General features: G+C 27.6%; 1 protein-coding gene and 1 long non-coding RNA gene across 3 annotated transcripts; one reads left to right on the top strand and one right to left on the bottom strand.

Annotated features, from left to right (window-relative positions):
* The first annotated feature begins 410718 nt into the window (after positions 1-410718).
* On the top strand, positions 410719-468511 carry LOC129980982 (uncharacterized). The gene is made up of 5 exons (XR_008785281.1): positions 410719-410808; positions 457314-457403; positions 465443-465520; positions 466430-466565; positions 468435-468511. It is a non-coding gene; the product is annotated as an uncharacterized LOC129980982 (long non-coding RNA).
* Positions 459771-1139564, bottom strand: LOC129980966 (B-cell receptor CD22-like). 2 transcript variants are annotated; one of them, XM_056091523.1, is made up of 15 exons: positions 1139125-1139564; positions 801083-801415; positions 701638-701783; positions 695067-695247; positions 691064-691381; positions 640860-641156; positions 617679-617945; positions 608781-608895; positions 606805-606956; positions 593163-593513; positions 591587-591850; positions 545998-546267; positions 526701-526835; positions 475311-475468; positions 459771-463338 (listed from the first exon to the last, which is right to left on the bottom strand). In XM_056091523.1, exons 1-15 carry the CDS (start codon positions 1139240-1139242, stop codon positions 463150-463152), a joined length of 3294 nt encoding a protein of 1097 aa, XP_055947498.1. In that variant the 5' UTR covers positions 1139243-1139564; the 3' UTR covers positions 459771-463149. The 2 variants fall into 2 exon arrangements, with proteins under 2 accessions (XP_055947498.1, XP_055947488.1); XM_056091513.1 differs by lacking the exon at positions 459771-463338 and adding an exon at positions 472170-472469.
* Between the last annotated feature and the right edge of the window lie 13869 nt (positions 1139565-1153433).

Below are 1153433 nucleotides of genomic sequence, written 5' to 3'. Positions count from 1 at the left end.
TATTTTGAATACGTATTTGGCAGTACAATGTAACTCGAATGCATCTCATTTAATAGTATACAAGCTATTTTATGAAACCGAGATGATCCCTGAAATGAAATCCTGCTATTCTGAATTAGAATCGAAGATCCATCGCAATTCAATATATATATTTAACACCACTAACTCTACACACACTTTCAAATAGCTGGAAAAAGTAATAAAACTTTGAAAAACTTTAAAAATATTACATAATAAGCTTTAATTTATATAGCTTTCGTTTATCTACAGCTAGAACTTCGATATTTCATATATTTTAATTCCCTCGATTCCTCAAAAAAAAAAAAAAAAAAAAGACTCCAAATACTCATAATATTGCGAAGTTTCCTTTCCCATCTGTTAAACTTTACTGATTGAATTCCCGAGGCATGTACTTTGCACATTACACTCGCTATCTTATATGAATTTATCCCACAAGGAGAGCATTTGAGAAATCTCAAAAAATGCCCGAGCTTGCATTGTTTCATAGCCATTGGCTAAGCTAGTTCCCTTTCATATATATATATATATATATATATATATATATATATATATATAAGCGAATTTTTCTTATTTTTTGACAGAGGAATTCGAACATTCCAATATTCTGAGATACCTGAACTCCAATGATATTTAGGAATGAGATAGTTCAGGAAAATTTTAGTTCATCTCATTATGCTTTAAAAGAAATCACTAAAAATTTACAATAAAGTTTTTTTTATACAGCGGAAAGTGATAGTTTTGATATTTAATAAATTTAATTTATATATTTTCCTTTGAATAATTCTTCCAAAAATTTATGTTTTGATTAATAATTTTAAATTATGATTTTGACTTCTTTAAGAAACTCTTATATCGTAATATTTAATAATTTACCTTAAGCATACATACATTATTCTAAAATATTTGACTCAAATTTAAAGATAAGTGAAGCCCATCAAATTAAATAGATTTTAACTTGAAATGTCTGATTGCAGATTACCGTTAAGATAGAGATCATTAATAATGAGTTTTATCTTGTAATAATAAAATAAAACGATACACAAAATTATCACCATGAAGTAATTCAACAAGAAGCACAAAATATTATATTTCATATTCAACTATATAAAGTTAAATAAAATTGTTCTTTTTGAAAATCTGAAATTTGAAAATCATTCGATTTAATGTTAGTTAAACGAGTAATCAAACTATTTCACTCTAATTAAGAACCATACAATAAGTTATAGTTATTATTATAACTTTCTTAACTTATACAATTTGATTCCGAACACAAGTAAAAATTAATACAACCCCACGAAAACCTTTTATAGAATTTTATTATATTAACTGTTTAAATATTCAATTTAATGAAAAAAAAATTGCGGATTAAATTTTTCTCTAAGATAATCTCTTCAAAGTGATTGCAACAAAATTTATTTTAATACTAAACTTTAAATCTATTATTTCTTCAGTTGATTTTCATAACAGCTCTGATGAAAAGGAGTGCTATCGCTTATTCTGAAATATTAGACCTCTTTGGAAGATATGAAATTCGAGAACGGAGGTTTTAGCATAATCGCGAGCAATTCTTTGTACCATCATTTCATGCAAAGACACAGCATAGACCTTATCTGCTTATGAGGTCGAAACAAGAGCTTGTCGTCTGTTTTTTCTTACCTTGAAACAGAGGATAACATAAAGGGAGAACTGCATACGACTTCGTCTTTTATCTGTAGGTAGATGCGATTTATACGGAGATTACTGATGTAAATCAAGTCCATTAATGTCACCAAAGGACATAGAGGTATTAGGAATATTACTTCTAGATTCCCAATAATCAGTAAGTTTTCGAAGTTTCAGTAGAATCGGCCTTTGATAATCCATTTTAACATTGTTCATTGGAATTTACAGATTTTGGCATTGCATTTCTGAAGCACAATGAATTAACTAATTACTTGCTTCTTACTTATTAACTAATAACTACTTATTAACTTGTTACAATAAATATTGACAATCTATGATGATTTCTCTCATTCTAAGTTCAATGTTTGTTAGGGTTTCCATTCTTTTAAAATATGTTTAATTGAAATAATATATTAGTAAGTCATATCACTAACTCTCCGACCCGCTCGAAGGCACACGGATAAACAATACTGAATGAACGAAATGCCGCAACAGCAACACTGGCGGGAACTATGTTTGAGTCTTAAGGGCCATCACCGGCGACGGTACAACCCTTCCCTAAGGAAGTACGTTCCGTCATCTATGGGAGGAGCCAGACCCCACCTTTTCGTGTACCCTCCAGGGTGTCGAGAACCAAGCACCATGCCGGGAGCTTCTCATCTTCATTTCGAGGTACCCCCCCCCCCCGGATGGACAATATATTATTAAAATTAAATTCTAGTTTAGTTATGTTTATTGAGTCAAAATAAAATTGGAATTCCCATTTACTGAAAAAAAACAATAACAAACGAAAAGCTAGAAACGCGCTAAAACTTAAAATTAAACGAGTTTTATGTTTTGAATTACTATCTTTAGACTTACTGGAAATATTCTAATAAAATTATGAACTGATAATAAAAAATAATGATACAACAGCTATGGTATATACTGATCTATTATCCAACAGTTTGGTTTATCTTGATCGTTCATGTGGCTTGTCAGAGCAATTTTCATAGTTCATGCTGCATAATTCATATCGATAGTGATGCTCCTTTTAGAGACTTGAAAAGTACATCCTGTTCTACCAGCAAACGGTCTTTTCATGTCTGGAGAGGGAGGAAAACAAGTTGTAATTTTTAATCTAGAATGCACTAAAATTGCTTCATAGGATAGGGTTGGCTAATTCATCCATTCAGTACCTTCTCCTTTCAAATATTCATTGACTAGAAGAGTTCTGCAGAGACCAGAATTACCAGAGTTCTTCCAGACCTCTTGGAAACATTTATGGCTCAACTTACCTACAGTAAGGCAGGGAATCTCTCTAAAAGACAAAGATGTTTGCGTGGCTGTACAGTACAGTACATATTGCTTCAGTAAAATATCCACTGAATTAATTTACTTTTTCTTAGATATTATATGAAAGTTATTTTATTTATTTTTTATTTTTAAGTTATCAATCTTTTATTGACACGGTATTTTGTCAATTGAGGAGTTGTCATTATTCTTTTTTTTTTAATTCTAATTCAAAAGAAATAAACTGAAGAAATATGTTTAAAAAATAGTTGTTCCTCTAATATTGTTTTTGAATGCTGTTATGCGTATTTAATCTTATAAAGCACTATTAATTTTTCAAGCATCCTATTTCGGACAGTGGATCTATTTTTTTTACAAACAAGAAAAGAAATGATTTTTTAATGAAATTTGTTAATCTTTTTCTTCAATTTAGTGTAGTTAATATGCGAAAAACGGTTTTATTCATTGGTACTAATAAGCACTTAACTTGCATTATGGGACTCTAAAAGAAAAATCTGAGCACTCATGATATTCATGGCTTTGCTTAATGCTCACATTTTTAAATTGATGCAAGGAGTGTTCTCTTTTATTAAAGATTATTAAGATAATTTTTATTAAAGAAAAAAAGTTTTGGGAAAGATAACTTCCGAATGTTATTTTTTTATTTACTACTTTTTTTTTTGCTTCTAAACTAGATGAACTTTTGTTTCTAAATTGCAGTTTGATTCTTCAATTACACTTCTGATTTTGTTTTGAATGGAGTTCTTTTTTTAAGTGAGAACTTACATACCAAGGAACGAAAGGCAAGGCAAATGTCTAAGATTGCTAAATACTTAACTTAGTTTTTTTCCCTACTTAGATTCAATCACACACACACACACACAAACACACACACACACACACACATATATATATATATATATATATATATATATATATATACATGTATATATAAAGATAAGTTGAAGGAAATACCAAGGATATATTTAAATGAAAAACTTTTTAACTATTTTGTACCACAGAAGAAAGAGTCGTTAACTTGAAAACATATTCAAGCAAAATAGTTTTCTTTCTTGTACGCTCGTTAGGGTTTTTTTTGTAATGTTTATTTGTATTTTTTTACAAATAAAAAAAAAGTTGCATCAACTTGGTAAATACTAGATAGAAGAATAATAACAGAGCTTTTGTAAAAATATTAATTTCCACTTATTTAAATACATAATGAAATAAGAAAGTGAAATGTTATCAGCAATTTTACATGGAAAATTTCAAAATGTGACAGGCATAAGATTTCTTACTATTGTATTGAAATTTTAGCAGTTGAAAGTTATTTTACTGATGTCGAAATGTTTAGAAAATTAAAAACGAAAAAATTTAACTTTTTAATGTAAATTTATAAAAAAATATAAATTTACGAAATATTGCTTATTTTTTTTACATTTAAAAAATATTTCCTTTTATATAGAAGGAATAATGGTTTAGTGATTTCTTTTCCTCTTAAAACTTCATTGGTTGCCAAGAAGTTATAAGAGGAACGAATTATAGTTTTCGCAATAATTTGCAATTTAACAATGAATTGTCATCAAGTGCCAGAAAATCCTTTACTCGATATCATCAATTTAAGCAATAATATTTATTATTAAAGACTGTGCAATACGGTGGTAGAAAAAAATAATGCCAACGAAAAACATTTGTAAATTTTAACCTATTTGTTGTCGTACATTATAATTTTTAAGGCAATAAGAAGATAGATAAATATAATGTTTGGAGTTATTTGAATAGTATTTAATTGTTATTTATTACAGTTTTAACTATTTTTAGCTTTTACCCAGATAGAAAATCGGAAAATAAAATAGATCCAGTTACAAATTTAGCTCACAAAGCTGGAAAATGTGTCTTTTTTTGTATAATATCTACAAACAGAGATATTATAGAGACAACAAACATTTCTAAAAATTGTTTCTATATTTTTTTTCATGGATCTTCAAATGCATACTGTACTTTATATTTATTGTAGTAACAATGTCTGCCTGCATAATAAATATCATGAATCATTACACTACAAATTTTTTTCGTAGGTTCAAATCGTGGCTTTTAGATGATCAGTCTAATAATTATACTTCATTTGCCTTTGAAATCACGACTTTTCAGATGATAACACATGGATAGAGGCATTATTTCATTGTAAAATATAATGCCCATTTGTAATGAGAGAAGCTTCTGCAATAATTTCTCTGCAAACATATCTTAATATTCTTCAGACTTACTTTTTTGGTTTCGAAAAGACTATCGGAGTTGTTCCTTTACCCAGGATCCACCCAGGATCGTAACACTACCACCGCCGAATTGACAATTAGAAAACACTTTTTGTTAACTACGGAAACCATGACAATAATATCGAAAGCTGTCAGGCCCATCCAATTTAAATTTCTTTTCATTTGAGAAAATCTCGTCATTCCATTTATTTCTAAGGTCAATATGTTGTTTTGCCAATTCTGCACGATTAATCATTTGTAGTTTTGTTAGTGGAGGCTGTTTACTCAGTTTGATATCATTACGCACAGTTCTACTCTAACAAGACTATTGCAATTCCGTTTTAATTTCAGTAGAATATTAGTGTCGAGAAAAAGCTCAATTAATTGTGGCTATTTTTTATCGATTAGAAAGAGACGGTTTTCTACCTGACAGTTTATATATGATAGAGTAATCAGAATATTTCGAGAAATTATTCACAGCACTTTTTGAGCGTCTTAATTGTATTGCAGTTTCTCTGGAAGACAAACCACATTCTTTTAAACTAAGAATCTTATTTTGTTCTTCTTCACGAAACATTTTTCTTCTTCCCACAACTGAGAAAATAATACCATTTCATCAAAGATGCTTTTATCCGAAAACAGAAATAACGTTAATAAATAAGTGTTTATCGTAAAAATAAATGAAATGAAATATTCCAATATAACAATGAAGAACAGAGAATATTTTTATCAAAATAATAATACAAATTTTACTGTCAAAACATATGATGAAAACAAACATCATTTGTGTTTATAAAATTTATATGCGCAGTTTAAGCTTTTTTTTAATAAAACTGAATAAATTTTTAGAATAAATTTTTTAAAAAATATATAAATAATTATATATTATATATTATTATTTTATATTATATATAATTATATTATATATTACTATTTTATAATTATATTTTTATTCTAATAAACTAAAATTGTTTGGAAAAGCTATTTGTGCCATTTAATAGTTGATTCAGAGTAAAAATAAATTTTGAATAATTGAAAAAAAAAAAAACCGAGTGGCCTTATTTTTGTTTCCAACTTTCAGCTTGCACAAATATTTAAAATATAAATAAATAAAATATTAAATATTAAAAATAACTTCTTTCTGCTAGATATTCAATATATAAAAATTAATAAATAATATTCTAAAATTAAATAAATATCGGAAAATTATAGCTGGTTCTATCTTTATTCCACCACATTAAGAATATTGAATTATTTATACTTACTGGTATTTCATTTCATTTACTGTATTAAAATTTATAAAAAAATATTTTATTATATTTGTATTATAACATGTTTAGATATGTGTTAATGTCATTGTTATTGGTATAATTTGGTAAGTTTCAAAATTGAGTTCATATGAAATTTAATTCGGCTTCCATTGCAGAAGGAATTTGTTGCTTGAAGAGTTAGGAAGTAATTTTTTCATGTTTTCAGACATCATTTATTTATATAAAAATCAAAGATAAACTACGTATACATTGTGATTGGTTTATTCAATAACGATTTATCATCATTTCGTAAAATTCATAAATCTTTATTCAGTGGAAAACCTGCTTTTGTTGATGAAAAATTGAGCAAGAGACTGAATTGTGGGATACTTTAAATTGCACTTTGTAATCTGCAAGTAGTAGCGAAGAAAATAAAGCCAGTGGAAATTTGTAGGTATATGTGCAGATATATGATGGATTTGATGAATAGGTCTATGAAATTTTAAGTAATGTGTGAAATGCGCGTACACATGCAAGTATTTTTCGTTCACTTCATAGTTATGTAGGTAAATGTTTTTTTTTTTATTTTTTTTTGTTTCGATCTCGTAATATGTAATTTTTTGTCAAATGCCACTTTTTATATTGGTATTCTTTTTCTGTTTCATACTGGGATTTTATTTATTAAAAACTAATTCAGTTTTTGTGTCTTTAAACTTTTATATTAATTTGGATAACTTCCTTCAGTTATTGTAACAATTTACATCTTGAAGATAGTAGTTTATAGCAGTCTCACGTTTCAGAAAAATTCTTTATTTTATAATGCTATAGAAAACCAAATGTCCATATTATATATAACATTGCTAAGCGATATTATTTGTATATTGTTACGTAACGTTTCTAAAACTTCGCAGAAATTTTTAAAAACATTCATGAAAATAATATTTCTTAGCAATAAAAAGCTTATATAAAGAAAAATATTAGTAGTATAGATTGCAGTAGTTTAATGTAAAGACTTGGCTTGTAAAGATCATATAAAAATAAGATAATTAAAAATAAAGGATGTGTACATTTTCAATCCCTTATTTATTCTAAAAGGGCATTATTGCATAAAAAATCAATTCTTCTTTCATTTTTGTTAATAACCTATCTTATATTTGCAAAGGTCTATTATTTGTTGTCTATACCTATGTGAGAAGCAAGCATTAACGATACTTTTTTTAGCTATTTCTGCCTTCACAGAAATGTGCTCTAGCTCAATTAGATAATCTTCTTTTTTATGTGATTTTTAAAAAAATCTAAAATGGACAATTTTTGATTCAATGAATAAAATGCATTATTTTGTTTTAGATTATATTCTTAATGTTTTATATTGTTTAAGATTATATACTTAATTTAAATCTCTTGACTGCTCTCATAGTGTTCATTTAAAATAGCTCTTCTGAAAATTCTCGGCAAAAATAATATTAGCAAGAGAAAAACGTTATTTTTTATTACGAGAATTAAAATCACGAATCTGGTATGCTCGAGGGATAAACTTCTTTTCTGGTTTCAATTAAAAAAAGACAATGGAATTCCTCTGCAGATTTTGAGTCCTTGAGAAAGCTGTTGGAAATGATATGATTCCAAGTTCTATAATATTTTATGATTTTCTATCATTTAAAATTATTGTTTGTTTACAGTGCACTATCTTTTATAGGTTATAAAATCGTTGTAATTGTCTATCTAAAAGTATTTTCATAAATGCTTAATATATTTCTCGATATATCATGTATTCTCCCATTTCTATAATAAACGCTAGTAAATGCCATTATAAGGCTAAGAACAATTTCAATCGCAAAATTGATGTCGTCAATTTCAGTAGTCCAATGACAGTATTTTATTAATCATCAAGACATTAAAGGCTTCTCACTGGAGTTCGATTAAATATGTACATTAGGAGCGTAATGAACGTTGAAGATTGTTTGTGTATTTTTCTTATAAGATTCTTTATTTAATATTGTACAAAGAAATTTGTCAATCCCATAAATGCTCATTATCTTTCACCAAAAGATACTAATGCTATATCTAGATTATAGTTAGTATATAACATATGATTAGTATATAATTACAATTTGAACAATTCTTTTTAAAAAAATATTTTCATTTATCAAAAAACATTAAAAGTAATTCTTTACTTCATATAAAATACTTTTTAAAAATTATGTTTAATGTCTAAAAACATAAAAATTAATTCTTTACTTCATATAAAATATTTTTTTCAGTTCTAAATATAAGCCTTTCGGTAACGGTTCAAATGTTTGTTATTTATCTAAGATAAAAATAAATATTCTGTTGTTATTTCACACATTTAAATGTATATATACAATAAATTCATTAATCGATCCTCAGATTGAGAAAAAATACAAAGGAGTCTTCATGGTTTTATCAATTTTTATTTTATTATACATAGACACAGACAACCCACTTGGGCAAAACTCACAGACAAACAAATTAAGAAGACTAAAATAAGAATTGAAAAATAAATCTGAACGAAATTTGCTTTGGAAAAACATTATAGTGAAAATTATTCATTACATTCACATTCGCTATATATTTACAGTCTCATTTCTTTGACTCGAAAAGTTATTCAATCATTACAATCTCGTCTTTGTTCAATATATGCACACACACACACACACGAACGCGAGCGAGCATGCGCATATATACAAATATGTGTGTGAAGTAGAACAAATGTTTATTTCCTAAACTCGTAAATTATTGCAAATAAACATGTTTTCGTTTGAAAAGTTTCATCTATTAAGATAAACAAATATAAGAAGAAAAAAATTCGGTTTCGGCAAATGTTGACAGAAAAAATTTACAAAAATGACATTCACATGACGAACGAATGCCGATGAATAAAATGATTTTCTTGCGTTGATCTGCACGAAAAAAATGTTTTTTTTTTTCCTATCTGTAAAATTTACTGAGATAATAAAAGGCAAATTTATTGAATAAAGCCATTTTTACATGCCTCAGATTGGTATTTGAGTGAGACTTTTATTGTCTTTCTAATGTATGTTTTTCATTTGTAGAAAGATTATTAAAAGGATTGGCATCAGGCATTTGAATAATGATGAATTTATTAACTTTCTCTAAATATTGAAAAATGGTTATATAATATATTAATTGATGCATAAAAAAACTTGTTCAAAATGAACACCTTCGAATTTTAAACAAAAAAATCATTCTTTTCTGTAGGATTTTCATTCATGGGATCAAATTCAACAATTGTAACATCATGAGAGGCTTTTTGAATTCGTCAGAACAAACCTGCTGCATCTGCTAGGATTAGACGCAGAAGAATGTAACCAATTCTGTATGTAAAAGTCAACAGATGGCAAGTCAAGTCATATTGAAAAAATTTAGTTGGCTCCTGTAAATCAATCCACTTATCAGGGTATTCAGTTTCCAATTATCATCTTACAACTAGCATAAGGTGTGTAAGAGCTCTATCTAGTTGCGACTACATTTGCAGAAATACTGTCAAAAGTTTGTGTCCAGACTTAATGATATTCAAAATTAACAATACACATCATTTCTTGATGTTTAATACCATAGCTCATTCCATAATACGAAAAAATGTTTTTAATTAGTTTTAAAGGATAATCAAATATCAGCATGATTTTTAGATGAAGTAATGCTAATAGTTATGAACTAATAAAAATGTTAGAATGAATTTCAAAAATAACAATATGACAGAATTATAAATTGTAATAAGCAAAATTTTATATTATTTTGATACCTAGTAACAAATTTAAGTTTTTCAACTTTAACAAATAATTAAAAAAAATAGAATCATAAGTTTAAATTCCTACTTAATATACTATTAAAATCATTGTGAAAAAATTTAACATTTCTGCCAAATAATCTCAAGAATTCATTATTCATAATTAAGAATACTTAATAATAACTAAGAATATTTGAAAGCAAATGTATCTGTTACATTTCATAAAATTTCTTTCCAATTTAATGCAAAAACTACAATTTCTTTTGCAGTTATAAATGCATTAATTTAATTAACTTATAAGAATATCTTAATGAATAATATATATTTTTTTATTCAATAAAATCTAGATAAGAGTTATATTTTCATCTTCTTTATTTAAAATTTAATTTATAATAAGCAATTTGGGAGCTATTGACTTTTACGAAGCTGCTTTAATTTAATTGAGTATTTGGACAATATACGGCTGTAGTAAAGTTTTCTTGTCAATAAAGTTATTTCCAAATAATTTTATATTAAAAATTATTTTGGATTGCATTGGATTAATGTAGAATTTTTTTGGAAAACTATAAAAGGTGCGGATGATTAAGATGGATGTGTCATAATGACATTGTATAAGATGAATGATACAAAGAGATTTCGCAACATTTCTATGGTCAGCGAAGGAGTAGCCATTATAAATCTCTTATTTCTGGATGGATTACTTTTGAAAGGTTGAGAACTACAATATTTTATTATCTCACTTTGAAAACTCTGATAATTTCAAATAAAATTGAAAAAAAAAATAATTTCATTAAAATGTAAACATTATTGCTAGAATTCTCCTCATTTGTCTATCAAATTAATGTTGCTTGGTTAAAACATTTTTCTTTTATTTTTGAATGCTAAGATTAAAAAAATACTTTATTCCATAGGTGCACTTTATTTTCAGCTGTAATAACATTTGGTATGTTAATGCAAAATGTTTAACTTCAACGTTTTTGAATGTATAGTCTTTGCTGACATATTCGTTTTTCAATATCCTTTACCCATTTATAAGCGAAGGCGAACAGAATTATTTCGTCAAGATGAATAGGGTGATATCTGCAATGATAATATCCATATAGGATTTTCCTTTTAACCTGATCAACAACTAGGAGGTTTAACCTTTCAGCGCACTCATTCATTTTTTGAACATTAGCACACGTGCTGGATCATTTTGACCCTAAATTGTCAGGCTTTTTCTCATTATCTTATTGGCCATTTGTATAAAAATAAAATATGCTCAGAATATATAAATGTTTTTCCACGGAAACATTTTTATATTCCAAATGGTTTATATGGAATTTTAAAGATACAAAGGCGATTTTTAATAAGAAAAATCAAAATTGGTATTAGCCCTTTTTTCCAATTCCTTTTCCATATTCATTTCCATTTTCCACCTTCCATTCATATAAAACTTATTATTTCAATATAAGTAATATTTCCTGTATAAAAAATATTAGAAAAATAAGAAAAACTACATTTTACATATAGTTTACATTTAAATTTTCTAAAGAAAAAGTAGATTAAACCCTTTGAAAATTTATATCTTTTGTCTTTCATTTTTATATACATACTCAAAAAATAATTTTATTATTTCTGATTCAGAATAAAATGAATTGTTAATATAAATTTGAAGATAATTTATTCATATTATAAAAAAATTCCCTTTTTATAACGATTTTTTTAACCTTTTCTCCGAGCTGGAAAGAATTCGATCCGATATTCTGGAGTATTCAGAAAATCGTTTTGTTTCCCTTTTATATCATGGTCACTGCCTAAAATTTCATGAATACATGACGAATCTGAGCTATCATAATTCTGTCTATAATTAGAGAATCTCTGAATCTTTGTTGCTAGCTGACATACTCATAACCTTATAAGAATATAGAACGCTAGCGCAAGCAAGGTTCAATTTGACATCAACCCTCATGTAAGAAATGAGACACTTTGCTTCATTGATTTCTTCAGTTCTAATCTTCTGCTTCTAGTTCTCCCATAAAGGTATAGAAAGTCAGAAATATAAAATTTAATAAATTTCTAGAATTTCTAAACAAAAAAGTAAAGATGGTGTCAAAAAGAATTATGCGTGTGCTGACAGTTTGAGAAACTGCATATTGGATATTTTTCGAGAAAATACAGAAAAATCTTTAAAGTTTCTAATATCTATCAAAACTCTTTCTATTCGATGCAAAGTCATATGGTATCTCTTAAATATACATATTGATATTCTTATTAACAAGAAAACTGAATGAAAGCCGATTATTTTAAAATTTGTTGGCAAAAGTATCAATATTCATACTGTTTCATATGAAGAACATTAAATTCTGAATATTGCATTATGCATCCCCATCTTGGAGTATTTTTAGATTTATAAGGAGAATATAATATTTTTGAATAACATATCATCTTATTTCAATTATGCATTTACAAAATGGATACCTCACAACAATGCTGAATCTTATTAACAACCAAGATAAAGAATCCAATTGGGATCCACCACCAGAATCAAATAAATCAATATGGCCATGCATTATTGATGTAACGGATCGTAAGATCTTCAAATAAAGTTAAGTTGCATTCGTCTTTCCAAACAAACAAACAAAAAAATGTCAACAAATAGTTTTTGGTCTAATGCGAGTCAGAATGAAGAAGCAGGAAAGAAAGATATACCCCCGTGGAGACGGTTTAAGATTGTACTTAATTTTTAAGAGATTTGAAGTGCTACGAATACAAGATTTTATGTAATCTGGTTATAAATAATCAAGAAAATAAAATGCAATAGACATAGAGTGCAAAATAAGTACATTTATTAATAAAGAAATAGGGAAGTACAAGCAAAAACACAGTAAATGAAATAAATTTTTTTAAGGCTTGTTTGAAATACGTACTTTGTTCAGTGAAACCAATATTTAAGAAAATGAATAAATAAATAAATGAATATCGTATTTGTTCACGCAAGTAACACAGTTTTATATTTACAAAATAATTATTTCCTGTTTATGAGAGCATAACTGGGTACTTATTCAAACAGAGATTAAAAGCTTATTTTGCCTGTATTTATTGAACAATATAGACAATTAAATTCATCTTCAGTAAACTAGAAAACTATTATATCTAATAAAGAAAATATTTTGAATTTGGAATATCTAGATTCATCTACAGAACAAAGGCAAAAATAAAGCCCTTTTAGAGTTTATAAAAAATAGCATATTACAGCGTTTCTCAACCTTTCAGTATTCGTGGCTCAGTTTTCAATCATAATTTTCATCTCCCCCCCCCCCCGCGCTGACAATAAAAAGTATACAACAATAATGTATATTGAGTATTCAGTTTTTAAATTATTTTTAACTAACTGCCAAATAAAGAGTAAAAGTGAGCCAACATTGGCGAAAATCCACACCTGGCATTTTGCAAAGCGGGCAGTGAACAGATGAAGCGAATGAAAGGGGGAAATTTTAATTATTATATTTGAAATGAAAACCAAACAGGGAGATAACGTTAAAAGAATATGAAAGTAGAAAATTCGTCAATGAATGTTAACCTAGACGGGGTGAGCTAAATTTAGAAACTGGGAATACATTTTTTCGAATAATAAAAGAAATAAAACAGAAGCATGACTAAACAAAAGAGGAAAAAAAATAAGTAATGTTTGTGGAAGAGAATTCACACGACCGATGCCGTCTCGAGCATGCGCAGATATTTTCTCATAGGAAGAAGGGAGATGTTTGATAACTCAAGTTTCAATTTCAGCCTGTCTCATTCGAGTCGATCCTTCTATCGCTATCGAATATATCGTGAATGTGTATTTTATATATGTTTTCGTGTTAATTGCAATTCATCATATATTAAATATTTACGGCAGCAGATTTATGCAAACTCATGGATGGATTTTTAAGCGGAAGTATTAGATGACAGTCAAGCATGAACAAGTGCATGGCGTATTTAGAGAGTGCAAATGTAGCTGTTACTTAAACACAGACGAATCAAGACAGTAGTAATAAAAACCAAGCTAATAAGAAAGAAAAATGGAAGCAAATAAAATAAGAATCCGGCCTGAAGACTTTCTCAAGGATCACCCTCAGGCAGGGATTCTAAAAAAAAGGATTTTTTTCTGTGAAGGAATACAGACTAAAAAGTTCAATATCGATTCCTCGTGACCCGAAAATCCCCTGAAATTAGGCATATATATATATATATATATATATATATATATATATATATATATTAGGCATATATATATATATATATATATATATAAGATATATATATATATATATATATATATATATATATATATATATATATATATAAGATATATATATATATATATTTAGTTGATTATTTTTAATTAAATATAATCATTAGTTAAACCAAATCATAGGTTATTAAAATAATCTGTTCAAATTTGCCCGAAAAGATAAATTCAAAAAGGCAATGAATGAAATTCTATTTCAGAAAGAAAAATTCCATTAGAAAATTGTAAAGAATTTAAAAATAATTATACTGACTTAAATTAGTTATAAAATATTTTCTATTACAAAATTTTCGAATATATTAAAATTAATAACATGTAAAGGACTTCGGGAGGATAAATTATAGGTGTAAGTTATGTATTTATTGTTTTGGTTCCTTGAAATTAACTCTTAAGGAAGGTATGTATTTTTCGAGAACAAAAATTTTCTATTGTTCATTGGTCCAGTTGTTCTAATTATGAATTAAATGCTTCTAGGAATTTGGCATGGGGATTGAATTAAATCGAAATTAATTTGTGTATTCGTTGCAGTATTAAATATACAGTTTCTTCTGGTTTGAAAAATGACATTAACGCTGTAACTTTAACTCCCTCCTTTCTACCATTTGTTTAAGAATTTATGGAAAGCCAATATATCTGCAAAAAGAGAAGAGCAAGAAAAGATCACACTAAAATGTCCTGTTTTTTCTCGGACTTTTATAAGGCTATAAAGTAATATACGTAGAGCAAGTTTATTTAAGTGTTTGAAATATTATTACTTCTTTCTTAAACGAAATATCTAAAAAAAATCCTGCTCATTATTTTCAAAGTTTTAGAATTCTTTGAAAAAAAAAGCATTTGAAAAAACATTTTGCAATCACATTTGATTGATGTTTCTATTATTTTTATTATTTTTCTCCCTAACAACTTTTTGCCAAATATTTCGGAACATCCAGCATACAAGATAAATAATATGATGTTTTATTAAAAAAATCACATACTAATTAAAACATCAGGTAAGAGCATTACTTTTACCAATTATTCCTAAAAAAGCAATTATTACTGTAGTATAAATGATTTATACCACAGTAATAAATGATTAAATAAATTATTCTTTCATAATAAAAATTTTTTATCAGAATATAATTTTGCATAAAATTGAATGGAGAAACCACAATAAAAAATAAGTATTTCTGCATCAATTTGTAAATTCATTTTAAAAATTAATATTAATTAAATATTGGCCGGATCCAAATCTTTTTTGTTGAAAAAATGTGTTCATTCTGAAGGAACTCTAAGACTTGTTAACTGGACTTCAGAAAGATTTTATGCCAAAGAGTCCTAATGCAAGGTTGTCACATTAAACGTTGTGGAATGTTTCAGATAAAATTGATTCGTTTTTTTTATTTTTGATAAACATTGCAATAATTCTGACATTTACAAACAATTGTTAACAGAATAATAACATATGCTAAATATCTCACTCTATAAATTTGGTTACAGATTTTCATCATTCATAATTATACAGAATGTACCAAAAAAGTAGAAAAGCTTTTATTTTTCTGAATATTTTTGTAAATTTTGAGGATAAAACTACTGGTTCTCGAAAATATAGGAATTATGGTGATAATCCTGCATCCTGTCATAGAGACTGTAAAAACACTTACGAGCTGAAGCGAATCAGAAGAGTAGGTTTTCTTTTTGATTTGAGAGCGTGGATCGAGCGGTCTCTTTGCTATATGAGCGCATTGTATTCTACTATAGTTTATTTTGCGATTTTGCTGCTTGAGTGTTTATTGTAGTGTTGCAAGTGTTCTGTACGTTTCTGCTGTGTTTCGCAACCCATGCATCTTATTTTCTTGTGAAATAAAATATCGTTATCCGCTATAGAGCATTTTGAAATTATCACCGTACAAACACCATACAAAAATTTTGTAACGAAGATTTCTCCAACTGAAAATATAAGAGTTTAATACTCCTATATTACTTCAACTTTTATGATGAAACAATCATTGAAGTGCAATATGGTTTCTATAAAGCGAAAGAAATATCTAAAGAGAATAATATCTTACAGTTGCCATAAAGTATCTATTAAAATGATATATTTAAAAAACCTTCAAAAATAAAAGCTAGAGTTTTTCATATGGATAAAATAAATGTTAACAGACTAATTTGTTTTCTACAAAATCTTTACAATATTTCATATTATGTCAGCGCCAGCAGCTAAATGTATAAATTATTTCTTTATAGTAGAAAGAAATGTGAAAAGATTAAATACCAAGCTAACTTTTGAGACACATAGAGCTTGCTTTTGATAGTTATAATGATGCTTCTTTTATTTCTTAATTGTAACTTTCCATGCAAAGCATCCAAATGCTGCGTTTTATATGCCAATTTTACGCATATAAAATTCTTTAAGTACTTGAAACTCTTATTAGTTTTAAAGTCAAACTATACGATAGTGAAAAATTCATTCGAATATATTTCTTAACTTCAAGCCTTTTCAGTCTTGATTTTTGTTATTGCATTTAATGTTTATCATATGTTAGGAATTTTAAGATACTTCTATCAAATTTTATGTTTCGATTCATGTAGTCTTTATATAAATATCTTTAGTAAAATCTTTTTGTGCTAAGAAATTAAACTGAAATGTGGTGAAATATTGACATGGAAAATATATTTCTTTATACTTTGTGATGCATATTTTGAATCATGTTTGTAGTCAATTTACATAATTTTTAGGTACATTTTATCTACATCAGTTTGGAAATTTAAAGGCAAGTAACAAAATTTCTCAGGTATTCAAGAGTTTATAAAGTATATTATGGAACATTTATGGGAAAGATTCAACTTTATACTTGGTTTTTATAACAAGCAATAAATGTGGTAAACAGGGGGCGCCATACAGTTTTTAAAAGCATAATATGCTTTTAATACTGCTTTCGAAGTATTTTCTAGGAAATATAAGTGAATAAGTTTTTTTTTCAGAATTTTTCTCGAGAAAAGATTCTATATGGTAAAAATAATAAAACAACGCTTTCAAAATTATGCTGAGAAATCTGTGAAAGATACACTATTTAAATAATAATGTAAGGACGACAAATAACATTTACAAGGGAAGAAAACGTGAAAAAAATATAAACAAATTAAACTAGTGTAAAATTGTTATTAAAAACGATCAAAAGAAGATTAACAATAATATAAAGATCCAGAAAAACATTTATAAATGCGAAGCAAAAAAATATATAATTAATGATCTAACTAATTTGGAAAAATAATTTTAATGATGTTTTAAAAAATACCATAATATTTCATTTGCTTTAGTGATTGACCTGATTTCATAATATTTTTCTCGAAGTCATTTATGTATACATGCCTCTTATCGCATTTAGTGGATGATTATTACGAATGCGAAATAGTGATAGAAGTTTCAAACAAGTCATTTAGGTGGTGTGGAGAACAGCATATACTAATTTCAGGACACAGTCTTGTCCTTTCATACTTTCTGCCTTTAAATATTCGTGGGATTAGTAACTGCTCCAATTCGACACTAATATCCACTGACAATTTCTTGAAATTTCCAAATTCCTGCCAAACTAATAAAAAAAATAAACTACGTTTGCAAAAACTTATGTCCAGAAATAATTTAAATAAACTACGATTGCAAAAACTTATGTCCAGAAATAATTTAAATAAACTACGATTGCAAAAACTTATGTCCAGAAATAATTTAAATAAACTACGATTGCAAAGAAAATAGCATCAGATATAATTTTTCCAAGAATCAATCTTCCAGTTTTAATGCCTTTCATGTACATATAATGTGCCCTTTTGAATTGAGAAGGAAACCCAACAACCAAATCCCATATAATGAATCTTTATATTAAGTTTACATCATTGCGTTGCTTTTTTACTGATTTTTTTTCTTGTAAATTTGATATATATATCTTTCATTTTTTGTCAAAGATATTGTCTTTTATTTTAGACAAATAATCTAAAATTCATTCAATTTAAATTCATTTAAATTATTTCAAATCATGAGAGAGCCGTTTCTAATACGTGAATGTAAATGATGTAATCCGATGTAAATATGATGGTGTAAAGCAATATAAAGATGAAGATGTAAGAGAATGTAAAGATGATGGTGTAGGACGATGTAAATATATTAATTATGAATGTCTATGATTTTGTATCTGGCTTTGAGTCATATCAATTCGCAGGATGAAATGCATCATTATTACGAAATTATGATGCGTTTTCGATAAGTATTAAAGCTTATACTCCAAGTGATAAATTGAATTAGTTAAAAATAAAGAACAAAATGGTCGAATTTCAAACATTCAAAAAAAAAAAATGAACTAACAATTTTCTGTATAGGATTTGAAATATTTGATGAAAAGTATCAAAAGTAAAATATTAATTAAAAGTATTTTCTTGGAAATCATAAATACAGACAGTAATCATATCTATTAATTCCATTGTTTCTCCTTATAAAAATTCAATAATTGTTATATAAACTGGACTAGAACTAAGAATTAATAAAGCAATTGAATATTTTAACGATAGATGTTTTAAAATAAAATTAGTTATATAACTTTATTTTTAAAAATCATTTAAATATTTCAAATAAAATATCAACATGTTGAAAAATTATCTAATTTAAAATTATTTCATGATTTTATTGATTTTAACTTTTTTATATAATATGTTTCATTACATTTCACATAGAATCAGATGCCATTTAATATAATAATTCTTTTTTATTTATGTTTAATTTTCAAATTATTTAGACGAATTATTTTTAAAAGGAATTTTTCCAATAATTTTGAAAAGGTTTATTTACATATTGATCATTAGCAGCCTCAAACTGAAAAAATAGAATAATTATCTACTTAAAAAAGAGAAAAAATATATAATGCGGTAGAAAGGGGACATAACATACATATCAAGCAGACATTAATGCCTCGCTTCAAAATGCGCCTAAGAAAACTAAATTACGAATGCATGCATCGTAGAAATTGATGCAGGAAACGAAAGTGATTTATTGATTGGGCGATTACAAAACAAATAATAATTTGTTTTATGAAAAATAAATCTCACTTCACATTAAAATCATCTAATTCACAGGAGCAATAATTGCTAATTTTATTACACATTTGTTGTGATTTTATTTGCATAGAAAATATCAGCGATTTTAATAAGATTAAATCAAAATTCTTTTAATATTTTTCGAAAGATTAGTTTTTTAAATCAATATTATTCTATTTAGGATTTTCAAATAATCACATGTTAAAATTACCTTAAAATAATATTCCGAAATTAAAAAAAAATATTTATAAGGCATAAAACATCATAATATATTCTATACCATAAATGTAAAATTAATATTAATGTGGACATTTTGTAAAAGAATATTGCCCTAATATTTATACAGAATTTTTTTTAAAACATAGAACATTTTTAATTCTTTTTTATTCAAAAATGAACAATTATATCATAATAAAGCTCAATGTGTGTGTGTGTGTTGGCGCTCTACAGGCCAGGTCATTTGACATACAGCTATCAAATTTGGTACATTTATACCTTAGAGGTCGGGAATGTGCACCTGGGGTCCCTTTTTTTGAAATTTTAATTAGAATTTTAATTGTTAGTTAAAAACTAACTTTCCCGCCAAAAAAATCTCCCATTTTCCCCACCGCCAACTTTTCCGCCAAAAAAATCTTCCATTTTCCCCACCGCCAACTTTTCCGCCAAAAAAATCTTCCATTTTCCCCACCGCCGACTTTCAGTTATTTTTTTCTCCCAACAGAATTGAGTCTAGGGTTAACATTTTTCGGCGGATTATTTCAAACTATTCTGTTTATTTTCTTAATGTTTGATGCATTTAAAATTAAACATTGTTAATTAATCTATGTTTCACATTCATTCTGAAGTACTTTTGAATTAAAATAACACAGAATAAAGGAAATTAAAAATGTATAATCTGCATAGCGTTACCCCAACTGGCGTAGAAAAATTCACGCACTTGCGTTAACGTAACTGGCGAAGAAAATTCACGCATGCGCATTGTTTTCTGACTGTTGACATGGCAACCAACGGATGATTTAAATTATTTTTAGGTTAGTTGCATGCTTTTTTAAGTAAATTGTATTTATGTTAGTCATATATATTTTGTATATGCTTATAGTTTTAAGTACATCGTTTTTTAAGTAGTTTTTTTTAACCCTATTTTCAATGATTTAAATTATTTTTAGGTTAATTGGATGCTTTTGTAATTAAATTGTATTTATGTTAGTTATATACTTTTTTGTATATGCTTATAGTTTTAAGTACATCGTTTTTTAAGTATTTTTTTAAACCTGTTTTCGACCGAGTATTTTAAACGATTCATTTTATTTTTTTAGTGTTTGATGCATTTAAAATTAAACATTGTTAATGAATCGATCTGTTCATGATGAATCTGAGAAATTTTTGTTGACATTCTTGAGATATTACATAAATTAAGAAAGATATTCTTTAGTGCCCATAAAGTGTAAACGCTCAGTGACTCTATTATCAGTAATCATAGTATTAAAAAAATGCTTTGTTTCAGTAAAAAATATTATTATATTAATTGCAGATTAATCATTTACACTTTAATTTTAAGCATAATTTCTACGAGGGGTAACAGAAAATTAGAGAGATACATATCAGGCTATGACTGAAGGCCCTTATAATATTATGAGTGAATTATATGACTATCAAAATTTGAAGCTTTAAAATATTTTGCCGAAGAATCTATTAAAGTTGGAATTGCGTAAAATATTTAATGGTACGACCGGAGTTTAACCTCCTGCTTGGAGCAATTTTTAAAAATCGCCAATAACGACCTTGCGAAATGTTCAAAAGCAAAGGAGCAGATGTTCAATTATAGTACATAATAAAGATTGCCAGCTTTGGAGCGTTATCGCAACTTGGCGAAGAAGGGGGTGAAACTCCGGTTCAACCTATTTAATTATTAAAATTTAAACGAACATTAAGATTGGCGAACCGGCTGGTCGCCAAAGGCGGCTAGTATAAAATAAGTATATCTGTACATCATTTTCTAAATTTGAAGCATCTAAACAAAATAAAAAAGAAAGAATTAGAAAGAAAGAAAAGAGCAATAAATTCATAATGATGTCTATTTCGGCTATAAAAAATGAGTGCTTAAAAAATTTAAATCACGTATAAAATGTAAACAAAATGAAGATATAAAACCAAGTTGCTGAGTTATATGTGCCAGATGCTCTATATTTTAATTTTTTCAAAATGACTTTTTGATGTAAAATAAGTTTATTTCCTCTAAAAAAATGTATTTTTAATGTTGTGAATTTCAAATAATATTTCGAATAAAAAAATTTTAGAAACAAAAGCTATGCATAAGTAATTATGCTTATTTAAAAAAAAATATACAAGTTATTTAAGATTTTAAAAAAGGCCGACATTTTTTGTTGCAAAATCATAATAAATTCTTTTTATATTTTAAAAAATAATGTAAATTTAACTCTAGAGAAGACTTATTATACATTAAAAAAGTATCGTAATGGTTGCTATATCATATTGAAAAAATTATTTTTTAAATGCATTCTAATATAAAAAATTCGATGGAAATGATGTGTGATATAAGATTACATTGAAAGTGCATCACTTTTATAAATTTTTATTGAAGTTAATACACATTTAATACACATTTATTGACGTTAATACACATTTACAGAAGTTTATCTGATTATATTCTGATATTCCTACAAATAAGCATTTCATTTTTTGAGAAATCCGCATTACAAATTCATTGGAAAAAATATATCGATGAAAAATAATATTTACTATGTAGATAGATATCGATATTCCTATTGTGGATAGTATGATTTCCATTTTTATCATTTCTATAGAAGAATCCTTTTCAAGATAACGTTTCAGTTTCATTTTTTATGTGTTCTGATATATAAAGACAAATGCAATACAATAATAGGTTTCTGGTATTTGATGGATATGCTACAAGATATGATAAAAGAAAAAAAACTGATACAGCAATAGAAATAAAGGCCGTACGCGATAGTATGATATTTATTGCAATTATTATTTGTCTCGCTTTTTTATTTGAAACACATAGATAGCTAGCAAAGCTAACTATAAAATGCTGTGATTCGATTGCTAGATAATTATCAATATAAAATATAAACGTAAAGATAAGAATAAAATATCTGAAAACTGGTTAAAAGTTTTGAAGTTTCAAATTAAAAAAAAAATTAAAACTTTGAAATATTTTTTTATTAAATCTCAAAATATGATGGTTCATTTTTTTTTATCCAAACGGAAAAAAATGTCTTTCTAAAATTAAAAGACTAAAAAAAAATGAACAGTTACCAATTAAAGCTTGAAAAAATAATAATTAAAAGATAATAAATAATAGATAAAAAGATGTAATAGAAATTAAATTTGATCAAAATTCGCTGCAAATCAGTTGTTACCAGACGATTAGAATGTAATATTCTTTATTTAATTGGGAATTATTTTACAGATCCTATTTAAGCAGTTGCAATAATCTTCATGCAAACGCTAATTCCAAGAGAAATGAAAACAAATATAATATAACAAATAAATATAATGCAAGGTTTGAAATCTAGGCAATGAAGCAATATTGAAGCATTAAATTTACTTGAATTAGAAATCAATTTTATATTGCTGTAATATTTGAAAATTAAAAGGAAGAATCATTACATTTTCTCAATCAAACAATGATTCCATTTATATAAATATAAGAAAAAATAAATTAAGAAGTGTCACCCAATTATATCCTGTTGTTATTTCTGTTAAAACAATGTTTTTTCTGTCAAATCGGAAAGAGCAATAAGAAAAGCGGAAAAACTTTCTACTAAATATTTAACTGACTTCTTATTTTATTCATTCATAATTTTATTAAAAAAATCAGAAAAAATTAAATCTGTTGGAAGAAAATTTCGTATGACATTAAAATCTATTTGATTTTATTTCATTATTTCATATCAAACAGAAAACCTGAATTAATTGAAACCATATTCTAATTAATATTTTTTTAGTTCATGTGAACCCATGGTATGTTTTTATAGCTATTTTCATTAAAATATTTATAAGAATCCGACAAATATCTACATAAAATACTGATTAGAAAAGTATTTATATTTCTTTTAAACTTTTATTCATATAGAATAAAATTTTTAATTTATCTAAAATTATTTTTCTAAAAGATAAGGTACTTTATGTAAAAAGAATTAAATCACGATGAGCGTGTTTGGTTAATATTGGATCAAAATTTTGTCTGTGAAAATATTTTATTAATTTCGAAACACTCGTAGGAAACAATTAATACTTTAACAATCTTATTTACTATATAAATAAAGACTTTTGCTTCTAAGTAGTAGACTTGGTCCTTACTTTGATATGCAGTTGTTCAAATTTAAAACCATTTTGAATTTCCAAAAATACTCTCCTTTTATATATTATGAAAATGTAAATATATTTATAACTTTTCTTTTTTTTATAAAATCTTTACCTGCGTTTAGTGAATTAGTTATTTATTTTCAGAAACAAATTTAAATCTTAAACAAATTTTATTCAGTATAAAATTTGTTTACATCAGCCAGCCATTAAATACTTCAGCTTTGTCATTAAAATTTATTTTTTAAATTCTAATAAAAGAACTGTAATACATTTCTTATAATTTAATTAAGATGATTTTTATTTATTTTTTATATAATTAAAAATAGTTTATCATTAAGAATTAATTTAGCATTTTATATTAATTAGATAGCATTAATTCAATTAATGCCTGAAAAAATAATTTCCGATAAAATACCATGAATTATTTTATCTGATTTGCGAAAATCGTCTTTTTATATAAAGAACAAAATTGATTCACATTTTGCATAATATTTTTTTAATCAATTGCTGTTTTTCAAATAGCTTTACAAATTCTAGTTAATTGAAAAATTTGCCCTTGCCTGAGAAGAAATAACAAGAGGCCGATCGATAAATTTATCTGAATATCACATATGGAGTTTGGAAGGAAGAAAAATTCTAATGATGTTAAGTCAAAGAAGTATGGTAAATGAGACTAGCAATCCAGGGAACCTTTATATGAAAGAAATCAAGATCATGTATGAAAATTTTATGTTCACAGTATTTTAAATTACGAATACTTATAATTGCAACTTTTCATATTTTGATATATAATATAATTATGTTTGAATACAAAATATAATATTTCTTCATTAATTATTAGTTTTATAAGATCAAGTCAACCGGAACTTATTAAATTTGTATATTATTTTTACACTAATGTTTATATGCATGAAATACTATAATAGTTTATTGACTATTATTAATTATTGTTTCAGTTACCAATAAAAATACATCAACCTAAATTTTGCAAAATTATATAAATTATGTTACTTTGAGGATGATGCTTTGTGAAATGATGCCCTTTTAATGATAATTGCATCACACTGTTCTATAACAAGAGGATATAAATTACTTTTTTATCAACAACATTAGTTGTCCAATTTAAATTTATAGTTTCACATCTACAAAACAAAAAGTTTAATTTCTTTAAAAATTGGTGTTGTACAAATAGACATCAAACATACTCTGACAAATATTAATCTTATTTTATTTAGATAGTGAGAATCTCATAAAACTAATCTCATTTTCTTAATTCGTAATTGGTTGGGACATTTTATATATTATAAGTAAGAATAATATATATAATGATTTCTAAATTTCAATTTTTTATGTGTTGCTTTATATACACTCATGTCCAAAATTAAGGTCATAAACATAAAATCTGCGAAAAATGAAAAACTATTCACTGTGTTGCCACGAAATTTGGCACAGAGGTACATTACAATTAGGGATTACAATACCGGTATACCGCGATACCGAATACCGGTATTTTGAGCCATTTGTACAATTTTACAATACCGGTATTCACAAGTTTAAATACCGGTTTTTCGGTATTTACTAGAAATTTTTAAAATTGTCTCCACTATATGTTCAGGTATTGCGAACATAGCAATATAGTATACTTTTTTGTTTTTATGTCTCCCTAACGGGCGAAATTAATTAGCTAATTAATGGCTTAATTAATTGCTTAAATCTAAATTAGCGAAACATGGATTATTCCTGAAAGAAAATATTGTATCCATAACGACTGATGGAGCAACAATTATGAAAAAAGTTGGAAAGTTGATTGGTGCAAATCAGCATTTGTGCTATGCACATGGAATTCAATTAGGAGTAATAGATGTATTATACCAAAAATATAAAGAACAGAAGAATCCAAATACTGTGGATATAGAAACTTCGGATTCCAACTATATTACATTGAAAAATCGCACAGAAGAAAGGCATACCGAAATAGAAAATATCTTATGGTATTTACATAATTCTAATGATTTTAAAAATGAAAATGAAAAGAAGAAAAGAAAATAACCAATTCAAATCTGATTAAGTTAGAGAAAAGTTTCTAAAATTTTTTTCCCACAAACCTATCCACATTCAGAATTCGGTTCAATTATCGAAGATTATGATGTCCCTACTGTCGATAGTGAAAAGGAATTGTCTCTTGAAAAAAAAATTAGAATTAGCAATAAATAAAAAAAATTTCAACGAACCAAAATACAATACAGAAACAGCTATATCCAAAACCATCGGACGAGAAATCGATTTATTAGAAGGTGAGGGATTTAGAGGTAAATACTTGGAAAAAGTATATCGCGCATTGCTAACAGAACCACCAACTAGCGTAGATGCCGAAAGAGCGTTTTCGACAGCTGGTCATTTTTACTCAAAATTACTTTTCAGGCTTAATGACAGTACAATTGATGCATTACGTTTTTTTAGATCACATTTTAACATTTTGTAATAGTACCACAAACTGAATAGTGATATTTACACTTTTTTTGTGATTTAAATAAATAAGATGTTTCTTTACTTTTTTGTGATTATAAACTGTTATAATTTATAAGTTACAAATTATTTTTTGTGATATTTACACTCTCTAACAAAACTGGCAAATAAAAACGGTATTAAAACCGGTATCACGGTATTAAGATTTAAAAAATACCGAATACCGGTATTGAAATTTTGGTCCGGTATTGCAATCCGTAATTACAATGGAAGAAAGAACATAGACACATAACAACAGGGAACAGATTTTAATTGGGAATTAAGAAACAGGATATATCAAAAAGTGTTACATTATGAATCAGAGAAAAAGCATTTATCTCGGGAAAAGCCTGTCTAATATGGAATGTGACCACCGTGCATTACTATAACAAATTCACAACGAACTTTCATATTGTTTATGAGGGTGTCAATAAATGCTTGGAGCAACAAAGCCCATTCTTCCAAAAACGTGGCTTTTAACACTTGGAGGGTATTAGGAAAGGGGTTACGCTGTGCAATGGCTCTTCCGAGACCATCCCAAACATATTCAATAGGATTGTGATCCGGAGTCCTCGAGGGCCAGCATATACGTTAAATATCCTCTTCCTCAAGAAAATTCTCAACGATCTGGGCTCTCTGTGGAAGCGCGTTTTCATCCATAAACATGAAGTCTGGGCCTAAAGCACCCCGGAAGAACCTCACATAGGTTTCAAGGATCTCATCCCTATAGTGATGTACATCGACAGTACCCGCATCGAAGACGTGTAGTGGTGTACGACTGCCCAACATTATGCCACCCGAGATAAGGATTCCTCTGCTATCAAATCTGTCGATTTCTTTTACGTAGGAGGGATGATAGAGAGCTCCTCGCTCTCTCCAGATGAAGATTCAACGAGTGTCACTTTGTGTGGTAAATCTCGATTCAGCACTGAAAAGAACACGCCCCCATTCTTGCTGTGCCCAAGACTGATATGTTAGGCACCACAACAGCCGGGCTTTTCTGTTGATGCAGTCAAAGCGACGCACTCAACTGGTCGCCGGGCATAAAGAGCTCTCTCTGCTAGACGTCTGTATACTTTTTGTCTGGAAATTCTTATTCCAGACCCAGCAGCAAAGTCAAGAGCAAGTTATGGTGCCGTTGTCAGCCTATACCGTCGTGCGCTTAATGCCAAATAGCGATCCTGTGCAGGCGTCTTTGCTCTGTGACGGCCTTGGCCGGCCTTCCTGGTTACAGTACCACTTGTTTGGAATTGATTCCACAACCTGGATACCACTTTCGGTGCCACTTGTAACCATCGAGCCATCTTCGCTTGAGACTGCCCAGCCTCAAGCCTGCCAACGGCTCTCCATCTCAAGGAATCGTCTAAACGATTATGAGAACTCATTCCTACTTGAAACAGGTTAAATGTTTTGTTTTAATGCAATATTCACAAAATTGCAGGCAAAAATCTCAGATGCCTATACGGTCTAATTTCAGTAGTTCCCCAAAAACTAATGCTAAACAACATTCTTTCTCACCAAAAAAGGTTAATATCGTGTTAGCGGTCCTTCACAATATATTAAATATAATTTGTTTAAATTTTATTGGTAGCCATTTAGAATTTCTTTGAAAAACATGTTTGTGACCTTAATTTTGGACATACATACATATATATATATATATATATATATATATATATATATATATATATATATATATATATATATATATATATATATATATATATATATATATATATATATATATATATATATATATATATATATATATATATATATATATAATGTATATTGTTGTTTAGTCAACTTATTCGAAACACTAAAAAAAAATATGACGTTGCAAATAACTAAATTAAAAATTTCATTGAAAGTAAAGTGAATGGTATATGTTGCAATTTAAAAGTATATCATTACCATATACGGCATGCCGATTATTTTATAAGAAATTTCTGTCTAAATCACATTCAAAATCTAATTTTTGAGGCTTTTTCCTTTTAACATAATTATATTATTATTACTGAAACTTTAAAAAAGTTTACAATTAATCACGGCATGTTATTAAAAAATTAATATAAAACGAACAAATAGTTATTTTAAGTTTATAAATATTATCAAACATTAAACATAATTTTTTGTTGCTATTCTCTTAAAAAATACCTGGGATATTCAATGTAATTAATCTTAGATTTTTGTAAGATGTTCGCAGCTTTCTAAACATTTTATGATATAGATTGTTTTACAGTTTTAATCCTTTAATTAATTGAATACTTTTCTTGTTTCAGTGAAAGAAGAAAATGTTTAGCATGTTTTCTTGTTCTGAGAAAATATGCCTAAGAGTGAAAAGATGATAAACACTTTTTCTGCGGAATTCATATGTAAAAAATTAAGCAAATAAAGCCTTTGCAATCCAGATAAGATCTTGCATCACCTGTTTATTGCAAGAAATACATTTTTACACTGTCATTACATTTTGTGTTTTTTTATTGAAAACATGCAGTAAACATTTTCAATTCATAACAAAATATTTCCACTTTTTGAAAAAAAAAGCAAACAATTACATATGTTTCCTTTTTTGCAAGTAGTTAAAGAAATATTCTTCAGTTCATCCAAGTAATTACGTATTTTTGTTATTGCTTCGGCTTGAAAAGTACAATTCCTGACAATTTTCATTTTCGCAACGTGACTAAAGTTTTATTCTTGACTATATCGAAAAGAGGAAATCTCTTGGTGCCAATCGAAAAGAATACCCTAGAAAAGAATATTCTGCACAAATGCAATTTGAACTGCTCACCAAAGTTAATTCTGCCACTGCCAAGTATTTTTCATTTTTTTTTCAAAGATTGAATTTCCACATATTCTTGTGTGTCTTCAGCTCATTTATTTCTTTCATTTTTGTATTCAAAAACATGCTGGATTTCTTCAGAGGATTCAGAAGACTTGCACTCCCCTAGAAGGTGGTCGTAATCACAACAGTCCGAGAATCGTATTTCGAGAATTGGTTTTATGACAAATTTTCAAATTGTCAAGAATTTCAAGAAATGTATACAACAATTTAAGATTGTAAGAACGCTATTGTTTAATGTATATTATTTGTTTAGCAGAATATTGAGAAATACTTAATATGATATAGAATTCTGATGCTTATCCTTTTCATATCTTCAATACTTAAGGTTTTACTTTTCAAAATTCTAAAATTATATTTAATGTAAAATAATACATTTTTTCCATTAATTTAAATAACTAGTATTTTCACTTATTCGTAAAGCTGAAATTAATTTTCATTTGCATAAAGTGATGCTCAAGATGTTTCTGTCAATTTAAATAAAGGAAAGGTTTCTCTTCTGCAATATCTTAGAATTTTTTTCTAACGTGAAGTAAATTGACTAATATAAATATCTGTTTCAATATTTTAATTTTTTTGTGCTACAATTTAAATGTAAATTCCTAAAATGCGATTCTTATTTGAGATTTTTATGTATCCATATTTGAAAATAACCCTTTATCAAAAAGCTTTTCGGTTATATTTAGAAATTAAACAAGTATTTAACTTTAATATTAAAAGAAAAAAGTATTAGTCCTAAATGTTTAATCAAGTTTAAATTACATATTAGGCGAAAATAGTGTAATGAAAAAAAAATATTATTTCTAAATAATTTGCTTTGTGAACGAAGCAAGACTAAGGAATTATTTTTAGTAATACAAGTGGTTAATAAATAAATGATGAAAATATTTAATTCTAATATTGATATTCATAAATGCCAAATATTAACCTATATAGATAAAGAACTCCTTTAAAGTAAATAATAACAGTATGAAGAATTTTAAGCATTTGATTTAATTATCTATTAATATACTATTATAGATATTTATTGCTTAGACTGACATATTATATTATTTTGCATATGCTTTTTTATATTGTTTACATATATTATTTTTTTACATGTTGCTTTAAATTAGTTGGATACATTTTCAATTTTCTGCTGGTGTTGAAAATAAATTGGATAATCTTTCTAAAAATTAAATAATCTGTTATCATTTAAAAACAATAAACTAACAGAATAGAATCCTTCATTAAAATATTTGAAAGGAAAAACTGACATGTGTCCATTTATTTAACTGAAATATATGAGAAAAAAGTAAAAAGATTAAAAATTGGAAGATTTATCTCTATATGCAATAATGCATTTAGAGAAGAGCACAAGTGATGAAAATACTTAACATTAAATATTTTGATGTCTTATAATGGAATTAAATTTTCCACCATTCTATTAAAAAACTAAATCAAGATTAATTCATGCATATAATAATTTTATTAAAATTAAAATTAGAAAAAAATGTTTAATATTCTATAATTAATTTAAGAATATTTAATATTCTATAAATAATACTAAATGAAATATTCAAAAATAATCTCAATAATGCAGTCTTTAACTAAATCAATTATTTAAAAACGAATTTTAGAGATTCCAATAAATAAATAAATAAGAGTGCATTTCCAAATGTTGACGAAAAGTTAAGAATACTTTGCTTGAGCTGTGTTATAATATCAATCACTAATTCAATAAGTAAAGCTTTTAAGAACAATGCATTGATGACAGATTTATCCAAAAATTTTAAAATGCATTTTAAAAATAGTTATTATTACTTACTTATTGCAAGGTATGTAAAAGAATTTTTAAGTTGCAAATTTTTTTCTTATTATTTTGTTTTTTGGGTGGGTAAATGTTAGGGGAATTAGAACAATAATGCATCTCCTGCCCTGGAGACTTTAAGCTTAATTTATTTTCTCTTACTAAGCTTGAAGTAATGTTGAGCTATTAAGCTTGGAATAACCTTATAGAGATGAAAGGAGAAATAAATTACCTCAATTAAGAATAAGATTCATATGTAGGTTCTTAATAATATGTGAATAGTAAATAAACAAAAATTCAAAATTGGTTTCAGAAAACTAAGCTGAATTTTAAAGGGTAATTTAAATTATTCTTTGAAATGCTTTCCATGTTAGTTTATAAATTTAACGAAATGAAAGAAAGCCATAAACGCTACATGTTTTTCATTCAAGAATTAAGTAAGGAAACAAATCAGTCAAAGTATGAGAATTTCTTTTATTTTTAATATGAGTTTCCTTCTAAACACATTAATGTAATACTCATGCCCCTTTTAGTTTTACCCCAATCTTAATTCATACATAGCTTTGAGGCAAATATACACTTTTAATAAAAATGCAGATTAGATATGTAAACTTTATTTATACGAGCATGAGCATAAAATGTGATTTCATCACATGACATATGCTCATAACCAGGTTGTATCCGCTTGGGGAAGCTATAAAAAGGTAAAGTAAATTAAATGTAATTGGAGTTGAAACCAACCATAATACCTGAAATATTGTTATATGCACTTTCTTACTTATATGTTGTAATGAACATTGTAACATTGTATGAACATTAATCTTTAATATATAATTTTTTTAAAGAAGAATGTGCCGTATTATTAGATGGTGGCATCATTTTTAATAGGTTTTATTATAACTTATTAAATATTATATATTAATGTTTGGTTTCACTGAATAAAAGAAAAAGGTAGTTATCTATGATATTCATAATATTTGATTCATGTGTGCTTTCAGTCGGAAGAAAGAAGAAATTAATTTCTGCATAGAGTTAATTAGAGAACAAATAGTATTAATCATGCCGAAACATATTTCAATCAAATATAAACTTCTTCAATTAATCTGTTAATTGTGTATGACGAAATATTTCAATACTAAACGAATTGAATATCAGTTAATTACCCGGTTATCAGATTAATATTTTGAAATTAATAGAGGGAATTAAAAAATTGTTTGAAATCAATAATAATAAGTAACATCATCAAATCGATGAATTCAAGATTTACATCGGGATTTGTTTCCTATCCTTCACATGGTTTCAATTTGTTGCTTCCAAAATACATTTTTTTTATTTGCTGCAGAAGAATATATTAGAATATTGTAATTGAAAACAAATCTTTATCTGCACTCAGCATTACATCTCAAATTGATTTGCATAGGAATGAAGCATAGAAATATATCTATTCAGAGCATAAAAAGTTTAAATATTTTGACATGAATTAAATGTTTTACTCTCAAAAAATTTAAACATTGACCCAGCAGTAATATTATGACTCTTTATTAAAGAGAATTTCTATCTTTTCTCTTTTAATCGCAATGTCATAAGCATTCTGCAGACTTCTTACTGCAGATGTTAGTGTCTAAACTTGTATTTCCTTTCCCCAATTCGTCTCATTTTTAGTCAATCAATTTATATTGATTATTTTCATATATTATTTTATAACTGATTGCCAACTATTCAATTTAGAATTGATTTGTTGTTCATTTTTTAGTAATTCTGAGTGAAAAAATTCTCTTATTTTGATAGTCTCTTTGTCTATGAAATTATAGTATTATCTCTTCAATAATATCCTCACTAGCTTCGACATTCAAGAAATCATAATCCCTTATCCATTAACATATAGATTTAAAATGAATTTTTAGAACTTGCAATGCGAATATAAAGTTTCATATTTAGAAATTTATATGTTATGTAGTAATTTCAGCTTTCTATTTCGGCAATTCATGGAATAATATTTTATATTTGAACATTAAGTATTATCTAATCACGCATCTGTCCTTACATTTTACTTTTATGTTATCTTTTCTTATCTATTATCATTTTAATCAACTTTTGCAAAATAATGTTGCAAAAAAATCCAAATTATAAAATCGCAAGGAAAAGTCTAAAATTCTAAAAATCTAAAGTTGTAAAGAAATGAAGCACTCTTCGCATTTACATTTACTTAACTTCAGATATTTTCTATCTTAAAGTTTTGAAATCTAAATTTATTTGAAGTGTTTTTAAATGCGTTAGAAACATTTATGTAGAAATATATTTTATTTTAGGAGAAAAGAAAAAAAGAAATAAAATATGATTTTTTTCATTATTTATTATTTTATTTTCCCTTAAATATCAATGTTTTATGTCTATTTTTTGTAGTTCATTTTTCTAATTGCTATTATATAAAAAAATCCCAGAATTGAAAATACTCTTCAGCTTTTCATGCACAGCACAGCAGATTAAAATTCATTGTATAAGATTGATATATAATAATGGCATTATATAACGATATATAATAATGGTATTATATAACGATATATAATAATGGCATTATATAACGATATATAATAATGGCATTATATAATGATATATAATAATGGCATATATTATTTTTTTAGAATGGATAAAAAAATGTGCAAAACGAGTTCTCATTTCTGTATGCATTTATTGAGGGGAGTAATTAAGATTAAAACTATACTGTTTTAATACTTTCAACCCGGCTTTTGCATGATTAAAATTTTTAATTCTATTTAAAGGCGTCTTTTGCAATAACTCATGTTAAAGTTGGATTCATTTATTAAATAGGGAATGAAGTGTAATCTCCGGGTGGCATTTGCTTATTATAACAGAAATAAATAAATAAGTCCTGCAAAAATTTCATATATATAAAAATAAAGAAACTATTATTATTTTCGCAAACTAATTTATTTGCAGTTTTTTATTTCATGACCTTGCTGCTTTATATTTACTATGCTTATTATTTTTTACAAGTATGCGAATTGATTCCTAAAGACTGCTTGAGATTAAGATGAAAAAAAAAAAAATTGCGCAGTATACAGAAAATGCTCTAAAAATCAATGTTATCAAACAACTTGATATTTTCTATTGATTATGGTGAATCTTTGTATATCCAAACTGGATACAGGGTAACCTTAGAATCTGGAAGAGAAACGAAAATTAGAAGTTTTATTTGATTTTATCACTAGAATCCAATGAATTAACATACTCATTATTGTTTCAAATCATGATCAGATTAAAAATAACTACATATCTATTAATCCAAAGACATAAAACTAAGTGAGCAAATAAATAGAGTAAATTCAATAAACAGTTATTTGGTCTACTATGAGCTAGGAAGGAAATACAAAAATGTGACCCTGGAATAAAACACACAATGTGAGCTGCAAACTAAATATTTCAGCAGGCAGAAAAGAACATGGTATCTTATATAATAATATATTATTTTATATAAAGATACGTAAAATGGTAGCGATCTGGAGAAATATAAGAGATGCTGGATGCAGAGCAAAAATAACTAAATTAAACAAAAATAAAGAATTGGTGGAAAAAAATAAGAAAAACCCTGCATTTTTTTAAAAAAAAAACACAAAGAAATATATGAATGTTATAAGGAGTAATTTGTATAAAATTTGGTTATATTAATGAAGAATCTCTCATCTATAACCTTTATAAAACACAGCATGTGTTTTTTATATGGGAGACTAAATTTTATGAATAATATTTAAATTTTCTGATATCTGGAATTCTTGTATCTTGTATCTGGATTATATCTGGAATATATATATATATATATATATATATATATATATATATATATATATATATATATATATATATATATATATATATATATATATATATATATTGGATACAGTTTGTGCTGCTAATATGGCCATTTGGTGGTTTGAGCGTTAATTTCAACTGAACAGTACTTTACGTTATTACAGCTTTATATTAGAATATTTTCCCAGAGTGATCGTTCTTATTTTAATCATGCAATTAAAACAAATGTCCCATCGAGCATAATAAGGTTTTATTATGCTCTTTAATAATATGAAATGAATTTCTGGATAAAAGTTTGGCTAGGCTATTCCATGAATTATTATTGCAGGCTGTTGCAGAGATTTCATAAATGGAATTGTAAAATAATTCATCTACTAATCACTGCAGTAATTGCATGAGGTTATTGTATCAAAATTCCAGAACTTTTTTGTTTAAATTCTTTATTTGCTTTAATTTTGTATTTTATAGTTCCAAAATTTTGACTGTTTTAATTCTTTGATAGAATAAGAACAGTTTTTTCTACCTTCGAACTTTTTAAAACGAATTCTCATCTTTAATAACAAAATCGCGCATTTGCATAATAAACATTTTCTTTCTTAATATAAATAGATTTTATTATAACATGTAATTTTTAAGCATATATTTACTAGACTACTAAAAGGAATTTTTTTAATCATTACCTAATTCTTTGTCTTGAATCGTCAGCTGATTATTCTAAATTAAATGGAATTCAAAATCAAGTTTTCATAAACTTCTCGGTAGGCTCTCTGTCTGGAAAAAAAATTAATTAAAAATCTATTAGATAGTGATTAAATAACGGAAATAATAATTCATCGTATTGCAATTTAGAAAAATAAGCTTGAACATTTTCAAAATTTTAAACACAAAAATTAAGTAAAAAGTCGAATATTAAATTACATCCTCATTTAGACAAGACATGTTTGAATAAAAATGCTTAATAACTAAATTTCTATACTATTTGAGTATAATACTTGAAATTAACAATGAAATGAAATCTTCCTTCTAAATATAATAATAATTAATAAAGCATAAATTCTTAAATTAAAAACATTAAAAATAATTATTATGCTTGACCTATCGTATAATGATTTTTCGAATTAAGTCGTATGTATAAATTTTTAATCAAATATCATTTAAAACTACGAATTTTCTTGCATATATTTGATTTTCATTATACATTTTTTTTTCTTAAATTTTGTTCCTTGTACATCGTACTTGATGTATGTTATTTATAATAATATTAATATCTTCAACTTTATTTTAATAATTTTAAACAAATTTTTATTATTAAAACCAAATATTTATTTTCTTCAAAAAACGTCCCGTCTGAATAAAAAGAATTACAAATCACTTGATCTTCTTGAAATAATATCATACAGTTAAATATAAAGCTATAAAACTAAATATACTTATATTTTATTTTCCCCTTCTGAATTATAAGATTAAATAAATCAGCTTAACTAAATTTCTATTTTAAGCACATTTAATACAATCTTATTTAACCAAAACGTATATTTCAATGGACAATAGATTTTCGAATTTTATACTTGTATTGAAAGGAAACTTGATGACAAATTCCTTTTAAAAATGAAATAAAACTAAACTGTTTTAGCAATACAAACATATTTAAGATAAAAAAAGGTAAACAGTATAATTTATGTTACTAAATAACACATTTATACATATATTTGTAATCAATATTAAAATCTGAGTTCCTTACTGATATAGTTTCTATCTAATCAAATATTAAAATACAAATTTCAAAGGCTCTGTAAACAGTATCATTTATGTTACTAAATAATACATTTATATATGTATGTACAATCAAAATTAAAATCTGAGCTCCTTACTGATGCAAAGTAAAGTCTAAATCAAATATTAAAATACAAATTCAAAAGATTCTGAAGCGAAAATTGCATCCATTCTTAAGTGCCGTGTCGAAGAGAATTTAAAAGTCCAGAGTGCTTCGCTTGAGATCTTTCCTTATATCACACACTAATTCAATAAGTAAAGCTTTTAAGAACGATACTTTGGTGACAGATACGTTAAAAAAATTTAGTCTGCATTTAACGAATGGAGATTATTATGCAAGACAAGGCAAAACGAAGCACTTTAAAATGTGAATTTTCTTGTTGAATTGTATATTTATTTGAAGAAGTTTTAGGAAAGTCAATCTTGCATTTTTCCCTTAAAGAATAAAGCATTTAAGTTATTTACACTTACGAATACAATTAAATTTGAGGTAATATTTAAGAGATACTTTTAAAGAATATATATATATATATATATATATATATATATGTGACATTTTATATATATATATATATATATATATATATATATATATATATATATATGTGACATTTTGATTTTCATATCTATTTTTGTTTATCTCCAAGTATATTTTTGAAACTATGTAAACTTGAGTAAATGAGATAAATATGAGTTGCATTAAGTTATTAAACAACAATGAATTTTTTTTTGAAATCTACAATTTTAAATTGATATTTCTTGAAAATCATAAGTCGCTATATCATAAATTTGATATAATAAATATATTTTAAAAAGTTTTTTCAGACTCCAAATGACCTTGGTTTTAATACATACAAAAATAAATGTGTTTTTTTGCATTTTTTGAAAAAAAATAATGTTATATATAATTCTGTTATCATTTCACATGATCCTAAAGAGTTGCCTGATGAATTCCTATTTTACTTTTTTTTAAATTTAAACTTCGGACGTATAATATTATTTCCAAATTCTCTTTCCTAAGTGTTTTTCCTTTTTATCAACAAAAAATTCGTTTATGAAATTTAGATGTTTTGACTATGGAGGCTTTATGGTATTGTATTTCATTCAAGCCTTTTACTTGATTTTATATGAGAGAATATGCAATAGTTTTATATCTTGACATCTGCAATGAGATCCTACTCTTCAAACTATCATTCTGAATCAACAACGAATAGCAAAAAGAATCAATCAAATTTTGAAATTCCATGAGGCACAATCAATATGAAAATATAAAATTTATGATATTACATTGCATTAAAATCTTTTGTTTGATCTTCTATAAAGGAATATACAACGTTCATATAGTTCAAAAGGATTTGACGAATATATAGTTCAAAAAAAGAAGGATGATGTCTGCTGTATTTTACCATTCTAAATCAACGACGAAAAGTAAAAGAACTAATCAGAGTGTGAAATTCCATGAAGAAACATGACAGAAACCTAAGAAGCGTAACACTTTAGTTATATCCGTAGCTTTAGTTTACCTATAGCTTGAATCCCTCCCTCCCCCAAATTCATAATTTTAAGGAAATTTAACTTTTGTCATCATTTTTCAAAGTGAATAAAACAATATTTTGTAATAGAATGTTCTTAAACCATTGGTTGGATTTGAGATGTTTCAATATGAAATGAGTTGAATGTAAATAATTGATAAATAGGTTAAAATATAAAATACTGAGACATCATAGTATTGATATTAAAAAATAATTTATAGATTTTGTTTTTGAATCATTTTGTTAAAAATTATAAGATTTGCTGACTAATTTCAAAAAACGATTCGGAATTCTGAAATTTTTTTATCCTTATATCCAATGTTGTTATATAAAACTTATAAATAATAATTTTAAAATCACTTGCTCACGTTTAAAGTTAGAAAAAGAAAGATAGATATTGCTATGATATGTTTGCCTGTATTTAATCATCAAGATGGCAGTGCTGAATAATTTTTTTTTTGTAACAAAAAAGATAATTTTACGTTTAGAAAGACAATAATTACCCCAAAGTAATTCAGTAAAGAAATATTATATGTTCTTATATTAAATAAAAGAGTTTTTTTTAGAAAACACTACTTATTTATTCGCCCTGGAAAGCACAAATTTTCAAACCAATATTAGTTAATGTTAAGAATTAAATATTTTTTTCATTTTTAATTAAGAATATTCTTTTATGTTTTGTTCGTCAGGATTAAGATTGTGTTGAAAGCAGTCATTCTTTCTGATGAGTAATGATAAATTAAGACATAGGCGGCGTAAGGTGATAAGTAAACACAATAAAATCTGTTAAAGACATATCCCAAATGCTGATGATATATCATATTTCTGTCGAAATATTCTCTTCGATGAAAAATATATTTGAATAGAAATATTTCTCCAAGATAATTTTCTAAAAGATATTTCAATGGAAAATTTTTAAATTATTTCTTACGCTGGCTTTTATAATAGCTCCAAAAATGAAAATGAGTGTTTCTCTCAACGTCAGTTATTTCAAAAGATGAACTCCAGGAATGCAGAGTATAATATATCGGGGCAAGTTTCTCGGTGCTTGCATTTCATGGAAAGACAGATCATAGACCTCATCTGCTAGTGACGTAGATACATGAGGTTGCCTTTTGTTTTTATCCTACTTAGAAACTGTGAACAACATGAACGAAGAAATACATACGACTTCCTATTTCATCTGTATGTAGATGAAATTTATCCGGGGAATACTACTATCCATTAAGGCCATGTAAGGATATACAGATATTAAAAATATTACTTCACGATTTCGAAAAAGCAGTGAGTTATTGGTTTCATTAAAATAAACCTGTTTAATGGCTCATTTTAAGATTGTGCATTGAAGATTGTAAGAATTTGTACATTATTTCTAATACATTGATCACTTACTATAATGAATAAATGTCCCATTCCACTTTTTCTATTTAATTAATTCAACACAAGCTTTTGTAAATATGAGAGGACGGCGGTTCACACGCTACGAGTGAAAGGATAAAAAATTGCTGACCTAAATAAATTCTTCTAAAAGATCCCTATGATTCCCTTTTTTTGGGCCGACACGTGAAGATAAATCAATATCAAAATTTCACAGTATATAATCACGGGAATAAAATTTTAATTAGATTTTCCTCACTTCTCTTGTGTCGTTTTTTGTGATGTGTTTCGTAGCGTATGCTTGTACATATATCATCCCCTCCCGGGATGGAATAAAATAAAGTTCAAAATTCAAAGTATCTTCTCTGTCTTCCGCCACGTAACTGTTTCAAAAATGTTATGCTTATATATATATATATATATATATATATATATATATATATATATATATATATATATATATATATATATATATATATATATATATATATATATATATATATATATATATATATATATATATATATAATATATATATATATATATATATATATATATATATATATATATATATATATATATATATATATATATATATATATATATATATATATATATATCATTCATTCATTCAGCTTCATTTTTTGTCTTAGAATTTAAAAAAATAATGAAAAAAAATGATTTTTACAATGAAAAATGCTTCCTAATTGATTTATTAATTATAAAGTTTGTTCTTATATATGCTCCGCTATACCCAAGTTTGTGAATGAGTATTCGAAATCTTTGCGTCTTTGTTTGGAAGGTTTAATTTCACATTTCATTAGGTATTTATTCTGAAAAATTCGCCAATATGAGAGTGACTTTACTTAGGGTAATTGGGAGCAGTAACTACTCATCGGTGAAGCTTTAGTGAACTGCTAGAAGATGACCATCACTTTCTCGCTTTTTCAGTGCTTTTTTTTTAAAGTTCAACTAACTTCTTTTCCACATTGGTATTTTCAGCATAACTGCGAAGTTATATATTTCCTAGATTTGCAGGATATAATGGAAGGAATGAGTAAGATCCAATTTTTATTTTAAACATTTCCTGAGAAACTGTATGAAGTTTTTAATAACCCCTGACAGTATTTAGCCGTAGGAACGAAGAAAACATTTTAATGTAATAAAAAACATTATTTTTTATGAATTTTAAAAATGCATAATACAATAAGAAATGATACTGATTATGAGCATAGTAGTGCATTGATCCATCAATATTTAATTATTATTTTATGTATAATTACATAGCTGCTATTTTTAAATAATCTACCATGATCTATGTACATAATAAGTACGACGTGCAAAACTTGTATATTAATACTTATTCTAGACAGCATGACTTCGAGTTTAGGAGAAAATAAGAAAACGGATTTAAGGAAGAAAAAAGATCATTATTCTGACAAAGAATTATGAAGATGATAATTTCAACACTTTTCAATCAGAACGGAGCTTGTGGAGACACATAAAGTAACATCTCCAATCATTTATGGTTGATTTTACAACAAATATGTGTAGCTACATTGATTTTGTTGAATACGCCAGAATGAATAACTATTATTCATCAATCTGAGGGATTGATAGAGCTCAGGGTGCTCAATTGAATGTGCCAGAGTTGGAGATCGCTAATTTGGCTAAGTTAAAATTTGCTTTAGCGGTTCATGACAGTTTATAATTGCTGAAATTTAGATAAAATGTTTCTAATAGATCCTATGGCTAAATAGAATTTTTCTGTCAGAGTAAAAATCAAGGAAAAATGAGATTAATTAGAGACTGAACTACTTGAAACTGGAACTATATTTTGTTAGAGTAAATTGAATTACTTTTCTTATCATTTTAAGCTAACTTTCTAAATCTTGCATGCATCCTTTTTCTTATCAAATAATATTCAGTAAATTCTGTTTTCTTAAGGGCTCATTTCCAAAGTTTTCTCAACAAGATTGAGAATCGAATAATTATAAATTACTCCATACTGAAGGCATTGAATAGTTATGACAGTTTGCATTCTACATTTCTTGAAATAGAATTTATTTTTATTGAAAAATACTATAAATGGACTAATTTGGAATAATTGAAAACGCTCAGTAAAATAAATGTGTAAGCTCGAAATTGTTGTTTCTTTTCATTTGAAATATATTCTTTTCAAATCGCTTCAATACTATGATTAGAATTCAATTAGTGTTCCAAATTACCCCAAGTCTTTGAGATAATTTGAAACAAATCTTGTAATTATAAACTATGCTGTAATTGAGAGTTGTTAATTAACAATTTAATTGAGAAAATGTACATTGTTTAATGAGCCCTCTAGAACATTTTCCTAAACTATAGATTTATTTTACTTTTCATGAGAATGCTTTGAATCGCGGAAAATAATAAAGTCTGCAAAATTCGATCCCAATAATTTTCATTCGTGTTATCTATGTTGTTGTTGTTTCTTATGGCACTTGCCACGGACAAGCCCACTGTTACGAAGACAGCGATTTAAGCCGGAGGGGGAGCGTCTCTTATTTTTATAGCAGCGCCAACTAGGGCCAAGAGCACGACTTTGCTACTCGTGCATCATTCATTCGCTTGCACAACCCCCTTTTACAGGAGGGCACATTCACACATCTCACAGATAGAACAACGGAAGAACAATCCTGCCGAAAACGGGACTCGAATCCGGGACGCCCATATCAGGGGGAAGACGCGCTACCTCCATGCCAGGACGCCGGCGTGTTACCGGCGTTATATATATAAGGATATTATTTATATATCAATATTAAATTAATGATTTAATACCTTTTTCCATTTACATGTTCAGTAATAATCGTTATTATATTGAAATATTTCTGTCGTGATCAGGAAATAAGAATTAGGGCGTTGCAGTTTTTAATTGATTCATAATTTAAGTAAAATTTAAAAAAATATATATATTGAATTGTCCATCTACAGAATAATTAAATCTAAAGAATTTTTCTGTATAGAATAGAATAACAAAATATTAATAAATAATCATATTCTATATTCTTTTCACCATAATTAGTGCTATAATTTGAAATGCAGCATCGAAGTTTGAAGGATACATTTAATGAATGCTCACATTACCCTTAATTGTTGATAAAAATAATTATGATCTTATCAAATCTTTTCAAAATCTTATCAAATAATGTTTAATAGTTATCAAATGTTTTAATATTTGATAGCTATTAAACATTATGTTTGGGAAATTTTCTGATTAAAAAGAAATTATGCAATTTTTTTCTCTTGCTTACACAATAAAAATATGAATTGAATAAAAAATGAAATTCAAAAACACAGTTCCTTCAAATTATACAAAATGTAAAACAAAGTAATCAAGTTTAGTTAAATAACAAAATCATGGAAAATATTTTGAATTTATTTAAAATAAAATTATTAAAATAATTTTGTTTTGCCTAGTTAAATAATAGAATATAGTAATTGTATTTAGAATGCTTTTTTTTTATTATTTTACCTAATTCATGGAAAATCTGAGTTCTGAATCATAATTCATCTTTCTTATTTTTCTTTTAATGTCATTCTTATTTACTTATTAAGCATATATCATTTAAACTGTATTTCGTTGAAATCAAATATTAAGTAAAATAAACCGAGAAACGAATTATTATCATCTAAAGCAGCCAGTACCTTTCAATTAACCTACTTTATAAAAATAAAAAGATAACGCAGTTCCCATTTACATTCCTGGTTCTGTTTTTAATTGAGGTACTTTTTTAAGTAGAAACTTAAGAACAGAGAAAGAAAAGAAAGACCAATTTATGTGATTGCCAAATAGTTCGCATAGTTTTTTTCCTACATAGATTTGACGATATAAAATAAAGAAATCCATTGGAAAGAAATCTCGAGAATATCTTTAATTGAAAAACTTTAAACTATTTTGTACCAAGAAAGAAATTATCATTAACTCAAAAACTTCTTGTCAGAATGTTTTTTTCCCTGTATGCGCATGTACAAATCATTAGCATTTTTAAAACAAAATACACCAAAAAAAAAGATTGTATTGACTTGATAAATATGTGCATAAAATGATAATTATAAAAAAACTTTTTGAATTTAATTTTTTAGTTATTTTGATTTAAATACGAACATGAATTAAAAAATACTAATAAAATCAGCAATTCAGTATTACTCATTTTAAAATTATATTGATATATGAAATTTAACAAAATTTCAGAGATTTAAAGATTTTTATTGGTATCGGAAAATGCTCATTGTTATGTTTTATTGCAAAATTTGGTTTTATAAATTTTAGAGTTAATGTTAATTAGCTCTTAATTGATGTAATTTCTTTTTCACAAAATCATAGTTATATGACGAAAATTAATAATTTTATTTTGCTATTCAACAATGGCGCGTTTTAATATGATACAAACCGTTTTACTTTAGGCAATTATTTTTAACGCTAATTTCTATCATTAAAGATATAGTTACTTGTAAATAAAAGCCGAGAAGGAAATGTTGGTTACTAAAATTAAACTGCTGTTTACTTTGCATTTATTTATATTGTTAAAGTAAGAATATATAATTATTTTTATTTATATTCTTTAAATAAAATTTTAATTCAATTATTCTGTAAAATTTATGTATATATTCAATTTTAAATATATTTTTATATTTTTAAGAAATATATTAATATGGTCAGCTTAGTTACATAATGTTGAAAAATAGTATTTCTATAAAATTCAATTCGCATAGCCAATAGAAAAAAAATTTATTGCTAGAAAATTTCTGAAATATTTTTTCTTTTTTTTTAATTATACAGTGTGTTTTTTAGGTAGATACTTATTATCCTTTCGTGAGCTGCATAAATCTTCATTCACAGAAATATTTGCCCTTATTGATAAAAATAGTGGACAAAGGATTAATTTACAGCGAAGTTTACACTGAATTGTGTACTACGCAAAGAGTTCCGAAGTGACTAAAATCAATCAAATATTGACAATTCAGACAGACAAAGTGCTTTTGGAAAGTGGTCATGTCCATAGTCAATAACATGTGTATGAGAACTTACATTCACGTAATGGCTATGCAGACTATTTTTTTTTTTTGTCCCGACCTTGTATTTTTAAACATTTGTCAAATCGCATATTTGATGTTGTTATTTTTTGTCTTTTAGAGGAATTTTGCTTTATTAAAATCTTATTCAAGATTTGTATCTGAAATTTTAATATTTCTTGCTTCTATTTCTGCCTCAGTTTGGAAATGAATGAGGCAGCGAAAAGTATCCAAGATTTTTCTCAAAACGTTTCACTTTACAGTGGTTAAAATATTTATCCAATGCTCACAGAATATTTAGAGTGTTTAAAATATTCATTGAATGTTTATAGAATATTCACAGTGTTTAGAATTTTTATCAAACATTTATACAAAATTTATAGTGTTTAGAATGTTAATCGGATGTTTCATAATAATATTTTCAATGTTTGGATTGTTATTCGCTGTTTTACGCAGTTATGCAAGCATTTAAAACCAAAGAAAATGTTTTAGCTGATTCATATAGATAACATATTTTGATACTGTATTTAGGATATAAAGACTTATAATTGCTTTGTTTTTATAAATATTAGCAGAGAGTGAATAAATAAGTTACAAGTTCTCCTTCTGCCAGAAACTAAGTTTCTAGAGAATACATACTCTGATTTTATTAAGATATTTTACGATCTCCCACATTTTTTGAATCTGGAAATTGAGAAGGAAATTTCTTCATAATTCATAAAATATACAATTTTCGTACTTTATTAAATTTTGAGAAAATAAAAAATCATTAGATTGTGAAGGTTTATTATTATGTTTTGGCTGTCTAATAGGTCATTTCACAGAGAAATAAAAAACTGAATGTTGTGCATTTTTTATTCGTTGTTTTTAATTGCATTCAAGGTATTAATAAAATAAAGAATACAAGGAAAAAAATACTTGCCATACTGTTTCCAATATAAGATTTCAATAAATACCTCATTCTTTAAATTTCTTGTTTTATTCTCATTAGATAATAAATCACTTGCTCCATATCCAATATGCATAATGGGAGTTTACATAATTTTCTAATTCTAAATTTGATTTATTTAATAACTGTATATATATTTTCTCCAAATTTTTAATTTTAAAATTCGTTGAAATTGATTACTTATTCGACAGAAATGCAATGTCAGAATGTGTCGGAAATTGATTTCAGAGCAAAATTTAAACTGTCTGTTATCCCGCTAATAGCTTTTATTCCTACAGGTTAAACATTTTTCGGCGATTCGAGTGTTAATTATTAATTAAGTAGACAACTATGAAATACATAGTTGTCTACTTCTATCAAATAGTAGTATTTAATCACCAGTCATTCTGTTTCAGAGTAACAAAGCTAATAATTTTAAGCTGACAAAATTTTCGAAGCGTCGAATTTTCAGAATTAACAATGACAAAATTATAAATTGTAATGTACAGAAATTTACATCATTATTATAAATTAGAATTGGAAATTTAAGTTTTCTATTTTAACAATTAATTAAATAAATTATCATAATCATAAGTTTAAATTTATCATTAATTAAATAACTATTTCATCATTACCATCATTTACCGTCATATTCCTCATAATTTATTTAAGTTCTTCTGAGCAATCATCTCATTGATTTATGCATTTTTTTATCAAATACCACTATTAAAATATTTAATAGTTAATTTAACCTCTTCGTTTTTATATTTATTCTTAATTATTTTCTATTAATTTTAAAATTATAACTTTATTCGCAATCTATAAATGCATCAATTTGATTGATTTAAAAAAATATCAATAAATAATGAAACACATGAATATTGCTACTTTCACATTTGCTCAAATTTCTTTCACGTTTAATACAAAAAAAATCTTGCTTCTTATAGAATTTATAAATGCGTTAATTTAATTCACTTAAAATGTTTTATGTATCATGAAATATATTCTAGAAAAAGAATACCAATATTATTTTATTATAATTTTCATTCCAAATGCAACATACATTTAACTATTCGCGATGGATTCCCTTTTTTGGAAGCTGCTTTAATTTAATTCGCTTAATAGCGCAGATTCATTGCTACATGGCTATTGTAAAATTCTTTCCGTTAAACCTATTTTTTAAAGCTTTTTGTTTTAAAAACTGCCTTTTATTGCGTCGTATTACAGCAGAAAATTTTATATTTTTGGAAGACTTTATAAGATCGAAGATTAAGATAGATGTGTCATAATGACATTGTATAAGATCGATGATACAAAAATATTTCACAACATTTTTATGGTCAGCGAAGGAATAGCCATCATAAATCTTCTATTTCTGGATGGATTACTTTTTAAAGGTGGAGAACTAGAATTTTTTCATATAAGAGATTGAAAATTTTATAAAACTGTAAATAAAATAGTTATCATTTCATTCAAAATAAAACGTTGTTGCAATAATTCCCTTTCTTTCATTTCTCCAATTTATATACTTTAAACTCTTTGCGAAATACTTTTATTTTATTTCTGACTGCTACATTTACAAAAATTTTTTTTGAGCTTCAATCATATTTTATATTTTATGCTGTAATAATAACAGGTAAAATATAAAATTACAATGATTTGAATTATAGCCTTTGTTGAGCATTTACTGCTTCAATATCCTTCGTCTGATGATATGAAAGGAGTGATATATGAATTGAAGATTTTTAGGATGTATCTATATCAAACTTTGTCTGAAACATGCAATAACAACAGTTTGATCTCACATCCAATATTTATTGAGAAAATACATAGGAATCCATAATCTTTCTAATATGAAACCAAGATCCACAATTCAACAGTGGTCTATTCGATGAGAAGTCAGATGTTTCTTCTTAAGACCAATATTCTTTTTAGAGAAGAAATGGGATTTAAACTGATGTTTTAAAAATCAGAATCAGAAGTGTTGATGTTCATTTTTAAATCAATTATTTTCAGCATGTTAATAGAAAAAATATAGCATCTCATTTTATTTCTTTCCTAGCAAGAATCATATTAAAAGAATGTATTGTAAAACTGTAATATTGTCAAATAACAGATATTTTATAACAGTTATATGGTCTATTCCTGATTCCTTTCAAAATAATTAGACATAGTCTTCTGAATATTCTTAAGAAATAGGAGTAGAAATCTGGATTCATCACCAGAATCCAATGCATCACTATGGGCATGTATTGTTGATTTATCGCATTGTTAGATCTAAAAAACTGTCCGAAGATTTAACTCCGAAGATTAAAATAAATTAATAAACAAAGATGAAAACCCAAAAATATCATTGATATTAGTCAAAAAGAGGAACAGGAGAAAAAATCCTATTATATCGTAGAATATTGCGCTTTATTTTTCGAGAAATTCAATATGATGGAAATACAGTGTCTTGATGCGAATGTAATATAAGACTAAACGACATTTTTTTTCTTAGATTTTTCTAATAAACAATAATTTACATTTCTACATTCAGAACGCCATACTGCATACACTACATACATAGTTATGATTATATCCACGGCCAACGATTCTTCCAAGTCCAAAGCTCACTGTGATGTAACAGTTCTCATATGCATTCATCTTTGCTCTCCTATCAAATGGTTACCTGGAGTGGTACTGAGGTTTGGCTGTGTTGAGTTTATATACATCCACATAAATATAAAAAAGTCAAATCCTTAGGAGAAATAGAAAATAAATTGATCGATTCATTAAACAAAAGATAATAAGTGAGAATGTACGTGAATTTAATTTAAAAATATGCTCTTTCAAAACCGTAATTTGTTCAGTTATAAATACGAAGTACGTATATTAGAGAATAAAAAGAATCCCATAAGTATCAGAAAAAAAATCACGATTGAAATTTTTTGCACTTAAGAAACAACCATCTACTATTTTGAAAAAATAAATAAATAAAGATATTGAAAAAATGTAAATAATATTTGGAAAAAAATAAATAAAAGCAGAATGTCTATAATTAAAAAAAAATGAATGATATATTTTTAAAACTATTTCCTGAACTGCACAAATATTTAAATGCATATTTTCAAACCGATCCTAAAAAATTTCTAGAAGAGTTGATTCTACCTACACAAATATTTCAAAAACGAAATGTTTAGATGAATCTACAGGAAAAAATGAAATATAAAGACATAAAATCATCATTTGATACTAGAAAGTAGGAAGTTGGACTACGATAATAATATAATAGCATTTCAATTTATTTTTGTTACTTTATTATACATTGTATCAAATTATACGAGAACCATGCAAAAGGTTTTCGACATATGTATTGAAAACGCTTTTGATGTGTTAATTAAACTTTGCAAAATATTCACTATTCATTGTATAATATAAAAGAAAACACATACTAGATAATATCTATTTAAAATATTACAGTTATTACTTTTGATACCAATAGAATAAATGATTTTGATTCAAAAGAAGAGGAAGAAATAATTATATTCATCTCTCATTGTCAAATAGAAATTAAAATAATACCATATTAACTACTAAATAATTATATATGATTCAGAAGAGGAAGAGAAAATAACTATTAACTTCCCCATTATTAGATGCAGGCCTCTTCTTAACTAACGATTATTGGTGATAACAGAATCTATTCATCTATGCTTTTTGTACATAACAGAAGGATACATATCGATAATTAAAACTCCCGTCTGTGAGAGTTTCTTGTTTCTTTCCGGAACCCCTATATTTGTTTAGACCGTGCAGAATATATCTTTGTCTAGGAACTTAAATTAAGTAAAATTTTCTATTTTAAATTATGAATTTTGTAGGATTTCTTTTTGAAATATAAAATAGGGCTTCACTCTAAATTTTTTTGATATTATTAAAATGTAACAAACAATTTACTGAGATTAGTTGAATACTTGCTTTTAAAGAATCCCGCCATTTTGAAGGGTAAAATAAATTGAGGCTTTGGTACATAATCTTACTTTTTTTTTAACAAAATTTATTCATTAGAATTACATGTTATACAACTATTACAACAGTAATACAAATTATACGTAAATTATTAAACTTTATTGAAATTCCAATATCTATAGTATTTAAGTTTTACTATTTTACAGTGAAAGAAATTTAATTTATTTGCATAAATGCTTACTAATATATCTTTATATATGGTGCTAGAATACTAATTTATGAAGTATTGTAAAATATGACAATTAATGAAGTGCTGTAAAATATAACAATGAAGTGTTGCGAATTAATTAATAATTCTTATTAATAACTAATAATTCACAATAATTAATATTTTAAAAATTGATATACTCATGTAAAATAACTTTCGAAAAACAATTAATAAAATGTTATTCTTGTATATAATCACTTGGCGGTTTTTTTTTTGTTGAAAATTTAGTCACTCCGAATTTGTAAACATTCCTAATTACATCGTAGAAAAGTCATAGTGTAATTATGCAGTTGTAAAATGTTACTAATAAAAAAAATCTACACTTGATTTTTTTAAATTGCTACAATAGTTATGCTCAAACAATTATTAAAAAGATTATAAATAATAGTACGGACAATAGGCATCATAAAAAATGAAATAAATTTACATCCAAATCTGGAACCACGTTTTATATAATTGATTTCTTGCTTAGATTTGAATTCGACATATAAAATAGCATTCCTTATTTTGATTTACAAAAAAAAAAAAAAAGTTTTTCCTTTTTATTTATATTGCATATTACCATGGTCATTACATTATTCATTTTTGTTTTTATCATTGTTGTCAAATTTATATGTAATATATCTTAATTTTTTGCATGTCCTTCTGCAATAGTTTGGAGTATATATATATATATATATATATATATATATATATATATATATATATATATATATAGAGAGAGAGAGAGAGAGAGAGAGAGAGAGAGAGAGACTACTTACATCTATACTAAACTGGATAAGGATCATGTGAGCTCTAGAAACGGAAATGTGATGTGGTTTTAAGATGTTAAAACTATATGTTTGCACATGAGGAATTATATAAACAGTGATATGATGTGGTATTAAGATGTTAAAAATATATGCTTGCACATGATGAATTATATAAACAGAGGATGGATGATTTTCATTTTCCCTAATTATAATTCATTAATTCAAATCAGTTAGCAAGGAAATATACACATATTTTTTTTTTCATTCTTGACATGTATCAGAGGGTGAAAGCGTGATATATTAGTTTCCTACGGTCACTATCATTGAAGTAGAATATTATTTCCGTTGATTTATTTCGTTTATTTATGTTGCAATTATTTTTACCTAATAAAATACGAAATTCTTTTTGAGTTTCAAACAAACTTCATTAAAAACTTGAAAGATTATAGATTTCAGTTGCGCTTTCTTTTTTTCTTTTTTTACTTTTTTTTTTATAAGAAGCATTACGCCGTTACAAGATGCTTATAAAATCGAGTAAAGGCTCAAAAACAAGATCCGCTCTCGCCCACAGAAAGCAAATTTTTAGGAAGAAAAATATTCTACAAATGCATATTTAAAAAAAGATTTATTATTGAAGTAATATGAATAAAATAAACTGAATAAAGGAGGAAAAAAGATAGTCGATGATTTTAAAAAAAGTTGCCCCTTTATAAAAAAGAAAGCGCAACTTAAAACGAGCTCTTTAATTTAATTTTTAACATGCCTTTGTGTCAGATTTTTTCCAAACCTTAATGGTTGAATTTAAAACTAATATTTTATTTCTTTAGAAAATCTTTAAACTAAGAAACGGAAATTTAAAAAAAAAAAAAAAACAGAAGTGTGTATTGGCTCAGTTAAAAGGATAAACAATTTTTTTTGCTTCTGTTCTGAGATATTGATTTAAATAATTCAAAATTAAAGAATCGTGTTGACACTAATTCATTAAAATTGAGTATCAAATATAATTTCACTCCAAGACGTATTTTTTAAAAATCAAGGAAAACGAAAATGTCTCTAACTGTTTTTATTTTCCTGACTGTTCAAAAATTATTTTAATGAAGCAAGAATTAAATAATAATAATAATAGGAAGCACATGTTCCTAGTATTAAATGTATGAGTAAGGCCTGAAAAGTGCATGTATATAAAAAAAAAACTATAAAAACATTGCTGTATTTTATTTCTGTAGTTGGAAGAACCAGTAATTATTTTAATATTTTGGATGAAAATGATTTTTTGTAGTATAATAATATTTTTTAGAACAAAAAGTATTCTAAATGGAATATATTTTATATATTTTAAATCCTAACTATTAAATACATCTATTTAAAAAGCATATAATTTTTAAATTTTTTTCATGTGGAAAAAAAATTCAATCAATACGTTTTACTTTAAATATTATATCATTATTAATTGCTGCTCTTGCTAAGGTTTTATTATAACATAAATTAATTTTAAAAAATGAAACAGACCATTAATTTTTTTTATAAAATAATTTACTTGCAAGATTTTAAATGATGTTTCTTTTAAATGAAAATTTCGAATGTATCTTTTCATACTTAACACCAATAAATATCATATTTTAATATCCTAAATATCTGGATAGAATTCGTTACACATTTGAAACTCTTGATACTTTAAACATTGCAACGATTTCGGAAATTCATTAAACTCAACTTCGCATATTTTAAGCCTGATTTTTTGTTACTTCATATTAGAATCTATATTTTATATATATTAGGTATTCAGGGATGCTTCGAACGAATTTTATGTTTTTATCCATATGGTTTTTTTATAAAAATGTACCAAATACAATATTTATACTTTGAAATTAAACTGAATTATCAATAAGAAAAATACGATCCTCGAATCTTCCAGTAACGTGCTTTCAATAATTTTTGTAGTTCATTTGCTTAACATTTTAATTATACGTTGTTTAAGCATTTTAAATTATGACACATTCTATCTTTCAAGGCCTCATAAAATGCGTTACAAAGTTGTTTTTTTTACATCTTCTCGAGTTTATACATTATATTACGCAACCTTTATGTTAAAGATTTAACTTTATGCTAGGTTTAGTTCCATGGTAAGCATTAAATATAGAAATTGCAAGGCCATGTAGTTATGAAAGGCATATTTTCCTCCTAATATTCTGCTTCGGTGTAATTTTATACCATTTTTAAATCCTTTTTAGTATTTTACCTGAGGAAAGTTTTCTCATGGTCAATAAAAATAAAGCAAGACCTTTCAGGTCCATTTAAATAACGGAGTGAAAACAAGAGAAAGTTTAGTAATTTAAGGAAATATCATTTAAGTATGCGAGAAAAATGCAGTAATAATATCATATATATAAAAAGAAAGAGCCATGTAAGGTACACGATTGAAACGTAAAGTTGATAATTCTGAAAGAAAAGTAATTTTTTTACAGAAATAACCGCATAAAATCAACCAGAATTATATACATGAAACAAAGCTGGTCCAGAACAAAATATAAACATATTAAATAAATAAAAAATTATGAAGACAGATAAAAGGATGATTTAAAACATATGAAATTGGAAAGCATCCATAATTTGAAGCATAAATATATTAATTTATTGATATAACTAATCTGGAAAAATGGTTCTAATGAATTTTAAAAGAATAATATTTCATCCGCCTTTGTCACAGGCAAGAAATAATGGAAATCAATTTATAATACTTTTCTGTAAATTATTAATGAATATCCATTCATCAAAGAAATAAATAATAGAGGATGTTATATTCGTTTCAGGACACATTCACTTTTCTTCATATGTTACTCCCTGTAGTTTTGGAACAAATGATAACTGGTCCTAAGGTAAATGACTGCATTACGTCGAAAGACATCCCCTAACACTAACGTTTTCAAACTTCTGCAATCAAAATTAAACTACAATGGTTAAAAACAACTTCAGAAATAATTTATCAAACTTTGATTTCTGATGTACTTTATGCAAGATGAATTATCCTCTTGTAGAAAAATATCATTGAAAATAAATCCTTCTAAATGGTCATTAAAATCCTGCAATTCAAAAGGCTCCTGTTTTATTTATTACTAGCCGCCTTTGGTGACGAGCCGGATCGTTTTTCTTAATGCTCGTTAAAATTTTCAGTTAAATATTTTAAATAACTTGGCCTTACTAGCTTCTTCATCAAAATAATTTTAACCCTTAACTGAGGACGTGCGGTCTGTGATACCGTTAGTGATGCACTTCCAGTCACCCCTTTTCTATTTTTAGCTCAATTGAGTGGATTGAATATGTAGCTTCCTGTTTTGTGACCTTCAATACACGTGCACTTTTTCAACTGATTTCAGCAGATGCTTTTTAAAATAATTCAGTTACTTCTTTGAGCGCGGTCTCTAAGACCGTCCCTCCCTGTTAGTGTCCCAGTGATAAAATAGGCTTAGTAGATGGCGCTAAAACTTGGGCCCCGAAATATAGTCCAATTTACTAATCCTATTACGAAGCAGTGCATCAGACACTTTTAAACGAAGCAGAAAGGGATTTTAGTGATAAGGATAATTGTACAGAAGAGTTTTTCGATGAAAGTTCACATTCAACTCATTCTGATACGTATGTTCAAATATAACTAATTTTTCTAGTGATAATGTTTATTCAAAAATTTATAAAATAATATACCAAGAGACATATATAAATAATTTATAGGTTGACTTTTGTACTAGTTCTTAAACTGTATGTTTAAAATGCCCTAGAAAACCGAGCAAAGAAAGTCACACAAGCCGATAAAAAAGGGCCAATTTTATCCATTGTCAATTTTTTTATTTTTCATATAATTTTTGAATTTTACCTTATATTGTCTTCAGCGGATGCTTTTTAAAATGATTCAGTTATTTCTTTTCCGCAGGACCGCACTTCCCTGTTAGTGTCCCAATGATGAACAAGGGTTAACAGATGGTGCTAAAACTTGGGTCCTGAAATAGCATCCACTTTACTGATCCTATTATGAAGTAGTGCCTCAGACAATTTTAAATGAGGCAGAAGGGGATTTTAGTGATAAGGATAATTGTAGAGAAGAGTTTTTCGATGAAAGTTCGCATTCAACTGATTCCGATAAGCATGTTCAAACATAATTCATTTTTCTAGGGAAAATGTATTTTGAAAAATTTATAAAATATACTAATATACCATGATATATATATATATGCAGAATTCATAGGTTGATTTTTATACTAGTTCTTAACCTGTACGTTTAAAATGCCCTAGAAAACCGTGTTATGAAAGTCACACAAGCCGATAAAAAAGGGTCAATTTTACCCATTGTCATTTTTTTATTTTTCATATAATTGTTGAATTGTTCATTATATTGTCTTCTGTATACCTTCTTATACAGTAAAAATAAATATGATTTAAAAAGTAAAAAGTAATATGTTTTTACGAGAATATTATTTATTGTAACATGTAATTTGAGAAGAAAAATGTATGTTCCAACACATTTACTTTTTTCAATGATAACATATTTTGAAAAATTTCTGAAACATATCTATATATCAAGAAAAATGTCTGCAAAATATATTGGCAGTTTTTCATACTAATACATTCATTAGAAAATTTAATTTGACTGTAAATGAAATGCGCTTTCGTAAACCGCACCTCCCCAGTTAAGTCCTAAAATTTCACGTAAAATTTAAGTCCTAAAAAATTTATTCATTTTTATTCGAAATATGTTTTATGCCAGGCAGGAAAAAAAATTAAAAGAGCATAAAATATCGTCAATACATGTTTATCTAAATTTTCTTTATTCGGGTTTAATTTTATAAAACAAAATTTTTTTCTAGAACTTATTTACTTAAAAAACGTCGCTTGGAATTCAATTTTATTTGAATTTTTTCACCATAATATACAAAAAAAATAAATAAATAAAAGACAATAATTAAAAAAATATTTTAATTAAATAGTTTTTCTTTTCTGTGAGCACCTGAATTTTTTTAGGTTTTTTTTTTACCGGAATATTTAAATTAGTTCTATAAGCATTTAATATTATGCAGATTAGAACATATTTTTTATTTGCTTTTAACTTTCACTCATATAGGAATGAAAGATAATTTTTTACATTATATAGGAAGATTTACATCGAAAAGATATTTTTTGCTATGTACTTGAAGAATAACTAACAAATTTAGTATAATTATTCCTAAACTTTTTAAAAGTATTCGTGGTCAGTATGCGAATATAATCACCCTTGTTCACAAAATTATAAACCTTGTTTTTCAGGATGTATCTGAAGTATGGGATTTGTCGGAAAAATGTATACTTTTCTTACAAATAGGATGTGTGTTAATTAAAAGAATATTTTTTTTTCGCAAAAGGAATTAAAACCTGTTCAGAAATAAATAAATAATTATAAGACTTTCGACTATGAAATTTATATTCAGAATGTCATTATATATAAAAAAATATTGTTGGCCAGGAAATATTATTTTATTAACAATTTGCTGCAAAAAATAAATTTTCACATCATTCACCCATTTTTATTTCAATAATTTTCAAGGAAAATATGTATTATTTCAAGGAAAATATGTATTATGTAATTAATTATAAAAATAAATAATAATTAATTATGTAAGAAATATTACGCAAAAAGAATTGATAGCAAGGTAATATTTTTCTTAAACAATTTGTTGTAAAAATAATTTCTCATATTTTCATGCCCATTTATGTTTTAACTTTTTGTGGGCAACTTATAGTTCAGTTCTTCAGTTCTTAGCAAAACCTATATTCACGAAAAGAAAACAACACATATGTTTATACTTTTTTATTTGTGTACCCAGAAATACAATTTAGCTGCACCATATAATTATATTTTACTACTTTATCTGGACTACTTCAAATGTACAATTCCTGTCTATTCTCTTTGAATGAAACGTGAATTTCATTTTATTTTTGACTATATCTAAAAGTGGAAATATCTTGGTGCCAAACGTATTCTTCTTTAAAAAGAAATTTCTGCACAAATACAGTTTGAATCTGCTCAGAAAAGTTAATATTGACTAGAGCAAAGCATTTTACAATTTATTATTTTTTTTTCCAAAATTGAATTTCTACGATTCTTGTGTGCTCAACCAATCATTTCATATTCCATTTCCATTCAAAAATGCGCAGGGTTTTATCAGTAGATTCAAGGAATTTCTGGTCGAATAGGAAGCTGACTGTAATCATGGCAATCCTAGAATCGTTTTTCGTGAATTGCTATTATGCCCAATATTTAGAATTAGATCAAATTCATGCAGCAATTCAAAATGATAAAATATGCTACTGTTTAATATGTTATTAATTTATCAAGTAGATGAGAAATATTTTACATGATTTGAAATATGGATGTTTAAGCAAAAAATATTTTTATGAATGTTTATTACTTCGTTTTTTTTAACTTCAACGTTAAGTTTTATATAAAATTAATACATTTATTTTCCCCATTTACAAGAATAAATACATTTTTTTTCCTTCTGAATATAAAATTGTTGTGTTTATTTGCATAAGTAGAAAAATATAAGTACGCATAAATAATGCATGGAATAATTATGTCAATTAAAATAAATAATGAAATGTGACAGTTTTGATTTTTAGTAATTTCTCCCCCTACTTAACTGCAAATTCGGAAAATTTTATTTTTATAAGATAATTTTCTACTATGTCATATTTAGAAATATGTTTCTTTCAATTCTGAAATTTTTGGATTCTTTTTAGAGATAAGACAAAGCAAATTCTAAACTGTAATACTAAAAAAAAATTACTCCTAAAATTTCAATCAACTTTTGAATTATACACCAAGTAAAATATATATATACATAAATGAACATAGTAAAATTTCAAAATAAATACCTTTGTGTATAAGAAACAAATCGTTTAATCATTTCTTTTAACAAAAAAGTTATTAAACAATTATTATTAAAATTTTTTTCGTGATTTTTAATTATAAGTTTTTTATAATGATTATTATTTAATTTTCTGATCAGAGTTTAGCTTAGTTATATTAACGTCCCGTTTAAAAGCAACACTAGGGATATTTTGGGACGGACCTTGGAAATTTGAAGCGCGGGCAGATGACGAGGACGATACCCTCCCCTCCCCAAATTTAGACATCACACCAACGGGAAGACGTTTGGTCTCGGTCGATTTAACGTGCACCAGACCCGCTTACATGATGGTTCCTCGGTGGAATCGGGTCTCGAACCTGAAACCTTCTGTTCCGCCACCGAGACCTTACAACCAGGCCACCGCGGCCTTCGTTATCTGCGCAGAGAGAATGTTTATTGATTAAAAATTAAGCCAAATTTCGCCGATAACAACCGAAAATGTTATTGAACAAAGACGAATTCTGCGTCGTTTAAAAATTTAAAAATTATTTAATGATGCAAATTTATTGCCGTGTAAGTTTTTGTTGAATTTTGATATATTTTGAAAATATATTTTTGCCTTGTTTCGTGCAATATAGAGCATAATTGACCTGACTTTCAAATCGATCTTCATTGCTTCATCAAATATTTATTCGTGCGATTTTCTTTCATTGTTGAAAGGTAAAAAAAGAGAATTCTGTTTAGTATCTGTGTAATTTACAAGACGATTTAATAAAGTTATATTACTGTGAAATTCTGACGATATATGTAACATATAATTAGGTGTTTAATTGCACTATAATATCATGTGATTGTGCGCATTAAAAGGTTTCATGTACAGAATGGACAAAGCTTAAGTAAGACAATTAAAATAACACGGCTTTAATGTCAGACAATTTAGCGAAATTATATTTGAAATTATATTCTGAAATCAAACATAACCATCGATCCCATCAAACCAGCTGATCACTTGAGGGGACAATAATTTTGTTTTATCAATTAAACTTTTAAATTTATTTTAAAACTTAATTTCGATTAAATAATTTGACGAAATTTGCTTTTTTTCCATCAAAAACGTTGAGTGAAAAATTTTATTTTTGTAGATATTGTTTTCCAAGATTATCACTCAATTTTTAATTTTCTACCTAAGTTAAAAAAAAAACAACTGTATTATCTTCCTAAAAATTATTATCATTACGGACAACAATAAACTTACTGAAAGGAGTATTTCTTTAGACAGAAAAGATCTAGAAACTTCAATTTAGTTAAAACAAATATATAAAAACCTGGCAAAGAAACTAAAAAAACTGAAGTTCAACAATAAATATGCATATGCTGTAACGCACATATAATTTCGAGAAGAGCACAGGTAAAAATAAATAAAAGTTATAGGAAGAATTCTTGCATATGCTTTACTCTAAATATTGCATTTTTTTATCAGTTTTAATTACATTTAACTTTATTTACATATTTTTTAATTTTAATTAAATTATTTTTAACCGCAATGAACAAAATTTTTGATAAAGGTTTCTTCTTTCTTAAAAAATAACATGTAGCGTTTTATGGAAAAAATAACATCTAGTACACTGTTCTCAAAATATTATATTTGGTATTTTGTATACAGATATATTATTTAGAAAATTTAATTTTTACATTTTTCTGCTTTTAAATTAATTGGATTTGTTTCATTTTTTTATTTGTAAAGCAAGATTTATAAAAAATCATGCTGTTTTAATTATTTCTTTAAATATATTTATATGCTTTTTATTGAAAAGAATCTGGAAAACATTCTTAATAAAAAAGTGAAGTTAAATTTTTATTATTATTACGGAAAAAAATAAATTACCTGAATGGAATTTCATAAAAACATTTAACGGAAATAATTGAATATATATATATATATATATATATATATATTTAGAGTAAAGCATATGCAAGAATTCTATATATATATATTCTAAATAAATCAGAAACAAAAAAAAAAACATCTTAAAAATTGTGTTAATTCAACAATATATCTAGATATTCGATAATATAAATATATTGCCCAATATCTATATCTATATCGTTGTGTCTATCTCTCTCTCTCTCTCTCTCTCTCTCTCTCTCTCTCTATATATATATATATATATATATATATATATATATATATATATATATTGTGAAAGAGAAATTATTTTTCAATATGGTATGTTTTTTATCTTTTAATAATATTGAAAATTTGTTTGTAAGTTTTGTTTCAATGGATTAAAGTATATGAAAGAAAATTTTACGATATTCTATGATTCATTTAAGATCAAAACGATTGGTGAGTTATATGACTTTAGATATTAAATGATACAAATAAAAATAATCCATATACGTATGTCTATTCAAAGTAAAAACATTATTCTTAAATAATCTAGTTTCTTTGTAAATAAAATGTTCAAAAGCTAATTCTACAGATTCCGAAGAGAAAACTGTGGGCTTTCGAAAGTTCTCAAATCAAAATAAATTGCGTAAGAGCGCATTCTTAAGTGCCCTCCTAAAAGCCAAAAGTACTTCATTTGAGCTCTGTCGTAATATCATCCCTTAATTCAATAAGTAAAACTTTTAAGAACGATACTTTGGTGACAGATTTGTAAGAAAAAAATTATAAAATGCATTTTAAGCGTGGGTGTTATTATGCATGACAAGGCAAATAGGAGCATTTTTAACCAGCAGAAATTTTCTTATTCTCTTGCTTATCCGGAGAGAAAATTTTTAAGAGAATTAATGCAGCATTTTGCCATCGAACAATAATGCATCTTCAGTCTTGGAAACTTTAAGCTTAATTCATTTACTTTTACTAAGCTATGAAGTAATGTTGAGCCATTAAGCTTAAAATAACGTCATAGAGGTGAAAAAAGAAATTGTTTTCCTCAGTTAAGGATGAAATTCCCATGAATGTTTGAATTCGTAAACAGGCAAATGTGAAATTGTTTTCGGAGGAGTAAGCAAAAATTTAAGTTCTAATACAAATAATTCTTTCTTTACAATAATTCTTTAAAATAACTTTCAAACTTGTTTCTAAATTTAATTAAATAAAATTTAACCATAAACACTGCATATTTTTCGTTCAAAACATCTAAGTATTCAATTTTTGAAAGTAAGATTTTTCTGAAGTTAATGATTTTTGATGAAGTGAAAGTATGATTTTTCATGCAGTTAAAGTATGAATTTTTAGATTACTTAATGTCAGTTTCATTTCCATATTTCCCTTCTCATATATCCCCATATATTCTGTTGATATTCACATTCATTTAATTTAGACTCATTTTAAATTATACATGTTTTGAGACAAAAAAATGGATGACAATAAAAATGCGAATTAAATATGCAAAGTTAAAGTTGTTTTCGAAGTAAATATGCAAAGATTATAAATACGAATGTAATATAGAGTTTCGAAAAGATGATCCTTTGATATTTTGAACAAAATATTAAATAGCAAATATTAATGAATCATTGATTTTATTACAAAACTTTTGATTTTCTTCTAACCTTGACTTTGCCTTGTTGTCAGAAAAGTTACAAAGAATTAGCTTAATTTATATATTTACCACCTTTATTATATTGAACTTAGTTGATTTGGCGAGAATTCACGCTTTATTTTTTCTCGTGAATTCATGCTAATTATTTATATATGATTCGAAAATACTGAGTTTAATAAAAAATATTACTTTCAGCTGCAACTCTATTTTTCATCATTCAACGTATAAATTGTGTCTAAATCGCTTTTATACCTTTATATTATAACAATATATTTTCTAACTCTTGATTTTAATGTCATTTCAGACACAAAAAAATTCAAATCCACATTCTATATTTCATGGAATTATAAATAACATGGCATTTGAATGCAAGATATGAAACGTATTACTATAACTTCTAAATACAAAAGAATACTTTTTTAGTTTCTCTTTTCTTAAAGAAAATAAAAAATACATTATAAAAACAATTTAATGTCGCATATTTTGTTTCACAATAGAATATAAACATGAACATATTTCTGACACAAACACGTCTTAAATATTGAAGCAATTAAACAACATTTTGGTGTTAACAGATAATTAAAAATACATACGGGACATTTTATAAAATCGAATTATTTAAAATAATATGAAAGTTATTTCTTTAAAATTATTTATCTCATTTTTACATAAATATTAATGGAAAGCAACTGAATTATATAAAAAGTAGATTAATTCTGTTTCAGTAGGCAGTTACTTCAAAAGTATTCCTTAATTTGCTTGGAACTTTTAATATTTAATAAATGTCAGACATATTTTACTTTGGAGAAATATTAAATTAAATGTATGAATACAATTTTAACATTAAAACTTGTATAGCAAGAATTGCTCTTTTCTATTTAAATACTTGAGCTTGATAAATCGGCTTATGCAAGAATTTTGTGTGAAACATTTTTGAGAAGAATGTTATGAAAACGGTAAATTTAAGTAATGAAATTTAAATTTTATGCGTTTATCTCTATCTGAGTCCAGATTTCTTAATATTTAAAGTAAAATTCTTAATTCTAATACCCCTTTAAGTAATTTGCATGCAGTAATAATTTAGTTCCTTTTTCAAATGAATTTTATAAATTAAGATTAAAGTGAAAAAAAAATTCAACTCATTGATTTAAAATTATTCAATCTAAAACCAAAGAACAGAAATCCTAACTCTATTCGATGTTATATATTTTTGAATGTTATGATGCATTTCAAAGCTTTAATTACATTATTTTCTTTGTTTCTATTCGAATTATATGAGGCGTGATTAAATCAATCAGTTTTTTTTTCTCAAGTTCAAAAGTGTGGTTTTCTTTAACAACTTAAAATATTAAAGTAAATAATTTATTAATTCAGAAAGATTTATTTTGCAGATTTTAATAATGAATTATCTTAATTAGAATTATCTTAATTAAGTCATATTATTAGACATTTGAAATTGTTGTTTAAGTTTTGGTATGTTATCAAAATGCACAATTTCAAGATTTAGATGAAAGAAATAGAAAAAAAAATCTATTACATTTGAAACAGAAATAATTCTTAGAAAAAACACGGAAATATTAAGGACTTTTATGATCTCTTTCTATAATTTTTTTATTTTTCTGATTTATTGAAAAATTTTAATGAAATTATTTCTATGGAATTCAGAGAATTTAACTTCAAATGTGAGTGCATCTTTCTGGAAGAGATTTGTAAAGGAAAGTATTTTGCCTTGCTTAAATAAAAATAAAGACAATTTATTGCTGTTATTAGCATTTTATACTGTACATTTTATGTAATAAAAAGTGATTTGGAGTTAATAAATATTCTAAGTGACGCATTGTGAGGTAAGTGTTTCTTTGCGCTACGTCATCTTGAATGAAATTTATTCAAAAAGTTGCTGAATAAATTAATCAAGCTGAAAGAATTCTTGAATGAATGAATAATTTTTTAATATTTTTCTTTTAACTATTTGATAATAGCATTTTTGAAGGAAAAGTTTGCATATTTTTTCTCTAGTGACATTACATGAGCATTCCAATCACAGCTGGTCTCAAATATCACAACTTATAAATTCAGTATATCGTTCGAAATTATTTATTCAGAATTTTACACGTGTTTTTTGCATTTTTAGTTAGATAATAAAATAATTTTCATGCTTCTTTATTAGTGTATTTTTTCTGTATTATTAGATTTTTGTATAAATATTTTACAACTGCTTACAACATTTTAAAGAAATTTATTATATAACCCGCATTAAAAAATCGATCCTTACAAACAAAAACATAGCATCAATTAAAAAATTCAAGGAAAATGCATATGCATTAATATAAATATACACATTTCTTACATGTTTTACATTAATTAAATATATCCTTTAGTTAACAAAGTCAGTTTAGTTGCAGAAGTCATATGAATAAAAGTTTGTAAATACAAAAGTCTTTATGCGATATAAAAAAATTTATATTTATTTGTTTCAAGAAATACATTTTCATACCAAGTACTGTTCTGTATTTTCTTTTATTGTTGGTAACAAAAAAATCACTCTATGTATGCTACCTTCGAACTCTTATCTGTTTATTTTTTTACTTATGTTCACAGAATTTATTTCAGTCCCTCCATGTAATCCTTCCATGCAGTCCTTCGCTTCTACTTCAAATGCCAATGGCTGACAAATCTCGTTGAATGAAATACAAGTTTAACTTTATTCTTAACTACATACAGAAGTGGAAATGCCTTGATATCGATCATATTCTTCTATGAAAATGAGACTCCGCACAAAGCAAATTTGAAACTGATCACTAAAGTTACTATAAATTCGATCTAAGCAGCGATTTTTTTTTAGCCAAAATGTAATTTCTACGGTTTTTATGTGCTCTGCTGATTTATTTCTTCTTCCATTTCCATTCAAAAATGTATTGGATCTGATCAGCAGATTCAGATGACTTCCACCCGCATAGAAAGCTGTTTTCTATCATAACAGTTAGAAAAACGCAAATTTCTTTTATGTCAAATGGTTCTAGTTAGATTTCAATTAAATGTATATAACAGTTCAATATTTTACTGATTAATATATATTATATTTTGGAAGGGTAATAAGAAATACTTTTTTATGATAATGGTAGCTAATGTTTAATTAATAAGTATTTTCATCAATATCATGTTTTTCTTATGACATTAACGTCATGTTTGATGTAAAGTTGATATATTCCATCAATGTGAATGTGCAGAATTTTTTCTCATTTGTAAATGTATAATTTATTTCCTTATTTGCATAAGGCAAAAGAAAAATAAACGAAAGATCTTAAAATTCGAAAATATTAGTGATTTTTAAAGAAAAATAGCTTACTTTTTTTAATCAATATTTCAGTCAGTTTTAAAAAAGAAATGAAGAAACAAGCAAATATATATATATATATATATATATATATATATATATATATATATATATATATATATATATATATATATATATATATATATATATATATATATATATATATATATATATATATATATATATATATATATATAATTCTTCATTTGAAAGATTTTTGTTGTTCTATATCAAAAAGAAGGTATTGAAAACATTTTTACTTTTTCCTTTACAAAGTACAGAAAGCGTATAGTAATCGTCAGATATTTGTATTCGGGATTTTAATGAATTTCCTTGTTTTAGACTTTCATGAGATCAAAAAGCACATTTTTGGAAAATGTCTGTCAACTACAATAAAAAAAAATTTAAGGACGGGTGAAATTCAATACACAGGCTTTAAATCAAATGTGTAGATTTCAATCTGAGCAAAATCCTTTTAGAGGAAGTCTGTCTATTTGGATTCAGGCCAGACAGACAGATTTCATATAAATTAGAACGATGATGAACGAAATAATATAAATTAGAACGACGATTAGAGAATGAAGAATGCCAGATATATAAAATTCAGTACACAGATTTAACATTTGTAATGTAGACACCTATTTTAAGCCAAATCCAACAAGAAGTTGACCTTCTGTCGGTCTGTACCATCAGAAACATGTAAACGCGATAACTAAGATATGCAATGACTTAAATCTATCGAATTTAGTATAAGAAACTATCAATCCACAAATAAACAATGTGCAAAAACACCTATATAATTTTTCTGAATCTATATAATAAAATATAAAATATACATTGTATTTAGAGAGCGCTAATGCTGCTACAACTAAAACACAAATGAACTTAACCAAAATTAGAAATAAATATTAAGTTAACAGCCAAAGAATCAAAAAGAAAGATTAAATGAATCCGGCCCGAAGACTTTCTCAAGGGTCGCCCTCAGGCAAGTATTCAAACCAGGGATTTTTTCTGTGAGGGGTCTGACTTTCGTCCAACAAACTGACCCCTCGTGACCCAAAAATCCCAGAAAATTGAGGTTTTTGGAGATAAATTAGTATCACAAGATTAAAACAAGTAAAAACACTAGCAAAAAACAAACAAACAATCCAAATAAGACCACATCAAATCAAACCACAAAATACATGAAAATAGAACCAAAAAGTAATATAAACACAAGGCAAAATACTTACAAATTGAAAGTACAATTCTGAAGAAAAACTACTTGAGGTTAAAAACGTACTATTGTAGATGCATTTCGTTAAACTAAACTAAAATTTAATTTTTCCACGTTTAAAGCTATATCCGCCTACTAGGTTTCGTCCTAATGCATCGTCATCAAACTTGAAGCGCCATCTATTGAATTAAAACTCAAAGCTAACAAACCGGAGGAAGTCAGAAATCAAACAGACCCTCTCTTATCAAAACTTCTATATTGCAAAAGTTTTTGGGAAATTCGTTAATAGTTAAATTTTTAATGAGATTGTTTGTTGCTAAAATATAAGAGCTTTTATTATTGCAATTTATTTTAATCCTGTTAAATTGTGAAAATATCAAATTTTTGAAAATTTTAGAGTTTAAATTAGAATGGTAGTTACTAAGTTTAATTATTTTAAAGTTAAATTCATCCCTTTTATCATAAATACCTATCAAAGTTTTTCCATTATTAATTTCTATATTTAAATCTAAATAATTAGCTTTAAGTTGATTTTCGTTTGTTTGAGTTAAAACTAATTCTTTTGGGTAACAATTAATAATATCATTAGGATTATCCACATTTAACAAAATTAAGTCATCAATATATCTCCAGCCTATTATTAAGTTAAGTTTAATTATTTCTTTTTCATAATAATGTAGGAAAATATTGGCTAACGCACTTGAAAAAGCTGTTCCCATTGGAATTCCTTTTTCTTGTTTATAAAAATTTATTCCGTTAAAAACATAGTTTTCTTTAATATTAAATTTACATAACTCTAACCAATTAGTTTTTGTAATAATATCTCTATTTAAATATTCCTCATATATATCAGTACAGACATCTATTAACTTTTCATGAGGTAGATTAGTGTATAAATTTTCAAAATCATAAGTATTAAGCTTATTAATATTGTTATCTTTTAGAAAGTCCAAAATATCTTTGTTACTATTGATAATAAAATTATATTCCTCTTTAATTTTATTTAGGACAATTTTTAAGTATTTAAAGAAATGTTTTCCCGTATAGTAATTGTAACTGCCGGTGCTACAAGTTACGGTAAACTAAAGAAAGGCCCAGAATCTGCTGGAACATAAAATAAAGGAAGACATAAAATCAAAGAATTAAATATTTACACAAATTGTGAATCTCATTGTCTCTCGTAGGATTCAAATTTACGATCTCTTGATTATGAGACCGGAGCTATGACCATTCGGCCATGGAAAATCGGCAGTCTCTTTTTAATGCTGTAATATTTGCCTTTTAAGATTATTGCTATCTTGCTCTAAATCGACACATCAGATAAATATATGGAAAATGATTATTATTTTAATCATTAAACAGTCCTATTTTATGAACTCGTGACAATATATTTATGAAGCTTAATGCTTTTTTTTTTGCTTAATATTCTGTACAGATATATACAATTTTGCTTCTGAACTATTTTCTCGTTTTGAGATGAAGATGAGAAAAATTTAGTGTCTCTGGAATGCATTCTGAAAATCCAATGTTTCCAACTGTTCTCTATCAGTTACAATGATTTTTGTATTTCTTATTGAATACAAACAATCTGTAGAATCACCTAGAAAAGCAAAATTTATAGTCTTTACTCTGTTAACATAATTCAATATACCAGAGTGATCGCACATTATTGACTCAGTGGATCCTCAAAATTCAAGGAAAAAAAATGAAAAAAAAAGTATCCGTTTCTACAAACATGGAAAACTAAATAAATAAATCGAGTAAGTTCCACAAACAGTCGCTCAATCTACTACAAGCTAAGAAGAAGCAGCAAGAGTGTGACTAAGAGAAAAAAAATCGTGACTCAAAAATTATACCTTTTCCAGGCAGAAAGTTCGACGTGCTGAGAATGTTACATCTTATATACCGTGATGTGAATATTAAAAGAATTGGCAGGAGGAATGGTATAGGTGGAGAGTACACAATAAAAAAATAACTAAATTAAACAAAAAATAAAACGTGAAGTGCTAGAAAAACCCGACAAAGTTCAGTTTTAAAAGTAGAAAGAAATCGATTTATTTTAATCACATGTATGAAGGAAGAAATATAATTCTAAAAGAAACTAAATGTGATGCAATTTCAAAAAATTAAAATGCAATGAATAGCTGTAAAATCTGAATATTTTTTATTTATTTTATTTTATATTATTTTTAGTTAGTTGCATTTTAAAGGGAACGAGTCTTTAAATTTTTCATTTTACCAGAAATAAATTAGTTTAGTTAAAAAACACTTTCTTGTAGTTTTATGCAATAAAACGTTAATTTTTTTTCTTTATAGTTTCCTTATATAATAATTAAAAATGTTAAAATTAAATATTTTTAACTTATAAATTATATATATAAATCTAAATATCTATAAATCTACATATATAAATCAAAAATTAAGCAAAATTAAAGTAAGCATTCATAACAAAATTGTGAACTTACAAATGAAATGAATAAAAATTAATACCGAAAATCGATCGAATCTACAATATTCCCTCTGTAAGAATTTTTCCAGGAAAATAAGTTTACATCGAGATATGCTAACATGTCAAACAGTTTTCTTTTTTCTGACGAAGAAATTTGTTTGTGTTTGCTATTTTATCGTTTTTATCATCTCATATAATATACATAACATTACAAGTCTGAATTTTTGATTGCTCATCTACAGAAAATTCAAGACAACATCTATATATTTTTTTGTATTTTTATACAACATGGCTCATGCATGGCGAAATATAAGACACTGATTAAATAAACTTAATAATTAATATGGAATTATAATATATATATTTTTTTCTTTTTGAGACTTTAACGTAATAAAAATTAAATGAATGTTACATATACTGTATCCAATTAAAATATAAATATGGGAATATATATCGCAGAAATATTGAATATACGTATTAAAATTAACCAAAATATTATATTTATATGTATTCTTACGATTATTTAAGCAAATTAATGAATCAGTCATAGAGTCTAATTAGGCTTAGATTGATGAAAATTGGATATTATATTCTTTGAAGATTATTAATCTTCTTTTAACATTCATTAACTGGAAATAAAATGGTAGTAAAACTAAACTATTATTTCAATTCAGAACATCGCAAATTTAAGAAATAATTCTTAATTGCTCAGAAAAAATCAAAGAAATATTGCGGAAAACAAAATATAATCTTAATATTCAAACATTTGAAATAAGAATTAATTTTCCTTTTTTAAATAAATGGTTTCAAAACTGAACAAATCAAATTATGCAACATTATATAAAAGTTTTTATTAAGTAAGAAAAATGTTTAAATTTAACTAATAAATTTGAAATTCATTATATATTATATAACTCGGATTATATTAATATTTTAAAAAATAGTCTCAATTCCAGCATATTTGTAACAGACATGCTTTCAATTTACTTTGCACAAGACCTTTTTTACTTCAAGATTACAGTGCAAAATTCTTGCAAATCATAATGCTTAAATTATGTAATTTAAAATCTATAATTAGAAAAGAAATTGCAGATCCATTTAAAAAGTGCGTTTTAATTTAACTAAATTTAATTTACTATTATAAATGTTTAATTGCATTTTTCTTACTTTAAATGCTAATTATATAAGGCATGATTAAGTCGAACAATTTTTTTATTGCTATTGAGGATATTTTTTAAGTCTACATACTTTCTTTTGAATTTTGTGAAAGCAATATATTGAAAAATTTAAGCAGGGAAATATATTTATTTTTAAAGCTTTCGTAAATATTTTAGTCAGAATATCTTTAATTAACAGAAAGCTATAGTTAGAATTGTGGATCTGTTGAAATTTTTTATTCAGGTTTCGAGTCTGAATATATGGATAAATGAAATGTGAATGCAATCTTATATTTCATTCTGAAAAATAAAATGTTTTTCCAAAACAGTGAACAAATTAGGAAGTAAAACTATTCCCATTTTTTAAAGATTGTTTGGCAATTTTACTTTCTATAATTAAGTTCTAATTCTGGAAACTAAACAAAATTTAAAGGATTTGATTTCCGACTTGAATTATCTTTCCAAAACTGGGTCTTGAAAATCGTAAAAGAAATGCATTTGCTTTTCTTGAGTAAAAAACAAATGCATTTTGCTATTGTGGATAGCGTTTGGCATTACATCATTATCATTTCTTTCTCCCCTCATAGCATCGGTGGAATCATATGGCGGCGTAAACGATGTTTTTCCTTCTCCTTATGCTCATGATGTATAATTCGCCATTGCCATCCAGCCCGCTTTTCAACACCAGCTTTAGAACGCAGTGAAAGTCTGCGTTATGGCCTCGCCGAAAGCAATTTGATCCCGACTAAAGTAATCTAAAATACAAATCTTATCTATCTATATAATTTTGATTAAATATTTACCCTTCTTATTGACAGACCGGTAGCCGAAGGTCTGTCAGAAACAGAATCCAGAGAATTTGGAGAAAATTTAATAATTTTGTCCCCAGTCTCCACCAATTTGCTGAGACTTTCTGAGCTAGCAGCCAAAACAATATTTGCAAATGGTAATCGCTTTATCCGCATATTCTTTAAAAGAATTCGTATGCGTGGTTTAAAAATTCACACATTTTCCTAAGCAATATGGTTGGAGATATATCGCCTAATTCTAAATCTTCAATCAAAGTCTTAATATTTTTATTTTGAGACAGTTCAATCTGGATTAGTGGCGATTGTAGAAACGTATGCAGATGCGAGGGCGATTTACGCGTTATATCAGAGGCTTGCCAAAGAGTTTCATGATCCTAAGTTAAAGCCAATGCCCGACTGAAATGCCAACTAAATATATTTAGCTTTAAACTGCATTAAAAAAGAGCTTATCATTATTAATACTAAAAATTAGAACACCTGAAATTCCTGTTTGCTTTTTATGCCAGACACTCAACTGCTCAATATCGTCATCATAAAAAGTAGCCACAATCATATCAAAATGTCACCTGATTACTTTATTGAAGGCGGCGGTAGCTTCTATAATATAAAGCAATTATCTCTGTTTCTCACCTTTACACAACACAGTTTTTGTTGTTGTTTGGGGATCGAGAAATGAGATTTCTTTAGAAAAGTATTTTACAAATATATACTCTGAAAATAAAAGATTTGTTGAATTGAAGAAGTGGAAATATAGAAAAAATGAATTGTTGAAATAATAATTGACTTAAAAAAATGGTTATTGTCGTGTAAGATGATAGTACAGCTAAAAGCTGAGTTTGTTTTTGCTACATTTCTTAAAATCTGCTATTTCTTATTTTTAAGAGGCTACATTTTTAAATATATATATATATATATATATATTTTATTTTTTATAAAGAGTTTCTCGTTACAGAAAAATAATCTCTGATCTCTTCATAGAATCCATTTTAAAAAGTAAAGAGTATTGACATTTTTTCAATAAAATATTTAATTTGAGTCTCCAAATATACTTTATATAAAAAATATTTTAAAGGAACTGGTACTATTAATCTTTTAATAAAACATGTTTTTTTATTTTAATCTCATAAAAAAGTTGACTGCTACTATAGTGATTAGTGAGTATACAGATAAAAGGGTGAAATATTATAAGTTAACTTTTTTAAAATATAAGTAATAGGAGCCACCTTTTATTTAAGATACATTTTTTTACTTCACTTTTTTTTTTCTATAATCAACACACATTTATCAAATTCTTTATATTCCAGTTTCATAAAATTTTATTTAACAATATTAATAAACATATGTATTTAAAAATATTTATTTCTGCTCGGTAAGCTGTATGTAGATTCGCCCATAACTTGACAGAAATCTACCATGCATTTTAAAGTTCATATACCAAGTTTCATCTTACCAGTTCAAAGCATTTTTGAATTATTGTGTACACAGGCATTTTTGAATTATTGTGTACACAGGCATTTTTGAATTATTGTGTACGAAAGAAGATAGACAATCATATTGCTAAAAAAATGTGTTCTTATAACTAAAAGAGGTCTAAAACTTGGATATTCGTCGAAATTTCAAGTTCAAATATTTTGACAATTAGAACTATTTCTCTATGCTTCGTATTCGAGAGTGTAAAACTAAAATGAAATTAAAATGGAAAAATAAAAAAAACACTTTAAGAATACCAAATGTAAGTAATAATATATAAAAATTAGTGATATGCATACATATTCTAAATAAATAAATAAGAAAATTAAAATTGAAAAATAGCTCAAGTTTTCTCAAAATTTCTAAAAGGTCTTTCAGATTACAGTTGAAAGACGCCAATATTTAAACTTCTAAATAACATTAAATAAACATTGTGTATTTATATTCATGAATTTATACTCTTCTCTAATTAAAATATAAAAATAGGGAAATATTTATGTTTTAAACTATGTCTCAGCAGAATAAAATCTGAGAGATTTGCATATGGTAAAACTCAACGAAAGCAATTTATGATCTCTTGCTTGGATTTTTATGAGTGTGTCTTAAATTTGAAGAAAAAGTTATAATTCCGTCTACCATAACATAATAAAGAAGCTATTTCTTGAATATAAGATATTCCAATATATAGGCGAGAGCAAAACAAGAAGACGAAGCTAATAAGTGATCATTTATAATTCATTCAGTTTTTGAGGTAAATTATTATACTTTGCGTATATTACAAGAATGACTGTTTCTTACATTGTATCGATTAAGATTAAATAAATATTGATTGTAAAACCTGTTTAAGATAGTCATGCATAACAGAGAATAACCAAATATAATCTCGGCCACTCAGAGAGATCTGACGTCTCTAACCTTGAAAATTACAACAGGTCGGTCAAAAAGCAAGAGCATCATCTAACAAACAAGAAAATGGTAGCAACAGCTTCATTATGCGAATGTTTGGTATCTAGCAGTGTGGATCTCCAGAATTATCTTTAAGTCAGTGAAATTTGAATAATAGGAATTTAAACCAAATTATTCTACCTTGATCTCCTCTATTACGAAAAAAAATCACTGGGCTTTATTTATTATGAACAAAATGCAAGTCTACAAATAAAAGACATTTTTATTTCATAAATATGTGCAACTTATCAATAAATAGATTATTTGATTAATAAAGTTTTTATCTTTTGCTATGTCTGTAATACAAGTATATAGATAGAAAAAAAATAATAAAAACGAGGAGATAAATCGTGATTGTGAATACGGAAAATTGCAATGCTTAATTTTTTCCTTTCCCAAATTTATAATCACAATTGACATTAATATTTCCGAAATAATATCTTGATTTCTTTTCATCGTATATTCCTTGAGATATAAACTCAGATACTAAGTAATGACCATCTTATTATCTTTAATAACATCATTATGGCATAAGAAAGAAAGAAAGTAACCAGAAATCGTATCAGTAATTGGAAAAGATATTTCTTACGATGGTTGTTATTTTTATCTCAATTTCTATTATTTGAGTTCAACTTATGTAATAAAAAAAAGGTGGAACTAAATGCACTAAACGGTAATTACGTGCACACATTTCTAACTTTTATTACCTTCCGGATCACGAAGCTATGCTGTCTCAATAAACAGATGATTTAAAATCTTTGGAGCGTGATCAAAAAGCTTCTGATTTTAAAATTGAGATTGGAATAAAATTATTTTTCTTTTTTTTAGAAATAAATTTTTAATGACTGATTAAAAACTTAATTCTAAGATTTTAAACTATAATTAAAATTATATGTTTCTTTTATGTTTGAATAATTTTAATTGTAAAATGAGTTGTTTAAATTATTTCAGATATAAACTTCTTAAATTTTGATATTCATTTAAATTAAACTCTTTGATTGTTAAATTGCGAATTAACATAAAATAATAAATGTGGTCCCTAAATTGAAGATTCCTGTATAGACAAATACATTTTATTTATAAACTATTTCGAATATGGGATTTCAGTTTTAGAGGAAAGAACGAATAATAATAATTATTATAATAACTGATTTCTCTCCAATTGCAACAATAAAAATGCAAAAAATTTAGTAACAGTAATAATATAAAATAAAATATTTAGAAGAGTACATAGCATCAACGCACAGTACCTTTATGATAGAGGACAGTGAATAATTAGAGATAAAATTATATAAAATGCATGAAAACTATGAAATTGTTGTGATATGATGCAATTTAGAAATTAGAATTTTGGTAAAGAACAGCCTGATAATTATAAAAATTATTTCCTTTCATGAAGCATTAAAAATTTCACTGCAGAAACTGTAATATTAAGCAAAAATATCCAAAATGTTAAAAAAATTAATAAAATTTAAATTCAATTGGGATACCTGATGTTTTACTAACATGATAATAATGAATTGTTATTTTGCATCTATAAGTATTTCAAAAATGGATATGAGTTATTTATAACCATAGCAGCGCAAAACTGACAATACAATATTATTTTGATCCGGATTTAATTTTGTTAAGATATTATTAGATGTCTTCATATTCCATATTGATGCTTTTACAAAAACAGCTTTACATCCGTACCCAGATGTATTTTTTGAGTCATTTAATTTTCAGAAAAGAAAATGATTTTATCGAGATAATTGGCAGAAATATTAAAAAAATACATTGGTCTGTACATTTTATTTGAGTAAAAATAATTTTTACAAATAAAAGCACTTATTATAATTACTTACTCAGTACGTTTTCTCTTCAACATAATTTTGTATTTCATGTTTCCTTTTTTATTTCCTTCTCTGAATTGGTAAAACTTAGCAAATTAATATCAATCATTCAAATGATTTTTCATTGGAAAGAAACACCAGTTCTACTTTATTCCTCTATTGCTTTTACAGAAATATGTTTTATGATATAGATATCATCTTTTTTGTATTTCTCCCTATATCTCCTGCTCAGTTCTTGACGATATTTGAAGAATAAAACGCGAGCTTGATATTCTTCTTGAATATACGAAAATAGGAACTTTTTGGTGTCGATGGTATTTTTATTTGAAAAAAAAAATTCTTTTCAAATATAGTTTGAAAAATATAGTTTCCGAACTTAATACTAACGTAAAAGATATATATATAGATTTTTTTTTTGTTACAAAACTAAATTTCTTCGCTACTGGTGAGCTCATTCCCTTCATTTTTTTTCTTTCACTTCCATTAAAATGATACTGGTCCTCATCACAAAATTTTGAGACCTTCTGATAGAATTGAACAAACTGTTGAAAAACATTATTATTTGAATTTCCATTGAAATAAAAGATTTAAAAATGAAGTCTGTAAATGCTTATTACAATTCAATAATGCAATTAATGTTTCGTTTTACTGCTCTGGAACGCACTTCATTTAATTATTCGAGTTTTAATAAATATTTCCTAAAATATAAAATCTAAAATACATTTAGATGTATTTAAATATATTAGATACATTAAAATATATTTTAGATACATTTAAAATACATTAAAAACTTAGTTTATTGGTGCAATATTTGAAAACGGAAAGTTGGTGTAATTGAGTTGTAAAGTATTTAGTTTTGTCTGTCTTAAATCAAAACTCTTTTTTTAAGCAGAATCTCAGATAATTTTACAATAACTCTTTTATTGGACAAATATATTTGGTTCGATATATTTCTACATATGGGTATCTGCTGCGATCATCAACAATTTAATTACTGAAAATTTCCAGATAAAATAAAAAATCAGTTTGAAACTTTAAATGAGATATTTTAAATACTGGAAAATAAATTGAATAATTTCTTTAAGAAGTAAGAAACATTTTTCACCCACTGTAATAGATATCCTTGTTTATGTGAAAATGCTAAAAAGCTTTTGAAAATTACTTGCCTATTTCAAAAAGCGTTTAAAGAATCGAAGATTTCCAAAGAGTCATTGAATAACTTAAATAAGCAAATGTGGATAAATCATAGCTAAAATATAAATAAAAGGCAGTTTTGGTTTCTTTTGATGATGAAAAGAAATCGAATGTTTACTTTTATGACTAAAATTTTTAAAATTAAAATGCGGGCTTATATAAAAATAGAAAACCAAAAATTCTGAAATATTACAACTGATTTCTTACAGACAAAGAATTTTAATCACCTGTTTTATTTAATTGCAGAGAGAAATTGAGAAATAATATTTTTCATTGGATAAATAATTTTAAATATGCCGACATATGGTCATTTAGAATATGTATGTATAAATATTTTTAGTAAAAAATATTTTAAATGTTTTACTATTTCTATAGATATAAAGATATATATAATAAATTAAATAATATTTAAGAGTTTTTAGAATGGCATGTTCTTGGCACACATGATTCCATGTTCATGATGAAATGAAATCTGATGAGTACCATGTTTCATAAAAAATTAAAAGTTGCAATCGATTTAAGAATTTTGCATAATCTTTAATACTGCATTTTTATACTTATATGTTGTTGAATTCTCTCTTTTTCAAGCACAGAAATTTACAAAATTCTTAATTTAAAATATTAAATATTTATTTTTCGGAATTATAAATATATTTAAGAAGAATAAAAATTAAAATTTCTAGGTATAAGCATCTCATATAAAACACCTGAAGCTTTATTTTCCTTAACATAATTCTAACATCCATATAGTTATTGCTATATGTTTTATTATAAGTACTGAAGTTGAATTCATACTTTCAAGTGTTTTTCAAAAATTTTGAAATCTTATCTTTCTAATCTATCTAAATTATTTCAGTAACTTTAAATAGTATTTCAATTTAGATGAAAGTATGTTTTCTTCTTATTTAATTTAAAGATTCTTCAACCGATGAATAAAAATATAATAGCTTAAAACTCAAACCGATTGTTTTTTTAAACCGTTTTATAATAAATTAGCATTTAAATTTTATTTGCTTCCCTTTTCCTCTTTAAATTAATACTGCTAACAAAATACACTCCTCTGATGAAAATTTAATAATTAGAAGTTTTCTTTAATGATTGTGATAAGGTAACATATTTTTCGCAAATAATTTCTAAATATACATATTTTTGCATTTTAAAATTATATGCAATATTTATCATTTCAAAATTGAGGAAATAGATGTTTGATATAAGGAATTTAATTGGATAGCATTTCTTTTACAAAAAATGTTTGAAATTGTTATTCCAAAAAGAGTATGATGCTTCAACAACAATTATTTTTAAGATTATTTTTCTAAATGTAAATATTTATAAAATAAGCGAAGAAATGAATCATGTAAAAGTAATGAAGGTGTTTTTCCTTCTCTAAAAATCATCACTATTCATTTCTGAATTTTTATGATATTGAGCAAAATTCGAACCATAATTATTTTTTCAGATTCTTCTGAAGTATTAAATACTTAATTTATAAACTAAATGAAACTTAAAGAAAGATGTTTGCATTGTTTGTACCCCTAATCACTAAGTTCTACTTATTAGAAGAAAAACAGCGAAAACATTTCTAGACTGTCAATGAAAAAAAAAATCCTTCTGTAATCACAGAGATGCCAACAACTTTTATTTATAATTCCTTTCCTTCAAAAACCGCATAACGTGAACCTACTACAACAATAAAACAAAGAGAAAAACAACATACTAGAACCTAAACACTAAGGTTAACAAAGCCAGATATAAAAGAATTCTAAAAAGGATTTGACTAAGGGACGCTTTTTCAACTGTGCATTCTTTTTACGCGAAAACAAGCTATTTTGCCAATAGTCATTTTTTTTTCTTTTTATTTCCTCTCTATTTTTTAAGATCAACAAATCTTTTATTCTTTCAAGTCTTTTTTTTTTTTTTTTTTTTTTACGAAAGCTTTATTTTCAAGCAACTTTTTTATGTATTTTTTTCTGTACTTCCTTTGGACATAGTGGGTGAAAATAAAATAAAAGATTTAAGTATGTGACGACAGTAGCTACATTTGATCTGGTTTTCAAGTAAAATATCTTTGAAATTTTAAAAATATTTCAGTATTTTATTTTCAGAAACTTTTGTGTTTACTAAAAGCAGCACAAATCATTCTGAGGAAAAGGTCAAATCTCTCAAACACATTGTCGAAGTGAGATTTGATTGCAAAAAAACAGGATGCAAAGAAAAATAAATATTCACATTTTTTGAAATAAAGAAATAGATTGCTCGAAAATATTTTTCATCATAAAAATAAAATAATGAGTTGATGTTTATGAAAATTAATGTTTCAAGCTTATATATTATTAATTGTATTAATTAAAAATTAATATGCTGATTCGCAATATTTAAAGATGAAACAAACTTTAACTATGGTATTTCACAATAACACTCTGGAATATTAGATATCACAACATAATATTTCAGATTGAACCACATGAGCAAAGTGAATAATATTAAGACGAACAATTTTAAAATAAATAGGCATTTTAAATCAGAATTTAGAAATTCAAATTATATCGTCTCAACACTCCAAATGTGACCATGCATGATAAAATGCAGGAACAACTGATCCGATGGTCACCTTTGATAAAAACTTGTTTTAACGTCCTTTACATTCTATTATCGATATCAGACTAAGAGTTTTTATCTAATGAAGGAATTCTCCAATTTGCATGAAAGTAGCAATGGAATACAAGAAAAAAATAATGTCAAAGTTTAGTTGCGAAATTTATATTTTACAAAACTAAATATAACTTTCTTATGTCCTCTAATTTAATAAATTAGATGAATTATAGCCTTCCAAATATTTTTTTCAAATAAATAATAGTTTTTGTTCATTAATTGTATATTCTAAAATATATTCTAAAAATTTCTGATGTAATGATATTTAAAGTTTCAGTGCAATAGCTGATGAAGGAAATATAGTTGTATCAAGCTGCTATTTATAATTGAGTATAACCACACTTAGTTTCAAATCAACAAAAATATAAATAAAATATTGCATTTTATTAATCATAATGGAGAAACAAAATTAAAAACCTAAACTGTATTAAAATTATTAATTTATTGAAAAAAATATTTATTGAATTAAAAATATTTTTATGATTTTTAAATTAAATATTTTAATGTGTTATAAAAATCGATAATATTTTTGATTAAACGTCAAATTGCCTCTTTATTGATGTTTCATTTTGATTTAATCGAAGGCGATTTAAAAACATATAATTCCTTATGTAATAGATGATACAAACTAATCATTGCCCGAGTTTATTACTCTTTATTTTTACTTGTTATATCAAATTAAAGACAAATGGCTTATGGCCTGAAAAATATGCTCATAGATTTGAAAAGAACGATGAAAAGTAATTATCCCTAAAATCTTTTTCTATTTTAAATGCTTTTTGATATATTACACCAGAAAATAATGATTGAGAATGAATATTTTTTCATAGAATTGCAAAGAATTGATTATAATTGTTGCCTTTCAGATAATCAGTGAATAAATTATTTGCAACAATACATTGGATTTACTGCAAAAATTATTAAAAAATAAATTAAATGTAAATGTTGAAGTAATAGTCAACAATATCGAACTCTTAATGTTCTTTCTAATTTTATTTGAAATATGAGAAAATGATATAATAAATTTTAATATGATGATTGGGCATTTTTAAGGTTACCGGTATTCAATAAAAATTCTTATTCGAGAATCTGACAACATATAGTAGAGTGTAAGAAAAATATTTTATTTATTGGCACTTTTCCACTAAAGACACAAAATAAAAATTTATTTTTAAAAATATGTTTTCCCTTTTGCAAAAATTAAAGTAATTTCATACATTTGGGTACCTTATTTGATAAAACTTTGCGATTTAGAAATATATTCCTAATTACAATATTGAAGGAAATAAATGTTTGTTTCATATTTTGGGACATTATGCATGTATATTAAATATTTGTATGAGGTATATGCACTTATTTATATTTATCTAATTAACTAATAAGACATTAGTTTTAGCATTTTTCTTCAAATAATTACTATATATTGCTGTGCAAGGACATTCTACCGTTGTCAGGCAAATTAATAAAACAAACTCTTACTTCGAAATTCTATTATCTCCCCATGCATCATGCACCTTAAATGCACCTGGATAAAATATCAAAAATTCTCTTGAATTATTTGAAATTTTAAATCTAAACAATAATACTGAACATTTTGAAGATAGTAGGGCAAAGAATAATAAGTTGATAAAAACCTAAGTAATGGAAATATCATCAAACTAAAACATATAGGAGGAGAATAGATTTTGGTCTTAAACACATATAAATGCATTTTATGCAACCCTTAAAGATATTTAGTGTCATTATTTTCGTCTAAGAAACGTTGCATATATAAACCGCATCTAGAGACGCATCATTATAAAATAATGTGAAAAATATAAAGCACATCTTTGAAGATAGATATACACTAAATGGAAACCCGTATTATATTAAAGTACATTTTAGGGATTATTATACATTAGATTTCAAAAGTAAAAAAAGTGAAAAACATTTCAAATCGTTTTTTCAAAGGATTTGAAAAAAAAGAAAAACACTGGGATTCGTCAGGTAAATTTATCTCTAACTTTTGAAAATAATTTTTTAAAATTTCTAAAAATACTTTGCTGTTTCTCAAGAATACATAATAAAGAAAAAATCTGTATGGGACGCGAAAATTCAATGCGATATGAAAATATTACAGATAATATATATTTAAAGAAAATAAAAATTAAACTGCAGATTTAGATTTTTTAATATATAATTAAACTCCTCTGATAACGTTTGAATCAATAGGAAAGGAACTTGTAATGTAGAAAATTAAATCAAGACATATCAATTGAACTTATAAATAAGACTAATAATAATTTTCGATCAATTTTCATTCTTTTAAGTGAATCAAAGTAAAAGATTATAATAAATAGCGAATATTTATTGATTTTTGAAAATTTGTATTAAATTTTAGCTCTACAAGTTTTATTGACAATTAAATATTTTAATTTCTAGTAAATCAGTACGAGATTAATGTATGTTTAGAAAGGAAACAAATAAATGAATAAATTTAACAATTGTCTTGTCTTGAACTTTATCTGATTGCATCTAAAGACTTTAAAATGCATAAAATCTGTTATAACCACATGATTAAAAAATAAAATAATTAAAAAATACATATATTGAGGATTTAAAACTAAACTTTTCTTCATTTGTTTCTTAGTTTAAACAATAATATTCATTCTATAAGAGAAGTTTCCAAGAATTTTAAAATATTCTGCAATTGTAATATTAAAATTCAAATATAATTAAGTGAAATAAAAATTGAGGTTTTATCAAAGCATTCAGAAAGAATCAGAGCTCCAAATAATCAGTAATTTTACAAGAGAGAATTTATTACATTAACTATAACGCTAACATAGTCTATTATAGTAGATTGAAGCAATTTTTACATTTTTTTAAAACGATCAAATTAATGGTGATATATTTCTCTTCCAAAATAAAAATATATACAATTTTTAAAAATATTCATACTCTCTCCATACTATTTCTAAAATTTCAGAAATGCGAACAAGATGATAATTTAAAATAAAATACAATCTCTGACACTTTAGGAGACAAAACACTTTATTTAATTAAAATTAATAGGAAAAATGCATTCGGAGCAGAGTTTAAAATGAAACGCTTGTGGTTTACTGAAAAATGAAAAACTCAATCTTGATGATTTTTGGGGTCAAAAGATTTATATCAGTCTGCCACTTGAAGAGATGTAATTCAGTAAATTTAGAATTCACGAAACATTTTGATTATGTAAGGTGTCTATTTCAAGAAGAGGTTGATGGTTATGATAATTTTTTCTGTTGAATATTGGGAATCATTTTATTTTAGTTTGAAAAGAATTATTTTATTAAGTGTTATGCATCATATGTTTTATTACAAATAATTCATGGTATCACATTTTTTTAATAAATTTTTATTTTTACGTTTAAAATATATTTAATTATATGCGTCCAGCGATGAGATTAGAAATATTTTTTTTTCTTTTCATGAAAACTTATTCATAACTGTTCAGGTTCAAAGAATTTTGTGAAAAAATATTTTTTTATAATACTAAAGGAAAAGAAAAATAATTATATTCCATATATCATTCAGCTAATTTAATTTTTGCATCCAAAAAAAATTGAGATCACAATATGAATATTTTGTAATAGTTAAACTTTTAGAAAATTTCTATTTTATGGATGTTACGAAATTCCGCTTTATTTATCTGAAATATCATATATTTTTGGTTAGGCGTCAAGTTATTTGTGTGATCAAATATCATACTCAGAACTCAGTTTCATTGTCCTAGCAACTCAGACACTTATGAGCTAAATGAAATACGATTTGCTGCTTTGAAATGCAGAATTGTATACATTTTCACCTCCTCTATTCTTCATTCTACCTCGACTCCATTTCTTTCACAGTATTCCACTTATATCAGTCTCCTTGCTGTCTTTCTCAATATTCACATCACGACTGTTTCAGATATCGCATTCGTAGCATGCCGAACTTTCTGTCAAGGAAAAAAGCATAATTTTGGGCCATTGGCGACTGAATATTTTTTGCTCTCTTTCTGTAGTTGCTTATGCTCTTTCATCTAGAAGACAAAACCACGATTATTGAACTTTCCTCTCTATTTTTTTATTTAAAAGAAATAAAATACAAATATTTTAACTGGCTTTTCTGGTGGAGAAGGATTAAGTTCTTATTTGTTTTTTTCTTTAGATTGAAAAGTACAGCAGCCAAAATCTTTAAAAGCTGTTATTTGGCAAAGTTTGATATTCAGCGGTAAATGATATGGCACATTTTCACCCATTTCTCATATATGGGAGTAATGCTGTGCAAAACGATTTACATGTAGTTGGAAATATAAGCAAAATAATTATCTTTGTTTTGCATTTTAAAAAGGCCAGATATTAAAAAAGTGAAGTATTTTGCTTATAATATTTCGCTAGAATTATGTATGACGTATTACAAATTATATATTTTGATGACCATCGATTCTGAGGAATCTTAAGGTAAAAGCAATGTATTGTTTTCCGATTCCTCAAATTATTTTCATACTAGCCGCCTTTGGTAACCATCTGGTTATCCAGAAATAGTGCTTTTACTTAATTTTCATTTATTGATACACAAATTGGATATTTATGATTTCCCCGGAAAAGTAATTGTAAACAAAAAAATAACACATATATTGGATACTATATTAATTTACTTGTTAAACAAAAATCAATTTAGTTTAAGTTTAATTTACAGAAATTTAATTTACCCAATAATAGAATGCACTGTTCCATTAATGAGTCAATTAAACTTACTGATAGGATCAAGTTCTTAATGGAACTGAGTCTCATGGTTACTGTTACTAAAAACATAAATATTCCAGTAATCTAAATTTGAAATACAGTGCTCTGTCATTCGCGGTACAGTATTTTAATTCCCATATACCTCGTAGATACCGCTGAAATATTAAATTTATTCTTTACTCCTTTTGACTTTAGAAGCAAACCAGGTAATTAAGTATTTAGAGTTTGAAATTTATTACAACAATGAAATATATGGTTAAAAATATAAACTTTTAGTCATAAATGAAAGATTTAAAAATATGATTTTTAAAAACTATTTTTTCAAAATTTAGAAACAAATTACCCAGCAATTAGATAGATACCATTTAAAAGAATTTTTAATTTTTTTTAAATGATGCAAAAATTGCTTTTAGGAATATAATAAATCGTAAAATTTCTTTGACCCTTATTTGGTGAGAAGTATGCTTCTCACCAAATTTATCAATCTTTGTATGAAATTATGTAGGTTGGCATAAGTTCTGACAAATTTTTTTTGTAAGTCAGAAACTTAGAGGCTTCAGTTCTTTATCTCAGACAAAATGATGAGTCTTGATTTGTTACTTAATTATTAATTAACCAAATTAATTAATTAATCGAATTAAATTTATTTAATAAGCTAAATGAATCCCTTTTCTTATTCTATTTTCTAGCCTAAAAGTATTTAAACATAATATGACTAGAAAAATATTGTCCTTTAAAGGGTTAATTTAAAACATTCTAAATAAATCTTACCAAAGTATTCCGAGGAGCACATTTGCACCTTCCAAAGTATATTTTAACCAAATTTATTAATCTAGGTCACTCTATCCCCCTTTATTATTAATGGAATCGGAAATATCGGTGATTTTGCGCCAATAAATGTTAAAAGTTTTTAATCATGATGTAATCTTTTATTGGTATTGAATTTTTTTTATTGGTATTGAAAGTTTTTTATGAAGTTTATGAATTTATTCTAATTATTTAAACTGAAATAATTTGTAACCTGTTTTACTGGAATATGAAATTAGACTTATGAAATAGAGCAGTCAAGATTAAATTTATACGAGAACTGATTTTATTGATTCGATATTTAAAAGATGGAAATGAAGTAAAAGTATTGTAATTAATAGCTGCCTATCCATGAATAATTTTAATTATTCGTTCATAAAAATTATTCTTTGTAAATAAAAAAGGGTTTTACGTTGAGTAATAATTATATGACTTCATTTATGCTAGATAGAATTTGATATTAAGGTATTTTCATTAATTTGATTTCAAAGTTTCAATGTGCAGCATTAAAACTTGGTCTAAATAAGGGCGATAAAATTATGTATTTCAATATATTATAACTTGACAGCATTATAATTGAAATTTAAGTAGATTTACTTTAAATAATCAAGGATCAGTATTTATATTTAATTTTTATATTAGGAGTGGCTTTTATTTATGTTAGTATTTCATAAATATAGAAAGAGAATAATAAATAATGACAGGTAATAAAGTATTGAATAATTACAGGTGAATGTTTATTGTACATTAAAATTAATTTATTTTCATGAAGAAATTGATCATTTCTCGTTTATTTGAAAGTCATAAAATTCTTTATTTATGAAAGAAAGAAATTTAATTATTCATCACTTAAATTTTGAATTAAATATATAGCTTTATTTCATGCTGCAAATAATTTGAATCAATGTTCAACTTATTGATTTTCTAGCTTTTAATTAGCTAATATATGTTAAGAAATATAAAAATAAAATCTTTTTTTAAGTGTTCATTTTTATACGAACAACACAAATTTGGTACAGATTATTTTTAAATTTTCTTTTTTATTATTACTATTTTTATTATTTTTAAAAACATACCATAAATTCTCGCTATATGAATATTTTTCAGGTGATTAACTCTTTTGCAATAAGAATTTTAAATAAATGAATAAAATTCAGTCAGATACGCGCATTAAAAAAATAATATTCTTCCAACTAGAATTTCTATAAAGAAACATACAAAAAAATTCTATTTTATACACATTTAATGACAATTTTATTTTTGATCATAATTTTAATAAGAAAATTTAAATAACGGAAATAAGGGAAAGCTTCATCGCCTCCTTTACAAATAAAATTGCATTATCGAGAACTGTTAGGTACTCCTTCATTTCACGAAAAATCATTATCATATAATGAAGTCGAAACAGGAACTCATATTCTTTTTATCCCTGCCACAGCTAAACAATTGCCAGATATACATACAAATTTTTCATTTTTATTTATAGGTATACGGGATTTATCAGGGGAATACTAGTATCCATTAAGTCGATTAATGTCACATATATACGAATCTGTCAAATATAGAACTTATGCTTTCAATTACCAATGAATCGGTAGAACTTTCAGAAGAGTTAGTATTTTATTCTTGCTCTTGAATTGAGTTATCAGATGTGTGTGTGTGTGCTATTTGTAGATATATTTCCAGTTATTTCTAGTTCATAACTTAGCGATATTTTTTAAAATGTCAAACATTTAACATGAAAGCTTATTGAGTCATTTTTATTAATGATAACTGTATAAATAGTTTTTAATTACGTCTAAAAATAATTTAATTATTATTTCAAATCCTATATTATGTAGAAAAGCATAATTTTGGAAATGCTTAAAATTTTATTTTTCTAAGAAGACACGATTTTGGTGTTGAAATAATTACTGCTGAACATTTTCAACCATAAAAAAAGCATTTCTAACTATAAATAACTATTTTGCAAAAATATGAAATATAAATTACTAAATAATTTTAAATTTCTAGATACTATATGATATTTATCTGCTGATCTGCGTATATAAATGTCCATTATAGAGAGAAAAATGAGGAAATTCAGATTTCTTATTTGTTTCATTTTAACTTAAGAATTATTTCTATAAATTTGCAAAATAATTCGTACTTTTAGAACATTTTTACATTTTAGGAAATGTCGAAAATCTTTATCAACTATCAGCAGACAAAAAGTCTGGAAACTTTTTATGATATTCGTTGAAAAATGTGTTTTCTTCAATAATTTCAGCTATGACCAACATTTTTTTAAAATTCTGTTTTATCAAAGATATCTGTCAGTGAACTTAACTGAATGAGAATGAAAAACCGAAATATCATTTTAAAATCTAACCATTTATTTTGACATTACCCATAGCATAAAAACTAAAAATAGTTTCTTCAAAATTAGCTTTTCATCTGTTCAGTCTTTTTAAACAGACACAAGAAATTTTGTCAATGATTATTTTCTCTTTTATTCTATTTGTTTTCTTTCTTTTCTTTGTTTAAGTAAATGCTTATTCTAATTAGAAGCTTCTTGTGGAAACTTTGACTGCTGGGCCAATTTCTTCTTCATCTTCTTGTTTTTCACTGTTTTAAAAATAGCATTTGATGACAATGGCTCCTAAGATTACATATTTTTCAAGTGCTGACAATAATAACGATTTTTTTTAAGTGATATTCCTGGAAATTTCAAAACAATCAAGGTTTCTCTTTCACCGACTTTTTTTCTTCTGAAAAAAGTCTTATGAAATAACATTTATATATTATATATATATATATATATTCAGTGAAAATATAAATTCATTTTTTTTTTGTCTCAAAACTAAGTGAAAGAAAAATAATTGTTCAATGCTGATTTAATGCTTTAAAAGGTCATTTTTTTCTAGTCATGATATATTAAAATATTTTTACGATTAAGATTGGCTTAAGAAAGATTATTCATTTAGTTTATTAGATAAATTTAATTTGATTAATCAATTAATTAAATTAATTAATAATTAAGTAACGAATAAATATGCACAATTTTATGTGAGATAAGGAAAGAGTTGAAACATAAGTTTATGTCTAATTGAAAAATCAACTATATCAACCAACATAATTTCATGCAACTATTGAATAATTAGGTGGGAAACATGCTTCCATGGCCCTGAAAAGAGTTACGATATTTCCGAAATGTGAGTTTTGAAATTAATCAGAATATAAATATTTGTTTTTAAAACATATATTTGAAGATTTTTAATATGAAATTAATTAGTTTTTTATTATTATATTGATTATTACTAATTAACATCTTAAGTGGTTTTATTTCGTGAAAGTAAGGTGATCCAAAATATTTTTATTTCAAACTAGCAGGAGAATAAAATTGTTAATCTTGAATAAGGCCTAAAATATCTTGCATGGCAATGGAAAAAAAGAGTTTTGAAATATGCATCTTCTTCGTGAATCCAGCGTACGATGTTTGGTGAAATATTTTGGCAATCCATCCTCGAAATCCAATTATTAAATAGGTACCAGTAAATAGAATATGTATTTTGCACGTCATTTTCCACCAATTAATACCAAAATTTAACATACATCTGCAATTTTAGTTATAAAGCACACACCAAATTTCATTTATTTAAATCATTGCAATTTCAATAAATCCATGCGGTTAATACATATGTATCTGAAAATCGAATGTGTACTTAGAACATCATTTTCCACCGATCAATACCAAAATCTGTCATGCATCTGCAATTGTAACTGCAAAAATCATGTACCAAATTTCATTTATTTAAATCATTGTGATTTTGAGTTATTTGTGTTTGCATGCATGTGAAAGTATTGACTGCCAAACATTTTTACATATTTGATTCAGAATTTGAAAATAATTTGAATTTGGAATGCTTTATATGTCTATCTAATTTATTATTCTAGTTCTTTACATTTCGCAGTAATAGTGTTTCATTGTTCTCCGATATTAATACCGGACAGACTGACTTCTTCTAAATGAATTTCATTCATAATTTAATTGAAACTACAATTTTGATGTGAAGACCACATACGAAATGTCATCTTTAGTTCAAAATGTTTTTGAACTATTTTGTTCAAAGACTGATTGAGATAATTCCAAAAATGTGAATTCTGAATCTTGTAGATTGGTCAAAGTTTCGAATCACCTCGAATTTTTTGATGATTACAACAGTTTTTTTTTGTACTTTTTATACGAGCAAATAAAAAGAATTCAAACATATGAATATGTTGATCAAACACAATAATGAAAGTTAAAGAAGAACTTATTGAAAAGTATCAGGTTGATACTTTATGAGAGAAACAAAATGCGATAGAAACATGATAAAAACTATTAATATGTGATCAGTATGGCAAGTGATCAATTCCAACAGTTACGGCTAATAGTAATTTTTATACGATATTCTTTTTAAGCTGTGGAAAGGACTATCCATTTGTTTTTATTAAATTTTTGGATCTTCAATGCTTTTTTGAGTTTATGAAAACTTGCTAGTCATTGTATAATATTTACTATAGAAAATGCTGCAAAAATGGAATCTAATTACTTTTCGAAAACCATAATCTTGCTAGAAGAATGTATGCATCACCTAGCCTCTATAAATGAATGTACTGCACATCAGTACATTAAATAAATTATATCATACGTCGAATGTCGCATGCATTCTGAAAACCTTTTGTGCCTAAGGCGGCAAACTATACTTCCAACATTTTACAGCTGTTACTTAATGATGGTTGAATTCAGCGACTCGTCTAAATTATCTTAACGTCATAAAATTATATTATAAATAGAATGAATCCATAAAATTTAAAATTGTCGAACAATTATCTATAATTATAGATTGACCAAGAACAAATTATGAATCAAAAAGATAAAAATACGAATTCTTTTTTTTGTAGTTCGAAAATTTTGTTTCATAACTTTAAAATTAAAACTTTCATAACCTTCACAACATTTTGAAATTCCAAAGCTGTACATTCACATAGTTAAATTTTAAAAATGAAACCCTATATGTGCGCTTTTTAATAAACGTCTTATAAAAAATTTCATAAAATGTAACCGATATATTAAATGTTTAAATAATTCAGTTTATAAATATTTCTTAAAAGTTTCAGTTCAATATTTTATACATATATAGTAAATAGCTGCTATCATAAATTAAAACAGCATGAATTTTTTCCTTGCACTGAAGAAGAATTTCTTGAAAATTAAAAAGGAAATTGAATCCATTTTAAGATAAAGAACACAATCCATAATATGAATATTTACAAATTCAATAATATATTTGCCACATTTGCAAATTTTTCTTTTTATTTTGCTTTAAATGTTGACATTAAAAATTAATTACTCATTTGTTACGTCAATTTAAATAATAATAAATTGACCTCATTGTATATTCGTAAGTTAAAATATATTATTGTAATAAATAAAAGGAACGTTCCAAAATGAGTACTGTTTTGAAGATTAGGTACTGATGGTGTTTAGAAGGTCATTTCAAAAGTATAAAAAGTATTAGAATTCTTAGAAAGTTTCAAATATTTAAAAAGAAACATTTGGATGGACCAAAAATGTTTTACAAATAATGCATTTTTATTTATAATTTAATGCAGTTATCCGTTTGTTCATAAACATCTATATGCGAAATGAAGTTGTAGCAAGGCGGAAAGTTTGAAAAAGTCTATTATTAAAGAAATTTCCTTTTTCATTTACTAATTTAAATGAAGCCTTTAATTCAATCATTGTATAATGTTTACTATAGAATCATTGTAAAATATTTATATCTCTTCATAAAGGAAACGAAGCGATAAACATAAGATGACCTATTTTCCTTTTTTTTTATGCAAAAATTCACTTTTCTTGTAATAAATCCTACTTAATACAGCTGTCTTTATGTAATTATATTTATTTCTATTCGGGCAAATTTCAAGCACTCTCAGACGAATGACAAATTACAATTTACCATCAGATAAGCTCAAGAAACGTGTTTATAATTCTGCTGCTTTAATCATGCAACAGAAAACTGAGCTTTATGCTTGAGTCGCGTCTTCAGGTAGAATTTTGCTTTCTTTTCTAAAGAGAAATATTTCATCCAGAGAAAATTTATTAATTCTGGTTTAAAAAGATATACACCATAAACTTGAGAATTAACATTAATATAGTTCATTGGAATAAGGAATTAAAATGTAACTTTCAATAAAAGAAATCTTAGTTTTGCAATTAATTTTTAAAATAAATCATTGAATTCTTCCCTTTATGAAGTTTGATATTGATGTTATTCATTTTTCTATTGTAAATGAAATGAATGAAATAAAGCATATTTATGATTCACCATGTATCTACTTAAAGAAAGAATATTATGATGAAAATTAATTATCAAAGCTAATATTTTAAAAGACCATTTAACTAGAAGACGCACAAGTTCCATTTTATTTCTGTTATTTTGCACATAAGTGAAAACAAACATTAAATGACTGATTTGTACAAATATTAAATGACTGATGTGAATAAACTTTATTTCTTCATTGTTGATCAAAGAAGGAAATTTTAATTAATGTACCAAAGAAAATCGTACGAAAATTCGTTTGCTCCCATCTTGCTTGAGGGTAGAAATACATTTTATATAACATGTATTTTTAGTAAAAATAAAAATAATTTCCTTTTTATACTTATTAATCTTTAATTTTCAAAATTTATATATTAACTTATGTTATGTTTTGACTTTTATTTTCAGGCATTATAGTTACTCCATACTTAAATAATCCAAATATCAAATTACTGGCATATATGTCTAATTTATAGTAAGGAGTACTTTCTAATAATAAATTCTTTTAACAATACTAAGTTTTATCATTGCAAATATTTATAAACAAAAATAAACAAGAGTATTCTTTTGAGAAGTTAAAAAAACGATGCACGCTCTTATTACTATGCTTTGAACATTTGATATTCTTTATTTTTGATGAAACTCCGATTTCAAAATAACGTTTTTTTTGAAGACTTTGCTTGCCTTAACTATGCTTTTTGAATAATCATTTATAAGAAATGTGCTTGCAAATATTTCAGAATTATTTAAATAAACGAGTTGAAATGCTAATGCCAAGCAGTAAATAATAAAATTTTTAATTATGTGAATAATGTTGTCTGAGCTCTAATGGAATTAAAGTTTCAATTATAACTATATTATTTACACAGGATACCTTCAAAATACGTTTCAAAATTTTAGGAAGAATAAGATATAGATAATAGGAGAGAATAAAAATAATAAAATAGAATAATAATAGAATAAGAAATACATAAACGAGACGGAATCACAAAGCAATTTTGAGATGGGAAATGCTTACTAGAAAAATATTATAGTTTCCATTATAAAGATAAATATCCTTTTGCATTGAGAAAATATCTGATAAAGTACAGTATTAAAGCTCTTTTGGGGAAAATTTGTTACAATTTTGAAAATATCATTACCTTGGTTATGAAACTCTGGCTTATTTACTTCGTGTGAGCAAGCCTGATATTCGAAATTTAAATTCTGAACATTTCTTAAGTTTTTCTAAGTGCTTTAATTTAAGGAATATATTGTTTAATATAAGGAAATTTAATATAAAAGATATATCTAAGGAATATATGAATAATAAAGAATATAAGAAAATCATATTTAATATGGTTTGCTGCAATAATTGTGTAATTTTGCATTTTTTCCATACCCTTGTTTTGTTATTTTCCATGCCTCTTATTTTACTGCAGTATTTGTGTTCTTTAAAATTCGCGTCACAATTATTTAAGACAACGCATTCATGTCACATCGAACTTTCTGTCCGAGAAAAAAAAGCATGTCTCTATGAACTTTTTCTTTGCATATCATATAGCGAACAGCATTTTATAGTCTTTTCACCAAAAAAAATATATAGCAAGATGTGAACATCATCTGCATGCCTCACGTCTATACATTTTCATTTATTGAAGTATGTGAATGGATACGCACTAGATATTATACTTCAAAAAAATCAGAATATTCATTCATATGCAGTTTGAAGCTGAAAGAATTTAACGTAATTGATACCCAATGATCTGTTATTTGGTAACATTGAAATTTTCCCTAGTCTACTTCTATAATGTGCAGAAAAATCCAGAAGTATCTTGTTTTCGTATGGGTAGAATATCATTGAATAGTAGAGACCCTCTTGTACGTGAAAATTTTAACTAAACGAGTATTTTCGTTTCTTGCAACAAAGTGATATTGATTGAAGAGCATCATGGAAATATTAACACTTCTCACAGGTCATGATTTTAAATTGAGAAAAATTTGACGTCATGATAAGTGTTACTTTTTAGAAAAATGATATTTCATATATTTTGAATTTGAAAGGATATTTAACTTATTTTTAATTTGAGCTTTTGCCAATGTGATGGCAACTCTTTGATAAAAGCTAATTTTTTCCCCATGCACGTGTAACGTTCTCGTGCAATTTAAATTTTATTTTTATTTCGTGCGAGCTAAATTGCTGATAAATATGGTTAAATTATTTAAAAAATAAATTAAAATAGAAATTTAATTTGTTGGCTAAAACATTAGTATCATTAAAAGGATAATTTTTTGATCTTCAATATTGTTTATTTACGTTTGTAATTGAAAATTTTAAGTAAATGGCAACTTCATTATTTTTTTTTTTTTAATTTAGCGCAAGTGGCAAAACTGTTGTAATAATCCATAAATAAAAAAAAATGTCATTTAAAAAAGGATAATATTTTTTTTGTTAAAAATATCTACTTTATTGCGTAGAATCTGGGATTGAAATAAAGTGAGTGACACTAGCAATCACATAATACAAAACATAAATTTTATTTTGAGATAGATAGCGTACGAGTTTTTTGTGACTGTTTAGTAAACGACGTTTTCGATTGTACGTTAAATAATAATAGATAAATAGTTTACCACTAGCTTCTGATGAAGTTAAAAGTGTATTCAAGTCACGTGTCTATAAGTGGAAAAACTGTATTTGTTCATTAAGACTGGACATTTTTTTTTTTTTTTGTAACAGGTATTCCAAATCGTGCCATTAGCTTCTCGTGTAGACATAAAATTCTACCTTACGTGCTTTTTTCTTCTTGTATATATCATGTAAGAAGAAAGGTTAATAGAAAAATATTTTATGATCATATTGAATAAAGATAAAAAATGCATATTATGAATTATATGAATTTAACATGTATTCACTTTTTATCATATTGTTATTCAAATTTTTAAAAAATTAAGTAAACTTTGAAAAAAATCTCTAGAATCAAAACTTTAAAATTGATTGACGGTTAAAACTTTAAATCTGGAGTTGGTTTCAATCTACCTAAATAATAGTCCTACTTGTATTATAATTTTAAATTTTACTCTTATACAGAAGAATTAGTAAATTAAATAGGAAAAGTAGTCTATCTTGTCAACAGAAATTCACAGAGATGCATTTCCGACAGTATGAAATTCTCCTGTCATTTGAATAATATTTGAAAGTAATATGTAAGATTTTTTTTTAATTATGCGATATACTTCAATTAAATATTTTTAAAAAAATCTATTTTACAATGTTTTATTTTCCGAGTGAATGATTTTAAAAATCATCATAAGCTTGTAGTGTTGGTGTTAAAATGAAAAAAAAAAAAAAAATAATTAGACTGATTTTTTTTAAAGTTAGAAATTTTATTATAATTTCGAAAACTGGAAACACTCATAAATAAATAGCTTAAGGTTAAGTTTGGATTATAGATAATAAAATAAATGTCTTCTCTTATATTAGTACATATCCTACGTTTTAAACATACATTAAAGCACTTTAAAGCAAGCGTGTGCAATAGATTAATAAATATAAAAGTAGAATAACATTTGACAAAATTTAATATAAATTTAAATTTGACAGGGTATCAGAATCATTTTAGATGACCATGTGCATTTCTACATGTTGTTACAGTGTAATATGCCATTTCATTAATGACTAAAATAATATGCTGTATTCTAGGTTCATTAATGAGCTTCATTAAATGTATACTTGCAGCTCCGCTTCTGTGAATTTGGGAATAGAAATTGTGGATTACTTCGTAACTACTTACTCTATGTTAAATTGTGATGCTAAAGGGCAAGTAGAAATCACCTGAGCCCACAAATTCACTATTACGACGTGAACTCGCAACTAAACGAAGAGCGGGGGAGTAGCAGCATTTAAGATTGTTTACGTGAGGATGGACAATTTAGATTTGGCTCTGAGGTCAATTACGGAACCATTACCATATTTTTAATTGGAATAAACTTCGATGGACTTTAAAATTAAACAAGTAATCTTGTAAAAGCGTAAATTTTGTTTCTGGTTGATTCATTTTTATGAGTGAATATTCAATATTAATTCTAGTGGATTGTTCTAATGAGATACTAATAGATTGAATTAGAGAACCTGGTGATATATTCTCAGTTGGAAACAATTAGAAATTTCTTGTAAATCTAATTTATAAGGCAGTATTTTGGTTACTTATAAGAACTCTTCAGTATTTATTTATTTGATATTCTGATAATGATATTGAAATACAATTATGCAACATTTCATTAAAATTTTATAATTAAAAAAATTAAAAATAAATGTTGCATTTAAAAAAATATATAAATATTTTTACTTTGATTGGATTTTCCAAAGTTCCGAGGGCGTTTATTTAATTATTTTAAATTTTCATTTCTCGGCTAAATTTGACAACAGAATGAATTGTCGTTTGATAAAATTTAGTTGAATATGTGTGTAAATAATAACAGTTGTAAAAAAACATTTATCATTTCCAATATATTAATCAAGTAATATATTAATGTATAAACCCCAAACAGGAAGATTATCAAAAGAAAAATATATTAATAAACAAATTAAAAAACATAAATTCAGAAAAAATCAAGAAACATATATATATATATATATATATATATATATATAGTTCTCAACACCTTCCTCTAGATGGCACTTTGAGACGGAGTATTTATATAGTTCCCATGATTATTTTATTCTTGCATGTTAAGTATGTGTGTGTAATTTGATGTTTTGTGTGTCTTCTGATGTGGAATCTAGAAAAAAATCTCAATAAAATATGATTCCCAAAAGCCAATGTTTTTATCACAACATCATGAGTCTCGCTTTACTACAATATATATTTTTATAATAAAGAGAAGATTTATATAAAATTTTAAAGATTTGAAAGATATTTTTTAATTATCAGTAATTAAATGTAGGAAGTCTGCATGTAATTACTGACACTACGTTTTTCTACATGTTTAATAGCTTAAGAAATAAAACATATTGAAACAAATAAAGTAAAAATTACATTCAGGAAAAGAAATTTGGAGAATTTTTTTGATTCGTTTAGTTTCCTGGCGTTGCAAACTGGTGAAAACGTTTATCAACAGAAAGTTCACAAATGCGTGATTTTCCAGTAAAGTTTTTAGGAGGAATCTGGGAATGTTAAGCCGAATATAATAGAAAATGATTGAGTTATTCTTTATCTTCTCCACCCAACTCTAACTTTATCACTCTACGGATACTGCTAGCGCTCCACAGTACTAGGTACTAAAATTTCTTAAAAAGAATACCACTACTATCATTTCGTTGTTAGATAGGTGATTTTCATATATTTTGTCTGACTTTTATTAATACTTATGATCTTTATCTTAAGAATAGTTGATTAACATAAAATATCTATCTTTGGCTTTTATAACAATAAATTTTATCTTTGACTTCGTTAAACAATAAACTTTTTACAATCACTATTTATTGATATTTTATTCGTTTTAATTATTAGAAAGCAATTAACTTTTCTAGTCCGAATAAGATGACCTCATTGTGTTGTCTGAAACAATGTGTAATCTTTTCTATTTTAATGATAAGTTTTTAATTTATGCTGTGTGTTTGTCTTAATTAACATGATCCTCAAACTTCTCAAATCATAATGGCAGAATAATCTAACTTTTAAAAGTTATTTCAGTTTAAAGGGAAACACATAAGACGCAAAATATCTCTTAAGGCAACGAAGGAAGATGTACGGAATGCAAAAAAAGGTGTTGCTATTAAGAAATAGGGGAAAAAACTAGAAATCATTTGCATCAAATGAAACTTGAAGAAAATACAGTGTAATTTTGACTTGTTCAAATCGACCTTATAACAATGTCGATTTAAAAAATCCTACAGCAAATAAGGATAGAATATTCGAAATGCTACACATTGTGACCAAAGTATTCTCAAAAATAAAAGAACTGGAATTTCCTTTCAATTTTTGTTAATAAAAAACATTCAATTGGAGTGATATTATTTTATTGTAGAGTTTTACACATAATAACCATTTCATTTCATACCATTCAGTATAAAGCAAAATCCACGGTTTAGTTAATTCGTGTACTCTCTAATATGTAATAAAAATTTAAATGCTTCTAAGTTTATCTGGATTATAATCTTGTTCTAATACCGAAAAGGACAGTTTTGCATTATCTTTTTATGTAACAAAATACTATAGATTAAATTAAAATGAAAATTTATGAAACTTGGTACAATACGAGGAAAGGATATTCTAGTAATATATGCAAAATAAAACTATTTATTTCATAAAATGAATTTATTTAAAATATTGTCAACCGTTAACATCGTCACCTTACTCTGATCTCTAGTACTTCCTATCCATTTGGATTAATCCATGGATTGAAACTCATATGCATAAAATGAGTTTTTTAAATAGAAACTGACTTCCTTTACTAACTCATATGTTATGTTAATGAAATTTGAAGATTTTTCCATACATAAATATCACATAAATTTGTTTGCTTTACCATTAAGTTATTTTGAATAAAATATTATTCTATCTAGAACAAGTTATAAAACATGTTTGAAAATTTATTTCTCGAAAAAAATTATTAAAACATTAGTTTTAATTGAAAAGAAAAAATCAAGGATACAAGAATAAAATAAAATAAAGCACATAAATTCATTGTTAATAATTGATAGATAAAAAAAACTTCAAAATAACTTATTAGTTTTTAATGAAATGTTTTAATGAGACGGAGTTTCTTTGATATTTTCATAACAAATAATGTAGAATAAGAAGAAAGAATGAATGTTTTTAAACACCTTAAGATAACAATACCCGTAAACAATTTCTCAATCTTATATATTTTATATAAATTAATATTAATAAGTTGTGCAGAAAAAATTAAGAAAATCATTAAATACTCTAGTTTTCTTAACATTCAAATTTTTCATTATGTGAATTTTCCCATTCAGGTGCAAAATTTTTTAGGAAATATTATAGTATATTCTTAAAAGATTGTTCATAATTTAAATTTATGAGTTTGATACTTTTTGATAGAAAAACTTAATAGGGAGCAATTTCAAGAAGGCTGGCTTAAATTCAGGATCTGAAAATTTATCAAACAGATATAAATACCCAATTTTTAATGTTTTTGGCTTTCTAAAAAAATGATATATTTAAAAAAAAACTAACATTTGCGTACAACATGCCAAATATTATAGAAATTAATGTGAGATAGTATTTATGTGAAAAGTTTTTCTTATTCGAATCTATATTCTTAGTTATTTTATTTCTGACAGAGTTCTGACAATAAAATTTAATGGCTATTCTCTCTAAAAAGTATCGATTAAAATAAAATTAAATCTTTATTTATAAATATCTATGTTTATTTATTTCTGGTATTTAATTTCCTATTTAAAAATTAATTTAATTTAAAAATACTTCCCGAAACCGATAAATTAACATGCCAGTGTCTCATAAGATAGCTGAATTCATGCTTCAAATCTATAGCAATAATGAAAATATGTAGAATATTATTTAAAGGAATCAAACAACTAAAGTTACATTTTACTTATCTCCCAAATTAGTTTTCGAAATAGATATAGAGATTTTAAAATGGTCATTGAAGCAATTTATTATATCTTAGAAAGTTGAATTTCAAATGATTTCAAATGCTTTTAATAGTTCAGTATTTAATTAAGAAATGCAAATATTAAAAAAAAAATCTGTATTAGTGCCAGTTTTATTTAAAAATGCATGCTTACAAAATTTTAACGAAAATTTCCAATCTTAAAAATATGTTTAACAAGATTTTTCTTAAATATCGCTTAAAAATTTCTTTACATTTTTTTTCTGATTTTTTTCTAAGTCTTTTGAATGTAAGTTCCTTTAATTGAAATTTTAAGGTGGATGGTAAATTAATGTTTTCTTAAAACCCCTTTCTAACAGAAAGTCCTGAACAAACTTCAACATCTCAAACGATACATCTTGATTGCGTTTTCCATTATCCAATTAAATAATTCCATGTTTGCGAAAATCAGTTAAATAGATTAAAACTCGACATTTTACGCTGCAACGGTCAAATGTCTTAGAAAATCCTGTCTTCTGATTGAGAACTCAACTTTAATTTTTTGGTTCAATTGGCCAAACGTATTAGTGTTATTGCAACATTTACACTCGAACAGATCGTTTCTTGACTACTCATGAATAGATGAACGATTTATTAGGTTCAGATTTCATGCTCGAATGGAGATTCTAGCTTCTACTCACCGAAATATTTGGTAAAATTGAATTTGAAATCTATTAAAGGAGTGGTATTTGTCGAATCTCAGGTGGAGAAAATTAAAAGGGATATCTACTGATTTCCGCCATTTAAAAGGAAAATACAGGAAGATTCGTTTCATCTTCATGTTTTATGATGATGGAACAAATAATGCCCCCTGTTTTTATATCTCAATTTTGTTTGTAACTGATGTTATTATTTCTTATAAAATGTCTTATTTTAATCACATCTTTATTTATTAGTAATATTAAACAGAACGTTATACATCTATAATCTTCTAATTATTTAAGATCTTGTTTTAACTTCAAAACAAATCTCATTTAGTAGAGTTTTTGATTTCAGTCTTTTTATGATATCAATATTATATTTCTAAATAAAGAAGCCAAATACCTGCTAAAACTCATTTTATTAAAAAATCTATATGGTGAAAGAGTGTGTCAATAGAATCTATATAATATTTATAAATATATGTAAATGTGCATTTATGTCATAATATTATTATTTGTAGAATTCCTTTCTTACATTTTTTATCCTTTACAAGAAATTCCGAAATTAATGTAATAGATTAAAGACTGTTATATCACGCCTGGAAAAGAGCCTTGCATGAGAAAATGTCTAGATTTGCAATACGCCCATTTTAACCCAGTTAAGGGAAAACAGAAGATTTTAATAGTTAAAAGAGTGGCTTTTTTAAAAAAATATTTTGTTAGAATCCAAATTTTTTAGTTATTTTGGTAGCATCTTTAACAGAGAAAAAAAAATTAGAAATACAATTGCATCAGCATTATATAGATGCTTAAAGAACATTGACAATTTTAATATTTGTAAGAGTTTTCGCCTAATTTACACCTTCAATAAAGGTCATTGTAATATTTGGAATTCCTACGGCGTATTGATGAATTCACCTGAAGAATCGGCCATCAGCACAGGGAAGTTCACAAAGGAGACAACAAATGTTTTTCTCAAAATTCTCCATTCGTTATATAAAGATGATAACAACAGATTCATGTAGTTTGAAATTCTAAGCAATCTTTAAATACATTGTTGAAGAAACTTACTTTTCAAACGTTTCTGGCAGAGAGAACAGTCTGTTTCACCTTCATCCATATAACACATGACAGATTGTGAAGTTAGAAAAGGTTTACTTTAAACCAAATGACAGATAAGACTTTACTCATACAGAAGTAAATATTGCATCGATATTTTTTTAAAGAAGAGAAAGTCACTGATTATAATCCATGTTGTTTTTTTTAAAAAAGATAAGATTAACATTGACTGATTATTTATCTCTATGGTTGTATTATACATTCAGAACTTAGAGCATACATTGTTTATATCCCCTTTTTTATTCCAAGAATATATATATAGCAAACTATTTGAACTTTTTTATTTTAATGACGTTTATTCATTGTACCTGAGTAAATGAATAAATTTTAATATGGTAAGTGTGTTTCATGGAAAAGTAAATGTTTTTTTTATTTATAGATTACACAATTCTATTATCTTCAATAAATAACTTACATTTTGATTATCGCCGAAAATCGTAAAAAAATATTTTCCGTTCTTATTAGTTTGTTGTTATATTTGTTAAGGTATTTTGTGCGAGTCTTAAATTTTAGGATAGTTTTAATTTTTATCACAATTTGAAGTGGATTTAAAGAATAATTTTGTGTAAATGACATATATGACATTCCTAAAATTTAATTGATATTGGCATATTTTATTCTTTCTGAAATATTATAATTAAATGATTTTCAATAGGTGATTTTATATCTTCAACCGAGAAAATATTGCTTACCGTTTTGTTAAAATGAGCGCATGAGGATATCCATAGATTTTTTTACGAGGTTCCAATCATTTTTTGGATTGATAAGTTACAAACCGAACAACTTTTCAGTTTTAAGCTGACATTGATTTGGAGGAAAGAGTGAAGTATTTTCATATGGAAAACTTCAATCTATTCGAAAGAAAACTTCACCAAAAAATAAACAAAAAACCAGCAAGGGTGCCTTGACACTTTGAGATAGATTAATGCTGAATTATTCTTGAGATCGGATAAGAATGTTTGGTCATTATATCAGGCATTCTCAGCCATCCGAAGTCTTCAGATGTAGATTTAGCCGTTTAGATAGGACAACCCTTGTTATATCTGAAACAAATCACTAGTATCAATCTACTATTTATCATCTGCTATAACATGCTAAACTCACAAGGCTATCTAAAATATTCCATTATTGAATATGATAATCGGTGAGTTATCCCAAATAGTAAATACTGTTTAAGTCGTTGCAGTTTGACATCATTTTGTTGAGATTTTAAATATGGAGTTGAGCCATCGTATGTTTCATACACTTCTAGTCTTAAATTCTTCTTGACTTATTTTATTTAATGTTTGATCTTCAGAATTATCTATAAAAAATGAAAGAAAATCCTTTAATAATAATAACTTTAAAAACGGCTACTGTTTTAATGTCGTATACCAGATTTGTTTTATAACATATGGAAATATTCTTTAGACCTAACCAATTTGATTAGGTATAAAGAATCTGATTAGATCAACAACCAGATTCTTTATATATATTTAGAATTGTTTGCCTGATTAAATTAATTCACATGAAATCAATTTTGTTCCTCAATCATTGACACGATACTTTTCTGCTCTATTCTCAAAATCGAATTGTCAATAAAATGTTAGTAACATTAATGCATAATATTATTTTTAAATTAGAATTTTCTATGAATATATGCTTTTAGTAAATTATTTGTAATAAAATGGATATATAAGGTGATGTTTGAAAATTATTGTTATGCGCAATGTTTTGACAGAATCATATTTGAATCTAATGAGATATGAATCTTAGAGAGCTATCGCAATTCTTGAAACTTTTTATGAAGCTATGAAACTCTTTTACAATGTTCCTTGTATGCACGATTAATTGTTAAATATTCTCATTAATAAAATATCTATTTGAAATTTATAATCTTCCAATTAAAAATAAATGTAATTTAAAAAATCTTTCACGTATTATTTACTACTTTAGTTTTTATAAAAAAATATTTAATGACGTTGATAAGCTTTATATCCTATACAAAGACGTTAAGACAACCTAATTCCAGAAGAGGGTGAGAATACCCCAATTGGAATCAATTAAGTGTTCCTTCATTCTAAGCAAGTAGAGGCCGAAGCTCTTGTCTGCTAATGATATAGAAATTGGATGCTTGTATTCTTTTTTCCTTCTTTCAGATCAAATCACAATTCTAAGGGCGGATTGGATTTAGAAGTGCACGCAGCTGGTTTTTCTTTCATCTATAGAAAAGGAGATGTAATTGTGGAATTAAGACATGCGTTATGTCTTTTATTAATGTCACTTAGAGCAAGAATATATAAAAATATTTATTTTCAAGAAGAAATTAATTGATGGTAGTTTTAGTAGTATTAGTTTGTTATTTGTCAGATTCTTGGATTGATTACCAAAAATTAGTCAATTTTTGGTAATCAATCGTAATTCACCGATTTTGGTTAGACATTTGTTATGCGACTAATTAAATTTAATGTTCCCACGTGATAATTCTTATATATATATATATATATATATATATATATATATATATATATATATATATATATTATGACTTGGAATCAATCGTAATCGGTAGAACGAATAATGCCAGGTAAGTGTCTTTAAAACTACATTTTATAAATTTCTCTGATTCTGAATCATATATTTATTTTCATTCATTTAATGTCATAATCTGAAGGTGCTAAACAGGTCACATAATTTTAATCGGATGTAAAGTAAGTCTACAGTATAGAGGTAATCAAATGTGCATTAGAAGGCGTTGTTACGTAAATATGTTGTTATTTATGTCACGTTACAAGCCCACTGACAGATCTGTCAGCAATTTGAGCCGAATGAGAGTCTCTCGCTTTTTCAGTTGCGCTAGCTAGGCGAAGAGTACGACTTAGCTACGTCATGCGTCACATTCGCTTGCTCATCCCCTTTTTACAGGGGGCACATTTATACACCTCACAGATAGAACAGAGAAGAAGAAGAACCAAGCCCGAACCGGGACGCCCAGATTACCGGGAAGACGCGCTACCACTATACCAAGACGCCGGCATACATAAGTTTTATTCGAAGAAGTAAAAATAATAGAAATTAATGAAATTTTCTTTAATTTACTACAAATAAAATAACTTATTATATTTACTTATTCAAAAAGCACTTCATATGATTCGTAATTCCAGAACAAGATTTTACAAATGACTTATTTCGGCATTCTATAGTTAGTTAACATTATTCTAATAAATGATTCTTCATATCATGCAAAGATCAGCTCTGTTTATTCTTGTATTTGTGTTTGCAGAGAGACGTTTACCACGTCGAGCTTTATTGTGATCATCCTTACATCATATGCGCAATTCTCAACAAGTTTTGGTGAATGAAGCGAGAGCTTGATTTTTTGCTTGACTATATCCAAAAGTGGAAACCTCTTGGTGTCGATCTTTTTCCTCTTTGAAAAGAAGATTCTGAGCAAATATAGTTTGAAATCGTCCTCCAAAGTTAATATTGACGCAGCTGAAGCATTTTTTGGTACGAATTGAATTTCTTCGATTTTTGTCTGCACAGCACATTTATCTTTCATTCAACAGATGTTGAACTTCATCAGTAGCTTTTAAGGAATTCTGTTCGTATAGGAAACGCAATTGAAGAATCAAATTAAATGAATTGCGATTGAAACAAATGATTCACAAATGATAACTACTAAATGTTGTCTGGGATAAAAATACATTAAATATTAGTTAATGATTGAGTATATTTCATTTTGTTGATACAATGTTGCAAAATACTTAATAAGTAAAAAGAACTTCTTACATATCAAATAGATATTTGCTTAAAATTTATCAAAATATTTCAGATTTTTTATACAATATTTCAGAAATAGAATCATCATTTTTTTCCTGAGGCACTAATATAGTGGGTATATTTCAATCTGCATAACCTGCATTCGTTCTTTTTTTGGGTGGATGATTATTGAATTTATTCATTTATTCAAATGTTATTCATTTATATACATATATTTAGAAAATCTGCTGTGCCATTCCTAAGTTATGGTCACTAAATATACACAACTAAAAGATTTTAAAAAAAAGCAATGAAATTGAAGTTTTCAGAATTATTTTAATCTCTAGAAAGCCAAAGATTCATTTACTTTTTTTATAAATAAGAATTTTTTTTTTAAAAAATTTAATTCATATTTTCAGTTACAAGAGAGATAATATAGAAGAATTTTTCGAAACTATCTGCTAACTAGCAAAGAGTTTTTCTAATGAATTACTCATTCAAAAGCAATAAAGTCGCAAAGCAGATGTTGAATGACACGATTATAAGATAAAGCTTGATTTAAAATGCAAATGATTATAAATATAACGAAAAAAAAGGTTTAATCCTTCTATTGGAGGTAGAAAGAAGTTAATTTTTATGATTACATTTTCCATAATTAAAATAATTTATGAAAATCAGAAATGAGGAATGCCCGAACAATGAACGTAATTGGTTATTTATATACATAGTATTTTAATCTATTTAATGAATTTTGTATTGATAGTATTAACTGTTATGTAGAGATTAAAATAAATATATTATAACTTGCGGAAAAATAATACTTTTCTACAGACTCAAGAATTCCAAGCAATCTTTTGTATTGAATTTTTGCATTTATAAAGCTGTAAATTCTTATTGTTGCAAGTGCATAAAGAACAAAATCTGTTATTCAATAATTATTTATTTATAATTGAACATTACTTTTTCCTCGCGCCCCACAAATATACTGCATGATTACTGCAAGCTTATTTCCTGAATTATGTAGGCATTTAAGGAGAAAAAGTTTTAAAATTTCTGTATGAGTAACATATAAGACTTAACTAGATCAATTTTCTTCTTTAAAGTAATTCCAGTCTATATGTAATCAATGTTATTTAAATTATTAGAAGTAATTGAATATATAATTACGATTTCAGAGATTCTAAATGAAAGATATTTAATATATCTCTAAAAAGTTTTTAATGTTTTTAATATTTCAATTTAGATTTTTTAAAAGTAATATTTTGTCTTTAAAGTTAATTTTGGAACATGTTAAAATTAATTGAAGAGTTTTTATCTCATATATTGCTAAAACTTAATTAATAGCTTTTTAAATGCTTAAAGGAAGTTTTCCATGTAAAATGCTAATTCTCAGATTTCAGTATCAATTAATATTATTAAAGAAGTTAAATTTTGTATGTTGAAAATTTCATAACAAACTGTTTTTTCTGTTGATTTTGATATAATAGAATACAGGAAATAAGTCATATATTCAAAAAATTTTAACTTTGGAATCATATGTATTATTTACCCTTTCAAATCTATTAAGAGAATATTTTGACGAGAGAAATTTTGTTGAACAATATTTCAATTACATAAAATGGTTTGTCTTTAAAAGGAGAATTTGATATTATGCAACAGCGTTTTCTTTTTGAGGTACGTGATTCTTATTTTACCTTCAGAAATAAACACATTTTTCATTCTGAATTTTTTTATCTTTGAGGAATAGCAAGTTCTTATTTGTTATTTATTTTGCAGTTATATCTCAAATATTAAATTTATAAACCAAATATAACAAAAATTAAAATGTGTCCTCTGTTTCTATATCAATCCACTAAATTCCCCTTAAATGATGAACTATTACTAATATATTTCTTGACTGACAAAGAAAAAAATATGTTTTTTCTACAACCTAACTGATGTCAAAAACTACCATTAAAAATTTTTTCTGTAAAAAAACAAAGTGAAATTTGCTTACTAAACAATAAAATAAATTAGTAAAGAAAATACTATCTCGAAATCGAACCGTTCAGATTAGGAAAATCAAATGCAAAAGAATTCTAAAAAGATTTTTCTAAAGAGCGTTTTTTCAGTTGTGCATTCTTTTAAGGGAAAACAAGCTATTTTGCCATTGGCCATTTTTTCTCTTTTTATTTCCTCTGCCTTTTTAGAAATAATATATATATATATATATATATATATATATATATATATATATATATATATATATATATATATATATATATATATATATATATATATATATATATATATATATATATATATATATTTGAAAACGCTTCTGCAAAATACTCTTTTTTTTCCTAGGGACATTTTCTAGACATTTCTTTTAGACATTATAGATAAAAAAGAAAATAAAGTACATAAATATATAATGGCAATAGCCACAGAAAATTCTACATTGTAGTAAAATATCTTTGAAATTTTGGAAATATTTAAGTATTTTATTTCTGAAAACAAAACATATGTAGCGTTCACTGAAAGTTACATAAATCAATTCCTGAGATGAAAATTTTAATTACAACTTTGATTGTTATCAAACGTGGCACAAAATAATATAAATATTCATAATGTTTGTATTGTAAGAGAAAATGATTTTAAAATTTAAAATCGTACATTTGTTTATTCTTTGTTATGTGCATAAAATATTTAATATATATTTTTTCAATTTATTGATTCAGAATTATATGTTAACGATAATTATAATTGGAATTAGTACAATGGAACATAACAGATAAGGATTAGATACAAATGATTAGATTTCCTGACTTACCATGTGATTGTATTTAAAGCTAAAAAATTTATTATAAAATCAAGAATTAGCTTTCCAGAAGAATTGAAAATTAAAGATGGGCACTATTTAATATATAAGTGATTTACTCTATAATCAAAAAAATGAAACTATAATATCGTTCATTTTAGAAGAGCGATGAACTGGACATAATAGCATTAGAGTATCATGGAATGGCCGAAAAGTTCATGTACACAATAACACGAATGAGTTTTAAAATAACATGACTTTATTTTAATAGTCTTACATACGTTATTCGAATTTGACGTAATCATGGACATGAAGTTATATTTAGACGATTTAAGTAAAATTATATACTAAAATATTTGAAGTAAATCAGCTGTTGTTCGAAGGTGATAAGTAAAAGTAAAATCAATTTCAAATCTTTAAAGAAAAAATAGCAATAAAGCAAAGTTATTTGCATTAATAGAAATTTTCTATTTATTTATATTTTAAAGGTAATTTTATTTATATAGGAATATATGTTATAATAGAATTTAAAAATGTGACCCTAGAGCAATTTCAAGTTATAACCATTTTAATAAAATATTTCGTTTTCGTTAATTAATTGAAATTCTTTCTAGAGTTTTAAAATTTTTTACCTAAAATACTTTTTTGATACTCAACAAAAAATATTTATTTTTGATAAAAAATAACAAGAATAATAGCTTTTAATTTAGGCGAAGAGTGAAAATGAATATTCCCATCACAACACTTCCTTTTTAAGTTTCTATTTTAATTTGAAAAATATATATTTTTTATTTCTATATCTATCACAAAAAATGTTCCACTTAAAATAGCAATAACTGTAATGAATTGTTTCCCTTCTTTCTAACGCGAGATTTCCATGTTTCCTTTAATAAAATTTGGTCTTTTGTATAAAAAGTTCTTTTTTATGGTGAGATTTCGTGCACTGTGACATTAAGGTTTAACTCAGTTAGTGTATTGCTCAAGCATTCATTAAAAAAAATATAAAAAAATAAAAAATAAAAAATTATTTATTTATTAGTATGCCGGAACGAAGATCTGATAATTTTCCGTCCTTGATGGAAATTGAAAGGAATAAATTTTGAAGGAAATATAATAATTAAATCAATGAATATTCAGTAACATTTATGTGTTTTTTTGTTTAAATGATTTTTTTGCGATTAAAGGATTCTGTACTAGTAAAAAATAAATAAACAATAATGCATTTTCTCTCTTTCTTTTTATGATTTTATCAAAATCTTTGGTGATATTGGGGAAGTATATCATTTTATTTTCGTGGCTGTGAAACAAAATATATGTTATGAAAAACAAAATTAATTTTTACACATAATTGATACATAATAATTGCACATATTAAATACAAGAATATAATAGAAATACAAATATGTGACATATGCCCATACTTGTGTTTCTTTAAACAATTTACAGCATAACAATTTTAATAATTATCATAAAATGAACACGATAAAAGAATGCACAAGGACATCTTGAAATTTAACTATCTTTCTCTTAATTATGTACCTCATTATTTCGTCAAGCATTAGGCACGCTATCTGAATAAAATACCTGAAACTCTCATTAATTATTTTAAATTTGAATACTACACAATACTACCGTCTTTCTAAAGATAGTATAGCGAAAAAAATTATTAAAATGCATAAATTATGAAAATACTAGAGTCTAAAATAATATATAAACTGACGAAGGATTCTTACTTAAACCATATCTATCTGTATCTGTTACAACCCTCTATGATAGTCAGAGTCACAATTTTCATTTAAGAAATTCAACATATAAGAACTACTTTTAAAAGTGCAACAGTATAAAATAATGTGAAAGTAAAAACCACTTTCCTGAAGATGGTTCTCACAAAGTTCTTTGCTAGATAAAACCATGTAATATATAAAACCATTTTTGAGACTATATACATTTTTATGCTATCAGAATTAAAAAAAATTGAAATTTATGTTCTTGAAGTATAAGCATAGTATTTAAGCATTAATTCTTGAAGATTGGTTGATAATTAGAATTTAGTGAAATAAGAGTCATATTAGAGCAAACTGCTCCACTAACTCTTGAAAAGAATGCTTAACAAAAGTAGATTAAAATTAATCTAAATGCATTGCGAATACTCATAAAACGGTAATCTTAACTTTATCGTTAACTTTATATTTTCTTATACTTAATAAAGATGAATACGTATGTAAGAAAGAAACAGAAAGAATGTGTTGGCTCTCTACAAGATAGACCGTTTCACCTATAGATACCAAACTTCTGACATATGTACTTTCGAGGATGGAAAACTGCATCTCGAACTGCTTTGTAAAATTTTAATTAAAATTTCAATTAATTAAAAATTCCACTAGATTTTGAATTTTTTACGCGATAATATCAAAATATTTTGTAGCACCAAAATGATTTGATATTATCATAAAATTCAAGGAATTGTTTTTTTAATAATACTAATTTTTCAACATATAAATTAAGTTTCTATTTTTAAACAATTTAAAAAAATATTTAAACATATTTTCCAAAAATTTAATTCACACAAAATAAAATTAAAATTTAACGTACTAAAATTAAAAAGGTTTTTTTATATTATTAAGAGAAAAGAAAATATAACCGTTGAAAAATCTCTGCATATTAATGTCCAGATTATTTTTGATTCTAATATTAACTTAAGTATCTTAATAATTATATAATATATATTAAATAATAAATAATTTTATATTATGTAATAGAATTTTAATATATTGAGATTGTTTTTCTGATTCTATGTACCATCCGAAACATATGTTTAATTAAAAAAAAAATAGACGTTAATATCTCAAATACGTTAATATTTGAAAAAAATATTTTTAAAAATTCTTATTTTTACTTGTGGTAAGAGCATTCCATTTCTAGGAAAAATGTTAATATAATAAAAAGGTATACACTTGAATTCTCTGTTGACTCCATTTGTTTGAAAAGTTACATAAGCTCAGTTATTTGTGAGATCAAACCTGATATTCAGCACTCAGCTTTATTTTCCACGCAATTCGGACTCTTGTGACCAAACAAAATATCATTTGGCGTTTTGAAATACAGACTTTTATGTTTTTTCTCCTCGATTCCTCCTGCCCTCTCTCTTTTATTTGCTTTTTCACAACCTGTCTTTTATTTTATTCCTGTTGCTGCTTCTCATAATTTTCGCATCTCGGTTATTTAAGTTAGTTCTTCGTGACACTACACACCTCTCGTCAAGAAAAAAACCGTAATTTTGAGCCGGTTTTGCCTGAATATTTTTTCCCTCTCTTCACTATTTGTTTTCTTTAGTTGTACTTGGTGAACACCGAAATGCGATTCCTCAGTTTTTCCTCTTTATATATTCTATTTAAAAACATAGGTTTAAGTTCTTAAGATCCATTACATCTTAAATGAGAGGACATGTTTTTATTTTTTGGGTGAATCAGATCTAGATTCTTGTTTGCTTTTTCTTTGGTTGAAAAACTGAAGCGTTTTCAAAGGCATTAGATTGATTTCCATAAAACGATATAATTTTAAATTGATATTTTCAGAAAACATTATTTTGAACTGGCAAATGACACGACAGCATTTCATACTATGAAAACAGGGAAGAAAGCAGTCATGTAATAGAAATTCACTTATGAATTGATGTATAAACAAATTAAATATGTTTGATTCTAGAAGTTTTTGAAAATTCCTTGATGATTATTTTACTAATAATATAAAGCTAAAAGCACGTATCGAATATTGCCATTTACATAATTTGAATAACTTATGAGGCTATTATTTACATAATTTGTCTTGTAACTTGACATCATTTTTCTTCATAATGGCGTCAAGTCACAATATAGTATGAAGTCACTAAAAGTGCAAATTTCCTGCTAATCCATACTGAAATTTCGTGATGGTATAATTTCAGTATCATATTCCTCATATGAAATGAGTAGATAGCAAACAGAATAATTTTTGTTTTCAACATTAGAAGAAAATCAGGAGATGAAATATTTGATAAAGTAATGAAAACGATTTGAAATTTATTTTAACAATGAAAATTAGTCTGAAAATTATTCTAAAATAATTATTTTGCTTACTATTTATAAGCAAAAGTTTAGAAAATTATTACATTAATTTTATTGCTATTATTTGAAAGATACTTTTTGAATTTTAAAAAGGGTAAAAACAATTTTTCTTCTATAATATTTTTGTATGCTTTTATGAATAAATCCTTAAATCTCGTTTATACATTGGTACTTGACTCACAAAGGATGATAATGGGATGCAAGCATTCTTTAAGCTTAAAACTCATATAGTACTATTGTTCTTTAATGATCCTCGATGTAATTACTTTGATTATCAACAAAAAGTTAATAACTTACATCTCAGTAAATGTTTCTCAATAATATTTAAATAAAAAATTATGTATTTCAAGCTAAAACAGTGTGTGTAAACCTATTGTCAATGTAGTAGTGTCCCTTGGCTGTAAAAGATTAATTTTTAATTAATTAAAATTCATGTCAAAATTTCAAACAAATAACTGCTTCGAAATGTATATTTTCATTTTTCAAAGATTAGCTGTACCAAATTTGGTAATATTTGGTCGAATTGTCTTCTCAGCACAGTGTCAACATATGTACAAGCACATTCTCCTTCATCATTAGCAATGATAAAAATGCATGTTTGAGTAGGTTTATGAATGCTGTGGTGCCACAAATGTACAATCAAAATGGAGATATAGTGATGCATCTTATGGAAGAATTCCAATATGTTTGATTAAAAAATGATAATATTTTTTTTTTGGATTTTGAAATTAAATTGTTAAAATGAGGCAATCATGGCATAATTAATGCAGATAAGATTATATTATTAGGAGATTAAAACATGAAAATAGTCATAAATATTGTAGTCATCAACTAACAGAAGTCAAGGAACATGGAATCTATTAACGAGAATAGTGCTTTGAAAATCAGAAGAGATTTTCCCCTACAATAATTATTTCTTAATTGAAGCTGAAAAAACTTGATATTAGATATTTTATTTTCTTTGGTTTCACTTTAACAGTATTAAAACATTGCCTAAACAACAGTGATAAACTATTCTTTTTTTCATTATAAAGTTACATCTTTATAATTAAAGATAGCATTGTATTACCATACGCAAGAAACAAAGAACCGCTACTTGTGTTAAAATTGATTTTTGTATTCAAATTTAGACAGAAACCACTTTGGTGTATATTAACATTTTATAAAATGTACAAATGTAAAAATTATAGAATGCATGCAATTTAGTATGAATAGTATGCCATCTTTTCAATAATTGGAGAAGAAATATTTATTGTACAGAGAAATTAATTTATTGCCATGATGAAATGATCAATCATTTCATATGCATCATATAATATGAAATGATTGAATCATTTCGTATTATAATTACATTTAACTGAATTTTCGAGGTGTCAGTGGAAAATTCTACAATTTTATCAGGCGGTGTTTCAATTAAATAAATAAAGTCATTATGTATACTAAAATAAGATAATATTAATTTTTCTCTTATTAGTCAGTTGACTTCTGATAACTTATTATTGATATTCTTAATGCCATATGGCCCTTCCATGCTTCTCTAAGGAACATAGCCAGCATGTCTGACATACAAATAAAAACAAAAATCTTAGTCAGGTATTTACCGATTTGAATTTATTATTGAATAATTAAAATTTGTTACGTATTACTATCCTTGGGAAATAAAAAGAACAATAACAAATAATTCAAAATTAAAACACAATATATTTATATTTTTCAGATGATTGATTACTTTTGCATTAAAAATTTTAAATGAAACCATTTTGCGGGTGCAGACAAGCGTTCATGTAAAGTGTTCTGAAATTGATCAAACATATTAATAATGAAATCCAATCAGGCATGCATATTTCAAACAAAATTATTCTTCCAAATAAATTTTTATTAAAATACCACAAATAATTAAATTACAACTGCATTTTACAATTACTTTTCATTGACTTTAATTTCATAAGAGAATTTTAATAACGAAATTGAATTTCATCGCTTAAACAAAGATATTCAATTAGCTGAAACTAGAAGATGAATTCCAATATATAAAGTAACGTTATCAAATAGAGTTAGGTGTTCCTTCATATCACGGAAAATCCTTATTTACGAATGATGTAAAAAACGGAGCTCATATTTTTTTTTTATCCCTGCCTACAGGCCACATCTCCAAACAGTGGACAACATGTGCCCAGAAATACATACAACTTCTTCCATTTTATTTATTGATGGACCGGATTTACCCGGGGAATTCCAGTTTCCATTAAGTCGATTAATGTCACATAAATACGGAGAGGTATCTGGAATTTAACCTGTATTTTCAATTAGCAATGAATGGGTAACTCTTTCAGCAGAGTAAGTCTCTTAATCTTGATCTCGAATTATGTTCTCAGATGTGTGCATTTAGTAGCATTTTTTTTTTCGTATTTTCAGTTAATGTACTTAGATAAATAAGATTTCTTCATTTTTCTAACTATATAGTTTGAGTTAGAATATCTAAAGAAAATAAATTACTCTTAGCAAAAATGTTAAGATGTGAATTTTCAAAATGCAGCAAAATTAAGTTTAGAAAATTGCGGAGAGGAGGAGGTTGTGGGAGATTGAGGTTGAAGTTCATTGTTTATAAGTAGTTAAGCAGAGAGAATTCAAGGCCTCTAATTCTCAAATTTTTGAGCAAAATTAACCGAATTCGAAATTTTTCTAAAGATTGAAATGAAAAGGTAATCTCGAGAGATGTGTTAAAAAAGAAAATAATAAAGTAACTCTTCTTCCTAATCTATGTTTTTAAAACTTCAAATTTTCTGTACGAAATTTTAATAAAGCATTTTTACTTACGACTGATTAAACATTGCCAAAATTACGTCTGGGTGTAATTCAAAGGAAATGGATGTTATGGAAAATATTACGTTTTTTCCAATTCCATATTATGTACGGCTTTTAGCACTATTGAATTTTCTTATAATCGCAGATAGCATGTTGAACGACTTATATATATATATATATAATATAATATAATATAATATAATATAATATATATATATATATATATATATATATATATATATATATATATATATATATATATATATATATATATATATATATATATAATATAATATAATATAATATAATATAATATATATATATATATATATATATATCTTAACTTCATTCTAAAACATTCAAAAATATTCTCTAATTTCCTCATCCCATTCCACTTTTTCTATTTAATTAATTCATCAGAAGCTTTGTAAAATTGCTGAATCGGTTAAAAGCCGACAAGTTCCCACACTCCGAGTGAAGGGATAAAATATTGCTGACTTACAAAAATTCTGCTGAAGATCCCTATGATTCCCTTGCCTTTGATTTACACGTGATGGAAATTCCTATTGAATTCTCACAGTATATATTCACAGAGATAACATTTTCATCATATTTTCCTCATTTCGTGGTGTGTCGTTTTGTGTTGTGCTCGTAGCTTCTGCTTGTGCTAAAAATCATAGATCCCGGGATGGAAATAAAACAAAGTTAAAAAATCGAAAGTCTCTTCATTGTCTTCGAAACTACCTTGACATATTCGAAACTGTATTTTTAATTGTTTTATCTAAACTTTATTGTGTGAACCTACTCAACTGCAGTAAAAAAAGAAAAAAAAATCACAGTCTAACATTTATTCTGAGAATTTTCTTTGAATAAAAGAACTAAAGATAGTTACCTTAGAGATACTATTTCATGTGTTTATTCTTTTTTCATAGACACAAGAAACCTTGTCAGTGGCTATTTTTTTCTTTCCTTCTTTTTGTTTTCTGTCTCTTCTCCGTTTCGTTAAATACTTATTCATATTACAAGTGTTTTGAGAAAACTTTGTTTATGGGGCACTTCCTTTCCTTTTCTTTTCTGTTATTTTAAAAATATTATGTGATGGTGGTAGTTGTGCTGGGTCCGAATTACATTTCGGTTTTATTCTTGGACATTTCTTAGCAATTACTGTAAGTTTTTCAGTAATAAAATTCTTTTCGAAGAAAGTTGCATAGAGTTGCAGGTGTTCTTATCTTAGACTTCCTGGAAAGGAAAATACTTGTTCAATATTAACCTCAGCTTTTTACGGAATATAATTTTTTTTTAAATTAGTTTTAATTTATGTATTTCTTTTTGAATTTATAGTTTCCCATTTTTATGCTGAACAGTACAGATATTATATCGCCTATTAAGAAATAAGGTGGATAATTGATGTTGGGACATTAAGATGATCAGAAGATGATTTTAAGAATGATCAGAAGGGACTTTAAGATGACTTTGTAAAGACTGCCAAACCTATGGACATGATGATGAACAAAATTAATGAAATTAAAGTATAGAATTATTAAAAGGAATTATTAGAATATTTTATAAAAGAAATCAAAACGACTTAGGAACGTTATGAAAAGCATGAATATTGCTGCTTTGTACTGCATATCAACAATCATAACAATCACGGATGATGCAATTTTTTATATAATTCTCCTCCTACGTAGTGCAAAAGACCATCCAGTTATTTTTGTTGTATTCTTGGATAGCCAATATCATTTTAAAGCATTTTTAAAGCAGGAAATTTTCTTTTTATTGTACATAATAAATAATAAAATTCCAATTCAATAATACATACAAAAAATAATTTTGGAGGAAAGAAAAGCATCCGATTTGCAAAAACCTATATCGAGTTAATTGCAAAGTTATAATTTAAATATATTTATTCAAATAATACTATATTAATACATGGAAAATTAAAGTTATCATTGAATTTGTAAACACAATTAAAAATTTCTTCAGATATTTTTTTCAGGAAATGTATTTAAAAAAATAATCATTTATACTTAAAGCAATTAAGTCAATAACAGTAAAAGTGACGGAGAAGCGTTTATCAGAATGAAATGCATTGAAATCAGAAAGATCGCGCACAAAATTTCCTTAACAATGGATTACAGGAAAGATTCTGTTCTGGTTTTTTCCCAGAGGAAAATGCTGAACAAAAAATGTAGTAATTGCTTTTCCAACACACCAGCCTTGCAGGAATACGTGTGCAACATGCAACCTTTATCAATAAAATATTTTCAACCCAAATCAATTCTACATCTGTTGCTTCCCGGCAACTGGATTCGATCGCGCCAAAATCTTACCTAAACAGCACCTTTAAATTATAAAATAAATGATGAAATTAAAAATTATATTTTTAATAATATAGTAATTATCGGACAATCAGCTATTATGCAGATTTAACAGGAACGATCTTTTAATCAGAAATATAGTTGCTTTATAAATTTCGAAAGTGTCTGATTTAGATTGTTAAATTTTAAAATGGAACCATCTAAGTGCCTTTTTCAATATATCTGGCATGAAACCTTTAAAAATTTGTAGCAGATTTATGCTTAACTTTTTATATCTCCGTTAATCGTTATCGTACAAATAGCAATTAAATAGCAATATTGCCGCATTGAAGAGAATCAGCCGACTCTTCATGGCCGAATGGTCATAAAACTGATCTCATTATCAAGGGATTGTGAGTTCGTATCCCGCGATTCACAGTTTGTTTAAATATTTAATTAATTAATTTTATGTTTCTCTTTATTTCATGTTCCAGAAGATTCTGGACATTTCTTTAGTTTACCAGACAAGTGTTCTGGACTTTTCTTACTGTCTCCAGAAAAGTATTCTGGAACTTTCCCTGCTAGTATAAAAGCAGAAGATTTGTCAGTCACTGTATTCTCAGTTCTGAGTTGAGTTAATAAATTGGTTTAGCTCTACTTTGTGCTTGGAATATAATTGAGAAGATTTTAGACTTTATTTGAGGAAATGCAGTTATTTATCTCATTTAAATGATAGTTGTATCAAAATTTAGCGAATAATAATCATAAAAATTGAAGTGAAAAGATTATCAGATATTTTAAAATTTTTAAATATAAAAAGGCAAGGAGAGATTTTTCTCTCCTTTTGGGCTCTTTTTATTTGTTCTTTTTATTTTCTGCGGAATTTGATAGCCAACATTTGTTTTTCTCAAGCTTATTTCTTTAAACTTCATTTTTCTGGCAAAATAACATGTGCAATTAAAAAGAAATATGTTTTAAAATAATCTTAAATTTTTCGGCGAGATGTTTGTGCCCATAATTAAGTAGAACAGCTCTTTTCATATCTTTTTCACCTAAGAGTTTAAATTTCCAAATGAGTATATTTAAAACTTTGAGTGACCAATCATATTCAAGAATGACTTTTCAAAATTAAGATTCAAAAGATAATAAGGAGATAAAAGTGATTTTAAAACTGATAAGATAAACTTGTCAAGTGATTTCTGGAGGCAATGATATAGAGTAATATTTCAGTTGTTCGAATTCATTTATAACGATTTTTGGAGGTTAAAATTTCTAGATGTTTTCTACATTAAAAAAAACAAGAACTTTGCTAATGTATTTATCAATTTTATATGTTCTATTATTATAGAAAAACTTTTGATATTGGTATTCGTACAGAAAATCATTTGTACAAAATTTTATCATGCGACCTGACGAATGGCAAATTAAAAAAAAATTAAATAATTTCATTTCAATTGTATTGAGCATAAATTTTGTTCTAAGATAAATATACTTAAAAAAATATTGAATTTATTAAAAAAATATTTTGAAGTATACTAACCATTTAGAATATTGCAAATAAATACAGTGGAAACATATAATGATGGTATTAACTTTATAATACCATCATAATATTCGTTCGGCTTTGAGCTACCAACTGTAAAACTGTTAAACAAGTTATGCATTTTGGGACAATTTTATGCAAATTGAAACATATGTATTAATTATAACTGCGCATATTAATAGTGAGGTGCTACTTTATTTTTAAAAAATTATATACATTTTTAAAAATATTTAACATACAGTCAAAAGTATAAATTTGTTTTTCTGAGCAAACAAACCATAAACAGTCAGAAATTTAATTTACCTTACTTGGAATATGGCCTGTTTTATGATGCTTATACGAATATATTTATATATTTTGCCACGTTAAATGAATTTATCTTATACTGGAGAGCAGTATAGGAGAGTTCATTGCATTAATAATTCTCTCTCCTTTAAATTTATCGAAAAAAGCATTATTATTGCCGCTATACAAACGCGTATCTTTTTGCATCAATATAACATCTGATAAAGTACAATATTTAAGCTCTCTTGGGCAAAACGTGTTATACTTTCAAAAATATCATCGAGTTGGTTTTGAAACGCAGACTTCTTTTATTCATGTGATCAAACATGATACTCAACACTTGAATTTTGATGCTTTCTTTTTACTGCAAGTTAAGAAAATATGGTTTTCCGCTTTGAACATGCAAATTTTCGTTTTTTAAGAATTCGTTTTTTTCTCCGTTCTGTTTTTTGTTTCATTTTCTATGTATCTTGCAGTTTCATCACTGCATTTTGTTTCCTTTCTATATTCATATCACAATTACTTAAGATATCGCATTCGCATCACGTTAAACTTTCTTTTTATCGAAAATAAGCCTCTCTGCATGTTTAAATTCTTTATAAAAAGTTACGGACTTTTCACTCCATTTTTTTTTCTTCTGTAGTATAACAAATGCAGTTTGTAAAATATGAAGATCTGCTGCTTCGATAATGTATGCACATTTTGATTTATTGAACTGTGTGAGTGTATCCATATTATTTTTGTAGTTGCTATATAGAAGTCTCAGGAGGCTCATTTGTATACATTTATACGATGCAAGAGTTTAATGTAATTGATTTTAAAAGAACTATTTTACAATAATGTCAGATTTCCCGAGTGTGTTACTTTTATTTGGTGAATGATGCGGAAGTTTCTTTTTTGCGTGGAAAGAATATTATAGAACGACAAAGTTTGCTCCTTTAAGCAAAATGCTCGTTTCTTGCGTGAAACTAATGAATATTGATGAGCATTTTATAAATATTGACACTTTTTATTTGTCATGATACCATATAAGGAGGCTCTTAACTTTATAATAAAAACATAAACAGTTCATTCCTAAGGTACATGGGTACATGGTATATTACATGGCTACATGGATACATTACTATTAAGGTAAATCACTATAAAGTATTTTTTTTTTTGAAAAACGTCCGAAAATAGCTATATTTTTGAATATTTGAATAAAACAGATTGACAAAACATCTATAAAACCAACATATATCGGTTGAGGGGTAAAAGCTCTTTAAAAATTAAAGTTCAAAAAAGGTATAAAAATCTCCTAGTTTCGAGATTTATCAAATGGTTTACTTAAAATTTCGTAGATAGCTTAAGAAATATATCATTTAGCACTTATTAAGCCAGAAATAAGCTGTACTTTTATCCATTCTTTAAATATTGGGGTTATACTGATAAATAGTTTTTTAAATTTTTTTTCCACTTTTGAAGTAATAAAACAATTATAAAATATTTCTAATGAATATATTATTTATTATCTAGTTATGGAACTGCAGAACATATTGAGAAATATTGATTTTGGTTTATGGAATTATTCGTAAAAATATTCTATCAGAGATTAGAATTTGGTAATAATAGTACTACAGATATAACATCACTAAAATGTATGTAACAAATATAAAAAGTAGTGTAATTTGTCAAAAACTGTACTTATAATCAAAATTCTAACGGATTATAAAGATTCCTATTCAAATATTAAGAATATTCAATAAAAAATGTCATCATATTCATCTACCTTAAGTGCTTCATATGTTTACGAATAAAAATTAATGTGTTTCTATTTATTAAGACTTCATCAAACTGAAATATAATTTAACTTTTATTAGAGACAAATTCAAGTTCATGTAAAGGCTTTCTCCTTTGGAAGAGGTTATAACTTACCAAGTGTTTTCTCATGATTTTTCAGTACCATTTATGGATAAGTCAGACAATAAATATAGGAAATATATAATTATAATTTAAATATATTATTTATAATATATAATTTATTATAATATATATATATATATATATATAGTTTATTTGAGTTTAATATGCTGATATTTTTCATTTGTTATTCATATCAAGAAGAGTGAATGATTTTGTAAAACATTTCAAACATCGAAATGCTAAATTTGTTAATAAAAAAAAAACCAGAATTTTTCAGTTAAAAAACATTACCTAAGTAAATTTCCAAGATTCTGGAAATTAACTTAACTTAAATGATAGTAGTGTTCATAATGTAAACTGAATTTTTACGCTTAGACAGAAAAATGCCGAAAGAGTCTATTTGGAAAAGCAATCTGGAAATTCTAAAGGAAATCTAGAGAGAATGCTTTTTACATGTACACAAACTTCCTCCCGCAGTTTCAACATTATTTGAGGATAACGTATAAGATTTCTTTATCATGTGATATGCTTCAATTAAATATTTGAAAGAAACAATTCTACAAAGACAGGGTTAAATTTTTTCCTAACATCCATAAGTTTAAAAGTATTAAATATTTGTGGATTCAGCATAAAACAAAAGTTAAACACAAACATTTGTATGAAAAATAGAATCTTGATAGTAACTTTAAAAATTTGTAATCTTTCCTAAATAATAATTAAAATTTGATCACGGATTACAAACAATATATAGAATATTTTCAATTTACTTTTAAATTCACCTTGTCCTAAAAACACTCATTCATTTTCATTATTTACTGCAATAGTATTTTTAATGAATAAATATTTATCAAAGAAAATAACTAACTATCTGTAATCAATGTAGCAAAATTAGTTCCTTGCTTTTCATATGGTGTAATTATATTTAGTGAAATGCTATTTCACAAATGACTAACTTAATATGCATATATTGTATACTCACTTCGATAGACTACATTTTACGAATAGAGTACAGACACTGTGTATTATTTGATAAATATTTACTCTATGTTAAATAGGAAGGCTACAGAACAAGTAGAATTTACTAGAGGAATTTCGCACCATGGCACGAATTCTAATTCGTCGACGAACAATTGCACTGCAGAATTTAAGGTTGTTTTGATGCGAGAGTACAATTTAGATTCTCAGGGCAATTACGGAGCCATTATCATATTTTTAATTAGAATTAGATTCTGTGGGATTTAAAATTAAACAAATAATCTTTTAAAAACCTTATTTGGGTTATAGTTGCTTTGATTTAAGGAATGAATAATCAATACTAAATTTTAAGAACTGAACTCATAAGTTATTAATAGATTTAAATGGAGAACCTGATGATATAATAAGCTAGAATCATTAAAAAATTATTTGAAAACCTATCTTTTATATATTTATCATATTAAGAACTTTAAGCACTTTCAGAATTTATTATTAGTTTTTGTATTGAGTATTATAAAGAAGATAGTTATAATCATTAGTATTAAAATATTAAATAAACAATTTTAAAAAACTGCACATTTCAATTCATTTTAAATTTGCAGGATCATAGGAAAATATTTAAAAAAATTTTCTGACTTTTGTCCCAAAATACACCTTTTCGTTTATTACTCTTTTCTACATTTTGATGATTTTATTGTAATCGAATTAACTAAGGTTTCGGTTTATACTTCTTGCCAGATGTTGTATATGAAAAATAAATAATGTCTTAAAATTGACTTTTCCAATTGAAATTTTGCATCAAAATGAACTTTTCTTCGTAGAAAGCTACTGGCTCATAAATACAAATATTAAATAGACATTTTTTGATCATATTATAAGTAATTTAAATTTTAAAAAAAATTTAAAGAAGAGAAAACAGTAGTTTGATCTGAAAGTGAAAAGTAAACAAAAATTTAAAAATAAAACAACTCCGAATCTGATTGATAATTTTTTTAATCTTCTTAAGCTAAAGCTAATATATGTAATGTATATAAAGCTATACGGAATAATTAAAAATTAATTACTTCCAGCAATTATCTTTTTTTCAATAACAAAGTAAAAATTTATTTAAATTTTTAAATATTTGAATGGGTTTTTTTTCAAAATTTTCTGTAGCAGCACAAAGGGAAACTTGGATTAAATGAAGAAGACTTTTAATTAAAAAAAAAAAAAGAAAACTTTTGGAATTTCCATTATATTTTTTCCTGGTGAAGTCAGAAAACCTTTCAAGGTATCTGAATCTCAGATACTAAAAAAGAACTAATTTCAATTGAAATTAATTTCACTTATTATTTCTCATACTCACATTTATTTCATCTTACAAACCCACATGGAATTTGAAGCGTTCCCCATTTTCAACTATCACTTAAAAATGCTTGCTTTACTTACAAACTATTTTACTAAGCATATTATTCTATCTAAAGCAAACTATTAAACTGGTTTGAGTGTTCCTATTCCATAAAAATTATTATCTCCTTTCTTTGAATTGAAAAAAAATCGCTTTCAAAGAAACTTGAATGAAATAAAATATAAAAAGTCTAATGCATCATTAATAACTGATAGATGTATTGATCTTAATGCAGTTTTTTAACTTTTAGTAAAACGTCTTAATGAAGCGCCTCTTCTTTGTTATTTTCATACTTTGTTATGCAGAATTCCGAAAAGAAGATATATTACGATACAGAAACAACAGAATTCTTGAACTCATGCAACCTTTCATATGAACCATGCAGCAAAATTTAAGAAAACAGAAAATCTAGTACATTTTATTCAAACTGAAATTCTACATCAGATGAAATTTTCATGAATCCACAAAATTATTTTGGAAATATAATCATATATTCTTCAAACATTATGCTTCATTTGAAATTTAAGAATTTTAAATTATATTTTTAATAATTGAAAATAAATCTCCAGTAAAATTTTTTTGAAAATTCAATAGAAAGTAAAATCAGTAATATTGGCTAAAATCCGTTTCAAGAAAATTTGACAAAATCAGAAAATTTTGCAAAGTGAAGTACTCAATTTTGGCTCGCTACAAAAAAGTTTTCCTTACAATATGCTAAATATAATGTAAACTAATGTGAAATACTCTCAGTGTTCGAGTACTTTGAATTTCATATCAAAATTTATTTTGTCACTTCTTTTATTTTTGTTCTAACAGTGAAGATTAAATGGCTTTTCTTAAAAGAAAACTTCAACCAGAATTGAACTTAGATTTATGTTTACCAAAATCTATGCTTATTTTGAATCTTAATATTTTGATTCTTATTTATCAGAAGATTGTTTATCGTAAATAGCTAAGTAGTATTTCATTTGCACATAACAAAGTTAAATGTTTGCTTCAAGTTTATGTAAATAATTAAAATTCGGAGAAGATTAAACCTATTTAAAGGAATCAAATAAATGAAATCAAATTTTACTACTGAGGGGACAATTTACTTTCGAGCTGATTTAAAGGTATTTGCATAAGCATGAAAGCAACTTAATTATTTTTAGAAAGGTGTATTTCAAAATATTTCGAATGCATTTAGCAATCCAATATTTAATCAAGCTAATAAAAATTAATCAAATTAATTATTTACATAGGCATTAAAAGGCTATGTTTAAGATGTGTATATATACACAATTTAAATGAAACGTTGGTATGTTTTAATATATCTTTAAGAAAAAGAAAAGCGAAATATCGTTTGAATCTGAATTAGCTATATTGAAATTCTCTTGAAGACGGAAAGCTAATAAGTTCTTAAAATCAGACTTTATCTAAGAAGTCCCATACAATCCTTCGACATTTGACATTATTCTTCTTGCTTTTATTCACTTAAATACCTCCAAAATGTGTTTACACAAATCAGTTAAACCAATTAAAGTTCAGCGCTTTATGAAACCTCCTGATGTAGAATTCCATATAAAATTTTTGGATCTGTTGACAGAAATATTCCAGTTACTGCAATATTTAAACTCAATCAGCTGAGCATAAATAAATGGAATGTTTGAATGTGTGAATTGGATTCAAATTTCCAGCTCGCTTTGTGAATCTCGATCTTTTCAGTGAAATATTGGGAAAAACAGGATCGGAATTTATTAAAAGGCATTTATTTTGCATCTTAATTTTCTCGGGTAAAGAAAATTGAAAAGGATCTCTGATAACTTTTGTCATTTAGAAGTTATTTCTTTTGAAAAAGTATTTTGATATTTATTTAAAGAGGAAAATAACGTATTAGATATCAATATACATCTGAATGATTATATTCAGAAATGTTATCATTTTAAAATACAAGGAACTTTGTAGTCTTTTCAAAGAAAATCAGATTTTTTCATATTCAATTAAAGAAAATGAATGACAGAATTATTTTAATAAAAAAATCATATCGTAGCAAATTATTTCATAGGATTCTATAAATTATTTATGCTTGAATAAAGATATATATTTGGTTGATACGAATATATCTGGATTTCGTGTAATTTTCGTATGGTCATAGCAAGAAATCCGGAAATTCTTGCAACAAATTAACGATTTTTTATTGCACGTAAAACTGAACTTTATTTCGTACACAGCAAAAGATTCCAAATTTATAAAAATTAGCAGAAACAGAAGAAACTGTCATTGCGAACTGTGGCAACGGGTAGAATGTGATCTCAGGGATCCATTCTCTTTAATAATTCAAGTTGCAGTTTATCAGAAAAAAAAAATCTTTAGAAGCACAACACCATAAAAAAGTTTCCGTAAAATAGTAGTTTCAGTAAAGAATCAGTAAGTTCATGTAAAGACCGAAACATTCTTTAAAGTTATTGCTGACGATATCTGTCTTTTCAGAAGATTCTGATAAAGGGAGATATATTGTTGGACCTCAATCATGCCTTGGTGTGTCGTGCGAGGTGACTTGTATTCCTGAAATTCATGGAATACAAACATGATGAATTTCACTGCTATGACTACTAATGCAGAAATAAATAATACCATAAATTTGTTCAAGAAAAGAAACTCATCAATTTTGATGGATATTTTTAAAGAAAATAGGATCAATATTGATAAGTCAATTATCTATTTCATTCAATCGTAAATTGTAAATTCAGAAAATAGGGCATACATTTGTGGTACATGTTCTTTTAGATTGCAAAATAAATAATAATTTTCCAGAGTTGCTTGATTCTGTGTAAACTTAATTTTAAGTTAAGAAATTAAATTTCATTAAAAACATACTGAAATCTACTCAAATTGAAAAATAAGTTGAAACTCTATATCTTGATCATCAATGACGAAAAAAATCCAGGAAGAAATATTAATAGCAATTATGAAAACGATTTGAAATTCTCTTAAATAATGATATATTTTGTTATAAAATACGCTTAAAAAATGTTTTAAAATTTATTGAAATTTTAAACAACGAGTGTTTAATTCATATATTCCTCAGTCATTGGTATTTTTATACTTCAATTGGCAAGTTGTGTCATTTTTCTACAATAAGAATGCCTTGAATGTTACTGTCTTCCGTAACCTGTGTGTGCTTACCCGTGATTTTCTATTGAAATGAAATTATGAATCTCTGTATGTTTCAATTACACATTGGATCCTTTGACAAAATAAGTATAATTATATTTCAATATTCGTGTATGTTTTAGTTTTCCAATTTATGCTCACAAACTGAGGTAATATCATATCCTCTGGTTACCTTAAGCAAGCTTACGTCCTCCTGTTTCTTTGAGTATGCAAGATTCAATTTCCGAAAATAGTGCTTATGCTATGCGTTTTTCTGTGGTTACAGAAATATACTTCAATGCATAAAAGTAATCTTTTTTCTCCTGTTACATTACCTTACCCAATTGTAAAAGGCTTAAGTTGGCATTAGCTTTTTTTTTCGTGTTTGTGTGTATGACTGACGACACTCTTATAGGAATAATGCCTTGGCTTGATTTGATTCTTCAGAATATCTGAAAGCGGAAATCTTCTGATGCTGATACTCCTTCTCGAAAAGCAGATTTTGCTAAAAATACAGATCGAAACTGCTCGCAAATATTTATAATAACGCGTATGAAGCATTCTTCTTTTTTTTTCTATTCGGAAATTGAATATCCTCGATTTTGAAAGTTCTACCCATTCATTTCATACCCGGCTGCTATTGTGTTCAAAAAGCGCTGGATATCTTCATCCGGGGTCGTCGAATCAAACAGAAAGATTTTGCCAGTCGTGATATTTTAGGAACCTTATCTCTGAATTGTCATAGCCTCAACTGCTACCTTCTAAATCTTGCATTCCACTTGTGAAATATTTAAGTGATAATTGAGTTTGAAATTAAACTGATTTATATCGCTACTGAATTGTCTCATTTTCTATGAAGTGTTTCATCCAAAATTTTTATCAGTGCATTGGGAAATGCATGTTTTTAACTATAATCAGCAATACTTTATTTGAATCTTGGCATATTTTCGAAGAATATGTATTCTTAAACGGTAAGAGGCTTAAGTGTTGACAGAACTGTTTGAAATATAAATAAAATGCACCGATGCGTATTTTTATTTTATCTAATTTCCTTAATTTTAATTTTCAGGATAAAGGAGAGAAAATTCAATTTTTAGCAATTTTTCTCTGCATTACTTTTGGAATTACAAGAACATAGACGCTTAAAATTTAAATTACCGAATATGTATATCTGCAAAATATAAAACGAATATTTGATCATACAATCGAAACTGGATTAAATGCTGAATATTTATTAATGCTAAGTTGTCCCCGCTTATTTTAAAATTTAAAAAAATTATCCCTTTATTTAAAAAAAGCTCTTTTTATCCAATAACGTATAATCACAATCGATTACTCCAGCAAGCTCTAAGGCGCACTCAAAAATTTTAAAAACCGGAACACTATGACAATGACGGGAACTATGACTGAATCTTAAAATTCATCACCGCTTAAGGTACAACCATTCCCATAAGAGGCACATTCCGTCATCGGCAGAGGATAGGTAATAACACACTATTTCTATATCCACTACGGAAGCGAGAGCCAACCATCACAGAAGTAGCTTCCCATCCCCCTTTTTGAAGTGTAATCGGGAGTATAAAGTAAAGCTTGAAGATAATGTTTAAATGTATACAGCAAAAAGTTGAAAATATAAATGTGAAATTTGAGTAAATAATTTTCTCTTGTGACATATTCTTTAAATTATTTCCTGTTATTTGTTTTATTCAAAGTTTGCAGGAAATACAGGATTATTCAAAAAGAAGGAGATGATATAAAATATTTATTAATAATGAAGGGCTATACATAAGCACAGATGATACATTTCACAACAGACGAAAACTCAAATTTTTGTTTTATGCCTTCTAAAAATCTCAGAAAAAGCGGCGTTTACGAAACGGCGGAGTCTTGGGAATTGTTTTGTGTTTTACGGTATGTAGCGATTGAATACATTGTTGCAGCACTGTGCGTTTCATTGCAAGTTCAGCAAAGAGCTACCTCGTCATAAACCGGTTTACAACTGGTTTGAAGCAACTCATGGAAAATAGATGCATATGCAAAGGAGAAAACATTGGTCATCCTTAAACAATAGTCAAAATATTTTGTTTAATTGAACTTTTGCCACGTGTAGCCCTTTATTTGTGAAAATAACCTAAAATAGAGTATGTGTATAACACTTATGCTTGTTGTTCTTTAAGATCTTTGAAATGGAATCGTTACAATGAATTCAACAACCAGAAACCATTTGCTTCACAGGTGGCAAAAAATAATTCGATGTTTTTTATGTAACAATGCTGTATGCATTAAAAAAAAAAAACAGCATTTATCGTTCGTTTCAGCAATTCCATCAACGTTGGTGGAGATTGGCCAGTATACTGGCGCTTGTGCCAGAAAAGGACACTCAATTCAATCAATTAATGAATCAATTGAAATACTTTTCACTATTGTTATTCATTTAAAATAAATATTTTAAATATATATTATTATTTTTAAATATATACTTTTTATTTTTAAGAATAAATGATCATTTGAAATTATATTTCTACTTCATATCGTGGTCATAGATGTTTTATTAAAAGAAGAATTCGCTTCAATATTGAGAATGATAAAATAAGTATTGAGAAAGGTAACAATTCTCATCATCATATATTAGATAAAAAAAGAACAAGATGTGTCACTTTTTAATGAATGTTACAACAAAGAAAATAGTATTTTTTATATATTAAAAATTATTTTTTAGATCTGATACATTTCTGAGTAATGATATTTTTTAATTAAAAATCATTTTGCTATTCATTATTTTTTCAAGTAAAAGTATTTATTGCTATCAGCATAAAACAGAAATTTATTATTGATAAATTAAATTAAAACAGAAATTATAATTAATTGCTTACAGCTATTGTGTTGCACTTTCCAAAAAATATTCATTCGAATTTCCAGATTAGATTAAGGATTTTTCCAGATGTAACATCTCTGAAATGGTAAGCAAAAATATTTTTTTAAAATTTATTTTACTGAGCAACTATTGCAGTCTATAATTTTACTATAATTTTTTATCTCAAATATTTCAACTTTTAATTTAAAAAAATGAATATAAGAAAGAAATATATTTCCTTAAATTTATTATTATAAATAATTTATTTCATTGATGCAAAAAAAAGAAAGAAAAAAATATTTTTTCAAGAGCTACTGAAAAAAAAAAATCCTGCTGTCAACTGGAAATGCCCCAGAATTTTATTTCTAAGTTCATTTCATCAAATGAATCATACGCTTGCATTGTTTATAGTATGCGTCTGATAAATATGAAAAAAAAGTGGGGAAATTATTTTAAATTCCGAATTTTCTTGTTGAAAATTCTGAAATAAAATAAAATGAATAAAAAGATTGAGATCGGAGACGCTATTTCAAATGTTCATCTCTTTTTTTTGTGGGAAGAAACAACTTTGTCAGTGGTCATTTCTTTCTTTTTTTACCTTTTGTTTCCCCTCTACTTTTTCAAATCTTTTATTCTTGTAAGAAGCTTTAGCAAATTCCTTCTTTCTAAGCAAAACTACTGTTTCTTTTTTACGTTGTACGTAAAAAGAAAATAGATTTTACTTAAGCATATAAATACGGAAGTTCTTTGAATTCGATTTTCTTTTCTATTTATTTAAGTAAAATGTCCTTCAAATTTTGGAAGCATGTTTTATAAAAGTGCATTTTCTTTTTTTTTAACAGAATAAACTTTTTCTCTCAGTGAAATAAAGTATTTCTTCACTAAAATTCTCACACACTTTTCCGCCTAAAATTATAACATTTTATAGTTAATATTTTCCACAGGAGAATAATTTATACTTTATTTGAGGCAAAATGAAAGAAGCGTTTTACATCGTTTCTTGTCTGCTTCCGAATGCAAATATATTATAATGCAATCAGTAATTAATTTTAATTAATATAAAATATTAATAAAGAATCCAGCTAATTTTTATTACATTTAAAAATGTGCAATTATTCTGTTCTTTCAACTTTATCCGGGCAACGGTCATAAAATTTACTTAACATTCATAATTATGTTATACAAATTGCTTCTTTTTTTATGATCTTCACCAAGTTTTATCATCAACAAAACTGCCATTTCTTATCATATTTATCATATATAATATAATATTTATCATACGTATTACCATATTTATCATCTAAATATGACCATGAACAATATTGCTACTGCTTTCCGAGAAAATTTAAAGCACAATTCTCGTAGAAAAATATTTAAACTGGAAACATATGTAAAGATAAAAACTTCACGTAATTATTTTGAAATGATTAATATAGTGTTATGCATCATATATGTATGTATAAATAATATAAAAACATTTTAATGTTTTATATAATCTTATTTAATTTTCAAATATTAAAATATAAGTGAATAGCAGGTTCAAATCTCATATGTTAAGATCACATGTTCGTAAATTCTAACTGCGATATGTGCATTCTGCATCATTATATTTTATCTTCACATAGATTCGTTGAAGAATATAGAATAAGAAAGTTGTGCTTACTTAAAATGTAGTTTATTCCTAGAAATGGTGTAAAATTTCTTCAGAAATGAAGAATTTAATAATTATGAACATTTAAGAAATCGTGAAATACAGTTCACAGATTAGTTATTTCCTTTTAATCTTTCGTTTAAATACTGAAATAAGAGTAGGCACTTAAAATATAAATAATAATCACCTTTCGTGCCTCTAAAAATTATTGAAGAAATCATAAATTTGATTAAATTATCGACATATAATCAAGTTAAATATATTTTAGGAAATCTCAAAATGACCTCACCTAACTATCGAAAGGAAATTAATATATTTATTACTTGTCTTATTTTAGTGTTCAGATAAGGTTATTCAAGTCTCTGAATTTAAATTATTTTATTTTAAATCAATGGCGAAGCCATTTTTCATTTCAAAAATTTTTCATATTAAAAAAACAATTATAAATTTTCCAAGCATGAATTCATTTAATATTAAATGGCAAAAATTGTTTCCAATGGATTTAATTTCTTGAAACAACAAAATTTTGATTTATTTATATTAAATGCATTTCATAATTTCAATTAGAAAAGAAATATTAAATGTAATAAATCCTCAGAGCGCAGAAAAAACTTCATTATTGTATCATATTCATTTCGTTTTATTATTATACACACATATCGAATTAAAACATTTTTATTTCAAATTAAGTATAACATTTATAAAATACACATATTAAGCTTAATCCCTTTGTTTATTCTTCAAATTTTTCCTCTTTGTTTATTTATAAAATTAAAAATTTGCCCTTTATAAAACATCAATAACATAATTCTTTAAAAATTATTTTAGCTAATTCCGTCCATAATCCAATATAAAAATCCTACATTTTACAAATTTTTAAAGCTGTGGTAATAAACTTTTGGGGCTGACTGATAGAGCTGACTTTAATCATTTCAGAACTCATCATTTTAACTCAGAAACTTATTTATAAACTGTTAGAGATTCGTGTATGTTTCCAGTTTCGGAGATACTTGAAATAATATGAAAAATCATGCTTTTACGTTTTTTTGATAAATTTTGATATGAAAAATTACGAAGCATAAATATTTATATAATATCTCAGTCTTCAAGTAAATATAATTCTTACTCAATATGAGAACAAGTATTAAAATTCAATCTAATAAAATATCCAGGGAGTTTTCTAATGTATTATATTCTCACTGTTTTCAACATTTAAAAAAATAACTGCTTGGTTTATAACGCTCATTACTATTACATAATCAGTTTAAAAAATTATAATATTTGTTTTTCATTTTGATTATGAAATTTTGGAAAAAGTCCTTTTTTGAAGCTAAAAAAATAAAATTTTACAAAAAAAGTCATTGAAAAATATATTTTCTTTTAATTAAAATATGCTTTTTCACCAGATCGATTGCTTGAGCTATGGTGATCATTATTATTATTTAATTAACTTAAAAATACTTTTATTTTTGCTTTGCATTTTGATTTTGAAATCTAAAAAAAAACTTTTCATTGGAGCTAAAATTAAATTTTTACAAACTAATCATTGAAGAATATAGTTTTCTTAAAAGAAAACATAAAGAAAGCAAACACAAATGTAAGATCAACTAATTTTTTTCAAATGTAAAATCAAGTATTTTTTTTTTCAAATGTAAAATCAAGTATTTTTTTCAAATGTAAAATCAAGTAATTTTCTTTAGAAATTGTCATCATCCGAATATTTTTAAAACTTTAGAATCTACAATTAATTTCTGTTTGTATTCAATAAAAATCCCTATGCATTGCTTTCACCCCCCCCCGTATGCCCAAACTGTAATTTACCTATGAATAAAAATCCTTTAGTAAAATAAAATATATAAATGGTATCTAAATATGTATAGCAACTTCTTTTCAAAATGGTGTTCTATTTTGGCATGAAACGTTGGCTCAATTTAGTGATGTGATCGATTATAATATTTGTTATTTCATTTTGTTTCCTGATTTTTCTTAACTGCTTTTTTAACTCTTGTGACTTAAATACTTATATATATATATATATATATATATATATATATATATATATATATATATATATATGTATGTATGTATTATCTGATGATGATATGTGTATATGATGATTGACAAATCTAAAGAGAAAATGTACCTCAGAATGTGTTATATATATATATTCTGTTTTGAATTTGGAGCTTTATTTATTTTTCAACTCCCCTCTCAATTTTATTTTTCTCCCTCACTTTATTTATTTTTCGCTTCACACTTCTTTATTATTGACACCGCAATTATTTAAGATATCGCATTCGTGGCACGTAGAAATTCCTCCAAAGAAAAAGTAAAATCTTGACGTCTTCTTCGAATCTTTACACCCTCCAATTCTTTTTTTTCTTTTGCTTGTAATACTCCAAACGACTGTGTTTATGGATTCTCTTCTCTTAACTTTTTGTAGAGGAATGAATACAAATATTTTAAGATCTAGAGATACACTTTATCAATTACTTATGGATATGTTGATCTGTTGGACCTTATCTGTCGATACCAAACAGATACTTTGATGTTGCCCTTTTAGATTTTTTAATCCGTGCAGACTGAAAAGTTAAAGATTATAGCGTAATTTGTATTGAATTAACTATTATCATATAGTATTGGGCTTTTGAATTGCATTTTTTTTATGTTAAGAATGATCCTAACAGTTTTCGCCCCAACATGATGTAAAAATGACATTATAACATCAGGAATTAAAAAAAAATTAGGAAATATATGGGGAAAAGGAAATATTTTCAAATTTTGGAAAAATTTAGGAAAGCTTATTTTATTTCGGAATGATAAAACAGATATTACGTAAATAAATTTATTTAAAAATTTTCCAAAACTTTTGAAATTCTCAAAATTTAAAAACAGTGAAAAATGTCATGGTTTTTTAGAAAAACTATGTTTCTTTGTAAGAGATAGACAGAAGAGTTAATTTTTTTTGGAAAATATCTAAGATACTACGTTTGCAGAATCATGCATGTTGTATGTTGCTGAAATATAAAGCTGTTTATCTGACATTAATTTCTAATTTTGAATATTGTAAATTAGTGAGTTAGTAAAATAAAAAGGCAAAAACTATCATTTATATTAAAATATCAATTAATGCATTTTAAAAGTTTAGGTTTGTTTTATAAATTCTTTATTTAACTAATGTTTTTTTTAATATTTTTTATTTATTTTTTTCTAACATACTTCAGTCGCATAAGAGATTTCCTATTTCCAACTTTATAATACATCATAAACTCAAGCAATTAAAAAAAAACATTTTTTTTGAAAATGAAGCAAAGTAATAGTAAGTATTTGTACCGAAATATTCATTACGACCAGAATATCTCAAAATAATTTCATCCTTTTCTTAGCAGTGGATAAAAGGAATTCAACAGCACGAAAATTTACATTTTAAAATGTATGAACAAATTTTAATTCAAAACAATTCTATCTTATTAATATGTAAAAAATTCCTTGCAAATTTTGAGCTGAACAAATATTTTCGTGTAAATATACGAAAAGAATGTGAAGAGCAGTAAATTTGAATCATAAGAATAAATTTCAGGTTAGAAAATTATTTTTCTCTTCATAAATTTCCACATTCTAAAGGTGTTATTTAAATTTGACCTTAAGGAACAAACATTATTAATAAAAAGAACAATTTAAAATTACCACATCAATTTCCGTCTCGATGAAGCATGTTTGTTTTGTAGCAATTAAAATTTATTATGTGTAATAAAACAATTCTAATTCGGTTTTCATATCAGTTAAGAAAACATATTGGCACTTCAAATTGAAGATGCAAATAATGAACATAGTGGAATTTTAAAATTAAATATAGTATAATTTGATAAAATTGTGAGAATGTTGTAAAAAAATTTTAAAAAAAAAGTAGTCGAAGGTAAATTAAAGGAATCGTGTTATTTTACTACTCACAATAATAATAATAATAATAACTTCTCAAGAATTTATACATTGATAAAAAAGAAAATGATTTAGAACATGAAAACTTTAAACTATATAATAAATGCATTAAAACTAAAGTGTATTTTCTGAACATATGTTTTAGTTTGATAAATAGTACCTGAAAATGACTTATTGTGCATTCCCATAGATAATATACAATATATACTTAAATAATGTGCTCATTTATTAGTCTAGCCACCAGAGTCTACGATGAACAATGTAATGTGTCTTATAGGATTCCAAGCTGTTCTAAAAACATAAATTTCATATAAATGTCAGAAATGTAGGAGATAAAAAAATCAATCCATATCATTTGTTCTGTATATTTAAGAAACATATGACGTTTCATGATTTTTATTTAATTTCTTAAGGCATCCATCTAATGAATATTATTTCCAAAAATTCTTTTCGGATATTCTTTAACTCAAAACTTTGTAATTTAAATTCCTATTAATAAAAATTTTATTCATTATTAATATAATAAGAATGTCAATTTGAATCATGAATATTTATTATTTGCATTTTTCGGTAATCTAATAACACATATTACAATAGTTAGGAATAAATATATTAAATTAAAATGTCCATCTAATGAATAACTATTTAAGAAAATTCTTTTCAGATTTGCTTTAAGCTAATACTTGGTAATTTTAATTTCTACTAATAAACGTTTTATTTGTTATTAATAAAAATAAATAAGAATTTCAGTCTGAATCATAAGAATTTATAATTTGTTATATTTGGTAATCTATTAACACATATTAGAATAGTTAGGAATAAAAGCATTAAATTACAAATCACCAGAACAGGAAATGTACATTTATTGATCGCCAAAATGGGACAATGATTCTTTCAAATATATCCTTTCTAAATTTAAAAAAGCAATATGAAGTTTCTTCGTTATCCATTTTATAAGAATTAATATCTGTCCTTAAAACGTGATCGAAATTTTTATATAAAAACTAGAGCCAAAGATTCTAGTTTAAAAGTTTTAGTTCATATGTCTTCAGAACAAAAAAAGCATTAATATTGGATAGAAAAATACTGCAATAATAATTCCTCTAAATATACCCCTGCTAAATAAAGAAAATTAATATAAAGTTCTTCCATTTATCTTGTCATACGTAATAATCTTCATTCTTAAAATGTGGTTGAAAATTTTAAGCAAAAACTGTCTTTAAAGTATTGTGCTTAAAAGCTTCAGTTATTGAATTAGTGGATGATATAATGGTAGAGCTATCGAAATCCACTTTGGTTTAAATTTTCTTTAGCGCTCATACTTAAGGAGTGCAGAATGTTCTTTTCCGTATTTCCATCATCTATTTTTTTTTAATATTTGATCTTGAGAGAAACTCCCTCAGTAAGATATATACAATTTAAACTTTAGGCATAAGTAAATACAGAGATCAGTTTCTATTTCCAAAGCTGAAATAATTATTTGTATTAGTAAATGCAGAGATTAGTTTCTATTGCCATAATTGCAATAATTAATTTTTTTTTGTCTTAGACTATTTTGGAGAAGTAATGTTTTAAAAGCAAGATAATTTTTATGATTTTATTCTTTTTATAAAAACTAATACCTTATAAAAAAATCTTACTAATAAAAATGTCATCATTCTGCAAAATCCATCGAATAAAAAGATTTGACCAACACAACAACAACAAAAAAATAATCTATTTAGAATCTATCGGAGAGCTAGGTATTACTTGCAACGTTTCGAAAAAAATATTTGCATATTTAAACATATTTCCAAAATCTTATTTTATATTTTTCCATTCATCACACTCACCATAAATTAACTGTTTCACTTATTTTAGAACCAGAAATAGTTTTTTTAATTAATACACTATTACGATTCACTGCGGCAACTAGACCGAATAGTGGCAATTTAATCTGCAAAATTTAAAAATAAACGTTTGATAGAATTCTTTTATCAATTAAAATGCTGAAAGTATTTAATAATTATAACTAAATGCTGCAATGATAGGAACGATATCTAGTAACTTATAGTAATATAAAGACAATATTATTTAACTAATTAATAAAAAAAGCTAGCCATTATCAGAATGGCAGTAAAATAAATGATAGATTGTTTCCTCTAACGTATTTTATATGTGTTTACATTTAACAAACTAATTCTTTGAATCGGAGCTGATGTATACATTTCTACAAGTCACTCTTGTATTTCCGAATCTACAAAGTATGGTATTTTTTTCCTTCGCTCTTATTACCTTCGCTTTCTTTCTTGAATTTTCTCCTTTAACAATTACTCTATTTTCTCCTTTTCTCTTCTTCTTTTTATTCATTTCTTAATAGGCATGAGACTTAGTCTCTTTCCATTGCTTCTTTTTCAAATGTATCAGTTAGAATGACCGATTATCTTTTGTACTGATATTATGGCTGGAAAAACTATATAATAAATGGAACGATTTTATAATGATAGAGATTAAGTGATGAAACGCTGTTAAGTGAAACTATATAATAGGACGATACTATGATGGGTAAGACTATATGACAGGGCAAAATGTGAATTACTCAATCATTTAACTTCAGATATTTTTATGACTTAAGGAAAAAAAAATATCATGATTAGAAAAAAAAATTAAGCAGTATTTTACAATCTTACACAAAATAAAAATAAATTGTCAAAACCATGCTTTAAAAAAATACACAGCTTATAACAAAATTTATGAAATACAACACACTACAACCACCATTAACTAGTTAAAAAGGAGTATCTACTAACAACTTTCCCTTACACATCTCGACAAAGCATTATGTTAATGTAGTAGAGCCCAGTGTAACAACACTTTTCTGCAAAATTCTGATACAAAAATATAAAACTCACTATATAATGTGCTTGTTACTACCTATTCCAAGCAGCTCCTGATTTCTTTATTAAAGGTAAAGCTAAGAAATATAGAAGTGCAATTATACAATGCTTCGAATGAATTAGATGATTTCTGAATATTTTTTAATTATTAATATTCGTTCCATGAGAGATGAATAGATCACTTGCTATAATGTTTCCTTATTTAAAATTAATGATAAATAATTTATAAAAGTAGATAGGAGATGAATTACAAATTAACTTTATAAATATATTTTTAAATAATATTTAAAAGATAAAAAACCAAGACAACATTTTGAAAACCAAGAACAAGGTATATTTTATCTATGCTGTTCCTTGAAGCAGTTTGGGGTTTCGATCTTTTTATGAAACTCAATTCCGTAAGAATACCAAAGCATCAAATGGGTTTTATGATTGTCGTGGGTTAAATGTTCTGCTACTGATGTATTTAGGTTACTTGGAGATGGAAAAGGTGGGATAAGACATGGTCCTTGCTGTCTGAGTATGGATAAAAATTTAAAATCGGCGTAAACATTCTCAGAAGTACTATAGAAATGCAATGATCTGAAATCCAGTTGCCCTTATTACCCAAATATTCAAATCTCTCTAAAGGGAATAAAGTAAAATCCAGAAAGAAAATCATTCTCGTTGAAAAACAATAACATAACAAAACTAATGTCTAATGAAATATGTCTAAGCAATAATATTGAAATGGAGTATGCAAGTATATAAAAGACAAACAATTTTGTTGTTATTAAATTGCTATTTTTTGGGAAGATTTTGTTTCGTTTTGTGAGCAATAATCCTTTTTAGTCCATTATCCGTATTTAGGATCCCGATTCATGAGGATAAATGGATCTCATTTTGTAATTTTGAAATGGAGCCTCGATCGAAATCTTATCAATCTTATTTTTGTTTTTAAAAATATTAAAATCATCAATAATGTAGTTCCAAAGAAAGTTAAATAAAGATTAAACATTTTATTCGATTAAAGATTAAACTTATATTTACATTTCAAAATAAATAAATAAATAACTATATTCGAAACCACAAAATACCTCCCTCCCCCCAAATTTACGGCTATTTAAAAATGGCCTATCAATTTATTTTTTTAAATAAATAGTTATTATTCAAAAAACGTTTCTATTCTTGTGTTTGAAAGAACATTCAAGAATAATTGAACTTTATGGATACTCACAAAAATCGAAGACCTAAATCGGGTTGAAGGTTCAGGTTAATTATTATGTGTTAATATTTTTCTTTTATAAAAACTTTAAACTCATGATACAGTTTTAATTATTTTAAACAATATTCAGACAATATAAGTGTTCAAAAATTTGTTTTCGTACGTATTTCCTGGTTTTTCTGTCCATTTTTGTTTACTCTATCCAAACAATTTTGTGAACAAATTCTTTGCCATGAAAGAAATTTAATAGAAAAAGTCATTATTCTTAAAAAAAGTCATTATTTTTAAAGTCATTATTTTTAAAAAAAATGTTAAATAATTAATTATTATTTATTCATTCTAATCGAACATTATTTCTACAAAAAGAATTGTCATATTCAATAAATATAGATTTAAAAACTGCCTCTCGCAAAATTTTACTATACAATTTCGATTATACATTTGTAAAATGTCACATGGGCTTTCAAATAACATTTCCGCTAGATTAACATATTTTATTCAGATATAATTGCGAAATTTATTCATAGTTTCTTTTAGCACCTGCATTATATTTGATTTTTTCGTTAATGTAAATTCTGTTGCAACGTATGATTGCAAAATTTTCTGAGCATCACTTCTATCTCATTTTTTTTGTTCATTGCCCTTCTTCTAAATAAACGCAAATTTCGATTTCCTATTTTCAGTAAGAAACAGCAAGAAAAACAATAGTTTTAATTTCCAATCCAGTTTTAAGAAGAAACAATCTAAAAGCGTTTTGAAATCAAAATTTCTCTCAGTCTTTTCCATTTTTCAATCAACTATCACCTTCAGAGAATGTTTGCAAGAATCAGTGAAACCAGAAAATTTGAACCTTTCACGTTGCGGTGATCAAACACAAATGTTTTACAAAGCTCCCTTTTGATGTAAGTCCTCCCCACTTTAATTTCTTGGATGAGTTGACTAGAATACTCCAGCTATTGCAATATTTACACTTGAAGAGAGCGTTTCTGATATGATCTTAAATAGATGCGACGCCTCAACGATTATTTGATTTATATTTCAGGTATATATTATTTGAAGAAATATTTGGAAAGATTGAATTCCGATTTCAGAAAAAGAGAAGTATTTGTTCAAGCAGGCATCAATGAAAAAAAATGTCTGATAATTATCAAAATAAACAGTTATTAGAGGCATTTTTATAATTCAGTTTTGAAATATTTGTTTACAATAAGAACATTCCATTTGTTAACTATATGATGAATTTCTTTCTTTTTAATTTCTTGCTTTAAACTGCATTATTTAAAGAAGTGTCCGAATATCCAAACTAACAAATTTTTCCATTAAAATTTAAGCTTAACTAATGCTTTTCTGTGAAATGTATAAATTGTTTATTTTGAACAGAAATATGATATACAGCACCCTCTCGAATATCCGGTTCGCCATTGGGCCGCGGTGGCCTGGTGGTAAGGTCTCGGCTTCGGAGCCGGAGGGCTTCAGGTTCGTGACCCGATTCCACCGAAGAACCGTCGTGTAAGGTTGTCTGTTACACGTTAAATCCGTCATGCCAAACGTCCTCCCGCTGTTGTGGTGTGGAGAGGGGGGTGCCAGCTCAGGTGTTGTCCTCGTCATCTGACCGCGGTTCAAAATTACGAGGTCCGTCCCAAAATAGCCCTAGTGTTGCTTCAAACGGGACGTTAATATAACCAAGCCAAACCGGTTCGCGATTATCTGGCGTCCGCACTATCTGGCCAATTTTTCTTTTGCCGTTATTAAATGGCGAAGGCAGGCTTGCATTGGCAACATTGTCAAGGCATTGGAAGCGGGTGTCTGCTACGATCCTCCTATGTGTCGTGTGCAAAATACAAGCTGTGACAGGAAAAGAGCAGTGTTCTGCTCGTTGTTCTTTGTTTCCTCAATGTATAACGGACCTATTGTCGAGGCTGTTCCTACTGCGCAGTACGTACATTATTCTTAAATTGTTCTTGGGATATGCTTAATCTTTTTAAACTGGAGCACAGTGAAGATTTCAAAATGGGTGATAACCGAAAAAACGTTGTAGTGACTATGGAGAAGAAATTACGCGCTATACAATGACTAGACATATTATAACAGTGAGTTTTGGTATAAAAATTTTTCCTTATGGTATTGGTGGCAAATAAATGAGCTCATGAAACTCCGGTTTATTTGTTATCTGGCCTACCCTTTCTCCACATTAGACCGGATACTCGGAAGTGTACTGTGTTTCTGTAAGTATCATCTTTTTTTTTTAGGTCAAGTAAATGATTCTTTGAGCCCTATCAACAGAGAACAGTGATAGAATAATGTATGCTGATTCTCTCCTTAAAAGAATAAAATTGCGTAACTGTAAACATAATTTTGCATGAACTCAGAGTTACTATTCAGTAGTACTCGAATTTGCGAGTAATGTTAGTTTTCATATTGAATCATCAATAAAAACAATAAAAGATAATTGAAACACCCTTGCATTGAACAATAATTATTCCTAGAATAAATTTTACAGGACTTATTGAAAGTTGCTATCTCAACTTCTATTGGAAAGCTTAGACATTAAATGCATAAAAACACATTTTTGTGTGTAGAACATGTGAGGCATTTATAGTCTAGGATGGCAAGTCTTTTAAGGAAATTATTTTTAACTTGTTTTTACAAATACGTTTGTTCAAAATCTCGAAAAAAGTTTCCCACATTAAGATTTTTTTAAAACAAATTTCAAAATGTATGGATATTTCAAATAATATATTAAATTCTTTTTTAAAATCTAAATTAAAAAAACTATTTATTTAAATCTATTTATCATTTATTTAAACAGTTCGATTAACTTTTTGGAAAGTCATTCAATAAATGAATTTTTTTATATATATAGAAAGAGAATTTGTTCGTCTTATAGATTATGAGTCAAAGAATATTTTTATGATTTATAACTTATTTTATAAAATCTATTCTGCGGAATGAATTTAAAACGCGATACAAAATAAACCTCAGCAGTAATGCATTTCTTAATATTAAACTTAATAAATATAAATATATTGAAATTGTATTAAAAACATCATTCTGATTTAATGATGATAACATTACAATTATAGCAAATATTTCCAGAAATTTTATAAGCGAGAACAATTTTGCTTCAGTATTGTTAAATGCTGAAATTTTCATATATGCTTATTTATTGTTAATTAGCATATTTTTTTATTTAATTTCTTGATATTTTAGTTAAATTTGCTTTAACCCATGCGTTTGGAGATAGTATTTTTTAACTTTAAATTATTTTGCAATTTACAAAATATCAACAAAAGAAAAAAAAAAGAAAAGAAAAGGAAAAAGGAAAGAACAGTTTTAATAAATTTTATATATTATGTAAACAATAAAGTAAGAATCCGCGTGTATTAATAGAGATTTCCATAAGTATTCTCTCAATACTTTTATCTGGGTTCCAATAAAGTATAATCCAAATGCAAGAGACATTGAAGCCAAAAGAATAGCAATGCACTTGTAAAAATATACATATATTTTTGCATAAAAACTGTGCATAGTAAATGCACAAAGTAAAGTGCTCTAGATTATATATAACTTGAACTTTTGAAATAAACGTATAAGAGTGCTCTCGATCCTTATTTTTACTTTCTTATACATGAAGTATTCAAAATAAAAATATTGCAATCGTCAAAAATTTGAATTAAAATTTTGGCGAATTTCTGTTCTTTGGAACTTTTTGCATCCTAAAACGAAAGTTTTAAAATTATGGTGTATGTAAACAAAATAGCTGAACACATTTTTAATCACACAGATGTATTTGGGTTTCACACTAAAGTTGTAGATTTCTGTCAAACTTTGAACGAAATATATTCTGAAGAAGTCTATCTATCCAGCTATCCAAATATAAATGAGCACAATAATTGAAAAACGTAAAGTTATAGATAGGTAAAATTTTGTTCTATAATAATTGAAAAACGTAAAAAGTTGGTAAAATTTTGTTCTATAATAATTGAAAAACGTAAAAAATTGGTAAAATTTTGTTCTATAATAATTGAAAAACGTAAAAAATTGGTAAAATTTTGTTCTATAACAATTGAAAAACGTAAAGAAATAGGAAAAATTTTGTTCTATAATAGTTGAATAGACAGATATGTAAAATTTTGTTTTGTTTGCTTAACCTTTTATAATGTAAGATAAAAATTGGCTTGCAGATTTAGCGTCTATAAATATAACCGAAAAAAATTTGGAAGTATATCCATCAAGGGCCTGACCGTCTGTTGGTCTGTCCTTTTGCCTGCATATAAACGTGACATTAAAACGCAGTTACATTAATACTTGACATTTGATATGTGATCTTGTGACTAAAATTGTTATTCTAATGTAGATTTTCGATTTCAATCGATAGACGGAAAGGCAATCAAAATACAAATGCGTTTCTTTAATACTTGTGATTTAACCACATGCTAAATTTTAGTCACCAAAAATCGCCAAAGATTGTAGGATTAGTAAAAATGTTAAATGCATGCAAATATCAACCTTTTGTTCGCCTATGGCATATAATGAATTCAGATTTATCGATTTTCTTTATATATTACAAAGAGCACAACTCTCCAGTAAAAATAAAAATCGTGATTTTGATACAAAATCCTGTTTATATTATTTAGCAGAAATTGTGTCCACATTTTACAGAAATCAATAAAAAGCGTAACTTTTTGTAAATATCCATGCAAATATATTCTCAATCTTGCATCAGTTCATTTATTCTTGTTACCAGATACCCCATTCATTGCACAATTTCACATTTTGATCTTCAGTAGTTTTCATAAACAGTTTTTTTGAACGTATAAATTTCTATATGACTTTTTTGATCTCCCCTTTGTTTTCTTTGCTTACTTAAGTTGTATCCATTTATTTTTTAATTTTTTTAACATCATATCTTACTTCTACTGAACCTTTTTTAATATTCTTATCACGGCCAATGAAGATACTGTATTCTTAGCACGTCTAACATTCTGTCAAGAGAACAGCATAATTTAAACCCTCTCTACCAAAATATTTTCTTTTACATCATTCTTGTAACTCTTTCTTCTGCTCATTCTAAATCAACAACTATTTGTAGAATTTTATTTTGCTGTTTGAAGGAATGGATTCAATATTTTGAAGATCTAAAGAGCCGCTGGATTTTTATAAAAAAATGTCGAATTTTACTTCAATGGATTTGAATTATTAGTATATTAAGACGTGTATTTTGCATATTAATAATTTAATTTTGCATGAAAAATAAAATCATGGAATTTTAATTTTCGCACAATTTAGCCATTTTAAAAAATAAAATTATGAGGCTACAAGAATGAAAGTTAATAAAGTTTCAGAAAGAAGGCCTGCATTTAAATTTCATTAAAAGATTATTTTTTATTTATAGCATTTTATACAAATGTTTAAATTATGAAGAGAAAATTGAGATTTTTTTTAGATATATTATTTCCCAAATGGACGACAATTCAAATTTAGACATGAAATTTTGGAACCCTGTCAATTTCTCGCACTTCAGCCTATGTTCACACAAAATTAAATTATTCGCTTGTAAGATAGACGTTTTATCTGCCATTTCATAATTAGGATAATTATAAACAGGAAGGCTAAATCATTCTTCGCCAAGTCCCCAACATTGGCGAAGAATGATCGCGCTCTAGCAATTAAGGCTGTTTACGTGCGAAAAGACAATTTAACTTTGGCTCTGAACTCAATTACGAAGACATTCCGGTATTTTTAACTTAAATGACCAGCAATCAACATCGGCTGAGTTTAAAATTAAACTTAGAGTAATCTTGTAAAAGCGTGATTTTGGAACAGTGGAAAATTCTGGAATGATTAAATAATTAATTCTAAGCCCTTTAAAGTGTGCTAATCAGAGATAGAAAGACTTATGTGTCACGAAAGTGATATTTTGTCCAATGTAAATTCTGAGAGAAATTACTTATTAAAACAACTCATTAGACTAACATATTATTCCATTTCGTGTATTAATTGTTTGATTTTAATAGAATTTATAGCATAAAATTTGAATATTTACCTATCAAAAGGAATTACTTTTTCAATTCATTGTAAAGGATTATTATAGAAAAATAAATGACGATTTCTTGGTAACAGTTCTTCATGATTACATTTCTTTCACTGGAATTATCAAGCTTATGTAAGATTTCCAGTTTAGATGTTTGAATGCTGCTAAGTTAAGTACACATAAATAATGTATGTTAGAACTATCGTCTAAACATTTTGTAAAAGCAAGAAGTTTTCCTTTACAATAATAATTCACCACAGACAAATGTTTTTTAATAAATGTAAATGTAGTAATGTAAAATGCGAAATATATTCAGTTTGATTTGGTAATATACGTGATATTTGAGAAATTATGCCATAATAGACAATTTTTGTTTGTTTTATGTATTTTTACTACCTTTCATAAACTTTGCATATTTAGATGAAACATAAAATGAATAGCCCAACAGAAGTATTTTCTGCTCCATATATTGTCACGAAGAAAATGAAATTTTAGAAAATAATTTTTTTTTATTTTAAAAGGAGAAATAGCCATACGAGAGACTCGGATACATGGCGCTTATAGTGTCAAAATGTAATTTTAATAAATGTTGAGTCACCAACAATAATAATTCTTTTAAAATATTATATTTAGTTTGATGTTTTTTTTATAGATTTTGCAAAAAATTCTTATTTGAGATTAGTGAATTTCACTTTTATAAATATTGTCACGAAGAAAATGAAATTTAAAAAAATGATTTCTTTAATTTAAAATCAGAAATGACCATGCAGGAAAGTCGCATATAAGGAATGGATATATATTGATGTATGGAAGCTATATTTTTAAAATGATAACTCAACAAATGTGTTAGTCTTATTTTTAATTTCTTATTATATTAATGAATTTGGCGAATTTTGATAGGTTTGGTTAGAATATTCCCCTTCTTTTGGCTAGAAAGCTGATACTGGTTTAACAGAAGTCTCCTCTTTTTCCTCATTTAGTTGAGAAATAAAGCAATCATATTCACACTTTCGTTTCCAGGGTAAAAGTTATAATAAAATATATACAAAAGAGCTAAAATATTCAAAGTTTCGAGGATTTTTGTAGCTAATCATTTTTACATAACATTGCAAATAAATCCCTCTTTACCTTTATTTTTATTTAATTAGTTTAAATTTTATTGTAGCTTTTAATTTTTAGCTGACATGTATTTGCACAATTTCAAAGTATAGAAAGAAAATAAAGCCAAAAGTGCTTTTGTATTTTTTTTTCTCAAAAATTTTAACGTAGATTATTGATGATAAAAACAGTAAACTTTGGAACCTAAAATCACTTTTTTAGCCCTTAATTTCCAAAAATTTGCAATTAAAAATGTTATATAAGAAATTGTTCATCTTAATGAAATGCTAATTCGACTAATTTTTATGGATTAAATAATTTTGAACAAAGGGTATGCTATACAGAAATTTTCACCACGCCTTGTCATGAGAATCATTGCAATAGGATTCGGGAGCCTTAGCATAAGAATTCTTCTGATTAGAATTTGAAAATCTGATTCAATGAAAAGACTTCTTAAATTATTGGCTCATATATTTAAAAGAAATTGCTCAATGCATATATTTTATGATATCTTTTATTTTCAATGTAACGAAGCAAAATTTTAATCCTTCTTACCTTTGATTTCATATCAAATATTACATTTGTAATCTACAAAGAGGATGCGCATTTAACATATTTTTTGAGGGAATGAATTTTGGCCATTCATCTTTGAGATATTGGGAACTTATAATTTTAATCTTATTTCATAAAAAACGCCGTAACATAAGTCTACAAAAAAATCAAAGAAATTGAAAATAAAAGGAACCATTATTTCAAGTATCTAGTCATTTAGGTTGAAAAAAATTGAAATAAAAAAAATAAAAAGATTTAACTAAAAAAAAGATTTTTTAATTACGCATTCGTTTTACATGGTAGCAAGTAAATTTGTCGGTGGCCGATTTATTTTCCTTTTTCATTTCTTGCATCTTTTTTTTTCTCTCTCAATTGACTAAATCCTTTATGTAAAAAATCTTTTAGTCGAAATCTTGCTTCGTACAAGTTCCAATTTTCTCCCTACTTTTTTTACGCATTGCATGCAAAAAAGCAAATAATTTGCTCTAAATTATGTGACAATGATATTTAAAAGAAAATACATTCTTTGTCTTTATATAAAAATTCGAATATACATAAAAATTGGCGTATTCAAATATTTATCTAGCAATAAATTATGCAATCATATTGATTTGCATCTTCAAAGAAATAAATAAAAAAAAAAGAAAAAAAAAAAAGGAAAATTTAACTGTTCTCAAAGAAGAAGTTCAGTTTATAAGGAAATAAAAATTTGCTAGCAAATGAGCATAAGACAAAATGCATTTCTGAAAAATAATGTGTGTTAGTAAACGAAATGTTGAAATGCTACATATAATCTAAGACAAAATGTTGTATATAGTCTAAATTAATAATTTTGATTGTAATGTATTTGTGATTCTTGTACAGGGAAGAGAGATACGTTGTATATATAGCTGTACTAAAAGAAACATATTACTTCTTGACTATTTTCTTTACATAAAAAAATTACTTTTCATTTAGTTCATAATTATGAACATTCATAAACCACAAAACGTATTCTTTAAATTACCCACTTTATTTAGTAAAACTTTGTAAGTATACATCTACGAGTCGAGGAAATAAAAGCTTATTCCACTTTTTAAATTGTTCCATAATATATATTAAAGAAAAGAAAACTACGTATTTATTCAATAAAACATTGATTCAAATTTTGGTACAGATTCTCATAATAATCATGAAACCATACAAATTAAGTAGGGTGAAATCTTAAAGAACATATAAATACCAAAACTTTTAATAAAAAGTACTTAACCCAGAAAATAGAATTAGTAAATAAATATCTATACTTGAAACATTATTTGAAACAAATATCACTTACTTATAAATTTATTTTATTATATTAAATATATTCTCCAATATACAAGAATAAGAAATTTATAAATTTACTTTAAAAGAAATATTGCTTTTTTTATTTATTTAAAGCTTTGAAATTAATGCGTTAGCGTATTCTATTGAAAAATGACAAATAATTGGTCTGCATGTAAATTCTGTAGAATGCATGTAAATTCATCAGTTGAATGAATTATATTTTTATCTTTTGTGCGTCTGTGTAAACCATTAACTAAGGCTTAATATGAATATAAAAAGTCTCTAAGGATGGAAATACATTATTCTACGAATAACAAAATGGTGTATTGATTAAACTGGATGAAGTTCTCTGTCGCCCAATAAACTAGACAATGAGAATATTTCCAGTTTTAATGCATTTCCGACTTACTTTACCATATAAATTATCCCAACATTGGAAACAAACCTAATTTTTTGACAACGCTGTTGCCAAAAGTTTTAGATATTGAATTAATGGATAATGCAAGGATAGCTGAAGCAAGGTACTTATAGCTTTTAACTTGCATTTGACCGAGCACTTAGAAATGGATGTAATTTTTCCTCTCGTATTTCTAGAAATTCTTTGTAAATAATTCCATTAGATAAAAACTGCACCATAAAATAATACACAACATGAATTTTAATAAACATGTATGTTAAAATTTGATTCCTTTGCAGTAAATATTATAGTTTGGTGATTATTTTGTATTTTAAATAGAAAAAAATATATAAAATTTTTGTTTTAATTTTGTAACTATCGAATTCATTTGTACTCAAACATCCAGGCAGACAGACTTCCTATAAATGGATTTTGCTCAACATTTGATAGAAATCTACAAATTTGGTCGTAATTCTATAAACCAAATATAAGTCGTCTAGATCAAAGCATTTTTGAATTTCCTTGATAGACTGACAGACAGACATAATGCCAAAAACTGTTTTTCGGATTCAGGATAGACCTGAAACGAGGAGAATCGTCAAAATATCGAGTATGAATTTTTAACGATTACAATACTTCCTCTAAACTTCATGCAAGAAAAGGTAACAATGAAATATTTCATATTGTAGCTGCAATAGACAATCTTGATATTACTATCTCAGAATACAGTATTGACCATAAAATAAACAATATCAAAGTAAAAAAAATAGAAATAATATACAAATATAAGTTTTCTACAATATTTGCATTATTGAAAAATTTTAGTATAATATTTTTTTTTAAAACATAGTAGCGTATTGCAATAATTTGTAGATATTTTAAAACGATAAATTGCCGAATACATTAATCTGTTTTTATTATAAAATTTTTTATAACAAAAAAAGAATTATGTAAGATAATTGGCAAGAATTATTTTGGTCTTAGCGAGAAAGTTGGTACAAGATTATGCTGTATAACTTGAAGAATAAAACAAAAGTCTCACACTATCACTTCCAAGATAAATACTATAATAAAATATATTCCGAAGTACTATGATATGCAAAACTTCTGGAAATTTTTGATCTAATTGCTTTATATATATATATATATATATATATATATTTCAATAATATATTTTAATATCTTCCTTGTGATTTTTTTTCCATATGTTTCTACCTACTTCTTTCCCATGATAAAAACCTAATCATTAATAATAATGCAATGAATAATATTTACGTCAATTTTGCATTACGCAACATATCGGAAGTCTATGTTGTCAACATATATTGAATATCAGTCATCATATTAAACGACGGTCAGCAGCTGAGATAAGTGAGAGTGCGTAATCCAAAATATCGTTCAAATTTATCCCATAACAAATCGCGCATAAAATGCTTTTAATAAGCGCTTTAATGTAGCCGATGATAATTCATAAACTTTATAAAAATTTGTATTGTGTCTAGCATCTAAGCGAGGCTGTGATAAATCGTGCACCTTCCATAAATTTTCTCTCCTTCCAAAAGAAAATATACTGATTATTACTGTCTTTTTTTCTTTTAAAACTGAACGTTTTTAAAGTAAATTGCATTAGATCTGCATTAGATTTTATTATTATATGTAAAATATAATGTATTTAATTAATATTTTATTATTGTGTTTAAATTTATATGCAAAAATGGAGGTTGTATTTTCAAACTCCCTATATGTGAGACTTTCCTGCTAAGTCATATCGCTAGTGTGAAATTCAATCAATTAGGAATTGGAGATGCAGCAATATTTGTGGATGCATATTGCTAAAGTCACATACCCCATCCATTTAGACATTGTTATGTTTCACACAATATTTGACTTTTCATACTTAGAGAACTGAAATAGTTGTTTCATGAACACTTTTTTGAAGAAAATGGTCCGAAAACACTGTTTGTCTAAATTGTAATGGTTGTAAAACACATGTACTTTATAACTGTGTTGTAATCAATGTCTGTAGAAAACCATTTGGAAATGGCGTTACAGAGGGAGTCGTTTAGTGTGGAAATGCCATTGATGAAAAGCTATCTTATGATCATAAAAGCATTGTTTTTCAACTAAAGGATAAAATGGATAGTAAACAATATAAGGAGTCGGTACACAATTAACTTTAATCTACTCTTTTTCTTGTTGAAGAATGCAAAAATTTCAAAAAATGTCCCAATGGCTTGGACTGGTTCACTCTATATTCCTTTTTTTTTCATTATGGCTCCTCCTTTTGTCGGGACTTAATTATGGTCGTCCACATTGTTTTCTTCACTAACATTCTGCTCAAATCCTTAATCTAAGAAAATGTTGGCTTAATGCCTTTTAAAATTATTACAACATGGATAAATAAGTTTAATGAATGAATAATTCCTTTTCTACACCTTATATTTACTTATTTTTACCAGAATATCGGGAAATTTTGTGTAGATAGCTCTTTGCTGTATTTTTCGAACTAAATTACTTCTTGCAATGCAGTTACAAAAAGGAATTTAATAGATATGTTTTCGCATATCACAATATAATTAGAGGTAGCTTGAAAGTGAGTTTGAAATTTCAATATAAAAAAGGAAATTTAATGTAATGTATGGTTTTATTAATGAATTAATAAATCGTGGACTCATATTTTAAGATTTTTATTTATGAAAGCAACTTTTAAGAAATTATACTAGAGTTAGATACCCACATCTATATGTATCTGCGATTTTTCTTAAAATTTTTGAAGATTCAAAACTACATTTATCTCAAATAAGTTACGAGAAATGTTTAAAATTCTAAAATCTATGATTGTAAACTCTCTTTCTGTAACTCAAAAACAAACAAACAAGCCTCACATTTTTATCAATAGATCACAAATTTTTTGTAACCCCGAGAAAATGTTATTTTCCCTTTTAAGAAAACATATTTTAAATATGATGTAATCTTCATTTGCAAGATTCATCTATGTAGAAGCCGTCCTCATTTAATTATAATTTAAGCAGTCCCATTGTTTAATTAATTAACAGTAAAAAATGATAATTTTCATATAAATGTATTTTGACCACCCTGTTCAAAAATTTGACAAGTCCATTATGAACATTAAAATTTTTTTCTTCGATAATAAAATAATAATTATCATACAGTAAAACTCCTAGCAACTTCCATCATATTTTAAATTCACATGATATTTATTATTGTAATTCATCTTATAAGATTTCATTAGCGAAGACGAGTTTCCTCTCTTAATCAGAGGCGAGCCTAGTACCAGAAGATGAACTGAGCTGACATAACTGGGAACAGTTACATGCTCCTTCATTCCAAGCAGAGGACAGGCCAGAATCCTTATCTGCAAATGGTGTCGAACGAGCAGCCTGTCTTTAGTATTATTCTCGGCCTCCAGGCCACAGCTCTAAACATTTGAATAACATGTGCGAAAAAATACATACGACTGCTTCTTGCTTTATCTGAGGTGGACAATAATCCAGGAAATACTGATATATGTTAATGTCACATAAAACAAAAAGGTGCTAAGAATATTACTCCGTTATTTCGAATTGTCTGTAATTCAGTTTTTTGATCATACTGGTTTGAGCGGTACTAAATGGTTTCACATTAAGAATGGTTTTGTCCTTTGTGTGTGTTTGAAACAATTATCAAGATTTATGGTAAATAAGTTTAGGCAATATATATATTTTTTTTTTCAATTCAGTGCAGTATTTTCAACTGCTTATTTTCGTTTAGTACACACAAACTCATTATTATTCTTGTTAACATGTGTTTACTATTTAATAGCTTTACTTTACTCACTGAATTGTTATTTATTATTTAATTACTTTAAGATAGTAACGTTATTGTTGTTATTACTTATGGCATTTTTCAAGCCCTCTGATAGATCTGTCAATGATTTAAGCCGAGTGAGCCTCTCTTGTTTTTTCAGTAGAGCCAACTAGGTCTAAGAGTACGACTTAGCTATTTCATGCGCCATATTCGTTTGCACAACTCCTTTCTACAGGGGGGGGGACACATTCACACACCTCACAGATAGAACACAGAAGAAGAACAACCATGCTCGAGCCGGGAATCGAACCCGCGACTCCCAGATCACGAGGAAGACACGCTACCCTAATGTCAAGACAACGGCATAAAGCTTATTGTAATAATTTTTACAATTTCATAACTTTAAAATTTTACTTCTTTGCATTTCACATTTATTGACATATTAGCAGCCTTTGGCGACCAGTATGGCCAAAGATTGCTAAAGTTCGCCAGTATTTTCAATTAAAAATTTTATGTCATTTGGTCTTTTAACAGCTTTTTCTGCAAAATATTTTTAAGCTTCAGATTTTGATGGTTATATAATTCAATCCTTTTATTATGTAGGCTTAAACAGTTCTGTTCATTGTACTGCTGATCTCTCTTTTTAATTTTCAGATAGCGCCCATAAAATTTCATCTTTAAATTAAAGTGGAAATGTCAAACTTCAATTAATAAAAGACATTTTTTTTACTGAAAACACCCATGTCTTTTTTATATATGTGAAAATTAAAAGCAAAGTCTTTCGGTATTGAAGTTGTATGGGCAGTACAGAATAATTTTCGTAATTTATATAATATCTTAAAGAATAATTAAACAAAAAAATTTCTGATTCATCGTAAAATTCAACTTTTAATTTTATTTTCAAAGTATTTAAATGATAAAATATAAAAATATTTTATTTTATTTCAGTCAATAAATGTATTTCTGAAAAATTTATGAAGTTTAAATTTTAAACAGTCCTTTGGTCTTAAAAAAAATTATTCATCGAAATACTCTAGACACTTCAACTTTTAAATAAATAAATGAACGTTACTATCTTCTACAATCAAATCTGCCAGATTTATGAAGTTTTTTTATATATATATATCGATTTTAGAACAATCAACATTTTCATAATCATATGCCAGTTTCTATAGAAGAGTGCTATTCAAATTTCATAAAATAGACAGTTTTAGTGATTGATTTAATAGATTGAAGTTCAACAATTTTTATTTAAAATTTTGGTACCACAAGAATATTTTATTAAATATGAATCAAAGGGCAGAGGACCTATGTGAAAATTTAAAATTCATAATTCATCGGAGCATTTATCGACTCAGGTTACATAAAATATAATAATTTAGTTCATTTAGACCATTTTGTTAGTAGATGTATGCCCCAAATTAGCTAATGGGCGCTTATTAGATGATTATCCTATATATATTGCACCATTTTTTCCTTATATTAAACTGTATCATTAAAATAATAATATAGATATTGTAAAAGATCAGATAAAACTTTTTTTGCCGTTTACTTTTTAGAAGATATCACATTTCAAATTTTTTTCACTTCATTTAGACAGGTGCTGAAAATAACACTTTTATATATTTAATTTGCAATAATAATTGATTTATGTTTTAATTTGAACTTCTGTTAATATGATGGCAACACATTGAAAAAAGCTTATTATTTTCCATTGACATACTAGTGGAGATAAAATTTTATTTTTGTTTTCCGAGAAATATATTGTTTAAAAATACAGTTAAAATATTTCTTTTAAAAATTCGTTCAAAGATAATTTTTGAGCTTTACGTTGATTGAAAAATCAATTTTGTGCTGTAGTATTTTTGGAAGTTATAGCGGAAAAACACCGAAATTTCACTCAATTTTTAATTAATTAAAATTTAATTAAAAATAAAAAAATCGCTCATTTTTTGGCCTCCAAGGTATACACATACCAAATTTGGTAGCTGTAAGTCGAAAGGTCTGGTACATAGAGAACCAACACACACACACGCACACACACATGAGACAATAATATAACTAAATGAAAATGGGGCATTAATATAACTAAACTAAGCTAAATTATTCTTTTTATTTAGACTTTTGTATTTTCTAGTAACAAATTTGCTTATTTTTTTAAAAAATATATATGAATAACAATCTAATTCTTACAATTTTTTATATTTGTATTAAGCTCCAACCATTGCAAATTGCAACAAACTTAATTGTATTTTCAGGAATAAATACATAAATATTTAAATCCCCAGGCCCAATAATTGAAAAGCAAAATACTGCAGACATTCCATTTAAAATATTCTCTCTAAATAAAAAGGCGATATAAAACTCTTCCATTTGCCATGTCATGTGTAATAATCTTTATTCTTAAAATGTACTAGAAATTTTTGAGCAAAAACTGTCACCGAAGTATCGTGCTTAAAAGCTTCAGTTATTGAATTAGTGGAGGATATAATAATAAAACTCGCGAAATTCTCTTGGTATTAAATTTCCTTTGACACTAGCACTTAAGAAAGTGCACAATTTTCTGTTCAGTATCTTTCTGATCTATTTTTTAATATTTGATTTATATAAAAATTGCATTTGTAAGAAATTCACACAAAAACTTGCACGCATTTTGGGTTTAGACATACGAAAGGATTTGTTCTAATGCCATAAATGCAATATTTAGGCCTATTTTCTTTCAGACTAAATGAATTCCATTAAATTTCGTTTAAACTGTAAGACGTTCATTAGGATTTCATTTGAAAGAAAATTTGATATGTCTCTAACCCATAAAAATTGCCTACTGCTAAAAGTATTGTATCTTTATAAATACTTTCAGAAATAATACTCTTATCCCCCTAATCCAAATAAATCTATGGATTAGAAAGGAAATACTGACAACTATACATGCAAAGTAAGTAACACAATACTTAGAGCAAATTTAATGATTTCGAATTTAAAAAATATGTTTATTGGTTTCATTAGAAGTAAAGGTAATTCAACATGTGGTTTTACATCTTTTGCTTAAAAGAAATAATAAATAATCATAAAACAGAAATTTCGCGAATTAACGATTAATTTTCAAAATATAATAAGATTTGTAAAGATAAGAAAACTTGGAAAAGGGACTTTTAAGATGAGAACAATCAATATCTTGCGAAATCAGGTATATTCGTGTGTTGTTTCTTTATGTATTTTCAGTATCTGGGTCTGTTTGCTGATGTTCTGATACACGAAAATGACCAAACATGTACATTTCCAGTGAACGTTAAACTTGTCATGGGTTCTCCCTCTGCTGGGATTTATAATGCTTAAATTATCTCATAGTCATTTTTTCCGATTATAAGTATCTTAATTGATTATAATAGTTATATAGGTATTACAAATTGCTATAGTTTTTGATGTTCATAGTCTATGCGTTAAAGTTTTTCCTGTCCAAATATGATTAATTTTTCTCAGCAATTGCTTGATATCTTAGAAAAACCTCTGTAGCTTCACATTGAAAAAAATAATTGAAAATTAATTTCTTTGATATAATACATAGAATTTTATTTTGATTTAACATAATAAAAATAAAGGTAAATTTAAAATAAATTTTATCCTATAATATTTTGAAAAATGTATGTTATTATTGAATTTTGAAAAATGTTATATTATTATTGAATACTTTTAATAATTCAAATTAAGCATGGTTTCTTTGAAAAGATTACAAAATATTTGCCGTTTTATGCTCTTGCTAAGTTAAAATTTAGTATTACGTTCCAACAAAATGCAAAATTCAACATAGCCAATTATTTTATATTATAGACTAGCCTTCTTTGGCGACCTGCCAGTTCGCTAATATTAATGATCGGTAAAATTTTCAATTAAATATTTTATGTAATTTAGTTTCTTACTAGCTTTTTTTGCAAAATATTTTTAAGCTACTGATTTTGATATTTATATAATTTAGTCATACTATTATGTAGGCCTTAAACCGTTCTGTCTATTGTACTACTTATCCCCCTCTTTAATTTTGTCCCCATAAAATTTCGACTTTAGATTAAAGTGGAACGTCAATAGCTGTCGAGAAGCCATGGCAAAAGATTGACGTATCTTCTTTCAGATGGTTGATGAAATTGTCTAAAATCGCCAGTTTTTTATAGAAGAATGACATTCAAATTTAATAAATTAGTCAATATTAGTGATTGATTTAGGTGAATGTTCACCAATTTTTATTTAAAATATTGGTGTCTCATGAATATTTTGTTAAATATGATTCAAAGGGTAGAGGACCTATGTATAAATTTAAAATTCGTGACTGATCGGAGTATTTATTGAACCAAATTACATAAAATATAATCACTTAGTTAACTTAGACCATTTTCTTAGCAGATATATGCCCACAATTAGTTGATGGACGCAGATTAGAGTGATTATGTTAATGTTATGGAAAAATGTTGATAAAAGCTGATATTTTTCCATTTACGCGCTCTTACAGATTAATTTTAATTTTATTTTTTCGGAATAAATTGTTGAAAAATATGGTTAAAATATTTCTTTTAAAAATTCGTTAAAAATGGAAACTTAATTTACAGGTTAAAGCATTGTATATCATTAAAAAGTTAATTTTGGAAGCTTTAATTTGATGCAAAAATGAATTTTGTGCCGTAAGATTTTCAGAAGTTATAGTGGAAAAACGCTGAAATTTCTCTTAATTTTTAATTAATCAAAAATTCAAAAAAAAAAAATATCTCCGAGGTGCACATTCCTGGCCTCCAAGGTATATACATGCCAAATTTGATAGCTGTAGGTCGAACTGTCTGACCTGTAGAGCGCCAACACACACTGAGCTTTATTATTAGTACTAGCCGCCTTTGGCGACGGGCCGGTTGGCCAGTATTAATGCTCGCTAAAATGTTCTATTAATATTTTATGTAACTTGTTCTCATTATAGGTTTTTCAGCAAAATATGTGTAAGCTTCAAATTTTGATAGTCATATTAATCACTTATGCTATTATGTGGGCCTTAAGTCATTCTGTTCATTGTACTACGTGTCTCTCTAAATTTCTATAATGACCGTAAAATTGAATTTTAAATTAAAGGGGAAATAATGAAGCTAAAATTAATATAAAGACGTATTTTAGTGAATCTCAACATGTCTTTAAAAAAATACGAGAAATAAGAGCAAAGTCGTTCGGCATTGAAGTCTTATGTGCCCTACAGAATAACTTTCATAATTTATAATATCTCAAAAAATTATTCAACAAAATTTCCACGGATTCAAGGAAAAATTCAGTTTTTATTTTTATTTTTAAAAGAATATAAACGATGTCAATAATAATATTTTATTTTTTCGGTTTATAAATATATTTCAACAAACTATGAAGTTTAAATTTTAAACAGTCCTTTGGTCCTAAGAAAACGTATTCTGCAAAATATTCTTGACACTCCAACTTTTAAATAAGTAAATAAACGTTTATTTTTTCTGCTTTCATATCTGACCGATTTATTAAGTTTTGTGTATTATAATATTAGAACAATTAACACTTTCACAATCTAGGCCAATTACTCTTGAGAAATTCTGGGCGATGATTAGCTTCGTTGAGACGGTCGATGACATGATCTATAATCACCCGTTTTTAAAGAATAGTGATTTTAAAATTTTCATAAATCGGTCAGCTTTTGCGATTGATTTAGATGATTGGAGTGAAAGTCTTATTTAAAATACCAGCGTCTTAAGAATATTTTGTTAAATATGATTCACAGGGCACAGGATGTATGTAAAACTTTTAAATTTGTAATTCATCAACATTTATTGACAATTGATTCATTTAGACAATTTTTTAACAGATGTACGTATATTATTAAAGATTTACAAATGAGCTGTTAGGTTCCAATTAGAGTAGATATCCTGTATATATTAAACAATTTTTGCCTTAAATTAAACTGCTTAGTTGAATTTGTTAAAGGCATTGTGAAAGATCATAGAAAATGTTTCCGCGCATTTACTAAAAAAATATAATGTTTCATATTTATTTCATTTTATACAGTCACGTGCTGAACATTACAATTTTGTATGCTTAATTTGGAACGACATTTAACTTATTCTTTTTAATTTGAGCTTTTGTCAATAAGATAGCAAAACGTTGATAAAAATTAATTTTTTCTCCATTAACGTGCAACGTGCTCGTTGAGCTTAAATTTTATTTTTATTTTGCGCGAAATAAATTGTTGAAAAATATGATTAAATTATTTTTTTAAAAATTCAATGAAAATAGAAATTTAATTTGTTGGAAATATGATTTGAAATATTATTTTTGAACTTCAATATGATATAAAATTCAATTTTGTGCTGTAATATTTTTTGGAAGTTATAGTGGGAAAATGTCGAAATCTCGCTGAGTTTTTAATTAATTAAATTCTAATTAAAACTTCAAAAAAAAATCGTTCAGAGGTGCACATTTCTTGCCTCCAAGGTATTCATGTGCCAAATTTGGTAACTGTTGGTAGAACGGTCTGGCCTGTATAGACGTTACACACATAAACATACGCCAACACACATAAACATACACATTTAGCATTATTATAAGTATAGATATATGTATGAAAACTTGCATGTAAATGCATTTTAAGAAATTGGTATATTAACGTATTTTAAGTAGACATTCCTGCTCTTATTTAACGAAAATATCATTTTAGATTTTTCTATCTTGTTAGACTGTTACAAATTACATGGTTAAAGATTATTTCTAAGTCTAAGTCTTTTTTAAGTCTAACGAGACTCGTTAGACTTAAAATTTTTGGTTCTTTCTAAGTTAACTTCCAGTTTCACTTTCCAACACAATGCAAAATTAAAAACAGCAATTTATTTTTTATTACAGATATATGAAAAATTACATGCGCATGCATACTAAGACGTTGCTGTACTAACATCTTTTAATTAGATACCCCTGCTCCATTTTATTCTTAGATTTTACCCCACCTGTAAAGACTGTTACAAAGTCCATGATTAAACATAATTTCAATGAAAAAATTAAGAGATTCTCTGGACGAAATTTTTAGTTCTTACTATGTTAATTTTTTGTTTTGTATTCCTTATAAAATTGTTCTTGTCCTAAAATGCTATTAAGTATTTTGAATTCCATTTTGTAATCAAGATGTAACATCAAATAATTTTTTTTTACTCTTTTTCTAAGCAAGAAATTTTAAGAAATTAACTAGGGACATTTTAAAGCTCCGATTCTTTCCTATTTTTCAAATAAATAGAATAGAATATCAATTCAATAGTCGAAATGCTCTTGCAAGAATCAAATAAATCTAATAAATTTCTGCTTTTCAGACTTTAGTGGTCAAACACACATCTTTTGCACATCCTTCCTTTTGATGTGAAGTTCTATATTAATTTCTTGGCTGAGTTGACTAGAATACTCCGGCTTCTGTAATATTTACACTTGAAGAGATCGCTTCTAGAATGAGCATGAATAGATGCGACATCTGAATGAATTGATTTGATTCATATTTTACGGCAATCCTGATGTACGTATATCATATTCCGAGCGATATTCAAGGAGTCTAAAGCCCAAGTTCTACACAAATTAAATATTTATCCAAGCTGATATTGAAAAACAGAATATTTGGCTGGAAAAAAGATATTATTTCATAACTTTCAAAATAAATAATTATTAAAAGCACTTCCTATAAATCTGTGTTTGAATATTTGTCAATAATAAAAGAATTTCCATTTCCTTGCTATGCTTTTGATTCTCTATTTGCTTTGGTTTTTAAGTTAACTGTTTTAATTTCTTGCTTCAAATAATTTTTTTTTTTCAATTTTTCCAGAAAAATCTTTACTACTTATAAAATTGAATGGGCGTTTGCTTGTGTGTACAGGTGTATGGAGCTCTGCAGTCCAACCCGCTTAACCAATGCCAAATTTGACACAGATATACTTCGAAAAGCAGGCCACATTTCTGAAATTTTTGTTAGGAATTTAATTAAAAATTAAAAATTTAGAAATATTAAAAAAATTTATTTAATTAAAGCTTAATCAAAATTTTATTAAACTATTAATGTGGCTAGTGTTCAAGTATCAAAGTTTGTAATTTCTTTTAACCAAATTTGCAATACAATTAAATTATCACTGTAAAAACAATAAATCAATTATATTGAATAGAAATTTGATATATTTCACTGAAAATAAACTAATTATATATTTTCATGAAAGTGCTTATTCTTGTTATAACTTTTAATAATTTCAAAGAGAGTCATTCATTCTTGGGTCAAAAGTAAAAATGTGCCTGATAATGAATAGTAGTTTAGCCACTAGACTCTTATTATTGCCCCTACACTTATTATTGCCCCCATTTATTATTGCCACTTATTATTGCCCCCATTTATTATTGCCACTTATTATTGCCCCCATTTATTATTGCCACTTATTATTGCTCCCATTTATTATTGCCGCTTATTATTGCCCCCATTTTTAAAGACAGCTGTTTCGCCAGAAATATTGATTATATTTAAGATGAATAATTTAGAAAAAAAAAATCATGTTCATGACTCTGTCCTCTTGTCAGCCCGCCATTGTGTTATTTTGATAGTTTTGGATATGTCATGCGCATTGCGTATATGAACGTTTCTAATGGAAGATAGTTTTAAGATATCACAGCAGTATTAAAAGCATTAACATCCGACATATTTATCTTCTAAATTTAGTGTTATTGCAAGATAATTACTTTATTTATCTTCTAATATACCTAGATATTAAATAGAATTATTCTTTAGCTTTCAACGATGCAAGAAAATCATGCTGCAAAATATTTGACGAAATAATATAATAAAAACATACACACGAAATAATATAATAAAATAATATAATACAGAATAATATAATAAAAACAAACGAATAATAAAAACATACACACACAAACACAAATATTCTTCAAAATTTTACAATTTTCTGAAAAGTTGCTGCCCTATGAATTATAGCAGGTGCTATTTGTGTGATTTCGGATTATTAAAAAAAAAAAAAAAATAGGTGTTCCTTCAAAATTTCTTTTTATGACTTCGCAAGTGAATTTAGAAAGAAATCAAAATATTCTCTTATTTAGTGATCCAATTCCACTTTCTGTTTCATTTATTCCTCTGTAAAACATAATGCGCCATCAGTACTACGTATCAAATGAAAGTGATACTTCCGCTACTTTTCTCAAGGTCAACATATGCATTTATTCCCTTGGCGCGTGGCCAGAAATCCAATGTTATATAAGACAAGTGATCATTTGTTCGTCCCTTTTTGCCTTCTTGTGAATAATCATGTTTTTCTCCCTGAAGAGAAGAGATTGAATAAAACGAAATTAAAAATACAACGTCTCGTCTATGTCTTCAATCTGCACTTTGCTTCAACCAAGAATAATATTACATATATGTATATATTATCTTTCATTTCATCTACTATAAAGATTGTTATTTTCCTCTAGTACAAATTATTTTTAAAAATCCATATAGTTCTAATTCATTTCTAAACATTAATCTAATTCAAAACCTGTTCGTAATGAAAAAAATATTTTCCAAAGACAAATTCTGTCGTCATAAAGAGTAGATTGGCTTCAAATATTTCAACATTTTAGTTGTTGCTGTACATAATAATCCTTTCCTTTAGATTTTGAAAAACGAATTTGATATTTCCAAAGCAAAAGTTTCTAAGAAAAATATTCTCCATTTTTAATAAAAAAAAACATTTTTGTTTACTTTTTTTATTCTGTTTTTAAATGCCATGTTTGATTTTTGCTATAATTTTATTTCAGATCCTTTTTTTATTTCAAAAAAGAATGTAACATTTAAAATCTTTTTGCACGCTTTACAAACTTAAACTCGTAGTCTTATCAAAGTAACGAAAAATAACGGATGCATTCCTTGTGTGACGTTGAAAAAAATGTTACTTAATCTCTGCGATATCGAAAGTTTTTATTTTTAATACCATTTCACTAGAATCGTCGTCGAATGCAATGAAGGAGATAAAAAGAAAATAGCATTTCTAAATCTAACCATTTATGTTAACAAAATTCAAAAGTAAAAACTAAGTAAGTAATTTTTTTACGTGTGTTCTTTTCTTACAAGGAATCAAACAACTTTTACAGTAATCAATTTTTTATCATTTGATTTTTTCCTGCTTTTTAATTCTGTAAAAGTTTTATAAGAATTTTTTTTCGTATTTCAAAGGGAGGGATAATTTTTCTCCTCTCATGCGAACCTTGCATACGGAAAGAAAATAGCATGTGATGATGATGAGTAAATTAAGTTTGATACATTTATTTGATTTTTGATTCAAATATTTTTCAAATTTTAAAATATAATATTTAATTTTTTCCAATAATTGAATGAAACCCGCTCTATAAATAACAACATTTAGTCCAAAATATATGCATTTTTACATTTATTAATGTATTAAAATATACTACATACATTTTTTTATTGCAACTGAGGAAAGTTTTTCAAGATCGTTCATTGACTTATGGTGACCAGCTGATTTATTGCAAATATAGGTTTCCTTTCATTTCAGTAAACCTCTTAGGTAGAACTTAATGCTAATAATTCCGTTACTAATGTGAAATTCATAGATATAAAAGACGTTTTATTTTTATTGTCTTATACCTGTTTTGTTCAATGCTTACATAAACCATTCTAATGACGTCAAGTCCTATGCTTCCTAATACTAAAATATGCCGTTGACTCTTCTTTACTATAAATACTATAAATTCAGTTTCTTATCACTAAATAAGGTAGATATTTCATTTTCAGTTTTCAAAAAATTATTAGAAAATAATTTCTCTTTACATGATTTTAAGTAAATGATAATAAATTCTTCTACCTTTGACGGAGCTGCACATTTTATTTCATGAGTTTTTCTTGACTATAATAAATATATAAAGTATAAAACTGCCTTTCAATTTCATTAACTTATAAAATATTATTACCAAAATAACAAAAAAAGATTTTTATTTAAGAAAAAAATTGTACCTATTTTCAGCTTTAAATTATTTTTCACTTAACCTTTTTATTATTGAAAACTTATAATTTGTTGGAGGTAGAAACATAAACAGCTAAACTAAAATAGCTGCATTTGCCTTATTTTTAAAAAATTAGAAATTCATTATTTTCTGACAAAGCAACGAGGATAACAAAATATTAGAATAATTATTATTTGATTATTCGAAAAGAGGCACTCAGTGCAACCCCATTTTTATTTTTAGTTTTAAAATGCTCACATTTTTAATCCTTCATTTTTATTCATCAAAAAATGACAAAAAACAGGCGACAAACTGAATTCAAAAACAGGAATTTCTTCCCTCATTATTTAAATAAAATAAACACGATTACATAATGTTTCTATTCACAGAATTTTGAAAGCATGATTGAGAAATTCAGTAAAAGAAATATCATTAAAAATATATTTTTATGTTTTATAAAATTATTATTATTTATTGTAATTTCATTATTAATAATTAAAAAGTTTTTAAAATATTTGAAACATGCATGATATTTGACAGTAGAAAAAATAATAAATAATAAACCAGAGTTTTAAACTAAACTTTCACTTATTTATCATTTGTTTTCTTTATTTTAACTGTCATTCATGTGAAATTGAGAGTAAATAATAGAATTACAATGGAATGTATACAATATGTAAGCATATTTTAAGGCCAAAAATACATTTTAAATTTCAAAAGTTTATTTCATCATTCTAGTAAATGATTTACCCCTCCAATAGCTTTAATTTGATTCGGATTTTTAAATATTGCTGACCCTTGTTATAAACAATGTAAACATAATTTCTTCAAATAAAGAAATAGCATATGCATTTTTTTACATTTGCCAAATTTTCAAAGAAATTATAGATTTTTTTCTATTATTAAATGGAACCACTTTAATGATTCTTCTTAATTCTTGTTTCAAATTAAAACATAGATAGTGTATTACTTTTTAAATCTCCAGATTCCTTAAATGAGAAATTTGATGGGTGTCAAATAGTGATAATTTATTTAGTATCATGGAATATAGCAGGTTGAAGCAATCTAATGAGTAAAAATGAGATCTAAATGAGTAAATAGCAATTTTCTTTCACGTTTATTATAGTTTCATCATTTGAAGGATAATACATGAATTGATTTAAAAAAATTGAATTCTATTTTTTTAAAGTACTTTTCTTTAATAAAAATGGAATTTTATTACAATATGTGTTGTTATATATTCGCCAAGTTGATTGTAATTCTGTTAAAAAACATTATGAAAACTTCGCTGTAGAAGAAAGAGGGAATATTAAAATGTCGTCTTAAAGAGATGCAAGAAAATGTTTGTTAAAAAGTATAGAGGTTGATTTTAAAATAATAGAACAATCTTTAATTATTTAGACCCCACGAATGGTTGTTTAAGTCAAGTATATACAATTTAGTACATACAATTCTTATGCAATTTAGATTCTTAAACATTAATTTAAGTGCAGTAGACATTTTTAATTGTTATTGGTTCTCTAGCTAAATCTTGTTATTCCATATTTGAGTGATGGATTTCTTAATTATTTTCTTAAAGATGCTTAAAAATAAATTCGGTATAAGCGTCTTCAAAAAATCTAATTCCACAAGTGCAGAAAAGTATATATAAGTGTTTTCTTAAAACATTTTATATGATGCTCATAAAAAAACGAACGAATTTTATACAGCCACAATCCACAAAATGGAATTTTAACACCATTAGCCATAAATTCAAATTTAACATTAATGTAAATGTAAGATAAATTAGAAAGAAGTAATTACTGAAATTTGACTTATCTAAAATTCTATAAGTCACTATCTACAAAAAAGCAGCCACAATAACAATTAACAATTTCCCCAACAAATTACGAATTTACATCGAAATTAATTAGTGAACGACATATTTATAAGTTGCCTTCATCTTCATTTTGTTGAAATTACATCATTCTTGCACTTTCATGGAGAAATTATGGGAAAATATTATATGAAATTCCTAATTGTGAAAAGCATAATTTTAGCTATACCTTGAGAAATAGCTTGAGACTTGGGAATGTATTTTTTTAGTAATTTAAAAAGAATTAGGAATAATCAATTTTATGTATACTTTACCAAGATGTAATTTGTCTTATGGTACCATTTGTCCAAACTCATATATAGATTACTTAAACCATAAATTATATAATTTGTATCACAAATCAATGTAATTTTATAATGATACATTAGGTTTCATTTTTTGATTTTTTCAGAAGAATTTTATGCTTACTGAAAATTTTGTTTTAAATTTGCAGCTTTGTTATGTGTGTGTTTTTTTTTTACTTTCACGGGTTTTTTTTCTCTTTTTTTCTTTTATTATTTATTTTTAGTTTTCTTTAGGCCTTATCTTACTCCTACCGATATCTCTATCAATATTCCTATCACAGTTATCGCAGATACTGAATTCGCAGCACGTTGGACATTCTGTCAAGAAAACAGCATAATTTTAAACCATCTCCTCCAGAATTTCTTCTTCTCTCTCTCTTGTTATTTATTCCTTTCCTTTATCGTTCTAAACCAAACAACTATTTGATGATTTTTTCTTTTTCCTGTTTGGAGAAATGAATACAAGTGTTTTTAAGATCTGAAGATCTGATGCATCAATAACTGATGGACATGTTAATTTTTTGAACATCATGGTCTTATCTTTAACAGATTACCAGCAGTATTTTCCAAAAGATCCAGAAGAGCGTTATTAATTTTTGAAATGCAAGAGCTAACAGTAGTTAATATCAATGATCTGTTATAAGGTAGCGTTAGATTTTCCGAATGTATGCCTTTAATGTGCAAGACGACTTGAAAGTTTCTCGTCTTCGTTAGACGTGGCAAAAATACGATCGAGCAGCAAGGCAATAGCAGAATATTAAACAAAAACGATATATTCCTGACTTTCACGAAATTTTAAGAAAACATCGAATTCTACTTGGAAAACATTTGATCTCTACACACTCTATTGCTTGTTTATTTTGTTAAGGGAATCGTTAAATATATATATAAAGAAAGGGAGAGTTATTTTCAAAGTTTAGAAATTAAATTTAAATGGTTAGAAATACATACTCGATACAAAATGTTAGAAAATATGTTTTTACTTCAATTTCCTTCTTTTTTATGTTGGCTGTTATTTAATATGCGATTGTTGAAACATGTGATTTGTAAGGTTTTGTGGAGTGGAGTTAGTTGAAATCTAAAAGATGTAAATTTTAGAACTATCTAGAAACAAAATTTTAGGAAATAACATTAAAAAAAAAATGCTTTATCATACATAGTTCTTAAAATTTCTATTACTTTAAATCTCTTACAATGTGGCATTTATTTTGGTATTTAATCAATTATTTGGTATTCAATCAAAGACAACGGCGTTAGAAATAACTACTTCGTTGCACATTTTTTTGAATTATTTTGAGCAATATCAGACATTTTTTTATTTTTACCACATTATACAATAAAGTTCAATTCATGACACAAACATGAAAGATGACATTTAAATTTATTTTTTGATGTTTATATCATAGCCTTCATCTCAATGATGTGGTAATTTCTTCGCTCAATTGATCATTAATGAGAATTGCCAAGTTTTTAAGTGTTTTTTTTTATTTCATATTTCGTATTTTTTTATCAAACAAACAATACAGAAGCAATATTTCTTATCATAACAAATTATTTACTGTATAAAATTGTAATGAAATTAACAATTTAATTCATCTATCAAACACAAATTAATTATGAATAACAAAATCAAGTTGCACCTAAATATCTTAAACAGTAAAACTAGACTTTTCCCAAGACTGCTTTCCTTGTATGAATTCTGACTATTTTCTTTTTTCGTGACGCATAGATAATTTACGGTCATCTAAAATGTTTCAAAAAGTCACTTTTTGATAGACAGGCGATGATGAAGTCAAAGACAAAAATAGATATTTATTTTCAGTTTTTTGTTTACTAGTCATTAAGTTGAATCGAGTCAACATCATTTATATATTTTATTTCAAATATAATTTATTTTTAAATCTAATTTAAACTTTTTTTTCCTTTTTTTACTACAAAACAGATACATTTTAAAGCTGCATTAAAACTCTATGTAGTCATTTTACATTTCAAAAATTATTCGTTGCTTATAATTTCTTATCTTAGAAAACGAATTCATGTTTACAATATTTTAACTTAATTCACTGCATTTATGTAAGATTCTTTCTGATTAGACTTTGAAAATCCGATTCAATATTTCCAAAGAAAAATCCTCTGAATTATTTGCTTATACATACATAAGTGATCTTTGTAAGCATATGTTTTATTGTGTTTTGTCCCCAACTAAAATAGAAGAAAAGTTTTATCTTTTTTTCTTTATAATATTATATCATATATTCCACTTGCAATGTAAAAATCGTGCAACTTTAAATGTCTTATATGTTTGTAAAATATTGCACTTTGTTTTATGAAGCCGAAAACGTTCGAAACTACTGTTGTTTAAAACTAGTTTGTGTGTCAATCTCATAGATATCATAAATTTAAATTTTTAATTTTCGTTTTATCATAAATGTAAAACCGAACTTAATGGAAAGAAGAAAAAAATTAAATTAAAAAAAGGAATTATCATTTCAAAACCTAACCATTTAAACTGGGACATTCTAAAATAGAAGAAGTTTAAAAAGATTTAACTAAGGAAAGATTTTTCACTGGTGCATTCTTTTTAAACGGAAGCAAGCAACTTTGTCGGTGGTCGGTTTTTTTGTCTTTCTTCCTTTTTCTCCCTTTTATTTCCCTGAAGTCACTAAATCCTTTATTCTCAAAAAAGTCTGAAGAAGCCTTGTTTCGTTGAACAAATTCCGGTTTTATTTTCTTATCTTTCAAACGTTGTACGCAAAAAAGAAAATAATTTGCTTTAAAGTATGTGTTGATGGTACTGCATGATGATATGTTATGTTTTCAGTAAATATGTGATGCATAATATTTTATGAATTGAAGTAAAACATCCTGGAAATTTACAAAAAAAAAAAAAGATATAATCTTTTCAGTAACAGCATTCATATTGTGTGCAATGAAATATAATACTTTTTTATCATAAAAAAAATGTGTAATTTTCAAGTAAGGATTAGTTCCGTTAGTTAAATTTGTGTATTAAAATAGGGAAAAACTGTATCAGTCATTGGACTTTGGAAGTAATAAAGTAAAGTTAAATAGTCAATTTTTAGATTTGCTCAATACGGCATTTGACAACAAGATGGCTCGTCAAGATTAATGCTTGCTAAAATTTTCAATTAAATATTTTATGTAATGGCTTCTTAAATATTTTTAAGTTTCAAATTTTGATATTATCTTTTATAGAAGCTTTAAGCCGTTTATTCATTAAACTATGTATTTCTCCAATTTTCTGTCAGTTCTTATTAACTTTGAACTTTAAATTGAAATGGGTATAATTAAGTTTAAATTAATACAAAATACTTTCGCGTGATCGAAAATCTCGCTTTACCTTAAGATAGTAATACCGAGTTTACACTCGGCCAGTCATAAGACGGCCAGGAGGCGGTTGATGGCAAGTAATGGTCTCAACGGGACAACAACATACCGCAGTATTATATTATTTTTCTTTCTGCGTATGCGTTTGTAGAATTTGGCATGAAAAAAATTGATCATTTATCATAGATTAATTCCGACATTTTTTGTTCTTTGTTCTTTCTGATGTAAGAGTTTTTTTTTTTCATTTTATTTACCATTTATTTTTTATAGTTTTCCAAATTTAGGTATGCTGATTTCTTATTTTTTATTTTACCATGTTTCTTTGTATAAATATGAATTATTTTGATACGATAAGGAATGAAAAAGAAAAGTTCAGGGACGCCAAAACGGCCAAACATAGAATGCCTGAATCTATCTTATGAAACTGTGACAAACATAAATCAGTCCCTTTCTGCACATGCGCTGCTTACTGGTCGTCTTATAAATGGCCAAGTGTAAATCCGGTATAATATTCAAATTTTCATAACCCATTCAGTTTCAGTAACAATAGAGTGTACCTTCTTTATTATTTAAGATATAAGTTTCTGAATTCTATTTCATTAAATATGATTAATAAGACTGACATTTTGTAGAAAAATATAAAATTTGTTATTCATCACATTATTTACCGATTCAGTTTGTATAAAAATAATTTTCTTCCCTCCATTTTTGCCATTTTTTTCTCTGTTAGGAGTATATATGACTATGGCTGAAGGTTTAGACCCGAATAGAGTTGACATTTTTTATGCATATAAACTATGTTTGCTCTAAATACTACTAATGAATTATGGAATTAGTTATAGAGATATTTTAGAAGATCATAGAAGCAGTTATCTTGTACTTATTTTTCTAGAAAATATCATGTTTCAGGGTTTTTTTTTATTTCTTACATGCATCTGCTAAAAATTATCTTTTTCAAGATTTAGTTAGAAGTAAGAGTTAAGATAATCTTATAACTTGAACTTTTATCAATGTGATGGCAACACATTGATAAGAACTCATTTTTTTCCATGCTCGCGTAACGCGAACGTGCAGGGTTTACTTTATTTTGTGTGAAATAAATTGTTAGAAAATCTGAATGAATATATCAAAATGATTGATAAAAAATAGAAACTTAATATAGTTTATATGTTACAAAATTAGCATTAATGGAAATATAAGTTTTTGAGTTTTTAGATGATGTAATAATCCTTTTTGTATGGTAATATTTTCGGATGATATCAGAAAAATACTTCTGAATTACAGAATTTTTAAGTAGTTAAAATTTCAAAAAAAAAAAAAAAATGCTTCAAGATGCATATTCTCATTTTCCAAGGAAAATATGCACCAAGTGGGGTATTTTTTAATCAAACGGTCTGACCTGTGAAGCGCCAACAAATACATAAACACATTTTCAATTATGTTGCTGCCTAAATTATATAGTCAATTATTCAAAGTTAAGCGAACGTCTTAATACTTTCCATTTTACAATGTTTTATCATTTATTTACAGTAAAAAAATAAATAAAATAAGTAATGTACTAAAGTCTAAGATATTATTATATATTTGAATTTGGTGAAGAGTTAAACTTTTACGTCAAGTTTAAATTTATCCTTTTAATATTCCATCTTCAATGGAGTTTGGATTCCGGTCAAAATAAAATTTATTAAAAAAAAACTCCTAAATTATTATGAGAATAGAAGTATACTAAAATAAAGATTATTTGTATATCCTAAAAATTATCAGTTTATCAATTTATCATTTTTTGGAGAATAGAAGTATACTAAATTATCATGAGAATAGAAGTATACTAAAATAAAGATTATCAGTTTATCAATTTTTCATTTTTTGGAATTGAAATAAAGATGGTTCATAGGAAATTGCCGGCGTCTTGGCCTAGGGCAGCGCATCTTTCCCATGATCTGGGCGTCACGGATTCGAATCCTGGTTCGAGCATGGCTGTTCTTTCCCCTGTGTTCTATCTGTGAGGTGTATGAAAGTGCCCCTCTGTAAAAAGGGGTTGCGCAAGCGAGTGTGTGAGTGGCATCTTCATATGATCTAGAAATCAGGTTTCTGCCCTGGGGTGCTCGGGAGTTTTTATCCTCAGAAGCTACTGCATCCCTCTTTCCGTTGTAACTCAGACACGACATCATCATAGGAAATTAAATGAGTCAAATAAATTTTTAATGCTTTTCCTGAATGCAAATAACATATTACTTGTTATTTTTTGTTACGAATAATAATATCAGATTAAAAATATCTCTTTAAATTATGTAGTTAAAAAAAATGCTTATCTATTCCTCAACTTTCACTAAGAGGTCTTATAATATCCAATAGTACATAAATATTATGATTGGGTAGATTCTAAAGATAATATTAATACCATAACTTCTTGTAGAAAGAATTTTTTTCGAAAATGACATTACTATCGCCTAAATCTATAAGACATATAAGATGAAATCTATATCTCATAATATTATGTTAAATTCTTTATTATCCAATCCAATATGGCGCTTTCATAAATAAGTTTTTTTATACATATATTCGTGCATGTTAAAGACTAAAAATGTTCGAAAGCTTCCTTAACAGAATTATTATAATTAGTATCACTTTTTTTTTTAACTTGAAGCTTCATAGTTTAAAAGTTGGACTGCTCGACTGAAAAAAATAAAACGATTTGTCTGTAGTGTAGAAGAATAAGAAGCATGTGAGTGTCCGCCTCAATCGAATGAATTATATTTTGTATGTCTTTGTAAAGTATTACCTCAGACTTAATGCCATTAACAGGAATAGTTCCTTTTCTCTATAAATCAAAAAAAAAAGAAAAAAAAAGAGAGAATATTCTAAGTTTAAATGATTTTCAGTTTACATTAGCATGCAAATTATTCCAATTCTAGGAATAATCCAGTAAGATTTTTAATAAATTTGTTTCTGAAGTATCGATCTTAAAAGCTTTACTTATTGAGTTAATGGATAATATAAAGATAGATCAAGCAAAGTAATTTTCGTTTTTAAATTTACTTTTAAACTAAAACTTAGAAATGTGAGAAATTTTTTCATTTATGTCTTCAGAATGTATTGGCAAATATTTGAGTTAGAAAAAAAACTGCTTTGGGAGTGGACACAGAATTTACATTTTAGCCTGCAAATGTGTTAAGATTTTATTTTAGTATTTTAAAAGTTTGTTCAGTATATTTTTATGTTAAAGGAAACTTTTATTCCATTATCTCATTTAAAAATCTTTCAAATGGACATTTTAATTTTTTCGTAGGAATTTCGTATACCAGAAAAAAAGGAATAATTTGAAAGAGATTAATTAAATAGGATAATCAATTTTTGAATTAAATATTGTGCTAGAAATATCTGTTTCAAACATGAACTTTTTTTGTCATTTCGTCTAATAAATATTTTAATTTAAACTGCTCAGTATTAAGAAAAATATTTAGAGGAAAATGTCAAAAACAAACCATTTTTAAGAAGTCTTCAGCAGTTATTTTAATTTTATAATAGAAATTCAACAATTTTCTTACAATAGAATGCACCAAAAACAATCTCCATTATGATTTATTGGGATATATCCCTGATCATTGAACACTTATTTATTAAAATATTTTCAAAAAGTTGTTCTAGTATTCAAATATAATAATCAGGGATTGTATTTTGGGGTAATAATGTTAATTTGATTTAAAATTTAAAAGAAATTATATACATAATTGGGAGAATGTATTCGGATATTAAATAGATTGAAAATTTCAATACCAATTATAAAATCTACATTGTCTTTGATAATTTCAAGTGATTTCTTTTGCCATGTCTGAAATTTAAAAAAATAATTGAAATGTGCATTGAATAATAACTATGACGAATTTTAGATAATATCAAAATTAATATTTCCATATCACTTAATCATTTTCTATTTTGCATCGGAATTTTTTGTTCTGTCAAAAAAAATTTCTCTTGATTTACTTTTATTAATAAAATTTGAAAGGTTGAGTTTTATTAAATAATGTGTAAAAAACTCATCAAATTTCTTTTTGACAGTATAGAAAAGAATTTTTAAGTATTTCATGTCAGAGGAATTTAGTGCCTTTAATTTCAAGGAAATATAAAATTTTTAAGAATACAATGAATTCAAAATTACAATTACAAGAATTATAGAAATATAAGAATTCTGAATTACTTGTAATTCAGAATACAATTTAAAAAAGCAATGGAATTTGTTATGAAAATGTATTCACATGATCAAACAATTGCAAACAAAATACCACATTATGTTTCCTGATTTACTGTAAAAATTTAGCTTTTATTTTGCATATATTTTAGTAAACAAATTGAAATCAATTCCATTCAGTCGCGTAAAAAATAATTTCAATATCAATGATGAATTTTAGGAATATTTTGTATCCTAATATTTTTACAGCTTCATGAAAGTACAATTATCACAAACTACTGTTTGAAAATCAACTTGTATAACAGAACTATGTTCTTAAATTAAAAACTGAATAGTTTTTAAAACGTAAGATCGCAATAAAATATAAAATGCATCCGGAATCAATTTTAAAGAAGACTTAAGAGTTCTTTAATGTGCATCTTAAGTGTTCTTTAATGTGATCTGTAATCTTTCATATGTACAATATATATGAAAATATTATTTTATTGAAAAGTGAAATAAATAAAGAGAAAATATTCATTGAAACAACGTTTTTACCAAAATATATACATAGAAGTATAATTTCCGGTGATAAAATGATTTTATATATGTATTAAATAGTTTTTAATAAATCATATCCAAAGCAAAAAAAAAAAAAAAAAAAAAAAAATGTGGAAATTTGAAATACGATTCATCAGATTGTAATTTTATCAGTAATTAAAATATTACTTCTGGCAATATTTGAATGATTGCTGCTCGTGCTGTTTCTGTGATTTAAAGAAATTAACGGATTTTAAATCCGAAATTCCATATTAATTTCCAAGATGATTTAAGTAAAATATTCCAAATAATATGTTTCCAAATGAAAACACTTACGAAATTCTAATAAGTAGTCATATTATTTAGTTGACTGATCAAATTTAGATTTAATAATCTGTGCTAATGCTTAAATCTCACTTCTCTAATCCATTTTGAAGAATGAATCTCAAATAAATTTAAAGTTTGTCTTAGCTCATAAAACAGAAACTCTTACGATTTCCTTTTTCGACTATTATCAGTTCCCCAGCCATTTATCATCTTATCGTGTATTAGCAGAAAGATAGTGTAAATTTGCTCGAATTTTAAGAATTCGATTGTTGAATCAATGCTATTCTCAAACATCAAGGAACTTTTAATTGTGCCTTCATTCTGGACATGAGAAACATAGGGAAAAGGGAACAAACAGAAATATATCCTTAATAAATTCTTTCTACTTCTGTAAAAGAAACGTTTATGGTTTAACTTTGCATTTTCCCTGAAGTACGAAAACTTTAACAGGGAAATTGAATTAGATCAGTAATGGTTTTAAATTTTACATGTGAAATTAAGTTAGTGATTAAATTTATATTCGGAAACGTTTCGTGCTACAGATCCATATTGACTGTTTGTCAAATGATATTACTAGTGTATATACTTATCAAATTAGGGAATGTAAGTTGATTTCTAACGGGAAGATAATTGATCCTATCGATCTGAAACAATACATTCTACTTATTAAGATCTAACTGCAAAAATTATAGTTCAAAATTATTCCCATGCATGTAAAACTCAATTCACAGTTCATGAGAGGCTTTTTTAAAGAAACTGGTCAGAAAATGCCATTAAATGAATGCCCAAAACACCGTATTTTTTTTAATTGGATTATGACCCATAATCACTGGAAACCATTTAATGTTGAAATGACCGCCGAAAGAAATGTTTATAATAGCAAATAAATGAGTTTCGATTATTCTATTAAGAATCAGTACATGATATTTTCATGTGTTCATACGGGTATGGAGGATACTAGATGGAATTAGATGTCCGCATGACAACTGCTCCTAATCCCTTTCATCTAGATGATGGCAAACCATTCAAAAAATGTTTGTTTCTCTTAAATCCCCATATTCACTATTTTCTATTATGGCTCCCATGTGACTGATTGATAAACATACATGTTTTAACAAATATAATACGATTTTGCTCTCATTTTTAATTCAGGAATATAATGCAAAATGCATTTTTAAATTAAAACGAGATGTTAAACAAAATAATAGTTAATTTATATTGGCCCAAAATTCTTTTTTTTATAAATTTCAAAGTTTTTTTTTATTATATCCTATTGAAAAATTTTGTATGAATAGAATAAACTACAATTCGTTTTCAAAATGAATTCCACCTTGCAATACAACTATATTAAAGCATCAACTTTAGGGAAATATATTTCTTGTTGCAGAGTATTTCTATCTTAAGTTTCAAATTAAACTGAATGTGAATTCAAAAGCGTTTAAAAGTTTTTGTAATCAATAATTATAAATTCTAAGTTTTTCATTTACAATTCTTAAAACTCTGCAAAACCTAAAAGTTCAATTTTTTTTTCTCTCAAAATCTCGAATTTTGCAAATGATGTTTTCAAATGCATAACTTTCTTTAGAAATTATTTTGCTATGAATTGAAAAATTTATAACTTTAAACTATTTAACGGTAAAAAATAGGTTTTTCACCTGAAAAAAAAATCCACTCTGGTACAAAATTATTCAAATTCTTTATATTAATCATCATTAAATGTTTGGGATTCTTTTGATTGAGATACAATAATATTGATAATCTCAGATTTATTTTAGATGCACTTTTTCCTAATATTTTTATTGCAAAGCTTCTAGTAAGAGTCTAATGACGAAGACGAACTTTATCTCCTAATCAGGGATGTTAGGCGAGCATAATACCAGAAGATGAACTGAACGGACATTATCGGGAACAGTTAGGTGCTCCTTCATTCCCCGCAAAGGACAAGCCAGAATCCTTATCTGTTAATGATGTCGGAAGAGGAGTTTGTTTTTCTTTTTTTTCTCCCTACCTCCGGGCCACCGTTCCAAACAATTGGACAGCATGTGCGAAGAAATACCTACAACTTTTTTTTTTTTTTGCTTTATCTGTAGGTGAACAATATTTATCCAGGCTATACTGATATCCATTAAGTCGATTAATGTCACATAAAACAAGGTGATATTAAGAATATTATTTCTCTATTTCGAATTCTAGGCGGTGCCTTTGGGTTTCAGTAGACTCAGGTTTTTGATCATCAGTGTTTATGAATAAGGAAATTTTGATATTTTATTTTGGTCAAAAATTGTCTTGGTTTAATCTTAAATATTTTTGACAATGTTATAGATCTCCATTGTTTAGTAGTCTTGTGACTATAATTGTGATTCTGAGTTAAATACTGGAATACATGCTTCTAAAACCCAAATTTGTATTTTCGGATACTATTATTTTCATCACAGAAAATAATCGCCAAGAACTCACAAGAGATCACACGAAAAATTCAGTAAAAATGTCAAGTTCGCAATAAAAATCAATATTTCTTAACTATTGTTCGCTAATGCGATATTATCCAAGGTCCAAAATTTTATGCGAGGGTGAATGCTGGAAAACACTTTTGGAAAGAGTATCCCAAATTATTAATATAAAACTCTGTTCCATTCAAAATTTCAATTATTACTTTTCTGAAATAATTTATAATTCAATAACTAAAGAGAATGCGTTTTAAAATTAAATCATAACATTCATTATTCTGTAATGCTAAATAATTCAAAATGAATAATAATTTGCAATAATGCCTATACTTTGGAACAGAATTAAGTACTTAGTACCCTAATCTATGCTAGTTATTAAAAGAAAGTATAAGGCTATAAAGAGCTAGAAATTTTTATTATTAAATCTGACATAATTGAAAATCGCAAGGAGATTATGTAATAAACATTTTGATAACTGTGTTGCTATTAGCGATAGGCGAGGATCGAACTCGCAACCTTTGGGTTCGTAGCCGAGTAACAAGACCACTAGACAAAAGAAATTTCTCATGTCTTGTAGCTGTTATCTGGCTTATAAAGCGTCACCACAACTGCTTGATTCTCTTCAGTTTTCAAATAATGTATATTTGCTTCTTCCCGTTAACAACAAATGGTTTCATTTTTTCAGAAAGTTTTGAAAAAAGTTGTATAAAATATTTGACAAAATGCTGTCGGAAAGAGTTAAAATAATCTATTTCATTTCAAAACACCAATAAAAGAGTTTAAAAATTTTATTGAATTTAATACGTCTAACGATATTACTTTAAATGTTTAAATTAAAAGATTGGTGATTTTATCGTAGGTAAATTTTAAAATTTTACCTACGATGAATAAAATGCTCATAGTAATACTTCAATTTTAGTTAAATGTTCTAATATTGGTCGTGATAAAAATGTTAAACATCTTTCTAATATATATTTTTAACACTTTAAAATTTCTTTAACAATCATTTTGATTTTTTCATTTTAAAATCAACTAAAGAGAATGTTGATTGGTATGCATAAAAGTGGTAGCACGACTACATGAAATATAATCTTATATTTAATCGTATATTCCTTATATTTTTTTCTTTTATAATGAAATGCTTAAACTCTCTTAAATGGACAAAAAGACGATTCATGCAAAACTTGACACGTGCTAATATCAATATTGACAATTAAAATTTAAAGTGAAATACATTATCAATTTATATCAGGATTATGCTATTTTAATAAATTTAATAATGATAATTTCGATTTTTAAATTAAATAATCAAATTCATTAATTTATCAATTTTTCTAATTAATCTTTTCAAATGATTAATTTTTGAAATTAATAAAATAATGAGTTTGATACTTTATTATATTATTAATACTTTCTATAATCAGCATATGGTTCGGTGTTTATTCATTGCTCAGTATGAATTAGACATATTTTCGAAGGTACTATTTTATATTGTTTAAACAATAAGGAATGAATTATTTTTAACCTCAAATATAAAGCGAAAAAAGTGAAAATAAATTAAAATTATTATAATTTTTTGAATTAAAAATATGTAATGAATTTTCTCTAATGGAAAACATGTTTGTAATGCATTAAAAAAAATAGAATCTTTTTACTGACTTTATTGCGTAAATTCCTTAAAATAATTACAAAAATATATGAATAATACTAAATACTTGATCACATATAAAGTTTTGTTTTAATTATAAATTATTCTATTATTTTAAGCTTCTAAGACGGTGCAAAAAATTACTTTTTTCATAAATAATTCATTTCAATCTTCAACTGAAAATTATTTTAGAACGAACTGAAATTTCTTGAAGAATCATTTCTACAAATTTAAAAAAAAATCTAAATGTCAGATCATTATGAATTAACCTTGTTATAAATTTAAAAGAATGATGAAAAAACTTTTAATCAAAAAGTTTTTATTCAATGTTTTATTTTCTGTGAATTCTATTCATCAGATTTAATTGAACTATTCTTCAGCTATGCAGTTATTTACATAGTTTGAACATTATAATGTCTTTTTGTATGGATAATCTTTCTTTTAATTGCTACGGAAGCAATTATTTAATTACTAGCATAAAAGTAGAAACTCTTTTTAGTAGTCTTTTCTCAATTTGCAGAATTTGTTGAAATACCAAGTCAAAAGTTTCGTATTATTTGATTGTTTCAAGTAAGATTCAATCAGTCACTGCATTGATTTAAAGGAAAATTTATTCCTTTTTATAATTACTGGATTCAGCGTATTTACAAGTAGACATAAAAGAAATGCAACTGGATAAAATATTCGAAACAGTTTACCAGTGAATAGATAAACGATTTTTTATTTTATTTTCGTCAAATGAGTCTTCACAAATCCTGGCAACTTCACAAATCCCACCTTTACTCCCTCAAAAGTATAAATTTTGCTAATGACAATAACAAAGAGTTTAAACTCACAATTTTCTTCCTCAAACTAATCGAGAACCATCTGTCAACTAGTAACATAATTGACGCAGAAGAAGAAAAGTTTTATAATTAAAATATCTGATAATATACATGGTTTTTCTGGAAAATTTTAAATTAAATTTAATATTAATTATTAAATGATGAGATGGATATATGATTAGAGATGAGATGGATATGAAATAAAAATTGAAATTTTATTTACAAAATAATGATTTACCTTATTATATATTTTAATGAAGTAAATTATTTTAAAATAATGAAGAATTATTTTTTCTACATAATTTTTTTCACTTAAAAATATAAATTTAAAAAAATATATCGACTGTAATCAGATTTCTTGAACAATCATCTCGGATCTTTTAGAGTGTTTACCGAATTCACTATTATTTTCTGACATAATATTGCGTTTTAAAAGTGATGAAAATATTACATTAAAGATCATACGCATATATTTGACCATTCATTTTTTAAGAAAAAAGCATAAGCATAGAAACAAGATAATTGATTAGATTAGTAAATACATGTACAAAAATTTGAAATAAAAAAAATTAAAACAAATTTGCCTGCGTTATGTTACAGTCCAAATGATAATTTTTTTACATTTTTATGATTTCTTTTTAACTTTCTTGCTTAAAAAGTAAACATGAAAGGTGCTGATGATATCTTTTTTTATTTGTGTTCGCAGAAGGATGCCTCAGCGCTTCTAGGTAATCATATTTCTTGTGAGATGCTCCCTTTTTTCAAATGTACAATTATTGTGATAGCAGACTTCCGGTTGACCGATGGCTATATTTGAGAAATAAAACGCGAGTTTTATTTTATTCTCGACTATATTCAAAAGTGGAAATCTTCAGTTTACGGTCGTATTCTTATTTCAAAATAAGATTCTGAAGCAAATATAGATCGGAACTATCAAAGCTAATATTGACGCAGACTAACATTTTTTTTATTTTTTAAAAAATTGAATTTTTGAGAAACTGAATTCAAAAATATAGCTGTGAAAAAACGATTGGTTGGGATCTTGAGATTCTGGATTGTACAATCGTTTCACATCATTTCTTTGCTAAATATTATAAAGAGAAATCAATGTCTTAATGTCGCACATAAATATTTGAAATTTTGCATATTTGCAAGTATAATAATTGAACAAATTTGGAATTTATGAAAAAATAACAAATGTTTGTGTTTCTCATCTTTAAAGTTTAATAAAATCTGTGTCAAATCTATATATAGCTTAAATCGTGTTAGCTTCAGTTGAATTATTGTTTTAATTTGCAAATGCGTTCTAAAATATTTCGAACTTTCAACTTAAAAGTTTTTTTAAATAAATATTAAGGATAAGCATTAATTTTAAATAAAATTATAATCTTGCAAAATTATAATAATTAACTTTATTTTTTCTGTGTATTTTTTATTTTTATTTTCCCTATATTTTAGGAAATAACGAGGAAACTGATTTTCATCTTTTCCAAACAATTAATTACCCGCAGTCCTTGGGGCACTATTATAAAGCAGAATTCCCTTATCGTGCACGAATGTAAATACATATTTATTACTGTTTTGATATTAAACGATAGTTTCTTTGAATGCAAATACTTATACACACATCAAAATTCTTCATATTTCAGTTAAGACATCTGCACATTTCGAAATATTCTTGTACATATTAGAAAGAAAAAGGAGCATCCTAGTGATCTGAAATGTTTTCGAAAATCTATTCTTCAACTTTTATTTTAATTTTATTCTTAATCTTCGTTTTAAAGATGAAATTTTCTTGTTCTAAATTATAATTTTATGCTTTGAAAATGAAGATTGGTTCAGAAATTTACAAATTTCTCGATAAATATACTTTGTTTCAAATACAAGAAAAAAAATGGTTGTTGAAATTCATAATAATGATTGTAACAAATCTTTCCTGATGAAATATTTTCTAAAACTCTAAATGAGATATAATGTCAATTTAAATGTGATTAATAAACAAAAATCAATTTTTAAATTATATTTGCTTTCTAAATCAAGCGCAGAATCTTTCGTCGATAATACTTTTTATGTCTTGATATCATTCGTATTTACAATGAAGATAGCTTTCTCTTTAAGTTAGAAGTTGCTTGTAAATGTTTATAAATGTCATTTTTTAATATATAGCAGCAATGTTCTTATAAATTGCGAAATCTATCTGAATCATTTTTGCTTGAAAAATCTTACACATGTTTCCAGATAATAGAAAGAAACACTGTGATTGAAATAGATTAATTAAAAACGTTTATTTTTTTCATAAAAATTCTTCTGATTAAATTTCAAAATCGAATCCTATGTTTCCAAATACACATCTGTTTCTATTTGTAAGGATAAGATTTCGGTAAACAAATGCATTAAAGGTTTTCTGTTTTTTAAGCTAATAAATAAAATATAATTTCATCTGAAATATTTATTTATTTTTAATTTCGAAATTCATATAATTTTAGAAACTTTTTAGCATACTTTATAAAAGAAAACATTTGTTTTTGATACACAAAAAAGTGCGCAATATATTTTGTTGTAAAGTCTAAGTAATTTTAAAAACTTTAATTTTTAATGATTTCTATCAGAAATACTGTGGCTTGAGATTGTTGAATAATGAAAAGAAGGAAATTTGTGGAGAAAAATTTCACTTTATTATTGTTAAAAATTTAGAAATAAAAAAGGAAACGTTAAATGTTTCATATAACTAATGCCTTTTAAATTGTGCATACTTTTTACATGGAAATAACTAATTTATTAGAGGCAATTTTTTAATTCTTTTTCTGTAACTCAGTAAATCTTTTACTCTTAAAGAGAACTATAGTGAAATCCTTGTTTCCAGGAGCAACTCTTTTTTTCTTTTTCTGTCTTGAATATGACATACAAAAAACGTAGTTCGTACTAAAGTATGATATAGTAGATTAAGATGAATTTCTATTTCATATCGATTTTTTGAATTGTTTTACTATAGATTATTGTATTATTTTCAGTAATATAATTCATAATACTATCTGAAATGTAAAACATTTATCATATTTAAAGAGTTTATTATTCATGTTAGTGTTTTGATGTTTTAAAAAAAAGTGAGTGACAATTACCAATAACAGTTTGAACAATATTATGCTATTGTAATCGGTTTTATATGTATCAGAATAAGGAATATTTAAGAAGATTAATGAGTTCATTTTAAATTAAGCTATATAGCGAATAATTATTACGTAAAACAAACTAGTTTTTTATAAATAGTATCCACAGTTTTCAGATTTAACAGGAAATACATTCGCTTTTGTAGCTTTTTATGTAGATTGAAATTTGAAAGGGGAATTTTCAGACATGCTACTATGAAACCACCATGGCCATATTTTTTATTATTTTTTTATTTTTATTGGAGAACTCAGAATACTCTTTAGTTTCTAGTCTTAAAGATATTATCTAATAGATGTTATTGTGTAAAATACATTAAATATCTTAGGTCTATTATACTATTTATTATATATTGCTTTTAAAAATATATACTGTCATAAACTTTACATAATAAAATATTTGAAAAGTCGTAAAAGATTTTGCAAATAATATAGCCTTTTTTATGTATACTTTTTATTTTTTAAGATATACTTTTTATTTATACTTTTACAGTCTCAAATTTTTTAATTTCAGTACTAGTTTGTTATTTTTTGTGAAAATTCAATCAGGCAATTTCATAATAACTTAAAATTTTGTGATGGAAAAAAATCAAAAATTAATATTTCTATTTTTTTAAAGATGATTGTTAACTTTTTGCGAAAATTGTTACTCTTATTTATAGCAAGTATTTACTAATAAAGATTAAATAACATTTGTATTTACAATGTCTACCCATCATACCCTAATATATGATTGTGTAAATATCCATTAAAAATACATTTAGAATAACATTAAGCCACTAAACTATAGTTTTCTTTTAATAATTGAATGACTTATAAATAAAGAACAGTATTATTTGCAGAGCTCAACAAAATATTCATCCGGTAGCTTTGAATTCTAATTTTCAGAGAAGTTTCCTTCACTGTCCTGAGTAAATAAAATAAAATTTGCAGTTTATTTTTCGTTTCATTTTTCTTTCTCACATTTTTATTCTTCCCCTTTGTTTATTTTCCCTAGCTTTCCACCTCCAATTTTACTCTTGTCTTTGCCCTCTTTAAAATTCACATCACGAATATTTAAAGCTGTGCATTTGTAGCACGCTAAACCTCCTGCCAAGGAAATAAAACCCTCCAAAAATAAACATGATTTTGAACCGTCATCGTTGAAATTTTTTCTGCCTGTCTGCTAGTCTTATTTTGTTTGTGGTACAGGCAATTGCTTGTGAACATGTTAACTCTTTTTTTGTTCTTTATGCTGAAACAAATACCTTTCTTCCTTTTTATGTGAAATTTTGAGGTCCTCTGCATCGATAACAAATGAAATTTGTTGATTTATTGGATTCTGTGAAGAAATCCATATCAGGTTTCTATATGTATTGCAATTTTAGAAGAGTTTGGAAATTATTTGTATCCAGTTCGGAATTGTGAAAATTCTACGTAAATGACAATTGGAGCAATTACTATTTCTTAATATTTGACAGTTTGGTCTTTTTTTTGTTGTTACGGATGGCTGGTCTATGTTTGAAAGGCTCAGTAAGAATGCAATATAACAGCTTAATGCTTTGTACTGGATTGCAAAGAAAATACCATTATTCCCTATTTTTGAAACTCCTCTAATTTTAATACTTCGAAATTTTTTTTTGGAATTTTAAGACTTCCCTATTCTAAAGACAACGGTTACTTATAAAAGAAAATGTCATTTAATGAGAGAATATGAAAGGTTCTTGGTTAAATTTTGGTTTAGGGTAATTCTTCACTTCTATAAAAATGACAACAATGCTACATCGCAACTCAAGATGGCTGATTAGATAAGCGATACTTTAAAGCAGGTATTTGACTTTTTTTCATCAATCCAGCACACACATCCATCACACATTTTCACAGCCATCTTGACTTCTGACTTAAGCGATTTGGTATTGCTGGCATCTTCGGTACGGCGAAGGGGAACACTCAACTAGATTTCAATCAAGATTTCTAAAGTTTAAGCAAACAGTCACGTCTACTGATGACATTTAAGATATTTTTTGCTTATGAAGCAACTTAATACCACCCAGATATAGGAATAATAAGCTTCTAGTACAATGTCTGATTCTCACTTGCCTGATGAATTCTATTAAGAATGTGGAGTCGAATTCCCTCAGTTTTCATGAAAGTGCATGTCTCTTATACAAGGGTCTATACCGTGGCTTATGATGGCTATGGGAATTCAATCTTACTTCCTATCTACATATCATTAGTCATTTTAACACTCATAGTTCAAACCGGTTTTCTATGCACGGCGGGTAAATTTCAATATCTAATGCGCTAGTTAACAGTTGGAAAAAAATTAAATATGTGAAGGAGTCAAATTTACATCATTTTTTAAACATACTCAAGTAAAGAAGATTGGAGAATTAGATACCTAGTAATGCTTTTTTATATGTTTTTATTTATTAATGGTTCCTTATATTAATGCTCCTATTTTAGAAATGTTTTCCATCTATTCATAGTATATTAAGACACCTTTGATGAAGAGCTTTCATTTAACAGGAAAATTGGACTATCACTTAAAATTCCATATAGTGCGGTTGTGGAGATTATGTAGTTACTTTTTGGTGACAAAACAATAAATTATTTTGAAATTATATTACATTTTTATAAATTATCCATACAATTGTCTAAGAAAATCCAGATTTAAAAAGTCTTCCAAAGATAATCTTAAATTTTAGATCTTTTTACATTAAACAAGGAAACAAAGATAAATTTTAGAGAAAAAAAAACATTCTACTTTTTGTCGAATTAATGTACGTTTTTGAGAAACAATTAAAGGAAATTATTTTATAAAAATGTATTAGTTTGTTTTATAAAATGTAAACAATTTATTGATGTAATAAATTTTTACAACAAACATACAATATATTTGCATTTATCTGTCGTATATCACATATTATGCTATTTTTTTAACATGATTATATGTAAAAATTACAGAAATTTCATGTAATAATTGAAAATTTTGGTTAATCTCGGAAATCAATAGCAAAAATTAATTGATTTTTCTTAAGAGAGCTTGATTCAAATTAAATCTGTTTAAAAATATAAAAATATTTCTCAGTTTCACAGTTTTATAAAAATGACCGAATAATGACAAAAATGTTAAGCCAATTTAGAAATGAAATAGCTTCCAAACAAAATCTTAAACAACAATTTTGTATTCGAAATGAATCTCACAACGGCACAAATGTCTCACCTCTTCACGATATACTTTAATCAATGTGTTAAATTCTTGAGAGCAGGGAAATATGCATTACTTCATAACTATACTCTAATCAAAATAAGATAGCTAGGAGGCATGTATGGTTCAATAGAGAAAGTGATTTCATACAGCGTTACATATTCTAGTTATGTAAAGAGAGACTGCGCTGCAGCAATTATGACTGTTTACGTCCGAAAAGGCAATATAGATTTACCTCTTATGTTAATTACAGTAACATTACTGTATTTATAATGGAAATAGCTAGCAATCAATTTCATTTAAATTAAACTTCGAGTAATCTTGGGAAGCGTGCATTTGGAAAGGATGAAATTCTGAAATGATTAAACAATTAATTCCAGGCCCTAAAGGTTCTAATAATAGATTCGAAGGGAAAATAAATCATATCTAATGCGAATAAGCAGAAATTATTTAGAGGACCTTGTTACTAAAAAAGTACTTCATGAAAATACGTTAACCTAAATCTGCATTTATTATTAGATAGAAAGTGTTAATGTTAGTCAAAAGGCAACAACAATGAAATGCTACATATCTAAACGGAAACTTATAAATCAATAAATAATTATAATTTCTGTAAAATATAAGGAGGATACATATTTTAATTCATAATACACTGGTAATTAGAAGAACTATTATAAACTTTTGCAATTATATAAATAAATTTTTAAAACTTATTAATGACTGCGGTTTACAAATTATTTTTAAATTTAAGTCAGGCATTATTTCTATGAAATAACTTCGCTTGACAATAAATTATTAAAATTGAATGCATAATAATTAGTTTCGCACCCAATCAAGAGTAAATTTCTTAGTGAGTAATTCGTAAGGTTTAAATTATATTAATTAAAAACGTTTCTAATTTACAGGTGTAAATACTGATATGCAGGTAGAAGTTAGTTCTCTGATATCTAGCAGTTCTAATTTATTTAAATGTTCACACTCAACTTTATAGTGTAGAAGCGTATTTTTTTTTCGCCTCTATTTTTATATTTATAAATGCATTTTAATGAACGATCAAACATAATTTTATTTTAAATATTGACAACACTTAAATTTATTTGAATTATGTTTTCGGGCTAATGAAATGCAAATAAGAGATTCTTGGGAATAATGCAAACTCCTATTTGCATTCTTCCCAAGAAAGCTCTACCAACCATACCATATATATTTTAAGCTACAATTCATATTAACCTTTTACTTTATTCAGTCAAACATTACCTTTAAAACGCCTGTCAGAAAAGAAAAAAAGTTAAATTTTACGAATGTCATTCTTTTATCAGTTTCGCAGTCAAATACAAATATTTTACATCTTAAGGTATGGATTTCCACTTTAATTTCTCGAATGAGTAGACTAGAATACTCCAATTATTGAAATATTTACTCTAGAAGAAATGGCTTCCAATCCAAACACATCGCCAATATACGCACCGTCTGAGCTATTAATTGGATTCAAATTTTTCTCTTGATTGTGGCTTGTTTCTACTTCGAGAAGTATTTCAGAAGATTGAATTCCAAATCCATTTAAAGATAAATATGTGTCAAAACTTAGGTTAACGAATAAAAAAAATATCTGATGATCCTTACAGGTTACATTTACGATGTACTTAAATTTTTGGTGCACTTTTTGATGCTAGTGCAGCGACATATATTAATTGTATTATTTTTATATGAAGTCAGTGCAATAGTTATATTCGCTTAGTGCGCTAATATATGCATACAATTGAATGAATAAGTAACATATATTTACATAAAATTTCAAATCGCTTCTGTAGTTTGTACCGTGAAACGTTCAACAGGTTTATAAATGATTGCGACACTTTATTCTATGAAATCACATCTATACAGTAGTAAAACATATAAAACACATTTAAAATTCTATGTTGCTTCTTTTTGGCAAATCTTTATAATAAGCATTGATAAGATTTAAAAAAAAATTACAAGAGTATTTCAAAATATAATCTGATATAGATTAAATAAATTAAATGAAAAAACTAATATTCAATAAATCAATAATATAGAATGGGAACAGAATGATTTCAGATTTCATGAGAATGAAATTTTGATATTTCATACAGTGTAGCAACTTTATTTGCAAACTTGACATTTATACGATTACAATTTATTTCGATTTATGAAGGTTTCACCATACAAAAAAACAAAAAAAAAACTTATATTGTTTGCACTAATATTTACTTCTAATAATAGCTTTGCTTTGCAACATTCAAATTCAAAAGGAAAGAAATTATCCCGTAACATGAAATTAAACGTTTTTGAGAAAACGCTTACACTCGAAATCTAATGAAGTTATCTCCAAGAGTTCCCAATATTCCGGGTCCTCACCAAATGTATCGCCAAATAATAGCCAAGTTCGCGCCAAGGGCAAAAGTCATTGACCTAGCATCCATTCAAGATCTTTTAGAGCTCTTTGTAAAATTATCTTCCTTGTCAGAAAACTCAATGCCGAGATAAATAATATTACAAATACGCAACAATATAGAATAATAACGATAGGAAATGTACGATTGTTAAGCGAGAATCGATATGACTGCAAAGGAAAGGATATAGTGCAGTTTAGATTTTTTTACAGATGAAACTAAAGTTCCAATGCACGGTGTGGTTATTTTTCATTACTGGTATCGAGAACGTTTAAAAAAACCTTAACAGCAATAAGGTTAACAACATATCAATTTCAGCATTTGAATTGGCAATTAAACAATATGTATTGTAGAAGACTATATATTCAATCCCTATCTATTATCAATACTATTGGTCAAGAAAATTTAACGGAAATTCTTGGAGGGTGCATATTTAAATATAACCTGACGTTCTACCAATGCATTACTACGCTGTGACAGAGCCACATTTGAGCGCGTTTGTGACTGTAAACTCTCGAATAAATATAAATTATATATATTAACATTTCTTTGCATATCATGTCAGAGTTGCAAAGTTGATTTATTTCAATTCAAATTTTAGGTTTGAAAAAAGTTAGTTAAAGTTAGTTTCAGTTAAAAAAACGCATTTTTATCGTTTTAAATCTAGAATACTAGATAAAATAAATAAAGGGATTAAAATACAAATGCTACGAAATCAGCATACAGGAATAATTATATATGAAGGATATACTGTTCCTTATAATAATTATATATAAGTATATTAGTTCTTACAACTCATACCATCCAAGAAATGGAGGAACGACTGTTTAAAAATTTTCAGATATCATTACATTGTACTAATATTGCCTGACACGACGGAAATTCATATATTATTGTCTTCTACTCAATCTATAAATATTTCACCAACATTTTCTTCATATACCCACATATATCATTCACTCCAGAATGAAATAGATTTGTTACAAAAAAAGTGAAAACCCAAAGATTATTGGAAATACGTCATTCTTGCCATTGAAACACATTCAAATTATTCGATCACGCAAGCATAATCTGTCATGCTCGGAGGCTAAGAAGGATTAAATAGTACTGTGCTCCAGACAAAAACAATAAGCATTACACTTTTGACATTCACGCAATGGGGATATGTCTAATTTTTATTTCTCAGGGAAATATAGTAACATCATTACTTCAGTCTGCCTCTTTTTCATGTAATGATAAATCAAAGCGAAAGTATTCCTTGCCATTGTCCGAACATTAATATGAAATACATGACTTTAGTCAAATAGTAAAGAATGTTTTTTATTAAGTTTTGTATTAGTTGAATTTATGGAGTCAATTTATATTTACAATATAAAGTGATTCACAGTTTTATTTCAAAGATAATTTTTATATTTTGAAATATAAAAACAAAATCCCTCTTGAACAAATCACAGTTCAAAGAATTATTGTATTTATAATGCTTTATTAATGTTTGATTTTAATTGAAAAACCAGGAAATTTTATTGATTTTTATCGTAATTCAACAAATTTTGTGACAAATAATCATTTAAATTTTCATATTTTACTCAGTTTAATAATTCATTCATTCTATTTTTCTTCTCTTATATTTATTCATTGGTTTTTGTTACTTAATTTATAGTTATAATTTCATATATATTGAGCTAATAAATTTCTTTCCTTTTGATTTGAGCTCTTTAACGAAAAAAATATTAGTCCATTGAATATAAGTTTTTCTTTTGTAAGTTGAAATCTCCATAAAACAAAATAAATTGTAAACTTTCTCTCTTATGATTGTTAAATTTACAAATAAAGTTGCTATATTGTATGTAACATCAAAGTTTCGTCCTCTTCAAATCTGAATCCATACTGCTTTATTTTTTATTCTTTGAATGATAATTTTATCGTTCCCTTTATTTAATTTATATCAGTCTATATCGTGAAACAGTCTTGTAAAATTCTCCGATCGCATCAATGATTATTATAAATATTTGCCAAAAAGATACAATATAGAATTCCAAATGAGCTTTATCTCTAATATAAACTCCGATTTCAAGAATCATCGAACAAAAATCTAATTTAAAGAAACATTTCATTGAACATTCATTGTAGAGGCTTCCAAAAGTGAATTCTAATGTTCAATTTAATTTCCATCTCTTTATCTCAAATATTTAGTCATCATAAAGTAGAGATTATCGGGAAGAACTAAATCTGTAATTCAATGCAAAGGGCAAGATACAATTCCATATCTGTTAATGATGTCGGCACAGGAATTTGTATTTTTATCCTGGTTTCCTAGTTAATGGTTATAAGCATTGAACAAAATGCGGGGACAAACATATACTACTTTATTTTTATCTCTGTGGGGAGGGGATTTAGCCTGGGAATACCGATATCCATTAGGTCGATTAATGTTACCGGAGAGGTATTAGGTATATTATTTCTCCTTTTCCAATTAACAATAAGATGCTCGTGGCATTAGTAAAAATAATCACTATATATCCAATTTCTGTGTTTTGAACAAAGTTAACAGACGTTTGAGTTTTATGAGAAAAAATGTGTTGTGATTTGCAGATGGTAAATTTAATCATTATAATCTCGTTTTATAATTGAATGTCTTTTTATTAAGTTTAAAATGCTGAGATTCTGTTTAATTCTGTCTCTCAGCAATCAATAATAATGTGTTGGCAATTACACACACACACACACTCAAAGAAAAAGGATTTCCATTTATCAACTGTTTATACGCAAATTTAATTTAAATAAAGATTTTTTTTTGTTTGAAACTTTTCCTAGAAGTTGCAAAAAATACATTTTGATGATATAATATGTATATTTTTGTATTTTTTGTCTTCTTTTTTCAGTAAAAATACTTCTGGTTTTGAAAAGATTTATCAAGCTTTTATTTAATTCTTTGAATATGAAGGATGCTTGTATTTTGTGTCTAGATTTACCAAATTTAGAATTCATGTTTACTTACAATAATCTAGGAAATAAAATAAAATGCTAAAATTTCATTTCAACATACTTAATAAACATTTTTTATTATTCTTAGAAATTTTTATTAACTATGAAATAAAATTTAATTAAGTTTGCATATAAAATAGATCAATACATTTCCATAAATTGAGTAAAGAACATTTAATATCTAAATCATGCGAAAAGGATAAATTTCATTGCAAAATTTATTTCATTTTTTTCAATTTTTGCATAATAATTAGTAAACGATTTTTTACAATTAGTAAATAACTAATTTTCTATTTACAAAATATATTTTTTAGAGATTGTATGTCGAATCTAACATAATTTTCCTATTTGTAGCTTGTGTAGAAATCTTATTTCTGTCAGAAACATTAAAAATTGCTATGAATATCAACTAAAGAATCATTGTTTTTATCCGCGAATATAACAAAAAACCCCTCTGAAATGAATTAAATATCGAATTAAAGAATTAATTATGAAAAAATTAAATTTAATATTTGCTTTTCGAATGCAATTCATTGTAAAATAATTCCGATTTTATTAATAAATCAAATAATAAAAAACGATATAGGTATTTTCTTTAAGCATATGCATTTAAGATATGTCATCAAAATAAAAATAAAAAATATTTTAGTAGATTCTTCAATCCACTGAAGTTTTTTTTTATTTATTTATATAATAAAGATACTAAAATAAATTTCATTTCTACTTATATTCAGTATAATTATTTTAAAGCTCTATTTTTAATTAATTGTATTCTCCATTGTATCTTAGCACTTTCTCTGACTTTGTAATCATATGTACAAGATTTCCATTTTTTAAAAAATGATATATCTATTCATTTTGAAATTTTAAGGATATCTATACTTCCTAATAAGCACATGTATATTTTTATAAGTTTATTTTACTTTGCATAAAGAAAAAATTATCTTTGACATATAAATATATTGATTGGAATAGATAATAAACATTTATAAAAAAAATCTTTATTTTAATAACATAATTTTATACTTACATTTCCATGATATTTTAACCATAACTGAGGAGAGGCAGTATCTCAGACAGCTAAGGATGGACTTCGAGTCACCCCTATTCTATTTTTAACTGAGTCGAGTGCGTTGACCCTGTACCTTCTTCACACTACTCGTGCACTTTTTCAATCGGTTTCAGCTGATACTTTTTGAAATATTTCAGCTATATCTTTGCTACACATCTGTGAGACCGTATCGCCCTTTTAGTGTTCCAGTATTATACAAGGCTTATCAGATGGCTCTAAAAACTTGATCCTTGTTGTGAAGCAGAGGAAAAGAAACTTTTAAATGAAGCAGAAAGTGATTTTAGTGATGAGAATAATTGTACAGAAAATTTTTTCGATGAAAGTTCGCATTCAACTCATTTTGATACGTGCCTTCAAATATAATTTATCTTTCTAGTTGTTGCTGTTGCCGTGTGACTATTTTAAGCAAAGTTTTTGCGCATTAGCTGATGAGGGTAAAGAACCTTGAGCACCCTACGGCAGAAGTTTGACTTTTAGCTCATATGAAGATGGCACACGCACACACACTCGCTTGCATAACCCCTTTCTCCAAGGGGGCTCATTCACGCACCTCACAGATAAAACACAGGGAAGAGAACAATTATGACCGAACCAGGATTCGAACCCAGGACGCCTAGATAATGGGGAAGAAATTTTTCTAGTGATAACGTATTTTGAAAAATTTCTAAAATATATTAATATACCAAGAGAAATATCTACAGAATTTATAGGCTTATTTTTATTCTAATACTTAACCTGTATGTTAAAAATGCCTTCGAAAACAGTGCCACGAAATTTTCTGCTTAGAAATGATGCCGATAAAAAAAGGGCCAAATTAAGGTGTTTTTTTTTTTCATTTTTCATATAATTGTTGAATTTTTCATTATATTTTTTCTATATACTTTTATATACTGGAAAAATAAATATGAGTTTTCAAAAATAATATTTGTTGTAGCATGCAATTTGAGAAGAAAATGTATGTTCAAATGCAATTATTTTTTTGATGATAATATATTTTTGAGAAATTTTTAAAACATATTTATATATCAAGAAAAATATCTGCAAAATATATTGACTGAATTTCATACTAATACTTCCATTAGAAAATTTAATTTGAGTGTAAAGAAAATGCGATCTCGTAGACCGCACCTCCCCAGATAAGGGTTAATTGTTACCTAAATTTATATCATTCTGTATTATGCTTCTTATATGGAAAATAACATGAGTGATTCTCACGAGAATTTTTATTTTTTTTATTTTTCTTCATAAGAAATTGTCTTAGCAATAAGATAATTTTATTTCTTCTGTGATGTCCCCTCTTCACAAAATACACCTCTTCAGCTCACAGGTTTCCAATTGACTGATGACTATTCTAGAGGAAAAAATAAGCATTTGATTTATTTCTAAACTATATTCAAAACTGGAAATTTTTCTGTTTCTAGTCTTAGATTTACTTGAAAGGAATCATTTTTCTTTTACAAAAATATATCAAAGCTATTCAGCAAAGTTAATATTGACGGTGACAGAAAAGCTACTTATCAAAAAAAGTAATGCCGTCTGCTAGTGATTAAATCTACTATAATCACGATATTCAAAAATTATATTGACTGCTTCCCATAAAAATTTGAATATTTGAAAATGCCTTTTTGCCGTATTCTAATTCCGTAAGGACTATGGCTCGACTAATGAAAATAATATTGTACATTGTGGATTAAATTGCACATTAAAAACTATTGTATAATATATTGTTTTTGATCTTTAAAGAAAAAGGAATACTTCTTTGTTAGAATATTCTAGCGTAATCGTCGGAGAACTGATATTCGTAAAGTGCTAAAAAGTTTTATCTTGAAACACTAGCTTATTACTTAAATAAAAACAATAACAATTTCGATTATTCGATGCTAGAAATAAAAATGTATTCTTAACTCAAGTAAAAAATTGTTTACTAAAAGTGCATAGTTACAAAAAACAGGTATAATAGATGTTTATAAATATTAACTATCTTTAATTTCAAAATATTTTATTTTAGACTCATGGCCTCTAAAATGAATGACGGATTAATAAATATTAGTGAGTTGCAACGAAACTTTCAGCATATTAGAAATTTTAGTTCTTTCTACATCTAATTAACCCTTAACTGGGGACGTGCGGTCTGTGAGACCACTAGCGATGGATTTTCTGTCACCCCTATTCTATTTTTAGCTGAATTCAATGGGTTGATCCTGTAGCTTCCTGTTTTGTGACCTTCAATACACGTGCACTTTTTCAACCGATTTCAGCAGCTGCTTTTTTTAAAAAATAATTCAGCTGTTTCTTCGAGCGCGGTCTCTAAGACCGCATCTCCCTGTTAGTGTCCCAGTGATAAACAAGGCTTAGCAGATGGCGCTAAAATTTGGACCTTGAAATATCATCCAGTTTACCGATCCTATTATGAAGCAGTACTCCAGACACTTTTAAATGAAGCAGAAAGTGATTTTAGTGATGAAAATAATTGTACAGAAGAGTTTTTCGATTAAAGTTCGCATTCAACTGATTTCGATATGTATGTTCAAATATAATTAATATTTCTAATGATAACGTATTTTGAAAAAATTATAAAATATATAAATATACCATGATATATATATACAGAATCTATAGGTTGATTTTTATACTAGTTCTTAACCTGTATATTTAAAATGCCCTAGAAAACCGTGCCATGAAAGTCACACAAGCCGATAAAAAAAGGGCCAATTTTACCCATAGTCATTTTTTTATTTTTCATATAATTGTTGAATTTTAAATTATATTGTCTTCTATATACCTTCATATATTGTAAAAATAAATATGATTTAAAAAGTAAAAAGTAATATTTTTTTAGAAAAGAATATTATTTATTGCAACATGTAATTTCAGAAGAAAATGTATGTTCCAACGCATTTACTTTTTTCAATGATAATATATTTTCAAAAATTTCTAAAAGATATCTATATATCAAGAAAAATATCTGCAAAATATATTGGCAGTTTTTCATACTAATGCATTCATTAGAAAATTTAATTTGAGTGCAAATGAAATGCGGTCTCGTAGACCGCACCTCCCCAGTTAAGTCCTAAAATTTCACCTCCCCAGTTAAGGGTTAACACGATCAGTAATATTCTGACAAAACTATGCAGGCGAAATGTCGGGAAGTGGCACTTTAGAAGAATACTTAAGATCCTGTGTGGTCAGAGAAGGAAAAAAAGAATCTTAATTCTATAGCATTTATTACTCTCTCGCATACGAAGTATATAATGGAAAAATAAATATATATAAATAATAAAAAATAGAAACTTTTAACAAATCTCTACATTTTAATTCTTCCTGAGTGTATATATTTTCGGAATAATATATGTTTGTTCGTAAACACGACAAACTCGGAAAAAAAAAAGTTACCGCTAGAAAATTGAAAATTCTTATATGGTCTTTACACCAAAGCTTACAGTTATGGTTATAAAAAAAAACTGCTACTGCTTGATAAGTCAAAATGACCGGCGTGGAATTTATTGTACTTTACAATACTTCGTGGAATTTTAACAAATGATAAAGAGATAAATCACATCAGAGACGACGAAAAGAATAAGTTAAAAACATTTTTAAAGATGAACATATTTACCACTGCAACATTTTCACTTTACAGAGTGGATGACCGGCCTTCTACCCCAACAATAAATGAAACGTCCTTAGGCACAACCTCATACAAAGCATAAAGATATATCGTAAAAGCTGCCATATATATATATATATATATATATATATATATATATATATATATATATATATAGAGAGAGAGAGAGAGAGAGAGAGAGAGAGAGAATGTTTTGAATCTTATAATAAACAAAGGAGAAAGAGTATGAATTTTGAAATTTATGCAAATTATTTCATGACTTAAATGCAGAAATTTAGTACAAATTATTTTGCAATTTATTCATTCAATTTCCACCCTTACTGTTTTCGGAATAAAAACCAAAATGCAATATCTGCGTTTATTAACCATGCATCACAATGCTCGCATAAGGAACTTTTATTTGGCATTTCTACTTTCTAGATATTAAAATATGAAAGTAAATTTATAGAGATGTCATTCTACAATATATAGATTAGTATAATAAATGGATCGTAAACATAATTCTACAGAAAAGAACACTGTCTCTTACCCCCCCCCCTTCCGTAAAACTTTACATATGATATTTCTATATATGGGAATATGAAATACATAGCAATTTTTATTCATCAAATATAAAACAATAGCACATTGTCCGAAGTTTTTTTTTTTTTTCTAAATTATTACTTCAAACAACTTTTCAAGAGCCAAAGATGCGATTTTTTTGGCTCTTGAAAAGAATGAATCTAAATAAATTGACGTAGTCCTGTTTAATATTTATGAGAGAGCATTTACTATGCATATATAATCTTTAAAGAAATTAGCAAAAGATACAACTTTAGAATTGTTGACAATTTTATCTAGCATTCCTGTTATTGGAAGAAAAGGTTAAAAATGTTAAACAATTTTCCATTTTTTTTGTTATTATTTAAGGAACTTAAGAGCATTTTATGTAGTCGATAGAAATATTTTGACAAAGTATTTTTTCATTCTTCTCAAATTTCACTTTTTATAGTATTCAAAAAATGGCATTTCGTAATTATAAAAATGCTCGCAAAATAAAACCGAGAAACAAAATAAACAATTTACATAAATTTTACATGTTTTTTAAAAAATTATTTTGGAAAAAAAATCTTTATATCTTTTTATGTTATAGAAGCCCCATTATAAATAAAATTCTCAATAACGAAATACTTTAATCATCACTTATTCAAGCATGAACTTCCTTTAAAAAGCCCAACTATGACAAATTTGTTTTTAAAAAGAGCACCTTTTTCTGGGATAAAAATTGCATGCTCCGTTTTTAAAATTAAATTAAAATTTTAGTCAGCAGATAAAATTTTATTTAAAAAAAATCGAAAATTAAGGTTTTATGTCTACAAAGTTGTTGCACTTCTGAATATAACGAGATATCTTAATTCTAATATAAAATATAATTCAGATTGTTTGAACTCAAAAATTTTAGAAATTGTATTAATTAAAAGTCAAGTAAATTAGTGAACGTTGGAATGTTCTTCAAAATGGTTCATATTCATGATCTTTCTAAAAAAGGCAGTTTCTATTTTAAACTTCAGATAAATTTTAAATTAAATATCATTTTAAAACTATCTGCCTGAAAACTATTCGATTATACTTTCAGAAACAAGTAACTTACAAACGGATATGCTTTAATCATTTGTATTTTCAAACTAAACATTCATCGTCCAATTTCATCTTTTGGATCTTCTCAAATGTTTTCTTCATTCTGTGACTAAACAAAATAAGGTTTACCGTTTATTTTTCTCTCTCTTCACTCACTTCTCTTTGTTTTCCTTACTATCTGATTATTTTTTTTCTCGTTTTGAAACTCCTATCTTACTCTTACCAGTGTCCCCATAAATATTCACATCACGATTATTTAAGATATCGCATTCGTAGCACGTCGAACTTTCTGCCAAGAAAAAAGCGTAATTTTGAACCGTCTTCGCCGATTTCTTTTTCTTACTCTCCTTTTGCTTTTCCGTGTTGTCGTTGTACACTGAACGACTGTTTGTACACTTTTTTTATTTGAAAAAAAAAACACAATTTTTTTTCTATGCCAAGATCCGTTGACTTGAGTACGTGTAGATATGGTGATTTATTGGACTTTTTGGGTGGGTTACGATTAGGCTCCTACATGATCTTTTTTAATTCTGGATCTCGACCGCATCCACTTTGGAAAGGTTCTTACAGTTACAATATTTTATAGCATTGGCTCATACTTTTGTGCTCTTTAAATATGGCGATGGCTCAAATGCTTTCTAGCTTCGTCTGAAAGTCAAATCGATCCATTAAGTAATTGAGTTTCCCTCATGTGAAAAAATATGCTTAATGAAAAAGTGTTTTCAATTTTGAGGCCCACAAATTATTTTAATTGAATCGTGTCTATTTGAGAATTTTGTGAATTAAAAACTATAAAAGAAATCACAACTGCTTAAGAAAGAATATTTATCCCATGATACAGAATTTAAGATACCATTTCCCAATTTTTCGCATTTTCTTCATTTGTAAGATATAGGACATGTTACACATTCCATAATTCAAATGATCTCCACTTAACTGAAATAAAAGGAAAAAAGGCAGATGAATTATTTACACATTCCATCTACTACTTAGGGATTGAAATACCCGTATTTTGAGCCATTTGTACAATATTGAAATACCGGCATTCACACGTTTAAATACCATTTTTTCGGTATTTACTAGAAATTTTTTAATTGCCTCCACTATATGTTCAGGGATCGGCAACATAGCAAAATAGTATAAGTTTTTATGTCTCCCTAACGGACGAAATTAATTAGACTGTGAATACAAAGTTGCATCGTACAATCAAGAGAAGTGATAAAATACTGTTTGACAACAGAAGAAAGGCATACCGAAATACTATAGTAGAAAATTTCTTATGGTATGTACATAATTATAGTGATTTTAAAAATGAAAATGAAAAAGAAGAAAAGAGACTATACAATTCAAATCTGATAAAGTTTAGAGTAAATTTTCTTAATTTTTTTTTACCCACAAACCTACCCACATTCAGAATAATTCAGTACAGTCATCGAAGATTATGATGACACTAATGTCGATAATGAAAAGCAATTGCCTCTTGAACAAAAATTAGATATAGCGATAAATAAAAAAAAAAAATGAACAAACCAAAATACAATACAGAAATCAGCTATATCCAAAACCATCCGACGAGAAATCGATTTATTTGAAGATGAAGGATTTAGAGTTAAATACTTGGAAAAAGTATATCGCGCATTGCTAACAGTACCAAATAGCGTAGATGCCGAAAGAGCGTTTTCGACAGCTGGTAATTGTTGCACAAAATTACGTTCCAGGCTTAATGACAGTACATTTGATGCATTATGTTTTTTAAGATCACGCTTCAAAAATTTGTAATAATACCACAGACTAAAAATTGATATTTACACTTTTTTGTGATTTAAATAAATAAGATGTTCCTGCACTTTTTTGTGATTCTTTATATATTGTTGTAATTTATAATTTACAAATTATTTTTTTATGATATTTACACTCTGTAACAAAACTGGCAAATAAAACGAAGAAACACCTGTATTTTCTTTATTTTTCTAAAATCTCTACTACCGGTATTAAAACCTACTTATTAAGATCTAAAAGATACCGAATACCGGTATTGAACTTTTAGTCCGATATTGCAATCCCTACTACTACTCAATAATGATGATGGGTTAATAATATTAACTGAAGATATATATTTTCCAAGTTCAGAATAACGATTAAAACCAGTGGGAGTGGTCTCTTAAAATCTTTCTCACTGGAATGTTCAGTATCTTTCATTCTGATCATTGAATCCCATGAGTATAATTGCTTTCACAATTTTTAAAATATTTAAAATAATTCATATAATTTTTGTAATTTATTTTAATTTTTCAATACAATTTTTTTAAATATTTAAAATGCATTCATATAATAATTTTAAACAATAATCAATAAACTTGTAAGCAGAATATTGAAATATATATCTTGAAATAAAAACCTAAAAATGGATTTTTCATATAATAAAAGATGATACTGTGACACGCTTCATTAAATTGAAAAATAACAAAGGACTTTATTTCAAATCTACCAGATTTTAGATTTTGCAAAAAATAAGAATTTTAATAGTGAAATCATTTTTAACTGATAGTATTCGACTTAGGTTTATTAAGAAATTAGATAAATAATTAGAAGATTAGAGAGTGGCAAACTGATTCCATTGTGAAAAATCAGTTCGCAGTTCATAAAAATGATATTTAAAACAACAGAAGTGATTTTACGGAAGTTTTCTCCCATATTATCCAGTAAAGATGTTATTTGTCCTCTCATCATGCTACTTAATGAACCTCTGGCCCGACTGTGAATATCATGAGTGCTCATAATTTTTCTTTTTAAAGACTCATGCATCAGAGTTGTGTGCTTCATATTATAATAAAGAAAAGCAGTATTTGATATTAATTTCAGGCACTGGTGACAATTCTTACGATATATTAATCTTTATTGTGAATATATCGTGCATGATTACCATCAATCTTTAGACGCTTAGTCATTGGGATGTGCTTAGTGAACAAATACCAGAAAATCGGATATGTATTTTGGACAATTTTTTTTAGACTGATTGAAACATAAATATGACATGTAATTAAGTCAAAAGATACCATGCCAAACATCATTTATTTAAGACTTTTGTTTTTGATCTTTAAAAGCGCATACCAGCAACCAATCGATAATTTGGCGGATTTGGATGTAAATTTATCACGAATTTTCATTTTGGATGCTAAACCTATATACCAAATTTCACCTGCCTGACTCTTTTGTAGTTATTATCACTTATTCTCGGAAAGCCAAACTTCTTCAAAATAGATTTCATCATAGGAATTTTTAAATTTTGTGTAAAATCCAAATTCCAAATTTTATCTGTTTAACTCAAAATTTTGTGTGCCTTGCTCATAAGAAGTCAGGCATAATCCCAAAAATTGTATTTTTAGACATTAAAAGTTTTGAAACTTACAGATGCATAAAAACCTCGAAATCGAATTTTTTGACGATTTCAATATTTGCCTTTCATATTCTTTCTCTATGAGAAAGTAAAAAGCAAGCAATAGTGGTAAGCATATCTATATTCCATAATTGTTTATGCCCTAATTATAAAATAAACTTAACACATAAGTAGGACCAAAACCATAGCTTTAAATAAATACGCATTTGAAGACCCTCATCTTGTAATGATTAAAATTATTGGAGGTTGAATTGCCAGAAAATATACCGTCTTTGTTTACGCCATTTAATTATGATAAGTAGAAAAATGAATTTCCTTAACACAGGAACTGTATTTTTGAATGCAATGCAATAAAAGAAATTATGATGGTTTTCTGTTAACTAAAATTTTGGAAATATCTTAACATTTTATTGGCGTTGTTATGCAATTTTCCAATACAAGCAATTTGTTCCAGTCATCGGACATTTATAGAATAGGAAAATTCATAGTACAACAATTCTTCCAGTATTTTTTTATGACTTTGCAAAAAGGTTTTGTAAGACTATTTCAGAAAACCTACTTAGAAATGCTTAATTAATTAATGTAATATTATATATTCTAATAACAAGAACATAATTAACTTTTATAAAATCATCTTGCATCGAGGTTAAATTTTTCATACATTAATAATGGGGAAAGAAGACATTTTTTCATTATGAAATCAAAATATCAAAATAATACTGATTATTTTAAAATAAAATTTTATCCAATTAAATACGACACAAGAAACGACCATCTTAATAATATATTCAAAGAAAGCATGGAATTTATCTTGTAAACTAAATTTATTAAAAGTTTTCAATTTTTAACATCGTCAGCGTGCCACAATTTATCTTACATAAATATATGTATTTAAATATATCCATTGAGCATAGATAGTACATACAGCTATATAATACAAACCGGAATTTAATTTACAAAATTAACCTCTAATTTTTTCACAAGTATACTAATTTTTTTAAATTAAACAAATATACAATAGTTTTTATGAAAGATCAAAACAATCTATTTATTTTATGTTAAAAAAATGTTTTTATTTATAAATATAAAATTGGAATTTTTGTTATCATGAGTTTTGCATGCCTTTTCATATTATTGTCAGATTTATTTTCGAATAGTATTCTCAAGTTCATTGATTACAAATTCGAGGAATTGTGTATTTTGTATAATTTTCGTAAAACTCAAGTTTTAAGAAATACTCACACACATGCAAATATATTGCAAATTTATTGAAAAGAAGATATCAATTTCAAACTCTGAAATCTGAAGACTGAAAACAATTGAAGATCGCATGTGCATAACGGTAGCCATTCTTGAGTCTTTTAATATTTTTTTTCTTTAAAATGCATAAATAAAAACAGCAAATTCATTAGTTCATATAGGCGGATATCGCTACTCATGAATATTATTTAGCTTATTATATTTTATTCGCAATTTTTCTATGGTGCCCTTTTGATAATGAAATCAATAAAATATTTCTAATATTATTCTGTTGATAAATTTCTTGAAATTGTTATAATTATATATGAAATTAAAGACTCAAAATAAATGCATGCTTGAAATGAATTTGTATTCAAAAACTTTAAATAAAATATTTCTTATTGAAATGAAATTTCGAAATTAACTTAGAACTTAGGTAAATAACATTCGTATGAAGACATTTGTGAGTTTCTACATTATTAAAACTGGCTACACAACTTTTGGTATTGCCTACAGATAAAATTTATGTTTAAAAATAAATAGAAGAGTAGGAGTTGGTTTCATTATGTGCTTTTATTTCAAATGAAATAACTTTCTTTATTCAAATGACAATGAAGTATTTATATTTGGTAAATAATAAATATAATTTTTTGATTGGCTTTTATTTTGAATATAGATACGTAAGTAGATGTTTTAAAAGTAATACCATGAGATACATAAACTATACTTATTACAAAAAAAGATATTTTATATCATCATAATGTCCAGTTCTCTGAATTCTAGTCAATATCCTGGATGTATTGTAATAAAACTGTTTATTTTATGCTAATAGTTTATACAGTTATGTATTCAATGTATCTAGAACAGTTTAATTATACAATTATACATCAATACGTCTAGAACAGTTTAATTTATACATTTATACATTCAATATGTTAAGAACAGTTTAGTTTATACAGTTATACAACAATACACCAAGAACATAAATATATTTAATAATGTTCTAAACGTATTGCTTTATTTCAAGAAAATGATGCAAGCAACTTAATTTCAAAATCAATATTTGAATTCTCCATTTCATTTCTTTTTTTAACTGGAAAGCAAGTTTCTTCAGAAGGATTCATGTAATAATCTATTGAGCATTTCTTCGCCTTTTTCCTTTTTCAGGGAGAACGAATCTTAGAGTCAAGTGAGTTTCATCCCTTCCTTGATTTGGAGAACTAGCTAAGAAATAAAGCTTCTGGACTAATGATGAGCTTCAAATGAGCGAATTTGTATGCTACTATCACATTATTTGCAGCAATGTTCGTCGAAAAGGAGGTCGAAAATCTTGTATATTACACGATCAATGCTTGAATTCTTCTCGACAACTATGGAAAAATAATCATGTTTGTAAATTTGTTGATATATTCATTTTATTCTATACTTTTTTTTCCATTTTCTATAGTCCATCGGGACTTGAAAAAAACCCTCTTATAAAAGTGTTTTGATGTGAAAATTAGAAAAAAAAAACTGCAACTTTTATTAATTCTTCTAGTAAATAATTTCTTTTTAATTGCGAATGATAACGTAAAATTTTTACATAAATTCAGTTCAGAAAGTCAGAATTGTACATGATGAATCATTTCCCATACTACATTTGTTCGATGCTAAAACTATATTTCAATGAATTTATTTTTGTTATTCTTAATTTTCATATCACGTTTAAGCTAAGATCTTTTAGCTCGATTGTTCAAAATCAATCTTTAATGAGTTTTACATTTCGATTACCCAAAGTTTAAAAAGGCATTATTAATAAATTATTTCAATATTTTTCTAGGATTCTGAAAAAATAAAATATTTAAGAAATGAAATTTTTTTTTTCTTTTCGCTTTATTGAAGAGAAAACTCCTAATGAATTATTAGAAAATACTATAATGAATTACTATAATGAAAATACTATAATCTCATTCTTTTCTTTATTTATTTATTGTTTTTTTTAATATTTTTTCTAACCTAAATTCTCAAATGATCGATAATATAAAAAAAAGCTAAAATCATTCAATCGTTCAAAACATGATTAAAATGAAATTTCTATAATTTAAATCTACCTATATATTTATGATATTTCCATTAAGAAATAACTTTTAATATTCAGGATGTAATTTGAATTCACAGTGATTTGTAACAATTAAAGCATATTTTTTATATAATAAAATTACATATTAGCAAATTACTTGCTAATATTCATTAAATATAGGTAAGAAATTTCATAAGACATTTTAATTTACAGCTGCAAAATTTAAAAAATAAAAATGGTATTTGAATATAATTTATTTTTAAAACAAATAAAACACTATACAAATTATTAGAGAATATTTCATCTAAAAAAATTCAAAAATCCCAAGTTAATGGGATATTTTCTCATTTAAAAACGGCAATTTCCTCAACTTATTTTCTTTTTGACAACAGTTTATCGTTTGAATGTTTAAGCTTATTTGAAACTCTTGAATAATTAATTGCTAAACTTCGAAACTCAAAAACATGTTATTTCAGAAAAGTAATGAAAATTAATCTTTTGCACATTTTCTATCATTTCTTTCAATGGATTCTTCGCTGCTTGTATAATTAATGATCTTCCTGAAAGTTACAAATATTATTTATTACGTATTAACATGTAAGCCTTTGTATATTTAATTTAATATTTATGTCTTAAGTATTATTTCAGTTGATTGTTAGAAAAAGTATTTACTGTTTACACATGAGAATTTTATGTTTCTGACACATGCAAATGATATGCAACCTAGTTTTGCTTTGAATAATCTTTTCAAAATAAATATTTATTTTTATTGCAAAACTTTAAATGAGTTGTTTACAATTTTTTTAAAAATAAATTATCATTCTTATTAAAGTAATATTAAGATTATTACTTTATTTTCCTAACAGAGAAAAAAGTTTTTCAAGTATCGAAAAATAATATTGGCGTTTAAAAATTCTGTCAGATTTTGAAGAAAACACGACCAAAAAAAAATGGAATCTGCAAATCGCTAAAAAAAGTGTTTTAGTTTATTTTTCTATCACAATCATAAGAAGTATTTTATTTTTAAAATGTTCAAATGTGTTCATTTATAAGATGCTGAAACCGATCTTATAAATGAGAGATTCAGCTCATTAGTCAACCAATTTCATTACAATGATATATGTTGCGTTTATATTGAGATTTTACATTTATTTTGTTTTATCGAGTGCTAAATCATTTTCCCTTTTGCATGAGTAATTAAGTTCTCCCTCATTTTGTCACTTATATGAATAATTAAGTTATAAATATTTCAAATGAAGCATGACATCATCCATGTTCACTTTGGAAACTGAAGGGTTTCCATGGAAATGGGATAACTGAATACGATAGAAATCATCATTTTGATTCAAAAATCATCTTTTAAATGTCCATATGAAAATAAGAATTGAATGAATAAGAATTTTTTAAAAAAAAAAACTCATTTGACACAGTTTTGTCAGATAAACTAAAGACATTTCATATTTCAATAAAAGATATACCGAGTATTTTGACTGATAAGCAAAACATGAAAAATGTCAATCGTATTCCTTTAGTTTGATGAAGCGAGATTTTTTTTTTTGTTCTCCTTAGATTTACAAATCCACTAGGAAAAAATTGAATTCATCCTGGATTTCCAGAAATCATTTCTGCCATGTCATATATTTTGATAGAAAAGTATTATAAAGGATTCGAGATTCAGTGAAAGATGCTCTTAACAGTTATTCATTTATTTTTAAAACTTGGCTACTTTTTTAAATATGTACTATATTTATTTCATATTGCAAAAGTATTCTCAAAATCATTATTTAATTTATACAATTAATTTATCCAAGTAAATTATTATATAATTCATATTGTCCCATAATTCCATACATCAATAAGAAATATTGCATGAAATATTTCTTTTTAAAAAATACTTTGCATTTTAAAAGAATAATTAATTTATTTATAGATGTAAAAAAGTAAATTATACATTGATAGATAGATAGAAATAGGTGCAGATATATCTCTTTATAAATTACTATGATTCGGCCAAATCAGCAATTTTATGCCAAAGTTGCAATTTCTAATATTTTATGGGGAAGAAATGGAGATAGTAAGAAATTGAAAAATATAAAGCTACTGAAAGCTCTTATAGCCAAATATTCCAATACATTTCTTATGCATACAAGTTATATTTTTACACAAAATAACATTACTTATATATTGGTACTATTTATGCACAAAAATTCACAAATTTGTAAATTATTAATTTTGAAAGCAAATGCTTTTTATCGAAAATTAGAAATTTTTCCAATTAAAAAAAGGAAAAGATTAAAATCTTTATTATTAATTCCCCTTTTGCTTTTTGTTTTAATTTGAAATAATCTGTTTAGTATAAAATGATAGAAATCTCATTTTTTTAAACATGTATTAATGGCGGCATATGAAAGTTAAATTTGGGTAGATATATCTTAATCAGATTTAATGGTAATATTTTAAGTAAAAATAAAATTGTAAACTCCATTACTCCATAAATATCTGGTATACTGATAAAATAGCTTATTTAATAGCAAATAGCTGATTTGAAATTAGAAGGTATGGATTTCTCCTAGTGGTGAGATTTTGAGTGCGGGACTTAAAAGTTCGATTTTTGAAACTCGATGCCATTAATGAACCATCGCACATAAATGTCGAGCACTCTTCAAATCAACTGGAAACAAATGCTCGCTAATAGATGGCAGTACTTCAGAGAGAGCAACTATCATTTAAGGCGCGGTTCTTGTTTTGCTACTCCACTTCAGAATTGCTGTTCATTTTAATACAGCCTTCATATGTTTGAAAATGTGACTCAAGTATAACTAATCCATGCTAAATTTAATTGAAAAGAAAAGGCATTAAAAACTTTTTCGAACTTTTCTTCAATCAATTCAATTTTATTATTGGCTAGTCGCCTTTGACGATCAGCTAGTTTACTGGAAATATTGGTTATATTTGTTGTCTTACTTAAATTCTGTGCTTATTGTGTACATGAACCTTTCTAATGAAGGCCAATCCCATGCCATTATGGCACTAATAAATGCATATGTGCTCTTTATATATCTTATAAATTTCGTAATATTGGAACTTCATTTATTTATCCTTTTCGTAAACTATAGAAATATTAAACAATCCTTTTGAGTTACCTGCCAGCGATGTATAAAATGATGTTCTTAATGTATGAAACAATGAAAATTATTTGAATAAGTTTAAATGAATGGAATGTATAAATACTTATAATTTTCACAAGATTATATAAAACAATGTAATAAAAGGTTGGAAATAAGTTAACAAAATAATTAAAAAAAATTAACAAAATTTTTAAATTGGCATAATTGAAAACCCATTTTCTAAAAAAATAATTGACCTGTTGTTAAATTATTCTTGGTAATATTTTATGAAATTTAAGTGGAAAAAGATCAAAATTCAGCATAATTTTAATTAATTAAAATTCTAATTAAATTTTTTTTTAAAAATCACGCCCAGATGTACAATTACACCTTCCAAGATATATATTTGCTGAATTTGGTAATTGTAGTTCAGACGATCTGACCTGTAGAACGCCAACAAAAAAACGCAGCTACAGTTATCTTTATTATTAATAGAAATATGTTTTCATTAATAAATTCTAAGCACAATACATATTTTACGAGTATGCAAGGAATATAATGTGTAAAAACCAAGTTCAATAATGAATTAAATATCCTTAAAAATTTACATTTACGCCTTGTTTCGTTTGGACAGAATGTAAATTTTTATAAAATCCTCTATAAATAGGATATTTTTTATTTTTATTAAAGTGGATTGTTACTCAGCACGAAGAAATGCTGTTGAAGAAAAGATTAATTCGATGTTTAATTTACGACACATGCGATGTGAAATGAAAGTTAGACGATCGTTCTGCTTGTGTCCCATTACAAATGCAGATTCACTCACTCTCTTTCCTGAAAGGACGTCTCTTAATTTAAATGCGATTACGATGATTCCTTGTGGTAAAGTAAAAGACATCGCGTCCCTTGAGATTTTTTCCTTTTATTTCAACAAAAGTCTTCTCTTACATTGAAAGACAAGAAAACTTTTTTCATACTAGGAGAATCGACTCTTTTTATTTCGAACTTCGTGAAACTTTAAGGATATGATAAATTTGTTTATTTTGTTTTGGAATTTTACATGTACTTTTTTTTCTATCTTCGTTTCATTGTATTTCGTTTCGTGAAATCTAGTTTCCTTTATTTATTTATTTATTCTCTCTTTTTTTTATTCTTTATTTAGACTTTACTCCAACGCTTTAGTCGGATTAGAAATTTTGCCTCTTCTTCCTCTATGTTTGGCTGGAAAATACCGATGCCAGCAAAAAAGAAGCAATGGCTTGGAAATGTTTTCCATAATTCAGAACTACTCGGAAAAGGAAAAAAATTACAAAGTAGCCTGTTTTTTAATTATTTTTCATTCAGGAATCTTTTATTTAATAGTTTATCATTAAATAGTTCATTATTATAAAATATTTGCATAATTTTTATTAAAGAATGTATATGATTATGATAGTATTCTGCATGTGAGGCAGAGCTCTGGAAACATGTATTTCAGGTTCTACTATTTTTGCTGTATGCATAGAATTGTGTTAAAGCAGTTATATGCAATATTTAATATTTGTAATTTAGTGTGCAAATTACCTTTTTACTATGTCACATCATAATTTATGAATATCGCATAGTTCAAAATGTGTTAAAAATTTAGTCCATAAATCCTTATCTAAATTTGGTTAAAATTATTGAATTATATATTTTTAAATATTTCTATATAAAACAATAAGTTTCTTCCTAAAACAAAATCTTGAAAATAAAATATTTTTTTTCTTCCAAATTCAGCTATAGAGGAGTTATACAAACCTTTCCTATTATAAAAATATACTTATTCACAGGAAAATAACATTATTTTATAATTTATTCCATCCATTTTGTTATTTCTGAGGCTGTATTTATTAAAAGACTCAATTTTATTCCTAAGTAAATACATTTTACCAAATGAATGAATAGACAATTTGTTAAATGTAACTGATTAAATGTGGATAAAGGATTTAACATAATAAATGCATTATGCGATTTTAGAGAGATGTAAATTCAACCAAAGCATTATTTGAAGATTTTTATAGTGCAGCGATTCTCGTTTTAATTCTCTCGGTGAGAGCGCGCCAAAGAGTGACGTGTGTTTCATCTCCGTTAATCATCCAATCGCATTAAGGCGCAGCATGACTCGGCATTCCTGCTTCACAGAGAGCGAGAATAATATATGCAGAGTAGGTCTCAGCGACGAGGCGCAATGTTGTTGGTTGTAAAATAAAGTTATATTTTTGATAATATATGCAGAGTTATTGCTTCCAAATCCTTACATAGAGTCAGATTATGATAAATAATATTTATGGATTAAACAGCCTCTTCAATAGAACAGGTTTTTGCCTAAGCATATTTATTTTTCTGTTAATATGCAACTATTTATTTTTTGATAACTTTCCATTAACCATAATTATAACCTTTTAATATTCTGTATTTCACATTCGATTTCGAAATAAAGTAACGAATAATAAATCCACATAAACATAAATTTATACTGCATTTGTATTCCACTTCATAGTTTCCAATTTAATTTTTTAAATAGATTTTTCTAATTCACTATTTTTTGTTGGTTTTTATTTAATTTCCTTATACTCGTGGAATAGATTAATTTAGTCTTAATTTTCACAACATTTGTTAGATGGAGCTTCTGATTCAGTCACTGCATCTTATTAATAATTACTTATAATATTAATAAATTACTTTTTTCATTGTGTATAAGAAAATGGAGATGACCTTTTTGACATTTTACATTTTCTGTTATAAAATTATAATTATTCACAGGAAAACAATATTATTTTATAATTTATTTCATTCATTTTGTTTTTTGTGTGACTATTCTAACTAAGAGACCCAATTTTAATCCTGAAATAAATATATTTCACAGATTGAATTAATAGTCAAATTGTTAAATGTAGATAAAGAATTTAATAGAATTAAGGCAATACGCGATTTTAGATAGTTGTAAATTCAACAGACACATTATTTAAAGAATTTTTTTCGCCAAATTTATTTATTTTTTTATTAACATGTAACTATTTATATTTTTCTAACTTTCCATTAACCATTATTATATCCTTTTAATATTATGCATTTCACATTAGACTTTAAAATAAAGTAACTAACAATAAATCCACAGAGACATAAATTTTTACTGCATTTGTATTCCACTTCAAAGTTTCCAATTGAATTTATAAAAAATTTCCAAATTCACTATTTTTGTTTTTATTGAATTTATTTTTGTTCTTGGTATCAAACAATTTTATCTTAATCTTAACAACACTTTTTAGATGGAGCTACTGACTCAGTCACTGCATCGGAATCAGGCAAATTTTATCGTCAGGCAAAATAAACAGTCCACGTCAGAATAAATTACTTTTCAGTGTGTAAGAAAATGGAGATGACGTTTTTGGCATTTTACAAGACACTCTTTCGATCCAACGGACTGCCTGCTGACGATTTCTGGTGAATCCGATTCCTGTCCCTTTTTTCATCATTCCTTCTAGCCCTGATATAATCTTCACGTCCATATGAGTTACTCCTGAATAAATTGGAAGTGGCGCTCTTATCCTTATCTTTATACTTATGGCAACTGAGTGCTTAAAGTTTTATTCATTAAAAATGCATCACCTGGTGTGGCTCGAAATATTTTGGTCTGATGTACCTTGAATTCACGTGCTGTTCTTGTAAATATTTATTTGTCAACTGCAGAAAATATTCTCTCCATATTTACTTTTTCATATATAAAGAAAAAGTGCTTTAATCTCCAAAAAAATTTGAACTCGAGATTTTTTTAAATCTTTACAACCAGTAGATTACACTGAATCATATATCTTGAATACGATATCTCAAAATTATTTTCAGCTGTTTTAAAGTTGAACATTTCTGTCGAATTCCGAACGATATCGAGTCAGAAAAAGTCTGTCGGCTTTCTTGTCAGAGTGCAACGGAAATTTATAACTACAAAACGTAAAATACTCGATAGATGAAATCTAGCTCACAAGTTAAGCATCTAAAATGTAGACCAGAATCAACTTTGGGAAAAGGGATGATTGCGTGTTGGACTGTAATTCTACATACATGTACTTTATCTTCAAGAGAAAAACTCTATTTCTTATATCAATTGAAACTGTATAGAATAAATATCATCTAGGAAAAATTCCATTTCTTGTATCAATTTAAAAAAAATTAGCATAAATATTTCATTCGATTTATTAAAATTTGTAACAATGTATAAATTTATAAAATTCTCACTTAAAGAATAAATTTCTAATTCCTGGAAATTAGAGATAAATTTTACACAGAATGAATATGCAAGTTATAGGAAGGTTTTTATTTTGACAAGATGATTAATTTTGTTTTGTAAAATTATAAAAAAAAAGAAAAAGACTGGTTAAATCGTATAATTATAAATATTTTTTCAATATACAAATATCATTAAAATGGATACATACGATAAGAGATATGAGATAAAATTCTCATAGAGGTAATGGCAATTTTGATCATAGCTCAATTTCTATAGTTCTACTGTAATGTCACATTGAGTAGAACTATAATGTCACTGTAGTAGACTGTAATGTCACTTATACTGCTGTCATACCATTGTATATACACTGAATAATTTATTTATAAACAGCAGCTTGTATTGACCGAGAAATTTGTTCCTGAGATAAATATGCTCTGTTTATATAAATATTATTTTAAAATCAGGATTTTCTTGCCAGATTCACTCAAACTACATTAAGTTTAGGATAGATGATGGTTAAAGAGTCAGGGTTACTGTAATATCAATTATTTTCTGCATTTTAATGTCAATAACGTCTTTTATTATTGATAACGTAACAAAGCAAGTAGTCTAAAAATTTTAAATATGAAATTAATTAACAAAATCTCTGGAATTGCAAGCATAGATAAAATTTCAGAAAATTCTAGGATCTATAACTTTCTAATAAGATAATTAAATAATTTGATTTCTATAATGAAGTTTGAAAAAAAAATAGATGTGATTGAAAATTAGATGATGAATAACTAATTTTTTTTATTTATCTATACACATTTTTTAAATTTCTCTATGAAAAGTTTGATTTGCTAATTATATATTACATATTAGTGATTTGATTTGGAATCACAAGAGAAATGGGGTATGGTAAAAAGGGAGAAGAGTAATGGGTCAAAGTATTTTTCTTTTTTAAATTCCTATATCTCTAGATACAATTATTGAATTTTAAACATCTTAATTTTTAAATAAATATTTTTGACGAAAGAAGTAGTAAATGCATCTATTTCCTTAAAAGAATATTTCCAAGAATTTAAATAATAAAAGTGGAAAATAGGAATGTTTAATATTATTTAGGGATTATACGTTTGGCCTCTAAAATAATTTACTAAAACTACAGAGATTAAGATTTAAAAACATCAAAATTATAAATAATTTTTTTTTTAATTCGCTTTCCTGTATCAGTTCACTTACTTGTTTCCTGTATCCTATATACGCTCTGATATTTCTTAAATGTAACAGTGAATGTATAAATTAATTAATGATAAATTCTAAATATATTGTTAGGAATTTTAAATTTTAAACTCATGCTTTCATTATATGTTTCAAATTCAGTATCTCGCTAATTGCTTTCAGATATAACACACACATACCTAAGTAAAAGTTACTTTAAAATTTGCTCATAGAAGCACAGATTTCAAAACATATAAAATTATTCATGATTTTAAAAATATACTTTTTATTGCTTGACTTCGCAAACAGAATGATTATTAAAGAACATAAAAATAAAAGGGTTTTAGAACATACTTTATATTATTTATGGGTTGCCTTCTGTTCATAATAAATTAAAGTAAAATCATATGAATATATTAGTACAGTTTTAAAGCTGAAATATTTATATATGTAAAATTAAAGCGCATTTTTCGAATTTAAAAAGGAATGTCATGGGTTAATGCTTTTTTGACTTCTTCAGTCTCGTTACACAAATATATTTCTCACTGTAATTCTCTCTGAATTCATTTGTCTTACTCAATACAATTCATGGAAGTAATCAATTTTTTAAAAAGAATTTGTTTTGAATCTAATATTCTTAGAGATTTAATTGTCATCTGACCATGATTAAAAGTATCTAACCACCTACATTACCCACCTACTAGACGAATAATAAAACAACCTTTAAAATATAATTCACCTGAGGCATTAATTTTTCTAAATTTAACTAAACAGAGCAAGTAAATGTTTCCTAATGCTCGCAAATTTAGCTTGAAAACAGTAAAATGTACTGAGTAATGTTCGCAAATTTATTTTTAAAACAGTAAAATGTACTGAGTAATGTTCGCAAATTTATTTTTAAAACAGTAAAATGTACTGAGTAATGTTCGCATATTTATATTTAAAAGAGTAAAGTATACTAAATAAATTCTTTCCTAAAAAGAATACTGATAGATTCAAAGTTCCTATTTCAGATAATTATATCTCTAATAATTGTAAAGAGAAGCTTTCCATACCATATCTTGAAAGCAAATTAAGATTAACAAAAAGTTATAAATAATAATAATATTTACTAATATTTATAAATAATAATAATATTTACTAATATTTATAAATAATAATAATATTTACTAATATTTATAAATAATAATATTTACTTTGCAATGCAACATAAATACATTTTTATCCGTATAGCAGTTAATGAACGGATTAAGCATCAAAGACAATTCTTTTCAAAAGGATGAACAAAGCTTCAAAATCATCTTTAAATACCTCAGAATAAGCATTAAATTACTAAACATAGGATGGTGGTATTCAGTTTGATAGAATAAGCATTTTTATTCGCTATATAGATAATTCTTTAATGAAAGGAGGCCCGAATGCTTCATTTCAGAAAATACGTTAAAAAATCTCTGGTATGACAAAAGTTCTTACTTATTTTCAAGAGACGAGATTTAATTCTAAAAGGAAACTGCAAATTATACAAAAATTCTTTATTATTGTGATTCATTATAAAAAATTACTCAGATATGTATTTGCTTTCTTGGAAAAAATGAGTATTAGTTCCTTATAAGTCTTGATATTTTATAAAGATTAAAAATAAATTCAAAGGCGATTCAAACTTCTAGTTTGAAACGTCGTACCATGATGCTACCGTAGGCTTGATTTAGTATTTTGTTTTTATAATTTTTTTCTAATCATAATATCATGCAAATAAATAAAGCTCAACTTTTGAGTATACTCAAGATATATTCTAAATTTATACTTAATAATGCTTAAGTAAAAATAGTGAAAAGCGCAGTTGTAAATTGTATTTAAAAATATTTTTAGAAATTTTTAATTGAAAGAAAATGTTGAGCAGAAGTTAATTTATATTATTAAAAAATTTCTTTTTAATTTTTTAGTTGTGTAAAAATAATTTTTGTAAATAAAATATTCTATGTCTTTGTGAAAAAAATATCTATATGTTTAATGATATTTACTTAAAAACTAATTTAAATTTTGAAAAAAATCTTTTCTTTTGAATGCCTATTACCAAAAAGTAACAACTTGTCAAATTCGGTAATTGCAGATTTTTCACTCAGCATAAAAAAGCATTTTGAGCGATTTTATAGTAACATGCCTATTGCAAATTACAGATAAAAAATTATCATTTAAAAAACATGAAAAACTAAATTAATCTTTGAAAATTATCATTTAAAAATATTAAGACAAAATCAAAAATTGAAAAACATAAATTAGGAATTTTGACTAACCTACAAATAACTGATTTCATAAATCCGATGTTTCTGGAGTCAGTTTATTTGATAAATATGTCATGAAATCTCAAAACTGTGAAAAAAGCAAATTTACAGTCTTTAAATATTTGAATAGATGACAAGCAGACTAGTTCTACTCTCAAAATTTTATCTCCAGATAGTTAAATTTAAATTTCGACAGATATTTTTTTTCTACTTTCACTCTAAATTAAAATACTTTTTAATCATATAAAGAAACTTGGTACAGCACAATTTAGAGATGAGTTTTGTCTTGTCGATTCATAAAAATGAGAGTGGAACTTGTATTACTCTTTTATTCAATGAATAATTTGTAAACTTTTTGATATAAATGTTAATATCTTCTAAAGTCAAACAGGTAAAAAAGAAGACATAAAATAAACAATATATTATGACTAGTTTGCTATTTGCTCTCTGTGATAAATCCTATTTTTGGCATAGTTAATTTCTGAAATGTCCGATAAAACAATAAATGTCTGGAACAATTTTTGTAGCGTAGTCTAATGAACATATAAACTCAATATTTGCAGAAATGGATAGTTTTCTAAAGCAAGAAGAGAGTAAACATTCCTTTGAAAATTCTAAACTTTAACAAATAATGTTTTTGTTGCTTTATTACTTGCTCAAAGAAAATATTTGAGCACGCAATTGTCGTTTACAAATCGTGTGCTGAATCCCTTCGAGCAGTACTAAAGAACAAACAGACGATGCATGGATGTACAGATTTATATGTTTTGAGTCTTTTAAACAGAACACAGCTTTTGTTTGCAAAGTGTATTTAAGAATCAAGAAATATAATTTCATCATTATATATATATATATATATATATATATATATATATATATATATATATGTGTGTGTGTGTGTGTGTGTGTGTGTGTGTGTGTGTGTGTGTGTGTGTGTGTGCGTGTGTGCCAGCGCTATCGGTCTACAGTCCAGACCTTTTTTCCAACAGTAACCAAATTTGGCAAAGAAATAGTTTTGAAAGTAATAATGTACAACTTTGAGCTTGTACAACTTGTACAACTTGATAATTTTATTTTTAATGGTGTTAATTTCATACCCGTTCTAATTTTTTCTAATCTAAGCAATTTTATATGTTTCTTAATTTCGAACAGCATTATACATTGATGTTCTGAAATTCAAATCGCTTTCATTGTTTCATTAAGTATTTAGTCCCGTGATTTTCTATCATTGTTGAAAGCTAAAGATGAAAGATTCTGTTTAGTATCTGTGTAGTTTACAAAACAAATAAAACAGTAGTTACAATAGCACAGAGATCAAAAGAAAGATTAACCGGATATTTATGTTTTTCATAGTGATATGGTATTAAGGGACCATGATTTTAATGACAGACAATTTAACAGAATCAATAGTGTGAAGCTATATCTAGATATTTTTTTGAAATCATGTAATCAATATTCAGGTGTATTTAGAGAAATTATATAGACAGAGTTTTTGCCATAAAATTGGAATATCAGAAAATTTTATTATAACGCTAACAACTGGAAAACATCCGGTGTAAAAAATATAATTTTTTTTATATATTGACAATGTATGTTACTTAGAAGGTAGAGAAGGTAGAAGTTCTTCTATTTTAATAGTCTTCCAAAAGAGCCACATATTCATAAATGAAAATCTATCATTCTATAATACGGTCTACATATTTTTTTCATAAAAAATTTAATTCAATATTGATATTAAAAGCCTATTGTTTGAGTTCTGAAAACAACAGTAACAAACATTTCCACCCAGAGACTTTCATTTCAATTAATAAATAATTTTAATTTGAAATGCGAAATAATATTTTTCATTTTATTTTTTCATCCAATCTTATTTTTAAATAGTGATACTTATTTTATCTTCCTTTTTATATGTTTATTAACAATGATACTACATATAAATAACCCGTTTGATTTATAAAGAAAACTTATTTGATAAAATTCGTCAGCTTTTTAGATTGGTAGTTTACATATCAGATTATTGCAAAAGCATATTTGCATACATCTCATAACTCGGAAAAAATTTTTTGACTTATAAATATCAACGATTAAGTTATTGTGTCTAAAGTTAAATTAGGTTAAATAACACACATTCTGAGATACATTTTCTCTTTAGATTTGTCAATCATCATATATATATATATATATATATATATATATATATATATATATATATAACCTCTTTCTAGCATTATTCTGAAACATGTAATTCATAACTTTATTACTTTATTTAAACTGGTACCATTATTTACTACTGGTTACATTCCTTATTATTTTATTTAAAATTTATCAATATATATAACCTCAATATAAGATATGATTAGACTAGTTATTGCAAATGATATAAATATTCAAGCAATGAGCTTTTAAACTTATGAAAAAAAATTGAGTTGATATACTTATAAATGTATATTTTTTTCAATGAATATTATTTAGACATTTTAGTTTACTCACTAATAAAAAATAAAAAAAAATTGTTGAAAATTGTTTTGCAGATTTAATACAAACCAAACAAATAACCAAACATAACAAATGTCCGTGTGATTATTTTTTGTACGAAGGCTAATATTGAGAACTCAAGTGCATGTCTAACTTTATTATTAGGAATAATTCAATGCATAGCAGGATAAGAAATATTATAAAATTCACTAAAATTTCAAATAGATCTCGGAAAAATTCTGAATTTCAAAGTGAATATAAACAAGAAAATATTTACAGTGAAACACACTAATATCAACTATTAAAAATGCAAGTAAATACTTTATAAAAATGTCTATACAAATTTTGCAATTTTAATACAGCTTTAGCAATAATCTAAAACTTATATCACTTAAATTTTATAAATACCATTTTCAAGAAATACATAGTTGCTTAAAACGTTTATGATATTTAAAATAAAAATCATAAATTGGTTTTATATACCACAAATATTATTTAATATTTAAAATAAATAATGTGTATAGCAAATACCAAGCGGAACCAATCGCTATACAAACTGTTTATATCATCTCAAAATAAACTGAAAATTCTTTATTGCCAAGATAAAATACGTCATTTCCTTCTAATGGCTTCCGAAAACACAGAAAGAAGTGATATCACTGTTTAGTTTAATTGACACTAACCACCATTTTCATCGAAATATCTCAAACGATTCAGCAAGAAAGTAATAACATCTGTATTCTTATAACACTATCATGAAAAGTATCTTCTACATTATGATTTAATAATTCACTCTTCACTTTTATCATCATATAAATGTTACTGCTTTTCCCATCGCATAACGATCATTACATTTACAGGTATTCAAATGCCTTCAGCATCCATCAGGCTTTCTGTAATCGCATACCAAACCAATGGCATTAAGCTTCCTCGAATAACGACGCTATAACCATTGTCGAAGAATACGTAAAGAGTCATTTTCTCTTTTATTGCTTTAACAATTCTTCTGCGAAAGTCGAGGCAAGCTTTTGTCTTTACCTGCTGGAAAAAATACGTTTAGCTTTTAACCAAACAAATAGCTTCCACACAATGTGAAGGTAATAAAAATATTTATAGTTGTCTTTGTAAAGGAAGGAAGCTTTAAGAAACTAAAAATGCATTATATAGTTATTTATACTAGTAAGAGCATTTAGAATTGATTGCGATTTTATTTTGAATGCTTCTTTATTTTCTTTGTTATGTTCTTACGTTTGAAGTCTTTAAAAAGAGGTAATTTTTGATTTCGTTTGACCTTCATCGCAACAATTGCTTAGAAAGGAATGACTGCTTTGGGATGACTGTGCTTAGATAAATCTGTTTTTCCTTGTTACTTGTGGCATCACTTGCAGATGACGCCACGAGTAATGTTTTCAGGCCAGTAGTTTATGTACAGTTTTTATTTGCTACAATGTCAAATCCTTGAGAAGATGAAAAAGCAAGTGAGGATGTTAAAAATCAAGAAAAACAATCAAATGTAGGAATATGATAAAGATCTGATCGTGTCATGCAGCATCATTACGAATCTGTATTGTAACCTGCGTAGTTAGTTCTATGGTGAGGGAGAAAGGTTTACAGATAAATCTGATGCATGCTGAACGGATGCCAGATCAGTGCCTCCCAGCCTTGGCGATCCAATTTGGCGACAAAATTAAAGATTCCAGAATTCACAGAAATTGTGGCAATAGGTTTATTAAGACGCGAGTTATAATAAGCTTTCTAGAACCTGTTATGTCCTGTCAAGAAAATCATATTAAAAAAAAACCGGGAGATAAAGCTGTAATCAGTCAATCAGTATTGAGTTAGTCAGCAATTGAATACTGAGCAACCAATCAGTACTGAGTTTGCCTACAAGTAGAGTGCGGAATAGCCAATCAGTATTGAATGAGTCAACGAGTTGTGTTGCTGAACCGTCAGACCAGTGGGATGCGTGGTTTGGTGGATAGAGTTGTATGTTGATTTGCTCTTCTTTTTAGTCCGTGGCCATGGTGTAGTGGTTATGACATTTGCCTAACACGCGGAAGGTCCAAGGTTCGAGACCTGGTGGGCGCAGCTGTGTTCTCTTATCTCAAAATTATTACTGTTTAGGCCCTAGATAGCTACGATGTGCTACACGCGTGAAAATTTTCTGTAATTTTATTCAGCACAGTTAAAATCAGTCCCCATAGAAAAAGGCACGTGCAACGTAAATCCATTAAAATTAACTATCTACCCCATAAATAATCTTTTTATTATTTTAATTAAATAAATTAGATCAAATATTGTAAAAATATGTATAAATAAAATTAATCACCAAATTTCATGACGTTAGAGCTTTACTGCGCTCGTCTAAACTAGTTCAATTAAATTTAACTTTCCCTAAACTAACAAATTAAAGTATCTATTCCAAATTATGATGTGGAGGTGCTCGTGACCACTTTGTCACATCTCGGAACTCCGAAACATCACGACGTTGCCGTACGTTGCTGTCAGACCATATTGAATTAGTCGACAAATCAATGCTAAGTGTAAGCACGATACTCAGAACATGACGCGTTGACACTGTAGAGGTATAGAGTCAGTGTGGTTGTATAATACAGTCGATTGGGAGTCCAACTTGAGTCCGGAGGGAATCAGCAATTGGATTCAGCTCAAGGGAGAAAAAAAGTAGAGAATGGCAGGCATTGAAGAGGTGTGAATTGTAGCACAAAATCTCTCTTCTGTGGTTCTGTTATGGTTGTATGCAGTCGATTTGTTGTTTGATGCTGTTGTTTACTGTGAGTGCTCTTATTGTGTACGCTTCGGCGGAGTTTTGTTTTCTGTCTCTTTGCCCTTTCGAATGAACAAATGTCGTTATTTGTTATTGAGCTTATTAAAGTGTATCACTGTGCAGCCACTACACCGGACCCATTGATTGCCAGATTTTGGAAATGGAAAATTTTCTACAAAAGTTATAAAAAATAGCGTACAATCCGAAATTTCTTGTTCTAGTACCAATTCCTTATAGCATAGATTAAAATAATTAATTTTTCAGAAATTAAAATTTTTCCAACATTTTCCCTGCAGATATTCCAATATGCATCGTTTTGAATTTTAACTGTCTTTTAGAGACCAATACATCAATTAAACATTTCATTGAGTTTAAAATAATTCTTTGTTTACAACAAATAATGAAGTCTCTAAAACATACAATTTTATTATGTATTTTATGACCTTCATATGGTAGCCATTTAATATTTTAGGAAATTTCTTATACATATTATACATAGCTGTTTATTAATCCATGAATTTACTTTTATATACCAGAATGTATTGTCTTTTATTCAGGCAAGTGTGCAATTTTTTTCATATTAAATTATTATTTATATAGCAAAAGGTTTTTCATTGTCTTGATTAATTAAACGATGATTCAACTGTAGTGTCAATTATAGTCAAAAGCAATTTGAGACCGCTAAGCTTCAGTTAATAATGTGAAGATGAATCGAAATTACTTTTTAGAGTTTGTGGAAGCTTTATTCAGATTAAACATATTTAATTTTCCTTATACCTCTAATTTTATTCTATTTTGATCATAAATCTGTTAGATGTCATATCTTTAAAAATCTAATTTTTAAATGCGTAACACTTTAACAACAAAAAAAAAGAAATCGGGTTTTAATTTTTAAAAAAAATTAATTCAAAAAGCATAAATATACCTACTACTGATGTTTTTGACATGCTATTATAAAAGGAGATGAAAGAAGAAAAAAAGTTAAAAATGAAAAAGTTAAATATAAAGTTAAACTTTTTAACGGTGCTGCCCTTTAATTATATATTGAATTTAACAAGAATTATAAAAAATAACATAATAAAAACTTCTTTTCATTATATTAGCTTGTAAGACAGGGGAAAGGATGGAAACGCCCTTCACCCCTTTAGTTTCTTAAATTAATTTGATTGGCTTATTTTTATTAAATAATTTCCATTATTAGTAGGCTGGATTCTCATTTTCCATATTTGTATTTGTAGAGGTTATAAAAAGAGTATATATAATTGAAAGTAATCTAAATTAGAAATAAAGTCAGATAATTAAACTAATGGGATTTCTGTATTATGATACCATATTTTGTGAATACTTAATAATATTAACAAAAATACGGAAAGTTTAGTTTTAGACTTCTTTCAAAAATATATGTAAAAATACATAATTATGCATCCATCTCATAAGAAAAAGAAATGTTTGCGAAATAATTCATTATAATTAATATATCTGTATGAAATATTTTAAACTAGCCGCCTTTGGCGACCAGCCGGTTCGCCAATCTTAATGTTCATTTAAATTTTAATAATTAAATAGGTTGAACCGGAGTTTAATCCCCTTCTTCGCCCAGTTGCGATAACGTGCCAAACCTGGCAATCTTTATTATGCACTATAATTGAATATCTGCTCCTTTGCTTTTCAACATTTCGCAAGACCGTTGTTGGCGATTTTTAAAAATTTCGCCACGCAGGGGATTAAACTCAGGTCGTACCATTAAATATTTTATGCAATTCCAACTTTAATAGATTCTTCATCAAAATATTTTAAAACTTCAAATTTTGGTACTCATATAATTCACTCATAATATTATAAAGGCCTTCAGTCATAAAGTAATATGTATCTCTATAATTTTCTGTTACCTCTCGTAGAATTTATGTTTTAAATTAAAGTGTAAATGATTAATCTGCAATTAATATAATAATATTTTTTACTGAAACAAATTACTGATAACAGAGTTTACTGAGCGTTTAAACTTTATGGGCACTAAAGAATATCTTTTTTAATTTATGTAATATCTCAAGAGTTTGTCAACAAAATTTTCTTAGATTCATTATGAGTAGATCGATTCGTTAACATTGTTTAAATTTAAATGCATCAAACACTAAGAAAATAAAACGAATCTTTAAAATAAACGGTTGAAAACAGGTTTTAAAAAAACTAATTAAAAAACGATGTAATTAAACTATAAGTATATACAAAAAAATATATAACTAACATAAATACAATTTACTTACAAAAGCATGCAACTAACCCAAAAATAATTGAAATCATCCATTGATAACGGTTGTCATGGCAACAATCAGAACAGAATGCGCATGCGTGAATTTTATTCGCCAGTTACGTAACGCAAATACGTGATTTTTTTCTACGCCAGTTGGGGTAACGCTATGCGGATTAGAAATTTTTAATTTCCTTTATTCTGTTTTATTTTAATTCAAAAGTACTTCAGAATGAATCTGAAAGATCGATTAATTAACAATGTTTAATTTTAAATGCATCAAACATTAAGAAAATAAACAGAATCGATTGAAATAATCCGCCGAAAAATTTTAACCCTAGCCTCATTACTGTTGGGAGAAAAAAAAGCTAAAGCCTTTCTCATTTGGCGGTGGGGAAAATGGAAGATTTTTTTGGCGGAAAAGTTGGCGGTGTGGAAAATGGAACATTTTTTTGGCGGGAAAGTTAGTTTTTAATTAATAATTAAAATTCTAATTAAAAATTCGAAAAAAGGAACCCCAGGTGCACATTCTAAGGTATACATGTACCAAATTTGGTAGCTGTATGTCAAATGACCTGGCCTGTAGAGCGCCAACACAAACACACACACATACACACACACACACACACACACATTGAGCTTTATTATAAGTATAGATATACAGTGGTGGCCAAAAGTGTGGACATTTTTTGAATTTTTCATGTTTTTCAACTTTGCGTGCTTGTAGAATATATTAATTTTCACTTAAATACAAATGTTTATATATCAAATTGAAGGTAATTTAATGCAAAATTTAATAACAAAAACAGTTTTACAATATCTGTATTACAAAAAAAGTTACGCTCATTTTAGTAGAACAAACAAATACAAATCGTTTTGAATAATGACGTGTTTTGTAATAAACGCGTACTAGCCAATCACAAACACTGTTCTGAGGACCAATCAAATGTCTGTAACTATAGTTTAGGTTATTTGGATGGTAAAAGAGTTACTGTTGTGGAAATATTTTGCGGAATGATGCATACTAGTACAATTAAATAGAGTATTGCTGTTTTTGAATATTTTAAGTCCTTTTTTTTAATTAAACTAATTTTAAACAACGTCACCAACAAGAAGAACTGATTGGACATCTACAAAAACAAGCCGAATTATCATATTGAGAGAAAATGGCCTCTCTTATGTTGAAATTGCAAGACAATTTGGTGGTTCAGTAACTTGTTCTGGTGTACGAAAGTTCTGTTTACGTTATGAGAAAACGAAATCAGTGGAAAATAAGGCCAAATCAGGCCAAAAAAAATGCACAAGTGCTACTGCCGATAGAAAAATTAAACGGCTATGCCTCCAAGATAGAAAAATTTCATCAGATGCCATTAGATGCCATTAAATTTTGCATTAAATTACCTTCAATTTGATATATAAACATTTGTATTTAAGTAAAAATTAATATATTCTACAAGCACGCAAATTTGGAAAACATGAAACGTTCAAAAAATGTCAACATTTTTGGCCACCACTGTATATAGAGCCAATTTTTTATGCAAATTAATCTATTTTAAATCGTGTTCCTTATGCAGATTAATTAATAAATTCCTTACGCAAACATGAATGTATTGCTAATAATATAAATTTTAAAATAACCTATCAAATATGCAACGAAATTAAAAACATATTTATTAATAATGATTTTTGACTTCATTTCTTGCATTATCATTTACATTTTTATGTATTTATCGAAATACTTATTATAAAATAAAAATTCCTCTCGAATATAACAAAAAAATTAATGAAAGGTGACATTTCAATTTCCAGTCATCCTTTTTTCTTTTTAAAATTGTTGTTTTGGCTTGTAATTAAGTGCACACATATTGACTTGTAATTAAGTGCATACATATTGACCTGTAATTAAGTGCACACATATTGACTTAGGCACGGAAGGACAACTTTCAGTATACATAAACCTTTTGCTTTTTTTATATATTTGAACGTGAGTATTCTCTCCGAATACAATAATTGAGAGTAAAGTTTCCATGTCGATTATATATATATATATATATATATATATATATATATATATATATATATATATATATATATATATATATATATATATATATATATATATATATATATATATATATATACATTTCCCCCTTCGATATATCTGTAAGATATAAGATAGAAATTTGCAGAAAACGAGAAAGAGTATCAAATTTCAGAATATTTTGTAAAGATTTCTCCAAATTATTATACATTGTTATTATGTTCGCTTTGCAGCTCATTTAAACAACTCGAGAACACGACATGTGATTTAAATTGATTAATAAATATGACATCACTATTAATTTTCACTATTCATTCGTTATCACGCAGAAAAAAAAGATAATTTTTTTAGAAAAATATGAGGTAAACAGAATATTCTTCATTTATTAATCTATAATACATTTACTTCAAACTGAAAGCTACAAAATTATTTTTTTTTCAAACTCATGACAAATTTTCGTCCAATCTACAAATTTGATTACAGTGATGATTGGCGATGAAGTGAAGGACATTGGGTTACCTGAGACTCTTCCTTTTATTCCGATAAAAGCCCTCACGGGAATAAAAAGACAAAAGAGCATTTTTATACGCCAGGACAAGCATTTCCTTTTATATTGAACTTCATGAAACGTTTATGAATGTGATAGATTTGTTTGTCTTACTTTTATCTTCCTCATTTTTCCCGTCACACTTGCTGTTCAGTTCTTAAAAATCTTAGCCCCCTTTGCTTTTTCTGTCTTTATTACCTGCTTTGTTTTCTTTACTCAGAATTTACTCAATCGGTTTATTCAGATTGGAAATTTTGTTCAATTCTATTGGATTGTGCTTGAGTGACCAAAAATTGATAAAATGGTTTGGAAAAGACGGTCTAATTGAAAATCTATATAGAAGCTAGGAAAAAAGTGAACTAGATTCTACCATTTAAAAAAGTTTCTTCTTCTCAATGCTATAAGTTAAACGGTCCATTTAATATGAATCTTTCAAGAACATTTCGAAAAAAAATCCAGCGTGAAAGAATTTGAATTTCTGTGATTACTGTGTCTATTGTGAAAACAATTGTTCTTAAAATATAGGTAGATGCAATATAGCGTTTAATTGTTCTTAGAATCACCAACAGATCATCGTCTTGTTTAATAGTTAATTTTTCTTTGCAATGCATTTAATTTGGTTATTAAAAAGTAAATATTATCTTATTTTTTAATAATCGGAAGATGCATAGATTTATTCGTTAAATCAGAAAAGTCTTCAATCTCACATGATAAAAACTGTACCCCAAATTTCTCTGTCTTTTAAGCAGTTATTTGCTTATTGTTCTCTTGATAAAGATATTTAAAAGTTATTCGGAAGTTGGCCATTTTTTAAAACTAAAACTTCAACATTTTAACTAGTATAAACTTATTCAAAATTTTTCATGGTGAATAGTTGCATTAATTTGTTACATTGAAAGAATACAGAATTTTTGAAATTCATCCACGAATGTCATTTACAATCTTTTTATAATAATTCTCAATATAAAATTGGTTACTAATTCATTGGGAGGTAATATTACAGTTACGAGTCTGTAATATTGCTTCTACGCGCAGTTAATCTCATTGACAGGGATAAATATTTGCTTATATTTTTAATGGATGCCTTATAAATGTTTCCCAATCTTTGAAACAAATTTGGAGAGTCTCAAAAATTCAAGTTTTAAGACGATTACTTTTATATGAGACACGATAAGTAAACTCTCTCAAACGAAGACTATATAAAGACCAGGAAGTAAAGTGAATCAATCTAGTGAATTCTTTTCTTTGTAATGTTGATTATGAAGGAAACTCAGAAGCTACCCTTTTTCTGTTTTTTTTTTTTTGTTTTTTTTTTTTTTTTAATTTTTTGTATACGAAATATAGTAAAAGTATTGTAATTCTCAAAAAATTAGAACTCAAGATTTCGACAAATCTCCATGTTCTCCCGAAGTTCGAAAAACGCATTTTTGACACTATGTCTCTCTTCCTGTCTATCCATTTGTCTGCCTGTCTGTAACAAAGATACTCAAATAGACTTTGAGCTCAACAGATGAAATTTGGTATATGGCCTTTATGATTTTGTCTAATTTAAAATCTATTCAGTTATCCTGAACTTACGGCTGATCGGATAAAATTTAGCACAATTACTACAAAATGAAGAGAGCTAGAGTGATTAAATTCGGTTCACAGATTTTTACATCTATATTATAGATTTCCGTCACGTTTTGAGCCAAATCCAACTAGTCTTTGACCGTTTATCAACGTAAATTGACAGTTTGTTCACTCACAAACTCGTACTTTCACAAACATGTAAACACGATAATTTAAAAACGCAATGACTTAAACATATCGAATTTGTTATACGAGCGTATGATTTTGTGGCTTGAATTGTAGCTCTGCGTCAATATTTGTGTCAATCGGTTGAAAAAAAACACAGATTCGATTGTCGGAATCTCTTAGTGACCTGTCAGGGATTAATCATCCAAATACTCGCCAAAAATTGCACCCTAGATTCGGTAAAAAATATTAAATTCACCCCAAAGATTAATATTTCGTAACTATTGGACTCCAGAGCTTTGTGAGACATTCTTTTCTTTACTGGGAGTCCACAATTTTTTGCGGATTGGTTTTGGTTTGGTTTAGTTATATTAACGTATCGTTTAAAGCAACACTAGGGATACTAAACATTTTCGGACGGACCTCGTAATTTTGAACCACGGTCAGATGACGAGGACGACACCTGAGCTGGCATCCCCCTCTCCACACCACACCAGCGGGAGGATGTTTGGTCATGACGGTTTTAACATGCAACATACCCCCTTACACGAGCCTGAAACCCTCCGGTTCCGAAGCTGAGACCTTACCACCAGGCCACCGCGGCCCTTTTTGCGGAGATTTACGATAAAACTTTTAATTGAGATATAAGAGAAAATTTTAGGAAGACCAATCCTATGGTTTAATAACAATTTGTTGTATGTAGGTGTATGCTGTTGATTTTTGTAAGTACCCTCTTTGAATGCATTATTGCTGTGTTTTTTTTACTTGTGATTTTGTGTTTCCTTATAAATATCCGGATCATCCAATTTCAATCTTTTTGCACTCTCTATGCTCACTCAGAGATTTCAGTAATTTTACAATTTATAAACACAGTTCTTTTTTATGGGAATATTACTCCAAACATATTACTCATTCAGTTTAAAGAAAATAAAATTATCCTTATAAACGGATTACAATATGAATTATCAAAATTTGTTACAACGTGTTAAATGCCTCTCAAATTTTCCAAATTACAAATCTACATTTGAAAAATGTAACAAGAAATATTCATATTTCAGATCCGCATACAAAATAAGAGATTCAAATACAAAAAGTATTCTCTTTTTCTTTTTTACTTCATAACTTTTCGCGATAATTCCAGACAACATATTTCAGTCATTTTTTCTCATTTTATCATTCCAGTCGTTTAGTTTGTCAGAGCGAAACTTAATTCATTCGTGTACTCGGCACCAATTCATCCGTCTCATTTTTCACAACAACAGCGACACACAACATTTGACTCAGTCACTAGCTTCGAATCAGAAAAATTCGATCGCTTAGCAATACTGGATCAGTTTTTGCAACCAATTCCACGTCAGAATAAATTACTCTTCCGTGGATGAGAAAATCGGAATTACGTTTCTGGCATTTTACAAGAAACCAGTTAGACCACATGCCCAGCTATCTTCCGATTTTGAGAAAATGCAATGCCCTCCTATTCCTCCTTATTTATATCCTTCCATCTTCCTGTGTTATCATCTGCACGTCGAAATGTATTACTCTTGAACAAAATAGGAAGCGACGGGCTGTTCCGCAATCCCTAGAGTTATGGCGACTGAACGTCTTAAAATTTTATTCATTATATTGAACCGCCCTGCTTGGTTCACATTATTTTTATTCGATATTTGTCTATTTTGAATACATTCTTGTAAAAGGATTTCTTGACTTCTTATTGACAAAATAGAAAAGAAATTTCTCTGTTTTTTCAACAGAGTTTGCTTTGTAAATCTCTTGTACAAGATACGAAATAAAAATTTTGAGTTAATTTGAAGATAATTTCTTGGAAAATACATATCAAAGCAGTTTTGTAAAGATTATAAGCTAAATATATTTACAGAGAAATTGAAACAGTTTTTGACATTTCGATATGAATTGCGAATAATAAAACAAATTTAAGATTTACAAATTACAAATTAAGATTTTTACAAATTAAGATTTTTATCATAATATGTCCATAGCTGTTCTGCTTTACTCAGGAGTTTCGAATCAGTATTTTATTCAGAGCTTTAGAAGGGGGAAATATCAAATCTTACACGATTAAATATTAAAATATTCCTTAATACAGCAATTTACCACTTCTCATTCGATTGAATTTACTTACATTTAATTCATTATACGAAAACATTATTTTGCCTTTCTTTTTTCTTTACCAGCTAATTTTCTATATAAGTCTCAAAAATGATTTAATAATTTGTTTATATAGTTTATTAATTATTTAATTATTAAATTATTTGTTTATATTCTAAATGGATAGTAATTATACAAAAGTCATTTGCAATAAGTAAGGATTATTTAGCTAATATAATAATTTTAATACTTTGAGAAGAAAATATATGAGATACAATGTATTCAAATTCAGATAACAATGTATGCTTATAACATAATAGCCTTGTTATCGTTGATGATGAAAGTATCCAACTGTGAGAAATACGAGTACGTGGATATGTGCTCACGTTTCAATGCATAAAAAATTGTCTCTTCAATATGAGTTGCACTAACGCTGCATGGGTTAACACAAATGACGGAATGCACTTCCTGCTGGAAGCGTTGCAATGGCACGTTTTTGAGTGCGGTTATGGCAACTATTATTCACAAATTTATCTCAAGCCAAAGTAACTCTAGAGTAATCTCTAGTTTAAATTATTGCAGCTTATGAAAATGCTAACAAATGTATGAATAAACAAGGTGTGAACAACAAGTAAAGCTGAAGGGCAGTTGCATATTTTCAATTTTCTTTTTCTTTCTTTTTATATAATTTATTTCCAGATAAAACTATAAATCTCTGAAAAATAAAAATAATTGTATTATTAATTCCACAAAAATATACAATTTATTCATATTTTATATTTTATTGCTGCATAAAATGCATTTTTTTACTAACAGAAATAGTTTAGAATTTCTTTCTTTTTATAAATATATTTAAATATGTAAGATAGTTTGTTTTATGCTTCGTATTGATAAATTAATACTCATTATAAATAAATACTTTCTATTAATGCAAAAAATTTAAAAGGAATTTTTTAATGAACTATTTTTAGTAGAAGTTCAAAGGCTTGGGTTCCAAACATTTTGGAACTGCATTTTCTACATTTTAAGAAATGTGTTTAAACTATGCCACTTGAAATAGGGAAAAGAATAAAGTTCGATTTACGGAATTGCCTTTTTTGACTTTCGAGTATACGAGATATTAAGGAAATATTGTGACAGTTAATTAGAAAGGAAGTAAACAAAGTCTATCGTTAAGATTAAAGGAAGAATAAAATCCGAACTTAAGATTTTGAAGACTCTCCATGTTTCAAACTACTCTAAATACAAAAAATATATTTTTAGGGTCATGGCTATCTCTCTGTGTATACAATTACTCAAAAAACTCTTTCAGATAGAAATTTAGCACTTATGACTAAATTTTCAGATTTCTGTCAAATTTTAAACAATATCCTTCCAAAGAAAAGATTTTTGTTCTTTATCTGTTCTCAATTTGAATACAAGGGAACTCCGCAACTACAAAATTCAAAGGCATAAGTAGATAAAATTTAAGATATTAGATTAGATTACATATTCAGATTTTGAACAAAATCTCTCAAATGATCTGTTTGGCTGTACTTTCCCATGCATTTAAATGTAATAATTTAAATGAATAAATTTCGGTTTAAAACTGAAAATTTTGTGCGATTTCTGCAAGATAACGAAAATCTGATTTTCCCAGACCCAAGCTCGGAATAATTTTTCTTTCCTACCTTCAATCAGGCCCTTCTCCAAGTAATGTTAACTGCATCGAAATTCTTGAATTCAAAATCCCCACCAAACACTCCCTTTTTTTCATTATTGTATTGTTTATAGTTGATGTGTTGTTAGTTTGGGCACTATATATGAATATTTTCTTAGTAATAAATCTTTTCACATATATCCATTCAACTGACAGGGAATCTTAGAGATGCCAATCTAGAAGATATTCTATGGGGAAAAGAAAAGTATGTTTCTTTATAAATGCAATGGTAGTTTCTTGTTAAATGTTTTTGATAACTCAGTCCAAAAAAAGGTGTCCAAAATATATTGTAATGATTCAGCTTCTTCCCTGCTTGACTATGATGACGTTTCTTTTCCCACGCTCCATAATTAGCATCCAGACAGCAGTCTCAGCAATGGCGACGCCCTACCGCTGTGTAAGTGCTTCCAGAAGTGCCAGGTGGTCAACCCCTTTAAAGTAAGGGACCCCACCTGCATTGTATTTGAAACAGATGTAAACCTGCATTCTTTACATTGTGGAGGGTGGCTCCCCAACGGATTCCCACGGTCGACGGTAGGCCAGTGAAGTTGTTGCTGAATGATTATTGGATAACCGGGAAAATGGTCCGATGTGAATGAGGGTGGGAACAGGATAAAAGTGCTAGGAGATTGGAAGAGAGAAGAATCGTGCAGAAGGAGTCTGAGAGCGGTGTGTTCGACGAAAATTCCACCCGAGAAGGTTCGGTGGATCCCTGGAGCTACGGCCTGTTTGCGAGAACGCTAAAGAGTCGGCTAGCTGTTTCCTAAGGAGGTTTCTCCGAGAGTATTCGAGGAACTATCCTTGTTGTGTCGAATAAGAATCATTTAACCTAGATTATGAACTGTAATGTAAGTTAAGCTGTAAATAAAGAATTTGATCATAACGCTACCTTTTATTGGATCGAGACTTTACAATATATTCTCGCAGCAGATTAAATTAAAAAAAATAATTGAGTAACAATACTAGATTATTACCATTGATCTATATTTCGTGATTATTGTTTGCCAATGTCTTTTAGTGTATGATCCACAATTTTATGAAAGGAAAGGAGAATAAGAATTTTAATTCAAATCATGCGAGATAATTTCGGTGAAAAACACCAATTTTAAATCACCATTTTGATATCTATTTTTTGAAACATTGAGATGTTAAGAAGCTATATTGAAAGCTAAATTTCGCAAATCAAATAAATATTAAATATTAATGAGAAAGGGGGGTATAACAACAATAATATAAATGGAAAAAATATATAAATTCAATTTCCAAATATTAATTATTTATCCCTGTTCAAACCAATGATAGTGATTTTAAAACACATAAATATAACTAATATTAATAAAATGAAGTATATTATTATAAATAAATAGATGAAATAATTAATTGATTCTATGCATAATTCAACGAAAAGATTAATTGATTTCATGCATAACTCAATGAAATGATTAATTGATTCTATGCGTAACTCAATGAAATGATTAATTGATTCCATGCATGATAATCAGATAATAACTTCTGATTTTTCTAAACACTTAATTCCTGGAAATATTTTCTGAAAGGGCTGTAAACAATGTAATGTCCCCAACAATTACATTCCATTTTTTCTAACATCACAAGAAATATCAAATTTAAAAATATTTGATTTTCTTTATCAAGCTCATACTGATGCATAGTATGGCAGGAATAAATTTAGGGTTTATCAACTTTGAAACGAATGCTTAGAAGTAATTCTGAATACCAAGAATCAATGAATTCAAGCTATGTTAATAGTTATGTGCCTTATTAGATTAATTTATTGATGAAAATGCAATGAAATTAATATATATTTTCATCGAAATTTAAGAGGATACGATTTGAATGATTTGTCCTACAATATATCTGTACTTTCTTGCTTTCATGACATATTTTTCACTAAAATCATAAGTTTTATATTTGATGTTTCTCTACAAATTACTCGTTCCGTTTCACTAAATATACTAACTCGGGAAAAGATTTGTCAAAATTGTATTCTTTATTTAAAGATCTGCAAAGCTACTCAAAGCAAGGCGAAAAGAATTCTCACCCCGAGCGTCTTTCAAAATCAGGTTAAAACGGGAAGTTTAATCTTTTCTTGCGGAAATTAAATATGGCTTTTGTCTCTAAAGCGATGTCAAATAAAATGTGCCACCGCTTGCGGCAACGTGAATTAAAACTTATATGGCGACTAATACTAAGTGATTGTTTTATTGGACATCGAATAGAATAGTAATTGAATTTATACTCACAGATACCGAGACGTAGATGAGTAATCCAATAAAGTGATACGACGTCGATTGGAGAGGATGCTAAATGGTGCTATTAAAAGATACGTTTTGTTTGTTGTAGAGCTCATTTGCTCTCTATCGGTAATGATTTCAAGAAAAGTTGTAATTGTCTTTATGAATGACACAAAGTAGTGAAAAATTCAAACATAGACAATAAGATATGTTGATTGTATTTGAAATTCAAATAATATGTGATGCAGTAGGAATTGTGACTGAAGAATTCAGTTTCATTTGCAGAATTAAACAAATAGGTCTGATTAAAACTAAATAATGTAAATATTCTTTGGATAAAGCAGACGTAGTTGTCTTATTGTTAAATAAAGCATTTATTCTAATGAAGTGTTGTTTGATATCGATTTACTAAGTACACTAATATTTGTTTGCATGTTCAAAAATAAAGGGATCAGAATGTTCTGTTGATATTTGAACAGTAGACATAGTATTTCTAAAACTATGTCTCAATCTACGTATACAATAAATAATTAAAATGCATTAACTTGTAAAATTTATGTACGTTGTATAATCGATAGCAAGAAAGATAATTGTTACAACAAACTCAGCAAGATAATTCAAGACATTATATTATTGAAAGAAATCTAGAAATTTTGTTAGTGCTGAATCAAGGAAGCATAAGCATATAATGCAAACATCAATGTTGATTATCTTATAAAAAAAGAACTAATCAGTATGCAGATCCAAACAAATAACCTCAAACAATCCATACAAAATATGGTTCAGTATACAGATCCGTATAAATTTAATTTAATTTATTTATTAGAAATCAGCAGAAAAAATTTATTTAAAAGCTAAGAGCATAGTATTATTATTGTCATCGCAATATGTTTATTTCTAAATGTTTGCTTTTATTTCTAAGGAAAGAAAATTGTTTTCTGAAATTAAAAATATTACATAAATTTCAGTAATGTTTAGAATAAATTATCCATCTATGTCCTAAAATTAAAATGCTTATTAAAAAATCTAATTTCTTGATTTTTTAATATAAATCTACAAATATTCAAAAATAATAGAGTTTTATGCAATATATAGCCATATTAGTCTTGCATATATATTTTAACCTCATGTTAACCTCAAGTTTGTATGCATAATAAATAATTACATACTTTATAGAATTAATTGCATGTTTCATACAGTTTTGAGTTTTAATCAAGTTAAGTTAATTTATGTTTGGTATGTTTTTATTCATGTTTCAAGATATTTATCTTTGTTCTGAAAATTAATGATACGAAATGTTGGCATTTTATAGGTATCTTTTTGCGTTGATTGGTAGGTATCTTTTTGACGCAAGTAAATATCCCAGAATAAGCTATTATCATCATCAGGAATTAATTTAACTCATTCAAACAATTTTAGTATTATTATACACAATATCACACAATAAAATGATTTATTAATAAAAATTTTGATTTATTAATAAATCATTTTATTTAATCACTTTTTTCAATAAATATATATCAATATATCATATCAAATTTAGGTATTAATGGAAAATAATTAAAGCCTAATTAATTATTTTGTCTGAACAAGTCCTGACATATCAATTTGTTATTGATATATTACGAATTAAGGTAACCGAATACGTTCGAAGCAATATTTTTGAAAACTTGGATTTTTTAAAAACTATTTATGGTTTTTAGATGTATTGTCAATTATAAACACTATATATACAAAAAAATTATTTGGAAATATAATATATTTTGAGAAATAGGAAAAATTGTAGTAAATTTTAAGGAAATTTAATCTAAACGGTTAACACTCTACACAAAATTGTAATGCAGCAATCCTATTTTTCTTTGTACACAAGTTATAGGATATAATGATGAATGAAATGAGCCAAAATCAAAGAAACATTTTGAGATGCAAAGAAATTATGGGTAAAAATATACATTTATATACATTTTTTTCATAAATTTACAACTTCTAAAAACACCTATAAATGAAAAAAGTATTTCACCAACAATCAAACTTTTGGTTCATTTCATTGCCCACAGTATTTAAAACACACGCTGAAATTTTTATGTAAATACTTCTATTAGTTTTTGAGATATTATGTTAACGGTGAATATTTTTTATAAAAATTAAAGTTTGACAAAATTGAAGTTAAAGAAACATTTTAGCTAAAAAATTGTTTAAAATTATCCTGGATGATAGATCAGACCTTCCTATTCTTAGAAAATACTATTTTGGAAAGAGGAAAGCCTGAACTACAAGAAATAATAATAAAAGAAGAATTCGCCAATGTGGTCAAAAACCAGAGTTTTTAACGTAGTCGGATACCTTAATTGATATGTAATTTAAATTTTGTGTGATTTTATGGCATAAGTTATTGATTTAACATACGCTTTTGGTGATTTCATAAGACAAATATATTTCCTGGCCGTTATTAGGAATTAAATTACCATTCACACATTTTATTCCTCATAATAGAGTTACGGAACTCTCCTGGTCTTTTCAAACAGTGAATATCATTCTATTCTTATATCAAAAGCAACCTAAACAGCCTTAGTTGAACTCGACGAAAATAGGGACTTCAATTGAAAATTGAATTCTCAAGATTCCGGCTTTGCTAAATATCTGGTTTCGAAATTCAATTGTGTTGCGCATTTCGTTTCGCATGTTAAAATAACAAACATCATCGGGTCAATATACATGATAGTAGAACCTGCGAACTATTGCAAATCTGTATAATGGTCATTTCGGTCACAGATCATTCGCAGCACATGATAATGTAGCAATCGGAGCATTATCCTACTAACATCCCTTCACAGGTACCTTGGGTACCTAAATCATGAATAACGCGTTTATATTATGTTGGATATTTGTTGCCGGAAGGACTTTGCTCAGCTATTTAGTAATGTTATTGTAAAGTCGGTGCTTCTATCGGATGTTTTCGTTCAGTGAAATAGCATTGAGTTTCAAATAGACGCAGGTGAAACAGGCAGTATATCGTGATGTTAATTAGTTCCTGCATTGACATAAGCATGGTTAAGTTGATAAAATTAACAGTGCAATTGAATGAATTAAATTGGAAATATGCAGTTTATCAGCAAATTCTCTGAATTCAATAACACAACGTGATTTAGAGAAATTTATTTCTTGATTGTTAGATTGCGCATCAATTGATTGCTTTTAATTAATTATCTAAAGAATGAAAAAGAGTTTTATAAAATTTAAACAAGATTTCAAAACAAATTATAGTGAGTAAAATTACCATTAAATTTTTGATCTTTGAAAAACTAAAAGTATATTTCATATTTATAATAAGACTCCTTATCTAAATACGCTTCACATTTTTTTACAAAATTTTGATTTCAAAAACAAATATCCAAATTTCTTGTATAATTTCTTTAAAGTATGCTATATGTAGTAAAAACAACACTTTTGTCCATTTTCTTTATTCATTTTGTGCTATTTCTTTCCAAATAATTTTTCGTCATTCCTATTCCATTCTTTATAATGTTTCTTCATTTTCTGCATTCGAAATGTATTGCTCTCGTTTGAGCTAGAGGGATAACATTTGATATACGGTCTCATATCATATTTGTAGATTTCTGTCGAATGTTCAGCAAAATCCGTCTAGAAGAAGTCTGTGCCTGCGGACGTTGCTTTCTTGTTGGCGTAGAAGTATAGTGATATACTCTGTGAAGTGAAAATTTTATAACTGTAAGTATTTCATGAAAGTTTGTTCATCTTTATAAATGTTTTAAACGTATTATTTTCGTCATCTCTGATATAATTTATCTCTTTATCTTCGTTATAATTCCATGCAATAGACAGGTCATTTTGATTTATCATTCATTAGCAGTTTTTTACTCTTTTGTATACGTAATTTAGAGAAAATACACTAATCTTCAAAAAATTTGACCTTGAGATTTTGACGAATCATCACGTTTTAGAACCCTGCCTCCATCCGGAGTTCGAAAACCACATTTTAGGAAAATGTACGTTCATCTGTCTGCATGTGACAAAGATAATTCAAAAACGTTTTGAGGTAGACAGTATAAATATACCATATGTTAGTTTGGTGTAGGTCTTTATACCAAATATGCAGATTTCTATCAAATTTTGAATAAAACTTGTTGCGAGCAGTTTGTCTGTCCGGCTGTTCGTATACAAGTTAGTACAATTACTACAAAACGAAGAGAGTTGGAGGACAAAATTGGGTTATTTAACATTAATAATATAAGCAACTATCAAATTTTGAGCCAAATCAATAAGGGGCTGATCTTCTGTCAGTCTCCAATTTTAGAAATAAGTATATGCGGCACCTCAAAAATGTAACGACTTAAACATATCAAATTTGGTAGAGAATTTTGTGACTACAAGTGTAGTTTTGTATCAAGTTTTTGTTACAATCGATGGTACAAAACGGGTCTAAAACACAATTACAATTTTCGATCAACAACATTAACCGCATGCAAGGATGAATCGCTAAAAAATTGGCCATCATATGATAAATTCAATAGAATCACTAAATTCACGCCAAAGATTAATATTTTGCAACTTTTTTACGCCAATGCTATGCAATGCGTTTTCTAGGATGACAGTAAAGGATTTATTAGTGCATTCGAAAAGGTTTTAGAGGGATTACTACCGTTGGTTACATTAAAGTATTAAATATATATCATAATTATATTGGTGTTGGTATTTGATATTCACAGGAAAATATCTCGATCAAAAACTTTCATTGAAAAAAAATGATTCAAATAATCTATAAATTTAAAATTCCGACCTGTGATACAAATTTTTTGAAATGATATGAGATATCAAATAATTATTTCCATGATTCCATACAAAAAGTTGTACTTGAATTCCTTTTTTTATTTAAAGATATGAAATGAATTCTCGTTTATTTCTCAATATCTGTAAATCTTGATATTTCTTAAATCCACAAAAAGATCTGCAAGAGAAATAAAAATGTAGCATAAAGTAGAATTATGACTAGTCTACCTTTTGCTGACTGGCATAAATACGGTTTTATCTGGTGTAGTTTGTTGGTGAAATACGCAATAAAACCATAAAATCTCGAAAGAATTCCTGAACGGTAGACAAATGAACACAGTAACTCAGTGTTTATGGGAGAGTGAAAAACAGGAAAGTATTTGTCTGGAAATTCTCTACAGTTACAAAGAATATTTTTCGCAGTTTTATTGACTACTAGCCGCCTTTGGCGACCAGCCGGTTCGCCAATCTTAATGTTCGTTAAAATTTTAATAATTAAATATTTTATGCAATTTCTACTTTAATAGCTTCTTCATCAAAATATTTTAAAACTTCAAATTTTGATTATCATATAATTTATTCATAATATTATAAAGGCCTTCAGTCATAACGTAATATGTATCTCTCTCATTTTCTGTTAGCACCCGTAGAATTTATGCTTTAAATTAAAGTGGAAAGAATTTATCTTCAATTAATATAATAATATTTTTTACTGAAACAAAGCATTTTTTTATAATCTGATTACTGAAAATAGAGTCACTCAGCGTTTAAACTTTATGGGCACTAAAGAATATTTTTTTAAATTTATGTAATATCTCAAGAGTTGGTCAACAGAATTTTCTTAGATTTATTATGAGCAGATCGATTCATTAACAATGTTTAAATTTAAATGCATCAAACACTAAGAAAATAAAACGAATCGTTTAAAATAAACGGTTGAAAACAGGTTTTAAAAAAACTACTTAAAAAACGTTGTACTTAAAACTATAAGCATATACATGTTGTCATGGCAACAATCAGAACAGAATGCGCATGCGTGAATTTTCTTCGCCGGTTACGTAACGCAAATACGTGATTTTTTCTACGCCAGTTGGGGTAACGCTATGCGGATTAGAAATTTTTAATTTCCTTTATTCTGTTTTATTTTAATTCAAAAGTACTTCAGAATGAATCTGAAAGATTGATTCATTAACAATGTTTAATTTTAAATGCATCAAACATTAATAAAATAAGCAGAACCGATTGAAATAATCCGCCGAAAAATTTTAACCCTAGCCTCATTACTGTTGGGAGAAAAAAACAACGGAAGCCTTTCTCGTTTGGCGCTGGGGATAATGGAAGATTTTTTTGGCGGAAAAGTTGGCGGTGGGGAAAATGGAAGATTCTTTTGGCGGGAAAGTTAGTTTTTAATTAATAATTAAAATTCTAATTAAAATTTCAAAAAAAGGGACCCCAGGTGCACATTCCCGACCTCTAAGGTATACATGTACCAAATTTGATAGCTGTATGTCAAATGACCTGGCCTGTAGAGCGCCAACACACACACACACACACACACATTGAGCTTTATTATAAGTATATAGATTTAATGAAAATTCGTCTCATATAAGTATCGAAGTGTTTACAAACCGTCTATTAATCCTCTTCGAGCAATATTACGAAATAATGAATGAATTTAAAGCATCTAATATTAAGTCTCTAAGAAATAATAATAAAATAATACTTTTTTTGTAATTTAGCTTTATTATTTGCCATTGGAATCTGATTATTCACAGAGTATAATGTCTATGTTTAATTTTAATTATATTTACTGTGCATTATTTTTTCATTATCCCCCCCCCAAAAAAAAAAGATTCATGGAATTATGATAAAAATTAAAGGCATGTTTCTTTGCAGTTTTACATCTATTTGTTTCATTGTGTGTACAAACATTTCGAAAGATGTCAAATCTAGTTCTATTATAATGAACGTAACTGCCAATGCTATTTTTTTTTCTAACTCCATACTATATTTTACACTATAGGAACTTCACATTCATATTTCATATGTAAATAAGGAGTAAGAAGTATCTTTACTCCTTATATTTTTGTAATGGAAGAAAGGCAATCAATTTAAAAAACATAGTGAAAAAGGTCTTAATTTCTTTTCAGCAATGAAGAAGATTTCTTAAAATTATAAAAAGAGCTTCACAGATTCAGAAAAAAAATTTCATAACAATTAGTTGGACAATTAACATAAAAAACGTTTTCTTAAATAATGCGCCAAAATTATTTTCATTTAAGGAAATTATTGGAAAAACACATCAAAACTTGATTCATTTTAATTAATTGAAATAATTGCTCCGAAGAGCACATTCCTGTCCTTCATGATTTCTAATGTCTAGATCAAATTGTTTAATAAGACACTAAAGAAAAAAAAATATTTTTTTTATTATCAGTAGAGATGCGAGTTTTCTTTTCTTTTTAAGAAAGAAAGATTATGTTTTCTTTCAATTCTTTCTTTAATTATTCGTTATTATACTTTCTTTAATTATTTAAACGTTGATTTTGCATTAAAAAATATTATATAAAATATGTATTATATAAAATATTGTGTCTTATTGATTTACATAAGATTATTGCAACATAAATGCAAACAAAATACACATTTGCTAGGAAGTTTTTTAATTTATATTATCATTTTGTACCATTAAGTTGAATTATCTAAATATTGTCATAATGTCATTGTTTTTATATTAGTATCATATATCCACAATTTAAACGTTAAAATTGATAATGAGATTTTTTTATTTGATTGGAATAAAACTTTTGAAACTCATGCTATTTAATTCATACATATATAGATATGCATAGGATAAATATAGAAGGTTAGAAACATGGAAAAACATTTCATTACTTAACAAGGTTAGTTTCCCTTTATGTTAAGTATATGATTTAACTAATTTTATATGATTTAACTAATTATTAAGTAAACATTTAGGCTAATTAAAATATATGAACATGTAAATTAATCTCTAGAGAAGTTTGTTTGCAATTAATTATATTATCGAATAAAGAATAAATCTGAAGAATGATTCCATAACATATTAACAGAATAACACATCTTGGAAATCGAGTTTTACTCATATTATAAAACAAGAACTTAAACAACAAAATTTTCACAATTTATTACAGACAATGGGTGGAAAAACATAATACAAATGCTACCAAATCAATAGGAAAGAAAAAATGGAAATGACAAGAATTTTTTAATTTCAGAATAGGGTAAAATTAAATATTAAATTTTAAAATTCTTTTCCATATCTATTTATATTAAAAACAATATATCATCATAATAAAATTACCATTATCAAGCAAATATTCAATAAACAAAAAAATTAATAAAAATTATATTTGCATGCATTACAACAACTAGTCTCTTTTGTGATTAGACGTTTCATCAAGATTATTGGTAATATTTCTTTTCGTTTAAATAGGTAGTTTAACTATCATAGTTCCTATGATTCTTACAATTTGAGAGATATTAAAAATTGTTATTACATTTGCTTTACAAACGTTCTATTCATTGCATACATGAAAATTTATGTTGTTTATGATACTTATGGCACTTCAAGAGCCCGCTGACGAACTGTTAGCAATTCAAGCTGAGTGTGCAGTAGCTTCTGAGGGCAAAGGACCTGAGGACCCGAGGGCAGTAGTCTGACTTCTAGCTCATATGAAGATAACACACACATTCCCTTTGCATAACCCCTTTTTACAGGGGGCTCTTTCACACACCTCACAGATAAAATACGAGAGCGAGGGGGAACAACCATGCCCGAACCTGGACGCCCATATCACGGGAAAGACGCGCTACACCTAGGCCAAATCGCAGGCATGAAAATTCCTAATGGAGACCAGTCTCGTGACATCATAACGTTATTAAATTCGCAAAAGAGTGGTTGACGTATCTCCTAAATTTGGCGGTATAGTATAATCACTTTTTTTATTTATTTTATAAATTATATAAGTATTAAATAGAAACATTTTCTCTTCAAAATCAGTTTTCTTTTCAGAATCTTCAACAGAAAAAAAGATTATAGAATTTATATATAGAAATATTGGAATAATTTAAAAGATAAATTTTTAAATGGCATAAAATTCATTTTTGTGCAATGGTAAGTTTGGACAGTTATCGCGGAGAATTGGCATAATTCATGTTAATTTTTAATTAATGAAAATTTTAGGATAATTGTTCTAAGGTACATATTCCCATCTTCTATAATGTATATATATTACTGCTACTAGCGACTGGATACTACTTAATAATTTATTTTAAAAAAAAGAAATGTACTATTATGTATTGACTTATTGGTTTTTATACCTTAACGACTTAAAGATAATACATGTTAAATCACATATTCGGAAAAAGATGCAAAACTCTGGTGAACTAATGTTAAACATTGTCACGAAGTGAGAAAAGATTAAAATATTTTTATATATAACTTGCAACAATATTTTTAGTTGCAATTAAATTCAAACTTTTTTGAATTTTTCATCATATATTCCATCTAGTATTCACCCAATATTACAAGTACAGGAATGAAGAATATGCTATATTTTTCATACTCCTTATCAATGCCCGGATGGAACTTTATCATTCTTGTCTTACGCCTTCATTTTTTTCAGAATTGTTTAACAACCTCTCCAAGACTCGAAATAATGCATAATATATGTTAAAAGTTCCCATACGATGCCATACAACCGCCAATTAAAAAAAATAAACCAGGAGTCAATATTACAGTACAGATTAAGACATAAGCAATGTGTTGAATGTTGTAAGTATTTAAAATTCCCAAGCAAATTTTCAAGCAAATTCGCTAAGGGTTGGCCGTTTATCCATCTGTAATTTCGCAAGCATGTAAGAGCAATAAATCTTCGAAATGACTTAAATCAACGAAATTCGTTATGCGATCTTATGCCTGCAATTGCAGTTCTATGTTAAATTTTAGCATAGAACGATCAGTTCAGAAAAAGGGGTTCAAAATCCATATTACATACAGGATCAGTAAAAATATGGTAGTCGCGCCAAGGATCTATATTTCGTAACTATTGTTCGCCAAGATCTTTAATTTTTTTGTGAACTAAGAATTATCAGAACTTTTGTGGAGAGTATGAGAGAGAGTTTCGGAGAAAATGATCCCTCTGGTTCTTAATTTAAATTCAATTATAGTGAATGCTAGTGGTGAAGCAAGGGACATAGTATCTTTTGGGACTTTCCTTTTTATTTTGTCACAAGTATCTCCAAAACAGAAGGACAAAAACAGTTTTTTTTTTATGTTAGGACAAGTGCCTCTTTTTATTTTGAACCTTGTGCAACTTTTATGGATGTGATAGACTTGTTTTATTTGCTTTGAAAATCCGCATTTTTTTTGTTCGTTGTTTTCATTTCTTTAAGATCTAGTCATTTTTATCTTCATTTATTTATTTTGATCCCTTTTTCGCTTTCTTTACTCAGATTTTACTCCATTTGGTTGGATTAGAAATTTTATCCAATCCTACACTCTGATTGTTCAGTCAAAAGTGATGTTTACCGATAAAAAGGAAATGGGTTGGAAAAGATTTCTTGTTTAAGAACCTGTTTAGAAAACAACGAAATAATAGACCATTGACTTTTCTCTCTTACAATTTCTTTGACTTTTAAAGCTATGCTTTAAATAATGCTCTGTTGAAGATTATTTGTATAATATTTAGAAGGAAAATTCCCATGCTAAAACATATGTGGCGGCAAAATGATATCTGATATGTGAAATTATATTATTGTTTCACGTTCAGTAATATTTGGCTTTCGAGTGCACTATACTGTATTTAATGGCAGTAAATTGCATTAACTATTAAAAACATATCATATTTTTAATAATGTGAACCGCTCCTTATTCAGATTTATGTTATACAAAGAAGATTCAGTATTTATGTTAAAGATTACTTTGAAACTTTTCCGAATAAGAATTCAAGAATAAATTTATTAAATTATGAGATGATAATACTCATTTTTTGGGTATGATGTTATATTATTTACATTTAATTTCTTTTTTCAAATTGCGTTTTGATAATTTTTATTAAAATAAGTATTAATTCATGATAACAATATTTTAAATAAACCTTGAATAATATTGCAATTTGAGTCGGCCTAGTGAAGTTTAATAAATTTATCTTGCGTGTAATTTATTTTAAGTATTAAAAATATTTCTAGAATGATTAAAGTTTCATTGTGTTATTAAAAGGAATCAATTCCCCATCCATACTAATAATAAAGAATATTTGCCTATCTCTTGTCATTTTACAGGATATACTTATTGGCCTAGTAAAATATGAATATAGATTGCAATTTTTGATTTATCTTTATTTTTACCATTTGCTATGTAGGATAAATCAATGTCTAAGTTGCTTATAATGACATAAAATTGGCTGAAATTTAAAAATATGCTTTAAATTTTCATGAACACGATTGAAATAATTTCTTACTGCGTTAGAAAGAATCTCTAGTCAATTTTAGATTACAGTATCGTGCTTCATATGCTTGTGAATTTTTGTGATCACAATTATTTGAGGTCTGAATAGAGAAGATAGGAATGCAAAAGCTTTTATCATGCCTTCAGACATAAAGTGTACTAATTGTTTAATGATGCATAAACATCTAGCAGTATGCCAAACAGAGATTTAAAAACTGAATCATAAGTTTAAAATTCGAATCATTCCAAATAATAAATTGTATTCCTTTATGACAATTTCTTTTTAAAGTTTTCAACGCCTCTTTTTAAAAAAAGTTATCTAATCACCTCCAAGGCTCCAATTTTTTCAAATTCATGATTTTTATAAGCATTTGTTATGATATGACTTAAATAAACATTTATTAAATGACTTTTACAAGCATTTGTATATGACTTTTACAAGCATTTCTTATTATATGACTTAAATAATCATTTATTAAGTGGTTTCACAAGCATTTGTTATTATATGACTTAAATAAGCCTTTTTTTAAATGACTTTCACACGCATTTGTTATTATATCCCTATAATCTAAGATAATATTAATTTGTAATTTACTGAATGTATTTGTTTCATTTCTGTGTATATTTACATGCAAGAGCCTTTTTTATAACTCAGTTTTAAAAATGTTGTACTGGATAACTTCATAAATAAATTAAATAACACATATGAAAGTAGTTTAATATATTTTATATATGGTATTAGAGTTCTTTTATTTTTATCGATTCTGTGTTTAAGAAACAAAATGGAAATTCTTTTAGAAAAAATTACATTATTCCAATAGCCTTTAATATTTTATTTATTTTTGAAAATCGACATTAAAATATATTTTTGCTATTTCATATTCTGCATTTTATAAAAGCCACTATGAAAATGCCACGAGTATCCAATATGAACCACATACAGTTTTTTGTTCTGCTTTTATGTCATTTCCGTTCTCCTTCTTGTAACATAAATTATTCCAATCTAGATATCTTTTTCTCCATTTTGCCTCTCCGCTCGCTTTCTTTTGTCAGAATGAAACTTAATATCCTTTTCCTCACTCATACTCGGAATCGATTCATTCATCTAATTCCTCATAACACCTGCGAGTCACTTCTGACCGAATCACTGCTCGAGAATCAAGAAAATTCGATGGACAGGCAGCACAGGATCAATTTTTACATCCAATCCATGTCAGAATAAATTACTCTTCAAAGGGTGGGAAAATTGAGATGACGTTTTTGACATTTTACAAGACGTCGGGTCGACCACACGGACAACCTCCTGTCAATTTCTAAAAAAATCCAATTTCTTCTTCTCCTTTTTCTTTTTATCTCTGTGCCCATATTATAATAGAGGCGACCTAATAAATTATTACTGAATTGAAGTAAAAGCGATTATTTGTTTCTTAATATGTAAAGCTACGTTTATTAAATCTCTCAAAAGATTCAGTGCCAAAATTGTAGAAAAAATTAAAAATGCAGAATTCGGTGTTCTCAGAATATATTTGATTTCATGTGATATTATTCCGAATTCTTATTTGTAAACCGCAGAAAAGTGAAAAAGAATTTCTATCTTTAATGAAATATTTGAATAATTAGAAAATAACAGAATTTTATGATTTTTCTTAGATGATCTAAGCAACTATTTTACAAGAAATTGTTTAATATCATCTTAAAATTGGAAATTTTACCTTTTCAGCAATTCCTGATTCCTTCATGTGAAGTTTTTTTGCTTCTTTTCTGCAATTTCTTTCAATTTTATACCTTTAAACTAGCAATTCTTATATATATATATCTTCTCATCCTTGTATTATATAAGAATATATATATTTATTTCGTGCATCTTGGAAACGGTTCTAACGATTTGGATCAAATTTTATATTGAGATAATGTTTTGGTTTTTATCTATTTAGGTGTCTTTCCTGAAAAAACGTGATTTTACACATAGAGCTCTCATGCTATCACATAGCGTCTTCTCGTAAATTTTTGTGGTACTTGTATTGTTGCCATAGGTTGATACCTACTGGTACCTCAGAAATATGTAAAAGGCGCTGTATAATATTATCCGAATGTGAATACATAACAACACATCCAATAGCAACAATTTAGTTATTGTGTCAACTATTATGTTGGATAACAATTAATTCGGATAACAGGTTAAACTCCATTCATGATTTGTTTTATTTGAATAGCCGGTTCATATTAAGATAAGATTAAAAAACATACATATGCATATCAGTATGTGATTCGTATCTAATTATTTTCTCCAAAAAAACACGATTTTGCAGCAAAAAGAAAAGAAATTGAGCAACGCTTGGTTTTTCTGGTTATTGATATTATTTTTTTTTTCAAATTTTCCTTACACAATTTGAAATGCTGTAACAGTTAGGATCTGATCTACTTTACCTTTATTTTTTGAAATTTCTCTTTCATATTATTTGAAAAAAAAATTATTATTTAAAGTAGCTACTTGGTAAAGTCTAAAAAAAACTGAAATAAGGCTTTGATAATCCTTAACTTTGAAGTGATGGCAAGTGGCCACGTATTATCATTTAAATAAAATGATGTAATACAAAGATTCTTTAGTATAAAAATTTATACAAAATTAAATTGTTCGTAAAATACCTAGCATATAAAATATTATATTAAGGATGGTTATAACAGTATCGAATTCTAAATACTGCTTCGTTGATATCATTAAAGTAATTGAAACTAGGCTGAACAAAATGAAAAATAGTCTTAAATATCTATATATTTTATAACTTTTCTTATGTGCATTCATTCTTTTTTACAATATTAAGCTTTGAAAATTAAAGGAACTAACTCACTGAAAAACAAATATTGTAAGAATTTAATAAAACAATATTTTGTATTTTATTTTTTATTGTTTCTTTCAGTTTAAATTATATGATATTTTAATATCATATTTCGGTATTTTTTTTTAAATAATCATATTTTTTTCTTTTCATTGTCATTAGACACTGATTTTTTTTATATAGAACACAAAAATCGATACTTTTCGGTTCAATTTTACAGTTAATGGAGTTGAGCATTTATTGAATGTTAATATAATAATTACATCTGAAAAAAATTACGTATTGTATTTTAATTAACACAACAATTTTTAAAATATTTCTATTTAATACATAAATTAAATGATAATGCCAAAATGCATACACCAAAAAATTATACTAAAGTTGTTGTGCTTTGACGTGAAACAGAGTTTTGGAATTCTCTGCCTACCGAATTATAAAGTCTAGATAAATCTAGATAATGTCTAGATAAAACTTAAAACTTATTTCTTTTTAACGGAATACAACCCACTAAAGAAAAGAAATTCCAATGATCATTTGACGTTTGAAATTTCATGAAGATATTTCAATTAATAGGCATTGCATGCAAAATAATTAAATTATTTTGCAAGCTTCATTCATCTTACAGAACATTTTCTAATTTTTAAGAAACTAATAAAGTTTAGGAACTAAAATAACAGCAATACTAAAGACTGGCATGTATTTGCAATAACAATATTTCTGAAACATACGCACATACTCTCTAACAAAAATGTTAAAAATATTAATTTACATTTTTGCACAGCTTAAAACAGAGAATTTTCGGAAAAGCTGTGAGTACCACTAATACACAGGTTTTTACTTTCAATCATGAGGATTGTATACTTTGTAAACGAAAACTGTTGCGCATCAACTGATTACCGTTGGTGAAAAATAATGGCGAGATGACGAATTTTGGCATAACTTTTTATTAGATCTGCGTGTTATTTTGTAGAATTAACCTCTGATATAGTTACTAAAAAATGAAATATTTGTTTTCGACATCTTTCTTTTTCGATTGATAGAAACCAAATTTTGATAGAATTGCAATTATTGTCGTAAGATCACATTTCAAATTCAATTTATTTAAGGGAATTGCCTTTTTATTATTGCATTTATATGCATGAGAAAGTACGATCATTCCCTTGATGAATTTGGTTTGATATGGACTTTGATATGGATTCATTCTTTAAATGACAACTCGATGAATCAAATTTTATTCATTTAGCTTTCATTTACTCTTATATTTTCAGTTGTAAATGGACGTCGGACGAATAGACTTCCTCTGAATAGATTTCATTCAAATTTTGATAGATATCTAAGAAACTAGAGTAAATTTCAATAAATGGGCATTTTATTGGTTAAGTTTTAAGACATTTTCGAGTTATTATTATGAGTTGAGTTCAAGAATAAAGATTCATTAAAATCTCGGATTCGAGCTCTTTTGATAATTACTTTCTCTTTGTATAATAGTAAATACAAAGGGGAAAGAAAAACGACAACAAAATAAAAAAATAATTTTAAAAAAGAGAGTGTTAAGGTTTAAAGATAAATCTTAACTTTATTTTTATTAAAATTCATCTATTTATTTTTGCAAGTCTGTTGATTCTACGATATTTTATTTAGTTGTATAAAGAAGTTAAGAGAATCTGGTAGCAAGATTACAATTCACATTAATAAATTTATACTAAAATCGCATTATATTTGTTCATTATCTAATGTAATGTACTTCTAAAATTAATATATTATACGTAAAAAATTTCTATACAAGTTCGTAAATTCGATTAAATTATGGCATAACAAAAAAGAGCAAACGGTTTTTTTTTGGTTTTTTTTCCCCTTTTTTGTCATTGTTAATTAAATTTATGGACTTTTTCAGATTGATTGGCAACACAGATGGGAGATTGCTATTCTATTCTTCCCTCAATAATTCTTCTCATCACACATGTAGTAGCTGAATAGAACATGAGCGTAACATGTGGTCAGAGGTAAAGACGATTAAATCAACGAACAGAAACTAATATCTTAATCGCTTAGAGATATAATCTTTGGTAGAGATATAATTAATCTGTATGTAAAAGAAAAAAATGTTGGCAAAATGCGGATAGCAACCTTCTCATCAAAAATATTTATTCGTCAGTGTTTTAAGTAATATTGAAATGCTACAATTATTATACGCTTTTACCATTGACTTAATTCAGGTTCTAATATAATTTAGGTAATATAAGCATTTTATTTTTCAATGACGTATAAGTATTTCTAAGATTTTAATTAATTTTGCCTCATAATAACATTAAATCAATGCATATATTCAAATGCCGGCGTCCTGGCATAGGGGTAGTGCGTCTTCCCCGTCATCTGGGCGTTCTGGGTTCGAGTCCCGGTTTGGGCATGGTTGTTCTTCCGTTGTTCTATCTGTGAGATGTGTGAATGTGCCCTCCTGTAAAAAAGGGTTGTGCAAGTGAATGAATGATGCGTGAGTAGCAAAGTCGTACTCCTGGTCCTAGTTGGCACTACTGAAAAAAACAAGAAACGCTCCACCATCGCTTTAAAATCGCTGTCTTCGTAACAGCGGGCTAGTCCATGGCAAGTGCCACAAGAAACAACAACATCATATATTCAAATAAAATCATCAAGATTTAGTCTTGAAATAAATTGAGGGGAAATCTAGTTTGGAAAAATATAAGACAACATTTTTTTGCTCCAATTATAGGGGATCCAAAGTACTTCCTGGAAAAAAATAAAGAATTCCCACTTCGACCATCTTTCAAATTTTAGTAAAAACGGAAATTTTTCTTGCTTTCTTCAACTTTTTCTTATGATAACGGTTCTCTCTTTTGTTTCAAAATGTTATTTCTGTTTGGTACTTTCATCCCAAATTATTCTTTCCTTGTTACAATTTTCTAGCTCTGAAAAATTTCTTTTAAACCTCAATCTCACATTTAAGATTCCCAAAACTTCTTAAGGAGAAACTGAAAAAATACCCTTCAAAATCAAGAAGTTAAATTTTCTCCTCTGGGAAATTAAGGTATTTTATGCCTCGTAAAGGCGTCGTACAAATTGTATCACCGCTTGCAAAAAACCAAATCAAAACTCATATGTTCTCTGACGCTAAGTAATACCAGCACTGGAATAGTAATTGACTTATACACTTACAAATGCTGAAAGTAGATAACAATATAATGAAAATGATACACCGTCAATGTTAAAGGGAATTGTAAGTATATACAAATATTCTTCTTTTATAATTCAAAGTTTTAAGGGTATCAACTTCATACTTGTGCTAATTGTTTCTGATGTTGGTAACTTTTGAAAACTTTTTTACCCTAATTTTCAACAATAGACTGATATTACATTGCCGTTCTGAAATTCAAGTCGCATTTATTGTTTCATCAAGTATTTTATTCCGTGATTTTCTACCACTGTAGAAAGCCACAGAGGAATGATTATTTTCAGTATCGATGTAGTTTACAAGAAAAATAAAAAAGCAGTTACAATATCATAGAGCTTAGAAAATGAATGAACTGGATATTTACGTTTTTAACAGTATTGTGATGTTAAGGAACTATCTCCATTAAAAATTTTTATGTATACAATAAATAAAACTTTAACGATAAAAATTACATGGTTTTGATGGAATCATGGAAATGGAATTATATCTAAACGATTTGTCTGAAGTCAAATATGATCAATATTTTCGGTGAACCACCTGGCATCATAAAGCATCTAGTCTATCATTACAGCAATATGAAATTTTATAGATTGATATAAACAGCAAATAATAGTGTCTTTGTACATGGAAAACAACCCGCATCGCCTTCCAATAGCAATCCCGAATTTGAAAGGATACCAAATCTGTCAATGTCTCGACAACAATCTGGCTAAGAAATTCATTCCCTTTGCATATTTCATATTAAAACATTCTCTTAGCGAATATCATCAATTGGATGAGTGTAATAAGAGAGTCTGAGATCTATTACAATCCATGTAAAGATCATTTCAATAGTGGTTTGCCTTTATATGTAAACCCATGATAATATCACATTCAGATTATTATCCTATTTGCAAATTTTCGCATGCATACTGGTTTCTAAATTATGAATGGTAAGTTTGCAATATATTGTGTGCTCTTTGACAGAAGGATTTCACTATATTATCACCACATCAGAACTTCTATTGGAGATTTTCATCATTGAAACAGCTTTGTGATAGGAATAGGAGATCCCAAATATTCAGCACTGCTATAATGTTAACTCCTTCCTATTATAGAGTTTTTCTTAATAAAGAGATAAAATATTAATGCAATAATTAAATTTGGAATATCTTGCTTATTATGTAAGCACCTTTAATATATTGTGACACTTCGAGAAATTTATTTATTTTTAGCTTAATTTTGAACAAACTGAATATTTTGAGTTTTTTCGCAGCTTTTTTTTTTTTTCCGTAATGAAATATACCGATATAAAAAAACTGTAATTGATAAAATTGTTGAACTCGAGATTTCGATGAATTTCTACGTTTCAAAATTCTTTGAGTTCCGGAAACAAATTTTTGGAATTATATATGTTTGTCTGAACAAAGTAACTCAAACCCGCTTTGAATTAGATGGGTGAAATATGATACATGGGCTATCAACATTTTTAGATTTTTATCCACTTTTCAATAAAATTCCTTTACAGAAAGCCTGTTCGAATATAGGTAAACAAATATGCATATATATTTGTCTATGAATTTATACATAATCAATGTGACAACAGAGCAGACTTGAAGTTAATTATAAACTACAATACTATTCCGACCTGTCTTGGTGGCATGTTGAATAAAAGTAAATGAGAGGACCTTCGCAGCAGAATTGACAGTAACTAAGGTTAAGGGCCTAAAGAAGCGTTCACACGAGGCCAACTTGTGTCTGCAATGGAAAGTCACGCCCACCTCAATAACATCACGTGGCCCAACGGGACAGTGGCAAATGGTTGTCACATCTGGACAGCTATTTGGCATTGCCTCATTGCTATCACGTGTGTCATTTTCTGAAGTAGGCGTAAACTTCTATTGCGCGCAATAGCTGGCCTCGTGTGAACCCTGCTTTAGGATATTACTGGTCACGGTACATGGACCTTCTATTGAAGGCATGTTCCGTCATCGGTAGGGACTAACCAACATCCCACTGTTTATGTAACCACAAAAATGACGACAATCAACCACCATACTGAAACATTATCATGTCTGATGTGCCCGCTGGTGGTATGAACTATAACTATAATTATATAACTTATACATAAGAGATATTTATACATAAACATAAGGTAATACATAAATATGAACATATAAGCATATGTTCATATTTATGCATAAGAGTAAGATCAGCTAGTTGTTGAAGGCAGCTGTATAAATTGAAACTGCAATTCAGAAATGGCGATAGATGTGCATTTTTGTTTTGAAAAGTAACTCACAAATTGTTTTATATATTAATGAAAGTAAATATCAAACATTTTCTGAATTGGTGTAGAAATTACAAACTCTATTTCAAAATTTCCATTATATGAGAGACTTGTTGATCTAAGCATTATGTTGATTTACAAATTATGACGAAAAATTGTTGGTTATATAGGCTTTGTTTTATTGTAAGGCAGACAGAAATGTCTTTCTTCGATTGTTATGTTACAACAATTCTCTAATGCTCCCAGAAATCCAGCTTACTTTTACGAAATACTTTTGGAGTCTATCAGGTAAGTAAAGATTGTGCAACAAGACTCTATTGTTGCGAATTCCTCGAAAAAAGACCATACGAAATGGCATTTATCCTCTTAAGGAACAAGATGAATCCTCGTAGACTCCTCAAATATTTGTAAATCTTTATATTTTATGAAACTACAAAAACGTCTAAGGAAATAAAACATAAAGTATAGAGAAGAATTACGACTAGTCTATTTTTGCCTGTCTGGAATAAATCCTAAGGATTCTTTCTGGTTTCGTATATTGCTGAAATACACAATAAAGCTGCTAAATTCTCTAAGTAAATCCTTAATGGACGGTAAATGATCAAAAGAGGTAAAAGATAAAAAGAAATATTAAAGTGCGAAAGCAAGAAATAAGTAAATATTTAATCTCAAAATTCCGCTTAAAATGCACTTATAAATAAATTGTTGTTTAGTTGTCTTTTTAAGGAAAATATTTTAGGATATCCATGCCGAACTTATTTACAAAATCCTACTGAACTATTTCAAACACTATTGCAAATTAAATAGCTAAAATAAAGATATTTAGTCGTATACAAGGTAAATGAAAATAATAATAGTTGGAATTTATTGTTATTATGCATTATGTTTTTATGTTGATCTATATTTTCCATTTTCAAATCATGTAGCTATTGTTAAAATCAATTTAAATCATAAATGTGCTATTTTTCTTAAACTTATTGTAGAAATTTCTATTCATTCATTTTAATAACAAACGCAAAATTTAGTAGGCATTTTTCTCTTTTGTATAAGTTCGCAATGAGTATTCAAAATTTTGTTTGGGATGCTGTTATGATTATCATGATATTAATAAAAAATTTAAAGAATTAAAAAATGCTATACTAGTTCTCATTTTTTCTAATTAAAATGAAATGATAGAAAATCGCTTTAATTTATTACAATGAAATTAGTGATAACTGTATATATTATAAAAAATTATTAAAACTAATTTCAATTTTCTTTTATATTTATTGTAATATAAAATGTTTACACGGTTATCTCTGAGTGTTTACGAATTTTTCTGTTGCAGCTTACAATGTTTACGCTCAACCGTACCAAATTTAGACAAAGACATTCCTTTGAGGATTGTAATGAACGCTTTAAAGTGATATTTACGATTATGAAATTGTAATTTGAATAATCTATAAATTACTCAAAATTAAAGTGGTTTTGACATAACTATAGAATTTATTTTCGAATGGTTCTTAGCCATCTGAATATTGTTTACATATATATACAATTATTCAAATTTTTGATATACAGCTTTCCTTAATTTTGCTAATTTTTGTCAAATGATTTAAAATACCTTATAGCTGCATAATACGCAACAACAATTTTCATTGTTGTGAAGAAATTCAAACAGATTTCATTGTTTATACAATTATATAATCAAATGATTTTATTCGTTCCTAAAAATAAAAGAATCAGAATCTTGATAAATTTTTCATATTCTTTGGAAATGATAAAATAATATTTATTGCTATATTTCTGGAAGTTTTTTAAATAAAATTCTATAACAAATTAAGTATATTATGAAATATATCGATTTATTAAAAAGATATATTTGCAGTTAAGAATTTAAAAAATTATACGAAAAACTGACATGGTTGAAAAGATATATATATATTTAATTTTATGATCATGTTTGGATTGTATTTGTGTTGTAATATATTCGGAAGTTGTCTCAGAAATACTCCAAAAATTGGCTTACATTTTTTAATTAAAGTTTTTTTTTAAAAAAATTACTCTTAGTTATATATTTTGTCCCTCCAAACTATATATGTTCCAGTTTTTTACATCAAAGCCTTAGAGCGCTAACACACAAAATAGAGAAGAAACATAAATGTTTGACACGAAAATTGTTTACCTGTCGGAACGTTATATTATAGCTTTCACGTTCTTAAGTTTAAGTTAACTGATATCTTAAATTCCAAAAGCAATGAAAAAGATTAACAAACATAGTTTCTATAATGAAATCATAAATAATTTAAGTTGTTTTCTCCATATCATATAGCACAATTCGAGAATAGTAATTTTTTATTCCGTCAACTTCCATTTGAAAGCAATATTTTGATAAAATTTCTTAAATTTTCCATATCGAAAATATTCCGAAATTTCTCTTATTTTAATCTCATGAAATTATTTCTCTTATTCAATCTCATCAATTTTAATCTCTGTAGTAAATGATTTCCCTTTTTTAAATTCTGATTTCGGTATTAACAAATATTTCTCTAAATAATAACTTTATAATGCATATCAATCGGACGTAAAATTAGAATCAAATCTGTCTTTCAGATGTCGCTTAGATACATGATCCGTTTAGAAATGGCAATTCCATCTATAAATACGGCAATAATTGGTTTATTCTGATTAACCAAGAAATTAAAGTGGAACCATCCAAGAAATTAAAGTGGAATTCGAAATTAGAAAGCAGAACTTATGAAACGCGTGTGTTTAACTACCTTAATGTCAAAGACATACATTTGCTGGATTGGATTGATTTCTGCAAATACGTTTCAGAGATAATACAATATTTGATTAAATAAAGGAAGAGTAGTTTAAATTCGTCAGTTTATTTGCTTGTTGTTTTAACTTATCTCTTTGAAAGGGTATTTAAAGCACATGTTAGCTTTCAATTAGAAGAAGAGCATGTATCTAAATTGCTTTAAAGGTAAACAGAAAAAAAATTGTTTTAACCATTAAGTGCAGCGAAATAAAACAAAAAGAAGAGCAAATAAAAAATTTAATAAAAGATATATGTTTACGAATTTCGAATTTTCTGATACAGAGAATTTTATCTCTTTACAAAAGTAAACATTTACATATTTTTAGCAAACATATTTAAAGTAGTTTGAATATTCCATGATAAATTTTCATAGGAATAATATTAGATGGTAATGGTACACAAATAATTACTTTAAATCTTTGCTAATTAAAGCTTTAATTTTTAAATAATTAATGAATGGATAAAATGATATACTTCTCCTTTTTTTATTTCGATAACTGTTTGCCAGCCTTTTTGCAAATTCACTATTCCACATTCATAGGATTTTTAGTCTTAAGCAATGAACATTATCTAAATGATTTTTATCATCCAAAAGAGTACTGAGAAAGAAAAAATATCCTTTCATGTCTCAGATTTATTATTTAAGTATGAAAATAAAATTATTTCTCAATTTACTTTAATCTTTTTTAAGGACCTCTAATAATTTACATTATTTATTCGTAACCAAAGTTGAGCTTAAATTCCTAAAATCTTTTTGAATTTAATACATCATCTAGTGGTTACTTTAAAATTATGTTTACTGTTTATTTTACAGCATATATTTAAACTAATAGTTTAGAAGTTTTGAATCAATTGAAAATACTTGGCTTAATAATTCGTTAGAAAAACTCATATTCTGGTCTGATTTATACTGGTTTAAACCTTTTATTTCAAAATATTTTCAACTAATGATATGGCGATTTTTATTTTCATCTATAATTCGTTTCAAAAGTGGATCAGTTTGTAGATGTTTATAATGCTGAAGGAAATAAAAGCCAGTAAATAATATTTAGAAACTGCTCAATAATCTTCTAAACGTTATTACGTTGTTAAAAAGTATGACAAAATGAAAATAGGAAATAAATTTACATATTAAATGTCATGGATTTAAACAAAAATAACAAAAATATATTCTTTCTAGAAATGAGATGTCACATATGTAGGCTTCAGCACAACCATTAAAAGATAATAGCTAATATGCAAGCAATAAATCATTTAAAAGAAGAAAAGAATTACAAGAATACAGTATGGGAAATAATACGGTATGTTTTACGGTATGGAAAAAAAACCTGAGAAATAGTAAAAATGCTTTTAAAAACAATAGGAAGTTCAAATGCCAAATAATAATAACTATTTTTACTTTCCCTATTTATTTTGCTGTTATTTGTTTAGCAAAATACTTCAATTTTTACTCAGGTGAAAGAAATAAACGTTTCAATGATTGTTAAAATAGTTAAAACAATAAAAAAAGAAAATGACACTTACATGTTGCTAGTATTTACAATGCTTATAGGATCTTTATTTTCCTAGCTTTGTTATGGTTACAGTATAGGTTAATGTTATCTTTTTTGCTTATGATTATAGATAATCGCACGGACGCTAAAAGCCTTAGAATATGCTTAAATATAAAAGAGGGATAAATAAATTTATAAGTGAATGAAATTGAGAATGAATTATTAAATAATAATGAATAAAAATTTCATGGCATGATGATAGTATAATTAGAATATAAATGATGTTGCTGCCTTTTTTTTCATCATTTGATATGTTTCGTATATACATATTAATTGGATATTTTCACATTTCTAGGCGTACGGTGGATATAAAGGGATTACCCTTAGTTTAATTTAACATTGAGGTTATATATTTTTATGCGTTTGAGCGATCTTTGTTAAGAAGTTACGTATTTTTTATTTGCAAATCATGACAACAAATTGCTTTAATAATTTAATATTCTTTGTACTGTACATGAAGAAAAATAAAAGAATGCTTTATCCCTTTACATATTAAAACGTTGAATGATCATATATATATATATATATATATATATATATATATATATATAAAATTCTATGAATGAATATTAAATGTAAAATAAAATGCTGTTAAAATTTAAAATTTCATAAATTGCTTTGCTCTCCGCATTCTGAAATATTCTTTTCTAATAGAGGGAACAAACGACAATTGTGTATAATTTTTGAATAATAAGAATAGTAAATCGTGTATCGTTATTTTGAAACATAAAAAAATGATAATCATTAATCATTTAATTAATAAGAATAATTTATATGAAAGAAAACTCAGTCAATGAATCAAGATATGCAGGTATTGTTTTATATACATACGTAATTACAATGAAACAAAGAACCATAAATTCTAAAAAAAACATCAGCAATCATTTTTTTATTATTTAATTCGATTTATAGGAATTCTAAATTATAAATCTTCTATTCATTCCGATATATTAAATTAATAGCTGATAAAAAAGGTTTTATATGTTACTGAAAAATCGGAATTAAAGATTTACAAGCTATATTTATTCAAATTATACAAAAAATAAATTATGTTAAGATTCTCGCATAAATAAATATTTTTCATATGTAACAAAAAGAAACTCAAATATCTATTGAAGAAAATATTAATTAGTTATTTAATTTATGACATATGCTCTTTAATATAGAAATTAGCCGTCTATCTTTCATTAAAGACATTGCAATAAAATTTCCCTTTTAAGGAGTATTTCTTACTTTATATGCAATCAATGTGAGCAATTAAAGAAATAGACTCAAACTTTCCTGAGGCATTTCTTCCCATTTTGATAGTTCTTAGATGTGAGGCAATAAATATTTCTTATCATTTTTTTTTTGAAATTTGTAAAAAAATATTATGGATGTGAGAGATTTGTTTATCTTCCTTTGGAATTTCTAGAATTTTTAATTTTTCTTGCTTTCCAGTTGTCTAAGATGTCTGTCCCTTTAATTTTATTTCACTTATTTACTCTCTCCGTTTTCTTTACTCAAATTTTAATCCGTCGCTTTAGTTGGATTAGAAATTTTATCCAATCTTCCATTTTTTCCTGATTGGTCAAAACTGATGTCTCCAGTAAACAGAAAATGATTTGAAAAAATCTGTTTGACTAAGAATCTGTCTGAAATGTAAGGAATAAAGGATATTTTTTTCCTTCCTAAGAAATGCCTCATGTTAAAACTCATATTTTAAATAATTCACTATTAGAATTATTTTGAAGTATATTTTGGTAGGAAAATTTCATCCATTAAGAATGATCAAGCTGGTGATATAAAGATTAAAATGCACCCATGAGTCTCGTTCCACGTCATAATTTACTTATCCTGTTTTAAGAGATATGTATGTACAATTACATTGCCACCCTTGTACTTCGCGGGAATATTGACGTCCGGATGGAGTCAGTGCGACGGATTAAAATTCTATATACTATTATGTATAGATGGTAATGAAAGAATTCATTCTATAGATAAATTGGCAAATCTTAAACAAGAAATAGATTTTAATGTTTGGATACCAAGATCTTGAATTAGGCTTGCGTTTAATGAATATATTTTACAAATACGGCAGTACCGCTGGAAGATTTTAATGGAAACAAATCTTCTATTCATTCATACTTTCTGGCTTCTGTCAAGAATTGATTTAAATATATACTATAGATATTTTTTCTTAAATCATTTGTTTAGTAGCCATAGTCTTTTATATTTTCTACCTAAAAAAGATTGTTTGAAATTAAAAATGACTGACGTTGCTGACTCGATAAAAATAAAGTTATTCACAGCGTTTATGAATGTAGCAAAATTAAAGACATTAGAACTAAATGTATCAGCAAATTATGGTACCCGTAGGATTATGGATGAAATTAGACATATTGTTGCCAGTCAAGGCTAAATATTATGGTTAGAGAACTTTTGGAATTTCCATTGGAATGTCAATGTCTCTAGGAAGTTTGTTAGGAAGACTATCATGGGAACAAGATATACTTTCGTCGATTTAAAGAAAAGTTGAGTATATTTTTAAACCAATTGTTCACTATCATAGAAGCTTTTCTATCTATTTTCTGTCAAAAAGAAAAAAAAAAGTCTTTCAAATAGATATTGTTTGTCATTTCAGACTGGATAAGATTACAATTATTCACAAGATTTATGGATGTAGCAAGATCAAATATATAAAAACAAATATTTTCTTATGAATTATGGATCTAAATAGAAATATTGTTGCCAGTCAAGGAATAAATATTATGTTTAAGCTTAAGCAACTACTGGAATTTTCACTGGAATGATGATGTCTTTAGGAAGGATGTTATTCTAAGGCTATGCAAATAGCTTCTAAATTTTGCTTTATTATATATCTAAGTTGAATATGTAACTTAGATATACTTAGAGACTATGAAACTAATTATTCTCTAAATGATTTCTAAATTTTGTTTTATTGTATATCTAAATTGAATACATAATTTGTTGTTAGGATTGCTGTCTGAGTTTATTAGTAGAATTTCTCGCTGAGTTTTATAAGAATAAAAAGATGTGAAACAATGGATACATAATTTACGAGGATATATGTATTACATTATAGATTTCTATACATTTTTTGCATGCATTTAATTTATATTCACTATTTTATTGTGCTTTATATTGATTATTTTTTATATTTGTATTTAGATTTTTCTCTGTATACTTTGTGTATCAGAGTGATGCAAAACATTATATTAAATTCATTATTTATATAAAAAAAGGGATTTCGTTCAAAATGTGTTATTCTTTTGCAGTTTATGGTAGATAGTTTGGAGTTTCAATTTCAAATTCAAGTTAAACGATGGCTATAATATTTTTAAACTGTATGCTTATTGATAACTACTTATTGTTATATCTTCTTTAAATGAGAATAACATATTTCTTTTTCTGAAAATTATATTTTCTATATTTTTAATCAATGATTTTCATAGATACATAGAAGCTACTTATTTCGTATAAAAAGATGTATAAAGTAATTTAAATTAACGTATTTATTTAAAATTTATAAATCTAACTCATTGAAAATAGTGTGTATTTATATTTTTAAATGAACTTTTAGAGAAAAAAGACTGTCCAATTTTACACATAAGCATCCAGTAAATACAAATAAATAATATTATTCTAGAATAGAATATATTTCTAGAAGCACTTATTTTATGATAAAAAAAAACCCTTTTTGAAGATAGATTTAGTTATCTAACATATTTTATTCCGGATATTTTGAAAAAAATTGTCAATATATTGATATTCAAGAAGCATTAAAAGAGTCATCCCTGTCCCTTTTGGGGTGTCATGAATATAACAACTTCATAAAATAAATATTTGGAAAATGTGTTTATCAAAAATTCTATCATTCTTTAAGAGAAATTTGACATTGGAAGAAATTCGTCCCCACATTCATTAAGATTCTCTCTACACCTTCTGGAAAGAGACAATGGAATATACATGTGGCATTTTATAAAATTTTTGATAGAATTTATGATGCTTCTTTCTTATAGCACGAATATATATATAGAGACATATATAGAGGCATACAGACCTAAATTAAGACTTCCATTTAAACTTCCATGACTTACATCTAAAACTTTTATTTCCCATTTGAACATGAGACAAAATAACTGAAAATTATCGCATTTTAATGATTCTAGAAAGATCTTTTGGTTAAGTGCACTTATATTTGCAAGAATGACAAGTAATGACTTAAAAATAAAAATAATAATTTATTTTGAAAAGCTTAAAAATAAATATCCATTTGAATAACTTTGTTCCCTACTGATTTAAGAAGCAACGGAAAATGAGTTTTATTAATTTAAATATGCATTTAAACATTCTAGTAAATCAGTTATAAAAAGGAAGAAATTGCATTCGATCTTTTGTTTAAGGAAAGTATATTTTCGAATTAATAAGGTAGGACTTCTAAAATTTATAAAATCATAAATATATCGCTAAATGATTAAATGACACGCTAATTCCTTTTATATATGAAATTCGCTCAAAAATACAAACGTTTATATATCATTAAATAAAAATATATTTATTTTTAGATAAAACGGTTTTTCTAGTTAAATTAAACATTTTGATAAAATTTTTAATGCTGAATAAAAAATTGGCTTTTTTTTCATACAGAAAAATGCAACATTCTACTTTTACTTATGAATTCGGGGATGTTGTTACTGATATGTTACGTTGGAATGATCAATTAAATAGATGGCAAATTATTTGATCCTTAAATTAATTCAAAAATGTCTTAGAAATTAATTAAAAATAATCCATCATCTGAATTAAAAAATTTTGCATAAATGATTCGATCTAAATTATAATATTCTCAGACAATTTTCTCCCATATATAAGTGATCAAATCTGACTGGTCCATTACAAATATAAATACTTGCAGAATATGTCTTGCAATTTATTGAATACATATGTTTCATTTCAGAATTTATTTTATAATACACTGTTTTCTCTAATATTATTTTATTGGCATTTTGTGCTTAAAATTTATTAAAATTATGTAAATGGTGATGAAAATAAAGATAAAAGATTTCTAAATTCTTTAATTTCCATATTTTTTATCTTGAATAAATTATTCGAGATTGTTTTGAGAAAAATACCTTTTTACTTTTTATACAAAATGCCTTATTTATGAATTGAAATTAACCTTTAGTTTATTTATTGAATATTCATTATTTCATGTGAGTCATAAAAAAGCTCGCCGAGAAATAAGCACTTTTATTTTATACTTCATAGTATTTGGAAAGTGAAAATATTCCAATCCAAATTTCTTTTCTCTTAGTTTTTCGATTCATTCTCTTCTATTTGTTAGGACGAGACTTAATTTCATCTAGCAATCCAAATCGATTCGCACGTTCCATTTCTCGCAACACCTGTGAGACGCAGCTCCTGATACACTCACTGCTTTCATATCAGGAATATTCGATTGCATTGTAACACCAGATCAATTTAACATTCAATCCATGTCAGAATAAGTTATTCTTCCATGGGTAGGGAAATAAAAATGACATTTTTGACATTTTACAAGATATCTTTTCGCTCATCTGGATTGTCTCCTTCCGATTTTGGGAAAATCGGATTGTTTTCATCGATTTTTTTTTATTATAACTTTCTTCCTTTCTATGTTATCATCTGCACGTCCAGATGAATTACTGCTGTATTTTTTTTTCTCGGTCCTTAAGTTATGGTGACTGGATGTTTCAAAGTTCCTTTCAGTAAATGTTCAGAATCTAGATGAAAATAAATATATTCAAATTTCTGTGCCAAATTAATTTTGAATTCACAAGATGGCCTTCTTTCTTTCTTTCTTTTTGGTTATCATTGTTTATAAATTACAAAAATGTTCACTGTTAATCTATTAAGTAAAGTCTATGCGATAGTTCTTCTCTAATAAAATCCGAAGCTGGTTGCATTAAAAATTACTATTTGAATTTTGCTTACTGATTCATAGAAAATTCCAGAAGAAAAATGTAAATTGAATTTGAAATCAGTTTCAACCTATTGGTTATTCTTTTTTGAAAAACTCTAGTATGATACAATAATTTTTTGTCTTATAATCTCTTAATTTATAACTTTAGCTGTTGATTTTTAATCATAGGTTTTCGATCAATTGACATGAGTATAAAGACATCATAAAGTTTTAAAAAAATGATTAGTTTATAAAATGTGATATTGCAACTTTCATCTCATGATTGTTTTGGATAATTGAATTATTTAAATGTTTATCATATTTAACTGTTTACATTTTTTCTTTTCAAGTGATGTAATACTTTCAAATCCTTTTAATATTTCAATTCACATTAACCTTATTAAACAAATAACTTAAATAATCTTATGCATTAACCGAAAATTATATTTTGATAATTTGAAATGAGAATACCTTCTAAAACTCATAAAAGATTAAAAAAAAATAATAAAAACATATTGATAAATTAATTGGGCAATTTGCAATTACACTTTTCTTTATTTTAAGCATATTTCGGAAGTAATTGGTAGCTTAAAAATGATTACTTTAGATTTGCTTGCCAATTCATGGAGAATTTCAGAAAGAAAACAGAAAAAATGAATTTGAAATTCATTTCAAGACTTTTGATTTTTAATAAAATATTTTCAATCGGTTAACACGAATACAAAGACGTCATAAAGTTAAATATTTTTTAAAAAAAATCTAATAAATTAATAAAAGAGGTTATTGTGACATACATCTCATGGCTGTTTAGGGTAAATAAATTATTTAAACTTTTTCTCATATTAAAATTCTTATTTATTTTTCATAAATGTTCTAATGATTTCAAATCCATTTAAAATTTAAATTGCCATTAACATTTTTATAATTTACATTTATATGCATTAACCGAACATTCAGATGCATTGCATTTATATGCATTTACATTTATATGCATTAACATAACATTCAGATGCATTGCATTTATATGCATTTACATTTATATGTATTACATTTATATGCATTTACATTTATATGCATTTACATTTATATGCAAATTACATTTATAAGCATTAACAGAAAATTACCTGCTATCTATAAAAATATATTGATAGTAGTTAATTTTCTATGACTCTTTCTATTAATTTAAGTTTATTTATTTCTTCCCAGTATCCTATTTAAAAGTTACTGATATATCTTAGAACATTTATCTTTAGTTTGGAGAAACTTAAATTCAGTTCAATATACTATTTAAGATTTAAAAAAAAAAAAAATGCCAGCGTCATGCCCTAGGGTTAGCTTGTCTTCCCCGTGATCTGGGTGTCTCCTGGATTCGAGTCTGGTTATTCTTTACCCTGTGATCTATCTTTGAGGTGTGTGAAAGAGCCTCCCTCCCACCCTGTAAAAAGGGGTTGTGCAAGCGAGTGTGCGAGTGTCATCTTCAAATTAATTAGACAGACTTCTGCCCTAGGGTGCTCAGGGGCCTTTACCCTCAGAAGCTACTGCACCCCAACTCGGCTTAAATCGCTGACTGCGAAAGCGGGCTTGCCTATGACAAGTGTCATAAGAAACATCAACAACAAACAAAATAAAATCCACACATAAAAGCCTGATACTTAAATTATCACTTAAGAAAATGAAAAATATCATAAATCGAAATGCGTGTATCATTAAAAATACAGTGTCATGCCATTTGAATAAAATATTGACTTCGTCATATTTTTAACCAATCAATTTATTTGGTTATTTATTGTCATCAGCAGAATATATATAAATATTTATTTTTTTCAGTCTAGGAACTTGTCTATTCAATTCTAACGCTATATTCATTTTAATTCTGAAGCATTATTTGAAATAACGCTACATCTATTCAAGTCTGTTGTGAATAATTAAATACTAAACTTTTAAACGTTTTCAAATGGCACAAGCTCAAGGTTAAATCTCAGTAACCTGGAAACGCAGTAAGAAAAGACACTTTCTAATTATGATTGAAAGCTTAGGGAGCGCGATGGACAAAATTCTGTAAGATATAAAAAAATACGTTTTAAATATCTAACAATATTAGAAATTTAAAAATTGCTTCTGGAAACATCCACTAAGGTCATTTTGCATGAAAAGATTTAATTGAAAATTTTCACAATTACCATAATAATTCTGGGAAACCAAATATACATCAACGTCTGTTAATGATACCAAGAAAGAATTTTCATTTTATTTAAAACATGCCACCCACTATAGGACACCACCTCAGATATGAGATTGAGAAACTTCCAGTATGGTGTTTGATACTCGCTTTCAAGGTGCATGCAGAAAGGGTGTGGGGTCGAATATTCCTTACCAATGACGGGACGTACTTTCCGCATGAAGGTTATACCCTGACCGGTGATAACCCTTAGAATTCAACCTTAGTTCATCCAATACTATATCTGCTATTCTGTCATTCAAATGTATCCATGTGCCTAAGGGCAGTTGAGAAGGAGTCCCCATGTAATTATTTATTGCCTGTGAAATCATAAAATCTGTTGAAACTAACGACTTTTGAAGTATTCCAACTCAAAAATATTATCCGATTTCCAAAAATTCATTTAGATTTTACATTTCAAAAATCTTTCGTTGAAAACAATTTCTTATTTTTTCTTTTCCATTTTCTTACCTCATCCACATCTATACTTCTAACAAACACTCAAGATTTTATGTTTTATATCATATCATTCCTTTCGTTTTAGTTAATAGTCTTGCTTGCAGGAAGATACGTCAAAACTTTATTCTCAGATATAAGAATCCCTAATACTTTCTTAAAGAGAGAAGAAAAGAATACCCACTTCGGGCGTCTTTTGAAATCAGGTTAAAGAGAGAAGTTTAATCTTTTCTTGAGGAAATAAAAGATGGCTTTTGTCTTTAAAGTGATGTAAGGCGAATTCGTCTTCGCTTGCGGCAGACCGAATTAAAGTTCATACAATATGCGATGTTAAATGGTTGCCGTATTGGATGTTGAATTATATTGCGAATGCATTTGAAGATACGGAAACTTAAATGAGTGATTTAATAAACTGATACGACGTTGATTCCCAGTGATGTTAAATGGTGCTTTTAGAATGTACTTTTTATTTGTTTTTCACATTGCTTTCTGCATTTCGACGAAAATTTGAAGAAAAGTTGTTTATTTTTATTATAAAGAATATGCATTATATAAGAAGTAAAAATGATGATTAAAATTGAATTTAAGTAAAAAGACTTCGAAATTAATTTTCTCATTAAAATATATTATTATAACTGTCTTAATAACAGTTACTTATTAAATTTCTTTATTTTTGCATCAAACATTCTGTACGGGGAATAGGAACAAAAGTTTGATTTAAAGTTCTCGGTTAAACCAATTTTAGATTTCAAATGATGCTGAGCATTCTGAAAGATTAATGAAGTAATATTTCATCTATTAAATTAATTTGTCAATTTTCTTTTTTACTTATAAGTGAATGTTGAAATGGAAAAAAAAAAATAAATGACTGAAATTAAAAAAAACAGGATATGCAAGGAGAAACCAGGATATGAAAAGTTAAAATTGGTTAATTTAAGATAAACAATACAGTTAATCAACAATTTAATTGCATCTTAGTTATCTAAGGGAATTTTTCTTCCATTCGATGTGATAAATTTATTACAATATTATTCATATTTTTCAGTTCTTCTAAATATTTATTTGCATATATTATCCAATTCTTCTACAAAAATTTTAGGACACCAAGAACATATAACATGGTTTTTCATTTACTTTCAATTTAGTCACATCTAGCAATAAACAAAATATAGTTGATGGGAGACTAAAGATATAGAAATACTATGAAAGGAAACCAGAAGCATGTATTTTTATGCAGAATTTACACGAATATAGTGGCAACTTTATGCAAGACAGCAAGACTGGTCCCATTTATAAATAAATAGTTTTGTGCACTATTCTGCATTGTTATTCTGATAATTTTCGGATGTCTACAAATGCCTGTTATACCCAATGACTAAAACAATATTCTAGAAATGCAATTTTGATATTTAAAAATGATTAGTATGGAAATTAATTTGTATATTGTTCACAATGTCTCAGTTCATAATCTTGCATAGATTTTTTTTTCAAATACAAAATCATTTCACTTTTAAAATAATTTATATGTTTATTAAAGAACTTCTATTACAGAATGCTTACGATTTCTTTAACAAGCCCATATGTGTAATTTAAAATAAGCAAATCTTTTGAATTTCATAGTGAACAGTTTCCGTAACCAAAATAATGTTTATATTCATCATTTGAATGATATACTTCATTATACCCATTCAAAGTCAAACAGAAATTCATTTTGGCTAGTTGATACAGCAATTAGATTAAAATACTTATTGAGTATCAATGTATTGTTAAATAACATTTGTTCAGATTTTTAAATCAAGTGATATGGGGTAATCAGCTTCCTGTATCTCACAATGAAATCTATAGCGTAGCATGATGCATTAAGGAATCATTCTGGGACTTGGGTTTTATACATTATGAAATAGCCTACTATTACCTATGCATTATGAGGTAGCCTATAGATCTATGAAACAGCCTACTTCATTTCAAAAAATGTATACTATTATATTTTAACATAAAAAACAATTGGAATTTCAAAGGATACAACCAATATATTCATGTATTGTCTGGTTTTAAGCCCCATCTTGAAATTCAATTGTGCAGCGCGTTTACTACTCGCTCGTTCACATAATAAATATCTCCAAGGGGTTATGTATATGCAATCGATATCAAATCATGTAATGGTGATTTCGATCATGGTTCACCTACAGCCTGAAGCCGACGATAATGTCACAGTCTTACCATTATCCTACTTGCGTATCTTCGTACATGCATTGAGTAACTAATTTGCCAATTGTAAGCTTACTATCCTAGATATTCGATACCAGTGGAGTTCAGATCAGTTTATTCCAGATATTATTGCAAAATCGGCATTTCTTTCGATGAAACTGTACTGAATTTGGAATAGATACTGGCCAAAAGATCATCACTATCGTGATGTTAAATCTTTTCTGCTTGTGATGGAATTCCCTTCTTAATTTATTAACAAGGTTTCATTAACTCGCTTTCAGCTCTATCTATTTGTCTGTTTGGTGCATACTTTGCAATCGATTTTATACTAACTTTTCATTGAAACAGATATTTAAAACTTTAACATAACCAAGAACTAGATAACAATACGATACAAATTCGCTTTTTTATCTATCTGTTCGGTACAAATTTTGCAGTTGATTATAAACTTTAATTGCCGACAAATGGCACCATGCCATATCGTAAAATCCTTGGGAAGCAAGTTCAAAATTCAAAATAATTTCATATAAACAAGACTAAATAAACAAACAGAAAATCATAAAGAAGAAATATACATCGCTTTTAAAATAGACTAAAAAGTATCAAATATTTTCTCCTAGCCCTATAGAGATTTATAACCTCATATAAATTCCTAACCCCATTCAGGCAGTCCTGAAAATTTGTGAAAGTTTTTTCAAAATTTTGATTGTGAAGTCCCAATTACAGAAAATATTTAAGGAGTATTGAAAATATTAGCAGTGACAAGATTCTTTTTTTTGAAACTCGTTACTTATTCCATTTGATAGAATTTCCAAAGCCTTGGAACAATACCGTGGCTGATATCCAACTCCCTGGGTACATCTGTCATTTTTCGCCCTTCTTCAATTCTGCCACTAACATGTAAAACATACATGGAATACACACCAAAATTTGAAAATTCGTCAATTAATTCTTTCCTTTTAAACTTCGCGGTTGAACAACAATTCATTCGATAAGCGTCAATACCTTTAAATGTCTTATCAACGCTATTACTTGGCGAACAAGTTTGGCATTTTACAATTTACATAGGCACAACATGCTTTACTGTATCTCGCACTTATACTAATGTTCACATTCTTTCTATTTTGTGGTTGCTATCACTGCTGTTGCCATTCGTTTTTAGCAATTGTCCACCGGAATAAGTTGCGCTTCGTTAACCAAAAACCCGTTAGGATATTATGCTATGGGATTGATTTGTACAAATTTCAATACATCGATGCCTAGTTTTGAGCATTACTTTTGAACGCTGATTTTGGAATTTGATGAAATTTTCTTTTGAACACTGAGGAGTTTCTTATACTTCCTATCCATAGTACATCGAATTTTTATTTTAATTTTCATATTCAACGCATTAGTTAAGAGTTACTGTTTGACTATACAAGTTTTAGTTACATTAATGTCCCATTTTAAAGCAACACTAAGGCTATTTTGGGACGGACCTCGTAATTTTGAACCGTGATCAGATGACGAGGATGGCACTTAAGCTGGAGCACCATTTTTTAACTTCCGAACCACACCAGAGAGTTGACGTTTGATCCAGACGAATTTAATGTGCACCAGACCCGCTTGCACGACGGATTTTCCGTGGAATCGGGTCGCGAACTTGAATCTTTCCGGTTCCGAAGCCGAGACTTTACCAGCAGGCCACCTCAACCCATGTGACAATACAAGATTATGTCAAATGTACTAAAGCATTTATGATTTTATAATTTACACAGGAATATTATAAAGGTATCATTTTAATTTCATAATGTAAATAATATGAAAGAATATTTGATTTTATTCAATTTTTCTAATAAAAAGATCGACAAACACTGGCGCCAAAATTAATTCCTTGCAAAAATATTAAAATGAATCAAACTGAAAATTTGAATTTAATTCAAACAATTAATATTTAGAGAAATGAAAATAGTAAGATTTTAATAGCATCGTATTAATGCAAAAGATGTGATTATTTTCTTCGTAGGTATACAAAAAGAAATCCTTTGCATATCCCAAGATCTCTAATTTTTTTTCTCAATGATAAATGCATTTTTTAATCTAATTTTTAATGTCTTTTTTTCTATTCGTGGCTAGAATAAAGATATATTTTACCCGTAGTATTGTATTAAAATATTATATTTTAACCTCGACAGATTAACGTACACCAGAATAGTATTGGTGGCTAATCGACCACCAAACAAAGTCTCAACCTTCCCCTACCCCACCTCCTCCCTCCTATCTGGTTCAGAAACCGATACATTGATATATGCCTACTGTGATCTCTAACATGGTTTTGCATTCACTGCCAGTTATATGGTTTCAAAGACTTTTTTCTTGACTGACATAACAAGCACTAATTTCTGTTGAAAATAGATGTCTTTCCAAGATTAGATTTCTTGTTCTTGATATACGTGCGTTTTTGTAATTCACATACGATTTTAAACGAAACAGGCCTATCCACAATAATGTAGGAATCAATAATTTCTTTTGAATTAGCGTTGGTAAACTTCTTGAACCCCAGAAGAAAGAAGAAAAGAAAGACTGTTTAAACGACTTTGCTGGATTCCGTTGTTAATGAATACAAAAAATGAATTCCTTCGATATATTCTGTGCTCAATAAAAAGATAAACCTATTCATCTTAATCACATTTATTCGATAATTTATGATATGAATAGATAATTGTTTAGGTACAAAAAATGTTTGTCCCTATAAAAGTGGCTATTTCATAACATGAACACTTATAGCATCTCAAAATCGAGTTACTAAGAGGAAATTCATTGGAATATTAGAAACAGAAATATTTCAGAAAAAGTAACTAAATATTTCAGCAACTTTTCAGCCTTTTAAAGCTCATCCATGAAAATGCATCCTACCAACAAAAAACTTATTTCTGGATTACTGCCCCCCCCCCACTCACTACCAAAAACGATAATTGTATAACTTCAAAACAATACTTTAGCTAAGATTTCAAGTGTTATTTTACTTATAATAATATCCAAAATCCAATTGTCGTTCAAATTTGCCATTAATTTGAGCGTCAATTTTTAAAACTTCGATCAAAATAACGTTTTTATGACGATTTACTACTACACAGAATGAAGCTAGAAAATCTCTGAGACGACAATCTCTTATTTTGGCAGATTCTAAATACTTATATTTACGTAATCCTCTTATTATATAAAGGAAATAATTCAACCATGATGTAATCACTGTGGTTTCAATTTAAAGACGAGATTCGAAACAGAGTCTCTTGGGCTCGGGATTTAAAACCACTAAAGATTTCTAATTATAGAAATCGTAAATCTATTATTGTCAAACTATTTCTCATTTATGTAAATTAAAAGTTTTGAAATGGAATGCTAGGTAATATGCCATCCTCATGATCTTATAACAGCTATAAGACAATAGATATTTCTATTTGTAATACTTTTTTGTAAAGCGGTATAATTAATTATCAGTATCGAATTATGACAAAATAAAACTTACTTTCTTTTGAATTTTGGCATTGTTTTATGATGAGACAAGCAAAAATCCTTATTTCTAAAAATATATTAATCTCGAAAACTCTTAAACGACAATTTACCTTTTCGTGAAATAAATTTCAATTTTACAAGATTTAATAAGAATTTATTGTTGAGATATCTTACGAAAAAGATTTCTCAAGCTGGCACAAATCCCCTTAAAGTACAAGAAGAATTCTCATCTAGTCTGAAAAATATTTGTAAATCTAGGCATTTTATACAACTACAAAAATAATGAAATATAAAGTAAAATCATGAATAGTCTGCCTTTTGTTGACTGACATAAATCGAAAGAATTCTGGTACTGTCTGTCAGTTATATACATAATAAAATCGTAAAAATCTTGAACAGCATACAAATGATCATAGTAACTCCCTGTTTACAATAGTGGATAACTTAGATAGAAAGAAATGTACAAACATTTATCAGAAAATTCCACGTACTTAGAAAGATTTTTTTTCTTCTTCTAACTTGTTTATTTAAAGAAAACATAAGATCACGCATATGTCAAATTTGTTTACAAATCGTTCTTTATCTTTTCGAACTGTTGTAGAAGAAGAGGATTTAGAAACATATAAACTGACTCTCAAAGTAATACTAAACTAATCTTGTTGCTATGATTTTTCTCATATTTTATGATTAAATAACTGAATTTCAATAGTATCTTGTTTTCAAAACAAGTTAAATACAATATTCTTACAGAATTTTAAATTTAATCATTTTGACATTTACTTGTTGCAAAAATAAAATTTTGAGAATAATGTAATTATAAATAATAATTTTATAATTGATTTCTTAACCGATAACTAGAATTTTTACTAATAATTCTTAGTGATTAGTATTAAAATTGATAATTACGTTAATATTGTGTAAAGGAAAAAAAATAAATGTAAAGGATAAAAAGGAAATGTAATCTTTAAACGCATGTTTAATTTATTTGGTATGCTGTCTAAAATAATAACTAACAATTATTATGTGCCATGAACAATATCCATTTTATATTTTATTGATAATAAAATCTATATAAGTCTAATAATAATTTTCGTCAATTTCACTAAATACATGGTAGATATTATACTTGAAAGAATATAATTTATTGGGCTTTTACACCAGAAATATTATTGGAGAGTGTTACAAAGGATTCGCATATACGTAATCTAAAATATATCAACATATAATGCTGTCTACAATATTTTTCTGACTCATTCACAACAACGGGGAAAAATAATTGATTGCTGTTTGAAATGGAATGAGAATGGTATTTTTGGCAACAAAGGTCGTTATCCCCTAAGGCCAAAAGGGTTCATTCAATAGTATCTTAATATACGTTTAAAAAAATCTTCAGAGATTGGAAAAGGATCCGAAGGTACTATTTATTAGAAACAACTTTCTGAATAATTATTTTGAATGAAGAACAAGAACGAAGAACAATATTAAGTTTTGTAAAAAGATTTTATCTATGAGTTGCCTATTTGGAACAAAACAAGATGATATGTTCAATTTTGTTTTCATGATTAGAAACTTGGCAGTGAGGATAATCGATTTGACCAAATCTATTCCACAGAGCTGGAGTGTATGATCATTCGGTTTAAAAAGACTTGCAGTTATGATATCTTCTCTCCTATTTTTGAGCTATGGATTAAGGGAAAACATGGTGGGAACATCGCAAAAAGATTCTTGATATTTCCTATTTTTAAAAATGTGATTCGGTTTTTTTTTTGTAGTAAGGTTTCCTGATAATGAGAAATTAAATCCTCTGAAGCTATCCACTCCAGAAACGGGTGGCATTCCGTGACCATTTTTGAGAGTACGCCCGTCTTTTCATTCTAACGTATCTGTGAATGTCCTGGAGACCACACCAAGCATATTTTCCGATTTAATTTTCCCCTGGTTTGAATTTTGCCATCTAATCTATGAATTACTTTTGGAGACTTGATTGTAAATCATTTTAAAGCTTGAAGGGTCAAATAGATGTCTGTAAACAAAAGCAGATTTTTTTTCCTGTTACTGAAAGTTTATCCAAAACTTGACAAATTGCAAAGATTTCCACTGTAAATATTCAATTGATGGAGTAAATGAGGACTAAATAAGTTCATTTAGTACTACAGTAATGCGCAGGCAAAAATTAAAATTTAATTCCCATTTAGCAAAAATAATAGAGATATAAATTATAATTCACTTTGAAAAATATTGAAAATATTCCATTGTATTCTTTATTTATCACTACTGTTATATCGGAGTATTGTATTAAAAATTTGCTATAACATTTTATCGATGCAATAATATGAGTAAGTTGGTAACATCTATTCTCAAATTGCTGTACTTCATAATCTGTTAAGTGACTGTTTAACGTTGTCTCAAATTGCCTAGGTTGTAAGAGATATTAGTTGCTATATCGAGATTTTTTTTCTGTTTTCGTTTTTGGCATACAACATCTAATAAAATAATGATGCTGTTAAATAGAAACCTTTTTCTTAATAATTAAAAATAGTATTTTTCGCGAATATGATATTTAATATTCAAAATTTCTAATAGTTCTTCAATGAGTTTTAAGGACACACAAAGGAGCTCAAAATATGACAAAAACATCAGTCAAAATATATCTTATAACTTTAAGCAAGCAGTTCTTGTATATATATATATATATAAATTTATTTCGTGTATATTGGAAATAGCTCTAACGATTTTTATCAAATTTTATATTTAGATAAGACTTTGTTTTTTTACGTTTATCTATATAAGTATCTAATTTGAAAAAAAAATGATTTTAAGCAAACATTTTTTATAATTAACTATTAGAATAAGTATATTCAACTTCCACTTAGAAGTGCAGGCAGTGCAATATTGTGACCAGAAAGACATAAAGATATGTATGTTGCGGATTTGAGTCGAAAATTTATTTACTGTTTTTTTTTTTTTTTTTTTTTTACTTATGTAGTTGTATTTAATATTTATTTTTGCTTTTTAAATTTATCTACGTACGTGTATTTTCTGATAAAAAAGCCGCGATTTTACACGAAAAAAAGCATTTTTTTTTAATATTTAACTATTACAGCCTTCTTCTATCTGCAGGAGATGGCGCTATCTGGGAACAGATAGCGCCATCTCCGGCTAGATTTCACCATGGTAAAACTGAGTGTAAGTTCCAAAATATAAGTAATGATAGATAAACTGCAAAATAAATACTGTAATATAACAGATTGTTTCGAATAACATGTTAAACTAAGTTCATTCATGATTTTTTTTTATTTAAATTATCAGTGCATATGTAAGTACGTTTAAAAAATGTTCATATGTAATCAGTATAAGATTAGTATCTAAATATTTTCTCCAAACAACACGATTTCACAAAAAAAAAAAAAAAAACCCTCGGTGTTTTTTGAGATATTTAATTATTATGTTAAAAGATTAATCCCTTCTTCTTAGTAGAAAGGTAATCAGAAATTCATTGTTGTATCACCACGTAGGCGGATGGTTGCTTCAATATAAGGAAGAACTTTTGTGCGCTTAATGTTGCACAATATTTAATTAGTTTAGAGGTTAAGGGCTGAAAATAACTTTTACCTCTCTCAAACTTTATTTCTTTGTAACTTTAACATTTGACACCGTTGCTGAAATCTCTTGTGGGACGCATTCACTTCCATCCTCTTAAATCTCATATCACTACTTTTAGAGATAAGAAAAATTTAGGAGAGGAAGAAATTTCTTTAGATAAATAGAATCTATTTTCACTTTCCGGCTTGCAGACATAAAATTCTTCTTTCCAAAAAAGTTAAAATGTCTTGAATTACAGAATAATTTATGATGATACCTTAAAATATAGTATATTTTAAGTATCATAATTTTGAGTCTTATATTTAAGTAGAGGAGAAGAAAAGATTTTACTTGAATAATATATTCTCTTGTGGCTTGAATAAAATATCAAAAATTCTAATATTTAATACCCGATTGCTTTTACTCTTTTATAAATATAACGAAACCTCTTGTACTTCAGTTTATTAGCTGAAACTTAATAAATAAATTAATTTAATTAATAAATCAGATTTATTTTTGATTCCACCATTTGCTTTCTAACATTATGACAAATAATAAATATATTTATAAATGTGTAAAAATCTCCAAAATTTTCAAAATTTACATGAAAAACAAAAAAAATAATGAAATAAAAACGATATCAATTCTTAATTTTTATTCAAAGATTACAATATGTACTCGTTTAGATGACTAGCTAACAATATCTCAGATTTAATTAATTATCATTTGGGGCTTGTCGATTGTTAGACTTTAAAACAGAATTTGAGACGCCACATCCAATAATGATGTGGGCCAAATTGGCGTAGACTATTATCACCCACCGTCGGAAACGGTGGTAGACAATTATATATATTCATAAAATCTTTTAATAGGAAATAAGTGGAATCTTAATTCATAACGCAATTCTAATTTACTGTTAAAATTACATTAGCTTTTATTATCTGGTATTTAAACAATTTAATAAACAACTTACATCGTTATGACTTGTATTATATATACAAAGAAATAAAGTATTATATATTGTATCACAAATGTAGCCATTTGTGTGTTTGATTTCAGGAAGGAAAATATTTTATTTTCTTAAATATTTTAATCTCTTGATATTAAAAGACATGAGGTCTAACGTCATTTCCTTCTAATTGGTTTGCCACAAGATTAACATCTTATTAAAATAAACAAAAAGTCTTTTTTGTCATAAAATAAAGAATAAAATGTTTCATTTCGTTCTTGTAGCTTGAAAAAATTGAAGTGGAAGTATCAGTTTTTTGTTAAATTGACTGTAACCATCATTTTCAGTGAAATATCTCAAACGATTCTTCAACATCATTTTTATTCCAAAATATTACTCTAATTTTTAGAAAATTCACTCCACTGTGATTTAATAATTCACTTTTCACTCATATCTTCTTATAAATGTTGATAGTTTTCCCCTTTCCTAACGATCATTACATTTAAGTACATTCAAATGTTTCTAGAATCTATTTATCAAGTCTTCTGTAAACGTTTTCTAAAATAACGACGGTAAACTATCTCATAAACTGCTCTATAACCATTGTTGAGGGAATAAATAAATGACTTTTTTTTCTCTTTTATTATTGAATCAATTCAACAACCGAAAAATTTTTTGTCATTGTTCACTTAAAGAAAAATAACAACTTTTAGCCAAACAAATAAAAGAAACATTAATTATAAACTGGCATAAAAAGCAATTATAATTGTCTACGAGTAAAAATAGTTATAGTGCATTAACCCATTAATACTGTCACAATAGTTAAAACATACTAATTGCTTGTTTATTTTCATATTCCATTAATTTTTTTTTAGAGAAAACGTATTCTCAAAACAAAAAAAAGAAAAACTGACAATGAAATTTATATTTTTATTCATCTTTTTCATTACCAATGACAGTTCTATTTTTATTCATTTCATATACTATTTATTAACGAAAATTTGCATTGAAATTTTGTTCTAACTATATTTTTTATTGTTTGACAATGATGTTTGTAAATTTTTTATATCATTGATGTTTAAATTAACTTTTTTTTTGAATTTTAATAATTATATTTTTTATATAAACTAGGATACAATTTTCTATTTTGGAGTTATTTCTATGTTTAATTGGATGACGTTCAAAATAATGACGTTCAAAATTTAAGTTCAAAAATAAATATTTTAACTAAAATTTTTATTACAAAGATAATGTGTACAAAGACTATACAATTAATTGGGAGGAAGGAAGTTAAATTTCATTTCCTTAGGATTTATTTGTTTACTGATTAATTTAAATTATTTGATCAATTTCGATTTATGATTCTTTTTAAAGCTTACCTGTATAACATTCTTACCCCTGTAGAAATAAAAAAGGTAAATTTTCTTTAACTCAGTCAAGAAATTCTTTCAAGATTCAAGAAATAATAAAGATAGTATTGAATCAATGTTTCACTGAAAGTAATTTTTTTTCTTAAATTTTATAAAATTCTATTTTTTCATAAATTATAAAAAGATTTAAAAGTTTATTCAGGAATATCCACTAGAATCAACATTTAACATTTAAAGGTCTGAAACGTTGTTAATTTGCAAAGTCAATTTTTAGTAAGTCATATTTCTTTTAAAATTATTTTTAAAATCATTAATACGTAAAATCTGACAAAACAGCATTTATTTCGATTTATAGATAAAAATGAATTTCTGGAGTAGGACTACGTTAATTCCAAATTGATTTGTTAGACGAATTTCTAAAATAATTATGTATAATTACACAATATATGTACAGAAACATAGCTGTATCAATATCACAATAATTTGTTAAATTGTATTTAAGAAATATTCGTATGCAATTTGTTAACGAAACACAAAAATTGACATTTATTATGAATGAATTTTCTTCAAAATAAGGAAATGAACAGAATTTTTTCAATTCTTTAATAGACGAAATTCTAATATGAAATAAAACATATTTTTTAAGCGCGGAATTCCGAAAAAATAAAAGATTTAAATCCTGGCGATTTCTCCAGAAATTTCTAGTAACAAATTAAAATACATCCTTCTAAAATAAATCTGAAGTAATCAGTTATATTCCAGAATAAGAACACATGTAGGGTCTAGGCTTCGGAACCGGAGTGATATGGTTTCTAAATCTTATTTCATCTAAATACCATAGAATGTAATAGACTTATTGAAGCCATATTTTAGGAAGAGAATTAATCCTAGTCGTAGAGCAGAAATTTAGAAAGCTGAAGGCTAGGGTTTTTCGTCTTGTCTCGGTATTTTGAATTACATGCTTAACAGCAGAATAAATCTTCCGTTACCTGAAAACTCTAATCTACTTTTTTTTTGGTATTCAAATGCAAGCGAACAATTCTGATTTAGAGTTGAACTGTTATTTCTTAGATAAATTGACTGGTAGGCTTCAGTTATTGCAGCATTAACAGAAGAATTTTTTTTTTTTTAAGTTGAACTACTTATTTGATTGGATTTCACAATCAATTGATATGCATAAACCTTATTCCGGGAAATAAGAAGACTAAATTCCAAAATAAATAAAATGTGAACCATTTTTGAAATCTTACACTCAATTATTTATTACTCTGAAAAATATACAAAAATAATTTCAAATAAAAAAAATAATTATAAGTTTGCGATGGAAATCATTTCTGATCATTTTCGAGTGTACTAAATTTACAGCTGTTTTTCTGAATAAGTTCGAATATTTGTTGATAAATAAAGTAATACCCTTTTTAATGATAGCATTTACATTTAGTAATATATTTATTTTAAGGTAATTCATTTGAAAAGAAGAAGGTATTTTATAATTTGCTTTGAAAAGCGGTGCATAAATATATAAAATAAAAATATTTCGAATTTAGCATAAAACAAAGCAAAGAAACTTCTATATAATCACTGATAAAATCTCTGAAATTTCATAAGTATTTTACATTTGTATTTTTTATATGAAATTAAAATTACAATAAACATATTTTATCTCATAAAATTTCTTTTTTTTAAAAATAAGCTTTCAGCTTCCAAATGGAATGTGAGAATTGGAAAAAAAAGTCAATTACACCATATACAAGGTCGGATTTTATCTTATAAGTTACTAGCCGCCTTTGGCGACCAGCCGGTTCGCCAATCTTAATGTTCGTTAAAATTTTAATAATTAAATATTTTATGCAATTTCTACTTTAATAGCTTCTTCATCAAAATATTTTAAAACTTCAAATTTTGATTATCATATAATTCATTAATAATATTATAAAGGCCTTCAGTCATAATGTAATATGTATCTCTCTCATTTTCTGTTAGCACCCGTAGAATTTATGCTTTAAATTAAAGTGGAAAGAATTTATCTTCAATTAATATAATAATATTTTTTACTGAAACAAAGCATTTTTTTATAATCTGATTACTGAAAATAGAGTCACTCAGCGTTTAAACTTTATGGGCACTAAAGAATATCTTTTTAAATTTATGTAATATCTCAAGAGTTGGTCAACAAAATTTTCTAAGATTCATTATGAGCAGATCGATTAATTAACAATGTTTAAATTTAAATGCATCAAACACTAAGAAAATAAAACGAATCGTTTAAAATAAACGGTTGAAAACGGTAGAATTTATGCTTTAAATTAAAGTGGAAAGAATTTATCTTAAATTAATATAATAATATTTTTTACTGAAACAAAGCATTTTTTTATAATCTGATTACTGAAAATAGAGTCACTCAGCGTTTAAACTTTATGGGCACTAAAGAATATCTTTTTTTAATTTATGTAATATCTCAAGAGTTGGTCAACAAAATTTTCTTAGATTCATTATGAGCAGATCGATTAATTAACAATGTTTAAATTTAAATGCATCACACACTAAGAAAATAAAACGAATCGTTTAAAATAAACGGTTGAAAACAGGTTTTAAAAAAACTACTTAAAAAACGATGTACTTAAAACTATAAGCATATACAAAAAATATATAACTCACATAAATACAATTTACTTACAAAAGCATGCAACTAACCCAAAAATAATTGAAATCATCCATTGATAACGTTGTCATGGCAACAATCAGAACAGAATGCGCATGCGTGAATTTTCTTCACCGGTTACGTAACGCAAATACGTGATTTTTTCTACGCCAGTTGGGGTAACGCTATGCGGATTAGAAATTTTTAATTTCCTTTATTCTGTTTTATTTTAATTCAAAAGTACTTCAGAATGAATCTGAAAGATTGATTCATTAACAATGTTTAATTTTAAATGCATCAAACATTAAGAAAATAAACAGAACCGATTGAAATAATCCGCCGAAAAATTTTAACCCTAGCCTCATTACTGTTGGGAGAAAAAAAAACTGAAGCCTTTCTCGTTTGGCGCTGGGGATAATGGAAGATTTTTTTGGCGGAAAAGTTGGCGGTGGGGAAAATGAATTTTTTTGGCGGGAAAGTTACTTTTTAATTAATAATTAAAATTCTAATTAAAAATTCGAAAAAAGAAACCCCAGGTGCACATTCCCAACCTCCAAGGTATACATGTACCAAATTTGGTAGCTGTATGTCAAACGGTCTGGCCTGTAGAGTGCCAACACACACACACACACACACACATTGAGCTTTATTATAAGTTTAGATATAGATATAGATAGATTACACTGGTATCAAATATTATTCTAATTTCCCTGATTTCATTTCAAAAGTGAATTCGTATTTTTGTATTTGTCTGCATGTTCATGTCATTTATGTAATTTTCTGGGTTAATAAAATATTAAATTTTCATATTTTTTAAATAAACAATTCACCTTAAAAACTCATAAAAACTCATGCGAAAAAATACAAATGGAATAATTATCCATTCATAAAAATAAGAATGTAAATACCTTTCTTTTAGATTTAATTATTTCATGATTTAATGACTGCAAAAAATTCTTCATATATGTAGTTTAAATGAAAATTAAAATATACTTCTAAACATAAAGTTTATTTATTGAAGTTTATATTTTAATATGTTTTATAGAAATTTTTATATCATTAAGCAATTTTTATATAGCAACATGTGGTAGGAAAAGAAAAGTGCAGGTGAAAAAAATGCTAAGAAAATGAAAAAAAAGCTCTTTAATTACATAATACATAATTACAGAATTGTTAGAGCAGACGATAATAGCGTTTAGTGACGTAGCTTAAAAAAAAGATGAATTTTTGGGAAGAAAAATGTTGAATAATAGAAGTTTATTTACTTTACGCTATCATATCGTCTGCAAAACTATTTTATTGAGTTTGAATGGCTTTACACGAGCTGCAAACGATTCTTTACTGTTAGAGAATTAGATATGAGTTAGAGTCTTTGCCGTTAGAAACGATTCTTTGCTGTTATTTTAGAGTGATGGAACAATTTACCTTATCTTATCTTTATCATCTTATGTACATGGTTGCGAATTGTACACAGAATAAAGGCGTTAAAGTTGTACCATGAACGCTTTTCCAATAGAAAAATACCTGATCACAAAATTTTTCCGCGTTTACTCCGCCAGATTTGCGAGATCGGTTCATTTCATGTCAAGAGACCGGATACGGATTCGAATTTTTTTCTTCTGGACACACTTAAAGGCACTCGTCTACGAGACTCCGATTTATTCTGAGGAAGGCCTCACTGCAAAACTTTCAATCGCTACTGCAACAGTTCGTGAAATACTTAGAATCTGCGAAAAAGAACGCCAGTCACTTACAAATGGCTACCAGCCCTGTATCGATATTGATGGTCAAACATCTGAGCAATTACTGCAATATTATGTAAGTAAAGAGCTTTTTTCCATTTCTTTAGCATTTCTTGTCTCTCCACCTACATTTTTTTCATTTCCGATCTCACGCTGCTTTACAAAAAATGCTTTATTGTATGTATATATATTTCTTTGTATGTACTTACTCTTAAAGTTTGGACCATGAATTCAAGGACACCCTGTGTATATATATATATATATATATATATATATATATATATATATATATATATATATACTATTAGTATAATGGGCTCATTAAGTATCCGAAGTTTTCTACTTTAAAAAGGCTTTATATTTCTGTATATTTTTCTATTTCAAACAAAATTTTGACATTTGAGAAAAGCCTTTTTCTGTATGGGAGAAAAATGTTCCAATCTGTAATACAAAATGTACAGAAAAACAAAAACGAGATTCCTATATAACTATAGTGCAGAGGAAAATATGTATACAAAATTAAAAATGTTTACTGAATATTTTCTCGCAGACTTTACAACTATCTTTCTGAGAAAAATCTATGTATTAAAAAACAATTTTCAAGAATTTCTTTTTAAATTTTTAAAACTTTCTTCAGACAATTTTTCAATTGTTTCGTTCTATTTATAGTTTTCTTATCTTATAAATTCCAAATACACGAATAACAAAAGAGAGCAAAAGGAGCTTAACATTTTAATTTAATGCATTAGCTTTTAATTTCAAAGTAGTAATGATTTGAGCTTGTTAGAAAATTTATACAATTTAATTCTTTTCAACTGAAAAATTCAATTATATAAATACAATTTAATTCTTCAAAAATAGTCTTACTCGATAACAAAAAACAATTGCCAGTACCAAAGAAATGTTATTGAAGAAAAGGTTGAACTATTTTAATTTACGACAGATGTACTTTGAAATGAAAGCTTTAGAATTATTTTTCTTGTATCTGTTTGCAAATGCAGATTTAATCCCCATTTTCGCTTAATGGATGTCTCTTAATTTAAATGTGATTGCAATGATCGTTAGTGGCGAATTACAGATCATCGCGTCCTTTGAGACTTTCCCTTTTATTACAACACAAGTCATCCATAGATTGGTAAGACAAGAGAGTATTTTTAATTTCAGAACAAACATTACATTCTATTTTGAACTTCATAAAACTTTTAGAGATGGGATAGATTTGTTTACTTTGTCTTGAAAGTCCACTTTTTTCACCTTTCTCTTTTTATCTGTAAGATGTCAGTTTCTTTTTCTTCCATTTATTTCATTCTCTTTTTTGTTTTCTTTGCTCAGACTTTACTCCTTCGCTTTGGTCGGATTAAAAATTTCATCCAGTTCTTCGCTCTGGTTAGCTGGTGAAAAGCAATGTATCCGATAAAAATGAAACGGTTTGGAAAAGTTTGCTTGATCAAGAGTTTGTCTGTAAAATAAACAAATAAAAAACGTTGTTAAATCGTAGCCGTATTCTTGCTAAAAAAATTCTTTTTTTTTTAATATTATATATAAAAGGAGCGTTGTCAAAGTTTGTTTGAAAAACCTTTATTCTGAAGACTCTAATGTCTAGAGAAAGCAGATTAGTCACAGAAAGATTTCTCATATCGTTCCTTTTTTTTCATTTGGCCTTATTATTTATTTTTTTCATAAAATTGTGAAAATATAATGTAAATAGTATTTTCCATTTGCAAATAATAATAATAATAAATAAATAAATACTTTTTGGTTTTAAAGTTGTTCTTTTTAAATAATTTTTATTATTAAGCTTTCATTTAGTAAAAAAATATCGTCGTCTAACTCAATAAAAAAAATTCTATGGAATCAACATTCTTAGCATGATATGAGCCAAAAAATGTTTTCTTAAATATTTCAACAAATGTTTCAAAGCCCTTTCCCAATTACTTTGAATAATATTTAAAAAAAGTTTCCAATATTTATTTTTCTCGATTGGCAACCATGTTGAATTACAGAACGAGAAGCTAGCATAAAGCCAGAAGTTGTTCGGCTCCCTTGGTTGCATAAAATAATTATTGTAACTCAAGCATTTCACTACCGTTGACAGGATGTACTTCATTTGAGGAGGTTTGATACAACAGATATTTTCCGGTCAGTCAAATGATCATATTTATAGATCAGGATATAACGAAGTGGTTATTACAGTACTATCACGTCACACTATAGGTTATTATAGTAAAAATGCGAACAAAAATTTGTAATTTTTGATGAATATTTTATTACAAAAACTTTATTAAGAAAAAGAGATATATAAGAGGCTAATAGTTGTCAAATATTGATTGCAATACATGATGGAATATGTACAGTTAAATGAAAAATTATAAAGGAACCTATGCTATTCTCGAATCTTGTATTAAAACAAATTTAAATAAAAATAATTAAATCTAATAGGTTTATGAAAAATTGCAGATTATTTAAAACAATTACTTAAAAATTCTATAAATAATTACTTATAAGAATGAGTATTAATGTCACGTGTTTTAGAGAAAACGGTTATTTTTTATTTATAAAATAAAAGTAATTTAGTTTTTATAAAATTGACTGCACAGAAAACTAAATGCAATGTTGTCATTATGTTGACGAAAACCGTCTTTAAATTGGTCAAACTAATCTCCAAACATTCTTACACTTTTTAAAGAATGGTGATAGTTTTCATTGGTAACTACTAAAGGAGATTATTGTTCTTATCTGAATATATCTAAAAGTCGTCGGGGTTATACAGATATATATATATTATAGAGTATGAAAAATTTATGAAATCTGTGTCTTTATTTTCCCAAAAGCATAAAAAAAGTGATACCTGGAAATAGTTCTCCTTTATTTTAAAAATCATATTGTAGCGATACCAAATTCGTTTCAGCGCTATTTTTCCTTCAACTGTTTATAAATTCTTTTTAATTTAACATATACTACTTTGAAATAAAAATTTTAAAGAACTTCTTTGCCAAATAACGCTAAGACTAAAGTAACAAACACGATTTTTAAGTAACAAAAATTATAGATAGTCCTTTACTAGGCAACGTTAAGACCAACATAGCAATATTTTTTAAATTGCTTTTTTTATTTTAATAACACTTCTATTAATGTTTTTAAAGGTTTCAAAGTAGAGATTTAATGATTTCTAAAAACCAGTAAAATCTTTCGCTTAAACAAAAAGAATGGTAAGAAAATAAAACTTTTCAGAAGAAATGAAGTATTTTTGTTGTTATTGAAGAGCAAGCATACACATGACGAGCTGTTGTTGGAGCACACTAGCAGAGTTCTACAAGAAAAACTTTGAAAACAGCCTACTGAAATTTTCATCAGGGACAATTATTTATTTAGGATTTTAATGAGAAGATTTTTACTTTTGAAGTATTAGCAATTAAATAAATTATCTCAATGTTTTTAGAAACATTTCTTATATTTCAATGTTTAAGGAAATAATTGCAACAATAATGTAAAATTATTAAAAAATTATGGAGAAAATTAGTTATTGGAAGTTTTAAGAAATTGTGTATTTTATATATATATATATATATATATATATATATATATATATATATATATATATATATATATATATATATATATATATATATATATATATATTAATATTAATTAAAATCTTTCAGAACATAAAAGAGTTTTATATATTAAAAAAATTCCTATTGAAATAATTATTTTTTTAAAAATATTTTAAATGAATGGTTTTTAGTTCAGAGTAACGTTGAGCACATTAACTAGTTATTATATATTTCATAGTCGCATTTATGTTATCGTATGAATTCAACTTTCAATTAAATTTATCTTCAAACAGATTTTCAAGCCCTGGAAATAATTACATTTAGTAATATTATTGGGATTACCTCCTAAGATTTTCATACCTAATTAAAAAATTTTTAGCACAACAGGATTTAAGTGAAAATTCGATTATTAAATTCCATCTTTATAAACAAGAAATAATGTTAAATTAAATGAAATTATATTAAATAATTGCAATACAGTTGTTACAGAATGGCAAATGTTATTTATGTCCGTACATAAGGTTTATCTTAAGTTCGTTACCTTAATAAGGCTTCTAAAATCTTAAAAAAGATCATTGCTGTGTTATTAAATAAAGTAATGGCTTATGTTTTTTTTCTATCTAGAAAAAGTACAAAAAAGAAGGAAATGCATTTATTTTTATTGATTAATTTCTAAAAGTGACAAAAGAATTCCAAATGTAGACTTGAATACAGTAACTATTCACTTTCAGCTAAATGTTTATTCTGATGAGAGAAGATTTCTCAAAAATATAATAATAAATTTGAATTTTTTAGATAAAGTTTAATATTTTAATGTAATAACAAAATTGAAACTGAAGTTTATTTTGTCATTCTTTAAGCGAAATACAAATAAGATTCATCTCATATTTTAACACTAATTAGTACATAAAATTTTGAATTAATTCATCAGTTAATAAATTAAATTAGTTAAAATTAATTCATAGCGTTATTTTTCAATATTCAACTGAAGCATTTTTCATTAAATGTATAAAACCATAACTGTGTAGTTTTCCGTTGTCAAATAGAAGGAATGAGGATTCTATGGAATTTTTCACAATTCTTTAGCAATGTCAAAGTGTGTTTTTTTATTACTTTCTTAACCTATTTCATGTATTTTGTATAATATCTATAAATAAAATGTTTCAAGGCATTAAATGTGTTAAGAAATATATTATCCAAGTTAAGAAATAATTCTTTGAAGATATACAGAATTATTTTTCCAATTTTTTCAATTTTCTTCCTTAAAAAGTGTATTGAAACATTTTTACAGTATGTTTTAAAATTTAGTTAATATGTTCATGAAATATGATGTACAAGTTCAATACTGGGAAAAGTCCATTGGATTAACGACATTGGAAAAAATATGAAGCAAAGCTGGTGCTTAATACATATCTGACAATTGAATGTCAGGTGATTTGGGATATTCCCATTTATTATGCCAGAATGACGTTACGTCACATGTCTCTGTTAGAGGGATCGAGTCCAAATGCACATTTAATAATGTAAGGCTAAATTAAATTATATTTTAAATTTTTAAACACAATTATAAATTTCAAAATACTTTGTGCAGGGAATCATGTATGCCATGCTAATCATCTGAGAGTCAAAACACAACGAAAGTAGTTACACGTGATCAAACTTGTCACCAAAGACAGTAATTTATACTATCATAGTTTTAGAGGATATTATTGCCGATTATCACACTTCTTAACCCTTTGACTATCATTTTTTTAAGATCTTCTTCTCTACAATCACGTATAAAATGAAAATAATAGCTTCGGTCTTAGACAAATCTATTCGATTTTTTTCAAATGCTTTTAAATTTCCGTTGCTAGGACATGATGGTCAAATATTCTCCCCCAACCAAAAAAACCCTCACTTTTACATAGAACTATTTAAACTGATTTTTAGAGATTAGTGGGATGTATATGTACCGTTGGTAATCAACGGATAACATTACTTTGGTACCGTTACGTACCGTTGGTACTGAAAGAGTAACTTAACTTTGGTACATTTCGTACCGTTGGTAGTAAACGTAATCATAACTTACAATATAAATTCTTAAAATCTATAAATAATTTTTAACGGAAACCGCGAAGAATCTATTTACATTTTAATAACTGTGCACGTCCTCAATCAGGAATTTTTTAAGTAACTTCATTTTTCTGTTCAACTGTGTTTTAACTAAGTTTTGGCAATCTCTTGATTTAATGAGAATGCATTTATTTTTCTTACATCATTTTTAAGAAATGTATTTTTTCTATGCCTATGATTAAAAAAAAAAAAATAGTGTTTCTTTCTCAAATAAATTCCTTCTATTCTCATTTTATTTCGTAAAAGGTTTGTTAAAAACTGTCACATGTAGGAACACTTCAGTTTGATCAATTTGGTTTAATGCTTTCACGACTTTATATCTTGATTCTCATCAGCTGTGGAAATTTATATACTTATAATAAAGATCAATGTGTGTGTGTGTGTTGGCGCTCTACAGGCCAGGTCATTTGACATACAGCTACCAAATTTGGTACATGTATACCTTAGAGATCAGGAATGTGCACCTGGGGTCCCTTTTTTTTGAAATTTTAATTAGAATTTTAATTATTAATTAAAAACTAACTTTCCCGCCAAAAAAATCTTCCATTTTCCCCACCGCCAACTTTTCCGCCAAAATAATCATCCATTTTCCCCACCGCCAAATGAGTAAGGCTTCAGTTTTTTTTTCTCCCAACAGAAATGAGGCTAGGGTTAACATTTTTCGGCGGATTATTTCAAACGATTCTGTTTATTTTCTTAATGTTTTACGCATTTAAAATTAAACATTGTTAATTAATCCACGTTTCAGATTCATTCTGAAGTACTTTTGAATTAAAATAACACAGAATAAAGGAAATTAAAAATGTATAATCTGCATAGCGTTACACCAACTGGCGTAGAAAAATTCACGCATTTGCGTTAGCGTAACTGGCGAAGAAAATTCACGCATGCGCATTGTGTTCTGATTGTTGTCATGACAACCATTATCAACGGATGATTTCAATTATTTTTAGGTTAGTTGCATGCTTTTGTAAGTAAATTGTATTTATGTTAGTTATATATTTTTTGTATATGCTTATAGTTTTAAGTACATCGTTTAAGTTTTAAGTAGTTTTTTTAACCTGTTTTCAATGATTTAAATTATTTTTAGGTTAGTTGCATGCTTTTGTAATTAAATTGTATTTATGTTAGTTATATATGTTTTTTTTGTATATGCTTATAGTTTTAAGTACATCGTTTTTTAAGTAGTTTTTTTAAACCTGTTTTAGACCTATTATTTTAAGCGATTCATTTTATTTTCTTAGTGTTTGATGCATTTAAAATTAAACTTTGTTAATTATTCGATCTGTTCATGATGAATCTGAGAAAATTTTGTTGACAAAATTTGATATTACATAAATTAAGAAAGATATTCTTTAGTGCCCATAAAGTTAAAAGGCTCAGTGACTCTATTATCAGTAATCATATTATTAAAAAAAATGCTTTGTTTCAGTAAAAAATAGTATTATATTAATCGCAGATTAATCATTTACACTTTAATTTAAAGCATAAATTCTACGAGGGGTAACAGAAAATTAGAGAGATACATATCACGTTATGACTGAAGGCCTTTATAATATTATGAGTGAATTATATGACTATCAAAATTTGAAGTTTTAAAATATTTTGCTGAAGAATCTATTAAAGTTGGAATTGCATAAAATATTTAATTATTAAAATTTTAACGAACATTAAGATTGGCGAACCGGCTGGTCGCCAAAGGCGGCTAGTAAAGAATATTATTTCTCTGAGAATGGGTATTTGTTTCTCCAATCTCTTGAAAATTGCACTAAACATTTTATATATACTTGCTTCTAACTTATTAAAAAACAAAATACAAACAAACACAAATTCATTTTAAATGTATTTACTTGAATTATATAAATGTAGAAATCTCATTTATAGAAAGCATCACAACTGTTAATAATCGCCATTTCAACAAATATTCCAATGCATCTTAATGATACTTTTTTTTTTAGTTACTACAGAGAAATTATTTATCCACGAATATATTCCACGAAAATATTTATCATCAACTCAGTTTGAGAAAATAATTTCCATTTTTGAATACCTAAATTCAGTATTCCCAAATATTTCTCGAAATAAGGGCAATGTATATCATTCAGGCGTTAAATCTGTAACAAATCATTCCTGCAGATGTTGCACCTACACATGATGGACTTAGAAGTCGTATCTGCATCAATAAATATTGCAATAACTGGAGTATTTCTTGTCAACTCATCCAAGAAATTAAAGTGGAATTCCAAATTAGAAGGCAGAAGGTCTGAAACGTTTGTGTTTAACTACCGCGACATCAAAGACAGAAATTTGTTGGATTGAGCTGATTTCTACAAACACGTTTCGAAGATAATTTTTGATTCAATAAAGGAAAACGTTTGCAGGAATAATGGTTCAAATTACTCCAATTTGTTTGTTCAGTATTATTTCTTAAAAAGCTATTTAAAGTTCATATTAGTATTTTATTTGTATAAGAACATGGATCCAAATATTTAATATTTTGTTAGATTGAAAATGTATTTTCAATCTTTCATTAAGGCAAATTAAACAAAATGATAGAATATAAAGTTTATTTTAAAAACTATATGTATAGTACCTTTTAATGAGTTTTCCTTCAAATAATAGAATTAGAAGAGTTTTGTGAAAACAAATAAAAATGAGTATCTTATGTTTCAACTTTCTGGTTTAATTAGGAATGTAACATTATTTCTTAACTAATTCGAATAATTTTTAACTGGACACTAAATATTTCCATGATTATCTGCTGCCATGTTAAAGCATTAAACTCATTGGGAGTTCAGTGCAAATTCCTTTGATTATTTTATTGAATTACACCGTTTTGAGTGCACCTTGAACTAATCCGTTGATGGGTTTTGAAGCAACTTAAATACTCAAGTTTTGAAATTCCTCCCTATAGAGAAATAATAATAAAAAAGAAAATTTATGGAGAAATTTTCCTTTTAAAAAATGAAATTTTCACCTAATTTATGCTGATTTATTATGTTTGCTTCGGGGTCTTTTCAATTAATACTATTGCAAAATTATTTTTTTTATTTATCGATAATTTTAAAATGGATAATTTTCGATACGTTTAGAGACAGATAGATACGTTTAGATTAGATACGTTTTGCATGTTGGATAGCATATAATCGCCGAATTTCTTTCATTTAATTCTGAAATCTGAGATACATTTTTTTTTCAAAAGCAATCTTTTATAAAATTTTATCAGTGATTGAAAATCAAAACTTAAGGTTTTTCTGTAATTTTATAGAGTCTAATTTTATAACGCAAAAAGAATGATATATATTGGATTGCCAATGCTCTGAACATTATCAACGTAAGTTGGTCGCTTTTTTAGTTAATCAGTAGTACTGTTTAAATAAAAGTCGCATTCAGACCATGTTAATTAGCCAGATTTTCTAGAAAGATTCTCACGTACTGTCTAATAGATATTTGCATGTCATTAACTGCAATCAATTAGCAAACAATAGCTCTGAAGGAAAGAATTGCCTTACGATATTTGGCGATATTATTTGATTATTAATCCCTGGACTGCTGTTAATACGCAGGTATCAGAAAAACGAATGTGTACTTTCATCTGATCGAATGAAACTAAAATTTGATAGAGAAGTGCAATTATAGTTACAATATCATGTGCCGAATTTCAAATATTTAAATCATTGTGTTTTTGAATTACCCCGTTTGCGTGCTTGTGAAAGTGCAAATCAATAGATGATCAGCCGTTTAATAGATTTGATTCTAAATTTGATATATAAATATATTTTAGATGTTAAATGTCAGCACCGAATATTATATATATAGCTCTTTTCATTCTATAGGTATGTTGTTAAATTATATTTGAACAGCCAGATAGATAGACTTCCTTTAAATATATTTCGTTCAAATTTTGAAAGAAATCTATGCATTTAAAGATGTCTCCATACCAAATTTCATTTTTTTAGCTGAAAATATATTTGAGTTATCCTGCTCAAATGCAGAAAAATCAAAATTCTAAAAGCGTGTTTTTCGATTCCAGGATGTCTGAAATGCGGAGATTCGTCAAAATCGTGAGTTTGGATTTTTTAACCATTACAATATTTTCTTTGCATATTTCGCGCAATAGAAAGTAAATATAAATAGAAAGTTAATTAATAAAAAAAATTGACAATTATAATAATAACAAATACTATGAATTCCTTTTATTTGCTTACGATCAACACATTAATTTCCTTCATGAAAATAAAAAAAGCTTTATTTTCTTTTCATATTATAATCAAAACTATGAAAACAGTTTTAAATAAAGCAATGAGCAACAAGCGTCAAATGTACAATCCAAGTACTGGAAATGTACATTTTTAGATATGGTTTAGGATAAACTGACATAAATCAGAAATCAATAAAAACATTTAGTTAAATCTTCAGTTTGTGAAGCTAGAAATGAATTCTTACCAATTTGATACTGCTTGTAGTGCACTTTTCAATTTCACAGTTTTCTATTTATAAATTAAAATTTTATTCCTTAACATAATTTCAAATGCGTTCATGTACTTAAATCTTATTTATTAATATAAATTTAAACGTGTTCATATTCTTATTTTGTAGAACTGAATTATTTTTATATTAAATCTACGAACATATGGTTTATTTGCAAGAAAAAAAAATTATTATTTCAATACGAAACTTTAAAAATTCATTATTAGATCACAGAAGATGAAACCAGGATTGACTGAACATAAATGTATGCTCGTGAAACTTTTAATGTAATCATTGTATGGTATATATCTGAATTACGATTTCATTTACTGTAAACATTTCTAAATTATATACAAACTTGTACATTTTAGGAAATTTCTTGAATTAGATTCAAGAATTTTTTTCTTCCAAATCTTAACATCCTAAACATTAATTCAAGCGAAATACACATTTTTTAAATTGAAATATTTTATTAAATAGAAGAATATATGACTTACATGAATCGAAAAATATTTTTTTTTGTTGTTTTTCATTAATTTATAATAAAACCACATGAATTTCATATAAATATCATTATGGAAGACGCCATGATGTAATGAATATAAATGGATAGCGATGAAATTTGTAATTAATTTAGTGTCTGGCAATCATTTTGATTAAAATTTAATTTACAACAAAATGCTCTAAGAAGGGAATCTGATTTGTGGAAGAATTCATTTTATTTAAATTACGCATCTTATATAAATTTTTTCCAAGTTTTTTTTTTTTTTAATTTATCTTAATATTAGTTAAATTTGTTTCAAACATCCTTCAAATAATTTTTTATAAAAATTACTCTCATTAGAAACAATAGATAGAATAGATGCAAAAAATACAAAGCAAGTAATCATTCATGTAAATTGATTTTGTTTTGCTGTATTTCATCGACATTCTTAATTCGAAATTAATAAAGAATGATGTAAATTGCAAGAATAAATTCTAAGTATTAAAAATAAAATTCTAAGCTTTATATTTTTTTAAACAGTAAAAAGTAAATATTTTTTTTTATTAAATCTTAGACAGAAATTCTTGAAAAAAGAATAGCACCCAGTATAGCGAAATAGGGAAAATTATCAAACAAAAGATAACATATTCTTGGAAATAAAAGATATAAACAATAAAGATTAAAGAAAATTTTGTAAAATATTCTTAGAACTTAAATAATTGAATTTAATCTCTATGTATATTCAAAGAGATAGCATTATCATAAATATTTATTTTACAGATATTATTTTATTTGACGTATATTAAAAATTATAAAAAAGGATTTTTGAAAATTATAATCATTTTATACAAATGGAAAAAGAGTTTTTTTAGAAGAATAAATCTGAATTCGTATTGAAGTATTATAAACATTTTAAAATCTTGTAATCTTCTTTATGTATGCATTATAAATTAATATTAAAAAATAGTTCAGTCATCTTCAAAAAGTTTCCTTTATTAAAAAGCATGATAATATGTCAAGTAACAAGAAAATTAAATTATTTTTTATTATACGCATCATTGATCTTAACGCATTAATAAAAGGATGCAGTTTTCGAAAAAAAATATCAATAATGATACAACCTTTTTGTAAGAGTGCTCAAGTGTAATCGGACCAAGGCAGTCGTTAATATTCAAACAATAAATGGTCGAAAGAACAGAATAAATAGTAAGAATAATGATTTTCATTGTTGTATGCTATGAAAACGCAACTGAGGAAATAGGGGAAAAAAACATATGAAAAAATAAGCAATGCGGATGTTTTAACTATTACAGATAATAATGTGTTTTTATTTTCTTAACATTTCCTAAACAAAAACGACTAACTATTTTTCTTGTCAGGTTGAAGTTTGTTTAGCCGCAAGTTTAAATTTTTTTCACTCGTATAAACAAAACAAAAAAACTTTTCATGATTTTTTTGGATAAATAGTTTAAGCAATAAAAATGAAACTGATATTTTACGTACTCCTTCTACAATAGTTATAGAGCCGTTATTCGAAACAATTTAATGTTCTCATTTTTGGATATAATTACAAAAGGCCTCATGGAAGCTAGAGGAACTTTAATCATGGAGAAAATAACATACACAATATGACAAAAGTAAAGAATGAATTATAAAATAATAATGAGTAGAAATCTCATGATACCATAATAGTGTTATTTGAATAACAATGTTATGGATATTTTTCTAAATCGTTTGGGACATTTCGCTAACGATAATGATTACAGTTAATTCAATTTGAAATAATATCATATTTCTCTGTCTTCTCATAAAGAAAAGAAATCATCAGAAAAAAGCGAAACATCCTTTTTTATTTCGTGACAAGAGATTTGTATTTTTTTAAAGATATAATTGGTCTTCAGAGAAAAATGCTTCTTTATCTTACAGGTTAAAACATTTGGCATATTTGTTTGAATATGTAACATGATCTAATTGAGCTTAAATGAAAAATAAAAATAAATCTTGACGAAGCAAATCAGTGAAATCGAAACTGAAATTAGAACTGAGATAAGAATTTGAAGATAGAATTCTTATGATTTCGTTTAGAAAAAAAAATACAAGTTAGGATTTTCTAAATTGTTCTAAAATTTCTTGAATAGCTATATAATAATTTTAAAAACGAAACTTTTATTTTAATTTCGAATCTTAAAATTTACTTTTAATCATTAATTTATTTAATCATAACAAAATCTAAGACTGGAAAATTCAATAATTTAAACATCCTTTTACATTAAATAACAAAAATTCTGAAGCTTTATTTATAATAAAGATGAATGTGAGTGTGTATTTTCGGTTGCAAATTTGGTAACTGTAAGCCAGACTATTTGACCTACAGTTACCATATTTGGCTCATGGATTGCTTTGTGGACGAAAATGTGCACCTCTGAGAGATTTTCTTGGAATTTTAATTAATTAAAAATTAAGCTGTATGTTGGCATTTTCTAGCGATTATTTCTGCAAACATTGCTACAAAAAATTTAATTTCACATCATTTAAAAAATTAAAAAATATATATATCTTTTTCATGATATTAATTTACTATCCATTCGAATTTGTGTTGAATCTTAGTATTTTTTTTAAATGTTGATTTCCAATAATAGATTCATTGTTGCTCTGAAGTTCAAACCGTTTTCATTACTTTAGCAACTATCTAATCGCGTGATTTCTTTCCATTGTTGAAATATAAAGATTTTTGCTGAATAGCTGTGTAGTTTCACGACAAATAAAAAAAAAATTGCTAAAATATCGCGAAATTCAGAAGAAAGATTAACCGAATATTTACATCTTTTATAGCCTAATGATTCGATGAGACTTTAACCATAGAAACATTTGAACCATGTACACAATAAACAGAACTTTAGTATGTTCTGCTTATTATGTACATGAAATAAGGCAATTACGATAAAACGGTTTTAATGTCAGTCAATTTGGTGGAATCATGGATATGAAGTTATATTTAAGCGATTTATCTGAAATCGAATATAAATGATATTTCCTGCAGGCCAACTGGTTAGAAATGATAAAATGAAATCATTACTTTAGAAAAGTTAGATGATTCAGAAAGCTTTGTTTTTAATTGTACTATTATTTCATAAGATTTGATTCTATTAGGATACCCAATAGATACATAAAGAACGGATATTAGACTATTAAAATAATACAAAATTGAAGTCTGTCACAATTTGATTCTTAAAGCTATTTTCTTGGAGGAATCATGAACATTAATTTATGCATAAGAGATTTAAAGTAGAAGATATCCAAGCTGGTCGCCAAAAGTGGCTAGTGATTAAATAAATTTCCCATTTACGTTATAAATTAATTACGGGCATGTTTTAAATAAAGAGTGTAAAAGAATTTTAAATTAACATAATAATGAAATTTAAACAGCTTATAATTATTTCATGATTTTTTAACTTATTCTTATCAAGTACATTTTTTTTCTGAATTCAAAGAGCAATTGAAACAGCGAAAAAATGTCTGCCTTATCATCCTAAAGAGCGATATAAAATTGCAATAATATTTCTAATCTTTCTTCTAAGACATTGTGAAAAATGTGTTGGAAAAATGTATTTAATTAAAAAAATGAAAATGATAAAAACACGTCTTTATGATTTTTTTAAATATTTAAATTTTTTATTTGGAATTTTATTTCTGTATATTAATAAAATGATAATCTTATATGCATAGCAAAATTTTTAAACATTTATATTTCAAAAATTTATTATGTAGTCACTAAAATTAATAAGCATATCTAAGTTAGATTATATTTTTATATTAATTAAATATAAGCCAGATTTAGATTTTATCTGTTTCTTTGTAGTGGCAAATCACATAATTTTTATAATTTTTTACCTGAATATTATATACATAAAGACACGGGAATTTCAAAAATCATTTTGGCATTCATAATGTCAAATAAAATAGTGAATAGATAAATGAAAAAAAAAATAAAACAGGAAAATAAAATGAAAAAAATAATTAATGAAAATATAATAAACAAATAATAAATGAAAATAAAATGAAATACTATAAAGGTTATAAATTTAAAAAAAAAAATTAAAGATGATGTTGGTACTTAGATTTTCAATTCGTGAAACGATAAATATAACTAAAGAAATTGTTTTTAATCGATAAAAGATTTATTTTTACAAAAATGCCAAAAAGCACGATCCATAATTTTTTGCAATGTGACGATGTTTATGCTATAATTTTTCCCAAGTGTAAAAGCAAAATAAGGTGATAAAAAAAGACTAGATCACTAATTAAAAATAGCAATTAATAATTTAAGTTCTACAATTCTTTTCTTTTGGATAAAGAATGAAGAATCCCTCATAAATAAAATATTGTTCGTATATAGCAAAGAGCAGACTTCATTCTGATGAAATACAGTTGTTGGAGAAAACTGAATATGTTATTATTAAAGTAATATGCTATTAATAATGAAAATTAGATGACAATTTTGCGTGAAAATTATAATAAATTCAGATACTGTTTTAAATTTTTTTAAAAGAAGTGTCTTTTAATTTAAATGCGATTAAAGCGATTGCTAGTAGGACAGAGTACAACATCCTTTGAGATTGTTCCTTTTATTTCGATAGAAATCCTTTCTAAAAGTGAAAGACAATGAGCTTTTTTTTTGCGCAAGGACAAATGTCCCTTTTTATTTTGTACTTCCCCGAACTTTCATGGATGTCATAGATTTGTTTGCCTTCATTTACAATTCCTCCTTTTTTCTCCCCTTTTTTTTTTTTTTTTCTTGCTGTTCAGTTCTCTGAGATCTCAGGCTTTTTATTTTCTTATACTTATTTTTCTCTCTCTTTCGTTGTCTTTACTCAGATCTTACCCCATCTCCTAAGTTGGATTAAAAATTTTATTCACTTCCCAGTTGTCCTGAGTTGTTTAAAACTGATATCTCAGATAAAATGGAAATGGTTTGGAAAGATTTCCTTAGTTAAAAACTTAGTTTAAGGGATGCATTAGTAAGCTTTATTCGAAGAATATTCAGTAACAAACATTACTAAGGGAAATATGACGAAGCTGCTGATGTAAGGATTACAAAACCCAATGCATTCCTGAATTTCGTTTGACCTCCTAATGTGTTTATAGCATCGAAATTTCAATTCGGGATGCAATATTGTATTTATTTTTCTTGAGAATTTGTCTTTTGTAATTTTAAAGTTTATTTTTGTTTTGATTACTTACTTAGAATATTTAGTTTGCATACTTAAATTTAGAATTTAGATTTAAAATACTAAATAATGAATGGTTATAATTTTTTTAAAACTTATAAATTATTGAAATATATGCATTAGCTACATAAGAAAATTGATATTGAAAACTGGTATCGAAAATTGATATTAAAAAATTTATTACTAATTTAATTGTACTTTCTAATAAAAATCTTGGTTTTCAAATAAAAATTTCATTTTTTAAACTAAATAAATAACATATTACTCATGCTGATTCCACTCTAAGTCAGAGGGGAATTGGGTATAATAATTTTTTTTAAATTAAAATATTTGATCCTTGAATAAGTAAATATGAAAAATTTGTTTGGAATAATCTATATCGATAGCCTAAAATTCTTGCAATAAAGATTTGTTTAAAAGTGAAATATACACTGTCATTTTTAAAATATGATAATACCTTTCAGAATTTTTTTCCGCTGAGGTTTTAATTACTATTTTTACTGCAGATTTAAATAATGGAAATGTTTAATTTACTATTCTTTGAATTAAAAAGCTCCAATTCTTAGAGTTTGGCTGGTTTTTTTTATAAATGTTGTAGTATTTTTTATTGATATACTATGCTTAAAATCGATTAAAACTATGTAAATTAGTATTAGCCCTTTACACTTGGATGGTACCTCTCAGGCACCATTCAAGATTCGCATCATTTTGACATTTTTTTTTCAATTTTAATTGTTGAAAATATCTACAGAATGGTAAAAAAAAGTTGTAACTTCATTTTTCAGGGCAATTCAACCTAAAACAATTATATATATTTATTTTTCGGAATAATAAACAAGTCCTTGTATCAGGTGAATAAATTGGCAACGAATTTCTATTCTGAGTGTAAAGAGTTAAAAATTTGGCTTAGAGACTCATAAATTCTACCATTTCCATATTCTGTATTCCTTGAGTTTGTTTAAAAAATTATTATTTTCTAAAAAAAAAACTTATACTATATTTCTATAAGACGCATATCAATAATCAATATTTTATACATTTAATAGTCATTATTCTATACGAGTCGTCAAAATAGTGCAGATAATAAGTATGTGCCTCAAAATACATATATTTTTATTTCTTTCATAAATATTTACTCCAAAAATAGTCCTCGATTTACTCCTTAAATGCCTCAATTCAAGTTTTCTTTTGCTCCTTTTTTCCAGATCCGTTTTCTTTCCTTTGCCCGGACATTTTTCAACTACGAATCGATTCACTCATCTCCTTCCCCCAAAACACCTGTGAGATACAGCTTCTCAGACTCTATTACTCCTTTCGAATCAGGAATATTCGATGTTGTTGCAGCACAAGATAAATTTTAATATTCAATCCACATCAAAATAAATTACTCTTCTGTGGGAGAAAAATCAAAACTACGTTTTTGGCATTTTACAAGACACGCTCAGATGACACGCATTGCCTCTTTCCGATTTTCAAAATATCTGATACTTTTCTCTCTTATTTATATATTCCCTCTACTCGTCTTATCTTTTGTAAATCCAAATGAATTGCTTCTGAGTGGAATTGAAGAAACAGTTTGTTTTTCAATCCCTTGAGTTATGCCGAATGAATTCTTCAAACTTCCATTCATTAAGAATGCAGAGCTTGGTTGAAAATAAATTCATCTAATACCAACTTCATTTGAATTCACGCTATAGCCTCTTTACTCATTTTTCAAAATTCTTATTTATTTACAACAAAAAAGTCCGCTCGCCGCCTTTTTTTATTTAGTCTAAGCGAATAGTCTTTTCAAAAAAATTCTGAATTGATATTCAGCAGTAATTTAAATATTTTGAACAGATATTCAGGAGCAATTTAAAAATTCTGAATGGATATGCAGTAGTAATTGATAACAGTGTAGATGATTATTTGAGATTTTCATACCGAATAATGAAACAATTCCAGAGATAAAAATCAATCTACAAATAGTAGTCATGGATTTGATATCAGTATGCGCTTTCGTTAGTTCTTAGAATGCAACAAATATATTTCTAAGAATTCCCAATATCTCATGCCCTTAAACGTGTACTTTGAATCAGATGTTTTTAATGCATGATTACTACATATTTTTAATTAATTCATATGTATAGCTCACCTGAATGGATTCAAACTAAAGCGAAATAATTAAAAATTAAACTCATTAATAAAAAGCAAAATAATTTACAATTTTTGATATTTTTTTTAATTTATTGATAATACTGAATCTTTTCCAATTTTAATTTTCATTTACGATATAGAGTCATAAAAATCACCTTAAAATTTAAATAAATATGGGTGCTTTCATGTACTTTTGTTAAATTATAACTATATGCATGAAAAGAAATAAAAATTTAGTATAATATGATAATTCTTTTTCTTCAAAATATGCAGTTTGAAGTGAATTCTAAGATAAGTAAAAGAATGAAAATATACCAAGTTCATTTCTTTCAGTTTTTTTCTTTAGGTTATGTTCAATATCTTGTCCAAAATATCAATGAAAGTTAAGGATAAGACTTAACATATTTATGATTACTTTTTAACTTAACATATTTATGATTACTTTTTAACTTTTCTATAATAAACGTTAAATTAAATATTCTTTTTTTTACATTTTAGAAAAAAGCAATTTAAAATCAACAGGTAACTTTCTTGAATAAATAATTAAATTATCAAAAAAAACATTTTGACAATTTGAAAGATCAAAAGTCAGTATTTTTTTAAAAAAACTAATTTTTTTATCCATCATCTGGAAAAAAAACACCCTCATTTATCTTTACCTACATAATATATTTAATTTTTAGTAGCATCAGATTCATATACTTACATTTTTTTTAACACCTGTATTTGCTTACTCAATTCTTGTCATTTTTTAAACTTTTATCTATTTTTGAAGCGGCACCATGTCTCCTGTCAATTACAAGTATATTTAAATAAATTTAAAAAAAAAATAACAATCATTTTGTTGTTGTTCCTTATGGCACTTGCCATGGACAAGCCCGAGGTTGAAAGTCAGCCGATTTAAGCTTAAGGGGGAACGTCTCTTGTTTTTATCGTGGAGCCAACTTGGGCCAAGAGTGACTACTCACGCATCACTCATTCGCTCTCACAGCCCCTTTTTACAGGTGGGCACATTCACACAACTCACAGATAGAACAGAAAAAAACAACCATGTCCATACCGGGACTCGAACCCGAGACGCAAAGTTCACGGGGAAGATGCGCTTCCCCTATGCCAGGATGCATGTATTAACAATCATTAAAATGGCAAATGAAAACCTATATTCGTTGTAAATTTAAATTCAAATTTAGGTGTCATGAAAGAAAATAAGGAAAATATACAGCACACTGAATGGAAATTACTAATGTAATTAAGAATAAAATTACTAATGAAATATGATTTAAATGCTTGATAAAAATAAAATTAAAAAATATATCTGGCAGAGAGTACTTAAGCCCAAGTTACATGCAAATAAATTAATTGAAAATTTTCGAATTTTTTTTTTTTTTTTTAAACTCAGATTGTCAAAAGATGTTAATTAAATATGAATCAAAATAATTTTCATTTTATTTAATAAATACATATTTGGTGAATGTATTCAAATTTTACTATTCTATTTTTTCCAATATGTTTTATTTAAGACCTTTTAAAGAATCTCTACAGAAAAATTTTTGTGAAGTTTTTCTCAACTTTTTAATTAAAAAAACCTACTTATATTTTTTTGCTTTTACTTATATTAATAACAACAGTATTTTCGAAAGATAATCGAAGTGTTTCATGTTTATTTACATTAATTCTCTTTCATATAATAGTCTTCTTCCTAATAAATACGTCAAAACTTTATTCTCAGATATAAGCATTCCGAAAAGTTTCCAAAGACAGCAGAAGAGAATTCCCACTTTGGGCGCCTTTTGAAATCAAGTTAAAGTGAGTGGTTTAATCTTTTCGTTCTGGGAATTAAACACCGCTTTTCACTGTAAAGTGATGTGAGGCCAAATCAGTCACCGTTCGTGGCAGTTCGAATTAAAACTATGTTCTATAGTGCTAAGTGTATTCTGTATTGAATGTAGATTTGTATAGGAAATGCACTTGTAATTTATATTCCGGAATGTAAATGAATAATCTAATAAAATGATACAATATCACTTTGCAATTAAATTAATTAGAGGTGATTTCCAGATCATTTGTTGTCGTTAGTTAGAGTTTTAAAGCAATCTGTCCATTTTGAATAATATATAAGATAATAAGAAGTAAAATAGATTAATAAACATTCAAATTGAGTAGCAGATTTTTGAAATTAAATACCTGATTATTAGTTTTTTCTTTTCTATAAGCCCCTAATATTTTATATTTAGTTTAATAAAATTATTTTTAGTGTGTTGTAAGAATTCGTGTGCTTCATTTATTATTTGTGAACTCACAATAAATAACACAATATAATAACATAAAACAACCTACTAATAATGAACTCACAATATAATAACATAAAGGAATGAGATTGCTCTACACGTTATTATATTGTTCTTGAGTCTTCTGAAGTCCACTGTTGCCCATTATGTACAATCGCGAAAAAAAAAAGAAAAAAAGAAAAGGAAACACCCAACTTTATTTTGGAATCGTTCATCGTTATATCATAAAAAACTATTATTTTGAAGGAATTAACTCATTTTTAAACAGTTTTATATTGAAAATTTCCTAAGAGGCCACCTGCGTATTGAAAAATAACAAATTTCCAATACCAACACCCACTTTTCTAGTCAAACTTCAAAACTACACCAGAAGTTCTTCCCGGAAACGAGATTTCATTAGTCTAGATCTATTCGTTTCGAAATTGTGAGCTAAAAAGATTTTGGCCTTTTAATGATAAAATAAAATTTTAAACTTTTATTCATATATTAAAATTAATATAATTTTTGACCTCAACTCTTTTTGTCATAAAAACATAAAGTATTCTATGTATTTTGCACTCATATTTGTAATTAAAAAGTAATTTTTAATCTGCAAAAAATTGAAAAGTTAGAGTTTAAAACTCTTTAAATAGTAACACACATAAATCCAAGCATAAATCGAAGAACAGGGTCCTTTTATGAAGCATTCAAAATGTCAGCTCATTCTGATGAGTAGTACTTCTATTAATGTACGTTTACTGTTTTACCTCTAAAATTATATACTTAGGGGCGCATTTATAGCATTTATTTGGCATTCCTACCATTTAGGGGGAAAAACATTTCCACTACATTTAGGGGGAAAAAAGAAGAACTGTCTTCTGTATAGCTTATTTAATACCTTTCAAATTAGCCGTAATCTTAACCTTAAATCAGTAAGAGGTTTTGAATTTCTTCAAAAACAGCAATGGCCCAGTTTACATTAAAATGCAAATGCCATTGCTATATGAGGTACAAAAAATTTACTTATCATTCTTAAACAGCATATTTTATTATACCTTTTTCTTAAAAGATTGAATTTACTATTTATTTAGTTTAGTGACATATGATAATTAAACCAAATTATTTACTATATTCTAATTCTTTCCGAATTATAATAAATTTAAATTTTGCCCTTTTTAGAGAGAAATTAGTTTGGTAATGGTAATTCTTTTAAAGTACAATTCTGTTCAAATTTATTTATAGCAAATCAATCAATATATATATAATTTCTACATATGCCATTCATCTCGCAAAACAAATATATTTCATGCCAGCAACAATGCACGAAAATACCATCCGAGTATTTTGTTATTATATCTCTTAATAAAAATAAGAATTCTTAAAAGGTCATTTTAAATAGCAAGCAGCAGTGCATTCTTGCATGAAAGGCATCTGAAATCTTCAAAGGATTCCATTTCCATCAGCAAATATGATCTCGTCTTCTCACCCAGCTGGTAATGAAATTGAATTGTGTTGCGCATTTCCTTCTCGCACGTTCACACAATAAATATCTCCAAATAGATATGCATAATAAAGGGGCATGCGATCGATTACAAATCGCGTAATGGTCATTTCGATCATAGCACACCCGCAGGTTTAAGCCAGCGATAATGTCACATTCGGAGCATTATCCTGCTTGCAAATCCTCGAATATACACTGAGTAACTCATTTGCCAATGGCAAGTTTATATTATCTCGGACGCTTGTTCCTGGAAGGACTCAGTTCAGTTTATTCGTTATGCTATTGTAAAGCCCGCGCTTTTATCAAATGTTTTCATTCCTCGAAACTTCATTGCGTTTCGAATAGTTGCTGGTTGAAAGCTGAGTACTATTGTGATAGTAAATAATTCCTGCTTTATATAGAAGCTCTGTTTTTGTTGATTAAGTGATGGAATATATCTTTTCATTTGTTAAATGTGAATTTATTGGAAATATTATCTAACTTGCCCATGGTAATATCCGGAATATTGATATGTAATTCCCCATAAATATATTTAATTTTATATTGTGCAATCATGAAGTAATTATCTACGATTTAAATATTTAGCTTCGAATGGATTCAAAAAGGTTCCATAACTGCATAATTTTTTTTTTTTATTTTCTTGTATTATCAAACATAAAATTAAATTATCAGCAATTAATTTTATATTCAATGCATTAAGGCTATGATTATAACGAAATGAAATTATTTTTTTTTCTCAATAAAGACTGATATCAATAACCTCTAATAATTTAATCGATATAAATGATAAGTACATCCAAATCCATATTTTAAAGTTGTTAATTTTTTGTTAATACAGTTTATTAATAAAAACTTATATATATATATATATATATATATATATATATATATATATAAGGCACAATTCCACTAACTGTTTGATGATTGAAAACACTTAATCTGGTACTAAATATAATAAATAATTAATATGAAAGGAATAATCTTTGTATTAGAATAAATGTTTTAAATGTAATTTAATTAAAATAAGTAACTTTTAATCTTATCTGGTTTGAACTATGTATTAGAATAATAAAAAATAAAACTAAGAATAAAAAGAAATATATATTTGAATAGTACACTTCTTATTATTAATCAAAGTTCACGTATAAACCAAATTCTGTATTAACTAACTGAAACTAAGGTATTCAGGTTTAGGTAGGGGTTAGGTTCAGGGTTAGGTAAGGCAATTTTTAATCTTTATTATAGCACATTAAAGTATATTAATGTGCTAAAGTGATTATGCATTTCCCTCTACGACAAAATGTTTAATTTTTAAACCTTAATCACATTTTTGCTTTTGATTTTAGTCATAATTAGATTGTAAATAAGAATTTTTGTTTCGTAAAACATGTAGCAATTTTTTTTTTTTCCGTAGAAAGAACTGGGAGTGAAATTCAAAATCAATTGTCATTTGTTCTGATAAAAGCAATTAAATTCGTCAAATCATGCCTTGAGACATGAATCCACAGACCTAAATCTGAGGCACTGCCAATTAACAATCCTGATCTCTGTGGGCACAAACTATAATTTCTAATGAATGTAAAAGTCCATAATAAAAACATTGTAGATTGCCTCTACTGGATATATATGTAATTAGTACCTCACATATTTGCTAAAGTGGGTAAAGATTTATACCAGATTGGCAGAATTATTTTTTTCTACTCATTTCAAGTTTATACAATGGCTGGGATAAAGACAATAGCCCAACTATTTATAATGATTTCACACTTTCGAATAGTAAGCAAGCGAATGAAATTAAACTTCTTTGATGCATTTTGTGTTCTGTAAAATAATAAAATTGTTCAGATTATTCAATATACTTTACTGGGGATTGTAATATTTTGTTTGAAAATTTTGTCATTTTTATCTAGATCTTTTCATCGCAGTAGTATAGTGTATTTCGCAAATACTTTTTGGAGTGGAAGCAATTTGACTTGCTTGGCTAAAAGAATTTTAGTAGGTGTTCTTTAAGTATTTAAACATCTTTTCCTCAAAAATATTTTCGAAAGTATGCTCAATCATAATTATCCGTTTTGTCTGCGTAAAGCCCAATGCACTATTGCGTTTGATTTTATTTTCAAAGGTAACAGAAAAACCTTTACTGAAATTTCAAATAATATATTACTTGTAACGTCATAGAGAAATCAGTTATTGAAACCAACTTCAAATGAAAGTTTTTTTTTTTTAATTAACAACTCTAAACTTTTCGAACCAATGTAACTTTTCTATCATCATGCAATTCATAGAATTACATTAGTAAAATTGTGAAAGAATAGACTACCCTTTTGAGAAGATCTAAAATATGGTAATTTTCTAATAATGCATAAAATAGAACTTGAAATTACTGTAATGCGAGTGTGTCTTCACAGAAGGTTTTGGATTGGAATCAAACACTCAAGAGTACAAAATCCAACCACGAACCTTGTATAATAACTTGAAGTTTAAATTCGTCATGCTTAACGTGGTTTCGTCTTATGAAACGTAGAAGTCTCGTGAATAATACAGACCTTTTCAATCACACTACACAGATCAAAATTGCTACAAATCTTTATATTTGGAATATTTGTAATGTTTCAAAACCACTGCAAATATTTTCAATCACATACACACACAAGGGCCAAATTTGCTACAAATGTTGATGTTTCGAATGTTTGTAATGTTTCAAGACTAATGCAGACCTCTTCAACCACACTATACAGATGATGTCGTGTCCGCGTTACCACGGAAAGGGGGTGTAGTAGGTTCTGAGGGTAAAGACTCCTGAGCACCCGAGGGCAGAAGTCTTACTTCTAGCTCATATGAAGATGAAACTTACACATTCGCTTGCACAGTCCCTTTTTACGGGGGGGGGGCACATTCACACACCTGACAGATAGAACACAGATAAAGAACAACCATGCCCGAACCGGGACTCGGAACAGGACGCCCAGGTCAAGGGAAAGATGCACTACCCCTATGCCGGGACGCCGGCACATACACCATACAGATAAAAATTGCTACAGATGTTAATGTTTCAAATGTTTGTAACGTTACAAGACTAGTGCAGGCCTCTTCAACCACACCATACAGATAAAAATTGCTACAGATGTTGATGTTTCAAAAGGTGTTGTTAGTAGAACAAAGGGATTACAGAACTAAATAATAACAAAAGACGCAGATCTGCTATCGTATGATCGATTTATATATGCTGTAGAAATTCTACAGCATATATAAACGATATATAATACGATTAATCTTTCAAATCCGATTTAAATATGTGATCTACATATCAAGGTCATAAGACAAAACGACTATAATTTTCTATTTTTGTAATTTTTTTACAAAAAGGATAACTTGAGTCAGCATTAATCCTCTTATGGTATAAAAGGAGTTCTTGTCTAGTCTCCTGACGTTTTATACAGCTACAAAAAAGCGCAAATATAAAGAGAAAAGTAAAGTTATGACTTGGCTGATGTTCGCTGACTGACATAAATCCAATGATTGCTTGTGTAGAGTCCTTGTTAAATACGCAATAAAATAGTGGAGCTCCAAAAATACTTCTGAATAGTAGACAAATGAATACAGTAACTCAATGTTTATGGCAGTGAATGGCTTAGAAAAAAGTAAACATTTGTCTGAAAATTCTATACTCCAGCAAAGAAGATTTTCTTGACTTTCTTTTTCTTCTCTGTTTAGAGAAAATATTTGAGGACTCAAATATTGTCAAACTTGTTTACAAATCGTCGTAAATCCTTGCTAGCATTACTACAGAATCGAAAGATTTAGAAATATTCAAAATAAATCTCAAAGCAAAAAAATTGCTGTTGTAACTTTTCATATTATTTTTTAAATATTTTATTTAAAGGTATGATCAAGAAATGGAATTTAGATAATAGTGTATTTTCAAAGCAATTACGTTTGTTGAAATCTTATTATTCTAAAATTCTGTTCTTAAAAAATTCTATGGTCAGTTGCAGTGACAAGAGAATTTTTAAAATATTCGAATAATAAATTATAGTTCTGTTTAATTATAGTTTTACAATTCTCAGAATCAAAATTTTTAATTGTAAGTCTAAGTCTTATTTTCTATTTTAATACTTTAGAATCATCTTAATAAAGTATGTACCAAATAAAAATATATTTTTAAAATTCAGGTGTATAATTGATGCGCTACGAGGTAAATAATTAATATTATAATATCAATTTTGCCAGCAGATAAATCAATAAAGATCCATTATACAATATTTTCATTCAAGTTAACTAAATACAACGCATATACTATCCTTGAAAGAATGTAATTTTCGCTGAGTAAATAATTCATGTAACTTATATTGAACTTAAAACATAACGTAAAAATATATTAATATACCTGTTATTGAAAAGTTTAAGAAAATAATAGTCTATTTATTATTTTAAACATATGAACATATTAAAATATTTTTCAATATCAATTCAAAAATCGAACTAAATTTTTTTCGTAGTCATATTTATAATAAAATTGCAATTAGCTCTATTTTTGCAAAAACAGTTGATTAACAAATAATGATAGGCATTTATCGTTTACAAATATTACATAATTTTCGTCTTTTATATCAAAAGGTACAAACTGTTGGATGCCAATGTAGAAAATATTTATGTAAAATCTCATCGAGGGTTGCTACATTTGGTCACATTTTGATGTATGGGATGAGTTGATGTCTGTTGTTTGCTGTTCTGCATTTTTTATTCTATAATTCGCTTGATGAAATCAAACAAAATGACAACATATTTATGGATTTTATGAGTCGCATTCATAGAAATATAAAAATATTCACATTTCTGAAAAGCTAAATAGGTAAGCAATAAAAAGTGAAGCATAATTAAAGCGAAAAGAAATGTCATTTTTTAATAACTTAGACGAAAGATAGGAAATAAGTAAATTATCGTTTCGAGCGAGTTTATGAGGAATATTGAAACTTTATTTCATTTACTAATTAATGTTTAAATAATTTCAAAAATGGTTTTAAAATGTTTGCCTTATATTATCCATGGCAGTTATGCATGATGCAGTCTTTTTATTATATTATTCTATCGGGTTCATGAGATATTCAATATTGCTCATGAGATATTCAATACTTTAATCCCATAGGTATCAGGACATTTAATTTCATTATCACCCCATTTGTCTTCGGATTTGCTTTTTATTTCATATCAAAATAAAATAAAATATTTTAATTGTAAAATTAAAAACAAAATTTTTCATTTTTCTATTTCAGCTTAAAACCGCGCAGAAGGAAGTGAGGCCAATATTTAGTATAACTGACTATACTATATTGTCCAGAAATTACAAAAAAAAATTTGTAAAATGGTAGTAAAGCCCTTACTTTTTTTTATAAAAATAACATTATCATGATTTGTTGAAATATTCTTCTCCGTTATTATTTAGTAACTCGCTTTTGACTCTTTCATGATTTTTAAATGTTACTTTTTATTTTAAATACTGTTGATGAAATAACATTTAAATTTAAGAGAAATCAAATGTTTTAACTTCCATCAGGTTTTCTGTAATCGCATCTCAAAATGATTGTATCGTTATCGGGATAACAAATTATTTCGATAACGATACTATAACCATTGTCGATTACAATTTTCGCTTTTAGCCCTAAAACAATTCATCTACCTAATTGAGGCAAATTTTTCTCATTGGCCTACATTAAAAAAGAAGATTTTGCTTTTAGTCAAACAGTAAAAGCAACATAATTACTCAAATGGCTGGATAACTGCTTAAAAAATAGTTACGCTATTTTTTTGCATAAAGTCCAACACATACAATCAGTAAGCTATTAATATAATTTATAACAATTAAAGCATATACAATGATAATTCTTTTTTCCAATTGCTATTTTTATTTATTAGGTAAAATATGCATTTTCATAGCAAACAAAAAGAAAATTATTATCATGGGCATCGCTGTTATTATAATCTATAGTTTTTATTTTCATTCATTTCAAATGTTTTTAATAACAAAAAAAAAAAAAATCTAAAAAGTAATTTTGTCATACCTATGTTTTTCTTTGGTAATGGATTTTTCCACATATTTATTATTTCAATATTTAATTGAAATTTTCTATCATTTATTTAGATTTCTATTTGGAATTAAGATATATTTTTCCATTTTTAAACTCTTTTATATTTAGTTTCAAAAATTAAAATAATCTTTACTTAACCCATTAAACTCCAAAACTCAAAATCATTATTTGTTTTCGATGCAAACAATGCAAGTTATTATTTTGACCACTTATAATAGTAATTTAATGTAAAAATAAGGAAATTGCTCTTGCCTTTAAAAATATAGGGTGTTGCGTTTGCGCAACGTCAGCGGAAAAGAAGTACGAATACATTTTCTTCACGTTTTAAAAACTAGAAATTTTTGTGAGCTTATTAAAGGCTGTAAAATAGTCAAAACACTTCTTTGAAAATTTTAATTTATTAAAAACTAACAAATAAATGTAGTTGACAAGCTTATTATGTAAGTATAAGGTGATATAAATTTCAAGTATGATATGATTCACTACAATTGTGGTGTAAAGCAACTTCACAAACATTGCAGCGATAAATAGTTTAGCTGTGGCAACGTAGTCTTCTACTATCTGTAGACTTAACAATAAAATGTCCTTCTGATATTGGTTTTGTAAGACTGAATTTGTTCGGACGTCCTGTAACTGATCTTTTCTTATTTATCTCGCTATCCAAGGCGTCTGTAACAGATGAAGCACAACCTCTCGTCTAAAATCCAACAGTGACTTTTTACTTCCTTCTTCAGAAAATCTTGATATTCTCCAAACATTTGTTAGTGCAACATCGATGAAATTTGAAAATATCGGCCACCACCATCTTTTGCCACGGAGCCTAATTTTGTAATTGGAAACAAAATTGTCACACAAATCTACACCACCTATTTTCTGATTATATTGCTCAATGCAGTGAGGTTGGGGTACTAATATTTTCTTCTTCTGATTTTAAGAGTATCGAGAAACATTTTTTAGTGGTTCAATTTTTCCAAACGTTGATCCTATTGTCACAACAGAGTTGTCGTTCCACCGAACAACAAGTATATTTTTGTTTTCTTCATATTGAAAAAAGATTGAAAATACCTGCACTAGTTTTATCTTCTATGATTTGTTTCATACGATCAATTGAAGCTTTTTCTTCATTTTTTGGTTGAGGCCTATCAATTGGTTCCATCGCAATTCTTACTTTTTCCGGTTTTTTTTTTTTTTTTTTTTTTTTTTGTTTTTTAGCAGAACGTTTGGGAAGATCTAATTTCTTCTTTACATGAACTTCAACTTCCCCTGTAGTATCTCTAGGTAAAACTTCATTATCGTTATTTAAAATATTTTCCGTACCTTCTTCATCACTAGCATCTGCTGTTTCTGGAGGTAGGACAACAATATAGTTCTCATCTGCATCCTCGTCATCGGAATTTTGTTCGAAAATTTTTTCCAAAGCTTCGTCTAACGTAAGATATCTTGTTCTACGCATTTTAAACCACAGAAGATAAAAAAGTTGCTACCAATAAGACGCACAGTACTGAAATGAAATATTTCAAGAAGGATAACAGTCTACCTCCTTTCCGCTGACGTTGCGCGAACACAACACCTGTTTTTACTTTCCCCTCCTTCCCCCCAGAAACACCTGATTTGTGGAATGTACTGACAAAGAGTGACCTTGGCTAATGTATTTCACAGCCAAACCCCAATTTGTTTTTAATTTTAATTTTTTCTAAGAAAAACTGAGTTTGGAAGTTTGAACAAAAAAAAAAAAAAACGCTTAAAGTAAAACATCGATTATTAGGTGTAAAATAATTTATTTAAGTCACTTTTTTCAATTTGTTAGTAGTGCTATTCTTTAACATAAAACTGCGATTTATTCAAAAATTTGTTTAATCGTTATTTTTTTATATTTATTTATATTGACCGTTGCGTCAACGCAACACCAGCGGTTTATGGGTTAAGAAAACATGTATAATTTAAATTATTATAACATAGTTCATTCAATATATATAAGTATTAGATTTTTTAAAATATCGTTTAAATCAATTATTCCTTCCTGATTACAAAATAAACTTATTTGTAACAAAGACGTCTCTTGTTTTTTGAATAAAAGAATAATCTATTGTTTGAATTATGACAGATGTACTTTCGGAAGAAGGCTATACCTTTCTTGTCTTCCACTACAATTGCAGATTGAATAGCCCTCTTGAATTAAAGGATGTCTCTTAATTTAAATGCGATTAAGGCGATTGCTACTGATAAAGATGAAGAAACTCTTCCTTTTATTCCAACAAATTCCTCTACAGAACTTAAAAAGAAGATAGTATTTTTAATTCTAAGACAAATATTCCTTTATATTTTGAACTTCGTCATGCTTTTATGGATGTGATAGATCTGTTTGTCTTAGTTTGAAATTCGTCGTATTTTTTCATATGCCTTCCATTTTTCTTTCCGTAAGATCTCATCTTTTTACTTTTCTTTTACTTAATGTGAAATCCTTTTTATTTTCTTTACTCAGATTTACTCCATCGATTTAGTCGAATTAAAAATTTGTTCCACTTCTCTTTGCTTGACTGACCAAACGCGATGTCTCCGATAAAAAGGAAATGGTTTGTAAAAGTTAGTTTGGCTTAGAAACGCTAGAAAAGCAACAAATAAAAAAAGCGTTTCCAAATTTTAACCACATTTTTTGAAGAAAAATGAGTTTTCTAAAAAATCACACTTTAAATTGTGCATTATAAAAGTTTATTTAAAGCACAATTATTCTGAAAAATTCAGTCTCAAGAAAGATCGAATTGATCGCAAAAAGATTATTAGCAGTTCCTTCTTGTATTTCAATGAAAACATTTTTTTCTTTGAAAATTGTGCAGTACTAATTGTATTTACTGTCTGTAAAGCAGCGTCGAAGTTTTAATAATTTTTTAATTAGATTCTCAAATCAATCCAAAAATATCATGATAAGTTTCATTTTGTGCATTTAAAAGATATTCTCTCAATATTATATATTCACTGCATTACTAAATAGGGATCGATGATACACAGTGACATAATATTTGTGCTAACTTACCTTTCTTTATGCCTTTTGGTGAAATTTTTAAAAGCTCACGACAAATTACTTTCCATGATTGAAAGATTTATTGAAATAAAATATATCCTACATCCTCAGGGAGCCATTTGGTTGTCAAAGATTTTTAGTAAAATAATGAAAGACAAAATACAAAATTTTATACACACACGCACATAAGAATAAAAAATGAGTTCTGAGAAATAATACGACTAGTAACAATACTTAGATGCTTTCAAAACCGCAATATCCGAAAATGAGGTTTATACGGATTTATTAATAAAGATAAGAGATTGTCTGTACTTTCGATTATCACGATTATATGCCCAGAATTAAGTTTTCTTTGAGGAAAAAACTCAAAATTTTTCAAACAAAAGTTAAGTATACCTTTCAGAAGTTTATCAGGTTGATCCTCAAAGTAAAATTATTAATAATTAAGATTTTTTATTGATAAAAGTAGTTCCGTGGCGCATAATATTATTTTATTCACATAATTTTCTTTTAAATTTTCACTGATTATATAAATGGGTGAAAACCAGGTTTTAAAATTTATCGAATTCGTAAATTTTATTTTTTAAATTCTAATTTTTAGATATATTTTGAGATAATAATTTGTCTATTCATAGATAAATTAGAAGAAAAGTCTAAAAAGGATTGTCAAATATCAGGTTGTTAAATTTCTCTAATTTATATTTTTTAAAATAATGTATAATATTTCAACCGAATATATTTTGTTTTGGAAAAAAACCAAATAATTTTTCTTCAGGATCCTTTTATGTATTGTCAGTATTAGTATCAGCAACCAAAGCAGCATAGTGATTAATAAAACATCCACACACGTATACATTTATTCTCAATAGATTTCAACTTCGCAGATTTTTAAGGCAGTAACAATTCCGTTCCAGATTTATTTTCTATCATTTTTCCTATTCATCCTCTTTCTTTTGTCGGAGCGAAACTTAATTTCCTCTTATACTAAGAATCGATTCATCATCTCATTCTTCAGAACACCTGTGAGACGCAACTTCTGACCCAGTCACTGCTTCCGAATCAAGGAAATTCGATCGCTAAGCAGCACCCGATCAATTTTTACATCCAATCCAAGTCAGAGTAAATTAATCGTCAGCGGGTGGGAAAATCAAAATGACGTTTTGGCATTTTACACGGTCTCGGTTCTGCAATACGGATGCCTGCTTCCAGATTTTGAGAAAATCCATTTTCTTTCATTGCTTTTTATTTATACCTTTGCCTTCAGCCACTGTTATTATCTGCAAGTCCAAATGAATTACCTCTGCATTGAATTGGAACTGACGATTTGTTTCGTAGCTCCCGGAATTACAGTGGTTGAATGTCTAAAAGCCCCATTCGTTAAATATGTAATGGTAGTTTTTGGCTCAAGATATACATATTCGTGCCTCTATTCCAAAATTATTTTCTATTCACTGTATGCGTAGGAATATTGCTTTAATTATTAAGGCACTGCCGTTTTTCCTATAATAATTAGGCATTATAGTAGATTTCTTGTAAACAAGTAATATATATATAAAAAATTTAATCAATTCCTACTTAGGTCAATAAAGAAAATTTTTATTTTAGTTACCTTTTATGAAATAATTATCAAAAAATAAGTATCAAAAAATTATTGATTTTCTCAAGAATTGAACTTACATTCTTCACCTTCACATACAAAATACTGAAATCCTTGCATTTTACCGATTGAGCTACTGCCTGTTGATTTCAATTTTCATTACAAAATGCTAAAACTCTTTTTAAAGTATTAAAAATTAATTAAATTTAGTTAATGAATTAATATTTGAAAAAATGTGTTAACATCAAGTGTCATCCACTACAAAATTTAAAAAAATGTTTTTTTACTTGAGTGGATGAATAAAAAGTATTTTATTAACGATTGAAAATTTCAACAAGACATATAAATATATATAGGGAGAGTGTGAACTAATAGTAGGAATTGAAAAAAAAGATTAAATGGATCAAAGCGTCGACTGATCTTGAAAGATAAATATAGAAATATAAACAATAAATACAGTTTCAAAATCAATACATAATTTCTTGTCCAATTAGATAAAAAAAGCACTACATGTGAAAAAACTTTATAAAATATATGTATATATTATATCATTAGCTCGCCATTTAATTATGCGTAAGATGTTTCACAAGATCAGTTTCAAAATCCTTAAAAATATAAGCAAATATATTAAAATTTGAGCTAGTTGTTGTTTCGTATGGCACTTGCCATGGACAAGCCCGCTGTTACGTAGACAGCGATTTTTAGCCGGTGGGGGATCGTCTCTTGTTTTCACAGTAACGCCAACTAGGGCCAAGAGTACGACATTGCTACTCACGCATCACTCATTCGCTTGCAAAACCCCTTTTTACAGGAGGGCACATTCACATATCTCACAGATGGAACAATGGAAGAACAATCATGCCCAAACCGGAACTAGAACCCAGGACGCCCAGATCAAGTGGAAGACGCGATACCCCTATGCCAGGGGTATCGCGCCGGCATTTAAGCTAGTTAAACATATAAAATATTTCGTAAACTTCACAATTTTGTTGGTAGGGGCGGGAGGCAAATTTTTATATTAATATGTAAAAAGAGATGATTGAGAACTATTTCTACAGTATGCATCAGTGAGACTTCAGAAAACTTGGAAACAACTGCCTAACATACAAAAGAGAGAAGAAATCCATTATCACTCATTTCAATATTTTATGGTAACGTAATTTAGCTGCGATCTCGTTAAAACGAATGGAAATCTAAGCTTTTCTAAGTGTTCCTATTCGTTCCCTGCATCTACATCAAGATAAGTTAATAAATTGTATAAATTTTGGATCAATCGGATATGATGATTATGACTAAAATTCAGTTTGTGAAAATTTTCCTTAAAAAAATGTTATTAGCAACTGTGACAATTTCCATCTCAATGTAATAAAAAAATAGGTTTTAAATGTATTAAAAAATTTATAATTAGTATATTTTTCAAAAGTGATATGAAAATCTGAGAAGGTGTGTGTGTGTGTGTGTGTGTGTGTGTGTGTGTGTGTGTGTGTGTGTGTGTGTGTGTGTGTGTGTGTGTGTGTGTGTGTGTGTGTTATATAAGTGTGATTAATCCGGTGATTATGAATAATTAAATAACCCTTAGTAATTTTAGTACATAAATGTCAGTTTATTACATTTACCGCACATATGAATACACACACACACACATATATAAATGCATACATACATGTCTGTGTATGAGTGCAGCATAAAAGTTGAAAATTAATATGTATTTGAAAACTGATTGAAAATGAAGAATGTAATAACCAAAAGTACGAAAATTTTATCTTAAGGAGGAATCTGAGAATGCTAATACATTTCTCAAGAAAAGCATGGAGAGAATCATGCACGGTTCATTTCTTAACTAATATGAATGTGTAAATATATTGTGTTGAATATACCAGAATTGATTCGTAAATCCGCGTGATTGGTACTTTGGACAATAATAACTGAATGCAATAGGTTTCAAGTTCTCCAATTAGGCTAAATCAAATTTCCTTTTGAGATTAACAATAATCTTGAGAGCACAAAAAACTATTAAAAAAACAGATAAAAACTATTCTTACCATTGAAAAATATGATTGCTAAGAAAAGTTCATCAAATTGAATGGCTTCGGTTAGTCGACTGAACGTTCTAGCAGAACGTTATAAATGTACATGTGACTAAATTTTATAAAAATATACTTCGTATTCTTCTCTCTGATTCAATTATAACGGACAAAATCTCTTAACGCCTCCTATGCTGTCATACTGCATTTTGTAGTAGTATATATTACCTGATTACAATCTGCCTCATAAGTTGTCAATCATGTTATCTTTTGCGCCCGTTTTCAAAATAATAGGAAATAAATTTGCCAGTATAAAAAGTTATAATATTCTGCATTATAACCCGTCTCTGAACAAATTTGTATATGGATTTTTATAATGTAGCTCCGTTTTTATTGAGATTGCTAATATCATCTAGAGAATATGTATAATAAGATAGTCTCCTATCGATTGCAAACCTCCATCTCCTTCATAGCTTACCCCAGCCACGTAATAATATTGCATTTCTTTGCCTGCATATTCTCACATATACTATCATAAAACATCTATAAATAAAAAATATATATTAAAATAGAATATGTCCTCCCTGAAGCACTAAATTTACTTCCAGTAATATTATTGAGAAAACATTTCTATCAGATATTTTATGCCATAAAAGGATACTGATTTTGAAATAGATATTAGCAATTTTTTCAGCGCTGTAATATTAAATTCCTTCTGATGTTGTTTTTAATAAACTTTTTATTATTGGCTCCCCATCAATATTGATCAACTCATTTGCCATAAATGTTTGTCTTTAATTTCAATTAAAATGCCTTTTGGTATCATAATATGCATGTTTTGTTAATAAAATAATTTTATATATGAACTTCGGCAGATATTTAATCTACATTACTTTAGAAATTTAAACCTATTTTGTACATAAATCATCCGAAAGGGGACAAGTGACGTGAACTGAAAATGTTCGTAGTAATCGTTTGCTAACTGTCTTGCTTCATACTGTAACTTCACTTTCTCATTCCACTTGAAACGCTCTAATTTTTGAAAGTTGACTCTGTTATTAAAATGGAACAAGACAGTTTGTATAGTATAAAATATATATAATAACCTGTTAACTGAGATTCAAACATGCTGATAAAAATTTTAAAGATAAAAAAGCTTAAGACTTAAGCATATCTGACAGATTAATATTTTAGAAAGTTTTGCCAATCGATATCATAACAATACTTATGTAGTATAAAAAAGAAAGAAAAAATTCATAACGACTTGTTAAATAATAGGAAAGAAGTTGGAATTTTCATTCCTGAAATTAAAATAATAGAAGAGAAACAGACGATTGAATATATGTAGTAGAAATGAAAAATTATAAATTCCATTGCAACAATGAAAAGTATCATTACAAATTAAGCATGCAATTTATATTAAAAAAATCTATTTGATTTTCGGCTAATTCAGTTATCTAAACATCTAGTTATTCTTAACTGATCCTATTTAAATTGTTATTTTTTTATATAAAAATAAAACTAAAATTTAACAGAGGGTTGAAAACAAGGTAACAACTCTATTTATTAAAGCTATTACACTGAAAAACCAAACGATAAGTCAATAAACAATAATAAATAATTTTCAACTACACGAAATTGATTTCTAACTTATTTTATTAACTCTATTATGCAATATAAAAAAAATTTAAAAAAATAATACGGATTATCTGTTTTTCAATAAGTGGAAACTGTTAAGAGTCTTAATCCTAATATGTCTGCTGGCAATTTTATGTGAAACATAAATAAACTATTTATCACTTAAAAGCATATAAATTATTTTATTGTCAGATACAAAAGTTTTCAATGTGAAATAATCTGCTTTTTTCAAGGATAAACCATAAATTTTCAATTTTTAAAACGTTTCATATAAAATGTTTACCTCATATGCTTAACTTAAGATTTATATATTCCTTGCAATGCATTACATAAAAACGCTTCTCAAGATTATACAAATTTTTTTGATAGTTGAGAGTATTTAAAGTAAAATCTGTTATTAAATATTAATATTAATACTTTAATTTCAACAAATTATATTAATTCTTCTTTATATTAACTTTTGAGTTTGCTGAAAAACTGTACATATGATTGCTTTAAGAAAAATTACTGGTCGGTTTTTTAAAACAATTTCTGTTATATAAATTATTATAAAGCATTCGTAACCAAAAAGTAATTCTTGATGTTAAATAAAGTGAATGGATTAGAAGTTGTCTTTCATATGCTAAATATTAATTAATCTTAGATTCAACAATAAATGAATCCCTTATTTCTCATATACTAAAAATGCATGCAATATAATTTTTCGTCGGTTATAACTGAAATTACATAATGGACATCTTTTTCAGACAAACATCTAATATCAAATTTCCAGCTGTTCCAAAATACGGAAAGAGATTATTCTTCAAAGAACAGCCAGTAAATTATCGCATTCAATTCAAAAGCAAGTTTATTATGAACTTCCTTTTTAATATTAAATACAATGAAACACTAGAAAAATATATGAAAAATTGACAAGTGACATAGTGTCTCAATATTTCTGGTAGAGGACAACATTTGAAATGAGTAAACATTTTGCTGAATTCTATACACCTAGTAAATTTTTCACAACTTTGTTATCTTCAAAGAAAATATTTGAGCATGCATATATCAAACTAGCTTATAACTGTCTTCTAAATCTCTTCAAGAATTACTGTAGAATATACTATTTTAAAACAATCAGAATAACTTCCAAAGTAATATGAATCAAAATTTGTCGTTCTAAAATCTTTATTACTCTAGGTTACTTTAAAATTTGAACAAATGCGTCGCTTTAATCAAATTAATTCCAGAATTTTCTCTACTTTCCTTTTAATGTTACAGACGGAAAAAATATACACTTATAATGTAATTAAAATGACTAAATTTCATTTTTTTCTTTATTTTTCAACTGGAAATTAGAAAGATAATTCTTTGCCCATATTCTATTAAATAAAGTTTTAAGAATTTCGAAACTTATATAGAATTTTAACATTTAAAGGGAATATAATTTTAAAGAATGATATTTAATTAATTTCTGAAAAAGGCTTGGGAAGCTTTGAAAATTCAATTTAGAGCTAGATATATATTATAGAATAGGTTTTATTATATTATGAACAATCAGATGAATTGAGAAACAATAATTATTTTCTTCAGCGTAATTCAATAAGAAGTTTACATTTTTGCAAATGGGATAAAATTTACATTAATTCCTTTTAAGAAATTATTTGTCTTATTATTCTATACAATAGCAAAAATCAAATATTATAAAGTTAAAACAGATATAACTTATCCGCACTAAGCAAAACTTGACACAATTCTTTGTGTATACTGTTTCAAGCATTTTAAGCATTTATAATTGGAACTAAATTTATTTATAAAATATAAAAGTATAATTTGATTGTTTTAAATTTGTGCAAACCCGCTATTATAAAACTTATTCTTTATATCAATTACTCTTTCCTTAATATTTGCAAGAATATTATATCTTAACATAGATTAATTTTAATATCTTAACATAGAATCATTCGATTGCCAAAAGAAGATATCATGCATATATTTAAAATATAAAAAAAAATTCCAAGTATAGTATATTAATTATAATGACGGATATAAAATGCTTAAATAGAAAGAGTGTATTACAAAAATAAGGTATATTCTTTCATTTAAATTTCTGATTGTCATAGCTGTAGGTATATGTAGCATCTTTCTGCATCATGTTATATATTAGCAATGATTGGTTAAATTTACTAGTTTCGAAATTTATTGGTATTCTCCCTTAGATAGTACAGAGGCGATTAGACAGAAACAAGATACATTTTATTTTTTTCCCATCTATGTGATATATATATATATATATATATATATATATATATATATATATATATATATATTGAATATTCGGAAAAAAATATGCCATTACATTCAGGTATGCATTGTTTTATAAATTATATAAATTTGATAATTATATTTATTAGTGTACAAAATGAAAATATTTTTAAAAATTATCTTTGGTGCTTTGAATTGACTTTGTAAATAGTTTCACATTTTGTTTCCAAATGCAATGACGAAAAATGGCGCCTAGCTCCTTTTTTGATGACATGAAAATGTCAAGATTTCTTTTTACTTTTTGATGCGAAGTAATATGTGAGAGAAAAGTAATTATTTATTTAAGAAAAAAATGATAAATGAGATTATTAAATAATTAAATCATGATGAAGGAACTATTTAATATCAAAAGTTTACAGATAATTTTATATTTCTCAAGAGATTTATTCAATTCTGTAGTGATTTAAAAACAAAATAAAAAATCAAACAGGAAATGTTCCCATCATTTTTTAATCATTTGATCATTTGAATCTTGTTAATAAAAAACAATATTTCTTTTCAACCCTTTGCAGCAACTATAAGATTGTTAATAATTAATTAATCCAAATTCAATTTTTAATGTTATAATTTGTTATTAACAACCAAGACAAAACATATTATAGAGCAATTTCAACAATTTCTTAAAAATTCGTTTCTATATCATAGTATTTTGAAAAAAATTCAAAAAGGATTCCAGATTTTTTTCTATATAATTGTATATTTTTTTTCTAAAAAAAAGAAGATTCATATCTTTTTTATATAATAGCATTTTTTAAATAAAAATGGTGTTATATTTTTAGATTCAAATAATAATTGTTTTTCTAAAAATGATGTGTATATCCCCCAAATATTATTACGCTTCACTTTTATCATGCAGATTATTTCTGATATCACTTTAAAATAAATAGTAAATATTATTTAATTCAAAACAAGAGATAAAATGTATTTATTTATTTGAAATGGTTTCAGGAAATGATAAAGAATTTGATTTCAATGTTTAGTTAAATTAACTGTAACCGCCATTTTCTGTGAAATGTTTTAAAGAAGTCAATAAACTGGTAATGCAATATATACTCCGATAACCCTATCATGATTTCATGAGATTTTGATTCCTTTATGATTTAATAATTCTATCATCATTTTTATCATCTCATAAATTTTATTGTTTCCTCTTTCAAGTACGGTCGTTACATTTAAGGCATTCAAATGCCTTCAGCATCAATCATGCCTTCTCTAATGGCATCCCAAAACAATGACGTTAAGCTATCTCGAATAACGTTACTATAACCATTGTCGGAGTAATTCAAAGTCGTCATTTTCACTTTTATTCAATTAAAAATTATGATCTCTAAGTTGAAACAAGTTTTCTTGTTTAGTGAATAGTTTTAATATTTTCACAAGTTATTATTATAACATGATTGAATTGATTTTTATTACAACCGAAAATATTCTATAAAATTTTAGATAAAAATTTAATTTAAATAAAAATATACGTTTAAATAAAATCTTAATATCTAAAGGATTGGTAAGTAATAAATTGAGAATTAGAGGTTTTTGTTGAAATAAATTTTTTTACAATAAAAATTGCAACAAATTTTTAAAGCATAAAGAAATTTTTAAAGCATTCCAAAAGTAAGATTTCGTTAAAATAAAAATAATCTTTTTTTTTTTATTTCTCAGTTAAATATAAAATTTTCAATACTTAATTGCGCCTACCAATAAAATTTTCGCAAATTTCACAATAATCTATAGCAAGTATATAAAAACAATAAATGAAAATATTTTGTTAACAATTATTATTTTTGATATTTTTAACTATAAATAAGTTACTAAAATACTAAAGGGTGAGCTGGAATTTTTTTCAAATATTACTTATATTATGCATTTTTTAAATATCCGTTCCAGTGCTTATAAACTGTAACTTATTTAATTTAATATTTATGGTTTCAAAAGACTGTTCTATCTAATATCTGCCTCAATCCCGTCATATCTGATGAAAAACTATATTTTCTTTACCTTAATGTAGAATGAAATTACAGAGACAGAATGACACAGATATTAGCATCTTTATCCTATTCATACCGGAATTATTACGTTTGTGCAACAGTAATCTTCGCATTGATTAGGAAAGGGATTTTGTATAAAGTTGGTACACTGACATTTCTTGAGATTAAAATAACTCAATACATAATATTTACAACTATTTTTGTATAAAATACTGTAATATTTAAAACGTTTTTCAAGAACATATATTGAATAAAACTGAAGTTTTAAAAGTTAATAGAATAGTTCAAAGTCTTAACGTTTTCCAACAAAGATATGCTTATAAATGTCCTTATTTTAAATTCGTCTGAGCTACAATGAAATTTCAGGATTAATTCCGGATTAAGAAAGCAAACGAAATTTATGCCGATATAAATACTTATTTACAAATTTTCTATAAGACATTTTTAATATAGAAATTTTATTATTACAATTATTATCTCATATTTTTCATGAAATTGCATGATTTGATTTAGAAACATTAACTTTTGTGAAAATAAAATATTATGAAATAAAGTATTAAGTATTCATTTTTTTTAAAGTCATATTCGAATAAATACTTATTTTATGCACAATTTTTCATAGAAGATGACATTATATTGTGAAATAGCTTTTTAAGTATTTAAATAATTCTTTTGATATGAAATCAGGAATGAAACAATAATATTTGATATGATTATGGCAACTTTTCAGACAGAATTAAATTTTTAAATATTGAAATAGACATTTTCCGTGTTTCTAGTTGAACTCGAAAGCTAATAATTTCAGTTTTATATGGATATTTTATTGTAAAAACACCTATACAATGCAAGACTTAAAATCTATTTGAAAAATTAACTAGGGATTTAGCAAGTTAACACCAAAGTTAATCAAACCAAATTAAATCATACAATTGGGTAATTTCTGTAATAAAGATTAATATTAACAGAATGTAATAGTAAAAAAAAAATGCATAATTTCATTAATCAGTCTAGTGAACATAATTTTGTTTGATTAATTTTTGGTACTTTATCAATACTTTAACCTGTACATTTATTTATAAAGCGGAATATAAAAACCATTATCATTTCGAATAAACTTATTTAAGATAAAGTTAAACAGCAATGAAAAGTAAAAAAATCGATGCATAATTTTAAGATTGAACGCAATGAAAATCATTCACAATTAGATTTAAGAAAGATTATAATACAAAATATTTTAAATGTTCAAAGTTTAAAAAATAGTTTTCTTTTAATTAGTGTACATAGATTCCTATTTGAAAAATATTTTTTAAAGGAAAAATAAGGATTCTCCTCATTTATTCCCTGCTATGATACAAAATTTGTATTAAAGCGAAAGAGAATTAATTTCAGATAAAATTCTACATATTTGGTATTAAAAAACACTTGAACAAAAAACGAATTAAACATTTGAACAGAACATTTTAATAAAATCTTGTTCAAGGGAAATCACTGAACTTTGATGCAGATAATTAACCATTTTTCATTTTTAAAAATTCGCTGATTGAAAAAATATCAACTTTCAAATGATAACAGGAATTTTTCATAAAAAAATTTCGTTTCTGTATATAATTCATAGTTTTAATATCCTATAAATTATAGATGTATTAAAAAATATGTATTAATGTTAAAGGATATTTTATATTGTCCTAATAAGCTAAAGATTAAAAAAAATTAAAAATTAACTTATTTATTTTCAGATAAACATAGATTTATTTTCAAACTCCTATATAATTAATAAATTATTATTCTATAACGGAAAGAAACGTATTTGAAGTAAAAAATTCTGCAAAGGAATAAATTAATGTATTGTTTAATTTATGACAGCTGTGCTACAGGATGAAATCTACACAACTATTTTTCTTGCATCTCACTGCAAATGCAGATTTAGTCATTATCTATGTTTAATGGATGTTTCTGAATTTAAACGCAATTACAATATTGACTATTGGTGAAGCTCTGTGTACTCTAGTCATTGATCATTTTTTATTCCTACAAAACTCTTTCCTAGATTTGAAAGACATGAAAATGTTATTAATTCAAGTCCGAATACTCTTTCTTAATTTGGATTTTTTGAAATTTTTATGGATTTGAGAAGTTTGTTCATTTTTCTTTGAAATTATACTTTTTTTTTACGAATTCAATTCTTTTTTCTTTTCTTCTGTTTATTTCGATATCTTTATCATTTCTTTCACTCGAACATTACTTCAGCACTTTACTCCGATTACAAATTTTGTTCAGTCCACTGATCTTGTTGGATAGACTAAAGCGACATGTCCGATAAAAAGCAATTGATTTGTAAGAGTTTGCTTGGTAAAGAATATATCTGAAAAACCAAGTAATAAAATATCGCTGCCCAACGCGTAACAAAATTTCTACTAGATAAATTCTGTTTTTAAAACGTGTATGTACGTTTGTGCATTATCAAAGTTTTTCTTTCCAAGGACAGTGTTTTGAAAAATCTGCTGTCAAGAGAGTCTAAACTGTTCGCAAAAAGACTTATTATCAGCACTTCCCCGATTGCTATTTGATGTAATTATTTGATATATGATATATAATTGTAGTGTTAAACTGAAATAAAATCTATTCCATTTATTTCAAAAGTCAGTCTTCTTTAATATATCGTTATATTTGGCTTAGTTATCAAATAATATTAACAAGATCATCTTATAAAATCATATATTGAATATCCATGCATATCTATAATATGAAAAATAGACGTCTACAGTATAATTGATTATAATTTTTTTTTGTAAATCTTGTTATAATTTTTTTAGAATATTACGCAAAATATTTTGAAGTTTAAACAACGTTTCTTAAACGGGGGACCATCTCGAATTCGAATACGAGACTTTATGAATAAGAAACAAGTTTTCAAGCCCTTAATAGGTGCCAGTGCAGATGCTGATAACAGAATCCATTTCATATGAGGAAATTCGAAATATTAGATGTTTTCCTGCCAGATACAATGTTCACCCAGATGACAATAGGACGGGTGGTTTTTATTTTAGTGTGAGAAAATTTTTAAGAGATAATGTACTAAAAAAATTAAGGAATAATGATTCTCTAGTATTACCAATATGTATGAATACTGGAGGGTATTCTGTTTATAGACATACAAAACCATTGAATTACTGATTAATCAAAAGAACAACAGTTGCAGTAACGCATGGTGTTTTGCAACCACATTGAGATTGTGAAAATCACGATAAACATGCGCAAGTTCCTAACGTCATTGTGGAACGACATGGAGTACTATAATAACTACAAATAGATTCCTTTTATTAATAATTACGAAAAGTATTGGAAATGGCCATCGCTGACATCTACAATGTCAAAACATATTTGGATGCGCTAAAAGATATCAAGTATACTTTTTATGTCAGCCGCAACAAAGAGAATCGCTATCAGATCATTTGTTTTGTCCCTAGGCGTCTCAAAAACGAGTGATTTAAGATGATTTCATAGGTATAAATCTCACGGAGTGTTATCCAAAGATCTGGAAGGACATGCAATGGGTCCCTTGAGACCAATCTAACTCTGTGTATAAGTATTAGCAAGGTGATTATGCACTTCCGGGGTATAATATATTGGAGCGCCATCATGCATGAACCACATGCCTTGCTGCACTGCGGTTGTGGACTTTGCAACTTTTCCTGAAAAGAATTCAGAGAAAAGCAAGATACAATGCATCATTCTCCGATCCCCAAGTGATAATCACCGTGAAATCCTGCTCACACGTTGATTCCAAACCTCTGTTGAAATTTTCCACGTACACTGCCGTGGAGAATATTCAGCCAATTGTTAATAATGCTTTGAACTTTGAATGTTGATAATGTTTTCTGAACTTCGAGCTTGTATGTGTTTTTCGCAACTCCCCCCCCCCCTCTTAACATATATTCCGACACCATGTTCCACTGCAATACTTGTCCCACCTAATGCCTACTAACAACCCACTGAGTGTGTCAGTCAATAAACAGAATATATAACATAACACAACGAATATAGTTTTTATATGCATTTCCAATGCTTTCAATGTAGTTAAAATATAAAACGAAAGTGAAAATTTAACAGCATTTAAGTAACGAAATGCAAATTTGTTTCAACAGTTCATGTGAAAATGAAAGCATTTTTTTTTCAATTTCTTAAACAAATGCAAATAGTGAGGTTATGCTTGAAATTTAAAATAATATTCTGAAAGGCAATATGTTAAGCAATTCGCCTTTTCTCTCAAAACGCATCCACCCCCGCACTGATCAATTTAATATCTTGTGTTACAATGGCATATCATGTATGTCGCTATAGAAACTTCTGTTAATTATTTAATAACTCAAACGTTTAATTTCCAGGCAATGTTTTGGAGAAGGTATAAAGACTTCGTGAGTGCAGTTTGAAATGTGTTATGTGATGTGTGTTCTTTGGATTATTAATTTTTTTTTGTATTAAACATTCCTTTTTACAAACAATAATTTGGTTATGCTTTATCGATATTTCTAAAATCTTTCCTCAATCTTATTCAACCGTATGGATTTATATGCCAGTAAATGTTCTCTGTATTAGAGACGGAATTAAATAACTTCAGATTGAGTTAAAAAAAACTCAAATCAAATATGTGACTTTTTAAATATTTGATAGTTTTTATGAAATTATATTTATACACTTAATAAAATATTTTTGGAGTATTTCACTAATTCTAATGATAGTTTCTAATTTATTCTTTAACTTTTCATGATTTACAATTTTATAATACTTATAATGAAATATTGTAAATAAATTTTATTTCAAATTCCCTATCAGGTAGTACCTTTCGTATAGAATAAAATTTAATTTAATTATTCATTAACTCTAAAAAATTAAATTATTTATCTTTACTACCAAATATCTATACAAAATTTAGAAATCCAAATTAAAAATAGACTGAAAAATTTCCTTTTTACAAACACACAAAAAAGTTAAGATGTCTATAAGCCTATATAAATATTATGTATATCCATTGCATTAAAGTAAAACCTAAGAGAACGTTCCAATACATTCATGAACTCCATTAGCATGAAATGCTCAGCAATATTGTTGTGATATCTTAACGATATTGGCTAATATTCAGAATATCGAATAACATCGTGCATATGGCGTGCAGTACATTGATCTAATGGAGAAATTATACAAAATTACCCTTTTCATTTCAGTCAATGCTCTAAATTTGAAAAAAAAATCCTAAACAATTTATTCTAGTTTTTCAAGGTCCCAAACACTTTCTAAAGACAGACAAGAAATTATCCACTGCATCTGTCTTTCAAAATCAAATTTAAACGGGAAGTTAAATCTGTTCCTTGTGGGCAATATATTATTTGTCTTTTAAATGATATCAGACAGTATGCATCTTCGCATTCGGAAGTCTGAATTAAAAGTCCTGAGCTCTGTTATATTAAATAATTGATGCGTTGAACTTTGAATTTCAGATATATTAATTGAACTTGCGTTTACACATAATCTAATTAAAATGATAATGTAAATGTGATAAAGATAATGAATATGATTACTATCTTTGATGGGGATTTCAGGAAAACTCAATAAATACTTTCTGCTGAAGCCTTTATCTTATAATTTCTGCTTTTCTTCTTCTGAGCAACATAAAATTGTGAGAAAACGAAACAAGGGCCATAACACTGCAATATTTCATATGCAATATAAAAAAATGGAATGAGTGTATAGAAATTATAAAAAGAATTATATCGAAGATAATAATTTAATATAATATTAATATAAGAATATAATTTATATAAAGAAGTATATAAATTATATCCAAGTTTGCGATTGTATCACATTAATTGTAATTGTTGTATAATTAAAAGTAATAAATGCATCTTTTGTTTGCGATGTCTAGACTTAAAATAAGCACTAAATTCTGAGAAGTGTTCTCAAAATTTGATTTAATTAATTCTTTGAAAATAATCTCTCAAGTGTTTTAAATTAAAAGACCAAAGATGTACAAAAGCAATTAAGTGCTTTATTTCACTAATCAATTATGATTTTATGTTTAAAAATATAAATCTAAGTAAATAATCCATATTGAGAAATTATTGATTTTTTTTTTAGAATTAAATAAATCCTTATTGTAACGTTTCAGTTTCACTCTCTTTAACTATAAAAAATGATTGCAATTGAACCTGTGGTTTGTGTTTGTGAAAATGTGTTGACAACACAATATATTTATATAGATTATACAGACAAAAAAGAAGGAAACGATTGTTTATGCTTGTAAGATTAAATATTTATATTTATAATAAGTCAGATAATTTATTTCTTATTTCTAAATGGCAACATTTAGTAGAACTAAAAACCTTATGTTCTGAAACAAGATAAATTTATATAATAGAAAAAAGTATGCCAGAGGATTTATTTCCATTTGATATGATAAATATAAATTTATTGCACATCCAAAACTTGATAATCTCAAGAAAATAAATATATATATATAGAATAAATTTCCTGACATTTAAATTTGAATGAACTATTATGTAATTTATAGTATAAAAAATAATATGAATAATATGTATAAATCACTGACGGCTGAATATCAGGCTTTCGTTATTTTCTCATTCTTTAAAACTGAGAACAGCTTTTCTCAAAGACTAGAAGAAGTCTTAATAGCAAGTATTTTAATGCTATTTTATGTTTGTAAATAACATGTTTTTCATTTTTCAGAATGAGCTAGCTTTCTTAAATTTATAATTCATTCTTTATACGAAATCTAATATTAACTATATCATTCCTTTCAATCAAACTAAAATATACCACTTTTTATTTTTCTGTTTCTTGTTTCTCGATTTGTCCGTTTCCCATAAATTTAACTTTAAGATAAAGAATAAGCATTCTGATATGTAAATTTATTTTTAATTTTTTTAAATTTACAAGCGGATATGTTACTGTCAATGGGAGCAATCGATTATTATCAATAATTATTAGAAATAATTTATAATATCCAGTCATTGTAGCAATTTGACCAATTATATTTGTCTGCTATTATCAATTAAATGATTAATCACAATTGACATAAAATGCATATCACTATGTTTCATAAAATTTGCTTCGCACCTTGTTGATCTAAATCTAATCCAATCATCGCAAACATCATCTCGTGTCATCTATGTTGCTCTATTGCAACTTGATGAACTATTTAATAGCTGAAAATATCCAGTTTCATCAGTTGTCAAACACATTCATTGGGTGTAAATTTACGTTACGGAGTTCCTAGTGATTAGAAAATAGATTTACCAAAATATAGAAAAGCATATACAGTTATAGATTCCCAATATATCACTTGAGTATGCTTATAAAACTTTTCTTGGTTATTATTTAAGGTTAAGAAAACGTTGAAAATGATGACGATTACTGGCGCATTTTTTTTTATTATCTACCCAATGTGAGTAAAAAGTCTCTGACATACTTTAAAGGGAGATCATACATTGATAAACGATTCATTTTGTACACCCGAACGTAAAGTGGAGTTGAATGACAAAACAGCAAGTTTGATTGTTGTGATATCGTAATAAGTAAAAAAGCAAATTTGTGTCAGATGCTGCTTCCCAATATCCAATTAATAGAAGTTCTAATTTTGCACAATAATCACAATTTCTCTTCAAAGTATAATTTCATTTTTCCAAAAACGTTTGGTGGAAAATCAACCAAGTTTTTTTTCGTTCTTCTGTTTTTTCACCGTCATACATTGTGCTTGCTCACATACTTCTCCCCTCAACCTAGACTAGTCAGAATATATTTGACTTCCGCTTAAGTTGTTTAATGATATTTACTCCTGCCGTTTTTAAACAAGAAACTTGTTGGATTTCATCATAAAATTATGCATTACAATTTCTATTAGCACGGCAATAATAATGCAATGATACGCATTATAAACATATATATTATTTCTAAGATTTTTTAATCCATTGTTTCCTTCAAGCGTTTTTAGTCTAAATACAATTAATTATCTAGTTAATTACATTTTCGAAATATCCAATTATAAAATAAATCTACTTGTATAATCTTGCTAGATAATATAAACCCTTGTATTTAAATAATGCAATAAAAATAATTCTACTTCATGCATTTGCATTTGAATGATGCATCAAAATGTCCTATAACCGATTTTGTGTTTTAATTCCCTAAGGAAACATAACAGTTTTCTCGATATCTCATTTACTAAAGAACCTGAAAACGAACCAAAACTTCTTGCCTGTAGTTCCATATTGTTAGAAATTTTAAAGGATACCTTTTAGAACCGCTACAAAGTCCCGTCATTTGGTTATTCTGCCCATTATTTGCGCAATTCTTACTAGAATGCTCACACAACAAATATCATAAAGCAGATATAGACGATAAAAGAGTCTCCTACCGGTTGCAAATCTGTATGATGGTCATTTCTATCATAGATCATTAGCAGCTATAACCCCATGATAATATAACAACAGGACATACTCTACTCCTACATCCCCTTATGCATCATAGGTAACATATTTATGAATGGTAAGTTCATACTATCATAAATATTTGTTAACGAAAGGACTTAATTTATTTCCAATCTTATTATTACGACAACACTTTTATTATGTTCTCGTTTGTTGAAACTAAATTTGTAATAAATGAAAGTCAGATTTTCAAATCTGTTGTATTAACTTCATAATCTCGACTGTTGTTAACTTTAATCTCATTTTCTAACCTACTTTGGTAATTGTCTGTTTTGCTGATAAATCTCATAGCCTTCTATTTCATCAATTAAGCCCTACTTCTGTCAAAAAAAAGTGATTTTAGACATGCGTTAAAAAAATTATTTAAGACGCGTCATTTTAGTTACATTCCTGCTTTATTTTGTACATAAAAAGATGCTGTGTCATATGACATTGTATTAAATACATGATTGTGCATGTTATTAACATTTAATTGTACGTTATCTAAAAATTAGATGTTGATTAATTGTGAAACAACGTATATGTTACCGCTATTTCATTCTTATAGAATTTCATCATTAAAATGTTTCAAAATAAAAAAATGTAACCCACTTTGTATTTTATAAGGTTTAAACATACTGATGGAATAATAGAAATAGATGGAATAATGGGATTAAGGAATACGTTCTGCTTATTTAATATATTAATTTGTTAGAAAGCTGTTAATAAATTTTCTAAAAATGCTCATATCTTGCAAAATAAAAATAAATAACATGAAAAAATAAATAGAACAATCATTCCATACATTTCAATAATAAAAGAAATATTTTTTTAAATTTTTTTAGAGATAACGCAACTATATGAATTTTATTGTAATATTGAAAAATATTGCTGCAAATGATTTACAAAAATATGTTTTAAAAATTGTCAAAAGTATTTTATTTGATTATGAAATAAAATATTTATTTATTTTCGACAAAAAAAAATGTCGGGTTTTCAATTAAAGCTTGTTATTGGAAACAATTAATCTGTTTTTTACTTCCGCATCTTTGGATGACTAATTAGCATTTCAATAAACATTAAATAGGAAAAATTCTAGATTCTAGGTAGCTTGTATCTAATACTTTTTTTATAATAAATAAATGCAAAAGAGATATTAATTATTCTTTCATATTATTAACATGAATTAGTGGAGCAGGGGAGTAGTTCAAACAATATTTGGATTTTTTTTTACTTTTAAAAATAATAAAGATTTCTCCGTTGCAAATGCTTCTTCCTCCATAACAATTCATTTATCACACATAACAAAACATTCAGCAGTTACAAATATGATTTAATAATATTAAATTTTTGTTTAATTTCTCTTTCTAGTCAGCTTTCTGGATATTATAATACACGATGATAAAAAGTTTGCCCAATTAGTGAAAATCATTTTATTAAATAAATACTAAAAATAATCAAAACTATGCATATGAATTAAATTAAATGAGATGTTATTTCGATACGTAAAAAGAAGTAAAACTTGAAGCATCATAATAGCAAAATATACTCAAAATGTGGCGTTTCACCATGGACACACACATAACTACCTTTTCTAGAATTTCAAGCTTCTTTTCTCTAAGTTCAGAACTATTTTTAAATCTGCATCCATATTCTTGCTTTCAATTTATTAATGGATTATGGACATGCATGTTCTTTTAGTTGACGTTATAAGAAGAAATTGAAATCTGGTATCATGAAAGCCCTGGTTCTTTTAAGATGAGACGTAAAAGCCATGAAAAACTACATAGAATTATTTGACATATGAGATAATTCATGTCAAAATCAATAAATGAAATGGCCACCTTCAAGTAATGTAATAAATGGCTGGATTATATTGTACACAAATACAGCCAAATTCTGTGAAGGAAGAGTTTTCATAAATTTACAACGAAATACAGTACTTTGGTATTATTTTCTAAAAAAAAAATTATTTAAAATTTCGGATTTTTTTTTATCAGCGTTTCGATTATTAATTCATTTGTTCATTTGCAAAGTTGTTTCGTCTTTAAAATACATAGATTCTATCATATTTATTTTATTAAAAGTAATAAATTATCTGGGATATTGATAATAGTGTGAATTAAAAATGCATCAAAAGCTTATGTGTACTAAAGCCTTTCCCATATTACTTTACATTTTTAATTCGCTAAGAACATAAATATTATTAGGTTAAAGATTTAATTTCTTTAATTAGTTTTATGTGGTGTCGTATGATATAAATACTTGTTACTAAAATTTTCCGAAAATCTTTATTTTCAAGTGGAAATATCTTTCTTTGCCGTCGTCTTATAGATTCAGAAACAATAAACAAATGCATTTTTTAATGCTATAAATTCTTTGACAATTAAACTATTTTAATTTCACAATATCGTATTTATAGGCGAAAGAGTGTTAAATTTAATAATTATGTATACACCAGATATATCTGAATCACCTAAGAGAGAGACTTAAAGTTTAATCATTTTTATATAACTTAAGAATTTTAAATAAACTTTTGAAAATTATTAAAACTTTTAAGAGACATTTAAAAAGAAGTTTTCTTTACAATGCATTTTTGCTATCCTTCATCTTTTTGGTAAGCTGTGATCATTTTCATATGATTTTAGTTCAAATTATTCTCCGTTCCCAAAATCGCATCTTCTATCCTCTGCAACTGCTTTAAATTAAATTCTAATATTTAGGAAATGTTATATAAATGTATATGTTGGCTGTATATACTTTTTTTCTGTTATGACATAATAAAATGCCCGTTTCGAGAAGTCTGTCACAACAATTCTGCAATCTGTATCTATGAAATTCCTTATTTATCTTTATTAAATATATTTTAAAACTATTTTTTAAAGATTATAATAGATGGTGCAATAATTTTTATAGTTCTGTTTTTATGAAAGAAAAAGATTACAAGAATTGGCGTTTATCATCGTATAATTGACGTTTAAGTTCATATAATGGCGTTCAGAGATTTCAGGCAATCATGTGCTTAGTATCGAACTAAAATGAAAGTCTTTTCGTTGCGAAACAGTTAAAATATGAATTAAATTTACTTCTACTCTTCAAACTCTTTATAAATTTCGACATTAAAATAACTACTAAAGTAAAGGAAACAATAAAACTACAAATATATTTATAATTAGATTGCGTTTTGCTTAATAATATGAATAAACAAGTTTCTGCGTAATGCATTAAATGCACAATAAGCATAAAAAGAGTGCCTTACAAAATTATAAGTCAGTTCTTGTAATATAGGACATTTTGTAAATGTATAAAGAAGGCAAATCTCTTTTGAAATTTCTACATACTTAAACTGTTTTTCTCTGTTTTTTTGTCTGCTTTGAGAAAACATTTGAGCAGTAAAATGTCAAACTTGTTTACAGATTGTCTTCTAAATTCCTTAGTTCGTAGACATAGAATATAAGCATTTATAAGAATTCAGAATAACTCTCAAAGTAATATAAAATTGGGCTAGTCATTATGAAACAATTTTCGCATCACTTGGGGATTCTGTTTTAAAACGTATTATAAGAAAATCAAGATTCATCTTATAGTAATGTATTTTCAAAACAATTTTAATGTGTCTCTTTAATCAAATTAAACTCAGAATTTTAACTGCATTTCGTTTAAAGAAATTAGAATTGCAGATAAATGTGCAGTTCTAGCTAAAACTGAAATTATAAAATTGTATTTTTTTTTTTCGCTTGGGAATTAGAAATTATATTATTTGGACTTATGCTTTATAAAAATGTAAAGAATTTGAAATTTAAAAATTTTAAACATTATGTTTAGTATACGAAAATGGAATTTAATTCTAAAGAATAACGTTTAATTCCCTTTCGTAAAGAAGATTCGAGGAAATGTGAAAATGTAATTATAGCTAAGGGAGACAAGAGTAAATTAATAATGTTAACAGTATAATTTTTTAAAATAAATTGGGTCTTTAATATAATTTTTTTCTTTGTATGTCTTATTAAATGAGCTCTTCTCGTATTGTATCTATATGGATAAATTTTTGTTTTAATATGACCTATAGGAATTTGTTACTTTTGAAAGATAATTTATATTATATTCACTCTTATGGGACAAGAAAACAATCCAAATAAAAGTGGAATTCATTTTTAGAAGATATAAGACAGTACACTAATTAATTAAAAATTGCTTAGCATTTTTTTTATTAGTAGAACGGATTATTTTGCTTTAAGCAAATCCACATGTAAATTATTATAACTAAAAATCGGCGTTTTTTAAAAATCAAAAATGAAATACAAATTTATTTTCGCATAATTTCAGTATCGCTTTTATTATGTCGCGATGTATCATCTTTGCTTTTACCACCTTTTGTCACATTCTAACTTAGTTCCTAATGGATGATCAAAGTAGCATAAATGCATTGTTCTTTCTTAGAAATTCCACCTGATGCCATGAGATTTGCATTTTTTTTACAGGAAATAAATTTAAATTTTCTAACAATATCTTTTCTTTTTTCATCCCGAACATCCTGCATTTGCTGACTTGAATGTTCTTGTTGTGAATTATGTTTTTCCTTTTGAAATAACTTTTCCAATGGTGGTGCTATTATCTGTAGATTATAAAACAGCTCGTGGAGCATCTGGACTACAGCAATCACAAAAAATAAATAAAAATTGTGTATAAGTTCCAAACACAAAGCATTGAAAAATGGCCCTTTTGACAACATTAGGACATTGTGAATTTGCCCCAATCATATTCCATTTGAATATTAAAAATATTTTATTTCTTTGATAGTATTAATAAAAACAAAGTATTGGGTCAAATATATTTTTTAGGATAATCATGCATACAAAGAATAAACAAATATTTTTCTTCCTAGTCGACGAGATGTTGAATTGAAAATATTCAAAATTTCCTCAAACATGAAATGGTAGCGGCGGTTTCATTGTACGAATTTTCAGTATCTAGCAGTTTGAAGTGTCAGTAGTGTATATTTAGTAAAGTTTGAGTATGATGAAGTTAAAATTGAAATGGTAATATAAATTTAAAATAATAACTTATTAGTGTACTGATAATGATTAGATAACTGATTAATTATTAGTGTTTGTATTTTCAAGGAATTTAGCTTTGTGTGGAATTGTCTATAAAGTATAATCGAATTCATTTACCTATACTCTAAAATGAATTTATTATTAGTTATTGTTTATTTATGTGTAATTCAGTTTGCCTGAGTCGTGGGTTTAAGAAATGGCTAGACTTATTCGCTTTCACAAATATCGGGATCTTTGTTAAAATCATATTTTTATCAAAAATAAAATAGCCATTAATAACTAAAAAAACTAAGAACAAAAGAAATTGGTATCATTTGATAACTAAGCAAAATATTTTCATAAGGTTTAAACAAATATTTTTATACATAATTTCTTATAATGTTTTTCATTCATTACTGCAAATGGAATTTATACGTTTACCATGTATTTTATTTTTTTACAAGTATTTAATCATTTTTTATTTCTTTTATTATTGAAATCTAAGGAATGATAGTTCTATTTATTTATTTTTTACTCTTTTTGGAAGTCGCAAAGTAATTTTCTTTGTTATTTTGTTACATAAAGTTAAATTTATTACATAAATTAAGAAAATGTTCTAAGATATCAGCAAAATCGATATGTTGAAATTCTATGCTTTTTACTGCTTAATATTTTTATCAGTTTATTTCAACAAAGAAAACATACAGTGCTCATAAAATACAAAAAGCGCTGCAGCGTTTTAAAGTTGCATCCCACTTTATTTTTCACGTGCAGTGAGGCAGTCACAACGTGCAAAATAGAGACAAATATACGTTAATAACGCGGTCTTGTTTTTCTTGTGACAACTCCTTTCGAGAATATGTGCATAAAATAAAGTGCAAGCCTTAATATTTGTCAAAGTGGAAAGTGGAGCCTTAATATCTGTCACTAATTATATATAAAATCACTTTATTGTCAGAGTCACAATAGGCTTGAATCCTTGATTGGCATTTAATCATAAATCAGTGCTGTTTCAAAGAATGAAATTATCAGATTAAAATACTAATTCAACAATAATGTTGAAAACAAACTAACTCCTTCCGATACCAAATATTTATGATGATGTAAATTTGTCATTCATAAATCTGTTACCGATAGTATATGGGAGGATATATGCCAAGTAATGCCCTGTTGTTATATTAACGTGGGGTTACGGCTCCAGTGAGCTATGATCAAAATGGCCATTACAAAAGATTTACAATCGATAAGAGACTACGTTATTATATTTATTCGCTTTATAATATTTGCTATCTGAGCATTCTAATGATGATTGAACAATACAATGGAAATGCATAACTAAATGTATCTAATGGATTTGAAGACGGAATTTTCTATATGGACCGGAGTGGTACCAAGCAATGTGATGCAACAGGAAAGCAGTGTTAGTTCATTTCGAGGTGAAAATATAAAGGTGTTTACTGTTTAAAATGGCATCAGGATTTCAGGCTTCCCATACGAAGTGTGACATCAAAGAGAATTGAGGACATTTTAACGCATCCTAGCTGCTTGAAATAGATTTATTTAACGAGATGCATCAACAAATTATAATGAATATGCACTCTATCTATTATGTGACATTAGTTCTATTAGTAGTGTTTTACAACGCATCGGCACAAGGTAAACATTGATTTCTGATTGCAGTACGATCATAAATGGAAACATCTGCCTTTCTGACATATTTTATATATTTAACTTCCTTAATTGATAAACTTACATAAACCATTTTGAAAATGACATATGTGAATTGGACAAGGTAATAAATTGTATTTAGATAAATAAAATATAAAGTAACCAATAAACTGCATAAGTTTAGAACTAATATATGGTTTGAGTTTCATACTACAGCAGTACATTCGACATGATCATAGAAGTTATAAATATCTTATTTTCTGATGAAACTCAGAAATAGACTTGGAAATGGCAAATAGAGTCAAATTCTTAGCTAAATTATAAACGAAGATCAGTCACGGGATGAAAAAATGAAGTTAACAATTCATTTGAATCCAAGGGCATGTTTTCGCAAATAAAACGCTCATTTGTTGGAGATATCGCTTTGACATTGAAGTGACGCGTCTAAAATAGATTATTTTATGTCATGTTTCCCATAAATAATATAGCATGTAGATATTTGATTTAAACTTTGATTGAAACACTTTCTAAAGCAGCTGTTAATTACGAAAACGTGAGGCTTTACGAACATAACAGCACAATTCATACAAATTAATCTTTCTTTGTTTCTACACTACAACTAATCTTAAGATATTATCCTCCTTTGCCACCATGTGTTTTGGAGTGAAAAATTAATCCTCTGCCCATATCCATACTTTCGTTAAAATATCAATAAGAATTTTGGCATACCATTTATTTAGAAAAAAATTGCAAAGTATGTCCATAAACGTCAGCAATCTCAACATGTTTTTTTCTTTTTTTTTCAAATAATTATAATCAGTTTCTTCAGCGTGTTCAAAAAATATATTAGAAATCTGCAATTGAATTAGAGCTTCTATTTTCTGGTAAATTTATTTTCTATTCGTTAGGGAAGCGGAAAGACGGATTCATTCTCTGCAAGTGTGTTTAACAACCGATGAACATGGATATTTCCAATTAATAAATAGAAAAACAACATAGGAGAAGAATGAGATTATGCCCGTGATGATTAAATTGAGTTTGGATCCTTAAAATATGCAGTATATTTTATAAAACGTACTTAGGTATACATTTGTAAATAAAAAGTTGAAAATAGTTTTAAATAATAACTTGTTTATTCTGTATCTTAAAGTTAATTGTGACTATAAGCAAGAAATATGACAAATAGTAGATCAAGAAACAGTAATAAAAACTGAATAAAGTTGCTGTTTCTAATGGCACTTGTCATAGACAAGCCCACTGACTTCAGAAGTCAGTGATTTAAAGCCAAGAGTGCGCCTCTTGTTTTTCATTAGCGCCATCTAGGGCCAAGAGTACGACTTAGCTACACACACGTCACAATTCTTTTTACGGGGTGGACTTCATTCATACATTTCATTCACTCCACAAATTGTAATTTAGACCTGAATCACAGAACGATCACCTCTGATCCCTTACCCCAGTGGTATTACTCTCGACATGGAGGACTTTCTGACCACGACTGATTCATACGTGGGCCAGCCACCACAGACACACACGGTGAGTCTTCGGTTTTGGCCAATGGCCGTGAATCCAACGCTCTACCAACCAGGCTATCCCGGCCCTAATTAATTACTTTACTTTGCTTTAAAATAAATTTATATTTGATTTGAAGCTTCCTGAGAGAAAGAAATTTTTAATTTTAAAAAACTGAGTTTCTTGAAATAATTAGTATGTTGCTTACTAGAGTAGAATGGATGCATTAAAAATAGAACATAAAGATCGCTTGTATTCTAAGAAAATCGTTTCTTATCCTTCAAGAATGGGAAATCAGCGGAAATTGTCACACCGAAAATTTTCTTATATACTCTCCAATAAAAGTCTTGTCCCCCTCTCCTATTGTGGATCTTGGGTACGGCTACAATTTGATGTTATAAATCTAGATTTTTGTCGTGAATCCATAATTTTATTAAAATCTACCATACGAATATGTATTTTAGACGCCTTTCTCCAGACCAATCGAAACAAAAGTTTCAAAAGGAAATACATTTATAATCACAAGATCATATACCGAATTTCATTCATTTATATTTATAACTTATATGCGAAACTTGTGCAAAAAAAAATGTAACAAATTTTATTTATCTAGCACTGATATATGTCGTGTTTAGCAAATTCTCTTGAATTTGAACAGTCAGGCAGGCAGATTTCTACCGAATTGATTTCTTTCTGAATTTGATAGACAGACGCATTCAAATCTAGCTCAAAGCATTTTGAGTTATTGTGTTCACAGACATTCAGACATAATGCGGAAATGTATTGTTCGAAGGTCTGAAATGTTGAAATTCGTCGAAGTCTCAAGTTCATTTCTTTTATACACTTTCTGTATAATTCGTGCGCGCGGAAATTAAATGGATAAAAATGCTGTTATATATCGGCAGTGTTACGACACACATTTTTTATATATTTTTTTTTAATTTAAACATTAAGTGGCTTAAAATTAAAAAAAAATATTTAGATTCCAAAGAATTTTGTCTTTATTTAAGTACTCTTTTATAAAGAGATTATCGATTCTTATGTTTGCAACGAAATTTTTATCTATCACATCAAAAGAAAACAAATTTTCAGAAACTCTTTAAGGATATTTTTTTTCGGAGAAATAACTTGATAAATTTTTCAGCATCAGTTTTTAAAATTTATACTTATAGATTTAACAATAAATTAATGACAAATAATTGAAATATAACAATAAACAATTTTTAGAGTTCTTTCAATATTATTATAATTGCGAAAATAATTTCAAAGGTATATTCAAGCAATCAGAATATTTCTCTGATTCCAATAATTCTCTGTTTTCAAAGATTTTGCCTATTTTAAATGCTTAATTATCTTTGTAAATAAAAATACAGTTTGTTTCAGAAAAAGAATTTAATATTTTCTCAATGTAAATTATTTAATTATATATTTTTATCCAGGTATTAATTTATAAATTAAATTTGAACTTATTTTTTAATCTTGTGTTTCAAGACTATAATATTTACAATACTATATTTTTCTATATTCAATGTTTTTTCATTATACATTTAACTTTTAGTGCATAATAATATAAAATATGCTACTAATAATATAAATATATTTATTGCTTTTAATCAATTTATTGGTTGCATTATCCAGCTAATTTTATTTCGTTTACCCAGCTAATTTAGTGTTTGAATAGAATCATTTCACGTTCATTGACATTTCATGCGAAATAATACAATCTCATTGCCCTTATTTTCTTTCCTCACCATTTCAAATTATTCAAAAGAAGGTATTTATTGAGTTTTCCTGAATTCTGTATCAAAGGATTGACAATTATCTCTTAAACTAGGAATCATATATTTTAAAAACATCGCTTAAAATTGCAGTGAAACAGCGACGTATCATTTTCATTTGATTACTTATTTGCATTTCGACATCTTGAAGCGCGAATTCAATTATTATCCATAATATCCAATGTTTAATGCTGTAATCGTTTAGCAGCACACGACATATGAGCTTTAATTCGGACAGCCGAAAGCAAAGACAGATTCTGTTTGGCATCACTTAAGAGATAAATGTCATGCTTAATTTCTACAAGGAAAAGATTAAATTCTCCGTTTTAACCTCATTTCGAATGACGCCTGAAGTGGGTCTCCCTTTAGGAAGTTTAAAGAATTCCTATAAGGCGAGAATAAATTTTTCGCACAGCTTTCTCAAGGCAAAATCTTTTACTGTAAAGAGAAGAATAATTTTGTATGATTTCATTATAATCATGTGAAAGTATCATTCACCCTTTCGAAAATAAATAAAATGATTTAAATTTTCAATAAAGTAAAGTAAAGAATCTGGAATTGCTTGAAGTCAGTCTCAATAATTTTCGTTATCGTATAAGTTTTATTTTTATGAAATGGAAATACGATATTTTTATAGGCTTTAATACAGCAATGTATTTTTATCTATAAAGAAGGAATTTTGTTTCCAATGTTTCATTTAGATTTCTGAAATTTTGTGTTGTTATATATATATTCTTGTTATAAAAAATATATATTTTTAATTTTTAAATTAAATCATCAATTAAACTGACGGAATACCTTTGAACTGAATACCTTTATATATGAGAGATGCTAGTTGATAATGGGCTGAATGTTAATTGATTATAAAATTTTCTTATAATTAGATAAAAATTCTATATAAGAGAATTAAATATCACATATGAATACAATTTTCTGAATTCAATAGATAAATTAATATAGAAATTTGGAGCAAAAAAACAACTATCAATGTAACAACATGTTTTAATCCTTTCTAGGGCCGTGGGAAGTATGCTTCCCACCAAATTTTCAATCTTTGTATGAAATTATGTAGGTTGGCCTAAGTTCTGACAAATTTTTTTAGTAAGTCAGAAACTTAGATGCTTCAATTCTTTATCTGAGACAAAATGATGCGTCTTGATTTGTTACTTAATTATTAATTAACTAAATTAATTAATTAATCAAATTAAATTTATCTAATAAGCTAAATGAGTCCCTTTTCTTATTCTAATTTCAAGCCTAAAAATATTTTAACATAATATGACAAGAAAAAAAATGGCCCTTTAAAGGGTTAAACTAAGTTAACATTTAATAACCTATTTCAGTTTTTCAAGATTGTGCAGCAATTCTTGATTGGCTTTTAAAAATGAATGATAAAAAAAGACAACCATAAATATAAATATATTAAAAATTTTTAGAAAATATTTTAGTATACGCAGATTTATTCAGCTAAACAATCAGGAAAATATATACAAATTTCACTATTGTCATTCAGAATAGTGGATTACTGTTTATAGCTTAAAGTATATCTCCGAAACTGGGCAATGCTTTAATATGCAGATGGCATTTAATTATCTTTAAAGCTTGAAATTACTGCTGAACAACTCTTTTATACTTGCTGCGAGGGACTTATTATCAAGTCTAATTATTATAGGAAAAGCTGTGAAGATTTGATAAATAAGCAACATCCCGGAATCACACTTGAATTGAAAATAATGTGGATATAGAGAGTAAAGTAAATACATCTTATGCTAAACACCATCAGCTGCGCGTTAAATGAATGGAACTTTGGGACACTCTGTCGTTGTAATTGAGATACAAACCGCCGCTTCCAATTCAATTCGGAAGTAATTCATTGGACGTGCAGATGATAAAACAGGTTGAGAGAAGAATATAAATAAGGGAATGCAAGAATCCTGATTTTCTCAATATCGGAAAGAACCTAGCCAGTGTGGTCGAGCCAGTGTCGTATAAAATGCCAAAAACGTCATCTCGATTTTCAAACCCATTGTAGATTAATTTATTCTGGCATGAATTGGATGTAAAAATTGATCCCCTACTGACCAGCGATCGATTTTTTTCCGATTCCAAGGCAGTGACTAGCTCAGAAATTGCGCCTCACAGGTGCTATGTAGAATGAGGCGAATGAATCGATTCCAAGTACAATAGGAAATTAAGTTTGGTTCCGAAAAAAGAAAGAACGAATCGGAGATATAGATATAGAGAAAATTTATGTCTGTACCGAAAATTTATGAAGTTGAAAGCTATAAGCAGTAAATGTATGCCAGTGCTTTTTTTTTCTATCGATCGCTGCGTTGTTCTGATATATGAAACTAAATGTTGGCAATAAAATGTTGACTCCAAACTTATGAAGTTACTTCATAAAAAGAAGATTTATATCAATATTTCATAATACTTACCATAATTAATTATAAATTATAGACTAAAACATAGAAAGAAATAAGAATTAAAAAATTCAGAACATTGATAAAAGAGCGTCTCTAAAACCTCTGTTATGAAATTAATTTTAATAATTCAGTCGTTACTTCAAAAGTAAATAAAAGCATAATAAAGATTCAAATTTATTGCTTTTTGCTAAAGGTTCAATCATGTATATGGAAATAATGCGAGTACCGAGAAAATAATTATTTTTCACCTCATTGAAAAAATAATTTTTTTTTCACGTCTTGTTTTATTATATTTGCTGAGAATAGCCCTGAAAATTAAAATATGCAAATATATATCTAGAGTTCAATAAAAATAAATTTTAAAAAATTTAAAGTTGTATATTAAAATGCAATTTAAATATAAAATGCAATAATCAAGACATTTAATCGTATGCAGTAAATACTTATACCGTGAATAATTTAAAAAAATTTAAAGTTGTATATTAAAATGCAGTTTAAATATAAAATGCAATAATCAAGACATTTAATCGTATGCAGTAAATACTTATACCGTGAATAATTTTCAAAAATTAATAATAAACTATAAGTGTGATTTTAATGTGTATAATAAAATATGTCGTGCCTATGTTTATAGACTTCACATAAGATTTATCGCCATCTTTTGAGAAGGGGAGAGAATGAGAAGACGCGTGCTATTCGATCAAAGACGTAAAAGGTTAAATGCAACACTAAAATAACAATATTATATTAAAACATAATGCGTAGTCATTTTTTAAAAACATTTAAGCTGTTTTTGCTTAAGAAATCACAAAATAGCTATTTCCATTGAAAATTTTTAAATCAATGTTTATTCAAATATGTAAGAAATCCTTTATAAAATTTTATTCATTTGAACGTATTAAAAATTATTGTTTTTAAATAGTAGCCTTTGTTTGAACACAGAATAAATACTATTTGAAAAATACTCATTATTTTACGACTTTTTTTTTTCACAAAAATAGGGCAAATTATATATATATATGTTCGTTTTACTTGATAACCATAACGCTCTTATTTTTCTATATTATATTCCTTCATTCATGGGTTTTTTTTCGAAAAATTGTGTGCAAGTATAACAACAATTAAAAATTCATAGTCCTATCCAGATCTAAGGGTATGTAGGTACAAGATAGAGAAACCAAAGCGGATATACGAGTTTTCCAAGATTTAAAGAGTAATAAATGAAATTAATAATGGGAAATGTAAAATAATAAACCTAACTTAAGATATAAAATAGTAATAATAAAAGCATAAGATAAATAAGAAAGAAAAATAGAAGTAAACATAAAATGGGCCAGACAATAAAAGTAAAATATATGATAATGGTATAAATAAAAAAACAATTAAAAATATTATTAATTGTAGTAAGAAGAAATAACATATAAAAGATTAATATATAATAGATTTAATAATACATAATAAGGCTCAAATTCTAAGGAAGATGCTTATAATGATTGAAAAATACCTTATGGGTCGAACCACTAAGAGTAAAGAGAATTCGGTTTATGGTAATAAGCGATTGATGAACTTTAAATATACTATTATATTACAAAAGATACTAGAAAACGTTTTTTATTATTATTCGTCAAAAAGAAAAGTGAATTAACCTTCATTTAAAGTGATTTTTTGGCAGCTTTTGAAAAATAGATCACAAGATTTACACAAAGAAATTTTAGATTAATATTTGACTCTCGTATATCATCGCCAAGTACATTATGCAAAGAATAATGTATATTGAGTTCATAATGTAACACGCAAAAGATAAAGTTTAAACATTCTCTTATTTGTGCTAAATGAGTAAATATTACACTAAACAACACAATATATTACTCAAAATAATTTTCGAAATAAACGACAGTGTTTTTATAACGGTAAGAAAAATTTAGATTCAAATTTGTTCACTTTTATACTATAAACAAAACAAATTATAAATAGGACAGTTCTGATGATATGAGAAATCATTTTATGATCAGTTTCGACTCAGATCAGTTGACACCAGATTTTTCAGAATAGCTGTCCTTCAAATAAACATTCATAATGCACCATTTAACATATAGGGTTTAGAAATGGAATTTTTCTATCAAGAATGCGGTTACAGTTTGGGAAGGACTTTTTTTTATTTCTTTTTATTTCAGACAGATTCTGAACCAAGCAAACTTTTCCAAACAATTTCCGTCTTTATCGAAGTCATCGCTTTTGACCAGCCAAGCAAAGAGGAGGACTAGACAAAATTTTTAATCTGACAAAAGCTATGGAGTAAAATCTGAGTAAAGGAAACGAAAAGAAGAGCAGAATAAGTGAAAAGAAATAAAAAAAGTAGAAATCCTACAGAAACAAAAAGAAAAAAACTCTAAAAAAGAACTTTGAATTCAAGGCAAACAAATTCATCAGATCCATAAAAGTTTCACGAAGTTTAAAACGGGAAGAATTTTTAACAGAGAATTAAAAATACTTGCATGTCTTCTAACTCCAGAAAGGATTTTTGTTCAAATAAACGCGAAAGGATCAATGAATGTAGTGTAGAGTAATTCTCCACTAGACATCATTGTAATTGCATTTAAATTAAGAAACATCCATTAAGCAAAGATGGTGCTTAAATCTGCATCTGCAATGAGATACAAGAAAAGTAGTCGTGTGGCTTTCATCCTGTAGTACAACTGTCGTAAATTAAACAATAGATTAATGCCGTGTTTGGTAGAATTTCTTTTTCCCAAATAAATTTCTTTCCATTATCGAATATTTTGCATCATTTATGTATGTAGAATTTTCCAAAGAATCTACACTTTCCTCAACTGAAAGCATGTGAAATGGGTTAATTTTTACTGCTCTTTAATAATTTGTTCATTCAGATAATATATCTTAAATTCTATTTTAATCATTTAAAATATTAATGCATCAGTATTTTAAAGGAGAAAAAATATAAGATGAGTATATAAATGGGAATTACTCGAAAAAGTGTTTTTGAAATCTCTTGAGTATTTGTTTTGATTTGTTCATAGAATTTTTTAAATAAATAATATTTACATTGTCTTTGCCAAATTTCACAATTTCAGTAAAATTAGAATTTTTATTTTTAATGAAAAGTTTTTTTAACATCTAATATGTTGAATATTGTTTGAGAGCTTTTTTTTTTCTTTTGTATAGGCATTCTGAATTAGAGCAGGGAAAGGTACTGATGATTTCCTTTAGTTTTCAGATGAAAATTAATATAAATCATACTAATGTTCAGATGAAAATTAATTCAAAAATATTCAAAACGTCAAAACAATCTTGCCGAAAAAAAAAAGAAAAATGATGAAAAAAAAAGAGAATATTTTTATTTTTTGGAATAGTATATTAATTTGAAGAAAATTTCCATTAAAAATTGCTTTAATCATTTAGAATATTTTATATTATAATATTTATTTCGGTATATATATATATATATATATTCTGTTTTTGGATTACTTTAGAAAACTTCACATATAACACGAATACGGAGAAGAAGAATATTTAAATATGAACTTACTTATAAATTGAATTGGAGTAAAGCGACAATAGTAATGTGGTTATAAAAGTCTTAAATGTCCTGACAGAATTTCATCTTACAAATGCTATGATTGTCAGTTTCTGCTTTGTTTGTTCAATTTAAAAGCTAAGAATTTTATTTTTATATTTTTTGAAGGTACACAAAGTACATTTTTGATAATTCCGTAATTTATAAGTTGCAAAATAAGTATGAAATCTTAGATTTCATATTTATTAACCAAATAAATCGAGCATTAAATGAGTTAAGAGTCATATAAATGTGTAATTTCTCTAACAAAGATAGATATCAAATCAATAGCTAAGAAAGTAATACAAAAAAATGATTAATTCCAATAATGGCTCTATTGAATATCATTAGTTAATTAAAATATTCTATAAAGGCATTTTTCTGAACATTCTTTTATTTATTTTAAAGCAAGTGATAAAATTGTTGTCAAATAAATTTAGGAAAAATAGATCTGTTACTAAAAGAAAATGCTACCAATAGAGACGATAGGACTTTCATTGTTCAATAAATAATAAAACCAACCTACGTTGTAAAACAGCTATAAATATATCACTCTCGAAAATTACCAGATTTTCCTTTCGAAGTTACTTAAGTTTCGACAAACACTTCACATTTTCTACGATTTCAAATTTAGTCTTTTTAAGAAGCACTTTCCGAAATAAAAGCTATTTATATCATTTGATGGTGAAATCTGATATATCGTTAAATCGTTGAATCTATTTATGATAAAATCCAAATCGTTCATTCATTCGTTCGTTAACATCGCGATAATTGGAGAATGCTAATTCAATTTTTCTAAAGAAATAGTTAAACAAATCAAAATGGAAATTTATTGGCCACTCATATTTAAATATGAAACTTAATACATTTAAATTTCTTGAATTTATATATTAATTTCATATGAATTTATATTAACATTCAGTTTTCAGGCAACACCTGGGTTATTGTGAAACAGATCCCCATAAATCTGTAAACATTCAAACATAATTTGATGGTCCCTGGGCAGCACCTATTCTCCAGACTTTTATTCCACATTAGGGAAGGAATTCGATCATCTTTATCATATACGTTGCTTATCAAGACATGCTAATGTAGTTAAGGTCACTTGGTTGAGGAAGAGGCGCGAGCAGGTCAATTAGAAAAAACAATTTACTAAGTTACTAGATAAATAAATTTGAAAAAAAAAGAACGTGAAATCCATGAATTATTAAATATCACTGTATCTATGGTTACGTTGAACTACAAAATAAAATATAACCAGTTATTCATATATGATATATTTACTATAAATATTAATTTCATTATTAATGATAGTTTTCACAAACTAATTCCAGTATATTTAAAGTAATATTTGTTTGAGGTTTAATAATTTCTTCTAATCTATCAAAATAATTCCATAACTTTATTTGCAAAGAAATCATTAATTAATAACAAATAAATTATTTATATCCATAATAAGTTTAGTTAAATTTTAAAACTTCAATTAAATCACTAACTTTATGGATTGATGAGTTAAAGATGTAAAGATAGAATGTGTAGAAGATGTAAGAAGACTCTTGATACCAAAATACAAGCATTCTAAAATTTTTACAATCGATTTAAAACTATTTTATTGAAGACAAAAAGGAAATTAATCAATTATGTATGAGAATTAAAATGAAAGAGAAATTATTACGTGGTATAAAAATGAAAAAAAGTGAGGATAATAATCAAAACATGTGCTCAAACTCTGAATCTGCCATAAATACATATACAAATACGGTTTTTGAAAAAAGTTTCATCCTTTTCTGAATAGTCATACTTCTCAGTATACTTCTTGTACTCCGCTATTAGTTCACTGATAACATATAGAAGATATATAAGTACTTTTAGTTGACAGCGTAAGCTTTAAAATATTAGCTTTATTTTTTTTAAAAAAGGACTAGGAAACTTTACTAATCGTTCGTCATATAAACCAAAGATATCAAGTGTCATGTAAAAAATATCATATATTTACTGACTATTATTCTTTTCTTATGACTTCAGTTACCTTTAGGGACCTTGTTTCAAAATCCCAATTTTCATTTTTAAAAATTGTTATATCGATTTTCATCAAAATAGATATAATAAGATAACTATGATTGTTAATGTAGTTTAAATCAAACTAGACATGATTTGTTCTAAAATCATAATATTTAATGATTATAGAACAAATATTGTGTTTGCTAGACGGACATCATTTCGAAAAATATATAATAGCAAGTTTATAATCATTTGTTAAATGTATTTAAAGACTTTGAGATAAATAAAGATAAAACAACAAGTTTTTATACTTATTTTTTTCTTAAAAATTATAAGAATTCTCATTTATTCCCTGAAAATGCAAAATAAATTTACCACTTCCTTCCGAAAATTTGTAAATAGGAAAACATTTGTGTATTTTAAACGCAGACATTAAAAAAAACTGCATTAAATGCAACTATAAAAACATTGAATAAAATGTTGCACAAAAAACCAAACAAGAAAAAGATCTGAAAAAAGAAAGCATGAAATAAAAAGTAATTCAGTTCTCTAATTTTATTGATAGACAAAAGTCTGAAGATTTTTGAAGTTTATTAAATAAGCAATAAGTCAGTAAATCTTTGGAAGAATTTTCGAAAACATACCAATAAAATAGTAAATAAGTGTTTATAGCATATGAGAGTTCGCCAAAATACGAAACTGGTAAGCATTTTTTCAGAAAATTCCGTACACTTAATATGTTTTTAGTTATTTGTTGTTTTTTCAAAGCAAACATTTGAGCGCACAAATGTCAAACATATTTACAAGTTGTCTTCTAAATCCCTCAGAGTGCTGTAGAGTGTATGGATTTACAAAGAATCTGAAAAACTCTCAAAATAATATGAAGCAAAGTGTGTTTTTATAAATAAAATTTTATCATTCTTAAGTATTCTTTTTTCAACAATTTGCTAGAAAGAAATCGAAATCCTCGATATTGTGGCTTATTTTGAAAACAACTTAACTGTTTCGTTTAAATCAAATTTGTTCTACAGTTTTAGCTTCATTCCCTTTTTCTAATAAATGCAAACAGATGTAGACTTTATAGAATTGAATTTTTTTATTTATTTCTTTTGTTGAAAATTAGGAACTATAATTCTTTGGATTAATTCCAAACTTATATAATTATTTTAAGAATATATAGAAAGATAATATAGTTTAAAAATTTGTATTTCAATGATATGAAAAGCATGCATATATGAGTATAATTAGATGATATATTATATTGCATTATTTATTGAATGAGTTTAAAGAAGGAACAGTGATTATTTTCTTCAAGAAATTTAATACAATTCTTATGTTTTTATCTATTAGAAGTATTTTATATTAGTTTAAAAATAACAGATATTAGTAACTTTATTTTGTGGCATATAAAGAATAATACGTTTTTCATATATTCAAACCTACCAATCGATAATGAATAACATAATATTTTTTTTTCAAAATTTTGCCAAGCAATAAAATCAATAGCGTACTTTATTTTAGTATTTTGGAGATATATGATAGTTAGAATAGGTTAGGTTCTTTTACCGAAATATAATTCATAATTTGATTTGATAAAATTCAAACAATAGTTTCAATGTTAAAAAATCCTGTTCTTTATGAGTTAGTTTCTTAATTATTGTAAATGCAGTACAAGGTATTCTTAAATATCTGCTTAGCTTTAAAATACTAATATTTTGATGATGTTTAAAACATTATTTTACTTTTTCTAGAACGTGACCAACTTTTCAAACGGTCAATTTCATCAAATTCTTCTGCAAGAGCATAGACTCAAACTAAAGGTGTCACGATAAAATTTCCAAATATTCTGTCCCGAAAATAACAATGCAGAATAAAACACGGAATTGATATATTGCTTCACAATTTGAAATTGTTTTTTTTTTCTAAAAAATGCTACCACATAACACATTTGCTGTTTATATATATATATATATATATCAGCACATTATATTAAGTAGTCGAATTTATAATTATATTATTAAAATTTCTTTATTTCGAAATCATAGGCGTACTCTCTTTTTTATTAGAGATTGTAGAATATTTTTTAATAAGAAAACAAAGTACATAGAAGCTCTTTTACCAACTATTTATGTATTTTAAATGCATGGAAAATTTATGATTTTCTAATCAGCTAAATGATTTTATAATTTTTTTTTAAATTGTCAATTGTATTTTATCAATAGAGAAGATAAAACATATTTTCAAATATTGTCTATATCACCTTGAATAAATTTCAAAATTTTTAAACTTTATTTCCTTAATTCGTTCCGTTTGCAATAATAAAAAAATTAACATTACAAAAGGAGTTTAATTCCTTCTCTTAATTTAAATTAAGTTCATATTGTATTAAGAGAAAAAGTCAATTTTTCACTTAAAAGACCACTTCACATTAATTCATTTTAGAACACTTTTCACTTAATGGATTTAACTGTTATAAGAGGAAAAAGAAATCGCATATTTAAAGATTCCCAGAAACTTCCCTAAACTCCCTGAATTTCTCTGGAAATAAATACAAGTACGTTAGGAAGAAAACGATATTCTAGGAAAAGTTAAAGTATATGGAAAGTTATCATCAAGTCCATCAATCTTTATTTAATTTTGTCGATTTTTAATACGTGCCAAGATAAATTACATTATCGTACAATTAGGACTCATTTCCTGAAAAATCTTTTCTTCTATCTAAAAATATTTGTAAACAATGTACACTGTTTTCATTTGCTATAGTTCCTATTTTAGAATTAAAAAAATAGAAAATAAAATATTTATACTGCTCAGACACTGTGAAGTAAGAAAATAAGCAAAACCAACAATTTTTTAATGCAAACTACTTCTTACATTACTTTAAAATAAACTTCAAATTCTCTTCTTACAAAATGGGTGATAAAAATTCAAAAGAAAGGGATAATACTATTTAGTTAAATTGACTGTAACCGTCATTTTCAATGAAATATCACAAACAGTTCTGTAACATGGCAACACCATTTTTATTTTAATAACATTATCTTGGTTTCTCGAGAACTTTCCACCATTATGATTTAATAACTCACTCTTCATTTTTATTATCTTATAAATGTTATTGTTTTCCCTATCGTGTAAAGATCGTTGCATTTATGGTTTTGAAATGCCTTCAGTGCTTATCAGCGCATCCCAATCCAGAAACATTAAGCTACCTCGAGTAACGATGCCATAACCATTGCTTTTGTGGAAAGAATACGCAAATCGTCCTTTTCTATTTTATTACTTTAACAATTTTTTTCCCCGACTCGAACAAAAAGTTCTCTTATACCTGTGAGAAAAAAAAAGTTGAGCCTTTATCCAAACAAACTGTAGAATTTCAATTACAGAATGTTAAGAATAATAGTTATAATAGTCTTTGCACAGAACGTGTTAAGAAAGTAATAACCTATTATTGTTACTTGTAATAGTTAAAGTATCTAGGTCATTCATTGTTTAATTCTTGCATGATACTTTTTAATTCCCTTTTTCTTAGAATGTTTTTCTAATTTCTTTTTTTTTCCGCAGCAGTAGTTATTCGCAAATTAATGATAATTTTGCAATGATTATGCTTTGATGCAGCTGTAATTGTACTTCGTCAATGCACGTCATGTTTTTATGAGGAAAGGACCTCTTTTTGCAACTGCATTAAGGCTTTTAGCATTAAAATTGTAACTTATTATCAACATTTGTATTTATTTCTATTACACAACTTACTTTAGTCTAAAATTACGTTTCTGATTATTTTTTTTTGTTTTGTTATATATATATGTGTGTGTGTGTGTGTGTGTGTGTGTGTGTGTGTGTGTGTGTGTGTGTGTGTGTGTGTGTGTGTGTGTGTGTGTGTGTGTGTGTGTGTGTGTGTGTGTGTGTGTGTGTGTGATTCTTGTTTTTGTTATTTATTTTTGAGCTATCTGCAATCCTGCATCATTAATTCAAATTTATGTCTCTTCCTAAAACAAGGGTAGATTTTTTTTTTTTTTTTTTTTTGCTTTTGAAATTTTCTATTGCTTGATTGATTGTACGATATTTAGATAGTATGAGTGATAGAATTTCTATTTCTTTCATAAAACAAGTCTAATTAATATTATTATTTTGCCTTTGAAATTTCTATTTTGTTTTATTGATTATATCATATTTAGATAGTCTTGGTTGTAGAATACCCTTACTTTTTGAAAAAGTTGCTCATGTGTAAATGGAACTGAATATAAATGCCTCGCTATGTGGCATGTTGGTAGCAAATAAGCAATCTTAAGTCTATACTATAATTTTAGTACCTGTCTAACTCAAAAAGCAATTTAAAAAGAATTTATTTGAAATCGGTTATTAGCATTAAAATATAATGTTCTGAAAAGTTGTTGTAAAAGCATAATTTTAAATATATTAATTCCATATATAAACCTACATTTATATTCTATATTGATACAATTCTATACTGATTTATATAATTTTCAAACAAATACTTTATATCCTCAGAGATAAAAAAAAAAACGTGTTTTGGAAAATATCAAGTTTTAAAAATAATAAAAATCAATTTTTATTTGATCTCTTGAAGCTTCAAATGGAATTTTATGTTATATAATAAAGTTCTTTTATTAATGTGCTTTAAGTAGTACTTTAGTACTACTTAATTATTAATGGGCTTAAGTAGTACTTATAGTACTTTAAGATGGTATAATTTTAAAAAAGAATGTGAACAGGAAAATTATTAGGTTGCAGATATATATTTATTTCCTTTTGTGCGTATGAAAAATCACCGTTATAATAAACATCTATAAAAATATTGACGCAACAATGTGTTGTTTTGTATTCCAGTTGATGGAAGTTTTAAGAAAATTATAGCTATGTTTTTCCTTCATAATAGCACATCATTTAACAAAAATAATGAATATCACATAAAATCCCTATTTTTAGATCTTATCATTCAATTCAGTCCGAGTTTTCAGAATTAAAAGCTCTTGAAGAAAAGATAAAGTATTTAGATAAGCTATGTCTATGTATTATAATTCATTTAAACGTAGGTTGCAATATCAGCCTTCTTCAAAGAACGTGTGCATGAAAAGATTTCTTTGTCTTTCTCTCAGTCTTTGTGTTTCCTGATATGTTTGCTTTGCATATAATATAACACATCATGGAATGTAGGGAGGGGGGAAATTTTCTGAGCCTTGATTGAATGAATTGTAATCATGTAAGTATTTGTATTATGTATTGTTTATAAATTATATTTATTTAACTATATTATGCATTATTTAATGTATTATATATTATTTATGCAATTATTATTATGCCTTAAGTGTATAGTGAATCATATTTCAGGAAATTATAAATGTCAAATTTAATCCATTTAGTTTTATGAATTCTTGAATTCGTGCATATGTAATCTAACGCTACAGAATGAGTGCAAAGATGGATGAAAAGATTAGTATCTAATTCATTTCATAATCGAATTGAAATATAAAGAAAAACATTTTAAATATAGAACATCATACTGAAATTTTTTGATGATGCACATGCAATTAAAGACACTTATTCTAACGAAATATTCTACAGTAATTATTATTAAGTCTTCATTTCCTCCAGAAAGTATACAATATGCGTAGGCTTAATGTCAAACCTATTACCGTGAATCAACAGATGCGGTATTAAAAATTTGACTCTTCGAGTTTATTGGTTGATTCGTGAGGATTGATGATTCAGCATTAAAAAATATCATTATTTATTGTGTTAATCCAAAGTGGAATGTCCTTAATACAATTATGCGAGATGTATAAAGAAATCATGTTAATGAAGCATTATTCCCAACATATAATTAAACTCATTCAATGCAGAGAAGGAAGAAAGAGTACCCGTTAAAGCTTCAAGAACTTCCTCCTTTTTGTTAACTTCAGAACAGCTATAATTACAGTCATTAATATATAATGTATACGTGGTCTCAATGAGAGTGCCAAAGCCCCGTTCCGACGATTCCTGCGCGCCTTGAGTCGAGCCTTGAGAATTTTGACATCTTTCCCCTTACTTGCGGTTTTCCGGGGTTCTTTGATGTCTGTTCATTTTACCGAAGTTGCAGGAAGCTCCCGATCGACGTCCACAGGCGAAAGTAGTCCCACAATGAGTCAGATGGCAGATTTAAGACCATATGTGTAAAAGCATCGGAGTGGGACTTAACAGCGATACTTAACGACAAAATCTCTGTCTTTTGTGATGTCACAGATTTGAAAATTTAAGAAAAACAACTGTTCGGGCTTGTGCCCTATTTTGATTTTAATGCGCGGCATTTTTTTTTTTTTTCGTATTGTCAAAATTCTAAAATTTTTTAGCTACTTTTTCTTTTTTGTACCGTGTGCCGTTTTCTTGAGAAAGAAATAAAATGCATACCTAAATTTTAAAGCTAGTTAGTTCTGTTATAGATCTCATTGTGTAAATCTTACCAATTATCTATGAACATACTTCACTTTTACGAATCTTACTTATTTTTCTATTCTGAAGATAAAGGGGCAAAACGAGAATTTTTTAATGGACATTCAGTGCATATGCTTCCTATAAAAATCAGAAATAAATTGTCTCGAAAAGATATTGAATATTGAAAAACATAATGAATAAATGTAATTGTTGAAAATACAAAAGGTAAAAGTTAATTGAACTTAAAGTATTTTTCCCGACTATATTAATATAATAAAAAATCAATACGTACGAGTCCCATTGCATTAAATAATGCCCATGAAACCTATAAAGGATGATTAAATGAACTTGAAGAAGTACTTAAAGCATAATTTATTAAAGGTGATGATAGTACTTAAATAAATGATAATTTATTACTTTTTGTTCGATATCGTAGAAAGAATTTTATGAATAGTAAAATTATTGCCTTTTGTCTCGACTAATGTCTGCTCCAATTATGGAAATCGATATGTCTGGCCTTCAAGCATTATCGTATGAGTTAATGTAGTATTTGAACGTATTAATTTGCATTAATAAAATATCCGAATATAATACAATGATACATTATTGAACTTAGAGGATATTAAATCAATGTTTCTTTCTTTATTCAAAATTGATATACTTCTTGTTTTTTACATGATACGTCATAAAGACAGAATTTTCATTTTTTTTTTTACTTAATTTGCTAGAAAATTTATAAAATATAAAAAAAGTCTTATATTTTATTTGTTGTTGATTCTTATGGCACTTGTCATAGACAAGCCCGTTGACGAGGTCAGCGATTTTAAGCCGAGAGAACGTCTCTTGTTTTTGGCCAAGAGTGCGTCTTAGCTACTCATGCGTCACATTCGCTTCCATAACCTCTTTTTACAGGGGGGGGGGCATTCACACACTTCACAGATAGAACACAGATAAAGAACAACCATGCCCGAACTGGAACTCGAAACCGGGATGACCAGATCACGTTAAAGACGCGCTACCCCTAAGCCAGGACAGCGGCTATATTTTATTTTATTCATCTTTAATTTTCTAGAAAACTTTATAAAAATGAAAACCTTCTTTTATTTCACTTTACTTATTTTTGCTTAGTTTGCGAAAAATTTCATAAAACTTGAAATAAAATAAAGTAATTTTTTTTTTTTTTACTTTCATCCAAGGGAATAATAATTATAGTAAATTATTTTGTTAGAATAAAATTCTTTAATTGGGCATCATCAAAAATTTCAGAATGATGCTCCATATATAAAACTTTCCACTTTAAACTTCATTTCGAATATAAAATGAGCCCCTAGTTCGCTCAGAATATTGGCAATCATTAATTTCAAATAAATCGTTTAAACATAACTTGATGTTATGATTTTTGAAACAAAATTTTTGTAAGCAAGAAATTTCGAAAGAAATTAAAACGATATTATTTGAATAGCGCTACACATTCTATATTTATTGTCTATGAGGCTTCTTATTGGAGTACAGTCCTATGACATCTTCATTTCATTAAAAGTTTTAGTGCATTGGAAATTTATATCTATCATGATTCCATTAAAAATCAAAGTACTTTAGAAATCTATTTTAAAGTATGTGTTGTCTACTAGGATAGTATAACATCACTTTCTCACTCAACAGATTCTAAACAGTTCGTTTCATCCTTAAGTTCCAACAATGAATTTGGTCTAACAACAATCTAAATTTGGTAGTTTAATTCAGTCTTCTCTACAGAATGTCGACCCATATTCTACACTTTCTTCTTTATCATTAATAGAGATCATATTCTACATAATTCTCCATATTAATAAATACACTATAATCTGGAAAACATTTTGTAATGAAAACAAATAGTTCTGAAAATTCCAGCTTTATCATAGAGTTAGACAATTTATTTTATTAATTTTATTGCTAATTTCGTTTCAAAGCTAAGTTTTTTTATTACATTCATTTCAGACAGTAATTCCTGTATTTGCTGTATCATTAGTATTTTATTACATTCCTTTCAGACAGAAATACATGCATTTACTGCATCATTAATATTTTATTACATTCATTTCAGACAGTAATACTTGTATTTACTTCATTATTAAATATTTTATTACATTCATTTCTGACAGTAATACCTGTATTTATTGCATTATTAAACATTCTATTCATTTCATTCCCACGCGTAAATTTCCCAATCAATGACATAAGTTCCTCTTTGTCAGATAACCTCAGAATGAAACTCCAATGTGTCATCTCAAGAAAAAGCGTCTTCATTTGTTCTCAAAAGTGATGATGCTCAGTCAATGCCAACAACTGACAATGAATTCTGTTGTCATAAGCTGTTCGTTAATCTGTCCCTACAGAATTCGTAATGAAGGGCAAAACATTCCCTTTAGAGGAAGTAATTGAAAATGATGCTCACCTGAAAGACATGTGAGTGCACAGTGGAATGACAATTTGGGCGAAGACATTATCGATTAGAACAACCATTAGTCATCATCTCGTTCACAGCAACCTTTAGATTTTCCTGTGACAAATTTCTTCAAAATTTATAATATAAAAGAATGTTGATGATGTAATGAAGTTATAAAATACGGATTGGGTTTAGCATCGACAAAAAAACATTTTTTTTTTCTCCGAATCTGAATTTTTTTATTAATGTTGTCGCTGACCTTTAAGTGATATGGTGATTTTTAAGCATTTATTTTTCATGTTGGTTGTCTTGAAGTGTTCTGGCCAGAGACTATTTACATAGTTCTATTCAAATAATAAATTCTAAGTTAGAGCTTTCGTCTTTTAAATTAGTGCCACTAAGGAAACTAATTGAAGGAACCAGTTTGTATATGTATTGTCCCTATAGATTACAACTGCAAGCTTGAAAAAATTTTTATGGCGTATTATGTATATTGCTTATTGAAAGTTTAATATCCTCAAAATTGTATATATACAATTAATTGTATTGTCCCTATAGATTAAAATTGATGGCATGAAAGAATTTGTGTAATGCATTTTGTATACTGCTAAGTATTGATTAGTTTCGAAAGTGTATCTATACAATTAGTTATATTATCCCTATAGGTTGAAACTGGAAGAATGAAGAAATTTGTATGACGCAGAGTGTATACTACTAATTATTGTCCCTATAGGTTGAATATACTATATAATTAATAGAATTGTCCTTATAGGTTGAAATTGAAAGTATGAAAGAATTTGTATGATGCATTCTATACTGCTAAGTATTAAAGGATAAATAGCTCCAAAGGTACATCTATACCATTAATTGTATTGGCACTATAGATTGAAACTGAAAGCATGAAGGAAGTTAGTTGCATAACACACGAATTGCCCGGCAAAGAATGTGCATCGTATTAACCCATTGACCGTCAAATACCCAGCATCTGAATCTTCATAAAATGGTCATTATCATAGAAGGAGAAAACACTAATAATTTTTACATCGCAGACGATCTTAGGACAATTTTCAGAGAACGATTTATTACGTTTCTGCCGATTTTAGAATAGTAATAGAAGTACGACTTTCCACTCTCGAGTCTTTATAGAAGTCATTCTTTGGGACGACTTTCCATGTTCAATCCGGTTGAAGGGTTAATTATAATAAAACTGAAGATGCACGCATTGTTCAAATGAATTTTTTTGGAAAATAATAGAATAATAATTTAATTTATACATAATGAAATTGATTCCCAATTTAAGAAACATGATCTTCTTGCCGAGCCAAATAGGTTCACAACACCTCCTCCCCCCATTTCCTATAAAAGAAAGAATATGAAGGACCGACATGGCTTTTTTTAATGTTTTTGGAAAATGGCTGCAAGGCCGTCTGGTTGTTCGACGGTTAATTATATTCTTAGTAATTCTGTCCGTTCAGTATCCCCTATTGGCACAAGATATTATACGATATCTCCACGATGTTATCCGACATTCTGAATGTCGGTCAATATCGTGTAGATATCGAAACAACGTTATTAGGTATTTTATGCTAATAGAATCCATATCCGCTCCCTACAATGACTTGTCATTTACTGATTAAGCAAAAATGATTTTAAAAATACAAGGATATTAGATAATATATGACTTATTATATGCCTATGACTGAAAGTAACAAGGCGTTATTTCTAAGTGTTAAGCCCTCGAGTTGTTTCAAAATACAATTAATAAAATAAGCTAAACTGAGCTCTTATTTCCTTGCAATAAATTTCTAAATTTAGTAGAAATTTATCATGTGAAATAGAGAAAAGAATTTAATTTCAGATTTCAATTAATAGTATATGTAAATATACATATCTTTGCATATACATATACTATTATATAATATTTTATAATAGTATATGCATATGCAAAGAAGAATTATGTTCGGCGCAATTCTGAAAAACTCGGGCTTAAGTAAGACCAATTCTCACTATCCATCGTATTTAATTACGTGAAGAATTTCTAAAACCCACGATTATATATTATTACTAACATATTACATTATATATTATCTAAATTTATTCAAACATATGAAAATATATCAAGAGCTATTTCAAAATTATTAGAAAAAGTGAAACATTAAATAATAGGATTAGTAAAACTCATTTTATAAATATTATAAACTACAAGACTGAATCAAAATAATTTAACACAGTGTAAACTGTTTTCTAAAATTAAATTCCATTTCATTTCTAATTAAATCTTTAAACTAAAATATGAAAATGATTACAATTTTTAATTAAATATTACTTTGTCAAAACCTATTTAAATAAGAAATTATATAATATACAATTTATTTTAAAATTATCTAGATGTTTAAAAATGCATAAACATACCATTAAATGTATCTAGAGTTTAATAGTTAAGTGCCAGTTAATTTAAACTGTAACTGTAAACATTAACTACCTGAGAAATCCCATTAATTTCCGAAAGTGAAGCTATGATATTTTAAATATTAATATGCATAAATTATTCAGATCATATCTGTGAATCTATAACATTAGTTTTAATTCTTTAACTTACCTGAAAGGAAATCGTAAATTACTATATGGAATTTTAAGAGTATTTCAGGTAAGAGTGAGTGTGTTAAGTTATTAATCATTAGCTTTTGAATATAGCTGCTGAATAAATGCTGAAGTAATAAAATTCACTTAAATAATTGGAAATTTCTATCTCAATAAGATGTGCGTTTGAGTTAGTTATTAATTTTTTATTTATTTACGTCGTAATTAATTTCTGTAAGCAATGCAAGGTTAGTAAATTTTATTTATAATTTGAAGCGCACTTATATTTGTTGATAATAAATACCATTTCAAGCTCACAGAAATTTGGTAAATACATAATGTAACTAATTAACTAATCTTGAATATGACTGTCATTAATTTTAATTTTGATAAAACATTCAACAAAATTTAGTTTTTAATATTACACTTATAATAACTTGTCTTATAAAAATCTATATTTCAAAATAATTTATTTCAATTTCCTTCTGTAATCGTAAACTTAGGTTTTCACGGGCACTCCGCGCCACTCTATTTCGATCAATCCATGTCAAAACAGAACTTGGAAGTGGGAGTCGTACCATTTTGGCATATTTTCAACTGTTTCTTTTCCCATCATGCCTTCCTATTCGGAATAGGCCCTGGTCAGTCGTTTAATGCGACTGGAGTGGAAGAGGTTTACGTGTAGTTGGAGAGAGGGAAAGATTCTGGAGTACTATAACAAAGCGTTCGTTCAGAAGCTCAGTCATATTGTCTTGGAGAAAATTGTTTAACAGAAAGTGAGAGCAATGCAAATTGTTCATCACAAAGTAAGAGTAATGCAAATTATTTATCAGAAAATGTGAGTAATGCAAATTATTTATCAGAAAATGTGAGTAATGCAAATTATTTATCAGAAAATGTGAGTAATGCAAATTATTTATCAGAAAATGTGAGTAATGCAAATTATTTATCACAAAATAAGTGTATTTTTAGTGACTTCAAAGAACAAGAAAAATGTGATATCAATGTTTATATAAATTGACAGTTGCCATCATTTCCAGTGAATAGCTTGAAATAGTTATGTAAAATGGTAATATTTTTATTATAATGCTATCATGATTTCATGACGTTTCCATCAACACGATTTAATGTCATTTTCCATCTTTCATCAACTTCTATATACATATTATCACTTTATGCATCACTTAATTATAGTTATTTATTTAAAATGTAATTAAATACCTCAAGCATCGATCAGGACTTCTTTGATCACATCACAAAAATTTTTGCCTTTGGGTTTATTTTTAATAACGAAGCTATACATTGTTAATAAAGTTGGTAAAAGTCTGTTTTTTAATCCAAGTCGAGACAAACTTTTGTCTTTGTCTAAGAAGGAAATGACAAGTATTCATCCAAAAACTTATCATAGTAGTAATTATTAAAAGAGAAAGAAAATAATTAGAGCGCTAGCAAAATAATAATAATTATTTTTTTTATTGTACAGAGAGCTTTTAGAATAATTCATTACTATAACTTATAATAATTAAATCCTCATTTATTTTAAGTAAATATTTTATTTTTATATTCCGTTTTTATAGGCTTTATTTTTCCATAGAAAACTACAATGATTTTTTTACGTAGAAGTAATTATCTTAAGTTAACAAATGTTTTACAATGTTTACACTTAAATGCATTTGTGAGTTGTCATTGTAAAGGCAGTTTTCTTTAAGAGAAGGACCTCTTTTTACGCAAACAGTAGGATTATTAACGTTTAGATTGGGAATTAATTAGAACGAGTTTTTACTTTCTGAATTATTTGGATGAAAAAAGGAAAAGTAAAAATATAATGAGAAAAACAAAAATATGCACATTTTGCACAATTTCTTCAAGTAAATGATGCCAAAAATCCTGAAATATTGCAAAACTACAAATTCTGAACTCTTGTTCATGAAACGCCTCTAATATCTTTACAAAGAATAAAATTAAAACAATCCACCATTATAATATTTAATTACTTCTGAGATAATAAAACAAAGCGCTGGCTTTATTGCACTTTTCAGAACCCTTTCATTGATCCACTGTGTTAATTACTTTCATCATTAATCATTTTAGCACCTAACGAAGGGCTCTTTGTGAAGGCTGTGCCTCAGCCTCCATTTTATATTCTGAAATAGTCAAGTAGCTTAAAAGAAGAAGATCATGTCATTGTTATCAACATTTTTTTTAAAATATTTTTTTTTTTTTTTTTTTTTTTGTCTGAAACGACGGCTGGTCCGCCATTTTTCTATTTTGATCGGCTATTTTTCCAATGTTTACTCAGCTTAACGACAAGCTTTGTTTCATGACTATCGCCCCTCTTTGTAAATGGTTCTTCTTCGTATTTTTTCCCCCTAATAAAAGTCCTGGCGTCGTAATTTATGGTGTTTTGGTTCAGGTTAAACTATAAAATTCCAATTGACTCCTGTAAGTTTATTTTTAAATTACCTAAAGCGCTCTCGGAGGGTATCTTACGTTGAAACATTAGAGGAAGGAAAATATAAAAAATATATACATAATTATCCTCTATCCTTGAAGCTTATGCGATGACTTATGATGTCTTTCATATTTTAAAATAATGAGCGTTAAAGAGTCTTGGAGCGATGGAATGTGTAAAATGCTTTATTTATGTCAATAATTTTTTTTATAACATCGCAAAATGTGTAATGAGTTAATGTTTCTATTGATTTAATTTGTCATCAAATTGGAAAAATCGTTGCTGTATTGGTTTCATATTAAACATCGTGTTATGCATATTGCACTTTGGTGTCTCGATAAAACTCTGGTCCTCTTTCCTAGTCTCCCATATAATTACAAATTTATTACCTTACAATTAAGTTTTTACGTTATGCTGTCTATTTCTGGTCCAATAATGAATTTACTACTTTTTAATATGTAGGTAGTATCTTCATTGTGAGGAAATGTGAGGAAATTCTCTTAACAAATCTTTTGAACCAAATTTAGAAATTTGTACTGGATATCATTTGGAGAATATCCAGCACAGGTTTTATTTTGTATGCATTATATAAATTCCAGATTTTATTTTTAAAGATCACTAATGAACTGTAATAGTGCTTTTACTTATGAATTAATTTTGAAAAATCATAATTTAAAATTCGGAAGAAAAGAAATTTTAATCCTTGATTTATAAAGATGCCGCTTATAATCTTTTTCAAACCTGAATATAAATAGCAGTTACACAAAATAAAATAAATTATGCGCTTATATTTATATAGTAGAATTTTTCTTAATACACACAATTCTTTATTTAAAAATTTCTTCAGCTTGTTACATTTATAATATTTAGTTCGAAACAGAACAATGGAAAACTTTTCCTAATCAAACCATGTCTGGGAGTGTTTCAAAATCTCCATGTAAATGAGGGAAAAGTGCAACTAGACTGAAATAGAACACAATTTCCGTAATTAAAAGAGATGGAAGCACAAAAATCTTGCTTTCAAAGGCGGTAACGAAGTCGTAAACTTTAAACTCGAGGAAAATGTGTCAAGCAGTTGTCGAGAATTGATTACATACAAAAGTAGCGGCAGCCTCTCAACAACACTCAGACAGTGAGTTGGGATTGAGTTAAATTGTTTCCAACTAGAAACCAATTGAAATAAAGTTTGTTTGAAAAGTGTCCGAGTTTCTTTAAATCCTGTTCTACGCCCTGTAAAATCTTGCTAAAGAAGACGCACCGAAATGGGAATGGAACTATTTCCTTATTAGTTTCTATTAAATAAGATTTAACTTTAAAATAAGCGTATATGTTCCCTTGAAAACTTATAAGTTTAATAAATTCTATATTGCAGCCGCTTTTATAAAGATTCCTTTATAATTTTCTCAATATTACTATTCTCAATATTACTAAGACTACTATTATCCAAATATTAATCCAAGTTTTGATCAATTTTATCATTATTTTAAACCTAAAGACTTCATTTCTTAAGTAACAATATGTAATTTCATATGCACAAAAAAAACATATTGATTAAAATTTTAAACATTAAGATATAACCTACTTATTGTATCTAATTGGCTAACAAATGAACATACATATATTTAAAATTTTGAAAACTTGAAAATTTTCAGGGCGTTTGTGGCCTGTGGTTAAGGTCTCGGCCTCGAAACCGGAGAGGGAATTCAGATTGGAAACCTGATTCCACATTAAGAACCGTCGTCTAAGCGGGTCATGTACACATTAAATCCGTCTGGGCCAAATGTCCTTCCGTTGGTATAGTGTGGAAATTTGGAGAGGAGATGCCAGATGGTGTTGTGCTCGTCGTCTGACTTTGGTTCAAATGTACGAGGTTTGCCCCAAAATAGCTCTCGTGTTGCTTTAAAAACGGTACGTTAATAGAACTGAATCGAACTGAGCTTAAAATTACGCATGAAATAATTATCTATTGAATTTTACTTAATCTTAATATCGAACTTACGTATAAGTAAATTATTATGTTTATAAAAATCTAATATTGGAAAAAAGGATACGTGAAATGTATGTGTTAAAAATGAATAAATGCGTTTTAAAAGGAGATGTGAATGCAATACGTCCTAGATACAATACACCGGTGGTTATGATTTTAGATACTTTCAGTTAAGTTATCAGGTATTGAAATGAAAAATATAGAGCATTCGTGAAGTAATGCTTAAATTAAAGACTCAAAAGAGATATTTGAAGCAACCACCTGTACACCGAAGTAGTTCCAGAAACTTTATAATGTCAAGATCCGGAGAATGAGCTAGCTTGTCTATTCGGTCAAAACCTTAATATTCATGAAATTCGATCCTCGACAAAATGTATCGATGAGATCGACTATTCTGTTCCATTATAATTTTTTTTTTACCAATAACATTAGCATATGGCCTAATTGATGAATTGAAAAATTCATTTCATTACAGTATAGCAGTGAAAATTCATTCATGGAACGCACAGTATGCACATCAAGATAGATTGCTGCATAAACCGAAAATCAACTAATTTAAATGCCAGTCAATAATATTAAATTGATGCCGGATTTCATATTATTTTAAAATCGGTACAAGACCTGAATCACTCCTGAGTAAATCTGGATTCGCTTGTCTTGATGGCAGAAACTAATTGTTGACTAGTTCAAAAAACATGCTCTCTTGTTCAACGGAACAAGGATTTACTGTCATTGATTGAGAGAGACACATTCAAGCGTTCTTTTTACATGCAAACTTGGTAGGTTAAAATGTGCCTTAATAGTGCAAAATGCGCTTAAATGCGCCATTTGGGGGGAGCGGGTTTTTGAATTGCAAGAATGCCTATTTTTATTTCAATTTTGTTATGTTTAAGAATAACTTTCTGTATTTAAAAAATTAATGAAATATATAGAGACCAGAAAGTTACAGATACCTATATACAGGAAAGTTTCAAACAACGGATAAATGTAATAAAACTAAATTTGACGGAATTATAAAAGGTATGAGGAAAGGAATTTAAAAAAAATAATAAAATAAAAAGTTAAAAATAAAATAAAGACAGGGAAAATTTAATAAAAATCTAAAAACTCAAAGATGCTTCTTTCATCTTCTGTACAGAGAAAGTCAACACACTGCAAATGTTACGTGTGAACTGTTGTTTCTAATGTTAACTGATTAAAGAATATTTTCTCCAGATTTCATACTAGATATCACTGATTTCTTGTCCCTCTAATATTAATAAAATTTCATTATCCATTTTACGTTGATAGCATTTGGTCGTTCCTTTTTGTTTCTAGGTTCCAGAATCTCATTTAACAGTTCCGAAAAAAATTAAAATTAGAAAAAAATATTAAATGAAAATAAAAAATAAGACCAAAATGTTGGAAAATCTTATCCTGTCCATAGATTATCCTGCTTTATCTTGTGCACTAAGAGAGTATTATTGCATAATCGGTGTTCTTAATATTATTTAATAAAATAGTATTTTCTGTATGTTTCATACTGTACTGAGGGAGAGTTAATACATTACAATTGTTGCATGTGGACTGGTGCTTCCAACTCGGATTAATAAAAAGTTACTTCTGCAAGAATCATTTATTGCGTAATATGAAATTTTTCTCATTCGAACATCAACAAAATTTTGCATTATCTATTTTCCATATGATTATTTTCGCAATTTTCTTTCTGGAATCATTAAAATTTCACTAATTACGAACATTTTCGGCGTCTTTTTCCGTATATTTCGTTTTTCTATGATATTCATAGTTTGTATACGGAATTAATTTCATGATAATTAATTAACAATAAGGATGGTCGATACCGAAATTGGGATTCCTTTTGTTTTTAACAAAGGAAAAAGAAGAGAAATGCATATTGGAAGTATTGCCACTTAGGCCTCACATTTAGAAGACGTTTTCGGAGACTTTCGCTAATATTAAAGATCAATACTGTAAGAAATCAATATAATTCGATCCAATTTAATTTTATGAATTAATTGAATGATACAAAATTTTCATAATTAATAAATAAAAATTATTATTATGTCCTATGATTCAAAATATTTTAAATTAGTGAATGCAAAATAATGCAAATAACACAAATTTTAATTTATTTCAATCATAAAAATTTGCGCCTATCTAAAATCTTATCTTGAAAATAAGAAAAAAGAGTGCTGAATTTTTAAAAAGAATTTTTCAAGAAATTTAGCTTTACAATTTCTGTTTGTTTGAAGAAATTTACTAATGAACTGTTCTACATTTTATTTAAGATAAGCAGATAAAGAAGTATGAATCTATAGATTCAGCAGATATATCCTAAATAATCTTTCTACAATATAAATACGTTTTGAGGTACAAATTAAAATTATAGGTTTTATATACAGAAAAAAATTAAATTATAAAAAAAATCTTAATATTCGATTACTACATTTCTTCTAATCAATAAATGTTAAATCTAAACGAAATAATTTAATATAAAAAAGAAAAGTCTAAATAACCATGATTATATACTTTCCATTAATATTTATTATTAATTTAACAAGGACAATAATTAACCGTTCGTCAATTGTTTTATTAAATTTCAAAAAGTTACGACAATATATTCCTGGGAAGAAAAAAAAATATTCAAACAAGTACTTCAATTCAAACACTTCCTCAACTTATTTTCTTTTTCCGCCACAAAAAATGTACTAATATGAAATCCAACCAAACGAATACCTATGAATTTGCTTCTTTATTACGAATTCATTTATTCGCTCTTGGCAATTCATCAAAAGAGAATCTCTTCTTTCAAAAGTTTTCTCTTCTCAACTGAAAAAAAAAGTAATCCAGTCTCCTTACACTCGTTCGTCAGTGAATTATTTACCACCCCTAAGTGGTTTCGATGGAGAGTTCAGGTGGGCGGGTGGCAGTGGACTGTATCTTCTGCCAAATAACGGCAATTAATGACCAATTAGTTCTCCAGAGATTTATACTTATTTTTGGAACTTTCTGCTCCAGAGGAAAGTAGGTGTCCAAGACACAGAAGAATAAATCAGAAACTAGAAATATTGAGTTTCTTCTTTATTGCACATCTGAAAAGATCTGAAATTCTATTTGGATTTCAGAAATCTAAATTGACTTTTCTTTTTTTAAAAAAAATATTTCACAAATAATGATGTCCCAATAAATTATTAATTGATTTTAAGGTATACGAGATAAAATAGAGCACACTTTGACTTTTCCACGTTTAAGTAGGCTTAGAAATAATTTTTCAAACAGTTGTTTTATTTTAGAACATTGTACATTATTTCACTAAATTTGATGAGTCAGTAATATATTATATTATATATATAATGAAATTTTAACTCTAATTTCAATTTAATTAGTTTTCAAGATTTTATCTTAATTTAGCCCATAGTAACTTCATTCTAAAATATTCTCTTATTTCGTGATCCAATTCCACTGTCTCTACTTAATTAATTCAAGAGAAGCTTTGTTAAATTGTTGAATCAGCTAAAATCTAACTTTTCCACACTGCGCGTGAAGAGATAAAATACCGCTGATCAGGCAAATTCTTTTTTTAAATATCCCTGTGTTTCCCCTACCTTGTCCACTCGTGTAACGAAAATCCCTATCGAAATCTCATAATACCTTAGCACTGTAAAGAAATATTTTCCCTATCAAAATCATAGGTTATATAAGACCAGGGATAAAATGTCCAAGAGCTTTTTCCTCGTTCTTTTCTGTGTCGTTCTGTGTGCTCATCGCTTGTACATATGCTTGCTTCTTCAAAATGAAATAAAACGACGTCACGAAATTAAAAGTATTTTAACTGTCTTCAAATTGCATTCTGCTTCACAACAAATAATGTTACATATGCGTGTGTGTGTGTTTTCCTTATAGAGTGTGATTGCACTGATCAATAATACAATTCTGCGGGATATAGCAATGCTGCGGTTTGCGAATTCAGGAAGAAGCGGACACTGCAGTTGCAGAGTTACTCTAAGCAAATGGAAGAGTCTGAAAAATTGAGGTGAGAGCTATAGTAATATTCCCCAGAGCATCTAAATTATATTCTGTGATATTCAGATGAAGTAATTGAGTTGACCTCTATACCAAATACGTATGCTGCTTAAGATAATTTTACACAATTCATTCTTTTCTATAGCTGCATAAAGCATGCATAGAAACATTTGACCCAACTTCTCAAAATTCAGAAGTTCCAAATGGGAACACTGGAACTCTGGCAGTTCATCCAAAGAGATCCGCCTCTTTGATTATTAAAATTCTATCCATTTCAAAGGAATCCCTTTTCCTAATTGTCTGTATGCTAAGCCTTAATGTAGTCCAGTAGTTCACAATTCATATATAATCTACAGTATAGGTTCATATGTCTACATCAGGCATGTACCTTATGAAGTAAGATAAGAAAATATAATTTATATATCCTCTCAAACAGTATAACTTTATGAAGTTTTTGAAAGCAACATGGCATAAACACCTTCGTTTCAGATCCTGCATCTGGATCATTTCAAAAATATGCTGCCATTACAGTTTAAGATTTATGGGCGTATGTGAATCGAGTCACATTTCATTGCCATTGGATCTTGATAATGTCATTTTCTTGATGTTGTAGTTGTTTGAATTTATTAACAAAATTATTGGACCTGCAGACAAACCATATTTAACTTTCTATTCATATTTGTTTCACATTTGTTTAGTGAATAAAACAAAAGTGACCGGCAAGTTTTTCTTCAAGTGCCTTGAGGGTATTTCAGATTTCTAATTTCATTAACACTGCGAACCGAATCATTTTATTTCTTGTCACACATTGTTATACAATTAGTTTTTGCTGCATTTCGTTTTTAGAGTTCTGTTATATACACTAAAGATTTGTTCAATCTTATTTATTCAATAAGATAACCATATTTCTTACAGGTTGTTTCCATTTTAGAGATTTATATATTTTTTTTCAGTTCTTTCATTTGAGCAAACTCAAAATCATTATTTGTTTTCGATGCAAACATACAACTTATTATTTTGACCACTTATAATAGTAATTTAATGTAAAAATAAGGAAATTGCACGTACTTTTAAAAATATAGGGTGTTGCGTTGGCGTAACGTCAGCGGAAAAGAAGTACGAATGCTGATCGTTATCACCGAGCCCTACGCCGCATTTTCTTCGCGTTTTAAAAACTAGAAATTTTTGTGAGCTTATTAAAAGGTGTAAAATAGTCAAAAAAACTTCTTTGAAAATTTTAATTTATTAAAAACTAACAAATAAATATAGTTGACAAGCTTATTATGTAAGAATAAGGTGATATAAATCTGAAGTATGATATGTTTCACTACAATTGTGGTGTAAAGCAACTTCACAAACATTGCAGCTATAAATAGTTTGGCTGTGGCAATACATGCAACGTAGTCTTCTACTATCTGTAGACTTAACAATAAAATGTCCTTCGGATATTGGTTTTGTAAGGTTGAATTTGCTCGGACGTCCTATAGCTGATCTTTTCTTATTTATCTCACTATTCAAGGGCGTCTGTAACAGATGAAGCACAATCTCTCGTCTAAAATCAAACAGAGACTTTTTACTTCCTTCTTCAGAAAATCTTGATATTCTCCAAGCATTTGTTAGTGCAGCATCGATGAAATTTGAAAATATCGGCCACCACCATCTTTTTCCACAAACCCGAATTCTGTTATTGGAAACAAAATTTGCAACGCAAATCTACACCATCTATTTTCTGATTATATTGCTCAATGCAGTGAGGTTGAGCTATTAATATTTTCTTCTTCTGATTTTTAGAGTATCGAGAAACATTTTTTAGTGGTTCAATTTTTCCAAACGTTGACCCTATTGTCATAACAATGTTGTCGTTCCATCGAATAACAAGTATCTTTTTGTTTTCTTCATATCGGAAAAAAAAAAAAGATTGAAATTATCTGCACTAGTTTTATCTTCTATGATTTGTTTGATACGATCAATTGAAGCTTTTTCTTCGTTTTTTGGTTGAGGCCTATCAATTGGTTCCTTTCATGACCATCGTAATTCTTCCTTTTCCGTTTTTTGTTTTTGTTTTTTAGCAGAATTTTTGGGAGGATCTAACTTCTTCTTTACATGAACTTCAACTTCTACTGCAGTATCTCTAGGTAAAACTTCATTATCGTTATATAAAATATTTTCATTACCTTTTTCTTCATCACTAGCATCTGCTGTTTCTGGAGGTACGACAACAATATCGGTCTCATCTGTATCTTCGTCATTGGAATTTTGTTCGAAAATTTTTTCCAAAGCTTCTTCAAACGTAAGATATCTAGTTCTATGCATTTTAAACTACAGAGGATAAAAAAGTTGCTACCAATAAGACGCACAGTACTGAAATGAAATCTTTCAAGAAGGATAACAGTCTACCCCCTTTCCGCTGACGTTGCGCGAACGCAACATCTGTTTTTACTTTCCCCTCCTCCCCCACAGAAACACCTGCTTTGTGGAATGTACTGACAAAGAGTGACCTTCTCTAATGTATTTCACAACCAAACCCCAATTTGTTTTTAATTTTTTATTTTTTCTAAGAAAAAGTGAGTTTGGAAATTTGAACAAAAAAAATGCTTCAAGTTAAACATCGATTATTAGGTGTAAAATAATTTATTTAAGTAAATTTTTTCACTGATTTGTTAGTAGTGCTATTTTTTATCATAAAACTGTAATTTATTCAAAAATTTGTTTAATCGTTATTTTTTTATATTTATTTATATTGACCGTTGCGTCAACGCCACACCAGCGGTTAATGGGTTAACGTTATATTATATATAACGTTATATTATATTATAGTTTAAACGACGTATATAAAAAATTACGGATTATATGCCTATGTATTAATTTACAGAAGTTTGAATTAAAATTTTCTAAATATATCTGTTCATTTCATTCTGTAAATTTCTGTTCATATATCAAAAATTATGGATTATATGCCTATTTATTAACTTACAGAAGTTTGAATTAAATTTTGCTTTTATCATTTAGACATTAAAGAGAGTTGAAAAAAGCATTCTGAAACTAGAAATTCTGAAGATTTAATATACAATAGAAGTTTGAAATGTATTAAAATTACATTTTCTCATCTCTATAATTTATTTTAACTGAATGATTCCTGCCTTATAATATAAAACGCTAACTATACAGAACTATTTACTTCAAAGTAATAAAGGACACAAAATTCTGCCTGCAGCAGAGACTTGAAAACACAATTTTCATCATAAAGGTAGTGTAGAGAATGGAAGAGGAAATGTTTCAAAACTTGAATCTAATTTCAAAGCTCTTGAGACTTTATCAGAAATATTAATTAAATTTTAATGTAAAAGAAAGAAGAACACTTTTAAACTTTCCAATACTTCCTTAAATTCAGTTTCATTTTCCCATGCTGTCAAATTTTGAGAAGTTTTATGATTTGAATGATGTTTGATCCTGGAATTGTCTCAACTCGTTTAAGTGTTCACGTTATATAATGGCATTAAAGAGAATTCGTTATTTAAGTATTTTATGCAATGAAGCAATATCTTGTTTAAAATTTCTAAATAACTGCCGTCATACCATTGCATAAAAATATTTTGTTTTAAAATTTAATTATTTTTTTTTCGAAGAAAGAATTTGATATAATATATATTTTTACTAGGAATTGATGGGAGAAACCTATAGAAATTAAAACTCTCATTTTAAAATGCGAATTTCAATATAAAGTTAATAAAGGAATTTCAAAAACTTGAATTTATAGTATTTTTATTCAAAAAAATTAAAGCAAGCAAAATATTAAGGAAAAACTGACAATTTGTTAAATATTTCACTTAAAGATTTCATAATTAAAAGAGTTGCAAAACTAATCAACAATCGAATTTTTTTAAATAATGATAATTTGAAGTAATTGTTATGATAATAATTCTGAAATAATAAACTGATAACAACATTATTAATGATAATAAACTAAACATGATAATAGTTATTAGAAACATAACTGATATGAATAATTACATTAAAATAAACATGATTATAGAAATATAAAGGTGAATCGAAATAGAGGAACGAAAAAAATTAGCAGTTTGAATAGTCACAGAATTAAGAAATATGATAAATCCGACTTTAATAAATATAATATAAGCAATAATAATATTACAGTATCTTTGATGGAAAAAAATTCTCCCAAAAATTATTCATGAATTTCTGGGAATGCCTGAAATATTGTTTTGATCAGTTGGAAGAATTCTACAGTTTATGATAGTTCAAAGTGAACGTCATGTTTAAAAAAATATAATCTTTCATCTACAGAGACTTGACATTTTCAACCAATTAACCGATTCTTTATTTTTCTAAAATATTTTCTAACATTTTATTATCTTTTATTTTTTTTTAAATCCTTAATCTGGAATAAATGTCCCAAATGATTCCGCAACTTCTTCAATTACCAGAAAGAATACAAGTATAGAACCTAAATTATTGTTTATTTTTCATTACTTTTTTACTAAAAAGAAGCAAATACTTCACATTTTATTTAAATATTTTTTTTCTATTCAAATATGCTTGTGCTAGGGTGCGATTTCTTTTATAAAACAGTATGACAACACATAGCTTAATATATTCACTACTATTGATACTTCCGATTCCAAAGAATCAACTGCGTGTCCATTGCATTGAAATAAGGCCCTGCAATTAAATAGTCCCTCTCCCACAGAAAGAGACCCTTGCTCAGTCTTTAATCTAAAGCTTCCGGAGTTGCCCGGTATTAAAACTCACCCCAACCAGAAACATACTCTCTTCTGGCGTGGAACAACTGCATCCCTCATGAAAGCGATAACTTTTCGAAAACTCAAGTGTTTTCCTACTCCTCGAATTGCAGAAGCTTCAGGATATTAAGGCCCAACTTCTTAGTTTACGCTGTAGCGATTTCTTGGAGTGGTTAATCTCCCTCCAGTTCTGAGAGTGGCCTCACACTGCGCCATACAATGGAAACTCAGAGAGTAAAGTTTCGAGAGTTCTGAGTCCACAACGGCCTATAGAGCCTCTTCGGTTCAGAACAAGACTGGAAGAAAGAGTTTTGTACGAGCATGGAAATATTTTCATTTAAATCCAATTATCATATATTTTGTAATACCAAAGGAGAAATACTTGATGTCTAACTTTCATTTAAAATAGAATTGAGAAAATAATGCTTCACTATTTGTATTCAGATTTTATTTTTGTCACAAGCATCTAATTAATATCCGTTTTTACTCATTATTACAATTATTTTTCTCTCTATTCGTCGGATATAATATTAGTTATAATAAAGATTGACGAAATTTAGAGTATAGTTTCTTCACTGTAAGCATAAAAATATTTTTAAAAAAGAAAAACAAATACGCCACCATATAAAATTAATTTTAAAATAATTAGAAGCAAAAATTAGAATCTCTAGAGAACAAAAAATTACTTATTACACATTTTTCAAATATTAGACATCAGTTAGCTTTGTATGAAATACAAAATCTGTAACTAAAATGTCTAAAACATTAATGCCATTTTTATCCATTTATTATATATCCCTTACTCGACTAACTTATACCTTATAAACGAATCCTGATCAAAGGTATTTTTTTTTATCACGGAGTTCCTGCTTTTACTTTGGAGTACAGGCAGGTAGCGCCACCTATAGGCACGAATTGTAATTATGTCTTTAAAAATTTCGTTACTTTTCGCTAATCCAGATTCCCGAGTTAAAAAGTTTTACAAACAAGTTTTCTGCTTTCATTTTCTTCGTACATTAAATTCCCATTCTATTTCTGGCGCAATGATGTGTAATTTCTTCCAATTCCGGTGCAAGGTTTCGTACAATTTTAATGTTAAGTAGCGTTTAATGTTAAAAATGGTTTTAATCATTGATTTTTGCAATTTAAATTGAAAATTAATACATTTTTAATGAAACGGACCACATTTGCAATTATATTGCTAGCAGTATCCTGCTACGAAGAAATACAGGATAAAAGTTTACTACATAAGAAAAGGACTGGCATTTTTTATTTTTTTCCCTTGTACTTATCTTTCAGTATTGATAGTGGAAAATGTAAGCATTTTGTTCTGAAACATTTCAAAAAGATATGTGATGCAAAACAAATATTATATCACAAACAATATAAATCTCATTTCTTAATGCTGAAATATTAAATCTCGTATAAAGATTGCAAAATTAAAGTTTTTTTTTTTTTTTAAAGAATTAAACATTTGGCAATCTTGGAACTTTGATAGAGTGTTTTAAATATTAAAAAAAAAAAAGAAAAAAAAATCAAGGTCCCTAACTACCTTCATTTGACAAGGAAAATATTTCTATTTTCAGAATTTTAAAAATCTAAATTTTTCAAAAATATGTGTATAAGATAAAATTAAATATTTGTTTTTAATAAAGTATGATAAATTTTATCTTTTTTTCTCTGACCTGCTTAAGTTGCAACATACCCTGGAAAGTTTTCTAATATATAACACGACAATTCAAGGAGAGCAGATATTCTAGACGGAAAAAAATATCACCGAAATTTAATTAAAAGGGAATTTTTTTGCAAGGAAATCACCTTACATAAAATACAGCCATACATATAATCTTACATAAAATCTAGTAATACATATCTTACATAAAATTTAGCCTTTACAAAAAATAAACTTATTCATCATAAAACAGAAAATATTTTTTTTTATTTAATCGATTTATTTTTAATAACAAATACACGATGTGTTTTGATGTGAAAACAAGTTTTTAACGATAAATCGATCAGAAAAAGAATTCATAACAACACCAAAATTAATAGTTAATCACAGATTCAATAAAAACAGAAAATAAGTTTCTATGTTAATACACATATATTTTAAATACTGAATGCTACCTGAACTTCAAACAAACTAATGCACGATATTTTTTAATTACAAATAAAATTATAAAAATGTTACTCCACAGAAATAAGCAAAATGCGTCAGCAAATGCATAATGCTTGAAAATATTATAGAATATAATTCCATACAATAACCATATGTCAATGAATATAATAATTTATATAATAATGAATGTCATATATGCATATCGAAATTAGAAAAAAAAATATTTTCGGAAAATTGAAAATTTTTTTGCCTCTTCTTCATAGACGTTCTTATTGATTACATTTTAAAACACTATGAACTTTCAGCTTTTCGAATCTATATAAATTATACATTTTTGTACTCTCTGGAAAACGTTCCTTATTTTATAGCGAAAAAATGAAATCGAGTTTTTGAAGGTGCCAACTGTTAAAATTCTCTTAGTTCTGAGTATTATCTCTTACTTTGCCGAGAGATCTCTATAATGCCTGTGTGCCTGTGTTCTTAAAAGTTATTTTATAACCCTTAAAATTAAAAAATATTGTCAACATGGTGTAAATTAATAGCCAAATAATAAAGAAATATCGCAAAAATATCGATTTAATTATTTCACTGAAATTCTAAATTTTAATCGAAATTGTAAAGTGTAGAATTTTATACTAAAAGTAAAATTCCATCCTGCATTATATGACTACAAATATATTTGAAAGTAGATAGGAGATCTGTATAGTGTTATTCCAAGTACAAATTAAATCTAGATATACTTTTCGAAAATGTATCGACACAATATATGATTTATTACCACACGAGATTTTTCTTTAAATTGATGAATTTTGAAGATTCCATATTTGATGATGAGTATTCAATTTAAGTTCACCTGTGAGATCAAATAGGATTTTCAAAGGAAATTTGCTCGAGAGAACTCACTTTTCATATATTTATGCGGATTTCTCTTTGTTAATATTCATCGCAGCCATCCGAAAAGTGATTATTTCAAACATGCTTCACAGCTAACTTATTTACTGGAATTTGAATTTATGTTTGCAATTCGAGGAAATCGAACGAAATAAACTGACTTATCAATTTGTTTGAATAATCATCTCGAGCCTATCCCCACCCTTAATTTACATGGAACGAAATATTTGCTTAAGTTTCTAATATATATCTCAGTAATCCATTCATCAACTTAATACTGAAGTAATAAAATTTGAAAAGATTTTTAAAACCGCAAACTTTTATTGGTATAATTTAAATAATACTTCGAATAAAATAAAATAATTTTAAAACAATATTTTAGTAAAATTCTACTCTCAATCTGTTGTAAGTACAAATTGTAAAATGGTGAGGCGGTAAGATAAGTTTGAGTAACGTAAATTTTAATGATGCTCATAATACATTTTAATTTTCCATGAATAAATGAAGTTTTAACCCTTAATAGTTCTTTGGTATATATTCTTGCCATCTGCAAAATATTTATTTAGGAGGGTTCAAAAAAAGTATTTTAAAATGATAAACAGGGTAATCAGATGCCTAAAATTCGATTCGGCTACATTAATAGCTCTGAAATACGTTAACTTTATATTTAAATATTTAAATTAAAAGTATGCTCACCATTTCACGTTCAGGATGTAAGGATTTTCGTAGCGATATTAAGTTCCAGCGTTTATCATTAAATTTGAACTCCTGAAAAAGTTTTCAGAAATGAAACACCACTGCGTTGTGCTTCTTATATCTAACATATTCTTATATTTAATTATTATTATGTGTTATTGAATTTATTTAATTTATATTTAGCATTAATTTTTTTAAATGAACAGGAACTGTTGATTCAGTTGGAATTTCTTAAAATTCTGGATCTTTCTATTAGTGTTGCTATGCATATTTTGACTTCATTCACTTCATTTTTAATGCAGTAATTATTTAAATACTGTAGTTCATGACAATTTAATTTATTTCGTAAAGCTAAAAATAGCTAAGATGTTATTAATAAAATTGCACCAAACTGCAACAGTTTTATTTCTATGCAATGTAGCATTCCACCCAGCCAGCCTAATAAATGCAAAATAAGATTCCAACTTTAATGTAAGACATTACTGAATTCGAATTCCATGATTTTTAATTAAAAATACTGTACAAAGTTGTTTAAAATATCTTAAAATTGAGTGGTTGAATTTACTAATGAAAATTCGTTGATGAAAGTTTTTACTATTTACTCTCAGTGGTAAGTATGCTTACTACTCTCAATTTTCCTTGAGAAATATCTGGTAAGTATATTTACCACCTTTTATTTCATAAATTAAATAGTAAATCAACGAAGTTTTGATGTTTTAGTATATATACCATCGGTTTATCATGATATAACCCTAAAACTTTTATTTGACAATGTCCCGGCATTATGCCTTATAAAGGGTAAATTCCTTACAGTATTCAACATTACATGATTTAGTTTCTCTATGGAATTCTTTTCAACTTCTTATGCAAGCAAATTTTCTTTGACTCTAAAATTTTAGACAAAAGATTGTTTTGTGCATTATAGTACATCGATAAAAGAATTCGGAAGTACTTTTTCAGAAACTTCTTTATATTTTTAATTTTTGCCCTTTTTTTTCTATTTCTAATAGATTTTGCAATTAGCTATTATTTATTAATTTTCCTCAAATACATAACCGTAAGATCCTTCTTGTGATGAATACAATTTTCAAATAAATAACCAATTAATTGACTGCTAAATTCGGATTATGATAAAAAAATGTATCAGGATTGTATTGAAATGCATTATTCCGTTTTATCCGGGTTCCTGAACTGCAGAATATCGATAAGGAAATGAAAAAAAAAAAGTCCTTCTTTACAGATATGATGCAAATGATATCATAGTATTTTAAAACTATATCTATAAGTTGAGAATAATTATATAAATAGAGACTATATTTAACTGAAAATGTAATGTTTTATTAATATTTTATTTTTGTCTATACATTTAACATTATTCTGCAAATTGTGAAATTTCCAAATAATGAAGGAGAAGACTTGTTATGGAAAGCAGTTTGATTCTGAACAACCACATCTAGTAATAGTAGTATTATATGTTAGAGAATAGAAATGTGTAACACGGACATTTTTTTCTTGAAATTTTTATTAGAATTTTAAGACTATTAGGCAAAATGAAGCAAGATTTTATTTTATTTCTCTACAAAATCTCTCAAAAACATTGTTGAACTTATTTGATTTTGATAGCATTTTAAAATTTTAAAAAAATGTATTTTTAATGACTCCAATTAAATTGTTCAAATATTTCCTGAAATTTGGATCTTAAAGATTTGTTTTTATTTTTAACACTATATCTCAATATTGCAATGAAATTCAATCCGTTTCTATTTTTCACAAATATTAAATCTCTTGATATTCTTCCATTCATGAAATATAAGGAGAAAAATCTGCCTTTATTCATGGAATTTCACCGAATTAAAAATTAAAAAAAATGCAGCTAGCCCTTCAAAAGAAAATCTGGACATATATACTCATACAATTAAGTTTTAAATGGCAAAATAATGGAACTCGATTCCAATAAGATCGCTCATGTATGCAATAACAGAACAGGTGCAAGACTATAGGTTTAACATCTGTAACACTTTGATACTTAAAATTTATAGACATCAAATTATTAATTATCAAATAATTGTTTGGGATTAAAATCATGGTCATTAAATTACGAAATAAAAAATTTAAACTGAAATTAAACATAACCAACATTATCGATGGAATATTTGGTCGGCAGAGGCGGCTATTATGGAATATGGTTAAGATCATTTGGTTTAAAGAATTAAACTGGCATCAAATTATCATATTTTAAAACTTTATTTGATTAGTATTTCAATAAATAAATATTGTTGTGTTCGCTTAATATGATACTTCGATATCTTACATACTAATTGGATATCAAAATTTTTCAATTCATTTTCTATGAACTTTATAGATTATAACTTTATAGATTATGAACCTTATAGATTCATTTTCTATAAACTTTATAAATTAATTCTGCCAAACTTAACATAAAAATATTTACAGCTTTTACTCGCCTTTGAGATTTGATTATAATTTAATAGAGCACTAATCAGAAGAAGAAATAAAAGAGTACTCATCATAGACGAAACTTTTCTTTCTTGTGAATAATTTACACATTTTTACTATTTTTATAAGTTTTAAGGAAAGTTAGATCAATTCAGTTGGATTATAACGCTATTTATGTAAATCCTTCACATATAGTACATCACTATATTTCTTTCATTTATAAGACCCTTTTATAATATATTGATGCGGCCTCTTATCTGTACTGTTCACCTGCCTAAATGAGATATTTTCCCCATTGTTAGCCAAGTATGCAGACGACGCAAATAGCACTTTACTCCAATAGATGCTTGTTATGAAAAATATCTTTAATTATTGGTCTATGCATTTGGTTTCATGTCGCAAGAAAAATTTAGATAAAGAAACATCCGAAGAATGAAATATTAAACAATATTTTATGAAACATGCATAGACAATTGACATATCTTTAAAGTTAAAAAAAAACTTTGTTAAGTACCTTAATTAAAAAAGCTGATATGCCTTTTAAAAGTAACAAGCAATTTTGTTCTGAATGACATAATGTTAGAAGATAATTATCAAAATAAAATTGAGAAACAGTTTGAGAACTGAAATTAAAGTGTTGATTTGTTCATTCCATAAATAGTTTTATAGTTCGAATGTAATAGCAGAATTATTATTGTGAAATACAATAAGAGTGTGGTATAGCTCAAATGATTGAATTGCGGTAGGCTCTTGAATGTTGATTTTTATTAATATTTAATTTCTGGACATAGTCTTCTAGGGTAATTTTAATGGTAATTCTTCATAACCAAAGCTGTATCTAAATTATGTTTAAAATTATTAATTTAAAAATAATTCAAATTGTTTAAACTATTGGTAGTTCAAATTATGTTTAAAACCAATGTAAAATCACACTTTTCTCAAAATTAAAAAAAAAAGGAATAAAAATTTATTTGAAGGGAAAAGCATTAATAAAATGATGGCTAATCTCTGTTGCCAAGAATTACAAAAAAGAAGAAATCAAAAAAGAAGAATTAAAGAAATAGAAAAATATCTTTACCACATTCATGAGATAGTAAGTAAAATGATTTATAAAGACATTGAATAAATCAACCGAAAGAATTTTTAAAGTAAATAAATATATTTAAGTTGATTTATCCGCATAAATGTTCTCATACCTTTTTTAATATTTACAGCATTCCTCTAATCTTTTATCGTATAGGATTTGTTGGATGAATCAATGAATTCTGCTGATAGAACCTACGAATTTAGATTCTTAAAAACTACTGAAAAGTGATCTTCAATGATTTATCATTAGAATGAAATGTTCTAATATAAGGCATTTTTGGTTTTATTATAAGATATGATTTGCTGAACAAATGAATGTACTTTGCTGATAGATTCTAAGATTTAGATTAATGAATAACTGAAAATTGATCTTCAATAATTTATCATTTTAACGCAAATATTTTCTCCCATTTTCATTATTTTTTTATCGCGTTAAAAGGTAATCAGTATAATAAATATAAAGATTGTAGTTTAGAATCAGTCTTACATTTTACCAAAATTGTAGGTTACGAAAACATTCTGATGATCTTGCTGAAATCACTTATTAAGAGGTTCCCAGTAATCTATCTCATTTTGTGGGCAGAATAGAAAACTTAATAGTCTGGATATATTGGATTTTCATTTGGTTACTTTTATTCTGAGAATTCAGAGTCCTTTTATAATCAAAACTATATCTAATATAAAAAAAAAAATGTGTTTATATATATTTTTTTTTGTTTTCTAATTATTAAAACAAAATTAATATACATTTTCAAAGACTGAGCATGATAGATTAATATAAGTATATCGTTTATCAATTAGGAAAATTATTATTTGAATGAACTATTATTATATTTACATAATCAATTACATGAATTTTTCTTTTGTTTGGGAGAGACAGAACACGGTTCTACAGTTTTTGCATTTAATTCATATTTATACAGTTGTTCCATTACGATCCCACTACTATTTTATTTATCTCGAATTCGTCATTAAAAATTATTTTTCATTGTGTGGAATTTGTCATATCAAGATATTTCATTCAATCCTATACATATTAAGGTTATATATTGTTACAAAAAATTTTTCTACAAATACCGTCAGTCAATCGTAATAACGCAGTGCATTTAATCGCTAGTTCAGCAGCTTGCTTGCTGTCTAATCCTCTAATCTGTTATTTGTCGGCGACTCCGACTACTCTCACACATGACTTCTGATGATACACACGACTTCCTTGCAGCTTGATGGTTGGGTTGACGGGGCGCCTAGCCTCATCAGGGGCATATCCCCGGTAAGGAGAGACTTCACAGTGCTTTGCTGTCTATACTTTGCCGTGGCCGTCTTCGATGGCGAGTGTCAGGACTCATTGTGATTGTCTGATATTAAAGTGAGGGTGCGGGGGTACGCTGCCGTTGGACTTAGTAAGTTTTTACTGCTTGTGAGCTAGAAACGGCTATTGAGATACTGTTTAATTTGAGTTCTGAATAAAAAAAAGTTAGGAAGAAAAACTAGAGGGCTGAGATAACTAAGTAGTATATTATATTACGGGGTCTTCTAGAATTTGTAGATGGTTTATATTTAGGGATTTTAGCTATTGCTTCATTTTCATTCTTATCCATGTTTTTAAAGAAGTTAGTGGCTAGTTAAAGGCCAGTTAACTTCCTTGCAGCTTCAGAGTGCCTGTCTTTTATAGTTCCGGGAGGCGGGGCTAGAATCTTCCAGACCAATCAGGACGTATCTGAGTGTATCTTGGTTCCTACTGGATGGATCATGAAACTTCTCGAACTTTCCAGTATGATCCCTTTTGTCGACAAAGTCACCAAATTCATCACCAAATGCTCGCCAAGTTTGTCGCCAAGCTCTGATGTTATTGACGCGGCACCCGCTCAGCATGCACAGGTCAGATCTTAGAACGGTTTTTCCCACGACGACATTATTCGTGCCGGGTAGCAAAATTACAGATTTGTAACAATATAATATAATAAACTGTTAACTTTAGTTTTAAAACCTAATATTTTTGAAAGCAGATATATCTCAAAATATGGATTTTGAATCTAGTTTCTTACATGCCAACTTCGTTTATAATAGAGAAAGAATTTTTTTAAAGAAAAAAATAAGAAATCTGCGAATTAAATCAAATGTTATCTAACAGATAATACGCTAAGAAAAAATCTTTCTTTTTGCCAGCATGTGTATTTGTTCATTGTAATCTTCAATACATTTTTTAAAAAAACCATGGTAATTAACTCGAAAGTTCTACACTACTTAAATATCTTAATGCATCAATAAAAGGTAGATAATTATTTTAAAAAAATAATTATTTGAAGATTAATAACAGGTATTAAACTCCTTTATTTAGAATTATTCTTATATCAGATTATATTTTACAAAAAGTGCATAGTTAATTACAGCATTGTTTTTCTATAAAAACACTTAAAACAATTATTATATTCTACGAGTATTAATCTTTCAACAACTCAAAAGCATTCGACGCCGCAAGCTACATACTTCCAGTCATTGTCGACCAAAATACACCTTACAGAACACCCTCATTTCCTTTTCACCCTAAAGCGCAACAACATAGCCACCTCCCCCATAAAAAAAGGGGAAACCTGATCTCCTTACCTTATTGTTGGAAAGCAAAACACCAGTCCTTAAAACTAACCCTTTAAAAAGGCGAATGCGAAATGACGTTTAACCACATAACTCATTTTTAGATTTGACAGCAGAGTTATTTTATGACCGCCGAGCATGGGCGATAATTTACTGAAACGTTGGGGTTCCCGGAATATTTAGCTTCCGGCACAGGATGGATAAAAAAAATTGTGCAGAATGAAAGAAGGGTGCGAAAGCAGTTCTGGAAAGAATTAGAAACAGCTATGAATTTAGATGTTCTCTCCAGCTGTATTTATCAGATATATTATTATTATTTTCGGCTTCGTTGGGCGGATTTTAAACGCTTTAAATGAAACTACATTTACCACGTCATTTTGAATAATGACCACACAGTTCACGAGCTCGCTTTCGTTTTTATTTTCTTTGTTATTATTATATTTTTTTTAAACCTTTTCCATGGAAGTGGAAATTCGGTGGAAAAATTCCAGTGGGATCGTTCCTTCGCGTAAAATAGTGTTTAGCGACCGCACCATTACGAATGTGCCACTAGGAATAGCATTATAGGGTAAAAAGATCCTGACGCTCCTAGGGATTTATTTGATGGGAGAATTAGTTATAATTAGCTGGGATTACATTAATTTTGTCTTTGAAAGGTGGAGTGGTGATTACTTTTGCTTCTTTCCAGAGAAGAAAAGATTAATCAGATAATTAGGTAAAAATCTGTGTAATGTGTTGAAACAGTTAGATTTGACGTTAAAGTTGATACTGTGTCGAGTCCATATTCATGTAGGAGGCGTTATATACCCAAGAGATACGATTTTGACTTTCTGACAAGCCATTTATTTAGGTGAGAATTATTTACGAAGCAGGAAATGTTGCGAAATAAATTTTACAAAACTTTTTTTCAAACTACGTTATATATTTTTAATGCTCATATTTAAGAAGTAATACAAGCGATGCCTTTTTCTGACACTTAATTTATAAAAATTAATGATGTGCCTAAAATTTGTTAAGAAAACACTATTTCTACCAGTGGAACGCGCATGATTTGTGGAACCATTTATTTTGCACAGGATTTATCGCTATTTGAGCGAAATGTTATTTGTTTCATTCATTATCTAAACCAGTATATAGTTAAAGAATTTTTATTTTTAATAGTATAATCAGAGTAACCTGCTGGAAGTATTAGTTATAATAAAGCAATTATAATTCAAAAATTAGAAAAAAAAATGAAATTCAAATTTAGTGATGTATATAAAGTCTTCAAATCATGGAAGCAAATTACCTTAAATGTTTAATTAAAAATAAATATAAATATTTAACTGGATATTTAGTTATAGGGAATAGTTTACAATGTTAAAAAATTTATAAGTGTAAACTATAATTTTTTTAACATTGTAAACTATTCCCTATAAATAAATATATATATAACTTTACACTTCTAATTTCAGAAAATAGTTTGTATAATTTATATTTTGAGCATTGAAGGGATTTTTAAATGAGATTTAAAGATAAAATATGTTGCAAATGATTCAAAGGGGTCTTTCTTTGTGGACTGAGCGTCGGACTAAATACCAATGCCTATAAAGACCCAGTTTTCTTAGAGATTTTTCTTGTATTCTAGTGTTATACAGCATTATTTAGAATCAGATTTCATTCACAAAATGTTTAATGAATTATTATTTATAAACAAAATAATTAAGCACTTTTGTTGATTAAATAGTTTTTTTTTAATAATTTTTACAGTACCTACATTTATGAACTCATGCCTTTTTGAATTGTCATGACGAATGGAAAGAATTTTCTGCGTATGCTATACAGACTAAAACAAAATTTGTATTTATGCCAAAACAATAAAAAATGAAATATAATATACAGTAAAAAAAAACCGGTTAATGGAAACTCGTATTATCCGAAATCTGTTTGAAATCGCAAATCCCAAAAAAATATGTATTGTAATGCAAGGGAATTATCGCAAAGACCATACCTCGAAAAGAATTTCCGGGTGCGAAATCATGTTAAAATGTCAGTTGGATAAATGTGTTGTCCTGGAGGATTCGGAAAAAACCACGGATCAAGAACTTAAAGAAGCAATGTTGCAATCAATAGCTGGTTAAGTTCGAAGAGCCAGAAGTAGACACAAGAGTGACATCTGATGCTAGTTTTAGAGCAATAGAAATAAACCTATGTAAAGTGCTGATTTTCTTTTTTGATAGCCTGCTATAGTATTTTAAATCCGTTTCTCGTATTCCAAGTATTCAAAGAGAAGTTGTTATAATCGCGTAAAAATTTAAACTCGAGGTTTTGCCGAATCTCTGCGTTTATGATTGGTCCGAGTCCAAAATATATATATATTTTGCATTATGAATGTTTGCCTGTGAACATATTAACTTCAATGTGGTTTGCTGGGAAGATGAAATTCGGTATATAGACTTTAGAACACACAATTTTATTTTTATAAAATTCCGAGCAAAATTCATGCAGATAAAATCTCTGCATGGTTATACGAGCGCGCTAATCATGACATCAAGTGTCTGATTCTATGAAATTTGGAATTAGACCCTTTAAAGGATTGACCGTCTGTCGGTCGGTACTTTTTCGTACAAGTAATTGTGATAACTCAAAAACGTAACAACTTAGATATATGAAATTTAGTGTATAGTTTCAGCGTATAAAATGAAAATTCTTATCAAAGTTTGAACCTAATCTTTCAAAAGATTAACCTACGGTTAGAGGATAATTTCTCTTAAGTGTAAACCCGAACACCCCAAAACATTATGACTTAAGTAACTGAAATTTGGTGGGTGATCTGTAATCAGTTGCAAAGGTGAGTAGAATTTTAGTTTCAACTGGTCGGAAAAAAAACATCCACAATGCATATTTAAGTTTCTGTTACGTGTGTATAAATTGTATGTCAGTGATCAAGCGCTAGATTAAGTAAAAGCGCTGGGTTCATGATAGAGGTATACGTTTTCTAATTATTGTTTGTTAATGACATGCTATTAATATATAAGTATTAAGGTTAAGGTAACATGTATGAAATGAAAGTTTTCTTTTTTGCTTTACTATCCTATCGAAATATTCAACTGTCATGTGTGAAAACAAAAATATCAGCACTTGTGGCATTAAAGGAGTAGTCCTAGGTTGGCAGTCTTAAAGAGAGGATATAGCACCCTCGTGAAAAACGGCGTGAGCAATTTTTTTAGGGATCATTCCAATTGGTTTAATATGAAAATTAAAAGTGACTGCTATACCAATTGTAGCCTGCTGTATATTATACAATATTTAATTTAATTTAAAGCAATTAAAAATGTCTTGTTGTTTTAAGGTGACCTATTTTTTTTCAACAATTCAGTGAGTTAAGATCAGCTGATGGCTTTTTAATGGCGGTACATTGTTACTGAGATTTTTTATTAAGAAATTCAAATGCTATAAGCTATAATTAAACAAATAGAATGATATTCCTATTGTGATACAAGAAATGGTAAATTTCCTTTACTAAAAGAAATATGTGTACCTACAAAAACGTTTTGAATTCATTTTACTCAAAACACTTCGAAATTTTATACTATAAACAGATACAGAAAGGTAACGGATACTTATAATTTAACCGAAAATTTTTTTTCACAATTGCCTTTCCTCTAATCTGGGAGTTCGTCATCGCGGTTTCTGATAAAATTAAAATATTCAAATATATTAGATACGTTATTTTTAGATTCTACATGCCTGGTTGAGACAAATAAAATATTGATTTTCTGTAAGTTGGGACAAATTTACCCCGTGGAGCATTTTTGCAATTTTTTTGAAAAAGGATATTTGGTTCCTTTCTAAGTTCATATACCTTGTTATAAAGGTTACAATGATTTCATCGCTCAAAGCCGATATTTAGAGATAAACCTTGTTGCACATTTTATCCTTTACAAATTGTTGACACACTTTAATCAGTGATTTTATTTTTAACATGGTGAACAAGTACTTTTGGTAATCTTCATAAAAGATTCGAGAGCTGCGGTGGCCTGGTGGTAAGGTCTCGGCTTCGGAACCGGAGGGTTTCAGGTCCGTGACCCGATTCCACCGAAGAACGGTCGTGTAAGGGAGTCTGTTGCGCGTTAAATCCGTCATGACCAAACGTCCTCCCGCTGGTGTGATGTGGTGTGGAGAGGGGGGTGCCAGCTCAGGTGTCGTCCTCGTCATCTGACCGCGGTTCAAAATTACGAGGTCCGTCCCAAAATAGCCCTAGTGTTGCTTCAAACGGGACGTTAATATAACCAAACCAAACCATAAAAGATTCGAACAGTCCGTTTCTTCAAGCGTGAAAAAAAATTACACACATTATATATATATATATATATATATATATATATATATATATATATATATATATATATATATATATATATATTGCTAAAATCAATATATTTCTCCATTTTAATATCTTATTTAGATTTAAATTGTTTGTTAGAGTTCGGTTTAATAATAGAACTTGGCAAAGTTGAATCAGAATAAAACTTTGTCAATATAAAAATTGTTTTTTTCTCAAGGCGAGTATTTTCCGTGCTTTCTTTATAAATATTTTAGATACATGGACTCCTTAATACAAATTGAGAAACCACAAATATGTCTGTACTGCGTTACATATACATGCGCTGTCTTTTCTGTGGTTATTAAGGGAATGACGATGGAAAAGTATTCGAAAGTTATAACAAATCTCTAAGAATCAGTTAAAATAATAATGTTACCACCATTCGAAGAAGAGGTTTTATTGAACAGAGATGAAAATGAAATCTCAAACAAATCCTTACTTGGGCAGATTGCGGATTTCCTTATGATGCTTTTGATTTGCGGACCATTGTGAAATTTTTTTTAGATAGTTTGGGAAAGCAAATTCCAGTTTTACAGTTGATAAAAATAGACTAATATCTTCCAAGTACTTCTCAAGCAAATCAAATTGGGATGGGAGAAGGGGGTCGTAATTGGAAGAATAGAGGAATGACAATAACAGTGGAGATGAATCTGTTTTTTCATTTTCATTACATGACGCATCCTGAAATCTTGAAGGTCAACATGGTCTAGGAGATTGATGATTCAGTTCTTCAAATTTAAAGATTAAAATGTTTGTAGTGATAAAGCTCTTTGAAAAAATGTGCACAGAATTTTATTGATAAACTCGTTTGTATAGAGACGAGAAATTTGAGGTATTTTATCTCCGTACGAATAATAAAAGGAAAACCTTTTATAACATTTTTCCAACGTGCATGATGAATCTTCACTAAAAGTTCAAAATTTTGTATACATAATTGACCTTCCTCTTAATGAAAATCGAGGGAAATTTATCTTCCCGAAGAAATTACAAAATGTCTTTTTAGATCGTGAGATTTGTGAATTTGATGCATCTCAATTTCAAAAGTTTGGAATATTTTTGCATATTTTTCTTTACAATAAAAAGCTAATATTAATATGTAAAATGCTTCCACTATTAAAAAAAATATTTTTTCCTTTGATTTTTGGAGGGAGGATTTAGAATAATATGTATGCAGTTAGAAAGTTATTTTCTTTCCAGGATAATTTTTCCAAGCGCGTTTCTTTATTTTTTAAATATATAAATATTTATTAAAATTATCATATTTTCTTAGAATATAAAACTAGCGATTGAGATTAATTGTTTATGATTTTAAATTATTTTTATACTTTTATAGAATATAAAGTAGTTGAATAAAGATATAAATGTGCTAAGAAAGTGCCAGTTTATTGTAATATACCTTATACGAATGAAGAATAATTTATTTAGGTTTAAAAGAATTCACATTGTATCCTATAAAATTCAAAGATACTTTCGAACGAACGAAAAAAATGAAACAAAATATTAAGATATTATATCTATAAACTGCATTCTTCTTCTTTAAAACAATATTTATAACCTTCCTACATTTTAAGATTAAAATGAAACCCCTCCCTACTTCTTCTCCAAAATATAAATAAAAATAATTCTCTAATTTTATCATTCTCAGAAATTTATTAATTTTATGTCCTTCTAAGAAATAATTTAAAGTTATCGATAAGAAACAGCTTATCGATAACTTTATATACTTTCCTCTATCCCGAATCAGAAGACAGTAGACAAGAGAATGCTTTTATCATAAATTATTTTCCTTTTTTCAACTGTTTGTTATTTTCACATTCAATTTATGAAAACAATTTTTCATCATATTGTTTTCTTCTATGCACTTATAATAGATATTTCTATATATATTCGATTTTTTAATTGAATTTTCTTAGTTCACTTCAGGAGATCTTAAAATAAAAATGGACAAAATTGAGCATTTTATTTATTGAATTGATGGATATTATTTCTGTGAAAGATAAAGCTGTAAATATAACATTTAAGTTTCTTTAAATGTAATGAGCATCTTTCTAAATTACATTGTACATTTATTTTACCGACTTAAAGCAATTTTTCACAATATACAAAAACAATATGTTCATAAAAAACATTCTGAATTAATTTAGGTTTAAATCAAGAAATCAAAAGAGAAAACATAAATCAAGTACATAAGAATTATTAATTACATTTAGAAGCCATTTTGAATTCATTCAATTTTCTGTTAGGAATTTAAATATTATTTCATGACCATCCCATAAAGTATTTACCAATTTTAAAAATCATTTTGAATTAATTCGATAGGGAGTTCAGTTCAAAGTTCATTCAATTAGGAATTTAAAAAGTATTTTAAGGCAATTCAATATCCATTAAATATATATGAATATTGATTTGCATTAAAATACTATTTATGAATATAAATAATACTACTATTCTATTTATGAATATAATATATTCTAAAATTATTCTTAAATATATTCTAAAATTATTCTTAAATGTATTCTAAAAATATTCTAAATAAATATATTCTATTAAATATATATTTTTAACTTATTTAAAAATCCATTTAAATTAGGTAATTATATTATTTAGAGACTTAGAAATCATTTCAATATGTTAAAAATTTTATTTGTGCATTGTTTTTAATGACGAGATCCTGATATATAATATTTAATATATTATGTACTTTAGGATCTTATAATCAGAGGAAATAATTACGTAATAAAAAATAAAAAAAATCGAGAAAAAATGATTAAATATATCCTATTAAATAATTCTGCAGTAACTAAATAAAATAAGATGAAAAAGACTTTAAAGTATGAAAATTCAAAAATCAAACAGTAATGTGTTTTCTATCTTCGACATTTAGTAAAACTAGGAAATATGTCAATATAAACACGAAACTGGAACACATAAAAAAAATCAAACATGTATAGAAGCAATTTTCCGTTTTAAACCTGAATATTTATAAATGAAAGAGTTTTCAGCCATTCAATCGTGGAATAATGTTTGTTATCTTTCAACTGAAAATATTCATTCAAATAGTTTCTTTGAACAATGAGCACTTTGTGTGACAATCAAATTAATATGCTTTTAGACAACTCAATGGCTGTAATTGCCCGAAATGCTAGCAATAGCACAATTGCAGGAATAGTTTATAAGGCTTCAGTGTGATTTTTTTTATCGAAGTTTTAAATAAATAAACTCTAAGTTCCATTAAATAAAATTCTTTTTGAGATGAATTTAAAATTGAATTTGATATCTGTAATCGAGAATTTTAGGTTTGAAGCAAGAATTTATTTTCAATATAATTTTCTAGTAATGATAATACATAATTTCCTTTTCGGATTAAAAGTGCAGATGCAGCAAACAGAAATTCCTGCATTGTTAGATATCGTGTCTCAAAACATTTATTTTGATTATCTTGATTTATGAACACTGATTATCTTGATTCTTCTTAACTTAATAAACAAATTCTCATACATTTAATAAAATAATTTTTTTCTTCCATAAAAACGTACTTAAAGTTCTCTATATACTGGTAGACCACAACATTATTCAATATGTATTTATAATTATTGTAGGCTTTTCTTTTCTCTGAATTTAATTTTGTCTAATAGTTTTATGCCTGTTAATTATCAGCATACAAACAGTAATTACCATTAAATAATTATGCATGTAATATAATAAGTTATTACTTAACAATTCGCATTTACTTAATATAAATATATAGATTATTATGCATACTAATTTTACAAATAATGGTAATATTTAGGACAAAAATATTAAGTTAATATTTATTACTTGTATTATTTTTTTCCAATTATTATTATTTATATGGGTTTTTATTCACAACCTGAAAATGAATGATTACGTACACATCATAGGAAGCAAATATATAGCAATTCGCAATTATTTTATTTGGAATGTCATGCAAGATTATTGTGCATAATAATTCTTAAAATAATGCTAATTATTTAGAATTAAAAAATATATTAATTTAATTTTTATTACTTGCATTACTTTTTTCCGAAGTCTATTATTTATTTAGCTTTTTATGGAACAAAAAATATTTTAAATTAAAAAAAAAACGTGAAGAGTTTTTATACATATTAATCGTAAGAAAGAATACTTATGCAATCAATTAACATCTGTTATTAATAAATTAGCATAGATTTACTTAGTTTTTTTTCTTTCCTTTTTTTTACTGTATCTGTATTGAGAGCAATGTGCATGTATCTATCTTGCACAACTGAATTTTACTAGCTATCCTTTGTTGCGATCATGTTTATGTAATAATTTATTACTAATGACTTTCAGGTTAAAAATTCGTTGCTTTTATTTCTGTTCTCTACATTATCATATGAGAACATGGTGTTGTGTTGATTTGAAGTTTTTGAAGCGTCAAAATACGTCGGCATGTGTGGCAAGAAGTTATCGACCGAAGAAGGACAAAGAAGAAAACGGGAATCAATACGAAACAGCGAGGGGAGGTATTGAAAAATTATATATTACAATGATAGTAATAATACTATTTTTAAACTTTCATTTTCAATTTTTCTAGCTGATATAAAAAAAAAAGTTTTGCTGCTGGAACTCAAAATATTTTGAGGCGGGGAAAAAAAACATCCCTATTCTAAAAATTAAAGAATGCACAACACATTAGACATGTGGTCATTCCAAACCAGTTTAAACCGGATTTTCACACACAAAAAAAAATCTGGCCTTGAGAAAAAGTTTTGGAACTTGGCCAATTTTGAGATGAAAAAACCATCGTTTTTCTAAATATCGATTCTGACTCAATCTAATAGTCACATAATTGTTTCAAACCGATTTAAACTAGCTAATGACTCTAAAATAATATTGTTTTCATATAACTTGAAATTTGCTATCGCAAATTTCAATTATATATTTTTTTCTTTATAAATTTTGCAAGATTATTACTTCTACTTCATCCTTATAGATAGGATGTGGATGCTGGTGAAATAATTGCGTATTTTTTTTTTTTTAACTAAACGATGAATTAAAATTTCTCTTAAGTTTCGAATTAAAATATATTAGCACTAAAAAAAAAGTAAAAACATCATCGAATAAAGAAAACAAAAATAAACGTTTTTTACAGTTAACCCGAAGAAGAAGATTCTTACATTCTGCTTAACACAGCTTTTGAGGAGTAAAATTATCCAAAAGAGGGAAGCCAGGATTTCTTAAACGAACAGAACACGTAAAGGGATTTGAAGTAATTATTATTGTGACTTTCTGACATTGAGAAGAATACTGTTAAAATCCTAATGGAATTTATGGGAAATGATTTCTTAATAATGATTAAGAATTAGGCGAGTCTTGCATGCTATGAAGTCGTCTAGACCTTCTTGTAATTGCTAATGATTAACAAACACTGCTGTTTCAAGAGGCCATTTGATCTCTCTATAGATTAATTTAGTTGATCTTATTGCTAACTTGGGTGTGATAAAATGCTACTTTTATCTGTTTGAATGTAGACATTTCAACGTATATGTGAATATGTATTCTTGTAATGTATATATATTCTTAATCCAAGTGAAAGTTTTACAATCTTATAATGGCAATGATATTATTCAGGAGTCTGGCAGCGGTAGATAAAACTTTGAAAGTTATCTTTTAATTTTATTGTGGTTAGTTTTGGACAGTGTTATGAATATTCTTTTTGTATGCAGGGGAATTTTTCAATTTCAAAAACACTGAGTAACTTGCTGATCAGTAATTTTATATCATAGTATTTTTGCATTTCATCCAGATATAGGAATCCATTATTCGTTTTTTTATTTCATTGCTTGAAAAAGAATAGTTTTATAGATTTTCATTTGTTCTTTTATATGCTAATATGTGGAAAATACGGTATCATGAAAATGTCGATAGCTTCGATTCAGTTCTAAGGCCGCGGTGGCCTGGTGGTAAGGTCTCGGCTTCGGAACCGGAGGGTTTCAGGTTCGAGACCCGATTCCACCGAAGAACCATCGTATAAGAGGTTCTGTTGCACGTTAAATCCGTCCTGACCAAACGTCCTCCCGTTGGTGTGGTGTGGTGTGGAGAGTAGGGTGCCAGCTCAGGTGTCGTCCTCGTCATCTGACAGCGGTTCAAAATTACGAGGTCCGTCCCAAAATAGCCCTATTGTTGCTTCAAACGGGACGTTAATATAACTAAACTAAACTCGATTGAGTTCTAAGTAAGAACTACTATTGTAAATGCTTCAACTATTTCAGAAACTGCATTAGTGTCATCTGTTGCAAAAAATGCAATGACGTTTTCCTCGACCAAATGTATAAATTAAAGTTCTATAAAATGTTGAAATTAATGAAATTATTATCTCCAGATAACACCACTTAAGTTTTTATTGCTTCCACATTATCAGAAAATGCATGAAATGCCGCAATCCAGTTGATGAAAGAGCAATATTAAGGACAGATAGAAATCCTTAATTCATTTATAAATATTCTGAGTAATTTCAAATTGTTTTCCCATAAAATTTACGTCCGTAATTGCATTTTTAAACAAATATTTATTGTAATGAACTGAATTAAAAAGCGTATTTTTAAATATTGTATTTAAGTATAGGGTGATTATAATTAAAGGGCAAGTGTTTGAAAGATTATATAGAAGAAAAACCATTTGGATTATGCTGAAGAAACTTAGTATTTGTTACATTTAGAGAATGGGTAAATGAATTACACACATGAAAAATTAGTTTAATTTTTTTCGATATGAGTCATTGTAGAATTTTTTTTTTTTATTTCTTTGTCAAAATGCCTAACACTTCAATTTTAGCAACATTACATTAAGCAATGCAAAAAGTAATGTTTCTTTAAAAAGCGGACATGACATTGTCGAATGTATACAATACTCTTAGTAAAATGGGTTTACCAAAAAAATAGTAATTAGGCCACTGCTTTGAAATAATTCGTAGTCTAAAAGATCTGAGAAAAGAACCGATGTCTGAGAATGATTTGAAGAAAAGTATTAGTAAGTTTGAAGCTACAAGAGATGCCGGTTTGCTCCTTGGAATAGAAGACGTTGCGCTGTCAATCAGGAAGTTGTGGAAGAAATTAGGGATCTCTTGATTCAGTTTTAGTTAAATAGCGACGAATAAGCATAAATAGAGTAGCATGGACAATATCAACACCATGGGCGTCCATGCAGAAAGTCTTGTGAAACATTTTACTATGCCGTTAGTATAAAATTAAAATTTTGATGCAACAAAGAATTGATTCTGTCAACTTCATTCTTTCCAAAGTTGATAATGATGAATCATGGGTAAGAAAGATTTTGTAAACTGATGAAGCGCATTTCACATTTCAGGATAAATCGACACCCAAAATTTTAAGATATGGAACTCATCCAGACCACATGATATTTTTCAAAAACCATTGAATTCAATGTTTGTTACAATTTGGTGTATTATAATTACTGACTTTATTATTGGCATATTTCTTTTTAGAAATGTTTACATCAACAGGACTCATTTGCTGTGCCGTGACATGCATTAGATGCAGTAAAATTCTAGAAAATAACATGATCCCTGCTCTGCAAGAAAGAAATGTCCCGAGTTGAATATTTATGCAAGAGAGACACCTATTTCATATTGTTCAGAGTGTTAAATAACTGCTTCATTAAATATTTAGTGAGGGCTGTTATAATTAACAAATGTTTCTGAAAAGCTTAGCCATTTCGTTCACCTGATTTGAATCCTTGCCACTTCTGGTTGTGGGGCTATTTAAAAGATTGTGTCTATAAGAACAAATCTAAATATGTTGTTTATTTAAAAAGCAGCATTACTCGGTATGCCCTAGAAATTCACCATGAAACATTCGATGTTACTATGGATCAAGCTGTCTTGCATCTGCCGCATTCGATTGGATTTGAAGGCTTACATATTGAGCAAATATTCTAAAAATTCATTCCAGATTTCTTAACAAAGAAAAATATGTTATAATCTCAAAATATAATATAATGTTAATAAGATCGCCCCCTATCGAAAAATGTGGAACTAAATTTTCTTTTCTGCGGTTTAAATATAACAAATTCTAAGTTTCTTCAGCCTGCTCCAATCAGTTTTTCTCCTAGAACTTTTCAAACATTTGCACTTTAATATTAATCAACCTGTATATTATAAAAGTAAAATTACTATTACTCATCATTTCCCTGTTTGATATGTTGGATGAATCATTTTACAGAATACTCTGGTGAAACTGTGGCATTATTACTCAAGATGGTGGAAATGAATTATATCAAGTCATGAGATTAATTGCTTTTAAAGTTTTATTTTTTACTTTTTCTCTAACCAGAAGTATTTTTTCATTGATTTCTCTTCTTTTCTTTAAAACTTTTCATTATTTTTCATCATTATATTCATTTTTATTACATTTTTATTTTCATTATTTATTTTCATTTAGATCAAATTAAGAATTCATTTTCTCTTGCAAACGTCAAATCTGTATGTTTTAGCATAGTTACTGTTGCTGCGGTCATGCAATATTTTTAAACCAGCTTCTAAACTAAGTCATTGTAGAATTTAGTTTATTGCCATATTGGCAACTTCCACCGCAGTAATTCTTTTACAATACTTGCTTCAGAAAATTCTTTGAATTCTGCTCCTTCATCTTTAAAAATAGCGTTTACATTTTGTATCAAAATCTTAGAAAAAAAATTTCATAGAAAATGTCATAGAAATGAATTATACCTCCATGATTCCATTTCTGAATAATTTTATATACGTTTACTTAACATACATGAAACAGTTCATTCATGTACATAAAACATACATTAGTATGTTTGATACGGTAAATAACTAGAGGTTCAATAAATAACTAGAGGTTCAAACAATAGCTGTTCTCTAATTTTACTAGGTTAGAAGATTTTTTTTTTGTTGATTGCAAGAAAATATTCAAGGTGAAAGCTTCCGAAAATCTCAAAAATTTCCATAATCTCGTAACGTAATATTACCTCTTATATTGTGCTTCAAGTATTTTATATTTTCAAAAGTTGTGAAACCTGAAATCACAAAAAATGAAGTTCAATAAGAAATATACTATTCACATAAAAGTTCAAAATGACACCATACCATTTCTAGAAATAAAGGAATTTATTTTCTTTAGCATTCCAGACATGGATGGAATAGAGCGTTTTTTGAATGTCTTTTCGGAAGAAACCGAAATCTCTGAAGCCATTGAATTGTAAGGAAAAAGAAGGCAGATATTGCATTCAATAGTTCAATCGATGTAAACTTGAATAAAAGTTGTAATAAATATAAGTAAATAATGAGGTATGATATTAAAATTAGAAATGAAGATTTTACGATTTTCAGTAAACCAAGTTTTTGCGAAATAAAGAAATTTGAAAACCATTATGATTTAACATATTCAAACTTTTTTTATATGATGCATTTATAAAATACGAGTGTAAAGGTGAAATCTATTTCAATTTATTTTATATATTTAAAACCAAAATTTATGCTCTTTTAAAAATGATCTCTTTTCAACTCTCATTAGCATTTATTTATAGATCATATTACTGCGCCATCGTCAATAATAAATTGTTAGTTATCTTTGTGCTTATTATTGGCGTAATTGCCATATTTGGCTATATTGATGCAAGCAAAATATACGATTAAAGGTCAGATGTTATAAAATAATAAAATTTAAAAGCAAATAAAATGAGACAAAAACTTATAAAATATGATAATACAACAATAAATAGTCAAAATTTTAGAATTTCATTTTCTAAAAGTGAAGCAATGATACTAAAACAGACGACGAATGCGATAATAATGATGCAAAAGCGTTGAAGGCAAAAAAAAAAAAAATGGAATATATTTTATAGAATTGAAAATATTTGGGAGCTATTTTTACCCAACAAGTAAATTTAAGGAAAATGAATGAAAGAAATGATCATGACTGGAATCAATAACAGGGCATTCGACTAAAATGCTGTGTACCAAAAATCTACTCGAGAGGGGGGACACGTTAATGCCCTCTCCACAAAATTCAGATGTTTGTGAGGGTAGCCAAAATATCCAATGTGAAGGGAGTTAATTTAACATCAATATCCTTTGTAGAAAGAATAGGCCACAAAGCAATGAGATGTTTGACAAAACGCAGTTTATTCTATTTCTGCAGATCCTATACTTCTTAAACGATCCTATATTTCCTATGCAGATCCCATACTTTTTAATTTAGTTATATTAACGTACCGTTGTAAAGCAACACTAGGGCTATTTTGGGACGAGCCTCGTAAGTTTGAACCCCGGTCAGATGACGAGGACGACACCTGAGCTGGCACCTCCTCTTCACACCACACCACATCAGCGGGAGGACGTTTGGCATGACGGATTTTAACGTGCAACATACCCCCTTACACGACTGTTCTTCGGTGAATCGGGTCTCGAACCTGAAACCCTAATGCTCACAAGCCGAGACCTTACCAGCAGGCCACCGTGGCCTCTTCTATACTTCTTATACACTGCGTAAAAAAAGTAGAAGGACAGTGTATTTTTGCCAATTAATATTCTCTTATTTTCTCCTAACTACCAGATATTTATGTAGATTTAGTTTAATGACCCTTGTTTTCATTTTAGGTAAAAATTAAACATCTACCACTAATATTATTAAGAAAATTAGTATATATAATTTCCGATGCGTAAAAAAAGTAGGACACATGCTAATATATTTAATTTAGTGAGTTGTTCTTTATTTAAATAGTGATTTTGTGCTTTGTTTATCCTTTTCTGTCAAAAAAATCTAATTTGTTTAAAAGTTACGTTGTTTCTCCGTTCTCAGAAATGCCTAAAGGAATACCTTTGAACGATTTGCAAAAAGGGCAAATTTCCGCATATCAAAATGATGGTAAAGGTGTCAGAGAGACTGCTCGATTGTTGCAGGTGAGCCCCAATACAGTTTCAAATTTTATCAGAAATCCTTATAAAAATGTAAATAAAAAGAAGACTGGTAGACCGAAGAAGTTAACACCACGTGATGAAAGAAAACTTGCTCTTGTGCTGAAGAAGAACAAAGGAAGTGTTTCAAAGGCAAGAAATCAAGCAGGACTTAATCATGTGACGAAACAAACAGTTTACAACTATATTAAAAGATCTAAAAAATTCATTTTCAAAAAACGGAAACATCATCCTAAGTGGAAACAAGCTCACATTGATAACCGTTTAGCGTGGGCTAAAGAGCGCATGTCCTGGACTACAGAATGGACTTCTGTGATATTTTCCGATGAAAAGAAATTTAACTTAGACGGTCCAGATGGATATCAGCACTACTGGCATTGTCTGGGGACTGAAGGCGAATACTATTCAACACGACAAATGGGAGGAGGGAGTTTAATGGTTTGGATGGCTGTTGGATACGGAGGAAGGACAAGTTTGGTTTTCTTAAATGGTAGGCAAAAACATACAGACTACATTCAAGTGCTGAATTCCGAGCTTCTTCCTTATGCCTCTGACATGGGGGGTGAAGAGTGGAAGTTTCAGCAAGATGGAGCTTCCATTCACACCGCGACTGGAGTCAAAAATTGGTTCCTAACAAATAATGTGGATGTTTTACCATGGCCAGCCAAAAGTCCTGACCTTAATATAGTGGAAAACATCTGGGCAATGCTAGTTCGTCGAGTTTATGCTGATGGAAGGCAATTTGATTCGCAAACTCAGCTTCGAGAAGCATTGAATGACTCGTGGGACAATTTTTGTCAAACTGAAATTCAAACTCTATACAATTCACTTCCAAACAGAATATTTTATGTTATAAAGGCCAATGGGAAGACCATTCCTTATGAAAGTCACTATTTTTTCATTCATTATAATGCTGTCCTTCTACTTTTTTTACAAAGTTTCAAAAAAGAGAAACTATTTTTGTTGCCACTAATATTTTATGTTTGAACAACATAATTCTGATGTTAAAATTGTATTTTTGAAATATTTGTTAAATGTTTCTAATAAAAATTTTTAGTAAAAATAAAATATTTTTCGGTTATTGTTACAAAATCAAGTGTCCTTCTACTTTTTTTACGCAGTGTAGTAGAGGTAATGTGACAGGCGAAGGACAGCATAATGTTGCAAAACGGAAATCTTCGGATAAAAAAAAGATATTGCAGATTTTATAGCAGAATCAACCATTTTATTTCCAAATATCCCTACATGACTATAAATTACAGAAAATAATTAAATCCACAATTTTGTAATGAACGCAAAGTGAGCAAAATATGAACAGTAACCGGATACATTTGATTGTAATAGTGAATTAGGGTTTCCAAACCATTCATGTTATCGTTATCTTTATTTATAATAAAGGTGTGTGTAAGTAGACATGAAACTTAAGTAACATAAGAAATGCAGAGTCATTTTGAAGTGAATGCAGTCGCAATAATCCTGAAATAAATGTATTTTAAACTTGAATAATATTTATTTAAATAACGGAAGATGAATTTAATTCTTTCAGACAGCATTTAAAGTGAGACAGAATTATATCATTTGTCATGAAACATGTGAAAGTTTAATATTAAAATTTAAGGCAGAAGAAAATTTGTATCTTTAAGCGTTCGATGCAAGGCGTCTTCTAAAGAAATATCAAATCTTCCATTGTTCAAGGGATATCATCAAGTTGTAATCATATAGATAAATATACACATCGATAAAATTGGAAGGATTAACTTCGTAATAATTAAGTTTATCAATTTGGATTTTTAGGGGAAAAATAATTTATCTCGTGACTCAGAAATTAAGGTATCCGAGCAGGTTGAAAAGGTCGATTTTCGTCAAACATTACATTTTTTTTAAAGAAAATGTATTTATTATTGAATAGAACAATCGTTGCGCTATCTAAAACAGGTTTACTTTTATCTCTACGTTAATTAGAAGTCAAGATATTAATATTTTCGTAATGATCGGTAAATCGAAAGTGGACATTTAGATAACCGGAAGTACCGATTTAAAAGGCCAAAAAGCATGTTCAAAATTTGCATAACACAAATTTAGTTTTAAATACGGAATATACTTTGCACTGCAAAATGAAAAATGCCAATGAAAGTTTTAGCGGTTTGTGGAAATTTGTACCTAAAGATGTTTTTGTTGAGCTCCGAACCCTCAGATTAGTGGCATTTATGTTTGTAATACATTTTTTAACGAAGGTTTTATAGAATCACTATTTTTTTAAGGTTATTGGAGTGTATGATAGTGCAAATGCAGTTAGAGCATTTGCTGAGCCCGACAAAAACAGATTATACGAATCTAGGCGGTATTCACTGTGAAACACAAAAATTGTCAGAAAAAAAAATGATTAAAAAAGGGAAATTATTAAATGCTGAGGAGGAAGAAGACAACCTATAAATATGTTGAATTTTAAGTATGTACACACATAATTTGTTATTAAAACATGTTAGTGTATACTTTGAATGCATTTTTCTAAAAATTGATTCTTTTCTTATTTTTTGCTCACTTCAAATCAAAGTATATTTATCATATTACTATGGAATTTGGCGGACTTTGGCTTTATACTATTTTTTAGGGAATGAACTAAAAGAATTTAGATTGAGGTAATATTTTTTTTAATTTACAGCCATTTGTTTGAACAATAACGTCATAAATTTACTAAAAATGTCATGATAAATTCTTAGACTGGTTCTAAAATTTTTATTTATTGTTATAATCATACGATTTTAGTTCATTCCCTAGAGATAACTATGTATTCATTTTGGTATATGTTTTGTTCGGATGAGCGTAATAGTTTTTGGTGTAGCCAATTTGAAGTTTTTAAAGAATTTGCTTAAGATTATGCTATTAAATTACAATTTTCAAAAAAATGTTAATGTTTATTTCAAATATTGACATCCTATTACTAATTTTGAATAAGTCTTAAACCCAGAAATATGGTTAAAGTATATTTACATCAGACATTTCTAAAAAAGTGCTCCGAACATGGTCGGATACCTTAAAGTATAAAAAAGTTTGTATTTGAATTTAAATAGTGAGCAAAAAAATTTTTAAAGTGAAGATGATATGTATTTATTTCACATATATGTTTAATCTGACAAATAGATAAAATTACAATTTAAATATAAAGATAAATCATTAGGAATCAGAAATATATTGAAATATTTTAACTTTTACTGCTAATTCATTCTTTTTGACACATTTTAGTCTTTTGATTTCAAATTTGAGGATAAAGATTAAATATCTTTATTTCATGAATGCTTTGCAGTATATGCACTTATTCAAGCATGCAAAATTTATTCAGCGAAAAAAGACTGATTTAAAAATGTTTGAACTATTGTGCTATCGAAAATCTTTGCTTGCATAAACATCTTCGCAATTTTATAATGCTTTCTTTATTTTACTTTTATGTTTATACTTATTTTCATTTATTATCTAAATATCTAAGATCTACTACCATTTTTTTTTGTTAAAATTTACTTGATTATGTAGAATAAGATTCAATAAAAATAATTTGTGATGCTTTATTTCGCTATACAAAATAGAACTTTTTTTTTTCTTTTGCTCTAGAATAATTTCTATTGAGAATTCTTTCATATATATGAAAAAAATCTTGTCATCTCAAGTAGTTCTAAGAGCACACTTTTCATTCCTTTCCTTCAAGAAAGTTTATAGAAATTCTCACAAAATCTCAATATTACTAATAAGCTTTTCACAAGAATAACGAAAGGAAAAAAATCTAAGAGCTTTTAAAAAAGCTTTCAGTGGTAAGGGGAAAATGTTTAAAAAAACGACCCTTCAAATGCACTTCTAAAGCAGTATCAAATAATTGGTGCTATTTCATGCAAATAAGCATGAAGTATCTCCTCCTGGAACTCATTTCTTCATGCTAAATATATTTTATGAATAAGAAAGGAAGAAAAAATATTTTTATGAATACATGAATTAATCGCTTTTGAAAATCATGATTCATATATTTTTCCCCATTCATAAACTGGTATTTAGGCTTTCATAACTTTTGATGAGTGTTTACATATAAAAGTGCTGCTATCTGCATATTCTAATATATTAAAATAATTTTTAAATTGGAAGGAATTTTTTTAATAACATTTCATCTCAATCTATATCTTTTGAAGATTCTTGCTGTTTGTAACCTGCCTTATTAAATGATTTCAAAAACATTCAATCAGATTAGTTTTCATTTTCTTCCCTATTTCAATGATCCCCAGAGAATTAAAAAAAATATATAGTACTATTTATTTATAGTCGTATTCTATTAAATTGATAAAATGATTCATTTGATTTTTAAAGTGTGCAATTTGGAACTTTTAAAATAATCTGAATAGTCCATAAATTGTCCTTGGACAATTACATTTATTAAATTTATAAATTTTATTTCATTACTTCAGACTCTATTTATTTGATTATAGCTTTAAAAACCAATTATTCTGAAGATTCTGCATTTTAGAGTGGATTTAAATTTTATTTTCCATGCCCTTCACTTGGAAAATCAAGAATAATTTTTTTAAATCTATAAGCAAAATGATTGTACGTTTAAAATTTTTTACTATATTTGTTATTTTTGTTTAACAATATTTAAACAAAAAAAAAATGTCTTCCTCGCATACAATTTATTTTAATAATTGTTATGTTTGACATATTTTGCTCATAATATGATGTACAGACTAGATATTTGCTATTTCAGTGCATCAATTTACTGTTCCTGTGAAAGCAATTATGTATCCAAGTGGTGCTGGATACTTTCCTTCTGTGAAACACCCTTCACTTCACATGTAAAATCAAATTTTATTTTTAAAAACCTGTAAACAAAGATATATTTTTTTAAATGTTTGCTAGAAAATGATTTTTTTTTTTTCATTTCTGTTTAATCTATGCTTAAACAAAACCTTCGTCGCCTAAATTTATCCTAATAAATCTTATCTTTACCATATTTTGCCATTATAGAGAGACTGAAAACTCATTCATTTGCAGACTGTTGGTATCACATATTACAAATTTGAAACAGTTGCAACATATTATTATCGTGCTCATAGTTAAAACATACGAGCACGATCGATTTAATTTTAAGGAAGTTAAATAGAATATTATTTTTTATCTTTTCGAAAGTAAAAAGAAATCTTACCAATGAAACTTCTCATTAGTTCTTTATAGTTCAGGGTTTAGCAATAGTACTGTCTGGTAAATTCATATAGAATATAATATTTTATTACCGTAATTCAGTTCGTAATATTTTATTGAATTAATATAGTTATGCAAATGTTAGATAGTTAAAAATGGCCACTTAGCCATCTGGAAACATTTTATTTGGCAATAAACAGCTATTAATGTAGTTATTACCTATTATTTGCCATTTTTTTACAAATGTATATTTACATTTTTAAGATATTAAACTAAATGATTACGTATTTAAAAAAAATCAGTACCTTGAAAATTATGTTAAAAAGAGAATATTTTATCAATTTATTAAAAAAAATTAATTTTAATTTTAATAAAAATTAATTTAAATAAAATTATAAAAATATAGTACTGATCATTTTTACAAAAGAAACCTTCACTTTCAGAGTTGAACATAGTAGTTCATTTTCACTAATGTTTTTGTAATTAAGGTAGTTATAATAAAATTTGAATTTTATCAAAAATAGTCTTATTAAAATATAAAATGGATAAAATTTGAATATCACCATTTATTTTAATAAAGGGATAAAAACTACTTTTTTTGAAAAAAATGTTAATTAAGATATTAAATTTTTCAACATAAACCAAAATTTGCATCAATATTCCCTTAAGAACTTAACACAGATGAAATATTTCATTTAGCATCTGAATGCAATTCCGTCGGGTAAGGAACAGTGTCCACGTGTCCGTGTTAACACTGCTCGTCTTTAATTTAATTAACTTCTGACTTTCATGAAAGGGTCTCAGGTAAATGCTAATTAATCAAACTGACGTGTCACTTTATCAAATGTCAGACAGTGTCATTTTCTGCATCGTGCTTTGAAACATTACTTGTGAAAATTGACTCAATCGTTTCCCTTAGAGAAATAAAAGCGTATGATGTTCAAACATATATGGTTTAGAAAAGTTAGTTTTTTAAAAAGTGAAAACTATTTATATTAAATGAAACTAGTCATATTTAGAAATAAACATTACCAACATACAAAAAAAATATTTATTAATAAAATGGTAGCAACAAATTTGTATCTTAAATCCACAATGATACTTTGAATGCATTTGCTTCACATATAATACAATTAAGGATTAAAATTTAATTGCATTAAAATTGCTTATCGTTACATCTCTGCTCCTGGCAATACATAGCTATTGTAAATTATATGTAGAGCATTACTATATTTAAAATAAATAAGAAAATTTCTTTGATTACTTTCTTATTTCAAAACATATTAAACTAATCAAATCAATAAAAATCAAGAAACGTAAACTTTTCTTGTCACTATTACGTGAAACAAATTAAACCAGAATGGGAAACTAAGTATACAGGTGAAACAAATTAAACCAGAATTCGAAACTAACTATGCTGCTCGTCTTGCTTACAAAGCAGAGGAGATTCGAGAAATCCTTGTTTTCGCTCCATTTACGTACGAAGGAAAAATAGCAAGATGTTATGTAGATTATCAATCAAGTCTTATGCATTATTAGAATTTCAAACCGTTTAAAAAAGTAGGTTTAGCTAAAAAATTGTTATAAAAATATTTTGCACCCTATAAAGTTGCACAAAAGCTATTAAATGTTATAATTTAATGACCTCAATAACAAAATATGTAAGAAACGAAATATTACGAACTCAAAATATATCCATACATTTTCAGAAAGCGGTATATTTGTTTATCCAGAAAGAGAATAATGCCACCTTCACAAAATAAATAAAATAAATAAATAATAAAATAAAATAGACTTACACGTTCGTTTATCGAAATTGATTTATTTCACGCTGATCAAAATTTAATCGAGGGAAGAAAACTAATTAAATAAATGAAAATAACTTAACAATTTTTTTGGCAACATTATGTAAAAATGATCAGAACATTCCAGAAGTTGCACGTTCGTTGATTCTTTTGATTCCATATTTAATCTTAAACTTGAAAGTAAGATTGTTAGCGTTACTTTTAGGTTACATTTTTTAAACTTTATTTTATTAAATAACTCATATTTTCTGAAATTATATTCTTATTGGCAATATTTGAATATTGATGTACTACCAACTTTACGAGTACTTAATACCACGAGAGCTTAACTCTTCAAAAATAATATAAATGTAAAGTTTTGTCTAAAATTATTTATTTTAATTCACAAAATAATTTGACTTCAGATATAAATTTATGAATTTCAATGGTCGATTAGTATGCAAGTTACAATATTCTGTTACTCATAAAGTTTGCATACAATAGCACTGTTTATTATGTTAAAATTAAATATGGCAACTCTTGTATTTAACAATGTTATATAAAATTTGCTTATTTATTTTCTTTTATGGCTTTCATTCTATGTGAAAAGGATAATGGATTTAAGATAGGCGATTCTAGATTTACAATTAGCGCAAGATATTGTATAATATATCGACGCTTTTCCTCGATTTTCTGAATGTCAGACAATAACAAAAATATGGTAACAATAATCTTTGCCATTTTGTGTAAGTAAGATTTTGTCTTTTTGCCCAATTATATTAAGGCTTCTATATAAAATTTTAAATTTATTGTAATTTTCAAAAGCAATTACTTGAAATATTGGTGATATCTTGTATATCTCGGTATTAGCAGTAAAATATCAATATTATATATAATGCCGGTAATAGCTATCACAGAATCCTATAATATGTAAAAATAATTTTGTAGGTCTAAACAATGAAAAATATTTTTAGAATCCCGTGATATGCTGAAATGAGAATAAAATATTAGATACCACTATATTAGTAAAGCAAAAGATAATTTTAAAAACAAGGTATGAGCTTTATTAACTAAAATTCAAAGATTTAATTTTTAAAAAAATACCGGAAATTATTTTTGTTACCTACAGTATAAGTGATATTTTTTAAAATCTCATTTAATATGTATTGTTTCATATTAACTCCTTAAAACTTCTGGCTACTTCATTTGGTTAAAATTTGAGATGGTGGCAAAAGATTCCGGGTTCGAAACTCGTCTCAAACATCGTATGAAAAAAATCATTTTTCGTTTGGCTCCATAATGTACCATTACTGCTTTTAAACTTTCAGGTCAAAATATTAAGCATTAAGTTACAAATAAAGATCAGAAATGTTGTACCAAATTTAATGATATTTCAAAACATTATTTATACACATTTTACAGTTCCGTGCTACCTCATAATTTATTTAAAGGATCGCGATGAGAGATTGTCTTAAAAGAAGGCTGTAGTTTTCGGTTTTTTTAAGTGTTTCAACATACAATTAGAACTGGAGCAGAAAATAGTTTTTTAGTCCAAATTCACAAGAAAAAGTCACGTAAGTCGGTGGCATTTCTAAAATAGAATTTCTTGATTTTTTTTCCGCATTGTTATGCATAACTAAAAGGTAGTTTTTCATTTAGTTGAGCTTTTATATAATAAGTGGCTTCTACATTTTTAATAGAAGTACAACTAATAAACAGCTTTACAGTCTAAGTTGTAAGAAGATAAAGTTATTTAATTGGTGCTAATGTAATCAATTTGCAATTACAAAATAAACGTATGTAATCCACGTAATTATATAGAAAAAATTTCAAGATAAAAAATATGCAATGAGATAAGCAGAAAAATAGGATGTTCTCTCTAATTGGGATCTCAGTTTCTATTTTACAGATATGCATATAATTTCAAGTAGAAAAATACATTGTGATTTTGAGTAGTATATTTTGTGGTATTTTATTCAATCCATACAATATTTTTTAAAAATTTAATATGAAGTGAATTTTTATACTATCCTCCAGTTATATCAATCATTTATATAAAATATTTCTAGCTGACTAACATTTTAAATTAGAAAAAATTTCTTCTTTGATCAAAACTGACCGAGTAATGAAGCAAAAAGTTTCAATGTTTTAGATTAATCAACTACAACAAGAGAGGAACGCTGTAAGTTTATTGGATTCTTTCTGAGAGTCATTAAATTGTCAAAAAAATCATCTAAAATAGTGATATTTAAAGCTCAGTCTTGGTCACAGAAAACTATAATGTAAATGTTTTAAAATAACACTGATGATATAAAAATTTAGTTATTGTAATTTTATTAGGAGAATATTTATTGATTCAAACAAAATAAAATGGCAAACAAATAGCATTAATGTCATTTAAACAGTTTTCCAATTAAAAGTGCTGCCTATCTTGAATGGTTTAGAAATTATCTCTAAAACCATGATAAGATTGGACTGTTGATCCGACTGTGCATCCAGTTTGCAAAATTGAAAACAATGATTTTTGTTTTAAATAACAATTAGAGTAATAAATTTTTTAACAATATTTTCATAGCATAACTCAATTACTACATGTTTCATGCATAAAATGTTCACGCTATGCAACCACTACTTTTTTCTTATATTTTTTATGATTTTTATATTCATGTATTAATTTTATTTTAATATTATTGAGAGGTTTTTAACTTTATTCAAGACATTGTATTATGTCAAATGATTTTCAATTCATTAAAATCCTAATTTAATAATTCATTAAAAGATTATTATTATGACAGTTTAATTTATGGTTAAATTATCCTGAAAACACAACTTCGGAAGTTTTATAATTACATCATCTACTGAAGTTATGACACATTTCATTATTAAATTGTCACTGTCTCGGCCAGCGTCTGTCTGGAAAGATACATATCTAATATAACAATTAATTATATCATTTCTGGGAAACCTTATTTAAAGTTTCCCTTCGTCTGTTATAATTTTCCATAATATTCTATAGAATGACAACACTCAAGATAGTAGCAAGAAATAAGAAATTTTGTATGCAATTCTGTTTACTGATCTCAGTTTAATTAAATTGAAATCCTTTGTAATTTTAGCTGTCTGAGATAAATATTCAAAACTCAGTCAGTGATAAGAGCTTTCCCATGCATGGTCATAAAATTGGCTAATACGTTTCAATCCTCTTTGCAGCCACGATGAGTTCAAGAGATCTGTGAATGTTTTCGATTAACTAATTTTCTATATTTCAAAATATATTATTTCAGGTAAGTATAAATAAAGTATTCGTTAGCTCCAGGCCGAAAGTAATTTCTTTTTTTTTCGATGTTATTATACATTTCATATTGCATATTAGTACCTTTTTTCGCATAGAATCAGTTTTAATGAGATTGGTTGATTAAAATCAAGGAAAAATAACAACATAGTGGCTCCCTGAGTTGGAAATTGTTTAGATGTGAAAAGAAAATTATTTTAAATGTTTTAAATATTTTGAATATTTTTCATAAAAGCTTCTTAGGCAACCTTTAATATAAGGGCTTATTTTTCCTAAACATTTATTTTATAAGATTTATATTATTAGAATTTTAAATAAAAAAGGTGATTACTGGCTTTCCGCAAAAGTAGTAAATAACGTTAAGGATTCGTAAAATATAAATTATTGGGAAATTATCTTCTATCTCTAATATTGTACAAGTAAATGAGAACTTTCCGTCGGGACCGGAAAAGTTTCTAAAATCCTTAAGAAAAAATGTTGATATCAAATATAGTGAAAAGTCATAGTATTACATATTATCTAATGTACAACATATCATAAAATACTATTATCTATAGTACAGTCTATATATATATATTATATATATATATATATATCAAAAATCTGTTACCCCATTTTTTTTTTACAATTCTGAAACGTTTAATCAGGCATGGCATTCTAAAGGTACATGAAAATGCATAATGGCATTTGGTAGAAAATATTCAGTGGAGGATCATGAAGTCATCCAATGATATTTCATAAACGCTGGATTTGATTAGAACCCAAGAAATCAAGTTATCAGTACAGTAAATGTAATGTTCTTGTTTTCATGTGAACCCTAATTTAACATTTTGGTATAGCGTTGCGTTTCTGGAATAGTTATAAAATAAATACCGTTGATCCACAACATTCACGCAAACCATATCTTTCAAAGTATTTTGCTTGATAATCGAAGGAAATTGAGACGAGGATTCAAATGCCTCCTATTACTGCCACCAATTTGAGTTTTGGCAGTTTGCTGAAATGGTTCAATCGTTCTCAAGCAGACTACGAATTCTTGCCCAAGTTTTGACATGAGGTAAGACAATTTTTTTTTTGAATAAGTAATATATTTCCACTGTCTAGAAGAAATAAATAGCTATCTTTTTGTCATTCACTTCTAATTTAAAATTCTTATTCATAAATCATTTATTTTTTATGATTTCACTATGAAAAAAATCGATTTAATTTATATAAAACTATAAGATTTTTTTGTTGTTTTTTGCTTTACTAAGACTTTAACTATTAAACATGATAAATATTTCATATTTTAAATTAAATATTTAACTGCAACTGTATTCTCAGAAGAAATAATACCGTCATAATTTTTCAGGATCTTAACTTATGCGTTAAAAAAGAGTAACTGAAAAATTTCGATATATTGCAGATGCAGTTAATATTAATGATAGTTTAGGTTTAATTAATTTAAATGGTAGCTTAAAGTTTAATATTAAAATCTTCATTTTATTTTAATATAATGGTGGGCTGAACTCTAAGTATATTTCAGAGTAAAATAATAAATACAAAATATAATGGATGAAACCACCTTTTAATTTCAGAACCAACCCAAGGGAAATATGATATCACCTGCAGATTTTCATAATAATTTTTTTATATCTTACCGATGCAACTAATAAATATTAAATAACAGGGTATAATTTAATATTAAGTCTTCATTTTATTTTAATAGAAGGGTGGGTGGACCTCTAAGTACTTTTCAGAGCAAAATAAAAAAATGCAATTTCATAGATAAAAGCACTCAAGAGCTTTCTTTTTTTCATCTTTTTTTCAGCTACTTTTAGCTTTCAGAGCCAAGCTAAAGGAAACATGATATAAGTTGCAAACTTTCTCAATAAATTTTTTTCATGGAAATATGTTTATGCAAACATTTTTGCTCTTTTATATCTAAAAAGCTAGCAGTTTTACAGGCGGTCACTTACCATTGCAATCAGAAATTTATTTAGTTTCGCCTTCGAAACTAGGTTCCACAAAGGATACAACTTGCACAGTTTACAATTAAAGGAATATCCTTCAAAACCTTCATCAGTCATGTCTACTTCCAACGGTTTCTATTATTTTCAGACACTAATCCAAATACAAACACCCAAAACATTTCTCCAGATATATATAAAAAGCAAAAACAGCAGAAAAAAGTGAATCTCGGGCTTTACATTTCCTGAGAAAAGAAAAGCGGCATGTGTGAGGGAGAAATCTCGGACTTCTGTTTTCTATTTACTCAAGTAGAGAAATTACCGGAGTTAATCTTTTGTTGTACAGATAACTCTTACGGGATTTCGTAAGATTTTTCTTTTTTCTTTATTTGAAGTCTTAAAAAACTCGATCTGTACAACTAAAAGAATTTTTTTTTTTCCGAAAGACGCAAACTAAGAAAGTTTATCCGTTGCAAACTCACGCCCTATTTCTCTTGGAAATCGATTAGCACTGGTTTTTATCTGCTAGAATGAGCTTTAGAAATCACCGCATACTTTTTCCGTCAACTCGCCAACGCACACAAAGCCGACAAACAAAAATATTTTGGATGGAGAAAGTGCAAGCAAAAACTTCTGTTGGCGAAGCGATTTATTTAAAGAATCAGATCAGCAACAGTAAGCAGGATTTGGAATTTTCTTTGGGAGAAAAAGCTTTTAACTGGATTTACAAATATCGTGGATTAACTAGATCTAAAATCTTTGTATATAATCTTTTTGACTTTAAAATTTCTTTAATTAAAAATAAAGAAGAAATTAAATTTGAAATTAAAATGTCTCCGATTATAGTAAATAGTGCATGCTTCGTCAATGTGCAATACTAAATTTGTTAACGGTTATATTAGTATACACGTTATCTGAACAAAACTCTCCTGATGTTAAATAATTTACATATATTTATTTACGCCTGAAACTGCAAGACAAACTGTTGTAGGATTTTGATTATATTAGGGTGACCTAAAAGTTTATTTCCTGTATATAATATGAAATGAATGCCCAATATTTACTGTTAAGATATTATTTATTTTGTTATACAAGAACTAATATGAAATGGATGCACAATATTTACTGTTTAAGATATTTGTTATATAAGAACCCTTTTGCTCTATTGCCTTCTTCCATCTCTCAGGAAGCCTCATTATGCCTTCTTTCCAAAATTGTTGAGTTTAGGAAAAGAAATAATCCTCGAGGTATTCTTTTATTTTGCTGATGGATTTAAAGTGCTTATTGAGAAGATAATTTTTTTAAGGACAGAAAGAAGTAATAATCAGATGGAGAGAGATTTGGAGAGTGTGGAGGATACGATGAAACATCCCAAGCAAACTGTATGACTTCTCTCTTACGACTAATGTAATATGTGATCGCGCGTTGTCATGATAAAAAACAAAGCCTCGTCGTTTCATTAATTCTGGTCGTTTATTTGCTATGGTAGCTTTCAGTTGATCCAGTTGATGACAGTATTTCATAGAATTTATTGTTTCACCTTCAGGAAGGAGCTCGTAGAAAATTACGTCTTTCCAATCTCACCAAATGGATAAAAGAACTTTTTGGGGGTGTAGTTCCGGCTTTGCGACAGTTGAAGGCCTTTGTCCTTACACCAAGCGACATAGACGGCAAATAGATAAGCCTGCATGCTTGTACAAGCAGAGCAAAATAAGGCCATTTATAGCGCGATGAGAAAGAAACTATTGAGCCACCCTAATGTAAAAAAAATATGTTTTAATTCATAATTTATACCACGGTTTTAATGACGAAGGCATTTAAGGACCCATCCGGAAATTAACGAAGAAAAGGATTTGCGATACTCCTATTTTTTGAAAGTTAGTAACGATTTGAAATTTCTATCAATGGTTTCTTTTACAATGCGCAATAATTATTTATTTTCGTTAAAATAGCACATATATTCAAGAAAATATTTTTAAAAAATTCATAAAAATCAAAAATTTCCAGCATTTATTTTTCTTTATAATTTGCAGAGTTCTCAGGACAATTGTTTAAAACTACATAATAGAACTATAGAAAATATGAAAATATGCCAATAAAAAAAGAAATTATTAAAATCAAAAGCGAGTGTTCTGCGAAATGCCAGTATAATAATAGTAATTCATATTAGAAATAAATATTACGTTTGAAAGCAAAAAAATGAATTTATTGGAATAAAAAAGAAAACGAAGAATCCGGCTTGAAGATTTTATCAAGGGCCACCTCAGGCCGGGATTCCGACCAGAGATTTTTTTCTGTCAGGGGACTGACTATCGTTCAAGTATTCACCCCTCGCGATCCCAAGAATAATAGCAATAATAGTAGTAAATAATTCTTAACTGTGCATGCGGAAATACAGCAATGCTATGTATTCTATCAACCAAAAAAGCAAACGTTATGAAATTCAATTAAAAGTAAACATTTATTGAAACAAAACTAATAAAAAATGCATTGTATTTAGAGAGCTCTAATGCTGCTAATGCTTAATCTAATTATAAGTTAATGTTAATTTTAAATGCAAAAATGGAAACAAAAAGAAAAAAAGATAATGAATCCGGCCTGAACACTGCTTAAAGGTGCATGCACCCTCAGGCAGGGATTCAAACCAGAGATTTTTTTTTCTTTGAGGAGTCCGAATTTCGTCCAAAATATTGACCCTTCGTGACCCAAAATTCCAAGAAACTGAGGTTTTGAGGTTAAGAGTTAGTATCATAAAATCAAAGGCAATAAATTACACAATAATAAGCAAAATATTGTTTCAATAATTTTAAATTTAAGCAAGACCACAGCAAAATTGAATCTAATCAAACCAATAAAAGACTATTATCAAACTACCAGTATGAAACCAAAAATAATCAATAAAATATAAGAGCAAAGAACATACCAATTGGGAGTAAAAATAATCCAAAAGCTTTTATAAAGAAAATTAAACTTATCACTGCAGACAATTATTTCAAACTATATTCAACTTTCCCGCGCTTAAAGCTGAAAACGCCTACAACACTTGGTCAAGGTGGGTCGTCAACAAATTAAATAAATTTAACAATATCAGCGCCATCTATTGAGTTGATAAAAAGAAAAACTAGCAAGCAACAAACAATCTCATTAAAAACTTAACTTCTAATGATTTTCCTAAAAACTTTTGCAAGATAGAAGTGTTAATAAGAGAAGGTTTATCTGTTTTCTAACATATTATATTTTTTACAACTAAAGATATGCTTTCTAGTTTATTTACTTTGACTTTTTAACTCCCTAGATGGCGCTGAGATAGTCCATTTCTTATGATGGCGTTGTAGGCGTTTTCAGCTTTACACGCGGGAAATTGAATTCAATTTGGTATAACTGTCTGATGTGATATAATTAATTTTCATTATAAAAGCTATTGGATTATTTTTACTTTCAACTGGTATGTTATTTGCTTTTATATTTTATTGATGATTTTTGCTCGTAGTTCATGGTGATCTTGTATTGCTTTAATTAGATTCAGTTTTGCTGTTATTTTGATTAGATTTAAAATTTCTTGAAATAATAGTTTGCTTATTATTGCGTAATTTATTGTCTTTGATTTCATGATACTAATTCTTATCTCCAAATTCTCAATTTCTTGGGATTTTGGGGTCACGAGGGGTCAATATTTTGGACGAAAGTCAGATCCCTCGCAAAAAAAAAATTGTTTTGAATTTCTGCTTAAGGGTGCCCCTGGAAAAAGTCATCAGGTCGGATGCATCATTTCTTTCTTTTTAGTTCCATTTTTACATTTAGACTTAATTTTTTATTTCTAGATAGTTTGTCTCATACAGGTACAATTAAAATTAGTTACGTTTTATATTAAATATTTTATACAATATTTAAAGTATTTGCTTTTAATTTTTGTGTAATGTTTTGCTGACAAATTGTTACATGTTCTGTAAATTTGATATTGCGTATTGGAAAACTCTGCAAGTTACATATATAAAAGTAATCATGGTTGAAGCAATAAGACCAACGATTGGCTTCAAATATAGAAAGTCAAATCGGGTTTTGTTAACGCGGAAGTTGTTGTGCGAATAGGATGTTGCCGCAAGTTATTAAATATGGCACTCGTATATTCATTCTTCACGGAGACCTATAGTAATATTATAATTTGAGGATGCCTTATGCTCGGAAAGGAACTAACCTTTCACTACATAGTAGCAATCGTTTGAGAGAACACTGAATTATACCTAAGGGAAGGTAATTATTGTCACCGGACTTGTATGTACAATATGTTGATGTAGCTGTAATTTAGAAATGAATGTAATCTACCTCTATTTGGAATTGTTTACTCATACAAGTTGGATTCTACACAGTCAGCAAAGTAAACAATTCTTTCTGACTGGCAATGCCAAAAATTTCTATCTTACAAAATTGTAGGGGCTCATATCAACATCAAAAAAAAAATTTCATTAATGTAACAATGAAAGAAGAAATAAGGAAGCCAGGAAATCATCATCAGCATACCTACTTATCTGGCGCTCTTAAATAGGCTCGGGAATAAAGTGGACAAAATAAGTAATTTCTTATACATGCTGTTATTAGTTTTAAAAGAACTGCGGTTGAATTGTAGTTTAGTGTGTCCCCGAGTTTATCGCCAATATGGTAACCCAACGAAACGATCTTATAACAGCTTTAATGCAGTTTTGTTTACTACTTTGTACAGAGGTTGATTTGCACATGAAATACAACTATTTTATGAAAAGTGTTAAGTTAAAAATAATAAAAAATCATTTAAAAATTAGAATTTCATTCTGTATTATCATTAAGTTTTTTATTGCTAATAAGACACTGTAATGTTATTTTTAATGTAAATACGAACAGAAAGTATTTATTCTTTTACGATGCTTTACTGTCGGTATGCGCTTTTGAAATCATCTGAATTATTAATTTAAAAATGTTCTGCAATGAAATTCCTTGCACTTTTCGTAATTGTTTTTCTGATCTGACGGTTTCCTTGATAATTGGTTATATCGCTAATTGTTCAAGAATGGATGTCTGTTGAATGGAATGGCAGGAAATATTTTGAACCTGCAGAATGGACGAAGGATGAATGAAATATATTTTTTACAAGTTTAATGAAGTTGGGAAAAGGATGCTTATTTGAAATTTTGGATGGAAATTGGTTTGATTGCTTCTTCCTTTTCTTTTGATTATGTAGTATTCCTGTTATCCACATAGTCCTTCAATGTGCTATCAAAGTCGAATGATTTTTTTTTCAAGTTAAAAATTCTGCCCGGTACCTTCTTCAGATACCGAATGCATCGCATGCTCTAAATTTTTTGTCAACACACCAGACCGGCTTAGCCTGTTTGCAGAAGTTCTTTATTTCCAAATTGTAAAGATAAGCAACGATAGTGACCTTACAGGTTTTTAAAAAAATCTCAAATGAAACAAAACTTATCAATAAAGATCATAAATTTGATGCAGAAACTGATAACCGTAACTGTTTTTCAAAATTTTTTATTTGGTCCACCATCTTTGTTGGCGGCATCTTTGGCGTAGCAAGAGGCACACTAAAAGTACGATTTGACCTGAACTGTATATATTTAATATCTCTATTAAAATTGAATTATATTTACGCGTTCTGTACGAATAATGTTTTTTATGATGTAATTTTACTTTTAACGAGTGTATTTTTAGGATAAACAAAATATATACTTATATAATTGTATTAGATTACGAAAGGATATTATTTATTAAAGAATATTCAGATTTCAATAGTTATTGTTAAAATAATAAATATTAATTGTTAAAAATAGTAAATGGTAAAAAAATTATTTTACTTATATATTTCTGTTTCAAACTTTTAGAAAACATTAATAATTAAAATCTGCATTAAATATTTGATTTTTAAATATTTTTGTTATTTACTCCATTCTAAATACAGAACATATGTTGTTTGACAAATTTAAGTAAATCTTTTCTATGCTACGGGTAATCAGAAGAAAAAATTAACGAGAGGAAAGGAAACTTATATCCTCAGTAAAACTAATGGTTTTATTTTTTCCAAAAATGATAACTATTTTTTTTTCCAATTTTTAAATGATTTCTTTTTTTTTTTTAACTCAAACGTTAATAATCATTCAGTAATTCCAAACAAAATACTTGGGCTGAAAAAAATATCTTTCTGTAATCCAATTATTGAAACATCGTAAAAATATTTCCTAAATCCCAGGTCAGAGTAAATTAGCGTGTTAAAATTCCGTATTAATTACTTATAAATTAGTACATAATTTAGTTTATGGTTGAGCATCCAATGTTTGAAAGGAATATAAAAAAGATGACTGACGAAGTTTATTTATAATATCTCCACATTTTTGGATACTGAAGTAAAATAAACATATTTGTGTATTAAAAAATGAGGCATTTGAACTATTTAGAAAAAAACGATGGTCATTAAATATTCTACTATAATCTGTTTCTGATGACACCCTAGATACGGTGAGATAATTAACTTTGGAATAAAGCTGGGGTGAAAAAATAACTAATTATGTTTTCGAGATGCAAAAATGAAATAAAAAAATTAGAAAATTTGTTTTCGCTTTTTTTTTCTTTCCTTTTACTGCTGTGTATTTTTTGAAATAATAATGTGTTTAAACTCTTTTGGGAAATATTGAGCTTAGTTTGTTTTAATTCTTAATGATGATCATTCAATTTAGTGTCCCAGGAATTGGATTATCTTAAAAGAAACATTCATAACACTAAAAAAGTATTTAATCATAAAAACTTGCATTACTTTAAATAGTATAAAATAATATCCAAGAGAAAATGAAGTAACTAAAATCTATAATAAGTAATTAAATGTAATATTACTTCAATGTATTGCTAATTAATAGCAATTTAATGTTTTGAATCCCAAAAAAGTTTTAATTCACATTCAGCAAAAAAAAATATGGACAAATGATTGGAATTTCGACTCAAGCAACACAACTTTTGGTTTTAAAGTTCGGTAATATTAAATATTCTATAGTTTGTTTCTTTATTATTTTAATATTTAATTTCGTATTTTTTTATAATTATTTATGTTTATTTTATAGCAAAGCCTATAGTTAATAAGTGATAGTGTCAAAAACTAATAAAAATAAATACCCATTTAATAATTGAATAATAATGATAAAAGATTATTACTTAAATACTTTTACGCCGGAAACCTCCTCCCGTTTAAGAAGGGATAACGCACGTTATAACGGGATGACATTTGGTTCCTGGGGCCAAATGCCATCTCATTATTACGGAGCTGAAGATGGAAATGGGAAGCGCTCAGCAGACACTCTCAACACTCACCCAGTGGTTCAAAGTAGACCCCATGCTATTCTAAAATCGGACGTAAACTTTATTAACTAATCTAAAAACATCTGCTACTAAAAGAAAAATTTTTTAATAAAGTTAATCCTTAAAATGCCAAAACTTTACTATTTTTAATATTTTTGATCCTATCATAAATCTACTACACTCATGTCCATAAATTAAGGATAATGCAAGTTCGGAAAAAGAAAGAGTCAGAAGTAAAAGAATTGCGACTTATTTTTAAAGCCTATTTATTAAACAAAAGGTAAAGAGAAAAAAAAAAAAAAGATGCATGTTTGATATTATTAATAAAAATTGCGATTTTTTGCTTCCTGGAGCAAATTACGAAAAAAAAAAAAACCTATTTACAAAAACCATTATATGGTTGGTATGATGGTTAGTACATAATGTTTCCCAAACGATGCAATACAGTCCGTACAATGCCTAGGCATGCTGAGTATCAAATTTTTGATCTGATCTTGGGAAATATTACACCACTCATCAAGCAATGCTCTCCGAAGTTCCGGTAGACATGTAGGAAGTGTTTGACGGGCTGTAACTCGTCGGCCAAGAATGTCCCACACATGCTCAACTGGATTCAAGTTCGGTCAGAATGCTGGCCAGTCCATAAGGTGATATCCTCCTATCGAATGCATTCGTTTGCGATGTTTGCACGGTGGGGATGGGCATTGTCATTCCTAACCATGAATTCTGAGCCCATAGCCCCCCGAAACAAACATACATATTGTTCCAGAATGATGTCTCAATAGGTTTGGCCTGTCATGTTCCATATGAACCTGCAGGTCAGTTCTGTAACCCAGAAGATAATACCTCCCCAAAAGAGCAATCCTGTACCACCTTAACGGTGTCGTTCAATGATGTTCTCTTGGTGGTAATGGGTACCTGGAACTCTACATATGGAAGTTCGGTGAGAATCGGACTGCAAACTAAACCTGGACTCGTCGGAAAACATCACACAAGCCCACTGTTGTGGTGTCCACAATGCATGCTCTCTACTCCAGGTTAACCGCTGGCGACAATGAGTTGCAATAAGTGGAACACATCCGACAGGCCTACGAGAACAATCTGCCTTAAGCGTCTGTACACGGTCTGCCTTGAAACTGTCGTACCAGTGGCTGAAGAGAGCTGACGAGACAGGTCTGATGTTGTACTCCGTCTGTTTCTTTTGGCAGTAACTGCTAGATACCGGTCCTCCGTCTGTGTTGTAACGTCTACTCACATTACTCTCATCTTGGAATCGTTGCTAAAGCCTGGATATGATAGTCTGGGCGATTCCAAGTTCCACGGATACTTTCAGTTGGGTACGCCCACATTCCAGACGGCTGATAATTCTATCACGTAAAAAATCATCCAAATGCGTCCTTTGTGTCATAACTATGCGGTTATTGCACTGAAAGGCTTATAAAGCGCTGCGAACAATTTTACTTCTTTGCTCTTTCACTCTCTTACACTCTCGTCAGTGTGACGTGTCATTTGGTGGCTTCCTGCAATTTGCATATGATTTTATAAGATGTGTGTAGTCATTAAACTGGTTATATATGTATTAAACAATTTGATTTCCACGTGACTCTGAATTATCCTTAATTTACAGACATGAGTGTATTTTATCTCAAATATGGTTTTAGATGTTTCTAAAATTATGTATTTCATATGTGGATGATTATGTTTGACTTCTAAAGCATTATTTTGAAAAGATTTCAATAAAATTCTCTAAAAACAAATCCTCAATAAAATAAAGTCATTTGTAAAATCTTTTTTACACAAATTCCTAAAATCTGAATAAGCAAAATTTTTCACAAACTTTTAGATGAAAAATAGGCCTAATATTTGAACATTTGAATTGATGTAAATACGACTATTAGAAGTGTTGATATATTCATAACCCCTTTTGAATTGTAATAATGGAATATATTTCCCTTTTTGTTTGTTTGCCAGTTTTCTAATTATGAACTGAAAATTAGATTTTAGTTGTGTAATATTGAAATATAAAAATTATAAGAAATGCTATTTAGAAGATGCAATAAGTAAATGAACAAGCATCGCCTTCATTAGTATGAGTATCACAGATGCACTTTATCAGAACAGCGGCACATTGTGGTTATAAGTTTAAATAATCAGTTAAAATTGAGACATATGTCATACTAGCACAGTAATTTCGGAAATAAGTTTAAACTTATATTTATTCAGTGTATATTAAGTATTTGTGAATATATAATATTAAATATTATATTTGGTATACAAAACCAGAGTAAAAGCTTTAAATTTTGAAAAATTATTAAAATCAGGAAATTAAGCTTTCATTACAATCAGTAACTTTGATATAAGAATACATTTCTAATTCTAAATTTTATCTGATTAATGCAATATTTCTAAATAATATAATTCCATTAATATTACAATAATTCTAATTAATAAATATTGTTTTATTATAATATACTCAAAGTAATCATCATGTTTAACACAATATTTCTAATTAAAATAATGAAACTATAAATATTTTTTCTTTATAATATACTCAAAGTAATTTTTGTCTATATATCGAAATTTAAAACAATTCATTACAAGAAATTTTTTTTATTAATATTTTTAAATTGGCATTTTAAAGCAGTTTTAAAAGAAATGTTAATTAATCTTTATAAAGTTGTTGGAAAAAGAAACTACCCCAAAGCTTTTAAAACTATTGTTTACATTTCTACATTCTATAGAAAATAATTGTATAGATAAAATATTTATTTACTTCAAGAAGTTTGAATAAATGAATCTCTTTCATTACAGCAATTGAATAGCAAATCAAGAAATTTTTAAGACTTCTAAGAACCAGTTACTTTTTGTCTGAAAGAGAAGCCTTTCTTTCCGTGTTCTTAATGACTTAATTTCTGAATGTCTGGTTTATATTTTTTTTATCCCGAAAGATTTTTTTTCGAAATTGTTATGCAATAAAGCTATATAATTGAAATTGCTATACTTTTTGTTGCTATGCAGCTTTTTAACCATTAATTTTGTTAAAAATAATTTTAAAACTTAAGATCAAAGGCTTTTGAATTTCAATTTAATAGAAATAAGTAAAAGAATGTTTTAAATTTACATTAATATTGATGAATAAAAGCATTGAACATGGCTATAAAAATAAATTAAATATGTAATGAAAGTTCTGAACATAAACTAATACATTTAATTATGCAATAGAATCTTGCAACGAAGGAAAATTTTGCAAATAAAATAAAATAATGTAAGAAATAATGCCACTGCTTTAATGTCGAAATGAAATACTATTGGTTTACAATTTCCTATGAAGTTCTTTGTTATAACAAGTAAGTATGAAGTGGATTTGTGGTATCTTCATAGGTAGATAGGTACTAGCATAGCATGTGGTATCTTCATAGGTAGATAGGTACTGGCATAGCATGTGGTATCTTCATAGGTAGATAGGTACTGGCATAGCATGTGGTATCTTCATAGGTAGATAGGTACTGGCATAACATGTGGTATCTTCATAGGTAGATAGGTACTGATATATCATGCGGATAGTATATGGTTTCTTTATGGGTAGTATTCACTCACTTATAACAAACCTGCTTATCTACCCTTCCATAAAACAGGTAACAACTTTATATCAGTTACTTCCCATGAGTTTTCCATGATCACTTTGGCTTATAGAAAATCATGGCCATATCCTAAAATTGTAAAAAAAAATCTTGTCAATTAAGCTTGCTAATCAACAAGAATAAAGTCTTTTCTTCCTTTATCTTAGATGATAAAGATAAAATTTTCAGCATCACGCTAAAAATTATTATTATTATTTTAAATATTTTAGCTTATGTTTCAAAACTACAAATAAGAACCCCATTTTTAAGATCAGAAACATAATGAACGATAATTTTCGAAAAGCAATGAAAATAATGAAATAACTCGTATTTTATCTCTTTCAAGGAAAGAGATCCCTTCATTTCACTCAAATTTACCAATTACTCTCTGGAAAATATATAATTGGCTTCATTAGTTTATACAATAAATCCTATTATTTAAAATTAGAGAATTGATTCTAATCTTAAATATTAAACAATTAGAGGGATACTTTGTTTTGAAGATTATTCTGAATACATCTCATTATCTAGAGTAATTTATGTTTAAGGAATGGAATAAAGTGTTTCATGATTGCATTCCATCTTTGAACATTGCAGTCAAGATAACTGAATTCCACAACAAGAAAGATTTTTCAAAGCAAACAACAGATAAATAAATTTTTTTCACTGGAATTGAAAGTCTGAAAAGTTATTATCTTCTAAAACTTCATTTAGTAAAATGTATAAATCTCTCTTAAAAAGAAAAAAAGAGATTAGGAAAAAAAAATCCAGCATCGAAGAAAGATACTGGAGTGATAATCCTTCGTAATTACGAACCCAATGCAACGAAAATCGTCTTGAGGCTGAATCGGCCTCTTTCGAATATAATATCGTAGTGAAGAAAATTAGAAAATACTTTTTTATTCACTTTTATTTTCCCTTTCTTGTACAGCTTGGGGTGCTTGAAGGTGAAATTAACGACAAAGAGTTCAATTTAATTGAATTCCTTCATTACTTTGTGAATTTTTTTTCTACCGAATTCAAATTTAAATCATTTTCTGAACACAATAGAATTCGGATGTTGAATGCACGAATATTAATTCTTTTCATTCAGATCAGATTACAGAATATAGCGGGAAATTAAAAAGTGAGCCATGTGTTTTTTTTCAGATATTTATATTTATTTCATCCATTTAAGAGCTGCATTTCTTTTGGTTTGGCTCATTAAACCTTAATTAGCAGGCAGTAATCTTTGAGAGCAAATAAAATGCATCTTTTTTTATAATTTTTTTACGTTGTTTTCAAATTAAAATCGATCGATGATATACATTTTCCAAAATTGTACTCTAAACTTTTAAGAATGCTTTTATATGTACGAGTAAGATTTTCTTTGGAAATTATTGCATTACTTTAATAGTTTATTAAAAAATAATAGTTTTGCATCAGATCATTAAAAGATTTGGGATATTTTCATTCAATTCCATAGGATGCATTCAATTCTGAGTATAGCTTTCATTTCAAATTTATTCTCTCTAATGTACGACATTCTTTCTGAATATTTAATACTCCAGCAATCGCACATTTTGGTGGATTTATATATATTTAAATAACGGATTATTCGAGATGTCATAGCAATTATTTGAAGAATTCCATGCTCACTTTCTGAACCGCAAATGTAGACTAGTTTCACTTGTAAATAATATTTTTTAAAAAAATAATTTCATTGGTAGGTAAATGTTTGTTCTACCTCAGGTCCTGAAGGTTGCTTTAACCAGTGAAAGGTGTTAAAATTTCACTTTAGTAGGAATATTTGATTCATAAATAATGTACACTCTAGTATATCAGCCTTCTATCTGTGGTACTCAGGGTCACTTTAACAACGGAAGATGCTGAAATTAATATTTTACATGAATTCATATCTCATGAGCTTCGATATGGTGGGTCATCTTCCTACTTTCAGAACCATTTTGAATACAGAAAATTCCAATATTACATTTTTGCTTGGACTTTTGACTCATAAATTGAGTATACCAAATCAGTTTGTTCTTACATCCACAGTGTTTTCACATAATCAGAAGATTATGAAGTTTTGTAAACCGGGATAGAAAGTCAAGTGGGATTCGAATCATTGCTAACCATGTAAGCTATCATTAAATAGATTTCATGTACAAAGGTTGTTTAGTTTTCTATTTTTAGGATACTATCTTCTCTCATTAGGATATTTGATTTCTTCTGATTATCTCCCTCTATTTCGAAAGATTACTTATATAGAATTGTATTAGTTCAAACTTTTACTATTGGTATGCGTTCTTGATGCAACCCACAAAATAATCCTTCAGAAATTTGAATTTATATATGAATGTTAATTCTAATTTGAACAAGAAAAAAATCAATAAAAAATTTTTATAATAAGTAATATATAACATTAAGTTATAAATATCAATAAATTGTTCTTTTAAATGATAAAATAATCTTTTGGTGTGTAAAAAAATAAATGGACAAAATAAAACACAATATTAATCAATTTTTTAAATACCTAAAGTCTCTGCTGTAATTTTAAAAAGTGCATTCATATCCATTAAAATAATGTTCTGTTTTTCTGGTGTTGAATCTTGTAGATTAACCATGTTATTATATGCTCATTTACTAAATTTAGAAAATATTACCGATTTACATTACTGTAACTTTAAAGAGTCTATATATATTTCATTTACATTTTTGCCCTACTTTTTTTTATTTCCAAATATTTTAGGAAGAAATTTTATTTTATGCTCATTTTCTGCTTCAAAAATTAGTCAGATATTCATGATTTAAACCTCTATAATTTTAACTCTGCCATATTTTAAATTTTCTGTTTTCAAATGTTTTAGAGTTAAATGAAGCTATTCTCTTTCATTCTCTTTTTCAAAAGCATGTGAAATATGATAGACTTATGCCATTATAATTTTAATCTGTTAACACACACATACACATTTCTCTATTTTCCTGATTTCGAAAATTCAGTTTCTTTTTCAAAAAACAAAGATTATACAAAAATTCAAAATATTAATAGATAATATATTAATGTTAATATATAATTGGTAGTGGCTGTGAGGTAGTAATTTTTTTTCCCTTGCGTCGAAGGAAGAATAACTGTGCAAATAACCTTGATGCACTGGAATGGTTGCTAGTTCATGTGCGATCCATTTCTGATTTCGGTTTAATATTTTGTTGATCATCCCAAGCAATCCTCATTTTGTTTCAAATCAGGAAAATGTAGGTAAATTAATACGTTTTTTATTTCCAAGAATATTTTATGTAATGTTCAAAATAGTAAATCAATCGATAACTGATACGAACTGTAAATTATTTTTTGAAGAACCTGTAAGAACAACAACAACAAAAAAAAAGGAAACGCTTTAAATATATTTTTTTAAAGCAACAAATAGGATATTTCATACCTTTGCGTAGTCTTCAAATGCGGAATAAAATTGTTAATGTTAGATATTTTATAAAATTGTATATTGCCAGGGAAAATTTCTAGGCATAAATTCTATCCTTGGCGCCCCCAGAGATAATATATCACTAGTCGTAGTATATCAGGAGTATTTCTCTATTTTTTTTAGTTTCAATAATGAGATTAAATAAATGTGAGGGAAATTTTCAGAAATTTTTATTTCATGTACTGTTATATTTGTTGTTGAATGATACTCTTTGAAATCCCAATTATTATTTATAAAATTAAATTACGAATTGTTTTCTGTAATTCGAATCTATACTTTAAGCATCACGTGAATCTTTCTCTCACGAATTTAAAAATAAAATTTCGCATTGTTGTTTACTGCAGTTAAAACTCTATAGCTAAGAATTTTATCATTGTAAATCTTTCCATCTGAATTGGAATAATATTTTCTACATTATCGAAAGTGATTGCGTACTTTTGTGCGATATTTGTATTTTCTTCGCCAGAAGGCATCAAGCGCGCAAGCAAATAATTTTTTAACCATGGAAGTCTCGTCAACGAATAAAAATGTAGACCTTTATGTAATCTTTTCATAAGGTTGAATCAATAAGTGTGTCTAAGCTGATACACGGTGCGTTACATAATAAATGTATATATAATTATTTTAAGTATCAATTATTTAACATTTAAAAATGTTCTAGAAGATTATTTGAAATTGATTTGTTTGGAACAAAATGAAGAATTCTGATTTCATTTGGCCAAAAAGGGATATTTTTCATTTTTTTTCTATTACTGGATCAAAATTTTTGAGAGAATGAAAAATATAAATTTCCTTCTCCCTTTCTTTTGTAAGCTTCGAAAGATATTATTTTATAGTCTATTTAATTTATATGAATAACAAGGTTTAGTTATTTAGCAATAATCTATAAAAATAAAAAGATAAATACAAAGAATAAGCTCAGACATACTTCATGCTGAAAGTGTTTCAACTAATTTGATATAAACTTCGTGCATTGGAAGCAAATACGAAGTTAGTTTTTACCCATTATTTATCATTGTAATTTAACCATTATGATTGGAAAAAAACCCTTCGCCGATTTTATAAAATATTTTAATTAAAAGAAAAATCCAACAATAATCCTAAAAATCTACACCATCTTACTTAAAAATTAGAAATTAGTAGCATCTAAAAAAATATATGTAAAAGCAATGTTGTTCTTTTATGAAAGTTGCCTTTGTTCGTCATACTTGATTGAAAATTTTAGTAATTGTCAGCAGTGCTTTCGGATGTTTCAGTTTTATTTCTTAAAAATATACTTTCTATGATAATGTAAATGGTTATATTTAGTAATTATAGTGAACTGTCAATATAATTTTCATATATATATTTGTCATGATACTTAGGTACTTAAATCGATGAAAATATTTTCTTTGCAATCACTGTTGATGTATTTATTGTTATATTATTGATTTTTTTTAATATTGTTTCCTGTAACATACTTTATCCAACTTTTGTCGTAATTTTTTAAGATAGTAAATAGCGTGGAAATTAAGACTTTGAAACTTTAATAAAATACACTTTGTTTCAAAAGTAGTTCAAGTCCATTGAAACGAATTGATATTATTACAAAAGAAATAAGAAAATAATACAGTAGAAAGCGAAAATAAACTTAAGTTTCTATGCCATAAATCAAAGTCAAGAAAAGGTGTGAGAAACATTCTTTGTTTGAAATGTACTCGCATTAAAATCAGAAAGTAAAGAGTAAAGTTCGAGGACCTCATTTTTTTTCTAACTAAAATTTGTGATTTCTTTCATAAACACATCCCTGTTGATTGGGCTGATATTGAATTTGATATAATATAAGATTGATTGCTGTGTACTATATTTAAATGTTTTGAAACTGGAAATAGATCACACTTTTGTTTTTCTCCAATTAATTACATTTCATAGATTCCAGTTTGAGAATAAATGGGAAAGGCGCTTATATACAAAAATAGCATCAAATGAATCATGGATAGCATATATCATTCACACCTCCCATATTTAGGTTTAAAAGTTGGAAATTGCATTGATCAAATAATAACGACTATTACATCATCTTGGTATTCAATAAAAGTCCCTATGCATGTTATGTATGTGAATTTATTTATCGGTTATCTAAATAGACTTTTTATACTCGGTACGAAATTATGCTGTTAAAATGGAAGATAATTTTTTTCAATTACACTATGACAGCCATCAGAATGAAATATGAATTAAGTTAAGGGATTTTAACTAAATTTTACTAAATTCTTTTGAAATTTTCACCATAAGTTTCTAAAAAGTATCAATTAAAATAAAGTATTTTGATATAATTTTTTATTGTTTATAATGCAGCTCTTTGATTATTTTTTTGAATGATGATTTTTAAGATTAATCAAAGAATTTGACTGAAATGTAGATAGTTCTTATTTAATTTCTTTTGTTTTTTGTTCTATATCTAATACATGTAATTACATTGAGTGCAACTTTGAGTACTTTGAATTTAAAATTTTCAAATATATATATATAATATTATATATTTAAGAAAATTAAACATTATTGTATTTGTTAAAAAAATGCATGTTTTCTAAATAATTTAAAATGTTATTTCAAACATTTTTTTAATCCACCTTAATTAATAATAAAGATTTTAACATATAATAACAATACTTATTTTCTGATCACAAAGTGGGTGCATTTACAATAACAATTTTCTTAAAAAATTTATATTTAAATTAAAGCGGTTTGGGACAGTAATCTTTTTTTGTTGTTATGAATTTAATGAAGAGATAAGTAACTACTCAGAATCATCGATAAAAGGATTTTTCTCAAATATGTCTGTTATTAAAACCATATTGGTTCACTTAACATATAAATTTCAATTTCTTTCCTGAAAAATTTATTTAATTGGAAGATGCAAAAGCAAAATCGACAGGATCTTCCCCTCTTCGTTACATTTTTGAAAAGGGAATTATGGTTTTGTTGCTAAGGCTACAAATAATGAGGCAACGGATTTTATTAAGACCATAATCTTTGAAGGCATTAAAGTATTTGAGTTTCTTTAATAAGATATTTTTTAAACAATTTCAGCAACAGTTACTAAAATTTAACAAGCTTATGTTTTTAATTTGTCTTCTTTTTCTAGCTAATTATCACTAATAACCTCCAGTTAAACGAGATTTTGGTTAGATAGTATTTCCGCGTATATAAAATGTAAAGAAAATATTGCAATCACCAAAAAACTTTGAATACGAGATTTTATCGCTTCTCCACATTTCAAAACTCCTCAACACATTTTTGGTATTATGTCTGAATGTCTGAAAACGCGATAACTCAAAACGCTTTGATCTAGATGGCTGAAAATCTGGTACATGAAATCATAACCACGTTTGTAGATTTCTATCTAAATCCTTTCACGGTAAATTTTCTTTCTGGCTGTTTAAGAACAAGGAAACTAGATATCTGCAAAGAGATAGCTAGATAAAATTAGCACACATGTTTAGCATCTAAATTATAGATACTTATCAAAGTTCGAACCGAATTCGTCAACTGATTTACCATCTGTCGGTATATAATTCCGTATGCTTATAACTCATAAAGACAATGACTTAAATCAATGCCGGCGTCCTGGCATAGGGGTAGCGCGTCTTTCCGTGACCTGAGGGTCCTGGGTTCGAGTCCCGGTTCGGGCATGGTTGTTCTTCATCTGTTCTATCTGTGAATGTGCCCCCCCCCTTTAAAAAGGGGGTTGTGAAAGCGAATGTGATGCGTGAGTATCTAAGACTTACTCTTGGCCCTAGTTAGCACTACTAAAACAAGAGACGCTCCCTTGGCTTAAAATAGCTGACTCCGGCAACGAGCTTGTCCATGGCAGGTGCCATTATAAATAACATCTTAAATCAATGAAATTCTGTATATGGTATTATGACTACAGCTGTGGTTTTATGCCAAATTTGTCGCAATCGGCTGATGACAAGGCATCCAAAATACATATTATAGCAGTAAATTTAGCAAAAATGTTAATTTCAGCCATACATCTGTATTTCATAGCTATCGTTTGCAAGTACATACAAGGAATTCGCATCCTAATCCACACTCTACAATTTTATGCGCTAGAAGAGGGACCCTTTATTGCAGCGTATGTGTGAAAGTTTAAGGGAGATCATTTCCTCTATTTTTTTAAATATTATTTGCCACTTTCTAATGATATGCATTTATGTTGTATATCGGGACAAGTCTGAAAATTCAAATATTTCTCATCAAATAAATATAATAAGAATAATTTTTAACACTAATTAACTCCACCAAGTGCATATTTAACCCATTAACTGCCAAATTTTAAAAAAAGTTTCGACTGGATATGTTTTATATATATATATATATGTATATATATATATATATATATATATATATATATATATATATATATATATATATATATATATATATATATATATATATAATATAATATGCACAAAAAGTTGTGAAACAGTATATTTATATTCAGATTGTGTTTTGTTTTGAAGATATTTGGCATTTTTGAAAAAGGATATCGTTATAAAATGATCAATAAAATCATTTCAATGAAAAACGTAAGAGTGAGTAATCGCTACTATAACCTCTAAATTACATATTTATGTACTATATTATACTTTATAATATAAAAACCAAAAGATAAATATAATGCTTCAAATGTGTCAATTCTGTTCCATTCAACTTACAGACGAATTTTAAGTTTGCTCGCTTGTTGTAATGAAACAAAGCACAGAATTCACACTTTCTGCTACATACAATATTGACTGATATATATAGAATGAAGCTAAACGGGTCAATCTTGCTAAATATATATTTGAATCCGTTTAGTGCAGATAAAATGGGGATCATGGTATTTAATGGGATAATAATCTTGAAAAGTAAATATTTTTTGTCCCAAATAACAAAATTTTTGAAGCAAATTATGATAAAACGAAAGATTTGATTTTAAAAGATCGTTTTCTAGCACCCTTTCTTTTGTGAAAGTATAATTTTTAGAAATTCCTTTTACTTGTGAAAATAAAAAGGTTTAAATATGCCCAAAAGTGCTATCCTGAACAAAAATATATATATACATTTTTAAAGCACATGTTGCACAATTCTTAAATTTATAAGCAAAAGTACATTGTTGTATGACAAAAGAATTAAATCGCCTCTTTTCCATCTACTTTATAAAATATCAGAGAAGTACAAGCGTTTCTCGAACGAAACATTTGGAATATTAAAGCGATTAATCCATGAGAGGCAGTAATAAAAGACGTTGTGCTGTAACATATAATGTTTTATTGAACTCCATCGAATTTTATGCACAGGGGAGATAAAATATTACTTCATTTCCTTTCTGGAATAATTCTTTCACAGAATATTCTGTACACAACCATCTTGGAAGCAGTTTTATTGTAATGGATGCATGCTTCTATTTTTTTATTTTTAAAGAAATATTGAACTTCAATATTTTTTAATAATTTCTAATATGTAAAATGCATCTATGCTGTTTAATTTAGACAATCTTGATCGACATATTTGTGGTGCATGTTTCATAAAAAGGAGATCTTTGAAATTTTATCAAATAGACAGAAATCAAAGAATAATAAATAAGCTCCTCATTCAGCAAATAAATTGGGTTTATTTTTATTTAAATCTTCCAAAATTTTAAGAATGTGCTGAAAATATTCAACAGCCATGGCATAATAAACGGATCAATTATTAAATAATTATTGTGTAATAGTTTTAAGATGACTCTCGAGTGGTATATTGCGATGTTACTCAACAACTATCAGTTCAAATTCGATAATGTAAGTTGATTCAAAGTGATTAATATTAAATAAAAACTTATCTTAATTCAATTGAATTTCATTCGCAAATGCAAATGTAGTAAGAACGGGGAACAGTGATTTTAGTTACTGTAACGTTAATGTTACATCATTTTACTCGGTAACGTATTTCAGCTATTTGGTTGCTTGTTGTTGAGACATTTATGATTATTGTAGTGGTGACCATCTCACTATATCATGAAATTAAAGATCTACAGTACAGGTGTACGATTACAATACATTTATTGTACCCCAGACGCTTTGACTATAGCCTAAGTTATGTCTCATCCATATTAGCTTAGAATGACATGTTAAAGTGATCACATTGCTTATTTTCTACTTTCATTGCCGTTAACCATTAAGAAATGATGGTAGGAACAGTTAAACTTCACATACTCCCCGAAAACAAATTGATTTGAAAATAGTAATTTAATTTATCAATAAAAAGTTCAATTCCCACTTCAAATAATAGGTTCAATATAGTATTTAATTCATTGTTCTCTAGAGCTTATACTATTCGAAAGAGTCTGCTTAACCGTTATGTTCTCGTAGAATATCTAACATTTTACCCTCGAAAAAACTATCATCATAAAAATTTTTGATTTTAATCGAATTGGTGCTCTTCAAATCCGTCACTTTCAATTGACCGTCATCAGCTGTATAATTCGACAGATAAAGAGGGTCTTCATTTTGGCAACTTCAGCATAATCGATTATATATATATATATATAATATTTGTTTAAAATAAATGATTTCCTCCATTTCTAAACTCCATTTCAAAATGAAAAAAATCAAAATGCATAATCTTCGTTTTCCTCCTTCGTCATTTAGTTTTATTCCAGTTTTGTTTTTTCATGCTTGACGTCAAATATCATTAAACCATTACTGATAAGCAATTTCCATTCGTGAAAGTTACCATACAAGCAGATTCCTTAAAAGTGCCACTGTTAATTTGACAAAAAAACAATGAGCATTATTGACAGGATAGAACGCTATTGTGTTCTTATATTAAATACCAATTCGTATCACACTTAAAATTATTCCAAATGCATGAAAATGCAGACTTTTAATATTACAAAAGACTGCATTTAATTGCCCGACTATGAAAATTGCCAGGAGTAAGTGAGATCATTATCTTATTTCTAATGAGAAAATTCCAAAATGAATATTAATCTTACTAGTAATAATTAGATACTATAGTTTCAAGAAATATAGAATAATCGAAGAAAGGAATGAATAAATACCTCTTAGAAAGTTTTGATTTTTTAAACATGCTTGCAACTTAAAGTAACAAAGATTAGAAAGAACGTTAAAAAACCTAATTGTAGTTAACTGTCTCAATTATTCCTTGTTTTCAATAATCCTTCCTGGCACTATTAAGTTTGATATTTTGTATTCATCTAATTTTCTTTAATGTAAAAACTTTCTACAATAAGTAGTGTTAAGGTATTTAAACTACATTCGCTAATTTTTAATATTAATACTTGGAAAAAATTAAAAAAAGCCTAATTTATTGTATTCTTCTAAAATTCAATTTGCTTTCAGAAGTCTGAGAAACTAAATATTTTCTCGAGATTTACGAAATGAATAAAAATCAGTATCTTGAAATTGGTGGTGGAGAATTAGCAAAAAGGCTTTATAAACTGACTACTCTCTGCTCTGAATGAATTATTTGAATTAATATTTGCTTGAAATTGCTTTACACCAAATCTTCCTACTACATGAGCTTATCTTTAACAAAATCAAGCAGATTATGTTCAAAATTAAAATTATTGAATGATTAAACTAAAATTATGAAAATTATTTACTGTACAATGATAACATATAATTTGTCTACAAATAAAATATTTTTTCTCTGTGAGAAAACGTTGAGCTGAAAAAAAAATCTTTTAAATTTCCAAATGGGCGTGAATGAAAAGAATAACATAGAATTATGGGTATTTATTACTAAATTCATTAAAAAAACAAATCAAAAATCAAATTTTATTCATTATATGCACTAACGGTTTTATTCAAAGCTGTCATATTTTGAATACAATTTAAAACTTTTAAAAATGATTTTAAGCAGGGGAAAATTCGAAGAAAATTATGTTGCGAGGTTCATTGTTGGTAAATAAATCAGGAAGTTGAACTAATGACAAACAAAAATTTCATTAAAAGTACCAATTACTTTAATTGCATTAGAAAACAGCAGTGGTATTCTGAATGCCACTTCTATGTTATCACTAGCAGAGTTACTGATCAAAGCATTTTTTCTAATGGGCCATTGATAACACAAAATAAATATTTTCACAATATTTGAATGCATGTCAAGACGGTAAGTTTCAAGACGGTAAAAAATAATAAATGACAGATTTTTTTTTTAAAGAAAATGATGTCAAAATTACCACAGATAGGTTTATATATATTTTTTATTGATGCATTTCATTTGCTTTCTCCTTTGACTGAAAGCTCAAAACAATTTAAACTTATGACTAATTTTATTACAATATCTGAAAAGGAAAACGGAGCAAAATGTATAAGGTTAACATAAATGACAGACCTGAATATTAAATATTTGAATTTTCAAAACTAAATCCTATAATATTATCAGTAGTATATGAAAATAAGGAAAATATTCCTTTTTTTTGATTATAAATGATTGATGTGTGGGCCTGATGCCAAATAATCTTTTAATAATCTTTAGTCCATTTCCTCTACGCATTTTGATTTTTCGTGCTGTGAATGTTGCCGAATGTAGCATTGAAAAGTTTCTTTAAATTCATTGACTGTTTTTGGCTATGGCAACTTTTAAACAAGATCTTTCGTTTTATCTCATAAAAAGAAATCACATTAAGTAAGATAATGCGGGGAGGGGGGTAACTACTTGACGAAGGGTTAAACAATGTTACTTGCACATCCGTCCATCGCTGCGGTGGCTCCTTCTTTGGGAAGATTACGATTATCTAAACACATATGCGATGGAGCCTCGTAAAATTCATACTATCTTGAGGCAATTCTGTGAATAACCATGTCTCTAATGAGTTCAAATAACTGTCAGCTACTAGTGATGTTAAAAACAAAATTTTAATATAATTTTTTTTTCTTCATTTTTCATCTATCATTATTTATTTTAATGTAATGGCATCATGTAGAAGTTTCGAAAATCTTTTTTTTTTTTTTAATTCTGTGATTCATTTATGCTTTTTCTGTTTTCCTTGCTTTTATTTTCGTGAGAAAATTTATCAACAGACATGTATTATAGACAATTACTGTAGTTTTTAATTTTGTTTCATGAAATATAATTATCTAATAATATGCAATTAAATCTACATGATACTGTGAAAATACTCATAATAGCTTTTTATATTATAATTTGAAATGTGTTTTGTATAATATCATCAAATATCCCTCCTTAGAAGAAACAAAGAACTCAAATGAAGACAAAAGCAGAATCAAATGATGTTTATATAATTGTATCTGTGTATCTATTCATTTAAAAAAATCATTAAAAATTAGGAAGTGGTATTAGCGCAATAAATAAACTAAGAAATTTTGCTTGAATGCTCAAATTTTCAATGCATGAATTTTTATTGGAATTAAAAGAAATTACTCATGATTAAAGGGTTATATTCGTTATTTAATTTTATTATTTTTCAAGTGTTTCTATTTATTTATATATATATATATATATATATTTAGAGAGAGAGAGAGAGAGATCCAAAAAACATTTTGGTAAGATATAAACTTTATTTCTTTATTATATATGATGAAAATTCCATTCATTTTTGTGTTATGAGAAAATGCCGCAGTAATCTAGAAAGTCCATTGACCTTATTGGAGAAATTATATCTATATTGGGGAAAAGCATCAATATTTCAAGATAGGATTATAACTCTCAGAAAGATCTTAATATGTGCATATTTGTCAAAACTAGAAAGATGAAATAACTTATGGCGTAATAAAATACCTTATGGCTGAAACCATACTTATGTTCCCTTTATACCATGCGAAGCATTTTCTTGGAATTGAGCTGGAGTCCTAAGTGGGGCAATATTTTGCCTTAATTTCAATATTAATCATGTGGAATCCCAAATAGCTTATATTATTATTAATTAATTTTTTATGTGTGTTTTGCTATTGCGTAGAGATAAAAATTTCCATTATGTGCGTCCAAGAAACAGAATGGCGATGAAACAAACTTAGCTGTTTGGAATGATGTGTAGTTAAAATTAATAAACGGAATATGAAACCAGTAGACAAACAATGGAAAACATCCAACGATAATCCCCCCCCCCCACAGACACGCATGCACATACATCCAAAGAATATACCTGTGTAGATGAAATTAAGAAACGGAATGAAACCAAATTTAATTTGTATGTTATGGAAGGTGTCCAAAGATGAATTTCGCGCACGCGGGTACACACACATCCAAAAAAAAAAAAAAAAAAAAAAGAAATAGCAAAGGTTGTTGAGAGAGTGTATATATATATATATATATATATATATATATAATATGTGTGTGTAATGATATTTTAAACTTTAATTTCAATTTAATTAATTTCCAAGGTTTTATCTTAATTTAGCCCATAGTAACTTTATTCTAAAATATTCTCTTGTTTCTTCATCCAATTCCATTGTCTCTACTTAATAAATTCAAGAGAAGCTATGTAAAATTGTTGAATCGGCTAAAAGCCTAACTTCCTACACTCCGCGTGAAGTGACAGGGCCGCGGTGGCCTGGTGGTAAGGTTTCGGTTTCGGAACCGGAGTGTTTCAGGTTCGTGTCCCGATTCCACCGAAGAACCATCGTGTAAGGGGGTCTGTTGCACGTTAAATTCGTCATGACCAAACGTCCTCCCGCTGGTGTGGCGTGGTGTGGAGAGGGGGTGCCAGCTCGGGTGTCGTCCTCATCATCTGACCGAGGTTCAAAATTACGAGGTTCGTCCCAAAATAGCCCTAGTGTTGCTTTAAACGGGACGTTAATATAATTAAACTAAACCGCGTGAAGTGACAAAATACCGCTGACGAGACGAATTCTTTTTTAAAACCTCCCTGTGTTTTCCTTACCTTGTCGACGCGTGTAGCGAAAATCCCTATCGAAATCTCATTATATATTAGCACTATGAAGAAATATTTTCCCTATCAATTTCTCAAGTTATATAAGACCAGGGATAAAATGTGCAAGAGCAATTTCCTCACTCCTTCTGTGTCGTTCTGTGTGCTCATCGCTTGTACATATGCCTGCTTCATCAAGATGAAATAAAACGGCGTCACGAATTCGAAAGTCTTTTCACTGTCTTCAAAACTGCATTCTGCTTCACATAAAATAATGCTTACATATATAGGGTAGCTCAGTATATTTAAAATGTTTCATGTGGACCAGGGGATTCTAATTTTGATTACTAAAGATTATTTTCTTCGTGTTTCCGACTCTATACCATTCATTTTTGTATGTGCTCTTTTTATCATTTGAATGATGATAAAATTTTGCATAATCCATTTTCTGTACTTTCACGGTGATTCGTTTAGGTTCCGAAGTGCCTAAGGTTCTCCATCAATTACTTAGTCCTACACCTTTTTCGAAATTCATTTTTCCATTCTATACATAAAATTTGGTTTCATTTCGTTGGTGAATTTCAGCTATCGATGCCTCCAAACACGGAAATTTCAAGCGACCCCTTTCGGTTATGCTATATTTTCTAAAGAAAATAATGGATATTCTTATTTTAGATCATTTTATATATGGGATAAATGCATTCTTGTTTAAAATATAGGGAAAGAAACATACAAAGTATTATCTGCCATTCTCGAAGGGCTAAATGTGCTTTTCAAGGAATCATAGTGCATTTATAATGTTCTCCATTTCACATTATTTTGATTAACGGCAGCACGCTTAACTAAGTGACATCAGCACGGATCTTATTTCTTCCACGAACCACATAAGACTGGATCTCGTCCATCATTCCGCAGCCCACTCTTATCCCTAATCTCGCTTCGCATGGAACGTGTTAGCTAGCATTTAATAACAACACCAAAGGAATCTCTTTTAAATGTCTGCAATCAATCCATTCTAATTTAAAATGTAAAAACAACTCATTAATGGCGAGCGCTAATCATACCTTCGAAATGGTTTGCGAGCGAATATTTTCGATTAAAAGCTACGGGGACTTCCAGATTTACATGGAAAACTCATTAGGTTCGACCGTCTTCTGCGGATGTGTACTGCAAGGCAAAGCTGATCTCTGCAGAAAATCGCCTTTTTGTTCTTCCGAGTCGAATCATTAGCGCGCGAAGATTCTGAAAAGATTTTGGGGGATAATTAATGCAAATTATTTCCACGGAGGGAGGCAGGCCCAAATCGAAGAAGTCATTTTTCTCTTTCTTTTTGTACTTTTAGAGAGCGAATTCAGGGGATGATTTTATTCTAAATACTTGTTGGTAGGTGGCAAAGTGCGGAATGATGACTCGCTCGTTTGAATGCTATTATGTGGCTGCATTCGGTAGCCAGGGGGAATCGAAATGGATTCATTTCGTTTCATTTCATCCGTGGCAGATGAACAGCGTCACGAAGATATAGAGTGAGAAAGGTGGCTTTTCTGCCGTTTGAACTGTAATTTGTTCCTAATCATGCATAATTCATAGTTCATCTAAGATCCATAAAAATATGTATGAAGGTTAAAAATGACGTTTCCTCCGCATTGCTTTATAACGATTATGTCTCTCAGTTTAAGAATTTGCGATAACTTTCTATTAGTTCTGGTTGACTTATTTTCTTTTTCTATGATTTAGTTAATCCTCAAACCCGGGATATCGCCTTCCACAACCAATGATCTGGTAAATAAATCATTTTACATTATACGGTTAACGCATTTTAGTTAGTTTTCTGATGTTTAATATAAATTAAGTCTTCAGCAAAGATCAATTAAAAATTTTTTTGAAGCGGATCATCATAAATTGTTTTCTTTTTATTTCGAATACTTTTTCTTAAAAATTACTAAAATTATTTCTGAGTAGTCTTATAATAATTATGCTGATGTAATAAATCGGTTATTTTCAATGCTCTCATTGGTAATAATCAATTAATCACATTGACTAAAACAACTATATCGGTGTCGTAAGTGAATTAGCAATCAGTTAAAGGTATGCTATTACCTATTTGGAAAAAGATGCATTCAAACTTTCAAATTAACCAATTAAATTGCGTTCACATTTTCATCTATTTCTATATAGGTCACATACATCGACATATAAAAAGAAAACTCATGGATTCGGGAAATTTATGAAAGGCTTTCAAAACTGATTGTACAGTAGCGTGAAAAAAAAGGAGTAGCAGTTTTATTCATGTATAGAAAGAATTATTCTTAAATTTTGAACTATTTCATAAAGGACCGCCTATATATTGAAATAAGAACAAATTTCAAAATTTCCAATAGAACCACCCATATTTCTCCTCAAATTTTAACATTAAATCGAAAGCTCTTCCCGTAAATCAAATTTCATTAGTCTATATCTATTCTATGACTAACAAAATGAAATTATGAGCAAACAAAAATTTGACCTTCTAATGTTAAAATAATATTCGTATCTTAATAAATAATATAGTTACTGAACCTCGGCTCTTTTTGTAATGAAAATATAAAGCACTCTACGTATTTTGCACGTATATTTATCATTAAATTCTTAATTTGCGAAAAAAATTACAAAATTAGAATTTAAAAATTTTAAATGTGAATACACTTCAATTTAGATATAAATCGAAGGGCAAAGTTATTTTATGGGGGCTTGCAAAATTTCACCTCATTTCTACGGGAAGTTCTGCCATTTCATTACTTTTTTTTTGTTTTGCCTTTAAACATATACACTTAGGGCCGAATTCACAAATTTCAAAATATCGATATCATTTGGCTTTCGAATGAAACTGATCATTCATTTCATGAATCAAATATAATTTTCTGCATTGTTGTGATGTAATAATATATATAAATTTCGTCAGTAGCTAAAAATGAAATCAAAGTATAAAAAATGCTTCCTTTTGCAATTATATTAATAAATCTACTTTCAAGTGTGTATGTATATTTTTGTGGCAAACTAGAATTATAATACCATTTATGGAATACAAGAAATTACTGAAAAACGGAAATTTTATTTCTAAAAAAAATGCTTTATAAGATTGTAACTAGTTAATTCTGCAGCATACTGACAAAATTATTTATTTTTTAATTATTATATAACGAACTCGACATTCTGTAACAAGAAAACGGTTGTGTGTTTGTTTCAATTAATTGAAGTTTGTTTATTCGCTCAATATTTTCAACAAAAGACAAAAAATTCATAAAATTAATCTGCCGTATTTATAAGTATTATGATATTGTATTTAATCATAAATGAAATTTCTTTAAAAATTCAGGCATCAAAACATAAGATAGTACTTTCAATATTAATTTTTGGTGTGTAAAATATATTTTAAATTTATTCCTTACATATGCAAAAATGAAAAACTTAAAATAATTTTAATGATTCACAAAATATTGCTTCATATTTCCATTTACCACTTTATTTGTAAGCATAACATTGCGCAGATTTGCTTAGTATTCAAAGAATGGGTAGAAATAGATCAAATAAAATTTTAAAACAATTAATCTCAGTTTACTTGAATGAATCTCCTAGGATCATTTTAACCGTATCCTCTTTTACTATACATTACCCGCTTCAAAATCGTAATTTTAGTTTTCATATTGGATGATCGATAGCAGACTAAAATCGGGTGGTCTCTTTGTTTTCCGCAACTGTGTATCATTTGTCTCTTTTTCAAAAATGTCTAAAAGAATAATTTTAAAGTTTGGTTCATGCTTATATCTAGAGGAATAACAAAATATGTATTAACAAATTCTAAAAGTAAAAAATACTAGAATTAAGTTTTTTAAAAATATTTTTAACGGGAATAAAAATTATACTCAGAATTACCAAACATTGCACATCCAAATTTAAAGTTTTTTTCGGAGATGAATATCCAACTGAATGTGAAACCTGGAGGAAATAATGGTTAATAAATTTTTATTTAAGCTGAAAATAGCAGAAGATGTAAATAAGGTATCATAACTAGAATGTATAAATTGAAACCATTAGTTTCATGTTATAAATAAACAAATGTCAATTGGGTTTAACACAAAGCCATACTATTGCATCAGTTTTGTTTTGTAATTAGATATACATTAAATCATATTTTATGACAATTTATTGAAATTATGCATTAAAAAAAATATGAAAATACATGTATGATGGATTGCTGCTATTTCTGTGAGTGTTTTCCCCATTCCCCCTTCCTTTAGAATGTTATTTTTTCCCCTGAGAAACCAACAAAGAGGACAAGGACACATAATAGTAGAACGGGACGGAAAGCAGTGCCATTCCTTGGTTTTAGATTTCGGATGTAAGGAACGTTAAGTGCCTTTCAATCCATGCATCCGTTAGGAGGTGGAAGACCATACAGGAAGCAATTTTTTTTAGGGAAAGAGAAATGGCTTCTTTGGAAAAAGAAAGGAAAATGAATAATTCCTAGTGGTGGAATGAGGTTTTTTGGAAGCAATATATAATTTACTTATTCCGTAATTATTATATTTTAATCATTGTTAATAGATTATAATATCCTGCAAAATATATCAGCATTTATTAGCAGGATATTATATTCTGTCAGTTATGATTAAATTTATAATTTCTTAAAATTTTCAATTTATAATCAAAAATTTGCATTGCAATTTTAAGAAATTATAAATTTACATTTTATTTTTTTAATTACAATATAACAATATCAATCATTTTCAATTATCAACAATTACAATAACAAACATTTAATGCTGTGTCTATTCATATTAGCTCAGTGATTTTAAAATAGGATTCAGCTGCAGTCTATATTCAAACAGCAACTTAATATCTGTTGTAATAAAATGACGAACGAAAAAATACCTTAAGGCGACGTACTTATTTTAAAACAATTTTTTTTTGTTTTATTGAATTTGAATATATTTTTATACATTTTTTTTCAAATATAACATAAATTGGTAATACAATATTAAATCTTTGGTTTTAATTTAATTCAAAATGAATATCGGTATCAGAAAATGAGATCTTTGTTATTCGTTGTAATTGATAATTATTTAAGGTTTCTAAGATGCCTATCTTTATGTATTTAATATTTTTTATTGATAAATTATGAATAGAAGAAATACCTCTAAAGGTTTCAAAAATGTACTCTGGTACTAAGCACTGATAAAAAAATTTAATTTAATCCAAAATTTAATTTTATTCAGTTGAACTGGCTTCAAAAAACATTAAATTTTACATTAAAAATAAACAATAAAAAAACTCTTAACTGTGATAATTTAAAAAAAAATTATCTATGCAATATTCAAATCTTGATCTAATTTCTTAAAATGGAAGAATTTTTTAATTATAATAGGAAATAAGTAAGCTAATACATATATTTAAAAGTAAGTCCCCTCTAAAAAAAAATTTTTTTTCATTAATATGCCAAATAATCTTTTGGTAAACTTTGTTATGGATTTTTTAATTTTCGTAACGTTTCGTGAACAATGAGAAAACGCTGATTTGGAGACGAAAAAGTTAAGTGAATTTTTTTTCAATATTAATGTTTTTAATTATAGCTGTAGTTGTTTTGTGGGTTTATTGGTGAAAGAGTCAGAGAACGTTTGATTATTAAATAGGCCGCAAAAACCAATATCAAAGACCTCAAAATCGCATTTTCCTCTATCACACTTTTAGAATTATTATCCATAGGATATATGTCCTGAGGTATTGCTCAAAACAATTTAATTCCATTTTATAACTTATGAAATAAATTTAAGGTGTATGGTCGAATCTTAATTTAGATTTTATATGAAAACTGAGAAGGATTTGATTTTATTTTAATCTATTACGGAAATTTAACATTTTTCTGTCAATTAATTAGCTGAAAGTATTGCCACAATTTATAAAATATTTGAAAAGACAATGCTTGTAAAAAAAGGAACTATAGAGGGAAAAATTGTCTGAAAATTACCATGAATTTTGGACAATTATTTTTGTTAAAATGTATCATAACTAAACTGTCTAATATTTATATATGTTAATTACTGAAGATAAATATTTGCCAAAAAACATGTTTACTCTTTCTGCATTAATGATATTTAAACAGTATTTTTAATTTGTCTAGTTTTTCATAGAATTATTAGAAATTATTCAAAAATAATTATTGGAAATTAATTTTGATAAAAGTGTATTCAATTTATATGGCAGTTATAGCCATCATTGTTCCATCCATCATTTTATTTTTGCATGTATATATGTACTGATTGCAGAAAAAATAATATTTAATACAATATGATATTAATAAATATTAATATAAAAGATAATATTAATATAATTTTTTTTTCTTTAAGGATTTAAAAAATTTTATAACGAGAAGTTTTCGATATTTCTTTGTGTTTTTAAATAAAAAAAAAGAGGTATGCAAAAATTAACTTCAAATGTCAGAAAATTCGAAAAATCAAATAGCCATAATTGCCATGCATTTTGTATTATGAACTGAAAGCATGAAATGTGAAACTACATTTTTCTTGTATTCAAATCAAAGTTGAATTTATTTGAAATCTTTATTTGCGTCACACGCAAACACGCAGTATATTTACCTTAACTCCGAGAAAACATATGACTCTTTGATTTTAAAATAACTCTACAGTTTATAGAAAGGGAAAATATATCAATATTCATTTTGCCTATATTTAAATTTCCTTTACCAAGTAAAAAGTTTTTGTAACTCCAGTAATAACACGTTTGAAATATTTCATAACAATTAAAAAATTAGTCTGATAAATCTATCCTTATAAATATTTATTCATACCTTCACTCAATTATTTATTTTTCAATCAGTTTTCTATATTTATTTTCTGAAATCGCAAAATTTCAATAATAAGATTCCTCACAACGCCTTTAAACTGAGAAATTGTTATAAGAAATTAATTTTTTAGATAGGTTTAAACCATTGAGACCGACAGAGATAATTCAAATTGTCTTAATTTTATCACAAAATTGTAATTTTAAAACAATAAAAATGAATAAATGGTTTTTAAAAACACTCTTTTATATATGACAAAAAATATAAAAAATATGTTTCTTATCAGATCATCACATGTAAAGAAATTCATTGTATAGTTTAAATTTTAATTGAAGAACATGATGGTGTTTAAGTACATATGAATTTTGTCTGAAAACCCATTGGTGGTACTAACTGGAGATTAGTTCCTTATCCTGTTATTATCGGCGTATTGAATTTTTAAGACTTTATATCTGAATTCCAAATTTTTAAATAATTTTTTGCAATTAAGTAATTTTTGAAAACGGTTTTTTTTCCCTTAATCTCTCTTTTATGAAATATTTAAAGGGCAACTATTGTAGTCCTCAAAATAATTTATACAAAAGAATTTTTCGGATTGATTTTTTGTCCTAAGAACATGATTTTTGCGATATGATCGTCTTTCTACTTATGAAGAAATAAATAATAGTTTTGAGCTAGCCTTACGAATTATGGCTTGTGGTCGTCATATAAAATCTGAGGAATGCTATCAAATTTTGAACGAAGACTGTTTAGAGGAAATATGTCGATCTGAATAAACGAGTCAGATAATTAAAATTTGGTACGAAAGTATAGCATTTAAAGTTTCGATACATATTTAGTAATGGAACTAAAGCCATTACAGGATTGGTCGTCTCTCTGTCTGTACTTTTACATGGGAACAAACGTAAAAACTCAAAACTCAACGACATGGATAAATAAAATTTTGTACAGCTTTCAATGAATATTTTTTCCAGTTTCAGCTTTTAATGAGTACTCCGTATCAAATTTTTAACCAAAATTGTTAAAGGATTGACCGTTTTTCCGTCTATATGTTCTCATGCATGTAACTTCTATAATTCAAAAGTGTAATCAGCTCAAATGAATTTTATTTATTTGAGTCTTTACGATTATGATTTTGTAATCAAACAATTTGTGTAGAATTTCGTTTTCTGCTAATTTTGTATTAATCGCATCTAGGATGTGGTTAATACAAAAATGCCAGAAATCGGTCATAAAATTCCAGATTCCATGTCATAAAATATCATAATCATGATTAATATGCCAAATTTTCGCCTCAAAGAAAGAATTCGCCTCAAAGATTGATATTTCGCAAATATTGTTCACCAGTGGGATGCAATTATGAACAAGTATCGTTTCTTTTTATTATACTGTGCAGCACACAATTCTCTTATACAAGAATCTCGTGTGGGAATAAACAAAAATTAAGAGTCACCGAGAAAGTTTCGGGACGACCTAGACTAAAGAATAATAATGACTATAATTAAATAATTCTAACTATAAATTTTGAAAATATTTAAAAATTGTGAACTATTTTCAGAAAGGGGTAAAATTATGTATTAAATAACATTCTAGTATATCACAAAGTAAGAGAAAGTTTAATTGCTAATTCAAGTTTTTTGAGCGTAGGTACACTCATTACTCCGCTATAAATTGGCACTCCACCTAAAAGAATGTAAACTGTCGCCAACCATATAATGGTATTTAGTGATCTTGGCGCTATCTAATTATCGCCAAGTATACCGATGAATGTTTTCATCTTGGTGAAATAACATTTTGTGTGTCTCGATGTAATTTTGAAATCGGGAGCAGTAAATATGTGCAAATACTCAAACATGACACATGGTGAAAGTGTGTTAATTACAAATATTCAGTACAATAAAGGTTGTTAGAAAGACATTTGTTTTCTAGGATAGAAATATTTTCTGATTTTAAGATAAAACATTTTTTTGCAGAATGAATGCATCGATTTTTGGAGTCACGAATGAAGAACGAAACAACGTTTAGCTTAACTTTCTAAAAACCTTTTAGTAAGTTATTATATTGATCCTGTATTGAAGTATATTTTTACGCATGAACCATAAAATGTTGCTGAACATTATATTTTCTGAAAACATTGTTAATGCATTTTAATACTATAAAATTATTATGAAATTTGCATCGAAAAAATAGCAGGCCTTATCTTATTTGCTACAGATGGATACGTTTTTAAATCTTATCTATCTTTACCAAAACGCATTTATTATACTTAAACTATTATTTATGAAGGCTATTTAAATAATAAATGTTATTTAATGGCTTTATCTTTTATTTTTAACTTTCTAGTGCAAAATAAATAGCATACTATTATCTTATATTATATTTAGGTTTAGTAAATTCTTGCTATTTTTAATTTAGCAACAAATGTTATTTTTTTCGATCAATTCTACTTAAAAAAAAAGGATTATATTTTGCTATAAAGTGTCAATTTTTTTTAAATATTCATAAAATATTTTATGCTGTATAATAACAGTTCCTCTTGGCATTAATAGGCTTTTTAAATATATTTTAACCAGTTATTTACCGTCGGTACTTTAAAGTACCGTTTAAATCTGGCTGATTTCTTCGTAATGATTATTTTTTCTAACAGTATTTAAACGAACACGAAGAGAGTATTTACAATGGAAAGCAGTAGAAATCAACTACAAATAACATTAAAAATCAATTAATTATTTCATTAATTGAGTTATTTCAGTTAATTAGAACAAACTTTGTTTCTTCCTTGGATTTATTCTGCATCGATACTTAATGAATGGTTCAAAAATAAATTTGAAAAAATAACTCGGTAAATAAAGGTTTAAACAGTTTTAATTTTACGTTTAAAGATTTGGTCGCATAAAATAGTTTTTTAAATCAGATTTTTAGGGATAATAACGATAATACATTTAATTCTATGCTTGTAGATATTCCTAAGTACTGTCAGAAATATATAAATCCAGTGAAAGATATTTCTCATCGTTGATAATTTCTCTGTATTTAATTTCGGTGTTTCCTTCCTATTGAAATTTAATTCAGCTGACAGAAAATTTCGAATTTCTTTAAAAATAAATATTTTGAATATAGAATTTTATTCTACGTTTACAAGCACCGTTTACCTAATTTTTAGATTATATTCACCTACAAATCTCATATTACTTAAAGAGTGACATATTGAAAAATCACGATAACAATGAACCAAAAATTAAATCGTCAATTTATTTTCTATGCCCACAATTTTTTTTTGCTAACATTTGCACCCCTATATATATAAATTTGAATAGTTATTTCACTAATAAATATGCTTATATACTTTACAAAATATTGTTACGGAAATTGCTCCGTGCAAGAGATTCTACATGATTGTTAAAAACTCTTTATTCCATAAAGAAAACTGCACAAATAACAAAACATGGTTTATGCATTCATATAGATAGTACATACTGAAGCCAATAACACACTAGGAAATAGCAAATCGCTAATTAAATAACTGGATACCATAACAGCGCTCATTGCAAAGCAATTGGAGAACTGTCTGCAATAATCACTTCAAACTGTGAATTCATTCACTGATTCACTTTGTGTCTCTCACGTTTATGGACAAGGTATTTTTTTTAAACTGACAATACTGAGAGATTTCTGTAGCTCAAACTATCAGCCGCAAAGCTACCAAATTTTGTCCATTGACTATTAATGACATGGGAAAAAGGATTCCACGAAAAAAATTAGTTCGAAAAATTGTCGATAGGGAGAACTTGGTACTTTTTATCTAAATTTTAAGTTTAACTGCACGATAAAATTTTAAAAAGCTACAGTAAACAGATAAATGAATAACAAAGAATTAAATTTTTCACAAATTGGCTTTATTCGAAAAAATAACTTCTGTAAATGGTTATAAATAAAAAAAAGGAGATTCTATTCGACTTCCTTTTTATACCTTGTTCTTTTGTTTTTATTCAATAGGATTGCTTTCTCATTAAAGACACCGGCTTTTTCAATATGATCTCCATATTCTTGAATTAAGCACTGCATTCTGTACACCGTACTTACTCTCAACAGCCGAATGCAACATTTCAGGAGGCATGTTCATTACAATCTACGTTATGTTTTCCTTTAAAACTGATAAGTTCAAGACTCCACCAAGAAAAGCCCTTCGATTTAAAAAAAAAAAAAAAAATCCCACAGAAAAAAGTCACATGGGGTTAGATCATGACCATGCAACACGAAAACAGTGACTAATGACTCTTTCTTCTGTAAAGTGATGGCGCAACAGTTGCTGAACGGATGTACCAATATGTGGTAGTGCTCCATCCTGAATAAAGACAATTTTATCTAAGTATTGCCGTGGCTGAAATTGGGGGATAGCAAAACTACTCAGCATATCATGATATCTTTGAGCAAGTACGGATAGGTATGCGGTCCTGCTTGGGTAATTGTCTCAAAAAAGTAGGGTTCGATGATAAAATCTGCTGTAAAACCACACCAAGCAATTACTTTTTGAGAATGGAGTTTGGTTTCCTGAAATGCATGGGGTTGTTCTGATGCCCAAATTCTAGAATTCTGAGTGTTAACAGCCCATTTAAATAAAAGTGGGCCTCATCTCTCTAGAGAATTGTCCAAGGCCAAGCCTCGTCGACCTCCATCCTGGCAAGACATGTCAAAGCAAAGGTTAATCGAAGATCATAATCTGTAGGCTTTAATTTATGCAAAAGGCTAATTTTATGTGGATAAAAATTGAAGAATGTTTCTTTAAACTTCCCATACTGTTGAAGCACTAACATCCAGTTGTCGGGTAACTCCGACGGCTATAAACAGCAGTGCTCGTCTGATTTCTTTCAACGATTGCAGTCGCAACTTCTGTGATCGCATCCTCCGATACCGGTTTCCATTCTCTATCAGGCCGAGTTGCGAGAGAATCTGTTTTTAAAATTTTTTAATCATTGCTTTCACAGCATTAATTGATAGAAGTCCTTTGCGTAAATTGTTTCGACTTCTAAATTCGCGACGAGGGGCCTTTGTATTGTATTAAGATAAAAGAGCTTCACAAGTAATGCAAGCTGTGCTGAAGTGAGACGCATTTGACAAATCAACTAATACTTGAAATGATTTTCAATGCCCCGTTTCTTTTTTATAACTCAAAATACTGGCGCTGGTGTCGACTACGTAATCGGTATTATGTATTTTGCAATTCCCCCCCCCCTGTTTATGCAAAATTTTAGCTATCTTAAAGTGTAAAGCGCCACATTTTCCCCTATCGGCAACTTTTAGAACTATTTTTTTTTTTTTTACGGATTTCTTTTTCTGATATCGTTAATAGTCCCCGCACAAAATTTGGTGGCTTTGCAGCTGATAGTTCAAGCTACAGAGGTCTCCGAGTACAGTCAGTTTAAAAAAAAAAAAAAAAAAAACCTGTAGATTTTCTAGTGGGCATATGATTTTTTACGAGCAACTAGTGTCCCGAGTTCTGAGATGCCGTCCGAAACTCTTGTATTTTTTAAAAACATTTTTGCCGCCAAAATTCACAAATTCATCACTAAGTCGCCAAGGTAGGAGGTCATTGGCCGAATATCCATTCAACATGTATTTTGACCTAATATCCATTCAGCATAATTTTTATAAATTTTACGAGACCAACTCCGCAAAGAAATATCAATACAGATTGACATCAATACGTTGTTTATCAACCAGAAATGTTGATAGTTAATATACAGTTTTTTTTACTAATTCTTTTCCATGTTTCATAACTAGTAGCGTAATAGAAAGCACGTGTTTAGGCTGTGCTTGGCTCTGTCTGATTATTTTTCTAATTTATTTCAGTTCTTTCATTCAGATTCATCATCAAATCTTGAATACATAAATAACTACAAGGGAAAAAAGAAAAACACCCATACATCATAATAATTAAACAGAAATAACAATTAATAGTCATAAGCAGGGATAAATGAGGAATATTTACTCCTGATTTACAAATGATGAATTGAATACAAACATTTATTTTCGTGCATTTATATTTTGAATAGTTTTTCAATTTCTGTTATAAAAATCACTAAACTTGTATCTTTTCTTTTAGTGATGAGTTGCAACGTTGTATGAATTTTTGAGATTTTCCACAATTTCACAATAAAAAAAAATTGGGATTCTAAAAATTCATTCTCATCATAATGCTGTTTTAAAATGTTAATAATTTTAGTATTCATTGGATACCGATAGAGCATTCCTTTTTATTACCAAGTAATACAATAATCTTAAACCTCATTTAAAAATAGAAATTTAAATCGTATTGAAAATCGATCTACTTTTAAACTTTGAGATTATTACATCATTAGGCATGTACTTTTATTTGAAAATGGTATTTAATTTGAACAAGTTATTCAATTAAAAAGTCCTTAATATACTTATATTTGAGCATCTGGTTAACGCATTGATAAAATATTTTAGATACAAATATTTCTTTTATCTCTCAAAAAATATGCACAAACCATCACAAAATCTGCAGCATTGTCTTTATAGGAATTCTACTATGTGTGAATTCTTTGAGATGAATATCATGACATAGAAATTGAAGAATTTTTCAATATCTTCTAGAAGCGGCTGAAGTATCTTGTTTTGGTTTCGTATGCAAGAAAAAAGCAAAATCATAAAAAAATGTGACATTTGAACTTCTTTGTTCCGAACTTTATTTCTCTCTTGCGAGTTTACTTTTCGTTGGTTCTGCCCAAGAAATCAAAGTTGAGGATCTTCATCTTCGCATTTCAATCCATTTTTTCTGAATATATATAAAATCGGAAAGGCTTGGTTGAAATGTCGCTAATATATATATATAATATAATATAAACATCACACTAAATTCGTTCTATCCTTTATGGCAAAGATAAAGAATATATTTGTTTTTCTCAAATCGTTTATGATAGTAAGATCAAATTAATTTAAATATTTTGGAATGTTCAAAAAGAGTTTATAATCGGACTCACCAAATTTGAAAGTTTAATAGAGACGATATTAAATCCGCTTATGAAGTAGATTGCTGTAAATATTACATGTATGTGAATGTAATTAAATATTCAAATACACGAAAAATTTAATTACATTTTTATTTGGATAATTCCTTTGCAAGCTATTACTCTTTCATATTAATAATTAAAAGCAATTAAAGATGTTTCGTTTTAAAAAATTAACTATTGTTTTCCCTAAAATAGTATATTAATTATTTTTAATATTATGTTAATGATTAAATTGTTTATTGAATTGATCATTAGAATATGTAAAGTATTTTTATATTATTAAGTATGTACTTCTCTTTTATATAGTGTATGTCAATGTAGATATTTTTTTATGAAATAATACTGTTTAAATCGTTTGCAAATTTCATTTTATGTAAATCAGACACGTTCAAAGAGAACATGGAAAATTATTTTGAAATGTCAATAATTTTAAAGCTTTCAAAAAATAAAAATAAAACTTTTTAAGAAAAAAATCGGAATTCCTTAATTTAATTGATTTTTAATTTCATTTTAAATAAAAATGATAATGAGCTAATAAATTATCCTTGTGGTCTTAATAGTATTTCAAGTTTCTTGTTCCTTCACAAATGCAATGCGAATGTTGTTGCCAATTTCAGAAAAAGAATTGCATTGATAAAATCCAAAATAATTTGTTTGCCCTGATTTTTTCTAATTTTATAGGAAACATAAAATAAGAATTTATATTTTTTCAGTTTTTTTCTGAACAGTACAGTAACTGATGAATTTGAATAAAAAAATTCAAAAATTTAATAATTTTTTCAAAAAACGAATTTAATTTATTTTTTGTAAAAAAAAATCTAAAAAATAATAAATATTTCTTTTAATATCCTATTATTAGATTAATTAAATTTAAATAGTAATAAATTTTCTAGAAAGTTCTAGTTCCTTTGAAAAACATTTTAAGCTTTTAACTTTTTTTAAATTTATAGTGTAATAATTTGCTTTTAACTTCATCTTTTTTTTTGTTTCCACTGGTTAACTAATTAACTCTTTATTTACACATTGTTAATAATCAGTAAATTATTTTAGCTTCCAATCAAATGGTCTTTTTAATTCAAGCAAGATAAAAAGTATTTTCAATTTCCAGTGAACGAAATATTTATTTGACCAGCAATTGAGAGGAATTGCAAGCAATATTCCTTTCTTATTTCCTGGTGTATTTTTATTGCTCCTGAAATATATTCAAAATAAAAAAAAGAGTCAAAATGCAAATCAATATGAAACCCAAAATGACGAAAAGTTTCAAATCACTTACACTGCAACAGGGAGAAAAATAATAATAATAAAAAAAATGGTTTCGTATTTACTTTACGCCTGAAGAGACTGCTAAAAATTCTGAGATGACGACCGAGATGAAGTATTTAGAGATAGTCTAGTCAACAGAAATAAATAGAGAAATATGATAAGCTTCGAAATTCTTTACAATGTACGTTTGTAAATAAGACAATACCCCATGTTTACGAAATCAATGTTTCAAAGTAAATATCTTCTTGAATATCTAAAAAGAGAAATTCAGTGAAAGTTTGAAGAAAAGGATATTTCTATGCATCATGCAAAATAAATGAGAAAAGATATGTATGTGCTTTTGAAATCTGTTTTATTTTAGAACTGTTCTTTCTTTGGCCCAGAGGGAATTCGTATATAAAAAGACACTCTTCGATATTTTACTTGTGTTCCGCTGAGTGATTGACTTTTTTTTGTGTGTGTCTACATATGCGTATTTCACAAATAAATAGTTTATATCTCAAGTGTAGTATTTTTATCTCGCATTATTATTTTATATCCATATTTTTGAGTTCTAAATAACAGATTATTTTTTATGGCAATTCCTATAAATTCAAATTTTAGATTTTTCTATCATGGGAAAGATGTTGTTTAAAATGTTTTGTGTCGCTGAGAAAAATAATCTGGATTAAATATATTTTTTTTTTAATTTGGAATATAAAATTTCTGATAAATTATTTTGCTTCAAAGCGAATCTTAAGAAACAAAAAAAAATTGTATAGTTAAATATTTCTTTCTAGATATAATTCTTCATGCATATGTATATAAAAATATATCTTTATAGTAAATATTCAAGACTGTAGACTATTAATTATACCGATAAGAAATAAAGAATCAAATCTGTTTCGCCTTTAATGTTGAGGCAATTCTATTTGACAAAGCTAGAAATAATTAGAAAATAACATCTTAATTTTTTATTGCAAATCAATGACATAAATTTATGAAATATTTCATTTAATATGAATGACTATAAGTTTAACCTTCAAAAGATGAGTTATTTCTCCAAGTATTTTTATAGACCTCATCAAATCATATCGATTTTAAAAAAATAATCGGGAAGTAATTATAAAATATTTATTATTTACAACATAAAAAATTAGAACTGCTTTACTTGATTTTCTGTAAGTAATAAATTATCAACACTTTTCGGTTCTTAAATTTTAAATTTTCGTTTTTTTTATATTTTGTAAAAAAAAAGTGAAAGACAATAATATTAAGAAGCTTAGAAAATTGAAGTTTTCTTTAGTAAACAATGAATGTAGATATTTTCTTTTGAGTATCATTTTTAATGTTTATTGGAATACATATTATTAGAATAATAATAGATACCAAATATTATTTTTTCAATTATAATTCACTAAATAAATTAATATTAAATAGGAATAAAATGAACTGTCACTTAAAATAGACGATTTAATTGGTTCAAACTCGAAATCAAAAATATAATTTGTTGCCTTATTTCTTAGTTATCATTCATGAAATTTCAAGTACCGCGCATCTTATATATCCCAATAACATAGAAAAAAAAAACTTTTTTTTTTATTTACCATTAGGCAGAAACCCCCGGAGGGACCTCGAAATGAGGATTAGATGCTTCCTGCATGGTGGTTGGATCTCGCCACCCTGGAGGGTACACAAATAGATGGGGGATCTGACTCCTCCCATCGATGACGGGGCGTACTTCTTTCGGGGAGGGTTGTATCGTGGCTGGTGATGGCCCTTAGATCTCAACCACAGTTCACGCCAGTGTTGCTGTTGCGGCGGTCCGGTCATTCAGTTTTATAATTTAAATCCGTGTGGCTTCGTAGCGGGTCGGAGAGTCAGATGGCTGAATTACCATTATGAAGAATACATGTTAAATCAATATCTTGAAAGAATAATCACTTTAATTGCGAAGTATTTAATTCTAATGATGCAGTATTGATCCATTTTTAATCTCTTTTTTATATGAAGACTTACGAATAGATCCATATACATTTGTAACAAATAAAATTTCTATACTTATGCACTCAATGAATTAAAAATTTAAAGAAATTCAACCATATGCAATATTATATAATCAATTTATAAATAGATGGAATGAGTGATATAAGATTACAGCTTTGCTGTCGAGTTCAACCGGTTTCTTTTAGTTTAGTTATGAGTGATCTAAGCAACAATGTGGTTATTTTATACTGCTCTTGTAAAATCGAATCGTAGTCCGAGTACGGTCCTTCAACTAAGATCTTCTCACCAGACATACATTCATCTCCAGCGAATTTTACATGCATCATATTAGTTTAAACTTTTTTATGGCAAATAGAGCTTCGAATATACAAGACTCTGAACCCAAAGCCAGCATCTTACCACCACCCCAACACTACCCTACACTAACGTGGCAGTATCTTGGCTAGAAGTAAGGAGCCTCAATTCGAGACTGTATTGTAGATTCGTTGTATGCAAATTAAATTAGTACACCCATCAGTTTAGGAGTTTAGGAAAGGTTTGGAGTTTCATGAAGTGTTCTTTCCATTTCACAAAAGTACAAAATAACGAATTCTTTCCAAAATAGCTTCCATGTAATTTCCAATCGAGACGTTTATCTAATTAAATCTTAAATGGGCTTCTAGAATATAGGCTGCAAATTGAACCGTTTGAACTAACATGGCTTGTACTTTAAGCAATTTTAAAATTGTATATTTCAAATAACTCTTTTAGGAAATGGCATTTTGCAATAAAATTCTTCTCGTAATAAAACCTTTTATCCGCTGATTAAAAAAATAGATCTAAGTATGAGGGATAAAATGCGCTATAATACAAATGAAAATAAAAAGAAATCGGAAAATCAAGCATTTATGGAATATTGAATTTTAAGGCTCTATTCCAACCTTTTTCTTCTTGTGTTTGAGAACTTTCATTGCGATTATGATTGTGAAGACTATTTTACAGATTCATGATTTTATTCTTGAGCCATAAATTGTCCACAGAATCCTTCCCCCCCCCTCTCGTTTTCAATTTAGCGCCATCTATGAGACAAATTAAGAATAAATTTCTTTTGTCAACTGGAAATGTATACATAATTTTTTAGCGTCAGATGCACTTCAGAAAGCATATCAATTGATTTTATATTAATTTTAAACTGCGCCAGCCATTTAATGCGGCTTAGTATCTTTTTGTAATCTACGGCTCTAAAATAACAATCGACAATTAAAACAGCTGCAGAAGTTTTTTTTTTTTTTTTTTTCCATACGTACATTACACTCAGAGCACATCTTTTGATCAAATTCGTCAAGTTGCCTTTTTCAGTTAGGCCTCCCAAAAAGAGGGAAACATCACCCTTGTCTTTTTTGAAACAAAATCGATAGCGGCCTATAGGAGCATCGGGATTTCTCAGGAAAAACTGGAAATTTATTTCCAAGAAGAGCCTCCAGAACAGAGGTTTGTTGCCATTTTCCTCTCGGCCCTAAGGTGTTTTTCTTTTTGTGCGTTCCATCTGGACCATTAAGAAACTATTTCGTTAAAAAAAGCACCACGAACAGATTTCTTTCATGTTTTTTATGGGTTTACGATGATGGTTGAATTAGAGATGAGATAAAAGCGGTTTCCTAAAAGTTGGTAATTTTTCCTTTTGAAGAGAGGAGGGGGAATTCGGGAAATAAATGGCTTTCCCCAGTTCCTTTAGACCCTTAAAATGAATTCGTTTTAACTTAACGGTACATTATTGCAGCCCCCCAAAACTAATGGAAAGAACGTTTTTTAGGACCACAATAAAATTCTGTTAATAATGAGTTTAGAAAATTTATAAATACTGTACTAGAATGATGATACTATAATGATGTTTTAAACTGTATACTATAATGATTTGCTTATACTATAATGATGTTTTAAACTGTATACTATAATGATTTGCTTATACTATAATGATGTTTTAAACTGTATACTATAATGATTTGCTTATACTATAATGATGTTTTAAACTGTATACTATAATGATTTGCTTATACTATAATGATGTTTTAAACTGTATACTATAATGATTTGCTTATACTATAATGATGTTTTAAACTGTATACTATAATGATTTGCTTATACTATAATGATGTTTTAAACTGTATACTATAATGATTTGCTTATACTATAATGATGTTTTAAACTGTATACTATAATGATTTGCTTATACTATAATGATGTTTTAAACTGTATACTATAATGATTTGCTTATACTATAATGATGTTTTAAACTGTATACTATAATGATTTGCTTATACTATATGACTGTATAAAATCTATATTATATTAAACTATATAATATGTGATGATTTATGCTATAATGATGCTTTAAAATATATTAGTACGTAGTCCATGAAAATATTACTATTATTAATTAAACAATTTTAAATCTAAAGATTTTAAAATACGAATTATTCTTTATAAACTTCGACTTCCGAATTATTGTTTCTTTTTAAATACATTTTGTATAGTTACTCGAAACGTTAGAAAATAGTGTAGGTTTAATCTATACAAAAAGTACACTGGTTCTTATTTTTAACACCTTTTAAAGTAAAAATGAAGGAAATATAGACAGAAAGTTTGACTATTTAAATTATCTAATAAATATGTGTAAAAATAATGATCCCTTTTCTATGTTTTAAAACATATGTGAGAATTCCTAGTAATGTATTTGTTAATAGTATGAGGCTAATAAGAAAATTTAGCATTTATAAATAATCTTCATTTTTGTTAATAAAAGAATTTTCCAAAATCTTTCAAATTAACAGTGAAAAAAAATGGAGACAGAAAACTTGTGATTATTAGAATTGTCTAATTGTCTCTTCATATCATATATGAAAACCTCTGATAATATATTTGTTAATAGCACAATGGCACTAAAAGTTTAATATTCATAAATGTTCTTCATTTCTATAAATAAGAGAATTTTTTAAAATTTAAATCAATTTTTATGACAAAATGAGTTTAGGTAAATAGATTTAACTTTCAATTCTAAGAATCTATTTCTTTTTAAGGAAGAAAACAATTTTTCAATTATTGAAACATGATACCTGTAATTTAATTATAGCGAAAAACAAATTTTAATTTGCAATAATCTGAAATATATGTTCAGTTATTGAATTTTAATCTAAAACCCTTGAAATAGTTCTATTTGTTAATAGAACAATAAAATTATTTATTTATTTAAATTTTATTAATCATCATTTCTGTAGATCAGAGAATTAATTAAAATTTAAATCAAAGTCTTTATGACAAAATAAATTTAGATAAATAGATTCAATATCCGATTTAAAGAATCGATTTCTTTTGAAGGAAGAAAACAATTTTCCAATTATTGAATATGATACCTAAAATTTCATTATAGTTGAAAACAAATTTTTGTAAGTAATACTCAGAAATATATGTTCAGTTATTGAATTTCAATCTAAAATCTTCGAAATGGCAGCTAAAGAATTCAATTTCATATTAATTCTTTTTTATATATCAGAACAATAACAATTCTTTGACAATTTCATTGTTTTTACGGAAATCTAAGAATATTAAAAGGTCTTCTTGCTTTATAGAACTGAGAAATATGATACGAGTATTTTTAAAGTTTAATCAAATTTTATTTGTTAAATTGTTTTTGTCTTTGACATTTATATAAAAAATAATTTTTCTAGATAATGTTAACTCTTATCTCTATGCAATAGTATATTTATGCTTTATTTAATACAAGTAAACAGACCAATCAGAACTTAAGCTTTAAAATCAGAACTTAAATTGTAATATAAAAAAATATCTAGTGTAATACGAAAAAATATTTACTCAGCAAATCTATATCTATTGATTATAAATATTCAATTTTTTTTGACACCAAAGAATTTCCAAGTAATTTTAAGTTATTCCGTAATGTTTGATTTCGAATCTGATGTTTTTTTTTTTTTTTTTTTTTTTTTGTAAGATTGGCTTTAGTATTCAATATTAACTGGAAATTTAATTTCAAAAGAAATATGTTCGTAGCACTCAAATTTTATGACACTAGCTCAACCGTAAATTAATAGCAAAATTAATTTAATATTACAATTAACTTTCAAGAATAATTAATATACATATATCGGAAGATAAATCAATGCAGAACTCAAAAGAATTCTATGCTAAATGTTACTTGAAGAAGAACATTTAAAACAGTATTAATAAGCAAGATTAAAAATTTTCTTCCCAAATTTAAATAGACTTATAGTAGTGGGAAAATTGAAATAGTAATGATTTGTTTAAAAAAATGCATTATAATATTATTTTGTTTCCATCTCATTGGACTTAAACCATGTCGGTTCAATTAATTCATAGAGATTTTATGCACGATGGAACTTTTATATTGAAATTTGTTTTGTGATTCTTTCTAAATAATATAATAATATATTCTAAGTAATTTCACGTAACCATTTCCGAATAATTTAAATGAAACTTGACCAAGATGATTTAATAACAATCATAAATGCTAAAAATTTTGTATCTTTAACTAGTTTACGTTATGTAGGTTTAAAGTGCCTGGTAATGGAATTTTATTGCAATCCAAAAAAAAAAAAAAGTTTTGCAAATGATTTTTTAAAGTAATCATTTTTTTAGTATTGTAAATAATATTTAAAAATAACACATTTTTTCATTAGATCAAATTTTATATGAATCATGAGTGCATGTAAATTATATGTTATCAAGGAATGATTGTTTATGTTGGTATTCACTGTAATAATAGTAATTTTTTAATTATCATTTCTCATTTTCCCAGCGATTTTAATTGGAACTACTACGCCATAAGAAAATGAAATAAAATAGAATCATTAGTTCTATCTGATTTACTATCTTTTGTGTTAGTCATCTTTAGGTCAACATAAGAGTAGGCGATTCAAATTCCTTATGGTAGAGCTTACAGAAATACCATTTTAAAATTTTGGTATCCCAATATAAAATTTAGAGAATAGATTAGAAGTAGAGAGAGATAGTGTTTGATGTGCGAAAAAAATATATATCAAATTTCAAAAGCCTTAGTTGTAATGTCTATAAAACGCCTCCAACTTCATATTCTATTTCAATATGGAAATGAAATTTAGGAATATTATAGCAATTTATAAGCTTTCTATATTTGGAAAAGTATGAAATAAATTCCTATTTTATATTACTACTGAATTGTTATTTTAAAATAAAAATTTAAGAATTTTTTTTTTCATTTACATATTAAAAATTTGAATATTATTTTGGTGTATCATGCTTTTGTATCAAATCATTGAGTTCTTCACAAAACCATTGGGGTGTGGAGAAACTTACTTGTATTTGTAATATTTATTTCCATTATTAACTGCAGGATTTTTTTGTCTGTCTTCATCTGACAAAGCCATATCAGGAAATAAAATAAAAACTGAATAAGAATATCTGCATTGTAGGGCATTAGTGTAGGGCATCATTGGCATTGGTTAATGCCAATGATGATATACTACTTCTTTTGTAAGGTCTGATTTTAATGATGAGCTATGAATTGTTATTTTAAATGAATGGGAAGTGTATATTTATAAATGGGTTTATATACATCATTTTTTTTATAAAGAAAGGAAATTAAAAGAAATGTTGCAAAAATTTTAATCAATTTAAACTGTATATCTTTAAAATATCTTTTGAAGGAAGACAAATTTTTGTTATCTTTACTGCTTTTGCGTATGCTTAAAAATTCTCAAAGTTTGTAAACAATATTTATGATTATTATTCGCAATTTTCTAATATTAACATAATTGTGGATTCTATCCGAATATGATTTTTATTTAGGCTGAACTCATTTGTGGCCTTTAATCATAAAGTGATAAGAAGTAACAAGTAATTATATACAAAAATGCATGTAAAATGGAGAATTTTCTATTGAAAAATAAACATTTTGTATTCGATACTAAAATTAGTTCTGAATGTATTGCTTTTAGGTCTGTAATTGTGTTTTTTACTTATTATTAATTTACTTATTATTATTAAGTTCTTATTATTAATTGAACACAGAATTTTTTCGGGTTAGAAAGTGTGAATAAAATATCATAAAATTGCGTATTTTATGATATTTTATTAAGATATATTAGATAAGATTTTGAAATTTATGATACTCGAGCATTTCCAATATAATTTTAAGATATAATATATTCAATTCCTATATATTAAAAGTCATTTTCAATATATAAGTAATTGTTATTTCCGATGGTAATATGCTCTGAAAACATAAGACTTTCTATGGAAATGATAGTCACAGCTCATCAGAAATTGTAATTTAGGAAAAAATATCTTCCTGGCATGAGTTTTATTTTGATGATAATTAATATATTTTCATCGTTGAAAATTGGATGATGTTTCAAAAAAGTATTAGTGCCAATTTCTAAATGGAAAATATGCCTTTTTTATATATTTCATTCGATTACACTGATACTAGCAACTTTATGATCATGATATTTCTAAATAAATTTTTAAAACTTTTCTGTCAGATAATTAATAACGATCATAAGCTCTATATATTTCCTGTTAATAACCATTATAAATTATATTTAATACATGTAAATTATTTAACATGTTATGCTTATAAAGGCAAGATAGAAATTTTAATTCTGGAGTTTTTAATTTTAAATAAAAAAAAATGAAATGTCGTTGCATTTTGCTAAAGTCAAAAATAAATTTTTGTTTCCTTAAATTTGAATAAAATAATAATTTCTAAAGTTTTTTAATATAGTACAATATCTACTAGATATCAATAAAAAATATTTTTCAAATAATCTATAAAAATATTCATAAATATCTCAAATCATTAGTATTTTTGAAGAAAATGCTGTTTTTAATACTTTTTTAATTATGAATGGTAGATAAAATTAAATAAAATAAATATTTGATTCTATGAATTACATTGTATGAAATAAATTCAAATATTAAGTTATTTAAATTACAAATAATACTGAAAAAAAAGTTCATCTAAAATATGTTATATCTTTGTCTCCATTTGCTTTTTTTGCAGATGTACTTAAATATGTCGGAGATCTGTGCTCCACGTCACTGTTCATAATACTTTAAAAAAATAGCTTTCGTAAAGATTGCAATTCAAAATAACTATATTTAATTATCTAATGTTACATTTGCATTTAATTTAATATTTAATATCTTGGAAAAATGCGGTAACTAATTATCAGCATGTATAATCACCACAACAGTCTGTAAACGTGATAGTAGTTTAAAAATACACCCGCCTCTTTTTTTTCTATGTCATTATCAGATGTGTAAATATCAACTTCTGTTTTAATGTCAAACAACTGAAGATGAATTTTCTTATGTTTAAAGTAACTGATTTATCAGTTACTTTTACCCAATCATGATAAATAATATTTAAACTTTTTCATTATACTCCCCCTTTATGAAGCAAATTGAAGGTTACTGCTAATGATTCTTTTTAGCATTTTTTTTGTTTTGAATTCGAAAATATATTTTCTTCTGCTACTAATTTTTTCAATCTTTTTTTTAGCGATTTGTTTTGGATGGCCTGTTCATGAACTTAAGATCATATTGCAAAGACACGAGTCTTATTATGGTGAATTTAAGTCTAAAATGTCATGTAAGTAATAATTTTTCATTAATTTCTTTATGAGCACTAATGAGGATATTTCCTACTGTAATTTCTATCAATCAATTTGTAACAACAACATCTGAGATATTAGACTTTATTAGACTGAGATATTAGAGGACTTTAATCTAGAAGGTATTGCCTTTTAATATTCTATAATTTCAAATTTAATTTGGAGATAACAATTCAGATCTACAATTATATAATTGGTGTTGCATATCATAAGAAAATTTCACAAAAAATTGAAATGATATTGAATTCTATGAAGCTAAGTATTTACGAAATGTTTCTGAATGAATACTTAAGTCCTATTGAAAAATTCTTCAAATATTCCCACAACTTTTACACAATTTGGATTTCTATTGGTGCGTAAGATTCTAAAGTGATCTTAAAAATTTGACTTTTCTACGCCAAAAGCAACTGCAGTTTTTGATGGATTGCAAAATACATCGAGTTTTTTTTTTTTTTTCTTATACTATGCCTGATAGTGTTTCTAAGAGTTTTGCATATAAAACTCTTCTACTGATTTCCTCTATGATCAGAGGATAAATATATTTGAACAAACTTTGATTTAGTTGACATTTAAACTTACAATGGCATTTGTATTTATTTATTGTATTTTGTATAGTTATTATTTATTGTACAATGGCATTTATATTATATCTATAATTTATTATCTAATCTTTCAAATATCACATAAATTTCAAAAGCTCAGATATTATTAATTTTTGAATATGCGGTTACATAATTTGAAATAACAACTAATATATTTAACTCAAAATAATTGCCCTTGCTTTAAAAGATGGTTATTGTCATTGACATCGAGCGTCATCTATAGAAAAGGCATGATTTCATTAGAGAAAAAAAAATCACTTCTGAATTTCTAAAACTGTGGTTCCTCTCATATTTTCTGGTCCCAACACTCATAGAGATTCTACTAAGGGAATCGTAAAATTTAATTAGCAAAATTAATTTCAAAACCTATAATAATATCATAAAAATGTTGAAAAGTGAAGTATTTATTTATATTTTTTTGGCATGCATCTTAATAAAATATTTTGTTTTCTTACTTATGTATATTTGACATTAATAACGTGCATAGCCTTCATCTTATTGAAGCATAATCTAAAAATTAAGAATACTTCGAGAAAGCCTGTTTTGAAGTTTTAATTCAAATCCCTTTATTACAAAATATATACTGTCGGACATAATATATTTTTCTGTTAAAACAAGCATAGGTTTTTCCTATAAAATATTTATTTTAATACAAATAAATAAATATTAATAATGCAAATAAGTAAAATTGGTGTTTTATTTGTTGGAGAATTTAGTATAAACTCATGAATTTTAGAAATTGTGAAATTCTAGTCACTCTTTCAAAAATCCTCTCGTATTTGCCTATTCCTTCTGACTGAGAATCTTCACGATTCTAGAAGCAGGGAACTTGAAGTGATGTTGAAGTTAAAGATAATTAAAATATATTTATATTCAATAAATTCTAAAATTTTATTGAGTAAAAGTGTAATGATAATAATTAGAATTTTTAGAATTTTGTTTATTAGATTTTTTTTTAGTTTCTCTAAAATTATGGACTCTATACTTAAAAATAATCTCTATTTTGAAATATTTGTGGCATTCTATTTTACACTTTTGATTAGAATTTTTATGCCTTAATAGCTTTAGAAACTAGAAAAAATATAATTAGTACTTTAATCTTAAAACAGATTTTAACAATCAAATTATTTATTATAATTACTTTGATGTAAGAGCCGGCATCCTGGTCTAGGAGTAGCGCATTTTCTCCGTTATCTTGGCGTTCCGAGTTCGAGCCCGGTTCGGACATGGTGTGTGAAAGAGCTGTGTTCAATCCGTGAGGTGTGTGAAAGAATCCCTCCCCCCGCTGTAAAAAAGGGTTGTGCAAGCAATTGTACGAGTGTCATCTCTATATGGGCTAGAAGTTGGACATCTGCCTGTGAGTGCTCAGGTGCCTTTACCCTAGGAAGCTACTACACAAACTCGAATTAAATTTTGAACTTCATCAGCGGTCTTGCCTATGACAAGTGCATAAGTAACAACAACAACTTTGATGTAAGAGTGAGCCAAACTCATATACTAAATAAAACACCTAGATATTTAAACATTCTTTTATCAAGCCATGACGAATTATCTTGATTAATTAATCAAATATAATTAATAAATTATTTTTATGAAAAATACTAAATATTTTTTTTAATTAACTTTCATCCCAAAAATCTTTTAAAATCCTGTTACTTGGAAAAAGTGGGTGTGTTTTAAAAGTTTTAAGTGGGTTGTGTTCAGAAAAATACGCCAATCAATAACAATCAAAATAATCAAAACTACAATGGAGCAAGTAGTTTATTTTTTTTCCATCTAGTATATGATCACTATCAATCAACCAGGGAAATTCAGCACAGAAATAAAATGAAAATTTCGTTTCTAAAAATGTACATAACAATCCTTTGGCGCATGCCATTTGTATATACTGTCAAACTACACAAACATAAAAAGAAAACAACAAAATAACAAATAATTTCTTGGCATATCACAGAGCATTATTTTCATTATTTCATCTGTTATCCTGTAAAACACTCGATTTAAATTAATAAATGAACTAAAGATAATTGATTATCATTCTCATAATAGCCTATATTGAGGAGGGAATATTTGTAAAACACAGCACTGAAGAAATTTGACGCTGCTCTTTTTAGACACTTTTTTTCAAGATTTCTTAGAAAAGCATTCAAAGCTTAAAATAATTGCAAAATTCTTGTATTTTAAATAACTTATTTTTCTATTGCAAATAAAAAAAAAACTTTATAAAAAGACAAATTTTTAAAAAGATTGCTTGCAAAGTTTAAGTTGTTTATTTCAAACTTACAATTATAATGAATTTATTGTATTACAAATGGATTATTGATTAGTTATTTCAGAGATTGTAGGAAAAGTGTTTTTCTCTTCTTATTTTTCTCTGCAATATATATTAGAAGGGAAACAAAGTAATATGTTAGTGATATGTTAAGCTATAAAAATAAGCAAAAAATATAAAGACGTAGCAAAATGTTCTACGTGAAAAGAATAAATGACGTTTTCAAAATTATATTTAACATTCACCATATATTTAAATTTTTAACAAAGAAATTCGGAACTAAATAGATAATAATAAGTCATTTAAAGTAAAAATATGCTGCTAGTGATTAATTTTTTTTTCTCTTTCTTTAAACGGTGGGATAACTTGCATATTTTCCTGACTTAAATATTAGAAAGTTTTGGAAAAATTCATTTTACGCCATTTGGAAAAAACTAATGCAATTTAATTTTGTAAATTTTGCTTATTTCTGTATTAAAAAATTATTAATTCTGAGATAAACCATTTTTTACAAGATCTAATTTCTACAGATGATTAACAGAAATCATATTGAAAAAATTGTTTCTGAGAAATTTTAGATTCGAACGCTACACTAATAATAAAATATTGAATGCAGAGTGCCTTGCATGTGAAATAGTGAGCTGCATCAGTTCAATGAAATTTCTCTAGAAAATATGTGTCTGAACCCGCAACTTTATAGTTAGCATTTTTAATAAATTCACATATTTACTTCAATTGTATTTGTTGTAAGGAAATGAAATCTGATTCTTTTTTTAATATTTGAATTATAATATAAAATTTATAAAAAAAATTATGTTTCTTCTATTTAGGAAAGAACTTTCCATAATTCATTTTTTTTAAAAACGTCTGCTTGTTATAATACCAGTTAACACTAGAATATAAATAATATTCATATTTTTTATAGAAAAAATGTATTTTATGAATAGCTTTGCAAATTGTTTTTAATAGTACTTGAGACAGTTCATTGTTCTATTTGGTATATTATTTGTATTTTATTAATACTTAAGCAGTCAATTTTCATTTAAAAGCAAGTTTGAAAGAATAAACATGCAAATCGAGTGAATATATAGCTCCACTCAGAAAAATTAATTTTTATTAAGAGAGTTAATGTTATTAGTAATAATTTTATAATTGTATTGTTTACATAAATTTCATTTTTTTTCTACGCTCTAATCTTGCTTACATCATAAAATTCTTAAAAATAAGTACTGATCTCATTTGTTTTGTGAAGAGCACCATATGTCCTAATAAGTACATATCTAATTACAAAATGTACATGTTTAGATATTTAAAATGTCAATAATTTCAAAATTTTAACAAACTTTTAAGTCCATCCTCAACAATATTAAACACATAACTTATAAATGGAAGGATTATTAAATTTATTGGAAACTTTTATATTGTGTTACATGATTTTTAAAAAATATTAAATCATAGATTATAGTATTAAAAACTTTTGCTCATCATCAAAAATGAATTAACATGGCTTACACTATATGCATGTCAAACATCATGCTTAGTAAAGTAATATTCCATGCATTAATTATGTCTTAACTGAATATATTGTGTGTCGGTGTTTTAAATATTTACTATTAATAACAAAGCAAATTATTAATAGACTTGGGAAAAATTTAATTATCTATCGGATGAAATATTCTCAAAAAGCGTGTGAATAATTTCAGTGCGATATAAAATGCAATGGGGATTATTTGTACAATCAACCCTTCATATATGTTTTATAAGAAATACTAGTTTTCATTGCAATTAATAATCTGCATTGCTACTTGATATGTACAAAGGACACAATTTTTCTTCATACTAAATTAATAAGCTCCTCTTAAAAGTATTGGCAATAGTTGCGGCTAGTACACCAGCAGCACTTCAACAACACTAATACTTTTAATCATCCACAAAACATTTTTTTTTTTTTACGTACATTAAATATTTGCCATCTGTCAAAGAAAAGCAGTTCATTTTGGGAGTTTCGCGATCTGTTTCCAGGTTGGTTTTCCAGAAAATATCGCAAATCTGGCTTTGAATTTGAACCGAGCTAGATATTTCTTGTACCTCACACCCACGTAATGTGCAAGAACCAGAGAGCAAAGAAAAAAAACCATCAAAGGCAGCGACAGCAGTAATGATTTTAATTACACGAAGAAGGCGAAAATTCATTCCTTTCGAAACTGAAGAGCATTATTGAACATATGGTGGGTGAGTGTTGAGGTACTTGAGTCCAAAGGACGTAGTGAGCTGAGTTGGTCTGTCTGTAAAACAGGCCAACGATGGGTGAATGATGATGAACGTAAAAGCTTTCCATCATCAGTCACGGTGATATCCAGTCACGTGACTTTCAGATGTGTGATCAGTGCTCTTTATACTGCGATGAAGATCAACTTCTCGCATCGGTCAAATTCAAAGCTTAATTTATTTCTCATTCACTTATCGATATTAATCTCCATCCTTTCAATATAATATGAAGAGATTACATGTAACATCTTCATTCCCTGGAGATAGCATCCACAGGTTTGACAGTGTTACTTTCTTTCAAGGAAAACGACTCTGGTAAATGGAATACGAAACTCTTTGGCAAAAACACAGTGAAACAAGCAATAATAACAAAAGAAGATGACAATATTCGGATGAGAAGATTTCAAATTATCTTCAGCTGCAGTTATGTCCACAAAAAAAATCGACTGTTATTGTTCGCCTTTTAAGACCATGACCTCTCTTTCAGTTTGCTTTTTATCAAAAACAGTATCCCATTTCGACATCGAGTTCACCTTTAGCCATCACTCTGAGGGGCACTCATTTGCTTGTAGAGTGGTTAGCTCAGATTCCGAGAGAGTCGAAGAGCCCTCCTTTTTTGGTCTTGGGTGGCAAAGGAGGCTCCTTTGGTTTCTTACCAATGCCCTTCGGTGGCAAAGGAGGCTTCATCCTAGGATCAGGGACCTTTCCCGCTTTCACATCATCGTACAAGTCCGCATACACCATTTCGTCACTGCTGTCCGGTTTGTAAGGCTGAAAGACAAAACCACCAGTGAATGAAAAGGAAAGATTGAAATAAAAATATATTACTTAAATTGCCCATCCATAAAAAATATACTCTTGGCTTTTAAATATCTATGTATTCCTATCGCTAGATTTATATTTACTGTCATACCTTAAATATATGTTCAGATGATTAGTCAGAGGCAGAAATAAAGTAGTCCATGAATCAAAAATTATCAAAAATAATTATAATTGCTGCATGTAATGTATATTTTTATAGAAAAGAGAAATTATCCTGTTCTATGAAAAGGACGTTAAATATTTGTTTTAAAATTTATTACAATGGATAAATAAATACCTCAATATCAAATTATATCCAATGTGCTTTCTATATAGTAATACTTGTTTCATGAGCACAAAAAAATTATATTATAGTTCCAGTTCCAGTTCCAGAGTTCCAGTAATGGCATTTCCATTCTTGAACTTATAAAATAATTAGATTATGGTTTTGTAATTATCGATTATAAAAATACTGCTTGGTTTTTATATACATGGAATCGTGTTACATTCTCGGATTAACTTTCCTGTTTTTTTTATTATGACTAATAGCCTTATCTATTCAAAATAAATGTCTGCATTTGCTGCATGAATATTTTAAACTACAAAGATGTCTCTGCTATTACTTTCTAAAATAAATTTTAATTAAAACTCTTAATTTAGTAACAGTTATTACGAATTCAGATGAACAATTAAAGTGGGAGTATTTCATTATTCATTTAACTTCGATTTAATTATAAACGGATGTTAATGCATTTCGAATTGTAAGATAAAAAATAAAATATACTTTCACCGCATTTGTGATGTAACAAAGGGTTTAAATCAAACAATTGGTTAAAATCAACATGTCTCACAAAATCTGATTGCTCAAAACAATAAATATCAAGTTTTGATGAACCAGGGATGGTTCAGAGATTTTATTAAAATACTTTATGCTTCGTCTTTTATATGAACATCAAATTTAAAAGGAACATAAAAGGAAAGATCTTTAATGGATGATACAACTCAACTCATTTATTCATCATAGGATGTCCTAATAAATAAACCTCTAACATTCTTTTATTGCCACTAAGAGCTATTTTATTAGCTGCTCGACAATAAAATAAAGTTGGTTAATGGTATTAAGTAATTTGAGAGAGTCTTTTACTTGTACTCCGCCCTTTTTAATCTGTTAAAAGAATGTTATAATTACGTTATATCGAAGCGTTACACAATTCAGGTTATAATAAGAGCATCAATTAAGCTAAATATTGACAGAGAACTACTAAAATCTCAATTGATTCATGCTATTACGCAAACGAGATTTCTGTGGATAACATAGCTTTTGAATGTGCATCACAACTTGGAGTATTTTGTGCAATTGTTCTTGATTTCAAGAAGTTTCCATTTTTATACTTACAATTTTTCTATTGGATTTTAGCCAATGAAATGAATATTTAATTCATGGAAATGAGAACTATGGGAAGAATTTAATTCTCTTTTCAAGAATTTTATTTACTTCAAAATGAAGAAGAAAGAGATTAACTTTCATTTGAATTATTTCCATTAACATGATTCGCTACTTGATTCAAATCAGAAAGTCTTGATTTCAATTTTAATTTGATAATAGCTGAAATTTGGTACGTAATTTTTGCAATCAGTAACACACTTTTTCAATGCATAAATTTCACACAAGTATTAAAAGAACCTAATAATAAAGTTTACTTAATAAATAAATTAAGAATTTTGACAATGTATATGAAGAACATTTCTTTCGAAAATTGTATTTAAAACTAATAAAGTATTGGAAATTGTTTTTAATACTGATTAAGTATAAGCAAGCATAAAACAATTTTAATTCATGCACAATCAAGTAATTTAAAAGGGAATACATAATATAATAAAGCAGTTAAATAAATATTTTGGTTTATAACACGGAATAAATTTAATATATATACTTTTTTCATTTTCCTATATGTTGAAGTGATACTACTTTGTATGAAGTTTGTATATAACTTTAGAAAATTTGGTAATTATTAATATATCTGATCATGCACTTGTATAAAAGATTTTTAAATATTTGATGCTTTTATTATAGGTTTCCAGCATCATACATAATTTGGAGTTAAATTTTATAGAATAACAAATGGAATGTACATTTAAAGTTCTTTGGAAGGTAAGTTGTAGTAAAACATACTGTTAGTTATTACTTACCGATTTTTACATTATGTAATTTTTAGAAAATCCTTAACTGGAAGAATTTTTATATCTATATATTTTTACATCACAGTTCATTATTTTATCTCTTGTAATATTTTGGACGTCAACTATATATCAGATATCTTAATTTTTAAGATTACTCTTTGTGACTTTGATAACATAAATATTTATTCATTTTAGTATTTTAGTTTGATGAAAAAAAGAAATATATCACAGACAAAATCCTAAAATAATTTCCTGTAATGTTAAACAAAAATTACTTCCACTGTGCCATGCATCACTGGACATCATTAATCATTTTTGGTTATGAAATAAAAAAGGAAATATAGTTGAAGAATAAAATAAAAGACTACATAATTTTTATGTCTGTGGAGCAAAAACCAGGTTTCTGAGGCTTATTTCACCACGTAAAATTCTCCTCAACTGCTGTATTTTTGCGTGTTTATTTTATCATAAAAACAACTGTAATAAAAGAGAACAAATAATAACGGACTCCATGAAAAGTTATTTTTCTACATCGTCAATCTGGCGTAAAAATTCTCTCGCTCTGTTTCACGTTCCATCAAACTGTACGAACTGCCGTTAATTTAGCTTTTGCGAGCTGATTTTTGGACGCCATTTTCTCCAAGCTCAAGTGGAGTTGAGGAGTCTTCTTTATCTCTAGTTCGCACTCAGCGGAAGTTGGTAAAAGATCGTCTGCCTTTTTCATTCTCAGATAAATCAGAAGAAAACGATAATAAAAAAACATTTATAGGCAGAACTGGGAAAGAATTTTTTCCTCCGGAAATTCCGGATATAGCATTCGGTCCGTTTTTAATGGGATAGACACACACTCATTTTTTTATTTCTTCCTTTTCTTATGAAGAGAAAAAAGAAGATATAGAATATCTGGATGAGAAAAGTCAGAGAAAGGGAATTAAACTCATACTTCGATCTGCTCGATAAGAAACGTATTTCAAGAAAAGAATGGAATCACTATACATCATAAACAGTCATTGAAAGTAGGCCTTTTTTTGTTATCTTGAAGCTAAAAATATGAGTATCTTCCTTTCATAAAAATATCTTCTGTAAATTAAGTTCCAAAAAACTTCATGCCCATGATAGGAAAAACTAATTAATGGAAAGACTAACCCAGTAAATATTAATTTACTTTATTTTGATAAATTAATAATTTATTATTTAAAATTAAGAAGGATAAAAACCAGTTACAAACATTTTTTAAAATTTAATTTAACATTATTTAAAATTTGAATTTAGTTTTCTGCCCTCTGAAAAATGAAAGTTCTAATTTATGTGGCAGTTTATTTTTTAATCATTGAAAATGATGCATATATCAAAAATTATCCTATTCCTTATATATGTATTGAATGGAAACTAGAATTTTACTTTCATTATATGCATGTGAAGATAGAAGAAAGACAGTATGTTTTATGTGCTTATCTAACTGATAAAAGAAGGCCACGATTTAAAAATTAGAAATATTTAATTTCCCTTGTTCTAGAAAATATATAGACCTCCTGAATGCTAAACAGTTGAAATAACAGTCGTTAATCAGGTAATGTGCTTAAAGAAAATAAAAGCCACCAAAACCAATCATTAATTGCAGTAGTATTTGAATTTAAAATCCATATGATATATAAGAAAGTCATTATCATATATATTTTACAGTCGATATTCGACATAATTACTTTGGCTGTATATTATATTCATTTTAAATAACCGACAATTTTACAATGAAATAACATTTTAGAAAATTATTATATTTTTCTGCAATTTTTTCCCAATACAGAATAAAGACAGAATAAAATAATAAATAACTTAATGTCATTTTCGCTGTTTTTGAAAATATGCCTAAACTTCCATATTTAACGAATAATCCTTTTTTAATACTAAAAACAGTATTTATGAAATGAATGCGAAATTATTTATATGGAAACAATTAACATTTACAAACTAATCTTAATAATTAATTTTGAAACAATATTTAAATCGTTATTATGATACATTGCATTGGCAGTCTATATTGAATGATTAGTCCATGGGATTTCTGCTCTTTGTATTAAATGAAAAATTTGATTTATTGATAGAAGTATAATATTCTCAAAAATGTAATTTTTGGTTCAATTTCAAGTATATATATAGAGAGAGAGAGACAGAGAGAGAAATGATTTATCTAGGTTGTAATGCTGTGTTAAATCTGAAAGTTTCTCCATTTAACAATTTTGTCAGATAATTTTCTTTTTCATGATCTAAAATGTCTGAAATCATTTGTTTTTAGTTAAAACATTACGTATGATTTTATCAAGATGGTTCGAACGAAACTTTTCGTTGCCATTTATTTTAGCAAAATCATAGAATGTTGTGAGGCAAATGTAAAAATAATTGTACAATTGACAATTTTTTTTAACTTTAGATGAAAAATATATATACATATTTTATTTTGAGACGATCTTTTTCATTTTTAAATAAGTGCAAACTTACAATATCAGATTAAGTACATGTAAAAATAGTTCGAAATTTAGCTTCATGCAAAACAATTGATTTGTATTTAATTAATATTTCCCTAAAATAAACATCTAAAAAAATTTAAAATACTATCTAGTTTTGAATACAATCAAATGCTCAAGAAATATATTTTATATATTTTAATCATATATTGTATTCTTATTATTTATTTATGATTAATATATTAACTTTTCTATTAACCTTAAATTATGCAAAATTGCCAGCAAATTTCCTTAAATTATTGTATGAAGAATCGATTTGATTTCGAAGCAAGTTAAAATGTAAATTGATTTATATCCATTTTTATTTCTCCATGCATTCCTTCAATAATTTCTTCAAACTTTGTCGCAGAATTTTTTTTTCAGATTTCAGAGCTTCAAATTGCTGGTGATACATCATAAAAACGTACCTAAACGTCGAAATAAACGCTTTTCTAGGTAGCATTCTATATTCCAGCGAAATTGAAGAAAATATTCGAAAAAGTATTCCACATTTTTCCTTCTATTGCCTTCAGGCGCATGAAACACGGAACATCCATTACACAGCCTGGCACAAAATGGCGGCAACTGAATAGGACACCAGAAGAATTTTTCGATTTCTGAGAATGGAGTGGAAACTGAGTTATTCTTCGTTTTAGATTATTGGCATTCGGAAACCATAAATTTTGAAGCTGCCACTACACCATAAATAAAACAAATTTAAAATACGTTTTTGTTTGTAGTTGAGATTTCGAAATCTGAATTTGTATTCAAGAAAAAAAAATAGCATAAAATACCAAAGGGAAAGCCTTACCACTCATTCAAAAATTATTAGCATATATCCCAATGCTCGAAGTTTTCTTTAAGATTGAATGAGATTTGGGAGAAAGAAAGATAAAAACCGATTTCATGTTCAACAAAAGGGTATCTTTATACTTTTACGAGAGAAGGAAGTTTAAATTGACTTTGATAAATGATTTCATTCAAAAAAAAATAATAACATTCATCTGATTATCTTTCATAGCAAAAGTTTTATTTCATTGCGATTTATTAAAACAAATTTTTTTTCCGCCAATGTGATAAATATAGAGTTCGCATTTATGAACACTAGGTTCAGTATAAATGCACAGTATAGCGAATATACAAACTTTTCTAATGAAGAAATTTCGTTGCTGATATAGTATATATATATATATATATATATATATTCAGTGTTTATATAATATCTTAAGACTGGCCAATTATGGCTTGTATAGTTATATTCAATTCATTACATGGTTAAATATGAAATATTGCTTAACGTGTTTAGTTTTTTTTTAATGTAGTAATATTTTTAATGAATATTTGAAAAGATTTTATTCTCTAAAAACTATTAAATAAACAAGTTTTCCTTAACATTATATATCTAATATTTTTGCTAATTATGACTGAGTTTAAAATAATTATTTTTATTGTAGGTAATGACAAATCTATATCAATATTAATTTTCGCTAAATTTAATTTTTATTTTTGACTTAGAACATAAAAAGTTACGCTTGCATTGTTAAAATTACTTTTATTTCCGGAGTTTCTTTTTCCCTTGCCTATATAATTTTAAATATACAGTAATAAATACTTTACGCAATATTAAAATTTACAAAATCTTATGAAATTCATTAGTTTGTAACAAGAAAGACTTAGTGACAGCCAAATTCAAAATAAAATATAATCTGTCATTTATATTTATATATAAACCCGTACTCCCATTTTCTCGTTTTGCAATAAATAAATGACCTTCGGAAAAGAGCTTAAAATTTATTAAAGAGATATTACTCTTGGAAAGTGTACAAATTCCGAAGCCTCAACAGTAATATTTTAAATACATTTGTTGGGATGAATTGACAAAATATGTATATATTTTTCTTTTTATAATTTTATGTGAAACTGATAGAAATAAAATTATTTATATTTTATAGTATTATTATTACTACCAAATTATATCATTAATATATTATAGTGTTTGAATTTAATTACATAAGACATTTTGCGTCAGTTAAAGCATCAAATGACAAATAGTTCACGCAATGATTTGGAAAATTTTAATATAAACCGAAAATAAATCTACTCTTAAAGTTGTTTAAACGTTATATTCCAATCAAAAAAAAAAAAAAAAATTTCTTAAATGATTTTTCTATACATTCGAAAGTTTCCAGAGTGTCTTTCTTCCCCCCAAATCAAAATCTTACCTTTGGCAGCCTCTGATGTGAACTTGAGCGTGGCATATTTGGTCAACTGTTTGCTCACAGGTTGTGCCTGATGAAATGGTAACGCCAAATCGGCATATATCACTGAAGACGGATTAGAACATTTCTGTAACATGCATTTCAAGCACAACATGCAATGAAGATTAAACATGATCAGTACAAAACACATAGTAACTGAGCACACAAGACAAAACATATAATACAAAACACACAGTACAAAACTCACAGCAAACTATTCTAACAATAGTTAGTGAAACATGCGATGACACCATTTCATAAAGTTTTTAAATCACACATCTCTTCCAGACAGTATGGGTTAGGTGACTGAAAACAAATCACTTAGGACAAATTGGTATTTACGGAAGTCCTGCCAAAACCAATGAGCAGGATTAATGGGGTTGTAACAATGAATCAAGAAAATGAAGTCAATATCTCCCGGTGTCCGCCATTACAGGATGAATGGGCACTTCTTCCGTAAAGTCAGACTCTTTTAAGTTGACTCGGTAGCGCGTTTTATGTCTCCAGTTATTGTCGTCGAAAGTGATACGATAGAATTATTTCATCGGATGTTGCATTTATTTTTCCCTCGCCGTTTACTACTCCTACGCGAGATCATAAATCGAAAAAATGGTATTAGTTACATCTTAGGATAGATTTTCGTTTTCCTGAAATTCTGTTTCTCATTTCATGAAAAAGACAAAAAAATTTTTTGTTTTTATTTTTTGAAAAATAATAGTTTTCTTGTACATGTCTTTTTCGATTACCGTTTTATTTTTGTACTTGAAAGACAGGATGGAATAATGCTTCTTTTTCGATTTACAGAAACGCATTATTTTTTTTTTAAAGAAGTGAAGGAAAAACACTTGGAATTTTAATAAGAATTTTCTGTATAGTACTTTCGTTCTGAAATTTAAATTAAGAAATATGCGATACGAAATAGATTTTACTGCTTTGTAATTTTTAAATTGCGATAGATAATAGGAGTTTTCCTTTACTCTTTGTTTTTTAATATATTCTGTATTTTTAACTACAAAGTTACAGTTAAATGAATAAGATATAAATAACTGAAATTAAATAAAATTTGCTGAGATTTGAAATAACTCTTGAATGAAATTTTAAAATGTGATATAAATGTACAATCTTTAATTATTTTAATATTTATTGAGAAATTATATTTTATACTCTTTTGAATGATTACCAAAAATTACATATAAAAGTAACGAAGTTCTAAACTTCTTTCAAATTACACATCTTCATAACCTGCTTTTCCCACTAAGTGGAATATTACATTAAATTCTCCGTGGCATTGAAATTTTATTAAAATGTGAATACATGTTTGTATTTCTCTAAAACAGAAAAAGGAGCTATTCAATTTTGTAATGTTGATTTCATTCTATAATTAGAAAATTAATGAGTTATGAATTTGGCATTATTAATGTATATGCGAATTACGTACTATGAGTGTTCAGTTTAGTTCAAACTAATTATCTTTCTTTATATTTATTAAAATAAACTGGCTTCATAATTTTGAATCCTGACCAGCTGAGAAGAAAAACGCCGACATATTCTCCGAATAAGCACACCCACTTGATATTATTTAATACACGACGGTGGTTATTCGGTATTTAATAATATTTGATATTTGGTTCGGATTTACATATAAATATTGAATCAATGAGTTCCAATTTCCAGCAGCCCGGAGTTTTGCTATTGAAACTTATTACACATTTTGAATCCAAAATTTCAATTATTTTATTCTCTCATGCATGTCTGTATTTAATATCACGTTTAAATCCAAATATAACATGCTTATAACTGCATAAGTCCTGAATAAAAATTTTGATTGGTACTGCCACCATTTGTCATATATTTCTATGGGAACGAACCACAGAGATTAAAAATTGCAATTCGCTTCACCTACCTGCGAGCTACCCCCATTTTTTCTGGGATGGGGTAAAACCTCTGCCCATTCTGGAGAATCGGGCACTACCCCATGCTGTGGGCAGGGCTCTCTTTTCATAGAGCCACCCGATATCCACCGTTGGTCTGAGCTGTTCCACTGCTGCTGAGATTGCTGGGGGTTATAGTCTTGTCGACAGTACAAGACATTCTGATAGGCACGAGAAAAATCTGCAGGAAGTGACTGTCTCATGCGGGCACTTGGAAATGAAGGCACAGGCTGGTGGAAGCAGAATGAGTAAAACACACAGGCATGCAGTTAGTAGATTTCAAGGAATTCCATAAACAATAAGGGTATTTTTGTTAATATGTGGAAGGGAATATTACATTGTTGATAGTGTCAACTATATAATTACTTCTGAAACAACATGGACACTATCTAGAAACATTCAATTAAGGCATTATAAGTTGTTTCTACGCATAAGGTTCGAATAGAGTGGTTTACCGTTTTAAGTATCTTTGGAAAAAATCGTTAGTAAATCATGACTGAATATTTTTAATTTGAGATTGAGATTACTTCGATTCAAGATTTGATACCATACAAGAAAAAACAATTTCATGACATTTTTTATTGAAAAATTTCAGAGATCCTTAAATCAGTACACTACTATATTAAAATCATCAACAGAAAAAATAATCATTAATTTATTTTTTTTACTGCCGAAAAAGGTAGAACATTTATTGCATCAGAGTACCCATCATGCTGAAGGCTATACCGAAAGACAAGAAATATTTAAGACTAACATCGGTATCGTAAGGCAGTAATCATATCATTGGCCCTATTAAATTTCCAACCTTTATAAAATATTGAGAAATAACCACTGCGTTTTTGCTCCGGAATAAAGAAACTTAAGTATAGTTATTATTTCATACTGGCCCCAGTTTTCAGTAACATCATTTGGTATCCAACATATTTTATTATAATTCTGTATAAATAATGGATTCGTTACGATGAGATTTCATTAATTTGTAATATTTTTTTTTTTTTTTTTTTTTTACGTTTTTGATGGGTAAATGCCAAGTTCTTAAAAGATGTACAAAAATATTTGGGGGTTTTGCTTATACAAGATGGAAAAAAAAAATTAAAAAATGAATCTTGCTTTATTTTAAAATATGAAGCAAGCAACATTTTTAAATTGTAAATTTTAAAATCTTCTTAAAACTGTTGCATTAAAATAGCAGAATAACTAAGACAAACAATGTTAATAAATATTAATAAATATTACTTTGCTACGTAATTAAAATTCTTTACAGTTATTTAAAATAATTTGAAATTGAGGTTTTATTTTAACACAAAGAAATACGAGTCATAATAATGCATATTTCAAATATATCACAACTTTGTAAAAACATTAATCAATATGTTTCATCCTTCAAATGTAATGCATCTGAAGGATGGAAGGCTTATTTAAAAGCTTTTTTAATCTCTCAGAAATTAGTATTCTAAAGTATTTTTGAAAAAGAAAAAAAAAAAAAAAAACTCTCTTTCGCCAGTATTAAATTATTTTTTAGTTTAACCTATATTTCTTCATGAAAATTAATTAGCAATTTTTTTAATCAAAACCAAATTCTCAAAAACTAAACAAAATGTGATTTTCTCAGCATTATCATAAATGGAAAATAGTATGCAATTTTCAAAGCTTAATAATATTCATTTTCCTCTTATATTTTTCTTATGTGAAGCCTTTACTGCAATTGCACATTATTCATTTTGAATATTTTTAAGAAGAATGTTATTTCAATTAATTCTTCAAATACTGGCATGGAAAAAATTAAATAATAAAAAGAATTCATTGTTGCAATTTAAATAAAATCATTATTTTTTTTATTTATTTTCTTTTAGATTCACTTTTCCATATTTATTATACAATTTAATCATGCTATAATGAATTTATATTATAATTATTTTAAACAAATGATAATACTAGTGAAAATGAAATCTTACTTACTATCAATTCCTAACGTAAATTATTATTACTTACAAATACAATTTGTTATTATAATATTAGAAAAAAAATTTTGCCCAGTAATATTCTTGAAAATTAATTCTAAAATTTATTATTTGAGAAATATAAATTAAATCAGAAAATATTTAAACTGTATTTATTATAAATATGTATCAAATTCTCTATTACTTTTTTGTTTGAAAAGATCCTTAGGAAAATAAGTTCTCATAAATTTAATCAGTGTTTAAAATGTGAAAGATTTTAGTTGAACAGTAACTGGCTATCATTTTCTTCTAAAGTCTTTCTTGAAAAGACTTTAAATTATAAACTATATTATTCGTAGTTGTCATTTCTTTCAATTTCTATTACTGAGTTTTTAATAATTACTTCTATTGATTAACATTCTTCAGGAAATATAGTAATAAAAGCCATTATATTTTTAATTCTAGAAATTCTAATAAATGAACAAATCGTAAATCATTCCGGCTTATTCAATGTAGAAAATATTTAAATAAAACATTTATTTTGGAAATGTAAATAAACTTTCAGAAACTTAAAGTAAAAGATATTATAATTCGTAAAAAGAAAAAAAAAAGAAAAATTCAAAAGTTAATGATAAAGGTTTTAAAGGAAGGTCTCTTTTTGATATTTTAACTTCCTTTCCTCCAAAATATAAACATATTAATCTGCTTTTTATATATTTAATAATGAAAAGATTCTTTATTTTGAAATAAAAATTGGTATTTAAAAGTTATGTCATTTATTATTGAATCTTTAAATAGATTTTATTTTAGTTCAAATATGAAGATCCTATTAATATTTTCATTTTTAGATTCCATATAGATATGTTTTTTTCTCATGAAATAATCATAATTTCATTAAATATTAGCAGTATTAGCATTTTCTAATGTAAGTCCTTAAACAATATTTTGTTTATAATGAAATTACTAGGATTCAAACACCTTGCGACCATAAATGGCGTAGCAATATTAAATATCTCGCAGTGCCTTCCTATTCCGATGTTACTTTATAAAAAGCTTGAGTAAGTGCTCAGGTTCCAAAATTCAAAACCATGCATTTTAATAAATAAAAAATTATTCCGTGAGTCATCTTACCCCTTGTCGATGGAATGGCATGTTTTCATACATCACATTTCCTTCCGATTCAGGTGCTGAAGGCCCATTTTGTTTTGGATCTACAGGTGCTCCACTCACGTTCTGATATAAGCTGTCCCCTCCCGTGCCTAAAGGAGTTTTTCCTGGACTACTGAAATCTGTAAAGAAAACATAAGAAAATAAATTATTTACATTTTTACATTTCAATATAAAAATAGCATGCGCACTTTATATCAACATGTCTTCCACTAGTCAACTAGTGTTACCGCTTTTTATATCTGTGCTGGTTGATCTAAGCTAAGAGTCGAGTCAATTCAGCAAGTATCCAAAGAAAATCAAACTTTAATAATAATTCATCGAAATGCCAAAGATTTCTTGTTTTAAGGCAATTTGTTTATACATTTATGCCATTCAAATATGTAATAATATTATAAATTATTTTAAAGTGCCATTATATTCTTATATAGAAAGCACTTGCAAACACTCTTTATTCAAATAAAAATTATTAAAAACTTTTTAACAATTCATGTACATTTTTATAATGATTCATTTTCTACCCTATTATATAATAACATATGCAATTAAATATTATATGCTTCATCAGGAATTATATTTAAAAAATTGTATTTCGCATATACTGTGATTATCCAGGGTTTAAAAGCCAAAATATAAATTCTATTCACTTTCTCTTGCATAACTTCTTCTTCTAATTACACATAATATCCATTTTACTCATAAAAATAACATTTTTAAGCATTGAGCTTTACAAAATGCTTTATACTTGAATTTAAAAAAAACTGTTTTTATTTTTATATAGAACGTAAATACGTCCAGTAAATGATTACATATTTGTATTAAAGTATATTTCGCAAAAATTTATTTGCACAAATAAGTTTTTATTATGTATGATTGTAATAGATGTGGTATTCGGATTTCAAGATGTAAATGGTTAATATGAATTTTCAAGAAATATATAATTAAAATACTTATGATGTCTTATTCCTTCGCATTAAATATGCAAAAAGAAAACAGAAATCTGAAAGAGAATGTTGTATATTTTTTGTTAAATATTTTCATGAATTCTATAAAAGTTCTATGTTTCATGAGTTATATGAGTTCTATGTTCTATAAAAATTAATTGAAAACTGAACTTTCTCTCTATATATTGGATTTGATAATAATTTTTGATAATAATCTTTTATAATTTTTTTCTGAAGATATATATGATCAAGAAAGATTGTACATAATACAAAATTTGGCACAAATAGAATGTCTTAGAATATATTATTTTTATTTATTAATTTAATGTATTAGTGAACAATATATATTAATTGAAACTATTGTACAAGTTTATAAGTCACGAAAATATTAAGGATTATCATTATCTGCACGGTCATAAAACTGATTCCAACATTTCATTTTGTTTATTTCCCTTACTGATTTTTCAAAAAAAAAAAAAAAAAACAATTATATACAATAGACATTGAATGCGAGCTATTAATAAAGCTATTTGCATATTCAACACAAAAGTGAAATAAATTATGTGGCTTTATATTATTCCAATTTAATATTCTATGTCTCAACGTATATGTAGCAACATAAATTTACTTGTCCAATCAGCATAAATGAATGATACCTGTAAAGAGGAAGCTTATCAATGACCAATTAAATAGTAGTTATATGCTTAGAAAAGTCAAAATCTTCTCATTTAAAGGACATAAATTTTGCTTCTGGCATCCAGATCCCAACAACCTACAACTCTAGTTACTTTCAATTATTAACTAGTCAGTCATTCTCAAAGTTGCCTGAAGACAGATGTTCTAAGCACAAGGAATGACCTAAGCGAAAATTTGATATTTCCTTCAAGCAACGCAGTGACAAAGATTCATTTATCTTTCTCATGTGAAATTACCTCTCAAGGTGCCAGAAGGTTAAATGTACACCTCACCCGCTTAAAAGCTGATTTTGGTAAAATGTTTTGGTGTTAGCAGAAGTTCGAAAGTTTAATGGAATCTGCTGAATTTGAATGCGGAAATGTACCGAAGCTTACGTAGTTTAAAATGCAACCTGTGGCATATCTTATTATAAAATCAACATAGAGGATCATTGAAAAGGGTCTCTTATTTATTTTTCACAAGATGGAGAGTAATAATACTTTACTTTTGAATTTAATGGTGAAACGGTATGGATGTTGCTTCGTATATCCTTTTGCACAAATACAAACTTTAGATTATTATCCTGAGTTTGACTTGGAAATATTTTGTGAAAAATCATTCCGTTTATCATTAACATCTGTCATTTCGAACTGTGGTCAGATGAGTAGAATGACATATAAATCAAAACTCTATATACTAAAGCACAGGGGAAATTAATTAGATATAAATTAAATAATAGACATTCTATTCTTAGTAAAAAAAATAATGATTTTGTAAGAAAACGATTTCGTTTTCATAAATTACTTTATATAAAAAATTAGTGGTTTCATAAATTTGTTTTAAAAAACTATGAAACAGCGTTATTTTTTAAAAAAAGCGTTTTATAAAATTGGTCTTTATTTTAATTACAGATTTTATTTTGATAATTTCATCAAAATGAAACATATCTAATCTTCAATTAGTCAATACAAGTTTTTTATATGACATATTATGATCTTATAATTATGTAAACGTATAAATATAAATGTATTTGTAATGTAAGGATATAAATGCATAAATATTCATATACCCTGACTATTGTATATTGTAATTTGAATACATAAACATTTTAAAATTATGTATTTTAACAATAGTTTGGAAAACAGAATATATTAAAATTACTGTTTTCAAAATTCATATTAATAAATCTAGATTAAAAAATTAATTTTACCAGAAAATTTGATTGCTTACGAAATAGGAACCTATAATTCTTTTCATTTTTGAATTCTAAAATAAATCCTCAATTGGAAATATATCAAGTACAATTGCAATAATATGCTTATCAACCAAAATTTGTTTATAATGAGTACATTTCCACAAACTTTATCCGTTATTTTCGAACTAGCTTAACAAATATGACAGATATATTGAATAAAGAACTAATAAAACTTTAGATCAGAAAGAAAAAGATTGCATTCGAAAACAAGACGTCAAGTAACATTTCTACTTCTTTTTCTTCATTTAGTGAACATTTATTCGCCATAATGAATGGTCTGCAGCATTCGCAATATCGTCTTTTCAATTAACCATCGGAAGGGAATGAGTCAAGTTGTTGCCTCGTCGAATTTGCCACGATGGCTTTCACTGGTAATATCAATATCCCATTTAAACAATCAGCTGATTCGATTAACGGAATTGACTCGGAGGTAATTAATCTCAATTCTAAGAGGCTAACCCCTTGATAGGATTGCGACTGGCGCTCTCGTGCCGTGATTCAAAGTGACAGAAATTGCAAACATAGAGTATCTCTTACGATAACATTCGCCCAGGAAATCTATGGCAATTAGTTACTCCCTATGTCAAAGATAAATTGGTGGGCCCTACTTTATTTCACGATCGCCGTAGAGATGGGTCATTTTCGATACTCATAAGAAAGTAATTACTGCGGGTTATAGTAATCCAATATTGCCTTCGGTTCATTCTCACCCATGCGATGGATTTTTGTTGCACAAAAATGGATAAGATTAGTTTTCTATTGCTGAATCCCAATAAAAATGAATCCATTAGTATAAATCCTTGTTAATATCGAATAATGTAGAGAAAGCGTTTTGTGATCACTGAAAATAATAACCACAAGATTTCGATAATTTTTTTGATCTAGGAGCTTATTTGGTCGTATTTTCACACAATAACTAAAACATTCTACAATCACAAAGGTGGAAAATTAGGTACATCTTCTTTATACTGAAATTATAGATTTTTTTTAATACCGAATTTCGGATGATCTATCGAAGAGAAGTGCATCTATTTTATATTCTTATAAATTTGATAATGGTAAAGGAAAAATAGTTAGATGAATTTTGGAAGACAATATTTGCACAAACATGTGGAACAGACTTATTTTGAATAAAATGTTACGACTCAAAACCCACATATAACGACCACAAACGATATGATGTAGTTATTTATAAAAAAATGAAGTGTTGGATACTTCGGCTAGAATATATATAAGTGTTACATAATTCTTTTTATTAAATTATTGAATAGTTGTTTTCATAGTAATTATTGATTTTATAGGAAATATAATTAAAGATCCATTCGTATTCATTTATTGAAATACTTTTCAAGAAATGAAAATATTATTTTTGTGTGAGAGATTATATTTAAATTTTGTAAATGCTCTTTCCTAAACCATGATTCTTTAATAATTAACTGTATATGTATATTTGTTAGTATCAAGAAGAAGTGAAAAATTACCATCAAACCCAACAACATTTCTAATGAAAAGGAGGATTAGCATTTTAGAACTTTATTACGCGGTCATTATGATTCCTATGGATTACCAGAACAAGTTCCATAAGATTAAGATAGGGTATTTTCGGTAGAGGAAAAGCAGCCAAACTATGAAGAATTTCTGAATAAGAGCTATTTCCAGGTAATTAAGAAGTGCTTTCAAGCTTCTAAATAAATTTAACATTAAGGTAATTAAGTAAGAAAGTAAACAAAAGCATTGAAATGATATTTATGTTGCAGAAAATATACATCACGAATATTGTGTTAAAGACACGGAAATGAATAGATGGATCAACACCAAATTTCATTAATGAAAGCGCATAGAGTAACACGGAAAATGTATTGATACATTTAAAATTAATTTCCTTTATTATCATATGTTCTATTTTATTGACGCAAACTGCCTCTCTTAAATTTTATTGAAAATAACCAATTTTGAATCATTTAATTTGTTTTTAATGATGCTGTATAATAAAGCCCCATTTTGAGAAATTTAAAATATAAAATGAATTTTTAATTAAAAATTAAAATAAACAAATTTAATTAAAATGGTAATTAATTAAATAAGATGCACAAAAGAATATTAACATTCATTACACTTAATCATTTTTGAATAAACGAAATGAGAATGTAACTATAATTGTGAAATTAATGGAATGGAACAAATCTCTCTGAATCTGTTCTGATTCGAAGGTGTACTGAAATTACTTTGACATGGTACACTAAAATAGATTAGATTCAGAATTTAAAATTCTAAATCTTGTACTAGACATTTTAAGGATGCGAGGCGATGTTTTAGCTTTGATCTGTATCTTTTTAGTGTCGTTGAAAATATACTAGACATGATATAGACATAACTGGCATGATATATGGCGAAACATTATAAGTTTTGGTGACATGGGCTAAATATTCGTTACTACAGCTAAATTTATAAATGAATAACCATTTTCTTAATTTGATCTTCAAATGATAATTGCAACAAAATATTTCAATGCCTTCATTCGCTTTATTTTCATTGAAGAAATGGGCATTTTCAAAAGTAACAAAGTTTCAATTTACAAGACTGCTGAGAAATGTACCCAAATACTTATTGCTTACAAATGCCGATGGTAAAATCGTTAATTGAAGGTTAATGTATGCAAAACTGGCATACAACTTAATTCTTCTTAGCTTAGCGATATGCATTTTAGATGTTGCCTTCTTAAGTATCTGGAAGTGAAGGGAGATTGACAAATGAATAATAAAGCAACTCAGACTTGCCAATAAATATTATTTTCAATAATTCATAGCCTTCCAGTCTACAGGATTACAACTTGTTACATCTGAAGTTAAAAATTACTTGAACTTAGTTGTCTTATCATTATGTCAATAAAACTGTGCTGGCCAAAACAGATATAGAAACTGTTGTATATATTTTTTGATGTTTTAAAATGCCTCTTCCATTTTACTCTTTTTATAACCATTTTTTTTATTTTGAGAACAAATAAATATGAATTATTCGTATTTCTGGTGTGTGCATATACGTTGCTTGATTAATGCTAGTTAGAAAACAATTATGATTTCTTTTTAAAACTTTGCCGCATATTTATTTATTAGTTGTTTTGCAGATTTCTGAAGGTTATTTTTAGAATAAAAGGTTGAGGAAAATTAAGATTTATTTATAGAAAAAAATTCTAATAATTACAGTTGTTTATCTAAAATTCTTATAATTTACAAAAATAAATATTAGAAATACTACATTGTTTTTAAAATTAATCCTCTTTAAAATAAAACTTTCTGCCTTGTTAAACCTAGACTCTTTTTGATAAGAATGCGCACACTAAATGCATTTTTCAAAAAAGACATATTTAACATTCTTCTGAGTTTTATGATACAGTATTGTTATTTATCACAAATTTTAAGAAAAGAAAAATCTTCAATACTGTTAAAAGAGCATCTTTGCTTTGTATCACTGTTATATTCAAAATTCATATCAGGATTCTTATAGAAAAAAAAATTAATCTCGAGCTAAGCCTCCAAAACTGCAACTCTACTATATAGCATTCATATGCAAAAAGGAACTTCTTAAGAACATATTCAAAAACATGAGAAACGCAAATGATTGAAAAGAATTGTCTGGAAACACGTCCGTGAATGTTCACTTTAGTAAAATATATGTAGATTCTAATGTAAGATTCACTACGATACTAAATGCAATGCCCAATTACAATAGCTTAGAAAAAGAAGGATTTGTCTCGAATACCGTATAAGGAATGTACAGCAAAAGTCACAGAATAGGTTACTCTTTCCTCGTACTATTGTTGAAGAAAACCTACAAGTTTCTCTATTTCCTTTTTTTAACGTATGAAGCTGTATAAAAGATGCTCTGATTGTTTGAAAAACTGCGTAGTTTAACAAGACTTCTTTGAAAAGATCTCTTACACAATATAAACAAAACATTTTTTTTTTCCATCAATAAATAAATGAAATACAAATGTTCGTTATCTTCGCTGCTATATTCGTATATGAATTTAAAATTTGTTTTAATATTTTTTTCTAGTATGAATAAAAATTATAGAAATACATTCACAATCATAAGCACAAGTGCATATTTTAAGAGTATTTTATTATGCGAATGTTAAAATCTCAAATGATTTTTTTAGTAGTTAAATTTCAATTGTTCTTACAAGTTTTTTCAGAAAATTAAAAAAGATAAAATAAGATAAATATTAAGATTTGAACAATAGCTCTTTAAATTAGTGTTAGAAAAAAACTGTGCTTCAAAAGTGATATATTATAATCTAAAAGTAGTAGTTTTAGGCGTTAATAATACAGGTTATTGTTGTATTATTAGGAAAGTATATTAAGATATGCTATTCTTCTTTATTAACTAGCCACAATTGAACACCATTTTGTTCATTGACAACATAGGTTGATTAAATTTCAAGTAAATCTCATATGCATAACTTAATTTCTTCCTTGCAATTTCTTCAATAAAGCCTTTTTTCTTTTGCATCAGCTTGTAACAAATATAAAAAGTGTGTTAAAGGCTTTACTCCTTTCTGTTTACTCTATGAATGAAATTTTTAAATAGATTCGTGTTTCATGACATCATAAGGCCATTCATTAAAATCTTGGTAGTCATAATGATGTAATTAAGATTGCATGTCTTTTGTAATAACGAAATTTCAATTTCTCATATCTCATGTCATTTACAGAATATTTTTCTTACCTTTCAACAATGAAAGATGATCGGTAAGATTAAATACTTGATGGGACAATAAAAACAGTTTCAGTTTCGTATCATCAACAAGAAATTATTTAACAATATATAAAAAAAAATATTTAATAAAAATAGTTAGCAGAATCCCGAATTTTTTACATAAAAGTTAAAAACACACCTACAAGTATATATATATATATATATATATATATATATATATATATATATATATATATATATATATATATATATATATATATATTTCCATGATGCACAACCTTTTTATGTTTTCATGTAATTCTTACAGACATTGTAAAATAACTTCTTTTAATCAAATGTCAGCAATATTATGAATCAAAATTTTATTTAAATTATTTAACTAACAGATTGTTAAATTGGAATAATAATTAAAGACTTAAATAACGTTGAGAATACAGAAATGTACAGAATTTTAAATCTCTAGCAATTACAAACTGAGTGAAATTTTTACATATATTTAAAAAATTTATTACAAAATTTCATATTTAGAAACACAAAACATTTCAAATTAAATAAAAATGTCTAAAAATATGTTATGTAGAGTATTTTAAGGAGCCATAGTTTTTGCTTCATAATCAGTACAGAACTTAACAAGTGCTAACATAAATTTGCTGAAAAATTTTTTTACTTACTCAAATTTTTTTTTAAAAAGTACGTACTTTTACTTAAGAAAATGTTAAGTAAAAGTAAGTTAAATTTTACTTAGGAAAATTTGCAGAATTAGGTATTGTGATAACATATCATTCCATTTTGTAGGAAAAAATTGAAATAGATTAAATTATGAAATAAATAGCCGAATTGACGTAGAGTAGATGTTAAAAGAAAAGTTTTTAGCTTAACTAAAACTAATTTTCAATGTTATTAAAATTCTTATGAGAATTTACTGATTAATTACGAAACAATATCCTTTTTTCCCTTCCTTGACGTCAATTACATAATCCATGTAAATTATTCAACGTCTTCTTAATATATATGCCAATAAAAATGTTGTTGTTTGATCAGAGCAATATTCAATGCAAGTTTTACGATTCTTTTGGAATTAAGTAGCCCCCAAAGGTTAATTCAACTTTCTTTTATTATCGCTTTTATCAGAAATCATAAAAATTATTCCATTGTTAATATAATTCAAGAGAATAGTCATAAAACAGGGTGCATTGTGGTTTCATAATCCTACTAAGAATTCATGGATCAGTTCCAAATAATGCTTTTAAAAGAACACTGAGTTGAATGAAAAGTAATGCTCAAATGACAATAGATATTCAAAATAAGTATGAAGATAATAAAAAATAAGTGCTTTCTTCCTTAAATGTTACAAGAACTGATAGGATAATATTCAATTTCAATAATGTATTGGAAGCTAAAGCTTCATCAATAAGCCTTTTGTTTGTTTTATTAGATACAAAAAGAGTAACAGAGTTTTTTTGAGTAATATATATCATGGGCTCTCTGTTGTATAAAATCTCAGTATGTATTACATGAATGGTTGAAGCAGATAAAGTTAATGCATATTTAATACATAATTTTTAAAACCATGTATTCATTAAGAAATTATAAAGGATATATTTTGAATATATATTCCAATTAGCTATGTTGTTTGTAATTTGCATATACTATGAGAAGTTACAAAATTTTTCCCAGAAAAAAAAGTAAGTGAACAAGTTTGATGGGTTTGTTAAGCGTTAAAAGAATGATTAATATGGTTTCATTCGTTTTTAAGCAGATTTTTCAATAAAAAATTACTATTCATTTTCTTTGTATGGCATCCATGTAGTTTCTTCATCGCTAATCAAAATAAATAATAGCTTAACTTGAGGGAAACAGAAACAATTGAACCTCCGAATAAAATAAATTCTTGCAATTTTAGCTCTATGAAATGCGGGGTATCTCACCGATGATTACAGAAATGAATAATGTGTATAGATTTAAAACACAGAAAAATACATAAATGAACTTTTTAAATTTTAGTTAAAACTGAACTCAGGTTTTTTTGGTTTTTTTTCCCACAAAATTTGGGTTTATTATTATTTTTTCCCGAAATTTCGGCGCTCATTGAAAAGTTTTTCATTGCAATCGTGTGATACCTTATGCTACAATATTTACAAGCACTATGAAAATATTAAACCTATTTATTTTATTTATTATTATAATTTTGTAAAGTTGTATATATAATGAAAAATATCGCATGTGTTTCTGAATTCCAAGTTATAGCATAGTCAATTTTTTAAAAAAAAATATTGTTGCTATAAATTTATAAAAAATAAAATTAATTCTTTGTAGTTATTGAATTTAAAATAGCCTATTATGCTGATATTGAATTTTATTCCGAATACTTTTTTCTGAGACACCGATTTATGATTATGATCTTAAACATTTTCACATTATTTGCTAATAGAAGACAAATACTTTTAAAAACCAATATTTTACTCCCTTTTATAAAGAAAAGGCATTAATCTGTCCATGCAAAATAAGTTTTATATCAAATATAAAATTTATTTCCATGAAAATCTCTTTTATTCACAATTGAAGTTTTGACGATTTTTCGACATATTGCCTTAAGTAAAGGAAATATTTTCTTAAAATATTAACTTTTTATTTAATTTATCATAAAGCAATAATTAATTTAAAAATTTCTGCAAAATATTAAGTTTGTAAAAGGAATAGGAAATGTTTATATATATATATTTTTTATTTCAATCGTTTTCTGAAATAATTGCAATGTGGAAAATTTTTAGAAGGATAAAAGAAAAAAGTTAATATGAATTATAACGAAAAAATTTAGTATTCTGTAATTTTTTTGAGACAGTAAGTATTACCGTTATCCCTTCAGCAAAACTAATCGAACTTAAAAACATCCTTACAACAAGTTGTATAAAAGTTTTTTGAGAGTGACAATACAATATAAAACTCCAATAGAATGTCTTAAGAATTTTAGGGAAACTATAAAAAACTAAAATTATTCGAATATGTTATAATTCCTCGAGGACTTCTATGAAATGTCTGGGGATTCTATAGAATGCAAAATACTATAAAGGCAAAATACAAAAAAAAATTTATTATTTACCAGACATGTATTCTACAGAAAAAATATTATTTCGGAAAATAATAAAATACACACTTAAAAAATCTTTTATTGAAAATGTGCTATGAAAAATGAAAGCTTAAAAAGCCAAATGAATGTCTTTATTATGAAATAAAGCAAAATAAAATATAAATCTTCTTCCTGTAACAGAAAAAGAGATTATTTTACTTTGTATAACCTTTTTTTTATCTTATAAATATAAAGCAGAATCATGAAAAAGCCTTTACTAAAGAAACATCCATCTTCCTACACGATATTCGAAGCGAATCAGTTATATATTTCAGAGTTTGCTGGTTTGTCATTGTAAATAATGTCAAAGATATGTATAAAATATTAATTGTCTCATACTTTGCCTTTAAATGCCTAAACTTTCATAATTCCAAATTAGAATCTTGCCTGTAATGTTCACACGGATTAAGTTTTTGAAGAATAAGAACATAAAAGCATAAAGATGCGGAATAGTATAGATAAGAGTTTGATCTGTATCATTCTATAAAATCTCGAAATCATCTCTGTCTTGCCGCAATTCGTAAAAATACGATATAGGCTTAACATTTTCACCAGGGCACGCATTAGAAAAATTGTTTTAAAAATAATATTTCTCTTCATAGATTTTCTTTTGGGTCCATAAAATTTCTTTCAGAAAAAAAAACAACAGCTATATGTCTTCAGAAAATTTCAGTGCTTCCGGGTTGAAGTTGATTGCTATTTTTAAAAGTCTGGGAACCCCAGTGTAGATTGTTTCATGAAAAGTAAGTGAAAAATTAGCTTTTAAAATTTAATTCATCTACGATAAATTAATTTATATTTATAAAAATATTTTTCGGGATAATTATATGGAAAGATTCAACATAGAACAAAATATGTTTTAATGTGAAATAACTTATTTTTGTAAGATTAGAGGCTTGGGATATTGAAACACAAACTGATTACTATGATCGGCAGGAAAGCACACTGATAACTCTGAATGACCGGACTGCCGGAGGCCACACTGAAAATCCTGAATGACCGGACCGCCGCAAAAGCAACACTGGCAGAAAATGTGGTTGAGTCCTAAGAATCATCACCGGCCACGATACAACCTTTTCCTAAGGAAGTAAGTCCCGTCATTTATGGGAGAAGCCACGCCCCCACCTTTTCATGTACCCACAAGGGTGGAGAGAACCAATTGCCATGCAGAAATCATCTCATACTCATTTATGAAATGCAGACTTGATATATTGTAAGAAGAAAGCTCATAGTACGAACTGCAATATTAATTAAGAATATAAGCATCCATCATATTTCATTTTTAACAAAATTTCCCTAAATGCAATCAAGACCTTGAATTTCTTAGTACATTTTTATCGCATGCAGCATTGGAGGAATTTTATATTGGAGATAACTGATTTTTTTTTTCATTTTGCATGCATTTTGTTATTTTTTTATGGAAAATATACTGATCTGCAGATTTTTTTTTTCATTTGAAATACGAGCAATAAGAAATAAATGACGGAAAATTTTATTCACTGGCACTGAATACGACGCTTCTTTGAAACTGAAGTAAAAATAAAGTTAGCCCGTAAAAGAAACAGCAATTCAAAATGTACTAACTACTCAAGGCTATAATACTCGATGCATTTCCAAAGAGATAAAATCCTTCAGAGAGGTAAAAAAATAAAGGAAAATCGTATACCTCACAGGAAGCATTTCTATCTTATATTCCATAAACATGTTAACCCCAAGGAACGCTTGAAGTAAATTTTTTCCCACTAAAACTTAAATCCCTCCTTTTCCCAAGAAAACATACAAACGTTTTTTCCCTCTTCATCTTAATCTTAAAAAGAGAGGGAAAAAAGATATGTCATGAGCGTAATCAAAGCAACACGTCATGCACTTCTTTTTATTTACTTTGCCGAAGGCAGTGTTTGCGATTCTAGGGGAATTCCTTTTATTTTTCCCTTTTTTTTATGCATATATTTTCTAGTTCTCCTTTTTAGTGTCTAGCTCTAACTTGATATGCAATGTATCTCATTTTTTTTCTTCGTCTTTTTTATACGCAAAATGAAGGAGGCGAAAAAAAATTGGAAGAGGAGGAGGGGCGTAGAACTCTGAGGTTGCTGTTTGAATGATTAGCCGTTTAGGGATGGAAATTGTAACCCCCTATCCACTGCTCTTCGGTTGTCTTTCCATTCTGGTTGTTGAGAATGTCTAACTAGATCTCATTGTGGTTTCTTCGAGGAGAGCTTTAGGGGTGGAAAAGGGCTTTATTAGGGTTAGTTTGTTTTCAACTGAAGAGGGAGGGTCGAGATGTCGTTGATGTAAGACTTCTTTGTTCTTAACGCAGTTTCATCGCAAAGGTATACACAATAAAAAATAAAAAATAAATGTTGGTTTCTTACTGTAGGCCCTCCCTAGCGATTTCAAACAATAGTTTACTATTTATTTATTTTCTATTCTTAGTTAAGACTCTGCTATATAATTTATAACCATACTACATTCTGAAGATAAACAGATGGGCCTGCATTATACCTCAAAATATTTTTTTCTTTTTATTCTTTTAGATAAGTTGTTAAATATTTTTTTTGAATTAAATCACTTCATTAACCACAATAAAATGCGCTATACTCGTAATGTATTTAAATGTAATTGTTTATTCCTAATAATATTCATACTTTTTCAGAAACACCTTTGCATTAGTGATCAAGCATAAGTCTTGTATGATAGATGTATGTCTTATTTAATACCTTTTTATATTTAAATATTAGAGGAATCAAATTTGGAAAGGATAAAAAAACATAAATAATGAAATTTTATAATAACATATTTACATCAAAAGTATTTTGTACATAATTATTATTAGCTTCCTAATCACCCAAATATTTTGATCTAATTTGCTTTAGAGTTTGAAAAATGAGTTCTTACAGTGATCAAATTATTTTTTTTATTTAATTAAATCATTGGAATCTTGAGAATTTTTTAAAAGAAACTTTTAAGAAAATATACATATAAATGGGTTATACATGGGTTACTGTCTTTTGAACTAAACATAGAAAACAGACAAAGCCTTTTCAATACATCAGAAAGTTTTTAAATAAAAAAAATAATTCTTCTAACCAATATTAGATTATTGATTAAATTTATAACAAGTAGTTCAAAAATATTAGTATTTCGCTTCATGTATAGTGTTAGAGTGATGTAATACTGACAATAGTATTTTATATTTGGATGGTATGAATATATCAAAGGTATTTTATATTTTGTTGTTATGAACACATAAAAAGTATTTTATATTTTGTTGGTATGAATATATCAAAGTTATTTTATATTTTGTTGGTATGAATATATCAAAGGTATTTATTCATAAGAAATCATCTTCCTATTTGTCCAGATCAGTTATCTCAATTATCTGCAAATCCCTTAATTAAAGCTTGAGTTAAATGCACCAAATGAATCTCAAACATAACGATGATACGAAACTAATGGATTAATTCCGTCTTGTTCTCCTTAATGTAACAGGAACGTGACATTGTTTACATTTGAATTTGATTATTACTGTAGGGGAAAGTGATTACTTGATCACTGTAGCAGTAAGAGGAAGCAAGAACTTTTATTTCAGAAAATATTCCTTCCAAACTTTTCAATGAAAGCGATTATCTCTTTTCACTTGTTTATTTAAATTTAATTATTTCTAGTCCATTACATTGACAATTAGGATTTAATTGTCATTTTACTTGATTTAAAAGTTAGCACATTTTATATACATAATAGTAATTTAATTATTTGATGGCTGAAGCACAGGATTACATCCTTTACAAGATCAGTTAATTTTATTTACGAGTACTGGACAATATTTACACCAAAGAAACTGACCCTTGATTCTTTGTAGCTTTCATTTTATTTATTTCGTAGTTTTTATTTAATTAATTAATTATTTTTTTTTATTTCAGAAAATATTCCTTCAAAACATCGCAGTGCATGCGATGATCTCTTTTCACTTGTTCGTTTAAATCCAATTATTTCTAGTTAATTTCATTGGCTATTAGGATTAAATTGTCATTTGACTCGAAAGAATATTCGATTCTAAATTTGAATTAATTTATATGTAATAGTAAATTAATAATTTGATTGTTTAAGTACAAAATTATTTCACCTTTCAAGATCAGTTAATTTTATTTTGAAGTCCTGAATAATATGTGCACCAAAAAAATTGAGCCTTGATTCGTTGTAACTTTTATTTTATTGAATGAAGTGCTTTATCTAATAACAATTATCTAATTACAAGCGATTTATAATTACTTCAGTGAAACAGTTTATCTAATAAGCAGATTTTACATTATACAGTATTTCAAAATTATTGTCTCTTGCAAAAGATAGTAATTAATTAAAGTACAATTATAAAAACAAATGACTAACACAGAAAAGTAAAAGTAAAATTAAAGTAAAGTTAAATTAAAGTTAATTAAATTCGAATATAGCTTTTAGGTATTCTAAGTGAAGGTAAGTACCAAATAAAATACAGTATATTTTTTGTGCCATGCTTTCTGAAACATTCGAGTATCAGTTGAATTCTGAATGGTTTCATATACAGCTTTTTTCTCATTATATGTCAAGCCATTAATTTGTTAAATTTGTAAGAATTTTCTAATTTGGCAAGCTGAAAGTTATTTGTTCAAATTTTAAACAGTTTTATAACAACGCATCCGTCCAAGCACAATTTTTGTAAGAACGTGTAGTCTTGGTATCTGAAGATTCATGAAAAAAACTGACAAAATCTTTTCTTCATTGTTACGAAGAAACAGAACGAAAGATTGTCAAATGCCTTTTGAAAGACTTCAATAGCACCACAATATTTTGCAATAATTGGGAAATGTTTTGAATATTTATGAATGCTAAATATATATATGCTAAATATTCTACAATATCTCAACAATATTGTAGAATATGTTACAATATTCAAAAGGCATTGAAATCTTTAAAAGCTTGATACAGTAAAATACTGACAGAAAAATATTAGTTTTACCTCAAAAATTAATTCAAGTAGACATTTTATCTCAGAAAAAATAACGCTCTTAAAAGCCGAATGCTGTACAATATTAAAAGATATTATGAAAACAATATTTATAGAGTTTGAATAATGGAAAAAAATACATTGCTGTGTTTTTCAAAATTGTGATGACATAACTATAAATTTCATTTATAGCAAAATGATATAATAGTTGATCATTCATTTTTATGTGTTTTATTGAAATGAATATAACAACTCAGTTATCTATATAGATGACTTAATTTTATTTTTAAAAATATCTGATTTTTTAAAAAATTACTTAGCTCACTTTTTATTAAATTAAAATAACTGAAAATGTAAAAAGTAAATGAATTAGCATTTTTAGTAGATATGTAAATTCGAATATATAAAATTTTACATTTGAAAACGTTTTCAGCCAATCTTTGATATAAATAGAATATGCTAAAATTATTATAATTAAAAAAACTTTTAAAAACATCGATTGGCAACATTTTTTTACCATCTTTATTTTGCTTTTTTCTTATTTATGTTGAATTTTTAATTATATACTGGATTAAAAACAAAAAACACTAAATAGTTTCAGAAAAGTAATGTTTTTTTTTATTGTCCCAGATATTAAAAATTATTACTTTCGGATCAAATTTCCATGATTTATTCTATTAGCAAATCTTGGTTTCAAATGAAATCGCTTCTTTACTTAAAATTACATTTTAAACTCTAAATTACAGAAATAAGTTATTAAATTAAAAGAGCAATCCAAATTATATGTAATCTTACCCGGTCAAACTCGCAATTACCCTAATTGACTGCCCGTTTCGTGGTGTTGCTGGTGTAGTTTGTATGCTGTTGTTAGCAAACTGAAATGCCCTTTATTTGAGTTTTATGTTTTTAAGTGAATAACAGAAATATAGCTAATATAAATTTAAATAATGATTAAAATTTTAAGATTTTTTTTACATACTCTCATGTCTAATTAGAAATAACTATAATAATATTTATAGTATTGGGAACTAAATTGTTGAATAACTGAAAAAATAAATTGTACAATATTGAAAATTATATTTTGCAAATCGGAACCTAATATTCAGCAACATGGCAAAAATCTTTTTTCCTCACCATTTCAATACTTTAAAGTAATACTATTTTTTCAAAATTTTACAATATTATACAACACACTATCCTATTTGAGGGATCCGTTGAACCGTTTTCTCTTTTAACATCAAGTTTGCAATAACTTCTGATTTGCTTTTAAGTTAGATTAGCATTAAGCCATTTATGTGATTTCAGCAAGATCACGTATGAGCAAAAACTGAACAGTATGAGGCGCTTGTCTCATTGACACAAGAACTAACTAGTATCTGCTCTTTCAACGCATGCGTGATCTTGCTGGAATCATATAACTAGCTTAATGCACCTTTATAGATGATTTCTGTGCCCTCTTTCGCATATTTAATTGTTTTTATATTATTGTTGAAATAATAGTATTATGGATATCGATAATGATATCCATAAAAAAAAAATAACAGATGTTTAACAAAAACTTGTGCTTAAAAATATTTTACATTGCAATCGTATTTCTTGTGTGCCTTTATATTTATATTCTTTTTTACTGGTTATTTAACAATAAAATTAAATATGGTGGTTCGCTAAATAAAATACGTTGTTAATTATTTACTTACAGTTTTTAGAGTTTAATTTATTGCAACCATTATCTACAATAATTCCAATGGTGATTTAATATTCTCTACTATAACACAAGTTTTTATTTAGAATTACTTCGATTGACATTACTAATTTCGTAATTTATTGAAGTTCATTATATTTAAAAGCTGAAAAAAATCTTTCTTTCTGATCTTTCTGCGTCTGCTTAAACATTTACTACATTTGTTCACAAATGAATAAATCTTTGAATCAAATTCTATCAGCAACTGTAAATCTTATATTTGCATTATTGTATATAGAGTAATATAATCATTTGCAACGAAGGCATTAAATTTCAATTATATATATATATATATATATATATATATATATATATATATATTTGTTCAGATATTATAAATTTTATTAACATTTTAAAAAGTTAATATACAATCATTTTGTGTCAAATTATTTTAAGACTGCAATTAAACCATACGATATTATTAGAAATCTCATCATCTATTGCTTAAAAAATTAAAATTGAAAAATAAATTGTGACAATGTCGCATTTGATTATGAAGAAAACAGATGTACAATCTTTCAGAAATACAATAACACAAAATTAGAATTGCTTTTCTGGGTTAAGTGTATTGTTTAATATTTGCCACTCCTTAATAAACGTGTATTTCATATTCTGAAAGATATATCTAAACACTACAATATGATTTAATTAATAAACATTTTTTTTTAAGATAGAGTTATTCAAAAATAAATGTCCATAATTTCTTATTTTATTTCTATTATCGTTTATTAATTTTATTTTAATTCTATAAATAATTTATATATAAACTTTTGATGTGGACGTTTGGAACTTTCATTAAAGTTCAATTTTTGTTCACCAATATTTCATAAAGTTTATTCTAAAATGGTGTACCAAATTTCGTTAGTTAGCTTGCTAGGGTATGTTATTAGGAAAAAAATGAATTTTCCTTTTTCCTTTCCTCTAACTTACAAAATAAATAAAAACATAATTATTTTACATAAAAGTAATAAAATGTAATAAACATCAATTTTCTCAGAGCATAGTGTTCGGTTTCACAAACATTTTCTTCCAATTTAAAGTGAACACAAAGTAAACGGCATATGATCATAAAAGATTACATCCTGTTTCCTTTAATAAAAAATATATATATTGCTTTCTAAAGCCAGTTTCTTAATTCAAAGCCGATACATAATATATGCTACACTTTTTTCTTTAATCAATTTTAACTATATTTGGCAACCATTTTTTTCGTCTGGAACACAGATTGTCTTTTATCCATTAAACAATTCATACGAAATACCTAACTATTTGACATCACTTACTTAATTAAAAATGTTATTTGTTATCACATGATAAAAAGTATTAATTTGAATCTTTTTCTGAAAGACGTTTCATTATAAAAACCTTATTGAAATAAATTCTTTTCTTACAGCGAAATAAAGAAAAAAATATATATTTGCAAGTGCAAATTGTTCAATTGCACTAATGTCAAAATCTAATTTGTTAATGAATCAATGTATGAAAAAAGAACAAACAATTCACTAAATGTTAATTGATAGAAAAATAATATGATCAAATGAATTAAGGAAGTAGCGAAGTTTTCATACAATAATGAAAAGTGTTCTTGTACAGCAAGAAAATAAAATCAAATTTTATTCTAAAATTTGAAATTTATGGAATTTGCGGGAAACTTTAACAAAATAGGTAACATTAAAGACATAACCTTTTTAATTTTAAATTTAAAAAATAATCTAAGTGCGATAAAATTTTCAGAAGCTATATTATAAAGTTCAGTAAAATAAATGATAGAATTTCATCGAATTTTTAATTCATTAAAGTTCAAATTAATTTCATACAAAAATAAAATGCACATTTCCATTTTCCAAAGTATGCTTGTTCAGAAATTTTGTGACTCAAGATAAAATCGTGTAACCTGTAGAAGCCTAATAATTAGACATGGACACTCACACGTATTCGCTTTTATAAATAGCAAATTTATCATTTTTATAATAAGGCTAATTAAGAGCATTCGCTTTCATTAATAACAAGATTATATTGGAATTTATCGACTGCTTTTTCAAATAGCATTTCCAAAACAAATTTTAAATTTAAAAAAAAATCAGTAAAATATTATTTCTTACAAATTTATTTAATTGCTCTTTCCAGATTCCAACCGATACGGAACAAAAATCAAATGAAATCGTAATTTTTTCTTCTTGATTTGTCAGAATAAAAGTACGGAATTAATTCTAGTGTTTGTCTAATAAAAAATGAACTTATTTACGAATTGATACAAACATTATGTTGTAAAATAGATCTTATAATTGAATCAACAGTAATATATAAGTATTATAAAGGATTTTGAAGCTGCAAAGATAAAAAAAGAACGGCTTCACAGGAATTCTTCCAGTATTAAATTTTATAGAGAAAACACCAAGTTCCTTCTATCCTTCTTATCGATAAGCTTATGGTGTTCAAAGATGGAAACTCCTACTTATATTCTCAGATCGCTTTTACAAGCAAAATAAATTGTAACTCTGTTCGTAGAGCTGTAGGTGGAGACGGTAGGTTTTTCTAAGAAGTCCACCTGGTCAGTACCTAATTTTATTTAAGCTTCTTTCGAAAGGGTGGCTGCATGGTTTTATATTTTATAAGACAAAATGGCGAAACGCCATATCTAACAAGAAACTCATATCTGTGATATAGAAATAAAAGCTTTTATTTTTAATGGTAGTTAAAACTGAATGGTTCGGCTTCATAAGATACTACTGGCATTATAATTATTCTTTTATGTATGTTGAAAGTATGCTGAAAGTGTAGTTTAGTTTAGTAATATTAACATCCTCTTTTAAAATAACATTAGAGCTATTTTTGGGACGGACATCGTAATTTTGAACCGTGGTTAGATGATAAGGAAAACACCTGAGCTTGCACTCCCCCTACAAACTTCTACACCATATCAGCGAGAGGAAGTTTGACTCCGATGGACTTAACGTGCACCCGACCCGCTTACACGACGGTCCTTCGGTGAAATCTGGTATCGAACCTGAAACCCTCCGGTTACCATGCTCCTTACTTCCAGAGCACCGCGGCCCGGTTGAAAATGTAATGAATTCATTTGTAAAAATTATTTCTATTTTTATAGTGCACTAAATCGAACACCCTTCCAAACGTTTTACCATATTTAATAAAAGTTTTGTGTATTTGAAATGTATATCAAAATAGGACCTTTAATTCTGATATTAGCAAGTTTTGGCTGCCCTTTATTATTTCCAAATTTGTTTCATTTCAGCCTTTTGTTTTGAATGTAAAAGTTACGATAAATTTTAAGGTTTGGAATGGTTTGTAGATTATTTTTAAGTACATATATATGTATCTTACCATCTAGTTATTTGAAAAATGTAATTTTATAATGTATTATTTCTTTACTTCTTGAAATGAAAGAATTTTGAAATTTTATTTTTCAGTTCATCCTCAATCAAAATAAGCTATTTTAATATTAATTTAAAATAAGCAATTTAATAAAATTCTATACCATATCAGTAATGTCTTATATTTAGGAAAATCCATAATATTTATAATGAATTATAAGCTAAAAATTATAAAGTTAAAATTGATTTTTAAAAATTGTAATTATTAGTGTATTAATAAAAATAGGTATTTAAAACGTTTTGAATAAACACTTTAATTGCGTATTATGTGTGGAATATTATAAATTAATTCAAGAGAATATTTCAGTTATAAAACAAGCTTAGAGGAATTGAGTGTCGTTTTCATGATACACAATATTTTATATGATGATTCAGGATTTTAAAAGATGCCCCCCTTTTTTTTAAAAAATTTCGCCCCTAAGTACTATTGCAAAATGATTCAATTATTCCATAAGTAATATTAAACTACAATATAAAGCCTATGGTGATGACGTTTTTAAGTTTAAACATACAACTTAACAGAATATTTTGTCGGTAACATTTTCATTTTAATATATAAAATCGTTATAATGTTTATCCAGACGGAAAAAAATATTATCATATAAAAAAATGGAAGCTCTGGAGCTTCGGAGCATAAACATATAAAAAAAATCCTAAACTGTGAAATAAGTTAAAGCAAAACTTACTACATATTCAGTATTAAAAGTAAATGAATAAAAATCTAAATTTTCAATAAATCGTACAACAATAATTAAAAATTATAACATTGATTATTCACAACAATATTTTGTTGTAAGCTATTTAATGGAGGAAAAATATTGCTACAGAGAGAAACATTGCTATATATATATATATATATATATATATATATATATATATATATATATATATTAAAATTAAAGAAATATTACACAAACATAATATTGACATGATAGGATTTTAAAATAATCTAAAAATGATTTCTCTACAATTATATGCTTCTAAATAATGAGAGAAAAGTTAAAATATCAATTAATCCTTAATTACTTTAAAATGCCTTGAATCTGTTTAGAAATCTTTTGCAGAAACCATCTTTAACATAAAAAGCAATTATGTCCCCTATTTGGCAGCTCTAGATTCAATGGCTTGTACAGCTAAATGTCTTAAACGCTTTTTTTTTTCTCAAAAATTTTTATTCTGACATTTTTTTTTTGAAATTTATATATTGATTGAAATTCATTAATTTTACTATATTTCCTTTAAGTTTTCGAATAATTTTCAATTAAAGTTAAATTAACTTTTAAGAAAATTCATCTTTTTACTGATTTAATAAATAAAATTATAAAAATAAACTATTTATTAGTAATAAATAGATAAAATCTTTTAAGATAAAAGCATTTTAAATAGATATCTCCTCAGAAAATCTTCATTAACTGCCATTTTAGAAATTCAGAAATAGTCGTTATGAGTTTATTTTTTATTAATTTTTCATGTTTTTATTTTAATAATATTTATTTTAGAAAAATCGAAAAACAATTTAATAAGTGCTTTACAATTTTAATAAAATAATCGTCTTACCCTAAATTATTTGCATCATTTATTTTTTTGAGACTGTTTATATAAAACTAGCAAATTCTGTTAAATAAAAAAATTAGTGATTAAAGTTAATTTTATTCATTAATTTTGGGTACACTTTAGTGAATGAAATATGGAATTAATCATTAGAGTTAGAAATCTTTATATGTCTCTAAAATAAAAATGAAAAAGTAAGAATGAGTAAAACGTAAGTAAACGAGTAAAAATAATCTAAATAAGTAAGTAATGAGTAAAATGTAAGTAAATGAGTTGGCAATGATTAAAATGTAAGTAATGAATAAAAGTAAAAGAAAGAATGAGCATACGCAAAAAAAAAAAAAAAAAAAAAAATATTAAAATAGAAATTAAATCTCACAAATTTTATGCGTTTTTATATTTGAATAAATTAACTTGCGTTTTTAGTCAACGGATGCATTTTTATAGTTAAAACTATAATTAACAAAAAATTGCAAGAAACGCAATTCGAAATATCTCTTAGATTATCATTTAGTACATAAAAAAAGCACAAGAAGAACCTGCGCAAAAAAAAAAAAAAAAAAAAAAAGAATTCTTAAATTTCATCAAGAAGTTTTCTTTCTTATTTATTTGTATTATTATGAATTTCGCTCTGCTAATCAAGTTAGATCTTGAGAAACAAACAGAAGAGTAGAATTATGCTCATTCATCACAAAACAAGCAATTTCGGATTCGTATTAAAAGGCGAACGGAAGATAATTACGTAAGGTTTATGCATAATAATTAATGAGGTACTGACTCTCCCCCCCTCCCAACTGAATACAGACACATCTCTTCCATTATCTAGAATTGAGATTAAAATTAGTAGCTCTAAATCTCCATATTCGGAACTTGTTATTAAAGGTAAACTAAAGCTATCGGTTATTAGGAGGAATCAATGCTACTCTGTACGATGTGTACGTCTTCTGGGGATTAGAGGTAAGCCGAAGTGTTGCCAAAAGGGAATTGAAAATTTTCCGAAATGCAAATTTAATGAGGAGGGAAATTCTGTATCCGGCAGTAAATATCTGCTTGTGACATAGCTGTAATTGAGAGAGACGAAAACAGGCGAGAAGTTTTAGAGAGATAACCCCAGATCTAAACTTGCACTCGAAAAGAAATAAACAGCTGTTGATTCATGGCAATTTAATGTAGCACTTTGTGGATTTATACATGTATGGTAACAAGAAGGTACATACGAAGTATTAGAAAGCACACTGATATCTAATGAATGCTTAAGCTTTAAAATCTTTGTTGCAACGATGTGACTTGGATTTATAGTTTTATGTCCCAAGTGAGATTTGTTGCTCCAACGCAGTAATGCAACTTTGTCTTTATCGAAATTTCAACATTTATTTCATGAAATTAGATGTAGAAAGTCCCATTTCTCAAGCTAAGTGAAACTACGTGAATTTCGGCACGATCTGTTTCACTTAGTTTATTATACAAAAGTAAATATTGTCATAACTGATACTAAATGTGAGACGAGTGAAGGAAAAATTAAATCCACGTTAATTTTTTTTATAAAAATCAGTAACCATATTTCAGCATACTATAATTTGAATACATCATCAAATAATAGTATGTTTACTTTACAATGTAATTGCGAATTAGTATGTGAATGAATAAAATGAATATTATGCATTTTGAAGCAACATTTCATTTGTGTTCTAAAAACAATACAAGCTTAAATACAGTTTAAAGTAACCTAATTAAAGCTTAAATTTCTCAGATTGCACAAAATAACAAGCATTAATCAATCTCTAAAATTTTCCAAAGGATAATATAATTAGTAATGTCGGATTATTAGCAATTTCAAAATCAAGTATAATTATTTATAAAATATTCTTTTTGTAGATTTATTTTATATCAGATGCAACTCGTGCAAAAAAAAATAATTAAAAATATTTTCTGCAAAATATTTTTTTAAAAAATCGATCTGATACTAAAACGAATGTGTGAATCAAAAAAAAATTAGTTAAACAAAACAGATTTCAAAAACCAAATAAATAAAATAAACAAAATTTTACTATAAAACATTTAAAATTTAAAATTAACTAAACATTTCTCATCTATAGAAAACATATAGTCATATTCTATTTTTTTTTACACCCAGCGGTTAATATTCCAATGATAAATTTTAAAGATCAGGGTAAGTCAAAATAACATTAGATTCTCTTATACAGGAGTTTTCTATAATAATAAGGGAAAAACAAGTTACAGATGCTGCTTTACATTTTTTATCACAAATGTATGCTAGTTTATTTTCAAAATTCATTTTTTGTATACAGAAGAAATAATATTCAAATATAGTGAGGAAATATCCTTAAAATATAAAACCTTCTTAATTTTCAGTTAAATAGGCTCGTAGAAATTCATTACAATTTAAAACACATTTTAATATTTTAATAATTTTAAAAGAATAATAAAATACTTTTAATAATGTTCCATAATAATCATATTTATTTCATACAATTTAAACACTGAATTTTCAGTTGAAGCTAAGCATTGAACTTAAAATATTTAATGTGATTAAATCAATTCATTTAATATTCCATTTGCTTTTAACTTCAAGGGGCCTTTGCAGATGAATTTATTGAAATTCAATTGATTCAGTCAGAAATGCGCAAAACTTAATTAAGTTAGAAAACTAAATTAGTGAATAGTTAATTAAATTGATGAGAAAGGATTATATTTTGAATATTTTAACTGCTTTCTGTGAGCAAGAAAAACATCATTTACATTTCTAGTAAACGAACGCGTATCTTTTTCAATTAATCACTTTTCAAATAGATTTTACTTAGTTAATTCATTGGTAAAACTTAGTTTGAGAACAGAAAATAAATGGGAAACTATAAATCTACATATTTGCAACCCATTTATTTATTGACCTCATTATTTATAAAGAAAATAATGTGGAGTTGCAAATTGTATTTATTTATCAAGTAAAATTAACTTCCAAGTTATCTTATGTTTGAGAAAATATTTTTCGAAAAAGCAAACTTGTAATCTTTTCAAATTTATTATCCTACGCATCCAACTAAAACATGAGTATTTCAATTTTATAATATGTCGTGCTTTAGAAAAGCGGTGAATAGGATATTAAAATAAATGTTATTTAATATTATATATTAAATAGAACTGTAATTCATTTTCCTGACTTTAATATGGTATTAAATTGCCCTTCCTCTGGATATTTTAGTAGTGAAATCCAATTTTCCTCTTTTCTAATATTATATTAGAATAAAAAACACGTATTCTAATCCCATATTTCAACATCAGCTTAAATTGTGCATTAGTTATTACAAGGTTACCTTTTGATAAAAGAGACTTTTCTACAATGGCATGCATGTAACACACTTTTTGTAACATAGTATATACAAATATACTAATTATATGAAATTAATTATAATTTAAGAGTAAAGTAAATCATGAATATACAATCAAAAAAAATTTCATAACTTTTTTACCGTTAAATATGTTCTCTATCCATTTATTTTATTTTAGAGAGAATATCTTTATAGGTTTATGAAGTAAGTAACTTCAGAAAAATGATTTCGTATTTTTATGTAACTGTGTAAATAGTTTTTATGTATGTATTGTATAATATCTTAACTTCTTTTTGGTAAATATTTAAAAAAAGTATAAAAAGGACAAGATTTAATACATATAATATAGGTTTAATTCATAGATTTTTCAGTGTGATACCTTTTAATTATGAAACTGAATGGAACTTTAAAAAGTAGCTTATGAATCGTTGTGATATTCTACGTTAGTTGTTTAAGAGATATGCAAATAAGATTAGTTACACAAAATAATGTTATTTTTAAATTTCATAATATGCGGTATATTTCAAATCAAAGTCCTCATAAAATTATTTGACACCAGTTTAATAGCACAAAAGTCTAGAAAAGAAAAGAATTTGGATATTTACAGACTAAAATGCCGAACAATATAATATCCCAGATAATATTTTTTTTTCACAATTCATCCACCTTTCACAGAATCTATAGGGTAATAGATATAATATAAGGACTTTCCTAAGATTTAGTCCCTTTAAGTATGGTAATATTGGAAAAATAATTGCATATCATAAAAATAACAAATGTAGGATTACTCTTATCTCGTACACATATGAAAAGTAAAACTGCAATATGAAATTTTGTAAATAACTTTTAGATACAGGCAATTCAGAAAATTAGTAGTGGGAAAAGAAATATCAGATAAATCATTTAGTTTCCACGTTGGGTCCCATATAACAGAATTCAGACTATTGTGAAAGAGAACAGTTCTCTGATCTCTCAAACGCTCACACAGACTATCGAAGTATTTTTTTTTTTCTTTTTACGTAATAATAATTAGTTCCATACACATACCTAAAGCTGGAGATGTAGAAATGGGGTCAAACTGGCAATTATGCAGGAATACTATATTAATGGAATCCTTCATTATGGATCAGAAAACCTAAGTAATCTCCTCTACCAGGAGATGCTCTTATATCTATTTGCACGAAAATGCAAGAACCATCTACGTAGGTTTCGTTAAGCACCCGATATGAGCTGTAATTAGACCGTGGTACTATTATCATGATTGTTGGTTAAAAACAAATCATGCAATCATTTATGAAGTTGGATTTACCGTGGATAATATGACTTGAATTGATATCATAAGTCGATTAAGTAAGACATATTGTGGTTATTGCTATAGAGCAAAGGGCTATATCAAAAAAATTGTTGGGACTAATTCACTCCTAAGTGTAAAAATTCTAGTCTATCTGAACAATGTTGGATCACATATTGTACATTTATGTCCATGCATCATAAATAAAAACGTTGTTGTCTCCTGATTGGAACATCATTGGATCATTCCCTCTAGGAGCTCTTCAAGAAATGTTGATGTAGACTGCCTGTGTCTGTTTGCTATCTGCGCATGTGTAAGATATAACGCCGGAACAACCAGCAAATAATTTTAATGTTTTAATGTTTTAAGTTTTTTGCAAATAATATCCAAAGATCTTATCTGCCATATTATTAACTTTCCGATTAGTTCAATGTCAAATTGCCATTGTGAACTATAACACACAATATTTCATGACATTAGTTACTTTTATTTCAATCTATTTTAATCAGAACGTGTAGCAAATGCAAATGGTGGATATCGTAAAGAATTCCTCGGATATATGAATTCTAGGAAAACTTTCATGCACTTTAGATAATAAAAATACAATATACTGCATTGACATGATCATGTTACTCTTATGATCCTTCGAAATTCCCTTGAAATTGATCTCTTGAAAGTTTTTTCATTATGCATACTTCTCCTTTAGATATATTTTAACTCATATATGAGAAAGTATATTTTACAGAACCTCTAAATTTTATTTTTGCTTTTCGAAATACTAAGATTTTCTTTCTAGAAAAATAAAACGAGTACAACCAATCTTCAATCACTATTTTTTTTAAGCCTGATAAGAAAACACATCCTTGAAATTAGAGTAGATGAAAGAAAGAGTAGCAAACAGAACCGGGACTAATTTATGGATGGCATTGCCTACAAGACATCCATTCGAAAAAGACGGAAGAAAGCGTCTCTCTGCGAATTCTGCGATGTCTTCCTATTTGTCCAGTCAATAAGAACAGAAGGAGGGAATAAAATAAGAAAGAATAAACCGAAACATGATAAGATGTCCGATTTTCCCTTTTCGCTCACTCACCTTTTCCCTTTCTCTCCATCTGGTTCTACCTCTGGATGTGGCATTTACACTGATGACACTCTAGCGGATTGCTTTTCTTTGGATTTAAAGCTTCGGATATAGTGTAGAGTGGCCACAATCATTGTTGAGGACACTAGATAGTGACTAGGGGAGCATTGTTTTAACCATAAATGCAGGTTTTCCTTTTTGGAAAGAAAAGATTTTCTTTTGAAAAGAAAAAGTTATTGTGCTTTGACGGAAATTAATGGTTACTATTTCTAGTATGCTTGTTATTGATAAAATAAAACGAGTTAAGTTATCGAAATCTGATATATGAAAAATAATAAAAACTTCTTAAAACTTAAGAAGGGTAAAATGTTAATGGATAAAAAAGCTCTATTGTGACTTTTATCTTTGAGTTAAAAAAAAAATGGTATTTTTGAAATTATTTACCCTGGCATTTTCAAAAGAAAGTAATGCACATTTATTCAAAGAAATACATGTACTTTTAACTAAGATTTGTTTAAAAAAACGTTAGCTCAAGAATAACGATAATTTTATTACAACTCATTAAAATAATTTTGTCTATACATGTACACATACGTTTCGTTTGATGAAAAAGGATTGAAGATTTTTTTTGTTTTATTTAGAGTGTCTGATAATTTGTAATAACACCCAAATTCAGAAAATGTAGTAAAATAAAATTGAATAATGCCTTATAATATCTGTTTCTTAAGAGTATCTGTATGCTGTATTTTAATTTCATTTGAAATTTTATTCAATAAAGCAGTTGTTTTTTGAAAGATATTTCTATGAAGAGAGAAATTCTATGATTTCACAAAATAAGTGCCAAGTTTCAGTGAAATCTTACTTATCTTTATTAAAGAGTTTGTTTCAGCTAAGTACGAAAAACGTTAAATTAACTGAATTTATTTCATTATTCCACGGTTTAATTCTAATATTTATAAATGATAAATACCAGCTAACAGACTGCTGAAAAATCGCCATATAAAAATTTTAATTCCGAAAATTTTGCAGTGCAAGAACAATTTGTGAAATTTTCTTATGCATATTTCATGATACAAAAGAAGAGATTAAACATGAAAATAGTCTGCCTTGTTAAATTATAAAAGCAGTTATGCAGCAGAAATTTCATCTCGCATTTGAAATCTTTAATCATGTTCTTACTCGTCTTATCACTTAGAAAAAAATCTTAATTATTTTTCATCGGATTTCAAAGGCTTTTGGAAGCAGAGAAAACAATTCTGTGCTTACATATATATTTCAGCCTGTATCATGAATAATAATGATATATACATTTCGTTAAATGTAATGCATGTTTTTGTTGTTGGTATTTGAAAAAATAAATAAATAAACAATTATATTTTTAATCTTTTCAATTTTACAACTGCTCCACTGGTACGGTATTCACAGTTCCAAAGTTTCAAACATTCATATTTATATTAATATGTATTAAAAACAATGCTTATTAATGAACACGAACGTTGCATTTGGCATTTTTTATTAATAAGTATTAAAACGAATTCTTTATATATTATATGTATTTATAATTTGAAATTGGTTTATATATATATATATATATATATATATATATATATATATATATATATATATATATATATATATATATATATATATAATTGAAATAACAAATTGGTCAATTTTGTTATTTTCTAAACAAATATTGACATATCAAGCAATTATTATTTTCACATACTTATTTTGAAATAAAATTATTCATGCACAAAAATAAAAACTATGCGTAGCCATATATATTTTATATGCAAATTAGATAAACTTTATATTTTTAATTTAATTTCAAATAAAATGTTTTTTTGATTAAAAAGTTTATTAATTTTTTTCTTACTTTGAAAAAAAATATTTATTCTATAATTATCGGGGTTATCTTAATGGAAGTCTTAGAAGAAAAGAAAGGTGGATTTGACTGTGAGACTATATATCTTTTAATATAGTCGCATTATTATAAATAATCAGTTCAAAATCTATGTAAATTTTTTTTGACATTTAAAATAGACTATCATTTCATATGGTAAAAATTTTAGTTTTATAAAAATGATTTTTTTTTCTACTGAATGGTGTAATTCAAGGCATTCACTGAACTTAATATTATTTGTTCGAAATCTCAGTGAATTTTCTTTTCTCTTTCTAGAAGACCAGGACAATCAAGCTTTCTGGAGAATCAGAAGTCAGCAGCAGCGACTTATGGTCAACTCATATTGAATTCCGCCCCACTCTCGCTGTCCTCCGGCCGAAATTAATGACCGCTATCTCTGTGACCCTTTTCCTGAAGATCCGTCCGAGTGACAGGTCATCAAGGGACTGGACGGAAATCACCGGTCCACTGGATGCCTTTTGTGTTCCGGAGTTATGAGTGTGTGTCACTGCAGGGTAGGGTGCCCCAGTTAATTGTGATTGCAGCTGGGAAAAGCTGTTTCTCTTTCGGCAATGGCGTATGACCTTCCGATTCCGCAGTTACTAATATTTTTAGTACATCAAGACATGATGGGTAAGCTTAAGCAGTTATAGTTATAGCTAATCTGTGTAAGTAAATAAATAATATTTAGTTTTAAAAAGATTACGAAGAACTGATTGAACGTCTACTGATACTACTGATTGCTAACACTGACAATGATAAATATTTTATAAATATATAATTTTTTATATTGATTCTTTTTAAATTTTCTAAAAGTCTCAAACTCTAAAAATAAACTTTTAAATAAATATTGAAAATAACTGAAGAACTAAAAAAATTCTGAATTATCTTAGTAATCCTGTAGAAAAATTACCAGAATATAGAGAATTTATAAAGCCATATTACAAAGTTGTGCCAAAACTTTTTATTCATTACTTAACTTATTTGAAGGTACAATTGCTATATATTCAGGTATGGTATGGAAGAAGTAACCGAATTCAGAATTTGAATTTTATAACTTCCTCCTTTTGTAAAGTAAAAATAGGATTCGAACATCAATGATCGAAAATGGTTTGAAAAAAGATAAGAGAAATGCAAATGAATTTTCAATTTGAAAATTTATAAAATCAATTCTTGATCTAAGAAAGAGGAATTTATTTATTGATGATAAAATGCTTTTCTAATATGTTAGATACATTTAATAAACATAATTTTATTCATGTTTTTAAATACATCTGTTAAACTATACCTCTAAAAGTATCTCAACAAAAGATATTTAAATTGATATATCGTTAAACAAACAGTTTATGATTTTTCGTTATAATATGAATACCTCCAGTTTGGAAAGAGGAAAAATTCCCTGCAAAACCTTTCCCATTTTCAGAAAATAGAAAGTTTCAAAAAAGTTCACAATGAAACCTTTATGTACAAAATCGTAAGTATTTTTAAAGTTTTCATTTACAAAATGTTCCGTTCATTTTGATAATGAATAGGTGTATTTACATAATGAAAATTAGAACAGTACATAAATATATAATCCAAAATCGTATAACAAAATCTTTTATAATGTATTCGGCCAACTTTGCAGTTTTAATAAATTCTTAAAGGAAAATAATTTCATTCATAGCTTTTTTTATACATTTTCAGAATTCCAATTATAAACTTCTTACTTTGTTGAGGAAGCAGTAAATACTCTTTTCTGATTTTTAAAATTGATCAAACATTTTTTTAGAAAAAAAAAAGATGTAAATGAAAAATTATGTAAAGATGCGTAACACAGAACAAATTTCGAATCCAACAGCAAAAAAGATTTTTTTTTCACATTTTATCATAATGAAGTGAAAATTTTATTAGCAGTACAATAAAAAAAAACGTATCTATCTCAATCATCAGCTTCGGGCAATAATGAAAAACAAACTGATATGCTCAAAAGGAAAAACAATTTTGATGGGAATATGTTTTTCATTGTCTCAGGTGAATATGTTTTAGCAAAACTACATTACCAATATTAATATCATCGAACCGTTAGAAAAAACGAAACCGACATTCTTTTAAGAAAAACTCTTTGAAACGGAAGAAAGAAAATAACAGATGATAAAAGAAATCAGATGAAAGCTTTCTGAAGGCAGCTTATTTAGATTTATATTTAATTACCTCCAGAAGATTTTCTAGGCGAAGCTTTCAATATTTAGAATTCGTATCCGAGTGACTCTCAATATTATCTCCGTTTCTTTTGCAAACACATTTACATTTTTCCATCTCTAAAACAAAGGAAATATAACAAATTATATTCTTCGACAGCCTAATAAGTTTCGTCGACGCTTTTGTTTGAATTCATTTCTATTAAGCGGGTTCGTAAGAATCCTTTCAACAGCAATAATAACAAAAACGTTTAGACAGAAGATGGTTCCCGCCTCTTGAGCTGCAGGAAAACTATTTTGTTTAGCTAAAAATAAATTATATCCTGATATGTTTCACAAAATGACTTCAGGGCGCCGGAAATTGCTCCAAATTGCTTCACAAAAGAGAATAGAATGAAAAACGAAAGAAATACAGATGATACGTTAACATAATGGAAATCTTCAGGCGGGATTTAAGATTATGGTTCAATTTTTCTCCGCCTGTGTATTTGATTTTATTCATTATTTCACTTAAGACCCTGTTGTTGCAGATCCCAAATTCTTCTTATTTAGGCTGCTTACAGCAAAAGTGCGGCATATGAAAGGCTGTTGTGCAAGAGAGATGGTTTTAAAATTTAACATTTGTTATAGGGAGTTTTATTTATTGTTTAATATATGCTCAAGCACTTTAATATGCCAAAGATTAGTCAATAAAAAGTAGAAAAACTTACAAATATTTTGTTCAAATGAATCATATATTTAATTGAGAAAGTTTGTTCATCATTAGGAAATAGAAATTATCATTAATGCTTTTGTTTTTTAACAGATTTTTTTTCTTACTTATTTAATTCATCTAATTATGCCTTAACTGCCCACAGAAAGGTAACCTGTCTTTGCAAATCTCATTTCAAAGTTAACATATTCGAGGGAAATGGTTAGTTTAACATCGTATTTGTTCTAAAACTATTTTCCTTATGCGATTATTCTCTAACAAATTCCCAGTTTGTCATAAAGTTATTTAATAGAAAATGAAACCAAAAAATTAATATTAAATTGCTTATTTGAATATAAATTGCACATATGAGTTCTATCGTAGACTCATACATATACAGTTGTGCTTCAAAGATGTTTTTCATATTTTCGCACAACCGATTTGTTTGTGGTCGTATATTTTGACCGTATTTATAACGGAAGTACATAGTACCATGGACTTCTTAGATCTGTTATAAGCAACAGGAACTGAAAAACATTTTGAGAATCTTCCAGTGCTGACTGGGTTTCTATTATACATTTTAAGAAGTGTGCATAATGTGCAAATCGGTTTTCGCTCCAGTACAAAATTTTTTCTCTAATATACTTTATATCTTATTTATTCATTACTCATTATTTTCTCCGAACGTAATCATAACGAACTTATATATTCTTTTATCCTCAGATATATAATTATTTATATGAATGCCGTCGAATGATTAGTGATGATTAAATACTTGATATGAATGATTAAATACTTGATTTCTTATTCATTCATTTCTCATTTCTTTCTTCGCACATAATAATAAAGAATTTATATATTCTTTTATCCTCAGATATACAATGATTTTATAGGAATGTCGTCGAATGATTAACATTTGAATTCTTCCCATAGGAATCGCTCATGTTTCATAATATTACATATGTGAATGTACTTTGTATAATATACTATCTGACAATCAGAATTTCCATGTGATAATCAGTTATAGGAAATTCAATAAAAAAACTATATAAAAATATATTATTATCATTATTTGACAAAAATTAGCTTATTTGAATGATTTCAAAACCCAAGTACTTTATTTTTTCTTTAATGTGGCAAGCTAAAGTGAAAAGGATTTTATAGGACACATACAGTTGTTGGTTTTTCTATGTCAATTATTGTTCACTTCATACCCCCAGATCAGCACTTTTGAAAACTTTCCTCCTTTAAGGGATGGTGCGCAATACGATGAGTGCATTTCCGAAATCTTTTGTTATGCCTGACATTTCATTTCAACATTTTCTTTCATTTCATCCCTATTTAAGTGAAATAAATACCTTCTAGTGTATGAGAAAAAGTGTGGAGGGTTTTCCTCTCTGAGAATTGACGGTATATTATGCATCTGAAGGGGAAACAAAACTAATTTAGATATCTCCTGGCGTTTCTAAAGTGGAAAACCAATTCGTTATCGCTCTGATGTTATGATAATGTGCTTCATCTGAAATTTTTAAACAATTTGCATTTCAGATACTTAGAAACAAATTTATTACTCTTATGCTTAGAGCAACGAATGGTATCTTTTTGCTTGTATGAAATCATGTATCATGTACATAGAGATCAAAAAAGTAATTTTAAAAAATTACGACTCACAATATTTTATAAGATAAAAAAAAGCATCGAAAGAATGATTCTACGTGTTTCCAAAATTACTTTGGAGTATTTTTTTTCCATTTTCTAAATCATAAATATTAGTAATTCATACACCACCAGTCTACCATAACAAAACAGATATTGAATTTCAGAGTTAAAAGCTTGTAATATATTTTTTTATATTCTTAATTACCTACCCTTAATCTCAAAATGTACATTGCTGGCTCACATAACGGCAAAATTTTGCTATATATCCTTATATTCATTAACTAACAGTCTATAAAATAGTCTATATGTTCTAAATTACTGATAATAGCAAAGGCAGGATGCCTATTTATAGTATAAATCAATCCCCTCATTCTTTCTCCTACATCAAGGACTGCTGCAATTTAGTCTTTAGCTAAGTAGTTAGACTTTCCTCCTGAAACCATTTAGCATCTCATTATGCAGGAAACAAACAAACAAAAAAACGTCCCTTCACACTTTAGAAAAATATTATAAATCTGAAAAGAGAAGGAGAGTAACAAAAAAAAAGAACATTTTATATCCTTGCAGTCAATATTATTAAAAAATGCGCTCGTCATTTCAAACTTTGTAAATTAATTTTGAACGTAGGGAAAAGCCATTTAATTTTATTCCCTCCAAAGGGATCCATGATAAACTTTCTTTTAAAAGACCTACAGATATTCTCTTCCTCAGCACGTGTTGTATCTCCTCGTTTAATATGAGAGGGATTTTTCTTCGAAGTAAGCTCCACTTTTAATTAATTCTCTCATATATTCGTTATAGAGTAAGGCTTGAAAAAAAAGAGTGTTTGAGTCACATTTCAGCTAGGCTTCTCCGTGAATAAACTTCTTTTCAGGCCTTCGCGATTCCTGGATGTAAAATATAATACATTCATCTACTTGTTCCTTCATCCATATTTAACTTAACGCCTTGAAGGATGGACTTTCACCAGTCTTTTGCTGCCAAGCGGAAAATGGAGTACTACATCTAGTTTGATATGAATTTTTGATTTAAATCCAAGATGGTGGAAATTCTGCTGATGTACAGGCGTAGTACTCTTGCTGATGCTTCTTTCATTGTTTGTATTCTATATTTTCTATTGGCTATCTTCTTATTTTGTAACTTTTACATGGTTTGGATTTTTAGAATGGGAGAAATATATATTTTTTATTGCATTTGATAATGATCTTGATATCGGAGTTGAAAGATAAATTTTTAATGCCTTTAAAAAATGTGTAAATTTGTGATTTTGTTCTTGCTATAGTTTATTTCCTAATACAATGTTTATAGAATATATGTATTTATTATTATATAAAATATAACATTAATCCTAAATATACTATTATGAAATTTTATAACCATTTATTAAATTAGGTGGAAATTCCTTTATAAAATTTATTTTTTCTTTAAGTTATCACTTTGTTTTTAAACAAAATCAAATTGTTTGCTTTCATAATATATTGTAGCTTGTTCCATACAAGCTACTGTCCCATACATGCATGGATTAAAGTTATCACAATTGTTATGGCTCATTTTTTATTATATATCGTACTGTGATATTTGAAATTTGACTTTCAATTCTATTTAAATATTCATAGCAAAGTATTGTCTATATTAAAATATTAATAATAGTTGATTACAACTTATTAAAGATCGTAGGTTTTAGAGTGGAGATAAACTATAGCGCATTTAGGTTGATAATTTCAAATTATTTATATTAAGATGAAGCAGATTTAAAGAACTCACATTAGTAGAAGTGAATTCATTACATCACTTGTTCAGCTAATTATCGATAATCTATAGATCTATAATTAATTACAGATAAACACATTCAGTTAATGTTTCTCTATAACATTTAAAAAACCCTTTATCTGGCTGTTATCACTGACCAAGCATCACAGAAATGTTCTTGAAAGGGAGCATTATCGCTCCTACTACACCTGTGAAAAATTCAACATTCCATTTCACAAAGACTGCAGTAAAAACGGCCCTCAAAAGAATACTATTCCTTTCTTCTTACCTTTCGTTCTGTTTAAAGTGAGTACATATGTTTCTCGCATAAACGACAAAGTGATAAATCCTTAATGTAAGGGATGTAAATGATTGTTTGCATATTGTTCATCGATGAAATTATCAATAAGTTATGAAAGGGCTATGATATCATGAACCATTGGAAAGTAAACGGTAGCGTACGCCATGAAATAATAGTTATTAGGGCAATTAGCATTTTATCCAACTAATATCATTCTCTATTTAGTAAAAGTATGTGGGTGCTCTTCGAATTTAATTATAGGTAATTGGTGGATTTGGCAAGAACGAGTTAATCCTGATAAATCTGGCAAATATTTAATCACTCGCTCAATCAAAACATGTAGTTTGTTTGTTTGGTGTTTTTTGGCGCAAGAGCCATATTTGACTATTCTGCGCCAAGCAAATGGTGGAGGCAGAGAGCAAATTATAAAAACACACTTGCTGAAATTTCAAAGAAGAGATCAAATTTAAAATGATAAAACTAATAAAAAAAATGTGAAATATGTATAGTATTAAATATATTTAAATTAAACACTGATGCAAGATAAAAGTGCAACAATAAATCCAGTTAGAAGGTCAAACATGAAGTTAAAAAGAGCTAAATATGATGATAAAAGCCAAAGGTTTTTAAAAATTTAAAAATATTTGCATGGTATTTCTCACCCACCAGGTTATCCAAAGTCAATGGAGATGATTTTAAAAAGTATGAACGAGAGGAATTAAAAGATGGAAATTCGATTAAAATGTGATTTATGTTAAAATCCACATGACATGAAGGGCAGTTTGGTGCCGCCTATCAAAACATGTAGATCGTTATTTATAGAATACAGATTGCAATGATGGTCAACGTTTCAGAAGAGTAAAACAAAATATCACCCTTATATTTTGGCGATGCATTTTTGGCTTCATAATGAGATAAATATTGCGAGATTGCATATGCTGGGTAAATGTGAAATTATAATACCTAAATATAAACTTCAAAAATTTACAAAATTCAAGATTTCCTTGCACATTTAAACATGTTATAAGCAATAATCTATGAATTTCAAATACTAAACGTACAGCAAAGGTAAAGCAAACTCACAGGAAACACCCATTTTCCTTTTCTCCTTTCTGGAGCATTAATTATTCATTTGCCTCAAAGGAATTCTTTCGGAAAGATATCAATCTTTCAAGGGAGAAGAATGGTGGAGATCGTTTTCCTAAGAAAAATTGTTACCCAGATTGACAAGAAAGGGTTTACATTCGCTTTTTCAACACGCCTATTCCAAGTAATCGAAATCATGTGTACATTCAGGAGAAGCTATCCTGAATAATGATCCTGATGCATGGACCCAAGCAGGGCCTTTCCTATTGTAAACATCCAATCAATACCTCAGTTTGCCAAAATGTATTGCATATTTCCGTGTGTTGCGTGTTAAGATGTAAGTCAGTTTCACGCACGTTTATTGATTAGACTCTTAATAGCTACATAAATCGGTATTCGCTAAAGCTCGGATAAAGCTATAATAGCTGTATTTAAAGACTTGCAAAAATATTTTCTGATTCTAAAGCAAAAATAAATGAGTAGTTTAAATATTTGTTTACTCCAATAGAAGGATCATGCATCTTTTCCTAATAATGGAAAGAAGGTGAAATAAAAGGAATATAACAATGTACATGTTAGAAATTTTTCTTTCCAAGTTAGTTATTTATACTATTAGAATATAAAATTGTAATTAATAAGTGTCTAATGAATTAAGCTAAGTCATCGCAGAATTTTATATCAATTCCCTGGTTGTGACTTTTGTAAACATTATTTAGAATTGGAAAACTAAAGTGCTTTTAGCTGCAAATGTATCGCTATGACTGCTGGGGGGGGGGGGGGTCTGAGCGAGCGAAACATAAATGCGGGTCAATTATCCCCAAAAGTCTAGCAGAAAATCATCTTACTCACAAAATCTGGCCTATACCTTAGATGTTATCTTGTATTCTAGATCACAGAAAAGGTCATAAATGTGTCAATACAAGAGACCACTTTTCTCTTTTATAAAAATGATTTTAATTTATGGATTTATTAGATAAATAAGACCAATTTGGATAATATTAATTCATTTTATATTTATCTTTAATAAAGAAAAATAAGTAAGAATGGGAATGTGTTTTTAATATATCGTATTTATAAATTTAAATGTGGGTTTCTTTAAAAAATAAATCTTATATCTTTAATTATACTATAATTCGATTGTATTTTTTATTTTAATTACTTATTTTTTTAGTAAGAGGAAATATAATTCAGAACATGTTAATAACATATATTCAGTTCTAAATGTGCTTTCTTGTTTCGATATTTCTAAAGAACAGATTCCATATTATTTTCTTTAAAATTTAAGACATTTGAACCATTGACACAGAACGATAAAGTGGCCACTTTTTTAGCACAGCCATTTCCTACCAGCTCTAAAAAGATTTTCGCCTCCTATCATAAATCCAATCACTTTTCGAGCTCAAATAATGATCATGCAAAGTAACATTGAATTAAATACATAAGTAACATTCATTAAATAGATTTCGGAAATAACATTTATAAAAATATTAACATTAACAAATATGAATGTGCTTTTATTAAAAAACAGCATTTTATCTTTAATTAAAATGAGTTAATTATGACGATATTGCTATTTTTTTAATACAAAAATAAGATATTTAATTAGATTCGATTTTATACAAAATCACATAAGGAATGAAAATTATTAAATGTATATGAAGTACAGATAAATTCGGATATTAATTTCCACCCTCTAATTAATAAGCTTGTTCCATTTTATTAGTAAATTTATTTAGAAATGAAACTATCAGCAATTATTTATACATTCATTTAAAATTCACAATAATTTAATAACAGAAATCCATACTCAAATTATTAATTTTTATTTAAAGTGATGCATTTGAAATTTTTGTTGGCGTTATTTTTTAATTCAGAAAATAAAACACCTTCCAACTAAAGTTTGTCTCATGATCTGTAAAGAATAGAATTAAAAAATATATAAATGCCGAGAAACTTCATTCTGTTTTTTTTTCTTATAACCAATTACAATTCCTCTTTCATCGTAGTGAAAGAAATAACCTCCTCATTATTTTTTAAAGCGTGAACTCATTGTGCTACCTCTCCGGACGTGATCTAAGGATAAATTTAAGCTTCTAATCTTCCAGTTTCAGTTGCTTAATATGCCCAAAAAATGCGATCCAAAGAAATACACAATAGAAAAATATATATTGCACATTTTCTTTTAACAAAAAGAAATTTATATTGCTTTAGGCATTTATAAAAAAGTGTAATTCTTTCAAGTGTTGTTATTATTTTTTTTTCCTTTTCTGAAACGTTAATCAACCTTTTCTAAGAGACAAGACATTATTATATCATACCTCAAGGGTGAAAAAAAAGATACAAGGTTAAAATCAGGACATTTATTAATGAATAAATCATCGTTTAAATAAATCGGTAAGTCTTTTGTGAGAAAAATTTTAAACCTTTGTTGATATGAGTCACTTCTTCTTTGCCGTTTGCCAGTTTTAACGAGCAATTATGATGAGATATTTTGAAAAAAAATTAAATCATGCATTTTCTAGTTTGATGTAGTATAATTAAGCTGTATAAAATTATATAATTTGAAACATTGCATTCTGATAAGGAAACTGATAATATTCATTTTTAATTCGAATATATTATAAAATTCTGACGCATTTGGACATTTTTATTGCCGTGTAGTTATGAAATGGGTAATAAAATAACATTATTTTATAATCTTTAAAGTCAAATGAATTAATTCACGTTTGTATTTAAAAAAGTAAACCTTTTATCAGTATTTTTATGACTGATATAAAACAGATTTTAATAATGTAAAAGCAGTTTTGTATTGACATTATATTGCTTGTCTGTAGTTTTCAAAACATTAAAAGAATTGTGCAAGTTTGAGATTCGAACTCGCAAAGTTAGGGTTCGTAGCCGAGTAACAAAGCCACTAGACAAAAGTGTACACTCTTCTCCGGAAGTTGTTATCTGGCTTATGATATTACCACCACAGAATGAAATATCTCAAAAATGATAATCCTAGCTTTCAAATGCATATTGCTTTTTTCAAATATATATTTTTTAAATTTCTTAAGTTAAAAAGTTAATTTCTGTAGTACTAAATATAATTCGTGAATAGAATTATCATAATTTTATATTCATAATTCAAAATTAAGTTTTTTATAGATATTATAATTCTACAAAAAATAATCTATAATCAATAAATGCTTCCAATGATTTCTAGACTTTTATTTGAATCAATACGAGCATAATTTTCTGCAAACAAATTCAAAAATACCACCTAATTAGAGAGTAGAAAAGAATGAATTTAATACAACTTATTTAGGCAAGTAGCTAAATGCTTTCTTAAATCACGAGAGAGATAATTGCCCTTGTACGTTTACAAAATAACGAAATCTGTTACGTTTTATGAAAATGGATGTCAAAAATACATCTACATATATTTACTGAAAATATTTAGATTTTTTCCAAAATTTAAAAATTATACGTCTATAGGGTGACATATATTGTTAGACGTCTAATTTAGAGTTATTTTGAAAAGCAATGCAAACGAAGAATAAATTAGCTTTAAATACAATATATTTTTAATATTAATTTACTCTCGGAAAATTAGGAAAGCGAAAAATTGAAGCATAAAAATACCTATATTATATCTAAAAATAAATAATGAATTGCTACATAAAATAAGAAAATTTTAAATTCACACCCTATTTGTTTTACAAAAGACCCACTCAATTTAATTTCACAATAGGAGACCAAATTATATATTTAAGCACTTGAAATTCATATTAAAAAATTCTGGTTCTTTTTATATAAATATTTTTTTAATATTTTCATTTCCCACATTTAATATTGATCGCTCATAAATACACTTTTTCGAAATTTAATGAATACACAAGAATGTTTTTCTTAAAAATAAATGCCATTTCACTAAAAAAAAAATACATGAAATTATAGATGTGGAAATGTATAAAAATTACGAATCATTGAAAACATTAAAATTAAGTCTGCTTTTTAATGCGAAATCGAAAAGAGAAGTTAATTCTTCTCGATTAATTCTTCTAAAAGTTTTTCCTCGTATGTATTTAAAAGATTCTTTAATATTATTATTGAAAGCGAATGCAAAATTCATGAAGAAAAATCAAAAGTCTTTTTTTTTTTAATATCGAATCAAATGTAACTATTTTGTTAAGTATATTTAAAAAAAAAAAAAGCCACAAGTTATAAAAGAGAAAAAAAAAAAAAAAAAAAAAAAAAAAAGGTTAACTTTGTTTGGCGAAACTATTTAAATGCATTTCTAGAAATACTTTTCGGAAAAACGATGAATAATTCATATTAAACAATTTAATGTATGTCTTTTTGAAGAGCTTCAGAAAGGAATGGAATCATTAACTTTTCGACAACTCCCAGCTGTAACAGCGTATCAAATGGATGGTTTTAATTTATTTGCATTTCTTCTTTATTCAGTTTCCTTATATATCGCTCTTTGTATGATTTCTTAATAAAACTCTATATTCTTTATCCTTCCAGACTAAATAATTAATCATTAATGATTTTAAAAAGAAACATTCGGGAAGATGGTACAATTTTGTAACTTTTTGAATAAATCTCACAGAAATAGCATCAAATCCAATTTCTGTTTACGAAAAAATTTATCTCAGGAGAATGATAGTTGTAGTTTTATGCAAATTTATAAAATGATTAAAGCATGAACTCTGCATTTTCTTTTATGTTTTGGAAGAGGTTATTTGAAAGTGTAAGCATTTTATCTCATTATCGAAATAAAGAGAGTTTTTTTTTTTCTTCTTTATTCATATGGAACAAAACAGAAGCATGCAAATTAGTCACATTACACCAAACATATAAATAATGAAGGTTTTAAATTTCAGATCATGGAAAATGATTTTAAAGTATCAGATAGTTAAGTCTCCATCTGTTGTTGCGTTAATGCCACTAATATTTTGTTACTTTTCAAGAAGGGCTTATCATCAACTATATCATTTCTTATGTTGAAATAATCTCACTTTACTTTAATCTCTTGTTGACCAGTTTAAACAGTGAACCCCCGGGGGGAGGGGGGCACCTCGAAATGAGGATGAGATGCTTCCGGCATGGTGGTTGGATATTTCCACCCTGTAGGGTACACAAATAGGTGGGGGATCTGACTCCTCTCATCGATGATGGGATGTATTTCCTTCGGGGAGGGTTGTACCGTGGCCAGTGATGACCCTTAAAGACTCAACCACAGTTCCCGCCAGTGTTGCTGTTGCGGTGGTCTAGTCATTCAGTTTTATGGTTTAAATCCGTGTGACTTTGTGGCGGGTCGGAGAGTCAGATGAATGACTTACCCTAAACATTGTTTCTAATGATTAAAAATTAAACTAGATAATCTTATAGGAAGACAATCTATATTTCAGTCACAATGAAATTACAGAAACTTCCAACCTGTCGTTATCTAATGATTGATGCCATTCCGAATCATATTTTCATTTTGATTCTGTATGGAATTTTCTTGATTGTTTTTGTTATTTTCATCTATTCACTACGATTTCAACTTTGCTTTTCATTTTCAATTGCCTTCATGTCATCTTTGAACAAGATTGTAGTTCAAAATTTAATTTTCAAATCATGCATCTAAATTCAGAATACAAACTGGATGCACGGCTTAGATTTCAATAATAGAAAACCATTTAAATTTTCAACGTCATGTAAGATATGTATTTCACTAATAGAATAATTTCAAAGTAATACAAGTTTTGTATAGAGCTCTATGTATATTTGTAGGTGTAGAGCTCTATGTATATATGTATGTGTAGAGCTCTATGTATATATGTATGTGTAGAGCTCTATGTATATATGTATGTGTAGAGCTCTACGTCTACTTCTGCGATGATAGTTAAATTTCGATGGGGGAATTCACAAAAGAGTAACACATTAAAATTGTTCCCATTTCCATTAAATATGAAAATTTTTTCATTTTCCACAATATTTCAAACGTTAGAGAATTCCGCTAGCATTTCTAATAGATAATCCACATTTGGGTAAAAAGAGAGGAATACGTAAGTGCATTTAAAACTTGTCAACTCTCGGATTAGCAAGACATTAAGTTAGCTAAGTGGTAAATACTTTTTGGTCATTAACTATAACTAAATTCCGTTCTTTATAAAGTTTTAGTTGCAATGCTTCGTTAATTTGGCTAGAACAAACACCTAATAGTGCATATAAAGCTTATTATTACACAGGTAATTCCAAAGTTTTGTTTCTTAAATATTCCTACAACAAACAGCCAAAAAGATTGATGCACATTCGAATAAAACACGCCCAAAACCTTTTGAGCAAGACAAAGGGAAAGAAGTAATTGTCTTTCAAAACAGCTGTCGAATGAACTCCAATATCTCAAGGAGCAGCACATCAGAAGTTCAAGCATTTCTCCATATGCCTCTCTTGAACTTCTTACCTTTTAAATGTAAATTCATTTTCAGAATATTTGACGTTTTATTAACGTCTCCATCGACCAGAAATAATACCGACAGACATCCGAAACAAAGAAGATAGAACAAGGCCTCCTCCATCTGCGGGTTGGAGGAAAATTTGATTTGGAATCGGAATAAAAAGCAGGGCGTGTAAAATGATGTCCTTTGTTTTGGAATTTTCCACTGATCATACGCTTTACATCAAAACCAGATGTTCGCGGTCGATCTAATTCGGGTAAATCTATATGCAAATGGCATTCATTTCCAGTGCTTAGAGTTTGATATTACTCATTTTGGAATCGTGTTTTCATATTTAAATCAGGCATATTTGGTTAAAGATCACTGTTTTGATGCAACGTTTCTTTATTAAGTTTAGAGGAAATGCCTGCTATTGCCTACATGTTTGTTTCTGTTGTCAGTCATTGTTTATTAAGACAATATCTCTATATATTCTTTTATTGTTTGAAATATTTGATGTGGATTTAATAAATAAATTGACATTTCATTTGAAAATTTCAGAAATTAGAATTAATACTCATTTGTTAGTGTTCTTTCAATACATCAAGTCATAGAACTATTTGCTTTAAAAAAATTGCTTTTGAATGGATTGAATAAATATAATAATTCTTTCATTTACTTTTGAAAAATTGATGTCAATATGAAAGAATGCTATATATGCATAAATCAATACAAAGCGATAAATAATAGTTAATCGGTTCGAGGATGTAAAAATTCATAAATTATCCCTGATTCATTGTTATTGTTATTTCATCAAATTTATAAGAGAAATTGAAACGCACAGTTATATTTATTAAGAAAAATTCTGTCATTAAACGGTTCTTTGATATTTGACAATAAATAATAATAAATTCTAGTTACATACGGATTTCATGTGATTTTAATCATTACAGTTTTATCTACTTTGCATTAATCATTACAAGGATATCATTTACAAAAAAAATATTTTCTCAAAATGTTTAAACAATTAAGATATCGATAAAAATTGCCGAATATAGACTACTTCATCTTTATGAACAGTAATACATATTTAATTTTAATTCAGAAAAGTAATATGATTTATTTATCTTTAAAGCAATAAAATCAAAGTTTTTTTTTTTATTTTACAGCAAAAAATAAAAAAACAACAACGCCCCCCCCAAAAAATTGTAACAGAATAATCAAGTGAAATTAATGCAAAATGGTTTATAAATTCCGAAATACACATCAGAAACTTACACATAGAACTCATATATTAGATAAACTTACGTACATAATATATTTTGAACTAACATTTCATATTTTTAATGCCCCTTTTAAGTTTTATTAGTAATTATGAGCTATTATATATCAAATATACGAAGACTATTAGTGATTATAGCTGATTTCTGGGCCATTCCTCTAGTTACAGATAATAGTCCTATTAATTTAATTAAAAAGGAAAGTAGAGAGTAAATCCTAAAAGCATTATTTTCTATTTATATCTGAATTTAACGGTTTGAGAAACTAGATAAATTGTTGTTCCATACAGTGGGTCACTACGACGCACAATTTAATCCTATTTAGAAATATAAATGTTGTTCTGTTTGAGTATTTTAGAAGCAAAAGAAAAATCAAACAATATTATCTCCAGACATTCTTAATTTAATTAATGTAATCAATTGCATTTAAAAAAATTCTTTCTTTAAATAAAATAGTAATTTTTATTACCTACTTAAAAATAACATATTCATTGAATTAATACATTAAAATGATATTAGTAAATATAATCATTTTCTAATTGCAAATACGTAGTGTCTTTCTTAAAAAGATTATTTCATAAACTCATATATTTAATATATGCTGCTCATTTATGACTCAATAGAAATGAAATTATGAATCAAGCTTACATAGGCGACAGTCCAGACATTCGGTTATTCTCCCCAAATTAAACAAATGAATTATTTGAGAGTTAATTTTTCCATTTTCTGCTACGAAAAATTATAGCAATTTCGGATGGTTAAATAAATGTGAAATGCAATGTGGTGAAAGCCAGATGCCCTAGGCCTTTGATTTAATAGCAGTTCCTAAATATTTTGGTTATTCTGGAAGATCTGTTTATAATATTCTTATCATTCTCTATTTGATATAATTTTAAAACCGAAACCATGTTGTTTTCAAAAATCCAAAAAAACGCTTTGTAAGTTTAAATATTTGAGCATTGGCGCATGAAAGCGCAGTGAATATCCAGAAAAGTCAAATTGTCCCCATTTTCTTCCTTTGAACTATCCCTCCCACACAAAGTATCACGGTTGCAATCTCATTTACTTTGAAATAAAAATGTAACATTTGTAAATATTCAGGGAATGCTTCAGGCAAAATTACTCTCGAGAACAGAAACGAGCGACATTTCTATTTCAGAGCAGAGCAGATTTTTCTTGCGTGTAACTCGTTTACACAGAGATAAACCTTTGTCAAACTTTGTTTTGATGGTTCCGACATCAGCTTCCCTGCAGTGTAAAAACCAAACAAATAAAACCACAGCAATCTTTTATTTTAGGAGAGCTCTTGCTTATATACTCCCTGGAGGGTGAGCTTGCTGAAAACACATCATTTATCCTTTCTCTTTAACATTTTTTTTGTTGTTTTGTTTTACTTTACATTGTTTTTGCTTTGCATTTTTATGTCCCGATATAATCACCTCGTTGCCAAGAAAAAGATTGCTCCAGTACTATTGGTTCTGACAGATCTTTACCAAATGACCCGCGAAATGATAAAGACAAAATACAGAACTTAGTACTTAATAGCTTCTTGTAATGGAGTGTGTGATAGCTTTTCTCGTCTTTCAATACTGGCTGAATGTGGTTTATCATTTTGTGTGCTTTGATTTTTCTCATACAAATCTTCAGGGACTGATTCTAGATACTTCGCCAATTGTGATGTTCTTTTTTCCCCATTATAGTGATGGTGCTATGCATAAATACATGAAAAAACAGAAAGCATATTGTATCGTTAATGAAAACAGAAGCATAGTTCAGCTCGCATTTTTTGTTTTTAAAAAATTCAAAATAGGATATTGCGGAAATAAGCCACACATCTATGAAAATACAACTTAGAAAAGTAAGACAAGATTTCAGCTTCATTTTCTAAGGTCAAATGTTAGAAAATAGATAAAATCTAAGGTGAATTTTACATATCTTTTCGAAGGCAAAAAATCCTTGCATTAATTATAATATTTTAATTAATTAACAGGATTAAGTAAGGTAAGGATAAGTAAGGCAGTAAACAAAAAGATGAAAATCAACTTGGACAAAAGTAAAGAAAAACAGTTTTACGAAGAAAGGGTTATAACGATAAGAAATAGAAATAAGCTATAGAGTGTATTCTCTTCCGTGCAAATTTAAAAGTTGATAACTGATATATGAAAAAGTTTTTCAACAAAATAACTCGATAAAACTGCTATATTTTTAATATTTTGCACCATTAAAATTGAATTAAATCATATTTAAAATGTTGGATGAGCAGGAATCGCCATTAACTCACATTTATTTCCAATTACCAATTGGATTATCTCTTCTCTGTTACAGTAAGAGATAACGAAAAGAGGGGTTATCTAATGAAATAAAGACCTGATTTCAAGGCACATGGAATGTGTTAAATCGATTTTGGGAGTTAATTTCTTGACAGAAGTGTTTTTATTTGATTACAACAAATAGGAAAAATTTCCCTGTTAAAATTAATATCAATAACTCATAGTATAATTTATCGCCATTTGTTAATTGAATCTTTCAAAAACTTTTTATATCATCTTATTTGCGCAAAATGAAATTTTTCACCTAAATGTATATCTTTTTATTTTTCTGCATTTCTATAAACTTGACTTTTGAAACGCTAGAGTTGAAGTAAAATTATAGATATTTTATAATTATTTTCAATTTATTCAAACAAATAAATTTTTCTTGTTATCACTATATATTACTTGAAAATTAAATATTTTTATCTTCAGCGATTAAATTTTCTGTTTTGCGTTCTTAAACTACAATGATGATCTGAGAAAGTATATTTTAAATTTTAAATACTCGTTTCGAAATAAAATGGAGGAAAAAAGAAGTATAAAGTCGAAAACTCTTTTATTTACACGACATAAAATGTAACTTCGAAGATATATTATAAAGACTCCTCCTTTTAAGCCAAATTTTGCTCCACCATCTTAAAAAGAGCATTAGCCTAATTAATCGCGAAATGGCACTTCAACTTTATAATTTTAATTAGATCGTTGTTAGAAAGAAGTAAAGTGTAATCAATAGAAGTTGGCTATTATAATTTTGTTTAAATAAAATATATTTTAATTGAATTATTTATGAATGACTCCTAAAAAATTCCTATTCGAGATTTTCCACATCTGCCGATTGTTTGCGATTCTATTCTGATTATTTAACGGCCTGCTTTCTTTTCTTTTTGGCTGCCTTGAATCACACAGTGTATCAGCTCAGACGAAGCAAGGAAACCCTCTTAAGAAAGGCGATCCTAATTTTCTTTCTTCTAATGAGCGCAGATTTCTGCCACTTGCAGAACCAATCTATAAGCCTTATTTTCTCTACTCTGGACTTCGGGGTAATTATTTTTTTGGCAAAGGTTAATAATAATAAGGAGTACATCGCCAGGTCGCGGCGATACATCATTCCAGGAAATCTGGAGTTGTCGGTATAACAAAAACTTGTTTTGATGTTGGCTAAGATTAAACAGCATTAAAAATATAATCGAAAAATTGCGCGGAAGTTAATTATAATTATCAATTAAACAACAAAATTCAGAGAGAGCTGTGAGTTGTAAAGTTAACTCATTAGTTGACCTATGAAAATTCACTTACATAAAATTTTGGAAGAATATTTTATTCTAGCATATTCTATGAAAGGATAGCTAAACAAGGAGCAGTTGTCAGTTCTTAAAAATGTGATAGATTTTTCTGTCAAAATAAATATAGTCTTTATATCTTTATCAAAAAGGAATTATATTGGATTTTAAAAATACAAAATATCCTAAGCAATTTAGAGAAAATATTTTTTACTGAGATATAATAAAGTATTGGTGATTTTAAAATAAGTCTTCAGTTTATGTTTCTTTAACCAAAGTTCCTAATGGCTAAAATGAATAATGTTTCAAAAATTACTGATAAAAATGGCTATAAGGAGATAAATTTTTTTACAATATATGAATTTCTTCTAATATATTTAATTCCTTAAAATAGTGTATCACTCATAGTGTGATATTATTGTGAATTAAACAGTACAACGAGCATTTATTTAAAATGCATACTTGAAATAATTATTATCAATCTATTTATCAATCTTTCAACCAATCATTCTTATCATCTTTCTTTTATCAATCCTCCAATTTATTCCCAATTTCCATTTTTTTTAATCAATTTATTTATTTATCAACCTTTCAACCAACGAACATTGGTATGATAAGAGCACTTAAATCAATAAATATACATTTTTTAAATATCTTAAGTCATTGCCAAAAGTTTAATTAAATCATAGAGATATTTTCGAGGAATTAGAATATAACTGCAAAAGGGAGCATAAGTGTTCTTCTTTGTCTCCGTATGAAAAAATTAAAGCAATTATTTTTATGAAAATAAAACATTTCAGGTCTTCATCTATTCATTTCATTGTAGATCTATAAGACTGATTTAGGCTGAGTAAGATAAGAACAATGCAAGTCAAGAAATGAAAGCTTATATATTTCCTCGGGCTTATAATGAGTCAGTGCATATTCCCAAGAATGAAAACTAATAATAATATATAAATTTATTTTAAAAAAATGCCTTGTTCGACTAATTTTTAATGCTTCTTTTCTTTTGATTTTCTTTCATAAAGAAAGTATGTTTTTCCAAGTAAGATTTCTCAAGTTATTCAGTCGGTCAAATTGTAAAACTGACGCTCTTAAAAATTATTTACTATAGATTAATTTCTTTTTTTAAAACATTATTTTTGAAAACAACCCGGATAAATTTCGAAGAAGATTATCTTGCATCGTATTTATTAATATCCTATAAATACAATAGAAATTTTAATTCTTACAAAATAGCGTTACAATAATTCTTTCGCTAAATGTTTTTAAAGTAATTCTCTCGTGTTAGTAAATCCATGTATCTTTAATATTAATTTCATTTGTCAAAACGAAAGATATATTACTCTAACCTTTTAAGAATAATTTATTTGAATGTTTTCTGTTATCTGTATTTTGAAAACTATGTTAAAATTCCTTCAATTGTGCTATGGTCTGATAACCAATCTCATTTAAGTTATAATTCATAAAGATGATTAAGTAAATAAAATAAATTTTTAGTCATAAATGGTGAGGACATTTATAAATTCTATATAAAAACTAGCCCACGACAATCGCGAAATAGGAGATCTTGAGTCATTTCATAATACATCCTATAAAAATTTGAATAATCTAATGTTAAAGAAATCACCATCAAGATCCTGGTGAGGACAGCTGTTAAATGCATTGCTCTCAATTTATATGAATCCTGCATAATAAATTTCAACTACAAAAAATATTACAGAAAAAAAATCGTCACTGATATGTTATAGAAAAATGTATTATTGCATCATCAATTTAACTATTTAGCTTCGATAAAAAGTATCACAAAATCTAGAATGACGAGCCTTCAATGATCACTATTGTATTGCAGATATCTTGCGGGCAAAATAGAAATATAAAAGAAAATGCAATATGTATATCGTTTTTTACTTTATCAGTTAGAAATGAGTTGATAATAATTTGATTTGAATTAAAAGTGACTGCAAAAGTTACAGATTTTGATTATCTTTTTACTAATACAATCAAAGAATGTATAAACTTTTTTGTTATTATTTTTGTTATTATTTATCAGAATATTAGTGTATGCATATAGAATCTGCCAATAAAAAGAAAATACTCATTTCTTTCTAACCAATCTCTACTATAGGGAGAAAACTATACTGTAGCTTATTCGACGATATTAAAAGTATATGTATTTCTCTAGTGGGATTGGCTGAAAATACTACAGGAATATTATATCAGAAAAAATTTAATTGTAGATAGTAACCTATAATTCTGTGAAGCATCAATGTCTGCATTACACCACTACTGATGAAACATTTGGGATTATGTTTTGGGCGATATCCCGCTGTTTCTGACGGGTCATCTTCGCCGACAAATGACACAGATATAGAAAAAAAAAGACTTACTTCTTAATCGTCTCTTTCTCATAATGAGGATGATGATGATGATAGCCAGGACAAAGAGAATTGCTATACTGCCGATGATCGCCGCAATCACTAGCACGTTTTTGTCGCCAAACTCTGCATGCCAACCTGCCAATCCTGGAAAAGAGAAGAAAATATCTTTGTCATTAACCTAGAAAAATCATCATTAACCTTGAAACTTTCATTTGATTTTATGATACTTAAAAAGTATCGAATTCGATCGTGTGTTAAAAATATGTAAATGCTTTGAGTTAGTGAGAATTATTGTAACTGAAGGTCTGGAAATTTATGAAATTGCTTCGAACGGATGTGTTACAAGGCAAGCCTTTGAATTAAAAATATTAATATTACTTCCATATAGATAGATAGATAGACATAGATATGTTGAATATAATAATTAATATAATTCTAAGTATAAATGTATTCCAAAAAAAAGAGTTAAGATTAATCTTATTCTTAATTGTTTTAGTCCATTAATGCAGAAAATATTCATCCTTTATTAAAATGGCATTATCAAAGAAAATAAAATATACACATTTCTTACAGGAATTCAAATCTGCCATTACTGTTGAATATCAGTCTTGGAGTTACATAAAATTCTAAATGATTGCAACGCCAATTGAAAAATTGATATATTCAAAGTCAGAAACATAGAGGCTGTAACTAATATGACAGTTGAAATATTGAAAATATATGGGAGGATTGGAATATCACCTTGACATTCTTTTTGTTACCAAAAGTGCTCACATCGAAATTTATTGACGTAAGTGGTTTTTAAAAGTTTCCTTAACATCTTTAAAATATATCGAAACATTTATATGCAAAACTAAGATAGTTTTTCAGATTTATTTATTTATTTTGTAATCATGGGAGGAACTTATGACTACCCTGTACTATGACTACAGCGTTACTAAGATAGTGCTAGTTTACTGTGTTTAGTACCATCTAGTTTGATGATAATTTTAACATAATATGTAAGAGATTTACACTTTTCAGAATAAAGTACAGTATGTGTATATGTGTGGGTTTGTGTGCGAATTATTATATAGAGATTTTTGAATAAAGTTTTTAGATTTTGATTCAGTTACCGTATGAAAATATATAAGAAATAAAAAAATAGCAGTCTACTTCAAAGAAAATAATGCTTTTTTTTATTAAAATTATTGCCCTGATAATTAATTTGAAAGAATCACATATTATATAATTTTTGCATTTCTTTAAGAAAACCCATATTTTATTTAGTGAGTAAAAGGATTAAGTTTTTATTTTACATTAATTTTCGTTGAAAATTACTTACTCGTATTTCAAAATAAGCATTCCCTTTTCATTTAAACAGACACCATAAATATTATTGATTCATTACAAAAGATGAGGCAGAAATTTTGTTTATAAATATTGTACGGTCGAAACTAAATTTTGAAAATCCAATGCTTATATATTTTTCAGATTTTTTTTTTTTTTACTAATTTTATAAAGAACACAATAACACAAAATAAAAATTTCTCTCTTGCGATCAATACAAAACAATTGCAGATTATGTGTAGTTTTCAGCTGAGCATAAACACAAATTTCTCCATTCAACAAAATACAAACGAGCATAGGTTGTTTTATAGTAATCTAAATAATACAAATTTGAAAATAAAAAGAAATGATTAATGTATGCGATATTTTTAAATCTGATTGATAAGACTTGTTACTCGTCATAATTTATCTTAATTTAATCACATGGGATTCTTACGACATATATCGTATACATTTTCCATCATATATTTTATGGTGCACTGTACATGCACACATTCATTTCTCCAAAATTCCATTTAATAATGAAAATACTCTCGAAAAACAATAATCACCAAATACACAAAATAAGCTGATTTTAGAATATATAATAAAAAATTATTCTTAAAAACAGAATCTTAATTATATAAAAAAGAAATATGTAGAATTAATTCACAAATAAATACATACAATTTTAATAACAAAGTTTCGTGAAATGATTTCTATTGAAGACAAAAATGTCGTTTCTGAATGTGTTTAGCATATAAACTGAAAAATAAATTTCATTCTTTAAGAAAAACCCATAAAAATAAAAAATAAAATTTCTTGCATTTCTTCGGAAACAATTTCTTCTAGTTTACTTTAAAGACTTTTTTTTTCCTTTAAAAAAAAAATGCCTCGTTTTCAATTTACTAACTTCTAGTCTCGACATCTGTTCCATTAACGAGGTGAAACGAATCACGAAAGTTAACTGTAACTATAATGTCATGCTCTGTAATGGGAATTACAAATCGCCATTTTGTTCACCATTAGATGGACGCCATGACAGTCTGACTTCTGAGAAATATTGGATTTGGCATTGATTGATCGAAAGCTCATGATTACCGGGATTGGAATTTTTGTTATTTATAACTCTTTTTTTTCCGGTCATATTTTTTTATTTGGACGAAATACTTTCCGCTAGAAGTGCATATTTCAGAAGGCGATTTTTCTTTATTTTTGAGACAGGATGTTCGTTTAGTTTTTAAGCGAACTTCGTCTGACCTGAATAAACTTCTGAACGAATACTTCAGAACTAAATTAGGAAATAGGAGTGCTGAAATAGTTTTTGACATGAAAAATGGGTTTTTTAGGTTTCAAATTTCATAGGAGGCAAAGCAAGATCAGTATATATCATTTTCTAATAATATAACCTTGAAAATGTACGTTTCATTTATCATAAACTTTGCTAATAACTTAGAATTTTTTGAATTAATGAAATATAAATACCAAATATGAAGCAAAGAAGAATATTTAAAAGAATTTGCTATGATATTTAATATATTGATAATTTATTTTATGACAAGTAAATTTAAATTGATTTATTTGCTTTTTTCTCATTATGTTACCAGAAAATTCAAAAAGATAATTACAACTACTTAAATGCGTCAGTAATTTTCCAATAATACGCTAGGCAAAAAGATTATATTTTTGGTAAAAAATATGGCATACAAATTCCGTACTAAAAGCATTCTTTCTAAAATAATTTTCGGACAACAAAACTTTAAAAATCATCAAATATTCCCTATTATCTGTCTGGTATCTACACTAAAGACATAAATCCTTGACATATTTTTATAAAACTATTAGAAATGTATCGAAGAAAAAAGAAGAAAACGAAGTGATTTTTTTAATTAATATTTAAGATTTATGGTAAAATTATATACTCATTTTATCATAGAGTTTACCATAAATATATATATTGGATGAAAACTATCTAATAAAAAAAGTGATACTCTTTTCAACCTTGCATTTAAGTTTAATTGAAGAATTAGCTCTCTATATATTATTTATATATTTCTTTATCAACTTAATCATGGTAAACATAAAAAAAAATCTATATGTCAATCTGTCAATTATTATTGTAGCCAGACAATTTATAAACCAAAATTCCGTTTAAGTTTTTCAATTTGACGGTAGGAAAGGTATACGTTGGTAACCTATGGCTTAAACTATGATTGAAATTTGAAATGCAGTAGATGAAAAAATAATTTTAAAACTCAAGGTATCAAATATTTGAATTAATTCTACAATAATTAAAGCTGCATTTTTCTGTGTGAATTATCACAAAATTTATAAATTACCACTCATATTTACTTGTTCTTCTTTTAAAGACATCACAGAAAAGTGGGGCGAAATACTTCAAATTTAATGCTAAATAAATAAAAAAAAGAGATTAAATAAATAGCGTAAAATCTTTTATGGTGATTTTTGTAAAATGTGAACACTATAATCTAAATAAAAGGAAATTAAATAGCGGAATGAATTTCAACGTATGCTCTCTTTACAGTACGATAAATGCCGAAGCAGTATTCTAACTTTCCCTTTATACAGTTTAACATTTGTTCTGTAACCTTAGGGGCAGTATCTGTTATTTTAACTTTTAATGTTTTATTATCATGTCCTTCCTTATGGCAAATGTCCAAAACATCTGAAGTTGTTTTGGAGCGAAATGGCAGGTTTATTTTCATCGAACCATAATATGTATTGCACTTTCTTCCTCGTCGAAACCATTTTGTTAATCACAAAGGGTTTATATTAGCCGTGTCTTAATACTCGATGCAAATAGAACGGCCTTTATCGTGACAGCAGAAGGCGGGGAAATGAAGCTGAGGGAAAGGGTCCTAAGGGCCATCACTGACCATTAACTCGAACGCACAACATTATTATATTCTACAAGGAAGTGAAAACTATGCCACTAAATAGGCATCTTGTGAGAAAATTTATAGAATAGAGTTACACAATGATAAAAATACGGCGGTTATTTCATGTTAATGCCATCTAATTAATGAGAGACTTTATGCTCATTTGGTAGGATTCCTTTTTTGATGAAAAAAATAGTACTAATGTATCAAAAAATGAATGAATAACAATAATATATGTTAATATGGCATCTGAAATAGTGTTAAACAGTGGCTGATCCATTCTTTCTTACAAGTTTTAATTCATTATTTTCTTTAGATTTTAAAGCAGTAAGGGCAACTCCATTTATGCGATAAAAGTTTATAATTACAGTTGTTTTTCGAAAGTTTAGAACATCGTATCAATTTAGCTCTTAAATTCTTCTGAACGTGGTATATTTAAAAGTTTCACTAATTTTTTATTGGTAAAAAAATATTGTATATTTTTAATACATTAAGAAGATTATTCATAAATTTCATTTTCGAAAAATTTACTTGTTTTCAGAGCTGAGTTATCTTTAAGTGTTGAATTGGCATCCGATACCTTTAACTAAAAGTTATGCATATAAACACTATAAAAGATATATAAAAGGTTAAATATGAAGATATTCTTAGCATTTATCTATAAATCTCGAATTTTATTTTACTTATATTTTAATAATAAAATAATAACGCTAACATAATATAGTTAAGAAAATATCATTTTTATGATTCTATTATATATTTATACACTCTAAATTATTGAAATATCTATTATATATTAAATTTCTCCTCAAGTTTAACATTTAAATAAAATTTCTAGAAAGGGAGCTAATAAAAGAATGAATAACAAAATACTAGAAACATTTATATCACAAAAATTCAAATTTAAATAAGTACAAATAAGAGATTTTATATCAACCTGAATAGTTCTGTCCTAAAGGAAATAACTAATATGTATCAGGTTATTGTAATATCTGGTGCCATATATATTTTGAGACAGCACGTTCCTGAAAAAGGGTTCGGATCTGGAAGTTTCGGTGAAAAGAAATAAGTGGAAGTGGGTTCCACACATTTAATCATAAACTTCCAATCGATCACTGCCAATTCAATATTTCTCATAGCAGCGCTGTCAAACATATCGCGAATGACAAACGGCACTCATACCTCAGTGCAAGAAATAGCTGCGGAAGGTGTTGACGGCTATAATGGAGAGGGGGCCGCCTGTTTATATGCGCTACGAAGAAAAGAAATAATCCAGTTTCCGCCTGCGACCAGTTGGATTTGAATTTTCGACTTGTTTGAGAAAGAAAAGTAATCTCGCTAAATGAAACGTTTAGTGGAGAAAATTAGATGCATATGTATTCGTTCTTAAATATTAAGTACATCTATGAAAGAACATTTTGAGAGAGTTGTAAAATTCTTAATAATTTCAGAGGAAAATAATAATAAGCGCGTTTATAGTATAAAAGATCAAATTTTCTTAAACATTACTAAAGATTAAAAAAATAATGCATGAGAGATGCATTGTTTAATGCAAGAATGCATGTGAATTTTGATTATATATAATAAACAATTAAAGGAAGTTACATGAGGAAACACGGACCGAATTAGATTTGAATTTTCGATATGCTTAGAGAGAAAGCTATCTCAGTAAGCGAAACATTTAATGGGGAAAATTAGAAGCAAAAGTATTCGTTCTTGAAAATTAATTGCCTCCATAAAAGAATATTTACCTTTTTGGGTTGTTATAACCTGGTAATCTCCAAAGAAAAATTTCGATTTCATTAAAATTTATTTATATTTGCAATGATGTAATTTTGTAATTGGTTTTTCTCTTCTTTTCTAGATATGTTCAAGATTTTACTAATTTTTTTTTCGTTTGTACGTTCTCGAAGATCATTTCAGTATTTTAGTACACTAATACACATATTTACACTAGTGTACAATTGCTAAGGATGGATCACAAGCGGCTATATAGAGCATGATTGAATGCAAAAGGAAATAATATAATGCTAGAATCCTATGATATTACAATTATATATTATAGGATAATTTATTATGCTTTGAAATCTAGAAAAATTTGAAAAGTGTTCAAGTGATTAAACATTCATTTTGAACTGAATATGTAAAAGTGAAAAGATTATAATCACCGTCTGCAGGTATTCTCGTGGAAGATGTCATTACGAGATATGACCACCATGAAAGATATGCGAAGTTCCAAACATCATGGCATGCTTTGCATAACATTATCCAACAACTGTCGCAATAATTTACCTCATTCTTCGGTCAGTACACTGATGAGAGTATCTCTGTTTATTGAAGGACATTGTCGACCAGCAAATCTCTTCCCCAAAGCAACCCAAACATTTTCAATGCTATTCAGTTCTGGATAATGTGCTAGCTATTCGAGGCGTTGAATATCATCGCTGTCTAGATATTCCTGAAGTGATTGTTCTATGACATGTTCTTTGTCATCCATGAAAACACATTTGTCACTGACAACACCACGGAACATACGAAAATGAGGAATCAGAAGATTATTAATGTATCATTCGCTTGTAACAGTCAAATTTGAAAACACTTAGAACGACGTACGGTCACTAACCATGATACCAGTCCATACCATGACTCTTCATGTAGGATATTAGTGCCTTCCTGAATTTTTTCTGTAAAACTCTCACACCAAATTAGTTGTTAACAACAATCATACGAAAGACTGTACCTACTTTCATTCGAGTAGAGTAAGCGAGCACAGTCATTGCGATGACACTATTGTAATCGGGTGATACGATGATGTCTGGAAAATGGGATACATATAAGAATAGGTTGGCGTATAGTCCTCCTTGTTACAAACGTTTGGTCATAGCTTTTAGGGCAATTTACTTCCCTGTTAGAAGCGAAAAACTACTTGCTACCTGACTAGTTGCGTTGTACCTGTACATTTTTATCGGTAATACTATGTATCCATCTTCTATAGGCGTCATACTGCGAACATGACCTCCTTCGTGACATTTGCTATGCATTCCATTTGAATGAAATTCTTTCCAAAGAATAGAAACAACACTCTGGTTGACGTCGAAATCCCTGAAAAAATCTGTTATTTTTCGGCCTTCTTCAATCTTACCAATTGAACGACTTCGAGTACAATCATCTAATTGATATCAGGAAGGCATACCGAGAATTACAAGTTCTTCCATTAATTCCTTCCCGTTCAACTTCGAGTTTGAACAACAACATGGATAGACACTAATTCTTTTATATTTCTTATCAGCGCTTTCACGTTATGTACAAATTAGGCAATTCGAAATTTGTATATGCACAGCACGTTTTACTGTATTCTGCACTCATGCTAATATCTACATTTGCCTGCCTTCCATTTTGTGATTGCTATCATGGCTATTGCCACCTTCCTCAGAAATTCTTCACCAAAATATTTCTATAACTTATTTGCTAAATGGTATTTAATTAAATTGTATTCAATGTTAGCAAGCAAAAACTGGAGAACACTAGATCTCTAGGATTAGAAATGCAAAATAATTAAAACAAAAAATGTCGAATGTATAGTATTTAACTTCATTTATTTATAGTTTTTTAAAGGTATGTTCACTCATTCTGATAAATTATTTTTCTTATGAGATATATTTAGAGTTAAGTTCTTTCCGAAATAGTTTTTTCCTACAAATTATTTATTAGCTATTTTATTGTTTTGCTACAATTGTCATTATTTAGAAAACTAATATATTTTTTTAAAAAAACGCAATGGTATTCCTAATTGCTCACAGCAACTTTGAAAGATAAGTTCAGTTCACATAAACTTAGATAAGTTTACCCCATTTCAACAGCAGTTTTATAGAGAATTCATTAAATCAGCCTATTGAATTCCCTCTAAATAGCCTTTAATAGGCCATATTCATAACTAGTTCAGTTTTAGCAGTAAAAGAGCTTAATCTTTTTCATTTAAAATGTTAATAGGCGAATATTTTACACAATATGACAGCTTGCAGCACATGTTTGCGGTGACAATATAAATATTTAGATTTCATAATATTTTCAGCAGTAATTGAATCAAATATCATAGAATATAATTCTTTATAAGTAGTTTAATGTATTATTTTAAAGCAGTTATATTCCTATCTCGAAAGGTTTAGAAATTACCTCAAGGTTATGATTAGAGTGGGCATTTTGTATAATAATACACCTCAAAAACCTCTTTAATCCTTTAGCTAATTTTATATCAAACCATTGCGTAATAGTTCATCACATTTACAATAACTGATAAGTGTAATCAATATTTTAATTGGCAAGTATAATAAATATTTTACACTTTGTATAATAATACTCCTCGAAAATCTATTTAATCCTTTAGCCAATATTAGATTCTTTAAAACCTTTACATCCTTTAAATAATCTTATATAAAACCACTATGTAATAGTTCATCACATTTATAATAAATGATAAGTATATTCAATATTTTAATATGCAAATGTAATAAATACTTTACATTTTGTATAATAATACTCCTCGAAAATCTTTTTAATCATTTAGCTAATATTAGATTCTTTAAAACCTTTACATCCTTTAGATAATCTTATATAAAACCACTATGTAATAGTTCATCACATTTATAATAATTGATAAGTATAGCAATATTTTAATATGCACGTATAATAAATACTTTACAATTTGGATAATAATACTCCTCTAAAATCTATTTAATCCTTTAACCAATATTAGATTCTTTAGAACCTTTACATCCTTTAGATAATCTTATATAAAACCACTGCCTAATAGTTCATCACATTTATAATAATTGATAAATATAATCAATATTTTACACTTTCTATAATAATAAGTCTCGAAAATCTCTTTTAATTCTTTAGCTAATCTTAGATTTGTTGAGACAATCTTTTGCGTATTAGGTTATCCTATTTACAATAACTGTTGAGAATAATCAATATTTTAATAGGCAAGTATAATAAATATTTTAATAGGCAAGTATAATAAGAATTTAACACTTCATATAATAATATTCTTTGAGTAATCCTTTAGTTAATCTTAGATTCTTCAGAAGCCTTAGTTTTTTTGTGATAATCTTATATAAAACCTTGCATATTAGTTCATTACATTTACAATAACTGCTATTTGTAATCAATATTTTACATCTTGTATAATAATATCCCTCGAAAATCTCTTTAATTCTTTAGCTAATCTTAATTATTAAGAACCTTTAGATTTTTTCAAATAATCTTATTTAAAAACACGGTATTTTAATTCATCACATTTAGACATCAATTCATCTGCTAAGTATAATCAATATTTTAATAGATATATTATCAAAATGAGAATTGCCTCATTCAAGTATTTTTTACTAAACAGTTTTGTAGTAATGACTTCCGCTGAAGGAAAAATAATTAATTTATTTTGATATGTTTCATATTCTTTTTGAAAAACTGCGCAATAAATTTTAAAATCTCAATTATTTCAATTTAGAAATTCATTTTTTACAAATTGTTTCTAAATATACAGTTAATTTATATTATTAATTTTAATACACTTGATATTTTTTGCAAAATGATTACAGCAGTTATTTATGGCACGCAGATTATATTTCATAAATGAATTGCATTTTTTTAGCATGGGATATTCCTTCAGCAATAAATTATTTTTTGAAAGGAGAGCACAAAAATATAATCCGAGTTGTTTGAACTTTTAAATTTTGATCATCAAAGAGAACACTTAATTTGTTATTTTGTTTGGATAAATATTTCGCTAATCCTTTTGCTATTGAACGCTTGTAAATATTCTTTTCATTTTTGTAACCTTTGAAAACTAATTTATGTTACAAAAATAAGAAAACGTATTAAAAAAAAGACTAGCGGCATTTTTAACCAACAATCTAGAATATCAAAATGAATTTGTTTGCTCTGTTATATGGAATATTTTACAGTTACTGTTAAATACCGCCTTTTATGAAATGCAGATATTTATATTTTAAGAGGTTAAAAATGAAACGAATTAAAGAATACTTAGTTACATGAGAAATTATAATAACTTATTTAAAACATCATTATATCAAAGTGATTTTTTTTAGTTATTTTTCATAGAATATTGTTATACAGTTATTGTAAAATATAACATTCATAGAGGAGCAAATGAAGTTCACATTTTAAGCTATGGAAAACAATAAAAGAATACATAAATGTATGAGGAACTATAGCATATTGTTTGAGACATGATGTACATGTAGAAATGGCAGATTGATGACGAAAAATATACCTTAAAAGGAGCAAAAAGGAAATGAAACAGTTAAATCCTTTAGAAATTGAAATATGTTTCCACTAATTTTCTTCTATGAAGATTCAGGAAACTTCAGTTTAGGAGCATATTCGATGAACTTTAACATTATTTGATATCCTCTGAAGTATGCAAATAACAATTTGTAATCTGCCACCTATTTTAAGATTTATTGCATGGTACTAGACATATATTTTTAGATATTTCTCGAAGAACATTTCATTAGATAATTAAATATTTTCTAGTTTTCGCTTTGTGTTTAAAGTGCATTAGAGTAAAATTTATTTGAGAAATATTCAAAACACGCTATTGAATTTGTCCAAAATTAGAAAATATTCTGATATATTTAAGAAAATGCATTAAGAGTTCAAATATTTTGTAATGAATTTCTTGCCATATACTTCAAAGACCAAATTCGTGTAAATCGTGTGTACATTCGTGTGTAAATCATTAGAACATTTTTTTTTTATTTTTTCTCAGTGATACTGGAAGCAGAAAAGATAAAGTCAGTTATATAAGTTAAAGTCATTTTGAAATGTATCTGTTTTCTGAAGGGTTATTGCTTAGAATCATTTAATTTTCCATTAATAAGCTCTGAGCTAAATTTATTAGTATTGAAATGCATAATAACTTATTTAACTGTAACAAAATATGTCTAGAAATTTGAATTTCGCTATTTAAGCCTTGGCAAATTACGAAAATATATTATTTAAACAATCAGATTTTGAGCCCTTTAAATCTTAAAAGAGGCTGAAAACAATATAATAGCATTTCATTTTAATTATAACCTGCGCAATAGCAGACTTAGTTATTGCACGTTTTTTAAAATAAAATAATCGATTGAATTTCGCATTTCAGCATGTTTTAGCACATTAATGATTTATTTTAGGTTATTACCTTTTATGCACTTCGTGAATATGCATTTATTTTTATTTATTTTTCACGACGTCTGGTTGCTTAAATGCAAGTTTGTACATATATTAATTATTGTGGCAGATATAGGACTTTATAAATATTCTAATTACATAACGAAATACTGAAGCCAGACCAATTATACTCGATAAAATAATAGTGTTATTTTAATATTTTATCATTTACAAATTTCCTTTAGTAACTAAGAAAATAATTTTTTTTATCACCCACCCACCCCGCCTACTCAGACGAATGTCCCTGGACTGGCGCCTACCTTGTTAGAAATCTGTCCTTGAGCCTACATTATCAATAACTAATTCCAATAATGTTTATCTTGTAATATGTTATCAATTTTTGTAATGTTTCCAAGACATTGCAGAAATAAGTAAAATTTGACATCTATCATAAATTTTCAATAAATATATTGAATTTTTTTAAATGAACATAAATAGAAAAAACTTATTTATCATAAACATAAATTTTCAATAAATATGTTGAAAATAAATTTTTTAAAAATCAATCTAAATGAAGTGACTTTTTTTCATGAATAGTTATCTTGAAAATGTCATTACTAAAGTATCTGTCTTGCCACAAGCATTGTAATAAATATAAACCCAAACTTTGTATAAAAGTATATTTAGTCTAAAATGTTTGTCCAGTTTATATTTCGCAGTAGACGATGATCGAAGAAAAGTATCATATATATATATTTATAAGTTATAAACTCAAACAGAAGGCAAAGTAGCACAGTTCTTCCAATAACATAAATGTCCAGTTTTATTCTGGGCTCTAAAATATTATTCCCTTCTCAACTAAAATGATGGTCAATCCACGAATGTTATAAGCCATAACATTTGTGATATAAGTTAAATTTTGGGACTTACTCGCGTTTCGAGTGCCTGGAGATTGTGTTTAACTCGTAGAGTTGCTGACAATAAAAGAACAGAAACTTTAGAAGTCAATAAATTCTATGAACCGATAGCAAGCATCTTACAGAATGACTTCAGCTCTGAAAGTAAATTCCCGCCACTCGTTTATCAGGCTATAAAACCGTCTGGAGTACATTTACGACGTGGCGAACAGGGATTCATTATTTTCAAGAAAATCATCAAATGCCAATTCGGTAAAGAAAATTTTCAAAGGAAATAAAACTCCAGATTTTCTTCACTTGCGACATCAAGCCATGTTTTGTCCTCAAAGGAAGGGTTTTAAATACACCAAAGGGAATTTCGTACATCTTTTGGAACAGTTTCTTTACTTAAGTTTCCGAGGAAAAAGCACTTGTGGGAATTTTTGTCTTCTTTAATCTGGGCTATAAAACTTGTGAAGCATGGTTTTATAATTAAAGTGCTCTCAAACAAGTAAGTCCGAAATTTTAAATCTTGTCAAGTTAGTTCTTCTGAATCACGTTTTAAGAAAAATATACTTGTTAAATCTGTGTTGTGATTTTTTTTTACTTCTTTTATCAATAAAACATTTTATTTATCCATATGTTCAAATCCAACTTTAATATACTTGAAACAAAAAGAGAAAAAATTAACATGAAATAATTCATCATCAAAAAGTAGTATTTATTTTTCCTCGTCTAGTTAAAGAAAAATGTACCCTTTTAATTTTCACCAGAACTAGTTCTATAAGTTCTATAAATATTAAATTCCTAGAATTGTACAATTTTATTTTCATAATGGCTTTCAGATACGAATGGTGACAAATTTCTTTGAAATCTGGAGGTTTTTGGGGGGAACTACGTTATTTATGTATTGTTTTTTCAATGTTTTATTTCTTGCTTACCGTATAATACGTTGTAAAAAACTTTTACAGAGAACATTTGACATGCACGTTCAGCACATCTTAACCACAATGTTTTCTTTGACACCTATCTTAAACTAGTATAAAAGGAAAACTGATATTTCAGGATCGAAAATCGATTACTTAGGTTAAGAATTCGTTGTATATTTTGGATAAAATCTTGAATTAAAATATCAATCTATACCGAAATATTGTTAAATGCTTTTAATTTCTATCATTTTATTGAATGACAATGAATTTATTATCCAATTCTGTACTTCATTACTATAAGTTTTAAAATAACACAGATAATGATCTAAAAAGTGCATTTCGTTAACATTAAATTATGAAATGATTTACTTCTTTTGAATTATATGCTATTTGTTCCAAAAATTTTTTTTCAAGAAGTCAATTTTAGGAGGTACAATGCATTGTATGGATCTGAAATATGTCCCGGCAAATACAGGATTGTTTGAGCTAATCTTGATCTTTGGCTTAAAAGATTTTCAGATTTATCATGCTTGAGTTTTTCAAGTTGCACATGAAAGGCACTATACACAATATAGCTATCGGTTTCATATAATTGACTCATCACCAGACACTGAAATTGGAAATACGTAGGGTTTAATAGAATATTCATGTGTATGCTCAGAGACTCATGTTTCCACAAATTTATAGTTGATTTTATCGTTGATACCAATTCAACACATTTTGTAACAGAACAACTTATTGAAAGATCATATAATTTTATTTTATAAATGATAAATTATATCATTATTGCTTTTCTTTGCTACCATCGCTTAATTTAGATATTCTGAACACAAATTTTATGTTAAGAAATTTGTATCGCAACCTTGTTTTTAAAAGTATACTCAAAATTAGTAGCATATGCTATTTGAGTTTAATAAGCCGCTACACTTCTATTTATGTTTTAAAATTTATATGACTATTTCATTTATGCATTGCAATATTTTGTTATACGTTTAAGCACAAAGACTTTGTGGTGCTGCAATGATTTACCATATAAAAGGGCTGCAGAGTTCAGTTGGACTGACGTATTCTACTTCTAGAAAAATTTCCATTATAAAAGTTCTTACATCACCCCATTCTATTTTTTCGAAGGTGACATGTATGTAATGACGGTAAAAAGAAAGGAAGAAAATGCACAGAAGAACCTTCAGATTTCGTTGAGCTAAATAGGAATTTCACCGACAAGAATGTCATCACACAAATTCCCACTCTTTCTGGGAAGAGAAAAAAAAAGACAGAAAAATCCAACCGCTCTCTTTTCATTAAATTTATGGAGTGTTCTCGATTGGTGATTAAACTCGGAGAGCTCGGCGGCCCCAGTTCCTTCCATCCGTCTATCTCACCAGGGAATTCCAGGCTTTTCCCTATTACTCTCCTCGAAATAAAAGGCAAAAATACAAAAAGAAAAGAGAAAAAAATGGAAACGGTTCCCAGAAATTATTTTTACCAGCTCTCCTATGTATGTAGGTATTGAAAATAACGAGTTAGATCATTTACTTTTTGGACTTTTGAAAGAATGGGAAAGGCAGAGAACTTAAAAGAAAAAAAAATGGCGCAATGAGTGTAAATTACAACCATTGGATATTCGGGAGAATTTTATTAAAACGCCCCAGAGGAGTTGTGAAAGATTCCGAAATTTATCTTGCCGTTTTAATGTGTGCTTAAGACATCGATTTTGTTGGAACTTCTCTTCGCTCACGAAGAGAAATTCCGATTCGCTCGAGGCGGCTCTGAAAAATACTCGATACCTATTTCCAAGCTTTTTAAAGAATTTGAATTGGTGCTAAATGAGGCCGCAATAAAATATAACTTGTTCATCTTTTAGAAATTTGATAAATTTTTCAGAACTCTTAATAAGGGAATAAATGCTCGGTGTCAAAGAAAGAGGCAAAATGTATGTTAGGGTTATCAATAATTATTGCTTGGATTTTATTTCCTTCAAATTATTTATTTGATATTTCTTCTTTTTATGACTTATAAACGAGTAAGCGTCAAGGTTAAAAAAAAGTTAAACTGTGTAAATGCATCATTAGGTTTGGAATTCACTAGAGCTATAATTTTTTATGCGAAAATGTTCAATTTATTGTTATATTCAGAAATATTTAACAAAAGGCATAAAGAAAAAGGTAATTAAAAACAAACAAAAGGTGTATTAGGTACATGTTTTTGCAAGAACTGTTAGCTGGATCATAACCAACTTTTTCACACATACTGTTTTGAGTAAGCAGGTGGTTCAATTTAGACAAACCATGCTCTTGTACCAAGCTCACATAATAATGCAATCAACCAACTCGAAAAAGAAATTTTGGTTTCAGAAAAAGAAAAGAAAAAAAATAATTCATTCATTCGCAGACTGAAAAATGGAATTGCAATATGTATAAGATTAGAAGTATCAAACTATTTTAGCCTGTATAGATTCATATGTATGCTGCAAATTGTTAATGAACTACAATTTCAAAAACTAAAATTTTTCTTAATAGATCGAGTTGAAACACTTTAGCATGGAAAATAACAATACTTTTAAAGTTTTACGGAATTTTAGGTCATGCGAATTGTCATGAAACGTATAAAACGGGAAGGGAAAATATATACAATTTTATTTTATTTAAGTTCTTAAATTGGTTATCCAAAACAGTTCTAAATGTGTACCCAGATTTTGTAGAATAAACGAGTTAGGGGTTGGAAAATGAAACACCGATTTCTTAGTTTTAAATATAATCCTAAGAGAAAAAAAAATCAACTATTATAAAGCCACTTAAACCTGTAGAATAATACTTTTAGAACAGGGGTTTTTTTTCTATGAAATAAGAAAATTGCTTATAGGCATTTTCGAAGATATCGATTTTTTTTATCGGTAAAACAGAATTTTCAAGAAAAAAAAATACTGTTATTAATTTAAAATTTTTACCAATTATTTTTTTCCATATAACATGTACTTATGTAAATTCTAAAAATTACTCCCGAATTTTCAAAAAAATTAAAAATATTTCTTCTAATTTGTAGTTTTTAAATTTTACTCTTGAACTTATTCAAATTATCATAACGTTCTATAGCTCATTTTATAGGTCTTCTCATTACTTAAAACATATTAATTTTAACTTTTTCTCTCACGTTAATAGTTTTTATTGAAATGTGAAAAACTAGTATTTCAAATTCTATTTCCCCTCTTCCCGTTATCCATTAGTATATCCGCAGGCAATCTGGTTTGCAAAGCCAACCCAACAATTTAGAACAATAAAATTCATGCATTATATTTTTTTTCTCTTCAAAGTGCAATTTGATTGAACTCTTTCATCAGGTTAAGCTGAAGTTCTGAACAAGTAACGACAAATGCACTTTGCACTTTAATAATTTCAAATTTCCTTTTAAAAGAAATGTTATTACTACTACTTTTTCAAACATAAACAATTTATTTTCTCATTGGAGCCATTTCTCTGCTATAGTCAAAAATATGACTATTAATTTTTCTGAAATAAATCATATGATCAGAAATGTATGTGAACAAAATATGGTTGTGATCCCGTTAATAGTTTTAATGCAGGAGTTGATCCAAACACCTTCTGATTGATTAGAGTTTCACATCTTTCTAAATTTTTGTTCTCAATACTATCAACTCAAAGAATTGTATTAAAATCTGTGAACGCTAAAAATTAATAAAATAATTAGAATTTTATCCAAAAGTCCATTATCTAAAGATTTTTTTTAAAAAAATTTCATAATTCAGAAGTTTTCTCTATTTTTTTTTTTTTCTTCAGTCTCATGAAAGTAAGTATATTTCTCAAAAAGCGAAGAGTTTATTACAAAACAGATCTAAACACATAATTAATAAAATAGAATCCCAATAATTCATATTAATAGTTATTCAGAACTATATAAATAATATTGATAATTATTCTTATAAATACAGATGTAAGTTAAATATTAAATAATTCAGACGACTCTCTAAATTTTCCAATTCCTTATTATTTTTTTAATAACTGTGCTTTTAAACTTTCAAACCGATGGTTGTTTGGAAAAGTTTCCATTTAAATCATGGATTTAAGATTTCATATATCTATCTTTTCCCCTTAAAAGAAATATTTTAATGGAGCATAACTATCAAAGATAAATAAAATAACAAAGCTAGTGAAAGGTATATATCATAGTATAGAAATAGCAATACTATTGAAGCTTATAACAATAGTACTGGAGTAACAAAACTGTTGAAACTAATAATAATAGTGTGAAAATAACAATATTTTGGATGACATTATCTATAATGAATATCTTATAACAAGCGTAATAAAGGAAATAAATGGAAAAAATATATAAAATCCCGGGATTTGATACGATAATTTATCAATACATTCTGCATTTCCTGAACTACAGAATAAGCATTTTGCTCATTTTATGAAAATTTACAGGTTTTTTTTTAATATTTTATAATATGAAAAAAATTATGTTATTTATCAGTCAAACCGAAAATTAAAGATTGGTTAAAAATATTTCTTATTCTTGGTTCAAGAACTAGGCAATGCATGATGAACTTTTGAACTAAAAGGTTCTTACTCTATCCCTCTTTTTACCTAGAAAACATTTTTCTTCCCATTTTTTAAACACTTTCGGATTTTTAACTAATATATTTTTTATTCATAGGCATTTTTTATAATAAATTTTGAGCAAATATTCAGAAATCTAACCATTCTATAAAATGGTTTATCCCTAATGCAATCGCATTCCTTAAAATGAATGAATACATGAATTGTTCATCGACAAAATGGGGAATAGAACTTATTTCTTTTCTATATCACGTTAAAGGAATGCAAAATCAATATTTTCATTTAATTTCAAATATTCAAATATGCTCAAAAGATTCAAACCACGAGAGAATGCTTCATATTTAGAAAAATATAAACAGTTTTCCTTGTAAATAGGGAAATGTAAATTTGAGCTACATTTTTTAAACGAAATATACGTTCTAGTTAGCAAGAGCAAAATAAAAGCTTACTTTTTAAAATCATTTTACGAAATTTTTCCCTGTCAATACCGACGATTTCTGAAAAGAAATAATTAAAATAACTATGTTTTCCTTGCCTTATGGCAATTTATTTATATTCTTGTTTAATGTTAATATAAAAATAAAGAATAATTTAAAAAGACAAACAGTAAGAATTATTTGACTTTCGCTTTCTCGTAATCGTAGTATAGAGAAAGTATAGTAATTAACAAAAAATCCGAACTCGAAATTTTTACGAATCTCACAATTTAGACCTCTCTGAGCTGTTCGAAAAACGCATTTTTGGAAACTCTCCGTCTATCTGTTTGTCTGTGACAAAGGCAACTCAAAATTTCTTTGAGCTAGATAGATGAAATTTGGTATACTGTCTTTACACCTAATTTGGGGATTTCTATCAAATTTTGAGTAAAATAAGATCAGAGGAAATCTGTCTGTCCTGCTGTTAACACGATATCTACAAAACCAAGAAAGCAAGATGGATTTTGGCACACATATTTAATATCTATAGTTTAGACACCTACCAAATTTTGAGCCAAATCCAACAGAAGGGAGGGATTTAACGTTCTGTCCGACTGTACTTTCAAAAACTTATAAACGCATTTAGTTAAATATACTAAATTTTGTAAGGTATTTTGTGATTGCAAGTGTATCTTCATTAAAAATTTTTTGTTCATGTGAGAAGAACACATCTAAATTATAAATTCGATTTTCGGACGTTATTATCATGCTCAGATTTCATCGCCAAATAGCTGCTTAGGAAGACACGATAGATCCAGTAAAGTTGCTAAATTCACGTCAAAGGTTGCTAATTCATAACTATTTTACGTCAATGCTATGTAAGGCATTCTCTAGTACGACTCCTTTATTATAAAATATAGCAGAAAGTTTGGGGTGACTATTCCCACTGGTTTTATATGACCTTTGTTTAATATTCAAAATTGAATAATTTAATGAATATTAATAGAAAAAATGCAAGACATATATTTGTTGCAATAAGGAATTTCAAAATTCACTTGAAATTTATAGTATAAAAATATTAAATTCAGAAATTTTTCGTACCTGGTCCAGACACCATCCTCTCGCATGGTCTAGATACTCCGACGTCATTGATGGCAATGCATGCATACAATCCGTACCGTTCAGCTGAACTCGGCAACACGTACACACTGTGGTCATCAGCCTCACTGTCCATATCGAACTCATCGTCCAGTGTTTCATTATCTTTGCTCCAAGTAAAATTTATCTTCGTCGGAAAGCCGTCGGCTTTGCACATAAGAATAGCAACTCCGGCTTCGTTGGTGGTTTCACTGACAACGCACTCTGGTTTGTCTGAAAAGAAGAAAAAATGTGGTTTAACCCTTTGGTTTTGGAATGGTTTTCTCGTTGGGATGATGAGCATCTGTTAATCCGAAACTTCTTGGACCCTCATTATGAGATTACATACATATAGAAGTCAAAAACAACAAAAATTTCACATTAAAGTTATTTACACACACCACCTTTAATAAAATAATTATAATATGCATTTAAGCAACATAAGAGAAAAATCTTTGTTCTACGTTTCTTCTGCAATTACTTCGAATATTTATTTTGGGTGTATTATAATAAATAAACATAAACTATCGTAGATATTAATATTAATTTAATATAGATAAAAGAATCAGAATAGTTAACTCTTCGTTACAATTCTCTTTAAATTTTTCAATATTTTTTAATATTTTGAATTGCATTTTATTGGACGTTACATAGTAAGTAATGCCATAAGTAATTCGAAGGATAACAATGCAGAATATTTCTTTATCACTATTAATAAAGAGTATAATATAATCTTTCAGAGCCTCAAAAATATCCTTTGGTTTCATATGATATTACTAAGAATTCTAACTGAAATCCAAAATGTTACTATAAGTAAACACATTCGTCTATCAATTTTAGTACCTCTACCTGAATTAGTAATATAGATTAATATGTATGTATGCTTGTATGCGTTGGCACTCTACAAAATTTGGCACTAATATACCTTGGAGGATAGGAAGATGAAACCCAGAAAGATATCTTTGAAATTGTAATTACTAAGAATTAAGCAGATTTTTATACTTTTCTGCTATAACTTCCAAAAATATTATGCCCAAAAACTTTAAGAATCTTTTCAACGATATTAACTTAATATTCTTCCGAATTCTTCTGAATTTCGACGCTTTTCTAAACATATTTTTTGCTTCATTTACAACACAACACTACCTTTTCGTTTTCAGATTTAAAACATTTTTATTAAATGTTTAATCACCGGATTTTCTTCCATTTTTGAAAGCTAAGGATTACGCTTAATATATATATGTAGTTCCCGAGGTGAATAAACATGTGAAATTACAGTACCATGAAAGTTAGATGATAGGTGAACCGCACAATTAAGACTTTTAATTTTGCAACGATGTCATGGAACTAAAAAAGGTTCATGTATACTATGATTAGATCATATGTAAAGCAATTTAAATAACACGACTATAATATCTGGCAATTTGATACAATCATAGACATGAAGTTATATCAAAACTATTTGAATAAAATTAATTATCAACAACATCCTAGGTTAATTAGGCAATTAATAATTAAAAAAAAGAATGCGAGAGTATTGGCATTCTACTGTTTTGTCTAATTGATCTAGAGCTACCAAATTAGACACAGATAAACTTTAAAAGTTCACAATGTTAACATAGGATAAAATGGAGGAAAGCTTAGCTAGAATTTTTATAAGATGAAAATTGTGCAGTATTGCGGCATTTATCTGAGAAAACTTCCAAATTATTATCGCGTATAACTAGTTTTTACTCGAATTTAAAATTGAAAAAAATTTCTTCTAAATTCCGTTCATTTAAGTTTTTTTTAAATTCTGATAATTTCAAAAAAAAAAATATTTATTATTTAACTTCCAACTATAACTTGCATTCTTGCAATAAAATAATTATTTTATCAAATATGTAATCATATACTTTTCTTAAAATGATTAATGTTAAGGAAGGGAGAGTCTGCTTTTTATTTACATAGTTTACGTGATGTTACAAATACCGAAAAAAAACCACAAACTTGTGATTTAAAAAATAAATTACCTGGAACAATTACATTTTCATGGCATTTGAATACACTATGAGAGATCATAGTATATAAGATAAATAGAACAGAGGAAAAGGTATTAAAATAATGCAGTTCTACTGTCTATCATAATTATTTAAAATAATATTTTGATAAAATCATGATTAGTTTATGTATTCCTAAAAGATTTAATTGAAGTTAATGACAACTAAATTTCTGGCAAATAAACTGATGACCAGATTCCCATAATAAAAAGCCTAGAGGCTTTTTTTCACATAGATATTTACTTTATAATATAATCGACCAACGCCGTCTGTAATGCTAGACGGAATTTAAAAAATCCACACATATTTTTATTTGTACAATTGTTTACTTTTTTTTGTGTGTGTGTTCAATATCATTGACGAATCAGTTAATGAATAAAAAATGCATGAATAACATTAGTTAAGGAATCATAATTTTAGTTATTTTGTTTTGCGTTGGACTGAAGCACAAATTAATAAACTGAGTCTGCAATTCTAATTTTTTTTTATATTTACGCTGGTTTACTATATTCGCACATCTCAGATCAGTTAGATTACCTTGTAATACTTTTTTTCAACATTTTTACTATTTTATATTTGTTATTGCAATTTTTCTTGAGCATAAAAATCGATTGAAATAAATTGTGTATTACTATTTATTTCGGTCGCTTTTTAAATGATTAGTTTTAATTTGAATGTCTGTGAACTTTTTTTATTCATGGAATTCTGAATCTTTACTGTTTATTTTTAATGCTTCTTTACATCTAAAATACGTTACAAATTATAATTTTTGTATTAACAAACCACTCCAGAAATGTGCATAATATTTTCTACTACAACTTTTGTTAGTTAATTAGTGACAATAAAATTTTTGTTATTGTTAACAAAGATAAGAGTACGTTGATAGTGTCTTGAATATCCGTTAAAAGATAACAGATATTCTAGACAAGCACATTTTCTAGTGTGATTAAAACTAAATTAGAACTCTTTTTATTTTGAAATGAATTTACTTTCATGAAGGATTAAGGAATTTTATATATAAAAATTAAAATTATCTTCCTTAACGCTCAAGAACTTAAAACAAAAGGAAAAGTAAAGCGAGTATATTTAATTTCTTTTCTTAAGTGTTTTCTCATATTTGCAAAATTCATTTAAGCTAGACTGAAATAAGAAGAGTTCATTAAATAATAAAAGTACTTCCTGGAATGGTACATGAATTTCTGAAACCCTGAGAGAACTTCGAAATGAAATATAAAATATTTCATATCAGACAAAAGCGAGACAGCTTTATTTAACAACATACTGCAGTTTATATCAGGCGTTCTAACACGGTAATCCTTAGAGAAATACATTCTGAGTTTTATAAAACTCACATTTATAATATAAATGCTATTCTCCAAGTAATTTTTTTTTCATTCTTTAATTGAATGCTTGAATATAATCATAAACTGAAACTTATCGTTCACATAATTTTCTCTACTACGTAGAAATTTTAACAATTATTTTTTACTATTGAAGAACATGAAAGTTTCCTCTGAATAGAATGCATAATACTAACAAATAAATTCAGTCATTTTTAAGCGTTTGTTTGAATTTTAAGGACTTTTATAGCAAGGCAGAAAATAAATTAAATATTCTTTTCATTAAAATAGATCATTACATAATGTATTTTAACAAATTTTAAAAAAATGAACAATTATTAATTTTTAAATTAAGCAATTTAGTCAGATATCTAACTCATTAATGCACGAGACCCCTTTATTTCTGATGGAATAATTGAACAATAAATATTAATTTGCTTATAGAGAAGCATGATTTAATTTAAACTATTTGTCTGTTACCGTTCATTTTTTCGTAGAAATGCTTGATCTTTTAGCTTTATTCTTAATGGTATTACTTAAAAATTATGCTTCCTGTGTTTTATAAATACAAAACATATATCAATAGAACTTTTGTCACAGTTAATGAAAAATAATTTTGTTATTCTTAACTTAAATTATATATCATATTAATGTAAAAAAATGTTAATACTTTATTAAATAAAGTGAAGTGAATATAACATTAATTTATAAACAATGGGTTAATGTTTCTTGTTAAAAAGGAGAATAATAAATTATTCCCTTCCATAAAAAGAACATTAAATGGAACTCTGTTCTATTTAGAGAATAATACATTTAGTCTTATTTCCATAATGAACAAGAAGGTACGTTAAACTATCATAACAAGTTAAACAAGTCTAAATTAAAAATATATGTGGATATTCAAATATATATTTAAAAGAATATACTTGAACTACTTAATTATATAATAAATATACTTGAAGAATATACAATTTTAGCAATACTTGAAGAATAAACAATTTTAACAGTACTTCAAGAATATACAATTTTATAAATATTTGAAGAATATAAAATTTTTTAAATACTTGAAGGATATCCAATTTTAAATATGCAGTCCTGAATTAATATATCTCATTCTCATTTAAGACCAATAAAAACTGCGCCATTAAGTTACAAAACTTAGAATTAAAATTAGAGAAATTAGAATTAGAACTTAGAAATTTGAACTTAGAATAAAAAACGCTACTTTAAAAACAAGAAGCCCTCCATCAGGCTTAAATCGGCTGTCTTCGAACAGCAGGCTTGTCCATGGCAAGTGCCATAAGAAACAACAACAACATAATTAAAAAATTTAATAACTTATGAGATACTTTATTCTAAGTTACAAAATCAGTTCTTTGTTACTTAAATGTAGATTTAAAAAGTAAAAAACACTTCTACATTTATTTTGCTTAATAAATTTGAAAGATGAAAAGCATTGGACAATCTGCCAACTTTATTTTTCCACTTATGAAAATATAATTAAAAAATTTATTTTGTATACACTTAACTACTATATATATAAGATTCAAAAAAATAATCAATTGCAGGTTTCGAGATTTTCATCGAAGTTAAAATCTTAATTTATCACTTCGACATAAAGTGAAATTCAATTTTTCTTCTAACAAAAATTGCATGCCTGCTCTTTCACAGACTGCATGATGCTTATCTTGTAAAAAATTTATAAAAACATGGAAAAAAAAGCATCTTGTAAACAGTATAAAATGAAAAAAAAGGCCCGAAAAGAAATGTTGCAGAAAATTCCAGAAGCTATCCTTCGTGTTTTTCCTCTTCTCACAATAAACCGTACTACTGAAGGATTTCAAAGGTAAAAATAGCGCCAACTGAGTTGGAAAACGCCGAAGGGCGCTGAAGATTCCAACAATTTACTTTGTCACTTTTGTGCTAAGGAAAGAGAAATGAAATAACACATTTCGGAGGCTGGAAGTGTTGTGACAGTTTTTCGCCGTGAGGGTGGTCAATTCCTGTGTTTGTTCAGCAAAACGAAAAATCGGTTAGCTTCAATGTTAAGTTGACAGCCATCCATTTACTTCAGCTTCTTTCTTCCTATTTCTGAGATGCGTTTGGTATACAGCAAAACTGACAAATCCTAAGCAAATGCGATTACTTCTGCATCTCAGTAAAGACGAAATATATTATTCTTGAATTATTAATTTTTCTAAATCAAAATTTAAATCAATAAAAAAGTAAATAATTTGTCAAAAAGTAAATAATTAGTCAAATGCAAGCGAACGTCTTTTATGTGTTACTTTTTTATGCGGCATATGAATTTCAAAGGTGTTTATATTATAACATCCTTGTAATCTTTCCTATTAGTCTACATTTGTACACTAATACAATGTATGTAATCAAAATTTAAATCATTAAAAAAGTAAATAGTTTGTCAACAGAAATAAAATTAGAAAACTCAAACGCAGTTAAACCTATTTTTGTGCGGTCCTTTTTTATTCTCGTTTTTTTAAACGGTATATCAATTCCAAAAGTGTTGACATTAAACACAATAATGTTTCCTTTTAGTGTATATATGTACACTATACATTGATACGATATATTCTATCAGTGTACATATGTACACATATGAGTTGATGTGATATGTATATACACTGATACCCTACAATGTGTATAGTTTAAATGTATTTACATATCCAAAATTCCAAAATAAAATAAATAACATATTCCCAAAGTATTCAATCAACTCAAATAACTAAATCAACTCAAATATTTTCAAATGATGAAATCAATTTTGAATCAGTTCATCACAAGATGTGCGTTTTGGAGTATGACTTTTAGTGATGAATTATGTTCATTTTGAAAAATTCTCCATGTTTAAAATGATAAATTAAATTTTAAAAAAACGTTATCATGTGTTATTTAATTATTTATTTTAATTGTAAAGCACTTTCTCATTATTTCGTAAATCTTCGGCAGATTATCTAAGTAAGACTTATTTTTTATGCGGTCCTCCTTCACAGCATATTTTTTTAATACGTTTAAAAAAAATTATTTGTTATTTAGGAAGTTTCGGAATATTTTTGTGCGATTTCTTTTATGCGGTTCCTATCTATCGCATAAAAATAATTCCACTGCATTTTTTTTTCTAAAGACAGCATTTCAAATACAAATTTTATGTAAATTTTAGCATCGATACCATCTAAGTTTACTCGTATACGACATAAAATTTAAAAAAAATCTAAATCATCAAAACCTTCGACTTCGAGATCATGATAAATCTTCACATTTCAAATTCTATCTCAGTCGAGGACATTAATATTTTTAATTGCCATTCTAATTGTCTTCAAGTGCAATAACAAGTTTTAGCTTAAGAGCTTAAGGAGTGATATTAAATTTGTGACACTCAAGTTTGCAGATCTATATAAAGTTTTGAAAAGCTGTTTATCTGCTCTAAAGTGAGCATGTAAACATGATAGACGATAAACTCAACAAAATGCATAGATGAGGACTTGTCACAGAAATTGTGATATCAAATAAGAAAAAAGAAATGACAACACTGATTTTGGCACTATAATTATAGTTCTGTATTACATCTTGGTCCTAAAAAGTTAATGAAAAGAGGTCCCTTCATATTTTTTGTTTCAGGAAGTTACTTCTGTCATTTTCGGCATTTTTTTTCACAAACAAATTATATGTATTGAATAGGAACAGCAATTTTTAAATACTGAAACATAAATTATATTCATGAAAATAATTGGAAATATTTTAAAAAGATATAATTTAATAGCAAATAAATAAAAAAAATAATATCCATTAAAAGGAGCTTTTCTACTTCGTGATCGTGACTTATTTAGTATTCACATGAAGCTTTGATTAATCATTCGAAGCAGTAGAAGGTATGCCTGTTTAGACGGACTATTATCCTCTAAGCAATACTTCAGAAGTGATTGTCACATCTTAGCTAACGATAGCTGCTGTAGGAAATCTTGTGCACATCGGCAATTCAAAATTTATATATCGGTAAATAAATTAATAAATTCAAAATATATATATTATTTACACTACATTTTACATTCAAATGCATAGTGACATTAGAAGTTTTGTTGCCTTGCACTAGAATTTTCTTTATCCTTGATATTCAAGAATTCTCAAATCAAAATTAATCACTAAAATCGGTTTGAAATTATAGAAATCTCATCCATTAGCAGAGAAAAAAATGCATAAAATAATAAAAATGGCAGACTTCAACCCATTGACATTTGCTGCAATCCAGCATAAAAAAGATGTAAATAAAGTGTGAAATAGTAACTCCATAACTAATTTTTATTCATAGTTAGTTCAATTGATAGATTTTTTGGTATACTTTATTCTCAAGCCGATAAGTCAGTCAATTTAAACATTAAAAAAAATCTAATAATGACGCAGATCAAAATGGAGGATATATTTTTAACCCATCCGGCGTTACAAATGACGTAAAATATTATATATATACTGTTTATTGAAAGGAAGCACACATTTATGTTTTTTTCTCATGATTTTCAAGCACTGTTTATAATAAATGTCAATTGTATTATGTTCTGTTACGCTTTGCAGAAGTATAACGGACTTAAAAATGCCCTGTATACATGTAAAATCTCAAAAAGAAATACGACTTTTATTTGCCTTGTATTTAAACAATTATTTAATTTCTAATTACCTCAGTTAGATAAAGCATAAATCGGGCATAGCATCTTCGAGCATAAATCGATTAATATCATCCTGGAATTATGTATTAATTATAAGATTTAACATTAAATACATGATTACAAAAAGTCTATCAATATTTTTAGTTTCTAGGATTAGCAAAACTATACGATACCAATTACATTTTTGATTGCAAAATTGTTTTTATCGAAATAGAACAACAAAATTCGATCCATATCAGAATTATTTTTTTTTCTTTCAAAAGAAAATAGATTTCATTTTGTTGGACTAGCCTCAAATGATACGGTCATCAGAATCCGGGGTTCGATAATGCCGACTCGAACGAATTCGGAAAAGAAACAAAGATTCCCCATGAACCCCACTGCGTCGGAAGTAGGTCATCCATTATTTAAAATGTTTGTTGATTGGTGCAAACGATCCTGAACGGAATAAAACGAAAGTTAATTAACAGAGTAGCTCCGGTTGAACTTTAATTGGGTTTTATTCGCTTTTTATTCGTTCATCCCTTCTGGGAATTTTTGTGAAGCGATTATGGAGATCTAACAATGGATTCGCGAGAGCAATGAGTGAAAAAATTGGAAAAATTTTTTATTGAAAGAAATCGAAACGGCGAGTTTGGGGACTTCGAATGACAAAGGATTATCGTTTTTCTATTAGTAACCGCTTCGCTAAGATCAATTTTAATTGTGTTCGGTTCTTTGCTTAACGCTTTTCACATTCTTTCTGGCTTTTACTAAAGATTAGAAGCAGATAAATGAATATCAATTTCTTACTTTAAACAAAATGTTTCATTTGTTTCAAGAAAAACTAAATCCATTCATTCAATTGGTGAATCATCTTCTTGATTATTTCAAATCAACGTTAAATTGCCTTTCTCTTATCATGTTGATAAGACTTTTACTAGAATTAACGCAAGATTTAATGCTTCATTTGAGGGCAATAAAAATCTTTAATTCTTTCGCACTGTAATTTAGAACATATTCTGAAATAAAAACTTGTTCTATAATATTTCATTGATTTTTTTAATTAGTTGTAAGTTCGATTAAGCAAAAGAGTGTTAAGATAACATATCATTAAAAAACTGATGCATTGATTATATCATTAATAATTATAAATATATAAAATGCATCGCATTTATATTTCAGAGGAATTTGAATCTGTATTTGGCAAATACAGATTATTGTACGAATGTTATTACAATTTAAATTTAAAAAGCTGGCTGCTTATTAAAACGCTTTTGGAACTAGAAAATACACTAAATAAAGAACAATCTTTATTTTGTCCGAATAGAAAGAGTATCGTCTGTATTTAAATAAGAAGTTTAACATATGCCAAGAAAAGTACTAATTTAAAAGTGAAATCTTACGTTTTCTTATTCTTAAGTTGTCCTTAAACCAGATAGAATGCACTCTGATGTTAATGTATTTATCAGTCAGAGAAATCGTGTTTCATTCCTAATTCACATCTGACTTATTTATGATTGATTATAAATTTTGTTATGCGTTATTAAAAATTCTATTCTATGAGTTTGTGGTAATGGTTTCGTTGTGAATGTTATTATGATCGCGTTTTAATTACTATTATTTATTTCTAAGTTAATGTTATTTTTAAATTATATTCAACTAAATTCTGAATTCTGTTCAGAAGTCTATTACTGCTTCTATTCTATCTTTATCATAGCTAATCCTTCAAGATTTCTATTATATGCCTTATGTCTCTATGAATACACGAGATATGTTTGGATTAAATAAATCTATGTCTTTTACTCTTGATTACATTAAATTTGGCCGAACTCAAATCTGTTTCACTTAATGTTATATGGAAGAATATTTCTTAAATTACCATTCTGCTTTAATTATTATTACTTATTTCTAAATGAGTATTAATTCTCTTATATGGTAGATTATATACTATATTATTTTAAATTCTCTTCAAAGCTCAATCATGTTATTGCTGTTATGCTACTTCGATCTTTATTAATCGTTCTTCTTTTCTGAAGACCTCTTTCATATGTTTTATACCATCTTATGGAGAAGAAACAAGCGTGAAGTGAATAAATATATGTCTTATATCTGGTTAAATAAAGTTTGGTCCATCTCAGGTATTTTCAAGTCTTCCTGTGATTGTATAGTTGATCAAGAACGCTGTATGCATCGCAGAAAACTTATTGCTTAACTGTCAGTAGGAAAATAAACATATATTTAATTAATCTCACGCATTTTCTCATGTATATATCTCATATGTATCACTCTAATCTCAAGTAAATACTTAACTAATATCACGTATTTTCAGGTTAGAGTGATATTTGGGGAATTCTACCTGTTATATTCGAGGAATTTTCTACCTCTGATTTTACAGTTGATCAAGAACGCTATATGCATTGCAAAAAACTTATTGCTTGGTTGTCAGTAGAAGAGTAAACATATATTTAACTAATTTACAGCTTTTAAACTGTAAAAAGTTTGGAAACTGAACTATAAGCATGTTTACCTGACATCCAACCTATTAGACCAAGGGATAAAATAAGCGCTTTTATGTATTTAGTTTATTCACAACATTAACCCTTCAGAACTCCCTGTTCTTTAATGCGAAAACCCACTATTTCATCGGTTTTAGAAATCCCTAACGATTTACTACCATTCCCTTCACTGGATGTCACACGCCCCCCCCCCAAACAAAGTTCCAGTCACACATTGTTAAGGATGCCTATTACATGCTTCATCTGATTAACTTTCGGAGCTATTTCTGTGCCAACGCCTCCATTAAAGCTAATCTTATCAAGACCCAGTTTGTCAATTGAGATCGATAAACGAGTTTTGGTCAGTTAACTGAGCCCATAAACGAAAAGACCAGTTTTAGAAGGTAAAGTCTTTATCACTGTTTGAAATCAGATCCGTTAGAATGCAAGCAAACAATGTCGCTTTTACGAGAAACAGAAAGAAGTATCCGGGTTTGAAAATCTGGGCGAATGTAATGTTATGTCTATTGACACATGACAAATTGCAGTAAAAATCTGCTTTTGTTTAATGGCACTTTTTAGAAATAAATACATTATTTTCATTTAAAAATTAAAAAATATATAAATAAATCGTAAAAATATTGATACAACTGAAATTAGAAATGACAGTAGAAAGTTTTGTTTGAATTTAACTTTATTCACATTTTGAACGAAAGTTTGTTTGAATTTAACTTTATTCACATTTTGAACGAAAGTTTGTTTGAATTTAACTTAATTCCCATTTAAAAATTTCCTTTAATTTATGTGGTCATTGCATTTTAAACATATGCAAGTAACAAGCCGTTTTCATCATAGACATGCATATTTTTTCGTAATATCTCTCAGAATAAAAATATATAAAATAAGAAATCTTTATCAAAAAGTTTTATAATCTTATAATAGATATAATGATTTTATAATAAAACAATAAATGTTTCTTTTAGCAAAAAATTTCCGACAACATTGTTACGATATTGTACGACATTAAAAATATCGAATAACATCGCTGAGATATCGTACATTATATGGTCTTATTTATGGTTAACGCAATGTTATTTAACAAAAAGAAACATAAATAAATATTATAATTAAATCTTAACAAACATGAATCCAAAGAATTATTAATTAATAAAAGAAAATACTCACAGAATGCCTTCCTTATCGCAATTTCAAATGAATTATTGATTTAGCAATTTTGTGATATCATTCATGAATTGTTGAACGCTGCGATTGACGTTCAGCGCAACGTTTCTAACCAATTGACCCACGTAATAAGCATTCTATGTTTACATTTTTGTTGAACAAGGGGGGAACTTTTAGGAGATCAAATGAATTAACGCACACAAAAATTATTTTGATCCTATTCAGAATCCCAAAAATTGTTTATTTTGCCAAAATAATAAGTCTAAAATGATCAATCTAATTTAAGATTCCGTCTTAATTAATGAAATATTTTGTCATTATTTTTATGCATATTGTTATGTTTGATGTCATTATTGTTATGCATATATATGTAATTTGTGAAACTATAAATTTGTTTTTAATTTTTCTAAAGATATGTATAAAAATTAGTAAATTTCAGAAGTTAGTTATTTATAAAATTATTTAAAAATTTATCTCTGTAGAGCTATACTATCTTATAAGCAGATATATCTTCTTAAGCTGTACTGGTATATAATTATCAATCTAAATCCAGTGGTAAGTCAAGTTTATAGTACGACAACAATTCCAGTGGATAAAGTGGATGAATAATGTGTAATTAGTTTAAATTGAAAAATTCCAAATATAGTAAACAAATCAAAATTATATTCAAATCTATATTCATAATAATATAGATTTGAATATAATTCTATTTATGTAATTATATTCAAAATTATATAAAAATTATATCAAATATTATTCAAAATAATAGTAATCAAATTATATGAAATAAATTGTCTTAAATGATATTTATTTAATATCTTGGTACTTTTTCCATACTTTCGTCGGATAGGAGAAAAATATATTACATCTATACCAATACAAACAATGACGCAATGAATTGAGGATTTTATATTTTCTAATTTTGCTTTATCATCAACTGTAATATTCTTTTTTTTAATTCTTAGAAGCAAGGGAATAAATAGCAAAGCTTTCATATTCCCAGAAAATGCGCAGTGTATAGAACCGTTTCGAGTTTGAAATAAATGGCATGCATATACAGATATTTTAAGACCAGTTTCTAAATTCAAATATTATTTAATATGCACTTTTAAAGTAACCAAACAGTAGAACTGTCGATTCATTTGATTCAGCAAATTATTTCTGAATTCAGCATTTTAAGTATTAGGGCATAATTATACATCTTCGATGCGTTAATTTTCGAAATGCTTCTTGCACAAAGATGTGAAGGAAAATAAGCATTTTGTATCAGAATTTCTTCTTTAATATTACTGAAATATTGACTTTAAATTTACGATATAATTAATGTTTTAGCTCACAAAGCACGGTATTAAATGGAAAGACTGTGTGATTGATTCACAGTTAATAAATTATTTGTAATAATTAGTTTTAAATTCATTTGCAATAATGCAAATATGCAACTTTGTTTTCCTGATAATTTGATGAGCATATTAAAATTTTTAAGTCAATGTCATTTATCTGGAGAAATATTTTTAACTGTTGCGATTTGATGAATAATAAGCTGCACAATATGTTTTTTATACAAGATATTGCTGATTCTTAAAAAGTATTATTTTCTTGAAGTAAAAATAATTCTTGTACTTTTTCCAATGTTAAAAAAAAAAGAAAGTCGGTATTCTCGCGAAAGAGCAAATTCATCCTTTTTATGGATATTACTTTATCCTCATTTCCTTCCTATATTGTAGTAAATAAATCTACAAAGAGTCACTCAAAATTCTCAGCAAAGATTAGGTTTTGCAGCTGACATACATTTACATTATATATGATATGTAAAGAATCGATTCTGTAAAGCTGAGTTTTACAAATATCATCATCAGTTAATTAAAAAAGCTCAAATTTATAAAGTCTTATTCTTAAAAATTCTCTATTTCCAGAAATTGTTTCAAACAAATAAAACATCCTGCTAGTATTTTGGAAAAAGCTTGAGATTAAGCTAAAATGGCTTTCGAAAATTTAATCTGAAGCGACAATTACATGAGCACAATCCTTAATTACAGGTCATTCGCGGCTTATTTCTTAACCTACGTCATTAAATTTACTCGAAAAGTAGTTTCCTTTCTAAACTAGAAAGACTAACCAGCTACATAACAAGCGTTCACTTATAATAGCTAGGAATAAGGGCTCAGAACCACCTTTATTTTCCGTTTTACGGACACTAACCCCCATTGCAGAACATCATCTGATAAAGTTTAGTGCCTAGCCGGCATCGATTATCTTTAAACTGCATCCCATTAAAGACAATATTATTTACGAATGCGATTTTTACTCCACGTCCTTTGGTCTTAATTTTATAGATCGGTCTCACATTATTCAGAGATGATGTCGCAATGTTATCTGATAATCTATTCAAAGATTGATTTTCAATTCGAGGTGTTTGTCTTTGTTCTGAAAAGAGAGTTTTACTTCTTAATTTTTCCCTCACTTAGCGAGTTTGACGATAATTTCTTTTATGAAAAGATTTGCTGCACGCGGTGTCTCTTTATTCTCCATTACTGTCTTTTGATGCTTGGCGAGTTTGGATTTTTTTTCAATGGTAGAATTCCACCTAATTATGAAAATAGAAAGTGGGAGGAGATGGCAACGAAAAAATAAAACTAGGCTTACAAGACACCGTTAGAATTTAAATACCTTTGGATGACTTTAACAACCATCGTTCGGTCGGTTTTATTCGGTTACGTGAGGCTATAAAAGACAACCATAACATTAATAACAACTGTGCTATACTTTGGCGAATAGATTAAGTATTTAACAAAATGGCTCGCTTTGTGTGTTTTGGATGGGCTAAGTTCTTTGTTAGCGCAGCCATTTAGAAGTCACACGTACAATGTACAAATTCCCAGCAGCGTTATTAACTATATTTTATACATTTACAGAAGAGAATTTTTACTCGCTTCCATTTAAATAATGAAATTAGCGGTCATAATTGTAGTTTTCCGCTTGTTAGCATTTCAGCAAGGAATTGTTAGTCTTTGATTAAGTCGCTCAGAGAACAAGAGTGGATAATATAGTTAAAAGACTCCAGAGGAAATAGGGCGTTTGATTGTGGAGTTGAATTGGAACGGAAGTTCCTCATTGAGATAGATTCAGTTATCTAAATGCATGAGAAAAATTAGCCGACGTAATCAAATCTGCTAAAATAGCACATATTATCGAATTGGAAGGTAATTTTATAGACAGATAAAGGAGATGTGAACATCATCAACAATAAAATACAAAATGTAATTATCATATTTTGGAGCATGATGCATTTGCTATGTTAAGACTGGTTATAAAATCAAGTCTGAAAGAATAGTATCTTGCTTTGCTAAAATAATGCACGGATCTTAAGAAGATAATAAATCAATTTATGCATATATTATGTATAATTACAATGATATGAGTAAGTCATATCGACAACTGTGGTAAAATATATATGTTTATACATATCTCAGTTATCATATCAAATCATTAAATATATATGCTTACTCATTTATTCAGAATTTAAAATTAAGGAGAAATGAAAAAAAGTTTTAAAAAAAATGAATTATAACCTTATACTAAATTCATTAGATGTTTTTATATTCATAATTAAATAATGCAGAATTATTATCAAAGTAATCATATACCTGCAACATTTTTATATAAAAATAAAACAATCAAATTGTTAATTAATTATGTTATTATCAAAATGATTTTTGATTATCTTAATTAATATTCAGCTCAGAGATTTCCTCTTGTTAAAAAATAATTAAACGTACCATTTTAAATTCAGTCTCTAATAATGATAGTGATGCCACAGTTTTTCAAATCTTTATTGAAAGTTGATTTTTTAATACCCAAGGCATTCACCTCAAAGCAATAGCAATTCACATGGCCTCCTATTGCTTAATAAAGATTCACATACTAATTTATTTATTTTTTTATCATGTGAGAACATGATGTTTTGGGTTGAGGTTTTGGAAGCCTCAAAATACCAGGGCAATATATTGAACAATACAATATTCACGTGATCATTCCAACCTGTTTAAACCGGATTTTCACACAAAAAAATTTTTCTGGCTTAGAGAAAAAAGTTTTGGAGCTCGACCAATTTTGAGATGGGAAAAAAAAAACAAAAAAACCTTATCGTTTTTCTAAATATCGACGCATGCGTAATCTGATAGTCACGCGATTGTTTCGAACCGGTTTAAACTGGTTAATGATTTAAATTAATTATGATAAATGACTTAAAAATGATAATAAGCTCACATGATACCGTAAAAATGATGACTTAAAAACTCACAATGATGACTTAAAAATGATAATAAGCTCACAATTTGAAATTTATGGTAGCAGATTTCAATTTTATTTATTTATTTATTTATTTTTCTTTAATTCCATAAGATTTTAAACGTCTAGTTTTAATTCTTTTTTATGTTTTTATTATGATTCTTTATATTTTTTTACAATTTTACCACTAATTGCTATGACTGATTGAACTTGAAATATATATTTTTCTTTGTTACACATTGGATACAAGAAACAAGATAGGGGGATTTGGTGAAGTACAGCCTATTTATTGGCTCTTATGCAGTAAAACTTCAAACCAAATCAAAACAAAAGTAATAAAATAAGAGCAACATTGTTTTGCAATAAGACCCTAACAACCGTAATCGGTAAAAGTATATTTAATTCAAATTCATGTTCAACTATTAAGGATCACATTTCTGGCTTATTTTCATTCCGCCCAAAATATAAACCAAGATGTCTCTCAAACTTCAAATCCTTCATTCTACCACCAGATCACTCGGGTTTCATACATTAGGGATATTGAAAGCTAAATCGATTCCCGGGGACCCGATTGTCTTGCTTGATTGGTTTCACTTGTTGATTTTAAAATTAACAGATTGGTTATTTGGGTCAAGCAATCCTTCCGCATCAGGAAAACATAAATCTAACAACAAATGGGAAATAATTCTCATTTTCTTTTTACTTTTATTAAATGTGTTTATTACACAATCGCGCAAGATGAATACGTTATTTAAATATACCGAATACATATCAATAATCTGATCGTTAAATCTCTTAACTGATCGTTAGATATCTTTTAAAATTTCATGATCGATAAATTCAAGCCGATTAATTATTTCAATCTTTTTTTTATTTATTTATTTTGCTAATTGCGTTTTAAATCTAACACTTAGGAATTTGGAGTATTGATATTTTTAGTAAAATAAAATTATTTGGAATGATTTGAGTTAAATAATTGTCATTTTTAGAATATTTATTATTATTTTATTAGAAGTTTGGTGAGAAATTTTGATTGACAAATCTGTACCATTTTTTAAATAAGGGTCAATTTTTTTCTTTCTGACTATATAAGTGATTTTTTTTTTATCTCTGAGCAAAGAAACTATATCACAGACAAAAAAAAATATCTTAAAAAATTACCTTAAAATATAAAATTTTGCATGATTTCATTAAAATCTATGTCTCCTGTGAAGAATTTAAAAAAAAATCATAAGATTTGAATATGTAAAAGTCAATGATCATAATTATTGCTTTTCTTTCATTTCCTAAAATTATTTACTTCATTTTTCTAAACATCACATTTAAAGGCGTTTTTTGTCATTTCGTAATTCTCTAACCATTCCAAATCACTCTTTATGTATTAATTTCTTTTTATTTAAGCCGAAAAAATGATAAAATGAGTTTTTTTAATACTCTTTTCTTATGCATTTTCATAATTGAGCAAAAAATAAAACTATCGAATTATATGCTTGAGATTCCTCTTAATGTTTTTTTTTCCCTATTAGATACAGAAATGAAAATTATATTATAGAGCCGATGATTCTTGTGATGTAAAAAATGAATTAATTAGAGTAATTAAAAGCGATGAATTGCTGAAATATTCTGCTACATTTTTATTTATCGTTGAATTTTTTATTTATTTATTTTTTTCTTAAAATACAAGCATCTACAGTAGCATACTTTCAGTTTAAACAAATGACACCTACCACGAGACATTCCTTTCTATAAAGTTTTAACAGTGGTACATTTTCTAGACAATATTATTTTTACTGTCAAAGTCCTTAATCTATTAATTTAGAATTCATTATTTGTGTTGATCTGTCAATTAGCTTTTTTAATCACTTCCTCTGATAAATACAACCCATTTCTATTTCGGGAAAGGCATTTTAAGTACTTTCTGATAAGTTATTCTAAGATCATAAATTACTATATGTATATATATTAATTATAGACTTAAAAAAATGAGGAATTGAGCACAAACAGTTCGATTATAGTGACAGAATGTCTCAACATAATAGCCCTGTCGAATTGCTCTTTGACAAGGAAAAAATACATACCTTTATAAAAATAATATATAAAAAGTACAAATTTTATTGGTTAAAGCTGCAAAATTGGTTATCCAAAATAGGACTTTGAATTTGCATTCGGATAAGTTGGCAGATAGGGGGAGAGAAAAGGAATATAGAAACAGTTTTGCATTCAAATACAAATCTAATAAATCAGAGAAAAAAACTTTTAAATTAGAAAGATGTAAGTAATTAAATAAGGAGAAAATATAAAAAAAAATCGAAATATATATATATATATATATATTTTTATTTGAGCTAAAATTTTGGAATTCTACTAAAATAGCGGCAAAAGGGATTCATTAATCCGAAAATAATCATAAACAAAAAGAGTTGCTTTTCAGTTTTAATCAGTATCATAACGGTCGATTTTTGGAAAATAGTAAAAGTTTAGTTTAATTTAGTTTAGTTATATTAACAGCCCGTTTTAAAGCAATACTATGGCTATTTTGGTACGGACGTCGTAATTTTGAGCCTCGGTCAAATGGCGAGGAAGACACCTGAGCTAGCACCCCTTCTACAAACTTCCGCACTTCATCAATGGGAGGGCGTCTGGCTCCCATTGATGAAGTGCACCAGACCAGCTTAGACGGCAGTTCTTTGGTGGAATCAGGCCTTTAACTTGAAACCCTCGGCTCCGAAGTTGAGACATTATCATTAGGGTGAGAAAGTGGTACAAATAGAATTTAAAGTTAATATTTTGTGTTAATTACTAAGCCTAAAATAATTTCGATACTCGTTGCATTATTATTTAATGATTTTGTAGCACCAGGCACTGTATATAAAATTTTTTTCTCATTTCCAAATTGGCAAACACAGCTCTGAACTTACAAATTTTCGAATGATATATCAAGGTCCAAACTAAGAAAACTATTCCAGATACACAAGCTCAATAACTGTAGCTGTTAAAACTGTTTTATGCATTAGTTTTCACATTTTGATACTTTTCATGAAAAATTATTAGTCCTAATCTTGGTTTTACATAAATGTTGGTGTATGAAAAGGGCAATGCATAAAGATTTGTAGCAATCCAAGTACATTCAACCTCGAATCTTAAAAGAAATCTGAAAAGAATTACGTGAGGCAGGTACAGATTTCGCTAACTTCCTGTATTTTTAAACTACGGAAATCTTCCTAAGGCGATTCTATCCCAAATCAAAATAAATTTAGTAAATATTTGTAAATAAATTTTGTATTTCGTAAATGTTCAAATTAATCAAGAAAATCAGTAAATATTATCTTTTAATTACAATCAGTAAAAATCAGAAAATCAATAAAAGTTTCAACCATATGAGAGAAACCCTGATTAGAAAATATCGTTTATTTTAGCTAATCACTAGAAAAGCTTCGATACCATTAAATTTATTAGAACGTCTCAAATATGAATCTATTTCCAATGCGAAAAATTAAATTAAATAGCATCCAAACAATTGACGTCTAGAATATTATCATTTTAATATCGAAACCCCAAAATGACGAAACGCAATTGCATTCTTCACAATGAAATTTTTTAAAGAATACCGATGTGGTTTAAAATAATTTAGAGTTAAATTGCAACTGATTTTTTTTAGGAAAGGTTAAAAATAAATCAGATTACCAATTATGTTATCATTAAAATATTTATTGAGAATTACAATAAAAAAATAAAATTGGAAATGAAAAATCATGTTCGGAATTCAGTCTGAATAATTCAAAGAAAAGAATACAGTCATAAAATAGAAAAAAACATTAATAATAAAATCATCGTGAAATTAAATAGATCCTTAGTAAATTAAATCAAAATTCAATCATAAAATCTTAAATAAATAAAAATTGTTGACAATCTGCTAATTTAAGTTACTCAATAAATCAGATTAAATGATAAACATGATACCGGAACCGAATCTTCAATTCTATAGCATCGTAAGCAAAGGCTTTTTAGTTTTCAAGTTTCTGGGTTCCATCAGGACAATTTAAAATGCAATTTATTTAATTCGCTGAAGTAGAATACAAAAGAGATAATTAATTTTTTCTCCTAAAATCGAAGTGCATTTGAACTTGCTTTAATGAAACCATTGTTCGAAGGAAAATTATTCAGCAATTTAGATAATAATAAAATATTCTCATTCAAGCGAATTTTAAATCATATTAGAGAAAATATTCAAAAATAATAAACGCATTTCATGAGTTTTTCCTTTATCAGAAAGTTGTTGAAGCTTGAAATTGAAGAACTTAAATCACTTTTTAAAAAGAATGCTGAATCTTGATATTAATTCAATTGTTTGGCACTCCATTCATTAATTAATTGGATCCCATTCTAGGTAAATTCTTAAAACGTAGAGGTAAATAAGACATTAAAAAAAATTCATTAAATGGAGCCAATGAGGTTTAAACATTTAAATTCATTTCAATCTTCAAACATCTCCAGGTTATTCATTGAAATCAATGAAAGATTAATTCTCTCTTTTCTTAAGACTCATCATTTATTAATTAACAAATTCTCACTTTCTTCCAAAAAAAAAAAAGAAAAAAAAAAAAAAAAAAAAAGAACGGAATATTAAAAATTAGAAGAGAAAATTCTTCAACAAGTAAGAAATGTGAGTGAATTAATTAAATATATAATTAATTTAAAAGCAGAATAAGCTTGTCATGAACAGAAGGTAAAAAGAGAAGGAAAGAAGAAGGAAATGTAAGACGGAGATAGAAATGAAAAGTGTAGCAAATAGTATTTTCTAGAAACACAAGTCTAATGATCTTTTTGCTCAACCGTCTGAAGTTATAGAGTTGAAAAATGCAGATAATTTGCTACTGATTGCAATGAAGTTGTTTCTTTCCATTTTTCTGTAGGACCTCCTATCTCTCCCGCTCTGTCTCCACATTACCAGATACACGCAGAGTCACTTGTGGTTTCACATCATTAGCATTGATCTATTTAAGCAAAGAAAGATAATTAAGAGCGGGAAAATTTTAACCGTCAGGAAAAGCTATTCGGAATTTTCATTCTTTAAATTTTCGCCTAGACAGGTTTGTCATTATCCAGTTACGGCAGTTGCTGATTAACAATGTAGCCTTCCGTTTTTAGCAAACAAAGTGTGTTGTGAAAAGCAATTTTTCGGGAAAAAAACGGAGATACGGTGAAACACCTTTTGGAGTTAATAATTTACTTGGACACATTCCGTTGAAAATAAATTTCGAAAGCATTGGAAATGAATTTATTTTTGTAAAAATTATGCGACAACACCGTGAATAATTAAACGTCTGGAAAATTTTTTGAGGAAGAATTCATTAAAGGAGAATTTTCGTTGAATGTATTACTTACTGCCCGTATTTTAAAAATGGGATAAAAGTTTTAATCGCCTACTTTAAATTTTAATGTTCCAGAATAATTTACTGTTTTAAGAATATACTATATAAATATTTTTATACTAAGAGATATATTATTTTCCAAAGTACAGCTTTCTATCATGTATTATCGTGAATTGCTGTTGATTCATTTTTAATTTCAGTTTGCTGTCTTTTATTTTTAAATAGAGTGAATTACCTGTATAATTTTATAGCTGTTTTAAAATCTTTCTGTTTATCGAAAGTCAGCATGGATTTGTTAAAAGATTGTATGGTTTAAATATGTTGCTGTTTAAAGTTTTTCGTTGGTTCAGGTAGATAAATAGCTAGTATATTCAAACTACTTTATGTGAAACTACTTTTAGTGTGAGATTAGTAATTATCATTTCACTTTTAATACAATTTCGATTTATTTTTTTAAAAAGAATAATGTAAGTTGACTCAGGCTTTCATAAATATTTTTACTGAGACTTCATTTTATTAATATCTGTTTCATATGTATGTAAAACAAAATTACATATTTCATCTAGCACTTAAAACAAGGCACTCAGAAAAATAATTGCATCAGCTTTAATAACAACTTCCTCTAATAAACTAAAGTCAGTATAATTCTTCAGAATAATAAGGAAGGAAATGTCATTGAACTTATAAACAAATGAAACATAGCATTATCAACAAAATGGTAAAATATCATTGATTCTTTTTTGTATATGTATGCATATAAACAATGAAAATTGCGTTATATAAACAACCAGAGGAGCAGGGGGTCTTCTCAAAACTTTCTCATGAATTCTACTAAAGGTAGTATTTTTTGTCTGGAATACGAGAATTACATGAGGTTGTAAAGGCAAACAAGTGCGAGTGTTTGGACTTTTATTTCTAGACTCCTGAATATGAGAGTTTTGTGCTTCGTGATATGTATTAGAAAACGGCATATGCATCTTGAACACCTTTTCAATTAATCTTACCAAAATAACTCACATATAGTATTGGGTGATATTAATACAATTGTGATTAATTTAGAATTTTTGCTTGAGGTGTTCACTAATTAGTCAAAATATACTGAAAATGAGATGAAATTGAAATTTACCTTAATACTACGCCTTGTTTCTTCTTGGGTCTTTTATGTGAGAAAAAGAAAATCTTTAATATGAAAGGTTTATTGAAAAGATATTTGTAGAAAAATTTCTTTGCTATGGAACATGTTCCACGGGGGGAACGGGCACCTCGTCATTGAGGATGAGAACTTCTGGCATGGTGGTTGGTTCTCGCCACCCTAGTGGGTACACAAAAAGGTGCGGACTAGACGTACTTCTTTAGGGAAGGGTTGTACCGTGGCCGGTAATGATTCATAGGACTCAACCACAGCTCCCACCAGTGTTGTTTTTATGGTGGTCTGGTCATTCAGATATTTCCGTGCGTCTTCCGGCGGGTCGGAGTCAACAGTTTGCGGTTGCCATAGAAAAACAATTTTGTATATTGAACTAATGTAACTAGTTGTATTTTATCAAATAGCAAGGAGTGAAAGTTTGAAAAGAGGTTTCCGTAAACACCATCTCACAACGATACAAAATTAAGAAATTAGTTTCATAATGCCTCATATGTAGCACATAATTGTAATGTGGATTAAAACCGTTTATCCTCAGTTATGCAATAATTAGAAATAGAAGACTTCAAATAACAATAGAATGAAGTTGAATTACTCTTCAGATTTATTTCTTGTTTTGTCTTAGACCTCTCTTTAGAACAAAAAAAAATCTTGAACACCAAAGTTCAGAAACAAAATATCTTTTGGATAATCCTTTTACCCCCTCACACCATAAAGTTACCAAAAACTCCAACAAATTAATTTCTATCTCTAACAATCTTAACCCCATCCGCCGCTAAATCCCACTCTTCCCATCGCCGGCACTTATTTATCTCTAGCTTAAGAATGAAACAAAGATGAGTTTATAGATCCCTTTCCATCGCGTCAGCCAACAAAGGGAATTATGTGATTTCGAGGTCAGCGATTCGCCTTCTGCGGATAACTGGAACAAAATACCAAAAAGAGGTATTAAAAAACAAAAAAAGAACTTTATGAAACCTCGCCGGCCAACCATGCTAAGGGGATGGCGTGGAGAGTGACGCTCAATGCATTTAACGTTAAAGATTTTTAGAGGCCACGCACTCTAAAGCAAAGAGCTGGGATTAATGGAATTCAATCGCTCCCAGCAGAACTCTTAAGCCGATTGAAGGACATGTTACTTTATTACGAAATCCGCGGTGGCAATAGACAGAAGGGAGTTGAGGGTAAAAATAGGAGGATAGTGTAACTAAAACGTGAATAAAAAAAAATAAAAAAAGATAAAAAGAAAAGAAGAAGCGAGGAAGTAAGTAAGCAGAGAACAAAATAGCAAGAATGGGTGTAATTTCCGAGCTTAAGTATTTCATTCTAGAATGGTGGCAACAAAGAAGTGGAACTGATATTGTTGAAATAAGTTTCTCTGTTTTATTCATTTTTTTTTCTGCCGTCTTTTTCCGTTTTGTTTGAGTTTTGACCGTTCAAAAAGCCTCCCCTTTTTCTATTTTTGCTTCTTTATTGGCCATTTTTTTTTCACTTTGGAGATTTTTAAGCTATTTTTTTTTTCATTATTTGAGAATGAACAGTATGTGTTGCATATTTCTGAATGTGCTAAAAGAAAGAATATTTTATTCGTTTTCTATAAAAATTTAATCCAATACATCTGGCGAAATATACTTGACTAGTATTTCTAGAAAAGATAGAAATAAAAACGTATAAGATAAAACTTATCCTCTATGGATCATATCAGTTAATCGATTTCCGTTGAATTCCAGAAATAAATGCGCACATTTTTTTTTCTATTTACTAATGTATATGTTTAATAATGTTTTCTGTCTATTTACTAATGCATATATTTTAGAGAACGATTTCTAGTTTTCTTTAAATAAGGACATAAAGAAAAATGTTATTCTTTCAAAAATTATAAAAATGTATTTTTTAAATAAAAAAAATAATAATAATTTTCTTGTATGTGTTTCAACTATTTATATTTGCTTACAACCTCCTTCAAATTTAGAACGATTTAAACTAATCAAAATGTGAAACTGACATTAAAATTTTTTTCGAAATTCACTATGTTAAAGAAAATTTGCCTAAATAGATTTTTTATAGATTACCTTTCTCATTGTTTAATATTAACGTTCCAGTTAATTCAAATGGGATCCGATCTTGATAAGCTTTTTGGTGAATGTTATAGCGATAACAGAGCTCTATGTAAAATATGTCCATTGATTATATCAACATAATATATTATAGGCCACAAATAATTTGAAAGTTTCAGATGTCAAATTTCAATGCCTAATTTTCCATGATATCTTCCTTACACTATTCATAAATCTTAAATTGAGGACTCCAACCCGCCTTGAAGCACACTGAAAAAACTAGAATGATCTGACAGCCGCAACAGCAACAGTAGAAGGAACTATGGTTGACTCCTAAGGACCATCACCAACCAAGATTCAACCCTTTCCTTGGGAAGTACTCTCCATCATCGACGAGAAGTAGCCAATCCCCACCAAGCTGGCGGGAACCAATCCCCATACCGGTAGCTTCCCATCCTCATTTTTGAGGTGCCCCAATGGGAGATCCTTACATTAGAGACGACAACTAATAATTTTAATACTTAATAATGCTTTTTTTTATTATTTCACACCAATTTAATACTTTTTAGATATCAGATTTGGCAACATGAAATATCCATTTCGTAAGACGATTAGCAACATGTATCTAGATTAAATTATTTTTTTACTAACGGAATTTACTGGTAAAGTATTGAGTACATTAATGGACTATAAAAAAGTATATTACAAATTTAGGACAAAAAAAAACCTATTGTCTCTCATTTCTTGGCTATTAGTTGAAAAGTTCATATCCAAGATCAATTCTTTTCATTTTCGCGCCATCTGAGTTCACTAGCCACGTAGGGAGAGCAGAAATAGTAAATGATAACCACAAATTTAAGACAAAATTTCTTTTACCTCTCATGTTTATTGGTTGAAATTATTCCTTTCCGAGATAGATTCTTTTCTTTCTCACTACAGTAACTTTAGTAACTTTCACTAGCATTTAAACAATATATTATACTGAATGTATTACATTGGAATCTATATCCTTGCCATGAGGTCTTTACAGTTGCAGTAGTACAACAAAAATAGAATAATCAGGATTGTTAAGTCTATCTCGTGGTTAATGAAGTTAATTATTTGTGCAAGTGTTGCATAAATTATTAAAAAAATATTCACGCAGAAAGAAAATTAATCTATATTGTTGTAAAAGAGTGACACAAAAAGTTCCATAATGAATAAAACAAATATTAATAATAGAAATTTATAATTGCTCATCCTAATAATAATTTTTGTATTAACATTGTGTCGCCATACCTATGAAAGCTCAATGCAGTTGCGAGATTTCATTGTAGTTAATTTAATTAAGTTGAGCAGTTCAACTGAATTACTAAGAATACTTCTTTAAAAAGAATTTTAAAGGAATTATCTAAGCAAATTTGAGTTAAAGTAAGTAGTCATTATAATGTGAAAAATGAATAAACAATCAAGATTTTTTATTTTTGAAGGGATTCTAAAGTGTCAGTATAACTGATATTAAATTAATATTTTTATCATCATGGTCCTTTAGAATTCACAGCAATATTCACTTAATTTACAAGTATTTTTTTAGCTTTTAAAAGATGTTTATTGTTAAGTAAATAGAATTTAAGCAAATAGTATATTAATTGAAACAACATTATATCAGTGCTATTTTAAGATTTTTTTAATTCTTAAAATGTTTTTCTATGCACATGCAAATACTATAAGAGTGTAGATTTCTAAATAGTTCATTAAGCATAGTAAAAAAAATCAATACTAACTTTTCACCTTATATCAACAATTCTTAAAGAATACATAAACAGTACGAAAATACTGTTATTAAATATTTTTCTATGCATATTTTTTTAACTTTGAAACGATGTTTATCACTAAGTAAGGATTTAAGTTAATTGTATATTAAGAGAAACAGTATTGTAACGAAAGTATTTTAGGATTTTTTTTAATTCTTAAAGAATAAAAAAGCAGTATGGAAATATTGTTATTACGATTTTTTTCTATGCGCAATCAAAGCACTATTTTGGCTTTTAAAAGATGTTTATTACTAAATAAATAAGATTTAAGTAAATAGTATGTTAATTGAAATAATATTATATCGATAGCATTTAAGATATTTTTTAATTCTTAAAAATTAAAAAAAAACAATACGAAAATATTGTTATTAAAATGTTTTTCTTTGCACATTCCACCCATATAAAAGTGTAGATTTCAAAATAGTGCATTAAGCATAATAAAAAAAAAATCTATACGAACTTTTCATTTTCCGTCAACACCACCGTTTCAGTCATGCCAGATATAAAAACGACCTCCGATTCTTGCTGAAAGTCTCTTTCATCCTCTTAAGAAATCATTACTCTTTTTATTTCAAATTTAAAAACGGCAATCGAGTAATAAGTAAATTGAAGGAGTACGAACATTTGAAAGAATTCAATTAAAATAACGATTGAAACCTTTGAATGACAGTGAACATTGGAAACACAACATTAAATGAAGCAAACACGAAAAAATAAATGTTTACTAACTTATTTTTTCTTCGCTTCCGAATGTTTAAATATTTACAATGAAATTTTATTTGATGTTTCTTGCTAATAAAAATGTTCACATAACAGGTTTTAACACGAAGTGGTATTTACTCGCTTAACATTAACTTTTTTTTCATATATTTTTATTAATGTCCATTACTTAGCCTTTTCTGTGTTAATTTGACTGTTCATTCCAATTCACGTGATTTCATTCGCTTCCGCGAATTCTCAATGTAAGACCAGAAAAATCGAATTAATTTTTGGCGTGAAATCTTTTCATTAGAAAAGCGTGATCTTTTTTTAAATTTTTTTTTTCTCTCTTGTGAAGATTTTTACTTTAGATTTTTCTTTCTTTCAAAGGCTTAAAAAAATTATATACCGCTCGGCTAAATTTTCATTACGCAAAACCACACGACGAATTTAATTTTTTTTTAATCTTAAGCCTTGCAATTAATTTAGATGACTTTCTCAGCACAAGTTAATGAATGACTTCTTTTTTTCTCCCCCTCTTTGCATTGTTTTAATTCCTTAGTCATCACAAGTTAAACGAGGTACTTGATTTTAGTGGCATTTTAATCTTTTTTACTGCCACTTTTTTTTAACCTTGTTTGCATTTTTTAAAGTTTTATGAACCAGTATGCATTTGAAAATTTTTGTTGACGAGTAATTGCTGGATTATTGTATCTTAATGTTTAAATCGTTTTTTATATAGAAGTTCGTGTTTAATTTCATAAAATTCCTTTAAGGAATAATAATTAATGCCACTGTATTTAGTTCACTTTAATATTAAAGCAAAATACAAAAAAATATTTTTGAATATGTACTTTTTTAGCTTGATAATCTGTTCTTAATATCCATATTGAATCGATATAATTTATTCAAGGTAGATATTATATTAATCTATCAATTTTTTTTAAATAATACCGAAAGAGATTAAAAATAATCAATATTGTTTAGGTGCATCATCTCTTATAAAAAGGTAATATTTAATTATTTTTGACTTTAATAAGTAATTTTTGATTTTTAATATATAAAGCTTCGAAATAGCCAGAAATTTCATGTCATATTGTTTTGTAAATCTATCGAAATGATTTGTTAAAATAATAACATTTTTAATTTCACTACAATTAATTTTTAAATTAATATTAGTTTAATTAATTTATTTTAATAAATAATTAAATGTTAATTTAATTAATAATTAAATTTTAATTTAATTAATAATTAAATTTTAATTTAATTAATAATTAAATTTTAATTTCATTACATTAATATTGATTTAATTAATTTAATTTAATAAATAATTAAATTAAATTACTTTTAATTATTATTAGTTAATTTTTTAAAGTATATATATATATATATATATATATATATATATATAGTAACTATGATTTAAAATTTTTAATGCAAGGGTGTTTTCATTTAATAATGGGAATATATTTAAGCTTAAACATAGCGAAACAAATCATTTTTACAACAGAACATTGTTTGTTAAACAATAAGACAGACTATTAAAGGGGAATTTAAATACAGGAATTAGTGGATGATCATAAAAAAATTCTTTGTTGATATATGATTCACAACAATTATACCATTGGGGAAAAAGAAATGTAGTCATTTTAAAGCATTCCGTACTTTTGTTAGGTAGCTTGTAATGTTATAGCATTAGTAATCGTTCTTCTATAAAGCCAATATATATGTTCAGATCATCTTCCTTAGTATCTGTAATTCGGTTTTTTTTTTTTTTTTTTTTTTTTGTATCTGTAATTTGGTTGTTATATTCATAATAGTATTAACCAAAATTATATATGTTGACAAAAAGTCCGCTCATATATATTCAACTCCCTTTTTTTTAATTATGTTAACGAAAAAACATTTTTTTTTAAATTTTTTTATAAGGATATCATTATGTGTATAAATTATTTTAGAGACTAAGAAAATAAAATGCCTTTAAAATTATTCTTAATAATTATAAGACATTCTGTGAATGCACTTTCTTGTTTTGTATCATTTCACATTTGCGGCAATGTAATTGCTTGTTAATATGCTTGCATAAAATAATTTGTTTTATAGTGTAATTGTAATAATGTGTAGCTCTGATTCATCATTCACTTAAAGGCTATATAGCGTAATATTAATAATTTAAACATCTCTAAAAACTTTTAAATTTTAACTCAATGGAAAGTTTATAATTTAAAAATATGTAAGGAATTTATATCTAAGATTTAGAAGCAAATAAATATGAATCAGTCCGTATATAACAGAAAATAAGAAGAAAAAAGTGTTATCACAAAAACACGATCTTGAAGAAGTTCATTGTTTTACTATATTAAACAAAAAAATTGTTATTGTGCTTTTATGTAAATCTATTGGTATATTAAATTAAAAATGAATTTTTATTAATAATCCCTTGTTAAGAATTAAATACCCCGATGAAACTATAATGATTCTACACTCGAACCATTTGTTTTCTTTGAAGACCATAGATCTATAATAAATTCATTATGGTGTACAGAATACCCTAAAATCTTAAACAGATTGCAAAATTATGCGAAACAAAAAATATAAAGTATAGAAATTATGAGGACCAGTTTAAAATATTAGCTTAAAAAAATTAAACAGGATTGAAATTTTTCAATAACTTTAATTAACTATCTAAAATTATATGTAAAAATCTACATTACGACTTAATTACTTCATTCCCTGAAAACTTTGAAAACGTTTGGCAAAAGTTCTTCAATGCCTTCGTCAAAGAAAATCCGTCACGCAAACAGTAATCTCAGCATTTGTAGAAGTTGATCTTCCCTCGCACTCAGTCATCAATATCTGTATATCCATTCTCAAACATTCTGCATCAATTTCGCGATAGCTTTACATGATAGCCATATAATTCATGCAACTTCCGATAAATTTCAATGCAGATGTATCTTTCTGCCTGCAAACAAAACGTATTCCCAATTGGACACTCTCTCTTTTTATGAAATGACTAAAATTGTCTTTGGAAGTCACGTGCTATAGATAAATGTCTGAAGTGTTGCCACAAAGTTTCTTTAAAATAGGCTTTCATTAAAAATATTTACATTTTTTTAAAATAAAATGGCCGCAGTAAATTTTTTTAATAGCTTACACTAGAACTGCAAAAAGCTTATTGATCTCAATTTAAAATTCTTTGATTTCGTGCAGTATGTCCAAGAAATATTTAATTTCACGCTTTGGATATGCGAGCAGTGTCAGCAACTGTGAGGACAATATTTAGAACTTTGATATGCTGCTTTCAGCTTTGCAAAGTATTGCTAATATCCGAAACATAATCTTTCCGTAACTCCACATGAGAAAAAAAAAAAAATCTAAGAAACTTAATTTTGAAAATCGCGAGATACGGCTACTAAGCGAACTTTTCTCATTAAATCATCATTAATCTATGGGCAGCGCCATCTATTGGATTCTGCGAATTAATGTGAAGTAAAACTATATAAACCATGTTACTAATATATACCAAAGAGAAAACGCTGTTATTCCTGATTAACCTTATAAATAATTCTGCAACGTGTCAAGAATTTTTCGACACCCTATATATTAAATGCAGTAAAAAAATTAATCAAATAAAAAAATAAATATTTTTTTCTTGAAATTTTTCGACGAAAAAAAGGCCAATTTTCTACTATATTCAAAGCTGATATTCTATTTAACATTAAAAATAAAAATGTATTCACTAACAGCTAACAGTCGTATTAACAATATTCTTATCGCATCAATAATTTTTTACTTATAAAACGGTTCAGCATTTTCTGACGTATTTCCTTTCGTGCATAAAAAAAGTCACAAAAATTATTGAATCTAATTTTTCTTTTAAAATATGCTCCATTTACTTCGTCTTGTAGACCCTTGTTTAAAACGAACATTCTTTCCACTCTGCAATTACCGACAAAGACGTACTTTTTTGTTCTTGCAGTTAAAAAATACGATTATTGAATTACAGATATGTGCAGTGGCATTTCAAAATCAGTGGAATGTTTTTATCGTCAAAAGGTTTTCAGGCAGACAAAAAGTAATTAAATTTGGTGCTTCTATCAAGAGAAGCCTTTTATTTTCTGATAATTTATAATGGAAAAAGAAAAAATCTTGGAAGATGTATACATTGAGATCTATGTTTCAGAAATTTCCGAATATTTATAACTGCTTCAAGTTTCAACACAGCTTCCGTTTCCTGCACGGATAAACACATTCTTCGTTTTAAAGCATCTTCCTGGCATTGTTTGCCATTTAAAATATCATACTTTAAAAAAAATGGCGAGCTTATCTTCGAAAATTGAGTATAACGTCATTTGGAAATATGAATCCGATTTCTCATTGGATGCACAAATTTATTGTAAAATATTGCTGAATGAAACTGATAAACCTTATTGCTTTTATAGATGATAATTTATAAGAATTGTTACTTTCTTTGAAATGCCTTAAAAGTTCTTATTTAAAGAAAAATGTATTATTATTTTGCAAATACTTTTTCTTTCCAAAGTAAGTACTTATTATCTTGTGAATTTCTTCATAATTAAAGTAGAGAGTCCTAAAAGTGAAAAATGTTTTTTTATTTATATATTGTGTTTCATTTAAATAGGAACAGTTCTTAAAAATATGAATTAGATTGTGTAAATGAAAAAAAAAATTAGGAAATGAAATTAAACTTATAGAGAATAGAAATGTATTAAGCGATTGTAAAATGAGCATTCAATATCCTTGAAAAGAATATAAAATAGTATTACCCGCAGTAACTTTTATTTTTAAAAGACATTTCAAAATCATCATATGTAAATTTCTGGACTTTAAATAATTCAATGGATAGTGAATATAACAGTTATTATTTATCCAGTATAATAGTTATATTTTTTTTCAGCTCCCTTCAGAAATTAATATGTGATATTTTCCAAACGGATCTCTATATCAAAGTATTTAATAATATTTTCACATACCTTGAGAAATCATAAACATACATGTTTGCAATAATTGAGTAACTCAGGAGCCAATGAAATTCAATTCATTCTTCAGTATTTTCGGATTTTAGAAATTTTAATGGTGGTAATATTTTTTTTTAATTATTAAAAGATTTATTCTTTGTATAGTATGTTTCTAGGTCAGTATGTGACAAGAATAATTATTATGTACTAATTAATAGTTATTAATGTATTAAAATATTAATTTTTTTTAAAAAAAATTGCATTTAACAGTATCTAATCTAAATGACTCAAATAGTAGTTTGCAAACTTTATCTTACTTCGTCTGCCATCTGAAGAGGGAACAAAAACCTATAATTGTTTTCTAATATTAAAAGAAAACAAGTGTATGTGCTTGTATTAACATCCAAGAGGGCAAACTATTTGACTTAGAGCTTTCACATTCTGAACACATGTATTTTGGAGAAGAAAACATAAAACTTGGAACATTTTTTTTAATTTTAATGATAGTTTTCGATGATTAAAAAGTAAGTGATATTTGAGCGCCTACCTATTAACTGCGAAAATATTATTACGTGAAATTGAATTTTGTACATGCTTAACATGCAAAAGAAATTGTTTTTAAATAACATCAACTTAGCTTTTGTACATGCTCTTTTATGATACTTGAAAAATTTTTAGAAATAATATTTTACATAATTTCCAAAAAAAATTATTTTTTCTTCATTAAATATGTTGTATGTTTTTCTTCTATTGTTAGAAGCTAAATAAAAAAAATCCCGCTAATTATTTGCACAATTTACATGAAAAATAGGAAAAAAATCAAATTGCGATTTTGCTAGACACAATGGGTATAGATGACCTGGACGCTTACATTTTTAATAATAGAAAGGTGCCATGGATATCGTGTCCATTAGTATTAAATGTCCATATACACAATAAACAGATTTAAGACTCTTAAAGTAGGATGGCGTTATGTCCGTCAAAACTTAATTAAAAAAAATATTTTGTTAAGGGAATCATGATTCAATTCAAGTTAAAAGTTAAAATCAACTAATATTTCTAACGAAGTAATCGGTCCTTAAAGGCGGTTAATATGTCTAATAAAATAGCTTTTGACATGCTACAAATGTCTTTGCTATTTACTTTCCTCATGTTTTGATCACACATTTCATTTACTGACACGTAGCATTATATTTAATGAAGAACTGAATGCAACATTTCGCCGCCTCCATAAATGCGTAACTTCAACGGACAATTAATATTTTAAATGGCATTCATTTTATACTATTATTAAATAACAGAATGAAGATTCACATAAAAGCACTCAAAGGAATACTCTTTTTTTTTTCCTCATCAAAAATCAAGGCTTTTCTTCAGAAATAGTCATTTTTGCGAAGAAATTCGATTCGATTTGAATATTTGGAATTCAATTTCTTCCCAAAGTAGCTTCTTTACTCACATTTTTCGTCGACGATCCTTCCGAAAATTCGAAGTATCACCTCACAATAAAAGCAACTTCACGTCAAAGTATCTGACAGTCGTGGATAACTCCCATCAGCCCTTTCTCATACACAAAGCGATTTTGAGTCCTGGTGGGTAATATACCCGCGCATATAAAATGCACTACAGCATCCTAGAGACTTTTTTTTTTCATTTCTTTCTTCTTTTTTTCGTATAGGCTTTACCAAAGCTTAAGAGTTATTTTTTCCTAAGAGAATTTCCAGGTATTGCCACTTCTTTTACTCTCAGATTAGATTTAGATCTAGAAAAAAATTTTGGAAACTGCTGAAAAGCCTGTTTTTTATTCCCATCTGAAGTTTATCAGTATAGTCTGTTGGCTTTGAAGAAAATTTAAATATAAGCATCATATATATTCTAACTTTGCCTTGCGAGGCTTTTTTATAATAGTATATTTTGGCTTTTGATATACACATTGTATAGACATTTTTTACAGCGGTGAATTTGACGGATTCATGCTTTCAGTATTCTATCACAGATATTGAGCTTATTCAGTAGTTTTGAGGCAGAAAAAAATGCTTCGCCAATTTTAATTTATTTTATTTCCTATTTTATAAGGATAATATATTGATTACGATGACATACGTCAGCAACGAAATGGATGAATGTGCAATTTACATTGTAAACAGTCAAATTTAAATTTTCAAATTATTTTATTACCTATTATGCTTTTTTAAATCTAAAATTAAATAGAACCTAAATGAGTTATAAAAATGGAAAATAATAGTGATTTGGTTTAAATTTTAAACCCCAGATTTTAGAATGAGTAGAACTGTTATATATATATTAAAAATTAAGCGTATTAGGATTATGTATCATAATGAACTTAATTTTTGAAATTTTAAACTGATGCGATATTTTAATTTTATTCAACTTTTTTTGAACATGCTAACAACATAAGGATATTTGCTTCGTCTAAAATAATCACACTACAAGATGTAAACATAAGCTGGGAATTCATCAATTATAATTCTTTTTTACTCCTTTTCAAAGAAAATGATAATATGTCTAAGCAACAGTGAGAAATGTTTAAGAAATCTTATTTTATAACTTAAAAAAATAAATTCGTGTAATTAAAAATAATTACATTAAATATATATGCTTCAGAATTAATCAATATTAGTTCTGTTTTAATTTTCTTCGCAACAATAAGAAATGCTTAATTTCAATAAAAAACGTTTTTATTTCCAATAAAAATGCATTTATCAGTGCCTGCAGATGTCTTAAAATAAAAATTTATTCATTTTTGTTTTATTTATAAAAATAAATTCAAACAAGTAATTATTTTTGATTATATTTCAATTCTCTTTACACGTTAGTTTTAGAAAATGTATTTGATCAAATTAACTTTCAGTCTTTAAAGTTATTTTTATCTAATATGCTTAGAATTAGTATTAAATACAATCTTTGAAATGTAAGTGAAAAAAAATATCATATTAAAAATAAAATAACAGTTTTTTGCCTATTATTCCCATTTTTTTAGTTTATGAATAAATTTGATTCCAATTTACTTCAATTGCATCTATCAGAAAAATTAAATGATGTTTAGATTCTGAATTTTGAAGATCTGACACTGATTTGTATTTTACAATAATATAGAAAGAATGCTACTTTGCTAGCTTCTGCAAAACTTTCGAAATTTTTCATCAACCATTTGATACAGTTTTCACATAGGAAATTTATAATAATTTAAGCATAAAATTTTTTTTATCTAAGCCTTTATAGCGTTTTCTAAACATAGATGAAACAATAACTTCAATATACTTTAATAATACGTCATAATCCTTCACCATTTTGTAACTTAAAAGAAATACAAAACTATTATAGATATCTTCTGATAATGGTAACAATGCGAATACATTAATATATATTACTATTTGAAGTAAATTGAACTAAAAAAATATTTGATTTCATTTTGAGATCTGTAGTCAAATTAAAATTACATTTTGTACTTTTTAATGAAGAAAAATGAAATATATTTCCTTTAAAATGACTGCGCAAAAATTTGTCAATTATTTATTCCTATACTGTAAAAATAAATTCAAATTTTATAATTTTCAACTCAAATAGTAGAATAGAAAAGATTTAAAAAAAAATAACTTCAGTTTTATCTTATCTTATCAAATCCTTATCCATTCAAATTTTTTTACGCATTTCTTTACCGAAAATAAAACGTATATTTTTTTTTCTTCTTTTGCTTTGTTATTTCTAAATGGTGAAAAAAATATTTATATCGTTTTTATATTGTTGATTATTTTCAGCAAAATTAATTTTAAAACAAATGAATATATTCCCTCTCATTAGAATATAACTCAACCTCAAATGCACTTGCAAATGAAACAGACTCCAAAATTACTGGTAAATACGTATAAAAAATAATTCCACTTATTGCAGGCGACTAAAATTCTTACTTCTTCCCAATAAGCCCTAATAAATAAGTTCTCCGGAGAGCAGTTTTGTTTGTTATTAATGCTTCCATTTCCCATCGCCGACATGGACGTTGTTAAACGATATCCGGTATGTAACGGTCTGGTGCAGGTCTTGGCTGATCGATGTTTTACGTACGTTCCAATCCATTAAGACGACCCGTTTATGCCGCATATCCCACATCTTGTTAACGAATAGCACCGCAGACTAGTTTGGACAGATTAATATCTCGTTTTAATTGTGTTTGCTGAGTTGCTGTAACAGATAGTCTAGTCCTCAGCGAGGATTCCATTACAAATGGTTGTTGGAAAATCAAAATGCTTTCAACGCTAACTAGACAGTCAGAAAATATTGTATATAGATAGGCATTAACATGATAAAACATTTAAATCGAATGGAGCATTCAGAAAAGAAAGACTGAATGTTATAGCATTTGAAAAGAATATTGGTATATTTTCGTAGTGCAGTTTATATTACAATAATGTAAGATTTTTCAAAAATATTTTTAGTGGTTGTTAGTTGAAATGGATATTTTAGGATTTATTTATATGACTAGTTCGTATAAGACACTGAGATTTATTTTCAATTTGATATGTGTTAGAAATTAAATTATAAAACTTTATAAATAATAGAAATTTATTTTGTTACTTTTTTCGGGGCTATTATTAACCATATGTATATTTTTTTCATATGTAATATTAAAAGATAATATCAAGAATCTGGCTTATATTTCCAGTTTAAAGAAGAAAAAAATTGGAAATTTTTAAATAACATGTAAATTTTTGTGTCTTACGGTATACACATACATATATTGCTACTATATTACAATATATTGCTACTATGTTCATATTAAATCAGGAATACTTTCAATAAATTGTTTTATAAGCAAAGAAAATGTAATTTGTATAGAATATACATTTAAGAAAAATGTCCGTATTCTATATAAGCCTGTATTGTATGATACAAAAGAAAATTCTTTGAATTGGTTAGCTCTCTTATAAATATGCAAATAAATTTCTTAAAAGTACATATTAAATTTTAATATTGCTATATATTTTATACTTGAATTATTTCATTTCTATTTAGAATAAATATATTGCATTCTTTTGAATTGTTATATGTCACAAAAGGCTTTTGTCAGGAATATTGTCAAAGCGTATAATTTAGATTCTAATAGTTTTTGAAGGATTCAAAATAATTAAAAAATAAAGCAAAAGCCATTTCTAATAACATGCAAAACAATTTATTTCTTTATTTTCACCATTTTTCATGATTTTGTCTGAAAATATTTATTTTGGTCATCAATAAGGAAACATTTGTTTTTTATCTGCAGGCATGATGTAAATATATTACTATCTTGCATTATATTAAAAAGTATATTAAAGTTTATGGAAAATTATTACTTTTATTTTTCGAAAAATGAAAATAAAAATGCATATAAAATATATAGACAATTTTTCTTTCTAACCAGCGTAAACTCAGATTTGTCATTTTATATAGTAAATAGCAAATCCAATAAAATAAAAAATATACATATTAACATATAAAAAATATCACAAAGAACATGTCATATGCTTAATATTTCAGAGGATGTATTTTGAATTCTGTTCTGTAAAAAGGAATGCAATATTTTACCAGGATATATGTTATATATATTCAAATGAAACAACTTTGGAATTACATTAGTTTTTAAACAATTGGTTTTTGGTGCACATTTCAACAAGTCAATGTATATTTCATATAAAATTCATAAAAATAACTAAGAATATGCAGGTTTAAATTTCATCTTCAATCATAAAATATTCGTCCCTAATACCCATATTTATATTTAAAGACCACTGTTTGTCATCCTGGTCGTCCTAAATCTCTCTGACAATTTGTTGTTAGTTACACTGACAAAAGAAAAGAAATGTTTGTAGCTGTCTGACAGCTTGGTTTTGTCAGGTTTGACATACCGACACCAATATAATCGATAAATACTTTTTTTTTTCCTATCTTGCTCTGTCCTTTTTCTTTCATAGCTTTCTCTTTTCCGCGGTCACGACAACGGGCTTTTGTTTGGCTTTAATGCTCCTGTCTTTCAGTTTAGACATTTCCTTTCAGGAAGGGAATGCTGATTGAAGAAAGGAGCGACCATGAATGCGAAAAAAGAGAAAGAAAAGATGGGAATCCTTATCCAGGTTTCCCAAAGAATGCGTCTCGATTTTAAAAGGTTTGACCTGTAGCTTCAGTTTATTGTATATTATGCGCTTTATTAAGCTGTCAAATTTTCTATTAAACAAACTTTCTTTTTGAAATATTTTTTTTTAAGTAATTATGTGATAGCTGAAATGCAAAGTCATTTATCGCAAAAACTTTTAGAAATAAAAATACAATATGTATCATATTTTTAAAATAAGAGTTATAGGTAGAAACCATAGATTGAATCACAAATAAAATAAAAAAAGATGCAAATAAATATGTATGACATAATTTCGAAAATTCATTTAACTGAAAATTTTTAGTTAATTTTTGCTTTTAAAATAGATATATTCTTATTTTTTTCATTAACTAAGGTTTAATTCGCTTTCGAATCACCTACCTAAAGGACAACAGATAGCAAAAATTGTCAATGAATGACGAATATAAGAATGGATTAAGCTCCAGAAGCATAAGTTTATTTATAAAGAAATGTTTCAACATTTTTAATTATTGTTTTTATAAATTCCATCTAAAACTATTTAAAAATTTTACATAATTTCTTTAACTCTTAAACCCATGTGTTGTCTTTCGGCAAAATAACTAATTTTGTCTTCTAAAATATCATGGGAATAAGATTCGTAATTTATTATTGCTTACAACAAAATGCATATTGTAGCAGTTGTATTACTCTTATCTTCTCTTTTGGATACTAGATGGCGATGCCTGATTAGGCCATCCCATATGTCATCCCATAGTGCATTTGATTGTAATTAGAATGAGATGTGATGCTGAACTGTGAAGCCGCGTGCGTGAATGTCTTGTCTTTGTATTTGTGTTTGTTCAGTGTGTGAATGTGATTATTAAAAGAAATGTTCTTAAAAACATTCGTCCTGTTGCTTCCTGCACGGATCATAATAATCATCAAAATATTATTGCATCTCTTTGCAATGTATTCATAGTGGCATAACTGCTTCGAAAAGAATAATAGAACTTATAATCTTTTTTATGTGTAGGCAATGTGAATGTGTATGTGAGTGTTGATATTTCCTTACGAATAGGAATACTTCAATTTACACTGCCATTTTGAATTAAAAGTTTCTTCTTGTCGTTTACTAAAGTGAATTAAATCTATATTAATTTTATGTTTGTAATTTTAACTTTCTCATGTACGAAATATAGAGGAAGTATTATGTATTCGAAAACAAAAAAAGAAAGACAAATATTTGCATTTCAAACCTTCCTGAGAAAGAGAAATACATTTTTGGCAAATATCTCTTGTCTATTTTCCAGTCTGTCTCAAAACGTCCGTCGTTAATCCATCCAACTCAAAACGCTTTGAGCTGGACGGATTAACGAAATTTTATCTATCTCTATCAAATTTTGAGAGAACCCATTCACAAGATGTCTGTCTATCTGGTTATTTGAATATAAGTGAATTAAATATTATAAAATGCAACGAGCTAAGCATATAAATTTTAGTGTAAAAGTTTAGCATCTAAAATACATAATCAAATTTTGAACCAAATCCATCAAACGATTGATCATCTGTAGGTCTGTACTTTTGCATGTATGTAAAAGCAATAACTCATAAACGCTTGACTTAAATCAATGAACTTCAGAATGTTAAGTATGTTACTACAGCCTAGTATGTTTTGGTGCCAATCAACCGACAAAAGGACATCCAAAATATATATTAACATGACAGATTCATTAAAAATACTAGATTCTCGCCATAGATCGATGCTTCTTATCTATTGTTCAGCCGGCGTCCTGGCATAGCAGTAGCGCGTCTTCCCCGTGATCTGGGCGTCCTGGGTTCGAGTCCCTGTTTGGGCATGGTTGTTCTTCCGTTGTTCTATCTGTGAGGTGTGTGAATGTGCCCTTCTGTAAAAAGGGGTTGTGCAAGAGAATGTGATGCGTGAGTAGCAAAGTCGTACTCTTGACCCTAAAAAAACAAGAGACGCTCCCCCACCGGCTTAAATCACTGTCTTCGTAACAGCGGGCTTGTCCATGGCAAGTCCCATAAGAAACAACAACAACAGCTATTGTTCCCCAATGCCAATCAAGTTGTTCGTGATCTAATTCAAGGTCCAAATTTTATGCAGAGAAAGAGGAATAGGATCTTTATCGGAGAATATGCAAGAAAGTTTCGAGGAGACCACTTCTACTGATTTTATTCAAATGAAAACCAATGTTGTTGATTCAGAACCAAATATTTCTGAGTCTTAAATCATACTTAAATCAAAATAGGATTCTTAGAGTATTTTTTTTCCCTTTTTTTTTCTTTTTCTTTCCCTCTCTCTATATTTTTTTTTATTTTTATATGATGTTTAATCTTCATTTTAAAATTCCAAGTGTAAATTATTTAAAAGTCCCTTGCCAGTATCCTAACCATTTGAGATAGAGTCTTGAATTCGAGATTATCTCTCCCTGTCTCACGTTTCCACCCACCTTTCACAGCTGGAAAGATGCAAATAGGGTGAAACTAGCAGCAAAAGGCGTCGACGTGATTTCCCCCCTTCTTTCTCATCTTTACTTCCATCTTTGCATGCATTCTATTTCACGGAAGTGGAAAATACTTCAGGGAAATAACGACTCGAGGCGCTAAAATACATATACATCAAAATCAACTTTCCTTTTTTATTCTTCCTACATATATACAGTCGGGGGATATATATTTCATGAAAATAGGCACGTGCCTTTGACAAACGTCTGACCTAAGAGTGGCATGAAACTGGAAAAAGAATATGGGGGCAAGCACAGAAGATTTTTAGTGTCATCTCGGTAACTGCCGTAACAAGAGGGGGATTTGAAAATTTCTCGAGAGTATTTGTCAAATATTTCTGCGAATCCTTCGCTATGTATTGATGCAATTTTTGCCTTTTTTATTTATTTTTTTTATTACTTTTTTTTGTTCGGAAGATTCAGCAAGCTCGACATCCCAAGTCAGCTTTCCTCCGTTCTGTTTGTCGGAACGTCGGGAAATCCGAAGGGATTTTGATAACAGTTTTGCCAAAGGATTGTCACAGGTCCCCATCTAAGAATCAAAAGACTGGTCGCAGTAAATATTTTATGCTTTTTTTTCAAATGTAGCAAACAGAATTCAAAATTGCAAGGATTTTTAGTGCTAGCCGTGGAGTATTGAGTTTTATGTTTAAATGCACTTTCCTCGAGAACTGTGCCAAAAAATCTCACCTACCTTATGAATTTATTTTTTTCGTTGAAAAGAATTACAACATTCGCTTTGAATGAAAATAATAATATTTATAAGATAAAATATGAATGCTAATCCTAAGAAAAAAATGATTTTGATATTTGCAGCGTTTATTATAGAAACAAGAAGACATCTTTTTCTTTTCTTTACTTATGTGAATTCACTTGGTACCTTATTTCTGTGGCAATTGCAATTGATAAATGAAAGAAACTTATACATTTCCTTCTAGAAAGGAAATCATCCATCCTTAAGTGTTCCGAAAGGGATATTTATTAATTTTAAAAAATTATGAGTTTAAATTTAAAAATTCGATTTTATTTGCATTAGTTTTCCAACTTTTTATCCCAAGATGCCAGCAGGTTGGAACTCATTCTATTTTTTGTTTCATCTTGCTATTTTCGTAGGCTAATGAGCTTATCTTTTGCAATTATAGAATTAGAATAATATCATACCACTATCGGGTAACATATGATAACAATTCGTTCCCTTTTTATTAAAGTTTTGAAAATTTGTTCGCATATTTCGTTTCTAATTAGTAATTTTAAAAAATCAGTAGTCAGAGGAATAACATTCAATTTAACAAAAATAAAATTAATATATTTCAGTTAAAATATAATAGCAAATTAAAAAGAAAAAAAATGACACAAATACTTCGTATTCAACTCGTTAGAATATAATCGAATTTTGTAAATCACTGTAAATTAATGCATTTCTGTATTTTTAATTGCAAATTATAATTCAAAAATACAATCCTGTGGTTTATTTCGAATATTAAAATTTGCTTTACATTTTTATAACGATAAAATTGATAGTTAACATGTATTTATTTCTAGGAGACGCAAGACCTCTGTTTGAATTGTTTTCTAATTATAGCATGTAATTCTATGTTAAAAACAGTCGTTTCTTTATAATAAGATAAAATTCAAAGAAAACTTATTTGCTATTGAACTTATGTCTTCTATCTACCGAAATCACCAAATTTTCTGATATTATTTGAAATTTCTTTATTAGTATTATTTGCTTAATTTTTTATTGAAGTTATTTATATAGCACATGAAATCTGTATATAAAATATGGAATTAACCTAATGCTGCATATTTTATTAAAAAAAAGGATGAGAATGGAAATAATCGTAGAAACATAAGGATGTGTAGTAAAATCTTCTATTTCACTTCCAACTACAAAACTGTTATAAACTATATAATGTCACGCAGCTCATCCAAATATATTTTGCATTTTTTTAATGTAACAAAGGTATTGTTTGAACCATTAAGTGCTTGATGCTTCAATGTTAGAAAGACTCATACCTATTCAGAAATGTCCTATACTGTGATACATTTTTCTCTTTCTTTGTTTTTTTAAAGAATTGAATCTAGTATTAACCTTTCATAGCTTTAAACATAATTACATATACCAAAACATGATTCATTACATAAGCATGGGTAATTATAAACAAAATTAAAAAAAAAAAAAAAAAACAGTTTTTGTAACGTTTGTTGGGTATAAATGTTGTTTTCAATACGAACAGTGAATTTCTAAATTCTTGTTATATCAAGTTTCAGTTCTAGATTCAAACTTGATTAAACAACCCAACTTATTAGAATTCCTAACCCACAGCATAAACCGAAAACACTGTAAATTTTTACAACTTTCCTTTATCGATGTACTTTACAGGTAGCCAATAAAAATCACACAAGAGGATCGAACCCAACTAACTCGAAAACCAATTGTTGAAGTACGAAACCCATGAGAAGAACCTCACGCCTGTTTCACACGAGCTCCATGTCCAAATTTGGAGGCGTTGCTTTTTTCTTTATCTTTTCGAATAATAAAGAAAGGGGTAAAAAAAACAAGAAAATGGAAAGAATCCAATACTATTCCTAAAAGGGAAGGGAGGAGAGCAACAGATATTTCTGGGGATCCCGGGGGGTACCCTTGTAAGAATTGACTCTCAGAAATACATTTTAAATTCCCAAAGAAAAGGTTAAAAAATATACCAAAAGGCATCTTCCCTGAGTCTTTTGGATTTGGCCGCCGTTTCTGAAAAATAATAAAGTATCACTCAGCCTGCCCCCGATATTGAAATTCTATGCAAAACGTTCCGGGAGAATATATTTCTCCACGAGATACCCACTCCTGCATTCTTTATTATTTTTATGGACATTTTTATTTACTTCGGGAAGTTATACTGGTCACGCACGTGTTCCTTTCACAGTTTAGGTTGTTATTCTAGCTGTTTATCGTTGTTGAAGACAGTTGGGTACAGGATTCTCCATCATTTTTTTTTTTTTTTTTACTTCCTGTCGCAGAAGAAGGATCGAACTCGTTTGTTTGTTTTTTGCTGAGTCATTTGATACTTTTATATATTTTAAAGGGCTAAAATAAAATGCGTTCATTCATTGGAAAGTAACATCGTTGTGTGTTGTTTCAGCATTTAGCTATTGTTTACTGGTAACATTTTTTGAGCCGTTCGAATACCGCATGCAAAATTTGAATTATAATAATTTATCCGAAATGTCATTTATGCAGGAATTTTTAAAAATTAAAAATCAATTTATTTCTGAAAAAAAATTGGCAATATTCATTCTCTATCTATTTTAATGAGTTCAATCAAAATGAAAACAAAAATTTTTAATCACAGAAATGTTTTCATATTTCTTATATTTAACCATAACCAAGAATTTTAGAACTTTTTTCTTTACCGTAATTTACAATACCACAAAGTAATAATTCACAATTATAAATGATAAAGCTCCTAAAAGGTATATGGTAAATGATTAGAGCTTATTGTATGAAGAAATCAAGAAACAACTAATCTCTTACAAATACCATAATATGCATTTCTAAATCATTAGAAAGATAAGGAAAAGCGTCATTCAAATGAAGCATAATAGATTTAAATATGTGGCATCACTGTTACTGTGTTTAGAGAACTGTATTTGCCTGCATATTTATTCGTCATTTCCTGATGCCATCTATCATCCATCGGCGAAGGAGCGCTGTGTTATTTAACCCTTAACTGGGGACGTGCGGTCTGTGAGACCGCTAGCGATGGATTTTCTGTCACTCATATTCTATTTTTAGCTCAATTGAATGGATTGACCCTGTAGCTTATTGTTTTGTGACCTTCAATACGCGTGCACTTTTTCAACCGATTTCAGCAGATGCTTATTAAAATAATTCAGTTATTTCTTCGAGTGCGGTCTCCAGGACCGCATGTCCCTGTTACTGTCACAGTGATAAACAAGGCTTAGCAGATGGCTCTAAAACATGGGCCTTAATATCATTCAGTTTACTGATCCTATTATGAAACAGTGCTCCAGACACTTTTAAATGAATCAGAAAGTGGTTTTAGTGATACAAATAATTATACAGAAGAGTTTTTCGATGAAAGTTCGCATTCAACTGATTTCGATATGTATGTAAAGGAAAAGCAAATATCTTATTTGTTGAATTGTTTTCATTGAAATGTCTTAATATATTTAATTTTGAAATAGAAAAAGAAATCCTGACAGCCGTAATGCTCCCAATGTGTATAATATTAAAAACATATAAAAATATCATGTATGACTGAAATATTTTTGTTTGTATTATACATGAGACCCCATTAAAGCTTTTAAACATATTATGAAAGACTTATCATGACCTTAGGTATATTGATTATCAAAATGCATAAATCTTTTATACAAATGCACGTATTTCTTCCTCTTTTGCAATAAAGAAAAAAAATGCATAGGAATAGTAGAATAATAATTTTATAAAAAAATTGAATATTCTAGTTCACACAATAATCCTATACAAAAAAAAAAAAAAAAAAAAAAAAAAACGAATTTTTGAAAATTGATTCTGGAAGTTTTGAGCTTTGAATACTATATCATCATCATAAGGTATGAGGCATTGTAGAATCTTTATTTTCATGCTTAACTTAATATAGTGTTTCTCTTTGCAATTTAAATATTTAAAATTCGATCAGATGTTAGCAAATTCTGCACATCTAAATATTCTAGTTGATCAGAACTTCCCCCAAAACACATTGCAAGATGAATAATTCATTGAAAATATTCAAGATATCGTCATTGTAAAATTCTTTGTTATGTGTCGCACATATCGTAAACAAGAAATAAAAAGACACTGTTATAAGTGAAATGCATTCGATAATACCTACATAATACTTCAAGTTTCATCTCGATCTGAGCCTTTCCATGTCTGTTCTCAGCGACGCAAACGTATTTCCCTCCATGTTCTCTGGTGACACTGTCATTGAAGGAGAGGGTGTCATCTCTTGCCATCACCATGTCACGGTTTTCACCCCTCAGCCACATGTACGTGCTGGGAGGCCAGGAGGAGGCGGAACACTCTACATCAGGAGGGACATTGCCTTCATGCACTTGAATGACACTATCCGAAAGGCTCATGGCTTCAGGAGGATCTGTAAATACAAAAGTATTTCAGGACCTGTATGATTATATAATTTTTTTAAAAATTCATTTGTCATTCGCAACTCATAATTAACCTATAGCGAAAGGAATTTAAAATCGTAAACTCATTAAATATAATCTATATTGATTACATTTCTAATGAATGTCAACAAGGTTTTTTTTTTTTTTCATAAAACAAAAGAGAAGGAAATAATTTATTTTGCAAAAACTGTGTTGTAAACTCTCTTGAAACATTTTTCAGGTCTGAAAAAAATCTCAATACATCAAATGAGTAAGTTCGAATCAAAAGCTATTTAACAGCAAATACAGGCCACTATATGCAAAACTACATTCACTATTCTTATTTATTTGAGATATTTTTTGTTTGTTCTTAATGTAATTTAATGTTCCTAATTCATAATGTAGAGAAACGTTTGCTGAGAAATTCTCAAAAAATATCAGAGAATATAGTAGCATAATCAATCTAAATGAGGATTTTATTAAAAGAAAATGGCTGGGGTCTATTTATCGTAAAGAGTATTTCATGGTTCCTTATTGATTTATCAATCAAACTGACATCTCAATTTAATGCCCTGAGGCGAATTGTTCTTTTCAGAATGGCAATGTTAAATTGGTGATAGTTTCTGATATCTTTTCAATTTCTATTTGTTTGTAAATATCATATACCCAAACTTATCAAGTGGACAGTTACAATAACCTGAGATCAGAGGTAATAAAGAAGAAATTATACTTTTCCGAGTGATGTAAACAAATATATCTCCAGTTCAACTAGTTTTTATTTAGTGCAGACATATGCAAATATTGCATCTTGCATTATCTATTCTAAGTGACATATAAAATATTCTCTATTGCATTGAATATACCGCAGATACTTTTATGACAAATCTTTACTACTCATTTTAAAATTAGCCTTCGAATTAGGAGGAAGAATTGGTACAATTCATTCGACAGAAAGAATATATTTCCCCTTGGCAGACAATTGAGAAATTTTCATTCATGGTTATACTCAGAAAAGAGCAGAGTATTTCGAAGATTGAGTATTTTAATATAAACTAAAAAAAATCTTCAAGACTGAATCCATTTGACCAAGAGAGTGTAAATGATAAACGGCAGAGACTAAGAAAGATTGAAGGTGGATAAGGGTCCATTCCTTTATATCCAGTTAGAGATCAACAAATGGGGAGGGGGGATATCTTTCATCGAACTCGCAAATTTTGATTGCAGTTATAATGTTTGATTTTTATCATGTATTTTAATGAAAATCATCTGCTATCTAAGATAAAAAAAAATAGAAGTTCTTACATTCGACCAGAAAAAGCATGCTGGATGATACTCCATCCCCGACCATATTTGGTGTGGACATACAAGTGTAGTTAGCCCTGTCCCTGTCTCTCTCCAACCTTCGTCCAGGCCAAGCTGTCATGTTGAACTGCAGAGTACTGGTAACAGATCGGAAGCGATTGTGGAGAATGTCCTCGGGAATGATCCGGTTTCGCACGATGTACAGTTCCGAGTTGGTGACTCGTTCGCCATCTTTGGTCCACATGATTTCACAAATCGGCTCACACTCTACTCTGCATTCGAAACTGATAAATGGGGCATCACGGGCAGCACCGCGGATATCGGGCAGATCTTGGATGAAGGTAGGAGGAGCTGAAATAATGAAACATTAGTTGATGAAATACATGAATATTCAAAAAGACAACCATTGACTGCAGTTGTGCAAAAGTGATATTTATTTCAAAATTTTAAAAATGAATAGAAATAGTTCAGAAAGATTCATTAAGGCCAAAAATAATGAAGTAAAGCAAATTATTTTGATTTTGAGAATTGTATACTTCTATTTCTTTTTGTGAAAGAAAAAGAGAAATAAAACTGTGCAATCTGAGTATCTTGTTTAACTTATTTCCCTAAAAGAAATTGAAAAAAAAAATGTTTTGATTTCATTTCATTTTAAACGGATCATTACTTGGTATATCCAACTCCGTTTTAAAACAGGATACTGCATATTACATAAAAATGATTTAATGTGTTTTAGTATATTATAAAAAAGAATCAAAGGAAAACATTTTTATCAAAATCATTTAAAAAATAAAATGAAAATGTTTCGTTGAAGAAAAATTTGAAAATTATGAAAAATGGCATTAAAAATTGTCGCTTTAAAAAATATACATTTTCCTTTATTCGAGAAAGCATGAGTGTCTTCCCAGAGAAAGTAAAGATGTGAACCATGAATAAGCATTATTTGAAATCATTACAGCAATATTTATTGATAAATGCATTATAATTTGAGTTTCATAAATATGCGGGCCTACAGCTTTGAAATATTTACTTTATTATGCGTTTTAATTTAATTTAATTTAATTTAATTTAATTTTTTATTGATTTTGTAAGTGGCAGGCAATATAAAATTGAGAGATTTATATTTGTGGAGAAGCCAGATAAATGCTGAGATTATTCGTAGAATGATAAGCAACTTCATAGAACAGGAGTCGTTTCCGCTATAATATCAGATAAGTAATTTCCATTTATCATATAATTTTACCTTTTTTTTCAACTAGGTACCTTTTATCTTTCCCATTTTATATTTCACATTAATTAAGAGGATCAAATCAATAACAGTCTGAGAAATTTTATTCAGAAATATCTGCAGTGAAAAAATAACTTTAATAATTAAAATTGAAGATTTTAAACAGCTGATTTAATTCATCGTGATTTCATAAAGTTGCATTACATCATGCCAACAAAAGATTCGCTCAAGTTGAAAATCTGTAATATCTGTTTAATTTCATAAACAAAAAGTAAAGACACATAAAATCTTCAAGATTACGGCAAATTAGAATGTCTATAAAGTAAATTGATGTCTATAAAGTTAACAGATTACCGATTTTTATTTATATTGACTTTCATTTTGAATTAGAAGAGTTAATAGGAAATGATACATCAAAAAAGATATATCATATGGTGGATGAACACAATATGGTAATAAAATTCATATTAAATTAAACCTACACTTAAACCTATGCCTTCCTATGATTAATGGGTATTCGCTTCAAAGAATTTTGCGTTTTATAAATTTCGTTCCATGAAGAACCATTTAGGTTTCGTGAAGATTGATTGTGGTTAGTTGGCAACCTGGTATTTCGATTGCTAGTTATTTAGTTAGCATGAGATTATCTTGAATTCATTTATTATTTTTGGTCTATTTGAATGACAGAATGCTTAGAATAGATAGATAGAAATATAAGGCTAGATAAAATAGAATGCTTCTGTCGTCAGTGACATTTAAGTAGAATCATTAATTTATTATACATGTTTCCTATTCATTTTATTCAAATTCTTAAAACTTTTTTAGAGGAAGTTTTTTTTCTGAATTTCATAGAGCATTTATAAAAGACAAAAAATTTAAAAATTGTTTAATATAATACTATTTAATATTTTTAACAGTATCACAACAAACTGAGAAAACAATATAAGTTGGAATTAAAAAAGAATTCAAGGTTCATTATCATAATATATTCAATTTGATCTTATTTAATTACAGTCAGGAGATTAAGAAATATCCAAAGAATATTCGTACCGTGCTTCAGGGAGTTTCTGAGGAAAATTAAGCTATTCGCCAGACTGGAAAATGCCGAAAATATTTAACAATAATTTAAAATGTGTCAAAACTTTTTCTTATTCTGTAATATAAGTTCAGTGAACTTGCTTATTTTCTCTTTTAAGAAAATGCTAGTGAGTCTGTATGTTCTAACTTTCTCTAAGAATCACAGTATGTTTTACTATCCAATTAAAACGAATACAAAATATGCAAGAATTATTACGCAGGTTTATTAAAAGTGAAGAGATAGATTAACAATATTTATTTCAAAATAAAGGCAATAAATAAAACATGATAAATAAAACATCATAAATAATATAAAACATGATACATTGCTAAATAAAGGAAATTTAAAAGATTCTTTTTTATTTGAATAATCATGGTAAACATGGTGCAGCTATTTATTTGCGAGAAAATGGCAATACCTCAAAAGGAATAGTTTTGTATCCTGCAATATGCAAAAAGTAAATCTATTTCTGCATTACACACTGCAACTTCAAAAATACAATGCCTCATCTTCAGTAGATTTACTGTTGCCAAAAAAAAAATTAAATGGTTGCATATGCGATGAGAAAATCATTAGTCATGCTCAAAAGTCAGGTGAAAATGTTGAGCGAATTCGAATTACTTTTGAGCGTATCCATGGAAAATCCGCAAGAAAAGAAAGCAGGAAACTTAGATTTTCACAACGAATGATATGGGATGCTCTTAAAAAAGCTGGACCTCAGTGAGAATCATTTCACATTCTACAATACGCAAATAATAAATCTATAGACTGCATTTCGATGTAAATTCAAAAATCCAACACATGATCTGGATCGTATACAACCTGGTTACATATACGAAGGAAAAAGCACTAATCGTTCCTTGTACGTCAGAGGAGAATTTTGAGTACATGTGAATTGCTTTCGATCATAAACGTTTTCGAGATAATCGACGAACTCGGATAGAAAAAAACTGAATTTCCGCAACCAATTAGCATCGTGCCGTTGAAAATCCTGCTTTGCAAGACTGAATTGTTACAGCAATGAGTTTTAAAACTTAGGATCAGTTACTTCACATATGATAAGAAATGGACTCCGGAGTCGACATTTGAAGCTTAACAAATGAAATTCATGTTGAATATGATTCTATTTACGATGTACCATCTTTTCTGTTCGGCAAATCATATGTGAATACCCTAAATAGCGCTTACTAAGAATAAAATACTTATTACGGGAGAGATTGCCCAAGCTTCAGAGATACAATTGATGAACGTCACCATGTTAACGTGTTTTCTTTTAATCATGATACTGAGTTCATGCATAATGTTTAACTTCTTTTCTCATCTTGATCTTTTAGTTTTCCTTATCGTTTTCAACGGGTATTTTTTGCAATTTAATTTAACACGAGTTTGGTACAATTTGATCAGTAATAACCTTTATACCAGAAAACAAATCAATCAGTCTGTCACATTAATTACATAGAATAAAACTTTCAATTTTCCTGTATCTAGTTAAGTATCATAAGTATCTCTAATTATTGCCACCTATTAGAAAAAATATTTTCAATTTGTTTTCTACTTTTTATTAATATTTTATACTGTATGAAAAAGTGAATCATGCTTTTTCATAGCAAAAGAAAAATAAAAAAAAATCCTTAACACTCAATTGGCAGCCCTAGGCAAATAGCAAGTTTAAAAAGTACCAAATAGGCTTGGCTTTGGGAAAAATTGAAATATACCAATAGCTTAAACAAAATATTTTCTCAAGAAAATGTTTTCCTGGGAATTAAAGCAAAATAAATCATATTCCCATTTCTATTTTATGTCCAAAATAAAGTCATCTCTTCCTAACCGGGCGTAATTTATCATCTTTAAGCTCTGTTCAGAAATTCATTTACGGAAGACATCCATAGCGTTCCCTGGAAACTAAAACTTACTCTATCCCAGGGAGAAAAAAAAGGGAAGAAACTGGAGGAAAAAGAGGCATTGCAAATATTTTGCTATCTAATCCAGCATCTCGTTTAATTTGAAAACAAATGAATGTGTAATTTAAAAGTGAAATGAAGTTTTCTCAGACTCAATCCCTCCTTTATCCTTTTTCACTGCAGGATATACAAGGCGTGTGTTTTCTTCAAGATTGAGTTTACTTTCCCCCCCCCAAGGGGTTTAAACAAAGAAAGTATTGTTTCACAATGTAAAGCATTTATTGAAAAATTTATTTAGTTCGGAAATAAATCTTTAAACTGGCTTTTTTACCCGTGAATAAACAGAATTTGAAATACATTAATAGTTAATGACTTGGCTTCAACTCGTTTGTTTGAAACTAAGTTTAAAAAAAAGTTATTAATCTTTGGCTTTTTTTTTCATTGAATATAATTGGAAAAAAATACAAAAATAATAAACTTAAAATCTATATATTTAGAGTTATATTCTACTATTCTCAATTAATTATTAATTCCCAAAATGATGTTTTCTATTTTGAGGGCCATTTTTTTATAGTAATGGAACATTGAAATATTTTTAGAGTTTAGATAATTTTTTTAAAGAAGAAAGGAATTCATTTAATATATAAGATCAAATTTAGAAAAAAAAGGAATTCGTTTAATTTATTAGAGAAAGCTAATTTGATTTGTTATTCAGTTGATAAATTAACAATTAACAAACAAGTTAAAACATTTATTTATGGCTGAGATAAAAAAATAAAAAAAAATTAAAAAGACTGAAATATCTATGTTTCTGCTTCATTTGAAAAAATTAGTTGAAATTTTACATTAATTTTCTCCTTTGCGTTAGGTGTTGGTGTATTATTATCTCAAAATTATATTACATTTATAGTTAATTTGAGTGTTAAAACCATATGGAGACAGAATCTCAAATTATCTCAATGAAATAGCTTTAGAATCTGAAATGAAATAGCTTTAAAATGATTATTTAGGTGGTAGGTTTACTTTAAAGAATCTTAGAAATGATTAAGGTGATGATAGATGACATTTACAAAAATGCGTGGGAAAGAAACAAGAAACTTAATGTCTTTTTAGCCTGATAAACATTGAAAGGTCAAAGTAAAGTAGGTATGGAGTAAAGATAATCCTTTATACCATGTGAAATTTTCATCCAGTAAATAGAAATTTTAATCCAGTGTTAGCATAAGACAGTAATACAAGAAAGCAAAAGCATGGGGCTTGGGAGTCTTTATCAACGTGTGATAATTTTCAAGTATACTACCGACATTATAAACACAGAGTTAGAAAAAAAAAAAAAAAAAGATAATTCTTGATCATTTTTAAATTGAATTATAGATAGTAAATTGAAAAGCTAAATTTCAATACTCAATCATTAACATTATTTAGTGGTGGATTTTTAAAACTTTTTTTAATTACCTAGAAATTAATTTATTTCATAAATTGTATCTAACCTAAATTTATGCTGATACAGGCTAGATAATATTTCCAACAGTTTTTGTACTAGTTCTGACTTTAATTAACAATATATTCAGTTGTATAATTAATTATGATACTAGAATTACTCACCAAGATATTCCAAGTCAAAAAATAAATTTCAAGCAGGTATTCACGAAAAAAGAAAACGATCACAGATGATCGAGAGGCGTAAATAGTTGAGGGCAGTCCCTCCCATGTGAGTTTTGTCTGATCGCTTTGCGCTATTACAATTATTTAATACTGATTTCCCGCTTGAGCTTGGCTGTTTATTGCATTTGCTGTGTTTATGTATTCTTCAGCTGTTTTTTGTCTCTGTGTATTCGTGTAGAATAAAGCGTCTTTATTTGTTTTTATGTCTGTTTAACTGTTCCGCTGTACACTCACTGCAACGGACCTTCAATTTTGGTAAAAAAAAAGTATGTACATTACAAGTTTATTAAGCATTTCTTATTTATGAATTAATTCAAAATATATAAAAAATGAAACGATAATATTTTTAATCATATCACTGCAAATGGAATCAGTAGATAAGCAAATTAATGAAACTACATTTTTAAACGTTATATGAAAAAATGTTAATGTATTTTTGGTACATTTTTGTTAGTAAATTGGAAACGACGCATTAATATTTAGTGATTTTGATAGAAAAATTCATATCAGTTTATCTTAAAAATATGTAATGCGATTCATTTTCATTGAATCAATAATTTTATTATTTTCGTTCCTAGCTTAAATAAATACATTTAATAATTCAATTTTATCGCACATTTTGCTAAAATATTTGTTGGTATCCCTCTGATTAAATATACGAATATCCATTATAACCTAATATATGAATTCGTTTGCATTCAGATCCAACGATATTAAAATATTAAATATAAATGAATATCATTTTAAGCTTATTATTTTACGCACAAAACCAAACAGGAATGCATTATTATTCAGAAATATTAATGATTTTCTGATAAGGAATAGATTGAATTCTTTACGTTTCAAGAATTTGAAGTGTAAATTATTCCCATCAGAGAATCAACAACGAGAATAAGAAATCGTCAATTAACGTTATCTAGTTTTTTGCATCTTGCCTGTGGATCTTTCAACTAAGATATAATGCATTTTATCAACATAAAATTGAATCTACCGCTAAAGGATATTTCTCTATTTTTCATCTCAAATCAAATAAACAATAAAGAGAATCATGGGAACACAAAGTGGCATGCATGCACTTTTCTGTTAAATTTGTAGCAAGAAAAAATTCACTGGCACTTTGTAAACGCACTCATAATTAAATATAACTGCCATTTTCTCTCAAAACAAAACAGTTCAAATCGAATTGTAAATTCCAAATTTGCACTTTTTTATTTCAATGCTAAAAAAGATACCGATGAATGCTATTTTGTGCAATGGAACTTGTGTGGTTAATTTTTTATTTGTTTGTTTAGAATTGTGTTTTTTCCCGTGGTGCTTATTACGCTCCAAATATAGCCTGCAGGCGAGAAAAATAAATCGTGCTTTTTCATCCACAAGAAGGTATCTTGAAAAAGATTTTGATCTGTGTTCTTTAATAAACCAGATGCATAGGCCATAAAAACGGGGATGAAAATCTCGCTTTAGTTTAAGAGGGTAGAGAAAAAAAAGAAAGAAAAGAAAAAGAAAAATAGCAGTAAAAATAAATAAATAAAAATCTGTATCCGAGATAAAACATCGACAGAATTTTAAAACTGAAAAACACATTCAATTGAATTAAGGTATCAGTTCACTTAAATAGAAACATTTTGCGTGGCTTTAGATAAAATAAAAGAAATATGCAGAAAAGTTTTTAATCTTTTAGAAAATCACGATCATCCACTTGAGCGTAAAAAAGTAGCTCGTTATCCGTACAGAAGAAAAGAGAATTTAAGCCTATTTTACGATAGTCTTATCAGAAATTCTGCGAAGAAATTGAATTCTTCTTTGCGCGTAGGTATTAAATTTTTGTCTGGGAAGCTAACGCTTGGTGGTTTTGTGTTCATTTGAAGCAGGTTTCAGGGCTACAAGTGCAGCTGATATTTATTTTCGCTTCTGATTTTAAAGAAACAGGAGGTTAAGAAATGCTCGTTCTCTTGAGAAATTAGAGATAGTTCGACTGATTCGCATGAATATAAGGACTTTTAAAACATATATATACCCAAGAATATCACGTATATATATATATATATAAGAATATCAGATCATAAGTAGTTGTCGTAACAGGATGAGGAGACGTTTTTTGAAATTCTTTTCAGAAAAGCAAAATTACAAAATAGCTTTCTATTTTCTCTGTTTGGAATTTAATTTAACCTAAAAGGATGAATATCATATACATCAAATTAAGTTTAACTGCAAACAACATAATTTTATATTTTCTTTTATAGGCGGCACATAGAATTACCTAAAAACTTTTCCCTCTTTGTAGGGCGTGGATTTTATAAATATATTTTTTATAGACGGCCCATAGAATTACTTAAAAGCATTTTTCCTCTAGTGGATATAACTGATATACCATTAATGCTTTTATTAAAGTTATAGCTTTTTTGTGCACAGATCTTTAGAGTCTTATATTTCTCGGTATATAAATTCTTCTTCTCAAGTTATTTTATCACTTTATACATATCAAAATAGGTAATGGAGACCAATATTCAAATAAAACTATAACTTCTAGACTCTGGAAGCATAAAATACAGTTCTTCTTCTAATGCCCAAGAGTACTGTAAAGATTTATTTCTTCAAAAGCAATGCATAAAACTTCTTACTAAAAATATGCTTTGATTACAGCAAGAAAGTTATGATTCGAACATGTTTATGCTTATGTACATTTTCATAAATTTAATTCTACATTTCTAATAAACCATGCATGATGAAAAATTCCTGTTACTTAAAAAATAAATTTTTTTCATACATTCTTTGCCACTGTATAAATTATTTCTAAAAACATATTATAGGATAAAAGATCAGAACTTTAAACATAAAAACTGGTGCAAAAGAATTATTATTTTTCAAAATCCGCTCATTCGCTTCTTTTTTCTTTTATTTATTCTATTGTTTTCTTAAGCCTTTCGTTTTCCGTTACTTTTTATCTTGTTTTCATTTCCTATTAATTATATCGCCACTCTATCTCCCTAATATTTCTGTTTGAAGTGGGTCAGTTAGAAAAAAGTTTTATTATTATTATTATTAAGTTAGTCTTTATTAGACTCTCTCGGTGGTGAATAGAGGGATCACTCTCAAAGACACATTTAGTGAAATCTCCGATTCAAAATTTCAAAAACCTCTACTTAAAGTGGCTGTTACAATTTGTCACAATTACAACTCTCGGAACTCTCCCACTACGGAATACAAAACATAACATGCTGAGTCACTATATTTTAAAGTCATGTTGGGAAAAAAACTTGCACTTAACGGACTTTGCCACGATATTCGAGAGTTTACGATCGCCCTCCTACTCCAAGTCCCATATTAGGCTGATGGAATTCAGACTTCCATAAAAACAAGAAAGAGACAGTTATATTATCTAAGTATAGGAGAAAGTTTACTAGAGTACTCTCCTGTCGTGTATTTATCATTATTTAGTACTTCAATATTTAATTTTTCGTTTTTTTAGTAAAATAAACTGTTTTTTTGTACAAATAGACAATAAGAAGCTGCGAAGATACTCTTGCATATACATTAATATATAAATAAATGGGGGAAAAAACATTCATTTCTTGGTAAAACCTACTTTATTATAAATATACTGAAAGTATTAAAATATTTTGAAGTCAAATTCAAAAGATAAATTATTTCCAAAGTGAGCCAAAATTCACCGAATCCTTCGCACAAAAGCAGAAGTGATTTTCGATTTCTTAGTGTTGTGGAATCCATCAGTATAAATTTATTTCTAAAGCTTTTCTAACTCTGCGGAGTCTTATTTTGTTTACGACTCCACTCCATGCGAATTGTAAGTAGATTCGCAGTGGATGCTGGGAATGAAAGGATTTAATACACGTTCATACATGTTCGATGAAGTCGTACTCCCTCCATCGAATAGCGCTTCTAGTGTTCGTGAACTTGGAGCTAAGCCATGTTCTGCTTATACTTTATGAATATTTCTAATGTTCTCATGAATAAAAAATTGCGCTTTGTGTGTAAGAGCACAAAATCTATCTTAGTGCTCTCTTACGAGATAACGGAGATACATATTAGGTATGGAAGCTCCAGGCTGCAAAGAAAGGCTTCGGAATTAAGGGAGTCAAAATATTTTGTGGGGAAAATAATAGGCATATTTATAGACTGAACTCGGTTTTGTAATCATCTTAGGGACATGTTTTCATCTAGAGAATAAATAATAATATGCAGGAAACAACCTGTATGATAATAAGTTTATATCAAAAAATGTTTGTTAATAAACAAAAGAGATACGCAAGCGGATTGTTTGAATTATATAGATTTTGACATTTCCATTTTCTATATTTAATAATGGGAATAATCTTTTATCCATGCAAAAATGTGTACATCAGTATATAGGCTTTGACATCATAAGAATTTTTCTTTAATAATACATCAAGTAAATATTATCCGCTAGACTTGCTCGCCTATTTATTTTATATTAATCGAGCATGACGCATTTTAAATATTTTTAGTCATCTGATGAGATCCAAAACTTGACTAATATTTATCATTCTGATATTTAGATCACATACTTAACTCCATTTATCTAACCTGTTACACATTCAAATTATCTTATGTTCAAGCCACATGAATTTTCTTTAATATAATTATGTTAATATAATATAATATAATTCTTTAATATAATTATGTTGTGTAGAAAGAAAAAATATTTTTATCATTAAAGATTTTGATCTCGAGATATAAATGAATTCTTTTATTGATTATTTTTAATAGGGATTTACTTCTTTTTTCTTTTGGATAATCCCCACATGTTTCAATGCAAAATTTCAAACATTATGCAATTTTAGAGATAAAACAATATGGATATATTTATTCTAGTAATTCATTGCATTTTTTAAATATATCATATGCACATGAACAATGGAAAGATAAACATATTGCCTTTGTCACTTTCCAACGAATATTTAATACGGATCATTACATTTCCTATATAGATAACAAATGGTTTTTGGGGAGCTATCAAGTACTGCTTTTTGCAATTATTTTTATGAAAAAGCAGGCATTATTCAAAAATAAACAGGAGTAAATCCCAATAAAATTGATGCATAAAATAATTAATTTATATCTCGAGACAAAAATTTTTAATGATAACAATACTTTTTTCTTTCTATACAACGTAATCATTCTCACAAGTAGAAAGAAGATTTAAAGATAAATTTAAATGCATCACCAATTATTCTTATCTCCAAGATCAATTGAATGAATCTCATTATTAACATTGTTGAAAATCATTCGTTCTAGCAAAAGAGATAAATTATTTTTAATTCCTTTATTATGAAGTTAATAGATTAAATATTTAAACGGCTGTCTTTTTTTTATCTAATTATTTATCCATTTCCTAATAATATCAGTAAGAAAAGTAGACCGTTTATCTAAAACAAAAATTTGCAAAAGTATCTATTGATCTACAAGGTCGAAAATGGAAAGAATACTACCGTGACAAATATATTTACACTACTAGTTAAATTGCAGAAATTTGTTTTCGTAAATTAGCCAAGAGCTGATAGGTTGAAGTTTATTCTTTTATAAGTTTATTCTTCAAAAGATTTGGAAATAAGCCACAATTAAGTATTTCGTTTAACTATGCCGTAGCCAAGTTATATTATATATAATTAACAATTATTATTCTTTAGAAAGATTTCATTCTTTACTATGAAGTGCAAAAAATAGTTAAAATAAAAATTGTTGGAACATAAAATATTTAGAAACAAATATTTGAGTTAGTAATAAACTTAATTCAGATACTTTTTTGAACGCAATTTTCTATTAAGTAAATCAAGTAGCATTACTGGCTAGTAAAATAATGTAATTTCCGACTAGAAATGTTTTTCAAAGTAGTCATCGATAGCTTTACATTATTTCACCTCAATAAACATGTAGGGTGCACAGAAAATTATTCCTGCAGAATATTAATGAGTGAAGTCCGGAATACCTGTTAATACACTTCTTTTTGCTCAGGAACTCGCTTTTTAAAGGTCAGATACAGTGATAACTAACGCTCCAGAAATTTTTAGTAAATTGAAAAATGTTTAAAAGAGTATTTTCACGTGTCTGTGTGCAAAATATAATGAAAGTGTCACAGAGGAGAAGATTGCAAAAACTTAATTTATGCATGACCATGAGAAATCTACTTGAATTTATCAGATTTGCAATCTCGTAGAAGAAAATTTTACATTCCTTGCACTACATACACAACCCTATTAATAGTTTGGATTTGTAACAACCCAAGTCTACGAAATTTCAAGGCAGTGATTGGATATGCAAAAATAAGACTTGACACAACCTTGAAACAAAACAAAAAAAAGCTGAACTTCATAAAATAATAAATTTTGTAAAACACAAATACCGAGATAGAAAATGAATAGGATTAAATAAGTAATAAAATGAATAAATTCGTACAAAGAGTGGTTGGTATATGAAAAATGTTGTAGAATTATTACATAAAATTAATAGAAACGATTAAAAAATTAAAATTATAAATAAAAAAGGGAAAATTAATTAGAACGGTAGTTTTGATCCCGAAAACGTTGAAATTTGCATTGTAATGGGTCAGATCTGAAAAGTGTAAGACTATATTGGAAGGGCCTCATTAGATTGAACAAGTTTTCGTTATCTAAAAAGTTCGTTATCTTTCCTTTCGCAAACATATAGAATTCCTTCATATCTTAAGCAAGAATATGGTGCGACTATCAAATTCACCAGATTTCGATATCTGCTACCACCATAGTGATTACTTTATGAATGCGGGGTACTGACAAAATCACATTATTATGGTGGGAATAGAGCATAATAATCAGCAATAAATGTGCACCCTTTCTAGTAGAAAATGACATTTCAGGATATTGCTGCTAATTTTGTGTTTTAGTTGTGCTATTTAGGAAGTCTTTATCTTGAAATTTTGAACAGAATTCTTAAGATTAACAGCTTCTAATGGTGAATGAAGCTATCGTTTGAAGACGTTGCGAATATAAGCAATTAAAGTAAAAATCCATAATATTATCCTTTAAATTCATGACTTATTTACAAATAATTTAAATATATATTATAACAATCCTATTTTAGAAGTCATAGTTCCTTTTCTGATCATCTTGCATATAAATAAAAATATCATTTGTATATATTACAAAAAGAAATCCATCCGTTATCTTTTTGAACGTTTCTTATCAATTCATCGAATAATTTTCATGGCTGAAGTTATAAAGTATCCTGATGATGTTCTCCCATCCAAATTGGTGCATAATTCTCATTAATTTGAAAAAAGGAAGATTTTGTTATTATTCTTATTATTAAGATATAGACAGAAATTATTTATTCAAAACATAAAAGGCTCTAAAATACTTTGCTGCAGAATTTCCACGAATATCTTTATTCAAAACAAAAAAAATTGCTATAATAACTTAAAACCCAAAAATTCTGTGATAATAAAATGCTGAGAATAACCAAAAAAAAATTATGTTCAACTCGGAATACATTTTAAAATAAATTTAATATTTATATTAATAAACAGACAAATAATTTTTATAGATCATTCTAAGGATTTTTAAGTTTTCATTTATTAGAAAAGAGAAAAAGGGAAAAGAAAAAAAGGAAAATATAAGTTAGAGAAAGATGTTCCAAGTTTATTATTAAGTTAAAATAAATTTTAAAAATTTAATTCGAAAAACGGCTTATCAAAAAAAAAACTCTTTTTCTAAGAAAACACTTCCGTAGATTTGTTACACAAATGATTCTTACCATAGACAGGAATGTATTCGAATCCTTTAGGTCCCACACCAACTTCATTCACAGCAGAGCAGGAATAATTTCCTTTACTGTTCACTCGATGGATATCTGTTGTATAGTTTTCACTGGAAGTTGTTGCTAAAAGCTCGCCATCTCGTTCCCATCTATAAATATACAAAATACCATATCATTGTGATTGAAAGAAAAATACAGATTAATTAAAAAGGAGTATGAGCTATAGAAATGGTTACACTTCATATTAAATACTATCTTTAATATCAGTTGGATGAAGAAAAAGCAGGTGTTAAATTTTCCCCCTTACTTCCTATGTGACTCATTAACAATTAGGCTAATATCTGTAAAGCATAGATTTGTTACTCTTCAGCAATATATGTAAAGCAAAAGTTATATACATACCCATTGCTTTACATATATGTTTATCATTACATATAAGCAATATATGTAAAGTAAAGGTTCGTTACTCGTTAAATAATATATGTAAAGCATAGATTCACTCGTTAAACAATATATATAGATTCACTCGTTAAACAATATATCTAGATTCACTCGTTAAACAATATATCTAGATTCACTCGTTAAACTATATATGTAAAGCATATCGATAGATGCTGGACTGCTGTTATGAGTACTAGCAACTTGGCTCCTTATAGGTTCCTACAAAAGTTTTCAAGTCTCGCAGTTTTCAATTTTTCCCATTGCTGTTAGATTAAACTATGTATGTGCCATCTTTGCCAGCTATGTTGCATAATGTATACAGTTATGACGTTTCTATGGACATAAATATGGCATTCTTCAACATCTCAAAAGAAAATTATTCTACAGTGTAGACACGAGGTAGGTGTTCAGCAATAAAAGAGGCAATAATACAATTGTTAATTTTCGAAAGAAATATGAAATAAATTACTTTTTATTTTTTGGCCCCTTTGTTTGGAAGCTTGGACATTAACAAACCTCTACAGTGGAAAGTAGGACAGTCGAAAAATTTCACACTAGGACTTTTTTGTCACTTATTTGTTCTTTTATGGAAGGCTGCAGCTCAATCCCCCTAACGATTTACAAAAACTTCACATGGAATGATGACTAGAACTTTGCCAGTTTCGGCCGAGATGAGCGATACGATATGGACAATACCAAGAAGATGCTAGGGCTGTAAGAATGTCATGGTGTAACCGATAATGTATAATTTTTCAATTGCCAAACCATCACAAATCTTTGAGCGTTCGTGATAGCAAAAGATGGGATATGTAACTTCTGTATCCAGTTATAAAGATTTGTTGATAACGAATTATATCTTTGGATATATTTTTCAAAATTTGCATTAAAGAGATAAATACTAGCAAAGCAATTGCTTAAATCAAATCATTGTAAATTGCTATCTGCGCCAAAATTCATCTCTGCATCTCACAACTAAAATAGCTTAAATTCAGATTTTAATCCACTGAATAACTCTGAAGTTTTAATGAAAAATAAAAGTTGATGCGATGTGAAAAATATTCCTTATGTGTCAAATCGAATAGTAATCACAAAAATTGAATGTTTAGTTCAGTTATATTAACGTCCCGTTGTAAAGCAACACTAGGGCTATTTTGGGACGGACCTCGTAATTTTGACCTCGTCCTCGTCATCTGAGCTGGAACCCCCCTCTCCACGCCACATTACACCAGCGAGAGGACGTTTGGCATGATGGATTTGACGTGCAACAGATCCCTTTACACGACGGTTCTTCGGTGAAATCGGGTCTCGAACCTGAAACCGTACGGCTCACAAGCCGAGACCTTACCATCAGGCCACCGCGGCCCTCAAAAATTGAATGAAAAGGATTAGTAGGGTTTGTATAGGATAGAGAGTGGCATATTTACAATCAATTGCTTATACTAAAATATAAACTATTTATGGATATAGAATTAACCATTAACATTTATATTATAAATAATGAAATTAACATTGTAACATTGAAGTACATTTACCTGTAAACTGAAGCTGGTGGTAAACCTGGTTCTTCAACAATGCATTGCAGCGATGACGTCTCTCCTTTTATAGCAGGTGAATCCAGCTCAGTCAGAAATGCTGGCCCAGGTAGATCTGAAATAAAAAGGCTTTAGACTCTGTAAGTCGAAAAGATATTTTTTCACCTTAATTAAAGCTCTAATTTACCTCGAACAAATGTTCATACGGAAGTCACTGCCAAAACTAATTAATAGTATTAATGCATATCATATGACAGAAAATTCTATGCAATGATACACATTTGATTGAATAATTTTGTTTAGTTTTATTTTAAATAAATTTATAATTCGCTAGCAAAGATTCCAAAAAATTGTGACTTTAAGATATAAAGATATACTTGTTAAATACTTTTAAAAATGAGAATCTAATTTGTATGACCTATTATGAAAACCATTCATTGGTCCATTATTTTTCTTTTCTCATGATTTTTATTTTAATTAAAATTTGATTTTTAAATTTAGTAAAATAACAAGAGATTTTTTGATTAAAGTTATCAGAAATAATTACATTATATTTAATTTGTAGCATCAACAGACAATATTTTAATAAAAATGAAATAAAATACCATTATAAAATTAATATTTTAATTAATTTTGAAGCTATTTAATTTTGGGTATTAAAAATAGTTTTTTAATGTCTGCAATATAAAACTAAAATTTCAAACCTGATTACTTACAAAGCAGAAATTAATTTTCTAAGCCATTTAATTTTAAATTAATTACGAGAAATAAAATTAATGACAAACGTTTATGTAAAACCTTCAATTAAAATGGGCAACTTTCTTTTATTCAAAATTATATATATATACACATATATAATTTGAGCAGTATTATGTACATCACAATATAATTTAAAATTAATAAATTTATTTATAAATTTTTGCTTAAAAGCTTGCACAACAATCACCGTTTAATTCCTATAGAAAATTAAGGATTTCTCTCGTTAATGTTGTGTCTTATTTCATCGAATATTTTATTTTCAAGTTTATCAAATATATACTGAGATTTATTAATTAACATTTTAGAAACTCGGATACCATTACTATAATATACATATATGATTTATGTGATTGCTTTTCTAAAAAGCGAATTTATTTTCCACGAAAATATAAAAACGAACTTATTCTTATAACCTTAATATAATGAAATGTCATATGCATAAAATTCCTTTTTTCTCGTTTCATCAACATTTAATTACAAAAAGTAAGGGGAAAAAAAGAAAATATTAAACCAAGAAATTTGAATTTCTTAATTTGCTACCGAAATTCCACACCTAATCTTCTCTTGAAAACATCTTCTTCCAATAATAATCGTAGTTTCAACAAACACTTCAAATTCTAATTTATCTGAAAATTGCATCCACTGCGGTTAGAATCTTTTGAAACGATTAGAACAGTAGTAAATTCACAGAATGTTAAAGAGTTTTCAGAAAATGATTGAAAAATCTTCTTTCTCACTAGTGATCAAGAAAAAGATTTTTAATTACTTCGTCTGAGATTGATAATCACTCTGGGGTATGATTTTTTTTTTCAAATTTTTATTTCGTCTGACAGGATGGCAACGGGAATGAAGTGGGCTAGTAAACGAAAACGACATTCTTTTTTGAAAGTGCTTAAATCACGGAAATCGAAATTAAATCACTTTGATTAAGTTTTGAATTCATTAAAAAGAGATTAGGAATTTAAAATACCGTACTGCAATTAAGTTATGTCTTTGTTCACGACTATGCGTCGGCGGATATTTGTTAATTGGATATATTCTCGGCGATTAAGACCTTTCAAATAATAATTTTAAAAACAACATAAAGATGAATTTAAATTAATCAGCTAAATTAATCTCTGGAGGACAGGGTATGTGACATTTTTGAATTTTCTAAAACCGAATATGGTATTTCAGTTAATTTCTTTAATTTCTAATTAAAGTCTTTAAATGTAAATTATATTGCTTTGCATTATTTTTTTAAATTCCTATGTCAATAAGCATTTATTAACTATATTAAAAGATATATTGTGATAAATATTTATCGAAGATCTTTTGAAATTTCATGCGAGTAATTAAAATGATTAAATAACGCAGTTTTTCTGGTTTGTTTACATATTTTAATTAAGATAATGATATTTCTTTTGTGTTTTGAAAGAGACATTAATCTACTTTAAAGAATTCGAAATAGCTTGCCACTTATTAGATATCCTTAAGGTCTTTAATTTTCTTTGCAATTAGAACATATCAACACAGATGGGATTAAAAATGTTCCCATTTATCAAATTAACTATTTCATCGTCATTTGAAATATAAAGTAATTGTTCACAAATAGATAATATTCTAAGGGTATTTTTTTATTTGTTGAAGTGTGTTTTTTATGCATACTGAATATTCTTAATATTAACGTAGGTTTGATAAATAAGACCTTATTTCATGAAGTATTTTTGAAAAAATATAATATTTATTAAGAAGGATTTATCTGTCAGAGCTGAATCTTTTGATTTTATATAACGAATATTTTGATTTCATTTGAAAAATTCAAGATATTTGCTTTAAAATTTCAGGTGCATGTTGAATTGTCTTATTTATTAAAATAAAAAGATGTATTCCACACATTTGCTTTGGAAACATAAGTATTCTTTTTTTCCTTTTTGAGAAAAAAAATGGCAGCGGCAGCTTCAAAAATTCTCACATTTAATTACATTTTGTTTTAATGAAGTAACAGCAGTTAAAAGAACATACTGTTAATGATAAAAAAAAATTTCAGTATCTCTTGTTTTTTTCGATGGGAGATTACCTTGAATATGAAGATGGGAAGCAAGAAATATTCAATCAGATTCCCTATTTCTTTATCTAAATGTTTGTGACTGGTAGAAGGGTAAATGTAGAAGGGAACTTCTACCCACAATGGCTCCTGGCGTTTGATTTGATTTTTCCGTAAATATTGTCTATTAGCAGTGGATCCAATACTTAGCATAATGAAACAATAAAATGCTTTGAAATTATTCATGTTAAAGATTTCCTTATTTTACATAAATCTAAATAATGCAGACGAGGCTACAAAATATACAATTATTAACTATATATGTCTCTGAATTAAATTTTCTTGGAAAAAAATCGATAAACAATTCTGCCCTAAAACATTTTCTTTCTGAGATTTTTTATATAGAAATAACATTACTGCTGTATTCAGTTGACAAAACTAGTTTTTAAAAAATATTTATTTTTAAACATTAGTAATATTATCTCTTGTAATAATTACATCTTTAAGGAAATATCTGTAATAAAATTTGCTTCTATTTAGAAAATTGAATTCTATTTTATATGGACTAGTATTATGTCTGAAGCATTACTTAACATTTAGAAATGCTGAATTAAATTTTTCTTTTTTCTTTAAACATAAATATAATTGCCTATTTTTGCCATAAATTAAATTAAAAAAAACATCATATAAATGTTGCTGATGCATTTCCTACCATAATAGAATTAAAGACGTTCTAAAATTCTTAAAAGTTAGTTCGTGGACGAAATTGTCCGACCACTGTGGCATTACTTAAAAAACAAACAAAAAAAAGCCGAATTTTCAAATATTGTTGCAACTTATGCAAAAAAATATTAATTTATTTATTTTATGAAAACGATTTAAGTCTTTTGTTTCATTCCTAATGTAAAAAGAGAAACAAAGAAAAGCAAAAAGCTGAGCACAACACATTTGTTGAAACATGATTAAAAAAAAGAGGCTTCCGCTGAGATCATTTTTATACTTATTTTTGTTTTATTATTAAAAAAAAAGAGAAAAGAATACCATAACTGAAAAAAATATAAGAATGGAACTGAGAATGTGTAATGAGTTTAGAACAATGGGGCAAAAGCCGTTGTTTCTCTTTAAAATTGTGTTACTGATCTTCATTCATGATTTAAAAATAAAATTCTACAGAAAAAAATGTAGGAGAAGTAACAATCATTTTTCTTATTTTTAAAGAGTTACATTCATTAAATTTAAAAATTTACATTGATTCACTATCTTCAATTAATTTGCAAAAAAAAGAAGTGAAAGTGTTTTTTTCATCTTTTATATATTTATTTTTCATGCGCCAGAAAACGGTTTCTCCCAAATTTTATTTTTTCTCAATTTTTATTATTTAAAGCACAATAACCAAGGCGAAATATAAATGAGAAAAGAAAGAATAAACTTGCAATAAATAATTTTGCGCAAATTATTATTTTTAAATTATTAAAAAATAAACATTATTAAATATGATATATTTAATAAAAAATAAAACTTTTTTTTAATTAAATACAAAATAATATCATGTTCTTATTATTATCAGCGCGTATTTTTTTATATATGAATTATTTTATTACTATTGCTGATAAATTGAAGGAGGGTCAGATCATTATTTAATGTGTTTTAGAAGAGAAAAATCAAAAAAATGTTAGATCGTAATTTTACTTCAGTTTTAATATTAGTTTCAACTCATTCTAAGGTTTTAAATCTTAGTTTTTGCAAAAAATATATAATTTAAATGAATTCGTTTGAATTAATTACTATATTTTAAATCATTAACTATGCACACAATTTTTCTTTCTAATGCTTCATTTCATCTACTATAGGACAGATGATTTTATACTATCATAGTTACTGGGTTATTTATTCTTTTATGTTTCAATTCACACTTTTTAATATAATGATGTTATTATTCTTTATTTCTTTTTATTAAAGCCTTTTTGTAATTGTTATTATATATTTATACATTTCAAACCATTTCATAGGCTTTGATAAGAAATACAATATTTGATTGTTCCCATCAGTTTCCCCCCCCCCCTCTAACTTACTTATATCTATAACATTTTTTAATAGAATTATTTTAATTATATTTTAAGAAAGCCAGATAATTTCTTGGCATCATTTCATTTACTTTGATTAAGGGAAATTTTCATAAATATTTATATAAGCACCCCAATAGCAATTGAATAATTAAATGCCAGAAGTTTAAATTTATATTTCAATACATACTTTGATTCAAAATGTTGTATTACATTGGTACATTGATTCAAAACAATATAACTTATACTGATTTACTTAGGCTAAATAACTATATTAAATGAAAAGATATATTTCATATCAAAATTAGTTTTGCTTCCTGTCTCGAATTATTTCATTATATACATTTTTATATAGCAAAGAAAATATTTATTACATAACATTCTTCATTAAATTATCTTGCTAATATTATATAATATTTTTATATATTTCATGATAAAATATCGAGAGTTACAAAGCATCAAAATCTTTTTAAAATTATTCTGTTTCCGTAAGCCTTCTATAATTTTGTCTGTCAGTGCAATACAGATTTTAGAAAAAGGATATTTCTCTTAAGTAATAAAAATTACAAATTATGTAATATAAGCACCATTCCTTAATTAGTTCAAATTCCTTAATTAGATTCATATATTTCCGCGCTATATATCCTTTGGCTTTTCACATTGAATCACTATTTTTTTTTCTCTCTTTTCAATATAATAAAAACCCAGGATTCAGAATTCAGAAATTTAATTCCCCAATTGCTTAGTTCATAAAAATGAATTTTGTTTGTTTTCTTAATTGGTAGGGCATTTTATCAAATGTTGAACAAATTTTTATGAAGAATTTAATTTTAAAATTTTAATTATAAGCAGTCTTTATCTATATTTTTTTGCTTTGGCAAGTTAATGGATGAGCTATGTTATAATACGCAATCTTGTGTAAAAATGGTGAATTTTTTATGAAGTTTGAAAATAATTGAATTTAATTAACTCTAATCCTGAAACGCATATCGTCAATGGATGTACAGAGAAATGCAGAAGTAACGATTTTACAATGAAATAAAAAGTACGTATAGTGGACAAAAAAAAAACAGTTTTCGTTTTATTTTTTATTTTAATAAAATTTTATAGTTTATTATGAAAAATTAATATTTATTATAAATAAGAATTTAGAAAAATAATTCATCAATATTAAAATTTTATTCTGCAGCGAATCATGAGCAGACAAAGCCATCATCTTTTTGCTCTAGCATTTTCTCTTTGAAATTCTCTGCACGCAGTTTTTAATGATAATTTTTTTTTCTCTTTCTCCCTTTTTTGTTTATTTCATACACTTCCTGCGAAATTACAAAAATGATAAATATATTTTTTTTTTGCTTATTTAAAGTTATTTTTTTTTTCTGTATACTCTGCTTATTATTTACAATTAATCATTTTCTTACTCTAAGGGCAGGAGGGGAACTATTCTTTAACTATACTAATAACATAGGAGGTTTAACTATGTCCATATCTTCAGGGAATAGGGAATTTTATTCATATGCAGTATCGGGAAGAAAGGTAATTCAAGTAACTGCTCCCTCGCTGTAATAAAAAAAGATTGTTATTATCAAAGATATTTTTACGTAGAAAAACATCAAAAGGGCAAAAGATAAATATCATTAATAACTTGCTCACTTTTTCCAGAGTACTAATGGTTTGGAAAGAATTATTTTGTTTATCTAACTGACAAAATTGGAAAAAAAAATTAAGAAAAATTATTTTTATTTTTAACAGATACATTTATACTTTTTGCTTTAATATGAACCTATTTTTGAGCACAGATTTTTACTTAATAGAAAAAACTTTTAAGACTTAATCATGATTTTAAAAAATTTAAATTAAATTGATAACAGCTTTAGAAACTTATCTATTTCAGAATTTCTCATGATAAAGGAAATGTCCAAAATTTTTTTAACCTTTTTCATACAAAATAACGAATGTTAATTTCTAACAACCATTAATACTGTATAGACAATATCAAAGATTTGGAAGATCTGTTATTTATCATTCAACGGCAATGGAAGCCTTTTCATTATTAAAAATTAAACTGAATTCAGAATAAGTATTTCTTATCAAAATAAACTCACTGTTGCTTAGATAGTATTTAGTTTTGCCTTACACTCGTGATAATACATCAAACGACGATAGTTTTATTATCTGCAAGGTGATTAGAACTATGCAGATTAATTTCACTGAAGGAAAAATCTTGATGAGAGATGGTTAGAAAAAAATATATTAACTATCATATAGCGATATGGAAGTTATTGGAATAAATAGGAAAACAATTAATGTATGACGCATAAAATACAAACCATACCAGAAATTATTTTTATTTTCACAATATTTAATATCAAACAGTCAGGTTTAATTCTAAAAATACAATTAAGTTAAGAATGATAATTCATTTATTTAAAGAAATCCTCAATTTTATAAATATTGATGGAAACAAAAATATTATCTCATAGCTTTTATTTTTCATTTTTGAACATGAAAATCTGTCTTCGAACAAATTCATTAACAAACCAGTATCTTTTATTCTCTCGGCAAATAACTCACTATTTACCTCCTGAAAAATTCCTCAAAATTTCTCTCTCTGCACATTTCCATCGCTATTATCTACGACGAAACAAAAGCGCGAGAATTAGCTTTTAATTTTATTATTCACCGACAACTCAGGGCGGAAAGTCTTCTCTTAAGTTACTAAAACTTTGAGTGGAGACATTTCCACTGCTGCTTTTTTTACCTCAACATTACCTTTTATCGTTATTATCTTCTCCACAGCCCTTGAAGCGAATGACACACCAGTTTGTATTGGTTGGAATGGAAAGGATAATAGGAAATCTTTTTTTCCTGTCTAAGACTCGTTCAAACTATGTGAAGTTCCTATTTGCTTTGACAAAAGTAAATCCAGGCCCACATTCTGTTTAGTAACTGTTTATGGAAGCCTCGCTACACATCTACATCTTCACTTAAAGCTCAAGGGAGGAGTATTCATTTGAAGCAATTAGCGAGTTCATACTTTTTGACTTCTTTGAGTGTTGTTCTTCCTGTTTAATGTTGTCACTTTCTTTGAATCGTGATATTTTCGAGAACTTGAGAGACTGAGATTGAATTTTTACGTTCAACAAAGCAGGGATTTCTGATGTCCTTCCTTAGAAGCTTGGGTTAAAGAAACAATCTTCAAGTGTTTGGAATCTTCTGAGCTAACTTACTGGAGAAACTTCCATGGATTTCTTTAATATTTTTTCTTATGGGAAAGCCGATCTAATGAAATAGATATTAAATAACCTATGCGCTAGGCATTTGTTAGCTGTGATAGTTAGATTTTTTTAAAGTTTTTTTTAAAAAAATTAAGTAAGTTTAAAATATCCGTACATAATTTTTTTTTAATTTTTATGTTATTTTTTAGCTTTTTAATATATTTGTTAGTATTAAATAATGTATTGATTACTTGAAGTAATGTAGGAAACTGTTATAAACTAATGTAAGGCAACTTAAATAGATAATTCACTTAAATTAAACAAATAAATGTGTGATTAAACTAGTAATCAAAATAAGAAATGGCTTGCATTATAAGAATAAAATCCAAATCATCTAAACACGACTATATTTTTATCCCTTATATGTTGCATTTAAAATTTAGTTTTAATAAGTTGACAATGTAATGAGTATGATTTTTATAGGAAAATTGTGCTATCGAAATACCGTCATTGACAATTTGGAACTAAGCTTTAACTTAATCGAATACATCTGCGAATTCGATTAAGCTATGCAATATGGAACTAGAGAGTCAGAATAAAAACTTTCACATTATTTACAATAAAACATTGCTAAAAAAACTCTAGTAATGCATATTTCAAAAAAAATTACACAGCATAAATAAATAATGATGTAATAAATTGCAATTAACTCAATTTTATCATAACCATATTTATGAGACATTCCGAATAATATATCTTAATGTTATAATACGATTGCATAATAATACGCTACATTATAAAAATGTAATGCTTTAAAAAAATTATAACTTACATTGGACAATGAGTTCTTTCTCTTCCGATCTTCCACCCCAACCGGCAGCATTCTCTCCCTCGCACGAGTAGATGCCCGAAGAGTTCCGAGTCACTCCGACCCACACAATTTCTCTTTCGGTAGTTTCGTGCAGCATTTCATCTTCCTTGAACCATCGAACTCGAAGCAGGTTCTGCGGATTGCCTTCAACAATATCACAGAACAAGGAGATGCTGTTCCCTTCTTTCACATCTTCTGGTGAGATGGTAGCTTCCACCACAGGAGGAACTTCAAAAAGAAATATGTATATTTATTTAATATTTCATTTTTGTACATAAACATTGATGAAGAATTTTACATGTTATGAAAATCTACATTTTGGATAATTTTGGTTTTCAAATACTATAGCCAGTGCCTTCTCGTCAGTTTAGAAATAAACAATGTTATAAATCATATTTCACAAAAGATATGCAATAAAAATGCAATTCTTAATCTAAAGCTTTACTTTTAACAGCTGAAAATTTTTTAATTATTGATCTAACTTTTCTCTATATGTGATATATAATAAAAGAAAACGGATATATATTAAAGTAGATGACTTTCTGTAGGAGAAATGTAGAACGACTAGAACCAAATAACAGTTGACAAGAGAATGTAAAGAAAAACTAGCCGAGAAAATAAAGGCGAATTTGAGTGAAAGAGAGAGAAAAATGAAAAGCATCACACAGTTGGACATTCATCAAACTATTCTGTTGCTGCAGCAGCCCATCTATCGCTAAACTCAATGGACGGAAGACTTCGTTTTTACTATTATGTGTGTACATTAACTCTACTAATTCTCTTTTGATACAACAGATAGCGTTATCTTATTAACATCAAGGTATATTTCCCATGATCCTCTTGGGGGTCATTATTAAATAGTGTTCAAGTGAGTGTTGCGTATTTTCGTATTCGTGTGTTGTTTTGTCTTGTGAAATGTGGAATAATTAAATAACTGCTCTTGAAACTTGTCTACTATTTTCACCTACCTCATAATGAAGTTATAAGGGGTCTCGTCCCTCTACAGTACACGAATTTTGATACTTTTTGGGTCAACTCAACTTGTGTACAAGTCAAAATATACACCCAACTTGTGTACAAGTCAAAATATACACCCAACTTGTGTACAAGTCAAAATATACACCCAACACGTGCATATCTTACTTGTTAATTTGCTTTCATTTTTCGTTACTTTTTTCATTTGTGTTTTTTTATTAAACTCTTAATACGCAAAAAAAAAAATCCACTCTTAAAGTTTTTAAAATAATTTCAGGAAATGCAGCAGCTGAAGAACAACGCATCATTGAGAAAAGCTCAATTCATGCTTGAAAGAATGATATAGTGCTCAGAAATGTATTTTCTTTCCTTTGACTTTAATACAAAATTATGATATATGTCTCAAAATAATCCCTTTATAGTTTTACCCCTTAACTGGAGACGTGTGGTCTGTGAGACCGCTAGCGATGGATTTTCTTTCACCCCTTTTCTATTTTTAGCTCAATTGAATGGATTGACCCTGTAGCTTCCTGTTTTGTGACCTTCAATATACGTGAACTTTTTCAACCGAATGCCTTTTAAAATAATTCGGTTATTTCTTTAAGCGCGGTCTATAAGACCGCACCTGCCTGTTAGTGTCCCAGTAATAAACAAGGCTTCGTAGAAGGCGCTAAAACTTGGACCCCGAAATATCAAACAATTTACTGATCCTATTATGAAGCAATGTTCCAGACACTTTTAAAGGAAGCAGAAAGTGATTTTAGTGATAAGGAAAATTGAATAGAAGAGTTTTTCGATGAAAATTTGCATTCAACTGGTTCTGACATGAATGTTCAAACATAATTCATTTTTCTAATGAAAATATATTTTGAAAAATTTATAAAATACATTAATATACTAAGATATATATATACAGAATTTATAGATTGATTTTTATACTAGTTCTTAACCTGTATGTTTAAAATGTCTTAGAAAACCGTGCTATGAAAGTCACACAAACCGATAAAAAAAGGGCCAATTTCACCCACTGTCAATTTTTTTTTCATATCATTGTTGAATTTTACATTATATTGTCTTCTATATACCTTCATATACTGTAAAAATAAATATGATATAAAACGTAAAAAGTCATATGCTTTTTCAAGAATATTATTTATTGTAACATGTAATTTGAGAAGAAAACGTCCCTTACAACGCATTTACTTTTTTAATGATAATATATTTTGAAAAATTTCTAAAACATATCTATATATCAAGAAGAATATCTGCAAAATATATTGGCAGTTTTTGATAGTAATATATTTATTAGAAAATTGAATTTGAGTGTAAATGAAATGCGGTCTCGTTGACTGCACCTCCCCAGGTAAGGGCTAAAGCAGGTTGCTAATCTACTGCATGAAAACTAAGAAAAACTGTTTCGACATCCCTGCAAATGCTTCACTAAAATAAAAATTGTAATAGAAACTAAATAATAAACAGAAAAATACCTCAAAGGAACTTATATTACCATTGTAATGCAAGCCTCAGTGTTTTTGTTCTACAAATTTGTCAGAGTTATGAAAGGAGAATAACACTCAATTTTTTTAACTCTTATGCTCATTCGGGCAATCTGCACATTCAATTATTCCTGATTGAATCAATTCAATACTTCTTTATTTTATAAAGCAGGCAAACAAACAGTTCATGCGCGCATCTCTTTTAGTCAAATCATCACCATTTTTCTGCTTTCGTACATTAAGTGATATCGCAAATGAGTAACGAAAGCGATGAATCTGAATCTGATTAGCAGTGAGCCATTCCGTGTCCTCCAAGCTGACCCGAGAGCATTTACTTCTTCGAGTAACTCTCGGGTTGTGAGTAAGTATTGGAAATCATTTCTTATGAGAGAAAAGATTCCTTAATATGATACTTCTATTCGGGAGCCCACGGGCGATCCGCTTTTCAGGAATACTTAGGAACGAGTCCTTTTATTGCTTCGTATCGTAATAGTCTGCATCCAGACAACGAATAGATGCACTCGATGTTGGCTATTAAGTGCATTATTCAAGAGGAAAAATTGGAGAATACGTATTTGGTCTATAATAAGATCTCATCAATGTAAAAAAAAAGTTTTATAATTTTATTCAGAAATGAGTAGCTGAAATAAGAAAATTATTATTCTCTCTAATAATATACTTCAAATTCGTTGAAATAACTAGTTTTCTAAAATCAATGAGTTTTTTCCAGGATCCCGAAAACAGATTTTGTCAAATCACTTGTTCGTGACTTTCAGAAGAATTGCAAAATTATAGTTATATTATAAGCACACTTAAATCATTCACATATCATAATGCGTCTACACTGGGCACCAAATTATGGAATTTTTATTAATAATACAGGTGATTACGGATGTGTGTGTGTGTTTATTTGCTCTCTACAGTTCAAAACAATGTGTTCTAGAACTTTGGAATTGGCGCCTATACACAGTATTGACTATAATTCTGGAAAGAAACTTTATAAAAAAACCTTTTGAAGATTTGATGGCTCATAACAATTTTATTAAGAGAAATACCATAATATCATTTTCAAGATAATATAATAAAAAATTCATATAATGGATAATATTTAATAATTAAATCTTCATTTACGTTGCAGAAAAAGCTAATTTAAGAGACAAAAATTGTTTAGACAGGTTTAAACATCTCAAGAATACTTTACATTTTAATATGAATTGAAAAAAAAATATATAAAAAAAATTTTCAAGTAGGCTGTGTAAATAAATTAGAAAATTAAGTAAACTTGCATGTCACAAAGTTAAATAACAGTATGCGGAGGCTTCATGACAGCAATATTTTAAATCGTGAGGTCTCACAGAATCGTGAGGTCAAAAACTAATCCGAAGATTCAATATGTATGGAGATTTAGAGCATATTAAATCCGTTTTGGTTCAGATATCCAGTCATTGGTTGAATATGGATGATTGAAAGAACTTACTAGAAAGGAGATCATCTTCGTCATCATATTACAGTTCAAAATTAAGAGATTATAGCTTTATTCTAGCCCGTTCATTAGATGCTATTCTGATATAATAAAACTATTACTTAAATTACATTAAATAAACAATCAATTAAATTTTATTTGTTTTTAAGACTCTATTTTGAAGATGCACGTAATTTGATTGATAATTGGGCACATTAGGATGGCGACAAAAATGCATGCTACTCTGCTGTTCAAATATCACATCTTAAAAGCAGAGATGGCTTATTCTCAATTTCATATTAAATGTGTGACATATCAGAGTTACAAGAATCGTATTTAAAAGCAGGAACCTTTCCAATTTCAAAAGTAAAACTGCTCAACTAAAACACTAGCATGAACAATTAGACTAGAATAGAAGAATGGAGGTTCTTAGAAAACGTATTAATATTTATTTTTCATCTACATATGATCTTTCTTAAGGATACTACATATGATGTAAATTAACAGAAAAGAAATTTCAGTATTTGTTTTTCTAGATAATTTTAATCAATTAATGGAAAAATTAAAGCAAAACTTATTTAACAAAGAAACAGAATGTAAGATGATAACAGTTATATACGTTTGTGATCTCATGTCACTGCACCCAGACACTTAATTAGTTCTGATATTATTTTCAGACATTTTAATTATAGTTAAAATTAAAAATTTATAAACAAGTAAATTCTTTGTTATAGCAAAAGAATTATTATATTTTATCTGGAATTGCATTCATACAAAATTTTATATAGTGCATTGAACTCTGATGAATAAATTTATTTAACTCAAAATATAAATGACCCAAACATGCAACTTCAAAAATCTATAATTTTTAAATCTTTCAGTCTTAACTATATTACATGTGACATTAAAATATTTCAGAATAAAATACTGAAGCTCTATTGATTCAGTTACAAAATGCTTTTTTCTTTCTGACTGGTAAGAAACCATGTTTTACGCATGCCTTGCATTTTATTTTCTTATGAGCAAATAATATAAAATTTAGCTACACATAGAGTTAAACTACATAAACTTTACGCGCTCGTCTTTATGCAGAAAGAAATAATAAAACTTTTCCAAAACACTGTTGGCCTTTTTCGTTTTTATTCCCCTCTCAATAGCAAGAACCGACAAATGTAGCTTTGCTTTTCAAAATATAGCTATAATAAAAATGCTGGGGGACTATTTGATATCTTCTATCCTCTAGTAGATATTTCCTGTAGAAACTTGAGCATACTTTGGCAAAGGATCGCCGACACAAAAATCTATAACGTTCAAAATAGCCACCCCATGTGCGACACTCTTACAGGAGGGAACATACTTCGTATCCATAAGAAATACCCAAACATAAAAAATAAAAAAAAAAGGAGAAGAAAAAAACATTTTTCGAAAATATGACTGCAGTGAAAAGATATTACTGGGAGAACAAAATTTGTGCGGGAGAATCAACAGAGATGAGGAACTTCAAAATATCGGTTGGTTGATTTCAATATGTATTGGACTCCCTTTCCTAATATACACTTACTGGCTTGGAAGGGAAAACTTCACACAGCACGTACTGGTAGCGGTGGATGAATTTACACTGCTAAGAAACTCACTGCGAGACGTGCAGTTGAATATCAGTGGCGTGAGTCAAGAGTAACATCAATATGCGCTGAATCAAGCTGAAATTTTCAGTTCAAGGATAAAATATTTGATGCATTTGCATGAATCAAATTTTAACAAAACTGATTCTTTTCAACACTCTAGTAAACTGAATTTGAAGTATTTTTTTTTCCTTGTGTTCAAAATAAGGGCACCACTTATGATCACAAGTTCTTTATAATATATGGATATAAGTGCTTGCTCTATTAAGTTAGAAATATCAATATTATCAATGAAAATAATTTAAGCATATGTAAGAATACCTTAGTTGAATAGTTGAATATCAGTGGCGTGAGTCAAGAGTAACATCAATATGCGCTGAATCAAGCTGAAATTTTCAGCTCAAGGATAAAATATTTGATGCATTTGCATGAATCAAATTTTAACAAAACTGATTCTTGTCAACACTCTAGTAAACTGAATTTGAAGTATTTTTTTTTTCCTTGTGTTCAAAATAAGGGCACCACTTATGATCACAAGCTCTTTATAATATATGGATATAAGTGCTTGTTCTATTAAGTTAGAAATATCAATATTATCAATGAAAATAATTTAAGCATATGTAAGAATACCTTAGTTGAATAGTTGAATATCAGTGGCGTGAGTCAAGAGTAACATCAATATGCGCTGAATCAAGCTGAAATTTTCAGCTCAAGGATAAAATATTTGATGCATTTGCATGAATCAAATTGTAACAAAACTGATTCTTGTCAACACTCTAGTAAACTGAATCTGAAGTATTTTTTTTCCTTGTGTTCAAAATAAGGATTCCACTTATGATCACAAGTTCTTTATAATATATAGATATAAGTGTTTGTTCTATTAAGCTAGGAATATCAATATTATCAACGAAAATAATGTAAGCATATGTAATAATACCTTTTGACTAAAAAGTTTTTTCAGTTTTACTCTGTTTCAATTCAATATTCAATAATTTCATTGCCATCTGGTTAAAATTTTGGAAATTATGCCAGAAGTTTTCTTTTTGGAAAAAATTATTCAGTTTTGTTATTAATTGTGGTTATTATTTTTTTCACAAATTATTAATTTTTTTAAATGCTTCTTTGGGATGCGCGCCAATAACTATAATAACGCTGCAAAATTAATTTAATACATTATTCTTTTTTAAATTCATAAAAACAACTCTCTTATCTCAGCCTCCTAAATAAAGGACTTAAAAGCTGGGTAAATATTTTAGAAAAGTATAATGTAAAAATACAAATAAAAGCAAAATTAAATTTATACCGTTCAACAGTTGTGGTTTAAAACCAAATGCTAAGTACTGGAAATTTTGAGCTATCAAATTCATATATATGAATATTCCTCGAAATTCAATGCTTGAATCATCTTGATAATAAAGCCTTTCTTTATTTATTCTGTTATTCTGTTCCTATACCAAATATCATATTAAACTAATCTCGCATTATATATATTTTTAATGTCTTTTATATCATTGCTCAAATTTAAAAAAAAAATGAAGAATATGTGGTTTATAATAATTAAATGCGATACGATAATTAAAAAAAAGTTCTAACAAATACACCAGCGTATACTAACATCTATTATATATATCGCATTTTATTTTCATGTGTTCTTTTTCACTTTTCTTACATTATAATTTCAAGAAAATCGTGAACAACTTATACCTGTTACTCGAAATCGAAGAAATCACAAAATATTTACTTCTCCAAAATCTATCAAATATTTCACACAAATACTATATTCCCTGTTTTTTTTTAAATGTTGTATAGTTAAGATTCTATGTCATAAAAATTTTGAAATATTTCGAAATCGAAATATTTTACAATCATAATATTTTAAATGTACATAATAAATAATTAGCAAAAGCAGTATTAAATGAAATACTAAATAGACAATTCATTGCTTCTACCTAATAGCATAAGTTCCTTTTCCTTAAGATGGCTTTTGATGTAAACCCATATAATAACATATTTAAAACTTACCAAAAATTTGATGAGTAAACCTACATTGTCAGAAATAAAAGGCCACAGTGTTGCCTTAACTAGAGCTACTAAGTACATTCAAATACACTCTGATTACATTGTTTTAGCTAGAATATTGTTGAGCTGTGATACAAGCCGCCTTTGGGGACCAGTTGATTCATCGGAAGTAATGGTTGCCTAACATTTCCATTATTTCCCCATCAAAATATTTTCAAGCTTCAAATTTTAGTAGACATTCAACTTACGTTATTTCAAAAACCTTACTGTACATTGTGCTTTGAATCTCCCCAATATCCTGTCTACACCTTTACGTACCATATTATACCACAGGAAAGAGTGGTAGGTTTAAAAATGGGTTTACTTAAAACAAAAATTTTTTCTCCATCTATCCATTCTCAGGATAAATTTTAGTGCAGCAAAATATCAAAAAAATTATTAAAAGCATGCCTTATACTGAAATATATTCAACATGGAAAAATAAGCCAATTCTTCATATCTTAACCATCAAAAAACGAAAAAAAAAAAAAAAAAGCAACATTAAACTTTAGTAGAAACAATGCAAATGGTTTAAGGTTCACTTCAGCCATGAAATATATTATCGTAAAATAAGTTTAAAAAATGTTAAAAAAATTAATTAAAAATAGAAAGAAAATTATATCGCAAAAAAATTTGTAACATTTAAAAGTTAAATTATTTTACCTTTAATATACTGTAAAAGTAATTTTTCTATTGTAATATTTTCGAATGTTATCTCTGAAAACGCTAATGTTTTATTTAATTTTTAATTAACATTATAATTAAAATTTAAGAAAAATAGCTCCATGGTACACATTTCTACCCTTCAAAGTATGTATGTATCAAGTTTTGTATTCTAGATCAAACAGTCTAGCCTGTACAGCGTCTAAACACATGTGTGTAAACACAAACACATATTAATATTTATTAAAAGTAAAGATGAAAGGATTATGTATATCTTCCTGATGCTGCAAATGTGATAAACCTTTATTAAAAATTCCAAGATTTTTTTTAAAATTTGAATTTATATTAATTTTTATAGAATGGAACTTCAAAAATTTCAGCAGTAATTTCTTTCAAAGAGATACAGTTAAAAAAACGTAATATTTAATTGCAAAGTTATGATCAGATTTATTTGGCCAATGCCCCATTTTGCTGTTACAAGAGGGTAACCTAAGCAATCAAAATTTAAAACCTTGATGATCACAAGGATTATGCTAAAATTTCCATAAGCTTGTGTGAATGTTTAACAACGCCTTTACGACGCACGCCAGAAATTAAGAATTAGCGGATAATGTAAGTATTTTTCAAGCCTAAATCTTATTGTTGTCTAATTGCATTTATTATACCTTTAAATAAAATAATTCAATATTCCTCTCTCTGACTTGAAGCTAAAATTTCAAATTAAAAAATATATGATACGAATTTTTTTTCTTGTTTTTAAATAAATTCAAGATTTGATTTGCTATATTTTTTTTAATCAATTTTGTTGTTAGTATAGGCTTAGTTAAGTATTTTTTTTTAATGACGTTCGAGTCAGTCTTTGGCTTTTCATTTTCTGTTTGAGAGTTGTTTTAACCATTCAATGATAATAAAAAGATAAGTTTTAAAATCTTAAATTCCATTTAAAGTCATTGAATTTAATATTTTATGCACAGAATCAAACATTTTCATTTCATTTTTTAAAAATAATATTGATTTTTAAAAATATATACCATACTATTAGCCATTTAAAATACCTTGCTCAGACAAATGAGAAAACAAAATTTGGATTTAATCTTTTTTTTTTTTTTTTTTTTTTTTTGCTTACCTTCATTTCCAACAAAAAAAAATTAATATATTTGAAATCAGATTTTATATTTAATCCTGAGTTTATTAGATTTATTTCTATTCTGCGAGCTCAATACTGAGTAATCTGAGTTAGGGATTAATCCTCGTTGATTCTATGGAAGATGCATTCTATACTTTATGCTCCACCAAAGCAATGAGATTTCAGTATTGTCTTTTCTAAATAATATCAACTAAGGATTGCTCGCTATATATTTTATAATGTTATTGAATACTATGAGCAAAAGAAAACAGAAATATGCCTATGAAAATCATCAAAGGCAGAAAATAAGACAAATTGCAATAAGAGAAATAGCTCTTATACCAATACCCTCAAACATGTTACTTGCCATGAGATGAGATGAGATGCACAAAGGAAAGAAACAGTTATTTAAGCCAAGGTAAAGCATCTAGAGATTATATATTTGGATTTATTTTTCAATGATTATTTCGATTTCAAGAATTAAAATCTTCAGAGTAGGCATTATGTCATAATAAAATTTTAAAGATATCGAAACTTTAAGTTATTTCATTTTTTTAGCCAAATAGTCTGTTGCTGAAATCTGAAGCTAAATTAATTTTATATTGTATAATACAGAGAAGGAATTTGTATTGCATGATTTATCATATAAAAATTATATAAATTATCTTTTACTAAAATAATTGATCTCAGTAACATGAGATATATATATATTTTTCAATTGATGGATAGTAAAATCTGTTCACAAAATCTCTTCAATATGCGAAATACCTAAGAAAAAAGCTCTCTTTAGGGGGGATAAAGAATGAAAACTTAAGGAAGGGATTATATGATTTTTCCAATAAAAAATCATCTAAATTATAACTTATTACAATAATTTATCCCATTAATAAAAAATATATATTTTTGTCAGTTGATACTCAGTGGAATGTATGTACTAAAACTCTTTAATGTGCCAAATACCAAACAGAGCAAAAAAAATGAAATTTTTTTAGCTTCTCTCATTTTATTACATTTTTCAACTATCATTTCTTAAACATTTTCATTATTTGTACATGAAATATAACTTAAATTATCATTCATATAAGAGCAAATTCATAAAAGAACAAATTTCAAAAGTGCACCATTTTGTCCATTTCGAAGACTGCATTTCATAAAATCTGCTTGTCAGACATCTGCCATTGTTCTTCGGAAGGAAAAATATAGTGCAATTTTCGAACACCAATCTAACAATGCAATCCGTCCTTCCCTTAAGAGAAAAGGGAACCAGGAATATACCCAAATGGAATTGCATTCCCAGAAAAAGGGATATCTGTTGTTCCCCTGCAAGATTTCTCCCATTTCATGCACTCTGTTTTATAAAACGAAAAAACTCGATACTCCTTATGCTGTTTCTCAAATATATTTTGCAGGTGCATATACTTCGGAAACTTTTGAAACTATGAAGAAATTGGTGAAGCTCATCGAAAGGAAAACATTCTTGGCTGAATTAAATTTCATAGTAGATGGTTCACGAAATATAGAAGAAACGATAACCCCTGTTTCTTGAGAAATTTGTTATAAAATGAGCATTTGAAGAAAGTTGTGAGTTCTTTATTGTATACTAGCCGTCTTTGAAGAATACTTGTTATTGCTTATTTGTTCAACGGCGAAAGCATTCCATTTACACTGCTAAGAGATTAACTGGAATGCGTAAGTTTTTAAACTTTATCTTGTTATTTGATACGAAAGAAAGGTATGATCTAATTGTATAAATCTACAATAAATTTATTGTGAATGCAAATGCTCAAAAAAATGTTAGATTGTTAATGTGTTGAGAATGTTGTTAGAATGTTAAAGTGTGAATGAATGTAAGAATGTTAATGTGTTATGAATGTTATGTGTTAATAAATGTAACGATGTTAATGTGAAAGATATGATCTAATTGTATAAATCTACCACACATTTATTGTGAGTTCAAATTAAAAAGTGTATATGCAACTGTAAGATCCGCTCCTCCACTCCCAACGACGAAGGTCAGGAGGGGAAAGGTCACGTGGTATCCGGGGGGTGAAACCAGGAGAGTGACGAACAGGAAGTGGACTATACAGAGAAGACAAGGGAAGACAAGCGAGGGTGGTATGGTTCGCCATGACCGAAAGAGACTTGATTCATTTCCATGCTTTAAATTTTAATCCGTTACTGTAAATAATATAATAATCTAGAATGAGATTGTTTCCTGTATTTATTTCTACACAATCAACACGATTGAACCTACGATTATTAAGATTGAACTGGATTTAAAATGATCACTCAGGCGTAGAGTAGACGCCGGCCGTCGTTGGAATATCAGTGAGAAATACACATTGGAAGTGCAAAGGAACTTTACTGCAACGAAATAAAAGCGGAAGTGAAAATCCTTCTTCGGAGTTAATGTTCAAACAAAGCAATTTTTTAAAATATTAACCTTGGCAAAAGTACGTGATCGAGTGTTTTGTCGGAGAAGTTTGAATTTCCTCACAATAATAAAAATAGAGTGTGTGCTAAGTTATATTTTAAATAACCAGAGGAAGTTGTCTCCCCTAAACTTTCTCGTATATTCTCTTATAAAGGTGTCATCCTAGAGAACACTTTACATAAAACTGGCGTACAATAGTTACGAACTATTAAACTTTGTAACGAATTTCGCATTTTTACTGAACCTATTATTTCATCCTTGTGAATTATTAGGTGATTTGGCATGAGGTTAATATTATCCGAGAATCGAATTTGTTTACAAGACGCGTTTATTCCGACCGACTAAAACAAAATTTGACACAAAATCACATATAAAATTTGATATATTTAAGTCATTGCGTTTTTTAATTATCGTGTTTATAAGATTTTGAAAATACAGACAGAGAGACAGACAGTCAATTCGCTGTTGGTTTTGCCATAGGTGTCTACATTATAGATATTATATATGTGTACTTAATCTTATCTATCCAGCTCTCTTCGCTTTGTAAATATCTTGTTAACTTATATTTTAACAGTCGGACAGATAGTCAACCTCTGAAAGGATTTTCAGAAAATTTGGCAGAAATCTGCAAATTTGGTATAAAAACCATATAACAGATTTCCTCATTCTAGCTCAAAACATTTTTTTTTTCGAGATTTGTGAAAATTCTGAGTTAAAATCTTTCGATGATTACTGTACTTTCTCTATATTACTTATACGAAGAAGTAAAAAATTGTACAAATATGAAATTGATGTGATTAAAAAGGCATTCTTTTTAATTCTATGATAATTCTTAAACCCTATTTGTGAGATAATAGTTTTGGAAGATATGAATATTAATTTCCATAGGCAAGTCATAACGATTATTCGGCTTGCAATGGTTAAGCTATTTTAACGTTCGATTAAACTTTGTTGGAGGCCTATTTCTGCAATTTTGATTCCTTTTAAATATTTATCTTCCGATTGAATGGAAGTTTTGAAGACATGCAGAATCAATAAAACAGACACGTTCTTCCCGGAAAATTTCTAATAATATTTTGTGGTTCCATTAAATAATAATGCAAAACTCCAATTAAATGCAGCTATAAAATCGTTCAATGAAGAGTTTGAGACGTTCGTATGACGCACAGATAACGTTTTGCTGATTTAATTGTTGCCAATCGACAATAAGTAATAAGAGCGACTTCTATGACAAGAACGCTAGCTTTATACATATACAGAGAAAGATATATTTTATTTTGTGAAGCATGAAGTCTAAGTTCCGTGAAAGAAATGCATATGATTTCATCCAGAAAGTAAAACACAGAAAATATAACTTCCATTAGATGTGTCTAGTCACACTAACATTTTTTTTCTCTGTTAACTCTTATAGATTTGTATACATAGTATTAGACAGAGGAAGAGCAGAATCCAAAATATTGTCAAATTTTATACAAAATGCTAGCGTAATCGCTTAAAAGCTGAAGCAACGTCAAGGCGAAAGTTAGGATGCAATGGTGCTTTGTTTATTGCAAGCTACTCAAAAATTATTTTCTGTTTCATAGGAATATTTACTCAAATTATTAAGCCATATCCATAAAAATGTAAGTCATTAATTATATTTAGTTATAATTATATTTAGTCACTAATTATATTTCATTCGTCACTAGAGTACATTTATCCTAAAATAAATTGACTACTAAGGCCAATTGATTATCTCTGTTAGTTTTCTTTCTCCATTTTCTCCTTTATATCGTTTTAAAGTTTTTGTTATAGTTAACAATTTTATATTACGCACATAAAGACATAACTGGTTGATACGATATAGGGTATCATAGTTATGGAATCAAAGAAAGGCGTTATGGCTTCTTATTTTATATTATATTCATAAACTGTATTCCTAGTAAAAAATAATTGAAGGCTAGATAACCAAAGTGAGTGTTGACGAATTCTCATAGCTGAATTTTTTTCACGGTTGAATCAAATGCGACTCAGTTTCTCCTTAAAGTATTTTAGAAAGGGAAATTTAATTTTATTATTTTTTAAAATCTAAATCAAATTTCTTGCTCAAGTTCTATTTAAGATTGCTGTGACAAACAAAAGATGTCTTACTTTGTTTTAAAAATAGTCCTAGATAAAAGATTTTGGTCAGGTCAAGCAGACCAAGAGGAATCTAAAAAACACTATTTTTAATACTATATTTTGTATAAGACATTGACAAATTTATGAATGTTGCCCATTTAGAAGTATACAGAATGTTAAATAATTAGTTCCGTTTCCATGATGACCAACTGAAGGCTAAACATTAATTTTTAATATGCAGAATTCCGAATCCTTCATTTCATTAACTATATATAGAAGGAATTTAAGTAATGAATAGGAATTAGTTACATTTTACTAGAAATAATTAATGGAAACTTTTTGTACATAATCATACACATTTACTTACAATTAGAAATATATTATATCATGTAGAGAAACTGATATCAATAACGGAATAGAAAGTCTTTAAGAAATGATTTAGAATTACTTACATTTTACTAAAATATAATTAATTGAAACTATTTATGCATCATCATATATATTTAAAACTGAAAGTATATTATTTCATGTATAGAAACTTATATCAATAACGAAATAGAAGGAATTTAAATAATGAATTGGAATTAGCAACAATTTACTAAAAAAAATAATTAATTGAAGCTATTTATGCATCATAGTATATATTTAAAATGAAAAATATATTATTTCATATACAAAAAATTATATCAATAATGGATATTATTCTTATGGGCATTAAATACGATTCTATAAAATAGAATATCTTCTAAAAATTTATTAAATTTAATAAGTGGAAATATATATTGTTATTAAAAAGGAAATATAAATAATTGATCACTTAATTTAAAGATAAGTATTAATAAATAGATAACTATGGATTCAGTTTGACCACATACCAATTAATAAATTTATTATTAAATCGAAATCACATCTTCAAAGATAAAATGCGACATAACAAATTGTACTTTAAATATTATAGATAAATGTTTAACTCATTCTCTATGTTAAAGAAAAAATTCTTTTTTTCAGAAAAAAATGTTAGCCTTTACGATCGAACAGACACTTTTCACGGTTGAATGTTTGCAGATTATTCAAATTAACCTCTTTGTTTTTGCATATCAATTAATCAGGTGTTTAGCGGAGAATGAAATAAATGTTGCGTATCTGTATTCAGCATTTTTTCCATCCGGATTTAACGCCATTTCAGCAAATGGTACAAGAAAAATATAACTTTGAGCGTATCATTTTTGAGCAAACAATCAAAGAATAACTCAGAAATCAAAGGTGGGAAGGTACGGGGCATTTAATCTTGTTCACCGATCTGAAAACTACGAATTGTTACCAAAAAACTATTGGCTATAGTTGAATGAATTCAAACAAAATAAATTTATTTATTTTGTCTAATTCTTTTATTTTTTCACAAACGTGCTGCGAATGCAATCAGTGTTCAAAACACTAAAAACACGATGAGAAGAATGTGCTCGTTTAAATTGTTCATTTATTCAATTTTTAAAAAATGAAATCATTAAAAAAAGAAAAAAAATGTAAATACACCGTTTTCAGATGGGCAATAAAATTTTCATGCTAGACAGAACATGTTAGATATAATTTTTGATTTTTGAAATGCTGCTAGTGATTCGACAAATTAAAATAAAATTCATTATTTATGCAGAAAATATTGATTCAAAAGGGGACTTCAAAGGTTCGTAATTTATAATCTAAATAAGCAAAAGTATTTGCAATATGCAAGCAGAAATTTCTGAAAATTAAGAAAGTAGTGAGCAATATTTTTCTAGCATTTAGTGGTTTTAGGTTAAGTATGTTGTCAAATCTATATTTCTGATGAATAAGAGAAAATTTTGCAATTTTTTAAAAACATTTAATGATGTTGGTTAGATATGTTGTCAAATCTTCATTACTGATGAATAAATGGAAATTTTTCACCAGGGTTTTTGGAATTATTATTCAATAAAAAGTTAGCAATAAATGAAAGTAAAATGTTGTAAATGAAATAATCGACAATCAATCGTTGAGATGAATTATCTCAAACATTATCATACCATAACATATTAATACCATTTTCATATTTATGAATTTCTTTTTATAAATTTTACTTGCAGTATCAGTGACATTTAAAGAAAATATAGTGTGGCATCAATACGATATGACATTTAGTTAGGAAATGATATATAAAAATATTTTATTACTATCAGGTTGTCTTTATTGATCACGCAGTTTACTAACCTTTCATTAATTTCTCAAACCTTGACTGGATTGATGAATCTATGAGCTTATCAGAAACCAATGTAATTAAGATCAGAAAGCAAAAATTATGTAAATAAAAGTTTTAATGAAGTAATAATTTTTAATTAATGCATAATAATTATAATTAAAAATACTAACCTGGAAAGCAGAGAAAGTGGTCTCTCTGAAACTTTTTCATGGACTATTCAATAAAAGTTTTAACCCCCTTCCCCCAGTATAAAATTGTAGATTCTGGGAAAGCTATGAATGCCTACATGACAATGGTGAACAAAAGTTAAGAAACATTTCATTTCTTTTTATAGTTCTTTGATATGAATCTATCATTTTTATTAAATCTATCTTGCGAATAGACATTTTCCCTTCTGAGCAAATGATAACAAAATTTGACTCGGGAAATATAGTTATGGTCATATACTTTCGTTGATATAGTTCATCGCGTTTGTATTCACAAAAAAAAAAAAAAAAAAAAAAAAAAAAAAAAAAAAAAAAAAGGATAGACGAACAGACGACCAACTGACTGACAGATTTGGTCCCAAACTTGATTATAATCTTCATTTTAAATATTGTATCAAATTTTTATTTATTTAATTCTTTACGTTTTATAGTTTTCAAATTCAGCAGACAGACATGATTTCCTTGAATGGATTTCGTTCAAAATTTGATAGAAATCAACAAAAATGGCGTAAAGTCCATATATCGAATTCCATAGTTCAAAGTGTTTTTAAAAGACAGACAGACAAACAGACATAATGCCAAAAATGTGTCTTTTGATTTAGAAAGATCTAGAACGTGGAGTTCTGTTAAAATCTCTAGTTTCTTATGATTACACTAATTTCTCTATATTTCGTATACTAGAAAGTAAAAAAGAAGTAATGATTTACTCCTTTGATAATCAAATAGAATATTATTATTTCCATTCAAATTTAAAGAAATTAAAAGATATCAGAATATGAACTTAATACCATTGGCTTTTGAATGACTTATATATGAGTTGAAAATGATAAACTGTTTACTTCAAACTATGTTTAAAATATTTTTCTTAAATTTTTTTTATATAAATGAATTTTTATATCATCATTTATATAGCAACATAATTACGTAACCGATTAATTAACCAAGCATATTCTATTAAAAAGACAACTACCACACAACTGAACATCCATAATTCATTTTATTTCTTTAAATTTCGTGTAAGGCTGTACTTGCTCAATATTCTAAAATTATAGCATCATTGACAATTTTTCTATCCACATTCATAAATTTTAAAAAAATATAAAGCTATTTAGAGAAACTATGAAACCTGAAGTCTTCGCTCAGTTATTTAACTGACATCCTTAATGGAACTTTTTGTTAAAACATTTTCTCTTCTGTTTTCTCAATTGATGAGTAAATTTTAAATCTCACTAGTTAAAAATTTGTTCATATAAACCCACGGTATTGTAATACAACTACAAGTGCTAAAAAATGTATACTATTTTATATCTTTTATTTTTGTTAAGTAAGTATCCAAACTTATGAAACTGAAATTTGATAAAGCCCTGTCAGTTCTTGAAACCTGCAGCAAGAAATTTTTTATTAACGGTGAAACTGTAGCTGTACTTTGATGATTCATCGTGGAAAAAAATTCTACTGTATATACACCTGAAGAGCCACCACTTCACATTGGGGTGCAGTTATAAACCAATAATTCCAGCATATTCACCTGAAAATGGTGCCTTGTCCACACAAAGAAAGGCATCTACGTGGGTCTATCTCAGGCTCCATCGTAGAATCAGCATTCCGACCACGAACTATCTTAAATTTCCGTTTTTGTTCCGGGCCATTTTACGCCAGGCCCAGCTCTCCCGCGCTGTTAACCCAAACTGCCCGCTCAAAGAAATGGATGAAGTTCATGTTTTATGCTGGAGGGCAATTTTCAGAAAAGAAGGCAATCTCCCTGAATGCGGGGGAAAAAATTATCGCCCAAAAAATAAAGGATAAAAAAAATTGAAAGGGTGAAATAAAGGCTCAGAAATATAAAAGGGTCACGCATAGAACGCGCCCTGGTTCATAACTACTTACAAATAGAGTTTTATTCGTAAGTATTCTCTCACGGATCAATTCAGATTCCCGTGCTTGTGAAAGCCAAATTTTGCCTGTCTCTCTGTGGAGTGCTAACTCAGAGGATTTAGTTAGTGGAACGAGCTAGATAAATCTTGTAGGCTTATAGCCACATTAATTATTTCCTTTTGTTTGGTAGAAAACGCAAGACTAGCCTGCTAAAGTGGGAAAACTAATAACATTTAACTCCAAGAAAACTAAATGCAGAAAAGCTACGAGGTAGATAAATACGGATACATTGCTCACACACGGTTTTAAATAGATTTATTCTATGCTTGTGGCACAAATTTTGAAGAAAAAAATACAGAGATAATTATTATGCATATGAGACGGATAGTGATATTTGTAATCAGAAATCGAGGATTAAGCAAAGGAAAATTCTTAAAGAATGTTAAAACCTCAAAAAAAGGTTGAAAGTCTTTATTAAAAAAACACCATTGGAAGATACCTGAATTATTAATTCTGAATTGGAGAATTTGGAAATATTTTGAAATAATTTATGATTTTAAACTGAAAAACTGAATTTTTATAATAATTTATTATCATTGTTTGTTCTTAATAAATCATATATACGAGTAGTTTAATTGTCTGAAAAAATTCGAATATTATTTTAACAGTAAAATTAGGGTGTAATATTTAAGCTCATTTTGAAAGTTTTAAAAATGGAACCGTATGGACTAAAATTTGAAAAAGTTGGAAAAATTGTGAAAAGTGTTTTTTCCCCCTCCTTTTTCTGGAAGGAATAAGATTTTAATTTCAACAAATAATAATAATAAGATAAAGATCTCATCACCAAGGAGAACACTAATATTCTAAATGGGATTGCTAAGTTTAAAAAGTAAGTCAAAGCAATACATATTTCCCAGGGGCAGAAAAAATATATTTTCTACTTCCTCCACTCATTACAATAGCTCGAAATGCATCATAAATTTGTCAATAATTGGTATTTTTGGATAATAATTTTCACATTTTCTGCTAAATTGTGCTTTTGTAATAACCCCGAAATAAAAGGAAGCTAACCGAATTTTGAAAAACATATTAAATAGGAACTAAATTGTACATAAGTTTGAAAAACTTTATCCTAAATACAAGAAACAGAACTAATGGCATATTAAATGAATTATTTATTTCATTAATTTTTTTGTTTACAGGAGATAAGATTTTAATGTCTTGTTTTATACAGAATTTGTTCCATTTGAATTTAACTTCCAAGTTGGAAGTTTACACTCTACTAAACAGCTGTCTTTCTCAGAATTATCAAAGATACCACGAAATATATTTAAAAGTATCTTTATGGGAAGGTATATACAGGATAGTCAGAAGTTTGTTCAATTGACCAAGAAGAGATTTCAGATTATTTTGAGGTATGAGCTCGGGATTCTGTGAATGGCAATACAGTGGCGTTCACGGTTATGGTTATAGGTACAGAACAAACATTTTTTTTCTCTCTACATTACAAAACTCTACATTTTTTAATGACATCGCCTATATTTCACCGTCTCAACATATTCAGCTCATGTGAAAACCCTGAAGATGGTTGGAATGGTCCCTGTAACAAAAAACAGATGCGTTATGCATCATAAAAAGCTCTGCCAACCCCACCCCTCCAAAAAAAGCACGATATAGTTCTAGGATGTCTCATATCTAGAGTCTACAAGATCAATCTTCAAACTTATCCGGATTTGAAAGAAAAGACTTTATCAAATGTGAGATTGCAAATATCTCTCTTACTATGTTACGCGCGGTTTTATTGTCTACAATCTCCTGTATGCAATGCTAATTGCCGATGATGGGTAAAATGATGAAATAAAAGTTTCCTTTCCTCCGATCTGTGTTGTCATCAATGATTGGTGCCTTGTTCTGTGATATGCAAAGTTCCTCCGTGAGTAGACAATCTTTTTTTTTTTTTTTTCGTGCATGCGTAACACGTCTGTTTTCTGTGATACACGTACCAATTCAAAGTTCTTTAGAGTTTTTGTATGCGCTGAAAATTTTACGACGTGAAAAAGTGGGCGTCGTCATCTGAAAATTTAGGGGTTTCGTACCTATAACCATAACGATGAACGCCACTGTGTGTCATTCACAAAATCCAGAGCTCATACCTCTAAATAACTATTTCTGAAATCTCAAAGAGATAGGTTGATCAATGATGATCTCTGCAAGTCCATATATCTTTAAAGTGGTTTTGTGATGATCCTGTATGCATGTTTTAATTATTTGTACTAGAGCTGCCGTTTTTCAAATGATAATTCAATTTTGAAGCGTTGTTTACAAGTAATAATGATTTAATAGCTATCTACTTGCAGTCTAAATAAAAGAATTTAGTATTTATCAAATAAAAAAATACATTAATTTCTTGAACTGATTTCTGAATTGAAAAGATTTCAATAAAGCAAAGGAATAGTTGAAATCAAATCTAAATGTGCAAGTTTGGATTTCCCTAAAATTTCTTAGATTCTCAAGAATAAAGCTTCCCATTTATAGGATGTTCTATAAATGGAACTCTGAAAGTTAAGCTCCAGCTTTAGCATCATAAAATATTCCATCAGCTTTTTGCAAGAATACTATAAAGAATGACATTTCGCTTTTGCATATTTCCCATGAAATCTTTTATATAGATTCAACTTTCCAAATGTTTAAATGCAAAGACAAGTATTTCTGTTGGTAATGCAATACTTGTAGTGAAAAAAATGGTATTTGTTTGTTTTTAAATCCATATTTTTATTATTAAAATATTAAAATTATATTAATTGCGTACATATCATTCGTTAAATTACTTATGACAACAATTAAATGTAAACAAATCACTATACAAACGTTTCAGACTGCTTGATGGATTTTTTTTCTGCATTTAATTAAACACTTCACTCATTCAAAAAATATTCAAAATATTATTAGAAATGCTCTACATAAGGCTACTCAAAAATGTCTATTCACTAAGAGGAAAGAAGATGAAAAGGAACTAAAAAAAAAAAAAAAACAAGAATGAAAGTTTAATCCAGCTTGAAAATAGGCTTAATTATCGCCAAATGGGTAATCACTGTAATTTATTTATAAGTTCACACTTATAAGCCTCACTCATTGAAAAATCTGCAAAATATTATTAGAAATGCTCCACATAAGGCTACTCAAAAATGTCTATTCACTAAGAGGAAAGAAGATGAAAAGGAACTAAAAAAAACAGGCATGAAAGTTTTATCCAGCTCGAAAATAGGCTTAATTATCGCCAAATGGGTAATCACTGTAATTTATTTATAGAAATTGATGACCTTAATTTACAAAACTATTATTTCATAAAAATGGCTTTGTATTCTCTTAAAATCAAAAACTTTACCTTTTTAATGATACCAACCTCATTTCTGTAGTTTTGAATATTTTTTTTTTAATTTACTTAATTTGTAACAATTTTTAATGTTTTGCAATTCAAACTCATCCATCAAAACAATCTATCACGTTTTTTTGCTAATGATTAAAGTTAAGAATAAAATAATGCTTTTTTAAACATCAATTCCTTCACTTTCGCTTTTATTTCATTATATATACGCTTTTTAATTTTCACTTGTTATAATTTGTTTCGCTTATACAATTAAATTCATGTTTTTTAGTCTTAAAAAATAACTAAAATAATTTTTTTTTAATATGTACACCCCACATTTATATGAAATAGCCTAAAAAGTCATTAATAGTTGCGGACAAGTTGGCAGCCAAAGGCCATAAAATCAGAACATTTTGCACTTTTCCTTATTAGCAAAAAAAAAAAAAACCCATATAACATAATCTTGCCATGATATTTTCAAGATATTGTGTGATATTCAGGATAGCGAACATCAACGTGAAGATATTGGCCAATCATATTTTAATTAAGTTGATTCTGGTTACAGATATGTTGGAGTTAACATCAATTACTTGATTAAGTAATTGTGGGAATTTTGTTATGATAAATTTGCGACGCTGCATGGCTTTCAAAATATTGAACAACGTGAATATATAGAGTAATATCTAATGCTAATAAGGTTGATTTTGTTAATAGCAATTTAAAATTTTGATTATTTTTAAACATTATTTCTTCTTTAGTTCCTATCTCGTGCGTGTGAGAATAGAATGGAAAAGGACCTTAGGAAATATAAAGATTACCAATTTAACGGTCACTCATTCATATATGGTGACTATAACGTCAACTTCGTGATGTTTCGGAGTTACGCGGTGTGACAACGTGGTCCCAAGCCCCTCCGCATCATAATCTGGAATCACTAATACAATTTGTAAGTAAGCACAGAAAGCTCTAATGGCTTGAAAATTGGTACTTTTGTCTATCTATGTAATATGATTGATTTAACAGTAAAAATAATAATATTTTAATTGCTTATGGAGGATAGAGAAATTTAATGAATTTATGTTGCTCGTGTCTTATTATTGAGAATAGGTTTATTAAATTATTTCGCTTATTTATTTTGAAAAAAACTTCGCGTGCGTAGCTCATCGTAGCTATCTAGGGTCGAATCAGGAATAATTTTGAATAAATTTTAATCCTGCAGACTGGCAACGGTGAGACAGATGACGAGAATTTGATGTATAATTTGTCAATTGCAGCCCTAGGCCTTTTCCTAGAAATGAGGAAAGCAGGATCGTTGGCTGGTCTTTGAATCAACTCGGTGAGAATCTGGAGTATTTTTTAAAAGAACTTAAATGATGTTCAAATTAGAAAATTGTAAGGCACATATACAAAACCTGCTTAATATGTTATTTATTCAATCAATATGTTATTTAATGTCTTATTAAAACCTTCTTTGTATTTGCAAATATTGACGTATTCAATTGATGTAATATGGAAGTATAGATATGATTAAGAAAATTAGACTTACACAGAACATTGACCTCAGCATAGTTAGTTGCATTTCCTCTACCGACGGCGTTGGCCAGGGAACAAGAGTACATGCCCCTATCTTCTTTCACGACGTTTCGGACGGTCAGAGTAGGATAACCTTGCATACTGCTCTCGTATTTCCCTGCTGTGGGTACAGCTAGAGACTGATCTTCATGGAACCAATGGACATCAGTTACGTTGAAAGGATTCGCTTCGTAAGTGCAGTAGATGATGGCGCTGTCTGATTCGTTGACGATAACACCTCCTGTAGGTTGCATGACCACTGCTGGTGGATCTGTAGGATAGTAAAAAAAACAACAGTTTTTATTCTGAATGTTAATGAATAGTAAATAATTTATATTTAAGACGAATATGTATGGATACAAAAGATGGTTATTTGGATATATAAAAATATTTATAAGTATAGTTATGTTTACAAGCAAAAATCCAATGATTCATTTGTTTGATTGTTTTATCCATGAATTGTTACAATCTTGCCCCGTGTTCTCCGAATTGAAAATTTAAAATCGTAAAGAAAAGAAATTATATCATATTTCGGCGATATTATGTGATTTTAAACACATAAGTATCTGAACTCTCTGTAACAAACTCATTTTGAACTCATTAGATTTCAGGTACTCTTTTTTTTTTTTTTTTTTTTGTAGGAATAGAATAATTCTTTTAAGGCTTTAATAAGAACATTATCTGTAGCTCTTAGTTTTGTGCATGATTTCCAAAATATAAATTTTTATTATGTAGTTTTCTTTCAGCTAAGATACTGTCAAACTAATAGCACAAAGAAATTATTGCTAATATTAAGGTTTTCCTTTACGAATTGATTCATTGCATTTATAATATTTGTTAGCTATTAGTGGCACAGACTCGAAAGACCGATTTCTCATCTTTTATGAATTTTTTCTTGTTGCATTTTTTAAATATAAGAAGCACCTAATCATTTAATCTTCTAAAAGAATATGAATTTTAATGTGTATATTTCGCATATTTTTATTTATACATTAGTAGTTCATTTTATGTTAATATATGTTTGAAATAATTCTGAGTCCCCCCAAGGAAAGATTCCATTCATTTGCAGAGCATTTTCTTGTTTATTCGAGGTTACTACTTATTCAAATTTTAAAAAAAAATTGTGGAATATTTGGGACTAATTTTTTGAAGTTTATATATGTTTATTATCAATTAGTCATGCATATGATTAGAAGCTATAATCAGAATTTAGACATTTTTCTCCTCTTCTTATATTCGATATATACAAAAAGAAAATACTGAAATCTATATAAAATTCGATCTCAAAATTTTGACAACACTCCTTATTTTCAATTCCCCGAAACTAAAAAAACTTTTATGTCTATCTGTGACTACGATATTTTGAAAAGGGACTGAGTTAGGTGAATGAAGCTTGCTGCCTGGGTTTTACATGATATTTGAAATTTTCTTTAAAAATTTGGAAAAAATGCATCAAAGGATCTACCTCTCTATCTGCCCCGATACATATAAAGAAGATAACACAAAAACGAAAAACAGTTATACAGATTAAATTTAATTTATCGATTTATCATTAAAATTGTAGATGCATATTAAAATTCAGACCAAATCCTTCAAAAGTATTTTTCCATTGCTTTTCTAGTATTCATTTGTGTTTGGGAGTACGTGAAGTGTAGAAATATGTGTTCGTCATACGTTAACGTAAAAACTTATATTTCTTTCATATTTCGGATCCAATAGGTGAAAAGGAAGACAACAAAATACACACTCATCTTCCACCCTTATTAGCACATAGTAGTGGATTAAAGTATTATATACCTCTAGCAGTATACATTATGAGGCTGCTCTGTTAATCAGATGGTCAATTTAGTTTCACATTTCAGCATATTTTAAACATATTAATGATATTTTAGGTTAATATTTTTTTTATTTTAATAACTTTTCTCATATGTATTTTTTTAATTTATCCATTATGATTCCAATTTGCTCGGCATACATATTTGTATGTAGTATTATCGAAGCCAGCGCTAAGTTTTATAAATACTGTAATAACTAAATGAATATAAGGAAATATACAGGAATCTGACTAGTAATGACAAAGTATTAACATTATCCTAGTATTTTGTTATTCAAATAATTTGTATTTTTTAATCCATCTGCTTGTGGTCCCCGGTCAATCTAGTGGCTTTAAACAATTATCTGATCCGCCTAGTCGCCATACACAAAACTTGCCACCCTGCTTATAGCATGAATATCTTATTAGAAATAGCATTTTCGCTTGCAGATTGCAGTACCAACGAGGTTTTGTAACCTCCCTCCGTAAATTACTTCTAACCACTGTCTCAGAAAAATTAAGAGACGCAGAGGAGAAAAAGAAATTTAATAAGAAAATGCTAAATACTCAAAGTTCACAAGAAAGTGAAGAAGGAATAAATTCATCGCATGCAAATTTGAAAGTTTATTAAAATGATTTTAAGTAAAATGAAAATATCTATCCATTTAAATGCATCTACAGAAGTACTCATACCCAGATGGTAGAGAAATATACATTTTTCTTCGACACCAACTTTTGACACAATGGACGAAAAAAAAACACTTAAAGGGTGCAGTAGCCGCCCCTGCAGACACAATCCCAGGGTAGCACATGATCGGAAGGAGAAGTAAAATATTACCTGTACAGCCGATCTTCCGAGTCCGCGATAAAAACCTGTCTTTGCAGCTATAATATATAGGAATCCCCTCAAAATCCATCAAACCCCGAGAAAAGAAGAAAGAAAAAAAGATAATGTGGCTCTCTCCTTCCCTTCCGTCCAATGCGTGACGCACCCATCAGTCACCTTATCAGACCAGGGAAGAAGGTTGACAGCTCCGAGACATCATTGCCCCTTTTCTGGCTGCGCCCCTGCGCGGGGAAATAATGTCTGGAGGGACCGGGGCGGTAAGGGAGAACTTTTTTCACACATTTCCGGAGATATTTCTTATTTATTTCTAACGGCATTTGTCTGTGAGGTGGAAAAAAATTGTACGGAAATAATGCCCTGATGTTTGCTGGGTTGGTTTGATACAAAGTTTTGGCCCTTTACGGCTTAGCAAAGCGTGATGAATGCTAACTTCTGGAAACTGGTGAACAGATGCAATATGTCTTTTTTTTATATATTTTTTTCTTTCATTGCATACCCTCGGAAAGGTGAAATGGTGCAGGGTGGAGTGGAGAGAAAATAGCGTGTTTTGGTAGGTTTGAGTTTCCCATTGTGAAATTACGCTTCTCCACAAAAGGGCGAAACTGTTATTTTCTTTCTTTATTTTATTTAAAAAAAGCAGGTAATGAGAAAAAGAGTGTTTTGATATAACGTAAGAAATTGTTTAGAAACATATTCTAGAAAATGTAAAAATGTTGCTGACTGTGAAACAGCCATTCAAAATCAAATTAGTTTCTCTTTAAAAGGATATTTTACGAGCCAAAATGGTGTAATATTATGTGAGTGTAAGCAGTAAAAAATAATAATAATAATAATAATTTTGACCTATTCAGAAGTATAATGAAACACATTTTCGAGCAAAGATGTCATATATATTTGTGAACTGTGTAATCTTCAACTGCATAGTAAGCTCTGATTTCACTGACACTTTTTCATCGACTTATTTATTAGTTATTGTTAATACTGTTGGTAAAAATGCCACAAATGATGAAAAAAGAATATAAATTTCTAATTAAATTTATTATTTATTATTATCATTGTCAGTAAGAATACTAATAAAGATTAAATAATAATAGAGATTTATAATAAAATTTAAGAAATATTATTATTACTGCCAGTATGCATATTAATAATGATTAAAAATAATATCGATTTATTAGCAACTTATTTACTACCTATAATTAATATTGATAGTTCGAAAATTAACAATTTTTTTAGCAATAATATTGACTTCTTACATAGATTAAGGTAGTATTTCAGTAAAAGGAATTACGACACATTTTCATAGTCCCACACTAAAGAATATTTCATGTAAATAAATGGTCTACATAAGAAAAAAAAATCAACCGAATTTCAAAGTTATTTCTATTATAATAACTTCTTAGTTTTTTAAAAAAGTATTATGCTAAGGAAAAACATTCTTTAACCTATAATCTTCTTAACTTATTAACAGTGTCTCTTTGAAATTTAATTTTGAATGGAAGTTAATTAGTTGTTCAGATGCTTCCTTTAACCAAAGAAATGAGAATTAAAAATACAAAAGTTGCATCATTTGTCGTATATTTGAATAATATGGATAATGCATAAGTATATTAACAACAACAGCATTACTTTCGAATTAAATACCTCGTAGCACATCATTGTTGCAAAAATATTCATTTAGATAATAAAAGATATATCTTTTGACATTTTGACTAAGTGATAACATTTGGTATATTGCTTCCCTGACGAAATTGCTGTTGATCTTTGATTTCAGACAGACAATTTTCTAAGATGGAAAATAGTATGAAATAGAGATCGGATACCATAGAAATAATTGGTTTGTAATAATTAAGACTATTTTCAAACTAGGAGCATTTATTTTCCTCTATTAATCTTCATTGCAAATTCTGAAAGAGTGAAATACTACTGTGTTGAGAACACGTTGTTTTACAGCCACATCTCAATTTATCAAAAGATACCTGTCCAATATCATGCAATTCTGACGTCACATCCGTCAACTCTTCAGAGCCGGGCTATATTCCTTGAATATTTTTAACACGTTCGCTGCCATGACTGATGCCTGTGATACGAACCGCTTTCTAATAAGATGCTTACTTATTCATCCTCTTTTAATTGTAATAGAGAAGAAATTATCTAATTAGATAGTATGTATGAATCACAGGTGACTCACATGCTGAGCAAAGTGTTAAAACAAGAAGATATGAACTAAACATAGGCTTATTCTACTCGCATCAAATTCTACATCGACTGAGAGCTTTTTCTATAATGTGAATGGAACATGGAACTCAACGTGTTAATAAATCTCTTTGATCTAAGCCGCCTACTGCATATTACACTCAATAATAATTATTTAAAAAAATTTTAAAAGAAAAACCAGATAATAGAACACCTTGGAGTGCAAATAATATTGTTTAAGTGAGAATGGTGTAACATCACGACCAATAGCGACAAAGTCGATAATTTATTATGTCGATAATTACATTTTTATCTGCCGGCGTCCTGGCATAGGGGTAGCGCGTCTTCCCCGTGATCTGGGCGTCCCGGGTTCGAGTCCCGGTTTGGGCATGGTTGTTCTTCTGTTGTTCTATGTGTGAATGTGCCCCCCTGTAAAAAGGGGTTGTGCAAGCGAATGAGTGATGCGTGAGTAGCAAAGTCGTACTCTTGGCCCTAGTTGGCGCTGCTATAAAAAATAAGAGACGTCCCCCTCAGGCTTAAATCGCTGTCTTCGTAACAGCGGGCTTGTCAGTGGCAAGTGCCATAAGAAACAAACAAACAAACGCATTTTTATCTTCATAGAATGATTTTTATTCGGGGGGAACAGCGGCTCATTCATTAATCATTATATTGAATATACTGCGACAAACTAAAAAGAAAATGTTGTGATGATGTCGTGTCCGCGTTATCACGGAAAGGGGGTGCAGTAGCTTTTGAGGGTAAACCCGAGGGTAAAACTGAGCACCCGAGGGCAGAAGTATGACTTCTAGCTCATAAGAAGATGAAACTCGCACATCCGCTTGCACAACCCTTTTTACAGGGGGGCACATTCACACACCTCACAGATAGAACACAGATGAAGAACAACCAATCCCAAACCGGGATTTGAACCCGGGATGCCCAGATCACGGGAAAGATGCGCTACCCCTATGCCAGGACGCCGGCAAGGAAATGTTGTGCTAAGCTTTTTAAAAAATACAATATTTCAACGGTGTTATAACCATTGAAAAAAGTTTCGGTCAGAACTGGAATTATATATAATATATAAATTAAAGAATAAAATTCTGTGACTTCAATAATAGGAAAACTCGATCATGTGCCCCCTCCCATCAAATAATTAGATAATGAAACTGTAAAAGATTTGAAAAATAATAAATGTTAAGGATTAAAATTAAAAATTTTGACAGAATATGGTAAGCTGATTTAACACAATTGAACTATAAGAGCCTGATACTTGCTTTCATAATAGCAATTATTTTTGCTCATTTTTAATTTACTTCAGCATCCGAGCAAATTCCATTTCTATGACTTTTTTGAGATTTTTAACATTTACTCCTTTCTCAGAATAAAGCAATTTTAAGTACAAAACTCACTCTGATTAATTACGAAAGAATAAAAAGTCACAATTCTTTCCCTAACAAGAACTTACCCAGATCTGAAAGCATCATGATTTTAAATAAACTTTTAAGAGCCAAAAGTGTTTTCCGAAAATTCAATCCACTTGAAAGGGCAGTTTACCTTTTCATCATCATCACCATACCTTGATTAATTTGCATGAATCGTTAAAGATTCCGATATTTCAAGAAAGCGGAGAGGAGAAGACGACTTTTTTCTCCCCAAAGTTCCAGGTTATCTTGGAACCACTAAACTCCTGGCATAAATTATCGGATCTCAATTAACATCATAAAAGCCAGCTCTCATGATAGGCCGGATTTCTTAAATCGCCGAAATTCTGGATCAAATGCAGCTGTTGTCAATACACGTCAGAGAAGAAGGCGGAGGAAAAAAAAAAGCAGACAACAATGCCGCGTGGTGCCCCTGCATAATATGAATTTTTCGCGTTCTTGTAGACTAAAGCATGAGCATCTGTGAATGAAAGATTTGCGAGAATGTTAAGAAATGCAACATTTTAAAAAAGAACTTGAACGATTATGTTGGAAGGTGAGAATGCAAAAAAGACGATTTTCTTTTTGCATTTTTTTAATTAGATTTCTTAATTGAGTGGCAGGTTAATTTTTATATTGCTATTCAATTATTTATGCCTTTTTTTGTGAGTGGGAAAAAGTCAAAGTTTTTTTATTGATTTGAAGTGCGTCACTTGGTTTCTGTGCAATATAGAATGTATAGGATAATAAGCTTAATGTTAAATTAATAATCTAAGATATTAAAAAAATATAACGGAAGAGTGTTTCATTTAACATTTTCGCATGAAATTTATTACATTTATAAAATAATTACTATTACTCGTATTCAATTTTAACTTCATGCTAGGTGAACAAATTTAAAAGTCGATTTTGTGTGAAAATATTGAATATTTTTTTAACCATGTTTTTGCTTTCTAAACTTTTTTTTTCAAGTAAAATGTTTGAATTATGCTTCCGAGTTTATAATTTAGGAAGTTACATGGATTTTAATTATTGTATAATTTACGATTAAATGTTATTTACAGCTTTAAATTCTATTTTTTTTAATTCAAAATCTTAGTAAAATCTTCTGATGTAAATACTCATAACATATAAACATATATTTTTGTTCAAATTTTGAATAAGAATTTTTCAACGTGTTTTGTAGTGCCTAAAATACGGAATAAATAATCAGTTCATTTGAAAAGATTTTACAGTGCCGGCGTCCTGGCGTAGGGGTAGAGTGTCTTCCCCGTGATCTGGGCGTCCTGGGTTCGAGTTCCGGTTCGCGCATGGTTGTTCTTCATCTGTTCTATCTGTGAGATATGCCCCCCCCCCCATCCTGTAAAAAGGAGCTGTGCAAGCGAATGTAATGCGTGAATAGCTAAGACGTACTCTTGGCTCTAGTTGGCTACTAAAACAAGAGACGCTCCTGTGGCTTAAAATCGCTGACTCCGTCAGCGAACTTGTCCATGGCAAGTGCCATTATAAACAAGAACAAGATTTTACAATTTTTTTTTCAAAGTTACACAATGTAAACAAAAAACAAAAACAGAAATTGAAAATATCATGTTATTTATCAGTATAATCCAAGTATTTAAAGACTGGATAAAAAGGAAATTTCTCTCTCAGTTCAAGAACTTAGTAATAAATTATATAAAGCATTTTGATCAAAAGATTTTATAGTAGAATTTTTTTTTTCATATCTCTTGTTATTAAAAAAAAATGAAAGCACTTTTTCGTTTCAAAAGAAATATTTTGTTTTTTAAATATATTTTCAATAGATTTTTATTCTCTTGTATACGATGTATAGATAAAATATATTGTAATCGTCCAAAAAGTCGAATTCAATATTTTGCCGAATCTTCTCGTTTCAGACTTGCCTGAGTTCCAAAAGTATATTTTTGGTATTATGTTTATCGGTCTGTCTATCTGTCTGTCTGTCTGTATGTGAGCTCGATAATTCAAAAAACACTTTGAGCAAGACGGATAAAAATAGGCACGTGAACTTAAAATGAAATTTATAGACTTCTCATTTAGGAAGTCTGTCTTGCTGTTGGAGTGCAGGTGAATTCGATAACATAAAAGCGTATAAGAGCTCTATAGATGAAATTTGGTACACAAACTAGGCACTTAACGTTAACTTACATGCGTTAAAACTTAACATGCGCTATCACCTTTGAACTTAACTTGTCAAAGAGTTGATTGTCTGATTATTTGCACTTTCGCATTCATACAAATGTAGAGTCTCAAAGCAATGAAATTCAGTATGTGATCCTGTAACTAACTACAACTATAGTTTTGTGCCAAATTTTGACCTCAAGAGATTTGAAAAAAATTGCCAAACTAGATGAAAGAATCGGTAAAAATGCTAGATTCTCGCCAAAGATTTATATTTCGTAATTATTGTTACACAATGTCATGCAAGACATTTGCAGCTAAGGTCAGAATATTGTTCTGGAATGAGAGAAGCCGGATAAGAAAGCGGGGACGAGATAATAATAGTACATGAGACAGTGTAGAGGAGACACTCCCGCTAGTTCCATTAAAAGTAGTAGTAATACTAGTGGCCTGATAATTTAAAAGAAAAAGGCATCTCGAACTATTTAAAGATAATAAAATGTCACAACTTATTATGATTAAATATGGTAGCAGAAGAAGTTAAGCTTATTCAGTATTAATTTTGGGTTTTTAATCTCCGTTAATTGCACACCGTATATTTAAATTGATAAGAGTTGTGAATTAAAAATTAGCGGTAAAATCTCTCAATTATAAAAAAAAAAAAACAATATTTAATATTACTGCGATCTTAAATCATAATCAACAATTTTCTCAAATACAAACCACATATTCAATTAACATTATTTTTCATCGCTAATGATCGCTAAAATTGAAATTTTACAATCAATATTCAATAATTATAATCTTATCTGCCAGAAAAATAAATTCCACATATAAATCCTATTCTTACACCTTTTGGTAGTATCAAACAAGTAAATCAAGAAAATGAATTTCGTTAGAAAATTCCAATTTCTGATCGCATAATATAATTTCAACATAATATTTTACCTCTCGAGTGTTATTCAAAAATTGATTTTTTATTAATTAATAATCCAATTAAATTTTTGAAAACTTTTGAATGCGATATATATTTATTTAAGGAATACTAATTTTTCTTAATTGGTGAGTTTCAAACTGAAACTCCGAACAAAGAAATTGCAAAAATTTCCGTAACGTAGGACAAATATATTTTACAACATTTAAATTTATTAAAACCATTAAACACTACTAGTCTCTTATAAACATTGTAGCCATTAATACTTTAACCACATTGCACTTTTCAAAATATAATTAATGATTTTCATAAAAGAAGTTGTGAATGGAGGAATGAAATTGAACTTACATAATAATATTATATAATTTCTTTGATTTGTAGTCAAAAATTCTTTTTTGAACAAACAAAATTCTAATTAATATTATATTATTAATCATATAATAAAAGATAATTTTTTACTTATTTCTTCATTGATTTCTGACTTCCCTCACATTTCCTTTCAACGATTCTTCGCTTTGTATTATCAGTGATAAAGCCGAACATTTAAAATTAAGGTTTAAAATGATTAGTTTATTGTTTTGTTTTTAAACTCCTTTTTTAACCACATTGTCTTATTTAGATGCCAAATGAGAAAAAAAAGTCATTAAAATTCCTGAGCAATTGCTAAACGATTAGAATAATACCTGAATTTATATCCCACATTGCAAATTTCTCCTTAAGATTGCTTTGATCTACAGAGAAAATTAAAACGGATTCTGCGCGTGCCAGTATCTGCAGTAGTAATACTCCATCCCAATACCGTGCACGAAGCACATCGTTGGCATGCAGTAGTAATACTAGTGGCTTAAACGCAACATATTATGTGGTATTTAATCTACAGATTAGATTTCCGAATGTTTTCTAATACTAATGTTGGCATTTGTTTTAAGAAAATAACCTTTAAGCTGATTATGAGCATAACTATCTTTTATGATAATTTAACGGAAGTGTAATGACACTAAAAATAATAATAATGATAATTATGAATATGTTACACATTATATAACATATTGTATATAAAGTATAAAATATCTTATAAATAAATAGTTAATTATGTTATAAATAAAATATATATAAAGTATACAATATCATTTGTTCAATAACAAATAGCTCATGTTCTTTTAATGAAATATACTCAATTAGAAAATCAAGTGGTTGAATACTTTAAATAGAAAAAGAGTGTTTGAATGTATCCATTCGAATGTATTTATGTGAAAATTCTTTCTAATATCAGGGACAAGAGGAACATTTTTTTTTAAAAAAAATTATGCAGATTTCGTTGTTTCTCACTTACAACCATCGTATATAAATAATAAACATAATATTAGTGATATATAGACGTATATTTAATGCATTGAAGATTCTTGAAAAATGACAAACATATTTTTTGTAATTATTTCTACATTTTCTGTTTGAATAATGACGAACAATGTTATTTGAGCTCTTTAGAATAACCGAATCTCACGAAACACTCTTTAATATTCTTAATTTTAGAATAGTAATAAATCATTAATTTTCATGAATGTTTTATCCTAATGCTTAGCGTGATAGCAATCAATATAATTTCTTTTGAAGAATGTGTTATTTTAGCTTTTAAAAAATGATTGAAAATGCCATCATATTCACAGCCTTCAAAAATTCAATTAGAAAAGTCTGAAATGCAATCGATTTTTCCATTGAGCAGAAAAATTGATGAATTGTCAACAAGGGAAAAGTGGATGGAAAAAAAATCACCAACTCGGGAAGAAAAACCCACCTAGCCCAGAGGGTTTCCCTCGCAGATGGCTTCTCTTGAGGATTTCGGCCCGACTTCTTATATCCTTAGGGCAAGGGGTGGACAACGGCAATATGTGATTAAGCAGAAGACATTGTGATTTATGATGTCTAGGACTTAAGGCTTCCTTCTATTGATAAAGTCCTTTTTATATCCTGCATTTCCTTTCAAAAGATATATGTACATTTCTTCATATGATATACTCAACAGAGAATGGAATAACAACATTATCATTGTTTTGTCATTGTCCTTTGATGGAAAAATAGTAACCAAACTTTAGTAACAGCATTACTACTCAGTAACATTATTTAAGTTGCCAGTACATCACTGATCATTCCTATATCACCATCCTACTTTTATTTTTCCATTAAAAAGTAAATTCATAATGCATTTAAATAAATACAAATATTTCTGCAAGGAACCCAGTGCCAATTTTTAGGCGACAATACAATTAAAAAAATTTACATATCCTCTGTAAGGATTTTACCCTAAAAGGCTCTTTGGCCCCTATAATTTAATATTTCCTTGATTTGATACTTCAAGTAATAATACACATAAACATTTTAATATCAATTGCTAGTGAAGACAGATTTCCAATAACTGTAAAATTCAGATGACGCTCATACTAATAATTTTCATGGAACAAAATGCAACATGCACTCAAAAGAATGTCCAAGCCTAAGGATAATCATATTATTTGAAAATATTTTTGATTGTGAAAATTATCGGTTTCGTGCAGACTTTGCAGTTTTTACTTACAAACATTCTATATAAGTAGACTTAACTATATTCAAATTTGTGCAAAATGATTTTCCCATGTTTTTATGATTTTTATTCTTTATGTATATTCTTCTTCTACTGGATGAAAATATGTTAAATATATAGAAATGTTGCGAAAGATGATATAAGGATTTCTATCTAGTTTTGATTAATAAACAATGGTCTGCCATTAAGGAAATATAAGGTAGGTGTCATATAAGAATAAGAAAGTAATTTCAACTTAGATACGATAAACATCTAATTATCATATTATAGAAAAAATCCTGATCCATAATATTTTAATGTACTAAGAACTCATTACACGCCTTTTTAAATACCGTTATATATACCAGTATATAAAAGTCATCCTATAATATTTTAAAATTTCTGTATTTAATAATACTAATCAATAAATCATTAATTTTATAGTAGTTTTAGCAAGCTCAGAGGAATTTCTCATGAAATATCATTATAGGCATGGATTCTTGGATGTGTCATTTTGAACTCTTGAATATAACCCTTTTTATGCTATTACAAATAAATAAGTAGTGTATTTTATTGGCTGCGTATAATTTAGAAAAATTAATAAAAAAATCAATTTATTTTTTTCATAATTTTTTAATTAAAATATGCCTAATGGCAACATTATGGATTAAACAATATCTTAGTGAAAAAAAAATCATATAACAATATTGTAATGAAAATGAAATCTTTTTTTACCAATATACTTCTTACAATGCAATATTATATATATATATATATGATGGTATTTTTAAAGGTAGAACTATTCATACAACAATCATTTTGATATTTTCTCTAGTTTCCAGTTTAAATCTAATACTAATACAACTATTATCATGTATTGGTCATTTTTACAATTTTTTTTTTATCAAAAAGCATTAAAAAAAGATTTTAAAAACATCAGTTGTTGTTTTTTGGAGCAGGCATGTGAATCTTTTAAATGGAAATCGAAACATGGTAACACGAAATACTGTAGGGTTAACTAAGTTACATTTTGTTGTCCATAAAATATGGATTTCACTATTATTAACTTAAATATTTTTTTTCATTGGTAGGAATAAGATTTTTAAACCCACAGATTTAAAATCCATGCTTAACAAATTTCCCAAAGATAGATAAAGCCGGAAAGACGAAATTTGAATTAAAATAAAAACATAGAGCAATCAAAATCATGAACTATATTCTCTTTCAGAACCTTTCAAAGGTTAGCAAATAAAGCTCAACTGTTGAACATTTGCACTTGGAAAGAAAAACACTCAGGGGGAAAACTAATAAAAAGAGACACCTATTCAATGTTTATATATTTTTTAAAGCTTCATACGCTGTTTAATGCTAACAAAAGAGGGATGAATCATAGACTGAAATACTTATTACTTAAATAACCATAAGAAAGAAAGAATTAATCGAGTGTTAGATTTGAAAAGACACTGAACTGTAAAATTCCTCCCATTTCTAAAGAGAGAGCTAGTTTTTCGATAAGCCGCAAAGCAATATCCTCTTCTATCCTCGAGTATTTTCCACAGGCGCTCCGCCTTTTCGTGAAATATCCTTACCAGAGCCAACCTCTGTTAATTACAAAGTGCAAGCCGCGGACTTGTTAGAGGATGGTTTTTCTAAGTCTACAATTCCCTTTAGTGCGGGTCTATTTAATGAGGTGCAATTAGGGATTGCAATACCGGTATACCGGGATACCGAATACCGGTATTTTGAGCCATTTTACAATTTTGTAATACCGGTATTCACAAGTTTAAATACCGGTTTTTCGGTATTTACTAGAAATTTTTTAAATTGTCTCCACTATATGTTCAGGTATCGCCAACATAGCAAAATAGTATACGTTTTTGTTTTTATGTCTCCTTAACGGGTGAAATTAATTAGCGAATTAATGGCTTAATTAATTGCTTAAATCTAAATTAGTGAAACATGGATTATCGATGAAAGAAGATATTGTATCCATAACGACTAATGGTGCAACAGTTATGAAAAACTTTGGAAAGTTGATTGGTGCAAATCAGCAATTGTGCTATGCTCATGGAATTGAATTAGGAGTAATAGATATATTTATACCAAAAAAATAAAGAACAGAAGAATCCAAATATTGTGGATATAGAAACTTCGGATTCCGACATTGAAGAGAGTAAGAGTGAGAGTGATATTGACAATGAAGATAATGACAATATAATTGTTGAAGAAGATATTGCTAATGAGGAAGAAATATTAACCCATCAAGAACTGCTTCCTATAATTTATAAAGTTCGAAAAATTGTTAAGATATTTAAACTTTCCCCTACAAAAAATGCCATATTACAAAAATATATACTAACTGAAAATAAAACAGAATATATGTTAATAATAGATTCTAAGACACGTTGGAACAGTTTACTCCTAATGATGGAACGGTTTTTGAAATTTAGAAATCCAATCTAAAAAGCAATAATCGACTTAAACCTGCAAATTAATTTTTCAGACAGTGAATTCGACTTAATATCCAGGACTATATCAGCTCTACTTCCAATAAAACTGACTATAAAGGCATTATGTCGGAGAGATTTTAATTTATTAACAGCTAATGCAACAATAAATTTCATGTTGCAATCATGAAAGAACACCACACATCACTATTTGAAGAATTATATATTACATTGAAAAATCGCACAGAAGAAAGGCATACCGAAATAGAAAATGTCTTATGGTATTTACATAATTATAATGATTTTAAAAATGAAAATGAAAAAGAAGAACAGAAAATAATCAATTCAAATCTGATTAAGTTTATAGTAAATTTTCTTACAATTTTTTACCCACAAACCTATCCACATTCAGAAGAATTCGGTTCATTTATCGAAAATTTTGATGACACTAATGTCGATAGTGAAAAGAAATTGTCTCTTGAACAAAAATTAGAATTATCGATAAATAAAAAAAAAAATTCAACGGACCAAAATACAATACAAAAATCAGCTATATCCAAAACCATCCGACGAGAAATTGATTCATTTGAAGATGAGGGATTTAGAGGTAAATACTTTGAAAAAGTATATCGCGTATTGCTAACAGTATCACCAACTAGCGTAGATGCCGAAAGAGCGTTTTAGACAGCTGGTAATTTTTACACAAAATTACTTTTCAGCCTTAATGACAGTACAATGGATGCACTATGTTTTTTAAGATCACATTTCAAATATTTGTAATAGTACCACAGACTGAATAGTGATATGTACACTTTTTTTGTGATTTAAATAAATAAGTTGTTCCTTTACTTTTTTGTGATTCTTTATATACTGTTATAATTTATAAGTTCCATATTATTTTTTGTGATATTTACACTCTCTTATAAAACTGGCAAATAAAACAAAGAAACACCTTGTTTTCTTTCTTTTTCTAAAATTTCTAATACCGGTATTAAAACCGGTATCCCGGTATTAAGATCTAAAAAATACCGAATACCGGTATTGAAATTTCGTTCCGGTATTGCAATCCCTAGGTGCAATTAGTTCGGGGTTGCCCGCATTCTCGTCAACCCCCCTCTTTCAGTGAGCTCTGTGGATAGTTCCCACCACCCCTTCATATTTTATGGAAGCACACACTCTGTTGGAATCTTTCGACACCGGATGAGTTTAAAGGGAGCTAGGACGGGGTGGGGGTGGGAAGTGATGTGCAATACAAGTGAGTACTTCCCCGCTGGAAAAGAGCTGTTGCTTTTGTTGCCATCCAATCTATTGTGTTTGCAAATAATTAGTTAGGCTCGGGTGGCCCACATCGTAAAGTCACAAGGTACTTGATTAAGGAGAAGAAAATGAAAAGAAAAAGTAATATAGCTCTGCTGCCTTACAGGGAATTTAAAGTTGCTTCCGTTTTTATTCAAGAAATAACGCTGAAGAAGATCTGATAGATATCGGTATTGTTCGAATTTCGTAAAAATTCTCGATAATAAGCAATTCATTAAGGCTTACTAATTAATTAGGAAAAGTTACGAGAGAAATATGGCGCAGTTTTTCATCGCAAACTGATCCTGTTATGTTGAGAATTTTAATTATTTAAGAACTCTAATGGAAATATTCCACGAAAAAAAAATGTCTTGTATAGATTTCGCTTATATAAAATAAATATGTGGTCTGCAATTACTTGCTTGAATCTAAGCTGATCATCGTTTTAGATGAAAGAAAACAAGAATGACTACTTCGAAAATAATTTTTTACTCGATTTAAACATTTTAAAGCCATGACATGATTTATTTGAGATTGCATAACCCAAATCCATTAAGTAATTATCAGAAATTTGAATATGTTCCTTATTAATGAAAAATCTATGAACAGAAATATTATATATTTAAGAATTTACAATTCAGAAAGATGAAACAAGCATGACATGTTAATCAGTTAATGCTTCTAGGTTTCAGGAAATTCAATGGATGTACAGTTAATTACTTAAAAAGTATTTTCTTATTTTTCGAAACTATTATATTTCAAGATAACATTTCAAGCAGAATTTACTCACTCCAGAAGATTATATGAGTTTATGCACGCTTCTCCAGAAAATTAATCGTCAATATTCATTTGCATCTTCCTAAAAACCAGTTACGATAATATTTTTGCCGCTTTGTTTGATACATTAATTAATCTAGCGAATAATTAGAAACAATAAATTATATCCTACAATTTGGATTTTTTTTCTCTTCACTTAAATCTCTTTAAAAATGATAGTTTAAAATTATCTTAAGGAACATTATGTATATAGTTAGAAAAACAATAAAATAGTATTTTTTTTTTTTTAATTTCTAAAGTGCTATTCAATTTCCTCGAGTTTGAAAAATCATAAATTCATAGTATTTATATCATAGCTAATAAAGTACTTATATCATAAAAGTCAACACTCATGTCGTTTATTATAATGGAAGGATTCTTTCGATAAATTTATCTTTTTACTGACAACCTTCGGCGACCAGCCGTTTCCCTCGATTTTTAGGAATGACATTTATTTATTGATGTCAATTAAATTAGATGATGTACATCCTATCCTAACAAAACAAAGTAATATTTAAAGTAAGTCAATGGACGTAGAACATTCTGATTGCTTGGCTATATTTTCAGTGTTAAAAAAAATTACCCGCCGGCGTTATTCCAGTTGTTAAGTTCAGGAATTCTGACAGTTTTTTTTTTCGTGTGTGCGTGTGGGCGGGCGCGCGTGCGTGCGTGTGCGTACGTGCGTGATATTTCGAAGATAGGATTGTCGAGAAAAGTAATCATTGATAACATAAAATAATTCATGAACTTTAATATAAAATTTACTAAATAAATAATAAGGAATGAATTAAAGTAAATGGAGTAAAATATGACTTATATTAAGTTCTTCCCATGGAGAAACAACAATAAACCTCATATCAAGCTCTATTTTTAAGGTTTCTCTAAAAAATAGACATCAACAGGGGGCAGAGGACTATTTATATTGGATAGAAGGGTTAAAAACTTTTATATGGAATAAAAACTGTCAAAATCGGACATGGTTATGGGCTGGGGAAACGGTACTTTCATTTTATGAATTACTTTAAATAAGAACTTTTATATGACTAATTGTGCACAAAGACTGGAATGGAATATAAGAACATATGGAAATTGTTTTGCATATGTTAAACATTTTCTAAAGAGAAACCTATCTTAGTATATAATGTTCATGTTTTCCACATAGAAACCCCTTCGTATTTCATATTAATTCATTTCAAAGATTTGTTGTAACTTTAAGACTAAATTTAGACAAATAATATGATAAAGACATCAGACTATTATTCATTCACTGGATGGTTTAAACTATAAATGAATTGTAAATAGGGATTATGCATATACTGATTAATATGTTTTCCTTTCATTTTAATAAGAACACTGCCATAAATCTTTCATAGCATCAGCAACTTACATAACATTATTATCTGTATATATTTTGGCAATATAAATAATGAAAATATCAGAGAAAGTCGGTAATTTGTTCAGCTTGTGTAAAATATACACATTCCAAAGTAAATGTCTAATTATTAACATACAAATTAATACGTTAAATAAATATATCAAACCTACACCAATATTTTGAAACAACTGTGCGAGAATTTGAGATTGTATTTAAAACAAATGCAACATATTCGCGCTTAACTTCAATAAAATAGTTTAATGCCAAATGTAAAATTATTATAAATGGAGGAGTTTAATCTGAATTATTAATCTTGAGCAAAAGGAGTTTAATATTCTGCTAGACAATGTTTAACATTCTAATGGCATCTATAGAATAGCTGTTAATATAGTTTTATTCAGAGAATCGTTAACTTATTCTGGTTTCATTTACATCTTGAATGAGTAAAAGATGCCTTCACGTCCCACAGGCTATAAATTACGAGTAGCTGTCAGAAATTAAAACATTAATCAAAACATTCGCTCTCTAAGATTTAACTTTTAGAAACAAAATTATTAATCGTGGAATTATACTGGTATTAACAAAATTTCAACCTTCCACAACAAAGTCAAACAGTTCTCATTTTTAATTCTGAAACAGACTTCAGAAATTCATTATACAGTTAGAAGAATTCCATAATAAAACTCATATACAATACTTCATGATAAATATTTTGAATGAACTATATTCTGAAATTAGACTTTATATTACTATTTTTGTGCTGTAAAAATTCATTAATGCTTAAACGAAAATATTTTAGTAAGGATTTTTTTTTTTTTTTTTCCATACGCAAGCATGCTTTTAATCAAAACAATAATAGAATTTAATATTTCGATCCATCGTTAATTTTATGTTAATATAAATACTTCAGCTTCTCCATAATCGAGTTTTAAATTACGTTTAAACGTATTTATAGAAATCATAGATATATCAGTTACACATTAAAAGTATTCTCACAAAGCCGTAGCCTTGTCCTTCGTTTCGGTTGCTTTCTTATTGCCATTGATAAATAATATATCAAATAAAATGTTTTTCAAACATACAAATCAAGACTTTTCTCCGTCTTTTTTTTATTTTAAAAGTGTAAATGAAAATCTACTATGAAACTTGATGTATTTCTATTTTTACAGTAAATCGGATTTAATATGTTGAAACGAAAGCAATAACACGAAGAAGTTTAATAACACGAAAAAGTTTAGTTATATTAACGTCCCGTTTTAAAGCAACACTAGGGCTATTTTAGGACGAACCTCGTAATTTTGAACAGTGGTCAGATGACGAGGATGACACCTGAGCTGGTACCCTCCTCTACAAATTTCCACACCACACTAGTAGGAAGACATTTGGCCCCGACTAGTTTAACTTGTTATTTCTGTGGTATCGGATTTCGAACCTGAAACCTTCCGGTTCTTCATAATCGTTTATCGGTAGGGGTTCATGAGTTTGAGACTGAACAAAATGACATATCCGCTGTATATATAAAAGAGCCTGATAAATTGAGGATCAAACATTATCTCACAATTTCTGGGAAGGTTTCAAAGAGCTGTTGGTTCAGATTTTGTCTAGCTGAACTTGGTTCGAAATCATGAGAATCTCCGCAGAACGCTAGAATCTCCCAATATCGATTAGCTTCAAAAAATTTGTTAAACACATTAAAGGAAATATTGTCCTTTAATGATTATTTCTTTTTTGTTAATTAAAATTCTTTTGGAACCCAATATATAGTATTACTTCTTAAGCGAATTCTAGAATTTAATTGATTCAATCTTATTGTGCGTGTTAATCCCCCCCCCCGTTTCAAACAAGCTCGGGCTAGAGACATTTTCCTGCGGCAAAATCACAGTGTATATGAGATAGTACGCTAAATCTTTAGATAGTCAAACATCATTCCACTAGTGTTGCGTAGAAGCTTGGAGAAAGGATATCGACTTTGATTTTGCCCTTGTCTTCTGATCAATTTTTGAATTAGAGGTCAAATTTAAAATACCATCACATAACTAAAAAAAAAATTTTTTAATACAAACTACAGTAAATAGGAAATTTTGCCCTTTGCAAATTGGAACCTAAGTGAATCATTTTTTCTGGAAATTAATTCTTCCTTTATTAATTTTCACAATTAAAATAAAAGAAGAAATGTATGTTACAGATAAAAATTACTTGAATCCTTCTCGATTAAAACAACGAAACCACTGAATTAGCATTCTTATTAAATTCTTAATTTACCAGAGTGAAACGAAAATACGTATAAGTGCAGTAGGAAATATTAATTTGCTAATGAAGTGCATTTACTATCGCAAACGAATAAGCCTTGGAGCTATCCGTCGTGATCCGTAATTAGTCCACAAAATACCGAACAAAACATTCAGTCACTTCGGAAACATTTAAATTGCAAAGTTTTCCCACTACAAAATTGCTAATATCGTCGCTTCGCTTTTCAAATGTTGGTTGGAAATAATGAGCAACGGAATCGATTTTCATTCTTTGCCAGACACTATTCCCCCCATTCAAAACACTGATAACGGTCCGTTTTATACTGCGGAACAATTAGAGGAATCAATTAAGTGTTATCTCCTTCTATTTTTCAGAGGGGAAAAGGAATTTAACATTATGAGTGAATGTATTGTAATAGGGCATAATCCAGTTCTTCGAGTTATCTCTATTCTTTCGGATTTCTTGCTCATGCAATCGCAGAATTTCCTATGTTATGAAATGTGGCTCTCATATTGTCGGTAGGAGAACGAATGTGCTTTTTTTAGTGAGGTTATAAAAGATAACCTCACTAAGAATTTATTTTATTTGTTATCAAAATTTCATATTTAAAAACCTTTAGTTCTTTTAATTTTAGCATCCAGTCTACAGCTAGCAAAGTAAAATTGAAATCTTATTGTTAGTAATGTACAGGCATAAGCCATTAACCAGTTAATTGCTTCGACCTCATCGGAAAATGCGTATCTATTTAGCGATGACGAGTACACTCGTCAAACACAAAGTATGTATAGTATGTTGAAATGAAATGAATTTTCTTTTTTTTTAATTTCAATAATCACATTTTTATTTATTTATTTAAACTTACATACATTTTTTTTGCATCTGAACGAAAAGAAACATAAAAAAAGTAATTTTTTTTTTTTTAATATGTTGTTAGAGAATGGTATCGAGCAAAGAATGGTTGTAAGCATAGTAATATTTTATTTGTTCCTTTGATTTCGACTTGTCTCTATATTTTCAACATCTTGAAATGTGCGAATATATTTGAGTTTTTACTAAAATTGTAATTCAAACAGTAAATTACCACTACTTATTACTCCTGATGAATAAACTCGTCATAGCGCAAAATGTTGTACTTTTTCCATGAAGAGTATACTCGTCAAAAACAATTAACTGGTTAAGCAAACTGAGACAGATTTTACTCCTCACCAACCAGGAAATGCACAATTTTTTAAAACTTCAAAGAAAAAAAAAATCCGAAATAAGAAATAAATAGTAATTTTCAAGACATATTTCAATCTGTAACGTTATCATGCCAGATTTATATAATTATTTATGATCGAAAGATCTTACATTCATTTGGATATTTTTATACTGCAAAATTAAATATTAAGAAAAAAGAGAAAATATTCACATATTTATCAGAGAAAATCAATTGTGATCCATGTGAAGTTTATTTTTTATTATCTTGTTGCTTCGATGTGTAATTAAAAACTTTTAGATGCATAAAGAATGAAATAAACTGTAATATGCTTTTAAAGTTAAATCGTTTTCAAATAGTGAATCCCACCATCTGCAAGAAAATAAAAAAATATTCAACAATCTGCAAAATATTTAAAATTTCCCACGTGTAATGGCGATTTAGATTGAATTTAAAACAATACAATTGATATAATCAGAAAGCAGGAGCATACCCATTCGCATAAAGGACATTATTGAAGTTCCGAAACATGAAGCAGAAGATATTTTCAGTCTGATTTAAAGACAAAATTTAAAGAAGAAAAAACGACAATAAATGCAAAAAAAGAAGATGAAATTCGTTAAGGAAATAATGCAACATCAAACTAATGAATAATGATCACTTGAATCTACATTTTTAACAACCTTCAAAGGGTATTTGGCAGTTACAAAAGCCAATGCAGAATTTCTTTGCTGGTAGGATCTATGATTAAAATATATCAAAGCATCAGTCGATAATTTTTTATTTGCATATTATCCCCATGCCAATGGCGAACTTTAGGTTTACCATATGCAATAAGTGAGCAATAGACTAATATGATATCTTTGATGATTTTTTTTGGCGATTAATCCCTGATTGGATTAATCTCTATAGCATAGGTCATATGCAAGTAACAAACAATTGATTTACGAGAAGTTTGATATAAGCTAAAGATGAAAAAATTGGAAAGCTATAGTAGTAGTTTAAAGGATAAATAGTGATGGGAGCAAAGTTAACAGAATAAGTACGATATGAATAATTTACAGCAAAAAAAAAAAAAAAAAAAAAAGCTGGATTTTGACAACAGACATCTCTCGCAAGCCAATATTTAATTTTAAATGACAGATAATCCAAAGCAAGCATTACTAGAGCGAAAAAAAAATCTTGCGAAGTCACTTTATCCATACATTAAAAGACTTTGATCCGCTATTGAATATTTGTTATGTGATATTAAAAAATAGACGTTTGTTTCTATTTTGGTTTAATAAATTCTTTGTATTGTTACTTATTTATAAAAACATTTTTATATTATTATGAAAACAGCCAATTTTTTTTTTAAAAATTGTATCATTATATTATTATGAAAACAGCCAATTTTTTTTTAAAAAATTGTATCATTTTCAATAGTTATTGATTAATACAGAATGCAGCCAGAATCTTTCGTGTAAAAATATGCAAATAATGAATGCATTTATTGATGCAAATAATAAAAAAGGGTGAAAATTTACAAGAAAAAATTATTTTTCAGTTAAAACTTTTCTTCTCAATGAAAGCAATTGGAATTAATATTATAGTTTGGATTTGAATGTAATCTTATAAAAGGATGAAATTATCTTACACTTGAAACGTTGGAAAGTATAATTTAATAATTTAATTCCATTAAAGCCTAAAGGAAAATTATTCTTCATATTCCTTTCGGATATTTTATGCTTAAACTAGGCTCTTTCTCTGAATTATAAACAGACAAGATCCATAGGTCTAAGCAAAGATATTTTTAAATCTTTCGCTTCAACCGAACATATGAATAAAAATAAGGAAAAAAACATTTTAGTTCGCAGAAGCTTTCGTTATGATTCCGCTGTTACAATTACTACAAATAAGAAATCTTGCGAAATCTTCAAAGTTATATAGAAAGGAAATTTCTTCAGTGCAAATTGAAGTTGTGGAAATTCCCCAGGAATCGGAAAAATATTCAAAGAAAGCGTTTACTGGTATTCTGGACGTAGCTATTTAAATCTATATATTTATATATTTCTGCGAGAAATACAATATGAATTTTAGAAAATGCATTGTACCAAAATTGAATGGTTGAAAAATTTACAGTGGTAAAAATATTTTTATTCTTCAAAAAATAGTTTTATTATTTCTTTAAATTTAATAAAAATCGTTTAGTGTTCAAAAATAATGTTTTAATATATGATTTGTTATATATAAAAACATCGGGAATTGGCAAATATTTAAATAAAATAAGATATTTATTTTGTTTAAATATTTCATATATTTAAACAAACACCATTCATATATTTCATTAATAAATCCAGCAATTTGATGTATGATTAATTATTGAGCCTATTCAAATAATTTTGAGCCAGTTCAATAAGTTTAAAATTTAAAAAAATAGTCATATAAAACTTTTATAAAACAAAAAATAATGCACGTGGATTTATAAGAAAATAATTTTTTTCAATATATGATTATTTAATTTAAATAATTATTTAAATGGTTCATGCACATTATTGGACATTTTGTGATGCTAAACATTAATCAGAATTATAACCTTCAAATATAGAACAAATTTCACTCAAATATACTTATATATTATAGTGCTTGCAGTATTTTAAAGATTTTTCACAAGAATTCTTAAAATACATTAAAGAAATCAGTAAAAATAGGCTTCAAAAAAGTTTCCACTCCGATAAGACTATATCGCTTTGTTGTTTCAATGAAATCTAGAATTTCACGAAGCTTTAATTGCTTTTTAAATTTCTTCTTTTATTTTATTTTTATTAGAAAATTGTCTCTAGTTTGTTCCATATGGTAAGAGAAAATAATGAAAATCCCCGATTCAATTGATAATGAACTAAAATTAGTTAACATAACAGACTTAATAGACTTTCGCAGTTTTATCTGAATGTTTTTAATTATGTTTATCCTTTAAATTTACAATTAACTGCGAAGATAAGAGATCCTTTGAAATCTAGAATTTTCATATTAATAATTTTATTTCTTCTATAATCGCGCTTAGTTTCTTCGTCAAGTTTCACTAGATATTAAACACCTATCAAAGTATAGGTGATTCTTTGACAGGCCATTTAATCAAAAGCCATTTGTAAATAATTATTTTCTGAGCAAGCATTGTCGTAATTTTATGACCCAACTGTCAGCTAAATTTGGTGATAATGTCAAAAATTATCACCAATTGAAATTTTTATTTTTATTCATTTGTCTTTATTCAATTTTTGTTAAGCAAATTTTATGATAATAAACTTATATGCCACCTCCAGAAATTGTCTGTTTTTTTCTAGCCGATTGTTAGATTAGCGATTAAAACTGTCTGTGATAACCCATAATATGATAAATAATAGATAGAAAACTATCAAAACATGATTTGAAAAGGAGAATGTTCATTCAATGTCTACCATTAAATCCATTGTATTGTGTTTGAGCTGTTTCAATGGGTAACCACTGCTGGTGAGCATTGAACCGATGGCCTTAGCACAGTGCATTCACGTGCAATTACATAGAGATGCAGTGACAAAGCACGGAAGCAGAGCCATCAGATACCGCTAAGTTAATAACGCTATGTTCTACACAATTGGAGGAACAGAGTCTTCGGTACGATGGAAATGGAAGCAACCGTAATATCACTATCAGCATATGGCATGCCGAGGTCTCTATCAATACATGTAGTGAGTTAGCGTTGACTAATGGTCCTTTTGACCATTTACAATCACTGTATTTAGTCAGCCAACGCATATGGCAGACCTGGTTTGATTTGAGACGCAAGAAACTCGGATACAGGGAATACTCTAACTGTAGGTAACAGCTTCACAAGCTAGATATATTACTCCGCATAAACTGTTTCAATGACCAAATATAGCCTTTCTAGTCTTGGTATCTGAAAGTGTTACAATAAAGTCATGACTAATGAGATTGCTTTGTGTTCTAAGAATCGAGCTCTGTTTCCATTGTACGTCGATAATTTATCAAATTTCACTGGCATATCAATAAATTTTGCATCTGTTGCAGAATATTCGATTAAATTATACTTTATTTGCAAGAAAAAAATTATTAGAATTTTATGATATATATTAGTATCTGCCTTTTTTCAAAAAAGAATTAGGAATCAATATAGCGTCAAAATAAATTTAATCAAAATAATTTTTTATCAAAAACTAAAATATGCACACATTTGCCAAGGAATCAATGAGTTCCGCAATGAAAGAATTGTTTTCTATGAAGCAATCCAGTCATTAAGTTAGTTTTCCAAAGAACACTTTTACAAGGATTGAAGAAAATGATGATTTCAAAGAGTAAAATCTGATGAATGCGATGAAGTAACTTTATCTTGGCACAGTGGTGTAGTGATGGGGATCAAAAAATACATACTGATTCTCCTTGCGCTTGTCTTATGGGGACTCATCGGTATAAAACATTAATGCGTTTATATCACTTTTTGAAATGAAACATTATGGAAGGATGAAATTAAAAACTCTTGAAAGGGTATCATCAATATTTACAAAGTCACTGATGACGACTGGAAGCGAAAAGTTTATATTGTGGTCTTGCGCCTGTTATTAGAGTTACGCTACGGCCGAAACATGGTAAACCGAAATGTAGAGGATCATTATCAATTTTTAATATTTTTCGAACAAGTTTTAAAAATGAATTCAGTTGTTTTCAATTTTTTTTATTTTTATTCAAATTAATGAATTTCAACTTTTTTATGATCATCCAGGATATTCAAAAATTCGATTCTTAATTTTTTAAAAAAAATTTGATGTGCATTTTGAAATTAAGAACGGAACATTACTGCATTAAACAGCAACTACACATTGAAAAAAAATTTGCAATCTATGCCAAATTTTTGCATGAAAACTATAAAAATGTCTACAGAATCCAATCTATAAAAATGATTTTACTTTTCAAAAGATTTTGTTCTTAGAGAAGAATATTTATTTATCAAACGAATGAATTAGTCTGTAAAGAGAGAATGTACTCTTTACAGAACTTTAAATAACTTTCAGAAATTTAAATAATTAAAAATGATACAATAACATTCAACTGAACGAAATTACATATAACTTCAAAAAAAATATAACGTTTTTTTTAAGTGATTCTATTGATACATGGATAATTTTAAAATATATATATGTGCAATAATATTTTTAATCTAATTTAAACTTAATTTATTTCCTAGTTTTTATTTTAATTTGACTCATTTTAACTTCATTCTAAATGATCTCTTATTTCTTGATCCAATGCCACCTTTTTTTTATTTAATTAATGCCACACGAGCTTTATAAAAATACTTATTTCCGCAAGTTCTCAAGCTCCAAAAGAAGGAATAAAATTCCTCTTAACACTTGCAACATTCTTTTAAATATACTTAAAATTCCCTTATCTAAATTGACACATGTCAAAGAAATCTCTATCAGAATCTCATAATATAAAATCATTGATGAAAAAATTTCGGTCTATTTTCTCTTGTGTTGTGATGTAGACTGACATATTTCTTACCACTTATTCTTGCATATAAATTGTGTCTACCTGTGTGGAATAAATCGAGTTTAAAAATTCAAAAATGTATTCTCTTCGGCCCCGCAACTGCTAAAAATATGTTTACATTTTATATATAAGTTGTATAAAAATATTCTTACTCATTTTTTTTTATCTTTTTGGAATATTAGTAAATCTGCGAAGTCACAAAATTAAAATTCGCCAAATTTACTTCAAAATGTGACTTTGTTGAATAAAAAATATAAGTATACTTATAGAAATTTTTGTCTTTATGACAAGTGCCAGCTTGCAGACACCATCTTTCCTTTCTATCATTATTAAAAACCACAATAAGTCCAATTGAGGAATGTTAAGATAATCCAGAAGTATTTGATCTCAGGTCTTCCATAAACGTAAATATATTTAAGAAGACAGCGACAACTCATCAAATATTCATATCTTCCGATGAGAAGCCAATGATTTATTCCCAGGAAGAATTGCCCAAGCAAATGTGCTAATTGAAAAGCATGTCGCCTCTGTATTCCAATTAAATTCCAAGTTCCACCTGCTCAGTCTTCGACCTCAACCATAGGTATTCACCAAAGCTTTGTCTTCTGCTCAAACCCCTGAACGTGCTCATACTCACGCAGGTGGAATTTAATACACCTAGCATTAGGTTCCCCAGCGAGACAAGGCAGGGAGATAAAGGTCCATCTCCGCACCAAGAATTGCATATCTTCCCTCCAGTGCAGTTAATTATGCCTTCCTGAATGGTTTGGGAAAGCGGTCTGATCCGAATACCGAAATGCTGGGCGATGATTGGGCAAACAAGATGGGCGCGCTGGGGTGTAAGGGCACGCGACAGGGCGTGCGGCTGGCGTTAATAACGTTGTCAAGAGGCAGTATGGCAGTTGTCACATTCCGGCACGCTAGCTGCTGCATCGGAGCTGCGTGTGAAAGGCGATAGTCAGCTCATGACAATGAACCGGCATTTCCGGGAAGCTTTTTAGATGGTACATGGACGTTGGATGAAAATCCCGGTAGGAGGTATATTGTTTTTGCATTGTCTGAAGGAAGCGTAAATGAAATTCCTAAATCCTTTCTTAGAAAAATACTCCCGTACACAAGAATGCAGTTAAAACATGATTGGTATAATGCTTTAAAGGTTATTGGAACAGATTTCGATGTCACGCAATTTACGAGAATCATGAAATGGGGTAATTTTTTAAAAGACAAAAGTTGAAACATTCAGATACATAATTAAAAAAAATAAAAAAAAAAATAGAAGACTACTAGAAAATTAATTTTAAGTACAATCTGTTAAGAAAATACTTTCTAAATAAAATCTCTCTGGTTAAGATATTTTAATTTAAAAAAGAGAGAAAGGAAAAAAGAAAAAAGAAAAAACTATTGGAAAAACAAATTGCAATGAATGTACTATTCTATTTATTCTTCAAACTAATTACATAAAATATTCTATTTAAAAGTATTCTAAGTAAAAAGTGTGGCAATTCGATGCAAGTATTGCAACAATTCAAAATTGGAAACTCGAATGTGATTAAAAAAAGCTACAATCATGCAATAAATATCTTTTTTCTTTGTGTAAGTATATATATATTTATTGTTCGTTTCAGTATTCTGAGACGACCACTTTTCTACGATACTATCTCATTAAGGAGAGAAACGCAGCAGGATGAGCGCATTTTTGGAATTCTTCGTCATTAACCTTGATTTTCGCCCTATTAGATACTTTTTTTGTTAATTTTTTTTTCACGTGTATATGAGTATCGTGTCGTTTCTGACACTATTATTTTAATTCAGTCCGCGAAAAATTAGACTTTATTTTATTGTTAAATGTCAACATCTACTCTTTTTATCTTTCCTCTCACCCCCCCCTATTTTGACGAATAAAACCCACCCTAACGCATGCGCAAAAACGCGAAGGGTTTTAGAATCCGTTGTCAAACAATAGTTGTCTAATATATGCTTTAGACACGAATGTAAGCCCTATCTCTCAAAGCATTAAAATTATGCATGTTGTAGCATTATACTCATCGCATTACAAGATGCATTTTGTTTCTGTTGCTATAATTATGATTGTTTGATTCATTAATTTATATCGTTATTAACTTTCAACATCTTTTGAATAAGAGCTTAGTTCGCATTTATTAAAATACTAGACGCCTTTGGCGACCAGCCGGTTCGTCAGTATTACCTCTCGCTACAATTTGAAATTAAACATTTAAAGTAACTGGTCTCTTAATAGATTCTCAAACAAAACATTTTTAATCTTCAAATTTTGATAGTCATACCAAACTTATATTGTTGTTTAGAACGTTTCGTTCAATTTACTATATATATTTTCCTAATTTGTTGTCATTTCCGGTAAAACTTCAACTTTAATTTAAAGTGGAAATGATGAAATTGCAATTAATATAAAGATATTTTTTAATAAAACCAAGCGTTTTACTTTATTTATCATCTTTATTGTTATTTATTTATTTATTTATTATTATTATCGAATATGAGTATTGCAAACAGAATACACAACAGAATTGCAACAGAAAGAGCTCGGTATTTAAGTCTTATGTGAACTACAAAATATTTTTTCATAATTTATGTAATATCTCAAACAATAATTCAACAAAAATTTCTCAGATTCAGCATAAAATTCAGTTTTTAGTTTTGCTTTCAAAAGGATTGAAATGAAATCAATAATGATATTTTGTAAATATATAATAAATATATTTCAAAAATTATGAAGTCTAAATTTAATGTAGTAAGGTATCATATTCTGAGAAATATTCTGGACACACCAAATTTTAAATAAATAAATGAATGAATGTTTCTATTTTCCATGATCAACTAAGACTTATTTATGAAGTTTTGAATGTTAAAAATTTAGAAAAACTCAACATTTTCATAATCTTAGGCCAATTAATCTTGAGAGACCTGCGCGCTGATTAGCGTATTTTCTTTGAAACGATTGATGAAAAATCTAAAATTTTCCATTTTTTAATTGAATAGTGATATATAAATTTTCATAAATCTGTCAGTTTAAGTGATTGATTTAGTTGATTGGAAATTAACTCTTTTTATTTAAAATATTAGTGTTTCAAGAACATTTTGTTATTCGTGATTTCCACAGCAGAAGTTTTATGTAGAAACAAAAATTCATTATTTATTAGAGCATTTATTTAATCAAATTACATAAAATATAATCATTTTCCATTTAGACCATTTTAGCAGATCTGAGTCTTACTAAAGGTTTACAAATTAGCTGTGTGGCCCTGATTTGAATGGATATCCTGTTCATATTAAGCAAAACTTGCCTTAAAAGAAAACTGATTTATTGGATTAATAATATAGAGAGTGTAAAAGATCATAAAATAATTTTTCTCCGATTTATTTATTTTTTTAAAAAAATAATATTTCATATTTGTTTCATTTCCTACAGACACATGCCGAAAATTATATTTTTGGAGATTTCATTTCCAAAAAGATTTAATTTATTTTCAGTTGGAGCTTTAATCAATGTGATGGCAACACTTTGAAAAAAGCTAATTTTTTCCCCATGAATGCGAAACGTGCTCATGCAGCTTAGATTTTATTTTGTACGAAAAAAATTGTTGAAAAATATAGTTAAAATATTTATTTAAAAATTCATTAAAAATAGAAATTTAATTTTAAGGCTAAAACATTGATATCACTTAAAAGATAAACTTTTGATCTTTAACTTCATGTAAAAATCTTTTTTGTGCGGTAATATTTTCGGAAGTTATAGCAGAAACACGCCAAAATTTCGCTTATTTTTTAAATAAATAAAATTCTAATTAAAAATTCGAAAAAATTACCCCCAGGTGCACATTCCCGGCCTCCAAGGTATACACGTACCAAATTTGGTAGCTGTAGGTTGAATTGGTCTGGTCTGTAGAGCGCCAACACACACACACACACACACACACACACACACACATTGAGCTTTATTATAAGTATAGATATACAGATTTAATAAGATCTCTCTCTCTCTCTCTCTCTATATATATATATATATATATATATATATATATATATATATATATATATATATATATATATATATATATATATATACAGAGAGAGAGAGAGAGAGAGAGATAACTACTTACAATGCAATCCAGGCCAGGACAAAGAATTTTCATTGATTAATTAACTGTATTAATTATAACAAAAATATTGTTCATATTGGTTACAAATACTACAAAAAGATTGGATAGTATATTTGAAAGATTGTTATATTTATATTTCCATCATATTTTATTCTTATTCTTATACAAAATTCATTTTTCGTAGCAATTTATAAAATGTATCCCCACAAATCAATTTAAAAATAATAGGACATAAATCAATCTAAATCTGCATTTCTTGATATTGGATCAGATGCTTCGATAATCTGGAAACGCAAAATCGTTGAGGATGATAGGACTAACAAAAGAGAAAATTGTTACGAACGAATATTCAACTATTGATAATCGAATCTTTTACCCAAAACGATGTCTTCAATACCATTGAAAACACATGCTATAGAAAACTTGATGGAAGCATGGAAGACGGCAGATGCTATGCTGCTTAAAAATAATTGCTTCTTAACTTAGTAATGAGTTTTAGAAGTTCTTTTAGAGAAAAGTCTAAATGAATAATTTATTATTATTTTTTTTATTCCTTATTTTTATAGACAATAATCTTTAGACCTTTTCTTTTTGAAATAAGTTTTGTTATATTTATTTAAATGAGGTATTTTTTTATTTTTCAGCTTTTCGGTTCAAATTTGTTAAATACATGATGTATAATTATGTGATGGCATGGTAAATGATTCAATTATATCGCAATGCTAAAGTTAAGAGTGAAGTTAATACCACCTTTCAGTTTCTAAATCTTATTAAGTCTGTATGAAACAAAATAAAAAATAGCAACCATCGACAGATAATCACTTCCACGTATTCAGATATTTTAATGGTTTTCTCAAAATTCATGGCAAATTAATTGGATTTTCATTAGCAAGAAAGTTTTTCTTCGAAAATCTGTAAATGTAAACATAATGATTCTACGAAAATGTATATATAGTAATATTATAAGTTCCAGCTCTAATGGCTTAATACATATTATCTTAGTAGAAAGAACTAATTTTTTAATCGACCAGACTTAGCTATGGTTTCAAAAAACCACAGTTACTTTAAGAAATCTACAAATGATAATGGATAAATCGTATTAAGATTCAAAATTATAACTAAAGATTTTCTAACAAACACTTAAAAAGGCAATGAAATTTATTTTAACAATATGAAAACTGATTTTTTTCGATTAAATAACTATAGCCACAAAATCATAACATAGAAAATATATAAAACTTTTAAATTCAAATAAATCAATAAAACAGAGTATCTTTCAAGAAAGTACCCCAAGAAGTACCCCAAGACAAGTATTTTCAAGAAATGTTGCTTTTATCGATTTTTAACCCTTAAAATTATTTGTTATCTATTCTAAGATGAGAACAATTAGAAGCCATTTAAGCATTCTTAGGGTTTTTTTCTTCCATTTTTGAAAAATATATACTGAAATTATTTTTTTAAATAATTTCTTAAAATGCCCTCTTAAATAATTTTGTCAACATACTAAATGCAAAACTTATTTATAAATGTCATGCTTTTCATTCCTACATCCAGAAATCCAAAGCACTTTTGCGCAGGAGTCAGAAGATATTGATTTCACCAAAATAAAGGTGATCTAAAAGATGAAGAAGTAGATGTTTGCATTTTTATCGGCGGAACTCTGAGGCGAAGTAACTGCAGGTAAACCTTAAAATTAAACAAGTCATACGAGCAATAAATACACGAGTATCGAATCACAGCAGTACAGCACTAACTGATAAGCGATAAGGGGAGGGGAGTGGCGGAATGATAATGCCCTTAACAAAACTATATCACAATCTAACAAATCACGTATTCTTTATGTCACACCTCTCTGGAGGATAAGATCGTCCACACACGAGTCTGGTCTTTCTAAAACAACCAATACTTACAGCATCATTTTGCTTATTGATTGTTAGAGCGATTAGCAGAACAGGTAGAGGATTATTATTTATTATTATATATTACTTTTATTATATATAATATATTATTATTATTCTATATTATAATATTGTATATTACTTTTCTTTTCCTCGTGTTTTGTTTATTTGATATATTTATTTATTTGAGATTTAATTACTTCTTTAATTATTTATAATATTGATGAAATTAGATTATGCTTCTTGTAAGAAATGTCGATTGACATTATAGCATCAGCATTTTCTCTTTTGCTCCGTTATAATTATAAATATTTTATGATATCAGAACGATCAATCTAATGAATTTCAGTAATATTTTCAATATATTATTTTTATATAATATATTGAATTTTAGATCGCATGTTTAAAAAATAACCAATCAATCGACAACAGATATTAGAATTTATGTCCTTTAAAATTAATTTAAATTGTGTCTTATCAATGCCCTAAAAAATTTCCTTTAAAAATATTAATTAATACTAAAATATGAGCGAAACGTCTCAATTCAAAAAGCATAAGCATACTGTTGACAAGCTATGACTCCATAATCTATTTCGCTGCCAAAAATTTCTTCTTCCGAATATCTGCAAAAATATCAATAAGATCTGAGCATCTTTTTTATACACTTATTTTGCTTGCAAAAAATTTAATTTATTAATATTTGTTTATGAATGAATGCAAACAGTGCCCTTCAAAAAGAATCATCGAAGAGCTTAAAAGTACATGATTTAATCTATTTCGATAAAAGAAAAAGAAAATAAATGGAAAGAGCACATTTTCGAGAAATGTAAAATTTATATTCGATAAAACACAAAGCAGTTTTTTTCCCTAACAGAAAATGAAATTATCGCGAAGAAAGTGAAATCCCTGGAAAACGGTATTAACGCTTATGTTTAATCAACATCGAAATCATAATACATCCGGATAATCAGAAGACGTGATAGAATGATCATATCGAGAGAGGAGAAAGTAATAAAAAAAAGGTCGATTATTCGTTGTAAATTAAAGAAAAAGGCTTGAGAATTTATGACGGTATTGAAATAATGAATAATTGAGAAATGCTGACGTGTAATATTCGGAAAATGTTGAATGCATTTATTTTTATTAATTATTTTTTTAAATTTTTTTTTATTTCATTTGGTGATTCAACATAATTTTTCATTCTACCTGTTTTGTTTGGTAGTTTAAAAGAATATTATTTCTGTTGTCAGAAAAATTAATCAAACGGGGGCAAGGAAAAGAATGTTTTCGTTTTATTATTTATTTCTGATAGTTTTCTGTTAAAAATTGTTTCTTATTTTTCACCGCAGCTATACTCTGTTCTTACACGGATAAATGGTTACATATTTTTAGTTTATTGTTTAAATAATTTATTGCAGAAACATAAAATTTAACGTTAAAGCATCATTACACTTTCCTTTCAAATTTATTTAACTGACTTTTTAAATATTTTATTTTTAAAAGGTTATTTGATTAAGAATTTCGATGGGGTAGACGTTTTTCTCTTTTCGGAAAATAATTTTACCACAAATGTGCAGAGTGGTAACTAAATAAAAGTATTATTTTATACTTGAAACTGATGCAGTCTCTTTACACGAAATTGATGACAAAGTAGCAAAAGCTATGATGCAATATCGTTCATTTCCATTGCAAGATGTTCAAAATTATTTCTTTCTTTGTAAAACTTTTTTTATCTGCTTTAAATTTACAATGCTATCCACATGAGAAAAGAGTATTGTCTGTTCTCAAATACTGAAATCATTTGTGCATTTGCATTTGCGTCAGGAAGTGATGATACAGCCAAAATAAGGGTGGGGGAAAAGTAAAGGAAGAGATATTTATATTTTATTTAGACAATACAATAAACGCCTATTATGAAGTAGCTTAATTTTGTGCAATGTGCAAAATTGAACAAATTATAATTACAAGAAATATAAAGATTTCGAATTAAAATAGGGCTATTAACATTTTCAAGGGATGAGAAAAAGCTCGGAAAGAAAGCGTATTTAACTGAACAAGGCCTAATAATGAATACAAAATGCTCTCATCTTTCTCACTGCGTGTCTTTCTCTGCATAATAAATTCATCAAAAAGTTGTCTCATGTTCTTGAAACAAGTGCAATGTCTTTTTTCGCCAATACTACGGGATTGCTGAGACTTGATTTGACATTTAATATCACTATATTAAAAGGAATTATTGATTTATTATGTTTAACATTGAAACTGGTTTAAGATACAGTTAGTATAAGCTACATATTTAAAATACAGATAAACAGAAATCAATCATACATCTCTTATCACTGCCACGATGTCATCAATTTTTATTTCTAATGAAAATTTATCACTCTTAGATATATAATCAATGATCACCACTTCATCATCAATAATCACTAACCCCATCACTCACTATCCGTGTGTGATCTCCAAAATTCATTAAGAATTTATTTTACGGTTAGTTTTTCATATAATTTTTCCACTTCTAATAAACAGTAGAATAATTTCTAATGACTGTGATAAAAAAACCCATTTAATCATTAGAAAAAAGAAACAACAGTATGGCTTGCAAACACAAATCTGTTTTACATATCTGAAGTAATTTACTGAATTTCGCGATTTTTTTTAAAATTATATCTTTTACCAAATTATAATAAAACAAATTAAAATTGAAATTCTTGTATCTGATATTGTAATTTCTCTATCTTTCAAATCATTTAAAGTCATTACTTGACCCAATTGTTTTACATCTCTAATTTAAAATAAGATGATTAAAATACCTTGTTTCAATGATTTTTAATTGAGAGATTTTTTTTTCAGAAACCCTACAGGACAAATTATACTCCTTCGCTGATTCAGCAAAGAGACAAATTAAGAAAACAATAATCATAAAAATTATTTTATATAATTTGAATTCTTATATCATGATTTGTAGCAAATTTTCTAATTTTATTCTCTCTTTTTTTCCTTTCTTTAATATTCGTTAGCGTTTTGTCAAAAATATTGTTTATAATTGATTTTGGATAATTCGTTTAGGTATAACTTCATGTCCTTGATTCAGCAGAATTTTGGATATTTAATATAAAATCAAAATGTGTATATCGAATAAAATTCATACTTGTCAAATAGATATTCTGGCTTAAAAACGATGTGTACTTATAATAATATATATTATCATATATTTCATTCATAAGAAGTAATGGAAATTAAGTGAAAATAAAACTTTTTCCGGATTTTTAATGCCATAGAAATGAAATTGCAAGTTGTTTATGAAATCGATAACACAGGCATATGCCATTCTTGGCTTCTGCTTAACGATTTATCTTTCATATTTGAAATCAAACTCTTATTTAAAATTCAGTTCACCTTTATATTTCATATAGTAAATATAATTCATAAATGAAAGTCTTTATTGTTTTAATGAGAAGATCAAAACAAAATAGCATATGTAGAAGTTGGCAAGAAAAAGATTTAGCAAAATGGTTCAAGTTTTGACAAGTACGGTATGAACGATTGTGAGAAATTATTGTTATTCTTACATTTTTTTTAAATAAGTTCCTCTGATATTTTAATTCTTTCAAATCATCTTTAATTTAAAAAAAAATGTAATATAGATGTAATGAGTTGGGAATAAAACAAAGTAATAATGTAATATAATCTATATATAATAAATGTAATATAGCTGTTTTTAATAAGGAAATAATAAAAACTTCCAATATGAATTTGTTTATAAAATTTTTATGCATAGAATTTCTTTTAAAAAATATTTACATTCGATATATAATGGCTCTTGCATAGTTTTCAGGAAAGTCATAATATTGAATATTTTTGTTTACAACAGATTTTAAAAACATAAGTCTGTTATAGTATTGTATTGGAAGTTCTATAACAATAAGTGTTTTATTTAATGTAATTAATTTTATTTAATGTATTTAAATGTAATTTTCATACTTTGTTCAATAATTATCGATAAAATCGTAAATTTTTTTATTTATTTATTTTAAGCTTTTATTATGATTGGAAATCCTAACCACACATTTACTCACAGCCTGTTTAGCATACAAATGTATCGCCCTTGCTTCAGCATTCTAATCTCAAACAAACAGGTTTAGAGTTTCCCCCGAAGTGCAATAAATCACCTTCACGTCAATTCAAACGATATCGCCTATTCCTGATTCATTTAGGGAGATATCGAACCCAATATCTGACACATCACCCAGTCTTCCGTACACATCTAATGGAAGCAACGCATCTGCTGTCCTTGCAAACACGCGCATCCTTCAGTCAAACAGACAGATAATTGGGCACTTTGGAACGCGACACAATTAGCAAAAGCAATTAGCATCCTTCCATCCCTTAAAGTCCGAATGAAACCCTTTTAAAACGGCAGATAATTATTCAAATATATGAGGGGGCGGGTACTTCGGCGCTTAGGGGAGACTTAGCAAACTGCCACTAGGTCACATGATGTAATGAGAGTGATTTCATTTGACCCGACGGGTGACACGACCGCTCTCCAAAGAAGAAATGTGACAGTGGTGTGATTAAGTACTGGGAAATGAAAATTTTCGAGATCACTTTTCATAACTGTGAGTGCCGTTTTACTGGGTAGTCTAGGATTCCTTTAATACATTTGAAGAAGATAATTCTGGACATGTAAATATTCGGAGTTGAAAGTCAATTATTATTATTGTAAAGTAATTTATTAATTAAGATTTTAACAGAAAGTTATATAGAGGATCCACTCTAATTTTTATGCTCAATAATTGTACTGAGTACAATGAATTATGATACTTGTATTTTATGTCCTTGAATAGAAGACATTGCCAAAATCTCCTTTTACTATTGTTTACAATGTAATAATGTAATATGTAATATTCTTGTTTCGTGCTTTTACCGTGTTCATTCATTCAGTGTTCATGGTACCCAAGAAATTATCAAGACTTTCGTATTCTCATTGCAATTTTCTTTCTTCTTTTTCGTACATTATGTCCATTCATACAGCACTTTTGTCTCCAAGACATTTTCCAAATTATTAGTATTGACAATATAGTACATTTTTTAAAATTATTTTTAGTAAAATCTATATGCATTTCTACCAAACTAAATAAGAGCTCTAGAAATTTACTTTTGGTGAGGTGTTGATGTCCACTATAATTAAAGGATAATTTCTAAGCCATTAGATAAAGACGTATATATTTTCAAATGAGAAAATGCCTTAAAGGAAGTAATATTTTTTTTTGTTTTGTTTCATATAATAAAGGTTTTGCTGAAAAAATTATGATGTTTGATTTTGCATACAATTCCCAATAGCACAGAAATTTTATACAATACCGAAGAGATGATCCACTGTTCATTATTTTGCATAATTTTCTGCAATATTGCATAATATTCTGTAATATTGTATATTTTCTTACAATATTTTGTGCTACCTGTTAACTCCAAGTCATATTTCGTAAATTGTTTTGACACCATAACACTTTAAATAAAAATGTTTTGAGATCAAAAAAATGTTTGAGATCGATGAAGTCCTCAAGCTTTGAATTTCATTATTTTAGGTTAAACAATGGTTATTTCAAACGAGGAACTGAATAAGGATTTAGACATCGCATTTTCTCCCCATCAGAAATATATCTTCAAACAATATATGGTTTGAAGAGATGCAATCGAAGAGAGCATCCAGTACTATACATAATACATATGCTATAAACGCATCTGTTTGAATGGAATCAGTTTTGTATATTTTTCACGAAACATGGTTTAACAATTCTATAGTTCATAGTCCATGAAATATATAGTATGAAATCTCACCACAGCATAAAATATTGAGCAGTGAAATGTTAAATTGTGCGTCCAGTAATGTTTACCCAGCAATGTTACTGGGTAAACATTACTGGTGTCTGTTGCATTACTTCTTTCACTCATAAGGCCATATTTTCCTTATCCTTTGCAGACAGACCGTGGGTTACGGCATTTGTTTAAATATCACCAACTTATATTTAAAAGTTATATTTCCCAAGAGATACAATAATACTTTTTTTGCACCTATAAAAATAATAAGTATAAAATTTTATTAAATATACAAATAATGACATTTCAGAGTATATGTAGTTCTACAGAATATCTAGCCATAAATAAAGACAGGGTTGCCACTCAAAACTGGTAAAAAAATCCCTTTTTCTCCCTGTACGTATATTCAAGATAAGAGGAAATGCAAAAACAGCAATTGCATTCTAGTTATAATGCAATATGATTCTAAGGAGTGGATAAAGTAAGGAAAGGAAGTAACAATTTAACATTTAAAATAATAACTTATTAAAAGAATTTGGATATTTACATAAACAAAAATTATTTATTATCTAGATTAGCAAGACAAAATTTATATATTAAGGGGGAGGAGTACATTACCTTTCATGCTCTTTAATTGTAAGTCACATAAAATCAAGGACTCAGGTGAGATAAAACGCAAAACATTTTTGTTATCATGATACAAATTATTTAATGATTACTTAACAAAACAAAACAAAATTAATAAAACATTACAAAGCAAAATTACTTTTTTTATTTATTCATTTTTTCCAATTCATATATTTAGACATCAATTTCTGCAGATTTTGCAGCTATCAGTTTCATGGAGCTAATCCTTAACAAATAAGATACGACAATTTTGTACGGTCAAACGTACATTTTCAGCCATTTCATTTTCAGTAAACATATGTGAAAATATTTCCGATATATCATTGAATGCATTAAAGATCGAATGTGACGCAAAAAGTAATAATGCCCATAAAAATTCAGCTTTAAATGATTGTTCTTGAATTAAAAAGTTGAAAATTGCTTTATTTTCGGGCATTAAATTTGACGTTTCTGAACTTGACATATCACCTTCTCCCTCATTTCTTTAGATGCAAAGCTTAACATTATTTATGACTTTTTTTTTTTAACTGACTTGCAATCTTGTTTCTCTTTTTTAGCATGACTAATAAGTGCCTATTTTTTGATATTACTTAGGCTTATTATTTTCTTACAAAGTGAGCAACACGCAACAAATGGATTTTGCGGCAACAGCAAAATTTCAGTAAAATCAAGATTTATTTTTTAAGCGTCCAATTTGTATTAAATATGGATTTTTAGAAGCTTATTAATTAAAAAAATCTCTAATCTACTCTGAATAAGCTCACAATTTCACAAATCATAAACAAACCATTCACTAATCTAAAGTGAGAGTGACTAAATACCACCGCGATGCGTCCACAGACTGAATGTTGCCATTCCCGCCAGATATATAATAATCTTTCACACTGTTACAGAAGTCTCGCCCATGTTCATTAGCTGCAATTCGGGAATCTTATGGAAAAAGAACAACTGACTTACAAATCGAAAATGGACAGATCTATACAGAAAAAAGGGGGAGAGTAGAAAATGCACGAGTTTCCGCATTACACAATCGCGAATGGTAAGTATTATTTCGTTTTTGAAGCGAGAACTATGATCTTTTATTCTTGCAATCTTTACAGATAGACATTTTTTAGATGGGAAAAAATAATTAGAAACTTGAAATTCCCTGTATTTTTCACGATTTTTTTGAAAATTTTCAAATTTTTCTGCATTTTCCCGTTTTTTATTAGTTTATTTTTAATTCCCTGTGGGTTTTTTCCCCTTTTCCATGTTCTTCCGGTGGCGTGGCAACCTCGATGGATTATGAGAGAAATTTGCCGATGACGCTCTTTCTGATAATGGGTCAAAAATTATATAATAATTAACAGAAACTTGTTCTAAAAAGTGAAAACGTTCTGTTTAAATTACATAATAGCAGAATGATTGAAACTTTGTCATCCGAGCTTTCTTTTCTTTCGCTTCAATACAGAAATTAAACCATTTTTCTTTCTAAATAAACACATTTGCTAAAATTCCAAATCTAATAACCGTATTATTTACAAGTAAATTGCTCTTTAACATTTTCACTTAAAAATGGAATCATCTTCCCGCCTTTCTCTCATAACTCTTGAATTATAAATCAATTAGAATGTTTACATGAAGAATATGAGGTAAAATAAAAATAAAAAAAGAAGAGAGGAAAAAATCAAGGTTTCATTGCATTTAAGCAAATATTCATAAGCTAATAGAGATAATTACTGTTCGAATCTCGTTTCGTAACTTATTTATTTTGAAAATATTTTGCTATTCGACTCAACTATAAAATTTGCAATTAGGTGTTTAATGCTTTTCTTTTCAGCTGAACTTCAAGACGTAATTAGAAAAAGCAATTAAGATCATCCTCGTTCTTTAAAGCTTCAAAGAAACTAATTTCCGCAACACTATGTAGCTAGCTCTGCAACGATTCATTAGAAACATTTAATGATTTAAATATTTATTTTTTGTTGCATTGTTTCTTTCTTAATTTATCGGCGGTACAGTATTACTTATATTACAGAAAACCATTGTCACTGAAAATTCGCTCTAAGCTGACTAAAGATTTTCAGCCATTAGTTTTTAAATCGCATCTGTTCCATACGCTTATCGGCTTTGAAAATATTCTGCGTTAACATTTTGATGTAATTTTAGATATATAATAAAAAATACAGAAAAAAAAACTATTCAATTAAATCAGCGGGAGAGATCTCCACGAAACATTATCGTATATTTCCTAATAAATGTACTTGTATATTGTCAATCATCAGCAATTGGTGAACAGTATTTATGAAAGAGTATTGTAACATTCCCCGTTTCCCAGTACTGATAAGACATTTACAGCCAGCTGTGTCGTCGCTGTTACTTACTAAACCTCTCGAGATAGCCAGATGGTAGATCTTCTCACCAGGGTGGTCTCGCATCTGTTCATTATCGACTACAATGACAGACCACATATGGAATTCCTCGTCCCAGAGGTATTGATAGTACCTTCAAAGAGAAAGGGGTGTCCAAACATCTGGATGCTAGATGTTTCTCTTTGTGAAAGGGCCTTCCCACGACCCATTGGCGCCGCTGAGAGAACATATGGCTGAACCCTGATTGGCCGAAGGAGAGCTCAAATGACCAATGTAAATTAAGAGGCGGAGATTGTCGCCGAAATAAAGAGCGGTGATTTTTTTTTAGAGAAGAGAGAAGAAACGAATTGGAGAGGACGGTTGGACTACGCCCACGAGTTCGGAGTCTGAGAAACTACCCCTGGAGTTGTCATGTTGACATGATGGAGAACTGAGTTCCAAGAAAAACCTTCGAATTTGACTGTTGTATCTCCTACTACAGGTGTAAATATCTATCTATTTAACCAAAATTAGAACAAATTGTTCTTTGTATATATAGGGGTGTAAAATAAAGAATTGTCTGGAGATTCTGCTTCGTTATTTGATGAGTCTAGATCAGGGCATTACAGTATATTAGCGTACGAATTTTGGCGATTTATCTCTGGGAGTCAATTTATTCATAAATACTAGAAAATCCAAATTTGTGACGTCTTTTGTCCGGCTGGATGACACCAAATTTTTCATGGAACTAAAATTGTAACCTCAAAATCATATACAAAATTTCATGCATTTAAGTCATTGCATTTTATAATTATCAAGTGTATATGCATGTGAAAATTTAGACTGACAGACAGTCAACTCCCTTTATTGATTTGTTTCCAAAATTGATTTATATCTACATTTTAAATGTTAAATATTTGCTAAATTTCATACATTTCCTAGTTTTTTATTATTGTAAGACAGACTTCCTCTCAATGGAAAACTTTTAAAATTCCATAGAAATCTATAAATCTAGAGAGAGACCGCGTATAGTTCAATTAAATTAAAATAAATGAAAAAAAAGCCTTTTCTTCCTTTATAACTATAATTTTTTCTTCCAAACATAATTATAATATTCCCCCTTTGTTCCTTACAGACAATTAAAGCTTAATAGTTCATTTATATATCGTTTTTATTTATAATTTTTTCAATTTGTTGAACAATCTAGCATACCTGGTTTTAAAATATGAATTGGTCGTCTCACTCCGGTATTTTTTGAAAAGGTTTCCCTTAATGCATTATCCTCATTGTTTATTATTTTATCTTGCTTTCAACAAATAATGATTTTTCCAAATCTTACTAAGAACCAATAAAATTTTCAACTGCTCTACAGCATTATGTTGATTCATATTAGATAAACTTTTATGCTCATTAGAACTTCAATTTTGTCTTTAAAATTCACACCAGTTCTTTTTCTTTATCCAATTTTCTATTGTAATTCAATCGCAGACGACAGTGAATGACTGTTCAATAGATTTCAAATGAGATTTAGCAGCTTGCTGTTCTTTAAACGAATATAGATAGCTCTGGTATAAACAAAAGAATAACACTATCGCATCTGAGAGATAACTTCCAGATGTTTGGTTACAAGTGGAACAAGAAAATACACGAAAGTCAAACGTTAACGCTTGAAAATGATGAATCAGTTAATTATCTACTTCAAAACTGATAACACTAACCGATGTAATGATTACACTAAACTAACATTTTTGTCTGCATTTGGATAAGTTGTTTCGGGACCAGAAGTTTTCCATTATATAAAGGGAATGATAACATTAACCATGATCATTTTAATTGACATCCCCTAAAACATTTAAAAATAGATAGGAAATTCTCGTATGAATGAACAAAGGGTAAAATATGAATATTAATGAATAATTTCACTGCCCGATATTCCCAATTCCCTCTTTCACAATATCTTAAGTCCAGTAATGTGGCAACATACATATTATCCTAAAGAGAATAAATCCATATTTGGGAGAGGAAATATTGTTATTGCTATTTTGTAAATGCACATTTGAAATCTTATGCATATCTATCAGGAAGGTTCACAAAGCTATTGCTTGTCCTTGCAAAAGATATTAAGAGCCATAAACCATTAAACTCTCAATTTTTCACTACTTATGTTCTAATCATGTATTCACATTCAAGATGTCTTAGTTTCCGAGGTATTGTTAAAAATCCTATAAAAACCGAAACTAACTATTTACTTGAACAATATTATACTTAACACAGAAAATGCCATCGTGCCAACTCTTTACAGAATCACTAGAATTATAAGTTTAGTGATATGTGATGCGCGAGGATAGAACCTGGAAACTTATGGTTCGCAGACCAGTAACTAAACCATGATATCAAAACAATTGTTCGGGTATCAGAGCTGTTAACTGGCTTATATGCTATTCACCACAGACTCTCCCTCCAGTGAGTCGGAGGTGAGACGAACGATATGGCTGTTGAGTGGGGATGCATTGAGTTATTAGCTGTTGTCTAATGGGCCTGTACCCAGTTGTATAGCGAGTGTGTGTGGGTGAGTGGTTGCTGCGTCAAGTGTGTCTGACGACTTTGGTTGCGGGTAGATGGCGCCACAACAGCTGTACGAAGGTTGAAGGTTCATCGTCCGAGGTCACCAATGTAGCGATTGGGATGCGCGAGGATAGAACCTGGGACCTTGTGGTTCGCAGTCCAGTAACTTAAGCATTATGCAAAAGCAATTTCTCGTACAGCATAGTTGTTAACTGGCTTGTATGCTATTCACAACAAAAACGTCCTATGGAGACTAGCTCATTTTAAAATATGGATAAATGATCCATTCATATTATAGGATTCTCTACGATCACAGATGAAAATAAACTCTACTAATCCAAATAATACAAAGAAAATATAGAGATGCAATATTATGCAGCAATAGTAAAAGGAAATCTTAAAATTCTCTTCGTCTCACTGCAAAGAATATCATTCAGATAAATGTTAGATAATTCTCCAGAGAAAAAAAAATCGCTTCTGGTAAGTCATTTTAAATCTGACCATTTAAAAGAGTCGATTATTCTTTTAATGATGATTTTAATTATTGATATGTAAATTGATATAAAGCAAGAAAATTCGAGACAATATTAGTATTTATGTTTATAAAAAATTTCATTGTGCATCACCTATAAACCTGGTAGGAGGTTGCTCGATTTTATTTAACCCTTTCTAGGGCCGTGGGAAGTATGCTTCCCACCAAATTTATCAATCTTTGTATGAATTTATGTAGGTTGGCATAAGTTCTGACAAATTTTTTTAGAAAGACAGAAACTTAGATGCTTCAGTTCTTTATCTTACACAAAATGATGTATCTTGATTTGTTACTTAATTACTAATTAACCTAATTAATTAATCAAATTAAATTAAATTAAATTTATCTAATAAACTAAATGAATCCCTTTTCTTATTCTAATTTCAAGCCTAAAAATATTTTAACATAATATGACTAGAAAAAAAATGGCTCTTTAAAGGGTCAAATAATAGATATTTAGTAGAATTTAGTGCTCTAGAGTTTCAAAAGTTGTAGTCAGAATTCATAATATGTGATATTCGGTACTGCTATAATTGTCTATAATCACTGCTTATTCTTTAGATATTCATTGAGCTGAGAAGGCCAAACTAAAAGCTCAAAAATTTGAGAATTTTGCATAACAATCAATTTTATAATTTGTTCAATTAGTAAGTTATTTTCTGTACTTAGTTACAATCTTAATTAATAATTTTGTTCATTGTATCACTATTTTTTGAAAGTGTTTCATTTTTAGGAACGAGCACCTTATTTGTAATATGCACTTTAAAATTTTTTTATATTTCATAATAAAATCAATAATAATCATTACATCTAAAGTTCAAATTCAAATTAAGTCCAGAAAATTATAAGCAAGTTTTCATTTTTAAGCAAATGTCACTGATGAACCCTAAAATAATTATATATACACCATAAGTTAAAATTTAAATGATATATTTTATTCCAAAATTTAAATTAATGCATATTCTATATTTTTTATATTAATAGATTTGGTACAATCAAACTAAAATTTACATCTATTTTTAACACAGAACATTTTAGATTCCTTTTTGGGCTTATCTTTCTTCATCCAATTAACTCCTTCTCAAAAACGTGAATGTATTCCTTACAAAATATAAGTATACAAAGAGTTAGTGGATCAAAACAATATTTTATAAAATTCTATTAAGACAAATATTTATGTTTTTCTGCAAGCAAGTTCTGAGAAAGTGAATATGAATAAATTATGGTTTTTAATTATTTATTTTATTTTATTCTTCCCTGATGTGATGAATGAAGAGATAATTGGATTTGCAGCATCCACAAATATAGAGCATCTTTAAGTATTTCATAACCTTCCATTACGTGAAATAAAAATGAAGCAAAATTGATTAAAAATTTTAAAGCGAATTCTCAGGAAAATTTCCTACAAAATCGAATTATTAAATATAAAAGATTATAATGAAAGGAATGGAAAAAAATTTAATTTAGTTTACTTTATTGTAAATTTCTCGAATTCTATATTAATGTTTTTGTCAAAGTTTTATAATAAGTGTCAGTAATGCATATAAAATTTAATGTTAAAAAATTATTTTGTATTTCATTTTTATCAATGTATCAGTAACAGTGTATTAATGTACTTAGGATGTTTACTTTGTAAGCATTATTTAAATTACCTATAGTTAGTTATTATTTTAATTTTCCAGAATGAGCTTAAATCACACAACATCTGCTGGAATTGAAAATAAGAATATATTGAATATTGAAATTGGATGTAGTTGTGTTCTTTTAAGAAAATATCTTCTTTCTGATTTGCTAAACACAATTTTAAATATTAAACTAACTTCTTCGCTTTAAAGACATAAAATTATTTTCCTTTCACATTTCAGTCTTAACCCAATATAATGATCTAAACAATAACGGTATTAAGTAAAGTTAAAAGTTATAAGGAAAGTATTTTTACATGTTTATTTTCGTAGAATTTTGTAACTGATTCCTGATTGATATCTAAATGTGCTAGGTTTATTAAATTTTAGAAATATTTGTATCTTGGATGTCACACACACGCCATTTACACTATTATTTTCAGAATTTGCCTTTAAGCTATTTAATTTTCATTCTATTCTCGTGGAAAATCTGTTTGTGCATGAGGGAAACATTGTTACCATATTTTATATTATTTCTAATAAAGAATTGTAAATAAATATTTAAAATATAGTAGAAGACTTTTTAAAAAATGTATCTACTCTTTAATACGCTTTAAAAAATATATTCTGAAAACTTGTTTTCACGTAACAAGTTTATTTAAGTTATTTAAACTTAATACAATTTTACGAAGATTCCACCAATGAAACAATATATCTGCAAGATTATTCAAAAGGAAGGAACATATTCATAATATTTTCTTTTAATAAAGACTTTGGGTATAGACACGATGCATCACTGGTTATTCCATATTATGAATCCAGATGAATTTGTGGTGTGGAAGTTTGGACAGGAGATGCCAGCTCAGGTGTCGTCCTCGTAATCTGACCGTGGTTCAAAATTACGAGGTCCGTCTCAAAATAATCCTAATGTTGCTTTAAAACTAAATTTTAATATAATTAAACTAATCAGGTGAAAGTGGCACCACTATTTGTTTCGATGCTTAAATTTCACTTTACCATCCCTTAACTCAGAAAAATTTAATTCTTTGCTAAAATGCTTAATTAATTCGTTGCTTATATGCTTTATATTTGTTTTTTAATTTTAGGACGAAACTTTTTTGAAGTCACGAGAAGTTTATAATCTTAAGCGCAAATATCTCCGCCAATTTTACAGAAAATCCGTAAAACTTTTCCCTGCGTATTTTTTTATGGTATTATTACATATATTTTTCTAATTGGACTTTCTGATCTATTTTTTTTTATTTTTTAAGTTATTTGTATGATTGTCCATTTCGTCATCAAGGTCACTATAACATGTCTTAACAATACAGGATAGTCACTTTCACATGGTCACAAAACTTTTCTGTCTATACGAGGCGCCGTTTTGAAAGAAAAAGACTTAAAAGGACTTTACCGATCACCCTGTATATTTGATAACACAATAAAGCTAAAGTATTTCACAAAAATTAATTTTTCAAAGTGCAGATGTATCTTTAGTAAAAAAGTTTCATAAATCTGAACTTATTTAAATGGATTTGCTAAAATTAAGTCTTTTTTTTTTTTCAATTTAAAATATTTGTAAACTGCATTGTTATATTTTCATTCTTTTCTTTTTGAACAAAATGTTTTTCGTTTTCTCGAAATGTATCTCTTAGTTTGCCATTTCATCCTGCTTTTGGAAACTTACCCCTTTTTACCCATAGCATATTCTATTGTTTGTAACATATGTGAAATGATTCATGCATTCAAAAGAAAGACTGTATTGCTTTTCTTTGTAGATAATTTACAACTGGGTTGGGGGGGGATACTATCTCAAGTAATTAAGTGTCTGAACTTCTATTAACATGCTTTTGATTCTAATTACTTCATTGGTACTCAATAGTTACAAATACATGTACTGACAACAAAAAAATCCCGGATGATCCTAAAGTATCATTAACGGAATCAGGCCGGAGGGCGGTTCATTTTTACGGAACCTTCGAAGATGAACCCAGTGTAAACGAGAGATAACAAAAAACAGCACGAGTCACAGAAGGGTTACGCGGAATATTCGGGACCTTTCAAGGGCAGTAGGGTATATTTAATACCCACCATTTTGAGAAAAGGCAGAACAAATTTTACTTTTTATACTTTTTTTAAAGATGATAACTTTTTTTTCGATATAGTGCCAACAAAATACTAAATTAAAGATCAATAATAAATAAGGATATAAAAAATTAAAAAATGCAATCAAAGCACTTTAAATGCAACGTAAGGAAATAAAAATGATCAAATAAAAGTTCACCACATAATAGAAAATGCATCGTTTCCTGCTTACAGTGTCAACAAAAAAAGTTATTGCACTCAAAATATTATAGTAATCTAAACTGAATGGGAATCAAATCCCAAATGCTATAGTAGACCAAAGTGAAGTATGGTGATGATAAAAGGAAAAGATCACCTCACTAAAAGAGGAAAAATGTGATACAACTGCAAAAAGACATATCTTTTTATGTGTAATGTGGAAACGGCACTGGTCGAATGTTGACAACGTATCAAGTTGCAAAATTTGGTGCCCTTTGTAACAAATGGAGACATGAAAGATTCTTCTGCCTTTTATATCTTCATTTGATATTGATCTATGACTTTTTATCCCATAGCATACCTAGAATTGCAAAATATTGCACATTTGTGATGTTTGTGTTATATAGATCCCTTCCTTTTATACATTTTCTTGAATAAAAGGAAAGGATACATTTTCGTCCGTTTCCACCATTTCGCACTCTTCACATTTTCCTTCTTTATTTCATTTTACTCTATGTTGTTGCTGTACATTCATTTTCATTTTTCATACTTCTCTCTCTCTCGTGAGTGTATATATATATATATATATATATATATATATATATATATATATATATATATATATATATATATATATATATATATATATATATATATATATATATATAAAGACCATGGCCCGTTTATTTGGTTAGAACGACTTGTTGCAAAATTATGGAAGGAACTGCGTCCATTGAGAGTACAAACTAATAGAGATGTAATATTTGGGGAAAATGCAATATTCAACGAATGTTTTGTACATTTCAAAAACAACCCTATATAAGAGAAAAACAACCATATTATATATATATATATATTGTGTTGTTTTTCTCTTTAGAATGCTTTTTTTTAAATGTACAAAATATTCGCTGAATATTGCATTTTCCCCAAATATGGTCTTTGAGCCATGGTCTTTTGACATTAGAGGTGAAAAAGTTAACTAATACCTTTAAAAAAGACAACACTTTTTTTTCTTCTGTTATGCATATGCAAGAAATTACGTTTATCACAATATATAATTACGATAAATTTGCTCAGTTTATTTTAGCACATTTAGCTGTGTTTTTTGTTCTCAATTATTTTATTATTATATCTTTTTTTTACAGGGATATATGTTTCTCATACCATATTTGGAAAATTTTAATCATTTTACATCAGATAACTAAATATTTAAACGCCGTTTTAGTTTTTGCATTATTAGAGTGCATTATTTTTTTACATAGTCATTGTTTTTAATTTCTCGGTGAGAAACTGATAATTTTTTAAAACTTTTTTTTACTTGAAATTATGCACCGAATTTGCCCTAGTATCATCATGAGGCTTCCTTAATTAAAACAAAATAATTACTGCTATCTTAAAGTTGCCTCTTAATATTTCTTTTAAAAAGGAGACCTTTTCTGATTTTTTATATATTTTTAAAGCATTACATGCTTAATATCAACAAGAATTAAATGAAAGAAAATCGTAATTACAGATGTCTTGTTAATAAATTATTTACTTACATAGGACTTGAATATCCAGTGACTTGAGTAGCGGCGCTTCTCCTTTGGCTTGAAGAACAGAATTTGATCCTTTGCAGTAGTAGGTGCCTTGATGATCGTGCCTGGAGACTGGCACTTCCACCGTGCTGATGGTGGTGAACGTGCCATCCGGTGCCAGCTGCAATTCTGTTTGAGGCATGATGTTCAGAACTTCGGATCTGTTGAACCAGGTGGCATTTGCTGCTGGCTTTGCGCCTTCAATGGTGCAAGTCAGAGTGACAAATTCTCCTGCAGTGACAGGATCATCAGGACCGTCTACCTCGAGGGAAGATGGTCCAACTGAAAGTAAAATCATAATGATCATGCCCAATGTTTTATTTTCTTGAAAACTTATTACATTAGTTTCAATGACTTATGAGAATCGGTCTGACAATTAGTTTGGGTTTAGGAACATGCAGTTCAAAATAATATGAATAGATTTGAAAAACTATAATCAGAGGATTTTTAAAAAATAAAATTAATATTTTTGAAAAACTAAATATTTTCTCAGATTTTGAATAATCTCCTATCTTGTGAATGAGTAAGATGTTAAAATTATGTTTCATTATTTTATAAATTATTTTCAAAGAATTGAAAAGATGCTATCCTGTCACAGTAGCTAATGATTTATAATCATTTGCCGATTTAAGATTTTCTAATGAAATATGCTTGCAATTTCATTTTTTTTTTTTTTTTTTTTTTATGAATACGATTCGGATTTGTTGCATCACGATCAAATAAAAAGAAAGTAACTGTAAAAATAAATGCTCAAAGTGTAATAAATAAATCTCCAATGTTAAATGAAACTTTGCCAGGTTATCGAAATTGCCAATATTTTTGTTATTGTAGCTTAATTATAGTAGTCAATTTTAAATGAAATAGAACTTGTATTTTTTTAATTGTATATACCAGTAGGTAAAATTCAATTAATTTATGTCAAGTGTTTTTGATCTTAATAATTCAAAAGATATTAATTTTAATATAGTAAATTAAAAAACACGATGAAAAATCGTTATCGGCTTTCAAAAATTTTTAATATTACTTTTAAGAATATATTTTAAATCGAATTAAGCATATATATTCAAAAACTAGTAGTTATTAGATGTTAGCGGACCGCTCTATATGAAGTGCAATAAGCGTTCCTGTTGTGGAGAAATCTCATAAATGAATAAAAATAATTATAATAGCTTAGCTATTATAATAATTAGCATAACTTTTATAATAAGTAGCTCAGCTATTCAAAACGATTTGCCGTATAGTTATCAATAAATTGATGAAGCTCAAAGTCTTACGATCCGGGTTTAGTCTAGGATCCATATTTCCTACATGCCACTTTCTCTTCTTTGCTTTAAAGAAATCAGAAACTAAGAAAAATTTGCAATGGATACTTAATTTTGGTTCACGACATAGTCTTTTCCCCCCCAAAACGTGGCAGTAGAAAGATTTAGAAAAACTGCATTTTCCAAAATGCAAAAAACAATACATTAGTGCGTAAAATTAAAGCGGATATTTTGAGCAGAAGCAAAATGACAATGATACGTAGAGCGGTAATGAAATAATTTCTATGCTAAATTAATCTAAAAATAAATCTACAGGTCTAAATTTCTAACCTTTATAAGTTAACGCCTATAAAATCTACAATTCTAAATTAATTCACGGCGCATTCTATAGTTTGATATAGTTACCATCAGTTTAAAGCGAAATCACTGGAAAAATTCTGCAATTTTTACAATAATCTTCGCTGTCTATCCCTTATAAGTTATTCACATTTTTATTATAATATTCTATATAACATTTTTTTTTGTATTTTCTGTATAATATATATATTCGGTATATATACTTGTGTAATATTTGTGCTGAATTTGTTGTTTATTAGCAATTGTTTATTATAGTTTTGTTAAATGTGTTTTGTTTCAAAATAAAGTATAACATTAGTTTCAGCTTCTAATAGTTATACACATATAAAATTTAAATTTTTATTGCTTTTTTGTATAAATTCTAAAGTTTTGATTTATTCTTCAAATATAATTAATATCTTTATGAAATAATGTAAAATCTGCGTTTAAATTCGATTCGCATTTCAACATTTTATACCAATATTATTATAAATTGAATTAATCTTGTTCTGTAATGTTTATAAACAGTTCTCGGAAAAAGACACGTTGCCTATGTAGTCTCTTTCCTTAATTCGCTGTTCCTCTTGCGCGTCATATCACGTCCATGGTGCGCGACTGTTACGTGACCGGGACCGAAACTATTGACTCATCTCAGAGTTAGTGCGGGCGTCTCTTATTTATTGTGTTCCACTTCCTCAGTGGATTGGAGAAGAAACCAATTCATGTTAAAGAAATGTTCGGGAACGTGAGCATGGGATCGAGGTGAGAAACTCCGCCAAAGTAAGTTATTTAGCGGTTGGGGACTCCGGTTTTCTGCGGTTTTATAATTTAGCCTTCTTTCTTGTGGTTTCGGATTGTCGTGAATTTTGGGTTTCTTGAGATCAAGAATGGTGTGAGTATTTCATAACCTTAATTATGTTTCCTACATGATATGTTTTAATTTTGAAGCGAAAAGAATTCGTTATGATAATATTTTGTTCAAAATAAAGTTATAGATGCAAATTCGCGCTTAATTTCGATTAATTAAATCATTTTAACGTAATAAAATAAATTTTGTAATACGGAACATTGATTGCCAATGTATAAAGCTAAATTCTGCACAAATCCATGCGTCAATTTTAAATATAAAGTTATATTTTAGGACAATATAATTTATAACAACTTGACTTATATCAATTTGGCTTTTTACAGACTATAATTAGATTAACTAGAATGAGGATGTTTTGAAAAAAAAAACCTAGATGGAATATTATATCAATTCTTATTAATCGCCTTTGTTTTATTCATAAAATAAAACACTGTTTTGTCCCTATAATACATTCAACATAATATACATTTCCATTAAAGAAATTTCTAGTATACTTTTATAATCAAATCATTTTATTGAAAATCGACTCCTTTAAGCTAGTAAGAAATTAAATGAGTAAGTTTTGTAGTCTGAGTACCAAATTGTATTATTTTTAATTTTGCTAAACATTCTAGTGAGAAACAGATAAGTAATGAATCCTTTTGTGTATATCATATGGAAAGAAACCGAATTCAGTTGCAATATTTACTTCATTTCAATTTTTTTTTTTTTTTTTTGCAATCTCTATTAATAATAAAAGACAATGTGGTACTTGCTTTTGTATGTATGTTTGTAACTTAGAAAATTCAAATATATGTAATTTTCGATATATAATATCTCAAAAAGTGATTTAAAAATTCCATAAAAATTCCATTCCAACATAAAAGAAGTGAACTAAGGTTAAAAAATCCATACCCATAAGATGAAAATTATTAATTAACATTTTAAAAGAGTACGCTCATGTTAATATTTTTATTTTGATATCTCTCACGTATAATTTTCTTTATTTTATTTAAACATTGCTGAAAAATTGTGAATAAAAATTGTGTAAAAGTAAAGAAGAGTGTAGGCCAGCTGTGGCTTCTACAAGACTTACTGTTAGATCTGGACTTGCCATATTTGATACAAATATATTTTTAAGAATAATAATATGCAACTTGGAAAAATTCTATTTAAAATTTTTGTTTGAAATTTAATTTATTACAAACCAATCAAAATTTGGGTAAATTACAAATCAATCAAATTTTTGGCAGTGTGTAAAAATATTCAATCCTATAAAACTAATTTTCAGACACCCTTAAAGTTCAAATTTTTTTCTTTATTTAACTAATTAAGTTGCCATATTCATACCCCCCCCCAATATTTACAATTTACTAACTAAACTGATTAGTTTTCTTTATTCTGAGATTTATACGCTTTATTAAGCTACCATTAAAAAGATCAAAAAGTGCAATTTCTGCAATATTGCATCTCTCAATTATGCAGCTGACCAGCTGGACATAGAGTGATGGATGAGACTTACCATGCAAGTCCACTTCCACCCAGGAGACGAGTGCATCGTCTATGGCTTCGTTATCGACGTGGCATTCGATTTTTGCTCCCAGGTCATCCCTCTCCAGAGTCATTTTCACGGTGGACGTCACGGTGGAAGCACCGTTCTTCTCAACCCGCACGTGGCTTTCGGAGTCGAGTTCCTCTTCACCCTGAAAAAAAAAAAAAGCTTTCACATATGCGGAAAAGAAACGAAATAGGAATGAAAACTTCACTTTGCAATGAAAGAAATAATTAGCATGTCGTTTCTGGTTATGAGAGCCAGTTTTTTTTCGTTTACTAATGAATTATATAAAAAGACAGGAGTAGGGAACAAATTAATTCATTGCCAATAATTATATGCAATCAGGGTTTTATTTCGACATAATTGCCATAAAGATTCCAGCTTTAGTCACATCGGCAGGTCATATCCACTCCTCGGTCAGTGGTTGAATTTCGGATTCACCGCCAAGTCGCCAAACATTACCGCCAAGGTTGTGAGGCGGGCCTGAATGTTCCTTTGAAACTCCTCATTAATCTGAATTATTATTTTGGCATCGTAGCCATTTCTTCAATTCAAAGAAATGGCGAAATTCACTCGATTGTAAACTGCATTTTCCATAAAGGTAGTCAAAGACTCAAGGTCAGAACAACTGAACAAGATCTTGTTAAACGTGACCAAGTCAATCAATGCATTTGAACAAGATCTTGCTCAACGTGAACAAGTTAATCAATACACTGAACAAGATCTCGTTCAACGTGAACAATTTAATCAATACACTGAACAAGATCTCGTTGAACGTGAACAATTTAATCAATACACTGAACAAGATCTCATTCAACGTGAACAAGTTAATCAATACACTGAACAAGATCTCGCTCAACCTGAACAAGTTAATCAATGCACTGAACAAGATCTCGCTCAAACTGAACAAGTTAATCAATACACTGAACAAGATCTCACTCAACCTGAACAAGTTAATCAATACACTGAACAAGATCTTGTTCAACGTAAACAAGTTAATCAATACACTGAACAATAGCTTATTCAACATGTTGATTAAGTAGCTAAGAAGAAACGGAGGATTCTCGAATCGCAGACAAAGAACTGATCAATCAGCATGCTAAAATTTAACTCTAGAGGGAGAATATCCAGACAATCCTGTTACACATTCTTTCCTGAAAAAACTTCAACGAAATTTTACACTAAAAATTCGCTTCAAACAAACGTTAAGGCTCATCCCATACTGTTGGCGGTGACATTATTCGTGAAGGGGATAAAAAACATAGTCTACCAATGGGACAAATGCATACATCTTCACAGAGATAATATTTTGGTAATAAATTCATCTTGTCCATATCTTTTATTTTAATGTTCCGTCAGAACTAGAAACAAAATCAGTCCTTGTTTGTTTTAACAGCCGCCCTCTCAAAGGATTAAGAAATATCGACTATCCATTTTTTTAAAATTAACTATTGTTACGTAAATATACTGGCTTTAATAACTAAGTAATAATTATATCACGAAAGTTGATTTATTTCCTCTTCAGTATCTTTTTAAAAGTCTATGTACTATATTAAAGTAATTTGGTGCTTCAGCGCCTTTCCATATTAAAATATATAGATAAATTTGATTAGATATAATTATATTCTGATGATCAGATGGTTGATTAGGGCATAAAGTAATATTCTTTGGAACATAATGTTTGATTTCATCACATATATTTTTCTAACAGTTGCGCCCATTAATTGAATTATTGTATTCCTAAACTTATAAACTAAAATTAAATCACTCATAGGAGGGTTGTTATAATTGGATAAAGAAATTACACTAAGTTCAAATATATACATGGAATATTCTGTGAACCCTAACTGAATTAATACATCAATGCATAACTAAAACAGAACTTATTTTCTAATCATTTAGACAAAAGATCATAATAATTAATAGATTAATAGAACATTTAGCTCTAAAGACTTCATATTCTTATATATTGGTTTATGTAAAATGATTTTATACATAATAATTTTATACCTAAGATGATTTTAACAGATTTTTTTTTAAATAATAAGAATTCAATTCACATCTAAGATGACTTTATCACTTGTTTCTTTGAATCATTAAAAAAAATCATTATTGTCTTCAATAAATTCTGAAAGCATATTAGCTGCTAGCAGATTTTTTTCTTTTTACTTTTCTATCTCAATTTCTTCGTAAGATTTGTGAAACGTATATTATATAAGACAATATTTTTTTTCTTTTAGATCTGTTCATTATATCACATGTCGTATTCATAAAATTAGTACTTGAAAAGAAAGTACATAGTAGAAAAAAAAAAAAAGAAGTAAATTCGAATGTACAGACATCTGGAGCAAATAAATAAAACGCTAACTGGTTTTAATTTATTGGAATAAATTTTTAGACAGTAAGACAGGTTGCCAATTTTATGATTTTTTTAATCGTGTGTTTCAATGCTTCAACAGCTTTGTACTTCAATTTATCAATACAATTGCAGTGGAGCGAATGATATGTAATTACTTAGGCTATGAAAAAAAGGAAGAAAGATTAAATGAATTAAAGAAGCATGAAATATTTTCCTTCTTTCTAGAAACCGGTGTTTGAAAAGAACGATGATTTATGATTTCATTTACACTTATTTAAAAGATTTTACTGATTTTTTTTAAAGTTTTTACCGCACGTTGTCAAATATTAGTGTCAACATAACATATTGAATGAAAAATATCGCACAGTTACATGAATATATGCTCTGATAACTATTCTGTAATGTTTAACTAGTTGGCGCAAGCAAATGTGGATGTTTATATAAAAAAGTCAAACAATAACAGTTAATAACTCTGTAAAAATACTTTTGGACATGGATAGCTTCAAAATAATTTATACATTTAAGTTGCTAAAAATATAACTTTCAAATGACTTAAGTTAAGCAAAGGAAAAAAAAAAGAGTTTAGAAAAACTTAAGGGAAAACAAATCTTACACACAAAATAACAACGATGTTGTTTTGAAATAAAGTGAAATCCATGAGGGAAATTAAAAAAAAAAATATTTCTAATAAACAATTACACTTTGTAATTATTTAGAAATTACTTTCTTATAGAAATAACAGCAAAAAGTTCTATAAAAACTTATTTTTTAATAGAATTTCAATTTTATTTAATATTGGTAATTAGTGTTAATTTACAGTTATATTTCAAGCTTCACTTATTAGTCAATATAAATCTCCAATTACTTTTTTGAGCATAATTTCATTTTATTAAAATATAGGTATATACTCTGATATAAACAGTAAAGACATAGTCGTTGATTTCTATTTAAAGTTAACGAAAGCTCATAATCGTGTCATTAATGGAACCAATAATTTATGGTTCTCAAAGTAAGCCATAGTCGAATAATAAACGATAAATACATAGTCGATGATTTCCGTTTAATGTTAACATAAGCTCGTATTAGTGATTTTAATGGAACCATAAATTTATGACTCTCAAAGATGTGATCAATACGCAATATTAGAAATGATCAGTATGCAATATTACAAGTGATCAGCACGTAATATTAAAGTTACCCACAAAATAGTTTTCCCTTACTAAATTTCGTATGCCAGCCAAGAATTTAATAAAGTGCTTCGATTCATCCAATGAATGCAAACTACTAAGCAACGATGGTTGCAATTACTTCCATGTTTTACTCAGAATAGTTTAAGAGCTTTGCTAGGAGTAATCATTCTTGCCATAATTTCATTGCAATCTGAATGGTTCAATTTCGCAAACTATATCTATGTAAATTGCAACGATGATATCCGTGTCTGTGAATAACGGATTGTCTTAACAACTCTAAACACCATCTATACTCATGTATCTTTCATGTTCTTGCATTAATTATTATTTTCAATCTTTAAGCTTACTTTATGCTGCCGAATTCTAACTAAATTCCTATTCCGAATTACTAAAATTCGTATCTGCTTACTGGCATTATTTCTATGGTAAGGTTTAGAAAATAATGTTTGTAATGAAAACTTCAGTATTTGGGAGATATTTCGGGTGGGTGGAATGTGCTTATTATATTGCAATTAATCAATTAATTATTATATTGCAATCTTTAAGCTTATACTTTATTCTGTCGAATTTCACATTTACTAAAATTCGTATCTGCATGCTGGCATTATTTCTATGGTAAGGTTTAGAAAATAATGCAATTTGTTCTTAAACTTCCCTATTTGGGACATATTTCGGAGTGGTTGAATATTCTTTCATAAACTCATAACCATTAAAAAATTTTCCAGCCTCTCCAAAGTTTGAAATTAAATATAAAGAAGGAATATAATTAATGATAAATAAGGAAAATTAATGATAATTAATGATAAGTTTTTTCGTTAAGTCTCAATAAATAATTTATAGTGAAGATAATTGTTGGAGATTTACGCAGCGAAAATTGCAAAACATCAAAAACATTTATTTATACAGCAACAGCAACATGAAGGCATTACAGTAAATGATTAACGAAGAACATAAAGGATGGTTAGGAACAGCACGAGAAGGATTTTCGATCATACAGAATGCATGTGAAATAAACGTCTAGCAGTTGGAGCATGCGCAGCTTTTGCAGCTTACAAAGCGGCAGATTCTACTTTAGGGCAAAGACAGTTGAGAAAAAGAAAATGAGCATTGATATCTGACAATAATTTTATAAACTATTTTCTCTTTGCTTACAATAAAAAAAATTATTGAACAAGAATCTATGAATAGTTTTCTAAGCTACCCTAGTTTAAAAAAAAAACGGATCAAATTTTGAGAAGCTAAAAATGAAGATATCATTCAATAATCGGAAACATAATTAACTATTCAATCTAATATCTCAATGATACAAATTTCATTGATATTTAAGCTGTAATATCTTTATCATTGCTGACGAAAGTTCCTTGAATTATGCTTCAAATGATTCCAGCCAAATGTAGTACAAGTCAAATCAGTGACCATGTACACCAAACGATCGGAATACATGCTTACTTTTCTGTTGCCTAAATGCCATATTCTATTATGAGTAGTTGTTTCTTTCTAGCATCATAACTCAAAGGATTCATGAACTGTCTTAAGAATATTTGGTGAAATCGCACTTCAAAGTATAGCAACTGGTGTAACTTATTTCCAAATAAAAAAGTTACGAATACACGTCCTACAGATATATCCGGTTACAACATTTCCGCTTCCAAAGCTGTCAGGTGAATCCAGAAAAAGCAATCAAGGTAAAACTAGTTCATCATTTTTGTCAGTAAATGGATATGAGCAATAAGTCGTTCCACTGTTGTTCAAATTTCATATTTTAGTAAGGATTATACATCATGATCGAAATGAACAAGCCTATAATTTTGGAACTATATCTCTGTGCTGAGATGGCAAAATGTTATAAGTCTCTTCTCAAAAAATTAAGTTTATTGCTTTGAGTATCCTATTGATTAATAGTAGATGACAAAATGTTGTATGTAACATTAGTAAAATGTTTGTCCTTGCTTCGCATAGCAATTTTTTTGACATTTTGAATCTAAAAATAGTTATTAAGTAAAATAAAAAAAAATGTTTTACAGTATTTTGAAGTCTGAGATGGATATTAATTGCAAATAGACAGATTTTTCTTCTGAAAGTTTTGGTAATACTTCCTCCAGAAATATTCTGCAATTTTGTATGTCAGGTCAATACTGAATCAAATACATACTAAGATGTGTTGGCTGCTTAATTGCATCAACCGCGCAAAAATAATGTTTCTGATGTTGCATATATATATATATATATAATAAAATCTTGCTCTCGCGCATATCTCATGACTCAGATGACGAGCAAAAGAAAATGTCAAAGAGTGACTCGCATAGCGAGCGATGTTTCGCAGAACAAGTGGCGAGGAGGAATAAATCATAAGAATTTGAAAATGCTCCCCATTACTGAAATAGTTTTTACGAAAGCTGATCATCATGTCAATAATATTAATAAATTAAAAAAAAATTTCAAAATTGCACTACTTTTTTGAGATATTCTAAATGCTCAATTTCACAGGTTTCTTCTGTCTTATTAAATTGAATTCCAACTTAATAAGTAAGCTGAGTGCTGCTATCAACCAATCAAAATTAACGATTTTTTTCAAGCGATTATACTTGAATGATATACTATTAGATAAATGATTGATTCAGGCACTTTTTTTTTTTTTTTTTGCAAATTGAATAAACTTCCATTACTACAATAAAATTTATTTCTAAATTTGTAATAAGACTTGAAATTTAGAAATAAAGATACTTTTACAAATTTTGTGGATAGAATACAGTTTTGTGTATACTTAAATAAATGTAAAAGAAATATAACTTTATTTTTGGTATTTTTAAGCAACTTCAAGTAACTCGCTAACTCATTTGATCATTGACTTAAAAAAGTAGTTTTATTATCAAATTTATATATTAATATTTGAAATTACAACACTATCATTCAACTCATTTATGGAAAAATAAAAAGTAAAAATACCGTTGCTTTCATCATGTTTCAATAGATGTTTCAGAGTACTTACTTTAAACCACGAGACTTCAGGTGTAGGCTTTCCACCAAATGTTTCACACTCCAGATTTAGGACGGCTCCTTCGTAAAACGGTCCCACAACAGAACCGTTAAGAGACATTTTACCATCCTTTTCTATACTGGGAACGCTTGGTGGAGCTGCGGTTAAAAAGAAATGAATAATTAATTACTTTTATATTTATCGCAAAAACAATTAATTATAAGGATTTTTACTTATATTCAATTTAATATTCGAAATTCTTCGTATTCCATAATATTCACAATTATAAGAAATAAATGAAACGAATTTTAATATAATTAATATTTCTTTGAAATTCATTTATCACTAACGATGTTTTTAAAAATTAAATAATTTTCTTTTTTTCATTAAAATATATTTAATATATATATTGAAGTAGTTAATATAAATATAATGTAAAAACTGTGAAAAAATCCCTGGTATTAAATATATAGCCTTGTTTCAGAAATAATAATTCTTTAAGAAATAATTATTAAATGAATAATGGTTTGCTCTTAAATGAATAGAGAAATAATTATTAAATAAATAATGGCTTGTTCGTAAATGAATAGCTGTCGAAATAACGTCTACATGTAACCAGTTATCATAATTTTGTTACTTAATTATATGATTAATATTTCATATTTAATTATTTGACATCAATATTAATTATCCTTATTGCTATTAATTCCGCAAGGACACTATTATTGTTCACATAGCAGGGTCGGAAATATTTATTGAATTCAATTTGGCACCCAAATGAATAGTACGTGAAGCAACATCCGAATTTAATTATATGATTAATTGGAATATCTCCAATTTCTATTTCTAACTTCTAACGATATTTTTTAAAAAAAGTTTATGAATTTGTAAATATTTTTTGCTGAAAATAACCTTTTTAATTAACAGATTTGAGGATTTACAAATAGAATTACAATAAATTCACTTTCAGTCACAAAATGATTATGGAAATTTAGAAGTTATTTGAAAAAAAATCAAAAAAGAATTTCAGATTAATGCATAGGATTGGGAATAAATGTTATGGTAATATCACCAAGCATGTATTATTTCAATGATACATTTTGTATTAAGAAATATTGTTGCTGATAAAACATAAAACTTCCTAAACTTATTATCTTTCCCTAAATTAAGAATTTCTCTGAAAACAGAATTTGAAACAATAATTTATAAAGAATGAATATTTCAAAAATTTTCGATGAATTCTGCGTAATTCGATATTGTAAATCTTTCCCGGCTTATTTTTACAGGAAGACATTATTACTGATAATAAATAAAAGAAAATGAAATAAATTCTTCGTAAAATTTACGTTTAATTAACCAAAACTGAAAATTTGATTCATGCTCGATACCATTTCTAAAAGAAAATTTCAATTTTTAATAATTATTAGTAACGGATTTCATTCTTATTAGTACTTTATTTCGATTGTTTAAAATATTTCTAGGAAACGAGGACTGCACCAAAGTGAAATGATTCGAGAAATACGTATTAAGATTGTTTATAAACAATTCGAGTGAAAGAGGTTATTTAATTTTCCGAAAATTTACCTAGCAATTAGTAGAATTTATCATATCCATCTCTGAAGAAAGTCTCTTTTAAACCTATACATTTTAAGAGAATGAATAAATTTGAAACGTCCTTTATATAATAAATTTAAATAATTGTCAGGTTAACAATGGTGAATAATAAATTTAAATAATTGTCATGTTAAACAATGTTGTAAATAAATTTAAATAATTTTCATCTTAACAATGTTGTATAATAAATTTAAATAATTTTCATCTTAACAATGTTGTATAATAAATTTAAATAACTGTAATTTTAACAATGTTGTATAATAAATTTAAATAATTGTTATGTTAACAATGTTGTGTAATAAATTTAAATAATTGTCATGTTAACAATGTTGTAAATAAATTTAAATAATTTTCATCTTAACAATGTTGTATAATAAATTTAAATAATTTTCATCTTAACAATGTTGTATAATAAATTTAAATAACTGTCATTTTAACAATGTTGTATAATAAATTTAAATAATTGTTATGTTAACAATGTTGTATAATAAATTTAAATAATTTTCATCTTAACAATGTTGTATAATAAATTTAAATAATTTTCATCTTAACAATGTTGTATAATAAATTTAAATAACTGTCATTTTAACAATGTTGTATAATAAATTTAAATAATTGTGATGTTAACAATTTTGTATAATAAATTTAAATAATCGTGATGTTAACAATGTTGTATAATAAATTTAAATAATTGTGATGTTAACAATGTTGTATAGTAAATTTAAATAATTGTCATGTTAACAATATTGTATAATAAATTAAAATAATTGTTATGTTAACAATGTTGTATAAAAAATTTAAATAATGGTTAACAATGTTGTAATTACAAACATTGAATAAAAATTATTGATATAAAATTTACAAATATTTAAGTCGTAAAATTCGTTTACGAGATATGAGTGCCTAAACTTTTGTATAAAATTTTAATGGCTCGAATTAATATAAAATTTTTAGCCCATTTAGTTCAAACATTTTTTATTTCATATAAAAATATCATGAAGTTTATAATATTTAATACAACATATTTCACTCGTATGCAAAATATATCAGTATCGATTTTCCAACAAGACTGGTTTTCCTTTAAATATGCTTCTTTGTCCTATAATGCATTGCAAGCAATATTGGATATTAGTTTAAGTATTTTATTCAGCATCTTTAGTGTAAAAGGCAAATTAAAAATGCTGCTTGAATTCATTAGTATTCCTTAAATACCACCTTCTTTATAAAGAACTGTAGAAAAAGTTTGTTTTAATAACAAACTGAGATTTTGTAAAAATCCGACAATACATGCTGTAAGCATTGGTTAATGACAAAAATAATCTTCATTAATGATCTCTATTTATTTCAGTACATTTCAAAAATAAAAAACTACTTTTTACTAACTAGAGGGACATTATAAAATATATGGATCTGATAATTGTAGTTGATGTAAGAAATTACGAAAGATGACAAACAGCAAGCTCTGGTTATAATCGAATACCAAAAATTTATAGAAGTATTTTTAAATGGAATCTAGTATTTTAAATTAGAGCCAATCCGGTTTTGTGAAAATAATTTGCTGTAATACATAGATGATATTTAGAAAACTACCATATACTAGGTGAGAAAATTAAAAAAAAGTGTTCAGCATTTTTAATTTACAGAATAAAGTGTGTAACGCATATTTTTAAACTTTCTTTAAATTTAGCATTACAATAGCCACTTTAATTTACTGTAACACGTGTCACATAACGATTAGAGAAATAATTAACACCGTTTATTTCTTCAAGCAAAATGTTTGCCATTTTATAATTTAACGACTTTAACATAATGATACAAGCTGAATTTTACAGCAAAAGTTGATTTCTTTTTTCTATTTAATAATGCAACCCGAGATGTTGCACTTTAAAAAGTTTCAGACATATTAACGTCAGTTTTCATTAAACACTTGTGAAGCACGAAAAATGTAAAAGATTATTAGAACTTTTTTCTTTATGAATCTGAACAAGTAAATTAGATTTCCGCCAGAGACGCCACACCCTAATTTGCGTATCAAGTTAGAGAATTACGTTATTAAAAGGTCGCAGGTTTTATGGCAGGCTCAAAAAGGTTGCTGAGACTAGAATGCGATCCTTAAAGCTGCCAAAATGGGAAGAAAAATTGAGAATGAACAAAGGAACAACAATTGGTTGCTATGGCAACGCATGCATGCTCATCACTGCTCAGAAACTATTTCAGACGGAGATCATAAAGTGGAATTTATGATGCAATATTTAAATGAGTGGATAAATTTAACATGTTGAAAGGTCTGTGGTACAATGTGTCAGTGTAGTTGAAGAGCTATTTTTCAAAAAGAACCTTCTTTAAATCTCCTCGGAATAAAATCTCAAGAATATCTCTCAATAGTAGAAATATCTAAAATATGAGATCTTCGTACAACTTCTCTTGTTGTGTAGTATTAGCCAAAATTTTTATTAATTAAGAAATTCATATCATTAAATGTTAACTAAAATTAAAAACGGTTACAATTCGAAGTAGAATTTGCATATAAATTCTCGTTCAATTGGCTATGCCCAAAAAATTGTGGTGTAAATGGTGCTCTTAAATTTAAAATTAATTAAACTGAAATCTGAAATTAAAACGTATTGACAATATATCCAAGCAGTATAGTCTGCTGCGCAATATTATACAATATTGTGCGATATTATACCATATTATTCAATATCCAACAACATTATATGCTATTGTGCGATATTGTATCACATCATTCAATATCAAAAATATTGTACACTATTGTGCGATATTGTATCACATCATTCAATATCAAAAATATTGTACACTATTCTGCGATATTGTATCACATCATTCAATATCAAAAATATTGTACACTATTGTGCGATATTGTATCACATCATTCAATATCAAAAATATTTTACACTATTGTGCGATATTATATTATTCAATATCAACAATATCATACAATATTGTGTGATATTATGTCCTATTATCCATTATCGAACAATATTATACAATATTCTGATAATTCTCTAATATCTTAGAAAATAGTGTACAATATATGCGGGTTATCAGAGTATATGTCAGAAGAGTATATAAATAGTAGAAAAAAAAAGCGTTGTGCAGTGTAACGGAAATGAAATTTCGACACATGCACAGCGTTTAGATACATTTATATGTATTTAGTTTAGAAGTGAGATGTATTTAGGTCTTTCTTCTGGAAGAATTACTAAGAAAATTGCAATAAAGCTTCGTGTATGCGCTTTCTATATCAGGCAATTTTGAATTCTGAAATTAAGAGTAAAATAGTTTACTTGGCTATCATTTGAATAGAAATCGCTGTGATAACAGAAACGATGCTGCACTGAAGGTAAGTAGCAAATTACAAAATATAGTGCCTAAAATTTTTGTTCAGATAAGAAATTGTTGAAAACTTTATTATCAGCGTCGACCCCAGTTTACAGGCGAATTAATTTACCAGGCAGTGCATATTCTTGGGAAACAATTTAATTACTTCTTCTATACAACACTTTCAAAGACACACATCTTTTTTTATTTTTACAAACGTTGATAATGGATGTATAAACCAAGAAAAAGAAATAATAATTGGTTCTGGCATCTCATACTTTCAGTACTAAAAAGGAATTTATTAAAATAAATTATTAAAAAATTACTGTTTATTTAAAAAATACTTTAAATAGTGGTTTCCAAAGAAAACTGCTACCCCTGCAGATCTAAATTTCGACAGTTGAACAGCTAAGTGTTTATATTTTTCTATGCGGAGAAATAATTTAGAAAATTTAATTGGATTAATTTTTCAATGAACGAACCAAATGGTAGTACGTTTCATTTACTTAAAGCAATTTTATATCAATGCTATATTTTTAAATCTTTCGTTGAAAGATTTTAAAAATATATTCATCATCATATAATCATGAATTTTTTAAAAATATCTTTATATAAACATGATGTATTAGTAAACTGCAGGTATTAAATGAAAGGGTTTTCATATGGTTTTGATTTCATTGCTTTCTAATTAATTATTTTTAAGCAAAAACAATTATTATATATTATTAATTTAAGAAAATAAAATATAATTTTGAAGAAAAAAAGCATTAATATATTTTGACAATTTAAAAATAAGTGAAAATATTAAAATTTTGCAAAAAAGGTATGATTTAATTTTAAGAAGTAAAGAAGGAGACATATTTGGATATTTATCATGATTTATGATCTTTAAGTGCTCTTTTTGAAAGTTTTAGTTCCATAAAATTTATTTTCCTGTGTAGCTTATAATTTTTTTTCTTTAATTTTACGCATAAACGGCCTATATTATTGTGATGGAAAAAAAAACCTTAAATCCATTAATTTTTTCTTGTTTCATCAGTAGTAAATATTTTTACTATTTTTGAACTATTTTTTCGTATTAAAAAACTATGTATGCTTAAAGATTTTGAATTTTAATATAAAGAAGGAATAAGATTTTACATAAATTGAGAGCAAATTCAATTTCAAATCGCGTCAGGTTTCTAACTTCAAAAGTAATGCAATCTACTCGGTCCTTCCAAAGTTTTGACAACTTTTTTCTCATGGATTTATATATTATTTCATTGTGTGGATTCTTATCAATCATTTACATAAAACTGCAACCCACAGTTGTGTAAATTATCAGAATGTAGTAGTTGAGATCATTAAGATACTAATGTTTTGTTTTCATTAAATATTTATAAAACTTTCCTTCAATGATCAAATAAATTCCCAATAACTATCAAATTTCTTTAAAGTTATTTTAAAAGTAAACTAAAGTAATGCGATTGGTAATTAGAACAAAGTTTCTATATTTAAAGTAACAGGATATAACACTTTTCAAAGCGTGAAGTAAAAAAATTAAATTAGGACTTCAGCTCCCGCATTACGAATAACTGAGCGTATTTGCAACACAGTTAATATTGCGTATATAATTCGTCCGATCAACTTATTCTTAAATAAAATATGAATTGAAGAAGAAAGAAACTCATAACTAATGTGAAGAGTAATTATCTCGATTAAGATATATATCACTAAATATTTAAATGTGAACCTACGAAAGAACATAATCAATTGCATCTCAGAGACAGTACTATATAAAATAAAAGTAATATCACGTTTATTCTTAAATGATTCCGAGAATTCATATAAAGAGCTGAAATATTTCAATTACACCTAGTAGATCATTAATGAACTACCCAGTAACGAGATGACTTCATGTTTAAAAGCATAAATATTTGAGACCAGTAAACCATAATTAGCTTTGAAAAACATTTCAACTTATGATCAATGACTTGAAATAAAGACTTTTAAAGGCGAATGTAATTTTAATGAACGCATTAAAGACGCGGAGCATTTGTTGCATGCTAAGAAATACTCCTCATGTTTCAAAACACATAAAGAAATATTCAATTCGAACACCATTTATTAAACAACTCTTTTCCACCCTTGTCTCCGTTTCTAATTGTTGCTTTATTTCATTCCTATGAATATTCCGTCTTTTTAGCCGAGGTTCATTAGCAGCCGGATTCCTTACGGTACACTCGAAAGCTTCGATGATTACGAAGAAGACATTCTTTTCCACCAAGATCCAAATTAGAAAAATCGACAGCTCCGACAGCCCCCGCCATACCGAAATCTTCGAGATTCCATCTTTTTCATTCTTTCTACGCCTGATAACCTCCTTCCTGCTACAAATAATTTAAATTCCTCTCCCTGGCACAATTACAACAATGGAATAAAAATAATGGCGTTTTGCTTCTATTCTGCATCTTTAATGAGGTAAAAGGAAAAGAACGAAAGATTTTATTCCGCGAGGTTCGTAATTAGAGGGAACTTGTTCCTTTTTCGACTGGCAGTGGGGATATTTATTCTTAAAACATTTCCGTTACGGCGGGGCGTTTATTGCCAGGGTAAAAACGTTATAATCGTAAGGCGCCTTTCTAGCATTGGCGAAGGAATAAGGAAAGCGAGAATCCGAAAGAAGCACAAGAGTTATCTTCATTCACTCAACTTGATATTGAAAAAAAAAAGATGGTGTTTATGTTTGCTAAAATAATCAGCCAGGATCCTAAAATTGGCTTGACTGAGATATAGACTGGAAGTGTTATTCAGCCAAGAAGTAATCAATGAAATCTCTCAAGAGTATTTTAGTACCTGTGAACAGAGAATGATAAATTTCCATATTTTGAATAACAATTGAGTAATTGGATTAACTTTTGTTGCATTTCTGCTATTCAAAGATACTTCGGGATAATATAGATATTAACATAATATGTACAATTACATTTTTGTTCATTACTAAAAGATATAACTTCGAAATCTAAAATTCATTTACTCGCAAATCTATGCAACAAATTTTGTATACGGCTAAGCTTATTAATTTTGATACACTGAATGTTTCACTAAAAATATGTTCACTCAGCTTGATATTGAGAAAAAGTGTGTTTGTTGTATATTATTTGTGTTTGTTAAGATAATCAGTCAGGATCCTAATATTGGCTTGAATGAGATATAGACTAGAAGTATTGTTCAGCCAAGAAGGATCCAAGGAAGTCTCCCAAGAGTAATTTTTGTGAGCAAGGTAAAAAAATAGCTCCGGGAGGCACTTTAGAAATCAATAATTCGATATTAACTAATTACAAATTGACTACTCCATCCCGCCCTAAGGCACACGGTAAAAACCAAATGACCGCTCCACCACGACAGGAACTGTGGTTGAGTCCTAAGAACCATTACCGGCCGCCGTACAACCATTCCCATGGGAAGTATGTCCCGTCATAGAGAAGTGGTAGCCAGCTGCCACTTTTTTCTTTAACCACCAGGGTGGCGTAAACCAACCACCATACCGGAAGTTTTTCCTCCTCATTTTGAGGAGGCCCCTGTGGAATCGATATTGATGGAAATTATTACATTTGGTTATTATATAGTGCAGACGGGAATTTGTAACGTTGTAATGGAGATGTCAATTTTCTGAAAACTTGTATCACATTTATTAAATAAGACCGAACTAAACCTTGATAAATCATGTAAATTTGACAAAGTTCAAGAACTCTCTGAAGAAAAATAACGATAGAAATCAATAAAAAGGAGAAAAAAAATCTGGACTTATTTATGTCATTTTTAATTAAGTTTCTCTATACATGAAAACTCTGACAAATTTATGATAAAATTGAGGCAATCGCTTCGATTGTAAAGCGATTTAATTAAGTAAAAATTACAAGTTTATTTTATTTTATTATTTTTTTACAAACTAGATTAATCTAAGAAATGTGTTACAAGAGAAGTGACTAAGTAATATACCATAATGATTTCTGACTAATTTAATTATTTGCATTTATTTTTTTAAATCCATGAAATCTTAACCGCTTGGAAAAAACTTTCAAACCCAGACCTCTAACTTTAAACGAAATTAAGATCTTCAAAACTGTTAGCTTTACTGTCATTGACATAATATATGTTAAAATAAGGCCAGAATGTAAAGTCGCAAAATATTTTAAAGGACACTAGTCCCTAGTGCTTAGTACAAGATATCTTTGATAAAGGACATAAACTGCCTCCAGTAATTTTAGTAGTCAATGCTTTGTTTGAAATTCAATCGATCAAACTAAGCCATAAAAAGCTCTTTTTATAGGTCATAAAATTGCTTCAGATCAAAAATAAATTTGAGGGAGTTAGGTCAAACCTGAATTTATATACGAATATTTAAAGTCCTTATTACATATAATATGTTAAATTTGTCACAGCTTTCGAGAAATTATTCCAATTTTTATTCTAATCAGATAAGTATGAAGAAATTTTTGTTTTAGGGGATAATTGATTATTCAAAATGGATAAAAACCATTTATGAGATCTTATAATCTTTTCGTTTCCACATCAATCCAAAATTATTCTCATTGTTGATTCCAATATTTTGATGAAATATTAACTTTTAGTTTTAACAAAATGGCCTTAAAATTAAAAATTAATACGAAAGAAAATAGTTATTTATTATCTTTAAATAAACAATTCATTTAATAAATGACAGCAATTGAATTTAAGGAAGGAAAACCAAAAGAAAAAGTGGAAAAGGAAATTATTTTCATTACTTCATTGCTTTCAGAATCGAATATTTTATATTTTAGTTTCGAGTTACAGACTTATGCTTTACAATAATGAAAATAATGTAACTGTGTTTTTATTCCGTACGCAAAGAGTTTGCGATTTTATTCAAACATGAAATTCTACTACTTTCAATATAAAAGAACACAAATTTCTCTTTAATGGTTTTCTAGTTTCTTGAATATTTTATGAAATAAACTTTCAAAATTTTACATTTGAACAAATAAAAGAAACCCAGGTATATTTATATTCCTAACGATATTGCTTTGTAATATTTCTAATAGAAATGAGAGTAGATTAAAAGAAAATCATTATAGTAATATATCCATATTACTATGAATGTTTGTTTTTGAAAACTAATTCAGAAAACTGAATTTTATAAAGTCGGAGATGAAAATAAAACTACAAATATTAAACACAATTCCCCCCCAAAACTCTTAAAAATAAGACTTATTTATAAAATTAAATTTTAACTCATCTTTTGAATCTTTCAAATGAAATGTATTTATAACATTTAAAACAATTTGAAAAATAAAACATTAAAATGTAGTTTTTTGTATGTAAAAATAATTGATAGTTGGATGAAGTTCAAAGTTAAAAATCTATATAGTAAATTATCATCTAAAACCATCTTAAATCAAGCAGTTACTTTTCTTATATTATAAGCTGAAATTATTAAAGTAAGAGATTTCATGAAAAACATTTTTATAAAACAAATATATATTAAATTATGATTGTTTTTTTTTACAATATTTTTTTCTAATTAAGGAAACTTCATGGCTTTTATATATATATATATATATATCTTCAATTCAATATTTATTAGAAAAAGGATAAACTGAAGGAAAATTAAAAAAAGACCACTCTGAAAAGCAAGAAAATGTAGACTTTCACATCCACAGAAAAGGTAATTGGCCTAATTAACCTCGGCATGTTATTGTAGTGCTTTTTTAACTTCCTTTTTAAAATATCAGAGCCCTTTTTTATTTCACAATTGAATAATCTAATGCTGAAACCATCAAGTGATCCTAGTAGTAACATTTGCTATATTATTATCAGATACCTGACATAGTATATAGTGAAAATAAATATATTGAGTGCTACTGTGCATTTATGTATATTTTACAAAACTAAATGCAAAAGTAGGTAGCAACATAAAGTATTGTAAATCTTTTTTTAGCTTCCTTTTCAAAATATTAAAACTATATTTCAAATATATTCAAATTATATATTCTAATTTATAAAAATTTAAAATATTTTTTACAATCGAATATTCAAATAGTCATATGACCGTATAACTAGCATTGACTATAATAGTATCAGATACCTTATACTGTATAGAATGAAAATAAATATATTTTATGCTACTACACATATATGCATATTTTATACTACATTTAATTTAATTAAAGTATTTTCCATATTCACGCATTTAAATTTGTATTTATTGATGACTTTCAAAACTGCATTGTTCAATCATTGAAAATTCACAACTAAAATGAATTAATAAAAATATTTTCCTATTTAAAGAAATTGATTTTTTATCAAGAAATTATATTTCATTAGATATCTATAAGATTTTTAGTGATTATAAATTTATTAATCATTTATCTCTGTATTACCATTGGTATGAATTCAAGTATTATAATATTTAACAAATATAAGAAATTCTTTTGGAAATCTTTGATATACTAAAGGCTTTATTAAACTTCCGTTTCAGAATTTTTCCTTTATTTCACAATGTTTTTACTTAATTTTGCTTGCATAGCAGTATAAGAATATTGATGCTCCGGCTTTTGTCATAAAATAGATGTTTACAATAAGAGAAGAGTTTTCTCTGTAAATATTTATTTAAATTTTCTGTTTAACCAGGAAAATATAAAGTCCTTTTTAAAATTTTTCTAAAGTTATTTCAAAATAAATCAAGGTTTACATACACTAATTTTGATGTAATCACTTATTTTTTATTTTTCCTTTAACAAATACGAAACAAATAAAACATTAAAAATTAGGGGCTACGAATAAGCGCTTCATGAATGTATTTTATATTTGATTGCATTTTTGGACACACATTTCTACCGATTTCTTCACGTATCTATTATCCGTACACGTGAATATTTCAGTTAATATGTTCGATGAAATATTGTTACGAATCTGTGATGCGGCTTCCCAGCATAGTTGGTTCCATAGGAGGTCCCAGAGCTTGGAGACAAACTTGACGACCATTTGGCGACTTGGCGACGAATTTGGTGACTTTGGCGACAAAAAAAGATTATTCCCGAAACATCGAGAATTTTCCCGATCCGTCCATTAGGAGCCGAGATACGCCTCGAACGTTCCTGATTGGTTGAGAGGCTTCTAGCCCCGCCTTCTGAGACCTATAAAAGGAGCAGCCTGCAGCTGCCGGGTTGTCGTGAATTGAGATTCGTACTGAAGCGACTGAGAGGGTAGTCTGCATCGACGCTAAAGAACTGGCCTTCTAGAGATAAGCGGAGCAGCGACGGAGTGAAGCTAGTGCTGAACTAAGCTGTCTCTACTGTCTGCAGTAGAATCTTGTTATATACTGCGGTGTATGCTGTTGTTCTTGCACGTCTCGGCTGAAGATAATCGTCTTCTGCGCTGTATATAGTTGTCGTCTTTGTGCTGTCCTGTGTGTCTTCGTGTAAATAAACGTCGTTGTTTTATTTTCTACTGCCGCCTGGTGATTGAGCGTTCTTCACACCATATAACTCCCACTATCCAAACGAACCCCGGAAATTTCGTAACAATATAATATATAAACTACGTTTTTAAAGCATAAATATATTATTTTGATATGTTCTGCTTCCATTCCTATTCTATTTGTTATTGATATTTATTTGTGCGCATATTCGTGATAATATAATTAGTTCTTTTATTATCCAGGTATCAAAATATGTTGCAAGATATTGTAGAATATTTTTGGCGATATTGCGGATGTTGTATAATATGTTTCGAAATTAAAAGTCTCTATATTCCAATTAGAATACCTATTTATTATAAAGGTATTTTCTATGGAACTTGTTGTCACGTAGGTACTTTAATGTGGATCTCAATGACACACACGAGAAGTAGAGCTAAACCAATTTATTAACTCAACTCTGAACTGAGAACACAGTGACTGACAGATCTTCTGCTTTTATACTAGCAGCGAAAGTTTCAGAATACTTTTCTGGATACAGTAAGAAAAGTTCAGAATCTTCTGAAACATGAAATAAAGGAAAACATAAAATCAAGGAATTAAATATTTACACAAACTGTGAATCGCATTGTCTCTAGCAGTCTCCATTCGGCCATGGAGAGTCGACTGCCTCTTTTCAATGCGGCAATATATAATTTAATAATGACAAAACAAAACTTGCACTGAAAAGTTAAATAAAACATTCTGAACGATAATAGAAATACGAAATAAATGAAACAATTGAAAAGGGAATAAATTCAGTTTATGCCATAAGTTATTACTTTTTCTTTAATTAATAGTATTGGTAATTATTATATTAAAATATTGAATAAATGAGCAATTGATAGAATACGAATTCAATAATGCAATACATGAAAAATTACATGACGGAACTCAGTTTTAGTTAAATATTATCTTGTCAATGTTTTTAACTTGATTTCTCTGTAATATTCTCTAAGTTGACTTCGAATTCATATGAATTTATTTTAGTATGGTTCGCTTATATTAGAGATAGAAAGCTAAAATAGAAGTGACAACCTTTTGAGCCTTTTTAAAAAGAAGGCAAATTTCTGCTTTTCTGTTAATTTATAGTATTTTCCACGAAAAATTTCACACTTTTCTAATCAAATAAAAATGAATGCTTGGTAAATTTAATAATAAATGTATAAACAACCGAATCTTGAAATTAAAGATAAAAATATTCACTAATAAACAAATTTATAATGATGTATGAAGGTAAGTCCTTATCTATCAACTTTTTAAAAAATTCTGCCCAACAAGATAATTTTTATAGAAAAAAATGTCTTGCCTGATTTGAAGTTAATTAAAAAATCAGAATAAAAGAGAAAAATTAATATAAAATACAGTTTCTCTGAAATCAGTTAGAAATCTCATTATTAGCATATTAATAATGCACAGAGATGCAATTTCTACAAACATGATTTTAAGAAAAAAGAAACATACATCTGAAAAATGTAAGAATAAATTTAAAACGATTTTTCAATTGCTTGAGAATATCTCTCATTATGCTACAGAACATAATAACATATTTCTGAGAATTTTTTTTATCGTTTTTGCCAGAGATTTAACGACCAAATTCCGTGCTTGACATATACAAGTGCCTAAAACGTACCATAAATTATGCAAAACAATAATAGAAGTTTTAAAAATTTCATTTAATTAAAAAAAAGTAATTCAAAATTCAATGCTTATCCCCTCCCCCCCCCCCCCACACACAAAAAAACACTCCTTGAATATTTTGAAAATTTTCTTTTACCTAAACCACAAACTGTTTACTTCGTTAACGAAATTATCTCCTAAGACTGTTCTTTGTCGACGAAACTTCTCTTCTGTGAATGGCCGAGGTAATTATACCAATCCTTTGTCTGCTGTAATAGCTTCAGGAAAACACCAGCCCGGGATGGAGGAGCTCCCTGTTCTATTTAATTGGTGCACTTGCTTTCTTTTGTGACGAAAAACTTAAAAAACAATAAAATTATGTTCTTTCATAAACCTTTACGGTTAATTAAATCATGCTTGGAACTGTACCGAGATAAGAAGTGCCAGAAAAAATATCTTTAAATTGCGCAGTTTTTATTTTATGTCTCTAAAACCCATCATGCATATCTAATTTAACAAGGGATGGGTCCAGTAGTGAAATTTTACCTTATATTGATCACGTAGGTATAGTTAAATCTGTGTGATATTCATTTTATTGTACACGTTAACTGAAGAAAAATCTACGTGAACTGATTTAACTATAATTTTACAAAGGACCACCTTATTACAAAAGCAGAAAACGTGTCAAGTAATGGTAATAAATATGCATATGTCTCAAGAGGCCTTCTAATTTGTATTCGTTAGAAAGTCACAGAATTTGATTTTTTTTATGTGTTAAACAGTAAATTAAGAAGTGATCTGAATATTGTTTATGCTGATATAACAATTCAAGTTTCGTAAATTACCTTTTAATTTTTTTTTATGTTGAGTATAAATCTTTATTGCTGCTTATGGAAATCTAGAATGACCTTCTTTTAGATTGTTTAATGGTTGTTTAATTTTTGCTGGTGTCATAATAAGTATGATGATGATATCGTGTCCGCGTTACCACGGAAAGGGGTGCAGTAGCTTCTGAGGGAAAAGACCCCTGTGCTCCCAAGAGTAGAAGTCTCACTTCTAACTCCTATGAAGATGAAATTCACACATTCGCTTGCACAACCCCTTTTTACAGGGGGGCACATTCACAAACCTTACAGATAAAACAAAAATGAAGAACAACCATGCCTGAACCGCGATTTGAACCCGGGATGCCAAGATCACGCGGATTTGCGCTACCCCTATGCAAGGATGCCGGCCACAATAAGTATCTCGAGTTCCATTGTCATATTGAAATGACATTGAATTGGCAAAACATGAGAAATATAGAAATCATAGAAAATAGGCAATTATATAGAATATCATATGTAAAAACGGCTTTTCTATAAGATACAGCGTTTTCCATCTAGAAATCTCTATAGTGAAGAACTGCGATTCAGTCTTTTTTTAGTCAAATAATAGCTTTTCTCCCTTTTAATTGAATGATTGAGTCAATTTTATTCTTAATTCTACAAAGAATAAACTAGTGATTTTATTATGTGTTCAAATAATATTTAGTAACAAATTATTGATATATAACAACTAAGGATTCCTGCCTTTAGAATAATTTATGATTATTTACCAATTCATAGAATCAGCAGTTCTATGTGAAACAATTTTGATACAGGTCTTTTTACTTTTATTGCATATAACCGAAATCGCTAAATATGCCTGTATTAAGGTTATTTCATAATAAAAACATAAAATATTTTTTATAGATTAGATAGAAATTATGAGCCATATTTAATTCGAATCATTTTATTATGATAGAAACCTATATTTTCAAGAATGTTTAACGTTGTTTAAATGATAATTAACTTATGAAAAAGAACCGCAGTCAATTGTAGAATATGAAAAATGGTTTTTATTTAAATTAATTTAATTTTATATCGAACATTATAAAAAAATTCATTAATATCATACGTTACGAAATTAATTAATCTTACAATTTCATCTTATGCTATAAAATTAATATTTACTAAAATATCATAACGGATGGGAATTTTTTTATATTTTAAGACTGAAGAATGAATTTCAATTTTTCATATGACAGAAATCTTATAATCAGCTGTAACGATTTTACTTTTTATTTAAAAATGTAAGATTTTTTACAAGTTTTTTCGAACACATTTTAGTAAAAGATTTAAATAGTGTTAATGTCGGAACTAATTGACAAAAACTTCAATATTTTCCACATCTTTTAAAACTTGAATAAAAGTTAAATACTGATAAGAAAGAGTCGTGAGATTTCAAAGCAAATATGTAGGTGCGAGTCAAATATTATTCAGAATTTAAACTAATTTAACTTTACTCATTTATTTTTATTTGAACTAAATTCTGCCAGGAATTAATTTCTGTTTAAATATTTGATTTCTTTCTTCATTAAAAATGAACGCTTTTATTTTAAATCAAAGGATACTTTATTTTTAAACAATACGATATAAAAGCTGGCAGAAATTTATTAATAATTTCAATAACATATTTGTAAAAATAAAATTCAAGCAATAACTTCTTGAAAGATTAGTCTTTCAACTAAAAACTTTATAATCATACTGTAAATCCTGAAATTTTGGCATCCAGAATTTATGAATTTGTTCGTACACAATAAGCTATATTTAACTGTACTATGTGATTATGCTTATTGTTCCAGTATATGTGTATTGTTAAGATGGCTAGCATACATATTAGTCATAAGTATTATAATAAACACATAATATCTAATGACCACGAAAACATGACACAAACTATATTATCATTCAAACTGTAGTTTCATTTTAAACATAATCATTATTCTCACTTTATGACATTATTCACATGTGTTATTCAATGGCTTCGCTGCTAAATTTTAAAGTTTCGGCAGATTAATGGCAATAAAAAATTTATTTTGCTGATTGAATTATCTCTCTTCTCACATTTCAATCATTCTACGCATCATAGTTTTTTTAGGAGGATTTGGTATATCAAAGTTCATTAATATTTAGATTTGTTTATTGTCTGTTATTATTATTCCCTGAAGTTGTTACCAGTAGGTCAAATAATTTTGCAAAACTTCCTTTATATTATACATATTGTCTTTGCCAAATTTTTGTCTTGATTTAGCCCGCATTGGCTTCATTCTGGAATTTTCTCTAGCTTTCTATCCAATTTCCACTTTTTAACTTAATTGATTTTGCAGCTCTCTAGAGGACTAATAATCTCAGCATTTTCTAGTGCTCCGGCTGAGGATGGGGGTCCCTGATGCTTGTGACATTCTATTGGGGATACCTGGGTTTCTCGTTCCTACATCGATACATGGCAAAGAAATCCCTTTAAAAATCTCATAGTAAAATCACTGAAGGGAAATAATTTGGTCTCTATTACTTCTGTGTCGCTATGTAGATATATGTATCTTTTACCGCTTTTTTTCTGTATAAATTATGCCTCTCGGGATGAAAGAAATCGAAGTTAAAATACCAAAAAGTTTTCTTTTCGGCCACGCAACTGCTAAAATATGTTACACACACACACACACACACACACACACACACACACACACACACACACACACCTAACTATTCAACTTTTCTTCTTGAAGTTGCTCAAACATTTTGACTTTGCCTCTTTCGCACAAGACACTGACATACAAGAAAAGAATAAAACCTCACAAGAAGTTTTAAAAGAATTCCGAAACCAGAAGCAGATTAACGTAACAGATCATATCTAGTGTTTTCTTTTCGAGAAAAAGCCAGCCTCTTGTATGCATCCACTTCATCACGTTATTACACGGGACGTCAGGATTTCTTATTGTCAGACAAAGGAGCCCGTGTCGCGGGAGAGGGAATAAAAATGGGCAAAGTGGATGAAGATAAAGTATCAGCAAATTCACTCTATCATTCAACACTAATCATTGAAATATGCTCCATCGGTCAAAGATGCACTGACAGCACTGTCATCAGTAAGAGACATAAGGGTGTTGCTTTCTTCAAAGTGTGAAATGAGAGAAGGGATCACTTCCTGTTGTCACTGCAGCTCTGGTGATAAACTTAATATTCTTTTTCTAAGCTATGGAGCAATTTAATAACGCATTTTAAGCTTAAAGGTTTCGGATCGTAATTGTTATTGTTCGTTTAATTCTGTAAGCCTATCGAGGCTGTCATTATGTCGCATCTTTATAAAAATAAATCGCGTCTTGTAATAGCTGATCTTTATGAAGAATGATGAAAATGAAATATTTTTATTGGCATTTATAAAAGTTTCTTTCGGTAGTTATATTTCGTTAAGGAAATTATGAAATATTTATATGTTAAATACTGGATTTGTTGCCCAAGTAATTGCTTCATTTTTATTCAAAATATCTTGGAATGTATTGACATCTTTGATTAAATTATATTCAATATATATTATATATGTAATTATATTAATTTTATCCAGAATTCGAGAAATGTGTACGGATTTAATGCAATTGCATAGAATTATGATATCTATAGAATATATAGACATTATGATTCTATACAATTGTAATATCATATAGAATTATAATGTATATATGAAAATGCGATAATTCCTAATAGTCTGCAGGCAATTAACAGAAGCTTGCAAATTTAACTTTTAGCATAGGATCTTCATAAGTTTATGAATACTATATGATATTTGTAATACCGATTTCGGAAATAATATCCATTTTTTCACATTACATAAGAGTTTTTATGCAAATTATGAGATATACAAAAATAAATATTTCATACACTAATTACCCAAATAATAAAATTATCACGGAATGAAATAAGCTTTGAAATCATTAAAAGATTCAGAAAAATATATAAAACGAACTTAAAAATTTATTTGAAATAGTTGTTAAATGTCTAATGACGTTTAGTACTTTGTGGATAGTATTATCACTATCGTTTTACCATTTATATTGCATCATATTAACAGTTTATCTTAGTAGAATATATACCATTACAGAATATTATATGCTATGTGGTATGCTTGGTTATATTAGAACATGTGCAATTTACAGATTCTGAAAATTATGTAACATAAGTTCATACGGAATAGCTAAATTTTAGAATCCATATGTCTTTGGTTTCAATTGAAATCTTCTATATACTTATTTAGAATCAGACATAATTTAGAAGTATTTTAAAATTTAATTTCGAAAATGAGTGGTTATAGAATATTTGCAGAAAAGTAAAAGGGAATTTTAAATATTTTAGTAAAAGTGGAATGATAATTTAAAAAAAAAAAAAAAAAAAACATATAACAGACTTCACTTCTTATCAATGCATTGTCATTTCGTAAGGTAAAAAATATTTTGATCAAATCTGGGGCATTGAAAAATGTCACAATATTAATTTATTAAATACAAATAGTAATCTACATTTTGAATATTTTTTAAAAACCTCTTTGACTAGAATTTATTAATTTTTATTATGAAAATTAAACTTTATTTCTTGTAGATTTTATTTTTATTCTAAACCCTGCTGTAATTTAAATGTCTGTAAGGTATTAATATTGCTTTTTTTGCATAACGGGTGATTAATCTTCATTGAAAATTCTATAAAAGTAATTTCACTTTTCTATGATGGTGATGAAAATTTTGAAAGCAAAAAAGTTAAAAATTTAATTTTCGGAAATAATTTGAAAATAATTTTTTTATATAAATTTCTGAAATAGAATATTGAATCAGGCTTTAAAAAATAATAATCATAGGTTAAGAATTATTACATTTAAGCACTATTACATAAAAATATGAATTAATTTTACCATTTTTTGTAATAAAAACTTTTAATCTTTATTTCGGGTAAGGAATTTAAATTAAATATTAAATGTTGTTTTTAAAATAAGTACTACAATTATATATTTTTCTTGTCTAAGCATTCTAAGTTATACATTTTTTAGCATAATTTACAGCTAAAATTTTTAAGATATTCTTATTTCAGACAAATTTTTGTAATAATTATAATTACGTATCAGCGATTTGAGTTTTGGAATTAATTCGAAAAATTATGTGTTCTTCAATATATTTACATGTGTAATGACTCAGTAAATGCAATAAATGTATTAATGATCTTTACAATTTATATGACAAGTTACTGTTACGCTCCGATGCTTACAAAAATTCTCAAATAAAGGAAATTGTTTGAGTTGAATGTTTGCCAATACCAACTACACAATGATGAAAAATGAAAACTTCATCGAAACAGCTGCATATTTATTATAAATGATAAAGCAACCGGAAAATACTCTGGCAAAAATGACTTCCAACCAATAAAAGCTGTTTGCAATAAATCTTCTAAATAATTAGTTCACAACGTCTATTTCATACTTTTTTTTGCGAAATGTGTTTTATTTCCGAAGTTACAATAAATTTTCAAACTTTGTATTATATTATAATGGTGATGTTTAAATGGATTTGCAATATTTTAAAATTATTTTACTATTTCACATCGTTTTCATCATTTTTTTTTCCTATTTGCTTTTAATTTATCCAAGCCTTCAAGAAAGTTTCCTTTATATAAAATTAATATTATTTTTATTTCATTATATTTTTTTAAAAAATTCTATTCATTTCAGAACTAAAATAAAAGATTAATCCCAACTTGAATAATATGTCTGCGCAAATAAACAAAAAGAATAATAAAAAGAAAAATAAAGACGTAAAATAAAAAAAAAAGAAATAAAGCGCTTAAGACAAATTATATCAATAGGGAGCATTTCTTCCGTGACTCCTTCAGATTAACACTCTTTCTCTAACTTTATATTTCTTTATATTGTTAAAATAAATATTATTTATTTGAAGTTCTTATTGTTAGTCCCTCAGTGGCGATAATATTGAAATTGACTTTTTTATTACTTTATGTAAAAACTGCCAATTCTTTGATAAATTTTAAAAAAATTTTATTTCAGAATAATTTTAAAAATGAAATATTTCCGGTATTCTAGTATATATGATTAAAGAAAAATAACTACATGGAATTCCGTTAAAATCTACAGCTATTTAATTTGTTTTCTAATTATTTTTATTTTATTGTTGGAAAAGGACTTTGGAACATTTAATCCCAAACTTTTTAAAAAGTCAGAAATTATTGAATGAAACAACCAGACAAAATTTTTGCAGACGGCTTTATTGCTAGACTTATTTTTTCCTACATTATTCACAATTCACGGGAATAAATACGAGATCAATAAACAAAAAAAATGGAAAGAAAAATTATCTTTAAAAATGAAGCATTACTAATATCGAATACCCAATATGAAAAGCCCACTTTACTAAACTCATGAAAAATATAAATAAAGTTATTGTAATTAAGTGTATTAAATCTTGCAGGCTATTCTATTGATTTCAAGTAAATATTACACTGGATAAATGCATTTTCGGAGGGTTTTTTTTGTACTAATATTATAAAATGAAGTTTTGGTGAGAGGATTGAATTCATTCACAAAACTTCGTTGGCAACACAGTATATATAAGAATGCTAAAGAGAATAAAACATTTACTATTAAATAAATTTCGAAAATAGTTCGATACTGCCTCATGAATTTTTTAACAGTTTAATTGAAGTGTCAATAAATAGCAAACGCATATCGAATAATCGTCAAATATATAAGTTGAAATTAAATTATTCATAGAAGTCATCGGTAAAAAAATGTAGAACTCAATTCCACCTCGAATATTATAGCTAAATCAATACGACAAGGCATTCCAAAAATCAAATTAAACATCTAATTCCACAATAAAGAAAACAAGACATTAAATAATACGATTCTTTTTTGCATTACCGCCGAATATCAATAAAAATAATCATGAAAAACATCATGAATTCAGATTTTTTTTTTCTATTTATAAAACCACCTCGAATATTATAGCTAAATCAATACGACAAGGCATTCCAAAAATCGAGCAGGTGTCATCTAATTCCACAATAATGAAGACAAAACATCAAGACATTAAATAATACGATTCTTTTTGCATTACCACCAAATATCAAAAAGAACAATCATGAAAAACTTCGTGAATTCAGATTTTTTTTCTAGTCATAAAAGTGTTTCTTTCCTCCTACCTTACACAATGTTTTTAACGCTTCATAAAAACTGGAACTCAATAGCACGGATATACCCAAGAAAAAAAAAAGTAGAACAATGCAATCACCCCATGATTCTTTCTTTTCGATTCAGGAAGACGCGGATGAGCGATTCCATCTGTCATCTTTTCCACCAACATCTTCAGCATCTCAACCACCCATTCCCATCTTCCTGGCACACACATGGGAAATCACACTTGATCGCGCAAACCCACCCCAAGACTCATTCCCCAAACATAGAGCTTCTATCTATCGGTAATTGGGACACACTAGTCTCTGGTCTCGCCACAACTTACCAATCATCCCGCGCCAGCCTCGCACGCGGAAAAGCTACAAAACTGCACGAAACTTAATTTGCAAGGCTAAGTTCTTCGGCCCCGGGGGATACGATGAAGTGTATCTCGGATTTCATTATCAGGGATGAAAGTGGGAATAGGCAGCCTATCGAATATTTGCCGAGTCATTTCGCAGTTTCGCATCGATTGATCGGAAGACTGGTTGCAAGGAAATGTGCCATGCTCTTTTAATTTTCACACAGATCGAATCGCCGGATCTATGGGAAATTTTACTAATCCACCCGAGAGTGGAAAAGTTTTAAGGGTAAACTCAATCCCGTGTCCCGCTTGCGTTTCATTACCGCGGGAGGTGCAGGAATTATTATTATTATTAATACATAGATAACTGCCGGCTACTGGAAAAGTCGATTTTATTTGGTCGAAGATTGTTAAAAGCGGTAAAGTGTTTTAATGTGATAATCTTAAGGAGTAGGAGGCTTGTTCTGGAGAAATGAGGGGAGATGGAAGAGCTTCAGGCGGTTCATGAGGCAGGGGACATTAAAGAAAGAGTTTTCTGCCGATAAAAGACCTCGCATCCGATATTAATCATGAGCGTGTGATGAGTATTGGAAAGGAAGTGCAACACTCGTTTCATATTAAAGTGTATTCTGAATAATTAAACTTATTTAAATTAAGATTTTGCCTAGTTTTGAAACCAAGGTGCATTTCTATAAATGGAGAAAATTGTAATTTATATCTCTTATTACCATGAAAATCAAATAATTGAAATTAATTGTAGTAAAAGTAAAGCTTACGTATTAATTAAATTAGAATTTTGACACACTAATGTGATATGCAAATTTGATATTTCTTCAAGAAAATTAAAAAATAAGAATTTAAAGGCAAAAATTTTTTATTTATATTTCTAATGTTTTTTTTTTATTTTTTTTATTTAACAATTAATAAGCAGCACATAAGCGAAATTTTAGGATTTCACTTAAAAATAAATCTTTAATAAACTGCATTAACTTATTGCAATATTCTTGTTGTTTTTTTTATACAAGATGTGAACATAAAAAAATTATTGTCAGAGATAACTGAGTAGTCAGTTGAGAAATTATAACATTGAGCAATATTGAATAATCCATACTGTATCAAAAATATTTCAAAAATTACATTACTATTATTATCGGTACTTTAAAAATAAAAGAATGCTATAGATTCTGTTAAATCATTACGAAATTTTTTTCAACAAATTATGGTTTTTGCGCTCATTAACTGCAATAATAAAACAGAAATGAATATAATATTTGATTTTATTTAACTGAGAATATTCGTTTGAAATTTTACTTAATCGGTTTAAAATTAAAATTGAATTTTACATAAAAGGATTTCACTTACAGACAGATGAATGTTTTAAATTAATTTAAAATATCCATGTTGATGTCCGGAAAACAACATTTTTTTTATAAATATCTGAATTACCGGCAGAAATTGCTGATTAATTAACCAAAAATTTAATTACAAGATTATTTAAAGGGACAAATCAAATCAAACAAGGATACATTTACTTCCTTAATTAAATAAAATAACTTTAATACATGTGATCGAAAATCCGATGCATTTGTCTCTCGGTTTCAAATTGCCAAAAACGAAACTTTCGAATTCAAAAAACTTTAGCAGTCTATTAATAAAATACAATGATATTAATACTCGTTGGTAAAAATGACCATGTTAGTTTTAATATTGCTTATGAATTTGTTTTCTGTTAGATTAAAAGTTAAATTTGTTCAAATACTCATGCAATAAGATTTATTAAAGCATAATCTTTAATAAATCAAACCAGAAAAAGTGTTCTTCTTATGCTTAATTTCAATTTGTTAAAAATTTTGTAAATCTTATAGACCGCGAATAAATAAAGACTAAACGTATCGCCAATTTCAAACAAGAATTATTTTCAAAAAAATGTAATCAAAAATCAGTATTGAGTAATTTTCTAATACTATGAAAATTTATTGAAAACTTGCTATTTTAGGCAATATTTTTTTTTTTATTGCTATCAAAAATATGTCTTTGTTAACCAATCTGAAACAGCTGTATCTTGCAAAACTATTTACCTGGAGAAGAATGCAATGAAAAACATTTCAATACTCTTGTTTGGCATCAGAAGATTCCCACTTTTCAAATTACCTCACTAATTATTATATTGATTTTCTTTCCTAAATAGACAAATTCACCAATCCCATAATTCAGTATATTATGGAATTTCTTGGTACGAACCCGAATAAAAGAACACTGAGGCCTAATAGTTGGCCTGACAGCAGCACTATCGCCTATAGGTGGCGGGACATCAAACAGCACTTCATGACAATCTCCCCCAATGGAGACTCCTTAACTAAGAGCTTGGCAGATCTAATTGAGTTACGCCCCCAATCTTTTCCACTTAAGACAACTCCCTGCCGTTCCGGTGACACCAGACCAAGACTTAATGAATAAATGGAACACTACCACAAAGTGCGAGAGGAGATCTTATTTATAAACGCTTCTTCACCATCGTTACTTCAGCCTTCAACACGCGTGCGGCAAGGGAATATTTCCGCTTACTTGTGTGCTCTGATTTTTGCCACTCCCTCCCGTGAGCATGTCGGTGAAAAAAAAAAAAGCTATGATTGATGAACGAATAATTACAGAAGCAAGGCAATTTTGAAATGACAAGTCCTACTTTTTGAAAGTATAATAATTCTGAGTCTTAGTCAGAAGAAACGCTGAGTGGGTATATCAGAAAAGCGAAAGTCAAATCTACAGACATTAATCATTAGCCATTTTTTTCTGAAACGCACGCAATAGAGCAGCATTGTCGAAATATTTGAAATAATTATATAAATTTAGCATGTCGATCGATGAGAAATAGCAAATTAGGAGATTTATTCTGATATTCACATAAACAATATCTATGCCCTGCTAATATTAAACAGAAAAAAAAAATCGAAAGTCTGCATAGAATTGCAGTTTAATTACATTTTGGAGAAGCCTATTAAGAAACCTGAGGTTAAAAGCTCATCATAGCATTTTGTTCTGCTTTAACCCTCTGACAAAGATTTTTTTTTAAAAATCACTATTTAGAAGCGATATTTTCAAATAAGTTTAAATATTTTTCAAACAAAGCGAACTGATACTATATGTTACATGATAATAATGCGATAAGAGTAAAATCTGTAATCTTAAAAATAAACACACTAAACGGCGAAAAACGCGGGATACATTAGAAAATGAACTGATTGCCGACCCGCGGAAATTCCTGGATAAACATCTGGAGGGTTAAACAATTGTTTTAGTTAAAATTTATCATATTAGTGAAAACCTTAAAACTTTGCTGTAATTATGTTTCTCGAAAGATTTTTTATATCTGAAACGTTTGTGTATCTATAAATCGCAATAGTTTTAAATCTGTAAAGATACGCATTTTGATTCAACGTACATTTTGATTTAAGCAAAGGATTCAACTATATGGATAGATATATCATATTACTAAGGTAAAGTGCTTTAAGGATATATTAGGTATAGATTGATTGAGATTAGGATTAGAATTAAGAAGTAAGAAAATTACAAAATGAATTATATCTATAACAATACTTGAACTTGAAAGAAAAAAATTATTGGCTATTTACTTTTTATTTTCAAATTACAAAGCAAAAATTAATTTTGAACAAAAAAAAAAAGATTACTTTTAGTTATTATTTAAAATGACATATTCATTAATCTCAAGTTGTAATAATAAGTAAAGAAAATAAAATAAAAGTTAATAATAAGTAAAGATAACAAATTTACTTAGAAGGATTTTACTATGTGAAATTATTATGTTTACATTGAGAAAAGATCTAAATAAGATCTATGATTTTCTTCATCATCCTCTTTCCTTCTTAGCATACCGACAAGAAATATCACTAATCTCATAAAGTATTAGGTAAAAATAAATACAAATAAATACTCTATATATACATTAGGTTCAGATAATTTGATGACAAAGTCAAAAAATCTTTTTCAGAAATAAAAAAAAAAATAAAAGAAAATAACTAGAACATGATGTTGCAGTTTAATGGATAAAAACAGAGACAGGATGTATACAGATTCAATTGGTATACAAGACAGACAAAATAGTCCAGTAATATATCAAAGCATAGTTATTTTGTTGTTCATTTATAACTTAATTTGTAGTGCACAGTGCATCAATCGAAAAAAGAAAATTTAAAAGATGGTATTAAAGAAATGTAATTCTGACTAGCAACTGTCGATGCTGTTATATAGTCTAGATCATTATACAAAGGAATCCTGAATTTAATAGAGTGTATTAGATGCAGTTTTTATGTATATATTATCTGTAATAACCTAAATTTTATCTAAGCAACTCACCTAAGCCCAAGAAAGTATTCCCTGACAACTAACATTTGCTTTAATTCTCCTCGAAAACAAAATCTGCATTTTTACGATATTTATCAGTTAACGAAATAAACTCACCAATAACACCATATTCTTATCCAATGCATATGAAAGTGTCGCAATGGCATGATGGGAAGGCCTCGTCTTCGGGAGCTGAGAATTTCAGATTCCAGACCCGATTCTACCGGAGAACCGTCGTGTAAGCGGGCCTGGTGCGCGTTAAATCCGTGTGGGGCGGAAAATTGGAGAAGGGGTACAGCTCAAGCATCGTCCGCGTCATCTGACATCGGTTAAAATTACAGGATGCATCCCAAAACAGCTCGAGTTTTGCTTTAAAAAACCGGAATGCTAATTTAACTAAACTAATCAATGCTTACAAAAAAAATTCTTAGGATATATCGACGCATTAACACAATACCCAACAGGTTTTATAAACAAAATTAACTTAAAGTAATATAAATCCGGCGATTTAGTTTCATCGTTTGAGATCTACAGTTTTTATACTTAACGCTAATATTCAGTTAAGAAAGTTAAAATTTTCCTTCGTTTTTAAACAAAGTAAAAGTATTTGCCATTTTTCTAGTTTCTTATTACAAACAAATTTGCTTACTCTCTTTACAGATTTACTTGAATATTTTCAATTAATGAATTCAGATCAAGATCTTAGTGTCGTTTCAATTTTTTATGCATTGCGCTTCCCGCTTGAAGAAGAATCGAAGATGGTGTGTAGTTAGGTGCTAGATGCCAGCGAAAAAATTGTGCAAAAACTGCAAAGTATGAAAAAGTGCAGAAATTGTGAAGTCACATGAATTGATTCCATTGCTTACAAGATAATCACAGGAAAAAACTTGTTCATCCTTCAAAGTCTAACTACAATATATTTAAGAGGATCAATGCACCCTTGTCATTTAATAGAAAACAAAATGCATATCCCCTAATGGTATGCATTTCACCCCTTTAAATGTGTTAAGTACATACAAAAAGCCAAAATAGAAATAATCGCTAAAGTTGATACCTTCAAACTTACTATACCATCAAATTTAAACGATCGCAACTGTTAGAGTAATAGTTGAACATGGATGCCAATAATAAAGGAGTGACAGCTAGACAGAAACTCTTCAGAACCCTTCTACCAAAAATGATTGATTTAGTTTTAATATCCTGGTCTGATTCTCATTTTTATCTGGTATGTTTTTCAGATGATTTACGCCCAAGAACAATTTTAAAGAACTGTTTTGTAAGCAAAATCAAAATGATTTTCTTGAGTTTAAAGGCAGTCTCCTGTTTTTTTATTGCATATTTTAGGCATGAATTGCAAATAATTCATGAGGTTGAAAGATATGCTAAATATCTCTTACTGCTTTTAGTTTAAAAATATCTTTTTTACTATGATTATGGCGGAATAGTTTCCGTAGTGTCTGGCAACTACCGTGAATGAATTTCTTTTCTTTTACTTCAAAAGTGAATGCACCAAACTATCGAACTCATAATTTGGATTTAATTGGAATAAGTTTGAGCAAAATAGTAATAACGCTATCTCATTCCGCCTTCTTTTAATATTTTCTTCGTGGGAAGTTCAACTCACACTTGATACATTACCGTTTTTTTTTTTTTTTTTTTTTTTGTGTGTGTGTGTGTGTGTGTGTGCGCGCAGCGCGTGTGCGTGAGGGTAAGAGTAAGTCTATTTGTTACCAATTCGTGTACGATTTGTTTTTTTTACATATGTCATTGGTCCTAAAAGCAGATACATATTATACAATATTGTATGATATTAAACAACATTCGCAATATTGTATAATATTGTTGAGTATTAAATTGTATAATGTTGTTGAGTATTAAATTGTATAATATTGTTGAATATAAAATTGTATAATATTGTAAAATATTAAATTTATAATATTGTTGAATATAAAATTGTAGACTATTAAATTGTATAATATTGTTGAATATTAAATTGTATAATATTGTTGAATATTAAATTGTATAATATTGTTGAATATTAAATTGTATAATATTGTTGAATATTAAATTGTATAATATTGTTGAGTATAAAATTGTATTATATTGTTGAATATTAAATTGTATAATATTGTTGAGTATTAAATGGTATAATATTGTTGATTATTAAATTGTATAATAGTGTTTTATATTATATAATATTGTTGAATATTAAATTGCATAATATTGTGCAACAGAATATGCTACCTGAGTAATCGGTGAATGGTCTTCAAGTTATGACCCCTCCCCCTTCTCCTTATGTTTTTAATTCTTTAATAAGTGAAGAAGTCTTAATAAATTACAATTTTGTTCTGCTCAGTACTCATAAATCTCATCTTTAACTATAAATTTTCTTTTAGTTATAAATATTTTTTTTAATGAAAATTTCATATACGAAAAATATTATCGCTATTAAATTATAAAATTTTTAAGACAAAAATAAGAAATGAGTTTAAATTATTCTTATTGCACACATATTTTATGGGAAAAGTAGGAGTTAGAAACTTTAGTATCTCGTTCTACAATTTAATCTGTTAGATATTTTGTAAATAATTACAAAATTATAGTTTTAAGTGTTTTAATTACTTATATTTAAATGAAATGTTACAAGCTCATGCGTACAAAAGTAAATTTTTATGCAGTGCAAAGGAATTAATTACTGTAAAATCTCACTTTAAAAATTAAGGTCACAATGATACAATACAAGAATTTTGAATTCAAATGATGAGAATGGAATCTGAGTTTAAGACCAACTCCATTGATAATTATTCTTGCATATGAGATTTGTGTACTTTAATTAACAAGCCATATAAGTTTAAAATCTATTCGTTCTGAAGTCTCAAGACCTGTGTTTTAGATGAGATATTATTTGATCAAAATTTATAATAAAGAAGTCGTGTTTTCAGCATTCTTGACCAAGGTCAAACATAAATTATATCTTGCTAAAATTACTACATATTTCTTTTACAAATTATGAAGACTTACACTAATTAATGGGAATTTCAGACATAATTTTCATAAGTCTCAATATAAAAATCTTTTAATTTATCAGAAACTTTATCAGCATTTTAATTATTATTGCATTAAGAACATGTTATTTCTTCTAGCTAGCAAATATTTAAAAACTCATTTTTCGTTGTAACTTTGACATAAATATTTAACAAATTTAAGAGAATAAATTTTCAAAAGTTAGAACATTCTGGACGTAAAATCGATAATTTGAGAGATAGCTTTGCTTAATTGATGTTTAATAAGCGGTTCTTTGTGAAATCAAGATTTTTGCATCTTAATTATTAAGGCATAGTTAAGAACATTTTATTTTGAATTTATTTTCTGAAGTGGGTATAATATTTCATGCATTAAGATAATGGAAAATTAAAATATGAACTATAAAATACATTTTGAATTAAAAAAAATCACCAGAAATTATTTTGAAAATAGATGAGTTTTATATGGTAAATCAATAGATACAAATATATTATACAGATTTGTTCAGGTATATGGAAAAACTTATTTTATTATAAATTTAGGAACTTTAAACAAAATATGATACAGATTTTTAGATTTAAAAAAAAAAAAAACTTTTCGTAAAACATTTTTAAACACAATTGTATACATTTTCAATTAAAAAAAGACCCCCTTTAAAAATATAATTTTTTTTAGAAATTAAATATAAAGCAACTTTCTAATTATTAATTGTAACTTAATTGAATAGGGAATATTTTATGAATGAAAATATATTAAAAATAATGGAGCTCAAAATGAAGTCTATACAATCAGATTAGACCTAATAAAAAATGAATGTACTTTATTGGAATTTTGAAAAATAGAATCCCCTTTATAAATGTGTATTTTATATATTAACAGAAATAAAATGATTTTATTTGCTTTTCAGACAACTACGCATTAATTTCAGATTAAAATAGTTTGCAACAGTGGAATTACAAATTGCAGTAAACTCCATTTCAGAGTTCGATTTTTAAAAAAACCACACACAAATTATTCTTATTCCTTAAGTTTAGAAGAATTAAACGTTTTAGAAAAAAACAGAAACAAAATAACATGTTTATCGATGCATCAAAACTTATTTCTCCTAGTATTTTCTCTGAAATGACTAACTTTTAGCAGTTCAAAATTTTAAACACAATTTTTGAACAGAGCGAGGGCTTTCGGATCACGAGATTAGGATTAAAAGAATTATGAGAATATCACCTTTTATTACATCAAAATAGCATGAAATTCTCAGAGTTAGTTATACGTCAAGCCCTATGTTGCTTACATATAATAAGCACTAGTGGCATTTATATATTTAGGGAGTTCAAAATAGCAGCGCTACTGCATTAAAAGATAGGTTTAACAATATGGCTAAAATTCCTGAAAAGGAAATCTTTGCTAAATTTTTAATGCAAAAATATTTTTTTGAAATCATTTTATATTTTTAAAGGCAAAAATGGATAATCGATTTATAAAAGATTAATTTGAATAATTAATAAAAGATTAATTTGAATAATTAATAAAAGATTAATTTGAATAATTAATAAAAGATTAATTTGAATAATTAATAAAAGATAGCGTGTGCTCTGGGAACTTTCGCTTTGAAAAATATTGTGCCATACTTGCATTCATTTTACCTCCTAAATAATTAGTTTAAAATAAAATACTTCTGTTCATTCCATAAATACTTTGGAAATACATCCAATTATTAAAATCATTACGAACTGCAAACTATTATTTTCGAAGAAATTGCACAGTTTTGATCCAAAATAAACATGTCTCTAACGTAAAAATTCCACATCGCATTAGAAAAATTTGATTTCCTTAAACTTAGCATTAAAATATTCATCATTCAATTTGAAAATGCTGATTAATATTCTTTTAAATGCTACAGGGGAAGTATAAAAAGTATATCTCTTGCAAGGAATGTTAGTTAGATTGCGCAGAAAAATGTTAATGCCGTAATCTATACTGCAGCAAAAAGTAAATACCAATAAGTCTTCATAGCCTCTAAAAGTGAATATTTTACGAATTAAGATTCGAATTCGTGACTTTGCTACCAAGAATTTGAAACTTTCATATATCCCAAAGACCCATCAAATCCAAATGATAGAAAATGAAACTTAAATAATGCGAAACCACATTGGGAATTTATATCTAAATATTTATTATGATATTTTGAATAAAATTGAACTCCCTTTCATCTCGTTTAATAATCTAAGAGATGTAAATAGATTCCCAGAAGTACTATCTTTGACAATAGAATTCGAGAAATTCTGGTACCATAGAGAAACTATATATATCCTCCATGCACACCTAAAAGATCAAAGTCAATCTAATTGCTCCTATCCCAGAATCGATGGTGGAAGATCGATTCCATAACTGACCTTTTATACACTCTTATGAAGGCCAGTAGATGGACGGAAGGGAATCAACCCTGCCCGTATCCAATGACGGCTTTTAGAGTGTTTACATCATAGATCCAGCTTCCCCGCCGCCCAGAACTGCAACGCACACCCCACCCCCTATACACGGGGAGCATTCGTAATGGGGCAAGCCGCAATGAGAAATGGAATGCTGGCTTCGCTTATAGCAGCATTCCGTTTCTTATGGCCATAAATGGATCTACGGACCTCGCAGTACACAGGAGACTTATTAGGCTTTGAAGGGAGGAAGCCGCGGTTGTCAGTGGAATATATATGAACTTCTGAATTGATGTAAGGTCAGTTAGAAAGTAAGGAAGTATGAAAGGAATGATAGGGCAAGAATCGTGCTTTGTTTGTTTTCGTCTCATTCTTCGACATATCAAATCTTCACTAAATCCAGCTAACACAGAGACACTAAAATGATGCGTAAAGTACAGAATACAGAGATTTTCACGATATTTAGTCCCCCCCTCCTGTTTTATGGATCATTATAGTAAGCATTTCACAACACAGTAAATTCTTGGAATTCAGATTATTTTAATTAGGATATAGCATCAACTGTAATGTAAACATTTCGTATGCTGCGAGCAATTAAAATATCGGATGAAATAAATTAATGATTATTGTAATAGCTCTGAATTTCAGCATAGACGATTTCTAGAAAAAAGAGAACCGCCATTGTCAATTCTATAAAATGCAAAAGTTAATTAAGATATAAATTTATTATAATAGCCAAGCCATTGATATTTATCAACTTCCAAAAATCTCAGAAAAAAATCATACTGTGCTATAAAAAAAACTCAAAAAAAATATTTTCTTAATAATTAGTTTATTTTCTGTATAATCTTTTTCTCTAGATTTAGCAAATTTTTAAAATTTAATTTGATAAAAAATCTGCAACAATGTTTTAATAATTACTATACCCTTCAAGCTTACTTTATTGTTCCGTCAAAAGATTAAATAAAGTGCTTTCTTGCTACAAAAATATTTATTTTTTTAGCGTTGGAATGACTACGAAAGTAAAAAGGTGAAACATTTTAATTGTCGGCGAATTTGCAAAATAAATAAGAAATAGGGCAAAATTATAGTAGCCTTAAGTTTAAAGGTATTCCAGATGCATGGTTAAATGTAACTTTTAGCGATTTTCATTAATAAAGTTATGCTACTTCAGGCAAAAAACAAATAATGAATCAAATTTCTAAATGTATCAAAAAAACCCTGTTGGATTCTCTTTGTTTTTCAAATTCCGCATTAAGTAGTATATTGTTTATAATACAAATTCGATAAAGAATAATTTTAATTTTATGAAGCGCACGTTTTAAAAATATTTTCGTAAATTCTGTTTTTCAATGGCATTAATTATAATTTTACAGACTGAAAATTTGAAGCTTTTGCAACATGTAGACCTAAAAAAACCTCCCTTTAAGAATTTTTTTCATAATGAAAAAGATTTACTTCTAAAAATCTCTCACTTGCTTTCAGCATCTTTTCACATGGCACATGTGCTGAAAAGCAAAAATGACTTAATTTTTTAATCTTTCTGTTTCGTTTAATATGAAGTTCAAAAATTTAATTAAATTAATTAAATCCAAAAATGTTTGAGTCAAGCCACGTTTCTGCAGTGTGTCAACATTCTCACTGAACCGAAACGTTCCGGAGAATGTCAACTTAAATAAATTTTAAAATAAAAAGAATGCTCTTTATTCACGTAGAATTAACAAAATCTTTTTTTAAAACGAAATTTTGCAACTCAAAAATAAGAGAGTTAATTTTTTAACACTAACAGACAGTCAATAAAACATAATTGACCTTTTGAGGTAATTCAATTGATATTAATCCTACATTAATTATTTTAAACATAGATCAATAACTTTCCATGTTTTCGCATTTGTAAATCATTCTGTTTAAAAGAATATGAATATTTTGTACCTTAATTTTTTTTGTCTCATAAAATGGAGAGTATTCTGATGACAAGAATGCATAAAGCGCAAATTATATGTACATAAAACATAAATCGAAACTTCATAAATTATTTTTTTTTAAAATTGTATTTTATAAAAGCCTCTATGAAACAAAAATATAATTTTTTTGTTTCTTTTTCAAAACATATTTTTTTTACAATTTTAGTAAGTAAATTTTTTTTATAAATTTTTTTTGAACTCTTATAAAAAATTATCACGCAGAAACAAATAAGATAATGAATTGCTAATAAATAGTTTTTAATTTACAAAATTCAACTAAAGTTACTCAAGCAAAAGAAGAAAAAAACTAAAGAATAATGATAATTAAAAAGAAATACCAACTTTTAAAATTACTGTAGAATTTTGGGATGACAGAAGAATCAATTTTTCTTAACAATCAATTTCTTTCTTTTAATAATTTGAATATTCCTTTCATGGTTGTGGTAATAGTTAAGAACATTATGTTTCTGTTAAGGCTATTTTTATTTATTTTTGAAAGGTAGGATATTTTTATGGGACTAAATATAAAGAAACATACTATGAGTTTCTTAAATTTTCAAGTCACATGATATTCATTGCGTTCTTCAATTTTTATTATTAGTACCTTAAAATGAAAATAGGCTCACTGTAAATATTAAACATATGACCCTGTATTATGCTAATTTTACAGGAATTTTTATTCATAATTTTTTCTTATCTTATTGATTAGATGTTAAGGATTACCACATCATACTAAATTCTCGATTTACTATTAAAAACAAGGATTTTAAAAATCAAATATTTTTGTGATATTTTATAATGAAAGATGTTTATATTATTTTTCTATATGCATATAATTTACTTTAAATATAATATTTACATTAAAATTTATTTTAGAAATTTAATTTTTATTATAATATAATTCTGTTAAATCTCTCCATCAAGAATGTTGAAAAATTAACATTGTACAACTGTTTTCCTCTTAATAAATGATTGAACAGATTTTGAGAGAATTACTAAATATATTGCAATTTGCAGCGCAATCTTTATTTTCCTGTACTTTGTTCATGGTAAAACATTAAAGTATTGTTAAAAAAATAAATCTGTAATAAAATAAACAAAAGCTTTAGAATAATAATTAGGACAGTAATTTAGAATAATGGTAATTTACACTAATTGATAATAATAATTAGGACTTAATATCCGAAACATTCATGCCATTCTTTAATTCAAATTACTCAGCAACCACAAAATATCTTTAAAGATATTTGTCGTGCAATATAATGAAACAAAAAAAATTATAAAGTATTCATTCTTTTCAATGAATTTTAGACGAGGGACAAGATTATTTACTCGTAACAAAGCCACTCTTTGAAAAAATGGAGCTTTGGCATAGATTCGGCGCATGTTCACTAAGAAATTATTTCCTTTTCTTACTCTTTTACTTTACAAATAATCTAAACATATACAAGAAAATAGTAGAATATGAACGATATATATGGATGATGTAGTAACTTTAGATCAATAAAAATAAAAATCAGGTTTTCTTTTTGTAATCGGAGCATTTTTCATTAATTTGATCGGAATTATTCATAACATTCTAATTTCTCTCAAATGAGGTAGCCAAGTTATGATTTTGATATGGATATGTCATTGTTTCTTTTTCCTCTTTATGAAAGGTTTACTAAAAAAGAAAATGTCACGAAGATAATAAACTGTCTTTGTCTTATTAGGACAAAGATTGCAATTGAATCCACTAGAGAATAAGAGGAAAATTTCGCTTTCTGTTCAGAGCCTTCGCTTGAAAATTGCACAGTATAGGATAGAAATATTCGCTAATGCGCAAAAAATTAATAGCAAATGCATATATCACAGATTTCACATCCGTTGAATATGTAGCCAATACCAAACATTCTGAATCCCTTCCCTCATTAACTACTACCTAAAGCACTCCTTTATATATATATATATAGCAAAACTGATAGTCATTGACTCTCTCTCCCTCTCTCTCTCTCTCTCTCTCTCTCTCTCTCTCTCTCTCTCTCTCTCTCTCTCTCTCTCTTCACCCTTAATCGTTTTGATAATAAGTAATGGAAAATTATCTGAGATAATAAATAATCATTATGCCTTCCAAAATATTCAAATTATCCAATACTCTAAAATATACATTACCGGTTACTAGTATCCGAGCATGAGATAATTACTAGCATCAGAGCATGAGACAGCTGATGTCCTCTCATTGAATGACATTTAAAAGTCGCATTTAAATCGCGGCATTTAACTCCTAAGAGTCCATCCCAGCAAATCCTTTCTCCCCCACACCCTCTATGCATCTACTGCCCCCACATTCTCCTCCATGAATGAATTATGGGAGTTTTCGCATCTCGTAATTGAAGTACGTGACGAATGTTTACACCGAAGTTGGCGTCATTCGTCAGGAAATGGGGGGAAGGCATATCATGGACAAACGCGCAGTTTATCCGCCCCCACCTCATGTCCAAGGGACGTGCTACCACGTGCCATTTTATGATCAGAAGCGGCATCTTCATACCTCTGTTGAAGCATCGTTGGAATGAGTTGTATCTCATTTTCGAGAATTTCCTATCGCACCTTGCATATTATAGAACAGCGCAGAATATTACGGCTGGCTCGGGATATTAGGGAAAAGCTGTGGATAGCTACTAGAGATATTTACTGGCGCTGAAAATTCGCACACCAAATGAACAGGATATTTAGATTCCATTAAGCGTGGTTGCAGGTGAACTTATATAGTTAATGGAATTAATCCGTTCAAATTCAAGATGTAAAAGAACCGATAGCTATCATTTTACGATTACAGAAGTTTAACACCTATACTTGTGTCTGAAATGTTTCAGATTTCTTTCAAAATAATAATGCCTAACTGACTCTGCCAGGGCTTTTCTAATGGGATGATAAGAACAGATTAAATTTAACATAAGATTTCATAAGATGTTTTATCTCCATTAGGGTTGCATGACTAATGGTAATATTTTGATTGATCAATTTTTACTTAATCATTCATGTATGTTATTGTAGTGGTAGAGTGAAAGCTCAACACATTCTATAAATGGATATATTTTTTTTGGAAGATGATAATATGCGATATATATATATAATTCTAAAAGTTTAAAAATTTCCCTATTTTGTAATACCGAACTTCTATATAAAATTAACTACACAATTAATGTTTAGCCGACAATGTAGCTTTTTTAACACCATTAATTGTGAGCATGCCTTTCGATGAAATTCGTTTTTACTCTAAGAAATGTTGATATTTTAGGTGCTTCTGCCTAGACAAACAATTCTGTATGTTTAATCTGTATGGACATAGGCAACGGAATACCTGCTCTCTTTCTACATTTTTTTCAAACAAAACTAAAAGAACAAATTGCAAGTATATATATAACATGTCGCAAATATATTACACATTTGCCTCTTTCTGTAACGCGCGCACACAGACACACACGATGATTATAAAAAAACTATCGCGATAAATGAAACCGTAAGGAACGGAATGAAATTTTGGTTTAATGTATTTTGTGGTTATTCTCTCAAGAATCATGGGACAAACAACAGTTAAGATTTAATATTTATGATTACAGTGAAAAAATTTTAAATTTTTCAAGTGGTAACACCGACTTTCTTTATTGGAATGTGTTCTCCATTTTAAGAAAAGACAATAAACAGCGTTGGAATTTTATATGTATCACGATAATTACCAGCCCTAAACAGACTAAAAAGAAAAGAGAAAACAATTGTGGTGTGCCTAAAAAAGACGTGAAGTTCAACAGATTCCATTTGGCATGGCACATGCTTTGGTTCTAGACACGATCTGCTACATTCAAAGTGTCATCGTACTTCAAATAGATAGAAACTTTGTGAAACACGATGAAATATTTTTTCTCTTGTGTCTCTGTTATTATTGGTTATTTTCTCTTTTCTTTTTAGTCTGTCTATCGCTTGTGATTTTCATGCTATAGGTGCCGTTCAAACTCTATTTATTGCTTCTTGTTATGGAGAACATATTCAAAAAGACCAAAAAATTGGTGTTTTCATTTGAAAGTTTTAAAATTTTGCCTTCGTAATCGTAACTGCTGGAGTTTAACTGTTCTCTTTCATGTGTTTCTTGAGGGCATACCTCAAAATACCTTTGAACCAAAATTTTATTCCGTTCCAGTGAATGGTATGAAAGTTACGGTCTCATATATCGGGATAGATAATTCTCCTGTACGCACACACACACACACAAATATATATATCAGGGCAGTTAAAAAAAACTAGATTGTAAATGAATGAAATTTCAATCAATTTTTTTAAAGTAGGATTTTTAATGAAAAATTAAAAAAAAAAAAACAATGTTTCCCTTCGTTTTAAACAAATGTTCTGTCACAAATTCTTATCTTTCCGTGCAAGCAATAAAAACAAGTCATTGCACAAGGTAATAAAAAAGGCTGTTATAATAAAACATTTTAAAAAGATGACTAGAATACATAAAATCGTTTGAATTGAGGGTAGAAAATTCTTAATGTTATACTGGAATGTGCACACTGTAGTTCAAGGAAGAAACTCTTTTGATGGAACTTTTTTACTACCCATAAGTAAAAGAATAAGTAAATGCACTCTGTAGATGCCGTCAGATATGCTATTTAAGGTAGGACCCTTCATAAGTTATTTAGGATAAATTTAAAACTATATTTACCGTAAAGAATAAAATATGTATAAAACACATATACTAGTATAATAACATAAAATATTCTGCAATTATATAACAATATGCTAATAATATAAACAATTTTTTTATCTTTATTTTGTTATGATGTAAAAAAATGCGCACAGATAATCCTTATGGATATAATCGATATGTCAAATTCTAAATATGACCATATTATCTTCTAATTTTATACCTTCTGAGAAATGTAACAGAATATTATATATTTTATCTAATAGCGCGTTCTAAAATTTCCATTCACCATTCCAAAGTTTGTTGCTAAGCATCAACAAATCATTTCAGTCAAAAAAAAAAAAAAACTTTTTCCAGCTGGTCTTTAGCAAACCATTACTTATTTCAAACTGCCTAACAGCTGACTTTTCAATTTTTATGAGTTTTTATTCCAAAATTTACACAAATACAAAGATAACACTCAGGAACATCATTATAAAAATCTTTCCAATGGTCTTTTTCAATACCTTTCTCATGCTGGAAAAATGAACTCAATTTTAATGATGGAATTTCAATAGAAAGTTACATAAGAATGAAGCAGAGGAAAAATTTAAGCCCAACACTGCAGCACCAATTCTGTAATATAACCATATTTCATACTATATAGCAGTGCAACGGGATCATAACGGGTACAAGAGAGTCATAAGTATAAAGTTATGACAAATCGATTCATTCGGATGGAAGACCTAAAGCATGATTCTTTATGGTTTATTCAGAAACAAGTAAAATCTTTGATTACATTTCTTTCAGAGCGATGCATATATTTCACTATGATTCTATTATACTAGTAAACAATGTACTAAATATTAATGGAATCATATAAGACAAAGCAAAGGGGATATCTGCATATGAAACCAACTCCAAGATCCTATTGTGCTAATAAACAAAGTGCTAAATTTTAATGGAATAATATAAAACAAAGTAGAGGAAATATCTTCATTTGAAGCCCATTCCAAGATCAATCCTGTTACATTCCCTATTCAAACTCTTCAGAGAATCCAGGAATATTGTTTATAGTCTTACAATTATATTGATAACGTTATATATCCCATTCCACCACCTAAATTCACCAGCACACCGTGCCGAAAGTAGCTGCTCCATCCCCCGAACGATAACATCAACGGAATCATTTCAGACAAACAAACTTCTCCGATTACTCTGGAGGAAACCATTAATCATCTCTTGCTAATTAATTGCTCCTCGTTTAATGTCTGCCTTCACACCCTTATGAGCCTACATTCGTAAACTTACACCAATACCTTAATAACATTCAACAACATTATTATAAGTCTTCACAATGACCAGAAATTTCGGTACCTTTCTCATGCCGGACAGGACTAGAAATATTTTAGTAAGGTCATTGCAACAGAAAGTTATTCGAAATGAAGTAGAGAAGAAAAATTAAGCCCAATATTGTACCACCAGCTCTGTAGAATAACAATATTTCATACTATATAGCAATACTACTGGATTATAATGAGTACGAGAGCTGTAGTGTTCATAAGCATAAAGATAAGATAAATCGATTCAATTGGATGCAATACCTGAAGCATGATCCTTTATGGCTTATTCAGAAGTAATTTAAATCTTTGATTACATTTTTGTTTCAGAGCGATGCATATATTTCACTATAATTCTACTGTACTAATAAACCACCTGCTAAATGTTAAAGGCATGATTAAATTATATGACAAAACAGAGGAAAAGTCTATATATGAAACCAAGATCAATATTATCTTTATTCAAACTCTTCAGATAATCGTGAAATATTGTTTATAGTCTTGCAGTTCTATTACCCCTGGATAACATTACACATCCAATCCCGCCCCCCTAAATTTGCCAGCACACCATTCCGAAAACAGCTGCTCCATCCGCCGAACGATAAACATCAACGGAATCGTTTCAGTCAAACAAACTCTCCCCGATTACTCTGGAGGGAAACCATTAATCATCTCTTGTTAACTAATTGCTCCTCGTTTAATGTCTGCCTTCACACCCTTATGAGCCTACATTCGTAAACTTACACCAATACCGTAATAACACTCAACAACATCATTATAAAAGTCTTCACAATGACCCGAAATTTCGACACCTTGCTCACACCGGACGCACGAAAGCGAATTTTAATGATGGGCCTGCTGCTAAAAGATATCCGGCGAGGAGGTGGAGGAAAAAATTATGTTTCTACTCCTTTGCTTATTTTTTGATGGAAATTTATTCGATCTGGCAGAGGCCCAAACACATGAAAAGTCGAAGTCATTTTTCACGATAGCTGCACCTTTTTTGATGCTATTAATTTCTTGTCACCCTGCCCCCTGAAGTACTGTGAAGGAATGTGATCAAGTTGTGGAGCGAAGTGAAGTGAAGGGAGGAAGGATTGAGGGAGGGATGTTTTCGAAAGTATTTTGTTTCGGATTCAATGAGGAAATGTTACGTATTTCGAGTGAAATATTCTTTAGACTTGATGTTGCATTCGAAAGTAATAAGGGATTTTCCGACTTTTTCTTTCCTTTTTTTTTTTTTCTATTATGAATGAAATGCATTATTAAACTTTGCGATTTTCCTATCGGCGTGTCGCAGAAATATATTCAAGGGAAGAAATTTCTTCTGAATTATTTTATTTCTTTACAAATTTTGTTCGCTACTTGCCTGTCTCGATCTGATAAAAATGATTTTATTGAAATTCGAACAAGCTGTAAATAAATCCCATTTTTCAAGTCCGTAACTACTTGGAATTAGTTATTTTTTAAGTTACAGTTTATTAAATGAAACAAATGATTATAGTAATATTTCCAAACAGCTCGGAATATTTTCAAATTCTAGAAAATTAAACAGAGCATTAATTTAGTTTTAAAATAAGAAAAGAGAAGGTACAAGTGGTTTGAGTTGATTGCAGCTCATTGCAGTAATAGATTCCAACCAGTTTTCATTGTTTCATCAAATATTTAATTGCACTTCTCTTTCAATGCTCACAGTTAAATAGGGAAAGAAAAAAAAAACGTAGTAATTATTTGTATAGTATACACGAGATTTCGGAGAAAGACTACATCCTCGCAAAAATAGATAAATTTTAAAGAGACTGCGTTAAAATTTCAATTTTTAATAACATCATGATATTATAGGATTCGATTCTATTAGGAAGGAAGGTATGCACAATAAAAAAAAATGCAAGACAACTATTAGTTAGTATTTTGTATATCAGTTAATATTTTATATCAGATAATATTTTTTTTGAGTAAATCAGAAACAAATTATGTATTAAAGATCTAATTCAAATTAAATATAACCAGTATTGCCGATGAACCAGCTGGTTGCAAAAGGTAGCTAGTTTTTCCAATATATAAATGTTTTATTGATACAAACGTAATTAGTTTTTTTCAAAAAAAATGATAAGTAAAGCATATTAATTATTTTTATGTTAATTATATTTCCAATCTCAGAAAATAAGTATCTGTTACAGAAAATATAGAGTTTATAAAAAGAAAATACTGAATTACCATCAAAATCGAGAAACAATGCGTGATTTTTATTAATATCCAAAAAAATACTATTGAAAGATTTTTCAATATTAAACTTATGATTCACAGTAGATGAAAAACTTAAAAATAGTAAAAATACCTTTAAAAAATTAAGAAATTCTAAATTTTAATAATTGTTTATATAAAAGAATAGATGAACATTAATGTAAATATTTCAAAGGATCTGTAAAAGCAAATTTAATTTTTAAGGAGCTCAACATTTAAGAAAGTATAATTTCTGAATAAAATCTATCATGACTTAATTAAATTTTAAGACAGATATCACACTCTTTTATAACTAAATCTGTAAAAAAACATATTTTATGATTTTGAGATTATTCTACTAAACTAAACCTATCAATTAAAAAAGAAAGTTAAACATAGACGCTTTTATGATATTTCTTAGCAAGTAATAATTGGGCTAATGTTTTGACTTTTATCCTGTATTGAGTTAGATCTTTTTAAAATCCTGTTTTTGTCTTCTTTTCAAAATCAGGAAAAACATTTTAAGACGAAATAAATTTCTTATTTTTCAAATGGAATACAATATCAAACAGAATACAAAAATATTATTTTTCAAAACAGAATAAAAAATTTACGGATGGGAAATTATAACTATAATTTGGCATCCTACTGTTAGTTTCAGCTCTATTAGTTTACATACTTTATGTATTTTAGTTCGATTAAAAATGTATAAATTAGGTAAAAAATTAAATAAAAATATTCATCAGAAATTGGAATTAATAAAGAATAAATGCATTGAGATAGTTCCTCTCTATTTATTCAAAAATAAGACATTAGCCTCTCTCACAGATGACGTATTCTGGTTTTTTAAAGAACATAAAAAAGTGCTGACAGGCAAAATTTCCCATTCAATTGAATAAATTATCAATACGCTTCTATTCTTTTTCAAGAACGAAATTATTAATTAGACCGCTTTTTTTCCCCTTGGAAACTTTATTTTCCCCATCTTTTCATTTATGGGCTAATTTGCCCTTTCATCCACAATAGAAATACACTGAAAATAATGCATCGAAACAAGGACACCATTTTTTCCCCTCCTTTCAAGATAACGCCCTTCTTTAAGACCTTAAATGTTTTAGGAAAGGAATATTTATTAGATGCTTAATGATTCTTTTTTGTTGTTGTCAGAAGCATTTTCTTACACAAAGTACTACACAACCTTATAAAAATGGCCCATGCGAACCTGAAATGACAATAAACAAGATAAATTTTGCTCCGTAATGACTGAAACTAAATTCCAATAAATAGAGGAGTAAGCTTTCTTGTGTTTTTATATTTTTTTTCTCTTCTTTTTCTTTGTTCATCATATTATAATCCAACCCATTCATCTGATGAAATGTTGTAGTAAAGAGATATTTGAACGTTGTATAGCGATTACCAAGCCATTTATTTGCCAGAAATGGCCCACTTTAAGATGGTTTATTACATGCATTTTTTATATGAATATCAATATCTCGATCGATATTTATATATTTTGAATACCATTTTTAATTTTTTTTGTAGCAACTATGGGATACTATTATGAAAACTTTATTTTTTTTATCTGTATTATGAGACTTAATACGGGGTTTTACCGCTTGATTTTTGAAACGTTTTTATTATCAAAGAATTTCTAGATAGAAAGAAAAAAAATAGAATGGTGATAATTTATTTTTTTTAATAAAAGTAGCATAATAGTTTGCACAAAAAGTAATATTCCTTAAAACATCCGAATATTATATGAATATATAAATATCGATTGAGATATTAATATTTTAAATAACCTTTTTTTTCGCAGCAACAGTGGGAGGCCATTCAGAAAATTTTATTTTTTATCTGTATTATGAGACTTAATACGGAGTTTTACTGCTTGATTTTTTTTTTAGATTACATTTTATTATCAACGAATTTTTAGATAGACGGTATTTAAACAAATAGTATGGTGCTAATATGTGTTTTTTAATAAAAGCATTATAATAGTTTGCGCAAAAAAGCAATATTCCTTAAAACGCCAAAGTATTAGAAATTTTTATTTTCCATGAATTTACTGAGGGAAATGGCATTGCAGAAAGTTAGGAAAATATTTCAATTTTTTAAAGACAATCCATGACATTTAAGATTGTTTTTTTTCTTTTAATTATAAAATATGTAACAGTTCATTTGGTATTTAATCATAATTAACCACAGACAAAATTTATTCCACATATTTAGTGAACTTTGTTGTATGGTGTGGACATCGAAAATCTATTGAAAACTCATTTCCTGAAGATAGGGGGAGTGCATGTGTCTGCTGCAGGCTAAATGTATGGTTTAGAAATGCATTTGTTTAATTCTCTAAAGAATGAAAAAATTAAAAATTAAAAACAAAACCATTAACCTGTCATTACAGCCATTTGATTATTGTTAAAACTGAACTATTTCCTCTCCAATAATTGCTGATTCCAAACAAATGATAAACTGCTACATCTTGAAATAGAATGCTGTCTTGGTAAAATAGGAGTTTAGATCAGTTTAGTTGCAATAACATCCCTTTTTCAAAACAACACAATTTCTATTTGTGGACGAACCTCGTAACTTTGAATTGCGGTCAGATGACGAATACGGCACCTGAGCTGGCACACTTTCTCCTAACTTCCATACCATATCAGCTGGAAGACCTTTGACCCTGATAGATTTGGGGTGAACCAGTTTACACGACGATTTTTCGATAGAATCTGGTCTCGAACCTGAAGCCCTCCTATTTCGAACCCCAGAACTTACCACCAGACCACCATGGCTCCTAGTAAAATCCGAAATCAAACATCTGGAGTAGTGTAAGCTCTTCTCTCAACAAATCTAAATGATATATTTTAAAATTCTCTTTTAAAGAGCTGTTTCACTAGAATTTACGACTAATATAAACCATAACTAAAAACAATTAAATTCTCTAGATTCTAATTAATTTTAGGTATCATCTTGATATAAAGAATATGCTGATATATATTTGTAAAAATTATATACAATTTTGGGTTCTATAGGCTATCTCCAAATCTTAAAAGTGTTGAGTACGTAAAAGATAGGAGAGACAATAAATAGCGATATCGGAAATATACGAATATCTATAGACTTATCTATTTGTTTCCAATAAATTAGCTCTATTTTTAAAAAAACACGTAACTATCTTTTAGATTCAAAGTATAAGAAATTGCTTTGAGAAAACTAATATTTTTTTTATTAATAATGTAAATCAAATCTATTGTAAATTTTGATTTTCTTTTTATACATTCTTCACCCTGAATGGATTTAAAAAAATGAAATAGAAAAATTAATTCTTCAAAAGCAATGCATTTTCCTAATTCTCCTTTTATGAGAAATTTGTTGCCCATACGCTATGCAAAATGAGATAACATATTTAAATTTTATTCGTAATACAAATGCAAACACAATTTCCTCTTTGATCAGATTTTCGAACACGTATTTATCAAACATGAGCTACAATAGCTGTTGCGAAACGGAAATTGTTAATGGAGAAGAAGAAAACCCACTGGCTTTCTTCATATACATTCCGAATAAAATCAAATCGAAATAAAGGGAAAAAAAGGTTAAAAACAAAAGCAAAAAGATACAAAGGCGCAACTAAATGCAAACATAAGGCTTCCAAATAAGTATAAAATATACATCTAAATTCACCTCGTGATAAGGCCTGAAATAGAAAACAGTACATTTATATAATGATAGGAAACCATGCCGAGCATGAGAAAATACACAGCGCCCTCCACCCTGCTACAAATTGGACAAACTAAATGAAATCTTTTAGTCTTCCTTTGATGGAAATGCCTTCAGAGAATTTACAAATGAGTCCCCGGGTTTCTCAAGATCTTCGGGGGGAGGGGGAGGGAAGATTCGGTACTAGTCTCACATCAAACGGTTCAGTCTATTACGCATTCTGGGAGGATCCTTCCAACCCAGCGTGCTCAGTGACGCGGCCGAATTGCTGCACCGAGTTACTTTAAACATAAAAAACGTGATCTGGACTTTTAATTTCCAACTCTGTTTGCTTTCTTCGAGAAGAAGAGATCGCCGTGGTTTTCTCATTTATTTGTTTTTTTTACCTCGTGGAAGTGATTCCGTCGTTGTAGCTGAATTCCCGGCAAGAAAAGAAGGCATTTCACTTGCTAACTTTTGAATGCTGAAAGGTGTCGTGTGCGTGTAAGCTCCATGTTAAACTTTCCTACTTTTACTAAGAGATTTAAAAGACTGCTTGGGGAAAACTGTTGTTTTTTTCTTCTTCTTTTAAATCGTTTAAAACTTTTCTGGAAAAGTTTGTCGCCCATTCGGTGGTATAATAATTTACTGAGATATTTACTAGGTTTGATGGGTTTAAAAAAAAAATCAGTTTTGAAGGAAAATAGAGATTTTGGATGAAAAAATTAATCAATAAAGCAATGAGCTCTTTAAAAAAACCCTTTTTTGCAATTCAATAATAAAATATTCTTGTGATTGAGATTAATTTTAAAAAATGTTAAATTAAATAAATAAAATTAATACGATTTATTATCTTGTGAATGTCTTATCTTGTCATGATGTTGTTTAGTTTGGGACTTTTGAAGCCTCAAAATACACTGGCAGAAAATGTAGGGTATGGGTCGTAAGAAGTTACCGCCCGAAGAAACAAAAGAAAAACGGGAATCAATGCGAAACAGCGAGGAGAATTATAGCAAGGTATGTTATATATAACTTTCATTTTTAATTTTTCTAGCTAGCAAAAAAAAGTTTTTGGGCTCGGAACATTTTGAGATGAAAAACATCGCTTTTCTAAAAATTAACGAATGTGCATTACGATAGTCAAGTGATCATTATAAACCAGTTTAAATCGAATTTTCACACACACACACACACACACAAAAAAAAAAAAAAATGGCCTCAAGTATAAGTTTTTGGAGAGTGATCGATTTTGAGATATAAAAAACAATAATAAAACACTGTTTTTCTAAAAATCCACGCATGTATAATCTGATAATCACGCGATTGTTTCAAACCGGTTTAAATTGGTTAATGACTTAAATTAATTAAGACAAACAATGACTTAAAAAGTAATAATGTTCTCACGTGATAACATGAAATCTGCAATAGTTGATATCAATTTATTTGTATAAATTTGATTTAAAATCAAGCATCTAATAAATAATGAGATTCCGTTATGATTTGAGATAAGAAATTGTGCATTTATATTATTATTTTATTATAAAATTGGCAAGAATTTAAACAATTTTCCTTTCAGCACTAAGCAATGATTTCTTGTTATCTAAAGCTAATAATAATCGTTTTATAATTAATTTGATTCTTAAAACCGCATTATAAAGCCAAAGTATTTATTTATTTTTTTATAGTTACCGAAGTTATTAGGAGATAACAACTCTAACCAGAGGACGGAGAATGACTTATTTGCTATAAGAAAAGTTATGAATATCATCAAATTTTAAAAGAAGTCAAGAAAAAGTATATTTAAAGTAAATTGTTCGTATATGAAAGCAAATTAGATAATTAACAACTTAAAAAAGAAAATACGTAACTGTTTAAAACCAATTTCTCAAACACTCTTTTTATTAAATGGAACATTAATAATAATATAATGAAATATTTTATTTGAATAAAAAATAATATTTTATAGTCAAATTCTCCACAGAAGACAGAAATGTATTAATTTATACCTGATTAAAAGTAACAAATTTATTTTTAAATGATAAAATTTTGCCTCTAGCAATGCATTTGAAAGCCGAACTAATCCCTCATAACATAAGATAATTAAATTTCATTAGTAAAATAGAAGAAATCTAACAAAATCTATCAAGAAATTTAAATATGCAATAGAGATAATTGGTTTTTAATGCTATATATTTCTTTTAATTCATTGTTTCCTTTTTGTATGGAAACAATGAATTAAAGGGAATGTTCCATTTATATTCATATTTCTTGGTATTTAACAATTAAAATTAAATTTAATTGCTTGTTCAGTTCTTCGTTAAAAGTATATTTTATTTTTAAAACAGGAATTAGTTAGGACGTGTGTAAGACTAGAACTTATACAGAATATAAACCCTATATTTTGCATAATTAAAACTGCGCATATAAGTTGAATTCGAATGAAATATTTAAAAAATTAATTGCATGAATATCACATATGATTAAATAGTATTCCTGAAATTTACAACTTTAACTAGCAGTATTCCAAATGATTAGAAATGAACTTAACATTCTTTAGAGTTTAGTTTAGTTTAGTTATATTAATGTCCCGTTTGAAGCAACACTAGGGCTATTTTGGGACGGACCTCGTAATTTTGAACCGCGGTCAGATGACGAGGACGACACCTGAGCTGGCACCCCCCTCTCCACACCACACCACACCAGCGGGAGGACGTTTGGTCAGGACGGATTTAACGTGCAACAGACCCCCTTACACGACGGTTCTTCGGTGGAATTGGGTCTCGAACTTGAAACCCTCCGGTTCTGAAGCCAAGACCTTACTACCACGCCACCGCGGCCTTAACATTCTTTAGAGTACATGTCTGAAGAAATTGGTGGTAACTCTGTAGAATTTGGTAGTAAAAGTTTCCAAAAACTTCAATGATAAGGGTAGGTATGCAAATATTTTTTAAATTTAATAATTCCACAATCTCTATAAGAGAATACAGTCAAATTCGCAAGACATATTAATTAAAGATTGTGAGACGTATAGGGGTGATTGCATGCTAAATTTCGTCATTGGTTCTCAGATGCCAAATTTTCAAACAAAAAGAGCTTGTGTTAAATAATAATCACTGATATTTTTTCTTAATTCTAATTCTTTAGTTTTTGGAATACGTTGCATGTAATTACAAATACATTCCCTTGTTACCATCACTTGGTTTCATCTACAATGAACCGAAAGGTAACATTTTCATTCTAATTACCTTGAATATTTTATCACCTTTGCTATTCATTCCACTCTATTCCAAATGAAGAGAATTACATTCATACACCTTATCGTACAAAATTATTTTTACAACTACATCTTCTTGAGTATGATGGTTCTTGCCAATACTTAAGCAGTTTAGTTAGGTGTTTTTCCATGTTTCGGAACATCTTGCTAATAGAGCCCTCATTGATATTTATTTGCTGTTGATCAATAAAGCTTTTACTCAACGTCCAAACAAACATTTGTTTGAGATAAATCAATTGTAAAGGCCCTCTATTTTGTTAGTTGCAACCTCCATTGATTTTCATCCACATGGGAGATGCCACTCGTTAAGAAGGATGTTTTCATGGATCTCCTAACACACCCTGTGCGGGCGCCATTGATTAAGAAGAGAAGGTTGCTCTCTTCTCAGATACTGTAGTAATTTGTTTCAAGTTTGTTTAGATGTAGAAAGGCCTGGATGAAAGTTGAAACTCAGTAGCAATTAAACAAATACGCACTTAATTACAGAAAGAGCGCTCCTTGATGTAGTTTTAGTAAATAAATAGAGCAGCAATTAAATAATGAACTTTTGCTTTTTTTATGCTGAAACTTAAAAGCATTGACTGAGGCACTCTATAATAAATCTTTTCGTATAAATTCAAAGTGTTAAGCTATGGGAAAAACTGTCCACCATTTTGGAAGGAATGGATTCTTCAAAAGAGCCCTTCATGATGAATAAAGAAAAACAAAACACCCCGCCCCCCTCTTCCTCAAAGAGCTAAATTCTGCACATGAAAATTCGAAAAGATTTTAATTTACAGATATGATATTATATCAAGGATATGATATTATTTATGTTATGTTGCTATTATCTATGTTATGTTAATATTATTTAAGCTATATTAATGATATTTGTGTTAAGTTTTACTGATGCACAAGTTATGTTAATGTTACTTATACTACATTAATATTAATAATACTTATGATAATATTTTAATATCCTATTTTCTATCACATATAGTATCAAATATGAACAGCATAATCTGTGGAATTTTATGTAGTCTACTGATGATAGATCACGTAATTACTACTATTACGCATGCTATCAAGCATATTTTGTGTAATTTCACCCTAGCAGACTTTGATGATTTCGAATTTTTCCAATCCAAATGTTAACAAACATGAAAATCTTCGAAAATCGAGTGTCTATCGCTCATGCTGTCAATTTATGGTGGATATTTTGTGAAATGTCAGGCAAGTAGTAGTTAATATGTCTTGAGTTTTCTTATATGGCATGCTAACAAACAAGAAGAGCACATTCTAACCAATTTCATGCTAGCAGAATTAATGAATCTTGTGGTTTTTTTTATCTATCATGAATACAACCATGACCATGGGAAATGCTTTGGAGAATTCATTTCTAGTAGTGGTTGAGGCTTTTTTTTTTCTATTAGGTTCATTATCAAACATAAGGAGCACGTTCTGAGCAGAAAATGACATGTTATACGTCTATTACTTGAATTATCAGATACAATGAACACATTCTGATCAGAAAATGATTTGTATATCTCTTAAGCGCATTATAAAACATAAGGAACACATTATTAACAGACAATAAATACACTATGAGCAGAAAACACCTCTTTGAACATATTTGAAATTCTTCGATTGCATGTATTTTACCGTATATAGAAGTTTCATAATTTAAAAAAAAAATCGAATGATATTAGCTATTTATAAATAATGCCAGATAAGTGTGCTGCTATAAAAAGGAATAAATTTAAACTATTTTAGCGCATTATTAATTTTTCTTTAAGTAGAGCCTTCGTAATTGCATTAATTCATAACAAGGCGAAACCGCATCTCGACTGTAATGGATCGAATAGTCTTCCAATGTATCCCTAAGGCACATAATATCCAATGAAATCTTATCAGGATGGTAAATATTAATAAAAGAAATTATGATTGGCTGTTAAGTTTTGTGTTACAAGTAATGTCTAGAATTCAGTGAACAAAAAAAAATGTCACCAAAAAAGCGAACTTAATCGAGAATGATGTTATTTTTAGGCTCCTCGAGTCCCCAGGGAACAGATGTGTGCTACCGGAAGAACTACTTTGCCGGGGATTGAACGCGAGAAAAAAAAAAAATGCTTACTTCGTTTAGGAAAGTGCTCTAAAATTAGAAAAACAAATTGAAGTGGAAGGTCACTGTTCTGTAAAAAAAAAGAAAAAAAAATGCAGGATTTTTTTTGCAGGTTAGAGCGGAAGATATAAAAGAAAAAAAAAGAGTTTAAAAAAAGAAGTGACGATGAGAAATTTTTAAGAGGTAGGGAAGACAACCACGTATAGTTCTTTTTCGTTCTCTGTCCCCTGTGAATGCAGTTTTTTTAAGTAGGGAAAATTACGAGAGTTTAAAAAAAGTAGCCTAAATCAGTGGATTTTTCTTTTTTTTTAAAGAAGTGTGCAAAGAACAGGTGTGCTGGGTTTTTGTAATATTTTTAACAAACGCCGATTAAACAAACTTTTTTTAAAACCGCTTATCTCTGAATAAAATATATTTTCTAACATGATGATTTTTTTTCCTTTCTTTTACAGAAAAAGTGATATACTAAGCTTTTATTATTACCTTGCATTTTAAAACCAATTTTTTTAAAAAAAATCTTTTAATATTACCATAACAAATATTTTGCAAAGGTTTCGTATCGTATTTCGAAAAACGATTGTATTTTTTTCAAAAAAAAATATCTAGAGATCATTTATCATCATGCTGTTTACCGAGAAAAATAACATTTTTCTGTAGAACTGTTTGAAGAATCAACATCGTATTTTAATTGAAATTTCAAGCTACAGTTGAATTTTTGCAAAAAAATTATCGAGCATTTGGGCTTTCAATGGTGTAACTAAGATTTAAAAAAATATGTTTTAAAGATCAAATTTTCATGTATCAGTTAATGGAATTTTATCTAAAGCAAAGCTTAATATCCAAAAAAATGGTGACTTAAAAAAATTAACGCAACAGAATCTAAGAAAATTTCATTTTCTACTTTGCTATTCAAATAAAGTTTTTTTTTTTTTTAATTCTATGAAAAAGAATAATATCTACACAAAAACTTCTTTTATAAGTCTATTAAAAGATCCATTTATAAAATGTTCTTTTATAATTAAGTATATTTATTCTATTATTCCTACACTTTTATTCTAATACTTGTTATTAAAAAGTTAGACTAATATTAAATCTTACAAGATATCATTCCTGGTGCTAATATCCCAATACTTTTAGATTTTTGAAAATTTTAAATTATTAAACAAGCAAGATTTAGTTATGGTATTAACGGATATATTTATGGTCAAAAAGTATTAAAATGCTAATTTTGATATTACCTAATAATTATATTTAAAAGTACAATGCAATTTTTTATGAAAAATAAATATTTTCTGGTGTCCTCTCTATTTACTTCAAAATATTGTTCTCAAACTCTGAATTTTACCTTTACTGAAACAAAAATTATCAAAAGCCGTACTTAAAAATAGATTGAATTTGGAAAAAGTAAAATTTAATAATAGCTTCGCAGAATTGATCTTATAAGAATATATGCCTTATTCAATTTTTTTATCATACATCTATTAATAACTCTAGAATTTATTTACTCGATCTTATCTGGCTTCACAGGTTTAAGATATTCCTAATTGTAAATAACATTATAATGCTAAGAGGATAAAAATTGAAAAAGCAAAAATGTCAATTTTTCAGAACGTTTATTCATTTATTCTAAAGGATTTCAAATAGAAAATTTATATATAAAATTACTGAAGATAAAAATTGAAATTTAATGTAGTCTTTTTTGCACAAGATGACAAAAATAAAATTAAATATCGAATACTAAAATATTAACCCTTAACTGGGGAGGTGACATTTTAGGACTTAACTGGGGAGGTGCGGTCTACAAGACCGTATTTCATTTACACTCAAATTAAATTTTCTAATGAATGTATTAGTATGAAAAACTGCCAATATATTTTGTAGATATTTTTCTTGATATATAGATATGTTTTAGAAATTTTTCAAAATATATTATGATTGAAAAAAGTGAATACGTTGGAACATACGTTTTATTCTCAAATTACGTGTTACAATAAATAATATTCTTGAAAAGGCATATTACTTTTTAAGTCATATTTATTTTTACAGTATATGAAGATATAGAGAAGACAATATAATGTAAAATTCAACATTTATAAGAAAAATAAAAAAAATGACAATGGGTAAAATTGGCCCTTTTTTTATCGGCTTGTGTGACTTTTACAGCATGGTTTTCTAGGGCATTTTAAACATACAGGTAAAGAACTAGTATAAAAATCACCCTATAGATTATGTATATATATCTTTTGATATATTAATATATTTCATAAATTTTTCAAAATACATTATCACTAGAAAAATTAATTATGTTTGAACATACATGTCAGAATCAGTTGAATGCGAACTTTTATCGAAAAACTCTTCTGTATAATTATCCTTATCACTAAAATCACTTTATGCTTCATTTAAAAGTGTCTGGAGCACTGCTTCATAATAGGATAAATAAACTGGATGATATTTCGGGCCCAAATTTTAGCGCCATCTGCTAAGCCTTGTTTATCACTGGGACACTAACAGGGAGATGCGGTCTTAGAGACCGCACTCGAAGAAATAACTGAATTATTTTAAAAAGCATAAGCTGAAATCGGTTGAAACAGTGCACGAGTATTGAAGGTCACAAAACAGGAAGCTACATGGTGAATCCATTCAATTGAGCAAAAAATAGAATAGGCGTGACAGAAAATCCATCGCTAGCGGTCTCACAGACCGCACGTCCCCAGTTAAGGGTTAAAAACTTTAAATGACGACTATTAAAATATGATAAAACACTAAAATATAAATAAATAATTAAAATGACAGCTTGAATAAATATAGATGAGGAATTTATACACAAAAAGAAAAGATTTAACGTTAGAACCAAACACAATCGACAAAGAGAAATACAACTCAAAGAAAGAAAATTAACCTAATTATCTAGGAAAAAGTTTCGGAAACTATAAACAACCGAAGAGAACAAATAACAAGAACACTGTATTGTTTTGGAAGAAAAATAATTAAAAATAATGAAAAAGACCAAAAATTTCCAATTTTTTTTTTTTTTTTTTTCAAATCCTCATCCGATCAATAAAACCAAATTAATATTCAAAATTAACTCAATCTTTGTCTCCGATTTCCCTTATTCCCATTGCTTAGAACTAGAACGAAATACGATCATTTTCCCATTTCATTCTTTTACTTAGAAAAAAATAATAATAAAGAGCAAATAAATTGCATTTGTCTTTTCTAAAAATCCATTATAAAGAGAGCACCTCTCCGGTTTAGCTGGTTACTGTTCTTTCTCCTTTTTCATTTTTTTGTCTTCCATTTTGCTTCCTTCTTTGTAAAATGTCGTTTCCTTAAAAAAAAAAAAACTTTCTCCCTTTTCCATCAGTAAGTGTTTGTTTGCATATGTTTATTGATTAAGCATACGAAAACGGTGTGTGACAGGTGTCACCGGTTAAGTAGAGGGCGCTGTTAAATTGATATAAAGCATATTTTTTTTTTCTCGTTAAAATAACAGATATATTGTATTGCTTTATATCTCAGATGGATGGGATAAGGGGTTTTAATGTACGTTTATCTTCTGTTAAGTTAGATAAACTGCTCATTTTAATCAGGTGACAAATGTCAGTAGGAAGCCTTTTAAACAAATGTTAACGATCTGACATCGCTTGGTATTTATATCCAGAGTAATAAATATGTAATCATTGCTCCCTGTGTGCTTATTTGAATTTATTTTATATGCATTTTTGTTTTAGTTGACTTTTTAAAAAATATTTTTAATGTTTATAAAGTAGGAATTACATAATCAATATTTCACTTATTCCCTTACATTTCTTTTAAATAAATTTTGATCTTGCATGAGAGACATCATCTAATATTGAATTTGAGGGAAAAAAGAGAATATCCAAAATATATATGATCATGAAATTTCCATACGTGATGACATGATATATCACTCCATAAATCTATATATGATAATTAATTATCAAATGTTTTAGAAAAATCAAAGGTAGCAATAAAAAATTAATAAAATATGGTTTATATCCATATCTTGAAAAGTAGTAATAATAATAATTTTTCAAAGAAAACTTTAAATTCATGACATAATAGTTTTAGATGTATAAATATGACATCGTCATTTTCCTTCCAAATAAGAAAAAGACATTTTCACACTGTCATCAAAATTAAAGTTCTATTTATTTAAAATTTCTCCTTAAAAACTGCAATTCATACCCATCTTTCAGGCAACAAACAAATTACGCGAAAAAATAAAATATTTTTGCTTAGATGCTATTCTGTGATACCTTCTTCTTTCCCGATCACCCGCCACCATTGAACGAAATAGTATCGACAAAATTCAGTGATATCTATAAGGGGATGGGCGCTCAACATGGCGTGAAATGGCTAGTAGTCTGAAGGAGTAACATCTGGTGATTAAGGTGAAAGAAGCAACATATCTAAGCGAAATGATTCTTTAACTGGGCAACATGTCAGGGCAACATTGTCGGGTTGGACAATAACCTTGTCACATGTTTAGCCATATTAGATTTCACCTTCAATCCTTTGTTCAAATTAATTAACTGCTACTCGCATAGTTTACCATCAATGGTTTCATTAGGTATTGCTTTCAAATCTGCATTTTGGATTTTTTTTTAGATTTACTTTTCTCTTTGCATGTGTATTGAAACCATCATTTTGAAATCGACGAACTATTTTTTGCAAGTTGCCGATGGGACATGTTCATCATAAATGTCCAATAGCAATCATTGCATTTTTGTACAGTTTTCTTTGCATTAAAATAATATAATTTCCCGCAAATGCTGCTCGTTTATCACAAATGTAACATTCATTCTAAAGTAAAAAAAATATATTTTTAAATATTAACTGGAGGCCACGCACTAATTTTTAATGGGTTTTGTCAGACCTTCGAAATACAATTTTTCCAATTTATTTGTTGCAAATGTACTACTAAAGGCTCTATAAAAATGAGGGGAGACATATTTCTTAACCCAAGAAAGGCTTTGGGCATTAAAAACAATATTGCGAGGTAATTAAACGAAAATGAATAAGAAAGAAAACATCTAGATACTCAGAAATTTTTTAAAAAATAATGTCACGTCGATTAAAAATTCCAATTTATTTACAGTGTTTTAATGCTTCAGGCTTTTATAGTTCATTTTGTTCCTCAGATACTTGATAAAAAAACAATATTCTTAATTTCAGAGAAATAATAAACGCGTCATTTCAGAATGTTTATTGTTATTTTTATATTATTACTGATATTTTCCATCACAGAATTACTATGCATTTAATGAGATGTATTTTATTAATTTTACTCCGAGAATCGAAATAAATTTAATTACTGTCTTAACTAATAATTCTAGTTTTATAAAGAATAATAAAAAATACCTTTAACTAGATTAAAAAGAACTAATCAGAGCAAAAAACTATGCATTTTTACAAAGAATAAAGTTAGATAAAATTTTAAACAAAGAAAGCAATAATTTAAAGAAAGAAAGCAATTTCTTATATGCAAAATGTTTTCTGCAGTTATTAAAACAATTTCAAAAATAAATTTCATTTGAACATTTTCCATTTCATGCATGATGTATTCGTTTCTAAATGTTTCCATAGCAGGCATTAATCTTATCACGAGTATTCAACAACTTAGCAACCCTGAATTAGAGTTTAGCATTTCATTCACTGTATCCTGAAGCAACAGGAAACACGGATTAAACGAAAATAAACATTTAATTCTTGAAAATAGCCTAATTTAGAAATTAAATCGTAATTAACAATATGAAAGATAATTAAGCATTTCGAAATCTTTAAAATCACTCAGTTCAAAGAGCACTCTAATCCACTTTCTAGTAATTAAATAGTCTGGTATTTCCAATGTTGTATAAAAGCATCATATCCCATCCTCCTACATAATCTTCTGCCTGAGCGAATCATTATCAATACATTTGAGTGCAACCCGATTTCAATTCAAAACTTCGAATGATTTCCATATTGATTCGGAAATCCTCAAATCCAATTAAAGTTCTGCAAGTGCCTTTTAAAGAGCCCCCATTTAACACTTCGGAGTTTCTCTATTGCATTTTATTCAGCTTTGAGATTAAAGTTTCACAGAGTTGGAAGATGACTCGAGCGCGCGTCGCTGTCTCAGATCTTATATTCAGAAGGCAACTTATGTATATAATATACCTGAATTAAATTTTATTATTTTATTTGCCTATTTATAAACACAAAATTTGACTGTTTAGATGTTTGTAAATGTTAGAAATACAGGGTTCGACTCCGTATTCTTTCACACGGAAACACAAAACTGATTCTTTAAATATGTGGGTAGATATGGTACATGGAGTATTTCAGAGAAAAAAATATTGTTACGGAATTTCTGGGGTTCGTTTTGATAGTGGAAGTTATATGGTGTGAAGAACGCTCAATCACCAGGCGGCAGTAGAAAATAAAACAACGACGTTTATTTACACGAAGACACACAGGACAGCACAAAGACGAACAACTATATACAGCACAGAAGACGATTATCTTCAGCCGAGACGTGCAGCTTACAAAAAGCATACAACAGTATACACAGCAGCTCTACTCCATCGCTACTCCACTAGTCCATGGAAGACGAGTTCTTCACCGTCGCTTCCGACTACTCTTCGACTCCACTGGTCTACGACTCAATTCACCATCTGCCCGGCAGCTGCGGGTGCTTCCTTTTATAGGTCTCAGGAGGCGGGGTTAGAAGCCTCTTAACCAATCAGGGACGTTCGAAGCGTATCTCAGTTCCTAATGGACGGAACGGAAAAATTCTCGATGTTTCGGGTATAATCTATTTTGGCGCCAAAGTCGCCAAATTCGTCGCCAAGTTTATTGCCAAGCTCTGGGACCTCCTATGGAACCAACTATGCTGGAAAGCCGCATCACAGATTCGTAACAATATGTAAATACGCCGCAATCGTCAATATTAAGTAAGAATATTTAGCAATTAAATGCACATGTCATCACTCCTACTCCAGCAATTGGAGTCCAAATGATATTAGCAATTAGTCTATACCAGTAGATTGAAGATGCACTGGTATAGACTATTTGTTTCTTTAAACAGATATCAATTATGATAGATAGACTAAGCATATCCTTGCCACAAATCTGAAAGTTTAATTGTTCTTCTATATCAATGTATAAAAATGAGCAAACACTACCCCCCCCCCCCTCACACACACACGCTCACGCATTTAATTTTATTATGAAAAAAAATGCAAAATTTCAATATGCATGTACTTTCATGTATATAAATAGCAAATATTACTTGAAGATCATGACAATATCACACAAAGGTTGTGTTGGTTATACCAATGAGGATATTTGCTGAGTTTATAAAATTTTGTCGAGAGATAACTTGATTTGATAAGTGAAAGAATGAATGACATCTCATTACGGAGATTTCATTTCTATATTTTAAGCTATATTTGTATAATTTCATTTACTAACTAATTAAAAGAAAGCTACAAAAATTATTATATGGATATATTCATTCGCTGAACACATACCATTTTATATACTTTTAAGTCTCAAATTTGGATTCAGATATTCTATTTAGCTGCTCCAGATATTAAATACTTATAATTAAGTTCCGATACTTTTGATAGATTTTAATTAAAGTAATATATAAATAGATATAATAAAATTATTTATTTCAAAAAAATTTGAGCCAAGTAGATCCTTTGTAGAATCACGAACTTGAAGTATCGCGAGTTCAAGAAACAATTCTACTATGGTATTATCCTTATTGTACCTTTAGGTCTGTTGCATGGTAAATTGGAGTCAACATTTTTCTCTTTGAAGTGTTGAAAAAATTGAAACTTCAATTATAGATGCCTTTTTGAACAAATAACCACGTTTTAAAATTACTAAATCTATCCTTGAATATTGTAGCTTTGAAACCTATATAATATCTAGTATATCTATAACTTATCTAATACCAATGTGATAAAACTATTACTCCTTTATACTGATTATAAAAGGCATTTTTCGAAGAATAATACTTTAAGATCTCGAATATTTAGAAATGAAAGTCGAGGTGGATACTTTTAGCTAATCACAGTTTTAAATTGTTCGATTAGGGCACATTTAATTTCTTTAAATTTACAAATGATACTTTGAAGTAGAACAATGTGCATTTTATAAGAATGCTATATATCAATCTCAGTTACTGCTAGCGTTATTTAGACGGGTCTTCAAAGAAACAGGAATATAAATTTCTTATGTAAAAAGAAAATTTAGCGGAAACAATCCTCCGCGAAACTTATCCAATTCCACCAAAAATTTCGCTTGCTTGCACCTAAGCACAAGTTAAAAAGCATTTTAAAGCATGCACCTAAACTTGTTCCTAGGTGCATACTGTTATCTAACCACAGTTTTAAAATTATCCAATAAGGGAAATACAAGAGTACCTTTAATTCCTTAAAAATAAACAAATGATACTTTGAAGTAGAACTATGTTTTATAACAATGCTATATGTCAATCTCTGTTACTGCTCGCGTTCTTTATGCTGGTCTTTAGAGAAATAGGAATATAAATTACCTACCCAACAAACCATGTACATGTAAAAAGAAAATTTAGAGGAAACAACCCTCCGTGAAACTCCATCATAAATTTATCCAATTCCAACCAAACTTTCGTATTTGAGTGAGTACCGTCTATGCCAAACTTTGCACCGCCTCCCAGGAGGAAATCTCATATCTTTATTTATGCTCCTATACTTAAAAAAAAAATCCTCTACGACTCCGTTTTTCTTTGTGACACGTCTTTCAACGGCAACAAACAACAAACAGCCAAATATGAACAATATTCCTTCATGGAAAAAAAATATTAAAGAGAATGCTTCTTCAAAATGTGAGCCTGCAATGTTTTCTTAAAATATCACCCGACAATTGCCTGGCGGATAGATGCAGAAAGCGAAGCAGGAAAAGAGAAAAAAAATCGTAGGAGTGGGAGTCTACGTATTTGGAACAAAGGTTGTTACAAAATTTATAGTTTCTTCTTCTGTAAAAGTAGCTTGAGGGTTTCAATGCACAAACCATAGAGAAGAAAGAAATGAGCCAAAACTTTCCCTTCAAGTGAAGGCTTTGTTTCTTACGGTGCGTTTTATGCATCTTTGTTTTATCTCAGCAAGAATTCCCTGATTTGTTTCTCTATTTCTGGAAACATTCAAGAGTTAGGGTTTGAATTAGTGATAGGTGTTCCAGATGATGAATGTCTTTCGAAAACTTAGTTTCATGTTACATTCTAGTCAAAAAGACCTACTGGATTTTTCACATTTAATTATATTTTAACTAAAAGCCTTTAGAAAATTTATAATAGTGTCATATTATGCTTACGATTTTATGTTATTTCATTTGTTAATTAGTGGACTTCCTTCTATTATATTTTTTTATTATACAATAATTTCTTCGAGGATAATTATTTCTCATGTTCCATATTGTAGATTATTTTAACATATTTTGCAACTCAGACAGCTGTTTTACAAGAACAAACTTATTATTTGGTATTGAGAGAAGTATAGGATGTATATTTTTACAAAGAATATAGAGAAACATTGTAAAAATCCTATAACTGGTTTTCACTTAACTTTTAAAGGACGTCTAAAGTTTGCATAACAAGATATATTCTTTTAAATGGTCTAATCTTCCATTATAGAAACATTTTTTAATTAAATGAGTAAAATTAATGAACAAGAAAGTACTATAGTATTAATTGATTTTTTTCACTGAATTCTGTTTTATTTTCTTGAATTGGTGACACATAAAAAATGAAGGTTCAAACAATTGAACTTTCAGATTTATATTTTTTAATACTGGTGGAATCATAGATATGGTAGTATCTGCCAAATTTCTTTTGTCTGTTCAATCTTTTGACCAAAATTTGTAAATAATTTACGTATTGACTTTGGAAATAATGATGCTTTTCATCACAACTAATCTTTTGAATCATCTTCTGCCATTTATTTATAGTTTTGTTGCAATCTTAAGATCTAAGGTTACTGTAACAGAAATATCCGGTCATGTATCATCACCAGATTTTCAATTTGCAATAAAAAGAGGAAAGCAGAAAAATTTCTAGAATGTCCTGAGGTAAATGATATAGCATCGTACAAATAAAATGAATTTGTAACAAAAAAGAGTTTTCAAAAAAATTACTTTAAAATTTGGACTGCATAAATTGTAAGTTTGAACTCTCTTTTAAATATAAACGATAATTTTGAAAACTAATTCAATAATTTAAAAAAATGTGTTAATGGAATAAAGTCTGAAATAATCTCCACTTATATTAAGTAAAAATCGTCAATCGTGTATGCTAAAAATACTAATACTGATATTTTTTATGAAATTATTTTAAAAAATAAAATTATCTTTTCTCACATTAATGCAATTATTTATCTCTCTGTTCAAAATATTTCTCAAATCATAATATGATCGGAACTTCAAGTAAGGTTTATAAAAATTGAAATGCAGATTTCAATTACCACTCGACAAAAATACACTAACAGACAGAAATTACAGAATAAAAAAATGATGAAAGACCATAGACAAGGGCGTCAAACAATTTATTCTGATAATAATAACGCAAAACCAGAATTATTTGAATCATCAATGAGCCAATTTAAATCAAAAACTGATAACTCCGTAAGTGCGAATAAACTCCGAAGAAAAGGAATATAAATCCTATCATTACTTAAGCAGTTGTCAAAGATGGTGCTATGTTCTATTTAATGAAATCCATTGGTAAAGTAGGAATTTACCACGATGTTTTAGCTCACATAAAAAACTCATAATTCTCAAAAAGGCGAGTAATCACGGTGGTGTACAGCAGTAAAAAATAAGGTTGGTGCAAAACAAGCGATCCATCCATTATTTAAGACTGGAAATGGCGGAAACGGTCAGGATTCTAGACCTATAAAACTAGATTTTTATTGCTCTGTTTCGGAGGTTTCGATTTCACACTACAGTTGACAATTTCTTCTAAGATTCAAGGCTGCAAAAACTACAACACACACACACACATACTGGGTTCATCATGTAAATTGTTCGATTTTTGTAAGACAAGTTAAGTTTTGTAAGAGTAAAATTTTTTGTATTGCTTGAAAATGTGTTCTTCAGAACCGAAATATATATAACAATATCGTTGTTGTTGTTTCTTATGGCACTTGCCATGGACAAGCCCGCTGTTCGAAGACAGCCGATTTTAGCCTGAGGGGGGGGGGGCGCCTTTTGTTTCTAAAGTAGCGCCATATAGGGCCAAGAGAACGACTTAGCTACACACACGTCACACCCCTTTTTACGGGGCGGACTTCATTCACACATATCATTTACTCACAGATCGTAATTTAGACCTGAATCAGAGAACGATCACCCCTGATCCAGTACCCCTAGTGTTATTCCTCTCGACATGGAGGACTTTGTGACCACGACAGATTTAACGCGCGTCAGCCACCAAGCACGCGGGGAATGTTCGGCTTGCGGGTTCGAACTCGCAACCTAAGGGAAGCGCATCCGACGCTCTACCAACCAGGCTATCCCGGCCTTAACAATATCGTAATATATATAATCATTATATAATATCACAATTTATATAACAATCATTAAAAATACCAGATTATTAACGATGCTGAAATATAATTGCGTATCTTTTGAGCCTGAGAATCTTGTTGAGTAGTTGCAAAACTAATTCAATCTGACTAACTTCGAGACCACGGCAGCCCGGTGGTAACGTTTCAGATTTGGGACCGATTCTACAGAAGAACCGTATTGGAAGTAGGTAGTTTAAGCTGGTGTACATTAAATCCATCGCGCCAAATGTCCTCCCGCTGGTGTGAAAGTTTGGAGAGGGGAGGTGCCAGTTCAGGTATCATCCTCGTCATCTGAACGCGATTCAAAATTGCGAGATCCATCCAAAAATAGCCCTAGTGTTGTTTTATATAATATAGAATATAGACAATTTTTAAAAGAAGAGTTTTCACACTCTTTTACTATAAATTGTATTTTATACAAAATTTGATGAACAATTAAATATGAAGAAATAATTTAAGAATAATATTTGAAATATATCATTCTGCTGTAAATATTGCGCGGTATCTAGATCTTTCTTTTAATCATTTGTCAGTTAAATATAATAATTATGAAAAATAGGCAAATTTATTCAACAAATAAATGCAAATGAATGCTAAAACGACTTAGTGAAATGTTTTATTAAATTTCTTCTAGAAAAAAGGACATTAATAAAATGAAATACTATAGACATTCTTAGATTATATATATATATATATATTTCAGGAATATAAAACGCCATCTGATAAGCTCAGGAAAGATATGTGAGGACTGCTGTAGATTTAAATATTGATACTTAAATGAAAATTTTTATATACAAAGTTTAATGCTTATGCAAATTTGACAGAATACTTGGTTTTTTTATTGTACTTAAAACTGGACTTAATTCCACATATGTTATTTATTAAAATCAAAGTTATGAAATATTTAATTTAATAAACTATTCTGATGATATTAAAAAATAAATAAGGAAGTAATATTTTTTGCAGCAAGCAATAGTGCCAAAAGAGTGCTTATAAGATACTCGAAAATTTATCAAAATATTTTTTTTTGTTTAAAAATTATAAGATAGAATGAAAAAATAATTGAATTTACAAAAATACTCGCTTGCATTTAGATTCCAAAATGCCAAATGCTTTACATTCTGTAGACAGACACTTTAAGCTGAGTGAAATTTGTAAGTGAAAAAAAAATGCACACCTTTAATTAAGAAAATAAAATTTTACTTCACTCGAGATGCACGGGATATAACTCTTACGGAACACTAAATTTTTCAGACAAAATATAAAAATCGCTTTTTTTCCATGATCTTAATTAAAAGTTTTTTTTGACGAGAAGTTTTAAGTCCCAAAGAGAAAATTAAAGCTCAAGTAACGTTAACTTTTTGTTCCTTTTTTTTAAGCTGTCGAGTTTAATATCGCATAATTCTGAAGTTTTTTAAAAAGAAAATTTTAAATTAGATCTTTTTTCTTCTCTTTTATGAGTTTCTGGTCAAAGTTTGGGTAAACAGTAAATAAAAAAGAAATGTTACCAACTGTGTAAAATTTAAGAATAAAGAAGCTTAAAAATATGCAGATTTCGAAAGCTTTAAAAATAGATTTGGTTTTCGTCAATCACTGAACAACTTTGTATTCAAATTTTGTGGATGAATTTTGCTTCTGATTGTTAAACTGCAGTCTGATGTTTACAAATAACAAATATTAATAAATATTTTTTAATACTTTTTTTTATTGTTTTAAAACCATCGTTCTTAAGGAAAAAATTATTGCTTTTTTTCTGTTTGCTTAACACAATCATTCTTAAGAAAAAAAATTATTACTTTTTTCTGATTGCTTAAAACAATCGTTCTTAAACAAAAAATTATTACTTTTTTTCTGATTGTTTTAAAACAATCGTTATTAAGGAAAAAATTACTACTTTTTTTCTGATTGTTTTAAAACAATCGTTCTTAGGGAAATAATTATTACTTTTTTTCTGATTGTTTTAAAACAATCATTCTTAAGGAAATAATTATTACTTTTTTTCTGATTGTTTTAAAACAATCGTTCTTAAGGAAAAAAATATTGCTTTTTGTTTCTGATTAAAACAATTGTTCTTAAGGAAACAATTATTACTTTTTTTCTGATTGTTTAAAACACAATCGTTGTTAAGGGAACAAATATTACTTTTTTTTCTGATTGTTTTAAAACGATGGTTCTTAAGGAAACAATTATTACTTTTTTCTAATTGTTTTAAAACAATCGTTCGTATGGAAACAATTATTATGAAAACCAGACTTGATTTGATAATACGTTCCTTTATTATCTTGCTTCAGTTTAATAATATATTTATAAATCATTTAATAAACTCTGTCGAGAGGGTGAATAACATAAAACAACTCATTTCATAAGAAATATTCAAGCAACCATGTTGCATCGTTCTTGATATTGAATAAGTATAAGATATTTTAAGTACCGACCAAGTGAATGATGTTCAATTATACATTATAAAATTAACTACTGTTTTCTGCATTAAAGAACATTTTAAACTCTTCAGAAGCTGCTGAGCAACGTCTTATTTTGGAATTTAGAATTAAATTAGGAATTCTTTTAAATTTAGCAACAGTTACTAAGGCAATACTTATTAAAAATCACTTAGAATTGTCCTTAATTTATATAAATTTCGATTTGATTGCATCTTCCACTTTAAATTTCATTTTTTTCGTGGAATTTCAATTATTGCTTTAAAAGAAGCTTCATCTTTGGCTATTTTTTATTTCGAAGTAATTTTGCCGCTTTTTTAATTGCTTCTGTAAAACTGATGAATACAGGATGCGTGCTAATAACGGCGTTAAATCCGTAGAAAGATCATTAATATTGACTTTCAGAGATTGGAAATTTGCTGGCAAAAAATATATCTAGAAAAATAAAGAAACATCATATTTTGTGTACATTGTTCCTGTAAGTCAAATGTTGGGAAATTTATTTTTAAGAATTTGAAAGTTCATCTTTAATGACAGTCCAAATTGTTTTCATATATTAAAAATAATATTTTTATTTTAAAATATTATAAAACATTATTAAAAAAAGAATAAAGAATGAGATAGCAATATTTATAAAAATTTTCTCCATACCCTGAAAACATCAAAGATAAAATTGCAATTGAATGCCAAATTTTATTAATTGCATTTAGCTAACTGAGAAAAAAATATAAATAACATTTCAACAAACAATCTATTATCCTTTGAACTTCATTAAGCTGGGATAAGAAAGTTGAAATTAAAATCCCTTGCTAAGTAAGAAAACATTTCCCCATTTTATTTTATCTTTCAATAAATAGGAACTTTTATCGACAGCTATTATATCGGAAGAATCTTGAATTAAGTGAAATACGGTCCCTCATGATAAATTCTATTAAAAGACGATAAAAGTGATTCCTAAAATAAAGAATATCTGTTAAGAATTTAAATTATTTTTTTATAAAAATATTTTACTCACATAATTATAAATATAAGGCATTACCAAAGTTACCTATGCTATTTATAGTTGTTATAACTAATAGTTACTAACTAACTAATAGTTAATGTTTCTCAATTTTCAACGGTTTATCTATTTTTTAGCGTTTAATGATTAGCTAACCAAAGACAACAATCAATATAGTTATTTCATTATACTAGAAGCAAAGGATTATGTCCTGCAATTAATGCAAAAATCTAATTAAAAACCGAAATAGGGAATATCTTTATTCAGGTGAAATAATATTCGATTAAAGTAAACATATTTCTGGTGATAAAACCATGATAATGTAATTGTTTATTGAGGTTTAACATATTGATAATGTAATTATTTATTGAGGTTGATCTATACGAATCAGGATTTGGAAATTATTTATTCCTTTCAGAAGTTTTGCTTCAGTTAATTTAAAATCTAAATGCAAATTCTTCTACTATCGCTTGCACTAATACTAATGTACTTCTACTATCATTAATGTACTTCTACTATCACTAATGTACTTTTACTAATGTACTTCTACTATCACTTGTACTATCACTAATGTACTTTTACTATCACTTGTACTATCACTAATGTACTTTTACTATCACTTGTACTATCACTAATGTACTTTTACTATCACTTGTACTATCACTAATGTACTTCTACTATCACTTGTTTTCTGATTCTGATGACTTTTGCTACAAGGGTTGTGCAAATGAAAATTGGACACTTGCGATTGCGTCAGATAACTGGAGCTATATCAGCCTCACCGAACAGAAAGGGCGGTAGGAGGTGTGCACTGCGTATAGCGTTCAGCAGTGAAAGCTATTCATGGTAGAGGAAATTGATCGGAAGTATAGTCGTGCTATACATGGATGCGTTCAGATCGGAACGACGCGCGTTAATACGGTTGCTGGTTCTTTGACTGCCAAGGAGCATTTTTGATTGATTTCCTGCCCCAAAGAAACACTAGCAATTCAAAACAATATTGCAGTATTCTGACGAAACTACGGAACGCAATCAAAAGCAAACGGCTAGGTCTTCTCACACAAAACATGTTCCTTTTTTCATGGCAATGCCCGTCCACACGTCTCCTGTGGAATCCAGATTATCTTTAAAAAATTCCGTTAGAAAGTGTTGGAAAACCCACAGTACACTCCGGATTTATCATCCTATGACTTCCACATCTTTGGGCCATTTAAGAAAGCTTTACAGGGGAAACATTTTCATTCGGATGACGAAGTGAAGGAAGCTGTGCTGGACTTCAAGAATTAACCATCATCTTTTTTACAGCAAAGGCATACCTGTTACCTAACCTGCTACAAAAGCGATGGGACCTGTGTTACAACGACAGTGGCAATTAATTTTGATTTCCAATAAAAGTATTCTTTTCATTCGTTTTCAACTTTTCGTTTAGGAGACTTTTATATCATTAGAGATATCGATAGTGGAGCAAAAAAGAGTCGATATATATACAGTTGCTATTTTATAAACATTTTGAAAAATGTTATCTATAACATTTAAACTGCTGGGTTGTATAAAATTAAAATTACATTATATATACAAACAGAGTAATCAGTAAAGTCATTTTAAGCCATTCAGTTCAAAGTGGCGCTTCCTATAGTCAGGGAAGAAATATTTACCTATAGTAAAGTGATCATTCTGAATTATTGGAGAAGGTAATAGCGTCTCTAATGGCGAAATAAGGAAATTACCAAAAATAAAAGAGGCAGTCATAAAAGTCTAATTAATAAAATAGAACTTTACGTGGCTTGAAAAAAAGTTGGTATGAAATTGAAAATGGTGTACGTAAGAAAAGTGGTTAAGGTATTAATATGCAGTTTTTCCAAGCAATGCAATGACGAAGGAAAATTTAAACAACGAAGTGAATAAATAAAAATAATAATAATACAACATGAAAATTGCCCTTACTGGGGCTGGGAAAAATTCAAGGATGCTTTGTTTTTATTTTAGACGAATCTTTAATAAATCACAGAAAATTCCTAATTTTATTCAGGAATATATCCACTGATTTTACAAATAATTCGACGAAAACCTTTTCATGTGTTTTCATTATGGTATAACATATATTTTTCTAATAGACCGTTTTGGCCAACGAGAAGAAAAAAAAGTTTTATCCTGTCATAGTAAATGAATTCTTTTTATGAAATATTACAATGTTGCTTAACTCTTCCAGTTTTTTAAAGCACCCCAAAGGGTAATACTTCAAATTATTCTGGGCATCAATCAATTTCTAAAATCTTAAATATCTTGGAAAATGCTCCATCCTTGTACAAAAAAAGATAACACGTTTAGATTTTCTACCTATGGAAAATATGTACATATATATGTATTTAGAATGAATTCCAAGTATATGCATAATTCATCTTAGAGCGCTGATCAAATAACGTACCATTGTCAATAACAGGGATCGTGCATACGAAATCTTGAGCTTCCTCTTCTTGAACTGAAGGAAAAAAATCTCCCGTAGATACCTCTTCTATTCTCACATCATAAATAAATCGAACCGAAATTGGATACCGGATTTCAACATTCTACGCGTCTTTATTCGCCTTGCTGGGGGGGCACCAGTTGGGAACGAAAGTACATAAACTGTGAATATAAACGACTTCAAGCTCTTCATATTTCAAATAAAATTCGCACGAACATTATTGAGTGTGTCATCCAAATGATATATTTTCGAGTAGACTCATTCTTAAGGATACCAGTTGAAGCTCCTTTTCTTCATTTTTTTTTTGTTTATTTTAACCAATCTTGGTACTCGAAATGGTTAAAATGATGTAGTAAACATCTCAATTTCTCAAAAAGGATTCATTTTTTTCCCACCTGCTACATTTTTCCTATATCTTGAGAAAGTTGCTTTTTTTTCGTAAATGCATAAAACACTGAAAAATGATTTATGTCATTACTTTCCGTGTGTTTTCACTTTGTTTTTTTTTTTGTAATTTTATGAGTAAATCTTTTTTATTGTAGATGTATTTTACTAGTGCGTGGGACTAAAATCTCAAAACGATCAGAAATGCTTTCTTCTTTCAATGACAATTTTGTAATATCAGAGTTGTTATTTTTTGTTAGCTTATATAAACTCTTAGATAAAAAAGAAAAGAAAATACGGAGTGCACTAGGATTTTCATTGGGCACTACATATCGAGATTGATGAACATTTATATCCAAAATTTCATAAAAATCTTCAATTCTGGCTCCAAGAAAAAATATCGAATACCATTTATGAAGTGCCATTTGTAGAACCAAATATCGAGTACCATTTATGAAGTACCAAATATCGAGTACCATTTGTAGAAACAAATATCGAGTACCATTTATGAAGTACCAAATATCGAGTACCATTTGTAGAACCAAATATCGAGTACCATTTATGAAGTACTATTTGTAGAACCAAATATCGAGTACCATTTATGAAGTACTATTTGTAGAACCAAATATCGAGTACCATTTATGAAGTACCAAATATTGAGTACCATTTATGAAGTACCAAATATCGAATACCATTTATCACTGTATTTCTGAATTGTTTCATATAAAAATAGACAAATAAAGAGATCTACATTTTGACAGATTTCATCTAAAATTGGAGAAATTGTATAATTATAATGTATATATAATACACTAAAGTTTATGTATCTTGTTTCATTTCTAAATAGTGACGTTTATACATACAGGAATGCGCAAACAATAAATTAGGCTGCATTAATCTAAATAGAAAAATTAGAATTTATTTATTTAAAAATTAGATTCATATTTATATATTTAATGATAAAACAGCAATGAAATCCATTGATGCGATCTTACCTATTCAGTAAATAAGCACATGTTATAACAGACGGACCAAATTTCAGTTGACAGGCTTCATCTAAAATTAACCAAGTTACCATTTAATGTAATGAAAACCGTACCAAATTTTAACTCACACTTTTAAGTGTTATTTTTCACTAATATATGTCCTTTGTATTTCTATATTTATCTAAACGGTCTCAAGTATAAAAATCTATCAAAGTCCCAAGAAAATTTATTAATAAATTTTCTCTTTACATTTAAAAGTAATAAAAAAAATCTTAAATTATACTTTGGAGGAGAAACTCAAATTGCATCTTAATGTAAGCTGCGTCAATCCTCAAATTTCTACATGAAGAAATCGCAAAATTTATTCTTAAAATGAAGATACATGATGTGAAAAATCTTTCGAAGGAAAAATCTGCAGCCTTTCATCTGCACACGCGCTTCCTTATTCTTAACTTTCCTAAATAACAATCGATTGATCCGTCAAATACAGGATAATACAATAGTATAAATATCCACTAAGAAATTTGAAGGGAAATTTCAAGGAAAATCATAATCGCTTCACAGAACAAAGAATGTTACTAATACAACATTTGCGATCCCGTAAAAAATGTCAATCATATTAAATGAAAGTTTTAACAATTTGCACATTAAATATTTTTTTATTCGTTCCATTAATGTTTTGAAGCAAGGAAAGCAGATCTCTTAATATTGATCATATGTGGGATAATGAAAGCAATATCTATCCGTCTTTTGTACGCACGATAGATCATCTATTGAAATTAGGGTAAGAGACAACTAATTCTATGCATTGATGCAATAAGGAAGTGATTTCAATGTTGTTGATTTCGAATTTAAATCTTTCGTCCAAAATCGAACTGTTTGTTTAAAGTTGCTAAAAAGATTATCAACAATTTCATAATTAGAATAATGTAGGATTTGAATTATTTTCTGTAATGTTTCGCAAAAGGACATATTCTCATAAAAGAGCTTTTGGTACTGGAAATTTAATGAATATGTTTATCTAATTTCAAATCATGAAACCAAACCCATATTAAAGTAATCTTTACTATCAACACAATATATTGTACGATATCTCTGCGATATTATCCGATACTCAAAAGGTCGAACAATATCGAGAAGATATCATTACAGTACTGTAGAGCATCTGGTGCTTTTGAGTTGAAACATCATAGTATTTATAATTTACAAAAAAAGTATCAATTTAAAGAATGCAAGTAGTTTACAAGTAATGTTTAGCTTTAATGGCTAGATAATTTCCTATGTGAAACTTTTAATATACAACTTTTTTCTCAGAAGAATGCCCATAAAAATGTATATAGACTTCCGCATTCAATGAGAGAGTTCAAAGAATTCTCACATAATTTTCTAAAATTGAAATATTTATTAAAATAACACAGCTGAAATATTGCTTCAAAATATATCAACTTCCTTACAAGAAAAAATACGCTTCTGTAGAAATTATACGAAATGCGACGAGAAGAATGAAAACTAGATCTTATTAAAGTGCGACAACTTGTAACGGAAAATCATAAATATAGAGAGCATACTTCAATTTTTTAATGTAAATCCACCTGAAAGATTTGTAGACAAAAATGATTTATTTGATGCAATCGTTCTGAATATATATTTACTGATTTTCAAAAAAATGAATTGAAAAAATGAATGAAAATTCTATGGTATTCTACAGATATAAGTCTTCGCTCATAACCACTGGATGATTCTTCTCTTTCAGTGTTATTAACGAGTAAAAATACAATTTGTTTTCACAGATAGAAAGAGAGTATTATCTGCAGTTACAGACATATTTTTTGCTTATATGATTGCTCAGTATTCTCGGAATAAATATAAAAATTGGAAATATGAGATTTCGATAATCCCTAAGAATATTTTTATGCATGGTTATTCAAATACTGATTGCATTGGTGAAAATGTTCTTTTATTTCGGAAAATAATTCTCCAGAGTTTAAAAAGTTATTTATTTTATTTACTGATAAACTCGCTGTAGATGCTTTTGTGAATGAAATAAAACATAGAGAGCCGGTAGCGATTTGATTTTGCAATTAAAATTCATTTTGTTGCTGTTCGAAAAAGGTCATTAATATTTATAAAAGTTTCACATAAATAAGGAAAACAAATATTCAAATCATTTTATAAAAATCTAGGTATTTCATATTAAAAAAGATATAATTAAATGAAATCTTAATAAGAATTGAATAAAAAAAGAAACAATTACATAATATGAAACCGCATATGGAAAAGTTAAAAAAAATCGTTGCACAAATATTGTATTAATTATGAAGGAAAATATAAATATCGATAAAATTATAATCACTTTTAATCGCCAAAATGTAGATATTTCTCTCAGAAAAATAAATAATCACTTTAATTTTCTTTAATAATTATGTTTCACAACAAATTATTCTTACTGCAGTTGAAGAAAAATAAATTTGAATTAGATTATTACTTTATATTAGAGCCGCGTTTTGAAAGTTTTAGAAAAAAGTAATTTTTGAATTAAATCAATGCATCTCTTTAAAAGCAACAATGAAAACAAATTATTTAATTTGTGAAATATTTGGAGAAGTCTAGAACTCTAAGAATATACATATCAATTAATGTAAAGGCTGCAAATTAAAATTTATAATTGAAAACTGCAGGCTGGAATAAAAAGCAAAGAGCTACGCAGTTTCGAAATTTATTGATTTATTCCTTGTTATTTTAATTATTAATGAAAATAAATAAAATAGAAATTAGAATTTTGAAGGAAGGATCATTGTTTTAAGGGAGTATCTCAAAATTGATGCTCGTTTTGTTTTCAATGGCTTTAGAAAGAAATTAATTTATGTTTCATATAATGCTTTTTTTTTAATAAAAACCTTCGAATTAGACCTTTCTATAATATTTTACGTGGCTGGAATTTTATACCTTTCTATTTCAGTATCTATTCTAGTCAACATTTGCAAGTGCTTTAATGTTGATTCATTGCTTTATGATTTGGTGACAAAATCATTGTTATCAATCAATAAATCAATCAATTCGGTGACAACAAGTCTAAATCAAAGTTACATCCAAAATCAAAATTAATGAATAAATGGCATTGCATATATATAAGCAGTCGTGTGCTGCATGGCCGAATAGAAGACACTTTTGAATTTTTAATTTCACTTTATTCCATCCCAGGAGGTATATTTTGTACAAAGAATAAGTGGTTAGAAATACATCAGTATATATCACAACACAAGAGCAGAAGAGACCGAAATTTACCATTCAGTAGTTTTTACAATGAGATTTTGAAAGGGATTTCTTTGATACGTGTAGGTTTTGAAGAGGGAAATTTAAGTAAAGGAATGTGGTAAACATTAATAAACAATGTTAAAAGAGGAAGAAGAGGAACAACATAAAACAATGTTAAAAGAATGTGGTAAACATTAAGTATTTTTATTCCTTTACTCGAAGCTTGAAAACCAGCAGTGACAGTAGTTTTGTAGAGCGCGGCTTTGTAACAATATTCACACTATTATGATGAAATTAAAACTGGTTTTATTAATCCATCAAACCAAGCAATCGTGTGCTTTAGTCAATTTTTAATTTAAGATAAAAAAAACTGCTTTCTTTGGATATTAATTGCAAAGAAAACTTTCACTTCCTCTTTTATTTCGTAGAACGAGTAGTTAAGTTTTTTTCTCGTACATACACTTTTAAATATAGCCACTTTCAATTATTTGTAGGGAATTAATCTCGTTAAATTTTTGTTTTTCAGTTTTATTAAACAAAAGGATAAAATTTTAAATAAATGCGTCCCGCGTCGATAATTTAAAAACCATGGAAGTCAGTATTCCAGGTGAATAAGCTGGTTTCAAAATGTGGTTAGTTAATTATATTATTAATTAGTTTAATAATTATATTCATATTGTCATTACTTCAAATTACAGGCACTTATTAGGGGGAAAATTTCTTTATTATGAAATCAGAGGAACAATTTTGATTTTAATATTTGAAAGTAAATGCATATTAAAGTAAAAACAGTTGTATTACAAAATTTTCTTGACAATAATTTTTCAGGGTGTTTTGAAAGCTTAGAAAACACATTTGTTTAATGCTTATTATTCAAACTTTTATTAAATTGGCAGATTTCTCAGTTAATTCAGAAGAAGAATCCATAACAAAAGTTAGCATCATAAATTAAAGTATAAAGAAGAGTTATACATTACTTTATTACTTATATAAATTATCCAGGGCATTAGCTCAGAATTACATCTATATTTATATCCCTAGTTACTCCAACCATAAATCTCATCTTAAGTAATGGGAAACAGTTCCATCCGAAGTCCAGAGAAAGACAAATAAAGCAAACCGTTTTCAGCGATCCACGAAATTCCAATCGTTGCGTCTTAATCCCATCTTTCCCTTTAACCCTTGAGTCTTTCCTTAAGATACGATTACCCGGGAAAGCAGGGAGATTATTTCTGTGGGAGAGGGTTAAAAAGTACTCCAGGCGCAAGGGTCACCAAATAACGCTACTTTAAGTCCGTCCACCAAATCTTTTACAAGGACTCAATTTTGTTCAGCAACCTGGAGTAATCACTCAGGGCTGTTGGTGTCACTGGTCCGGTGCTATATATTGTGGAGTGGCGCGTGCTCATTTTGCGAGGAGTTTAATTTTGGATATTAACGCAAGGAGATGGATTAGGGAAGGCTTTACTCGAGGCAACTCTTGATGTATGGTCCTTGTTGGTTGGGGCGCTCTCGCCTGTTCTGGTAATACCGACAAGGGATGTTTTTGAGAAATAGTTAAGTGTGATAAATGAACAATTTATCGCGCTTCATACGTTCTCTCCTGAAGCGCATTAATTCTGGGACAAAGGTGGAAGGTTTTCTTTGTTTTGAAGAGATTCCGAAAAACTTGGAGGCCGTGGAAACTCCATCGGATGGAAGTGAAGAATGATCATCTGCTCAGCATGAAATAGTTTATCCTGGGTTGTATATTTAAAATAAGAAATTATTTATCACGAAATATTATATAGGTCAAAATGCATCAGTTTAAAGGAAGGATGCTGAATCATTTATTTAATTCCTATAATAGTATATTGCCTTTTATGTACTTATATTTTGTAATATAGAAAAGTTTAGATCCTTGTTTGTAGTTTGGAATTATTATTCTCTTTATTTACTAAATAAAAAAAATCAGGCGGAATAGAATTTTGTTATAAATAAAACTTTTTGAAGTAATAAAATTCAATGTAGTATTAATTACATAATTATAAAATTTGTACAAAATGTAAATAAAATCTACGAATTTTTTGATGGTGCAAAACTATAAATATACCTCGAATTATTGTTTTTCTTTCTTGTTCGTAAAAAATTATGGTTGTAGTAATATCAATATTTTTCACCAAAGAAGGGAAGATTTTGAAAACGAAATGTAACTTCCTTTTACTTATGTATGATTTTTTAAGGATTTCCATAGAGATATAAAACATAATTAAATGTGTAATATTCATATTTATTTTACTTTATGCGCTTTGTTGTTGCTTTAATGGTAATTATTACTATTGATTTCGAATTGTTTGAAATATTTTTGAATAAGAATGTTCATTATATTTCATATGAAAATTTATACCATTCGCATTGTTATAGCAATAGAAATAATATACGATATTTTGATACTGATTTTGCAACTGAATAATAAAAATAATTTTTTACTGAGAATATGTATATTACTTACCGTAATATACATATATCAGTAACATATGATAACGATTATCGATCGTTAATAATGCTTATCATTTTTTTATTTTAATTTTCAGAAAAGTATTAAAATTAACATCTAATATAGAAGCAATTATTTTGATTCTTCTTTCCTATACTATAAAAGAAACGAACATGCAATACAAAATGCAGAATTTACCGAATTTTCAGAAAGAAATATGCTGTGAATAATAATAGAAACTTCGTAATAATATATGAGGAATAAAATGCAAAAATTTATAGTAATATCTTAATATTTCAGGAATAATAGGCAAATAAAAACAAGAATATTCCAATAGGAATGTCAACAACTCTTAAAAAATATCCCGTAGTGCATCAATTATCTACTTAAATTAAAATATAAAAATATGGAAGCTTTTTTTAAATTATAATATTAATTTATTGTTAACTTCTGGCATAAGGATTTATTAAGAGATTTTTTACAGAAATACAATTGTTAATTTGCAAACAAGAGCGAGTATCTCTTCGTTTATTATATTTTGAAAATGCTTCGAAAATTTTCTTTTGTACCTATTAGTCTTTTTTACAAAATGTAAACTAATATTTAGATTGATTTTATAGAATGATTGTCATAACTGCTTTGTCAAATCTATTTCTATGACTTCTAATCCAAATTCAGAACCATAACTGGTTAAATCTAAAATCGAGTCGGGGTGACTTTCACATAAATATTCTTTATTTGATTGGTAAAATGAATTAAAAGAAAAAAAGGTCCCTTAACATAAATTCAAAGATTGAGATGCCATAGACACAATAAGTAGGAATAGTTTCAATTTCAAGGCGATAGCAGTAGCGAACTTATAATTTTTTAATTCAATAGTTTAAAATTAAATAAAATTCATTGGTTAATATTTTTGAAATATTTATCATTAGAGAGAAATCGTAAACTAAATATTTATTAACATATAAATATTTAAATTCTTCACACTTCAAACATGACCATAATTGGCGTTTCTTTTATTCCTTCTAGATTTGGATTCCAATTTATTTTCCTAAATTTAAAATGTCTTTTTAAGAGCACACAGCAGTCATTGCAATGATGGATGTTTATATTATGTCGAAAATAAATTTATCGATTGTAGATTTTAAAAACAGAAATTTGACCATAAGCGTATTAAAAGTAGAAGATTTGGCACTGCCATAATCTTTAATATCCACTGTCCGAATATTCCTATGATAATAATAAGTTTATCATTAAAATCTGAATACCTTTACATGACTTAATATAAAGCTTATAAGTAATTTGAGAATAGCTTGGAAGTGATACGCGTTAAATTTTTTAAGTCATCATGTAACAAAGCAGAGTACTGATGTGATCATATGTACTAAATGATCTGTTTCAAATAGAAATTCATGTTTGTAGCTTCATTTAAGTTACTAATATTCCTTACCAATTAACACAAAATAAAACTTAGTTTATTTTTATTCAATACTCTCTAAAATTATCTATTAAACATCAAAATTCGCTGTAACAACATTAAAAATTTGACTGCATTTCCGAAATAATTTTGTTTCTGTCATTACGAGTTCGTAAAAACATTTCAAGAAAGAACAGTTCTAACTCCAGCTGCAGATAGTTTCAAAATTAATTGCATCTTTATGTAATTTATGCTGTTTTAACAGTTTTTTTTTAAAAATTTCGTATGATTTATTATTCTTTAACAATGTTGGTGACTTTTCTATCTCAATTTAAAAATACTAATACACCCGAGTTCCAAGTATATATCACATGAATTATTATCTAGTTAGAAACCTTCACACTAAACAAACATTCATTTCTCAGAAAAATTTTCTGTTTCAATACGTTATAACAACGACCTTTTAAAAGTGTGAAAAATCTTCTAAATTTTTCACTCCGAATATGCCTCGAGCAAATTGTTACAAATGTGTCTGACCTAACCTCTAATAAAGCGCGAACACAGCGTACCATTTGGTAAATCTCTCATAAGAATACGTTGCTAAGTTTGACACCGAGTGAAAAATTCTCGATGCAGTGAAATGACCGCACAGAAATGGCTGTAATAAGGACGAAGATTACCAAGTGTCTATATATTGGAAGGGAAGAATAAATCTTCGGGACGCAATCATTAAGTTCTCCTCGTCCTAAGTCCCTACTTAGCCCTTGATTATTCCTTGGAGAAGGAACGATTATTTATAAGGGAAAGAGACACACACTTTGGTTTCTTCTCAGAGTGATTTTTCAAGTTAATACTTGATTCGGATTTGAAATCTGACTTCATGAAATTATTTTCAAATCCATATAATCATTCGTGTAAAATCATAGATTAAAAATCATCATAGTTTATGTAGAATATTGTATTTGTTAATATATTAATCATTATTTAAAATTAAATTTCTTGGGGAAAAAGCGATTATTTATAAGTAAGAAATATGCATGCACTCATAATACAGTTCCTAGTACACGTACATAATACAGTTCCTAGTACACGTACATAATACAGTTCCACCGTACTCATAATACAGTTTTCTTTTTCTCCGAGTAATTTTTAAAATTACTCGTAGAACAAGGCAAATCTCTATCTATTAGATATGTATTTGAAACCTGACTTGGTGAAATTATTTTCAGGTCCAAATAATCTTTTGTGTAATATCATAGATTAACAATCATCATAGTTGATGTGGAATATTATATTTGTTAATATATTAATCAGTGTTTTAATTTCTAGGAGAGGAAGCAATTATTTATAAGGTAAAGAGACACACACTTTAGTTTGTTCTTAGAGTAATTTTTCAAGTTAATATTTGATTTGGATTTGAAATCTAACTTGATGAAATTATTTTCAGATTCATATAATCTTTCTGGTAAAATCATAAAACAAAAATTGTCATAGTTGAAGTAGAGTATTTCTTTTTGTTCATATATTTTATAAGGATTTAAAATCTAATAACCTTACTGAGAAGAAGCGATTATTTATAAGGAAGACACATGAATGCACAAATAATTTGGCTTGTTCTCAGAGTGATTTTATAAATGCCTATTAGATTTGAATTTTAAACTTGGCTTGATAAAATTACCTTTAGATTGATACACTTATTTGTACAAAATCATAAAGCAGATTAAAATAATTATATTTGACATAATTATTAATTTAACAGCTAAATACGATTTTTCCAATTTTTTAAATAATTCTTTTGTCTTTAGATTTTTTCCAAGAATTGATAATTAATATAGATATTTTTCACACACCAATTGACTTGGGTTTGACATCTCCTTTAATAAAATCAGCTTTATGTCCGTACACTCATTTAAATAAAATAAAGCGAAATTAAAAATCCTCATATTTGAGGCAGGACCATTCACAGCAGAATTATAACTCAGATTAAATATTGTCATATTTAAATCAGAGCTATTAACATTAGGATTATAAATCAAATTAAATGTCAACATATTTGATACAGAACTATTAACAGTGGAAAGTGAGTCCGTAGATTCATTAGTGTAAAGCCACAGAATTAAAATCCTCATATTTGTTGTAAAATTGTTAACAGATGAATTGTAAATCAGATTTATTGTTCTCATATTTAATGCAGAACTATTAAAACATTAGATTAAAAACTCCTATATTGTATATGGAGACATAATCATAACAGATTATTAGAAAAATTTATCATGATTTCAATCGTCTGAATTTTTTAAATACAATATATCACCTTCTCCCTTTAACAAATGGAAATTGGTTACCATTTCCATTGGCACAATAGTTATTGTCATATAATTTGTAGAATTAAACTTAATTTAGTTCTATTTAAAATTCTATTTGCAAGCTTGTTTCTTTAAAAAAGTAGTAGATTATACAGGAAATCAAAAGGTAAGTTAATTATCACTTATTTATTTCTTTTATTTTATAGGATGATGGAGCGAATTATTTTTAATGTATATACGTTTAATAATAATTTAGTTAATCTATTTAACATACATGAAATACAATTCAGTTTTTAAAATATTAAAATTCTTTAAATACATTATATAATTTACATTCTAAAATTATTGATAATTGTTAGTAATTTTTAACTGATTAATTACCATGTGAACATTTAATCTAGCTTTTCAAAATAAGACCATAGGAAGCAGTTGATACATTATTTTTACTTCCTCTATTGTAAAGCATATTGCAATGATGTTATTAATGATTTTTAACTAATTAATTGGCTTTGAGAGCATTTAATTAAATCTGTTGTACAGCCACAAAAATAATCTGAATCATACATTTATTTATTTCTTTCATTAAAAAAAACTCCTACACCCGATGTAAGTTCCGTTTTTTCTTGTATCTAAAAATTAGAGTGAATAATGAAAGTAGAAATGTAAATTTTTAAAATAATATAAATTGAAAAAAGAAATGTTTTCACGTATGAGAAAACTTTTAATAAAATATTCTTAGGTATTTTACAAATGGCAAAGATTTTTTTCTTTTCTTGAATATATTATTTGAATAACTATGCATTTCATTTAAAGAAATATTTGTCAAAAAAGACTCCTGTAGATAATATAGATAATATATACAGTAATATTTGATGCGTTACTAGTTTTTTTTCAAGTACGCATCAACTTTTTCTTTTTATTAATCACTTAACAATTATGTAATTATTAAATTTAAAACTCTTTACAGAATTAAAGACAAATACAATTTTTTCGTGGAATTTTTTACAAATCCTACATTTTCAAAATTAATTGTTTTAATTGTACATTTTGTCAAATTCAAAATGAGCTATAGTAAACCATACTTAAATGCAGTTTTGTTTTGGAAATTTTAGCTTAGAATTTCATTTTGTTTACCTAGGGTTATATGATATAGCGAATTTCAAATAAGCAAATATAAAATAGTATACAAATAAAAAAAATATTAGTATAATGTAACAATGTAAATATATGCAAAACTTTTTTATATTTCTACATTAATGTTTCATAAACTATTATTGTTTTATTTCTTTGGATATATGATTAGGAATGAACATTTTCTCTTAAGATGTATGACGTAATCAATAATAGATTCATTGTTAATTCAATATTTATTAATTGTCTTTAGAGGAAATGATATAAATGGATCGGCGTAGTTTTATTTTTTGTTTGACAGGCATGGTAGATTTACGAGAAAGCTATAAATCCATGTATAATGGTATAAAACTTAGTTTGCATCACACTTTACGACTATAAAGTTATAAAAGCATTTGAAGTTTAACTCAATAAACAATTTTACATGTAACTATAATAAGCTATCTTTAAATGATTAAAATAAATATAAAATTTGCATAAAACATCACATGAAAAGAAATTCAGCAACTTAATCAATGGAAACAATTAAGAAATGTCGAAACAAATAAATTCAATGTAGACTTGCAATCTTAAATTAATTTTAAACTTTTCGGACAAGAATACTCCAAAGAACAATTAAATGTTATCATAAATTAACAAAGTAAAAGCAATAAACACACACACAAAAAAAATCCCCTCAACCACTTCAGGGATTATTAATTAAAATTAAGTGGGCTCGAAATAAGAAGGGAAAAAAAAAGAAAAAGAAGCAGAGCTTACTTATTAAGAGCGTTTGGTTAAAATAACACATTTTTCTGCCTGATTTGTAAATAATAGCGATTGTAATTGCGATATGTAAAACAAATAACGCATACAGTTTTTAAGTACACTTAGCTGAAAGAATTAAAGAGATATAAATGTTTTTCTTTCTTTGAGGTAAATAAAATGAGTAAAATAAACCAGATTCAATTTTAATTTGCCCCTAGGTACCTTTTTTTAATGAAGTTATTAATTAAAATAGTAAAAGTGGAATTCTTGCTGCATAATTTCTAATTTGAATTTATTATTTTGTTTCTACTTTTTTCTTGTTATTTGGAATATAGCTTTAATTAACAAGAAAAATTTACTGAATTTCTTATTAAATTTTTGGTATTAAATATTTTTCTTAAACATTTAATTCAGTGTTTAATTAATCTATAAAAATGAGGTTTACTTATTCGTTGAAATTAGAATAAAAGTTTTTTTTTCTGAGTTAAGTTTGCATGATTACTGAACTATTGATTTTTCGATAATTTCCTTTGTTTTGTCGTACCATGTTTTTTTTACATGAATTATTAACGAATTTCTTCGAATTATGAAACAAAGAATTCACAAGAAATATATTATTTGTTCCATATATTTAAATTAGGACTCGGAGCAATACATTTATATTTTGCAAATAAGGAATTTAAAATGTCATGCTTCATTAGAATATACGTATTGTACAAATATACAAAAAGTAACAAGTATTATTTCATATATATACATATGAAGTCCAATAAAACTAAGAAGAGAAATTTTTACTCGGCACAGGAAGGAAGAATTCAATGAATATTTCTGGTTTAAAAATTAGGTGTTCAAATTTAAAATAATCCAAATACCAGTTTTTAAGATTTTAATAATGCATAAAATAATATTAAGAGAGAAACATTTTTGACAATTTAGACATTGTTTTAGACATTTGTTCAATGGTCTAAGATACATTATTTTGTAAAGTACACGAAAAATTTAAAATCGATATTTATGCAAAACATTGTATATATAATTACATTTATATTCTTTTTTCCATAGTACTTTTTAAACTACTTACATTTTTATCTTTACAGAATTTAATTGTTCGAAATCTAATGTGCCTTGACTATTCTGCTAAAAATTATTTAGAATATTAAAAAAGAATTATTATTATTATTTATTAAGAGAATAATTATTAAGAGTTTATTAAGAGAATTATTATTATTATTATTTACTTATCAAAAAAGAAGGCAAAAAAAGTTATGTCTGGGGAAAACACAAGTCCTTTAAATTTCTGGACATCATATTATATTGTAAAGCAATTCTTTTATGTGCAAATGATAAATGTTTTGAAAATATGCATTGTTATTAAAAATTTAAATTATAGAAGATTATGTTGCAGAAATAGGTTTTTAAATGAACTACTAATGAGAATTTTAATTAGCATAAGTGATATTTTAACTAGCATAAATGAACTCTATGAGTTATATCAAATGAAATTAAATGTAAAATATTTAAAAAGCTAGGAAACTTATAGATTGAAATACTATATTAAAATATCTAAGATATTTCAAATATCTAAGATACGCTAAATTAAAAATGAAACACATGTGGAGAGTAAACAAATTATATTATATTATATATATATATATATATATATATATATATATATATATATATATATATATATATAGGGTGTCCCAAAAAATGTATACACACTTTAAATAATTGCAAATTTGGGGTTTATTATAATTCGAATAATTTTCAACATGTAAAAGATTCTACAAATATCATTCTATTGTCTTGTTATCGCATGTTCTCAAACTGATGCCCTTTCTGCTCCATACACTGCTGACAACGCGAAGCGATGGAATAGCACACATGATGGAACAATTCCCTTGGGATATTCGTACATTCATGTTCAATGGTTACAACTTCCATAAACCTGCAACAGTTATCAATTGAACAACTGTTGCTGGTTTATGGACGTCCTGAACAGCTCCATCAGCTTCAAACTTATCTCTAATTCGAGTTAGGGTAACTCGTGTAGGTGGCTCTTTGTTAAATTCCCTCTTAATTTGTCTTTGCACTTCTACTACATTTTCATACTTCCAGTAGCATTTTAGAATAAATTTCCTTTCTTCAAATTCAAGGCTGTCTGCCATCACTCGGTTCAATGGGTTCAGTTTGTAAAGAAAGAAGAAATAACTTAGTTATCAGCTGCTAAAATGTGTATACATTTTTCTGGGACACCCTGTATATATATATATATATATATATATATATATATATATATATATATATATATATATATATACTGAATTTATTGGGCATATTCCAAGAATATTAAAATAAATTATAAAAATATGATAAATTTATTTTTTCTAAAACTATATTGAACATTCTTATGATCATATAAATTTAAATTCAGTTTTGGAATATTCTCATTCCTAATGCTAAGAAAATAAATTTATATTGTGGCTTATGCTTTTATTTAGTTACTTTTGCTTAATTCAATTAAATTGAATTCATTTTTTTTGTTTCTGATAATATTAGCAAACGACTATTTTTTTTTTATCTTATCTCATTTCCACATCTACATTTCTATTTCAGTTTCCTCCTCTCGGAATTTGAGCGTCGTCACAGAGTCCAACCTCTTCAAAGGCGTCTTTCAAAATAATTCTCTAATTGAAAGTTGTTACCGAAAAAGGAACCAAATGTGTGATACCACATGATTAAAATGTCTGCGGAGCTGATTATTTTTTCTTACTACCAGAGCAAGCTACGCGGGCGGTAATCGAAGCAGAAACAAAAATTCTTGCAAAGCACATAAAAGCTCCGTCTACCTTAAGTGAAATTAATGGATAATGGAGATAGTAGATAAATGAGACATTTTGGTGGGGAGGTTTTAATTTCGCTTATTATTTACCATTAAAAAGAGCTTCTTCCCGGAAGTGCATGTTTTTAAGAAAAACCTACCATTAGCCGTACTTAGCTTTTGAGATAAAAGAAACCAATTACGTATTATTCTCTAAATGAAAAATTTGTGTTCTCTACCTGGTTGTATATTGAGGTAGAATTGTAAGCTACAACCCCGCAGTTGAGTGGGGATTTTTTCACAAAAGAATCATGGAGTGAATCCCAGAAAATTAGATTTATTATAATTATATGGCGTACTCATATTTTCTATGTACAGTTAAGAAAGATTGCATCTAAGTTATGAAAGTACTGTTATATCTTTATATATGGCACAAAGAAATATAGCAGTGCTTTTAAATATTTAAAGGTAAAATAGTGTACTCCAGGTACCATTTTGGCAAAGGTTTGAAAAATTTTGCCCGCAAATTCTTAAGATTTGTATGCATCTTTCCATGGAATAAAATAATAATTTTAAATATTTAGCACTTTTTACCAAATAATTTTTTATAATTTCTATATTGTCGAAATTTCGATATTTTCTATAATTTTCGAAAATATCGAATGTATAACTATTTTTATATGCTTATGGTTTTAAGAGAAATTTTTGATAAACTTACTTGACATCCTTTGAGATCATTTAACACTAATGTCACGACTTTACTGCAGTTTTGTTATTGTTTTTATAAGTAAGAAAGTTTAAACTAAAGTTTTCAAATTCCACATATATATATATATTGGAAGCACTTTTTTAGAAATTTTAATTAGAATTTTAAATAAAAAAAATAACTAAATGTTGAGATATCAGCGATAATTTTCAGAGCTTCTAAAATACAAAAATATTTCTAACTCATTTTAAAATATCAAAAATATTATCAATATTCAACGATATTAAATTTTCTCTTATATTTTTTATTTTTATATTATTTTTAAAATTATTTCAAATATATTTCACAATAATATATTTCAATTCTTAAATGAAAAATTTCAGTTCAGTACTAATATTTCATCCTGAATTTTTTCATTGTTGATAATCAAGATATGAAATTTTTATATTTTTCCAGGTTGAGTAGATTTTAGTATAAGGCAGGATTTTAATAAGATCTTTAAAATTTTGCTATACTTCTAATTAAATTTAAACTTTAGTACCAAGATATGAAATAGTTTTTAAAGCATATCCTTTTTTATGTATTTCTGATCTTTCCTGTGATATATTTCTATAAAAAAATAATAACTATAAAAATATATATATATATTGGTGGAAAATTAGAGAAATGCATAAAACAATCCACACAAGATGTAAGAGATTGACTCAAAAATTTAAAATTTAAAATATTAAATTTTATTATTTATTAATTAAAATATTAAAATTTAAAAATATTTGGTGAAAAATCTATTAAGACCAAGTGACACAATATATTTCAATGACATTTTTAGCAAACATAAATACCATCGAACCAACTAGTCACCAGAATCGGCTAGTATTAAATATTCTTTATGATTTAAGCGAATGGTCATGTTATGTTGGAGATATGGCTCAATATCTAAAAAATTTGATTTATTATAGTTATATATATTTGTCGAGATAGAAAAGTTCACGTTTTCTAAGTTGATGGTCGAAATTTTTTCTCTGCTTTGATCGGAATATTTTTCCTGTAGGAATAAAATAAAATGCAAGGTTTTCAAGTTATTTTTTATTATTTTCATAATATAGTTTTTTTTTTCATATAAAAGAAAGAAAATATCTTTTCTCTTTTGTGTGAATGTCAAAAAGTATTTTTATATAGAAAGTATTTTTTTTTATAGAACACGAATTTTTGCGTCAATTTTGGAATGCAGAAAATATATATTAAATAAGATATTGCAAAGTCTTTTTCTTTTGGCACTTTGCAAGCCCCACAAGAGCAAACAACGTTTTCACAGAAGTCATACCATGATAAAAGTATCAAGGTCATTAATTTTCAATTTTTCAAAAAATATTCATAAGACATATAAATCATTTAAGATTATCACACATTTGTTTATTCTTTTGTTCAAGATTAAATGATAGTTAACTAAAAATTCTGAAAATTAAATAATTTAATTAATCTCTAAATTTTATTGATAGTTTTTTTTGTTTTGTTTTTTTCCTTCAATTTACTTTGTAACATAAACTCGAATGCAGAAATTTAATCTTTCTTTAAGATTTTAAATACAAGGGGGGGGGTAAAAATTTGATGTTTCATTTCTTGCATTCTAACTTCAAAGTTCCCCCAAAAAAGATGATTAAAATAAAGATTTTTATCTTCTAATTGTAGACTAATCGTTCAAAACATAGATTACAACAAATTTAACTGGCTTAATCACATCTCTTCCAATTCTCTGCGATTCTCTTTTCCTAGTTTTAAAATAATATTCCCTAAAATATTCAAGAGTTTAAAATGCCCATTTTTGGAAAACTGTTTCAAATTAATTTAATATCAATTAATGAAGCGTGTTGAAAAATCTAATGCATGAGGATTAAATTATCTATATATATTTGGAAATGAAAACTTATTGTACTGCAGTTTCATTATTTGGCATGAACTAATTTTATTTTGATAACTTTTAACATTTTATTTTGAAAAGAAACTAATAAATAAGATACCTTTTACTGAAAATAACAGATATTTTTCAGTGAAGAAACTTAAAAAATATTATTAAAATATAAAAAAGATCTATTATTTATTTATCTTATGCTGCGAGAAAAAATATTTCTTTAAATGCTGTGTGTCCAGGACTGATGGCTTACGGAAATTAGAAAATTAAAATTCAAACCAGATCATATCGAAAGAAAATTATTTAAAAAAAATTCAGTTTACATGGAAGATGCTCAAAACAATAGTATGAATACAGGTGTCAAATTTCTGAAGGATGAATTTCTATAGCTTTGAAAATTAGAGAACAAAATTTCAAAACAATCGAGCCAATAAATCTGACTGCTAAAATAAGGAATTTAATTTAATAGCATCTTAACTTTCCACGTATTAAAATATAATTTATTTCTTAGTAACTTTAATTATCTCCTGAATTATATAAAATATGAAGCGAAAAGAATATTTAATTGAAAATTTATATCAAAGAAGAATATTAGAATTGTATACATTGTAAAATTAACTCTCTGAAAACATTGCAAGTTATGATTACATATTCAAACTTTACGTATATTTTATGAAAATGGTTTCAAATTTAATAAGAAATTTTAGGAAAGGAAAGTTGATTTAAGAATTTTAAACTGTTGAAGATAGATATCAAAATTTTCTAATGGAAATTCTAAGAAAAAATAAGAAATTATGTCTCTGAGAAAACAAGTTAGCGCAAATTCTGTTTTTTATATATATGTATAAAAAAATTCTTCAATATTCCTTTGAACGCTGATCAAAGGAATTGTTAATAAAAATGTTCGTAAAAAATTGCATTTACTGATTATCTTTATTTTTTGAAAAACAGAATGATCTAAACCTTTCAAATTATAAAAACCAAACAAAACTTGATGCATAAAAACATGTCAGTTTACGACATTAAAGAAAAACATCTAGGCGAAATTAGAGTAAAAAAATAAAATAATGCTTTTCGATTTTTGCTAAATTCCTTTTTTTTCCTTAAAAGATTGTTAGAAGTAAAAAATGATTTGAATAAACTAATAATGTTAAACATTTAAAAAAAAAAGAAATATTTAGATTAAAATAAGTCAAAGTAATTTTCAGAATAAGGCAGTTTTATGGAAATTTTCTAAATCTATATTGTGCTATTTATAAAATAGAGAATTGTATCGAAAGGGAAAAGAAATAGACTTCTCTTCTCATAAAAATATTAATCGAAATGATAATGTAAATTGTATTATTATCTAAATGGCATATCTAAATCGATAATGTAAATCACATTTTCCCCTCCCTTCAAATTTTGTCTATAAAACTTTAATGAAAGATAAGAGTGATAATTGTTTTTTTATCAAGAATATTAATAAATTTATTCAAAATGCCTTTAATTTTAGTTTATAATACATATATTAAAATCTGATCCTACAGCAGACAGTATTGGATCAAATCACACCAATAATTATTTAAATCATCATCTTATCACTTATAAATTATTTCGCAAGTCATTTTCCGCGTAATCATTTAACAGAGCTGTGTGTGAACTTCATGTATGGAGAACAAACAATTGCATTTCAAATTTAATAAAAATTTAAATGATAGTTCCCATACACTGCGGTTCTCAAGGTTATTCAAGTTTTATACCCATAATGAAATATAAAAATATATCTACTACAATAGGGGCCTTTCCGATTAAAATATTAAAAGAGGCGCTATTTTACATTCATTTAAATATTTTATTTATATATAGCACTGCTGAAAATAATGCAATATCGTTAATGGTATTAAACTATAGCTTGAAATAGTTTATTATATATCAAATCTACAAAGTCACTCCCTTTCCCGTCATCGGCAAATGAACATAAAAAATTCAAAATGACAATTCGATGACCATTATTCAAATAGAAATTGGCCTCCAAAAATTACCTACATTTTGCCAATGCAAAATGATTGCACAGTATTCAATTCATATATAAGGCTAAAGAATTTTTCTCGCATAAGTTTTCATATATGGTTTGCGTATTGCTTTTTTAATGCTCAAAGTTGTAATGATCATAGATTATTTTAGATAAGTTTAGTCTTTTTTTCCAGCCTTTGGATTATTACAAATTCAGACGCAATGACATTTTGCCTAAAACAGAGTTATTTAATCTAATAAAATAATTTATTAAAAAGGCATAAATAAAAGGCATAAGCATCCTTAATAAATATTGCACACATTTCAAAGATATCTAAGATGCCCTTTCTTACATAGCCACATACCAAAGAAATTCCTATAATAATCTCTTAGCAAATGCTCTAAAGGAAAAAATTCTTACATTTTCCTCGTGTGATTTGATGCGGACAGATGCGTTTCATTGCTTCTCCTCATATACAAAATCATGCCCACCAGTGGAAAAATACAGTGGAGGTTCATTCCAAATAGCATTTAGATCAATTTAATTATAAAGGATGATCATAAAGTTTTTCTTTGGTTACAAAAGAACCACTGAATATTGGAAATTTTTTATTTAATACAGTATAATTGCAATAATCATGTTCTTATTTTTTTTAAATCGAAGAGATAATGTAACTGATGCAGGAATAGTATTTTAGCTTTCGATTGTTGTCAAAATGGTACCAACGTGTTTGAAATGCCAGTTGAAGATACTGATACATTGGAAGTTAGGAGTTTAACAGGGCAGCCAAAATGTTGGGCGATACTTGCCAGATATTAGAATATTACGGGTGATGATAATAAAAAATTACTGACATTTGTAGTTTTACTAAAAGTTTTATAAACAATTTTACGATAAAATATTGAAACAACCTTATTATAAAATGTAATAGTTTTTTAACAATATATTTTTTGGTTTTGTTATCATCCCATGTAAACGCACCTTTTAAAGCAATACTTGGACTATTTTGGAGTTGCCTTCATATTTAGAGCTGAGATCAAATGAGAGATTAGTATCTTAACTGACATGACCCTCCTCTCTAAAAATATGCAACACAAAGGCTGGATAAAATTGACAATGACGAATTACTCGTACGTATGACATATGGTTCGCCTATATATCAATTCTTTGGAAAAATCCAATGCAATATCAATTTCAAAACTGTAACTCTAAAGCTCCAAAGCTGAGACCATTATCACCAGGTCAGAGCAAATTTCAAACTCTCTTTCATTGTAACTTAAAGAAAAATGTTTTTTTTTTAAAGAGTTGTTTTCATAAAAGCATCATTTCAGAAAGTAATAGAAAAATACCAAAAAAAAAACTATTTTAAGAGATAGATTGATTAAAATAATAGGCAATAATTATTCAAATGAATCATTTATCTTAAAATCTTTTGCTGCAAATGGACCGGGATTTCCCACTTCCACGAATCGATTTATTAATTAATCTTATACAAAGTAGTCTTACATTTTCATAATAAATATGAAACCAACGAAAAAGCGACTCGCTTCAATATCCAAATAAGAAGCTAAACGCTTGAGAATAAAAAGGTTTTAGAATTCCAGTGGTACAGATATTAACAATGCATATTTTCCAAAGAATCGAATCGAAAACAATACAACACCTAAAACTTAAGCGAACAACAATGCAGTTTATTGTTAGCGTTTATAGGAGACAAGAAAGGGCGGCTAGAAATATCCGAGATATTTATTTAGGTATGGAGTAACGCGAAGAAGAGCAGTCCCGGGACAAAGACTCGCTTTTGATCATGTTATCTTCTCCCTATGTTATCTTTATATTCCGCTCGACACACAACAGCGAAATTTACAATTCAGGCGTAGCGAAAAGAAAAACAATAGTTTAATGAAAAGGAAGCGGTGATCTGTTACTTTTGGGCTTGACATTATCGATCTCATCCAGAAAAACAAATGCTTCTGGTGCAGGAAGAAGCGAAGACAGAATGTAAAATAGTTCGCTTCCTCCATTGCTTTATAGTTCATGCTTTTTTTTTTAGTTGAGTAATGTATATTATATAGAATATCCGAAAAATCTTGAACAGCTTTCAAAATTATAAAAAAAGTAAAAAAATTATAAGGTATAAAACAAAATGCCGTTAATATATATTAAAATTGCAAAAAAAAATTTATCAGTGTCAGACTCTTTGATTGCGCACGCTCATTTTTATTCGAATGTTCATTTTTATGCTATAGAGTTATAGATTGGATAGCAGTTGTTATGACCAGCTTTAAAACCTCTAAACTATTGCAAGACATCAGATACACACAATCGTTCGATTATCTCATATGAAAAAAAAAATTCGAAGGAACATAATTTTGAAAATTGTTTGATAGAACTATTAAATGAAATTTTCTCATTTAATCACCATAAAGCAGCATATAGCTCCACCTATCGGACACCGAAAGGCATTAATGTTGTGAAAGGAAATTTATATTTTATTATAATAATATAAAATATTTAATAACATGGATGTTGCGCCATTATTCCTTGTTATTATTTTTATTTAATTTTATAAAACCCCACTTTGAATTATAAAAATTAAGGAATAATACTTAGCACCTATAATTAATTATGAAAATGAAAAAAAATAATCTGCTTTGTTTTATACAGCTAAAGAATTCTGTATAGTAAAAAAGCACAATAAAATATAGTGAATTTATAAAAGAAATATTTTGTCTAATTAATAACGTTGTAACTTTAGCTGCTTAAATATGCTTGAAAATAATTCGAAGTATTAAATTTATAGCTGAAATTTTATAAAATGATAAAACTATTTCATACAACGGCATTAAAATTTGGAACAAAATTAATAATTAAATTAAAAATTATCAAATACTAAGAATTGAACTATACTAAGCATTGATAATTAATTATAAAAAGGAAGAAAAAATAAAATGCTCCCTTTTATTTAACCATGGGATTCTACAAAGTGAACGTTGAAAAAAGCACAATAAAAATGATTGTATGTTTACAAAAGAAATATTTCATCAAATTAACACCTTTGTAACTTCAACTTCTTAAATATGCTGAGCAATAATTCGCAGTCATAAATTTATTGCTAAAATTTTATATGATGATCAAACTATTTCGCACAACGAAATTAAAAATTAGCTATCGATCTTTTTAATTTCTTAGAAAACCATGAGATATCTTAGAAAGTTTTAAGATATCTCATTAAGGCAGGTGTAGTAACTGCGCCATCTGGTGAAAAGAACGAGACTACTGCGGTCGAGCGATAGAGTTGGGAGATCATCATAGCGGCTCCTTGTAAATTGTGTCCCTTGGATTAATTTACGAATTTGTATTTTAGCATTTATCATGAGTGTGAGTCACATCCATGCATATTGTCTGTCTCAGTCCAGAATAAGCACAGTTTAAAAATTTATGGAGACTGAATGTTGTTCTTTTGTGATATAAGTAATATCTGTATGATTTTTCTGTTTGATTAGAGCGTTCTTTAATCCTCATCATACCACTCATTGGAAGCCTTTAATTATGCGACTATTTATTCTTACTTGCTCTTATTGCGAATCACTTATCCATCATATATCGGTAGTATGTGAGACTGAAGTAATTCTATCTTCAAGATGATTAGAGATTTAATATATAAGATTATGAGGAAATGTTATAATAGCCTCATTGTTGTTATTTCAGCATTCATAAGCTAATGACATTAATAACATTACTTCGAACCACTTTAAGGAATTTTATCAGGTTATACCAAATATAAGTACTATTTTATATTATATTTCTACACTAAACATCGCAGATTCTGATTTGCTAACTATGCACGCAGAATGCAGAAATTAAAAAGCGAGTAAAATGCCAAAATCAATCGAATTAAGAGATAACTGATGACAAAATGAACAAAACAAAACTTTCTAACAAAATGAACTTTCAAATGGAATAAAAATTGGTGAAATCAGAACAATAATTGTGTTTGAGTATTCTGGTCTTACTCTTTCCCATAGAGAACGCACAATGCAGTAATATTTTTGCTATATAATCCAGAATCGGGTGCTATGGAGTTAGAGCCTGTTTATATATATCGTATGGGTCTTCATCTTGTATATAAAATTGGAATTGTTGGAATCAATTTAGTGTTTCGGAATATGTGACTGTTCTTTGTTCACCAAATTACTTTCATTATATAAATTAATCAGAAGAAGTGGTCTTTTCGATATCTTCTCACATATTCTATAATAAATGTACTTGTATATTATTAACAGTGAACCATCGGCGAACAATAATTACGGAAAAAACTTCCCGAAATGCGATTTTTTAAATCTCCTTTGCCGATTATTCGCTGATATGGGTAGCAGGAAACAGAATTACACATTTTCGACAAAATTTGTTCTCACAAATTAATATCAAAATTTGACACAGAGCTACAAATGTAGTCACAAAATAATCAAAATTTGACACAGAGCTACAAATGTAGTCACAAAATAAAATATTAAATTTCATGTATTGAAATCAATTCGTTTTTTTAGTTATCACGATTACATGTTTGTGAAAGTATAAACGCTCAGACCATTAATTGATCCCGTTCCAAATTTGATATACACTTTAGATATTAAATATGCGTACCAAATATAGCCATCTAGTTCTTTTCACTTTGTATTGAATTAATTTGTACTGTATCCTCGTGTTAAATTATATTAGGACAGCCTGATTGACAGATTTCCTCTGAATATATTTCTTTCAAAGTTTGAGGCAAATCTGCAGATTTGAAGAAGAGACCATGTACCATATTTCATGCATATAGCTCAAAGTGAGTTTGATTTACGGCAGACAGACAGACATAATTTTTAAAAAAATGTATTTTTCGGAATAAAACAGTGATATTTGTGAAAATATCTAATTTTTTAATTTGACGATTACAATATTTTCTTCTAATATATATCGCAATACCTTCCTTTAGTATATTTCAGGCACGAGAAAGTAATAAAGCATTTGATAAAGTGCTTCTAAATCAATTAATAAAAATATAATATTATCTCCCATATGCTTCATTTCTACAAAATTCTGCTGAAGCTACTGTATTATTAAACAAAACATGGTAATTAATACTCTATGCATTTTAATCAGAACAATAATCGTAAAGCATTGGTAGCATTATTTGAACAATCAGATCCAATTAGAATAAACAGGACATAAAGCGTCGCGCTAAACACAATAGTGTTACTTAACAATGCTGAATTTGTGGAACGTTGATAAGATTTCACCATTTGCAATAGCAGTATATTTAAAGATATTGAATTCCTGTAATCGGAAATGGCGGGTGAATTTAATACATAGCAGATTTCTGCGAACAGATTAATTAATATAATGATGTTTGAAAGACTAGATGAACTTCCCTAAATGTATTAGATGTAAATGCTGACAAATGCCTGAAACTAACTCGTTAGCGTATTTGATTTGTCGATAATTAATTAAATATGTTAAGCTAAATAGTATCTTATTGCGATCACACTATCATTTTCCTTACATGGAAATGAATCATTAAACTAACAGTAAGCAAGTTTAATTGACGGTATGTTTGAATGGAAATCAAACATTTCCCCATGCAACTGAATATGTTTTGTTAAAGAATATTGGTCAGGGGAAAGAAGAAATCCCATACAATCAATTAGAAATGAATGCAGAATTTTGTATCATAAGAAAATGGAGATAAACGGTTTTTGCATTTAATTTCACTTATATGTCTGTATCTGTAAACATAACAGAATTTTGAGTCTCAGATATATGGTATGTTTACATATAATTATATGTATTACCGGATAAAAAAATTTTTGAGGTAGAGTTTTGGGTTCGAAACTAAAGGATTCAGGTTCGTGACATTCGATAAGAAAACGATAATATCATGCTTGTAACAGCTAATATACATGTTGTGTCAACATCCATATAAAGACGTTTGAAATATCTCACTCATCCAGTATATCAGTGTTTACCAGACAAACCAGCATAGTTGAATGTGCATGGAAAAACTCAAAGTCAATATATTTCACAAGACACAAAAATGATAATAAATTTAAACGAATAAACGAGAATTATTCAGCCGTGGTTAGTCTCTTTTTCAAATATATTTCACAGCAAATAAGACAAAAATTTCAAGTAAAAAAAGAAAAACTGCAACAGTTAGAGGTGATAAACTGTCATAAATTCAGTGAAATGTAGAAATATTTATTGAAAGTTAATACAGTGGAACAAAAAAAGGAACTCACAATTGGAAAAGATCGCCATGACTTCTCCCAATTCACCGACAACGTCAAAGATCGATTTTTAATAACAAAGAAAATCCGTTTTCGGTATCCTCCAATAACCGAGATTGGTTTTCGTGCATAAACTGATAAGGAGCCAATAATGCATTTTGAAAAGATATAGAATTCCGAAAAAAAAAAAAAGCAAAATGAACGATAAATGTTTTTGTCAGAAACTTTCATGCCTTAATAGGTAGACTCCCGTTTTACTAGTTTTGACAGTCAACTTAACATAAAAATTATATTCTTTTCCACACGAATGGAACAGTGAATAAAATTATGCAAAATATCTGCTGATTTCAGCCATTTCGAAACATTTTTTTTTTCATTTCGCTATGAAATAGATATTTGAAAACGTCTCATTTTATTACTTTTTTCATCCATTTTTTGGCAAATGTTTACTTCAGTTTATTTGTGGTTTTAAATAGTAATGTTGTTTCAAAATAAGATTCGTGATACGATCTGTTATGATGAAAATAATGGTATCCATTTACTTAAATGGTTTATTAATTAAAATCTTTGGATGATATTTCTATAAATGTAGCATTTATGAAAGGAAGCATTTTTTGCACATATATTGACCACAATTGGACTTTAAAAATATATATGTAAGAAAAAAATAACTTCTTAGTTTATAAAAGTAATCTTTTTGAAATGATTAGAGTATTTATATGTAAAAATAAAACTTCTTATTATTTAAAAATTACTAAAGAAAAATGTAACATATTATTATGGTATGCTCTTTTTCAATAATCAACCGAACCTCTTTAACAAATTCGCTGCCAAGACTCATGTGATTAGGGCGATATTTGTAATTAGATGATTTTTCTTTGTTGTTTCTTATTTGGTATTGACTCAGGATCATCTAATTAGATAGTAGATGTTAATCACATATGAGTTACGAAGCATCCAACAAGTTAATCCTTAGAGATTGCACATGAAACCTTTCATGTTCCATCACTGTTTGAAATCAATTTCTTATTAAAAAACCCTATATGATTAAACAAGGAAAGAAAAAAAAATGTTTGCAAGTGTAAATTTTTATTTTTTTCCTTTATTTTTTAGAGAAATTTCATTCCCATGATTGGAAAAGACAAATTTCAGAATTTATTAATATGATTTAATGAATATTTTTCTCAACAGAACGATGCTTCTTCTACATTTCTGAGAATTTTTGTTCACCATGATTGGGGAAGATAGATTTCAGAATTTAATAATATGATTTACCGAATGTTTTTCTCAACAGAACGATGCTTCTTCTACATTTCTGAGAATTTTTGTTCACCATGATTGGGGAAGATAGATTTCAGAATTTACTAATATGATTTACCGAATGTTTTTCTCAACAGAACGATATTTCTTCTACATTTCTGAGAATTTTTGTTCACCATGATTGGGGAAGATAGATTTCAGAATTTGCTAATATGATTTACTGAATGTTTATCTCAATAGAATGATACTGCTTCTACATTTCTGATAATTTTCGTTCACCATGATTGGAGAAGATAAATTTCAGAATTTACTAATATGACTTACTGAATGTTTATCTCAACAGAATGATGTTTTTTCTATATTTCTGAGTAAAGACATTTTGTACACAAACAGGATTCTTTTAAATGTTTATTTTTGTATACCCTAGATTTATTTTAAGTGAACACACATTACTGTTATGAGTGAAAAAGTGAGACTATTTATTGTTCCCTTCATATTGTAACATAAGTCACTTCATTTGAAAAATAATGATTTCTATCCCAAAATCTCAAGATTTTTAAAAAATTTGTCTCTGCATTTTCCGTAATAATCAACAAATAGATGTTTTTTTTTATATTTACAGAGGATTTCAAAGCAAATATATAATTATTTACTATATGCTTTGATGGAGAATGGAACGAAATATTTATTTAGGAATCAATAATTATTCAATGTGTAGAAGAAGTAAAGTAAATTAAATGCATAATTCTACGCGAGTTGTTTTGCTAAGCTTGCATATTTGCATTCTGAATGATCCTTTGTGACAATAGAATATCATTCATAAGCAAACTTTCTTCCTAATGGTTAGTGAAATTTTTAACTAACTTTGTATATAAGCTTTGAAATTTTAGAAGTGAGTTGTTCGGCTTTACACCCACAATGCATTTTTAGAAGAGAGAAATGTTTGATCCACGATGTTTCATAGTAAATCCAAAACTCAAAAAAATAAAAATATTCATATATAACTCATCTCCGAAGATATCAGATTTTGAAAACGCAACTTTTTGATTCCAAACTGGAAATTTTATATCAAGTCATGTCATTGCGAATATGCATCCTGTTCTTGATATTAACATCAAAAACTACTTTATGTGATTTTCCACCCAATTAGTAAAAAATGAGAATGTATGTTTTTTTTCACTTTTTTATTTCCCCGTATGCGAAGTATGCAGTGAGAAAGTAATGTAACTACCAACAAATTGCTGCAAGATTGTTTGAAATCTTCTTGCCTCAGACCTCCGCGACTCGAAAAAACACATTTTTGAAATTATTTTCCATCTCTCTTTATGTCTGAACATGAATTTAAAAACGATTTTAGATAATTGACTGAAATTTGGTATATGATCTTTATGCCAAGTTAGGAAATTTCTATTAAATTTTGAGACAACTCTATTTAAAGCAAGTCCGTCTCCCCGAATACAAGTTAACGCAATAACTGCAAAACGGAGAGAGCTAGATAGATAAAATTTGCGGCACATATTTAATATCCAAAATGTGGATTTGTAATATCCAAATGTACTTTCAATCTGCATCAGACTAGTTCTGATGCATGCTGATAATTTTAAATAAGTTGAAGCTAAGACAATAAGGCGGGAACTATGTATAAGTCTTAATGGCTATCATTGGCTATGAAACAACTCCTCCCACAAAAACTTAATGATTAACATGGCCTGTAAAGTTAATATAGCAATTTGCAGTGTTATCTTGCGATTACTATTGTATTCAATTGGTTGTAAAATGGCGCATATTATATATATATATTCTGTTTTTCTGTTTTCTGGTAATTGTGCATAAACTATCTCAGTGATTTACCCTTGTAGATCTTACTCTAATAGGCTCTTTCAAAACTATCGTTCGTGAGTTGTATAAGTTACTAATACGCAAGTGCATTTACTTGAAAGTATGTGAGAAAGTTTCGGGGAGATCACTCTGGTCAGTTTCTTTAGAATCCTGCATTACTAGCAGATAATTAGGATTTCATTCACTTCCCTTGTTTAATTGTGCATAAACTATCTCAGTGATTTACCCTCGTAGATCTTACTCTAATAGGCTCTTTCAAAACTATCGTTCGTGAGTTGTATAAGTTACTAATACGCAAGTGCATTTACTTGAAAGTATGTGAGAAAGTTTCGGGGAGATCACTCTGGTCAGTTTCTTTAGAATCCTGCATTACTAGCAGATAATTAGGATTTCATTCACTTCCCTTGTTTAATTGTGCATAAACTATCTCAGTGATTTACCCTCGTAGATCTTACTCTAATAGGCTCTTTCAAAACTATCGTTCGTGAGTTGTATAAGTTACTAATACGCAAGTGCATTTACTTGAAAGTATGTGAGAAAGTTTCGGGGAGATCACTCCGGTCAGTTTATTTAGAATCCTGCAGTACTAGCAGATAATTAGGATTTCATTCACTTCCCTTGTTTAATTTAATAAATAACTAACCAGTTTAATGTTATACCGAGGAACTTTGAAAAAAAGGAACAACAACAAAAAGGTGTACTTTAGGATTATCCCTTCGACCATTTTAGCCAAATCCGATATTATTGCCAAAAGTTAGCTTTGCGCCAATAACCGCAAATTGTTTTTCATTATGATGGCGCCAAAAGATTGGCGCAGTTCGCAAGGATTAGCGCATTTTCGTGAGCGTTGACAGGTCGACGGGATAATCCCAAAGTACCCAAAAAGGATTTTGAGCAAAATGACTTACCGTAGGTGGTGAGAGTGGCGAAGGAGAGCGAGGGGCACTTTCCTTGCACGTAGGTGACATCGCACTTGTAGATGCCGTCATCTTCTATGCGCAAGGGCGATATTCTAAGGAAGGCAGACGATTCTTCTAAAAAAAATTCGGCCCGGCCGGGGTTGGCGAGTTCTTGTAAAGGTTTCACGACTGCATCGCTGTACAGATATAGACGCTTCCAATCATTTGATACATTCTTTGTCCATGTTATGAAATATACTTTCCCACAGTTTGACACGTCGACATCACAAGGGAGCTCAACAGAGCTCCCCACAATGCCGATTCGGTGGACAGACTTCTCCTCTGAAAAAGTAAAAGGAAACTTGTAAGTTTCTTACATTTATTGTCACATGTTCTGACACTGTTATATATAGCATTATAATTTTCAAAATAAATATGCAATCAGTATATTGCAAATAAATATATAGCATTATAATAATCAAATCTAAAATGTGCTCTTACACTAATTCTAGAATTAATTAATGATATAGAGCATGAACATTTATTATTAAATATCTCAGAAGTGGTCAATAAATCTCTCGGAGTAACATAATTTTGGGTATTATTTAAAATTTTTAATTAAAATACGAAGCATAAAGTCATAATTTTAGTGTTGGGATTTTAAGCTGATTAATTTTTTCCCTTCAATGTAACGATATTCTAGTATTAAATGCCAAAAATATACATTTTGTAATAAAAAAAGAATCTTGTTTTAGTCAGCAAAATAATCTTCGAAATATTAAAAGTATTGTTAATCTAATTAAATATATTCGCAAATGTATTCACTATCTATCATTAATCTTTACACACTGATGAAAAAATGATTAGTTAAAATAAAACCATATCAATTAATTTTTAAAAAGTATAATCAATCAATATATGATATTTGTTTGCATGTTATATTTCAATTTTCCGTATATTTTAAAGCCTTTAATGTCTAAGGTAAGAGGAGTATCTTTTCTTCTTACTCTTGCTGTTTTCTCACATTTTTGTGCAATTTATTACATAATAATATCCGATAAAAGAACAAGCTCATCTTATAATTCCTTTCCGTAACAAGATTCACCTTAACATCAATGAAATGTATTCAAGATAAAAATGAAATATTTCTAATAAGTTACAAGGCGATAAAAAAATTTCATTGATTTAGAAGCATTTTCTTGACGATAACTCAAACTAAGTGTTTTGCCAATACGGTAGATGAGTTAACTGTAACCCATTCCCTTTAGTAAAGCTACTCGGGGAAAATATCTCTTCGGAAAAATAGGAGCTATGGTGAAAAAGAGTTTCCCGACAGTTAGATGGAAAAAAGAATTTTCGCTATTAAAGCACTTTCCCATGGGGAGAAACTCAGTCTTTGGAACAGCGTACAATGAAAGCTCCCTTCTTAAACCACAGTAAAGCAATTTAGGATTTTTTTCTTCTTAGTTCTATTTTCTTTGTTTACTCTGTGTTCTAAAACCGTAACAAAACAACATACGAAATGTTTCAAAAGAACAACTGCCATTCAGTTTCGACTGGTGTAATTTATATAAAAAAATGTACATTCGAGTAATTTAAGATATAAAGAGTAATTTGGAAAACCAGGACAAAAGTTTTAAGCTATGACACAATTATTCATGTAATTTGTGCACATTAATATAGACACATACTGCTATTTTCTTTATCCCAATAACTTGTCCCTCGGGGGGCGGACCTCGAAATGAGGATGAGATGCTTCCGGGATTGGTAGTTAGATCTCGCCACCCTGGAGGGTACACATATAGGTGGGGGATCTGACTCCTCCCATCGATGACGGGATGTACTTCCTTGGGGTACCGTGGCCGGTGATGACCCTTAGGACTCAACGACAGTTCTCGCCAGTGTTGCTGTTGCGGCTGTCCGGTCATTCAGCCTTATGGTTTAAATCCGTGTGCCTTCGTGGAGGGTCGGAGAGTCAGTTGGTTGATATACCCCAATAACTTTTCGCACCAAAGACACCTCACATATGAAGATGAGAAGCTTCAGGTATTGTGCTTAATTCTCGCCCCATAGATGGATGTAGAAATTGCGGAGATTAACTACCTCTTGCGATGAGGAGATGCGCCTCACACAGGAAGGGTTGTACATTGATCAGTGATGACCTACAGGACTCAACTTCAATTTTCGTCAATGCTATCGCGGCAATCCGGTCATTCAAATTTAATCCTTATGCCTTATGATTAAGCGGGGTGGAGTAGACTACCTATGATTACCTCAGTAACTTCAAATAATTTCATAAGCTATAATCACACATTTCCATTCCATAGTTTCCATGCTAATGCAATTATTTCATTATAAATATTTACATTGTTTAGATCCCCTCGTTACCCAACCCATAAAAAAAAGGCAACTTCAAAAGAAGACTTACAAATTCGACCCATTTATCCTTTGAACACTCAGACCAACATTCTGATTACCTTCATTGAATAAGGAATTCATAGTTTCAATTTTTTGAGCTATCTTAATTATTTTATTGATTTTTTTTAATAAACGGAACAAAATATAAATTTTTTTGATACAAAACATCGATTGTAAATTGAATGTGGATTTTATTTACTGATTACTCTTAAATTTTATGGCATAACAGAATCTTCGAAGTTTTGCATTTTCTAAGCATCAAAACCAATATAGCTGATTACTACAATTCTTGTAAGACTAATTACATTTTCAACGGTCATTTGGCTTGCTTTTAAATTAAGATAATTTTTCTTCTGTTTCTGAAACATAAAAAAGATACAAATCTCTAAACACTGTATTTCTTTGTCCCACTGAATTTCGGTAGTGAATTTCCGTCCTATTGACATGTTTTATCATTTCACTCATATTTACCAAAAGGGAAAAAGAGGTAAAAAAAAGTTCTGAAGCTATTTATTGATTTTGTTATTCTTTCTTGAACATTTGGTTTATACTCCGACTGCGTTTCAGTAAACACATTCTTCCATCGTATGCATTTTATAAAAACAATTTTTTATTGGAACTGTATAGATATAAATTTATTTTGATAATCTTGCTAAATGGGGAATCAATTCCTATTATATAAATTCATTCCTTTTATTGTAATGTCTTTTAACTTCATCTTGTTTGTGACTATAATAATATTAAAAAAAAAAAACGTTACTTTTTTTAATCATGAAATAAATTTACATCAAAAGAAAAATGAAATTTTGAAATTGAATGCAGCCCATAATTTAATTCTAAAAAGTTTGGAAAGACAATCTAATTTTCTGTTTTATTTGGAATTCTATTTTAAATCTGATATTATTAAAAAAATTCTTTCTAAATTTTTCCTAGATTTTTAATAACTAATTTACAACGATCGCAGTCTAAAACAACTAACATTGTTTATTTCTCTGCAGTTAGATCGAATTCAAAAATTTAAATTTAAAAACGAAACAATGTTAAATCTCTTAATTCAACACTAATTTGAGGAGAAATGAGAGAGAAAAACTGGGAACAAAAACAAGCTTTATGATAAATAACAATTAAAAAATATATATTCTTTAAAATGATTAGAATGCTTATGCAGAAAAATTAATCAGTTTCTCTTTGCTCAGTTTCATTTAGTTTTTTAAATTATTATTTTCACTGTTCATTTTTTTTCTGTACAATTATTCTTTATTTAGTCAAATTTCGAAGCACTGAAAATCAATTTTTACGCCGTAGAAACATATACTTAAATATTTTAAAGTTTTGTTTTTGCAAAGAGAATAAACTCTAAAAAAAAAGAGTAGCTTTAAACTTTTTTTGCCTTGTTACATGATAATCATGTTCTCTTCACGATAATACACTTCGAAATCATATCTAATAGTTTCAAATTTTAATTAAATAATATGCTTCTGACAAGAATATCAAAGGATTTATTCTTTTAAAAAATTGATTAAAATGGTTTTCTTTTTCTAATTTCTTTAAATAAAAATTGAACTAATTATGAAGAATTCCTTCTGAAATAAAAATGATTTTATCTACTGTCTCTGCAATTTATACGCGAGATTATATCTACGTGTTTACATTGAAATTCTAATTTAATGTATTCTGCTTTCCCGCCATATAGGGTTTTTTTCTCGCTCAAAATGAATCAACTTTTAATTTAAATCTTAACATCCATTACGAATGCTCTATTTTATTAAAAGTTATTCCTCGAGTTCTTGATGCTTTTTACATTTGTGTGAGGGAAAAAGTATATATGTACAAACAGTTTCCTGAGAGAATAGCACCTCCCAAAAAGAGCGGAATAAAAAAATATTCCTTTTGCACTCTTTAATTAGAAATGTTCTTTTCTTAACTTCATTAAGTTCCTAAGTTAAAACGAATGTCCCGAATTCCATTAGTTTTTTCAGGGTCCTCTTTTGGACTTAATCCTGCACAGTTAATTCATTAACTTTCTTAATTATTCGGTGCCTTTTTTAGCGTGTAATTTAATCTTTCAATTTGGTTTTTAACTCTCCTTTTATACAACTAAAAGTACATAAAAATTGTTTCTTCTGCTCTATTACCATTTGGCTCTCAATGCTCTAATGTTGCTCTGATGGCATTTGTTTATTCAATGCAATTATATATGTGTTTTTTTTTAATAATATTACTGACCTTTTTATTTATGCTTTTGGAATAGAAGATAAAAAAAAATTCCCTACTAAGATCCAAAGTTAAGAAGGGAATCATTTTCTTTTTGTTTTGAGTCAAAGAATTTTTTGATTTCCTTTACCTTCATTTAGTTGAAACAATTAGAATAAAAACATAAGCTTGGCTCTTTTGGAATATTTCTTCGGATATGATACGTAATAAGGTTATTAAGCATTAAATCCTAAGGGATCATTCATAAATTACAAAACAGATAAAATTCAATTAAAATTTCGCAATGCATTCTATAAGTAATCCTTTTATTTTATATTTCAAAAAGGAAACACAAAGATTGCAGAATTAATGTTCCCAATGGAAATAGAAAAAGGAATTTATTTTCAAAAAAATTAATTTTTAAAATAAAACATTACAGATTTTAAATATCTTCTAAATTTGATATTTTATTCAATATTAATATATAAAAAAATCAGAAATTGGCATTCGGATTCCAATATATTATATTATAAAAGAGCCCATCAAAACGAGGGCCATTCGGAGAGGCTATAAAAGATTCCATTGAGTAAAAATGAGGTCCACTTTTCATACCAGAGCATTTTTAAAAAACTATTGACAATGATTTATATCATTTTAATAAACAACATACTTTTTATGAACGTTAGTTAACTGTTAATGGCTGCTAATTTATCATCATTTAATTAATTGAACAATAGGAAATAGTAGGGAAATGTCTACATCTTAATTTAAATTTCTATAAGAATAGAGTCAGCTCCTACTTTTTCATATTTCACAAACGTTGAAATGGACAAAGGCATTAATTATCAACACACAGTAATTAAATATGGAGAAGAGTAACTTAGTTTTCACCATAATATTATGATAGATTGTAACGACATATTTAGCTGTATTTATTTTGTTCTACCACCAAAACACTCATACACAACCGTTTGTTTGAGAATGACATTGCCAAGTTTAATTATATAGATAATTTATCTTTCTAAAAATTTTATAAAACTTTTGACTAGTTTTCTAAAGAACTAAACATTTAATGTTTTAATTTAATGTTATGAAGATCAAGTGTTTAAAGTTTCCAAGTTCTTAAAACGTGTTTTGTAATTTTTTTTATTCAATATATAACACTTTTAAATTTCCAATATTTTTAAAAAGTATTTTACGGATCATTGTTAAAGATTTTTAATATATTAACACATATTTTAATTCTTTTATACCTACAGTTTCATTTCTTTATTTCTCATAGTTTTATAACTGGAGACTTTTCTATGAATTGCATTTTTCATTATTGAATAATCCACTGAAAATTTCGGTTATCAACAAGAACTCGGGAAATGCAAAACATCAATTTGATCGATGTTTATTTTCCGTTTTTTTCTGAAAACTTATTTTAAATGAAACATTTAATAAAACAATAAGACTATATAAAGAGACATTTGCACTTTTAAATGATGTCAAATATGAAACAAATTATTGCCTTAATTATCGTTACTCACGATTCAAAGTAATAATGAACTACAATCCACTCAGCGTTGCTCATGATACTACGAATGTCGGTAAAGTTTAAACTGCATAAAATAGCATAAAATAAAGCAATAGAATAGTATTAATTTTGCTTATTTATTTATTTATCTTTGTTAAAATGATAAGTCTTTAAAATGATAAGTCTTACAAATGATAAAATTGAAATCGAACTAAATGATGAGTGAATACAAATTAAAGCGCACTTAAAAAGAAAGAGAAAATGAGATTAGAAACCTTTCTACAACTGATGCTATTATTTAAAAATTCTTAATTATTTGGTAGAATTCAGTAAATATTTTCAGAGGTAAAGATAAAAAAGGCACTTTTTTATAACATTTGATTCTTTTCATAGAAAGTAACTCGTTCATTTTTCCGTAATCAGTAGCAATGCTACAAGAAATAAGTGGAAGAAGTCATCGAAAAGAAAACTAAATATTAAATAAAAAAAAAAGTTCGCACCGAATTTCGTGGCGTATTGAGTCATGATTATAATTTAGTGTGCGTCTAATTTTCTCACTGCAAATACGATTTATTTGTCTAGATATCCCAAACCATACATAAAAACGGTCTCTTACAAATAGAAACGACTTAGGACGATACCCTTAACCAGTCATTTTTGCGCGAATAACTGATCTGTAAACTATATACTATATAGATTATAAAAAGAATGTATGACCATATATCAAAAATAACTATAATATATCAGTATTTAAACTTATATAATATATAGCAATATAAATTTATATAAAATATTTATATAAATAAACGATTTAGGAAGCTACACTTAACCAATAAATTCGCCTTGAATAACGTATCTGTAAACAATATGATATATAGACAATATAAGAAATGTATCACAATATTTTAGGGAATAATTTTTTTAACATATTTAAAATTTCCAAATATGTCTGAATAATTTCCACAAAGAAGTATAGGAAATTTTGATGAGCAGAGTATTGATATCTATGCAACAATTGTCTGACTTTTATCTGTAAAAAATTTTAAATAAAATAAGAATTGTTTTATATATCAAATACAGTTATTTATCGTATTTAGATGTTTATTTAAAGAAAAAGTACACTACAAAAAATCTAATCATGGAATTGAAAATTATGAAGGAAACATGAATAAATAAAGTATTTAAAAGTTGTAATTTATTAATCTTAAAAATATGTAGCATAATAAATAACAAGGCTATTCAGAAAATATGCTGAAATTTATATAAGGATAAATTATTAGTGCAATTAAACTGTATTTAAATTTAAATCATTATGAAATTGCTTACACACATCGTACAATCATTCATTTTCTTTTATTAAATGAACGCAGTTTCAAAAACGCATTACATATTCTGCTTTACAGAAATACTAACTAAGTTCTTTCTATTTTTATAATACACACATGATAAAACGTGATCTTATTGGGTTATGGTAAGACAAAAGCTTATTCTGTTTTCTTTTTTTGCACAGTTCGTCGCAGTAATTCAGTGTTTGAAACCTTATTACGAAATAACGTCGACTTTCAAGAAATTAACATTTTATTTCTTAAAAAATTAATTTTTTTATATTGAGATTATAATAATCGTTATCTAATTTACGTAATATGTGGCTTAGATTTTGAACATATTTATAGTTTTCGCTAAATTTGTATGAAAGTTCTTTTTCTTGGTTGATTATTTGTTTTGGGGCGAATTCCAAAACAAATTCGTTGGCCAAAGTGATTTTTCGCCAAATTATTGGCTTAGGGGATGCATAAAATATCACATCAAGAAGGAAACCAGACAAATAATACTTCCGAGAACTAGCCTTTAACCCCCAGTAGCCTCACTGCGAACAAACTTTGGGTCATAAGACTAGCAATGGAAAGGTAGAACAGCCAGAGTATTAATCTGCGAAATTGACTGTAAATTTTTTCCACTGCATTTGCTCTGCGCCTTTATAGCCAGCGTATTCTCCAGTTCCTCTGAGCAGAGAAACCAATTACCAGGGGCGCGAAAGGTTACAATCGAAAGTTTCCTAACACTACTACTCCCTTCTCTGCGCCCTTGCCCGAAAATTCATTACCTGGAGTGTGTGCGCCCTGGTTTCTGTGTTTCAGGGATTTTCCCCTCTTGCAATGGAGATTAAATGAAACATCAGGACGTCACGTGGTTCCCACTAGTCTTTGTGCAAGTTGCTACACACCGCTTCCATCCCCTCGTTTCGCTCGAATACGGTTACGATTTCTGCCTTTTTTTTTTTTTTTCTCCATTTCAATCCTATTTTTTTTTATCCGTTTGCTTTCATGTTCTTTATTTTCTAGGGAAACGAAAGTGTTTCAACTTCCCTCGAACTCGTAAAAGATTAGAAGTTTGGACGTTTTACAGCTGTATGCAATTTAGAAATTTAACTAGAAACAAAACAGAAAGTATTTTGAAAAGCAATCACACTTAACTTATTGTATTATTCTAGATTTGAAGTCTTTTTATTGACACTGTTCAGTTGGAAAAACATATATGATTTCAAGTTATTTTAAAAATTTCATGATATTGCGTCAGATTAATTTTATAAAACGATTAAATTCCAAAATTATTTCGTTTTCCGAATGTTTTGAATATTGGTAAATACTTCTTTAATGATAAATTTGATGTCATGTGAGTTAAACTTATGTATTTCCATCTATTTGGTCAATGTGCGAACGGGACAGAAAAAACAGATACCTGCTTTTCGCATTTGAATTAAAAAGAGATTGTAAATTTAAACACTTGTTGGTCAAAATATTCATTTCTGTATTTTTTTTATTTAAATTCCATGAAGCAAATAATTGTCTGCTATAAAATTTATTCACAACGGAACTTCATTCTGAAATCAAGAATGTATAGTGACAAAGTTGGTGTCTTTATTTCTCCTTTGACCAGTGTGTTTGTTCCATATATGAACAGGATATCAGAAGAGACGACAGAACTCATTTGAATATTCATAAGAATAAAGGCTTCTGCGTTGCTTCATTAGATTTCATATCTGTTTCATTATTATTATATTTGTTTATTATGACTATAATATTTTATTGAAAAGTCGATTTCTCAATACATTATTCTTAATTTTTCCTTCTATTTATGAATACATTTGAATATTCGTTTTGCATTTAATCTTTGGAAAGTTAAATTCATTTTTGTAATTGCATGATACACATTTTAATACTATTTTGCAACAATAGATGACGCTTTCACAAATTCATAATTTTGGTAAAATCTTCCTAAGAGCAAACATTCTCATCTGATACAAATTGTTGTTCAAAGGATAATGATTTCTCAATTATATTATACATTTACTGAACAGCTCATTAAAAAAATCTTCACATTTAAAATGATTTTACAGTTACTTTAATTCTCTATAATGGGTGAAAAAAAACCATGTTCCATCAATCCATATCCAGCATTTAAAGATTAGATAGAAATACAGCCTCTTTCTTATTTCAAAAACCAGTAATATGTATCCTAATAGACAGTGTTTGAACATATAATGCAATAAAATTCTAAAGTGGAAATTTTTTTGCCTTTATACATTTTCAAAAACCAATATTTCTACCATTTTTCAAAACATTTTTGTCTTTAAATTGTTATTACACAAGTTTTTAATACACAAGTGTTTTTGATCTAGTTTATACAATAATTAAAAAAAATGAGTATTACCTTTTTTTAGAAATTAATTCATCATGAATATAGTTACATACCTTAAGTGGGCATTGTGAATTAAAAAAAATCAATATGAAATTTCATCTCCACATAAAGAATGTGTATGTTTAGATTATTTTTTTTTCCTTAAAAACATACTAATCATAAATTTCACCAATTATTTTATGCTACAGTGCAAAAATTGTATCATTATTGTAGCCAATTACGAAAACTCTCAGTTGTTTGAAAATAAATTACTTTGGTTTAAAAAATTAAGTCATTGAAAGTATTTTGGAAAATCTGTGAAGATCAATAGGGATCTTTAAGGAATCGGAAAGGTTTTGATTCATACCCCGTTGCTTGGAAAGCATAGAGTTAAAGCTTCATTACCTTTACTTATACTGATTCCAGTTTATATATATTCTCGAATAAAATCCGAGTTGTCACAGAAAACAAAGTTCTAATCATTAATGTAAATGTTGCTGCAGTTCTAATTACTGATGCAAATGTAGATAACGTTCCAATTACTGTTGTAGTATCACATTTATTTCATTATTGTTACATCGATACTAATTAGAAATAAGAATTAATCATGCTCTCAGAGAATTTTCAAAAATATACAATGATTTAATCCTCGAACACTGACTAAAATTGTCACAGCAGTAAATAGGCGGAAATAAAGAACAAAAAAAGTTAAAATATGACATCCAATAAACAAAAAATATATATATTCTTACAATAAAAAAGAAAATCGGGTTTGAATTTCAGAAACATTGAATTCATCATGATATCCTCAGGTACGGGAATAAATGCTATATATTCTTAGCTTTCTATTATCTCTTTCATGTTGAGAATATTTCAGTCAAGTAAGGAATTAATTATTTGGCTGAAACTTGCAACATCCAAATCATTTGAAAATTAGTCTCACACGGCTTTCGAACTACGTTTTCAAAAATATTTTCGTCTCTCGATACTATATTTCAAAATTTAAATTATGTCAGAGTGGCAAGGGAATTCTATTCATCCTGGTGTTTGCATAAATCTCTGATTTCAGAACACTGTAGAAGACACGGTACATAGAAGTTATATGCAATCTTATTGTAATTATTTTCAGAATATATGCTGCTATAAAGTTACAAAGATGCAAGTATTCATCAAATACGAGATGAAGAATTTCGTGCAAAAATTTTCTTTTAGAATTCATGACAGTTTGACTAAGATCTGGTATAGAATGATATGTCAAATAAAAGGCTGATAATTAGAACAAATCTGTCACATATACTATGATTTTGCTGTACTCATATATAATTCAAACTGTTAAATATCATCGTCGTTATTCTAATGAAACATATTTTTCCAAACATTTTAGTATAGCTAAAGTACCAAATTCGAATTTCGAAAATCGTGCAACTGGGAAATAAATTTGAAATCTGTCAGGAATATATTTGTGCATATGTGCAATACACAATTATTCTGTCATCAGAAAATCATCAGAATTTTATTAATAACCTGACTAATCTATAAATAAATAATCTGTCATATTATCAAGTATATGATTGCTTTTCATTTATTTCAGCACTTCCCGAGGAAAATTTTGATGAATCTAATTTTATTTTAAGTTTTCGATAAAAGTTTCAATCAGAAGATTATTTACTCATGTGTTTATAAACATCATAACTCAAAAATTTATCGAAGTAAATAAATAAAATTTGATATTAAAATCAAAATTAGCATAATAAACAGCAATACGTTATACAAGAATTACTTAAGAATTCGCAATACAATCGCAATGCATTATACTTATATATATAATATGCAAACAAAAGAGAAAAATGAGAATATATTAATAATAAGTATATTACTGGAAATATAATAGCAAATATGAAACAAAATGAAATCCTAAAGTAAACTAGAGTAACGAAAAACTATGAAGCGCTTGAATACAGAAAATAAGCTCAAAATAAGAAATAAACACATAAAACACAGACTGCTGCTACTTATTTCTAAATTTATTATTGATTTTATGATATTGTATGTGTGTATATTCTTGACATATATAGTTATATTAAAAAGAATAGAATCTCTATGAAAAATTTATTTACTTTTCCTAGATTTTGAGATTGGCTCTTTTTATGTGAAAGAAGTAAAATGCCTTATCTTAATTGAACGTAATCCGAAAAACTGAAAATTCCTCAGAATTTATATATATATATATATATATATATTTGGTATAGAGAAAAGATTTTAAGTTCTTTTTATCTTATTATATGAAAATAAAAAACTATATTTAAAAAAAAGCTAGTTAGTAATATTTTACTATTATATTAATAACAGAATTCTTCAATCCCCAAAATTTATATGGGTGAAAATATACACCATTTAAACAATAAAAATTCAAAATATGATTATATTATTATTATATAGTAATAGTTAGCATATTTTTTGTTATGAAATAATGAAAGGGAACAATGCATTTAGAAATACACTTCATACTCTAAATTTTAAAAATGTAGAAAATATTTTATTAAAAGTATCTCTGAAATATCTATTGAAGCACTAAGTAAAATTTTTAGAAATGCATTAAAAACTTGATAAAACTCGAAAATCATAAATACGTAGTATTAAATTACTTAATATGTCAACAAAATACTAGGCAAATGCATAAGTAACATGTTTTCAGAATTCTAGTAGAAAAGAACATGAACAGACGAATCCATCCAAGCAAATACTAATCATGGAAATTCTTCGAATATTTTATGACATTCCAGGAAAAAGGAAATGTGCTTGCGGGCAAAGAGGCCTTGGCTCAATCCTTCAAATGCATTTTTACTTTTTTTATTCAATATACAGTACAAAATTTTTTCCGCACATATTATATTTGCGTGCCTTGTAATTTAAATAATAAAATATATGTTTATAAAATTGAAAACACTTTTAAATTCTTTTAGATCACTGCAGAACCAATATATTAAAATAATTTGATAAGTATTATTGTATAAAGGAAATGATAAAGTATTTATAACATACTTATCAATCAATTCTAAACAAAATAAATAATTTAAATTCCAAATAAAATAGCTAAAATTCAAATATAGAGAACCAAAAAAACTAATGCCGCACTTATCAGTTAGCTGTAAACAAAATAAATGAATTGTGAAAAAAAAATCAAATGAAATAGACGATAAAGAATTTTGTCTCATACTTGTTACTTTATCATTTAACGCATAATTTATGCTCAATTCGATGTCAGGCTTTATAAAAATTTTGAAGTTAAAATATTTGAAGAAATAACAATGATAGAGTGCATTTCTAAAATGCCTTTAATCAATAAAAATACATTTATCAACAATACAACTGATTTTAAATTTCGCATGGAAATTTCATAAGAAATGAGCTGCAGTTTTCATGATACTTCACAATTATCCATATTAGCACAGGTTATTGTATGATATTCTGAATTCCGTATATTATCGTGATGACAGAATAACAATAAATAAAAATCAAGAGTAGAGGCTCAGAAAAATCAATTAAATTGGGAAATAGTGATAGGTTGATGGGATTCCAAAGCTTATTGACACAAGAGTTGTGTTTGTCTATATTACACTAAACATAAAGAGAGTAGGTATTCCAAATGGACATGATTTTGCACTTATATACTTTTCGACCTAAAATATTTTTCACTTGCAGAAATAAATTCATTTCTGCAGAATGTATTTGATGTTTTTACAAATTCTACTTATTTTCAACTTATTGTCAACTTTTCATTTGATATTAACATTTATTATAAAATAGCAAAATATTAGTAATTTTCAATCAATGTATGCAAGCTGTAAATTTAAACAATGACACAATAAACTCAAATACATATTGCTACAAGAGTTATCTTTAGCTACTCTACAAAGTTGTTGGGTGTTGAAAACGGACCACCAAGTGACTTTTTTGGTTTTTGTTTCTAGAGCAGACTTTCTCCATCAGAGTTTGTGAAATCGAAACTAAAAACTGAGTAACTGTGAACTATTCTTAGTGTTAATACGCAATATTTTCTTTCTTCTATCTGGTTTATGTTTTTGTGAAGTGCTTATTGTTCGTTTTTTTGTATGTCAATACATATTTCTTTAAAGAATACGCTCATCGTTTTTCTATGTAGTGTAGTACATTATATTAATGGATTTTATTTGCAGCTATATGTCAAAGAATTTTGGAACGTTCCTACTTCTCCCCGGAAAAAACTTAGGAATTCAATTATTCGAATAATTTTTATCTACATATATTTTGAAAATGAGAAGAAAATTCTGGACATTGGTTATTGCAGATGGACTTTCACCCTTATTTTGCACTTATATGCGTTTCGAAGTAAAATGAGTTCAATCGTTGAAATCAAATTATTTCTATAGAATTTGGTTTACAGAACACATTAAGGATTTCTAACTTATATCTTTTGTCATCAAAAATTATTATTTACTCTCAGAAAAAAAGTTCTGTAGCAATCTCATTTAGTATATAGAAATTGTTAACCTAAACAAAAGCGCAACTTATCACATTAAAATATATCTTACTTTTTTACTATCTTAATGGTTTTATTTCTTTAGATAAAAAACTCACGCACGTAAGAATAACTACGCAATAAAAAATATTTATCGAACATAAACTCATTTATCAACCCCAAGCACTTCTCTAGCGACTTCTAATAAAAATCATTCAGAACTGAAATGTATCTTTCTACAAAATATATTCCGTCCATATACTTCCTAATGAAAAATAAGGAGCCCCTAAGAACCGGCGTAGTGAACTTATTACTGATATAAAGCATTATTTTCATTTTTTATTGTTTGTTTCGAGATAATAAACTTAAGGTTCAATAAAAAAAATGCCTTTCTTTGTTTCTTAAGAAAGTGTAGCGAAATAATTCTTTTTCTCTTAAAGGTAGTACATATATATTTCTATCATAAAATTTTCTCCATTAGGTTGTCAGAAACCAATATTATTTGGTAACGGGGCTATCGATTTGCGGCGCACTCCAAAAGTTACCAACTGAATCCTTTGTTAAATTATTTCTGGCATTTTTTTTTTTTTTTTTTTGGATATTGTGGTATTTGAATTGATTGGTTATCTATATCATGATTACATGCTTTTTCAAGGCTCATTCATGAATTCTAAGGAATTACGAGTTAAATATGGTTAGAGGAAACAAATTGAATAATAATATTAGCATTTTTAACATATTTATTATGTTAATGCAATTAATATTTATTAATTAAGAATAACACCAGTCCTTTTTTAAATAATCGATTTAATGGCATAAAAATAGTTGGAAATGAAGAACACATTTCAAAAATTTGTTATTTTAATGCTTTATTTAAAATTTCATTGATTAACAAGAAAATGAGTGAGGTAATCAAAGAGATAGTACTTTCAATTGATTCATTAAATACTAAAGCCTTTTACTCCATATGCTTATTTTTGAAATATTTAATAAATAAAAAATTAAATTTAAAATTTAAAACATATCCCAAAGAGTCGTGTTTCAATGCATCCTAAATTAACGTTTCATTATCATTACGCATTTTCAAATAATTCATACACTTTTATTAATTTGAAAAGGAAACACTGAATAAGTTTTTATAAAATAATAGGTTTCGATAATATACTTTTATTTAATGCATTAAAAAATTGCCTTATTTTAATTATTTTCTTTTTTTATTTTACATTAATAATACGTTAATCTAAACATCAGTTGGTTACAAAATTAATTTTCTCACATTCAATAACAGGTGGCACCACTTGCATGGAGTCCAAATTTAATTAAATTGATCTGTTACCACATATTTCTAAAGATATTTATATTTTGTTGAGTCATTAAAAGTATATAATTTTGAAACTCTAGAACACCAGAAATTAAATGATTAAAAGATAGGAAATTCCCACAGTATGAAGCAAATCAGTTTAAATAAAACTGGAAAAGAAATGTTGATTTTAATTTAAGCATATTAAAATGTTAATAATACTTAGGCATAAGAACCATATGTCAATCTTAATTTGAGGTGTAGATGAATATAGTACACATATTTGAATTTCATCTAAATTGATATTATTATTCATTGACCAATTTTAGGTATGAAAATATTAGTTTCCATTTATTTTTAATAATTGTATAGATCTTATAGAAAGGAGATAAAATTATAAAGATAATTTCAATCACAAAATATACCATAAATAATGTTTTAGAAATTTTAATTAACGATAATAATCAAAAGCAATCTTTATTATAACATTGTATATAAAAGCAATAATTTTTAAAGCATATGATTTTTCATCTTTGATCGTCTAATTAAATTAGTTTTTCCGAATTGTAATAATTTAAAAATTTAAAGAAAGCTCTTTCGCCAATTAAAAAAAAATCGCTTTTTTAAAGAAAATAACATGTTATATTAAATTATTATAATACCACTGTATTCCTCTTAAATACCAAAATGCGCCATTGAACTAATTCAAAGAGATTCAAGGAAAATCATAGAAATTAACTAAAAAATTCCTTTTTTAAATTATAAATGAGAAAAATTGGTTTACATTTACCATTAATGGTTAAAAAAGGAAAATAATATAATAGTAGCACATAGTTCATACACTTAATTATTTATTAAATTTTACAATACATAAAACTAATATCAAAATTCTGAAACTTATATTATGTTTAAAACTTTTTCTGCAAATATTAATAATGCTAAGAAAGCAAAATAAAATTTTTTTAAAAAATCAAGCGGATAAATTTTTTAATAATTTATTACTAAAAGAAAAATTTGCTGAAAATGAGATTAATAAACTTACAATATTATTTATATTACATTAACTATTATAAAATTAAAATCGTGCAATAGTGTCCAGATATGGTTCAAAATTATTAACGTAATTAAAATGAAAGCGATGATATTTAACAGTTGGTGATATTAACTACTGATAATTGTTTGAACAATATTATATAATAATTGCTATAAATGGGATAGTTACCTTTAACGAATAGTATTTCATTTATAAAATAAATTATGTTTTAAAACTTATGAGAAATAAAATTAATGAACACAACAAACGCAAAACTAAATAAAAGTTAAAATTTTTTGCATATTTCATATAAATTAAAAAAATTACTCATTCATTTACATTTTAAATAACAATTACAAGAACAAGTAAAACTATGGAAATCAAGCATAAATTATCTCTTCGCTCATTGGGATTCCGTTTGCTCTTATTAATACTCGGTCAATTCAATATCTTGTCGGATTTATTTTCTCGTCTCGTCTCGATTTCATTTTTAGAAATGCTAAAATAAATCAAAAAGTTCGATAAGTTGACAGGAAAATAACCGTGATAAATTGCAATTCAATACACTGAGAAGCATAAAATTATTATTTCGGCCATATAGCTCTACGACATATATAATTTGGGAAGCCATAAAGAGAAATCATGAAATCCATTATCTTTACTTCGTAACTTAAGTGACCTCATCAATCAACATTCAATTCTAATTCTTCAAAATGTCAATTTAACTCTACAAGCAAAGGACGAGATAAAGTCTACAGCACCAAACGTTTTACTCCAATCTACGTATACATTCCATTACTCCAGGGCAACCTTTTAGCCCTATTCAGGTTTCGCCCAATATTCCAGACCGAGGATTCAGAGAATAAAACTTTTAATGGTTCTCAGAAGGTACGGAAACTGAGCCTTAAGCATTGTTCCCGAGGACTTAGGCAGTCTATTATAAAAGCAATTTTCGAAGAAAGCTAGCTGCCTAGATTTGGCGAAAAGATCCCTAGGTCCCTTTTTTTTATAACTTTCTCTTCGTCTTTTAACTGGATTGGGATAACTCCTTTCCTATTTTTTTGTTCTTTGTTTTCCTATTTTCAGTGGATCACGTCTTTAGCTTTTGCCTGACATTCTCGCAGCTATGATCACACTTCCTCCTCCTGTTTATTGTTTAATCTTTTTCAGGAACTCTCGCCTTTCCTTTATTCCGGACATTCCCATCTGTTATATATATATATATATATATATATATATATATATATATATATATATATATATATATATATATATATATATATATATATATATATATATATATATATGTGTCGATAAATACGTGTTCGCTGGCTGAGAACTCTTTTTTCTTTTTTCGTTTTCTTGTTGAGCATCGAATCTATGTTCTCGTACAGTGCTGTTAAGCATTGCAGAGAATATATACATCTCCTCAATAACTTAGAAACATAATTAAATAAAAAAATATTTTATTGCCCTGTAAAATTTTAATGATTTGCCATGAGTATCTTAAGGGTTGATTAAAGTATATACACGATTTCTAGAAACGTTAAAATTAAAAAAACGGTATTGAATTCCGCCTGCAAAAAAATTAGTTATTCTTATTTTAGTCAAAATAAAATTAATAGCCCGTGAATAAAATTATGTTGAATTGCCTAAAATATATATTTTCCGAAATTGAAAACAAAAATGTTGTGCTTTCAAAAATCAGTGAATATTGTTGGAAATATTGATAAAGATAAATGATTTGAAATGTAATATGATTGAAAATAATATAGTGTTATTCAAATGGGATGTAGTAACATTAGTGACAAAGTAGTTAACATTAATAGACATAGTAACATTGCGATAAATATCGGATCTTTTCATTTAAATATATTTATTCCTGCTTTTTAAAAATGAATTTAACAAGCATACTAAACGGAATTCTAAAAGATTATTCTAATATAGACACTATCAAATCATAAAATACGATTTGTATTGAATGAATTATAGTTTAGCTAAATTCTATATATATCTGTTAATATTATTTGTAACAAAAAATGTATATTCTGTGTTTCATTTCTTTACGGCAAGCGAGAAAATTTGAAATTCGTCTGTAAGTTAAATGGAACAGAATCGTCAGATTTGAAGCATTATATTTTTGGTTTGGTTTTTACATTATATTGAAATATTGTTCATAAATATACAATTTAGAAGGTGTAGTAATGATATATTATTTATTCAGTCTTTTTTTTATTGAAATCCTTTTATTGATCATTTTATAACGATATCCACTTTCAAAAATATCAAATCCTTTCAAAGCAAAATATAATTTGAAAATAAATATACTGCTAAACACCTTATCCTGCCAAAAATACGAGAAATATATAATATATAATTCTGAAAGTTAATTGGTTAATATGCATCCAATGATGGTCTTAAAACAGAGCATTTGATCTACAACTATTTGGTTTAGTAAAACTTTGATTTACAGATGTTCAGCTTTAAATAAATTTGAAATTCATTCACGAAATACAAATAAATATTTTAGAACAACGTACATTTCAAGAACTTATTGTAATAGCTTTTTAAACGCTTTTATAGCAATGAAATTCGATGATAATTACACAGGAATATTATATCTTTATTATTCGCAGACCGTATAACGTTCTTAAAACTGATATTTGGCAATTCTAATTAAAAATTACATTTAAGAACTTCTCATCAATACCTTTGCATTAATTATATAAGCCGTATTTTATATCTAAAATGTATGATTGTATATTATGTATTTAACAATGTAATCGATTTTGATATTAAAATATATTTAAAGATAACAAATTTCTCTAAGAATTTAAAAGGATAATTTATATTGGAAAAACATTTTAAATAATATGGAATATTAAGGAAAAAAGAAAAAGAAATAAGTAAAAAAAGAAAAGGAATTAATTTTAAAAAGGAATATTTTAAATAATATTGAAAACTTTGTTTGATATTCATCAATTCTGAAATCACCGATTGATAAAAAATTTATTCAAAGGAAAAATATCTATTATTTACATCCTGGTAAAATAATCTCTCCAATTTCATCTTAATATTGCTTTCTTAAAACTGAAACGTACAGTTTTATAAAATATCATCTGTGACAACAAGCATTTGAAAAATAGACGTTAATTAACTCAATAGCAATCATTTTAGACAATGATAATTTTTTACCGTTAGAAACTTTGTGATTCCTCCTAGCTGATTTAAGTTGATCAACAAATTTAGAAAATTTGAAATGCATGTTTCAGTGCGTATAGAATTTATCTCAACATGATTATAATCACAAATTGTTCCGTTACTTAAGCTTTTGATATTAATGGAATATAAAATATCTATGCCATACAACAAATCTTATATTGCATTAAAATCAAAGTCATCAATATATGCGACTCTAATGGATTTTTTGATTACCTATAGCAGAAGATCAATTTAATTGTATATATATATATATATATATATATATATATATATATATATATATATATATATATATATATATATTTAAAAATGTACTTTCATGATTATCTGCGAATTAAGTCTTTTATGCTGTTGCAAATCTGTTATGTTGCTTTCCTGCATAGTTAGTCTCATAATAAGATTCTAAGATTTGAAGATACTTTCAATGGATTCTGAACGGGTTCCAGGCCAACAAATTTGCCGGCTTTAGCGACAAATCTAAAGGTTTTAGTTTTGGTTATATCTCTGTTAGGAATCTAGATTCGAGAGTCTTTCTAGAAAATGTCATGCTATGCCATGGATCAATATAAGGAGATATGTATAAGCGAGCATGAATTATCTCTTTGGACTGTTGATCGTGGAGCGAGCTTTCTGGCAGTGCATTCTGAGCGTTTTAATTATTTTGAATTTGTGATTTTCTTTCTTTGTTGCTAAAATTCTGAAAATTCTTCAAAAATACATACTTTTTTTACCATTCTTACTATATGTGCTTCATGTTTTTCAGGGACTTAAACGCCGCATTTAATTATTTCGGAAAGCAATCACCAAAATATTTCTGTAAAAACATGCTACATACTGGTACTTAGAGGAATTTATGAAAATTTCAATATAATGATTATTTAAATACAATTTCGCATCACTTGTAATTAACAAATTTTTAAATCGACTGCTCATAATTTTTATCTGAATTTTACACATTTTTAAAAAATGAAGCTCCACTTCAAAATTCCCAACATATTTTTAAAGTGTAAATTTACCTGACAAAAAAATTAATAAAATTGAGCAAAATTCATCATTTAAAAAAAATAAAATTAAGAATGCTTGTACATACTTTGAAATAAAAATTATGTTAAATTAATTTTTTATCACATTAACTCAGTAGTATATTATGAATAAATTTACAAGTTTTTCCGTTCCTCTGAAATGATTTTAAGAATGGAGGAAGTCCCTGAAAAAATGCGTGTCCTTGAGAAAAGTCATAAAATTATCGATTACACCTGAAGTGTAAAATGAATCGATATTTTAGGGATTATTTGCAATGATTTGATCATTATAATCTACTTAAAGAATCATTAAATCTTCTTCGCCTTTGTAGGGAGTGTACTAGAATGCCTGCTTAGCGCACAGTCAAGAACTTTTCGATCGATATTTATGAAATGGACTTAAGAAATATCTTTGGATCTAACAGAATGTTAAATTTATTTTCATGTCTTTTTGATAACAATAAAGATTATAAACAATCTGATTCGAAATAACATGTTAATAGCTTTAAATAAAAAGATTGACAAATGCTTTTTGATTAGTAAACTGAGTAGGATTCATTTTTTTTTTATTTTAGTTATTTTCAACGATTTATTTTGTTTTCATACTTTATAGGCTGACATGTTTTCAAACTCATTATTCGATGGCACTACAGTAAAAATTTAATTTAATTAATAATTAAATTTAGATGCGATATTAAGTTCAAACATTGAAATATTGTATTATCATGTAATGTACAGAATTTCTAATGATTTTCTAGTTAGTGAATGAAAATTGGCACACCAAATTTTGTCTTTACGAATTAAAAAAGGTAAATGTAACACAATTATGATTAAAAACAATCATTTCTAATTTACAATCATTAATTTTTTTTCAATTTACTTTTAAAAATTTCATGAATTATAAGAAAATAATTCAGAAAGTTTTAAATCAGCCTAAAATATCGCTATCAGTGCAACCATTTAATATATTTAAAGATTCTTTTTAAACGAAAAATATTTACAATTAAAAGTTATTTTAAACATTGTCATTTGTACAATATTTGAAATATCGCAATTTATAATAAAATGAAAAACAATTATATCTATCAGAAATGAAAAAAAGTACTTGTAATTTATTTAATTACTTAATTCATTTATGATTTAATCATCATTAAGAAATCATAAGTTACGAATACGAAAACTACTTTTTTTCTTTCAGGGTTAGTGTTGAGGATAAACCTAGAAATTTTGTTCTTTTAGCGAATGATGAATTTTGTTGTTTTTGGCGTTTCAAAACAAAATTTATTAAATAAATTACGAAGGACTCGATTAAGACCAGAGATATTGTTCCATGCATAAAATATCACAGTATAAACGGTAATATTTGAGAAGAATAATTAAAAAAAAAAAAACGATTATCTTTGCAAGGATATAAATTAATTATTGCACGTTTAAGATAAGGAAGTAAGAAATATACTTCCGCAGTTCGGAAACTAAGCAATATACGTATAATTACCGATGTCGTAGGTTGATTACAGTGAAAGAAGTCCAGCACATCGATTAATGAATAAAGATGCTTTATTCTTCAATAAAATGGAAAACATAGTAAGAAAAACACAGCCGAAGCATATATCAACAAAATTACTTGGTTTGGTTTGGTTATATTAACGTCCCGTTTGAAGCAACACTAGGGCTATTTTGAGACGGACCTCGTAATTTTGAACCGCTGTCAGATGACGAGGACGACACCTGAGCTGGCACCCTCCGCTCCACACCACACCCGCGGGAGGAGTTTGGTCATGATGGATTCCAAACAGACCCCTTTACACGACGGTTATTCGGTGGAATCGGGTCACGAACCTGAAACCCTCCGGTTCGAAGCCGAGACTTTACCACCAGGCCACCGCGGCTCTCAAAATTACTTGGAAAAAAATCACAACGTAAATAAAACCATAGTAAAAGCTTTCGGAGTGCAGCAAAAAAACTATACGAGATCAACATCTCGAAGAGCGAATTCCTCGCTTATGCACTTCCACTTCATGACAGTATGTGGAATCTTTTAGAATGATCTCGGATCACAGCTCCAAACGAAGATATATTATAATTCCTGTATTTTCTAAAGTCTTTATTTTCATAGAAACATTCATCGCTAAGTTTGTTACAAAGGTGCAGACGCATTAATTTGGTACATATTCAGCATCCATTAAAATATATGCAAATCTTTTATACCCTTGTTTAATTGCATAGAAAAACAATGCTATGTATCTATAATATCATTCTGAGGATCATAAAGGGGAAGTGCTCCTTATTCTAGTCTCTTAGAAAAGAGTAAAAAATAATGAATTATTATCAATGAAAAATTTTCATCGGTAAGAAGGAACATTATTATTTCCGCATGAACAAAGTTTTATTGTCTAGACATTTAAATTTATGAATGAACTTCGATCCAGAAAACTAATGGGAAAACTCTTTTAAAAGATAGGGTAAAAATGGATCCATTATGAACTGTTAAGTAGAGGATATCTGATGTGAATAAAAAAGATAAGTGAAATCCTCAACTAATATTAGAAAAACTATTATGACTGCTAAAAATAATAAATTTTTTCTAGTCATTAATCATACTACCTTCACTGTTAGAATCGAAGTATCGTTTAAAAGAAAGTACTATCTTATTTTGAGCCTTATGCCTCGTAAATTCTATCTAAGTATTTATTTTAAGCTCAAATACTTTTAATATCAGAAAAAAAATGCACTATAAGTTTTTGTTTAAGAATTAAAAAAATAAATGTTAGTAAGCTGTAAAAAATCATTGCTTATTTTTGTACCAGATTATATTCCAACTTTTAATAGAATAAATTTGAAATTTTTTTGGTTTAATTCTGTAATCTGAATTTTTAACAACAAAATGTATGTATCATAATTAAAGGAAAGTAGAGAGCGGAATTAAAAGATAAGGTGAACAAAATGAAAAGTTTTTGTAAGTTTTGAAAGTTCATTTCAGTTATATTAACGTCCCGTTTTAAAGCAACTATTGGGACGGGCGGACCTCGTAATTTTGAACCACGGTCAGATGACGTGGGCGACACCTAAGCTAACACAACCTTTCCAAACTCCAAATCACACCAGTGGGAGAACTTTCGACCCGACGGATTTAACGTACACCAGACCCTCTTACACGACGGTGCTTTGATGAAATCGGGTTCAGCATCTAAATAATATTAGTATGATTTGATACACATAATACAATACTTGTAATCTTGTATGCATCAGATCTCTAAATATTTATTTAATATCTAGAATATAACGAATCACAAAAAAAGGGAAATGCAATAAACATAGTTTTTATTTTAAAATTATGACTGTTTATTTTATTTATTTCTTTATTTTTCTTAAACAATATCCTATTCTATCCACTATTCTTAAACAATATTTTTGTTCTTAAATAGTATCCTATTCTATCCAATATTCTCAAACAATATTTTTGTTCTTAAACAATATCCTATTCTATCCAATATTCTTAAACAATACGTTTGTTCTTAAACAATATCCTATTCTATCCAATATTCTTAAACAATATTTTTGTTCTTAAACAATATCCTATTCTATCCAATATTCTTAAACAATATTTTTGTTCTTAAACAATATTCTTAAACAATATCCTATTCTATCCAATATTCTTAAACAATACCCTACAGTACTATAAGCTTTAAAGAATTCCTTAAAATTAATATATCTGATGTGTTTTGAATAATTTTATTTCTTTAAGCACAATAAGCTTTAATAAACACATTGCAATAATTAATAAATCAGATTTCTATTAAACATAACTAATAATGCATTTTCTATTGAAGCAAAGAATTTCTATTGAATGATTTTATTTAATAAATTATTCAAATATTTCAAAAAATAATTTTAATACATTTATATTCCTTCTGAAGGAAAATTCTATTTAAAAAATATACACTCGGATGGTTTTTTTAAAACTAAACTTCAGCTACTTTTTTCTTTAACCACAAACTTTTGCGAACATTTTAGAAAATCTGGACGTAATTTATGCTTAAAAGGTTCCACACTCAGAGAGCATTACTATGATTCTTTCATTCAATTTCTTTTTTAAATTCCAACAATATTAAAGTTAGATATCTTTCCTTTTTCCTAACTACTAATTCATTTCGAGAATTTCCTTTTTATTATTATTCGGAAAGTTTTCATTTCCTTTAGAAATTTTTCTATAGAAAAGATGCTTTGATAGATGGTAGATTTTTTTTATAAAGAATTCTCACTATTTTTGAAGAAATTTTCGTGAAAATTCTTCTAAAAAATTTTTACTATATTAGAATTTGAGTGAAATGAAAATCTAAATCTTAATGGTTTCTTGGTGTATAGTTAGATATGAATCTGCAATAGAAATAAAAAATGAAGTGAAATATTCTATAAAACAAATATAATTTTTATTCACATTAATTTGAATTATGAATCTTTCATAATTAAAACTTAATAATAAATCATTGCATCGTTAAATTCTATTATTTATTTATTATCACATTATTAAATATTAATTATAACTTTAATATTAAATACACAATAAATTCATAATGATAAATAAATAATGGCTTCAAAGCTTTAAGATTCTAGATCACTAGGTTCTATATTGATTGGAAAGTGACATTATAAAATTAGACTCTTCAGAATAAAAGAACACATGATGTTTGCTGGGAATACAAGGGCAGACAGCCTATTAACCCCTTGCCTGCCACGGGCGTATATATATACGTCTCCCTAAGTCAATGTGTTAACTGCCCCTGGCGTATATATACGTCTCGCAACTATATACGTGGCAGTGGGGACCTAATCTCGCAAGTTATCCTCGGCAGGTAAAGAGTTAAAAATTGTTATAAAAATGATTGAATACGCATTAATTTCATTAAATGGTGTATTCTAATTAAAACCACAAGATAAAAATGATGAAATCGGGGCAAAATAGATGGCAAAAATAAATAAAAGGCAGATGGATGGAAAACTTGTATAAAAGCTTCAATACAAAAAAGAATCCAAGGAAATTTTTATTTTCGCCAAATTCTCACTAGCCATAGTGTTTTCAAAGCTCATCAGGCTAGATTTATGGGTAACAATAACAAGTGTCTCTGTGGGAAAATTGCTTTTGGGCTGTTAGTATGGTCCCACAAATTGTCAAAGAGCTTAAACTTTGGAATAGTCAATGCAATCTTCTGACTAGATGCAAATGGAACTATAAAGTTTATTTAAATTCCAAATTACTGGGAAATCTACCATTCTGATTATTGAGTAACTATTGAACAAAGACCTGGAAAATGATAAGTAATTAAGAACTATGCATTTTAATTCACTTTAATGAAATTCTCATTAGCCATAGTATTTTCAAAGCTCATCACGCTAAATTTATTAGTAGGGATAATGTCTCTGTGGAAAAACAGTTGGTACTGTCCCACAATATTATCAAAGAGCGCAAGCTTTGGAATATTCAACTTAAGCTTCTGACTATGTAATCTTTGGAATAGCATGGGATATTGCTTTTGACTATATGCAGATGGAACTAAAAAGTGTTTCTTTGAAATTCCAAATTGCCAGGTGGTTTGCCATCCTGATTATTGAGTTACTACCGACTAATGAACTGAATAATCATTAATGACTATGATGTAATTATATTTATGTATAGTTATTATATTTCTCACGTCCTGTAATATTTTATGGTTACACTTTCAATATTCTTTGTTTTTACTATTTTTTACATTTTTTTTTTCATTTTCTACCTATATTGTTTATACTTTTGGAATGAAATACTAAAAATTGTCTTCAACTACATATATTTGCATGCTATCTAGTTCAGAGATTATCGGTCAATTTATTATTAATCAAATTATCGACCTAGAGTATTTAAAATAACAATTTTATACTTAAAAAAATTTCATTGGTATAAAATATTTGATTATTAAAAGAATAATATTAAAATTATATAATTTCCAATATTTCTTCACTGTGGTATTTAAAATAACTGCGTATGAAACATATAGGAATATTATTATTCTGTGTTTTTAAAAGATGATTCACTACTTTGGATGGATAAAATACTTTGAAAAGAAATGTTGTAATTATAGATTTGTTTTTATCCATATCTTTCAAAGCGTGAAGACGAAAATCTTTTCCACATTAACCTTTGACAAAATCAAAAACTTCTGTGAAGTATTTAAAAGAATATTATAAAAAATCAAAATATGACTATACATGCAATAAGCGATAGCAGACGATAATGAAAAGATTTTTTTTAAATCTTTTATAAGTATTTAGAAAATGCATGTAGAAACATAAGCTATTATCACGGAACAAAATTTAGTTATTTCCAAAATGCAACATTAGCTCTTCCGTTGTCTAATCGAATACAAAGCCAGGGCATATAAGATGCCGAAAGTAAACCGATAACGCAGACAATAAACATTTCCCTTACTCTTCATCCTTCCAATATGTATGTAAATGACTTAATTACCAACAGCTCAATACATTTTGTTTCAACATTCTTCGCATTTCGCCGCCATTAGAAATTGAAATATTAAAGTTACAACTGAGAACAAAAGATTGAACACTAGAGACTGATAAAAAAATGATAAAAAAATCTAATACTACCGGTACATAATCTCGATATTGATTATTTATTAGAAATTAAATAAAAATAAATAATCCTGGAGGAGGAATACGAATTTAGAATACAATTTCGATGTTAAAACTAGTCTTCTGTTCTTTGCTTTGGCATTAGGCTTAATGCTTTTATTCGGAATAAAAGAGTTAGTGCTCCAGATACTGCTTTATCAGGTACTCTATATTCAGGAATGAGATATAACAAAGATGTTTGAGAATGGATGCGAGATTATTTGAAGAGTGAACATTAATATTTAATGAAACGGATTTGCATACAATTCAAATTTTTCTCTCTCTATTTTTCTGCTTCACAGATACGAATAAAAGCAGTATTTAACTCGAGAGATTTCGATCTTGGGGATCAACAGTATAAGAACTTTAAAGAGGTTATCGTAGAAAGAATAAAATAAATGAATAAAGAAAGACATAATCATCATGTGTCTTAGGCTTTGCTTGATGTCAATATATCTTAAATTTTAAATATGAATACAAGTTTTAAAGAATATTATATTGATTCCACTGCAAGGGATTAGTGAAATATATTTAAATGTGAGAACATTGTAATGGTTTGAAATATTTTATTTATACTTTTAATAATAAAGATTACTTTTATTCCTATCTTCACTTTTACACAGGTAAGCCTGTTTTATTAATCCTTCGCAGTATATTAATCATCCCTTTCATTTATTGTTGAGTATAATATCAAAATTTTAAACTTGTATGTATTTTTCTTTGAGCAATGTTTAGTAAATTTTTATGAATCTTTCTTAGACTAAATTTTCACTAAAACTCACATTTGGAAGTACTGGATAACGTATAGCAATGATAATGCACATAACATACAAATATTTTATTCATACTGTTTAAAGAATAACTGGCAAGACATAAACAGTTTTCAATGGAAAATGTGTGCTTAAAATGTTCTTATAGATTAATATATTTAAGTAGTAGCAAAAAACGGTTCTACTGGCATTAATTATTATTTCCCGGGAATTTTCTAGAATCATGTAATAATATGAGAGTTCATTGACATGCTACCAAAATTGATACCTTCTTATGTGCATAAAAAATTAGTTTGATCACACATTCTTGAATTGTCACAGTACGACATCTTTCTACAAGAAATCTTTATACAACTTTATTTCAATACTTTTTAATTAGTTGAGTGAATACGGCATCTTTACATTCTGGTATTTCTGCTCACTTCAGCTGGAATACCAGAAATTACTTGGATATATGCATGGACCAATTGGATTGATTGGGGTTGGCGATATTCTTGGCAAAACAATCATCTGATTCGACGTATGTGGATTTCATCTTCTCCGAGGTCCTGATTACGAAAATTTTATACATTCTGATGAAGATTTAATAATCAGGTGGCTGGAAATGTGCGTGACCCGCTAAGTCAAGGAAGCAATGAATCTTGTGATATTAATACTTTTCAAAGCACACGTTATAAAAAGTATAATAATTAAAATATTTGTCCCTTTAAACTTTACATGACTTTCTCTCTAACCTATCTGTCCTGTTTCTTATATCTTTTTTACATGCTAGCACTTGCAAAAGCCATTTTTAAGCATAATTTCAATTCCAAAATTTGCGTCTTGCTTTTTTGCATTTCTCCTCAACTGTTTTGGAAAACACTGCACAATTTAATTCTGAATTAAATTAGTATTTTGCAGGATATAATTTTGTGATTACACACTTTTTATGACTACACAATCCCACAAAATTTAACTTTTCATTTGGAATTTACATAAATGTAAGTTAGTAGTACGGTATAGTTTAAAACCTACCGATTTATAAAGATATAAGAACTGAATATTTTCAGGATCAAAATACTGTATCCTTTTTAAAATTCAAAAAAAAAAAAAAAGAATCGTTCTTATGAAACTTCCTCTGGAAGAAAATTTAATTTATTACAACTAAGAAATATTAACGAATATTACATTGCGATTAAATTTAATCGCAGTTGCATGTATTTATCCGACATTGTGACTCATAACAGTTAGAATTTCAAACTTCAAAAAAATTTAATGTGAGGTAAATGTTACAGCTGGAAGCTCAAAGTAAACAAAGCCAAAAATTTCTAATACTCTCATTTTTTCAATGAATGCAGTGACAGCAAAGGTGAGCCCTATACAACGTTTCTGTTTTGGAATGGTAATCTCTTTAATGTCGCCGAACAACATTACCGTAGACTTTCATTTCAGCATCAGCCCCAGCTGTCTCCCTAGGGCAAACGCAGCAGCCTCGACCGCATAAAACATATATTGCACTTCAAAGGCACCAAAGCCTGCATAAAATCTCTGAGATGGAAGAAGAAATTCGTAAAAATATATCCCATTTACAACCAACTCCTTTCCTTTGCTCGGTATTAGGTAGTTCCGAAAGGATAATTGCTAAAGATCGAAATAGGTTTTCAGCCTGTGTTATGGAAAGACCTCATGCTCCATTAAGCGATAAATGAACCTGCCACTCGGAGGCCAGAACAGTGGAAGGCGTTTTCTTGGCAGCCAACGCAGCAGTATCTGCTTGAAAGGCAGATGCAAAAGTGCGATAAGAATGCTTGCCAGTGCTGACTTATTGAGAGAGGCGAATTAAAAATCAATTTGGTTAGAAGTGCAGAGAAGGGCTGAAGAAAGTGTTTAATATTTGGGTTTTCTGGCCTTTTTTAATGGTTCTCTCCACTGGGGAGCAGTCTCGTGGTGGGTTCAATTACGCTTTCGGAGGTGCAGCGAAAGGGAGATATTTGGTAATTGGTTGCAATGAGTTGAGATTAAAGATATGATCCCCTCGCGGAGAGAATATTGTGGTTCTGGCTTCCCTGGGTGGGCTAGGAATATTTAATGTAAAGGCCTTTTTAATGATGCATTCTATAATTTGTGTATTCATTTTTCAATCTTAGGGGTGAATATATATTTTCCTTTTTGTCTCCTCTTGCGATTGTTTGCTTTACTTTCCGTTAAATAAATAACAAATTTCCCAACAATTAGAGAGAGACTTCATCTCATGTTTTGTTCCTTTTTTTCCTTTTCTCATATAGATGTAAACAAAGATAAAGTATTATAATCGTCAAAAAATTCGAACTTGAAATTTGGACTAATTTGCATGTTTTAGACCTCCCAGAGTTCGCAAAAAAAAGAAGAAAAAAAAGAAACGATACTTTTGAAATTTTGTCTGCGACACAAAAATTCAAAACCACTTTGAGGCAGACGGGTGAAATTTGGTTTATGGTCTGTATATTGAATTAGAAATTTTTTTATCAAATTTTGAACGAAATCCATTTAGAGGAAGTCTAACAGAATACAAATGAATGCAACAATTACAAAATATGAACAGTTAGAAATAAAATATGATACCTAGGTTATATTAACGCAACTCTTTTGTATGGAGTTCTAAAAATGAAAATCTCAAGAATCGTGACAGTAATGTCTCAAAGAATCTTACTTAATGTCTCAAATTTTATGAGAGGCCAGGGATAAGATTTTTATTTTATAGTAGGCGAAGAATTTCGGTGTGTTCACACCCAAATTTATGACTGCTTACTATATTTCACAAAGGAATCAGTTTAACATAACGTAATATTTCGACTATTTATTCATTTTCTTAGTAAAACTAAATTGAAGATTACCAGTTAAAATAGTTTAATCGTTTATATTTTATTTTTTACATATCTCTAAAATGTTGCAAGTTTTGAAATCCTTAGCAATTTCTATTGGGTGTAGGCAATAAATTTTTATGTGATTTCACAAGAATAAAAAAATTCAAAACATTGGAAATTTTATTCATGAAAGAGAAAATATATGATTATAATCCATTTAATAATTACTATTGTTGCATCAAAGCTGAAATAGCAATAATTGTAATAAGATAATAAAAAAAAGAGAAAAATTGCTTACATATTTTGAATATTTTCCTATTACTTATTACATTCCTTTAAAAATTTAAAACTACTATATGTTATTGACTAAACTAGACTTTTATTATATATATATTGTCGTTAAAGTATAATTAAGACTTTGCATGATCAGTTAATTCTTGAAATAACTAAGATATCTTTATCAATTATGAAATAATTATTTCCACAAATGATATTATATACACTTTACATATTTAATTGCTTAATTTCAACATATGCATTCACATTAAATAAAATGCATAGCTATTTTTGGCATCATTTGAACATTTTTATTTAGTTTATTTAAAATATATTTTGATATACTGACGAAATTGTTTATCACTGTACAAAAAAGTGATTTTCAGTTCGATTATACGGTAAAAATAAATAAATTTTCATTAATTTTTAAAAGGATACTGGAATATTAATGCTTTTATTCAGAAAATATTTATATAACTATTAAATATAGATCCTAACTAAAATAATGTCTATAATTTCCACAGCCCCCCCCCTTTCTGCATTAACGGTGCTTTATAATATGCTATCGTTCATTTCCCCAACATTATTTTAAGAATGCAATAAACCCCCAAGGCTCCTATTCAACAAACCAAGTCACTAGCTCTCCTACTGGAAAAGAGTCATCAATTTCCGACTAAAGAGATAACAACTAGCATCTATCCCGGCGTTCTACTCGAGAACAAAGCGGACCGCTATCGTTCAGTGAATAAACATAGAACAGATCCCCTTCCCCAACATACCCGTGCATTCGAAAGTAATTAGTTATTTTATCCTGCTAATAACCGTCATTCGCAGCTGCTAATACGGCATCGTCCTCTGGATGTATGTAATAAATATGAGCCAAGCCAGTCTACACTCCAAGACAGAAAATTTGGTTCGATTATCTTAATTCGCAAGTTGCCATTCTCTTGCAGAACAGCTGACTGTTCATCCCAGATTAAATTAGAAAGATAGTCTAGAAGGAGGGGGGACGAGCTTTATTTATCGATGCATTTAGTTTTGGCTTTATATGCACCTAGAACTTTAAGAAGCGTCAATATCAATGACTTTTCTAATAGTCACCTAATTTCTTTGTGACAATGATGTAGTAGAAAGACACCTAGTGTTCATTTAATTGTTGTCAGAATGGCGTTAGAGGAATTCTTTTGGAGTTAATAAATGTTGGAGAGTTTGGTCTGTAATACCTTCTTTTAGTAAACGTGTTTGGGAGTTATTTTAGAGGTGTTATATACTAGTGTGTTGGGTTAAGGCAAATGGTATTACTGTAAAAAACGTTTGTGATATTTTGATTACAGTTATCTTTAAAAATGGTAGTGCAATTTAGTATGATATACATGCAATTTCAGAATTAATTTAATAAGAAATTATTTTTCAAACTTTTTCTTAAATCAAAAATTTATAAGAAGATAATCAGATATTGCAAAAAGTAACGTAACATGTTAAAATTTAGTTTACGAATATTTTTACTGTTTGGATATATCTACCAGATTTTAACTTTTACTCAATACTTATTTTGAAGTAATAAAAATTATATAATGTTTGTCAATGAGAACAATCAAAGTATTTTTTTAAAAAAAATCATAATCTTAAAAATTATATGTAAATTATCATAAGATGATGGAGATAACCTTTACTTTTTACTCAAGTCATTAGGATTTTATACAAGCAGATTTAAGAAATTTTTTATATTACAGTTCACTCCTACCCTTTCGCCATATTTGGCCGAATAACCAAAAAAACTGGGTAATCTTGAGTTCTATGAATTTATTTCTTTTTCCACCAGTATTAGAGACAGTCTTTATGCTAAAACTCACTGTTATAATACTTATTTTCTCATTTCTTATTGAATACTAAATCCTTCATGTATCTCAAGCCAAGTAGAATGTGAACACAACCCGGTAATCATAGAAGCAGTTGCCGGTTTTTACTGTTACACCAGAGTCTTGTTGTTGCATAGCGGAAAATTTATCCTCCATAGTCACTACAACTTTTTTTTATTTATCACCCATTTTGAAGTCTTCGCTGTGGTACACTTACAAAAAAAACTTTAAGTATATCCCAAGAACAATTTACGAATACTGTACGTATTATGCATTTATAATCAGGAACAGCAGTAATAATCGAGGTCCTTTACAAACAGACAAAACAATGAACAACTAGCAGAACGCTGCTCTTTTCCTGCCACTACTTATATTTTACATACGACATGTAGAAAGACACTTCTATTGCCTTGGAAATGTTGCCAATACAAGCCTTGCCTTCCTCATTTAATTACGATAAAAGAAAACTAAGCCGAATACTCGGGAGTGTACCGTATTTAAAGATTCATTTTATCAAGCATCGATTTATTTTAAATAGAATAAATCGAGTTTAGATCAATAATATTTATCCTTACATCTACTTTTTTAATTTGCTAAATATATATAGTAAAAATTAAAAATGAATATCAGTTTAGTTTGGGAAAAAAAGACAAGAATAAAATATTGCATAGAAATAAATGGCACTAGTTGAATTCTGAAAGGAAACTTTTTTTAAGTGTTAATTTTTCATGATAATTTAATTCAAATTATGGATACAAAATGTTTCAATTCTTTGACTTCTAGTATTTATTCTTTAAGATGAATTTATAAATTTCACATTTTCACCATTGCATTTAGTATTAATGTATTTTAAATAGAACAGAATGAACAGATTTAGTGATCTGAAGGCTTTTCAAGGATACTCTAACATTTTTACTGAGTACCATAAGGTCACAAAAATAATTCACATTCTTAGGATTATCAAAAAATAAAGTAACGAGAAAAAGACATCAGTTGTCACAAAATATATTTACATACCACCTATATCCTTGGAGACAGATGATAGTCTAAATCTGTTTATGGATGAGAATGCATTAAAAAACAGCACGTTACGAGACATGTCTATTGGGCATAAATCAGGGATAAGCTATATACCGCTAAAACCATCGTAACGTTTATATTGATTGTTACATTATATTCATTTGTTTTATCTGGATGTTCAAGTGCCCATAGATATAAAATACGCGCACCATCTTGAAAATATATTTTCATACGTTATAAAAAAATGGGAACAATACTCGTTAGAGCATTACATTTTGCTACGGGCAGTTGTTATATTGTAGCAGTTATATTGTGTTATATTGTAGACACCTTTAGCAACTAGACATTACGTTTGCGAGACACTAAGTTTCTATATTATTATTGTTCGTTTTTTGTTTTGTGACTTCCCTATAAGTTATTGAAGAGGTTTTTTGAAACAATTTATGTTCGCCAAAAGATCATTTGACTTCAAAGAATCTTGAACAGTCTGCTTTAGATACAAAGATCACATACTGAGGTAATCCTGCATCCCATATTAAACTGTGTCATCCTCTTACAACGTATTTTAGATTTAAATTTTTTAATTCTTTTTAATGACCCCCTCCCCTCATTCTCACATTCACAGAAAATCTCCTTCTGACATATTTTGCACACCTTTAGCATATTTTATCTGTTTATTTAATTAAGATAATAAATATTTTTAAAATATTACTCTCTAAATAATGCATATAATATACTCTCTAAAATATTACTGAACAATACAAGACATAACCACTTTTTTCATTACCATCAAAAATTATAAAATGTACATATTTTCTAAAAGTTTTCTTGTTTTAGCTGTATTTTTAATCAACCTGAGATTGCCGTGATTACATTTCTATTCATTCAATCAAACGAATTTAAACACTTTAATAGTCATTTTGAGCCACTCACTGCCTGAACTTTTGAGTGGAGTCAATTCCAGTCATTTTAAGTATAATCATAAATTTTCAGTTAAACATCCACAACTTAAGCATGAAAATATATTATTGAACATCTTTAAAAACAAGGCTATTAAAAGTCTTTATATCTATGCTGGGAAAAAAATGGCTATACAAGCAAAGGGCGAGGGGCGAAAGGAAAATCTGTGCATACTTGTACAAGTACAGAAATCCCTCCTAGAAACTTATTGCTAAAAAAAAGCCATGTCTCTTGAAGGCAAAAGGAAAAAAAAAAGAAAAATATGTGCATATTTGCATTAGTACCTAAATCCCTACTAGAAACATATTGTTAAAAAAAGGCCATGTCTCTTTTCAAAAGGAACATATGTGCATGTTTGCATGAATACAGAAATCCCTTTAGGAAACTTATTGCTAAAAGAAAGGTCATGTCTCATGAGGGCAAAAGGAAACAAAGGAAAATAGGTGCATATTTGCATGAGGACAGAGATCCCTATTAGAAACTTATAGCTCAAAAAAGGCCATGTCTCTTGAGGACAAAAGGTATGAAATCAACATCATGAACAATACCTTTTACTTTGTTTGCTTCACGTATAAAGAAGAAATAACATGTCCACACGCACTACAGAAGTCAAAAAATATCACAGCTCGACTTCTCGGCAAAAAGTTCTTGACCGGTCCATTTCTTTGTTTTCCTTGACTAATTTTTATTTACCTCCCAGTGCGATAAATACAGGTATCGATGTTCACTTTTTCTTTCCCGGTTCTTTTCAACCCCTAGGAATCAATTCTTTATTCGATTCTGTTTGTTTGGTTCACACAACAAACAAATCAAGATCGAATGGCGAAGGAAGAACATATTTCCTTTCTGATGAAGTGGTAATAGAATGTCAGGGAAGACAAAGAACTGCGGTGATTCATGGCTCTTGGCTCCAGTCGCCATTTTTTTTAAATATCTCCTCTCCTTCGGATAAGGGAAAAGCACTGCAGTCAATGTATAAAGTTATTTGACACATAGCGGGATATTGAAACATCATGTATCATCCCCAGGAAATTATTTATATTTCTAACGTTTTTTGTAATCTTTCTTGGAACTATACATAGAAGCATTTATTCAGTTCCATTCTGATTGACTTTTCTATGAATGAATTCATTTGGGATTGTTATTTGCTTGCTTACGGTCAAAGCATTTCAACACCATTTTCACAAATTCTATACATTAGTGATTTACTTTAAAATTCTTGTAAACTAGTATAATTTATTTTAAGTCCAAAGGGATCTTAAAGTTTCGTTTTTAGTAATTATTCTAGACAAAATTCATTTTCATCGAATGAACTGAAATACTTTATAATGCCTTATTTTCCCCGATCTCTCTCTATATATATTGTCGCGTAGATGAAATTAGAGTAGTTAAACCGTGTGTTAACTAAAGTCAAAAATAACACTTGCTAAATTTCAACTCGAGATTTTATTCAAGTAACTAAACCTTACATCTGTTTTTATCCACACAACGAAATGACTCGAATCTTCTAGATTTAGAAAGATACAGAAATTATAAGAACATTCTAGAGCAAACGAGAAATAACTGAAAGTAAGTCAATAACAAAACAAGTTTTAGGCAACTTGCCTGCAGTCAGATACGAGCTTTCGAATTGTCGCTTTCAGTAACATAGCATTCTACCAATGACCCATTCAGTCAACGCCAAATCAGAACAAGTTTCGTTACAGTATGTATAGCCCATAACTGAAGACAGCAGTCAAAATGACTCCTCATTGTTCATTAGCTCTGATTATCTATTATTTCTCTGATTATTTTTTATTAGCTCTGACGTGGTATTTTATCCTTGAATACAGTTATCTCCTTAGTACCTTCATATTGTTCTTTTAGCAATATGTTGGCAAAAGTCTAAGTATGAACATGTGCATATAATCGAGTTATTCATCTTCAAAATTCTTGTTGTTATTTATGGAGTCATTGACACCATGTCTCTGAAACTGCTTTAATTTGAATAATACAAAAAGAATAAAAAAATATTCTTAAAATAATATTTTAAAATATTGCATTCTTTAATTTTGTTCGTTAAATTCCAACAGTTATTAAAGTTAGTTTAATTCCGTAATATCTAAACGAAGTAAATTCTCATTAAAAGATTGTTTAAGTTTTTCTCGTAACATCTTTCGAAGATTTAATCATATAACTCTTAACATTTTCAATATTTTTAGTAACTACATGATTTCCAGAATGTATTGTGCTTCCGAAATAAATTCTAATGCTGTTTACAAGAAACAAAAAAGAAAAATAATAATGGAATAATTTGACCCCAGGTTTCTGGCCGCGTGTGGAAATTCATGTCTCCAGTTACGGGATAAAACACAATATACATATTACAAAAATAGTTCTTTTTAGTTACTATCAAATGGCAGCAGTGAAATATAAACAAATATTCGTGTGAATTCCAGACTGCTCTATTGAGCGTTTCTACAGCCGCATTGAATTCAAAGTTTCGAATAGAGCTGCAAAATATTATTAGAAACTGTCTGAAGAGGATTCACGTGTTACCACAAAATCTATTCGGTCAGAGAGAAGAAGGTATAAAACAAATCAAGGAACTGGTTTCAAATAGAAAGTTTGATAGAACACAAAATTAGGATTAACCATCGCCAGATAGGAAATCGTTATGTCTTGCATACAGAAATTGATCTTCATTCTTTTCAAATCAAATATTTTACAAAAATGGTAATTTGATCATCTTAAAATTCAAACAATTCCCTTACAAATGATACCAATTACATTTCCGAATATTTTTAACATTAAATATTAATTATGGAATTCAAACTCATCTATCAAAAGAATTTCCACTTCCGTTTTCATTCCGTTCCAAATGTAAAATGAATTTTATATACCTTAATAAATAAATACTTTCTGAATTATATTGATGAAGAAGATGCAAGCAATTTTCTAGAAACAATTTTGAATAATTTTGTTTCAATTTAGTTTCCTTCGTAATTACATAAAAACTTTGAATAACAAAGTATTCATAATATGAAAACAATTTCGAAAATCACTCTGAACATTTATTCTGTAAAGAATAGTCATAGCAACCATTTTCTTTCAATAAATAAATATCATAAAATTTATTTCAAGTAATTACTAACAACGGATATTGTATTTAAATATTCCTATTTCCCTAATAATATTGCATCGAACATTACATTTTCCCACATCTAAGAAATGCAAAACAATTATTAGGGCTCTAATTCGAGAAAAATATTCCAGACGTCAAATTGAATTTCGATGGAAACCAAAAAAACATGATGTGAAAAGAGAAACGTAATTTTCTTGCTTCAAATAATTACGTTAAAGTTCTTTACCGAACAATTTAAAAATCAAGAACCGTTGCCGAGCAACTTTGTACAGCTTTTAGCTAAGCGACATTAAAGTATTTCTTATTTCTAATTCCAATATTATAACTTAGAAACAAACTGATTCTAAATTGTTTTCCTCGCTCTCATTTATTAAGGAAAATATTCTGCAGAAGTACTTTTGTTTTATTTTATTACAATTTCCCTCGAGGTCCAGAAAAGAATAGGATAAGCATTAAATCCAAGAAGAAAGTCATGGACCAATCAAATCGAAGTTAAGAAGAAGGAAACTTTTTTTTTAATTCCTGTTTTTAACTCCGCCTTCTTGGTGATAATAACGGTTGCCAGTAATCGAATACCAAAAAGAAATATTTAAAAGAAATCTAGACAGAAATCCTGGAAAAGCGAGTTTCAAATATTTACTTCACCACATTGGGGACACATTCCTTATTTTCTCATTTCCAAGAAGGACAGACAATGCTGTTTCTTTTGACAAATGTTCAACTCTAGAATGCCAAATGTCTTGACAAGAGACGACTGACGCGGTTCTTATGTAATAGCAACGCTGGTTTTAAAATCTTTATAACTTTTTTTTCTTCTTTTTTCCTTAACTCAAGTTTTATTTTTTATATGAAAGACCACTTTTTTTTCTCTCCTTTACTTTTATTTTCTCGCTCCAAATGGAAATCTCATTTTTATGTTTATTTGGGAATGGGGGACAGAAAAGTACTTCCGGATCTTGATGACGACAAAGATATATTACAGTTGAAGCGAGTAAACATGTAGCTTTTTGCTACCTGAAGTATGTTGCATTTCTTTGCGAATATTTTGTCTTAATTTATTTCGAGATGGTTTTATGCAATTTACATTTACCAGTTGGTATAATGCACAACAATTCATATGTAATTTTGTTGATATATAGTTGAATAACTGTCTTGCTGTAATAAGAAAATATTCTTTATAAAATTTTAATTTTTTAGAAACAATAACATATTCTAGAAAAAAAAAATTTTTTTTTCAAGTTTTCTTTGAATTTGACTTGCCCCTAAAAATTGAAGATTCCAGATTCCTTCTATTATTGATTTTTTGTGCTAATTTTCATTAAATAACTGTAATTAAATTTTCATTTTTCCAAACATAAAATTCTTGATCAATCTTTAAGGTTTTCCTTTATATAAAATTATTTCTTAAAAATGGAAATTTCATGTTTGCAAAATAAAATTTTATAAATAATTTTTTACTAATGTTTAGATGTTTAAGAATTGAAAGTTTGAACAATTATATGTTTCTGAGAAAAATACTGTATTTTATTATTTTTAGGAACTACCTACCTCTTAATCAATTTTCATCTTGGAAGCACTATTTGGTTGTTGAATAAAAAAAAATCAATACAAGGCTCAACAACTTGCATAAAATTTATAAATTCAAATTATGAAATACGTTGTTCCATTTCGGATGAAATTATTAATTAACAGTAAAAAAAACTTCAAAAATTAACTTTAAAATATTATTCCTTATTGAAATATTACTATTTACAGTTTATTTATTTATTATTAACCAACTATTTTCTTAATTTGTTTATTAATTGAAATAATTCATTTGTTATTTATCTGCTCCATAAAATTTTACTCAAACCAAATTCATAGAAAAATTTTTTTACTATGATGATGCCAGACGCCATCACAGACCTAGAAATCATTCAAATGTAAAATAAAATTTCTAAGATTTATAAACTTCTTTTTATATTAATATAGTACAGAAGAAATATGATGGTCAGCCAAATAGCTAGTTGTCATGTTTGAGAAAATAATACAGGATCCTAAATTATAATTAACAGTTATTTCTATCCTAAAGTTACACACAAAATCTATTTTTCGTCACAATTACCTCCGTTATATATTTATAGAGGCTTGGATCAAATTTATCAATGCTTTTTGGAAAGAAATGTAATGTCTTTTACGTGATCGGCAATCTAAGAATTGGTAGCAGCTGATGTCTTTCCTTTCGCTCAACGTCATTAATAACTGTTCGTCTTCTGAAACATGTTACACTATTTCGTGATAACTTGATGTGGCATTGGATTTTTGTCATAACTTTAGGTAGTTGTCCATAAATTTTTGCACATATACAACTTTTCTCCCACAAAAATGAATCGCTGCACGCATTTCTAATTTGAGCAACAATTGCAAATGCATAGACATTTTTATGATGAATTTTCAAACTAAAACTGCAGAGACGAACCATTATGTCACACGATATCGATACATACTTCAAATGTTGCCACATTCATGCATCAAAATAGCCTTACATCGAGAAATTTTAAGAAGAAATACAGATAGAGTTTTGTTTGACCTATGTATAATGTAGCATTCCAGTTTTTAACAGTGAAATAGCAAACAAGAAAAGTGTTTTGATTCAAATTAATTAGCAATTTTACACATTTTATATTCATACAAGCCAGTTTTATTTTTATTGGGAAGATACACCTTTTTTAGCATCCTCTTTATTCTTGGCAAAACCTACTTCAACGACTCGGACCATTGCCACAAAGTCCTTCCGAAGTCTACATTGCATCCAAAAATCATTTTCGGTATTTTGGCACTAAGATATTAGTAACATCACAGTAATTCATAGTATAAAAAATTATAGAAAATTAATAAGCTATTTAATAAAAGCTATTGCTTGCCAATGAAATACTGTTAATAATACACAAGCGAGAAAGTCTTGAAAATATCTATCCCGCCATTATTTTTTAATATTTTTTCATTGTTCGTCTCCTGTATTAGATGCATAATGTAGTTTCGGCACATATATTTAAAAGTTTTATTTGCAATAATTTAATGGATGTACTTAGATATCAATTGCACTCCAGCGATTAATAATTTTAAAAAAAATGTTCGAAAGCTAATAATTTTTTTTGAAGCTATTGTTCGTCAGCGAGATATGCTTAACAAAACATAAGCACATTTATTAGAGATTAAACAAGGCAGTGTTATGGGCATCTGTTAAGCTGTGTTTCTTTCCTTTCCATTTCCTATGTTTTATCTTTAATTTGCATATTAGGTATATAATGCAGTTTCAGACCACCATATCTAAAACTTTTATTTATAATAATTTAATATATATATTCTTTAAAACCATAAATGTTTCAAAATTCGTAATTATAACAGTTTATAAACACAGCATACCAATATCTTATTTCGATTTTTTAAACTAAATGAGTGACATTGTATATTTTAAGCCAAAATTTTAAAAAAAGATATTTCTGATTCAATGTCTAGTTATGCAAAGCAAAACCATCCACGAATTTAAGTTCTATTTTTTTTATTATTCTTTTGAAAATTAAGGAGGAAAAAAACTATAGTCATCTATTCAACAAGAAGTTCGGATTTTAGATTTCAGCAGGCCGAGTAGTTCACATTTTTTTAGCTAAAAAATTGTGAAGATTCATCTGGAAGAAAAAAGAGGACAAAAAGTTTGATCTCTTCCCTATGCCGCTCGTTCTTTGCTTTTTTAGTGTATGAAAGCGTATACGAAGCAAAAAGAACAAGAAAAATTACAAAAAAATTTCAAGTTTGAAAAGAACGGAACTGATCTAGCAAAAAAGTAAATTATACAATTCAAAAAGAATTTCTTTAAAGAAGTTGTATGCAGTAATACTAGTAAAAAACAACCTTGCGATTTTAAAAAGAAACACCTGTTGGGGAGGGTGGAAAATCAGGGGAATTTTTTACCTTTCTTCTTTTTTTTCTTTCCCTTTCTATTCGGTTTTTCTATCGTCTGCGGTACACAGTGCCAAAGATGTCTGGAACTTTGAAATCTTTCTTTGGGAAAAAATGTTTACTTTATTCATCCAATGTCTTTGAATCACTATGGATAATACATGGCACTTTTTAACATATACATATATGTGTGTGTGCAAATCTTTTTTTATTAAAGTAATTTCTTTCACGAATATGTATGACATCTTAGATGGAATTAGTTTTGATTATGAGTGCTAAGCAATCGACAATTGTATAGCATCAAGAAAGCAAAGAAGAAAAAAAAATTAGTTAAATTTTATTCAGTTAATAAATGAAGAATACTATTTAAAAATGAAGTTATTTTCAAATATTTTTAATTGTTGTAATCCGTTTATTTAAAAATGATACGAATAATAGCATGGATAGATAATAACTATGACGTTCTAAACTGAAGAACATTCTTTTTAAGTATATATCATAAAAATAAGAAGAACATTTATAGTAATACATAAAATATTAAAAAAGACATTACAGTGTTACATACTTATAATCAATATTTTTATTAATTGTAAATATACGAAGTAATAAAGAAAATATCCTTGTGGTTTTTATTTTGCCACTTATTATTTTGAAGATATATTTCATTTAATTTTTTATTTAATAAAAATTAAATGAAATAGAACTTAACTTGAAAATTCTCAGTATAAGTAAAAATTCTATCCTCTAATCTCTCAGTCTAAGTCTATCCTTTAATCTCTCAGTCTAAGTAATGCCTATCAGAAATCCTTTTTATAGAGAAATGAGTTAGTTGAATTATTTTGCGGGATATTTTTTTGGAGAGAATTTTACAATAATAGATAGTTAAATAATAAATGCTACAAAAGAGATTTTCCTTGATGGAATTAAAATAAAGTGCATACAGAGATTACTCAGAGAGAAAAATTATGCATTCAGAGATTACTCAGAATTTTTTAAAATATGATTCTGTTTGAATTTTATCGTTAAATGTAATACTATTGAAATAGAAATTGTCGAATAAATTATAATATTGACTTTTTTTTAGCTTTACTTTTGAGAAATCAATTATATCTACATATTTACACGACAGTGATTCCAAAATTAGAAAACTTTGGAATATTTATAAAATGTCACTTTTTTCCATTATAGACAAAAGACAAAAATAATAATTTTCAGGTAATGTAGTTTGAAAATACAAGGCATGCAATTAAGTGTATTTTGAATTTAAGTAATTTTATGTAAATTACAGTATATTAAATAGTCTTATTGATAAATTATATTACGAAGTTAAGATATTTTGCAGAAAGACATTTAAATCAGAGCAGGAATATAAGCTTAAATTGCAAGGAATCGTCTTTCTAAGAGACTCAGAGAACCACAGTCGATAATTTTCTGAAAAATTTGAGGTAACTAACTCTGTTAGAAAAGATATTCGAAGAGTAATTCTAGAATGTGATATCACTTGATTTGAGAAGACGAATCCATGGATGCAATTATCGTCTGCCCACTATCTGAAACAAAACCAACGCATTTTCAAATCGACTGTCAACGAAATAAGAACAAAAGAATCTCCATTTATGAGAGCAATTCGGCAATTAGGCTTGCTTTTGTAAAGATAACGAGTTCTAAGAATAAAGAGAATATAGGAATAAATGACTAAGAATAAAGAGAATATAGCAATAAATGAGATCTTGCAAAGAAATATGAGATTTGATATCTACTTGCACGGCAAGTGAAGAAACGTGAAGCCAAATTCTTGACAACTCAAGTGGTTTGAGTAAAATTGTAACATTATTTCTACGATATTCGGTTTTGAGCCTTAAGTTTCTGAGATAGTTTAAAGGCATATGAATCATCAAGACTAGTCATTGCAACTGTTTTTAGAAATTTTTACTCGGAAAGATGTGGTATTTCTGTGTGATAAACTTTCTTAAGCCAATTTTATCAAACATTTATTGATTTCATTTACAATTTTTGAGTAAAAATATCTAACGTCTTTTAATCTTCTCAATAAAACTTAAAACTTTATTTCAGTTTAAAGCATTTTAAGTTCAACGAATATAATGTCGTAAACAAAAATTAGATCCGATAAAAGTAAAAGCTTATTTAATCGTATTGTCATCTAATGTGCATTTAATCTAAATTCATATGAATATATGATATTAAAATGTTATTTAAAAAAATTTACATAGTTTTATTTTCATTATATCAGGAATGCCCTTATGATTTTCTCATTTCAGTCTTAAAATGTAAATGCATATACAAAAAGTTCTGCCTCAAAATACATATAATGCTTTAATTTAATAACAGTAATATAAAGCCATCATAAAATTCCATACCATACCTATTTGTTCCAACTAAATAGACACTTGCCCGATGTGATAAGAACTTTAATTTTTTTAAAGAATGGAAATATTTTGTATTTATTTATTTACTATTTTTTTACTTCTAATTCCTAGTAGTTATAATCAGTTTATCTACTATATGTAATAATCTAATAAAAAATATTTACTTGTTTATGTAGTAACTAGTTTATTAGTTGAAATGACCGAACCTTTTATTTCATTTCACTTTATTTCTACTGCCACAGTTATAAATGAATAATTCAGCATTCCAAAAAATAATCCCATTATAGTTACGATAAACAAGCTCTTGTATTGGAATAAAGCCTTTTAGTTTGTACATTTTTCAACTAGCGGTATAATACGCTTAAAACATGTTTAACAAATAAAACAAGTTTATGCACATTAAAAATTTAGAGTGAGTATTATTTTTTTAATGTTTAGTTTAAAGTTAACTTTTTAAGGATTGTAATTTAAAATTTTAGAAATTTGTTATTATTCTTGTTATTGTTCACATTTCTTTTAGAAAAATGTTTCAGAAGATTATCGCTTATGGATAGGTTAATCCAGATATTCTTTTACGTTCAATTCAGTAATCCTACTTAAGTACTTTAGCTTCTTTTTAACATCATTTTTGGAATGTCGATAGCAACAACGTCTGCTCTCCATCAAACAATTTTTAGAACTATATTTTTATTCAAACTTATATTATTAAATAACAAGTTATCTGCATAAAACAGAACATAAATGATATTTAAAGCCCCATATTATGTCTTTTACCTAAATTTGGATTTAAAAAAACTTTAAAAGTAATTTAATCCAAAACACATTTAGCCAAGAATATTTTATTGTTTCATATGCCTGGAATATTTTAAATTAAAAGTGGAAAATAATTTATTTAATCTCTAAAATATAAATTAAGAGAAGCTTATACTGATAATATTCAATTAATTAGACAGCTTTTAAATTCACTTTTAAGCAAAATTGGTGGGTTTTGCATATTGCGCTTAGTAAAATAGAAGAATGAAGGCAAAAAAATGTTTTATACATTATTCAAAATCTAGTTTAGTTGTCAGTTCTAAACTGAATTTAGTCTCCCGAATTTCATCTTTGAAGATCTGTCACAAATAAAATGTTTCCCGCTAAACTTTTGAAGTTTCCATTACATCGGAACTTGTATGGATTGACAGTTTCTTAACAGCACAAATTCAGTTCTTTTCAACTTCCAGAAGACAAAAGAAATTTGCTGAAAGGAATTTTTTCCTTTATTTCTATGTCTTCCAAGATGTCTGAGTTCTGTCTTTTATTGTTCTTACTGAAGTCATAAAGAAACAGCAGTTCAACAGTTAAGCTTCCTATTCTCCGGTTCATAAACGAAATATCATTAACTCGAGTCGCACACAAACGTGATCTCGAATGAATAGTTTCACATATTATTAGAATTTCACTTCTAGGCTAAATCATTGCTGCTGTCAAAGGATCAAGCCAAATAAAGACTTGTACCATTACGATCCAAAGAATACCTTCTCAATATTATGAACATTTGAAATGCGAGGATAGGCGTTATGTCTTCCTTGGCACGAACAAATTGCTCGGAAGGGCATTTTGTTCCATTCGATTGAATTATTTATCATTTTGGCGGGAACTAGGTGGACGCTGAATGTATTGTGTATTACCCAGAATTCGCACTGGTATCAGCAGAATTTGACAGTCAAAGAGATAGCATCCGGTGGGGTTTTAGCAGGGGAATGGGAGCCTGGGGATGGCATTAAACTAGAACATACAACAAAAGGAAAATTCAGTCTTTGTGTTTGGCATTATTCAGCAAGACAAATTTGCTCTTAATTGACTTTTTGATTAATGGAAACACCTTTGCGGTGTTTCCTCAATTATCAGCTGCTCGCTGTCGGCTAATTTACGGCTGCAGTTAGTGTGCTTCTGTTCAGAACAACTCATCGATAAACGTATTACTTCCTTGTAGAGAATTAAAAAAATCATTCTGTTGCAGAAATGTTGTTTGGAATGAGTGGGCAAAGTAATTAAGTGATTAAGGAGCGCGTGAATAAAGAGGTTGTTAAGAAAGGTCAATTAATTAAGAGAGGTCAGGTCAGCAGACAACGTCATTAATACACGTTACCCAAACATAATTAAGACGCCAGGGAACTTGGACGTTTGATAAAAATCAGAGAGGAAGATCTAGACTTTTGTAGAATTATTAGTTGGTGATTTTATCAAATAAATATAAAATAATTATGAAGTGTTTAGCAAAATGTTTCTTTGTTTAATCTTTTAACACAGAGATAGGTAATAAAAAACTCAGTTTGTTGCTTGACAAAAACATATAAACTCTTAAATTTTTTTCGGCACATAATTATATGATTGTTTTCTATTATTTAGTGTTATGTTGAATTTTCAATTATATTTTATTGGCAGAAGTGTAAGGAATATTATTCATATTCAGAACTTGTTAAGAGAAATGTAGTCCTTTATTATAGAGTATTACATTTCTTTTACAGTAGTTTTTGCATAATATTTGCAGATCAGTAGTCATCACATTTAATTTTTTTGATGAAAATTTATGAATAGATTCTTCCAGATCAAAATCATTTAGGTAATATGAGGCATAAAGAATATGTGCTTCAATTACTCACGATAACCCAATCCTAAAATGTGATTGAAATTTTCGTTTAACTTCTAAAAGAGCAGTACCTTTATTTTGGAATGCTGCAGAGATAAAAAAAAATCTTTAGTTCTACATTTTAAAGAGGTCATCGAGCTCACGGAAACAAGCTAGAAAGATATTGAAAGCTCGATGCAGTACTTATACTATGAAAGGCTCAGCTTAAAATGTTATCAAATAGCTCGTTAATAATGAAAATAATTATATTAATAAAAATTTAAAATAATTTAAAAAGTTACTGTAATGATCAAAAATGAAAGAAAATTAACTCTTTGGGAAAGGAGAGAGACAATCAAGCTTTAGTTTAGAAATATCATATCTTTTAAATTTGCCTCATCTAGCTTTTAAAAAATTACTCTTAGATATCAGCGATAACGTGTATAAAGAAGTCACGAACAGTGTGTGTGTGTGTGTGTGTGTGTGTGTGTGTGTGTGTGTGTGTGTGTGTGTGTGTGTGTGTGTGTGTGTGTGTGTGTGTGTGTGTGTGTGTGTGTGTGTGTGTGTGTGTGTGTGTGTGTGTGTGTGTGTGTGTGTGTGTGTGTGTGTGTGTGTGTGTGTGTGTGTGTGTGTGTGTGTGTGTGTGTGTGTGTGTGTGTGTGTGTGTGTGTGTGTGTGTGTGTGTGTGTGTGTGTGTGTGTGTGTGTGTGTGTGTGTGTGTGTGTGTGTGTGTGTGTGTGTGTGTGTGTGTGTGTGTGTGTGTGTGTGTGTGTGTGTGTGTGTGTGTGTGTTGCAATAATTTTTATCGCTGAAAATTTGTAAGAGTGATGTTTGTATAATAATGTTTTTCAAAATTAATTAGTGATTATCTTTAAAAGTCAGACTAAAATTTTTAAAAATCCTTTCTTAAAAAAGAACCTAGTACCCAAGAAGTAACTATATGCTAAAAATTGCTACTTAAATTAATTTCTGTCGTTTGATGAAAATGAAAGGATAAATGTCAGTTTTTACGTAGCGTTCTATTGAATTTGTATTAAATTTCGTTCTATTATAAATTTTCATGGTGGTGTTAAATTTATTTAATTCGTTGAGGAAAGAAAAATTATTAGAAAAAAAAAGGGAAATTGACTTTTAATACATATAACAAATAATGAATTATGCTTCGAGATTAGTTTATCAGACGAAAAATTAAATTAATATTTAAAATAGCTATGAAATGTATTTTAATTCTCATTAATTAAATACAATTACTGGTAATTAATAGTAAATTCAAAATGTTTTAAAGCAAATTAAGAAAAACAGAACATGAAACCAAAATCAATTCATATGACAGCCATTTCCTTTAAATGAATCTGTATTTTAATTAATTCATTTCCAATGCACTGAATGAAATATTTTGATCTCTTTGCTTAAATTTGTTTAAAATACAATCACCAAGTCAACGAGATTGAAAAAAATTTTTTGGTAATATTTGCTTTTTGCCCGCATATTTAATAACTTGCTGAGTTGAAAAGTTGCTTCCACGACTTTCAGAATCCAATTTACTTTAATAAAATTGCAATTCGTTCTCGGTTAATAACATTTCTTTTTTAGTACCAACATTACATTTAATAACCACGCTCATTCTAGCCTTTTATTGAAGGAGTCTTTCTTCCTGAAAACATGAAATAGAAAATGAAATTGCAATTTATAAAATAAAAAAAAATGTTCCAGCTTATTATATGGAATTCGTGACAACAATTTGAATTTAAACCTGCATATTTATTCACAAGAGATTAATATTTGAAATAGAAAAAAAATGAAATTTCATTGCTTAGCTTATGAAAGCCCAAATTTCTTATTATTTTAATCACATAAGCATATAATAACATCAAACACAATTTTCAAGTAATAAATTGAATTATAGGCAATGTCATTTTATAGAAAAATTACAGATATTTTTATCGTGTTTGCACTTTCTTAGAAATATTGTATTGCTATTAGCATATTATTAGAAAACTTTCAAATAAATATAATTTTGTTTCATATATAATATAATATGTATCAATTCAAAATCAAATGAGTCGTTGAAATGCGAGAATATATGATTAAATTGTATCCATAGCAGCAAAATTGAAATTTTTTTGCATATTTCTCAAAAAAATTTAACAGATAAAAGATTCAAGTTATAAAGTTTTTAAATGAAAATAAATGCCTTATATGATTAAAATAATTCCATAACAATAAAATTATATTAAATTTCGAGAAATTTTCAAAACAAGTTAACTAATAAAGTATTCAAATAAAATTAGATTTTTAAAATAGTTTGTATGAAAAATAATGTTCCACAAAATTGTCAGTTCTCATGAACAGTAAAAAAAATATATATATATATATATATTGTTTTGTTTTCTGGTGTCTTTTTTTTTTGGTCTTCATTTGCATGGAGAAAAGAACTCGCTAGAATACTGATAAATATAATAAATAGATTGTGTTGCAATGATGATATTTGCATGTAATATGGAATATTTCGTGTCCAATGTATCAGTATTTAATGGTTTTATTTTTTACTCATATATTTATTGAATTATAGGTACTCATATTGTGTTTTTTAATTCCTGGCATATCTGCTTTGGATTCTAGGATTTATTTATTTTTGATATGGTATCTAATACCTAATCATTTGTCAGCACATAATAAATAATTTCTTTACTTCAAATGTGATTTATTGAAATAAGTATTTATTCTTTCTTGCTATATATACTAAAAAAACAATATTTTTGTGGATATTTTAAGTTTTATTTCCATAGATCATGCCGAAAAAAAATTGTTATAATTACGTATATACTAAATGAAAGCCCTATTTTTAAAAATAAAATTCTCAAAATCTTAAACTTTAACTATGGAAGGGTTAAAAAAAATTTAACACATATTTATTAAATTGAAATACGGAATAAATACTTTAATGGTTTCGAATTTTGTTGAATCTCATTTCTAAATATTGGAACACATACCCGCTTTGAAGCTTAAACATATCTTGCATTTCTATATTCAACTATAATGACTATAATGTAGCAGATGAATCATGTGAAATGTACTAGTTCATTTGACTCCACTTCAAGAAAAAGTTCTTATATGTGTAAAGAATTTTGCCTGCAAGGAAAAGATGAATTCCCTTTCCTCTAAATTAATTGTCGGTGTAAAACTCGCATAACAACTGGTCTTCCGTAAAATAGAGTTTCGAAAACCCACGAACCATCTGCATTAGAATTGAAAATGCAATAAATTATCATTCGAATACGGAATGAATTTCTTGTTTTAGTATTTTAGGGATTATTCTTGTAGTAGAGACGTAAAATGCAATGCTTGTAGTAGAGAACGTAAAATGCACCGTAAAATGCACAATGATGCACCGTCTTGAATGGTGCAAAGGATTAAAAACCTTGTCTTATCTCAAAACTTTATCTTAGAAGCCATTTCAACTGACAATTTTTCTAAAAGGAATCTACCAAAAATTAAAAGTTCATATAAAATAAATATAACAAGCATTAATGCCGATAAATATCAGTGAATTAAATGTAACTGTTTTTGCAACTTGCGAGACAAAATACCATCATACATTGACTCATACCATCATACATCATACAAAATACCATCATACAAGTCCAACTTATTTTTGTCTCCAAAATTTTGTTTTTGAATGCACAATCTATTTAGTCCAGAATTAGCAAAATGCGAAACAAAATTCCTTTAGCCTATCTTTATCAGAATGGAATAATGCCATGAAGTCAAACCCTTACAGTTCTTGATTATGTTGAATATAATTTCTCAGTCCATGCGAATGATAACAAACGAGCACCTCCGAAGAATCCGACGTCCTTCAACAACAAAAAGCGAAAATTATTCCCTTTCAAACGGTCGATGACGTAATCAAATCGTCTGGAAAACGTCAGTTCCTTAAATGATTGGCATTGACCCAAAGACAGCTGTCATTGCGTTGGAAAAAGAAGAAAAAAGAAGGGAAATAATGTCCCGAAAAGAATCAAGTAGATAAATGAAATTCTTCCTGCATTGAGTTAATAGCTTATTCAATGAACTAGAGAATGGGTTCTCTCGTTTGTACTTCTCTAAACAGGAAACGGCCTCTTTGGTCTTCGAAAACTTTCCCACTCGATAAAGGCAGTGCAGTGAGTGATAAAGGTTTGCTGGTGAAATATGGACCATTCGAGAACTCAACTCTCTTTTTGATCACTTTAAAGAAATGGTTTACGAGCGTTTTATGAGAGTCAATGAGTAGATAGGGAATAGTTATCATGTTTGACTAAGCATAAGTTTGGCTTTCATGAAAAGAAATTTTACTTTTTCATCACTATAATGACAATTGCTGCAAATAATTGAAAATCCGAAATATCTAGAGATTTACTTTGTTAACGTTTTAACCGAATTAAGATTTATTTATAAGGGATTTTTTTTTTGCAATTTATCATATTTGACAAACCATACATTTGGTAATCGTAATAAAAAAATTTAATTATTTACCATATTAATAAAATTAAGTTTGTCAATCCGGAAATTACATAACATAATGGTTTGTTTGAGTTTTAACCTTTTATTTACTGACGATACTTAAATGTACCATTTAAATCTGGCTTATTCCTTCGTCATATGACTATTTTTTCTGATGGTATTCAAAAGAACACTGAGACTGTAACCCAAATAGCAAGTAGTTAATATTAGCTAAAACTGAATTCGATTAATTAAAATTTTTTTCTTGGATTCCCTGGGATTATTCTGCAAGGAAACTTAACTGATGGTTCAAAAATAATATTGAAAAATTGACGGCAAAATAATTCGGTAAATAAATGGCTAATCCAATTCAAATTTTAAAATTCCAGATATGCAGAGTTATTATTAGCAAAGATAAGAAACATTAAATTTTTAAAAACCCATTCTGTAAATCATTCTTTCAATGAGACTTAAGTAAATAAAATTTAAGCTAAAATCGATGAAAAAATGAATGATATTTCGATTTTTGATATATGCACTCATATCGTGAAAACCAAGGAAAAATAAGAAATAGGGAAAATGTTTTCATTTTCAAAGAGCCGCTGAAAATAAAACAAAAGCCGTAGATTTTAATTTTAAAACTAATCACTTGTATAATTTTTTAAATGCAATTTAAGAAACGTTCTTCCACTATGTTCTATGAACTATTCTAAAAGATACGTCAGAGAATAACAATACCATTCAACGATCAAATTGATTTCTTCCATTATGTTGCGATCTTAATAGTGTCGTTAATTAGAACAAAAATCTCATCTGAATGGTTTAACTCACTCATAATAGCCTCAATCTGTAAAAAAAACCCTTCACTACGCTCGTATTAAAAGACAAATAAGGATTTAGGGTTAGAATTTGCTTGTGTCATTTTAAATTCGAAATTTGCCTCCCACACCATACCAGCTATAGTGTGATTCATCTAAATCTAGAGAAAAAAAATTCGCCCGATGAATAGAAGTTGAAGGTTGTTTAGTTGATTTCAAATTTTCGGTTGCATATCTCATCAGAAAAAAATTTCAGTTAGAAAAGCAACAAATTATAAGATATTTAAATATGAATATAATATATTTCAACAGGTTAAAGTTCAAAATATTCAAAGGATTTTATCACATTTTTTTTTCGACGTACACATAAAACACATTCAAAACTAATTTATACAACATATTTAAACATCATAAATAGCATCAAATATATATCAATATTTTCTAAATTCCATACCCTTTTATCATAGAGTATCGAGTTATAAGTAATTTAAACATATCTAGCGATAATTTATCTATGAGTTTAAAATTCAGTATGAAAACTTCGTGGAATCTGCAAACATGAAGAATGTGATCTCGTAACTTCTGGTTAGATCGATTCCACATATTTCCAAAACGGAATGTCCGCATTTCTAGAAATCTGTGGAAAGGGGATAATAAAGGCTAAATCTGAAACTATTCATGCAGTATAACAGGACCAAAAATTTTGAGTCACACAGTATATTTACTACTTGCGCCGAACTATTTGAAAAGATGCTTCCAATAATAATGCGTGTCATTCAATGGAAATGGAACTCTTCAGCGATAAAATGTGGGTATCCCCTTAACATGGGTCATAACAGCGATGATGATTTGGTAAATATATCGCCCTAATTATTTACTCTCTCGCGCAATAGAGTCTCGTTTGTGAAAAACATCTACTCGTTCCGTTATGAATGTTTCCCGTGATTTAGAACTAGTACTTATATGTGATCCTCATCAATAAACACTAAAGCTTTCATACACAAAACCTGCGTTAGGATAAAAGCTCATCAATCCGTTAGAGAAGTACCCATATCTCTCCAATAAGTGGGGAGTTGTTCTGGTGAATTAAATAGCTTGAATAAATCCTCTGAAACTTGCAGGAATTTTAAATAGTAGGACAATAAATTATAAACATATGTCAAAATAAATATTTTTTGATAGCTAAAACCGTAGTATTCATGAAAGAATATTTTTTTTTCCGTATATATTATTCAAAATTTATGATTCCATCATAAAAATTCATTGCTCATGTAGCTTGTGAAGAATTTTTCGCTTAACTTCCCCAATTCTTTGATTCAGAAATCCATTGAATAAAAGTATTTTCAAATTTATAAACTAGTTTAAGCATACATAATTTATAAATGAAATTTATGCAAACAAAAATTTCCCGTGTTTTTTTAAATGAATACTTCAATATCACTTTTACACGAAATTGAGATCACGAACCAATTTTTGATTGCTTACATTACGATCTTCAAGGCTATCGATCACTTTTCCACAATTTGCAATCAAGATATTCTTTTTTTGTAAAGTCATAACCTATGTGTATAAAATATGATTTTTTTTTATAAAATCATACTTAAAAACTAATATTTTTTCTTTACAAACGTTTCTTTTGGTACGTAACACCTATTTAGGCTAAAAGCATATGGTGTTCGTACCTGAAAAAAATTCATTTCCCTGAGGATGAAGTGGGTTTAGTTTAGTTATATTAAAGTTCCGTTTTTTAAAAACAACACTAGGGCTGTTTTGAAACAGACCTCGTAATTTCGAATCGCGGTCAGATGACGAGGACGACACCTGAGTTGTCAACACCTATCCAGACTTTCACACCACACCAACAGGAGGACGTTTAGCTCGAACGGATGTAGCGTGCATCATACTCTCTTACACGACATATACGATTCTTCGGTGGAATCGAGTCTCGAATCTGAAACTTTCTAGTTCCGAAGCCGAGACCTTATCACTATACCGCAGCGGCCGTAGGGAGCTATGAATTCTTCTAGAAAGTGGGTTGTAATACTAAAATTTTGCGGGGCCTCTGTTATATAAAGCCTTAAGCGAATCAATGTGACCGACAATATTTTCCAAGATAGTAGGTATCATCTGATTTAATAGTAAGAATATTGTTACTAGATTCGGAATTAAAAAATAACACAATGGAAGTATTAAACAATTAAACTATAACAATACAGTGGTAGTATTAAACAATTATACTTTAACAATACAGTGGTAGTAATAAACAATTATACTTTGACAACAAAGTGGTTGTATTAAACTATAACAACACATTGGTAGATTGAAATAATAATGCATTTAACTTCCATTTAAAAAAAAATAAACATAAGGTTTGTAACAACTAGATGAACAATTTATTTTCATTTGTTAATACACAATTTTATAAGGGATCAATCAAATGTTCCTAATAGCGTTATACCAATAAATTGTACATTTTTTTCTCTCTCTTTTAGTAAAACTAAAATATCATCAACTATCAGATATATTTTGTTTTAGTGCTTAATTAAATGAATGACCTTTAGTACCAGGTAGTGAGTTAGCACAACTCTTAATGATTTCCGCTTAATGGAATAACTACAAAACATTCTTGAACTTCCTAGGCAGCCTGAGGAATAGATACAGTTCATGACCCAAAGCAAGGTTCATTTGCAATATCGCAGGCCTACATGTGACTAATGATTGGCTGATTGTCGTGTAGTTATCAGAGCAGGATCGGGTCCCTCCTGCTGCACACCAGGGCAAAAGCCCCAAAGTCATTAATTCCTATGCGGATACTATGTGTCGCGTGATTAATCGGTTTCGCAGGACTGTCAAGGTGTACGAAGCTGAATGCCAAGGTTGCAGTGTTACTATCCCTTCTGTACTAAACTGATCCTCAAATCTGAATAATCATTTGCGTTAATTTTCAGAAAAAATACATTACATGTAGAATTTTAATTCAAATTTCTATTTAAACGCTTTGAAATTTTTAACTGAATGTGCAATTTAGTAGACAGAAGTAGCATAGAAATATTTATGAGAATTCTATATATCTAATTTCTAAATATATGATTGTTGTGTCATTTTAAAGGAAATTCTGAATATACATAAGTAACTTAAAAGTCTCGAAGTTAAAAATAAAATAAAATTATTTTATTTAATTACAATTCTTAGTAAGTTTATTTTAATTCATTGCTTTTTTGCATGTTTATTAAATGATAAATATTAGGTGACGTATTATTTGACGTATGTTTTAAATTAAAAGAATGTCCAGTTTAGTTAAATATTTTGATGAAATCTGAAAACCAACTATTTCGAAATCTATTTTCATGAAGATTTATTTATTAAGGCATAGTGATATTGAAGCGTTAAAAAAAAAAAAAAAAAAAAGTGAAAATTTGTCTAATACATACTTGTACCAAATAAGTGCCATTGACATAAAATCCGAGTATTGTAAACGAATAATTCAACATTTTCAACAACTCACCTGGAAGGAAAGAAAAGAACATTATAACTTTAATTATCAGTACAGGCAACAACTTTTAAAAATAATCGAATTTAAACTAACAAGAATTAGTTGAATTTATGGAATTTCATTAAAGAGATACGATTTAATAAATGGATATTAATTGATATGTGCAACATTATTCGTCTTTGACCATTAAGTGATATACCGGGAATATTGATTATATATAATTCAGATATGTCATTTAACTTCATGTTCAAGATTTTATTAAACGGAAGGTGTTGTTTTATTTCTTTTTCATAAGTTCTGTTCATTATGTAAATGAACCTTTTTAATGGAGTCCAATCTTACAACATCAGAGCACTATCAAAAAGTGAAATGTCTTTTCATATTTATTCTAAATTTCATGATACTATAATTTTACTACATAGATATTAAACTGAATCTTTTTACTTTATAGCTTTCAATGATGAAAAAAATCACATGATTAAATATTTAATTAAATATGAATTTTAGTACAATAATGCAAACAATAGGGAGAAATCAGGTGAAAAAAAATATTTTTTTAAATAATTGCTAAGATTCCGGAAATTTTTGCTCGACTATTTAATTAGTATTATTAAAAAGACAATTTTTAAAAATTTATAAAGATATAAAATTTATTTTTGTGTAATAATATTCCCGGAAGTTGACATACCAAACAACACTAGAATCCAAATTAATTTTTTATTAATGAAAATTTAAAAAAAAAAATTCTCTTCATGGGGCATATTTTCCCTCTCCAAAATTTTTTGTGTCAAATTTGGTATCTTTACATCAAATGATTTACGCCAATACCAGCACACACACACTTTTTATTATCATTATTATTAGTTATTAATAAAATTTAACATTCATCTTTATTATTAATAGAGATATAATTTTAAAAAATGTAAAATTCTATATATATGGTTTCCAATTCCATTTAAACAATTAAAAATATTGCCGCATGGAAGAAGGACAGTCGAATATACATGGCCAAATGGTCATGACACTAGTCTCATGATCAAGAGACCTGGGTTCGAATCCCTCTAGAGGCAATGCGATTAATAGTATATGTAAATACTTAATTCCTCGATTTTTATGTTTTTCTTTATTTCATGTTCCAGAAGATACTGGACATTTCTTTACTTTACCAGACAAGTGTTCTGGACTTTTCTTACTGTCTCCAGAAGAGTATTCTGGAACTTTCTCTGCTTGTATAAAAGCAGAAGATTTGTCAGTTACTGTGTTCAGAGTTTAATTAATAAATTGGGTTAGCTCTACCCCTTGTGTGTGCCATTCAGTTCTATACTATAGCATCTACGTGACAATATTTTGACACTTAATTGAATTGATATTCTACTCATTTAAGAAAAATAATAATTCGGGAGTTTTCTATATCGGAGAAATAAATAATTGTTTTGTAATAATCATTATAAAAGCTAAATTATTCATTTAGAGTACAATTTGATTTTGAAAAAGTTGTTATCTAATAGAACAGATCAAATATTTACAGAGTATAAAAAGTTACAAAATCACAAGTATGCTAGACAATGAACTCATAAATAATGTGAATGAAGTTAAAAAATGTATTAATCTTACTAAAATCAACACACAAATATATAACACATGTTATTATATTATATATATATATATATATATGGAAGAAGCTTGAAAGGAAGATTTGATGAAGCTACTTCAATAATTGTTCCTGAATAAGTTTAATCATAAAAAAAATCCGAGGAAAGTTTCTTTTCTTTAGCGCTTAATATAAACAAGTCTGCAACGATATTTTTTGTTCGGAGCTAAATGAGATTTCTTCTATCTCTACTATTACTATTAATAAAAGTCAGTGCTGGTTTCTCGTTGGAGCTCTACAACTCAGATTGTAGAGAGAGAGTTTCTAAATTTGGATTTAAAAATTAATTAGAATTTAATAAAAAATTAAGCGGCAATATGGTGTTTTTTAACAATAACTCCCGAAAATATTTCATAAATAAAATTCTTAGACTATTTTGTAAAAATAAGAAATTGCCTTTTTAATGATACCAATTATTTGCCGCATGGAATTTCCTTAAATTACAGTTTAAAAAAATATTTTTGCATAGTCTTTCAACAATATATTTTATTGTTAAAATTGTTAACTGAATTTCCTTTTACCACCATAATTGAAAACTATAGAAACTCATTATTTGCTCATTTTAGATGTGAAATCAGAAATATATATATATATAACTGCAAGAGACAAGTTGCAGTATGTAAATCAATCGAATATTCAAGTTTTTAAAGGCATTATGACAAAGTTTCTTTAAAAAGTCCATGAGCATTAAAAATAGAACCAGTATAAGGCTAGTAAAATGATACGGCTTTAATGCCTTTCAGAATTTGAAGTTTAGAAATATTTTGTTGAGTAGTAGATACTTTGTAGTAGTTGATATCATTTTTCTTACATAAGAAGGTAGGAATGAAATGTTTCGAATTTGGAAGTATGAATCGAATTTGGAATGTATTTGGGAAGATGTTTTAAAATACGTATCCATCCAATATTTAAACTGAAGTGATAGCAGGAAAAAATATGATTCTTATATGTGTTATTATAACAAACATGTAATACTAGATAATAAAACATATTTGGAAAAAAATATAAGAAAATATTTGAGGTAACAAAATTTTAAATTCTTATTTTGTAGAAAACAGCTTATTCTAAACATTCAAAGTTAATAATAATTTTATTAATACTTAATTTTTGTGATTCAAATCAAATGTTGTTAAATCAGAGAAGTAATCATACTCGTGATGTAAAAGGATTATAAAAGCATATAGATGATGGAATATATGACCCCAGTTTTATTATAAGTGGTTCTCAAAAGATGTAAAAAGAAAAAAAATCAGCTTTGGTAACTCGAATATTGGTCAATACCTTTTAATTAAAATGATATTTCAGTATATCTTAATTGCAAAACATTAAAATGAAGCTCATGAGTGTGTTTCCGAAGATTTTAAAAAAATATTAATTAATCAGCATACATGATTGTCGTATCAGAATAATTCTTCATCAAATTATTACATCAATTCTGTAGTTATTGATTTTAAAAGATTAAAGGAAAGTATTTGAAGAATTTATTATTAACTCAAACCATTTTCAATTAAATTCTGATGATTTTCTGATTTCTTTTAGAAAACATTTTTTAGAAGAAAATTCTCTGTTTTAAAAAAGAAATTTTTTTTTCCAAAAGAGAGATTTTGAAATTGTGAAAAAAATGCCTCATTCATATTAAAGCCAAAAAAAGAATTTGTAGAATAAATAATATGGGCATTTGTACCTTTTTTAATATGAATTATTTATTAATATATTAATATTTTTTGCTAAATAACATAAAATGTTTAATAAACATTGTAGCCATTATAAAAAACATATTCTAATGCACTAGCTTCTACAATTACATACACTCGATTGCTTCCAATCATGTGTAAGATTCTATTATTTTTACATATTTTATATTCTTAATCTTATATTGAAATTTTTATAACAAAATATTCTATTCCTTATATTACCTGAAAATGTATATTCCTATCCCTGAGCAGATTCTTGTGAAGAATTAATTGTACAATTTGTCTACATATTTACATTATTATATATTCTGTGCTTTTCCATTCAGCATTTCGGCATTTCCTTTCTGTTTACAATTCAAATTTTGAGATATACGTAATATAGTTTTATATTTTATATAAAACATATAGATAAGAACCAATGCTTACATTCAAATATATGTTTATGATTTCAAGAAATTATCTATGCTTGAAGTTATTCATCTTTCATATTTAAATTCAGTTCTTAAAATATGTTTAATTTCATGGGAATAAATATATGTACAAATACATGCGTATGTGCTATGCACATGCATTATTCATGTACAAGCCGAATATACAAAACAATATTTTATAAATTTATATGATTTTTAAGCGTAACTTTAAGATTTACTGGAATTAATATTGAAAATTTGAATAACACTTAAAATCTAAGCAGTTGTTCAAATAAAATTTTATTTATGGTAAAATATCGTCGGATATTTTATTTCTGTGTTTTATTATACATAAAGTAAAATTTTGACAAAATTAAGAGTTTTGTCTTCCAGTTTGTACCCATGTCATAACATCATCCGCTTAAAAATATTATAAATCTTTTCATAAAAGACATTTTTTCGAAAAGTATTATTTCTGGCTGATAAATGCATTTTCTATTCCATTTATTTTAACAATTAAACTCCTAAAGCATCAATCAAGCTTTCAAGTAGCACTGATATCAGTACAGGTTATGAAGTTATCAAACACTCTAGGAAACAATGTTCCAACTCCATAAATGTCACTTTGTGTGAAGGCTGTCAAAATTTCCGCGAAACTTCAAATCTAGTAGCTGTCGCTTTTTCTTCTTTATTCTTCAAAAGAACAATTGAATTTTTGTCAAATGACATATTATTATAACCGTGAAGAATCTTTATGAAATGAAATGTAATAATTGATATATCTCAACAAATGTATCTATACACTTCCTAATTTTAATACATTTCATAATTTTATATATATGGTACAGATTTCAATGACTATAATTTGTTTTTATTTTTCAGTAATTATTTTTAAAAATGAGCAGAAGGAATTGGTAAGGATAAAACTAACGATTTTATAATATTTATTATATTACACATTTATTATTGCTTGCCAGCTTAAATAATATACTCACGCTATTTTTATAACAATTTAATTAAACTGTTTATTAAAATAATTGCATTGAAAAATAGAGATAAAATTCCGAGACAAATAATTGTTCAAAAGAAGAACCTGTAACTAAGAATATTATGCGTTATTATATTTATTAAGGAATTCTTTTTATAGAAAGGAATGTTCATAAAGAAATAAACAATAGTATATCTATTGAAGAAAATTAAAAAATCCTTTAATATTAAAATTAACTATTATTGTTTAATTAATCATTTAATACAACTGAAGCCTATTAGGTAAGAGAATTTAGAGATTCATTACTTTGCAATATATGGACAACATAAGAGAATGTGATAATGATATATGAAATAGTAATAATTCTCATTATTTGGAAAATAAACAAGCAAAAACGTTATGGCATTTAGGAAATCAAAATATGCATTATTTTGTCTTTGATATATTTGTAAAAAGCCCTTTGTAAAAAAAAAAAATTATTCGTAAAATTTATTAAAATCCATCGGCCTTTGATGAAAGCTGTTCGCCGAAAGTATTGGTTGTGTTTACTATCAATTAAATCTCTTAAGCATAACGTCCATGGTTTTTCTAAAAATATATTTTTAAGCATATAATTGTGATACGAGTCAAATCCGTATAATTTTAATTCCGTTGTTTTAATCCGTACAATTTTAATTTGTTTTTCTCTGTGTATATGAACTACCGTTATAATTTAGGCATTAGTTGGTTTATACTGATATTAAAAACGTAAATATAACTTTACTTTCTTATTCCTCTTGTAAACTATACAAATATTTCTTACAATCCTTCTTCCTTAGATTACAACAATAAAATAAAATCACGTGATTAAATATTTTATAGAACAATGATAACGATTTGAATTTCAATCTAACTAGGAAATTTATTATCGAAAATTAAGCAAAAAACATTTTAAAAAATGCTAAAATTCAACAAAAAATATGATCGACAATTGCTATTTTTCAAAACCCACTTTTTTAAATTTTGAAATGGCATAAAAATTAATTTCGTCTAAGAATAATTTTGAGAATTATCACTGTGAAACTACAAAATTTTACTCAGTTTTTAATTAACATTCTAATTAAAACTTCAAAAATAATCGCACATATATGCATATTTCCAATATCCAAAGTATATATATAACATATTTGTTAATCTATGTCAAACAATCTGGCTTATAGAGCATCGGTATAAACATAGACAAACATATACATATTCTTCCTTATTATTAGTAGATTATAAACAAAAAGACAACTCATAATTTAAATTCATAACAATTTCTTAAAAGTGTCTCTATCGAAATAAAATACCATTTAAATAAAATGACATAACTGATGCCATTACATATCTGTACAAAGAACTAAATCAATAATTGAACTTATAGATTAAAAAAATATTGATAAATATACCATTGCATGCGTTTCAATTTTAGCTTTGTATATCTCGTAATATCCACAAATTCAGACACAAATGTATTTTTAAATTTTCTTCTGGGAAAAAAATATTTGATTTTAAATTTCTGATGTTTATAAAACTGTGGAAGAGTTTTTAATCTTTCGTGCGACTTATATAAACAAACAGCAGTTTCAGTTTAGTCAAAAAAACACCACCTGCTTAGAAACACGATTCAAGACAGAATTCTTTCAAATTCTAATCACCTCTTCCGTTTACAAAAGAGAGATATGACTAAGAAAAATAAAATATTGCATTCTGTAAGAAATCTGCGAGACAGAATCCAGCAAAAGTAGTGACAGTAGCTTTTGGTATGACACAAGAGAAAAGCCCTGAGTTTTTACACTGGGATAAAACGTATCCATTTCTACGCTCCACCATTAATAGCAAATGGTGTTCTCTTGCGAATCCAATGTACCGTATCCCTTGTGTATCCTACGCCTGACGTGTATCATCTGTTCTTGTCACACAACAGCCAGTGCTTTCTTTTATTCTCTCTAGCGTATACATATCTATAAAGTTGTACATCACAGGAGTCCCTTGATATCTTTTTAATTCTGGAGCAAGAATGTGGAAAGGAAACTGTGTTCCCTCCACCATTTTTTGTTTCCTAAGACTTAATTTTTTTTCTTCATTTTGAAGAAAAATGTCCCTTGGTAGATAACGTTTTGTTACATTTTTTTTATTACAAACCAAAAAAGAAACTGCAGTACCCAAGATGCTTTGTGCTAGTGCTTAAGCCAAAGATTTAAAAAAAAAAAATGTGGCTTAATAGGTTTCTTTGTCAAGAGTAGTCCAAGTTATACGAAATTCGATATATGCATAATGGTTATCGTTTCTGAGAACGACATGTGATTACATATTAATAAATAATAACAATGGCTACTTTTTGGCTATAGAAGATAAAAATGATCTATACGTATGGTATGTAAGAAGGAAATGCATTTTTTCCTAATAAAAAAATAAATGTTGCTTTCTTTCTTAGTAGCAGTCTTTTTCTAAAACTAATTGCATTAAATTCAGTTGTTTCCATCTCTTTTATTCCATTTCATTCAATAATACCCCAGAAATATAATAGTTATAAACTAAAATACTCTTATAAAATAACACATTTAAGAAACTATATAATACAAGTAAATTATCTTAGAATAATTTTAGAAACAATAGAAAATGGCACAGTCAAAATACATCATACATTTTCTTAGTATTCATATTAACGCATTGCAAATCATTTAGAAACTATTCAAAAAGAAAATACAAAGAATTTCTTTGAATTTAAAACTGGAAAGCTTTTGCAACCTAGAATCAATAAAGGATTTTAGATATAGGAAGTAATAAAGTACTTAAACTCTTTCAGCTCAAATGGGTTAATATTAAAATGTAATTTTATCTGCACAGTTAGATTCATATTTTAAAAAACCTCTGGATGAGCCTCGATGGCTTGGATAAATTCTAATTGTATATCATACATATCATAAATGTTTAAATTATTATTCGAAATTTAAGCCTCCGCTTAGACAAAATATGTTTCATTAATAGTAATAGTTAAAGTAAACGAATACATTTTTTTTGTATTAGAATGTGTTACTTCTAAAAATAAAGAAAACAAGCTATTTTTATGTATTACAACAGCATTCAAACTGAAGCTTGTTTTGAGATGCTTCATTTTTACAGCTTTTAAAGCATCTTCTTTTTTGACAAATGTGATAATTAGTAAATTTTGTTAAAACTAATACTTATGTCTCCGTAAAGTATGTTAGTTCTTTCAATGATGGCTTGGTAGTCGGCTTACACAAGAAATGTGTTAGTTTTTAAAAAATGTAAACATTTCTTCGTAAAGGTGCAATTCTTATGCATCGTTGAGAGCTTTTGACCTTAAGTAAATAAAGGATGCTTTTCATCATAAACATGGCAGTGCCATTCGAAGTTTTTATGGTCTATGCTTATTTTCTTAAGATACTCTGAATTCTGCTCCAAATTACATACAAAAATGAAAAATTTCGTTTTGAAAAGCAATGCCAGTATCATTTTTGTTTTACTTTATAACGCTTTCTGAAACTGATTCTATGAAGTCGTTAGAACAACTGAGTCACAATTTTTCTCTTGACCAGTAATATTTAATTGAATAAATATCTGCATATTCTATTCAAGCCTAATTATTACTTCCAAAACCATGAATGTTTTTTTTAAATATTTTACAGCAAAGTTTATATCTAAATTTTCCATTGATCTATTAATAATGATTAAAACGTTTATCATAAAAATAATTTAATATACACTCATGTTCACAAATTAAGGATAATGCAAGTTCAGGAAAAGAAAGAGTCAGAAGCAAAATAAATGCGACTTATTTGTAAACCCTATTTATTAAAAAAAAGGTAAAAAATCAAAAAAGATGCTATATGTTTGATATCATTAATAAAAATTGAGATTTTTGGCTCACTGGAGCAAATTACAAAAAAAAAAAAAAAAAAAAAAACTATTTACAAGAACCAATATTACATGGTTGGTATGATGGTTAATACATAGTATGTCTCCCGGACAATGCATTACAGTCCGTACAATGCCTAGACATGGATTATGAAATTATCGATCTGATCTTGGGGAATATTACACCACACATCAAGCAATGATCTCCGAAGTTCCGGTAGACATGTAGGAGGTGGTTGACGGGCTGCATCTCATCTGCCAAGCATATCCCACACATTCTCTATTGGATTCAAGTCCGTCGAGAATGCAGGCGAGTCCATACGGGTAATATCCTCCGATAGAACGCATTCGTTTACGATGTTTTCTCGGTGAGGACGGGTGTTGTCATCCATAAACATGAAATCTGCGCCCGAAACAAATGTACATGTTGTTCCAGAATGATGTCCGGACAGATTTGGCCTATCATGGTTCCAATTTGAATATGCAGGCCAGTTCTGGAACCCAGAATAATTACTCCCCAAACGAACAATTTGCACCACCGAAACGATGTCGTTCAATGATGTTCTCTTGGTGGTCACAGGTGCCTGACGCTCTCCATATGAATATCCGGCGAGAATCAGACTGCAAGCTAAACCTAGACTCGTCGAAAAATATCACACAAGCCTACCGTTGCCGTGTCCTCAATGCATGCTCTCTACTCCAGGCTAACCGCAGACGACAGTGAGTTGTAGTTAGTGGAACACATCTGTCAGGCCTACTAGCATATTAACTAATTTGCCCTAAACGTATGTACCCGGTCTGCCTTGAAACTGTCGTAACAGTGGCTGAAGAGAGCTAACGGGACAGGTCTGATGCTGTGCTCCATCTGTTTCTTTTGGCAGTAACTACCATATACCGGTCCTCATTCGGCGTTGTAACTCGGGGGCGACCTGTGGTGTAACGTCTACTCACATTGCCATCATCTTGGAATCGTTAAAGCCTGGAGATGACACTCTGGGTGATTCCAAGTTCCTCGGATACTCTCAGCTAAGTACGCCCATATTCCAGACGGTCGATAATTCTATCACGTAAAAAATCATCCAAATGAGTCCTTTGTGTCATAACTATGCGGTTATTGCACTGAAAGGGTTATAAAGCGCTTGCGAACAATTTTACTTCTTTGCCTCTATTACTTTTACATCACTCGCTTACACACTCGTCATTGTGACGCTCTATCGGTGTCATCTATTAGCTTCCTGCAATTTGCATACGATTTTTGAAGATGTGTGTGATCATTTACGGGTGATATACGTATTTTAGAGTTCTTTTTCCGAGAGACTCTCAATTATCCTTAATTTATGGACATTAATGTAAAACAAGAGAGTTTCGAAGATTTCAAAATTTTATTTGACAGTTCAGATTTTTGATTTCGCCAATATTGGATGGATCTTTTTAACAGAATCAATTAGTTTAATCCGAAACACTTTGTCTCTGTCTCTCTGTGTGTGTCTGTGTGTGTGTAGTAAATGCTCTACAAATTAGATGCAATTTTGGTTATCTTCCGATTCATGAAATTTAAAGTACAAAATTCGATTATTTGGTAGCTTGATTTCATTTTTATTTGTGTGGCCTAAGGTAATCCCAAAACCTAATTAACAGGATATTGTTATTCCATTACAGGACAGTAATAATTTCTTAGAAGTTTTATTCAAGAGAATAATGGATTTATTACAGAGTTTTATTTCGAATAATTCTTTTCGGATAACAATCTTTAAAAAAAGTACTATCTTTATGAAATGACATTGATTAATATTAGTTTTAAATTTTTAAAATAGTCGTACTTCTTTATTTTAGAAAAAAAGATCTTTTCTATATAATTTAAACAAATCGATATATTTTACATTAAGATTACGTTTTTCAATTTAGAGACTCGAAAATACTGCGGAGAAAATGACATTTCGAAAACTGGAATTTCCTAAATAGTTTATCGAAAACATTCCCATCTGTTGAGAATCTATCCAAGCCTTTCTATATATTTTCCGAAAACACATTTAAGTCCCAATATTTATACCCATTCCCCCAGTACAGAGCCTAGACATAAAACAAAATAGAAACCATCATTTCTCAAAGAAACGTTCCTTAAAGATAAAACCCACAGTTTATATTCAAGTTACAGTGGTATATATTTTACTTCATCTTATTCTACCACACTGGCTGGATGAGCACTCTGGGACGAATGTATAGCAGGGGGGTGTCGCAGTCTCTCTATCCTTCTTTTACCTCTGCTTTCACAAGGGGATAATACTATTGAGTTTCCTTCTTAAATCTTACTGGCTGTAAAAAATCATGAAACGGTTTCTTTTGGGGGAAAAAAGGCTTTTTTTTATATGCGCTGTTTTCGGAGCAATTTAAATCTTAAGTGTTGTTCGGTCCCAGCTCATGGCCTCTTTCTTTTCCTGCGCTTTATTTAAGCGTTAGTGGTTTCGCTCCTTTGCAGAGACGCTGTCTGGTGGCGGAACAAACGAAATGTATGATAGCTGGAAAAAGAAACATCGAATCCAATATCCTTCGCAATTTCATTTGTCTAGTGTCACCGTTATTTTTGAGGGAATCTTTTACAATTTGCTAGTGGGAGTCTTTAAAAAAATTATGTCTGAAAGACGGTTGTTGATGCTTCCATTAAAGTTTATGTCGTGATAAATTTGAAAAAGCCGAAAGACATTGCAATTAGTTTGAAGTCCAGTTTTTTATTATTATCTTTTTTTCTTTCAGAAAGACATTTTTAAACACTTTACATCGAAGGCAGATCACCTATCAGCAAATTTGTAGAAAATTAAAGTTTAAAAACTCAATGTTTAAGATTGGGAAAAATGCAAAGTATTTAATATTTGTACCTAAATTATTTCTAGAAAGTATTTTATCATAAAAGAATTATAATAAAGTGAATTATACAAGCAACAAAAAAAGGAATCATTATTTTTACAAGATTGTGAAAATTCCATCATTCATTCAAATTGTTCAAAAGTTTTGAAGAATGAACTGTTACGAAAATTAGTTATCTATATTGGCAGACTGACTACAAATTAATTGCTTTGAACTACCTTTACATTAGGAATAAAATCTACAAAAAAACACATTTGTAACTATTAGCCAACTTTCATAACCTTTAATAATTTATTGAAGACTCAAAATTCGAAAATGAATTTTAATTGCTTCCAAAAAAGGTCGTTCTGTTACTAAATCATGCGATCAATAAATAGTAATGTTTTGAAATGGTAAATAATTAGAGAGGATTGGTTATATGCAATTCAAATATATATTTGTTTCTTTTACAATAATAAACAAATTTTCAATATTTTACAACGTTTTATGTAATCTAAATATTATTTATATAAAACAATTAAAAAGTAATTATTTGTATGTTAGTTGCTATTAAAAATCTTTTTACTCTTTAAGCTTTCATTTAGATTAAGTCTATATTCATTGACAAAAAAAATCACATACAATCAATTACAATAAAAATATTTCCTAGTTCCATATTATTCAATATAAATATCTGGAACTGCATGATGAATATTTAATTTCAATTAGAGTTTACCTTATTATTATTAGAAATTATCAAAAGGGGTAAATGGTTTTTTCATCGAAACTTTATTAATATAAGGGAATCTATAGAGAGAAGTAAATGAAAATATTTGCTAATTTTTCAAGAAAATGAAGAAAATCACATTATCGCATTTAAAAATCTATAGCAAAATCAATTTACATGCACTCAACTGCTTTTATATCGAAGGTAAACGCTGATTAAAGCTGATGTCTGTTGAGAAATATTTTTCCTTTTGTTTTGCTAAACTGTGTTCAAAACATTTTAATTAATCTCATTAACCTTTGACATCAACTTCTAATAATCAACGTGTTAATTAATGTTAAGAAGAAACAAGAAGTTGAACCTCGGAGAACTCAGTTTTAAAATCTGAGATAATCTAATGTCTAAACCAGGTGTTGCTGATGGCAGGAGAACTAAAACTGTGATTGATTATATTACGCTCTTTTGCTAGTTCCAATTTCCACTCAGTGTAATCCCTAAATCTTTTTAAAGACTATTTTGTTCAGTGAACTTTCTATATTTAAGCAAGGAAGATAAAATTCCTCACTTGCATTTTTAATTCTGACCAGATGTATGACAGGAATTAAAAATAAATCAATTTTTGGTTCGATGTTTAAAATCAAAGTTGCTTCTAAATTCGATATTAGAGTAGGAATGTAAATTGAATAGAGAAGAGAAAAGAAACATTTTAATTAGATGTTTAAAATCAAGTTTGCTTTTAAATTGTATATTTTGACAAATTGTTTTGTTTGATTTCAATTTAATTAGTATTTACTATTTAAAGGCCATTCTTAAATTTTTATATTAAAGCTTTATAACTAGTAAGTTCGTCTGGGATATGGGTGTCTTTAATTTCGATTAAATGTCCTACTATGATATTTTTCAACAAAATATTTTAAAGTATCAAATTGGTACACATATTAAATCCCTGTTACGTTAAGATCTTTTTGCCTTTTCTTGTTTTGTCTCATGACGTCATATAGTAATTAAATTCTTGAGTATCATAGTAATTTAATTAGAATTCTACATTGTATATTGCATAAACGTATTTTCACTAATTGATTCCTTAGATAAACTGTGCAGATAATTAGTAGAATCTTATTTCCTTTGTTTAAAAAAATGGGGGGAAAATCAAAAGATTAAGCATTTAAAGATACAATAAAAAATTTTTCAAATTTTATTGGAACAATGAAACTTACTGATGAAGATTATACAAAACATTATTTTTAAAACAAATGCAAAATTCAAGAAAGAAATTGTACAACAATTAATTTTAATTGCTATTTAAAATTTTAATATACGGTAAAAATAGTTGTGTTTCATTATAATTTGGGGAATTAACACTGGGAAAACACCAAATGTCTATTTAATTAAAAAAAATTGCTTCAAGTTGTAAATTCTCATTCATCAGAGTATATTTCAATAAAATTTGGTCCTAGTTTCGTAAATTCGTTTCGTCTTTGTTTGATTTGATAGATCTTGTAGACAATCAATATTTACATGCGAACACATCTTCCTGTATTATTAAAAAAGATAATTGCTTTTACATTATCCACAGTGTGTGGATGTGTTTATTTTTATAGATTAAAAATTATGAAATTATATCACGCATACCTATCAAAAATATATAAGTTAATACGTAATTCTATGTCAGACATTATATCTGATCCGTTTCGAAACGCCAAAAAATAGGGAATATTTTTTGATTGTATACTTTTATTGAACATTTTGCATGCACAGTCAAAGTATAGTAACAATCTAACAATTATGGTTATGGAAAGAAAATACCTCTCCCAGAAATATATTCAGGTACTATCCTAGATATATACCTCTCTGCTTTTACAGATTTGTTCCAAAATTTGATACTTTTTTATAATATTTACACTAGATTTAATTCATTTAAATTGTTAAGGCCTTGACTTATCGTGCTCATAATCATAATGACAGGCACGTAACCAATTGCTTATTCCCCGATAGATTTCATAGAACATTTGATGCATGTCTATAATTTCTCTACTAAAAGAGTGTATCAGATTTATTTAGTACTTCCAGTTCATTGCATTTTTCAGTTATTGCTCCGATAATATTTTGACAATTTGCTTTTTGACGAATTCGGTCAAAACTTCGACGCATATTTGCTAGCTGAAGTTTTTGGCACGAACCCATAGGCGGACCAATAGATAAAAAAATATGGTTAGATTTTTTTCTGGAAAAAATAGAAATAAAAAAAAAAGAAATCTCTATAGCGGGAATATTCTTAGCAATATTTACTAAAGTTTTATTTTAAGATTTGAAACTCAATGTTTGAATGTGTAACGAATTCTATCTCCCCACATCTATGCCTACCTTTGAGTAAATGGCAGCGATTCAGCTGTGTAGGGAGAATGGAAAAAGAAACAATTTGTTTTTTATGCCGGGACGAATGATCTGTGAAAATGAGAGCTGCTATAAAATTGATTAAAATTTGAATTAATTCTTTTGTTTTTAAATTTGAAGATGGAAATTTTGCAGCTATACAAAAGATAACACAAAAAATCTTCTGATGACTAATATTATTTATCTACAAATAATTGTCAATGCTGATCATAAAATTTTCTGTTTAAAATTTGCAATGTGCGGAATTTCGGGGATACTTTTATAAGATAATAATACTATCAAAACCCCTCTTCCAATGAAAGTTAAAAAGGCAGTCTCCTATTTTAAGTTTGTATTAAATTGTATTTAATAAATGGACTACAGAGTGGAATTTCTTACAATGTAATGTATTAATAGTATTAACAAAACCCGCCGTTAACCGGTGATCCTTACGGCAGTCAAGATGCTAAAGCAAACAACAGTAAATTGCATTTTACAATACAAGGCACTAAACCAAAATATTAAAATTAAAAATTTTAAATGAGAAATACTGCACATTTTTCATTCTTTAATTTTTAAGTATTTAAAATATCGATGTATTTATATATAGATTTGAAGTAAAGTTTAAAAATGATTGTAAAATAATCAGCAATTGTTTTCTCATATCTCACGTTAATTTTCTAATATTCTGAAGATATAAAGAAAATTCGGTATGAAGTTCGCACATATTTATTATGATCAATTCGGTTCAAATCAGACATATGCCTACCATTTTGATAAATAAACTACATACGAAAATTTAATTTTGCTCCTTCACTGCAGTTCTGAATTCTTGTATTCAAATATGGAAACAAAAAAAAATACAGGCAGTATAATCGTTGAAAGATTTCATAAATCTTTCTTGAATTCAAAATCTAAATCATTTAAATTAACCGAAAATAAATATCGAAATTTTGACATTGCAATATATTTTTTAAAAATGTATATGAGAATATAAATCTCGATCTTCTCAAATCCGGCTGAATGTATTTTAACTTTAAGATCAACATCAATTACATGCCGATGTAATTAGAAACATGACCATTCCGGAACAAAGCTATAGGAAAATGTGGGAGTAAAAAACTAAATCATGTTATTTTGTCAAAATATTATAGAAAAAAAAATCTTCAACAGAATTCGCCTCGCCCCCCAACCAAAAAATAACAGGTACATGAATGCATTAGAGCTTCTAGAAATATATCCAGGACCTAAGGCAAATCTTAGACCAAGATCTGCCACCGTAGTCCATTAACTTAATGGCTGTACAAAAAGAAAGTAACTTCAGGATATTTTCATAGGAAGTGATGTAATTGTGCAGGGGGGAGAGAGTTGAGAATATGACAGCACGGTCATTTGCACTACTTACCGACAACCTCTGTTGTACTATTATTTGTTTTCAGATAGCACTGTGGTTTTGCACGTGTCAAACTGTCCTGATTTTATAAAAATAAGGGAGAAATGTCTGATGGAAAATGAAACGTTTATTTTATTACCGATTAATATCCAGATACATTAAATAATTTAGAATTATTTTCAAGCGATAAAATTCGAAAACAATATAAAAATCAGAATCGAGAAAGAAAAGCAAAAAGAAAAACAAGCCGGATATGTCATCTTTTTACCCATTTTGGATCCTATACTTGTAAAGAGACATTATTCAAAAAAAGAAATAGAATTATAAAACGAATAAAAAATAAGTTCACTATAGGCCAACAATGAAATAAGTAGTTTCTCCGATTAACAACAATTAACATCATTTCAAAATTTCAATGTTAAACCAATAGAATATACATGTTAAATATTAATTCGTTTGCTCATATTCGCACTATGCGATATGATCTTATTTGTAGAGATAACTTAACATTAAAATGAAGTTGCAGGATATATCAATTTCAGGATAAAAATATAAAAAAACAATATTTAACGTGTTTTAAAGTAAAGACCATATACTTAATAACATAATATTGAGAGAAATTATAATTCAGTAGCAATTATAATTTAATCTTCGCTTCATAAATTTATTTGAAATGTTTCAAATTACGGGAGTTTTAAAAATAGCAACGACTTGTAAGAAATCAAATGACAAAAGATGATTTTAATTATAAAATACATCATCTCGTTACATTAATAGATAATGAAGATATTAAATCGCAAAAAACTAATTGTTTTACGAATGAAATGATTTAAGGCAGTTTCCTAAAATTAAAATGCGTGATTAGTGTCTATCAACTAATTTAATAAGTTTTTCTTAAAGTCTAATTACACATGCGATGATTATTTAAAAAAAAGTAATAGCACTACTTAAAAATGAATATATTTACTATGAAACTGAATAAGACTACATTCTTTTCAACTACGCTGTGTTTTTATTATTAAGTAATTATCCATTTTTTATCTTGTATCTTTTATTTTAGCATAGTTAATCAAGCAAATTTCAATTAAGTAATAAGATATTTTGCATTTCAATTATATTTTTTTTTTACTCAACAAAGAAGCAAACGAATGTTATTCGGGAAAAAAAATCCTATTTTAAATAGGAGTAGAGTATCATTTATTTAATTCTGCAAAAAGAACTTATTCATAATGGATATTTTAAAATGAGTATTTGCCATCATTTTCTCCTAGTAATATTTTAAAACAAATAGCATAAACAATTCGATGACAACACGCTCACTTAATAATTCCCATTAAATTATTAAGTATTCAATGGCATAATTCACACCTTCAAAAAAATTAATTTGGGTCTAAACGGAATCACGTTGATGTATTTCTATTCAACTTTTAAAAATGAAATTTCTGTTATAATTTTTTTTTATCTAATGTCTTAATCTTTACTTTTATAATTAAATTGTATGATTTTTCAAACTTAGTAATCTGAAAATGGGCCTTTCATTAATGCTCCAAGAATTTATTCGTGAACTTACTTAATTAAATAAACAGCTTTGTTTTATTAAACTCAGAGAACCACTACTTTTTCTCAAGATAAACAGATTATGAAATTTAGAATGCCTAGATGAAAAAAAATTACGGAAAACTAGAAATAGCTTTTTTTCTGCTCTGCGTCTGACAGCAAAAGTTAATTAATATTAATGAGCTTTTTATTGCCAAGAAAGAAGAAAATTTGTTTTTCGGCCATGATACGATAGAAATAATTCAAAAATGTAAGTTTTATTCCATTTTTTTCAGCGTTTATTTTCTTAATGTATCATAATTCCCAAATAAAAGTTAATTTTTTTATGTTTCGTAAATGAGTAATATAAATCCATAAATTGTTTTTATTTTGAATGGCCATCTAACTTTTGCTTGTCTATAATCATTAAAAAAAACATCAAATATTTTTTTTTTCTAGAATTAATTTAAAAATTTGTGTTTAAAGTGATGTTTTTCATTTTCCCTATGATGTCTTTTTCTAAAATCAGGTAGTCTAAATGTAAATATTTTGCCTTCTTTTTAAGTATCTGCTAAATAAAGTATTTCTAGATTCGTATTTGGTTTATTGCATTATTCAGTAGAAAAACAAGATAACTTATTCAATCATGTAAAGCAATTTGGATTACATGAAAATCTAATGGAAAGTTCTTCTTGCATGCAGGGTCTTTGCCCAATCTTTTTCTAAATTTGTAATTAGGCCTAGTCTCTTAAAGCTATCCTTAAGACCTCATCGTGTTTTTTGAAGCATTTTCTTCTGTTTTTTCTTTATAGTGCATGCTTGAATGAGTTATTTACCTTTTAGTTAAGACCAAGAATATGCAAATCTCTTCTTAATATTCAAATGGCGGTCTTTGGCCTCATATTGGCATAAACATAATTAATATTCACCCAACTTTGGCTCTGGTGCACGCAAAGGTTCAGATTAATACATCTTAATACCTTTAATGAAGATTTTTCGATGTTTTTCGTTTAGAAGAAAATATTAATTAAAATGTAAATTCCATCACACAGCATTATTTTGGTTTTTATTCATTCTTCTTTTTTCCATCTTTGAGAAGAAACAGTTTTTCTAAATTGAATTAACACTGCATTTGTGTATTAAATAAATCATATTCTGGTATTTTCTCAAAAGCACCGAAATAAGCTAAAGTTTCAATTAATAAATTAAATGCATTTTTCTGTCGTTAATCCAGCTGTATGTTTTAAGAGTAATTATTTAGCAAATACCTAATTTACATTAAATATCTTTTATTCATCTTTAGGATAGTTGTATTTATAAAATATGAATGTATTTATAATAGAAAATGAATTTTAGGTGCTTTAATGCGAAATTTATTAGATGAATACGACCAGATTTACATAACACCACCTAATGCATGCCAAAAATATATTTTATGAACCATGACTGATTTTTACTTTAATAAGATTTTGAAATATCAAAAACATGTTTCTTTGTATTTAGAAATTTCGATATCATGTAAAGATCAATAACCATAAAAATTCATTTCAATTAGTTTACTATAAATGTTTATATTTTACATAAATGGAATTTTTTATTAATCTTAGTTCTTTATTAAAATTTTAGAGCTCACAAAAAATTTTGCAAATATTAATTTGCGTGTAACTCATTATATTTTTTTAATAATCCGAATCGTTTATTTAATAGAAATTATCACTTGTTTGATTAACAGCAACGTTTGATTAAACTGCAATGGTATATTTATTTGACGTACATTTTGACTCTTTACATTAAGTTTTAGATTTAATATCTAATAGATGTATGAAGAATCTTTTTGGGATGACAATAATTTATGGTTTTATTTTTTCAAGGATTTTCAAAGGAAATAATTTCGCTTCATTTTATTGTTCATTTAAAAAATTCTGTTTGTTTCTTTCCTTAAGAGCCCTCGACAACGTTAATAAAATTCTTAAAATGTCGAAACAGAAAAAATTCGAAAGAGTCATATGTGTTAAGTATGATAAATATTCTTATTCACATGCAAGATTCTAAAGACACACTATTAAATATTCTTCGAATGACCCTGCGTGTCGTATTGCTTAAAAGATTGTTTATGCAGTATATACTTTTTTCTACAGTAAGATATATTTTAACATATCATATCACGCACAATCATTTCACGAAAAGCGGTTAGAATTTATTATTATAAGCGTTGTATGTCTTTCACCTAAATGCTGTCATTAATAATAAAAAGCAGTACTGTCTTTGATAAGACCTTTATGTATAAATTTTGCAATGACTAAATTTTAATTTGAATTAAGTAGGTTTAAGTTTCATACATTTGTTGATTCAAAAACTAGAATATATTGTAAATATATTTTTGTTTTTGTTTGCGACGGTAAAAAAGGAAGTAAATTAAAAAAAGTAAGTTTATAAATTTTGAAATGATGTACAAATCTTTTATATTAGGATATTTTTGGATGTGGAAAAAAGCGGTTCAATTAATTTAATGCCTGAAAAAGATTTCAAAAGAATGACACTCTGAACTGTATATTCCTACTCTCAAAAATATATTATTTAATTCGCAAATTTGGCAATTTTAGATTAAACAGTCTGACATAAAGAGCGCTGAAACATAAAAACCCACCTATTATTTATCATTGTAAATATATTTAACTCTTTTTACATTTTTATTTCGAAGAGAAACAAGTATAATTTTTAGAAATTATTATTATCAAAAACTATTAATAACAATAAATTATAAGGCAGCATTTTAAAATTTTAAAATATTTTCGGTATAAAAATTTAGTAATGGAATATAATGCTCAATAAAAGGCTGTAGATAACCAAAAACTGCATAGTTCATCAAAGAGTTATTTCCACAATTCGTGTCTCTGATATGAAAAGAGCGATAACTAATATTAAATAGTAAACTATTGATTCCTAAATAAAATTGTAATCGAAAAAAATGATGTTGCTGTATAAAGGAGAATTGGAGCCTTTATTATTTTAAAGATAAATAGGAAATATAAATCATTGCTTTAATTTATAACCTCTTGTTATTTATAATTAAATTATCCATTCGTGAAAGTTCATTATTAATAATGTTTAGGGCTTTAGATAGATTAGAATAGTAAATATTTCGAAATACAGAGAAGCCTTTGGCTTCTTTTTATTTTACCTGAATATTTGTAACGTGCCCATTTAACGACTAGATTACCATAACCTATCTTTTATTACATAATTGAACACAGAGTCTGTTAATAGATTCTAGAAGGGTATGCAAAAGAAAGGCAAATAAATAAAAAGTCACAACATGATTTTTTCCATTAGCAGAGAACAAGGGAAAAATAAAATGCTTATAATAGAATAATTTCAAACAGATGCTGCACAGAAATCAGTTTAACATAAAATAGCAACTGATAAAATTATTTCTTGTCGCGATATTTTTGAACGATCTATAGGATTATCTTCATAGAGAACACGTAATTTCAGTAATTTATTTCCTACAAAATTACTTAAAATATAGACAAATATATTAAGTTAATTTAAATTATACCTGATTATCAATTGTTATAAACTAATCTATCATATATTCATATGATTGAATAGAAAAGAAATGCAATGATTTGCTTAATATGAAGAATTAAAATCAAACGATATTTCAACTTCAAAAATATCTATACTATTCTCATTGATTTTAATTTTTTTTTTGGGGGGGGGGGGAAATAAACTAGCAAAGACTTTATATTTTTAAAATCCTTAAAATTTAGTAATTTTATTGAAATTTGAAGTTAGTCTTAAGATAAAAATTAATAACTTTTAGAAATCCGTGAAACTTTTCTTGATTTATTTCAAAATATTTCTTAATTGAGTGTATAATTAGTTTCATTAATGCGAGACTGCTTTGTTTTCTGATAAGGAATCGGTACACTTATGTTTAAATACGGAGTGTTTAGCATTCCAAATTATTTTTCTTTCAGATTATCTGTCATTAAGTATTTTTTAAATGTATTGAAAAATTTGTGAATATGAGAATAATAAATTTTACTACTTCTAATTTATTAAAACTATTCTCAAAATCCACTTATATGGTAATAGCTAAGATTTATATATTTAGTTCTTAAATGATGTTTCTTGAATGAATTTTGCGATCGATTATGCTTGTCAGGTATTTAAGAGGAAAATGCGCACATTCTGTATTTAAGAATTGCAGGTATCTTCTTTATTATAAAAAATAACTAATTTTTTTAGCAGCATCATTATATGAAGTTTAATAATACACGGAAAGCAAATTTCTGCTATAATTCGGTTTCATTACTTCAATACATTCTTATGGATTCATTTTCTAACTAGAACAGGTGGCATAATATTTTGATCGCTATGATTTCTGTTTAAAAAAAAGAAAAATTAATATGCTGAAAGTCGGGGTTATTGATTTTGCATCCAGAGTTAGATTTTAGAAGTTGATAAACAAATCGAAATTATTTGAACGAATATATGATGAATAAGAAAGATTTTCCTGTGTAATCTGCTCGGTTTTCTGAACAAAAGTATTAACAATCGAATTTAAATAGGAAAAATATATTGATGGAATAATGAAATAATAATGAAAATTTCAGTTTAAATTCAGTCAATGGTCTCAAAATGGAGAGCAGCATTTAAATCTTCATTTACAAATAACTCTTACTTGAAAATCGAGTAATAATACAAATCAAGAGAATTGTAACTTCATGAAAATATTAAAATTCTATATTAAAGATGATCCATAACTGCAAGAACATAGAATTTAGAAATTGAAAACTGATTTCGAACCATTGTTGAACTTAGACTACTTTCAAAATAAACATCACCTTGTTAACCTTGGCACATTGTTAGAACCTCTCATACATTTCCAATTCTTGCAATTATAACAGGAATTCCTAATTAATTCTTTACATTCCTTATATTTTTACTATACAAATGGAATCTACTGTTGCATTTCATTTTTCTGGCACGACATTTGAAACTTGTTCATTTTTTTAAATGTAAACCATCGCCAAATCGGCAATCTTGGCGCAATCAGAAAATTGCCAAGTTAACTAGAGAATCCAACCAACTTCAACGAAATCTTGACTTTTTATGCATAATGGAGTTTTGCGATCGTTACATATTCGAAAAAGCGCCGATTAATACCATTATCTTGGCGTATTTGGTGTTATCCGAAAATTATCAAAAATAACACGGGGTCCATAATATAAAACAAGTATGGTAATTTCTAAAAATAAATACATTAGATGTGTATACCCTAATATAATTTATGAAATGTATCCACAGTTTAAAAGATAAATTAGTATATTTTTATAAGTTATCGCCATTACTTCTGTATTATGATTAATATATAACAACCCAGGATAAAGGCCATATGATAAAAGTGATAATTTCATGAATGGATTTTTAGCATAACGTTTCTCTAAGAAAATAAGTCGCTTTATCTTTAAAACTTTCCTTTGATAACATGCAATTTCTTAAATTAAAAATTATAACCTTCTAAAATCTTTATGAACTACTGAATAACATTTAGATACATTATCACGAAAAAATGCACATAGCGCTTAATTACTTGGAATTATAAATTTAAGCAATATGTTAAATTTCAGATAATATTTGCAAATTTATCATTACATTTTATTCTCTGAAATCTCAACTCTGTGTATTGATCTGAAAAATCTCATTATCACTAAAGATATTCCTGCAAGAAAAATCATTGAGTCATTTAAGAAAGGAAATGCGCAAGACAGGGAATGATTTAGTTCCTATCATCAATAATCATAATGGCGTATAAGGTTATAATAACCACTGATTAAATAACTCCGGAAATTTAACCTTCATGAATAATATTGTTCGATTCCTTCATGAATAGAATTCCATCGGATGTTCTGGCAGGATATGGAAAGGAAAAGGAAAAGGGACGAAAATACAAAGATTGGAAATTGTGAAAGGAAATTATTCTCTCCAGCGAAAGCTCATAGATGTCCCGATTTCCTTATGATCCTATTTCTGTGAAGATAGATTTCAATGTATTTTTGTTTCGGACAGTAAATTAATTGGGAAAAAAAGAATGAAAAACTGCTGAATTTCGAATATAAAAAGATATGTGGATCTAAAATTGTAATTTTTAATAATAATCAGTTTGTAAAGGTAAGTTTATCAGGACTTTATATAATATTTTGGAGAAATGGATTATTACAGCAGAACTTTCTAATCGGGATCTTTAATTTTGTACCCTAAGTGATTTTTTAGAGTAGTCATGTCAATCAAATAATAAATGATTGCATTGCAACATTCGATATTGTTGGTTCTTATGTAATTCTGTTATTATTCCTTACTATTTGGATCAAATTTCTAATAATCGTGAACTGTATAGTGAACTTTGGAATCAATATCCCAGGCATATTGCCCATCCTGTTGCATAAAATTATACAATATTGTACAACACAATATTGCACAATATTATACAATACTGCGAATATTATTCAATATATATGTGCCATTAGAGATGTTTAATTTTTACCACTTTCTATTACATATACTACATTTCTATACCATTATTTTTATACTTGATAATTATCTATACTATTATTTTCCATATTTCTGTCTATTACTACTACACAATATTGCACAGTATTATACAATACTGCGAATATTGTTCAATATATATGTGCCATCAGAGATGTTTAATTTTTACAACTTTCTATTACATATACTACATTTCTATACCATTATTTTTATACATGATAATTATCTATACTATTATTTTCCATATTTCTGTCTATTACTACTACACAATATTGCACAGTATTATACAATACTACGAATATTGTTCAATATATATGTGCCATCAGAGATGTTTAATTTTTACCACTTTCTATTACATATACTACATTTCTATACCATTATTTTTATACATGATAATTACCTATACTATTATTTTCCATATTTCTATCTATTACTACTACACAATATTGCACAGTATTATACAATACTGCGAATATTGTTCAATATATATGTGCCATTAGAGATGTTTAATTTTTACAACTTTCTATTACATATACTACATTCCTATACCATTATTTCTATACATGATAATTACCTATACTATTATTTTCCATATTTCTATCTATTACTACTACACAATATTGCACAGTATTATACAATGCTGGGAAAATTGTTCAATATATATGTGCCATCAGAGATGTTTAATTTTTACAACTTTCTATTACATATACTACATTCCTATACCATTATTTCTATACATGATAATTACCTATTCTATTATTTTCCATATTTCTATCTATTACTACTACACAATATTGCACAATATTATACAATACTGGGAATATTGTTCAATACATATGTGCCATCAGAGATGTTTAATTTTTACCACTTTCTATTACATATACTACATTCCTATACCATTATTTCTATACATAATTACCTATATTATTATTTTCCATATTTCTATCTATTTCTACTATTTATAAAACTAATTCCATTCATTTTTATATATCAGATTTTTAGCAATAAAAAATCATAAACACTAACTTTTTATTGAATTATTCTTTAATGTAAAAATAATGCGGAATTTAAGTGGTTGGTAAAAAGATGAAAGTCGTTATCTTGAATTTCTTTAAAATTTGACTTTGCTATGAAAAATTCCATTTTAAATCTTCAAATTCTTATTATATTTTCATAATAATTCAATATTTTTTAAATTACTTTAAAAGTACAATAGGACAAATGCAAATTACAAACTTAACAATATCTTATCATAAATGCCCTACACCTATAATATCGTAAATTTTCCCTAATTTTTTTAATGAATTCGAATTTTTTACTTATATTCCTTTTCTTTTAAAAAGTTAAACTGATTAAATATAAGAAAAAGCATAGTTATAAAATCGCAAAGACATTCATCAGGAAGAAAATTCGTCCTACTATCATTCATCGTAAACTTCATGCTTGCTAACGACGAACACCATGTGATGAAATATTTTACAATGAAAATTTCTCGCGAATCCAGAGTGCACAACTTCATTAAGTTTTCCCAAACTAAAAGAAAATCATTTCTCTTTGAGAAGGGTGTTCACGGTGACATTTTCAGATAATAAATTGAGTTCCGGATGAAATATAAATGCATCATCACATATAGATATATTGCAGAATGATTTATTAATGGTTTAATGATTGAGCTGATGATATTCTGTTATAGAATTCTAATTAAGAGCAGTTGCCAGGTTTAATCTATCATCCTATGTATGCTTAAAAGAAAAGTGATATTTTGCCAAGAGAGGTTTACGTCTTCAAAAGAGTATTGTCTGAAACTGTATTAAATATATCATTAAAAGTTTAATTATATAGTGTTTCACTTTTTTTTATTTTTAAATATTTGTAAAAAAATAATTGCTAAAATTGAATTATAAAACATTTTAATGACATATTTAGTTTCTTATAACGTTATGAAATGGCGGGCATTTAAAAATAAATCATGCTTATTTTCTATTTTATGATTATTTCAATAACAATTAAGTTACTTAAAAAAATTAGAGTATTTATAATTTTTTATGAAGTAATAATTTAGAATATTTATAATAATAAGCAATTTTATTATATTAAAAGCAAAGTTAATAAAAATCAGATATGTAGTAAAATCATAGCATGAACTGTTCATAAGATTTTTCCTTTCATCAATCATTTTCTAGAGACCAATTCTTTTTTGCATAGTAAGATTCATGTAGACTTTTGAAAATTATGAGTGAAAAAAAAATGCTTTTTTAAAAAAAAAAGATTCTTTTTTACCTTGTTACATCAAATTAATAGTTTTTTAAAAAATAACAGTTTGGCAAATGTATTGTATTCTCTAGTTCTTTCATTTTGCCTTTTAAAAGAAATATATTTATATTGATAATTCAAACTTCTAACTTACTGTAGTACATTTATTAACCTTTAAAAAAATCCTTATGAATCCATGAATATCAATCGAACTATTTTTATCAATTTTTCTTTTGTATTAAAATTACATACCTTTCCTTTTTAAAATATTATTCTCTGAATAGGTAGTTTCATAAAGCAACCATAATAATCAAGGAACTATACATTAATTCAGACAAAGACACATACTATTTCAAAATAAATGTACTAACTATTTTTTATTTGTTTTTAAACAAATAAATCGTTTGCTTTAAATAAATAAATCGTTTAAATAGACATTTTTTTTCTTCTCCTTATTATGTTTATATTATAGACTAATGAATGTAATAGTTGCAGGAATCTGGCGTAAATATAACTTGCAAATGAAATAACATCAATATTTTCGCTTAAAAGTAATTGCAAGAAAATTTTGGTTTTATTTTTTTTCTTCGCCATCAAGTTAATTACCTCTCTAATTTCAAGGAATAACAGAAATAAGAGAAAAAGAAAATACGCAGCCTTATGTCTAATTTGCCGAATAAACAATAAAAACTTCAGACGAAGTGAAATGTATTTTAAAATACATAAATGATTAGAAATAACCTCTCTTATACGTGTAAAATAAAATAAAAACAATATCTTCTTATAAATGAGCTTTTTTCTTATTATTAATCTAGCAGTATTATAATAAGGCAAAAGAATGTAAAAAATGCAGAAATTGAATATGGCTTACAGTGTAAATCTCGTTTATAATGTCTATCTGAAAAAGAAAGGCGTTCCAAGAACATTTTAACTTCCTCTTCTCGCCTTCAAATCAATTTCATTTCAACTACAAGGAGTCAAATAATAGAAAATAAAATGAAATATGCAAGGGCGTGTAAAACTGATGATAAAACTATCATATACCTCAATTAAAATTAAATGCTTTTTTTCAAAATAAATGAACAAATAAGCTACATCTTTAAAATATTATTAAATAAATAAATCATTTCCTTTTTCGACAAATGCGCTTTTTTTTGTTTTCCTTTTGTTCTTGCTGTACTAAATATAAAATAATAAAATAAATGCGGGGATTTAACTTGAAATATAAATTCCAACATAAAGCCCGCTAATAACTTGCATCTGCGAAAAAAAGATACCAAGAAAAATTTAGCTTTCTCTTGTCGGCTTCAAATCAATTTCATTTCCAAATACAAGGATTCAAATAACAGAAAAATAAAACGAAATACGCAGGATTATGTTTAATTTGACAGTTTTATGACTCATTCGGTTAAATTTCATGATGTATTTCCCCATCTGCACGCTTATTCCAACGACATATACAAGGTAAAGAAATATTCATTAACGAAATAAAACAGAAGCGACGTTACAAACACACAAACAGAGAAATTAATTACTTTCAAATAAGCTCCGAAGCATTTTTATTTCGAGTTATTTCTACACGGACGTTATTCCGATCCTGATAATTAATTTCAAACTTTAGCGAAATTTTTCCCAAAATGTCCTATCTGATGTGGCGTTTCAAATGTGCAAGCATTAACTTAAATGATATCTCGATGGAATAATACAGAAAAGTGTCCTTTTGTTTCGCGAACGCATCTTCGGAATAATAAAAATGACTTGAGAGTGGAGTTGTGTACTTTTATTGTCCTGACGAAAAGCAATTTCCGAAATTGAAGATATATATTTATGTCTTTATCGTTTGAAGTTAAGTTGAATTTTATTCCTTACTGCATTATTCTCAAGCGTTCAGCAATGCGGTAGGTTATCGAAACTTTTTCTAACTCTAAAGGCCGAATTGGATATAAACGCTCTTTTATGCTCCAAGAAATAAAACATTGCTCTTCATGACGTTCTCTAATAATTTATATTCGAGTTGGGTCCCTCTAAGATAGGAGGCTTTGTTTGATTGTTTGTTTCAAAATGGTGTAGCGTATACCGGCAAATATGAATCGTATTTATCATGTTATTTCAGCTGAATTAGTTAGTAATTTTCTTTATACTTTTTCTCTAATAATGGAACTTTGCATTAAACCTTTATCCATTATTTGAAAATACAATTATTTCGATAAAAGTGTGAAAAATAGTCATGAAAAGGAACCAATTTCAAAAATTCTTACTTAACATTAATAAGGCCTTTAAATAGTAATTGCAATTAAAGGACTTACGAAATAATTTAATAATTTATATCTGCGTGATAGAAAGTTTTGATTGTTTTTAAGCTATATATCATAACTGTAATAGGAATATTTTTTATCGCAATATTTCAGTTCAAAATTTTATCGATATTCCTTTTGTCAAATAAATATATTGTGGATAGTATCCTAAAGCATCATTTTGAAATAAATACAAATATTAATTTCTGCAAAAATAAAAAAAAATGTAAAAAAAACTAAACAATGAACTAATTAAAAAAGTACTGCTAACTTATTAATGATAGTTTGAACTAGGACTCCAAGTTAAGAGTCTTTATTTTTAAAAATTTATTATCAGAATGATATATTTTAAATCATTTATAGCAATAAGAATCAAATTTATTTTATTATTTTTGTACATTTACTACTTTTTCCCATTATTTTTCTAATAATTGCATTATATATAACTTAAGGCATCATTTGAATACGTATTCAATTATTTATTTCAGAAAAAAAATGTGAATAAGCAATAAACTAATTCGAAAATATTTGCTTAATTTTACTAATAGATTTACATAATTAAAGTCTTATGAAATTTTATACTTATTTTTAATATAATTAGGTCTCCAAGATACTTTGTTTGTTTGCTTTAAAACATATTGTCATACTGCAGTAACATGAACCATATTTGCCAAACTATTTTCATAGTTCGTTTTGTCTACAAATTGAAGTGTCGATGATATTTTGAAAAAGATATACAAATTATCTTTAAGCGACCACTAAGTTATATTCGAGTAGTGCATATTTTCTAATAGTTTAATGATCAGGCAGTTGCACTTATAATCATATTTATCATAAAATCTCTATTTAGTATTTTTTCTGTATCATTTTTGTCTAAAATATTTAACTATTTTTAAAATCTTAATATGCAATTTGACAACATATGCTTTTATCTTTAAGCATTAATTATGCGATATTCGGATCGAGTTTTCAAGATAAGAGGATTTTAATTGTTTATTTCAGAATGCTCTATGAGATACTTGCTTTATAGATCATATTTATCCCAACGTTTCAGTTTAATTGATATTTTTCATATTTTTTTTTTTTGTTTCAAAAATAGAACTATGTATGACATCTTCCCTTTTATTCATGAATATATATTTAAATTCCTTTTATTTTTAAATTAGTATAACATTCTTATTTACTGTCCTTTCATAAATTAGCATGTATTTGAAATTTGTTTCTTCAAAAAAATTGCTATGATACTCTGCATCGATGTATTTAGTAAAAAAAAGTTACTTTACTTTTAGAATTTAATCAATGTATTGAGGCTTTACAAATAATAATTTATATATCAACTTCTTTCAGTATTATTTTATCTGGATTTTATTGGAAAAGATTGCAATGAACTGATTTTAGTTTGAATTTCAGTTAAACTGTTTATAATTTTAAAGAAAAGGCAATAAAAAATTTAATTACAATGCTGAATCATTTCTATTAAATGAAGTTTCTCTTAAATATTAAAATTTTCCTTTTTATTAATTTCAAATTCAAATGGAGCAGAATTTTGAAATCATTTATCTTTGTATCAGAAGTGAAAAATGCTAAAAATCACCGATTCTTATACAAAAATAACTGCAATTAGATAAAATCTTATAATCTTAACCATTGAATCTTTCTTAAGATATATATTCATAGTGATATATCAATAAAAAATTGAGAAATAATTAAATCAGATTTTTCATAATTTTGATGACGCTAATTCAATCAAGTCACCTAAAAAGAATGAATAGATATAGAAATCACTAAAATATTATTTAAACTCTTTTTTTTTTTAAAAAACTGCTATCGTTATTACATGGAGATGAAATCCTGTAAAGAAGATGATTTTCAAGCAACCTTCAGTAAGAAATTTATACTTTCACAGCATATCTAATAACCAGTCAACTGAAATTTTAAGATTCAAATAAAAGAATATTTAAATATATTTTAAAAGACAGATTTAAAACGCTTCTCATGAATGAAATTATTCATCATTTCAAGAAGAGATCGCCGGCTTTTAATTCTTCCTGTTAGGAATTTATGAATTTAAATTCCTATATTATGATCATCGATCTTTTTAGTTGATTGGTTTTATATATTAACTTAATTCTAATTATAATTTACCTAAACTTCTTAATAAAATAAAAGAAGGAGTTTTTAAGAAAATTACTTCATTGTATAATTGGTTTCATTCTGGCATTGGAAAGGTCACTGCATACATTTTTGAACACACACACACACAAAAAAAAACCTTAATCCGTAATACTTAATAATGTTAATTCACATCTTTCATTTTATGGAAAGGTAAATCAAATGACTAACAACAAAAATGAATTTCATTTTACTCACATTTAACATTTTAATAATCACAGGTTTTATTCGCATATGCAATCTCAAACGAACACACTCTATTTCGTATAAAAAAATACATATTTAAATATAATATATAAAATGGGAAAGCGAATACTCTTCTATACAAATAATAAAAGAATCGTTTACAAATCAACAATTTTCTTTTAAAAAGTTCAAACAACAGTCAAAATTATTATTTTTTTAAACAAGCCATTTTCAAATAAACAGAATTCAGAAGTCTCAAATATCCATTTAAATTAATTTGAATGAACAATAACATGTTTATCTTGCTATTCGTAAAAAAATTGTAATTAACTTAATCCTTTTACCAAAATAAAACTAAATGAAATTATTTTAATCAGAATTAATAGAACTCAAAACCTCAAATATCAATTTCAATTAACTTAATGGAGAAAGAACTTGTTTTTTCTGTCATGTATAAAGCAATTGTAATTTTAATAATTTTTATCAAAAGAAGCTAGAGGTAATTATTTTAATCAGTCGGATACAATGACTTAAAAATCTGAAATTTGATACTTTTCGTAATTGTAAAGTATGCGATTCCAAAAAAAAAAAAAAAAAAAAAAAAAAAAGGCATTTATCAATTAAAATATTATAAGTTGTGTCTAACAAATATAAATTTAAAAATCCCTTATAAAAATAATGCTCTGAACTTTTAGAAAATTTCGTCCGATAAATTCTACATAAGTTTTCTTAAAGGTTCAGTCTTTATATAAAATAAATAATATCCTTTCGCGTTAAAAATGAAGACCAACTTAGAGAACGTGAGCACTAATGAGTTTTTTCGTGATTTACATGCTTTAGTTGTATATACAAGGAATCAACTTTCGTTTTTTCCTAACTAGTTTTTGTTTTTGGAAATACTGCGAGAGAAAAAAGTCGAGTAGACTAAGTGATTAAATTAAAACTCCGCGTAATATGTTAATGGATTAAGAAGAAGAAGAATGTAGGTCTAAGGAGAAATTAAGAATAAGGTTATGTTGATTAGAAAGTTTTATATAAACATATAAAAAAGAAATATTATGTTTTAAGCATATTTAAATAAATATATTATTCTTAATTCTTGTCTTAATTAAATTTCTACGTTAAAAAAAAAGATTACAGCTGACAGTTGAGTAGAAAAAGAAGTATTAATTTAAATAACACGAATAAAAATTCGTTATTAGAAGCAAATTATTTATAATATTTTGATAGTGTTGTTTAAATATGACTAGATTTCCAACAAATTTATATATATTAGATTTTCAAAATATTCACTATATTTTCATTGCAAAATTTCCTATTTATTTATATCATTGAGCGAGCACATATTGTTTGTTAATTATGGTATTATCTGATTAATAATTAATTTTTACGATTAATCAAGTATGTTAATTTATTTTATACAATATTGCAATGCATTAACTGTATTTTGTATGTTAATTTATCAATAATACAGTATCATATTTTGTTAAGTTTCATTCACGTTGAAAAAAAGGCCGATATTAATTATTGATATTAATTGAAATAAAGGCTTCTCGATTCTAAATATTATATTTGCAGAAAACGTTTTATGTCCGATTGTTAAAGATTTAAATCTTAGACCAGATAACCATGTTGAAAAGGGAAATATCTTTTTTAAAGACATGATCTTTGAAATGAAAATATTACAATTCCTACAAAATTTTACAAATTATGGATTTCAATCAATTCTAGTAAATTAATTAGATTGATTATTAAAAGAATACAAAGTGAAATAATCCTAAACATCAAAAATAGAGGTAGAGAAATTACGGTGCAGACTTCACCCTCCCCCCTCCCCTCAGTTCCCCAAAAAATTTTTTTGGAATTATTTCTGTGTGTATAAGCGTTCTGTTCGATAAAACTTTGAATAAATGGATGAAGTTTTGTGTATGGATTTTAACTAAAGCTTTAGATTTCTATGAAATTTTGAATGATATGCATAATACGAAGTGAACATGATAAATACAAAATGCAAAGCATTAGATAAATAAAATTTGATACGTCGGTTGAACAACTAAAATGTTGATCTATATAAATTTTGAACTAAATCTTTGAACACATCTGTTAATTGTACTTTTACGTACACATAAGCGTACTAATTCAAAAATGCAATCATATTAATAAATGAAATTTGGTATGTTATCTTGTAACAGCAATGGTAGTTCTATGTCAAATTGCCCAAACGAACTGCCGGAAAACATTTTTTGAACCTTTCTTGGCTTTTTTCCTCTTATGCAAAAGCTGGAGAGTTAATGAGCATAACAGACTGTCATAGTAATGCCTATTTATACAGCATAGTTTGTGGTAACGACATGACTGGTTGTAATTAAAATAAAAAGTCCCCGTTATAAAACTTTGCAATGAGCTCATAACATGTACAAATCTTCACAAAATGGTGTCAACACATAAATCAGCATAAGTCACATAAGTCAACACATAAATCAGCCAGCCAACAAAAAAATAAAAGGTTAGTTCCAATTTTCTGGGAAAATTGCTTAAAGGCCGATTGAAAATGTTTTTCAACAAAATCATAATAACAAATAAATGATTTGTATTATCGTGTGTTCTTTAATATTCTAGAAAATTAACGAAGGAAATAGGTCATATTGGATGTAACCAACACAAGATTTTTTATTATAATTCAACATTTTATGGCGATGCCAAATTCAATATACTGTGCCATATTTTATTACAATACTTCCATCTCAAAACACAACTAGAGAAACATAACATGCTCCATCCACCTTGCAATATTGTTTACTTGTTTTTAATTAAAGATTAGATACGGAATTACTTTGTAACAAAAGTAAAATTACTGACTAACTAACATCAGCAGAGTTTAATTTTCCTCTAAGTAATCCTTAAACAATCGAGTAGTACTTCTTTCGTAACATAATTTTTCTTCTAGTTCCAGCAAATCATTAGCAACCAAACAATTGACGCACTTTGTTTAGTTTGCTACATGTTTTTCACACCATACAAGACAAACCCTTTACCAGTACATCGAACGAAAGTTTCCTGGTATACTTAATGAAAAAGTAAAAGCACGCAGGCCAAAAATCATTTCTTCTTAAGAGCACGAGGGAAATGTCTAACCTGGGCCGTCCCTTTCTGGAAGAAAAAGAAAAAGGGAAGGCAGAGTGAAGGAGATAAAATGGTGTTTCTACTCGCAGAGAAAACTTCCCCGACGGTCGTAAGTCAGCCCAAGTCGTTTAGCGCGAAAAAGAAACATTTTCACTGTCCAAAGGAATCAATGAATCTTCCACGTTTTTCTACTCCGTCTCGGTTTTGATTCTTTCGCTTTTCTTCTTCTACATTCTTTTTTCCACTTTCTTCATTCTCAATTTTTATCTCCTTTCCGGGTCACGTGACGGACGACCCAGAGGGAAGGTTTTGCCCGTTAGGACTTCAGCAGCAGAAACAGTCTTCCCAGCTGTTTGTTATTAGGATGAACTGCAGGATGAAAATTGTGTTATGGGTATAACAGTATGTCATGGACGTTATCATCTGTATGGGATTTTCACTCTCTGCGATTGGGGAAGGTATCTGCCGTTAAAAAGAGAGATAGAGGAAATATGGATGGATTGTTATTGGAAAGAAGGAAAGTATCATTTAGCATCGTTTCGGAGAAGCAGAAAGAATTTGGGAACTGGAGAATGTCATTTATCATAAGTTTCGGACTATTTCTAAGTAGATCGTTCTTCGTGGCTTTCTGTGGGCTTGGGATTGAGCTTTCTTTTCCATGCTATGCGACAAATGCAGAAATCCATTAAGTGAGCGGGATTCAAAAAATTCATATATATCTGGACGAAAATAAATGGTGGAAATAAATGTCAGCATTCTATACGAAAATTTCATATCTATATTGGCTAATTCATTTCATAAGAAAATACCTTATACATACTTTTATCTGTTTTTTTAAGTGCACCTCACATTAGTAGATTACGCTATTTCAGCAAATTCATTGAAACAAAAACTCGAGTTCGGTAAGTATTGGTCATAAGAATTGCAAGTATTTTGTTTTAGATTAGGGATTCTATGCTATTCCAAGATGCCCACTTATACCAAGATGCCCCAATATATCTGTTTAAAGATAGACTTGGACACTTGTGTGATATAACGTAAAGTAGTTCATAGTTTTTGGATATTCTAAAATAACTAGCAACTGTTTTAAATTCGATTTTCAGAATTATTTCATCTAGATGTTTGCAAACATACCTGCTTTTCAAAAAAATCCCTACATATAAGCATATTCCATAGGTTTTGTCTTATTGTGATTCATTAATGTTTTATGTTTAGATTATCGTCTCATTTTGAAAGTATGTGAGGTTATTTTGTGAGAGCTTTGAATACAAATGTTTTAAAATTCTATTACGATGATAGAATTTTGAATAGAACAGCATTTATCATTAAGGGGGAAATATTTGCTTTGTAAGAGTAAGGAAATGAAAATTTCTTTTCGTGAAACAGTTTTTAAAAATATTTACTTAAATTAATGTTTAAAAATGCTTTTAAAACCTATAATTAAGCGATATATATATATATATATATATATATATATATATGTTTTCGACATTGGATTAAAAAAGGAATAAAATATATTTTTACAACTAACTGAGTCCAATTTTTCAACTTTAACTGTTAATTATCATGGTCTTACTTTAAACGGACATCGAATTATATTTACACAAATTTATAAATTCAAGTTTTATCATTCATAGACAATGCAATGAGACAAAAATTACAGATAAACTGCAATTACCCCAAAAGTTTTATAGATCATTAATTGGAGACTATTATGTCCTTAAAAAAGAAGGTATAATATAATTACATAGCAGAAAAATAATAAAGCTTTTAATTGAATTTTCAGAAGCATCAAATTACTTTGATTCAATTCACTCAGAGTTTTAGTGAATACGGTAGTTTAAACGAATGCATTTTATTCATAAACTTTTTTAATATTCCTTTAAATAAATTACGTCAGAGCCTTTCTGTGGTAATATTCTTATCTCGACATCCAATCAGAAATCATTCTATTTCTTAAACGTTCGAAAAAATTGATTCATAAAAAAAGCTGCTTTCTAAATTTCTTACGTCGAGTAGAAGAGGATTTAGTAAACATTCATGAATATTTAACAATTCTAATAAATAACGGAGCAGAAAATATCACTTAAGGTAGACATTATTGAAAGCCATAACATCGATGTCTGCAATGCTGTTTTCCTTCATTCCTAAAATCTCATTTCCTCTAAAACTATTTCCCAAAATCCGCTTACAAGTTATGGTATCTTTCCCAGTTTAATTTTTTTGTTCCAAACTGTTTCAAATTCAATCACGCGGAACAACAAACGAAGTGAAATTCTATTATATTTGAGATCTAAACCTACATAAAGCAGCAGCAGCAGGTAAAGCAAAAGGAACACAACAGATGCGAAGCAAGGCAACTTAACGGAACAAAAAATCTTAAACGAATTCCGAACCTGCTTTCACGTATCGGAGACATTCACTCGATTTATCTTCCAAATGGGAGTAAATAAAGCAATGTTGTGCAATTTCTTGTTTTAGGATTCTTTTTTTTAGGTATGGAAGAAGTGGAAGAAGCTAAAAAAGTAATGAGCTGGGTGCTACGATTTTCTCTTTTCCAATCTCTGTACAAACCAATAGATTACGAATTCTGCCATCTGTCTTATCATAAGGAGATTCAGAAATCACTGCAAGAAAGGCATCATTCGGTTTCTGTTTGAGTGAAACAATATTAAGAACGTGTATGTTGGGAAACAGGATTTCGAAAATTAAGTATATGAAACTATCTAGATGTTCAGTGTTTGACATCTATTTAATTATTTATTTGAACTTGTATTAAGAACGTTTTGTAAATTTTATAATGATTTATTTATTTATTCGCTGCATTTGATTTACCAAAAGAGAAAAAATAAAGAAATGGTGAACTTTTTTATTGTCAAATTATTATTGAGTATTGTTAAAAGAACTTAAAGTGTTGAATTGAGTTAAGACTTTTTCAATCGCTCTATTAAAATTCAACTGCAAATTCTATCACATGGATTATTACAAAGAGGAAATTCAGAAATTATCTTAATATATATAAATTACGTGTCACGTTGTTTGTTCGCGATGGACTCCTAAACTACTTAACCGATTTTAACAAAATTTGCACACCGTGTGCAGTTTGATCTAACTTAAAAGATAGGATAGCACTTTTTTTGAATTTTTATTTAGAATTTTAATTATTAATTAAAAACTAACTTTCCCGCCCAAAAAAATCTACATTTTTTCCACCTCCAAATGAGTACGACTTTAGTTTTTTTTCCCAACAGTCATGAGGCTAGGCTTAAGATTTTTCGGCTGATTATTTGAAACGATTCTATTTATTTTCTTAATGTTTGATGCATTTAAAATTAAACATTGTTAATTAATAGAACTTTCAGATTCATTCTTAAGTACTTTTGAATTAAAATAAAACAGAATAAAGGAAATAAAAAATGTCTAATCTGCATAGCGTTACCCCAACTGGCGTAGAAAAACTCACGCATTTGCGTTATCGTAACTGGCGTTGAAAATTCATGAGTGCGCATTGTGTTCTGATTGTTGACATGACAACCATTATCAACGGATGATTTAAATTATTTTTAGGTTAGTTGTATGTTTTTGTAATTAAATTGTATTTATTTTAGTTATATATTTTTTGTATACGCTTATAGTTTTAAGTACATCGTTTTTTTGGGGTTTTTTTTAACCTGTTTTCAACCGATTATTTTAAACGATTCGTTTTATTTTCTGAGTGTTTGATGCATTTAAAATGAAACATTGTTAATAAATCCTTCTGGTCATGATGAATCTGAGAATATTTTGTTGACAAATTCTTGAAATATTACATAAATTAGGAAAGATATTCTTTAGTGCCCATAAAGTTTAAACGCTCAGTGACTCTATTATCAGTAATCATAGTATTAAAAAAATGCTTTGTTTCAGTAAAAAATATTATTATATTAATTGCAGATTAATCTTTTACACTTTAATTTAAAGCATAAATTCTACGAAGGGTAACAGAAAATTAGAGAGATACATACTACGTTATGACTGAAGGCGTTTATAATATTATGAGTGAATTATATGACTATCAAAATTTGAAGTTTTAAAATATTTTAATGAAGAAGCTATTAAAGATGGAATTGCATAAAGCATTTAATTATTAAAATTTTAACGAACATTAAGATTGGTGAACCGGCTGGTCGCCAAAGGCGGCTAGTTATAAGTATAATTTGTCTTAATTCACTTTTTATTTACTTAACAAGTATTAGAAGGATTATACATGTTGAGAATAGGATTGAGAAAATTTGGATTGTAGAATAGCTCACTGTATTGTTTACTTGCTACTTATTATTTATTAGCATACGTATTAAGAATAGTTCACTTAATAACTCATGACTGAATTTTTTAAAAAAAAAAATATGTTTACTTATATAACACAATTTTATTTTATTAATAAGTTTGAATATTCGGCATTATACTTATAACCATAATCCCAAAAATCTTTTTAAAAAAAAGACAAAAATCGTTTCAGAAGAGACTCAAAACTAAGGAAAAAAATAACATTTTGTTATGCTCAAAACGAACAATTAAAGAGCTAACATAGAATAAAAATAGGCTTAGCAATCAGAATACATACAGGCTTATTATTTGGAATGCAAGCTTAAAAATTGTAATGCGATATCGAATTTTATAAAATTTCTAAATGAAATTGTATTATATAGCATATGAATGAGCAAAATCTGATATATATTAAAGAATAATCGTTAATTTGATAAAGCAAAAACAATTGGTATTTTATGTGTAATATTTACAACATTTATAGATTGCTTAAATAATGCATTAAACCATAGGTATTATGCAAAAATGTCGATATCATTCTGTAATTGAATGGATTATTGACAGTTTTGCCAGTCTGGGAGATGGATGTAAACCTATAGTCATTGATTCCCTTATTATCCAAGAAATCCGACCAATCCATAATATATTTGAAGGCAATTTACAACAATCGGAGAAAATTTGAACAGGCAAGTAAAAACTAGGTAGTTTCTTCAAAGTCGAGTGCCGGCTGTCTCTTATAAATGGCAATAGTATCAATAAAATATGAAATAGAATCGAAATGCAGTGAATAAAAATTTAGAAAGTAAGGTATCTATGATTATCGTAGAATTCAGAAAATATTGATTGCATAATATTTATACGCAATAGTAACATATAATGAAAAAATAGAAATAATATGAGATGTAAAATAATAATTATATAAAATAAATATAAAATGCATTGTGAAATAAAAGTAAATATTAAGATAATAATATAGATAAAATGAAAAATACTACTACTACTACTGTTATTAATAATTAATGTAAAGTTAAAGCAATATATTTGGTAAGGCATAAAATGGTTCAAAATTTCAAATCATATATATCCAAATGTTCATATGTAACGGACTTAGTATATTTTTTACTATCTTTTCGATCCCAATTTTCCTCTCATATATAATTATAATATATATACTCTCTCTCTCTATATATATATATTCTATATATTATAATATATATTATTACATCAATTATAAAATTTCCACAGTTCTATAAATTTTGGAAAGCATTTTTCTACGTAATAATTTTTACTTGCCAGGCACCAATTATGATTCCAGACATAAGTTAATTAAAATGAAAGTTATTAATGATTTTCTACATTTATTTCTTTTTATTTTTATTCCAAATTTAATAAATATATGACGCATTTCAATCCTTCTTATGAAACTCACGGCATAATAATCCGACAAAATTTCTAAACGGATTATTTGGTCAAATTCTTCACCTGGCATAAGTATATTTACCGTATGAAATTCTTCCAACGTCAATTCGAAGGCCCGTCAAAAAGTTGTTAAACGTTAAGGGGGGAAATCCAGTAATACTCGGTCTACGACATTAAACGACTGAAATCTCTGCATACCGAAGAGTTTAATGCCTATGATAATTAAGTAAATTAATGGTGTTATATACCCGGATCACATTTCCAGTCACCAGATGTCTGCTGCTGTTCCCCTGGCATTTAGAGACGTGGTAGATGAGAAGTGTTTAATGTGCACAAACATTTACGGGGATTTGGAAGTCATTAGATTTACTTTTGATAGATGAATCACGATTTTTTGTTGGGCACTTCTCGAAACGATCCAGAAATTAAAAACCCATTTGTACTTGAAGTTAATGCAATTTTTCTTTCTCCAGAACATTATTTAAATTTGGAGTGGCAGTTATATTAAAATGCACTTATGTGAGCAAGGTTTTTTTTTTATGGTCATAATGGTCTAACTTGTTTTAACGACTTTTAAAAATTAGTTATTTTTATCAGTGAAAAATCGTTTTTATAGCGATTTGAAACTAGTCTTAAAATATTATTAATTTAATAACTGTGATGAAATATTTTAAGGTAATTACTTGTTTAATGATCAGATTTGTTGGAAACTGCAACTGATATTTTAAAATGATGAACTGAACTGAGTGGGTGTCGAATTAAGTAGAATTTTTTAATGCATTTGCTTCATTTTCATTGCAGATCACTAAATTTTAAATATGGGTACTCAAAGTCGGAGTTTCTAAAAGAGAATTTTATTTGGAAGTGATGAGAAATTAATTGGATATTGATTATGGTTTAATTTCGTCAATCAATGAGAATCAATTTAAGACTTTATAAAATCAAATATTTATCTAAGTATTTAATAGAAATATTATTATTATTATTGCATATATTATAAAGATGAAAAGCTTCTGAAGTGGATTCAATTCGATTCTTGTTTGCGGTACGAAAAATATGATTTAAATCACCGAAAATAACCATAAAATAATTTTCTTTCCAATTTCAATTCTTATCTCTTTCTATTTAAGGAAAGAATTTCTATTTCTATATTTCTTTTTCAAAATTGTAAATTTTTTAAATACATCTCTAATGTTTTGTCTTTGAATGTTTGTTGCAAGTATATCTGACATCTATTGAATCAAAAAATAAACTCCTTTGCAATTTTAATTCTTCTCTTCTTTCAAATGTAAAAATTTTGGAAAAATTATAATTTTTAAAACTAAAATTCTAATTTTTTCCTTTAATGTTTGTTGCAAGTGCATTCGAAATTTACTGAATTTTATGAAACAGAAACAAGGATGATAAAAGATAGTATTTACTTTATTTTTTTATAAATAGATCTATAGTACATATTAGCATAAACAATTTTTAATATTAGAATTAACTAATATTTAAGAGATAAAATTATTTGAATAATTCTTTCAGCACAAACAAGAAAGGATTTTTTTTAATTAATGCTTTAAAAGAAAAGAACATTTTTCTCCAATTAAGCATGTTTTAAATCAGTAAAAATGCATTTAAAAAATTAGAATTAAAAATTTATTTTTAGCATAATAAGCCATCGGTTGGTCGTTCTTAATCCTTTCATCCAATGCAATTTTTTAAATCCTTAAATTGTAACTACGCATTTCACTGATATAAAATATATTCTATGGTCAATTGCAAATTTTGATAATTTGGTTTATACTGGTATTGATGATTTTTCCTCTATAATTGTAATTAATAATTTTATAGAGAATATAAATAAGAATTGTGCGCTTGAATATTCAAATTAAAATTCATAAATAGTAGATTCAAGCAAAAAAAATGATCAATTTAATCACTTTTTAAAGCATATATTAGAAATCATGATTAATTAGAGGAGGAATAAAGGCAAAAAGTATTTTAAATGAAATAATGGATTAAAATTTAATTATATTTCATCAAATATTTTGAATTCTGTGACTAAGTTTTAAAAATTCATTTCAAACTTACTACGCAATCGATCGGTCGTTAGTAATTGTTTTATCCAATCCAATTTCCTTTTTATCCTTAAATGGTAACAATGCATTTCAATGATATAAAATCTATACTAAGGTAAGTTGCTAATTTTGATAATTTGATTTAGAATGGATTTGAGAATTTTTGCCTCTACCACTATAACAAATAATCTTAAAGAGAATATAAATAAGAATTATATGCTAAAATATTCAAATTAAAATTCATGAGGAGTAATCAAAATCCATAAAGAGTAATAATAAGAATCAGAAAAAAATTATTAATTTAATCAATTTTTTAAAGTATATATATTCGAAATCAGGATTAATGGAGGGTGAATAATGGTGAAAGATATCTGATAAGAAACAATGGATTAAAATTTAACTATATTTCATCAAATATTTTGAATTCCGGGGCTAAGTTTTAAATGGAGATCTCATGAACGAAAATAACAAGAAGATATTTACTCAGAATCTCTAAAGTTTTCTATTGTCACAAGAACTACCTAATCTTCTTCAGTTCTCAGAATTGCAAGATTTTTTCAGCAAAACGCAAATCCTTCTGCTGAAATCAAAAATATAAGGACATAAAGAAAGCATCCATTAGGATTCTTCAATCTATTGTTTCTAAAGATATCCTTTTTTATCCTTTTCTAAATAAGAAACCATTAAGGAATCAAGGAATTTCATGGAATTTTTAGTTTTATCAATCCGGTTTATTATTCTCTCTCAATGTTATTTTTTTAGTCAAAATAAAATTTTATTTTATTCATTGAAAACATCTTCGACAGTTATTTCTATAGACTTATTGTAGGGGGGGGGTAGTTAAAAAATAAATATTTAAAGTTTAAAATATATATCTTAAGCAATATATTTTAAAATATCTAAGCAATGCTCAACAATTTTAAGAGATATTTCAGCAATTTTTCGGTAATCAAGTTTAATAGTGAAATCAAAGTTTTATTTCAAATACTTTAAAATTTAAAAATATCGTGTAGAATCTTTTTCAATAGAATATTTGCACTCATAAATTATAATTTTGGTTATTTTTTTTTTTAAATAAGCAAACGCTTTTCAAAATGCAATGGATTTTTCAATGACTTATTTGGTTTAACTTTATTAACGTCCCGTTTATTAGAGCAACACTAAGGCTATTTTGGGATGGACCTCGTAACTTTGAACCTCGGTCAGATGTCGAGGAGGGCACCTGAACTAGCACCCTCTCTTCCAACTTCCACACCACACTGGTGAGAGGACGTTTGGCCCCGACGTATTTAGCGTGAGCCAGACCCACTTACACGGTGGTTCTTCATTGAAATCGGGTCTCGAACCTGAAACCTTCCGGTTCTGCTGCGGATACTTTACCACAAGGCCAATGCAGCCTGTTTCAAGATTTCAAATGATAATTCATTTAATTTGAATTCTCTCAATTCAGTAAATGACTGCATTTTTTATTATCTATGAAGGGACTAGGCCTTTATAATATCTAAAATTAAGCTTTAATTTAAATTCATGAAAACCCATTTATTTGTATTTAAATATAATTAAATGTTATCGTTTTTATCGTAACTGATATCTAAGCTTTAAAGATTGTTTAAAAAATTCCTACTCTTATTTCTTTTTTTTTAAATTTAATAATTTACTACAAATTTGTTGATTAATACACGTACTCAAAAGTGTTACAAAATGCAAATATTGCCATTTCTGAGAAAACAGCACATTAACAAGTAATATGTACTCATTCAATCCTCAAAAATATCTTCCAAGTGCACGTATTTCTATGTTTGGAAATTTATTTTACATATCTGAAAATGCCAAATATTTGTAGAAGAACGGTGCCCATTGGGTGCTTAACTCAAATAACAGTTTCCACTGTAATGATTATTGAATAGACTTTACAGGGACGGAATATTTCCAAATAATGTTGGAGCTTTTCTTCATAAATGAGTAGATTTCATTTGCACGAAAAGTTTTCGAAACTTTCAAATAACAAATCAAATTCATGCATATTGACAATCCATATATGATATAAAGTGCTTCTTTGGTAATATGCTATAAATGTTGTCAAATTTGCAAATTCTTTTAAAACGCAATATTCTTTTAATATACAATATTTTTAGTTCTTAGTTGAGGTGATTGGAGCTCACGCATATGATTTTTTATGTGTTCTATCGTCATGAGCAATTCTATAATAAGCATAAACAGTGCTTGAGCCATAATTGTGTAGCATATATAAGTGACACGCAAAACATAATATGAATCTTTCGCCTCTAATCATCCTCGGTAATTTAACAAGTGAAAATAATATCCTTTCGCTCATTCCATATATAATTTTCTTTAACGGTTTTGGCTCCACTAATATATTTGCCTCGCATCCTATAAACAAAATAAATAGAAAATTCATCAGATTACGTATCTTATTGATTTTTTGTAATTACAATCATATTTTAGTGAAACATTTTGTCTATGGATTTTACGAGTGCCCTGCAAATTTTTTTCCTCAGATTAGATCTCACAAAAAGCTTTGTGCATTCTTGCTAAATTTTAGGTAGGAATACATAAGTGTAGACATTTTGTTTTGATCAAGTTACCCTATTTTTGTTAAATCAAGCTGTTTATCAAATTCAAGGTATTTTCATTGGAAATTTTGAAAAAAAAAAACCTTTTAACTGTTGATATATATGTTACATCTCCCCAATTTAAACTGCAGTAAATATTTGTTTTATTTTGGCAGAATATTGCCATTTCTACTTTATTTGGCCTAATAAAGCCAAAATTTATCTTTATCAGGGAAAAAATCTGGTAAGGAAAGTGTTAAAGAATGTCATAGACGCACTTAAGTATCGCCTTCTTGGAACATCCTTAGACCTTCTTTTACCCATGGTTTGTACACAACTGCTTTGAATTTCTTCTTAACCCTGTCTCATTATTGACAATCCGTCTTACTGTTTAAGAAAAGTTTATTAATATGGCTTTTGATTTTGCTCCAATGATACTTTACCAAAATAAAACACTCAATTACAACATAATACGTCCAAAATTTATATAATTCTTTGGGACTATTTAAAAATTAATTGATCATTACATAGGATTTCTTTCTAAAACCATTATTATGCGGAATGGAAGATATAAGACTTTCTCAAAGTTCTTTCTTTAAAAAGCATTTTTGTAGAAAAGAATATAATTAACTTTATTTGCATCTAAAATATTAGCAAATTAGAATAAATATCTGACTATATACTTATAATCCTCAATTACAACGATAATACGATACATAATATATATATAGTGTATATATTATGAAATATAGCATATATAGTGCATATAAAGTATAACACTTGATAATTATATCATGCATTATAACCATCAAACTTATAGAATGAAGCCTAATATTTAATTAAATAGACATTGAATGAGGTACTTAATATATAAATTTAAGGAACTATTCTAGGATCTCGATATTTGACGAATTTAAGAGCGAGTTCAGATTAAAGTGCTAATAAGTGTTGCATAATCTTTATGTTATGCACGCTCCGGTGAATTAAGACTATCATTAGTAGGCTTATGTAGAAATGATGAATAGATTAGATCTTGTAAGTTAGGAAACTATAATGAGACAGATACTAAATTTAATGCCAGATTAATCTATAACGAAACAGTCAAGTCGCCCGGTTCCACTTAAGACAGACACGCACGTCGCATTAAAGAAGATTTTTCTTCCCAACTGTGCATTATGTCGCTCCGACTGCTAGCTTGAAAATCTCAGAGAGCACAGATGTTACTTGTCACAGAATTTGCTCCTAGAAAATAGCCAGTTAAAAACGGGAAGAATAGCAAAGACTGCCGAAGAAAGAAAAAAAAAATCGAAATATTTCTCTTTCTTTTATCTTTATAAATTTCACTCGAAATCTTCAAGAGAGTAAAGAAAATAAAAAAAAAAGAAACTGGCAGGAAATTACTCCATTTACTCGGAATGCCAAGATAGATTGAAGTGAACTTGGAAGTACGGAATGGAGTTTAATAATGGACAGATCGCCTTCCGTGCTGGAATTGGCATGAGAAGATGCCGCTTTAGTGTGGGAATTTTGCACAGCGTTTGTGTAGGACTTTAGAGTGGAAAATATTTTTTTTATGCAACGGCATAAAACGTTTGAAAAGAAAATACCGTCTCGATCTTATTATGTTTTTCTGTACGAAATGTACAAAGAAAAGGTGTTACCATCAACTAAAAATTTAGACCTTAAGAGTGAAAAAAATTAATTTATAGAATTATATATGTTTACAGTCCATGGACTTATGAATCCATGGACTATAAGTAGATAAATGGATAGTCCATAGTTCAGGAACGAAATGGACTGAACTGAGGAAATTTGGAATATGCGCTCTATGTTAGAAAGAAAATTTTGCTTTAATTTTTGGCGGAAATACATTGAAACGGAAGTAAATGTACTTCAGTTTATATTAGCGCGTATATTAAGGTCACTCAACAATGTAACAAGCTGTATATATTTAATTTTGTAAATAGTTTTACCTTAAAACTTGCAGATCTGAAAGTAATTTTAAGCAAAATCTATCAAATTTGGCACGATCTGTCATGAATAAATTGAGATAACTCAAGAACATAACAATTTAGACAATTAAATATATAGTATAAACATTAGAATTTAAAGATCTGTATCAAATAGTTCCCAAAACTTGAGTTTGAATTTCTTCAAATTACAAATTCTATACTTCCCAATATAAAATGAAGCTCAACGATAATACAGCATGATGTGAACATATGTTATTAAACAAAACGTCCCATTAAATGCTATTTTTACTTTATTGAAAAATTAAAATAGCTTTATGGTTACACTAATTTCATAACCATTGAAATTTTCTCTGATCTTTAATCATTTTAGCAAATTTAATTAAAATAGAACTTTTATCAATTTTATTTTTTGTACTACTATAAACGTACCACTTGCAAGTATGTGCATGTTTTGTTTATGAATGTATGTATGATTTATGCAAGAGATGCATATATATGATTTTGTTCCTGAATTTGCAAAATGATTAGAATTATTCAAGCCTGAGATATAAAAACTCAAAATTTAGAAAAAGAAAAATATTCTGCACACTTAAAAAATATGAAAAATAAAAAGCTTTACACGTATTTCTCATTTTCTTTAATTAGATAAATTTTTAGAATTTAATTTTATTTCCTTTTAGGCCATTTAAGAATTATTAATTTTTACAATTTTATTGCAATATAATTTATTATCTTAAAAATTTGTATATCTAATAAAATTTTAGTATAAAAAGTAAAATCGAAAGTTATATACAGCATATTTTTCTTAGCCAAAATCATGTCTTCAGACTTAAAGAGAATGTGACTTTATTCTAAAGTCACTATTAATTATTGACTAGAAAAGAAACATTCATAGGAAAACAGAGAATTTATTTTTGGAAAGATAAGACATTCTTATTTTTCCCTGGAACATTAATCTGGTATTTACCATTAATTAGTTAGCAGAATGCGAGATACATATCCAAGAAACAAAACATAAACTTTGGAGTTCGGAAAAAAAAAGACATTTTTAGTTTTATTGAGCCATTAAACCAAGAAGTGGGATGGGACGTCGGAAGTTTCTTACCGCCTTGTTGATTCTGCTGAATACCATTGATATGCATGGTCACGCAGCCTGCAGATCGTTAGAATGAAACAAGAACTCTGTTACATTTTCTATACAACAGGAACTTGATGGGAGTACCAAACCCACATATGGAGTCATCGGTTGCCCACAAGATCCCATTTCACATTCAAAACGATTTATTTCGAAAGAGAATGTTTTATGGTCCGCTCTCTTGGAAATATGAAATATAAGATATTTGGCAGGGCCCCAGCTCATCTCTCAGACCAAAGCAACTCTGCCAGATAGTCCTATTGCCTCCAAAAATAAATAGAACAGAATTCATTTCGATATTTTATTCGTGAATTGTGCTTTATTTATTTACTTAGAATTTCGGAATGAGTTACTCTGTAGAGAAAAATTGAGCCTTCATATTGTTTGTGGTAAACAGGAAGAACGTTTCTATTCTGGTGTTCATTGTGTTGATTGCACTCAGTGGAATAGAAATGAGATTTTTTTTGTGGGTGTTTGTTTTCGTTCTATCATGTGGTTTGCATTGATTGTTTATTTATGCTCCGGTAAATATTTGTCTTCAATCAATATATTCTTTTCACGCTTAATAAATATTTGAAATTAATCTCATAATTTGCAAGGGAGTTTAAAAATGTCTCAGTTTATGAATCATCAATTCCATTTGTAAGGAGCTGTTTGGGAGGTAATTATTTCAGAGTTTAACTGCATTTCAATTTTTCGAGATATTTTAATTGAAACTTTTGATATTCAATTCATAAAAAAATATAATAATATTTTTCATCGGCATAGTAAATATTGTAGTGGCTAAAGGTTTTGGATATTATTTATGTTTATTTAAATACTTTTTATTGTTCCAAAACAGGCTTTCACAACAATAGCCCCTAATTAAGTATTAAATATCATCAGAAATTCAGTATAAAAATGACGAAAAAAAAAATTTTTTTTAACATTTTTTATATGTTAAAATTTTTTTATTCTTAATATTTATCACATTACAATATTTATAAAATCACTCATTGGTAATTTAAAAAAACAATGTAACTATCTTTTAAAATAATAAAACCTGCTTTCATACCAATAAAGATTCCTCTGTGAATAATAACTATTGAAATTTGTCTTTCAATAGCATTCGACGTTATAAACATATACCAATGATAACGTTAAGTAAAAACTGTTGAATTCCAACAATATTTATGACAGTGAAGAAAAACTAATTAGCAAGAACGTGAAACAAAAATAAAGCCATGCATATGGCTTTGTGAAAATTTCATATTACATTTATTATTCGTAAATGGAAATATTAACAGGCTTATAAAGTTTATTTAAATAAAATCAACACAAAAATTTTTGGAGCACAATTTTACTTTTTAATCAGATCTATAGCAACTTAAACTCTGGTAAAAATTTCATAGTTTTTCAAATTTTGCAAAAAAAAACCATACTTCGAATCGACTTTTAAGAAATTTATTAAATTGAAAGAAATATAAATCAGAATATAAAAAATAAAAGCGATTATTTTTAAAAAGTCTAGTCTAGGAATTACTTTATCAAAAGAAGGACTAAATTTTTAGCGCTTTGATTAATGTATTAATGTTTCATAAGATGCTATCTTAAAAAAAATAGATGCGTATATGTGTTAAGGCATTTTAAACTTTTCAGATATTTTTAAAATTAAATTTACAAAAAATTATATTGAATTATGCAATAATTCTTTTAAAAATGTCTGAGTTCGAAAACTTTTAAATTGATAGTTTTTTTTTTCTTAAACTAATAATTAATTCCAAGATTTTCTTTGAATTTATAAAAAAAGTAAAGAAATTTTTAAGTAATTTACTATTTCTAACAACACACTTCATTAAAAAAAAATTATAATTTTTTATTATTCTTATTTCTTTGCATGTCTCTTATAACATTTGCAATAAAAACGAAAAGAGATCTAAGAATTTAATTTATAAAGCTTAACAGCTTAAAAACAAGTTTGATTATTTATTACTGTTTACTCTTATAAATTAATTATAAAAACATAACCTATGTAGGAAAAGTTTGTTTATTACTCTTTATAAATTTATTTTTTAAACTATACACCTCGAAAAACTTTAATTGAAAATTTATTTTGTTTTCCAGATAGAAAATCTTTTGTCCAACATAAAAACAAAGGATCTTTTAATTAATTAATACACTGGAACTATTTTTAAAATTTTTCTTGAAATGAAATTGAAGATTTTCTTTTGAAAACAAACTAAGAAAATAGCGTGTCTAGCTGCAGAATTTACTGTAGTTGAAAAAAAGAACTCAAACTTTTCGCCTCTTAACCTGAATATAAATGAACATATTTACTCAGATCGTAGCACTAGAGACGTATTATTCACTCTTTTACCGTTAAGAATTTAAAATTTATCTTTTTAAAGCAAACTAACTTTCAACATTTTAAATTACAGCCCTTTCTTAATTTCAAAATTCCTAACTTTGTTTCTCAGAAAGCAATATCATCCCATTTGTAACCCACAAAGAATGCAAAATGCAACACTCTGACACTCTTATTTCAGAATTCCTCCGCTTTCGGTAATATTTCGTTCGGAGAGATCGTGACACATACGACGAATCTTTCACTCCAGGAACCACCCCCCACCCTCCATCCCTTCCCAAGTGTAAAAACGTCCAGTGGAGTACTACAGAAATAATCGGAGTCGAAAGCGGGAAAAATCGGAAAACGGATATTTTTCGTGGACTGCCTTCAAATAATTCTTGAAAAGGTATCGTTGCAGCTTTCTGTCCAGCAGACGCAGAAAATGAAATGCATTTTCCATCAACTTTTAGCACTGCAGTTGCCTTCTACGAAAGAGGATGATGCTACGAGAATCTTATAAATAGTAAGTTGGAAGCTGAAGCAGTTTCTGAGGTTAATGTACTTTTACAGTTGCAGCCCTTTCTGCAGTTTCTCTCTCTCTATTTTTGTTGCGAGCAAATGTACTTAACTAAAAAAAAAAAAAAAAAAAAAAAAAAAAAAAAAAAAAATCGAACTTCTAATCCGAAACATCACTGCCTGGTAAGGTTTTGCTCGCTAGATTAATCTTTGCCTAGCTTGATGGTTCAGGTGATGAATTCTATTTGCAATGTTTGCAATGTCAGTATGCAAATATAAATTTCAAAGCAAAAAAATACGTATTCAATTGCAATTAATTTTCAAACTAAGCGATTCTTGGCATTAACAATAATAAATACAAGCGAGAGAAACATTTTATAAAATAATAATAAGTTTTTATTTGAATTTCATAATAAAAACAATAATCATTATTTCTAACTGTTTGAAATTACTTTTGAAAAATATTCTAAAATTATAGATATTTATGAAAATGAAATCGAAGCCACTTAAATGCAATTAAAAAAATAAAGTGATCTGAAAATCACACTTTCAATGAAATTCTAAAGAATTATTAAAGAAAATGTTGAAATTTCAATTAAATTTTAATCAATGAAAAATCTTAAACTAATTTTGGAAGTTTTTGGAAAATCTTTTTCTTAAGCACTCAAAAGCACAATAATGAACTATTTGACTAATCTGGTACCTCCAATCCCTATACAGCGTTGTATTCTGAGCATTACGAATTCTTAAATAATACAATACAAAGAAAGTAGATCAAATTAAAAATATTATAAAGTTATAATTCAAATTATTAAATAAATTAAACTGCTGAAATTAAAGGCAATCAAACAACATTTCATATCAAGCAATTTTTTTTAACTATTGAAGATGTATATGAGGTATTTAATTCTTCTTGGTAGTTTGACAAATTGTCAGAATTTATCAATTACTAAAGACAGAAAAATAAGTTAGCTTTGTATATTTTGTATTATTTTTTTCAGAATATGCCAACATTTAATATAACAAAAACAATAGAGAAGTAGGCGATACAAGAAACTAAATTTTAGAGGCTTGTTCCGTTTCATATCCCGTTTCCATTAATAAGCTGAAGTTGTAATATTGTAATGATTTCCTTTTATTTCATAGCTCTGAATTTTCATAATTTTTATATTAGTGGATTTTGTTAATATATTTTTTTTTGCTAATGCAATGATTGTACGAATATTTTCTTTCTGTATCATTACGAATTTTACACAAATGTTCAAATTGTATAAAAACTCGAATATAGAGAAAAAATTAAGGTTAATATTTATACCATTCTTTTAAAAGTCTAATCTATTATTTTTTTAAAAATATTTCTTGGACTCTGAAATAAGTTATATGGGTATATCTCATGAATCAAGATATAATGTATATGTCTTGAAACTATGTCGTCACTTCTAGAAACTTTTCCACCAAAATTATTAAACAAATCTTCATTCAGCCATCTAAATTATTTCAACACACGTATACACAGAAAACACGACTAGCATCTCAGCCTCAGAAGATCATTGAGGGAAATATCAATGTTAATCAGATACGGGCCAACTTTCCACAACGTCCACAAGATCTGAGTATTTGTCGTGGTCTTCAATTCATTAGCTCATAAGAAGAATCCTTATCCGGCAAAACAAAATACCATAACTCCGGCTTCATCCGGACATCAGAAGGATAGTCAAGTTTCGGTAATGGAAGCCAGCTATCCGGAGGGAATTAGACACCAGATAAGGAGTACAAACATCGGGATTTTCAGGAGCTTGAGTCCCGGTCTGTGAATCTCTCGAGACCCCTGGCTAAAAGGAATGGACACCATTTCGGTGATTAACAGTTACTTGCCCGGGTTGGGCCCAAGAGTGGAAAAGCTCATATCCTGCTTTTGGTACAAGCGACTGCTTTATGCATGTAGTTTCCGGGGCAATTCTGGGAATGAAGATCGGTTTGCTTATCACAATGTCGTACATAAGTGTAAATTTTCTTGTGATACGAAATTTTTGGCGAATTAAACGTAATTACCATATTTTGGTGTAAATTATACTGTAAGTAGGCCTATCTGAAAATGCAAAATGAGCGCTAATTAGTTGCACCTATTGGATGCAAAAGTCCTCGCTGATTAAAGATACTCGCGTTTTTGTGAGCATGATTTCAAAATTATAAGTTTCAAGAATTAAAAGATTTTAATTTAGTTTTTGTATAAATTTGGGATTAGTCAATACAAATAAATGAATAGATCCTGAAAATGATGAATATATAATTGGTAATTGTGTAAACAGGGGCATAAATCTTAAAATAAGTATGATTGAAAAATCAATTCAAATATGTTTCCTCGCTTTATTAAATTTATGAAATACTTTGTTTTATGTTCCAGAAAATTTTATACATAACACATTATTCAGATTAAAATAACATTTATCATAGAAAAAAGTAATTAGAAAATATTCACATTTTTTCCACAAATGATAGTCAATATAAATAACTAGGAGAATTATTTGCATTGAATGTAACTGGGTAGTGGACAAAACTCAAGAGTGCAAAAGAACGTTGAGATAGGGGTTTTCATAAAACGATACAGAAATTAATTTGAATGTCTCAATTCTCAAAATTTCAAATTTGCAACCTGTAGCAATCAAAGAATTACAAAGCATGCTTAGTTATTCTGAATCTATCAAAGTTACAGCAATTACTTTAATTTCCATTGACAAGCAAAAAACATGCACAGTCCAAGTTTTCAGTAATTAATCAAAAATTCACAAAATGGCTAATAGCATAATTGTGTGACTCAAAACAATAAAGATATTCTAAGCTTCTCATGCGTTTAATACTATATTAATTGAAATTCTAGCAAAATTTCTAAGTTATTCTATTATGATCACTAATGGCATATTTAATTGTTAATAGACTTTTGAAAATCAAAATTAGATAAGTTTTAAAAGTTATAATTTGAAAAGAGTTATGAATCTTTATAAATTTTATACAGTTCTATTATTTTTTTTACTTGAGCGCAAAATCATTTTAATAATATGAAGACAAATTTATAATCATTAGAAGCATAAAAGAATTAACACTAAATTTTGAGTAAACTGCTTATAGAAAATAACTAAATTTCAAGTAAGAAACTACCAACCAAAAAGTAAATCAATTTTTATGAAATAAACTTAAAAGTAAATATTTCCCTAGTCAAAACTGTTCACTCGGATAAGTAATTGAATGCATAATTATTCACCTAAACCAACACTTTCTTCATTGTTCCAAATATATAATTGTTTTAAGTTGAATTTCGCATTGTAATTGGAGCGAACTAATGCTGCTATATCTAAAACACAAACGAATTTATCCAAATTAGAAACAAATAAATTAATTTTAAAAGCCAAAATGAATTAAATGGAATAAAAAGGAAGGAAAAATGAATCCGGCTTGAAGACTTTATCAAAGGTCCCCATCATGGAGGGATTCAAATCAGGTATTTTTTATGTGACGGGTGTGACTTTCCTCCAAGTATTAACTCCTCGTGATATAAAAATCCCAAGAAATTAAAGTTTTTGAAAACAAGAATTAATATTATTAAAACAATGATGAAAATTATACAATAATAATAATTATTATTATAATCAAAATATTTTTCAAAATTCACATCTAAGCAAAACCACAGCAAAATCGGATCTAACCAACAACTACAAGACCATTATCAAACTATAAAACCAAAAAACATTAAGAAAATATAATAGCAAAAAACATACCAGATAAATGCAAAAATAATCCAAACGCTTTTATAAAGAAAATTAAACTTATCACAACAGACAATTATATCAAACTAAATTCAACTTTCCCGCGCTTAAAGTTGAAAACGCCTACAAACAACGTTTGGTCATAATGCATCGTCATCAAATGATATAAATTGAAAAATCTCAGCGCCATCTATTGAGTTAAAAAAAAGAAAAATTAGAAGGCAGATTTTTAGTTGCAAAAATATTAGAATATAGTTAGAAAATAAATATACCTGCTTTTATTAAATCTTTTATATTGCAATAGTTTTGCGAAAATTATTAAAAGTTAAGTTTTCAATGAGATTGATTGTTGCTTCAATATAAAAAAAATTTTATTACAATTTATTTAAGTTCTTTTAAATTGCGAGAAAATCAAATTTTTGAAAACTTTAGAATTTAAGTTATAGGGGTAATAACAAAGATTAATTATTTTGAGTTAAATTCATCCATTATATAATAAATACCCGCCAAAGTTTTTCCATTAAAAATTTCTATGTTTAAATACAAATAGGTAGCTTTGTGTTGATTTTCGTTCGTTTCAGTTGAACTTAATTCTTTTGGATAACAATAAAACATAAACTAATGTTTAGTTTTATCTTTTATCAAAAGTATATCATCAATATATTTCCTACCATTTATAAATTCTGTTAAATTATTATTTCTCATAGTAATGCAAAAATATTGGCCATAGGTTCCGAAGGCTCAATACTTGGATGAAAGTCAGACACGTCACAGAAAAAAAAAATCCCTGATTTGAATCCTTCATTGAAGGAGACTCTTCATAAAGTCTTCAGGCCGGATCTACTTTTCTTTCCTTTTTATTCTATTTAATTCATTTTTGATTTTAAACTTAATATTTATTTATTTCTAATTTGGATAAATTTCAAGTAACTAATTCTAGATAATAACTAAATTTAAAATTTATATTAATTAAAAAATATAAATACCATATATTTTAAGAAAATAAATATCTTAAGTTTCCATAAACTAAAAGAGGAGACTCCTGCATTATTGCGAAATATGTTTCTCATTCTGCTGGTGCAGCAACAAATCAAGGAAAATTAGTTCATCGTAATTTCAAGCAATAGAGAACTAACACAGCAACGCAGTTTGCAAGAAGCTCTTTTTACAACTCAATTTTAAAGAATTCAATAATATACATAAACAGGTGGGGTATCTGAAATTTCGTCTCAGTTATTGCACCAAGCAATTTATTAAATAACTTTTTAAGTTCATATTTCATGACAATACAATAAAATAAGAAATGCCTACAACATATATACGCAGAAAAGATGCACACTTTCCTGTTAGCCATGCCTTGCTTATAAAGAAAGATATCTTCTTTACAAGCGATTGAGTGTGTCAGACAAACAGGGGGTGCCTACGGTGGCTTCTTCTTAAGGTGTGGGATTTAAAAGGTTTCAGGTTCGAAACCCCATTCCACCGAAGAACCGTCAGGTAAGCGGATCTGGTGCACATGAAATCCATCGGGGCCATCTTCCCACTGATGTGGGGCGGAAGTTGGGAAAGAGGGGGTGCCACTCAGGCGTCGTACTCGTTATCTGACAGCGGTTCAAAATTTCGAGGTCTGCCCCAAAATAGCCCTGGGTTGTTGTTTTTTAAAACGGGACTTTAATACAACTGAACGGAGCATCAGAAAAAGAGTTAATTAGAAGGTTTTACAGTTAGCCACGGCCAGGAAAATCTATTTATATTTAAATTATTAATTACACAGGCTATCTACCAATAGGATTTGCATTAGTATTATCATTTTTTTTTTCATTTTTACTAAGAACAAGTTGGAGCATCATACTTGGAACATATTTATATTAATTTATTATATATTAAATTAAATTATTATTATTTTTTCCAATTCTCACGCAACCTATTTATCCATATTATCTATTTTTAAAACTCTTATTTTTCATTAATTTACTTATTTGATATTGCATCTTTAATTGTTTTTTATAATTTAAATTCACGTTATTCGAACATTCAGTAAAGAACATTGGAGTTTTATGTGTTTTTATTTAGTTCTTATTCAACTAACTAGTAATTATTCAATTCATTCACAGAATTTGAGTCTTTGAAAAGCGGCTTTCATGTAAAATTGTCATTACATAACTGTTGATATGGTTTTCAATAAAAGGAAGAAAAAAAGACAAGAGCATAATTTCAAAATGCATTCATGATATGTTGAAATAATTTATTAGGTAATTTGTATTAAGTAATTGAATATCTCAACTTAAATTCGTTTGAAAGTTAAATTTATAAGTAGATAAACACTTTTATATTTTATTTCATTATGATTGCAAAGTTAAATTTTTAGAAAGATTTCAGTGACATAATTTTGTAATCAAGTTACATAATTTTACTTGAATTATTTTTTTTTTTTTGTTAACACATATAGAGCACTTGTTTTATTTATTAGAAACAGTAAACATATTATTAATCATTTCTATTCTATCTAAAATATTAGTTTCAAAATTAGATATACTTAGGTTGCTGAAAAATTATGGATATTAAATTGAAACGAGCAATTCGATTTCTAAGATAAACTGTAGAATTTTGTTGCTATATTAGAAAATTCCAGAAATTTTTAGATAAATTTTATTTGAATTTAATCTATGGATACTTAAAAAAAATAGTAGAAGAATGAAATTAATTATTTTTTCGCGTTATTCAATGTTTTGAAATGATCATATTGAAAATCAAAGCTCTAAATTGTTAATGTTTTCTCATGATTAATAGTTGAAAACTTTTATTTTAATACGTATTTTAAGTGCTACTTACCATACTTTATTTCAAATTCCTAACAATCCACCTCAATTTCATAAAATTTGAACTTACCTAAAAGATAAAAAAAATGCAATTAATCAAAGGGAACAGGAACTCATATCTAGAAAAAATTAGCATGTGGAAAATGGCACGTAGAATAAAAATTTCAATTTGAAATCAATTACTTTAACCACTTAACTGTTTTATTTTCTTTACTGTCTAATAAGATGAAACCTTCTATTTTGGGAATTTTTTTTTTTTTTTCATTTAAATGGAAATCCATTGGATACTTGACTTATCTATGTATTCGAAGTAATTTTAATATTGAATTATAATCGTTATGATTGGTTTATTTTTGCATACAACTATCAAAATGCGATAAATCGATGCACGTATGGCCCTCGGGCAAAACAGTTAAGCGGTTGAAGTAGATTTTTTGTAAATAATTTAATGACCTTGCATAATTTATATAGTATACCAAATGTAAAATATACTTTTACAGTTTGAATCGGTATCATTTTAAAATATAGTAAAATATGTGTTATTTCTGAACAACCGGTTATTTTTTTACAAGATTTTATATAATATTTTTGATGATTTTGCAAGCAAGTAAATTTGCTGAAAAATATATGATGCAGAACTGTTTTTTTCTCTTATTCATGCATACACGATATTTTTTATTATACATGCATACCAATTACCAAATGGATATACATTGTACATTGCTTATTACAGAAAATGAAACAATTATTTATGCAAATTTATATAATTATTAGTAATTAAAATTTACTTGAAGTGACTTTTTATTTCCTTCTCGTATAAAAATATGGGAGAGTACTTTTGTGTTAAGTGATATGTGGGATTCTAAATAATTCATTTGGTCCTCTGCTTTTTCTAAAAATAACTAATTTACTCTTTCCAGAAGAAGGAGAGTTTTACAACTTTTGAAAGACAAATCACTTCCAGAAGTAACAGAATACTTCTTAAAGTTTTGAAGCATTTTCCCAAGTTTAATAACGGAATGAAATTTTCCAACTTTGTTTTCAGACAGATCATCGTGTTTGATATCTTTCATCGTGTATCTATCGAAATACCATAATGCACAATATTATTTTTATTATAATGCAATTCCGTTATGTAATACCATAAATAAAATAAAATATTGTAATCAATAAATATAATTTTTTAACACAATGTAAACTTCGGCCTACATTATGGTAAAAATAACTTTTAAAATTTATTTCATTGTTCAATAAGTTTAACTGCATAAACAATTTGGAAAAATTGAATTTGAACATTGATAGAATTGTATTCGAATATTGACAGAAAAGAAATAATAAATCATAGTTACAAAATTATTTAATATTTTTTCCAAGCATCTATTTGGATCAAATTTTTATTTTCTTGAATTTATTTATTTCTAATATTTATCTTAAATTAAACTTTTTCTTATTAAATTGAAACAAATGTGATACTTGAGAAAATGCCCAAGATTTATATATTTATTGGAACTCATTTCCTCGTACTTCGCTGTTTTGATACAAAATGCAAGATTATGATTCAGATTTATTTTAACTATAACTGTAAAAAAACAAAATGATGTATGTTTCAATATAATGTAAAAAAAATGTATATTGTAAATATTTTTTAAAAAATTTGTATAACTCGCACGCGTTTTATCTATTATATTTGTCCACATTCAACTTCCTACTGAATTAAAAGAAATTTAAAAAAATTACCTTAAAAAAATAAGGTCGAAATATTTATCAATCTAAATGAAAATAATTTTGCAAAATTTTTCGAAAGTATCTGAATAACCTTGGAAACATATGTGTAGACTATTTATTAAATAATTGACATAAATTCTTTCGATGAATATAATGTAAAAAAATGTATATTCTAAAATATTTTTTAAAAATTTTGTATAACTCGCACGCGTTTTATCTATTATATTTGTCCACATTCAACTTCCTACTGAATTAAAAGATATTAAAAAAATTACCTTAAAAAATAAGGTCGAAATATTTATCAATCTAAATGAAAATAATTTTGCGAAATTTTTCGAAAGTATCTGAATAACCTTGGAAACATATGTGTAGACTATTTATTAAATAATTGACATAAATTCTTTCGATGAAGTTGAATGCATATAAGCAAGTACCGAAAACAATATTGTAAATTTCTCGAAAAAGTTAAAAAAAAAAAATGAATAATGGACAAAAAAAAATCAATTTCCGAAATTTATTTCCAAGTTTTCCTACTTGGAGATCCAATTTTATTTCTATAAATTTGGGCAATTATGTTTCTATTGCCATTTATTTCAGATTGTTCGCCAAGGGTTTTTGTTTGTTATATATTTATACATTCTTGAAGAGAAAGTTTCGACATTTCTATTTAAAAGATTGGTTAAATACCAGGTTTAAAATCTTCTGGAGGTTGCACTGTATTCTAAACTTAATCTGTATATTATAAATATTAATATTCAAAACAATATATTTCAGTAATAGATAACACTGGCTCTCTTGAGACAAAAATTCTTAATGAAAATCTTTGATTTATAGTTATTTGGCATTATATAACAATTTATATTTTATATTTAAATGACTAGATGATACTCTGGTAAAATATTTCTAAAATTAGTACAATGCTTTAATGAACTATGAATTTAAGGGTAATTATGATAAAGAATGAAGTTCAGATATGTTGGTGTTCTTCCCTACTTCAGTTGTGATGTTTATCAACATAAAATCATGGCAAATTGACAACGATAAAACATACTTGGGGCTCATACATCTCAGTGGATATACACCTTGAATTCTTCCGTTTGGGGTTCTTTGGTACTCTGTACTTCATGGACAATTCTGGGTTATTTTGTCACATGCTATTCTGTAACCATCAAATATATTCAGGAAATCTTCCCAACTATCCATGCTCTTATGAATCGACGATCTCAGGCAAATTATAAACCTCGTGAAGCAAACTATTAACGTTGATTCGTACTTGAAATAATTAAAGTGCAAGTTGGTGTCTTATGTTTTTATTTTTCGTACTTTGGGGCATAAAAGCTAGTGACACTAAAGTGACCAATTCTGTGTTGTTACTGAAATTAAATTAGACTTGAACCATTTAATACTTCAGGAAGTTTATAAACAAACATGAGACATTGTAGATTTTGTTTTGATTATCAGGTTTCTTTTTGTTTTACTTTTTTGAGAAAAACCATTCTCCTGAATAAACAAAATTATTCCTTTTAAATGTTCTTTATTTAATATATCTCTTCTCATTTGATTTACAATTAACTACAATTACATCTAACAAAATATGCTCTTTCAGTATAAACTTTTCAAACTTCTTCACATCAAAGATTCTTATTATTATGATTTTGGAAAAGTGGCCGTTCTTCTTCATTATTGCTGATACCTGCTTGTTCACCAAATCTTTTCATTTCAAAAAACTTATTCAGGACCTCCAACTTTAGTTATGAGCCATCATCATTAAAAATGAATTTCCAAAATTAAAACTAGAAACATAAAGAAGTTCCCAGTTTTAATGAAGACATTCTTCCCCCCTCAGCTTCAGACTCAGAATAATTGATTTAATGCCACCCGAATTCAGTTCACTTATATCAAGTTTCACAGATATTCCTAATCAAGTAATTGTTTTAAAAAATTGAAATTTACATCATGTACAATGAATTAATTATTCTTTACCAAACACAATCTGAACAATATAATCTTAATTTTAGTAGTAAAATAACAAATAACGTTGTTTCTTCAGTTTATCTTTTTTAAGAATACCCAAGTAACTAATAATGAACCCAAATGTTCAGAACTCACGGATGGTGGGTATATTGTAAGGAAAAGAAAAATAAAAGTCATATGATCTAAATTAATATTAGCTTGCACATGAAAGATAATTAAGGAAATACGGTATTAGTATTTGGACATCTATACTGTATCCATTCAAACAAGAAAAGCAGAAAATATCTATTAATACACTAATATTTAGCTTAAGATTTTTTTTTTTGAATAATAAACAAATTCTATTTGTTCTACTGAATTTTTTACAAAAATAATAACTACTAAGTACTATTTATTCTGCTTTAATCGTTTACCTTTAAAATATGAAAGAAGATAGGTATGCATATATCTGCAATGTCATACAGATATTCATAATTAAAAGTAATAAAAAAATGAGTGTACAAATTACTACAATAAATGAAAACTGGAAAAAGAAAATAAACTAAAGAATTGAATACTATTGAATAAATCTATTTTAGCGAGATAGTTTTAATTACTGTCGCCGAAGATAAACTGAACCCATAGAAACATGTGTCACTAAAAGAAAAGTTATCATTATCCTCGAAGTTAATCGCTTTAACAATCTCACCTGTAATTCAATTATCAACTACAGTAGACACCACAGACTGAGCGAACAAAACAAATGCCGTTAGTTTCTAATTCAGGAAGCAAACGAACAACTTCAATGCTACTTTCAAAAGATAAACTTTAATTGCCGTTTGTATCTAATTTAAGTACATCCTCGTTAATCTCATTACTAATTCTTTTAAAATCAATCGAACTGATTTTTATTTACCTTTGATCAGTAAATCAATTGTCTCTAATACAGAATTACTCTAGAGTTTTTTTTTCAGAGAACGTAAAGAAATCTGTTTTAAAAGTATTAACTTGAGAATATAATAGTACTGAATGCAATACTAATAAATTCCAGATTGATGATTATTAGCAAATGCTTTTATCATCTATATTTAAAAGGATTTTTACTCTATATAAGACAACGTTCTGAATTAACTTCTTACACTTTAAAAGAACAAGATGAATGTAGCAGTCATTGCGATTAGGATAATTAAACAACTATGAACAATAAAGTTTATATTATATATATATATTATATATATATATATATATATATATACTCTCATCTATAAGGCCGATAAAAGTATTTTAGACGTAAAATTCCTCCATAAATATTGTTACAAAGTCTGTAATGTTGCTTCCTAGCACAATTAGTTACAACATAGGAAAGACCGTTTTACTATTGGCTCTATTGGATGCTGATCGGATGTCGGTTCTGGAATTTGGCGAGTTCTCGATGAATTTGGCAACTTTGGAAACAAAATAGGTGATACTAGAATCTTCTGGAATTTTGGAGATAAGACTAATAGGAGGCGAGTTATGCTTGATTGTTCGAGAATCTTCTCTGTCCTGCTCCATAAGCTATAAAAGGACGGCTGTCCAAACAGAAATCAGTCGTATAGTGAATTAACGACGAATTTTGGATCAGCCCAAAGAAATAAATACAAGCGTTGAGTGGAGTTCAAACAAATAGTTGATTGAGAATTGGTACCGTGCTGTGAGTTTTGGAGACAGAACTTGAAGCGGCGTCAAGTCATGTATGGAGTAGCCTGTCATATAGTGAGTAGGCAGGTGAGTAAAGCTAAAGAGAGGAGACAATGAAAATAGCAGGCGTTTGGAGTGACTTTAGTGAATGGCTATGTAGATTAACTCCTCCTGCTGAGTGTCTAGCCGCTTTATGTTCTGTGGTTGTTGTTTACAACCGATTACTACTTGTGAGCTGCTGTTTATTCTATGCATGTTATTGTGCAAGGCTTCTGTAATTCTCGATTGTGTTTTGTCGTATATATATTCATGTCTTCGTGTTAATAAACGTCGTTATTTGTTACTGATGCCTGTTGACTGTAGCAACATACACCCACTACAAGCGAACCCGTTGAAATTACAGATTTAGTGGAGGAATTTCTGTAACAATATACAGCAAGAGTATCTATATTGAATGACAGAAATTATATAGAGAATGTTTGGGTATTAGATTCCAGAATATGTCTACCGAATTTTGTACAATTGAATGAAACAAATGAGATGGAAATTTCGAGTCGTATTTCTCCTTCAGTACAAACAAAACAAATATTGTAAACAACTATTGTTAAAATAATTCGATATGACATATAAGGCCAAGATATTTTCAAACAGTATGGTATGGTATGCCTAAATAACTGTATGCAGCATACAGTTATTTACGTAAGATCATGATATCAATAATATTCATTTATAAAATTGGTCAATATATTTCAATATGTAGAAAACCTGAAATTAAAACACTAGGGCAATCATTATTAAAACAGAAATTATTGCTATTATTAATGATTTAATTGTCTGTAAGAAACTCATAAAATCTTATTTATTAAATGCCCCATCTAAAAATTTCTGACTTCAAAGTCACCTTGCACCAAATTAAAAATAAAAAAAATATTTTTCTCTTGCGTGCTTAAGAGATTTGGAGAATTTTTCTTGCATTTCTGCTTCGTATTTTATGCCAAAGAACTCAGTTCACGTGAAGGATTTTACCTATGCAAGACGCTACCAAAAACGAGATTGTGGAAAAGCAACCTTCTAAGAATAAGGCGAAAGGGAAAGAGAGAAGGAGATAGAAACAAAACTTGGGGTAGGCGGAAATATTTCCAACGAGGAAGGCTTCTAGCACGAGACTTTTACTACTTTCTTCTTCTTCTGGCAGAAAAAGAAAAATCGAAAAGAAAATGGTGAAATAGATAGATATATGTCGAGAAAAGTGAAGAATGCAGCCGAAAACGAAATGGCGATGTGTAGTAGTTCGTTGAAGTTGCATAGTTTGTTTCTGACTTGAATAAATGCGCGTGGAGCTTCACACAAATTTACTGTTTTCCAGCTTTACGCGTGTTTTTACAAGTTTTGACTCGCTGTGCAATGCGCCAAGTCCGAATGGGAAATCTCGAAGCAGTTGAAATCTTTGAAAGGACTTTTATTTCCTTCCTTTTTAGAGTAAATGGATTTCGTTGTTCTGCTTCAACAAATTTTGCTGGAAACTAAATATTTCAAAAGAAAACATTTTTAAAATACGATGCAGAAGGGGGGTGGACGGGAAAAAATCCAACACGTTTTCGCTTAATGCGTTTTAGTTTGCAACATGAATTTAAAATTAAGTTATCATTACAGAAAAATGTCTTTTTTTTATTCAACATTTTGTTTTAGATGAAAAAATAAGAAAGAAACAAATTTCGGTTTTGCCAAGTTTTGCTATTCTTAGGGGAATAAAAAAGTGATTTTTAATTTATAAAACTGGTAAACAATTTTTAAAGTGTAAATATTGCATCATGTAGAAGTAAAAATTTTAATAAATTGCTGGTCTTATTTTATGAGATCATAAGGCACAATAAAAGTTATAAAATTCATAGGAAATAAAATAATTTATCTCAACCGAAATAAAAAAAGCATTTTTATAAAACGCCAGCATTAAATTTTTTCCTAATAGTTACTTAATCCCGAATAGTTAGTTCATTATTCTTTTAAAGCATTCGAATATAAGTTGTTAGTTAATATAAAAATCTTTCTTGGTTGAAATTCGTTCTGAATTTTGATTGGAAAAGAAAATCGCTAGAAATTTGCTTATGGATTTCTGTTATAAGCTATTTTAAATTAATTTGACTGTTTTGAACAAAAAATAAATAGAATAATATAAGAAAGATAGATTGTCTAGACTCTGCTAACCTTTCCTCATTAATTTGATTTGAAATTCAATTGAACAGGAAATCATTATAATTTTTATATTTGGATAATGATCAACTGACTTTGATTAATACAATTTCCTATCGAATAGAAAGTAATTAATGTTATAGAAAAACAGAAATAAAGGATAAAGAGTCTGGATTCTATTGCAATTTTCCCTTTTCATTACATTAAATGTTATTATCTAAAGAGAATTTTATAGATTCAATGTAAACGGTGAAATAACTTCGATATAAATCCCAAATTTTGCTAATTAGAGAGTTTTTGGTTTTGTTTTATGCATTATTTAGGTTTATTTTGAATTGGAGGATTTATCGGGAAGGAATTCGAAATTATATATCGATATAGATAATGAAGGCAAAATATGATCCTACATGCCATTCTTAAAACCACTTTATTACAGAAAAAAAGTGCTTTTGATTGCGTTCATTAACTGGAAATTGTTCACTAGCCCCCTCCTCCTCCATCTAATTCTCTGGAAAATCAGATTTCGAAACTGGGAGTTTCTTTTCATGCCAAAGTGGCCTTATACAATTGTACGGAATGTATTGACTTCATTTAAGCATTCAAAATATTATAAACATCTGTTGGAAGGAGGAAAATCGATTAAGAAAATATAACTTGCAAAATTTGTCTCATAGAAGAATGCTTGATTGGCGCATCGTGTGCAGGAAATAACATATGAAACTACATTGTTAATTACCAGAATATTATTTTATTATCACACTCTAGTTACCAAAATGCAATAATTTTTTTTCTATTGATTACCTTGAATAGCATGCTGAAATAAATTAATGAAATTACGTACATTGTATGACTAATTATGATATAGCAAAGTAAACAAACTTTTTATTATTACTAGATATTGTTAGCCCAATGAAGTTCAATGAATTTTAGGTAAGCATATGATAGACTCTATTTGTAGGGCATATGAATATACTTTTAAACTGTAATTATAAACCAATAATTTCTATAAAGCAAATAACGATTAAGTTGTAATTACTTTTCGTAATTCAGTTACATTTAATGGATCAATGTACATTAAAAAACATTCCTTTTACAAGACATGACTCTGCTTTGTATCTCTGTGCCTGTAACTATTATGATTGTCGATGTTTAGAAGCCACCCAAGTTCCATTTTCCTTTTTCGTGTAATTGACGATTAAAAGAAATGATTATAATTTTTGGAAATGAATTATCAAATCAAAAACAACTATAGCAAGAATACTGTACCATGCACATATCCCTTTTGAAACTACAATGTTATGAGACAGGAGTATGGATATCTCGTACAAACTGTTGAGATAATTAAAGAAGTTTATCCCATGTTCTTTTCTTAAATTTCCTTTCTAAACTCTTCGAGAAATTTTTAGCTTATTTAAAATTGTTTATTTTTCAAAGTTGTAACGGGTATTTAAAGCCTTAGTTAACTATTGTAAGAATGTGTATGCGTAGAAGAATAGTTATCCTCTGAATTTTTATTTAATGAATATTGTTAACTAATTGAAGAGACTGTAATTTCTTCTAAATTAATTTTTTCAGAACAAATTAAACAATTTTTACTCATCCTCATTCAAATTGAAATTAATAGTTATCTAAATTGTGGCAATGAGCCAATTTATTTTAGTATCTCAAAGAGTTTAATTTAAAGCGTGTTTTTTCTAAAAATTAATGATTCAAATGAAAAAAGATCTGGAACCATAACTTTAGCAGAAAGAAACTAAAATGAAAATAATTATCTATAATATTTCAAACTATAATAGAATAAATTAAAATAACTTCTTATAAACTGATCGAAGAATATTTATGATAGCTTATGACGTTTTGTGTGTAGCCTCATTATATTCAATTTGTTTCATTTGTTTTCAATGTATTATAATCTTCAAAGAATTAATGCTCATTTTCCAATGTAATTCTTCATTCTTTTTTTTCACATAAAGAAGAAATGTGCATTATTTTTATTGAAGATTATTCATTAATTAAACAAGCGATTTTACACTATGGTTTGTAGGATGTTTCGAAAAATAAGAATCTTAGGAAATTTACTTACAAGGCATAAGATTACTTAAGAAAATTTCAACGCAAATTTCGAGGCTTTTGCTTCGTTTACTGAAAGCACCTCTTGACAGCCTAACATGGCTTGACGCTTGTTTTAGCGTGAGATTACTTCAGTGCTCATCTAATCATAAACTGGAAGGATCTTCCGGCACAATAATTCTGAAATATCTTCAGGTTAATGTTACATATTAACATGCCCATTTTGCTCCACCAGAATAATAGGAGATACCAGAAATGCTCCAGGAATGACATGAAGCCATATGACAAGTTCCAGTTTCATGCAAGCCATTTTCAGATTACAAAGTAGCAATTTGCAGGAATCCTATATAAATCAGTGAATATTCCAAGCACTTCACGCATGTCAGATCTCATTTTATAATCTGAAATATTGCATTGATCTAATTTCTAATAATGATTTTATTTTCTTGCGTATGATAATCATTTGGAGTCCGGCTCTCCACACTATGAAATTAAGGAAGTCTGTTAAATTCATTACTTTAATTAATTTTCTATTTCCAAAATTGTGTTTCATATGTATCATTACCATTAGTAATGATAATTTCATTTGTTGTGCATAAATAAATGTATAATAATGACATTTTAAACTCATTGTTTCCTTTAATAATGATGATTTCATTTGTTGGGCTTAAATAAATAAACCTAATAATGGAATATTATCATTATTAATAGAAACGATATGTATGAAGTTCATTATTAGACATATTTATTTATACCCAGCAAATGTTATCATCATTATTATTAATAGAAACGATGCGTACGAAGTTCCATTATTATATATACTTATTTCTGCCCGAACAAAAGATATCATCATTATTAATGGAAAAGATATGTATGAAGTTCCATTATTAGATATATTTATGTATACCCAATAAATGATATCATCATTATTAATGGAAACGATGCGTATGAAGTTATATCATTAGACATATTTATTTATGTCCAATCAACGATATCATCATTATTAATGGAACGCTACGTATGATTTCATTTGTTGAGTATAAATAAATAAGTCTAATATTGCTTGATCAATTTATGAATTAATGCTACTTCAAAATTTTAATGCCTCTCATGGACAATGGCTCAAAATATATTTTATTTGGCGTCAGTCTTGTCTTTGATTCAGCATTCAATTTAGAACACAAAATAACTAAAGATATGCAAGATTATTTTCAACTGATAATTGATAACTGACGTAAGATTATTTGAATTCATTTACAATGTTATCGAAATTCGTTTATATCCATATATGTTACAACATGTTTTTTGCACTATTTCTGTTGGAGCAAGTATACATATTAAGCAAGGTTTTTAAATCCATTAATATTGCAGAAATTAGTAAGAGAAAAACAGATGTTATGAAATTCTTTTGTTTATTTTTTTATGTTTATCATCTAATGTATATAAAAATATAGTGCCCACATTTCAACGGCTATATAAAATATGTATTTACATTTAAGAGCGACTTGTTTTAATCAATAGTTTGAGCATGTATTTTATTTTTTGATATTTATTTACCTGTGTTGCCCTGAAGTATCGACAGACAAAAGAAACTAACAAGCTGACTGACATCAAACATATCCACTTCAAATTTCATAAAAGAAATACCATCTACATTTACTTGTACATATCTAATGAAACCGTCAAATTGGAAGGAATTGTTCAAAACTTTCACTGAAAATAAAAATGTAATTATATTAGGGCGATCTTTCATGAAATCAGATGCTATTCACGTGTTTTGAGCCGTTCTAAAGTAATGACTCATTTGATATCCCCACCTGCTCAACTCATTTTATCCCGATCTTATGTACATACCTACATCAAAAATCCAAAGAACACAAAGCTCTCACGTGTCAATAACCAACACTCCTGTTAATTAAGCATACATTCTCTTCCTTTTGTTGACAATAACAGCAACTCTCATTTTCCCTATCGATAATGCAGTTCCTCTTGTATGTCATTTATAAACTCCAAAGACACCTAATTTTCTCTTTCACTGAGTTTTTCGTCCGCAAATATTTAACGAAAAGTAAGCATTCCTGCACAAACCTTTCCGGAGGGTTCTCTAATTAATAGCGAGGCCTGACGTACACTTGTTAGTCTAATAATAACATTAAATGCCTGGAAATATTTTTATTTTATCAGTATACTTTTCCATGAAAAATTATTGAATGCTACAATGATAATAATCCTCTAAATTGTTCTTTGCTGAAGTGCTACGCTTGAATGATTACGGATAATGCGGTAATGAATCCTCTTTGAACACACTTGTGGTTTCATAAATTAAGTTTATAATGATGGTAACTAGTTACGGAGTCATCAGAGTAATCAAAACCTTCCAAGAATTTGGTCATAAATTTTGTTTATACGTCACAGAAGATTTTTTTTAAAACTTCTTAATTTTTCCTTCAATCAGATAGAATTGTTTGTTTAAGCTTTAATAATGCTTAATAAATTAAGAGTTTTTCTAAAATTACTAAATAAGTGTCTAATGTTTAGAAAAAATTATGTTTATTATTATTGATTATGACAGAGCAAGGCTTTCAAATTATTTAAAGGTAATTCAATCAAGCAGAAAAATACTGTTACAAAATTTTTCTTCTTCAACAAATACCGCTAATCAATTGTAATGACTCAGCGCATTTAATTGCTAATAGTTCATTAGTTCAGCAGCTTTCTTGCTGTCTCATCCTCTAATTTCTCTTATTTGTCGGCGACTCCGACTCCTCTCACTCACACACAACTTTTGACGATCCACACAACTTCTTCCGATACACACGACACGACTTCTCCTTCAGATTCAGATTGCCCATCTTTTATAGTTTCGGGAGGCGGGGCTAGAATCTTCAGACCAATCAGGGCGTACCTGGCTGTATCTCGGGTCTTAGTGGATGGATCGTGAAAGTTCTCGAACTTTCCAGTAGTATCCATTTAGTCGCCAAATCCAACGCCAAGTCGCCAAATGACCGCCAAGTTAATCGCCAACCTCTGAGTTCATTGACACGGCACCCGCTCAGCACACACAGGACAGATCGTACAACGGTCTTTCTTAGGATGACACTATTCGTCTTGCTGGGAAGCAAAATTACAGGTTTGTAACAATACAAAATAATATTCAACTTAAGTTTGTTGCGTAAGATAAAACGTTTCGTTGTAAAAGATAAAACTTTGTACTTGTGAGTGACTTTTTTTTTTGAATTTATTAAAAAAATAGACATTAAACACATTTTTTTCAAGGATGTTGAAGACAAGTTTTCAAACTTTATTATAGCAAACAAAATATATATGACATATCATTTGACTTCTAATTAAATAATGTTTGCAATTCTGGTCAAAGACTCCAGGTAAAAAATTATTTTCCCCACAATTAGAAATTATTTTCAAAAATTTAAGCTAATTCTAAGTACGGATGTATCGCTTCAACTGTTTGATTGATTTGTTCGTCAATAGAACTCAAACACATATTTTGAAATTTACAAAAATATAATGATATCTTTAATCGATGCTGTTATGTTAAACGAAATTTCGTTTAATACACAATTGTGGTTTGAATCGAATAAATGGGGGCAAACCAATTCACAAATTTGGAAGTATCATCTATTCAGATTATGTCCCCTCCCCTCATGAATTACAAAAGTGGTTAATCAAATTGCAGATTCTTACAGTTTATAATTTCATCATTATGTTCAACAATATTTTTAAGGAAAATTATATGTTTTTCCATCAACTGAACAAAGATCATAATCCAAAGTTTTTTTACTATTAAATCTGTAATGGCTTGAGAATATATATAAAAAAATTGAAATAATATTCTTTGTATTTTTTATAATTCCATGGAAGAATTTTTAGAGTGTAAAACATATTATTGAGGGAAAAAGCTGAGTTCTGCACGCTTCCTTCAGTTTTTTTAAAAAAAATATGTATATATTTTTTCCTATTTTCAAATTATGTCTCATATTACAATTTATTTTATATGTTTGGTTCTATAATACATTGAACTTATTTCACTGAGACATATTGAAGTTTAAACATATGATCAATAATCAAATAATTATATTTTAAATCAACATTAGAACCATAATTTGCTCTTAACTTTCGGTAAATTATCCTTATATTTTAATTTGTCATTATTCAGGATTCAAAATTTCAAAATTTTTCTTACAGATTTTTTTTTTCCCATTACTCATAAGAATTAAGTATTTTCGTTTTAATAATGAAATATACTTTTCTTAGAATCTAAGCAGTAATTTGCTTAAAATAATTCTTTTATCTTACAGTTAGTGAGGCTTTGTTTGTTCTGGTTAGAGGAACACTGCGAGAACTAACTGCCATCGCACCTATTGAACATTTGTGGTGAAAGATTATAAAGCACTAGGAACTGAAATGGTTGTCCACCCTATTGACCTTCACAGTGAAAGATATAACTAATTCTGGTAAATATAGAACTCCATCCATCGCTATTGATCCCCACAAGATATTTTACTAACAATAAAGAATCAGACTAAGAACGATCTATTACTTTTCTAATATTATCAATATTTTATGAAATTAAATATTAAGCGTAGTTGAAATTTAATCACTCTAATAAATAATACTTCATAATTCCATTAAACTTTTATTTTCTCTAAAATTCTTTATTACTTAAAAAAAACTTTATAACTTTATTTACTAAAATTTTTTAGCTTATAGATATGACAAATACCATTGAAATAAAGAAATGAAATAGAATGAAAAATTAATTTTAATAAATTATGAAAGAAAAATATTTTTTAAATATATATTATTATTTTAAGATGTTTAGTGAGCTTAGCGTTCATTGTTTTGTCGAATTTCTTAATCATGATTATTGATATCAATGAAGAAGAATCACAACTAATCCACCGCGTAATTAAATTATACAAGTAAATTGAATTTTAAGTTAGTATAAATTAAATATACTGATTAAATAAATAAATTAAAGAAGATTATAATAATAATGTAGTTTGATTTGTATTTATTTTTATTAATATGTGTTATTAATATAGAAATAATATATGAAAATAATAAGTAACTTAAGATATTTATAAAAGAATTAAAATCTTAATTGAAAGTCATCGCCTTTTTTAATGATATAAATATATTATGCTTCAATTATTCAAGAAGCATCAATTTTTAACAGCAAATTTTTTGGAATATGAAAACATTTTAGATTCTATTCTCTTCAAAATTTATTCGATGCATTAAATCTGATATATTTTTTCTTTGATCCGGAATACTTCTCATAAATATAATTACAAAAAAAAATCTCAAAACCCCACACTCCAACTAGGAATTCCACGATTAATTTTATAAAACATAATTCTTTTTCATTCTCCGACTTCTTCCAACTCTTGTATACATTCCGAGTTTGAATTTCGAATCCTCATGCGAGTTGACAATGTTTGCCCTTCAAAAGAAAGAAACAATGTTTCCGATTGATAAACGGTCTGCGTAGAAAAAGATTTGTCAAATCTCTGTCAACCTACAACGTCAACTCGGTGACTAATAGCCATGCTAAGCTAAATCGTTGGAACAAATGTCGTGGAAGTACCCCAAAAAATACCGAAATAGACAGAAATTATACGGAAAGTAGGACATGCATTTTGAAATTTCCTTCTTCTACAGACCGCAGCTCTGTAAGTCAACAAGAAATGGGTTTGGGAAGAATGTTCTTATAAATTTTTCCCCTTCGTCGTGATTGAGAAACAACTTATAGTAAACAAAACCACGAATAAATATTTGAAAGAGGACATTACTGCTGAATCAGAGAAAAATATCTGCCTTAGAGTTATTTTTTAGACATTAAGGGTTGTTTCTTGTCTCTATATTTACCTGAAAGAAGAATCTGGCTAATATCCCTATTTAATCTTTCATATATTTTTAATGATAAATGCATTCTTTTTTATTTTTAACTAAGTATGGAATAGAAAGTAAAATCATAATTATTGGAAACAAATAATTTGAATTTAAAGAGTTGGAAATTTATAAAGATAATATTTGAATCCATAAGTTACAAATTTTCACTCCCCAACATCATGTTATAAATTAAGTTTATTGCAAATAAATATAAAATACCATTTCTTGTTTGGAGCACCTTCATCCAAAACCAATCAATTAAATGAAATCAAATTTTATTTTCAAATTGGAGAATTCATAATGAAATGAAATCCATACCCAAAACAGCTGTCACTGCAATACCTAATACACAATGTTAATATTAGCAGAAGGAAAATGTAATCTCAATGTCGATTTCTAAAAGAACATTTTCTGGGGATTTCATGTTGCATATCATTTATGTGCATTTTTTTATTACTTGAAGATTAATGAATTCTAAAAGAACATTTTCTGGGAATTTCATATCGCATAACATTTTTCTTTCTGTATGTGTCTTTTTTATCACCCGAACATTAAGGATTTCTAAAAGAATATTTTCTGGGAGTTTCATGTTGCAGATCATTCATTTATATATATTCATTTTTTTATCACTTGAATATTACTGTTTTGCTTAAACCATTTTCTGCATTCTTTGTAATTATCGATTTCAATTATTTCATTCCGGCAGCACCCTATCACTCGCATCGATGATTTTTGTAACAAGATTGTTTGTTGCTTCTTTTTTTCCAGGAATCTTTTTCCCGAGCTTCGTCTTCTCATGTCTTTGACAATCTGAGTTTAATACTTGAATTCATACCGTTTGTTAATTTTAGTTGCATATGTTCTATATAGACACTATTATTTTATAGTCAACTTGTATTTTCCTTAAATCAGTTTCAACAAGTCTATCGAAACTCGAGTCAATGACTTTGTATGATAAAAATGGGACATTTTATTCAAGTTTTTTGACATTTTGGGAAAATCTCTTAATTTACTGAATAATTTTACATTTTTATCTAATCTCGCATTCGTAATAGAAATTTGAATTCTTTTTATTGAATCAAAATATTTTACTTTTCTTAAAAAACCCTTAATTTAGAATGCAGTAAATGTTTCAGATTGGTTGCTTAAAATTTAATATTCCCCATGAAAAATGATTGTTTTTGGAAGTTAATTGCATCATCTTGTTTTATTCCAAGATTGCAAATTTGTTGAAACTGCTTGCAACCGTTTGTACAATTTCAAATGAAACTTGAACATAACATTTGTTTAAGCCCAATTTATAATAATAAATTAATTTTTTTAAATATCGTAAAATTTGCTTTTCTTATAAGCACATTAAATATTGAAAAATACGACAGAATATTACAAATTAAATTTTGCTTTGTGGAATATAAATATTTTGTAAAACATTTGTTTGCGTAAAACAATATATAAACTCTTTAAACCCAATTGCATCAACCAAAGATTTTTTTTTTCTTTTTTTTAAGTTTGCATTATAATACTGTATAAATTTTTTTAAAGTGAACATGGTATAAAATATCTTCGAAGACACGATATTAATTGTACAAAGAAAAGTTAATGTTTCACATTTTAAAAGTGATTTGTGATTTTTCCCTCAATGGACCAAAAATATGTATTTAACATAAATTATCTCATGAATTACAACTATTAAATAGTTTCATAATATTTTAAGTTATTTTTATTTATGGTTAATAAAAATATATGTCTAACAATAACTCATGTTAGGAACAAAAGGAGGAATCTACTTGAAATTCAAGATTCATCGCCATTTTAAATCTTCCTCCAAAATTTTTATATTCTTGCTGAAAATCATTGGATGCGCCAGATATATTATGGAACATCACTATCTATTTCGTTGAAATTTTTTACCTATAACAGTTAGGCGTATCATATTGGACAGTCCACGTTTCAATGGTTAACAATCTTACTATTTCCAGACTCCCGTCACTCTGACTGACCTACTTCCTAAACTTATCACTTTTTTACTGTGTATCGGCTTTTACCTTTTAGTATAAGTTTCATGAATACATTTTTATCTCACAAAATATCATTTTTTAAACTCTTTTTTACTTGTTTCAATACGGAAATTTATGTATTCTTAGGTATTCTGGAATTTTTGACATTGTATTTTGCTTTAACCATTAAAATTCATACTAAAGGGGTTTTTAAAGTTTTTCTGTAGCAATATTATCAGAACTGATCGTCTCTCAAAACTCTTTAAAATAATAATTTAAAAAAATATTTTTTAATCATCCGGTAAATTATTTTATTTTAATTGGAGTATTTTTATTTTTTGAGTAAATTTATTACACTCATTCTGAAAAAATAAAATATTAAATGAAATAATAAATTAATAAACCCCTAACTGCATTTGGCGCCTAATTAGTTAGGCGGAATTAATTGTTGCCAAAAATGTTAATTAAATATTTTGCAAAATTCCTTTTAATGGCTTTCTCAGTAAAATATTTTTAACGTTCAAATTCTTTTTAGAGATATAATTCGTATTATTTTAGAAACTTTATATCGTACTCTCTCTTCTAGTATTAAATTCCCTAATTTTGTATTTATGACTTTATACATTGAATTATCTTTATATAATCCACAGGAAACAACAGTAATATTAAATAAGGGGCAAACTTTAAAACATTTTTAATCATTGTTTAGTTTTGAAATTAAATCTTAGTTAAAATTAAATCTTAGTCTGAAATTAATCTACAGTAAAATTCTAAACAAAAAAAAAATCATTAAAACCCTGTCTCACATTGAAATCTGCTCAAAATATAGAAAAAAATGATAAATTTAAGTATATTGATTATTAAAAATGTAAAAAAACCCAAAATGAAACATTTTTAGCAACAATGAAAACAGTTTTTCTCTTTTAACAGCAAAATATATTTATTTAAAATATGCTTGAAATTTATAAAAAAAAATAATTTAAAATAGAAAAAAGAATTATAGGCAAAAGATTAGTATTACTGAAATGGCATTTATTTAATTTTAAGATTTTGAAAAATATCAGTTTTTGTACTGTAACATTTACAAAAGCTAAGGTATAAAAAAACGCTTTTAAAATTACGTTTAACTTTTGATAAAATTTCAAAACATTTAGATCCGGAATGCGTATTCTTAACTTCCAGTATATGTTGTGTGTGTGTGTGTGTGTGTGTGTGTGTGTGTGTGTGTGTGTGTGTGTGTGTGTGTGTGTGTGTGCGTGTGTGTGTGTGTGTGTGTGTGTGTGTGTGTATGTGTGTGTGTGTGTGTGTGCACAATTTTGATAATTCTGCGTCAAATAATCTTGCTTGTAGTTCATCAAACCTCATATTCGCAGAAATAATGCGTGAAAGCGTTTCTGTGATTACCTTGATGCTTGGGTCAACATTTTCAGAATTAGATCTTGACTCTAAAAACACCATCCAACAACATTTTTCCAGCATTTGCTTTTAAATCACCCCTGCAAAATGCTTTTATTCAACGCATTTTTGATGCCATACGTTTCTAAAATACATTTTTGCATCTAAACAGATTTCGCTACATTTTACTTGTTTATGTTTTTGTTTTATTTTTAGCACGCATCTACTTCATGGACTCTGGAACAATAAAAATAGTCTGGTTAAATGAAATAAATGAGAAACCTTGTTTAATAAGCACATTTTGTTTATAAAATAGACATCGTGAAAAGATATTGATCCGATGTCTTGATTTGCACGATTCTGACTCTGAGACCTGTTTATCTCAAAACTCTCTTCTTAGCTCCAGGCAGAGCGCAATCCACGGAGTTTGCGAGAACATCAAATTTCCCATATAAAAGAGTTTCTAGTAGAGACGACGACCTAGAGCCAGAGAAAATTTTTATGTTCGCTTGAATTACGCTTCTTTCGAATTTCAGCTTACTTTTCTTGCATTTTCCTCCGATGATGATGTCAGTTGCAGTTACGTGTTCTCCGTCTCAGATTCGTAAATATGGAAATTGGTAAATTAAAAAGTAACAAACTAGGATAGAATAAATGAATTCTTTCTTGGAACGTCGCATAAAACAGTAACTTTTGTTTCGACTTTTGGAATTTAGATTCCTAGTTAGAATTTAAAATCAAGTTTCAAGAAAAGGTATAGAAAATCTTTGGAATAGAATACGAATGCACATTCTTATTTTTTACAATTTTAGACCAGTATCGAAAGAAACAAATACTTGTTGGAAATGTGCATGCTTTGTAATAGTTTTCAATGATTTTCCAGACGATTTAAAGGGTATGATGACATAGTTATGATGATACGTATGATGACATGACATACGTATTTCATGGTATATTTACTGATTTTTATCAGTCCATGTTTTATTATTTAATCATATATCAAATATACAAAAAATGTCATGCATGTATTTAATAAAAGTTGCCTTGAAATTTTGACATATCTTCGTGTTTTTGATTTACCTGAATCTGAGGAAAAATCATTCTGTCTATTTTTGAATAATAGCTGAATAATGTTTTTAGTTAGTTTACTGAAATTTCTTTTGGTGTGTTTACACTAGATTTGTGGATAATATAAAATTTTGAATAAAATCCTTTCAGAGGAAACCTGATTATCTGAGTATAAGGGATAATGATAACTACCAAACATAAAGAAATATATGGATAAAATTAATCCGTTTCTTCGGCTTTTAAAAGGATATCTATATCAAATTTTTACTACCCATTAAAGCAGTGATCGTCTGTCTGTCTGTCTGTCTGTCTGTACCTTCGCATGTGTGTAAATAAAATAACTAATAAACTTAATGGATTAGAAAAATAAAACTTGACATATGATCCTTTTCTAAAAATAGTAGTTATGAGTAAGATTTTGATTCCTTTGTTTAAAAAAAGGCGTTCAAAATTCATAAAATTGTTTTCTTCATTATACTACGAATTAAAAACTTTTACGTGCAGGATCTAAAAATAAAAATCTGAGCATTCGTGATGTTCATGGCCTTGCATGAACACCACGATTGATAAATTATATATGGTCAATAATATATAAAAGAAGGAGAATAAAGTATGCAAAAAAAAAGAATGAAAGAGAATAATACATTTATTAAAGAGAATGCGAATAAGCGTCGGAAAGCCTCTTCCAAGGTTTTCATAAATGTTTGACCTAACAATACTGATCTATGAAATCGCGCTATTTAAAATTTTTCTCGATATATTATTTCGATTTTAAATTGGATAATTGATATTCTATTGTGTTCTACCTAAAGAAAAAGAAGTAATTTCAATCAGTTTACAAAAGAAAGGCCTGCATATATTATCATCTTTACTACTGCTTTGTATTTTAAATCACAGCTTAAATGTTGAGTCAAAATACGACAAAATATAAGGTTGTGCGTTTTTATAAATGCTGCCTTGTGTTCTTGATTATTAGAAATTAATGTAAATTTACTGAAAAAGGTAGAAATCAACCCATGAGTAGATTAAAATTAACTATAAAAGATTTTAAAATAAATTAATTTTTTTAAATTTTATTCAAAAAGTTCCTTACTATTCTTAATTCATTAAAATATCCCATAAATATTTATTAAAATGACATTTTTTATTCTATTTAGATTTAAAAGAAATTACACAACTTCAAAGCATTCATTATATGTATTTAAAATTTCTAAAAATATTCATGATTTCTTTTAAAATGTATCATAAAAGCAAAAGTTTTTAATAACATAGCTAAAAGGACAAAAGTTTTGTTTACCAGATAAGAGCATTCACTTTTTATGCATCTTATAAAATGTTTAGAAAATAAAATAGTATTTTTAAAAGCTAACGTAATTTACAAAGTATTTTTTCTAAGAAGCATTCTTTAAAATGTATGCCTTGTTTCCTTATTCTTTATTATTGCAAAAAAATTGCAGAAAATATTTTAAAAGAGCAGAAAAAATGCTCGCAGATTCGATCTAATAAAGAAAATATAGGAGAATAAGGGAAAAGAGAGAGAAAGAGAGAGAGAAAAAAAATTAATAGTTTTTTTTTTCTTAAGGTTTCTTTGATAAGAAAATAAATTTCGCAAATTCATGAATAAAAAAGTCATCGTCAAATATTAAATTATCTATTTAATGGTATGCAATAAAATATATTGAAGAAATCATGATTGCTGGGTTATTTTTTAATATTTGACTACAAGATAAAAGTATAAAATGGGTTTTTGGATAAAATATTCGTTAACTAATAATCAATAGAAATTTAAAAAATACCTAAAATATCCGTTGCTGCCATATTTTTTAAGTTTTAAGTAAAATTTTGAACTTTTGTATTTTAACATTATTTTAAGCTATTGTTAAAAAACAAATTATGGCAATATTAGTGTGGATATTTTTTTCGAATTAAATTACAGTTGCCATCATTATTTTATATTTAAAGAAAATTTTCTTTGTAAGGGAATAAAACTGTATTGCAGATTATAATACATAACATTATACTCACTTGAAGTAGTAATTAATAATTATTTTATTCAAAATCATGACATATTTTAGCAGATATGTGGCTGAAAAGGAGAAGAAATTTTAACTTTTTTCATCCCGGGTGTCATAATTTGTACAATAAATAAACGATTAGTGTAGTGATACGTCAGTCTACAAGTGATATAAGCGTAAGACAGTCAAATTTTTTCCTTTAGTGATTTTAATATCAGATTTTGATAGGGATTTCTTTGTCACATATTGACTTAGAAAAAAGAATCTTTGGTATCTTTAAAAGAATATTGTAAGTGTTAGGGATTTTTATCCCCTATCTCAGTGAGTGAGAACATGCTGAATACGTCAGTTTTTCAGAGCGTGTAGAATTAATTTTAAATAAGTGGGTATTGAATCAGGAAATAAGAGAATATTTTAGAATGAAGTTAATATCGACTTAAAATAAAAATTCGGAAACTAATTAGGATTTAAATTAGATTATATATGTTGCACTTTTTACAAAAGTTAGATCCTTGATTAAAATGAGGCAAAAACATGAATGCTGTACACAAAAATAGATACAGATTCTGCTAATTGAAAACGATTATTAATTTGTCACATGTGATACAACTTGCTATCAAGAATCACGTTCTAAATCAGTCTTTCAAAAGAATTTATCTGAGAAAAAAAAACTGGAACAGCTTAAAAATCCTATTTCATCCATTATTAGAACGATTTAATTTCATATATTCAGAGTAATATTTATCTGAAATGATGAAAAGACTTATATTTTAAGTGCGCTTACTTCTCAAGTACTTAAAGCATTTTTTTAAATAAGTACTTATGAACCCAGAAATGATTTTATGATTGCATACTTAATAATATAATATTTTTGAATGTATTAGAATCATTACGCTGTACCAGAGATTTGGTGGCACATGTGCAAATTTATAAGTCGGAAATGAAAGGTTGCAAGTAGGGATTGCAATACCGGACCAAAATTTCAATACCGGTATTCGGTATTTTTTAAATCTTAATACCGGGATACCGGTTTTAATACCGGTATTAGAAATTTTAGAAAAAGAAAGAAAAAACAGGTGTATCTTTGTTTTATTTGCCAGTTTTATTAGAAAATGTAAATATCACAAAAAATAATTTGTAACTTATAAATTATAACAGTATATAATCACAAAAAAGTAAAGAAAAATCTTAATTATTTAAATCACAAAAAAAGTGTAAATATCACTATTCAGTCTGTGATACTATTACAAATTTTTGAAATGTGATCTTAAAAAACATAATCATCAATTGTACTGTCATTAAGCCTGAAAAGCAATTTTGTGTAAAAATGGCCAGCTGTCGAAAACGCTCTTTCGGAATCTACGCTAATTGGTGGTACTGTTAGCAATGCGCGATATACTTTTTCCAAGTATTTACCTCTAAATCCCTCATCTTCAAACAAATCGATTTCTCGTCGGATGGTTTTGGATATAGCTGATTTCTGTATTGTATTTTGGTTCGTTGAAATTTTTTTATTTAAGTCGATTATTGCTTTTTGGATTGGATTTCTCATGTTTCAAAAATCGTTCCATCATTAGGAGTAAACTGTTCCCAACTTGTTTTAGAATCTAATATTAACATATATTCTGTTTTATTTTCAGTTAGTATATATTTTAGTAATATATCCTTTTTATAGGGGAACGTTTAAATATCTTAACAATTTTTCGAACTTTATAAATTATAGGAAGCAATTCTTGATAGATTAATATTTCATCCTCATTAGCAATATCTTCTTCAAGAATTACATTCTCATTATCTTCATTGTCAATATCACTCTCACTCTTACTCTCTTCAAAGTTGGAATCCAAAATTCTATATCCACAGTATTTGGTTTCTTAGGTTCTTTATTTTTTTGGTATAATACATCTATTACTCCTAATTGAATTCCATGTGCATAGCACAACTTTCCAACTTTTTTCATAATTGATTGCCCCATCAGTCGTTATGGTTACAATATTTTCTTTCAGAGATAATCCATGTTTCGCTAATTTAGATTTAAGCCATTAATTGGCTAATTAATTTCGCCCGTTAGGGAGACATATAAACGAAAACGTATACTATTTTGCTATGTTTCGCGATACCTGAACATATAGTGGAGACAATTTTAAAAATTTCTAGTAAATACCGAAAAACCGGTATTTAAACTTGTGAATACCGGTATTACGAAATTGTACAAATGGCTCAAAATACCGGTATTCGGTATCCCGGTATACCGGTATTGCAATCCCTAGTTGCAAGCACTTTGTTTATAAAGATCAATACTCTCACCTAAGAAGTTTAGGATTGAATGTTAATCGTTTAATGCAAATATTGTCTAATTTCTCTTCAAATAGCTCTTTCTTCATCCGCATAAGGTACTCACGATACCTACCCAAAATTGTTCGATGCTTTGTCTGTTAAATAATATCGTGAAAATATCGCCACATTGTTGTTCATTTTATTCTGAAAGTGGCATATTATTATAAGAAAATATAAATCATTAAGGACACAATTCTCAACTGCTAGTTTCTCCCTTTTATGATTGAGAAAAAACTCTTAAATTGAGTAATCAAAAAAATCACTTCATCTCTAAGCGAATTCAAGGACTATGCAGAATTTTTCATTTGTAGTAGCAATATAATTAATGTTATAAATTTAACACGAGCCTTCTTTGAAGCATCTCCTTTTTCAAATTTTTTTCAGTCATTTTGAATATTTTAGCACATTTCCATCTTATTACACAAAAAATAAGCTATTTTTGAACTGAAAATAACATAGTTAAAATTGAAGAGGATAATATCTTTACTACACATTTTGTGCTATGTTTTTATATATTTATAGAACATATTCCATGTTTAAAAAAATAAGGTCATTGTGAAGTATCTTATTTCAAAACTTGAAGTTCTTAAAACAGGAAGAAAATGTGATATTCAAAGCATATTTTTGAATATATTTATCTCTGTATTTTTATATCTTATCTAAAAAAAATATTTATATAGACTCCTTGAAATTCCTAAGCCCTACTCTGTTACGTATCGCCTCGACATTTGGTAAATGGATGCATGAACAGGGTGTTACTCAGTTATAGAATCTAGTTTTACAGCAGCGTCAAGAATGTCATCTTCAAAGCGATGCCTGACGCGAATGCATATACTTTATTTTTAATAAATTTTTCAAATACAGTTCGAAAGCATCTGTGACGAGACTCATAGAAAACATATGCCATATCGAATTCCTTCTAGAGGCGCATGTTCAGATGTACATAACTTCACGACATTCTTTTAAAAATTTACTTGTTATAGAAATTCTTGAATTTCAAATCAACCCAATATTTCAAAGCTTAAAAATGTACTTGAATTTAATTCCTGTAGTATAAAAGATACTGTCTTATACAAAAGCGAATATAATATTTCGCGTCATACTTCTTGCTTTAAATTAAACATTCTAATAATTATAACATTTAATTTTCATCTGCTATCATTATGAACAAGCCTGGAATTACATTTTCTTTTAACGATTATCATTAAAATAAGCAATATTTTGGATCTAAGGTTAGTGCTCAAAGATTTACGAAAGCTAATCTTTTGACCTGAGATTTACGAAAAGCTAAAGATGTTTTTCCCAATCAGATTTGGGTTTATATAGCAAATCTGCGATTACAATTTTATTATACTTACACTTTGAACTATATTCTTTTGTTATTTCGACTGCTCTTAATATTTTTATTTTTGTAATCAATAAACTAATTGCTAATACAATTTACTAATTATTGCACTTACATGTAAATAGAAGATGTCTGTTAATTTTAAACTTACAGGCATTGTGTAGTCATTAAGTTAAGCGTCTTTATTTATATTTATTAGCTTCACTTGACTGTTCCGAAGGGCAACAATGAATGTTTGGAAATCTTTTCATAACTGTTTTTTTAATTAACATTTGAAGAAACGACTGATATATGACTATAGCGATATTATAATTAAACTGCAAAATTGGAAAAAAACCGAGGTGGCTGTTGTATGAATAGTTCTATCATTAAAAATATTATCAAATATTTATTTTGTCGCATTGTAAAAAATATATTAGTAAAAGAGTACTTTTATTTTTATTGCAAAATTGTTATAGTGCGATTTGTGTCATTGGGAAATTATTTAATTCGTAATGCATCCATTTGGCTCATTTTAATTTTTTTTTAATTTCCCCAAAAAAACACAATTAAAACACTTTTTTAATAATTTTCCTATACAGCCATTGGAGGCACGTATATTGTTTGGGTTAAAAAAAAGCATAAAAAGTAATATTGGGTTAACAGAAATATAATCTTTTTCTCCAGAACATCGGTAAAAATGACAATTGTGCAAAAAAAAAAAAAAAAAAAAAAAAAGGAAAAAGCACATTTTATATTATATTATATTCATGATGAAAATAGCCTACTAGTAAAAGTAATTCTCTATAATTTATGAAAAAAATCTTTATAATATCAAAAATAGTTTGGAATTTCTAATTGGGCACTATTAGAAATTTTGAAGTCAAGTTGAGTTCTTTGATTACTAAATTAGAATATCTTTTTTTTATCCTCATTCAGCCACAATTAGTTTATATCAATTAATTTAAGCCAAATTCATGGTTCTAAGCCGAAATCCAAATTTTTGCAGTTGTTTTTCCTTCCATCACGATAGAGTAAAATTAAAAATAATGAAAAGGCATCTTTATTTACTAAATTTTAAAAAAAAAATTCGATCTCAAGGTAGGTAAATAAACATGCAGCAAATATCACCAAAATTTAATAATAATGGCATCATGTTTTGAGTTACAACAAAAGAAAAAAATGCCCACACCTACTAAAAAGAAAAGAAAGTCTCTTCGTCTACCTTCTCTTCCTAAAGCACTAATCGTCTACGACTCCTCCAGGAATTTTCGACAAGACCCAAACACAGAAATCGTTAAAAATTGGTGTCATCCTTTGCGCCAACGGTTAGAATGCAATCAAAAGTGGGTTAATGCTTCCTCAGGGGTGGGTGGGTAATTGGGAAAGTCGTCCTCCCCCTCCCACCAATCCTGCTACTCCTCTTCTTTTTATTTCTTTATCCGGTAGAGCGTGTCCACGAATAATGACGAGACTCCTAAGGAAGCGGTTAAGTTCCCATTCATTGCTTTTCCTATAGTGAGGTGTTTTCTTTCGTTATTTATTTTGAGTTTCATTTTTCGCAACACTGCGGTTGGGGGGAAAAAGTGCGTTGCCTCATGACGAGTCAACAGAGAGAAGGTTTATTTATCGAAAATTTCCCGGCAGTGGGTATGTGTCTGTTTGTAATTTTTGTTCCAAGGTCTTTGTCGCCCGATTGGGATGGCAAGTAACAAGTTCGGAGACAATAATTTAGGGGGGTTCGTTTCTATTATTATTATTCTCTTTAGAATTGATCTTCTTTTTATTTAGTTAATGTCTCGAAAATTGGAAAAGGGAAAAAGAGAGCATCTATTATTCATGTTGCACAAGAAGAGGATGAAGTAATAAGTAAGGAAAAATCGTACATAAAATGTTTTTTTTCTTTAAAGATTTAAATAAAAAAAAAGTTTTCGACTAATGATTGATCAGTATCATGAATTAGGCATGAAGACTCAATAGTTTATGCCAGTTATACAATATGCCACTTGTGCCATGTATGTTGTTTCTTCAAACCTCTTTCTTATTATAGAAATAATCTTTAATGTTTGAACTAATAAAATACCAGTGGATTTTTGTTGTTGTTATTTATCCGATAAATGATCAAAATTTTTTAGTTTTGCAGGAAATTAACTGTTCGATCGAAAAAAGACTATCCTTGATTGCAATTTAAGGCAAACAAAACTGTATACCTTAGAGCAATTTTTTTGAAATTTTTAATTATAATTTTATTCAGATAAAAACCAAGCAAGATTTTCACATATGTTCCTAGATACCTTCCAAAAAAGATTATTACACAAAACTAAATTTTCCACCATTTTAAAATAGTTCAATTTTTTTAATGGCATTAAGTATAAAGCTATTAAAGTAAAAGCTTCAACATGTATCAAAATTTGATAGTCAAAAATTTTTGCTGAAAGAATTCTGAACATCAAAAAAATGCATAAGAAATTTAATTGAAATTAAAAACAATCAACATTTCCGGAGAACCAGCCGGTCTCCAAAGACAATTATTTGTTATGGATAATAAGACAATAATAATAGTTTTGATTATGGAGACGTTTTAAAAAATGCATATCAGAAATTCATCATTAAAGCAAATATAATTATTCTTGACGCTAAATATAAAAAAATAAACAAGTTCTATTCTACAAAAATTCTTGAAATCTTGTATTATCTTTTTAAAAAATGCTTTTAAAAATGTATGTAATAAATAACATTTATTTCTCTTAAAATAAATTTAGTCAACAACTTTAGGAAAGAGCCTTTTTGGAACATAATCATATCAAAATTCAATATTCGAAGGTATGGCCACAAATTTTGCTAATTAGAGTTATTCATTCTGATATGAAATAAGAACATTTCAATTTTTACTCAAATAGAAATTGAAATTGTTAGTTAGCATGCAAAATAAATGTGTTTCAAATAAAATCTTTTAACTTTCATAAAGGAAAAAAAATGCGATATTAGCGTTCTTGGAATAGAGCTATACTTTGATGTATTTTAAGTAACATTCAAGAAATTAATTTAAAATGTGCTTTCAAAAACATTATTATTTATTTATGCATCTAATTCCAAATTGGAAACTACATAGCTATCTTCCTTTTTTACATTATTAAATTTGATTCAAAAATATAAATCTACTGAATAAAATAAATATGTACTGTTTAGAGATAGTATTCTATTGTGTTGTGTGTAAATACAACATTTATCTTAAATGGAATACAACTATCTTTGTTTCCTCCCCCCCCCACTATTACTGAAATATTACGAAAGAACGCAATTCTATAAACTATTCTAAGGAGTATAAAATCTTATCACCCAGTCACAATCACTTGAGTGAATTGATTTTTATTAGAAACCATTTCAAAGCGAGTCACGCAAATGTTGTAGAGTCTCCAACAAACGTGTGAGAGAAATTTGGAATTCTGAAAGGGACGACACAAAATCAGGGGAAAAATTTAGCGAAATTGTTATCGATCGAACAACGATCGTCTCTCTCAAGTGTCTAGTCGAGAAGATTTTTCCCAGCTGTGAAGACAGACTTGAACAATAAGATATTCTAAAAGCACTGAGATGAAGTTTGGTAAATGCATTTCATTGTAATTGTATTCAACGAAAATCTATCTACATAAGCTCTAGCTGCTTCACTTCCTTTCAAGATAATGATCTTTTTTCTTTCATAAATATCAATAATAGCAGTAAATGGTCAATTTTTATTAGTTATGAAGTGCCCCTTTCCAAAAAAATGCTCATCTAATTTAATACTTCAGGTATGAATTTGAATGTTTTTGGTTCTAGAAACTTGTAGAATTTTCAATTTACAAAAGACATTCATCACTGTAGTCTCTTCATAATTTTGGTAACATTCCGTGCAACTCTTGGGTCCGAAAAAATTATTTTTGGTATTATGTTAGCCTGTCACTCTGTAAGTTTGATAATACACAAATAGAATAAACTAGATAAATGAAATTACGAACGTTGTTTCCATAACTTAACTGTTCATATGTATCACATTTTGGAAAAAAATTGCCATTTGTTTGTAAGTCAATATTCATAAGTAACACAAAAACAAAAAACTTCAAACAGTTCAATGGATGATATTTGGCATATAGAAGTAATAATCTATTTATCCACATTTTAAAATAAATATTTATTGATCATTTGTTTTCCCATCATGAATCTAACATATACCGAATACAAAACGCAATTCTGTAATAGAATTATATAAGTCCAAAATTCTTTCACGCAGTCTCTTTTTCTTGCTCTTTGCAGAGCATTTTTTAAACGTAGCTTAAATATTCAAGTCCTTCCTTAATCAAGATGAAGGAAGAAAAAATTCAGTTAACCAAGTCTGCTCTCTTACACTTCCTCTAAAGAATCCCATTTCATGGATTATTCCCGAATTTGTAGATGTATTATTTTATTTTTGACAAGTCTTATCAATGAGCAGACAACCATTTGTTATGTACATTTTAGCGTATGTAACAATAGCAATTCAAAAATGCAATGAACCATTTAAACATTTTTTGATATGTGTCTTGGGACCGAAGCTGCAGATCTGTATTCGATTTATTTTGTCAAGCAGGAGTGCAAAAACTCGAAAGAGTACAAAGAGAGATAAGTACTCAATTTTCTCCATTTTATATCGAATTTAAACACAAAACATACCATATCTTGAATATATAGAATTCCATTAAAATTCTGCTATCGAGGAAGGCCTCAATTATTGCCACAAACTTGGTGTCTAGGTGCTATTCACTACCAAACAAATGCATCTATTATACGTTTTGTTCTTAGCATTATTGAGCTTTAAATATCTTTTCGGAATAAATCAAAAATGTTCTTCAATATTATAATTGACTTCTTCCCATATTTCTTTCACCTAGATAGGAATACCTAATACCTAGATTGGTCCATTTCCGAGATAAGAACACTTAACTACGTTCTTTCCTGCCAGGGGTCGCTGCAATAAATTTTTATCAAGTACCAAATATAACTTCATTATATTTGGAGACATTATGTTTTTTGCAATAATTGTCGACGCTCTCAAGTTACTATAAAATAGAAGAATTTCAATGCACACTCTGTTTATGAGAAGATCAGGGAGAAGAAACTCCAACTTGCGATTCAGAATTTTGAACTTCAGAAATTCAAATCTTGTTTCGTCCTGATTCCCTGAATGTAAGAAGGCATACTTATCAGGATATTACAGGTATGATAAGGAATTATGGACATAATAAGTAATTAATTGCGATATCCGGCGCTACAAATTTATGCAAGTATTTTTGCATCAATCTCAGCTTAATAAATGATACTCTAATTTACGAAATAAATGAGTGCTACTGGTGGTAAAACTCGTACTTGTTAGAATTCTAACGCTTATTCAAATATAGAATCCAGCTGCAATAAGGGCTTATAGTTTTAGTCAAATTTTTAGCTCAAAATATGCATTTAAGCAATATACCTTCATTGCATTCTACATTTCAAACTGCGAATTTCAGAAATGCTATAAAATCATATTATCTCAACAGTTCTGAAAATTAATCAGAAAAATAACATTTACTTCACATTTCTAATATGCCTTCCTTCAGGCAAGAAGAAAAATCATTACCACGAAGCAAATATCTGTTGTGTACGTTAAAAGTTTTATGTTTGGTAGCTGAAGTTTTATTCTAAATTTTAAATACTTTCGCCATAAAACAAATATAGTCCAATAAATGTATTTCAAAACCCCTACTGAGTTTCTCACTGAATTCAGAGTAGCACAAACTCGTTAACTAAATCATTATATTTTATTTATCTGCATAGTCGAAATTCTTGATAATGATCGTAAGCAATAAATCAGTTTTACATATCGTTTGAATACTCCTCCTAAAAAAGCGATAAAAAATTTTCTAAGAAAATAAAGACTAAAAAAGCGATAAAAACTACAATTCCAGATTGTAGGAAATGCTGCGAATCAAGAAGTGATTTTAAAGCAACATTTCCTGCAAATATAGTTTTATACTGTCTTTAATTCATAAAATATCAATTTTCATTTTTAATAATAAAATCTATAGTTCAATGTAATATTTATTTTTCTTTATAAGTACTGATATAAGATATATTAAAATACAAAGTAAGGTCAGGGCTTAAGAAATTCAAAAAATCCATGATATAATTTAAAAAGAACAAATAATTCAAGACAAGACAAAAGATAAGTAAAATTGGAGTATAAATATATAGATATGTTTATGAAAATTGGCAATTTTTGTATAAATTATAAATTTTAACTCTCCCTCTAAATTCTTTTTCTGTAATTTTTTCTTATTCCACAAAAGAATCTGGAATTGTAAATTTTGTTGGTTTAATTTGTTTTTTTCAGAAGGAAAAGATAGAAATAACTAAAATGATTTAAGGAAAAGTATAAGCAAGATAGACAATGCGATTATAATTTTTGTTACTTCAATTGGATTTTCGCATATGGAAAAAGTAGAGATTTTGTGAGTGTGGTGATTTTTTAAGGAACTGTCCGGTTTTAAATATAATATTTTTAATTTACACAAACATCTTTAAAGTACACATACATCTACATACATAAAGTACACATACTGTACATCTTAAAGTACACATCTTTAAAACACAATCTTTAAAGTACACTACAAAATTTGCAAACACACATAGACAATTAGGTTAAAGAAAGTATGGTGGAGGGATTTCACCGTTACTAGCCGAAAGCATTCGGCGTTAGCGCAAAGGTTGCTCATGGAAAAAAAAGTCGATCTCAGGATGCATGTCTCCCGTTCAACTGCATATCCCCTGCAAAACGCCACAAGTGGGCACTCTCTGCACAAGGGGAAACAGAGATGCTATAGATATAATTAAATTGATTTAAGAAAAAGAATAAGAAAAAAGAAGACCATATATTTTCCGTCTCAGTTCCTAAAGTTTGACTAAATCATTATCTAGATAGTCTCTAATGTTATATTAGTAAGTATTTCACGCCTATAATTATTATTACAATATTTCAGAATTAATAATTCATATTCAGTACACTATGTTTCTTACAACATTTGGCACCATTTATGTTTGAGTCTACTTATCCTGTCCTGCTCATATCTCTTTTCGACTTTTCTGACATTATTTCTTTTTCTCTTTAAAGTACCAAACAAAATGAACCCTAAATTGGTTTAGAGAAAATAAACTAAAATAAATTCACCCTTCCTGTACCATTTTGAGATGAAAATTGAAGTGGACATACCGAAATTACTTTGAATCACAGAAAAAGAGTCGTTCAATTCTCAACTAAAGTTGCAGCACCTATAATTAGATCAATAACATCCAGGGGAGTAACACCACCTACATTTGAGACAGCAACAAAGTTACCAAGATAAATAGGATTCTGTTTAGGTGGAAGTGGCTTCGGTGTCTAGTTTGAAGGATTGTTCCCTGGATAACAATGCATCAGTTGCACTAACTGATTTGGGACCTTGTTCTTTCTAAACGTGAATATCAAATCAATGTTCTGCCTTTATTTCTGAGATTTTTATCTATTTTAAACCTTGCAGAATTAGCTATAATATCATTTTTTCGAAAATAGATTTATAGAATGAAGAATCTTGTGTTCTCTTTAATATGTCAGAAATTAAGCTTTCAGTTTTAAATAATTTTTAGATGATTTATGATATATTGGTCGGGGAAATGATTATAATGGATCAAGTTTTACCCTGAATAGCAGTGCATCATTTTCATTGATTGATTTGAGAATCTGATTATTCTAGGTGTGAATATCAAATCAATGTTTGCCTTTATTTCTGAGGAGATTTATCTATATTAAATGTTACAGAATTAACAATGAAAATACAGAGTTTTCAGAATATTTAGTTAGTTAGAGTAGTCTTTATTTTGAATAGAAATTTAAGAAATAATATTAACCTATTGAATTCTTTATTTTCGAATAGAATGTAGAAAAATTTTCAGAATGAAGGAATTTTGAGATTATTGTTGTAATACTGGGCTAGACGATTAATCCAATTTTATTTTTGTAAAACAAAAATTATATAACCATAATACAACAAAACAATAAAATATAAAATTTTCCCAGTTTGATCTTTTTTGTAGAAAGAGAATCAAAAAATTGGTTATGTTTTCACTATTGTAACAAACACACTTTTCAATTCAATCGAAATCTAAATAAATCTGGGTTTTTACTTTTAGTTCAATTGAAGAACAATTTAATTACTTTGTATAAAAGATATGTTTTGTCTGCTTTTAATTTTTGATGATACTTTTTTTAAAGATCAAATATCCTTTAAGCAAGAAATGATAGGAACACGTTTATTTTAATTAAATTTATGAAAGATTTTTAATTTGTGATTTTATAGTCGATTTCATAAGAACGTATTTCCAGTGTTTTTTCTAACAAATACAAGAAAATGTTATGAGATTTCTAATGTTAATCTAAAACTTGTATTCAATCAATAAATGAGTACATCTAATTTCTACATAAAGCATTATGAAATAAAACATGTATACAAATATTTTCTACTTTGTACCCAGTTTTTTATTTATATTTTTATTTATTTATTTATTGAAAAATGTCAATGCATTTATTACACAAACAGATTATTACAGATTAATTACATTTTCACTGAAATATAAAAAGTGCACATTCAAATTATTTTAATAGCTTGTATAAATTAGTTAAAATTAATATTGCATACAGTTTAGTATAAAACAAGTGCTGAACTCATTTATCTATGAGCGTAAGGTAAAATATTTTTGCTTCTATTTTAAGATGGATTAAAAAAAAAAACTTAAAAATATGTTGTTTGAGATCAACTACCACAAACAATCGTTAGGATTTTGAACTTGCAAACCAGCATATCTCATAGTTATTACAAAAACATATATCACGTTTATTATATAAGATATGATCATCCAAACACATCAATGGATTTATTTAGTTCTCCAAACAGTTGGATATAACAAACCATTTTTTAGTTGAATAATGCAATCTGAAAGTACATTTTCCGAAAGAACAAACAATATCGAATGCTAAAAGACAACAGGCAATTTCTTAGAATAATAGGCATTCTGCTTCTACAATAAACAACAAAAAAAGTGCATCTCATTTCCAAATAGCCAAGTCAACAAACAATACAAAGTGTTGAAAGCGAGATTCATCATTTTTTTCCATCAGTCTAAACATAACCAGATGTTCCAGTGCTAAGTATCCGTTTTTCGCTGACCAAACCTTTGCTTCTTTCGCAATACAAATAAATATCTTTCCATTCCACCAAAAACGGAAGACTTCAGAGATATGGATCGACGAAAAGAAATAAAAATGGTTCATGGTGGTGGAGAGGAAAGGGTGTTCGAAAACTGTAAAAGTCCACTCGTTCAAAATATGCGTCTCCGCCGCGTAAAAACTCCACGCCACCTACACCAAAGCATTTTATTATTGCCTTTTTCGATTCATTTTTTTCCATGAAAAGTGTGCCGAGTCTGCAGGTTCAGGAAACGGGCTTATGTAAAAACCAAGCTTTTTCTTTATTTTTTTATTTCTTGCTGTGGTATCCTGGCAAGCATATACGACCCACACCGCTGGTGGGACGTCTCCAACCATTGACTACCATTATTCGTTTTCCAACGGGCAAATGGCTCTTTCAGCAGGACAATTTATGAGGGGCGTCCTGTAGCCGTCGCGAAAGGCTTAACTCCCGAGCGCTTGCCATGTCAGAGAGCTATTTTGGCTTTCGTATGGAAATATTTCGGTATGGTTTGCATATTTTTATGGCCTATTTGATGTGGGTCTGACGTCACCATTGCTATAGCCCTCTTTCGTATTTACCCCCTCCCCTTAAGCAGTAAAACTGAAATTATTGTTGCCAGATATTGCGTGAGTATTTTAATGACGGGAATTTTGATTGATTAACACAGGGCATAAAAACTAAATTCGTCCTGTACTGAAAGTGGGCTTTAGAAATAAAACCTGTTTTATTGGCTTTGGGGGGCATAAAAATAGCCTCTTGGCCAATTTTGAGAATAAATGCCTTTATGTTTGTAATTAAATTTGTTAACCAATCTCAGGAAATACGTTGGAAAAAAACAAAGTTGGCAACTAATCAATAAATAAGTATCAGTATTAAGCCAAAATTACTAAATAATATTTGAATTAAAACTTTTAAATATAAACAATGATAAAAGATAAAAGCTAATCAAATTTAAAAATTAATCACATTTTGGAAATGAAATGAGCGCCTCAGTAAGTACTTTTGAGGATTCAGTTGCTGCATAAATTTTGCTACAATATATTCCATTTCGCAATTTCATGCTTTCTTCGACTTTTATGTCGGCTTTTATATACATATAGGCTATTACTTGAGAAACAATATTTTGGACTAATTTGTGTCATTTGGACTAAATAATCATTCTGATTCAGAATACCACAGAATATTCTGAATAAATAGAAACAATTTATTCATGTTACAGATTTTCGTTAATTCTTTGACAAAAGAAATTCGATCGATGTTCTACAAATTAAAGGACAACCGATTATTCAATTTGTTTTTGTTTTCAGGTTATAACCTGTTTTAAATGTTTAACATATATTATTTGATAAAAATTTATCTTTGGCATTGGGTATAACTTTAGGAGTTCCTCATCACAATCGTCACGGCATTCCAGTTCAGATTAAATCCATGAAAGTACAAATATTTTAGTAAAAAAACAGATGTATATTTTCTTACATTCTTTAGCCATAGTAAAATATTATGCCCTAATGTAATTAAGCTACTAAACATGAAATGATACTATTATTTAATTAAATAGAACATTTAAAAATAGAAGAAATATTTTTGTGATAAAATGATATAAAAAATATCTTTTTCCTCTCTAAAAGGTATTATTCAAAAGGCAATATATCGCATTAAAATAACCAATATAAATGAATATTTTTTTTATTCAAATCATGAATTAACACATAAATTTGACAATTTGTTTATTTGTAAAATTTAAAAAAAAATTTAGGCGACCCGCAAGTATTTAGTGATTTTATCACAATTTTTAAAGCTATTCAATTTTTTAAATTTAAAAATCATGCATTATTATTTTTTAATTGATAAGATACTCTTAACCCAAGTTTAAAGATTATTTCTGATGATATATTTATAAAAATAGTAACGAAATCAGTATTATTTCATCTTATTGTACTTAATTCTTTTTTTAAAGTAAAAGGTAGAAAGTACCTTTATAAAGTTTTCAGCTTAACTGAAAATCTTATAAAGATAGTTTCTGTTATTTAAGATAAGCATTTAGCAGCAAATCCCAGAGGTCTAATGGTAATAATACGCTTCATCTGATATTTTGGGAACCTTTCAGATCCATCATTAATGGTGTATATTTCTGATTCAATCTCTGTTTTTTTTATCAAAAGGGGAATTTTTCTTCTGCAGAAATCTATCGTGATGGGATATCCACTATCAGCAGCAATCCTCCTACCTTTGGAATCCGTTCCCCAATCACTGGGGCATGACCATTTTTCCTTTTTAAGACGCACGCATCCCGTAATGAGAGGCAGAGATCCAAAGGAAAAATGGTGGTTAACCTTCCTTGCATTGGCTTGTCCCATTCAATGAGCAACAACACAGTAACTAGCACAGCAACTCGATGAAAAGACCAGAGAAGAAAAGAATATATAGGAAGAGATAGAAAAAAGAAAAGAAATAAATAAAAAGGATGGAAGAACTGCAAAAGTACAGAGAAGAAAGTGGTCTTCCACAAAGACGAGCTTTCCTCCAATTAGTTGAAGCTTCCCAATGCTTAACGAATGAAGACGCCATCGTGTCGTTAAATGCAGATCTTTTCTTTTTACACTCTTTGGTATGCGCAACAGGTTAATGGTTATGTTCAGGATCGCGGACAAAGTGTCGGAATTCTTTATGAAAAAGTCGGTTCTTTCAGCTAGGTGAAGAATAAATAATCACCGATTCTTTTGTTTCGGTTAGAGGAAGTTAACGCGCGAGATTCCGGTGCAGATAATGATCAAGTGTGTAGGATATCAGCCGACAAAAACTTGTGGAATAAACAATGCAGTTATAGAATTCAATTTTCCCGCCTTTTACGTGAAATATTTGAGGCGCATTCGTGTTCTATGACGATTGAGAAATGTATTCCCCTAGTGATAAATTCAGAATAATAAACAACTTAGATGAATATTTTTCACAATGTTGTTGCATTGAATCGAGACCATTTTGTGCTTATAACGAGTATTTACTAATATTTCTTATAAACTGTTCATTAGAAATGTTTAACTAATAAAATATTTATTTGGATTCGCATTTGAAAATTTCTGAAACAATCTAGACAAAAAAAAATACAGCACCTATTCCCAATAAAAAAAAGCCTTTCTTCTTGCCTTAAAAGTAATAAGATAAATTTTCTTCAAATGAATTTTTGTGGAATTATTTAATTGATACAGAAATTCTATAACATTTTAATGATGATATTAACTCAAAATGTTAAAAACCTTTGAAAAAATGATTAGAAATTTTGAATTTTACGTTATCCTTCGTTGAATCTTTCATATTTAAAAGGCCGAACATTATGTGCACATGGGTATACAGAAAAAAATAATTTCATAACAAAAATCAGTTTATTTATAAAAATTATATTAATGTAATTACTATAATGATCACCCCCACCCTCTAATGAGGAGAAATATCACTATACGTAAAAGTAGCTTCAGTTGGGATACTCCAGATAGGAGTACGAAAAGTTTCTAGTATAATAGTTGACTCTCACTTGCCTGCTGAACATAAGAATGTTTTAGAAATGGATTATCCTCTCCGCTTATGATGAAACATACCTCCTATGGGAGGGATCGTACCATGACCAGTGATGGCCCTTAGTATTCCTAGTTTCTGTCTTATTGTTGTTGTGGCATCCAGATCATTCAGTTAAATTCATGTATCTTCGGGTTGGGTGGATATAAATGCTATGTGGTATAAGAATTTTTCGTCTATTAGTGGATTCCAGTCTTACATAAGGTGTACGTACACACTTGAAACTTCGAAAATCGTTCAAAATATCGAATATTTTTTTATTGTTTCAAAATATTCTCTGATTCTTTAACTTTCAAACGATACAAAGATGTTGTCAATATTCGGAATATTTCTCGAGTCATTATTATTTTTTTGTGGTACTTTCACTAAAAACTGTAGTTTCAGTATTTTTTTAAACTCATTTTATGAAGAATGAATGATATTTTTCCACTATGTTGCTACATTCAAACAATCATAACTCAGCAAGAAATTAACCAAATACATTTATTTACATATCAAAATAATCTGCATAAAACAGTGGATGTTTTGCGCCTCAATCAAAGTTATATTTATAGAAATAAATTTTTAATATGCATTTAAAAGTTAAAATGACAGAAAAAATCTGGCTATTTCTATTCATCGTTGATGAAAAAATTGTTTTAAAAAAACTATATATTTTTATTACTTGATTGAGGCAGACAACTTGAAGACTAATATTAAGCATAATTTCTAACTAGAATTGTGTGTCTGTACAAATTAGAATTTAAGATATCATGTTTCAAAAAATATGCTAATTAGCTCATTAAGTATTATTTCATTAATTATTAAATAGTGTAATATGGTTTTTTTCTCACTGAAATGAGTTTAAACATATATTAATGAACTACTGTGAAAAAACTAGATTGTTAAAGTTAAAATTAAAAAATACCTTCTAGTGTGTACTTACACCATAAACTTATTTTATTTACAATTGCCCAATCTCTTCAATCAATCCATATTTCAAATGTAATGTTAAAACAAATTTTAAAATCCATTCATAACAAATTTTAGATCAGTAAGAGAGAAGAAAGACTTTTTTTCAAAATCAAAAAGAAAAAACTCGCATCATCTAATCATTGATAAAATTATATTCTTGGATCTAGAGAAATCTTAGTATATACGAAGCAAAACGTGAAGAAAAATAAAGTTAAACAAAATTTAAATGAGGATTGAACGCTTAGCCAGCAAAATGATGTGTCATATGAGTATTTAAAATAATCATACAACTCGTGCAACTATAAATAAGAATCGCATAGATTAAGTGAGAGTGAGTAGCTTCACAAAAGTCGTGAAAAATACTTAAAATATGTTTATTTCCTAAAGTGCAAAATATAGACATCAAAATTAAATATAAGAAATCATAACTATGATTAATAATAAAATACAGGATACGTTTCTGTAAATTGATCGCAAATAAAATTATTTATTTATATACTTTCAAGAAATGAATCGATATATATATATATATATGATATTGTTTGTCACACACGTAAGCCTAGACATCCAATATTGATTTCTTGTTTATCAGGTAACTTATGTTTTGTGTCACACAGCTAGGAAGAAATCAATGCTGTCAAGAATCGAGAAAAAAGTATTTCGCACCAGCTGTTCGAAATCAAATCTAAGTAGGCCTTCACATTCAGAAACTTCGCCCACCTCCAGAATATTCTATTGATTGGCGTGTCCTATACCGCCGCCGATGAATCGATGTTAACAGGGGAAAAAAAAGAATAAGAAAGTTTGAATATATTCGTGCCGGAATAAGAAGAATTCATTGTAGGTTGTAATGATTATACGAATTTCGAAACATGTATGTCACGAATGAAAAATACTGATAATTTTAGGTTAATACTAAGTTTGTTATACTTTTACCCGATGGAATTGTTTCAAATTCATGTGTGCTTGCATATGAAAGGGGTAAATCTCGGAGGTTTTAAAAATTGGCCTTTAAATTACGACTAGATGAAATCTCAAGACATCGTATAAAGATGAAAATCTTGACTATCAAAAGGACTATCATCTACAGCATTGAAATATTGGGGCGCAGTAACTTTTTTTCTTTTATTAGTAATAGATACAACTATTAGCAGTGTAAGGAAACATAGGTAAGACACAAATGGACAAAATTGTGCATATGTTCGTATTATTTGTGTAGATCCAATCCAAATTAATCACACGATAGGAATGATTTTTCCCCTTGCTGAAAACGCGTATGCAATAAAATTCGTATTCAATGAAAACAAAACAAGTACAACACTATTGATCAGTTTTTAAAAATAATAAGTTAATTGCACGTTTCTAATTTTGTATCTAATTAACTAACTTGCGTAATATTAATTGCGTAATTAATATTTACATCAATTTGTAGTTATACACGTGTGTATTGTTAAGAAAAAGCAAATTAAATAGACAAATTAACAAGCTAAATGAAAATAGAATAAAATAATAGGTTAGGAAATGAATATTTACTTTTCTTTTAAAGATAAATGAATTTTTAAACAAATAAAGTAAAATGATAAACGACAAATTAAAAAAAAACATATACTATAAATGTGTTTTTTTTAACATGTGGGTTTTACAAAACATTAATTAACTTTTCAGTTAGAGATAAAATAATAATAATATGTAACTATTCGTTAAATTGTAAATTTTTCTGAGCTCTTTTCTTTAATGGTGTTTTAATTTTATTCAATGCAAATCGAGAAGCCGATAAAACATGAATTATATTTCATTATAAACCATTTCACATGATTGTTCTACTTTTAATAATAAATAAAATAAAATGAAATTCAAAATAAAACTATATCCATCGCTGATTCAAACAGCAGGTTCATATTTTATTTTGTGTGTTATATTTTCTTTAATGATAAAGACTCATTTTTTTTTCTTCTAAATCTTTTATTTTCCTTTATACATCGTGAATAAAAATTTTCTTCAGGATGCTTTTAATCTCCTTTCATAGCAATACCTTTATTAATATTTTTTCATACTTTGCTTAAATAGCATTTGTAATTCTACAGAATGCCTAAGTATTTATTGCTCTTAGAAAAAGTATAAAACGTATTCAAAACATTTTACTATTTCATTCGCAACCCATTAATATCCAGGTAATCTGTAGAATGCCCACATGACATACATTGTCGGAAATTTATATATTATATTCATTCAAATTCATATAATAATTTATCATATTAGTCTAAACATACAGGTTAGTCGAAATTTATGATTATTATTTGAAGAATATGAATGTCTCTTACCATGTTCAATCCCTCTCGTTTATAATTATTTTAATAATATCGCATACCATTCATATAATAAAACGACTGATATGTATTCTACGGATACATATCAATATGTATGATTCTACGGATATGATATGATTGATATATGATATGATTCTACGGATTGCTATGTATTCATATAATACATATCAATTCGTAGAAAACAGGAAATACATAAATTTGTAAAATTGAGGATGTAAATATAAAATATGTTAAAATTGTAAAGCAAATGTGTAATATATGTATAATTTAATAGTAAGCTAACTATCACTTGAATATATGTCCCACTTTAGTTAGAAATGAATCTGATTTAAATATTTGATTATGTGTATTTTTTTAATTACTAATGCTGATTTACGCAGTTATTTAAATGATATTTTGCAATATAAATAGAGTACAAGTAGTTCATTCAACTTTGAAACAAAATGTTTGTTTCTGGAAACCTAATGGTACATGTTTCTTTCATCTTTTTTTTTCTGAATATACTTCCCATCTGGAGATTCTCAGAAATAAATTATTCAAACATTATTTCTACTCTTTAAAAAACAAGAGCATAAGAAAATCGTTTGCTTTTCACACAACATCTTAAGCGATTTCTAAATTCTTTCAGGCTAAAACGTTCCGAGTTTAACGATAATAAAGCACTGGGAGAAAAATAAATGAACAAACGAATACAGTTGTAGTTATGCTATGAATAAATTTAGCTTCTGTTTTTGTTTCACCTCGTTCCAAAGCAAAGGAATGTTATCTTAATAAAAAATGATTTTTGCCTTTGTGCTATTAAAATGCTGATAAAAAAAGGTGAAATATTCCATAGAATAAAACTTAATTAAATACTGAGAAAAAACGAATTGTTTTTTTTTCAGTTCACTAAAGAACTTCATTCATTCCGATGAAAAAGCAAAATTATGAAATATATATTTTAAAAGCGACTATAAATCATAAAAATAGACTTTCGGAGATATCATTTAGAGCTCATTTTTATAAAAAAATATATGAAATATTAATGGCTCTGCCCTATTATTTCTTTATTAATGATGTATTTTATGCTTCTCTATGTCTGGAGGGATATAGAAACAAAACTTGGCTGATTATAAAAGCGATATCGGTTATCGAATCGATATTATTTTACGGACAAAGCAAACGCTTTTTAAGTAGCAATATTTTTTCGCCAAACCGATACCATATCCAATATTCCGGAAACCAATCGCATTGTATTTAAAAAAATAATAAAGAAAATAGAGGCGGTTTCAAAAAGATGTATGTTGCTGCCAATGCCAAAAACAACATTCGATCTTTGATCGAAATATACACATACAACTTCCACAATGTTTCCATAAAACATGAACTGGTCGATCCGAATCAATGATTTATTGTGGATGTAGGATCTGTTTGCAACTTAGCCCTATACTGAATATTTAGAAAGTAACATTAAAAACCAAACAAATAATGTTTCGAATTCTTGGTGAAATACTAATAATTTTCTACAAACCAAAACTTTTTTTCTTAAACAGAATTCACAAATGATATTCAACTTGTACTTTAAAGAGGCAAACAAAAGAATTATCGTCATTACGGAATGTTACAACGACGGAATTTTTGGGTTCTGAGCTTCGAAATAAGACATTTGTGGCTTGAAAGCAACAAAAGCAAAGGAAATGAGCTCCTCCTTTTGCCTCGGGCAAATCGTGTTTAAATCTTTTCTGATGTTACGTACTTTGGTTTTTTTACGACCCAAGACATTACAAAAGAGACATTAGTAGAAAATGGATTTTATTTTGTTTACGGTATTTTAACTGAATACATCAGCGTAAATTCTGTTCTCCGCACCTGCTATTTGCAAAGCAGGGTATAGTTAGTACTTAAAACAAATGGCAGGAAATTCAACAGATAGTTATATGCCAAGTAAAAATAACGACATGTTTTAAGCCATTTGAAAACCTTCTCTATTTATTGAAAGGCTTCGAGTAAACCTAAATTTGCATTATTAGGAATAATTTGAATTATTATTATATAACACCAATACAGAATTAGATATGTAAGGAATTTTTTTTATAAGAGTATAATTTATGTTTACTGCAAGATAACAATTAAACTTCTGAAGACAATAAAAATAAATTGTTTCTTCAGCAAATTATATAAAATTATATTATTTTATATTTCTTCAACATTTAATATGGAATCCATTCATATAACCAGTATAGAAGTGGAAGGAAAAAACCACTCCTTCTTTAATTTAAATAAAATAAACATACAATGCCAATAAACATAACCAATTTTGTTTAGTTTAGTTATATTAACGTCCAGTTTTTTTAACAACACTAGGGCTATTTTAGAATGGACATTATAATTTTGAACAGTGGTCAGATGACGAGGACGACACCTGAGTTGGCATCCCCCTCTCCGAGCTTCCACACCGCACCAGCGGGAGCACGTTTGGCCGAGACGAATTTAACGTGCATTTGATCCGCTTACACGACGATTCTTAGATGGAACCTGGTCTCGGATCTGAAACTATCCGGTTCTGAAGCCAAGATTTTACCACCAGGCCACCGCGGCCCGGAATCATTTTAAAGTATTAAATATATTTTTACAAAATTCATAAATTATATTCAATGCAAAGATTTTTTCGTAATCGAAGATCATTTCATCGTTACTAACAAATGTAATACCTTTTTCTTCTAATAAAATTTATATCTTCTTTATATTAAAATTAATCGAAATAAATTATTAATCGATTAAATTTTTTTGACAAAAATATGAAATATAATAAAGGGAGGTCTAAAAAATTCCATTTATAGAAGTTAATTGAATTCGTTTACTTTAAAATATAAAATTTCCAATTATCAAACCTGCAAATATTTTGTTTAGCATTATCTTTCATTGATTTAATAAAAAAAATAATTGATAATATTTTATTATTCCTGTTTCTACAAATGATAATTTCCTTCATTTCAGCATACACAATGGAATACATATACGTATTACTTAGTTCTAAACCTTAACTATGTTATGGAATACAAGGAAAAATAGTTTTAAAAGATTTATAAATATATCTATGACCACATTGAATCGTTTTTGAGAGCATTACTTACACTTTTCTAAACAAAATCCCTATAAAAATCCAAGTCTGCAATAAAAGTTCAGATAAAAATCTAAACTGACCATTACACAAAGAACCTGCCTCTTATAGAGGAGAAACCGGTTTTACTGAGAATAGGGGACTTGGAGTTTGTCAAAGCAGGGTGTCGCCGCCATCACCTTAAACCCCCTTCACCAATTATTTGCAGCAATCATTAACTTTTTCCAGCGGACTTGTTCCACCATACTCGCCAAGTACACTTCCTGGTCATTAAAGAGATAGTCTTCCTCTTCCAAAAGGGGAGTTGGAAATCTTTCCCGGTTTATCGCGATTTCTGGACTAAAATTCTCGAGCACGGCGTTAATGAGGAATTTCCATCATTGGTAAGATGCTCCAGTTGCCGGGGCGACCCTCTGGAACGGCTTTCCGTATATATCAACGTTCGCTCCAAGTATGCTCGGAACGCGGGACACTTTCCTGAAGTGAAATGAAGTAATTCGAGTTTCCCACCTTTCAGGGGAGGACCTGGTTCCTTTAAAAGTTTCGCAGATAATTTGATTCTTAGAGAGGTTAAAGTGCTTAAGAGATTTTCCGTCGTCGGAAAGGAAATCCCTCTGGTGTAATATTTTCCCTCTTGCTGCAAAAGCACGGGCCGGGAAAAATGGATCGCCATCGAAGCTGTAGTTCTGTTCAAATGCGCTAGGACAACTATTCCTGAAATGCGAAAGGGGAAGAGAGAAGATAAAATTACCACATGAATTGTGCTTACTCAGTTTACGGATGGTTTAGAATTTATAAGCGTTATGCACTTTTCACGGTAATCTACCAGTATTTATTCGAACTTTGATAATTATTTTTAACCATTTTAGTAGAGTGTGTAAAGGAATGTAATGAAGTTACTTCAAGTAAGTATTGCTCGTTAAGTCAGTAAAATTAGACTTATGATTAATGAAACAGGAACATAAACATTTAAATGTGGTAATAACAAAAATAAAGTTAAGTGAGATTTTAACAGTTAACAAGATTAAGTTAATATAAGTCACCGTGATCTTTTGTAATATTTTTGACATAATTCATGCTAATTTTGTAATATCTTTGCTGTAGAATTTTGCTTTAGCAACAGAATGCCTTTCGTTTGAAAAGTTTTATAAGAAAAAAATAATTAGAAATAAAAATTTGAGATTTAAAGAAAGAAATGTTCATCTAAACATCTGCAATCGAGCAGAAGGGAAATTAGTTTTAAATTCAGTAACTAAAAGTTAATTTTAAAGAAAAGTAAAAAGCTTCAAAAATTAAAATTGTCATAGGTTCATTGAAAGAACCTGATTATTTTAAGATGTTACTTTTTTCAATCAAATAATGCCTAACTGAATGCTTTCTAAACTTTGAAGTAAAATAAAAATATTGTTAAAAAATTCTTTTCATTTTCTTGAATGTGAAATATATGGACAAAAAATTAAAAGAGTACTAATTATATATTTCAATACATACATTTTTTAGAAAAAGTGATTAACTGAATTGCTGCTTTTGTAAAATGCACGGTATGTATATATACTTGTATACACCGTATGTATACTTATATATACTCGTATATAATTATATATATATTTGTGGGATAGTCTATATTTTCTTCGCGATTACATTTAAAATGCATATTGCCACTAAGGAGCATTAAGAGAATTTATAACTGAAGTTAAAAACCATTAATTTTTTAAAATTCTTGAAATGTATATTAATGTTTCATTAACATCTCTGTACTGAACATACATGCAATAAACATTCAAATATTTAAATAAAACTTTACAATGATTAATAAAGAAAGCAAAACAAATCTATATGTCCCAAAATAAATAAATAAAAATTTTATATAAGAGTAGCAGCAAAATGCATTTACAAAGTTTACACAAATTATGATTTAATTATATTATCAGAGTATGATGAAATTAGTTTCAAAATAAATACGTATCAAACATATTTATCATATTTTGCTTTAAACGGCACATGAATCCATGAATGGAAATTTATTTGGGTTCAGAAATTATGATGTTCAAGTAGTAATTTTAACCTATTTTAGTTAAATTGTAGTTAAAATGAATTAGTCGATTTAATTCTGTATTTTTATTATATCAGAAAATATGTCTGGTATTCGTCAGACTAAATTCGATCAATACATCACCAGAAGTTGGACTAAAATTTAATAGCCGAGAATGAAACATAACTATTTACAGATCAATCTATAATTCTTTTTTATTTTTCAAAACTGCTGCAATAAATTCTGAGACGTAAAAAATGGATAGAGACAAACATATATTATTAATACATCAACAATCCACATCATCATATTTTCATCTTGTTTCCTTAATTTTTTTCTACAAATCTATGGCGTTTCATATAGAAGAAAAAAATAGTAAAAAAGACAATAATTCGCAATATGATTGATTTCCTTCAATACTGTGATTAAAATATTTATATTTTAACTAATAAACATTATTTAATAAATATTTTAAAATACAATATAATTTTTGACGATTAAATGGTAAGATCAGTTTCTGAATTTTTTATTTATTTATTCGAATTAATTTTACTTTGTACAATGAAAAGAATAATTCATGGGTTTATTTTTGTATTTGAATTTTGTTTGCTATATTGATGATTTTATTTTCGCAATACATGGTTTTGAAAAGAATAAATTTAATAAAAAAACAATGGTAATTTAAACCATAATTCTGGGAGTTTCTTATTAAAATTTTCCAATTTCAGGAAAGATTTCAATTAAACTTATTGCACTGCCATCCAAAAGCAAATTAATTTTTAGAATTTATAGAATTCTGCATAATTTTGAAAAATAAAAGAACTTTTATCGCTCTCTATAGCAGAGAGATTAAGAAATAGATTCACATTTCATTTTTCTTAAGAAGATTTTGGTTTGAAATCTGATAAAAATTTTAATCTTTTGGAATAAGTAGTTCATGTTCTGATGCTTTAGAATCATGACAAGGAATGGAATTTGAAACCTTTATATAAGAAGGAAAATGATTGCTTCTAAAAATTTGAATTCAATAACAAAAAATACTTTTCCTTGAATATCTTATCTTACAGCTGAAGTGCAGTTGTAGTACGACTTTCTATTCTATGAATAATGCTTTTAAGCCAAAATTGATTGAGATAATATTTATTATAGCATAATTTTATCTCAAATAGCAATTAATACAAGAAATATATACATAAGTTTTTGTATTAATAAATTTCTAAAATAAGTTATCAAGTTTTACGCTTAAATACGATGCATTTCTTGAATAGCCGCAACAAATATATATTGATTCAGGTAATTTTGTCACACATTTACTAGAAATATTATTATAATTATTAAAAAGACATTTTTTTTAATGTACATATGAATTCAAGTGTCACCCTAATCGAGTCTAATTTTATCAACGTTACTCATAAAATTATTAATGTGTGAGTATATCCCATAATTTTTTATTTAGTAGCAAACCTTTTACAATATGAACTAAGCATTTATTCCATTTCTTGTTGCAAAGCAAACTCCTCAAATTTGTATATAAACCTTCAATATTATTGATAACTATTCATTTTATAGTTGTAATGCTTACTCAAAACTTTGAAATAAAAATTAATCACTAAAGTTAGATTGAAACACATAGTAATCCACTAACAGAAAAAATACAACTCCGAATCTTAAATAATAATAATAAAAAAACTGATTAAAGGAAATGTCTAGCAATAATCTTTAATTTGGTCCGTGAAGAAGGAATATTATGAATCAGCATAAATAATAAAAGTTGCCATTTATTCACATTTTGGTTTATCCGGATATATATAGTCAAATTAAACATCAATAAATTGTCTCGGTTGCTAGACTTCAAAACAAAATTTGGGATTTCTCATCCATTAATGACATACATTTAAAAAAAAAGCTATTTTTAACTCCGCCCAAGGTTACAAACGGCAGTAAATGACTTGTATATATATATATATATATATATATATATATATATACACACATGCACACAAAATTATGTGCTAAATCTAACATTTTTAAGAATAATATTTAACGATTATTCTTATTTTTTTCATCCTCTTGGAGAGTGATGGAAAAAAAAAGGACGGAAATAAAAAATCTCCGATCATCCTTATAGCTTTATTGAACTTAAGTGAAACCTATAAAAACATTCTGGAAGATTACATAGGATTTGCTTTATTAGAACTCCTCAAATTTTTACACATTTTATATATAATATATTATTATAACTTTCCATTTTTAGAGACAACTATTAGTAATGAATGTATAAGTATATTTATTTCATTAATATTCATTAAAGTGAGGAGCAAATAGTCAGCTATGCTTACAATATTTCATGCAACAAAATTATACAGTGTCTTTCAAAACACTCAGTATATTATTTTCCTTAAGAAAAATAGATGACTTTTTACTCAAATTTGAGTTACTATCTTCAAATTGAATCATTCATTCCATAGATAGAAATGGTCTCGAAAGCATAATAACTTCCTTAGTTTCTGAAATTCTTTATTCTGTTTACGGTTAAAATAATATTTATTGACCAATAACTACATATTTTACAATTTATCGAAGTTAACTATTAATAATGAGATAAGAATTTCTCGCACAATATTGTATCACAGTCTCTGAAACATGCAGTTCCTTTCCTTCATCATGAAAGACTCAAAATATCAATGGTGGGAATTGAGAAATTTCACGTCTCTTGAATCACACGTCTTGTAAATAATTAATACTCCTAAAACTTTATGCTGTTTACTCAGGGATATTTAATAGCCAGTAACTTCAGAATTTAATAGCAGCTCTTATAAAACCATGGAAATTAACATCCAATAATAAAATAATTAATGTCTCACAAATGTCGCTTCATGATATTCGAAAAGTGTAATGTCCTTTAATTTAACTCTTTCTCTCTGAAAGAGAATCCAAAATATCAATGGAGGGCATTTAAAAGTTAAGGAGAAACTTCACGTCTTTTGAACCCGTGAATGTTTAACACTCTGGACTTGGATGAAGTTAATGAGAATTTCGCGACCCTCACTCCGAAATTTTCCCCTTGACAAAACTGCACAGCTTGACCTTAATTTCCTACGATTATCCTTGAGAGGTGGGAGTCACGTGATCCTAAGACCGGCTACCTAAAACTCAAAATTTTAATCACGGTATATTTCTTAAAACTAGCAGCAAAGCTATGAATGAATGTCTTGCAACGATGAGAATCCAGAGAATCGTAAATTCCGAAAACCCGAGAGTTGTAGGGTTGGGTAAATAAAGCGGGTAAAGTTAGGAACAGTTTAGCTAAGGAGAGGAAAGATAAGTTATGGACCTCACTCAAGTCTGTTTCGTTTCATCTAACATCCAGCGAGAATTTGGGAGAGATTTAGTTTTGAACAGAAAGGTAAACAAAGGAGAAATTGTCTTGTACATGGTTTGGCTTCAATTATGCATTTTCATTACGTTATAACAACTAGGACAATATTTGTTTAATAAATTAAAGCTCAGCTTACTAAATAAATCTGAATTTCATTTAAATGTTGGGAATGTTTATTTGGTGAGTAGATATAAAAATGTATAAATCGAAATATGAAATTATCAAGAATAATGTAAATTTGTTAACCGAAAGTCAACAAACGTTTTGTACAGCTGTGTATAAACGTTACTTATGAGTTTAATAGTACTTGTTTGTGTCTTTAATACCCTTTTCATACATTTTTCGTCAGAGCCTTTAAACTGTTAACCTTCAAGCTGCTTATCCGACGATTTCAGCGGGTGTGCAATCAGTACATTTTCTATTGTATCCAGCATTTTTCGCAGTTTAGAGTGTTTATTTACATGTTTGCATATTTTTATTATATCATATTATTATCGTGTAACATATAATATCAATTCACTTTTTTTGCAAACAACGGATTTAAATAATGATTTTAAAAAATTACGCAGTCAGAGGGTTAATTAACAAATAGTTATAGTTCCCTTAGATGAAAAATTAGACAATTTTATTCGTTACAGATAATATTATTTCATGGATAATACAATTAACACTTAACTTGAGTACATTTTCACTGCTTATCACAATTTTATATAAGATCTGTTGTATTAAAAAAAATCAGAGATCAAAAGAAGGTAATTTCAAATACAATCTGTTCATATGTGACTGGTGTGATTTGAAATCCAGCATTCTACAGCATGCTTAGGCCAATCAAACTATAATTAATATTTTAACACATTCCTTAGGAATTCTATACAAAGCCAAATGCAAAAAAAAATGGCAAAATGTGAAATACATTCTGCTTTCTTTTTATAAGAAATAAAATTAACTCGAAATAATATTAATACATTCTTTGAGGCCAAAAATAAATTCATATTTTAATATGCCTTCTTTAATAAGAAACGCATAAGCACCTTTAATGTAACTTTTATTTTCTTTTATACAGTTTGAATAAAAGTTTTTTAAATATACTCATATATTATTTCTTAAAATATTATTCTTATTTATATTGAATACATATATTTAAACAAAAGCTTAATCGAGACCTTCATTTCTTATTTTGCTCGAATAGCATTTGTCATTTTGTAGAATGCCTCTGTGTTACAAACAATGTTTAAGAACGTATGTAACATTTTCAAATAATTCTCAGACTTCAGTGCCTAAATATGTCTAGACATTTTATAATATACCGGTTTTTTTTACGTTATCGGTAACATATAAATGATAGAAATAAATAGCAAAGTAATAATACAACATTATATCATGACATTGTAATGAATTGTATCTAGAAAATATTAAATTAATGCAAGTTGTATAAATAATGTTTATAACTGCAGAAATTCCTTGATGATTATTCCCTTTCTTGTTTGAATAAATAATAATTTTTCCAAATTCATTTATACAAAAAAATTGCTGCATATTCATTGATATTTTGAAATTTCAATTGCTACATATTCATTGATATGATTCATTCAAAATTGCTGCATATTCATTGATATTTTGAAATTTCAATTGCTACATATTCATTGATATGATTCATTCAAAATTGCTGCATATTGATTGATATTTTGAAATTTTTCTGAGAAATGCACATTTTAAATTCTTTTTCAATACATATATTCATTTTTTTATATTTTAAACTAAATAAATCTGGCTTTAAATTAAAAAAATAAAAGAAAACACATTCCTTTTAAAGACTCTTTATCTACATATTAAAATCAAATGTGATTTTCCTTATTAATAAAGAATTATTAATAAAGAATTATTTTCTCCTGAATGTTTTTTAACTTTTTTTTTCTTCAGAGAGTAATGTTTAAATATTTCCTTTACGATGCAATTCTACTGGAATGAAAAGCAAACTGATTATTTCCCAATTTTGAATGTATTTTTAAAGAAGTGAAAAATAAATTCTCAATTGAACTTTTCCAGTTTTCGTATCGCTTTCTAAACACGACTACAATTTAAAAGAAGTCTCTAAGAAAAGTTTTAACAAAAATACACATAATCTCGCAACCATCCAATAAAAATATTGGATCCCCGGGCAAAAACCTCTTTCTAAACCATTATCTTTGGTTGCTCGCAAAGAAGGGGGGGAAATAAATCTTGTGCACGCATAGTTTATTTTCCTAAAAGCTAAAAAACAAACACTCTGTGCTACTTTCTGCCCAGTCACCATATATCTATCGTTTCCATACTGACCAAACTCACTCTGAAAGTAAAGCCGAGAATAAAAGAAAGCACAGCTTGTTTCAGTTCTTTAGCACTGTCTTAAACCTTGCTCTTTCCCCATCTTCTAAAATTCTTTGGAAAAAGCCCAACTCTATGGGTTATTCTTAGATGCCGGAAGAGTGCTGGCTGCAGTCCATTGAAATATATTATGCGAGACACTGCTGTGCTTTTTTCATCAACTTCTCATTTAGAAAACTTGTCGTGATAAATAAACAATTTTTTTGTGCTTATCATTCTTAAAAATGCAAATGAATGTGCAGAACTCCTGAACCACATAATCAAGGTGACATATGGATAAAAATCCAAAACAGCAGGAGAATTTTTATATAAATTAAATGTACAAAAAAAATAATATATTATTATATATAGACCTAAATATAAAACTTAAATTTTATAAACATAAAATATTCTACATTTATGTTAAATATATGAATATCAGTGATAAATTTCATAAATGGATAAAGATTCATTGTAAATATGACAAATATATCGTTTGAAAAATTTGCTTATACTTGTAAATATAAATAATGCTAATTTCAACATTATATTCTAGAAAACGTATGCTTCTAATGTATGAGTGTCTTCTTCAAAAATTACAATAACTGAAGTTTTATTTTTATTATTTTCCATATATATATATATATATGGAAAAATAATAAAAAATAATGTGAATATTAAAATAATAATGAATATGAAAATAAGAAACGAAGTATTTTTAAAAATATGAGAACAATAAATGTAAATACGTATTATTATATACAGCAACAAATATGAAAACAACATGCTGAAATAAGAGAAGGTTGAATGAAAGCACAACATGTTGAAATGAGAACAATAACAATATGTAATTGTTGTTGTTCTCATATTTTTGATAAATACTTCATGTTTCATACTCATGTTTTAGAAAAATATGGATTCTTTTAGAAGTGAAATTTCAGTTTTGAAATTTTTGGGGGAATTCTATATGATTTTATTCTTTTGTTCTATTTTTGTCACCTTTTACTCATTTCTTTTAATTATTTTGTCATTCACTTGTTGTTTTAAAATTTTTTTTAAATTTCGTTCTTCATTTTTTTTGATAAGAAATTCTTTTGTGCTTGGGAAATGTTTGAAAGACTTATTTCTGCAACCTACTAATTTGATATGATTTTTTTCTTTTATTCTATTCATGTCTCTTTTTACTCATTTCGTTTCATTATTATGTCTTTCACAATTTTTTTTTAAATTTCTTTCTTTATTTTTTGAAAACAAATTATTTTGTACATGGAAATGTTTGAAATACCTATCTCTATAACCTTCAAATTGTACATTTGTTGTACACGAGGAATAATTAATAATCAATAACAAATACATAATGATGCAAAATAAAATATATTTCAATAGTTGCTTATAAAATAATTAACATAATATACATATATATATTAGCCATCAGAAACTAAAAATAAATGAAATACGTCCTAATATTCCCTTCTCAATATTCCCTCATTATTAGATGCCGAATGGTATTCGAGAAATAGAAAATATATTTTTTTAATTCAAGCTACTTTGTAGATGATAAATGGCAAAAATTTCAAACATATAAATTGTACCATTTTTATACAGAGAATTATCCATTAAGCCATATAAGGCATTTTATCTAGACAGTCTGAATTACTTTTCGGAAAATAAGCTTTAATTTGTCTAGTTTTGACTAATAGTCTAATATAAAGACAAACAAAGCAGTTAAGGCATATTTATTTCCCAGACGCAATTCCTTTATGACAAAACTACAATTTTTCTTTGAATGAGATAAATAGTACTATAATTTCAAGAAATCGTTAACTATAATATACTTTCTAAATTGTCGTTTTAGATTAAATAAATCATTACGTTTTGCACCCATTACTGATATTTATAAAGATATCGTTTTGTGGAATATTATTTGGATTAAATAAATCACATTATAAATATAAAGTAAATAATGTTTCATTATATAAATTTATATTTTGTATTATTATAAATTTATTTAACTAAATAGTTTATTATTGAAAATATTTGATATTTATCAGTAATAAAATATTTTTATATTTATGTTATGTTCATTTAAGAATAAGAAAAAAAATCTCGGTTAATGCCCACTGAAATAAATATTAAAGAAAAGACCAGATTTGATAAGTATTTCCATATAATACAAATATTAAAAAATATTTTGAAATCCTTTATGGAGATTATATTACATGACATTCAATAATCAATTAACTGATTAATTATTTATATGAATTTTTGCCTGTATTATAAATACTCTTGTAAAATTCTTTTTAGATGATAATATTTCCATGTGGCTTTCTTTCTATGAAGTGTGATGAAAATGAAAAACATCTTATTCCTACATATATTTATAAACTGAAACATCTGAGCATTTTGTTATTCCTTTAAGAGAGAAATATTATATCAGTATGCAAATATGGTGAAACATATTTGATGGATTTTCTTGAAATAATCTTCTTAGCAAATGTATCAAAAATTTGATAAAAAAATGGTATAAATTTTCAAATCACAATACAAATGTCAAAAGAATACATGCGTGAAGAACAATATTACGTTACTTGGAAATTTCTGTATTTCAAACTACGAGATATTGAAACAACTCTCTTTTCAAATTACAATTATCAAAATTAAAAAAAAAATAAACTGAAATATTATTCCATAAATAAAAATATATCTTAAAGACGACATTGGTATCATTTTGAGTATCGGAAAATCTTACAACTATAGAAATAAAAACCACGCTTATCCTAATCATTTTTTACAAATTTCACCTCATCGAATAAATTATAGCTTTTTTCCTAGCTATTACTTCATTTCTTACAGGATCACCTCCAATCCCTTAAAACCCATGTTTCGTAATTTACAGTACACGAAGCGAAAGAATTTACATTCGCAATTTCATTTCAAAAAAATCTTTCAACCTGAATAACCATTCCCTCCCTCGGGCTACTGTTACTTATGCATCTCCAAAGGCATTGTTAGCTTACCGAAGGCTCTTCTTCTCGCCATTTTTCCTGCAAATATTCTAACAAACGAATATAAAGGGAGAAAGGCCTACATAATTCAACCATAAATAAGAAGGAAAACACCTGAAAAATTCCGCATATTCTGCAAAATAATCCCGATTTGCAGATGCGATGAAAAATTTAAATGTCCTTTCTCTCTACTCTGTGCAAAAAAGTAATATAATGCATACTTTTTCCACCGGAAAAGAAAGGTTTTAAATTTAACTTTTATCGACGGCGTGGCAACGTCACTGCTCGTGACGTCAGAACTCGTGAATCAGTTTGAGTTCGTTCTGCTTTTAAGGTTGGGGCATACGCTTGGTGCGAGCTCGGATGGCTCAATTCCAAAATGTCTCCGTCACACAAAAGTTCCGCTCTCTTTTTCAGGGAAAACGCTATTGTTGTTTTTTATTATTTATACAGGGAAGCGTGGAGTTTATAAATTAAAGATAAGATTGGAAAGTGTTTTGTGAATCAGCAACAGATTTTTTTATTAATGAGTAGGAAATGAAATCGCGCTTTCAAACAGGAAAACTGTCTTTAACGTTTTCAAAATATTTTTGGAGAATTACTTCAATTCTGCGAAGTGTTTCGTAGCGAGTTATTTTTATTAACATACGATATTTCATGTCTGCTTTATTACGAATTCATATTAAATTGTTTCTCATTCAGCTGGCCACCCACATGAACATTCTAGAATTCGCTGATCATTTGGAATTTATTGACATCAGTTTACACCACTCAGATTAATTTAGAGTATTTTCATTTTTTTTAATTCCACATCTTTGTTTTTTTTTAATCCTTAGCTTTAGAAGTTTAATAAATTAAAATTAACTGTAACTAAATAATTTTAAATTTTAGAAAAATAAATAATAAGACTTATTATTTTTTAAAATTTTTCATTCTGATATATTACTTTAATACTAGAAATCTTTTAGTTTGTAAGGCATTCCACTTAGACATTCTTTGACACTACAACGTATACAATTGCTTTAACAGAGCTATAAATTATGTCCACTTGAACTAATATATTTGAAATTGATATAACTATCCTCAAATACAATATAAAATTGCTTATAAGGCAAGAACTTTTATGTATCATTATCACTTGCCAGCTGGCAAATTAATATTTACAAATAATTTTAATATTCTTAAATTTTTTTGTCATTTTTTATTTATGAATAACGAATGAAATGATTTACTTTCAGAAATATTTTAAATTCTTCTAGTTTCTGTGGCATTTAATTTCAGCTACATAACTGCATAACTTCAGCTTCCCCTCTTTACAATTTACATTCGCTGCATAATGAAAACATTCAAATCAGTATCAGTTATCCAATATTGTATTTCTATATAAAATGGAGAAAAATAGAAGAACCTTTGGTTGTATTTGACACTTCACATACAAACAAATGAAATTTTGACTAATCCATCATATATAGAACAACAGTTTTCGCTAAAGCAATATTTAAAACAATCTGAAATATAAATAATATATAAATACAGAAAACACCCATCATGATTAATGTTTTGAAGCGAAACATTAGTTTGTACAAAAATAAAACTTAAATTTGCAATCTGAACGCTATAACTTTATCTAGTTTTGCAAACAAAAGAATAACTACCACGCATGAAAGAAATATTTATGAAAATCTCCCAACAGAAATTTCAGATACTTTCACCATGTTTATTTCAATTCACCTATTTTTACGAGATACAAACAGACATTCCCTGTGCCTTACATTTGCATGAAACCCCCATTTTGTAAATGAGCCGGTTCGTGACGCATAAGCGACGTCGTCTAGCGGAATTTCCGCAAATGTGCACGGAAACCATGATAGCTATAATTAACAGGAGTATTATTCCGGTTGTTTGATTAGAAAACACGAATAATGTCAAGAGCAAACTCAGAATTTCGTACGAAGTTGTCAAATTTGTTTTAAGACATTATTGCTATGGTAGATTCCCAAATTCTACGAAATCAAGTTCTTGACGTCAAGAGATGAACGAATGTATCATGAAAAGTTGTCATAAAATATTTTTAATTAGGATATTTTTTAGTTCTTTACTAAAGAAAATGTAATGGAATTTAAGATCTATCTCAATTCTTGTGCCTATTTATTATATTTACAAAATCAGTAGAATTGTCATAGTTATTCCAAAAAATTTCGTTTTTGTTATCACAAATACCATCGACAGTTTTCATTTAAATTTAGATCTAATTGAGAAAATGATATATACTTCAAAACACAATCGGAGGAGTTATTATTAAGCCGATGTTTGCTTTTTATCACCAATTCCGACGTTGCCAGATATTGTACCTGATGTTTGTCAATTTCAGTTGGCAAAGTTTTAAACTCCATTGGCCATTCGTTCAACGTTCCAAGCTTAATCTTTTATTGATGACAACATACATTCACTGATCGGTCTTAAAATCCTTTAATAAGAACATTCTTTGATTATATATCTAATATCAATTCAATTTTTCACGTTTTGTCACTATAGTTGCAGTTTCACAATTGACCTTTCATTTGAAATTGGCAGATTCTGGATCGGTCTTTCTTCACATTTTGTTGTCTAATATCACTGCTTGTCCTATTATTATTTTAAAAAACAATGCAAGGTTGACACGTATATTGCTTAGGTATTCAGGCGATTGATAGCCGAAAGATGAAAATTTTTCGTTGCTCGAAAAACGTAAACAAGACGAAAAGCTTTTCATTAATATTACCACAACCAATGCGTATAAAATAAGAATTAACGAATTATATTGTTTTAAACTCATTTGCTGTTAATTTGACGTTAATTAAAGCTTTACTATTACTTTTTTGTTATCATTTCACCGTCAAGTACAATATAAATACTTATTATGTCATAATAATAATTTTCTTTAAATATGTCAAACCATACTGGCAAAACAAACCTCAACTGTCTTATGTCGGGTGACTCGTTAGCTACAACAACAAAGCGAATAAAACGCAATATTTGCATAATATTTTTATATAATACAAAGACATGTGATGAAAGTTGTTCCCAATTTTTTAAAAGTTTCTAATTAAATTTTGAAAATTGAAAAAGTTAATCATTTATAAATTTAAAAAATTGTGCTTAATTTTATTACTTCTAGTACATGATATTGGCTACTGCTTCATTCGCAGGGAATATTTATTACGTTGAATTTTAGTTAAATTTCTTATGCTTAATATATGCTCATGGTTCCTTCAACGAATTACATTTAAGCATTAAATTGTACCAGACATTGAGCAATGCCTTAATAGCCTTACATTTTTTCTTTCTATGAATCTTTTTAATGGAATTCTAGTCCCACGACTTCAAAGCGTCATTAAAGTTTCCAGTTTATGAGTAAATTATTTCAAATTGCATATTGTATTTTGCAGTAATGCAATTTCACTATCAAATGTCTCATGTAAACTGCAAAGATAAAATTCTCATGTAAACTGAGAAAACAGGATTGCTTTTTCTTAACTTTAAACAATGGAAAGGAAAACGCTTTTAAATATTTAACGAAATAGTAAAATCAGTTTGAATATTAATGTAACAATAACGTCTGTTTTAAAAATTACACACATATTACATATAATTTTCAAAAATGCAAGAAAATACATAGATCATGAATTTATCATTAAAGGATAATATTTCTAAATGTTAAAATGGGGATAAATATTTGTACAATAATATTTTCTGAAGTTATCTTTGAATAATGCTAAAATCCTGTATAATTTGCAATCCACTTTATTTGCAATTAATTAAGATAGAAAGTAAAGTATTTGAACGTCTCCTCTTTCAGAGTTATACCAGAACCAAATTTGGCATCTCTTGATCTAACAGAACATCCGGTAAAATGTCAATACATATATATACATATATTAGAAGAGATTACATCTTTAAAACCTGTTTTAAATACAGAGAAATTAATCAGATTCTTTGAAAATCGTGAAGAATGGCTGTGGCGGCCAAAAAAATCCAATATACTTATCTGTAATCTTTAGCACCATAATTTGGCCTTTATACATCTCAAGTCACAACTTGAATATTGAGATTAATGAGATGGTTTTAAACCTTCTTTATTTTGAAGCTTGGATTATTTTCTTACTTATTAATAAGTGAACTCCCTTTTTCCAAATTATTATAGAAAATAATTTATATCAACTATCCCTATGAGCCCGAACTCGGCCCAAATCGCACCGTTCGACAAAAACCTTATACGGGTGTTTACAAGCGCATAGTTTATCTAGGGGTGAACAGTAATTCGCTACCATGCAATCAGATAAAAATGACAATTCTATTCTGTCTTCGTAAGTGAAAAATTACCCCAAATTTAAGGCATTGGAAATTGAAGTTGATAATTTTAAGTCTTGTTTATTTTTATCCTGATATCATTCATTATCATATTATGATTGCCAAAAAATGTTCTTATTGATAAAGATATATAATTTTTTTATAATTGCAATTAACAGTTATAATTAATAATTCTGATTAATAATTTTTATTTTTATTTTTCAAAATTATTAATATTTCATACAGGAATACACTGATTTCTTACAAATTAACATTATATTCCGCTATAGGTTATACTAAAGCAATCAGCTAAATCTAAGCAATGGCAAATAACAAGGAACGTACTTAAATTGACAAAATAATATCCAAACTTCCAAGACACACTAATGTGAGGATATTTGATTCACATCAGATTTATAGAGCATTTGAAATCCTGAAATCCACTTACACAATGGATTTCAGGAAGTATCAATAGAGGGAGGTGTGGACGCTGGTACAAAAGGCTGCTAGATCTCAAATTAGAAACGTTTTACATCAGGCAAACGCTATCTTCATGCCTACCCGAAAGCAGAACATAAAACCATAACTATTTTTAAAAACGCAGTTTTATCATTCAGTTTATCGATATATCTAATATTAATATTTTAATAATACAATGATCTGTGAAATTGTTTAATTTTAATAATTTCTGCATGAAATAAACTGTGGAAATTCCTTTTTAATCACCTTTCATATGCTTACATTTCAATAAAATATATTTTCTCTTCAACTGCCCAAAATATAAATAAGAAAGTGATGTTTTATCCATAATATGAGCATTTAAGCGCTTATAAGGTATAATTATTTCCGTAATTTATTTCTGTGTTTTAATTAAAAAATATATTATTTTATTTCTATTCATTTCCTTTAAAACTGTATGCGTTTTTTATTGTTATTAAAATTCTTTTTTCAGTACCTTTAAAATACTACTTTAATAAAATCATAAAAAAAACATTTATCTAAAAGCAATTAATTTCGATTTTGAAGCATAAAAATTATGTTTACAAGCTAATTCCCTAGATTAGATAAAAAAAATATCATTTGACAAACAATCTTTCTAATTACTGAATTCAATGTTGAAAAGAATAATTTTTTCGATGCATTCAAATAAAGGAATATTACAAATTTATAATCAAAATTTTTAATGTTCTAATGCCTCTTACGTTGAATCCATTTTTTTAATCAGTTATGTTTTCAAAATAAAAGAAATACAGAAATAATTCTAATATTGTGTGAAAAAAAAACGAAATGTTTTGACATCAACATATTTAATAAATTCAATTAATGTCAAAGCCTTGATGGAATGTTTTTCAAGTCAGAAAACGGAAAAGGAGAAGCAAATCTAATTAGATGACATTTATAAATCAAACTTAAAATTTATCGCAAAAGACGGACAATCACTTTAATAAGAATAACGAGCATTTAACAGATGTATTTCTGGCATAGAGAAATTCAAATTGAAGTCTTTTTAACCAACACTTCAAATGCATATAATAGCTGCCCTAAAACAAAATAGGTTACATCGCAATCAGAGGCAAATGGGATTCAAATATATGTTTCACTGTTAATATTTGCATTGGTCCCCGTATAAAACACATACCATATAATTGTTAAAAATTTAAAGTTGGTGAATGTTGCATAAACAGTATTGATAATACGATCTTAACTGAAGTATGTCGCCATTACAAATAATTTTCTTTGAAATTCTGGATAACTAAATCCACTTACTGTCACAAATTATAGATTAAAAATCTGTATGAGAACTGCACATTCCTTTAGAATTTAATTTTATCAAACTTTTGTTTTCTTTTAAAATGGTGATTAAAATCTATATTTTAACTTAGACTTAATATTTTGCTTATTATTATGTAATTTATTGTCATTGCTTTATTTATATTAATTCTTGTCTTCAAAAACCTCAATTTCTTGGGATTTTTGGGTCACTAGGAGTCAATACTTGGACGAAAGTTAGACCCCTCACAGAAAAATTTCCTGGTTTGGATCTGTGCTTCAGGGTCCCCTTGATAAAGTCTTCAAGCCGGATTCTTCATTTAATTCATTTTTTTTTGCTTTAAAATTTAATATTTATTTCTAATTTGGATTAATTCTTCAATCTTATACTTATTTTGTTTTGAATGAATTTCAATTTTATTTAACAATATTACATATAATTTTTGAGCATTTTCTTGTTTAAGAGAGAGAAGACACTTGAATTTTTAAACTTCGCTTTTATTCCATCCCGGGAGACATAATTTATATAGAAGAAGTGCAGACAAAGCTGGTGTTCGTTTTGAGCGATATAAGAGCAAAAAAGAGCGAAATAGGGCTGAAAATATTTTCCCCGAGTTATTTATACTATTAGATTCTGATAGGGATTTTTCTACACGTGTCGATTTAGGTAAAGTATTTTAAAAGAATGTGACAGATCGACAAAATTTTATCCCTTCACTTGGAGTGTAGGATCTTGCCGATTTGAACAATTTTACAGAATTTCTGTTGAATTAATTAAATAAAAAAGATGGAATTGGATCAGGAAATAAGAGAGCATTTTAGAATGAAGTTAATATCGGCTAAATTAAAAGTTTTGGAAATTAATTAGAATTTAACTTAGTTTTAGAGATATTATATATTGATAGAGATCTGTTTATTTTTTTAGAATAGTATTGCTTCTTGGTAATTGCCTGACCATTTTTGTATAACTCTTTACGAGTTGTACCATGAATCATGTCACCACCTGTATAAGCATATTCCATATTTGAGAAGAAGGAGAAAAAAATGAACTTGAAATAGTTCAAAAGAAACTAGCTCATTTAATCTCTTGATATTTACTCGCATCATAAAGATAAAAATTCTCAAAACCAGAATTCCTTACAGATCTAATTACGCCAACATCAAAAGAAAAATATCTTTCCTCAACTAAATACACAGTAACATATATCCAACGAAACGCAACCAACTAGCGAATCCATCTATGCCGTAAGGACGTTCCGGTCTCTTTGGACTTACATTAGCCACTGCTTGCTTTTGGTTGACCTAGTTCCGATCTTATTTTCTATCGCATCAATGAGCTACGATCTCTCTAGCTAAGCTACCCATTAGAGTTTCATCGCGAAACCTCAACTTGGAAGGGGAAGTCTTAAACTAGACGAATTTCCCTTTGGAACAAAAGATGCAGGTTCGAGGATATTGAATCGATGGGAAATTCGATATCAGCTCTTTCTGGAGACAAAACCCTTTCCTTGTCCTCAACAATGGTATGTGACATACGCAGGAAGTATTATGAATAAAAGTCGTTAACATGAACTTAAATCTCCATTCTTTGTCTTTGTCATTCAAAATTGCCAGAATTAGTAAGATTTTCCATTCTCTGTGGTACGTGACTAAGCTCGAGTTGAATTTTTTTGAAGAATCTTATGAAATAAATCAAATGATCAAAAGATTTACTCAGGAATTTGCTGATAATTTAGGAAATATATTATTCAGTTTTTGATTTAGGAAATAAGTCGTATTTCAAATCAATGTTTAAATATTCTGGTTTAAATGATAAATAAATAAATAAAATTTTTCACATTTTGCATTCAAATAATTATAATTTGTTTAAACGAACATAATATTTATTCTGTAATTTTGGAAATGCGGAATGTATCGAGATATATTAGAAAATATTTGAATAAAAAGTATAGATTGAATTCGAATGTATGAATTTTTCCTCAAAGAGTTTACGAAAATTTAGAATATGAAGAAATAGCATTTCAAGAGGAAAATACAAAATTTAAACAACGGTTATGGAAATATAAAAATAAATGCAACCTCCCCCCCCAAAAAAAAACAAGCGCAGAAATAAAAACCAAATGGTTTTGTAAAAAAACAGTCCTGAGGTTAATAACAGTCTCTTTGTGATTTACCTGAAAAAAATATCCACCATTATATCATTGACTTAAGTTGTTGAGCTGACTATTCAAAACAAGTCTCAAGTGTGAAATCGTATATGTAAGAAGATAAGGAAGTTAAAGGGGAAGGGATTGACGTTTTAATACTAATTTTCAGCATTTAAATAAAAGCCTATTAACTTGAGAGGAAAACATTAAATTAATAAATTATAAGTATTAAAAATTCTTATAAATTATTTGTAAAACATCTTGATAGCTTAAATAAACAAAGAAAAAATTTAAAAAAGCAAAGAAAAATATATGCGTATGTGTGTGTGAATTTCATTTAGGTATCAGTTTATTAATGGAAACAAGTGAGAAACTTTCCAAGTCAATATCTTAAATTTAAAAGTCAACTTAAAACATTCGACTTTTATTTTTCAAAAAAAAAAAAAAAAAAAGGTTCGTCGAAAAATGTTTATGAATACTTTTATATCAAACAGAATTCGCTAACCAAAATTATTTTTCTTATTTTAAGCATATTACGCTGCGATTTTAAAAAGTATCTTAATGGCCAATTTTCAAAAAAGACGAGAAAATTAAATTTGAGGTTAACATTTTGTAGCAACATTTGTAACAGCATTAGGAATAGCCGATGATACAATTACTAATACTACTCGATAATGTTTTTCTAGAATCAATAGCTATAAAGTAAATATATTTTCTTTTTTAAATTTAATTTCCACAATGCTTTTAGAAAATCGATTATTATTATAACATTTGATATTATAGAAAACACATGTAGAAAAAAAAAATATCGGTTTGGGAATTCAAAAAAGTGCTTACAGGTATTTTCGTTGGCTCTCTTTTTTCTTTCGTTTTTAAATCGAATTTTTCAAATTAATGCAAATATTAAGATGACAATTTTGTCAGTTATTCCCTTCTAACTAACAAGCATGTAAGCGGAATTCTAAACATTTCTCTCAATTTTATTTTTAAAAAAATTTTTTTTTTCAAATGTGCATATTTTTATCATTTATCTCCATCTAATTAACCTAGAATTGCGTTCGATTATTTATTTTATGAATCTAATATTTATGATACATTTAAATTTTTCCATTCAATACCTTTTTATTGAAAAACTGGTTTCAAACTTCCTTCATTTGCCAGAAAATATATCTCAAATTCCGTCTTTATACAATTGAGATTTGTCAACAAATTAGTTGACTCACTTATTCTCCAAGAAGTTCACAGCTGTAGAACCATACTATTAATCTCGCAGGTCACGTTGACCCTGAGCGTTTCATCGAGTTCGTCAGATGTGTCATGTAAAGAAAACGTGCAATCAGATTTATCTCTGATCTTAGGGTCATTCCTCTGATTGTTCTTCCGTTTACGAGCTCCAACCCCCCAATTTGATTTTCTGTAGAAGTACTTCGAAAGTATTGATCTTTTCCCACCAACTCTAAAATTGTGGAATTGTGGAATTCCCTATAGAATTTAAGAAATCTTTCATGATATGCTGCAGATCAAAACCATCAAAAGACTGTCTCTAATCTTCACAAGAAAGGAGTTGTTTGAGGGTCTCAACTTCTTCAGCAATGCCCAAGAAAGTTTGGCTTCTTGATTTCTTCGAATGTAGATTATTATTATTACTTTTATTGTTGCTTTTTTTTAATTTTAAATGCTTTTCCTCTAGTCATTTCCTTATTAACGACAGTTGAATTCAAAAACTGCAATTATAAGTTCGGGAAACAAGAATGAACAAGATGGAACACTTTTAGTAATTTTTTTTTACCTGCTGATGCTATATTCTTCCCTTTTTGTTTTAATAACTGGTTATGAGATTTCTTATACAGTTTATTTTATGTCATTGTATTTTTTGCTTAATTGGTGGTCTTATTCTTTTAATTTATTGTTTTGTTTCTTTTCTGTAAAAAATGGTGCATCTCTTAGGCCTTAACTTCAGGGGATTTTCGGGTCATGAGGAGTCAATACTGTTGGACTAAAGTCAGATTCCTTACAGAAAAAATCCCTTATTTTGAATCCCTTACTGAGGGTAACTCTTGAGAAATTCTTCAGACTGGATTCTTATTTTATTTGGTTTAATTTTGATTCTATTTTTCCTTTCAACTTGGCATTTATTACTAATTAGTATATTTTATATATATATATATATATATATATATATATAATAGAAAATTCTTTCCATGGAATTGAAAGCGAAGGTATATATATTTCCCTGACAAGAATTTTCTTACAATTCTTAGATTTTTCAAATTTTTTCATCAAATTGTTTTTAGTAATTCTATTATATTCATAAAAATTTGCAGATACCGTGGTGTATTGGTGAACGAGTCTCGATTCGGGGCAGGTCAGTCACGGTCTTCAATTTTGTGGCTAGTTATCATTAAACATTTTGCATAAATATCGAACTCATAAAAATTCCAGCCATTAAATCTTCTATCCGGGACATTTTGTCAAAGCTCTTGACTTTAATTCTCACCTAGGGTAAAAAGTCAATGTACATTTAATATATTTTATGCATTTTTAATGTCTCAGAATTTAATATGTAATGTAAAATGTAATATTTTTTTCTTTCTTTTTTTTTCTGCACTATGCGTTTTCTCTCGAGGGTTCTTTTTTGTTTTCAAAAGTCCCATGTAATCAAATGTTGTTTGTTCGTTCGTGCTAGGAGAGTTGCTCATCGGCGGCACTATCAAATTTCCCGCATGGCTTTTGTTTAGGTCGGGGTATTGTTTGTATCTTCCATAAATATGTAAAGGGAGCATGTTAAACCTTTCGAAATTGAATGCTCTTCTTCTGTTGATGCACAAAAGTTGAAGAAAACGTTTAAATCCAACTGTCTTCTGAGTTGTCTGACTGAGTTGCTAATTTAATTAACTAAACATTGATTTAATTATTTGACACTAAATATATATTTTTTAAAAAGATTTAAATTTCCTGCTTATAAATAGGAATATGTCTAAGGGGTTGCAGAAATATAATGTAACAGGAGTTATCTATAGGTGACTTGAAGAAAGTATCAAATTTTTCTCTCTTTTCAGACTAGCCCTTATCTCACTTCATAAAGGGACATTAACTTAAATAAATTAAGTTAAGAAGATAAAGAAACAATTTTAGTTTTATTTTAAACTTTAAAAGATAAATGGACGATGTGAGTTAAGAAAATTCGAATATCTCCAACATTATTTAATGATCACCTGTCATAAGTTACAAGCTACGAGATCCTTCTTGAAACAACCTTAATGCGGTTTCTGAAAGAAATGGTAAATTCTAAATGTATATTTTATTCTTTTAAATACGTATACAATTAAGACACAAAAAAATGTTCTTGGTGCAACAGCAATTTATATATTTTTACTTATTACTACAAAATCTATTTTTTATTTGTATTATATTCATAAAAACGATACTATAATTCAGTTTTTAATCTAATATGTATCTCCAAATCCATAACGACAAATTATAACCACTTCCAGGATTTTAAACAAAGGATTATATATCTCCATTTCAGGACTAAATTAAGTGGATGGGGAAAAATTATACCAGGCAAAAAATTTTTCTCTGCCATTAAAATAAGAATTTTTTTTTCCGGAAACAGAGCTCATTAGTACCAAATCTTGAAAGAAAATCATATTGAGCTTCTTTAAAAAAATGCAAATAATCCATAATTGATCAGTCAGTTTGCGGTCGGCCCCACCAACATATCTCATTCTGTATACAATTATCCTAATAACACGGCCAACTTCTCGATCTTTGTTGGATGAAAGTGCATAACTGATGCGATAAAAACCGCCAATCCCCAATCGTAAAAAAAGGAGCGAGCAGTCCTTTTTCTGGAGTTGTCCTGCTCCAGTAGCAAAGGAAAAGGGAAGAGATGAGTTGAGGGTTTTTGTTCTGAATGCAGCTCATGAAAAATGCATCTTCCGAAGAAAGTAATTCAGTGGAAATTAAGGGCAGAGCCATTTTCTGCAGGCGGACGACGGGACATAAAAATGACCAGTGCCTTTAGCCGTGGATGGCAAAATGGATCCCCGATTATGTCGCAGTTATTACTGATATCGTCTTCTGTGCACATCCCTGCCGGACAAACGAGATTATCCGGCAGGAAGAAAGATGCATTGCCGGACAGTTTCTGCCTTTACTTTTATTTCGGATGCTATACAGAACAATAAATGGTGAAAAAAGACACGTTTAAAGTCCAATTTATCGATTTCTGCGGAACTTGGTGGCATAAAATGCGTTTTAACTCCTTCCAGGCTCAATTTATCTCAAGTTATTGGGTCAAACAATATCAACTTTTTTTATGATTATTTTTAGAAATAAGTATTTATTAAATAAAGAGCTGTACACTTTATTGGTATGCGCTTTTCTTTAAAAAGTACAAAAAAAATTTAAAAAATTAAAAAAGAATGTTTTGTATGCAAAGTTGGTCTTCCAAATTGTATAATGATTAAGATTGTATTAGTTTAAAAAATAATGCAAGCTAGCAAAAAGAAAATAAGTTTTATGCCGAGAAATGCACCTTACTTCTAATTTAAACAACAAGCTTCATTCTGTCAAATATTTCGCCGAATTTTGGCCCAGTTTAGCTTGCAGAAAATTAGAGTCAATTATTACCAGTTTAAAAATCGGCCATACTAGACTTACACATAGGCATTTGTTGTTCGCGGAGCTTGCCCCTTGCACAGATGCAAATGCCTAATGACAGTTCGGTACATTCTTATAGAGCGCCCACGTTTCAATTCTCAACGAATTCAATGTTTTCATTCTTCTTACATTATTTTAAAAGGCATCCCTCATAAAGTGCCTCATCCTCATCTTTTTACCTTTTAAAAATGATTGGTTTCTTCTACCTTATAGGAGTAGTACTCATTCTTTTATTAAATGTTTCAAAACCTATTCAACAATATTTTTTTAAATCCAGAATAGAATATTTATAACATTGAATAGAAGTTTTAATTTGCCTTTTTAAATGTGACCATACGTCTTTTTCTGAGCCATATGATTGCTCGCTTCATAATCAAAAATAGCTTTAGCGCCAGTAAATTCCATCGAACTCTAATTTAAACTTTTATAGAATTTCTTGACCTCACAATCTGTTATTAAAACGTAATTACGCATGAATGCGATATGGAGGTATTGCCAAAATGAGATATTATAATATGGATAAAAAATCTAATTTCTCTTTGACTTTCCATTATCATTTTTACCAATATAAAACTTTCTCAGTTTTTTTTTTTTTTTTTTTTTTTTTTTGTAACATGAAGATTAATTTAATTTTTGTTCATAACACCATTAGACCACTTCAGAAGGGAATTGTAATTTCATTTATCTCTCAAAATTCTTGATTTAGAAAAAATAATCTTCAGATAAATACTACACCTCTTTATCAGAAAAACATACGGAATTTGGAATATCATTAATGAATGTTTAAGAATGGAATTGTGATTTTACTTTTCCTCCTCATCTAATTTCTTGAATTGTTGAGAACATCCTTTTGATAAAAACCTTTTGATCTGTCCTGTTTTAAATCTTTTAGACACTCAAAAACATTCACATCAAGAAAGTCACCAATTTGACGACATCTTTTGAAAAAATTCATCCAATTTGATTTTCTAATACCGATTCAATTAACAAGGGTAACACTTAATATAGGCCCAAATAATCCAGATTTTAAATGCATAAATATTTTTCAGAATTTATCTATCATAATTATAAAATCAAACATTGAAATAAATCATTCACGCAGCACCTGCAATATTAAATTAACAATAAACAAGCCATATTTTTTTCACATTTGGATAAAATATTTATTGCTATTATTTTTTACGACTATCATTTCAAACGTCGTATCGATCTTTCCTATTACCTTTTTTTCCTCTTCTCTCCGTGACAGAAATCAATTCGTTTTGTCTAAAACACTCGTACAGAGGCTTTGTACTGATGCCAGGCAGCCGAGTTTCAATAAATCTTGGGCAAGTGTGCGCCAGACACAAAGTACATAATTTTTTCTCATTTATGCACGAAAACTGAATGCATATTTCATGAGACCAAGGTATATCGACAGTTCTGGGTTCCTTTTTTTCACCGCACCAAATAGCAACTCAGCATTTTTTTCCCTTCAATTCCTCACTGGATCTTTCACGTTAAAAAAAAATGCATGAATTCTGCACTCGTTTTATTCAGGGAATAGCAATCGAAAAAGATTTTACTCGGCTTTCCTAATGTTTTATTTACATTGGAATAGTCGGAAAGAAAGTTGTTTATAATTTTGTACATACATTGGGGATGCCTATTGTTTTTTGTACATCATTAAGTGGTATATAGCGGAGAATGGAACGAAACAAGGAAATCTGAGTTGTTGAGGTAACTACTTATATTTAATGACAAAAGGCCATTGAACCTAAAGGATGATATAAAGGTGGAAAAGTGCATCCTTAAAAACATAAAGGAGGATTCAAAATGAATAAAAGCACTGCATTCTGAATTAAAAATAAAACGAATTTTTTTTCATCATAGATTACTTATAAAACAAAAGGTTAAAATATAATGTATAAAAAATATAGAATTTTATAAAAAATATTGTATTTAATAATAAATTTTCTATGAATCATGGAAACTGATTAACGGATTTAGATTAATATATCCATACCTAAAGATGGATATATTAATAAAGCAACACAATTTTTAAGGCTGGGGTGGTTTAGAGGAAAGAGCCCAACTTCGAAAATGGAAGGTTTCAGGCTCAAAACCCGATCCCACAAAAGAACCACTGTGTTCAAGTTAAATCCATCGGGGCAAAACATCCTCCTTCTGGTGTGACGTGGAAGTTTGAAAGGAGAGTGCCAGTTCAGGTGTCATCCTCATCATCTGACTATAGTTCAAAATTGAAAGGTCATCCTAAAATAGCTCTAGTGTTTCTTTCAGCTGGGGAGTTAATATAAATGAACTGAATCAGAAACTGCAACAAGACGTCTGGGATAGAAATAGTAATTTTTAGAAGTGCTTAAGTAATCAGAACAATAAAAACCCAACCTCCCAATTTATAGTCTTCCTCTCCACAACTGATAATTTTAACTTTCTGTTAGTCATTTTAACATGCCTCAGGTTGGCATACACGTCTTACTTTCAGAAAATTGCTGTTCAGATTATTAATTATTTAATATGATTTCCTAAATTCTGTCAGCAATGTAAGTAACTACTGATCGTAAGTTCCAAAGTAACTCTACTCATATAACCAATTGTAATTCTCATCAGCTTTTTTATTCAGATAATATGATCTAAAATTGAATAAACAATTCAATTCGTAGGAAATATTTTATTAAAGCCAATATTCTTTAGAATATTAAAATACATGCTATAATGTATAGAATAGTTACTAGTGTAAAATGTTTATTTACACAATCGGTTTTTAAGGGGAACAAAATTTTTACATTAGCAATAGATCAATTTAATTTCACATTTAGGAATATGTAGTGATGCCAAGTCAGACCAAATTACTTAGCTGATAATTTTTATCATAAAAAAATATTTTAAAAGGGCCAAATCATTAAAAATAATTAATACAATTTTATAAATCAATAACTTTATAATATTACAGAAGTAAAGCTAGTAAAAATTGTAAAAACAGCTGGGCTTTTGAATAAAATAAAAATTTATGAAGGCTTAAGATTTGCATTATTTAATTTGTAAATTCGAAGAATTGTACAGGTTCAAAGCTTCAATTCTTTAATTTCTATTATATTAAAAATATATCAATTAAATATCATATCATAAACGCAGAAATTAATTTATGCTATATATTGAAATGTGAATTCCATTTCTGCCGACTTCTTTCCTACTTCTCAAAGAATCCTATGTAAGTTTTGGGAGTTTATATTGGGAGTGTGAAACTAGATATATATTTAACAAATTTATTTAGTATGGAAATATTGAAATAGAAAATACTGTTTTTAAGAATCATGTGTGGAATGAATTGATGCAAAATATAATTTTCATGATTTGTTAAAAAAAATCTATGTTTGCAAAATTAAGGGAAGTGAAATTACATTTTTTCAAAACTAGGCATGCTCCATGGAAAAAAAAAAACTTTAAAACATTTATGAAAGAAGATAATGCAGAATAGTTTACACAATATCTTCTTGAAAGTAATTGTTTTCTTTTTATCGTTTAGGGCTCTATTTTTTTATTAAATGCTTTTTTGGATTGAAACAATTTTCAGCGTTATTAAATTGCATATTCTAGTTATTTTCATTTACATAATATATTAACTGAATTGAAGAACAAAGAAAGTCTATGTTTATAAATAATCAAATAAGTACATTTCCATTACGAATATTTTCTTAAGTATGAAACCAATTAGCAAAATTACGAATACAGAATGAATTTAGAGATAGAATATTTCGTTCATACTGAAAAGTTTTTATACTTTTGCCCTTCTGAAAAGGTCAACCCAAGGAAGTTGAAGATTGCTTTGACTAAAGATGTAAACTTTAATAAAAACAGCCGACAAACGAAACTAATTTGACTTCTGACTCTACAAATGACACTAATTGCTTCATTTTGTTTTCAACTTAAAAAGAAAGTATTTCTTTTCAACAAGTAATCTGACAGTAGTTTACTGAAACCTTATACATATATAAAACAAATACTTCAAGAATATAAAAATATTTTTATGTAATTACAAACGCTCATTTTTAAATAGATTATATTTCGCATCTGAATTATTAAATGAAATCAACAAATATTTATTATAAAACTGCTGAAAGCCGGTTTACGAAAATAATTGTATATTTTCTTTAAGTATCAGGTGACTGCAGGTAATATATCATCATCATCGCACAGCTTTCATTTTATTTCAGATACTGCTTTAAAATGATAATATATTGCATTTTGGAAGAAATTTTAGCGAATATAACAAAACAAGAGTGATATTAAAGTAGATGACTACATGGGAGAATCAATTTCCAGATAAATATCGAATATGTTTTTATTCAGTATTCTAAATTTTTAAACATTTGTCATTATAAAACCATTTGAATTTTATTTCTGCCGATTATCCTTAAATTATTTTCTTACAAAAGTTACACCCATTTACATAGTTGCATAATATACCTTAACTATCCTATCTCAATTTTCAAATTTTTGATAAAAACTTCTTATATAAAAATATTATAAATTAAATTATAATAAAAATTTTTGTTCAAATTGAGTATCATGATTTCTCATACATTTCACAGTTTCTGAATTATATAATAAATAATACCTTTTAAAAATTCCTGTTATTTCAATGATTCATGTGACAAAATCAAAAATTTCTTGCGAATTATTTGTCGAATTCTAGAATTTAGAAATTTTACAGAAACACAGCTTATTTCTTATTTTAGGAACTATGTAAAATATTCATTAAATCATCAGTTAAATTTAAACAAATCATCTGGTAAATCTCAAAACCAAAAATGCTTTTCTTAATTTTACTTTTTAGTATCCTTCCCCCCATTCCCCCCAAAAGACCATCTTTTTTTTTCTACTTTTCAAAACATTTTTTGTGGTAATTATATATATATACATATATATCATTGAAGGTGTTTAGCACTAAAAAGATGAAATATAATGCGTTTTTCTTCTCAACACATACAATTATACAATTTTATGACGTAATTGTGTACTCGTTGCTAATCTCCCAAAATATTAAATTATAAACATTTCATTCATCCTTCATGAATATTTTCTGCTTAGTACACTACAAACTTGAGAATAAGAAGTATTCATGCAATCCTTAAAAGAAAAGAAAATTGTAGAATATAAATGAATAAGAATTTTGCTATATCAATCAGAAAATTAATTTGTTTGATTTTTACTTGCAATCTTTCATTGATATAGCAAAATACTGTGGAATTCGTGAATTCACAGGGGCAAAACACAACCAAAGTTCACATAAGAACAGCACCTGCAATAATCAGTAACATGCAAACAGCAAATCAGTAGTAACCATATCAAAGTAACCTTAATCAGCACAAAGGGCTCGAATAGAACCTTGCAAGAGAAGAACTATTGCCCTTTTCTTTAAATACTATTTATGCAGTATTTACGTACTTTACTTTAAGCAGAAATAGTCACGGTTTTCGATCATCAGCTATTCCCTCTAGCTATTCATTTGAGCTGATCGCATCTAATGACTCACTGCTGACTGAATAATCGGCATAATACTGACTGGTTCTTAGCGTTATCACTCGGCATTTATAATTTTGGGTGCAAAGCACAAAACAATTTTAGAAGACTCTTTATAACTCGAGCTCAAATGGATCCTTCGCCAAGATTCTTGTTGTTTCTGGAATCTTCGATTTTATCGCCAAAGTCACGGAATTCATTTCCAAACGACAATTGCCATCATGATTGAGGAGAAAGCTCAAGAGAAATTGACCAAACAGGTCAATATTCAGCAGCCATTATTGCTTTTATAAGATTGTCATACTTATGAAGATATTTTCTGCGCAGAGGAGCAAGCAGCATTAAAAATTTGTAACGATACGTTTTCGGAACAGAGCACTATGTACTTTATATAAGATTGTATATTTTCTGTCAATGTTAATAAATGAGAAATCTTCAGATAACACAGTGACTTTCTCTATTTCCAATTTTATCTCAGATTCAGAAATCACACACCAAAATCTCGGAACTAATAAGTAGAACGGAAAGCACAATCACATTCAATGTCCAAGCTCTGCAAATTGAATTTCATGTAAATTCAAGCAATTCTCGCGCGGGCATTACCTTAAGTAGATATCCCGAATGAAGTCACTGAAGTCTTTAACACATTTCAAATCCACTGAAGTGTTCTCGAAACTGATAAGGGGCATATTAGGGTCGTTTTGAATCACAATTCCTTCTCATTAGCATATATAAACAAATGTATATGTTCGGTGACCATAGCCTTTCCAACCATTTGCCAACGACTGCAGAAAGGCGAACAACACGTTCCAACCTAAAATGCAAATGTGCGCAAGAGGTGACTTTAGAAGTGTTGTAATCGATATAGTCCAATTAGAGGACACAATGATATCTAGAGTCGCTGCCAAAACCAGTTCCCTAAGGTGCACTTAAGGAAGAGTCATTTGACGTGGGAGCAATAGTGTAGAGCAAAGTCAGTTAAATTCGAAGATTAAGTTGTCAGAATCCAGGACATAGCTCTTAATGCAGTTCTCAACGCGCATAAACGACTCCAGACTTGGTCATAATTGGCTCAGCATGGAACGCTTGCGAAAGAGGCAGTTATCAATGGAAAGAGATTTGGCGAGAAATTTTCCAAGCTAAATTATTGTTTTATATAATAAATTCTCTACATATATAACAGTTAATGGGCCAGGGGTAATGTTTCACAAGAGATATGGTTAAAGCAATTATTATGAATATTTAAGAGGATGATTTGATTCAAAAGCAGATAGACTGGATTTCACTCTGATTTGGGATCAAAACTACATTTTGTATACTATAATTTACTAGTTAAGAAAAATATTTTCTAGAATAAAACAGAATAAATAAACATATAGTGACAATTATAAAATTTAGCTGAACTATGCTGTATATCATTAATTTAAAGACAACTGGAAAGTACGCTATAAGCAAAGAATTCGTGCTCATCAAATAAATATTAACAATTCACAATTAAGTACTATGACGTGTTTCATGAAATACTTTTCTTGTACATTGGAAACAAATCGATTAAATTTAAATTTAAATTACTTAAAAATATTTCGATTTTTCTGCTTTAAAGAAACCAATTATTTATGTTCCAACCCTCTTCAAAAACTTTCTAATTCTGTTAGTTACTAATTGGAATTATTTAATAAATAGCCACAGATATATGGAAATAGTGATGAATTGTATGACTAAAATTTTAATTCTTAATGCATTTATATCCAATTCCTTATATTAATAATTTACTTACAAAAACATTTACAATAAACAGCAAAACATTTATTTAAAAAAAAAACGTGAGAAGTAAATGCGATTTTTCATTAAAGTTTCTATATAAACTTAACATCTAAGACTAAGCCATGAGTGCTCTGATATTTATTTCCATATTCCCACACCTAAGAGTTATGGGTTTCATAATATAATAATGAAAACCGATACTTTTCCATTAGTAGTGAAATATAGTTAAGAAAATCGATTTTTGGCATGAATCTAGTGCTTTTATTATATTTAAAGTTGGATGCTTAATGATTCATTGCTGTCACGCGATTAATATAAAAATATCAGAAGATCGAATTTTCATTTTCGATACCTTTTATCCTACTGATTGAAATCAAAATTTATATAATTGTAATCACAGGATAATATACAAAAAATCATTTATTTAATTCATTTACATGCAAGTTAAAAGGCAGATGGAGAGACTGTCAATTCTTTGTTGGATTTAGTTCCAAATTTGATAGCTACATTTAATTTGTACTAAATTTTACCTGCTCAGCTATTTATGTTTAGCAATTCTCATATTCACTTATCTTCGGACAGCTGGACAGAGAGATTTCCTCCAAATTGATTCGTCCAAACTTTGATAGAAATCTAGCCATTTGGAGCAAAGATCACATTACAAATTTTATACGTCTAGTTAAAACGTTTTTGAATTATCATATTCAAAGACTGATAGAGAGACATAATCTTAAAAATGAGCTTTTCAAACTAATGGCTTGAAACTCGGAATTTCATCATAATTTTGAATTCGAATTTTTTGACAATTTTAATACTCTCTCTCTCAATATATATAATATTCTAGAAAGTAAAAAGTTCGTTAAACATTTGATGTTTCCATATCATTATCGAACTAATATTTGCTATTGTAAAATTTATTCAATGTATTTTGAATAAATATTATACAATGACTGTCTTACTTGGTCCCAATGTTAGAAATTATTAAAAGAATATGATTTATAGAATATGAACACCGTAGTTAAACCATCACATACAGTTTTCAGAATATAAATAAAAGGCGATTAATCTTATTTCAAAAATACATTCTTTCCAGTTAGAGAGACTAAAATAAAAAATAATATATATATAAAAATAAAAGGATTATTACATTATTTTTTTCACTATGCTCTGAAACAAAAGGAGTAAAACTGGCCTCAAAAATATTCATTAAGAAGTTATTTTTCTTAAATATTTCTTTCAAGCGCAATTAAAAAATTCTGCTTCTATCGATACTCTGATATCTCTTTTGCGAATATCATGATGCAATAATATAAAAATTTATGATGGATTTATATATTGCATTTTATTTATGATAAATTGCAACATAATTAAATTTAAAAGTTTCTGAAGACAATATTTTATTTTTTTTTAATATTTATTTTCTGCGCTATTAAGAAATTCTTTAAAAAAAAAATCCACCGATATCTGTTGCGAATAGCATAATGCAATAACATGAAAATTTTTTTCGATATTTATTAACTTTATTATATTCACGATAAATTACCAGATAATTTAATTTAAAATTTTCTTAAGGAAATATTTCTTAAACGATGCTATAACTTTATTTTCGCTTCTATTTTAATTAGATCTTCTATTTTTCTATATATTAGCCGATTTATATTTATATATGTGACCTTATTTATCTATTTTTTAAATTTTAAACAGATCAGCCAATATATATCATGGATTTTCTTCTTGTTTCTAGCATCATAATCACTATCTCTGCAATAACAAATTTGAAAAAAAAATGGGTTTTCATATGCAAAATATTTTAAGGCTGTTTCTTTCTTTCCCAAATAATTCTCAAATCTTTTTGTTTATACCAGTAGCAAGACGAGATTCCATAGGAAACACTTTTAAAATGCCTCGAATAAGTCAATCATCTAACTCTCCGACCCGCCACGAAGGCACACGGATTTAAACCATAAAACTGAATGACCGGACCGCCGCAGCAGCAACATTGGCGGGAACTGTGGTTGAGTCCTAAGTGCCGTCACCGGCCACGGTACAACTCTCCCCGAAAGAAGTACGACTCGCCATCGATGGGAGGAGTCAGATTCCCCACCTATTTGTGTACCCTTCAGGGTGGCGAGATCCAACCACCATCCCGGAAGCATCTCATCCTCATTTCGATGTGCCCCCCCGGGGGGTTAAATGCTTCGAATAAATAAAGTTTATATATATCCCAGGCACAGTGATAGAAAAAAAAACATTGAATGGAACATCATTATGCATTTTAAAATTATTTTGAACAAATAAAATTTATATATATCATAACCTTAGCAACAGAAAAAAAAAAACCCCATCAAATGAAGCACCACAGGCTTGTAGACCCACTCAAGAGTAGACTATCCACTATATCATCTCCTAGAACAAATTTTCGTCTACAATTTCAACAACGTAGAACAACATAACATTACACGAAATAGCCACTAAAACAACCCCATCATAACCTTGGGGATGAAGCACTATCGGGCTACATCCCCCTTTAAAACGGTCTAACAACGAACGGCACAAACATAGCCCTCGCCTGGTGTAACAAGCTGGGAAAGATAACAGGCATTCATTCTCATTATTGACAGGTAATGTCTATCCGGGCTTCCCGCGAACATCCGGCCAGTTTCACGAGTCCAGCTGAGAGGAATAGTAGACAGCGGAGTAATTTTAGCCGAATTACGATGTATTTTTCATGAGAAGCTGGATTCGCCGACATGGAATCTGGCTACTACGTTACCATGGGATGCATTTAGGAGTTATCAGTTGATATCACTTTTCCCCTGGAGAACAGGAGTGGATGAGACAGCCAAGGGAAATGAATGCAAGGGAAAAAAGATATTATTTCCAGGAGGATACTTTCGGGAAGGAAAACTTGCTAAAAGAGTCATCTTTTGCTGCTTTTTTCCCTCTCACTGTCTGCTTGCTTTCAGTACTCTCGCAGCGTTACTTATTTGTTGAGCTAGTGTTGATAATGTGAAAGTATTTACTCAAATAGAAAAGATATTTGTAATCGTGATGATTGCTAAGTGCTATCGATGAATTTATTTTTTTCCTTTTCGCTTAACTATAACGTAGATTCGACTTTTTATGGGATAAAATTGTATTAAATAAGAGCACAAATTTTAGTCGTAGATAAGAAATGCTTCGGGAATTCTTGTAGATTTTTGAAAAAAGAAATGTGAAATAAAATATTTTCGAATAACTATTATAAAATAAAAAAGTAGCAAAACAGACTTATATTTCCACTTTAAAATATATGGCTTATTTTATGAAGGAGGCACTATTTTATAAAATCATTTGACTAGACAAATCTTTTATTTAAATTCTCAAAGGCATGTTTTTTATAGAAATAATTATTTCAATGTTACTATAGAACTTTATAAAATGTAATGACGCTATGCCATTTAGTATGGAATCGCATTAAAAAGAACAATATATATATATATATATATATATTTCATCCGTATAAAAGAACATTATTGGTTCAGAAAATTACTAGAAAGAAAATAAATTACGAAACAATTCATAATGTCATCATAATAAATAAAATCTTGATTCAAATATTCTCATTTTGATCCGTTTAATTTTGCTTTAAATCATAAGTTTTTTTAATTTGAAATTGAAATATTCATATTCTTAAAATTTAAATATATAATATTCAACGGAAGAACGATTGGTATCAATTGTAATAGTGTGTTTCTTTGAAATCCTAGCTACTTTGTATAAATGCTTAAATAAATGAATTCTCACACAAAATTTACTACTTTTATATACTGTTTCGCCCATTACTCCCACCGGGGGGAGGGCCTCGAAAATGAGGATGAGTAGTTTCCAGTATGATGATTTGTTCTCGCCACCTTGTTAGGTACAAAGAAGATGGGGGTTGGCTACCTCCCATCGATGTCGAATCGTATTTCACACGGAAAAGGTTGTACCGTGGTTGCTGATGGTCCTTAGGACTTAACCACAGTTCCAGCTACTATTGTTTTCGCGGCAGTCCGATCATTGAGCTTCTTCCATGCGCCTCATAACGGGTCGGAATAGTCAATTCAGGATATTGATACTATTTCAAGAATTAGCAATTTAAATCCATTCGAAATAAACCTGTACCCAAGGCTCCTAGGTTGTACGTCAGATAATAGAGAATTTCTAATGCATTTTTAGAACTCAAGAGACTGAATAAGTTTTTGGTCTAGTTACACCATTCTAGTTACTAGCCTTAAGGACTTGAACTCCTCTTTCTACTTTTAATGAATGTTATATCTCAAAGAGAATAAAGTCAAAATTAATGTCAAAGACAGACGATAATACAGATCCGAAATATTGATTTATAAATGAAAATTTTATGGCGTTAATGTAGTTAATTATTTTGAAAATGCTTTAAATAAGCCTTAAATAATAGTGTAAAAATTTGATAATATAATGTTGTCCTAAAATCTTTACAAAAAATTATTACTATTATTGATTTATTATAAAAATGATTATTAAAAATTATTGATTTATTATTAAATAAAACAATTGAAAAAATTATTAAGGAAGAATCATTGAATATGATACTGTAAAATTCTTACAAATGAATAAATGTGTTCTTGATTTTTTATCACTTCAAGAGTTAGCCCAACTAATGTAAAAATGGTGATTTTATGTTCAATTGTTATTAAAATATTGTTAACAGAGAAGAAAGTTTAATTTGGGTTTTGGTTCCAAGAATTCAAAACTGTCATTATTTTTTAATGGCAATTTGGCGTTACAAGAAAAACAATTGAAGATATTGGTGCTCTCAAAGTTAGATTCATAGATTTGGATTTGGATTTTTTGGATTTTATTGGCACAAGAGCCATGGTATTGACTAAGATGCTCCAAACTGTATTTATTGTAGGATTAAAAATATAATTTCAGCTTTAAAAAGCAATGTAAAAAAAATGAAAAAGATGAAGATTACTTAAATATGGGGGTAAAAACCTACCGATTTCAAAAAAGCAAAAAGATTAGCATGTGGTATTCTATCAAGCAAATGTGAAAATGTGGAGTTGTTAAAATGATATAAACGTTGAGTACTAAAATTTGGACATTCACTGAGAATATGGTAAACAGACATAGTGCAATTGCATTGAGAGCACACTGGTGCCGCTTCTCCAAAAAGTAGATGGCGATGGGTGAATCTGGTATGACCTATCCGCAAACGGGTTAAGATAGCGTCTGCTTTTCTATTTGGAAGACATGGCCAATGTTCAACACGAGGTTTAACACTATAAAGTTTGTTTTCTGTTAACAGATCCCATTGAGTCTGCCATTTTGAGAGGTAGAGCAAAGTTATATGTTTTTTTAAATCACTCACAGGGATACTAATATTTGCTGTAGAAGTAGCCGATTTGGCGGCACTGTCCGCCTTCTCGTTGCCCCCAATACCTACATGAGAAGGCACCCAACATAATAAAATAGTAAATACACGAGAGGAAAGTCTATTAAATAGGTTTAATATCTTTAAGACCAAAGGATGATTTTTAAAATGAGGATGAGATGATTTTAGAGACTGTAAAACACTTAATGAATCGGTGTAAATTATATATTTATCTTGCAGACTGTCGGATATTTTTTCTAGGGCAAATAGAACAGCAGTTATCTCCGCTGTGAAAACTGAACAAGGAGAATTGATTTTAAACTAGAAGACTGCGTTTTGGAAAACCACAGAAAATGAGACACTATCACATGTTTTTGATCCATCTGTGCATATTGCAATATAATCATTATAGTGATGCCTATGTTCATTAAAAAATTTTCTATAAATAGAATCTGAAGTGTCAGATTTGGTAAACCCTTCAAATGGATTTAAGTATTGTATATTATTAATTGCCCATGGAGGAAAAATGTTGTCCAGTTGGGGTGTTGCCTGCAGGTGAAGTAGATTTAGGTCCTTGAGAATATTATGAATTCTAGTAAAATATACAGGTATAAAAAATTTTCGTGCTTCTTGTATTCGAGTTAAGAATAGCCGGAGTTTAAAATTATGAAAAGGATGTTGTGTATTTGATTCAGTTCTAAAATAATAGTGCAGAGATAGTATTTCTCGCCTAAATTCAAGGGAAGTCTCAAAGCAATCAACATATAGGCTCTGAACTGGAGAGGTCCTAAAATTTCCTGAACATAGTCTCAGAGCATTATGGTGAACAGGGTCTAATTTCTGTAAAACTGTTTTTCTGGCTGACCAGTAAATAACACAACCATAATCGAGCTTGGATAGAACGAGAGCTTTGTATATTTTAAGCATGGATGGTCGATCTGCTCCCCAAGCCGTAGCTGACAAAACTTTTATTATGTTTAATGCTTTTTCACATTTTTTACGCAATAGTTTTACTTGAGGGAGAAAAGTAAGCTTCTTATCAAAGGTAATACCTAGAAATTTCACTTCATTTTTGAATGGTATAATTATTTTATTTAGTTTTATTTCAGGATCCATGTGTAGATTTCTTTTTCGACAAAAGTGGATACCAGTAGTTTTTGAAGCCGAAATGGTAAAAATATTGGCATTGCACCATTGTGTTATATTATTTACAGCAGTCTGCAACTATCTCTCTATAAAATTCATGTGCATCCCTGTACAGCAGATGTACAGGTCGTCAACATATAAGTAACCTTTCACAGAAGGGGGAAGTTGTTTTAAAATATTGATAATTTTTAAAATAAGAAGAGTCACACTTAAAATACTACCTTGAGGAACTCCCTCTTCCTGAATAAAATAGTCAGAGTATTCAGATTCTACTTTGACACGGAACTTCCTCACTTTTAAAAAAATTTGAATAAAAATGGGTAAGTTGCCCCTTAATCCGAGGTTATGTAAATCCTTTAAAATACCGAATCTCCAGGTCCGATCATACGCTTTTTCAATGTCAAAAAATATCGCAACCAGATGTTTCCTTTGTAAAAAAGCCAGACGAATATCAGTTTATAATGCGAGTAGGTTATCAAGAGTACACGATTCATAGAAGCTGTGTCTAGTGCGACGGCCGAAATGTTCGACAATAACTTGCAGAGGACTGAAATCCATTTTAATATTTTTCAGACTACCAAAGATGCTTAGATTTAAATTTTTCAATATAAATATTTTATTAAAAACTATATTAAGTTCTTTATAATATGTAGAAAACCAACCCGCCCAGTTATAATAGTTTTTTGATAGTAATATTTTGTAATTAGATAAAAACATCCCATCCTTCGCAAAAATATTCAATCAACATATCTCAAACATTAAAAAAATTACATTCGTTTTTGATATTAGAATCTTGCATTTAACAATATAAAAAAATATATTGTTCCACATTTAAAAATCAAAATATTTTAGGAGGAGTTTATGCTTTTATGAATAAAAAATGATTTTATCAGTGAGAATAAATTGTAATTGTTACGTAATATATTTCCTTCTGTTGTAGTTTGGTTATAATTAATTACTAAGTACGTACCATATGCAAGGTTTCTATTGCATATTATTTTTATTTTTTACTAAATATTAATGTAGTATTATCTAAAACTTAAAAATTGTCGATTGCATTCTCCCGAAACTTTAATTTGATTTCTATAGTTCTCAGAACAATACATATTCAAAACAAAATAAAATGATTTAAAACACCTCATGAAAACTTTTCCTTGTTTGGTAATAGGCGAATTCTTGTTCGATTTATATTTACAACCTTTTATTTAAGCTCTGAGTGTAATTAAAGAAACCCAACTAAGATCATATCTTACAAGAAAATGAAAAAAAAATCGGTGAATGCAATCATTAAAGAAATATGCTATGCAATAAATTGGAGAAACAGAAAGCAACATATAAGACACTTACATAATCAAGATTTTTTATCTTATTTTTTGAAAATCTGATTTGCTTATAGCTTTAATTAAAGAACAGTCAATTTAAGACAAAGGAAATGCAAAACAAGATTTCTATATCTTTTCTAAACTAATTCAACTATTTTTTAAGCAATCAATCGATGAAAACTCCATTTAAAATCTACTTTATAAGATTATTTTTTTTAAAAAACAATCTAAATTACTGGATAATTTGATATGATTTTGAACTTCTTTTTTTTAATAAAATATTTCATCATTTTCCTTAATTTCTAAATTTCCAAAAAACAAACAAACACAAGAATGTAATTCTATAATATATTTTGAAAAAAAAATGCTAATAATTCAATTCTTGATAAATGAGAAAATTCTGTACATTTTGAAAAAAATAAAGAGATTAACGAGATTTGTGGAATTATTTACTCTTGAGTTTTGTCTTCATCGCATCTTTATCTATAATTGCTCCTTAAATTTCAAGAGAGCTTGTATTTCCTATATTTCTTCTCTCTAAATTTTATTCTTTATTAATAATGAATAGTTCTGAATACTTAAGTTTGCGTTATTCGTAGTTTTTATACTCAAATTGTTTCAAAAACAGTAATTCATTTTTATACTTCATTTAACGTTATGTTTTCCACAAAACGTAATTATCCTTCGCGAAACAATTTTTCTTTTTTATAATTATTATATTTTTGTTTTTTAGATTTCTTTTCGTATGTTAAATTCCTATTAAAATTCCATATTATGTTAAATCCTTATAAGCATTAGCTATTTAAACCAGTTTATTTCTTTGTTTCTAAATTTTATTACTTTTACTGGATCTACTAAATAAAATTACTTACAAAATATAATAAATAACTAATAAAGAACTTTACTAAATAAATTTTTCATCGTATAAATATTTGACATACTTTTTTTGGAAATGTTAGGCGACAAAATAAACTTTTTAAAAGTCTGTCTTTACAGTTCTTGAAAACATATTTGAAATTGAACCTTGAATCTATTTTCTATTTGGAATTCATTTCTGAAATTTTTACAGAATAGAGTTCTAGCATCTGCAGAAACTAGGTTAACTTAATTGAAGAGAAATAAATAGCATTAGAATTTTCTATAATTTTTTAAAGAAATATTTTCTTTTAAGCATTATATACATATGAAAAAGGTTTAAGTCATTGAAATATTGAATACCTCCCGTGTTAAAATGGATTGATTTCAGATGCAAACATTTAAACATACTGATTGATCTAGGTTAGTGTTCCAACTCACACATCAATTAGAAGAGTGATTACGGGTAATCCGAGCTTCCACATAGTTAATTAGAACAATCTATCGATATATTTTATTTAGAATATTTAGAACTATCTATCGAGGTTTTTTCATTTCAAATACTGTACATTCAGTGCTTAAAAATGTAATAAATACTTTTATTATTTGTCAGTAAATAAACTGTTTTTATTAGATTTCCTTTCCTAAGCGATAAATAACAAAAACTTTTGAAGAAAGAATTTTGAATAATTATTCAATGATCTTATTCTTTATTAACATAAATTAAATAATGAACAAGATCTTTAAACTATCCTGAAAAAAGAATAGAATTGATAATTTTTATAATCTCTGCGGGGAAAAAAAAACAATTCTACCTATTTCAGATCTAACAATTATGCACATGAACAGGTATGGCTCTAGGAACTTAAGTCAATCATGAATTAATCGACGGAATGTTACTCTATTTTTAATTATTTCAATTATGTAATAGGAAACTATGATAGCTATAAACGGAAAGCCTATTTTAGGAATCTGTAAAAGTATAAGCAACTGTAAGTTTGCAATAAAAGAAGACTACGATTTTCGTAACCTTCTTTTACTGCAAACAATTTTTAATATATTTCGTTAATCTTATTAAACAAATGAAACATAAAAAAAACCATAATAATCCCTAACCGCCTTCAACTTTTTTCACTTTCGGCATTCGAAGCAAAACAAAAATTTTAAAAAAAATGTTAGTTTCATTGCATTAAATTATAAAATGTTCAATATTTTTCCATCTACTTTATTTAATTATAGCATTGACTTTAATAGTTGATGTTATTTTAAATACATTTGATTTGTTGCTTTTATATCTTTCCATTTCTTTCAAGAAAAAGGCATAATTCTTTTGAATTAGTGATTTAAAATAAAACATCCAGTTAACAAAATTTGATTCGATAATGAAAACGATCTTATTACATAAGTTAAAATTCCAAAATAAAGCCAACTATTAAAAGACACTTGATTCAAATATTTTCATGCGATTTGGAAAATTTAAGCAAATAGTAGAAGTAAAACAGGTTCTAAATGGTTCTAAAAACCCCAGAATTGGGACAAAAAAACCAAAAACGAATTAAAATAACGAAGGCAAAATTTGAGAACTTTGTATTTTATTTTGATTGTATTCAGTTAATGAAATTTATAAAAAGTAAAAATATTAAAATTATTATTTTTCTGAAAGCATTCAACAGTTTTCCGATAAGGAAAATTAAATTTTTAACTTAAATGAAATCAACAATTTTCGTTAACAATTGGGCTTTCTTTACTTATTTCAATATATATACATATTTGTAAAAAAGTTTTAAGCGTTAGCTCTTAGTAAATATGTTTTCGAACAACATACACGATACATCCACGCCCACGCTTTACTCGATTTCATTCAATTACTTAGCATCCCAAAGATCATTAGCACATTTGATTCATATTTAATACATTTATATTTAATATACACAAATGAATATGAATATGTATAAATTTCATATAACTTCAAATTTAAGACAACATTTCCTCCAATTTAACAAACTGAAAATAAGTTTTGAATGTTCATTAAAGAGAAAAATGTTTTTTTTCTTTTAAAATATACTGTGGATATTTTAACATGCAAGCATATAAAAGGGAATAAGATAAACCTAGTGAAAAGGTTTAAGTCGATTTATAAAAGTCTATAGAACTTTTCTTTCTTTTTTAAAATTATATTTCTAGAAAATATAACAAATATTAATTAATATTAGGTCTATGTGCTGGATACTAAAAAATCCTTTTTTTCCTTCAACAGTTTTTATTTTCAATTTAATTGCATTTGTTTCATAGACCAGCTCGAAACTTTCGATAATATGAATTGCTCTGAATCTAGATAATTTATTTAATTTTGTATGCAATTTCTTTCTTTATTTTATACTGGAAAAAGATATTGAACATTTTTCTTCATTGATTTTACAGATTTAATTTCGAAATTAGTCCTTAGAAATTTGATCATAATTTGTTTAATACAAAAAATGCTTATAAATATTTTTGTTATATAACGTAATACAAATACTAGTATTTGAGATAAATATTAAGGCGGTCGATATAATGTTGATGGTGAATAACGGAAATATTTACACTGGAATAATTTTTTTCTTATTTTAGAGATATTTTTATGCGCAATTTTGCAACATTATTTCATAATCATTATTTCTATGATTAATGCTTTTATTCGTTTAATGCTTCAGGCTTTAGTCTCCGTCTATTGCTAATGAGGATATATAATTTTTCTCGTGTCTGTGACTTGCAGATTTGCAACTCAGTGAGAGAGATAAAAGATACAATTCCATCAAAAGTTATTAAAAAAAATTGAGATTATTGGTGCCTAGTACAGTGATAAGAGGTTGATGATTTTATTGGCATGCTTTGTCGTCAGCGCAAGCATGAAAATTAGTTTCGTTATTTTCGCTATCAATATATAGTATTGCTCAGTAACCATAGAATTGGCGCAGAGCTTGATTCTTGTAGAAAGACTATTACGCAATTTATTTGGTTCTATCATATAATATGACAGTCGTAGTCTTTAAAAAGTTATCAATCAGGAATGCTTGTGTGTGTAATTGGATTTTTCTTTGTTTAGAATATCGTGCTGTTTAATTGTTTTGGTGTTTCAAATATATTTTGGAAATAACTTTTTTTTTATTTGCTTTGTTGACTAATCCTGACCTTCTTTTTTAAAAGAGAAAAAAATGCTTCTTTTACGGAAGGCAAATATTTTGTTACAGTTTATTTTCTCCAACTACAATGCGATCGGATTTGCCATCACTTTGTCCGAAATCTTCTCCAGAAGAACAAAGAGTAATCACGTCAAGTGATAACAAAATTGATTCTCTCTATGAAAATATTACTTCACATTATTTCTAAATAAGCAAAAATGACAAAAAATCATATTAATTCTAATTGTTTAGCATAAACAATAATACACAATTATACGCATTCTAGATACTTTCTCTTCCCTATTTACCAATTCTGGATTATTTTAACTAGAAACAGCAATCCCAAATGTGTTGTTTTTTTAAAATAAACTATTGCGATTTTAAACAGTTTAAGGAATAACTTTAAATATTTCAAAGGTAGTAAAGTTTTCCTAACATTGCTTTTCCAAACAAAGAATACATCAGTTTTAGTAATATAATTAATCAAATAGAGAAGAAAATCTTCGCTTGAAAGAGAAAATGAACTGCACTATTCATAAGAAGAATACTTCGTTTCAGTTAAAATTCAATGCACTTTTGCATTTTTGATTTTCCAAAATAATGTACTTTCTCAAGTTAATATTTTGTTTTTTGAATGAGCTATAAAATTTCTTTTCCAATTTTTCCTTCTAAATAGTACCATGTAAGGTTCAATATCACATTTTTTTAATATTTCATGCTTCTTAATAATTCTATTTCTAGAATTCAACAAAATTATATGATATGATTTACAATAAAAATGATGTTTCAAAAATTCTAATTTATTCACAAAAAATAAGCATTTCAAAATTCTGTTTTGAAGTTCTAAAATATATTATTCAAATTTTCAGACTTTTACTGTATAACTCTTTTAACTTTTTCATTCGCCTTTCCTGAATTATTCTCAATGATTTTTTATTAAATTCAATTTTTCATGATAAAGATTCAGAAGGATTTTTTTCATCACGACAAAAAATTATTATTTGAAATATAATAAAATTAAAATTAATTTTCATTTAAAAATAAACGCTGATTCGATTATAAATTTTATATTTTGAATCATTTTATGGGCAGTGTTAGGACAGTTCATTTCATTATGAGAATCTTTTAACTTGAAAAATAATTGTTAATAATTTTTTTTGTGAATGCAAGAACAAAAAAGAGCTAGAACTTATTTAAATGTTTATTTAAATTTAAGTATAAAAAATATTGAAGATTTTAAATTTTAAAACTAAAAATTAAGAATTCAACCACATTTTATGGATTTAATATAATACTTAAAACTTGAAAGTTAATTTTGATTTATCTCATTAACATTAATTTCATTTATTTTCGCAATAAAAAGTAGAACATTATAGATTTTTTTTTGCATAGTTCAATTTAAAATCATTACTTGTGCTTATTTTATGCGACATTTCAGTATTCAGAAAATTTATACATTCTTACAGTTGTTGAAGAAATGTTTCAGTGTTCGAAATTGTTGGTAATTTTTTTGAATGCATGTCGAATTTCCCACTCACACATATTAAGTGTACAAGTGGGTTACACTTTGCAATCAAAGGAATTTATTTTTAAGTTAACGAGTAAAATATGAAATTTCTAGGGAATAGGTAAAGTATAAAGATTCTTAGAGTACCAAAAATTAAAAAAATGAGTTTTAAAAGTAGCAAAAATTAATCTGAAATAAGTTGCGCAAGAAAGGAAATTCATTGTACCAAAAAAGGAAGTGAAAATCACTTGAAGCATTTCTCTTAATTTTAATTGTCATGATTTTATCTTTCAAGGTAAAAATGGCATCCCGTTCTTTCATTGCTTAATCTTTACTAATACTTTTTGTTTAATATTTGGGATTTGAGTCTATTTAAAAATATTTTACACAACTATATTTATAATTTTCAAGACTGTGTGACTGCTATTTATGATTTCGAAAATCTAATATGATAGGAAAAAAAACGCAAGAAAAAACTCATGTTTATAATAAATTGTAATTCACAAATTAAAAAATTCCGCAGATAGGTGAATTTATTAAAAATAATGGAAGAATTACGACCTTAAGTATAATTTCGATATTTACCTTATTTTAATCACAATATCTGATGGATAGGCATGTAGTTTATATTTGTTAGCTATTTTTTAAAAACTGCAATTTTCTTATAGAAACCTATTTATTTCACTATAGGACTAATCTTTGGAATTAAATGAAATAATTTTCAAGCCTAGATAATTATTTCGTTAAAAAGATTTTAAATCCACAATATAATTCAAACTTTTGCATTTAAAAAAGTAATGAAGCATAATTATCACGTTGAAAATGTAAAGATTTAATTCAGTATTTAGCAGAATATATACAATATATTCTTCTAATGCTTAATCATACAAGCTATATTCTAAATACTTTTATAATACAAGCTATTATATGCGTAATACAAGCATAATTCGAAATATTTTTATACTATTAGCTATTATATGTGCAACACAAGCAATATTCGAAATACTTTTAGTTTCAAGCTTATCTAATGAGGTGGTTAAAATTTCTAATATATGAAAATATAAATAAAAGTATAAGAAATGATAAACTCATATTATATTGTCACAGAAATTAGCCATATTTTTCTAAGTCTAAGTTCAAAAGACTCTGAATATGAAGATTTATTCGATGATATATTTGACTTACGTTTCCAAAAAAAGATGATTCCCAGTTTAGATTTAACGGAAGCAAAATAAAATGATCTTCCCTGTTGATGTTTCATTTCCAGTTCATGAATTCTTTCCAAAATCAATATTCCATCAGGCTCTAACTTATTCCCCTTTTCACGCATTTGACAGTCAATTTTTTAAGACCAAATGCAGATCTTAACGCCGAAGAGGCTTCTATTTATCAATAATAAAATCCATTTAAAGTTCACCTATGCATTTATAAAGCGGACCATCGAAAGCATTTCGAACCATCAAAGACTTGCATACCACACTATGACAAGCCCCGAATTTTGATGTCGTTCCTATAATAGTAAGGAAGACGGGCACTTAATTTATGTGTTCCAATATCCAGGCTTTTAGTTCCAATTTACTGCCCCTTTAGCCCCCTTCTCAATCGGATGCCTGCGTGCCAAGCCGTCGATGGCCTCATGAATTATCAATCAGCCTTAACCCATCCAAACAACGCCTTAATTAAATTTCTAACCGGGCAGCAGCACAGCGCTATCTACCATCCACGCCGTGCGCACTACTTTCTTCCGCTCAGAATGGGCGCAAGGTTTCATTAAACACGTGCGCTAACTTTTACTGATCCAAACTTTGGGAATATATAATGAAATGTTTGGAATAATCCGGTGAGATTAAGTAAGTCAATCATTTCGAATCTTTGCCATTGCAGGCAGCAGCGCTACTTTGTAGCTATAGACAGGTGCAAGTGGTGAGAAAATGCTCTAAAACGGTATTTCAAACTTCAGCAGTTCGATATTTTAATGTGCATTCTCTCACAGGGCCGCAAACTGAAAGCTAATGAATGGATGAATGGATGCAAAAATGCCGTTGAGAATCATAAGCAGGAAGGCTTTGTTAAAGGAATGCTTAACTTTGTTTACAGGATGTAGCGAAAGATTTCCCAAATCTTTAATACAAATTTACAGAACGTAAACCGGTCGTTTAATCTTAGAAACAGCCATATTCATCTTTATTGATTATTAGATTAAAGAGAAAGTAAAATTAAGTACTGAAAAGTGATGTTTAGATGTGATTAAAATAGGGAAATATTAAAAAGTTCTCCTATATCTATCATAAATATTTAAGTTCGTAAATTTATAACTTATTCACAATGACTACAATAAAAATAAATACATTTCATTCAAAAATGATGAAGATGAAAACACCTGTATGCTATGAAGAGATGAAAAAATTTAAAATAAAAATGAAAGAAATGTAAAGATTTTTATCAACTTCAATGTTTAGGACAAAAATTCCATTACGCAATATATTTACATAGTCTATTGAAATGACTAAGAATTAGTTATATTCATGGAATTTTTATTGAAAGCTTATCTTTCTTTAATTCTATAAGAATATTTTATTAAATTAAACTAGTTCAAAAAATTCTTGAAATTCCCTGATAAGGCAAAGATCCATAATAAAATATCGTGAAAAATATTCTAATCATGGAGGAGTTAGTAAATTTATATCAAAATCATTCTTTAAATTAAGATATTCGTTAACAGCAAAATATTTCTTATTTTTAATGATAAAACATTTATTAAAAATGTGATTCATGTTAAATATTTAAAAATCTCATTTGGAATAGTAACTATATATTTTACATATAAGTAATATAAATTTATGGCCATTGTTTATATTTGAATATGAATTCAAATATGAAATTCGAATTCATATGGCACACGGATTTATAAGCTGTTGAGTTTTAATTTATATATAAAAGATTTTAAGTGCAAAATTGTTTACTTTTATATTGTCCCATTTGTGTATATTACTTTCGCTTATTATTTAATTTTTAGATTGTTTTATTTCAACAGTGGTTTTATTAAAAGGGAGGAAAAACTAGTTTTGTGAGCATTAAAATTTCCCCAAATTTCTATGTTCCAAATGTACATGAGATTAGTTAGATATTCCATTACACAGATAAATAAAATTTATCATTTTTATTTTGCAAAAATATATTTTGATGAATTTTAAAGAAATGTTAATCTATAAATATAATTTTAATCATATTTTTTTTCTAACCTTTATATTAACACACACACATGTAGAATATATATGCATACATGCATTATACTTTTATATATGCACATATACATATGAATTATACTTTTTATATAAATATTACTCTCATATCTGATTTTATGAGTATTATAATTAAATTGGAAAGTTAACTGGCTATTTAAAATAATGAATTTCATATAAGTTAATTTCCTTGCAAGTATATTCAATTGTATTATTATTTTGTCCATTGAAAATAACAATTTTGAGATACAGCAGACAGAAAAAATAATTTTCTCGAAAATGTGAATTCATTGTTAATGAAATTACAAACAAGATATATCTGAAGTTATGAATTTAATTCTTTATAAGATTAAAATATTTAGAATCAGTTTCACGCAGTACCATTTGTTCATAAAGTTTTTGGCACCAAAAAACGGAGGGTTTTTTTTATTTCTTTCTTAATATTAAACGTACAATTTCATTATTTATTTAGAATAAGGAAACAGAAATTTCATATTAATGAGGTTATTAAATATTTTCTTTCTATTCGTTTTGAAATATAAAAATCAAGTAATAGAAAACAAATATTATAATTATGTGAACAATAATTGAGTATATAATACTTCTGACATCTTTAGCATAAATAAATAAAAAAAAAATTATTTCCATTTCCTTAGCACATCGCTTACTTGTCTACTTCATAAATATTTATTTTATCAATACTTGTTTTTATAAGTTGTGACTTTTATTACAGTTTTTACTGAACGTGTAATAAATGTGACAGCTTTAAAGATAAAGTGCAGTGTTTATTAATGTGTATTATTAAAATAATAATAATGCAGGAATTCTTATTAAAGTATGCCTTTTGGATAACTTTTTAAAACTTAATAAATGTTTATATGTATACGAAAAAAATGACCTAACTATTGAAGAATTTAATAACTAGAATAAAATGTAAATTAGGTTACTTATGAATTATTAATGAATTAATACTGTGAATAATATTAAAACAACAATCAACTTCTTATTCCAGTGAGGTATTTTTAGTATTTTGAGTTTTTGAAAATCTCTCTCTCTCTCTCTCTCTCTCTCTCTCTCTCTATATATATATATATATATATATATATATATATATATATATTATTCTTAAAAAATACAATTTTTGCTGTAAATCAATGATTAAGCTAGAAATAATTTTAATATTTTTGTAGATAGATATGTCTTTACTTTCAGATAAATTTTTTAGCTTTATTATGAAATATCAGTTTTTTTATATCTTTCAAATTTAAAAAAAATGATATTAACACTAATTTAAAATCCTGAATCGAATCAGTATATATTAAATCAGCCATAATGAATAAATTATATGAATAAAATTAGTAATTCATATAATGATATTACATTGATATTATCATTAAAATATTACATTAAATTACATAAATTACTAATGTAATTATATGAATTACATTAGTAAATCATATGTATTATTATTACATTACTCAATAATTAAATTTACTCATTTAATTAAGTTTAACCAATGAAATAAAATTTATTTATTCCATATGTTAACCTAATAGAAATTCTTGTTTAAAAGAGCAAAACAAATTATTATACGTATATCAATCATTAAAAATTAATCGTCATTGCTTTTACGAAAAACTAAATATTTTAAACAATTTTAACTTTTTTCTAACTAACTTTCTTTTAACTAAATATTTAAACAATTTTTTTCAATATTTTTATACAAATAAATTATGTAAAATTTTCTTGATGTTAAAATACCTACAAATTTATTTTCAAGCTAGAAGATATGAATAAAGACTAGAAATGTCTAGAAATTATTTAATCATTTGTACAGCGAAAATTATGACTGATCAATAAAGAGCAAAATTTCTTAAATGCTTATATATTTGATTAAATTGTATAATAATTTCTCATGTCTGTGAAGAAAGTTTTAAAAGTCTGGCTTCATTCGAAGCATTACATTTCAACATAAAAGTTTCCGATTGATTTAATGTCGAAAATAATTCTAGTTCCATTTATACACAACACAGCTTATGTTAATATTTAGTAAACAATTCGATAAATGAATTAATTTTTATTAAATAGAGCTGCATACTTAAAGAATAAAAATTTATTTTCAATATTTACCTCCTTACAAACTCTGAAACTCCGGATTAAAAATAAAATTTCTTCTTACCTGTAAAATTAAAATGATATATATAAATAAATATATAATATATATATATATATATATAAATATATGTAAAAATTGAATAAATATCTAAAATATATATAATAAGGTATATAACAATTGGAATTGTAAGAAATAAAGCAATTTTCACTTCATTTTTTTTTTTGAAATTTAAATATAACTCAGATGAAATATATGAAGAAAAAAACGAAATTTATTTACAATAACGAAGTAAAATTATATTTAAAATAAGTAGGTAGGAATTCTTTTGATTTAAAAAGACTAATATTCCCAAATTTTTCGATTTTAAAATTGCATCTTATATTGCTTCGAAACAATATTAGCAAGAAAAGGAAGACAATCTTATTTCGTGCAGAAAAGTTTAATAAAAATTTTTGAAAAGGGTTTCATAGTACATTGCAATGATTTCAATAATACTAAATCATCTGTAGTTAAAACTGGCAAAAATGGCTTTTCGCCCTCTGCAACTTTTTCAGGTTTCACAAAATCACTAGATTTTAGATTTGTTTACTGAAATAATTCACGGTTAAAATGTTTACTTATTTTTTTTCGGTAACCTTCTATATTCATTTATTTTAACTACATCAAGGTTAAATAAATGACATTTCCTCAAATTTGTAATGACAGTGCCTCACATTTTTCAAATTTGTATACCATTAATTTGAAAATCGATTAATAAGAATTTGAAAAAAAATCGATCGAAACTCGAAGTTAATTTTGTCAAAAGCAGTGGCAGCTTTATTTGAAAAGCACATCCTTACATGAAACACATTTGACCGATGTCTTAAATATTACAGTATTTAACAATAAAAATATAATTCATGATTGAATACAATAATTTGGAAAATATTTTGAAGATCAGTCGAAATTATGTTTAATAAGATCTTTTCGTATCCTCTTCCATTCTTAGCAATCATGGCAATGTCTAATGAGGATGTTTCTTTATCTTTCAAAATGATAGGTTAATTTTAAACTCTTAATACAAATCATATCTTAGAAAAGCAAACGTATTTTGTTACTTGGTATAGGATAAAGCTAAACTAGCCTCTCGTACACAGTTTTATTTTATGATATAAAATATTATTTTTTTCATTTAAAAATAATTACAATTTAAATAATTACTAAGTAGTAATAATTTTAATAATTATTCAGTAGTTATAATATTCAAATTTTAAAGATTCTGTTGCAAAACGTAGATTATATTTTTAACAATCTTTAAACAATTTTTAAGAAAAATAAGACTTCCTAAATTTAATATTTCAATTATCAATTACAAAAAGTAGTGTAAGAATAAGCCTATTTTTACATTCCTTTTAAACTGTAAAAAAATAAAAATATATCTTTTGGTCAGTATATTGAATTTCATAAAAAGAAATCTTATAAAAATAGTAAGCTATCCCAATTAATATTGCCGATTAATCCGATTAAAATTAAAAATAACGATTAATTTCTTTTCTAATGAATGAATATAAAATGATTTCCACTTATTACTTTTTAAATGAACATTTTCTAACTTTCCCAACATTTTTTTAAGTATTATGTTTCTGATTTTCTCATCATGCAAAAAACATTTTAAATCAATTTCTTTAAATTATTATTTTTGCTTGAATATTTAGTAAAAACTTACGGATACGGAAAAAAGGGCATTGTTTATAAATGAACCCATTTTGAAAGGAAACAAAAAAAGAGTCTAAAAGAAATCTGTTACATGATGCATACTATTTTTAAGTTAATGATGTAATAGTTTTATAAGAATGGTTTGTAACTACTTTTTCCTTTCTTATTTGAAAAATTATTCACATTCTTCTTTTTTGATGGAATAAAAGTAAATTCAATGCTTACTTTCCGGAGCTGTAGTCAAAAACGTTTTTCCTTAGAACAACAATAAAATTAGTACAATGCTTAACCACTAAAAATGTAATCTAAACCGTTATTATTTTAAGGAAATAGGCACTTTAATGAATAAAAATAGTTATCTGATTCCACTGCAAAAAGTAAGTATTATAAACACACCATTTTGTCTGATACTTTTTTTAATAAAACGAAATAATATTTAGGTTTTCATACTATTGACAAACTAATAATTCTATTTTGTACAATGATTTTTCAGTTCCTAACCAAAAATGAATTATAGAGATTTAAATGTGAATTTTGCCATGTTGTACATTTGACACCATGTTATGTTATTCGTTTGACCAGATCAGAGGTACAATATTTCTCATTTAGTGAAAATTAAGGATATGTAATTCAAGATCATTTTCTCTGATTACGAGGAAGATGGCAATTTTTTGTGATTTATTTTCCCCAGCCCTTTGTCTTATGAGCTATTTCGAGATGTTTCCAATCCATTAAAAACATTTTAATGGCAGAAAGGTAAATAATGTTTGTTCAAAAAATTATGTTTGTTTCAAAAAATATATATTTGACTTATAAGCATACTTCAACCTATAATTTGATATATAATATTGATATATAATTTATTTCTTATCTTTAGATAACCTTTTGCCTACCAATCATTTCTAATGAGACAACTTTTCGACTTTAAAATTACTTTCGATTTTTCAGATTCAGATTTTAACAAGTCTGCTTTTCTTCAGTTATTTTAGCACTTTATCAACCACATCCAACAAATCCTGAAATGCAGTTTCACCCCGAAGACAAAAAAAAAAAAAAAAAAAAAAAAAAAACTCATGGAATTCTAGTTATTGAGATGATAAAAAATAGTTCGGAATCATGACACTTCATTCTCACAAATTCATTGAATGCATTTAATATGGCCCATTCAAATCTCATTACAGCCACACAATCGACAACTGGATGGTGACCTCCAGTAATAAAGATATTATATATGATATAGCTAAATTTAATCACTAAATCAGACTCCCATATATTATCATAAAAGGTTTCAATGTTACAAATTAAAGATTTTATTCCTTTTAATAAGAATATTTTCTTTAATACAGATGAGATTCTGCCTTCATCTGTAAGTGACAGACCAATGATTCATCCATATGTCAAGCATGATTCAAAGGTTCGCCATCACAGATTCTGACTCAGCCTGATTCAACTTCTCAATTCTGATTCGACTTTTGTCAGTCTACTTATACTATTGACATGCTCGGTTTTTCAAGGTTGTTCTTGAAAATGTGAGGCTTTTTTAAGGCTCGGAGGAGCAAAGGAAATATTGAAGAAAGACTAAAAGCTAAATTCATGTTTATTAACTGAGAGTCTTGAAACAGTCGCCTTTCAGGTATTGAAATCAAATTATTGTCCTAAATATTAAAAAAAAAGAGATAAAAGAAGACTCATAAAACTGTCCTTTTTTAACAAAAAAAAGTTAGTGCATTTTTTTTTTCAAAATATAAAGTTCAGTAATTATTTTATTTATTCATTAACAGTAACATAATATATATATTTCAAAAGGAAAGAATTTTTAAATGATCCTTTTTATGTGCACAGATTTGAGATATTATCAAAAAATAGCTATCTTATTTTATGTGAACATTTTTTTTTTCATTTATGTTCGATGTTATAAGTGCACATCAAAGGTACACCATTCTCTAGTCAAAATTATTAAACTATGTTATACATTTGACCAGTGCATGATTTTAAAAAATAATTAAAAATGTCGTTCTTTTTTATATGTTAAAACGGGAAACTCAGCTTATATAAGTTCAGCATTCATAGCAGAAAGACTACATTCACTTCCATTTCAAGAGAATAAATATTTCTTAATTCTGAAAGAAGTCCCTTCAATATATGAAAATTTTCTAAAAAGTATTTGCAATTAAGGCAGAAACTTTAAAAATATTTTTATATATTCTGTACGTACCTTTTTTGCCTTCTTTTCAGCAAAGAAAAGGAATATTTCAATCGATAAAATATATTCTCAAATTAAAAATTGATTTATTTCGTCATCATCTAACAAAAATATGCGGTTACAAATGTGTCGTTACAATTAGAAAAAAAGTTAAAATTCTTTTTTTCCTTAATAATTTGTAAAAACAGTTTTGATAGCAAAATATCTACACAACTCCTTATATTTTACTGTATGTTTGGCGCAGTTTAATCAAAAATGGTTCTTGCGCCAATAAACTCCTTCAACCAACCAACCTTATACTTTATTTCGATATCCAATAAATATTTAATTCTTCGATAGTTACATCATTAATTAAAACTTTTTTAATCCAGTATTTAAAAAGCTTTATTCTGAGTAGTTATTTGTAGTAACTTTTGCAAAATAAGAAATTTCTTCCTTATATATAAGTAAAATTCTAAATTAAATATTCTAATAAAAACTTCTCATTGAATATAAGCACTTTTTATACAGAAAATCTCCAGCACTTGATACGTTCCAAGAAATAAAAACCTTAATTTAGTGAACGAAATTCGATCAATTAAAATGCAGCATTTTTAAAGTTAATTAAAAATGATAATAATTATTCTTCATTCATTCAGTTCGACAATGTTTTACAAAATTATTTTTCTTGCTATACTTTATGAAACGATGATGCTATTGATTTTCACTGCCAAGCTTTCAGTGTACACTTGAAATAAAGAAATTTTTAAAAATGGCAGCGGAGGACTTTGTTAATAATTAATAAAATGTGAAACAAAGAAAGGGTATTGAAAACATAAATTAAAAAAAGACCAATAATTCTTCGAAGTTGCAAACTAATTTGAAGAGGCGTTTCTTTTAAAGAAAAACTAGCAAGTGATTGAAAATTTTAAAGAAGGAACCGACGTAATTAACGTGCTGTTGCAGAAAAGGAATATCTTCTGCAGATAAAACTTCGAGCTCGGTATAGTACAAAAAAAATCAATCACTTTGTAAACTTTAAGTGTTTGTGGTTTTACTGAAAGCATAATTAGTTACAAAGTGTAAATTTAAAAAGAGAAACAAGTTTTTGGAAAAAATTTAATTTAATAAACATGCTGAACTTTATTCAGTAATATCAGTATTTTTGAGTATCTCAGACCACGAATAAAATTAATAAATCTGATAAGTGAATAAATATTTTTAAAAAAAATGTTATTGATTTTAGTTTTTATTAAATAACAATCTTTTATTAAAAATGAAATATTAATTAGATTTTTGTAGTTGAGAGATTTAAATAAAATTAAGGATGGTTATTTATCGCCAAATACTCCATTAAAAAATGTGAAAAGATATTTTTAATCCAATTATCTGAGATCAGTTTAATTGGATTAAAAATATCTTTAACAAATAATCTATTATTTGTATTTAGATCTAATATTATTATTACTTTCTATTATTTATACATAAATTTTAGGTAAGGAAATATTTATATGCAATGAAAGAAAAAAAATATTTATTAACAAACTCAAGAAATATAAAAATAGCTTCAACAAATTAATTTTCTTTGAAAAAATAATTTCATGAATTATTGTAAAACAACTATTATTTACAATTATTTAAATTTTTAACTATAAATGCTCATTTCTCGCATATGAAAGTATATATTTAATATTCGACCACCACATTTTGATAAATTTCTATTTACTCTTCTCTAAATAATAAAAAAAAAATTAAGTAATTAATTAATTAGTATAACGTTTCCTTCTTTGTTCGTCTGTGTGTATCTGAATATAATCATTTCGAAAATGCATTAATCTTAATGAATAAAATTTGGGAAAATTATTTTATTACCAAACATACAGATCAGTATCGAATTTTAAAACAATTTCTGAAACGAGTTGCGTTTAATCTATTTTACCATGTGTGCGGACGCTTTTGAAATCATGAATGCAACAAACTATGTGGGTTAATTTTATTATACGATATTTATTCTAATACCATACAAATACATTAAATTTTGGAATCAATCCTTAAAACCGGAGTCAATCTGTCCATTTGTTTGTACTCATGTATGTGAATGCAATAATTTAAAAATATAATGATTTAGAAAAAAAAATAGAATATAATCTTAATTCTCTGATTGTATATCTGTGGCAAATTTGATTGAATCCATCAAAAGAATGAACTCTTTTTTGCTGCCTCACTCTGTTATTTAGAGGAAGTAGAGAAAGGACTCTCTCAGTTCTTACAGTCAATTCATAAATTCCTAATATTTTTTTTTCATTTTTATTAAATAATTTGTTTTATCTTACTACCCTGCAAAAAAATCTGCGGAAATTCTTGAAACAATGCTATGTAATCTTAATTTTTATCGATGTTAAATCTTTAATCATTTTACTCATCCTTAAATTATAACCATTAGATCGCCTGAAACAGTCAGTATAAAGTTACAGAATGATTTTCTAAGCCAATTAAAAAACTCGAGGACTTTCATAATAATACTTTGAAATGTAATAAGCAGGCCTAAATAAAAATCCGCTTTCATTTTCGCTACAAAAAAGTAAAGCGCCACATTTTTCATACCAAACCGTGATTTATGTACAAACACAAATAAATATAAGACATATTGTGTCTCGTTATTTAATGGACGTATATTACCGTCCAGCCTCTTTGAAGACTGACAAGGTGGCTGAAAGTTTTGTCGCTGTTCATTCTGTTGAAAGACTCACGGGATATCAAAATGGCTTCATTAATGGCTTCATTAATCTTACGCTCTAGACAAGATTTCCTTGCCACAGATTATTTAAATATTTAAATTTTATTCAACTTAGTTCAGAAGATTCATCATCAAGCCTAATATTTAACTGTTTAATCAGTAATTTTCACTTACTCAATTATTAACTTAAGTAATATTTAAACAGAAGAATGCTTTAACAATTAAAATGTAAAAGTTTGTTTTATTCTAATAAATAATATATTGACAGTGAAAAAAAGATTGATTTGATTTTTTTAGTTTACATTCCATAAAAGTAATCATTTTTTTCAAAATTTGTAGTTCATATTATTATTATTTATTAAATCTTTAGTTTGATACTATTAAACACACTAATTCGAATTCTCCTATACAACTAAAAAAAGTGTTACACTGAATTTAAAATGTATTTAAATTTAAATCTAATATTTGCGTTCGGGTGATGGTAAGGTCTTGTCTTTAGGTTTGAGACCCGGTTTCACTGAGGAAGCGTCCTGTAAGCAGGTCTATTTCCCATTAAATCCGTCAGATCCAAATTTCTCTCCGCTGGTGTGGTGCGAAAGTTTGTTGAGTGGATTCCGGAAGGCAGGTGCCATCCTCATCATTTGACAGCGGTTCAAAATTACGAAGACCGTCCCAAAATAGCCCTGGTGTTGCTTTAAAACGGGAAGTTAAAATAACTGTTATTTGAGTTCGAAATGGCGAGAAAGGTGCGATCTAACTATTTTTCAACACAATTTCAATCTTTCAAAATTTTATTCAGTAGGTTAACTAATTATATAATCTTTGAATGAAACATTTTTTTTTATATTGTTGCAACTTTTAAATCCGATTCATAATGAAATATGTAGTATTGAAATAAACAAAAACAGATGAGAAAAATTTTTCTTATCAAATTTTTCTGTTTAAGAATTTTTTCAGAAACTCATATAAGATGAAAAGCTGAATTCTGTCAGAAATAACAATTTTAAACAATAGCAGAGTTTGCAATTATATACATTTATATTTTTTACCGTAAAAAGGAATTCTTATTTCCCTTTCAAATGATGAATACTGTTAATACAAGGAAATTACTTTCAAAATTTGGTATAATAAGGCGATTGATATTGATAACAATCTATAAAGACATAAAATGCTACGAATCATTAACTCTACAAAACTAATTTATCGGAGAAATGCTCCCTCCTGATTTATTGATAAAGCATTATGAGATCTCATCTAGGATATTCCCCTGTGCACTCAAATCCAAGCAGCAACGTCTTAAAATGCATTGCTTTTATTGAAACGTTTGGTGCATTTCGTCATACTTCTTTCAGTTATGGTTTTTGTACATTTAACTTACTATTAAGAAATGAAAAAAAAAAATTGTTCATGAAGAAATATTCTAAAAATTTTCTGTAGATACTATAAATGTATTACGCAAACATATCCGAATTTATTATACAAATTTTCTTGGATTTTACTGTTTTCTATATAAAGTAAAATATTAATAAAGTAAAAGAGTAATTATTAATTTGATCTACTCTTAAAAATTGTTATAATATCCGATAAGTATAGATATCATATTCAACAGAAATGAATTAACCAAATAATTTTCGCTGATATTTATTGAAAGTTTTATTTTTATAGTATTAAAATGAGCGAATTCTTATATTATTTATACAAATGCTTATATCACTTAATAATCATAAGACTAAGTTACTATTACCTTCCAAAAAAATACCAAAGACACGAAAAAATAATTGGATACAAAACTTTCTTTTGCATTTAATATTAGATTATATAAGTATTAAATTTTCTGTTCATTTCATAACATGATTAGATAGCTAGATTATTTCTTTAAATAAAGCAAAAAGAGAAGAATATATAAACTAATTGAAATTAACCAATTTTGGGTTATATTTAATCATTGAAATTATTGATATTTAAAAAAAAACCCTCAAAAATCAAAATAGAGTATTTATGTCAATATTAATAGATTTACTTTATTCTACAAATTAAATACATTTTCTTTAATCGCTTTAACATCTTTGTTTTATAAATTCCCTTTTAAGTAAATACACTCCATTAGAATAGTTTTGTTCAATATTTACTAATTAATGATATTTCATTCAGGTAAAAGAAAGGTGCCTTTTGTTTGAAAAGGTCAGAGGCTCATAGCGATCGAAAGATTGTGTTAAAGTAGTGCAAGCTTTGATACTTCTGTTGACTATCCCTCTGATTTCCCGTAAACTAAATCTTACAGTCACGAGTTGTAACATAGTATATCTTCCTTTACTCAGACACGCCAAGAGGAACATTTAGAGATCCACAACTCTCACGGCTGACAGTCTACTGAAATGACTTTCGCCACAACAGATTATAAGTGTCCCATGACCTCGCAAAACATTTCAAAGCAAATAACTAGGCCTTATCGAAACCTGAACCTTAAGTCTAAGATTGAAATACGAGGATATTTATCTTTCAACCATCTAGACAGTTGGTTCAACCTTGGAAGTCACAGCTTAGTTCCAATACGGTAGCAGCGACACTACTTTAAGGCTCTGATTTTTTTTAAAAAATTCTGTAGGATTGTGAAACAAATTTTTATGTTTCGAAGATAACTTATTATTTTTTAAATTATTGAAATTTAAGTTATATGGTATTTAAGAAATAAAATTATCCTTAAAATTTAGTGAATCAAGGTATTAATTTTTTCACAGCTGTAATTTATCGTCTCAATTAAAATAACGCTTAAATAGATTAGAGTTTAGTGGAATGTATTCACGACGAATTTGAATCTTTATAATTAAATCCGTAAATAAAGTTAAATCGTCAAAACAGATAAAATGTACCAGTGATACTAAGGTTTGTAAAACTTGCTTCAAAAACTGCCAAAACCAAATCTTTAAAACCAAAGTACCTGAAATCAATTTGCAAATTAAAATTCATTCACAATATTCACAAATTTATCCGAATACATAATTGTATCATACTATTACAAACTTGTAAAATTGCTTTATTCGACAGTTAGTTTCCTGATAAGAAAGAAAGCTAAAGGATGCTGAATGGATGCCGGGTCAATAACACTCAGCCTTGAAGAAAAACTTGATGATCATTCAGCGATGAATTTGGTAACAAATATGAAGAACTCAGAAAATTCGAGGTAATATTTCCATTACGACTTCAGTTCTATCGTTTCTTCTGGAATAATTATATCTCTGAGTTTATAAGAATCAGTGAGAAGAAGTCATTAATGAAGAGATAATAGTTGAGTTGAGCTCAGACAAGTAATTGAGCGAAGTCCCTCTCAGAATATTGATCTCCTGAAATTTCTCTCTGAATGTTTTGTGTTGTTACGATTTTGTAACTGATTTGCTGCTTGTGCGCTGCAGGTTAAGGAAAGTGCTGTTTGGTGTATAGTACGTATGTGTTTTGCGACTGTGTATTAGAATTTTCGGGTTAAAATAAGCTTGTTATCCCTTACTGAGTTTGTTTGATTTTTCATTACACAAGTCGCGACACATTTCGGTTTTTCCGCAGCATTATGACTGGTAAAAATTCTGATAACTATTCATCTATTCTGCAAATACTTTGGGAAAAGTATTGATATCTGTTTCATAGGCAGAAAGTCAATCAATTAACTAACAACGGTATTCATATTGAAAATTATATCCTAGAACATATTTCTAATGTTTTTATAAATTAAACTGGACAATATCGGATCTGATTGAACTTTCACGAATTACATAAAATTTTCTCTGAACCTCTGATCTTTTTCCATATATTATTTAATACAGAAGAATGGAAGAAAATAGATGAGAATCACACCGAAAATAAAACACGTGGAAGATTCTATGTATCCATAGTATATTCCAAAAGTATTGCAATTGCAGTGAAAGGTTCTGAAACTAAATATGAAAAAAAATATACATTCAGCGTCATAAAGAATGATCGGTAAGAATAAAATGAAAATTTTAATTAACCTACATTCATTTAATATGACTTGATCCGTGAGTTTAAAGAAGGAATTTTATATCAATTTTTACTTTGGTTCCTAAAAAGAAACTTGAAATTGTGTACATTTCTGTGTCCTTCGTTGCAGTATGTTAATTAAATATTTTCAGAATTTCAGAACTGTTAAATTCATTTGAATTTTAATTCCATATTCATTTATGTTTAGCGCTAAGGATTTAAAATTTATATATTTAGGAATTAAAAGTAAACATTTTTTTTAAATTAAAAAACTTTACTTTTTAATACAATGATAAAAGCACGCGCTTCAAAATCTTTTTAAAAATTATTCTTATTTTCTATTTTTTTAAATATATTTCGACGTCTTTTTTTCTCAACTAATATACAAAAAGAACATATTTTAATTTCTTTTTATAGTAATTAAATTATTTTCATTTCAAAATTTTTATATAAAAATCTTGTATAACATTTTTTTAATCTATGTTTTGATTTTTTTAATGATTTTTAGTTGATTATCATCTCACAATCATTAAATTACTTAAGTTTTTTTAACTTGTTTTATTTCTCTTGAGAATACTTTTTTTCTTTCAATTTTGAAGAAATTTGATTTTTTCTTCCGATAATTTACGAAAAGTTAAAAAAAATAATGATAATTTTTAAACTAAGCTTGACATAGGCATTGAAAAAATCGTTTACATAATTTTTTTAAAGACAAACATAAAAATTAAAATATATTGATATTTTAATTTAAGATAAAGTACAAAGTAAACAATATATGGTAATAGTGAAAGTACAAAGTAAACAATATATGGTAAATGTAACAGTACAAAGTAAGCAATATATGGTAAAAGTAAAAGTACAAAGTAAACAATATATGGTAAAAGTACAAAGTAAGCAATAAAATGGATTCAATAATATTGAAAACTTTGTTTCCATTCTAAAAAATTAGCTTTAATTATTATATATTATACATTTTTTTTAGCTAAATCCAATTTTTTTTTTACTTTGCATCTATATCACATTAAAAAGCTACTGAATAATTGCTGAAATTATAAAATTACAATAAAATGATGACCTTTCGTGTTATTTCAAAATTTTAATTAAAATTGAAAAATCCAATTCATACATAAACTGTAAAATATGAAAATCAAAATATTTAAAGTTATTTAAATACTTTTGAAAAATATTTTTAATAGCGACATTTCAACTAGTAGACCGATTTTTCATGTTGAAATATAAGTTTAAACCCCTCTTTAAAATTACATCAGTAATTAAGTTGAATTGACATTCAACTGTAGCTCCATTTCAAATTAATCTTGAAAAGATATATTATATTAAGTCGTTTACCATGGTGTTTTCTGCATTATATATGCATTGATTTATCGTTTATATAACTTATAAGTGAAATTAAAACATTCAATGGCACTACCATTTGATTCAAAAGATACACATTATACACAAATTACGAATTCTTTGTTGAATCAGGGAAGGATTGTATTGAATTTGTAGGATATTACTTTTTCAAATGAAAGGACTCATTTAATGAGATTGCACAGAAATCAAGAAGGTTAAGTGACTCAGTACGACAATCTCTTCTAAAATTATTAAGAATATAAAAAAACGATCCGCCATTATAATCAAGAATTTCCATATATCATTATTTTTAAAAGTCCTAAAATTATTATTATATATTTAACGTATATCAATAATTGATTTAATATTTTAAATAAAAAAAATGTAAAAACGTTGAAAAAAATTTCCAATTATGTTTCCAATTATTTAAATATTATTTCCAATTATGTTTAATTTTAAAATTCTAAATATAAATCAAATCGACTAATTTGGAATAATAAAAATGCAATCATAATACTACACAACCTGTCACCGTTGGTATAAACCTTTTTATTCGAACTTATGTGAACATTATTTTTCAGTTAACGCATATTCAAACAACATCTTTTAGTATCGAGTCCTTGCACATTAATATAAATCAGCACCGGGTTTAATGACATGAGCGTTTGAAAAATTTGGTCTCTCAGCAAGAAACGTCTTTTTTTTGATGTTGTTGTTCTGAAAAATGTCTTCACATCATTTTCAAAATGGATTCAGTCCTTCTGTTGTCTCTATGTGCCGAATATATCTAATAAAAAGTCCAGTTTTCCCCCATTTCCAACACAACATCTTTAACGATCGACGCCTGGGAAAGACAAGATTTAGCGGAAAGCATGCCAATATGTAAAAAATGAATCTGCCTCAACATCGCATTATGCACAGCTGTTATTGTAACAAAACTTCCATTCATCTTTCGGGTATTGGCTGGACAGGGAAGGAGAAACGAAAAATATCCCCTTTTTGGTAAAGACAGGGCTAGGCTGTTTATTTTGGCCTTTCTCTACCATGGATGATGTTGTAGACCACGAGGACAAGAAATCTTCTCATTGGTTTCATTTTAAGATATTTTTAAATAATAGAAATGACGCATTTCAACAATATGAAACCAAGTAATTTCATTTAAAGTATGCATATGTTTGATAATTAACTTTAATTATTAAATATCTGTAATCTGTCATTTCTGTGAATCTGTTATTTCTCAGCAATCTGTTTCGTCTTTTTTTCAAATATCTACTATCTACTTCAAATATCTACTTCAGTTCAAATATCTGCTAATTCAAATATCTACTATCAACTTCAAATATCTACTTCAGTTCAAATATCTACTATCTACTTCAAATATCTACTTCAGTTCAAATATCTACTAATAATAAAGGAAAAAAAAATTTTTGTGAGTGTATAAGTGTTTGTATATTGACATTTTACAGGATGGTATATTTATTCTAGAGTTTACAAATTTAGTCTAAATATACCTAAATTTGAATATACATTTCTAAGAGAAATTTTTTATTTCAGAATTTTAGACTCATTAATATCATTTTAGCAATTTTGGGTAATCATTTCTAATATATTATTCACAGAATTCGTTCGAAATCAAGCTAAGTATTCAAACATTATGAATTACGTATTAAGTAAGGAATTATTCGAAGAGTCGTTAATTTTAACACTTATTCAAAAATTTATCATTACTATTATCAATCATTTTAGCCTAAAAGTTTTAAAAGAAGCAGTAATACAGAGCAAATCATTTTATTTACACTTAATAGATTGTCATTTATCTTTCAGTATCAATTGAAAATGTAAATAGTATATTATTATCATAAAGTTGAAAATCATATATTGTCCAATATAATTTCCCCCCCCCCAAAAAAAATTGCGAATCTTTATAGAAATGGTTAATTTGAAATTTAAATTTCACTTTTAAAACATTTAATATTCACACAAAAAAATTAAATTTCTAAATTCGAAGAAATTTAACTAGAATAAGCCAATCAATTATTAAAATTTTTTAACGTTCAATTATTAAACTTTTTTAAAGATTTTAAATAACGACTCATAAATTTTATTTCATTACAATGAAATCGAAACTTGTACAAACGAGTATTTTAGAAAAAAAAAGTAGCATCTTACATTAAATAGTTAATTAAATTTTCCATAAGAAGTTTAAGACGCCATTAATTTTTCATTATTTCATATGTCTAAAAAAAAGGAAAACAAAATTTAGAAATTGTTCCTTTTTTCAGGTATTTTATTAGTCTTAATTTCAATTTCCAAAAGAGATCTAAATCAAAGTTTAAATGGCAAACGCATGAAAATTATTTAGCATGGTCGAAAATTCAATTTTGCAAACTCAAGAAAATATCAAAACCATTTACATTCGAAACCAAGTTCTCCGATTCTTCTCAATCCGAACATTTCTCTCATGAATTCTCTCTCACTCAACCAACAATTCGAAATGCAATTCATTAATCAATGTGAAGCAATCGTTAAGTTCGAAGGTTGACCCATCCAATCAAAACAAAATTTAGCATCCAATCAAAACTCACCATTCGCCATCTGTTCATTCCCAAAGAAGCTGTTAAAGAGATCGAGTAAATCCCTTCGTGTTTCTGTTATTTCTGGAAAAATCTGAAAGACGATGAAGGTGTTTTTTTTTCCTTTCCTTTTTTCGATTTTTGTTTTACTAACCCAATCGTTTTGTAACGTGTCTAATTTTCTTTGGTTCACGATTTCGAAGCTAAGCAAATGTAATAAGACAAAAGAGCATTTTCTTCTATCGTTCTACTTCATATATCCCCTTCAAAATTTGCTAGCGAATTGAATGAAAAATTTCTATTTTTTACCCTGTGAGTGTTTGGAATAGGAAGAACGTCCACCCCTCTCATCTTCTTTATTTAAGAGTGTTTGAAATAGAACTTTCATCGCGTGCCTTTAGAATAAACTGCTTAAAAGTAGTTATTCAATCACTAAAAATGGATCCCCGTGTTGGTTGAGGCAAATGTTTCTCTGGAGAATATTTTTAAATTGGTTACATTTCTGCATGGTTTCGTTTAATGATTAGGATATTTAATCATTTGATGATAAAACGAACATCAACAACAGCATCAACTTTTAAATGTAAAAATATGCTCGACATATATATTAGTTTTGGTTTTCACTGGGTTTTCGTTTTATTCAAAATATTTTCCAGAAACTCCAAACAAATGGGTGTTCATTTATAAATTTTGTATCGTACTTGTAGTCGTTTAAAAATTATTTACAACACAAAAGATTCTCTGATAGATTGTTTACATATCTTGTTTTTAAAAGCATTTGACTCCATAATATCTCGAGGATACTGAGAAAATTATTCCACTATAAAGCTAATTTGTTTAGTTATACATGATCTACACTAAACATTTGTCGGAACCTTTTTGAATCTCCCTGTATTTTTGCTTCAAATCATTTTTGTTAATTGAGGCGAACTTTTAAGTTTTCAGAGGTGGTTTTTGGATAACATCAAAGAATTCCTTTTCAAAGTCTTTTAATTCCTCCATATTCTAATTTAAGTTGATTTAAGAAACACATGCTTTAAAAATGTTAGAAACTAATTTATTTTGTAGATAAACATAAAGAACAGAAAGTCTAAGCTTGGATATTTGGTGTATTAATACAAGTATAGGCTACAACTCATTAATTGATTGCCTAATTTAAATTAGAGTTTAAAAATAATTAAAAAAAGAAATCGAGAAAAATGTTTCGATTCCGGAAGTTATAAGATATTTATAAATTATAATTCTGCTAATTAAAATATCCTTAGATTTTTTTAATCATTTTAACCGGAAAGTTTCAAAACTCTTGATAGTCTAAAATAATATTTATTATTTAAATCATAACACATAATAAACATTTCAAATTATCAATAATGTAACTATGAATTACTAATTTATTATTATTATTTAAAAACTGTTTTTAAAATATCCCATTTTATTCTTTTTAGTTATCTCATATCGGCAAAAATTTACTTTCCTAATATAAATGAATCTCAGTTATAGTCATTTTGCATTGAATTCTGTTTTCAAAATATATAAAAATTAATATTTAAAACAAAGCATAAAGATTTGCATTTTCAAAAACAAAATATTAAAATTTGACAAATAATTTAGAAATTTTTAAAAAATATATAAATATTTAGTTTAAAAAAATCAATATTTAGAGTAACAGGGTGTCCTTACCAAAAATACAGAAATAAATTTTTGTATTTTTTTTATGATGTGATTTTAGGGAATTTTACAGAATGCGTTTAAAGAATTAATTAAAATTATCGCAAATTCAACTAACTTCTGTGTAAGATTTTGAGAAATGTTTATCTATTCTTTTTATTACTCCCCGATAAACCTATCTGAAGGATAATAAAATCATGTGAAAAAATAATTACAATTGATTTGTTATAATTGTTCATGATTAAATATAATTGGTTTCGAACAAAAAGATTAGTGATATGTAAAATAAGTAATTGTTAGTCTTTATTTAAATTGTTTTGTGAAAAGAGTATAAAGGAATACAAAAAGATGATTACGATTTTAAAAGTTGCCCATATCATGCGTGCGCGTTTGTGAGTGTGACTTAATACTTACATCTTTCTAGGGAAATACAAAAACGTTTTGGAAAAATTTTATCTTAATACCTAATGCAGCAAAAAAACTATAAATTATTCTTAAACATTTCAACACAAGTTGATTATAATCACACATACTGAAATAAATAACATTTTTCTTTAAAACCTAAATAATTATTAGTTTATAAAAATTTAGTTTCTTTAAACATTTATTGCACCGTATAAAATCTCATTTCCACAAGTTTTTGAAAACCTTAAGAATTTGTAAACACAAAAAAGACTAAATGTAAAACATTTTCCGAAATTCTTGTTAAAGCATTTTACTAGGAAAAAGCGAAATAAAGATTAAATATGCCTCAAGCTTCTGTCGTTTGCTATTTGCCGATAAGAGAGAAATTCTGATTTATTTATTAAATATGTATTCGAAGTATCAATTCGGAGCTTTCAAAAATAGATTCGTTTTAGGTCAATTTTGTTATCTATCAAATAAAGCGCTTGGATCCCCCTTTTTTGATTCCAAAATAATAAAAAATTAATAACAGTTATCCGACCTCTTCTTTTATTAAGTGAAAAAATCATTAGATAAATTGCTCAGAAATTATTTTTATCGCCTTTTCAACCTGATGAAACTGATGCATTTAATTTCATTAAAAGTGGTAGGTGTCAGTTAAATGAATGAAGTAGAAGCATTTTTTTAATTAAATGTTTCGTAATTTTTCGGTTGATATCAAAGCCCTTTGAGAATGACAAAAAGTTTTGCGCTGTTTATATGAGGATTCAGTCTTTTTTCAATGTTAAATAAAGTACCTTAATTTTGAATATAGTTTAAATTTTTTTATAAAACTGGAAAATTTTGTTTCGAAATTATTTTTAATTTTATTCTTTGTCTGTACTTTTAACATACAACGTTTATGCTTTGTCTATACTTCTGGGCTGTATTATAGCAAATGCAATGTAAGTTCTGTTTTGAAAAATACAAAACTATATAATTTTTAAAAACGTTATATGTAATTGATAATTTAATTATGATTGATAGTGATTTTAATAATACTATTTCTGATTTCATTGAAATATTCTTAATCTTTATGAGCATTATATATAGCAAAATAACAATAGGTTTCAAAATAAAAGAAATAATTGTTAAAATGCAAAAATAATATTTTATAAGTTTTCAAAACAAGCAATGTTCGCTGTCCAGATATGAATTTCGAAATAAAAATAAAGAAAGCATAAATATAAGTGATTTTCTTTCGTAATTTAAATTCAAAGAAAGAATTAAAAATATGAAATTCTAATGAACTGTTCATTATTTTATTCTTGATTTTTTTGAGAAACTGAAATGTGACTGACTGAATGCAAAATTTAAAAATAAACATAAGCATTTATTTATAGTGAATAGGAAGTCCGCATGCAGAACAAACAAATGAGAAGAGAACAAATGAGCAGACATATTCCCCATCTGTTTGTTGCATTTCTTTGGAGTCACAGTTATTTTCTTCATATAATTTATTATTTTGTATTTGTTTTTATATAACCATATAATAAAATATCATGCCAGTTTTATTTACTTTTTTTGCAAGCAACGTACGAAAGAAATAAAACATGATTTATTTTTTATAAATACCAATAACGCGAAAGTTTCTGATTCATACGTTGGTAGTGAGACTCTAAAATTTCAGGAGAAGTAGCGATTCAGTTATGAGGTCAGTTCGAAAATAGCCCTTACGGTGTTTTAAAACGGATTGTTAATATATTAACAGGGAGAGTAGTCTCCATAAAACTTTCTCGCATACACTCTAATAAACTTATCATGTCAGAGAACGCCTTACATGACATCGGCGTAGAATAGTTAAGAAATATTAACTTTTGGCTCCGATTTAACAATCGTGTCATCCTTGGCGAATTATTTGGCGATTAGTCCCTAGCGTACGTTAATAGTAACCAAAAATCGTATTTATGTTTTAGACACGTTAGACAACCAATTGAAACTAAAATTTGACACAAAACTGCACTGGTAGTCACAAAATCGCATATCAAGTTTGGTATATTTAAGGCATAGCGTTTACATGTTTTAGAAAGTAAAGACCAACAGACAGTTAACCAATCAAAATTTGACCGGTGTCTACGCTGAAAATGTTAAATCTGTATAAAGTATTTTATCCATCTAGCTTTTTTTTCATTTTGTAATTGTCGTGTCAACTAATATTAGAACAGCAGGTTAGACAGATTTCCTATGAACAGATTTTACTCAAAATTTGATAGAAATCAGCAAATGTAGTATATAAAAGGTATGCCGAATTTCAATCTTCTAGCGCAAGGCGTTTTTGAATTATCTTAGTCTCAGGCAGGCAGACAGACATTTTCCAAAAATGTGTTTTTCAAACTCAGGGAAATGGAGATTCGTCAAAATCTCGAGTTCGAATTTTATGACGATTACTATACTTTCTCTATACTGCATATACGAGAAAGTAAAAAAAAATTCAACAATATCAATTCTGAATTGTAGTTAAATAGAATACTAGGTAAAATTTCTTATTTTAAATCGCACCCTTCTACACTTACTATTTCATGCATCCGTTTACCTTTTATCTGTTAAAAATTACTTCAATTTAATTTCCAAGCCTCGGATATTTCATAAGATGCACTACTTTAGTTTCTCAGATGGTGAAAGAAAGCAACTGATCAATATCATTAAATTATTCATGTTCCTGAATAACCTTTCACATTTCCAATGAACCTAAAACAAGGGTCAAATATCATTCCAAATCTTGTTCGTCTTTATTTCCTGACACCACCTTACTTTCACTTCAGTTTTCTAACGATCTTTACCAAACGATGCATGTTACGTTACAAAAAAAAAAAAAAAAGGACGACGCCATCGTCCGTCATGGTATGCAAGCACGGGATCTTTTGTTTCGCAGCGCGCGAGCGGGAAAAGAACACTTTTCGTGAGTGTGTCTTTTTCTTTCTTAGAAAAAGGCTTCGTAATCGGCAAGCACGGCCTTGTGGCGGCACGTGGTAAGCAAAGGGGGTGGTCGCCCAAGCGGAGCATGCACATCTTTTGTACTCCCTCTCCGAAGACCTCTGTTGTGAGCAAACCGAGTGTGAACAGGAAAAAGGTCCACCCTCCCAACTCAAAGAAAGGGATGAGACCGTGGTCATAAAGTGTGAAACCGTTAAAAAATTTGAGGCGATTTTTTTCCTTTGAGGCAGGAGGAAATTGCGATATACTTTGGTGAAAGTTGCAACACTGCGTTTTACTTCGAGAAGTTGCTCCTGTCTGAGATTTGTAGCAATTAGGTCTAATTACATCAGTAACTAATCAGTTTAAAAGTCATTAGGAGCTGCTGTAAATAAATACAATATAACCTGGCTAATGAGCAGCTGACGGAACAATTATACAAATTATCTAAAAATCTGAATTTTTAACAAAAGGAAAAGCCAAAAATAAGTGAAATAAGAGTAAAATCTTTTTTTTAGTTATTTAATAAATAATAATTAAAAAATCAATATACAACTTTACTTATTAAAGTGACTAGAATTCTAATTTTAAAAAATCTTAATTTAAAATAGAAGGAATTTTTAAATGAATTACTAGTTGCATTAAATAGAAAATATACATAAATTGAATTAAAAAATATGTGCATTAAAATTTCAAGCCAATCAGTGGTAATCAAATTCAATGTAATGAAAGCTTTTATTTTGAATAATGAAAAATTTTATATTTCCTTTACAAAGATTGCATGAACACATAAAATAAAAAACGCTTGATAAATACAAATATGGTATATATAGTTTACAAAAACAATTTGGAATTAAAATTATCATCTTACAGTTTTTTAGTTTTGATTTCGAAATAATCAAAATAAATTCGAATTATAGGCAATGCCATATTTTTCAAATAGAAAATATAAAAAAAAAAATAATAATAACTCAAATTAAGTTCGAATTAGAATTAAAATTCTTACAAAAAATAGAAAAAAAATGAATGATAAATGTGTCTTAAGTAAAAGTTTTAAAGCAATTTTTTCCATTCAAGGAATAGAATATTTTTAATATCAACTTCAAAGAATTAATAGCGTCAGTGTATAAAAATTTTGTTTCAATTGCTAATATAATATTAAAATTAATTTATATTCGTTTTTAAAAAAATATATTTTTTGTAAGAAGAAAAAACAGCTGAAACTATAACGTTTTAAGAATGTATGAATTTAGACAAACTAATAATTGTGAAATATTTAATTGCTATTTTACTATGATTAAAGCAATAAAATGTGAATCAGAATTTTAATCTTACTGCACAACATAAGACCAATGTATTTATTGTTTTGTGAATACCCATTTGGAAAATAACGTATTTATCTAATTATATCGTTCCGACGTGATCCGATTTAATAAAATCATTTATAAACTCTTAGAAAAGATTTAGGATTAAACTTTCGTTGTATTTTGCGTACTTTTAACATCGCATGTATTATAGGATTATCAGCTCTTCAATAATCTCCTGGAATTAGTTGAAGAATTTGAGATACTGAAAGGCACAATTATGTTACTTAAATCCCATTTGCTTGAAGTATTTCTCTAATTTTGTGAATGTAGATATATTTCTACCGGTGTGGTCATGTACTGCGGGAAGGCCATGTTTTGAATTATTGCTATGAATGTTATTAAGTTACTTATGAGAATCGATATAGAAAGTAGAATTACATATGTATCTTAATAAAGTTATTAAATTTCTTAGCAAATGATTACTTATAGCAAAATATCATTTGTTTAACGTTAATGAAATTATGAGTCATAAACATTGAAGCTTATTTGATTATTTTCATGGACATAATAAATTTTATAATGATCTTGGTAAAAACAAGTTAATATGTTTGATGAAAAATGACGACATTTGGAAGATCTACGTATCTTTTAAAGATAAAGGTGTGTGTGTGTGTGTTTGCTGGTACTCAAAAACAAGCCATCACAGAGTTACTAAATTTAGCATATGCATACTTTGGGGAATAAAAATGCACACCTATGAGCTATTTTTGAAAAGAAATAATTCTTTAATTATTAAGGGAGATCTTAGTGTTTTTCATAATAACTTCCGAAACTGCACATAAATCATTTTTATTGAATTCTGAAATTAAAAAATTAGTTATTTAATAATATCAGTTTCATTGCCAAACAATTAGTTCTGAATTTGTACATTTCTTTTAATATTGTTAAGAATTTTGCAAATCATATCTTTTTTTTTTTTTTTTTTTTGCTGTAATAAAATTCAATTCGTTTTGATTGTGTCATCAAATGCATAATGGCTCGATTTTCTTTTGTTCATGAAAATTAAAGTAGGACAATTCTCTTTATTATCTAGCAACTTGCACAATGAAAAAAGATAATTTAGACTATCGCAGAAGATAGCGTGCTGTAAGAAAATGGGGTACCCGCACAATTATGTTTTAGATAACAATGTGACGTTTTGAAATTTGATTACATTAGGAAGATCCATGTGAGTAATTAATCATATGTAAAGCTATCAGAGTAATTTTGCTTTTGATTTATCGAATTGGGTTGATAAAACTTCTTTGTTAAGGAAACCAGGAGTAAGTAGAGCATAATATAATTAATTGAAATTAAACATGAATCATAACGAAATATAATTCAACCAGTAACCGAATTTAATATTTAACTTAAATGAAATCAACGAGATTATTCTAATATCGAAATTCTTCTGTGTAATTTTCTAACAATAATATATTTTGTGTTAAAGTTCGACATATTTTAAAGATATCATTACATTCATTTTGGGCTCTTGATTTTGTTTGAAAAGGTAGGAAATATGATACACGTCTGTAATTTTGATATTAGGAACAGATACTAAATTTCACTTGTCAAACGTATATTATTTGCGAATTATTTTTTTCACATGCTACTGAATAATCAAAGCTACAAAAAATCCATTAATTAATCAATTTAATAGAAAATTTGATGCCGATCTTCAATGTGGGCACTAAAACATGTGCCAAATTTCATCTATTTATCTAGATGCATTTTTGGACTATGCTTTTATTACATACAAACACAAAATCAGATAAGCTTATGTTTTCTTTAATGAGTATTTGTCAAGAATTATTTATAAATAAACGGTGAATGATTGGCAAAAACACAACAAAACAAATATAAATAAAGACCCAGACAAAATGTTTATTAACATAGAGTTTCAAAATGTTTTAAAACTTATTGCTGCAATGCAATTTGGTTTTTGTGCTACATTTGGCGAGTTTGGGCTTTTTCACCGTTAATTAATTTCTCACATTAACTATCATTTTTTGGAATCTTCATATTCATATATAATCAGAAAGATATTTAAAAAGATGATGTATCGGGTATCAAGAATGATTAAGCGTCTAGATTCACCGAATTTGCCGTAGATCAAGGTAGCTTGGTGGTAAGGTTTCGATTTTGGGACTGGAGAGCGCATTGTTAAAAATCCATTTTTTTACTTGTGAATTGCCACGTAAAGTGTTCTGGTAAGTAAAGTAATTACGTCCGGGCCATGCTTTCTGACGCTGTATGGTGCAATTGTTTGAAAAGAGGTGTACCTGCTTCTGTTTGAAACTACGAGGTTCATTCTAAAGCGGCGGTCCAATGCCACCTCACGGATTTGATCATAAATCTGACATCCGACCCACTGGGGGACCACACTCCCCCGTCGTCTGTGATACGCCTGTAGCTTCCCGCAAAATGTCGGTAGATGGAAAAACATCAAAGAGCTGGAAAATTTGTTTGGGCTATGGGGGGGAAGGGGGTCAAAGAAACTGAGGGTTTTGAGCGGTCGAAAGGGGAACGCGTGCCGTCTGAAGATTTCTCCGGTCGTGGGTCCGCTGCCACATACGGGGGTGGCACCACGAAGGAAGGGTGACAGTTTTATGACCACATCTGTGAAGATCCTCTGGTCGTGGGACCGCGGCTTAAGGAAGACTTTACTTCACTTTCAAACACCTTTAGTTACATTTCTTACATAAATATAACTAAACCAATTTGTAAGAAAATAGTTCATACATTACTTTAAAACAGGATATAAACATAACTAGACCACACTCATCAAATTCTAGAGATAGAATTTTTTGAGGGAGGAAACATGACAAACAGAATAAATACTATTCTTAAGCACAATTTTAAATAAAATTTTATCTCAACTTCTCAGAACGACATTTTCCATCCAAGTAGGATTAATTTTATCTGGTTCAATTTTAAAATCTAAGAGAAAAGAAAATATTTACACCGATAAGAAAAAACATTGCACCACAAAATGAGCTTTCCAGAACCAGGATATAACACTCTTCAGAGATAGCATTGATTTTAGTCGAAACAGTACGAAAAGTCCCTTATAAGATTTGTGAAACGCTCCGCTTTGAAGCTAGCACCTTCCAATTCAGAGGCAGTGACTCCATTACCCAGAACTTCACCCTTAATGTGGCTCTTAGGAATTTCGATTAACTCCATTCGAGTGCTTGAAATAGAAAACCTCGTTCTTTCCCCAGACAGATGCCCAGTGAATTCATTAAATCGTTCTTGAAACAAGAGAAAGCTGCTTCGCACTCGCGACGAAAGAAAGTTAAGTCAGCAACTGAATCTTTGAAACGAGTGATTTCAATGCATCCATTCGGAAAGTGATAATGATGGAGTAACACTGAATAATGAAATCACTCCACTGACTTTTCAAGCTTGCTGATATATTTTTTTTAATAGAAATGTCCGTGTCAACACTTAACCTGTTAAATTTTAAAATTTTACTCGATGAATCTATTTTTCTAAAGTTTATCTTTTATAAATAACATAAGTACTTCATTATCTACTTTAGGAAATACGTACGACTGTAGTAAATAGTATCTACCAAGAAATGGCGCAATTTATCTTTAGATTCAAAGAATAAAAAAAAAAAAGAAAAGAATGCAATTTAAACCACTTCTAAGAGACAGCTTACCTGGTGTGTAAATATAATTCTACCCACTTTTAATAGATGTTATTAGTAATACAACTTACTTCAAAATACATCGGTAAAATTTTATATGAAAATTTGAAAATAAGTATAACATTTTACGGTGTAATCCCTGCTTAATATTTAAAAAATATCTTTTTAGAGCTTAGAAAACATGTGCGACAGTTTTATGTCAAACAAACAACATTTCCAGGAAGTTACGGTACATTTTTTTATTGAAAAGAATACTTCAGCAGAAATGCATCGATTGCTGCTGCATATTTATGGAAATTATGTCCTATCGAATTCAGTTTGCAAAGAGAGATTATGTTGATTTAGAAATGATGATTTGCATGACAACCCATAAAAAAATTCAAAATGTAAGTTTGATAGCAATAATTAATGAAACCATCAATGATGAACGATACAAGCAACAGCTGACCAATTTAAATGAAACATTGAAGGAGAAATATGCAGAATATAGCAAAATATATAACAGGATTATTTTTCTGCAGGCTGATAATCGCTCACATATTGCCAGACCAGTGAAAGAAACTTCAGAATAAATACATTGGGACATTTTGACCCACTCGCTATATTCACCAGATGTTGCTCCTTCAGTCCACTAAATGTTTGAATTACATGAAGTGTCCTTTCTACAGATTGAAATTCACACGCAGATATAAAAAAATAATTTGATAACTGAATTGTATCTGAACAACAAATACCTTTTACTTCGTTCAGGATTCGTTTGTTTTTTAAAGGATAGAAAAATGCAATTTCTGAGAAAGATTATTTTGAATAATTTTTTCTTTTATTTTTATAAAAACCAGTCATACCTGAAGAAAGAACAGTCATGCTATATATCTAATATGCCCGAATTCGATATATATCTACAAATTCGAAATCATGGCATTATATAAAATTTCATTTATCTAATTTCTTGCGATTGTTCTCTTATCCATGTAAAAGCTGAGGAGACAAATTTTCAACAAAGGGATTTCGTTTAAAATTCGCAAAATTTTGATTTGAAGACGCCATACTTAATTTTATTTGTCCACTTTGCCATGTTTTTAAATTACAGTATTTACGCGTTAACACAAAGAAATAATTTCAAAAATTATTTCTTTTGATCTGGAGGAGATCTAAAACGTAGTCAATCCTTCAGCAAAATTCCAGCATCAAAATTCGTCACGATTCCAACAACTTTCCTATTTGTGTTTTTATGTGTATAAAATGGTCGAGATGGATTTCAAGTAATCAAAATTATTCTAAATACAGAGAATTTAAAAATGTTCGTATGAAAATGCCACATTCATTTTTTCGTTTGTTTTTCTTTTGAGTTATCGAGCTACTAAATAGTCAGAAATAATTCAGAAAATTATTTTTTCTAATTGAAAGATCTTAACCATGGTGATTCTTCAGAATCTCGAAGTCAAATTTTTTTACGATTATAATACTTTCTCATTTCATACTACGATTCTGAAAAAAATATAAGTTATTATACGATAAAATTGAACAATGGAGAAAAAACACATTTCTTATTATATCAGATCTCATTATACTTGGAAGTGAAATTTTGTTCAGTTAATTTTCTAGAACGCACATTTTTGAATGAAACAATATTTAAACAATTAAATTATCATTTAAACGTATTTTTTGGTTAAATAAAAAAAAATGTAAAAGTAAGATTATCATGGAATCTAATATATATGCATTTATTTAGTAAATTTGCTTTAAAATGAACTTTGATCTTTCGTAATCACTTTAAAATATAAGACAAAGAAAGAGAAGAATCTTAATAATCTGAAAAAGAATTATTAAGATTGTATATTTAGAGTAATTTAAATTATCTAATAAAAAGAGACATAGTTCTAAGATTCTGAGTCAAGTTTTCAAATAAGTAATGCGATTTTCTACAAAGTAATGCAAATAAGTAATACTTTTTTCTAAAAATATCCAGCTGAAAGCTAAAATATTTAGACAAAAACGCTTTCGAACCAACTATAATAAAAGTTACAATCTTTATAATAGCGACAAATGTTTCTATTCCAAAAGTAATTAAGTAAGAAATGTGCTTTTACTTTCTTAAATACTTTCGGCATTTTGCCGGCAATCTTTTTTTAAACAGGTACATGTATAGTACTTTTAGCCCTTATATAATCTAGTAGTTTAAAAAAAAACTAACTGTTTTTCGAGAAACATCTAGAATTTTATGCATTCTTACATTCTGATATTTTTTTTTTGAACTTTCATCTGAATCGTGTAGTAAAACGATAATTTCCACAAATATATATATATATATATATATATATATATATATATATATATATATATATATATATATATATATATATGTAGACAGGAAAAATATTTTATAAATGTACAAAAAAAAACCGAATTAAAATTGTTAACAATTTTATTCTTAATTTTGCAGCATCTTTTTGATATTTTGGAAGAATCTAGTATTCCAAACCCAAGGTTTCAGAAGATATAGTTTACATTAAGTATTTTGAGAAAGATTCCAAATGTTATCTCGCTGATGTGTCATAACAACTCAGACAATGTTGTCAACTCATATTCTAGTCTGGATCTGATAACTGAAAATTAGATACTCTGTCCTGAAATATCTCTCATAAATCTTCTAAATCGGAAGTTAATATGATTAAACGAATTTAATCTGCCAATTTAAATACTTTATCTCATTTTTTATTCATTCTTTTATTTTTAATATTTGCTGATTTTCCTCCAAATATAAACAAATATTAGAAGATAGAAAATAGATAAACTTTCTCTTATTAAAACTTCTATATTAAATTCATGCCTTTGTGTCACAAAATAAGTGTGACCTTTGATAAAGTCTCCAGGCCGGATTCTTTATTACCTTCCTTTTTATTTCATTTAATTCTTTCTTGATTTAAACTTAATATTTACTTATTTCTAATTTGGATAAGTGTATTTGTGTTTTATATGTAATAGCATTCGCGCTCTCTAAATACAATGCATCTTTCCGTTAATAGTTTTGACTCATTAAATATCTATTTTTAAGTTAGTTTTATATAAATTGCATTTATTTTTGGTTGGTAATTTCTTAATTACTGAAGAATATAACGTTTTTTTGGCAAATCAATGCTTACATTCTGATATTCCAGCTCGTTACATAATCGCTTTCTTTTGGTCTCTTAATTGCTATCTTCTTCTATAAAAACTTTACACCACTTTTCCTCTTCTTTCATTTCAACTTCTTTAAACTAATCGCAAATTTCGCGATTAAATTAAAATTTCGTTTATATCTTTAAAGTGGAAAGAGTAGTGCAATTACTTTATTTTCAAACTCTAATTCATCGTGATTTTCTAACCTGATTTTTTGTACTAGTATAAATTATTCTCAAATTTAACTCCAAAGTTTTCTACTTGTTCTTAAATGCAACTATTTTAAATCACACAGTTACTTTATCATCATTAAATATATCAATTAAAATAAATATTTGGAATGATGCCAAATTAAAATGCTCTTTGGAAGTAACTGAAATAAGCTATTGTTTGTGAAAAATTATAAAAAGCATATAGATAGTCATTACAAAGATGTATATTCGGTGATCTAGAATCGTGGAATGAATCTCCAAGTGGACAAACTTAATGATGATAGATGCAGAGGCAGCTTGCTTTTATATAGTCGAAGTTTATTTTGTAATAATTAATATATATGTTTGTTCTCGAAAAGGAAGAATTAGATATGAAATATTAAATATACGTATAGCAATAGTCATGTTTGAACTTTTATTATGTTCAGTTATTAAAACTAATATAGTTCAAAGCCATTCTCTTTGAATTTGGAACATATAGCAAGATTCTGAGGCTCCGTAATCGTTTGTCAAGACTGAGGAAAAGGGGATTATCCATATATTGCACATGTTAATACTAGTAATTAATACAAAAAACATTATCTTTACTCCATACATTGCAGAATATTTTTAGGAAAAGTGGAAGCTATGTCAACGATTAAACTCACTTTTACAGAAGTTTTATGAGTATATACAGAAGTCACCGCTTGTGATTGTAAGGATAACGACCAATCAATTATATTGATCAAAATACCGAGAAATGTATCTCCAGTATCAAAATTCTTGGAAAAGGGGTTGGTTCTAATGATCAACAATGAATGAACAGTGGTGAAATTCGATGCCCAAGTGTTTCGTCAAGGAGGTTTTATTAGGACCAATCAAGATATAATGTCATGAAAAAAAAAAGAAGCATTCACGCATGCTTTAATAACCAGAGAGATGGAGTGCTTGAGGCCTTCAGTTTCTCGTACACTTACATGGCACATTGTTTTAATGGATAGATTATTTTATGTTGAGAATCATGTATTGCTGCATAATATGAAGTTTGCAATTTGGATATGATTCTTTTTTGAAATTTTTTTTTAAATATTTAATTTTATTTATAATTTGTTATAAATATGTAATCTGGTTTATAGACACCCTACCAAATATCCTCAGACTTGATTATTTGCCTTTTTCCATTACTGTCTTAAATAAAAGAATAATAAGGAGAACAATCGACAATTAACAGTAACCGTTTTGACGTATTGTGTAAAGTGTGATGTAAATTTGCAATTCTATGATAAAATCATTTCTGAAATTTCATTCATCTAGCTAAATGAATTTTTAATAAATCGTATTAAAATACAACCGGATGGAGTTATTTCATTGACAAACAGACAGACAGTCATATTTCCAAAAATAATTTTTGGACTTAGAAAGAATAAGAACTTTCAGATATATGAAAAACTGGAGTTAAATTATTTGATAATTATAACATATCCAATTTGTAAATGAGAAGATAATACATCATTTATTCATTTTCAGTTCAATAAACTTATTAAACTTATTAGTTCAATAAACTTATTAAACTTATTAGTTCAATAGATAATTTTAAATCATAATTTTCTTCCATTACCGCTATGTCGCAATTGAATCCGTCATTTAACCCCAAAACTGCACCACTTTTCCACTTTTCTTTATTCTATGCTCATCTCAACTAATCGAAAATCTCGGAATGAAGTTAAGATTTCGTTTATACATATTAAACAGCACCCAGGCGTTGCAATTCCCTCCTCTCCCGGATCTGATTCATTGTAATCTTTTAAACCGATATTTTACGCTCCCCACGTAAAATGTCCCCAATGTAATTGCCATATTCCCTAATTCCATCCAAATCTTTTCTCCCTTGGAAACATTAGGTCCCTTCCAACAAAAGTCTCATTTGAATAACATAGTGCATTATTTAAGTCGCGTTCCAAGACGTGCTATGGATTAACTGGAACCGTGAGATTACAAATTAAGTTTCGACTGAAGGCTCGCCCCCATCCGCTTTCCCCTTGTTAGGGATACATCCGAAATTTTGACAGCAAGTCTTGCCTTGTGTGCACAGTCTGCTCAATTAGATCCCCGACAGTTCCATTCAGACGGTGGATACACAGCCGAAGTGTAATGTTGAATAATTAGCAGGCGCTTAAGAGTAAATAGGTCTACTGAATTAGGAATCAAATGCTTTGTGTCGCCATCGACCTGGTTCACCGGGAGGATGTTCATACTGCCCGGGCTCTGGAAGATAAATATGTTATTAAGGGCATCTGTCATAAGGTGTGCAGCAGTTGTTGTTTCAAGCGAAATGTTTTAAGAAAGTTTGCGGGTGGCAGATGGATAAGCTCATGGTAAGTGACGAGTGTGGGAAGCATATTCGAGCTAGTTAAAATTTTATGGTTTTGCTAGACGTGAACACATTTTCCACTGGGAAGAAAGCTACTTATTAGTTGGTTAATGATACAATTGCTCCTGGTTCTTATTTAGCCAACAAATTCCAATTAGATTCTTAATTGTATTTCACAGAAGTACTAAAATATTTTAACGAAACATAACATGTATTTAATATTATAATTATATTACTAATGTAAATATATCAAAATAACTTGTTGTACCTTAACAGAATATTATTTAAATATTTTATACTGAAAGAAACTTTAATTAAATAAGAGATGACAGATTATTCTAAAAATATTTATATATTACTTAGTGACCCTCTAACAAAAGAAACCACGATCTTAGGTTACGTAAAGACATTGGATGAAAACTGTACATGGGAGTGGAAAAATTTGAAAATCATTGATATCTTAAAAAACAAACACAAGCATACAAAATTATTGTTTTTAAGATATAACGTTGAGTCCTGATTCTAAATCAATTAATTATATCAATGCCATGTTATATTAACTTGAACCATGAGATTACAAATTAAGTTTCGACTGAATGATCACCCCCCCCCCCAATTATATCAATGCCATGTTTTGAAATAATAAAGCAAACGCGAATTATAAGAGGTAGATTTAGTATTTTGAATTTTGGACAGACATGATAGACGAGAACTAGCTGGAGATTGTACTTTTTTTAACTTTTCTTGCTGTTCGAAATTAAATACTATTTGTGCCTTAGTTCCTTACAATTTCTATTCTAAATCAGTGTAAAACATTCATTTAAGAAATGATTCTAGAATAATGTTAATAGATATTTTAGAGGATCGACGAACACAGCCTACGAAACGAAGCAGTTGCATTTAATGGAATTCAAAGGTGGCGATTATGTTGAGATTAAGTCAATTGATTGTCCTAATAAATTGTTTTATTTGAGCCTACGAAAATCAGATATTTGAATGAACTTAGTCTTTATTTTTCATAACTGGATGGATAATGTGGATGGTTCCCAATCTAATGTAGTTACGCTGATGTCTTCTTAAGTAGATCATATGTGCGGTTAATTGATTTTTAAAAAAAATCTACTATTTTAATATTTAGCAAAGTAAACGGAAACAAAATACAAAAACTACGATTATCTTTTAATCTAAAATATTTCACCTGATCACATTTATTGAAATTCTAGGGAATAAAGAGTTTTATATACTGTATTTGTATAAAAGTAATAAATTATAGTCATTTTCCTGAATTATATAAGAATTTTGTTAAAATTCACTTCCAAAAAGCAACATATGAGATGTTAAATTTTAAACAAGGTCTATAGAAATAAGGTATATACATGATGAAACTGGAAATAGAATCTGTGATTTTCGAGACAAAAATCTGATATTCGGTTTCTAGGTTACTTGAACCCTGAATTAAAAAATAAAATATCTGTCATGGTAAATTAATTCAGTTGATTATAAATGAATGCTATTCACGATTTTTTTTGTTAACTGTTCTATTAGTCGAAAATTCTTTTTTATTTGTTATTTTTACGATGGCTTTCTATATTGAACAGATACTGTGCAACTGGCGTTACACAGTATTCTGAAAATATAATAGAGGCATTGTATAGCATCTTGTGGTATTTTACTGATGCACATTGGATGTTTAGATTAGGTTAATTCACTTCAGTTAACCTAAAAAACGAAAAACTAATAAAAGTTGTATTCTTAAAAGATTAAAATAATAAGGTAAATTCTTTCGAATACATTTAATTAAATTCAAAATTACTATCCAATTACTGCAATTTCTTTTATGTCATTTTATTAACAAATGTAAAAATTCCTGAGAAAAAACTTAATTACCATTTATAGATCTATAACAATTAATTGCTAGTGACAAGGAATCTACACTTCAAGAATATTAGGAAAGTTATATAAAAAAGGATTTTAAAAAAACAATGTTTTATGAAAACTAATTAAACGGGACAATGAATCGATTTTATTTCTTAGAAAAATTGTGCTGTGACTTTATTTAACCACCCATACATAAATTTTTCACTTTTGAGTTGCACATTCGACCAATATTACAAAAATGTAAAAGAAAAATAATGATTTATTCTTTCATGATCTATCAAATGCATACATGAATAGATTCAGTGATTACAGCAGACGCCCCTAATATCCGTTTAAAACGTAAATAAATCCCTGGCCAAAGAAAACCGTCCTTTCCAAACTTTCAGAAAACTGTGTTCTATTATTCCGTGAATCGAATAAGAAAGAATGTAAGGGAATCAATAATCAATCAAGACCCACATAAAACCGTTGATGGGGTCACTACAGTTAAACTGTGCATTCAATATTGATCAAGTCTTTTGTGCTAAACTTTCTGGGCCTATTTTTGTATATCATTCAACTTCAGAAAATGAGAAAATATCATGTTTTTAAAATCACATCGTCTGCTGAACTTGAAACTCTGGATATCGGTTGCGATTTAGCACGATCGGTATATTGCTTGAGGAAGATTTCAGAATTTGTTTACCATCTTGAGATTTTCCTTTAGATCAGAATTCAAGAATTCAGATAGATCTTTTATCTCATTTTGAATGATGTTCTAAAACTTGTTTTATGTAGAAAGTGTTATCATAGATATACAGTATTTTTTGTTAAACTGGTAAACACAAAGATCAATTGCTGACATTTTTGTTTGAATAGATTGAATTTACTTCCGTACTTGCCATTAGGGGAAAAGACTAGTCTTGTTTCATTAAAATTATAACATTTTGGCAGATATGTTAAAACATAGTTTTAACGTTATCTACAAAGCAAATTCGCATTTTTTTTAAAAAACAAAAATAGATGCTATCCATTGTATATTTGATTTCTCTTATATTTGACTGTATATAATTATCATCTACAGCTCCAATACTCATTCATTTGAGGGCTGAATATTTTTGTTCCGTTATCAGTTTCAGGCTATGGTAAATGAATATTATCATGAGTGCAATTTCTCATATTTCACACTTATTTAACGAATTCGCTGATATGAATGCTAAACCATCAACCAATTGGGAAAATGATATGAAAATCAAAAAATTAAATTTTACAATTTTATTCATTAAAAAAATGAACTGGATGTATGTTTTAATAGCTCAGCAAAATGCACTTTAAATGTTCGCTAGTTAATATTTTCTTTCGAGTTAAATTATATAGTTAATATTTTCTTTCGCTATAAATTTATATAACGAGTAAAAATGAACTTATCCGCAAAGGTTTAAAAAGAAACTCTTTTCTAAAATTAGGAAAATAATTATTCATTTCTAATGATATTACATTTCAAAGGCTGAGAAATATTCTCATTTTTATAATCGTTGCTTTTAGATTACTCAGTGAAATAAAAGATATAAGCATGTTATTATTTTTTGATGCATTTTGTTAGAATTATAATACTCCAAGCCATATACAATAATTGAATCATCCAAAATATATTATGAAAATAATAGTATCTGATTAGAATTAAAAACATGCATAACAATGCTTGTGAAGAAGAAGCTGAAAATAAAATAAAATATATCCCTCTATTCTATTTCACTAAAAATCTTGAAAAATATATTTTTGTTTTTCATGAAATAAGGCTTGAAACATATTTTTATTTTTGTATATTTTCGTGTTGATTATTTTTTTTTGTTATGATAATGCAATATACTCTAATTTAAAATAATATTTTTTCAGAAAAAAATTAATAATGATACACCTCACTGTTTGAAATCTAATTGTAACGCAAATACCCATCGTTAGTTAAATAATGCATCTCGGAAAATTAGCTTTTCAATCTTATAAGTTTAAACAAGCATTCTTGTATATATAAGAATTTAATTTTTTTGTGTATCTCAGAAACGGCTCTAACAATTTGAACCAAATCTTACATTTGGATAAAATTTTACATTTCAAATTTACCTATATAGGTGCCATTCCTGAAAAAACAGTGGGTGGGTCCTGTGTTGCTGGTTATGGTTCCGAGTCGCGCTTTTAGCTTTATTTTTTATTTATGTATTTATATTTAATATTTTTGCTTTTTAAGTATATCTATATAGATTTATTTCCTGAAAAAACGGAATTTTACACACACACACAAAGAAAACTTTTATAACTAAGAGAGTCTTTTTCTATCTGCTCTCATGCTGATAGTGTCCTAGAGCGCCATTTCGGACCCGATTTCACTATGACAAAATTGAGTGTAAGCTCAAAAATATAAGTAATGACAGATAAACTGAAAAATGAATACTGTAAAATAATAAATAATTTCTAATAACTTGTTAAATTAAGTGCATTCATGATTTTTTTTTTGTTTAAACGACGAATTTATAAGTAGGTAAGGTTAAAATATATTCATATGTAGTCAGTACGTGATTCGCATTTAAATATTTTCTCCGAAAAACATTTTTCCAAAAAAAAAAAAGTTAGAGGAAGAGAAAAACACTGTTAAGTGAAACTAAGTTTTCCATATATTTACAATCATTAATGGAATATTTTGTGCAATAGAGTTAAATTTAATCTATCACTACAACCTCCCTATAATACTTAATAATAGTAAATATAAAGTATAATAGTAGTAGTTAAATTAATAATAGTAGTTATATAAAGAATTCATGCATTTAGTTTCACTTATTTCAGACAGAACCTTAGATTTTGAAAAATATTTCTGAACCCAAATAAACGACACTTTTCATCAACCAAATGAAATCAGTCTGAAGTTGAAAATATTACAGTTGCTTCTATTTTGTACATAGCGTAAATACATTTCAGATGCTTTTAACTTCGCTTAATTTGACAAGACAAGATTGCGTCTAGACAGAAAAAAAAAAAAAAAGACTTCAAAAATGGACATCTTTTTCAGGCGTCAACATGAAGCCCACACCTGAAGAAATTGCCAATTATTCTACTTTGTAAATCACGTAAACCACATTTAAAATTCTCTTAACTTTGACAAAACAACATCAGAGCTTCCATTAAAAATTTATTTTTGCAAAATGTACTTCATTCTTAAGCAACTACCACCCCATTTTAGCAGTTACATTGACAGTTTTACATCCTAGTTTTATCTATTTCTCCTAACAACCCTCGTCAGTTATAGCCGTCGAGTACTTTTGCCAATTTTAATCAAATCAAGAATTCCAAAAATAGTTGCCAATCACTCCATTATTTCTAGAAACAGCGCCAAACTGCAGTGCAGAGCTTAACATGGAATTTCCGTTACTTCAGAACGTCAGCACTTAATGAGTCCAGTTAAAGGGAGATGCCGGTCGAAGTTACGTTGTCATCCGCCAAGATAATTACATAAAGTTCAGTCCGGAGCAGTTAATAGGTATGCTGCCTCTAATGAACTGAAAACCGGCGTCAAGTGTAGCCTCGTGACATTATTTCGTGGTTTAAAGTTTGAGGTTAATTCACGCAAATGTTGACAATTGTCTAAATCACGTGACAGTGTCCTCGACGTCTCCCAAGAAACCTTGCGGCTAAAATGCGAAAGGATGTGACACATACATACAAAGAGTTTGCAGCGTTTTAGGGTGAGAATGCTTTAATAACTTTGAGTCAGTTTTCTGATTAGATTTTAATGAGATTTTCCTTAGGGCACTAAGGGCTCGATTTTAAGACGCAGAAAAGTTCTCCTCTCTTTAGAACTGAATTCAATTGCTTCCTTTTATGAAATCTTTGAGTTTTCATAAGAGCTGGTAATGTTTAATGGATTTCCTGGGCACAAAGCAAAGGCTTTGTATTGCAATGCTTTCTTTTCTAAAGGAGTTTATCACTTTTCTTTTTTTTCTGATTAATGTTTAATGCGATAGTTTAATACAAAGGATTAACAACAAAAATAATAATTCATAAAATTAGAATTGAATTTCAAAATTAACATTTTTTAGATTCTCTAATGTGGTTATTATGAAAGATAAAAACCTTTCAGAAATCATGAAAAATGTTGCAGCAGGAGTTTTATTTTATAGTTTTTATATTTATAATTTTAAAACTAAACGTTTTGAATCTCCGTCTCGAGGATATACATTGTTGTGTCTTCGAGACACATTGTTGTAAAGAAAATAAAAACTATTCATGTTTTAAGATTATAAGAAAAGAAGTTATACATCCCCAAAGATAAATTTCAATTAATATTTGAAAAATGCTGCTTATTTTTTTTCATATTTCTTGATATATATTGCAATAGAGAATAAATAATTTAGTTAAGGCTTGGGTTTATTCTTTTATTACTTAAAGTATTACTAAAGGAAATTTAAATAATATACCGAGAATTAGTACTTAATTAATATATAACTGAAAAGGAGAATTCATATTAAATTTCATACATTTTTTTTCGTTTATAAATCTACAATCTTACAGGTATTCAAATTTTTTAAAAACAAAAACACATTTTTAGTCATAATGCAATGAAAGGTCCAATATTTCTTTAATATGATTGTATGTGCATGTAAATAAATATTAATGAATATATTATATTCATTAATATATTAATGGTCATGAATAATATTAATGAAGTTTGAAATGAAATCTCATTATGCACGTAAAAGTTTGTAATTGAAATAAAATGTACTGTAAGTTTTTTTTCGTATAAAAACAAAATAAAACATAATCAATGCAAGTTTTAATCCATTTAAAAAAACATTTTTTTTTTTACAATTTTATTAGAATTTTTAAAATCTCTATTTATTCTCAGTGGAATTGATGAACTAATTCCTCTCTTTAAACAAAAAATCTGGAGTTCAAACATAAGGAAAAATATTATTAAAATTTTCAAATAATTAAGCATAAATCTTATTATAAATATTAAAAAATTTAACCGAATTAAAAGTATTGTCATCTCATTTAAAATCGTATGTTTTACATGGAACATAATAGTTAAATAAATCAATGCGTCATAAAACGATAAATTACTTCAAAATGCTTCCTCATATTGTTTTAATAGAATAAAATCTTTGAAATATTCGAAAGAGAAAAGAACAACCTTTCCAAACATGCATATAATAAATTTATAAGCGTAAGAATTTTTTTTAAACTTTCCTCCTTTAATTAGATATGCTTAAGCAGCTTATAAAATATTATTGAAGTATAAACAATAGCTTTAAAAAAAGAGTATAACCAAAGATAAGAAAAAAAATGTTTAGAGTAATCTTTTTTTTTCTGCTATATGATAAAAAAATTGTTTATCTTTTCTATACATTTAACATCTAGGGATTTAAATACAGTTTATGCAATTAGCTAATACTTTCATTTTCAAATATACTGAATATGTTAACGAATTGAATTAGTCGAATTTTAATGTTTATTATAAAATTATTTATTAAAATTATTATGTTTTACTAAAATTTATTATTTATTGCAAAAAACATAATACTTAAAATTAAAAATATTGAAATATAAGTTTTATTAAGTGCTACAACTTTTTTTTTCTTGTTAACTATGTTAGTACTAAAGGATTTTCATTCATAACGAATAAAAGTGAGAATATTTTCCTACACATTCAAATAAATGAAATGACTAAATTTTTGTACTGAAGTTTTTAATCATTTTTTAAAATTATTTTAATAAAATATTCATTTTTGCATTTTTTTTATCTGCCATGTCAACATGATAAATTATGTAATGGATATGGATTTAAAGCGGCTTGATAGTTAGTAAAAGCTTGGCATAAATGAATGAAAATCCTTAAACGTAGTCATATGTTCTCTTATTAATCACACAAAAATTATTTTCATAGTAAAAACTTCAGAAATAAGTGAAGTAGACCATTTAGAATTAATGATTTCAATGCAGAAATATTTTTTTTCTATTAAATATAAAAATATAAATGCAATCAATAAAAATAAATGAATAAATTACTTATTTTTCTAAAAAGAAAAAAAAATATATAGCTATTTTTATCTCAGACTTCTAGTCAAATATATTTTTTTAAGATATTCAAAGTAATAGCTTACATTTTCAATAATACTGAATCGAAATTGAAATCTATTATAATAAATTAAATATTTTTGCTCTTTTTTGAAGCAAAATTAGAAAAATGATTTTCAGTTTTAATATCCTAGTCATCAGCTAACCACGGTTTAAAAAATTTTCTATTCTAAAATGCTCTTGCGAAATCAGAATGAGTTGTTAAATTGCAGCAATGGATTCATTAGCGATTTCTAAAGCTGAATATTAACAATAGGCCTTTCTTGCTTTGAGAAGATTATCTCTGCCTAATAAATACAACAAGGGGAAAGCTATGATGCCTATTTAATCTCATTTATCGTATAAACCATTTTCAAACTTAAAAAAAAGTTAAAACAAATTTATTGACTCCATTAGAAAGTCCTAAGGAAATGTTAAAACTGAGCGACATTAAAATACAAATGTTCAGCAACGCAGGATTCATTAGATTGAAACTTTTTATAATTTAAGCATAAATTACAAACTATCTGATATCCCATTAACAACAACAATGCGAATCTTCATCTAGGAGTAAGTGCTTTATTTGTTTGATTGTGGGCTTTAATTAAAATGCATTCTTCTTCAATTTCTGCTGTCTTCTTCCGGACTTCTTTAATGTAAGGCAGTCAGAACCACCAACTTTTCAAATCAGGGCTCATTAGTTTTAATTAAATCTCTTCGTTCGCTATTAACGCATGGTTAAATAAAACAGCTGGAATACATTGAACTGCTATTTGATTAATAACCTTCACTGATTCTTTTTTTGTGTGTGTGTTTTCAGAAACTAATGAAACATTTGCTGATTTCATTTACTGAAGATTCAACTTTCCTCTTCCAATTGCGTCTCATATTTCAGAGAAAGGAAATATGTTCCAGAAAGGACATAATATTTTATTTTTAACTCCTAACTTTTACAGATTGCGCCATCAGAATCTAAATTAATTCATATTTATATGCATAGAAATATCAATCATAAAACAAATTCTTATATTTATATTTTTTCAAAGGAGGCAAGACTTGACAGCTTTGCGGCCGAGAAGTGATATTCGTAAGTTAAGGGACGTGCGTTAGAAATTATATTCCATCAAAATTCAATGTTGCATGCTCTGTTTCTGAATATTCTATGTCCTCCAGCTAGTACAAAGTGAAATTCTTGAGACAGAGAGATCCGTCTAGTGTCACCTTTTACATTTTACCATAAAAGTAAAATTCCTTTCTCAAATTACTAGTATCCTCAAAAAGAGATACATAAATAGTCATTCAATCCGAATAATGAGTATAGTGTACTACCAGATTCGCAGTTTGCAGCTATCTCCAACAATCTTGCCACTGATGCCATACAAAAATTTCTTTATTATTATATTTTTAAACTTGTTATTTTTGCAATATCAATTTATTTAATAAGACTATTATGATAATGCATTAATTTTTGGCAATCCCTAAAGTATAGTCATTTTTGAAATTAAATTTTAAATTCTTGGTAAACTGTAATAAATATAATGTCCAACTATGAGTAAATTATGCTTTATATATATGTCATGCCTACCCCAAACACCAATGTAATTATATAAATTTTGATAGTATAATATAAATGAAATTTTAAAAATGAAAATTTAGTTAGCATGTTTTGTGGTGTCGATTAAGATAATATGGACATTTTTTTTTAATTTCTTGAACATATTCCATCTCTTTCGTTCGCCTGCTCATATAAAAGATTTATAGCTATTCATTCTTAGATAATCATTTCAATTCACTTAATTGATTTCTTCCTTAATAACTTAGATAAATAAGTTAGAAATAAACTTAGAATAAATAATAGGGAGGTTAAATTTTGTATAAAAATACAATAAGTGTGTGGTGAATTGCATATAAGCCAGTAACAGCGCTTCTACCCGAACAGCTGTTTTGGCAAAATCGGTTAGTTACTGGACTGGTAACCCAAAGGTCCCAGGTTCTATCCTAGTGCGTCCCATACCTCTAAAAGTGAATACATATCTGCAGTATATCTTGTTAAAATGCCATCAAGAAATGAGTGAAAAATAATTTCTGATTGAGGAACAGCACATAACATGAAAATGAATGTATGCACGACATCCGCTACCGAATGATCATATATATTAGAAATTTGTTTTCCAATCGATACCTTACTACCTCTTTGCTTTTAAATTGGTTGAATTCAGGTTTTAGCATATTGATATTTTAGAAAAATATTAACAGTCTAAAGTTTTGCCAGCTTCGAATTCTTATAATATAAAATCAACATTAGCGAAGAATCCGCATTAACTGAGAAAAGATGAAAGCAAACTTTTCCACGAACTTTGATCGTTTTTCTTGGGAGATCTTTTCAAACTGCACATTCATCTGTGGATTATTAAATGCTTAGTTGGAAGCCTGAATAAGTGTTTATCAATTCTTAATAAAGGTCAATTGGTTTACATTGCTTTGGTTTAAATGATGGCAAAAATGGCTCGATTTTCTAAGAGAGAAAACTGTTAAGTTTTTAGAAATTAAACACTGAATTAAAAAGATGAAACACTAAGAAATTATCGAAGATCTGTGATGTTTGTAAGAAATTGAATATTTCAACATGTAGTAAAAGATAAAATTTGAAGAAAAAATATTTGGCATGCCTCTTCTCTTTCATAATTATTTTCATGTCTTATAAAGGGTTTAAAAAGACTGCAGGCATTCAGAGTATTAAAATTAATTAATTCTTCGGCGATGTTTTCATAAATCTTTGCTTTCATAACTCATTAATTAAAACAGAGACATTAATTAATTAAAACACCTTTAATGTATTCTCCCTCGGTGTGCTAATTATATTTGTACAAGAGACTCAATATTTAGAGATTTACATATCTAAGCTGTTTTGTAATCTTTACAAAAAAAATGTAGCTAGTTTAAACATTCGTGTAAAAATAAGATAATTATTTAATTGTATCATCTAAATTGTACATATTTTAATCCCTTGAATGGTTTCCTGTTAAAAACTTATTAATTTCAGTAAATAACAAGTTGTTTCAGACTTAAGAGAACTAGATAAAACTAGAAAATTAATTAAAGTAAACTTTCGCTGTTTTCACAAAACAATGTATTTGGCGTATATCATTTTCCAATTCTCTTCATATTAACATTATATGTCCAAAAAAAATAATTTCAACACCCAGATATGTAAAGATGGAAAAAGTGTTCTGCAGATACAATCAGAATGGGAAAAAAGAATCAAATAAAATGCAGCAACTTTTGAAACAAAGTTGCAGTTCTGCACTGCCCAAATCAACAATGAAAAAGGTATATAGCAAAAGTGAGGGAGGAAAAAAAAAGAGCAATGCTACATTTTGAAATACATCAGAACTTTGAATTAAATTCTTTGTTTACACAAAGAATTTATGATAGGAAAAGAAAACAAAAAAATAGAGTCCCAATACTCACTGGGTGGAAAAAAATTTGGGTCGACCATTTGTATCACTCTGTTTACAGCTCAACGCAGTATATCGATATTTCACAAACATAGATATCGGTGCGAAAGGGAATCGATATTTTACGCCGCAATCAAATACAGACCTATTGGGAGGGGAAAACCCATAATGCACTCTGGCTCTTTGCTCCCACACTTAACCTCCGTTTTGATCTTTATCGATTTCGCATAATAATCCACGAGTCACAATCGATATCGTTGTAAAATCGGATGCGATATGATTTCTCGGGTTTTTCCCATCGTCCTTTGAGAGGATGGGCAACAAAAGCTGGTGAGGAGTAGGGGTGAGAGGAGCAGTTCAAATAAAATCGCAAATATGCGAATGCGATCCGGACACGTGATAAATCGGCTCCCAGAATTAGGAAATTGATTTTGCATCAGTTGAAAGACCGTCCGGACATCTTGGGATAAAGTGGATCTGTGTTCTTTGAATGCTTTCAGGAGCGTCATTAAACACGCCTCCTTTCGATTTGTATTTCAATAGTTATATGTTAAAGAAGGTGAAAATTAGTTTTTTTTTTCTTTGTGGTAATGTGTAATAAATATTTTAGAACTGCATTGATATAAAAAAAAAGATAACTGATATTCAAAAACAATTAATTTTGAGAATACATATTAAAGAAAAAAAATTATATAGCATGGATCGATAAAATATTTTTATGACAAAATCATTTTTATTAAATTTTCTTTTAAATGTTAAAACAAAACAAACGATTTAAATTGAATATGCCATGCACAAGTTCGTGTACAATAATATAAATAATAAAAGTTAGTTGTATGTAATCACGTTTCAGTATATCAAAATAATGCTACAGAAAGTTTGAAAATTTCATTATTATTTGCAACAATTCCACGGGGGCACCTCGTAATTGAGGATGAGAAGCTTTTGGCACGTCGGTTGATTCTCGCCACCCCTGTAGGTATACGAAAAAGGGGGGGTATGGCTCCTCCCATAGATGACGAGACATACTTCCTTAGGGAAGGGTTGTACCATGGCCGGTGATAACCCTTAGGACTCAGTCACTGTTCCCGCCAGTGTTTATGTCGTGGCGGTACGGTCATTCAACTTTTTTCGTGGACGGGTCAGAGCGGTCAGTGTATGGCTATCTTTTGCAACATAGCGTTAATAACTTCAGAATCGTAACTTCCATTTTTCAAATAAATGGACCTTTTAATTATTTATTTTTATATTTAATTTTTATTAATTAGTAATTTTATAAGAATTTTCTCTTTATATTTTGATGAATCTCAAATAAGCAGATCACCCTTAGTCAGAAAAAAAAAGTTGTAATTATTTCTGTCTGTGTAAACATGTTTACTCGAAAACACATTAAACTAAAGTGATGAAATCTCTCGTAAGGTTTTAACATTAAAATTTTATATTTCTATCAAATATTCGACAAAATCCATCGACAGGATGTCTGTTTGTCTCTTTCTTAGTATATATGTGAACACGGCAATTTATAAACACAAAAAGCTTCGTGGATGAAATTTGGTATAAAGATTTATCATCGACTGATTGGGTACTAAATTTTGGCCCAAATTTGTCCAATAAAAGCAATTGCTTGTTTGTCTATATATTTGCTTTTGCGTGAACGCTATAACGCAACGACTTAAATGAATAAAATGTGATATGTGATCTTGTGACAAAAGCTGTAAATTTGTGATCAAGTTTGAATATAATCGGTGAAAAAAGTCCTCCAGAATACATACTCAGTTTACTTATTTACTAAAATGGGGAATTGCTCATTCTTGCTGACGTGTTACCGAGATCTTTGAAGATTCAGCCTCTCTCTGTATACTGTTGCCCTCTATATATATTCAGAGAATGATAAAAGGAGTAAGAAGGAAACATGTTAATTTGAATAAGTATATAAGAAAGACAATGAAAGCGCAAATCTATTGCGTATTTTTTCCATTATTTTAGGAAGCATAAAAAATTGAGAAATACTTTAAACAATAAAATAATGCATTTTACTTCGATGGGTAGCCCCCGGGGGGGCACCTCGGAATGAGGATGAGATGCTTCCGGCATGGTGGTTGGATCTCGCCACCTTGGAGGGTACACTAATAGGTGGGAGATCTGACTCCTCCTATTGATGACGGAACGTACTTCCTTCGGGGAGGATTGTACCGTAGCCGGGGATGACCCTTAGGACTTAACCACAGTTCCCGCCAATGTTGCTGTTGCGGCGGTCCAGTCATTCAGTTTTTATGGTTTAAATCCGTGTGCCTTCGTGGCGGGTCGGAGAGTCAGATGGCTGACTTTACTTTGATGGGTTATAATAGCTCTTTAAAGGTTTCCTAAAATGTTAATTTCGCACTCATAGTCAACGAAACTATATTAAAAATAATAATTTACTTGCCTTGAAGACTAACATGATAATGGGAAAAAAATATTTTCCCTTGTATCGACTCTATCGTTTACATATATTAAGATAAAAATTACAAGGCATTTTGAAACTAGAAAGCTTATATTCTAAGGAAAATAAGAAGAGTTGGGGTAGAGGGAGGAAAATTATGAAATATTCGAATATTTCGTGATCCTGCCCACTTTCCTTCAGAACATTCCTTCAAGGAAAAAGAAAGGAATTGCAATGAATGACCCGGCCACCTCACTCTTATAATGATATCGTTGTCTGACTGGGGATCGTCTACTTCGAAAAACTTCATTAATAATCTAAAGAATCCTTGCGAGGACAGTTTGGAAATGTTCAAGGATTCCGATCCATCTCTTCGATCTTGACATGAGCTGCTAATGACTCACCCAAAAAGAAATGGGCGTTTCCGTGTCAATATGACAGGAAAGGTTGCATATTTAAAAAAGACAAATTATTCAAAAGAATCTAAGGATCACCCAGACTATTTTCTATCTATAAATGATGTATGCATTCCACTTTATGATACGTAGTTTTAGTTCTTGGAAATTACTCTTTAAAAAAGTTAAAAAAAAGAGAAGTTTTCAAAACTTTTTCCACCTGGTATGCTTGGCGATTCAAGAATTGACTGGTTTTTAAATTTTTCGTTTAAAAAATGTCTGAAAGATGTGTCACCCTCTAAAATTTCAAAATTTAATCATCAATGTCTATCCTTAAACAATTATTGGAATTTATATCTAAATTTGTTGTTATTTTATAAAACTAATAGATATTCTTCTATTATACGAACGCCGAAGTAATGTGCAGAAATTTTTTATTTTTATCCTGGAATATTTGGTGATTCTAGAATTGGTTGTTTTTTAAATTTTACGTATGGAAAATATCTGAAGGCCAGGTCGCTCCCTAAAATCACAAAAATAAATCATCAATGGATATCGTCAAACAATTATTGCAATTTAAATCGAAATTTTTAGTTATTTTTTATAAAAACTCATAAGCATTCTTCCTTTATACAAAAACAGAAGTAATGTGTAGAATCTTTCTATTTGTATACTTTTTACTCAGAAACGTATCTATATTTATATTTTGCATAAATTCGTCTATAAGTAAAACAAATTGGAAAGATAAAAAAAAATCTGCTAGATAGACTTAATGATCAATAAAAAAACGAATGAAATTTATTTTTGTATAAATGGAATTTCTATTAAGACTGTAAGAATAAAGAATGCATAGTTGTTAAAAAATAATTTTATTTTTCAAAAACATTTTATTTTCTTCAAGCAATTCATTAGATTTAGCAACCATGAGTTAAGTTAATGAGACATGTAACAATAGAAGGATTTTTTTTTATCTTAATGCAAGTACTAATGAGATGCATATTCATGCAAACCTCTTCAATGTAAAAAATGTAGTTCATATACGTTAGATAACCTAAACATTTTTTTTCTCTTTCATCAAATAAATGAAACATTTTTATTTAGAATTTTAGTCAAGACTCATTATATTTTTTAGAGATCACTTTTATGCCTATCAAGGGCTAAAATAATATTGGCAACTTAAAACTTTATTCGTATGCATGAAAAAAATTTTTTAGCGAAAGCTTTCTTCCGGCGAGAAATATTTCCTGCTCATACATTTATGGAATTAAATTTCATTGACAACTAAGGCAACAACTAATCTTCTAATAAATATTTTAAAAATCTTTAAAAATGCTTTTAATTGTATATTACAAAATAAAAATCTTTACTTAATCAAAATTCAGTAAATAAAAGGAAAACCTGAAATGGCAGAAGGACCGAGATAGAAAACTCTAAATAAATTAGTTTTGTAATCACTTTACAGTTTTTCTAATATTTTGTATGATGAATGCATAAACGTATTTTATTTCTTATAATATTCAATTTGATTTTACATCATTTTTCTATTATTATCATCAACTCACATTTTTGAGATTTTTGTTTTGACCACCATAATTCTTATTTTTCATTTCTGATACACTCATAAAAATGATTATTTTAATTTACTGTTTTTATATTTACTGTTTTTTAATATTTTAATTTTATTTTTCATGATCATTATTGTGCTTTTAAAAAAAAGACATGAAAACCTGAATTAGCTTAAAGGGAAATAGTACATATTAGCATAGTTTAAATCTGATTTAGCATTGGAATTAATAAAAATATACTAATTCTTTAAAAGAGAAAATATATTTTAATTATCATTCATTTATTGTAAATAACCAATTTAATGCAATCACTTGCTCCATAATTATTGTTTAAATAATAACATATCATGATTAATCTACAGTTTTAAACTGCATCTATAGCATAGCATTGTTACTCTACAAATAAATATAATTTTTAGTAGTTTGTAGAGAATACTTTATTGAATTTCTACTTGCATTTTTCAAAACTCTTATATTCAAATCTAGGTTCGTCAAAATGCCTGTTTTAGCCCTCTAAAATGTTGTCAAAGTTTAAGCGCAAAATATTTTGTCATAAACCAACGCACAAAAACATGCAACTGAGCAAAAAAATATTCAATTTTAGGTTTGTTTAATATCACCATAACTTCCGAATTGAAGATAAAGTAGTTGCTTCAACATCATACGATTCAACAATAACAAAAAACATGCAATCTCAAAAGTAGTCTGTGCTGATGTCACTGTTCATTGTCCCACAGCAGTTCCAAACATATAAAAAAACTGCAACACGCTTTTTTTTCTTTCATTCTTATGTGCATTTTTACCTTAAAGGAAACATGTCTTCTTTTTATACATCTGCGTCAAAAGAATCGTTTCCGCTTTATATATATTTTTCTTGGAATGAATTCGAAAAGAATAAACGAATAAGTTGGTTTGAAAATTGATTTTTTTCTTCCAGTGATTTCAATGGCATGTAAGCTTTTCTTTTTTACCTCAGTATGAATTGAGATTGAAAAAGTTCTTGTTAGCTGGTACAGTATGAACTTATGATTTCTTCAACGTTTGTGCAGCTTAGAAAGAAAATTCGATATATTCCAGCTTGATTCGATGGAAAATTTAAGTACAGGAAACCGACGGACGTAGATTGTGTACAGACGACGTAATAGATTCGATATTCAAAATTATTTTTTTATTTATTTATTCTTACATTTCTTTATGTGTGCATCTAATACTGCCTTACAAAACTAGAATTAAAATATTTTTTTTTCGAAATTCTTCTAGAATATTGTATTCGAAATGCAAAAATATGAATAAGATTCGAGGAAACTTTTCTAGCATTTAAAACTTTTATGATATCGGGTGATTAGAAAAAAAAGACTATATCGATATATAAGACAGTAACTATCGTACTGTTCACAGGAAAAGAATAAAATTTTGTCTCAAAGTATCTTGAATTATGCGCCCAATAATCATTAAAAAAAACAGTTAAACTCTAACAGTTACGGTTACAGGAACAAATTTTCAAATTTCAAATGGGATTTTCGTGTTACAGGTACCGTTTCAACACTATTTATTATTTCTTGCTGTGAAAATAACATTCTAATAAAAATAGTTCGTGCTGCCATTTGAAAATTTTGAAGTTTTGTCAATGTAACTGTAACTGTTAAACTGTTGTTTTTCATATGATTCTTGAGGGCATACTTCAAAATATCTTGAACTAAAATTTTATTACATTCTTCTGACTGTTACGATAGTTGCTGTCTCATATATCGGGATAGTTTTTTTTTTATAATCATGGTATATTTAAAATATTTTTTTTAAAATAAAGATATTCAAAATATTTAATAAGCTATCGTAATTTGACGTTTAGTAACCAATGAGCTGCCATTGGAAAATTCTGGTAGTATTTAATGCATATTAAATCTCAAGTGCTTAACTTGATGTTAATGATTCTCAGAGAAAAGTATTTTTAATCATATCACAACAGATATCAGAACCGTGTTATTTTAACAACCTTATACATACTCGTCCAACATGTAAATGAACCTTTATTATATCAGGTATTATGATAAAAAAATTTATTTTAGTATTGTACTGTTAGAAACATAGCTTTCTATTGTACTTTCAACTATGCACGAGGTAAGAGAGTTGAAATTTAATTTATAAATTGAACCGACAATTAGCAGTCCTTTTTTTTAAACATTCAGTAATGAAAGAAAATCACGCGATTCGATATTTAATGAAACAATGAAAACTGTTTGAATATCGTTGCAATAATTAAATGTAGTTGAAAATTATGTAAGACAATATATTTAAAGCAGTTAGAGTAGTCTCCTCAAAAAATTCTCGCATATCTTCTAATAAAAGTTATTTCAGATTATATCTTGCATGGCATTCGCGTGCAATAATTACAAAATATTTACCTTTGGAGTAAACTATCATTTATACTTAAATTTAATTATTAGACTTTCTTACTTCAATTATCACTTAATCCTTGGCTACTTTTTTGGACAGACAGACTGACTGTCAAAGGATTTTACTCAACATTTTATAAAGATCAACAGTTTGGTATAAAGACCGTATATTGAATTTCATCCCTCTAGCTGAAAGCGGTTTTGAGTTCAATTTGTTACAGACAGACGGACATCCCCAAAAATGTGGTTTTCGAACTTAGGGAGGTCTAAAAAGTGGAAATTCGTCGAAATCTGAAATTCGAATTTTTTTATGATTACGATACTTTCTCCATATTACGTAGATGAAAAAGTAATAAAAAAGTGATTTCAACATTAAGAAAGTTAGATTAAGCGAACATTTGGTTTTTAATATGGCTACGATGTCATAAATTAGAAATGTTCATGTACATAATGGACAGAACATATGCAAAACAGTTAAAATAACATAGTTCTATGTCTAATAATTTGTCAGGGTCTACGACAAAGATGTATCCAACTGATTAAATTACATTTAAACATAACTGACAGTAAATTAGTTGGTTGCCAAAGACGACTGTTATAAGAATAATATAACAGATGCAAATTTAACAAGATGGAGAATTCTAATGCAATAAATAAGCTTTAAACAAAATCATTGCTTATTTTTTGAGAATAAATTTATATCAATTTAATATATATAAAACAATAAATTCAGAAATATAATAAAAGCTAAGAAATCAAAATTTTAGGAAAGTAGGAACTACTATTATTATTTCTATTATTAGCTATAAACTATTAACAGACCATAAACTTTTCTGTAATTCTTCTACTTTACACAATTAAAAAATAAAACTATGCTTAGTTGCTATCGAAATATACCATACATTAAAGTCATATTTGTTTAATAAAATTTTTACTTTTATTATTGAAAAACTAAATTTCTAAAACTTTAATGAATCTATTTTTCAAATAATTTATAATACTTTTCAAAATCATTCTGCATAAGTAATATATTAAACACACTAATAATAAATGCATAAATCAATCCATACTTAAATAGTTATAGTGTTATGGAAAAATAATTGCTTAAATTTTAATATTCAGTTTCTCGTATAAAAATATATTCTGAGTTACGAATATTTAATACTAGGATTCCTCATATAAATTGTTTTCAAAATTGTATTTATTCATATTATTTCATTGCTTAATATTAAACATTATAAATTACAATCAAATAATCTTAGGGCACGGTTATAAATGTAGATATATTTTTTTAATTTATGATATAAAAGATTCCGTACCGACAAGAATTCGAAAAACTTAATGTCCCCAAAATATTAGGCGTACAACTCAAGAAGGAAAACAGTATTAAATAAGTGCATAACAAGATTTAAAGTAAAATTTGTTTGGGTTTCCATATTGACTACAACCTCAAACGAAACATTTAAGCCGATTTCAATCGTCTTTTTTTTCCTAAATTTGAATATTCTAATTTTTTTATATAGTAATAATTATATAATAATAATATGCTTTTAGTACGATCTTAAATCAAGACAGGAATTTTTAACGTTCTTCAGTGTTGTTCCACTTGCTTTAATTATTGTTTGTTAGTTTTCTTTTTCTGATATTATACCTTATCGTTTGTTAAGATTTTTGATACAATGTTATTTGTTATTTTTTATTATTCTTTCCTTCACAAGGTTGTTGTTATATTCTATTGTTAGTTAAGTTTTTTGTTACACTTTATTCTTCGATAAGCTTCTGTTATACCTTTTTGTTCACCAAACAAGTTTTGGAATCCAAACAAGCAAAAATATCTTAATAAAATCCTATTCTAAATCTCCTCTTTCGAACAGCATAGTTTTCTTATATAATCTGAATTTTCCTTAAGCATTATTCATTAAATCACAAAAGGTTTCTCAAGAAAATATTCTAAATCCTTTTATCTCCTTTAAACATATTTTTATTTATTATTTCTTATATGTGGTAGTAAATAATAAATATAAATTGAAGGGAGTTAAGTATTTCAAGCGATAAATAATTTAGTTTAAAGTATTTTCTCTATTGGTTCTATATCTTCCTGTTTAAGAAAGTGTACATTTCTTTTTCATAATAATCGTAGAACGAATGCAATAAACAGGTCAAAGAAGAAATTAACTTATTCTAAATTCCAGCCCTTCCGTCTACACATTCTCCTCCTTTTTTAGTTACCACTCTTTTTTGAAAATAAATACTTGTCCAATAAACAACCATTCCTAAAGAGATTTATAACCTCTGGGAAAGAGTTTTAGTGGCCATTCGGAAGTAAAATATATTTTTAGACATCCACCCTCTACGTTTGACAGTTTATGCGAATGTAGATCAGTAAAATGAGGAAAAAGCAGAAAAATCCATTGAAGAAAAGGCTGCAGGAGTTCTTGTACGTTTCAGATTTGCAATAAAAAAATCATTTTACAGAGATTCCTGGTTGTAACTCGTTTAAGTTTTGTTTAAAACACACACTCATAGATTTCAATCTTTTTTCTTTTTTTTTCACTTTCTTGTACGTCAAGTATACAAATAGTATACTTGATGTAATGGCTGAAATATTCGAATTCAAGATTTTAACATATTTTTACATTTCAGATGCCCTTGAATTTTAAAACCTTTTTTTTCCCCGAATCATGCCTGTTTGTCTGTCTGTGAACGTGATAATTGAAAACGCTTTAAACTAAACGGCTAAAATTTGGTATATGGTCTCTACTCTTAACTTGCACATTTTTATTAAAGTTTGAGTGAAATCTTTTTGAAGGAAGTCTGTATGTCTGCTACAAAACTATTCCTTTAGGATGGATCTCGAATCCCGAGCGATGGACAGCTAACGAGGGTTTTCTCTCTCTCTCTCTCTCTCTCTCTCTCTCTCTCTCTCTCTCTCTCTCTCTCTCTCTCTCATCTCTCTCATCTCTGAACTTGACCCACCCTCATACAAGCTTAAAAACATTTAACGTTTCTCAAGTCCATAACCACGATGGATGTTTTCATGAAAAGAAATCTCAAGCCCATGACTATCCTAACCGCGAATACTGGATTCAGCTACGAGATTATTAAGAACGGACGTTTGAACTGACAAAATTGAGCAGGCCTTTAGACGGAATACTGGATCCAAAATGTTCTTAATCTTTTTTTTTTTTTTTTTTTTTGCAAAGGAAGAGTTAATACAATTTACAATCTGATATCTTGATTTTTACCATACTAACTTTTTTTAAAAAATAAAATTATAAAGAGGTTTAAACAATCGTTTATTTAAAAAATTAGATATAATTTCATTTTTTCGAATTCCTCGTTTGCTACGAAACTTTATTTTATTGTCAAAAGTATTCTTATCTTTTCGACGTGTTTCTCAAATTTGAAGATAAGAAGACTCCGTTATGATGAGGGTTCAGGCCAGTCTGATGTGTACACAGAATGCGCCTCCAAAGAAAGGGGCTGTACCATGACCGATGGCGGCCCGTAGGATTCAATCATAGTTCCCGCCTATACTGTCATGGTGTTCCAATCATTCAAAGATTTTTGTGTGCCTTCGGTTGTCGGAGTAGTCACTTTTGGTTATTCAGGTTCGCTGTAGCAGACATTTATCTTCTGTTTTACTATCGCTTTTATCGTGGAAAATAAACGTCACAAAATCATGCAATTTGTATCTAAGAATTAGTAAAGTAGTATCAAGTTGATTTTTGACTAATTAAACAATTTTTTTTAAAAAAATTCTGGATTCAATATATCATAAAAGCAAAAGGGATTTTAAATTCATTTTAACTTTTAAAAAGATTAAAAGACAAAATTAAACTCCTTTAAAAACATCATAAAATTGATTGCGTTTATGTTGTAATGTTATATTTGTTTATCACAATATTTTGTTTTAAGAAATGGTAAAAATACCTACAACAGAAGAAAAAATTATTGAAGTAATTAACACCTCAACAAGTTTACTATGATCAAATCTAATGCTTTTTTATATGAAGAAGATAAAACATATCAGATAAAAACAAGAATATTATCCTTAAAAACAGATGAACAAAGTGTACTTTCTTTTTCATTTCTACTATTAAAAAAAACCTCATTTCTATTGCCTGCTTTTGAGAAATTTTGTTTTAAAGTCTTTATATGGACATTAAAAATTAACTTAAGCTCTTATATTTAATATTTGTTATTAACAAACAATATTTTTGTCGTTTGTCATTATTTATAAATAGCTTTACATCCTTTATTTACTATATCAGTGATTTTTTTAATTAATTCTTGTGAAAAGCAGAATATATAGCACCTATTAAAGAAAAATCATCAGTTCTGGTTTATTTATTTACTTTGATGAAAAAAACGTGGTGAAGCGTTCTTTTTATCCGTCTAGAATCTTCATTTTAAGGGAATAATTTGAGATTTTATACATTCTGATTCACAAATTCAAATTATTAGAGGCTATAAAAATATGACTATTGGAAATTCAAATTCTGAAATAATACTTTAAAATTATTGAAGTCTATTTTCTAGAAAATTCGATTAATTTCTGGAAAAAATTCAAAATCTTGCTTTCATTTTTTGTAATGAATAATGACCCTTTGATTTAAAGACGAAGAAAAAAATCTTTTTGTCTAATGCTGTCTAGCAGTAAGGTTATCTACCTTTTAAAAATACCACGTGCTCTTCATTGTTATCTACTTTTCAAAAAAACAGCCTTTCTGTTTCGTCAGCACTTGGCTGCTAATCAAAATAACTCTCAGTTCTTTTTCCAGTGAGCTGCATCCAAGGTTCAAAATGTCAAAATGTTAAAAATATTCCAGCGCGTGAACGAATCACGTTGCCAGGATCATTTCTTCATTCATCCAATTAATTCAAATCCAGACGCTTTTGTAAAACGCAATGAACGAGTTCAAATGACTCAATCTTAAAAATATTCGCCGTAACGCATACGCGAGTCGTGTTGCCAACGCTTTTTTTCATTCATCGAATAAATGTTAAAATCAGAATCAAAATATTAGTTGAGAATGAAAAAAAAAAAAAAAGAGATCTTCGAAACATATTTTTATTAAAATACTAAATAGGAAATATTGTTTTTTTTTCCACTAAAAATATGTGTGTCAAAAAATAAATGCAAAAATAGTGTAAATAAAGAGCATTAAGTAATTCTTTTTCAGTTTTAAAATCATTTTTTTTTTCAAATTTTTGTCCATATAGTTAGTTCTCAGAGATCGAGATTGGATATATAGTTTTTTTTAACAAAACTTTAGAACTTTAGACATAGTAAGAGTGAGTATTTAAATCGATTTTATGTTTTTATTTCTTCACTATAATTTTCAAAAGAAGGTGGAATATTTCAACATTTTACATACATGCCTTTTAACATGTGCCACTTATGTCCAAGACGTGTTGGAAATAAGTGGGTTAACCTGTTGCCACTTATGTCCAACAAAAACAGTTGTGGATATTATTAATTATTTTATTAATAATCTACATGTTTCGCATAATCCTAATATTCTGTCATTAATTTTAAAAAAAATATTTTTAGATCTTACATTTATTTACATGAATGTTTCTATCTAATTGAAACGCTTTAACGCCTGTAAGTTATAACAGCTATCATTGGAAGTTTTTATAGATTTGAAGTCAGAGAAATAAATACAGAAACATAAATTGAGGAAGTCATAGGATAAAAATTGGAAATAAAAATAACATTCTTAGTTCTAGTATTGACATTATTAAAAAAATATATTCTGTTCAAGTTCCTAGATTCTTTTTTGGGGGGGAAGGGGGAATAACAATTTTCGAAGTTATCTATAGGAAACGACAAAAATTATTAAATCAAAAAATACAGTGGCAAATGAGCAGAATTAGAAAGAGAATAAGCAGTAATTCAATACAGTTTTAGAGTATTTTTATTGATGCTTAGAAAAAAATTACATAATACTAAAACTAGACATAACACAAATTATAATATTCTATCTATTCATTTTAAATATCATTTTGTTAAAGTACGTATAACAAAAAATTGTGGGAAAAGCAATTCGACTTTTTATTATTACTTAATTTTAATTACATATTCTATCTACTCATTTTAAATAATATTATTATGTTGAAGTATACGTATAACAAAAAAATTGACGGAAAGGCAATTCTGCTTCTTTTTCTGTGCTTCATTTTTGTTACATTATTATACATTATTCATTTCAAATTATATAATTATATTGAAGTGCGTTTAATAAAAAAACTTAGGGAAGGGCAATTCTAATTCTAATTTTTCTAAGGGCAATTCTAATTCTAATTTTTCTAAGGGCAATTCTAATTTAGCAATCTTTTAACTCTCAAAATATTAGAAATCTTAGAAAAAAATAAAATTAATCACAAGATAATAATCATTTTTTCTTGAAAAAATTATAGAACTTACATATTTATTAGAATATAGATGAAATAAAATGCATTCTTACAGATAAATATAATCTCAAATGTAATTTTTGAAAGAAAAACCCTTTACAAAACTTGATCTATCGGATAAAACAAAATAAAACAGTAAGACAAAATTCGAATCAAGAGATGAAACTATTTAAGTTCAGTTTCATTGAAACACAAGACTTTTTGTTCGGAACTTTACGGTGAAATCTTCTAGAAAAACTAGATGCATCTAGAATTTCTTTTTCTCTAGTTAATCTAGATTGTCTTTTTTTATCATTAAAGAGATCGTTTCTCATCCAATTTCTTTTTTCCTTTTTCTTTTTGTCTTGATTTACCTTGTTGCTCACAACTTGAAACTTTTGAGAAATTCCTCGAACTGTTATAAATAAGATTGTTAAAATTATAGATAAATCGGAACTATTTTTATCATTAGTGAGCTGAATGTAAACAGTTAGGTTATTTCCTAGAATTCAAACTTGTTTTGAAGAGGTTATTATTTCAGAAATGGTAGTCAAAAGAAAGTGAAAAAAATGTTGCTATGAACAATATTAAGCAATAGAAGTTTCAAAACTGTATTTTCTTATTAGAGTTTAATTGAAGTATTTCTTTCATAATAAATCTTCAAAGCAAGACATGTTCTTTTATCAAAGCATTCTAAATATAATAGAAAAAAAATGCAAAATATTGCATTAAGATAAAAATCAATCTGGACATAACATTGGAAAAATTACCACACATATCCCCAATTGCTTTATGTATATATCTTTGAGTTAGAGAGTTTATCTTTCATTTCTTTTGTATTATTCTTTCACTAAAATATATAGAAATGCATCCTGTGTTTTCAATCAATATTTTTTTTAAATATATTTGCAAACTAGATGAACAAATTTCTTTACATTGATTTACTTGAATTTTGAATTTAATCAAAAAATTGGGGTTTTGCATTATATAACTAAGTAAAAAATTTATTCTAATGTTATTAATTTTGAAAATTTATTTAAAAAAATTTAAACAAAATTTTTTGGTTCGATCTTTCTAGTTTTAAGAAAAGTATTTTCATGGAGATGTGGAAAGAAGGGTTTTCAGTTTACTATGTTAAATATTCAATAAAAATTTAAAAATTGCAATGAAATATTTACAGATGATAAAATTTTATTATATATACACTCTTGCGAACTTTATCAAATTCATACTCTTTAAAAACTGACTTTTTTAAAAAAAAGTTATTTTAAAACACAACACAGTTTTAACAAATATCGAGTCAATCTTATGTTTCATTTAAATAATTATTGTTGAAGGAAGGTAACAAATAATTAAATGTCCCTATTTTGACTGTGGCACAACACTTTTTTCATTTCTTATTGAATTCTCATATTTTAATGCACAATGTTTTATTTTAAACAAACCCTTTGCTGCGAATCTTTGTGACATGAGTCTTTTTCTAAAATCGCTTGACAAAGACATTTATGCTAATCGTTTTGCCTTTATAAAGTCCATTTAATGTCTTAAACTAACTTTGGTGATTTTTGCTATAGTTTTTACATTTTATTACAATTTCAAAATGATTACTTTTGAGCATTTTTTCCCTGATAAACTTTGGATTCGAAAAAGAACTTGGTTAGCACGGCACAGTCTATATATTGGTTTCGAAGAACTCCAAAGTAACTAAAATATTCATAAAGTATTCTCAAGAATTTCAGACTTTATAAAGAACGCTCACATCCGTTTGGTTAATGAATTGTTCGAATCAAAAGTTCTTTCCCTTCAGACGTTGTTATACTTTCTAGAATGTGACATTGTAAATATAGATATATTATATGCTTAAAAGTGACAGTGGCATTGTTATTGATAATTTAATGATTTATGTTAAATAAAAAATTGAAGTAAATTTTCCCAACTTCTCTCCCAACAAATTTTTATTTATTAATATTATAGTACAAATTCATAAACATATTTAGTGTTCCTAAAGTGGTTTATAAAGGCAAATCAAACAGAATATGTCATTTTTACTATAGTATATTCAAGGGTGATTATTTCTGGGCGATCCTCTTTGCTTAATCCGCCAGCGAATTAAGCAAAAAAAAAAAAAATGCTTCCAATAGAGATTGCAAATAATTTCAAACTGTAAATTCAAAAGGCGTTATTTTCATCAATTCCGAAAAAAGTGAAACTTTGAAAATTGGCAATTGATCAAATTACACACTTCTTTACAATCTGTCAAGAGCATATAAGTTAACGAACAATTATCAATAATTATAGAGTAGAAACTATATTCATCGTAATATTTCTTTCTGTTAATAATGCAATTAATTAGACACCGCATAAATATACTTTTAATATTTCATAGCATATGTAAAGACAAATTTAAATTCCCATATAAGAGCAGTTTTTATGTAAGACTAAGAACTGCAAATAGATTTCTTTCGCGTAATTAATCAATTCGAGTAAACACAAAAGCAGTTCGGAAACGCAAAGAAAATTAAGTGGAGCGTAAAGCAAATTATTTATACAACATCAACTATCTCCTTTCCTTCAAGCATCCTTCAACGAAGAAAAAAAAGCATTATTTATGGATGTGTCATTGAAAATGCTTTAAAAGTTATTTGTTCGTTTTAAAGATTGATTAAGATTTTAGAATTAGTTTTGCGTCAGTAATTTTCAAACACACATTTTAATTGCAAAAAAAAAGAAATAAAATCAACAAAAATTTCCTTTGGCTCTTAAATTTCAATATTTGTTGAAGATTTTTTTCAATAAATATCATTAATTGAATTAATTAAAGGGTAATGAATAGTCTCCTCAATTTGTTCGATAACATTTTCTGAAAAACTTCTAATTAATATGATTAAATATAAATAAAAAGCAATAAGGAGATTAAATAAGTGGTTCTTAAATATCCTTTCAGACCATCTTTATGTTCTGTAACATAAAAAGGCACAGAAGAGGTAAAAATTGCTTAGATTAGTAAAGATTATTTGAAGAATGTATTTAAACAATAGTTAGGCTGAAATAGTAAAAAAAGATAAATTAAATATTTTTCTTATTCATTTTTACTTTTAATGAATTAACATCAGTCGCCTAATATATTAATAGAAACATTTTGTATTAACTAAGAAATACAAGATGTTATTTAAATTCCTTACTATGAAATATATTTATATTTTTTTCGGATTTTCCAATGAAAAGTAAATTATAATGTTTCAAATTTTCTATATATGAACAAATATTCATTATTACAAAAATAAAAGATATATGAGGCATTATTTTAACTATTTTCAATTTTTTGCATGTAATTAATTTTTAAAAATGCAACTGCTTTATTTTTAATTTGCTTAATTATTACAAGACTAATGATATGTAAAATGAAATTTGTTCACTATTATATTAAATAAACATTTTATAATATTACATAAAACTTTTATTTATTTATATTTAAATTGGTTTCCTTCAAATTTTCTACAAATATTATGTTTGTTGGATAAATAAAATGAGATATATGAAGCAAAGCTTTTTAAATATTTGAAAATGTCATAAGACTTAAAGATGAATTCTCAGTTATTGTATTCGTATTCATTTATAATTTACTATTCATTTCAAATAGAACAAATTTAACTCCATTTTAGTTTTAAAATAAAACCTCAATATAAAATAAAAATAAAAAAAGGAATAAATTGTTTTGTTGGTCTTATTTGAAATATATTTCACAGTTCAAAGAAATTAATTTACAACGGTATACACATTTTATAAAAAAAATAAATACAATATTTAAATAAATACAAAATAGGAATACATTATTAAAATTAAAAATTTAATCAATAAAATGAGAAGCAGCATATATTCTTAATATTAAAAACAATAGTTTAATACTAAATACAAATTTAGAGCATGATGATAAAGCATTGCCTGATAATCAATAAAGATTAAATAAATTCAAATCATTTGAGCCAAATTTTAAGAGCCAAGTGACTAAGAACGAATTCATAAATTGAATTCAGTTTCAAAGTTTTATTCCAATTGTTTTACATCAATGGATAGAGTATATAACACCGTTTAATGTTCCTAGAATTGAATATATATATGTTGAGATGTTTTGGATATTAATCAGGGCAAGTTTCCAAAAAGCAGAGAAAAAGTATTTTATCTATAAGAATGTTTGGAACGATATTCATCCATCTGGTTATCAACGAGAAAAATTCGTTTGGCTAACGAGAAATATCCTCTAGAAGCGACTGCAAGAGTTTTCTAAATGCTTTTAACAACGCCCTAGCCTTAGCCAAAAATAACTCGATAGGAATTTTATCTGATTCACAACTTCAGCAGGTGTCTCTTTTCATGTTGTAAGTGGTGAAATGATATCAGATCGTAAAGAGATCCCATTTTTTTTCTACTATGTATTTTGACATGCGTCACTGACACCCATTTCCTGATCTTCAGAGATTGGGGTCGCAGAAACACCCTTACTATAAGTCTCAAATTTAAGGAAAGGGAAGAGGTCTATTTTTACATTTTTCCTACCAGATTCACCGGTCTAGACGTGAATGAGAAGACCGCAGACATTTACCTAGCGGCAGAGGGAATCTATTTCCAGCACTTAAGCCAGCGACTGTGCCAACATCCCAAAATACCACTGTGTATAATCACACATCTCTATCTTCTGTACCCAGTCGTTGCTGCTATGTTGTTTCAATTTCCCAGTTTGTCGAGATGCAGACAAAATTGATTCGGAAAAGCAAAATATTTGTCAACTTATTGTTGAAAATTTTCGACTCGAGGGATATTAAGTTGGAGCACTTTTGGATTCACGCCACAAACTGCTTCGTGTCCATGCACGAATAAATAAATACATATTCATCAGAAGATTTGTACACAAATCAGTCTATATATATGCAGCAGTGAGTTTAAAGGAATATTATGATAAATATTTATATTTTTTCAGCAAAAGTAAAACATTTTTCACAAATCGTTTATTCTGTTTCCTTTCAGAGCTGAATTTTGATGCAATATTTCAAAATTTTTCATATTTTAAAAAGTTATTTTTTGGGGGTTTTTATGAATAACAAAATGGATGACGCACGACTGATAGAATTTTAGATTTAAATTCTGCACATTTTATTCATTAGCTAGAATAATTAAATATATTTTTACAGTAAAGAAATGATGTAATACATGGAGTGAAAAAAGATATTTACAGCCTTACTGAGAAACATTTTTCATTTCACTCATTTTTCACTTGGGTTTATTTAATTTTCTTCAAATTAATATTTATTTAAACATTCACAAATATATTAAGTTATTTTTTATTTTATAATACCGTGGAAAGTTTTCCTGATGCTAATATTCTTTTTCTATTTCGGCTTTTGAATTAAAAATTGAATAAGATTTAAATACTTAGCTTTAACAGCAATAGCAATCATTAACAATTATCAGAACTATTTGTAACCCTAATTTTCTATTGAATTATAATTCTGTGTTAAAATTCCAAAATTAAACTTTGAATTTCAAGGTCGAATTGTTCTACCAGATTATTTATTAATTCTACTATCTGAATCTAAATTATTTAGATTAACGATTTTAGTTTCAGGAATTGCATAATGACCAGGTCAAATGCTCGGATATTTTCTGGCGACATGGTGACCAAGAATTTATTGTGCATTTATGTCAAAATGAAAAATATGACAATGGCCTAAAACGTATATTATATATATATATATATATATATATATATATTATAACTGCATTTATTTAATGTCTTTATGCCTCCGGGTTTTTGCCTCTCAATTTTAATTTTGCAGAATGTTTCGCAAATGAACTAAATACTGAAAACCAATAAACTAATTCACGTTTCCGGAGCAATTATATGAAATAGCAACAGAGTCTCTTGATTTATTATTATATAGTTCCACTTCCTATTATCGATTAAGAATTTATAGGACACCAAGACAGAATTAATTGAAAATCTAATTTTTATGTAAATTTAATAAACATCTAATTGGTGGCTGCATGTCATATTTTGGCTGATGTGAAAATATATATAATACAAATATAATTTCTCGCTTAAGTGTCGTACTCTTTATCTAACTATGAAGGAGAAAAACTTGGGGGAATTGCAGTTCTTTTAATTAGGTTAAAAGAATAACGAGTTCCTACGTCTCATTGATTCTTCAAACATTGAGTTTTTCTCCAAATTAGTTTTCTATATCTTAGATCATTTTGATCGCTTTGAAATGCTAGATCAAATGCATTTATTTTGACCGAAATTGCATCAAAATCGGTTTCAGTAGGTTATAAATAACTTCTACTCTTTCAAAACAACAGCTCATTAACTGATGTCGTTTATATGGCATATTTCGAAAATAATCATTATTTTGTAAAATTCTTTGTTCAAATTTACCGGACATAAGTACAAATAGTCCGCCTTCAATGAATAGCATATTTTTGACCGTTACATTTTGGCAAGAAAATTTTTTAGTCTTTTTTTTTCTTTGTAATAAGATAAAGATTATTCATAAATTCAAAGGTACTCTAATAGAAATACAGCACTTATAAGCATAAATGTACAATTTAAAATTAAATCCGATATTGCACCAACAATAAACTAAAAAGATGGGAACATGCATGGGCCTTTTAAAACGAGAGACCAACTAATGCTTTCAGTTTCTTAGATCATAGAATTTTTAGCCTTTTTTTTATACACATATGATCAATCCAAGAATTGATTCTAGAAAGAAGATGTTTATCAATGCAAAGTACTTCCCCTTATCGTAAACTTTCATTCAAATCTTGAATTTAAAATTTGGATATTTTCCATTAAAAGGCATTATGTTTATGTTGATCTTTACTTAATTGCGTCATTCAGTATGTTCATTTTACATAAGTGCCACACAGAAAGATTATATACAGGGTGGTCACACATACTTTCCTTGATAAGAAAAAAATTATGGTAAAAATCTATTATAATTGGGCACATGTTTACAAATTATTATAAATGAGCATAGTAGCAAAAGTTCTTATTCAGCTTTTAATAAAAACTATTTACGTCAGTAAATTTCACTGTGACAGCTTGGAGTATGTTAAGACCGTATTCAAATTCTTTCTAATTATTGCCCAAGATTTCAGCTATCACATTTAACAGAATATCTGTAATCCCAACTTTGAGTGCATCAGTATCTTCAGTTGGCAATGCAAACACTCTATCTTTTATATAATCATGAAACTGGCATTTAATAGTAATGGCCGGTTACAATTCATGGAGCCAAAGAACACACTGAGTATTTTCACTCATTCATACCATTTTCATAAAAATCGAATTTAAAATCACCAATTTTGCATTTAATGAACCCTCTCTTGCCCCAAAAGAATTAAGAACCTGACTAATCCATAGTAAAAATTTTACATTAATATATTTAATAATTTTTTCTTGATAATATTTTCTAATCAAGGATATTTTATGACTAACTCTGTATATTCTGATTTTACCTGTGAATATTCTTTCGAAATCCAAAGCAATGGGAAAGTTTTCTTACCTATAAGAAAAGAAATTTCCATTAGTGAATTAAAAAACGTAGTAATATAAATAACGAATTAGTAATATAAATAACGATTTAAATTAAAAATTTGCAATTAGCTTAAATTAGGTTGAAGTTTTTTTCATGTTATATATATATATATATATATATATATATATATATATATATATATATATATATATATATATATATATATAAATTGCAAATTTTGTGATATTCCTTATCTTTTAACAATAATAATTTATTTATTTTCTTATTTTATTTTAAACAAAACGATATACATAAAATTAAGAAATCATTAAAGAATAAGAAATAAAGATATAAATGAAATAAATAAGTAATAATTTCATTGGTTGGAAATATAATAAGAAACATTATTCAGTGTTTTATTCCTTGTAGATATGAAATTTAAGAAGAATAAAATTATGAACAAAAGGTAAATCACAAAAATAAAAAAAACTAATCAAGAAATAGTTTTAATATCTGTTATTCAAAATTTAAAAAAATTGTTACAAACAGGAAAACATTTTAAATACGAAAGTTCTCGAAGCCTTTTTAAGAAATGCATTACTTTTTTTAGCTTTAGCAGTAATTTAAATATACAGCGATTATAAATAATGCTTTTTTAACACTCGAAATAAAGGATGGATTCTTTCAACGAGGGAATCGTCTTTTGCATATTGGGTATTTATAAGCTAAATAGGAATCATCCGTTAAATGTACTTTTATGTTTTAGTTCTAGAATTACGCTTTCCGCCGTTTCCAACACTTTATGCATTAATAATGTTTGCATGAAATAATTAAAGCATTTTTAAAAAATTTTTTTAATTACTTAAAAAATATATAGAGAGATTTTATGCTTTAGTTTTAAAAATAATTTAATATAGTGTACAATATATAATATATAATTAAAATATAGTATTTAATTTTATAGGAAACTCTTATTTTAATGATTACTATATAAAACAAATTCAAAATTATTATCATTTTATTAGAAAAAAAATGCTTTGAGTTCATTTCACTGAACATAAAAATTGCATTATTTTCTAAATAAATAAATCATTTTTTTTTCTTTCCGATCATTCAGGAAATAAAACAACATTCTCATATTATCTTTTACAGCAAAGAAGCTTATATGCTGCTCTATATGTCCCCAACAAGAAAAGGTGTATTCCAAAAAGCGTCAGTACCCGTCCTAAGTATAAAGATTCTCCTTGAAAGCTTTCCTAAACTAACCCTTCTTAAACTGGCTTTTCCGAAAAGAGATTTTCAGTTGACTTTTGTTGAAGCAACTTTGGGCTTCAGAGGATAGAATGTCATAGATCTTGCAAAGGCTGTTTTCTGACAAAGTTTAACTTAGTTTTCTATTGAAAGTATACGCTTTGATGATTTTGAAACAAATACTGTTATGTTATTTTGTGCAATTATTTGAAGTTGTATAATAAAAAATAATACTAAATAGAAATTTACATACAGATTCTTTTAATAATGAGTGCTACCATTTTATTATTAAGTACACAGATAAATGCATGTATTTCATATAACGATTAAACATTGTTACTTTTTCAAAATTTTACATGCAAAATCTCAAAGAATCGATCAATTTACTTATCAATTCAATTTTTTCAACTCCACGATCATTTAAAACTGTAACCGATGAATAGAAACTCGAATCTGATGCGTATAAACTTACTTCCCTGAACTAATTATATCCGAAATGCTGGAGTAAGCTATATTATAACTGGAGTAAAAATATATTGGAGTACGTAAAATTTCAGAAGATGAAATTGATTTACAAAATGATTAATGGTAATATATTTGTACATATAGGTTACTGTATTCCTCTTATAAACCACTAAATTTATTTATTTTTGTGTGTAATTACTATGATGATATAAAAATAAGGATAAGGATATAAAATAAGCAAAAAATAAGGATGAGAAGCTTGAGGTATGGTGGTTGGTTCTCGCCGCACTGATAGGTACAGAAAGAGGAAGGGATCGGCTACATCCCATCGATGACGGGACGTACTTCCCAAGGGAAGGGCTGTATCGTGGCCGATGATGACCATTAAGACTCAAACACAATTCCTAATAGTGTTTATGTCGCGGTAGTCCGATCATTCAGTTTTTGTCAGCGAGCCCACTAGCAGATCAGAGTTGTCAGTAAGTGATTAGTGATTTATGTAACCACTTTATCTTCATATATTTTATGCATTCCACCATATTCTTTTATACCTGAGTATGCATTTCAAATATAATAATAAAGCAAATTTTAATCATTGTATGTGAGGTTGTTCGCATCAAACATACTTATATGTACGTTTATTATCATAGGTAGCGCATATGGCTTCCAGTCCGTTGATTACTAAAAGTAAATGACTATAATTATATTTTTCTTTCATGTAACCACTTCATATTCATATCTTTTGTGTATTCCACCGTATTCTTTTACACCAGCAGGTGCAATTCAAATATAATAATAAAGCAAAATTTTAATCATTGTATGTAAGTTTATTCGCATCAATATTACTTGTATCTGAGTTTATTATCATTGGTAACGCATATGACCTCCAGTCCGTTGATTACGAAAAGTAAATGGCTATAATATTCTTTTATGTAACCACATCACATTCATATCTTTTATGTATTCCACCGTATTCTTTTACACCAGCACGTGCAATTCAAATATAATAATAAAGCAAAATTTTAATCATAGTATGTAAGTTTATTCGCATCAATCATACTTGTATGTGAGTTTATTATTAATGGTAGTTCATGACTTCCAGTTCGTTCATAACGAAACTTAAATTTCTTTAATCCTCGACAATCTGAAATAAAATTCAATTTGTGATGTTCACGGAATGAAATTTTATTTTGAAAAGTCTTTCAGCTAAAATCTAAAGCTACAACCTAATTCAGTGAAACCCTAAATGCTTATAATAAAATAAGAAACACAAAAAATATAGTAATTCGTCTGTGTTGTAAAAATCGCATAATTCCAGAAAACTAAAAGTTTCTGCAATGTGATTGTTTCAACTATGCGACTTTTACTACTAGTATTTCCAAATAATTACAGTCTCTGAAACCATTAACCAATGATAGATGATGCTGGATTTTCTAATAGATGGAATATATATATATATATATATACTTGCAAATGTTCCTTTATTAACAGACTGCAGTTGAAATGTCTACAAAATGCTACATTCTTGCGAAGTCATCCATCTAAAATCTGTATCAAATCAAGCTTCGATTTTTGGGGAGCAGCCAAATCTCTCAAAGAACCTCCTATGTGCTTTACTTAGATCTCTGTGAAAATAAACATTTCGGTGTTCCTAAAACAATCCAATTTGTTTTATCAGGGTGCTTAGTTTGGTGGTCCGGGCGACGCATTTCACCAGCATCTCACTAATTAAACACCCATTACGCATCACGTCACAGAAGGCGCTTGCTAAATTAAACCACCATCGAATTAATATTCCTAAAATCGGAGATTCCGGACAAACATTGACAATAGCAGAGAAAGGGGTGCACTGTGCCCGCTTGTATTATTCCGGGAGCGAGTGCCCTACGGGAAAAGCAATAGAGTCCGGCCGTAGTCCGGTCGGATCAGTTTCAGAAATGTTCCGTGATTAAGAGGGCAACTATCAAATAATTATTGTCCATTGTGAGAGTAATGAGGTGCAGGGGCTGAACACGATCGATGGGGCTCTTTGAAGTCTAAGGCGGAAGCGCCCTAAAGGAGGTGAATACAATGAGGTTGGCGAATGCTTTGTCTCGCCCCAATCGGATTCCGGAAAACTGCTGTTTAGTAAATAGCTGAATGTGTCTCAGTCAGATAGGCCCTACCTGTAGCACAGTAGGAAGTGAATCGAGAAATCCAAGAACAGCACGTATTTAGAAATTCCTTTTATCATTCCAATTCATAATATTTAACAAAGCATTTTTGCTACAGGAATCATAGCAGCTAATGCCTCTGTTGCTGCAATTCTGTAGTATTCAAAGCAATTTAAAAAAAAATAAATACAGTTAGTGGTGGAATCTTATCATTATTTTCAAACTATCTTATTTTTTAAAATTTATTATGAATTTTTTATTATTTTTTTAGTACTTATTAGTACTTTTTAGTTTTATTTTATTACTTATTTAATGTTATGCTATTAAATGATTATTCCAGCATATCTTAGAAGCAAAGTGATCTGCAACACTACACATTATTAAGAATGCTAAGAAAATAACTTTAAAAAATTGTACATTCTCTTTACGTCAGTAAAGTAGTTGTTTTAGTAAGTTGTTTTTTAATTTCTTAACAAGTCCTATAGCTAAAGAAAGACGCCGCTTGAAAAAATGTAGAAACATTGTTATCAAAAAACATGAGAAAGCTTCGTTTTAAACTAATACTGTAGCATTAGAAATATACTACGCACAAATTCATTTATCTATTAAATCTGGGAATCCAGCTGCAAATTTTGATAATTCTCAAAAAATATTTTATAACCAAGAAGATATATAAATAAATATTATATTAAGTCACAAATACCTATAAACCCCATTTCCAGATAAAATGTAGGAAGTATTAGGCAATAATTCAATTCCAAAATTAGCAGTAACATAATCCTGCGTAGAAATTCGTTTGCGTGTTAAGTATTTTCTAATGAATGTTTGGAAAATACTGATATATCTAGAATTAATTAAATATGGATTGGAAGTAAATATCTAATTATTTTCAAAATTTAAATCACTTTGAATTTTATCAACCGAAACTTCGTCAACTTTTAACAGCAAATCACTTCTAATTTTCAAATCACAATTAAAAATATCAAATTAAATAATATTCCGAAGAATTTAATAATTACGGATGAGAATCTGTAGATATTATCATGAAATTCTATATTTTTTTCAGTATAATAACGGTCATTTTATGACTTTAAAGAAAATAAAAATCATTCATATTAGTGTGCAGAAACTAGTTGATGTAATTTGCTAAAATATCTTCTCCATAACTTTATACACGGAGAACTAAAACATTAGATATAGATCCAAATTCCTTGATGGTAATACTATTATAATATCAAAATTATAGAACGTAATACTATTATAATATTAAAATTATAGAACGTAATACTATTATAATATTAAAATTATAGATACTAACTCTTCTAAAAAATTATAGATATTAATTTTTTTTCTTCTACAAAAATTATAGATATAGACTCTTCATTTGATATTCGTATTGGTGTCTATGTTTTGATACTAAAGTAAAGTAAATAATAATAAATAAATAATAAAAAAGTAAATAATAATAAAGTTGAGCCTTTTTATATGCATTTTTGAATTTTCGTATAAATTTAAATACTAATCCATTTCTTTGTCTATCCATATATATTAAAGCACGAATACAGAATTTAATTCAATGGGTTTTAATTATACGGCAATAAATCAATTTCTTTTTATACGAAATATTTAAATTTGCATTTTGAGAACTACAAGAGAATTTAGCTATAAATTATTTTCTTTTACAAAACTTTAGTGAATTAAAATTATGTAAGAGGAATAAAATATTCACCCACTAAACTAAACTAAAATTCTTTCACCAAAAATGAAATTCATAAAGCAACTTGAAATATGAAAAGAACTAAAGACTGCTTCAATTATAGCTAAAGAAATGAATGAAAAGAATTCAAATATCCAACACCTTTACAAATAACTGAAACTAATTTTAATAGTTAAATTTACTTTCTTCCTTCCCTCTTTCTCCGAATCTAACATCTTTAGATTCTTTTTATTTTGAAAGCATTCGCATTTCTAATTTTCATATTCAAATCCAAAGATGAAATTTTATATTTAAAAAAAATTGTCTTATATTCGATTGTATATAATTAAAACTTTTATTGTTAAGAATTGGTAATTTCCATAATTTGAAAATTATCACAAAATTAAAAAAAAAATACACTTAGATCTGCTTAATTATCATAAATTTAAATGATAAATGTATAATACTGGAATATTATGTGCATAGTTATCTGATTCTTTTATTTACTGAAATATATAAATATTGAAATTATAATGAAATTATTTTATTTCTCTCATATTATTTGGTTGTAGGAACTCAAAGTTTCTTTCTCTTCTCTTAATTTCTTATACACTAATCTTAATTTTTTTTAAAGTTTCTTAATTTTTTTATACCCTAATCTTTTATTTGCTTATTTAAATAAAACATTACTGGCTCTTTAAAGTTTCTAAAACTGAAGATATTTATATTGATTTCGACAACATAGTAAAACGGAAATTAATTCATATCTTAAATATATCATTAAACATTTATTTATTTATTGATTGATTATTATTAATAATAGCAACGTTTGTAAGACTCTTCATTTGATATTCGTATTGGTCTATATTTTGACTGGTATTAAATGAATTTCTGAAATGAATATTACTTACATAGAAACCTTAAACATATTAAGTAATTCTCATATATGAAATAGAGCATCAGAATTTCTATGAACCCTATGAGCCCTGACTGCTCGATATCAGCACATTCGACAGGTGCCTAATTCATGCACTTTGGGGCGGTTAAATGAGTTTAAGGGGTGAAAGGCATATCTGGACGAACGTTCATTTAATCTCATTTAAACTCATCTAACCGATCTCAAAGCGCCCCCTTATAGAACGGGCATTATCGGGCGGTCAAGGCTCATAGAGTTAATGTTATTAGAATTTTTAATTAATGTTTAGAATGATAATATAAATTATATTTTAAGTTAAGATTATTTATATTTTTCTAATTACTTAATATTTAATACTCAAATTTCAATTCCATTTCATTATAGTAATCTTCCATCCTGGAATAATTCGATGGTTATTTTTTATTTGACCTTTTAATTTTGAATCAGTGTAGGTGATAAGAAGGAGATTTGTGCCGTCATACTCTATCTATATCATACTCTATCTCTATCTCTATCATACTCTATCTCTATCATACTCTATCTCTATCTATCTTCGTCGGATTTAATAAATGCACTAGGCAGCGCATACACATTGATAATATTCCTGGCCTGCATAGAATCTCTGGTAGTTAATGACAGCCATCCAGCAGACGTAAGCGAGAACTTAAATTGAGTTCTGAAGACCACAGTATAGCCTCTCCTCAGGAGTTACATCCTATCATTTGGATTAAATGCATTAATAGGAGCACCAGAGAAGCGAAAACCAATCATTGAGCCAGAAATTTCTTATATCCATATCAAATGTATCTATCTCTTTAGACTTATTTCAATCAAACATCTATGATGAATATTTGGTAGATAATTATGAAAACTAGAGGAGCGAGAACCAATCACTGAAACAGAAGTTTCGCAAAGCCTTATCAAGCATATCTACTTTTCAGATTTATTTCAATCAAACAGATATACGGAATCTTTAATAGAATCTAATATAGAGCTCATGACCCTTTTATTCTGAAACCAAACTTCTTCTCCCAGAGAGCCGCAATTCAAAATTATTCGAAAGGTGATTATTTCTACAATTTAACCCAACAGCAAAGTATATCAAACGTTAAGGAACTTTACTTTTACTTTATCAAATCATTAATAAATGAATAGATATTCTCCTCCAAAATGCATGGACAATTTTTCTTTAAAAATTTTGGTTCAAAATGATACATAGAAATGAAGATTTGCATAAAAGAAACTTCGATAAAGATGTCCAGTAATATGACCAGTATACAAATTCGCATTAAAAACTCAATCATGTCAGCTGTTTATTTAAGTTGCAGTGCCTAATGGTAAGGCGTCGGCTTCAGTGCCAGAAGGTTCCAAGTTCGAAACCCGGTTCTGCAGAAGATCCTGCCACGTAAATGTATCTGGTGCAAGATAAATCCGTTGGAGTCCAACTTCCTCCTGCAAGCGCAGGATACTCAAAGAGAGGAGAACCAGTTCAGATTGAGAACCCGTTCAGTTGCTGAACCAGTTCAACTGAATACGGTTCGAAATCAGATAATAATCCTGGTTTGGTTTCAGAAATAGACGTAACTAACTTATTTAAATAAATATTAATCATTTGATATATTCAAGAAAATTAAATCATCCGATACAAAAAAAATATTCGAAAAACCACTTGAAAGACATTTTTTTATTCTATGAGATTCATATCGTGCCTTTGACAAATTTCACCCCCTTTGATTATGCTATCTTCGAAGGAAAAAAATATTTAAAACTTAAAGAATGAATTGTTCTATATTTTTCCTTACTTAACCTGAACTATTTAGAGTAATTCAACATTCCTAAGGATCTATGTATAAAATAAAGAAATGTATGGATAAATAAAATTATTTGTGAAAACATTAACTATCATATGGAATTCAAAATAAAAAATCATAAACAGTGATTTAATTCAAATTCCTAACTAAAAAAATATTAGTGAATTTTTTCGAATAACACAATTATGTAACATAACGACAATACTTCTCCCTTAAGAGAATATAATCTGATTCTATGATACTCATGTCGTATTTTCGATGACCTTTGTTAAAAATTGAAATATCTCTTTTTGAAGAAAAAGTATCTAAATCAATATTATTTTCATTATGTATAAGTCCATTGACATTTATGGAAAATAATATAACTTTAAACAATAAAATTTTGGATAAAAAGAGGAGGCCCCATTATTCGTCTGGAGTAATCTATGTAATAAGCTGACGTCTCCCGTCTGTCTAATCAGCTAACTTTAAATATTTACCTCGCACTGAATATCAAGATTTGGCGTCTCGACAATGGAAAATGTAAACATTCGCCAAAACTAAGAATGCGTGATTTATTTAAATACCACCTCATATATCAAGATTTCCTTTTATTGTAAACATGTTTTTAAAAAATCAATTTCAAAGAGAAAGAAATATAGGGCGGTTTTTCTTTATAAAGATTTAGAATTATTTGAAGTATTTATTCTCTCAGCTTCTCCTTTGTACGAAAGATACTTTGATATTCCTTCAGTGTTCAAAAAAAGCATTCAACCATTTAAATAAAAGCTATCCATAATATTTAAATCATTTCTATTACATTAAATCTGCGGATAAAAGATATACTCTAAGAATTAGATTTTTAGAGAAACGATACCACTAAATATTAGTTGGGAAAAAGAAAACAGAGCAATGGTTTTAAAAGTATGCTTTAATATACCGACTAGGATCGTTTTCTCCGTAAAGAATAAATATGGTTTTAAGAATCTTCGTCTTTGCTTCTTTTTTTTTCTTTTCGCTCGTTTTTATTTTTAATCTTCTTACGGATTAAGTTTATAGCAATATTATCCTGCATTTAGTTTTAAATATTCCATCAAACATTTTTGTCGCATCATTTTCTGTTCAAAACATTATTTCATCATTTTCTGCAATGAAAAATGAATTTGCGGTTTCAGTAATATTTAACAGTTGTCGCAAGAATTCGCTACATATTTATCGAAGATGAGAAAAGAATAGAAATTATCACTGATGTAGAAAAGATATTTTTTTTATTTATATTTATTTATTTTGCTATATTTTCTTTTTCGCCCTTTTATATTGTTTCGTTAAGACGTCGGAGAAATAATGAATATTTCATAAGGATTGCAGTAATTTAATATTTACTTTTAGTTTCCTTTAAAAAAATTCTATTTTTCGTTTAAATATACGAAACATAGATACTTTTGTAATCTAATAAATGACAAATAAGAAAAACTATGAAATTTTTTTCCTCTTAAAAACATACTTTTTTTTTCTTAAAAAGAATGTAATTATTTATATTATAGAATTGTTAAAATATTCTTAGTGCTAACATTTTATAAAATAAATATCAGCTTATTTTATAAAATATTAGAACTTAGGAAGATTTAGAGAAAAAAAAAAGATTCAAATACCGAATGATCTAGAATTTCCTCACTTAATCTAAACTTACAGTGATAATTAAATAAATCTAAAGATCTATGCAATAATCAAAGAAATGTATACATAATTCAGAAAACAGTTGTTAAAAGAAACATTAAATATTTTACAACTGGATTTTTCCAAAATGAAAATAGTTTTAATTCAAATTTTTATTCAAGAAAAATTCAGATATTTTTTTATCGTTTGGCGGTTATATCAGACTAATTAAAACTTCTTTCAATGCACTATTTCCTTAATATTTAATAGAATTTTTAATATAACATTTTTTGTGATTCTGATTTGTGAAATTTATTACATTACAAATGTTCCACTATTCTAAAAAAATATTATCTTCTAAATATTCTATTTACCTGAGAGTGAAGTATCATAAAAATGGGCAGCTCTATTCTGCTGTACGTGAAGCAATTATAAAATAAATATTTTAGCATTAAAAAAACTAAAACTTTATAAAATGCCTTTACAGTTGTTGTGGAATTTTTTTCAAATTATCATAATTTTTTATATTTTTTTTACAAAAAAAATCGATGAATTCATTTAAAATGTTAATAATGGAATAAATAATAAAAATTAGGGAAATAACCATATATTTTTATGTATCTTTCAGGAATTTGTTCACATTGGATTGTATAAATATGAAACAAAACGCATTTCTGATGTATTTAATGATGTAATGATGTATTTATAAAAATTCAAATGAAAATATAGATATAAAATGCATCCCACATTTTATAAGTTTTAATCATTAACATAATTTTTCTTAAATTTATTATATTTAAATGAAATTGAATAACTCGTATGTATTAATAAATTACTTCTGCCACCAGACATTGTTCTTTCTATATATAAGGAGACATTAGAATAAGGAATATCTTATTCATGCTTTTATTTTAATGTAAATGACTGAAAATAAAAAAATCTCTTATTTTATGAAGTCTACATTTCCATTAAAACTAAAGAATAAATTTAAAAAATCTCATCTTATTTAAACGAAATAATACGATCATTTGATTTATGTACATTCTTAATATGGTATATCAAAATGTTAAACCATTCCTGTGTTTTTGTTGCTTATATTTAATACAAAATCGTAAGAATTCTATTTCGAATGCATTTATCTATGCAAAATAATATACATGTTTTCTAATTCTTAAAATTTTAAGAAAGAAATATCTAAAAACATTACCCTCTTTGTTTCGGATAAAAATATTTGAGTAAAACAAATTCTAAATTCCTATTTATTTGAACTCTCGAAAAGAAAAAATCATCCTATTGGAATTCACCACCACCCCTTTTTTTCCCAACTGAAAAGTTTTTCTATATTTTCTATATTCAATAAATGGAAAGATCTCACCTCCCATCTACGCAAAATAATACGAGCATTTGATGTATGTATACGCTTAACATGATATATCATAATATTTTATCATTCGTGTGTGTTTATTTCTATTATTTAATACCAAAATCTTTAATACTAAATCTTAAAAATTATTTAATATTAATTTAGTTGAACTATATCTATATGAAATAAAGTAACAATTTTCAAATCCTTAAGATTTTAAAACTGAAATATCTAAAAACATTGAAGAATAAATTGTCTTTCTTTGTTTCGGATAAAAATCTTTGAGTAAAACAAATTCTAAATTCCTATTTATTTCAACTCTCGAAAAAGGAAAAATCTTCCTTTTGGAATTCACCACCACACATTCTTTCCCAACTGAAGAGTTTTTCTATTCCCAAACCCTTTCCGCCGAGCTATTTTGTGTGCAACTGCGTTTAAATTGAAGAATTCTCCTTCGCTAAAACGTCCGACACATGAAAGGTAAGAACCCATGTCCCCCTCTGCCTCCCTAAGTGAAAAGATAAGGCCATATTTTAATACGTGAAGTCACATGGAGGGTAAGCTTAAGCCTTAAAATACTTGAAATCGTTGAGGTACTTCCATCTTCGGCGAAAGAGGAAGTCATTCATACCACGCTGTTGAGAAATTTAAATGAGGATATTATGCATATAGCTGTAATTCTCTGGGCGCTCTCTGGTCTTACCCGATATTTAAATTTCCTGAAACATTTCCGCGCCTTATATGAGCTCTGGATGTTTGGAAAATGAGAAGACTACCTGATGAAATTCTTTTTTGGAATTATGTACATGTATTTTTCATTACAGTTTTAGAGGAGAAAAAAAAAGCATATCTCTGGCGATTCCAAAGTTTGTATTTCTTGATAAAGAAGATTATGAGATTGCATAGTTCTGTATGCATAATTTTCCAAGAAGAGTGCTCTTTCTATTTCATATCTTTTAGTCCGGTGAAATTTCACGGATGAATTTCAAACAACTTTTTTTTTACAATTCCTTTCGCTTTTGAAAATTCATATTTTTTAATAACAAAAGAAATATTTAACGAATAGCTAAGTGGCTTTGAAGTTGCAGTAAATAATGAAGGTACTGACTGACGCAGAGCACTAGAGAAGAAGCAATGTTTATTTTAGAAATAGCGTTGATATACATTGTCCGTTTTATCCGTTTTGTTTATTCAAAAAGGAATTTCGTTTTAAAGGACAATGAATAATATTATTAGCTTAATTCTTCCGAATATTTTTTATTCAGAAATAAATTTCTAAAGACTTAGCTTAATGAACTTTTTAAAATTTGGGATGTTTGAAACAAAAACATGGGAATGTAATAAGACACATATTAACCAGTAAACTATTTTTATCTTTTCGGAAATGCATATCTTAATTGTTATAAGCATATATATATTATATAAATAATGCTGCTGTGTTTCTAATGGCACTTGCCATGGACTAGCTCGTTTTCGAAGTCAGCGATTTTAAGCCAAGGGAGCGTCTCTTATTTTAGTAGCGCCAAAAGTACATCTTAGCTACTCACGCATCACATTCGCTTGCACAACCCCTTTTTACAGGGAGGGGGCACATTCACACATCTCCCAGATAGAAGAAAAACCATACCTGAACCGGGACTCGAACCCAGGACGCCCAGATCACGAGGAAGACGCGCTACCCCTATGCCAGGACGCCGGCCGTATAAGTAACACATAAATATGATTAAGTGATACATAAATATAACCTATTGATTATAAATATAATAATCAAACAATTATCGTATAAATATAACAATTGTCATTGAGTAAACTCGTCATAACGCTAAATGTTGTACTTCTTCCATGACGAGTATATTCATCAGAAACAATTAACTCATTAATAATTAAAAATAGTTTTTTTCATATTATAATTAATATTCTTCAAAAGTTAAAAAACTGTTACTGATAAACAAAAATCAGAAAAAAAAAGAAATAGAAATATATACTTAATATAAATCTTTAATTTGTATTTTTTAATATTGATAATAATCAATTGTTAGCTTAGAAGAATGAAATTCAAAGGAAATTGCTGACATGAATTTAAATAATAATTATTTAGTTTAACTTTTATATAATTAAAATTATTTTAAACAATTGCTGAATTATTCTAGGTTTTTTTCAATTAATTCTTTGAAAAAATGAAATTTTAATAAATTAATTCTAACCCAAGGAACTCTTTAATGTAAAAATCATTTACTAATAAAACTTTTCAACATTCGGAATTTTGTAGCAATTTCAATGAGTATACATAATTTCAAAAAGATAAGAAACAAACGGGAAGATCATAATCCCTTAGGAAGTAATTTTCTTTTAACCATTGAACTGTGTACTTCGCTATTAAAGTAATTCACAAGAAAAATTGTACGTAATTTTTTTTAATTACAGCCAGTCACCCCATTACCACAGAAATAAACATTTATTAAACATTAATTTTACGCCCAGGTAGATTTTCAAAAATAATGCTTTTTTTAATAAAAAACGGGGAATAGCTGGCAAATTCTGAATTTATTTATTTAATATGTCACTGGAATTATCAAATTAAAAAAAGTAATAGACAAAATCCTTTGAAAGCACTCGGAAATGGATAAAAATAGGACGTTAAGGTTTCCGATGGCATTCGGAAGTAGCCAGTATCATAAATGTCAAACGTTCCATCATTTTTCATTTATGGAACCAGCATTAAGGTGAAGGAGATGTAAGTAGATGATACGTCACGAGTAGATGTAAGAAGACATCCAACAGCTATAACTTCTCAAGATGACTGTTTTTATGTCTGAAAGCAAGATACTACAAATCAATCACTGTGCATCAGATATTTCCTGGTTTTACTGTATCAATAATTAAATTAGTAACACAGTAAACTGTTTATAGGAGGCTACATGTAGGATTTGGCGTTCATTGATATTTTTGATTATATGATTGTTCATTGATTGCGGTTCAAAGAAAAGTATGGTTGAAATGAGATAGATCTTCCCTAACTGACTGAACTCAACAACGACAGAGTATAGTGTTCTGTACCAATTAATCTCTGCCTAGTCTAGAAATGGATTACAGAGGAATACTGAACTATAGAAATTTGAAACTTTGTACCAGACTAACCATATACATAAATTGCAAGCATATGAATGCGCTACTTTATAAAAAAAAACTCTGGTCAGTATTATTGTCAATTGTCGAATTTCACTACAAATTTATTGATGTTGTAAAGTGACTGACTACAATGCTACATAAAAAAAGGGATGTTTGAATATTATGAAAGTACATTTCTTTCAGCTTTATAATTTTAATATCCAAGTTCACAGGGCTCACCTTATTAGCCTTGTGGTTTAGAATATGTAGTAATATTTCATATAAATGACTCTCATGATCATCCAACTTAAAATCCACGTTTGTCAGAGGTTTTTATTTATACTATGAGTATCCTCAGAACATTTTTGGGATTAAATATTAATTTGTTTTTGATTTTAATTTACACTTGCACAAATGATCTTAATTTTGTCATGAATCTACATTATTTATCATTAGCACTAATTAGTTCAGCATTTTACCTGAAGATAATGGAAGTCTGAAAACTAATTTTGCCGAAATATACTCCGTCATCGATTTTTCGATATGTGTCGATATTGAAATAGACATATTTTTTGCTATATTGAAATCACATAGGAAATATTTCATTACTTATTAAAAGGTATTTAGCGAAGAGATCTAAATTCTATGAAATTTAAGAAACAAAATATGCCAATACGAAATTAAATGTTAATTACTACAGGCTTTTACTTGGTTTGAAAACATTCTTTCATTGTTATACTTGTGTAATAAATAAAAATAATAAATAAGTTATACATTTAAACAAAAAATAACTAGTAAAAGCAAATAATATTTCGGACTATAACAAAAAAATGATAAATAATAATTTTCATAAGTATGAAACTAACCACATAAATCTTATATAAGGCAATAATATTATATAATAGAAATATATTAATAGCATCATTCATACGTGGAAATTATTAAAGAAATTCTATATAATGAAACTATAACGCTGTGTCGATAACACATTTCATATAAAAAAAACTCAGAGCTGCAATTGGTAAAAACAACAGAAGTCTCTATGTTCATCATGGAATTACACGAAATAATCTGAATAAGAAATTGCAATTTTGCAACAAAAATTCAGTTAAAATTTCCATATTCTGTAGTTAAAAAATAATCTTTCCACTAGTATATTCTACAAAATTAATTTAACTTTAGTTGTTTTCAAATTAACTATATATGAAGAATAATTTGAAATTGCGTAGTATTTATTTTTAATTTTACACTGATAAACAATTTTTTTTCAAGCGATAAAACTTTTGAATTTAAAAAAAAATATTTATAATTTTCAGACAAAAAAAATTAAATAAATGTATAATTATTGTGAATAAACACATAAATGAAAAATTTGTTTCGCCCACATTTGAAATGAATTCCCATTACCCAAGAATTCATTACATTTTAATTGTATGGCATTTTTTATTACTACACAGATTTCGTTTCTTTAGCAAAAGTTAAAATATAATTTAAGTAATATTCTAAAGTATTTATTATTACTGTCTATATATATTTTTTGCTTCATATATTTCTTATTTAGCATATATTTTGCATCAAATTGAATCAAATAATTTTTAAACCATATGAAACATTTCCTTGCAACTATCACACTGTATAAATAATAGACAGTAATATTTTTCATTATTACTGTCTATAAATATTCTGCTCCAGATGTTTCTTAATTAGCATATATTTTGCAATAAATTGAATTAAATAATTTTTAAGCCATATGAAGCAATTTCTTGTAACTATCGTACTATATAAGTAAAACATAGTATTGTTTTCTGAAATAAAACAGAATTGATAAAATAACATCATTATAAAAATTTTAGCAAAAAACTAATTAACGTTATAAAAACGTCAGTTTTCCCTTTATTCAAGAGGATATTTTTTCTTTTCCAAAGTAAAAAAGAAATCGTTTGAAACTAACGTTTCTACAAATAAATGTTAAAAAAATATTTTTTTTTCGCAGAGCTTTCATTATTTTGGATAAGCAGTTTGGTTTTCTTTTTCTATTCAAAGCATGAGCAGTAAAAAGACATTATAAAAATTAATGGCTCATATGTTAGAGTGACTGCAGAAAACATAACAAATGGAGCACTTCAGAACAAAAGAATAACCATTTTCATTTCTGTTCCTGGCAAATGAAAAACAAGTAAAGATTTCGTTCTTTTATTATGATGTATGAGAGCGTAATGCACTTCTAATCTTCTTCTTCGACTTCAGCTTTTGAAACAAGGTTGTACTGAGTCTGTGAAAGTGGGAGAATGAAATTTAAATTAATTAATGCAGGCTAAGTGTTTTGCATTTTTTTCTTCAGAAAAATTTAATTTATAATTTTTTTTAGATATATGGCACCATATTGTAAAGAGTAAATTTAGTAAAATTTAAAGCAGAAAATTTTTCAGATTCCTTTTTCAAACAAAGTTTCTGAGACATTTATGAAAAATAGCCTTTCATGGAAATTATTATTAGAAATAAAATATTATATATATACGGATTTTTATTCTTAGGGAAAATAACTTATAAAATACTTTTTATATAATGCTATTTGAAAAAAAGATTGTTCTGCATTTATTAAAGTAAAAGCATGAAATTTAAATCAATTAGTATAAACTAAGCATTCCACTCCTTTTTTTACACAAAATTTTATTTATAAGTTGATGACCAAAGATATTACACCATAGATTAAAAAGTAAAATTAATTACGGTTTTATAGAGAACATTATGAATATTTTTAGGAGATCCATAAAAAAAAAAACTTTTCTTAGAATTTATAATCGAAAAAATTTCTATATTTATTGCTTATTTCTTAAAATAAATGTCTTTAAAAATTGTGTGTTTCCTCTAATATTGTTATTTCTTTATATAATCATACTTCTCAAAGTAATTTTTTCTTTCAATATTGAATAGAAATCTAAATATTAATAACTTAATGATTTTTTTTTCAATTCTTCATTCATGAAACTTTTATTTTAATAGAAGAAATAAATGCACTGCATTCTTATAAATATTTCATTTATTTAACTGTTGAAAGCGAATTAAATAACTTTTCAGAAGAAAAGAGACAGAAGACTTAAATAGCATTTAATAAAAGAAAGTGTAAATAAGTCTTTACTTATCTATTTTTCTTAAAAACTTTATATCTAACATAAAATAATCATTTTATTATATTTCTTACTGAATTTCATCCTTTTCTAAAGATTTCAGAATTACGAATTCTTTCAGTTTTACGCTGTCTAATATTAAATTGTTCACTACTTAAAAATTTTAATTATTATCAGTTTCACTAAAAAGATTACACATAAAACATTCGGATGTAAAAATCAGAAAAACGTATGTGATCTTTTTTTAAATGAATAATCACATTAATGAAACTTTTGAAATGGTTTTAATGCAAAGTTTTTTAGAAATCTCTTTCGGCATATTAATAATAATCGGATTAAATTCTAAATAAATTTTAATGTCTAGCTCTTTGAGGTGTTTTATTTTTTCACAGCATTTGAAATTAAATGACTCTGTTCAAATTATTTGAAAATAAAAAATGCTGCATGCAATTACTTTTCTTATTTTTGGTATGAGTTTCATGGTATTTTGTAAATATCTAAAATAACGTATAATGCCTTGATTTTAGAACTCTCTTTAAAAATATGGAACTGCTTAAATTATTTCTTAGCGTCATATAATTTATCTTTAATTTAAACACAAAAAAAGAATGAGAGTTGGAGTCATATATTTTTCGAAAATGCATTAATTATTTATTTTCAAAGATTACATGTGAGTTTCTCCTATTTAAGAGGAAATTAAAACACATATTTTGTGGTTGATTTTACTAATCAAACATAATTTTTAATAGATTTTGAAAACTTTTTGAAAAGTTTTCTTATACTTTCTGGATTATTCTCTGCTCCTGCATTTATCAAATAAATTCATAATTGGCAATAAAAAAATTTCCCAGTATAAAGAATTTTTCAGCTGGAAGAAACTTATGCTGTTTACTTGATTAATTCTTACTTTATTTCATTAAGGAAGACATTCGATAGATAAAAAATGTTTTTATGGATCGAAAATAGATATTTTCACGAAGAAAACAATTAACTATTCTTACAATGTAATAAATCTATTATTATATTTAATGAATGAAATTACAATGTATCAGATCATAAGTAAATGAAATCTTCTTAAATAAATAATAAAATTTCCAAAATTAAATAAATATTCTTTTTTTCCTTACAATTTATCAACTATCCACCTTGCGTGGTCAAGTATTCATTAAATGAATATGAAGTAAAACGTACAAATATATAATAAGATATCCCCAATTAGTCTTTTTAAAACAATTAATTTATGCTATTTATATAAAAAAAATTACAAAAAACTAATAAAGAATATTTGAAAGAGTCAAGCTGATAGAAAATCATTAACAAAATTTTTGTCTCTGCAATATCAGTTCATATTCACTGACTCGTGTTTGAGTTCAGATTTACTTATTATATATCTCACCAAATGCTAAAGCTGATATCATCGGTTGTGTGATTGTACTTATTTTTGATGTAGAGGTGCATATTTGTTATAATACTTAACCAACATAATGGAATAATTGCGCTTTGTTACATCTTTTGGTTTGACTTTATTTAAAAAGTAATTTGAATTTTCATTTATTTTTGGATGACATTGAAGTTTTGACATTGTGTTCAATGCGTTAGTGTTTCAATACTGTCTTTGTTGCGCTATAAATTTAATGTGTATGTTTAAATAAATATTCCGATTGTACACAAATATGTTGCGTAGCTCTAGATGAAAAGGTTTTGTTTATACCGAACTAATACACCCACATACAGATATTTAATATATATTTATTTAATATAAATGTTTTTGTAAATATATCAATTGATAACAGCTATAAACATAGGGGTCTCCCATGTTTATCTTAATTTTTATGGGAAGGGTCTCCCTGAAACTTTCTCGCATACTCTCTAATAAATGCACTTGTATGTCATTACTATATATGACTGACCAACGCTTTACCTAGTCGCTTCTCAACAAGCATTTCTTTTCATTTTTTTGGCGATTAATCGATGGGATGCGATTAATATACAGATACTTGATATCATATGTGTGCCCAATTACATGCATATTGATCATTTTCTCCTACCGATTCAAACCAAAATTTAACCAGAAATATAATAGCTATCACAAAATAGCATATCAAATTTCATATAATTAAGTCATCGCTAGTGTGAATTATAGCGTTTACATATTTGTGAAAGTACAGACCGATTGGCAGTCAATGTCCTGACGGATTGATTCCAAAGTTAATACCTACCTATATTTTAGATGTGAAATATGTGCGCCAACAATTTTATATATCCAGCTCTCTCTGTTTTGTAGTTTTCGTATTAATAACCACATACACTTATTTTCTCTACATGATTTTCGAGTAATTCAGTGTATCAGGCTATATTTGATAGAAATAAAAAGGGTTATAAATAGTTTGATAGAAATATTTACATATAGCATAGTATGAAGATCACATAACAAACTTTACGCGTCTTATACAAATCGTTTTTTTACTTACTGTTATCACAGATAGACATAATTCCAAGAATGTATTTCTAGGCCTTAAAATATTTCGAAATGTGGAAATTCGGTAAAATCTCAAGTTCAATTTTTTTGATGATAATAAAACTTTCTTTTTATGCAATATACACTTTTGAAAATATTTTTGAAATTCTTATTATAATTTTTATTCACGAAGCATTAAGCAAGATTTTAGATCTCAGCAAAACTTATTTGCAAACTTTATATAGGGAAATAAAAAACAATGAAGTTTCAGTACCACAAATGGCAATAGGCACAAAAGGACAGATTTTGGGACTAAACAAATCCGTTACGTACATTCATGCTCACCATAAATACAGCATGCTTGAAGCTATTTAAAGCAGCACGATTTTAGTTGCTTCCACAATTTCATTATTTAAAATGTTTTAACCCTTTAAAGGACCATTTTTTTTAGTCATATTATGTTAAAATATTTTTAGGCTTGAAATTAGAATAAAGAAAGGGATTCATTTAGCTTATTAGATAAATTTAATTTGATTAATTAATTAATTTGGTTAAATAATAATTAAGTAACAAATCAAGACACATCATTTTGATTGAGATAAAGGACTAAAGCATCTAAATTTCTGTCATTCTAAAAAAAAAATTGTCAGAACTTATGCCAAACTACAAAATTTCATACAAAGATTGATAAATTTGGTGGGAAGCATACTTCCCACGGCCCTAGAAAGAGTTAAGATATGATTTCATGTTTAGATAAAAAATAGACTAAATGATTTCCATCAAAATATACGAGATTTCTGCACTTTTTTTGTTATATAAAACAAAATACCCATTTGTCATGAGTGTCAGTCTCATGCAGATTAATTTCGATTTATGCAATCATTCGCAATTTTTTACTTTGTAAAATCTTTAAAAAAAATCTATCTCTCATGTCATCTTTGACATATACTTTTGGGAGATACGTTCCATAAAGATACCATATATGCTTTTACAATGAAGCATTAGTCAGTAAGCCAACTTTTTAAAGAAGAAATCAAAAACATTAAATTATGTTAAAAAGATATAAATTAAATTCCCCACAAGCAAAACCCACTGTAAACCATCTAGTAGCTAATAATAAATACATAGAGACAAAGAGTTGAAAAGGATAAAAAATTAACAAAATATGACATTGAAATAAACAATGATTATTAGTTTTAAATGGATTCTCATATTAAGCGGGAGAAATCGAAGTTCATATGAAGGAACTTGAATCCGAGGAGATGCATTCCGTAATTTATTGAAATTCCGAAATCGAAACATTACTCTTTATTATGTTATTTGATCATTCTTCATTTTATGATTAACTGAATAATTTAAAGCTGTTAGACTTTAAATTGCAGAGGAAATTAAATGTCACCGCAATTAACTGGGTATGTTTATTAATGTTACTATAGACAAATGGTCTCGAGTTCTGACTGTTCGAATTAATTGAATCCGGCAATCATATATTTAATAAATGGATCTGCACTCCTCTGTTCATCCAAAGGCAGAATTTTAGGAATTTTATTAATGTTATGCAATAATAATTAGTTTAAAAATTAATAATCAAATGCATTCGAAAAACATTCCGAAGGATTTCGCTTTTGCTCCTTGTGAATAATGGTGGAAAAGCATCATTAATATAATAAAACATATATAATTAAGGCATATGTTTCGAACAGTTTATATAGAAAATCATTAAATCATATGAGAAAATGATATGAAACATCATTTTTTTCTCATGAGAAAAATATTTATTACTGCTTACGATTATAAAAAAACGCTAATTTGTAAACAGCAGCTATAGTAAATATCCTTAATAAATTCTTTATGGGGAAGAAAGCTCGTAAAAGTTGATTTTCAGTATAAAGGATTTTTATAGCAAGTGTTAGCATGAAATCAACATTAAAGTCAGGGGGATCATGTTTGAATATTTTTAGGTTCATCTACAATTGATGTTTAATTTACAGCTAACCATCTTAGCACTTGATTAATAAATAAATATGTACCATATGTGTTAATCTGTAAATACATACTATACATTTTTAGAAGAGTTATGAAGTTGGACCGGAAGGGCTGGTGATACGTTTTTGGAAAAGGAATACTGTCTGTACTGCCATTCACTTGATCTGATTACGGTTCAAAATCACAATATGTGTCCTCAAATATTTATAATATTGATTCAAAACAGGATATAAATATGATTAAACTAAACTGAATGAATTTCGATGATGTTTTACTTAAAGATGAAAAAATGAACATCACAAAATGTGTCCATTCACAGCAATAAAATTCCGAAAGCTCTTTCAAATAATTTGAAATAAAATAATAAATGGAAATATTAAGTTAAAGAATTTAATTGTTTACATATTTTAAAAATTTTCAAATATTTCTTCAAAATAGGGCCAAATATATCTTGTTTTTATTCTGGGATTCAGAATAGTATATTTGAAACAAGATTCCATTGAAATTCGACTTGTATATGGATTTTATAGAACAACCATTTTGGCTGCGCTTAGTGTGGAGTAAAAAATTGCCAAACATGTAACTGGGTTAGGAGTTGTATTTATTAACCAAGCTAAAAAGAAATTATAAGGCTTCAACGCAATTATTAATTGTTTAGTAACAATTAATAATAAGTTTTAGTTTATAAATCTATTTTGAGAGTTAAAGGTATGGCTTCAAAGTATGGCAAGGTATTCTTCTCCAAAATTCTCCTCTCAAACTGAAGGTTGTAATTTAATTTTCTGTGTCTTCCTTTAGCGTCACATCATTGAATCAAATTATACTAAAAGTATGTTAGAAATTATAAGGCTTTCATTTTATGCAAGTAATAAGAAAGAGACATTTTCACATTTTGACCGAACATAAACTCTGTAGCTTATTATATCATTAATACTTTTTACATACATCATCTTCTTAGAAACAGCAAACACGTATTTTCGCTTAGGAAAATTAGTTTAGTTATATTAATGTCCGGATTTAAAGCAACACTAGGGCTATTTTGGGACAGATATCGTTATCTTGAATCGCGGTCAGATGACGAGGACGACACCTGAGCTAGTTCCTCCCGCTTTAAACATCTAGACCACACCTCACCTGCGGGAGGACGTTTGGTCCCGTCGGATTTTGCATGCACCAGACCCTCTTACACGACGGTTCTTTGGTGGAATCAGGTCTTGAGCCTAAAACACTCCGGTTACGAATTCAACAGATTAATATTAACCGTGTTTAGTTTTTAATCCTTAGATCACATAATTTTCAAGTGTTTAAAAGTTTTTATAGTCATTTTCCTTTTTTTCTCTCTTATTTGTTGGATAATATCATAAATATATCAAAATAAATAAAATGTTCAAATTATCAAATTTATAATTATTACCTTTTAGATACATAATTTATTTTTCAACAAATAAATAAGCCCGATGATCATCATATCCACCTTTATTTATGGAAACAACAGAATACACTTCTAAGTATGAATTATGTAAATAAGAACATTGGCTAAAAGCAATATCCTTCGAAAATAAATATATAAACATCACAAAATACATATTTGACTTTTAACGAATAATCCAAAAACTATGCAACTTCTACAATTTATTTAAAGGATAAAGCTTAGCCAAACATTAATTTATAACACATTAAATAGCGGAAATTTCCTGTTTTCTAAACTTTAATGTTTCAAAAATTTTACGACAAAGATGCAAAAATATATTTTTCAATGCATTATCTCAAAAGCTTTAAGTCTTCCACTGTAAACATCCGTTTTACACCGCAGGAATGTGCTGTCAAATATTATTCTTTTAGAAGGTTGTCAGACTTTTCATAGAAAATAATAAAAATATCGTGATATATTTTACCTTTTTACAACCAGACGACAGCTTTTTAAAGGGAAAAATAAGCATTTTGGCACTTTCATTTAGAAAAATAGCATCATTTTATTAAATTGAATATTATAGTGGCATTTGCCTAAGCTGTGTTGTCAGCATAAAAGGTTTTATTTCTTGAGACTCCTCTTCAAACAGTCCTTTTATAATTCTCTATACATATTATAATAAATTTTTCTTCCCTATATATATTTCATTAAAACTTTTATGCTGTATACATATTCCATTTTTTATTCACTATATAAATTTCTTATTTTACATACATTTTACTGAATCAACTTCAAAACAGGCGATGTATAAAAACGTCACATTTAAAAATTGAATATAAGATTGAAAAAAAAATGTTTGTTTTTATTTTTGAATTCAATTTTCAAATAATTTTTAAAAACTCTTATTTTATGTGTACGTGTTAAATAAATTATATAATTTTATTTGATTATAAGTAGTTCACTGTACAATCGTTTTCTTCGGCTTGCAATTTTAACTTTCATATCAGAGTGTACTCTAGCTTTATTCTTTAAATCTGTATTTTCATTAAATTATGTATTACTTATCCATCTTTCCTTATATAAAGATATATTTTTATATAAAGATATTATATATATCCTTATAAAAAGATATTATATCAGGAGATCAAAGACTTGAATTAAATAAATAATTCCAATATATTTTTAAAGATTATTCTGCTATTTATAATAACTTATGAAACTCCCTTGGCCGCTTTATATTTGCAGTGTTTAGTATTTGTACTGATATAGTATTTACAAAACCACCTAGATTTATTTAAGGAATTTTCTTATTTTCCTTTTGTTTTAGAAATGTTAAAATTCTTTCATAAATTTTTCTAGCAATATCATCAATACAGGTTTGTTTTAATTTTTCTGAATTATTTCTTTTTTTTTGATATTTTCTGCTTATAGTTCTTTATTTATTCTTTCGTAAATCATTTGATAGATCAATTATTACATTTTTCATTTTATTCCATTGAAATTGTTTATTATTATTATTATTTTATTATATGCTGACGTATTGCCAATGAAAATTCTAAATCATTTTTTAACGCATCTGCCTTTTTTCTGTAAATTTCATCTCGCATTTCAACATCTGACTATAATATTCAATATTATAACTTTAACCACACATGTTTGTCTTTATTTATATGAACCTCTCATTGTAATTTCCTTGATAAATATGTACTGAATGCTGTCAATGTTCTTTTTCGTCATTTCCAAAAATTCCACTTTTTGAAAATAATATATTAAGGTTTCTTACAAAAATTCCTTAGCATAAAAATTAAAATTACTCCAATGGTTATTATCGTTTGTAGTAATAAGAATATAAAAAAAATCATGCAAGCTAGATAGTTAAAATTGAGGCACTAAAGTATTACGTACCAATTAGAAATATGTCTAATCATTTGGATGTAAATAGCATTGGAGTAAAACAGAGCTATAAGTATTTATAAAATAGATTTTCAAAAAAAACATTCATAAAAATAAAATATTAATGTATTTCTATGATGAATAGGCATCTTATATATTAAATGAGTTATAAACATTTTAGTAGTTCGAAATATTAATTTCTATGGAGGCCATTTAATATTTTTTTATCACTAAATTATTTTAACTTCTCAATATTGTAAGAAGGTAATTTTGCTTTTAGATTCATCTAATACGTCTAAGAATGACTTCAAAAGTAACTAGTGAAATATCTTCAATTAATTCCAGTAAGGAATCAATTGAAGATTACTCTCTTTATCATTTTCATTACCCTCATTTTTGTTCTTAATTAACCCTCATTTTTTTTAATTTTTAAAAGGTAATGAATGAGACCCAGCTATATAAAATGGGATGCAGTAATTCACGTTATATTTATCATATTTAAATCTTTTAATCTTGTTCCGGGTTACTAATAACAGAAATATGATTAAAAAATATTCGATGATATGGTCATCGATCAGGATGGTGGAATCAAATAATAAGTTTAATAACACATTGCATTTGACTATATTTTCTATGACGCCATGCACTTTTTTCTCCCATATTTTGAGAAAGGAATTTCTAAATTTTGCAACAACCGAGTGAAAATTAATAAATTTGCATTTCATTTTTTCGCTTACATTGGAATATCATCCAAATCTCGTGAGCAATCCAGGAAATATGCTCCAAGTAATAAAAAATTGAATTATACGGATATGCATTGTTGCTGATTTTATACAAGATAAAAAAAATGCCTCTGGAATTTGTTCAATTTATTATGCGCTTAATACACACAAGATGAGATTCAGTTTCAATTTAGTTGGTTTTGTTTGTTAGTTCCAATAAGGTTTCACTTTAAGCTTTTTTCATGTCCTATGAGCGATTTGTTCAAGATCGTATGTGATAATCAGTGATCGGTCAGAATCCCATGGTATGTATACTAGCATCCATCCTCTAACTGCATTTGATGTTTTAGCATTTATTTGTACTTCGACAGAGATGATGGAGTACGCCAGTATCCGGAATGCAAAAATAATTCTTTACTTTCCTACTATGGGAAATATGGTGCATTTCTGACTTAGATCTGCAGTAGAATGAGCCATGGGTGTAAAGGCATGTATTATATGATTGGCCACCTTATTTTGCTTAGTAGCCAATAAAACCAAAACATTTAGGTTTATCAAGAAATTTGAATAAATCTCACATTCAGTCATTAAATACTCATAACAGATCAATCAAGCATTGAAAAATGCCATACATTCTTTAATAAATATGAAAAGCAAAGTTTAATTAGTAAGATTTTGGCATTGATGACATAGTTGTCCCGCCATCGGAAAAAAAAATATCAGTTGTATATATTTCTCATTAATATTCACTGAAAGTTATGTGCTTTAAGTCTCTCTCTAGGCTTCATTTACTTTAGTTTTGCATTAAGATAAAATTCAAAGTAATTCATTATATTTTTCTTTCTGTATTGTTTACTTAATTAATTAATAAAGTAAGAGTTGTTTCTATTTACGTAGAGTTTACGTAGGTTACGTTTTCTATTTACGTTACTCACAAATTATACTTCTGCCAAAAATAATAATAAATGTATAATATCTACATGTTTCCACTAATGAGAGGAAAAGATTGTAAAATGCAGAAGAATTGTGAAAAATATATTTAGGTAGTCTGTGAAGAATAAATCATATTATTCGAACATTCAGAGGATATGATTAAATGTAAGAGTACAATTATACAATTATACAAGAGTACAATAATTGTTAAATGTACAATTTATAAATTCGAATAATCGAATATATTACACGCCCCCAAATTAAATATATATATAAAAGCGATTGAAAAATCGAAATCTGTCAGTGCAAAAATAGTTCATTGCAATAAAATGATAATTTAACTAATTTGAATTACCTATCATCGATAGCAAGAGAATTGTAAAGAAATGACAATTTAATCATTACAATTTCCTCCTCTGTTGAACTAGATGAGCCATTTAAAACTCGAATAGAATTTTCATCCATCCTTTCAACACACCACTCACCGGTTTCAAATTCAATCAATTTTGAAGAAACTTTGTAAAAAAATTTAACGACTTTGTGAGTTCTATCATAATGGGATGAATTGCCATAAAGAATCTATCAAATTATGGAAAAGAACAATTTATATTTAGCATACTTTATTTCTAATGGTTCATACACAATATCACTGATCTGTTAAAATCCAAAATTTAAACTTCATGCTCTATAACAATGTCAAATTTGTATGCTTTTTATAAATTTATAATACACTAATTTTATAAGTATTTATAAGAGATTTATCCTTTTTTATCTGTATTTCATACTTAATGCATGTATTAATGTGAAGGAAATACGAATAATAACGTCTTAAAAACCTCATAAATGTCGAAGGAATAAAGTATAAACTTCTAATGAACAGTTGATCAGAATCAGATAATTAGAACAGGTGGCCCTAATACATTTCTAACGATAATTATCTATTTTATTTTCAATATTTTATTCAGACTTTAACATAATTTTGTATAATTTAGTTGTAAAATTAAATATGTTACAAAAAGAAATAATATAAAGAGCAGGATTCTATAAAAGATCTGATGTAAGACAGAATTTCTTCGGCGAAACAGAATGGTTTTTTTTTACCCTCCTTCAAACCAATTTCCTTAATTTTCCGTAACAAGAAAAAAAGGTTTCGGACAACGTCGTTGCGCGGTAACCAATGGTTCGAGGTCTTGTCGGAATTTTGTTACCTACTCTGAATAGGAACACACATTCTTTTATCTGTAGAACTATTTATTTCGAATGCAATGCATCACATGGTGTACCCGGTTAAGGATGGCGCAGTGGGCCGGTATTTCCTTAAAAGAAGTTGTAACGAGGTTTAAGAAAACCATTCCCTGTTGTTTTCAAACCAACAATTTCATAGGAAACAATTCTCATTTTTTTATATGTGTTTTTATCTTTGTGCTTTGTTTCTATGGTTTAGAGTTTTAATTCATAGGTACCATTTGATTAAATGACTTTATTCCAGAATAAAAAGGATTTTATATTAGGGATAAAGAATTATTTTTAGAGTGAAGGAATCATAATGAATGGAATTAAACTAAAATATTTATATATATATTTATTATAACTGATAAATAAATCAATGGATGCATTTGTGAGAAAATATAAATACGAAACAAAATTATTCATTAAATTGCTTGGAAATGACAGGCAATTATTGCATTATGACTGGGAATTAGGAAAAAAAACTCCTCTTCAGCATATCAACTAACGAAGAAGGTGGTTTGTATATTCTCTACTATATAACAGAAAAGGGTTTGAATTTTTCAGTATTTTTCATTATAAGGAATTAATTCCAAATATTTTGTTAGAGGATTTATATTTTACAGTAGGAGAATATAAAAATAAAAATACCATCTGGAAATATTATAACAAAAGAATCCTAGTACAAAATAAGAAAGAAGAATTTCTTTGAAATAAAGTTATAAGAAAGTCGTGATGATTTTTATCACTTAGAAAATTCAACAAAACATTGTAAAAAAACTTTAAAAATTAAAAAAAAAATTGGCAGTTGATTTTTGCTGAAATTAAAATCAAAGCAGAAGTAATGTATGTTCCATTATAGTGCATTTTATTTTTGCTTTGATCTCAGGGGAAAACTGCACCTGTGACAAGAGCACATTGCCAACAGCAATAACAACCGCATGCGCGAAATCAGCGACTCTCACACACGGGATTAAAAGGTTGTTAAAGATCGAACGATGATTCAAATTTTGTGTTATATATGTTATGTTGTTAAAATGTCTAAAGATAATATATTAAATGTATTGATATATTTTCTGTAACTATGAAGAATACGTACTTCATTCTCTTATCATTTAGAACAATTTCATAAGGGAAAAGAAATTTCAAAAGCCAGTTTCATTCTATTTAATAATAATAAATATTTTTAATTTGTTTTAAAAGGTGTTTTTACAGCCAATTAAGTACAATATTATCATGATAAATACTTTATATATGAATAAAATATGAAATTTTTTAATGTATTATTCTGTTACATTCACCTTTTATCTCTATAAAAAACTTAACAAAATTAAAAAAAAATATTACCAATTGCTTCAAACTTATTTAAAAACACAGTCTTTGTACTAAATTAATTATCCATCAACTATGAAACAAAATAAATGTAGATCTCAAAAGCTAACTGAGTAAGAACAAAGTGAACAAATGTGATAACAAACGTAAAAGGATACTTAATGAGAGGAATCGTATAACACTTAATGTGTACACTTTTAGTTAATGGAACTGAAATCATTCCAGTTCCATTTACTGGAACTTCATCTTTCCTATCAGCATTTCACTTCGATGTATTCAATGTTTCCCTGCAGTTCATTTATTCGTAAGTTCGTTTATTATATTCATGTAAAGTTTGTTTCACTTCTCGGTATCACAAACTTTCCTTCTTTAACCTTAGTCGAATTGTAGATTTTCAATCGGTCCTCAACTGCGTTTGTCAGCTATTTGGATAAACTTTTATAAGAGTTTCTCAGAAGAATGAGATTAAATACAACACGTAAGGAATAAATATGGATTATTCAACAAAGTTCAGTTTATTCATTTCATAAAGCATGTAATAGTATGAATAAAATAATATAATAAAGTATACAACATTATGGTAGCAAAAAACAATTAATAATTCATTAATATAAAATGATATTATATTACAGATACATGAAATTAAGAAAGGCGAGTTAGGAATCAACTTCTAATACCGCAGAATAAATTACAACTTTTCTGGTCGAAAATGTAGGAAAAATTGCATTAATTAATATTTTAAAATCGTTTTATTTCCTATTAGCACGTGTATCTATTTTAAAAATCAGATTGATTAAAAGTTGATTATGAAACAAAATGAGGTTTGTTTCAATTTTTGAAAAAACACCAGTGATTCTTTCTTTCAAGCGTCGAAAGGATCCAAAGAAAAAATACTGAAAATTTTTCAAAAGATGTGGGGTGTTATTGAATTTAATTCGTAAGTTATTAAAATAAAAACCGTTAAAAAAGAAATCAAATATCTTTATTTTTTTTAATTTATGGAGAATGCATTTTCATAGCCATAAAATTTATGATAATAGATTTTTTTTATCTGCTTAGATCTGGTTTTCTTGAAATAATATCAAGGACAATTATTTTGGTCAAATAGCAACACCAAAATATTATTTTAATAAAGTAAAGAGTCAAACATGGCGAGAATTTGAATGATGGTAGCATGTGAAGTGAGTGATTAAAGCCAAAAAAATCATTTTAGTCAGATGTACTGTGCGTCTTTTCGGATTTATGGTGGAATTTCGTTTGAAGAAGTTTTTTTAAAAATATTTTTTTTAGCGACGCCGCTCTAATTTATTCCAAAATTAGTGACTGATAGGGAATTTTAATTAACCATGTACATTCTATGGCTTAATGACTGCTTCATTTATAAACTGGTACTTTCCAAAACATTGATGTTCCAATCCATAAAATTAATCATATCTTGAATTATAATTGAAAAGTATAAGGATCGCACATTATCTTTGACCATTCTAATCCCAAAACCTCTATATTATCGAATCTTGACATTTGATAATTTAGAAATAAATCAAATAAGTCTTTTACTATCATTATCTGATCTCTGCATAATTTCTTCTTGGAGAATATCATAACATTTATTTAAATGTCATACATAATCTTTTGTGCAATTCAATTACAAGCAAAATGAGGTTATTTCACATGCTAAATCGCCTTTCGACATATTAATACAATTCTTCTCATTCTTAAACAGTGTTATTCTTACATTCACCAGTATATTACGTTTCTATATTTATTGACAAGTATTTTGATCGCTTGTAATTTAAAACACTATCTGTTGTAAAACGATAAAGATATTAAATTTCACTTTAAATCTGAAAAGTTATATATTTTGCAAGTTTTTTAAAGTATGGAAATTTATAATTCCAAAAATAATTGTTCTATTAACAAGTAACTAAAATAAAGTATTTTGACATTATTAGGTACTTAAAAAGTAATCTGCATAATTTTACGGTAAATGAGAATTAGGATAATATATTTTTTTGTTATTTTTCCTATATTTAGAATCTTTGCGAAAATTTTAATTTAAGATATAATTTTTTTAATGATTTTACAATGAACAACAGGTAAATACCTTATTTTTTTAACGCAGTAAGAGTTGAATGCACAATTTTTCTTTTCATCCCCACCCCCACATTACAGAAAGTATATTTTTGACAAATTATTAATCATTGCATCTACCATTCTGTCGATTTACAATTAATGTACAAGTTAATAGTTTCAACCAGGTAATTGAACATATATATTCAAACTCCTAATAGTGCTATAGTCCAGAAATCATTTTATATTAAAAATAACTGAAAATTACATACAGAAAACAATTATTTTCAACTTAAATATAAATAATTCTTATCTCTACCATAGATCTGATTCATTTTTATCCCACATTTTTCTTCTTTTTACCATGCCCTTAAAAGACACCTAAATTTATTTTATTAACTTTGTAACAAAGACATTCCTTACACATATATAACATCTTCAAAGTTCCCTGAAATATTTATTGCTAACAAAAATCAACTTTATTTTCAAAAAATGACATCTCGTATTTCCAAACAAAAGAGCACAGAGTCATCCCTGATTGTGGGTCAACTGAAACAAGATGCTAAGAACTTTTTCTTCAAACATTCTTCCACAAAGTACTCCAGAGCACTACACTATGCTACAGTTTAGATCTCTTTTAAAACTACCTTCATGTCACCTAACAAAACACTGTATGATTTAATGCGCAGAAAGGTATTTTTCATCGCTTTTCATGCTTAGCGGTAAAAGTTAAGCAAATTAAGACCGCAAAGAAAGCGTAACCTTCACTTTCGCTGGCGAGCTGCCCAAACTATTTTACTCTCTTCCCCTTCCCCGGATGACACGGAAAACTATTTCTCTTTGACGATAAATTCTGAAATTTCTTTATCATTTTTATCTTTCCGACATTTTTTGCTCAATATATCAGTTTCTCAACTACTTATTTGAGCCATCACTCTCCCATATTGCTTTATCAAATTTTTTGAAATGGCGGAACGGAAATGTACTCAGAAAGAAATATTGTGCAAATGATATTTGTATATTGTTATGCTTATCTGTGTTATTTACTAACTAACGATCTGAAGCTCTTTAATTTAATAAATTCTATTTGGTGACAGAAATATAAAAGACTAAATTACTTATCTTCCCGATTTCTCTTTTACTTTACCTGGTTCAAGAAAGTAACATCTATTCCTTTCATCGATTTTGTTGTTCCTTCTAAGAAATGAATCGATATGTTACCGGCATATCAAGGACTATAAATTTCAATACAACAACATATAAACCAATTTTTTTTTAAAATCCGTGTTTAAATACTACTTCAATAGATATTAATCAAAATCGAAAGGTATAAAAATACTTTTAATTCAATATCGCTTTCATTGAAATTCAATTCAATTTTCATTAATGTGTTTTTCTATATGGCATTAAGTATAATTAAAACAACAGTGATGTTACAGATTTATGCAAGGCTAAAGTGATTTCATGATAAGATCTTACTTTTGTTATCAAAGAACTCCAGGTTCAAAACCGCACTATTTCGCATAGCTGACTAATGACCTTAAATATAACATCAAGAACCAGACTTCCTCTCGTAAGTCAGACGTAGATAAAGAGAGAATGAGTTACAGCCTATAAGTCTTCAATATCCTCTGACAAACTTTTAAATAATAACGTGCGTATGGTTATAAAAACTAAGCAAATGTTTTTTGTTTTTTTTAATAATACAAAATCTATCACAAGGAAGTCGCGTTCAATAGAGATAGCTGTTACGTAATCATTATGAGTTGTTCTGTGAACTCTTTGGATATTATTTTCGATTGACATCAAAATCATTTTCCTTTAAACTATGTGCTCCTATGAACACATATAAAAAATTAGTTCCTATGTATTTTAAGCTATAAATAGTTTCAATAAATTGCTCATAATTCTACCAATAGAATCATTCACACACGTTACATTTAATACAACTTGGAAATTTTGCTACATGTATGTAGTTTCGTAATATCTCAAGCTAATAGTGCTTTAAATATTCATGTAATAATCACAATATTCAGTATAAAATGATCAATGAACTGCAAGCAGAGCACTGAAATATTATAACATAATGCAAGTTGTATTATGATATCCTTGTGACGTGTCTCACAAATGTATAAATGCTCTAAAGCTTCAAAATCGCATTGCAAAATTCTCTTGGGGGTTACAGCGATGAAATATGAATAGATAATGACATGTAAATGAGAAGGTCACGAATGCCAACGAATGAAAAACGGTGAATTTTGTATTTATTCTAGATTAGACTTTTAGAAAATACACCATACATTTGTATCATAACAGTTTGTATCGAACACAAACTTAAATTATACAAGAACACAGCCAAAAAAATGTATTTCTTAGAAAAAATTCTCATAGCTCCTTTTGAAGATTGAAATAATGAGTTTATATTGTTAGATATTCATATACCGGACACCAGAATACATGCTATTTTTATCCTTCACTTAATTTATTCCTTTCGTATATCCATTAGCGTTATTAATGATTTGTTTTTGCTCATTTCTAACATTTGAATTGTTAAAATAATTTTATTCTATAAAGAATTTTATTATTTTATTTTTAAATGAATAAATAAAAACCTTAAATTTAATGAAACATCGCATATCTATATATTGTACGGTATTTCTTTATATATATGTGTATATATATGTGTGTGTATTTAAAAATTTACATAATTTAATGACGTTTGAGAAAACATAAGAATTATCTGAATAAGTAACAATTTGTTCTTATAGCCTTAATACAAAAATTATCCTTCTGCAAAAATATTTTTTCAGAATAATAGAATAAAATCCAAATTAATAAAATGATATAAGGGATTTTTTTCACATATACACGAATACGCACATAAAATTATTTACTTGAACACAAACTTATTATACCAAAACAATTTATAGAGCCCGAACACTAATCAAAAGCCACCAATCCCCTACAGCCAACTACCTCAAGATCCCACAAATAACATCCACAAAGAAAACCAAGAGGAAACAATGAAAGAGCAGAAGAAAAAAAAGCCTGCGGAACAATCATCGAGTTGGTGGATTACGCGATCACGGCTGTATATAAGTCGCCACCCCAAGATTAATTCGGGAGTAGATAACACTCCATCCTCCCTTTTCACTGTTCCCCCTTAAATCCCCGGCGCTGAGAGTGATAACTTAAGCCGGACAACACACTTACATAAACACGATAATAATATTGCCCGAGTAAAGTGGGTCAATATGATTTGCGGGCGTAGAATCCGTCCTCAGCTTATGGGCAAGGTGGGAGGAGAACTGTTCATCAACTCTTGTCAAGGACAGAAGGCAGCTGGACTCGTTCCCGGAATGACTCTTACGAAATATGCCCGGTCCAGGTCTGATTACATCTGGATTATTCAAGTCTTTCACTAGAGAATGATTCTTTAAATACTTTAGGAAATGGCGACCAGCTGTTCATTTCATGTAAATAAGCGTTTTGGTTGTTCAGAAGTGCAGTTGGGAGGATTCTTATCTCTCCACCCTTTGACAGCTTAATGCACAGAGGGAATTAAACCTGCATTCTCAGGATGTATGGGTGCTTGTAATAAAATGGCAAAGTTTTAATAACTTCGGGGAATAAGCTACATTGTTGAAGCTTTTCCAAGTACCTGTCGCGGATTTCAAACATTTAGTAGATTAGGAGACATAAACTTCAGATGCTTTCTCCAGTGAATATGTTTTACTGAACATGTCTCTTAAATGAACACAAAGCTTAATGTTTATTATAAATCTTGCTCTTTGTCAGATGAAGCCAAACATGGACCCTTTTGAAAGTAATACATATCCTCTGTACATGATTTTAATCACATTATGTAATGTGATGTTATGTATGCAAAAAGCAGAGAAATATTTGCACATTTCTATGGCAATAAATATTGCCTAATTACATTTAATGAATGTCTAAAGAATTATTATAAATTTTATTCTTTGTCATAAGAAGCCAAAGATAAACCATTTTGCAAGTAATACACATTATTTGTACATGCTTTTAATTGAATTATGTAATGTAAGAGAATCTGAGAAATATTTGTACATTTCAATGGCAATAAATAATGTCTAATTACATTTGATGAGTTTCTAAAGAATTTAATAATAATAAAGGTTTCAATCTTAGAAAATGTTAATGTTGGAATTAGTGAACATCATATGAGAATATTAAGTAGTTTAATTTTTTTAGTGTACACATCAGATTATTTTAATAATTATTCATTGTAGCATCACCAAACATAACAAATATAATAAATAAATAATAATATTATTCATTATAAAGCTTTAATAAAAACATTTATATATTAGGTGCTCGCTTTGATCATTTTTCAAATTTAAAAAGTCATTTATTGAGAAAAATTGGTACAACATAGAGGGTGGTTATAATGAAAGTTTCATTTTGAAACAGTCATATCATAAAAGAAAAACTACTAGACCAAATGTTATCAAACTTGGTAATAGTTTAAAGAAGGTCATAGGAATTTCTTTTCCGCCAAAAAAATGTTCAAAAAGTCAACACAAGGGATAAATGATGCTGTATGCAACATTGTTAAGCAAAATAGGACATGAAGACATGCGTTTAAAATGTGCTTAATCGTTTCTGGAACGTATTATACAGAAAGTTCAATGTGGCCTACACCATTTTCTGAAAGCAAGTTAATTCGCATTACTGCATTCTCAACAGTAGTTCTTAGCATATCAGGAGGAAAGTTACAGACATGTCGGTGTATCACTCCTTTCAATTAAGCCAAATTGTGCATTGTACATACCAAATTGAACATAACACACATTGAACATGCTTTGTAACACGTTTCAGAAACGATTAAACACATTTTAAACCGATGTTTTCATATCCTATTTTGCTTACCAATATTGCATACAGCGCCATTCACACTTGGTGGTGAGTTTTTGAGTCTTTTTTCGGCAGAAAAGAAATTTCCATGACCTTCTTAAAACTATTACTAAGTTTGATAGTATTTGGTCCAGTAGTTTTCATTTTATGACCATTTCAAAATGGAACTTTAATTATAATCACCCTGTATATCAATCAAAATATTTTCCATCATTTTCTACAACTGTTTCCCATTTTCGTCCAATAAGTTTTGGAATTTATTGTATTCGAATTATTTTGGTCTTCCTTTATCATTTACACCAACATCACCACTCTTAAATCGTTAAAACCAAAATTAATAATTGGGATATGACTCAGCATCTCCATAAGTTTTTAAAAGTGTCTGATGGGCTTCGGTAGTAGATTTCTTCAAATCAAACAAAAAAAACCCAATGAATGTCGAAAATGCAATTTGAAGTGTTCCATGATTGGGGTCTTTTTACACTGAATAACTCAATAATATTGAATGGAAAACTTTCAAAAGGATAACAATAAAGTAATAGTAAATGGTAAAGCCCAAAACCATTGTCGTTTATATAGATATGTTCGCATGTTTACCAATAGATGTCGCTGATTAAAATACAGGCAAGCACCTAATACAAATGAATCATAAATCATAATGTTAAGAGGAAAGCTTTTCACCTTAAAACATTACCAGTAGTTAAGCAGGACATTTATAAAAAATAAAAGACATTTCTTGTATTCGTAATAACTATAAATAAAAGTCTGACAATTTTGAACTAATAAAGTGTGGACAATACATCGAACTTAATAATTAAGATGAAATGCAATGATTTAATGCCAGCTGTCAAATAACGTCAAGTGAACATCATTAATCCTTAAATGGTCCTTCTGGGCACGAAACGAGCATTCCGCAAAATGACTGTCTTAGATGCATCATTAATTATAAGGATAGCTGGTCACTATACTTAACTAGTCATATAACTACGTATTATTGTTATCTAATATACTAGGATTATTTGGTCAGAATTCATTTCGGTATAGTCAGAGCATAACCATTAATCCTTATTATGGATGCTGAGCACGTATTACCAATATTTATTTTTCATGTATAAAAGAAGCAACGTTATGGATTATGAGAAAAACCTATTATTATAATATAAATTAAACTTTTCTGCACTAAGATCTCCAAACTATAATTTTTTTTCATAAATAATAAATCAAATATAAAAAAAAATTAAAAGCGTCATGCAAAAAGAAAGTTCATTTTCATGCATTTAGATGCATGTTTGTTTTAGAGAAAACTGTAAAAATGAGAATGATTAATTTTTTTTTATTTACTTTTAATTTTTTTTTTTTTTTTTTAATTCATTATCATGTGATAACATAATGTTAATTTTGTTTGAGGTTTTAGGAGCCACAAAATGCATGGGTAGAAAATTGGCGATTTATCGCTTTTGAGACATCTATTTTTCGCTTTTAGGGTTATTAAAAAGGATAAAGGTGGTTCTCATATTTGACGACTTAACGCCAATAAAAACTTATAACTAGATGCGAATGTCCGCCATGTACCCTGTTCTCTTGCTGGCCAATAAGGGCAGGGTCGTAAGAAGCTATGGCCAGAAGAAGCACAGAGAAGAAAATGGAAATGAATGCGAAACCGTGTGGAAAGGTATTGAAAGTTTATATATTATATATATTAATTTTCAATTTTTCTAGCTGACAAAAAAAATTTTGGAACTCGAAAAATTTTGAGATGGAAAAAAAGAACCATCACTTTTCTAAAAAGTAATTGGATTACTCAGTATAATAGTCAAGTGACCATTCCAAACCAGCTTAAGCCGGATTTTCGCAAAAAATCTTAACCCGAGATAAAGTTTTGAAAATCCATCGCTTTTCGAAATATCGACGTATAAGCAATTTGATAGTCTCGTGATTGTTTCAAACCGGTTTAAACTGGTTAAGGACTTAAATAATACAAATAATGTCTTAAAAAATATTAATGTTCTGACATGATAACTTGAAATTGCGATTGCAAATTTCATACTTTTTTTATTTTATTTAATTTTCTATTCAACTTTTATTTTAATTTGAAATGTAACTAAAATCTACCTCAAGCAAATATGTTTATTTACACTCATGTCCCTAAACGTTTAATATTTCAATAGTTTTAGAACCGGAATTTTTTAAAAGGAATGAAATTTAACTTCTATTTCCGTTTATATTAAAACTTCTAAAAATTTCATTCTTTAACCATATTTTTTACACTTATCCTAGCAACTGCTATAATTTCCTTTTATATCAATCGAACTAATTCTTAGATTTTCATTACTTAACTATCAACGGAATCTTTCCTCTCATCAATGGGATCAAGCAAAACCAATAAGATTAAGCTCACAATTATCTGAAAACACTTAAACAAGGTAATTCTCTGAAGATACATTCCAAAGCAAAACTGCAATGGCAGCAGACATTCTACCTTTGTCTCATTACTGGTTTCAAATAAACCATAAAAATACTTGGTAATACATTTACTCATTCAGATAAAGCAGCAAAGCCATCTTTCTCTATCCTAGTATTATGAATACGAACGTAGGGGAGCTTTGAAGTTTTACCATGGATCACGCCCATTGCAAAGGCAGCAAGATGAACAAATTAATTAAAAACCCCATAGTTGTTTGTTCCCTATTATTGGGCGATTTAAGCCGAGCGCGGGAAAGATAAATGGAATAGGGATCGATCCAAACGTGGCACACTAGACTGCGGGACCGTATATTAATTCGGGCTCGGCTGATAGCGATATAAATTTATTTCATTAATCAGAGATAATATCAGGAGGAATTTCCTATTTTATTTTGAAAACTGCTTTGCTAAAATTCACTAGATGGCACCCCAAAAATTAAAAAGGAAGAATTAATAAGTTGTATCGTAGAAATTTAATCACTCTCAGATTTTTATATATATCTTCTCTGTGGATAGAATGACATTTTTTTTTCTATACACTATATAAAATTTAGCATTCAGGAAATTTGATTTCTCTGTGCAACATCTATTTTCAATGACGATTCGGGATATCTTATTTTTTCATATAACACACTATTATGATTAAAAAAATTAATGGCTGAAATTATAACTAGATATTCATCAATTTTCTCACATACAGAAATAATCCTGTAGTTTAATGTTCAGCATATTCACAAATAATTTGCAAAAACTCATCAAAGTTCGCAGTCTATTTTGGAATCTGAAAATATAAATTAGTGTTGATAAAATTTTCATCTCTATTATCATTTTTTATCTAATTATAAAAATGATGAAAATGTGTATGTCTGTGTCTGTGTGGTAGTGCTCTAGAAGCCAAACCGTCTAATCTATACCTACCAAACATGGCACATATATATTTTGAAAAGATATGTGCTAATATATTTCCAAAATAATAATAAATATGCATTACTGAACGATTATTTTTATAAAATTTTAACTAATTAAAAATTAAGCGAGATCTTGGGCGTTTTTCGGCTATGAACTCTCGAAAATACTACAACACAAATTTTATTTTCAAAACATTTTAAATTCAAAAAATAATATTCTCAATAAAGCAAAATCTTTGACAGATGATGTTTTCAATTTTTAATTAATTTCTAAAAATGCTTTTAGTTCAGTTTCCTACCAGATATTTCGCATAAAATAAAAATAAAGTCTAATTTGCCCGAGCATTTTACGCGTGTATTAGGAAAATTGATTTTTATTAATGTGTTGCCATCACATTGACAAAAATCGAAATCAAAGGATTAAGTTGACTCTTACTTCAAATTAATGAGAGAAAGGTGGTATATTTAGCAAATGTCTGCATGAAATGATGTAAATTAGAAACATGAAATTTAATTTCCCGAAAATATTTCAGTTGATTTTTCAAATATCTACATTGTAAATTTAATGATTCTGCATTATTAAGGGAAGGCATGTTTTATATACTCTCAGAATATCCGCCCTAATCGGGGGTCATTGGCTAATTTCTGAACCATTTATATTAGGTATATACAACTGATAAGAAAAAAAAATGGTATAAATGAAATAAAGAAATATATGTTAAGTCGTTTTAATTCCTAAATTTTCTGATTAATAACGAATTTCAAATTTTATTTCAGTCTTATTTCTTTCTGTCTTATGAGTCATAATAAAATATTCTTAAGACATGGATTTCTCTACTAATAATAAAAACGAATGTATGTGTCGGATTTGGGCGTATTACAGATAAGATAGTTTCACCTACAGCTTCCAAATTTCACAGATAAGTATTTATATACTTTAGAGATACTGATACCTTGATGTACCTTAGAGAATAAAAATGTTCAGTTTCAGCATTTTTAATATTTTAATTAGAATTTTATTTAATCAAAAATTTAACTAATTTTGGCGTTCTTACGCATCAACTTCCGAAAATATTATATAAATTTTATATTATTTCAAATCATGAAACCAATTTAATAGTTGTGCAAACTTCTTCTGAATTTTTAGGAATCATCTAAAAATATTTCTGACCTAAATTCTAAACGTAGATTATATTTGTTATCCCGAAATTCAAACCTTTTTTTTTTGTTTGTTTTATTAACTAACTTATCGCGTGATATTCTTGCTTTAATGGAAGTCCCCCTCCCCTTCGAGAAAAAGAATTTGTTAAATATCTGTGCAAATAATGAGACGAATAAGAAAACTAAAGACACAATACCGTGATATTTAGAAGATAAATGAACTGGACATTTGCGTTTTTAATTGTTCAATGGTGTCACGAGATGTACACAATAAATATAATTTTAATAAGACAATTAATACAGCTTTATTGCCAGAGAATTTAGATCATTTAGGTATATGGCAGAAAAAGTAAGCGTTAGAAAGCATTTTACTCAAATTATATTGGCAAAGTCCGACTCTTGAGGGTCTGTTTATTGTAAAGCAAGCTGTCGTAAGCTGCAGCTTCATTTGTTTATTTTTAATTTGCAAAAACTAAAAATATGAGCCGAAATCAATGCTCAACTTTTATTTTTATTTATGCATTTTTCAGATTTTAAGTAGCTTACTATTTCACTTTTAACAGAAACATTTAAATAATGTCAAGATGGGGATTGATTAAAAGTTTGTAAAGTTATATCAATATTCTTTGAAGAGGTGGTACAATTTTTTGATGAAAAACTTGTCACTTTTTTTTAAAATTTACATTGATTAGAAGGAAAATATTTGAACTTTTTGTGGGTGAGAGTTTTAAAATAAATTACAAAGTGACAAAATAAATTATTAATTTTGAAATTTAAAAAAAAAATCCTTTTAAGTGTTATTATTTTAGTCTAACAAATGAAATAAATTTATCTTTCAGAAAAAGACAACTAAACTTCAATATTACAATTACATGAAGACGAGTGCAGAACCTAGCAATAATAAATTTTCTAAGTTAAGAGAAAAATCTTTTTTTTTTTTAAAATTCTATATTAAATCATTCTGTTAGCTTAAACCATTTCTCGGTCGAATGCTTTGAACCCCTGGCACTATCAGTTTTCCGTGCCTTTAAGAATTCGATCTTTCAATTACAAACTTATTAGCTAATCTATGAAGAATTACCATCATTGCATCACTTTTCGCCATTGATAAGAATCTCAGGTTGACAGCATAGAATCAGTATAATGAGACAAACCTTGGGAGCTATTATTAATTTCATAAATTATTACTTAATAATTACGGGTTGAAACTTATCTAGAAAATTAGATCTCCAGACCATCATTTACCCACTTCTAACAATGCGTTATCATGATTTTCACGTCAACAGTCTTTATAAAAGAATTTTCTTGGAAATGTATTGAAATTTGAGATTGGGGGAAATATTTAGATTTATACGCCTTTTTCTTTTTAACCGCTTTTGTTACACACTTTTATGCATCTGATTTACTCTTTTTTTATATAAAAATCTTCATTCCCATCGAAAGGCATACCATATATGACAATGAAACGCTTCTGGTTCTGAAGTTGTTTCTCGCTTACCTTGTGGCTATAGTAATGTTGTATGCTTGAACTACCTTCGTTAAAATAATGGGACGAACCTCCCAGGAATTTGGCATAAACCTTACGATACGACGATTGTCATTTAGAGTAACCTATGCTTAGGAAGGACGGGGGTGGAGTACTTCGACGTTATAATAATTTTTTTTTCATTTGCGAGTTCTCACTTCTTTAATAGTTATAATAATGCCGTTGTGAATTTATGCATAGGGTAGGCTCATGAACTTTTTGTAATAGATCCTATTTTATGTTGACCTACTGGATTTTATAATTTGATCTATTAGATTTGTAGAGGCAATTTCAAGTGCTTAAGTAAGGCAGGGATAACTCTTTATGATTGCAAAACCTCTTTCTTATTAACTATCGAATTTTAGAATTCACAATAAAATCAAGTGAATAATACAATATAAGATCATTTTTTGATAATAATAACAAAATAAGATCGTTTTTTGAGTTAGACTTAATAGATTGCAGTCTTTGAATATTCTAGAAAATGTGTAAAAAGGTGAACAAACTTTATTAGTTACTTTTGAAAGTTTTAGAATTATGAAAGATGTAACTAGCACCAGAATTTTTTAAATTAATAAATTATTTTATTTGAACGAATTAATATTTCTTCTGCCGCCCCATTACTCCCACTGGGCGTACCTAGTAATTAAGGATGTGAAGCATACGGTATGGTGGTTGGTTCTCACCACCTTGGTGGGTAGAGAAAAAAATAAAGGGTGTACTTTATTTTTTAATGACGGGATAATGATGGGATGTACTTCCCAAAAGAAGGGTTGTACGGTGACCGGTGATGGCCCTTAGGACACAACTACAGTTTGCACTAGTGTTACTGTTCCGGCGATCCGGCATTCAGATGTGTCCCTTCGGATGGGTCGGAGTAGCCGGTTGTAGGTTCCTGTCAAATTATTATGGATTTTTCGGAATATTGAATACCGTTTCATAAGAAATTTCCTATCGATTTCTCAAAAATTTACAGAAATAATTGAAATTAAATTTATCAATTTAATTTCAGTTGTTTTTGAATATATATGCAATGTAAGAAAATAATAATTTGAATTATTTTTTGGAAGAAGCAATAAACCAAGTCAAACATTTTTTTTTTTTTCCTTCACGTTGGTTTGAGATCATAAATAAAGAGAAGTTCTAGCACTCCAGGATTATGAAAACATCCAAAATTGATGATTATGCCAGATATTTATTTCTTAATATAATTTTTTTTCGTTATTTTGATCTATTTTTTTATTTCGATAATAAATATACACTTTAATTTTAGAAGAGGGTTTTAGAAATAAAGATTAAATCTGTTTAGATACAATTAATTCCGAAAAAAATAATCGAATAAAAGAATTTTCATCATTGTTTTCCTACTCCCTACCAAATAATTTTTGCATTATTTTTGGAAAAGAAACAATATTTCATCTAAATCGTATTACATTGTATTCACGCACGTTTTTTTTTTTTTTCATTATTTTAGAAATTTCTTGCGTATCATTTTGATTACTAATATTTCCTTTATTAATTAATTTAATTTGAAATTATGTCTTCATATATATTAATTGCTTTTTGATATTTTGAAATGCTAAGAAATTATTAAGTATATCAGTTTCTCAATTTGGGATACATCAAAGGAATAAAAAATTACGTGCTAAAAATTAAAGGATTATATAAGGATAAAGATCCTTAAGGATTAAGGATAATAACCATTCTTGTGAGTAAATAAAATTCTCAGATAAGGATATACTGTATTTTTTATTTATTGCTTTATAGAATAGCCTTTTAATTTTGTACTTCCTTTTTTTCGCATTAATGACAACATCAATTTCTGATTTATATTAGTTAAAAGCATTATAAAATAACAATTTCTAATTTGATTGTGATCATATCTACTTAAATTTCAAACTTTTTGAAAACTTAAAAAAAAAAAACTTTTTTTTTTTGTGAAAAACTCAGCATGAAAATCCAAAATTTTTAATTCTACACACGGCGAGACTTCAGCTTTATCCAAGCCACTGGATGTTCGAAATTTTATTTATAAGCTCCGCTGGCATCAATTCTTTTGTTTACAATCCAAAACGACATTAAATTTTCCTCATACCGAAACGATGAGGAAGAAATATAGGTCAAAGAAAACACTCTTCTGGTTTTCCTTTGCTTAGAAAACTATTGTTTGAAAATAAGAATACTCTATGTATTCACAAAAATATTCTTTCTTTTTTTATTCATTTTGTGAAGTGGCAATCGATGAGGGCGAACTTTCCCTCGTTTTCTGTTTCCCTTCATCATCCGAACAACTGCTTTTTCAAAAGTTTGATTGCATTCCTTTTTTTTTCTTTGGCAAATGTAAACAATTGCGGGCAAATATTGCTTTTCTGCCACTTTAAGTAAAGCAAGGCTTAGAGGAAAAGATACTAGTTATTACCTTGTAATGATTTTTCACGTTACTTGCTTCTGTTTATTCTCCCGCAAAAAAACAATTTACAAACATAAAAAAACGTGTCTGCTGCTTTCTAGTTAATTGTCTTAGTTGATGAGAATGAAAACTTCTTTCCAGACTTCGGTCTAATAACATTTTATATTTAGTTAGAAGCAAATAATGGAAGGGAAGCTTAAACCGTTTTGCACTTAGATAAATAGGCAGAGTTATTTTAGAACTCTACTATTATCTAACTTTTAAAACAGAAAGGCTTCTTTTAGTGTAACTAAGTCAAAGATTTTGTTGAAAACAGAATTGCAATAATATAACAATTTAAGTGTCAGCTAATTTTTTATTCTAGAACAATCATTGTTTTGTAAATTTTAATTATCAGTTTGAAGATTCCCATTGTATCCAATTTGGATATATTACTTAAATTAAAAAGAAAAAAGAAAAGAAATTTATCAGCACACAATAGATGGAACGTATAAAACTCCGTTCCGACGGCCCTTGCGCGTCTAAAAACAGGCACATTTCCCCCTCTTTCCCTTTTCTTGTGGTTTTTCGGGGTTCTTTGTGTGTTCATTTTACCGAAAATTTGCGGGATCCTCCCGACTGACATCCATAGGTGGGGGTGGTACTACAACTTCTCAGATGGCAGAGTTACGACCATATCCATAAAGGCAACACGTCATTCGGATGGGGCTTTATATGAACACAATTCACAACTACTTCTAGATTGTAGGCTAATGCAAATAACAAAATGGATTTCATCATAAAATAGAAAACTGTTTTCCAAATTTATTAATTCATTGCATAAAATATTGAAAATTCTTATTTTTATTTGACTCGAAATAACGATAAACTCATAGCCCAAACCAAAAGAAGCATTTTAGTTTTATAATCTAAATATAGTGACAATTTTTAAGTGAAAAAGCTATCTCTTGTTGAAACAAATTATTTTAAAACTTTTTACAAAGCGACATTTCATAAGTTACTGCTATTAATATATTACTAAAACTGCGGAAATTTCAATTAATGGTTATTTTAAAAGAGTGTTCTGTAATCACGTACTTTTAAGGGATATCAGACTTTGATCCCGCTGTAAAATTTTAGTATATTGAGCCAAAGCATTTGGTCGCTGCATGGAGGTATCAAAATAGTAAATATATGTTAACCAAAACTTCATCCAGAACTCTAAATTATTTATTTCTCATACTAATTATAGCCTTTATGCCATTTACAATAATAATAAATTTAAAATAAGATTAGCACTTTAAAATCAGTTTGCAGAAAGTAAAAAAAATAATTTTCAATAAATAAAAATAAATGATAATTCAAATATTTATCAGAATTAAGCTTCAAACCAATAATAATTACACATTAATACAAGTAAACAATGAGACAGAATTTTTAAGAAACCGCCCCCCCCCCCAAATAAAGACGTATAATAATGAAAAAAAATATGACAATGTATAATAATAAGCTGTGAGTCATTCCGCGGTTTCTGTGCTGGTTACATATTGCAATCTTTTTCTGGAAGACGGGCAATATCCTTTAGAAAGCAACCTACCTAATACGCTTGAATGATTTTCTTTACTTATCATGTACACTTTATGTTGAAGAAATCTGCGATTTTCCTTAGTATTTTCATTAAATAGAAAAAAAATCCAATAAATATCGTTAAAAATATACTATTTTAAATTTAAATACATGTAAGTAAGTATAAAGACCATTTTAATTCATCCTTTATTTATCTTAGAAAGTAGAAGCTTTACAATGAGTACAACCGAAAAGAAAAGCATCACTTTTGAATCAGTTGCAGAATTTAAATGTAAATTATATTACTCAATGTGAGAAGAAAATGATATAGTTATGCAAATCAAAAACCTCACTTATCTCTTGGTGCTTTATTACATGAAATTACACGAATAATTTATAACTCCATAGACGCCTAAATGATATTTGATTCATTGTTTCTGCTCAAATAATATTCATAAACATATATTATTAAGAAAATTTAATCATCAAATTTTGATGATTTCCTTTATTTTTTTTTATTATTGTCTTAACTTTTTACTTATATGAATATTAGTCAAGCCAAATTCTGTTAATTTAACACCCCAAACTTTATAACCGAATCATATAAGAAAACTGATGATAAACTAAGGTAATGAAAACTAAATCCTTAAATCTTATTTTGATTTAAAAAAATATTATTTTTCTCAATAATTAAATAAATGCATGATATAATAATATTTAATTTAGAAGCTTATCAATTAAGAATTTGATTCTTTTATTTAAAAATATAATTTTTTCTGTGTTATTATCATTTAATTGCATAACATTTCAAGCAAATATTTTTTAGAAACCTCAATCTAAAACATTTTAAAATATTTGATTTAAATTCACTCGCAACAATATGAAGAATATTCATATTTCTTAAAATAAATAATATGCAGTAGTTCGAAATAAAAAATTATGAACCATTGATTATGTAACTTAAAATAAATTATAATTACGCGATTTTTAAACCCAACTTCAAAAATAAAACACATAGCTGAAAACATTTTCTGCAGCCTAATTGCAAAGAAATTCTTAACAAGTATTATATTTTTATTTCTTGAATTATTGTCTTGGAAAAATTATGTTATTGGAAGCTATCCAAGCTTATCCACGAACAGCAGCAGTTTTTAAGATTATTATAAACTCAATTATTTCGTTTTTGAATAAATTTCAATTTTAGAGACAAATTTATTTTCGAACATATATATATAATTGAAAGAACACAAAAGATTGATTTCATCTACCTTTAGATTATATTAAAACACACTTTTAATAGCAATAATGTAATGCAATTCTAATATGCAATCAAAGATCACTTTAAACATATGGTAATATCTTCATCACAAAGTTTTATGCTGAAAAAAAATTGTATACATTAAGAAAACATAAGCTGAATATGAAACATAAAAAAATCCTATAGATAAACTGTATTACATTCTATTTAGATTACATAAACATTCAAGAGATTATATGAAATTAATACTTGGAGATCAAAGCGTGGTTTTTTTTCGTGGGGGAGGAGGGGGGGGTAGCCAAGTCATTATGCAATTAATAGCATTTACGATTCTTGTAATACAATATTTATTTTTCTTACAACTAAGTTCATTTAAATATCATTTTCAAGTTTCTATTAAGAGACTTATTAATTTCAATGAAGCCTTTTATTCTGAAAATAAAAGTCCAATAGTTTGCTGGAATTACAAAGCATTAATAACAAAAATATTGCATTAAAAGTTGAACTTTTATATACTTTTATTTAATTTGCGTTCTTCATGTTTCTGCTGGGAGAACTTCATATTCATTCACTAATTTCCTGATAGCATAGAAGGTTTTAAATTTTACAACTTTCTATCGTCTCGATGATAATGTATTACATTATCGTCGAAATTATTTTATAAATTAATTATTAGAATTCATTTCAATAATCATTTATCAATATTGATTTAATTTATTCAAAACTAAACTCATCAATTTAATCAACTTTTGATTCCCTACGAAAAACGCAACCTGGATAAATTTCAGAAAAAAATGAAAAATTCTTCAACATTTATAATAGTTATTTATGAATAAAAGACAAAAAAAAATAGATAATTAAAATAAAAAATGCAACTTTATAAAATTTTAATCAAACTTTTTTGATAACTATTTTTAAACATTTTTAGTCCCCCTTAATTAGAATCTAATTAAAGTATAAATGATTAGAATCTGAATAAAATCTAAAACGACATAATTAGCAATAGAGCTGTTGAAAATAGATTTATAAATGATTTAAAGGGCTGTAAATGAAGATTTTAATATCCTATGCATGGGTTTATCTTCCCTGCAACCACAAGCACAAGGGGTGTTTGTTTCCAAATTAATATCCGCCTACCCTGCTGTCCTAATAAGCAGTGGAATTTATAGGCGCTAATGCTGTACAAAGGCGATGCTCCATTGACTAATAGGGAAGTGGCAACCTCCTCAGAGGTGCCTCGAATAACGCATCTGAGCAAGCGCTCTGCATTATCAGTGCAGACTAATTACTAGCCTATAACCAGTGTTTATTTATAGAACCGTTTAGATGAATATTCCATTGGTCTATTGGGAATACATTAATATACCAGTTTAAGCGAGCAACCGATTACATTAATGTTTGATTAGTCATGCGGGTGAATTGCATAATGGAGTTAACGAAGGATAGAAGACCAGCCATTTCAAACATTTTTAAAAACAAATCACTGTACAGCAGAATTGAAATATTAGATAAGTATGATATCTTTGGAATGAATCAATTATTTCGTTTTTGTAGGCATTTTAAAAGATCGGATATAAAAAAAAATTATGATCGCCAATAAAACAAACTTTGAACATTGCTTTGACTACCATTTCTTTAAATCATTCAAATCAATCATCAAAATATTTCCTAAATAATCAATTAAATCCCCTCATAATGATGTTAGATAAGTATGATATCTTTGAAATGAATAAATTATTTTGATTTTTATATGCATTTTAGAAAACATTTTAGGATATGAAAAAAGTTAAGATCGTCAATAAAGCAAATTTTGAACATTGCTTTGACTATCATCTCTTTAAATGATTCAATTCAATCTTCAGAATATTTCTTGAATGAGCAATTAAGCCACCGAATACGGTATAATCATTTTATATTATATGTTTTTGTGTTATTTAATTGATTTTCTTTTTTCGTGTTTATAAAGATCAAATTTTTAAACAATTTGCCGCCGATTTTTTGATGCATCAGACTTTTGAAATTTTCAATTCTTAAAAATATTTGATGATAATGCATTATTTTCAGAATTTAACTGCCATTTTGCCAAATAATTGAATTCATCTTTATTCTCTTCTGATATCAAATAGAGAAACTGAGAAATAAATTATTTTAAAATTCTGCAACATTTAATGATGAACAATTAATTATTATTTGATAGCGAAAGATAAGATAGAAAATCCTGCCTTAGGTAAAATAAGAAGGATATTCTATCCAAAACAATTCCAGAAACTAGAAAATAATTAAAATAAGAAATCACTCTTTAAGTACATTATTAAAAACGAATGTTCATATTTTTTTTATTAAATTTATCTTTAATGCATAATTGTTAAAATAGATGAAAATGAAAAACGGAATTAGCATAGGAATAAATCATTTAAAAGGTAAAATCATTTTAGAAGCTTAATTGAAATAAATTAATGTGAATAGTTATTAACTAATTAAAATTTCAAAGTTTAATTAAATTATCCTTATTGCTTTATTTTTTCTTTAACATATGATACATGTTAACTAAAAACATGAAATTCTTAGTCTAGTTTTCTTAATTTTTACAAATATTTCAAAAATTGATTGAAATGTTTCTTTTCTTTCTTGTTTTCTTTTTACAATCGTTTAAAATGAATCAAACGTTTCTTCTAAAGAGGAAATAGAGATGAAATTGAAACTTAAGAGTCAATTTTTAATATCGCAAATTTCCCTTGAAAATAAACAACATTTAGAATAATAAGAATTTACTATCTCAGATTTCAATAATGTTTTACATTTTCCTACATTTAATTTGTTGCATTTTTAAATTAATTTCATATTCCAGTATTCTAACTCAGATAAAAAAAAAAGGAATCAATTTTCATTGTGAATATATTATTCTTGAAATTACGACATCACATTCTGTTGAAAGTGATTGTTCATAATTCACCAAAGATAAAGATCCTATAGCAATATGTCTAGATCTTTTCAAATGCAAACTCTGAAATCTTCACATATAGATGCAGATGTTGTATCAATGTTTTAAATTGAAAAACTCTCGCACTGAAAAGATGAATGTTAGAAACAACTGCAAAAGCACTGCATGATTAATGATGAGCAAACGATTTCTTTTTCTGAATTCCTTCCATTGATCATATAAACAAAACAAACGATTCCATTTTATTTCCATCTATTAATCATTCAAAAATTCTCACAATATGCTAGTTAATTATTCAGTGTTCTCTTTTATAAAGTTATGACACGCAAGTATTAAATAATAATTTAAAATCTGAGTTTTCGTCATGTATGATAAAAATACTGATTCATTCCAAACAAACGCGATGAGTATGTTAAAATTTTTATTATGCTTTAACTTTGTTTATGTATTATAGTTATTTTGTATTTTTATGTATATTTTGTTATATTTGCAAAAAATTATGTTTTAGATCATATAAAATCAAAATTTTTCTCGTCTCTAATCCATTTCCAGCTTTCTGTCTTTAGGTAAGCTAAGTATTGCTGAAAAATAAGTAAATGTATTTTTAGATTTTCATTCCCAGTTAAAAGTAAATACAAAATAAAAAAAAAGTAAATACATAAAATAATTAAATGCCTTGTGTATATACTATAAATTTTTATTGTCTTTTAAATTCTTTGATATAATAAATTTATCGAAATTACTTACCGTATCTGTAAACATGCTATAGATATGATGTTAATGATATATTTAATATTATCTAGTTTAGTTTAGGGAAGCCATCGAAAAAATGAACATTAAGATTCAAGAAAATATTAGTCAACAAAGTGGTGTTAAGTCATACTTTGCACTTCTTAAAAGTGTAAATCTTTAAAGTTTTGGATAAATTGTAAGTTTTTGAAAACTGCTGTTTTTGTATTCTCAAAGTTTTATTTGACAAATGCAAATTGCTCCGGAATTGAAAAATCGAAATTTGTCATAATTCTGAATCCAATTCATTAATCGACTAAATTTCCATTATCTTCATATTCACATCTTAATTGTTAATTTATTGCAAAGTTTTCTTTTCTGCCCAAAAATGATGTTTGTATAGATTTTTGTTTTCAATATTCAACAAGATATTACAAAAGAATCAAAGTGAAGACATTTTTTTCTTATTCAAAGGAAGATAATAAAATTAATTGAGTAAACCCTCCCTTTGAGGATGAAAATAAGGGAATATATTGATATCAAAATGTATTTGAATAGTTATTGCAATATTTAATATTGTGGTGACGCTTTATAAGCCAGATAACAGCTACGAGACATGAGAAATTTCTTTTATCTTGTGATCATCTTACTCGGCTACGAACCATAAGGTTGCGAGTTCGATCCTCGCCTTTCGCTAATAGCAACAATATCTCTATACTCCTTCTTTATTGAGCATTATTTTAGAAAAAAAAATATTAATGTGCTGAGATGTTGATTCATACTTATAAGATGAAAATATGTTTAAGTCCAGATAAAGACTTCACTGTCAAATCTCTTAAAAATAAAAAATAATAATATTTTATGCATAATTTTTGAATAATTTTATTAAAATTATTTCTTTTCTTAGAACAGATAAACTTGATAAGTTTGAAAATAACACTTCAGCGTGTAAAAAACAAAAAATAAATTAAATCTAATTTTCAATATTGTGTTTAGTGAATTTTTATCTTTTTAATCACCTTTCCTATAAGTTAATAGGTCTAAAATTTAAATATTTTTATTTCTAATTATTTTCACGTGGAAAATGGACATTTTGCTTAAAATATATTAAAAGTATTAACGCTTCTCATTTTCTTTATGACCTGACTGAGAAACATGAAACACCACTGAAGATATTAAACAAATCATAAAAAGTATTTTAATTAAAAATGTTGGATTAAAAATTGCTATAAGCATCTTTCTAAGTCAAAATAAATTTGTGATCAAATTTAAAATGAAGAAAGTATTTCTTTTAATTTTTTTTCCTTTTCTTCCATCTGTTATATATATATATATGTTTTTAATTGATAGTTTATTTGTAGAGAATCAGAAATTCAAATTTATTTTCATTATTATTCCAAAAATGATACGAATCTTATTGAAAATATCTGAGAGTTATCCAGAATTTTCACTATAAAAGATTCCTATAAATAAATTCTACAAAAAATTTCATGTTTCACCCTTTTACTAAAATACGGTTCACAAAATAATCAATTTTACCATATATTCCAATTTTATGATTTCTTAATTTTACTACACGATAAAGCAGTTTCAAAAATTAATTTATTAGATTCTAATAGTTTAATAAGATAAAAAAATTTCACTTTCAGAATAGTTTCGTTATAAAATTATTGTAATTTATATTCTAAATTACGGCTGTATAAATAGGCATTTCAAAATTATTTTAGATTATATTAATTCTTTTCCTCCTACAGAAAATATTGCCATTAAAATAATTCTCCTAAAACTAATTCAACGTATAAGCATTCTAACATTAGTCGGTCTGATAACTCTTGCAGCAAACAATTACTTTGATTGTACACGACATTAGAATTCAGAGTTGCATTTGAGACTTGCATTCAGACTTGCAACTTGCATTTTCAGAATTGCATCCAGTTGCTATTGCAACTGCATTGAGAATGCTGATACAGCTTTGTTTAGCAAATTTGAGATTTTTTGGAAACAAAGTTATTTTAATTACTGAATAAATGATTGTGTCCCAGCCTCTTACATGAGAATTCAAGATATAACACCATGCTGATTGAGGACATAAAAATAGTACATAAAATGAGGAGCTAGAATATATGTCTATTAAAACAATTCTGCCGATACATATTTTCTATATCACACTTTCATTATGCAGCACTAAACTTATGCAGCAATTTTGCATCTACGGAATACTTATTGTCAAATAATGGATCAACATAGAAAAGTAACAATACTAACTATTATACAACAAATATTGTTCTTCTAATTAATTAACATCTCTCCTCTAATTTTGCTGCATAAGTTTCCTTATGCCCTGCATAAAGCAAAATAATTTTTCATTGTATTCAATCTTATAGGATAATATTTGTGAATCATTCATGTCAGTTTTAGGATTTTTTTTAAAATCCAAACTACTTAACTGTCAAACATTTTAAAGATCTACAGTATATAATTTTTACCACACGAAATATTTTTTATCATTCAGTATTATGTGTTTTGTTTTATATTTAATGCTTCGTTTGTATAATCTATTTGCGACAACAATAAACAAAAATGAAAGACATTGGTATTATAGCGATATATTTTATCATTTTGTTAGATTTAATTTTTTGCAATTATAATAAGTATTAGAGCAGATTTTCATGAAACAAAGTATTTATACTAATTTTATTTTTTAAGAAATAACTTCATATTATTTGATCCCACTTTGGGAACTGAAATATAAATAAAAGGCTCATCTCAGTTCTTCCGTCAATTAAGATATTAATGCAGCAATTTTAAGAAGCTCAATACTTATTAAGTAATTAAACTCCGTTTACGTAGCAAGGATTCCATTAAGAAATATTTGAAAATACCCTGTAATTAAAAGGCTTTTCTCTTAAGTGTAGTGCTTCTTAAGTTGAGAAAATTTAAGTGCCTCGATCGACACTTAAATTTTCCTCGGTTATTTGGCTATCCAGATCCAAAACTGACGTTGCTTTGTAGAAGTTTACTCATTTAAAAAAGAATTAATATTCATTGCTTTTAAGAATAAAGTAAAGGCGTATTCAGTTTTCCAATTGAATGTCATGAAAAGATTCTTTAGGGTTAATTTATATATAGAGCTAAAACGTGACTTTTTTATTTATATAAATTATGAAAAATATATAAGAAAATAATAATACGAATGAAGGCAATCGGGTAATTTTTTCTATATTAAAAATTATACTATGTTAAATATAAATATTGTTAAATAAATAATAGACTTTCTCATCTTCACCAAGATTTCGAGTTTTTAAAATTAAATTATGAAGCAAATGTACTTTAACTCAAAAATTTCTAAAATTGCACACTTGCTAACTAGTATATGTATCTTATCTTAAACTTCTGTTTTAATTTTTTTTAAAAAAACACAAGATAAAAATAAAGGATTAATAAAAACTATATATTATTTTCGAATTTGTTTATAGAAAATAGAAAAACACCGGTTTTAAATAATTTCAAATATCTTTAACAGTCATAAAAGCACTGATTATTTACATTGATAATCGCTTCGATTAACTCAGTTCACTTAGGAAAAATATTGCACTGAGATAATTCATTTTATGCTTTTTTATTAATATTATGATATTACACAATTTAAATAACTTAAAATGCATTTTGAAAATTTTCTAATTTTAGGTCATTTTTTCAATTTTAAATTTAATTTCATTTAAACGTAGATTTTTTTTATTTTAAAATATTATGTTAAACGATTTTTATAAATTTTTACATTTTCCAATTTTAAATATTCAAATACTATTATTGTTTGCCCTTTCTATTATTTAACGTATATGAAGAAAATTTGCAAGTTCATTATGAATTTAAAAATTGCATTATAAAGTAACTTGAGATTAAGTTTTTCTATAAGTACCGCATGACAAGAAAAAATGACAAAAAGAAATTGTCAAACATATCATATTTATTTCAATTAATGAAATTTTTCATTTCGATTTTTTTTAATCGTTAAAAATATAATAAAAGATGCTTGAACCAAGAAACCAAGAAAGTTTGCTGTCTATATTCGTCCATGGCACATGGTAAAGCATTAATTTCGCCAATAACATAAGGTTAAGCCAAAAGTTCGCCAAAAACAAAAGTCTAGTAGCAAAAGACAAATACAAAAGACTAGAAACAGTAAAAAATAGTAGGTGACGAATTATAAACATTACATGAGAGCGACAAGCGCAAATGATTTTGGCACTTACTGTCAAAATCGATTTAAATCGAATATCGATACAAAGAAGAAAAATTATAATATCTGCAAGTGTAATCATATCACTAAAGAAATTCTCCAAATATCACGATAATTGAAGTTTGAAAATAAAAAACTCATTATATGTAATAAAAATATTTTTGTCTATGTCGAAATGTAGTAAATAGAACGTTTTCGATTTCGGAATCAGCGTAAATGTCCAACATTCTCTCAGCAGCTGAAAAGTATTTACGAATGCCTTTAGTAACAACTGATAGTTTGATGGATACCTCACCGAGTCCCATATTGTAAAAATGGTATTTATGTTTTAAGGCTAAAAAGGAAAGTTTCTCATTTCTACTTTTCAAATAGTTGTAGTAAACGTTATGATAAAACTTTAGATATATTTACTGCTGCGTAATTTCATTTTAAGCCTCGTAGCTAGATCTTTAAAACAAAAAAAAAATGTATTAGACTAGTGATTTATTAATAACACATACAAAAATAATTTTTTATTCTAGTACAGGAAACACGCAACTGATAGAGATCTTTTTAAAAATAAAATTTTATTTTTTCTATTAAAATACCTGAATATTTACTTTAACAACTGAATTCTTTTTACATTATATTTACTGATATCCGAATTTCTTTAAATAAGAGAATTTATCGACAAAGTTTTGAATCACATCTAGTAAAATCATTTCTTGGAAAATGTAAATATAATATAAACAACTAGACGGCCGAAATAGAGAATAAAATGTATATTTCACTCCAGAAATTTTATTTAAAAGCACAAAAATATATATTTTATGATACAAAATATCTTTATTTTTAACTTACATTAATTTAGAACCGATATTTTTTCTTATCAGCATTTAAGTGTGCTTTACAGCTTGATAAATTCAAAGACATAAATTCAGCATTTTTTATTTTATGCTGTTTTTCAAATTATTATTAAACTATGGTATCGCTTAATAATCTAAAATGCGGACATTTTATTTAAAGTTTATCTTTAATGTTTTAAGACGTTAAGAAAAATTAGATCACATAATCTTTTAAAAATCTCCTGCTAAAGGTATTTTGAATAAATAACAACAATTAATTAATTAGCACATGCTTAATTTGAAATCAATTACATATAAATGCACAAAATAAATGGTATTTACTTTATACCGTTAATTTATAAATTATATCAAAACTGATATAAAAAATGCAGATTGCATGCCTAAACAACGTAGAGAAAAATTCCGATGAATCCTATTCAAAATCCCAGTGAACTCATCAATGAACTGATCAATGATCCTTTTCCATCGGTTCATTGTTCGGTTCTTTGATCAGTTCATTGAGTATCATTAATTTAATTTTAATTTCTGTGCGGTAGAGAAAGACAACTCTCAGTTTCTCTCTAATTTCAATCGAACGACATTTCATTTTGCTTAATTTAGTTATCCCCAGGCTATCATATATGTTAGATTTTCTTTGTATATGGATCTACTTTTTACAATCCTTTGGTTCCCCCATCCAAGACTCAGGATCCAATGATATTCTAAATAACAGGAACAATTACACTTGCTATGAAATTTTGACATCACTTAAAATGACTCCGGATAATTACATGTGGAGCGCAAAAAGACACTCCAACACATCAGTTTAGTTTAATTAAGTTATATTAACGCTTGTTTCTAAAGCAACATTAGGACTTTTTGGGACAGCCCCCGTAATTTTGAACTGTGGTCAGAAGACGATAACGACACATGAGCTGGCACCCCTCCTCTTAAAGCTTCCACACCATACCAGCTGGAGGACGTTTGGTCCCGAGGGATTTAACGTGCACCGTACCCGCTAACACGACGGTTATTCGGTGGAATCGGGTCTCTAACTTGAAACCCTCCGGTTCAGAAGCCGAGACATTACCACCAGGCCACCGCGGCCCTTCCAACAAATCAAATAACTACAATAAACCAGGATCAATTTTAAAGATATTTATTATTTGGTCCAGAAACAGATAGAATACAAACAGTTTGAATAGTTACTTTTCCTTTTGAACTTTTGGTGCTTAGTAAATACCAAATTTCTTAACTAGGAGGTATCAATACTCAATCTAGAAGAAAGCCATGAAGCTTCAGATATGCTGCTTTAAAGATGCTGCCAAAATTTTAAATATTCCTTGGCTACTGTCTTTATTAAACGGAATTATTTGAATTGCTTCGTCAAGCTTGAAATTCTTTTCACAGAATTTTTTTTTTTGCTGAAGTCCACATGTTCAGGATCTTTAGTGACTCCCCAAGGACATCTTTAATGGACAAATTTCATTCTTCTTTCATTCAGAAAATTCATTGAAGGATGTTGTTGCGTGCTTTAATGCCTTTCGTGTTCACAAAAGAAGTCATAGTATTAAAAAAAAAGAGAGAGATGAAAAGAAAGAAATGCATAGATATTTATGACTAGATTTCTGCGGCTTGATGGAGAAAAGGACATTGCAAATATGTAGCTTTAGATTTGAAAGGAATGTGATGACCTCACGCAACAAATGACTCAATATCGTACCATATCGAAGAAGAAAGTAAAAATTTTCAACTGCATTTTTTGATGTTTCTATAGGCAGAAAACTAGTTTAAATTAAACTTGGTTTCTTATAATATCGAATGGAATAAGGAACATAGCTAATTTTTATTAAGCCATATATCACCACAAAACTCAATTATTCTTGAATCTTCCATACATAAAAATGGTACTGCTTTTTCATACCTTTAATAAAATAAAATGTCGATAAAGCTCTAAAGCATTGCGATTAGTTAATTAGCTATTAATAAATCTTTTTATGGACACTAATACTAAAAGTACTCTAATAGGTACTCTAGAGAAATTACTCCCGCAGCAAATTCTTTTTGAATTTAACCTAAACATAATTCACAGGCTAAATTAGAAGAAAATAATCTATGAAAACTTCAAATTGTAAAATAATGAATCGTTTTAAAAATGCTGCAAATTTTTTTCAACATACCAGAATTACTCTTGTAAATCTTATCATTAAATTTTGATATCTTTGATATTCTATTTTATCATCAATCTAAACTGGCGCCTTATGTTTATATCAAGCATAACTCTCTTTAAAGTTATCGCAACAAGTTTGATGAATTGTTTTGTTATTTTATAATCTAGTGATCAAAATATGGGGGCACTATTAAAATAACATTACACTGTCTTAACGTCCTCATAAAATTGTTATGATGACGTTTGACCCTTAATACATTGAATCTAAATTGAATCTTTGGAATTAAAATTTTCTAACCAAATCAAAATGTACTTAAAAGTGTTTGATAATTTTTTTTTATTTTAAAAATTCACTAAATTAATTTAAACATATGACAACATAAAATTGCATATTATGAATAAAGAAAGAATCATTGGAATAATATATATTTCTTATAAAAGTCTTAGCAATTTATATATATAGCCTCCTTTATATAATTGTTTAAAATTTTGAAAGAATGTTTATAAAAATGCATATAATATGCAACTGCAACAGATTCCATAACCTCTGTGAAACTGTAAATGAATGATAAAGAAAACATTTTAAAAGTTCATTAAGAGCAAAACTCGACCGAACTGCTGACGTTCCATCCACCCCTTGCATCACTCTGGCCCTCCTTTTCCAAAAATAACTCATCGTTTCGTGAGCTTTAATAGTTTAACTGCGTTTGGAAAAATATCTCCTGGTTTCGAGGAATGGGTAGTCATCAAATACAAAGTTCGGCACGCAAACTTCACATTCTGGGGCCAAAAAAACTTTGTTTCCGAAGCAGTCGAAGCGAATAAGTCGGTATACTCCTTACAACTCCCATGTCGTTAGCACCTGGAACCACTGATGAGCGTATTTTGGAATGTTCGCGCCTGAGAAGGCTTTACACGAGAGTACTAAAAGTAGGCACGTGTGGAATATTATTAAATCTGGAAAGTTTGATTTCTTAATCAAAAAAATATGTCTTCAAACACATCGAAACACAATCCAGCAATAGGTCTTAAGAAACATTCAACTTAAACTATATCTTTTTATTTATAGCTACTTCTATATACTAGTAGTAATCTATTTGAACTAATCTATTGCCTGACGAAAAAAGACAGTTAATTGAATAATATATCACTCATATACTTATACTGATCATCTTAAGGTAAAGTGTTTGCATTATAAATTTAAAATGAAGTTGTTACAAGTGAACTACGTTTCCTTACCACTATAATTCCCTTAATTCAATTTTGACTACAGTAATGAGATAGTATAAACTGATTTATTCTTTCTTAAAGTAAAAGAAATTTCCTTCCGAAATAAATTTGCGAATATTTTTATTAGATTGCAACCTTATTATCTCTATATTAAGAAAAAGTGAAACTCTAATTTAATCAATCAAATTAAGTTCAGGAAAAATCCAAAGTGACAATATTTTGTGTAATGATAATTCAATTGTAATAAATCTTTCGTCTTCGTGTGATTTTTAAGAAGGAAGGATTTGATGACTGAAAATTGTTTTTACTATTCAGATTTATATAAAAGTCAAGAAATTCAATTGTAATAAATCTTTCGTCTTCGTGAGTTTCTTAAGAAGGAAGGATTTGATGACTGAAAATTGTTTTTACTATTCAGATTTATATAAAAGTCAAGAAATACGATCCTGAAGACAGCAAAATTTGCTAGTTAATTTTCCAAATAATTAATCTTAATATGCTCTGAAATGAAACGTTAAAATTAAAAACTGGTGGGATATGACGGAATGCTCTTTTATACATAACTTTTGTCCTTTAAATTTAATCGATTAACGCACAGCTTAACCGGCTCAATACATGTATTTTAATGGGTACAAATCTTGATCAGACATCTTTCTAAATATTAACATCCAACTTTTAAAATTTCATTAATTATTCTAATAGTATATGTATCGTTGGTGCATTCTCGAATGAATCTTATTCTCATAAAAATATAATTATTAAGAAGGGAAAAGAAGATTTTTAACTAAATTCTCAGAGTTCTAGTTGAAATTTACAATATATTTAAATACCTTGAATGATTAAAAACAAATTGTCATCTAATTTATATGGAATCAGAATTGATGTTATTTAGATAAGTGAAACGATTAAATTAATTTTTTTTTATCTCTAGGCATTTTTACTATGTGCATACACTTTCAGAGAAAATAAATTTTTTGCCTGTTAATTCCACATAAATAATATTTAGTTCAATGCAGATTTTTTCGATGCTGCGTGAATCACCTGCGACTCACATTTTTCTCCCTAGTTAGAAATCCTTTTTTTTTTTTGCACTAGGATTAAAATATTTCGTTTCTTTTATAGTTAAAAAATAGCAATGAAGGAGGACAATACTTTATTGAGGGTCCGAATCATATCTAGGAGTCGCGGCAGCAAGCTTATTAATTAATTTTACAATTAATAGCAAAATTCATTTTTCTCAAATTACTGATAACAATCTATTAATACAAAAGCATGCATTTCAGTGTATTGTTCATTTTGTACTATTAGGATAGTATTATCAGATTTTAAAATACAAATCTTAATTGTCGCATTTCAAAAATTAATTTTATTGAAAGAATTTACTTATTAGTTATTAATAGACTTTTTGACTGAGCTACAGGAATTTATAATGACCTCAAATCTGATGGTAAATAAAATATCTACCAACAGAAAAAATGAATAAATCTTCATTTATTCACATATTTAAATTCTATTTCATCTTCTACTCATTCAGGAAAGATAAACCAAGCACATTTTAACTCAATTTCTTGACAGGCAATTTACAGTTCAGCAGCGATATCACCTATCGTCTTTTGTACCGACAGAGCACCCGAAAATCCTCAAAGTTTGCTGACACAACTTTTTTTTTGGTCTACCGACAACGCCAGGCGACCTTCCAACGTCAACGACACGGTGAGAGGACAATTTTGGGGACTTGGCATTGCACCCAATTTGCCAAGTTCATCGCTTATTTCTAAGTATTGGGAAAGACACTTTTTATGGCACTCGGCTTCTGTTATCAACAAGTGGATACATGTGTTAGAAGCATGTCTTAGCCTATAAGATATTGTAAATGAGTCTGCTTTTTTTTAACTAATCATATTTTTATTGAATAAGCATTCAAGATAAATAATTGATAAAGATTTGTTTTATCCTCAAGCCAACTAGTGCCAGATTATTTGTTTTATTTCATACTTTAGAGACAAGTTAATTTGCCAGAGTTAATGGTTATATTTAATTTCAATGAAATCTCTTAGGCATTATTTTATGTCCATGGTTCCATCAACAAATAGTTTTTAAGCAACAAATTGACATACACATCAAAGCTCTGTTATTTAATAGCCTCATATACGTTCAATGCAATGCGTACATGAACCTTTCTAATTGTGATCAGTGCAATCACAATTAAAAAGCAATTGTCAGGCTCATATATTTTATAATTTTCACGGTTTTTAATTTCCGTTTTTCTATTCATCAAGCAAATTACACAGATGTCAAACAAAATCATTCTTTCTTAATTTTCAACTGTGGAAGAAAATTAAACGATTAAATACTTGACGAAGCAATGAAAAAGTTTTAAATTTCAGGATAACAATCTATCTATTATTGAAAATTAGGCGAAAAAAACATCTTTAAAAATTTGACAAAATTCCGGAAACTTTTGCAATACTATGAAATTGGCATAAACAAAATAAGAATGTTTTCAATTTTGAGAAGGTAAAAAAAGAAAATCACTTTATGCAGTAGTAGTTTCGGGTATTATCGCGGAAAAATAAGATTTCGTTTAACATTTAATTAATTAAAATTTTTAAAAATTCGCTCAAAGATACACATTTTTGCAATCCAAAATATAAATGTGTCAAATTTAGTAGCTTTAACTCGAAGAAGTATGATGTATATAATTCACAGTACATTTAAGATGCATCAACTCATTAGCATATGGTGCAGATACGATCTCGACTTCGAGACAAAAATGCTCCATATTCGAAAACAAAATTCTATAAGAAATTTACCGTATATATAGATGTGAACGAGTCAAATATGGAATGTTGCACATGAAATTTCTTTAAAACGACAAATTTGAGCAAAATGCTCTATCGCCAATGACGCGACAAACGTTTCAAAAAAGGATGCTACCTCAAATTTTGTACTCATCATATAACCGTGACTTAAAATACTTTCATGTTACTTCAAAATAGCACAGTAGTTTTGTTAATCTACAATAAGCTTACTACCGATTGCGTGTTTGAAAGATCAATTTTCAAACTTGCGATTTACTGAATAAGAAAGTAAACCCTACAATTAAACAACTGAGGTCCATATTCTACTAAGGTTAAATCATTTTCACAGGTAGCAAATTTCAATTTACTGTTTTCACTGATGATCATTTTCCAAATACTATTCATAAATTCTCGGATACTAGAATTGTTTACACAACACAAAGCAAAAATTGCAATCATTTTACAAAGGAGTGCGAGAAAAAGTCAATAAATAATGGAAAGAATTCCCTAGTTAAGAAAGCTTCTTAAAAGAATCTATCTACATCTTCATTACTGGGAGTAAAATGGAAAATCTTTATAGATCTAATCTGAGACAATATTACTTCACTTATTCTATCTTTAATTGTTCTAAAATTTTCACTTTTCCACTTATGTCTTTTCTCTTTTAAAATTTGGTTTGAAATCATTCCTGCTAGAACCAATATGAATACAGATAGTAGATATCTCTATTACTAATTATATATATAAATTATATAAAAGAAATGATTACATGTAATTAAATATAAAACATATAATCATACATCACATAGAATATCATTACATTAGGAAAGTTCTATTAATTAGGTTTATAGACCGTACACAAAAAAGCAATTCTTTTACGTTTTCATTAATAATATTCTATAATTTGATAAACAAATGTTGGGAAATATGCTAGATTTCATCATTGAAGAAAGAATGAAATAAAATTATCAGCATTTTATTAAAATAAGGAATCAATCATTAATTGTAAAATAATGGATGAACTTTTGTTTATACTACTCATTTTTTTTTTCAATTTTACTTTCAATTTATTGGCAACAAAGCCCTTTCAAAAGAATAACTCTATAAGTTCGATTTATTGGAAACAAAGCTCTTTCATAAGAATAACTCTAAAAGTTCTCCTCATGCCATAAAAAGAAGTCCAAATTTTGAAAACTATTCTATGAAAATTGGAGAAGTAAATATTTGCTCAGTCTCCCTTTGAGAAGAATGTGCAAACATGAAAACGAACACTTTTCAGTCAAAATTTTCAATTCACTCCTGATGAAATTTGTTTTTACACATACATTTTGAACATGAGCAGAGAAATTTCAAAATAAATGTCAAATGCAATAGATCCTTTATATTTATGTTGTAAATATTCAAATTTAAAATTGTTCTGTAACATGTAACTATCAATATTTTTATGTATGTATGCATAAAGAATGAATGGTCTGACAGTCTTCATACATCAAAGGCGAAGTTTTTGAGGGGGAAAATTATTTTTGCAATATATTCAGAGACAGTTTGCGTCTCGCAACTGTTTATGCAATATCAATATTTGTTTACTTTTAATATCGTTTGTCTGAGTTTATCAGAGGAGGCAAAACATAAATTTCATATCAAAATTTTGTTCAAATAAAATGCAAATTTTTAGTAAAATATTCCCTTTCTTAAAATTATAAAGTTATTTAGAGACATAAAATAATTTATATTTTTTTTATAAAGCGTAGACTTTGGTTACAAATTTCTGATAATACTATAATGTCGATAGGAAATGGTTACTTATTATCAGCAAATTAATTTAATTAAATAAGTTTCAAGATATATCAGTTACGTTAACAAATAGTTTCAAAGAAACATGGATGCTATTTTGGGATGATCATGTACACTGAAAAGTGATCAATTGATGACACCTTAGTTATCAACTCCTCTCCAAACTTTCACACCACAGCAACAGAAGATTTTTTTTTATCCTGGACTTCAATTTTTAAATGCTTTAGGTCCAAATACTGTCATTTTCAAAAATAGTTTTTGTCTCAAAATCGAGATCTTGCCACCAAGTCACTTCTGCTCCAAAAGCAATTTCACGAGATACTTTGGAACAAAACCTCATGTTCATTTTTTCTTTTAATAATTAAAGGATAGTTACGAATCAAGAAATTAATTCAAAAAAGTTTATCAAAAACTCTTTTAGTAAATTTTTACATTGTATAGATATTATAAATTTCTTTTACTGAAATATCTCCTATTTAGGAATTATAGAAGTATCGATACAATCTCAAGAGATGTTTCTCCAACCCTTTGTTCCAATGAGATTTTGTAATCCATTATTCATCTTCCATTAATTTAAAATCTACGACTAAAATTTTATTTTTCTTCATTTTGAAGGATTTTGATACGTAATCAAATGTTCTGTTTTTAGTCTCAATCCCTTTCTGTTTTTCCTTCTCTTCTTTTAAACGGTGACGATCTATAAATGTCATGAACTTCATTGTTATATCAATTTATCAAAGGTGTGGATTTTTAAGATGAAATGAAAGACTTAAAAAGATATTCATAAGGTATATACTTTGAATTGGATTAGAAAGATCTTTTAACATGCAATCTTATCTTTCAAAAAAGTGCTTTTTCTATGACAGGTTTTTTTTAACAGTTTATCTGCAAACCATGGACGCAACTGGAATAAAACTTAGAATTTCACAATTTATATTCAACTGTAACTGTGATTGAGTAATTTAACCTTTTAGACATATACATACATTTCGCAAACGTATAGAAATAAATGAAATCGAATGCATTTTTTGAATATTTCTCCTTGTTCTGAATACCATATCCAAATAACCTCATTTTAAATTACAATGCTTCTAAATGCATTACCTTTTTATTTTGAAATCTCAAATAAGAAGAATAAATTGGGTTAGTTAAATATTAGGAGAATCTGCTCATAGCATGTGAAATCGCGATTTATCTGCCTTGAGGTCACTTGGAAAGGTTTTAAAATAGCTCTTTTTGTATTTTTTGTAAGTTTTTCAGATGCATTTACAATTGCATTATTATGATTGCTGAAGAATATTGCGATCAAATATAAAACGCAATATTTTTAATTCGGAGGTTGCTATAGAGACGAATTTACAGGAACAAGTCATCTGTAGAAAGAGATGTAACTTGAATCAAACTAGCCAATATATTAATTATTGATTAATTTTAATAATTATCAACATTTAATTATTGAACATTTCAAAATTCTTCTTTGCATTGCGTATTACAATATCAGGTTATTTCTTGTTAAAAGATAAGAATTTGCATACACTATAATTGTAGATTATAATTTTGTTTAATTTTGTAACGTTTTTTATAATATTCTGTTTATTTTTGGAAAAAAAATCAGAAAAATTCCCAAAGAAAGGATATTTTCAGTATTTGTGAATCTATTGTGTGATTTTCATTATAAAAAGAATTTTTTTTTTCAGATTTATTAACAATTAATCCAACACACTTTATTTAAAACATCTCACGAAAGCGCTACAAGAAGCATATCAAATTATTGTGTTAGATAATTGAAATAAAGAAACATTTAATTTATTATATATTTTCCAGATAAGTTACTTTATTGTTTGTTATACCTTCATTTATTGTTCTTTTAACTAATTTTAAACTTTTACTTATAAAATGTGAATTCATTAAATTGCAGATTTAAGTATACTAATGCTCATTATGATTCGTTTAGTAAACTAGCCAATGTAAATTCGCATTTCAATCTACATTTTCAGCTTAGTCAATATTTGATAACTAATGTAACATTTTTTTTTTATTTTAGTAACTGTCTGAACGTATATAATTTTAATTATGTTTTGTGACTCATAATCGCGTGGTAATTTGCATACAATCTTTTTAAATAAATATTCACTGTTTATAAATACTGAAATAACTAAGTGAACGTAATGGAACTGAGAGAATACCGATTAATTATATTTTAAAATGTTAAAATTAAATTTAATATTATTTAATTCATAAAAACAATATTTTTACAATTTTCTTTATTTGACAAATCAGCCAATAACATCTTTTTATAAGACTTTTCAGCAGCCCACCTGAAGCCAGAGCTCTTAGGCAACTGCCTAATCTTAAAGCCCGCCATTTTGAATCTGATAAACACACAAGAAAAGAAAATAATAATATAATTTATTTTTCAGTCTTGTTACCAATGAGAAACAGAAAAATGCTTTTAAGTTTGCCTTCATCTTTCCCAAACGATTTTTTTTTCACATGCAAAATAATGCAGGCAAAGTAAAGACACATTTTGTTAAACTTTGATAGTAACATATAGATTCGTAAATTTTATGCTAATAAAAACTGATCTCCTATCTTAAACAATAATTTACTACTTGCCTTGTATGAAAATGGGAATTATTTAATGCAAGAATTGCGAATGCATGATTAAACAATGTACAAAAACTTCTTAAGAAGAATCGTGCTACGTCACAGAATTATTAATGCCACTTTCAAGGATTTGGAATATTCAAAATAAAAATATGAGTTCCAATGCAAGTTCATGTAATTTCCAAATTTAGTATATACGATCAAAATTTACAAAATATTTTAAGCATACTGTTTTATTCAAAAGTTTCTTTACTTTTCTAATCTGAACAATATTTAATTAAATGCAAATTAAGTAAATAAACATTAGATATATAAACAATGTCACCTATATGCATTAATTTTATAAATTAAATTTTATTCGACTAAAATACAAATTTAAGTAAATAAAAAATAGATATTTAACATCATTTTGTAATTGATATGGTTTCAATTCAAAATTGATTTGAATCACCCGTTAAAATTAAGTTGTATATATACCAATTATAAGAGAAGACGAAAAAAATTAAATATTATCCGCCGCCTTTTGATTAATAAAAGCGTCAAATTATATTTACAAAATAGGAGAGAAATTCAAAATCTGAATTCGCTCGAAAATCTATAAAAACTGATTTCTTTATTTCTGTGATTATATGTATCACCGACAAAAATGAAAAAAAAATATTTTTTAATTTCATTCGACAAAAATTCCATCATTTTAATATAGTAAAAATATCCTTAAATATTTCTAATTTTCTGTATTTCAATCAACTGGAAAAAAATATATATGTATTATATATTAAAAAATAATTGATAGTTATCCAATATTATTTCCCAGAATGATTGCCCAAGTTTCACCCTACGCGTGCAGAATCGCGTTAACTGCCGATCGATGAGAATTCTTTTAAATCAGAAATAAACTCCGAAAATTTTTTCTTACCTTCAGCATTGATGACGAAACTCGTCGAAGACAGAATGATCCACAGCAACGCGAAAATCACTGTCTTAAATTTACAAGGTCCAATATTCCGAGAGCCGAGTGTCAACATCTTCCACATTCCACCGATTCCAAAACAAACTCGGAAAAAATCTTCTCTCCCACTTCAAAAAAATCCAAACAAACTCTTATAATTGTCACAGCAGACACCACTCTCCTCTCATTCCAGTGCCCACAATTCTACTCTTCAAAGAATGGCAACACCTGATGACAACAACAATAAAAGAAAGAATCGTTCGTTAAAAAACAAATCCGACCGGGCCGGCAGGCAGCAAGAGCAGCTGAAAAGTTTTGTAGCAGCTGATGGTTGGTTGGGTTGCCTCGAAGTTCTAAATGGGCAGAAAAGACCCGCGATGTAGAGTGGCCCGATGCCGACTGAACACGATCCGGCAACCTTGGTGAGAGAAAGATCTTGGTGAATCCTCCACCTCACGGTAGATGTCGCTGTAAGACGGTGGATTTGAGTTTCGTTGCGGCCGAACGCGGAAGTTTGAGTTGAGCGAAGTGATGCTACACCTCCCCCTCCACTCTCTTCCTTCGGATTAAGGTATGGATGAAGAGAGGGAGGGAGGAGAGTGGAAGGATTTGATCCATTGGACTTGTGGATCGCAAATAAGAAGAGTTGGGGAGGGAGTGAAGTCGAAGAGTGTTCTTCCGTGGTGATGGGGTGATTAGGATTGTGATGATATGTAATAGGTTTTCGATGCGATCGCGCGGAGGGGGGGGGTCAAGCGATTATCATCAAAGGGGCCGTTTGGTGATACCCAAGATAACTCCTCACGTAGACCGAAATGTTTGGATTTGCTATGGTTGTGAGAAGAGACTCGAATGACGGAAGAAAAACGGGGAATGTTTGAAGTAAAGAACGGCGATTCTCCATTCTGTCATTCTTTTAGTAGAGGTAGTTTGCTGATGATGCAGACGATTTAAAATTTGATTTCGAAAGAAAACGATGTTTATAAGAAAATTCTTTCACACTAGCAATTTCGCTAAAAAAATAATAATAAGCAATTCATATACCGATATAACTCTCTATTTAAAAAACTGCATATTTCAAGCAGAAGAGACATTTTTTTTTCTTACAAAATAATGTTTCAAGCAGGAAGTTTTAGTGTAGTTATTTTTAAGTACTTTTTCGGTGTAAACCGAAGGGTATTTTAAAAGAGAACTTGCAATTTTGTATCGTTGTCAAGTGACGGAGACCATACCTGCAACACCACCCGCCCCTTTCAAATCAAACGAAATCGGAGTTTCAAGAAGAAAAAAAGAATTTTTTCTAACAAAATAATATGTTTCAAACATAATAGAAATGTTTTTTTAGCAAAATAATATGTTAGAAGCAGAAAGGATTATTATTATTTTTTTTCTAATTTATAAGTTCAGACATGACGAAGATTATATATTTGACAAAAGAAATATTTCATTCCGATTGTAATAAATGATTTAATTTCCATTTTCAAAGAAAATTTATTTGAAATAAATAGCAGATTTTATAAAAGAATCCCTTTAATTTACACTAAATTTATCCAATTTCAGTTTTATTTTATTAACGGTTTACGTAAAACAATCCAAGGAGCATAACTTTCATTTCCGAGTTTGGAATTTTGAGATAAAATATCTTTTGGTTTGATTTAGTGACAAAAAAACATTTTTGATCGTGCTGTACTAAACGGATGGTATGGATTTAAAAATTTATTTATAAACTTAATAAAAATTGCTAAGTATTAAGACTTATCAACTTTTATAATATACGGAAAAGAGAAACCTAAAAAATATAAAAGAAACCTAAAAAATATGAATGCCTTTAATTCAATCAAATAATATAAACCAATCATCTTTAAGAAAGTAAATGATGCAAGTAAAATGATACTTTGAATAGTTTTAAAAGTTTGAATTTAAAAAGATATAGATAGTTAAAACATCCTTTAAACCCGCAATAAATGGTGTGTGTAGTTTTAATATCGTTTATACGAAAGAATAAATTCCAGAAATACATGCTTATTTATTTCAGATACCTTTTCAAAAGCAAAATAGATATTTTATAAATAAATTCATTTAAAATTAGTGAATTTGCCCAAACATTACGAAACGTAAAAGACTATGCTGATAATAATCTACAGTTTCATAGTTAATCCAAAAAAGTAATTAAGCTTTAAAAGCCAATTAAAGAAGTTTTATTTTCAAGTATCATAAATTTCTCCCACAGAAAAGTTGACTCATGAGATTAATTTAAAAGTTCTAATAGTATAATAATACATTAAAAACAATTTGATTTGTAAATGTTTGCTTTTGATCAAGCATTAGGTGATTGATTTTTTTTATCTTTAAAAGCTTAGCTTTTAAATTTATATTTGTTTTACTTATTACAATGTTTATATCAATATAAATAAAGGCTTTAATAGTATATATGATATGATAAGTTATTCTCGGGGTGGAAATAATTTAGTCTTAGGATAATCAAAAAATAACAATTTAATTAAAGGTCATGAAACTTATATAAGAATTTTTATTATACTTCGTGCTATTTCTGAAAAAAAAAAAATTTAAAATTACTAAGCTGGAATCTTAAAGCTTTAATATTATTTAAGAATTCTCATTTCTGTTTTTTGCGATTAGCCAACCTAAGTTGAAAATGCATATTTCGAGTTTTTATGACCATGCAAACCAATGATTGGCAACCAAACTGCTGTTATCAGAAATTCTTAAGGAAATAATATATCGCTTTTCAATGACATTATTATACAATATTTTAATTAAAACATATATGTTACTCAATGCATACTGTTAAAAAACTATATTATAACAATGGCAGTAGCATACATTATACTAAACAACAAAAATAAATTAGGCTCTGTTACTCGATATTTAGCACAAGTATTCTTGCACAATAATTCTATCATTTCTTGTTTCCATATTAAGTAATTCCATATACAATCATCAAAGCAATAATCAATTCCATTTTTGTCAAAATTTAATTCAGCAAAGGAATTCAAAATTTAATTCAGCATTTGCATAATTCAGTCCAATTTAATTATTCAGTTAATTCTTCTGATGAATCTTTCAAGCAACAGGTTCAAAATGACCAAGTAAACATCATGCATATTTTTTAGGAAACAAATTCACATTAAAATGGATTTACTTAATGTGATTTACTTAAACATCTCAAATTTTATTGCAATGGGAACTTGCAGTCATATTTAATTTCCATAGAGCATATAAGCCGCGATGGTCGTGTAATAAAGCCAAGGCATCGGAATCCCAATACAATACGATTCCACGAAAGATTTGCTATATATTCCACTCTAATACATTAAAACGATAGAGGATCCCGATGAGACAAGCTTGTGGCTCAAGTGCCTGGCCCATTATTCTTTATTATTTAGAAATACCTGAAAGTTAAGACGTCCTTCTTAAAACTGTCCTCGTAATCCCTCAAAGCAGAAAGAACATCTTATTATCACAAAAGCATCCATTGAGTCTGTCGAGTATTAGTTTTTCAAAGTAAAGTTGTGTCTCTCTGTCGAGGTGAAATGCGAGATTGCATCGACATTATGACAGAGGATTCAGATTGCAAAACTGTAATTTTCAGAATTGATTTTACCCAGAATCCACGGAATTTATGTACCTGAGCCATGTTAAATCAATCGTTAATCAATCATGTTTGTATGGTGCAGAAATTTAATAAGGGAAACAGCGCAAAAGTTTCCCCCTTGACCTTATATAGTAATTATAGAATAAATAAAGTACCAATCCGAAAAATTCAAAATGAAATATTTCATTTCACTATTTAAGGATTAGGGGTGCGATTTACTTCAGATTCCGAATGCCCACGATTCTTGAGATTCAAACAATAAATCTTCTATCTTTCACATTATTTTTCTGTATAGAAATGTTGTACAATTAAATATTATTTTAAGTTTTATGACATCAAACAATTGTCATTAAGAGAAAAAAATCGAAGTTTCTAAAATACTGATAAATAGAACCGTTTGTATACTTGTCATGCATCGCTTCCATATAATGTTGAGTGATACCTCAAATTTGCATTTTTGGTATTTTCCTGGGTAAATCCGTAACCAAAGAAACAAAGCAGGGAAGAGTCAAGCGCATGAGAGCAAAATTAAGATTAAATAATTATTTAAGGGTATCAGACTAACAATGATTTCTGATGCAACTTATTTCAAATTATTCAAAGTTCGTTCTTTTTTGTCAATAATTCAGTATATATAAACAATGAAGTTCTAAAGTAGATTCAACATTCCACATTATTTTTCTGTAGAAATGTTTCAAACAATCAAATGCCCATTTCTTTTTTATGACATAATTCAGTCACTCTGAGAATAAAATGAAATTTCCATTAATGCCTATCAAAATTGCTTATATACAGAAGAATTTCTAAACTTTCATGTAATTTTTCATTAGAAACCTTCAAACGTTTCTGAACTTTTCCAAATATAGTTTTGAAGAATAACCCATAAAATAATGGTTAATACTTCGAAACTACATTTTTTCTGCATCCAACTTAGCATTCAAAACTAACGATTATACAGAAGAAGACTGAAAATTAAAAAATATATACAGTAGACTCCCGATTATCCGCGGGCGGGTTATCCGCGGTGCGGATTATCCGCGCCTGCCGCACAAAGTTTTTTTTTTTTTTTGACTGATTTTTTCAAAAAAGGTGTGGTTTTACAGTTATGCTTTTGTAATTACATAATATATTACAGTATTAAAACAGTACATATGTATTAATTCTTCTGTGTATCCTTGACGCCTCTCGTAAATACATCATCTAAAACACTTTTCTGTCTTCATTAACACAATGCATTTTAGGTTAGTTTTGAGTGATATACTAAAATATTAAGCGTTAGTTAAACATTTCCTGCTGTTTATTTTATGTTTTATTGTACATAAAACGATGTTTCAAAGTTGGAATGACTGTTTCCTTTTTTTGCTATACCCGTTTTTAGCTTTTTTCGGATTATCCGCGATTTTTGTTATCCGCGGCGGCCGCGCCACCCAATTCCGCGGATAATCGGGAGTGTACTGTATATAATTAGAGATATAGTTTATTTTAGTTTATTCTAACTCCACACCGATTGTCAATAACTGATTCGATACAAGTAATGAATCTTTAAAATTTTCTCATAATTTCTCTGTGCAGAATTTATACATAATTAAATATTTGCTTTCATTTCCCGAACATAATACAATTCAATCATTCAAGGAATTAAAAAAATGCATGTGTACATATCAAAATTCTTATGAACAGAAAAGATTGTAAGCTGCCACGCATCGCTTTGATATAATTTTGAGTACGACCTCAGAATTGCTTGGCGCAGCTTAGACAAAACATGGCTCTTTCCCAATAAAATCCAATAAATCAACCAACCTAAAAACTACTTAGTTTAGAAATTATTGTCTGAAGGAAAAAATACATTCAAAATAAAGTATAGTAGAATTCAAATTAAAACTCAATTATCATTTGTCATAACAGATTAGTTATAATTTTCAATTCATCTTGAAGAATCGTAGAAAGCCTAATAATCCTCTCCCCACTAATTGAGCATAAATTTAAGTTTAAAAATTATGCTTAATGGTTCTATGTAATTTTAAACAATCATTAATACTATTTCGTTCAGTTCTTCCATTTACATGCAATTTAAACATACTCAATTTTTATTCTCTGCAAAATACTTCTCATTCAAACTAAGATTGCTTATTCAATTTACAAACGTTTAAAGTAACGTTTTAGTACAAATATCATTCTTTATAATAAAACAGATTCTTAGACTAAAAAATAATTACGAAATTCACTTTTATTTATTGAATTCGAAAAATACTAATCCATTTTAGAAAAAAAATTCTTTGCGGTAAAAATCTAAAGAGCTATTCAAACTTTTCATTCGCCAAAGTTATAAAAAAAAAGAATCTTCTTTCAATGAAAAAAAAGTTCCAAATTGCCATTTGAAGCATAAATAAATGTTCCAATACCAAAAAGAAAAAAAAATGAAACTTTTTTTCACTTTCTCCACAATATCGAAATATTAAACTTGGAGAAATAACGAAGAAAAACTGAACATTAACTAACTTTGCTAGTCATCCCTAAGTGCATATTAAATTTGAACGAAATGTCTTTAATAGAAACTCAAAGCGAAAATATGAAAGTTTGAAATCTAAAAGAATATTAAAATATATCCTTTTAATTGAATGCGCTTCCATTAGATTTTAATTAAGCTTCCCGGAACGATGCATATTATATTTTATTTCATTACAAGTTATTTGGCAGACACTTAATGATGCATTGATTTTTCCATTTTCTGTCTCTGCACTGCTGAGTAAGTGGAAAAATTAAGCTACGCATTTTCACTCTTTGCTAGAAATTAGCTTTAAGTAGAGGCTTTCATTTTCAATTTTAAACTACCATTCAACTCGCTGGAATTTAATCCGAATCAGCAGAAAAATCTTACACTTTAGTATTAAGTTCTCTGTATGAATAGTGAAATACTTAATAATTGCACATATTTTAGATGTGAGAAAAATTGAGTCTAAATGTTTAATTTGAAAAACAATTGCATTATACATATTTGAAAAAGGTATAGAAAGAGCCAGTTTCAGGATGTATTTATTCAATTTAATTATGCTGAAATATGAATTATACATATTTATATTATATTATGCTCTGTTTATATGAATTTTATAAATTTTCAACAAGTTTTCTTAAGATCTTGGCATAATTATATCCTTTCATGTTTTAAATGTAAGATGTTTCTATCTTTTAAATTCTAAATTAGCTTTTTTAATTTTTAAATACATACAAACTTTAATTATTTATTACAATTTAATGTTTACAAGATTAGATTTTATACTTTTTAAAGTTTTTTTTGTGTTATGTAATGGCTGCCTGCAATTCAGTTTCCATATAGTGCATTTTCTTACAAAATATATTAATATCATGATAGTCTTTTGAGACATTAAAATAAAATAATTTTTCATTTTTTTTTCAATAATATAATTTTTAAAAATATGAAAATACACTTTTATGCAAAAGTATGAGCTAAAAATTAATTATATAAAAATGAATATTAATTATATTGTATTGAAATAATTTAATTGAATCTATTTGAATTAAATTGAATATATTTTAATTTTGATTCATCTTAAGTTCAAATTTGATAATTTTAAATTTAATTAACCAAATAATTTTATAAACTGACCTTAATTAATTAATTGAACAGTTAATATTAAAGCATCTTATTAATGTATAATTTCAAGGAAATAGAACACACTTTTCTGTCTGGATACTTGTAGATAGAATATTTAAATATGAATATTTGCAGATAAATTAATATCTCTACGCTTATTACAAAATACTTATGTGTTAAATATGAGTACTTTGAATATTTTGGCAAATGAATAAAAAGCAACTAGAAACACTCTTTGATAAAATGTTACTACAATCTTAATAGACATGGAAATATCGCAGATATGTTAAAATTACAGTAATACATTAACATTAACAGTGGCATGACATGAGTTCGCTCAAACCAAAGCTCCAGACATTATTCAAATGGATCCCATGATCACAGCACCTGTGTTGAATAATACAGTCTGTCATTACATTTGTCGTCTCCTAGTGCGTGTATGATACGTACAGTTTAAATATGTGGTATCTGATGCTCTATTACTTGTGACCAGAAATTTGAACCTCATTATAATGCGGACCGTTGAAACCATTAGAAATCAATGTGTTCAAACCCATACCATGCGAGTGACACCTGGTGGAATACACTGTATCCGGCATTCATGGGAGGAATGCATTTGTCCGCCGTAGACACATTGCTTACTGAACAGGAATAAAGTTTCCAGTTTCCTATTTTTTAGATAATAGTCGGAAAATAAGTATCCATGAAAAAAATACAAATAAATATAATGAAGAAAACTAGAGGGACTGGTGTCCCTGAAACTATTTCGCACGTCTTATTTATGTCTCCATTTAACGTCCTATGCATCTTCTCCAGCATAAAACTATGGATCTTGGGTAGACCCATGAATGCTTTGTGTGATATTCTTGAAGAATAGTTTCGAAATATAAATCTTTAGCATGAAATTGGCATTTTTATTGAATCTAACGTACAAGTATATATTTTATACACCTTTCTTCCCACCAACTGAAATCAAAATGAGAGGAAATTATAATTTTAGTCACAATGTAACATACCGAATATCAATAATAAAAGTCATTGCATTGACATTCATGCGAAAATGCATAACCGATAGACAGTAAATCAGTAGACAAATTTGGTTCAAGATTTGATAAGAATCTACATTTTAGATTTTAGGTATTAATTTTTATCTATCTGCTTTTTAAATTTTGTATATATTGAGTTTACTTATATAGGAACTTATTTTATACTAGCCGCCTTTGGCGACCAGCCAGTTCGCCAATCTTAATGTTCTTTAAAATTTTAATAATTAAATATTTTATGCAATTCCTACTTTAAAAACTTCTTCGTCAAAATATTTTAAAACTTCAAATTTTGATAGTCATATAATTCACTCATAATATTATTAAAGTCTTCACTCATAATGTGATATGTATCTCTCTAATTTTCTGTTAGCTCCCGTAGAATTTATACTTTAAATTAAAGTGTAAATGATTAATCTGCAATTAATATAATAATATTTTTTACTGAAACAAAGCATTTTTTTAATAATATGATTACTGATAATAGAGTCACTGAGCTTTTAAACTTTATGGGCACTAAATAATATTTTTCTTAACTTATGTAATATTTCAAGAATTTGTCAATAAAATTTTCTCAGATTCATCATGACCAGATTGATTAATTAACAATGATTAATTTTAAATGCATCAAACACTAAGAAAATAAAACGAATCTTTTAAAATAATCGGTTGAAAACGGGTTAAAAAAAACTACTTTAAAAACGATGTACTTAAAACTATAATCATATACAAAAAAATATATAATTAACATAAATACAATTTAATTACAAAAGCATGCAACTAAAATAAAAAATAATTTAAATCAAGTCCGCATCCGTTGATAATAGTTTTCAACAATCAGAACAGAATGCGCATGCGTGAATTTTCAACGCCAGTTACGGTAACGAAAATGCGTGAATTTTTCTACGCCAGTTGGGGTAACGCTATGCAGATTAGAAGTTTTTAATTTCCTTTATTCTGTTTTATTTTAATTCAAAAATACTTCAGAATGAATCTGAAAGATCGATTAATTAACAACGCTTAATTTTAAATGCACCAAACATTAAGAAAATAAACAGAATCGTTTGAAATAAACTGCCGAAAAATCTTAACCTCACCTCATTAGCTTGGGAAAAAAAAGGTGAAGCCTTACTCATTTGGCAGTGGGGAAAAGTAAGTTTTTTTTGGCGGGGAAGTTGGTTATTAATTAATAATTAAAATTCTAATTAAAAAAAACGGGACTCCAGGTACACATTCCCGACCTCCAAGGTATACATGTACCAAATTTGGTAGCTGTAGGTGAAATGGTCTGGCCTGTAGAGCGCCAACACACACACACACACACACACATTGAGCTTTATATAAGTATAGATGAATGGATACTGTTCAGAATTTCATAAAACTTAAAAATTTTGTCCTAAGTCCATATGCCAAATTTCATCCGACTAGTTCAAAGCGGGTTTCAGTGAGCGTGTTCACAGACAGACATATATAAGGTCAAATATGCATTTTTCAAGCTTAGGAATATCTTAAACATAGAGATTTACCAATTTTTCCCGGATTCAAATTATCTGACGATCATATAATTCGTGAAAGCGAAAGTAAAAAAATACCGTCATGATTTATAAATTTTTAATAGAGCAAAGGTTTTAGAATTTACTGCAAGAAATTTTGTTACTTGGAAAATTTGTATATTCAATAATAAAAAGATTGAAAATACAAATTTGATTTTAACAATTCATGATTATGAATTCTGAAAATCTTCGTTTTCAAACAAAAGGTCCAGTGAAAAAAAATGAAGAGCAGTTTTTCCTCTTCTTTTAAATACACTGGAAAAGAATATCCATATTCTTCTTTGTCCAAGCGTATTTTAAAGCCATGTTTCCAATAAAAATATTTTTAGCTATCATGCAAAAGATAGTACTAAAGACAAGGAAAATCGAACACTGTATTAGATGATACGGAAGAGAAAAAAATATCGTTTCCCTGCAGGGAGTATAATATCCTGATAAGGTAATTACAAAAATAATTTCGTTTTCAAATATCTTATTGAAACTCATATCAGAAACAAGAAATAGAAGCAAAGCGTATTAGTAAAATGATGATTTCTGAAGCAAATAGCTTATCTAAAAGATATGTTAAGCTCTAAAACACTCAGAAAACATTCGAAATGAAATTCTTCTTGGGATAAAACAAACCTCTCTCATTACTGCACAAATTGCTCATAATCAATACATGAATGAAATTAATACATGAATGAAATTAAGTTACATTTATAAATTAAACTGGTATGCAGCCAAAACACTTCAGAGAATCAAATAGTCAATATTATAAATTGAAGGTTCTTAAGCAAGAATGAGGCAATAAAAACCTGCAATTTGGTTCTAATTCTAAAAATTTCAAACATAAACATTATGTTTATGCATGTAATGTTATGATGTGATTTTACTTTATATCTATAAGTTTCTGAAACAATAATAATTACTTTCTTATTCGGTATTATTTCTGCTGCTTAATAGTAAAGAAATTTTTCTACCAAACCTTTATTTGGACAGTAACCAGCAAATTACCAATCAGAGATTAGAACATTATGCGTCGAGTTGCGTTGGATTTTATTTATTTCTTTATTTATTATTTCTGAAATGCGGAATTATAGACTTATGAAATATTTACTTTTTATTTGTGAATGAATATTTTTGGATTCGACAGCTCAAAGAAGAAAGTGACATGGAACCCGTCAATATTGACTGTTGTAAACTATTGCTGGGATATCACACGAAATATCTGTTAATTCATAAACAATGAAATGGACAATAGAAATTCAATAAATAGCGAACGTTTCTACCAGGACGTTAGCATGGAGAGATGATAAAACGTAGAGTCCATCAATATTAACTTCTCAATTACTGCTGGAATATCTTGTAAAATAAATCTTATAAAAAAAGTGAAGCAATAGAAATCATCTGTTGTCCAATTCACATTGAGATATTGTGTGTTTCATAGATACATTTTATTTCTCTTGATTATAATAATATCTAGGCAGCAATTGACATAAGCATTTCAAGTAACTTAAACTACACCAGATATATATTTTAGTTTTGTCTGAACAATAGTAAATATAACTCGTGAATTTCAGCAAATTAAGCTTTTCTTTGTCGGTTTCAAAACCTACACATATAAATCATTAGGAATTTAAGTCATACATTTACTTTCTGAAGCAAACAAAACTGAAATTTATTGACCAATAATTTTTGCTATTTAATTTAATATGGATTATTTGCAAAATTTAGGACATCATTTCCAATCAATTGTTGCTTGAGATCCTATTCCGATTTGAATTCCGGTAAAAGTTGTTCTTGGTTGGTAATCACGAACTGTCACTGATAATCTCACTCGTTGCTATTTTTTCTTTCTTATTACAATATTTATTTTTATTTATTCGCTATCTCACTGTTAAAATATTTGAACAATCCATTCATAATTTTCAGAATTTCAATGATATTTGCAAATATTTATGTGCATGATATCAATATATTTACTTATATTACTATATCTGTTACTGTATTATTATATTGTATTTCTGTATATTTTAAAATTCCTCTTACTCTGTTTAATGTTAAGCCTCTGAAAAGCTACTATCTACGATACATTATTCATACAATAAAATTTATTGCTGTATCTATTACTATTCTCTACCCAAAATGCCAATGAATGCTCTAAAACCAGATGGGTATTCAGGCTTTCCTGGGTGTTGAACAAAATTGAATCCGATTAGAGCTGCACATTTATACAACCAATTCAAGTATTAAGGACTCTTAAAAAAAGAAAGTGCAGAAGCATTTGTTTATAAACCAAAAATTATCTGGTATAGAAGTTTAAATTTAGTTTCTATATATATATGTGAGTGTGAGGAAAGTTCAGTTTAGTTTAGTAATATTAAAGCCCCGTTTTTTAAAGCAACTTTAGGGATATTTTGGAACGGACCTCGTAATTTTGAACCGGGATCAGATGACGAGGATGACACCTGAGCTGGCATCCCCTCTCCACACCACACCACACCAACGGGAGGACGCTTGGTCATGACGGATTTAACGTGCAACAGACCCCCTTACACGACGATTCTTCGGTGGAATCGGGTCACGAACATGAAACCATCCGGTCCCGAAGCCGAGACTTTACCACCAGGCCACCGAGGCCCGCAAGTGTGAGGAAAGAGATATAGGTGTATTTCGTGGAAGGGGTCGCTTTCAGAGCTCACCTTCGAGTTTAGCAAAGAATGAAAACCAAGAAAACATCCTATAGTCAGCTTTCAGTACTAGCTATAGCATTTATAAGTCAACAAGTTCTTGAATAATGTTAATAAAAAGTACAGAAAAGGATAGACCTTCAGCCAACAATAATAATGTTCCTTAGGCACTAAATATTTTTTAATACGGAATATCATAAACAATTTTAGACATTATAGTTCATTCATTAAATAGTTGTATCTATTTCTCATACTGTAACATCCTAAGCTACACTAACTCCAGCAATTATTAATTTTTAAAGCTTAATTTTAATGTATTTCGTGTTTACTTTTCTACAAGCACACATCAAGTTTCTCACAAGAACATCTTAGTTACTTTAATTTATTTGTTAACTTGTTAATTCTGTGAATAAAAAAAACAAAGAAAATTCTTTATCATACATAATTAACTCACTATTTCACATTTCACGACTACAATAATTAATTCGTACTTTAGTATATACTATCTAACTCTACTGACTTATTTAAAAGATTTGGAACATAGAGAACATGTTACATCTTTAATCATCGAACAAGTTAAATACTATGCAGAGAAATTAGTAAAGATTCATTCTAAATTTTAAAGTTCGTTGCAGAAATCAAATCATTTTGCGAAGTCTTTTCTACCATCTTTTTCAAATCTGCCAGACTATTCCTCTTGCGACTTCTTAACAGCATTATAATCTTTCTTGAAAGCGGAAGGAAGTATCGTAAATAATGAATGAATCGATTCCATTAACTATATAAGATTGGGGCAACAGTGAATGGTGTACTTGTCTTTTTCTCACTCAGTTCTTTTAATTTGTAATCTTATTTCTGTCCGTCTTGAAGACAATTCTTTTTTTTATTTCTCCTTCACTGATTGCCTGCCATCCATTTTACTTAAGTTACTGTGTTACAATTGAATTGTTTAGTAGTTCGACTAGGCAATCTAGCCCCAAATTGACTTGATACTGTTTGGCAACAACAAAATGTGCAAGATTCCAATTGAGAATAGAATAAAACCGAAATGTTAGGATTACACATGTGCGTGTGAGACATATTGAAACAACTAAGAGACTCACTTTGTGAAACCTTTTTTTTTATTTCACGCCAATTGAAATTTCTTCAGCTAAAAAGGGTTCTTATTTGATTAACAATGGTTTTAAAACAAATAATAGGATATAAGCGTATATGCGTTGAAAATTAAATATGAACTTTCCCCTGTATTAATAAAAAAGAATTTTCTAAAAATGATTAGATGAATTTTGTTCCTCTAAAAATAATTCTTCTTTCTCTAACAGTGATTTTCCAACAAAAAAAAATTGGACATAAGTGTATATTAGTTGAAAAAAAACAATTGACTTTTGCTTCTAATAATAAAATGATTAGATAAAAAGATTTGATAAAATGATATTAATAAAAAATGATTTGATACAAATATTATGATAAAAACATTAGGATAAAAATATTTTAATGAATATGATTAGATAAAAAGATATTAATAAAACGTTATTAGATGAAAATGTTTTTATAAAACAAGTAATAATAATTTTTTGAAAGTTTAACCACGTTTTAAATTTAATATTTCCGAAAATAAAACCATTCTGCAACTTTATACATTAATAAGAAATATTAAATTTTCAAATGATACGCAGAGTATGTCAATAAGGAAGAATTATTTTTAGAGTCATTGTTTCATACTCACAAGGGGAGGGCACGAGGTTGAAAATTCAGTTCGGGATGAGATTTAGTATAAAG

The sequence above is a fragment of the Argiope bruennichi genome, chromosome 1 (genome assembly GCF_947563725.1).
Source record: "Argiope bruennichi chromosome 1, qqArgBrue1.1, whole genome shotgun sequence".
Lineage (NCBI taxonomy): Eukaryota > Metazoa > Arthropoda > Arachnida > Araneae > Araneidae > Argiope > Argiope bruennichi.
Note: the sequence above shows the minus strand (reverse complement) of the source record. Positions and strands in the feature narration are given on the sequence as shown.

What these genes read in the sequence shown, in the direction of transcription:
- LOC129980966 (XM_056091513.1), bottom strand. Translation starts at nt 1,139,242, where the DNA reads ATGTGGAAGATGTTGACACTCGGCTCTCGGAATATTGGACCTTGTAAA. An exon ending in GGTGGAAGTGGACTTGCATG is followed by an intron (nt 691,382 to 695,066) that starts GTAAGTCTCATC and finishes TTTTACTTTCAG; the next exon opens with TTGGACCATCTTCCCTCGAG. An exon ending in GAAAGAACTCATTGTCCAAT is followed by an intron (nt 608,896 to 617,678) that starts GTAAGTTATAAT and finishes TTTTTATTTCAG; the next exon opens with ATCTACCTGGGCCAGCATTT.